We start from the raw sequence: 1,153,433 nt of genomic DNA on the forward strand, positions 1-1,153,433 counted from the left end.
TCCCTTACTGAAACTGGCTTATTATTGGGAGGAAATATATTTTATTCCTAAACCTTAAAAAAAGATAATTATGCAAGGACCATCAACAATCTTGAAAAAGGCGGTGGGCGGGGCTGAAAAGTTTCCGGGTGGCATTGTTGGACTCTGGCCCCGCCTTTCCTGGGCGGGACTTTGTCAGTTTCGTCTTTCGTAACTTTCCTACTTGGAACTCAACTGAGATGCTCAACTTGCGAGGAGCCGCGGAGCACCGAGCGCTCTCGGCTCCCTCCTCAGTCGACGGGATCCTACGGCGGACTGGGGCGCAACCCCTCCTCCTTTGCAACCCCGCAGTGCCCCTGGCCCGGGGAATAGCCAAGCGGGCTCTGGTGGAGTTTTGATTCCATCACCAGGAAGGCTCCAGAACCGGAGCAGCGGGCTCCAAAGGACCGGAGGAAAGAACCGGGAAGGAGCCAGTAAGAAAGAAAAAAAAAACCCGGACGTTTCCATCCCTCGGATTCCACCGTCGGCCGGAGCAGATTTGCAAGTAAGTCCCCGGTCGTGGCGCGCCTCAGGCAGCGCTTTCTTGGTGCAGTCTGGAGCTGGGAGCGAGGAGCGGGGCTGGAGCTTTTCGGCGATTGAGCGCGGCTGCTGACCGGCGCGCCTGCCTTGAACCCGGGCCGGGAAGGAATTCTTCCTCGGAGCGTCGGGATGCTGCCTGACGCGCGGTGCGCTTTGGAGAGCAGCCTCTTTTGGCAAAGATGGGGAGGCACGGGGCTTCGCCGCGGCCGTTCGACGTGTGATGTATGGCGGCGTGCGTTTGTCATTCTCTCCGCCCGGGCCAAGATTGCCCCGAACCTTTACTTTGGGAAAGTGACTCTTGAACTCAGCCCTGGTGAACAGAAATCTAAAAACAGAAGTCCCTCCCTCTCGCTCGTGCTCCCGCTTTTTATTTATTATTTTCCCCACTCTCTTATGCGCTTCGGCCGCTACTAAGGGGGGTCCACCGCGCGCAGGTAAGCAGGGAGGGCAATCGGGCGGGGAGTTCTGACGGGGCGACCACCGGGTCGCTCCTAAAGGCTAATTGGATGGTGTGGCCGCGAATTTAAGAAAAACCTGTTCTGGATCGGACCTCGCGAAAGTTGATCTGCGGCCAAAAACGGCATTTGCAGAACCCGGCAGCTCTCCTGCTAGGCGCGCGCACCCGACATTGCGCGCAGCAATTTGGGGAAGAGGGGAGTGAGCCCCTTCTATAGTCCGCAGCGCCACGGCACCCCCTCTTTGCTCAGTCTGAGACGCGCTGCTGGACGGGAGGGAAGGGGAAAGAGGAGCGGGGTCTGGAGCCCCCTCCTCCTCTTCCTCCGGAGAGCCTCGGATCAAGGCGCCTCTCTCCGCCGTAGGGAGAAAGAGGTTGGGGCAGCTGAACTGCGAGTTGATCTGCTGCTCCCACGGTATCGCGCTGTACCCCTTGCGGGGCGGGGATCTTCTCTCACACCTACACCGTCCCGTCCGCCATCCCTTTTGTGCCTTCTTCTCCAGCGCTCCGCCGCCGATTCCCGCGGAGTCAGAGCGCACGCATCTTCCCGAAGGAGCGGGGCAAAAAGGCCCCAGCGTCAAGGGGGGGGGGGAGGCTGGCTGCTGAGGATGGGACGATCCACTCACTGGCCGACCGGAGTCGGTGCCCCACCACCACCACAAACTGGCATTAGCAAGTATGACTTCTCACCACCATCCGCTCTCAATCGCCTCCCCCTTTCCGTCGAAGCACCTGCTATTTTGATTTCCTTTCAACTCGCACTCTCGCGCTCATTTCCATGACAACAAGGAATGTCACAACTAAAGATTCCGTCTTAATTGGGGGATGGGGAAGAGAAGCCCTGATCCGATTCAAAGTTTGAAGCCTTGGGTGAGGGGTTCTGAGCTCTATCGCAGTTGGATCTTGGATAGTGGGGAGGGGGGAAACCAAACTTTGCCTGGGCTGGACGCTTAGTTGTCTGGATGTGGGTCTCGACCTGCGCTTTCTCCCCCTCCCTAATTCCGATCCCGAGACAGCCGCGAATGGAGCCGAGTGCCATCAACTTGGCTGCAGTGGCTAAAGTGGGCCCGCAGGGTTGCTTTAACATGGGAAGTTAACGGCAGAAGAGGAGGCCACGAGGATGGTTAATAAGTGCGTGCATGTCCGGAAGCTTAAATCATCTGGTGAACTAAGAAGGGACGGTTGCTGAGAACGAGAGATAAAGATCTCAGTTCCATCTGATCCCGATAGATCTGCACAGGGCTGCATCGTTCCTTCGTTGGGTGAAGGAGGTCCTTAACTCCACAGCGCTTTTCTGAAAAAACGTCTTGACACAGGGATAAAAGCAGTGACCTAAAAATAAAAAAAATAAAAATGTTAAATGCCTTTGATTGACATCGTTGGGATCATCTCTACCTGTTTGATCATCATAAAGGTGGTGGCAAATCTACAGCAAGTGTTCACAGTTTTAAAACAAATCTCAAACCACTGCTTGCCTATGCAGATGAATTAAATTACAGATTTGCACTAACCAGTGGGCAAAAAAAGTGTTCATAGAGGCTTGCCTATGGAATTGTAATTTTTTTACTATACGTTGACGCATATTGGAATACTATTCTTCGTTCAATGTATATGCTTCAATGCTTATTTAATGCTATGAGAGTCCATATTGGAAGGAAAGCATATGTATTAATGGTATGTGAAAAAAGGAGCAGAATATGAAATCAAATTATTCCCCTCCCTATGGAAACCAGATGATTTCAAATAGCAAATTCCTGACTCTTCTCAAGTCATGAAATATTAGTGCCTATTGACTTAAATGGGGGGTGGGAATCCGGAGGAGTCAGGATCTTCCAATCTGGCCAGCAACCTTTGGCCTGCTAAATGATGGAGTACAAATTCCATCGTTCCCAGCTCTGGATACAAAATCAACCCATATTGTAAACAGATGTCCAAGAATTCTCTTTAGGCTCAATCCTGTGGTCTCTGTCCCTTCCAAACTGACAGTGACAAATGCTGTTCTAATAAAAAGAGCTGTGAACCATATATTTTAAAAAGGATGGGAATAATTATCTTCAGTGTTAATGTTGGATTAAGCAGTTAAACTTACTGTAAGCATGTATTTATATATTATCAAAACATAAAAATATCAAAAAAAATAAAAAATAAGCCAGACACAATTGAAAAGACCATTTTTTTTCATTCCTGATTTTGTGGTGCTCTAGAATTAAAATATTCTCTTTTTAAAATACAGGCATATCTCGGAGATATTGCACGTTCAGTTCACGGCCATTGCAATGAAGGGAATACTGCAAATCACACACATTTTTTTTAATTTTGTGGCGCATATCAAAGTTATGTTTACCCTGTACTTGTAGTCTATTAAGTGTGTAATAGCATTATCTTTAAAAATCAATGTACATACCTTAATTTAAAAATATTTTATTACTAAAAAGGCCAAATCATCTGAGCCTTCAATGACTTATAAATTTTTGGCGAGTGGAGGGTCTTGTAAAAAAATTGCAGTCATCTGTGAAGCACAATAAAATGAAGGAGAATAATAACAAGGTATGCCTATATAAATAAATGTACCCTTAATTGGGAGTCCATTTATTACAATTTAATCTCACTGTGAAAATATATGTGCCTCTTCAAGTTTTAATTCAAGAGTAGGCAATCACTGACCGTCATACAGCCTTCAACAAACTTTTGACGGCATTACATCCCTGCCAAATTCTTTTTCTAGTTGAAAGTTGTGGTTGTTTTTGCTTATTAAAATAAGGTTGAAAAAAGCAAAGTTGTAAGGAGACCTCACAAAGCTTTAAGCCGCCATTTCACTCCTAACAGTTTACCATAGGTCCCGGGAAAGGACCCAAAATATTCATTCCCACTAATTCTAATGATTTAATTTTCACCTGTGCTCCCTTGTGGTCTCTTGAATGTCACAAAATGTAAATGTAATCAAAACTTTTCCCATTCCAACTGTAGTTGATTGATCTGATCATAATAGCATGTGACCAGTCCTGCCTCAGGTTCCCATGGGTTGACAATTCCACATATCTGGATGCCATGATGATACCTGGGGAGACCGAGTTCCATTTGTAGGGTGGAACAAATATTGATCTGATCAAATTTTGGGGGTTTTCCTCCCTAGAGACTCTAACCCATATGATTACCAGCCCAACATACTAGTGTAGCAGATCATGTACTATATAAAATAAATGTACCCTTAATTGGGAGTCCATTTATTACAATTTAATCTCACTGTGAAAATATATGTGCCTCTTCAAGTTTTAATTCAAGAGTAGGCAATCACTGACCGTCATACAGCCTTCAACAAACTTTTGACGGCATTACATCCCTGCCAAATTCTTTTTCTAGTTGAAAGTTGTGGTTGTTTTTGCTTATTAAAATAAGGTTGAAAAAAGCAAAGTTGTAAGGAGACCTCACAAAGCTTTAAGCCGCCATTTCACTCCTAACAGTTTACCATAGGTCCCGGGAAAGGACCCAAAATATTCATTCCCACTAATTCTAATGATTTAATTTTCACCTGTGCTCCCTTGTGGTCTCTTGAATGTCACAAAATGTAAATGTAATCAAAACTTTTCCCATTCCAACTGTAGTTGATTGATCTGATCATAATAGCATGTGACCAGTCCTGCCTCAGGTTCCCATGGGTTGACAATTCCACATATCTGGATGCCATGATGATACCTGGGGAGACCGAGTTCCATTTGTAGGGTGGAACAAATATTGATCTGATCAAATTTTGGGGGTTTTCCTCCCTAGAGACTCTAACCCATATGATTACCAGCCCAACATACTAGTGTAGCAGATCATGTACTATATAAAATAAAATATTAATGCTCATCTCTTCGATATGAATTAATTCTCTTACGCTCAGCTCCATGACCTTTTCATTGATTTCCTTGATTCATAATCCTGCCGTGTGAAATGGAGTGGATTTCCAATCTATGTCAGTTTCACATGTTTGCAGAGAGAATCCTATCTTCTTTCTGTATGAGAGTGCAGTTTAAGAAATGTAATGAATTGCCTATTAAGTGCTGAGCTTAGAGGTCCCCAGACAGTCAAACAATAATGTAAGCTATGCTTTTCAGAAACATAAAACAACTGCTTAAGAGGTCATATGTTTATATACCTATAATTAAAACCCAGTAGGGTTTTCTTCTAGATAAAGTGATATTAGGCCTACAATCTCCAAATACTAATCTGATACTGTAAACATCTCCTCTCAGAGTATGTGGATATCGTTCCACAATTAGAACTCACCCCAAGGCTTCCCCACCATACACCCACTAAATGCATAGACGCTCCTTCAATAGATTTGCAATGATGGAAAGCTGATACAAGAACCAGCTGTCCCTTTGAACAGTTTCTTCCCTCTTTCATCCTAAAAGAAAAGACCATCTATATTCTGCTGTGGGTTAAATAAAGAATAGATGCAAATTGCCCATGAAAAACAAATGAGGCAAACAAAAATAAAATAAATGAAGACTTGTCATGAATTCAGTACGGTATGTTAGGGGTAGCTCTTTTTAAATAAAGTCACATCATTTAATGCACAAATGCATACACAAAACTTGGTAACGATCGGTGTTTTCCTTTGGACTCTTTCAATGAACAGCTTTGGTTTGGCAGAACTAAAATTCCACGAAGTCCCTTCCAAGAGGCATGGAAAATTATAATTAATTGCATATGGTAAAAGAAATAATGTAATCTCTTGGAATTTCCACCTTGAAGCAGAGTAGAAAGATGTATTTTTTTATAGAACAAAAACTATTATAGCAGAATGGATATTATAGCAGAATATTTTATTATTTCTCCAGCAGTTTCAAGTGGGTCTCTTTCCTCCTTTCACTCTTCCCTGCCATATCCTTATGTGCTAGATTGGGATATGAGCAGTGGTGGGTTGCTCCCGTTTTGGTCTGGTTCTTGCGAACCAGTAGTAATGTTGGCGGGAGGCTCCGCCCACCTGACTGGACATCATCACAGATGATCTGCACATGCGCAGAATCTTCTGTGCATGTGCAGAAGCAAGCGCGTGCTCCCATTGTGAACCGGTAGCGGAGGTAAGTAGAACCCACCCCTGGATTTGAGAGGTCATAAATAGTCCTAACGTCTCCCAGTGGAATTTCTATGGCTGAAAGTGGACTTGAATCTGTCTCTAGTCTTAACCTAACCTTCTTAGTCTAATGCTAAGTTGCTGCTCTACTCAATGAGTGTCAACCTTGGCAACTTTAAAGTGCATGGACTTCAATACTTAGAATTCCCCAGTCAAGACTGCTGGAAAATTCTGGAAACTGAAGTCCATTCATTGAACATTCTGTTAGTGAAATTACATATGGTATCCCTGGACTGAGTCATCTCACCTAATGATGCCAAACAACTTGATGCTGAAGACTTAGCAGTAACTTTGGGGTCCAGACCTGGATTCATCCCTGACCTTTTAAAGCTAGATAAGATACTTTAAAAGCAATTTACAATAATTGCCACATCATTTTCTTGACATAACATTTCATGAGAACAAACAAATTATTTGATCAGATCTGCCGCAATTTTGTTCAACTACCCATTCCGTTATATCCATAACCTGGAGCTTTTCAGTAAATTTCATTCTCTCATCATCTTGTCTATTTCCAATCAATGTCAGATTTTATTTTTTTCCCCAGTTGTCTCACGTTTTCAATGGGGGGTGGGAATCCAGATAAATATTCACATTTAATCTAAACATATTTCCTCTACACTCTCTCCCCCCTCTCCCCCCATCTATCTGTCCATCTGTCTGTCTGTCCGTCTGTGTTCATTTTTTCGTATAATGTACTTTTTAAAAGTGAGAACATTGTAGAAACAATCAGAAAAGTGCACTGTCCAATAGTAACCCTGTTCTAATTTGTATATTCACAGATTACAAATTAAATTAAAAATGCAGAGTGAATTAAATCTTTGTGCATCTATAATTATGGGTTGTTGAACTGTGCACAGGTAGATGGTTGATGTTGTTGCATATTAACTAAAGCAGTCTTAGATTAAAGGAGGGTTTTTTTAACTTTTCAAAACCATGGAACAGCCAACAATTATTAAAATGTGAAAGACCTTTATAGTAGCTGTTTCTTTAAAAAAAAGAATATTTAAATAAAACACATGTTAATGATACTGTTTCTTTTCCTTTGCATACTACATTCATTATATATCTTAAAGTAATGTATCTGGTTGCTTATGACCACATTTTTCATGTCCAAAATGATTTTTTAAAAAACAAAACAAAGCTCATATGCTTAGTTCAAGTCTATACTGATATTTGCATTTGGTTGAGAATGCTGAAAATTTGCTTTCACAAAGATACATTGAAGAAAAAAAATAGAAAAGATTTCATTGCTTTTTCACCTATAAACTCATACTCCCTGGGGATTTTTCCATCAAGAAGTCATAATTTTTCTGACAATATGACATATGAGAAGCGATCGGCCAACATTTCATCATTTATAGCTAGGGGCATTTGTTTGGCTAGAAAAATTAAATGGATCCAAAACCAGCATGGGGAAAAACACCTTCTGATGGATATAGAGACCAATGCATGGAACACCTTCAAGTTTGGGGCAGTGCATGCAACGGTAGTTTAAGATCCATTGACTTTAACACAGACTTTGTAAATCCAGGAATTTCCTACTGCAGAAGTAATAGAACATGCTGCTTTCTCTCCTATTGAGTTAAAAGTCCACATTTTTAATTCTGCTTTACAAAGGTTTATTTATTTTTTTACAGTGCTGGGGTATTTTTCCCCAGAGCCCAAGAAAAATACTGCATATTCTTAATGCATCCAGAGAGATTTTTCTTGCGCTGCAGCTTAGAAATAGATTCATGCTAGAGATTTTAAAAATAATTGCTTTCAGGCTTTTGGAAATGATCTGAAGTAGCAAGCAGTATTAATGTCTCTTCTCCTGGCAGCAAACAGGTTTTGTAAGTTCTTGCTTTGACTAAGTAGTAAAGTGACTAGATAAAGCATACGTAAGCTGTAGTTTCTGCCGTTAAAATCCTCAAACCTCTAAAAAGCACCAGATTGGCAAGAGAGAGTAGAGAACACTGACTAGAATAATGCTTCTCTGGAACTATCCTATTTTGAAACATTTTTTTTCCCTGCCTCTATCAGTGATGGACCAGAAAATTTGGTTGCTTGGGAACAGTGCTGGAATTCTCATTGTTACCAGACTTTTTCTGATTTTTTTCCTGCTGCCATAGATTAGCATAGCTCACATCCTACAATTGTTAGATGGGTGTATTTTGCTCAAATAGATGCCAGCATTTCAGCTTTTTAGGAAAACATGCCTTGTCTGTTCCTCTCATAACAATTTGGGGTGAAGTTTAGGAGATGGGCTGCATTAACTGAGCCAGGCAACAAAGAAAGTCTTGTTTAATAATCACATCTATTGATTATGAAGCTGTATCTCATTATTGTACAGCATTTGCTTTTTCTGCACATTGACTCCATTCATACTTCAGTTGTCACATATCTTGCTTTATTTTCACTTTGTTCTTACGTGTTCGCACATCCATCTTTAGGAAAGTATTGTTTTTACTGTACAATTAAACAAAAACAATTTAATAACTGGACTTACACGGTAGCAAAGTTCCTATTCAGAGCCAATCTTACTCTGAATCGGGGTAAGACAGATTTGGGGTTTACTATTAAATAGTAATCATTTTATTGATCAGATTTATTTTTCTACAATGAGAATGAAATTTCTAATAAACAGCGAAATATATTTTACTTGGAACTATTTATACCAACCAGCTCAGCGGAAGCTTAGTAAAATTCTAGAATCTTAGTATGATGTAATTGCAAATACTGTAATGTTATAAATCTTTGCATTTCATTCAGAAGCTGCTGAAGGATCTTCATGAGTTGTTAATTAGCTACAAAGCAAGGTTCATGAACTTGCCCGTGACATATACGACCTGAAGGATTTCAAAATAGAATAGAATTGAATTCTTTAATGGCCAAGTATGATTGGACACACAAGGAATTTATCCTGGTGCATATGCTGTCAGTGTACATAAAAGAAAAGATACATTCGTCCAGAGTCATAAGGTACAACACTTAATGATAGTCATAGGGAAACAGTCAATATAAATCTTAAGGATATCAGCAACAAGGTTACAGTCATTTCAAAATGGTATTTCAAAATGGTATTCAGTGAATGAAAGACATATTTTGTTTCAAAATTCTAGTGAGGACAACCCTATTAATTTGTTAGCACAAAGTCAAATTTGTCTTTCCTGATATCTTTACCCAACAGAAAAAAAGTTGTTGTTTTTCCCCCAATTATTACTGTACAGCCGTGTTGCCATCATTAAGAATAGAAATCCCGTTGAAAATAAGCAGGTGGAAGGCATTGCAAATTGCTATAGGTATCCCTGCAAAAAAAAAACCTCTGAATGCCTTGAAAGATACTATTGCTTCCAAAAAGCTGGTTCTCTGGGCAACCAGCTTTTTGTGACACCTGAACATGGCTTCCCAGTTTCTTTCCAGTCCAGTTACATTGTAATATATAGATAACTTTGGGGAAATGAGGGTGAGGGGAGGGAGAGGGATGCTGCCCAGGAAACAACCAGACAAGAGAGACAGAATGGTCAGAGAAAGGACCATTAAGCCATTGGGGCTTCTGACTCTCATTTGATTGATTCCTAGGCAGCCTCTCTCCCTCTGTTTTCCCCAAAGTCATCCCCACATTCCATTACACCTTTTCTCTTTATCTCACCTCCGCCCGGTTTTATCCCCTCCTTTCTTTTTCTCTCCCCCCACCCGCCCACCCCCTCACCAATGTTGCTACTTCCTTCTCTTTCTTTCAACTCCATCCTGTTTTTGTTCTTTTCCTTTGCTGCTAAAAGAGGGAGGGGAAAGTGTACATAATTATAAATGTCTGTGTAAGGAAGTGTGGGAGAAATCAGAAGCAGATGGGGCTCAATTAATTTTATAAATAGTAATACCTATATATGTGTAATTGTCTGTGTCTCGCCCCTTTTTGTGTGGTTTCTGATTGCACATGCATGCACACTATGAGTGTGTGCGTATACAGAAGGGCATTCGGTATATATTTTTATTGGGTAAGACAAATCTCCACGACTGGATTTGCTTGAAACGGAAGTTGGAGTTGATAAGCTAGGTAGACAGCTTGGAAAAGATAGATATTATATAGGATTTTTCATTTGCTCTTGTAATTTTTTTCCTTCTTTGTGAGAAGATCCTGTTAAATACCTGGTACGCAGGACAAAAATAATCCACTGTAATTCACAATACTTCATTTTGATTCAGAGCCAATTGGTGTAACGATTAAGACATCAGGCTGAAAACTGAGAGAATGTTAATCCATTAATCAAACTTCAGATGCAACAAATAGAATTTTTTTGGAGACAGCACTTCTGTTGTTTCTGAAGCAGTCCAGACAATTAATATAATTTATGTCATTTGCATAATTATGCAATTGATGTTTTTAAATCCTTTGCGCGAGTGTAGTCTTTTGTACCATATTTGGATTTAATGGAGAACACTTAACTCCCAAATAAACTATTAAATCAAGATTCTACAATAATTATAATTGCCACCATGGATTTCTTAAAGGAAATGCGGAAGACAAATGTTCATTTTGAATAGTTACTAACATTTCGTAAATTCTCACCTATTGAGATAAAATCTTACAGCAAAGTGGAAAATTCGAAACTAGATCTAAACCTCATATTTACTGAACTTTTCCTGACATCTTTGCTCATTTGCAGCAATATGTCCTGATATATTCCTAGGTTTGTATTCAGAGATTGTGTGATGTGATCTATGGTGCTATATCATACCTGAGTGCTATCAACTACATTAAAAATCATATTGAAGAAAGCAATTGAGAACTCTGGTTACTGGCCAAATTAAAATTATTGTAAATCTTAATTACTTCAATGAAGTTCTCATATCCATGTGCAGTTTATGCTATGACTACAGTGGCCAATCTTGCAGAGATTAATAGCCCTTTCTTTTGCTATGATTGTTCATCAGCACACTGACAAGAAGTCTGGCTAAACAAAATAGCTGCAATAAACAAATAAGGATGAAAACAAAACTTCAGTTCCATGTTCTCCAAATGTTTCCAAAAGGATGTAAACACTCAAATGTGTATACACTAGAAACTCCATGTTCCATGAACGAGGGAGAAGAAACGCCATATAGCACACACAAATTATCTAGAACTCAAATGCCAACATAACATTTCATATTCCATGGTAGTTCCAATCCCAATGGTATACTCAGCCCCACCCCAGAATGAGCTGAGTATACCAATAAGGGAATCAGCTAATTCAATAACTCATTATTGCCTGTGCTGTGGGGCAAAATAACGTGAATATGCCTTTCCTACAGTGGAGGTATTGTTCTTTATGAATGTTATTGTATCTACCAATATTGCTCTGATTATTCTTAGCACTCCTATTGCCTTCTTTCAACTTGTTCTCTCATTGCTAAATTCAAGAGAACAGTAACTAAACACCATATTTGAAGCAAGAACAAGTACCAAATGTAAGGACAGCTAGCGAAAGCATATTTTCTGCTATCATTCTCTTACATTCTGCTCAAAATCCAAGTTCATTTTTCTGTTTGTATTGCTGCTAGATAGCAATTTTCTTAATTTGGAGAGGCTGGGATGGGGGGGTGTTCAGCCATATCTTGCTATTTTCCACTGATCTCAAAAGCAAAGCAGCAATATATGGGCAGAAGTCCAGAAAGAAGAATCCGTTCAAAGAACACAGGGAATTCTAAAATAACTTTTTGGTTGATCTAGAGATTGGATCCATACTTCTGCCTTTTTCCTTGTGATCAAAGATGAGCAATCTTCCCACATGAGCAACTTTAGACAATTAATGATTAGTTTCACTCTTCTTGCACATCATCGATTCATTTTCTCTTCAAATTAGCCATTCTCAGAGATATTTAATTTTTCCAGTATTCAAGAGAAAGTATTCTGTTTCAGGAGAAAAATACGATCTTTCCTCAAGTGAGTGCATTCATTAACTATCAATGTTATATCACAGGAATTACTGGACTGAATTAGGGTTTCCCATTCTCATTCCCTCACAGAGCATTTTTTTAATATTAGAAAGCCGTTGTTAAGATTGAAGTTTTATTTCATCATTTAAAAAAGAGAATGCACTATACTATTCATATGCAGACACTGAAATAAATATCAGTAACCCCATTAAACCACTATTAGACCACTTATCTGACCAGCTTTTGTTTGTTTTTATGGTTAAGAAACAGGGGCGGGGGAAGACTCACTAAAACAACTCATATACTGTAGCAAGTCAAATCAATCAGAGGAATTACATGAAGTACCAATGGCAACAATTGGAGGATAGCTGGACAATTCAGCAACAAGTTGCAAGCAGACATAGCCCAACATTCCTGGAGTAATATTGATAAACTGCAGCTTCTCCTATTTCTGATGGAAAAGTCTATGTTAGCAAATTTACAATGGCTATTAAAAGCATATTTCATCCTTGGAAACATAGGCAGAGGCTTTTTTTTTTTTTTTAAAGATACTGTAAGCAAAACCTGGCAGTTATGATCCTGATGCCACCCTGCCAGTGAAAGGGGGACAGTTGGAGGGACAGAATCCAGGATTTCAAAGAAAGTCAGACGTCTGATAGAGGACAAGTGGGTCTATGAAATCAGGGGTGACAGTGTGAATTTCCTGTAAGTTGGTCTTGCATGGTTTACAAGTATCCCTTGTTTAACTACGGTATAGTAACTGAGACAGGCAATTCCATTGCTAAGAGATATGGTCGCAAAGCACAACATCTTTGAGGAGTTCCAGTGAACTCACTCCATTGTTAAGTGAATCCCACATAGTTGTTTCTCATGACGTTACATGATTAGCATTATTTAGTTTAGAAACCTAGAATATATTCACATGAAGTCTTAATAATTAATGTTTTATACTCTATATTAATCCTAAATACACTGTCTTTGTTCAGACCACTAGTGCCTTGCTAGGTCAGACCCATATCCACCTAACTAGTCAGAATTGGTCATACACCAGAATTTGACCATTAATGTACCTTATTTGCAGGCCCTTGGCTTTAGGGCATTAACATGGAAAGTTTAAATACACCTATGAGGATGCTTTTAGAGAACTAGATTCCTCAGCTTGTGAGAATTTTGAGACCTGCAGATTCTTATCAGTATTAACCAAACCTCCCATTTTTTTATAACTGTTCCTACCCTCCCCAGTTTTTGCTAATCCTTATCTCCATCAATGCTAAAAATAATTGCCTACGATCATGGCCAAGTACAAGTGATAACTCATAATGATAGTTACATAAGCATACTTCAGTTTTGCAGTACCTGCCATGACTCAGAAATCAGATGATGCCACTCAATGTGAAGCTGTACCAGCAGGACCATAGAATGGTAACCTCAGGAGACACAAAGATAAGAATCACCTGAGGCTGATTAAAGACAAGTACCATGTGAGCAACTGGAGAAGTCAAATGATAATGAGGTAAGGCCTCTCTTCCCCTGCACCTGGTGAGTAGATAGCAGAGCAAAGACTTCTAGTAGGCTCCTTGCCAAGAAAGGAAGTAGATCAGGGGTGAAATGCTCCCAGTTTGGACTGGATTGCCCGATCCGGTAGCGATGGCAGCGGGTGGTTCGGAGAACCGGTAGCAAAAAATCCCTCCCCCCCCTTCCCCCCACATGCCCAGCTGAGCCACGCGATCATCAGAGGGTTTTTTTACTTTTAAAATCATTTTTTCTTCAGCCGAAAAATGCTTTTAAAAGTAAAAAATAAAGCCTCTGATGATCACACGGCTCAGCTGGGATCATCAGAACCTTTTCAAAGCATTTTTTCTACAACCTCTTTAGCCAAAGAGGCTGTTAAAAATGCTTTTAAAGGGTTCTGGCGATCAGGCAACTCAGCTAGGATCATCAGAACCTTTTCAAAGCATTTTTTCTCTTCAGCTGAAGAGGTTGTAGAAAAAAACACTTTAAAAAAAAAAGGTGGCCACGCCCACCCAATCACATTACCCCACCACCACCAAGCCATGCCCACAGAACCGTTAGTAACAAATTTTACATTTCACCCTGGAGTAGATCTCTTGATTAGAGACAGTTGGCTAAGGTTGATTTAAAAGGCAGCCCTGAGCCATGATCCCTCATTAGTAACAACTGTCTGATCTCTCGCTCTGATTCTATTTTGATCTCTGGACTTGCTAACCATGACCTAGAGCAGGGCTGTCATACTCCCGGCCCTGGGGCCAGATGTGTCACACCTGGCCATGCCCATCCCTGGTTTAGCAAAGGGGGGAGAAAGTTCCAATATGTCATGTGATGCCGCCATGATGATGTTAGTTTGAGACCCCTGATCTAGATCTTGGAACTCTGAATTAGATTTGGACTGTTCTTCTTTTTGTTCCTGTTAAGGAAAATTCATTCAGGCAAGTTTCAGAGACACAGTTTTAGTTTGCACTCTTTGCTGTTATCTTTTGGTTTTCAGTATACTGCTAATTTCTATAGCAGCTATATGAATGAGTATATAATTGGAACCACAAGCAGGACAGTACCATGTAGACCTGTCGGACTCCTATTTTCTTCCCTAAGGACAATGGTTGCCTGCAGTGGTGGGATTCAAATAATTTAACAATTGGTTCTCTGCCCTAATGATTTCTTCCAACAACCCGTTTGCCAAACTGCTCAGAAAGTTAACAACCGGTTCTCCCGAAGTGATGCGAACTGGCTGAATCCCACCATTGGTTGCCTGCCTCCCATCCTCAAATTTTGGAATGCAATTCCAGTCAGCCACATCAAACAACAATATCTAAATGGCAAGGTTGTGAACCATTTGCCCAGATGATTCTTCCAGCACTCCTCTGGGAAGTCTTATTTTGAATCTTGGGATAATTTTATTCCTGCTACTTCCTGTACATTTAGGCTTGTTTTTTGCTACAAAAGTTTTTTCTGTGCCACTCATGGCTACCTCCAGACAATCAATGAAGATGTTATTAACCCTGGAACTTAACCATTAACCTGTTTTTTCTGCATCAATAATCATGTGACTTTGGTTTGCTTTGGAGAAACATCTGAATTAAACACTTGCAAAAAAAAACTTTACCCCAAAACTGATGTTCAGAATATGCTGCATCTGAAGGAGCTAGTCCAAGACAAGCTGATCAAATTCTACAAGCAAAGCCCACTTTAGGTACACTCCAAATACCACAATCAAGTTCTGATTATACATTACATTAATCCAGTTTATGCTGAGCCACTCATTCTATCATTACAGAAAAATAAAGACTGTCAAATTTTCGTTCAAGACTTATTCTCCTTATGCTAGTTTTGGCATAGAGTATTGCTATCCTTTTAATTTTGGTTGGTTTCTCCCTTCTCCATGGTTTTGGTAGGTTTAGTATCTTAGATTGGCAGGACCAGAGGTGGGTTTCAGCAGGTTCTGACCAGTTCTGGAGAACCGGTAGTGGAAATTTTGAGTAGTTCTGAGAACCAGTAGTAAAAATTCTAACCAGTCCGACCCCATCTATTCTTTGCCTCCCAATTCCCAGCTGATCGGGAGGAAATGGGGATTTTGCAGTAACCTTCCCCTGCAGTGGGGTGGGAATGGAGATTTTACAGTGTCCTTTCCCTGCCACACCCACCAAGCCACACCCACAGAACTGGTAGTAAAAAAAATTGAAACCCATCACTGTTACCATGTAATATGTGAAATAAGTATTTCACTATCTGCAAAAAATTTAACATGTTTAATGTATGCTGTGCTTGAAAACCATCAGTAAATTGTAGTTGGTGCACGTGAAAGTGCCAGAATTCCTGTTTGGGCTGTAGTCACTATTCAAAATAATCAAGCTGTTTCAGGCACAATAAAGGTCATTACCAGACCATTTTGACGCATTTTTCCTAAAAGCTTCAAATAATTTTTAGTTGCATTTTGAGCATTTTTTTTTTCATCACATTTTGAGTCAGCATCTGCCGCTTATTTTCGTGGTTCTTGATCTTTGAAAGAAAAGTGTAGACCAGAGCTGAAAGACGTGGACCCGGGGTCATTACTGATCTGGATGACAACAAATAGATCGGGTTTCTGAGCACCGGCTTGTATAAGAAAGGGGCAGAGTGGGTGGGAAAATGATGAAATAGTTATATCGTGATGCACAGTCTTCCCCTTTTGTACATGCATCCCAACGTTTTCATTGTCCACAAAGACATAATGGGTAGAATTTATGTTGGGATATCACAATACGTGTTTTATCATTCTGATGAAATCTCAGGTTGTTGTGCACTCCACTGCTCCACTTGAAAACTTTCCCGCAATTCCACAGTCCTATCATATTCTGCTCTTAGGAATTCTTTGTACCATGGAGGAAGAAGAGAGGAATGCTGTCTCCACCTTTGTAGAGATATATTCGGGCAGGCAATGATGTTTGCTTCCTTCTTTGTATAGAATTGCTCTTGGTGTGGAGGAATAAATAAAGATTGCTTCCTTTTGCATTTAAAGGGATTAGAGTTAGTGGGATTATATGAAGCTTGTTGTTAGTCGTGAAGTCGTGTCCGACCCATTGCAACCCCATGGACAACATTCCTCCAGGCCTTTCTGTCCTTTACCATCTTCTGGAGCCCATTTAATCTCATGCCAATTGCTTCAGTGACTCCATCCAGCCACCTCATTCTCTGCCATCCTGTTCTTCTTTTGCCCTCAGTCTTTCCCAGCATTAGGCTCTTCTCCAGTGAGTCCTTCCTTCTCATTAGGTGGCCAAAATATTTCAGTTTCATCTTCAGGATCTGGTCTTCTAAAGAGAAGTCAGGGTTGATCTCCTCTAGGACTGACCGGTTTGATTGCCTTGGAATCCAAGGGACTCACAGGAGTCTTTTCCAGCACCAGAGTTCAAATGCCTCAATTCTTTGGTGCTCGGCCTTCCTTATGGTCTAACTTTCACAGCCATACATTGCAACTGGGAAAACCATAGCCTTGACTATATGCACTTTTGTTGGCAGATGATGAAGCTAGAGATATATGAAGCTAGAGATGAGCAAATTTCTGCAAGGAGCAAAATTGATTCATGACCTCACAGTAGACCAGTGTTTAGCCACCTAGGTATTTCAGATGTATTGGGACTATTAGGAGTACAGGAATTCCCAGATAGCATGGTTAATAGTCATGTTGGCTAGGAATTCTACAGATTAAAAGTACCAATACATCTAGAGACTATCAAGATGAGGAAGGCTACTCTAGACCTGTGCAATGTAAAATTATTTCTAACAATGATCCATGCTGTCCTTTTTGTAATGTTGTCCTGAATTTGCTCCTCAGAAAAGCCATGTAATAGAAACCAGGCATTCTTCCAACATTAAAGGTAAAGGTAAAGGTTCCCCTCGCACATATATGCTAGTTGTTCCCGATTCTAGGGGACGGTGCTCATCTCCATTTCAAAGCCGAAGAGCCAGCGCTATCCAAAGACATCTCCGTGGTCATGTGGCCGGCATGACTCAACGCCAAAGGCGCATGGAACGCTGTTACCTTCCCACCAAGGTGGTCCCTATTTTTTCTACTTGCATTTTTACATGCTTTCGAAACTGCTAGGTTGGCAGAAGCTGGGACAAGAAACAAGAGCTCACCCCGTTAGACGGCAGCACTAGGGATTCGAACCGCTGAACTGCCGATCTTTCGATCGACAAGCTCAACGTCTTAGCCCCTGAGCCACCGCGTCCCTATCTTCTAACATTAGCTCCTCTCTATTGGAAGTGCGAGTGACTTTAATGACTTTCCCATCTTATATACAGGTAGTCTTTGGCTTACGACCTCAGTTGGGACCAGTATTACAGTCATAAGTCATTCTGGTTGTAAATTGAGGCACCCCGTAAGTGGACCCACTTTGTTTTCCATTTTTATGTAGAAGTTAAGCAAATCATAGAATCCACTCTCCCAAATAAAAGGGCCGTGGTGGCTCAGGCTGTAAGAAGCCTGTTATTAAAACCAGCTGCCTGCAATTACTGCAGGTTCTAGTCCCACCAGGTCCAAGGTTGACTCAGCCTTCCATCCTTTATAACAGGGGTGTCCAAACTTGGTCCCTTTAAGACTTTTGGACTTCAACTCCCAGAGTTCCTCAGCCAGCTTTGCTGGCTGAGGGACTCTGGGAGTTGAAGTCCAAAAGTCTTAAAGGGACCAAGTTTGGACACCCCTGCTTTATAAGGTAGGTAAAATGAGGACCCAGATTGTTGGGGGGGCAATAAGTTGACTTTGTAAATATACAAATAGAATGAGACTATTGCCTTACACACTGTAAGCCGCCCTGAGTCTTCGGAGAAGGGCGGGATATAAATGTAAACAAACAAACAAACAAACAAACAAATGGAACTGATGAAAAACATCGCAAATCCTGTGACTGTAGAACACTGCAATTTTAAATTAAAACATTGCAGTTTTAAATGTGAGCCAATTGCCAAGCACCCAAAATCCAGAGCACGGGGGGGAGGGATATTTTATGTCAGCCAGAAGTGCTTTTCAGGCTGTACAAGTAGTCCTCAACCTATGACCACCATTGAGTCCAAAATTTATGTTGCTAAGTAAGAAATTTGTTAAGTGAATCTTGCCCCATTTTACGACTTTTCTTGCCACATTTGTCAAGTGAATCACTGCAGGTGTTAAATTAGTCACATGGTTAAGTGAATCTGGTTTCCCCATTGACTTTGCACGTGAGAAGGTTGCAAAAGATCTAAAAGAGGATCACATGAGCCCAGGACACTGCAATCATCATAGATGTGAGTTGTCAAGCATCCAAATAAAATCACAACCAGGGGGATGCTGCAATGATCACAAGTGTGAAAAATGCTTGTGATGCAAAGCAGAAAGTTCTTTGGATTCTCAAGGCATGGCAGAAGGTTGTGTCCCTTCCCCACCTCGTTTCATTTTCAGTTCTATGATGCATAGGCCATTATCCAGGTAGCTTTGTCCTCGGTATATGTGAGGGATTTCATTTGTTTTATTCAAGATGAAAATCTGATGAAGTGGACTGATGGTGAAGGCAGACTGTGATGCCATAGAACTTCCTGGAACTAGCTGTTATCCTCAAAGGATATCAAGGAATATGAGGCAACGTCTTCCCAGCTTGCAATTTATAAAAGAGAGAGTTGGGGGTCTCAGTCTTCCTTCACTGCTGCAGATGTATCAGGAGATGATAGGATATATACATTACTTAAAAGTAGCTATATTCACCTGTGCAAGTGGTGTATATCTACACTCCCTTCATATATATATATAAAAGTATGTATACATTTATTTATAAATATATATTTATAAATATACTTATTTATTTATTTAGCATATGGCATATCATACATGTCAATATACTATATCTCGTCTACTCTGGGCAGCTTTTCCTGCCCAAAAGGAAGAACAAATCTGGATTAGAAAGAAAAATAACTACTATGAACTGTAGTGATCATTTATGGAAGAGAAATAAATCTAATAATAGATACTAATTGTGATGGCTATAGGAAAACGCCAGAATCAGTGATCAAATGCTGAGGCAATGGAACAATAATGTAAGGATATAACTTTGTTCATAACTTTGTTCATATTCGTTTTCAAAATACCTTGCAATGCCTGTTTAAACCACTAGCTTGACAGTTACTGGATGCAGGGGGTTTTCTTTAAAAAAAAAAAAACTTAGAACTGGAAGCACTTTTTAAACTGATTTCACCATAAACCTCCCTCCCTCAAATTGTCCCCTAGGACTTTGGTTTCAGCGGGATTTTAAATAAAACTCCAGCCTGCTTTCTCATGAAATCATTTGCAGAAAAATAATATAGAACCGTGTGCTACTTGGAACACTACCAGATTATTTATCCATCTATTTATCCCTCTTTTCATTCATGAATTCATGGCAGCATTACATGTTCATCCTTCCTCTTGTTTTCCCCCACAACTACCCTGTAAGGAAGGTTGCACTGACAGATAGTGATTGCCCCAAAGTCACATCCTGCTCCTAAGTCCTTACCCATCACATCGTTTTGGCTATGTAATCCAATTAGTGTGGAAATGACCAAGCAGGAAAGACTGTTTTAAAATATTTAGACCAATCATTTTTTTTCAGTTCTTAGTACAGCTTGCACCCTAAGACAGCAATAAAACTTGCGATAATATAAAGAAAATTCAAATATAGTTGTGAATCACCCACACCTATTTCAGGGTAGCTATATCTGGGAACATAACCTTTTGCTCTGAGAAAGCTGACATTGCTGGCAATCATTCTATTTTTGTTCGGAGAAATGCAAAATGTGTGTCTGTGTGTGTGAGGGAGAGGGAGAGAAAACATAAGTGATATATATCTTGACAATCAGTTTAAAGTGATCTGTCAATATCCTCTTTTATGATGTATGCATAATGAGTTCACTGAGATTTTTCTTATTGGTAACCAAATACAAGACAATTTTTTTTTTTAAATTGCTATTTTATATATTACCATTGTTATTTATAGCAAGTTTGCTTGCAATGATCAAAGTCAGAAGTGGACTGCGCTGTATGCGATGGGAAATGCACACACTTCTCTTTCTATCTAGTAGGTGAATCTGCTGGCTTCGTTTCCATGCTCTCTGGCTCTCAATATTTGCTGCATGAGTCACCCTTGATGACAAATACATGAGCCGCATCTCTGAACCCTGTTTCCAACGATCCTTTCTTTGTGCAAAATTCAGCATGTTGTTAGTCAGAGCAGCTGTAGTATGCTTTGTGCTATACAAATCAGTTGCAAATTAACTCTTTTAAAACATCATGGCTCCAAGCCAGAACACTTCCGCCAAACAATGTGATTTTATAGCAGCAGGCATCCTGTTGCATGCATGCATTCATCTCTGGCAGCTTGAAGACTTGTGGCAGTGATGAATTAGATTCATAAAAAGCACTTTCTTGCCCTGAACTCCAAAAGAGATCAATGCATTTGTCCCATTGTCTACAGCAGGGCTGTCAAACTCCAGGCCGAATGCATCACGCACTGGCCACGCCCACGCCCGGTTTAGCGAAGGGGTGGAAAGTCCCGATGCATCACGTGACACTGCTGTGACAATGTGAGTTTGACACCCCTGGTCTATAGGGTTCCCCACCCTGTCTTTAACAAGGAGGTGGGGTTTTTTTCCCCTTAGTTGAGGGATAAACCAGAGGTTGCATTTTAGTCCCAGTTACTGTAATTCAGCATGAGCATCTGCTGGATGGTAAGCCAGGAGTGATGTGTTTCTTTTCAAGCACATCAGATTTCACAATCTCCAAAATACCATGTATAAAGCATACTGAAAAATCTGTGTCACAAGGGTAAATTTTAAAAACAGTGTTCCTTCACAAGATAATGAAGGTATATATTTCTTGATTCTAAAAGGACAGATGATTTCTAATGGCATGCATTACTGGTATAAGAACAAAATGAAGGAAGGTAGTGCATAGATTGCAGTATCTATGCTAGCTATTTACATTTATAAAATGATTATAGGGGTCTTGTAAAATTTTATTCATACAACATGCCTACTCCTGTTTCCTTATCAGATGTTTATTTATTTACATAGCTGCACATCTCACTCATGTAACTTTGGGAGACTTACAATAAAACCCATCTAATACAAAAAATAAAAACACATAGCAACCATTAGAAACCACCATTAACACAGCCAGGGGATAGGCTCTGTCTCACACCCAGGGTCCCAGGCTTAAGTACAAAATCAAGTTTTCAAAGTCTTGCGATAAAAAACTGTGTAGGGGAAGGTTGTTCCACGTGATAGGGATCTATCAAACAGCATTTAGCCAAACACTTATTGTTGTAAATTTTAAGCTGTTTTAATTTATTTATTTATTTCTTTTATTCCTTGATACTGGACTCTTTTTTCCAAGTGGTTGCATTCAGAGCTTCCTATTCAATTCCTGGCAGATAGATGGGGAAGAAATGGAGGTAGTGAAAGATTTTATTTTCCTGGGCTCCAAGATCACCGCAGATGGGGACTGCAGTCAAGAAATTAAAAGATGCTTGCTCCTGGGGAGGAAAGCTATGGCAAATCTAGACAGCGTACTAAAAAGCAGTGACATCATCCTGCCAACAAAAGTGCGTATAGTCAAGGCTATGGTTTTCCCAATTGCAATGTATGGCTGTGAAAGTTGGACCATAAGAAAGGCCTTTGAACTCTGATGCTGGAGAAGACTCCTGTGAGTCCCTTGGGCGGCAAGGTGATCAAACCGGTCAGTTCTAGAGGAAATCAACCCTGACTGCTCTTTAGAAGGCCAGATCCTGAAGATGAAACTGAAATACTTTGGGCACCTAACAACAAACAAAATTGTATTTTGTGACGGAAGTTCCCTTAGTCAAAATACAAGTTTTGCAATTCATAAATTCATAATTCAGCCCCTCAAGAACTTTTGCACAAAAATTTTCCTCTTTCTTGGCCTTTTTAAAATGCTTCCTACTTGTCATCGTAGCAGTTAAAAACAAACATAAAAAGATATATATATTTTCTGGAACACCTCAATTGATTGGCTGTATATTGATAGAATTTTAAAGCCTGTGTGTTGAGATTTTCAAGGCTTTTCTTTTTCCCTCAATGGGGAAGGGTTAGAATAAGTACACTCTAGCTTTAGAATGAGGCGGTAGACAGCTTTGTAAAAACTGATATAAAAAATAAACTCATTTCATAGCATATACTAGGAATGTAAGTTATTCCATTTTGCTAACAGTGAATTTTCAGACAATCTCAGTTCTGTTTGCTTTGGCTCTGAATTGTTGATATTCAAACTTATTCTCACTCAAAAACCATCTAGTAATTACTCCAGAATTGACATTCATACACTGTAGACATATTTGAAAAGCTGTTGGCTTTCTTTTTCACTAGAGTTCCTAGCAGAGTATTGAGTTAACTTTCTTTACTGTTCATTCCTAAACTGGTTTAAATAATCACTGTTTCCTACCCAATTGACATGAGCTGGAAGCTTGGCACGGCAATCCTTCTTCTAGTGAATTTGTTTTTTAAAAATGATTTGCAGTGAGAGAGAAATTGTGAAAGGAACAAGAATTGCTTATATCGCTGTTTAACTGTCTGAGCTCTATCTTAAGTACCGTTGCTACAGCAAATGCAGAGGTACTACTTTCTCAAAAGAGGGCAATAATCCGGAGGAAAAACAGAGTCCAAAGACTTTAAAAATACAGCCAGGGGCAATTTTGACTAAAAGGTAACTGCACTTCAATAAGGCAAGCCATCATTTGGCAGCATTCTGGATTCACTGATGTGAGTTGGATGAAAGATGTGCAATTATTTTGCAGCTGAGGCACATTTCTTTCTAGTGGGCAGCCAGACAAGCCAATGGCTGCATGGGGTATGTATGCAATCCAAGAGTAGGCAGAATTACACACACACACACACACACACACATATTTTGAGGGGGGGTTTTCCCTTCCCAAGTAAATCAGAAAATTAAGACGATCAGAAATTGCGCTGGTATTTTTTGTATTGCTGCTAAATTTTGGCACGATGAACTTTGAATACTTTAGAAGCTGTCTGTCTATGGGCTACAGATTGCACATCCCTGAGGAATACTAGGGGGGGAAACAGCATTTCACCAATGAGAGAGCAGCAGAAGGAGAACAGCCTGTGAGTTTTACTAAGCCTGTCCCAGCTGTCCAGAGGATTCCAACGGCTTGCAAGTCCTAGGGCTGATTTTAGATGGCTCTTCTCTTAATAAAGATACCTTGACATAATTGCTGAAGGGACATATTTCCATCCTGTCAGTTAGAGTCAGGTCCTAGCCCTCACTCTTCTTCTTGACAATGTAGTATTACACTGGCACATATTTTGATCTATCTAGACTTTCTTTCCAGAAGCACATCCTTTTCTGTTCCAACTAAGAAATGGTTAATAATACCCAACATTCATTTTATTTCAGAGTCCTCTGGAAATATTAATTCTCCCAGATTTTAATGAAGCATAATGATTTCTACTCACATTCCAAATGCTTCTCTAATTTGATGTCCACCCTGAACTTTCTCTGCAGTTCAGCTTCCCTGTGATTCTGGATGCATTTTCAGCAATATATTTGATGCTAGTCGTCATCTTCTGCCAACATTTCTCTGTTCGATATCCTCCAATCATTTTCTAGAGTTGAAGTTTCCACTTAAGAAATCTCCAAAACAGAAAAATTTGAAGAAAATAAATATTTCCTATCGTTTTTGTGAATGATCTGTGGAATTTAAACTCAAGGTGCTCAGAACTTGACCCTTTTATCTTAAAGCGCATTTCTGTTAGCAGAATTCAGTCGTTCCATTTTTAAAGTAACAATTGGATCTCATTTCACTTACATGGCAGTCCTGGGGTTGACAATTCTTTGTTCAATGAAATGGGTGGATTGACTCAGTGATGCAAAGAAATGCTTCTCAGAGATCCTTTGTCTTTTCTTTTCTTTTCTTTTTTTAATGAACCAGATCTGCTATAACAAATCATCGTGTTCAATTATGATGTGAATTTTATGCAGAGGAAAACTAAATCAATATATTAGCTAAACATTTTCAACACTGCGCCAAAATACTCTGGAATATAAAGCTGAATTTGACTGCATTTTCCCCAGTTTTCAGATGCTTTGAAAAAGTTGATCCCAGCAACTTTTTATTTTTAGCCTCTTTTAGGTTAAGCTTATTTGTAGTAGCTAGGATGGGGCAAGCAGCAACATAAACAATGCATCTATAATGACACTTATTTTTCTCAGATCTCACTCTCCAAAGAATGTTTAAAATTGTAAATGTGATTGTCTTATATTAACTTCATAATAATGAGGCAAAGTAGGTTGCAAAATCAACTTAGTGGTGCAACCTAAATTTCCAGCAACTTTCAAATCAGCATTTCACATGTCATCATGCTGGATTTTATTGAATATACAGTATTTCTTTTAATGCCAGTCCTAGAGCTTCTACAGCTCGCCTGTTTGAAACCCTCACCATATCTCTGACATCAATACAATTGAACGTGTCCAGAAATATTTTACAAGAAGAGTTCTCCGTTCCTCTGAAAACAACAAAATACCTTATCCCACCAGACTTGAAATCCTAGGCTTAGAAAACTTGGAACTCCGTCGCCTTCGACAAGACCTAAGTTTAACTCATAGAATCATCTATTATAATGTCCTTCCTGTTAAAGACTACTTCAGCTTTAATTGCAATAATACTAGAGCAACCAATAGATTTAAACTTAATGTCAACCGCTTTAATCTAGATTGCAGAAAATATGACTTCTGTAACAGAATCATCAGTGCTTGGAATACTTTACCTGACTCTGTGGTCTCTTCCCATAATCCTAAAAGCTTTAACCAAAAACTTTCTATTGACCTCACCCCATTCCTAAGAGGACCATAAGGGGCGTGCATAAGCGCACAAACGTGCCTATTATTCCTGTCCTATTGTTTTTCTTTTCTTCTTCCTATATATATATATAGGCCCCTTCCTTGACCGTGACGCCTTGCGCACAGTCACTCACGCCCTCGTCACTTCCCGCCTGGACTATTGCAATGCTCTCTACATGGGGCTCCCCTTGAAGAGCACCCGGAGGCTCCAGTTAGTCCAGAATGCGGCCGCGCGGGTGATAGAGGGAGCACCGCGTTGCTCCCATATAACACCTATCCTGCGCGGCCTGCACTGGCTACTGGTAGTCTTTCGGGTGCAATTCAAGGTCTTGGTTACCACCTTTAAAGCGCTCCATGGCTTAGGACCGGGATACCTTCGAGACCGCCTTCTGCCGCCGATTGCCTCCCAACGACCTGTGCGCTCCCACAGAGTGGGCCTCCTCAGGGTGCCGTCGACCAAACAATGTAGGTTGGCGGCCCCCAGGGGGAGGGCCTTCTCTGTGGCGGCACCAGCTCTGTGGAATGAGCTTCCTCCAGGATTACGACAACTACCCGACCTCCGGACCTTCAGACGTGAACTGAAGACTCTATTGTTTCAGCGTGCAGGACTAGCCTAAGATAAAAGGTTTTAGCATATTTTAATGGGGTTTTTATAGGTTTTTACTGTTTTAGTGACCAGGCCATGATAATATTTAATTTTAACTGGGTTTTAATGTTTATTTATTATACTGTTTTAATATGCCTGTGAACCGCCCTGAGTCCTACGGGAGATGGTGCGGTATATAAGTTTGATTAATAAATAAATAAATAAATAAAATATATATAGGCTTATACCTCCTTATATTTACTCATATATGTGTTTATATACTATATAATCTTTTTGTATGATACCTACATATATCGTTGTGACAAAATAAAATAAATAAATAAATAAAATTCTAGGAATATTATTTGATTCCCCTGTTATGCCTGCCTTTGAAAATGTAGATAGGCTGCAGGTTTCAAGGGGTGCCCTAACGTAAAAATATTTCAGGAACCCCCGGTATACCATTGCAGTTGATATACATTTTGGCATACTTGAGAAGAGAGCTTTATTAGCGGTGTCAGAACATATTGCAGGCACAGTCCTCAATGTCTGCAGTTTTAGAACATTTTTTTTCTATTTTAAAATATGTTTTAGGGCTTTTCATGAGAGTAAAAACGAAGTAGTACACAAAAGGTTGAGCACCAGTTCTGCCTGTCCCAGTGACACTCTGCTATTTGAGTGGTTTCTTTCTTTACTTCAAGTGAAATTGAATAAACCACAAACAACATGAAGCTCAATCAAATTAATTTAGTTCACTGGAAGCTGGGACACTGAGAAACAGAGTAATTAGGAATGACAATAAAAGCCAGCAGACATTTTGATCAGAGTAAGACTTTCTGTATGATTATCATGGTATCAGTGGTGTATCAGAGCTTGTATCACAATACTATAGGTAGTCCTTGACTTGCAACAGTTCATTTAGTGACCATTCAAAGTTATAACAGCACTGAAGAAAGTGACTTATGTCCATTTTTCACACTTATGACCATTGCAGCATCCCCTAGGTCACGTGGTTTACATTCAGATGCTTGACGATTGGTTCCTATTTATGAGAGTTGCAGTGTCCCAGGGTCATGTGACCATCTTTCTGACAAACAAAGTCAATGGGAAGGCCAGATTAACTTAACAACCATGTTACATTCATTCATAAAATGTAACTCCCGCATTTTCATTTTTTTTCCCCTTTGAATCAATCTTGGTACATTTTACATCAAGTCAGCCCCATCTTGGCATACAACTGCAGTGATTCACGTAACAAATATGGCAAGAAAAGTAGTAAAAATGGGCAAAACTCACTTAACAAACTTTCCACTTAGCAACATAAATTGCAGTTGCGGTCATAAATTGAGGACTACCTGTATTAATAGAGTGACGATTTCCTTTCATCTTTAAAAGACATCACAGCACCTTTATTTATTTATTTATTTTATTTATTTTATTAAATTTTTATACCGCCCTTCTCCCGAAGGACTCAGGGCGGTGTACAGCCAAAATAAAATACAGAATATATACAATTAAAAGAATTTAAAATGAACTATTACTAAACGGCCGATAATATAAAAAATTTAAAAATTTAAAATATTACTAAAAGCCCAATTTAAAATCAACATTAAATATGTCACATTTTCATTTGTGGCTCCGTTGTGCCACAAATGCAAAAGCAAAGCAGATGTGAAAGAATATGTATGATTAAAGGTACGCTCTCTCATGATTCAGGGCTTGTGGCTTTGGCCATTCCAACCATGCCAACCTCTACTCTTTCTTCGTGAATAGTCTGTGCAGGTCAAATTAATATTACATTTGTACAAATGGCCAGTCACATGGAACAAATTTCAAGCTTTTGTTTCATAGAGATACATGGAAAAAAACCACAAGAGAAATTCCAATTATGGAAGAAATTCCAAGTAGACGGAATTCCAACTCCCCAAGAACTCCCATTGAACACTTGGAGAGGGAGTTAAAAGGGGAAAACTTATTTTTTCTTGAATTTTCCCAAGTAATCCGAAGACTTATTTTCTGGGTAACAGAGAAGCCTTTAGAAATCATGGGAAATTTTAATAAGTTGCCCAATAAAGCTATCCATCAGAAACTCTAAATTTTAACTAAATTTCTAATTAAACTCCTTCTTTTTCTTTTTCTTTTTCTTCCTCTGGTTTATAAGTCACAGCTTTTCCTAGAGGATCCTCAGCAGTATAAAAATTAAAAGCAATGATTGGCCTATTGGATTTATCATAAAATTGTTTTTTTCCACTCTCTCTGAACTTCTCAAATTGTGTACACTTTGTCCTACTTTTTGTTCTGCAGGTTGTTTGTCTTTGGCACTGTCAAATGTAGAATCCATTTTCCTTTTTCTTTAACAGACATCAGATGGAGGAGAACTCTGAGAAATGTTGTGAATGGAACTAAGATTATTTCAGAGAAATTTTTCTTATTTCTGCACTTGGTGAGAGAAATAGCATCTGATTATATACCCTTGAGTGCCACCCAGAGTTGTCAGATGAGATGGGCAGCTATATAAATTTGATTAATAAATAAATACTGGATTGGTGCAGATTTGTCTGATTCAGAATGGCTTCTCTTAAATTATATTCCAACATTAGCTCAACAGATTCTGGGCTATGAGAACATCATTGTCATTTGGGTGACTATTCCTTAGAATACTTTCAAGAGATGTTTCTTTCTAATGATTTCACCAGAAAAAAAATACATTGGCAGAGGACTTTAAATATTGTTACATTATTGGATCAATATTTATGTATTCAAGCTTCTGCCAAGTCAAGAGGTAGTGAGAATCTGATGACAATTTCTTTTAGAATTAGAAGCTCTGGTTTGTGCATATCCAAATCACATTTAACTTTGACTAAATCGTTTAAACTGTGTTCCACCTATGGCTTTGGCTTTATTATTATTATTATTATTATTATTATTATTATTGTTGTTGTTGTTTTCCAGTGTTTACTGTATTTTGTTATTTTATATAAATTATTTGGTTTTTGTTTAGAAAAATAGCTTATAAAAATTTAGAAGGCTGAGTGGCCAAATGAATGAAATGGCATGGTAGGTTGGGAAGGTGTAAACTCAAACCAAGGTCTTACCACTCAACTGTCGGTTATTCATTTTAGAGGTTACAGTTAGTTGATTAGTAAACTGCAAAGGTCATAAGTTGTCCACATCTAGTATGCTACTATATGGCTTGCAGGAGGGGCCCTCCTCTATGAGAAAGTCTTCTGCAAGGATCTTGCTATCGAGTCTTCTCAGTGATACCTCTCGTCTGATATCTCAGATATTTGGAGCACTCCCTCTGTATTAAGATTTCAAAGAGCCATGGAAACTGAACTATGGAAAGCAATTGGGAATGAGAAGGAAGTTCTTGGTACTGTGGAGTCAGGGAATATTGGCTGGATGTTATTAGCTGTTGGTGTTTGATTTTTTTTTCCTGTTGCATTACCCCTGCTTTCTATTTAGTTATTGTAAGCCAACTGGAGTCTTTAGATTGGAGTGGCATATAAACTGCAATAAGTAAGTATGTGAATAAATAGTTTTGAACTTTGAAAGCCAAAGCTAACATTTGGATTGGGCCTGGTATTTGAATTAGAACAATATATTCTGACCCATTCAGCCATAATTAATACCTAAGTAAACATTAGAATATTTTCACATTGGTTTTAATAAAGTCCACACGGACTTTATTAGCAGCATGGCAATTCCATCTGTGTTATTATACTGTAGTGCTATTATTACATGCTGACTAAAGTATTTGTATTATAGAATGATATCCAAATGTGGTGAATAAATAACTAATACAGGTAATCCTCAACGTGCAACCCAGAGGTTGGTTCCAGCCGGTTCGGGCGAACCTGTTGTTAAATTTTGTGCAGTTCGGAGAACCGGCTAATCGCACCACTGGTTGTCCCCACCCCTCCCAGCCACTCCTTATCTCACCTCACCGGCCTTGGCTGCGGCATAGCTGCTGTTCTCTGGCTCCCTTACTCACTAGCTCATTTGCCTCAACCATATGTCCCCACAGTCCAGCCCACTTGCCTGCCTTCGCCCCGGCCTCCCACATGGCCCAGCTACCTGCCAAGACTTCCTTCACCATTCTCCATTGCCTTCCACACAGACCAGCTACCTGCCTGTCTGGTGAGCCTTCCTGGCTCTGTTTGCCGGTGTGTTACAAGGCCTTCCTAGGGTTCCCCAGCCTGTTATAGGCTGAAATAGTGGGTCCTAAGGCCTGATCCGCTCATCTGGGCCCTGTCCAGGCTTTCCTAGGGCTCCCCCGGCCTCTTACAGGCCAAAATAGAGGGTCCCTGGGCCCGATCCACCCTCCCCAACCCATTTCCCATGGCTCTACTGTACTTTTTCTTTTCAAAGAGCTGCAGAAGAGGCTGACCCATGTGGCAGAGCAGCCAAAGTCTTTTATTCAGAAACCACCAGTGAAGCTGTAAGAATGTGAGATATAAGGAAAACCGCTTTCCCCATCTGAATAATAGACTTCGGTTTCTCTGCCATGAGGACCTGCAGGCTTAGTTTTTACCCAGTCTGGTCAGGCCTAGTTTGGGCCCAGCCTGCATTCTGCTGACTGGCTAATTCGAATGAGCAGTTTCAGGAATTGGGGTATGGCAGCCAATCAGTTCAGCCTGATGAGACAAAGGAAGCAACCTCCCCGCCTCAATTCCTGAAGCAGGAGGCTGCTGTGGCCAGTCCAGGCCTAGGCCTGCTGGCCACATGGCCCCAGCCGAAGTCTTTTACTCAGAAGCTGGTGAAAATGTTTTTCGTCGATTTCACGTTCTTACAACTTCACTATCATCTGAATAAAGCACTTTGGCTTCTCTGCCAGTGGGTCAGCCTCTTCTAGACCTCTGGAGATCTTCAAAAAAGTAAGATCTTCAAAAAGTAAGTAATAAAATAAATGGCATGATTAACATTTCTATTATTTTCAGTGGAAAGTAAAGGTAATTAAATTAGCATGAATGTAACCGAGTGGTGGGTGTTACTTACCTTTTGCTCGTGTGTGCGCAGAGTGTATTTGATGACTTCCAGGTGGGTGGGTGGAGCCTCCCGCCGCTGCTACTACTGGTTCTCCTAAACTGTTGCGAACCGGGAGCAACCACCACTCCATGTAACCTATTAAGATTATGTTTAAAAATATAAAAGAACTATATGTTAAAAATATCCCTGATTTGCAACTAAATCATTTATGGCCATCCTTTGATTTTTGTAGCGAATTGCACATTTTTGTTTCGATAAAAGCAAAGGGAATATTCATTGAGAATCATTCTATTTCTTCATAGTACTACCTCTCTCACCACCCTCTAAAATTCTAATCCTTAAATGATTTTTCTTAATTTTTCTTAATAACTTGTCTATTTAGAACAACATAAAGGAAGCAGGAAAAAAGGCAACAGAATTTCTAAGGGAGTAAAATCCCTACAGCTATATAGTGGTCTCTAAAGTGGTCTTATTACCACTATAAAGAATTAGTACAATGACTTTAAAATACAGCTATTACTGTTTCCAAAAAATATATACCAGTACTTGCTAAAATTTTAGAAGGTACCTATGTTAACAGTAGCTACTTCCATTAGCAGAAGAACAGCTTCCAATATAAGGGGGGGGAAATCACAAATCCAGCAAGTTTTTATATTTGCTTGAGAGTCTATGAGAAACCTTTTGCTAATGTTAGAATGAGACTTCACTGAACAACTAATGTAGTTTTGTCTTCTTGTAGTTCTTGAAATCCATGTCACAGAATTCAATGTTTCAAAGATATTCATATCATTTTAGCAATTTTTTACATAAGATTGCCAGATTTAAACATTCTGAATGTTTAAACATTTCATGGAAAAGTCTTTTTATAATGCTACTATCAAGCATTGTACATTACACTTGTCAAATTTCTTGTTTCTGATCAGATTGCATTTCACAATGCTTCAAGTTTATAATGGCGTATTTAGTTATATTAATAGAACAGATATCAGTAAAAATTATACCTTTATAGCAAAAAAAAAGTAAGTAATCCATGGGAAATAGGGTTGGGAGGAGTAAGTGAAATCTGAGATGCTAGCAAAGTAGGCTCAATCTGTGGAGTCCCAGCGGATCGGGTGGGGAAGCAATTGTGGGGATCCCAGAGGAGCATGAGGGATCTCAATGGATTGGGGCAGGCCTGCTCCAGCACTAGGCCCCACATGCTGTTCCCCAGCCTGAGATACCTCATATGCATTTAAAGACCTGCACATTCGATTAACAAAGCAGGGAGTGATCACGTTAATTTAAGATTTTCCTTCCAACTGCAACCTGAGAGAGCATAATATTGTGTCTGTTAAGTCCTGCGCATTGCATTCAATCATGTTGAATCAATCATAGCAAAATACCTCAATAGTTTAATTGTTATACTTTCTCTTAAGTAAGGTTGGCAAAGCCATCTACTCAAATTTCCAAGGCTCCTTTTACCCCACATTCTATTCTGAATGCTGATTATCATGAAGCCATATAATTACCATATTTTTTGGACTATAAGACACACTCCCCACCCCCAGAAGTGGGTGGAAATGTCTGTGCATCTTATAGAGCGAATATTGCAGCGGGGGGAGGGGGTTGGTGTGGCGCCAATCAGCTGTTCTAGATGGCAGGGATTGCTGCCTTTCGCTGCCGCCACCCATTTGCCACCAATCGCAGTGATTACTGGTGAATGCACCGCAGTAGCTCAGCTCAGTTGACCGGTGGTGGGCGCAATGGAGCGGAGCCCTGATGAGCCATGTGCTGGGGCTGAGATAACGTGCTGAAACTGACCAGGCTGTTTGCTGTTTGCTGCAAGGACGGTAGCCAGATCAATACTGGATGGATGCTGGGAGACAGAGGCAGATATTTTTTCTTGTTTTCCTCCTCTAAAGCTAATGTGCGTCATAGTCCAGAGCATCTTATAGTCCAAAAACTATGGCAATTTCTTCTGAAAATGATGTAGATTTAAAATCCACCCACCGTTCAACTCACTCCAACACCTTGCTTAGAAATATAGAAACAGAGCAGTAATTTCCCTTGAACATACAAAACAAAATGGGGAGAATGGGATGGATAGGACCACCTCTTTAAGGGAAGCAGAAGCAATCCATTTCCAATGATCCCTGATTAATCTTGATGTCTATTATCCTTTCCCTAGACAATGATCCCCAAAGGACTAATGGTAGATTTTAATATTTAAAGTAGTTTGACGCATAGTGTAGCCTATTTGCAATAATCTCTGGGTCTGTTAAAATTATGGCATTCATTAGTGAAGGCTGAGTAGCTTTATTCATGAAAAGAAAATCAAATTAAAGGGGTCTTTGAAGTTCTAGCTTTTGATCTGTTCCAAAACAGTCTGCTCACCATCAGCTCCAGGACGCAATATTGAATGGATGTGAAGACGCCATTGGAACAGTCATCCCAAATCTCACATGTGGATACCATGTACAGTCACAGACGACATTCTAAGTTATGCATAACTCCAGAGCACCTATTTGAATGTGCTCTTTTATTTTACTCGAGATATACAACCCATGGGACTTCCAATTGCCACCCTTCATGTATAACCCTCAAAATCCCCACCCACCCACACCAATTGGGCTGCTAAAATTCAGCAGCAAACTGCAAGGCAGGGTTGTTTTTTTTACTGATTTTCAGAAACAGGAGGTAAATAAAAATGTTAAGCCTTACACAGGCTTTCACATATCTTGAATTCTTTTTTTTTTTAATGTTCTAACCTCTTTTTCTGAAAAAGTTAAAAAAAGACTCCAATTGCTACATAATTTTTTTCTGGTAATGTAATTATATTACTGCTGGCCGTAGTAAACTCACTTACTCTATAAAGGAATCTTTGTTCCTTCCATGTAACATTTTTATGTCTGAAACAATAAATATGCTTTCTAAATTGAATCGCCAATCTGAGATCCGGTATTTTAAAAATCATTTTGTAACATTTTTAAATAGGATGCTTTTAGGTGCATTTTTAATATGCAATTTAGAAATTAGTTTGTGGAAAGAAAGATAAACCTATCTTGTCCACATAAGAGATGGAAGATGATATGGCATGTTATTGGTAATCTCCCATATCTTTCTTCATCATTTTCTTTATGATCAAAAACCTTCTAAGAAGGGAAAACCAGAATAACTGCAATCTTTTGACTGGGAATACAAAAGTATCTATCTGAAGTGATGGCCCCAGTTCAGGGACCAATTTCCTGTTATCTTGGGAGCACTTTGAATGCTAGTTCCTAATTCAGAACTTGGCAAAGTAGAACACTAGTTGAGTTTTTAATTTTGCATAGCATATGTCACTTTGCATTTACCAACATTTAATTTCATCTGCCATTTCATTGCCCTTTCTTCCGACACTGTGAAATCCTTCTGTAAATCTTTTCAGTCTGCTTTATACTTAACTGTGTTGAATAATTTAGCACCATTTGAAAATTTAGTCATTTTGTTATTCATTCCTTTTTTCAGCTCATTAATGATTTAAAAAACAAGTATCACATTAACGTGGAGACCTCTTTTCTTCTTCCTTCCTGAAATGTGGCTTGGTCATTTGTGTCTGCCATATTTGATAAATTTATATTTATCAAATATAAATATATTTGACCTCCAGAAAACAATCTCATTCCTTTATCTGATGCAGTTTGTTTGTCAAAGGAAGGTATTTCTTTTTTTAAAGTTAAGGCAAGTTTTGGAAAAAGTTTTATGATGCTTTGATTCAATCAAACATGACATGAAAGTTTCATCAGCTGTTCTTGATATCAATTTTTGTCTAAAACTAGTCTGCACTTGGAGGATATCAATTACGACAGAGCTCCCCTAACCCTGGTCCATGGATCAGCACAGGGCCATGGCAACTGGGCTGCGCAAACAAGTGAAGCCCCATCCACGGGATGCAGGTAGCACATAAAACCACGTCCTCTCTGGTTCACAGAAAAACCTTTCACCACAGAACTGCTCCCTGGTGCCCAAAAGGTTAGAGGCTGTTGAATTACAGCATATAGAAGAAGTAAACCTTTAACCTGGTGCAGCTTTCTCAGTGCAATCCCACAATGACTATTTTAGCAAGGCAGCATAAAAACATAATAGATTATTTAGATATGTGATTTGCATTATGGAATTGACAAATTAAATATTTCAAACCTGATCTATTTCCTGCCGATATTTCTTTCTTGTTGGAGGGTAGCAAACCCCTGTCCCCAAGTTCCAATTGATACCACGTTGTCTTCTCTATTTTTATCTTCATTATAATAAATGGGTCAAAAGAGAGAAGCACATGACATCATATAGAAGGCTAGAAAATGTTACTGATTTTGGTTCTCTTCTCTCATACAAAAAGCTGAATCAAATGACAGTCAGTACTACTCGGGTAAAATATATATTATGGAATGGATGCAATTCTGTTTCTCTGAATCACAGCTAGCTAGAAATAATTAGTATAAAGGGGAACTGATCCATTTAGCTTCATGAGCCACTAATCTTACTAAATTAGTTGTTAACATATTTTCTTCAGGACTATTGATTTCAATGGGTCCCCAAAGCTCTCAGCTTTAGCTAGTCGGTACTCAATAGACGCTGACAAGTTAATTTTAACAGTTTATGGGTTTTGTAGGAATTATAGACTTTTACTTTTACCATGTGTGCTTATCATTTGTCTGTAAGTTTTTTAAATAGTGAGGGTTGGATATCAAAACCACAGCAAATACTCAAAGTGGGGATTTTTGTTTGTTTATTTATTTGTCTGCTGTTAGTCAAAGGGTACAGATCTCATCCCTTTTCATTTTTTTCTTAGCACAAAAGAACATGGGAAAGAAACTTAAAAGAGTTTGGGACTCAGACAGACATGGTAGCCAGAGTTCCAAGGCCCCTTATGTAACTTCCCCAAAACTGAACAAAATAATGCCAGCTAAATAGCTTACAAAACAAAGACTGCATCACCAAATGGTCAGGTTTGGCTGGAGGCTGCAGAAAGAAAAAAATTCCCCAGGTATCCTTATAGGAGAAGCAGCTAAACAGCAGGTTGGAATGCCCCCACCCCATATGACAAAAGTTGCGTGCAGCCTGCCCTGTGCTTTTCAGTGCACATATCCAGACCGACCTAAACACAGCATGATAGAAAAACAGAAACATTCACAGATACAATACCTTAAATCTTTAGAAGACAATACAAACACCTCCTATGGCTATTGCTCTTCAAGGGATAAAAAACAATTCCAAGAAGCCATCCTCTGTGCACTTTCTCTCATTTGTTTATTCTTTCTGAATCAAAGGAATGCTGGAAAGAAATTGTGAGATTATGCAAACGAGTTCAGCAGGATAATTCCTGGGAAACTGAACAGAACTAAATTTGGTGTGGAGGAAGATGGGAAAAGCAAGATGGAGTTTGAACATGGGAGAGGCAGCGAGGCACTAACCTGTAATGTTGCAGATTGCTCTTCTCAAAGGCCCCTCCCTCATCTCTCTCTATCACAGCAGAGGTTGAAAATAATTATAGTCATCTTGGTCCATCTACTTTCCCTGCCTTCTTTCCCAAAGTGTCTAATGAGCTACACGGATATTAATGAACCTATTCTATAAAAATGAGCCACTTTATCCACATAACGAGTAAATTTATTAAGTTCAAAATAGGCCTCAAAGACAATTGAAATAACAACAAAGTTGGGGATGGTCAAAGAACTGAGTCAAAGTATGACATTCGCTACAGTGTTTACTTTGATAGCTTTGATACATTTGATATGTTTTTGACTGACCCCCAATTTATTTTGGGAATTCCTCCAATTCCTCTACTGCTGCTCTTTTGCAGATGCACTGTTGTTATTTCTTGTCAAGATTTTTTTTTTAAATCTCAATATATCAAGACCAGTAATGTGTCAGCTCATTTAGGGAATCTTTGAAAACTGACAACTTTCTCAAATATATTCTCTCCTAAAATGTCAACTTACATTATTATAGCCTTTCTGATTTTACTTGACAGGTAATTCAAATGAATAGGGGTACTGTTCGCATGCATAACTCTAAAAGACACAAAATATAAAAAGAGGAATTGATTGTTAATTCATCAGTTTGGAAAGCATCCCTTTTTTACCATCACAAAGCCCAACAAACCTCTTAAGCAACAACTAGAAATCTTCATTGTTGTTTGCAAGAAACCTTCAGTTCCATGCCCATCTCCCCACTTTTTGGAGATTGAATTTGCTATTTACAACCCATTTTTAGTTGATATGTCTCTCTCTCTCTCTCTCTCTCTCTCTCTCTCTTTCTCTTTTTTCTTTCTGTGCAATATTTGTTACTTGGGTTCATTCTGATACATCGTTTCTGATCATTCCACTTCTGATGTCCATTTGAAAAAATCCCAGAGATACAATGACATGCTTGTGAAAAACAGATCTGGGTTGGAATGACAACCATTTCTATTTAGCTCTTTGACTCCATTTTTAAAGAAAGAAATGTCCTATCTTTGGGGTCACTAAGTTACCTGATCTCACAGAGGAAATCAGACATGACAGGAGAGATTAAAGCAAAGGGGCCTTAGATTAACAGAGCAATAGGCACAGCAGAAAGGGGAGGCAGAGTCCCACCAAGGAGCTGCAAGGGGGCTCAGGACCATGGATAGCTCCACACAAGAATGTCCTCCTTACTTCCGTACCTGCTAGGATGCAGAGATTGTTACTGCAAAGCTTCTGAAACTAACTGATGCCTCAAATAAGTTGCCAGCATCCTTGTTGTGATCAACTCCATTCCCTCAGCAGCAGCTTTCTGGATCTTAAAGAAGCCTACTTTATTTTATACTTTGTAATACTGGAGAAACAGAAGTTCTGCTAGGGATTCCTCCTCTAGCATTAAAACCAAATGCAAAGCTGGAGTTGCCTGCCTGGAAGGGACTGAACTGATCTTACCCAGAGGACTGTAAAGGACTGGAAGCCATGACAATAGGGAGTTTAGTGCAATCTTGCATTAACAACACCTCTTGCAGCTCTCACTGACATTGCTCTGTTTCTATTTTAATGCTTTCTATATTGGCAGCTTAGAATGGGCCCATCATGGGAATTCATCATTTTAGTTCTGTCTCTCTTAATATATGTAGAAGTATCTTAAGATTTGGCTGATTGAGTTAAATGGTACTTAGAAAGGTAGATACAAACAAAGTTTACTGTGTAAGCATGCTACCGAATGGCAAATTTTTCAACTTGTTTCTTCTGCTTTCTGATACTGCAATATAATGACAAAAGCAGTTTTCACTCTGAAGAAGAAAGGGTGGAAATGTGGAATCATAACTGCATAGAGAGCGTCAATACGATGGAACCAGTACATTATCCCCATCAAAGTAGAAAACCTGTGATTCTCTAGCTATTCCAGGGGTGAAATGCTCCCGGTTCAGACCGGATCATGCGATCCGGTAGCGATGGGGGCAGGTAGTTCGGAGAACTGGTAGCAAAAATCCCTGCCCCCTCCCACAATGCCCACGCCTCGCTGTTCCTCTTCTCTGTCCCTGAAGCGCTCGGTGGTGATATAGCTGCAAATGGCCTTAAATGACTGCCACGGCACTTCAAAGGGCCACACTACAGCTGATCAGTGCTGTAGGCAGCTAGTAGACCAGTGCTTCTATTTTTAAAGAAGGTAGACTGTCAGTAAAAGGCAATTGGTAATCCGGGGTCTGTTTTTAAAGAAGGTAGACCGGGGCCTCTCAGTAAAAGGCAATTGGTAGACTGGGGTCTGTTTTTAAAGAAGGTAGACCGGGGCCTCTCAGTAAAAGGCAATTGGTAGACCGTGGTCTCTATTTTTAAAGAAGCTAGACCGGTGCCTCCCAAGTTTTGTATACTTTATTATTTTTATTATTTATTATTATTGATCATGCCCATTCACCTGACCATCAAGCCACACCCACCAATTAAGCCACGCCCACAGAACTGGTAGAGAAAATTTTTAGATTTCACCCCTGAGCTATTCCTAAATTTAAATTCCCAACAACTCCAGCACACATAGCCAACAGCAAGTGATATTACGAATAACCACATCTCAAGACCCATTGGTTTCTTCAACACTGATTTTCAGATACAGATATATGCAATATGTAGAGATTGGATATGGAAAGTATCATGGTTACAGAGATTACTAGTTCCATCTGAGGCAGGGTGTGTGTCTCACAATAAAAATTATAATCAAAATTACAATTCCTAACAGTGGAAAATGATCAAAACTGAAAGGGAAATGTATTAAATTTCTCAACAAAATTTTATACAGAAACTATTATTTTGCCTTGTCTTTGGTTTGTTTGTAAGCAAACAAGGTAGCATATAAATAAATATTGAGGAATGGAAAATCTAATCTATTGTCATAATATTAATTTTTTTTAACTGCATTGTACTGGCAACTTTTTTTGTTGTTTTGGTTTTTTTGCAGATGGATGCCTGACTTGTGCCCAGAATTCCCAGTATTGAATATGCATGTTCTGCTTATTGCTCTAAGGGATGTAGATATTACTGTATTTTATTGCTATAATTTTTCTTCCCATTTTATATTTTGTGTAATTTGCATAATGTTTCCATATCCACAGCTATCGAATTTTAAAGCTTCTCAGAATCCATAAATGCTGGTATACTAATATGTTTTCATGTAGAAGGATACCTCTTCAGTCTGAAATAACCTTCCTCTTTAACTCCCCTACTTGCATCTTTGGCAAGCACTGTTCCACTGTAGCATGAACCTTTATTATTTGTATTCTTCCTGTGGATTCTTTCACAGACATTTCTTCCCTGAGGTGATCCCGAATTGCAACCATTCTCCTCTGTTTCCTAGCAAGGGATCACAAATGAGACACATAAATACATTTATTTCCACAAGTCAATAAAGTTCCTGTTGCTTCTTTTTTGGCCAGTAGTTTGTATTACAGCGCCCTCTGGTGCCTTGAGGTTCCCTTTAGTCTTGAGCTGGGCTCTATCTTCTCTATAAGGAATATTTCTTTCAGGTCAAACTCAATTCTTGGATCCACTGAGTCTTCACAGTAGCAAAGCAGAAGGGTTTTGCCATTGCCGCCTTCCAGAATTTATATGGACTCCTATTCTAGCCTTTAGTCCTAGCATTTCATATAAAAGTATTACCAAATACCAATTTACTTTGACTTCCAAGCTCACATGAGGATGAGCAGGAGTTAGTTAGGCAGGCCACACTAATCATTAGATAGAGCTGCATGTAATATTCCATGGATATTATATTTTTTATAAAATACAAATTGTAGCCATACAATGCCACCTCTGATCTTTTTTCTGCTTAAAAACAGTTCCCTTCCCAGCAGTTTCTCTTGTAAGTCAAATGGGATGTGGAATGAATTAAGAATTTTCTCCCCTATATGGTCCTATAGGGCCTCTGTGGCTCAGACTGGTAAGACAGTCTGTTATTAACAGCAGCTGCTTGCAATTACTGCAGGTTCAAGCCCCACCAGGCCCAAGGTTGACTCAGCCTTCCATCCTTTATAAGGTAGGTAAAATGAGGACCCAGATTGTTGGGGGCAATAAGTTGACTTTGTATATAATATACAAATGGATGAAGACTATTGCTTGACATAGTGTAAGCCGCCCTGAGTCTTCGGAGAAGGGTGGGATACAAATGCAAATAAAAAAATATATGGTGATACTCGGTTCAGACTGAAAAGTCCCGTGACTAATTTGTAAGTTGTTTTTGTAATGGATGGTATCTAAAAAGCATCTGAATATAACATGAAATTTAACCTTTTGTCAGAGATTCAGGATGCCAACTCCCAGAGTTCCCACAATGTCATTTGTGTGCATCATAGTGAGGTTTTGTTTGCCTTAACTAATTTGATTTTTATATGTTATTATGTGTCAGATAAAATATGGTAGACTTGTGATTGAGACGTCTTGGTCACATTTTTAGGTCTGGCACTCAAGATATAAAAATAGGTAAAATTTGCAGGATGAATTAGAAAGCAACAAAAGACAGGAACATGTAAAATATGCTAAACATAATCCAGAGTTCGGCATAACAATCAGAGAAATAAAAAATCTGGATCTGGAACAGCGAAGAGTAGGAGAACTAACTGCAGCTCTAAAAATAAAATGTTCCACAATTTAAGACACAGAGGTCATTTCTCCAGCCTCTCAGTGAGGTACTATATTGCTTATTCTGTATCTTTTAAAACAGTTTTCTAATCTCAGATGTAGCAACACTCCTATTACCAAAGCATTAATATATTCAAAATTAATAAAATACAATTGATAAAGTAATATTCTATTCCAGCCCAATTTCTTCCAATTGTCATAAATGTTTTGTATTTTGCCTCCGACAACAAAAACAGACTTTACACATCATAAGCCATAACTGACTAGATTCACGAACGTTAAGGCATAAATTGTGGTTATAAATCACAAAGTATGAATTTATATAATTCAGCAAACAAGGTCATATTGGGCTTAATAAGATGTATGAGATCAGTCAAAACATTTGGGACATCACATCTGTGACAAAAGCCACTATTTTTTTTTTAAGTTTGGGAGAAAGGGTCAGATGACATATTGAATCAAGGTCTCCAAGCAGCAAATTGGAATCTACAACCTCTCTAGTCAAGAAAGTTCAATAAATATCAGTTTCTGGTTTTGGGGTACTGAGTTAACAATAGGGTAGGCTCCCATAATCTGTTAAGCCACAAAAAAGATAAAACATGGTTTAAAGCTGCAGTATTATTTATTGGTTAAGCATATTGTATGATAGAGCCTAGGAGGTACAGTGGGTCAGTGGTTAAAGAGGCTGAGCTTATCAGCTTGGATGCTGACAGTCTGAGACCCAAGCACTGCTCAATGGGGTGGGCTCCCATTACTTGCCCCAGCTCTTACCCACCTAGCAGTTTGAAAGCATGCACATCAGGGATGGGTTCCAAAACCCGTCACTACCGGTTCGCTCGTGGGCGCGCAGGCACTCAGGCACATGCACAACACCTCTGTGTATGCGGATCCGGGTGGATGGGCAGAGCCTCCTGCCTCTGCCACCACTACCAGTTCACCCAATCTGGGGAGAACCGGTAACAACCCACTACTGATGCAAATGCAAGTAGATAAATAGGTACCACTTCGGTGGGAAGGTGAGAGCATTCTGTGTGCCTCAGCTGGCCACATGACCATAGAAATGTCTTCAGACAATGCTGACTCCCTCAGCTAAGAAATAAGAGTTGGGCATGACTGGACTGGACTGGACAGGAGAAACCTTTACCTTTATGACAGAGCTAATTGTGCCTTATCAGTAAAAACCACAATCTTTGGCATCTGTGCTCATTCCTTCCTTTAATGTGCTTCTGATTTGGTGCAAACCAGATAGCTGCCTTATTCAAAAGCATCCGGACAAACCCATTATTTGAACTAACATCAGTAAGTTCAGAATTCACTTCTGAGAGTTGAAGAGAAAGGAATGATTGTTTATCTTAAAGTATTACTTCAAGCCCTAGTCATCTCAGAGCTCCAAGGTTTCAGCAACTCTCCTGAATGGTCAAGGGCAAACTTGCCTTTCGTCTTGGACACATTAGTGATCCTATGCAGAAACAGTAGGCATCACTTATGGGAAAATGTTCTCTCAATGGGAACGGAGAGAAGAATTTGCAACTCCCTTTTTTCAGATTGCTGATCAGCTTTTTTTTTTTCATTAGTTGGCATAATACAACCTTTTCATTTACTGGGTTCTGTACTGTACTAAAATTTCTTGGAACTGCAAATTTTGCATCTGAGTGTACATTTAATCAAATAAAATTCTGGCAAGCAGCATTATCTACTAGAAATTGGTATACTGAGTCAACTCTTTTTCAAAGGGCAAACCTAGGATACAAACTATCCCTTTTTATTTCTGGATAAAATACTAAAGAGTTGAAATTCAAAGCTTGGGCTCAATATCAGGGCTTGGGTTCAAATGGTAAAATGACGTTCTGAATCAGATGAACTGGATGAAGGAAAACTAGCGGTTCTTAATGTAGTGTAGATGGTGAAAATCCTACACAATCAAAGGAGAGATCAAGAAATAGGGTGCCATTCTGGAGGCCTGAGTCAATGAGTTGAAATGAAAAAAAGTTCCAAGACAACACTACTACAATTATGTAACTGTAATACCATGAGTTATGTACTTATATTAGATGTCATGACAGAACTAAAAACTGATATCAGTGTGATGTCATAGTTGGTTGCAGGCACCCACTGCTTGAAGGTAAAAGTAGCATGTATATATTTAACAAATATTTTCCTTGGCTTCCTTCAACTAGCTAATGACATCCGAGATAGCCAGCAGTCTTTTGCCAAACTCTGTTCCCCAGAGAACATAGAAGAGATCAAGTATTTTCTCAATGGATGCTGTCTTGGCAAATACCAATGATCCTTTCCTGAGGCAATGTGTTAAACAAATTGACAACAACAGTGACAACAAGAATTCTTGGAAGATACTGATATTTTAACTTGTGAACTCCAGAGTCATTGAGAGTTATGTGGCGTATAAATTTAACATATTATTATATTTGTTTGCATAGTTAGCCACAGATTTAGACTGGATTTGGTTTGTGTCCATTTATTGAGCATTTTTGAGGTTTTGGTAATGATCTTCAAAGCGCTCCATGGCATAGGGCCGGGCTACTTACAGGACCGTCTGCTGCCACCGAATGCCTCTCACCGACCCGTGCGCTCTCACAGAGAGGGACTCCTCAGGGTGCCGTCGGCCAGGCAGTGCTGACTGGCGACACCCAGGGGAAGGGCCTTTTCTGTGGGGGCTCCCACCCTCTGGAACGATCTTCCCCCAGGACTTCGCCAACTTCCTGACCTTCGAACCTTCCGCCGCGAGCTTAAGACACATCTATTTATCTGCGCAGGACTGGACTAGAATTTTTAAATTTTTAAACATTTAAATTTTAAATCTGGTTTTAAATGGGGTTTTATTTATCTCTATTTTAAATATTCGGCCTATGTAATAAGTTTTTTAAATTAATGTTTTACTTTGTATATATATATATATGTTTTTATATGGCTGTAAACCGCCCTGAGTCCCTAGGGAGATAGGGTGGTATAAAAGTGTGAATAATAAATAAATAAATAATAAATAAATAAATAAATAAATTCCCAACGTTTTGGGATAGGCAGATGTTGTTTGAGGATGTTAAAAGTATTGCTGCAGGATGCCAGTTATTCCAAGTAAAGTTGCCTCTTGCAACCGACTAATAGCGATTTTCTCAATGCTGATGGTGTTGAAAGTGGTGCTCCAGATTTTTGAGATTGCACCAAGTCATCTATTATGTAGATGCTATCGTAGTCATTTTACTTCTATTTCTATTTTGTTATTTTCTCCAGTCCTTTCTCTTCTATTCTGTCTGAAACATCCACTGTTCAGACTTTTTTTGTCTTTGTATTTCTTGCAGGCACACAAATGCACCATTGTTGTTACTTTGTCATGCCATTGTTTGTAGTCGATCTGTGTGATTTTCTTGCAGCAGATAGCTAGATGACCCATTCTTTCTTTAGTTGCTTTGCAGAGGTGGCACTTGCTGTCTGTTGCTGTCTTCTCAATTCTGGCTTTGTAGCATTTTTTTTCTTAAGACTTGGTCTTGTGTGGTCCGAATTAGCCCCTCTGACTTCAGCTTTTCTGTTCTTAGCCATTGCCAGGTCTTGTTATCTGCTTTCCCCACTTGGGATGTGTGTGTGTGTGTACTGGCCATGTAGTAACTACCCTTGCCATGCCTCTTTTCTATTCTTCATTTGGTCTTTCTTATAGGCCATTTTTGTCTCTCTGATACTCATTAAGCCTTCCTAGTATACTAACTTCAGTGCATCTTCTTCACCATCCTTCAAATATTCTTCCAATGCCCTTTTTTCTTCTTCAACTGCCTGGTATAATTGCAACATTCCATATTCACCTATTATTGTTACTCCTTAATAAGTAATCAGCATCACTATGTGGAATGAAGGACATGATTTGTTGTCATTATTTTTCTGATCTTTCTATCCAGGGCTTTTAATTTTCCTCGAGTCCAGTCCACTATTCCGACTGGCTATCTAATGACTAGAACTGCACAGGTGTTAATTGCCTTGATAATATTTCCTCCACTGAGTTTTGGACTTCAGTCTTATGAAGTATTTGCTTCTAACCTTCTTCTTGACTTCAGTTTGCTTGGTGTTGTCAGCTTGAAGGATGCCCAGGTATTTCTAGTGATCTTCTTTAACCAGACTCTTGTTATTTGCATAAGGCATCTCAATTCCTTCAGTTTTCACTATTTTCCTCTGCTGATGGTAAGAGTGGCGCATTTATCCAGTCCAAACTCCATTGCCATATCTTGGTTGTATATATGGACAGTACTGAGCAGCAATTCTATTTCAGATGACCTTTTTCCATGCCAGATCACCCCGTAAAGGAGGTGGGATACCCTGGCTGATGCTTTTGACGTTTGATAGCCATGGCCTGACTTGTTGACGGATGAATTAATGCAATAAGACGCAGTAGTGGTGATAGTGAGTCTCCTTGAAAGATTCCTCTCTTTATATTAACCTCTCCTCCTCTATCACCCACTGACCAGCAACTGTGTCTTCCATTGTACCATTGATTTTTGTACAATAAGTTTCTGTCATTTTTTACTGACTCCTGTTATTTCTAGGCACTTGATTATCCAGACAGGTGGCTGGGAGTCAAATGCCTTCTTGTAACCAACTGAAGCTACGTTCAAGTTGGTCTTCCTTCTCTTGCAGATTTCGAAACTCACATTGTCAGTTAAGAGCTGCTTTTCTGTTCTTTTATTGTTCGGGCAGTTTCTTTCTGGTCAGATGGGGAAAAAATTGTTTACAAGTAGTTACTGTTAGACTGCATCAGCTGCCACACCAGTTAGTAATTAATAAGCAGGTAATTGCCCTGCACCTGCCTGGTGCTGCCCCTTTTATTGGATCTTTCATTATCAAGTAGGTTTTGCCACATGTTAACCAACCTGTAATTTTACCTCCTTGCACCATGTTCTTAAACTGCATGGCAGTGAGTGAGTGTAGTAGACACATCAGGTGTTTCAACCAAAAACCATGCAGTTCATCTTCTCCTGGTGCTGACCAATTCTTGATCTTCCTTGCTTCTTTCTTCATCATTTCTGCTGTTATTATTAGTTCTTTGATTTCAGCTTCTTTTTTATTCTTATCTACCTCCTTTATCCAAGCTGAATTCTTGTGTTTCTTTGGGTTGTCCCATAGCTGCACCCAGAGCTACACTGTTTCTCCTTCGTCAGGTGTTGATTGACAGTCACTCTCCATTATTAGATTGGTAGGATTTTTTCTTATTGAATTAAAATTGGAGCTTCTGCCTATAGTGTGCGATTCTCAAGCTTCATATCCACTGATCTTCTTGGTTACAATGGTTATTTGCTACTTGATATTTCTACTATTTCCTTAATCTCCCTTGTTTCCAGTTGGTATTTCTTGATCGGGTGTTCTTTGATCTCCTTGTTTTTCAGCTTCTTTTCTTTCATCTGTTCTAACTTGCTTGCATATGATCTTATCATGCTTATTTTCCAAAGCCCCCAATGATGTTATAGGTATAAAACCACTGGTGTGATCGATTTTTCTGTAACATCTGAATCAGGAGAGACTTGAGTGCATCTGACTCCCAATGCTGGAGTTCCATGGTGATCTTGATGTAAGGTCAGTAAGCTGAAACCTGATTATAGAAGCACAGTTAAATCTTCCCAAATCTAGAACTACTGTTAGTACAGATTGCAGCAGTTAAGCTACTAATTGGAATAACATCCCTAGACATAAATTATACTTCCTCTAAAAGTTTTGCATTAATTGGCAGTCTGTTGCTTAGATTCAAGATGTTGAAATTAATATACAAAGCCCTAAACAACTTGGCATAAGACAATGGCTCTATTTACACCCACTTCCCAGACACCTACAGTTAGTGACTAGATGGCTAAGTGGCTAAGACACTGAGCTTGTCGATCAGAAAGCTTGGCAGTTTGGCAGTTCGAATCCCTAGTACAGGTCTCCTGCGTGAGCAGGGGGTTGGACTAGATGACCCCCAAGGTCCCTTCCAACTGTTACTGTTAAAAAAAGAACTTAGCAGAAGGCCCAGCCTTCTATGTCACAGCTTGCAGATCTCCTTCTGTGAAAGATCCAGAGGCTGACCTTCTCTGAGCAACAACTTTGAGTTGGGAAAGACCTTTTCTTTATAGTATGCCAAGCCCCAACAATTTACGTAAAGCATCTTTTTAAAAGCCCACCTTCGGCCTTTCTTGGACACAAATTCATCCTGAGGTTTCCATCTGATAAATCAGCTTTTACTTTATTTTATTCTTTTGGTTGTTGGGTATTTTTTTTTAGAATGAACTACAGATTTTGCAAACAAAGGATATAATATTACTAATTTCTGAGATGCCATTCATTGCAAAACAGCTGCATGCCAACTTTTCTCAATACTAAATCCTGTTCTAAGAGAGGAGGAGTACCCCACTCAAAAGGGAAGAAAAAGAAAAACTGGCAACCTTTATAATACACTCTTTGTATATACATCACAAACTTTCCAAGAACTCCCCAAATAGTACTGGTACAATCCAATCTGTACTGCCCACTATATTTCTCTAAAATAAAATATAGATATATAGGTATTCCTCAACTTAGGACCCCAAATTTCCACTGCTAGGCAAGACAGTTGAGTTGTGCTCCATTTTCCAACCCTTTTGCCACAGTTGTTCAGCAAATCTGGCTTCCCCCATTAACGTTGTTTGTCCAAAGCCCCCTGGGAAGTTACAAATGGCGATCACGTGACACTGAGACTGTGCAACTGTCACAAATACATGCCAGTTGTCAAACACCTGAGTTTTGATCAGGTGACCATGAGGATGCTTCAACAATCGTTAAGTGTGAAAACCGGTCATAAATCAATTTTTCAATGCCGTTGTAACTTTGAATGGTCACTGAATGAATGATTCTAAGCCGAGGACTACCTGTATACTAGAACACTGTATCATGTATCATAAACTATCCTGCCCCACAGGCAGGTCTAACAATACTGGATTACAGGGGTGAAATCTATTAACTTCCTTAACGTTTCGGAAGTGCACGCACTTCTGCACATTATTTTCTGGTTAAAACCAGGAAGTAATGACACCCAGGCGGTTGAGCAGAGCTTTGCTCCGCCATCGCTACCGGATCACCAAATTCCCGGCCACGATCACTACTGGATCGTGCGATCCGGTCAAATCCGGAAGCATTTCACCCCTGCTGGATTACCTTATAGCAATATCTCTTTTTTTTTTAAAAAGGAAAAAAAGCTGACCTGGTTTTTATATGGAAACAATTACTCTCCATTAAAGAAGAGTTTTAGAAAATAATATGTACCAGAATCTTCCTGCTCCAGACAGTATGCATGTCAATCGCAGTTAGGACTACTCATTAATTTGCTTAATGTGGCCCCAGGCTGCAGATTCTCTTCCCACCCCACCCCATGTAGATCATCTTACTTTGTAGTTAATAGGACGGAAGAATAACGTGCACTCCAAGATAATGTGGCAGGTAATAGGGCAGAGTTTTGATCACCTCCACTTTATGAGATGTTATTTTTGTGACTGTTCAGGGAATTGCCACTGAGCTAGGATGCCTGCAACACATTCCTGATGGCATTTCAGCCCAATTATGGGAAAAGTCACAAGCCTGAATATAATATTCTCAGTCGTGAGATTTTTCGGCTTGCTTTGCCTTGCCTAGCTGTGTTGATTTTCTTTTTCCCCTGTCAAAAGGCCCAGCTGCAATTTTCTATAAAGGGGCCTTGAGACTCTGATTAGTTTTAAAATCTTTTTAAAGCAGAAAAACTGAATTTGCCAAGCCCCAATTTCAATAGATAAGAATGCACTCCCTTAACGTTTCTGTTCATGACATTGTAGTGTGATGTGCTTGTGACCAATTATGCTTGTCTAAAAAGTGCTAATGATACACCTGTCACTATTGCTGTGTGACACCTGAGAAAGCAGCTGCCTGATGAGTAATCCCAGCCTTGACCTAGGTCCTAGGGTATGTCACCTGAATACAATTTTCCCCTCTCAAATTAGCTTTCCACAATTCCTAGAGCCAGACTAAGAAGTGGCCTTCTGTATAACAAAAAGAGTTTAACAGTTGTGACCTCGTTGCCTGCCCAAGGTGTTATTTTGTGCAAAATGAATAATGCCTACTGCACTTGGTAATAGTTCTATTTATAGAACTATTAAGTAGTAGCTTTAAGTAGGACAAAAAGAAAAAAAGCTGTGTGCATGTTATATGTAAATGATGAGATATTCTGCGTACATATTTTGAGTGCCTACTGTTGGCTACAATCTTAAAATTCTGTTCAACCTCCATGAATTGAATGGAATTTTTGAATTGTTATGTAGGCTGTGCCTACATATTCACTTATTGCCTACTGAAAACCTCAGTCTGTAGTCGTGATTAATTTGCACACTGAATTCAATGATACTAGAGTTTAGACCATAACCCAGGTCTCCTCTTTATGCTTATCAATAGGAGGAAAGATAATTACCAATTCTGTCACCCAAATCCTTGCATCCAAACTCCTATTTTGCAAGGATTATTGGACAATCTTGCGAAGTAGGGCCTATGGAAATTTTCATTCTTTGGATTTAATTTTATTCTTCTCAAAACACTATTTTACTATGAGATGTTGAAGAATACCACTTCAACAATGTGCCTAAATTATTGTTTATAAAGTTTATAGGGGAGCCAATTTGGTGTAGTGGTTAAAGCATTATGTTAGAAACCAGAAGACTAATGTATGAGGTTTAGTCCCGTTTTTATGGCATAAAACCTATTGTGTGATTTTGGGGCAGGTTACTTTCTCTCAGGCCTAAGCAAGAGGCAAGGGGAAAACCTTTCAGAACATTTGGCAATAAAACTGCAAGGACTAGTCTAGGTAGTCACAAGGAGCTTATCAACATATATTGCTGATTTAAAGCCTCTTATGGACTCTGAGTAAAAATGATTTGTGGTTTTGATGATTAGACAGGATAGATCAGTGATGGCGAAACTTTTTGGCACCGAGTGCCCAAACCGGAGCACGCACTACAGCCCTGGAACCTCAAAGACCATCTGGTCTTCTGGTTTCCAGCATGCACATGTGAGTTGTGTTATATACCATATAAGGAGTGTGCTATAGTTTTCACTCAGGTCCTCCAAAACGGCGGGAAAACACTTGAAGCTCATTGGCTAAGCTGTCTGGCAGCCCTCTATATAAAGAGGACACTGCCAGACAAGCACTCTGTTGAGTTGTACTGGTCTACTAATAAAGAACTGTTGTTACATAAAGAGCTGTGTCCGTCCCTTCCATTATTGAATCCAACAATTGGTCAGCTGGTCTTTGAGGGTGCTGGAGCCCTGGAAACCCAAAGACCAGCTGGCCAGTGTGCATGCACACGCGGGCCACCTGGTCTTCTGATTTCTGGTGCACACAGGCGCACCGGCCAGCTGGTCTTCACGTGTGCCGGAGTGCCAGAAACCCAAAGACCAGGTGGCTAGCAGGTGCATGTGTACCAGCCAGCTGGTCTTTGGGTTTTGAGGGCTCCAGTATGCACGAAGATCATCTGGCTGGTGCACATGCGTGCGCCATAAACCACAAGAGCAGCTGGCGATGGTGCATGTGCCCACAGAGGGCTCTTTGTGCCACCTCTGGCACGCATGCCATAAGTTCGCCATCACGGGGATAGATTACAGAAAGAAGAAGAATATGATGTAACTATAGAGAAAGGGGTTAAAATATATTTATACTTAGAACTGCTGTAAAAATATCAGAAGCCACTTCTTTGTACTTCCTTCTCTATTATTTCTTTTATTTCTTTTTTCTTCCTTACTTTCTATTAGTTGGTGTCAGTTTTTACCTTCTTGTTTAAAAATTTTAACAAAAATTATACATGCAAAAAAAAAGTGAAACAATTGTTACCTATAAAAGAGGGTATTGATCAAAGATGCTGTTCTGAATTTTTTTTAATAGAAATCAGATTTAAAATATATTAATATATTTTTAAAAATAAATAACATTCATGCCAGATATTTTGAGTTTAATTCATCTCATCAGTTCTCCCAAGTACAGAAAGACTAGTTAAATCACTGGAAGAATCAATCTATTTTATCTATCTGTCTATCTATCATCTGCCTGCTTGTCTGTCTGTCTAATTTTTATGGCTTCCCAGTGCCTTTGGGCAGCTTACAATAATCAGATATAAAACAATGTATATATCAACAATATATATATCAACAATCTTTAAAAAATGGAATATAAATATAAAAAGTTAAATATTATAAAAAATAAAATATAGAAACCCAACAGAAAGAGAATGAGTATATTCCACTTCCTTGGGACTCTCAGGCCTGGTGACATAGCCAGGACTTGAAAGACTTCCAGAATATCAGGAGGGATGGAAGTAACCTAATGTTGGGGAGATGCAGGGCAGAGGATGTTTCATAAGGCTGTTGCCATGGCAGAGAAGGCTCACTTCCTGGGACCCACTAAATATAAGTTCCTGGCAGAGGGTATCCACAGCATTCCCTCTCTACCTGATCTGACAGAGCAGGCTAATGTAATCAGGGAGAGACTGTCCCTCAGATAATCTGGGCTCAGACTTTAAAGATTAAAACTAGCATCTTGAATTCAGTGGTGGGTTTCAATTTTTTTTACTAAGGGTTCTGTGGGTGTGGTTTGGTGGGCGTGGCAGGGGAAGGTTTCTGCAAAATCCCCATTTCCTCCTGATCAGCTGGGACTTGGGAAGAAGAGAATAGATGGGGGTGGGGCCAATCAGAGGTGGGATTTACTGGTTCTCCAAACTACTCAAAATTTTCACTACCAGTTCTCTAGAACTGGTCAGAACCTGCTGAAACCCACCTCTGCTTGAATTGTATCCAGATGTGAACTGGCAACCAGTGCAGCTCGGGGACCAGAAGTATAACTGTTCTAGAAATGCACATAATTGTCCATACTGTTGCATTTTGCACCAGCTGAAGCTTCCAGATACTCTTCAAGTGCAACCCCATGTTGAGCGCATTACAGTAGTCCAATCTGGAGGTGACTAGGGCATGAGTGATGGTGACTAGAGCCTGCTGATCAAAAAATGGGCACAACTGGCACACCAAACAAAGCTGGGCAAAGACCCTCCTAAGCCATGGCTGCCACCTGCTCTTTGAGCAGGAGTCGAGAGTCTAGGAGGACCTCCAGATTGTGCATCAGGTCTGCTGTGACAGCACAGCTCCATAAAGAGGGTAACATCCTAGAAACATTTGGCTCCAAAACCCAGAATCACTCAGACTTCTCAGACAGCCGAAGCCTGTTGTTCCCTATCAGACCCCCATAGCCTATAAGTAGATAAGATGTTCACAGTATTATTTAATTATTAAACTAAATTAAACTACACTCCACCTCATGTTACTAAACTTCAGTTCCCCAACAATCTCAGCCATGATGGACAATATTGAAGATGGATCCCTGGAGCTATCCCCCCCTCCCACTTGGCACTTTCAGGGCTGCCACAGTGAAGCAAATCAAGCTGTGGCAACAGGAGGGGGGAGGAAGAGATAGCTAGGGGATTGTAGCCATAATAAAATTATTTCTTCTGAGAACTAAGGATTTTCCCACCAGGTGCAAGGAGGTGGGATCTGAGACCAAGTGACCCTTTGGCTGTGGCCTGATTGGACCATGAGCAGGGGAAAGAACATTCTACTTTTAACTAGGGGGAAACCCGAGCGGGGGTGAGAGTTGGGTTTCCCCAGATCTGCCGATATGACATGCCTAATAAATCCATACTTTGAGGAACATGCCTGCCTTGGAGTATTGAGTCTGTTGAGTGTGTTACTTGGAACCCTGACAGATGCACTGCAAGGAGTTGTAGTTCAACAACCACTTTTTTGTGACGGGTTATACTCTCTGGGATAGCTATCTGGCAAATGCTGAAAAAAGCCACCACAACATAGTCTCAAATTTTAGTTTAGCTGGCTATGCATGCCAGCTAAACTAAAAAAAAAATCCCTGTAATATTGTTTTATTGAGGATCTCCTTTTTGATCATTTTGAAAGCATGCACGTTTCCCAGCAACACCATTTATGATCTGAGGTTTTATAATTATCATTCCAAACGGGACTGCCTCCCTAACTTTTATTACAATATGGAAGTTTTATTTTCCATTCTGTTTTGAATCATCATCAACATGGAATCTCTTTCACTGGAGCTTGGACAGTGGGTTAATCATTTCACGGAGCAATGCACCACAAATGCTACCCAGCCTGTCACTGCAAGCTACATCTGAGCATATGTGACTGTCTAACTGCACCTGCTCACATTCCGCTTGCTCAGTGATGCAGTGGTGAGTGGATCTCCCTAGATGCCCAATCAAGATCCTGGGGTGCTTCAAATTATCTGTACTCATGAATGATGACTCAGAGCCTTCCATGCACTTATTTTTCAGTATCAGGCTTGGCAATGCCGTTTGGATGTGTTACCTTGGGAGATAAGAAGGATTATAACCAGCCATCTGAGGTGACTGACAGATATGACCTGGGACAGGTAATCAAAACGTAAGTGTTCTACTATTCTATGCAGTTTTCATAAATTTCCCAGAATGGTGTTCTACTACTCTTTGCAATGTTCTTAAGGAATGATGGAGAGTTGACTGATAATTCAGTATTGGTGACTTTGGATAAAGTTTAGACTAGCAAGAACTACTATTATATTTCAGGGATGAGGAAAATAATATAATGATTATCAGGTTTTATGCTTATATTTAATCACCAGGGATCCACATGACAATTTAGAACAGATGGAAAGACTGACAGAATGACCTCCCAGAGTCATAATCTCTCTTCTGTGCCAAAAAGAGCTGTAGTCACACATTGCAGATAACTCAAACATCCCTTCCTTTGTCTATAGACTCACCTATGCACAAGCAACGAACCACAGAGAATGCCAGGACCTTTGCCATATAATTGCCCTGCTGTACTCCTCTCCCAGCTGAAAGCCAGCAGGAAATCATGTCATCCTAAATTTTATTGGGTTAAAAACCAGAGATCCAGTCCTCATCACAGCCAAAAGAGGAATAAAGGGCAGCAAAGAAGTCAGGCACTAGATTGATGGGGACATTCCCACAGAAAAATGGCAGAACCAACTTGAGTTCCAGAATTGCTGAAATCGGAATGCCTTTTGGGTTGCCTCTCCCATGCGCATCAAAATGCCCTTTATGAACAACATGCAGCACTTTAAAGGAGGATAGTAGGGAAAATACCATTTCTTGATTGTAGCACATTAAGCTTTCCTCAGGCTATCTCAGAAGATACGACAAGCACGTGCAGATGTGTTTGGCTGAGTCTGTCATATACTGGTATGCTTTAATCTTCCCAACCATGCAAAAAGGACCTGGTGGTTTTTTTTCCCCATTCACAGTCTTTTTCTTTTTTTCCCAACCCAATATAATGTTGGTAAGAGGTTCAGCACTTTTGCTTATTCATCTGTCAGTCAGTGGGATACCTCTCCAAAACCCAAGGAGAACAGGAGCAGATGTATTAGGAAAAACTAGCCAAAAATAGTTTTAAAAATGTACTACAATTGGCAGCTGTGGAAAAAGTTTTGTTTTTTTAATCCATCCAATGCATTCTTATGGACAAGATAGTTGGGTAGGAGCTCATAATGTTTCTGGCTATTCTGTTCTAAGCCCTTCTCCCTCCTCTTCCTGTCATGTGACCTACAGCAGAGATTATGCTGCTAGCCCCATTCACACAAGCTATATATAGTACATAGTTTCTAAGGAAAAGACAGGCAGGTACACACAGAGACAGACAGACAGACAGACAGGGAGAGAGAAAGTGTGTTATGGGTTACTTGATTACACAGAAGAGAATGCAAATATTTCCTATAGCCACTGCTGGTAACAATTCTGGGACATAGCATCACTGGCTGGAGAATTCTGGGAGCTGAAGTCCAGAAGTCTTAAAGCTGCCAAGTTTGAAGACCTCTGACCTACTCCTTTCTCCAATTTGTCACATATGTTCTATGTGGCTGGAGAGCAGTATGAAAGCTACACAGGAGGTAGAGGTGCTTTGGGGGGAGAGGGATCTCTGATGAGTCTCATCTCAGGGGTGAAGAGAGTTTACTAACTCCCTGATCACTAGCTTACTTAACAGAGTGTTAGCTGAGTGAGGGGATTTAGTTTAGCCTGAAACAAGACAGGGTCTTCTGAGGACTAAATCTAACCCTTTCTTAAGTTAGTAAATCTATTTAGATTAGAACGTATGAGTGACACTCATCCCCTTCCCCTGAATTTCATTTCCCCCCCCCGCCCGCTTTTGTTTTATATCTTGTTGTCAACAAGTGACACAATTGACAACATGAAAGCACATGTAATTGCAAATACAGAGCTAATTTTAAAGGTCACCCAAAGTTTGTAAATAATAGGTACTTTAACAAAACACATTTAGAATGTTGGACAAGTATAATACATTCAATGGACAAATGTTTTTTCCTCTGCTTTTCATATCCTTTCCCCTTTCAATTTTTTACAATGACAATAAAGGCTATACTATACTTTGTGGTCAATCCTCAGTCAATATGCACTTAATAACATTTTGCTGAGGGAACACACGATGTATCTTCTGTCTCTTTTGGGAAGTGGATGATTCATACAGTTAAGCTGTTTACCGTCTCTGCTGCACAATTGTGTTGCTTCAGCGAATGGATATAGTCTCTTTACACTTAAAGATGTGTGTTCTTTTCCTAGAGAGGAGTTTTGTGAGATATTCCGTGCCAAAGAGAAATCGACAGGCAAGCTTTATACTTGCAAGAAGTTTCTGAAAAGAGATGGGCGCAAAGTGCGAAAGGCGGCCAAGAATGAGATCATCATCCTGAAGATGTGAGTGGAGAAGGTTGATTCCAATAGATCCCAGAATCTGTGCTTCCTCAGCTGCTTTATTGCTATGCATGCTTAGCCCTTGAAGCTACAAATGTTCAATTTAATTATTTTCCTAAATGGAATGCAGCTACAGTTAACTCTAATAGTTATTCAGGAACATCTGACTAACTTACATCTTTCTTCAGACTTCAGTTAAAGTGCCAGCCAAAACTGTATCAGTAGGATATATATACTGTCCTATACAGTGGTGGGTTTAAACATTTTTACTACCGGTTCTGTGGGTGTGGCTTGGTGGGTGTGGCATGGCTTGGTGGGCGTCGCAGGGGAAGGGTACTGTAAAATCTCCATTCCCTCCCCAGTCCAGGGGAAGGTTACTGCAAAATCCCCATTTCCTCCCAATCAGCTGGGACTTGGGAGGAAGAGAATAGATGGGGGCAGGGACAGTCAGAATTTTTACTACCAGTTCTCGGAACTACTCAAAATTTCCGCTACCGGTTCTCCAGAACTGGTCAGAAGCTGCTGAAACCCACCTCTGGTCCTATACTGTCAATTCCTATTCTGCTTCTATAGCCTTTCTCCTGCTTTCCCACCCCCCAGATGGTGGCACCCTGATTTTGGGTGCATAAAACATGTTCACCAGTGGTGGGTTGCTCCTGGTTCGGTCCGGTTCTATAGAACCAGTAGTAAAACCGGTGGGAGGCTCAGCCCACCCGCCACAACATTATTATTGGTGATCTGCACATGTAGAGAGGCTTCTGCGCATGCGCAGAAGTACACGTGCTCCCATTGTGAACCGGTAATAAAGGTGAATAGAACCCACCCCTGATGTTCACCATTGGTCAGAACCCTTGGCATTGCTATTCATCCCCATGAAGAAACACATTAATTTTAGCGGTATAAGAGAAATGCTAGTTCACAATCTGTAATATTTCAGAATAGATGTTGATGAGCTGAAGATTCCAAAAACAAATGCAAAGATAAGAAAAAATACTTGAAAGCTAATACTATAAAGCAGAATTAAAGGAACCGACATGCTCCAGAAACGATTAAATATAAAATATACTTTTCAGAAAGGGGAAGTAGTTTCTGCAAGGATCAGAGGGAGGGGGGAATGTCAGCTTGATGAAAGCAACATTGCAATATTACAATGCAATTCCCTTTCATTTTGCATATGAAGAAAACAACAGAATTCTACAGTATTCATTGTATCCATTAATAATGGAACAAGTTGTATGGCTTCAGCTATGAAAAAACAGATTTGGGCGAGATATAACATTCTAACTAAAACGCAGTAAATGAATGCAAGGTGACTTGACCAATTTCTTGACAAGACTGAACAAATATCTAACTTTGGTCCTTATGTTTCTGCCTGATAGCAGAACCTCAAAATAGCTTTTCTCTTTTCCTACAGGGTAAAGCACCCCAACATTCTACAACTGGTGGATGTATATGTTACCCGGAAAGAGTATTTCCTCTTCCTGGAGCTGTAAGTAGGTGTTGCGTGAATCTACACACCTAAAATGACCCATTGGGTTCTCTTTTCATGCTGCCAGAGCCATAGCATTATGATGCTAAGCCTTGCCCTTCCCTCTCCCCATCCCAAAATACAGCATGGTTTCTCAGGCGCTTATCAGAAATTCTTTAAATGTTCATGACACCATCTAAAAGGGGAGAGGGAACCTTCCTTCTCATTATACTATAATTTCTTTTTTCTGCAGGAAAAGGCCATCACTCAGTCGTACTGTTTTTGGTTTTTCTGGGGGGGGGCACCCCTTTCTGATTCAATCCCTGGCATCTTTAAATAATGCTGGGAAAGATTCTATTGTGATGACAATTAACATATACCAAATCAGATGGATTTAGACAAAGGAGGCTATTTGGTTCTATTCTCTATTGTAAAGCTAATTTGTAGGGATGTGGAATGAGAAAGCCGTTTTTTTCAGCTAGATCCATTGTTGCTTATAATACTAGTTGGCATTCACTAGTATTTTGGTTATCCAATTTCCCTCTTGCTTTTGTCTGTTTCCGTATTTATAGGGCCACTGGTCGAGAGGTATTTGATTGGATCTTGGACCAAGGGTACTACTCCGAGCGTGACACTAGTAATGTCATCAGGCAGGTCTTGGAGGCTGTGGCATACCTGCATTCACTGAAGATCGTACACAGGAATCTCAAGGCAAGTCGGATCATCTCCGTCTAGCCTGTATCTCTTGTTGGTGCTACATTCTTGGCCCATGTACACTTCCTTCTATTTATAAATTGATTTAAGCAATCGCAATGTCTTTTTTTTTTTTATTGAAAAAGTTTTACAAAATTTCCCCCTTTCCCCCTCCCCTCCCTTCACAAACCCCTCCCCCACTTCCTGGAACAAACACAAGGTATAGTAAAAATAAAGCAAACATATACTAAGAATTTTTCCTTCCTAACTAAATTATAATCCTACAATTCTCATCAATTCCTAACTTCCCTCTAAACAATCAAAAATAATACATCCTAATCATTCAAAGGCAGTCTGATAACTCTTAGTCTGATATCTGTTTTGAATATAGTCAATCCATTTTTTCCATTCACTTAAATATCTTTCTTGCATATTGTCTTTCAAAAAGGCTGAGATTTTTGCCATCTCAGCCAAATTGGCAATTTTCAACAATGTCTTCATTTTCTTCTCTCCCACCCCCCCCCCCCAAATTTCAGAAAGACACCCTATGTATGATGCTATATATGCCTACGGTAGTTGAAGGAATGGATAGAAACATCCATTTCAAATATCATGCCTTTTACTCTTCCCAGAAGCTTGAAGTGATTGTGTGGATGTATAAGCATGCATTGTGTGATTGTGTGGATGTATAAGCATGCATTGTGTGATTGTGTGGATGTATAAGCATGCACTAACACATATATCTAGAAGGAAATAATGCTCCCATTCAGCAGTTTTATCCTCTTGCCTTAATTCCGTCATCCATATATGCATTCTCTTTTCAACTGTTTCTGCAGCTAGAAAATTTAGTATATTACAACCGCCTGAAGAATTCTAAGATTGTGATCAGTGACTTTCACCTAGCCAAGTTGGAGAATGGGCTCATCAAAGAACCTTGTGGAACTCCTGAATATCTAGGTAAGAAACAGCATAGGAATCAGGGCAATATTACAATGAATAAACTATAGGAAAAGAAAATAACCTTCCTGTATCTAGTCATAGACCTATTTCCAACCAGATGCCTATAAAAAACTCATAAGCATAAAACTCCTTCCCTGTTTATTGGTCTATAGCAATTTACATATATGTATTACTTTCTGCCGTGCTGTTTGACCACGAGTTCCCCATTTTTAACATAGATATTTTGTGCAGAGAGGAAAAACTGTAATCTTTGATAGTGTCGCATGCCAGTGACAAGCACTGTGGTCCCTACAGATTCTTTCAGTGGGAATGCAGCCTGTGACACAAAAATATTTTCCTAAATATGGTTGATTCTCAGTGCAAATGATATTTTTCAACATAGGGAGCAACTTCCATATATTCCAAACCATTATGCACAGAAATTTACGCATATACTATGGTTCAATTATATACACTCAAAGGAGCAACTTGTAAGCTGTAATAAAGGGAGAGAAGATTTAAGTGCAAATGACTCCTAACATGGATTTTAAATATTTATAAAATAATTAACTGCTTAAGGACACGTAATCACAATTCCACAAAATGTTTATATATGGAAACTTAAAATACCACAAAGGAAGTTTTTAAAGCACCTTCTTCATTATGCTCATTCTATAAATTCTCACAATAACATTTTGAAATAGAATTAAGAGCACAATGCCAAAGCATTCTGTATTTAACTCTGCCAAGATACATTTCCTGAAATGTTATCTACTGAAATTGTGACTGTAATGTGTTCAGAGAAACATGTGCCTGTCCTCTGGATAGTCCTCATCTTCTACAATTGTCCTTTCAGCACCTGAAGTGGTGGGGCGCCAACGATATGGGCGGCCTGTGGACTGCTGGGCTATTGGTGTGATCATGTATATTCTGTAAGTAAAGGGGGATCATACTGTTGATGGGGAGGGAAAGGAGGAAGGTCCAAACATAGAATGGACATCAGGAGAAAAATATGGCTGCAGAAAAAGCAGTAGAAAGTTCTTATGTAATAAGTCTGCACGTGTATGCTACAGCAGCTGAGCCTTTCCCAAATGTACTGGGATTGCAGTTTTTAGAATTACCAATGAGTAGCTACAATTCTACATTGACCATGCTGGCTGGGAATTTGAAGAGGAATATTCATAATCTGAACTCCTGTTTTTACACTGTAGCTTGTCGGGAAACCCACCCTTCTATGAGGAAATGGATGAGGATGATTATGAGAATCATGACAAGAACCTATTTCGCAAGATCTTGGCTGGAGACTATGAATTTGATCCTCCTTATTGGGATGATATCTCACAGGCAGGTAAGGCTGTGAGAGTGATGGAGGCAAGAAAAAGAAGTTGCACACTGTAACCCGAAATGTTACAGGCAAATACAAGTTCACTGAGCTTCTTAACTCAGCCTTCCCAATCATTGCGTCCTCTTGAATATAATTTCCATTACTCCCAAATCACTACCTTTCTGGCAATTTTTAACAGAAAGATTGTGACTTCCCAAGGCTGTTTTTTATATACTAAAAGAAGTCAGTCATACTAAATTACTTCTGTGTAGTATCTGTTTTGGGCTGAAAGACACACATAATTTTTTTTATGAACTGGTAGTCCTTTCAAAATTTCTGTGTTGCAAAACCATTGCAGCATTGCTGTGACCTTCACTCCCACTAATGGCATTTAAAAGTAATCTTCCTTCTTTTTTTCCCCTTTAGCTAAGGACCTAGTAGCCCGTTTGATGGAGGTGGATCAAGACCAGAGAATTACAGCAGAAGAAGCTATCTCTCATGAATGGTGAGAGCCGTATAGTTGCTCCATAAGGAAAAAAGAGTTCTAAAGACAAGTACACAATGCCAAGAAACATGGACAGGGACAATATAAAGTCACTTCTCCATGTTCAAAAGAAACAGCTCAAGATGTTCAGATTTCATAACGTTTACAATTTAAATTGTTTTGTACTAAGAGCTAATTGCTGCCTCTAGCCTTCCTATTCAGGACCTACAATCTAGGCCAGGGGTCTCCAACCTTGGCAACTTTAAGACTTGTGAACTTCAACTTCAGAAGTCTTAAAGTTGCCAAGGTTGGAGACCCCTGATCTAGGCCAGTAAGCAAAGCAAAGCAAGACATTTAGACTAAGGAAGTACAGTGATGAAGTGACATAACTAACTGTTGTTGTTTTTTTCTTTTGTCCCTAGGATTTCTGGCAATGCAGCTTCAGACAAGAATATAAAAGATGGCGTATGTGCTCAGATTGAAAAGAACTTTGCCAGGGCAAAATGGAAGGTAATATATTTCTAGCAAAGGCCCCTCTATTGCAAAGCTTATGTCAGCTTTATTCTGAATGTGAGGAAATGCATCCAGAACTTTTTCTTTCAGTCTCTATGAAAATCTGTGTTGGTTTTCTTTCAGAGGGCTAAATCTAGATAAAAGAATTAGACTTCACCACAGATAAATAAAAAATCAAAATAACTGTCTATTTCTCACAATAATTATAATAGCTGGACAATACAGGTCGTCTTTGACTTACAACAGTTCATTTAGTGACCGTTCAAACTTACAGCATTGCTGAAAAAAAGAGACTTATGACCGTTTTTCATACTTACAACCATTGCAGCATACCTGTAGTGACCTGATCAAAATTCAGATACTTGGCAACTGGTTCATATTTATGACAACCCTTTCGCAATCTTCTGACAAGTCAATGGGGAATCCAGATTCACTTAACAACCAAGTTACTGAATTAAGAACTGCACAATTGTGGCAAGAAAGGTCATAAAATGAAGCAAAGCTCATTTAACAAGTCTTTCACTTAGCAACATAAATTTTGGGCTCAATTGTGATTGTAAGTTGAGGACCAGCTGTAGTGTGATAATGTATAATGGAAAGCTATAGTTTGATTAGCTGGAACCGCCTAGTTGACTTTGGCTGATCTGGAAAAGCTAAGCAGGTTCAAACGTCCTTAGGATCTGATCAGAGATTATTAAGAAATACCAGGTTTGAACCCTGCTGAAAAGGATCTACATATTCTGCCCATCTAGAATATTCTGCAAGTGCAGCTCTACAATATTTTCCACAGCTTTCTGCAAAAAGAGGTTAGAGAATAGTGTCTAGAAAATCCTTGTGTTATGGTACCAATGTTCTAAAGACTATTAGGTTCAAGAATGCTGGAATTTTGGGAACTTTACCCAATAATTATTAGTTAATTATTTATTTATTTATTAATGAACTAATTGATAATTTAGATAAATATATATTTTACCTGTTTTTATAGCTTTTAACATTTTCAATAATAATATTTATTGTTTTAGTTTTGTTGTACACTTGCAGTTGTACCCAGAATCACTTATTTGTGAGATGGACAGCTAAATAAATTAGATAAATAAAATAAAATATATTGCATTTCACAGCTTAACTTCTATATCACAAAGTGCAGTACAAACATGCAGCCTTGAAGTTATGACAGGAAATGCTAAACATTTTTAATAGAATATAGATTATCAAGTTGATGTCAATTCTTAGCAACTACAGATATAGTCATTATAGCAATAACACTTAGACTTTACTGCCCTCTCTAAGTGGTTTAAAGAGTCAGTCTATTGCCCCCAACAATCTGGGTCCTCATTTTACCGACCTCAGAAGGATGGAAGGCTGAGACAACCTTGAGCCTGGTGAGATTCAATCTGCCAAATTGCAGGCAGCCGGCAGTCAGCAGAAGTAGCCTGCATTACTGCATTCTAACCACTGTACCACTGCAGCTCCTAAGTCATTATAGCTATATTTTTCATAATATACCCAAAATATTATTATTTGAGCCAGATCATTTATGCCTAAAATAAGAACACTGAATTGATTTTTCCCCCATGATTCATTTGCTTGTTTTCTTGGCCACCTATGGCATTCTTAGGAGTCTCGTCCAATATCAAAATTCAAAAGCATCAATATTCTTTCTAACACTCAAAGTTCTTTAAAGTGCAACTTTCACACGATTACAATATTACAGGAAAAAGCATTGCCCACATTGTTCCATATAGGCAAGCCATGGCATCTGAATATGATCTGCCTAATGACTGGCTGGGTAGGGGTGGCTAAGTTGTTGGGTGATTGGGTGAGCCTCCCCAGGCTCCTTAGGGCCACAACAGGAAGCAGTTGTTGGAGCTAAGCAGCCACTATGAGAAAGAGTTGGCAAAACAGCTCAGTTCAAATTGGATCTGACCAAGAAGGAGACTCAGCAGAAGCACCTCACTGAGGACTAGGAGCATAGGCTTTCCAAGCAGAGGGAAGACCTGCGGGAGTGCAAGGCCAGATACTGGCACCTGGAGGCTCAGCGAGCTGAGATGGTCAGCCAGTTCCAGGCCATGAGGCAGTCCCACTGAAACAAGGCCCTCTGGCTCTTCGCCACCAGTGGCACTTCCTTCTAGCCCTCCTCCAATTGAAATTTCTGCCCCCCTGCAACCCACACAAAAAGACCCCAAAGGGGGAGACTCTCTCAAAACCATTCATTGCATGGCCCAAGGGCCATAGTTTGAGGACCCCTGATTTAAATGCAAATAATTTTTCTGCAGACCACCAAAACATTCTCGCAGACCACCAGTGGTCCACGGACCACCAGTTGGTGACCGCTGTTGTAGACTGATTTTTTTTCCTAATCATGAAAGCAACGTTGCTCCTTCTTTGTTTTTATGTTCTGAATAGCAAACGGTATGATTTTCTGAGTAAAAATGTAAATCTCACTCCTTTCAATTTGTTGGTGCCAAAGATGTCAATTATAGCTGATCCATTTCATCTTTCATTGTATTGAGGTTTCCCATGTTTGTGCTTATGTTCAGTGGTGGGATTCAGCCAGTTCGCACCACTTCGGGAGAATCGGTTGTTAACTTTCTGAGCAGTTTGGTAAACTGATGGTTGGAAGGAATCATTAGGGCAGAGAACCGGTTGTTAAATTACTTGAATCTTACCACTGTTTATGTTCCATGTTTTCATATGTAATTCTTTCCAGCTTCTGATTTTCTTTTTTTTCCTTCTTCTTCTTTTCCTTTTTTTGAATGGCAACCTCAGCCATTCATACAATCTGAAAATTTTGATCTAAAAGAGTCATAAAATACCAGTTGTATTCTGGAAGATCCTCAGCTCTTCCTCAATAGTATGTTGAGTACCATCCCATTTGAGGGGCCCATCAATCTGCATTACATAAACTGTCCCTTTATCGTGTCTATCAGGGATGAAATGTAAAATTTGTTACTACTGATTCTGTGGGCGTGGCTTGGTGGGTGGGTGTGGCCAACTTTTTTTTTTTTTACTTTTAAAAGTATTTTTTCTACAACCTCTTTGCCAAAGAGGTTGTTTAAAAAATGCTTTTAAAAGCCTCTGATGATCAGGCAACTCAGCTGGGATCGCCAGAGGAGCCTTTTAAAAGCTTCTAAAGGGTTCTGACGATCCCAGCTGAGTTGCCTGATCACCAGAACCCTTTAAAAGCATTTTTTTTACAGTCTCCTCGGCCAAAAAGGTTGTAGAAAAAATGTTTTTAAAGGGTTCTGGCAATCCCAGCTGAGTTGCCTGATTACCAGGACCCTTTAAAAGCATTTTAAGGGTTCTGATAATCCCAGCTGAGCCGTGCGACATCAGAGGCTTTTTTTTTTGTTTTAAAAGCATTTTTTGGGCCAAAGAAAAGATGCTTTTAAAAGTTAAAAAAAACAACCTCTAATGATCGTGCAGCTCAGCTGGGCATTGGGGGTGGGCAAGGATTTTTGCTACCGGTTCTCTGAACCACCTGCCACCATTGCTACCGAATTGTGTGATCCAGTCCAAACCGGGAGCATTTCACCCCGATGTCTACCCATGTGGTTTCCTTGGCAAAATACAGAAATCATTTAGTTTTGCCTTCTCCCATGATTATTATCCACATTTTAATTGTTTTCCTCTGTTATCACATTAAAAATAAAAATAAAAATTGCAACCTGCTGGGGGATACATCCAAGATTTTCAGGAATCATATGTAATTCTGGAGTCTACTCTCTTTTACTTTTTTAAACAAGGCATTCATATTTTACATCAATTCATTAACCACTGGGATAATTTCTGAAGAGAATATTCCTTGGAAATTACTGATGTCATAGACATTGTACAAAACTTTCTAAAATAAATTGTTTCTCACCTGAATGGTATGAAGAATATATTGGTAGATCAAGCATTTTTATTAGCCTACTACTGATAAAATACTAATACTTCTTATATTACAAATATGCATTTAAGTATTTTATAGTAATTGCATGTTCCATATACACTGATTTCTCACTATGCCTCGTCTGATTTTTATTAACCTCAATAAATCAATGTCTTTAATCTCTCTATTAATATTAATTTTCCTGTCTCTTTCGTTTATGGGTTTAAAAATGGCACGATTAAAAAACAGTATCTAAAAAACTTAAATTGAATGACAGCCATAAATTGCCATTTCTAAAGACTGCTACTTGGATTAATCACCATCAGTTAAAGTACAAATCACGATTCATTAGTCGTACCTTTTATTTGCTTTCTGATGCTTTTACCCTTGAGGATCTATTATAAACGCATTCTTTTCTCAAGTGTTTATCTGCAGTCACGGACCCTGACAGTACATTTAAAAATAAAATGTGGAACTTCCAATGTGAATACATCAAGGTTACTTTTTTTAAAAAGCCAAGAGGTCTGTGGGATTGTGTATTCTGAACTGGGTTTATGAAACATTAAGGAGACATTAGATCTCAAAACCATGTTTCTCCTGGCAACCCACAGAAAGCTGTCCGAGTGACCACAATGATGAAGAGACTCCGAGCTCCAGAACACACAGATGCAGCCAAGCCAGCCCCTCCCACTGCTGCCACAACAGATGGTGCTGCTACGACACAGCCCAACAACACCCCACAGGCTAAACCTGAAGCAGATAACACAGCTCCAACAACTGAAGCTGCCCGGGTGGCCACAATGGTATCAGTCCCTGCAGAAGAAAACCCAGAGGGAAAACCATCCACAGCTCCAGCAACTAAAGCAGAAACCTCAACAATGACATCACCAGGTCCAGCGACATGCAACGGGGAAGGAACCACTGCCCCCAGTGCCACCCCCGAGTCCTGGAATGAGGAGACTGGCTGAGTCAGAGAGGAGCCAAGCAGGGGCAGGATTGTACCTCTCTGTGTTGTATCTCTCTTGTAAATAATCACCGGCATGGTCCCGCCAATGTCCTGGCTTCCCAATCATTCCCTCTGTGTGTGGCTGTCAGTTTGTCTCACTCTGTGTTTCTCGAGCAGATTTTCTATTTTTTATGTGACACAATCCAAAGTGATCCTGATGGGCTCCAATAAACAGATGCTGTGGAGGCCCAAACCACTGCATGAAATTCTCTCGTTTCTCTCCCCCCTTTGTCCTTTTCTTCTCTTGCTTTCTTTTTCTTTGTGGATTTTCTTTGTTTTGTAAGTACAACTGTCCTAAAGGTACTTTTATTTATTTTATGCATTCCTGAGACCACTTTCAAGACTGCCATATTCCCAGACATTCAGTCACTCACTCAGTATCCAATTTCTTGGCTCTTTGAGCATCACCAGAAGAAGCTGAGGCAAGCAGATGAAACATAGAAAGCACATTTTTCAGCTGACCCATCTGTTGTACCATAGGGACATAGTAAATCAAAAGTCCTTGCAAAACTGCTAACTTTAATTGGGTATTACATAAGTCCATACAATACCATAGTTACTCAGTAGAAAATATATGTAGAATTTGTATGTTCAGCTGCTATTTAGAACTTCTACTCTGTGTGTGTGTGTGTGTGTGTGTGTGTGTGAGAGAGAGAGAGAGAGAGAGAGAGAGAGAGAGAGTTATTTCATAGATCGATTATGTTAGTCTTTCCTTTGGACAGATGAAATTTTTAATTATCACTTATGAGTAGGCTGATGGAAGGCAGTTATGATATGACTTTAGATTTACTACCTAAGGAAAGAGGATAAGCAATTAAATTGCATGGGTATAGATTATGTAAATCTGGAATACAGAAATCCAGATTATTAGCAATAGTTGTTGGAATAACAGCAACTTTAGGATACATGTAACATGAATTAACGCCAATTAGCATCGCAACAAAGACAGATGGGTCACAACTCGACCAAATTTTACTAATAATTTTCATAGGGGTTCCATCTGAATGAAAATTTATGTAAGCTTTTTTTATGAAAGAATCATAATCACTTGCATACCGGCTGGTCAGTGTTAGGTAGGGAGACCAAATGCAAGTGAGAATGCATTGCTAATATTGCTCTCTACATTTATTGTATGAATGAATAATTTCTGTAATCACAGTTGGGTTTTTTTGCACCTACCTAAATTCCTTCAGTAAACTCCCTTTTTATGACACTGTAATCCCTTAATTCGGGGTAGGGTAGGGGCCACTAGATGGACCTGAATACCTTCAGTGACACAACTTAAATATTTTATTTGGTGGAAATACAGCTTTCTGTGGAACTGAGTTTCAAAAACCAAATTGATGATAGTTTACAGGAGCAGACAACTTTGTAGGGCAGGACATATAAAAGAGAAAAAAAGGGATCAGGAGAAATATGCAGTGTTAGTACAAAAGGTTACACTCGTAAGTGCTGATCACAGAGAAAAACTCCTAAACTGCACCAGACAAAGAACTAATTCGCCACTAGGTAATAGCAAATGAATATGCTCCTTTTCCTTTTTTCTTCATCCTGAAACAGAAACACCATATTCCAAAAATTAATATTCCCAAAAACAGAATAAACATTGCAATTGCGTTTTTGTAATTATTACTATTTCTCATTTAACGCAATATTCAAACCTATTGTGAATTTATATAAAATATTACTAATTTTATACAGAATTCCTGTCCATAAATTAATATTTTTTCAGCTGTAAACAAATGAGTATGGCATGGACATAGCATCTGTCCAAGAGTCTAACAGCTTTGCCCTATGTGTATCATTAAGTCATATTGGCAAACACAGGAACAAGTATACAAAATGTATACATTAGAAAATCTAATAAATTTTGTGATTTTAATGGGGAAAGCATGCTGTTTTTCTCAACAGAGATACTCTGATATTCTTGCAAGCAAAACTGCCCTCTTCAAAACATGTCATTTTTTCTGTTTATCCTAAACCTAATTCATAGGCAAAGAAGAAACTAGAGTTTTGATGATATTTAGCATGTCACACATTTGTGTGACCTCTATCACCAAATCCCATGTCATGGATTTGTTCCTTCTTGGAAGGAGGAATCTAACATTTGGAAGGCGATTTTTAACATTATAAGAAATTGCAAGTGTATGATATAATTTCCCCTTAAAAGTCTTCTCCTAATTTTTAATACATGGGTAGCTTGTGGGCCTTTTTGGCAATACATGGAACGCCTGATTCAGCCCTGAGCATAGAACCAGCATCCTGCACTGTCATTGCTTCTGCTAATTCCAGATGTTTGTTGAGGTCAGTCCCAGAAAACTGGCTTAAGGTTTTTATGCACATTTACCTCTTGAGATGGACCCCGCATGGATTTTAGAATAGAATATATTTTTTTACTGGCCAGGTGTGATTGGACACACAAGGAATTTGTCTTTGGTGCATATGCTCTCATTGTACATAAAAGAAAAGATACGTTTATCAAGAATCATAAGGTACAACACTTATTGATAATCATAGGGAAGAAATAAGCATTCAGGAAACAATATATAAATCGTAAGGATAAAAGCAACAAAGTTACAGTTATACAGTCATAAGTAGAAGGAAAATCCCAAAAAAAATTGGATATCATATTTATTTGTTTGTTTATTTTTCATATTTTTTTACTGCCCACCTCTCTTGGAGAGGGGTTCTAGGTGATGTACACTATAATCAATAAAATTAAACATTCAAATCAGAATAAGTTATGATTAAAAGTTTTAAAATGGAAAATTTTCAGAAGGTGAAGAATTCCATAATAGTGATTAACAGCTGTTCATACAGTGGGGGGGGGAGTTCTTATGGGATTGGCCAGCCCCATGGTTGTTTGGGCCTCTGTATCTCCCTCACAAGGCTACACAGCCAAGTTCTGACCTTTTTGAGGAAGGCCAGTGTTCTCCATCTACAGGCAGAATGGGACAACTCGCCACAGCCAACTTGCTGCAGCCTATTCGCCACGGCCAACTCACCATAGGACAATTTGCCATGTCCAACTTGCCACAGGACAACTCACTATGGGACAATTCAACAATTCAATATAATTATTTAAAATAGTTTTTAAAATATTTAAATTTTTGTCATTCACATTTCATTCTGTCTCTCCTTTGGCATCCTTTTTTAAATGATTCTATTCTACTGTTTCTTCGATATTAATGTAACTCTTGTCCAGTGGTGTGTTGTTCCATGGTAAGTTGGCCATGCCAAATTGTCCCACAGCGAGTTGGCTGTGGCGAGTTGGCCATGATGAGTTGGCTGTGGCGAGTTGTCATAGACCCCAAATGGAGCAGACTAGGCTATAGTTCCTGTTGTAGAATTCAATGAAGTCTCAAAATTTTTCCTACTGTAAAATTTAGACAAAATCTGATTCACTTACATAGTATTTATTTACTGAGTTTAAGCATCAAGTTATACCAACATAGAGTTTTTTAGGTTAGCATGTTGTGTGGACCCCATTACTATGCTTTGTAAAATAAGATTCATGGCTTGGCATAACAGAATTAGCCAACTGGGATTTATTCACAAAAACACAGTTTAGTGCCATGTGCAAACCCAATCCTTATGTTTAAAAAAATACAATTCTATAACATCAACCATCTCAAAGTTGTTATGTTTTCATAACACACAATTTCTGAAACCATATTAAAGCATTAGCAGTAACTACTTGGAATTTGATATGTTCATTTGCGAACAAAAACAGGTTCCTAACACCGTATCTCGATTTAGAACTATCTTGATTTCGAACTGAGACAGTACCTCTGGTAATTATTTGGGGTACAGAGATACAAGCTTTGGGGAGCTTGTAATGCCAGAAATTACGTTTCCCAGAAATGTAAGCACCTATTGTACTGTATATGAAAAGCTTAACTCCAAAATAATATTTTTTGTAATGCTGCAGCCAATGGCTGAGAATGTTATGTAACAACCAAGGATCTGCTGGAAGCCGCATGGGCTGATATACAGTGGAAGGAACAGTCCAAAGAAGTCTCACCAGTTTGTCATCTAGGCTTTCATAATGGCATAACCCACCAATAGTCAAGCACTATAAACATTCGTTCCTGCTTCAAGTTAGTTCCTGAGCCCCCATAGGTGTTTCTTTTCTCCGAAAGGAACTGTGAGTGCCATATGACTGCTGAAGTGAGCAGCCAAAATGGTTTTTCTGACTAAAATAATAGCTTTGGAAAAAGAAATGCCTAGAAATTGATCATTTCATTTATGTATGATTTGTGTATAGACACATCTATTATGGCTTCACATTACAGCACTTGAGAAATAAGAGTCTTATGATTTGTCATAGGTATATATCTTCATTTTTTTGGTGTACATATCCATGTCTCCCATTCTCCCTCTCCCTCTCCCTCTCTTTCTCTCTCTTTCTCTCTCTCTCTCTCTCTTTCTCTCTCTCTCTCTCTCTCTCTTTTACAGATGCAGCATTAAAAGACAGCCTTACATCTATGTTGTTATCACCTCTTAGTAAAATATCTAAGGAAAAAACAGGTTATGGTCTTCATTGTTCACTGTAAGACTTGTTAGATGTAAGATTCTTAGATCTGCTGTGGTGTTCTATTGTACACTAGTTCTACCTTTGAATGTGAAACAGAGCTGTTTAACTTATGACAAGTCTCAACATTGGCCCCCTTGTAATAACTACTACCAATATTGACAATGTAACCTACGGTAGACGTCATAATTTGTCCAGTGTGTGACCATTTTGAAAATGAAAATGGTATAGAGTTCTCAGAAATGTACTTCAGCTACTGAACTATAAAATCCTTATTCAAGGCTAAAGCAGTTTCACTATTTTTTCACACAGCTTGTTTCCCATATCTTGAGTGGTTTTATATATATATAATTTTGTATTGAGTAAATATTTATCTTTATTTAGAAAAGTATACACCTGCTTTCTATTCATTATTTTAAAAATGCATTGTAGTATAAACAAAATTGCTGTAAATTAGAGTATAGATTGAGCAATATCTAGTTTGCTGTACATACAGAAATTCATATAAACCCAATCCTCATTTAGATATTTCAAACTGATCAATAATTCTCATTAATTTCAGGGAAGACTGTAAAGGATTTTTAGTTCTATCATCTCCACTTAGTATTATTTAATTGAGCTTTCTTTTAAATAATAGTTAGTGGACTGCTCTGTTAAATAATGAGATATTAGATTGGATTGAATTTCATTTTAAATGGAAATTATTATCTTACACTTGGCTGACTTTAGCATTAGGCTGTTTTGTAGTTTAGATTAGGGCCTGGGCAAGTCAGATAGGAATATATGTATGAATACTGTCGGATCATTTCAAAACAAGAAATATAAGACTTGTGGCATAATACTTTCAGAAGTATGGGTAACTACAGTACCAATTCTCTAAGTTGTACATCCCTTATATATTGCTTAGCAGTGGTGTACCAAGGCTGATTTCAGGTAATAAGGGAGTGCTTTTGAAGACACCAGGTTAGCAGTGGGTGTAGGTTGGCCCACTGCTGCCCACACATGATCAGCTCTTTGAGATCAGCGGTGGCATAGAAACAATGGAGGAAAAAATATTTCTTCAAGTCAACTTTGATTTCTAATGACTACCCTCTAGTGTTTTCTTGGGGAAGGAGTTTGCCCCTTGCATTCTTCTGAGAGAGGGACTGGCCAAGGTCATCCAGCTGGCTTTGTGCCCAAGACGGGATTAGAACTTGCTAGTTACACAATCCCTGCTTAGCATTAATCAATTGCTGGGAGGCTCACTAACTATATGCAAAGATAAGTGTGAGTCCAGCTGTCATTTCTTAATATAAATCTATGTTTAAGAATAACATGAAGTTGTATGCTTACCTTCATCTGAAAGGTAATGGAAGCTGTTTCTATAAAGTTTGCTTATTGCAGATCTATTAAAAGTTTTCCTGTCTCAGGAAAACAAGGGACATCCCATAGATGACGTAGATGCACCCTCATTCCACACAAGGCACATAAAAGGGAGTTTGGTTTTATTGAACACTCTATGGAGTTGACTTCCCCAAGGTAAGGCCTTCTCAGCCACCTGCCAGCCTCAGTTCCTGCCTTCAGTATTTTTCCTTTTTCCTCCTTTCACAAGTAGCTGCATGTTTGTATGTTTGAGTTCAGTCTATGAAATTGTTTTATTTCAACTACAGCCACCCAGAAATTCCTGTGTAATTGCTGCACTGTACCACTGAAAAAATAAAGTCCCTAAAAAGAATAAACTTGAGAGAACTTCTGCTTTTGCACTGTCTGTTTCTGTTTGCATATTATCCAGAGGTGGTATTCAGCCGGTTTGTACCGATTCGCGCAAACTGTTGGCAGAAATTTGGCCAAGGTCGCCGAACCGGTAGCGATGGTTGGCTGACCACACTTCGAACCGGTCGCCGCTCGCTCACCACACCTGCCATGTTCGTCACTGCCATGTTCTTCGCGCATGCACATCCCATTGCCTTTCAAGTCCAATGGGATGCGCATGGGCGTAGAACATGGCAAAGGCAGCAGGTTTTTCCATGACCTTTGGTACTTTTTGGCAGCCTGCGGGAAGGCTTCTCTGCCAGCCGTTTTAAAGCAGCAGCAGCTGGCTGGGGGCCACCAAAAACTCTGGTCAGCTTGCCTTCCGGACTCTGGACCAGCTGCCGTGGAAGGTAAGCAGCCCAAACAAAGAGGCGGTGATGGGGGAGGAAGTGGGGCTAGGAGGGGAAACTGAGGCGACAGGTGAAGGGAGAGTTGGGGTAGATAGATGGAAATTCCAAAAATTTTCCTACCTTTTCCTGTGGACATGTGACTGAGTAGGCGTGGGCATGAGTGATGTCAAGTTGGCCATGCCCACTCAGTCATATTCCCCCCCACCTAGCCATGCCCACAGAACTGGTAGCGAAAATTTTTGAAACCCACCACTGATATTATCCTATGTGTTTCCACTAGTTGGAACATTTCCAAACAGAATTTTGCCCAAAATCCTCTTGCCAAAATGTAATTTCTTCTGAATTTCCACCTCCTTTACAGTTCCAGACTTACTGTTTCCCAACTCCTAGAACAGATTTTCAGGGATACAGAAAACTCCACTGAAAGGGGAAGATCAACAAAAAAATAAAGATAGAGCCACATGTTCTGCATGCTGTGGCATAACTTGCCCCACTAACTGTAAAGGTCATTTCCTCATGACAGAGCCTTCACTGGGTTGCCAAACCACCTCTGAGTCAGCTACTGGATACATGTCACCTTTTGGCATGTCCAGATTGAAAGGGTATTGATATCACAGGAAAGAACAACACTCCCCATCTTCCCCAACCCATAGGTTTGCTGCCACAACACCAAAACCACAGGAGATATTCTAGACACCTGTTCTGGACTTTCCACTGAATACACATGAAAATCTCATGCATACACTTTCATTATTGCAGCATCTAAGCCATGGAAGTGAAATGGGCAGCTGTACCATAGAAGAACCCAGTTTAAAACACTTCTGCTGCCAGTATCCCTGTAAGGGATGTCAGCTGCAAAATCACCTTCCCCATGGAAAGGAAAGTCAGGAGAGCTCTGCAGCCAATGGTCTCATTCGGTATCTGCGGAGCTACTCTCCCAGCATCCTTTACTACAGAAAGAAAACAGGAAGCAGCTGGGGACAAAGGAGCAACATCATCAACATGTGACTTTCTGTAGTTCGCTTGTTATTTACCTGCCCACACGTTTTACTGCCATTTCTTTAATTCAACCCTGTCAAGTTGTCTGTTTCTTCAGCATGTTGTTTTTAATTCACCTATTATTATGTGCAGCATTGCTAATATACATAAAAGCCATCCTGCAGAGGGGGAAAGAACAAAAAAACCCACATAAAATTGGCATAGCTTCTCTGTTTTCTTTCTACAAGGGTAGAAATAACACAAAAAAATGAAAATTCTAGGGAGCAGATAAAACAGCATTTTCTGACGCTTAGAAAGAGGATTCTTGTCCATAAAATCTTATCCTGTGTTACATTTATAAATGTTACATATACTGTTTGGCAGCAAGAAAGTGAATTCTGATAAATAACTTGAAGCTCCTATTTTACAATGAACAGTGAATATTTTATTGCCGCTGAGAAAGAAGCCATACCTATGAATAAATGCAACTAATACCTGCCTTCTGTATATGTTAGTTCCCAGGTTTAAATCGTGGGCCTCTTCTTCAGCCTTTTGGAATCAAGTCACTGGAGAACTGGTAGTGGAAATTTTGAGTAGTTCGGAGAACTGGTAGTAAAAATTCTGACTGGCCCCAACCCCATCTATTCTCTGCCTCCCAAGTCCCAGCTGGGAGGAAATGGAGATTTTGCAATAACCTTCCCCTGGAGTGGGGAGGGAATGGAGATTTTATAGTATCCTTCCTCTGCCACGCCCCCAAGCCACGCCCACCAAGCCACGCCCACCAAGCCACACCCACAGAACTGGTAGTAAAATTTTTGAAACCCACCACTGCATACAATGATAGAGATGAAACTAAAAGGGAGATTTTTCCTCCGTCCCATAATACTAGATTGGCAGTGGAATTAAAATGTATATTTATATAATGCATTAATTAATGGGCTCAGTTACTACAAAATACAGTGACGACCACTGGTTTACAAGGCAATGCAGACAATTTGACTATCACAGATGATACTAGCCTCTACAGATTTATAATGTAAGTTGCCACTGAACATGACTTGTTTGGAAAACGATCCTGGGGAGGGGGGAGACCTCTTACTTTTATGGTATATTGGTGAACTACCCATATTTTTCTAATCATTATAAAACAAAATATTGATTTTTCAGTGCTCTCTGTAATTAGACCAGAGTCTCTTCAATGCACAGATATTTTTAATAACTACATATTTCTAACTGTGTAGAACTGGTAAGAGAACAACAATTATGTAGAAATTTTTTACAGACAATAAAGTAGATTTTTAGAAAGAGATAATGCAAGGAGATTGAAATACAAAAGTATATTCACCTTTTCAAAATTCTTACACTGAAAATTCTTAAAATTTTACAACGCCAAAATTTGGCCCAAACACTTAACACTACATTTTTCTTTAAAATACCAATAGAAACTAAAAATACCTTATGAGGTATATATAAATGTTGTCCACAGTACTCTACTAATTTTAAAAGTCCAGCTCAATTATTATGCAAGACTGATGCCAGATTTCTCTTGGCAATCAGTTGTGTAGATAGTAAATACTCTGCAAACCCATGTTGGATTATAATCCTATACACCAGGGGTGTCCAAACTACGGCCCGCGGGCCAACTGCGGCCCGCGGGTCAGTTTTTATTGGCCCGCAGCAAATTCTCGGTGGACAGTGGGGTGCGGCCCCCGTCCTGGCCCCCAAGGAAGCCGCCGCTCGCCCGGTTGCAGATGCGGGGAGGCTCCGCTGAGGCTACCCCCGCCCACCCGGGGCTGTGGGCCGGCCATTCCGCCACTGGGCTGTAGGGGGCGCCCGGGACGCCCACGGCTCCAGCCCGGCCCACCAGACAGAGGAGGAGGCGGGCGGGCGGCAGAGCTTCCGGCGCTGCTCCAGGAGCCCTCGGCTCGCGGCGCCGCACAGGTAGGCTCTCCGGGCGGGTCGGCAGAGCAGGGCTGGACGGGCGGGGGAGCGGAGCGGAGGAGGATGGGAGGGTTGAGCTGCTGAGTGGGCCCCGCTGCTGGGGCTGCCGAGGGTCCCGGCGGGAACGGGACGCTTCTGCTCCCGGAGAACCTCTGGGTGGGGGCGGCGGGTTGTCCTCTCCAGCCACCGCCTCCCCTCCCAGCGATGCAGCTCAGTTGGTGGGAATCCTCGGCGCCTGGTGAGGCGCAGCTGAGTTGGGGGCTTGTCCGGGAAGCTGAGTGACCAAGGAGGCTCTGGGAGAGAGCCGAAGAGACCCACCCCACCCCACCCCACCCCCCGCAGTGTTGCCACAGCTGGGGAAGATGGCAACATCCTGGGATGCCGGGATGCCCAAGGGGGATGAAGCCCTTCCTCGCAAAGAGTCTTTTGGGCCCAAGGCAGCTTGGCCGGCTGGTGGCCCCTGTGCCCCATGGGGCATTGCCAGGGTCGTTCCTCCAAGGGGCCAAAGCCTCCTGGCTGACCCACAAGGCCCTCGGAGGGGGAGAACAGCCGGTCTTCCTAGCACAGTGCTGCCTCTTCCCAAAAGGAAAGTTTTTTGTTTGTTTGCCTTTGAAGGTGTCTCTCACCCGCTTGGCTTGTTTCTGTTTCATTTTGTCTGCCTCTGAGAAGGACTGGCTGGCTGCAAAACTCTTGTGGCTTGAGGCTATTGTGTGCACTCTGTACATGGGCCCCAGCTGCCCCTCGGAGCAGCTTCAAAGCCCTTTGGGGGCTCTGCTCCCAAACCTGTGCCCAAACCGAGGGACCCTTGGGGGCTTCTTTGCATGCTGCAGGATCTCCCAGCGTGACAGTTTTGCACCCTGCAGACTGATAGAAAGCAGCTGGGACTCTGGTGGAAAAGAAGAAGACCGCATCGAGAAACAGGTGAGGCGGCGAGGGCGAACAGCTTTGGTGGGGGAAGTGTGCAGAATGTCTCCAGACAAAAACTATATCGCACTTTTGACCAGTCCTCACACTTATGACCGGTCATCATTTATGCCTGTTGCAGCATTTTGTGCATAGGGACTACTCAGAGGGCTGAAAAAGTTATTTTTGACCTGTCCTCACACTTTTGACTGGTCCTCACACCTACAACTATCTTTACATTTTGCACCCTATCTTGTAACCGTGGTGAAGAGAAGCAGTTGTGAAATGAGTGATATGGTTGTTAAAAATGCTGCAATGGGCATAAATGTGAGGATGGTCATAAGTGTGAGGACTGGTCAAAAATTACTTTTTTTAGCCGTCTGAGTAGTTTTTATGCCCATAGCCACATCCACTCAGTCACATGAGGAGTTAGCCACGCCCACCAGTCACATGACCACCAAGCCACACCCCAAAATAAGCCACGCCCACAGAACTGGTACAAAAAATTTAGCCCCCCCCCTCCCCCCCCCATGGCCCGGGCCTTTGCTTATTTTTCTGTATTTGGCCCTCACTCAAAAAACTTTGGACACCCCTGCTATACACTGTTGAGAGTAATTCCCATTAAACATAGTAGGGCTTCTTTCTGATAAGATACAAATTGTATTGTAAAGTTCTTGTTTTTATTCCGCATACATGACACAGCAAGAAAGAAGCCCTCAGCATCCATAATTTTCAAGTATTACCACAATTTTTTTTCTTTTCCAAATTGTATTCTGAAATGTCAAGTTTTATATCACTTCCTGATCATTTCCACTACATCATATACATTTGTAATTTAGGTCTCCTGAAGAATTATTCTCTAGCTAATTTTTAATTGATTATTTAGTTGATTATTTTTATTAATTAGATTTGTATGCTGCTCATCTTATCTAGATAAATTTATCAGATTCATTTATTTTCTTCAAAATGTTAGATTAAGATATACAGCAAAGCTGAAGATTTCCCAAGAGTTTTGTCCTGATGTTATTTTTAGATTGACACTTCAGATGGGTTGTAGATTTATTCCCTCTCAAGTGTTGGGGGGGGGGAAAGCACCTGATCTAACTATCATTGCATTTATTCAAATCATTGCTCCTCTGATAAATTTGCAGAGGCATTAAAATATACTTAGATGTTGTTATAATTAGTCCAGTTAGAGATGGCTCCAATTGGTCTGCAGCAACCCCAAACCAAAGAAAAGAAAAGAAAAACCTAAAAATTGCCATAGTCAAAAACTTTATCTTGGATAGTTGGAGGAAATGGGGAGGAAATAGGGGGTTAAAAAGCATGGAAACAATTCTATTTCTTAGGAAAAATAGTTTTTATCAAATAAGATCTATGGATTATGTCAGCTTCTTCAGATGAGTTGTCTAATGAAAGCATAAACTGAAAAAGGATTTTGTTGTTAAAGCAGCAGTCTGAGGCAAAATATGTACATGATCATTTTTACATTGAAGAACCTAAACCATGTGTGTCAAACTCAATCACATCACATGACATATCACAACATTTTTTGTCTTTGCAGAGCCGGGGTGGGCATGGCCTGTGCGTGACACATTTGGCCCCGTGGGCCACCAGCGTCACAGGCCTGATCTAAACTATGCTGCTATGGAACTGAATAGCTCTTTCTCCACTATTTTTCTCCCCTTGTGGCCTCACATCTGCTATATAGCTATGTAAGATAACACAGTCCCCTAACATGATAGAAATTTGAAATCACATTTATTTTCTGCTAAATTGGATAGGCTGCTAATTGGAAACAATTTTTTTAAAGTAGTTTTTATTACAATTTTTCCTTTACACAACAGTAGTACATAATCAATTTTAACCTCAATTGCTACATGTCAGATGTCAGTATTCATGTTTTAGTTCATTCTTATCTATTATTTATTTATAATTTTGTATTGTTAACATTTTATGAAATACTGAAAGCCTGAAAGGCAGCTGGTATATTTTTGAAATAAATAATAAACTATTTCTGTATAGGCTAAACTTGCTTAGGGCTATTCTGCAGAAATTTCACTCTCCATACCTACCTGCCACTAAAATAATTTGGATTTATTTCCAAATAAATGTAGTTAAGCTGTGATGTAAACTCTACACATACATTTATAGTAAATTCCATTAATTAAACACAGTTGATAAAACACACATAAACTGAAACTAAAGAAACTATAACATTAAAAAAATTAATAAAGTTTATTCTGAGGTACAAAATAGCAGTGCTGTTGGGCATAGGTAGTGAAGCAGCTGGGAATTAATGAATTCTATTACATTATTAAATACGCATGCTGATAAATATTTGTGGTTTGTTATATTCTGATCTATTTCATGATGGGTCTCGACTGTAATAAACTTTCTACCAGTAGTTCCTTACATTTCTTATTGAACAGTTTGGAATTTTGAGGTAAATAAGAATAGACAATTAATAATCAGCTTCAATAACATAAAAATAACAGACCAAATCATTTTCTAGTCATTACTAATTTTGAAGCATTAAACTGTAATAGTAAAAAACTGCATTATGTCAAACACAAATACATGTCTGCTTTAGTAGAAGGTTACACTGAATCAAGTTATTTAAATAGATTGGGCCATCACTAGATTTACATGATTTTGACTGCAAAATTTCAAATGATTACTAAATAGTAGCAGGGTTGCTATTTACTATATTGTTTTTCTATTATCTAACAGTCAATCAATTTTTGCACTACCTCAGCTGGTACTTATTTTTTTTTTTAATTTGAATTTATATCCCGCCCTTCTCCGAAGACTCAGGGCGGCTTACATTGTGTTAAGCAATAGTCTCATCCATTTGTATGGATGATATTATATACAAAGTCAACTTTTATTGCCCCCAACAATCTGGGTCCTCATTTTACCTACCTTATAAAGGATGGAAGGCTGAGTCAACCTTGGGCCTGGTGGGACTTGAACTTGCAGTAATTGCAAGCAGCTGTGTTAATAACAGACTGCATTAGTCTGTAGAGCCACCAGAGGCCCATTTTTGGGTTTGTGGATGTCTGGTCCCATTCTTGGGGAAAAATAGAGCAGACTGTGTCAGGACAAATCTTCTATAAGGTAGTTCAAATGTTTATGTTCAGAAGTAATCCTTGTAAGAATTGTATTTTCCCCATTACCATAGTAGCACCAAATCTATAAACAAATAGGGGCTGAACAGTTTACAGTCCACTTCTGTACATATAACCATGGTAGATTCATGATTTCTTCCAAATTGTCAATTGTCACGAATGATGCAACCTTTGTGTTTAAGGAATATATTGTTGCTGCTTCAGTACTGCACCACCGCACTATAAAGATCAGCTGCAGTCACTTAATATCATTTCCAGCTTCCTACAAGAAAAGTCAACGGGGAAGCAGGCTTGCTCACTTACTTACAATGTTGGCTGGCTGGGGAATTCTGGGAGTCGAGAGAGACCCACATATCTTAAAAACTGGCCAGGTTGAGAAATACTGACCCCACTTCCTCCACCCGTCCCAATTCACACTAGCCCAGAAAAACAAGAGTTCACCTAATACGGAAAGAAGAGAACGAAGTCTTTAAGTTTAACGTGACACCTGGGATGTCTAATTCTCTCTAGGTATCCTCCTATGTGTTAAGAGCAGCCTTTTTCTAGGAGGTGGGCAGGGAGCTAAAAGGGCTTAAACAGACAAAGCAGGTACACTGCTTTAGCACACTCAGCTGCGTAGGGCGCAGAACCGCAGTAACAACATTGACGGGAGGGGCCCCTGGACCTCGGATGCCTCTTAGCCACGCCCCCCTCCGACTTCTGCCAAATACGCCGAGGGGCAGGAACGTCCCTCTCGCGCTCCTGGAACAATCGCGTCTGTTTTGTGTGCGTCATTTCCGTCCCCAGCCGGAAGAAGGTGAAAGGTGCCAAATTTGATTTTGCAACCTAATAAGTACCGTAAGTTTGAGCCGGGATATTATTTTTATTTTTTATTTTTTTTATTATTATTATCGAAGGATTTGAACCCGGCTGTGGAGCAGAAAGCGCCGTTTCCCTCCTTCCCTCCCGCCACGGGAGGGTGGAGAGAAATATATATGGTGGAACCGTGTTGGGGTGTGTAGGGGGGATGACTGGAAAGTCCAGCGGAAGGAACTCCCTGTGGACGTGGGCCAGTCGAGACTTCCCTCATATTCCACTTGGTAACAGAGAAACTTTGCGGAGATGTGTGACGTCTCTTTCAAGCCCTAATTTCAGGAAAGCCTCAGCACTTCGATCTGGTTCTTGCCGAGTCCTTTCAGAGATGTCACCTTTGCTAAGTGCTGTACTTACCTCTTTCTTTACTAGCGTTTTCCAGTTTCCTAGAGTAAGTGCAGACTTAGTGGAACAACTTGCCTCCCGAAGTTGTGAATGGTCCAACACTAGAATAACAGAGTTGGAAGGGACTTTGGAGGTCTTCTAGTCAACCCCCTGCTCAAGGGACAGCCAGCCCTATACCATTCCAGACAAGTGGTTACCCAACGTCTTCTTAAAAATTTCCAGTATTGGAGCATTCACAATTTCTGGAGGCAAGTTGTCCCACTGGTTAATTTTTTTAACTGTCAGGAAATTTCTCTTTAGTTCTAAATTGCTTCTCTCCTTCATTAGTTTCCATCCATTGCTTCTTATCCTTTATTTTATTTTTTATTTATTTATTTTGTCCCAACATCATATAAAAGGATTTTATAATATATAAACATATATATGAGTAAATATTAGGAGGTATAAGCATCTATATATATATATATAGGAAGAAGAAAAGAAAAACAATAGGACAGGAACGGTAGGCACATTTGTGCGCTTATGGTCCTCTTAGGAATGGGGTGAGGTTAATAGTGGAAAGTTTTTGGTTAAAGCTTTTAGGATTATGGGAAGAGACCACAGAGTCAGGTAAAGTATTCCAAGCACTGATGATTCTGTTACATCCTGCCTTCACGTGCTTTGGAGAATAACCTGACTCCCTCTTTGAGGTAACCCCTTAGATAGCGAACACTGCTATCACGTCACCCCTAATCTTTCTGTTCATTAAACTAGACATACCCAATTCCAGCAACATGTTGCTGGAATTTATATGTTTTAGCCTCCAGTCCCTTAAATCATTTTTGTTGCTCTTCTCTGCACTCTTTCAACATATGTTTTACATTGTGGCGACCAAAACTGAATGCAATATTCCAAGTGTGGCCTTACCAAGGCATTATAAAGTGGTATTAACACTTCACGTAATTTTGATTCTATCCCTCTGTTTATGCAGCCTAGAACGGTGTAGACTTTTTTGGCAGCTGCAGCATTCTGCTGCCCCATATTTAAATGGTTGTTCACTAGGTCTCCGAGATCCCTCTCACAGTTCCTACTATTGAGTGAGGTACCACCTAAATTGTACCTGTGCACTTGGTTTTTCTTGCCTAACTATAGAACCTTGCTTTTTTCACCATTTCACTGGAAGTTTTTAAGAAGAGATTGGACAACCATTTGTCTGAAATGGTGTAGGTTTACCTGCCTGAGCAGGGGGTTGGTCTAGAAGATCTCCACGGTCCCTTCCAACTCTGTTATTCCGCTTTGTTTCTCAATGTCTGGGTGACAGAGAGCCTGTACTTCCATTGGAGAAATGCCCCTGACTTGTTTGCAAACTACTCAGTACTCCTGTTACCAAGCATCTGCACAGACTTCTAGTCTGCTTTATAAGTTGCCCAGTTAGGAAATTGGATGCAATGGTGTAATACTGCCAGATGGGAGTATAATAGGATGTTTTGTATATCAGTTGCAGTTTGGAAGAAGAGGAAGACATTTTTGAAAAGTGACTTCCTTATTGACTTTAAATGCATATTACATCTTATGTTCTGATTTTTAAAAAGCCCTTGTGAAGTTGATAAATCAATACAAAATAATGCTGAGCTTTGATATTTGTATATGTTTTCCAGACATCAAACACAATTTAATGTTCTGAATCACTTATACGGGCTGTTCTAATCTGGATATTCAACAAGTATATATGCGTGTTAGAAGTTCTAGATATCTATAGAGATTCTCAGTCATCTGGATCATGGTTGTGAACTGAAGAAGAATTGAAGAAGTTTCTTGGATGAGAAGCGAAATGTTTTCGAGCTACCCTTTGAAAAAGCACCTTTGGAACAAGTTCTGGATAGATTTTCCTGTAGGACTATTTATTTAAAATCCTTAAGTAGTGTTTTCCTTTGAAGAAGATAGTCTTCCATACTTGATCCTTACATTGTTCTTTTGAAATTATAGATCATGCCTATCCGTGCCCATTGTACCATCTGTTCTGATTTCTTTGACAATAAGACTGATGTTGCAGCTATTCACTGTGGACATACTTTCCACCATTTGTGGTGAGTATATGAATAAAAATGGTGTTAGATGTTCTTAAAGAACATAAGTATCTTTCTTGAGTCTTATGTTTTACTACATTGTTTTTCACCATATTTCTGCATATATAATATAGTTGAAATCTTGGTTTTTATTAAGATGGATCGATTACATTGAGGCATATTGAATAGTTTTGTTTAGGAAAGATAAATTGATAGATTGCTAAGTTTTTAAGTGTTGTTATTAAAAATGTGCTTATGGGGGGGTTATGACAAATTGTGGATGTAAATAAAAATATCCACATTTGGGGGTTTATTAATGCAAATCTATAATTGCTTTCTTTTGGCAACTTGTGACTTTTATTCTCTTTATTCTCATGTGTCAAAAATATTAAGTCCTGTTCAAGATTTTAAATTCTATAAGAACTGATATTAACATAGGCTCATTACTGAGTTATTTCAAAGCTAATTTTGACAGTGACACAGTTATATATTTTTGTATGTACATTTTATTCATATTTTCTTAAGATCTGTCAGAAATAACATTTCCATGTAACTTACCGGTACATATATTCCAAAGACATATTTGTATCTATCTTAAAATAATACACATTTTTAAACAATTTCAGAACTACTTTACATTTGCATCCCCCAAAATCTAGCATCCCTGCTACTGTTATTGGCAAACTATCCACTGCTGTGATACTTTAAGCTGTGGTTTCAACTAAACTTGAACAGCTTTGAAAGCTATACTGTATATAATGGTGCTGTTCTTTTAACTATGTGAAAACACTTGTGGTTTAACTTTGAACTCATTAGGAGTCATAACAATAAATATGTGTTCTATTTGCCACACTGTGGATTGTTCAAAGATTTATATCCTGCAATCTAGTTAATTTTTAAAAAGTATGGCTGCCTCTGGAAACAATTTGCACAGTGTCTCCATAGATATATACTTTCTTTTTTTCAGTTTGCACAATGCTCCAAACATAAAATAACGTCATAAGCTAAATATTTACACTGAGCTTGGTTGTTTTCTTGCAGATGGTTCATTACCCAAACTAGTTAACATTGCAAGTGTAGCAAGTCTACCAAGCTCAGAGAGCACCAGGGTCCCCTCATTTCAACCCTGAGCCAAAAATATTCTCATTTATTGAGTATACCAATACCCTAAATTAAAATGTGGCTGACTAGCTTGTGCTATATTGTACTATGCAAACACAACCATGGTATTACTCATTTGGCTTAGATTGTTTTTTCTATTTAATATTTTTAACAAAATCCTGTATTTTTGTTATCCATTCCCTCTGTCATATGCCCTAGTCTCATCCAGTGGTTTGATACTGCACCAAGTCGGACCTGTCCACAGTGCAGAATCCAGGTAGGTCTTGCCGAGTTTGCTAGTAGAAAAAACATTTGGTTTTTAAATTTACAAAGTATTTAGTTGTACAGCTTGCCAGTTGTTTGTGGAAGACATAAAAATAGTCTTGAATATCAGAGAGGATAAGCTATACATTAAGATCTGAAGGAGAGGCCTTGTTAGAGGTGTGCCCTGTTTCAAAAGCTGTTTGAGGTTTCCTAATTGGGATGAATTCTAAAAGTTTCAGATTCATCTTCCTTTAGGAATAAAATAATACATTTGGCCTTTGAATTCTCTTCATTACAATTTTAAATATGAATGTTAATATGTTAATTTAATGTTGGCAATCATGAGTGTTCTTGTTAGGCAGAATGGCAGGATCTAAATCTAAAGTATTTTTTTAATCTTCTGACAGTTATAAGTAGTCCTCAACTTACAACCATTCATTCAAATTACAATGGTGCTGAAAAAATGAATTTACAACTTGTGCCCAGAGTTACAGCCGTTGCAGCACCCTGTGATCAATGGACAAAATTTAGGTGCTTGATGCTCTCTCACTTCAGTTCTCCCGTCACCTATCTTCCCCTTTTAGCTCATTGTTACCCTCCCTTATAGTGCAGCAAGCAGCTCCAGGAATCCTCAGTTACCCCATCCTGACTCAACAAGTACTAGCAAGCATTCATTCATCTAAACCAGCACCACTTGGCTGCTCAGCTGAACAGCACCAGCAAGTATTTACCCAGCTGCCTTCTCTCTCAGTTCTCCACACTGAAATTTCATCTTTTGCATCCAGCCATCATAGCCAAAGCAAAAGTGCCTCACTACATACCTATAGTTTCGCCGCGAATTGAAAACACATTTGTCCATTTGTGCGGGGCTGGCTTAAGTTTTTTTCTTAAATTGCTTAAATTTTTAAATTCTAAATTTTATTCATGTTTTAAACTGGGGTTTTTAGATTTTAAATATTTTAATTTTTCGGCCAATTGTATAATAAGTTTCTTAATTTAGTTTTTAATTGTACATTGTTTATGTTTTATCCTGGCTGTACACTGCCCTGAGTCCTTCGGGAGAAGGGCGGTCTAGAAATCCAATAAATAATAATAATAATAATAATAATAATAATAATAATAATAATAATAATAATAATAATAATAATAATAATAATAATAATAATAATAGTTCATGCCTGGACTGTAGATCTTCAATAAATTAGGTACTTTATAGGGCGGCGGCTGGCATAAATAACACATATCTATAAAGTATTCTGCTCATGAATTGGTAGCTGCAATCACTGAGATTTGTTTGTTTTTCCTGTTAGGTAAAAAGTTCTATTTCTACCATTTGACTTCAATTTTAAGGAAAGAAAAGCTGAAGATGATTTAGAATAGAATACTGTATTCGGTTTTGATCATATTATAAAAGAGATGTTGAGACTCTAGAAAGTGCAGAAAACTTAAGCAACAAAGGTAATTAAGGGACTGGAGGCTAAAACATAAAGAACGGTTGCAGGAATTGGCTATGTCTAGTTTACTGAAAAGAAGGACTAGGAGTGACACGATAGCAGTGTTCAAATATTTGAGGGGCTGCCACAAAGAAGAGGGAGTCAGGCTATTCTCCAAAGCCTCAGAAAGCAATACAAGAAACAATGGATGGAAATTAATTAAGGAGAGAAGAACCTAGAACTAAGGAGAAATTTCCTAACTAATTCACCAGTGAAATGGTTTGCCTTCAGAAGTTGTGGGTGCTCCATCACTAAGGCTTTTAAGAAGAGATGGGCAGCCACTTTCTGGAATAGTATAAAGCGGGTGTCGGCAACCCGTGGTTGGACTAATCTGTTATTCTGTTCTGATTGCTTTTAATAGACATCCCATTAGTCATGTATTTCTCAAGCTTAAACTTTTTATAGGTGTATGACTTTATAGATTATTATACTGTAAGGTTTGTTATGGAGTTGAATGTTTCTTCTCTTGTGCTAAGCACACTGTAGAGAAATTATTTGTTACTATTCATCAAAGGTAGGTAGCCTGAGTATTACAAAACTGACGGCCCACAGATTAGGAGAGAATTTGGAATAGAATAGCTGCATTAAATTGCAGATTTAGTTAAAGATTTACTGGTCTAATTCTGACCCAATTTTAATATTTTGAAATTAAGATTCAGTTGACGGTTATTGCTAGAGTAATCTAATTGAAATTAGGATGCACTTGAATATCAGCTCAGTTGCAACTATTTTTTAATTTTTTCAGTGCAATTTGAATGTGAATTATTTTATTAATTTTAGGACAGTTTTTGAAGTTCTTTTCTAACTGAAACTACTAAATTTAAATTCCAGTTAAATCAGTTATGTAATATGTTTCATTCAGCTTTCCACTTATGTTTTGAAAGCTTCAATCAGGATCTTTGGTGTTTTCCCTCTGCAACACAGAATGAAGTACAAAGTTTCAAACGATAATCAATTGTCAAGTGCTGAGCAGCGTGTTCTTATTTAATTGTGTTTCCACCTTTTTCTGTCCTTGTCAGAGTTTGGCCCTTATTGTTCTTCTGACTTGTTGGTTTCCTCTATTGTTCCCCACCTCTTGCATCTCCGGTTACCATGCAGCAAGAACAAAATAACATCTTGTGAAAGAGTAACTATGCAATTAGCGAGTGTCATGATTGTATATAATACTTAGAACACAAAGCTGTAGCTTGCACGGGGGAGGTAGGGATAGCTATCACATTCAATTTCATTTTTTTTTAATAAAGCAAATAGCACATATTTGGATTTGGCACAGCATGAGCTCAGCCTCAGCTGCTAAGCTGAAACTGCCAGAGAACAAATTGCACTGACTTTCCAAAGGTGTGTGAGCTATTTTGTCAACATTCCAAAACTCTGTGCTGGAAGGATGACTGCAAATTTGGGAAGGAGTGCAGAGTGGCAATAGAAATGGGAAATCATTCTGTCATTTTAGGGTTAGTCCCATGTGTTTGTTAGGTTACATTAATATCCCTGCTGTCCTTGAATCCTTAAATATGTTTCCAATCTTGCAGGATTTAGATGTCCACTGGATATAAAAATGCATATTATGTTAATGTTGAGGAAAGCTTTGTTTTATTTTTTATGTTCTGAGATAACTTTGTTGTGTTGTGTTGCAATAAAATACAAATTATTATTTTAGAAACAATTGTTCACATTTATTAACTGGGTTTTTTTTTTTACATGTTTTCTGTAGGTTGGGAAAAGACACATAATCAACAAATTGTTTTTTGATGTTGCCCTAGAGGAGCAGTCTGAACTGGATGCAGAAAGTCTACAGGTAGGAAAATTGGACTTGCCTTGCAAAAGTTTACACCTATTGCAGGTAGTCCCCTTTAGTGACCACAATTGAGGCAGGTGATTCAGTCGTTAAGTGAAGCAGTCACTAAGTAAAACTGCAAGCGTGCTTATGATCTTACTTTACTTTTCCTTTGCTTTACAGACCTGAAAGGTTGTAAATGCAAAGATTACACAGTTACCTTTTTGACATTGGCCATAACTGCAAATGGTCACTGTACAAGGTATCCCCTAAACAAATGTACTTGGAATAAGATTACTATTTCCAGTAAATAGTTAATTCTTACAAGATCTAGGGTGAATCTGCCTCTGCATTCCTTTGTATTTCAAACTTCATGCAGGCGGTATAGCTTTTTCCTTTTTACCTTGACTTTACTTTATGAGTCTACTGCTAACTCTTTAAACCTTATGTTTAAACTGGAGTTAAGTAAGTTCTGCTATTGGCGTATTTTTAATGATTGAGATGCATTGCTTACCCTGAGGTATCATAAGTCTTTGCTTGTAGCAGTTTTAATTATTGCATGCTGACCAGAGTCAATGGGCAGCTATTTAAATTATTTAACTAAATAAAGCCTAAGAAGAATCTTTGCTTTCCCTTCTCTTAGTTAACATCTACATGAGAATTGTGGGCCAGATCATCCAATGGCATGGAAGTAGGTTTCATAAGTATGCTGATGAGGCACAGTTCTATATTCCAGCTGACCAAATGAAGCTGTTGAGGCACTGTCGTAGTATTTGGAAGTATTTAGGATCTCAGTGGAAAAGAACAGGTTCAACCCTGGCAAGATTTCTGCCAACCTAGCAGTTCGAAAGCACATAAAAATGCAAGTAGAAAAAATAGGGACTACCTTTGGTGGGAAGGTAACAGCATCCCGTGTGCCTTTGGTATTTAGTCATGCCGGCCACATGACCACGGAGATGTCTTCAGACAGCGCTGGCTGTTCGGCTTTGAAACGGAGATGAGTACCGCCCCCTAGAATCGGGAACGACTAGCACATATGTGTAAGGGGAACCTGTACCTTTACCTTTAAAGACATTTAAACAGCTAGTGCAGTGGCCCCCAACCTTTTGGGCCCCAGGGACTGGTTCCATGGAGAGGGGTTTTTCCACAAACCGGAGGGGGCATTGTTTCAAGTGCTGCTTGTATCCTGTGGATGGGGCTTCGCTTGTTTGTGTGGCCTGGTTTTTGGCATGCCCCAGATTGGGGGTTGGGGACCCCTGTGCTAGCTAGTGTATAAAGAAATATATATTTCATTATCCAGTTTCCTAATATGAAGAGTTTCATAACTTCAAATATTGATGTGGTTGATTATTCAACTGTGAGGTTTCATTCAACATTTTCCTGGAGAAAGGAAATTTCAGGAAGCTATCAACCTTGCATCTTCTGGAATCTTACAATCCCCCACTCCCCCACCCCAAATAATTTACAGAAGATAAAGGACCCTTTTAAACGTACTAGATGTAACCCAGTAGGAGGATGGTTTTGAGATCTTGTAATCACACATTATTTTTTATTCCCTAGGAAATAATCTCTTCTCTCTGAATTCTTTCATGTATATAATCATTATATGAAATATTTATATGCTGGTTTTGTCATTTCATTCACAAATACTTAAAAGAATGCTAAAATACAATTATATATATATATATATATATGTATGTATGTATGTATGTATGTATGTATGTATGTATGTATATGTATATGTATATGTATATGTATATATATCAGGGGTGAAATGCTCCCGGTTCGCACCAGCTCCCTCGATTAGGTAGCGATGGCAGCTGCTGGTTCGGAGGACTGGTAGCAAAAATCCCTGGCCCCGCCCCTCTTCCCCTGCTGAGCCGCACTATCAGCAGAGGTTTTTTTTACATGTTTTCTGTAGGTTGGGAAAAGACACATAATCAACAAATTGTTTTTTGATGTTGCCCTAGAGGAGCAGTCTGAACTGGATGCAGAAAGTCTACAGGTAGGAAAATTGGACTTGCCTTGCAAAAGTTTACACCTATTGCAGGTAGTCCCCTTTAGTGACCACAATTGAGGCAGGTGATTCAGTCGTTAAGTGAAGCAGTCACTAAGTAAAACTGCAAGCGTGCTTATGATCTTACTTTACTTTTCCTTTGCTTTACAGACCTGAAAGGTTGTAAATGCAAAGATTACACAGTTACCTTTTTGACATTGGCCATAACTGCAAATGGTCACTGTACAAGGTATCCCCTAAACAAATGTACTTGGAATAAGATTACTATTTCCAGTAAATAGTTAATTCTTACAAGATCTAGGGTGAATCTGCCTCTGCATTCCTTTGTATTTCAAACTTCATGCAGGCGGTATAGCTTTTTCCTTTTTACCTTGACTTTACTTTATGAGTCTACTGCTAACTCTTTAAACCTTATGTTTAAACTGGAGTTAAGTAAGTTCTGCTATTGGCGTATTTTTAATGATTGAGATGCATTGCTTACCCTGAGGTATCATAAGTCTTTGCTTGTAGCAGTTTTAATTATTGCATGCTGACCAGAGTCAATGGGCAGCTATTTAAATTATTTAACTAAATAAAGCCTAAGAAGAATCTTTGCTTTCCCTTCTCTTAGTTAACATCTACATGAGAATTGTGGGCCAGATCATCCAATGGCATGGAAGTAGGTTTCATAAGTATGCTGATGAGGCACAGTTCTATATTCCAGCTGACCAAATGAAGCTGTTGAGGCACTGTCGTAGTATTTGGAAGTATTTAGGATCTCAGTGGAAAAGAACAGGTTCAACCCTGGCAAGATTTCTGCCAACCTAGCAGTTCAAAAGCACATAAAAATGCAAGTAGAAAAAATAGAGACTACCTTTGGTGGGAAGGTAACAGCATCCCGTGTGCCTTTGGTATTTAGTCATGCCGGCCACATGACCACGGAGATGTCTTCAGACAGCGCTGGCTGTTCGGCTTTGAAACGGAGATGAGTACCGCCCCCTAGAATCGGGAACGACTAGCACATATGTGTAAGGGGAACCTGTACCTTTACCTTTAAAGACATTTAAACAGCTAGTGCAGTGGCCCCAACCTTTTGGGCCCCAGGGACTGGTTCCATGGAGAGGGGCTTTTCCACAAACCGGAGGGGGCATTGTTTCAAGTGCTGCTTGTATCCTGTGGATGGGGCTTCGCTTGTTTGTGTGGCCTGGTTTTTGGCATGCCCCAGATTGGGGGTTGGGGACCCCTGTGCTAGCTAGTGTATAAAGAAATATATATTTCATTATCCAGTTTCCTAATATGAAGAGTTTCATAACTTCAAATATTGATGTGGTTGATTATTCAACTGTGAGGTTTCATTCAACATTTTCCTGGAGAAAGGAAATTTCAGGAAGCTATCAACCTTGCATCTTCTGGAATCTTACAATCCCCCACTCCCCCACCCCAAATAATTTACAGAAGATAAAGGACCCTTTTAAACGTACTAGATGTAACCCAGTAGGAGGATGGTTTTGAGATCTTGTAATCACATTATTTTTTATTCCCTAGGAAATAATCTCTTCTCTCTGAATTCTTTCATGTATATAATCATTATATAAAATATTTATATGCTGGTTTTGTCATTTCATTCACAAATACTTAAAAGAATGCTAAAATACAATTTTATATATATTTATATGTATATGTATATGTATATGTATATGTATATGTATATGTATATGTATATGTATATGTATATGTATATATATCAGGGGTGAAATGCTCCCAGTTCGCACCAGCTCCCTCGATTAGGTAGCGATGGCAGCTGCTGGTTCGGAGGACTGGTAGCAAAAATCCCTGGCCCCGCCCCTCTTCCCCTGCTGAGCCGCACTATCAGCAGAGGTTTTTTTTTTACTTTTAAAAGTTTTTCTTCAGCCAAAAACATGCCTTTAAAAGTAAAAAAAAAACCCTCTGATGATCGCGGGGCTGAGCAGAGATCATCAGAACACTTTAAAAGTTTTTTTAAAAAAAACCCACTTCAGCCGAAGGGGAAAAAAAGGAAAAGGGGTGGGGGGCTTTAAAAGGCTCCTCTGGCCATCCCAGCTGAGTTCCTCATCACCAAAACCTTAAAAAACATGTTTTCTACATGTTAAAACAATTATTTTAAGAGGTTCTGGGCTGCTACGAGGAAACTTCAGCTGAGATCGCCACAGGAGCTGACTTTAAAACTTTTTTTCCTCTGGCGATCCCAGAGGAGTTTCCTGATCCTAGCAGGCTTTTAAAATCACTTTTTAACAGCCCCCACTTACAAGAGCCCCCACCCATGTCCACCCAATTCCCACTCTTCACTTACTATAATTACTGCATACTGCTCCTTTCAGGCTGGCAACGCAATGCTTACTTCAGCTACTGATTACAGCCTGCTTTGACTTCCTGCTTTGCTGAATGAGGAACTCTGGGATTTGAAGTCCACAAACCTAAAGCTACTAAAGTTGGAGACCCCCTGATCTAAAAAAATAAATAAAAATAATATAATAAAATATTTGTGTAGCTTTCTGAGATTTGGTGTGTTTCTGTAGTGTTTCACTCTAACTACACAAACACACAAAATCTCACAAAGCTGTATGTGGCATTTTGTGTGTGTGTGAGTCAGTTGTGTTGTGTGTGTGTAAAGTGCGAAAGTGTGAGGTTCCTGCTTGTTGCAGGGGCCATTTTGGGTGAAGCGCAGCTGCTTTTACATTGTGTGTGAGTCAGTTGTGTTGTGTTATGTGTGTGTAAAGTGTGAAAGTTGGTTTTTGGTACCTCTTATTGTTTTGTCCTCATCACCAAAACCTTAAAAAACATGTTTTCTACATGTTAAAACAATTATTTTAAGAGGTTCTGGGCTGCTTTGTTTATTATTTTTATTATTTATTGTTATTGGCCACGCCCACCCAGTCATCTGACCACCAAGCCACGCCCACCAATTAAGCCACGCCCACAGAACCGGTAGGGAAAATTTTTAGATTTCACCCCTGGTATGTATATATATGTGTATATGTATGTATGTATGTATGTATGTAGGTCTTTGGTTATTCGGGTTTTCTCCCATGTAAAATTGGAAGTGTCTTGGCGACGTTTCAACAAAGTCTCATTCGTCATCTTCAGGCTGGTGTTTACAGCTTTGTGCTTCTAGGAGCAATGTGTGATCGCGGCTGTTTCTTTCTTTTGACTGCTAGTGGGGGTTTGAACTGATTGGTTGGGAGCTTGGCTGTGTTCTGATTGAGTGGAGGTGTGTTCTGATTGGTTGGGGGTTTGGCTGTGCTCTGATTGGATGGTGGGGTTGGCTGTGCTCTGATTGGATGGGGGTGTGTTGTGTTGGGGGGGCTTGGTTGTGCTCAGGTTAGTCTGAGTTGCAGGGGGATTTGAGTTGGTGAGCTGCATTGCTGTTGTTTGGCTTCACGTTCGTGGTCGTGCTGCATCTTCATGGTGGGTGTCAGTCTGCTGCATGTATGAATTGGAGGGGTTTGGAATGGCTAATGATGCAGTTGCGGTCTGGCTTCTGGTCCGTGGTTGTGCTTCATCATCGGTGTGGGTTTGAGTCTGCTTTCCGCATGGATGTGTGGTGGTGACATGCTGTGTGGCACTTGTGAGTATGGGTCTTGCGTCATTCTTCATGTTAGGGACTTGTTTATCGATACGGGCGGAAATCCCATGCACCGCCTGCAGCACCACATACATCGAACAAACCAACAGAAGAATAAGTGCACGCATTGAAGAACATAAGAACTCAGTCAGAAAAGAGGAACCAACTTCTTCCCTGGTCCAACACCTTAAAGCCACAGGACATAAAATTGATTTTAAAAAGACCAGAACTATCGCCAAAACTGAACATTTTTAACAACAGAATAATCAGAGAAGCCATCGAGATAGAAAAACGCCCACACAGCATGAATAAATGAGATGATACCTCCCGCCTACCAGCCATTTGGAAACCCACCCTTATCGACAAACGAGTCCCTAACATGAAGAATGACGCAAGACCCACACTCACGAGTGCCACACAGTATGTCATCACATAAGTGTATCCATATGCCATTGCAAATTGTTTTTTTTGGATTTCATTAAAATAATAGATTTTGCAGATTCTGTTATACTTGAGTGTGTATTGAATGGGCCAGTTTTAATGGGTTTTAATATTACTTAAAATAGGTTAATATATTTTGCTGGGCAGAATATTTGCCTGATTGCCTTGTTAAATTAAAATATGAAAAGTTTTCTTCTGTGCGTCTTCTAAAATTGCTTAACAATTGAAAAATGAAACTGAAAAATACTTAATAAGATGACAATTTTTCTGATATTAATTCTTCAAGATCTTTTTTTTTAGAATTCCTGTAGTTCTAAAGTAGTGATTGTCAAACTGTTGTCCATGGAAGCTCTTGCACTTTCTCTGCATCGGTCAGCTGATTTGTGATGATAAATTAGTAGCTGAAAGCAGATTAAATGACAATTATAAATGATCAGACAAGTAACAACATGAATTATATAACATTCAGAAAATGAACAACAGTGAACGTATCACACATGTTTTGCTCAGGAGGGCCTGCTTGGCCTTAGCATACTTTTTTTTTTAAAGTTGTCTTGGACTTTGTTCTTTAATCTGATTTGATTTTCTTTGTGTTTCAGAATGAATTAGATAGGGTGAAAGCTCAGCTATCCATGAAAGGTAAGTTGAAAAATGAATGGCCTGAGACAATAAAATATAAGCTGAGGACCTAATTGTTGTTATGCCTTTGTCCTAGTTTTTTTACATGTGTATAAAATTTCTTCTGCCTCCAAATTTGAGGAATGAAATTTCTTTTGCCTGCACATGATTAAGAGTAAATGAAATATGGACTACTTGGTGCTGGATAGTTTGCTTGCAGACATTGTGTTAGCTATCTGTAAAATCTTCAATGCTGTGGGGCTAAACTTAACAAATTTCTCACTTAGCAACAGAAATTCTAGGCTCAATTGTCGTAAGTCGTGGACTACCTATGGTTTCTTGATTAAGCTGTTGTTTACTGCTTAATTGTTTGTGTAGCACTAATCCTGCTGCTTATCTTGGTATTGATCGCTAGTGAGGAGGTGTTGTGGTCTTTTTGTTTTCTTTTTAGCTTTTTTATTGTCTCTTAAACGGTGTGTAAATGTTGTTTATCTCTATGTGCCTGTTTATTTATCTTGAGTGCCAAGCATCCAGGAATCCCCTGGTTGTTTTGGGTTTTAGCTTGGTGTAGGATGCTTACTGTTTCCAAACTACAAGTTAAATCTATCCCTGTGTTGTGAAATTAATGAGTTTTATGATGTCTAAACTGTTCCTAACTGGTGTTCATGGTGCAATCCAAAAACACTAAGCAGGGATTAAACAGTAAATAACAGTCTAATCAAGAAACTAACAGGGAGAAAAAATACTCCCACTAACACTGACAGGCAAGCTACTGTATATAAACAGAAAGCAAATCTCAGGTCTTCTAGGATTGAACATGTTACCTAGTTGAGTAATGAAATGTCTGCAAGCACTCAACCAAACTCTGAGAGACTCCACAGTTCAATTCTGAGCTACGTATATTCTCTTCTGTTGGCAGTAAACGAAAGGCCAGGAACCACCATCTTTTCCCATAAACAAACAAACAAACAAGAACCACTAGTTGATTATAGGCCAAATCTTGTTTGGCCATAGATTTTACATGATAAAATTGAGCTTGATGACATTCAAACACTCCAACTTTTAATAATTATTTTGGAAAATACTGTATTTATCTGCTAATGTGTCCAGGGTTGTACAATAGAAACATTATATGCTTGATTCATTGAACTGAAAGTAAGAAACTTACGAAGGGAGGAGGATGTTCTGAGAGTCTAATTAATCATTCTCCTCCATTTCCACAATTTTAAGAATATGATCTTTTTTATTATTTTCTATAGATGGTTATGAGTCATAAAGAGTGAAGAAAATGTCATTTAATTTGAAAGACAAAAGTCTTAAAATATCAGAATGCATAAAAAGAAAGTTTTATAAGAGCAGCCAGGAAGAGTCATCGTTTCTAAAACATTCATTCTTACTGGATGATTTTCTTTCCCGTATATGTACTGTGCTGATAAAATGGACATTTCCCCCCCCACATGCTGTGTTCACTAATTGATCCTGAGCAGTGAAAGGAAGAAGAATCAGTAGGAGCCTGTAGCCCACTAAATGAAATTATTTGCATTCATTGACTATATCTCAGACCTAGTATTGCTGGCATGCTGAACTAGTAGGAAGAAATCTATCTATCTATCTATATATATATATATATATATAAAAGCGAAATACTACTCACGCATCATCACAAAATCTCCAGAACTGTAAAGCCTACAAACTTGAAATTTGGCACATATGTTCCTCTTGGCTTGTAGGTGCTCACTAAGAAAGGATTTTTCAAAATGACCATCAGATCATTAGTATTTCTTATATTATTATTAACATGCCCTGATGCTAATGAGTTAGACATTCTATTACCCCTCCCCACCTGAAAAGAACTCTGTTCCAACTGCCACTTGGGCATGGCCAACATGTGACTCATGTGGCCTGCCGGCTGGGAGTTTAGACATTCTACTCCCCATCTGAAAGGGAGAGAAGGAGATATGAGAGGCTTCTGTGGGGCAAGCCTGAGGGAGAGAAGAGGATAGGAGAGGATCAATGGGGCCAGCCTGAGGTAGAGAAGCGGGAGAGGAGAGGCTTCTGTAGGGCAAGCCTGAGGGAGAGAAGGGGATAGGAACGGATCAATGGGGACAACCTGAGGGAAAGAAGGGGAGAGGAAAGGCCGATCGTAACAACTCATTAATTTTCAAGCTATAAGTGTCGATTTATCAGGCCTGATCACATAGTTTCATAGCGGAGCACTAGTACATTATAACGTCATCCAGGGAGTACATTATAAAGTCATCCAACTAGTACATTATAAAGTCATCCAGGGAGATTATCCAAAAACACTCCAAGGTCATGCTTTACAATAATTTCCATTGTGTCCACCTTTTTGGTTGCCTTGCCTTTGCAATTTAATAGGCCAAGAGTATATAAACTCTGGTTTTGCATTTGATCAGGGTTGCCTAGCAAAGTGCTAATGCTTTTGGGATGCCCAGTAGATGCTGCTTTATTGTTTGCTTGCTAGTAAAATTACGTTGTAGATTCAAAGTGATTTGGTTGCTTTAGATGAGTCGGGTTTTGGCCAGCACAGTTTTGTACTGTAATTCAGACTGAAAGAATGAGAAGGAAGGCAGTCAATTACTTGCAGCACCCTCCTGCCATTTTGCAGACTTGTGCTTTCTGCCACCTCCCTTGTCCGATTCTGAACCCATTTGAGGGAATTTTAGTTTGGCCAGCAAATTTTGTTTTGAAAAAAACCATACAAGGTATGGGTACCAGTGGAAAGCACCATGAGATGCAGTATGAATCCAAGTATAAGGAAAACTGCATGGTCGAATTTGAATTTTTGCTGGCTGACTCTGCAAGTGATGGACAGTTTCAGTGTATGTTTTGGATTCTGCTGATTGACTCAGTGAGAGGAGTGAATATGAACAATACTCAAAGTGAGTACTTGTTTTTTGTTTGTAAGCATTTGTATAAAATTATGTATGTGTTTGTCAAGGAAGTAGATGATGTACAGTTATATGGTGCACTAGTCTGTGTGCTTGTGTAAGTTTATATAAGTAAATCCCCTCTGCTGATTACTATTGTCTGTCTGATTTCCTAGCTTCAAGAGAGGAATGGGAGATAGATTATAGATACAAATTACATTGTACCTTCAAAGTAATTTAATGATTGCTCTAAGTGAGCCAGGTTTTGACCATAACGGTACAAATTCAGGACTCAGTAACGTTATTTTATCCAATTTACTTTTTTATATTGAGGCTCCAGCAATTGAAATAATACGTATCAGAATACTTTGCTGACTTGTAGATTTCTAAAATCAGTTATACATTGCATCAGAAGCATTTGGGAGCCATGTTTTTGAAAATTAATGGTTGAGGTTCTCGGTGGTTGAAACTAACAGTCTTTCAGTTGGGAGCTAAGCAGAGTACCATTATGAATACCAGGGACAGATAATAAACATCCCCAAAAAAGACAAGGGCAAACCATTTCCATACTCAAAAAAACTATAGTCCCCAGGAATCAAGTTCATCTACAGGGGTTTCTACCTTTACCTGTGAGAGTGAGGCAGTTTCACAGATCTTCCTTCCTTGAACGTAACATTTGCCTCTTATGAGATCTTAAAGGATAATAATATTTACAACTATATAAACTGGGCCAGGAGTTTTGTTTTCCTGAACTGAAAGCACAAGCTGTAGTGAAAGTGAATAACAAGACAGCAGCGTAATAGTTCAGCAAAGCAGCCCTGCTTTCTTGTTTCACTGTACTTTTTCTCAATATGTATCAATCTATGAGAATCCTCATCGAGAAAACAAAATATAATACTACTACCATTGGCCTTCAAAGCTTTAGCATTACGTCATTCTATAACTGTTAGTTCATGGATTTCAGTGACTCCTTACAAGGCATTTACCCCTGTGCTGGAGTAAATTCTGATCCTGAAGAAAAGGGATGGTAGCGTGTGTGTTACCTCAGCCCACTGAACAAGCTCTTAAGAGATATAAAAGAGGCTTTGAAAGCTGGTTAAGTTTTTAACAAGGATTATTTCTAGCACTTTGTATCCAGTGCTATTGATACAATGGCAAATTTGGCAAATTCCCAAACAATTTTTACAACAGAATGGAGAATCATTAATCTACAAGAAAAGTCCTTTAGGACTGTAGAAGATTGTAATTGCCCTGAATGAGATAGTGGATGATGTAGAAACCAAAAGGAGATAGAGAGTTCAGCTTGAATCTCATCCACTGTATGTCAGCCCATCCTTTTTCCACCTCTTTCTTTACAATTGTCTCTCCTTATATATTTGCACATACATAATACAAAAACAAAGCTGAAAAGGAAGCAATTCCCAGAGGAGTGTTCCAAAAAAATAGATATGCCCACAGCTTTTGGAGAACCAAATAAAGACAGTGACTTTATTGCATTCTTTGGCAAAGTAACTAAATTAGTGGAGCAGTTTTGGTCCACACAATGCAAAAAAGATTCTGAGACTCTAGAAAGAGTGGAGAGATGATGATTGGTGGGCTGGAGGCTAAGCCGTGCAATAAGCACTTGCGGGAACTGAGAATGTCTAGTCTAATGAAGACTGGACTGGAGATGACGTAATAGCAGTTTTCCAATATTTGAGAGACTGTCACAGAGAGTAGGGGATCAACCTATTCTCCAAAGCACCCAAAGGCAAGGCAGGAACTGGGTATGTCTAGTTTAATAAAAAGAAGGACGAGGGAAGACATGATAGCATTGTTCCAATATCTCAGGGGTTGCCACAAAGAAGAGGGAGTCGGGCTGTTCTCCAAAGCACCTGAGGGTAGAACAAGAAGCAATGGGTGGAAACTGATCAAGGAAAGAAGCAACTTAGAACTAAGGAGAAATTTCCTGACAGTTAGAACAATTAATAAGTGGAACAACTTGCCTGCAGAAGTTGTGAGTGCTCCAACACTGGAAAATTTTAAGAAAATGTTGGATAACCATCTATCTGAGATGGTGTAGGGTTTCCTGCCTGGGCAGGGGGTTGGACTAGAAGGCCTCCAAGGTCCCTTCCAACTCTTGTTGTTGTTGTTGCTGTTGCTGTTGTTATTAAAAGGCAAGAAGCAACAGATGGAAGCTTAGCAAAGACAGATCCGATCTAGAATTAAGGAGTCAGTTCCTCAGTGAGAACAATTAATCAGTGGAATGACTTGACTCCAGAAGTTGTGGGTGCTCCATCACTGGAGGTTTTTAAGAGGTGACGGGACAACCATTTATCTGGAATGGTGTAGACTCCTGCTTGAGAAGGGGTTGTTCTAGAAGACCTCCAAGGTCCCTTACAACTTTGTTATACTGTACTTTGTTGTATGTACTGCCTCTGGCTAAATTCCTTCCCTTTCTCACTCAATTCTAGATCTCTGTTATTTGCATTAAGAATTATTTCTTATCTAAATATAAAAATTTATAAAATTCAGGTGGGCCCTTACTTCCATTATAATTTTTTGCTTCAGACAAAGAAAAACGAGATTGTCAATGTATTGTAAATTCATTGAGAGAGACGCTGGATCTACGTAATGCCACTATAGAATCACTCCAGAAAGCTATTTCTGACATGGAAATGCTTTGTTCTACACTCAAGGTATGTTGAAAGTTATCGGGTTTATATTATGATTGTCATCTCTAAAGTTGAAAGTTAAGGTGTGGTCTGCTCATTGTTTATCTTGGACTAATCTTGCAGGGGTAAAAAGATTGGCTATTAAGGTAATCTTAAGTGAATGGGAGAAAGGTGCTTGCTTCAGCAATGTTCCATAGTTTACTAAAATAGTTCAAATATTGCACAACGGTAGAGAGCAGTTGGTCCAACACATATAATTGGATTTCAATCCAATCAGACTTATAAGCATCAATAATTAAAGTGAAAGGGTTATACTGCAATAACATCTATATGGGCACAAAGTTCCCATGTCTAACATTACTCAATCCTGAATGTATCATTAAACTGGTGGGGAGGTGTTTGAGATTATATCTTATGTCATTGCTTGGAAATATATTTCGTAAAGCTAATATCTTGTATTAAAAGTTTTTTTAGACTTGTAAGGATTGGCTTTTTATTCAGTTGAATAAATGTTGATTATGGCCTCCAGTCCCTAAGAAAAGAAAAAACAAAATGCTTAAGTAAACTGCACTCCATCATAAATCCCTGATAAGGAAGTTAGAAGCAATAGTGATCTTCAGCAAGTGAAAAGTCCTCATATCCTCACAAGGGACCTTAGTATAGGCTTCCCACTGGAGAGGTCTTGTTTTTTCTTCCCCTTTTGTCCAGTGAAAAGTTGTTCTGAAGGGTTGTGCAGAAATGAAGAGCAATAGGAAAAAGAAGAAAATGCCTCTTTCCACCTTCTAGCAGAGAACTCTTTGAATAGATTTCCAATGATGGGAAACCAAGTTGGTAGCGAGATAAGCAGTAGAGCTAGAGATCCAACATCACATTTTTAAAAAAGAAGACCCTTAACTAAGAATATCATTTGATTATTCAACAGTTGGAGACATTTAGGTGAGAGATTTTTATTTCATAACTGATGTAGATTAGTTATAAATTCTTATTCCTGCCATTAGATTTTTCTGTGAATGCTCTTTAAAAGATTGGATGGTGTTCAACTGATTCTTGTTTAAAGTTGTATTTGAACAATACATATATTTATAATAAGTATACTGTTTTTAATATTGTAAGTTTCCTGAACAATTGATATTGCAGTGAAGAACCCCCAACCCCCATCTTTAGTTACTTATATATTTGCAGCACTAAGCCTGTTATTTAATTTGAAATATTCTTGCAACATATCCAATGTGTTTAGCTTAAAATTGCTTTTCAGGTTTTCTGTGCATCCTTTTATTTAACTTTTAATCCCATAATTGTAATATAGAACTATAAATGAAGCTGGTTAGAGCTTTTTTTTAGCCTAGTGCATATAATTAATCAGTTATAGCGTTTCTGAGATTTGAGGATATTTTTCTCTGAAATCAAATCAAATAGTCTATTCTTCCTATTTAGTTTCAAAACGCTTTTGAAATCTGTCTCAAACAATCCAAAACTGTTATTCTTTTCCTGTTAAGACAGCAGTGCAAACTTTTAATGCCCACTGCATTGAACCTGTGTAGTGTATTCCTGTTCATGGAAACTGCATTTTAATGGACAATTTTCTTATTTTGGATTTACGAAAGAGATATATTATGAAGAAATTCCTAAGAAAAGAAAAACAAAATGCTTAAGTAAACTGCACTCCATCATAAATCCCTGATAAGGAAGTTAGAAGCAATAGTGATCTTCAGCAAGTGAAAAGTCCTCATATCCTCACAAGGGACCTTAGTATAGGCTTCCCACTGGAGAGGTCTTGTTTTTCTTCCCTTTTGTCCAGTGAAAAGTTGTTCTGAAGGGTTGTGCAGAAATGAAGAGCAATAGGAAAGAAGAAAATGCCTCTTTCCACCTTCTAGCAGAGAACTCTTTGAATAGATTTTTGGTAGCGAGATAAGCAGTAGAGCTAGAGATCCAACATCACATTTTTAAAAAAGAAGACCCTTAACTAAGAATATCATTTGATTATTCAACAGTTGGAGACATTTAGGTGAGAGATTTTTATTTCATAACTGATGTAGATTAGTTATAAATTCTTATTCCTGCCATTAGATTTTTCTGTGAATGCTCTTTAAAAGATTGGATGGTGTTCAACTGATTCTTGTTTAAAGTTGTATTTGAACAATACATATATTTATAATAAGTATACTGTTTTTAATATTGTAAGTTTCCTGAACAATTGATATTGCAGTGAAGAACCCCCAACCCCCATCTTTAGTTACTTATATATTTGCAGCACTAAGCCTGTTATTTAATTTGAAATATTCTTGCAACATATCCAATGTGTTTAGCTTAAAATTGCTTTTCAGGTTTTCTGTGCATCCTTTTATTTAACTTTTAATCCCATAATTGTAATATAGAACTATAAATGAAGCTGGTTAGAGCTTTTTTTTAGCCTAGTGCATATAATTAATCAGTTATAGCGTTTCTGAGATTTGAGGATATTTTTCTCTGAAATCAAATCAAATAGTCTATTCTTCCTATTTAGTTTCAAAAAGCTTTTGAAATCTGTCTCAAACAATCCAAAACTGTTATTCTTTTCCTGTTAAGACAGCAGTGCAAACTTTTAATGCCCACTGCATTGAACCTGTGTAGTGTATTCCTGTTCATGGAAACTGCATTTTAATGGACAATTTTCTTATTTTGGATTTACGAAAGAGATATATTATGAAGAAATTCCTAAGAAAAGATAAAGACAGAAAGAAAAGAAATCAGCTTTGGAGACTTTACTTAAAAGGAAGAAACATCAAAACTCTTAAAAGTAAAAGAAAGATGTACAAAGTTAGCTTATTCGTGCAAGGTTAAAAGATATATGATTCTCTTGACTAGGACAAAATCATGAGGCTTTAAAAAGGTAAGATATGGAGAAAAGAGAGGTTTTTTCCATTTTTAGAGAAAGTGATGAGCTACAGTATTAAAATTGAGAACAGATGAAGAAAAGCTGATAAGAATTCAATTTGTATGACATCATTTGAAGGAATTAAAGAATAAGATGTATAATATATTCTGGTAACAACTAATGGAATTTTTCTTGATTAACTTTGAATTATGAGGTTTTAAAGATGTTAGATAAGATACGAGAAATAGAGAGGGTTTTTTTCCTTTGTATCTAGAGAAAATGACAAGATACTGTATAAAGAAATGTAAAATTGTAAGTGTATAGTTAATGAAAATGTTTGTACTTGTCCTAATGAAAGGAGAAGTCATTTCTTTCTATATTTTTTCCTCTGTAAAATTATTTTAAAATGCATTTTAAATCAAGCTTTCAATAATGGTCAATTTATGTGAAAAAAATGTCAAAAAAATAACATAGTGTCATGGTTTCTCTCTGATGAGAGAGAGAGAGAAAGAGAGAGAGAAAGGAAGGAAAGAAGAAAGGAAGGGATGGAAGGGAGAAAGAAAAGGATGGAAGGGAGAAAGAAAGAAAGAGAAAAGAGAAAGAAAGAGGGAGGGAGGGAAGGGAGAAAGAGGGAAGGGAAGGGAAAGTGAATGAGATATGGATGGATGGATAGAGGGAGGGAGGGAGAGAAAAAGGAGAGGAAGGAAAGACCACAAACCTGGCACTAGATGCAGCTTCAGATGATGCTTTGAAACAGCACAGCAATCCGGGGCTGGAAGGGACCTCATCTAGTCCAACCCCCTGCTCCAGCAGGAGACCTTATATCATCTTGGTTATTTTGATGCCTCTAACACAGAGGAGAAATTCCCAGAAATCCCCAACCTCTCCTCCCAGTAAGAAAAAAACCTAAAGCAAAAACTTCATGCAGAATAGAAAAGGGGGCTGCTGTGTATTGTTTAATGGATTGCTAAATTGGCAAAATGGACAACTAAATTGGCCACACACACCCAGTCACATGACCACATAGCCACGGCCACAGAACTGGTAGTAAAAAAAATTGAATCCAACCACTGCTTTGGTTGTTGGAAGCTGTTAGTAATTTGCAAGAAGGTCCTCACTTAATGAGTTGCAGGGACTGCCGTGTCTAAGCAATGAGGTCATGTGACATTTTTCTTGATGACCACATCACACCATGACAAAAATTCTGATCCCAATTGCCATTGTAACTTGAGGACTATATGTAGATAGATTTTTTCCCATGGCCAACTGTCCCTAACCTTCAGCTATTCTAACAATGCACTCCACTTGCTGCTGGTCTTCTTCTCTTTCCTTCCACATTTCCCAGAATCAAAGCCTTCTTCAGAAAATTAGCTTAAGGGAGAACTTTGGGTTGATGTCAGGCTTGTCCCAACTTGGCCATATAAAAAAGAAGAGCCTTCAACTGCATTTTGTAGTGAAAGGAATGCTTCTGTTAAGGCAAGTTGTTATTTAGCAGGGAAAAGCCAGATCTGAGGTTTGCACACGCAAATGGCCCAATTACTTTCACCTTTCCCAGATTCGTTCTCTCCCCATCCTCACCCCCATTATTTCCCTAGTTTCTAATTAAATTTAAATGTACTGTTTTGGTACCAGGTCTGGTGGTTGGCAGGTTCAGCAATGGTTTGCCAAGCCTGTGACCTTGGAGCTGATCAGTCAATGTCTCTGGCAGGCGCTCAGAGTGGTTTCTGTTTCTTCTCTCCCATCCTTACGTGATGTCTCCCTCCTTCTACCCCCTTGGTGTATGGCAGTTCTGGCATCAGCGAAGTGGTGGAGCAAAGCAGGATGGCAGCTCTGACAATTGATTTGGTTGATAACCTCTTTTTTTGCCTGTTACTGGTATTCTCTTCTCCAATACTAAAGTTCAGAAGTGTCAGTGGACTTCCAGGGAAGTAACTGCAGAGCTAATGGCAAAAAGAGAAGAGAAAATTGGCTCCCTGGAACTCCTCTCTTGATTGCCTGTGGAAATTCTCAGTCATCCAGGTCATAGTTGTCTCAAAGGTGCTTCTTTAAAAGGCAACTGGACTTCTTTTCCCTGTGGAAGACATTTCTCTTCTCATCCAAGAAGTTTCATTGGTTCTTTCCTCTCCTGTTTAAGGGGAAGATTAGGATAATCCACAAGTATGCTTCATATAGAGTCTGCCTGCAAAGAGATAAGAGATCGGAAAATAGTGATCTCCAGCTAAGAGCTCTGGAAGCCAAGAAAAATTGTCCTTTCTAATCTGAGGTCAGCATCTTCAAACAAACACTAGATTTGCCTACTTCCTATTTTAATTACTTTAGGAATTTGCTTGTCAATGCTTATCTAAATATTAAGAATCTTCTGAAAGGCATGTTTTATCATACTGTGAAAATTTCCTTCTTCCCTGGATGAAATAACCTTTATTAAGATCAAGGATTAAAAACGAAAGTAATTTTTGGAAAACAACAAAAGGAGGACTAGTTGATTGTGGAAAGTTAAGGAGTTAGATGGATTTGAAAGTGTTTTTCTTGTGGATGTTTAAAAGTTCTAAAGAAGTTATCAAGATTCTGAAATTATATTATACAGTATATGATAAGAGGAGACTTTGAAGGTTGACAAGAGAATTAAAGAAGTTAGAATTAAAGGAGAAGAGATCTGTTAATACATTGGAGCAATACTGCTTGACTATAGAATAAATTAAGGCTCTGGGAACAATGTGCTCAGAAATTACATGCAAGATTATTCAATAATTCTTATCAGGCTCCAAAAACCAAGTAAAACAGGCTGGATTACTTCAAAGCAGTTTTCTTTATTATTCCTCACCTATAGGCTGAAATCTTGCCAATCTAAAAGAAACTCTTTAAATCACTCCGAGAACTTCTAAGAAAGAGATGCAGTGACCCTCACCCTCCCAACCAAACTATCAAAACTTCACTATCTCTAGCTTTTCTGGAATACGGCCTCTCTTTCCTGGGAATCTGGTCTACGTTTCATTACACTAATCGGTAGCCTTCATAACTTTGAACCATCTTAAATCAAGGACTGCCTGTATCTTTCTGGATAAAACAGAGAATGATTTAAAAGTGGATTTTTTAAAAAGAAAAAAATAAGAGTGATATGAAAAACAAATACAAATAATAAATCGGGAGAATGATTTGGAAAGTTTTCTTACGTTCGGTTTACAAAAGGTCATTTTAAACTACTGAAGCTGTTCCTGAAAAGAAATAAAAAGAAAACAATATGAAATCAGCTTCTCTAAAAAGCAATATTTTATAACCTTCTTTTGTATCCTGCTATACTATAATCATACAGCTTCTTTAAATTGCATTTAATAATCGAAGAAACAGACTTAATCACTTACACATATTGTTAATCATCATCATCATAATTGTACTATCATAATATTAATTAATCTTCATGTTAATTTTATACACATCATCATTCTAGTCATTCATATACGTGTGTGTGTGTGTGTGTGTGTGTGTGTGTGTGTGTGTGTGTATTTGTTTTCTGAGGTTTTCACGGGTGTTTGTATGTAGGTCTTTGGTTATTTGGGTTTTCTCCTGCATAAAATTGGAAGTGTCTTGGCAACGTTTCGACGAAGTCTCATTTGTCATCTTCAGGCTTCAGCTTCTTGCTTCTGGGAGCAATGTGTGATTGCAGCTGTTTCTTCCTTTTTAACTGCTAGTGGGGGTTTGAACTGATTGGGTGGGAGCTTGGCTGTGCTCTGATTGGATGGGGTTTTTTTTTTGCTCTGATTGGCTGGAGGTGTGTCCTGTTTGGGTGGGGGCTTGGTTCTGCTCAGATTAGTCTGAGTTGCAGGGGGATTTGAGCTGGTGAGCTGCATTGCTGTTGTTTGGCTTCATGGTCGTGCTACATCTTCATAGTGGGTGTCAGTCTGCTGCATGTATGGATTGGAGGGGTTTGAAATGGCTAATGCTGCAGCTGCGGTCTGGCTTCTGGTCCTTGGTCGTGCTTCATGATCACAAATGGACTATAAGAAGAAGTAATATGTGAAGTTGGTATTGCTTCTTTTCTTTTTCTCTTTTTATTATTCTTTCCTAGCTCTTTATTTTTATTGTGAGGGGACCTAAAGTTTTAAATATCCATTTCTTACATCCTCACATTTCAATCTTACCACTATTTTCATTCTTTGTGTCTATTTTTCATATTTCTTTTCCTAACTTATTTGGCTTTGTGATACATTGCTTTACACCCTTCCATTCTAAACTTCCACTAATATTTTTCTTTTTTCCCCCCATCTGTATTATTATATTCAAAGACATGATACTCTGTTTTATTATTCATATTCCCATTCTCTAACTCTTCCTTTCTATATATTTTAAAATTTATTTAATACACATAAATATATCTACTTTCACTTTACCTACACAATATTTTAAACACTTTTAATAATACCATCATTCAACCATATTCTAATATTAATATAATTATTATCATATAATCATGACATATCTTTAACTCTTTTTCTCCCCTTAACCATTATCTCTTATCCACATCTCTTCCTTTAATCCTACCTTTTTTAAAAAACTTGTCTCCTGTTTTCCTCTTGAGTCTTTCATTCCATCTACTTTGAGGTTATATTCTGAATCCATAATTTAATTTTTCCTCATTTCTCTGTCTTTCCCCACAGTTCAATTTGACAGCTTTCTGTTCTAAATCCTATCATTTCCCCCTCTTCTTGTTTCTCCCATTTCTTTTTTAAATCTTTTAAAGTGTTTTCCCCCTATTTTAATTCCCCAATTCCTATTAATTTTAATACTGTCTCCTCCTTGTTATCTTACATTTGCTGGTCTCTCAGTTCTAATTCTCCTTCTATTCCAGTTGATAATTCCATTTTTTCCTTCTTGTCCTGATCTTTGCTCTTCATCTCTTGTATACAGTTTTCCAGTCTTCTATCTATATGATCCAATATTTCCAGCAAGTCTTTGTGCAGTTCCAGGATAAGGTCCTTAATGTCTTTCTTATTTTGAGTTATTAACTCCATTTTGTTTAGGTCTCCTCAATCATCCATTCAGAAACCAGACCTACTAATCAAGTTTAAATGTCTCATCAATGTCCAATCAAATCAGTTAGTTACTTCAGGGATCCTTCACTCCTCAAGTTGTTTTTGTATTCTCTTTTTTTTTTTTTTTTTATCCAAAAAGTTTTTATTGGTCAAAAAAGGTTTATACAAATACATATCAGGTATGGTAAATTTTCATTTTTCTTATACAAGATAAGAATTTTACTCAAAATTTTAAACACATACAACAGCCATATGGCAAGCAGGTGATACGAAGTAGCTAAGTTTATCAATCTTACATACGCAATAAAGAAGGGTCAAGAATAATCAGAATATCATACAAAGGAGAATAAGGAAAACCAACACAATACCAAATATCATTGTCACTTCCTAGTTTTGGATCTCAGAACTCTGGGTTCAGCCTGACCCAACTCCAGGGCCGCAACAGCGGCAGCCGCCTCCCCCCCATGGTCTATAACCTCCCCTTCTTCAACTCCCGGGTCATCTAATTCCCGGGGGGGTTTGTGTTCCTCCCCGTAGGCCGCAGCCTCCATAATTGTACTAATTTTTTTCGTAATGCCCTCCCGGAAAATCATCAATCCCTCTGGCATCAGCCATCTGAAGCCTACTCCCTTCTGGTACAATTTGCTTGACAAAAAGTAATATTTCTTTCTCATTTCACGTACCTGTCTGGGAATCTGCCTCAGAATGGCTATCTCCCTGCCCCTATAAGTCAGTGCCCCACTCCTATGTTTTCTAAGAATTTCATCTCTCGTCTCTCTTCTCACAAAATTTGACATGAACCTCTCTAGGAACTGCATGCGTGCGTGCATATTTTGAATTAACTCTATAAGCTCGATCCACATCCCAATTCATAAAGTCAACACCTCTCCCAAGAAATTCTCCCAACAGTTTAGTCACAACATCTCTCAAGTCTTCTTGGTCCACTTCTTCCAGATTTTGAAACCTAAGGAAATAAGACATTTTATCCATCTGTAGTCCAAGCACAGCATTGCCTGTCGTCTCCTCTCTTTTCTGCACTGCCGCATCTCTCCAGACCTTCCACTTTCTGCTTGTTTTCTGCTGAGACTTGTTGAGTGTCCTTTAAATCCTTTTGGATAGTCACAATTTCTGCTCTTATTTCATCCAGTTTCTTGTCCATATTAGATAACTTTTCCAAAATTCTCTCCATTTCTCCAGCAGTTGGTCTCTGACCTTTTGCCATTTAAAAAAATTTTTTAAAATCCTCAGGCAAGCACAGTATCCTTGTAATTTCCTCCGGATCCACCAGGGGGCACTCACAGGAGCAACGAGTCCAGAGTACAGTTAGTCAACCAGGAAGCCGAAGGAAGTGATGTCATCAAGATTCTCATAGTGAAGGCGGAAGCTGGGCGCCACCATTGTTCCCCAGAGGAGGGGCCCCAAACCTTCCCTCCTAAATTTCTCCATCACCTCTTCTCTCCAGAGCTCCACAAAACCGGTAATCTTGTTATTTTAAGTTCTCCTCTCTCCAAAGTGATTCGTGCTCCTTCCAGTCGCAGGGAAGAGAAACCCCCCCGCACTCCGGAGCACTCCACTCACATTGCCGATATCTCCTTCCTTCTCCCTTCCTCAATTCTTCTCCGTTCCTGTTCGCCACCAGGCTGCTGCAATTATAAATCCAAAGCCCGGTGTCACGGGCACAGCGGCCCAGGCGACGACCAAAATAATGGCCGCGGCCTGAGGCCTCCGAACCCCTCCGAGCCTAGGACGCGCCAGCATCGGTCCCCCCAGTCCTGTATGTCGGCTGGGAGACCCCTGGCGAGCCGTCCGTGCGGCAGGTGTCCTTTTCGGAACACCTGGCCCCTAAGGGCCTCGGAGGCGGCCGGATTCGGACACTGGAGGCAGGAGAGGCACCTCCAGATGTCCGTTGCCGCCGGATACCGGAAGTCGTCTCTTGTTTTTGTATTCTCAATAGTATTTAGGGGTCCAGATACCAATTCTTTTTTTTAATATTCCAGTCTCTCGTGGTTAGAAAATAAATATACATCATTCAGCAGTTATTTCCCTCCATTTCAATATTTGCTCACGAGTCACAAAAATTTACTATCATCAGCAGGTGGCACTCTTTACTTCACTCTGCTTCATCTCTGCTTTTATTGTGACTCTGCTGCTGTTTTACTTTTATTTTGACAAGCTCAGTTTATTTCTCTTGCTTAGTCTATCTTATAGCTCCATTATTTGAAGAAAAGTTAGGTTTATAGTTCCAGCATCTTAATATGCCTTCTTAATATTGTGCCTTTTATTTTGGGGATTCAATTTCCCACTTAATTTTCTTTTTAAGCAGATAGTTACTTCTTTAAATTTCCAATATGCTTTTTTTCTACAATAGTTGCATGCCGCTATAGCAAATTGTTCTAAAAGGTATTCCCTTAAATTTTTTGTGGGGTCCAACTTCAGCTGTAAATCTTTTCTTACCCAGACCACACACCATTCAGCATTTCTCTACTCTTGCACATACTTATGGTTCTGGCTGTTCCCCGGCTTCATGGCAGCCATTTTGACTGCCGCTGCTCCTAGTCTTAAGATAAGGGGGGTTTCCAAGTCAGGGAAAGGAGATGCGGCTCCCCTCGACCTGCAAGGCGGTCCCCCTTTGCTTCACCACCCCTCCAAGATGGCTATGGCTTCTAGTGAAGCCCCCAACAAGGAGAGCTCAGAACGGACCTGCAGAGGTCGCAGATCTCGCACCGAAAGCGCTGGAAGTTTTCCAAACATTAATATTTCTTTTTTTTCTTTTTTTTCAGAAACAAATGAGATATTTAGAACAGGAGCAAGAAGAAACAAAGAGTGCAAAAGAAGAAACTCAAAAATTGCGAAGGAAGGTGAAATCTATGGAGAGGTTAGAGAAGCTTTATGTTATAGGCCAGGGGTGTCAAACTGGTGGCCCATGGGCTAGATGTGTCACGCCCAGGCCACGCCCACCCCAGCTCTGTGAAGGGAAAAAACATCGCAATACGTAACGTGATGGCAACTTGATGCAGCGAGTTTGACACTTGTGTTACAGACAATATTCTAGAAAATATGTAATCCCAATTTCATATACAAAAGATGATTCTCTTTTGAATACTGAATTAATATCTGAGCAAACATGGTAAGAATAATAATTTGAATTTTCTGGATTTTAATGAAGGATGTATTTTAACTCTGTTTTCATTGCCAGTGCCACCATTGCCATTCTGAATTATTGCTAAATTTGCTGGACAAACTGTCCTATCTTAGTCCAGCAAGAAAATGTAATTCTAAATTAAACATTTATTTTCAAGGGCCATGTAATTCTCAAGTTACAACAGTTCATTTATTATGTCACTGAAAAAAGTGACTTAGGACCATTTTTCACACTTACAACCATTGCAGGATGTCCATGATCAAAATTCAGATGCATGGCAACTGATTCATATTTTTATGATGTTTGCAGTGTCCCAGAGTCATGTGATCAGCTTTTGTGACCTTCTGACAAGTAAAGTCAATGGGGAAGGCAGGTTTCCTTAACAACCATGTTACTGACTTAACTCTTGCGGTGATTCACTTAAAAAGTATGTCAAGAAAGGTTGTAAAATGGAGCAAAATTCACTTAACAAATGTCTCACTTAGCAGCAGAAATGTTGGTCTCAATTGTGGTCCTAAGTCAAGTACTACCTATATTCCCAGTCCCTCGTCCTATTTTTATTCATGGATGTGTTTGAAAATGGTCCAAATTAATAAAATGGACAGAACTCTAGTACTCCAAGGTTCTGATGGGCCTTCATTTTTCAGGATGTATATAATAAATATGAGAAATGGCATGTGAATGACATGTATGGTTCATATTTCTCAATCCAATAGGCTGATTATAAACAAGGAACAAAAAAATCTTAATTGTCCCTAAACGACTTAGAAAGGACCAGATTACTGAGCTCATTGGATTGTTCATTGTGTATAACTTCTAATCTAGTAGCAGTGCAAATTGCATACTGCTAGGCTAAAATATACTAGTAAATGTTTGAGGAAAGCTTTGGGCTGAGGGGGTTAGAACTTCTACCATTCTGAAATACAGAACGGACTATTCTCAGTTTTTAAATGTTATATTACGACTAGCAGAGGCAGAAAACTCCTAACCTACCTATCTCCTTTCCAGAATTGAGACACTGTTACACAGTCAGCGTTCCGAAGTAGAGGAGATGATCCGTGAAATGGGAGCAGGGCAAGCAGCAGTGGAACAGCTTGCAATCTATTGCATCTCACTAAAAAAGTATGTTAGAAAGTCTCCCGGCTTAGGCATTTTGCATAGCACCCTCTAAAGAAACAGGGAGTAAGAAATAAGAATAATGTTGAGACTCTAGCTGCAAATTAAGATTCAAAGAATATTTTTATTTATTTAGAAAATGCTGTCCGCTCCCTTAAGGGCTCCAGGAGGATTACAGAAATATAAAATTTAGTTTTTCATAATTAAAAAGCAAATAATTTTAAAAGCTATAAAAATTTAATTTTGGAGCTATTAAAAGATCTGGATGAATAAACAAATTCTGAGCCCTTTTCCCGCTGGCAGTTTGTTCTATAACATGAGCCCTGCTGCTACCAAGGTGGCATAAATGGTAGATTTTCAACACAGCAAGCACACTATTGTTGTATTAGTGACACATCATTGCTATGGAAACTGCTTTTAGAGGTTTGCCAGGGTTTTTAGGAGGTGATTGTTTGATGGGAACGGAAGACAAGGATGATTGTAATGATTCTGAGTAATGCAGCACGGCCTCTGAATATCTCCCCTGTGCAGGGCAAAGCACTTTGCGTTGCTGTGGCACAATAAGTACAGTGTACTTGCTGGTCCCTACAGGGTGTGTGAGAGGTCTTTCTATTTATACCATCTTTAATTTGCAGCTTGTGCAGGCAACATTAGCAAATGGATAATCACAACTTTTAATAATGAGCTACATCATGAAGTATCTGCATTGTAACCAATAGCTTCAGCACTGTTTTATAATACTGCTGAAATGATTTCACAACCTAAGCTTTTTTTTAAAAAAACACCAAAATGAGTTACATACCATTCCAGCGAGGTGTAAATTCAGTAGAATATAAAACGTTGCACATAAGTAAAGATTGTTCACTTTGGATTTTGATATATGCTTTTCTGCCATTTTAATACCTATTCCAAACCTAACAGTGCTCCCTTGTGAAAGTGTGTTTTCTCACCTTCTCAGTTGTGTCAATGTGTTAACACTGTGCAAATCAGAGCTGGCCTGTTCAATACTGAAACTGCTTGTTTATATGTAACAGGAACTTTTGCAGCCACTTAAATCATAAATTGCAGATTTGTTTACTGGCTTTATTCTGTGTCTCTAAGTACTATTTTACAAGCAAACTCCATAGATTGACTGACTAGTTGTTGCTCTTTCAGGGAGTATGAAAGTCTGAAGGAATCTCAGAAAGCATCAAATGATACAGTGGAAAAACTGAGAAAGGAGTTGTTTTCTGCTAATCATAAGGTAAAGGTTGCATTAATGTTCCTGCAGATACATGCAGAGCCTCTATTTAAAATTCATTCTCTGTACTGTCACTTAAATACATTTTTGTTTGGCCAATGGCATAGTCAATTTGGTAACTACCTATTAACTGGAAAGTTAAGTTGAACCCTTCTAATTAAAATTGTCACTGTTTCATCCATCAGTTTGTCCATGTAACTTATGCAACATGCCAAATACTGGCAAATTGTTCATCAATTTCTGCACACACACAAAAAGAGAAAAGTCTAATGAAGTGTGATTTCTACCAATCAATTCTTGCTTATTAAAATCTGTGTCACCAGTGAGCACACCATTTTCAGAGGTCAGCCAGAAGGGGCCAGCAACTATTTGTTAGTAGCGATTTCAAGTTATCATGTAGCTGCTGCTTTCCTACCCTCTTTAATTAAGCACTGACTGCCCTGAAATATTCCCAATAACACTATCTCAGCGGAATAAAGAGAGGCACATGTCCTAATTAGGATGTGCCTTAATGCCCTGTTCTGAGGATGCTCAGAATTAATACAAGGAATGTGAACCCAAAAGATTAACTCAGAATGGCAGATAGAACAGAATTATTTAATGATGCTGAGCAATAGTCATCCATTTGCACCCTTCCTTTATATCACGTGCTTGGGTAAAAGTAATTTGTAATTGGAGATTGGGTCACCTTTGGTTTTTTGGTAATTATTCTGTGAAAAGGTATAGGGGAAAAATCACCCTTTAAATTCCTGTTTTTTGTGCCTATTTGTTCCTATTCAGGAATGATTAAAGTAGCAACATCTATTACATAATACATTCCAAGACCAGGTATAGGAAATATTGATAGCCAATCAAGCTTCCAACTCACTGAGATAAAGATATCAACTACCAGAGGGAGCAGAGTACATGCCTTTTAATCTATAGGTTACTGAAATATATTGAAATAATGCCAATTATTGTGGTTCAATATTGATACATATTACAGGCACATCTCAATAGTGTACAGTATATACAATTGCATAAGTACACTGCTCAAAAAAATAAAGGGAACACTTAAACAACACAATGTAACTCCAAGTCAATCACACTTCTGTGAAATCAAACTGTCCACTTAGGTAGCAACACTGATTGACAATCAATTCCATATGCTGTTGCACACATGGAATAGACAACAGGTGGAAAGCATAGGCAGTTAGCAAGACGTCCCCAATAAAGGAGTGGTTCTGCAGGTGGTGACCACAGACCACTTCTCAGTTCCTATGCTTTCTGGTTGATGGTTTGCTCACTTTTGAATGCTGGCGGTGCTGTCACCCTAGTGGTAGCATGAGATGGAGTCTACAACCAACACAAGTGGCTCAGGTAGTGCAGCTCATCCAGGATGGCACATCAATGTGAGCTGTGGCAAGAAGGTTTGCTGTGTCTGTCAGCGTAGTGTCCAGAGCATGGAGTCACTACCAGGAGTCAGGCCAATACATCAGGAGACGTGGAAGAGGCCATAGGAGGGCAACAACCCAGCAGCAGGACTGCTACCTCCGCCTTTGTGCAAGGAGGGACAGGAGAAGCACTGCCATAGCCCTACAAAATGACTTCAGCGGGCCACAAATGTGCATGTGGCTGCTCAAACGGTCAGAAACAGACTCCATGAAGGTGGTATGAGGGCCTGACGTCCACAGGTGGGGGTTGTGCTTACAGCCCAACACCGTGCAGGACGTTTGGCATTTGCCAGAGAACACCAAGATTGGCAACTTCACCACTGGCGCCCTGTGCTCTTCACAGATGAAAGCAGGTTCACACTGAGCACATATGACAGGGTCTGGAGACGCCATGGAGAACGTTCTGCTCCCTGCAACATCCTCCAGCATGACCGGTTTGGCAGTGGGTCAGTAATGGTGTGGGGTGGCATTTCTATAGGGGGCTGCACAGCCCTTCATGTGCTCGTCAGAGTAGCCTGACTGCCATTAGGTACCGGGATGAGATCCTCAGACCCCTTGTGAGACCATATGCTGGTGCAGTTGGCCCTGGGTTCCTCCTAATGCAAGACAATGCTAGACCTCATATGGCTGGAGTGTGTCAGCAGTTTCTGCAAGATGAAGGTCTTGATGCTATGGACTGGCCCGCCCATTCCCCAGATCTGAATCCAATTGAGCCCTCTGGGACATCATGTCTCTTTCCATCCACCAATGCCACATTGCACCACAGACTGTCCAGGAGTTGGGGGATGCTTTAGTCCAGGTGTGGGAAGAGTTCCCTCAGGAGACCATCCGCCACTTCATCAGGAGCATGCCAGGTGTTGTAGGGAGGTCATACAGGCACGTGGAAGCCACACGCACTACTGAGCCTCATTTTGACTTGTTTTAAGAACATTACCTCAAAGTTGGATCAGCCTGTAGTGTTGTTTTCCACTTTAATTTTGAGTGTAACTCCAAATCCAGACCTCGATGGGTTGCTCAATTTGATTTCCATTGATAATTTTTGTGTGACTGTGTTGTCAGCACATTCAACTACTGTACATTGTGTTGTTTAAGTGTTCCCTTTATTTTTTTGAGCAGCTTATATTTGGTTAGTGGTTAAAATGTTCAACTGGAATTGGAGAACAAGTTCAAGCTTACACACAGGAATGAAAATTCATTGAATGGGTCATTCTCTTTCTGCCCATCTTACCACATAAACTACCTGGATGGTATTAGGGCAAGATATAGAACAGAAGGCTGATTTAAAAAAAATTGAGTACATGCTGGGGATCACAAAAACTCATACATTTACAAGTAATAAGTATTGCTTCAGAATGCATTAATAGCTTCTCATGAGGCTCCCTGAAACCTCCTTCTGCAGGTGCTTTGATAGGACAAGAAATTATTCTTTCATAGGTGAGCTGTTCGCATTCAAGATGGTTCTTTCAGGTTTCTGTTATAATATGATAAATTTTAAAACACTGCATTGGGAACGTGCTTTTATTAAGCACAATTATTGTAATTTTGGGATACATAAAACTATGTCACTTTATTCCACATTGAATTCTGTTTTTCTGACATAGTTTTTAATCTATAGCTCCAGAAAACTGTCCTAGAGTTGGAGAAAACAACTGAAGAATTGAAAAATACACAAACAGATCTAAGAAATGCAGATAAAGAGATTACAGTAAGACTTTCCTTTCAACCTTTATGCAATGCATTATTTGTGTTCCGTATTCATAACTTAACATTCTTTTCAAAAAAAAAAAATTCCCATTAAAGTGAAAGCGTGCAGATTTCTCTTCCTAAATATCAACGCAGAATCAATATAAAACAGAAAATATATATCTTGACTTTAATCAATTTTCTTTTTTCCCCCTACTTTTTTTTTCCAGAGTTTGAAAAAAAAGATAGGAGTCCTACAAGATACCATAAAAGTACCATCATTAACCAGTGAAGCACTTAGTCGGCTTGTCTCTGAAAGGTGAGCAATGGGAGAACATTAACATTTGAAACAATGAAGATATTATGCCTAAAATGCAGACACTTGTAAAATGTTGAACCAAATTCTTCAAAACTATGAAGTTTCTTCTTACATTACATCAGTTAACTTGGCCATTTATTCCAGTAATGATCTGAGTGGCAATGGTATTCCAATATTTGGGAGGAGAGTTTTCCTTTTAAGAGAGTTTGATCCTTTTAATAAACATCAGTATCTTGCCTTTTACCATAAGGTAAAAGTAAAGTTTCCCATCCCACATATGTGCTAGTTGTTCCTGACTCTAGGGGGCGGTACTCATCTCCGTTTCAAAGCCGAAGAGCCAGCGCTGTCCAAAGACATCTCCATGGTCATGTGGTTGACATGACTAAATGCCAAAGGCGCACGGAACGCTGTTACCTTCCCACCAAAGGTGGTCCCTATTTTTCTTCTTGCATTTTTACCTGCTTTCGAACTGCTAGATTGGCAGAAGCTGGGACAAGTAACGGGACCTCACCCCATTATGCGGCACTAGGGATTCGAACCGCTGAATTGCCGACCTTTCGATCGACAAGCTCAGCATTTTAGCCACTGAGCCACCGCATCCCTGCTATTTACCATACCAATATCTATATAATCCTAACAAAATTGCAGTGGTAATGTAGAACCTCTTATAGTAGGATGTGTTTGATTATCAGCCATCAAATTGGTATCAACTCTTAGCAACCACTTAAGCAGAGATTCTCTATGGTTTATTTGTACCCAACCTGGTCCTTCAAGATTTGCAGTGGTGCACCCATTGCTACTTTAATCAAGTCTTTGCTGCTGGCTCCCTCTTTCCATCTTTCTCAATATTAGACTTGTCAACAGGTCTTTGCACAATATTCCTAAAATATGATAATTTGAACCAGTCATTTATGCATCAAGTGAGATCTCTGGGTTGTTAGTAATCTACTATATGGAGTATCTTGTCTGGATGTATGGAATCTTTTTTATCATTTTCTACTTTTAGTATAATTTGAATGAATCATTCTATATTTGGGTAGCCTTAAAAGATAGAGAGATGAGAGAGAGAGAGAGAGAACACAAATGGAAAGTAAGTGGCTGACAAATCAGAGAACATATTATTTCTGACAGCCAATGGACTCGCACAAAACTCCATATTATGATTAATATCAGCAAACATCAGGGAAGATATTTAAAAATGATTCACAGTTGGCATTATACTCCTATATAAGAAGCTAAAATCACTGAGAAAGGTCCTATAAATGTTGGATACGTGGTGAAGCAAATAGCACATATATATAATATTTAGAGAGATTAATTGCATAGTTGTAGGAAAATTTTAATATTCTATGTTTATTAACATTATGAGTGAGGCAACTCAACTAAAAATCATAACTTTTGTTTCTTCAGTTTCTTCTGATACTCTTCTGAGTATTCTGTATATTCTTACTGAATACCCCCAGTATTTTTTGCTCATCCTTCCCAGGAACAGTGCTCTACCCTGATGAGGCAGGGTAGCAATATCTGTTGGATATGTTGTGTTGGATAAGTTTTCCACCTTTAGTTATTTGTTACAATAAAAGTGGGAGGGAGGGATGGATGGATATGTTTTCCAGAATATTAAAGATACACATAGCCAGTATCCAAAGTATGAACACATAATACTTGCTCATTGTTTTATTTTTAAATGAGATTTCACTTATTCTTTTTTATGGCCTTTTCCTTTTGATACCAGTACTAATTTTTAGGGTGATAGCATGTGAAATAGGCTAGAAGTAGAGAAGGATGCACTCTTGTTGTTATCCACTTAATCATGTTATATGCAGTTGTGATAGTTGCATAATTGATCCTTACAGCCCTGCTCCTGCACAGTTTCTGAACCCAAAGTTTCATCAACCTGCTCACAATGATGAGATTGACCTTAATGCTACCTTTGATGTAGAGACTCCAAAGCCTCATAAGACAGCTGTTGCTCCTGCCAAAAAAATCAAGCTAGATAAAAACCCGTAAGTACAATTTCTTTACTTTTATTATCCCTATATTTGCTCAATCTGTCTCATATTCCATTTTATGCAAATGCCACGAACAATTTTTTCAATCATCTTAAATTCTATGGCTAAGCTTTAGAAATAAAATGTAATTTAGTAGTTCTTGAGCCCTGTAGAAACATGCCTCAAATATAACTGAATGTATAAACACTATTGCCCTTATTTTTCTGATTTCTATAAATGTCTTTCAAAAGCCATCTCAATTGTTTCATATCAAAGAGTTCTGAAAGAACAATTTATAACTTGCAAGTCTACTATTTAAAGGTAATTGAAGCCCGATAGAAACAATAAGGAGTTATACATGGAAGAAGGATACAAATGTCCTTTAAATTTCATACTAAATAATCTATGACTCATAAATTTGCTATACTAAACTAGCTTACTAATATATTACTAACCAGACTTTTATCTATACAGTATTTCAGCTGAACACTGAAGGCAAAAGCAAGAATGCATTTTCTCCCCTGTGTTAAGAATTAGTTTGATTTAGTAGTTAAGACACCAGGCTAGAAATGAGGAAACTGTCCCACTTTAGGCATGAAAGCTGGCTAGGTGACTTTGAGCCAGTCACTCACTCTTAAACTCATTACGTCAGGCTCTGGCAACAACCCAGTCAATCAATTCCTGTCACAATGAATGAATCAACAGGAAGGAGGGGGGGAGAATTAAGTTAGACTTCAGCCAAAGAATGAAGACTAGCAGTAATGCAGAAACAATAGATGTTCTGAATCCTTTGTTGTTGTTCAGATTGTATGTTGTTCTGTTCTGAGCTTCTTACAGTAGCATTTATTTTCTCTATGAGTCCTAGGTACTCCTGCTGTCTATGATTCTTTTCAAAAAAAATTCCCATTAAAGTGAAAGCGTGCAGATTTCTCTTCCTAAAATATCAACGCAGAATCAATATAAAACAGAAAATATATATCTTGACTTTAATCAATTTTCTTTTTTCCCCCTACTTTTTTTTTCCAGAGTTTGAAAAAAAAGATAGGAGTCCTACAAGATACCATAAAAGTACCATCATTAACCAGTGAAGCACTTAGTCGGCTTGTCTCTGAAAGGTGACCAATGGGAGAACATTAACATTTGAAACAATGAAGATATTATGCCTAAAATCAGCAAACATCAGGGAAGATATTTAAAAATGATTCACAGTTGGCATTATACTCCTATATAAGAAGCTAAAATCACTGAGAAAGGTCCTATAAATGTTGGATACGTGGTGAAGCAAATAGCACATATATATAATATTTAGAGAGATTAATTGCATAGTTGTAGGAAAATTTTAATATTCTATGTTTATTAACATTATGAGTGAGGCAACTCAACTAAAAATCATAACTTTTGTTTCTTCAGTTTCTTCTGATACTCTTCTGAGTATTCTGTATATTCTTACTGAATACCCCCAGTATTTTTTGCTCATCCTTCCCAGGAACAGTGCTCTACCCTGATGAGGCAGGGTAGCAATATCTGTTGGATATGTTGTGTTGGATAAGTTTTCCACCTTTAGTTATTTGTTACAATAAAAGTGGGAGGGAGGGATGGATGGATATGTTTTCCAGAATATTAAAGATACACATAGCCAGTATCCAAAGTATGAACACATAATACTTGCTCATTGTTTTATTTTTAAATGAGATTTCACTTATTCTTTTTTATGGCCTTTTCCTTTTGATACCAGTACTAATTTTTAGGGTGATAGCATGTGAAATAGGCTAGAAGTAGAGAAGGATGCACTCTTGTTGTTATCCACTTAATCATGTTATATGCAGTTGTGATAGTTGCATAATTGATCCTTACAGCCCTGCTCCTGCACAGTTTCTGAACCCAAAGTTTCATCAACCTGCTCACAATGATGAGATTGACCTTAATGCTACCTTTGATGTAGAGACTCCAAAGCCTCATAAGACAGCTGTTGCTCCTGCCAAAAAAATCAAGCTAGATAAAAACCCGTAAGTACAATTTCTTTACTTTTATTATCCCTATATTTGCTCAATCTGTCTCATATTCCATTTTATGCAAATGCCACGAACAATTTTTTCAATCATCTTAAATTCTATGGCTAAGCTTTAGAAATAAAATGTAATTTAGTAGTTCTTGAGCCCTGTAGAAACATGCCTCAAATATAACTGAATGTATAAACACTATTGCCCTTATTTTTCTGATTTCTATAAATGTCTTTCAAAAGCCATCTCAATTGTTTCATATCAAAGAGTTCTGAAAGAACAATTTATAACTTGCAAGTCTACTATTTAAAGGTAATTGAAGCCCGATAGAAACAATAAGGAGTTATACATGGAAGAAGGATACAAATGTCCTTTAAATTTCATACTAAATAATCTATGACTCATAAATTTGCTATACTAAACTAGCTTACTAATATATTACTAACCAGACTTTTATCTATACAGTATTTCAGCTGAACACTGAAGGCAAAAGCAAGAATGCATTTTCTCCCCTGTGTTAAGAATTAGTTTGATTTAGTAGTTAAGACACCAGGCTAGAAATGAGGAAACTGTCCCACTTTAGGCATGAAAGCTGGCTAGGTGACTTTGAGCCAGTCACTCACTCTTAAACTCATTACGTCAGGCTCTGGCAACAACCCAGTCAATCAATTCCTGTCACAATGAATGAATCAACAGGAAGGAGGGGGGGAGAATTAAGTTAGACTTCAGCCAAAGAATGAAGACTAGCAGTAATGCAGAAACAATAGATGTTCTGAATCCTTTGTTGTTGTTCAGATTGTATGTTGTTCTGTTCTGAGCTTCTTACAGTAGCATTTATTTTCTCTATGAGTCCTAGGTACTCCTGCTGTCTATGATTCTTTTCAACCAGCTAATAGTTTTTATTGAAGATCACATTATAGAGATAAAAGTAATACAATCTACATAGCATAGAAATATATACAAAACAAAAGTTTTATAGAAATGCAAAAAAATAAAATAAGAATAAGAAATCCCCCCTTCATTCACAGAAAGTATAATCAACATGAGCAATTCATTACTATCTCTTATAATAAAATCAAACATCTCTTCATCCCATGCCTCACTCTATTCTCTCTAAACCAATCTTTAAATCTTCATCTCTCCATATTAATAAGGAAGTTTGTTAAGGGTTTTCACAAATAACAACATGGTAAACTCAGTTTGAATTCTTCCTTTTATATTTATATCTCCTTTTCTATTTAAACAAATCTCCCTGATTCCTCTCTTCATATAAACAAAATCTTTAAAGCATCATCATCAAATCCCAAACAATAAGCCATTAAACATTCCCAGAAATAGCAACTCGTGTGTTTTAACTTTGATCAAATAAATCAATTTTATATTTTTTTCTTCTTTCTTCAACAGTCTTTAGCTCCCTCGGACAAAGTTCTGACATCTGCTTTTTCGTATTCTCCTTGACTTCTCTCAGAATCCTTGGCATTTTTATCAAACCCCCTTTGTAACTAATAGAAAAAAAATCATCCATGTCACTTCATATTCTCACTGTCACTTCTCAGAAAATCTTTGATAGCTTTGTAAACTTACTTGTAAATCCCAATGCAGAGAAATTATCCATATCACACTTCTGGCTTAATATCTGTATGTCTTTTTTAATTATTAAGTAATCATTCAGTTTCATTTGTAAGTCCATTATTTCCATCTCTTTCTTATAGGCTTACCATTTTTGAGTCCACGTTCAATTTAATTTTATTTTTGTTCAATGGGGCTTGTTCCTCTTCTATGTCTTCTAATTTTTTTGTCATAGTAAATCTATATATATAAAAGCGAAAACCACTCACACTGTAATCACGAACCGTAAAGTCTACAAACTTGAAATTTGCCACATATGTTCCTCTTGGCTTCTAGGTGCTCACTAAGAAAGGATTTTTTGAAATGACTATCAGAGTATTAGTATTTCCTATATTATTATTAACACGCTCTGATGCTAAGGAGTTCTGTTCCTCCTCCCCACCTGAAAAGAAATCTGTTCCAAATGCAAAAGACAAACAGAGGAGAGGAGTTTCAGTTTTACTTTCACAGCAACAAGCAGGGGATAGGATAGGGAAGGATTCTGTGGGGCAAGCCTGAGGGAGAGAAGGGGAGAGGAAAGGCTGATCGTAACTACGCATTAATTTTCAAGCTGTAAGTGTTGATTTATCAAGCCCAATCATATATTTTCGTAGTGGAGCATGGGTATTCAGCTAGTAACTTTATAATTTTCTCAGCCCATTCATCACAGATCTCTCTTAAGGTAGCCATTGATCCATTTTTTGTGCCTTCTAGTCTTCAATGTTCAAGGTTATCTTATCAGTTGTTTTTAAATATAAACGTATTTCCCCAAGGGAAGGATTCTTTCAATTAACTTCAAAAATTTTAAATCAAGTCCATCTGAGCCCTTAAACCATTTAACTTTGTAAAGCCAATGATCCTTTTGCTGCATATTCTCTCACAATTATTTTTTACAAATCTTTGAACTTGTAGTTAAAACTTATTTTTTAAATGATTGAAGAAAATTCACCCTGTGTTTTCAATAAGGCTTGCCAACCTAAAGATTCTCAATCTTTTAAGGGGCAAAATAATAATAATAATAATCCAAATTCTTAAGAGGTGAGCTTTGGCCAAACCTAGCATGTATATAGGCTACATTAGCAGCTTTAAGCTAGGTGAAATCCTGCAACTTCCAGCCAATTGCAAGCTGACCACAAAAACAGTTTCTTCCATCTGCTGAGCAAAAATAAATAAATAAAATAAGCCGGGGTGAAATGCTCCCAGTTTGGACCGGATTGGCCGATCCGGTAGTGATGGCGGTGGGTGGTTTGGAGAACCGATAGCAAACATCCCTGCCCCGCCCATGCCCACCCAATCGCTCAGTTACCTACTTGCCGCTTCTTTTTAAAGTGCTTTTAAAAGGTAAAAAAAGGAGTCTGATGATCACAGCTGAGTTGCGCGATTGTCAGAGCCTTTTTTTTTACTTTTAGAAGCATTTTTTACAACCTATTCGGTCAAATGGGTTGTAAAAAAATGCTTTTAAAAATTAAAAAAAAGATTGCGCGCCACAGCTGATTTCCGCCCCCCCCTCCCGCGCGTGCTGTTCTACTAACCTCATGCTTCCTTTTGGCATGCACTGCGCGCATGCACACCTCACATTTGGCATGCACAGCCAGCGAACCAGTAGTAAACCTGTTCAGATTTCACCGCTGAAATAAGCTGTTTAGAGTAGATTTAGGTAATCTAGAGATCTCTTCTTTCTCCAGAATGATTTCAACAGTCTGAATCCAGCATTCAGATGTTGTTTTTAACTGCTACGTTGTCCCTCTGTTTTGTGGAGGTCAGTTCACCATGGCATTCACTGGAAGTCTTCAGCTGGCTTATTTTTAAAAAAATAAGCTTAGAATGAGATGTCTATGGAGATTCTCAATCATTCCGGTCATGGTTGTCCCAAAGGTGCTTTTTCAAGAAGCAACTGCACTTTCTGGACTTAGAATGAAACTCATTTAGGATATCTAAGTGGCAACTATTAACATTGTGCTCTTTGTCTTAGGGCATCTGTGACAAATTTATCAAGAATTCTGAAAGGAACAATGGAGGTACAGTAATTAATACATTTAGTCATTCAGCTTGTTTATAATTGCTTCAATACATTCTCCTTCAATATTGTATTGAAATATAGTTTCATTCAAACAATTATTGAACTCACTACAACACATGTTTTAGGTGGTATATCTATTAATGCTATGATTGAGGCCTGAGATCTGTGCTGTAAGCCAGTTTTGAATTCATTCATTCATTCATTCATTCATTCATTCATTTCTGTCTTCTGTGATCTATTTGCTGGGACCAGAGCTGCTGACTTTGAAAACTTTAAAACTATTTAAAGAAAAATGGTGTTCTCAAAGAATATTAGAAAAAACTGGTTTCTTTGCCACAACACTGGACTTGCTGCATACTTGTTGCCTATTAAATATTGTACTTGGAAATACATTAAATTTAATTTTACATTAGTTTTAGTTTTAAGTATTAATACATTAATTTTAACTTCTTAAAAATCAGAACTGCTCTACTGACACAGATGATGAGCATCTAGAAGATCTTTTACCTTCTTTTATAAGAAAGTCAGTCCTGACTAAGAAAACTGTTCTAAACAGCATACCCCAGAAAAATACAGGAATTGTAAGTATCATTCAAATGTGATTAACACAAAAGGGCACAATGTTTAAGGGTTTCTGATCAATACTATGATTAAATTATGAGGATCTTGGGTCTTAGAATTTTAATTTTTCTCTTAATATTTTAATACCTACAAATCTTGAAATTCTGTTAACCTCACTGTTATTACCATGTTGATTTAGTAATAATCTTGTCAATGCTCGGTTTCCTATTAGAGCGTACAACAAAAGAATCTAATTGTAGTTGTCATTCCTGGTACTTCTTTCATTATTTGAAAAGAAAGTTTCTTTCTTCCAGTGCTATCAACATTTGTCATTTTAATATGATTGAGCCTGCTTGATACAACTTTATGAGGTTTGAAAATGTGGCCAGTCTGTCATTTTTTGCATTTAGAGTAGACCATATCATCCTAGTGCCATTTTTACAGACTATTAATTTCCTCTGGAACACAATTATTTTATTTTTATTTATTTATTTATTAAATTTCTTTGCCACCCATCTAGATGTTCAAGGTGGTCTGAGCAGCCTGTCTGATGTTGGACTTTGAAGCCCTTACAAGTGATGCTGTGCCCATAAATGATGTCTTCATCCATACATTTTTATTCAGTTTCATAGAGTCTTTTCACAGTCCCAAGTTCGGATGTTCTGGAGAGAAATTTTTACAGTTATTTTCCACATTATAAAATCACCTGTTCAAAATAGTATTTGACCCTTTTTAACATCTTCCTCAAAATAATTACTAAATTCTCTCTTTTCTAGGTAAGAATTGGGTATGATGGCTTAGGAGGCAGAACCAAGTTCATTCAGCCTGTATCCTTTATGCTAACTAATTAGAAGTTAAGTCTGATTTCCAGTTTTACACATATTACCGAGGTATATAGATTGCTTAATGAGAACACATTTTGTCCCAAATGTGCTTTTTTTTTTCAAGAGACAACTGAACTTTCTGGTTTTTCTTTGAAGACAGTTCAGTTCTCATCCAAGAATGAGACTTGATGGTGGGAAATGGAAGGATTTATACTCCTTGCAGACAGCTAGTCATTTGCATTCTTTTAGCAGGTCATTAAGGTCACCTGGAGGTTTATCTTTGTCATCAGGATCACCTGAGTGGTGCAAATTGATGTGGAGTCCTCTTGGAACTGTTGAAACAACTGTGTTGCAGATTGGAGATAGATGATGTTGTATCCTTCCGCCTCTCTTGAGAGATGGCTGTTCAATTATGACACAGATGACTTCTTTAACCCCTCTTTGAAACATCTTCAAAGAAAAACCATAAAATCCAGTTGCCTCTTGGGGACAAAAGCACCCTTAGGACAGTCATGACCTGGATGACTGAGAATCTCCACAGAAATTTAGAGACCACATTTTATTCAAAATAGTTTCTCCTGCAGTTTATTCAGCATCAGGAGCAGCTGAGGGTAAAATTATCTCTATGTAATAATTACTTTGAATTCATTCAAATGGTCTTGCTATAAATATCTATAGTTAGTGGGAGAAGATAAATCTAGAGAAAATGTACTGTAGTTCTTTCTTTGAATTTATTAGGCTCCCAGACTCTGAGAATTCTAGAGATCATAAGAAAACATTGCTTTATTTACATAAACAATGTGTTCTCTGTTTGAGTGGACTATGACCTATATAAATGTGTTGGGCATTCTAGACTGGAAGGTTAAAACATTTGATCTTACTATTGTCTTGCTAAAACAATCTAATTAGTTCCCATTTAAAATATTCTAGATCAGCTTTTCCTAATTTGGTGCTTTCCTAGTCTTCATAAATATTTTAAAGATCTGAAAAACATTAATTGTGGTGTTTTCTAGTGTGTGTGTGTGTGTGTGTAGGTCTTTGGTTATTCGGGTATTCTCCCGCGTAAATTTGGAAGTGTCTTGGCCAAGACACTTCCAATTTTATGCGGGAGAATACCTGAATAACCAAAGACCTACATACAAACACCCGCGAAAACCTCCGAAAACACACACACACACACACACACACACACACACACACACACACACACAAATATATATAGCTCTTTTCCTTAACTTGTTTTAGACTTTTCCAACAGAGATTCGGCCCCTGACTATGAAGAGCAAGAAAAGAACTGTTTCAAAGCAAACTGGAATAATGCCTTCTGCTTCTGGCAACAGTCAGACTAAACTAGACAACTTCCTTAAGTAAATATGGATCTCAGATTAAGCACAGAACCTGTGCTTCTACATCTTCTACGTTAGGTAGATGTTGTCAGCACAAGTGCACAGTGAATTTCCTCAGATTAAGCACATTATGGATCTCCTCAGTTTAAGCACAGAACATGAATCATCTTCTACATTAGTTGGATGATGTTGATAATAACCATCTACATTAGGTAGATGTCAGCACAAGTGCACAGTGAAGACTGCTGGTTTTCCTATTGTTCTTTGGTCATCAGATGATTTATTATGCTGATATATTATTTATTATGTTGCCAATCCTTGGGACAGGACAGAATTGAAGTTTCAGTTCTAAAATCCTTTAGCCAGTTTTTCTAGGTTACTGCTCTAATTCTTATAAATTATGATTTCGGAGTATTAATTTATACTAAAGACACCAATAGCTCTGCTTGCAAATGAATTATCCACATCTTCAAATTTCATATTAGAAGAGAGTTTTCTCTGCAGCTGTCAAGCTGTGTTAGTGTCTTGGATGATAAAGAAAGAAATATTCAAGAAAAGAACTTCATTTATATCTTTTGCCTACAGATATGAAGGATTGGGGGAAAGAGCAATTGGCTTAGAGGGCTTTTTTTCCTGATCCATATTTCTGTTTCACTGCCTATACTCCAACACACAATCCAATGTGCTTCATAGTCCTGATTCCTATTTTCGAAAGGGCTTTGGAGCGTGAATGTAGCATCTGTTTAACTAAGTTACAGCAGCTGTGACTATTTCCTGGGCCTGTTCAGTTGCACAATCCAAGGAAAAGATGGAACTGCTTTAAGGTGTTGCAAATGGAGCTACATTTGCAGTCCAGGCTCTCCGAAGCACATTTGGAGATCAAAGTACTTCACTCTCCTATTAGGAACTATACAAAATATACAGGGATGTGTTTGGAGATATTTGTTTTCACTATTTGGATCTCTTATTTTTTGTTTCTTTATGAAACTGATTGTAAAAGATGGTGTTACTTTTACCACAATGTTTTCTTTTGCCTTCATTCAGTCTAATGAACAGAATAATTCCAGGGTAAATTTGAACAAGAACATTCAGATATATTTTGCTCAGTATAAGAAAGGACCAGATTCTTTGTAATTAATGTTGCTTAATGCTTTAACATTTGGAGCAAATCCCTCGGAATCTACAAACTTTTTCCAGATAAAGAGATATTGCTGGTCTGAGGCAAATGTTCAGTTTTCTTTGATACTGTATTGGTAGGAGGCATCTTTTTACTAAGAATGAATTCAAACTTTTGATTCTAGGAGGAAAAAAAATGTCTACATTAGCCCAAAATTAAATCACATACCAAACTATGGCACTGATGTACCTGACCCTTCAATAAATTTATGAAGAGTATTTTTGTTTGAAACTTCTAACGAAGCATATGACCATATTGAATAAATGTTGGATGTGTTCTGGGCTAAATTGGTGTTGGTTAATTTGTGGTTATCTTCTTGTGTGTGACAGCCAGTTAATAGACCAAAGATTATCTAGTGATCTTTATAGTTTAAATGAATTTTTGACCTAGCTCTTCCTGTTCCAAGTAAAGATCTGTTTTTATTATACAACATATACATCAGGAAAAAACAAAGTCCAGTTGACTTTTGAAAAAGCACCTTTGGGAGAACCATGATTAAGAATTTCCATAGACATTCCGATAAATAAGTATTACACCTAGAACAAAACTCTTCTCCCTATTTAGAACTGGAGTTAAATTCTTAGCTATACCAGTCTGATCATTATAAGAAACCTACTGGGTTAATGAATGAGTACCTTAATTTTATTCATGACTTTCTGAACAAATGATATTTGACTGAAATAAGCCAAGCCGGAGGAAACTGTTGTAAGTCAGCACAAAGTATGCCCACAATCATTGTGACTATTTTGAGGAATGTCCTAAACTCTCTTTCCCCAATTGGTTGAAGAGAGACACTTCTACACTGACCTTGTTATTATTAAATAACTTGCTTTAATATTTTAAATCTCCCAAACATTCCAAGAGTAATCCACTATAAATGATATAATTTAAATATTGGGAATTGTCATTTCTGATACTTTTTCTTAAGCTTTCTATGGTCTGGTTTTCGTTGTTTTGCTACTAATAATACTTAATGTTTCAGAGCAGTTAGTTGAAAAGTTAGTTGTTCCTTATGGTGTATATGACTGAATAACCAGTTTAGGGAGGAGCTATTTGTTTATTGACATCTATAACTTGTTGGATAAGCTTTCAACATATAGTCCCTTTCCTTCAGTTATTGCATAGAACAGAAGGCAAATTGTAATATAAAGGTGATTACAATATATGAGTCATGAGTATAATAAAATAATCAGGATATAGATTAGGTATAATCTATAGGATATAGATTAGGTAAATAACCAGAGAGATGTTTATTGTGACACTACTATTGACATAAGAACAGGCCTAGTTTTATTTTCAGTATAATGCCATCTTCTTCCGTGTCTTGAATCATTTCATTTGTACTGAATCATCCATCTTCGGGAAATATTAAAATACCATTCTTGGACTCAATCACATTGGACCATTTTCTTTCTGTCTCCAACTTTCCCTTTCTAAGGAGGATTGTTGACAAGGTAGTTGCGCTGAAGAGAGAACCTTGAAGAAGTGGATTATCTGGACCCTTTCAGTCAGGTTTCAGATCTGGATATGGGACCAAACAGCATTGCTCATGCTTGTCGATGACTTCTAGAAAAGCAAGTGGTGTGGCCTCCACTCCATAGTACTCCTTAATAACTCAGCAGCTTTCAATAGCAGTATCCTTCTCAACCAGCTCAGGATCCTAGGAGTAATGAGCACATGAAGTTGCTGGATAAGATCATTTGCTGGCCAGAATAAAGTATTTTCAATATTTTGATGATATTGTTATCCACCCCTAGCTAACCAAGTGATATGTCTGAGGTGATTTTTCAATATCCAGAGGCTGGAGAGGGACTGGATAGAGAAGAACTCTGGAAGATTCACTGGCTTGGTGTTTTCCATCTAGGCTCTAATGTCAGTTCTGTATTTTATTTTTAGAAGGAAGAAAAATCTTACATCCAGGAAATGACCGTAATGCTCATTAAAGGTGTAGGGAAGGAAACAGAATTAGTAATAGTACAAACAGAGGGAGGCTGTATGAAGCAATGTTTAATAGCATGTTTAATATGCTATGCTATGTTTAATAGAATGGAGGAAATGGAAGATCCAACAAAGGGGAAACCGGTGAAAAAAATATTTGTTCTGTGATCTTTATATATTGAAAAATACAGGAAATTCAGTATATATTAAAGTAGTATGTAAAGAACATTATAGAAATTTTAGAGACTATCCATAGTTTGGGTTGTCAATTTAGGCAGAACATCCTATTTCTGTGAAATAGAACATCCTGTTTCTATGTTTCACTGACGAAGTGTACAAAGTAGCTTTTTATGGCTTTTCAAACCCAATTCTCTGAATAAATTCTGAATCTTGTTTAAAATCATATTTCTTTTTAAAAAAAATATAGTTGTGCTAATACCCTTTTTAAATGCTGGATCCTATCATGTCCAGCAGAGAATGAGGCAACTTTCCAGTTTGCAGAATCAAATCCAAGTAAAAATCTAAAGTTGCTACCCCCACCTAGCCACCCATGCATTATGATCTTCAAATGAGATCTGAGAATTTTTCCACTTCTGCTATCAAAGGACCGTTTCTGTACGGAAACCCTGTTGAGAATTTCTAGAACTACAGAAGGCTTTTTTCCGCTCATGCATATTAAAAGGTTTTATATTTTAGTTTTCATCTCTCAGTTCTATTATTTAAGTGAAGGTAGTTAATACTTGCCTGAAATTGAATTGACTAAAATGTAACTTATGTCCATGCACGATACTCATTCTGTTTTGATCAAAAGCAATTTAGATATTTTAAAAATAAAATATCTCCAGTGATAGAGATTGTATCATAACTCTATTCCATCTCGTCAGCTTCCTTAAAGTTAGTATCACAGCCAACTATTATTCAACTTGTATCTCCTCAATGTGAGTATTCTGTATATTCGCAAATAATCCTGCCTACTTTTCAAAAACTGATGAGAACAGGACCAACTTTGCCAGCAGAAAGGGGAAGATGCTAATAAAAGAAGGATCAAGTTTAGAAGAAACTTCTTGAAGACATAATGGGTTCGATGTTGCCAACTCTCCCATTCTGAGTGCCCTCTCCTTTTTTCCTGGTCATGTGATTCCAGAAACCACACTACATCCTTTCCCTACCATATGCTTATGGTATATAAGCATATAGCATAAGTATATATGTATATAGCATAAGCAATACCATTAGCCCTTGACTTAAGACTGGTTGCTTAGTGCCCATTCAGTTTTGACAGATTCTCAAAAGGTACTTATGATCCGATTCCAAAAGTTCAATGGCTGCTGTGCCTCTGGTCACAACTATATTTTGGGCACTCAACAACCAGGCTACACTGATGGCCATTTGTGATTCTGTACAGACCCGTGGCCATGATTTAGGATGTTTTTGCCAAAAATGGGCATTTCTGTCTTTTAGCAAAAACACCCCACAATGGGTTTTAACACCGCAAAAGTTGTAAAATTGGGTTGGTCACATGATGACCTGCTTTACAGACATAATTTGCAGACTCCATTGTGGTGGTAAGTCAAGGACTATTAACAGTGGAAACATTTAAGGAAATGTTCCTTTATTCTGTTAACTACCTGTGGTAGGTATATTGTACTTATGCTCCCTGACAAAATACATTATGTTGAGCTCATACAATTAATTTCCATCGTATTTGCCATCTGAAAGATTTTCATCAATTGCCAACTTCAGATTCAAATACAGAAGCAGAGATATGCTGAATTTTTACCTGAAGCTAATATCAAATAACCTACAAAATGTAAATTAGCAGAACTTTGCTCAAAGAAATAATACCCCCATACTTTAAGACAAGAGTGATCATAATGTTTTGAGAAAGAAAAAAAGGACAATTTGTTGGTGGCTTGTAATTTTAGTTCATTTTGAAATGTTCCCAATTTGTGTGGGGGGAGGCAGTTTCTATAACCCCTGCCTATTAAATGGTAGGTCAGGGAAAAGCAGTGTGGAAATTAGGAGAAAAGTGGGATAACTTGATTAGTGGAAAAAGCTGAAAAACAGTAGCTAATTCATTCAGCACTGGGGATCTTCTATGCTAAAAGATGCGCATACAGAGCAGAAAAAAGAATTTAAAAAGCCTTTTTTTGTGTATACATATTTTGGCTTCCATAAAATAGTTTCTGTATATGTGTGTTTTAAACTTAGTACACCCAGCAGGGGAAAAGTTTTTAATAGCATTGCATTTTCTCATGATCTCATGTCTGCTGACTCCTTAAAAGATTGCAAAATCCCATTCTCCACCATTTTACCATAAACATATTGCTGCTTGTCATTTCTTTCAGTTAACTCCAAAATCCCTTAAGCTTTCCTTATAGGAAAGTGCTGTTTTTCCAATCCTGACTCGCCTTCATTTCACATTCTTTAATGATACAAACATAATCATACATAATAATTATACCATGCATTTTTATTAAAACTTTATAGCAGTATTTCTTCTCTCCATCGTCATTTGTACATAAAACATCTGGTGCTTTTCAATTTCCTTTTTTTATGTTTCATTTTTATGTTTTTCATCTCTTTCACTTGTTTTATACATACAGTAAAAGAATGTGAGAATGTGTTTACCATCCTTATTTTGAAATTGTTTCCTCGTACTATATAATCATCCTTTTAAGCATCCATAAAATGAGTTAACATTTTTTTACAATTGTAACAGGATTGAGTCTCAAGTATAAATCTAGCATAGTGTTCGCTAATTAGCCTTAACCAATACTGGAAAATGGACAAACATCCCCAAAGGAAAGGACAAATCTCTTCCCTATTTGTGCCAAAAAACTATGGACACCCGTTCAAAAAGTCATCATCATTTTTATTCTTTATGTCCCATTTTAGATTATCCAGTGTCCTTAGTTTGTGGCTAATCAACCCCATGGAGTGAGCTCCTCTCAATGGCTCCAGCAAAGAACCTTAATCAAAGCGTAACTATCAAGTAGTGAGCATCTTTTATCTCATCTGTTTCGGGAACTGGCATTCTCAAAGGGATACACGGCCTAGAAAAGGGATATCTGACACATAAAATATGGCCTTTTAAATGAAGTGTTAGTGCCCTCCAGTGGCCTATCTTAGAAACAATAATTACATCATATTGTAACAACTGTTTTGATGTGGCAAGTTCTTGCCAAAACAGTATCACGAGAAGTAGGAAGTGCTAAGAAATAACATAGAAACGTAAATAGTTATTTTTTTATTATTTAAAAGTGTTTTTTACCTCAGTTCTTGGAAGCTTCGTGACACATCCATGCAATTTTCCTTGGATTCTAATAGATTAGGATTTATTTCTTTTTAAAAAAAAACCTTTCTGGTCTAACCCACAGCCCTGGCACTCCTCTGAAGTCTCCCCTCTGAGTACTAATCAGGCCCAGTCCTGTTAATGTTCAAACGCAAATGAGGTCAGCCGAGTGCTGCCATTCAAGTTTTTAGTTCCTCCTTGCATCTTGCCTATTGACATTATTCATCAATACCCTTTTCAATCTTTAGAGGGAAAAATTAAAAACCCAAAAAGCTCTTAAACTATTGTTAAGGAATAGAAAAAGCTTATTATGTTTTAACTCGAAGACTGGGATAGCCTGTGAAAATGATTCAGGAATTGCAGATCCGAGAGAGCAAGTAGGTTTCTAATCGATATAGATATATATCATGTATTGGAAAACATACACCTATTACTAAGTTTTTCTGGGACTCAATTCAAAATACTTACTATGGAGTATAAAACTTCATATATTTTAGGCCCAAATTGTTTCCAGGATTTACCAATTATTAGGACCTTCAGTTGATCCTACCATGGATATATTTAATAGTAATTTCTACTTCTTTCTTTCTGGTGGGCTCTGTATTATGGAAGAATTTCAAATGAAACTGAATATAGCCCTCCTACTGTAATAAATTCAAGAGATTTAAAATATCTGTGTAGGCCCTTTAGACTTTTTTATGCTACAAATTTTAATAGATAGGACACTGAATGTTAGTTAAGGATATTTATATACCTACATCAAACAACAACAGCAAGGTTGAAAAGACACAAAAGAGAGTTGCTCTATTATTGTTCATTTTACATTAATAGATCCCTATATGAAAGTAAAATGTACTAGAAAACATCTTAAATAGGTAAATCAATTACTTATGAAAATGGTGGGTTCCCACATAGCTGAATGTAGTAAACAGGCTGAATAGTTTTCTAGTGTATACTTTGTTTCTTGTGGTAAACAATGATAAAATTTAATAAAATAAATGTTCCTCTCCAACTCAGTGATTTGTGAAGCTTATGTGCCCTAAAACAATCCTCAGCTATGTAATTCCTGTGTACTACACTGAAAAACTGTATGATCCAATCTGGCAAAAGAGAAAACTTACAATATAGGTAACAGATAGAGCTTATGTTAGAAGGAAATTAAGAGTTCTTAAAAGAGATACTAAGAACATTAGCATTAACAACCAGTAGATAAACCCTATACCTGTGGGGGGGGATTTGCCCTGTAACAGTAGCATTCATTGGGAAGAGCCAAAAAAGTAAAGAGTGTTGCAGCAATACGATGTACATAGGAACAGAACTGTAACCAGGCTATCATGACTTTTCTCATGAACTTAACACATCCCTCTAAGTGCTGCTGTCTTCTAAAATCTTGAACATGTTAAATTGGATTTTTAGATTATCTTTTAAAACAAGCTCAAAAATCCTTGATAAGCGCTTTCAAGACTTTTGAAACTTTAGATAAAATCTTCAGTGAAAACTGTTCTCTGCATATAGGTGAGATAGATCTTTGTGATTCCATAGAAAGTCCATCTTTCACTCTTCAGGTTTGTATTCTAGTTGGGTTAAATGTCTTTAATAATCTGATGTGCTTAACTTTCTACTATTATTCTTTTAATATCTGCCAGTTCTGAGTTTTAAAAATTGTAAGCCATATGAACATTGTCATGAAAAAATATAAATTAATAATTTAGTACTTATATAACTTTACTGATTCATTTGGTAGAAACCAAATTCCTCTGGCTATAAAGTTAGTTCCATACAATCTATTCTGTTTTGATATTTCAGTCATGCTCATACCACAAAATTAAGAAGCATCTGAGTAAAATACTCAATCTATTAGTTCTTAATGTTTCATCTATTACTACCATACAAAAATCTGATTGCAGTAGAATTACAATGTGCATATATATATACAAAGTTATATACTCATCCATACTATTAACATTCTCATGAAATAATTTATAAAAGCAAGCAATGGAAATTACTTAGATTTGCATCCCTTCTTTCCTCCAGAAGCATAAGGCAATATACACTGCTCAAAAAAATAAAGGGAACACCCACACAACAATGTACTGTATTTAATAAGAATATTTCATTCCTTCAGATCTAGGATGTCTTACAGTATTTGTGTGTTCCCTTTATACTGTAAGACATCCTAGATCTGAAGGAATGAAATATTCTTATTAAATACAGTACATTGTGTTATGTGGGTGTTCCCTTTATTTTTTTGAGCGGTATACATAGCTGTCCAATTTTTCCCAAGCCATGTGAGATAGATCACATTGAAATCTACTGGTTCAAAGCAGTTATTCTGAGGGAAATGGATGGTCCCTAAACATGATAAATACTTCTAAGCAGTTTTCATGGCTGGATCTGGATCTGAATCTTACCAGCTCTAATCCAGTACCTTCATTACTACATCAGTGGCTGTGTAAAAAGAACAGGAATCTCTCTCTGACGGCAGGAGTCCTCTATCATTGTAATGTTTCCATCAGGTTTTGCATACATACTCTATATAATCTTGTCCTCTGTTTTGCATATCTGGTTATTTGAATATTTAAGCCAATATTAAAACAGACCAATATATCATACAGGTAAACATCTTACAATGTATACTGCTTTTGATAGGTTCTCACAGACCCAAAACAGCACAAATTGTGTTTATCAGTTACACTGCAGATTCCCAAATTCAACCCCCTCATGAAGTTTCAGATTGCTCATTAACCCCTGAACATTATTATATAAAAATAATTTTTAAAACACTTTAAAATTTATAGCACTACAAATATTATCAATCCCTTGGATAGTCCCATTGAACTTTGAAGGTTTATATTGAATCATACCTGGGACCCCCATGTAAAAAACCTTGAACTTTGAAATTTACACTTCCTTGTCACGCATCTACGATTACAATTTTAGAGAAAGTCATATAAAGGTATTTAGATACGGAGGTCTTCCTCCCGGCTTGAGCAATTGTCAACAGGTGTCTGACCCCGCCTAGCCCTGCCCAGCTTTATTTTTGTCGAACAACTTCCCGCTTGACTCGCTTTGTCCAAACAAAAAAAAAATTAATTCATTACGGCTCCGCAAGATAACCTGGCCTTGAGTCCTACTTTACACGTAAACACATTTATTCCCGCACCCCACCCGCCACCTCCTCACGCTGCCGAGAAAGTTACAGAGTGTTCACAAATAGATTGCGGGCTTTTATAGCGCCTTTTCCCAGCAGCCTCCGCGCCGCCGCCGCTGATTGGCCGCTTGGCTGCACAGGGGGTGGGAACGCGCACGTCGCGTTTTGTATGAGACCGTGGACGCGCTTTCCTCCTTCACCCGCCCCGCCGGTTTCCGTTCTTAGCTGCCGCCGGAGTTTGGGCCCGTGGACGAATAAGGAGGCGGCGCCGGGGAGACGCAGGAGAAGCCCCCCCCTCAGGTAGTGGGTTGGACGGGGCTGCGGGGCTTCTCTGGCACGGCGAGCGGGCTCCGTCCAAAAGAAACCCAGAAGTGGAAAGGAGCGGAAGCTTGGCCGTCTGCGGCCGCTCCCAGTGCGGCCTGCCCCACCCGCCGACAGCGGCCGCTCCGGGAGCCGCCGCCTCCTCTCTTCTCTTCCGGAGAGGCGGTTGGGATAGGAAACCCCCCTCCTCGCCTCGGCACTGGCGCGCACGCTCCTTTGGGCGGGGGTTGAGAGGGGAGGGGAGGGGGCGCCGAGGCTCCCTCCACTCTGTGGCGGGGGGAGTGGGGAGCGGGAAGGGGACGCTCACGTCTCCGTCGGCTTCAGGGCGCGCCGGGCTGCTCTCCTCTTTGGCGGAGTTAAGCCAAAGGGGTCTCGAAGAGGCGGAAACAAAACGGTCTCTCGGTGGGCCTCGGTCCTATCAGGGCGTCTTCCTCCCTTCCTCCCCCCCCCCACGGCCACTCCTCCTCCTCTGCTTCTTCTGAATATGGATAATTCTGCTCCTTATTCGCCTGGAGAAGGGGCGGCGGATCCCTCCCCACCCTCCCAAGTTCTTCGTCATATGTGTTTAAAAGTCAAATTAAAACGCAAAAAACATAAACGAAAGAAGTTAAGTGGATTAGTTTGGGTTTTTTTGTTTTTTTGAGACTTCACTAAAATCCTCGGGGTGCTTTGGGTGGGCACATCTTCTGCTGAAATCCTTGCAGAGCAGACGTGTCGTTAACATTTGGCCCTAACGTTTGAAAGAAACCTTTGCTTTTAGAAGCCTGCTTTTTTTCTTTTTCTTTTTTTTGGTAGTTTTGGAGTTAGTATTTCTAGGCCTCCCTCTCCCAAGAGCATCCCACTTATTTAAGGAGAATGCTGTTTTGAAGTAGGTGTTTGGTAACAGTTACGAAATAAGTAGCTCAGCTGAATAATGTGAGAAAATTAATATATTCGATGAAAATTGAATTGTCTCTGATTGGCTTATCTTCTTTAAGGTAAGCATAAAAACAAAGCGTTTCCTGAGTACTGCCATTAATTACTTAGTGTAATCACATCCATAAGTGCTAACTATATGTTTTGAGGTAACTTTTCCTAAAATAATTCTTAGTACGTATTTTGAGATTTTTTAGGTTACTTTATAAGCAATAATTCAGTAACGCTACAATATATATGTGCTTTCCCAATTTTAGGTGGTGCTGAAAGTGAAAGAACAGTGTTTTGCCTGAAATATTTAGAGACTTTGTGGCTGAGGTGAGATCTCTATCTTTGTAATTTATGAATTCTAACACACGTGTTAATTTTATGTAGAACAAATAAGATATAGTAGCACAGCATTGTATCCTGGTGAGACCTGGGTACAGTGTTAAATTATTCTATGAAACTCACTTGGATTACTTTGAGGCAGCAGAACAGTAAAAATACGATTTTGTTTTACCACTAAAATAGTAACATAGTGGCCAAGTGGTTTCCTTTGTTGATGTTCTATGATTTGTGCCTTATAAATGAAGAATTCTGGCCTGAATAAGGAGATAATGTAGTGTAAAATCAGTAATAAGACCATCATAATTAATATTTGTGAGAATTATACATAGAAAAATATTTTTCTAGGAGACTTTTAAATATACCATTTGTTAGTCTCATGAATGTTGCAGATTTTTGAATTTTATCTTACTCTTACACAATGTAATATCAGGGAAGGATAAATCTAATTATGATGATGGCTATTACCAATCACAGCATGTTATGACTAATAAAAGTAGCAGCAAAATCTATCATGCTTCATTGCTCTAAAACTAGCAGGCAATTAGTGATAAACATTAATATTTCATACTGCAAATTCAGTAGCCAGAATAGTTAATCTCTATTAAAGTCAGTGGTTTTTCTTCTAACAAATACCTGTCAAATAATGAAGGCCTATCAAGATGCTATTGTGATTACCATAGCAACCACACTAATATTGTGTGTTGAACACTGCAGTAGAAGAAAAGGCTGTGAAATCAGAATAAGGAAGAAGTATTTATGCAATGTTCTGTGTTTCAAAAAATATGAACAATTGTACTTTTTGTTCTGAAATATGTTAGTGTTTCGGTTAATTTAGTCAGTTTACTAAATTATGCAACCTAATTTTGAATTCTTGTCCAGTGGACAGAGGATTTATGACCATATTCTTTTCTATCTTGATTATTTACAAGCTGACAGGAATTGCAATTGAAATTAAAATGAACTCCAAGAAGCATAATCTATTAACATCTATTATCACAGCATATTTTTGAGGATTGATCATGAGAATAATAATGAATCCAGATGCTTTTGGAGAAAACATTCCTTAGGGATAGGTAATCAGGTACCCCTCAGATATTTTGGAATACAACAGCTGGTACAATTGGCTGTGTTTTCCTGAACAATGTCGAAGCTGTACATAAAACATTGGAATCTCAATTGCTAATCAGCATTTCTGAATGGCTTCAGGACTGTGGTTGTCAAGTAGCCCTGATCACCTTGACAAATAATATAGAATATGCCAGAAAAAAAACCAGTTGTAACTATGTTAAGTTTCTCTAGTTTTTTCATGACTTCTGATACCATAAGCTGTGATATAGTTCTTGATCAGGCATGTGATCCAGGCGTTGGAAACAAGATAGATGGTGATTGTTTTTTCTTATAGCATTTGGTTCCTATGCAGTTTTGAAGTATCTATCTTGTGGAGACCCATATGTGCTTTTTAACAGGGGCAGTAAGATCACTGTAGTATTTGTAGTGAGGTCATTGGTAATCACATAACATTTCATTCTCTCTGTCTCTCAATTGATATTGTATCAGTGCAGCATTGATATCTGGATTTGATAATAGGTCTGTATAAATATCACTAACTTCAAATTGAGTTCCCACAAGACTATCCTTTTGATAAGTAGGTGGTCTTCAAATTTGAGAATCAAATGTACAATTATATATGCTGTTATGAACTATAATTCATTTCAAATGATAAATGAAGTATAATTTTGAAGATTGGTAAATATGTAACGATCTTACTGGGAATAGTCTAGAGAAAACAAAACCAATAAGGAAATAAAATGCAAACAAGCCAGACAATGGCAATTACAGTTGTACTCATAAGTTTACATACCCCTTGCAGAATTTGTTATTCAAATTAAAATATTAAGCATCACAGAATAACACAATCATTAAATCATAGCAATAAAAGAAATAATGAAATGGTCCTTTCAAAGGTTTACATGCCCTTGGTTCTTAATATTGCACCTTTGGCATCAATGAGAGCTTGCAGTTTTTTGTGATAATTGTGAATTGAACTCTTTATTTTCTTCTGTGGTAAAGCTGTCCATCCTTCTTGACAAAACTCCAGGTCCTGATATTATTTGGTTATCTAGCATGAATAAATTGCATGTTTGAGATTACCAAAGTTGTTGACATCAAAAGACTGTGATGGCCACTCTAGAACCTTCTCTTTGTTTTGCTGCAGCCACTGAAGGGTAAACTTGACCTTATGTTTCAGGTCATTGTCATGTTGGAAAGCCCAAGTGTGTCCTGTTTGCAAGCTGATGAATGCATATTTTCAGCCAGTATTTTCTAATAATCTGCATTCATCCTGATATCAGTTTTGACTAAATTTTCCATGCCACTGAACCTTACACACAGAGAGACACCACCATCCCCAAAATAAACAACAGAGATCCACCTTCATGCTTCACAGTAGGAATGGTGTGCTCCTCTATAGGCTTCTCTCCAAACAATGTTTATACTTATGACCATAAAGTTTGGTTTGGTTTCATTACTTCAGATGATTTTGTTCTGCTAATTTTGAAGTTTCTCTAGGTGCTGTCTGTCATATTGTGAGTGGGCTCTTTTGTGGTATTGATGAAGCAATCCGCAATGGCTTTTTTTCTGGCAACTTTACCATGTGGCTCATTTTTGTTCAAGTATCTCATTATTGTGCTTGCTGAAATAGCCGTACCACTTTCTTTAAGAGAAGTGTGTATTTCAGTAGAGATTAACTATGGATTTTTTCTTTGCAGTTGTGTCTAACATCTTTCTTGGTATTATCAGAACCCCTAATTTTCCACTTCCTGATGAGCATTTGAACAGTACTGATTGGCATTTTCAAACATTTGGATATCTTTTTATGTTCTTTTCCTTTTTTATAAAGTTCAAACTATTTTCTTTCACAGAGCTTTTGACAGTTCTTTTGTTTTCCCCATGGTTCATTAACCAGTGCTGCTCTGGATGAATTGCACAAAGGTTTTTCAAAAACTAAGAAACTTAATGACTATTTATACATAGATGTTAAGTATAATCAAATAAGGCAATGGTGTGGATACTTATCCTTCATTGCCTTCTCAACCTTTGTGAGTTAATTATACCTATAAAATACTGGTTATTCACAAAACTCCTCACTGTTCAATGTAATAATGTACCATCATCAATCAGAAGTGACTTATTGCAGGGGGTTTCAAATTATTCAGGCTGAAGAATGTGTTCATTTTTAAAAAAATCCCTGATTAGAAGGCAAAGCTCTAGTAATAAAAAATTGGCTATGGTTTTGTTTTGTTTTCCTTTAATCTCATAGAACCTCCCAAAGTTTTCCTGGAACTATAGAGTTTCATGAAATACATTTTGAAAAAAAATCTGCCCTTTTCCACTTTGTTAGGAATAAAGAAATCTCTGCAAGAGAATACTTGCATCCACATTGAATGTCAGAAATATCCAGTAAGGGAGTATTTCAACTCCTAAAATGTTTGTCACTGTCTTCAACATTTGTCCTTGTGAACAAATGAATCATAAAGGTCAATTTAAGTGTAAAAAGACTGAGCTGAAAGTCACATAGAGATTTAATACTACTTTTGAGGAATATACCAATCATCCCATCAAAATATCCATGTCAAAATCAGCAACTATTTTTTGAGTGGTCACTATTTTACTGTTTTTCTATGTTTGTAAAAGGTTTTTGAAAATATGGACAATATGCCATAAACTTTGAAATTAGCAGACCAAAGAGAAAGGAAGAAATTTCTACTAAAACAGAATGAAAATTAATGTGAAATGCATATACAGATAGTCTTTGACTTACAATTATTAGTTTAGTGACTAATATATCAGTGTTATAACAGCACTGAAAAAATGACATGATCATTTTTCACATTTATGATCATCCCGATGTTCTGGTGATCAAATATTTGGATGCTTGGCAACTGATTCATATTTATGGTTGCAGTGATTCACTTAACAATTGTGGCAAGGAAGGTCGTAAAATCGAGCAAAATTCACTTAACAACTCATTTAGCAATAAAAATTTTGGCCTCAATGTGGTCATAAGTCGAGGACTACCTGTATATGGAATGACTGTATCCTTTACATAAATCTCTACTAACCCAAGATCTATTTTATGCACATGACTGGTGGTACAATTCCCTGTAGAAATGGTCTGCTTAAAAGGATTCTGATCTAACACTCATGAGATTTGAATAGTTTCCTGAATGAGTTTTGAGTATTTGTTATCTTGTTTTGTGGCAGTAGTGTTAAAATATTGGCTGCTCTGTAAAATATGAAAATGGCTTAGGCAGACTCAGATTTAAATTGGGAACAATAAATAGGAGATTAACAGAGCAAAACTGGATACAGATCACACTGAAAATGGACTAGAGTGCAGTTAGAGATAATTTGTGGTTGCAAGAGCAGCAAAGAAAACTTCCCTGTCAGCACTATATTCACTCAGTGGATTCTTAAGTTGCATGTTGGTAGGGGAAATTGGGACGACTGGTGGTCCACTTTGATGGCATTCTTTACCTGTATCTGATTCCTTAAATTTACAGTGTTGAGGAAATCCATGTTTCTAGTATGGATGTATCTATTTTATTTTGGATTCTTCTCAGCTTACAAATTCTGGATATAGTTGGGATATCTCAAGCAGCAAAAGCTGCTATCACCCTTGTCTTTCTTGACGGAATAAACCAGCTTTTCTGTGACAAGTTTGATTCTGTGGAGTTATTGGATGCCTATTTGTGAGGATGATTTTCTTTTCCATAAAAAAGCCTCTTCTGAATCTTTCCTTGATTTAGTTTTGGGTAATTATCATAATGGGCCAGTCTTAATTACAGTTTACTATTTTAATCAATGTGATTAAAAAGGTTGTGGCATCACAACTTCAGATGCATCTAAATTATGCTGAATATCTTTAGGGTTACCTGTTTTTGCCACTTTACTTTCTTAACGTCAGTGGAAGCTTTTCTAGTGTATTGCCCATTTTTCCATTTGGTATAGCATACTCTATATGATGCAATATAAGAAATTCAATGTTTATGTTATCCTTTGGATTTAACAAAACATTTTTAAAATCTGAGATAACATTTGCTAAAATATCAAATTGACTAAGAATCTTGAATTACTTAATGATTGTTTTACTTACACTGGTTTTGTTTTTAGTTATTTAGAAAACTAATTTATGATAAATTGTCTCCATCTATATACATGTCTATCTGGACAGAACTGTTGAACACGGGTATCTAAAATTGTGTCACTTGCAATGAAACTATACTCACAAACTTTTTTTATTTTTGTTTTTCTGGTACTGTTCTTTATTTTCATATTTCATATTTAAAAATAAATTTAAAAGTTTGTTTAAGCTAAAATGTGGTAGGAGGGAAAAGTAGAAAAAGGCTCAGTTGTGGCTATATAGAGGCAATTAGAAGCTTTCACATCTATTTCAAATGAATTGCGTTTTGTCATATCAGAAACCCAAATAAACATTTGTGGTTTATTAAAACAAGCAAACTTCATAAATTATGAATTAACGTCAACACTGATGCTTTCTTCAAATAACAAAATACTTTTCATCAAATATTTCCACAATTTCTCTCAAATATGTTAGTCATTCTTAGTCTTAATCCTAAACGATTTTTGTCTAGTAGTTTGTCTTGCTGACAGTTATTTCAATACAGATGTTATCCTAAATTTTTGACATCCTGTGAAATGTTATAATAGTTACAATGTACAACTGATGTATAAGTTTGAAAAAAAAACCTGTAGATTAAATAAATGGGGGGTGGCTGTTGCCCTAATTTTTTACCCTTATCGTAAAGTAGGCTATCAGACATATTTTTCCATTTTTGAGAATATTTTTTCAATTATCCTTCTTCTAAAATAACAGCATTAAATGTACACAGTACAACTCCTTCCAAATTTTCATCTATATATTCACATAATTCTACTCAAATAAGTCTTTGTTACACTGTTCATAGATAATCATACTATGCCAAAAGTAAGCACTAACTTCTATGTGAATCAAACAATAGACTTGAAATATAATCTTAAATATTTTTCAACACTTTTCCTTAAAAGCTCATGGCTCCAGAGCTTGTTCAAAAATGCGGAAGGATTTTGTTTACAAATCCTAAATGTTAACAAAACACATTCCTGTATTCATTTAACATACAGCCAACAAAATATATTATGATTTAATGTGATGACCTGGTTTATACAGCATATTAATACAGTGACTGGATTGTTACAACATGCTAAATCCCATTTTCTCTTAGACTAGCATATTTTATGAATCCTTTCATAGGAAAAGAATTGCATCAATTGATAAGTTTTGAATATACCCTGACATTTAAAATTTAAGTCAACTGATGCATAACTTTTACTTTTAGAAACAGGAGAGTGATTTATGCTTTTTTCCCTTTCATGCTATATACATTTTTTAAATTCTATTACATTTGTGAAAAAAACATTTTATTTATTTGGGATTAAACTAATGTTTGCATTTATTTATTATTATAGATAGGTCATATATCATATTAGATTCATTTTTCCACATGTTCCATTTTTATTTATAAATCATTTATGGGCAAGTGACCTTTAATTAGACTTTCTGCAGGCTCAGCCATTCTTTTATCATTAGTTTATTAACCATCAACTGGGAACAGAGCAACAATTTCTTCCTTCCAATAAAGGAGCAAAAACTAGAATTTTGATAAGCTGCTCACTTCCCTCCACATTCCAGCCTTATCTTTCTACTGAATGATTTTACTAATCCTCTCAGTAGGAACAGGTGAGCTGGGTACTTTTCTGTATAGGGTAACAGTCTGAGCTTAATAGCCAAGAACAAACCAATTCTTACAATGAAAGAGAAATAAGATTTGACAGCACACATGCAAACACACAACAAAACATGCTGAATAAACCAGATTGTTTTTGAAAAAAAGTATTTTTTACAAAGGATATTTTATATATGTAAATTACGTATAGAAAAATCTAATGTTTTATGGTAGAGTACTCTGATTTGCAGTTCTGTATGTACAATCATTAATATTCAAAACTAGATTGTAAAGGGCAGTTCTGTAAAAATCTATTACTAAGATTAGAATTCACAAATATATACAACATGAAGTCCATTTATATGTTGGGCTTTTGCAAATAATTTCAAACTGTTCTGAAAGTAGGAGATTATTCTTTTGTTTAATCTTTTAGAAAGAGATTGACCATTCTCACTCCCACACTCAGTTTGTGGAGAGATTACAATTAAGGGATGATGTGAAAATTAATACAAGGAAATTATATAGGATGTATGAGTAAAAAGCATGTATCTGAAAGAATATTAAGAAATTTGGGCTGATGTCTGTGCAACAAACATGATTTTAATTCTACTAACTACACTCCTTGGAACACACTTCCTCCTCAGATGTGTCAGATCCTTACCCTTTTAGATTTCCCAAAAGCTCTGAAGATCTGGCTTTTCCCACAAGCCTCCAGGTGCTGTGAGGCTGGAACCTAGTGAAGTTCTAAAGTTCTTTTGCGAAGATCTGTTAAGTTTGGAAACACCTGGAGGTTTGTTGGCTTTGCCCAGGTTTATGCTGTAGAAGATGAGAAGCTACACAAATGTTTTCAGTAAATAAAGAATTCAGAGAAACAAGAGGCAATAAGACAAGAGAGAAAAAACCTGCAGCTTTATTGTTATGTTCATGGAGTTTGCTTTTTCAGTGTGTCTTCTTTCTCTCTTCAGTTATTAGCTTTAGCATTCACAAACATCAATTCATGACTTATTTTGCCAACTTTAATTTAACACACAGTAGAAAGTCAAAATGGCAAAAAATATGAAAAAATCAGAAAAGATTGATTGACTTTTGATTGTACAGATTATAAATTGTAGACATTTAAAGTAAACTAGAAAATAATTAAATCCCAATAAGATGGCACAGGTTTACATATAATTACCCATTGATAAATAGATATTACGTTTACCTTTTCTTTGTGAACAGCCTAGTTTCAAAGGCTCAGGTTAGAGCACAATTAAATATATTCGGTTGGGAGAGATAAGTGGAATAAGAAAAATAATTTATGGCTAAATTGAAATGCTAAATACTTACCTTTAGTTTCTCCTCTTGATTTGAATGTCTAAAAAGTTGGGTCCCACTTAGCTTGCTAAATTTCAAAACATGAAGCAAATGACAAAATATGTGACTAAAACCCTTTTTAAAAAAAAATCGAGATACTGTCTCTTTATATTTATTGGTTTAGTTCTCTTATAAAGCGTGATCTTTAAAAATCATTTTTTTAACAAGCCATTATGACAGGGCCCACACATATCCTACGGCATTTCGGGACCTCTTCACAATTGGACAAACGCCTTCCTGTCAAACAGACAAGTGGTCAAAATTGGCAACACTATATCAAATCCTGTTCCTGTCAAAAGTGGCGTTCCCCAAGGTAGTGTTCTTGGTCCAACACTCTTCATACTATACATAAATGATCTCTGTGACCTCATCTCAAGTTATTGTGTTCTCTTTGCTGACGATGTCAAACTATTTAATACCACTAACAATACTTCTACCCTTCAAGAAGACCTCAACTTAGTTTCCGGATGGTCTAAAACTTGGCAACTCCAAATCTCTACCAGCAAATGCTCAGTCTTACATATTGGAAAAAAGAATCCTATCAACAAGTACAAACTCGATGGTCATTACCTTACTGATGACCCTCACCCTGTCAAAGATCTTGGAGTTCTCATATCAAATGACCTAAATGCCAAAGCCCACTGCAACTACATAGCAAAAAAGGCTCTAAAAGTAGTAAACCTAATTTTATGCAACTTCTTTTCCAAAAACTCTACACTACTAACTAGAGCATACAAAACATTTGCCAGACCTATTCTTGAATACAGCTCATCAGTCTGGAATCCATACCACATCTCTGACATAAATACAATAGAACGCGTCCAGAAATATTTTACTAAAAGAGTTCTTCGCTCCTCCGAAAACAACAAAATACCTTATACCACCAGGCTTGAAATCCTGGGATTAGAAAACTTACAACTCCGTCGACTTCGACATGATCTGTGTTTAACACACAAAATCATCTATTGCAATATCCTTCCTGTAAATGACTACTTCAGCTTCAATCACAATATTACAAGAGCAAAAAATAGATTCAAACTTAATGTCAACCACTTCAAACTTGATTGCAGAAAATATGACTTCTGCAACAGAGTTGTTAATGCTTGGAACTCATTACCTGACTCCGTAGTCTCTACTCAAAATCCCAAAATCTTCAACCAAAAACTGTCTATTATTGACCTCACCCCATTCCTAAGAGGACTATAAGAGGCGTGCATAAGAGCACAAAAGTGCCTACCGTTCCTGTCGTATTGTTCCCTTTATTATATCAAATTAATATTGCTAATGCATATTCTTCTTTTTTACTTATAATATGAAGCCATAAGAGCTGAAATGGCATAGCACAGTAAACTAGGATAAATTACATTATGGTTTATTTGTATGTGTAAAACAATCCATAAAAGCAATGGAAGGGGATATATTTTTGTTAGGATATCCACATTGTATACATTGTAGTGGTTCAATTGTTATTTTTTAAAAACAATATTAAAGATCCAGTTCAACTTTTAAATTCAGTTTCATTTTTATTTAATTGTGTTAATTGCAGTAATATAGAAAATGAGATTTGCCTGGGTTAATTATAATGGATGAAAAATAGATTTTTCATGATTTTTGTACCCCTAATTAATAAAGACAGAGTAAATTATGCAGAATAAAATGTTTAAATTATACAGTTCCTAAATACATGTGATACTAGTGGCTGGAAGCATCAGATGGGGTATTTTATTACTCTATTCTTACTGACTCAGGGCTGAAAAGGCATATATTTTTTCTGCCCCAATTTATTTTCTTATTTGATAATTCACCATTCTGTATTTTCTGAAATATAACTGCAAGTCTATGTAGACATAGAAATTTTGTTCTGTAGTGGCCCTTTTGATTCCCCTCTTTCAGCCCCTTGAGATTGGCACCAGAAAGTTTTCCATCCCTCTGAATTAAATTTGGAGAGTATACAAAAGGCTGAGAGAAGGGAAAACCTCTCCTGATTCTGCTTGATAAAAAGAGTTGATTGTGCTCTCCCCAAGAGCAAAATCTGCTTCGCATTTAAAAAAAATATAATTTCTACAATACTGTACATATGGGTAAATGTAGAAATCCCATTTTCAGAATAGAAGTCAATTCTAATTAAAGCAGCTTGTCATGTCTTAATTGAGGCTTATATTCATAATCTAAAACTCTTGGCATCTAATAAAGATTCTGACTTGAACCTTTCAAAGAGTAGCTTCCTATGTTGTATATCATGTTGTTTTTAAACATATTTAAAACTGTAAATCCATTTTGATATGGCATAGACTGAGTTTTCAAATTATTTTAGTCATGTCTTGTGATAAATCAGAGCCTGCTTTTTTTAGTTCTATGAAGTAGGTTAGGCTTGTCTAAGATATCCATTTATAGTTATTAATTTAAGCCTAACATGAGGCAGTAGTGATGTTTGGGCGTGACCTTTGCTCAGACTTACTCTAAAAGATGGGCTTGCTACAAATGCAGTGTTCATTTCCTGGTTGTTCACATTACATCTAAGTGAGGAAAACTGTGTTTCGATTAAGGCTGTTGATATATTTAACTATTACTCTGACCCTTAATGTTCATAGAGACAAAAAATAAAATTGACTGGGTCATTAAACTTTTTTCTATCCCGTTTGGCATGGAATTTAAACAGAGAGATTTATTTATAAACATTTAATCTGTTAATTGTAATTGAAAACTGATGTAAGTTTCCAAATAACACACTGAAAGCAAGTTTTATTCTTCTTGAGTTTTTAATTAAGAAAGCTAATGTAGCATTTGGCAGCTGGCAACAGCTTACTTCATGCACTGAATTTAACTACAGGAAACAGTTTTAACTCTTGCAGATTTTTCTTTTTTCTTACCCACTCATTGAATATTAGAGAAAGTGTGGAAATATATTTTAGACAGTTGAAAATACTTTTCTTTATTATTATTATTAATTATTTGGGATATGTACATGGCAACCAACTGACACTGACAAAACTATTAAACAAAAATATAAAAGAAAAATAACATATACCATTAAAACAAATGAAGCAAACAATGATCATAATTAAATATGCTAAGTCTTACTAATTGGGAATTCTGCTCATTCTGAGCCAAGTATCAAGGGAAAGAGCCAAGTCATAGCTGTCTTTCTCAAGGCCTGTAGTGTCAGAGCCCACTATAACTATGAGTGTTTAATAAGAATTGATTGCAGCTACTAGGATACTGGAAAACCTTGTATTCTAAAACACTCACTTTTCTTGTTGGCCACCCCTCTCTGGCTCTTCTGGAGGTAGTACAACGGTTTTCCATAAATCCTCTGGAATAGACTGTTTCCTAATGCAGAAATGTACTTCTGGAAAATTTCTGACCAGTGCAAATAACCAGATCAGCACAACATTCTAGAGTTTCCCAGAATGTTCTTTCCTTGGAATGGAACACTTTGCACATCCTTACCAATTACTTTGCTGTAGAAAGTACAGGAGAGCCATGTTTAATTCACTTCTGAATTAAAATCTTCTTGTTTTAAAAAAAAACCCAAGCTGTATGAAACATCTATTCATGAGATTTATTTTACTCCCCAATATTAAATATATATTTCTTTTACACAAAATATACTACTTAATTTTTTAAAAAACATATATCACTAGAAAAGTCTAGGAATTAAGATTCAATCCTCACTTAACAATGCTAATTCAGACTGGAAACGCTTTAAGTAATATGTTGTAAGTTGAAAAACCACATCACTCTGCTTAGTAATGGCAATTCCCACAACCCATGTTACCATCATTCGGTGAGAACCTCATGTGACTGCAACTTCTAACTTCCTATCATCTTCCTTGTGAGTTTGCTTGTTGGAAGTCTGCAGGGAATGCTGCAAAGCGTGATTACATGGCTATAGGATGCTATAATGGCCATATGTATAAGGATCTCTCATAAGTAGCATTTGTTCAGTGCCATTGTAAATTTGAATGGCTGCTGAACCAGAGTCCCTTAAACAAAGACCACCTCTAATACTATTCTGATAGCAATGTTATTGTCTCTGACCAAGTTATTAAGCAAGCAGTATTCTTGGAAATTGATGTTACCTAAGTATTTTCAAATTTTGCAAAAGTAAAATTTGATAAAATGCATATCTTTTTTAAGTTTCTCAATAAATTGAGAGTTGTACCTTGGAAGTTCTTACTTTATGTCCCTACTAAGGCTTCTAAGGCAGCAAATAAATACATTGGAGGAACTGGGGAGATAACTTCTATCTTATTTGCCTCTTTAAAAGGCCCCTGAGCTTCATGACAATCTTTTTCCCAAGGTTGTAGGGATGGGAAGGGGAAGGAAATAAAAAGCTGCACAAAGAGAATCTTTAAAGCAGCAGTTCTCAACCTGTGGGTCGCGACCACGTTGGGGGCCGAATGACGATTTGCCAGGGGTCGCCTAAGACCATCAGAAATATGGGAAGTATACTTGCGAGTTGAAGAATCGCGCTCCAATGGTTGACTCCACAAACCAGCTGCAGGCTCTTCAAATCGCTAGCCGAATTCGGCTTCAGGCAAGATGAATTAAAAAAGAGAGAAATCTTTGCTCTGATGTCTCCCTCTCAAGCCAGCTGCAATCACTCCCAATCGCTAGCCTAATCTGGCTTCAGGCGCAATAAACTTAATAGGGGAGGAGTCTCCGCTTTAATGCCTCCATCCTCAAGGCAATCGCAAGCATCACTAGCCAATACGGCATCCAGCGCGATAAATTCAAAAAAACAGTTTGACGCTTTTTTTCCCCTTCTGCGGCTGCTGAGGCGCGCTGAGATCGCTGCCTAAAAAATAATAATTTTACAGTTGGGGTCGCCACATCGTGGGGAATTGTATTAAAGGGGTCGCAGCACTATAAAGGTTGAGAACCACTGCTTTAAAGAATTGAATGTCATTTAAATTGAATTTAAAGAATTGAATCTCATGAATAGATTATGTCAGTTTACAAAATAGCTATGTTGGACTGAGGCAACAAAAATAATATATCCAGTTGCAGAGGGCAGTCTGCAACTGCAAGCCACATGCTGTTGTTGTATTGATGAACTTTAGCAGTGAAATTGCCCAAAATTAGTGTTAGTATTTTTTTGAGTCATAAAATAAGTTGTATACACTTTATAACATCACCTGGGCAATTCTGACAGTCACCCATGCCCTATTCACTTTCCAGCTCCATTACTATATCAGGCTGTCCTTGAAAACCACTTGGAAGTTGGATTATGATTGGATCACTTCTATTGAGGGAGCAGCTTTCCTAGATAGACCACATATAAAGTATCTTTGGATTGATACACTTGATTGGGTTCCGTGTTTTAAAATAAATAGTATCTCTTTAAGAGAATTAAAAAGACTTTGAACTGTAAGTTTTCAAAAGAAAAGGATTTAAGCAAAGAACAAAGTTGGGGAAAAAAACATGAGCACAAGGAAATAGAAAGGGCAAAGGGATTGCGATTCAGTAAATATATCTGTTAAGCAACATGGCTATTCAAATATTTCTAAGACTGAAATCATTTTACTTACTTAAAACATTAAGGATTGAAAATGTACATAGAAATAATACTTGCAATGCCACTTTAGGTTTATATTCATTATATATCATATTTTTATTTATACACATACACACAGATACACGTTCTGTTTTGAGCACAGTCATTGCAACCAAAGGGAAGCTAACTAAACTTTATCTGGCTGCCTTCCAGAGCTTTCTGGACAAGTGGGATGGGTAAATAAGAAGATAGACTGATGTGATCGTGCTGTTTTTATTTATAGCATGACCTCAGATTTAAGACTCAGTTTGGATTAGTTCACTTGAGTTTCCAATCTGTCCTTTGTATAGTGAATGAATTATCTGCTGGAATAGGAAATAATATTTAATATTTTTGATATGGCAAAGAATCAGAAATGGCTATTACATCATCAGACATGCCCATTATTTCCTTTCTATTTCCTTATGCTGTTAAGAATACAATAAAGAAAGACAGTGATACAATGCCGTAGATTGAAGTAGAACAACATCTGCAGTGTTTCAGCTCAGGAGAAGATGGCGAAGATCCAAGAAACCCAGTGTTGTATACACAAAAAGAACAGTTGAGAAGAATTGAGAAGAGAGCCAGTGCCTTGGGGAAAAAAAACTGGGTCAATTGGTAGAACTCTGTATAATGAGAGCATTATGTGATTTCCAGTTGTTTGACAGCAACAGAATCACTCTCAGTTAATCTGAAATTTCGGGTAGACTTTTTTTAGAGGAGATTTGTGAAGTCTGTTCTGTTCTGGACCCTAAACACATGCTCTAGTTCTGTATTCTTTAATTCCATATATATGTGTATTTTGCACCAGACTACAATGCATATTGGGTTCCAAAAAAATCAAACTAGATTCTACTCTACAATCTTAGATTTCACTGTTGTATTTAAGCCCAGAACAAGAAATGAATTGATAGATGCGGTTTAATTTATCTTTAGTGAGGAATGGGACCTCAGAAAGTTTCTGGATGGAGGAAATAGCAGTTAACTAAAGTTAACTTCCAGTAATTTTACTAACATTTTCCTTGTTTCCCTAATTCAATGAAATATCTTAAGTTTTTAAAAAAACTCTTGTATGTTTTAATAATCAATTTGTTTTTTTCTCACAGCTATGGCAGCCATTCGGAAAAAACTGGTTATAGTTGGCGATGGTGCCTGTGGCAAGACATGTCTTCTAATTGTATTTAGTAAAGACCAGTTTCCTGAAGTTTATGTTCCTACAGTATTTGAAAACTATGTAGCAGATATTGAAGTTGATGGAAAGCAGGTATGTTTTTCTGCTACTATCAATTTCTGTTTAAAAAACTTTATAGACTACCATACATGAACTAAAGTTTCGTGCCATATGTTGGATCCAGAATGCTTTTCTCACAATGGTAAGATCTCTTCCATTCGTAAATGGTCCTGCTGAAGGCAGGAAAGTGAAATGTGATTCCGGGAGATGCACTGCTTTAGCATCATTTCTGAAATCTTGAAATGGTGATGTGTAGATCTTTGTAGATCTCTAAATTATAGTTTTGTTTTACAGAAGCATTCGCAATGGCACATAAAAAACAAAGTGGAAATTAACCCATAATTTAATTTAGGATTTATTTCTTATAAATAATGTGCAAATTAGAATGGGCCTGAATATTTGGAATTATTTAAACTTAATAATGCTATGGTATTAATATCCAGAAGACAGTCACATTTAGTAATAATGAACACACTAAATGTTTGAAGATGTAAATGGATTTTAACAGGTTGTTTCAACAAGCCAGCAAAGAACTTGAAGCACCCCTTCAAGTCAGAATCAAAAACAAGGAATTACAGGTAGTCCTCAATTTACAACCACAATTGAGCCCCAAATGTATGTTGCTAAGTGAGAAATCTGTTAAGTAAGTCTTCCCCCATTTTACAATTTTTCTTGTCATATTTGTTAAGTAAATCACTTCAGTTGTTAAATTAGTAACCCAGTTGTTAAGTGAATCCCCATTGACTTTGCTTGTCAGAAGGTTTCCAAAAGTGATTGTTTGACCCAGAGAGACTGCATCTGTCATAAATGTGAGTCAGTGGTCAAGCATCCGAATATAAATCACATGATCATGAGGATTCTGCATCGGTCATAAGTCTAAAAAATTGTCATAAATCACTTTTTTCAATGCCGTTGTAACTTTGAACGGTCACTAAGCAAACTGTTGTAAGTTGAAGACTACCTGTACTCCCATAGCTTTGTCATCACAACTGAAGATCATACATTCCACAGGATGCCTATATGGATGAGGAAAAGTGGCAGCCTATGAAATAAATCTTGAGCAGCTATGTTTTGTCACTTTTTCCTTTACCAGTATGAATGTATTTATTATTCCTGTAGGTGGAGCTGGCCTTATGGGATACAGCTGGACAAGAAGACTATGATCGACTTAGGCCACTTTCATATCCAGACACCGATGTTATACTAATGTGTTTTTCAATTGATAGTCCAGATAGTTTAGGTAAGTAGGTAAAAATTGAAACACATACCATATTCACATACAGAACCTTTCGTCGCGAGCTTAAAACACACTTATTCATCTGCGCGGGACTGGATTAGATTTTAAAGTAACTGGTTTTAAGGGGTTTTTACTATTTATATTGGTTTTAATGATTGGGCTATAGAATAAGTTTTTTAATTGTCGTTTTAATCTGTATTTATATGTATTTTAACTGCCTGTGAACCGCCCTGAGTCCTTAGGGAGATAGGGCGGTATATAAATATGAAAAATAAAAAAATAAAATAAAAAAATATTCTGTAAATTACTATACAAAGTAGCCCTTATTGAATAACTTCAGTGACTATTCAAAGTTACAATGGCACTGAATGAGGGACATTTACAATAAGTCCTTGTAGTTGTGGCCATCACAGTGTCCCCAGGGCCATGTGATGGCAGTTCAAGAGCTTGGCAACCACTCAGGCAATTAGGATAGCCACAGCATCCTGCGGTCATATGATTGCCATTTGCGTTCTTCATTGCCAGCGACTAGCAACCAGAGTCAACAGGGAAGCTGGCAGAAGATCCCAGATGGTGATTACTTAACCACAGGATGCTCTGATCATGCAGGATTTGCCTAACGATGGCAGCTGGGACTGCTGCAACTACCACTGTAAATCAGCTTAGTCAGTGGTATCTTGTTTTACCATCACATTGCTTATTGAGGGAGCCTACCAGTTCTAATTACTATCGTTAAGCAAGGACTACCTGTATTATCAGCATCCTATACAACATATAAATGAGATAAAACTGTGAGGCAATGGTATAATCACAACATAATTTCTCTCTCTTGTCATAGAAATTCATCTTTATAAAATCATGCCCTTGCCTGAAAGAAAAGAGCAAAGTGCTATTTAAAATGCACAATTGACTGCAATTGAGCCAAACATTTCTGTTGCTAAATAAGACAGTTGTTAAATGAATTTTGCTTCATTCTATAACCTTTCTTGCTACAGTTGTTAAGTCAATCACTGCAGTTGTTAAGTAGTAACATGGTTGTTAAATAAACATTGCTTCCCCAGTGACTTTGCTTGCTAGAAGGTCACAAAAGGTGATTACATCACTCCAGGATACTGCAACAGTCATAAACATGAGCAAGTTATTTATTGTCTGAATTTTGATCATGTGACTGGGTATGCTACAATAGTTATAAGTGTGAAAAAGGGACATAAATCTTTTCTTTTTCAGTGCCATTGTAATTTTAGAGTTACTAAATGGTTGTAAATCAAGAACTGCCTGTATTTTTCTTTGCTTAGAAAAGGTGTGACTTTTAACTGTTCATATATGTTTTACCTAAGTTTACTTAGCTAATATTTAATTTAAATATTAAATGTTCTAATAACATATTTTCCAACACAGACCTCCACTACTTGTCAAGGTTGCTATGTTAAATAGACACTGGAGAACTCATCCTGTGAGGCAGCTGCTCTATGGTAGAGAAGGATATGGGGAAACTAATTCCCATGACTATTTTAGGATAAAGAAATCTGTGATATTATTTTTAGTTTAATATTGATTGAAGAGATGATCTCCAATATTTGCTTCATCTCAGAAAACATTCCAGAGAAGTGGACTCCAGAGGTGAAACACTTCTGCCCCAATGTACCCATCATTCTGGTAGGAAATAAGAAGGATTTGAGGAATGATGAACACACAAGACGGGAGTTGGCTAAAATGAAGCAGGCAAGTCATTTTTTTTGTTATTGATGTTAGCCTTGTCAAATAAACTATGCCAGTTTTGATTAGATCGTCCTTGTTTAGTAACTGCCTCAGACAGCAACCATTTTCAATTATAGCAGTAAGCAAAAAGTAAGTTTGTGACCAATTCCTGCATTTGCAACTTTCATAGCAGCTTTCTCTCTGTCACATGTTTGCCGTTACAGTCAGTACACATTGTCTTGGCCTGACCCATTTTTTCCCTTTTCTTGCCCCTTTGCAGGGCAAAGATAATTAAACTGAGTTGCTTTTTTCCACAGTCCAGGAGGTCCCTGAAAAGTTAACAAGCTCCCTCTTCAGCCTTAATTAGCTGATTAGGACCTTGGGCCAGCTCCCAGCTGCTGTCTGAAATTGACAAGACCTTAATCAGGTTCACATTAAAGGCTTTTGTTTGCCTCCTAGACTTCTCCCTAAGGCAGTGATGGCTAACCTTTTCCAAACCGAGTGCCCAAAGCATGTGCGTGTGTGTGCGAATGTGCACATGCGTGCCCGAACCCCCAAAACGCAATACATGCACAGCCCCCACGCATGCACGTGCGGCCCCCTGCATGTGTCCAATAGAACAATGTTCTATTGTTAGAACATTATGATGGAATGAAGATAGTTTTAAGTTGTACTTCTTTACCATTTGGGTTACTAAAGTTTCTAAATTTGTGTTTTCACCAGAAATAAGGTTTCTTGCAGAAAAAGCTAGATCATTATGAATCATGCCAAACTGCATAAAAATTAGTGTGGTAGCTTTCAAGATGCCCAATATTGATTGTAGTAAGCCTTTAAGTAACTTTCCCAACATTCCAAATATTATTTTGCTAATGTGGCTAGACTGATATCTCCTTCCTGATGTTCAGTCCTTTTGATGTCCCTTGCCTAATGTATTCAGTGGGACAAAATAGGAACTGGAGAATACTAGCAAAAATAATTTAGGAAAAATATAAAAATGATACATTATTTTTATACAGTAAAAATAAAAATGAGTCAGTGTGTAAGTCAGTTATGTGCAGAAAATAAATGGGCAAGAGGCTATATGAAAAGCATAACTGAAAAATTAAATTCAAATTTAAAATTGCACAAATTATGGAAGGAAGGAAAAGAAGAATAGAAAACTAGAGAAACAAAGTCACTGAATTAAAAACCATCCCAAATCATCCCATTCCAGGTTCATGCCAAGTCTGAACATAATCCTTCTCTCTATACTCTAAAAATGGCAGGATAAATATATTTCTGAAGTATGGAGAGAAGAAGATTATCCACTGTACATATAGAGGGAATGACTTCCTGATGGTTTACAGTCTAGGAAGCTGCCATTTCTAGACTGCTATACTTCAAGATGGCCATTCCATTCCACCTATAACCATCATAGAATTTTATTTTTGGTCATTTACAGGGTTTAAAAGCATAATGATTTCTTTAAAATAAAATGTGTAAGTATGAAGTATACTTATTTATGTTTTATCTTTTGATATGCCGGCCACATTAAATTCCATTTTATAACACATTTACAGAAATATTACTTCTATCTTTAACTTTTTAAGGGGCTTTTTAAACTTCAGACTAGAGGTTGAATCACAGCAGCATAAGAACTTACTTTTATTAACTATTTGACATGTATTTCATGGAGGGAGGGTCATCTGGGAATTTCAGAGCTGAGGGCTATTCTAGGGAATCAAAAGACATCCTGAAAAAAAGCAGTTGTTTCAGGACTACAATATGTTTCAGTATTCTACAATACTGCTAAAGAAGGTGCATGGATGCAATCACCAGAAGCCAAGGATGTCTTTACCTTTTTTTAAAAAAAATAATAATGTGTCTGATTTTACTCTTTACTATTAGGCCATCAAAAATAATTAAGTTATATAGTATCGTGCAAGTAATTAATTACAGGAAAGTGTCTATAACAGTTTATGATTTAGAACTGGAATCACTCTATTATAATTAATTTAATTTGCATTCCTCCATGGAGCATAGGATTGGATTTGATGATGGTCTAAATCAGTGGTCACCAACCAGTGGTCCGTGGACCACTGCTGGTCCATGAGAAAATTTTGGTGGTCCACAGAAAAATTATTTGCATTTTTATATTGCACTAAATACTTTTTATCTTTTTAAACCAGTGGTCTGTGGGATTTAAAATTATGGATTTAGTGGTCCCTGAGGTCTGAAAGGTTGGTGACCCCTGGTCTAAATGGCCTTCAACTTCTGTGATTCTATGTGGAATCAAGTAGGCATTGCATGTAGTTGTCCTAAACTGGGATTCTATATATAATATCTGGCAGTTTTCTGAATATTCAAGAAAAACAAAATAAGTTTCTAGAACATCTTTTACATCATTAGCTTAGGTAATAATCCTCTAGCAAAATTCAATCAGAACATCTAAAATAGAGCCTAGTTCTTTCTATTCAATACTACAACTTATGGAATAATGCAACAAAAATAAATAATACTGCAATTTATGTCAAGGTGAGCACATCAAGAAAAATACTAGTAAATGTTAGAAGATTTGAACTTTTGCTGGTTTAATTATATTGCTCTGTACTTAAATGTAAGAGGTCTGCAAACTCTTGTGACTTTTCTGGGAAAAAAATAGACCGACTCAAATAGAAGACCTGCCATCACATTACATAGATTATGAAACATAGTTAAAATTTTGAAGTTACTAAATCAGATTAAGAATATCCAACATACATGCTCCACAGAGCTGTGTGCAGGAAAATAAAATGATTGTTGTAATGCGTATTTATCTTGAATTTAAAATTTGTTTTACTATTGATATGTAAAAATGCCATCAAAACTCTGGATAATATTATAATCACATTAATTTTAAAAAGTTTCCATATTCTACAAAAGAATGGTCCCAAATTATTCTAGTCACTAGAATCGGAACTGCATCGGAACTGGAAAATATATATATATATATAATATTAAAGAAATTCCTTGCCTTCAAATTAATTAGCTTTTTTGTTTAATAGGAACCAGTCAAACCTGAAGAAGGTAGAGATATGGCAAATCGCATTGGTGCTTTTGGATACATGGAATGCAGTGCAAAGACCAAAGACGGTGTGAGGGAAGTTTTTGAAATGGCTACTAGAGCTGCTTTACAAGCCCGACGTGGCAAGAAAAAATCTGGGTGCCTTTTGTTGTAAGCACAGCCAAGAGAAGATGGCTGAAGCAGTGCCCTGCACTCAATGAATTTTTGAAGTGCTGTTTATTAATCTTAGTGTATGATTACCAGCCTTTTTCATTTATCTATAATTTACTTAAGAGATTTAAAATTGAGTCTTGCTACCAGTATTTAGAAGCCAACCATGATTTTTTTATAATGGTCTGCATCAAATACATCTGTGCACATAAGGGTTAACTTCAACATTCCTTTAACAAAACTTTTTTCTGCATTTGCAGAGTATGTCATGCAGAATATGCCAGGCACTAATTCAAGACAATTCTCTAACTTCTTGCTTTTTTTTACAAATGGGAAAAAGCTGGCGACACTGAGAATTGGGCTGTAACTACTCCATAACTAACATGTTCTAGCCTATTCAGGTACAGCACACATAGCTGTGGAAAGGTCCTGAATAAGTTCAGTGTTTTCACTTTAAAAGAAGGATTTTTTTTCTTCCTCCTTCTGTTTGAAAGCTCTGAAGCATAAAATAATAGTTGGAAAATTATTTCTCTGAAACACCAAAAGTCCCACCCAGCTATGAAGTGACAGTTCTGTGATTTCATGTTAGTTACCTTATAGTTACTATGTAATTAGTGCCACTTTGTGTGTTACCAAAAATAAATCTATATGCCCCAGTTAGATGTAGTATTTTTTGTATAATTGGATTTCCTAATACTGTTGCTTGTAACTTCTACGTAAAGTGTTCTGGGTTTTTTTAAGAGTGTACTTTCAAATAAAGTCAAATGAAGAATGGTGCCCTTCCCACATTTGTAACTATCCAGGTCATTTTTATGACTTAACACACCCAGAAAAGTCATCTTTAATACCTCCTTCAGGAGTAAGGGAAAGGCCATTATTTTTACATTAAAGGTCACAGAATATTCCAGAAGCTTTAAGTTAACCCCTGCTGAATCTGGTTCCAGTCTGAACATAAACTTTTGCTTATCATCTGCTGGCCAAATTCCCATCCTGTGAATGTCCTGCTGTTCTGCAGCAAACTAAACTCTTCTCTATTTCTTGTTTCCAACAACTAATAGAATAAAGGCAGTTTTCTAAGCTCCCTGTATTGTGGTTGTTTATATTTCTCACTCTTGTTCTGCAAATATAAATTTTGACATATAGTTTGAATTATCTGATCCAAAAGAAAATATAAAGAAAATATTTCCATATTAGTATATTTCCTAGTAATGCTGCATCCACAAAGCCATAGTAACACTTTTGCTTCTGAATAACCGTTAGCTAATCTTGTGCCTAAAGGCAGAGGTGAGTATCAGCAATTAGTAACCCTCAAGTTGCTATCTAAGTGACACAGGAGAGCAGCTTGCTCTTTCTGGGAAGAGTTATACTTCCATTGGCAGATTAAGCAGACATAAACGGAATACTTTTAACTACATAGAATTTCTAGAATATGGTCATTAATACACCAAATAAAGTTACAGTACAGATAGTCCTCGACACTTACAACAGTTCATTTAGTGATCGTTCAAAGTTATAATAGCACTGAAAAAAGTAACTTATGTCCATTTTTTTAATTTATGACTGTTGGGATATCCCCATACTAACTAGATTTATGAGAGCTGCAGTGCCCTGGGGCCATGTGATCACCTTTAGTAACATTCTGACAAACAAAGTTAATAGGGAAACCAGATTTACTTAACTATCACGTTATTAATAACTGCAGTGATTCACTTAACAACTGTGGCAAGAAAGGTTGTAAAATGGGGCACAATACACTTAACAAATGTCTCACTTAGCAACAGAATTTTTTGGCTCAATTGTGGTCATAAGTCAAGGACTACCTGTGAGTCATACAGTTTGCCAATGTGTATTTTTTGTAACATACATGTACATAAAGTAATATTAAATCTTGGTAGTTAAGAATTCTATGTAGCAGGGATGCTCAGCTATTGGGCAGGCTGCATATACTGTGTTTTTAATATATTGTATATCATTAAAATTAACAGTAAACCGATAGACTATTAGATCCATAGCTTCAATTGTTTTTCTTTGTATAAATTTAACACAGCATTCTTGATTGTAGTACATCCTGATACAGAAGAAAGTTGTCTAACCAGTTAGACTACTCATTTCTCCTTCCTTTTTATGGTAGAAGAACTAACCTTTGCAGTAAAATGAGAGAAGTTTGGATTTACAGAAGTTAATATACGTACCCATTTGTGATCAGGTTTTGTTATTCATTGTTTATATATACACACACAGAAGTTAATATCTAAAATCAGAATATTTATTTGCAAAGAAATATTTTGTCTCTTGTGTTTCCATTTCTGACATTATACACACTATATTTTTATATTCCCACACTTTATGAGGCGCTATGGAAGGATAAAGTAAAGGCAAAATTTTAAAAAAACATAAGCACGTAGCAAAAATCAGTAACCAATAAAACTATAGCTTCATCTTCTTAAAGGTGATACTAACAACTACATCTTACTCTTTTTTCATAGATTTTCTGAAACTCAACATAAACCTTCCATTTCTTATTCTGCCCCAATCTCATAAGGAGGGAACCCTCATGGTACCTAGTGCCTAATCATAAAATACTTTATAAGTCAGAAATACTTTGAACTGTGTCCATAGATAGATATTATCCTCTTTCCAGGCAAGACAATCTTTAAATGATACTAGGGTTTTATTATCCTGTAGCCAGGTGTCGATGGCTAGCACTTGTCGGACTTTCTCATACCAAAGATTTCCTGGCTGGGTTTGCTACAAACCGGGTCCCAGTACTAGTCGAGGTTTCTCTGTACAAAGTCAGCACTTTGTCATTCATGAGTATTTGCGTATTGTGATTTGTTTGCTAACACAGCTACTGCATTTTAAAATAATTGCAGTTTCTGAGTATTCTTCAAAGACAATTCCAAGCAGAGCGCATTGCAGTAATTCAATAGAAAATGATAAGCTTATGAATCTCTGGCCAGGATCTCCTTCAAGAAGGGCCACAACTGGAACACCAGTTGAAACTGATTAGTGTCTCTAGCTACAGCTTCTACCTACCTATCAAGTAGTAGCTGTGAACTAGGGGGACCTGAAATTGCTAGTCCATTCCTTCAGGGAAAATGCCGCTTCATCCAGTGTAACCACTGGAACAATTGCAGTGATAGATGGTTTCTGGACAGTTTGAACCATCCTGGGATTCCCTTCAACTTGTTTATCTCCAACCAGATCTTTACAATCTTCTGACACTGCCAAGACTTCCACTACATCACTGTCCTAGCCCCAAATAAAAGTCTTCAACATATTGCTATTTCACCCCAAATTGACAGCTCCCTCCCAGAGATATAAATGCTGAACACTAGGGAAGAAAAACAGTCCTGTGGCACCCCCACACTGAAGTAGCTAACAGACGCATTCTAACCATGGCAGATTCCCAACAATACTAGCAGCCAAGAAGGATATATTGATTAATGGTACTGCATGCCATTGAGATCTAAGACGATAGGAGAGGTACACACCCTCCATTGAATTCTCAAGTTAACCAGAAGTGTAACCAATGCAGTTTTCACTTTATGAAAGTATGAATAATAAATAAATAAATAAATAAATAAATAAATAAATAAATAAATAAATAAATAAATAAATAAAAAAATGCCCAGGTCTAAATTCTGACTAAAAAGGTAATCCAGTGGCAGAGCCAGATTCCTACAGAAGGATACGAGGTGGGGGTAGTCCTTATCTGAGAGAGCAGGATGTCCCAAAGGATGGCACTGTGTCAGAGAAGGCTCTTCTGGATCCCGATTGTTGGAGTTCATTTAAAACTTGTAATTCACATATGTCAAACATGTTTTCTAACCATGGCTTAAATAACCTACAACTGGTCACATAACCCAGCCACTGCAAAAACTTGTCTACAAACATCTTAAAAGAAAGACATTAAGCATGTATGAACCCTTGGATACTATTCACCTAAAGTTGCTCTTTACAGACTAGCAAAAAATCTGCTTTATGCCTTCTAACATTAGTATTTTAAATTTGCCATTTCTTCAAACACAATCCCAAAATAACATTATGCCTCAGCAGTGATGCCAGGGAGACTTACAACATGATTAGTGGGTAAGAAAAGTTTCCATTTCAGTGAGTGACTCATTAATCCTGTTTCTCCTGCACTGATGAGAGGTGGGGGTGCTACTTGGAGAGGGAAACAGGATGATTTACCATAATTACAGTTAGTAACTTATCCAACAAAGTTAGTAAAGTAGTCCTCTAGCATAACATTTGAGCAAGAAAATGATGGGTGTCTGTTCTTATTTGCCAGATTTGCAGTGTTGGGTCATTTTCAGTCTTTCCTTACCTATAGGAGAAGTGGCAGCTAGTAAGTTTCAGTTCTTTCCCCTTACAGCAGGGGTGGGGGGGTAGGGGGTTCCCATGTTTTTCAGTTAAAGAACTCCCAGGAGACTTGATCAAGAAACAAAGCGCTAGGGTAGTGATAGAAAATTGGCTGTGTCTGAGTAGTCTTATTCTGGCAGTGAATCCCCTCAAGTTCTCATGAGCCTCTAGGGATCTGCAAACCCAGTGTGAAAAACTCTGAGCAGCAGCTCAATGCCCAATTATGGCAAGCTCTGCTTCCTCCTTTCTGGGACTATCTCTGTTTTGGCATCTTTTCCTTATGTTTTTTAATTCTCATTATTTGGGGAAATGGATTATTGGAGGAGAAGCAGAGGAAACAAACAGAGTCCTGAAGTCCTGCCCATCCTGCTCTTCCTGCATCACCTCGATTAGTGGATGTTTTCCTCCAGTTGTTGGTGTGTTGAAAGGAGATAACAGCAAAGCTGAAGGAGAAAACAATAATTATGGCATTAATCAGAAACACGGCATCTGAGCATGAATTGGAACAGTGCCTAAGAGGCTGGTTAGACACTGACAATAGGAACAATAGATTTTGTGCCAACTTTATTTTCTGTCAATTCAAGGATGGATGGTTAGCATTTTTACAAAATGCAGAAAGACCCTTAGAAAGTGAAATAAAGTCCATTTCCCATTGCTGGACCTTACTAAAACAAACACAGAAAAAACTCTGTGTTAAAAATCTTTGCATTTCCAATTTCAAAGCTACATTTGAGAATTTAACTACTTTTTCCAGTTTTAATTTCTCATAAAACTGTTCAAAACACATCCTATAATTTGTCAACCAGTGTCACAAACCAGAAAATAGAGCCATTTAGAACCCCTGGCAAATCCTCTTTTCTAAGCATTCCCAGTAAAAGGAAATTCAAGGTCAGGCTCAGTTTTCTGACATGCCCAGACATGGTTAATTGGGGAATTCTTACCTTTTTATCAAGGAATCTCTTTTTTCAACCCAGCTCTAGGAAAATTAGAAAGGAAACTGGCACGTTTAGGATTCATAGTATTTTGGTGCTCACAGGCAGACCCTACTTGGTCATTTAAAGTGATCCCATTCCCCGTTTCCTTTTCTGGAGCACTATTCCATTTCCCCCCAATTCTCCACCCCCTCCCCATATCTCACTTCCCCAACTCCAATTCCCATTTACCTCCCCCTTTCTTTTCTGGAGCACTAGTCTTAGTTTTATAGTGTGGAATATAACTAAAAACCAGTCTCTTTGGGGGGTGGGGCGGGTTGACTATTAGTTTCTCCAAAGAACATGTTCCATTTCCAATGTCTTGAATGTGGCCCAACAAATCAGCAATTAAGAGGTTAAGAAGATAGACTGCGCCAGACTTTGGTGAAATTATAAAATGAATGTATTTTCCACTGCTTTAGTCATTATATTGTGGGAGGGGCTTTAGGGAGAATCAAAAACTCCCTCTGTTTAAACCAGGGGTGTCCAACTTTGGCAACTTAAAGACCTGTGGACTTCAACTCAACAGAATTTTCAAGCCATCCATTCTGGCTAGGAAATTCTGAAACTTGAAGTCCACAAGTCTTAAAGTTGCCAAAGTTGGACACCCCTGGTTTAGACTTTTCTGCACAGGATCAACCTATCAGATCCTTGTGCCATACCAAAAGTTAGGGTTTTGCCACATGGGACCAGGAAGATGGAGCAAGAATTGTGCAGGAAGTGCTCCTTATAGTTTATGAAAACTTAAAACACGGGTGGATAAACTGTTGCCAGGACACTACTTGCTGCTGTTGGCACAGTTTCGAAAATATTTGGCACATAATCAAATAGATATCTTGCAGCTTTATTATTATTTCAGCTCTTAAAGAGAAGGACAAATATTTGCAGTAAAAGGGAAGGACAAAGAGGCATACCAATCCTTTTTAACTGGGAGTTCACAACTGACCTTTGGCAATTATTTCAACAGTGGTTAGATTGCAATAAGAGAAATGTTGTGATGCAAGAACAAAAACCTGAGAAAATTACATTAACAAACATTTTCACTAACGTTCCAGTTGTTCATCAATCCTTTAAAAATATCACCTAAATTAATTACCATCCCTGTGCCTTCCCTATAGCTACCAGATGAGGAAAAAAAAGACTCTGGACCAGTGGTGAAATGTGAACCAGTTTACTACTGGTTCGCTGGCTGGGGATGTGCACTGTGCACGCACATGAGTGTGCATGCACCAAATGCAAAGTGTGTGTGCGTGTGCACAGTGCACACTAAAAAGGAGGCAGGGGGTAAGTGGAACAGTGAGCAGGGGGTGATTAGCTGTGGCGCACAATCTTTTTTTTTTACTTTTAAAAACTTTTTTTTACAACCTGTTCAGCAGAATAGGTTGTAAAAAAATGCTTTTAAAAGTTAAAAAAAGGCTCTGATGATCAGGCAGCTCAGCTGTGATCATCAGAGCCATTTTTTACCTTTTAAAAGCATTTTTAGAAGAATTTTTTAAAATTTTAAAAAAATTTAAAAATTATTTTTAAAAGAAATGGCAAGTGGGCAGGCAGCTGACTGGGTGATTGGGGGGGCATGGGGGGGCACAGGGATTTTTGCTACCAGTTCTCCGAACCAACCACTGCCATCACTACCGGATCGGTCGATCCAGTCCAAACCCTGCTCTGCATTATTACTAGACAGGAAAAAAAAATTAGAAAACATTACCCATTTACACCATCCAGGGGCTATCTAAATTTAGTAGCTAATTTAGTAGCCCTAACCTTCCAACACCCTAATAAAATATAGCTCCATGTCTTGTGGCAGGACTTACCTTATTTCAGTGCCGTTATTTCTGAAACCCACAAATTACCCCTTTTAAAATTAAAGCTACTAGCAGCAAAGCAGTTACCAGGAGGAAGCTAAAAACACCCTTTGTTTTAGAAACATGTATTGGTAGGCAAATGACACTGCAGAAAGTATTCTGTGGTTACAATACAACACTGGAAACAACACAAGTTGAGTCCTACTGCTGCCTGACCAAACTTGCTTTCTTTGATACTTATCAGTGAGAGTATAGCTTCATTCTCCTTCCTCTCTACCCTCCTCTACTGTGCTTGCAAGATTTGTTGTTTGTAACCTAAAGGACAGATGTAACTGATTCTTTTGAATCCCTCTATGCTTGTGCTTGTCTCATTAATATCAAGCATCTTGTTTATTGTTGGTCTGTTGTTCAACTGCCCTTGATTTTTCCAAGCATTACGTTCTTCTCCAACAACACTTGCTTGGTTCAAAAAGTGTAAGTTTTCGCTTCATTATAGTATTATAATTTCCAGTGAGAACTATGGTTTTACTTCATCTGATATGGATTTAGTGTTGTGATGAGCCAAGGTATTCTCAACAATTTTCTTCAGCACCACAATTCAAAGGCAACCATTTGTCTGATCAGTACAATTTGCGATTATCAGTTTTTACAATCACACATTATAATACAAGAACATGTCCTTGATAATACATATCTTTGTTGTCAGTGTGAGATCTCTGTGCTTTAATATTTCGTCCAATCTGTCATAATATTTCTCCAATATGACAAATGTCTTTTTTTAATGGATATAGTCACCACCTCTGCTAGATAAATCATTATCATATCATCTATTTGCATTGGCATTGCCTTTTGAAAGATACTTAGTTTTTGAAATATTGAGTAACAGAAAAAAACTTGCATTCCTTTTTTTAATATCTAACAAGAAATTCTTTTTCTCGCTTCTAGCTTCTCACTTCATCCACATATTGGTGTTCCTCCCAGTAGCTTTAATTCCACTTTCAACTTCTGGTTCATCATTTCTCATGATATATTCAGCATATAAATTAAGTAAATAAATCAGGTGACCATTTGCAATCATAGTGCTCTCCTTTCCAGTGTTGGATCATTTAGTTGCTCAATTGTTCATCCTATCTGCTGTTTGCTGGTTATCATACAATAGGCAGATGAGGAAACTCTAACTCTTGACTTTTCCATTACTGTATCATATTCCATTGTTCACAGTATGAACTCTTCTAAATCCATTTTGCTGGCAATATACTTGTTCATAAATGACATTCCACTGGAAATGAGAAGGTGGTAGGCATTCACATATAACTGTGACAGGCACAAAAGCATATATTTAACCAACAGTGAGCAGACACTTATGAAATAATCAATTCCCCAAACTTACAAAAAAAAATGGCAAGAGGAACTAAATGTTTGTTTTTAGCAAAATACAAGGCAGGCCTTTCTTTCAGATCCTTTCTAAGGTACAGTTACAACAGCACACAGATAAAATGAGTGACACATTGAAACTTCTTCCGTTTTCCACTTCCCCATCTTTAACCAGTGATATATGTATCTCAAGATTATATTTCAGTTTGAATTGAAAAAGCAAGCCAGTTTCGAGGCCAAAAGCAAGGCTCCTGGAGGCCGAAAACGGGACACAGGAAAGCCAAAAATGGGACACGTGGAGCAGAGGTGGTATCCAGCAGGTTCTGACCAGTTCTGGAGAACCGGTAGCAGAAATTTTGAGTAGTTCGGAGAACTGGTAAATACCACCTCTGACTGTCCCCACCCCCATCTATTCTCTGCCTCCCAAGTCCCAGCTGAGCGGGAAGAAATGGGGATTTTGCAGTATCCATCCCCTGGAGTGGGGAGGGAATGGAGATTTTACGGTATCCTTCCCCTGCCACACCCACCAATCCATGCTATGCCACGCCCACCAAGCCACGTCCTGGTAGTAAAAATTTTTGAATCCCACCACTGACATGGAGGCCGAAAACAGGGGCCACAGAGGCCGAAAATGAAGTGCACAGAGGCTGAAAATGGGACATGCAAAGGCCAAAAACGGCTGAAGGATGGGGGCCGGTGGGTGAGAGGGTCTTCAGCAATATTCCCTCCATAAGATACACAGACATTTCCCTCCACTTTTGGGAGACAAAAAAGTGTGTTTTATGGAGCGAAAAATACAGTAATCAAAATTCAGATGCTTAGCAACTGGTTCATATTTATGACAGTTGCAGTGTCCTGGAGTCATGTGATCCGCTTTTATGACCTTCTGACAGGCAAAGTCAATGGGGAATCCAGATTCACTAAACAACCATATTACTAACTTAACAAATGCAATGATTCACTTAACAACTGTAGCAAGAAAAGCAGTAAAATAGAGCAAACTTATTTAACAAATGTTTCACTTAGCAACATAAATTTTGGACCCAGTTTGGTTGTAACTCAAGGTCTACCTGTACCACTACTTCTCACTTACTATCTTTACTACTTCCTCTATGCAAAGCAAAGATGCAAAGATGGCCTAGTATTATCCACGGACTTCAGTGGCAGGTCAGGTAGTAATTATTGCAGGAATCCTGTTTTGAACAGTAAGATCAACCATGTTTATCCATAATCTATAGCCCACTTTGCAAATATTTTTCACAAATAAAACACATTTACGTCAAACATAAAATCCCGTGTAGTACCACATCTCCACCTTGCTCCATATTGGCTGGGGAATTCTGGGAATTGTAATCTACACATCTTAAAGTTGCCAAGTCTGAAAAATGTTGTTCTGCACATTTCAGACAGAACAGATTGCAAAAGCAATGAAGGACATTCCCTTCATGTGAAGCACTTGAAAAAGGTTATTTCTCAAACGCTGGCCTGTGAGAGGAGTGGCTAGTCCATGGATGATCCAAAGCTTTTTTATTTTAGGTCCCAGAAATGCCTTCTAATTGTACCTCCCAAATATTGGTCACAGAATTAACTCCTGTTGTGAAGCAAGCTATTATAGCCGGTCACATCTACCTGACCCACTAGAACGAGGAGCAAGGAATGCTACAGGCCTGGTCCCCTAAGGAGATACATCTGGTGGGACCCAGAAGGAGGGTCTCCTTTTCCATGGTGGCTCCCTCTCTGGAACATCATCCTCTTGGAGATTAGACTGGCCCCCACTCTAACATGTTTTTGGAAGGCCCTGAAGATGCGGTTCTGCCAGTGGGCCTGGGCAACACAGAGCAGTGTGGAGCCCGTTGAATGGTTAGTATGAATGTGTATTGTCGTTGGGGTGGGGTGGGGTTATTATTTTTTTATTATTTTCCTTTTAATTTCTTTTTTATTGTTTTTATATCCTTCTAAGCCACCATGAGTCGCCATGTGCAAGTAGGTGGCAATATAGATTTCCTAAATAAATAAATACAGCAAAAGAGTGCTGGCCTAAAAACCAGTGAGCTCTCATCCTGCCTTAGGCATGAAAGCTGGTTGAATGACCTTCAGCCAGTCACTCTGTCTCAGCCCAACTCACCTCACAGGGTGGTTGTTGTAGGAGAAGGAAGGAGTACTAAGTATGCATGTTGAAGTGATGAAATCCAAAAATTTTTTACTACCGGCTCTGTGGGCATAGCTTGGTGGGCATGGTGTGGCTTGGTGGGCGTGGCAGGGGAAGGATACTGCAAAATCTCCATTCCCACTCCAGTCTGGGGCCAGCCAGAGGTAGTATTTGCCGATTCTCTGAACTACTCAAAATTTCTGCTACCGGTTCTCCAGAACCTGTCAGAACCTGCTGGATTTCACCCCTGGCTTGTTGCCTTGAGTTACAGATAAATAAAGGTGGAATAAAAATCAATATTATATAATATATATCATATCAGCTACAAATCCTGCAGTGGTGTAGGAAAAAGTAATAGATATGAAATGGACCTGCCCACTTTGCATTCTCTCCTATCCCCCCAACTGCAACTTTCAGGGGTTCCCCAAAGTAAGAGGCCTTGCTAGGAAATAAAGTTACCCAACCCTATGCTAACACAATAATGGGAAACTCCCAAAACTTGTTAAGAGAAGTACATTTACAGTATGTTCGCCTTGCTGAGAAACATCTTCCAATCTGCCTCTTTTTCTAACAAATGTTGCTACAAATGTTATAATACAGTGAACTATTACCCAAAAGGTAATCCAGGTTGGATGGGCTTAATATTTGAACAGGAGGTCACCCACTAAAAAGCCCAAGTCTTATATATTAGACTTGGAAGTTGGAAAAACATCCCACTGGAAGGCAATGGCAAGCCACCTCCATCAGATAGCCAACAAAATACCATATAGTTCTATCCATGTAGTTAGAAGGAATTGAGCTCAACCTGCAGGATTCCACATCTGTCAGATGCAAAAAAACACCAGGTCCACATGTGGTCCAATTAAACTGCTTTATTGCTAAAAAGTCAATGTACAAGAATATTAAATTTAACAGTTAGCACCTGCTTGAAGTTATATACGGGTCAACAGAAGTCAAGCATGGGTTGAACTTAATCTGCTTGTGGCTACATAGGGATTCAAGGGTGATCCTTCTTTTATCTCTGCCCCCAGGTTCTGCCACTCCTCCTACAACTTCAGACATATTAGGCTGTTCCATCATGCAGGAGTTGATGGGGGAGCCTATTCATTTATTAATATATCTATTTTGCAATAGTTTTAAAGAGCAGTAATTTTCTGAGATGTAGATCAGCATGCAGTACAATTAAAAACAAGATCTTTACATAAGAAAAACAAGATGGTTGCTTAAGTAACAGTCTTCCTAGTGGTACATGAGTTCCTCTAGGGCAGGAGTCCCCAACCCCCAGGCTGTGGCTCAGTATCGGGCTTTCAGTCCTTCAGAACCAGGCTGCAGAAATGCAGGTGTGCATGTGTGTATGCGCATCCCCACTTGCGTAAGCAGCAGGCATGTATGCCTGCTGCTCCCACAAATTGACACAAATTGAGCTGTGCGTGTGCACTTGCCTGCCATTTGCACACAACCATCCACTCTCCTCTCTTCCTGGCCAATCCATAAAGCTGGAAATGTCAGAGAACCCTGCTCTAGGGTAACAGTTTAGCCCAGGGGTCTCCAACCTTGGTCCCTTTAAGACTTGTGGACTTCAACTCCCAGAGTCCCTCAGCCAGCAAAGCTGGCTGAGGAACTCTGGGAATTGAAGTCCACAAGTCTTAAAGGGACCAAGGTTGGAGACCCCTGGCTTAGCCCTTTATATTCATAAAAATGACTGAGAACCCCCAAGAGATTTATGTGAGTTATATCTATGTTTATGCATTAGAACTTAAAAATGATAAATTTTAAAATGTAACTTTACAGATTCTGTAACAGGGTCTCAGGGACACGCACACCCCCAGGAGTCCCCATATCACAATTTGAAGACCAGTGCCCTTGGGAAAGCATGGCCATTGCAGGGCACAATAGAAAAGGCCTGATTTCTGGTCCACACCCCTTCCACTCATCCTGTTCTTGATTGCTGCACCAGATAGAGATTCCAATTTGAGGAGGCAGCTCCTGATGTAACCCAGCATCACAGCAGACATGTAATGATCAGCATTTTTAATTGGGCTCAGAAGCTACTGGTAATCAATGCAGTAAACATAACATGATAGTAACTCTACTATTAATAGTACTACTAGTAACTATAATAGTATAGGTCTGTCTGCACTCTGACTGGCTGCAGCATCCTAGTCACCTTCAAAAGCAAATCCATATACAACACACTGCATGTAGTGTTCGTGAGTTAACATTGCCCTGATTTTGTTGTCCAAGCAAGGCCATAACTGGTGTGTTAGCTGAAGACAGATGCAGATCTCTCGGCCACACCCTCTGCTTCATCTTCAAGTAGGAGCCACAACTCCAGGAGGATCCAAAGTCATAAATCAGCTTCTTCCAGTAGCACACAACCTGAAAGGCTTGGCCCAACTTGGTGAGTTGGGAAAGAAATACGCTGAACTCCATTTGTATTGAAACAGTTACTTTTACTAATGGCCAAGTGGTTACAGGAGCAAAGCTAGATCTAAGTTTGCTTTTGAATATTCCCCAAGTTAAGTTTCCCTTCTCTGTTCCACCCCCGTTATCTCCCAGTTGTCCAGTCACATTCAAAGATGATGTTTTGCTAACTGTCCCAGCAAACAGTTGGACAGATGGACAGGCATTGGATTCTATTCCCAGGACCTTGGGATGTCTCGGGGCAGCACAAAGATCACTTTCAGTTTCTCCCCATGACATTAGTCTCCCCATGACTCCCTCATCGCATGACTTAAGGCAGACAGGCATCTAGCAAAGCAGAGTGAGTGAAGGATAGCAGTTCTGACACAACCCAGTTGACCGTAACCATCATGGCCAATTAACACATGCTGTGAATCTGTAGGCTTCTTATGCAACTATTGCCAGAAAAAGAATGGTAAGGTTTGGTCTGATATGTCTGCTTGAATCCAAAGTATGATAAGATGGAGCATAATCCACAGTGAACTAAACTGAGAGACTGTGAAAGATGAAGTGGCTGATAGTTGATCCACAAAACCTTTTTTACATATTCTTATTTATGTGATGTATGCATAACGTTATAATGTATCAGAACTCAATATAATCAATGTAACAAATGTATCTTAAAAATAATGGAATGCAATAATAAACAATATTTATTTAAAAGGCAATAAAAGACAACCAGAAGGATGGGTTGTGAAAAAAGAGGGATTCACGAACTGCATTAAGACATAACATGGTGTTTGGCTTAGCACATTATCCTAAGCCACTATAGTTTATGCTTGTTAGAGATATACAATATTCTTCCTTTCTTCTTAAGAGGTCAGGGTGCCATGCCCAGTATTTCCTCCTTCAATTGTATCATCACAACAAACCGCCTCTGACTACAATGAATCCAGTCAAATGTGGTTTCTTCATACATTACGGTTAAGGTATAGTGTAGTGCAACTTACAAACTCAAAAAGCAAAAAGTATGAATTTCTGACCTCCATATTATCAAAACCCATAGTAAGTCCCATTACATAGGCCCGGTATGTGTCACAAAGGCAAAACTGTACAAAAAAGGTAAAATGCGTTTTAGATATTTCGGCAGTTTTTGACCCTGGAAATCTGAATCCTTCCAGCCTCTGCCCCACAAGTATTTACGGCTTTAAGGATAAAAGTGCCAGGAGCTGGATCGTCCCTGGAAACAAATTAGCAACTAGTGAAAGTTCCTTAGCATAATCGATTTTCGGTTTCATTCTTCTCCGCAACGATCTTTCTTTCCCTTCCTTGCGAGAGCGTAGAGAAGTTGGCTCTTGTCCCGAGTTTTCAGGCTACGTGACTATCCTTGGCCCTTTTTTCTTATCTTTTTATGGCAGAAAGGGGCTGGGAAAGTATTGTTTACCGTGTGATCTCACTTCGCAAGCAATAAAATGGCCGTTTCCTTTATAGAAAATTTAAGACTAGGCCTCTTTCAACGTTTTGATTAATTTAAACCAAACCACCGCCGACCGCAAGAACACAAACCAGCTCATTTCCACAATCTCTTTTCAAATAATGGAAATTGCGCATGCCTGGCGTTCTCGTAGCGGGAGGGGTAGTTTAAAGTGGCTGCAGCCGCTTCGAATTAGGACAAAGGAAAGGGTGGAGCCGATGCTGTGCAAATCCCGTAGATCGGTGGGCGGGATTGCTAGCTGGGGCTTTTAAACGAAGCAAAATTGCGCTTTGCCCGCGCTGTTCTTGCAGGTCCTACTGTTCCGTTGCAATGGCTGGTGTCTCGAGGTATAGTCTGGCCGGCATGAAGGCGCTCCCGCTGGGGGCTTCGGAGCCCATTGATCTGGGCTCGCTGCGCGGGAAGGTGTTGCTGGTTTCCAACGTGGCTTCGCTCTGAGGTACAACGAGCCGGGACTTCACTCAATTCCGAGAACTGCAGCGGCGTTTCGGCTCTCAAGGGCTCACCGTCCTCGCTTTCCCCTGTAACCAGTTTGGTCACCAGGTAAGGTATCCGCAGGTGACAAGCCTTGACGGGGGAAGAGCTCGTTCGGCTGCTGGTGAAAAAAGGTAGCCTGCAGCGACCGGAGCTCCTTCACTGTGGGAGTAGTCGCAAAGGTGCCTTTTTTTTCCTCTCTCTCTCTCAAGAGGCAACTGGACCTTCTGGTTTTTCTTTGAAGACCTTTCGCTTCTCATCCAAGCAGCTGCTCTGAGAAGAAGCTTCTTGGACGAGAGCTGAAGAAGAGAGCTTGGATGACTGAGAATCTCCATAGACCTTCACTGTGGAGCAGTTTTTGAAAGTTGAGCGGAGGAAGGTTGTGTGAATGGTCGCAATCCTAGGCTTGTAGAGGCTCACTTTAGGAGCAGGAATGTAGGCTCTTTAAAACATTCCTAGCTGGAAACAAGAATATATGGCCTGTTTGGGGACATTGGAAAAATACTCTATAACAGTTTGAAGCTGGTTTTTTTTTTAATTATTTCCGTGTTTCCAGAAAGTTCTGACCGACTGAGAGTAATCAAAGCCCTCAGATAGAAATAACTCAACCCACTTGTAAATTTAGCGAAATGAACGCAGATATTGACACTGGGGGTTCCTTTGCCTTCGCTTCTCTTGGAAAGGCTCATCCTTAACAAGGTCCTCTCATGGTGTGGGAGTTGTATGGTGTGGGAGGACTATTTTCCTCTGTGATGCATTGAAGTCCCAACAGGAAGTAATGCGCAACAATTCAGAGTGGGTGCCTTGGAGAACCTTTTTACACTAGAAAAAGACCTAGTCCAAGGACTCTTGCACAATTGCCTTGCTTTCTCTAAAACAGTATGTCATATTTGAAAGCAAGACTGACCTGCTTTCCAATACAGTACAGTGTTTTAGGATAATACTCTGAAGTTACACAGTGAAGGGTCTAGTCATCTTTACAACCATTCCCATTTTCCTGTTGTACAAATTCTCTAGGGAAAAATGGTTTTGCAGAATTTAGCCTTCTGCATGTTGGTCTGGGATAATGAGATTTATACAAATTACCAAGTACTTGAATTAGAGAAGAGAAAGGAAAATCTATTTGAAAAATTAATTCTTTCTGTGAGTTATCATTTAATGTAACTAGACTACTAATATCTAGGTTTGATATAGTCAGGTTTTTTGGACTGGAACGAGACAGTTACAATGAAGAGCAGCCTAACCAGCAATTAACATATATGCTTCACCTTCACAATTGTCATTGTTTAGAATATGTAGATTGGGGAATCACAGATATTAGCGGCTTTTTGTCAGAAGCATTGCTATGCCTTCTGTTGAACAAAAAGTTTTTGTTTCTCCTCCTCTAGGAATTTTAAACATGCTGTGTAGTCTGGACCTTGCTCAAGCATTATGAAAAGTCTGTATAAAGTGATGAGATACATTAAACTTGAATAAGTTTTCAGAAGCTAACTGTAGCCCAAAGATTCCAACCTAAATTATTCCAATGCTAAATTGTGCTACTTTCAGCAACTTGCCTGTGGAAATTCTCAATAAAGGCTTTTTGTAGCTGCACTAAGAGGAGCATGTAGGAGGATTTATAGCAAAAAAAATGACGTCACTCTGCAAAAATAGGATCTAAAATGTGAAAGTACATGAATAGAGAGATGCTTGATAGTGCGGACTATAAGGAGTTAGTATTTGATAATTCAATTGCATTAGGCAGAATCACTAACTGAAATATTGTTTCTGCACAGCATTTGATCTCAGAAGCTGCATAACTACCATAACAGGTAAAACTTTGAAAAAAGCACCTGTAGGTGAAATAATTGATATTTTCTGGATAAAAATATTTGCCCTGCAGCATAGCTATTAATAGAAGAAAAAGGTGACTGTATTGCAAAATAATAATTGGCAGCTCTGCTAATGCTATAATGAGCATGTCTGGATGTAAATCATATGCTTTTCTGCCTTGTTACAGGAAAATGCCACCAATGAAGAGATCCTGAATTCCCTGAAATATGTCCGTCCAGGCAATGGATATGAGCCCAACTTCCCCGTGTTTGAGAAGTGTGAAGTCAATGGGGAAAAAGCTCATCCTCTTTTCAAGTTCCTGAAAGAATCATTGCCTGTCCCACATGATGATTCTGTGTCTCTGATGACCGATCCGAAGTTCATAATTTGGTCTCCTGTGTGCCGCAGTGACATCGCATGGAATTTTGAAAAGTTCCTCATTGGTCGTGATGGGGTGCCTTTCAAACGGTACAGCAGAAGATTTGAAACTATCAAGATGCAGGAAGATATTGAAAAGCTGCTTCAGCAAACTTAGATTGGACCAGACAAAGTCTTAATAAAACTTCCCTACATTTCTGCTTTAGTCTAGGTTTTTAAAAGTATATAATGCTACCCATAATGTAAGTTTAACTGTAACTTTCCATATTAAACTAAATTCATAAATCTAGAAAATGCAGAAGATAGATCTGCAAATCATTCAAACGTCAGGGAATAGAACTGAAGTGTACTTAGAAAGATTTCTACAATGTGAGGTAGTCTTCAATGTTACGCCCCTTTCTACATTTCTTGTTTTGCTGTGGTTCTCTAACTGTTCGGCTGGTAAGATTCTACTCTCCATCAAAATTTTATTTATGATGGTGCTTCTTCTAAATACTTGATAAGCACCTGATGAACCTTTAAAATTTTGCATGTGAAGTTGTAAATTATAGCAAGTAGAACAGTTTGAAATCAGTGCTTTCAATGCTACCATGCACCAATAAAATCTTGAAATTGCATTAACTATTCAGTGTCTTTGAGTGCTTTCAAAATCTATTTCAGTCTGATTTATGTTTTATAATTTTGTAGCCCATCCAACCTTGAGATTCCAGGCAGCCATGTAACAGTATAAATATCAGTTAACATTTAGAAAAAATAACAAGCAGCATCTGTCAAGAGGGACTCTAAAACATTCATCTGAAGTTGAAAGCCTGGGGGACAAAGAGATTTTGATAGCTTCTCCCACCTAGCTTTTATAAAGTACTGTGAGACTGGGTAGACGTCTCCAGAGAGGAAAGATCTGCTTCACTCACATCCTGTTAAGCATTTTTTCAGGGTTGGAGGGGAGGGGGTGTGTGCCCCTCAGGAAGCTCTTTAAAGATATTACTGGATGGGCAGAGTTAATCTTGAAAGTGAGGCCTAATACAGCTGTAAAGTGTTTTATAGGTGATAATAAGCACTCTGAATTCTCTCAGCCCTTGGAAAGAGACAAGGGCAACCTTGTGAAAACCTTGTCAAGAAAACTGGGGATTTGTCCAGACACTTGTCAAGAATCAAAATCTGATTTATAGGCACGTGTATATTAAAACACCTATAATCGCCTTATAGGAAGTAGTAGCAATATATACTTGATTTTGGCTGACCAACCTTTAAAATCCAAGAAGAGCTGGACCTGTGTACTGCATTGGAGATTACCAAGAAATTCTAAAGGTATAGCCTAAAGAAGAATTGGAAAAAATATTATAGAAGGTCATAGCAAGCCATTTCCATGTTCCAATAAAAAATCAGAATAGAATAGAATAGAATTTTTTATTGGCCAAGTGTGATTGGACACACAAGGAATTTGTCTTGGTGCATATGCTCTCAGTGTATATAAAAGAAAAGATACCTTCATCAAGGTACATTTACAACACAAATGATGGTCAATATATCAATATAAATCATAAGGATTGCCAGCAACAAAGTTACAGTCATACAGTCATAAGTGGAAAGAGATTGGTGATGGGAACGATGAGAAGATTAATAGTAGTGCAGATTTAGTAAATAGTTTGACAGTGGAGAGAATTGTTTAGCAGAGTGATGGCCTTCGGGGAAAAACTGTTCTTGTGTCTAGTTGTTCTGGTGTGCGGTGCTCTACAGCGTCATTTTGAGGGTAGGAGTTGAAACAGTTTATGTCCTGGATGTGAGGGATCTGTAAATATTTTCACGGCCCTGTTCTTGATTCGTGCAGTATACACGAATCAAGAAGAATCAGTTACTCTTCAGCTCAGAAGTACACAAGCCAAGTATAACATTACATGCAAAACAGAATCAAATAATCAAATAACCAACTAGCAATAGCAACTTCAAAATCTCCATAAATCAAAGATTGATCAAATTTGGATAATTATACTTCTAGGCAGCAAATGAGTTTCAAAACGTTCAAAATATTAAGGCAATTGTTTGTGGTCTACACAACTAGTTTGCAAGAATACTTGCTTTAAAACAATGGGTGGCAAATTTAATAAATCATCTGCTGCTACTACCTAATGCTAAAACTATCATGCATCACATGTATCATGAGGCATCAAAATATCTCTTAAAATAGGAAATGTAAGATCACATTTCTTGACATTAAAAATCCTAAAACAAGGCAAAAATGCTGAAATGTGAAATTTGGGGTTTTGTGATGACTTTTTACATTTTTTTAATTTTGTAAATAATGCCAATGCCATTCTAAAAGATATGTAATGATGACTGCAGGTACTGGTACTGCATTACCAGTTCCTACCCTATATCAGGCATTGCAAAGGACTTTAAGGAAGGAGAATGGTGGAAACAATTGTCTTTAAACTTTTGAGAATTAATGGCCACCTAACAGGGTCTCTCCCTACAATTATTCTGTCACTGACTAAGAATAAACGTTAGTTTAGTCAAGCACCAGATGGAGGGAAAGAACAATAAGTTCTCCATCTTGTATTTGGAAGAGATATTTTAGATTGGAGATTTCATCATTGCTTACAGACTGCCTGTGTGGATGTACTAAAGCAAATATGATGTTTTCATACATTATGACTGATTCAGGTAAACAATTTACTCAACGTTCTTGTAACAAAGGAAATAAAGGCTGCCTTAGTTGTACTTAAGTGATAAATGTTTACAGCATTTTCTTTTTCTGTATATATATACTACTAAAACTGTATGGGTAGTTCTTGACTTACGACCACAACTGAGCCCAACATTTCTGTTGCTGAGCAAGATAATTGTTAAATGACTTTTGTCTAATTTTACAACCTTTCTTGCCATAGTTGTTGTGAATCACTGCAGGTGTTAAATTAGTAACATGGTGGTTAAGTGAATCTGGCTTCCCAATTGATTTTGCTTGTCAGAAGGTTACAAAAAGTGATCACATGACCTTGGGTCACTGTAATAATCATAAATATGAGCCAGTTGCCAAGTGTCCAAATTTTGATCATGTGATCAAAAATGCTATAACAGTAGTAAGTGTGAAAAATGGTTATAAGTCACTTTTTTCAGTGCCATTTTAACTTTGGTCACTAAATAAAAAGTTGTAAGTCGAAGACTACCTGTATTCTATAAGTGGGGAAAATGATGTGTCATAGATCAAAACCTTTTTAACCAGATACCTGAAATGAAGTAGCTTACAGAATGTATCCAAAATCCAGGATCCATGACTTCTGTGGAACTGAAATTTGGCAAATTTTATAAAATATTTTATGACATAATACCAAATATCTTAAGCCTTTAAGATATGTGGACTTCAATTCCTAGAATTCCCCAGCCACTTAAAATCAGGAAGTAATAGCCTGCCTAACCTTTTTTTTATTATGACTGTGTTTGATGAGTTTATTGTTTTTATACCTTTTTGCTGTACACCACCCATAATCACTTGTAAGATGGATGGCCATATAAATTTGATAAATGACAAAGGTAGCTAAGATGTTGTCCAATAAATATTTCTGATATATAGAGCCACCAATACAGGATAGTAGGCTATCTAAACTGAGTAAATAAATGAGACAACCATCAATTTCCTCTATTGATTCCTGCCTTGGGTTATTTTTACAAATATCTTTTATTTATAAAATAAGGCAAAATAAAAAATAGCATTCTCAACATTAATGGATGTTTGCTTACTACACTACCTGGTTGCCACTTATTGATTATATTTGCCTGACATACTACCACAAACATATCCAACACACCTTCCTCCTCAAACCAAAACAACAGCCCTGTGAGACTGATTGGGAAAAAGTGCTACTACATATTAATGGTTCAAGCCAGTCATACCATAAGAACTAGGTCTTTTAATTACCTGGTTTAATGTGCTTTGTGCACATGGCAAGTAGAAAAGAAAAAGGCAAGGTTACAAGTCACAGAGCATAGTGGTTAAAGCACCAGGTTAGAAACCAGGAGACTGTGAGTCGAAGTCCCACCTTAGGTATGAAAACCATCTGGGTGATTTTAAGCCAATCACTCTCCCTCAGCCCAACTCATCTCACAGGGTTATTGTTCAGGAAAAAATAGTAGGAGGAAAGAGTATTAGATATGTTTGGTGCCTTGAGTTATTTATAAAGCTTTTTACCAGGTTCGCCTGGTCCGCCAATTGCGCCCCTTTCTAGACCGGGATGCCTTATGCACGGTCACTCACGCCCTCGTCACTTCTCGCCTGGACTACTGCAATGCTCTCTACATGGTGCTCCCCAAGGGAAGCTTCAGTTGGTCCAGAATGCAGCTGCGCGGGTGATAGAGGGAGCCACTCGTGGCTCCCATATAACACCAATCCTGCACAGGCTGCACTGGCTACCTGTGGTCTTCCGGGTGCACTTCAAGGTGTTGGTTATCACCTTTAAAGCGCTCCATGGCATAGGACCGGGATATCTTCGGGACCGCCTTCTGCTACCACATGCCTCCCACCGACCGGTACGCTCCCATAGAGAGGGTTTCCTCAGGGTGCCGTCAGCCAAACAGTGTCGGCTGGCTACCCCCAAGGGGAGAGCCTTCTTGGTGGGGGCACCTACCCTCTGGAACGAGCTTCCCCCAGGACTTCGACAACTTCCTGACCTCTGGACTTTTCGCCGCGAGCTAAAAACATACCTATTCTGCCGAGCAGGACTGGCTTAATAGGGGTTTTTAATTCGTTTTAAATGGGGTTTATTTTTATTATTATGTATTTTATATTTAAATTTAGGTCATATGGAATAAGTTTTTTAAATAGTTTTTATTGTAATATATTGTATTGTTTTATTTGGCTGTTCACCGCCCTGAGTCCTTCGGGAGAAGGGCGGTATAAAAATTAAATTATTATTATTATTATTATTATTATTATTATTATTATTATTATTATTATTATTATTATTATTATTATTATTATTATTATTATTATTATAAAATAAGGCAAGATTGAAAAATAGCATTCTCAACATTAATGGATGTTTGCTTACTATGCTACCTGGTTGCCACCTACTGATCATATTTGCCTGAAACACTACCACAAACTTGCTAGCCAAGTTTTAGACAAGTATGTTATGTAATCCGTATGCTGTAATTAAAGGCTTGGGATGCTGAAGAAATGTAAATTACTGCATGGATTAATTTTAAAACCTGTAGTTAAGTTAAACACAGAGTCATATTGGGAATAAAACCTATTTATTTATTCAGTCAGTCAATTTCTATAAGCTGCCCATCTCAACCAAGTGACTCTATAGTAAAGCCAAGAAACAGGGCCCTTATCACATTCAAAACCTCAGGCCAGGGTACATAGTCAGATTTTTAGAGCCTTGCAAAAGACAGAATTGGGGCCATTCTAATCTCCAAGGGAGGAATATTCCACAGAGAATGTATTTTTATTCCACCTTTGCATATGTAACTCAAGCAGTGGGGAAATCCAATTTTTTTTACTACTGGTTCTGTGGGCACAGCTTGGTGGGCGTGGTGTGGCTTGGTGGGCGTGGCAGGGTAAGGATACTGCAAAATCCCCATTCAGTCCCCATTCCTGGGGGAAGGATATTGCAAAATCTCCATTCCCACCCCACTCTGGGGCCAAATGGTATTTGCCGGTTTATTTTTATTTTTATTTTATTTTATTTATCAAACTTCTATACCGCCCTTCTCCCGAAGGACTCAGGGCGGTGTACAGCCTTCATTTAAAACAATTAATATACATATTAAAATAACCATTAAAAAGCTTATTCAATAAAAGGCCAAATTAAAACCGTCGATTGACCATAAAAATACCCAATAAAATTACCATTAAAAGTTTAAAATTTAAATTTAGAATTTAAAAAGTCAGGCCAGTCCTGCTTGTATAAATAAATAAGTTTTCAGTTCCCGGCGGAAGGTCCGAAGGTCAGGCAATTGGCGAAACCGGGGAAGTTCGTTCCAGAGTAGGTGCTCCCACAGAGAAGGACCTTCCTGGGGCCGCCAGCCGACACTGCTTGGCGGACGGCACCCTGAGAAGTCCCTCTCTGTGAGAGCGCACGGGTCGGTGGGAGGCATGTGGTAACAGCAGGCGGTCCCGTAAGTACCCGGGCCCTAAGCCATGGAGCGCTTTGAAGGTGGTAACCAAAACCTTGAAGCGCACCCGGAAGACCACAGGTAGCCAGTGCAGACTGCGCAGGAGTGGTGTTACCCGGGAGCAATGCGGTGCTCCCTCAATCACCCGCGCAGCTGCATTCTGGACTAACTGCAGTCTCCGGGTACACTTCAAAGGTAGCCCCATGTAGAGAGCATTGCAATAATCCAGTCGAGAAGTGACGAGAGCATGAGTGACCGTGCATAAGGCATTCCGGTCAAGAAAGGGGCGCAACTGGCGGACCAGGCGGACCTGGTAAAAAGCTCTCCTGGAGACGGCCGTCAAGTGATCTTCAAACGACAGCCGTTCATCCAGGAGAATGCCCAAGTTGCGCACAAGTTCTCCGAACTACTCAAAATTTCCACTGCCGGTTCCCCGAACTGTTCAAAATTTCCGCTATGGATTCTCCAGAACCTGTCAGAACCTGCTAGATTTCACCCCTGAACTCAAGGCCACAAACATACTTACTGCTTCTGCCCCCTATTTTCCCTTCAGCATAAGAAAAGATGGGTTAGGCTGAGGGAAGGACTGGCTCAATGTCCCCTAGCCACCTTTCATGTTTAAGTGAGGCCTTTTCGTCCTCTAGACCAGTACCTTCACCACTAGGTAAAGCTGGATCATAATTATCAATCTGTTAAACTCTCAATCCCGTTTGATTGGGCTGTTTGCGCTTTTCGCCAATCACCAGGACATCGAGTGCCTTACATCACTTGTGCCAAATTAACTCAAAAATGAAAAGTCTATAGAGATGCTCAGTCATCCAAGTCATGGTTGTCCCAAAGGTGCTTATTCTGGAGGCAACTGGACTTTCTTGTTTTTCTTTGAAGACATTTCACTTCTCATCCAAGAAGTTTCTTCAGCTCTGACAGGTCGGTGGGGAATGGAAGGATTTATATTCCTTGCAAAAAGCTGCTTATATGTATCCTTTTAAAGAGTCGTTCAGGTTACTGGGAGGTTTATCTGAGTCCTCAGGGTCACCTGAGTAATGCTGTGGTCTGCAATTTATTTGGAAATGACTGAGAATTTCTATAGACTTTTAGCTATGCAATTTGAAGCAATTTGGAGCATATGCACCAAGACAAATTCGTTGTATGTCCAATCACCCTTGGCCAATAAAAAATTCTATATTCTATTCTGAACACCCTTCGAATGGTGTGGGGAGTATGAACGGATTTCCAAAGTACTTCAACGTCCCTCAAAAAGGATGCAAACGACCAGCTGTCTACAAGGAATATAAATCCTGCCATTGCCCACCATCCAGTCAGAGCTGAAGAAGCTTCTTGGATGAGACGCGATACGTCTTCAAAGAAAAACCAAGGAAGTCCAGTCGCCTCCTGAAAAAAAGCACCTTTGGGTCAAAAATGACGCGAAGGAGACGCGGGGAAGACTTTCCTAAGGGCGGCCAGGCCCCACTGCGTCTCGAAAGAACGAAGCTGCCTCCATTACTTGGAGAGACAGAACGCCGGTCTCGAGCCTCCCGGGTTACGCAACGAGGTGAGAACTCTCCTCTCCGCCCAGGAGGAGGATTACCTCCCGCGTGACGTCACCTGACCGACGTTCTCAACCCCGAGCAACGTCGCGCCTGCGCGGTGGCCCTTCGGTGCGCGCCCCAGCGAAAGGAGGCATTTCCGCGGTTGAGGATGGCCGGCCGGCCGGCAGGGCGCACAGTCATGGCGGCGGCCGAAGTAGGATTAGAGGGCGGAGGAGCCCCTGTTGGCTTAAGGCCGGATGCCGCGATGCAGCGTGCTGAGCTTATGCCGCTTCTGAAAACGGTTCTGCGGCCGGGGGAGTCCTGGTGAGCCTGCACCCGGGTTGGGGGCCGGCGGCGAGACGGACGGGAGAAGGAGGCCTCGGGGGAGGCTTGTTCCCGGCCCGTCCACTGGTGTCAGGTTTAGGGCAAGGCCGCCCCCCCCCTCCGCCTCGTATTTCTGTCCGGCGACACACTGGCCGCTGGTTTCTGAAGGAGGCCGCGTTTGAGGCGGGCGCGGAGGCCGGCTGGGAGCGCTCGGTTTCTGTCCCGAAAAGGTCTCGGAAGCGTCAGCCGATCATTGCTGAGTCATTCTCGAGCCTCCTTGGCTCCCTCGGATTTTTTTCCCCCAATCATCTCTCCATCTTTGCCTTTTTTATTTACATACATACATACATACATATATTTGCTTTTATGGCAGGTATTTGATTGACAGTCGGTGGTTCAAGCAGTGGAAGAAATATGTGGGCTTTGAAAGTTGGGATTTGTACAACGTTGGAGAACCCAACCTCTTCCCAGGACCAATTGACAACTCCGGACTTTTTACCGGTAAGAATTACCCAGAACTGACTTTGGGAAGGACTCAAAAAGGGGAAGGCAGGGGATCCTATGTCAGTTTTGAGTGCTTAAGATCCTCCTGCAGTTAAAACTAGTTAAAATGTTCAAAGTTTTACTAGATCAGATACTAACAGGGTCAGGGACAGATGAAAAACTAATAAAACATATAGTTATCTATTAAGTATTAAAATGGAAGATGAACAAGTAAAGGAGACAATGATAGTATGGGCTAAAAACTTTGGATATACAATAGAATTAGATAAGTAGCAGAAATTATGGAGTAGGAATTACAAATCAGCGATGTCAACTGCATATAAAGAAAACTTAAATAAAATGTTTTATAGATGGCACTTCTCGCCCTCAAGATTGGCAAAGGTGTTTAAGGATATGTCAGTTAAATGCTGGAAATGCCATCAGATACCTGGTTTGTACTATCATTTGTGGTGGACATGCCCAAAAGCAAAAAAATATTGGACAAAAATACATACATGGTTGGAAAAAAAAGGAAAAGGAACAAACTGAATATTTTATGATATGGTATTTATCAGTGGTTAGATAACGAAACAGAAGTTAGAAACTTGGAAATATAAGAAAAAGATTAATGAAATAAGGGAAATTGATTAAAATAGAGTATATATTATTACTAGTTTTATTATTATAGAATTAATATCAATGTAATGAATATTGTTGTAAACATTATGATTACTATCTTTCAACTTATTTATGCCCAGACAACACACTGTTTAATTGAAAATGAAACATGTTTGACATGTTAAAAAAATAAAAAACTTCATACAAAAAGTGTTCTAACGTTTGAGAACAGATTGCTGCCCTTGTGATTTTTTTAATGTTGCTATGGACAAAAAAAACCCCACTCTGAGTATGTGGCAATTATAATTATAATTGACCTTGAAAAAGCTCTGAAAGATTTATCAATCTTAAATGAATATTTTATCTATGGTTTCCCATATAACTTTTTCTTTCTTTCTTACCATTTCATTACTCTTTTAAGTTATGTCTAGAACTCAAAACTGAATTGTTGATACCTTTATATATCTCTGTATTCAGGGGTGTCAAACTTGATTTCATTGAGGGCTGCATTATGGTTGTGTTTGACCTTGGGGGATTGCGGTGGGCATGGCCATCTCAATGTCACTTGTGTCAGAGGTACCTGTGGTGACCCGAGTGCTCTGCCAGTGAAAACGGGCTCCTGAGCTCTGTTTTTGGCTGGGACCGCCTCCTGCAATTCTCTACCAGCGAAAATGGAGCTCAGGAGGGCTGCGCATTTTCGCTGACAGAGGCACCATGAGCTGGTCCTTCACTGTTTCCAGGGCCGTGGCATGGGCTAGATCTAAGCACTCTGTGGGCTGGATCTAGCCCCAGGGCCTTGAGTTTGACACTCCTGCTGTATATCTTTATTAGCTGTCTTAGTTTTTATAATATCTGCTTGAAAAAAGGCAAATCTCTCTTCATATCTGCTTTTCCTTTTTCTGTTTTTGTACTAGTTTTTACCTCAAGGTGGGTTTCTATTGTAGTAGCACATGATGTGTATTTATCAATCTGGGTTCTTCCACTATAAATACAGTTCTGAAATAGAAATATCCAAAGTATATGATGGATCCAGTAGTATGTACAAATTCATTACTGGTAGTCCTCGACTTAGAGCCACAATTGAGCCCAAAATTTCAATTGATAACCAAAGCAGTTGTGAGTTTTATTTTAGGACTTTTTTTGTCCCAGCTGTTAAGTGAATCATGTAGTTGTTAAGTGAATCTGGCTTCCCCCATTGACTTTGCTTTGTTGGAAGCCAGCTGGGAAAGCTACAGACGGCAATCATATGACACCGGGACAGCATAGCTGTCATAAATATATGCCAGTTGCCAAATGCCTGAATTTTGATCATGTGATTATAGGGATGCTGCAGTGAAAACTGGTCGTAAGTCACTTTTTCAGTGCTGCTGTAACTTTGAACAGTCACTAAACAAATGGTTATAAATTGAGGACTACTTGTATAGGTTAAAATAATATAGTAATCCTCACTTAACCCTAATTGGAACCCTAATTGGAACTAACTATATCATTAAGCAAGAAGTCATTAGGCAGCAGCTGTCATTTTTTGCCCAGGAAATCATCACTTGCACCACTGCCCTTCCTTTTCGGCTCCATCATATTATCCTCACCCTGGCTCTTGGGGGGAATTAAATATTCTCCTGTTTGTTTTTTTAAATTTTGCTCTGCAAATGTAGTTTGTGTCGAGATTTGTCTTGATATAGTGAATGAAATAGCCCATAATCCTATGTCTCCTTTTCTTTTTTTAGATTCAGAAACTCAAACTTTGAAAGAGCACCTCATTGATGAATTGGATTATGTACTGGTTCCTACTGAAGCTTGGGATAAACTAGCAAATTGGTATGGTTGTATGGAGGGACAGAAGCCAATTGTGAGAAAAGTAAGTATTTGTGTTCCTTGTATCTCCTAGATATTTAGAAGATTGTAGAGAAGGCCTTTCTTGCATATTTACAGAAATTTTATAAATTTCCTTTAACTTTGTCAGAGGAAACATACTTTTAAATTATAAATAGCATAACTGATGACATTTAATGTGAGTGTAAATTGTAGTGTATTGCATTTGGATGTAAAATTGAAGAACTGAAATAGAGAAAGCTGCCTATTTCCAATAATAACCCAATAGCTAATATAAAAGATATATAAAAAAATAATCTTCAGTGCTTATATTTTGTATATTAGTTATTAATCTAAACTTCAGAATTAACATGGTGAAGTCCATTACATTCTTACTTCCATATATTGTACATGAAGCAGAGTAAACACATTCATGTAAGGTAATAGAATTTTTTTTAATCAAAGATGAAGAAAAATTAAAAGTTAAAAAGAACATTCTACTAGCTTACATGAATGTGTTTTTGTATTGATTCTATTGCGTGTTCAAGGCTTGCTTCATTTTAAAACCTTAATTCTGAAGCCTTTTTTATAGAAGTATTTTAATGGATTGAAGTGTTAGTTGACTAAATTTCCAAATGTGTCATCATTGGATTAAAATTGGTTGTTTTTTTAAATTTTATTAAATCTGTCCCAATATTTGAATGTTCATACATCATAATTATGTTTGACATCTGTGTATTAAAAGGAGAGGAAATTTGAGGAATGTGGGAGCATATTGATTTTAATTTGTAGCTTCTTGACCCTAATGAGGGTTTACTAAAATGGCAAGATGCAACAGTAAACGTTGAAGGAACCAGGGACATTCAAAGGAAACTTTGAAGAACAAGTAAAGAATAATACGAATATATAAAATATTAAATAGAAATCCAGTTGAAATCCCTTTTGTCAATTGCAGCATAAATTGGAAAAGAGTAGATGTTCCTCTAATTAGTCTTCTGCTCATAGGATTTTGCACCATGGATAGCCCAAGAGAACGGGTACACCCTTAAATTTCAGTTTAGGGGGCTAATGTCTTTACCTCTGATGTCATTTTTTCTTTGCATTGTCTGAGTTCATAGCATGGGATGCCATGCTATTCTAGTTTAGTGCGTTGACTAATGCAGAAACCTTGATGAAAATATTTCAATTCTGCTATCATGAGTGTACCAAGAGACAGAGTTAAGACATTTTGTGCAAATGTTAAGACATTTGGCATTCACTGTGATTATTTTTCCCTTCCACTACCTTGTCTGTTGTTTTCCACTATACAATATCTTTATTCTAACTTTGAACATTTTGGGAGGGTGCTTTCTATTTTTTTGTATGTATCTTCTTTTCTTCCTTGTTCTCAGCTTGCATAATTGGACATGACAATTGTCATAGTAGTACTGTCAAATTACGGCCTAAGGCATACAAATATTATTAGTTGCTTTCTTGCTGTTGGTATTCCTCTGTCTGCTTTTTTTAATCCAATATTATAGTTCTGATGTTGAGGAATGCTGCACTGTAGCATCCCCAAAGACATATGGTATATGCTATCGTCCATACAGTATTACATTGTTTCTAAGAGTGTATCTCTATTTTTGTTCAAGTATGTAGAGAATAAGAAGCTAGGTTTTGTTTTGGCTTCTGCTTCAGGCTTGGAGAGTAACTACTAATTCAGGGTCGCTGAAACTTAAACAGATGGGAACTCCTGTTATTTGTTCATCTCATCCCGCTGGCATGTCCTCTACCCTGTTTCCCCAAAAATAAGACCTGCCGAATAATAAGCCCAATCGGGCTTTTGAGTGCATGCGCTAAAATAACCCTCCCTGAAAATATTTAAGCGCGTGTGCAGCCAGTCCCCTCCATTTCCTCAGGTTAGGGTTAGGGAGACAAGTAGATAAGACAGCAAGAGGATCCCCGTCTTGCTCCACGTGCCCCAAAATAATAAGACCTCCCCTGAAAATAAGGCCAAGCGCTTATTTCAGGGTTCAGAAAAATATAAGACAAGGTCTTATTTTCAGAGAAACACAGTAAAAAGCTTAGGATGATTGCTCTTTTGGTCTTCCTAGGTTGTATGTATGTCTATTCACAGAGAACACTTCTCTTGGAGAGCTAAAAATCTCCTTTATGTACACATACTTAAGGAGATACCCTCAAATCAGATGTATCCAGCCATCAGGAGGATGCAGCTTCCTCAGGGTTGCAAGCAGGGGTGAAATCTAAAAATTTTCCCTATCGGTTCTGTGGGCATGGCTTAATTGGTGGGGGTGGCTTGGTGGTCAGATGACTGGGTGGGCGTGACCAATAACTAAATAATAAAAATAATAAACAAAGTATAAAAAACAATAAGAGGTACCAAAAACCAACTTTCACACTTTACACACACACAACACAACACAACTGACTCACACACAGTGTAAAAGCAGCTGCACTTCACAATTCACACAGCCACAAAAAGCTCAAAAACCAACTTTCACACTTTACACACAAACAACACAACTCTAACTCTCTCTCTCTCTCTCTCTCTCACACACACACACACAAAATGCCACATACAGCTTTGTGAGATTTTGTGTGTTTGTGTAGTTAGAGTGAAACACTACAGAAAAACACCAAATCTCAGAAAGTTGCACAAATATTTTATTTTATTATTTTATTTTATTGTGGACTTCAATTCCCAGAGTTCCTCAGCCAGCAAAGCCAGCCAGCATTAGTTGATCACTGAGGAAATAGATTAGCTAAGCAATTGATTCTGTCTGGGCTAAAAGTGAAACTGCTTTCGGGCTGTGGCCATGCGTTCATCAATAATCAGGTAAGTGCCTTAGAATCTCTACTCTTACTTGTAGAAAACATGTTTTCTACAAGAAAGAGTACAAGTAAGGTTCTGCTGATGAGGAACTCAGGTGAGATTGCCAGAGGAGACTTTAATTTTTTTTTTAAAGTTTAAAGGCTTAGCCGATCTCAGCTGAGGGGCAGGATCCTCAAAGGCTTTTTTTTACTTTTAAAGGCATGTTTCGGCTGAAGAAAAACCGGCTTTTAAAAGTAAAAAAAAACCCTCTGCTGATGGTGTGGCTCAGCAGAGGCGGGGTGGGTGGGGCGGGGCCAGGGATTTTTGCTACCGGTCCTCCGAACCAGCAGCTGCCATCGCTACCGGATCGTGCGAGCCGGTCCGAACTGAGAGCATTTCACCCCTGGTTTCAAGGAGGTGATGTGCAAGTTCCCCTTCAAAAGTTTTGTACTGCCTATATAGATTCAGTGGCTATAATCGGGAGTTGTACATATAATTTAACAAAAGGGCCATTAAAAGGGCCATAAGTATGACATGGGCGGCTATATAAATTATATTTAAAAACTTCCCAAAATAAAACTTAGCTCCAAATTGTTGAGGTCTTCATTCTCAACTGGAATATTTTCCAACTTCCCTGAGCAGGTCAGGAAAAGTAAGAAAGTTTCTGTTTAAGGCAGCATGCACAAAACATTTCAAATTGAACAGTTTCAAATATGAGCCATATTATTTCAGATGCAAAAATGCCCTTTTTGTAATCACAGTGGGGCAGTTTGAATTTGAAGTAATTCAGAGTGTAGGTATGGATAAGAACCAATCAATGCATGTGTGGGGTTTAAAATGTTTTGTTACATGTTCTTTTTTCATTGCTTATGTCTTGCCCTTTGTTCTAAATGAATCTGTGTTGCCACTTTCCAAATTTTTGACATAAACATAAAATGATTATATTTATATTGATATTTTGACATAAGATAGTTTTAGACTAGGTTAATTTTATTTATAAGCACAAATACAATTTTGACTGCAGATAAAGCTGTGATCTCATGATCTCATTCTTTTTGAAACATACTTTTATAAGTGATGTTTTTTAAATAGGTTGTGGAGTATGGATTGTTTGTTAAACACTGTAAAGTAGAGGTTTATCTTTTGGAGTTGAAGTTGTGTCAAAACAGTGATCCTACAAATCTTGTGGACTCTTATTTCAGCAAAGCAGATACGATTGGTAAGTACAATGCATGATATTAAATTGTAAAATTTAAGAATTAAATTGGACAACTATATTTTTCTGAAAGTCTTATTTTATTTCATTTTATTTCAATTTTATTATTTTATTCGGCACCTGCAGTGTTCTTGGCAAAGTTTTTTTGAAGTCGTTTGCCCTTGGCCTTCTTCCTAGGGCTGAGAGAGAGTGACTGGAAGGTCACCCAGCTCACTTCATGTCTAAGGCAAGACTAGAACTCATGGTCTTTTAGTTTCTAGCCCAGTGCCTTAATTACTGCACCAAATTAGCTGTCTGATTTTAATTGACTGCATTAAATATACATTATTCTTATGATTATATTTTTTAAAACTCATTTTTGAATTTATAATATTCCATATATTTTCCCATCTTTTACATATCTATACTCAACCTTGTATTTGCCCTTTTTCATACAAAAATCCTATTTCTAGATAATTATAGTATTTGAATATACTAGTTTCTGTTCCAGAAGCCCTAACTTCATTTTTAAACTAAAATCACTCATACGTTTCGCTTAAATTTTTACACACACACCCCCCCCCAAGGGTAAATAGGATGTTATGCAAATATGTGCACATGTACATATCCCAAGTGTAAATAGGACAGTATGAGAATTATCCAAGCCACTTTGTGCATGCTGAATCAGAAATGTATTCATTATATTAAAAAAAATAATTCACATGAAACATGTGCCTTATAGAATAAGCCAGTTTATGTACTATGTAGCCATTACAGCCTTCCATGTAATTATATGTTTGTTTTATCAGCTACTATTGAAAAGGAAATGCGAAAGCAATTTGATATTCCTGATGGTAAAGAAGTCAGACTGTGGAACAGATGTACAAGTAATGCTTATGAACAATTAAGCAAACTCGATAGCACCATACAAGATGCAGGGCTCTATCAGGGACAGGTGAGAAATCAAGATATATTTTTGTTTCTGGGGTTACTTAAACAGGTTGCAATTTCTAGGGTCATAAATTTTTACAAAATATTCTGAAACAAAATGGATTCTGGAATATTGTGCATTCTGCATCTAGTAATATTCATATGGAAGTTACCCCTCTGAAAATCAGCTCCTGTATGACAGCTGTGGTGTGACAGTATGGTTGGAGTGACCTGAAAAAGTTCGTTGAAATACTATATGTAGGTGCTAATTTTTAAAATAGTAGCTGCTTTTTTCAAGATTGAAAATGATTTAATTGGGCTCTGAAGTTTTTTTGTCCATGTAGCATTTGTATTTTTGTATAACACTGTTGACTATTTTTATCATGTTAGGTAGTGTTAATAGAAGTGAAAAATGAAGATGGTTCATGGCCTAGACAATCTTCTCTGACAAAGTAAGCATTTGTCTCTCATCTTTCATGTTCTATGGCTCAATTAAGTATTTGCAGAACTTATTGCCAAAGCAAGGTTGCACATTGCAGTATGTAATCAGAACTAATAAACTCATTATTTAAATATGTGAATTAATAATGTCCTGTAACTACCTTAACAGAATCAATTTTGGTTAGATTTATTTTAAAGTCCGTAAGAAATTTGACCTAAGAAGCCAAGAAATTCCAATAATACACAGCTCATTTAGTGGTTGTCTTGTTTCGTGATTGTTTGCAAATGTGGTAATAAATGGAGTAAAAAGTCATCTTCTGATCACTGTGGCATTTATGAGCTCGACAGTGTGAAACTGATTAAGATCTAGTCACTTTTAGGCAGTAGTGGAGGGCTTGGAGGTTTTTAATTAAGATTTCAAAGCTGAGCTTGGTAACTTGAGGTTAGGGTTTTTTTAGGGAAATGTTGGAAGAAAAACAATTCAGGAAGAGATAGTTTTTTAAAGCAATTTCTCTACATTCAAGACATAAAAAAGATGGAAGGATCAGACCCAGGACACTACAAGAAAACTTTAATTGATTGACATGACAGCAATCCATGACCTTCAGAGTACCTCTCTCTCAGTCACACGTTCACTTACCTACCATTTCACTTGACAACAAAGTTGCTTGAATGGATTGTGGTCACTAAGTGAGGGGAAGATGTATGTAGTAATTACAACCTTATTGGGTAACATACTATGGAGTAATTTTGGCTTGCTTGGAGCAGATACATTTTAACTTTTGGAGAAATATTATGTAACTATTAATTTCTTACATTTCTGTAATCTAAACAAAACTTTATTCATCTCACAATAAGCGATTCATGTGCAGCAACCATCTAAAACCAGTTCTAGAGATTGAGAGAAATTAAAATATTAGCTTTTAAATTTCCATCTTTCAAAAAAATTATAGTTTCAGATGTAAAAGTGTTGTAGCATTTAAAGGTTGAAAATACCATGTTTATTGAAATTTGGTTTCTTTATTAAAAATAAACATTCTGTTTGGTATTAGATGGCTGGAAAATTTTCTTTGTGTAATAGATAGATCTATAAATCTAGAATATCCTTAGCTACCTCTTAAATTTGATACCTTGTCTTCTTTGTTCTATTGTATTAAAAATCCAGAAAAAATAAAATAACACTTATCAAAATCCCAATTCCAAAACCAGTGTTTAAGAAATTATGAGTGTTATCTTAATGCCTTTTCCTAGATCATGTACTGCAACTAGCAGAAATCTAGCTACCTCTTCAAAAGCACTAGGAAGCTCTTGCTCTTCGGTATCTGCCTCTTCAGTCATTACAAATGGAGATAGCAATAACTCCTATGGTTTGAACTGTTCCAGCCTTGGTAAAGGGTAAGTAAGAATATTCTTTCTATAAATATTTTAAATATTAGAGTCACTCCTTTATTAAATAAGGTTGTACCCTTTAGGAAGTCTTAATCTCTGTATTTGTAGTTAACAGTCTTTATACACACAGAAAGAAAGCCGGTATGTTGTAGTTGTTAAGATGTTGGACAAGGAGCAGGTAGACCCAAGCCATAGTCCTGCCTTGATGAGGACTAAATAGGTGATCTTGGCCTAAGCACCTCTTCTTAGTCTATAAATCAGTGTCAGTTTTCGTGACAGGTTGACTGATAAACAAAAGCCCTTGTTGCATCATGCTTTGGTAAGCTTTACTGTAAGAAGTAGAGTTAGGCAGCATTTACATGTAATAAGATGATGATGATGATCAAGAACAACAGCAATTAGGCAAATACAGTGAAAAACAAGTGGAACCTGCCACCATGTATGATACATGCTAAGAGCAACAACTGCATTTTACACAATGTTAAGGTAGAATATTTTGGCTTTGCTCTCAAAGCACTGTATTTCTTTGCCAGGTGCTATTCTGTTAAAAGAGATTCACTCTGTCCCTTTTTCCATAACTATCCTGTTATGTAACAGCTGATGACAAAATGTTATAGTGTAATAGAGCTTTCCAAGATCAGCATGTGATTAGAAGTGGGAAGTATAAAGAAAATCTCTGCTTTGCATTTGACGGCCATGTGAAAGCCCAGAAACAGGAAATGGTTGGGAAAAAGTTTTTGCTTGAACCCTTTCTTAAATAATTCAGAATAACTATTTTTAATATATTATAACTTTGAACAATACAAAAAATAATAAAGATGGAAAAGCACAATTGAAAATATATCAAATTTAAAAAAAATAGACAATCCTATTTCAATACAGGAAAACCTTCAATAAACCCCTTATAAACAATACAAATTATAGAAACAAAAATTAAGATTAATTGAAATTGCTGATAATATTAATGTAGCTAAATATACATTCTGACATTTGCTTGTTATCTGCTTAATCTTTTTTCTCCAGAAAAATTGGAGCCTTTTATATCTTTTATTTTCAGTAGAAGACAAAATCAATTTCTTTCTAATGCATATTATTTTATTTTTAATATTAACTTTAATATTAATTATAAGAAAGGTACTACATTCATTGAGGTTCAAAAAGATTAGCTCCATTTTCAACAGTTAAAATCTAAACTAATTGATGCAATGTATTTGTAGCTATTAAGAATATTTTTCAGTTTTTTGTAACCTGTATAAATATAATCACTGTGTTAGCTTCCATTTTGTTTTTGAATCACTTCAATATGCTGAACTTTATTTTTAAATCCTAGGTGGCTTAGATCTGAGCTTTGTGTACTTGAAAGGTTGCCTCTACAATGGCACCTTAGGCCTTGCTTTAGATTTGCCTTTGTTGAATTTGGAGGACTGCTTCAGATGGGCTCCTCTCATCGGACACTGCCTTCTTGGGTGTTCACACTAGTCACATTAGTTCACATTAGAAGGTGGAAATAGTATAATGATGGGGCTTAAATGGTATTTTGATACTTGTTTAAAAAGTATGGAAATATTTTAATAAAATCTTAAAATTGGCATAGGTTCATTAACGTAAATGTGTCTGCAGAATGAAATGCTTTTGTTAAAAGCTGGACACCCCAATAGTCATTTGTGAGAGCTACATCTAAGGAATTGCTTTGATATTGTATAAATTTATATATTAAATAATAATTAGAATATCAGCTATGTCTTTCTTTGTTTGTTTGTTTTTGCAAAGTCCTATAGTGCATTAGCACGCTGTGATGTGCCTTTTCTTTTTTCAGTGGCTCGAGCTTTTCTTACAGTTACAACAGCAGGGAAAGTCTTCAGTCACAGCCTGGACTCTGTGGGCTCAGTAATCTAGGAAATACATGTTTCATGAACTCAGCTCTACAGGTAAAGTGGTGGTTAAGAACATATAAGGGTAGGCTTTCTGTTCAGGCTTTATATGAAAAATCAGATTAAAATACGGATTGGTAACCTGTTTTCCTAAGGCCTTTTACAAGCTGGTATAAATACTGTTAGGCTCTTCAACAGTTTGAAATTCGACATAATCATTTATTGGCTGGATAGGAACGTGGAAAGTGACACTCCCATTACTTGTCAGAAGGTCACTGCAACATTCATAAATATAAGTCAGTTTATTCATCCACGCTACTGAGCGTTGTCTATGCTGCTTGATACACAACAGTTCCTGGTTTTCAGATACATTTTCCCCAATCTGACTTGGTGATTTCCTATATTGAACCTAGAACTCTGTCTGTGTATAGCATGTGATTCTAATACAGAGCTTCAAAACTTTGCTCAGATTTGTGAGTAGTTAATCTTTATACTTTTAATTTTTAAAAAACAACTCTGAAACTACTTTTACAAGTAGTCCTCAACTTACAACCGTTCACTTAGTGACCCTTCTAAGTTACAATAGCACTGAAAGAAATGACTGTTTTTCACACTTACGACCATTGCCACATCCCAATGGTTACATGATCAAAATACACACTTTGACTCACTATGACTTTTGCAGTGTCCCAGGATTATGTGATCCTTTTTGTGACCTTCTGATCAAGTCAATCAGAAAGCCAGATTTATTTAACAATGTGTTACTAATTTAACAACTGCAGTGATTCACTTCACAACTGTGGCAAGAAAGGTCGTAAAATGGGCAAAATTCATTTAACAAATGTCCCATTTAGCAACAAAACTTTTGAGTTCAATTGTGGTCATAAGTCGAGGTCTACCTGTATTTCAGTTTCTCTATAATTTAAAGTAGTTCCAAAGTAGTTTGAACATTACAGTGTTGCAGTATTTTAAATGGTTAGTTGGCCTTTGGTTAAATTCTAATTTGTGTGCATTTCTCTACATTATTTATTAAGAAATTTCATCCTTTAAAATGTACATTTTTAAAACTGTCTTAAAAGGTAACAAAAACAAGTAAATGGGTAGAAGAGTGTTAAATATAAAAATAAAACAGTCCAGCTAAATGAATTGTTTGCTTTATAGTCTCCAGCAATATCCATACAATTCCTAACTAATTCTTACATAATTTTCTAAACAGCATTCTCCAATTTTAACAAAATTTTAATTATTTGGGGTGGGGTTATAGTGGTTATGGGCCTTATTTTCTCACATAATTGTATGTTTTTTAGTGTTTGAGTAACACACCTCCCTTGACTGACTATTTCTTGGAAGATAAATATGAAGCTGAAATAAACCAAGATAATCCTCTAGGAATGAGGGGAGAAATTGCAGAAGCATATGCAGAACTCATCAAACAAATGTGGTCTGGCCGGAATTCTCATGTAGCCCCTCGTATGTTCAAAGTAAGTGTAATATCCATCACAGCTAAGTGTTGTGTCTTTTCTAATATTTTGTATACTTTATAAAGCTTTACTGTCTATATATTATGTCATATAAAGGTAAATCCTTTCAGTAGGAAGCCTAGATTGAATTTAAGATAATTGCAAGAAAATCCCACATGCAATAGTGTAAATTATGCAGATTGGAAAATTTGTTTTTATGAAGCAAAGGCATTAAGTCACATAGGTTTAGCTGAGCCATTCTGAATTGATTAAACTAAAATCCAGAACATTTTGGTTGTTGTTGGCTTTATCCAAGTAAAACTTAGAAGTATCTTATAAATGAATTGGGCAGTGTTAAACTTCTTGCCTTTGTCACCTTTTATCTTCCTTTTCATAGACTATATGCCAAAATCTCCCACTATATCTTCCCATTACCTCTGCTGTTGAATTACATATCCATCCAGTGATCAGCTCTTCTTCCTAATATTCTAGCATCTTCCTTTCTGATAGGTGCCAATGCTGCCCTACCCAACCTGCCACCTACCTCTCTGCTCACTAGCACGTATCTACCGTAGTTTTCAGACTATAAGACACACTGGAGTATAAGACACATCTTAGTTTTTGGGGAGGAAAATAAGAAAAAAGCTGATTTGTGGGTAGATTGGCCTCACGAAATATCTCCAATCAGCTGTTCCCAGAGGTGAACTTTAGCAACAGGTTCGTTGGTTATGAGCTCTGCGCATTGCTTTTTCAGCCTCTGAAACCTCCATTTGAGAGGCTGGGCGGGGCTACATTTGGTGTATAAGATGCACCAAATTTTCACCCTCTTTTAGGGGGGAAAAGGTGTGTCTTATACTCTGAAAAATACGGTAATTGGTGCATCAGCCCATTCCTCATTTTCAAACACTTAGTTTCCCTTTATCTTCCACTGGCAACTACTGAGGATGTACTTGAGCAGTCCCTTCCCTATCTTAAATACCTATGTGCTGGGCCCATGTGCAAACCCAAATGCCTATTTTCTGGTCTCAAGTAACCCCTCTTTCAAACACAACATGTTCCCTCTACAGTGCCTTTACAGCTAATTCTCACTTAACAGTGATAATCAGGACCGGAATTTCCATCACTAAGCAATGCAGTTGTAAATCATGATGTCACATGACTCTACTGCTTACCAATGACACTCCTGGAAGTCCTGTTATCACTGTTAGAATAGAATAGAATAGAATAGAATAGAATATTTTTATTTATAGACCGCCCTTCTCCCGAAGGACTCAGGGCGGTGTACAGCCAAGAATAAAATACAGAAAGAAAACAACAATACAAAACTAAAAACAACCCTTAAAAAACCTATTTGATATGGCTACTTATAGATAAAATATTATCCTCTAAAATTTACAAAAAATTTAAAACCCATAAAATCAATTTGATAATTTAAAATTTAAGCGAGTCCAGCAAGATGAAATAAGTAGGTTTTAAGTTCGCGGCGGAAGGTCCTAAGGTCAGGTATTTGTCGGAGTCCAGGGGGAAGCTCGTTCCATAGGGTAGGAGCCCCCACAGAGAAGGCCTCCCCCTGGGGGCCGCCAGCCGACATTGCTTGGCTGATGGCACCCTGAGGAGCCCCTCTCTGTGAGAGCGCACCAGTCGTTGAGAGATAGACGTTGGCAGTAGACAGTCCCGTAGGTATCCCGGTCCTAAACCATGAAGCGCTTTAAAGGTAGTAACTAACACCTTGAAGCGCACCCGGAAGACAACAGGCAGCCAGTGCAGTCTGTGCAGGATAGGTGTTACATGGGAGCTCCGAACTGCTCCCTCAATAACCCGCGCAGCCGCATTCTGGACTAACTGGAGTCTCCGGGTGCTCCTCAAGGGGAGCCCCATGTAGAGAGCATTGCAATAGTCCAGACGAGAGGTAACGAGAGCATGAGTGACCGTGCATAGGGCATCCCGGTCCAGGAAGGGACGCAACTGGCGGATCAGGCGAACCTGATAAAAAGCTCTCCTGGAGACGGCTGTCAAATGGTCTTCAAAAGACAACCGCCCATCCAGGAGCACGCCCAAGTTGCGCACCCTCTCCATCGGGGCCAATGACTCGCCCCCAACAGACAGCCGCGGCTGCAGCTGACTGTACCGGGGTGCCGGCATCCACAGCCACTCCGTCTTGGAGGGATTAAGTTTGAGCCTGTTCCTCCCCATCCAGACCCGTACGGCTTCCAGGCCAGAATCACAGGTCATTTTAGCAAATCCTCATGTGATCATGACTTGTGATTTCCTGCCAATTTCTAACAAGCAAAGAGAAAGTGACAGGAAGTGGCAGGCCCTGGAAGACTCTCAAGCAGGCTGGCAGGCAGATGAGTGCTATGGAATGTAGAGGGAATGCTGCAGTACTGTGTGAGTGCAGGCATGTGGGGGAAGAGGTGCTGCACTTCTGCATGAGTACGAGTAGCCATAGAAAGGGGCACTGTGATGAGATCTCTTACTCTGGTGGCCTCTGGTGGCTCAGACTGCTAAGACAGTCTGTTATTAACACAGCTGCTTGCAATTACTGCAAGTTCAAGTCCCACCAGGCCCAAGGTTGACTCAGCCTTCCATCCTTTATAAGGTAGGTAAAATGAGGACCCAGATTGTTGGGGGCAATAAAAGTTGACTTTGTATATAATATACAAATGGATGAAGACTATTGCTTAACACAGTGAAAGCCGCCCTGAGTCTTCGGAGAAGGGCGGGATATAAATTCAAATAAATAAATAAATAAATAAAAACTCTGGAGCAGGCTCCTTGGGAGAAAAAGTGACAGGAGCAATTTATGGGAGCAATTTGCAACCTTCCTTGCTTGCTTCCCACCATTGACTTTGCTTGTAGAAAGCCACCAGGAAAGATCACAAATGGTGATCATATAACTACAAGATACTGTAACCATCATAAGTGTAAGCCAATTACCAAGTGTCTGGATTGTGATCATATTACCATGGTAGATAACCAGAACTTCAAGGACTGATTGTAAGTGCTACTTATTCAGTAAAAACTTTTGCTGAATGAGTATTCATTAACAGAGGACTACCTATAATGCTTAATTGAACTTGAAAATATTACGGAAGGTGCCATGCATTTCAGATCTTTGTAGAATGACTTTTGGTAACTTTTACTATTCAGTTATGTTTAAAATCTGAAGATGGAAGTTATCAGCATTGTATTTCTTAAATTGTTCTGGAAAAAGATAAATGCAAAAATGATAAAATGATAAAAATTTGTTAATGATAGTGATACTAAGGAAAGTACAATAAAATGTATAGCAAAAATTAGCATTAAAATACCAAAGCAAATCAGATATAAACTGCTAAAACTGCAATCACTAAAATATAATTGAGACATATCTTCCCAATGGGTAATAATTGAGACATATTTTCACAATTCCCATTTTTAAAAAAATCAATAAGAAAATTGCATTGAGTCTTGCTACAATTTTTCACTTGTATGTTTTATATGACTAGGAACTTTCCCTCATGGCATTAGGATAATTAGTTCTTTGCATCTATTTAATGGTATATTGGAATAACTTTTGAAGGCGGGTAGAAGAGATGTTGCTAGGGAATGGTCGGATAGGAGAGAGCATAGCCCACAGCTGCATAGTGGTCAAAGAAGGAGGCTTAGAAGGAACTCTTCGTAAGTGTTTAGGCTATAAGGGTGATTGCAGCTAGACGTATCAGATAGACCAGAAAGGGAACATGACCAGGGAAACTAATTCTGTTTTACTGTAAAGCAATATCTTACATGAGTGTTAAGAAAATTATTAGAATCTAGCAAATCTGAAGGTACAATTCTTCTGCCATCGCCTTTACAGACTGAGAACTATGCAGCTGTGAGTTATGCTGTCTCTTATCTGAACATTCTCTGGACAGCTTCTTTCTCCCGGCTCCCAAGGTTATTCCCATATACCATTACAATATATCGATATACGACCATTACTAGTGGAACAAATCAAATTCCTGGGTCTAAAACTTCAAAAGGCAAACTGGGGTCTCTTTAGATCAAATGTTTAAACTATGTTTGAGTTTATGGTGACAGACTGATACAGAAGAATTTTCTGTACACTCATATAAGTTATTGCTACTGCACCCAGATAGACTATGTGTCAGGGTAGGCTACAATGAAAAAACAAACTTTGGCTACAAAATTAATTGCTATGTTGAATGTACGAAAGTGTTTCTGGAAAGTGTCACTTCCCTGGAAAACCATTCCCTATATATTGATACTATCTGACCCTGTGCCAGCAGATGACTTTACCCAATGGTCTCATGTAGATATTGAAAAGGGGGACATGTAGCGCCCTGAGGCACCTCACAAAGCATAAAACAAGATCTAGAACTTGATGGTTCCTCTTCCACCAACACCAACTAGAATTGACCTCAGAGGCAGGAGAACCACAAAATGGTGTCACTTTCTCAGCTTCTTCAGCCAGTCCAGTTGTATACTGTGATTAATGGGATTCACGTTATCAAAAGCCACTGAAATCAAAGAGCACCAAAACAGGTGCAATACTCTCATGCCACCTCTTCCAAAGGTCATCAGTAAATACGCTGTTAAACATTGGTGCTGAATATTGGTCTAAAGCCCAACTAAAATAGATCCAGACAATCAGCTTCCTTCTGGATTCTGTTCAACTAGTGTCCTATCACTTTAACTACCTTCTCTAAAAAGGGAAAGTTGGAGAAAGCAATTGTCCAAAATTATGGTATTGAAGGATGATTTCTTGAGCAGAGTGCACACAAGTGTCTCTTCAAGGCTGGAAGCATATCCCCTCCTTTAGAGAAGCCAGTACCAGTGCATAGACCCAACTACAAGCCATCTCTTAGAAGCATTCATAATCAACGATGTTCCTGGCTCAAATAAATAAGTGGGCAAACTCACAATGCAAAGTCCTAGTCCACATCCTCAGGAGTCACAGACTCAAACCCCTCCCTGATAACCCTTAAGGCTGTCTCAGGCACCTCAATGGACTTGCCCATTTGTATTCCAATTCTGAGTAGATTTGAGTGACTTTATCCATCAGATAATTATAATATTCTTCAGAGCAGCTCTGCAGATACTCCTGTGGATTAATTTACTGTAGTTTATCTGGTGAATAAATTTTCTCAGATTGTCTCAGAGTTCGACTCTGACTGGACAATTAATGGTATAAATTAATCCATATGGATTAGGGCAAGTCTATTATGATGGATTTAAGTTTTCCACTGTAATCTTAAAACATCCAAATAGGGAATGCATTATGTGAACCAATATCTGTGGTGAATGATATCCCCCAGGCAAGTGTGGTTATTCTGCCCATCTTTAATGTTACGTGATAAATGACTTGCGTTTAGTTCTTCTATTGGATGCAGAAATAAGTTCATATGTGGTGTTATATGAATTAGAAGTAGGAAAGTGAATATAGCTATGAGACAGTTAATCTTTAATTAAATGAGAAGAATGGGGAGATTCATGAAAATGTGGGGTTTTGTTGGGTAAGGCAATAAGCATGATATCTGTGAAGAAATTCTCAGAAAATAAATCTGACTTTTAAGATCATATTGATACCCAAGTTTAAGTTTGGAGATTTATATTTACTTCAAAAGTCATTTGAAAGTATTGTATCCTACATGTGATTAATAGATATAATCTTTCTCTGAGCTGATTACAGAATATCTCAAATAATACTACGGAGGACTAATCAGACTTTGAAAATTCTAGGATTTTCTTAATAGACCTGCAGCTGAATATGCTGTCTAACATCTGCATTCATTTCAGAATCATTGAAGACTGAACATCATTCTAGATGGTGGTTTTGAGGTTGATCCTTAACTCAAATGTTTATTTTCTTGGGACTGCATGGTTACTGTGTGAATGGAGGAAAAAATGCAGCTTTCCTGCTTATTTCCTGAATATTGAACAACATCTTTGGGAGCAACAGTAGAGCTTCTACTGGCTTTGTATCGTTATTCCAAGAAGAAGGGAATTATGGAAAGCAACTATATTAATAGTATTAATAAGACACATAGTCTTCTTCCTGTCTGTCTCATCCCCTCTCCCAGTTTAATCCTAGCCTGAAAAAAGATAGCATGCCTTGATTTATATGTTGTTAACAGAACCAAGAAAAATTTCCCTGACAGTTTATGGCAAAAGAATCATTTGTTAAAACTATTTTACAGGATAATGAAAAACTGGTTATTTGTTGACGGTTCTAATATAACTATAAACTACAGCTTAGCTACATTGTATTCTGTAGAACTGAGGGTAACAGGTAACAGTAACAGAGTTGGAAGGGACCTTGGAGGTCATCTCGTCCAACCCCCTGCTCACGCAGGAGCCTATACTATACTAAGCTGGATTTGAACCGCCAAACTGCTGACGGTTCTGATCGACAAGCTCAGTGTCTTAGTCTGTGTCTTAGTCTGTGTCTTAGTCTGTTATTGTATTAGTGTCTTAGTCTGTGTATTAGTCAGTGTCTTAGTCTGTTATTGTTTTCTTTCACTTCATGGAGTTTATAAACAATATTCCTAATGGTTTTCCTTTTTTCCATTTTTAATTCTAGACTCAGGTTGGCCGTTTTGCTCCTCAGTTTTCAGGATACCAGCAACAAGATTCTCAGGAGCTTCTGGCCTTTCTTTTGGATGGCCTACATGAGGATTTAAACAGAGTAAAGAAGAAACCATATTTAGAGTTGAAGGATGCTAATGGGAGACCTGATTCGGTACATTCTAAAACAGTTTCATTTGTAATTCAATTGTGTTGTAGAAGAAGGAGAAAAGGAAGTATAAGCTTACTGAGAAAAAGCATCTGTGTTTATAATACAAGCAATAACCACTTTTTTGATCCCTAATTCCATCCAGTTCTCCATTTACTAAGCCTGAATGATTTCTATATTCATTGATTAGTATTAAGTGCATGAGATAGGCTTTGTCCCAAGTTTAAAAATACTCTCCCTCCTCTTTTCTTCTCTGACAAAAGCAATTTTAAGCACAGTTTTTTTTAAACTGGATTTCTTTATAATGTCCAAAGTTAGGAAAATGGGATAGTTTAAGCCCTGATTAAAATATATTGTACTGAATTGTTATGAGGTCACTGGCTTTACAAATTTGATAAATTAAACTAGACAGTCCTGTGACCTGTTGAGTCATCCTTTGAGAGAAAATAGTGCAGAATGACTAGAATGAAAATTAAATTAAATGACCATACTATTTTACCCCAGTGCTGAAAAGTCCTGTGATCATCTAAAGAAAGTACATATCATAATTAAAAAAAATGTAATGGCAAATAAACTTCATTACCAAGACAATATTTCCATATCTAAATAGATAAATAGAATGACCACAGGCAGGCAAAAAAGTAGTGGGAGCAAAACTTCCAACTTCCTGCTGGCTTCCTCACTCCCTTTGTTTGCTTGATCTCAGGGAGCATTCATTTCAATAAAAATGAAAAAAATTAAAATACAGAGTAACAATAACGTAGAGAACTGATGGGGCCAAAAGGTTACTGAAACAAAAATATGTCTGAAATGAAAAAAGAGTTTAGTTAAATCTTTCCTGTAAAGAATTTTAAAGCCCTAATGAAAGGAGATTTCATAAATTCTCACCAATAGTCTATGGTAGCACAAGTGGCAAAGATGGTAAAGGAGTATGTAATTTTTCAGATAACCTAGTCACACACAACTTTTTGGTGGTTCTAGCATCTATCTTAGGCATATATATTTCACTAATGTTCCTGTAGAAGAAATCTGTTTTAATGAATGTATTGAGCTGACTAGATTCAATATTTGCTGTTTCACTGCAATCTGTATTTCTTATATAGGTGGTTGCAAAAGAAGCATGGGAGAATCATCGATTGCGTAATGACTCTATAATTGTAGATATTTTTCACGGACTCTTCAAATCCACATTGGTCTGCCCCAAATGTTCTAAAATTTCAGTAACTTTTGATCCGTTTTGCTATTTAACACTCCCTTTGCCCTTGAAGAAAGATAGATCCATGGAAGTATTCTTGGTGTTTGCAGATCCACAGTGTAAACCTATGCAAGTAAGTAGAAATGTCAGTGGTACTATAATCTGCCTCAGAAGACTTCTTAGAGCACTAAAATAGTTCTAAAACCAATCAAGGGAACTTGTCAAGCTCAGGAAAATCAGAAATCCAGGCAGTTCAAATGAATTAAAGGTTATAAAGTTATTGTAAGCTTATGCGGTAAGCTTATAATATACAAATATGCAATATACAAGAATCTGAACTACTAACAGTCAAAGTAAATTGGCGGTAGATAAGGGTCAGTGGAACTAAAAATGGGCTGGACTTAGATCTTTTGAGGGTGCAGAGGGACTCGAGACTGATGACACGTTTGACCCTCAGGCTCAGCCTCATCTACAAAACTCGCTATTTAAAAAAAAAAATTGAAAAAAAAATGAAAAAAAATCACTTGGGGGATATTGCTTTGCTATCTCTTTTGAAGTAAAATAACGAAAGTTAAATCTCTTGCTTTTAAATTTTATTTTTTTTTGCATTTATATCCCACCCTTCTCCGAAGACTCAGGGCGGCTTACACTATGTTAAGCAATAGTCTTCATCCATTTGTATATTATATACAAAGTCAGCTTATTGCCCCCAACAATCTGGGTCCTCATTTTACCTACCTTATAAAGGATGGAAGGCCGAGTCAACTTTGGGCCTGGTGGGACTTGAACCTGCAGTAATTGCAAACAGCTGTGTTAATAACAGACTGTCTTAACAGTCTGAGCCACCAGAGGCCCTCTATTTGTGAAATAGAGCAAATCTGAGCAGTTTTATCCACTAAGTGTCAAGAATAATCCTCACAACCATCCTGCAGGTAAATATCTCAGTCCTTTTTAACCAAATAGGGACTGGGTACCCTGAGCAGGATTGCCAGGCAGAGAAATAAGTACATTTTAGTGCTTACATTACCACATATTAGAGCCACTAATAAAGTCTCTAACCTTTGTATGATTGGATTCGCTTCCAGTTGTCCTGCAATGTCTCTTTTGCTGGTTTGTCCTTCATAGATCCTCCGTAAGGATATAGTGGGATTTGTGCATGGGGAGATCTAAGGCACCCTCCGAACAAAGCAGCTGCTGCTGCTACCTTATTCCAAGCAGCAACCAAGGCTTCAGCTGAGTCATCTATCAAACCTTAGGAACCAACCCCCAGCTAATTCTGAAAACAAATTTTTAGGAGCCTGGGGCAGGCCTATTGAATAGGTTCAACTTCCCTACTCAGGGATGCTATAGTAAATTCCAGGGTTAACAGGGAATGATCTCTCCATGGCAAGGGAATGATGATAATATTGCCCCAACACCAGATCATGTTTCCAATGAGACAAAAAAACAGATCTAGCATGTGACAGACACCATTTATTAATCAGACCTGCAGTAAGCTAAAGCAGGTTCATGGCAAATATGAATTCCCCAGACTTCCTCTTGAGTTTGCCCCTGGGGAGATCAGGTTGAAAACCCTTAGGACTGTAAGTCTGAGGACCTCCGCTGTCAACTCAAAAATGGCACTGAGTATCATCAATCAAACACTGTGGACAAATCAATTTGGTCTTCTAAAAGTGTCATTGTTCAGCCTTTAGCACAGAGGACGACTTGTCTTGTATACCTAGTAACTGAACTACTGACACATGGCAAGTCCTTTCCTAGTGATATCAGTAATGTGATTGGTGTAGTTATGGTAATTTATGCCCTGATTATTACTAGTACCCAGAATCTACAAATTGGGATGGGATACAAAAACTAAAAAATATTTAGCGTAACAGTATTCAGATTCAAATAAGAAATCAATGGAGATAAACAAATGGATGTAACAGTGGAATGAAGCAATTTGAGTATTTGGCTTTCATAAAAAGGAAATGAAGCATTTGTTTGAATTCTATGGATGTTCTTCCAAGACAGTCTCACGTATAGTGCATTGTAATTATATTCTATTACATAATTAAAGCCCTTATGACCAAAATGAATAACTTCCATTTTATGCTTAAATAACAAGAGAAAAAAATTAACATTTGAACATACAAGATAGTCTAATTAGACTTTGAAGGGTGAATTTCTTAGGCCTTTTCTTTCTGTAGTGGGGGTTACAACAAAATGATACGTTGTAGGACAGATTTTTAGTCTATTTTCAATTTTAAAAATTAGTGAAATCAATAGTAAGAAGTATTGAATTGAAACTGATTATAGTGAAAATCTTTTTACCAAGGTTTGTGTCCTTACTTTGTTTAGTCTAAATTAAATGGTTTTTTTTACTTCCAGTTCCGAATAGTAGTGCCCATGATGGGTGGTATCTCTGATCTGTGTGATGCACTGTCCAAAATTTCTGGGATCCCTGCAGAAAATGTAAGGATAAAGCATAAAAGTTTACCATTTTTTGTTTAAAAAACTTGCAAGATGGATTTTTGAAGGTTAATGTTGCAGTGTAAATAAATATAAAATATATGCAGATATGTTTTTCTATTGAGACAGACAAGGTAATATGTTTTACTGATTGAAACAAATTGTTCAGAATTTTTAATCTATTTTTCTATTAATAATTGTTAAATTGATAACAAAAAATTAAAAACTTATTATTAAATGTTAATCCAGTAAGAAATCTTAACATTTTATCCTTTGGACCAAAATTATAATTACCATTTTTCTCTTAATTAGTAGTTGGAGGAAATATAGTACTCAGTAGCTTCTGATGGGCAAAAATAATTTTGCAGAACTTGACTGTTATAATTTTTCTGGGAGAAGATCCAGAAATGTTAGAATATAGCCAAGTTAGAACCCTACTGCTGTTAAGTTTACTGCTATCTGCTTCTATGGGTCCATTTCAGTCTGCTTTGTAAACCAAGCTATACTGACAGATTTTTTTTTTTTTAAAAAGGTGTTTGAATCTATAAACTGCAATATTTTGGCAGAATCAGAAGCAGCTTTTCTTCTCTTTTCAGATACTTAGGTGCTATTTATCAAACTAAATTTTTTGATATAATGATACATCATTATGTCATTATTTTTGATATAATATCAATAATTGTTATTATTTTTATTCTGCCTTCTAGCATCTGTTTTTCTTCATACCTTTACACCTTTTGAAACAATTAATTAGTGTTTTTCAATTTTTATATGTATTTTTATGACAAAAAATAATAATGACGACTTCATATAACTGAATTCTGTTTAATTTATCATTCTGTGAACCACTTTCATAGACGTATCTCAATACTGGCAAGTATTGAACACATAATCTGCTTTCTAATTAGTGTTCTTCAACTGTTTGCTATTTTAGATGGTGGTGACTGAGGTCTATAATCACAGATTCCAGAAAATTTTCCAAATGGATGAAGGCTTAACTCATATTATGCCAAAGGACAATATATTTGTGTGAGTAATCAAATATCTAGAAGGAATAGATGCTAGTAAAATTAGCTGTATTGTTCTTGACCAGTACACACTGATAAAAGAAAATGTGGCCTGTATTACTTGCTCTTCCTTACTCTCCTAGGAAAAGGTTCATACTGATTATTACAATGCTAATATTCTTAGGATTTTTAAAGTTATTGAGCTATACTGACTCTTAATAAACTCCAACAAATATTCAAGTGTTTTTTTTTTAATCAGAGCAAAAATCTTCATTCAGAATTGTAGGAAACTGACAACTGAAAAGAGTTTAGTTTATACACGCTGAGCATTAAAAGAGAAATATTTTGAAACAAAACTAAATTTTATATCATAGTTAAAATACTCATGCAAGTTCAGTAATCATTTCACATTATATGCTTTTATATCAATTATCTTTGTGCGGTATGCATATATATATTCATTTAGTTGTTGGTGAATTCAAAGGATTATAAAATACATAAAATACATGATAAAACTATGTATTATATTTTGAAACAAAGCATGTGAATATTGTCTTATATTTACTTGGGAGGAGAATGTAGTAGTGAATTCATTGCTGTGGTACAAATTAGTTTGGCATAATATTTTGTATTCATTTCATACAAATACAAATTCAGTCTGTAGAATAGTGATCAATTTCATTATACAAGGGAGAGTTGGAAAAGTTTCTACGTTTAGGCAAGGAGGTTATTAGATGTCTTGATTAGGATTTTTGTTTGTTTACTATGAAGTTCGAAGAATTGAAATGTGTAAAACAAGCTTGAAATCTCTGAGTATAAACAGGCATTCTAGAATTTTTGATCCTGTTGGTGCAGACTAACATGTCACCCATTTGCTATGAAATAATGTATAGAAACCTGTCCAAAAATGGCCATTGTAACTTTGAATGATCACTAAAGAAATAGTTGTATGTCAGACTACCTGTATATGTTTTATTATTTGTATATAAGTATCCCACAGAGGGTTTATTGGACCCTCCCATTACTATAATAACAATAGTAATGTCTCATAAGCAGCTTAATTATTTCAACAAATGGAAAATGATTAGTCTGAGGCTTCAATTTTCTACATTAAAAATAATCAGTTGAAGTACAAAACTGATTATGTTTCATATTGTGAACTATTTTGGTGCTACCGGTAGCCCTCAAGATATGACATAATGTCGTGACGAACATTAAGTGAAGCGTCTGCTTTCCCCAGTGAATAGTTGTTGTCTAAACTATATTATGACTAAACAAACTAATCCTCTTAAGTCTCAAAAGGCAGGAAATAATAGACTGTTTTCCATAGATTCTTTCAATGATGTTTTCTATTATCATGGATATTTAAATCTTCTGTTAAAGCAGAACTTTGTTGCATCTAGTACATCTAAAATTTGCCAGTTACCTTTTTGAAAATGCTTTTTGAACTGTATCAGTTTAGGGAAACAATTAATACAAATTCATCAGGTTTTTCTTAAGACATTCATTGAAGTCCTACAAGTAGAAATTATCTTTTAAATTTTAAAATCTAGAAGAAAATTCAAAATAGTGTTTTGTTTTCCTTTATTTTGTATGTATAAAGATGTATGCTTTATTCTTATTCATTTGGATAAATACTTGATTTAAAAATTTTGTCCATTCATAGTTTAGAACCCAAAATACCTTTTTGTTTCTAAGCACATGTAAATTTATAGTTTAGAAACTTGTTAATGTTTTTTCTGTATTTCATTAATTTAATAATTCCTATCCTCTTAAGTATTAATCTCTAATGTTTATGCACAAGCAATAAGTAAAAACTCATGTAAAGCCTTAGTCCCAGTTCTAATTTGTGAGTCACAAACCCTATTGCAAAGCTAGTGTAGAAAGTAAGGAAGATAATCTTGACAGATCCCTTACTAAAGTGGTAAGAGAAAAACATGGTTTAAGTCCCAAACAAGCAGGAAGTGTGCATAAGCAGCTCAGTTTGACATCTACCTAATTCAGTCTGACATCTGCCTAACTCAGTCTGATATCTACTAAGAAAGGGAAGAGACATGGCACAATCAGACTTGCAAGATTCTGTTGTTATAGCCACTTTTAAAAAAATATTATTATTAGGCTTCTTATGGAGTAGATTCTTGTACTTATTTATCTAGTGGGGCTAGATCCAAGCATAGGAATGGGGTGCACAGTCAATGCCAGGTGGTGAAGATTAGCAAGGTGTGGCAGAGTGTGTGGAGTGCAGGGCAGCAAGGGCAAGTGGGACTTTGCGCAATGGTGTTGGCATGGCTGGCCACAATCTGGGGATTCAGGTGGCATTTTTCAGTGACAGCAACAGCAAAAATAGAGGCTTGAAACTGCTGCACCCTAGCCGACTCACAAATGGCATATGCCAGGCCTCCCCAATATCCCTCCCATGCTACTTACCTGGAATTCCCTCCATTTAATAACCCACAATTCTCAGTTAACGGCAGCTGAGCATACTGGGATTGTGGTCACTAAACGACGCAGTCATGTGATGTCTCAGTTTTTTATCTCATCATATGGTGATGGAAATCCCAGTTCCAATTGTGTCTATATGTCAAGGATTACCTGTACAAATATTGAATTCTCAACTAGCAAAACCAGGAGGTTTTGTTCCATTGATTAATTGTTCTTACTATGAGAACATTTCTCCTTATTTCTAGGTTGGATCTCTCTTTAACAAGCTTCCACCTATTACTTCTTGTACTGGTGCTTTTAATTCTCTCTTTTCTGTGACAGCCCCTCAAGTACTGGAAGACAGTTATCATGTACCCCCTCTAATTGTTCTTTTCAGTTGGCTAGACATATGTAGCTCCTTCAACTGTTCATCATACGATTTATCCTCCAGACCCTTTATCATCTTTGTTGGTCTTCCCTACACATTTTCTAGGGTCTCAGCATCGTTTCTGTATCGTCTTGACCAGAACTATATGCAGTATTCCAAATGTGTCCTCACTACTTGAGAGTATTAAAGGTGATCTGCAAATCAGTTTGACAAAATTAATCAACTTGGGTTGCTTGTGCTGAATTCCTCCAGGCTAAACTAAGATAGGCATTCAGCACACAGCTGGACACTTATTTTTTTTCCCCTTAGGTTCCGTGATGTCCAGCCCCACTAGGCTCCTGCTCCGATGTAACACCCTAGCATGTGCCATCATGGTGATGACATAAATCACCAAGGATCCTGCTGGAGCATGGAGCTAGGCTACAAGGGGTCAGGTAAGTGTCTGTCAAATTGCATTGCCCAAGCATACAACTTCTTTGTTGTTGTTTTCTTCCTTTCATCTTTTATTTGGCATTGGAACATGAGGCCTAGGAAACTTAATAATATATTTGAGTGCTTTTGGATATTTTAGCCTGGATGATGGTGGTATTCAGCACATATGCTTAGAATGGATTACATTTTGTCAAAATATCTTGCAGGTCATCTTTAATTTACAAAACTTCACCAATGAATGCCATATTTTCTCATGTTATCTATTTTACCTATTTATTAAGTATTTTCAGAAGTATGTGAATAATAGATGATTGAATCGCTATTGACATTTTAATTTAATATCTAAAACATAAAAGTTATCCTTCTGCTCTTGCGTTCTATCTTTCTATAATAGCCTGCATCTATGATTTTATGGGCGATGTACAGCTAGGATAGAATATGTTACTAGGAATGTTGTTTCCTTAACTTATACATCCTGAAACAGAATGATCCTGGGGAAAACTCTACAGTAGTCTTCGCATAACAATCCTAATTGTGGCCAGCAACTCTGCTGCTAAGCAAAGCAATCTGTAAGTGGGAAATCAGTGATCATGACTGTGCTTTCTGATTGGAAATAAGAATAGAATTAGAATAGAATAGCTTTATTGTCATTTTGAATGTACAGTAATCGGCATACATTAAAATGAAATTTCATTGCATACAGCTCTCAAAAGGTCATCACTTCCAATATACACTACATAAACATGACTAAATAAATAAATAAATAAATAAATAAGAAATTATGCATATACCCACATATATTATATGACACAGAGAAATACCACAGTCTAGTTCGGATGTATACATGAAATCCTTTTCTCTCCAATCTCTCTGCTCTGGGGAGGGGGAAAGCTAGTTATTTTTGTAGAAAAATAACTTGTTTGCCTGACCCTTTCCCACTGCCAATGTGATTGCATTGTTTTTGATGTATATAAGATGAAACAGTTTACTCTCTTGAAATATCTTCCTCTTCAGTTTCTCTGCTCCAAGAGGCAATGGATGGAGGTAGCCCCATGAGCTCTATGGGGCAGTGTTTAAGTCTAAATGCTATTGCTATGCTATGAGGGAATGTCAGCAAATGAGAGAATGCCTAAAGAAATTGTTTGTTTGTTTTCTCACCAACCCTCTCTCACAGAGTGGAGAGATCGGAGAGAAAGAGATAGGAAGATACTATTGTTAGAATGATTGGAGAAGAGATTTCAAGGGAGTTCTGTAGGCTATTTGCATAGCACATCACATTGCTTTTAACTCTAAAGGGCATATATACTTTATTTTCTTACAATCCCTTTCTTTCCAATCTCTGCTCTGCAGAGGAAGGGAAAAAGAAAAAAAAACCACAGGTCAGGCATAGGACATTGTGCACTGAATATAATGGTTATCATGTGACTTAGGGACACCACAAAGGTGGTAAATATTTGTAAATGGCTGTAAAGCTATTTTTTTCAGCACTGTTGTAACTTCAAATGGTTGCTGAATGAATGATCAGTAAGGACTTCCTATACTTTCCTTATCCGTAGTTGGAAATGTCATCCTAATCTAATTGAAGTATAATTTCCGATGGGGAAGAATTTGTTTGGCAAATCAAATACACAAGTATCCATGTCAGTGAATGCGACTTTATGTAGTGGATAACCAACAACCATTAAAACAATATAATGACAGTTAAAACAATTAAACAAATGAAAAGCCAAGATTGCAGCAGAATAATAATACAGCCATGTTGCAGGCTCTCCATGGGATCCTCAAGGCTATATGAAAAAACAAGTTGCAAGGGCCTTCAATGACTACATCTTTGAGTCCCATCAGGTGAAATTCTGACTGACAGGACCTGCAATATAACCTTTCTGCTGGATCTGATGGGGCAGTTAGATATAATCCCGAAGAGGTGGTCCCTCAAATAATCTGGTCAAACCTAGCACCTTGAATTGAACCTGGAAGCAATCAGTCAGTCAGTCAGTGTAGATTGCAGAACAGAGGTACAATGTATGCCATACTAGGAACACCCATAACTGTTTGTCCAGCCACACTTGGTGTTACCTAAAGTTTTTGATGCTCTTCAAGGGCAGTTCCATGTAGAACATACTATAGTAATCCACTCTGGAGGTGACCACAACTGTGAGTAGAGCCTTGTGGTCCTGGAAGGGGCAAAACTGGTGCATAACACAAAACTATACAAGGGTCCTCCTAGCCATGATTGTTCCTCTTCCATTGAGCAGGAATCGTGATTTTACAAGGTTATGCACCAATTCTGACTGGGGTAGCACCACTCCTCCAGTACATAAAATGGTAAAGTTGTAGATCTAGAAAACCCAAAAACGCAGAGCCACTCAGTCGTTCTCCATACCAATACTACCTCACCCTATGGCAGTGCTTCTCAATTATTTTCTGTCATGCCCCCCTAGGAAGAAGAAAACATTTTTCGCGCCCCCCGCGCAACTGTAAATAGTAGCATCATATTGTTATGACAGTGTTTGCCGAGGTCAAACGCGCCCCCCTTTACGGAGCCTCGCACCCCCCCTGGGGGCACGCCCCACTATTTGAGAAGCACTGCCCTATGGTTACCTCACCTAGCAATTCAGGTAGATGTCAAATACTGCAGGAATGGAGAGAGTAATATACCCCATGGAACCCCACATACCAGCCCTGTATAAAGCACATTATTGTGCCATTCACTCTCTTCATGGAGTCAGTCCAGAAGGATATATCATGGGTATATCATATTGAAGGCTGCTGAGAAGTCAAGTAGAACAAGAACAGATACACTACCCCTGAACTGCTCCCACCAGGCATCATCCAATAGTACAGCCAATGCCATTTCCATCCTATGCCTGAATCCTGACTGAAAGGAGTCCAGATATTCATTTCATTCAGGATTGTAGTTGAGGATTCAACTATTGGGGTGTTCTTAGTGTTCTTTGAGCTTGGTTGTTTCTTTGCAGACATTTCATTTTTTGTTAACTACTCATGTAATTTGCCCTGCAGGCATTTCATTTCATTTCATTATTTTATTATATTATTATTTTAATTTCTTTACCGCTCATCTCACCAATGCAGTTACTCTGGGTAGCTTGGTTATTCATAATTCCTTGATTAGGATATTATTTCTAGATTGGTTGTTTATCTGTTGCTTTTTCCTGCTTATACGAAGGCTGTGCGCTAAGGTGTTTCCTTCCTTGAGTTTTGATTGTAGTTTTAAAAAAATGGTATGTAGATGGGGCAGGGCATGCTATGTGTCTGTTGATGATTTATTTGTGTAAATGCCAAGGTTTCAGAAATTCCCTAGCATTTTTGGATTTAGCTTGGTGTCAAATGTCAACAGTGTCCTAGTTAAAACTGTGATTGAATTTGTCTTTGTTTTGAAAGATTAATGAATTTTCATCAGCCAGAAACGTAGTATAATGAGCTACAGGTTGATCAGGATTTCTGTAATTGATTGTGTATAATTAATTATTTACTGAATACCCTTTTGGTATTTTGAGAATATTTTGAGAATGAAGAGCAACATCCTCCTCCATAATATTCACCACTCAAAATATGTATTGCTAACTCACATTCTGTGCCAAATCATGCTTTCTAAACTATGATTGTTAAAAAGCCACAATGGATTACAGTATTATAATACTGAGCCATATTATTTCCAATTGTTTCTGCATGCCCAGTACATTCACGCTAAGGGTATGCACTCCAGGTCATTCAGTTAAATGCTTCCATCTTTTGTGTCATGCCCTCGTCTCTGGAGTAACATCCAAAAGATACATGGATAGCACATACTTTACTGGGATTCCAAAATATCCTTAAGACTTGGCTTTGTTCCTCCAGTTAATATGGTTGTTAACTATTGGTGAGGATCCTGTCATATTTTTGTACTGTTTATTAAACTGCCCAGAGTACTCTGTATTGAGTGGCCATACTAAAATTAAATTAAAAATTAAATTTGGCACAGTGCTCAAGGGAAGAGCCAATTTTGGAGGGCTTTTCTAAATGCCAGCATGGTCAGCATTATCCAAATCTTGGGAGCAGGAAATGTGCTGTTCCACCAGGCAGGCTCAGTCACATAGAAGTCACATGTCCTGAGTCCCGGGATATGTCACTATTTAATAGATAGGACTTGAAATATGCTAACCCTGTCTGACTTTTTAGGGTGAGTAAAAATAATTGGAGATAGATCTCTCAAATATTCTGTTCCTGAGCCATGAAGGGTTTTAGAGGTGACAACCAATACCTTGAACCAAATTCAGAAGCCACCAGTAAAAAGTGCAGCTCACATAGTAGCAATGATACTACACACATGTACCAAGGTGCATCCATAATTATGCACACTGCCGCATTCTGGACCAGCTGTAGTTTTTGAATGGTTTCCATGTACAAAATAATTCAGATGAGGCTCGCTAAGGAATGAGTGCCTATATAGAAGTGCTGCCTGATCCAAATGAATTTGTACAAAAGTCCTCTTAGCCATGGTTGCCACCTGCTCTTCAAGCATGACTTCAACTCCAGGAGCCCCCCCCCCAATTACACACCAGTTCTTTCTGGGGTAGTGCATTCCCATCCATAACTTAGAGGTGGAAGAGCTAACCATGATTACACTAGTTAGGTCACCAAGAGTTGAAATAGGTAATATCATCAGAATTCTGATGATGCCTTATCCTGTGTGATTCTCAGGATACCATTCTTCAAGGCTTTATGTAGATATTAAATAGGAGATGTGATCTCTAAGAGTTAAGGGCAGAGAGAAAATACAGTAGTATGACTATATAAATTATTGGAATCAACTAATTAATCCTTGAGGGGAAGCAGAATGTTTTTTTTTAAAGTTTTTTGAAAGTAAAAATAGTAACTATTGAAAATCAAAGAGTATACATTTTATTCCAAATTGTTCTAGAGAAAATAGTCAATAAAGTCTTCATAATATGAACTAAAAGGGAAAATGAAGTATCAAGCAACTTTTAGCTCTTGAAGAAAAAAGAAAGCCTCTAGAACAGGAGAAGACCAGTAGGAGTTTGGCAGCAGGTTCAAATGGTAACTGTAGGTTGTTTGAGCAGTCATATCTGAATAGAACTATGAACTGTTACAACTGTAGAATATCAGGCCAGTTGTTTGGTGATAGTTAACATCATAAGCAAGGTATTAGTCTAAAATAGTACACATGTGTGTTCTCTATTTTTTAATCCAGCTGCAGATAGTATAGAACAGAGTGAGCTTCAATTTAATAGTTGGCATACAATTTTCTCAAAAAGTATTGTGTAATAGAGTGCCTCTGTCAGAAGTGATTGGGCAAACCATGATTTTGGAAAACTTGTTGAATCATTAGACCAGCTGTCTCAGAAGTTGTGAGGGAATGAAATGAACCATTTTAGGCAAATGTTAGGTACCACTAAAATGGCATCTAGATTCTTGGATGGGCTACTCCAAATGCAATTATTTGATCCCACAAAAAAAGGAGGAATATATTTGATTAGCAACAATGCATTCCTCTTTTCTAGAGGGAACAAGTTCTTAGTTCTTTCATTTGAAAAAAAAACAGGATAAAAATCTAATAATAATAATTTGAAAGAGTAGTAAGTCAAGGGGATCAGAAGGAAGATCATCTGTTCATAATAGGTTCTGTCTAGTTTATGCATGAGTATATCTTAATAAAGAGCAACATAGCACTTCTCTGAATGACTCTCTGTTGAATTATTCCTACAGTTAAGAAATATTTTTCTGACCTTTAGTTGGAATCTGCTTCATATGAATTCAATATATGTTCTTCTTCTTGGAATGATAGTAAATAGCTCTTGATCTTCTCTTCTTGCAGATACGAGGTTTGTAAACCAAGTGAAGATAGTGCTGAATGTGTCACACTCTCAGTTTACTTCAGAGAAAAGAAAGCAAGACAATCCAGTGCTACCCCAGGGACAGTTCTTTACGGCCAACCGCTACTCATAGCTGTACCCAAACAGAAGCTCACAGTAGAGTATTTGTACAATGTTATATTGGAGCGAATTGGGTAAGTATAGGTCCCATCTTGGCATACTATTCATATGGTTATAAACATTCATAGAAGTATTCTGCATTATAAATAGTCCTCAATTTATGACAGTGCACTTAATAACCATTCAAAGTTACAATGGATTTGGAAAAAAAAGACCCATCCTTGATGTTATGACTGCTGCATCATCCCCATGGTCACATGATCACATTTCAGCTGCTGGGCAACTGGCTCACATTTATGATCAGTTGCAGCATCCAAACACCCTTTGGTTAAGGTGAATATGAATTTATGACCATGTGATTTGACTGCCATAAAAACAATCGTAGAATCGAGTCCAGCCATCTGCAACAAATTACAGAAGTAGAATTATTTCTATACTGCACACTGCCTATTTGATAGTTAAAAGAAGTGAAAAAGTTCATTCTTTTGAAAAAAAATTAACACAAACCAATAGAATATGTGAGGACTCATTCTTCATATTTCTTGATGCAGCTTACATACTTTCGTATTAATATAGATTCCCAATTTTCAAAATGGATTTAAAAGTGTTTTTATTTCAATTTTAATATGAACCTATTGTGAACTTATAATACACATCTGTTGTTATACTGTGTTTTATTGTGCTATGCTATTGCTTGCAGTTGTAATCCTGTCCATAAGACTTCCATTCCTCCTTTAAAGCAATATTGACCGATGAATATTTAACATTAATATATTTAAATGCCAGTGGTCAGAATGAGTAATAAATAGTCATTACTATCAGTTTTGGAACTAAATATTTTTGCTTATTGGTTTCCTGATTTCCCAATAATGGACCAACTATTATTTTTCAGACGCTATGTAAAAATTAATTTAAAAGAAGAATATTCTGATGTGTGTCTGGACAGTGATACTTGCAATGGCTTCACCAATATATCTGAAGGTAAATTCTCCAAATTTAGACTAAAATCTATATATTTACATATTTTTCTTTTTTGTTAAATCAAAAACTTAAGTTTGGCTGATCTTTAAAATACTTGAAACCACGTCAAATTTAGTCCAAACTCTCTCCAGTATAATCACCTACTTTCTTTGTAACTTTGAATCAATTGCTTCTCAGTTTAGAAGGAAACTTATAAATCTGAAATACTGTAGGAAACACTCTTTGCAATATATTTATTCTAGGTGATGTTGAAGAGATGGAGCATCAGGATAGTGAAGAAAACAAACAGAAAAAACCAGATGCAGATGCTTCTCAGTCCGAAGAGAGGGGTGAGCAGGTGGAAGGGAAGCAGCCCCAGAAAAAGCAGCTGTTCAGTTTCAGTTTTGTGAATTCTTACGGGACATCAGAAGTAAACTGCATTACCACAGAAGGGAAGATCCTCAAACTGAGTTGTACGTATCTTTTTAAAATGTCACTATAGGCACTTTTCATTTGTGGTAACTTTATGAGTGGCAATTGATATTTTTTTTCTTTTTCCAGCCTATGCAACTGTTGCTATTGATTGGGATTCCGACACCCGGAAACTGCTTTTTGATGAACATGAAGCTCAGGTGATTAATGTTTTTGTCTCCCTTTTAAAGGGCGGAACTAGTTGGACTTCTTAATCCCTGTTATAAAAAATCTAGGCAAGATGATGTTCTGATTTGAAATGTTTCATAAAAGGCTCTGTAAATGAATATGACCATAAAATATTGTTTTGCAGAATAAATAGGCTTATTGAGAATGTCTGATTTTCTCCATTTTAATATACATTTGTGTTTTTAGGCATTTGAAAAACACAACAGTATGTTTCAGTCACAAAAAAAGAAAACTTCTGTAGCCCTTAGAGAATGTATAGAACTTTTTACAACTATGGAGACACTTGGGGAACATGATCCCTGGTATGTTTTTGCTACTGACTATTCTTTGGACCGCATTTCATAGCTTGTGCTTGAATATGATCTTTGCATGTTGCTGTTGCATGTTGATATGCCATTCTTCCTTACAAATGGAGCTCCCTAGTTCAGAAAGCAGACAATCAGGATCACGTGTGACCACTCTTCATTGTTTAATAGATATGTGAAAGTATCCATATCTACATACCTGTGAGAATTGCTGTGTTGGCACTGCAAAAATAAGACAATTGATCACGTATGTTAAGATTATCTTTCATTATTGCCGCAGCTACATATTATTTCATCTGATAAAGAGGCTGGTACGTGATCCCTATTCCCCTTCTAATTTGTGGTAGATCTAGCAGACCTATTTTTTTAGATAAATCTGTGCCACTTAGTAGATCAAGGATCCAACCTTTTTATTTGTACTTTCAAGAACATGTCAGAGGCATTCTCAAATGACTTATGTTGATGTATCAGGAAGTGAACTAGTGGAGTTGCTCCCTACTCTTTTTAGCTTCTCAAAATCCTTTTTATCAACTTTTTTTTCTTTTCTTTTTCTTTTTTAATAAATAATTTTTTATTTCCATTTTTCAACATCATATTTATGTACAAACTATTATCCATCATTAATCATTAATTTTTATTTATTACTAATTCAGGCCTGCCCGACTGCCACTTCCTTTCTACACAACTTCCCTCTCTACCCTCTACTACTTTCCCATCCTTCATCCCCTTCACTTTACTACTTCCTCTCCTCCTTCTCCACTCCTCCCTTCTTCCACCCTATCTAACCCTCTTATTCCCCTCCTCCTTCTCTACACTTTCCTATCTACTTTCTTCCCTCCTTCTACTCCTCTCTCCTTTTCTTCCTGAAATGGCAGTCGAGCATCCCCAATATCATTTTAAATTTTTTAATTTCATATCTTCAAAAATTACTGTACATTAATAATCAGTCCATGTATCACTTGTTGATTCATTTTCCCCCCCCCTCCCCCCCCCCCCCCCCCCCCAGACTTCCCGGAGCAAATACCGGGTATTATAACCAACAATCACAAGCTAAAGTATACAAAATATACATAACCTCTCACCTTAAAAAAAAATTTAAAAACTATAGATCCCCTCACAATAAAAATAAAAAAGATAGGAAAGAATAATAAAAAAAGGGGAAAGAAACAATACCAACTTCACATATTGCTTCTTCTTACAGTCCATTTTTTAAAATTAATCCATCTTCTCAGATTCAATTTTTTTCTTTTCCCACTTATATATTCCTTCAAATTTCATAAGTCCATTTCTCAAATTACAGTCCATCTTCTCGAACTCAAATTTTTATCACTTATATATTTCTTCAATTGCCATAACATTTAATGTCCATTCTTCTTATAGTCTTATAGTCCATTTTAAAAATTAGTCCATCTTCTAAAGTTCAATTTTTTCCCCGCCCACTTGTATATTCCTTCAGATTTCATAAATCCATTTCTTAAATTACAATCCAGCTTCTCAAATTCAAGTTTTCATCACTTATATATTTCTTCAATTGTCATAAGATTTAATATTCAATCTTCCAATACTACTCCATCAATCAAATATCAAACAAATAATCATTTAGACTACATCCACAATATAACAGTAAACAATTAAAATCATCACATCCACATTATCTGAATTCATAAATTTCACTTTTCAACCTTCACAATTGAGTAATATCATCCTATAGATTTATACCATACAAATAGCAAATAACACAAATCCTATAATTTATATCCTAAACAGATCAATTCCAAAAATTAACCATAATCATCCTATTCACATCTTAAACATTCCTCCCCTCTCCCATTCTATTTTCCATCATTTCCAAACCAGTTAACTTAGCATCTAACAACAAAGGATTCCCACTCTTTAAAACATTAATATAAAAATGTCTCGCTTTCATAACAGAATTAAGAAAATACTTTCTACCTCTAAAATTCACTGACAAACCCATTGGGACTTCCCATCTAAAATGTATCTGATATCTGGACGTGTTTACTTGGAAACATCTAATTGGAAACATCTGTGGACACCGCTGTTAGGGAGAGTAATACCACCTCCCCCAGGTCATGGACTTTAGGACTGAGCTCTGGGCAGAGCAGTAGTACCTTTGTCATCATGGACTTTGCTCTGCCTATGTTCCAGCCTTCGTCATCTTTAAGCCAGCCACCATTTGATCATCATTAGTCAATGGGTGTCCATTTGATTTTGGCATGACATTTGACCACTCCGGACAGCATCGCCTCTCGTCGGCCTCTATCCTCTATTTATGCACTTTATTTATGCGATATTCAGCACTTGAACTCTTGCGCCTGCGAGGTGCCCCCGCCTCGCAGGAATGGCCCCGCCGACTATCAAGGGCCGGCCTCAATGACGGGTCTTGGGACCCACAGAGGTGGCATGAAAAAAAAGAGCCTTTGGGGTTTTAGATAGGGTTTTAAGGGAGGAGGGTTAGGCGGGCGTCGGGGTAGCCCGTCGGGTGGGGAGCCAGTCCCTGCGCGTGCTCGTGACGGTTTTTAACGGGTTCGGAGGTTGGGGGAGATTACGTTCCTGTTGGTGAGGTGGTTCGATTTGCACGGTAAGTGGGAGGGGCAGATATGGCGGAAGGGGATCATATCGTCCTAGGGGGCGCGCCGATGTTTGCAGGCGATCGCGCGCCCGATCCTCGTCCTTTTCCCGTTCCCCGGATGGTCAAGACCCTCAGAGCCTGGGCCTTCGGCTGATGTTATGCAACGCACGGTCCGTAGTCAATAAGGCCCCCCTAATCTACGATCTTATTCAGGGGGGCGCTGCGGACCTTATAGGCGTTACGGAAACCTGGCTGGGCACGGAAGGGGGAGTGCCCCTTGTCGAGATGTGCCCGCCGGGCTTCCGTGCATTCCATCAGCCGAGGGCTCAGGGTAGGGGTGGGGGGGTGGCGGTTGTGATTAGAGAGAGTCTAGAGCCGAGGGAGACCACTGTACCTCAGATTGCCGGGTGTGAATCCCTCCTTGTGAGATGGGGCCATAGGTGTCAGATGGGTTTGCTGATCACGTACCTGGCTCCTTGCTGCGTGTCAGCTGCCCTGCCCGAGCTCTTGGAGGTGCTGGCTGGAGTGGCAGTTGAGACCCCCAGACTTTTAGTCATGGGGGATTTTAACTTGCCATCTTCCGGCTCGTCATCAACGGCAGCTCGGGAGTTCATGGCCTCCATGACGGCCTTGGACCTGACCCAAGTAGTGGATGGCCCTACTCACATCGGGGGTGGCACTCTGGACTTGGTTTTTGTCTCTGGTCAGTGGTTGAGAGATCTGGACTTAAAGGAAATAGTCATTGAACCTTTGTCATGGTCAGATCACTCTCTTCTTCGCCTGGACTTTCTGACCGCCATTCACCACCGCAGGGAGACGGAGCCGATACGTTGGTTCCGTCCCAGGCGCCTGATGGACCCGGAGGGGTTCCGGACGGAGCTTGGGCCATTTCCTGACGGTCTGGCTCACGGCTCGGCTGAGGAACTTGTTGCGGCCTGGGAACGGGCCGCGGCGGGGGCCTTAGACCGGGTCGTGCCTTTGCGGCCTCTGACCCGGCGCAGGTCCCAACCGGCTCCTTGGTTCTCCGAGGAGTTGAGGGGGATGAAGCGCCGGAGAAGACGCCTAGAGAGTTCCTGGAGGTCTAGCCGTTCGGAGGCTGATCGGACACTAGTGAAGTCCTATACTAGGGCTTACCTAGTGGCAATGAGGGAAGCGAGGCGTAGCTACGCCTCCTCCCTCATTGCATCGGCAGATAACCGCCCAGCCGCCCTGTTTGGGTGACTCGCTCCCTTTACATCAGGGGAGCGGGATGACCCGTTGCAGGACGTGCTGAGGAGTTTAACGGTTATCTATACGATAAAATCGTTCAGCTTGGAGGTCTAGATCAAGATTGCAGTGACGCGGGTGAGACGGCTGAGGGTGGTCTTGGGGATACTTTATGGGATGAGTTTGACCCTGTCGCTCCGAGGACATGGACAGGTTGCTGGGGAGGTTGAATGCCACCACATGTTTACTGGACCCGTGCCCTCCTGGCTGGTACTGGCCACCAGGAGGTGACACGAGGCTGGCTCCAGGCTATTATGAGCGCTTCCTTGGTGGAGGAGTCTTTCCGACCGCCTTGAAAAAGGCGGTGGTGAGACCCTCCTCAAGAAGCCTTCCTGACCCGGCTGTTTTAGGTAATTATCGTCCGTCTCCAACCTTCCCTTCGTGGCGAAGGTTGTAGAGAGTATGGTGGCATATCAGTTTCCTTGCACCTGGATGAAACTGTCTATCTAGACCTGCTCCAGTCCGGCTTCCGGCCCGGTTACAGCACTGAGACGGCTTTGGTCGCGTTGGTGGATGATCTCTGGAGGCCAGGGATAGGGGATGCCTCTGCCCTGGTCCTATTAGACCTCTCAGCGGCTTTTGATACCATCGACCATGGTATCCTGCTGCGTCGGTTGGAGGGATTGGGAGTGGGAGGCACCGTTTATCGGTGGTTCTCCTCCTATCTCTCCGATCGGTCGCAGACGGTGTTGACAGGGGGGCAGAGGTCGGCTCCGGGACACCTCACTTGTGGGGTGCCGCAGGGTCGATCCTCTCGCCTTCTGTTCAACATCTATATGAAGCCGCTGGGTGAGATCATCAGTGGCTTCGTGTGAGGTACCAGCTGTCGCTGATGACACCCAGCTGTACTTTTCACACCGGGCCACCCCAACGGCTATCAAGTGTTGTCCCGGTGCTTGGAAGCCGTCACGGGTCTGGATGGGGAGAAACAGGCTCAGGCTCAATCCCTCCAAGACAGAGTGGCTGTGGATGCGGCATCTCGGTACAGTCAGCTGAGTCCTCAGCTGACTGTCGGGGGCGAGTCATTGGCCCCGATGGAACGGGTGCGCAACTTGGGCGTCCTCCTGGATGAACGGCTGTCATTTGAAGATCACTTGACGGCCGTCTCCAGGAGAGCTTTTTACCAGGTTCGCCTGGTGCGCCAGTTGCGCCTTTCTAGACCGGGATGCCCTGTGCACGGTCACCACGCCTCGTGACGTCTCGCCTGGATTACTGCAATGCTCTCTACATGGGGCTCCCTTGAAGAGCATCCGAGGCTTCAGTTAGTCCAGAATGCAGCTGCGCGGGTGATAGAGGAGCCCTCGTGGCTCCCGTGTGACACCTATCCTGCGCAGACTGCACTGGCTGCCTGTGGCCTTCCGGTGCGCTTCAAGGTTCTGTGAACACCTTCAAAGCGCTCCATGGCATAGGGCCGGGTTACTTACGGGACCGCCTACTGCTACCGGATACCTCTCACCGTCCGTGCGCTCTCACAGAGAGGGACTCCTCAGGGTGCCGTCAGCGAAACAGTGTCGCCTGGCGACACCCAGGGAAGGCCTTCTCTGTGGGGCTCCGCCCTCTGGAACGAACTCCCCAGGACTTCGTCAACTTCCGGACCTCCGAACCTTCCGTCATGAGCTTAAAACTTATTTGTTCATCTCGCAGGACTGGATTAGTTTTAAAATTGTGGTTTTTAAGGGGTTTTAAATGGGTTTTGAATGGGTTTTTAATGGGTTTTATTATTTGCTAAATTTTAATTGCGGCCAATTTGAATAAGTTTTTTAGTGGTATTTTAATAGTATTTATTTTGTAATAGTACTGTCATTTTATCTGGCTGTAAACCGCCCTGAGTCCCTCGGGAGAAGGGCGGTATAAAAATTTAAATAATAAAATAAATAAAATAAATATTTCTTAAGCTCATCCACCAAAAAAGCAAATTCCCTTCTGTTTCTTAACATTTTAGGAGGAATTTCCTTCATCATTTTTATATCTTGTCCCAATATCTGAAATTTATTGTTATAAAAGGCTTGCAAAATTTCATACCTAACCTTTTTAGTTGTAAAATAAATAACCACATCCCTAGGTACTCTATTTTGTCTTGCCCACCAAGAATTAATAAATAAATTCTTTCAATATTAATCTCAAAATCTTCTGGCTCCACACCCTTTATCTGTGCAAAGGCTTGCGTAAAAATCTCCTTTAAATTTTCCTTCCTATTTTGTTTCAACCCCCTCACCCTTATAGCATATTCCATTAATCTATATTGTAATATTACTCTTTCTTCATCTGCCCTATCTACCTTTGCCTTTATATCTTCCATCTTATTATCTAAGTTCCAATTATTTTGATTTTTTTGAATTTCTTCTATTTTCCTTTGCAGCTCTAAATTAGCTTTATTAAATTCTGCAAGATCATCCTGCATCTGAATACAAGAACTTAATATTTGCGCAATTGCATCCTTTACCATTTTCATTTCCCTCTTCTGCTCTTCCACCACTTCCTTGAAATCCAACATCTCTTTCTCTATTTCGTCAAATTTTTGATCTATTTCTAAAAAGTAACTCTCTAAAAACTCCTGTAAAAAATTTCTTACTTCCTTTTTGATTTCTTCTTTTAATTTTTGAATCTGAGCTGAAGAAATTTCAAAGTTTTTAATAACTTTTGGCACTATTTGCTTAAAAGCCATTTTAAAAAAAAAGGATAACTTAATAATAGACCAAGAAAAAGAAAGCAAAAAAAAAAAAATTATAAAAGAAAGTTTCAAAAAACTTATCTTCTAAATCACTATAATCCCAAGGAAGAAGAAAAAATATAAATCATAAGATTCTCATTTCTTCCAATTAGTCAGTATCTTCCTATATATCTTCTTTTTCAACACACTTTTAGCACTATTTGCTTAAAAGCCTTTTTCTTTTTTCTTTTTTTTTAAATATAACTTAATAACAGGTCAATAGAAAAGAAAAAATATTTAGAAAAGAAAAAATTTCAAAAAATCTTTCTTCTAAATCAGTATAATCCCAAAGAAAAAGAAAAAATATAAATCATAAAATTCTCATATCTTCCGTTTAGTCAGTATGTTTCTGTGTATCTTCTTTCTTCTATTTCAACACTAGCCGTTAGTAAGCATTTCTACTTTCGTTTTCAGAACACACATTCCACAAAACCGCCATTTGCTTTCTTCTCTCCTATCTTCGCAGCAAATAAATCCTCAGGGGCACACAGTCTTCTTACAAACAGGTGCTAGAACGCCAGTTTCTGCTCCGTCCACGTTCCAATCCATCATTAAAACAATTCCTGTCGTGGAAATTGGACGCTTCGTTTGTTCGCCATAAAGGCAAATGCCTCTCCTAGCCAGGAGCTTATCAGGTTATAGAAGGAGAACTTCCCACAAGCTTTAAAAGCTTATTAGGGCATCTCTACCTCAAACCTAATTGCTCAACTTTCCTCCTTTACCCGAAGGAAAGAATCCAGCTGTCGGACTCAGATTTACGATGTCCTGACAGCTTACAGACTAGGGAGTTAGCAGCTAAATCATAGCTGCTTCTTCACGAAGCGGAGCGGAAGTCCCTATCAACTTTTTTTTCTGGGCAGGATAGCATATCTTCAAACAAACCATTCAGCTATGGCCACTTCATTTTTTAAAGAATGTCTCTGGGAATCTATATAAAATAAAATAAAAAAAATGCAGCAGAAAAACTGCAGGGCAGTTATCACAAATATTATATTTGAGACATATTACAAACATGTATTAAGAAGCCCTTGTTCTAGACAGCTTCACAATGCAAGACAGTGCAATCTCCACTGATAATTTAACATAACTTTTAATGTAATATAAAAGCATTTTTCATATTTTTTTAAAGGTTTAGTAAAACCTTAATAAAATCAGTAACAGCAAAAGTACAGACAAGATAAGATAATTGAAAACAAGGCCAATATATATTGGTTTCGAGGATAAAGTCCTTACTACATTTTTCTGGTAAATGTAGATTCTGATGGCTATTTCCAGTTTAAATGGGAATTGGGGGATTAGTGAGAAGACAAGCGTTAATCAGAATGAAGATTAATTAGTATTACTTTACCCCTTAAAAATGATTTTTAAAAATGCACTGAATAGTGGTGTATCTTATGCATTTCTTTTCCTTTGCTCAAAGTATTCTGTATTCTCACAGCAATACAGGACCCTTTATCAACAGATTATTCTTTCTGTAGCATTCCTTGAAATGATTAGGCAACCATGCAACATATAAGATCCTGGATTTTTTGTGTATCTTAAAAATAAGTCTACTCCTAAGCAAGTCAATAGGTTTTCTTCCTGTAAGGTATAGAGCAGGGGTGTCAAACTCATGTCATCACGTGATGTATTGAGACTTCCCCCCCTTTGCTAAACTGGGTGTGGGTGTGGCTAGCACATGACACATCTGGCCCGTGGACCGCAAGTTTGACACCCCTGCTCTATACCTATACCTATAGAGAAAAACTGTGGACTAAAATCTGATCCCAAAAGATTTATCTGGTTTACTTGAGATTGCTATATCTTTCCAGAAGTATGGAATTGAAAGTCTCATTAAACAAGTATTAATTCCTTTCCAATAAAGTGAATTAATATCTGCAACAAACGCTTTTGTTTTTGTTTTAATTTCTATTTGATTTGTTTCAGGTATTGTCCTAATTGCAAGAAACATCAGCAAGCCACTAAGAAATTTGATCTTTGGTCATTGCCACGTATTTTGGTAGTGCATTTAAAACGGTTTTCATACAATCGATATTGGTTTCGAGGATAAAGTCCTTACTACATTTTTCTGGTAAATGTAGATTCTGATGGCTATTTCCAGTTTAAATGGGAATTGGGGGATTAGTGAGAAGACAAGCGTTAATCAGAATGAAGATTAATTAGTATTACTTTACCCCTTAAAAATGATTTTTAAAAATGCACTGAATAGTGGTGTACCTTATGCATTTCTTTTCCTTTGCTCAAAGTATTCTGTATTCTCACAGCAATACAGGACCCTTTATCAACAGATTATTCTTTCTGTAGCATTCCTTGAAATGATTAGGCAACCATGCAACATATAAGATCCTGGATTTTTTGTGTATCTTAAAAATAAGTCCACTCCTAAGCAAGCCAATAGGTTTTCTTCCTGTAAGGTATAGAGCAGGGGTGTCAAACTCATGTCATCACGTGATGTATTGAGACTTCCCCCCCCCTTTGCTAAACTGGGTGTGGGTGTGGCTAGCACATGACACATCTGGCCCGTGGATCGCAAGTTTGACACCCCTGCTCTATACCTATACCTATAGAGAAAAACTGTGGACTAAAATCTGATCCCAAAAGATTTATCTGGTTTACTTGAGATTGCTATATCTTTCCAGAAGTATGGAATTGAAAGTCTCATTAAACAAGTATTAATTCCTTTCCAATAAAGTGAATTAATATCTGCAACAAACGCTTTTGTTTTTGTTTTAATTTCTATTTGATTTGTTTCAGGTATTGTCCTAATTGCAAGAAACATCAGCAAGCCACTAAGAAATTTGATCTTTGGTCATTGCCACGTATTTTGGTAGTGCATTTAAAACGGTTTTCATACAATCGATATTGGAGGGATAAACTTGACACAGTAGTTGACTTCCCTATCAGGTAAAATTTTCATAAATGTTAGTATGTTGGTATGGTCAGACCTGATATTCTTATGAATAGATGGTCCAAGTAGTCTTTTCACAACTTAAATAATTACAGTGCCCTGTTGCTGAGTTTGATGCCAGCATCTTCCTGAATGCCTTCGTTTTTCTTGCTTTGTTTCTCTACTCTGGAATTTTGTATAGCTCTACTTCCTCTCCCTTTTAGCTATTTTGATTTGGATTTTGAGTTTTGTGCTAATTTTGTTTTACATTACTCTGAGGTTGGCAACTCACTAGTCCAACTGTTTAGGGTTGACTCTCATGATTAGTGTCCACATATTCTTGTAGTAAAGATCTTTAACCTGAGCACATCTTGGCTGTATTTTGGAACCATATCTCAATGTATATTTTATTCGGCAAAATGTTACTTTCCTCTACTCTGGTAATTCAGTAATTTATACATTTGGAATATAATTTAACAAATTAAATAAAATGTTTTTCCTAATATGCTCACAGTAAGTTAAATGAAAAATTAAATGTTTCTCTTGGTCAATATACTTGGAAACAGAAACTGATTTTTCCTCTGTATCAGGTTAATTATACATATTTAAAAAAAACGTGATAACACACACAGTCATGTCTGGTTACATTATGATTTCATGTAACGTTGAGGACTGTAACTCAAACAGGCCCTTGTCAGTATATGTTCTCTGTATCTATATTTTTGTGGGAAAGTATTTTGGAAAGATTATACTAGGTCTAAGAGCGTTTCTTTGAATCTCAGTGAGAATTTGCTTCCTCTCAACCTTGACCTTACTTGAAAGAATTCTAATTACACGCAGTGTCTATATGTCTTTTATCTGTAACTATTTGTAACAATACAGAATAAATTCTTAGTATAAATATCTCTTTCCCAGCCCTGTTATAAATTTTCCAGAGACTACTCCAGAGAGCCTGCCATTGTTGCTCATGTGGTTGTAGCAAAAAATAAAATAAAATACATTTGCAGAGATTACCATGAAATGATGATTATATTAAAGTATTTTCTTCAGTGAGGCAGTAGTGTCTGTGTAAATGTATCACAGAATTATTCAGGAACATTGTGGGTAATCGGCAATATTGTGACTCTTGGTGGTTTTGGATGAATAATTTTAAAACTGGTTTTGGAAATAGATTGTCTTTAAGGTATTAGCATGTTTTTTTGCCACAACGTTGTTCTTTGTGACTTCTTTGTAGGGATTTGAACATGTCTGAGTTCGTTTGTGATCCAGCAGCAAGCCCATATGTATATGACTTAATTGCTGTTTCCAATCACTATGGAGGCTTGGGTGTAGGGCACTGTGAGTAATTCATGCTTTCTTCCCCGCCCCCGCCCCCCCCCCCTCTGCAAAAGTTCAAAATATGTCTTCTCAGCAATATCCAAGATTAAAGTAAGGATTTTTGAAACTTAATATAACCCATTGCAGGCTTCTGGGTTTGGTTCATTGAGACCTGCCCTTCAAAGCTAATAGAAGCAATGCAACAAGAACACTGAATTGTCAACTTTGTAGACAAGAAACAAATTTCCAACCTCAGTTAAAATGCTCTAGTTAATGTCTGTTAAATAGATTACTGGGATTTGGTGGGGGGAGGGTTGTATCATAAAGTTCCCCTTTTCTGAAGCTGCTGTTTGTTATATATCTTCAATAAAAATATTGTTATGAGTCTTCAGATGATATTTAAATCAGTTTAATAAGTTTTCATGAGTTTAATAACACTGGTAAAAGTCCCATGAAAAAGCGTTCAGTGCATCTAGGCAGTTTGCAGGTTGTTACTGAATGTGTTTAACTTTTAATCTATTAATTAAGCATGTAATGATTGTGTAATAGTTTTAAAAATCGAAGTGTAAAGCTTCCCTTTCCCTCACCAGTGATTCATTAAAGTGCTGAGTGGGTTTTCTTATATAATTATTTATTCATGGTTGCCAACTGTAGTAAAAGGGAAGGAATTCCTTTACACTTCTTTAACAGTGTTAGAGACTATCTGTGTTTGCAAAACTCAGACTGTATTTTTAAAGCATGTCATTATATTTTTCTCTTGCATTTGTTTACCTGTCAGATACTGCATATGCTAAGAATAAAATCAATGGAAAATGGTACTACTTTGATGATAGCAATGTATCTCTAGCTTCTGAAGAACAAATAGTGGTAAGTATTTCAAATAAATAAAACCTTTTCCTGCTAACTTCTGGAATTTAAAAAATGCAGCTGTTAAATCAGAGTAGCAAGTTAAAATGGCATTACAACTTATTTTCAACAGAAAAGAGAATTCACCTAAAACCCAATAGTAACAGGGGGTTAGCTGCAATTCCTCAAACTAACCTCTCAACCTGTGCACTGATTAAGTGATAGGATGCATGACTCCACTATTTTCTTGATTGTGTCATGCTCCTTCTTGCTTCTTCAGGTGATCAAGGGATCTTTAATGGGCTGGGTCTGGGAATGGTCAGCATTTCTTTGGGGATACTGATGCTAACAAGTCTACACAGCTGTTTTAGTCAACTACTATGCAATCTCCAATATCCATCTTCCTTTTTGGGGAGAAGATTGTTAAGAACTGTTGAAGAGTCCGCTAAGGGGAACCCTAGAGGAAATAGATTGCCTAGAGTCCTTTTTCTTTCTGAATTCACTCCAATAATAAGATGGAAATGTCATTTGTTGTTCCATTAAATTACCTTTATTGTGACTTGGATTTGAAGAGTGTACTTTTTCTGGTCTTATCTGACCTCTCAACAGCATTCAGCAGTTTGTACCATCAACAATTACAATTCTAAACTCCCTGCAAAATTTGGGAGATGAAGGCAGAGAGTCGATGATTATTTAGTCAATGAAAGCAGGAGGCTGTTGTGATTTGGCTCAGGTTGAACCTTAAGAAGGAAGGTTATTGTTTGTTCAGAAGGGTCCTCTGTCAGCTCTAGTAACTAGTTGGGATGGCACTCACCTTGAAGGAGGAGGCTTGCAATATGGAATGAATGGAAGCAGCGGAATCAAACTCAACCTTAGCAAGATTATCAATGAGTCCTTGGTCCTTCCGATTCTAAGGACTTTGGTCCTGTGGTAGGTAGTAGCCTCAATTCATTAGATGAGGCTTCCAAAAAAGATGTCAAGACTTCTATCTAGGTATGTGAATATTTCAGAGGTCTGAGTTCTGGGGCTTTATAGGCTAGCTTGATTATAATTTTTCTGTTAGGTATTGATTTTTTAAAAATATTTTTCAATTGCTTTCTTTCAGACAAAGGCAGCATATGTACTGTTTTACCAACGCAGAGATGTCAAGCTCAAGGGGAGCCATTCTTTTTGCCCAAGCATGGAACCAGAATCTGAAGAATGTGATGGCATGGATACTAACTGAATTTGTGTGGTTAATCTCCAATATGAAAATACATCTGAGGACTTATTTTGAACCCCTGTAGGGCTACTTGACAACACAAGAGCCCTCAGCACTGAAAAATAAATAGAGGAAACAATAAGTTGGCAAACTTGGGCATACTCTTTAACCTAAGAGTTTTTAATCAAATTCTATCTTAACTGTTCAATAAGACGTCTAAATCTGACTTTGTATTATGAAGATTGTGTGGATTAAGAGCTACTATATGACTGAAGCTATGCATGTTAAAAAGATGGCTGTGTTGGTTTGCAACCTCAAATTGGTTTTCAGTGAAAGAAATATATTTAGTTTCATGCATTGTGTAAAGTGTACAATCTGAGAGATACCCGAGTACTGCAGAAGTGCAACATATGGACATCAGCTTCAGTCTTGGTTAGCACATATTACCACAACATTATGTCAATCCCTTTTGGACATGTCATGATCAGACTGCTTTTTTGAGAAAGTATTTCTCCTGGCCCAAAGTCTCCCATCCAAAAATTATCTTTTAAGAAGTATTTCAAAAAATAGTTTCCATGTTTTCAGGCTCAATGCCAGTAAAGCAATCCTATATGATTAATATACAGATAATATCCCTTTCCTGTAGCAATATTCAGAAACCCTATTCTTTATATTCATCTGATAGCAATGCTTTATGTTCATTTGACACCTTCTCTCTACATTTATGCAATGTTTTATCAGCACCGTATATAGATCTCAATCCCTTTCTCTTATGAAGGCCACACAAAATATCCAATTACTTTGGATGTGTTTCAACCCATTCATTTTGTTTCCTGACATTTTATTCCTACTTATTTGGGTAATTTCCCTTTTGTTTAGCCATTTCCAGATCAACTAAAAGTTACCAAAGAAAAATAGCCCTGCTGTTCTCTTTTTGATCCATATCCTTTTCACTAAGTCTTAATGTACTTTGGTAGTAGCTTATTTATATAAACTAAGAGAGTTTTCAGTAATCCTCTGGAATGCCACATTGTAATGAAGAGATTTGTTATTAATGGAAATGGCTTTGAAATCATATTAATACCTCATGAAATTATTTCCTTTTGCTGTTGGACGGTATGTTTCAAGAATTCATTTAACACTGAGAATCATTTCTTTCACAAATAAATTTTACATAGACTTTTCTCTGCAGTTCCACAAGCTATAGTCACCAGTGATCCAACATTATTTTAGCAGAATTTATTAGATGTGAATAAGTATTCTCTGTAGATTTTAGCAGAGGAAGAATCATTGCTGTCAGCTTTATTCTGTTCACAGTCAATCTTCCAATGATTATGATATAGATTTGCAGGTGATTCTTCTAAAGCACTGAAATGATTATTTGGTTGAGTTGCCTATGCTTCCAGATTTTTAAACTGGTTTGAGGTTTTATTTCAACTGCGTATTTTTTCTTGCACATAAGGGACAGAGAAAAGGGGCTGGAATTATTTAAATGCTAATGTCAAATTACATTTTATGGTTTTGCATTTTTCTGTTTTTCTAGGTTTTAATTTCTTTTAAATGTAACATTTGGAGAGATAAATATTTAAATGCAAAAAGCAATTTATAATTAAATATAACCTTATATATTTCTGTTGCATATTGAAGCAAAAATCTACACTGTTTTTAAGTATGATCAGAGAGTAAGTACATTGAAGTAAGTTTCTTCTAAATGCTGTACAAATGGTATTAGGAATCTTGATTTGCCTCTGACTAGGCTGAATCCTAGCTGATGTGTACATATTGTATAGTATCAAGATCACTTTTAGACTAGCACTGGATTGTTTTACTGTGTAAAGATAAAAGAATAAAATAAAGAGGAACGGATTGCACAAAGTATGTACTCTTGGTATTTCTGTGTGGAGAATTAATCTTACTAAGAATTTGGCTTGACTTAAATCTACTTATCTCACTTCCTAGGAAGATTCATCAATCCTTTTACAGTTTTAAGACCGTCATCTAACTGAGGCCATTTATGACTAATAAAAAGAATAGTCTGAAATAGGCTTACAAAATTGAGTTATATGCAGTAATTTCTGAAGCACTGGGACAAACAATAAAGACAATATTTCTTTTTAATATTCATCCAGATCAGTCCTGATTAGGTTTATCAGATTCAAATAAGAAAATAATTCCTTTATTAACTAAATAAGTAATATTAATTTATTAATAATAAATTGTCATTGGAAAGCAGTAAGTCCCATCTTGGAGGAAAGTTCTAGTAGAAACAAAGGTTCCGTGACAGTTGAAACCTTCCACAGGGAGAGGAGGGGCACCAAGCTCTTAGCTGGGGAGCTTTCAATTCAGCCTATGACTTTCTTGCTAAACAAAAGGATTTGTGCAATTGCTCTTTTATCTTGTACTTGCCTTGAAATTGGGAAGCCTTCATAAACAGGTCTGGTGGATCCCAAACTTGGATTACAAGGGGCACTGGCTTATAAAAACCTTAATGTAGATTAGGCATCCCTCACATTTTGATAATATCATCACAACCAGGTTGCTTAGATATTTGTATCTTACGAACACATTATGGGATTTCTAGAGAAAGCAAAACTTCAGGAAAGATTGTTGAAGCAACACAATATTAAGATAAGTTGCAGATGAGCACTTCAAAAAAGACCTTGTTAAAATATTCACAAAGCTTAGACGCATCATTAATAAGTCTTACAGCAGTTGTGATCAATTAAAGTTGCTGAGAGGGTTGTTTATGATTCTTTTTTTTCCTTTCTCATTATTTATCTGATAGGTAATGATTGAGTCAGGCTATCTCAACCGGTTTAGTGCCTGGGAGAAGATATGAAGCCTTGATTTCTTGGTCAAAGTTTATAACTTCTGAATTTACTTCCAGAAGTATTTTAGGGAGAACTAGAGAAAACTAAAATTTATCTCTCTGTGTTTATGCTATACTCAGAAGTAGATCTGTTGTAAAGATATGCACTCATGTATCAACTTAGTCATAGTTCAGCAAATCACTATGGGGGAGATGGGTGTCCTCCAAATATTGAGGAAGAGTGGGAGAGATCAAAGTGACCTGGTTCAGACATTGCTAAACAACAGTACCAATATGAATGTGATATGGCTATGATCAGATAAGAATTAAGCCAAAAAACGTGGTTAATAATGTACTGTCTCTGTTTAATGAAGGTTTGTAAGTTACCTGCTCCCCAAACTGCTTTTATCTGGATTTTTATAAATCAATTTTTGCAATTTTCACAGCCTATATGTTATAAAGTGTGGCTTGCACAAATCCTAAATGGTATCTATCTATGCCATGTCCAAATACTGGCATTTAGGCTAAAATAGCTTTTCATTGACAAAATGCTTTAGTTTACTATTACGTTGAAAGCCATGGCTCAGTGTGAGGTATAAATCCTCCCAATTTTATATTTTGAGATGAATGACCAACCAAAGGAGTACCAGTCTACTGGTTTTGGGAGGGGACTGGCACAGGAATATTAAAAGCTTGCTCCAATTACAACTTTCTATAAGTAATCAGACTTCTGGACAATTCACTATTTTTCTCTTTCAGGTGAGATGTCTGAAAAGTTAAGTAGATGCCGTAAGGAGCTAGCAGCAGCTATTGATCGAGCAATGGAAGATCTGTCCATTCCTTTCCTTCCTTCTCAAGATACCAGCAACAACCAGGACTCTGATTTGCCAATAGTGCAACTTTCTACACCCCCTAATGTAGATATCTTTCATTCTAAGGGAGAGGTAATATCGCCTACTGTGTATTGCCCCCAGCCATCTTCAGCAGTCTCTTCTCCTGAAAAAGAGAATCCTCTCCTTAGGTCAAATCTTTTTCCAGTGGCGGTAACCTCGACTATTACATGTACCAAACGGGAACCACTGATGAGCAAGGAAAATACATGGTTGCATGCCCCAATCTTTATGGCTGACAAGCAGTATTTTATCAGCCTACAAGACAGTGAAAGATGGAAGAAAGGACAAGTAAGGTATGCTTTGCCATCACAGGCTTGATTTGTGATATTATGAGCAGCATCTGAATTTGTTTTGATGACTTTGGCTCCTGCTAATCAAAAACAGAGTAGATTCTAGAACTGACTCCAGGCATTTTGGTGCCCAAGATCAAATAGTAAAAAACAACGCAAAGCAAAATTATAGTATATTTATACCATAACCTAATTTGCTGGTCAAAATTTGCTATCTCACTCAGCTCATTAACTCTGGAATATATTACCAAGAGAAAATGAGTAAACTCCATATTGGTCTCCTACCAGCAGGCAAATATATTTTTATTCAATGTAAACTGAAACAGGATGAACTTGTATCAGTTTCCAGATGAAATCTCAATCACTAAGATGCTATTTTAAGAAGGTAGGCTTTGCAAGATATCCTTAAGAGGACAGGTTTGAGCTCAAAACTTCCTAGAGTGTTCTCTTTCTCCGTGGAGGTAAACATGTCCAGTCCTTTGAATCAATATTCCTTATTCTGTGAAATGTGGACATCCATAGCATACAAGATGGAATTGATCATACCCATCACACCACAGTTGCTCGTAGACTGAAGGATAAAGATGTCAAAAGGCTCCTAAATAAATGGCACAATCATTACATAACTTTTTAAAATTATTGCGTATTTCATTGGTATTCTATTTTTATTAGTTCCCGTCATCATGATCATTATTCAAAGAGCAAGCCACATGTTAAAAAAAAACCAATAGAGCAGGTATTTGTTATGGTAAGAGAATAGAGGCAAAAGTTTCCTGGTTTGTATTTTAATAGAGATCACCAGAATTCCCAATAGCCAAATTCAAACTAAGAAGCATTTATTTTTTTCAAAAGCTTTTATTTTCAGGATGATGAAGTTTTAAAAAATTGTATATAAAAATATGTTAGGGTAAAACCAAGAAGATATCAAAAAGGCAGTTTGGGAAAGTGCTCGGGAAGACAGCTTTATACCTTCCTAGGCACAATGGGCTTATGCGTTAATGTACAAAATGAATTTGGATAGCATAACTGAAAATTGAGACATCCCTAGTACTTGAATACTGGGATAAATTTCATTTTAGTTTGTGAAATTGGTTGGCTTATTTTCAAATGTTTCTCTTACAATGGGAAATGCCCTGGTCTAGTGTTCAGTTAAGATGTTTTTATGCTGTTCAGCAAAACTGATGAACGATCCATGAAGTCAGAAACAAACATAATTTCCTGTGATGTTCCTCCAGAGAATCCAAAGGATCATGAAGATATGTCTGCTGGTAAGCAAGATTTCCTCTGTTCCATAGCTCTTTTTAAACTGGTTCTATGAAGGGAATTGGCCCTGCACGCTTAAAGAAGCAAAAAGAATATGCACATCAGGTTTTCTGCAGATTTATTAATTTATATTGTTTTAATATAGATGTCAAGCACAAAATGAATGCAAGATAAGGAATTTTTAAAAAAAGCCATGCTCTGAAAAATAGCAATAGCTAATTTTGCATTGGCTTGAAAAGCACAACCTTAAAAGTGGGAAGATAGAAATATGTGATGGGAAGGCATCCTCCTTTAGAACTTGTTTCCATAAATGTGTGTGTTAGATTCTTGCTCTAGTTCATTAGCTTTTCACAAACCTGCATGCCCCCCAAATATATCTCATCCATATTTGAAATAGCAAACACTATTACAGAAGATGTGAGAAGAGCTATTGTAATCGTTAAGAGAAAAAAATGAATATCAAATACAAATAAATACCAAATTTAAAAAAATGAATACCAAATACTTAATAACTGGAGTGGTGGCTTTATAACTGCTGTCTTGATTACATTCTCACGTTTGGACAATTGGAATTCAATTTGAAACTCTTTAGTTTCTTCAGAATGAGCAAAGAAAACATCATTCTGATATTTTGAAGGATCTGGAGCAAGTTACCAGTCTTTTATGCAATTTTTTTTTTCTGTAGATGAATCCTCAGCTGTCCATCTGGGTGAGAGGAACACTTTCAGAAAGGTCCTAGAACACAGCCCTGAAGATGAAGCTATCATTGAAACCTTGTTGGATATGGAAGAGGAATACAGATTAAACAGCTCCACCTTGCACCAGCTTCACTAGGCAGGTGGTGTAAAGTGTGAGCTATTTTTAAGATTTGTTAGTAACATTTTTAAACCATGCAAGCAATCCTGACCAGATGCACAATTAAAATAAGCAACTTACAATATTGGCATGGAGTTTATTTTTTCTTCTCTGTAGGATAATGAACAGTAGGTCAATCAAATGCTACTGCTTTTGCTTTGCCCTTCAAAGTAAGTTTCCATTGCAAAAAAAGATACTGCCTATAAGCCATCTTGTGACATAATGATGGGACGAGTTTCACAGAAGGAAACACAAAACAGATAAACGCTAATAAAAAAACTGGCGGTGGAATGAAATAATCTATTTCTTTTATCTAAAGATTCATTAATGGTAGGATCTTGTTGATGATTTACTCCATGGTTTTCTCTAGGGAAGCAAGCCACACATCTGCTTTCATGTCAGACAGGAAAGGAGAGAAAAAAATGTGTAATTCATGGTGATCATAAATGTGTAGTTTAAAAGAACACCCTCCACCTTCCAAACTGCCTAAAATTTTTATTTGGAATGAAATTAAAGATTTGGTGGGTTTTTAGCTTTCACATATTATCATAGCCTTTTGGGGGATAAAATACTATTATTGACCATTGAAGAAAAAAAGTAGGCATCAGGATGTTCTTTACCTGTAGCTTGGTTTCTAGCTCAATTGTTGGCAACCATTGCAACTGACTTTTTGTGACATGTCTCTCTTCATACAAAGCAAATACAGGTAAGTCCTCGATTTAGGACTGGTCATTTAATGACTGTTCAAAGTTCCAGCAGGACCCCCTCCCCCAAAGATATTTACAACTCCTTTGTAACAGAAACACACACACACACACACACAGTGTGAGTTACATAACTTCATTTTGAGTGCCCTGCATTTATGGCTGTTTATAGCATCCTGGGTCACGTGACCACAATTTATGGCTGTTTTGCCGAAACTGTTTACTTCCATTTTTTTTTCAAAAGCACCCCATAGTGAACTATCGGTTCACTTAATGACTGTGACATTTGTTTAATAACTGGAGTGGTGGCTTTATGACTACAGCATTTGCTTAATGACCATCACAAAAAAGGCTGTAGAATTGAGTCCATCGTATCAGTGATTTGCTTTATGATTACCAGGAAGATGGATATTTTATATATATTTATCTATACTTCAGATACCTTACATATATTTTTATTATTTTTCAGTAAATATTCAATCTTTAGAATGCCACTTTCTTCAAGTTCTTCTTAAATCATTTGATATAAGGACATATAATTATTTGATATGAGCACACTAGCATAGAATGAATTTGTTTATATATCATATAAAAATCTGTACTACTGAAGTGTAACTTAAGTAGGGCCTTAGCTATGAATCTGGACCAGATGAATAACTGTACCCATCAACCCAGACATGCAATAAAAAAGAGTTCATGGACGTTTTTCAAGTTTTTGAGAGGTGAGGCTTTCTACTTTCTTTATGAGGAAATGGCACTGAGATGCAAATCAAGTTGCACTACTGCTGAAAAAATATTTGGTTGTATAAAATAGACTTTAAATGAGTCTAGACTAGATAAAGTAAAAAAAGTAAGCAATTTTCACACCTTAATTACAGAATAAATTATCTTCGTATGTGAGATATGAGATTGTTCTAACCTAGGCTTCCTGAGAAATCATAAATCACAATCTTAGTCCCCAAAAACCTCTTTTATTAAGATGGCTGTGAATATGGCCATTCACAGCCGTAATGATTCACAAACAGTCTGTGAAGATTCTGACAGATGTCTGCTCGAGTTGACACAGTCTTTCAGGTTGAAACTCTGCCAGAGACCTAATTGTCAGTTAGTTTTGCAAGGCCAAATGGAGCACAGAGTCAAATGGAGTTTTCAGAGCTTGAATTGACTATATGAACTAACTGCTTCCTGCAAAGGCTCACATCCGTTTGCTCCTCTTTTATGTCTTATGGGAGGGGCCAATCATCTCCAAGCCTTACTCCCGAGTCACCCTTTTTTTTCTTAATTGTTCTTGCCTTCTGGCAGCTCTGTGCATGTGCCCACTGGGAACAGGCTCACACTGTTCTTCTGCTTCACTGATGTCAGATTCTGGAGGCAGCACATAACTACCAGATGGCCCTGGCCCCCTCTCTGCCTCCAATGCAGAGCCCTTGTCCGAGCCTTCCCCAGACTCCAGGACTGGCCCACATTCCTCCCCAACCTCCTCACTGTCAGAATCTGCTGCCAGCTCTGCTGGCCACAGCAGAGATAGAATTAAGCTTGTGAATCTAAAACAGAAAAACCTTGCCTACAGCAGAAGAAACAAAGCATGGAGATATATATATATATGTTCAGCTTACTGCAAACACTGCTTTCAAACCCTTCAGGTAATATCTTATTGGTTCTTATTGGTTATTGGTTCTGATGAAGGGGGATGGAGACTTGGACATGGCCTATGGACCAAATATTTCCCATTGCTATCTTGGATGGGGCGGGGGAGGAGAGGGTTTCAAAGCAGTGTTTGCAGTAAGCTGAACAATCTGAGAGGAGAAAAGTCTTAACCCTCACCTTCTTCATAATTCCCCCCCACCCCCCAAGCTGCTCAACCTTGGGTAGAGTTAAGGAACAATGAAAAGAGACCTCTTCTCATTCCTGTTTTTAGTCTGTGACAGAAAAAGGATTGGAAAGGTATTACATATAACATGCATCCCCACAGGTTTCCGTTGGGACCCTGTGATTCATGGGTTTATTCATTTTCCTTGCTATATAGCACTGCCATTTCACAGCTGTAATGAACTCTTGTTATTCTGCTGATGCACAGAACCACGATATAGCATAATTCAACAACTGCATGCGTATCAATTCTCAGAACTCTCAGCTAAGGTCTCACTGGTTGGGAAATTCATGGGGCTGCAGCCTGTAGATCAAGGCCAATGATATTCTGAAAAATTATAACAGGAAATATTGGAAATGCTGTAATTACACCACACTGTTAAAAAAAAATTAACTCGTCTTTTAATGTGCTGCTACTTTAGTGTCACAGTTTGACAACAAGCCACAGCCACGTATAATTTTTGGGTGGTACCTAAGGAAAATGATTCAGTCAACCTGCCTTTAGCCTTGTGAACTCAGAAACATGTATCGTCTTGATTATACACACAACACTCTTTACTCCAAAAGCTATGAACATAATTAATAAAGAATCTTATTTCATATACATGTTAAAGCTTTAAATGCTTGTCCCTTAAGATGGATTAGTTTAAGATCTGAAGCCCATTTTCTATACCGTAGATCTAAAATCCATCAAAAACGTATCTCAATAAAAAGATGAATTTATCTGATTCTAATCCATACTTTACTAGCATTCCATTCTAAAATTAAAACCCAAGTTATTCTAGTGAGTGATATTTACTACAGTGAAATTTATTTATTTTCCATTTTGGTAACAGCATTCAGTTACTGTGTTTACCTAGATGACAGGAGAAAAGTTAGAAAGGAAAAGGTGACTCTTCATCCAGCTCTTGGCCAAGCTCCAAGACTTTCTAGTAACTTGAACATCTAAATAACCAAATTCCACCAAAATTCAAGTCTTTAAGGATAGGTAGTTTCTCAAATGTAGTGGGGTTAAGCCCTAGCTGTCAAGGAACTTCAGGGTTAAACCATCTTTTGGAAAACGGTGACTTTTAACAGATACAGCAGCAATGTATTGAATTCTTAATACATTTCCGCTATCCACAATGTATAAATTCTTTTTCCAATGAGTTTGGCTTGGGCTACAAGTTTAGTAGTTTACATTTGATCAATGAAGAACTATCAGCACAAGTTCTAAGATAACTCAGAAAACATCAGTTAATCTCAGAAGATGCTCTTGAAGCAAGACTTTTTGCCTGCAGCTACATAATTCACAGAAATTCTGATCAAATTTATTCTGGTCATCAATAAGAACACGCTTCCAATATTAAACATAACTGATTTAATGTCAATCAAAGGAAGGTCCTCAGAACATAGATGTCTGCAATTCTTCCTTAAACATGCCTTCAAAGCGGAGATCTTTAGCCATGAGTTCTTCCTCAACATCCTCCAGTGCCCACTGATGGTCAGTCAGTTCTAGAGCCTCCCATTCTGTCTGTAATTGCAAAGAAAGAGCACTGATAAGACCAGTAGAATACACCAAATAGCTACACTGGCTCTTTTGAAATTTATGGAGGTCTTGTTCAATATTGCATCTAAGGAGTCTAAATTTGAGCAGCTGGAAACTGCCTGGACATTTAATCAGCCATCTTCCTGACTAATATGTCAGTCAGTGCCAATGCTTAACATATTATAACCATGGCCACATTTTGCATAACACATCACTTTTATCCAAGTAAGATTCATAATGACTTCGGTGTTGTTTTCTCTCAATAAAAATAAACAGCTCTATAGATTATCAAGTAAATTACTCATATTTCCATTTGTGTCCACAACTTAAAACAAATTCAGTCATGTGAGTTTCTTCCCAAACTCTCCAAAGCACTGATCGACTTTGTTGAACTTGGTTGATGCTCTGAATTAACAGAATATTCTAATACAAGCTAAATTCATAAACAGTTTGTGCTAATGGTCTTTTCGCTGGTTATACACCAATACATTTCCAAAGAACTTCAGTATAGTTAAAAAATACTAGTTATGAATATGGATTTTTAGTGTAATTATGTCTAGAGCAGTTTTTCCAACGTATAGCCTGAAGACCCTTGAATCCTCTTAGGAGTCTGTAAAATCAAAATTATTTGCCAGCCTATGTTGAAAAATAATACTAAAATTAAATCATATAATCATGAGATGCAGTAGCAGCAGTGAAAGTGTGAATTTTAATTTCTAACACAATAAATGATAAATATAACCATGCAAATGAAGGCCAGTTTGCAATCGTCAATAATTTTTAAAAGTGGGAAAGGGTCCTGAAAGAAAATCTTTAAAAAACACTGTTCTAGAGAATTATTTAATAAGCATCCCTACCATGAATTCCAGATCAGCATATTCTATAGCTATTCTTTCTTTAAAAGCATTTCCTCTGAACATTCAAAGAAATGCTACCTATGATTTGAAGAATTAATTTCAGCAGTTTGATAAAAGTCTTGTACCTTAAATGCTTTATTAGTATCTGCAGGCATGGCCATGGCTGCTCCTGTCATCTGCTCCTGCATTACTCTGGACTGATCAGCAGCTAGTAATATGAAAACAAGTGGATCATTATAGGATGCTTTCCAAGCACACTAACAGAAAAGATTTTTCGGAAAGTGATAAACCAGCATTCATCTCTGTAAGTAATGAAATATCCTTTCAGTGTTCAGCCAATTATGTATAAACAACAGGCTTAGTTTTCTTTAGCATTAAACTGAATTAATTAAATTAGCTTTACCCCTAAGTAGGGCTAAGGAAATACATTTTAATTTTCAGAGGATACTAACATGAGCAATTTAATTTGCAATCATAGCACTAAAATTATTTCAATTAGAGTCACCAGTGAGAAACCTTCTCAGGATAGAAAAATAATAGTTATGAATTCCAAATTGTATATGAACTGGGTTTCTCACAATCTTTTTGAATTAAAGCTACAAGTATTTCCTTGAATGGATGTTCTTTATGTCAGTTCATGACTCATTCAAAAGATTAACAGATTAGTAATCTTCTGAAAAAACAGTAGTTACATTTGATTCAAATTTTCTCTTGTCTCGCTGTAAAACTTTAAATTTAAAAAGTTTTAAATTGAGCAAAAGATAACTTACCATTGTCTTGGCCAAGAATGAGGGTATAAATGCTTCGAAGTCCAAAGACATTGAGAAAATACCAAGAAGCTGAGCTTACCCTAGTACATCAAAGAAATTAACTGTTATTTAAATAATAAGGGCCCAGTGTACAAGATTCTAGATCTGCTTCAAATAAGGTCAAACAATGAAAAACTCTTACCAAGATGCATCCAAAGTAAGCAATTCAATACCCTGTTGTAGCATTGGTTTAAAACGCAATGTCAGAGGAAAAGGGACTTTTGCTGCAAAAGTTTTAAAAAAAGTCTGTTAAAAAGAGCACTATCTGGTATGGCATATTGCCTTAGAAAGAAGATATATTATGAGAAGTGGCTTAAAACAGAACTTTCAATAACTGAAAAACAAAAAGGACGGAAAATTGAAAAACAGAAAGGCAAGAAAAGTTCAAAAAATAGAGTAAGCAGAGAAAATGCACGAAGTATAAAGCAAATAACTCCTTTAACAAAGCAAATTAAACTACCAAGTGCTACACATATACTGTCAAGCAAAATGCAAATCAATACCAGAACAAAGCAGAAGCATTTTGGCTAGTCTATAGTATTGGCAAACGAGAATAGCAAGATAAATTGTGTAACGCATACTTAGATCAATTACTTCCAAAAGAAAGATAATATTTCTTCATATTTACCATGTTCTAAGCCATAAAGCAATCTGAGTTGTTAAGTTCTTTGGTTTCAAAGAAGAAAATTAAAGCTAACAAATAATGATTTATGCAAGGACTCCCATAGCCTCAAAAAAGCAATAAATCAATGCAAAATTTTCACTCAAGGCTCCAATTATCTTACTTCAGATAAACTAAGTGAAGGCTCTGATGTTAGGTAGGGTGGAAAGAAAGAGGAAGACAATTAGCAAGGTGGATGGATTCAGTTACATAGAGGGATAATGGGTGCACAGTTGAAAGACCAGGTTAGAGACTGAAAAAATCCATGTGGTCCCTAAGAGTTCACATGATGGTTCTTAATTAATTAAAAAATTGAACCACCCCACCACCATTGCAGAGGATTTCTAGAATGCCACATCTACATGCAAAGTATTTCAAAAGTTTCTGACTGTGTAGGTTTGGAACCTTAGATTGACACTCACTTGTGACAAAGCCTGAGAAGGTCATATTGATCCAACCACCAATTAAAATCATAGGTAACACATTTGTTACATTCCCCTTCATCATATCTGTCAGCATGGTAGGATCTGCAAGGCAAACAAATGTTCAAGTAAATATATGGCAGTTTGCCTCCACTGCTGGATTTCTGAAAAGCTTTGAATACAAAAACAGAATGAAACAAAATATCACCGTCTTAATCTTCATTTTAATATTTAGCCAAGCCAGTGTGGTACAATGATGGAAGTGTTAAGAGTAATCCACCCTCACTCACAGAAGGTCACTGGTTGACTTTGGATCAGTCACTCTCAGGACAATCTACCCCACAGTTTAATTTTTTAGGTGGGGAAAAGTTAATTGAGGGAGAGCTATGTACCCTGTCTTGATGTCTTGAATGAAAGATAGGATAAAAATCAAATAGTATTTAAATTTGCTTTTTGAGAATGACTGGCCTGTAGGCCTATCTATAGGCTATATTGTCAATATCTCTTAAAATTTCTCCGGGTACAACAGCCTAACACTGAAAAGGTTTTGCATCTTTTATAAACAGCCTGTGAATTTATTTCACTAAAATTAATGAATGGTTTTTCTTTTTTTTTTCTTTTAGCCTAAATTCATTTTGAATTGTTTTAAAATTAATGTTTAAAAATAAAGAGTAATGTATGAGCATTCTTAAGATGTACATAAATAAACAGATCTCAGTTGTTAATTTTAACTGTCATTTTAAGGACATGAATGGGACAAAGTAGCTTTTAAAACAGTAAACGGTAGCAAAGTCTTAACTGTTAGGATCAGAATCTGAAATTGTACAAACTGCTCCAAATTTATTCCATTCAAGAACCTGGAACATGTTATTCTTCCAAAACAATTAGAAGGAAGTTCAAACAAACAATAGTAACTACATTTGTTTGAAAGAATGAGCTTAACTTAGCTTTAGCCACAATGACTACACTGTCAATCCTACAGACTACTTCACTATAAAGTAGAGGCAACAGTGACTCTGTTCTGGAGGTTAAATATCCCTGCCACTCACTGTTTAATTCATTTAAATTTTAAATTGATAGGAAAAAAAATAGGATGACTGAGGTCAGAGCCTCATACGTAAAAAAATGTTCAATTAATCCGGACTCAAGTTAATTCCCTATATGTGTGGAATTCTAGAATGGCAGAAATGCTGTTGACAGAACTGTCTGATTTTACTCTGATCTACTCCAGAGAGCAGGCTCTGTTTGGTAGGACAGAGACTGCTTAAGAACCAGCAAACCAGAATGCCAAACTAGACTGTAGCTGAAGTATGCTACTATAAAACAAGCCCATTTCAGACTTGCAGGGGTATCAAACTCAATTTCATTGAGGGTCGCATTAAGGTTGTGTTAGATCTTGGGGGGGTGCAGGGGGGGCATGGCTCAGGGTCACTCGTGTCGGGGGCGCCTGTGATGGCTTGAGCACTCTGCAAGGGAAACTGGGCTCCCAAGCTCTGTTTTTGGCTGTGATGGCTTCCTGTGGCCTTCTGCCAATAAAAACGGAGCTCGGGAGGGCTGCAGGCAGCTCTCGTGAGCTCTGTTTCCCGCTGCGACAGCCTCCTACAACAACCTATTGCCAGCGAAAATGGAGCTGGCAGAGGCACTGCAGACTGGTCCTTTGCTATTTCCAGGGTAGCCCCACGGTCCAGATCTAAGCACCCCGACGGCTGGATCCGGCCCCAGGGCCTTGAGTTTGACACTCCTCGTATACAGAATGCTTTGCTTGAATCATAATCTAAACCATAGTCAGTGTTTGGTTGATATATAGTAGAAAGTATAATCACAATGTAAGTTACTGAATCATTCAACCATATTTGTTACTTTAATGTGTTCTGAGCTCTAGCATTATATGTTATTGGTAGACGGATATATTATGAATGAAGGGAAACCACACTTCTTCAGCTGATCCTGCAGGATTTTCAAGAACTAAAGCAGAAAGACTTATCATGCAAGATATCTAGCATGTTTTATTTTTCTAAATAAATCAGCCATCAAATCAATTGCTATTTCTAAGCCTGAAACGAAACTAAATGTTTCTAAAAACATTAATAAAGCTATTTCAGGAAGGTTTCTTACATACCTGTCATTGGGGAAGGAGGCACTACCTTTCTTTTAGTTTTCTTAAAGAACCCATCATCGGGATTATTGAAATAATATTTCCGTGTCAGAAATGACTGAAGGAAAAAAGACAACATTTATCAAAGACTGGGCTTGATCTCACAACAAAATGACTAGAAAGTGGATGTTAGGGGAAGGCTGTAAAACTATGTTCCAGTATGCTAACAGAAAATGTGAACACTTGCTAAAATGAAGAAGTGAAAGACCTGTGCCTAAGGAAAACTGGATATTAAAAAAAATGATAGATGCAAATATGAAAATGAGAGAAATTGTTATATAGAAAAAACTACAAAAATTAAGGAATGGTTAATATTAAATGCTGAGATAATACACAGTAGTAAAAATTAAAAAATGGAAGTGGATGAAAAGGCTAAACAAGAATCTTCCAGAAAAATAAAATACTAGAAGTGAAAGAAATGCATTAAAAAATAACAAAAAGGTCATAAAAGTGAGAAACTTTAATCACTGGAAAGCTGCAGGTATAGATGGTAAAACAGGCAAAATGTTAAAAGAGTGCTTAAAGAGTGGTTGTGTACCTTGTATATCATGGATATATTACTAGAACCTATATCAAGAAACTATACCTCCAGACGGGATGAGAGCCTATTTCGGGATCTGGCCTTTCTCACAGGCTGTTTCCTACACTTAAAGGTCATTTCCAGAGTTTTCAACATAACCTTATTGCACTATTTCATATATTTTTCTTTTTCTTGATATTGATGATGTTATTTGACACTCAGTTTATACACAGCATAATCGAAAAAGCAGCTGATTACATCTTTCAAAATGTATGGTGTTCCCAGTTCTTCGGTTAGTAATATTTAACTACTTTCTAAACAACCAGAATTCATTTTTAAGAAGATCTTCACTAGATGTTTCATCACCAGGTTCTTCATTCAGAAACAGCACCGAGTACAAAAGGCTGGAGAATCTTCCTCTTCCCTACTTTTGATACTTCAGCATTTTAAATTAGCAGATGTCAGATGTGATTGTCCCATGGGCCTGGATGTGCGTATTAATAATAGAAACACTTTACCTTTTAAAGATATTGAAGCATATTTAACCTTCCTGAGAACTGATGTTCTAAGAATAATCTCAAAGCAATCAATATCTTTTTTCCTTAATTTTAACTCAGAACAGAAACTTCCAATTCATTTTATTGCAGTCCAAAAATAAGTCTAAATGGAAAGATGTCACCCTCATTTTCCTTAAGAGTATCTGTGAATCTAAGTCTGGTGTTAACTTTTGTCCCTGACCTCAAAAGGTGGTAAACCAGTGGTGGGATTCAGCCAGTTCGCACCACTTCGGGAGAACCGGTTGTTAACTTTCTGAACAGTTTGGTGAACTGGTTGTTGGAAGAAATCATTAGGGCAGAGAACCGGTTGTTAAATTATTTGAATCCCACCACTGGGGTAAACCAAAGTTTATTTATATCCCTAGTTTCATTTTCACTAGGAATGGGACTTCCCCATACTGAGGTCCCCAAAAAGTCTAAATGAAAAGCTGTCACCCTCACTTCCATAGAGAACCTCTATAAATGTCAGTTTTCTGACCTGTCTCCAAGGAAGCCTAATCCTAATCCCAACCCTAATCCTAGCACTAGTTTAATTTCCATTGGGAACATAATTTCCCCAAGCGTTTCATTGAGGTTCAAAATAAGTTTGAATGTAAAACTGTCAATCTTCCTTTCCTTAAGGAGTCTCTGCAAATCTAACTCTGATAGCAACAGCATTTAGGCTTATATACCACCCCACAGCACTTTACAGCACTCTCTGGTTTACAATGTAGAAGCATTATTTGCATATTGCCCCACAATGATCTGGGTCCTCATTTTACCAACCTTGAAAGGATGAAAGGACGAGTCAACCTTGAGCCCCATCAGGACTGAACTCCAGGCTGTGGGCAGAGTTTGCCTGTGATACTGCATTTGAACCACTGCGCCACCAGTATAGTCGGCGCAGGTGTTGGTATTGGCTCTGATTGCAAGGAAGCCTAATCCTAATCATAAACTGAATCCATAATCCTAGTTTAATTTTCACTGGGAATGGGATTTTCCCATGTATTTTCTCAAGATCCACAAAAGTTCCCAATGAAAAACTGTCACCCTTACTTTCCTTAGAGAACCTATTACAAATCTAACCCCGATGCCAATATTCAGACCTGACTTCTAGGAGGCCTAACCCTGATTCTAATTTTAAATGCAAATGAAAAGCTTTAATTTTAAGTCCAAATGAAAAGCTGTCATCCTCACTTTTCTTAAAGACACTCTGTACATCTAACATTGATGTTGCTATTGGCTCTGTTTTTAAGGAAGCCTAGCCCTAACTCTATTTTCATTTTCCCTGGAAGTGGCATTTTCCCATACATTTTACTATGCTCACAAATACATCCCAATGAAAAACTAGGACCCTCACTTTCCTTAGAGACCCTCTGTGAATAATAATCCTGACATAAGTTTTTAGCCCCGACTTCAGAAGCCTAACTCCGAATCTAATCCCAGTTTAATTAATGAGATTTTCCCATGCATTTTACTGTAGCAATAGGTCCAAACATAAAAAAGCCACCCACAAATATTTGCCAGAGCCTTTACAAATTTAAGCCTGAGATTGGTTTTTGGTCCTGGCTTCAAGGAAGTTTAACTTTAACACTAATTTAATTTCTGTTTGCAATAGGAGTTTCCTATGTATTTTACTGTGCTCCAAAAATAAGTTCAAATGTAAAGGTGTCACCCTCACTTTCCGTAGAGGCCCTGAGAGTCTAACAATATGTCGGATTTTGGTCCTGATGTCAAAGAAGCCTAACCCTTTTTTTACTGGGAATAGGTTTTTCCCATACCACAGCCTATAGTTCTAATTGGGCCTTGTACGACTCCCAAAGATTAGCCATTTAATAGGAGCTACAGCAAATCTGTTTAAACATAACTTGTACCCATTTTTAAGCTCTACAAGTTCTCCAATCTATACCCATTGATCAGGGCGAAGGATGTGAATCAATTGTTACTTTTTCTCTTTTGGTTTCTAAATAAACAAATAGACACAAGAACAGTTTTTTCCCAAATGCCATCACTCTGCTAAACAATTAATTCCCACAACACTGTCAAACTATTTACTAAGATTGTATTACTATTATTCTTCTATTACCTATCTCCTCATGACCATGTTGCTTGTATCTTTACGATTTATATTGTTTTATTTGTTTCCTAGTATGATTTGATTGCTTATTGATGTCGGTGATGTATCTTATGATTCTTGAATAATGTATTTTTTTCTTTTTATGTACACTGAGAGCATATGCACCAAAGACAAATTCCTTGTGTGTCCAATCACACTTGGCCAATAAATTTTTTATCTATCTATATATCTATCTATCTATCTATCTATCTATCTATCTATCTATCTATCTATCTATCTATTTATCTATCTATCTCCAAGAGACAGTGTCAGAGTGTTTACAGCATGACTATTATTTTGAGACAACCCAGGAGCAAAATACACAACACAGAGGTTTGTCTTACAAACTGTGGTTTATATACAGGACTTCTACATACATAAATACACGTGGTAGGCATATACCAGGCAAGCAAGCAATCTTCTTCAACTCTACAAGGAGAACTACAATGCAGATAGAACACCGTGAGGAGAGTGATACACGAGGAGAGAGATACGCCCTCTCATGGCCTCCCTTATATAGACAGCTTCTTAAACTGGCAGTAACCCTGCTGATTCATTCTCAGTCTGGTCAGCTTTAAATCTTCATTACTCTGACAGACAGAACTGGCAAAATGTGGTTATTTTTGATACAAGATTTCTGATGATCAAGATTTTGTTTTCACTCCCTGCTGTTGTTAAATATGAAAGGATATGAGACAGAAGCTAAGACTTTCATTGGACTACTAAGGAGTATTTTTACTAACAAGTCTACATTAAAAAAATACAAACAGTAATAATTCTGATAATGATATCCAGCTAACTACAACAATGATGGCTGGAACATTGGCTAACATGAAGAGGAACTAGTTAACCGGAGATGGATGGATCTCTCACAGCACAGGAACCACAGAGTAGCACAACTATAGTTACTGGAAAATCTGGTTTAGTCAATCAGGCAAAAATAGACAATAGCCTTTAAATTCAACACACAATAATGATAATTTCACAACTAAGAATCTTTTACATACCTGCTTTGGAATGTACTTTCCATTTTCTCTGAGGACTCTACTCCGAATGAGAACTTGGCTGAAACAAAACAAGGTCATTACGTAAAATAAGAAAGAAAACAGGAAATCAGTAAAAAGATGCACTTCTGTATGTTACATTTGGGGAAACTGAGAAAATATCTTAATGACATTGACAAGATTAGTTTTCATTTACCAAGTAGTATCGTCTTGAAAATATTAAGGAAATACATGGAGCAATATGTCACAGCTGAGAACTATTTCATTCCTTTATGCTGACACCATCGAACAATATTTTATATTTACCTTTAATAATGCCTTCATGAATTGCATCCTCCATACATAGTAATATTTTATGTTTAAGGTAACACAAGTCTTAAACATCCAAAGGTAGAGCTTAACAATTGGCTATTTCATGGAAATCGAATCATATGTAGATTCTTGCTAACATATAAACAGCAATGAAATTTGGTGCCTGTTTCATTTATTTCATGAATAGCCGTTCAACTTGCAATAAGACATTTGGAAATAGGAATTGTTTGCACTTCCTTTAGGTGCAGTAACAACTGAGTGCTTACTATAATTGGTGATTTCTCTCACACCATTAGCCCATAGCATTAGCCCATAGCAATTACTCAATAATATTTACAGATTTCAAACATCAATTCCCCATTTTTAGTTTTGCCACAATAGGATTTACATCTAGAACTTGACCTGACATTGCCAAAATTGGACTTTTTCTTTCATTGTATTATACACTTGGTTATATATTTTGAATCACTGTCTTCCTGCATGACCTGTTCATGTTCCAACTTCAGTTGGTAAGTAGATGACTTGATAGTCTGCAGAATTCACTGATATGAAGCAAAACTCCTATTCTTTCAAGGATAACAAATCATCCAGATCCTGAGGTAGCAATATGTCCCCAATCCAAATCTCCACACTATTACTTCCACATTTGAAAATGGATATAATGCTCCTATTGTAGAATGTAGATTATGTTTTGCACCAGATATAACAAACATATGTAACAAAGTTCAGTTTTCCCTTCCAGGAGTCTGAAGGTTCAATTATTTTACATTAACACCCTTCACTGTATCTCTTCAATCCATACTTTTCTACACTGGCAAATTATACTTGCTTCCATTGTGTCCATACTCTTCTATATTGTTAGTCCTCAAGTTACAACCATTCATTTTAATAATGGTTGAAAATTATGACAGCTTGGAAAAAGTGACTTACAATCTGTACTTGTTTTTACAACTGTCAAATCACTCCCATGACTAAAATTTGAGCACTTGGCAATTGGCTGACATTATGAATAGTTGGAGTGTCCTGTGGTCATGTGATCATTGCAATCTTTTCCGCTGATTTCCAGCAAAATACATCCACTGGGGAATTTGCAGGATTTGCTTAATGTCTGGTGATTTGCTTAACATCCGCTGGCAAAAACTGTTGTAAAATCAAGTCCAACTTGATTTACAACCACAACAACTTAGAACAGAAATTTCTGACCCAATTATGGTCATAAGTCAAGGACTACATGTACTGTATTTTATTCCTTGAATTTTCATTTCTCCCTTTGTTCAGTCTGCATCAACTCCATCCAAACAGAACTTTCTCAGTCTTCTCTTTCAAATCAACCCATTCATTCTTCCTTCAATTATCTGTTTTGCGATTGATCTTCAGCCATTCGGTTTATGTGACTAAACCACCTCAACCATGCTTCTTTTGTACTGTCACTCACTTTATATAGAGACTACATTCATTCAACACCAATACAATCTTGATCTTGTTGTTTATTTTGCTACATAAACTTCTTAAATTCTCCATTTCTAATACGTCCAATTTATTTGCATATTTCTCCTGATATACCAATTATTTTGGCCTACAATATATTGATTTTTATTGTATTTAACATTTGCTATAAATTATTTAGGTTCTCAGCCAACAGTATAGTGTTGCTGCATACAAAGCTACATGCACATTCACATTTCTAAACGGTACATCTCCTAATGGCACCAAATCATCCTCTGTACATTTATCAATATATAAATTAAACAATAAATAGGATATCATACATCTTTATCTTTCACTGTGATCAGTGTTGAACTATTCACTACGATTCTATTTATTCTCATGCAAACTTCAAACATATTTTGATATTACCACATTCACCAACCTTCTTTCAACTCCATGTCTATACAAAACATTTTATAATTCAAGCCTGGTTGTGTAATTTTTTCTTTTAATTTTCCAGCATAAACCATCAACTCAACTGTGCTTTAGATTTATTGATTTCATTTATCTAGCATGAACAGATTTTAAACTACATATTTAAAATAGACCTTTCTAAGTAGATGCCCATCACAAAAATTAACACTATCATTCATTATTGGATCTTTTGCTGTTGCTATATATGGCAAGAAAAATTATATGAGTTAAAAGTATTAAAAGGATAATACATTTGTCTGTCTTAGGCATACATCATTAATACTTGGCATAATCTATTCTGTGATTGGGTATCTTAGGAGCAAAGGAAGATCAAGGGATACACCCAGATTTTCTAATAAAATATACACATCTAGAGCCGATGCAAAGTATAATATGTGCCATCTTTTGCAAACGGCAGCTCTAGATCCTCCAGCATGTGCTATAATCAATCTACATTGTATATTATTATAATTATTATTTAAAGAGACCCTCGTCAACTATTTAGGACACCTCTTACCTGTCAGACACTTGTTCCTGAGTAAGCTTTTTATCACTCTGGAGAAGGATGGATACATAGTGACGAATCATCCCCACAAAGAAGGTGATGAAGACTATGGGAAGCACCACCCATAATCGAATATTGGAATCCAACAACAGTTCTGGCTCACTCATTTTGAAGAAGAGTTCTGGTCATGCACACCAGCTTCAGTCTTTAATCTCTAAAAGATTACAAATTATGGTAAAACAACTCGTGAGTCTAAAAGGTCCCAAATAAGAAATTATTGCAAACTTTTCCAGAAATGTGTACAAAATATACATTTAAACAAAAAAATCTAGAAGAAAAATAAGATTTGGGAGATGCCATGAGAGGTTTGAATATTAGTTTTTCATTTGCCTTCAGAAAAACCTCACGCTGGAGCTGCTAGTCTGACACCACGGAATAGATTTGCACAGGAGGAGAGAGAGAGGAGGACGTGAAGAATAAAGTTATAAAGGAAGGGCAGTCAAAAGAGGCAGGGCTTCATTTAAAAGAAGATATTAGTCTCAAAACCTATTTTTAACTTAAAGGAACTCAGTTCTAAAGCAGAAAAAATAAGATACGTCAAAGAAGTCTTTAAACTTGCATTACTGTATGTGACTTTCCCTTTCCAATCATAGTCCGCTTTCACACGCTTAGAATGAAGTATCTGGTACTTTAAAAAAAAAAGATTTTATCCCCATTTCTTAAATCAGACCCATCCCGCTCTTTGGAGGCCTCATCTTTTCAAATACGGCCAATGGGGAGGCCGAAGCCCCGAATTGTCTGATCATGCTAATTAGGGAAACATTGGGAGACCCGCTTTTCAACACCGACCTGGTCCCCCTTCAGTCTTCCGGGATCAACGACTGACGTCCTCTTAAAGTGCCCGACAAGATGGCTGCTTCCTAACGGATGAGGTCATCGCAAAGCGCCCCCCGGCGGGCGTTTGGCGGGAGAATTCCAAAACGGGAAAGAGAACGCGGGCCGAAGTTGTGCAGCGACTGTGTTGTGTAGTTGCTCCTGGCTGGTAAGCAGTAAAGCAGTCCACGCGGAGACTGCGGTTGTGTGGTTTAGTCGTCGGTGGAATGCCTGCCTTAGGCCCCTCTCTTCTCCTGGCAGTATCGCTATCAGTCGGGGAAGGGAGATGACAGGATGAAGTGATTTGAAAAGGAAGGAAGAGATACAGAAACGCGACAACCATTAAGAAACAAAAACCCTTCTCAGGGAAACGGTGGAATAGCCGAAAGCCTCAACAAGCATTCTGACAGCAACTATTTATTGTACAGGGTACCAGTATTCAATTGTATTGTTCATGAAAATATATTTAGGTTATCCTAATCATATATGCCTGCTATGATATCCACACTCTGCAGATGATTACAATAGCCTTTTTTTGGACACATTATATAATATAGAGATATATAATAAACTTTCAAAAAAAATAACTGTGCTGGAATGCAATTTTGTGGCTATAATTTATTTGTTACACAATTATTTGCAAGATAGTATAAAAGCATGTTTTCTTCAGTCTCTAATTTTCACCTAATATTCTTGATCTAGGGTACGTCAGCATCTGTCATGGCTTCAAAACGGAAATTGTTCAAACCTCATGTCTTCAGTGAAAATCTGATAGAAGAGTTACCAAGTATGTAAAGATGGAACCTTTCTTATATGAAATCCCTTTGTCAAGGACATTAAGCGAAGGAATACTATTGCTTTTATAAGAAGAACAGCAACAAAAACAAGCTTCTTCTTCCCACTTGAAGTATCCCCACATCATAAGCAATGAATATGAAATGCTAATTGTAGGCTTTCAGTAATGTCAAAAATAAATTGTCATAAATTTTCAAATATCTATTTTATTTAGTTAGTATAGAATTTTATACTGCTCAGTTACAAACATTGATCCTCACAGTTGCCACGCCCCCATATTATTTATATCTATATAGCAATAGCGCTTAGACTTATGCACTACTTCATAGTGCTTTACAGCCTCTCTAAGTAATTTAGAGAGTCAGCATATTGCCCCAACAATCTGGATCCTCATTTTACCTATCAGAAGGATGGAAAGCTAAGTCATGGTTGAACCAGTCAGAATCGACAAGACCTAAGTTTAACTCATAGAATCATCTATTGTAATGTCCTTCCTGTCAAAGACTACTTCAGCTTTAATTGCAATAATACAAGAGCAACCAATAGATTGAAACTTAATGTCAACTACTTTAATCTAGATTGCAGAAAATATGACTTCTGTAACAGAATCATCAGTGCTTGGAATACTTTACCTGACTCTGTGGTCTCTTCTCATAATCCTAAAAGCTTTAACCAAAAACTTTCTACTATTGACCTCACCCCATTCCTAAGAGGACCATAAGGGGCGTGCATAAGCGCACAAACGTGCCTACCGTTCCTGTCCTATTGTTTTTCTTTTCTTCTTCCTATATACATATATATATGCTTATACCTTTATATACTATATAACCTTTCTGTATGATACTTACATATATTGTTGTGACAAAAATAAATAAATAAAAATAAAAATAAAATAAATAGAATTGAACTCCAGGCAGTGAGCAATAAGTTAGCCTACAGTACTGCATTCTAACTACTGTGCCACCACAGCTCCTATATGCCTGTTGATGGCTGATTTGTCCAAGCCCCAGGCTTCCAGAAATTTTCTGGTGTTTTTGGACTCGGCTTGGTCTAGGATACTCAAAGTTTCCCATTTTAAATTAAGGTTAGGTCTATTCATTTGTTGTGAAATTAAGGAGTTTTCATCATGTCTTCTGATTGCTGGTTGTTTATAAATATGATCTGCTAATCTTCTGCCTGTTTGTCCTACATTGTGGCTTTTGTAGTCCTTACTCTGTATGCTGTAGATGATTCCTGTTTTTACTTCTGGGGCTGATACTATGGTGATGCCATGTTGTGGTAATAGTCTGTTAGTGATTTCTGAGATGTTTTGATATATGACAATGTTATTCTTTTCTCAGCTTGTGTTGCTTATGCTGTATCGGATTAAGTGGTTAGGAACAATGAAGTTGTATGCATGTCCATTTTGTTGGAAGATATTGTATAGGTGATCTGTTTCCTTTATCTGATGTTCAGGTTGCTGCAGTGTGCTTGTGTTTGTCTAAATAGCCTTCTTGTAGTTTCTCTTGCGGGAGATTGGGATGTTACTTTGGTAGTGATGTGAGTGATTTGGCTGATGTGAGTGATTTTATGATATACTTGTGATTCTATTTTTGTTGTCACTGCCTCTGCTGATGAGGATATCCAGGAATGATGTGTTGTTTTCTTCTTTAGTGACTTTTATTCCTTTGAAGATGTTGTTGATGGTTGTGTGTGTTGTCTGTAGTTGGCCCTTTTTAATTATGGCAAAAATGTCATCTATGTACCAGATCCATATTTTGGGTTCTAACATTTGTTAATCAGAAAATATATTACCTGATTCCTGATTTTTTTCCACTAACATGTCTATCCTTTTATAATGTCTGCCAGCGTTCCAGAAAAACCTCTGCTCCAATTAAAACTCGGAGGCAAGCATTTGCTCAAAGTTCCATTTATTAGAGTAGGTATACTGGCACATCTTGGGAAAACCCGAATCTGAGAGTTCCGAGCTTTCCCTCAGTAAATCAAAAACCCCAAAACCATCCCCTCACACATCAGTCGATCACATGCTGCAATCCCTATCTGTTCCATCTCGAGAGAGCACTCCAACCACTCCTTCAGATGCAGGCTCGTCCTGGCCTTGACCGATGGGAAGAATGCTATTTTGTCTAAATACAAAACCCTCAAATAAATCCCCCTTCCTACTTTCCCACACATAAGAAGGTGGCAGCTTGGAAGCTTCCGGCCTAATATGGCTTCCAAAGTTGACCACATAGTATACCGTTATAATAATTTTAATGTGAATGTATACACTTCTTGATAGAGATGTTTGAGACTCTTGATAAAAACTTTAGTGTAATAGAGAATGCAATTCAGAAAAAAACTTTTAAATACCATTGATTTTGTTTTAATTCATTATGAGCATCATGTCCAGCAGCTATGATCACAATATACAGACCTATTCTTAGATGCTTATAAAGCAGAACCATTTTTTATTCTTTTCCTCTATAGTATCTACAACTGGCTTGTCAGAAAGTGTTTTACAATCCCTTGCATTGCTGTTTCAAGGCAGAAATAACAATAAAAAGGGGATAACTTTTTATTTGAATGTTAATTTATGTATTTAGCTGTTGTGATTCCACATTAATCTCAACATTCATTTTGATTATGTTTCCCTATTAGAAACAAAAAGGCCTCGAACCTCTGGAAAGAAAAAGTCTGTTTTACAAGATGATGATATAGAAAACAATAATGTTTTTGGGCATTTCCTTAAGAATGCAGGGATTACACTGAAAGCAGGAGAAAAACAGAATGAAATAGGTATTGTTGCTGTGCTTCTTTGGTGTTAGATATGCAAATCTGGGGGAAATCCTTTTTCTTTTTCTTGAAGACTTTTGAATCATAAACAGGAAGGATTTCAATTATATTTAAAATGAATATTCATCATAAAATGGATGATAATGGTGGTGGTGATGATTAATTTGTTCTGTGTTTGTACATTATCTCTTTGACATACATGATATTAAATTAAACTATATTATTTTTTTCCTGATTTACTGCCATATTGTGACTGCCCTATTATTTTTGGGAAACCCAGTTTATTAATTCTTCCTAGCATTTCAGGTGTTTGTCGTCCTCCCCCCCCACCCCCATTGATTAATGTTTCTGGAAACCTTGCAGTTCTTTCTATGTTTATACATATTTACTGAGAATATTTTTGCAAAGAGAAGAAAACATGCTGTACAGTTGTCTTTGATGTGTCACCGTCAATGTCAAAACCTGTATGACAAACCAAATTCAATGAATCAGAAGAAAAGCAAAGGCTTCTTCTCTTGATTGGATGCAATTTGGCAGAAGGCAGGTTTCCCAGAAAGATATATATAATTATTGTATTTTCTTATATTTCCAGTTTAGGAAATTTTTTAAAAAGCTGTTGGATTTCTGCTAGCTGTCATGGAGCTGTTTAAAGACAATAAAAGGTGGCATTTTTGAATAATGTAATGTAGTTACATATTTTTATGCATGATTTTCTTGATACTTTTTTTGTAGCTGTAGATGGAGCAATTTTCCAGAAAAAGTTGTACCAAGCCTTAAGAAAACACCCTTCTTATCCACAGGTATGAATCTGATCATATGACATTTCTGAAATTATATTGATATAGATTTATTTCAACCCACATAGCAAAGAGCTGAAAAGCAGTGATGACTTTTATGGTTGTTCAGTCTTCCTTTTTGTGTACTTTTAAAAATTAGATTGTTGCAGAATTCATCAATGGCTTGGATTCCCACATTGAAAACAGAGATCAATTTAGGAATTGTCTTCTACCATGCATACCTGCACAAAATCAAGAAACAAAGTAAGTGAAAAGAGTTGTTTAATGCTTGAAAAATGTTTCATAACTATAGTTAGCTTCAGTGGTATTGAAAAATCTCTGATGGCGTACATGAACCTGCCTTGATGGGGATAGGGATAAAAGCAGTGGTGGTTTGTTACCAGTTCACCCAAGATTAGGTGAACTAGTAGCGGTGGCAACGAGAGGCTCCGCCCATCTGCCTGGACACTTCTGCACATGCACAGAAGCGTTGCGCACGTGCCCACTGGCAAGCCAGTAGCGACAGTATTTGCAACCCACTACTGCGTAAAAGTACTAATATAAATCGATGCACTTTTTAGAGGGCAGACCAAAAGCATATACTGTAAGTAAATGTTATAGTACATTGACTGAAAATGATAAATGTGTTCACTTTTTTTGTTTAAATAATTATTCCAGAGATTATTCCAGTACAAATACATAGTTTTTAATTCACAACCAATCAGCAAATTTTCTAGAATGAATTTGTGATAAGAATAATAGGAAGTTGTCTTTCTCCTCCTTAGTGAAGCAGTGCATTCATATTGCGAAAGCCTCATTAAATTGCTTCTTGGTATTGAGATATTGCAGGTATGTTTATCATTTGATTTTCCCATTTTCTCCTGACAATCAAAATCAGTCTAAAGTGCCACTAAAGCATTAGACTGAACTTGTGGGAAAGATGAAAGTGGGGAAAAATGGAGCTCATATGCAGTCTATTCCCATCTTTCCAATCTTTCTCCAATCATCTGTAATTATTATTCTGCTCTATTTGGTCCAGGATTTGGTATAGTCTATTTGGTACAGTCCAAAGAGAACTGTACTCTCATTCGAGCCAACTCAGTATATAACTCATACCCTTGCCTGAATCTATGGAGGTTGGAGAGAGGCAAGAGTATGACTGTATACAGCCCAGTTTCTTCCTAATTACTCTTCAGAGAATGCCTAGATAGGCCTAGAATGATGAATAGAAAGATTTATTTATTTATTTATTTATTTATTTATTTTGTCGAATACATATTAAATAATATATATAAGTATAAGCATGAATTGAATACATAAAATGAATATAATTAAAGGGAACATTAGGACAGGGACGATAGGCACGCTGGTGTTCTTATGCATGCTGGTGCTCTTATGAATAGAAAGATGTCACAAGATTGTTGGAAAGATCCATTAGTTTTGATAACTTTTGACTGCAAATAACATCGGTTTAATATTAATCCACCCATACCCTGAATTTTTTAAATGCACTGAGAAACTGGGCATTTATGGGTATAGTTATGTTTCACTTTAAACTCGGCTTCAGAGAGGCACAAAGGATGCATAACAAACTGATCACTTTCTTCCAGATTTGAATAGTTGTGATTGCAATCAAGTAATTGGTTGTAGTCTCTTTATATATATATATTGCCCAAATGAAGTAACAGTTTTCATATTCAAAATGTGTGTGTGTGTGTGTGTGTGTTTGTATTACATGAGAAAATGGATTTGTAGTCTCTATTTAAAACTACTGGTAAGTTTATTATAAATATTCACATTAACTTTTTAATGCTATATTAACTAAGATTCCCCAATATTTGTAACGGATTTAGTCAAGGTGAAAAAGTAAAATATTTGAATAGATTCAACTTTTATTTTTTAAATTCAGGAGATAGAGTTTGTCTTCTCTGAAACAGAAAGCTATTGTATCATTTTGCTTGTAGATATCTCCAATGTTTTTATGTCCAGTTAATTGAAATTTTAGGAAATTTTTCTTGTATTATTTTGTACAAGATTTTGTACACAATGTAAAAATGCAATTTTCTCAAAACTCTTTTATCTTTTTGTTTTTTGGAAGCCTGCTGTGATAAAACTGTTATTTGAAAAGCTCCCTGAATTTTTTCAGGAAAGGTAAGTAAATCTGAGGGAGATGGGCAGTTAAAAACTATGAGATAGATAGATAGAGAGAGAGAGAGAGAGAGAGAGAGAGAGAGAGAGAGAGAGAGAGAGAATAGAATAGAATAGAATAGAATAGAATAGAATAGAATAGAATAGAATAGAATAGAATAGAATAGAATTTTATTGGCCAAGTGTGATTGGACACACAAGGAATTTGTCTTGGTGCATATGCTCTCAGTGTACATAAAAGAAAAGATACGTTCATCAAGGTACAACATTTACAACACAATTGATGATCAATATATCAATATAAATCATAAGGATTGCCAGCAACAAGTTATAGTCATACAGTCATAAGTGGAAAGAGATTGGTGATGGGAACTATGAAACGATTAATAGTAGTGCAGATTCAGTAAATAGTCTGACAGTGTTGAGGGAATTATTTGTTTAGCAGAGTGATGGCCTTCGGGAAAAAACTGTTCTTGTGTCTAGTTGTTCTGGTGTGCAGTGCTCTATAGCGTCATTTTGAGGGTAGGAGTTGAAACAGTTTATGTCCAGGATGCGAGGGATCTGCAAATATTTTCAGATAGATAGATAGATAGATAGATAGATAGATAGATAGATAGATAGATAGATAGATAGATAGATAGATAGATAGATAGAATAAAAACCTTTTTGAAAGGTATTTAAGGAAGAACATTGTCTATCAGATAACTTCTGTTTTTTATTGTTGTTGTTTTGGAATACTAAAAATGGGATCTGATTTGCATTGAAGGGGGGGAAATACAGTAGACTGGTATAAATAATTTGTTTGTAGTCCTAAGCAGTACACAATGAAAGATTGATGTTCAGTTTCTTATGGTATAGATACATTCTGCTATAAAAGGCCAGCTTTACATGGCAAAATAAACGAATAGTCTGGTGAACTGTAATTGATTTTATTTTAATGCCTAGCGTAGATTGTTACATGGCTCAAAATTAAAGTGTTAATCAATCTTCCTAAGTGTTGTGCCTCGCTCGCCCCCCTTGTTGCAACTGGGCCCTTCTCATCTCCTGCCAGACACTGATAGTACAGGAGAATGTCCTGGCATGCCTCCAGCCCCCAGTCCTGGCACCATGCCCGGAGAAACTGAGCAAACAAACCTCCCTCTGATAGCATGTGCGCCTGAAGCTAGCCATGAGCTGGGATTACTGGCAGCTGGGGACAAAATGATGCAGTGGACAGATCCTCGCTTCTGGAGAATGGAGAGGCGACGTCAGCAAAAGGAAGGGAGGAGCAGGCCTGGATAAGTGCTGAGTCATGGAGCCACACCCCATGGCCTATATAAAAGATCTGCTTTCTGGCATTCTCTTAGTCAGGCAAAGTCTAATCTGGATTGCTGAAGTCACACCTTGGATTCCTGCCTGCCCTGAGGACTCTGATAGGACTTTGGCAGAGCTGCAGAGGCACGCTTGATACGGACTTCCCCGACCTGGCCGTCAGAGGAGAAGTGGGACACGACACTAATGTTATTTATGTTATGAATGGTGCCTTTATTTCCAGTAAAAAGGCTTAAAGAGATGGTGCTGAAAAAAGAAAATTTGGATCGTATCTAGACAGCTAGACAATTAATAGATTTTAGAATATAATCTGTATTAGTAGTAAGGAAGATAGTGAGCTTGATCTCTTCTTCCCTATTGTGATTCTTTTGTCATTTTTATTTTTCAGTGTTGGCAGTGATGGATTAAATTTGCCTCGGCTGATTGTCAATCAATTAAAATGGCTTGACAAGATAGTGGACAACAAGGCAAGACCAAGTAGTAGACAATTAGAAACTCTTTCAGAGTTCATTTTAAAATTCATCTGGTGCTGGATCTTTATAATTTGTGCAGTGCTACTTGAAATCATGCTGTTGAGAAGTCAAATAGTTTATAACTGAGTTATAATAAAATATGTATTTATTATGTTTGCTTACTTTGCTTCATTATAGTAGATGAAGTTCATTGCATATAGCAGCCTAAGTAATGTAAAACCAGTTTCCTGAAAATTTTTGCAGAATTAAAAATTCATTTTATAGGGTCAAAAATGCAGCAGATATGGTAATGGATAATAATTTGAACCTGCTTATTAGCAAAAATATTTACCAAAATTATCTTCTGACTAAATTGGGAAGGTAAAATTACATGGTTGTACAGAGAAAAAAATCATGGGGTTCCTAGTAGCAAAATCAAGCTTAATGTTATTATAATTTTTAGATTTGTTTGCAACCCTTTTGCTTTGAAGCAATTTTAGTTATGAAATTTATATGCCATTCAGAGTCACTTTGGATAGTGACATGGGCAGCATATAAATGTAATAAAATCAAATATAGCTTGATTTTGATTTATAGCAAAATGTTTGTTTGCTGACATACTCTATAAATAATATATTTCTAATACATAATCAGGTATGCATCTTAGGTATGTATGTAAAGCATATATCTCCTGACTTTCAGTATTTTGTTTAAGCAGTTACATGTAGAGAAACTTTTCTTGAATTTCTATGACATTATGCTTTGTTACTTGTAGGATCTTGTTTCAATGATCATGCAGATGGTTTATGTTTCACCTCAATCAATCCAACATGATATTATTACAAGTCTGCCAGAAATTCTGGAAGATTCTCAGCATAGTGAAATTGCCAAGCAACTTAGGTAAATATGGTGTTACTGTGTTTTAAAAATACTGTTCCTGTATTTTTATGGTTTTCTGGCTTTTTCCAGCAACACTATGTCATTAAGTATAACATAGGAATTAATAGAGACCATCTCCAAAGTACCTAAGTTGGTGAAAGGCCTGGAAATTTTAATATTTGATTATAATCCATTCCTGTTAAGTATTAAGGCAGTGATGGCTAACCTTTTTGCCATCATGTGCCAGAAGCGGGGGGGGGAGGGAGGTCGTGTATGCACCTTGTCCCCACACATGACACCCCCCGCTCCCCCACGCATGACACGCAATGGCACAGTTTTCTCTCTCCCCAGGCTCAAGAGCCTTTCTAGGAGCTTGGGGAGGGCAAAAACGGTCTTCCCCAACCACCCAGAGGCCCTCCGGATGCCGGAAATGGCCCATTTGCCGACTTCTGGTAGGACCAGAAGGCCCGTTCTTTGCTCTTCCCCAGCCTCCAGAGCCTTTCTAGGAGCCTGGGGAGAGTGAAAATGGCGGCCCCAACCGAAGGCAAACAGGCCATTTCCTGCCTTTGAGGGCCTCAGAAGGGGGTGGGAAAGGCTGTTTTGCCCTCCCTAAGCTCCTAGAAAGGCTCTGGAGCCTGGGGAGAAAAACAGGCGTTCCCCACCACTCTTCGAGGCCCTCCAGAGGCAGGAAACAGCTGTTTCCCTAGTTCCAGTGGGTCCAGAAGGCCTGAAGATAAGCTGGCTGATGTGTGTATGCACACCAGAGCTGAGCTCGTGTGCCCTCCGATATGGCTATGCGTGCCACCTGTGGCACGCATGCCATAGGTTCGCCATCACGGTTTTAAGGGATACCATTTAGAGAAATGAGCCAATCTAGACTTTGGAATTGTTAGTAAGAATGGTCCAGGAACCAGACAAATAAGAAAAATCATAACACAAGTATGGTGTGGGGAAGGTTCCAACTGTTTTATCAATAAAGCTTGTTGCAAGCACCTTCTTGGCTTTCACATCTTTTTTGGATAATCTCCAAGAAATAAAGTCCTATGATGAGCAATTGAAAAAAGAACACTATAGAAGTTTGGGTATTTTGTAACTATTAAAAGTATATATATTTTTTTGGCCTTTTCTTTAGTTCTTTGTTAAAGGAGAACATTGGGCTTACAGTTCCAGTCCTAGATGCACTTTCCTGTTTGAATCTTGATATGGAACTTCTGTCTGAGGTATGGAATCTCCTGTCAGGAGTTAAATTTGCCAAGGTTTTGGAATCAGCCAGAAATTCATTAACTGTTCTACTGCTGTATCCAGTACAGGCAACAATCTTGATTGTTCCAAGTTTTCTTTGTTGGAAGGATTATCTGTTATCTGAAAGTTTAAACAATTTCTAGAATGTAAGATGACCTTGAATTTTCTAGTTTTTGTTCTAAGCCCTTGGCATGAGTTTTATTTTTAAAAAATCTTAATGAGTTTTACATTAAAGCTAACTTAGCATTTTGGGATAAGCACAAGCAAGGAATATAATTCTTTTTCTTATTTTTACATTTGAACAATTTTCTGCTCTCCCAATAGATACGCCAGTCTGTCATGATTTCAGTGTCTGCTGTAAAAGTGGAAGATTTACCTGTAATAGTTAAATTTATTCTTCATTCTATGAAGGCCACTGAAGCAACAGAGGTACAGTATCTATCCTAACCATCAAAGATGCTGAATTTGAATATTATATTTTTGGAATGAAGAAGTGTCCACAATATAATAAATATGGAAAAAAATGGCTTTATTTTTATGTATGAACGACAGGCTCCAGTGTTAACTCACATCTGAAACTTTTACCATTGGCATCATTTCAGATTATTTTAATCTCCCTTTTTTCTTACCTAGGTAGATAAGCAGATATTTTGAATTTGATTTGTTTCAGTTTGGTTCTGATTTGTTATAGTTGGCTCTGAGCAGCTTCTTATTCTTATCACCTGTAAACAGTATTAAAATCACTAAGAAAAAATTAGATAAATTACAAAATTTACAGAGTAAAATATTCCTGTGTCAATGATGTCTAATGATGTCTAATGTCTTACAATCATACATGCAAAAAGAATAACTTTTGTTTCCGCTTCCCCTCAAAGGTCTACTGAAGTAACAAGGCCTTCCCCCATCATGCTGGATTAACTGAAATCTGGGGAGGGGGAATTGCTGTTTTGCAGGAAAGGGGCCAACATTTGAAAAGGCCTTTCCTCAGGAACTGTATGGATGATTTTCTTTAAGAGAGGAACCTGTACTTCCTAATCAAGCGGGCAGAATTTCCTGGGAGTTGCTTTAAACTTTAGGAAGGATGTTTTGAACTTGAAATGTTTACAATCTGAAATATTTACAAGACTTGAGTTTAATAAAGCAAGTTTTCTTACACGACAATACTAGACTAGGAGCAGGAAGGCCCGGTCACTGGGTAACTTTGGGCAGTTATTCCATCTCACCCAACCCACATTTTAGGGTTGTTGCAGGAAAAAAAAATAGGAGAAGGGAGCACCATGCATGATGCCTTGTGCTCCTCTTTAAAAGGTGGGATATATACCTAATAATTAATGAATTATTTCTTTCTGCTGTTCATTTATTATTGCAGAAAAAAATTCTGGGCAGTTTTCTTTATAGAGCTGTGAAGAGGACATACTGTACCACTTTCCTGTTTTTTAATTTGGTTGTCATTTGCATAAATATGGAATATATATTAATTGGTGTTATACAAAAATACATTAAAAACTGCATATAAAAATATGACATTGCAGTCTTTGTATGCTGTTTCCCTGATATGTCATGCAGATAATTTCTGACCTTCGTAAGAAGCTGAATCTGGAATCATGTGCCGCCCTTCCAAGTATCCAAGCTTCTCAAAGCAAACTCAGCAGCCAGGCACAGTCAAGGTCTGTACATAGTATCAATATCTCTTTAAGTTAGCCTTATTCTGTCCCAATACCTAGCGCCTAAAATAAGATAAATCCAACAACTATGATAACGCATTGTTTAAAAGAAACTCAAAAGTCTTATCCTTATCAAACTTATTTTAATACTGTTGGTGCTGAATTAATGTTTGCTGTCGTTTGAATCTCCTCTTGTGCTTCTTTTCAGTCTATCTGCAAGCCAAATGAGTATTAACAAGGATTCTTTCAAGCTCCTTTTTGAAGTATTAAAGTCGGCTCTTAAATTTCAGAAGTGTGTATTAGAAGGTTGGATTAAGGTTAAACTTTTTTCCCTATTTATTTGCTTTTGCCATGCTCTTTCTTTTAAACAAGCTTTTATAAAGCTTTCTTATGTTTTACGTGTTTTATTTCGGGGTTCCTCTTTCTTGTAAAATTGGCACTAAATGTGGTTCCATGTCTTTTTAGTGTTGTCTTTATATTTCTTAGTTTTCTGTGATGCACAAATATCAATAATTGAAACGAACCTATTAAAAGCAAAACATGTATTCTGTCTTTTTGACAATTTAGAGTGCATTTCTACAATTTTCACTAAAAGTTATCAATTACCATTTTTCTCAAATATATGCAGAATTTAATCTAATTTTGGCAATTAGCAGATCTTTTCTGCTGAAGAGTTCTGAGATTTTATTTATGAATGTTATATAAGCAATTATTGAACTTCGTAATGTACATAATCCATCCTTCTTGTTTTAGGCTATTGAAAATATTCCTTCCGCCTCTGATCATAAGGTAATCCTATTTAGATTCTACACTATTTTCCTCTTAGAATATTCTTTGTAGGCTTCTCATTGTATGAGTCTCTTAATTTTTAAAGAACCTTGCCATTGTTTACCTACTTTTTTATTTTGAATTTAATATTTGCATAATTAGCTTAGCACTTTTATTTTTTAAAAGGTCCTGGATATGATAATGCTGTTAATCATCTATGCTACAAGTACCAAAAACAAGAAGCAAATTGAGAGATTGTTGAAGAGTAAGATTCAGTCGGGTTGTTTGCGAGAGCAGTTGCTGCAGAATGCCTTCCGATATCACTCACCGGTAGGTTCTTTGCTGTGATGCAATTCAGTACATTGGGTGTATTTTCTTATTTTTCTTTCTAGATTAATCATTGCAAAGTTACTTCTTTGTTGGCCCATGGACCTGTTTCTTTTCTCCACATGTTTGTAAATACTGTACTGCCATAAATTATTAATTAGATAATGTATGGAGAAAGACACCCCATTTTGTGATTATGATAGATTCGGTTGGTGAAATGACCCTCTGCTTTCTCCATAAATATCCTGTTTTCCTGCAGAAAATAATGGGCTTCCTTAACTTAGGATTCAGTATATCGTTAGTTCCCATAAAGGCAGAAATAGAATATTGCTCGTCATCTCCAATAGATGAATTAATAGCAGCAGTCAGATGCTTAACTACAAGATTGAATCTGGGTCGGTCACAGGGACCAGAGGTTGATTCTTCCAAGCTCTTGGACTCATGCTGGAGCCCATCTTCAAGGAACTTGTTTAACTGATTTTATATTATCAGTAAATTTTAGAATACCATAAATATGATCACCTATATGCATTTGAAAGACAAAGATATATTTTTGAAGCCCCTTTGGTCTACCTTTTATGTTTTCAGGTTATGAGAGATCTTTTTCCAGCAATCTTATCAGTTGCTGAGAGCTTTGTGAACTCAGCAGATCCTTGTGTTGTCTCCTTTGGCAGCTGTATGTACAAGCAAGCATTCACGGCTTTTGATTCTTATTGCCAGCAGGTACAAAAGATATATATCTTTGTAACATGTATTTTTATTATGTTTATTTTTATACATAAGAGTTTTGAATAGTTTATTTGGAGAGGAAAAATGTAGCAATGTATTAAATAAGAAATAAATAATAATTCATATATGTGTGTATGTATTTGTAAAGTTCTGTGCACATTTCTTTAAAAATAATATTTCTAGCTCTAATGCAATATTTTTCTGCCATGTTCATACATTATGTGTTATTATTTATTAACTTTGAGATTGATCATTTCTGTCTAAGCTTGACTTTTCCTTTCACTTAGCTCCGTGATGGCGAATTTATGGCACGCGAGCTCAGCTCTGTTTCAGAGGCTTTTTTTTCAGCCTCTCAAACAGAGGTTTCAGAGGCTGAAAAAAAAGGAAGGTGCAGGGCTCACAACCAACAAGCCTGTTGCTAAAGTTCACCTCTGGGAACAGCTGATTGGGGGTATTCTGGGAAGCCGATTCACTTCCAATCAGCTTTTTTCTTATTGTCCTCCCCAAAAACTAAGGTGCGTCTTATAGTCAGAAAAATATGATAATTCAATACTTATTATGGGGCTTGTATTGTCTTCCTGCAGTCATTCTGTTTTCATTCTGATTCTTTTCTGTTTTGTACTATATACATAGTTGGCCTCATATTCAGGATCTCTGTATGTACTTCATTTTATATCTTTCATTTATTGTATCAAATCATTCATGATTTTAGACCTAGTTTATTCCTATTTCATATCTGTATATGTACATGTATATGTATGTATGAGTAGGCTGTAATTTAAGGACATAGTTGAAACAAGTATTATTTTTTATTTGATAGCAATAGGACTTAGACTTACCGTGCTTTCCCCAAAATAAGACATCCCCTGATAATAAGCCCAATCGGGCTTTTGAGTGCATGGCCATAAGGCCAAGCGCTTATTTCAAGGTTCAGAAAAATATAAGACAGGGTCTTATTTTCGGGGAAACATGGTTTATACCGCATCACAGTGCTTTACAGCCCTCTATAAGCAATTTACTAAGTCGGCATATTGCCCCCAACAATCTGGATCCTCATTTTACTGACCTCGGAAGGATGGAAGACTGAGTCAACCTTGAGCCTGATGAGATTCGAACTGCCAAATTGCAGGCAGCCGGCAGTGAGCAGAATTGGCCTGCAGTACAACATTCTAACCATACTCAGTACATATTCACCATTCTCATTATTTTTGGGTTTTAAAATAACTTATTTTTTTCTTATAATAACTTATTTCCACTCATCTGTTCATGTCATCAAGACATACTGTTTTTCCTCTTGGATCACTTTAATTCACAATGCTGCACAGTTATCGCCCAAATTTATTTCTGGTAGTGTGTTATTACCATTTATTGGAAGAGAACATACAAAAGTAGGAGTTCTACTTTCATGCATATTCAGAAGAACCTAGATGACACCAATTCTTTTTTTCTAACATAACAGTTTAACCCTACATTCATAATTAAATCACTACTTCTTTCTTTTGTTAATTTTTTTCCTCTTTTACCCTGTTACATTCCAATTTATAGTCTTTCATATGTTATGATCATCCACAGATGGGCCTGTGTAACGCTGCTGCCCATAGGTATTAATTCTGTTGAGGCTTTCATGTAACATTTTTGAAGAAAATACAGAAGATGTAGGCTACATAGCAGTCTTATTATATTTTTGCCACATGTAGCATTGAACTAATGACTTCTGGCACATTTTATTTTGTATGTAACAAAAGCAGCCAATGCCCAGTTTTATTGTAAGTAGACTCATGGTCTTCGGTGCAAGTAAAATAAAATGAAATATAAAACTTTTCATAAAGTTTTAAAACAAAAAATAAAATAGTTTTTGAAACAAGAAGCATTGTTAAAACAAAGAGTAAAAACGATAGATGTAAATCTGAAATGCCATTTTCCAGGACTATCCATGTTCTTTAAATACAGTGAGAACATTAGAGATACTTTGTATGGTTCTTTAAAAGCTGGTTTATGTAGATGCAATAAGTTTTCCAATTGCTAGACAACCACATAAACCTGGAAGTATTTAAGAAGGACTTTTCAACCATTCCTTTCCAGTTTCAACCCTAGTAGGCAAATGCTATTCTATGTAAAATTAAAGCAAAACATTTATACTTTAAAATGTTCCTTTCCTACTTTGCTTTTGTGCAGGAGATTGTGGGTGCCTTAGTTACTCATGTATGTGGTGGCAACAAGGTTGAAGTGGATGTTTCTCTGGATACATTAACTGATCTCGTGTCTATCCATACCTCAGCAATTGTTCCCTATGTTGTCTTTCTGAAGGTAAGCATGGCTCAACACTGGAAGTTTTGATTCAAGTATATTTAACTAATTTCTCTGCAGAGTTAAAAATTGGATTTTTTGTGAAAAGACAAAATAATCATATTTAAAAATAGCATTTTTTATTCTTTCATATACCAAAATATTTTTAATTCTGTTTAGTTTATGATCGCCCACAACAAATAAGCATACAATACCTTTTAGCTGTCTAATATTGCATATTTCTCACTGAAAGAAAAAAAGAGAGAGGCTGATTAAATAAAATAGGGGAATTAATTTGATAGTGGAAAGTATATGAGATTCTTTGAAGAGTAAGGATCTACTTTTTCTCTTATTGTGACCCATTGACTTATTTTTCAAAGCAAATATTTTTATCAATTTAGGCATATTTGGTCTCTAAAATAATTCTGAGTATGCATTTTTGCCACAAGAATGTTAAGATGGATTTTCTGGATCAGAACACTTAATTGTTGGAAGAATCTCACAACCAGCTGATACTAAATTGACAATGGCAAGAAGGCCATTGGTCCATCTTCTACTAGTCTGTGACACAAAGAAGTCTAATAGAAGTGTTCCAATTATCTTCTACTTACTTGCTTGATGTACTCATGATATTCTAAAGTATTGAGCGTGAACTTTCCTTTCAGAGCATCTTGGACTATATGGATAATCTTGGTCCACAGCAAATCCGGAAGCTATTTCACATCCTCAGCCTTCTGGCATTTAGCCAGGGGCATAGAAACAGCCACATCCAGGTGAGTGGACCACTGATAACTGACTTTAGCTCTATAAAATAGACCAGATTAAAAAATCAATGCCATATAGGACTACTTTTATTGTAAACTATAGAAACAGAATCTTGCAATAATAATAATAATAACAACAACAACAGAGTTGGAAGGGATCTTGGAGGTCTTCTAGTCCAACCCCCTGCCCAGGCAGGAAACCCTACACCATTTCAAACAAATGGCTATCCAACATTTTCTTAAACATTTCCAGTGTTGGAGCATTCACAACTTCTGCAGACAAGTTGTTCCACTGATTAATTTTTCTAACTGTCAGGAAATTTCTCCTTAGTTCTAAGTTGCTTCTTTCCTTGATCAGTTTCCGCCCATTGCTTCTTGTTCTACCCTCAGGTGCTTTGGAGAACAGCCCGACTCCCTCTTCTTTGTGGCAACCCCTGAGATATTGGAACACTGCTATCATGTCTCCCCTAGTCCTTCTTTTCATTAAAGTAGGCATACCCAGTTCTTGCAACCGTTCTTCATATGTTTTAGCCTCCAGTCCCCTAATCATCTTTGTTGCTCTTCTCTGCACTCTTTCTAGAGTCTCAACATCTTTTTTACATCATGGCGACCAAAACTGAATGCAATATTCCAAATGCCAAGTTCCAAGGCATTATAAAGTGGTATTAACACTTCACGTGATCTTGATTCTATCCCACTATTTATGCAGCCCAGAACTGTGTTGGCTTTTTTGGCAGCTGCTGCACACTACTGGATCATATCTAAATGGTTGTCCACTAGGACTCCAAGATCCCTCTCACAGTTACTACTATTGAGCAAGGTACCACATATCTGGTACCTGTACATTTTGTTTTTTTGGCCTAAATGTAGAACCTTACTTTTTTCACTGTTGAATTTCATTTTGTTAGATAGCGCTCAATGTTCTAGTCTGTCAAGATCTTTCTGTATCTTGAGCCTATCTTCTGGAGTGTTGGCTATTCCTGCCAGCTTGATGTCATCTGCAAATTTGATGAGTTCCGCATCAATCCCCTCATCCAAGTCATTGATGAAGATGTTGAAGAGTACTGGGCCTAAAACAGAGCCTTGGAGTACACCACTGCATATTTCCCTCCATGTGGATGTAGTTCCGCTGAGGACTACACATTATGTTTGAACGTGCTTTCCCCCTCCCTCACTTTATCTTCCTGTGAACTAGGAAGGGACGTGTCTGAAACGTTTTCTCAAATTATCTTGTTCATCTGGGCTCAAGTCTGGCTGTCTACAAAGATTGCATTGGTAGTGGCTTTTCCTTCAAGCTCATTCCCTATGTTCTCTACATTTGAAAATGTTGGGGCTGGTTTTCTATTTGGTTTTAAATGTCTAGTTGCCATTGGCATCAAAAGTTTTCATGCATAGTGGTCTAAAACAGTTATTCAAAATTTGGTGAATGTTGTTTAATAATTCTTGATTAATGTTTCTTTTGTCACATGTTAGTATCTTTGTAAATTCATTAAAAATTGGAGCTGTGTATGAGTCTAGATGTTTTCTAAATTCAGTATAACCTATAAAATTGAATACTAAATTGCCTAAATAACAAAAGTGAGATTTAGTTTATTATTTGAGAATCCTTGGGACATCATACATTTCTATATGAATGCATTGCCTTTCAGATATTTTTGCTTGCTTTTTTTTTTTTCTTCATTCTTGGTTCTAAAATTTGCAAATGCATTTTACATTCAAAGAACAATCGCCAACTAGTAAAGCATTGTATACTGTTGCACTGAATCCCAAGGGGGAAATTGTAGTTTTAAAATATCTCTCAATTTATAGAACAGAATAGTATTATTTCTTTTTGTATGCTTTGATAGTTCTGTGCTATTAGCTGTTTAGGCATTACTTACAATTCAGGAGAAGTACGTAGATTTATCTCACGTTCTTCAGTTTTTGTAATTAGTTTCCTTTCCATGCAGGATGATATGCACATGGTGATTAGAAAACAGCTCTCAAGTACTATCTCTAAGTATAAACGTATTGGGATTATTGGAGCAGTTACCATGGTTGGCAGTATGGCAGCCAAGAGGTGAGCAAGCAAGTATCACATGATGATGAGAGGGCAAATATAGACAAACTGCAGATCATTTCATAAGTGTGGGTTAGAATTGTAAAAAATATTAAAGTAAAGGGAGTAATGAACAGTATCAATGAAGTAAGAATATAAGGGCTTTCATGCATTCATTTTGAACTCCTCAGTATATCAGCAGTGTTCCAATAATTCTCTGATTCAGATTAAGAAACTATACCTGAAGGTTTGGCTGCATCAGATATCCTTAATTAATGTCATACCTAATTTCAGGAGCAAAGAAAATGGGAAATTACTGGAAAGGGAACAGCTGAGCAAGGAACAACACAGACAGGCAAGTTGGATTGTTTCTATATAGCAGATTTCTAGTGCTATCAGGGAAATATGAAATTATTCTTCTAGTTTTAATGAGGAAAAGTAGTTGGAGAAGGATTTGTCCCCCATTTTTTTCTTCTATTTTTCTGTACTGCGGATATGGCCATGTCTATGTTTCCAATCCTCCACCCCCACCCACCAGGGTTCCCTTAAACTTCATTACTGGAATTTTGAGGGAAAAACAGTTTTCCTGAATTGTCTTGTTTGTAGTAATAACCGTGATTCAGAGTTACATGGAAACTGGATTATTGCCCAGTGGAAAGGCCATCTGTATAAACCTGAAAGTAGATGAGTGGGCGTTTTCAGAGAAGCCCAGATGAAGAAAGCACATGAGACCTTAAATCTTTTAAGAAATATTCTTAAATTTCTTCACCTGGCTGATTGTATTTTTTAAAATGTACAAAAGAAAACATGCATTGAGTAAAAGAGATGAGGGTGGGGCTGTGTCTTCAACTGCCTGAACCTGCAGTTTTCTTGGCAAGATTTTCATAAGGGCCTTTACCTTCTTGCCTAGGGCTGAAATAGAGTGGCCTGTCCCAAAGGTCACCCAGCTGGCTTCATGCTTAAGACAGGATGTTTGTTTGCTTTCTAGCCTGGTGCCTTAATCCAACTAGCTCTCTTTTAGGTATATTTACAGACATCACTTTTCCCCTTTGATATTATTACATTAGGCATCAGTCAAATCCTGGGACTCCTTGCAATGAATCTTCAATCTTCCGGTCAGTGAAGGCTGTGGATAAGGATAGAGAAACAGATGGATTGATGATGTTACTTAGTTTGGTAATGAAACATCTGCAAGAAAGCCACCAAGCTCACAGAGCATCAAGTGTCCAGCAATATAGATCTATTGGCAGAACAACCTTAGTCTGACATAAAATTTACTTTTGTGGTCAGTTGAAGGGATTGGTTACAATTGAATCCCCACCCTGTCCTTTTGTAAATCCTCACTCCTTTTTTGTAAATCCTCACTCACTATCCCCCTCCTCCCACACCTATACTGGGCAGACTTCTATATAACCCAGCAGTGCTATTAACTTGGAATGTAGACCTATTTAGAGCCTTTTTTTAATGAACTATTAAAATACCACTCCTTATTGAATTAACAGAGATTGGGATAGTAAAAAGAGTCTATTTTTTAAAATAAAACACTTTTTAGAGTCATATTATAATAAAGCCCAGTTCTTTCTGGGTCCAAAGGACTATGATTGCTTGGAAAGGCAACTGCCTAACGATATGCTGATAGAGAGTATTTTCCATGTGCCTAATGCTGTTTGAGGTAATCTGGGATGCTTCTCACAGTATACGGTCTGAATCTATGTCATTGTAGGAGAAGAGCAGAGCAGGCTGAAGTGAAAGATGGAGTTAAATGCACCATCAGTTTGGAGACATTGCCTTGCCTCAAGAAACCCAAATCCAGCCCTCGTGAATTTTGTTGGTCCTTCTCCCACACCTATACTGGGCAGACTTCTATATAACCCAGCAGTGCTATTAACTTGGAATGTAGACCTATTTAGAGCCTTTTTTTAATGAACTATTAAAATACCACTCCTTATTGAATTAACAGAGATTGGGATAGTAAAAAGAGTCTATTTTTTAAAATAAAACACTTTTTAGAGTCATATTATAATAAAGCCCAGTTCTTTCTGGGTCCAAAGGACTATGATTGCTTGGAAGGCAACTGCCTAACGATATGCTGATAGAGTATTTTCCATGTGCCTAATGCTGTTTGAGGTAATCTGGGATGCTTCTCACAGTATACGGTCTGAATCTATGTCATTGTAGGAGAAGAGCAGAGCAGGCTGAAGTGAAAGATGGAGTTAAATGCACCATCAGTTTGGAGACATTGCCTTGCCTCAAGAAACCCAAATCCAGCCCTCGTGAATTTTGTTGGTCCTTCTCCCACACCTATACTGGGCAGACTTCTATATAACCCAGCAGTGCTATTAACTTGGAATGTAGACCTATTTAGAGCCTTTTTTTAATGAACTATTAAAATACCACTCCTTATTGAATTAACAGAGATTGGGATAGTAAAAAGAGTCTATTTTTTAAAATAAAACACTTTTTAGAGTCATATTATAATAAAGCCCAGTTCTTTCTGGGTCCAAAGGACTATGATTGCTTGGAAAGGCAACTGCCTAACGATATGCTGATAGAGAGTATTTTCCATGTGCCTAATGCTGTTTGAGGTAATCTGGGATGCTTCTCACAGTATACGGTCTGAATCTATGTCATTGTAGGAGAAGAGCAGAGCAGGCTGAAGTGAAAGATGGAGTTAAATGCACCATCAGTTTGGAGACATTGCCTTGCCTCAAGAAACCCAAATCCAGCCCTCGTGAATTTTGTTGGTCCTTCTCTAACACCAATTTAGTTTTGACCATTAGTTGACTAGATTCTTGTGTATAGATAGCAATAACAAACTCTTCTGTGCTTTGAACTCAATGAATATTCCTGGTTATTTGCGCCTGACCTTTATGTGCCTAAAATCAAGCACTCTTCTTTTTTTCTCTCTCTCTCTCTCTCTCTGCAGATTACTACTTTGCTGGAGCTTGTATTCTCCTGTTGTGGGCAGGTTCCTCATGCCTTGGCTTTGTACTATGACGAACTTGCCAACCTAATTCAGAAAGGAAATCTGGATTTGCAGATTCTGGTAGGATACAGAGTTCTGGGCTTATACCCTTTTCCCTTATTATATCGCATAACCATGGCCAACTTTTAAAGCAGCTTGTTTCTTTTCTTTCAAACTCATGGAATCTTTTGAAAATGTTCGACGCATGCAGAGCTATTGATTAGATATAATTTAATATTTTTCACCTTTTATCATCTGGAAAATTATTACAGCAATTTTTGCAAGAGTGCTTTGCATCCCCATTTGGAATAATATAAATTTACAATAAAGCACGTTCAGTATTATAAATCCGAAGAAAATAACTAATCTCTCCATTGTTCTTCAACTCCAATTAATTTGCCCATGGAATCGGTGTTTTTTTTTTCTTTTTCCCTTAAGGCCTGGATTAAGGACTACGTGGTCCAAGACTTTGAGAGCGATTTTGTCACAGATCTTCTCCAGATAGAGGATAGGTATTTCCAAAAACTATTATAATCTTTCCTAAAAATAATTAAATTTGGTATTTTTATATTGAGCTTTACTGTTGGCATTTGGTTTCTTTCCAGCACTTTCCCATTCCCGGTGAAAGCTCTCTATGGCTTGGAAGATGGTGAAAGTCAGGAGGGTATAGCTATTAACTTGCTGCCCCTGTTGTCCCAGAGCTTTTCCATGAACCTGGAGATAGCAGCTGTGGAAAGCAAGGACAAAAGGTTAGAGTTGCCTCCTTTTTTTTTTTTACACAGCTGAAGTGCTAGGCCAGTTTTCTAGAAGCAGACGCTGTCCGACTCTAAATTAGATCCTTCTATCCGGCATAGTTTGGAAAATGCAGTCTCAACACATTTGGAGGATACCAGATTGGGCAGGGCAAGCTAGGGTGCGCAAGGGTGTTAGTGGAAAATTCTCTTATGAAAATCAAAATGACCAAATACTAAATGAATGAAGAAAGCAATAGTCATTTTGCTCAATGCTTTGGAAATTGGAAATTTGGCAGAGGAAAGGATTGCAATCACCGTGTATTCCTTCCAAAAGCAGGTTCCAGTCCTTCTGGTTTGGTTGTGTAGACTGATTGGCAGCAGCATTCTAGACTTTCATGTGAAATTCTATTCTAAAGAGGCCATGTTTTTGTCCTCTTGTCATAAGCACGGCATTTCTCAGTTAAATGTTGTTTGATTGCTACTATTTGATAAATATTGTAATTTGTGGGTAGATTTTTCCCTTTTGTCAGATTCTCGCATTTCCTGTTTCTATGCATGTCTTAAAAGTGGAGGTTTGCTGATGTGAGGAAGTAGTTCTCAAATGTTTCATCTCCTGAAACTACAATCTAGTTGATCTCTTGAGCCATTTGTAGCGTCTCCCCAAAATTAGAGTATGATGTCAGTTTTTGAACTGAAACTTTGACAATTATGGCTGTTTCTCCTTCCGGTTTATAGCCCTTATGAAATCCAAATCACTCTGCCATCTCCAGGGCCTTGGATGAAATCAGTTTTTGTAAGCTTACATTTCAGCTTTCCCTTCCAAAAATTGTGGGTAACTTATCCAAGAGACAAAACTTTGCAGAAGTCTGCAGGACTTTGGCCCTTGGTAATTTAATATATATCAATGACTTATTATAGTCTCTCTTCAGCCCCATTTTGGAAATTATATAAAACCTGTCTCACATTACTTGAGGCTGGTTGCTGCTTTAAGCCTAACACAACTATTTCTGGCTTCCCCTGTCCTGTCCCTCCAGTCAGCCAGGTTTTTTCTCTTACCAGCCAAGTTTCCTTACACTTTTTGTAAATAACAATACAAGTTTTATGTGCTGTTGATGATTTTGAGACCTACACAGCTCTGGAAGAAGTACTCTTTTATCAATTGCTTGACTGCTGACTGAAAGCATAGGAACATAGCTGCAGTACTCTGGAGACTAGTCACAAAGCAGATTCAGTCCTTTTGCAGGCCACATGGCATGTGTTCCAAAGGAAGGCTTTTTTTCTGTATTCAGCACCACCATCATTTCACAAGGTTTCTCTCTTTTCACCTCAGGCTAGCGTCTCCAGTATGCTTGTCACCCTTCTTCCGAATGCTGAGGCTCTGCATGTCAGAACTGAATAAAGGGAGCATGGAGGACATTGATGCCTTATTAGGTATAGGATGTTGACAGTTGATCTCTGTCTAATTTAACCCACTTCTGTTTGAAATATTATAGGTGGGATATCAATGCAGAAGAATGAGTGATAAAATTGGGCTTCAGGTTTAAGCAGTAACATCTGCTACACTGAAGTATAGTCTACAACAGGAGTCTCCAACCTTGGTCCCTTTAAGACTTGTGGACTTCAACTCCCAGAGTTCCTCAGCCAGCTTTGCTTAAAGACCACAAGTCTTAAAGGGACCAAGGCTGGAGATCCCTGGTCTACAATGTGTATTTGTTTATTTAATATATTTTTATAATGCCGCTAGAAACATATTTTGAAGTAGTTTATGGTTGTAACAGCCAACAGAAAACAAAACTTACTAATTAGAAAATGGGGAGAAAAAGAAATAGAAACAAAACAGAAGCCATTAATCCAGACTTCATACCAGGAAAATGAATGAAAATGATATATCAATAATTAAGCGAATGAGCTTGATTATGAGTAAATTTATTTTACTATATTCTATTACAGTGTGTCCTTTATATCTGACCAGCTTGGAGGTGGCAGAAAAAATAGAGACCTTGTCAAAGGAAGAACGTGAGTTCCTTTGTTCGCTCTTATTTCATGCGGTGAACTGGTTTCGTGAGGTAAGCAGTGCTTCAGAGGGTGCATTTTTTCATAATGCTTACACTCTCTTGATTAATAGGCCAAATGTCTGTTTGATAATCATAATCTTTCCTAAAGTATAATAAGAATCTTTCACTTTGAGTTTTTTCCAAAAGGAGAAACTTAGCATAGCTAAGTATAACATTTTTTCCTAATTAGTCTTCTTGTTGCATATTCATGAATACAAATATTTGAATCTTAGGTTTGTACATATTAGGTTTGTAAATATTAATTTTCTTAATACACTTCTTTCCATATAAGCGCTATTGTGTCAGAAAAAAGCAGAAAAATATTTTCTTATCTTTCTCTTTCCAGTTTTGTTATTAATGGCTGATGCTATTTTGGAAAATATTTTAAATATCAGATTACAGGTAGTCCTCACTTACAACCACAATACAGCCCTAAATTTCTGTTGTTAAGCAAGGCAGTTTTGCCCCATTTTACAGTCTTTTTGCCACAGTTGTTAAGCGAATCACTGCCGCTAAGTGAATCATGGTTGTTAAACAAATCTGGCTTTCTGCAAATCTGGCTTTTTGACTTTGCTGGTTGGAAGCCAAAGGCTACAAATGGTAATTACATGACCAGAGGACATTGCAACTGTCATAAATACATGCCAGTTGCCAAGTACACAAATTTTGAACACATGACCATGGGCAATGGTTGTAACTGTGAAAAATGGTCCTAAGTCTCTGTCTCTTTTTTTAATGCTCTTGAAACTTTGAACAGTCACTAAACAAATGGTTGTAAATCTACTGTTTAATTCACTATTGTTTGTAATAGTCGGGGGTTGGGTGGGAAATATGGAATTCTTAAGACTGGAAATTGGCCCATTGATGGATGGAATTTACAAATGAATATCAATAATTTATTACTTAAAATATTGACAGGCACATTTTCTTTATTTCTCTGTAGAGATAATTTATATTCTCTCTTTATAAGAATGCCTAAGTTGTAATTTATGAATCTCAGCATTGTCTCTCAATAGAAAACCAATACAAAAACCACATGCATATATAGCTAAGATTAGAAATAACAATCATTCCTTTGTACTAAAGCGATCAACTAATTTTTACCAGCGGTCAATATTTGGAACTGAATTAAGGTTTGAATAATAGTATTTCTTATCGTACATTATATTGAAAAAATCATAACAATTTGGGAACTGTCAAAAAAAATTGGTTGCAGATGGTAAGAAAAGTCTCTAACCTGATCTTACAAATTTGTCCCTCAAGGTTGTAAATGCTTTCTGCCGAGAAGAAGACCCTAATATAAAAGGAAAAGTTTTGACTCGGTTACAGAACATTACTGAGCTACAGTGTACTCTGGAAAAATGCTTAGCAGGTAATCTTGTATGAAATAAAGGTGTAAGAAGGGGGTAGGCAGAAATAACGTCCAATGTGTGTGGGTTGTTTTAAGACAATAGAAAACTTAAACTCAAAAGAATAAATGTAAAGAAGGCAGAGAAAGAGTACTATTCTAATTTTCTTAGGGCTAGTTGATTGAATATAAAATCCTTGTATAGAAAGTATATATTATAGATAATAGAAAGTATATATATTAATGTGTTAAATATGTCTACATCACACAGTTAACATGATCCAGAGATATATGTTTTATATATTGCAAGTAGTTCTCCGGAAAAGGTGTAATTGATTCATATTTTCAATCAGAATATCCTGATTTCCTTACAGAAATGCAATATATGTATAAGAGCTATGTATTATAATCCTTGCTTATGACCACTCATTCAAAATTGTGACATTACTGAATGAGTGGTACTTACAAAGTACCCTCTGCTGCATCACCTCTACGGTCATGTGATTGCAGTTCAGCTCTTTGGCAACTAGTTCTCATGACAGCTTCAGCACCCTGCAGTCACACAATTGCTTTTTTCAGCCTTCCCTGCCGGCTTCCCACAAACAAAGTCAATGAAGAAACCGGCAGGGAAGATCACCAGTTCACTCTGGCAAGTCTCCCCCTGGCCTCTGTTTAGTTGTGTGGCATGGCATACTGCTTCCCCCAGCCTCCCTGCACTTCTGGCTTCCCTGCAGTTCTGCAGCCCTCCACCCTGCTTCCCCTGGCCTTGCTATGCTCCTGCACAGCCTGTGCCTGGCCTCCCCCACTCCCCCACAGCACCCCCATGCTCCCGACGTGGACTCTTGTTGCTTCCCCCTTAACCCATGCATCTTGGGGTTATGATGACAATTAGGATTGTTGTTATGTCATGCATAACAACATAACAATGACAGTTAAGGAAGGCAATCCATTCCAACTGCCACTGTAGCAGTTGGCAGTTACCTGTGCAGGTGTTCCTCGACTTAAAACCATTTGTTTGGCAGTTCTTTGAAGTTAGAAGGGCACTGAAAAAAATGGCTTATGAATTGTCATCACACTTAGAACCATTAGAACATTTCCACAGTAAGGTGATCAAGATTCAGGCACTTGGCAACTGGCATATTTACAATGCTTGCAGCATCCTAGGATCACGTAATTGCCATTTGTGATCTTCCCAGCTGATTTCTAACAAGTAAAGTCAATAGAAGGCAGTTTTGCTTAACAACCGCAGTTATTCACTTAAACAAAGCAAATGTCATAAAATCAGGCACGATTCACTTAACCACCTTGTTTAGCAATGGAAATTCTGGTCTCAATTGTGGTAGTAAGTCAAAGATTATCTGTATAAGAAACTTAATCAAGTTACTTGATTGTTTTCCTCTGGTTTTTCAGCAAGCCCTGGATATGTTCCTCCTCTCGCTAACTTTGATTCTGAGACCTTGGAAGCTGCACCTGTCCTCAACACCATTTCTGTTATTAAAAAAAAGAACAAAGGTACCACATGCAATTCATTAAACTGTTGTTTGGTTAAAATGTAAAAATAAGAAAACCTAATGGCTGAGCAAGAATTATATTTAAATTCTTCTTGTATTAAAGATTTATTATACATTATTACAGTTCATTAATAACGGCAATACCAAATAATCTGCTTTAAGTGGCCAGTCAAGCTAATTTAATTTAATTTACTTTTGTTCTTGCATGACTCAAAACTTCAGAAATATAACATGAATCTCAATACATTTCCCCCCCTCCCCCAAGTTGTGTTTGTACACCTAACAAACTGCTCAACAAAATCATTTTTATGTGTCAGCAATTCATGAGACAGAATACCTAGGGCAGTCATGCAGCAGCCAATTTTAAAATCTTCCCAGTGGCAATGAAGTTTTGTGCCCCTTCTGGCCTTTTAATTTTTTTTTCTTCCAGAGAGATTTAGAATCCAAGATGATACCCATAATAAGCAGTAGCAGGGACATGTCTAAAAAAATCAATATGCTTTTTCTAGCCCATGAGATTATTGTATAAAGTACTAGTTTATTCATGTGGAGAAGGAACATGCCTACATGTGTGCAGAAACAATAAACATTGTCCATTGTCCATTTTATCTATTGTTTCGAATGAAGTCTGTCATTGCCTACGTTCATGAAAAAGTTACATTTAGCAGACTTTATTTAAAACATTGAAATCCACTAAACTGATGTGTGTTGATGCAAGGGGTTAGACTTCAAATATAGTATAATGTACCTTTCTCTTAGAGGTTTTCCATTTATTTTAATCAGGTGTGAAACTGGCTTTCCTTTGTTTTTGGAACGTTTTGCTTTTTTAGGACAAAAAAGATTAAAATCAGATAGCAGCAAAAACAGCTTTGGAGATAATTCACAAGTGGATGAGAACTTGGAAATAATTCAAGCTGAAGCTGAGACAAGTCAACAAGAAAAATCTGTATGTTTCCTACTGAAAATACATTAAGTTTATAAATTGGGATGTTTTAGGTCTCTTTCTAGAAGTCTGAGGTTAATATATCCATTATTTTTTTGTATCTTTTATGAAAATATAATAAGCCAGAAGATCTGCAAAAAAATTGTTCAAGAAACTTTTCTTGGACAAGCAGAGTAATGGGATCTTTTCCGTTAGTATTGAGATTGGCTAGAAATGGGAGTAATATACTTTCAGATTCTTAGTAACCACTATGGTGATCATTTGCCTGAAGTTTTGAAACTGAATCATTACACATAGTTTAATTTTATTTATTAATGTGATAAATCAAAGAATAGATGAAAAGTTCTCAAAGTCTTTGATTTTTTTTATTCAGTTCATTTGATCAAAACATCTTTAGTGATCATTGAAGAAACATTAGGTTCGGCAGAAGGTGCAATTATATCTTTTTACCAGTGCTACAGACTTAACAAAGCAGAATTTGCACACCTACATGCACACAGTATCAAGTGCCATTAAGAAATATGGTGCCACTTTTGCAGCTGATTGCCAGCTCTCAGTTTATAGCATCTTCTTTTGAAGGGGTTTATATTCTTCTCTTTAGAGCTCTCCAGAAAAAGATCCCGGAACTCCTTTGATACAGCTGCAGAATTACAGTGCATACTTCCGTGAATTAGATTTGGAAGTTTTTACTATCCTTCATTGTGGACTGCTGACCAAATCTGTTTTGGACTCAGAGATGCACACAAAGGTAAGCAGGCTAGCATGATGGTGGATCTTTAACTTCAGGATGAAGAATCATGAGTAAAACAGTTTTCCGAGTTAAAATCAATATTTCAGTTATAATCAAGCATTTGTTTGTTTGTTTTAGCACATAGCATAGAGTACATGGATAACGGTAGGAAACATACTTAAAAGGAACATAATACTATGGTACACATATAATGGAAATATGTAGTCAATTTTGTAAGGTATGAGGAATTCAAGTTATATAAGTTATGGGTTACATTTTAAAATATGTTGGTTGATGGGAATGGAATAAGTTTCCATATATTAATATCTAGACCATTTATCCAATTCAGCACAGTATTTATTAGTTGGCAAAAATCTGCTGTGTAAGCCCTCAAATGGCAGCCAGTCACTATATGATCCAGTGTCTGGTAAGGAGAACCACCGTCACATTCAGGAGAGGATACTCTCCCTCTTTTAAACAGAATCTTGACAGATGCCCTGCAAGATGCATATCCCTATCAGCACTGGTAGGTAGCATCAAAACCCACTAATTTTTATGCCGGGTCAGATACATTTTTTTTCTGAATATGGACGTTCAATAATCCAGTTTACTTTCCACTGGGATTTTACATCAGAGTTAACATTATGCGGCTGCTGTGCAAGTATTAGTGTGGGGTTCCTGAATTTAAGCCTTCCAGTTGATAAGTATGGCATATCAGAATACACAATCATAGTCAAGTAAATTTAAGTACTAAGGAAAGTCATCTTGATTATAACACAGGGCATGTAGACACTATTCACAATAAGCATTAGGCATATTCTGCATATCTTGTTAGAATGTTTTTGTACATATTCTTTCTATATACCAAGTTCTGTGCTGTAAACCTAGCTCTAATTCTGGATAGTAATACTCATCTACTGGACAAGTTTTTTCAGTGCCTGAGCTTTACTGGCAATTTCTCTCTGTTTGAGTTTTTAGAAATAAGTTACTGACAAAGCAGCCAATCTGTCTTCACAGGAAGAAGAGTGGATGATACATTAAGATACATTAGTTGCTGCAGTGTTCAATATGCCTACCTATCATTGATATAATTAGTTGATCCTGTTGCCTTTCATAAGAGAATTGGGAACACTTGCCCTTTTTCTCTTCAGCATTTTAAGAACTTTGTTCAGCTACCTGAAAAATCTAAATTCATTATATGTATAGTATACTAAACATATGACTTACTATGATCACTGGAATTATACTGTATTCTTCCTTTAAAATACTAGACTTGTGAAGTAGTTCAGTTAGAGCCAACTGAGCTCCTGTTCCTTTTAGAAGATTTGTGCCGGAAAATGGAATATATGTTAATACCAGCTCCTGCAAGGAGACCCCCTTTCTTAAAGGTATGCATCATGTGAATAAGGCATTGTAGCTTTAAGCAACAGAATCTTAACAAGATTCATTTAAAGAAGAACTTTGTTTAAATGAAACTGAGAGCCAGTTTGGTTTAGTGGTTAAAACATCAAGTTAGAAACCAGGAGACTGAGCTCTACTCTGGCCTTAAGCAAGAAAGCCAGCTGGATGACCTTGGGTCTGTCTTTCTCTCTCTCCCTCCCTCCCTCCCTCTCTCTCTTATATATGTTTGCCAGCTTGAGTTATTTATAAAAAATAATAATAAAGGAAAATAGAAATCTAATAAATACATTTTTATAAAGCAGAAACAAACAATGATGAATTGGGACATCAGAGAAATACTGATTAAAATGAATAAAAAGCAAATCAAAGTAAATGAAATTTTTGTTTCTTACATTGTAATTGTAATTGGGTTTTTGGTTCCACTGTTGAACTAGTGCACTAGGAAGTTTTTCTAATATTCAGTCACAGTCTATTTCCTGTATTCTAGAACTAGAGAGTATAAATCTTGATCTTTCAGATAGATGCCAAGTGCCAGGTTTTTTTTTCAGTTATATACCCCGTTTTGTTTTGTTTTTATTTCTTCACAGAAAGAGTGATCAGGTTTCTAGCCCCCAATAGTCTTTGTTAAAGTATGATTGCTGAGGGGAAAAATGGCGTTTCAAAAGAATAAACCTGTATTTTTTTTTCAGGGAAAAGGAAATAAAAATGCTGGATTTTCACATCTTTGCCAAAGTACATCTCAAGAAGTGATCGAGTATGCTGCTGAACTTTTAAAGCCACTTTGCAATCACATAGAAAATATGCACAACTACTTCCAGGTTGGAACACAAATTATTTATCCATAATGGCATATAGTGTCTTCTTTACATCATGGCATAAGTAAACCCACTACAGCCTTTTATGCAGTAATGTATTCTTTATTTAAGACGCTGACTGCAGAGAACCATGGTGTGATTGATGCACCAGGCGTCAATATTCAGGAACATCAATTAATGTCATCCTGTTATCAGCGTTTATTGCAGATTTTTCACTTCCTGTTTGCTTGGTAAGTATATGGAATTACAAATATAAGGGTGAGAATGAATTAACATTTTATTATTGGCCTTTTATTTTCTTTATAGAATGTCATGAAACAGACCACCCATAGCACAAACTATGATGGGCCTTTTTCATACAGCAATGTCAATGTTTTTATGACTGGCAGTGAGCAAACTGAGCTACCAGACTAATGTTAGCTTCTTTTCTAAGGATCACACGCAAAGTGTCTTCAGACAAAAGACAAATCAAACTTATGAAAATGCTTTTTGTTCTTGCTCTATTAACTATAGCAACAAATAATTGATGCTCTTTTTTTTCCATCCAGGAATGGATTTTCTCAGCATGAGAACCATGGCTTACTAAAAGCAAGTCTGCATATCCTTGCATGCAGACTTAAGCCAGGAGATAGAGAGCTTCCTCTTGAGGACCTACTCAGGTACCAGAAAAGAATCGTGCAACTTCGCACAAAATGCGAAGGACTTGGTAGGACTTAACATTTATCAATACTGTATATCAGAGACCTAGAATTCACAAACATTTTTCTTTCATGCACTCTTCCAAAAGAAGCTAAAATTAAAACAAGATCAGGAATGCACTACGGGACTAATTATGAACAAAACAAAAAAAAACCTCAGTGTAATGTTTAGGTCTACTAGCAAATTATATTTTCATTTCCTTTTTCTCCTGTATCCTACAGTCACAGTTTCCAGTATTTACTGAATTTCCAGCACAGCCTTCCCAATATTTACTGTGCATTGAGTCTTACCCAGCTTCTGCTTGTCATTGCTGAAAAATCTGTGGCCAATCCGAAAAGCAAAGAAATAGGTAACATATGGAATTCCTTTTTATTTCTATTGCACATCAATATTTTGGAAGGATTTATTTTGTATTTCTGAGAATTTGAATTCAGAGAATTCTGAATTCTGAGCATCTATAATTCCAACAGAAGAAATATGATGTATGTGTTATGGACACTGCGGAAAATCATTCTTGATAATAGGGAGATGCAGTATAAATTCAATAAATGAATAAAATAATTTAATTGAAAATAGATAAAGCTCAGTTTCCCTCCTTCATAATTGATGGGCCTAGTTGAAAAATAGATATAGCATGATAGGACTGTAAGTGTTGCTGATTTTCTAATACCTGAGATGCTTTGGGTTTATCATTGTCATAAAGATGTTAACTCAAAATTGTATTAAATTTAGTAAATATAATTTCTCTCAGAACAAATCTTAGTGAGCAGCCATATCTAGCATTCCTTCTTGTTCTTTGACAGGTTCCATCACAAAAGGTTTCCTTTGCCAATCTTGGATGCAGCCGAGTGGAACTCGTCAGAAGGGTCCCCAATTTAATGATGCTCTCCATGCTTTGCTGACGTAAGACTGTTTTTCTTTTGGCTTCTTTTCAAAGGCAACCCAACAAATAAGCAATTTCCTTAACCATGTTTAAAATACCTCATTGCCAATTGCACAGAATAAACACTTTAGCAGTATAAACTGCATGATCTTTCTAGCACCGTTTTCTTAATTTTCATCTGAAAAGAATGGCAATTTGATAGCGTCATACTTCGTTATTATCAGCCAAACTATTTTTCAGCAAAGAAAATGAGCCAAATGGCCTTTCTTTCCTCTATTTGTTAAAAAAAACTCTTGCATTTTCTGGTTGGAAGGCAAAATAAATCTGAATTCCTTATGTCAGTATGGTGCCAGAACTGAAAATTAGAACTGTTCCCTTTTTCTGTGTCATTTTTTCTCATGCCATACCATTGAGCAAAAGAAATGTTAAAGGTTGCTAATACAGGTAATCCTCACTTAGCAACCATTCATTCAGTTACTGTTCAAAGTTCTGACGGCGCTGAATGAGTGGTACCTATGACAGGTCCTTGACGTTTTGGCTCTTACACATTCCTGCAATTGTGTGATCATGATCTGGGTGCTTGGCCACCAGTTTGCACTTATGGCAGTTGCAGCACCCTGAGCTCATGTGATCACAACTTTCAACTTTTCCTGCTGGCTTCCCACAAGCAAAGTCAATGGAGAAGCCAGCAGAGAAGATCACAAGTGACTCCACTAAGTCCCTTAACTGGCATCAGCCACCCCTAACCCCACTACATTCATGCCATGCCTTTTTGGCCCTTGCACATACTCCCACCAGGCAGTTGTTGTCCCCACCATGCCTTGCTAGCCACCGGTACACCCTCTCCCACCCAGCAGCAGCCACCTGTAGGCCTGAACCATCTGAACGTGCTACTTACCTGCCTGCCAGCTGCTTTTGAGCCACCTCGGACTTGCAACTTCCTATTGGCTTCCCTACAGACTTTAGTTGTTGGAAGCTAGCAGGAAATTGCAAGGAGATCTTCACTTAACCACTCATGAACCTTGCTTAATAACTGCAGTGGGGAAGGCTAGGTTCGTCACTAAGTGATGCAGTCATGTGACATCACACTTCACAACTGCATTGCTTAGCAACAAAATTATGGTCCAATTACCATTATTAAGCAAGGATTATCTATAAATTATTCCCATAATCAGAAAAATGTTGAATGGATTGATTTCTAATATATTAAAATTTTAATAGAATGCAAGCTTATAATCATGTCTGCTGCTGAAATGAAACCAGGTTTTTGTTTTTCTGAATGTCAGATAAAACCTACTGTTGAAAAAAAGTTTAATGCAGTCTTTCAAAAGAGACATCTATAATTTTGTGAAAAATTGTTCTGTGCAGTATTTATATGGAATATACACATGATATCTTGAAGGAGATAGAAGACATTTCAAGCACGGGGGTTCCAGAATTGATTCGTTCTTCTAAAGATGGATACTCTTCCACTTACCCTACACTGACCAGGTAATAATTACACATTATTTGGCCAAAACCTCTGTTTGCTGTATGTCGGTTAAATATTCTTTTTATGATAAACCAGGCTCTAGGAAGTTTAAAGATGCCAGGGTCTATTAAATTCCAAATTTTGGAATATAGATTATCTATTTAAGAAGATGTATTGGTTTTACCTTTACTGAAGACAAATTTTCAGAGACCACATTTGGGGAGAAATACTTGGTGTATAGTTCTTTTATCATAATAGTTGGACACTTAGCAAGATTGTTTACTTGTGAGTGACTGTGACTCAGATTTATTCATCTTTCCTAAAGTAAGTTGCTTCAATTTCATCACACATTTTGTGAGATGCTGTATGTGCAGACTGAGACTTTTCAGGCTTTTCACTTATTTTCTTAGGTCCTTGGATATCCTTTCCAAAAGTCACATATTATTTACTATAACTTTTCTCATGTTTTAGATACACTAAACACTGCATATGCCACGTTATTGAGCAATTTCAACAATATGCCACCATCATTCTTAACAATAAAGACAGCTGCCAATATATTTGTTAACTAACCATATATAATAACTTAACTGCCGTATTTTTCGGACTATAAGATGCCCTGGAGTATAAGATGCCCCAAGATTTCAACGAAGAAAACAAGAAAAAAAATAGTTTTTGGCCTCCGCGGATCATGTTTTGCCCTCCCTGGCCCCCCGTAGCACTTTGCAGGACTCCCAAACCCTCTGCGTGTCCCATTTTTGTGAAAAACGGGCCAAAGATGGCCGTATTTGGTGTATAAGACACACCAACATTTCCACCCTCTTTTGGTGGGGGTGGGGGGAAGTGTCTTATACTCCAAAAGTATGGTAAGTGATTCTCCACACAACTGATTACAAGTTGAAATATTCACATCTAATTACAATATGAAAAATCAGAGTACTAGATAATTTTGCCTATCCGTGAAAAAATTCAGCATATTTTCTTAGGTCACTTAGCTTTGTTTTGCTTCCTTGGTTTGGATTCAGTGTTCTTACTTTGAATAATACCCACATGATTTCATTTTTATTTTGGCTGTTTTTGTATTTTTTATAACAACTAGTTTGAGAGGGTTTTTTTTCCTCACTGGACGGTTCTCCAGAAATAAGTCGTGTTTGAAAGATAGATACTACATATTTGTCAGAAAGTAGTAATTTCATAATGGTGAGGAGTATGATGAATATATTTAATATTTCCTCACCCTTTTATTTTAACCAGACAAACTTTTCCCATTTTCTTCCGGGTGATGATGACTAAATTAGAGACTTCAATAAAAAGCATATCTGCTGGAAAATCATCAGATTCAAGTGAGGTAATGTGATAAACTAGAACTTGGGGTTTCTAGCAGAATCTGCATTGCTATGAATATGCCATCATTCAGGGAAAGAATATGCATTCTTTTGACATGTTACCATAGAGATTATTGAGACAGAAAACACCCACCTGAATTTTGAATTACAAGGAACATATGTAGCCTTAGTATTTGTGTATTGGCACACATAAAAACCAGGTTTTGACTTGGAAGTACTTGTTGGGAATTATAACACCCAATAGGTGGCATAGTTTAATTGATGGAACCTGGAGTACCCAACCCTGCCAGATTAAATTGGCCAGACAGATACTATGGAATTCTTATCTGTGGCTAAACCCACAACAGCTTAAACTCAATGTTTCTTCCTCCTACCTTTCCAAATTAATGAATACTTGACATAAAAGCAGGATTTAAAAATGGCGGCTGGGGTATGTTTCTATAACAACCATCTGTACCTGGGAACAGCTGGTTTCTGTCTCCAGCCTCAAACATATACTTGTCTTTCTTCAGCAGTCTTCAATAAATAAAGATCACTGGCTAGGAATCAGGTGATAGTTCTGCCCAGCTATATGTTATTGTGCATGAAAAAGTGGGATGGCAGGAAATATGACTTGAGGTCCTGCCTAGATTATGATTTCTGCATGGCTGTACAATTTGGAATTAACAAATTTTACGGTAAAATCTCAGTAAAACCATTTGCAGGGGAGGGTATGTTGCCCAATGTCTTTTAAAATCAGACTTCCTGACAATTTACATTGCATGCGTGTTGGAAGAGGGGCGGGCTTCCATTAAACCCAGGTTTTACTGTTGAAAATGGAAGCAGACCTGAGCAAATACTTGTATTAACCTCAGAGGGAAGGAAGCGTGAAAGCCCACAAAATTTCTTTTCTGATGCATTTTACAGATGGTTTAATATTTTATATAGAACTTGTTAAAAGCTAAAACTGCGCAAGAAGTCTGTATAGGTTTTAGCATTAAATTTGAATTATCTTATGCTTCAACACCATACACACTTGCTTATTGTAATCCTGTTATTCCAGGCTAGGTATGTCCACATTTGCAGCCTTAAATCTATTAACCCAAGTTTGTGTGTTAGTAGGTTCTGTGGATCACAAAGGAGTTATTAACAAGAATAGAGTTAATAAGAATAGATTATATTTGCAGTCTAAAATTTTGGTTGTGGTGGGAACAAATCTGGATTTGATTAGCAAATTATCAACTTTCTTTAATTAAGAAAAAAATGAGAAACTGAATGTAGCCTTGCAATAGGAACATGAAATTTTAAAAATGCATCCATATGAAACTGAGAGATGAAAGTTAGTATTTCCATAAATGGGTTAAGTTCAATATATTGAAATCCTTTCTGTCGTAACAGTTACAAGATGATGCCCAAATAATGTCATTTATCTGCATTCCATAGATCCAATTAGAGAAGTTGTTACACTGGAACCTGGCTGTACGTGATTTCCACATCCTTGTTAATTTGGTCAAGGTGGGTAACATTCACATTAGTGTTTCTTATGTATATGAACTCATGATGGCATTTTGTCTGTTGATACAGAGTACTCAGATATAAATATTTTTAATTTATTATTAATTTTATATACCACCTATCTCTAGGTGGCTATACAGTGACTTGATTTTGTGGACCTGGTGAACTGTGTTGAAACTTCCTTTTTATCCTGAATACATTACTCTTACAAGAAGTATTCTGATTATCTTGTTTTAGCAAGGCAGGTCATGTGCAGAATGAACATAGGTCTTGCAAGATTTAGATGTTGCAAGATATTATAACTATATGCATTTTTATATTCATTGGAATACGTGTGAGTGAACGCCCTCTGTGATATGTATGTGATTATCCTGGAAGGATCATATTGCTGACTTACAGGTTAGACAACTGGAGTTACTTTGCATATCATATCTTTAAAACTATCCATGTTCTTTGCCTTTTTCAAATTCCCATTATATTTTGAATATTTCTATTGAAGTTATTGTTTTCTTTCTTTACTATTGTCTAACAAACATAACATCCCCAATTTTGACGAAATTTTGGCTTGTTGGTTTGTTTCCCTACCCTTCCCTTCCCTTCCCTTGCCTTGCCTTCCTCCCTCCTGCCACCATAATTAATATATCACATGCACGTATTTGTTTGCATAGGGGGATATTTACAGTTTTGGTATCAGTGTTTGGCAGTCTTTCTCATGTTATAGTGGGGATTGCATTTTCAAATAAGATTTAGGGTAAACAAAAATTCTTCTTATGCTATGCTATAGTTAGTTAGGGTGACTTTTAGTATGATAATAGGATTATATACTATGGGTAAGCCCATTTCTTGTTTGAGTAGTTATGATAGGCTATTCTGTTGTTTTTATTGTTTTGCTCTGTTTTAATTGTTAGGGACGCTCAGAGGCTAAGACGCTGAGCTTGTCGATCAAAAGGTCGGCAGTTCAGCGGTTCGAATCCCTAGTGCTGCCATGTAACGGGGTGAGCTCCCGTTACTTGTCCCAGCTTCTGCCAATCTAGCAGTTTAAAAGCACGTAAAAAATGCAAGTAGAAAAAATAGGGACCACCTTTGGTGGGAAGGTAACAGTGTTCCGTGTGTCTTTGGTGTTGAGTCATGCCGGCCACATAACCATGGAGTTGTCTTTGGACAGCGCTGGCTCTTCGGTTTTGAAACGGAGATGAGCACTGCCCCCTAGAGTCAGGAACGACTAGCACATATGTGCGAGGGGAACCTTTACTGTTACCTTTAATTGTTAGCTGCCCGGAGTCATGTATGTGAGATGGGCAGCTTATTAAATAAACAGACATCTGTCTTTCTCATAAATGCTGTAGTATCAATGTGATATTTAGGAAAGAATGTGGTGATATGTACTATTCATGTTCTGCAATAGTAGTTGTATTTTTACCTAGCACTATATTATTTTATTATAGATAATATATTACATTTTAATATATTTTAAAAGGACCCTTTTTTCCCCTCTCTCCAATCAGGTATTTGACAGTCGCCCTGTACTCAGTGTTTGCTTGAAGGTAAGTGAGAATCGTGATAAGAGACACAAAATTCAGGAAATTTTAAACTATTATATCAGCTTCCTCCCATATATACCTGCTCTATGTAGAGATGTTTGGTATAACCTTTCAGAACAACCTATTTCCCAAGGAGAAAGTGGACCTTTTTTTTTTTAATTTGAATTTATATCCCGCCCTTCTCCGAAGACTCAGGGCAGGTTACACAGTGTTAAGCAATAGTCTTCATCCATTTGTATATTATATACAAAGTCAACTTTATTGCCCCCAACAATCTGGGTCCTCATTTTACCTACCTTATAAAGGATGGAAGGCTGAGTCAACCTTGGGCCTGGTGGGACTTGAACTTGCAGTAATTGCAAGCAGCTGTGTTAATAACAGACAGACTTAGTCTGCTGAGCCATCAGAGGCCCCTTCAAAGGTAGAGGATCATAACTACTTTTGAGAGGAAAGCATTGTGTCTCTGCCTTCTGGTCTGCTTGTTTCTGGTTTGGTTGTCATGCACTAGTTCCATTGGTGGGTAGGTGTACACATGAGTGCATATTTTAAGTGACATATTTCAGATGGCTTCCAACCTAATATGTTTTTTTTGGGGTAAATATTGTCTAATTTTGCCATTCCTCAAAATGACCTCTTCAATGCTGAATAGCTGCAGCCAGTTTAGTACTTCCCAAAGCTTCCATTTGACTCTTTACCTTATTGTTATCAATACAGATAGCCCTTGTTTAGTGACTGCAATTGATTTTGGTGACTCGGTGATTAAGTGAACTATTTGATAATTGAAAATCAGGTGACCGTGACTGTGCTTAGGACTTTACTTAAGTTTTCCTTAGGAGCAAAAACAAATGCCTTTAGTGTGAAATTGATTACAGTTTTTTGCCAGTTTCAGACAGCTGGTATTCTAATCAACAGATTATGGTCACAGAAATGTATTTGTTGCCATTAGCACTTTTTAGCGCTGTGGAGAAAAGAGCTTAGAAAGAGATTGTTTAGGCAATCTCTGCCTTCTTTGAGGGGTGGAAAAAGAAAGAACCAGGGGCAGGCACAGGATGCTGTAATGGCAAACTTGTGACTCAGAGAAAGATGTTCAGAAGGCTATCAATGCGGGCAAAGTTATTTTTTTATCACATAATTACAAACAGTCACTGTCTAAGGCAGTCAATAAATGAGGACTTTTATATTTATTATGAAAAAAGGGGAACACAGAGTATTTAATGATAGACACTGATTATATGATCTTGGTTACATGTACATATTAGATATTTCAGATGGCTTCCAACCTAATATGGTTTTTTTTTGGGTAAATATTGTCTAATTTTGCCATTCCTCAAAATGACCTCTTCAATGCTGAATAGCTGCAGCCAGTTTAGTACTTCCCAAAGCTTCCATTTGACTCTTTACCTTATTGTTATCAATACAGATAGCCCTTGTTTAGTGACTGCAATTGATTTTGGTGACTCGGTGATTAAGTGAACTATTTGATAATTGAAAATCAGGTGACCGTGACTGTGCTTAGGACTTTACTTAAGTTTTCCTTAGGAGCAAAAACAAATGCCTTTAGTATGAAATTGATTACAGTTTTTTGCCAGTTTCAGACAGCTGGTATTCTAATCAACAGATTATGGTCACAGAAATGTATTTGTTGCCATTAGCACTTTTTAGGGACCTTTTTAGCACTATGGAGAAAAGAGCTTAGAAAGAGATTGTTTAGGCAATCTCTGCCTTCTGGTCTGCTTGTTTCTGGTTTGGTTGTCATGCACTAGTTCCATTGGTGGGTAGGTGTACACATGAGTGCATATTTTAAGTGACATATTTCAGATGGCTTCCAACCTAATATGGTTTTTTTTTGGGTAAATATTGTCTAATTTTGCCATTCCTCAAAATGACCTCTTCAATGCTGAATAGCTGCAGCCAGTTTAGTACTTCCCAAAGCTTCCATTTGACTCTTTACCTTATTGTTATCAATACAGATAGCCCTCGTTTAGTGACTGCAATTGATTTTGGTGACTCGGTGATTAAGTGAACTATCTGATAATTGAAAATCAGGTGACCGTGACTGTGCTTAGGACTTTACTTAAGTTTTCCTTAGGAGCAAAAACAAATGCCTTTAGTGTGAAATTGATTACAGTTTTTTGCCAGTTTCAGACAGCTGGTATTCTAATCAACAGATTATGGTCACAGAAATGTATTTGTTGCCATTAGCACTTTTTAGCGCTGTGGAGAAAAGAGCTTAGAAAGAGATTGTTTAGGCAATCTCTGCCTTCTTTGAGGGGTGGAAAAAGAAAGAACCAGGGGCAGGCACAGGATGCTGTAATGGCAAACTTGTGACTCAGAGAAAGATGTTCAGAAGGCTATCAATGCGGGCAAAGTTATTTTTTTATCACATAATTACAAACAGTCACTGTCTAAGGCAGTCAATAAATGAGGACTTTTTATATTTATTATGAAAAAAAGGGGGGAACACAGAGTATTTAATGATAGACACTGATTATATGATCTTCGGGTTACATGTACAAGGAGTTTGCATATCACTGCTTGCAACTACTGCCCAGCACCTGAACCTATTCAAACAACTCTAAACCATCTATACCATCTGATTGCACAAAGATTGAAGAATAGAAAACTGCTGACTAGTGTAAATTTTGGGTGGGCTTTAGTAAACCTCTTCTGTCAGCACAATGAAAGGATAAAATGATGGCCCATTTGCTTTTCCAGAAGGTAGAGGAGGGAGGTAGAGGAGGGAAGAGAGAAGGCAAAATTCTGATTATATAAGTGGAACTTCTATTTGCATTACAATTGTTTTCAACCTAAATATCTAGTTTCTGGGTTAATCTGTGGAGAAATTAACAGATAGTTAAGGGAGTAACTGGTTGGAATGATGAGAAGGTCTGGAAGCGAAGCTAGGAAACTCTAATACAATTCTCTGCATCTCAGAAAAAATGTATTTTCCAACGTTGCTGGCACACATCTTCGATTTGCTGATGAAGAGTTCATTTAAATAAATTTAACAATGATAACCAACTTAATAAAAAATTAGATCATTTAAAATTTAAGCAAGCGTAGTGAATGCTTGAATGTTGTGACTTATGACCCAAGGTTAAAACACTCACCCTTGTTTGGGAGAATTGGTCACATTTGCTGACATTTTGTGTTTTTGTTTACCCAGTATGGTCGTCTGTTTATAGAGACATTTTTGAAGTCTGGTATGCCTCTCTTGGACTACAGTTTTAAAAAACACAGGGTAAGGTGTTAGGGATGGGGCTGTTCCTTGATTGACTCAGTGTTTTAAACTGCTCATATCTGTTCTGTTCAAGTTTGTAGTGCAGTGACCTGCAGAAAAAAATGTGGAAAAATTATTTGAATAACTGTAAAACTAAATGGCAATAACTTTGAAACAACAATTTTTCTTGAAAATCTGGTAATTCTCAAAACAAGCAAAGGTTGTTAGGTAATATTTTATTAAATGAGTGCTGCATCCTGTTTTTTTACATGTACATATTAGATATTTCAGATATTTTCAATGTTGTGTGTGTGTGTGTGTGTGTGTGTGTGTATAGTTGACTTTTGTTAACGACCAGCATTGAGTACAAATGGGCAGCCATAGAAACAGAAACTATAAAATAAATACATTCTTTTAAAAGAACCAGTTTGATGCAGTGGTAAAGGCATGGGGCTAGATGGGAAAACTGGGAGTTCTAGTTCTGCCTTAGAAACAAAGCTCGGTGATCTTGGGTCAGTTACTCTCTCAACCCTAAGGTTTGCAAGGGCAAACCACTTCAAAAAAGCTTGCCAAGAAAGATGCAGGGACTAGTCCAGTCAATTGCCAGGAGTCAAAAATTGACTCAAAGGCGCAGACACATGCATGCACACGGACACACACACACACAGACAGAGACACACACACACACACACAGGCTCAGTTTTTAAAAAGAAAAAAATGACAAGTTGACCTTAACTATTGAATTCACTGCTTGTTTGCCACTGCTGGGTTTTTTTTAACAAGGATGATTGATGACGCTTTATTCTCTTTTATTTTTTGGTATTTTTGCCATGAAACATTTTTCACTATTGTAAATTGCCCAGAGTTGCTGGGACCAGATGCCACATAAATTTAATAAATTATTATGTTCCCAACATAGATTTTTCACACATGTGAAATCATAGCTGCCAGTTCTTTAGCTGGTGCTAGCCGTCTTTCATATCAAGTTCTTCCTAAGAACTTAGGACGTCATAATGTATCAGCATAGTGTCGAATGCAAGAAGTGAGGTCATTTGTAATTGACAGATGGAAATTTTGTCAATGCAGTTGACAAAGTGCCAACCCAAGCTTTTTTTTAATATGGCACCTGTGTGCCAATAACCAGTGGAACCACTATGGCAGGTTTATGCTATAATCTTTCAGCTTCAGTTTTCAGATCTTCATATTTTGACCTTCTCCATTTTTTTTTTTGCCTTCCATTCTACTAACCCCTGGTATTGCCACATGAATTATTATTGGTAGTGTTTTTTCTTTACTTCGTGGTCCAGTTTATTTGCTGGAGGTCTCTTATGAAAGTACTAAGCAAACTCAACCCATATTAATTTAATGATATGCCTGCCTTTAGTGTCATGTATGTTGTGAAGTAGTTCTCAATGCTTCAATATGTTTTATTCAATCGATATGCTAAACCATAAACTATGATTTGCAAATCTCAGTAACTGAGATCTCAAATCATCCTCAGTCTGCCACAAATATATCTCTGTATAAAACAAGATTTCAGATAGGTGGCCATTTTGTACAACTTTGCAAATGGATTTCTTTGGGTTGCAGGAGGATGTGCAGAGTTTGTTGAAAACCTTGCAACTGAGCACCAGACAACTTCATCATATTTGTGGCCACTCCAAGGTAAAGAAAACTACAACTATACTAGTGAATCTTGTCACTTTAGTTTCTCTACTTCAAGCAAATTAGCACACTCTTAGTATTTTATTTATCCTTTGTAACGGAGCAATGAAAAAATATTGTTTGGAAATGCCCAGTTCTTGGTCATGTATAACATTGAGAATAAGGGTAAGATTGCTTAGGCTAATATGCTGTAAAACTCTGCATCTTTATCTGAATCTTAATCTTGCTGGTTCTGTTATTATAAGTACTTTATTATAATATAAATATTGTGATTTTTAAAAAAAAATCTAATTAGCAATAGGGAAAGCATTCCTCTAAAGAAAAATGCAAAGGGCATCTAGTGCATTCATAAAATACAATATTGATTTGTGCAATAAAGAATCGGAAGAATATGAATAGTTCTTTCTTGTTTTGCATTTCTTACACATATAGATTCATCAAGACACAGGTCTTACCAGCCATGTACCTCTCCTAAAGAAGTCGCTCGAGCTATTTGTTTACCGAGTGAAAGCAATGCTGGCTCTCAATCATTGTCAGGAGGCTTTCTGGGTGGGCATCCTCAAAAACAGGGACTTGCAGGTAAGTGTATGTGTCTCATGAATGGCTCGTTAATTCAGTTTCACCCATGTTCACTCACCATTATTATTTGGAAAAACTTGAAAATTAATCATTGGATCTGATGCATATGATTTGGAATTAAGCTTCAGAGGCTCATTCAAATGTGTAAAATGTTGTTGCTTATAGCAGATGACATTAAAATGAATTTACTGAGCAAGCTTTGGTATATAGAAGAAATGCCAAACTTAAAATAGTTTTCAAAAAATGACGAATCACTATACAAAAATATAATTGTTACACTGACCTGGGGTCTTCATAGAAGGGACAGAAGGTATCATTCCATGTTTCTTTCTTCTTTGGCTTGTTTGTTCAGAAAACAGTGGTTCAGTTGCTACAATTTGAATTGATCCTATTTCCATGGGGATGACCCGAAATTGCTTCTGTCTTCCAGTAAAAATATTTTTCAGAAAAGAATCCATTGAAAGAGCAAATTCAAAAGAGAAGGGTTGTTTTTTTTGAGGATGGTGAAATTATACAAATGTAACTATTGATCTTAGTGATAGGCAGGTACCATTAGTAGAATATGGCTCAAATATTTACTAAAAATGTTTTCAACTTTCCAATATAATACCTAGATCAGAATTCAACTTTTGGAGCCAGTAGAAATATTATGTGCACTTTAACAAACTGCCTGTTATGTTGAGCGTGGCCAATCACACATCTCCCACTCTTTTGTCTCTCAGGATTCTCTCTATCTCACCTTACTCTTCTCTCTCTCTCTCTCTCTTTTTTTTTTTCTTGGCAATTTGCCACTATTTCATTTTTTAAAAATGTGCCTGTGGTCTTGAAATAACAACAGTCTCTCCTGCCCAAGAGGTGTATTTGGCCCATTACATAATGCAAATGAGAGAAAGAAGCGTAGATATTGTACAATAAGTTTCCACAGGGTAGCTTTGATTCATATAGGTAGTCTTCGACTTAGAACAGTTTGTTTAGTGACTGTTTAAAGTTAGAACACACTGAAAAAAGTGACATGACCATTTTTCACACTTATGATTTGCAGTTTCCCCATGGTCACATAAAAAAATCCAGACGCTTGGCAACTGATTCATATTTATAATTGTTGTATTATCTCAAGAGTCATATGATCAACTTTTGCAACCTTCTGACAAGTAAAGAGTACATATAAGGGTGGCTATATAAATTTTCTAACTAAATAAAAGTCAATGGGGAATCCAGATTCACTTAAAAACTATGTGACTAACTTAACAACAACAGAGATTTTCCTGCTCTTTCTCTGCCTGCTGTTCCATTCTCCTTTTAGTGATTTTTCAAGATCAGGATTGCCTGACCACAGCCACAGAGGAAATAGGCATGGGAACTAATTTTCCTTTTCCACCATTGAGGCCTTGTCTGATAAGGATGTTGAGCAATTAATTTCTCTGCATTGTAGTTAACATCTTGAAACTTCTCAGATATAAAAGCCATTGGGTGTCCTCCTGGATGGGCGGCTGTCGTTCGATGATCATCTGGCGGCCGTCTCCAGGAGGGCCTTTTACCAAGTACGCTTGGTCCGCCAGTTGCGCCCCTTCCTTGACCGGGATGCCTTATGCACGGTCACTCACGCTCTGGTTACATCTCGTTTGGACTATTGCAATGCTCTCTACATGGGGCACCCGGAGGCTGCAGCTAGTCCAGAATGCAGCTGCGCGAGTAGTAACGAGAGCCACTCGTTGCTCCCATGTAACACCACTACTACGCAGTCTGCACTGGCTTCCTGTGGTCTTTCGGGTGCGCTTTAAGATTTTGGTTACCACCTTTAAAGCGCTCCATGGCTTAGGGCCCGGGTACTTACGGGACCGCCTGCTGTTACCTCATGCCTCCCACCGACCCGTACGCTCACACAGAGAGGGTCTTCTCAGGGTGCCGTCCGCCAAACAATGTCGGCTGGCGGCCCCCAGGGGTAGGGCCTTCTCTGTGGGAGCTCCTACGCTTTGGAACGAACTTCCCCCTGGTTTACGCCAAGTGCCTGATCTTCGGACTTTTCGCCGTGAGCTGAAAACGCATTTATTTATCCAAGCGGGTCTGGATTAAAAGTTTACTTAATTTTAACTGGGGTTAATTATTAATTTTTAGGTAATGGGGTTTTATCATTTTAACTGTAATTTTAAATTCTGGCCTATTTAAATAAGTTTTTTAATTAGTTTTTATTGTGTATGATTTCTGTATTTTTACCTGGCTGTAAACCACCCTGAGTCCTTCGGGAGATAGGGCAGTATAAAAATTTGATTAAAATAAATAAAAATAAAATAAATTGGCATGAAGACAAATTATAAAGTAGCCTCAGCTTTTCAGTGAACTAACGTATTGATAAATTTCTATGAACTAGTTTCCAATTCATTGCTAGCAAAATGTCAGCCCATATTATTATTATTATTATTATTATTAATCACATTTATATACCGCCCTATCTCCCGAGGGACTCAGGGCGGTTCACAGGCAAGTAAAAGATATATAAATACAAAATAAAATAACACTTAAAAAACTTATTCTACATGGCCAAATTTTAAAAACAATATAAAATAACCCATTAAAACCAATATAAATTTAAAATCTAATCCAGTCCTGCGCAAATAAATAGATGTGTTTTAAGCTCACGGCGGAAGGTTCGGAGGTCCGGAAGTTGACGAAGTCCTGGGGGGAGTTCGTTCCAGAGGGTGGGAGCCCCCACAGAGAAGGCCCTTCCCCTGGGTGTCGCCAGACGGCACTGCCTAGCTGACGGCACCCTGAGGAGTCCCTCTCTGTGAGAGCGCACGGGTCGGTGAGAGGTATTCGGTAGCAGTAGGCGGTCCCGTAAATAGCCCGGCCCTATGCCATGGAGCGCTTTAAAGATACTGTATTTTTGATACCATATTCTTTTGGGGACCCCTTTTGCACTTTTATTGTTTTTCGTTCAAATAAATATTCATGTTATTTTACTTGGCTCTATCTTTATTTTTTACATTGACCAGTAGCTGCCTCATTTCCCACCCTAGGCTTATACTCGAGTCAATAGTTTTTCCCAGTTTTTTGTGGTAAAATTAGGTACCTCGGCTTATATTCGGGTCGGCTTATACTCGAGTATATACGGTAATTAGTTTTTATTGTGTATGATTTCTGTATTTTTACCTGGCTGTAAACCACCCTGAGTCCTTCGGGAGATAGGGCAGTATAAAAATTTGATTAAAATAAATTGGCATGAAGACAAATTATAAAGTAGCCTCAGCTTTTCAGTGAACTAACATATTGATAAATTTCTATGAACTAGTTTCCAATTCATTGCTAGCAAAATGTCAGCCCATATTATTATTATTATTATTATTATTAATCACATTTATATACCGCCCTATCTCCCGAGGGACTCAGGGCGGTTCACAGGCAAGTAAAGACATATAAATACAAAATAAAATAACATTTAAAAACTTATTCTACATGGCCAAATTTTAAAAACAATATAAAATAACCCATTAAAACCAATATAAATTTAAAATCTAATCCAGTCCTGCGCAAATAAATAGATGTGTTTTAAGCTCACGGCGGAAGGTTCGGAGGTCCGGAAGTTGACGAAGTCCTGGGGGGAGTTCGTTCCAGAGGGTGGGAGCCCCCACAGAGAAGGCCCTTCCCCTGGGTGTCGCCAGACGGCACTGCCTAGCTGACGGCACCCTGAGGAGTCCCTCTCTGTGAGAGCGCACGGGTCGGTGAGAGGTATTCGGTAGCAGTAGGCGGTCCCGTAAATAGCCCGGCCCTATGCCATGGAGCGCTTTAAAGATGGTCACCAAAACCTTGAAGCGCACCCGGAAGGCCACAGGTAGCCAGTGCAGTCTGCGCAGGATAGGTGTCACATGGGAGCCACGAGGGGCTCCCTCTATCACCCGCGCAGCCGCATTCTGGACTAACTGAAGCCTCCGGATGCCCCTCAAGGGGAGCCCCATGTAGAGAGCATTGCAGTAATCCAGACAATATTAAAATAAATTGGACGAGCCAAGGGCAGTATTATTTGCCTTTTAATAATCAACTCTTATTATTACTTTGAAAATGAATATATTGAGCATTTTTATCCTCCCATGCCTTTTCTGAATCTCCATATCAGTCCCCATAAGCAAAAAATTGCAAGTTTTGCTTGAACTGTCGCAATCAACATAACCTTTTTAGGAAAGCTTATCAATAGCTTTCCTGCATTTAACAATTGTGTCAGGAAATAATTCTAGTCATATTTAATAATTCACGTGTTTGGATATAAAATAGGAGATACATTTGACATTTGTTGGTATCAAATATCTTAGGTGAAAGACTGGTATATATTATATTAATTATCCCAACAATATAAAAAGAATTGGGGATTATAACATTAAAATATTGGTGGGTTTATAAATTTATGATAGAATATCTTTTTTTTATAAAAGCAAAAGCTGATTTCCATTCATATTTTCTAATCACATATGAAGGAAACTTGCACAATCAAGCACAGTGAAATTTAGCTATTCCGACAGCCTCCGATTTTGTTTCTTGATTCAATATACTGCTACAAGGAAACCCCTCCTTTTAGTTCCATCTGAAGACTTTGTCTTGAGAGACGGAACAGGCTTTCTTTAGTAGGAAATAGACTGACCCAGTTGATCTCACTGGGCCATCTTGGAAATAAGATAGGGTAGTGATGCTTTGAACAGGGGTCTCAACCTTGGAACTTTAAGACTTGTGGACTTCAACTCCCAGAATACCTCAGCCAGCAAATCTGGCTGAGGAATTCTGGGAGTTGAAGTCCACAAGTCTTAAAGTTGTCAAGGTTGGAGACCCCTGCTTAGAACTCCCAAGGAAACTCGGAATAACCAACGTGAGGAAAAAATAGTGACCAAAGAATGGAAAGGTCTCGTGGCCTCCCGTCTTTTTGCAACTCAAATCAGGTGCTCTTAAGGTTAGGATTAGAGTTCCATCCCGGAAACGGAAGATTTATTATAGGCTGCTACATCATAAAAATTTCACACAAAAATAAGGGACAACTTCCCCAGCCCGAACGAAGGAACCCGAGAGCCAGAGACTAGCAGTCCCGCTCAGCATGTGTTGTCAGCTTTGCAAGCTACTTCCGGGTTTCAGTTCCCCCAGTAGCCCGCTGCAGCCAATAGCGGTGCGAAGGTAGGAGCCGAGCTGCGCATGCTCAAGAGTGGGAAACGGGGGCTGCTCGGGAGAGCGTCGTGGGTGCGCAGGCGTCCTCGCTTATCGGTGGGGAAGCGGAGCTGCTGCCAGCTGACTCGGCCATGTCGGTGCAGGAAGACCCGGTCCAGCGCGAGATTCACCAGGACTGGGCGAACCGCGAGTACATCGAACTGATCACCAGCTCCATTAAGAAGATCGCGGACTTCCTCAATTCCTTCGGTGGGTGCGGGCGGCGTCCCCTTCTTCCCCCGGCGAGAGGTGGGGGGGGGGCGAAAGAGGAGGAGGCGGACCCTCCTCTGAAAGGGCAACTGCAGACGGGGCTGGTTGGGCGGGTCCGCGGCCGGCATTAACGACGCTCTCCTCGCCCTCGCAGACATGTCCTGCCGCTCCCGCCTGGCCACACTCAATGAGAAGTTGGGGGAAAAGGACTGGTTCACCTTTATATAATCAAATCTTTTCTTTCATTTACAGACATAAGACCAATCCTAATAATATGGCTACAGAATTGCAATTCCACTTCTAAGTTATGGTGCAAACATAATTATTTTATTGCCTGGAGATTTCTCTTAAATCAGTTCCCATTGGTCTAATTTTAAAATATGAACCCAGTTCATTGAAATGTAAAGAATTAAAATTAATAGAAATGTAAAGAATTAAGATTAAGCATGCCATCTAGTCTGTTTGTCTAGGAATGGAGAATTTATGTTTTGTATTCCCCAGTTGTTTACAATTTGGCATTTTCTCCTCCTCAGGAAAAGGAAGATTCAGAGATTGAAGATACAGTGGATACCAATAATAGTGATGAAGACAGCTCTGATTAGAATATGCTTTAATTCTGGGTGAAACTTTTGCCTTAGATTATTGGAATTTATATCTATTACCCAAGAAGTTTATAATTTGTATACAGACAATATTAAAATAAATTGGACGAGCCAAGGGCAGTATTATTTGCCTTTTAATAATCAACTCTTATTATTACTTTGAAAATGAATATATTGAGCATTTTTTTATCCTCCCATGCCTTTTTCTGAATCTCCATATCAGTCCCCATAAGCAAAAAATTGCAAGTTTTGCTTGAACTGTCGCAATCAACATAACCTTTTTAGGAAAGCTTACCAATAGCTTTCCTGCATTTAACAATTGTGTCAGGAAATAATTCTAGTCATATTTAATAATTCACGTGTTTGGATATAAAATAGGAGATACATTTGACATTTGTTGGTATCAAATGTCTTAGGTGAAAGACTGGTATATATTATATTATGATATGATATTAATTATCCCAACAGTATAAAAAGAATTGGGGATTATAACATTAAAATATTGGTGGGTTTATAAATTTATGATAGAATATCTTTTTTTTATAAAAGCAAAAGCTGATTTCCATTCATATTTTCTAATCACATATGAAGGAAACTTGCACAATCAAGCACAGTGAAATTTAGCTATTCCGACAGCCTCCGATTTTGTTTCTTGATTCAATATACTGCTACAAGGAAACCCCTCCTTTTAGTTCCATCTGAAGACTTTGTCTTGAGAGATGGAACAGGCTTTCTTTAGTAGGAAATAGACTGACCCAGTTGATCTCACTGGGCCATCTTGGAAATAAGATAGGGTAGTGATGCTTTGAACCAGGGGTCTCCAACCTTGGAACTTTAAGACTTGTGGACTTCAACTCCCAGAATACCTCAGCCAGCAAATCTGGCTGAGGAATTCTGGGAGTTGAAGTCCACAAGTCTTAAAGTTGTCAAGGTTGGAGACCCCTGCTTAGAACTCCCAAGGAAACTCGGAATAACCAACGTGAGGAAAAAATAGTGACCAAAGAATGGAAAGGTCTCGTGGCCTCCCGTCTTTTTGCAACTCAAATCAGGTGCTCTTAAGGTTAGGATTAGAGTTCCATCCCGGAAACGGAAGATTTATTATAGGCTGCTACATCATAAAAATTTTACACAAAAATAAGGGACAACTTCCCCAGCCCGAACGAAGAAACCCGAGAGCCAGAGACTAGCAGTCGCGCTCAGCAGGTGTTGTCAGCGTTGCAAGCTACTTCCGGGTTTCAGTTCCCCCAGTAGCCCGCTGCAGCCAATAGCGGTGCGGAGGTAGGAGCCGAGCTGCGCATGCTCAAGAGTGGGAAAGGGGGGCTGCTCGGGAGAGCGTCGTGGGTGCGCAGGCGTCCTCGCTTATCGGTGGGGAAGCGGAGCTGCTGCCAGCTGACTCGGCCATGTCGGTGCAGGAAGACCCGGTCCAGCGCGAGATTCACCAGGACTGGGCGAACCGCGAGTACATCGAACTGATCACCAGCTCCATTAAGAAGATCGCGGACTTCCTCAATTCCTTCGGTGGGTGCGGGCGGCGTCCCCTTCTTCCCCCGGCGAGAGGTGGGGGGGGCGAAAGAGGAGGAGGCGGACCCTCCTCTGAAGGGGCAACTGCAGACGGGGCTGGTTGGGCGGGTCCGCGGCCGGCATTAACGACGCTCTCCTCGCCCTCGCAGACATGTCCTGCCGCTCCCGCCTGGCCACACTCAATGAGAAGTTGACGGCGCTGGAGAGACGGATCGAATACATCGAGGCCCGGGTGAGGCATCTCCCTTGCGAGCCGGCAGAAGCCGCCGAGGGAGCTCGGCTGGCCATCGATTCTTCCCGTTGGGCCTCCGCAGCCCCCAGGCCATAGTCCCCGGGCTCCGGCTCACCCATTAGGGAGTGGGGTGGGGGGCTTAAAGTCGCCCGGTCGCTGCACCTGCGGGTTGGGCAGAATCACCCCGGGCAGCTGTCTCTGGGAAGGTCAGCGGGTTTCCCTTTTGGGTGACGGGGAGGGAATCTCGGTTTTCAGCCTAGTGATATGTCTGCTTGTTTCTTTTAAATGAAGTAAAGTGACTTTCCTGTGTTTGATAAATTAATTTCCTGGCTGAATATATAGTCAAAAGCGTTTGATGCATTCCGCCTTTTTGAGCCATTGTTTTGTTTCTTAGTGAGTTTTTATATCTCGCCTTTTCGTAGGAGCTCAAGGAGATGTAAATAATGCTCCGTCCAATTTTCCCCATAACAGGCTGCACTGAGAGACAGTGGCCTAAAGTCCTTTGATGGCTGAGCTTTTGAGGGTAAGCTTGACCCTGAGTCATAAAGGCATCATTCCCAACACACTTTTGATTTTGTAATAGGGAAAAAATCTTGTCTTTAAAGACAAATGCCTTTCTAAGCAGGCTTGAAACCATTGCCTGAATTAGTTCTTATATAGTACCCAAGCAAATAAAGTCACATTCGCTTCCAAGCTTTGTTCATGTTCCTTAAAAGACAAACTTTTCTTGCTTCCCAATGGAGACATAAGGTCTCTGCTGCTTCCCCAGATATATTCCAATGTAAGCAAACTTTTTTTTTCTCCTGACAGGTAACAAAGGGTGAAACATTGACATAGTGTGAAGCTGGCAAGAAGTCAACCTAGGGGAAAAAAAAGTGCAGCTGTTTAGAAAGCTGATGATCAGACTTCAGGTTTCTTCATTACTTAACATGGATGGGAGTTAACTCATTTTTGCCCCTTGGGAAGCTGCCTCCTCCATTTGGAGACTTTTGTGTGGGTGATTCCAGCTGAAACGGCTAAATTGTACAAGAGCATGTTTAATTATGTGGTTTTATACAAGCAGATTCACACAGTTCTTGTCCTATTGTGTCCCATGTACACGCAGAACTCTGGCTTCACAGCAATTAAATATTGATGGAACACAATCTTAATTTCTGGGAACACTGATTATTACTATGAGTTATTTTTGAGAATCAGGATGTTAGGGCTATGCATGGTGTGTGGCTCTTATCGCTCACTATTGCTGCTCCAAGATACCAAGTAATCTATTTGAATAAATGTGCAGTATGTGTAGGGTGGGGTGGGCTGAGGGAGATCATGTGCCAAGGGAGGGATGACTCAGTTTTCTAAGTATTTTGTATTCTTTAATGTAATTTGAGATGTCTTTTCCATTTGTGTTCAACAATAAAATCACTTCTGCTTAACACATCTGAACATTTTTTAGCTAATTTAAGAATATGCATGCACTTGATACTGTCATAGAGTACTACATAACCCTTATATTAAATTTATCACATTCACATTTTATGGCTGTTTTATATTATGGTTCTTGTAGCACCTTGGAAATTTTTTGGTTCCTGTGCTGCCCCGTTCCCCCCCCCCCAGCAAGAATTCTAGAGGTGCTTATTCAACAACACACACACCCCAAAAAAACCAAAAACAAATCCCAGGTCCTCCAACAGCACATCTGTTGCGCAGGTTCCAGATTCCAAGCTCAATATAGCAAGAGTCACTGGGTAATGGAGTCCAATGGGCACACACAAAGTCCAGGAAAGCAGGCCAGGATTCAAATAGGCTAGAATACACAGCACGCTTTGCAGATTGCTGGTTGCTCAATGCTGTTCCTTAAGTTGGGCACCACAAAGTGTCAGCTAGAATTGTTGCTCTTGCTTTCTGCCTGAGTTCCTTGACTCTGGCTTGGTTGGCAGTGGAGTGCCTGAGCTAATGATCCTAGGGGATTTTAATTTGCCTTCACTGGGCATGGGATCAGAGGTAGCTTGGGAGTTCCTAGCTACTATGGCAGCCACGGGCCTGACCCAAATTGTCTAGAGGTCAGCTCATAACAACAGTAATGCACCTGATTGGGTTTTTCTGTTGGGTCAATGGCAGAGTGTTCTGGATTTGAAGTAGATACAGATTTCTCCCTTGCCGTGGTCAGATATTCACAGGTGAGCCTCCAATTCTCTGGTGCCAACCCTTCCACAGGCAAGCTAGGCCTATTGGAGCAGCCAGGCTTGGCAATGGACCTGATTAGGTTCCAGAGGGAGTTTGGGGTTATTCCAGAAAATCTATTTCTTAATCCAATTGAAGCCATTGTGGCTGCATGGAACAGCAAAGTACCGGTGGCTTTAGACTGGATTGTGCACGAGTGGCCTTTCCTTGTCCAGGGTTCCTGATGCTCCCTGTGGTACATGATGGACTTAAGGAAACTTAAAACAGGCTAAGTCACTAGAGTGCCAGTGGCAAAAATAATAATAATAATAATGAAGACCAGACATGAGCTACAGCCACTATTAGGGTCTACCTTGTGGAGGTATTTCTTCATTCTTATTGCCTCTGCCAATAGTCACTCCCTGTTTCAGGTGACTGAGTCCCTCCTTGAAGGGAGTAATACAAAGTTCACATAGCAGGGATGTCAAATTGGTGGCCTGTGGGCTGAATGTGTCATGTGCAGGCCACGCAGGCCCACCTCAGCTCTGCGAAGGGGGAAAACATCGCGATATGTCACATAACGGCAACATGACACCACGAGTTTGACACCCGTGACATAAACGGTCTCTGTGAGGAATATGCTGCACATCTGATGATCAAAGTAGCTTGACACTCGCTCTATGTTGGATTCCAGCTTTAAAACAGACTGTGTAGAGTGGAGGTGGTGGGGTTACATCTTGCAAGGGGAACCTGGGCAGATTTTGGAAACTTGGGAAAGTGGACAAGGCCCTCTCAGCTGCTAGTTTGGCCACTTATTAAAGCTGCATTGGAGGGGAGGCAGGATTTTGTCTGGGTGGTAGTTTATGCCTCCTTGAATGAGGGAGTGGTCCTACCAATTCTTAAAATTGAATTGAATTTTAAAATTGAACTCCCAGGCTGCAGGTAATCAACAACTGGCAGATGACCTGAATGAGTTTTACTGCAGGTTTGAAAGGAAACTACAGCCACCTATCTCCACAACCCCCATCTCAGACACACCATCAACAGCCAAGCCTCCTACAACTGACCCCATTTCATTGGGTTCACAACCCCTAGTGATCACAGAAAAGGAAGTGCAGGACCTATTTCACAGACAAAAGCCAGGAAAAGCTCCAGGCCCAGACAAGATAACTCCTTCTTGCTTAAAAGTCTGTGCTGACCAATTGGCCCCCATCTTCACCCATATTTTCAATAAATCACTAGAGATGTGTTATGTTCCTTCTTGCTTCAAACGCTCTACCATCATCCCAGTGCCGAAGAAGCCCACCATCAAGGAACTGAATGACTACAGACCAGTTGCTTTAACATCTGTAGTCATGAAAACCTTTGAAAGGCTAGTGCTTTCCTACCTGAAAACCATCACGGATCCGCTGTTAGACCCTTGCAATTTGCATACCGAGCAAATAGATCAACAGATGATGCTGTTAATATGGCTCTGCACTACATCCTACAACATCTTGAGTCTCCAAAGACCTATGCAAGGGTCCTTTTTGTAGACTTTAGTTCAGCATTCAATACCATCATTCCAGACATTCTTCTAACTAAGCTAAACCAGCTACAGGTACCGGAACAGACTTGTAAGTGGATCACAAGCTTCCTAACAAACAGGAAGCAGCAGGTGAAGCTAAGCAAGATCACATCAAATACCTGTACAATTAGCACAGGGGCCCCCCAAGACTGTGTGCTCTCCCCACTTCTCTCTGTATACCAATGACTGCATCTCCAATGATCCATCTGTTAAGCTACTGAAGTTCGCAGATGACTGGGTCCCTCCTTGAAGGGAGCAATACAAAGTTCACATAGCACGGTGTCAAACTGGTGGCCTGTGGGCCGAATGTCATGTGCAGGCCACGCAGGCCCACCTCAGCTCTGCGAAGGGGGAAAACATCGCGATATGTCACATGACGGCAATATGACACCACGAGTTTGACACCCGTGACATAAACTGGCTCTGTGAGGAATATGCTACACATCTGATGATCAAAGTAGCTTGACACTCGCTCTATGTTGGATTCCAACTTTAAAACAGACTGTGTAGAGTGGAGGTGGTGGGGTTACATCTTGCAAGGGGAACCTGGGCAGATTTTGGGAACTTGGGAAAGTGGACAAGGCCCTCTCAGCTGCTAGTTTGGCCACTTATTAAAACTGCATTGGAGGGGAGGCAGGATTTTGTCTGGGTGGTAGTTTATGCCTCCTTGAATGAGGGAGTGGTCCTACCAATTCTTAAAAGAGACAGTGGTGCACCCCTTCCTCAAAGGACCATTGTGTGGTCCAACCACGTTTGACAGTTTCACCCACTCAGCTGGATGTCTGAGGCTCCAACAGATCACAGGAACAATATCGCAGCTCTCTGTCCAAAAGAGTGCAGTGTTAGGAATAGCTAAGATATTGCACCCTCAAATTCCCAGGCCATAGAGGGTCCAACATTGAGGAAGCCACAAATATAGGGTGAGAATGGTTATATGTATATATAAGTATAATTAAGTTTCTTAATGTATGAGATAAAATTATTCAAAATGCCTGCAAGCTGAAGAAAATAAACTGAAGCGACAAGATTTTGATTTTTTTAAACATGAGATTACTTTACAAAAAAGAACTGTATTGAAGTTTCTAAACAGAACTGTTGATAAAAATGGGAATTGGTTTAAAATGCAGATTTCCATTCAAAACTTACAATTTTGAAATGGCTAAGATACAAAATTTAGCAATTGGAAAGATAACAGCTGTCATCAAGAAAAACTTAAATAACACTGATTGGAACAGTTGGGAAATCAGAAGTTGAATTAATCGAGGAGGTTTCGTATAATATTTACACTTTAAAAATATGTATTCTAGGGTTTAAATTTCACCATAGGCAAAGAAGACTCCTCCTGGGGTCAATGCAAGGAATGGCCTTGGAAGATTAAAACAAGCAGACACAGCTGTTCAAGAAAGATTACAGTATGGGTGATAAGGATTGAAACAGAAGCAATCATAGAGAAAAAATTGGCAAGGTTGAGAAACTGCTGTATCACACACCAATTCCCACTGGAAAATTTCTGTCTAATTTGTGCCCAGGTTATGTTACTGTATATATCCCCTTTGTTCCCTGCCAGTGCACATATTTTATCACTTTTAAAGTCTAACATCCCTGCCTTCAAAATAAATAAATGTCTCTTTCGGTGGAGCAGTGCTGAGAGATGGAGAAAAAAAAAACACCTTATTTCGGGCCTGTGTAACCCCAAATGTTTTGCTTTCTGCGTCAGCTTCTCCTCCTCCTTTAGACTTTCATTTTCGTTCTTGAATGCCAGGCGGACTCCGTGATCTAAAAGCGACTGTGGATTGTGTGGAAATCCGGCTTGCTTTGCGCTGGTTCTCCCAAAGGTGCTTTTTCAAGAGGCAGCTGGACTTTCTGGGTTTTCCTTGAAGACGTTTCGCTTTTCATCCAAGAAGCTCCTTCAGCTCTGATTTGCCCTGGTTCGCTTCTCTTCGGCTGCCATTCCGGACCGGTGAGGCACTTGGGAGTTGCCCGAGTCCACGTAGAATTAGACTAAGCAAACCGCGGGAGCTCTGCTCTGCAGACGCTGGGTGGGGCCGACCTCGGTCTGTTTTGGCAGGGGGCCGTGTTTATCCGCAACGCAGTTCAGATAAACCCAGGGGTGCCGAGGATTGTGGCTGTTCCCTTTGTAGAAAATGCCTGAATTATGGCCCCTAGCATGGGAGGGAAGGGAGAGGCTCGTTTCTTGCCACCGGGGCAGAGGAGAGGAGAGGGGAGGGTCTGGCGCTGGGTAGCCTCTCCTTTGCCGGATCCACGGAGAGATTTTTCGACCGAGAGGGTCAAGGAGACCAAGCTGCAAAGCCATAAGGTACCTCTGTAGCAGCCATAAAGTTTGCATTTACCGTTATTTATGGCAAAGTTGGCTGGAATGAAGAAAGTAATGGTATTCTAGCTGATTTGCAAGGTCTGGGCTGCGCAATCCGGTTTCTCACAACTTTTTCAGCTGAAAAACTTTTTGAGGCTGTCCTTGCTAACCCATAGAGAAGCCCATGCTAGAACCAGGTAGTCCTCGAGTTACAGCAGTTCACTTAGTGATGGGTCAAAGTTACTGTGACAGTGAACAAAGTGACTTATGGCCATTTTTCACACTTATGACTGTTGCAGCATCCCCATGGTCATGGAATTTACATTTGGTTAGCAATAGCACTTAGACTTATAAAGACTATTTTCTTGGAAAATATAAAGGATAAACCTGGAAAAGGGGGCAAATGTTAAAGACAAGCCAGCGAAGGAGCCATTGCAGTGCTGCTAGATATTTTATAGAGGGAAGGTTTTTTTGCTTTTTATGCTTTTTATGCTTATATACATAGAAGCTTGGCATGACTAAAGTACAGACTGCTGTACAGATAGTCTTCGATTTATGACCACAGTTGAATCCAAAATGTCTGTTGCTAAGTGAGACAGTTGTTAAGTGAGTTTTGCCCCTCTTTAGGACCTTCCTTGCCAAAGCTGTTAAATGAATCATTGCAGTTGTTAAATTAGTAACATGGTTGTTAAGTGAATTTGGCATCTCCATTGACTTTGCTTGTCAGAAGATCGCCAAAGGTGATTGCATGACCTTGGGATAGTACAACGGTCATAAATGTGAGTCAGTTGCTAAGCATTTAAAGTTTGATCGTGTGACTATGGGATGCTGCAATGGTTGTGTGAGAAATGGTCATAAGTCAGTTTTTTCAGTGTCGTTGTAACTTTGAATGGTGACTAAACTGTTGTAAGTTGAGGACTACTTTTACTGCTCCAAACCAAACCAAAGGCCTGGTTAAATATGGCCTCAGCCCAGGTTCCTTTTCTGTTCTTGTTTTAAAAGAAGACAAGACATGATCCCAAGCCTGGCCCTGGTTGGTTTGAGTATGAATTGAAACTCAGACATGGTTGGCGATTAATGAATGCAGGGTGGTTAAATGCCTCTTCACTACAGGCTGTAATTTGGGTATTCCTGTATTCCACCCATCTGTCAAGATTATGCAAAATCCTTTCTGAATCCTAACATTTACTTTGTTTTTTTCTGGCCTCTTAAAACATGTGGCGCTTGTAGCTTGCCTATCACTTTACAATGGACACTGGAGGAGGAAAGATGAAGGACTTGCTTGTAGATGCTTTAGAATGTCTTGAGGAAAGAGACTTTAAGAAGTTTAAGTCTAAGCTGCGAGATGTAACAGTTCCTCAGGGAAAGAATATTCCACGTGGTCGGTTGGAAAATGCAGACTGGTTAGATCTGGTGGAGCTCCTTGTCGAATTCTATGAAGAGAAAGCTGCTACACTAATGATAACTATCTTGGAAGACATGGGTTGCAAGAAAAATGCTTCCAATCTCAGCAAAGGTATGGATGTGCTGAACCATAATTAGAGTTGCAATATTTAAATCCAGATTGGGCAAGAGTAATATAGCATGGAAAATCTGTCTGTAGCTGTTAGCTGTACCTTAAGGGAGGTTTTTTTTTATTTTATTTTTTTTTATTTTGTCACACAGTATATATAAATAAATAACTATACAATATATAAGCATGTATATAAGTATGAGTATGTAATAACTATATTAATTGGATATAACAAAAGGAAACAATAGGACAGGAACGGTAGGCACGCTTGTGCTCTTATGCACGCCCCTTACAGACCTCTTAGAAATGGGGTGAGGTCAATAGTAGATAGTTTTTGGTTGAAACTTTTGGGATTTTGGGAAGGAACCACAGTCAGGTAGTTTATTCCAGGCATTAACAACTCTGTTACTGAAGTTATATTTTCTGCAATCAAGATTGGAGTGGTTAACATTAAGCTTAAATCTGTTGTATGAAGTAGTCTTCGACAGGAAGGACATTGTAATAGATGATTCTATGAGTTAAACTCAGGTCATGTCGAAGGCGGCGTAGTTCTAAATTTTCTAAACCCAGGATTTCAAGTCTGGTGGCATAAGGTATTTTGTTGTATTCAGAGGAGTGGAGTACTCTTCTTGTAAAATATTTCTGGACACGTTCAATTGTATTGATGTCAGAAATGTGGTATGGGTTCCAAACAGTCGAGCTGTATTCAAGAACTGGTCTAGCAAATGTTTTATATGCTCTGGTTAGTAGTGTAGTGTTTTTGGAGAAGAAGCTACGCAAGATTAGGTTTACAACTCTTAGAGCCTTTTTTGCGATGTAGTTGCAGTGGGCTTTGGCACTTAGATCATTTGATCTAAGGTCTTTAACAAGGTCTTTAACAGGGTGGGGGTCATCTGTAAGGTAATGTCCATCAAGCTTGTACTTTGTGTTTATGTTCTTTTTTCCAATATGTAAAACTGAGCATTTGCTGGTTGAGATTTGGAGTTGCCAAGTTTTAGACCATTCGGTTACAAAGTCAAAGTCTTTTTGAAGGGTAGTTGTATTGTTGGTGGTGTTAAATAGTTTGACATCGTCAGCAAAGAGAACACAATTACTTGTGATATGGTCACAGAGATCATTAATATACAATATGAAGAGTGTTGGTCCAAGAACGCTACCTTGGGGAACACCACTTTTGACAGGAACAGGATTTGATAGAGCATTGCCAATTTTGACCACTTGTTGTCTGTTTGATAGGAAAGCTGTTATCCAATTGTGGAGGGGTCCTGAAATGCCTAGGATTTTAGTTTTAGGAGAAGTTTATCATGTACTACTGAGTCAAAAGCTTTATAGAAGTCTATGTAGATTGCATCTATTGCTTTGCCCTGATCAAGATTTGTAGTCCATATGGTTTTGCAGTGAAGAAGTTGTAAGTTACAACTTAAGTTACAACTGAGTCCCTAGGGAGATAGGGCGGTATAAAAATATGAAAAATAAATAAATAAATAAATAAATAAATAAATAAGTAAGTAAGTAAGTAAGTAAGTAAGTAAGTTACATGATAGATTTTTTCTGAAACCAAATTGTTTATTAGAGAGTAGGTTGTTTGTTTCTAGGTGGAGGGCATTCACTAAGAGAATACATATTTGAGTGAAGGAAACAGTGTGACTGCACCTTTCTCTTCCGTAAGACTCTAACTCAAACATGTTACTTTTCTGTGTCCTGACACCTACCATGCAAAGCCAAGAAAACCAAGACACACGGTGAATTCTAGTCCTGCCTTAGGCATGGAAGCTTCCTGAGTGACTTTGGACCAGTCACTCTCAGCCCTAGTCACTCACAGGTTTGTTGTGAAAAAATTAGTAGGCAGGAGTATTAGGTATATTTGCTGCTGATTTAGATATATTTGCCACTGAGAACAAGAAAGAAAGAAAAAGAAAAGAAAAGAAAGAGGAAAGAAAGAGAAGAAAGAAAAAAGAGGAAGAAAGGAAAGAAAGAAAGAGAGGAAAGAAAGAATGCTAATTAACTCTTGTGTTTTCTTTTCAGAGCTCAAGGATCAAATTCAGGGTATGTGAACATCTCATTATAAGGCATTGCAATTATTTATATAAATGTATATAAACCTAAGATAAATGCATAATTTTCGTCTTTATTTTGGGAGAACAGTTACGAGATTTTAGAAGAATGTATAAAAACTTAACACTTGGAACATATTTGAAGTAGAAAACTAAAAACAATCTAAAAATTTCAGAGATATAACTAGTTAATTAGTTCCAAATTGGTATTCGTCTGTGATACTATTGGAGTAACAAACAAATGATAATTTAGAGACCTGTGCTAGGGAGAACAGGTCTAAGCTTAATTTTTGCCACAAAGCTAACAAATATTAGGGTCTAAGTAAGTCTACTTCTATATATGATGAATGACACAAGCTCTGTAAAACAGGGTGGATCTAGAATATGGTAATTTAAAAAAACCTATATTAGAATGTGTATGTACCCAGCCTATTCTGAAATATAATATAATACATATGCAGATAAGCATGATATCTGCTTCAGGATACTTCTATTGCTTTTACAATTTGAACAAAACAAACAAGCACAAAAAGTTGTTGGAGGAATCAGTAGTAAATACCTGTAAAAGCTGCCCTCTAGAAATATTTGACTCTCATAATCCCTAGTGCCTAGTCAATGTAGCCTTTGCTAGAAGGTACTAAACTGTGGAAGAATGATATAGATTGCTATGAAGAAAAAGCCCTGTGAGATGGAGGATCTTTTGCGATAGACCATTTAGTTAGGAACAACAATCATGCTAGATGATGGGGCCTTCTCTTTGTTTTCTGGTACTTTCCTAGGTTACAAAAAAAAGTATGCCAAGTATGTGAAGGAAGAATGCAAAAATATAGAAGAAAGGAACAGTCTGTGTGGTGAGAGCATTCCTTTGAATTCATGCTATGCAGAGCTGCTTATTATCAAGAAGCATCAACCCCAAAAGCAGAAGGAGCATGAACTCCTTGCCACTGGCAGGATGCATCTGGAAATCCGGAGAACCAATAACAATCATTTATCAACGGACATTGAAGATTTATTTGAGCCTGATGAATCAGGAATTCCAAAAACAGTGGTGTTGCAAGGACCTGCAGGGATTGGGAAAAGCATGACTGTGCAGAAGATTATGCTGGACTGGGCTGATGGGCAGCTCTATCCAGATATGTTTGATTATGTATTTTGCATTCGTTGCAGGGAATTGAACTTTGCTGAAAAAGTCAGCAGCTTGGCTGAACTTATTGTTGAGCAGTGTCAGGACAGAGACGCCCCAGTGGAAGAAATCTTAGCCCACCCTGAAAAACTTCTCTTTATCATTGATGGTTTTGATGAGCTTTCTCGCTTTTTAGAATCCGAAGGTAATTTGTGTGAGAAGCCTAATTTCAAGGTGCCTTTGGAAAGTATTTTAATCAGCCTGCTGAGAAAGAGACTCTTGCCAGAGTCCTTTCTCTTAATCACCACAAGGCCGGGTGCTCTAGAGAGACTGCAGCAATACTTGAAGTGTCCCAAGTTCACCGAGATCGTTGGCTTCTCTGAAAAAGGTCGCCGTGAGTTTTTTTCCAAGTTTTTTGAAGAGGAGAAGAAAGCCAATATTGCCCTGAGATTCATTGAAAATACTGTTGCAGTGTCCACCATCTGCTTCATCCCAATGGTGTGCTGGATCATTTGTTCTGTGATTAAAATAGAACTGGAAACTGAAGATGAGATTGCAGGCACCTTAGATACCACAACAAAAGTATTTTTGCAGTTTTCTCACATTCTACTTAAGCACGATAATCCCAGATGGAAAACCTCCCCTCAAAATGAGCTCAGAAAACTTTGTTCTTTGGCCAGAGCTGGCATAATGCAACAAAAAATCGTCTTTGAAGAGCAGGATCTCAAAGAACATTGCTTGGATGTTTCGGCTCTTAAGGACCTCTTTTTAGAGAAAAGAGCTTTCAGGACAGGTTTGGGCAGGCGCAGTCTCTACAGTTTTTTCCATCTCTGTTTTCAAGAGTTTTTTGCTGCCATGTGGTATATACTGCCAGCGGAATCAACAGAAGAGATGGATCACATTATGGCCGACCTGCAGAGAGTATTGGTTGAATGGGAGATGCCAAATAATCAACATTTTGCACTAACTGTATGTTTTATATTTGGCCTGACAAATGAAAAGACACACGTCTTCTTTGAGCAAACCCTGCAATGCAAGACGTCTGACCTTGTAAAGCCTCTCTTATTACAGAAAGCAGAAGTAGTAGCTGTTAAGAAACTCGTTCAAAAACACTATTCCCTGCTAAATTTTTTTCACTGCTTGTTTGAGAGCCAGGAGCCAGAATTTGCAAAGCGTGTGATGCATCACTTCCAAATTATTGACCTTTCCTACAACACGCTGTCCGAATTAGACTGCAAAGTCTTGGCATTTTGTCTGCAACATAGTACAATTGAGGATCATTCCCTTATCTTAAATATCTGCAGGTTGAAATCTCATCACATCAAGGCTTTGGCTCCAGGAATTAAGAACTGTACAACGCTAGAGTAAGTGATACATCCTTTCCAGCTTCCAAATTTAAACTAAAACTAAAGCTGAGATTTTTAAGAGTTTTTCATGTTTTGATCCTGTTCTTCGCTAATTGTGCCTTCTTCTCACATTTTGAAAGAATCATTTATGATTTTGTCCTGCAGAATTATTATATACACAACAGTGTGAAACCACAGCTGACAGTTCTTTAGCTGGTGTTGACCTCCATACTCATTGAGTTCTTCCCAAGATGTTGTAATATAACAGCATAATATATGTGCAGACCAAAGCAGTGTGGCCTTTTGTAACTGACAGATGGAAATTTGGTCAATGTGTAGATTTTGTATTTATTTATTTATTTATTCGAATTTTTATACCGCCCTATCTCCCGAAGGACTCAGGGCGGTGTACAGCCAAATAAAACATAAGAGTAATACAAGTAAAAACAACAATTAAAAAACGTATTAATTAGGCCGAAATTAAAATATCACTAAAATAGTATAAAACCCCATTAAAACTAAATTTAAAACTAAAAACCCTAGGCTAGCCCTGCGCAAATAAATAGATGTGTCTTAAGCTCGCAGCGGAAGGTTCGGAGGTCGGGAAGTTGCCACAGCCCTGGGGGAAGCTCGTTCCAGAGGGTGGGAGCCCCCACAGAGAAAGCGGTGTCGCCAGTCGGCACTGCCTGGCGGACGGCACCCTAAGGAGTCCCTCTCTGTGAGAGCGTACGGGTCGGTGGGAGGCAATCGGTGGCAGTAGGCGGTCCCGTAAATAACCCGGCCCTATGCCATGGAGCGCTTTAAAGATGGTAACCAAAACCTTGAAGCGCACCCGAAAGGCCACAGGTAGCCAGTGCAGTCTGCGCAGGATTGGTGTAACATGGGAGCCACGAGGGGCTCCCTCAATCACCCGCGCAGCTGCATTCTGAACCAACTGCAGCCTCCGGATGCCCTTCAAGGGGAGCCCCATGTAGAGAGCGTTGCAGTAATCCAAGCGAGATGTCACGAGCGCATGAGTGACCGTGCATAAGGCATCCCGGTCTAGGAAGGGGCACAACTGGCGGACCAAGCGAACCTGGTAAAAAGCTCTCCTGGAGACGGCCGTCAAATGATCTTCAAAAGACAGCCGTCCATCCAGGAGAACGCCCAAGTTGCGCACCCGTTCCATCGGGGCCAATAACTCGCCCACAACAGTCAGCTGTGGGTGCAGCTGACTGTACCGGGGTGCCGGCATCCACAGCCACTCCGTCTTGGAGGGATTGAGCTTGAGCCTGTTTCTCCCCATCCAGACCTGTACGGCTTCCAGACACCGGGACAGCACTTTGACAGCTTCGTTGGGGTGGCCCGGGGTGGAAAAGTACAACTGGGTGTCATCCGCGTACAGATGGTACCTCACCCCAAGGCCACTGATGATCTCACCCAGCGGCTTCATATAGATGTTGAACAGGAGGGGCGAGAGAATCGACCCCTGTGGCACTTCACTTGTGGGGCCGACCTCTGCCCCCCTGCCAACACTGTCTGCGACCGATTGGAGAGATAGGAGGAGAACCACCGATAAATGGTGCCTCCCACTCCCAATCCCTCCAATCGGTGCAGCAGGATACCATGGTCGATGGTATCAAAAGCCGCTGAGAGGTCTAATAGGACCAGGGCAGAGGAATAACCCCTATCCCTGGCCCTCCAGAGATCATCAACCAACGCGACCAAAGCCGTCTCCGTGCTATACCCGGGTCGAAAGCCGGACTGGAACGGGTCTAGATAGACAGTTTAATCCAGGTACTGGGGAAGTTGACATGCCACCACACTCTCTACAACCTTCGCCACAAAGCGAAGGTTGGAGACCGGACGATAATTACCTAAAACAGCCAGGTCCAGGGAAGGCTTCTTGAGGAGGGGTCTCACTACCGCCTCTTTCAAGGCTATCCAAGTGTAAAGTGCTATCCAAGATTTTTTTCTCTATGGTGCACAGTGTGCCAATAACCACTGGGGCCATCATAGCTAGTTTATACCATAAGGTTTTAAATTAATACTTTGTGATCTCTTTCAGTTTTTTGTCTTCTATTCTATCCTTTGGTATTGCTACATCAATTATCCACTTTCTTCTTTTTAATCATGTTGCAGGTTTGGAGATAACAAACTTGGAAACTCGGGAGTGAACGTTCTCTGTACCATTCTGAAGCAACTGGGTAATGTGGCTAATTTAACGTGAGTAATAAGGGAGCAAAGGCACATCTAAACAGTTGGGTGCATAATTTTGTCTCGGAAGAATTGGGTATCCATCCTGATAACTAGCAGCCAATTGAGTGAAATTCTAAAGTAAGTAATTAGGCATTAGTTACTCAGAACTGATGTTCAGAAAATCAGTTAATCAATGTGAATAGTAAAGAGCAAGGCAGAGGTGAGGAGAGGAGAGGATGAGCCATTCCTAGAGAACTCCAACACAGCAGCCAACTATTAAAAAACATATAAAAAGCAAGGATCATCTTCAATTCCAGGCTACACCTGAAGGCCTGCCCTCAATAAACGGAGGTAAAGGAATTCTTTGCTTGGATTTTTGCTTTCTGTCGCTTACAAAAAAAATTCCAATGTTCCTCTTAAGCTGGGTGAAGCATAACTTAATGAGGAAGTCTAGGTATTTCTTGTGCTGAATCTTCAAGTCTTTTTTGACCGCATGATGTCCACAGGAGCTTATGGATTTTTCCTCATTTAGTAACGTATGACATGTGATAGTTCTATATATAGTTCTATGTTGGTACAGACCTGTGTTATGACCACATGCAAATGAGATGGACTTTTTTCACAGGTTCCCAGGGAAGTGCTTTGAACACTTTTATGCATAAGGATTTAACAATGACTCTAGTCATCAATATTGCAATACAAAGGTGTGTTTGTGTGTGACTGTATTTTTTGTGAGATCTGTACGTTTTTAGCCTGGGAAGGGATCAATAGCATTAACTGCCTACTTGGCTTCACAGTGAGCATAAATGACAAGGTGATTTTTCCCCGAGTTTAATTGATATACACCAACACCATGCATTTATCACTTAAGGGTACAAGCTAGATAGTGTTGGTGTTGGCTTGTCTCTGTGGTAATATTTGCTGAATCAAGTCTAAGGCATAAGGTAATATTCAGATCAGGAAGGCTCTGTCACATCAGCCAAGGGTTAATTCAAATATAATTGGTTAAAGTGAGGTAGGGCTGGAGAGTGCCATCTGTAATAATTTGTCACACACACATACATGAATTTATGTGTGTGTGTTCTGATTTTGTTATCAAAAAAGATTGAGCAAACTTGTAATGTGGCTTCTAATTTTCTTTTTGCCAGACTTGATCGCAATTACCTCACAGATGCTTGTGCCCAAGAGCTTTGTGCTGTTCTCAGAACTAGTCACAGACTTTACAGTTTAGATCTTCAAGATAACTCCTTCACAGAGAACTCTGTCCCATTCATCCAAGACTTGATGAAAAATTGCACCACCTTGACTATTGTATAGTGAGTATTGATAAAGCTGAAAGACAACATTTGGCTTGCCTTCTGGGAAGTGGATAATGTTATTCTGCAGTTGTAGGTGCTGAGACCTACTGGAATGTTTGTGTTGGCTATCCTGTGGTACACATTGGGTTGAGCATTCCAAAGAGTGGGAGACTTAGTTACAGTGGTAATGGGAACACTAATTGGAAGACTGGATTAGGGACACATCATGATGGAGGGAATTTATCCTGACTATGGCAGGAGATCCTATACCACTCCAGACAAGTGGTTTCCAGTCTTTTATTGAAAACTTCCAGGGATGGAGCACCCATCTGGGAGCAAGCCTTTCCACTGATTATACTGTATTTTTTGGACTATAAGATGCACTGGTGTATAAGACGCAGCAAGATTTCAAAGAGACAAGTAAGAAAAAAAGAGTTTTCTTCCCTCCTCAATCCCCAGGAGCACTCTGCAGGCCACCCAAACCCTCTGTGCTTTTGTTAAAAACGGGGTGCGCAGAGGATTTGGGAGGCCTGCAGAGTGCTCCTGGGGGTTGGGAGAGGGCAAAGATGCCATTTTTGTGAAAAACAGGCAAAAAATGGCCCTGTTTTTTGCAAAAATGGGGGCATTTTTGCCTTCCCCAGCTCCCAGGAACACTCTGCAGGCTCCCAAACCCTCTGCGCACCCTGTTTTTGCAAAAAAGGCCCATTTTTTCCAAAAATGGGACAAGCAGGGCGGGACTTCAGGAGGCCAAAAATGGCTGTATTCGGTGTATAAGATGCACCAACATTTCCACCCTCTTTTGGGGGGTGGGGGAGTGTGTCTTATTCTCCAAAAAATAGGGTAATTGTTCTCACTGTCAGGAAATGTCTCCTTAGTTCTAGGTTGGATCTCTCTTTAATGATCTTTCACCCATTACTTCTTGTCCTGCCCTCAGGTGCTTTGCAGAAGAAATTCCAGTACCTTCAAATACTGGAAGACTGCTACCACAACATCCCTAGTCCTTCTTTTCTTTAGACTAGATAATCCTAGTTCCCTTAATCACAAAGGTTCATACTGATAAAATATGTGAAAAGGGAAGAAATAAAATGGCAAGTTTGGAAAAACCAAAAATTAACAAAAGAATTACATGTTAAGTTGTTAACGATTATACATTAGGGCTGAGTTTCCTTTGAGATATATTTAAACTATGGGAAGCTGAGAAGGTTGCTGATTGCAGGAGGGAGAAACAGAGAATAGTGTAATGGAATATAGGCTCCTTCATCCTTCCTAACTACATATGTGCAGGATGACCATTGCCACCCATGAGCCTATTTCCAAAATTCTCATTTGAAACAATGTATAAAGCAAATTTTCCTTCATGAAATTGAATAAAATCTAGTCTGGTAGGTTATAGTACCATTAAAGCCTATTAGGGATGCATGACAATCCATACAGGTAGTCCTCAACTTACAACCATTCGTTTAGTGATTGTTTGAAATTACAACAAACTGAAAACAATAATTTATGACTGGTTCTCAGACTTATGACCATTGCAACATTCCATGGACACATGATTCAAAGTTGGACCGTTGTCAACTGGCATGTATTTATGACAGTTTTACTCTCCCGGATCACGTGATCACCATTTGTGACCTTCCCAGCTGGCTTCTGACCAGCAGTCAATGGGAAAAATTGGATTCACTTAATGACCGCACAATTCACTTAATTGCAATGGTTCACTTAATAACTGTGGCAAAAAACAGGCATAAGATGGGGTGTGACTCATGTAGCTCCCTTGCTTAACAACAGAAATGTTGGACTTAGTTGTGGTCATAAGTCAAGGGCTACCTGTACAAAACTGTGGCCTCATCTCCAGCAGTTCATTGTACTTTCTGTTTGTGTATCTTTTCAGTTTGTCTTCAAATAGTTTTAATGAAAGAGGACGAAGATGCCTGGATCTGCAAGCCAAGAAGATAAAGGAATCGGGACGTGACTTTTTGTTATGGATGTGACTGTACATTAAATATCCCCTGATATTTAGGGAAATAGCAAAATTATTTGACCAAACTTTTAACCATTGATTGTAACCCAAAGGTGCTTTTTCAAGAGGCAACTGGCCTTTCTGGGTTTTCTTTGAAGACGTTTCGCATCTCATCTGAGAAACTTCTTCAGCTCTGAACAGATACTAAAAGCAAATATTTGGATTATAATATCACTAAAGCTGATTTTATTTAGATGTATTTCCAAGGTCCCTTTTTGTGGCCAATTTACCTAGTATGTAAAGTATAAATATCTAGTGAAGGACTTTATTACAATCAGTACACAATGGTGGATGTTCCTGTGAAATGTTAATACTAAATGAAGCAATCTAAGACAGCGTCTCCAACCTTGGCGACTTTAAGCCTGGAGGGCCTCAACTCCCAGAATTCCCCAGCCAGCAAAGCTGGGGGATTCTGGGAGTTGAAGTCCTCCAGGCTTAAAGTCGCCAAGGTTGGAGACCCCTGATCTAGGAAACCCAGTTTTGTCATTATTGTATTATTTAAATTGTATTTGTTCCAGTTATTTTTTTCTGTTTAATTGAATACATGTATGATTATACTGTCTGAGGTCAGCTGCCAATGAGAAAAATTTGAAATTGAGCTGCTTAGTGTATTAATCCACGAAAACTAAAACTATATAGATAAAAAACAATGAGACAGTTAATATCACAGAAGTGAGTAGAACCTACTAGCACATATCACAGAGATAGATCAGAACATCATAGGACATCTTGGGGTATTTTGTAATAGATTGCCTCCACTGTGTAGGATTTAAATTTCTAATATAAAAATGAGCTATTATATCATAACCTCACATTATCTCTTTGCCAGATTTAGTGATCATCCCCTGCAAAACTGAACAGCAGCTCTTTGCCTTTAATCAATTATTGCCAATTATTTTCTCTGACAGACAATCTGTCTTTAAATAGAATGATATGAAGGAATGTTAAAGTGCTTCTGGTCAGATAACAAAACCTGCCTATTTTCATAGAACCCTGGGTGCTGGCTTGTTGATCGAATTTTGTAATGGAATTATGAAACTTTTCAAATTCCCATATCCACTATTCCCTCCTCCCACTGTCAATTACTACTGACAGCAAGGAATGGAGAGAGGTGCTTGGGCATTTCACTTTGCTTCAGTTACCTAAATAAGATTGGTGATTTAGATCAGCGATCACCAACTGGTGGTCCATGGACCACTGGTGGTCCGCGAGAAAGTTTTGGTGGTCCACAGAAAAATTATTTGCATTTTTTATATTGCACTAAATCAGGAGTCCTCAAACTATGGCACCTGGGATGGATACATGCAATGAACGTTTGTGTTGCTGGAGAGTGTCTCCCCCTTCAGAGTCTTTTTGTGTGGGTTGGAGGGGGGCAGAAATTCTGACTTGGGGTCTGCTTCAGCCTCCTGGTGGGGGACTTTGGACGCTGGTGGTGAAGAGCCAGAGGTCCTTGTTCCAGTGGGACTGCCTCATGGCCTGGAACTGGCTGACCATCTCAGCCCGCTGAGTCTCTAGGCACCAGTACCTGGCCTTCCCACACTCCCACAGGTCTTCTCTTCCCTCTGCTTGGAAAGCCTATGCTCCTGGTCCTCAATGAGTTGCTTCTGCTAAGCCTCTTTCTCTGTCAGATCCAATTTGAACTGAGCTGTTTTGCCAACTTTCTTGTGGTGGCTGCTTAGTTCCAACAACTGCTTCCTATTGGGGCCCTAAGCGAGTAGGGGCTGGGAGGGGAGGGGCAAGTAGAGGCCTGCGAGGTGCCCCTCGATGTGAGTGACATTTAGTTGGCCATGCCCATTCAGTCACATGAACACCTAGCCACACCCACCCAGCCGGTCATTAGACAGATCATATTAGTGGTCCATGGGATTTAAAATTATGAATTTGGTGGTCCCTGAGGTCCGAAAGGTTGGGGATCCCTGATTTAGATACTATGCACCTTGACTTTGCAGCAAAAGGACAGGATCTGGTGGCTTGAAGCAGGAACATGTCTTAGGCTTATTTTAATAAAATTCTCTTTGTAAAAAAAGTTAAGTTGCTTCTCTGTAAAAAAGTCTACCTCATCTTTTAAACACATACAAAAAAACCACACATCTCAAAATTGTTTGAAAAGTTCCTTTCCCATTACAGTCGAGAAGGAACAATATCCATGTAGCTCCTTTTCCATTTGCTGTTCCTGCCATGGAACTCCTATTTATCGTTGTTCTGAGTTCACAGAATTCCACTGTTTTGTATTCCGAAATACATGTCTAATACAGCTTTAGTTTCCACAAGATCAAAAATTAATCAATTCATCAATCAAATCAAGAGCAGTTCACCTTCATTTTACTATGATCCTGCTATCATAGTTTGAACCATAAAGGCATATATTACACCAAAACTAACAACTATATTATGGTCTGGTTTACGTAATATACTAAGACATCAGTGTGATCTATACAATATAGGATGCCATAATGTATTTTGTGGCATAACGTGTGAATTCAGCCACTGTGGTTTAAATGTTTTATCATCATTCAGACCACAGTTATTTAGGTTCACACAACATAGTAAGCCATAAATTGAGGTCAGTTTTCATTTAGCCAGTACAAAAAAAAAAGACAAATGTGGATAGGGCTAATGATTTAGATTAAAATAACCAGTTTTATTTTTCACTTGGTTCACTCATGAAGTATAATTTGTGAACCAGACACTGAGATTTACTTTTTTAAGAAACAAAAATTCATAGGTGATCATTTATGTTTGAACTCTGGAAGGTTAGAATATATTTGTGGGGTGGTGGCGGAGGGGGACTTACTTTTCTTACCCTGATGGCAAAACTCTGGTGGAAAACACTGTGCTGCTGTCCGCCGATCGGACGGATTACTTAGGCGGTATCCTTTTTTACGTGCTCAGGTAATGCGTCTCGAATGATCGGGCTACCTCACGAGAGCTAAAAGCCAAACGTTTTGGGGAAGCGAGAGCATCGTCTGCTAGCGAGCTGCAGGGTTCTCCCCGAGGAGGCAAGGGACAAGGGGTCAGGCACGGCCGCGGTGTGTAGGGCGCCGCTACTTGCTCGCGGGAGATCAAGCTGGCTCTCGAGGGCGGCGCTGCCAGTAGAACGAGGGAATCCACCCGCCCAGCCACTGCGGTTGTGCCGCCGCTTGGTGTGTCCCAGCTGGCGCTCCGTAGAAGGGCGGATGTTGTGAGGAACCGCTGCCGGCGGGGCTTGGCGAGGGAGCCAGGCGTGCGGTGGAGGCGGCGGTGAGTAGCGGCGTTGGTGCTCGGCTCCGGGTGCGGGGGAGCCACTGCCGGAGGGGCGGCTGTCGTCGAGACGCGGCTCGCGGGCTACGACTAGGCCCGGATGGCGGGTCAGCCTGGGAGGCAGAGAGTGCCGCGCCTCCGCCCTGCTCTCCCGCTCGCCTTTAAAGAGGGAGAAGCCAACCCGGCTTGCCAGCCACGCGCGGGGAAGGCGGTGGGACGCTTCGGGTGTTCGGTGGGAAGCCAGCCGCGCGGCAGGGAGGCTCCCGGTGGGCAGTCCGAGGCGAGGCTGCCTGCTGCACCGGTCCTGCCCTTGGCGCGAAGCCGGTCGAGGGAGGCCTTTTTCGGGGGAAGAGTTGCAGGCGAAGGCTGTTCCTCTTCAGCCGCCGCCGCCTCCTCCTCCTCCTCTGCCCCGCAATCTCCAGCCTGGTAATTTGTCTTCCTTTGCGCCTTGGCTTCCTTCAGTTCCTGGCGTGCTAGCGGCACCCGGGAGACCGACTCTCGTGTGAAAAACGCGCCTCGTTTGTGTCACCTTCCCAGAGTAGCGTGGGAAGAACCAAAAGATTTAAGTATCTTGTGGACCGCCCTTCCACGGAAAAGATGCTTTTCAGTGTGGTCTTGAAGCGTGTTAACTTCGTGGGTATTAATGCCAAACGAATTTAGTGGGAAGTCGTCTGCTCAGACGTTGCACCTTAATCCTAAATTGATTTTAAGGCTTGGTCTCAAGTAAGCACTGTCTATTTCAGTGGGGGTTCCTTGCCAATAATAGGCGTGGATGAGATTGATCACCAAGTTGGAAGGACAACAGATCTCCCAGTAGTAAAGAAGGGGCAACTGTGAAATCGGGCAAAAGGTCATGGGCTGTGGCAAGGGTTTCAATGCAAGGCTGATAGCTGAATTTTTTTTCTTGTTTTCCAGTGGAAATCCCAAAATAAACATAATCCTATACTTGCAACCTTCCACATTATTTGGAAACCAAAATTATTGCAATATTATGTAGGTTGATTGCAGTAATATTTCCAAACTATAGTTGTGATTTTGGCTCCCATTTCCAGGTGCCAAAGGCTAAATGTAATTTGAATTGATAAAGGGAGAGAATTCTCCAGTGGATTGTCAGATATTAAGACAAACCGATTTAAGTATGGCTTCTTTCCTCTAGTTTACATTTATTTTGGCAGTTAAACATTTGACACAGTTAAGGCAGAAGTTAGGTTGGGATTAAATTTTGTAAAAATTTATTCACATTATTCAATTTGAGTTGTTATTCATATAACTGCTGATAAGCAGAAATAAGTCTTAACTGAATTTAACAGTGAGAACATCTTGAATAGACACCTAACCTATCTTGTGCAGTGTATTATTTCATGCTTTGGTCAACTAAATGCCAGTGCAAAGCATGATAGAGTAGAATTCTGTTGCAGTTGTCACCCACTAATCAACATTCACAGTATGTTTCTCAACTGTGGTTATTTTCTTCATGAATTTCATTAAGATCTTTCATAGTGATCCTAATTTTATCATTGTTTTATTTTACATTATCTAACAGTAATCCTACTTGAATGGTATTCTGTGAGGAAGTACTACTTTTAATGTGTCCAGAATCCAAATCAAGGCTTTTACTGTAGGAAACTGGATTTTGCTACCCTGTTTCCCCCAAAATAAGACATCCCCTGATAATAAGACCAATCGGGCTTTTAAGTGTATGACAATAAGGCCAAGTGCTTATTTCAGGGTTCAAAAAAATATAAGACAGGATCTTATTTTTGGGGAAACACGGTATGTGTTATACCATGGATTCTATTGTTAGGGAAAAGTGCATAATCTCATGAATGTCTGGCTTGTTTTAATAATTTTAAAAATGCCAAATGCTACAGTGTTTACTAATGCAATTATTCCACTCCCTGGTAATTTCAGCTGTTTTATTTGCATTTTTTCTCAGCTGTCTAGTATCTAACATAAGTGACCAGAATTGGGGCTGCCTTCTCAGTAATTGGCCATCCTTCCTACAATATGCTTACATAAAATAATGTTAGATAAATCCTTATTATTTAGAGCCATATCTGCTTTTGCAGCTGTATTTTGTTTCTTGCTATCTGTTTCTTTCTTGGTATCTCTTTAGCATTCTCTGGTATTAAGGTTGTTTCTAGATATGCATTTATTATCAAAATTCACAATATAGAGATTATTAGAAAGCCTGTGAATAGAATAGAATAGAATAGAATAGAATAGAACAGAACAGAACAGAACAGAACAGAACAGAACAGAACAGAACAGAACATTTTTTATTGGCCAAGTGTGATTGGACACAAGGAATTTGTCTTGGTGCATACACTCTCAGTGTACATAAAAGAAAAGATACATTAGTCAAGAATCATAAGGTACAACACTTAATGATAGTCATAAGGGTACAAATAAGCAATCAAATCATATTAGGAAACAGTCAATATAAATTGTAAAGATACCAGCAACAAGATTACAGTCATGCAGTCATAAGTGGGAGGAGATGGGTGATAGGAACGATGAGAAGATTAATAGTAATGCAGACTTAGTAACTAGTTTGATAGTGTTGAGGGAATTATTTGTTTAGCAGAGTGATGGCGTTTGAGAAAAAACTGTTCTTGTGTCTAGTTGCTCTGGTGTGTAGTGCTCTATAGCATCGTTTTGAGGGTAGGAGTTGAAACAAGACAGATTTACAGAAGCTTTATGTTTAATTTAAGGTCTCATAGTATAATAATTAAGGCATTAGGTAAGAAACTGGTAGGAAACTCTTGAGTTCTAGTCTTAGTCTAGTCTAGTCTAGTCTAGTTAAGTACAAAGTCAACTGCATGACCTGTTCAACTGCATGAGTCACTCACTCTCTCTCATAGCCCTAGGAAGAAGGCAAGGGCAAACCACTTCCAAAAAACTTTGCAAAAACATTTCAAGGGAGTCAAAGCTTAGCCAAAGGCTCACATTTTCACCAGCCAATATATATGGACAAGTTTAGTAGAAATGTTTAGTATTTGTGAATATACTGTGGGGGTAAATATGGTCTATAATAAAAAATCTTCTGCCTTGTTGTGTAGTTCAAAGCAGCACTGCAATCTTAGCCTAGTTTTTTATATTATGCTTCAGTCAGCATGTGAATATATATTAACTGTTTATTAATGTTGCCAAAGTTATTTTTTGTGCTGTGTTGTGAAGGCAATACTGAATTACTGTATATGCTTATGTCTGTTACTAAATGAAGATAAAAGTTAGTTGCTTTTGCTGTTGTGTAAGTTTAAACAAAGATGATGATGGTCTAAATGAGATGTATTTGGAACTTGAAATATCCTTGCTTCATATTGCGAGACAGTGTTGTTAGTCTATGTTGTATGGGGACTTCACATCAATAAACATTTGTGAGACAAATATTCCTGAAACTTATTGTTATATGTCTGTACTGAGAATGGATCTAGGTATATAACAAATACAACTCTGAGGATAATGCTTATGCATTCTTTTAAAAGCATTACTTTGAATAATGAAGGATAATGAATATCTATTAAAGCAAGTTTCCATAAAAAACATGTCACATTTTTCTCTTGGTGGTTCTTTAGTTACCTATCAACTTTTTGTACTTGCATAAATATTATGTATATATACTTTGTACATTCTTCTCATTTTTTTTTCTGGAATATGCTTTTTTCCAATTTTTTATTCTCATCATTTTAATAGGTTTAATTTAAATCACAGTTTTCTTGTATAGTATTTGCTGCTACTATATGTTTAAATTTAAATTTTTGTTGTTTTACTAGGTCTGCTAGCAAATTTTTCATTTTTACTAATCTGTTCTATTTGTATTAAATGAAATAATAGAATAGAATAGAATAGAATTTTATTGGCCAAGTGTGATTGGACACACAAGGAATTTGTCTTGGTGCATATGCTCTCAGTGTACATAAAAGAAAAGATACGTTCATCAAGGTACAACATTTACAACACACTTGATGGTTGTTAACTTGATGGTTGTTAACTTAAGTTAACACATAACTTAAGTTATGTGTTTATTTTTCCATCCTAACTACCAATTCTTATTTAGTATTAATTCTATTTCAGTCTAGATGCTCCAAAACTGTTTTAAAAAATATTACTTTTGGGTTTTGTTTTGTTTTTTTCATTTTTATAGCAAATTCTTAGAAGCGGATTTTCATGTGTTCCTGCAGGCAAGAAATTGTTATTTGAAACAATGACGCTAAAAATAAAATACAGAAATACATTTTTCTTTATGTTATACTCAGTAGTTTTGTTTGGAGCATTAAAATCTTTGATAGCAGTTTTCCTACAAATGTTACAATTTCTAATTTATTTCCTGTTTTATCTTCGAAGTTAGTGACATTAATACTGTCCTGAACTATGACATCAAGAAGTTCTGGCACAGCATTTCCTCGGAAGAATTACAGGTTAAGCACTGAGTCTGAAAAGTCCAAAGTTGCAGGTAGGAGCAATATTGTGGATTCTGGGGAGAAGCTTGTAGGTTTCTCTTGGTTCTAAGTCAATTATATAAAGGTCAAGATATATATTTTATTTGAGATCTGTTTGGAAGGTCAGCTAAAATTATAAATCTTTAGTAGGAAAAAAAAATCCCACCTTGCAGAAAAAGTAATCAGGTACAAAAAAGACATCTATTTTTTAACTACTCATTAAGAAGAGGAAGTTTCAGAAAGCATATTGATTCATATAGTTTACTTTCCAAGTTGAGTAAATGTGGTCTCATTAGTTGGCTATTAAATATAATGGTACATTACTTGGTTGTGACCTATAAAGCCCTATGTGGCATGGGGCCAGGCTACCTACAGAACTGTTTCTGTCCTGTTATATCAACCTATCCTACCCCATCAGGTAAGGAAGGTATGTTGCAGACCCTATCAGTTAAAGAATTCCAGCAGGTGGAGTCTAGGAAGAGAGCCTTCTCTGCCCTTGCCCCTGCCTTCTGGAATCTCCTCCCCCCACTTTAGGGAGACAGGCCCCCCACTCTCCTGTCCTTCTGCAAAGGAGTTAAAATAAACTCTGCAGCCTCTTGTGGGCAGCTCAAAGGAGCATGCAGCCATGGGGCTGGTTGGTCCTGTGAGAGGACCCTTTGCCTTTTTAACTAATTTGTAACAGATTTAATCCTTGTGTCCTTTTAATTGTAAACTTTCTAAATTTTTACTTTTTATATACTGTTTTTACATTTTAACATTTTATTGTAAACCATCTAGGAGTACAATAACCAGAAATAAGACTCGGTCTTATATTATTTTTTACGCCAAAAATGCATTAGGGCTTATTTTCCAGTTAGGTCTTATTTTTGGAGAAATATGGCACTGAATGCATCTATCTGGTTGACAATCTTAACTGGGGCTTATTTTTGGGGTAGGGCTTAAACTATGAACATCCTGAAAAATCATGCCAGGGCTTATTTTCCGATTGGGTCTTCTTTTTGGGGAAACAGGGAAGATGTTACCGAGGGCAATGGGTGATTCAAAAATGTCAAAAATCAATCAATAAATTCCTTGTCAAAGAGCATAGATAGAATTTGTTTTCAGTCTGGAAGAAAATATGCTTCTTAATTCTTCATTCACATAAATATAGAAGAGACTCTAGTTTTAATTAAGTGAGTCTTTACTTAGAAATAGTTTTAGACATTTATGAGCAAGACTTATTGAATGAATGTGAGATTATTTGATGCAGCAGTTAGAGTTAGGCAGATCATTCTGCTGTATCCTGGTTTGTCTGAAATTGGAAGTCATGCAGGAATACTGTATTATACTCTGTTTTAAATTGTAAAGAAGAAATAAATTCAACTAGAATTTATTTATTTGTCACATCTTTGAAAGTAACATTTAGTATCTTTGAGATATTATCTGACTTGGATTTTACTACTTGTCATAGGAATAGTGAACAGCAAGCTCCTGAATGATTATCTTCATCGTATTTTTCCCAGTGCTGATGGAACTCAACCTTCTGCTGCATGCAGGTAGTAGCTTCTTAATTTATTAAATACCAAGCAAATCATACAATTTGGATGTGACTGATGAGTAAACCTTTAGAAAGAGTTCAGTACTGACATTATATAAAGCAGATCTATAATATTTGTATAGGACTTCCTCCCCATTTTGAAAAGGTGTGTGAGAGGCAACAAAATCCTCTTGTTTCTACAGTACCTTAATATTTCTGTAAATTTGGTTGTATGTTATTTACACATTGCCAATAATGCCATAAATTGTGTATCTTTTAATATCTATGCAACATTCAGAAAAGTGTGTATGCTTTATAAATGTTAAATAGTAACTGCTAACATTTATAGTTCTTGAGACTTTTGTAATATGAAAATCAGTATCCACTAAATTTCATAAAAGATCAGTTTCAGGTTTTTCAGTATGAATTCATCACCATTCTAATTGAGTCCATCCACTTGGCTACTGGTTGTCTCTTATCTTTTCTTCTACCTGTTCCTAGCATTTGAGCGGAGTCTTCATAATGTGTCCAAAACAGAATAATTTGAACCTGGTCATTTGTGCCTTGAGTGTAAGAACTCTGGATTTATTTCTTTGATAAGCCATTGGCTTGTTTCCTAGGCTGTCCTCTGTATTCTCAGGAGCCTTCTCCAACACCAAAGTTCAAAAATATCAATTCTTTTCCTATTTTGCTTCATTAGAGTCCATCTTTAATTTATTACAGGGTTACAGGTATTTGTAGGCATAAACAAATCACAGCATCTGAATATATTTTTCAAGGTTTTCATGGCTGCTCTACCAAGTGCTGCTCTGCTGCGTATTTCTTGTTGCTTGTTCTCTACTGTTGATGGTTGACCCTAGAAACATTCTTCCATTTCATTATGAGCATTGTCCATTCTAAGGTTGGTTGGTTGATTGCTGTACTGTTGTCATTAGTTTGGTGGTCTTTATATTTAATCTTGATTACATTTTTTCATTCAGCTCCTTTTATTACTAAAGTTTGCAGATTCTTTGCATTTTCAACTTTCAGATAGTGTCATTAGTGTAATGTATGTTATTGTTTCATCCTCCAATTATAAAGCTATCATCTTCTTCCCCTTAATACATTTTCATCATATGGTCTTGTTTCATTCCTTTACCAAACTGAAGCCAGTCTGTTTGAATATGTTCTGTCTGTACTATGGTTTCTTGACCTATATATAGATTTCTGATGAGGCCAATAAGATGTTCATAAGGTCTTAAGAAAAGCTTTTTCATTTCATACTTTATATGTTACATTCAAATATAATTACATGATAATTCCTCTTTTATTTTGGCCCTAGATAGTACATGCAAGTTCAGCACAGTACTAGTGCTGCTAGAGTTTCATGTGAATATGTCTTGGGACAAATGCATGTTGTACATTTTTATTTAAAGATCTGTTAGGGTCAAATTATACTTAGCAACTGAACTCACAACTGAGTAGCTAGTGTTAAAAATAACTTTCATCCCGTTTTACTTTTGATCAGGGGAGGTTACAGGAGGAGGACTGGAGTGGTTTCTTGTTGCTTTGCTGCAGCTTACCCAGACTGTTTATTCTTTAAGCATTCCATTTCAATATTTTTTATTTTGAATTAGAGAATTTTCGCTGTTAAATTTCTTTGATCAGTTTATTAAGGTCGTAGAGATAATTTGGATAGAAAAAAAGATGCTTTTTGAAAGCATATTTCCCACTATTTTGAAACTGAAGCTGTATAAAACTTTTAATATTATTAAATAGGCTTATAGTAATTTATTTTTAAAAAATGATTCCAACCCGTTGAGACCCTTATTTCCTCAACCCCCTATGATATGAACTTATCAGTTGCTGTCATTCTACAAATATTCTGGCAAACATTTTTTTCCTCCCAAGTGCAAAACTATATTAGAGAGATGTGGCACATTACGTAACTCATGGATTCCATTTAGCTTGCTAGGTTACAATTAAATGGGCTTCACTTATTATGAGTTCAGTGGGAAGTTGGAAATCATCTTGCCATTGGCATATTGAATATGTATAACATTGTACAAAATTCAGGGCAAGACTAAAGTTTGCTTATAAACACCTAGGCAAAAACCAGGATTTTTGGGGCAATGTATTCTGGACAGTCGAGGTAAAGATAAGAGTTATTTGGTCAAAGTACCAGAAGACATGTTTGGCCAAAATCATAGAAAACATTTCACAGAAGACCTGAATAACAGTTGTAAAGCATGGTTGTGGAAATGTTATGGTTTGGGGCTGTTTTGCTGAATCATAGTCTAGGCAGCTTACCATCATCCTAAATTCTTCATTGTGCAAGAAGGTGTTTAGGATAATGTGAGATCATTTGTTAGAAGATTGAAGATGAACTGAAAGTGGACCTTTCAATGTGACAATGACCCGAAGTATTTCAGTTAACATACCAAGGAAATTAAAAGTGCTGGAATTGCCAAGTCAAAGCCTGGATCAAAATCCTATCCAGATGCTGTGGAATGATTTGAAAGGGGCTGTACATGCAAAAATTTCCCCAAACATCCACAGCAAGAAAAAATCTGCATGGAGGAGTGGGAAAAAAGTACTTCCCAGTCAGTGTCAGGTTGTTTCTACCATAGAGAGTGATAGCAGGTATTAGAGCAAAGAATGTCCTTACTTTATGCATTGAAAGAAATGGCATACTCATTTTTGTTGAGTAATTGATTTTCACTGACAATTTTTATATTTTGTTCAATTAAATTTTCTTTATATATTCTTTGAAAATAAAATATTTATATGCCCATATATCTTTAAAAAAAAACAACCTTTACATAGGAAGAATTTACTTTTTTAACATGACTGTAGCTCTATTATATTGCTACTTAGCCAAGGATAATGTTGAAATAATTTAGGAAATCTGATCTGTAATTTATAGAAATCTCTTCACAGAAAGTCACTTTTTCTTCTGTTCAGTCATGTCCCTGCGATTTTGTTGCCAAGGTTTTTCAGAAGTAATTTGCTATTGCCTCCTTTCTCCTACCTCCAGAAAGTGACTGACCCAAGATCATTTACCTGGCTTTCACGCCTGAGGCTGACTAGAACTCACAGTCTCCTGGTTTCTGGCTTAATGCCTTAACCAAAACAGTAAACTGGCTCTCATAGAAAATCATACAGGACCCCTAAAAATAGTTCTTTTTATTCCTAGGAAGCACCTATCATTTCAAAATCTACAAGAACATATAGAGCAATTATTAACAGAAAATGCCAGCTCAGAAGATGGTCAAGGTAGGTATCTGTTTGGTTACTATGTTAAGGTGACATAGAATAGCATCTTAGAAAAAATGAACTTTGTCTTCTTTTGATCCTATATGGCAGCATTTCTCAAAATGTGGGTCACAAGAATTAACGGGATGTCTCACTAGTTAGTACAAAATATGTTTTTTATTTTTTTTTATTTTTTATTTATTAAATTTTTATAGTTTTAAATTTTTATACCGCCCTTCTCCCGAAGGACTCAGGGCGGTGTACAGCCAAGGGTAAAAAACAAAGTATATACAATTAAGATAACAATTAAAACAAAGCAAATTATAAAGGCTGATAGTTAAAAATTAGATTTAAAATTTTAAAATAGTAAGAAAACTTGTTGAATGCAAACAACAGCAAAATTTCAGATAATCTATAGTAAACTGGAGTACTATTATTCTTCCTTTTCAACATGCTATGAGGGAAAAGTCATTGTGTCTGGAAGGTAGAGAAGCTTCTGTGCAAAGTTGACCATCTGACTTGATCTTCACACAGCAGGGAATAAGAGGCTGTCATAAGGAAGACATTGAAAGAGTATGGAAAGGGATTTACATGCAATAAACAACAATAGAATTCTTAATGCTTCCTGAGCTTGGTTGCTTCCTTGAAGACATTTTATAACACAACTAGGTAACTTCATCAAGGCACTGTTTAACTTACCTAGTTGAGCAATAAAATATCTGCAAGCCAACAACCTAGCTTAGAGAGCACTGAGAAGTCCGCAGTTCATCCCTGAGCTACAGATATTCTTATGGATTGCAATAAGGCTGCAGGAGAAAAAGAAGATGGGCTATGACTGTTATCTTGTATGGTGGGCTGGGAAAAAAATTACACCCTCCATAATTTTGCAAGCTACAGCGTTTTCAGAGCACCTTAAGAGAAACCGATTTCAAGGAAGAGAACAGCCTTGGTGAATAAGAGTGGCTGTCTTATAAAACCCAGATTTCAGGAATTATGTGAAATTACGTCTTTCCCCAGAAGAGCATGGTTTAATTTATATCTGGGGGATTGGGTTTTTCCCTTATTCCCATTAAAATGCTTTCATTTTATCATTGCTTTAGTTGATATGTAGGACAAAATACAATGATTAAAAGAGGTACTATTTTTCTTGCCCAGATCCCAATGAAATTGTTAGTTGGCACACATTCATTTATCATTTATTATAAAGCTTGAGAACTCCTGATACATGGAGAACTGATGCACAGTGATCTACAATGTAGCTGTGAATCGTTTTAACACGTGTCCAATGGGAAACGGGTTGGTTTTGAACTGAATAAAAACATTTGAAGCAGCTTATGCTGAAGATTTGCTTTAGTAGATTTGTATTTAATTCAAAGGTATTTGTAGCATTGGAAATGTTAAATTGTTCTGCATATTTTTTCATAGACTGTAAAGTCTTCCTTTTAGACATTTATAAAAATAAACATAACATAGTTTTTATAAAAAATAAGCATTTCTAGTATTTTATAAATATCAACTTTTACAATTTTCCTTGAGTTTGCTAAATGGTTTCAGTAATTAAACATAGTCTGGATATTTACATATTGTCTAAATAACTTTGTAATGAGTGGAAAACAAAGTTCAGCTTTAGGAGAACCACCATCAGGCAGTGGCAATTGTATTTAATGGTAGCAGTAAGCCCCGTACGGCAGCTTTGTGTACTCTTAATAGCATGTCATTGTCCGGGTTCCAAGTATGCACCCATAGAAAACAAACTCTGAGATACTCACATTCCTCAAAGAACAGTTTATTGGATACATCATAATGGCACAAACACAGACTCCCATTGCTTTCACTTAATTAAAAGTAAAAGTTTTCCCTTTCCCCCCCCAAGTCACTGGTTATGCAGTCCAATCCAGAGGCTGGCTGGTTGCTGGGTTACTTGCTTCTCTGGCCATCCACCTGTGCGGATGTCCTTGGTTCCCACAGGAAAACTTCATTGTTTTGGCTACAAAACCCCCTGTTAACTATTTCCCCCCTCCCGCTGCTGTGTGGCAACCCTGAAGCCTCCAAGATGGCTTCAGCCAGGTTCACTTCAGGATTGATTGTCATAAATTCTGATTTTAGCTTATCCGTCTTTTGGAGTTTATGAAACATGGTAGTAAATGTCAACTAAAGATAAAGAAGCACTCTTTAGAAATATTCTCAGATTCAGCAGCAGGTGATAAGAATAATCATAGTTACAATGTTCATCTTTGCAAAACTTATGTTGAACATTGTACATCCTTTTTTGAGTAATGCAAAACTTTCACTGATAGTTTTATTGTTATTTCTATTAAAATATATGTTAAAATACATGTTAAAATATGGTTATTAACTATATCGCTTCCTTTCTAAAATTCATTTCTGCTAGAAAATTGCATATATATCGCCTGTTGGATTTCTTGTTGATTTCCACACTTTTCTCATTATGCTTCCTGCAATTTTGTTTCAGATCAAACTGTAGATGGCAGACTCGGCCCTTCAACTGTAGTGCTAGATCATACTAGTGGGTTTGAAGGGCTCCTGCTCGTTGATGATGATCTACTTGGAGTGAGTGTGATTTAATTTGATAATATTCGTTGTAGATGTAGGAAAAAAAACCTTCTGTTCTTCCTTTCATAGGTAAACTATTTGTCAGCATTGATATGGGTTAACATTAATTTGAGATCCTATGTAGCAAAAAAGCTATAACTGTAGATTTCTATTCTAATTTAAAATAGTCTCTTTTTTTGCTCTCTATTACTGTTATACTCTCACATTCATAAAGTTTTGCTTGCTGCAGATATAATCAAGTTGTATTATATTCTTAATATACTTGTAGCTTAGGTACATAAATTGGCAGAGGTAGCTGCCAAACACTGATCAGAAAGTCTAATCCATTGGGCAGGAAAAAAACACAAGGCAGCTGAAATAAATCTGTATAATCAATTGGTTCCAGTATTATTCTTCCAGAAAATGTTCCATATCTATCGTCTATTTTATGGTATTCCCTGTTATTCCTTTACTGAAATATTTACTTTGCATGTTTCCTTTCCATTTCCTTAGCGTAGTTATAGTAATAAAAATAAGATACTATGTATTAATTCTTTAATTAAAAAAATTACATTCATTTAAATTTAGATAGTCTTAAAGTCATAATTAACAAGTTCAAAGGCATGACAATTAAATAGAGCTCTTTTTTCTGGTGGTGAAATATTTGTATTGTGTATATCCTGTTTAATTGTATATCGACTGCATATTGTTCACAACAATGTGAAGTCATAGTTGCCAGTTCTTTAGCAGTTGTTGGCTTTCATATTCATTGAGTTTTTATTGTTATTTGTTTAGATTTGCTTATTTATTCGAGTCACTTTGGATAGTGGATTGGTAGTATATAAATTTAATAAGTAAATAAATTTATTTAATTTATTATTATTATTATTTATTAGATTTGTTAAGTCCACAAGACTGGGCAGTTTGCAAAATATCCAATACATAATTAAAACACAGTAAAAAACATAAAAACATAATTGCTTGCACAAAATAATAATAACTGTAAAAACCGCAACAGGGGCTCCATTAACACATGGACCTCAAGCAAGCCTGGGAGGAAAGCTTAGTCTTAAGGGAGTTCTGAAACACTTGGAGAGTGGGAGCAATTTGTCTCTTGGTGGGGATGCTATTCCAATGGGCATGGGATGTGACAGAGAATATATGTTTCCCCAGTCCCACAGCATGACAATATTTAATTGAAGGCAGCTGGAATTCACCTACTCTGCCTAAATGCTTGGGTGGTCACAATAACTGGAGACAGGGAGATATTCTTTATTGCTATCCACTTAAACTACACTTTCCCATTAGTTTCTACTGTTTGTGTGCGGTTGATAATCTTTTTTAGGTACTTGGAGGTTTTACTTGAGAGTTTTCTTGTCACTCACGTTGCTCATTCGATTCAGTTTCTTAGTTGGGGAAGAAGAAGCAAATCCACCTCTCTGCTGAGCCTATCAATCAATGTAGTCATGCACCACGTACATTACCAATCAGCTAAGCTGCCCTGAAAACAGAGGACATTATCATTCTTTCTTTATAAAAGTCATTTATTACTTTTGGTTTTGCTGTTGGTTGTTAGAATCACATCTGAACCATCTATATGCACTTGTATGCACTTGTCCTTTCTGATGTGCTTTTAGGCTATTAGTTCACACTGATTCTTAACCTGTTTATATAACTATGTGGTTTGATTGTAGTCTAATACATGCTGTGTCATCTGCAGGAGTAGCTTTCTCACATTATCACTAGGTATTTATTTGGAAAAACATGTGATTAGCAAGGTATTATGTGGTCATAGATAACCTCATTACTCTTACATCTTACTTACACATCTCCTGATTCTGGAGGAGAGAATTCACTAGTAGTTTGAGATTTGGGTCTTTGGAAGTAACACAAGATTTTAATTTTCTTTCTCCTGAAATAAAAGACAATGAAAGCCTTGTGACAATGCCTTTTCTTTGTTTCTTGTATTAGGTGATTGGGCATAGTAACTTTGGTTCTATTAGAGCTACTACCTGTGTATATAAAGGTAAGATTAAAGTAGAGCAACCTTGGAAAGATACTGGTTCAAGTTGGAAAACAGATGTAGCAAACAAATTAAAATGAGGATTTATTCTCCAATTAATCTCTGGCTTGAATTTTTATGTTACAGATAGCTATTTTGCAAGAAATGTTTGACAATGAAGTAATTATTTTTATTGTACCGCTAATAAATAATGCTTATAAAAGCAAGGGATTTTGGGGGGAAAATGGATTTATCCTTTTGAATTCCTTTGGCTGATGAACCTTTAGAATTCTTTTAAGTGTTTGTAATACTTGACAAGTAATTGCAATTTAAACCACGTAAATGGAACTTTGCTGCATTTCACTTACATTCCCTTTTAGGTAAATGGATCTATGAGGTACTGATTTCATCCCAAGGTCTCATGCAGATTGGCTGGTGCACTCTTAATTGTCGGTTCAATCAAGAGGTAATGTTACAGCATTGCATACCCAGTATTACCACTTTTTCTAAATATTATTAAATAATCACTTGTTGTATTTCAGAGTCTGGGGCAGTATTGAGAAATCTATGTGTGGGCATTTACCCAATTTTGAGATCTGTAATTCTTGTATTTCGTACTATTTTTTCATATGACATTGACAATAATTTATGGAAAAAGAAGCATCATTGTGACAAAATATTTAAAAAACATTAAATGACAAGTGATGGAATATTCCAGCCTTAAGCTAACCTTTCTACTCTTGTTTTGTACATTTTATGCTTGTAAACAAAAGGGAAATACTAAGTTAAACCTAAAACATATTTTAAATATCTTACCTCTTGTAGCGAGATACTGACAAGACATTATTGAAAAAGTACTGTACAAAATGGGATAGTAATCCAACTAATTTTAGTTGAAGTTTGTTCTTGGTTCTTACAAAGGAAGGAGTTGGGGACACACCAGATTCATATGCTTACGATGGGAATCGAGTGCGCAAGTGGAATGTTACTACAACTAACTATGGGAAAGTAAGTGTCCCTAATTATTTTATTTGGGAAGTAGTAGTTGAGTCTGAATATGTAGCTGTCTTCATTCCATATTGCAGAACAGAAGGCTATAGTATATTATATTTCTTAGACTGGAGAGGAAAGACGATTGGGTTATGGAATGAGATATGAAGCAGAAAGATAATGTAATCAAGGAGGCATACATGTTTGATAAATTTGAAAATAACCTTGAGAGAATGCTGTTTACATGTTTTCAGAAAAACCCTTTTCTTCTTCCAGTCTTGGGCAGCAGGAGACATTGTCAGCTGTTTAATAAACCTTGATGAGGGAAACATTTCTTTCTGTTTGTAAGTATTGCGTTCGAAATCTCCTGGATATCACTTGATATAGCAGTCTAACAACATTTCAATGTCACATCTTCTATATGTACTTTATCTATAGTATGGTATCATTTAAAATCTACAGAAAACTAGCTATATAGCAAAATGTTCACTGGAATACTATGTGTGAAGAGCAGTGATAAGTAATATTTAGTAATCAGGAATCATACTTTTTTTTAAAAAAATGGCTTTATTTGGCCTCTGGATATATAGGAGACATAACTGGTGATGTCATTTAAGTTAGTGAGCTAAACATTTTGGCCTGAATGTTCGTTTTCAGGGGCAGATTTTAAGATGCAAAACAGGAGCCTTTAGCTTTGCTGAGAGGCACAAACCCATTTAGTTCTTAAACTTTGCCGTAGGAAAAAAAAATGCTTAAACTTTTTATAAAAGTTATATAAGATTGAAAGGCAAGGCTTTTGACCCATGATCTTTTGGATTTAATAGAAAAAAGAAGTAGAAAGCAAGCAAATTTAGTTACTTGGTCTAATCTTAGCAGTATAATCTGATGATAGTTCTGCCTTCCATTACATACATGCACATATGCCACTGTACAGCTCTTAGGAAATCTGATATACTTGATGCAGCAACTAAAAATAACATAGATTCCCTTAATGCAAAACCCCAACTTGCTAATACTGAGAAAACTAAAAATTATCAATCGTCTAAATGGCTGTTTTGCCAACTGTTTTGCCAAGTGACTACTTTTATGACCAGTGTTATAGAATGGCTTGTTCTTCTGACACATAAACTTCTGCAGAGAAAATACATAGGCCTGAATCACTTAGTGGCATTCTGAGACCAAATACAATCTTAGGGCTCTGGCAAGAATTTACCTTTGCAGATAAAATCTAGGTGTGGGTCATAGCAATGGGTGAGTAAATTCTGCCCTTAGGTTTTAGACTCTGTTCTATATTATTTGTTTCCAATGGGGGAGGAGAAGCTACATGGCTTTAAATATTTCTGCATTTTTCTTGTGGCTGCTATATAAATCCTTTATGATAAATTGTATGAACCCTTAAAAAATACTTTAATTTTTCTCCCTTCAGGAATGGTGTGTCTCTGGGGACAGCTTTTGATAATATTTCAAGAGGCTCTGGCATGGCCTATTTCCCTGCCATCAGTCTGTCATTCAAGGAATCTGTTGCCTTTAACTTTGGCAGCCGTCCACTCCGATATCCTTTTAAAAAGTTTTAACCAAACAGTGGAAAACTTCTTCCTGAGAAATGTCAACATTTTTCCTTATTGATGTTACCATTAGCTTTTCAGTGATCCATTGAATCTTACAGTTATAATACTAGAAAAAATACTTTCTTAGTCATCTTGAACGTATTTTACTTTTGTTACTCAGTAAAACTGAAGAATAACCATATAAGGTTTGTTTTTTTAATTGAGGAACAGCTCGTACTTAAACTGAAATTTGGACAGGGGATTTCATCTTGTGCTTTTGATTAAGATGCTGTGCCAGATTTCCCCCCCCCACCCCCATGTGGAGTTTTAAGAAAAGAACAGAGACTAGTAATGATAATGGTAAAATTAATCCTATATGTTTTCACTTCCAACCATTTATTTATTTATTTATTTATTTTATTAAATTTTTATACCGCCCTTCTCCCGAAGGACTCAGGGTGGTGTACAGCCAAGATAAAACACAGGAATATATACAAATTAAAACATTTAAAACCTAGCAAATTACAAAAAGGCTGATAATTAAAATTTAGTTTTAAAATTTTAGAAATATTAATAAAACCCCGAATTAAAATTTAACACTATTATGCCAGTCCCGCTTGAATAAATAGGTGTGTTTTTAGCTCACGACGGAAGGTCCGAAGATCAGGCACTTGACATAAGCCAGGGGGAAGTTCGTTCCAGAGCGTCGGTGCCCCCACAGAGAAGGCCCTACTCCTGGGGGCCGCCAGCCAACACTGTTTGGCGGACGGCACCCTGAGGAGACCCTCTCTGTGAGAGCGTACGGGTCGGTGGGAGGCATAAGGTAACAGCAGACGGTCTCGTAAGTACCCGGGTCCTAAGCCATGGAGCGCTTTAAAGGTGGTAACCAAAATCTTGAAGCGCACCCGGAAAACCACAGGAAGCCAGTGCAGGCTACGGAGTAGTGTTACGTGGGAGCCATGAGCGGCTCCCGTTACCACTCACGCAGCCGCATTCTGGACTAACTGTAGCCTCCGGGTGCACCTCAAGGGCAGCCCCATGTAGAGAGCATTGCAGTAATCCAACCTAGATGTAACCAGAGCGTGAGTGACCGTGCATAAGGCATCCCGGTCAAGGAAGGGACGCAACTGGCGGACCAAGCGAACTTGGTAAAAGGCCCTCCTGGAGACGGCCGCCAGATGTTCATCAAAGGACATTCGTCCATCCAGGAGGACGCCCAAGTTGCGAACCACCTCCTTTGGGGCCACTAACTCGCCCCCAACAGTCAGCTGCGGATGCAGCTGACTGTACCGGGGTGCCGGCATCCACAGCCACTCTGTCTTGGAGGGATTGAGCTTGAGTCTGTTTCTCCCCATCCAGACCCGTACAGCTTCCAGGCACCGGGACAGCACTTCTACCGCTTCGTTGGGGTGGTCCGGGGTGGAAAGGTACAGCTGAGTATCATCAGCGTACAGGTGATAACTCACCCCGAAACCACTGATGACCTCACCCAGTGGCTTCATATAGATGTTGAACAGGGTAGGCGAGAGAATCGACCCCTGAGGCACCCCACAAGTGAGGCACCTCGAGGACGACCTCTGCCCCCCCATCAACACCGTCTGCAACCGGTCAGAGAGATAGGAGGAGAACCACCGATAAACGGTGCCCCCCACCCCCAATCCCTCCAACCGGCGCAGCAGGATACCATGATCGATGGTATCAAAAGCCGCTGAGAGGTCTAATATGACCAAGGCAGAGGAGCAACCCCTGTCCCTGGCCCTCCAGAGGTCATCCACCAATGCGACCAAAGCCGTCTCCGTGCTATAACCGGGTCGGAAGCTGGACTGGAACGGGTCTAGATAGACAGTTTCCTCCAGGTGCTGGGGGAGCTGCCATGCAACCACACTCTCTACAACCTTCGCCACAAAGCGAAGGTTGGAGACTGGACGATAATTTACCAAAGTAGCTGGGTCCAGGGAAGGCTTCTTGAGGAGGGGTCTCACCACCGCCTCTTTCAAGGTGGCGGGGAAAACCCCTTCCACCAAAGAAGCATTTATAATCCCCTGGAGCCAGCCTTGTGTCACTTCCTGAGCAGCCAGCACTAACCAGAAAGGACACGGGTCCAGTAAACATGTAGTTGCATGCAACCTCCCCAGCAACCTGTCCACGTCCTCGAGAGCCACAGAATCAAACTCATCCAAAATAACATCAGCAAGACGTGTCTCTGTCATCCCGGTTGGATCACCGCAGTCTTGGTCCAAACTATCCCGAAGCTGAACGATTTTATCGTATAGATAACCGTTAAACTCCTCAGCTCGTCCCTGTAAGGGGTCATCCCATCCCTCTTGATGAAGGAGGGAACGGGTCACCCGAAACAAGGTGGCCGGGCGGTTATCTGCCGATGCAATGAGGGTGGAAACGTAAGAACGTTTCGCCTCCTTCATTGCCACTAGGTAGGTCTTAGTAAAAGACCTCACTAGTGTCCGATCAGCCTCGGAACGGCTGGACCTCCAGGTGCTCTCTAGGCGTCTTCTCCGGCGTTTCATCTCTCTCAGCTCCTCGGAGAACCAGGGTGCCAATTGAGATCTACGCCGGGTCAGAGGCCGCAAAGGCACGACACGGTCCAAAGCCCCAGCCGCGGCCCGTTCCCAGGCCGCAACCAGTTCTTCAGTCGTGCCGTGGGTAAGATCCTCAGGAAACGGCCCAAGCTCCGTCAGGAACCTCTCCGGGTCCATCAGGCACCTGGGATGGAACCAACGCATTGGTTCCGTCTCCCTGCGGTGGTTGGCGGCGGTCTGAAAGTCTAGGCGAAGAAGAAAATGATCTGACCATGACACCGGTTCCTTCACTATATCTCCTAAAACCAGATCATTAACCCACTGACCAGAGATAAAAATCAAGTCTAGCGCGCCTCCCCCACTGTGTGTAGGGCCATCAGTTACTTGAATCAGGTCCAAGGCCGTCATGGAGGCCTGGAACTCCTGAACCACTGTTGATGACAAGCCGGCCAATGGCAAGTTGAAATCCCCCAAGACCATAAGTCTGGGAATCTCAATCGCCACGCCAGCAAGCACCTCTAGTAGCTCAGGTAGGGCTGTAGTCACGCAGCAAGGAGCCAGCTACGTGATCAACAGTCCCATCTGATTCCGATGGCCCCACTTCACAAGGAGGGATTCACAACCAGCTATCTGAGGAACAGTGGATTCCCTCGGCTCCAGACTTTCTTTAATCACAACCGCCACCCCCCCACCCCTACCTTGGGCCCTCGGCTGATGAAATGCCCAGAAACCCGGAGGGCACAGTTCAACCAGGGGTACACCCCCTTCTGTGCCCAACCAGGTCTCCGTAATGCCCATAAAGTCCGCGGACTCCCTCTGAATAAGATCACAAATCAGGGGAGCCTTATTAACCACGGACCGGGCATTGCAAAGCATCAGCCGAAGACCCAAACTCTGAGGGTCATGACCATCCGGGGAACGAGTAAGGTGGGAAAATACAAACACTATAATGTGCACCTAAAATAGACTTGGCAATTAAAAAAATAAGAATAGCAAGTATCCAAAAAGAATCCAGAAAAAAAACGTCCTGCAGGAAATCTCTCCCTTGCCCACTGCATGATGCAGTCACACTTGTAAGGCATTATTGCTCTCTATGGACTTTGTTCCTCTCCCAGAAAATCAAGGGCTGCTCTTGCCTCTTTTCTGTCCCAGGTATTTAAAAACTTTGGCTCAAAGAAGTAAATTGCTTTCCAGCATATTTCTTAATAATTCCTTACATATCCAGTGGAGGGATATCAGCCCTTACAGGATAAGCCAGCTGTAGATCTGATGAAAGCTCACAAGCTCCTGGGATATCTCAACAATGTTATTAAAATAGATGTTTCGGTAAGATCATGTTTTCAATGTTACATTTATATAGACATGTTCTATTAAAAATGCTTGGACTTAATTAAATTTATTTAATTTAGGTTTGTGTATAATGTATAAATATTTATGCTACTCGGCCAAAGTTCTTTCAATCACTTTCAAAGAATGAAGTAATAGAACACTCCCAAAACACAACAAAACAGCATTAACATTTTAGTGTAGTAAAAAATATATCATTCTAAAGTAGGGGTGTCAAACTCGATTTCATTGAGGGCCGCATCAGGGTTGTGTTTGACCTTGTGGGGGGGCGAGGTGGGCATGGCTAGGGTGGGCATGGCCAGCTCGAGGTCACTTGTGTCGGGGTCTGCCTGTGGTGACCTGAGTGCTCTGCCACTGAAAACAGAGCTTGGGAGCCCATTTTTGCTGGCAACCACAGGTTGGTCCTTCGCTGATTCCAGAGTGACCCCATGGGCCAGATCTAAGCACCCCGTGGGCCGCATGTGGCCCATGGGCCTTGAGTTTGACACCCCTGTTCTAAAGGGTTTGAACAAAAAACACTTCCTCTGTGTCTTATTTTATGAAGATTAAGCTTTGTTATCTTCAGGTGTATATGTGTGTATATCAAAAATTAAAATGAGTATGATAAATGCCCCTTTGCTACACCTATGCAGCCTCTGTGGAACTATATTTGGAGTTTGAAATATTATTAAGATGCAAGGGAAATACCTACGGTTCAAATTAGATGGGTTTTTTAAGTGGTGGAGAATAATAGTGAAGTCTGCTGCCCTCCTGTATCTATTTTGTGAAATCTAATGAAATGAAACAAGTAAAATATTCAACGTATATAGCCATCCATTCCACAATACAGTTCTGGCGGCGTACAGCAGGCTTAAGCAATATAGGAACACAAAGTAAAATAATAGCAGTCAAGAGACCAAACCAGTTTAAACCACAGGCTCCAACTCTTATAAGTTATGCACTCAATCATATAAGAGCCTTCCAAAAGACTGGTTTGGTGTGTACCAATCTATTCTCAGTGGGATTGGTGTTCAACAACTGAAAAGTCCTGATTCCTGGCTCCCTTAGATTTCTTTGACTAACAGGATTCTGCTGGATCTAAGGAGATGGTCATGCAAAAATCCTGGCTCTTAAATTGCACCTGGAAGCACACTGGCAAACAATGCAAGCTTGTGGAGAAAATGCAACATGGATACCCCGAGGCTATTCATTTGTCTCCATTCTGCTCCGTTCTGTATCAGCTGCAGCTTCCAGATGTTCTTCATAGACAGGCCCATGTAAAATGCGCTGCAGTGACCCAGTCAGGAGATTCAAGTGTTACTGACCTTAAGAGACGGGCTCCTAGTCTAAGAAAAGGCTCCTGGCCACAGCTGTCACATGTTCCTTAAACAGGAGCTGTGAATCCAGGAGGACCCCAGATTGCATACTGGTTCTGTTTGGGGTACCACAACCTTACCTGGAACAAAAGATAACAAATCTTAGGATCTAAGTGATTCAAAAGTCAACAGCCATTTAGACTTGTTAGGGTTGAGCTGAAGCCTGTTTTTCCTCATTCAGATCCCCCCACAGCCTCTAGACAGAGTCAGAACCTCCACTGCAGCATTTGGTTCAGTTGAGGGGGGTATCGTGTTATGCTGTAACAGTAATTGAATTTTATCTGTCCTTCCCCTGAAAATAGCAGATAATAATGAACAGCATTAGGTGCAAGGGAATTGCTGAACTTAATGAAATTTAGCACATAGTAATCTTTCAATGTGGCATCATCTGGTATTGGAACTACAGGGCCAAATTTTTTCAAGTAACTACTATATACGGTAATATCTAGATAATGCCAGATTTGTCAGGATAATAATGAACTTGCTGCCTTTCTAAGGAACTATTGTGTATTTCTGGACCTGTTTCAAGGACTTTCTTAAGAAAATTCATGTAAATTTAAGGATCTATATAAAAAATTTGTGCAATCCTGAGTTTTCTCTTTCAGGAAGGGAAGCTGGTAGAAAGGGAATCTTCCACCTGGCGGCTCCAGGGGGAACCAACAATACTCATCACCTTGGCACACATTTTTAATAATTTTGCCCCTCTTATGGTGAGTTTCCTCAATTTATATCTTAAGATTTCTTTCAGTGTAGAATTTTCTACCTAATGTAGTACTGGAAATGTGTTTATTTAGTTGCCAAGATCATGAAGTTTTTCATCACATTCACACTATTTAGCACAAGAATGTTGCATTTTTCCATGATAGCAAAATGGAGAGCTATTTTGGATATCAGTACCCATACATTCTAATCATTTGCAGTTGGTATCAAGGATAGTAATATTTTGATATCTAGTGAACACAAATTTGCTTTCCTCATCTACATTGGTTATTAGTAATTTTCCATGATTTTAGACATGTTTCTTTTCTAGTTGCATGTGGATTTGCTACAGGTTAAACCTCAGAATATGGTCTTTGCAACTGAACTTTTACCGTTTCTAATCAATGTCTGAATTATTGGGATACGGTCCTCTACTTTTAATGGAGGCCTTTATGGTCTGCTTTTCAGAAGGTTATTGGGAATATGTTTCAATTAAAGTTGGGGTCGTTAATAAGGTTCTGAACATAATTTTGGATTTTATTTATTCTTCCTTTCTATATTTTGAGCTCTGTTGCCAGCCAATTTCATTCTCAAAAAAAAAGAAGCTTTGTGAAGTTATAAAATTTACTTTGTGCTGTTCTTGATGTATGAGGTGCCTAATTAAAGAGAAGCATGCTATTATGTTTTTATTAATTAAGAAAATCCCATCACCTTCAAATTGTAACACAAAACTCCTTTCTCCAACTTAACTAATTCCAGAAAGGAATTTCATCTTATCATCAGCAGAAGGGCTGCATTCTGCTATGTACAACAACAGTGTATTTTTTCCTTGTGTGTAGGTCTGTTGCCTAGAGAAAAAACTGTTCTTTATAAAAGTTGCATAAATATCTGGAACATTGTAAGAGAAGTATGTACTATTTTAGAAATATGGTACTAGACTGACTGAGGAAGACAGTCATCTGTGGAACACCTATAGTTCTCATGACATCTCAGGAATAGTTTTTGTAATGAACTCTCACGAAACTGCAGCATGGGTATAGGTTCATTCTTGTATCGCTATTGGTTTGGTCTGTAGAGTGGTCATTCTCAGGACTGCTACTTTAACAACTCTTTTTGTACAGTGCAAAGTATACTTAGTGGAAGATGTGCTTATGAGTTTCCTGCTTGGCATCTTGGAAGGGGGAGGAGCTGTAGAAGCACATCCTCTTATTCAGCAGTTACTAGATCTTATGTGGCTTCTCATGGAGGTGAGTTTCATTATGTCTTTTGACTCCTGGTAATTCTGGGCTGCTTTTGTTCTCCATTAGGGCTACCTAGTGTAAATATCTTCTATTTCTCTTTTTCAGGATTATGAAGTTCATGAATGCCTCAAGCAGCTGTTGATGTCCCTGCTCAGAGCATACCGCTTTTCTCCCATAGTTCCTGATCTTGGCTTACAGGTGAGTGATACTATCTTGTGACATACTAGAAAAAAGTTTTGATACAAAAAACAGTGTTGAGAGACAGATTTTTCTCCCTGATTACAAACTTATGAGTTGTAAATCTCAACTTGGTGCCTACCAAATGTGTTGGATGTCAGCATACGACTAGCCATGTTACCTAGCGATTATAGCAATTGATACAACTTGCATTAGGTATCAGTTTGGAGAAGGATGTTCTAAATCACAAGTGTCAAACTCATGGCATCACATTGCCATCCCGTGACATTTTGCCACGTTTTTTCCATTTGTGGAGCTGGGGTGGGCATGGCCTGCATGTGACACATCCGGCCCATGGGCTGCCAGTTTGACACCACTGTTCTAAATCATTTAAGAATACAAGTAATCCTCAATTTATGACCCTAATTAGGAGTGGAATTTCTAAAATAAGTCATTGTGGTCATAAATCAGGCCTGATTTTATGACAATTTTTATAGTGGTTGTTAAGTGTTAATCACATACAGTTGTTAAGTGAATCCAGCTGCCCAGTGGTGTGTTTTTTGCTGGAAAGAGACAAAAAAGGTAACAGATCACATTCACATGATTTGCACATTGCAGCTGGTCATAAAGGCAGATGGGTTGCCAAGCCCCCAAATTGCAATCATGTGACCATAGGGGTGGCACGATGGTTATAAGTGGAAGTGCAGGTTACAAGTCTCTTTTTTTTTCCCCCAGGCTAACTTTGAACCGTCATTATAGTCATACATCCAGGATTACCTGCATTGGTCTCTATAAATTGATTGTCCTTTTTCCTCTTTTTTCTGCCCAGATCCATTATCTTCGCCTTACTATTGCTATCCTAAAACATGAGAAATCCAGGAAATACTTGCTCAATAATGTCTTGTATCCTTTCTTTATATTTATATATTGTTCATACTTGTTTAGATTTCTTAGTGGTTCTTATTCACTGATAGTATCAGATTATTCCAAATATAGGCAATGTCAAATGTAAAATAGTGTCCTCCTGTTTTGTGAAAGCTATCTTTCAAATAATTATTAACTGTTGATTGAGGCCATGCATTAATTCAGATTGTGTTCAGAAGTGTGTGTTCAGTGTATGAGAGCCAAATACAGAATCTGTCTCCATTTCATTAAATCAGCATATCTGTTTCCAGGATTATGTCACAATCATGGAAAAATATGTGACTACTTTAACTGAGCCATAGACAGGTCCTGCATTTGTGCTTCTGTTGAATCAAGCAAATTTTGAAGCATTTCTGCTGAATCAAGCATTGGTTATCTCTGTCACTGACTACTTATTTGTAAATGTATTTCAGGTAGCATTCTTTGAAGTTTGAGATATAAAAATTGAATCCTTGGAGCAGAAGCAAATGGCAAGATTCTAGTTAAAGAATGCCTAAGGAATTGAAAGTTTGATAATTGCTTCCCCTTTATTACTTTTATTTTGTTTCTCTTCACTTTTGAGGAATATTACTGCAATAGGAAATCCTTGGAGAACATTTATCCCTTTTTTATCTTAAATTTTCCATAAGTATGCATAACATAGATTAGATTGTTTTACTTCAGCTTTATCATAATGCTGTCTCTCTCCCCCCCCCCCCCCCGCATTTCAGTACTAAATCACTAACATAAGTTGAACTGTTTACTGACTGATTGACTGATTATGTACCACCCAGTACTTTTGACTCTTAACCATATAGGTAGATTTTGTCCATAATGATCTCTCCTAACTTGGTCCTTCAGGTCTTCTAACTGTGCTTCCATTTCTTGACCTCAGAGCAATAAACTATTGAAAGCACAGGTTACTGCATGGTACTATGGCGAGCTGTGTCTTGATGGTGCAGTTTTAGTTCAACTTTCCCATGTTTCTTAATGATGGATCTAGTTAGGATCAACAGCCTATAGTACTCTGTTTCCTAACTGGAGAGAAGATATCTCTGGGAAGCCCATAATTAAGAAATTAAGTAGTAACTCTCTCCTACTATTCCTTTCAGCAGTTATACCTAATCCGATTGTGTGGTGCTTTAGGTTTGGTTTTTTTCCTCTTTATTTTTTATTATATTTTTGTAAAATATATTTTGATACAGTGGTATTTTGAAGTATTAAGATTAGCACTCTAATGTTTATATAAGACCATTCATTAAAGATAAAAAAGAGAGGTGCTTTAGCAGTATTCATTATGATTTAAAACATCAATGTTAATAGGATAAGTTTATTTAGCTTTCTCATCCAGAACTGAATATAAGAATAAAAAGTACTGCAGGTTGCATCAAAGTATTTGTTGTGCAAAAAAGCTTTCTTTCTAAAGCTGGTATTAAGATCTCTGTCAGGCATGAAAGATCAGGACCACACATGAACTTTTAATTAAACTTATTTGTTACTAATGTTGCCTATGCACAAAAATCTACTCCATTAACAAGTTAGCAAACCTTGGTGTTAGATAAGGGTCAATGGAATTCAAGAGGGGTTGGACTTGGACTTGGTTTGTGGCGATGTTGAGATTATAGGCTGATTACTCTTTTGATTCCACCCTGAGGTTCTGCCACTCTTCCTCCTATGTTCTCCAGTGTACTGTTACTTAATATTTGTGCATGATAAGAATATGAACATAGCAAATTTGAGAATAATTAAAATGAAAGGGGAAAAAAGGCTATTCAATTTCTAACATTCTCTTTTTTTGTGCTTCTATTTTATATATTTATAAAAATTTGGCTCCACTTAGAAGTAGTCTTAATTTTCTAAATTAAAACATTTTTTTCTGAATTTTTTTCTTTACCTTCCCCAAAACTGTACATAGTATAATTATTTCTGTAGTTAAACTGTATTGTAGATTGTTACATTTCCATTCCTATTCTACACTGGCAATTTCACTGACTTTTATATTATTACTTCAGGGTCTCCTAGGAAATTATCACATTGAGTTCTTCAGCACACATCTAAAGTTTTGTTTATGTGTACACAAATTTGACATAGTATAGCCGTGATGGTGAATCTGTGGCCTGCGTGCCACAAGTGGCACGCGGAGTCATGCCTTATACACTGTAAGCCGCCCTGAGTCTTCGGAGAAGGGCGGGGTATAAATGTAAACAAACAAACAAAAAAAAAATCTCTGCAGGCACATGAGTCGACACACAGGTCAGCTCCACCACTCATGCCCGTGCAGCTCCCGCCGGCCAGCTTATTTTCTGGCCTCTGCCGGGAGACGCGCGTGCATGCGTAGGGGTGGGGGGTCACGAGCGCATGTGCGAGGAGGTGTGGCGCCCCTCCTGTGCCCCATTTTTGGCTCCAGGAGGCTTCAGGAAGGTCTGCTAGCACAAAAATGGGATGTAGGAGAAGTGGCGTCCCCCCCACCCCATTTTTGGTCCCAGGAGGCTTCAGGGAGGCCTGCTAGCACAAAAATGGGGGTCTCATGTCGGGTGCAGGAGGAGTGAGGGGGGGTTGCACGCACATGTGTGGGGAGTAGGGCCTGTGGGAGGCATCGCATTATGGGTGTTAGCATGCACATGTGTGCTGTCACACGCACACATGCTCTTTTGGCACCCAAAGAAAAAAAGGTTCATCATCGTTACTATAGCATATATCACTTACATGTGGTTTTAAGTAAAATCCAATTTGCATTGCCTTTTTATTGTAATAAATAATTTGGAGTTATCTACAGAAGTCACATTTTAACATGACACCTAATTCTTGATCATCAAATAAAACGAGTGTAATTCTTTAAATATTCCATGGTGAAAACTATCATAAACTGATTTTTGTTTTGGTTAGAAGGTTACATCACTGATATTCAATCAGTGACACAGGCAAACTAAACAATCATGGAGGCAAGTTAGTCTCCTTTGACTAGAACAGCTGTCTGAATTTTAGATCTATATGATGGAATTTGGTCTTAGAAAATGTAACGAGTTCCTGTGCTGGAGAGCCTGTGTGTACAGTTTTATTCCATTAACAAGTAGGAAATAATAATTTCTGGTGTTTTTAGCTGGAGAATCCCTCTTTAATTTGCATTTAAGGCTACTTTATGTGCTATATAGGAAACTTCCTTCTATTAGGTCAAGTTATTTGTGCAGCTAGCTTAACTGTTAGATATGCTCTAAGGCACTGATGGAAATCTCAGCTCTCTACACAGACTCCTGCTTCAAGGATTGGCTTTCTGTCAAAAGGCTTGGCTGGATTAGTTACTTTATTTACAATGGGTCCATATACAATCAAATATTTCCATATTTCAGTACATAGCTTAATTTCAAATGCCTTACAGAGCTGACTTCAGAAAAACTTTTGGTGTGCAAATTATTTTGACTAACTTCAGGGTTGTTCTTTTTCAGTTAGATTCACTGATACTCTTCTCTTGAACTACCACTCAGTTTCCTTAACTCCTTCCAGATTTGATGTTCTTCGCTCGGTGGTATTTTTCTATATCAAGTCCCCTTTGCGTGTGGAGGAGGCTGGTTTACAGGAGTTGATACCCACCACCTGGTGGCCAAATCGCTTCAACAAGGAGGTGGAAAATATAATCTTACAGTTAGGAGATTCAGGGAATGACACAGTAGCCTTAAAACCTGTGATTCAGACTTTATCTAGATACATTCTGAACATAATAAAATTATACAGGTGATAGTGTGTAGCACTTTGGGGATGGCTATTGTCTTTTATCAGTTGGTTTAGCTCTTGTTTCCAAGCTTTTCCTATCCATCCTCTTTTTTATTCATCCTTTACTGGTACACATTTTTAAAAAGCCCAATTCCCCATTGGCTCTGAATGCTTTAAGTACTGCTCTAATTCTGTTACTCCCTTCTTTAAATGCAGGGCAAAGAGAGTAAAGAGGTAAAGAATGAGAGTTCTGAAGAGAGACTGAGGAGGCGAGCATATGAGAGAGGGTGCCAACGTCTTAAAAAACGCATTGAAGGTACAATAATGGGTTTATGAAATTTGGACTTTTGTGGCATTGTAGATCAGTTATGCAACTTTTTATGGGCTGAAGACTTCACTTGGCATTTGAATGCCATATGTGCTATACATGAATAGAACAAGTAGAATTTATTACATTATTTACATTTCAGTTAATTACATTAAATCTAGCTACTATTATTTTTTGGTCATGTTTTTAATTTTTCATGTTTTTAATAATTTCCCCTTTTTATCACATTAAGAATGAAAAAGGTCACATGCAAGTCTCTGGGTCTTTAGCTAATACACCTATATTGTTGTATTGGTCTCTATGGCTTGAAATCACTGTGATCAATACCTATAAATCATAGCTTGATCGCAGTTTGCAAGGAAAATGTACAAACCAAAGCTGGGTATTGCAGTGCTGTCAATTTTCTTTGCTTTCATACTCCCAAATGTAGTACTAATCAACTCAACTCCTCTTGAGTTACTTATTTGTAAAGCTTGTACATTCCATTATTCTCCAGATTATCTGGAGTGACCTACTAGATTCTGAACAAGGCTGTCAAACTCCCGGCCCACAGGCAGCATGCGTCACGTGCTGGCCACACCCACTACCAGTTTAGCGAAGGGGGAAAAAGTCCCAATATGTCACGTGATGCTGCTGTGACAACATGAGTTGGACACCCCTGTACTAGAACTTTAATGATGAATCTCTTCTGGGAGAGTAATGAAATAATGTAAATAGGCTGGTTTTCGTTCTTGAGTTTCTATATTGGTTCATTATTCATTATTGTTTTCTCAGTAGAATATAGTGATGGACTCACCCAATCTTTCTAAAAGATATTTTATTATTATTATTTTTGTAGTGGTGGAAGAACTCCAGGTGCAGATACTGAAGCTGTTATTAAACAATAAAGATCATGGTGTGGTAAGGACAGTTTAAATAGCTGAATGACTACAATAATTCTGAATATAAACTTGCTTTATGCCTGTTGTACCATAGTTCTTCCTTAAAGTAGTTTGCTTGTATTTTAAGAACGAAAAGGTATGTGTATTCATGCAGCTCTATACTTCTTGCTGTTAGCTTCATAAAACATTGCTTAATTTGATAAGATACTAAGAGTCCTTATTGCTGGAACTTAGAAGTTACTTTGTAAAACAAATCTAATATATTACTTGATTTCCAGGGATGTATCTTGCTAACTCTTGATTTAACATCCAGATAAAAAAATCGTTTTAAAGTATGTTGTTTGCCCTTTCCATTCAATATGACTATTAATTGCAGGCTGCACAATGTCATATTAAATTCTAATATTTAATAAATATGCTAAGAATTGATGCTGCTCAGAATAAGTGAGTGTTTTTATTTAGGTCTCTAGGTAATTTGAATATAGCCTCTCATATGATACTTTCATTTTCTTGGTAAAGAATTTTGTTTGAAATCATGTTGAATAATACAAAAAAATAGTCTGTGGTATTCCATTCTTGTATCATTTAATATAGTCACTGTTCAGAACTTTTTAAATTACAGGACTGTTATCGAAACCAGCAGCTTTGTTGTAAATGTCACAGTCATAAAGCGAAAAAAATCACCTGACTTTGCTGATTTACAATGGCCGTCCCAATTAACAGTCTTTAAGTGAGCTATGCATGATTGTTAAAGTCACATGACCATGATTTGCAACTTTCTTCTTGCTTTCCAACTGACTTTGCTGGAAGCTAATTTAGTAAAACGTTAACTGGAGCAGAATATCACGAAGGGTATGATTTATTTCAAGTTCAAATTATTCTAAGCAATTGCCATTTTTTTAAAAAAGCCACAGTAGAAAATAGTCTAAGTATAAAACCTATCATATTATAAACATACAATATGAAATTTCTTTTTAAGGGCCAGATTGCACATTAAATGACCAAAATTGAAACCAAACAGTCTGATTTTAAAATATTCCATAATCTACATGAGACTCCACTACACCAATTGTTGTTTTTTTTCCCAGGGAGGAGCTTCCAGATACATTTTTCTAAATAAATTCCGCAAGTTTCTTCAGGAAAATGCCAGCAATCGAGGGGTAAGTGAAGAAGAATTCCATTATGTTTTTCTCAATTGTTGCATATTTGATTATGTTGCCTAGAAGTATACTTTTTAGGAAGGACATTATTGTGCCTTAATTTACATGTTAGCAAACTTTTAAAATGTTGCTGATGAATTTCGTGCTAATAGGTGCTCGCTCCGTGCAGCTACATCAGCTTCCCTAATTCATCATTCATCAAAGATTGAATGATCAGTAGCTTAATCCTAGATTTATCAGTAGAAATGTTATACTATGGATCTACGTCTGGGGAGTTACTTTTCACTATGTTCCCTTGTTTCTACCTAGAATCTGTTCTGAAAGATGGGGAGGGGGAATTAGACTGTGGGGACAAGAAGCCCTGGATAGAAACTAATCAAGGAGAGAACCAGCCTAGAACTAAGGAGAAATTTCCTGACAGTTATAACAATTAATCAGTGGAACAATCAGAAGTTATAGGTGCTCCAATACTGGCGGTTTTTAAGAAGAGATTGTCCGAAATGGTATAGGTTTCTTGCCTGAGCAGGGGTTGGACTAGAAGACCTCCAAGCCAGGGGTGAAATGTAAAATTCGTTACTACCGGTTCTGTGGGCGTGGCTTGGAGGTGGTGGGGTAATGTGACTGAGTGGGCATGGCCAACTTTTTTTTTTCCTTTTAAAAGCATTTTTTCTATAACCTCTTGAGCTTGTTAAAAAATGCTTTTAAAAGCCTGTGATGATCAGGCAACTCAGCTGGGATCACCAGAGGGAAAAAAGCTTTTAAAGGGTTCTGACGATCCCAGTTGAGTTGCCTGATCCCCAAAACCTTTTAAAAGCTTTTTTTAAACAACCTCTTCAGCTGAAGAGCTTGTAGAAAACATGCTTTTAAAGGATGCTGACGATCCCAGCTGAGCCGCACGATCATCAGAGACTCTTTTTTTTTTAACTTTTAAAAGCATTTTTTCGGCTGAAGAAAAAATGCTTTTAAAAGTAAAAAAAAACCCTCTGATGATTGTGTGGCTCAGCTGGGGCGGGGGGGGGGCAGGGATTTTTGCTACCGGTTCTCCGAACCACCCACTGCCATTGCTACCGGATCGGGTGATCCGGTCTGAACCGAGAGCATTTCATCCCTGCTCCAAGCTCTCTTTCAACTCTGTTGTTCTATTATTACAGAAAAAGGGGAGATAGGCTCAGTATCTAGTTTTCTGCCAATAGGAGTTAATTAAATTAATTAAAATAGTTAATATTCTCAACAGTACTTGTCTTGGGAATGCTCCTGCCATTGGGAAAAAATGTTATGGATGGCATTCATTATGTGAAATTCTGAGATATATATAGATTGTTAAAGAATTGTTAGAGAATTAATGTTTCTGGTTAAAATTTTTCTATTTTTTTTCCCATAAAAATGCTCATATAGGTGAGCTTGAACGTTTCTTAGAGATTCAATTTTAATACTATATGGTGCCTGTCCTGAGAATATTATGTCATGATAGTACGAGAAATACTGTATTCTTTTGGACTCATACTGATGGTTTGCTTCCCCTTCCCCCATGTCTTGTTCTGAGTACACAATTCCTCTGCTTCAAATAGAAAGAGATGCTACTTTTTTTGTGGGGAAACAGGCGCAAATCAGTATGGATGTATTTCATCAATAGATGTGTCCTGCTTGTGGAAATGCAAAAAAGGAAGGGTAATACGCATCACGCATATTGAAGTGAATCCAGATATCTAGCATTACTCCTGAAACTGTTAGGTTAACTGCAGAGGACTGTTGCACTTTTTTTGCCTTTAGAATCTGACCGTGTTATGTCCTCCAGAATATATGGTGTGTTTCTTGCATCGACTCATAGCAGCCTTGAGACATTATTGGGATGAACATAAGATGAAGAATGCATCAGCACTGAATAGTGAAGGTAAAAGGCCCTTATCTTTGAAAAATATGACAGCATCTATATTGGCATATGACTGAAAGTTGAAGAATGGGCTTTTCAACTAAAACTAATTTCTTTTAAAGGATTCTGGACTGGTGTGATAAGATATCCTTGATCTTTTTTGTCCCAAAATTACAAATTAGATCATGATATTTGGAGAATCATAGTTAAGGTTCAGAAAGAATCTCATTCAAAAAAGTGCTGACATTCTCTCTTCTCACAATGAAACTGCTTATTCAAAAAGTGAGAACAGTTAAAATCGAGTACGAGGCAAAGTTGAAAGTAAATGCATGTTAGTCGAAATTAGCACAGACTCTGAAACATGAACTGTGCCAAACTGTATTTACTATACTTTAAATCAGAAATTTGCACATAATCTAAAAAAGTTAGCTCTTGAAAGTTGCCTCTTGTGAAAAGAATTAATATATTTCTTAAACATTATTTACTGAATTTACACTGCTCCCTTTTCTAATATTTGCAACCCTCTGATATATGTGATGTTTTATGTTTCTGCTTTAAAACCATAGGAATCTATTGTCTTGATGTATATTTCGTTCTGCAGTTATAATTTTTTTTTTTTTGTTTACATTTATACCCCGCCCTTCTCCGAAGACTCAGGGCGGCTTACAATGTATAGGGCAATAGTCTCATTCTATTTGTATATATTTACAAAGTCAACTTATTGCCCCCCCCAACAATCTGGGTCCTCATTTTACCTACCTTATAAAGGATGGAAGGCTGAGTCAACCTTGGGCCGGGCTCGAACCTGCAGTAATTGCAGGCTTTGTGTTCTTAATAACAGGCCTTACCAGGCAGAGCTAAACCGGCAATTTAGATTGCTTTTTTAAACATGTCCTAAAAATCTATATGTAATTCATAACCATCTCAGTTATTTATTATCAAAGTTTCTTCATCCTAGATAACATGTCTGTCTATTTTATGCAGATGCTTATGTTCCCCCTCAGCTCTTTTATAATGGGAAGGTGGATTACTTCGACCTTCAGCGACTTGGGGGGCTCTTATCCCATCTCAAGAAAACTCTGAAAGGCAAGTGACTCTTTTGACACATTATGTGTGTTTAATTAAAAATAACTAATATTTATAAATTTTATAAATAAAATTATTGTTTATTTTTAATATACAAAAGATGTGGGTTTAATTTGAAATGCTCTTATCTATCCATCAATGGGATAGTTTTTTCCAAACCAGTAGGACCAAGTTTGGTGTGGAAAGAAAAACTAAAAGAAAAAAAAGGGAAGGGAAAGGTAAAAAAAACAAGTTTGAAAATGTGCAGATGTGACTTGGGGCTGAAGAGAAAAAAAAATCCAAAAACATTCTCCCCGTATGTCCCTTTGGGAAAAGCAGTTGAGCAGTATCTTAAAGTATTGGTGACTCTGCCATTTTATGCCTCCTTCCCTCCCTCCTGATCTCATAACCCAGAACTGAACGGCTTATAAAGGGTTGGAAGAATTCCAAAAACTGTGCTCTCCATGCTTTTCCTGCCTTGTTATCGTTTTAATTTTTTGATTGTTAAGAATTTGAGATCAGAACATCAGTAGTAGCTATTTACTGGCAGGTGCTAGTTGAGTGTCTGACGTAATCATCAAAAGCCATGTTCTCTTTGCTCAGAACCTTCCTTGGAAACTGTATTTTAATTTGAAATTTAAATAGAAGCTACTCAGTTTGAAGCATTCTGCAGATGCTCTTCTAAATAAAAGAGAGTCCGCAGGACAACAAGCCACTCTTGGAAAATTTCCTATTTCAGACTCATTAACAAAAGCACTAAATTACAACCCTCAGCACAGATGTGTTTTGGATGAAACTGAAAAAAATAGTTTTAATGTCATACAAACTGATGACTTAGTTGCATTTTAAATAAAACATTCTAATGCAATTATTATCTTATAAGCCATATAAGATGACTCAATATGTAAAATCTAGAAAGATAGGATGTTGCCCTTTGATTCTGTCCTTGCCCTTTTAAGGACAAAACCGTGTGCTATGTCATTTATACCCTGTCACAGGACGCTAAGATGATTCACAATTTTTAAAACATAAACCAGACCAGAAACAATATATAGAATTTAGAATAATTCTTCTAAAATCTAAAAGTACTAGTAAAAGAATTGGCTAAAATGCTGCATGTTAAAAATATAACAAAAATCATATTGTCCCAAAGACTCATTTTAAAAATCTGCAGAATCTTCGGTGTTCTCTGAGCTTGGTTTTCTTGCAAACATTTCATTACCCAACAAGGTTTTAAGTGCACCCTAGTTGGGTAATGAAAAGTCTGCATGAAAATAACTATGCCCAGAGAGCATCAAGGGCTTAAAAGTTCAATCCAGGGCTACAAATATTCTCTTTTATGGATAAAAAAGCAACCATTTAGTCCACAATGTCTGGAAAATGAAACAATGTTCAGTAACTTCCTAACTCAACATGAAGGAGGCCATTTGGATTGCTGGGAATTAGCTATCTCCTTACACAGGAGCAGCCCCTGAGAAGACCTGTCACTAGGCTTCCACCCCTTTCACTCTGGTTTGGGGACGGGTACCTGAATTATCCCTTCCCTAATGGAACACAAAGAGTAGGCAGATAATTGACAGCCAAGCCATTGCAGGTTTTGTTGTTGTTGTTGTTTGGTTAACAGATGCCCTTTGAATTGTATTTAGAATCCTACTGGCAACTGGCACCATGTTTGTGAAACTGGAACCCACCAGAAAGTCTGCAATTGCATTCTGAACCCTATGCAGTTTGGGGGTAATTTTCAAATGCAGACCCAAGCAAAGTACAATATAATGGTTTAGTCTCAAGGTGTCGATGGCAAGAATCTCTGCCATCTGGACTTGCCACTCCAAAAAGAGCCATACCAGCCGAAGTTGGACAGAGGCTTCCCTAGGCATGGTCTTTAATGCTGATTAAAGCAGGAACCATGAGTCCAAGAGAACTCCTACATTGGGCACCTGTTCCTCATGAAAGTTTTACTTTGTCCAGAGGCAAAGAAAAGCTGAAATGGAGCCAATAGTGCCTGTGTTTTGCTAGGTTTCGGTTTTAGCTTGCTTTGTGCCATCTTGAACCTTTCAGATACTAGGTTAGGTTCTCCACTACTTGTCCAGCTAGAGCCATGTTTATAACTAGTTAATATGTTTATAACATATTAATAAGTCCTCACCCTAAACTGATAGTTAACATTCTACTAGAGAGAAATTTCCTTAGGTGGGCTCCAGCACAAGTCCAAAAGCTCGGAAGACTAAACCTCTGGTCCCAGTGATTGATCCACATTGGATCCTGATAGTTAACATGTTCTTGCAGGTCTCTCAGCAAGAGAGCTGAGTCCTGAGGTATTTCACTTCAGAGTGGCTGGCAGTTCAACCATACACCTCCTTACTAGATGTAGAGCAAGAGGAATAGCAGATATTATAACACTGAAGGTTCTGATAGGTTTGCATATGTTGTGAGAAATCTATAATGTTTTGGGGGGTTAAGAAATAAAGCAATGGGTACCAAATAAGCATTTAAACCCCAATTAGGGTCATTCTATCCAAAGCATTAGTGTCTGAAACAGCAAAATAATCAAATTCATAGGATTATGTCAATTCAGAAGTGTCATGGGATGGCTCAATTTTCTTTTGCTCTTCCCCTGTGGTGTTAATCCTGAGAAGTATCCTTGATATACAAATCCTATTTAGAACTTGCTTATTATATTGCTATTTGACCTTCTACTAGTGGGAAATAAAATCGGAAATCAAGTTAGGAAAAGGAAAGTGTTCAAACAACTGTACCTGGTAATATCATTGCATTGCTTATTCACACAGATGATTTGGCCTCAAAGGTGAATATTCTAATTGATCCTGCAGAACTTCAGGCTGTGACAATGGATGATCTTGATGAAGATGAAGAATCGGCAGTGTCAACAGCACAAGTGAGCCTTAGAAATGGTGCCTAAAATGGGTCAAAGTTTCATTAAATTTGGTAGCAGCAGTGTAAGGTTCTTGATAAGCTTGCAAAAATTGTATTGAGATGGGGGGAAAACAAGTGGTGTGAAAAAATATGCCGAAATGGGTAGCCTTATAAGTTATAATGTATAAATAAAACATAGGAAAAATTAGTATTCTCAAATTGTGAGGTAGTATAGCAGTCAGATCAGGGGTGAAATGCTCCCAGTTCGGACCGGATCATGCAATCCGGTAGCAATGAGGACGGGTAGTTCAGAGAACCGGTAGCAAAAATCCCTGCCCCCCTCCCCCGCCTATGCCTATCCAATTTCCCGGTCCCCACTTGCCTACTTGGCAGCTTCCTGCTTCTTTCGGTCTCGCTCGCTATTCTGGCCTTGCTTCGGCTGCTGCATTCAATTGCATCAGCTAGCAACTGAATCTGCCTGCCTGCAATCCATCTCATCGGTGAGCAACTCAATCTGCCTGCCTTTTCCCTTGGATTGAGTAAGTAAGGGGGAGTGGGAGCTATAAAAAAACAGTTAATTGGGGTTTTTTTAGGAGTTTTTTTTTTAAACATAGCAATTTAAAGTTAAGGAAGTTTTAAATTTAGCTGCTTTTATCTAAAAATATAAATAAAATAAAATAATAAAGTAAAATATTTTGCTGCTTTCTGAGATTTGGTGTGTTTCTGTAGTGTTTCATTCTAACTACACAAACACACAAAATCTCACAAAGCTGTATGTGGCATTTTGTGTGTGTGTGTGTGTGTGAGTGAGAGTCGTGTGTGTGTAAAGTGTGAAAGTTGGTTTTTGAACTTTTTGTGGCTGTGTGAGGTTCCTGCTTGTTGCAGGGGCCATTTTGGGTGAGGTGCAGCTGCTTTTACATTATGTGTGAGTCAGTTGTGTTGTGTGTGTGTAAAGTGTGAAAGTTGTTTTTTGGTACCGCTTATTGTTTTGTGTACTTTATTTTTTTTATTATTTATTGTTATTGGCCACACCCACCCAGTCACCTGACCACCAAGCCACATCCACCAATTAAGCCACACCCACAGAACCGGTAGGGAAATTTTTTTAGATTTCACCCCTGAGTCAGATGCAACCATAACAAGGCATTCAGATGTGAAGTATCCAGATTCAAATGTATTGGATTAGGGAACAGATCTGAAGGCAAAGCAAACTATAACATTTGGCTAAGAGTGAGAAGATTTTCTCAGTGCTGGAATAACATTTACAACACCTCTCCTCAAAATCCTACTACTACTACTACTTCCTTTGCACGGGAAGTAGTAATGGTACTGGGGTACCTTTCATTTTTTAAAAACCCTTTTGGATTTAATTTTAATCTTGCTGACTCCAGTCCAGCTTAGAATTTTTTTCAGTGAAGTGGAGTTTGCTGAATAAATCTTTTGGAAAAGGGAGGAGAGGAAAAATAGGAAATCCTTCTATGTTTCCAGTGCTCAGGATGTAGAAAGCAAAGAAATGGATTCCTGTCATGCCATATATATTTCAATTATTTATATAAACATCCATCTCACATAAGTGACTCTGAGGTGCTTACAAGATTTAAAGAAGCCCACCAAACCAAGTATGGTCTACTGACAGAAAAAACATCAAATTACTCTTTGCTATTGGTAATACACTGAAGAGAATACAAATCGTGGTTCCTACTATAGTTTTCCAGTAGCTTTATTCCAGTTATGCTTGACTGTATGAGACCACCAGATATTCTCTAGATTTTGAGATGAAAATATTTTTGCTAACGGTAATATTCTGATTAGCTATTTGAGTATCAAAGATTTGTGCAGGGTTCAAACTGGCTTTTTAAAAATTGAGATGAATTGTTGTAACTGAAAAAATACTAATGCATATCTTTGTCATTGTCATTCTGTCTTTCTCCCTCCCCCCTCTGTCCCCCTTCTCTCTCCTTCTCTCTCTCTCAGCGTCCTGCCGCTGCACTGGCAATTGGGGGAGCCTTGGCCAGGCCAAGCTGGCTCAGTTCTCCCACATTAGGGCGAGCTAACCGTTTTCTCAGTACTGCAGCTGTGAGCCTGATGACCCCAAGACGATCACCAGGTTCCATAGAGAAGGTTAAAGTCCGTACATTGAACATGGAACAACGAACAGAGGAGGACAGTGAGTAATATATAACTGTATTCTGACAATAACAGCACTAAAGAAATTTATAAAAATATAGGTGAGGGAGGGGAAATCCCCCAAATAATTGCTATGCATGACTCTGCAAGTGGAAGCAAGTTTTCAATAGTCATTGGTTATGTGCCATTAAGTTTTGACTCTTTGCCACAACATAGATTTTTACCCCCGTAACAATCTAGCCCTAAGATGTTCTTTCAAATCTGTCAATGGTGCAAATCATTGTCACTTTAACTGAGCCCATCCATCTTCCTCTGATCATCCTTCTCTTTTCCTACATTTTTCCCAGCGCCTTTTCAAGAGAGCTGGGTGTTTGCATAATGTGTCAAAAGTAGGATGTGGAGTGTGTTTCATGGCTGAGACAAGATTTATACCTCTTTTTAGTTGGTATGGGAACGTGTTATAAGGAACCCTATGACTAGTATGCAAGCTTTGTGCCTTCTGCCTGAAAGATTATGAGAACTGTATTGCACTTGCAGATGGTTTTGGAATAGCAAGTAAAGAATAGAAAATTAATGAAATTTAATTATTCTAACATAGCGGAAGAGGAGGAAGAGGAGAAAGAGGCAAAGTTCATTCCTTTGAAATACAGGTTGAAAAGAAAGAGTTAATAGAGGAGAGTGTGTGGAAGAATGAAAAACAACTGTAGACTTTTTTCAGTTTAGATTTAGTTTTAATGTAGCATGAATGGAATTCATGATTAAAATATCAGCATTTCCATTCAGAAAAGTATAGATACTCCTTTCACAATTAACAGATTCTTATGCTTAGCAGGGGCTTGCTTAGAAACTCTTCTTTGTTTTTATGACAGTTGAAGGTAGCCGTGGAAATGAGGGTCTTCTATTGGGGAAACCGACAGAAGAGCCAGATCAACCAATAACCAAGAATTCTCTCCTGGAAATCTTGGATGGAATAGTCATGATGTACAACCTCAGCGTGCATCAGCAGCTTGGTAAGGTGAGCAGGATTCATTTTAGTGGGGTTCCGAATTCTGTCTCACTCTTAGAACTGGGATGAGAATTCGCTTAATAAAGAAACGAGGATCCATTGGGAAAGGGTGGGAAATTTGTAATAATGGTTCACCTACTTTTTGTCTCATAGTGTACCTTATGGTGACAGATCCATGTTATTTGATACCTTTGGTCACCAAGAATCAGTAAAACAATAGGTATCTAATATTTTTCACTTGACAAGCAGAAGCTGCAGAGGTTCTTAAATTCCCAAGACTAGAAACAAACCTGACTGATAGAAAATGACCCAAAGCCAAGCAGGTTTCCAAGTGAGAAAGTAGCAGGTGGAGGAAGTCACTTTGCTAGAGAGCATTCTACAGCATATTGTTTTATTGCTGTTGGCAGCACCCTACCATCAAGAGGAGTCTGTTGCTGATTTGCAGTTCTCTCCTCAAAATATTAGTTTTTCACTGGTAAGAATTGGTTCTGGGCATTCCAAAATATTCTGCCGCTCTGATCACATTCAGCATTTTTGTTCTACCTTTGGTAAAAATACCATCTTTTTCTTGAATGCATTAAGAAATATCTAGCTGGTATTACTGACATTTAATTGTATTTCAGATGGTAGGTGTTTCTGATGATGTGAATGAGTATGCTATGGCATTGAAAGATACTGAAGAAAAGATCAACCGATGCCCAGAAAGGGTAAGAAACTCTTCTCTGTGCTTCATTTCCAGTTTGTTCTCTGGGAAAGTGTATCATTTCTCTGAGAACAATGCTTAAGTTAATTTTCAGAGTTACTTTAGGTTCAAGAAAGAAATCAGAATTATTTTATGGAGCCTTCCTAAAACATGTAGAGACCATTATGCAGTATTTCCACCCAATATAATTACTCCCTGAAATGAAACAGGAATTGCTTCCCTTCTCTATGTCTTCATTTAGAATCATTCAAGTATTGAGTTCTATGTTTTACGTATCAGGGTATAGTAAAAATCGTCTGGTCCTTAGCAGTTCTTAAAAATGATAAATAAGATCTCAGATGAACAACAACAGATTAATATATTACACTACTTTACTATTTTACAAAAAGAAAGCCAAAATAGAGAAATCATGTGTAAAAAACTAATGACACCCTAACCACTTCCAAAGGTGTGAAGGGACTAAGTAGTAGCCAGGTGCTGCTAATCAAATGCCCTTGATCATCATAACATGTGACTACCTCGATAAAAGCTCAAGTTTTAGGGGATTGCTGGTCTCCAGCATTGAAGCATGTGTTAACACAATGCCATAGACATTGTGATCATAGATATAATGATCTTAGAGAGGCAACTGTTGCTACCCATCAATCTGGGAAGGGTTATAAGGCCATTTCCAGACAATTTAAAGCCCATCATTCTACAGTGAGAAAGAGTATTCACAAGTGGAAAACACTGAAGACAGTTGCCAATCTTTCTAGGAGTGGATGTCCCAACAAATTCATCCCAAGATCCAACTGTGCAATGCTCAGAGAAATTGCAAAAAAATCTCAGGGTGTATGGACTTCAGTTAGCATGTGAAATGTTGAAGTTCATGACAGTAGACTTAGAAATAGACTGAACAAGTCTTTGATTTGTTTGGAAGAGTTGCCAGAAGGAAGCCTTTTCTCTAAAAAGGCAGCATGGCTTAGGTTTGCAAAGTTGCATATGAACAAATCATTAGATTTTTGGAACACTGTCCTTTGGATAGAGGAGACCAAAGTGGAGATGTTTGGCCATAACGCACAGTGCCACATTTGATGAAAACCAAACACAGCATATTAGCACAAACATACGAACCCTCGAGCACAGCGATGGAGGGGTGATGATTTGGGCTTGTTTTGTAGCCACAGAAGCTGGGCACCTTGCAGTTATTGAGTCCAAAATGAACTTCTCTATATACCAAAGTATAGTCAAATGTCAGGCCATCTGTCTGACAGCTAAAGCATGGTCAACATTGAGTCATCCCAAGCACACCAGCAAATCTAAAACAGAATATCTGAAAAAGAAAAGAATCAAGGTGTTGCAGTGGTCCAGTCAAAGTCCAGACCTGAGTCCAATTGAAATGATGTGGCGGCACCTCAACAAAGCGTTCATAAACAAAAGCCCACATACCTCAATGAACTAAAGCAATGTTGTAAAGAAGACTGGGACAAAATTCCTCCACAATGATTTGAGAGATTGATAAAGTTATACAGAAAACGATTACTTCACACTATTGCTGCTAAAGGTGGTTCTTACAAGCTATTGAATAATAAGCTGTACTTAGTTTTTAACAAGTGGCTTCTCCATTTTGGCTTTCTATTTGTGAAATAAATGATGATACAGTAGAATATGTCATGTGTGGTGGTGTTATGTAAAATTGTATTTATTTTTAATCACTGCCAAGGACCAGATGATTTTTACTATGTCCTGATATGTAAAGTCATAGATCTTAAAGAACATGTACTTCCTTTTTCACATGATTGTATCTCTAATTTTCTCTGAATTTTATATGAAGTAAGTTACTCTGAGCATTGGCCAAGGCAGCTGACACCTTTGTATTTCACTGAGCATAAGATACAATCTGTCATTGTGGCTGGGCTTTTACATTCTCATATTGCTATTGCTTTTAGGGGAAATATTATGGTAAGCCCAGAAATGGGGCAAAAATTAGCAAGGAAAATAAATTAAAGCAGAAGATAAAGCGGAGGATGAAGTAAATGTAAAAATCATTCTCTATCTCAACATCTATAGTTGGACTCAGTTTGTACTCTTTCATCTTATTCCCAATCATTCATTTGTGTCATCTAGCAGTCCATTTTTCCCGAATCATATTAAGATTGTTGCATAATTTTTCACAAAGCTGAGGTTCTGTCATTATCGCCATTCATTGGACATAACATGTGATTAATACTTACGGATTTCTAATTTAATACAATTGATTTTGTGCCATCAAGTCAGTATTACTGGTACTGATCGCCACAGGTAGATTTCTCCATGACGATTTGTCCCTAACATGGTCCTTCCAGTGATTCACTCATCATCTTTGTAATTGAGTCCATCCATTTTGCAGTTGGCTGTCCTCGTCTTCTTTTTCCTTCTACTTTTTCCAGCATTAGAGGCTTCTCCTTCGCTTATTGTGTCCAAAGTACGATAATTTGAATTTGGCTTGAGTGAAATCTCTGGTTTCACTTGCTCAATTATCCATTATATGTTTTCCTGACTGTCTATGTATTCTCAGGAGTTTTCTCCAGCACAACATTTCAAAAGCATTATTAATTTTTCCATTCTTCTTGTTCAAAATCCAACTTTCACCTCTATAACGTGTCACAGGGAATGCCATTGCCTATACGATTCTGATCTTCATAGGTGTAGTTATGTCATGGCACTTGAACATCTTTTCCAAGGCCACCTTGGCAGCTGTACTAAGTGATAGGCTGCAGCATATTTCTTGACTGCTTGTTTCTTTGCTGTTGATGATTGTCCCAGTCATTCTGAGAATTCTATTATTATTATTTTTTGGCCATTGTGCCACAAATACATCCAAAGCCCAGTTTTAAAAACTACCTTATAAATCAGCATACTGTTGGCCTCTGCATCTTATCAGCCTGAGATATATGCCAGATATATACTCTTAGTAAATAAATAAATAAATATGTCATATATAACTTACTAAGAGCTTTGAGTATCTAATTTATCTAGCCGCCCATCTATTCAAGAAAATGTAGGCGGTGAACAAACAAAAAACAAAGACTTACTTTAAAATAAAAACCAACTAAAACCACATTGAGGCAAATAAAAATACTAATGGCCTGCCCTCAGTACCTGGGGAATTATACTGTATGTATAATCTTGAATATTGGAACAGATATTGCTCTTTCTGTTTTCAATTTAGAGAAGAGATATCTGTGAAGAATTACTGAAGAGTCAAAAGGTTTTTTCTGAGAAGCTGAATCACTTGAGTCGCAGACTTGCTTGGATCAATGTTACTATTTATTCAAAGGTGAGGGGGAATGCACTTTAATTCTAGAATGCCATGGTTAAATCTGGCTGAGATAGTCCAACTCTAGTATAAAAAAATTAAGAGAAATTTTGCTATTGCTTCCTGTGTTTACACACTTTATTCCTGCAAAACTATCTGTAGAGTTTATGTTATGAAAGAATTGTACACATTAATAGCGAACTGATTTTTTTCAATTTAGTTTAACCAGAAAGTTTTAATGTAGGATATTCTTGAACTCTTCAGTTACTTTGAAAGTTACAATTGTATCAATCCAGATTTGTATAAATGCCATAAATGTGACTTGTTAGCAGAAAAAATAGTAACAGGCTGCTCAGAGTTTGAAGTTTTCAAATTGAAGCTGGCTAAGGATTCCCCCTTAACAAAGTAATAAAAAGGTGACTTCAACCAACCAGCTGGTAGAGGAGAGACTGATCATTCCGTTTTCCTCCCTCTTTTACTTCATCTCTGAACTGGCTGTAGAAGTAAAGACTTTTTTTTGCTCAGTGATTAGCATGAAAAGTAAGTGGGCTGGATTAGAGGGATTGGGGTGCTCACTCTCTCCACCAGTCTCTCTCTTGCCTACCTGGCATTCTTGGTCACCTATGACTCCATTAAATGGATACATTTAACTTACAAAGAAGTTCTAATCTTTTTGTGTGTATATGTGTTTTCAAGTTAGTGTTAATTCCTGATGACTGCCCTGCAGTTTCTTGGCAGGGTTTTTTGGAAGTGAGATTTTCCCTTGCGCCTATCCCAGGGCTAGGAGAGAATGTCTGGTCCAAGGGCACCCAGCTGGCTAAGGCAAGACCAGAACTCATGGTCTCCCAGTTTCTAGTCTAATGTCTTAACTATTACACCAAATTAGTTCTCTTCTAATCTTTGGCATGTATACGTTTTCTGCCACTTGAAGTACAAATTAACTCAGAATTCTCCCTTACAGGAGAAGATGCAAGATATATACTGGTTGTTACGGGTGTGCATTCGTACAATTGAACATGGAGACAGAATTGGCTCCCTCTTTGCATTCATGCCTGAGTTTTACCTGAGTGTAGCAATGAATAGCTACAGCGCTCTCAAGAACTACTTCAGTCCTGTTAACAGCATGGAAGAACTTCCAGGTGGGGATATCTTTAAGCTGGAATATTTATATTTTGCATGCAGAATCCAGCATGGGTAAGAAAAACACAGAATCTGGCATCTGGCACCAACTTCATTTTGCCAACAACTTTTTTCCTGCTAAAATAAACGGATCCATGTTAAATGGCCCTTATGGAAATGGAATGAGGGTCCTGAGATTCAAAGAGCCTATCTTATGGTGTTTTGAAGGCTCTGATAACCTGGCTCTTTGTCTGAGCCTGTGGTGAGAGTGATTGAAATCCCCTGTGCTTCTTTTTCCCTATCCAGTTTTACTGTCTCTGCAATCTTTATTATTTTTGGTTTCCTTGTTTTTTTCTTCTTTTTAAATTTATACCACCCAGAGGTGCTGGGAGTCAGCAACATATTCATATATATTATCACTATTATTGTTATCAATATGCAGACAATATGTCAGAGGTTTGTATGATAGGGCAATGATATTTTCTCAGCCAGCTGAGGTGTCCTATGTTTCTTATATAGCACACAAATTATGGAAGTAATGCCATTCCATAATTCTAGGTCTGATAATATTTTCCTTATTTATTTTCACTTAAATAAGTAAATAAAAGTTACTTCCTATCCCTTCCTGAGAAGAAGGAAAGGTGATAAAAAAAGTCTTAAAAAGATATAAACTTCTTTTCCTCATAACTTTTTCTTTGTATTCCCATTATTGAAATGGATAAATGCTTTTTTTTTTTTTTTAAATCTTAAGATATTTCCTTTCTAGAACTGGAAAAACATTATTTTTGTTCACTTTTTACAAATGCCTTCCCTCCTTGATTCTGGATTCGGTCATGTTTTCTGCAGTTACTCTTTTTAGGAATTAATGTAAAATTTACTTCTCTTCTTATAAAATGTTACAGTATGTAGAGATATCTCTCACCACAGACTACTGTAGATTGGAATTTTTTTATGCACTCTGGCCCTTGAGATTAATTTTAGATGATTAATCAAGATAATTCGGACAGGTTGTTCTAGATTCTATTTGATGTTCCCAGTTTGAATGTCTTGTATGCATTCCTCTGCCTTAATGTTCCTCTTTGTATTTCACCCCAATTTTGGAGTAACAAGTATAATCATTTTCACAATCTAACACTGGGGGTAACTGAAATTCATACTTGAATGTTTGTTGTCAAGTATTATTTTTAAATAAGAATATTTGTTGTTGTTTGAAGACTCTAATGTTATAGCGGGTAGCTGGTTCTGCATGGGATTGAAATGTGTAGAAAACATTACATAAAATATGTTATGTCTTTATTGCAATAATCCAGAAATACACATAAAGCTTTTCATAAAGTGCCCATATAAATGTAGAGACACTCGTGTATATCCAGGAAAATCCACACTAAATAAAATTAGCTCAGTACAAACATCAGTCATGTAGTTGCATGGCAAATTTGCCTTGAATGGGGAAAGACGCAGACTTGCTATCCTTTGTTTTTGTTTTAATCATTAAAAGCTGGATTTCTGGTTTGCCTCCCAGGAATTCAAAACAAAGATTACAGTAAATAAAAAAAGGTAATTGTGGACATTTGTTTTATTGTACTGTACTGGTGAAAATGCAGGTGCAGAAATTTTCTATACATTTGCAGTCTTTAGTATTTGGAACTTCTTTTCAGGCTATGAAGATACATTGACTCGCCTCGCTGCCATTTTAGCCAAGCATTTTGCTGACCCAAGAATTGTAGGCACAGGTAGGTCACTCTTCTTTTAAGGCATGTCTTTTCTTGGTTGTAAGCCAGGGCTAGTGGGGAGTGGGGAACTAGATCCCAATTGATCAGTGGCAGTGACAGAAATACTGGGGAGGATTAAAAACAAAACTGGGTGGAACCACTTATTTTCCCCCTCTTTTTGATCTGTTTTTGTGATCCTCTCTCTCTTTCTGGGATGGGAGAATAATTTTTGTCAGACATTCTTACTGAGGCTTTCAAAATGACGCTGAGAGTGATCTGAAGCTCAGTAGGATGTCCATGATGGGCTGTGGAGAATAAAAACAGCAGACTAAATTCATGGTTATTGAATGTTCTTTGATTTCCGGTTGTCGTTTTGGGAATAGCAATGGGGGTGTTGCTTCTTTTATATATAGACTTTCAGTCTAATGCAGAATGAAATCATTTATATCTTGTTTATTCCTTTGTCTTGGCTTCTTGTCTACCTCCCATTATTCCAGTAAAAATGCTTTCTCATAACCGGAGTTACAATTAAATTTTCTGTTTCATTAAAATTCTCTCTTTTTTGTATTCAGACATTAGAGACTCCCTAATGCAAGCATTAGCCAGCTACGTTTGCTATCCCCACTCACTTCGGGCTGTAGAGAGAATTCCAGAAGATCAGTAAGTGCTTGGTTCTTTCTTCCCTGAATAAAAATGTATGTCCTAAAACAGGTTGCCTTTTTTCTTCCTTAGGCTAGGCACAAGTTTTGTAATTCCCTATGGTTCTTGCATGGATGAAAATGGCCTCTTCTACTTTTTTGCATTGTGTTTCTACTCCTCTCCTGCCTTGTATTTCTCTCTCCCTGTTGAGGAGCTGATTGTTTGTCTTATTTTGGCAGACGAATATCCATGATGAGGAATCTGCTGGCCCCATATGAGCAAAGACCTTGGGCACAGACTAACTGGATTCTTGTACGACTGTGGCGTGTAAGGATAGATTCTTTTTTTGTTTCTCAGCTGGATTAGCAGGGTCAGGTTGCTTTAACACCAGCAGGTGCCCTCTGCATGAATTCTCCTATTACTGTTTGCACACTTATTTCTGGTGAGAGAGTCTCAGATTTTCTTGTGAAAAGTAATGGAACCAAGCACCTTTCCCCCCTCCCCCCCTTTCCCTCTAGGGCTGTGGATTTGGATACAGGTACACACGGCTTCCTCATTTGCTGAAAACCAAACCGGAAGATGCCAATCTGCCAAGCTTGCAAAGTGAGTGGGGAATTGGGAATAGGAAAGTGTTGCTTTCCCCCCTGTTCTGGTCAACTGTTAGTTCTAGTAGCAAGAGAAAACAGTTTTCTGGTATGAATGTATATGAATATCAATTATGCCACATTCTGGCACTTTATTTGATACTACAGAGGTTTTACTGCCATTGCCAAGCAGGTTTGACAACTGGAAGCTCATGATGTTTAGTAGTTCAGTAGATATGTTGTCTCTTATTCCGGCTGAAGCCCTTCCTTCCCCATGGCATTTGTGCTGTTCCCAGATCAGCTTGGCATACATGGTCATGTTTATTGGGTGGCAAAGACAATAAGTTCTGCCTTTGCTCTAGCTCAGACAGAATCACCAAGAAAGCAGTTTGGTGATGTGAATCTTAGAACTTTGAGGGAGATGCTTATGCTGTGGCAGGAACATTTGCCTCATCTTAATGCTAGAGTTTTCTTCCGTCTCCATGGAGTTTTAAGCTACTGAGAGGCTAGGCTGCAATTTTGCTTGTGTTTAGATGTGAGTAGATATATGTGTCAGTATTTCTGAACTTTAGAAATACAAAATGTGCAGAACACAAAGTAACAACAAAGAGAAAACTTTGGCTCTGCCCGAGTGCCATTTTCTCTACCCTTCATTTGGTCAACCGGGGAAAACAGATTAGCTTGCTGTTTTTTTGATATGTTTAGATTAGCAAGAGACAAGACAATTATAGTATTTTTTAAAACTGTTTGTCTTCCTGTTCAACTCCCTGGGTTGTTGTTGTTTTTTTGCTTCTAAGACTTTAAGAAGACCTCAATAATTGTCAATCCCTCCATAGTTTTCAGCATGTCACCAGATACAGTCTTAAAATTCCAGTAAAAATTGTACAGAAATTGTAGTGGAATATGATCAGATAGGTGGGCAAAGTGTAAAACGTTTTTTGAGTTTCCCAAGATTATAAATTAAACAGTAACATTAAATGAATGTAAAAGACTAAGATTATTTGGGGGAAGTCTTCATTAGGGATGCTGTAGACCTGGAAGGCTGTGCCTATCCCCCCACCCCTTTAAGGAAATGGCCTTTATTATATGTAATTCTGTCATGCACTCAGCCAATAGATTAATACTATATACAAGTTCATTATTTTCTTCCTTTATCACATGGTATTCTAAACTAAGACTACTCTCCCAGAATTACCACATTTACGATTCTTTTGCAAAAGTTGTTTGGAAGTTTGAGAAATTGTAGTTACAGGCTGTAGGGGGAGCTTTGGTTTCTCTTTTTTAGCAAACCAGAAACATGCTATTCTACATCTGTCTAATTTTCTATTTTAATAGTTGCTATTTTAATTTGGAAGTCCTGTATTATTCTTCGCTTACTTGAATCACACTTGTGAGATTAGGTTGATATAGGTTGTTATTGTGTTAAAAAAGAAATAAATTCCTCCAGGTTTTAGATTGGGCTTGCTAACCTTGTTAATACTGAGAAGCCAAAGTTTTAGGAATTGGGAATGTTTAGCCTTGAGAAAAGAAAAATGAAGGGGTAATTCGATTCTAGTCTGTAAGGCCAAAACCTGCTCTTTATGCCTACAGCATTCAGGACATGAAATTGTGTATTTAACCCATAGTATGGACACATTTTGGTTGAATGTTACTAAAGCAAATATACTAATAGCAATTTGACAGAGAAATGATAGGTTGTGCTTTGTTAGGTATGTTAAAACAAGAGAGCTATCTGACCAGAATGTTTTTTATTGGAATTCCTACACTGTATATAACCCTTCTAGACTTGCAAGGTGATTTGCCATGTAAAGATGACTTTAATATTTAGCCCTTTATGCTCAGTTCAAACAGAAGTCTCAAACTCTGTAAAGTAGCATACAACCTTTGCTTTTTTCTAAACATTGGGATGAGGCGCTGCTTCAGTGTGGTTGCTCCTTTTCTAGTTACTCCTGGGCTCCAGGCAAAGCTCCAAGCTCCAGGCAGGACTTCCCCCAGGATATGCTGCTCACCATAGCTTGTGGTCCTGGCAGTTGAGTAATAGTGCTCTTGACCGCTTGTAAATTGCTGCCAATCTCCAGACGTCACCTCCACTTCCCTGTCTGTATGCTTTTGCTTATCATCTTTCCTGCTACACGCTGCCCCCCTTCCTCACTTAGTGTTTGCTTTTCTAAGCTAAGAACCTGGGTGGGATGAGGCTGCCTCTGGACACCAGCACATTCTTGAAAATGCCAGAGTATGGCTCAATTACCACAAGCATCTGCAACACCAGCTTGGATGCCTGGGAATAAAGATGTGCATGAATGTATAAACTGTATCAGGGAAGTGGGCTAGAGAAAGTTTCTGCCTGTCTGCAGCTGCTTTGCCAAAATGCAGATAGCAACCCTAACTTCACTCCCTCAAACTGCACTGAGAAGAGACTGGCTTAATGGTCTTCAGTGGCTGTTTCCAACTCTGACCATACAAAACACATCTGTGCATTTGATAAGGGTATTTGAGCTAATGAAAAAATTTCTGTCCTTTATGTACAGTCATTCCGAGAAATCATATAAAGCAAGGTTAAAAATTATTTATCTTGCAGCTCAGGAGAAAGTGGCAGCAGTAATACCCAATTACTCTTTCTTTAAATAAATCAGCATTTTTCATCTGTATACCATAATTTCTTTATTTCTTGGACCTAGGAGTTATTTCTTGGTAATATTCAGACTAAATTTCAATGGTAAAAGGGTCCTTTTCTCTTCTCTTCTCTTTGCTTTGCTTTAGACAAGTGGTCAGTTGTAAAAGAGGCTCAGCCTTTGGAAACTAGAGTAGGAGGGTAAGGCAATGTGATTGGATATCCTGAATGATGGCCTTAAAAGTTGTATTTATGTTTATGGTGATGACATCATATATGCATCAAGGTGGATGAATATACATGCTTTTAACTGGAGGGCAGTTTCTGAGTGAGTGCACAGCCGGCATATATGTCTGTTGCCTGTGTGCTATTCATCACACATTCCTCTTATAACCATGCCATTTACTGTCCTTTTCATTTTTATTCTTTCCTGCCCCCTTTTTCTTAAACTTCTCCTCCAGCAAACACATAACTGGAAAGATCAGAAGATATAGTTTCTGCCCATCAAAGTCATGTCCAATTCTGATTCAGATATGTAGTTTAGTGGGCTTTGTTGAGGCTATTGTGGTGCTCCATCCCTGCCATGAGCTTGTGAAACCTCCTGGGCCATGGTACATTTTTTCTTCTTCTTTTGTTGCTGGCAAACTCTGACAGTTCGGTATTTGTTTCTCTGGGAGGCTCCAAAAGATCTAAGGCAGGCCATTAGATCCTCATGCTACTGATACTTCTCTCTGCTATTTTGAGGTGTACAGTCTTGAATAATTAATACCAAATTAATTGAAGGAGATGGCCTAATTTAGCCCCAAAGGGAACGAGCCTTCTCCATCTCCCCAAAGTCTTTCTTATGTGCAAGGAGAAAGAGGATATAGGCAACTGCAGAAGGTCAGGTGTTCTCTGGTTTTTACCTTGGTATGGAATTTCTGAATTTGAAAACCTTCAGGTCTTTCTGCCTGGTAGGATTGCTCATGTATTTTTAAAGTACCCTTACTTCAAAATGATTAACATTTTCTTGGATTTTTCAATCTTTTGATCACAAATTTATTTATTGAGGGACAGTTTATGTACATTTCCTTCAGCATAGGGACAAGATAGGGACTTTTTTGGTAGCTTTTACAACAGATGATCTGATCCTGTGTAAAGAAAAAAATATCACCCAAGAGACATGCTAGTAAAATTCCGTGCTTAATACTTGTGTGCTTACTTTATTCTATCTCTTATAGTTCTTTATTAGGTAGTTCTTCCATCCTGTCTGAGTTTTTGGACCTGAGGATTGCTGGGAAAGTTTTAAACAGTTCCTGTGACAATGATTGTTTGTCAGTTGAACTGCAAATAGGCAGTGTCCTAATATGTGCAGTATTTTGTGAGTAACATTTAGTTAAGAGATTGTACCTGTCTGAATGTGAACTCAGCTAGATTGTGGAGAGATCAAGACTCAAATTTAGCCATAGAAGCTTACTGACATTTTGAGTCACTCATTATCTCTAAAGCAACTTACTTCATAGGCTAGTGTGGGTATAAAATTGAAGACAGGAGTACTGTTTGCCTACCTTGAACCTCTGGAGCAGTGGCAATAATAATAATAATAATAATAATAATAATAATAATAATAATAATAATAATAATAATAATAATAATAATAATAATAATAATAATAGCAGCAAAATATGAATGCTGCATTTTATTTAGAAGAAATATCATTACCAAATTGCCTTTATACTTGGGGAAACATTATACATTGCTATACTTTGTAAAAGAAAATGCTTCCTCAGTGCTGATTTTCTTTCCTTATATTTCTAAAACCTGTAGAAGAATGTTTGGAAAATAGAAAAAAAAGCATAGAGCTGTAAGATCTTCCTTTAGCTGCCCCAGCGGGTGTCTCTTTCATCAAAGTTGACCATTAGAATGTTGTAAAAGTGTATGATTTGATTCAATATCTGCTTGCTCTAAGTTTTCTAACGCTGCAAGGAGAGAAGAGTAATGTAGAAGCAGTCACTTGAAATTCTTTTTCAGTTGCTTTTTCAGCTCTGCCTCATGGACTGTAACAGCCTGTTTCAATGTGCAGTGTTTGTAGGCTTGGTGTCAGGATTCATGAATAGACTGAATTCCCCCCTAGATTTCTGACTTCCTGTCTTTTCTTTTTAAAAAACAGTTAAATATTTACTTGTTTGTTTATAATTATAATTTATATGATTCCATAATGTGACCTTACCACAATGTATAACCCTCCGTGAAGAAGACCTGCAAAAGAAAACTAAAGTTTTAGCCAGTTTAATGAATGACCTAGGGGAGCCATGACAATGGAGAAGAGGGAGAAGTGAAGCCTTTCAACAGAATACTCCTATAGATAAGAAACGTGGCACAGGGCTATTACTTAAAGGCTTTCCCCATTTCCATGCAAGTTTATACTCCCCCTGTACTTATTGCCCAAAACTACTTAAAAACACACAAAAACTGAACTTATTAAAGTTGGGGGAGATTAAGAGCAGCTGAACATATGATTGCCCAAGCTTCATTTAGGTGCCACATTTTGAGAGAACGTGTATGCTTCAAGCTTGAACTTTCCTCTTTAAATCAGAGAGATAAAAAATATCCCTTCAGATTTGCTGCAAGGGCATTATGTAAGTTTTAGCCTTCTCTGCATACTGAAAATCTGCAGTGACAGAGAATGTTTCATCATTAGGAAGTTGAGAATGACATTTATGCTGGGTCAGTTGAGAGAGGTAACAGTCTCTCCATGCAATACTGCAGTGTAACACTCCAGAGAAATATTTCTCAAGTATCAATTCAGAATTACAGATCTGTGATCAACAACAAATCCCATCACCACATCACACACAAACAACATTTTTACACTAGAATTTGTTTCTAGACATCAAAACAATCTGCTCAGATGGGGGCAGGAAGGTGAAGAGGAAGGCATAGAAGTCAGAAAAAAAGGACATCAGCAGATTTTTGCCTCCCTGAATTAAGTTGCTGGTACATACAATTTGCTATTTTTGCTATTTTTCAGCTCTTGTTTCTTTCTTTTCTTCTCCTTTTTCCATTGTCCATTGTAAAACTTAAAAGTTTCAACTATTAAAACTATAAAAAGATTTAATAGAAATGTTTACTGTTAAATAAGAAAAGAGAAAAATGAAGAAAATAAGAAACAAAATGAAATTGCTTATAGTACAAGATGCACACCTGTGAATGCCAAATGTATTCTAGCTTTTCCCCACTTTGATGTGATTGTAGGTTAATGATTTCCAGCACTTTCTCATAGTGAGGACTTTTTTTAATCTGCTGTTTTCTTACAGAGCCATGTCCATCCACCTTGCTGCAGCGACACATGGCGGATCTGTTGCGCAGTGACCAAGAAATGGCACCTAGTTTCCTCAATAGTGTCCTTAACCAATTAAACTGGGCCTTCTCAGAGTTTATTGGCATGATTCAAGAGGTGAGTCTATGGTCCAGCATAAATCTAATTCCAAACAAGTAATAAGATACTGGATTTATCCTTTATTAGGGGATAGCAAAATCGGCAGAGGTTCTTAGGAATGCAGGGATTGAGCCAATTTGCAGTTTAGTTGTGCAGAGAATAGATAGTTTGGGTTTGTGTGAGAAAGGCCCGTGGGATATGCCATGTAAGAGCCGTAGAGAGGTGTGAAAGGAAACAACAAACATCAGCCTTGCTCTACATGTCTAGATTTTGTTTAACTTATACCTGGAGTAACCAAAATGTTCCAGGTGTTATTTTTGCTGATTACTAGCTGAATCAAAATAGTTCAACCTTTCGAGATGTGGTTATTTGTTCTGTGTTTCCCATTTCTTCCATCCCCTATTAAGTTGCATCCTCTTGTCTGGATAGATCCAACAAGCTGCAGAACGCCTAGAAAGAAACTTCGTAGATAGTCGCCAATTGAAGGTGTGTGCAACTTGCTTTGATTTGTCAGTGAGCCTTCTCAGGGTCTTGGAAATGACTGTCACTCTAGCTCCAGAGATCTTTTTGGATTGGAATCGTCCTTCTTCAGAACTATTACTCAGGAGACTTGCACAGGTATTTTTGTGTGTGTGGAATATCAAATACTTCCTGGCACATATACGTAATTCAGAAAAATACTAATAGCTAATGACCAACTCATGTCACAATTCACAATTTCGCTTCTGAATTGCCTTCTAAAAAGTTGTCTAGCTGGTTATCAACAGATTGGAGGATGATATATGTAGAACTACCGGATTTTTTCTCTTCCCCAATAAAATTATTTTTTTTGCAGTCATTACTTGTAATGTGTTGCTGCAAGAGAAATATCTTGATTTTACCGTTCTTATTTGATTCTATTTAGAAGAAAATAGAGAGAGAAAATAAGGAGCCCATGGCGCTTGGTGAGCTTGGTTGCTTTCTTGCAGATACTTCATTATCCAAACTAGGTAACATCATCAGGGTAGCTAGGACTAGCACTGATCATATTATCTAGTTTGGGTAATAATACATCTGCAAGAAAACAACCAAGCTCACAGAGCACCAAGGAGCCCACGTTTCAATCCTGAGCTACACATATTCTCCTTTATCAGAGAAAAGATATACACGCACATTTAAATGCATGCACAAACCACATTGTCATACCGGTATATCTTTAAATCTCTGATAAATCATCCCAATCTCTTTCTCCCTGCTTTCTTCTTTCAGATGCCATAATGCCTTCTTATATTTAGTTAAAGCCTCTAGATTGAAATACATCAGTAAATCATCCTTCTTGCCAAATATAAGAACATATTTAAATGTTGCCAGATCCATATATTCAACATGAAGAAATAGGGTAGATGGCAATGATATTAACAGGAAGCAAAAGGCATATGCATAAACTGGGATACGTTTGTACAGCCTCCTTTTTCAAATATTTCTGGAAAATTGCTTTGTCACATACATGATAATGATACAGATAGCTTTGTCACACACATTTGGGCTTCAGCCCAAACAACTTGTTTTTTACATTCCAAAGTTAACTATTAAAAAAAAGGGCTGTGACCATTTACACTACATATCACTACAAAGTTTTTATATTCTATACATTTTATTTCACCAAATTTTAACTACGTCTAAGTCTGTTTTATGGTCACAGTTCTGCACAAAAAAATTCTTTTTTGTATTTTTGTATTGTTTTATTTATGTTTTTGTCTTTCTGATTGTTTTAAAATTAATAAAATATAAAAAAAGGGAGGGAACCTCTTGGAAGCAATCAATTATTTTGGTTTTTTAAAACAGTATGGTCTTTGAGACTCAAGGTAATGTGTCCTTGACACATAATCTTGTTGGATTCTGTTATTTGCTATCCCCAAAGTCCATAATCCAAAAGAATGAAGAGCTAAAAATATTTATTTCACTGGAAATATCTAGAACCTAGATGTGATTATAATTTCACAGCTGGAGACTCTGATCTGCTGTCACTGTTTCATTGAGAGCTATGGACATATTTTCTGGACTGTTATGAGGGTTGGTATCTGCTACTATTATGTTAATATTCATCAAAGGACCTACGGGCATCTGGCCACTAAATGCTCAGTACCATTCAGTTGCCCCGATGCTAACCCGATAAAAGGGATTACAGGGCCGTAAAAAGAAAAACAAAATGATTTAAGGACCTAAATTCAAACTATACAGAATACTGTGATGCATTCAGGCCTTTCCATTCAGGGCTGACTTTTTAATACTTTTTTGAAGATTGAAAATGCCAGAGAATAAGAATAAGCAACCACACTTAAACTTCTTGCTCATGCCATTAGCCAAATTCAATGTTTCTACCATATGCACAGTGTTAGATTGTCTGAGCTTTGCTGTTCAGTTGATGAAGCAAGTGTGCAAGCAGAACGCACTCAACTCTATTTCTGCATTCACTCTTCTTTCCCTTTTCCTACAGCTATTAAATCAGGTGCTAAATCGTGTAACAGCTGAGCGGAATTTGTTTGACAGAGTGGTGAATCTTCGGCTGCCAGGTAAGCTGCCTTTTTTTCCTTTTTGCAGTCCTCTCCCAAAGAAAAATTGTATCTTTGTGATAAAACACATATTTTGGATATCCCAGGATTAAAATGTTTAGGAATCAGATGATAAAAAGTTCCCTAATTCTAGGGAGCCATATGGAACTCTTCTATTCAGTCTACATAACATTGGGCTAAATAAGCAAATAATGTAACCTGGCATAAAGTATTTTAATATCCCTGTTTATTGAAGATATTCCCCTTGGCTCTCCTGCTGGTTGAAATGTATCTAAGGCTCTTAAGCATTTTTGGGGTCTTCACAACAACTTCTCCCATTTCCAGTCCCTTGGGGAAAGAAATGAGAATTTACATGAGGAGTAATTCTAGGCCAACTTTTTACCACAGATTGTGATCTCAGTGTAGTTTACTCTATACCTGCTTTCTTTCTCAGAGGTCATTAATATAAAGACCCAAGAAGCGCATCTGAAAATGAAAGAGAACATCTAGTCCTTCGGAAAAACTTTATGCTGACTCTCCCTTGGTTGCTCAGAGCTACGGCTATAGGATGTGAGATCTTTTGGCTCTAAACTTTGAGGAGCCATTAGAGGATGGCCATGTGCCTGGCCTACTCAAGGCCAAGAGATCTGTTCTCACAGCAAGGGTTTTAAAATACGAAGTAATCCATAGAGAAGAAATATATCTTGGGTATGCCCCAAAAGCTAATAGAAATACTATTGAATATGCATAAGTGCATTTGAATGCAAAACTGTTTTTATATATTTATAAAGATAACGTGATATACAATAACAAAACAATACAATAAGATATACAACAATCTATCTTGTTGAAAAGAAAATAATGTTATTAGACATTACAATTAAAAACTAAAAGCTAATAGAAACTAATAAAAAGTAGAAAGTGTAGAAAAGAAACAAAAAAAAGAAAACTAACGTGTGTTTGTGTGTGTGTTTGAAAGGGAGAGAGAGAGAGAAGATGTAACTTGCCCCTTCATCACAAGTATAAACAATTTTAGTAACATATCAACAACAAATGATTTGTTCTTCCCATATCTCATTTCTTATCTATGAACAGGTTTGTCATTCAGGCCTGATTGGCAATAGTCCATTAAGGGTTACCAGAGAACAACCTACCTTTTTAAATCTTAATCAGATAAACTAACTTTACATTCCTTCTCTTAACTTTTAACAATCTTGATTTTTAATACCTTCAAATAATGTCCTAAAAATTAATATTTTTCCTTTTTCTTTGTCTTTCCTCGGTAGAACCTTCAAAATTGTAGCAAGCCTCCTTTGTAAAGCCAGTATAGAAAAATTATCCAGGTCACTCTCCTGAATTGTATTTGTATGTTCCTTTTAAAATACCAACCAGTTTCAGTTGTATATCCAATATATCATCCTTCTCTAGATAGTTCTTGTAGTCTGTAATTTTTAAATATGCTGCTGCCCTGAGAAATGGCACCTCAGGCCCCACATCCAATGATACCAGCACCATTGTGCCAAACCCTAATGGCCCTTGCCTCCCTACGCTCCACAGGAGCTGCTGTGCCCCACCTACTTTGCATTTTTCTTCAACTGCTGAAAGGTACGCCCAGACTATGTGACGTGGCTACTGACCATACCAGGCCTTCTTACTGAGGCCACTTTGCAATATTCTCCAAGCCAGGTCTCATTCTCGCCTTAGGCTTCCGAAAGCTTCCAAATATCCACAGTGTTGCAGTTTTTTTTCAGGGTTTTTTTCCAGGTATCTTTGTAACTCTAGACACCAAGTAGTGATGTTCGGAAAAACAAAGTGCTCTCTCTATTACTAGTTGCTTGCCTCTTAAAATTTGTGAGGAGAAGACTGTTTTATCTTTTTATATATGTATGTGTCCAAATGGCTCAAAACAGAGAGGAAATGGAGTTTAGCTAAAGCAAGAGTGTCAAACTCAAGGACAGCGGCTCGCATCTAACCCGCGGGCCGGTCTGGGAATAGCAAAGAACCAGATCACAATGCTTCTGCTAGTGAAAATGGGGCGGGGGGGGGGGGCTGCATGCAGGCCTCCTGCATCCTGTTTTGGCAAACAGGATGCTGTAGGAGGTGTCCGTCCCATCTCCCCAGCTGGCCGTGGAGAACTACAATGCTGATCCGGCCCTCAAAGAAATGCAGTTTTACACCCCTGAGCTAAAGACTTAAAACAAACCCCTAATTGAATTAACCAATAATTACATTCTAGATTCTTAGCCGATGATATTACTTGGTAAGGATCTATACTAGTTGGTCTTCATCTGTGCCTCCATCAGGAGTCATAAAAGAGGCTCTCGGAAAGTCTGCATTGTTATTAATATTTACTTTGAACCTCTGCTCTCTTCTGTAGGACTGGAAAGTGTAGACCACTATCCAATCCTTGTTGCTGTGACAGGAATTTTAGTCAGGCTCCTTGTTGATACTGATTTCCAAGGGTAAGTACTCTGTTATTCCACTCTATGGATTGATACATTCATTTCTTACTTTCGAGTTTGTTTATTTGCTACTGTTTTATTTAACTGAAATCAATCGTTTTTTAATACTGGGTGTGGATCCTGACTTAGTATTTAGTGTATCCTGAACTTCCTATGCAGAGTTTATTATAAGGCAGAACAGTTTTCATTGTATCTTATACTTCTCAACTAAAATATGTATAAAACTACTTAGGACAGGCAGCTGGGTTAGATTATTTTGGGATTCACTTCCATTTTTATGAAATGTAGAAAAAATGCTTTTTTTCACGTTACCTTCTGTTGTTTTTCTAAAGAGAATGACATTTAGCCTAAAGACAAAGAAAGTCTATGTTTCACCCTTTTTGAGGCTGTGGCAATAATGTTTCTCCTATACCTGTTAAATGTTTCTTCCTTTACTTTCCTAAATTGGGCATTTTTGTGTTTGTAGCAGCAAATACATTAGATCAGAGAGTTCCAGCCTTTATTTCCTGAAAGGCATATTTGGAATTTTGGCCAGCACCTTGCTTAAGAGCAGCCCAGCCATCTGCAAGAGAAGGAGAGAAAAAGAAACAGATTTCATGCCGCTGCCTGATAAAAGGGGTTGGGGTGGGGAGAAAGGTCAAAATGAAACCTTGATATAGTGAGGAAATCAGAATGTAAGTGAAAAGAACTGAGAATGATCCAGTAAAGGGGACATAGAAGCGAGGAGACCAAGATTATCTCAGAATTGGCCTCAGTTCATCTGTAGCATGTTTATTAGCTTCTCATGTCATCTAGTTGGGTAATGAAAATATTGAAAAATCCTGTAGCTGGCCAACACCCCTGTCATCCATGTTCTGTTCTGTTTTCATATTTTTAAAAAAATCAGTTGCTGCATGAGTAGTCCCTTAGCACATTTCACATTAATCACGTCTCTGCAGAATTCAAAATGTATTTTCAACTTTTTATCTTTCAAAGACCCAATTTGTCTGAGAATGCATTAGTGGATGAACCCTTTGCCCATGTAGTCCATCTGTAAGCTTTTTCTTTCTGCTTCATTATTTTGCTATACTACGTTAAGCCAATTCAGAATCTTATCTCCTGGTTTCTAGCTGGAGTAAGACCCTAGCTTCTTTTGAATCTACTTTTCAAAATTTAAATGGAATTGTTATGAAATATGAGAATAACATTGAGTGATGAGAGGGAGGGATGCTGCTTAGAAAACAATCAGACAAGAGATGGGGGAGCTCTCAGTGGCTTAACGGTCAGAGGAAAAAAATGAAGAAACCCCCCCTTCCTGTTTAAACAGCAGTTAAAAATGGTTGTGGGAGAGTAGAATCATATTTCCTATCTGGTTTAATTGGGAGGGCTGACAGGAATCTGTAATTCCAGCATAGCATGAAGATGGGTGCAAATAAAAATTGTTCTGATCTTGGCTTGTATGATCATCTTGATTCCAAATATTTGATCAGTGAAATTTTATTAAAGCAACAACAAAGATAAATACGAATACATCCGTTAAATACAAAACTGTTCATGTTTGCTAATAGTTAATTATGAAATTGACTTGACTTAATTATGCTGTTAACATACAGATTTTAAACTGTATAATAATCCTATAAATGTTATCTATGTAATAATTATTGCATTTTTTACTTCAATAGCTCTAGCTAGCATGGAGTTGTGATTTTTTTAAAAAAATATTTTAAAATGATACAAAATGATGTAAGGGAAACTCTTAAAGAACTCAAGATGTGAAATGCACTCCTGGTAAACAGTTATAAAATCAATTCTTCCAAGTTGTTACTTTGGCATATTTGGGGGTCAAGTATCTTTTTAGAATGCCTGAAGCGTAATCCATGAGAAATTTTAATTTCATGTTTGCCTGTTTTATGTAGCTCTGCAGATAGCTATCAACAGCTGAGCCCAATCTGTCTAGGCACTTGGTTCTGTCTCTAAATAATTTCTGATCCTGTTTCCTCACCAGTGCTTTCCAGATAGGCACAAATCAGCCTATTTATATCCCTCTCCTGTGGTCAAAGCAGTGAATATCCCTAAGGCTAATTGTGCCAAGCACCTTGTTATACTTCTTACATAAAAAAAGAGATTTTCATTTCAAGCTTAGTATAGCAGAGACATTTAGACTAGTCTGCAAATAAAGGCAGATGTCACCAGGTGTGCTTTTTAAGTATATTTTGTACTATTCTCTCTCTCTCTCTCTCTCTCTCTCTCTCTCTCCCTCCCTCCCTCCCCACACAAATACACAAACACTTCATATGTGTATGTTTATAAAACTGGTTATAATACATGAGAAACATTCTTAGAAGTATAGTGCTATATCATCTCAAAATACCTCCCCCCTTATCTATGTATTTGGTGAAGGGATCTAGCCAACATAAATGGAAATAATAAGCTTGAAATTTGGCTCCAGTAGCAGTTGTTTTTTTTGCAGTGCTGGGTATTTTGCTGATGAACTTTTCTATTTCTTTGGATGAAAGAGTTCTAATTAGTAATGGCATTGTTTGTTACTCAGCAAAACCAGAAGCTACTATAAATCCTTTATTTCTTAATTCCACTTCTAAGAAATCAATTAAAACTGCTCTAAATAGTAGTTGAGCCATTGTATACATTCTCACTTTAATATGTTTAAGGAATGTATACTACAAACTGAAAATTGTTGAAGGCAGTTAAGTGAAGAAAGTATTGTTTGATATCATATTTCAATAATTACTGTCATTTATCTGTCATATTTGTATATTGCACACTCCTGGCAAAGCGTGCAACTTAGTGCAATTAGAGAGGTGCAGGACCCATGTGATAGAACCTAAGATGGACATCAGATAGCTTCAATTTCAGTTTATGTATGTGACATTGAAAGGGACACGGTGGCTCAGGGGCTAGGACGTTGAGCTTGTCGATCGAAAGGTTGACAGCTCAGCGGTTCAAATCCCTAGTGCTGCCATGTAACGGGGTAAGCTCCCGTTACTTGTCCCAGCTTCTGCCAACCTAGCAGTTTCAAAAGCATGTAAAAATGCAAGTAGAAAAAATAGGGACCACCTTTGGTAGGAAGGTAACAGTGTTCCGTGTGCCTTTGGTGTTGAGTCATGCTACATGACCACGGCCACATGACCACGGAGACGTCTTTGGACAGCGCTGGCTCTTCAGCTTTGAAACGGAGATGAGCACCGCCCCCTAGAGTCGGCAACGACTAGCATGTATGTGCGAGAGGAACCTTTACCTTTTTTATGTGACATTGAGAAAATAATTGTCACAGAACAGATGGCAGAAAAGATTAGGCTTTCTCAATTTAATTATGAACTTCCTGTAATGGATAAAATTACAAATTATACAAAAACAGTGCATTATGACGGATCAGAGGAAATAAAAAAAAATTTGCTTTGGGAGAGCAAAAATAAGTCTAGGCCCATGCTACAAAACTCTTACCATATTTAGTAGAGTACTTGAAGCATTCTTAGTATTTTTGACATTTGTGGTTGGACTCAAAGTTAATATTATGTGAGGTATACTCATAACTACTATTTTAAATTGGAATCTTCTGAAAAATAAAGATATTTACCATGTGTTTAAGCCTATAGAAGAAATTGGATGAAACCTGAATTTTAGTTTTGAATTGCAAAATGACTTTTCAGTCTGCAAAACTTTTTTTTCTTTGCTTCAAAAATGTGTTTTGAAGAGATTGCTTGAATTATTATATTATTTCTCCATTTGACTGTTTATAGCATACAATTCAGCTCAGATCACATCCATTTGTCAATGCATCTGACAGGATCTTGAAATGGATATTTTCAATAGCTTTCTATGGTTTGGAAATCCTAATCTACTCGTTCCTTCCTGGGTTACAGAGGAGCTATTAAGAGCTAGCTTTTCCATTAACCCAGATGGAAGGCATGCTGTAAATGTTGGGATGCAGGGGCGGATACCTGTTTTTCTTTGTTTTTCCATGATTCCTTACAATGAAGTTGGAAATTTTAATTGCTTTTTATTGGGGATACTGTTTTTTATTCAAGGGATTTTTAAAATGATGTCTTGATTGCTACCTGCTCAGAGCATTCAGAAATTAGTATCATACAAATATAGTAAGTAAATAAATAATTTCAGTCAAGGCTTAGACTTCATGTTAAATGTTAACTGAATATTCATAAGTTAATTTCCAATCTTCTGGTCCAGAGGAGAAAAGAAAAATATTGTGAATGATTTGAGATCAGGTGGTATTTGATATCAGGTGGTATTGTCAAAAGAGAACTGGTTTCTGGGCTACTGGTATTAAATGGATTATGCCTCAGGTTTACCAAAAAGTATATTCAACCATATCAGCTTGATCAGGAGTTATTGACTGACTGAATGGTTTGATTTGTCCCCACTGCAATCACAGGCAGATCAAAACAAATTGTGGACAGTCTTAAGAACATGAATGTGCTAGTTTTTAATTAATCCATAATACCTCACACAGGTTAAAAACAATTAAAAACTAGTCAAAAATGCAAGCATGTAAAACTTTCCATAATCTATTTAAAAGACATAAAATCATTATCAGCAGCAGAATCCATTGTACATCAGTTCAATACAGCCATTATAAGAGCTGCCCACTTTTTAAAAATAACTTTTTAAATAAACTGTGGGAATAACATATTTCAGCAAAACATAAGATCATATGACATTTTAATTTGTGAGTTAAGTATGGGCTAAATGCTTAAAAACGAATACATTGCTAGATCAAAAATCATATTCAAAAAGTATTTATGAATGATTCCTTAATCACACTAGAGCTAAGTCTCAAATTTCCCAAAAAAATATTTCTAGCACTCTGCTTTTCAATATTTTTTACTAATGACTTGATAGAATAGATGAAAGAAATGCTTTTTAAATTTTTAAAAGGCACAAATTTGGTGGTTTGGCTAATAAGAGTCTCTTTGAACTGCAAGATGAGCAGCAAATAAATTTGATAATAATACTAACATCCCTAAAAGACAGAAATAAAAAAATAAATATCAGTTTCATTTCATTCTGCTTTAGTTCGATCCAGCCTTGAATATTATATCTTATTTGAGCATTGTTGATGTAAAAAGAATTCAGATTTTATAAATCTCTTTTCATATGACTATTTCTAGTCCCCTAATCACCATCATAGTTCTTGGAGCATTTTTCACTTTTTCCCCGAGTTGTTCTTATAGCAACAGCTATAAGAATAAGATGCAGTATTCAAGGTTGGGTCTTAAATAAAAAACGGGAGAGACTTTCAGGAACTGGTAAATTGTTTGGATGTTTCTTAAGAAACAGTAGGAATATGTTCCTGCTATACAAAAAATCCTGCTAATATTGCCAATTCCATTGTATCAATCTTTTCCTGACTTCTTGATTTGGAACTCTTCTGTTTATTTTAGCAATATAACTTAGTGGAATGTGGGGAGATTTGGATCAACATACGGATTTTAGATTTAAGTAGTTCAATTATTGTTCAATTTAAAGGAATAAACTGAAGTTAGCATTTCTCTGTATTGAAGTAAGTTACAAGCTGGCTATTGATAAAAGTATTTTTAGAATACCTCTACATATCTTTTACCTTATATTAATTCCTCAAACTTGACTGTTTAGCATTTCTTAGTTCATATTTGAATAGAGTTATACACTGAATTACAGGACGTTCTTGCTTAGTGACCAGTTGTTCAGCACTCATTTGAAGTTATAGTGGTGCTGAGTGAATTGTAGTTATGATCAGTCCTCAAAGTTATGACTGATGCAGTGCCCCAGTAATCAGGTGATCAAAATGTGGGTGTTTGACATTCTATCCGCATCTACGGCCAGAGAGTATGTTTCAACTCTCCCTCATTCACCTATTTTCCCCCCTATCTCCACTCTTTTGCTGCCCCGCACTCCACTGCCACTGCCTGTGCCTTCCATCCGTGCCAACATTTGCTGTTTTGTTTCTCTCACTTCTGACAAGGGGTGTGTGGTTGAGGCAGCTGCTGGCCCTTCACAACATCTCATGATGCCTCCATGTGTAGGCCTCTCAGAGGCCTCACAATGGGCCAGCAGCTCCCTTGGCCAAGTGTGCAGGGGGGAGATAAGAGAAGCTGAAGTGGAGGCAAATGCAGTAGGTTGTGACAGTCCTTTCTTATGAAGGGCACTTTCTGGGGCCGTCAGGGAAGGAGACAGTGGGATGGGGCCAGCAGTTTGTGCAATGCAGGAGAAGTGTGAGGTCTTCACCTAACAATGATAGTATGATCCTCACTTTCATATCTAGCTTACGGATTTCTGCTGGCATTTGGATGAGCATAGTGAGGATGCTGGACTAAATAAAATATTGGCCCCAATGTGGAGTGCTATTTTGGAATTTGTTCCTATCATTCACTTTGAGAAGGACATTTTAAGATTGGTGTTGTGCCTTTACTTGGCAGACTGACAACTACAACTTCTCCCCAACATGACAACAACAATTGCTTGGAATTATTGCTTCTGTATGTCTGCAAAAAGATTTCAGGGACCCCGAGTCTTCCATTGAGAGTCTATCCAGTCACAGCTGATGATAGGAAGAGTCACTGTTTACTTTCATGGGAATTGTTAGGAATGTTGGGAGTTTCCAGTTTGGGCTACAGAGCTAGCAGTGACAGATATAATCACAGTTATAGCCAAGATTAGAAATGGCAATTTCCTCACAAGACATAGAGTCTGGTTCCCATAGCCAATAGCAATCTGATTTATATCTTTGTGTGAAGCATAATTATCTCCTCTTTTGAAGCAATTTTGATTCCATCAATATACATTTACAAATCTACTTGTGGGGAAGGGGACAAGGATGGGAATTTCTTTGCTTTTATTTCTCTTACCAAAAATGTATGTGGTGTTATGCTGACCCATTAATATAAATGTGCACGCAATTTAGAAACTCCAGACTTGGCAGTGATTTGAATTTTTGATTGCTGTGTTTTGTTTTCTGAGAGAGGCCATGGTGCATTCCTAAGGGAATGCCATTAAACTTTCAGTTCATATTAAAAAATGGCTTTTTTATTGACGTAGTTCTAGTTAAAAAGTGGAAGTATTTTTTTTCCCCTTGAACTCCAGAAATTTGTCTCAAGTGCAGCTAATGGCACTAAAGCTACTAGGAATATTGTTACAAAACTACTGACATTATTGATAGGACTGGGGCTGAAGCAGATGGAGGAGCGCCAGAGTGAAGGATTTCAAGCAATAATATTCCATTTCATGCCAGTCATTCATTATCTAGATTTTGTTTTGTTCTCACTTACCGAGTCTTTATTGAAGAGTAAGTTTATGCCAAAAGGGAAATATGAAATGAATTATAACATTTCATGAAAGATAATGTTTTTATTTTTCTTGTGTTTAATATTATTTAAAGGTTTTGGAGTACATAATAGTATACTGTATAAAATTAGTCCTACAACAGAGCAAACTTGCATATTCATATTGGGGTTAATATAGGGGAAATGTGCCCTCCTGTGGTGAACGGAAGTATAAATTAGGGGAGAACAGACTGCATTTTTTGCTGAACTCCAAATTCTATCATCCAGACTTTGGTGCAACTTACATGTACAGTTAAAAAATTCTGAGCCAAGGAAATTGTTTTGAGATCAGAGTGGAACTAATGTCATTGTTTGTCCACACAAAGTTCCATTTGCTGTTACAATCCACTTCTCCACAATAGATGTGCTCAGATATGGCGATACAGGTAGTCCTCAACTTGCAGCCACAACTGAGGCCAAAATTTCTGTTGATAAGTGAGATATTTGTTAAGAGAGTGTTGCCTCATTTTATGACCTTTCTTGCCACAGTTGTTAAGTGAATCATTGTGGTTCTTAAATTTACACAGTTGTTAAGTGAATCTGGTTTCCCCCTTGACTTTGCTTGTCAGGAAGTTGCAAAAGGAGATCACATGATCATGGGACACTGTAACTGTAAAAAATATGAACCAGTTGCCAAGCATCTGAATTTTGACCACGTGACCATGGGGATGCTGCAACGGTCATAAGTGTGAAAAACAGTCATAAGTCACTTTTCTTCAGAGATGTTGTAACTTCGAATGGTCCCTAAACGAACTGCTATAAGTCGAGGACTACCTGTATTTTCTTGCTGCTACTATTGAACTTTTTGAAGTAAAAAAATCCTTGTGTAGGTAGGAGTTCTTTAATAAATTATTGAGGGGGATGAACAACAATAAATTGATTTGCATAAATGTTTGCTGCTGAGAGCAAAGCAGACTCTAGTGAAGGCTTTCAACTCAGAACAGAAATAATCTTTCCTAAGATAATACTGAACTTTGAAACTCAGCTTGGAAATTATGTCGGAGCATTTCTTTCCGCCTACTTCACTGAATCAGTTTGGCATATCAGTGCTTGTATCTAGAGTACAAATTGATGAAGAGCAAACTTAGTCCCATTATTAAAAAATGAAGACAAAATACCTGGGAATCTACTGTCTACTTAATTTAATATCTCTGTTGGGCAAGGTACAAAAATAGACTATCAAGCAACATGACACAAACATTTAGGAAAGAATACTGCTATTACCAAAGCAGTGTGAGTTTGACGAGAACAAATTGTATCAAGCTAACCTTATCTCTTTTAATGGCATCGGGACTGGCTTGATAGACCAAGCATTGAAGGGACTGCTATGGATGCTGAGTGCCTTGAATTCAGTAAAGTGTTTGACAAGGTCTGTCATGTGAGGAAGATGAAAAAATGTGGCTTCAAAGTACCGCAATCTGCTGGGCTTGCAGCTAGTAAAACAGTCACACTTGAAAGGCACCTGGATTATCAGAGAGAGAAATTTCTATTTGAGGCTCTGTGCTCAGCCCAATGTTGTTCAGCATCTGTATAAATAAGTTAGGGAATGAAATAAAATGGATGGTTATCTGGATTGCCACTGATATTAAACTGGGGATGGGCAAGTACCTTGGAAGACAATATCTGTATCTAGAATAACTTAGCAAGCTTGAATTTTGGGATGCAGTCAATAGAATAATGGTCACTTATGAGATGTATAAAGGCCTACTTCTGTGTAGGGAGAAAAGTGTGTGTGAAGAATCTAGAAGTACTAATAAACTACCGTATGCAAACATGATGTAGTGACTAAAGATTCATGTACTCTTGAACTGCATTAACAGAGTCATTGCCTTGTGATTACAAGAAGTATGAACAGCTCCACTTTATTCTGTGCTGGCTGCACTGCACTTGGGGTGGTGCTCCATCCAGTTTTGCACTCTGTGCTTTCAAAGGACATAGATAAGCTGAAGTACGTTCAGAGAACATCTATCAGGATAAAAAGTACATTGGTACATCTGTACTCAACTGCTTTGAAACTCGTCGAATTTGGTACTCAATGCATTTTGATGCAAAATTTTTGTCCCAGTACTTGTTTTTGGGACTCGACATGCAAGAGTCGAATTTGTCAGTGTCAGTTGCTTCATGACTGATACTTTATTCCTTATGAGAAAATTTTGTTTGGTACTTGTTGTTTTTGGTATTTATTGTGCCTGCTGGAACCAATTAACAAGTACCGATGTTAATTGTATTTGGAAACCGATGTTACTGTATCTGGAAACCAAGCCCTGTGAGGAACATTTAAAGGAGGTAGCTTGCATAAGAGAAGACCAAGGAGGTATGGTGTTGGTTTATATTTAGAAATCGCCATATGGTGATTAGCCAGTGGTTCTGTTCTCCACTAAAATTAAGAGCAGGACAAGATCATCAGGCTGAAATTTTTAAAAATCAGATTAATCATTGGAAGGAATTTAATGTTTGTAAGGAAATGTCAGCATTGATACAGTGTATAAGTTTCTTTACAGTTCACTATTCAATGATATTTATTAGTCATACCATGTATTTGTATAAACAGGTATGCCACTCTTAGCATTGAGATGGAACAGTACTAGGATTGACATACACTGCAAGTCTGTACTGAGATTCTTTGTGTTTATTCCCTCTTCAGAAAATACACTAGCTCTCACGTAATATTTGGTGGTTTCAGAATAACAGTTGATGGAATACGGTCTTGGATCCCCTTATGCATTTTCTCTCTCTCCCTCTCTCTGTCTCTCTCTCCCTCCCTCCTTCTCTCTCCCTCCCTCTCTCTCCCTCCCTCCCTCCCTCTCTCTCTCTCCTCACTCTCTCTCTCTCTCTGCTTTTGACTACTTCTTTTGCATGAAGAAAAAGAAACATTAGTGTATGTTTTAGGAAAGAGTAAAAGAAAAGTGAACAGGATAAAAATGGTTTTTAAATACTTGTTATGAAAAGAGGTTTTTTAAAAAAATAATTCTGCTGTTCTGAAATATTTTGTTATTTTGAAATGCTGTTATGTTCCCTGCCACATGAGGAACACTTGCTACTTTTCTTAAGAACCAGATCTTACATCACTTTGTTTTAGGAAAAATGAAGCTGGTGTATACTGGAAAACTGGAAAATTTTAGGTCAGGGATAAATATATATTTTAAAAAACTTTCTTTTTCTAAATTAAATTGTTCATTGGAGGCACATTGTAAGTGGGTGAACTAAAATAGAATGGAATGGAATGGAATGGAATGGAATGGAATAGAATAGAATAGAATAGAATAGAATAGAATAGAATAGAATAGAATAGAATAGAATAGAATAGGAATATAATTTTTTATTGGCCAAGTGTGATTGGACATACACAAGGAATTTGTCTTGGTGCATATGGTCTCAGTGCACATAAAAGAAAAGATACATTCATCAAGAATCATAGGGTACAACACTTAATGATAGTCATAGAGTACAAATAAGCAATCAGGAAACAATATCAATATGAAAATGATGAGAAATTATAATAACAGTGGTGGTGGTGGTAAGGAAAAGCATTATATAGTGATATTTACTGTAAAGCTTAGTAGTATAATGAGAATAATGGAGTATCAGAAGATTATTGCAGGGGCTACATGAAACTGGTTGGCTGTCTATCATTGTCCTGATCACAAATATAATTGGCTACTACCTATAATTTTAGATATTTTGTAACTTTTCCAACATATGTTCTGGATTTATTGCTAAAATATTTTTGGCATCAAACAGTCTGAAATTTTGTTTTATTTTTGCCTTGGGATTGCATATTCTGTGCTCTTATTCCTTTCTCCGTGGCCTTAGTTTGGGAATGTCCTCTTCTGAGGGCTTGATGCCAGCAAATACCCAGCATAGCCAAGCAACGGTTTATGAGTTGTATTATAGAGGCAATAGCAAGTCAGGCTAAAGGGCAGAGGTAGCATCAGTGGACCATCCAAAAGTCAATAGCAAGCCAGTGCAGAAGCATACCAACAATACCAAGTTGTGTACAAGAGACATACTTTAGAAGTTTAAGAGTAGGCATTGGGCAACCTGGATATAGTAGCAATTCAGCAAGGCTAGTTCAGATATGGCTTCAGTACTGATTGGTTCTCAATTGAAGGCTTTTTCTCCATAGCCTCCACCAAAAGCAGTTAAGAAATTGGATAAAAATGGTGGAGGGGGGTGTTTGGGGGGAAGATAACGACATATTACTCAGTCATAACAGGACATTTAAATAAGGACTTTCTGATAAGTGGTTTTGGGTAATGAAGGAAAAAGTTAGGAAAGCACTGAGTTATAGCACCCAGCTTAAAAGCCAGGAGATCATGAGTTTGTTCTGCCTGAGGCATAAAACCAGCTAGGTGATTTTTGGGCAGTCACACTCTCTCAGCCCTAGGAAGCAGTCGATGGCAAACAACTTCTGAAATCTGGCCAAGAAAACCACATTTGCCAGGAGTGAACACTTGACTCAAAGGCACATACAACTAAACCCTTTCCCTATTGTCAAGAATCTTCAGTGTAGCTGGGCTGCTGAGAAACCATTGAGCTGTAGTCAGACTTACTCCCTCAACCTCCCAGAAGAGGAGCTCTTGGTCTTTCTTTCTTCTAGAGTATAACATTTGACAAAGTGTGTGAGGACTATAGAACATCACCCACCCATCTAAGTTTAGCTTGGTCCCCACCCTGTTGGTCTTTCATAAGGTCTTGAAAACATGGCTGTATTCCTAGGCATGGGGTGGTGGTGATCAGAATGTCAGTGCCTGTGAGGGCTATGTATTCTTTATTTCAGCTGCCAGCAATACAGTATGTGTGTTGTTATTTTTAGTTATTGTTAGCTATCCAGGGTCACTTTGTTGAGATGGACAGTTATACAAATTAAACTGAATTAAATAAACAAATAAGCGGGCCTCAGGCCAACCAAAGTTGTGCATTTTTTATTTAAAGATCAGAGTTTTAAGGACTGTTACATTAATGCTATAATTTGTAAATAACTAACTCGTATCAAATTCAGATAAATTTCCCTGTTAATCTGTGACTTTGGTCACTTTCCAATCATTTCTATACGTAACTTATTCAGCAACAATCAACCATAATAAGATAACATCATTTTTTTAAAATCTGAATGTTTTTATGAATAAATATGCAGAAGTAGGAAAAAGATGATTACTTTTTAACATATATTTATTACTATTATTTTGACAGAGAACTGAGTTGTGAAACTAACACCATGAATACTGCTCAGCCTGCTGTTCTTCTCAAGTTCCTATTGTCTTTGGCCAAATACTGCATATATCCATTATTTAGTTTTAGAAATCTTATCTCATTGTCTTCATATAGTTCTTTGACCACAGTTGTTAGGCCATAGCATTACAGTAGAGTAAAACAAATGATCTGTGTATCTCTTCAAATGTGATATTGGGATTCTACATATGAATCAGAACCTTTGGACAAATTCCATTGGCAATGGAAAGGTTTGGGCTGAGATATAGAGCTTTTTTTAATAAGATACATCATTGAGATTTCATGGGCTGATTGCAAGTCATTGGTCAAATATCTTGCAAATATCAATGCAAAAATATTGACATTGGTTCTACCCTATAGATGACAGGGGATATATTTGATTATCTATTCTGCACAATCTTTGGAAAAGATTGCCAAGCATCCGATAATATTAAATTACTAAATGACATTCTGGATATACATTCAGAAAAAATGAAATGCACATTGGTGGTTTTTTCAATACAGAAGATGCCTTTTATATGGTGATGTGAGCGCTTTGAGGTAAGTCAGGTGAAAGACTCTGCAGGAAAGACTCTGGAACTTTATTAATATACTAATAAAATATAATATAGGATACAGTAATAGAATCTTGAAAGCTAGTCTATGTTTTCCCTTTCGTCCCTCTTAAATTCAAGACTTAAGGGGTAGTCATCTTAACTTTCTAAATGTCTTCATTTCCTGGGCTTAACACACATTTCTCTAATCGTTGCCCTGTAGCAGTGTCAGTGAAACTTTTCGGCACTGAGTGCCGAAACGGGAGCACTTGTGTGCAGGAGAGCACCAGAAACCGGAAGAGCAGTTCCCCGGCGTACATGCCTTCTCTGGGAAGCTGAGCTTCCAGTTTCCGGTCTTCTGGTTTCTGGCATGCATGCACGCACGAGGACCAGCTGGCCGGTGTGCATGTGCGCCCCGGAAATCAGAAGCTTGGCTTCCCAGCGCACGCTGTTGTGCCAGGGAGCTGCTCTTCCAGTCTTTGGCACTCCTGCGCGCATGAAGACCAGCTGGTCTTCATATGCACATGCACACCAGAAACCAGAAGAGCTGGCATGCCCAGAGAGATTGTTCTGCGTGCCACTTCCAGCATGCGTGCCATAGATTCACCATCTCGGCCCTATAGTTTTCTTCAAAGGTAATTTTCTGTAGGTAAAGTAGAAATCTCTGAAATACGTCTTGCCTTTATATTGATTCCCTTTTTAAAAAAAATTAACTTGGCCAAGCTATAACTCCTTTTGCTAGGATTATTATAAGTAGAACAATATTTTTACCTATCAGCATATCTTGTGGAATCCAGGAGTCCTTTTATGTCTTTTAATTTGATACTGATACCATTGGCCTGCTTTATTAAGATAAATGGAAAACGGTTCGGGCATAACTGTGGGAATAGATGAATGCAGACTGTTATTATATGCTGATGTCGTTGATATTTATTCATTATTTTAATAAAGTTATATCCTGCCCATCTCACTGTCGAGTAACATATTCATTTTATCAAAAGTAATGTTATTTTGCAAAAGTAGTCATCAGGTTATTCAGTTAATCAAAGTCTTACGTACTTAAGATTCTAATGTTTCTGTAGACACTCATAGTAGTTGGAATATTTCTTAATAATAATTTTATTAAAGTTTACAGTTACAAAGATAAAAAACTAATAGAAACTAAGAAAAATATAAGAGTAAAAAGAAAAAAGAATGAAGCAGAAGATATATAGTTGATATATATAATAGTACTAACTGGATATCCATGCTTCGCTACGAAACTATGTTATCAGGCTTGATAAATCAACACTTACAGCTTGAAAATTAATGAGTAGTTATGATTGGCCTCTCCCCTTCTCTCCTTCAGCCTTGCCCACAGAAGCATCCCCTATCCTATCCCCTTCTCTTGTTCAGGCTTGCCCCACAGAAGCCTCCCCTATCCTATCTCCTGGTTGCTATTGTGAAAGTAAAACTGAAAGTAAAACTCGTCTCCTCTGCTTGTGTGTTGCATTTGGAACAGATTTCTCTTCAGGTGGGGAGGGGGAGTAGAATTCCTTATCATCAGAGGGCTGTTTGGAAAATGAAACAGTATTTGCTATGTGAGCAAGAAGGAGACAGGAAGGAGCCTGGCTGTGGCTTAGCTCAAGTATTCTGTATTAAAGCTGCTTCCTGCTGTGAAAGTAAAACTGAAAGTGAAACTCCTCTCTTCTGCTTGTGTTTTGCATTTGGAACAGATTTCTTTTCAGCCTGGTTAGGTGACTCAGTAGCTAAGATGCTGAGCTTGTTGATCAGAAAGCTTTGGCAGTTCGAATCCCTAGTATAGGTCTCCTGTGTGAGCAGAGGGTTGGACTAGATGACCTCCAAGGTCCCTTCCAACTCTGTTACTGTTAATAATTGTTAATAACAGGTGGGGAGGGGAAATAGAACTCCTTAGCATCAAAGCATGTTAATCATAATATAGGAAATACTAATTCCCTGATGGTAATTTCAAAAAATCCTTTTTTAGCACCTAGAAGCCAAGAGGAACATATGTGGCAAATTTCAAGTTTGTAGGCTTTATGGTTCTGGAGATTTTGTGATTACAGCCTGAGTGGTTTTCGCTTTTATATATATAGATATATAGTAGAAAAAGTAAAAAAATATAGTACAAAAAATTGTTGGTACAGTAACTTATCACCTTCTTTGATACTTCAGCAAAAGCTCTTTCCATATATCATCTCTTTATCTATAACCCAATTTTTAAAACTTCATTATTTAATCCTAATCAGCAAAAGTCTATTAAGAGTTACCAGAATAACAACATACATAGTTGAACCTTAATCAAATAACTAGCTATAATTTTACTTTTAATGTAGTAAATATTACTTTGTCTAAAAATAAAACAAAATATCTCTTCTTCCCCTATTTTGTCTATAAACAAATCTTTAAAGCTTTATCATTTGGTCCTGACTGACAAAAATCCATAAGAATTATCTAAACATATGTTTTAACCCTGAACAAATAAACCAACTTTATATTTCTTTGCTTTTATAATCTTGAATCTTGATCTTAAATCGCCTGGTCATCAGAATTTTCCCATGGGAAAAACTAAAAATAAAATTTGAAGCAACAATATTTTCCCACAGGAAAGATTCTTGTAATTAATTTCAAAATCTTATTTTAAATCCATCTTGCCACATCGTTCATTTATAACTTTCAAAAATCGATGTTCTAATCACCCTTTTGCTGTTTATTCCAAAATAGTTTAAGTCCTTAAACTTGCATAAAATTTCTTTAACAAGGATTACCTGACCTTCGGACCTTCCGCTGCGAGCTTAAGACACATCTATTTATTTGCGCAGGACTGGACTAGATTCTTAAATTTTAATTGTTTAAATTTTAGATTTGGTTTTAACTTGGGGTTTTATTATTTATGTCTATTTTAAATATTCGGCCTATTTAATAAGTTTTTTAGATTAATATTTTACTGTGTATATTTATGTTGTTTTTAGATGGCTGTACACCGCCCTGAGTCCCTAGAGAGATAGGGCGGTATAAAAATATGAATAAATAAATAAATTAATTAATTAAAGAGGACTCACCTGGTGTATGAAATTTGTCATTCTGAAGTTGCTTTATAGACAAACAGCAGTTAATAAGCAACTTCCAACAGGGCCACGAAAGGAAATATATGAACCCAGTATCCTTTTGAAGGCACAGCAGCTGGGGCAAAGATGGGGATCCCTCAGCTTCCAGAGCATTAAATCTGTTGTCCATGTCCTTTCCTTGTCCAGAGAGAAATTACGAGAAACCAGTCCATTTACCACCTGGTTGTTGGCTCCATTGCCATTGCTTCCCCAGAAGTATAGTAGTGGTTTTTTTTAATTGTTTGTATTTGAAATATCTCATAGTAGTTATTTAAAGGAGATTTTCAAGTGGATGTAAATGTGTCACCTTTTAAATTTTCAGATAAATAGAAATAGTTAAAATCCTAAATGTATAGGAAAAGATGTTATAAATGTAACTGTTATAAATATATAACAGTAAATAAATATATTTATATAAATATAAATGTTATAAAAATGAATATATTTTTTAATTTTATTTTGCCATAACAGCATACATAAGCATAAGCATGAAGCAACTATATAACATAAGCATGTATAAGCATGTAATAACTATATAAATTGGATATAATGAAAGGAAACAGTAGGACAGGAACAGTAGGCACGTTTGTGCTCTTATGCACGCTCCTTATAGACCTCTTAGGAATGGGGTGAGGTCAATGGTAGACAGTTTTTGGTTGAAGTTTTTATATATATATATATATCTTCTTTAACACACACACACACACATATACACACACACGCTAATATCTTCTTTAAGAAGAATTGATACTAAGATTTTTTTTTAATGAGCAGAACAACCTCTAATTTTCTTTATCCAAATAACAACTGTCATGTGATAATTGAGTTTTTAATTTTCCTGACCTCCAGTTTTATTGTTGGATACAAATTTTTACTTCAATTTGTCTATGAAATAAATGTCATGAATTGAAAAAAAAAATCACTATAAACACAATTAGAAAGTTATTGTATGAGCTCTTTGACATCATGGCAAGGGCAACTTAGCTCCATTTTTAGCTGTAGTTTTATGTATTTCTTACATGAAAAATGGCAAAGCACATTTGGAAGATATTGGGACATTGGTGTAATTTCAGCCCTTAATCTCATGATGAATTGCTAGCCCTATAAATCATATCAGACTAAGAAAGCACTTTTGTTAGAACAGCTGTATTAACAGAATCTTGCAAGTCTGAACTTACTTCGCTTTTTTATCTTCATGAGAATTGGGGAGGGGACTGTCTGAGGCATTTTCAAAAACCACTTTCTTGCAAACCCATCCACCCCCCTCAAATCTCATTTATCTGATTGTTGCCTTGGTAGCAGATCTTCCCTCTGACCTTCAGAGCCATTCTTGTTACTTAACTACAATACATAAGTTATACCCTGAGTAGTGCCTGTTTGAAAAATGTAGGTCAGAATAACAGAACACAGCTGGAAGGGACCTTCTAGGTCTTCTAGCCCAATCCCATGCTCAAGCAAGAAACCCTATACCATTTCAGACAAATGGTTGTCCAATGTCATTTATTTATTTACTTGAATTCATGGACAACATTTAACATCAGCTTATCGGTTCATTTTAAAAGATACGCAAGAGGAATTTGGAAATTAGGAAAATGGCAGTATATTTTATTAAAACACCTCTTGATTTCAGAGTTTGGTTCTGATGTATTAATCATGTCTAAAATTCCTGAGCATCTGTTGGCATTGGGATGTATCTTGTTTTATTCCAAATCTGCAGTATTTTTAATGAACAATTAAATAGCACTACCAAAGTGTATATTAACTAGTTTCAAGAACTGTTAAATAATTGTAATGTCCCATGTTAAGAAATCAACGGCTAAAAATCTTAAAGGCTATTAGGTGTGTATTTGATGAAATAAAAAATAAAATTCATTCAGGGAAAAAAATGATGTTTTCATGTTTTTGCTCTGCTGAGATAATATTTTAAAAGGTTTAGCTGTTGTCCAATTATATTTGAAATGTAGGATGAGTGATGAGACAGTTATTAATATCAAATAGCCTCGTCCCATTTTTGTTGTTACAAATCCAGCATTTCATTACAGCATCAGTACTTTGTACTTTGAATTATATACCCAAACCCTGGAATTTATAACCATAGACTTATGGATTTCTTGAACATGGGAGGTAGCAAAAATATTATTTTTCAATCTGGGAAAGGCAAAATGACTCCAGATTTACAATCTTGGATTGCAAGTATGTGTTTGCTTTCTCCTTACAAACTGTCTATCAGCATAATGAAAGACTTGATCAATGTGTTAAGGGCCTCATTTTGCGGCTGTATTGCTGACTGTCCAAGTATCTCAGCTGCTAAATATATTTATTTTGGATGCTTTTATTGTTTTCTATTGTTTTAAAATGTTTTAATGTTTTAATTGTAATATATATATTTTAATGGTAAGCTACCCAGAGTCATTGATTGAGATGAATGGCTATAGAAATGAATGAATGAGTGAATTAATAAATAAATGAATAACAGTATAGGCAGGGTTTAATAATGCATTTAAAAGTTAGGTACTGTGTGTATGTAACTGTGTGTATGTTTATGTATATGTATGTATGTATGTATGTGTATACACAAACACAGAGAGAGAGAGAGAGAGAGAGAGAGAGAGAGCTAATCCTCGACTTACAACAGTTCATTTAGTGACCATTCAAAGTTACAACCACATTGAAAAAAAGTGACATAAGTTTTTTCACACTTACAACCATTGCAGCATCCCTATGGTCACATGATCAAAATTCAGATGTTTGGCAACTGATTCATATTTATGGCGGTTGCAGTGTCCTGGAGTCATGTGATCAGCTTTTGTGACCTTCTGACAAGTAAAGTCAATGGGGAAGCCAGATTCACCTAACCATGTTACTAGTAACCATGTTACTAACTTAACAAATGCAGTGATTCAGTTAGCTGTGGCAAGAAAAGTCATAAAATGGGGCAAACTCACTTAACAAATGTTTCACTTAGCAACATAAATTTTGGGCTCAATTGTGGTCGTAACTTGAGGACTACTGTACACATACACACGCACGCATGCCCCCCCCCCACACGTATAATTTTCTTCTCTAATCTTGTTTTCTTTTTTCCCCTTTTTACATAAAAGATTTAAAAAATAATAATTGTATGGTAGTCACTGGACTCAAGAAGCAGAAATTAAGATAAAAACACAGTAAGATATAATTCTGGATCCTAGAAGAATATCTTTAGGGCTTGACCCACTGAGTTTGAATGTGTTTCAAAGAAAACAAAATAAATAGCCGGGGAGAAACTGCAGCATTTCCTTTTCTCCTCAGAGGCACAGCCTGTTTGATTTTAAGAAAGTTATTTCTTTTTCACCAAGATCTTTTAAGAAAAATATTTTAAAAGAATGTAAGATCTTTGCAGGTCTTGAGGAGGGTATTATTTTATTTTTTCAGTTTCAACTCAATTGTCTTTTTCAAAAGATAACTAAGTAATAATCCTTTGCAGTTTTTATTTTCCCTGCCAGGAATACAGTAACAATCCCTAGCTAGCCCACTAAAATTTGTGCCGCCAAACTTTCTTTCCCAGGGAATGCATCTTTGACTTGAATATAGTCAGTGAATTCTAAAGATATACTTTAATAATATAATTATTTTCTTGCCATACCACCCCATGGGTATTAAAATTCAATTAACCATCTCATAAATGAATTCCATCAATTAGCAAACACAGTGAAATAACTGACAACAACACTGTGACGTATCAATTGTGAGAAGTAAGTGTAAGCGTGAAAGTAAAGTTGTTTAGAGAGTTAAGAACTGAATAAAATGTATTCTATTGTGATTAGCTGTCTAAGGCCCAATATTTTAATTCTTATTATGTGTCCTAAAAATCACAATGAACTTTCACTATTCTGTGTTCTCAAAGCCAGATAAGCAGGTGACTCAAAGCCGGTTAAAAATCAAACATTGTGGCTTCATAGGTTCAGTAACACATGATTGATAGAAATCGGGCTTGTCTTTTACATAATCCTGCACTTTGCCAAGAGTTTGAATAATTACTGAAGCTAAGCAGAATATCATATATTTCATAAAAGGACATGAAAATCTTACTTTTCTGGCAGGTACTAGATCTAGGATATTAATGGATGGAGGATGTGATGTATATGTATGGGACATTTAGTAAGGTGTTATTGCCATCATGTCGACTTCATTCTTTTAACTGATTTCACAATGCATTTTATTGTTTGATCAGCAAGGAAGTCCCATTGTAGCTGGGTGACTATATATTTGTTAAATAAATAAAGTAAATATAAAGTTGAAAGCCCCTTCTGGGAATATTTAGAATATCTAGACAATTGGAATGGGGAAAAAAGAATCTCTGATCCTCCAAATTTTACAGATTAACCAGACCAGTGACTATCTAGCATCACTAATGGTGAGGGATCCTGAGAATTATTGCTTAGCAAGACCTGAAAGCTGACAGGTTCCCCCTCTCCATTATAGGATTATATACATGGAAGGAAGCTAAACGAATGTTCAATACATCACCTCTTCCCTGATTACATGTTTTTGGAGACTTATTTCTGTTTTATAATCAGAATGGCATGCATTTTTCAGAAGCAGTGTGTACTTTACCCTCAAAATAAATTCTGAAAACCATTGTTTAAGTTTTGGAAATAAATTATTTTATTTTGAATAATTTGGCAATGACTCATGGCCTGTAAAATAATAAATATTTGGAAATGCAATAGAAATTATGTACTTTAGATCACCAATGTTTCCTGGTTTTTGATCCTTCAGCAAACACATTCTGCTTTTTCATAAAGGATCAACATTTTAAGAAATCAATTTCAGCTCCAAATTCCACAATGCACTATAGGCTTAAGTACACCGAATAAAATATAAAGACACTGAATTTTACAACCTGTTGTCTTGTTTCAGGTACCCTTGTAGAAGGTTCCTTTAATACACACAACCACAGACCTTGGCTGTTCTAATTCAGAAAGACCTTGAAAATTCTCTGTAGTACAGCTGGATCAAGAAATGGAGTGTTGTGCTTTCTTTCTTGAAAGGGGCGTAAGTGCACCCCACTTCAAGGAGAAGGCTAAACCAGTAAAGAGTGTGCTTTATCTGGGAACTTTGATGTCAACTGCTCAGCTTCCCCCTCCCCACCCCCCACACATTTTTTTTTGTTCTATTAAGGGCTAAAATATATCTACATATATTAGTAATGCCAGCAATGTACACAGCAAACTGTGATGCCAAAATGATGACACCTGTGTAATGATGTAATCACACAAATGATGCAATTATATATTTGCATCAGGATGCCTGACAACTAACTGTGCCATCAGAAATGATAATACATATATTATCAATAAAGGAGAATATTTGTACTTCAGAGCTAAAATGAGGGTCCTTCTGAGCTTGGTTGTTTTCTTTCAGACATTTCATTACACAAACTAGGTAACATCATCAGAAGACATGTTGAAAAATCTTTAATTTCACAACACATGGACAGACTTAATCATAGTTTCAACTAGAAAACTGACTATCCTAGACCAAGCCAAGTCCAAAAATAGTACAGAATTTCTGGAAGCCAGGCCATGAAGAGTCACATAGATATAAACAACATTTAGATACTGTGCAAAAGAGAGAGTGAACAAGCCAAAAAGGGAAGAAAAAGACCAAAATTCCTTCCCACTAGCAATCAACATCCAGAGGAGTGTAGATTAACATCAAGGTTAACATCAGACTAATAAGTAAACAATGCCCAAATCAAGGAACTGCCAAACAAGCAAACAGCCCAACCAAAGAACCATTAAGATCACTTTCACCAACCCTGACAGGGAGAGCCGCTATAAGTATAATCTGAGAGGAAATCCCATTCCTTATTGGCACTGATGATGTTACCTAGTTTGGGTAATGAAACATCTGCAAAAAAAACCAAACTCAGGTAAGAGAGGACCCCTCACATATGTTACCATTTGCCCCTCTCTTGCTTTCCCTGCAGAAACCCATGCAATAGGGCCTGATGTAAGTTTATTGCTTCCCCTTGCAAAAATTTTGTGTTGACTGAAAGCAGTTTTGATGGTGGTTCTCTGTATATTTCAAGCTTGATTCTTGAAGGCTCAGATATAATGTCCTTAGAAACCACAGCATTGAAAAGGCTTTCTATAGAGGTTCAAGACAGTCCAAGTTCAGGTATTTCCCAGGCATAAATTGTTATTCATGCAGAGTCCTGTAGCCAGGAATATACCTAAGATTTGCTATTGAATTTTTTAAAAAAAAGATAGAAAAAACATAATTAAGGATTTTTATTAATAAATGTTAATAGTTTTAAGGCTTTAAAATACAAAACAAATTATAAAATATACAATATCATAAGGGAGGAATTAGAAAAAAAGTTTGAGCTTTAGCCTTGTTCCCCTGAAAAATAACAGTTGATTCAAATTTGGAAGTAAGTAACCCTACGTCAACAAAAATGGTAGCTGACCACTTTCAGAATAGGGATTTGAGGCATTAGCTCTCCTCTCCTGATTTTTCTATTAACTCTCTAGAAATAAACAAGTTGCTGGCCAGAAGATACCTTCACATTTATACTGACTTTAGAAGAATTCATATATATATTAATTGAGATCAGACAAACTGGCTTATTGTGCAGGGAGTTTTATTTTATCAGATGACCAGATAATATAAAGCCAGCTCTGTCCCACAATATAACGATATAGCGACACTTTCAAATGTAAATGTTTATTTTTAAAAATAAAAATAGAATAAACTTTTATTTAAATGCAATTCAAGAGTCTGCCATACCTTTTCTTATTATGGATTACAATTACTACCAAAATAGTACTTTCTCAACCAAATTTGCCCTTCTGAAGGAGAAAGAAGCTGGAAAGTTTGTTCATCTAAGTCTTGCATTACATGATAATAAACTTGAGTATGACACAGATGGGTCCTAGGTATAATTCTAAGATCAAATGCATCTTTTATGACTGTTCTATGGCAACAGATGAATGAAAAGGACATTCTATCTTTGAGTGGCAGTGCTAGATATCTACTCCTTAATTCATATAAAAATATATGCAATCTGGGGCAGTATTTGTGTCAATCGTAATCTCACTGTACACAAAAGAAAATAGCAGCAGCATTGTTTCTAAAATAGTGTCTTTTTTAACTTTGACTGACTATAATTGTTTTGTATTTCCAATTCCAAGGAGAATGTTTGCCTTTTAAGGGTAAACTAAATATTATTTTCAGGCATGGATTTTTGTTTGTCACTGAAATGATAAAAAACAACAACATATCCAATCTGTTTATCTTAGCTGTGATTCTGCTGGTTGCATTAGGGAATGCAGCTTGGAAACAAATTAGCAATTAAAACAGACATTTAGAACATAGAACTTTTAAATCTTAGCCAGCATATTTAGTTTCAGTAAAATAAAGCTATTTATTAAAATAATCTAGGCATTCAATCAATTTTACTTACTGGACTAACTGCACATATCCAAGTATGGTCATCTGGGGCAGTGCTTGTTTCCTTTCTAAAAGGGAACATTGCTTCAGTTTGTTTTTATGCTAACTTCTTTTAAGCAGTGCAGATGGTAGAAATAGTGGATTCAGGAATTTATTTTCACAAATGTTCGATGTTTGAAGCAGTGGCTAGTTAGAGCAATTTCGGAGCAAGTAAGAAAGGGTCTCAATGTGGTTATATGAGGCACTTGGGTCTTCTGCAAAGATGACAACAGCCTTGTTATATAGTAAAAACTTTGTTCTCTAAAAGTCAAAGCCACAACACAAGTTTATATTCCACAGCAGTTTTCTAAGGGGAGAAGATAACCTTCTAGAACATTCTATTATCTTGAGAACGAAGCATGCGGCAATCATTTGGGATGTGCAGAGAACAATTATTCCTTTCTTTGCTCAAAAAGAGTTGCTTTTCATTTCCATGCCTAAGACAACTGGAGCAATTGGACAGGAATTAGTGGGGGAGATAACATAAGATGTAAGATTCATCCTCCTCCATCCAAAGAACATTTTTAAAAATCCTCTATAGAGTGTGGTGAGGAAATCCTTCATGAATCTATTTTGTCTTCTCTCTTCCTCCCAGGATGGAAACAGGGTTTTTTTCTCCCATCTCAACCATCTACTAAGAAAGGCTTTCTGGAGTTGGTTTGCTATGCATCTCCTGGCGACATGACGGGATTAGAAAAAGCTGTACCGATTGATTCCGAGTCCAGTTTAAGTCTCAGGAGCTTGGGGGGTTTCACATCAAAATCTTCAGTGACAGCCAGCTTGACCTTGCCATTCTGATTCTCCTTGATAGGCTCTAGAAAAACAACGTGCTTGTTTGCACTGATCTTGCGATTTGTTACATCTGTGACCGGTGGAGTAGTACTAAGAATAGAGGATTGGGCACTGCAGTCTTGAGGGGGACTTGTAGGCTTCCTGCAGCACTTAGAACAACAACATGGTGTAAGGTACAGGTACATCAGCACTAATACCAAGCTTACAATACACCCTAGGAGGGTTGTGAGGCTAGTACTGAAAGATTCCACTAATTTGGAGTAGTGGACTGTCACATTAACTTCGTATGTTTCATTGATCTTCTGGAGATCACTGATTGCTATGCACTCATAAACACCCGAGTACGACCGGTTGGCATTTATGATCTTTAAGCTTCCATTTTTTAAAGGTTGATGTGTCTGATCACTGTGCTTGGGATACATGAATAATTCATGGCGTGGGGAGATCCACCTGTAAGTAGTGGTATTGTCTTCTTGGAGGCTTGTGTTACAGTCTATTACCAAGGATTCTCCCACTCTGCACAGCACTTCTGGAATGTCAAATTTCCTTTGGTTCCAAGAACAAATTCGAAAATATTTATTGTAATTGAAGGTCTTAATTAAAGAGAGCATATTGGGGTAGGCTTTACAAGTATGCTCCTCTATGAAATCCCGCACAGAACTGTAACCACGATGTTTCCATTCCTGGAGCATCTCCTGGAGAGAGCAGTCGCAATTCACAGGGTTATTGTGAAAATATAAGCCATTTTTAATGTACGTAGGCAAAGTTGCTATGACTTGAATAGGAATGCTGCTTAGGTTGTTGGCAGAAAGATCAAGTGTCCTTAGATAAGGATGTTCAAGTTTTTGAATAGACTCAAATGGAAATTTTGTTAGCCTATTCCAACTTAGATAGATCTTTTGCAAATTGATTAATGTCATGAAAGCTTTTTCATCTACTTGCACTATCTTGTTATTGTAAAGGAGAAGCTCTTTCAAGTTCACAAGGTCTTCAAAGTAGTATTTTTCCACAGTTTGCAGATGGTTGGAGGACATATCCAGATAGAGAAGGTAGGTAGCATTGCGAAACACACGTTGAGTGATGTTTTTTATTTTGTTGTGGCTAATCCTAAAGGTTTCAAGATGTGGTAAAGTGGTCAGGCAATAATCATGAAGATGAACAATAGCATTGTGGCTGAGATCCAAGGTGATAGTTGTAGGAGGCAGTGTAACTGGAACATACCGAAGGTTTTTCCTGGTACAGCTCAGGAGATCAGCAGTACAGATACAGTCTTCAGGGCATCTTGTGAAAGTGGAAGCACTGCTTAAGTTGCTAACTTGAACACCCAGGCCAAACGGTACCAACAGCTTCCCCAGGATAAATAGAGTTAATGTCAGCAGACTCATTGTGAAATGATGGAATTCACTCTTTCCTGCCACCAAGATCAGTCCAGACTGCCAAAATAAAATTCACACCGAGCATGGTCTTGAACACCTGACAGTTGAAAGGATTACTGAAATCGGATGGGCTTCTTTTCGAGACTTAAAATGTCTTCTAAAATTGTGTACATTGCAGAAAAACAACAACATCCAAGTGACAAAGTCATGCAATTATTGTTCAGCATGCCCTGTTAAGGCTTGGTACCAGTTTAGCAAGCCTCTGTGTTCAGTTTTTGCCTCAAATAATTTCAGTAGCACAGTGCATCTGTAAAGGTAAAAATAAATATGCCCTTGAGCCAAATCTCTTTGAATTCTACTTTAGGATCTTTGAGGAGGTTTAAGGATGTGCCTCCAAGCTGTTTCTTCCACAGATAACTTATCTTTATATCCATTTGAAACTGTAATTTTGATAACTTAATTGCAACTTTATAAAGTCAGAGCTGTTTCTACCTACTGTCCTTGGAGTCAAAGTTTCCATTAGTGAATCGGCATCCTCTGGTTAGGCAACTCCTGTATAGCTCCATTGTTAATGAGATTCAGGTAAAAGCCTTTCCCTTCCCTTCTGCAATCCCAAATGAAAATGCCAAAAAAGCAGCTCTTACCCCGTTTCCATATTCTCTGGTTTATATTGAGCAGCATCACTCCTTCCTGCTACTTGAATCTTTCAGCCAAGCTCTACGTATGCAAACGCTTCCCTCCTCCTGCTATTTACATGCAGCCCGTGAATACTGACAGGGAAAGCCTAGTGTGCTTAGAAGCAATCTTATTGGCTTGTGTTAAAAGGGAGTGGTGTTAGAAAGGGAGGAGAGAGGAACCAGTAATGAAGACATTTTTATTTTATTTTTTGAATGGCATGTAGGGTCTTTGTTATGCCAGTTGCAGGCAGAAAAAAATCCCTGCACAGTTCTTCTAAGTCTGACTAACCAAGAGGCACACAGGAATTGCAGCAACTGGCACCAGTGGTTGCAATTGCAAGAGAAGCAAAGAGGGAGAAGGAAAGCAGCCTTGCAAAAGGAAGGAAAGTTATCTTCTGCTTCTCTTTTCAAGCTGCCTCTATAAACTTTCGGTTTAGTAGTTCTTGAATTAGAACTGCACAAAAAATAATTGCTACCAACTTGCCTTCCATTGAGGACCTGTATACTGCACGAATCAAGAAGAGGACAGTGAAAATATTTACAGACCCCTCGCATCCAGGACATAAACTGTTTCAACTCCTACCCTCAAAACGACGCTATAGAGCACTGCACACCAGAACAACTAGACACAAGAACAGTTTTTTCCCGAAGGCCATCACTCTGCTAAACAAATAATTCCCTCAACACTGTCAGACTATTTACTGAATCTGCACTACTATTAATCGTTTCATAGTTCCCATCACCAATCTCTTTCCACTTATGACTGTATGACTATAACTTGTTGCTGGCAATCCTTATGATTTATATTGATATATTGGTCATCAATTGTGTTGTAAATGTTGTACCTTGATGAACGTATCTTTTCTTTTATGTACGCTGAGAGCATATGCACCAAGACAAATTCCTTGTGTGTCCAATCACACTTGGCCAATAAAAAATTCTATTCTATTCTATTCTAATCTGGTCTTTATTTTTTTAAAAAAAACCAGAGGCATGGTTTTGCCATTTTTAAAAGAGGAGACAACCAAGATTGCAAATTTATTACTTTCTCTATTTCACTGAATGGGATACATTTACAAAACAACAACGAATACAGTTGTTTTTGTCCCTTCTTTATGTTTCAGAGCTGAAGAAGCTTCTTGGATGAGAAGCGAAACGTCTTCAAAGAAAAATCAGAAAGTCCAGTTACCTCTTGAAAAATCACCTTTGGGGCTTTTAGTGCTATCTGGATTTTGATGTATAAAGTACAATGATCACAGTAAAATATGATTTCATAATCCTAGCAATGGCTTCTTTTATTATTTTATTTATTTTATTTATTTCGATTTTTATACCGCCCTTCTCCTGGAGGACTCAGGGCGGTGTACAGCCAAGTAAAAATTCAATATATAAACATTAAAAAGAGGTTAAAAAGAAATATTATAATGTGGCCGAAATTTTAAAACCATTTAAAATCTTAAAACATAAATACCCCAATAAAATTTCAGTCCAGTCCCGCTTGAATAAATAGGTGCATTTTCAGCTAGTTATCACTAGCAAATTTCCAAAAGTAGAACAATAGAAGTAGTTAAGTGTGAGTTAATAGCTGCCATCTGTACTCTGGTAGAGTCATATTGAAGTTTTCCTCTGCTATGCTGGATGAAACCAATTTGTCCCACAATCTAGGAAGTTGTCCTATTGCCTTCTATTCATTTGATTAAAAAACAGTTCTCTAAAGCCTGCATTCTTTTGTTCAAATTGTAGTAAATAATCCTTTTCACTGCTGTGAATATCAAAAATGGCCTAATGCTGAGTCAGAGTCAGGCAACTGGTTCATGTGGCCCAGGGTCACAGTATTGACTGTGAATACTCACAAAGGCTTTATTAAGTTCAGCTTATCTGGAGATGGCAACGATTGAAGGTGGAACTTCTTCCATGTGCGACACATGCTCTCCCGCTGCTACTTTGCCTGAATCTGAGTCATTGTAAAGTAGCTCCCGATATTCCTCCTCTGCTCTTGAGCAAATGGCTAGGAGTAGGTCCCCCAATATTCAAGAAGTTGCTTCTTCCTTTCTTGGATGTTATGAGCCGTGGTGGCTCAGGGATTAGGATGCAGTATTGCAGGCTAACTCTGCCCATAGCCAGGAGTTCAAGCCTGACTGACTCAAGGTTGACTCAGCCTTCCAGCCTTCCAAGGTCAGTAAAATGAGAATCCAGATTGTTGGAGGGAATATGCTGACTCTGTAAACCGCTCAGAGAGGACTGTAAAACATTATGGAGCAATATTTAAGTCTAAGTGCTATTGCTATACTGTATTGCATCTTACCTTTATTGGTGGCTTCTGTTAGTTTAGAAGTCACTGCCTTGCTGTTGCGTAACTGATTTTACCAAGGTTTAGCTGTAAAGTTATTCTCTAGGTAGAAAATATGTATGCACATTTCATGAAGGTGAGAAAGACAAATGGATATTTTCTCTGAGAAAAATCCATTTTCAAAACCAGAAAAAGTCTGTTATAGCCATTATTTTTTGTTAGACTCAACTTCATAGCACATCTGTATGCTTCAACACTTCATTATTTTTCTTCCATCGTTTCGGTTTGCAAACAATATTTCTTGTGGCTTTCTTTTAACATTTATTGTTATCAGTAATTATCTGGACTTTCTTAATTTCACATTTGTCTATGGCTAATCTACTAATGAATTGCAGCTTGTTGTCAGAAAATTGGATGTTCAAGTGCAATAAACAACATCTGGTAACTAAGATAAAAAAAATAGGCAAAACCTCCTGATATTTATGGCATTCTTTTGGCTGTCCAGAAAGCTATTCTTGCTCTGAAGGTTCATCAGAGACCGAAAAAGAGATGGCATGCCATTGAATTACCCTTTGCCCCCTGCACTGTTTAAGCAGGTTGACCAGGCATGTCGGCAGAGTAATTGCAGGGGCAGTAACAGCAGGGCCTGGGATGTAATTTCCAGAGAGACCTAGGCTGGTTTATTTGAAGGAAGTGAAAATCAAAACCGAGTAATTGGTTTCCATTAAGGCAGCAAATGACTAATTTGGCTGCTGCAGCTGCAGGATATCATGGGCACTTAACCCTCTGTTTTCCAGTTGAAGGAGCTCTGCTCTAGAAGAAATACTTGCCAGATGCCTCCCTTTATGCAGCTACTTTTAAAGCTGGACTTGAATACTGTATACAGTAGGTAAAGGAAACAGTTCTATACTTCCTCTTCCCGAGTGTTCTTTCTCATCACTTGTTCACAGGTCTGATTTTTATCCAAAGACTAGATTCATTAATCTTGGCTTTGGTTCATTGAGGAAAGCCTTGAATGAATTTAAATGTTTTTACCCTTTAAATTTTAGAATGATGACTCAACTTGCCATTTATTTATTTTTTTTGCATTTATATCCCGCCCTTCTCCGAAGACTCAGGGCGGCTTACAATGTGTTAAGCAATAGTCTTCATCCATTTGTATATTATATACAAAGTCAACTTATTGCCCCCAACAATCTGGGTCCTCATTTTACCTACCTTATAAAGGATGGAAGGCTGAGTCAACCTTGGGCCTGGTGGGACTTGAACCTGCAGTAATTGCAAGCAGCTGTGTTAATAACAGACTGACTTAGCAGCCTGAGCCACCAGAGGCCCCTGTATTTGGTAAAGCCCTGTATTTCAGACCTGAGATTTGTTATCACAGAAACAACTTAATGTGCTATAGAAAGTATAATGGCTTCATTTTAAGACTAGTATTTAGATGACCCGAAAAAAGGAAAAAAACAGATTATGTAAACATTGTCTTATCACTAAAAGAAAGTGAATGAGAAAGAAGATAGCTCAACTTTGATTTTCTTTGCTATTTGGTGGGGATGGGGTGAGGTGAGAGAGACTCCAGCTTTCAAATTTTTTATTATATTTTAAAACAAAGTAGAATTCCAATGGTTCTTGGTTATCTCAAACACCTGCTAGTCTTTACTTGTTGATTAACATAGCACTTTGTATCATAATTACCATGTGGTATTATTAGTAATCTTTAAAACCTTTCAGTGTTTTCTTAACTTCTTTATTTTTTTAGCATTTTGCCTAATGTGTCACTCAAAAAGAAGACAAAACCTCCTTTGGGTGAAATATACTCCAAAACAAGCAGTATTGTAATTTTATTGCTTGTTTGCAATTATCTTCCCCTCCTTGGTCCAGATGTTATGTAGGATTCATAAGAAAATGAAACTTGTGCTGGACACAAAGAACAAACATAGTTTTCCGTAAAAATATTTTTTAGATTTTCATTCCATTGTTACTACTTTATAAATAACTGAAGATGGCAAATGTACCCAATACTCCTCCTTCATCCTATTTCCCTACAACAGCAACCTCATGCTTGATAGATCATTGATATGCAACATTTTGAATTGTATCAGCAGCATGATTTGACCTTGCTATATCCATAAAGTTGCTTTTTGTAAGAAAACATAGTAAAGTGAGCATGAATGTCAATGCCACATAGCTAAAATTAATTGCTGAAGTGATGAGCATTATCTCTATAGTCTTCAAGGACTATAGGAGAACTCTAACTGGTTCTTACTGAAGCAATAGATGTCTAGGCTTGTTCCAGAATGCATATGCCGATTGACAAAGTTGATTGCTCTATCATGCAATAAATATATACCTCCATGTCAAAAATTTACATGTGAAGAAAAATAGCTCTGCTCCAGTTTTCTTTTTAGCCTACTTGCATTCCATCTGTGGGAAAAATTTCTATGTACAAATATGTCTCTTCCAAATGCACTCTGCAGTGGTATTTTCAAGAGAGAAAATAAACATGTAATCATACCTCTTGAAAGCATAAATGTAAAGCGGATTCCTCTTGTGTGGAGAGATAAGCAGGAAGAGTCTGGGATATATTCAATTATATTGAGCTACCCAGAAGAACTCTGCTGGTTTATAATTTAATTAAACCTAACATTCTGAAAAGGAACATTCTTCCTTTTCAAGTGTTTTCAAATATTTCCAAGCGCTTCAGTCACAACAAAATGGAAAAAATAGCATAACTTTCTAACAGTAATAACATATTACTGAGTGCATCTAACGGTTTTAGAATAACATTTCCTCAACTGAAAAGATCAAATTTGACACAGAACATTTGATGGGCTGCAGTTAGCTCCATCTTCTGATTATTTATGATTGAGTTTGGATCTGTATGTGTGTATTGTTTCAAACGCATCCCTTCCCCAAGAGATGTAGTCTGATAGCTCCCTGGAAACAGTATTGAAACAGGTATTTCTGCCACAACCATCCAAGGCATATAGTCTTGGATGGTTGTGGGAATATAGTGGGAATATAGTCTTCTTCGGAGGCAAGCAATTTCCTCCTGTCATTCCCCCATCCTCAGGACACAGTCCTGGGTTGTGGCCCTCTTAATTTTTGGTGAGCATAACCATTTGTAGCAGATACACTGCATCTGTGGTGCTGAACTCAAAGAATCAGAATATAAAGTTCCTGACAAAGGAAGACCGTCAGTGTTCTTAATGTGACAGGAAGATTTACATTTTCAGGATGATATTGCTTTACTGAGTATAGTAGAGGCATTCTTCATATTGCGAGAAGGGGAGCCTAATATTGATGGAAAGCTCTGAGGCAGCTGAGTCCTCAGCTTCCCTGAACCCATATGCTGCTGCACAGTTTAGCAAATCTATAATTTTGCCCTTAATCCAGGAAGATCTCTTCTATATTTTCTCTTTATTTGAGGAAAGGAGAACCCAACAGCAGTCATCCCAATGACAACTTTAGAAAACAGAAGGAAAACATAGGATACCTCTGCCATTTCCCAATAGGCTGCCACATTGCTTGTTACAGGTACTAAATGTGCTGCTTTTTAAATGCAGTGGACACCATCCTCTTACTGGCTGAAATGTACTGGCACTTGAGCTAGAGGCAAGGACAAGAGCTCTCTCGCGCTTTTTAGGTCAACTCAGTTTAAAAATATTTCATTGACATAGCAACTAATAGATATCAAGAAGGGAGAAAGCTTTGCAGAATGTGGCTGACAAGGTGGTACCTTTATTTACTTTATTGGGCTTGTATTCCAGTCATCAACTCTTAGCAGCTCATAACGCAGAATCTTGAGGCCTGTCACCTGGGTTCAACTTCCAAGAAAGAAGGTATGGGTGGATAAAACTATAGAACTGCAATAGTTCAATTCTATCCTGTTGAACTATAATGCAGAACTAAGCAGTGAATAATGGGCTTACTTTGGAGATCAGTGTAGAGCCGATGGGTTATTGTGGTATTCACAAGATACCAAGGTGCAAAATCAGTATCTTTTAATTCAAAAAGAAGAATTAATACATACTTGCATCTAGACCAAGGCAGGAGGAGAATTCAGCCATTCTTCTCTCTAGAAAGGAAAACCATTGTTTTAAATTCAAAAATTCATTTAAATTCATCCTGGAAAGCTATGGGACCAAGGCAAAGGAACAGAAGCCTCTGGAAAAAAGTTGCAGATAACTATGGAGATCCAGGGTAGCTTCAGGAACTGTTTTCAAGCAATAAATGTTTTACTTGAGAATCTGTCCTGAGATTTTAAGCTTTAATTTGACTGTAAGTGATTGTGTCTGTTTTACTGACTGTGGTATTTGGATTGCACTCTCTTTTTTAAAAAAATCCATGAACTCCTAGTGTTTGAGTGAGCTTAAATCTTTTAGATTTTCTGGATAATAGATTCTTATGTTCTGCTCAGAATAGTTAATGTTTTCTCCTGGAGGACAATATCTTCTGGAGACATTCTCTCTATTTTAGCAACTCCATAGTCCAGCATCTTTTACCACCAAACATTTTGCATGTGATATTCCTTAAAGTTCCAAAGGAAGTTCCATGTCTTTTTTCTGTGTGTTTCAATAAGGCTTATATCTGTGTCCTTTATCTAGCTCAAACTTCCCTAATTGTGCCCTGTAAAATTACAGAGCCAGGAGTTGGTATAAAAATTGCTGTCCTGGTTTCTCCCTTATGTGCTAATGAGACCACACCTTCTCCCAATCATGCCAAGCAATTACTACCCACCTGCACCAGGCAGAAAGGCTGAGCTAAGTGAAATGTGTGTTTGCGATTTCAGAGGTCTTTTGGGACAGGAGATGGAAGATCTTCAACCTTTTGTTATGCTTATAGTGGGAAAGCATACTCTTTTCTGATTTCATGTCTGGTATGTTAAAGCTTTAGTTATTTCCATGTCATTAAATACCAAGGACAGCTATATATGTTTGCTTTTTATTTTATAAATAGTACTCCTTTCCCAAATATTCCCTATGGTAAAAGTACCTACTATCCAGTAAAAGTAGTTGGGAGAGGATGAATTATCCCAATTATTTTGCTCACCTTTCTCTCTAAGATTCTGTTCTTAAAACAGGATGGGTAATAGGAAGGATGATAAAATTATAGCTATATTTATAAGATTTTTTTGTTAAGCTACAATTTTGTATATTTGTGAAATGGAAAATCAGCTTGGATAGAATTCAGTATTCTAGGATTCTTATCCTAGTGCAAGCTGGGGATCTGAAGGGTTCAGATGATTTTTTTTTTGGAAAATATTAATTGTAATCTGCAGAATATTTATCAGTTGTTTCTTCTGTAATAGACTGTTGATGTTTACTGATTTGCTGCTTCATTAGATACATGAAAAGGCTAGGATAGTTTTAGAAAATTGAAATGCTATTGAGAATTAGATTTAGACTCTAGACATTATACATTTTAAAGAAACTACATTCATTGCCAATATATTTTTATTCCAAGTTTAAGACATTAACAATGATATTGAACTGGCTCCATAATTTGTTTCGTTTATCAGCCTGTCTATTATTAAGATATTCTTTAGGGATGCGCCTTTGCATTTTACTGTTGGATAGTGCACATTGTATGGAAAGGGGTTTTTTTGGCTGTGGTGACTCAACTGTGGGAAACTGTTCCTACAGCAAGCAATGTAACACTGCCCTGACTTCATTTCTTAGCAAAGAAAACTTGTAGCTAGTCATCCAACCATTCAGTTTTTTGTAACTGTAGCTCAGTTTATATATATACAATTCTGTTTTAGTGCTTTGTCATTGCTTTGTATTATTTTACTGATTATACTCTACCAATACAAGGGGCAGATAAATATTTAAATAAGTAGACAGCATTTTAAAGTAAGCCAGAAAATGCAACTGTTTCATAGCATATTGGTTTCTAGTTTACATAATGTTATTCACTTATAGGTCAATTATTGATTTTCTGTGTATATATAGATTTTTATTCCTATTTTTTTTTTTTGCTTCTTCTTGTTACTTATTTTGGGAAAGTTAAGTAGTCTATGAGTCAGGACAAGAGGGATTTTAAAAATTCTTTAATACATAAAGTGTCATTTGAAGCCTTATGTGGATTATCTATACTTGTTCCTTAGAATGATTGCCTTTATTCTTCTTAGATATTTGCTTTAAATAAGGCAAATAGGGACATGAGTTTGCCCTATTCCTACTGCACCCAATTCTGGCTTACTTTAAAATGCTGGGGGTTTTGTGTGTGGTTTTTTTTTTACATATTGTGCTTCAAGATTCCCTGGAATTCCTAAAGCAAAAACAGCCTATTAGTTGACCTAGTTGCTAAGCAGCTGTCTTTCATCCTTGAATCAAATATCAATCAAATGAAGAATAAAATATCTGCTATTTAAGAAATGTTTAATTTAAGAATATGTTGTGTCTTGGGAAATGTGGGGAGGGAAACATTGGGGCATATAAATAGTGAGCTTTGTTTACTCCAGATGCAAAAGCCATTGGCTTCTAACATACTAGCTTCCAGAAATAAGCTGTCATCTGTTTTATAGGACAGCTTACATTAGAATAGATAGGCATTTTGCTGGTTCAAAAGGGATTCTAAGGTACTTTCCAAAAATGAATTTGTTTTTCCTAGCAAATAGCCCCTAGTCCAGGAGTATCAAACTCAAGGCTCGGGAACTGGAGTTGGTCCACAGGGTGCTTAGATCTGGCCCATGGGGCCACCCCTGGAAATAGCAAAGGACCGACCTGCGATGCCTCTGCCAGTGAAAACAGAGCTCGGGAGGGCTGAATGTGGCCCTCACAAGCTCCGTTTTCGCTGGCAGAGGGTTTCGGGAGACTGTTGCAGCCAAAAACGGAGCTCAGCAGCTCATTTTCGCTGACAGAGTGCTCGGGCCACCACAGGTGCCTCCAACACGAGTGACATCGAGCTGGCCATGCCCCCCCCCAGGTCAAACACAACCCTGATGCGGCCCTCAATGAAATCAAGTTTGACACCTCTGCTCTAGTCCCTTTGAAGCTTGTTGAGGGTCTTTGGCCTGCCGTCTCTTCCTCCCTTTCCTTCAGCCATTGCAATCTATACTGTCTTAAAGCACCCATGGGAAATGTTCTCAGGGCAACAAGTGGGTGTGTGTATTTATTTAATGAAGTGTTCATACGTTGTGTACATTTTTTGTGACAAAAGAGTGATAGTTGTAAGCAGAGCAGTACCCTGCTATTCCAAGGCAAAGCATTTAAAAAGAGAATCTCCTTATCTGTCTGTCCTTCTAGGGCTGAGCGAGCAACGGCTGTGCTCCTGGCAGATCCTTGTTTCCAGCTCCGTTCTATTCAGTACTTATTGGGTCACACGGAGCCTTTAGTACTGGGAATGACATCATCTTCTGCTGACAAGAAACATTTCTCCCTGCAGAGCTGTAAGTATCTCCGGTATGTTATGCCTCATTTTGCCAAGAACTGCTTGCTTGCATTGCTTTTTGTCTCTAGTCAGATTGATGGTTGCCTAATGTTTAAGAGGTCTTTGTAGAAATGACAATAAAATAGTCCCTGTTGCGAAATTTGTGAGCAGTCTACAAGATCTCTTAATGTTATTTTGGTATTTCCCCCCTGTTAACCTGTTCTTATCCTCAAAATGTATTTGCTTTTTGAAACTCCCACAGAGGTATACAATAATTTCCTGTCCTTGCATGCCCGAGACTAACTGCAACTTCCTAGTCTCTGAGAAACATCTGTCAAGGCTTTGAAGAATCAGAGCTTTATTTAAGATGAAATCTGAGCCTCTTTTCTGATAAACATTTGGAGTTATTTTTATAGTAAAATCCATGTAAAAATAAACCCACAGTTAAAATGCATCCAGAACCAAATAACACAATAAAATATATCACAAAGTTGTTATATTATTTTATTCTAAGATTCTTTATAGTACAAACAGCTTCTAATAGAGAAGATTAGCAGAGCCAAGTAGAGCTGTTGAAATTGGTCATGGCACGTTTGTTGTAGGAAAATCCAAATCCAGTTCCCAGCATCTACAGTTAAAAGGTCAGATAAAAGTTGTTAAAGAACATTTTTTCCAGAAACTTGGAGAATTGTAGTTTTCAGGGCTATGAGGATGGACCAAGCATATATGTTTTTCCTACATTTCTCCTCCATGAGAATAGTAGCCTAAAATATAACTGATCAGATTGAATATTCATTGGAAGCAGAGAAAAAGAAGATGGTAGGTTGTTTTATATTGGCTCCAATGAAAGAAGCTGCATCAGGCAGCATCTCATCCTGAATTTTTGCTGTCCCAGCTTAATTGTTAATTTTAAATAATAGAGCCCAAGTTTGTTTTTCCCTTTTATTTTTTCCCCATTTGAGTTTTGGAGCTGTGTTGTATCTTTTTATTCATTGTATGTTAGCAACCAAGGAACTCTTCAATTGATGAGCAGAGCAAATAAATACATTGTGAAGCTGCATTTGACACTGATTAGGTTATAATACTAATCCCATCACACAAGATAAGACTGTGTAATGTATCCATAGAATGAAATATGGGAACAGGTTTCCTCTTAGCCTGCCTTCTCTAGTGCTGTACTTTTGAAGATCCTAAATTTAGCATTGCAATGTTATTTTTTAAACATTGTCCAGTTTAAATATTTGGAAAAGGATATCAGCAGAGATAAATCCCAAAGGGCAAGACCACACTAACAAAATATAAAACTTTATGTATCCACTTGGCCATAACTGGCTATCTTATCTGACCAATTAAAAGAGTAATGTTTCAGCTCTTTCTTTACACACTGCACCCTTTGCAGTCTTCCCATAAGTGAGTATCCTCTTACTCCTTTTGAATATTATGCATTCTTGGAGTAACTGGCATTGTAAGTAAAAAGAGAAAACACAGAGACTAGAGTTGTCCTGGAACTAAGAGGATCAGAGGCATCATGGTGGCTCTTGGAAATGAGGGATGCTTTGCTTTGGGTGTTTGAAGGTTAAGGGGAATGAGGGACTGGCTTGACTGTATATGTTTGAGCATGATTCTGTCTTGATGAGATTATTTTGCTAAACTAGCCTTCATTTCACTGAAATTGAGCTACTGTGAATACTATCATTATGGATCAAACATTGATGAAAAGAGAGTAATGAAAGCATTGGTTCCCTGTACCATAAAAATAGATGGCTTTTCATAAATCAACCCTGTTAGAAAAACATTTGTCCAGCTCTAAGAAGAGAGAAGCAGATTATTGTCCTTAGCTCCGTAGAAAGGTAGGAAAGTAATTGGAGCAGGAAATGCTGCTCACCAAAGAATAACACACTGTAATTTCTGTGTTTTCCATAGGTTGTTAATCCTTTAGCAATCTTGAGCTGATGGGCAAAACTAGATATGATTGGGGTGGCAATGATGATGATGATGAAGTATTTTTTTCCTCTAACTGAACATGTAGCATCAAATAAGTTTCTGTTCTGTTGAGAGAGAGAGAGAATATTTAGACAATAAAGGAACATTTCGGCTTCAGACAAGATCTCTGTTTTCTCCCTTGTAGTAGCTCTCCTGTGAACTTCAACTAATACCAGGGAAACTGCTCTCCTAACTGTTTGAATGAGGCAATTAGAGTTGCCCTTGGTGTACCATATGCTCGTCACGGGATATATAGTGTACGAGAGGTTTTATTGTGAAATTTGGATCTTTAACCTTTCCAAAAATGAGAAATAATGACTGTGTGTATGTGCCTTCTGGAAGTTATTAATTAGTAACTTCAGGCACCTTGACTGGAACAGGTTGTGTCTATGAAGGTTCAATAGTTTTTGCAGGAATTGCAGTTTTTTTTCTGCTCCTTGGAAGGCAAAATAAATGGGGCTTTCTTGCCTGACAACTGCAGGCTTTTATTTTTTGATAATTGCATGATAATATTGCTATAGGGAAGGGAGCCAGCTGCATAGAATACCACAGGCAGATTCTCTTCTCTTTCCCCTAATGTACTGTAAGGTATCTCTTCATCTGTCCCTGCTAATTGTTTCATAAAATGAATCCTGATAACTCCCATCTATCAAGACTTCAGCAATCAGACTCCGTGGCCTGGCTATGACTTTCCCTGTCCTGCAGCAAAGGGATTGTGTTCTCTTTCTATTTCTGGGCCCTGGAGGAAAAGGTCCTTTCCAGCCTGTTAAAGAGGGCCACTCTTTAATAGCTTGATTCCCAGAATATGAGCTTGTACCTCTGCCAGCACCACCACCCTTCGACAATGCTGCCGAGCTGGCCCAAAAGCTAAATGCTCCAGGCTAGATATTTGTTTGCTGACACAGTGATTATCAGATTTGTTTGTATACTTTGTTTTATAGCTTCTGGCACATGAACGCCTTCAAAGTTGTTCTCAATGCCTCGTCTAATTATTCACTTTTGCAGCTTGATCTGGTTAGAAAAGGCCCATAATTTGCTGCAGCAATCCTAAAGGCTAAAATGTGAAAGAAAGCTACCATAAAACAATAGATATTAGAAAAACGTATAATATCCTAGTTATGGAGACTGGGTCGGGGGAAAAGCTTATATAAATATGCATCCTGGAACATGCCATAGGGGAATTTTCTTGTACCTGTTCATGAAACAGTCTTAATTTGGTTCAGATTATTTTTTTCCATCATAGATTGTGTTGCTACAGCCTTGTGACATTAGACATCATTTTTAGGATGAATTAAGTGTTCTCTCTAAATGTAATTCTTAACATCTGTTTCTTTTTCAATCATGATACAAGCCTCTCACCTGCATAATGTTCTGAGTACAGAAAAATTAAATATGTTTAAAATTAAAACATCATCAAATATTGTAATGTCTCTAATCAGAAGCAATAGGTCCAATACTTTTGTAAAATACTGTTGAATAAAATTCCCATGCATACTGTGTCATACAAATGCTTCACATTTGTTTTTCTGAATGTCAGTGGGGCAGTAGTTTTGAAAGCACGGTTGTAATTTTGAGCTCAGACTAATTTTATGTGCTTACTGGGCTTAACTAATAAGAAGATGTGTTAGACTCTGCCCCCCTGTGGCCATCAACCTTCTCTACAAGTTCAATTTACTTGTTCCCAGCCATTTAGGGCTGGAGAAGTTTTGAAAGTTAAAAATTTTAACTGGTAACTTTTTCTTCTGTCATATTCTCAAAATCTATACCCATTCAGTCTCTTCTTCTTTGTTTTGCTTTGCAGACACTGATTATATCAGCCAAGAAGAGCTAGCCAAGGTGGAGCAAATGCTTGGCCACCTCAGTGAAGAATCCAAGCAAGCTGCAGCTGCTACTTTGGTAAGTATTTTGATTAGCTAAATGTGTGCATGCTCTTCCCCATCACAATCTGCATCCATAGTGACACAGAAACTCTCATGCCAGAGTTGTATAATGCAGGAAACATTTGCTTTCCAGGATGAGCTCATAAAATTCAAGAGCTGTACTGAGAACTATATAAATGGCAAGAAATATTAGTTAATTTGCTTTCCAGGCTAGTATGTTTCTGACTTCAAGCTCTTGTTCAGAAACAAAGAACCATATGAAACTGAGGTGCAGGCTTTATGTCAAAGGTGCTTGCAAAGCTTATGTTTCAGTGTGTTTGAATTATTTCCAAACTATCAGGAAAAACAGTAAGAGCATGGTTCCAGATAAACACAAGATAGTGCCTTGAGATCACCAAACTGAGTTTAATTTTGAGTGGGAAATGAAAGAAGTATCCAGGAGGAAGGGCTTTCAAGTAGAATTTAAAAAAAACTGTCCAAATTAATTCTTACATCTAAGATATCATTTGCATCTATTGCTGTGTTTGGGTGACCTCTAATGAGAAGCAGTGATCCAGCAAAGAACATAATCTCTGGCAGGGACTGGGTATAAATTATTAATTTGTCTGCTTGCTCACCTTCCAGTTGCAGTTTGGAGCTGTATGTAGGCTGCTGCAAGTAGGGGTGGGAGAGGGAGCAGGAGGGAGTATGTGATGTTCCATGTCTGGGCTTCAGTAGGAAGTCATGGTCTTAACCAAGGCCCAACTAGGGATAGGAGCTGAACCTTCATTATGAACCTCACTGAACTGGCCTCAGTGCATTCTCTGTATAACCTTCATGCAGAGATGAGAACCTACTCATAAATATTTTGATTTCAACATTTTTTGAACTCTCCCAAAATTATATTTAAAAAAAGTAATTTTCATATGTTCTTTTGTTTAAATTTTTTTACAAGAGATTGTTTTGCATATTTTGCCATTTTTAAATCTTGCTTTATAGTATTGTTATATTAAACATACAATTAAAAATACTAAAAAAGAAAAAAAAGAAAAACAGAAAGTGAAGAAAATAAAAAGCAGAAAAGCAATAGAAGAAAAAAGAAATATATAAAGAAATAACTTCCTCCTTCATCACAAGTATAAGCAATTTTAGTAATTTATCACTTTCTCTTAAAATACCACAAATTATATGTCCTTCCCACATCTCATCTCTTATCTATAAACAAATCCTTAAAAATCTCACTGTTCACTCCTAGTCAGTAAAAGTCCATTAAGGATTACTAGAGGTAACTATTTATCTACTTTAATCTTGGTCAAATAAACCAATTTTATATTCCTTTTACTTTTAACAATCTTGAACTTTAATCTTTTCAAATGATGTCCTAGAATTTGATTCATTTTCATTTTTTTTGTCCCTTCTCACAAAATTCTTCAAAAGTTTAACAAGCTTCATTTATAAATCCAATATAAAAAAGATATCCAGGTTACTTTTTTGGTTTGTTATTTTTATATCCCTTTTAATGATGAAGTTATCAACTAATTTCATTTCTTTATCCAGTATACATTCATATCATTTCTTCAGCCTGTCATTTTTAAATACACTTTCAGATCTATCTCAATTTTGTCCTGTAAATCCTGTTCCTATTCCATTACATCTGTCTATAGTGACACTCTTAAAATTAAAATCTGGGTCTATTGTTCACAAATATCCCTCAATGTATCCAATAAGTATTTTGCTCCATTCTGTATTAGTAAACCAAATGTAAGAATTCTCTTCAATTGTAATCTTAAATTCCTTCTGGTTCCCTCTAGTGTCAAACCTGCAAAGTCCCATCCTATCATGATTTTTTTTTAAAGAATTCAAAACAGCATTTTCCCATGGGAAGGATTGTTTGCATTAATTTCAAAATCTTATTTCAAATTTATGCGGACCCTTAATCCATTCCAAAATCCACATCCTAATCTCTTTTGCTTTTTATTCCTAAAAAGGAATTTTCTGAAGTCCTTAAGCATATATTTAAATTTTGTTTTGCAAAGGAATGAAGGAGACTCACCCGGTGTTGTAAAACATGTCATTCCAAAGTTGAAAAGCAGTCTTTGGATATCTTGTACTTGGGTTTGATTTAATTTGGTGATAACTGCTATTAAAATTAAGTAGATATTTGTATGTGCTTATTTTTTCCAGCCCACTAGTGAAGAAGACTTGTGTCCAATCTGTTATGCACATCCGATCTCTGCTGTATTTAAGCCATGCTCCCACAAATCATGCAAGTGAGTAAGCCCTGCAGAAGCAGACATTTCTCTCCTAACTGGATAGCAGCCAGGCTGGAATGCATCACAGCTGTACACCAGAACAAATCTAGTGGTGGTCATTTGAATCCCCTTTAAACTGCTGGAAGAGACCCAAGCGCCACAATCCTTTTAAATGGCTGCTTATGCAGCCAGGATCTTGTACTCCCATGAAGTTATACAATAGAACTAGACAACTACTTCAGACTCAGGGAAGTGGGGTTTCTGACTGGAGGATAGATTTGAAAGCATACAGGTGGTTGATTCCTGGGGAAAACTTAGAAGCCAGAAAGGAAGTTTTGCAGTAGTGATTGGAAGTTTTCAGTATCCTTTTATTTTTTATAGTAATTGTGAGCAAAAGAAGCCCACTGTGGTTAATATGTATCAGACATGCTAGATGGCAAATTGTTTATCTTTTAAGAGTGAAGTAGACACACTGTTGCATGCCTGAATATTCCAAGGGTTATTTACCTTTGTTTTCTGCATAGATCTGAGCCAATATATAAACTCTTTGCCTTTTTAGAGCCTGCATCAACCAGCACCTGATGAACAATAAGGACTGCTTCTTCTGCAAAGCCACCATCACAGGAGTGGATGACTACATTAAACCAGCCACCTCCTAGTGCCTGGACCCTGCAGGGCAGGGGCCGCATGCCTGGGCAGCTTCTCCCCAAAAAGGACTCTCCCCCTCCAAGAGCATCTCGTCGAAAGTGGCTGTTTTTTCGCCACAGCTGAGTTCAGTTTTATGACCCCTCTTGCAGGACACACACATCTGTATGCATCACCCAGGCCGAATTGCATTCTTCTATCCTATTGAATTTAGGTACACTTCCTGTTGCTGTCATTGACTCCAAACCAACAGGTATTGGGCTTTTCCTATGGATTACGTGCATAGGGGCTTAACATGGTCAGGTTCTCTACCTCAGCCTGAATCCATAGTTCTTATCCTGCATCTACCCTAGGAAGTGTGTCTTGTACTGTAGCTGGGACACATCCTCTTTGATGAGGTGCTCTCCATGGTAGAGTAAAAATGGATTCTCTGCAGCCAGCATCTCTCCTGTGAGTCCAGCTACTCACTAGCCAAGTGTGTTCTGGCTGCTGCTACAGCAGCAGCACTTTGCTGTTTGACAGTGCATGTGTAGCTAGAGTTGGTTCAAATATTTGTGTGGGCATACCCTGCAGACATCATGCACCTGTAGCACCTGATGCGATAGTTCTGGAATTGCCAAGCAATACTCTACTGTGCAGTCAGTCAAAGGCGGCACATGTGAGTGAAGGATTGTGGCACCTATCTGCCTAAAAATTTGAATCTGCTCTTTGAGAGTCTGGCTCCTTTCATTTGAAGACAAGATCAGCTAAAAAAAAAAAAAGACCCTAGGCCAGGCTTTGGGGGAATGTGGGGGAGGAGAACTTAGTGATACAACAGAGGAATAAATGCAGCCTAGACCACAAGGGGTTTGATCATGGGAAAGGCCAGGTTCAATAGGACCAATATTTGGTCCATGTATTATATAAGTGGTTGGGAGAAATATTGATATTGTAGGCTACAGCAGAGATGAACCTGATTGCACTGCTATCTTCCACCAGCAGAAAGTGCCTGTGGCACACACCCTATACTATGTGACTAGGTTGCCTGTACAATCCAGGAGCAGACAAGGATTTAAAAAAAATTTACTGTGTATAACTTGTATCCAGAACATTGGGGAGGGTAGCAAACAAGGAATTTAATTTAAGTGCATATATGGTTGTCTCTCTTCCCCTTCCCCTTCCAAACTGGAAGGAGATATTACTTCCATAAAATAAAATATTAAATTATTATTCCTTAAAGCTGTCAGATGTATATTCTCCCCATTTCCAAGGTATTATTTCTGATGTAGATTGTAAATAAGAGCAAGTTGATTTTAAGGAGTATTGTTCTCATTGTTAGCATCTCTTGAATCAAGAGTAGACAACACATGACATACCTAGAAATCATTAATTACAATAATTTCATTTGTTTTCATTACAATATGATTTCATTAGAGAACCTTGTCCAAAGTTCTAAAGTTGCCAGTTATTCACCATAGGAAAAGAAGCAATGCAGTTTTATAAGGCAATTAAGTTCCAAGGAAAGTACTGCATTTTGTTTGCCTGTGTGCTTCATAAACAGCAAATACCACCATATTAGTATACAGCATGCTGTTCATTCCCTTTTGCGGAACTATTGGATTCTTTCATCTTCAAACAGGTGAGCTGTTATACTATCCCAGATCTTGGAGCAAAGATGAATTGTCCCTGTCAACAAATATAGGGTACTGGACTCTATTATAGAACAGTGGTGGATCTGGCTCAGACAGCCTATCCTATTTCACCTCATTGCCAGTCCTGAATGATGCAACCGTAGTCTTGTCCACTCCTAGGACTCCATGTAAAGATTAAGTCATCGGCAAGGGAAAAATAGTATTTGGAGGAAAAAACTTGAACTCAATAGAGTCCCTTGCCACCAAGGCACAGAGTGTGGTCATTCCAATAAAATGTTCTGCCAGTTAGTCCAGCACTCAATCCAAGCTTGCTACATGATAATGCGTGGCTCTGGGACTGATTCCGCAATGGATTTGTGAGGCAGCACATTGGCCCCATTGAGGTAGAGTTCATCATTCACAATGACATCTTCCCCCAACACAGTGACATTCTCCATCCGCACCTGAGGAAATAATGATGTGCAATTATACAGAGCTGAGCTTAGAAAAATGTTTTAAAAGAGACTCTTGCTAATACAAGTCATGTGGCTATTCAGGAATTGGTTCTTAACAGTTAACTACTCTCAGCCCCTGGGCTGCTAAGGAAATCAAAATCAGAATGCTTTGGGTGATACCTGAGGCTTAGTCTTACTAGGTTTTCCTCTATGTAAGATTCTCAGGTGCTACACAAGCCCTGCTGTACCTGCAATAGGGATGGAGAAAGCATGTATAAAGCTTTGCAGAGGCTTAATGTGCTCATTTTGACCCATATTTAAGGGGAGGAAATGTTTTGCTCCTGAATTTCTACTACATTGAGAGACTATGTGGGCCTTCAAAAGTTCTAAAAGAGGAAAAAACCTAATTGTATAATACTGTCCTTTTTTTCCAGTATTTATAAATAAAGTGCAATCCAACTTATTCTCTAAACTGTACAGACAGAACCCTTCATTTTTAGGACAACTAGAGCTCACTCACCCATTGACCCACAGAGGAGCTCCACCCAACAATACAGGATTCAAGCCAAGAGTGGGAACGGATGCGCGATCCCTTTAGAACAGTGCAACGCTTGATCCGAACACCATCCTCTACCACAACTCCTGCCCCAATTGTGACATTGGGACCAATACTGCAGTTTGATCCAATCTTGGCACTTGGGTCCTGAAATGAAAGATCTAATGTGAAAGACGGCCTTACGATCCTTCCTCAACAGTTTCCAGTCTCCCGAGTGGAAAAATAATATTCTTCCCTCTTCCACTCCCATATCAGAACTACATACAGGTAGTCCTCCACTTGTGACTACAATGGAGCCCAAAATTTCTGTTAAGTGAGACGGTTGTTAAGTGAATTTTGCCCCATTTTACAACCTTTGTTGCCACAGTTGTTAAGTGAAACACTGCAGGTGTTAAGTTAGTAACATGGTTAAGTGAATCTGGCTTCCCCATTGATTCCGCTTGTCAGAAGATCGCAAAAGGTGATCACATGACCCTGGAACACGGCAATTATCATAAATCTGACCCAGTTGCCAACTGTCCCAATTTTGATCGTGGGATGTTGCAATGGTCGTAAGTGTGAAAAATGGTCATAAGTCACCTTTTTTTCTGTGCTGCTGTAATTTCAAATGGCCTCTGAATGAGTGGTTGTAAGTTGAGGACTACCTGTACTTGGTCATGTTTGCTTATGCTGTTGCCCTGCTTCAGCTAGATAGATCCCTGTAGAAATGCTATTCCATCTGATAGTTTCCCTACCCACAGAAAATAATGTTTAAAATGAGATTACCACTAGTACGTTTCCCATACAGCCTGATCCAGAATGTAACCGCTCAGGCTGCTTCAGCCGCAAATATTGTAGGTATAGGCACATGCCAGTCAGGAAATCTTTTGGCTGTCCAATGTCCATCCAGAACCCTGCAATGATAAAATGAATCTGGTCTTCTGTAACAGAATTTCATTGGGGTCACAGGTACAAGGGGCTCTTCATTTGGAAACAGAAAAAGCATTAATGCTTCTGGGCTGGGATTCCCAATCTTCACAATTTTACGTATTTTGTAATGATATGTAACATTCCTTTGCTTTAAAATAACTACGGCAGGTAATCTTTTAGGACAAAGCCCGTTTGGTGGTGTAGTTAAAGCATCATGCAGGAAATCAGGAGACCGAGTTCTAATTTCTCCTTAGGCATGAGGTCAGCTAGATAACCCTGAGCCAGTCAGTCTCTCTCAGTCCTAAGAAGGAGGCAATGGCAATCCATTTTTTAAATTTTCCAGGCAAATTACAGGGACTCATTCAGGAGTCACTAGGAGTCAACAATGACTCAAAGGCACCATGGACCCCCTTCCCCAAATCTTTTTAGCAGCCAAGAACTGACCTAAATATTTTTTTGGCTGTCTAAGAGCCAAAAGTGAGTGCATATGCATCATACAAAAAAGGCAAAGCTGCATGTGATTGTAGGGCTGCAGGTTGCCCTGTTCTAAAACTAGCATCAGATGAATTTACTTTGCAAATGTTTACATTTATTTTCCATCTTAATGGTATTAAATGATATTTAAAATGTCCTTTTATAAACTTCCAAGACTGATTAGCTGTTTCTTCTTGAAAAAGTTGTGTTTACTTAGGCCAGGGGTGCCCAATCTTGGCAACTTGAAGATGTGTGGATTTCAACTCTCAGAATTTCACAACCAGCCACAGTTGAAGTCCACACGTCTTAAAGGTGCCATAATTGGGAACCCCTGACTTAGGCTAACAAAACAACCTTTTGTTTTGAGAATATGTATTATTATAAAATTTTGAATCCTAATCCAAAAGTACCAAAGCTTTTTCCTTACCATGTAGTTCCATAGCATAGAGTTGTCCTTCCTCTGCCATTACTGGGAATATTTCTTTCTCAATTGAGGTAGGACGCAGCTAAAGAAAAGATAAAGGGACTCAGGGCCATTCCAATAAGAGCTATATAACCCTCATGCATTTATTTAACAAATTTAGCTGGTCATTCATCTCATAAAAAAGTGGCTCTGGGTAGAATACAACATAAAATAAAATATAAAAATTATTAAAAACCATACAGGGCCCAAAAGAGAATGAACTGTTGTAATGGAACCATCTTACAATGTCACCAGTCTCCTGGGACTCCCAGGCCTGATGACACAGCCAGATCTTAAGCGACTTTCAGAACATCAACAGGGATGGAATGAACCTCGTTTTCAGGGTGGAGGGTGGATAAGGCATGCAGAGAAGGCCCACCTCTGGGACCCACCTAGCAGATGATACTAACGCATGCCTTCTGTGCCAGACCTAATGGGATGGGCTGATGTAATTGGGGACAGATAATCCTTTGGATAACCCGGGTCCTGTGCCATGAAAGGGCTTTAAAAATTAAAACCAGCACCTTGAATTAAACCCGGAAGCAAACTCTCAGCCAATACAGCTTGCAGAGCAGAAGTGTTACGTGCTGTTTTAAAAGCACACAAAACTGCCTGGGCCATCTCATTCCGGATATGTTTCAAGGGCAGCCCCATGTAGAGTGCATTACAAGTAATCTGGAGGTGACCAGGGCTTGAGTGACTGTGAACATTCCGAATATTTAACAATAAACTAATATTCTTTAGACTTATTCTTCAGATCATTCCCACCAGAGGCAATAGCTAGTTGAACCAAGATATCCCCACTGATCTATTAGGAGAAGAGCCATTTCAGAATTTGCACATTGTGATAATCAAAGATACCATTCCCACAGTGAGTCTAAGTACTATGGAAGAATCATCTGCTGTCCCGCCATATCTAGAAAATGGATTTAATTTCACTACATCGGAAAGAAATGTCTAATGGAAATTAGCTTGTTGAAATCTCCATTTCTGTTTCATACCTGAATCCGCTTTAATATACTTGGATTTAAGATGTACATGCCAGCATTGATTTTATTGGAAACAAAAACCTGAGGTTTCTCCACAAAGCGATGTATGAGTCCAGTATCTGCCTCACACACTACTACACCATATTTGGAAGGTTCTTCCACTTTTGTCACCTGCGAGGCAAAGTTAACATTAGATGCAGTGGGGTAGTCATGGTAGTGAATCATAAATCAGAAAAAATGCTATGCTATGTTACTATTTTTATTCTGACTGCACTTCAAAGTCTTAAAAAAGAACACTTAATTGCTTGCTGTCCCCATGCAACAATCTAAAATATGGCTTGCTTAGCCAAGATTTATCGAATAAACAATGTGTTGCTGAGTTCATATGACCAGTCAATACATAAACCATGTATTGCCAACCAGAATGGCTGGATTCATGTAACAGCCTAAATCAAAGATAAGCCACACTATCTCTGTTTCCTTGAAAATAAGACCTGTCTTATTTTTTTTGAACCTTGAAATAAGCGCTTGGCCTTATTGTCGTGTACTCAAAAGCTCAATTGGGCTTATTATCAGGGGATGTCTTATCTTGGGGGAAACAGGGTACTTAATCATTTTTAGTTTTATATTCCACCATCATTTAATTTATGTTGTATAGTGTCAGGTTTAGCAGTTTTTTAAAAATATCCTCCAAGATATGTTAACAAAGAGAGGCCTGTATAGCATTGGGTATTCCATTTGGTTTTGATAATAATAACAGTTACAGTATATGGTCACCAAAAGGAGTTTGTTTTCTGTGTTTCCAGCTAACCTGGGAGCTTCAAATGCAGTAAGGTTTAAAAATACAGTCAGAAAACAAAAAACAATGAATTGTAATCCCCAGGTACTTACCACAATGGTGCCTTCTTTTCCATGATGCCTGTGAAAGTGTACCATGTCTGTGAAGGGAAAATCACAGATCACATCGCTATTGAGTACAAAAAAAGGTTCTGAATTTTCAGCCAAAAGCTCCTTTGCTAGTGCCAGTGGGCCAGCTGTGGAGGAAACAGGAGTTATCAGTGTCCATCTGATCATAAGCCCTTTAGCATAACCAACAAACACTGTTAATCTCTGTTACCTGTGCCCAGTGGTTCCTTCTCATGTGACAGAGAAATCTGAATGCCCAACTGAGAACAAAGAAGAATTTGGAAATGCAGTTAGAAGAAAAGTAGAAGCAAGCATCTGTGAGTGCATGGCCATGATGCTATCCATAACTGCTTTTAGAAAATTTCTTAAACCTATTTAATTATATTGCCAGCTGGTTTACGGCAACCTGCAAATTGTTGACTCACTGCTCATTATTTAAATGTGTAAACACATCAAATAAAACTGCTAATAAGGTAATTTAGACGAGAGAACAGAATTCTACTTTAGCCAACTTGGAAAGTTAGGCTATCTATTTCTTAAACCATATTCAAAAACCCTAATGCTAAGCACGCCTGCTCAGAAACAAGTCTCTTGAAGGTAACGGAATCTATTTAAAATTAGGTGCACATAGCCCTTCTGCAGGCATGGCATTCCATAACCATCAAGAAGTTGTAATATGGGGTTCAGGGCAATCCTTGGAGAAAAGAGAAAAGGAGACTTTTGTTTCAAGAACTTTTGTAAGTTAACTTATCTTGGGATCCAGGCCAAAAGGTGCAAGGCAAACTAGGGAGCCAAAGGGAAAAAAATTGTCCAGTCAGTACAGTGGAGAAAGTACTTCTATTATAACATTTTATGTGTGATTTTGTCAAATGCCAAAGATGCACACAATTGCTACTTCAAAAGCAAACCACAAGTACTGCAAAAAAAAAAAAAAAACGGCCAAATTTGTGCTTGAAGTAATTTGCTCGAAACATTTTACAAGAAAGGAATGAGATAAAAGAACATTAAGATCTAATTGTTTACTGCAAAGGTAGCGGTAATTCTGATATTTTTTAGATGTGGAATCCATCAACAGAAGTGAACATAGTCAATAGTAAGCAATCAAGGGAGCAGTGCAGCATCTTCAAGAGACACTCCTTTTACGTTATCTGTGTGAATAATCCTACACTTTAGAATAGAAATAGAATACAATTCTTTATTGGCCAAGTGTGATTGGACACACACGGAATTTGTCTTTGGTACATATGCTCTCAGTGTACATAAAAACACAAGATACATTCGTCAAGAATCATAAGGTACGACACTTAATGATAGTCATAGGGTATTTATTTATTAACACTTTATTAACACTTCTAGAAGATATATCAAGTAATGAAGTTGAATGTACAAAACAATTATGGAAAGTTACAGAAAAGTAGTATCATGACACCTAGATGCATATTCTATTTTAACACTGTACAGCAGGGATCTTATAAGGAATTATGAAAAGAATTGTGCTTATTTCACTTTTCTTCAACATGTTGCTCTATGTTAGTTAACTCTCATATATCGTATCCTTATTTTAAGAAGATTCTAGCCTAGAGAAGAAATTTAGCTAAGCTCAATAACCAGCCATTTTCCTTGCACAAGCCAAGACAAAATATCAAACAGTAGAATCCTTAGTTCATTTTTATTGAAACAAAATATCAAAGCTGAAACATCACATCCCTTAATTCAGGAACATTAACGTTACTAACTACCCAACAATATGCACATGCATATTTGTTAACTGTCCTGTGGAAACGGCTATTGAGTTGAATGTAGAATAACTGGAAATGATAATTCACTGCACTGCAAAATAATAATACTCCAGCAAATGCAAATAAGAGTTGATTTACTCTATCCAATTACTCCATGCAAGCAAACAAATAAACAAATAAAAAAGCTCACCTCAAGTCACTTACCCTTTGCTCTTGTTCTTTCATCTCCTTCTCCAGTAGTTCTGACATATAGCTCACAGCAAGGATCACATGCTTAACCCCCGCCTGCCAGGAAAAGATGAGCATTCAACATGGTTTGAAGGCCTGGGGTTGATTCAAGGGATTGTTTAACATGATTTTCAGAATTATAACATTCTCAAATAATTATTCCTTATTATTAGAAATGGCAAAAAATCTTGGCTCATGATACAGAAATCCAAAACACTTGAATCCTCATTGGAAAGTTATTCTAATGTCCTGGAAGTGACTTTAAACAGAGTCAGTTTCTTGTCCTAAGAAAACTGACTTATCTAAAATGCCACATGTTTAGACAACACCTAACAAGTTTATTGCCCATTGTCATGTTGTGTGTGCAAATGCCCTTGATTTCAAAAGTTATTGGTGCAGAAAGCCACAACTAAAACTCTTGTGGAAGCTAGATGCTTTAGATACAGAATTATTCTGCATCAATTACATTAGCCACATGTAATTGGGCCCAATTTAAAATATTTCAGCAAAAGTCGAAGTGCTATTTAGCTTCTAAAAACAAATTATTTAGGACTATGCTATTTATCTATATCTATGTGATTCTACTGCATCATTACAATCAACCTCACATCCAGGACATAAACTGTTTCAACTCCTACCCTCAAAATATAGAGCTATAGAGCACTGCACAACAGAACAACTAGACACAAGAACAGTTTTTTCCCGAAGGCCATCACTATGCTAAACAAATAAGTCCCTCAACACTGTCAAACTATTTACTAAATCTGCACTACTATTAATCTTCTCATAGTTCCCATCACCAATCTCTTTCCACTTATGACTGTATGACTGTAACTTTGTTGCTGGCAATCCTTATGATTTATATTGATATATTGACCATCAATTGTGTTGTAAATGTTGTACCTTGATGAATGTATCTTTTCTTTTATGTACACTGAGAGCATATGCACCAAGACAAATTCCTTGTGTGTCCAATCACACTTGGCCAATAAAAAATTCTATTCTATTCTATTCTATCAATATCGGGTTTACTGTCTAGCCTTAAAATAATAAAGATTAGATTGATGTGAATTAAGACATTGTGTTTTATATACTGGTTTCAATAATATTTCAAGAATATATTTACCAGGAAGTATAATTTGACCATATTAGTGCATAAGAAAGAAAAAATCAAAAATTCTAAAAGCACACTTATTCCAATCAGCATTTAATAAATATACTGCAAGATGTGAGATAGATTCAAAAGTATTGTATAAACAAATATTAGATGTCATCTAAGAAGAAAGCCAGTTTTGTGTATGGATCAGGCTAGAAACCAGGGGACTGTGAGTTCTAGTCCCATCTTGCCCTAGGTCCATGATGGTGAACCTGTGGCACGTTGCCCAAGCTTAGTTCCGCTGTGCATGCCTCCCACCAGCCAACTGATTTCTGGGTCTCTGCCATGTGTGCATAGGGGCAGGGCACATGCGGGAGATGCATGCGTATGCACGGGGTCACGGAGTCATGGGCATGCGGGGGCGCTCGCCGGGGGCGCGCACACATGCTTGGGATTGCGTGCGGGGGGGCATGCAGGCATTGCATTATGGGTATGTGTGCACGCATGTGTGTGCTTTCAGCACTTGGTGCCAAAAAGGTTAGCCATCACTGGACTAGATGATCTTGGGCCAGTTACTTTCTCTCAGCCATGGTTAGGAAGGAATGGCACAGAGCTTCTAAAAAACTTTGCCAAGAAAACGGTAGGGGCTTTTCCAAGCAAATGGACATGGTTGAAAAGGAGGAAAATCAAACATCTAGGAGGGTCATAAAAGGCCCTGGCTATGAAAATCATTAAAAGCTCTGTGTCAGGCAGCAATACAACAAGTAGAAGTTTCCCACACAAATGCAACAAGGAAAAGCTTTGCTTTTTGATTTTCAGCTGGTCGGGCAGCTCTTAAACATACATCTTTCGCAGGAAGAAGCTGGAAGACATCACTCATCCCACACAGAGGCATCTAGGATGGGCTCTACCACCCCTCCCCACTTACCTTTACTAAGGCCTCCACCTGGTGCAACAGGATGGGCTTATTACAGAATTCGACCAGCGGCTTAGGGATGCTGAGAGTCAGAGGTCGCAGCCGAGTGCCGTAGCCCCCCACCAGGATCAGCGCCTTCATCTTGGCCTATAAAAAGAAAGAAGGTATATTTAGCTTTGCAGAGCCCAGTCCTCCCCAACCGCTCTCGGCTACGCTAAACCTTGCCTGCCTGCGCGCCTCCTTCTTTCCAGTTCGAGGCGCTTTACGTCTCTCGCCCCGTCCCGTCCAGCAGTTTGCCAGCGGGCTACTAGCGCCCAGATCCCGGCCGCCCGAAAATCAAGCGGCTCCAGTCGCCTCCCCGGATCCCACCTCGCGCCCTCACCCGCCGTTCCCGGTTCAGGCCAACTCAGAGACTCCACTCCGCTCGCGGGAGCCAAAACCGACGTCCACGGCATCCCTCCCTTCCCTCCCCCAACTCCGCTTCCCGTTCGAGCCCTTTGACCAATCAACGCGGCTGACGTGGCCGACTACTCCTACCCTCCAATGGCGGCCCAGGGGAATCGCATATATCGGCCAATCGCAGAAGAAGCTACCGTGTTGCCGTAGCAATGCGGGATCGGCCGCGAAGCGGGCATTTGCGTCAGATCGAAAGGGCCGGAGCTGGCATTTGACACGTCGCTGGTTTCGCTATATACGAGTTAAGGTGGCAAGTCCCGCCTTTTCGGGGGGGGGACGGATTTCCTGGGCCTTCGGGCGGCTGCGCTACGTCATCGGCGGTTCGAAATGCGACGCGAACCTTAGCAACGAGGGTTCCGCCTCAGGAAAGCTCTTCGCGGCAGTGGCTGCAACCGCGGTAAGCGCGGGGCGGCCATGCTGAAAGCGGCATTGAGCTTAGAGGTCCTTCGCAGTCCGTCAAGCGGTGAAGGAGGCGGTTGGAAAAGACAGAGCCGGGAGCAGACGAGTCGTCGTGTTCCCAAGTTGTGTGTGATGTAACGGCATTGGGCAGACCCCTCCTCGCTGCCTTTCCCGCATGATGGAGCTTTGCCCGTCATCTGCCTGTCTTGCCCGTCATCTGCGGGCTAATGCCGTTTACCTTGGATAAAAGCTGGCCGAGACCCCACCTGCCCTATTAATAATCAGCAGAGTCGGAGAGTGTCGTCGTTGTTTAGTCTCAAGGGATAGGTAAGGCCGCATAGATTTCCAGCTGTCGAGTTTATTTAAACTTTTCATCACTAGTAGCAGCATCAGATATCTGAAATAGGTGCTTGGGTGCCTTGAGGGAATTGGATTTCCTGGCACAATGTCCTGTATTTTATGAAAAGCACTGGAAGGGTGTATAAATAAAAAATATAATCAATAATAAAATAAATAATAAAAACACTTTGATTAATGAAAAAGTTATAAAGCTTCTGTGGCAGTGTTTGCGTTTTCAAAAACTTCTTCATTCAGTAAGGGTGGAAAATAGTATTTAGCCTTATATTCACAGTCCTCTCTAAACTGTTTATAGAGTCAGAGTATTTCCCCCAACAATCTGGGTCCTGGTTTTACCAACCTTGGAAGGATAGAAGATTGAATCAAAACATTTGAGCCGGTGAGAATCCAACTGCTGGCAGTCGGCAGAATTAGACTGCAATCCTGCATTTTAACCATAGAAAAAATGGAAGAAATCCCTTTAGCATAGGATGCCTGTATGTAATATAGTGAAGTAATGGTTGTGATTGTTGTATGCCACTTTATTGAAGCTGTTATTTTGTTCCAGAGTGAGGAACCATGGCATTGGAGCCAGTCCCCTGCGCCATTAAGAACCCAGTAGCACTGCAAGTGGGAGACATGAAGACCGAGCTGGGCCGGCCTGGTGTTCTGGTGATTGATGTTTCATTTCCACACTCGCAGACCACCGATGTAAGTGTGAAAGAAAAGCAGATGTCAAGGATGCACAACAGATAAATTACACCAGTCTACAAATTTTGGGAAATCAACCTCCGAGATAAAACATGTTAATTTTATATATTTTGATTAGGCGAATTAGAAAACAGGTGATAAATGTGCTGGTTGGCTAAAGTTTTCAAGATACTTCACAATAAAGATTTATACACAGGCGACTATATTTGCCTACAAGGTAGAGAAGTGTCTAATGATCATGATGCCTTGTAACTTATTGACAAAGTACAGTAGAACAATGAAAATGGTACCACATGGAAGTATATAAATTTATCTTCACTTTGAGAACAGCAAGGCAGACGACATGTGGAAACATGTCGAAAATTTGCTTAGGTCCTTGGTATAAACATGCCACTGAAAACTCACACCCGCATTTAGACTATATTCCTTTGAACTGTGGGGCAGTGAGTGATGAGCATGGGGAGAGATTCCACCAGGATATTGCAGGCATGGAGAAAAGATACCAAGAGAACTGGAGTCCATCCATGCTTGCTGATTACTGCTGGAATTTCCACAGGGATGGTCCTACTGCAGTTCACAGGAGAAAAGCCAAAAAGCACAGTTTAAATACTGAATAAAGATGGAACCTTGTTGTTTAATCTGATGTTAGAGCTTGTCAGTTTTTCATGCAAAAAGCATGAAAATGTTACATGAAAAACCAATAAATGAATAGAAAGTTAAGCTGCTGGTATCAATAAACATAAATTTATAATGATTGGTGTGGCACCATTCTCACTGCTATATCACATTTTGCAGAAAAGTTATGGAGCATAATTGCACCTCCCCTTGTAATTTTGAATTATTTTGATGCAACTTTTACCTGAAACTGTATCTTGGAAACTGGAGCCAATTTATACTCAGGACTTAATTAGTAATCCAATTCTAGTAAAGTTAATTAGTAATTAGTAAAATTAAGCTACTTTCATTTCCGAGGCATTCTCTTTGTAGACCAGTATTATTCAGAAGTTGAAATAGATTTAAATCTCATAGCTAAAATTATCTGTGAGCCAGAAGTTCCTATTCCAAAATTTATATCTCTAATTTACTCAATTGATACTTTCAAATCAAAATTGTTTCCCTTTGCTTCTATAAGCAATATAGAACATTTATTTAAAACTTGGCCCCGATGGAGAGGGTGCGCAACTTGGGCGTTCTCCTGGATGAACGGCTGTCTTTTGAAGACCACCTGACGGCCGTCTCCAGGAGAGCTTTCCACCAGGTTCGCCTGGTGCGCCAGTTGCGCCCCTTTCTAGACCGGGATGCCTTGTGCACAGTCACTCACGCCCTCGTGACGTCTCGTCTGGATTACTGCAATGTTCTCTACATGGGGCTCCCCTTGAGGGGCATCCGGAGGCTTCAGTTAGTCCAGAATGCGGCTGCGCGGGTGATAGAGGGAGCCCCTCGTGGCTCCCGCGTGACACCTATCCTGCGCAGACTGCACTGGCTACCTGTGGCCTTCCGGGTGCGCTTCAAGGTTTTGGTGAACGTCTTTAAAGCGCTCCATGGCATAGGGCCGGGCTATTTACAGGACCGCCTACTGCTACCGAATACCTCTCACCGACCCGTGCGCTCTCACAGAGAGGGACTCCTCAGGGTGCCGTCGGCGCGACAGTGTCGTCTGGCGACGCCCAGGGGAAGGGCCTTCTCTGTGGGGGCTCCCGCCCTCTGGAACGAACTCCCCCCAGGACTCCGTCAACTTCCGGACCTCCGAACCTTTCGTCGCGAGCTTAAAACTCACTTATTCATCTGCGCAGGACTGAATTAGTTTTTAAATTTATGGGTTTTTTAATGGGTTTTTTATTATTTATCCTAAATTTTTTAATCTCGGCCAATTGAATAAGTTTTTTAATTGTATTTTAATTGTATTAATATTGTAATATTATTGTGTATTTTTATCTGGCTGTGAACTGCCCTGAGTCCTTCGGGAGAAGGGCGGTATAAAAATTTAAATAATAAATAAATAAATAAATAAATATTGTTGATACGTCCTGGGAAACAAAAAGCACTTATGAAAGTTTTCTCTATATTCTCTTCACTGTGTTACATCTTGCTTGCTGTGGATTCAATCAGTGCTTGTTTTTATTTCAGTTACAGGCAGTTGCATTCAAAAATTACTATACTGCTTTTTTGACCCTTCGAGTACAGCAGCGAAGTTCTGCAGATGGTGGAAACGAAAGCCCTTCCAAATGGGTTACTTGTCTACGTAATTTTTGTTTGATGCCTAACCCACATACAGAGGAGGGTTCCCAAAACTACTTTTCGATTTCCAGACATCAGGTCAGGATTTCAGTTTCTACTGGGGAAATGGGGAATTTCATTTGCTCCAAAGGAATAATGTAGGTCTGGAAACAGGTAGTGAAACAAGAATAATCTAGTAATCAAATGCCCTAACAAGTATTCTGATTGGAAATGTTTCCACATGCAGAAAGGAAATAGTTCTAATGAACTTCTTTGGGGAAAGTTTCTCATCATGAGATGTAATCCCTTATATCTCTTCTGCATAAAAAAAATAATTAAGGAACTAGCTTAGTGGGGTTTGGACTTTGGAGATTTGACAGCCTCAACTTGTCTGCCAAAATCTACTGTAATCAGTCCAGTTATTAATCAGTTTTACTTTTATTTTACTGACTGAAGATGTAAAAAAAATGCTCACATATCAGTGTGAGGGAACTTGTTCTATATTGCATTCCCTAACTGTCCACTTGTGCATTTTTATTTTCTCCCCTAATGCCACCTTTGGCTACTCAATATTACAGGTTTTAAAATTAGGGAAGCCTGTCTGAGAGTATAAAATGAGCATTATTATTATTATTATTATTATTATTATTATTATTATTATTGTTGTTGTTGTTGTTGTTGTTATTGTTATTATTATTATTTATTAAATTTTTATTAGATTGTTTGCATAAAGAAATACTGAGAAATTCTTATTTTTCACCTTTATTGGGAAAGGTGGGATTTTTTTATTTCATATAAATCCCTTTACTGGGATTTTCCCCACTTTGGGTTGTCACAGTATCATTGATAAATAATTGAATAAATATAGTGCTAGTATTCATCCCTGTATCCCTTTAAATGTCAGAATGTTTTCTATTAAATGACTTACTGGGGGAGTCTTAACAATAGCTATGTTTCTGGAAATACCAATGTAGCTTTCAACAATAGAAGTGTTGACACATCCAAATATGATTAATATGAATAATATTGTATGTTATAAAGACATTTTAACCGAGAAGGGAGAGTTAAAACAGAAGCAAGAATTAGAAAAACAAGGGATTGAGACTGATTGGTACACAAGATTGCAAATACAATCAATATATGATAAAGACTTGAAACAATATGGTTTTAATTTGGGGGAATCAGTTGGATCAGATACTGGAAAGGATAAAAAATGATTAAAAAATGTATAATTACTTATTGCAAGTTAGACTAGAAGATGAAGAAGTAAAAGAAACAATGATAACATGGGCGAAAAATTTTGGTTATGCAATAGAATTAGAGAAATGGCAACAACTATGGGAAAGGAATTATAAATTGACAATGGCAACGGCATATGAAGAAAACCTATATAAAATGTTTTATAGATGGCACATGCCACCAGAAAGACTAGCAAAAATGTTTAAAGATAAATCAGCTAAATGTTGGAAATGCTTGAATTTGCCGGGGTCATATTATCATATGTGGTGGACATGTATAGAAGCAAAAAAATATTGGTTTAGAATACAGACATGGTTAAAGGAAATGCTACACAAATCTATAGAATTAAAGCCAGAAATTTTCTTATTGGGTATTTTGCCAGAAAGATATAGCAAAGAAGAAATGTATTTAATTATCCATGTAATAACAGCAGCAAGACTTGTATTTGCGCAAAATTGGAAGTTAGAGAGAATCCCATCAGAAGGTGAATTAATAAAAAAGATCTTAGATTGTGTGGAAATGAATAGATTAACTTTAAGAATAAAAGATAAAGAGGAATCGGTATATTTCAAGACATGGGAAAGATTTTATGTATGGTTAGAAAAGAGACAGAAATAAAAGTCAATAAATAGATAAACAATGTTAATAAATGGAAAAGAAATGAGAAAAATGGTAATTAAGAAATAGAAACCCAGATATCGCCAAAATAGATGGAAAAGGGGGAGGGGGGATGAAGAGTAGAAGATTGTAGATATAAATGTACAACCATGAAATGATGGATTGGGTAAAATAGAAAGAAATCGAAAAGAAAGTATATATTATCAGAAGATTGGAGTTGCTCGGATACCAAACAAGGGAAATATACAACAAGGAAGAAAGAAAGAAGAGAGGAATAGAAGGTAAGATAGAGGAGGTGAAGGAGAGAGAGGGACGGAAGGAAGGAGGAGGAGAGGAAAATAAGTTAGGGGATATGAGTAGGAGAGAAGGTGAGAAAGGAGGGAAAGAGAAGAGGAGTGGGGGAGAGGAAAGGAAGTAGGTATGAGGAAGGAGAGGAGGAGGAAGAAGGGAGGAAAGGAGAAGGAGGGAGGGACAAGAGAAGAAGGTGGTTTGTTGTAAAACGAAGGGGAAAAAAGGGTAGAAGAGCAGCTCCAAAGGTAATTAAAAAGTTTTATTTTTGTACTTTCTTTAGAGGGAATATGTATGATTATCTATGAATAAGAAAATGTACATTTATAATATATGTATAGGAAAAATAAATAAAACTTAAAAAAACCAATATGTTTCAATTACAGTATCTAGCTACCTTCCCTTCTTTTGGCCTGTGTTTCAATTAGCTTTGTTTTTTTCAAACATCATGAAATGATGTAATCATTCTGCAATGATTTTTGTTTGTGTGTGTGTGCGTGCCGTGTTCTTTAGCTTCCTTATTCCTTTCAAGTGAGTGGTCTGGTTTTATTTAAACTTACATCAAAATTATACACTCTGTATAGTCCACTGTATTTTTTAAGAATTTTCTTCAGTACTACAATGTAAAAGCATTGTGGGCTTTTTTCTTCTTTCAGTCTTTCTGGTGGTCCAGTTCTTTCAGCCATGTATTAAAAGTAGAACAGTTATGGCCTTGACAGTGTATTAGTTCTCAGTATGATATCTCCACATTTTAATATTTTGTCTCAGTCTATGATAATATTTTTTCAAGTAGTAGACGCATTTTTATTTCATATCTATAGCTGCTGTTTCTTCTTGTTTCTGTGTTTATAGCAGAATATGATTTCAGATTCTGTGGGATGTGGGTCAAGCTTATTGAGTTTTCTTGTTGCCTAAAATGAATGAAGAGTGCATTCTGGATCATGGTTAACATTCACTTACTCCTGTGCAGAGAAGGTGGTGATGGGGAGTGGGGTAGGTAGGATGTTCCATTGTGGGTATAGGCAGTGACTGAGATAAGAGAAGGCAGTGGGAAAATGGGGAATGGGCCAGTGGGATATGCCATGCTAGCTGCTGCTAAGGAGACAGCGGGACCAGGTTAACTCCACTACTGGTTTAGGGCTTTTTTTTCCTTCTAAACTGTAGCTGATAAAGAACAGTGTAGCAGAAATTCCTGAATGTGATGATATGTTCCTGGATCTAAACAAAATGTTAGTTTCCCTAATGCCAAACAAAATTTATCAATGTTTCCTGATCATGTAATTCCATAATAATAGTATGTAGTAATACTGAAATTTAATTTCATTATCAAGTTTCTGTTAATTATGTAGGTGTATATGCTTCAGTAATGCTTTGTCATCATGTTTTGCTAGATGCTTTGTGATGTGGAACAGGTGGCTGCCATGCGTTTGATCCTGCGCCAACCTTCTCCAGTATGGTTGCATTTTACAATTGAGGAGCTGCAGCTTTTTTCTTTGTGTCAGAAGGTACATATTCAAAATTTTGTCAAAATATGATTCTTTAGCAGTTGTTCTGATCCTCCCAGAATCCTTGCAGTAACTTGCAAATATGTTTAGAAGGTGGGAAACTAAATATGTTGCTAAGTTGCACCTGCAGTATCCTATATCATTGGTCCAAGTTGCTGAGGATGCTCATAGCCTTGATTCACAACATTTGGAGGGGTACCTATTCCCAACCATCCTTATTCAGGTAGTCCTTGCTCAATCTGTTCTTTGCCTGACCCTTTCTCACTCTGCAATGGGGAAGAGGGTCAAGCAAATAAGACATTGACTGTCTCTTACTTTTTTCTCGCTCCCCCAGCAGATTGGAATGCAAGGATTTCAAGAAAGTACTGTAAGCTGTTTGTGTAGCAGGCTTGCATCTTCCAGGCCTAGGCTGCTGGTGTAATTGCATTGCTTTTGATGCGTAAAAGAGCAAAGATATTCTCTTTCAATCCCTTTCTCTGTCTGCTCTTCAAGGGGGAGGGGAACCACACATCAGACAAAGGACAACACATATTGACTCCAATGGTGACGAACAAGGGATGCTGTGAGGGATGTAAATAAAGTTATTTTTTCAGCACCATTGTAACTCTGAATGGTTGCTTGATGAGTGCTTGGTAAGCAAGGACTATTTGTATTGAAGTGAACTTGTTTATTTGCTTGTTTGTTAGCTAGTTACTTGCTTGTGACATTTTGCATTGAAGTTGAACTTCGACTCAAGGGTTTTATGTTTGTCCACATCCATAGAGCAAGTATGGTAATTACGTCTTTCTGCCAGATTCATAATACACTAATGATAACATTATTTATAATTAGTAATGTTGAGGAAAATAACTGCCTGTATTATTTAGTGTGCACAATACCTAGTATTAATTTCAATATACAAACAGGAAATCTGAAGCTGACATATTTTTTTTTTGAAAGAGGTTTTTTCAGATAAGGAAAAGTTGTACTTTGTAGCTCTTACTCCTTATCTGTAAAATAATATAATTCCTAATGGTTTTATATACTTGGAAACAGTTGAAATAAATACCTTTAAAGGTAAAGCTTCCTAATCACCCGTTCTAAGAAAGTGAAGATGGAGTGTGGTGTGTATGTTGGCTGATTTTGTTGTGTGTTTCTCTGGGACTGCCTTCTCCTCTTTACAGAGTCCTCAGAAAGGCTTTCCAGCTTGGCTTTGTCATCCTTCTCCTCAGGAGCAGCCAACAAGCTTACACGATGTAAGTATTATTACTGAAATAGGTTTTTTTCCTGAGAATAGACATGTTTCTCAATAAAGATATATAAGCTTAGTCTGGCTGATGATTGTTAGCAGCTCCTAGAGAGGAAAGACTTTCAGACAAAGTTGGTCTTGCAAGAGCAAAAGCAGCAGAGAACTGCATATATGAATATGGTTATTCTTTGCTTTCAGGGACTTCCTGATGCCGACAGAGTGTCTTCTGAACTGCAGCAAATGTGGATTTTAACAGAGATGCTCCAGGCCAACCAACCAGTAGCACGGATTGGGCGCTTTGATGTTAGTTTCTCTATTCTTCTGCATCTTGTTTTAGAAGTGTAGTTATTACTGAAAAACAGTCAGAACCTAAGTACTGCAAGGGGGTAAAGCTTTCTCTATACAAAGCCTCTTTTAAGGTATTTACCCACAGAGCTTCTATGGTAACCTCCAAAGACACTTACTGAGTTATATCAAAAATCCATACCTATAAAACTAGTGGCTGCTAAAATGCACAGAATGATGATCATCCAGATCATGGGGGGAGGTGTAACCAATCTAGTATGCAATTGCTATTTACATGACATGTTCCTTTAAGGAACTTAGACTGGTTAACACTGTTTTCCAGGTTAACTTGACACAGATTAAGGTAAGAGATAATAACTGGTCAAAGTTCATCATCTTTTAGGCTGTCCATTTGAATTTATTTATAATTTATAATTTAATTTGAATTGATGTAATCTTTGTCCCTATGGTCCTTCATATTTTAACAACTCTGTTCATTAACCATGTTTGTTTAGGCTGATGAGAATCCAAGATCAGTTAAACACTGCTTGCGTCCCAGTTCAGCTTTCTTCCCCTAGATTACATTGTCTAAATAGGGAGAGGGGAGGAAGAACACAGTATTGGATCTATGCAAAAAAAAAAGGGGGGGGGGCATTCTTCAGTGTGCTTAACTTGCTGACTTGTTTCTTATTTGTATTTCAGATAGAGGACTCCTATGACCTTAATCTACTTTCTTATACTTGAATGATTGCAAGGCAAGAAGCAAGGCTTCTAAGCAGGGCCGCACTCTGCATTGTAGTCTGGCCTGAGCAGGAAGAAGGAAGATTAAACAGGAGCATGAAGATTAAGATTTGATTGCTTATATGTTCCAGTTTCATGTTTCAACAACTATCCAGTTAGGTTCTGGTTTCAATTCTGTGGTAATCTGGTTTTCAAACCTATATCTTGCACTGAACTCTGAAAAGTTAGATTACCTAAACTGAAGCTGCCTAATTAGGGCTGTTTCTCTCCTGAACTGCTTTTCCATCTGCCTTGCTGCATGATTTATGTTTCTTTTTAAGGCAAAAGTGGTGTGGTTGCACAGTGGTTAGAGTACAGTACTGTAGGCTACTTCTGCTGATCACTGGCTGCCAGCAGTTTGGCAGTTCAAATCACACCAGGCTCAAGGTTGACTCAGCCTTCCATCCTTCCGAGGTGGGTAAAATGAGGACCCAGATTGTTGGGGGCAATAGGCTGACTCTGTAAACCACTTAGAGAGGGCTGTAAAGCACTGTGAAACAGTATATAAATCTAAGTACTATTGCTATTGCTAAAATGAAATATATTCAAGAATCTGGTACTTGGAGCATGGAGGAAAGGAATCCTTCATTTTTCTAAATAATGACTTGAGATATTGTAAGAAGGATGAAAAGACTCCAGATATTGGGGACTGAGACTGAAAAAGGGCAATTCTAAAAAAATGCCAGATACAGAGATGAATGTGGCTGTCTACCTCACTTATACTTACAAGAGCATACGTCTTTTAATATGTGTGTAGACTTCAAAAAGAAAAAGGTTGCATCATGCTAAAACTATGACACTAATATTCTTGGAGGGATTGAAGTGGTAGAAAGCTAAGTCTTATCATAAATTTTCTATCCCAATATACTATTAATATGTTTCCTCATATGTCCAATGAGTGTTGAACTTGGTTAAATGAAAAGGAAAGTTTGGTTCATTTTGTCTCATGTCAAAGAACTTTAAATAAATTGTATCTGCAAAGCACATCTGAAAATTACCAAGGAGATATTTGAGCATCTTCATTCAAGCCACTGAATGACTTAACTGTTTTCTGGAATAGCATTGTATGATTTCCACAAAAAATCATTTTCCTTGTGAAGAACAATCCTTGTTATAGTTATGGACATAATTTGTAGTTGTCAGAAGCACCAAACTGTTGAACAATATAAATTTCTGCAGTGGAATGTGTGATTTTTTTTAAAAAAAGTATTACATTTTTGGAGTCTCTGTACAGCTGTTTTCTGTATATTATGCCCTTCCTGTTATTTATTATTTATGTTAATTATTTATAGTTGGAAAGGATTGCAATAGACTTCTAATGCATTCTATATATCAGGATTATGTATCTCAATGGATAGTTGAAGTGGAAGGAAACACTACTAGGATATTTTTATCTGAACAGAGTTCCCAAACACCTAAGAGATGAAAAACAAAGTAGCAAAGAATGAAATGAAGTCTCAAATTATCTGCTCAATAAAAAAGTAGTGACAGATCTTTAGCCTACTGTACTTTTTACTTTAAATGATTACTTCTGAGTAATTTCATTTTTGAAATGAACTATGATTCTTGCATTTATGTTGATGTTCTACTGAAAAATAATTTGCACTCTATGATTCTGAAATAATGTGTTTGCTTCTCTTTTAAATGTTATCACAGCAATATAATAATAATTTAAGCAACAACTAGTAAATATTCAGACACCTGTAATTTCAATACTGTGGGCAGACTAATCTCCAGGTAGAACTTTTCAACAAGATGCCAGTACTGTTCTAAACATGACAGCAAATCTATGCTTTTGTTTACATGTATTTGAATGGATATATGTTATCATTTCTGATTATTTTGTATGTGTGTAGTTCTCAGGTGTTACTGCCTGACAGTTGGTAATAACCTAAGATAGTAAATTAAAAGGCCATCAAGACTAGTAGCACCAATAGCCTGACTTAAAGAATTATCTGTCTATCCTTGAATCTCCAGAAAACTATACCAGCATGAAATGTACTATGTTCATTGCAGATGCTGGAAATGAACTCTTAATCTAAAGGTATAAGCTTTCATGATGCGTTTTAATAAAGTTTATTAGTTGGAAAATGCGCTTTTGGACTGCTAATTTTTTGCAATCATTACTCATCTGTTTCAATTCATTGTCTCTTAGCGATCGTTCCTCTAAGGCAGTGGTTCCCAACCTTTTCTTGTTTGAGGCACAACCTTTTCTTGTTTGAGGCACCCTTGGAAAGCCTTTCAAAAGTTCCCGGCACCCTTATAAGGAAATAGATATTTAAAATCTCTGTAGCTCAAAAGTTCCCGGCACCCTCAAAAGATCTCACGGCACCCCTTAGTGCCGCGGCACACTGGTTGGGAACCACTGCTCTAAGGTGATTGTCAAAGATTTAACAGATTTTACATGCTTTGAGGATGTCAGAGGATAGGATCTGAAATTGGCCAGAGACGATCATTTTAAAGAAACAAAATAAAAATTACGAAAGGCCAGATGTTGTGACCACCAGATCGTCAGAGAGGCGCGTGCTCTCTCGCTCTGCTTTGTTACGCCACGCCTTCTAAACGGAGAGGAGAAATGCCGAACAAACTTAGCTCTATGTTGCTGTTCAGCAGCAACTTCTTTTAACAGCTGGCCTGGTCGAGGAGGGCGGGGTGGGATGGGGCGGGCCGTTCCTAGGAGCAATTGCCAGGAATGCGATCGACTACATTTCCCAGCCTCCTTCCGGGCGTCCAGAGGGTGGGAGGGTCCGTAAATAAGATTCAGAGCAGCCGAGGGGGTGTTCGCTGGCGGGGAGAAATGCTGCGGGCTGGGGCTCCTGGAAGACTTTCGCTCCGGCGCTTGGGCTCCTTCGGGGCGATTGCATGCGGGAAGCGGAGCTATTCTTCTGGGCAGGTGAGCTGGTGGCAGGGGTGAGCGGCAGCTGTGCGTGCAGTTGGGCTGCCTGTTTGTGGGCGAGCTGGCAAAATTCGCGCCGAATTAAAACTGCCGGTGCCGAAACGGAGCTCCGTCCCTGAACTCCAGAAAGCTGCGGGGTACTTGTGCCTTCTGCGGGAGGGAGAGAAGGCAGGGGCAGGCGAGAGAAAAGTAGCGCACGTCTGTATGCGTTCCTACGGATAATTGAGCTTAATGGGGGTGCAGGCCTCCAATCTGACTTCAACAGGTCGATTCACGCAAAACGTTTGAATTAACACAGTGCAAGAGCGAGCGCCGGAGCACGCGCAGAATTTATTTCACGCTGATGAATTGTATCCAGCCAGTCAGTTTTGAGGAGAGAGATAAGGATAGGGTACCTGTTTTTCAAGCATCTTTCTTAGTGATAAGTGATTTTGTGGGAGTTTCTTGAGCGAGTCCTCCGATACACTTGAGTTTCCTGGAGGCAATTAATTCAAAGAGTTGTGCTTTTCCGAATAAGGAGAGAAAGTAGCAACTCCACCTAGTTCCCATTTTTGCATGCGTCAAGAGACACACTGCAAGAGTGTCTGACTGTGAGATGCCATCATTGAAATGTTTATTGTTCTAATTAGCAACTGTCAACTGACATGGCAGGTCGCTTTCTAAACACAGGCCTGGAGGTTGGGGGTCAAAAAGCAGTGCTATCAACAGATAATAAGAGTGAAGGAGAACACCTTCCAGGACTGGGGACATAAATTGAGACATGAAGCTTGAATTTGCTGGCCTCTTCTGGCACTAGTACTTCCATATAAATCAAAACAACGCAGAAGACAAGGCTGCCTCCTAAACAACTGCAGTTGTGAAGAGGTGGCTGTAGCTGCTGGCAGTGAAAATCAGCCCACTTAAAATATTTGCTCCTGAATCAGAATCAGAATAGAGCTAGAAGGGGCCTTGGAGGTCTTCTAGTCCAGCCTCCTGTTGCTGCTACTCTCTTATCAGCCACAACTAACTTACCTTCTGGTCTTCTGTAGTGCCATGGGGAGGACTGGATCTCTATGAAAGGGATGCTGAGAAGGAAGCCCCTACCCACCTTCAATCTATTTAAAGAAATTTGCATTTCCCATCTGTCCACTTATGGGCAATTTTACCCCAGCGATTACTTTTCATAAATAATACCAGGCAAAATGTCTTTCCTAAATTACTGTGTGAATTCTAGAATATTAATATGCAGGTTCTTTGGAAGTGTGCTTTATCTCTTGCTCTTTTACTGTTTCTGTACGCACAGACGACTCACTCTCAGTCACAAACCTATGGACAGGACTTCAGTAAGTAGGAAAGAGCAGAGGAGGCTTGCTGGGTACAAAGGGCAAGAAGGGCTGCAGTCCTCTTGACAATGGACTTGAGATAACACGCTGAGTAAACAAGTCTAATTACAAAGGTCAAAGGCAGCTTAGACAGACTACCTCCTCTTTCCTGTTCCCACATCAGAAAATTGAACCAGCAGCTAGTCTTAAGCTAAGGCTGAAACAGAAGCAGATGTTTGGTTTTTCATGGATAGCAAAGGGATTACCAGTGCCTGGATTTCTGGGAAATTCAGAGCTACAAAAGAGGATTTGTTGTTTTTGCAGTGTTGGGCAAAGGGGTATTCTTCCTTCTAATTGGGTTGTGGTCAGGAATAGCTATGGTAGGATTAATAATGGCCTGTTTCAATCTGACTTCGTTCTGAATGATCACTTGGGAGTTTCTGGCAATCATCTACTGTCTTCTTCTACAGGAGAACCTGAAACAGACCCCTCTCTATGACTTCCACCGACATCATGGTGGAAAGATGGTGGACTTTGCAGGCTGGAGCCTTCCTGTGCAATACACACACAGCCACTTGGATTCCCATCTCCACACACGTCAACACTGTTCTCTCTTTGATGTGTCCCACATGCTCCAGGTAACGTTAAAAGTCACCACCTTGCTGTCTTTGAGTTCCTCTCTCATGTCTCCAGTTGTCTGTTTCAGACTCAGCAACTGGATCTTAATTTAGCTAAGATTGAATTCATGGGCTGTGCTAAGCCATAATTTATTGAATAAACAACTGGCTCGATTTTCAAAACCAAATAAACCATATATATCAGGGGTGAAATGCTACCAGTGTGCACCGGTTCCGGTGAACTGGTGGCGGCGGCACTTGGTTCAGTGAACTGGTAGCGGCGGCAGTGTGAAGCTCTGCCCAGCCACCTGGACATCATTACTTCCTGGTTTTAACCAGGAAGTAACCTGTTTTTGACCCTCTGTGCATGCGCAGAGGGTCCAAAATCACACATGACACATGCAGAGCATGCACTTCTGAACCAGTAGGGAAGGTAAGTAGATTTCACACCTGACATATGATTTCATTTCTGAATCCATCATCTTTTGATATTTTGGGAAATGGAAACCTCTTGTTCTTGAGAAACCCTGCAATAGATGGAGCTCTGCACTCTGTCCCTGACAGTGGGCCTTATAGGACTATCAGGAAGGTGTCTGAGAGCTTTCAACAACTACAATATTCAGGGGCAGATTGCAAGATTTGTATGTGCAAACAAACAATATACGCTTTTATATGAGAAGAGGTAGGGAGCTCTACCCAGTGCAGATACTATCTGTATCTGCTTTAATTCTGCCCACTTCTGGCATATAGTCCTCAACCAAAGAGGCAAAGTAGCCTTGAAATTAAACATACACACGACCCATCATGAATAGATCTAAGTTCTATTGTGTCAGGTATTTTTAAAACTCTAACTCTTATGTAAGCAGCATTACTTCCTGACTATACATTGCATGTAACCATAGTACTACTTGAGATGGGTTCACTTTTCTAGAGCTTGTATTATGAGGTATTTTGCTTTTCCAACACTGGAATTAATATAAAAAAAATACTATAATGCAGATCAGTTTAAATTAGCTGTTCCTGTTTTTTTAAATAGGTTGGATTTCGAAAACTGAGGAGAATTGGTGTAAGAAATCTGGAGGGCACCACATTACAGAAAATAATTGTAAACTGATGATTTACTTTTGCCAATATCATTCTACTAGCTTTCCTCCCAATGTCCTTAACTTGAGATCAGCTGGATGTAACTGAGACCGAGCCTTCTTACCGTAGTTGTGGCACCTCACCTTTGTAATGGTCTCTGCAGCGATATTTGTTTGCCCTGGTTATATCAGGCAAAAATAATATACATTTTCCCAGGACCTGTAGAATATTTTAGAAATCCTGGGAATTTCTACTATTTTATTTTGATCTTCTGATTTATAGTTCTGTTTTTTTATAATTTGTGCAGCACAGATTTGTGGAAGATGTAGGATAAGGGGATAATTTAACTGTTTCCTTACAGACATTTCATTCCCTGATTAGATAACATCACCAATGTTAGTGAGTGGGCCTTGCTCTTTGTTTATATACAGTAGCTTGCCTTTGCCCTGCCCTACCCTAGCATTGGTTGTGGGGGTGTGGTTTTCTCCTTGTTAGTGCCTTTATTAGTGTATTGTTTTTTGTTTGTCTGATGTTAATCCCTCCTTAGCTGTCATTGCACCATATTATTGTTGAATGTCTATGGAGATTCTCAGTCATCCAGGTCATGATTGTCCCAAAAGTGCTTTTTCAAGAGGCAACTGGACTTTCTGGTTTTTTTCCTTGAAGGCATTTCGCTTCTCATCCAAGAAGCTTCTTCAGCTCTGACTGGAAGGTGGGGAATGGATTTGCCTTTTGAAAAAGCACCTTTGAGACATATTATTGCTGCTTATTACAATAATTACATAATAATTACTCCATATTGGCTGCTGGAGAGGATGTGTCTGCTCTTTTTCTTTTCTTCTTAGCTTTTTTATTGTGTTGTTCAAATAGTAAGGGGCGTGCATAAGAGCACCAGCGTGCCTATGTCCATGTCCTAATGTTCCCTTTAATTGTATTCATTTTATGTATTCAATTCATGCTTATACTTATATATATATTATTTAATATGTACTCGACAAAATAAAATAAAATAAATAAATAAATAAATAAATAAATAGGTAAATTGGTTTGTCTATTGATGATTGATTTGCCTGAATGCCACTTTCAGGAATTCCCTAGCATTTTTGGATATAACTTTGTTTAGGATGCTCAGTTTCCCAGTTGAAAATATGACTGAGCCTGTCCATGTTTTGTGAGATTAAGCAGTTTTGTCTTCTGACTGCTACTTAAGTGTTCATGGATGCTAGCCTTCTATCTGTCTGTCCTACACAGTAGCTGTTACAATCCTTACACTGTATTTTGTAGAAGACTTTATTTTTTTTATTTTTGGACAGAAAACAATGCCCTAATTAAGGATACCAGAGTTTAACCCTCAGCTACATAAATTCTCTTAATTAAACCCGTCCTAAATACCACTGACCACATACATTCTTAAATAGTAAGTTCAGAAATTGTGACTCGGTATGTTGTCCTTGTTCTTATATGTAATGTAATAATATATCATCATGGGCTCTCTTCCAGATTAAATGAAATAAAATATTTCTGTTCCTCTCTCTTACAGACTAAAGTGTTTGGCAGAGACAGGGTGAAGTTTATAGAAAATCTAGTAGTTGGGGATATTGCAGAGCTGAAGCCTGATCAGGTACAATGGAACCAAATAGATCACTTGGAATATCCAGTCAGTAGGATGGTAGATTTGGCACTGAGATAGCCAGGATCAAACCATGCTTAGTTAGTTGATCTTTGACAAATCTGAATTATTGTAACCACTTCTGATCGCCACATTTTATGAAGAACATAGACAACCTGGTGCATAGTGAGATAATGACCTGAATGGAAGTCCTGTAAGGAATGGTTGAAAGAATTGGATAGAATTAGACAAGTGAAAAGAATATCAGCTTAAGATATAAATTTTCAACTATCTAAAGGACCATCATGATTTCTGCTGCTCTACAGATCAGAAAATATAGAACAATGTGTGGAAACTAGAAATCAGACTGTGGCAAAATTAGAAGCTCTTAATAGCAATAAACTCTTCAAAAGTGGAATAACCTGATACAAATATTTAACCAGAAGATGGATTGATATAATTGAAACCTCCGTTATAGATTCTGCACTGAAGATGATAAATTAACTGACGGCTAGTTCGAACTCTATTTTTAAAGATATTAGATTTTCAACATCTAAAACCAATGTCTTGAAGAATACAAAAAGGCCTTGCATTTGAAGAGTCTTGGTACTCTTAACTTAAAAAATTGAATCCATGCCTTAAACAATGGAGTAGTAAAAATATATTTCTGAAATATTTAAAACAAAGTACAATAAGCATGTCATTACAATGTTAAGAAATTAACGCTATGCATAGCTTATACAGAATTGTAACTCTTAATGGAATCTCATTTCACATTGCAGGATTAAGGGATATATATTTCATGGATTGGGGCAGGGGAGGGTCTTTTGGATGCCAGCTTTGAGACTTATTACATTTGTATCCAGTTCTCAGCTTCAGCGTCTCTTTCTTGAAAACTGATCTCAGAGACCAATAATGGAATTGGCTGAATTTAGCTTTCCTTTCAGGGCACACTTTCTCTGTTCACAAATGAGAAGGGCGGCATTATAGATGATTTGATTGTGACCAACACCTCAGACCAGCACTTATACGTGGTCTCTAATGCCGGTTGCATGGACAAAGACTTTGCCCTCATGGAGGTATGTCTCTCATTACCATTCATTCCCAAGAGGAAGTAGGAGAAACTGAGATAAGAATGACATTCTGTTACAGAAATAGAATAGACTAGGAAAACCATCATCCTCTCTGTGTATCTTACTATTTTCTCCATTACATATTGTAGAGCAAGAGGAAGGAAATGAAAGCAGCTGGCTATGATGTACACTTGGAGGTGTCAGACAATGCTTTGCTTGCTCTGCAAGGTAAATAAAATACCGTATATACTCGAATATAAGCCGATCCGAGTATAAGCCGAGGTCCCCAATTTTACCCCAAAAACTGGGGTAAACTGGGGACTCGAGTATAAGCCGAGGGTGGGAAATGAGGCACCTACCGGTTGGGGAAACCCTCCCTCCCTCAGCTGAGAAGGCTGGCGGCTCCCCCGCCCCGCCCTCTCACTGCACCGGCAGGGCTTCCTCACGCCGTCCGGTAAAATGTGAAAAAAAGAAAAAAAAAAAACCTCGAGTATAAGCCGTATATACTCGAGTATAAGCCAAGGGGCTTAAAAAAAAAAAACTGAGTATAAGTCAGAGACCGAGTATAAGTTTAGGACGTTTTTCAGCACAAAAAACGTGCTGAAAAACTCGGCTTATACTCGAGTATATACGGTACCTTAGAACTGCCATCAGGAATCTGAAAAGCACCTTATGCCAATATTATTTCAACCATTGAAAGGTGAATTCCTAGAGTGTCAGCCAGTTGGACAAGATGAAATTTGATATGCAATATTGTATTTTATGTGGAACTGAATTTCTTCATTAAACTTTGGTGAAGTTCCAGAACTACTTAAACTACATGCTGGTCTATTTCCTGCTTTTTTCTGCTACCAGGCCCTACTATGGCCCGTGTGCTGCAACCTGGGGTGGCAGATGATCTGGCTAAGTTACCCTTCATGAGCAGTGCAATGATGGCTGTATTTGGAGTGCAAGGCTGCAGGGTGACACGTTGTGGCTACACAGGCGAGGATGGCGTAGAGGTATCACACTGACTGCTTCTAGATGTGAGCAGGAATAAGGATCTTTGGGGTAAAGGCTTGCAATAGCAGCAGATGGTAAGATGGTATCCAGTTGAACAAGCCGTTTGGGAAAAGACTACCGGTGAACCCTCCAATTAGAGGAAGGTAATGTGTTGATAGGGAAGAAATAATTAACGTGGATGAAAAATAAGAGTGTCTGTTAAATCCAAATATTGGGATGATTAAAACACAGGGTAAGAAAATGTTCGCCAATAAATCACACCACTGAATAATGTGCATTCTCATACTCAGATCTCTGTCCCTGCGAATCAAGCTGTGGAACTGGCCGAGCTGTTGCTTAGGGACTCTTTGGTGTGGCTGGCTGGACTTGCAGCTAGGGATAGTTTGCGACTGGAAGCAGGTCTATGTCTTTATGGGAATGACATTGATGAGAACACAACCCCTGTGGAGGCCAGTCTGGTGTGGACTCTTGGTAAGTACCCATTGGATTTTCAATTTCTTTTTGTCCCAGGCAAAGCCAAACTGCCCAATGTCCACCCAACCTGATGGGACACGAAACAAAGATTAAATATTGGCAGGAATGTCTATGGAGCTTCTCAGTCATCCAGGTCACGGTTGTCCCAAAGGTGCTTTTTCAAGAGGCAACTGCACTTTCTTGTTTTTCTTTGAAGACGTTTCGCTTCTCATCCAAGAAGCATTCAAGAGCTGAAGAAGCTTTTTGGATGAGAAGCAAACATTTTCAAACTCCCCCCCTCCCCCCGAAAGTCCAGTTGCCTCTTGAAAAAGGCACCTTTGGGACTATTGGCAGGAACTTATAACCAGAGCATAAACTGGGTGAGAACTATACTGGGCAAGTAGTTGCTTCTGAAAGGAGGATCTTCTGATCCACAATAAGGGAGCTAGTGCTATCATGGTACTGTACTTTTTGACTTCCTTCCAGGGAAGCGTCGTCGTGTTGCCATGGATTTCCCTGGTGCTTCAACCATTTTGGGCCAAATTAAAGAGAAACCGAAAAAGAAGCGTGTAGGGCTGACTTCTACAGGACCTCCCATCCGGCAGCATATGCCCATTCTTAGCCCAGAGGGCAAGGCAATTGGTAGGTAGTCTGATGGATCTGAAATCTAGATGATGATGATGATGATACCTGTTGCTGTGGTTGACTTCATACAGTGACTGGATTCACGTATCATGCCAAGCCAGGTTTGTGTAATAATGTTTCATTGAATATATCACAATCAGCTGGATTCATACAGTACAACATACACATCCAAAATTAAATGATACATATTTACACACAGAACGTTGTATAAACTTGAGATGTATAAAACAATTCAAATTTAAAATGTTTTGATCTAAAAACATTGAATTTTGACTTTGAATTGGGCTGTTGTTACCTAGTAACAATCTGAACTTAAAATAACCATGCCCTGTTTGCTTGTTCTTAATTGCTACCTAAAGCACCATTTTTGTTCATTGCTCTTTGTTAATCTTTCTTGATAGAGACCGTAGGCCCTGTAATCAATGACTCTGCTTTTAACTATGCTGGTTGAAATTTGTGGGAATTATTCCAGCACATCTGGAAGGCACTATGCAAGGGAAACAAGAATGTTATGCTATTTAATGGGTACTGAGAGAGGACAGTGTGGTAATCCGAGAACTCTGTTTCCTGTTGTTTCTGTTAGCTGTAGAAATTGTATTGAGCAATACTTTGGCTGTTTCTCTTTGCACTAGGTGAAGTTACTAGTGGCTGCCCATCACCATGCCTGCAGAAGAATATTGCTATGGGCTATGTGGACAGTGAATTCAGCAAACTGAACACAGCCCTCACTGTAGAGGTGAGGAAGAAGAACTACCCAGCTCTTGTGACCAAAATGCCCTTTACACCTACCCATTACTACACCGTAAAATAGGCTGCTGCCAGCAGAGATTTTAAATTTTATATCACATTGTATTAAAAGACAAGAGATATCTGACTCTATGAAGAGTCTGCTACTGAAGACAAATTGAGCCTAGAGAAGACTGTATCAGTCTAGGATTGATGACTGCAGTGCAAGGTGGAGTATTTGAGATCTGATAAGCAGAAAAGTAACCTGGTTTCATTCCTCTCATCTGCTCAGTAGCTTCTTAGTTGCTGTCGTGAGTCACTTGGCTCAGATCATACACATACAGTTGAATCTAGGCTACATTTTGGGGATTGGTTAGGCACGTTGGAATTTGGAAAGCATATTCTGGGCAGACGTACAAAATTGGAGCATGGTCAGCAATAAAATTCTAATTTAGCAGAAGGAAAACTGAAGAAGATACTCTCTACTTTTGAACTTGCGTCTTCAGGACCTTGCCCTTTGACTCACAGCTGATTAGCTGTCTTTTTCCTGGGTAGATGGACACTAGACTGTAATCCCTCTCTATTTTTATACTCGGAGAATGCCAATGAGCCCATTGGAATTTTTTAAAAATAAATGTCAGGTAGTTAGATACCAAAGATAATGTCAGTAGGTACAGGCATACAAAAATCGCATAATTACTTGTAAGCCATTTTCTTTAAGAAGAGGATTGTTAATTCTTCAACACATATTTTGTGAGAATATGCAGGAGCAGTGATTCAAGCTTAGGCAAATCCTCTTTTATTTCTTTGCTTTTTTTTTCTGAGCTGGACGCTTCAGATAATATCTTGAAATACAGCTCAGGGCACATTTATGAAATTTTCTTGGCAACAATAAAATAGTTTGCTATTGTTATCTTTGGTAGATGTCATTTTTGCTTTTTGTTTTCTGGCCAGTTCATAGCGCTAGCATTCCAGGTGGTCTTCCATCTAAGTACTAGGCAGGATCAACTTAGTCTAGTTTTTCCAAGGTCAGCTAGGTGCTACCATCCTCTTCGACAGACAGTTCAGAGCTACCTCATTCCTAATTTAATCCATAAAGGCATAACTTTCTTGAAAGCATATGTGAACCAAAACTTTGCAAACAGAAACAGGCTGCAGTATTTACAGGAGCTGATGGGGCAAAAACATTGTTAGCTTCCATTTAAAATTAATATTAGCTCCATGGAAAGAAATTTAGGAGAAGAACATGAAAAGTTGCACGTCTCCCCTTCAATTTTTTAAAAATAAAAATGTGGATGTTTTTCTGCTCAGTAGGTAGCATGGCCCTTAACAAATAAAATGCAGTTCACATGCAATGGCTACAATAACAACCAAGCTACTTTTTTTTTAATTACATCTTTATAATCTGTATATTACAAACTCTGCAATAAGTGGCAGCACACGGCAGAGAAAAGAAAAGCCCAATATTGCATCAGCACCTCTTTGATCACACAATTATAGAGCAGCTTCATCTCAGTCCTTCAAGTCATAAGCACAATGGCTTATGGATTGCGAGCAGAACTATTCTAGAAAGTGTTGAGCTCCAGGAAGTCATTAGCCCATACTACCTACAAAGCTGACAGAGGTAGGAAGACATTTTTTTTAAAAAAAATGCCCAGGCTAGATTTCTCCAATCCTACCAAATGTAAAGAACAACTCTGAGAATCTCCAATGATTGGCCATATATCTTGGGAGTTCTCAAGCTGTGGGCCAATACAACTGGCTACTGCTGACTCAGACTCCAGTTTATGTTAGGCCTAAACTACTCAGAATAAGATGGCAACTGATGATTCATGCTCAACTGGAAAAATGAGCCTGTGTCCTTTCTAAGCAGAAGCTGGCTCAGGGCCAGAGGACTTCAAGAACCACAACAGAAAGAAATGAGGTCTGTGCCAGCAATTTAATGCTGAGAAAAGATAGGCTGGAGGTCAGTCTGCAGATAGGTTTGTGGCACATAGAAGAACAAAGAAAATAATGTAATTGGGGGGTGGGGGGGAATTGCAGCTTCCCGAACCTGAGTAAAGCAATCCTGAGATTCAGAGCTTGGCAACTGGACGGATAGGAGCAGTCCTCACAGCACCAGTGATGGCCAGCAACTAAACCATAGCATGGGAGAAATGACAATTTTGATTGCACTTTCCCTTTGCACTGAATCAGCAAGGCCTCTGAGTGGGCAGGCAGGCAAGCATCCCCATCCTCTGTGCTCCTGGTGCAGCAGGAGCCTGGCTTGGTCACCTCTCGTTACTCTCGATGTGTTTTTGTATTTGTGTTGCTTGTGCTCTCCCTAAATTTAAAAAAGAAAATCCAACCATATCAAAACATTTAAGAAATGCAAACTGTGTTTTTCCTCCGGGGTTGATAGCCCCAAACCACTGATGCCATTATAACGATGATGACCAGTTTAACAAATAAAGCAACTCACCACATAGAAAAGTGTGAAGAGCCATCTGGAGTTTCTCCATTCTGTCCTCCAGTACCTGGAAAGAAGAATAAGAAGAAGAATGGGCAACTAAAATCCTTCAGCTCCTATTGTCCTGCTCCTTTGGAGGACTCCTGTGTCCCTTTTGTCTTGCAAAATATTTACTGAAATGACTTTAAGGATACTAGTAGCACAATACTCCGACCCCTAATAAAAATAGTAAAAAATATGGCCACACGGAATCATTTGTCAGCAGACACAGTGGAAACTCTCCAATGTTCTCTAGTGAAAGAAGCAACAATACCCAGGGGCAGAAGCTGTCTCTTTTTTTCTAAATTTGCACAGTGCACAACTAGTGTGTTCTCAAGAAAGTGCTAACCCTGAGTTTTTAAACAAAGCTCTAGTGTCCTTTCAGAAAACAACACTAAACCTGTTTTATAAAGACCACAGAGAAGACCTGACAAGCACTTTGAAAAGCACGAGTTGGGCACCTATCCAGTTCCCCTGCAGCCTAGCCCTCCAGGTCACACACGGCCGTTCTCAGTCATTGGAGCCTAAATTAGACATCCATAGCATCTAATATGAATACCCTATTAAATAGAATAAAACTAGAATAAGGCCAAGTTAAACTATAGACACAAACAGCAAAAATTTTGCAATAACTAATAATTCATTACTAAACTTCCATAGCCTACTCTGGGGAAAAATAATAGATTCTGCAAAGTAGGAGAATGTTCACCTTTTACAATACGAGTGTAAGAAATACTTTTGGAATGTTTACTCTCTTCCCCTCCCCGCTCCCCTTGCTATGCTCTGCCAAAATCAATTTCTAGAGTATTACGATATTCATGGGCAATGTCCTCACAATTGTGGAATTGCCTGTTGGAGGAGTTAAGGCAAAACTAGCTTCCTTGGAGTTGCACATCCACAAATGTCAATTTAATAACGCTGCAGAATTCAATGATGCCATGTTTCTCTCTGCAGAGTGCAAATTAATCTTAAAAGATGCCTCAGTATCAGAAGTGCTTGATCACAGATAGAGGACACTGTAACACTTGTTGCCCAACCATTGTGCATACTTTTTACAAATGGCTGGGGGGGTGGGGGGAATTGGTAACAGAACTGGCATTCAGGATGGAGTGAAAAATAAGTATTTTTAGGACAACTTAGCCAGAATAGACTAATGCTTGGTAACAGAACTGGCCAGCAACTAGTTAAAGACCTCTCAGGGATGGGATAGAAGAACCCCATATCCGATATGATTCCCTCACTGCCTTATTGCTTCTCTCCCACCACCAACACCCAGGTCAACTCAGCTGCCAGAGAGGCTGGAAGAACCGACCTGGCCTGGCAGATCATTCTGGCCAGGGCTTCATCACTAACTCCTTGGGGCAATGTAATGATAGGTGGGAATGACCTTGGCAAAGACCTGCAGCCAAGGGAACAGTAGTCAAATAAAAGGCAACTTAGCCCGCAGGAGCCATGTAGACAGGTCAAGTGGCTCAGAAGAGTTAAGTCCTGAGTTACTTGAGCTGTAATGGGGATCGGGGACCCGGGGAAAGATATATATGTGTGTTCAGAGTCGCGCGATTCTGCCAATGTAACCTTACAATAAAGTAATTCTGCAATAAAGTAGAATTACCTGGCTGGGCTTCCTACCTGGTCTCTGGCAAGGCTGGCAGGCAAGGAGTCAAGATCGACCCCTTCCCTGGACCGGGTTCTCCACGCGGGGCAGGGAGGAGACCCGGGCTGATCTCCCACCCGCACCACCCAACAGGAGTCGATGGGAGCCCCAGGAGTGAATCGTGGGTGCGCGCAGGGGGAAAAGCCTACCGGGGTGGACTCAGCGCAGGGCAGGGAAGGGGCTTCTGCGGGGAGCCCTACCTTGCTGGTAGTAGAGGCTGGTGACGGTGTTCCCGTAGACCCGCCAGGCCACCTGGATGCCGAGCAAGCTCACCACCAGCCAGAGCAGCAGCAGCTGGAAGAGGGCGGCCCGCAAGTCCTGGGCCTCCCAGTCCGACAGGAACTCCTGGCCGAGCCAGGTGAGAGCCCGCAACACGCGCGTGGGGGCCTCCCACTCCGCGGAAGCGGGGTCGGCCCCAGCCTCAGCCTCAGCCGCCATCAAACCCACCCGCCGCTCGCACAATGGCGAGACCCACAAGGGCTCAGCGCTGCGCCACAAATCCAAACAAAACTGTCAGCGGCTCTTCACTGCGCATGCGCTGGAGGCAACTTGCAAACCCCTCCCAGCAGAAAGAGTCGGCATGTATCCTTATTACACGAGCGCTCGGCGTTCCTTAGCTTAGGAGCGGCGAACGGAGCCAAATCTTTGCGCAAGGTGCCGCGCGGGATTCAGAGACCGGAGCAACATGTGAGCGTGGGATGCGATCGCACGGAACACAGTTTTCCCGAAGTTTACTGATTTTATCCTTGTTATGCAGCGATTCCCTGTATTTTACTCAAATGTTTTAAGTGCCGAGAAGTCGTGGAAGGAAGGCAGCCTGTGCGATCTTCAACCAAGAAAAAGGACCAAATCGGGTTCGTTTGGAGAAACGATTTAAAAGAGCAAATTCAGTCGTTAAATAGTTGCATTTTTATATAAGCAACGTCAATACCGTTAGGTACTGCAGGTTGTCCAGGAAAAGGGAGGAAGGAAGGCGAGAGAAAGGAAAGGAAAGGAAAGGAAAGGAAAGGAAGAAAGAAAGAAATCATGCATTGAAGTCATTTTAAAGCACCGCCTTAACTCTTAAAAAAACTCCCATCGGAGCTGCAGCGAAAAGGCATCGAGCAATTGTTATCTGTTCCTGCTCAGTTCCCGAGAAGCGATCACTTTCGTTTTCGTTTTCCTACTTCTTGCCAAAAGGAGGCGGATTTTGCCACTTTCCAGGGTTCTTCCGCCCGGAGCTGCTGGATTTCGGGTGGGGAGAAGCACGAAAGTTTCTCCCTTCGTGGGTAAGGTTTTTTAATTTTCTCTGAATGGCAAAACATTGCGCTCTGTTGCTGTGAATGGCTGTGGGATGAGCTAGATCGAAAACCTTCATCAGCCAACCCAGGAGCATCAGAGGCGCTCCTCGGAATCCAAGTCAACGTAGTCGTATTGAAATAACATTTAAGAAATTATGTGAAATTTGGGGTTTTCTTAACATGAAGTTTTAATATTATCGTTAAAAGATGTGTTAAAGAAGGGTAGATCTTTTTCTGTAAAGATGCATGATTCTTTCTTAATGGTTTTATGCTATTTTCATTATTGCTGCTGATATTTACAGTTATTGACCTGCAATGCTTAAAATAGTATAAATATTCATTTGTATAACTTTAATGATAAATAAATTGTTACCTAACCAATTTAATCCTGTTTAATTCTATGATGCTTGTGATTTCCTTGTTTACTCATCTTGTATTATTTTCTTTTGCCTTTTATTTCTTGTTTGACTTAAGATTTTTTCTTAACTTAATACTTTTGGGGACCCAAACATTTATAGTATTTGTTTCAAATTCAGTCTCTGATATTTCTCTTATCATTCCCATACAAACTCCATTGTTGCCTCATTTCATTTTCACCTCTAATCATTTCAGTACTTTTCATTATATTCGCTCTTCTGGAAACTCCTTCTTCTTGCGTTTATTTGTCAAACATGTACAAGATAGCAAGTATAGGTATAAACATAAACGTAAACAAAGGAAGTAAGTTCAGATAAATGGGGATAGTAAGACGGGGACAGTAGGCATACTAGTGCGCTTATGCATGCCCCCTTTACGAATGTCTTAGGAATGGGGTGAGGTCCACGGTAGACAGTTTGAGGTAGGTGGTGTGAGGGTTTGAGGCTGTAACAACGGGGTCGGGTAGAGCATTCCAGGCGTTGACCACTGTTGCTGAAGTCATATTTTCTGCAATTGAGTTTGGGGAGGTTTACCTTGAGTTTGTATCGATTGTTTGCCTGTGTATTATTGTGGTTGAAGCTGAAGAAGTCGCTGAAAGGTAAGACGTTGTAGTAGACAATTTTGTGTACTATGCCTAGATCAGACTGCAGGCAGCGCAGTTCCAGATTGTCCAAGCCCAGAATTTCAAATCTGGTGGCATAAGGGATTCTATTGTGAGTAAAGGAGTGGAGTACTCTTCTCGTGAAATACCTCTGGACCCGCTCAGTCGTGTTAATGTCTGATATACAGTGTGGATTCCAGGCGGATGAGCTGTATTCAAGAATTGGTCTGGCAAAGGTTTTGTATGCCCTAGTTAGCAATACAATGTTACCAGAGAAAAAATTTGGCAAGATTAGGTTAACAATTCTTAATGCCTTTTTGGCAATGCTGTTACAGTGAGCTCTGTGGCTTAGATCGTTTGAGATGAGTACTCCTAGGTCCTTGACAGAGTGAGAGTCGTCTACGAGATCATTTCCGCCCAGCTTGTATTTGTTGTTCTGATTTTTTTGCCAATGTGTAGGACAGAGCATTTATTAGTTGAGATTTGGAGTTGGCCAATTATGTGACTATTCAGACACATAGTCAAAGTCACTTTGTAGGATTACTTAGCAGGATCGTCAGTGGTGTTAAATAATTTTACATCATCAGCGAAGACAACACAGCTGCTTTTAATATGATCACATAGGTCATTGATATAAAGCAGAAAGAGTGTGGGTCCTAAAACGCTGCCTTGGGGGACACCGCTGTTAACAGGTGCCGGATTTGAATGGGCCCTCCCTATTTTGACTATTTGTTGGCTGTTGGACAGGAACGTGGCTATCCACTTGTGCAGGGATCCGGAGATTGCATTATTATTACGGAGATTACATTGCATTATCCCCGTGCAATGATCATACTGATTTATTCCTAGAAGGGCACCCTGAAACACCTGCGTTACCTTCTGTGTATGAACTGAAGCAGGATCTCAATTGCTCTACTTGTTCTGAGCTTTTAAAATTGCTTGCCAGGCTGGCTGAGTAGTTTCCATATGTAGTCATCATCATATATGGGCTGAAAATCCAGATGATCCAGATGTGGCAGTCGGCACAAAGAGACGTAGAAAACACTTTCAAATTTTCATTAGTGTTTGTCCAGATTTTTGTGACCATAATACAGTACAATAGCCCCACCTGTTGAGGTTCAACATGACCCTTTGTTTGTTTTAAAGATTACATGGAGCAGGAAGGAAGTTGGGCCAGGTCCCCTCTGCCAATGAGCCCCAAGGTTGTGCCTCCCTTACTTGATTGTATGGCACTCAGGGGAAGTAGAAGGGAAATCAATGGGAGGTGTTAAAACTGGCTGAGAAACCTGCCCTTGGTGGGCTGCAACACCCATCAGAACCACCACTATTTATCCATGTAAAAGATAGTCACCTGCCAGTCCGATTAATGTGGCTCTACATTCATGCATTTTTCCTGGCAACTGTACAGAAGTGGCTTGTTATTGCCTTTTTCCAGAATGTGTTTCAATTTCCCAGATCAGCCTGCAACCTTTAGAATTCTCTGGTGATTTCCACTCCAGAATTAATTAGGTTAATTCCTAATTCTGTTGAACCTCTGAACCTAGACAAGGTCAGTCCGATCCTGCCCCCTCTTGGGACTTGCTTTCTATTTAAATTTAATTTATTTTAGTAAGCCAGTGTTTTTTTAAGTGTGGTCCATAGAACTCCTGGGAGCCCCCAAGACCTCCCCAGGGGTCCTCAAAATCAAAATTATTTGCCAAATACTGAAAACATTTGCAAAAGAATTAAAACTCTTTCCATTTTTTAAAAATAATTTGTTTTAAAAAATAGATTTTCCCTCTGAAAAGTATTTTATCTAGGTATTTTTACATTATTCAACAAATAAATACTGTGTAAAGGCATCAATTTTCATTCTTAATGCTATAAATGATAAGTGCAAAGAAATGCTATTTTGGGATCTTCCACAATTTTTTTTAGCGTGGGAAGGGGTCTCGAAAGAAGAAAATTTCAAGAAATATTGTACTAAGTTATACCATTCCAATCACGACTGACTTTGAACAACTTGCATCAAAATAGTAATAGGGTTAAAACTAGATACAGCTAAACAATCATAAAAAATAATAAAAATGTGATCAATCACACCTAATGTTTTAAGAAAGAGCCAAAACACCATCCTCATCAGGAAAGGATTAAAGTGACTCCTTCAGCCCTCTGAAGCATCATGGTCTTAATGCCCTTGTGAAAAGTTAACAGGCTTGGGGCTTCTCTGATACCAGAGGAGGAGAGGACAATTCTCTCCATCAGTTTAATAAGCACAGCCATGATTGGTGCCTGGACAATAAGTTCATGAATCAAGACTTCCCAATAGCCTGATTCAATGCCTTGGTCCTCCCTTGTTTTTGCCCCTGACAGTACAGAAGAAGCAGGATCAGAATGGGTGCCACAGAGAACCTTCCGAAGATCGACGAGGAATTGTATTCCCGCCAACTGTGAGTCTGATAACGGGATGCAAAAGTGGGAGGAATAGCAGTGGTGGGTTTCAATTTTTTTTACTACCAGTTCTGTGGGTGTGGCTTGGTGGGCGTGGCTTGGTGGGCATGGCAGAGGAAGGATACTGTAAAATCTCCATTCTAACCCCACTCCAAGGGAAGGATACTGTAAAATCTCCATTCCTACCCCACTCCAGAGAAAGGTTACTGCAAATCCCCATTTCCTCCCAATCAGCTGGGACTCGGGAGGCAGAGAATAGATGGGGGCGGGGCCAGTCAGAATTTTTACTACCAGTTCTCCAAACTATTCAAAATTTCCACTACCAGTTGTCCAGAACTGATCAGAACCTGCTGAAACCCACCTCTGGAGGAATGTGAACTACTGCTCAAGAACTGGTGTAATAGAGACCTCTTGGTGACTGAGAGTAGTTGGATAATGAGTGAGCATCTGGTGGAATTTATTTTGGAGAAGAATCTGGGGATTAAGACAACTGTTAACAGTGCGAGGTAGTCCTGACAAGAAGTGCAAGCAGGAAAACCACCTCTATCTTTATTGTAAGGTTACATTAACAGAATTTTGCAGAATTTTGTTTCTTCCCCCCACCACTTGTCCCTTTATGGAAAATTAGAGAAGGTCCTTTCTGAAACGTTTACCACAGCCGTCCTGTGGGAAACCCTTTGAGCTGAGATACTTTATACATGCCGCTTGTCCAGCTTTTGGCTCTCCTTGTCTCCTGAGGTCATTCCATGCATAAAATGCATAATGACAGATGGAAGAAAAATAAGAGAGTGTTAATTGGCAGAGAAAACCAAGATCAGGGTAAAAGTGCAGTTGAAGAAGAACAAGCGTGCAGTTTGCTGTTCAGGCTTGGCATTTGCATCATTGTGATGTTTTTGTTCCAGCTATGTACTCGGGCATGAGGCCATGCAGAAGATGGCTACAGCAACAGTGCTGGTTTCTGGAATGACGGGGTTGGGAGTCGAGATTGCCAAGAATGTGATTCTTGCAGGCGTGAAATCTGTCACACTCCATGACCAGGATGATGCTCAATGGAGTGACCTGTCCTCACAGGTATGCAGTTTACTGATTTTGCCTAACAAATATGAGAGAGCAATTGCAAGGCACAGCACAGGTCTTCCTTTGGTTCTGCTCACACATTCTGTGCAGATTTTATTCTGCTGTAGCTACTTTTCCACAAGTTTATATGTAGTATATATAGATCCATAGATACCAGTGGTGGGTTTCAATTTTTTTTACTACCGGTTCTGTGGGTGTGGTTTGGTGGGCAAGCCATGGCGTGGCAGAGGAAGGATACTGTAAAATCTCCATTCCCATCCCACTCCAGGGGAAGAATACTGTAAAATCTCCATTCCCTCCCCACTCCAGGGGAAGGTTACTGCAAAATCCCCATTTCTTCCTGATCAGCTGGGACTCAGGAGGCAGAGAATAGATGGGGGTGGGGCCAGTCAGAATTTTTATTACCAGTTCTCCAAACTACTCAAAAGTTCCGCTACCGGTTCTCCAGAATTGGTCAGACCCTGCTGAAACCCACCTCTGATAGACACCATGTGTGCATATACATGCATTTATCCATATGTTATCAATTTCTAAAGTCATTCATAGTCTCCTTTACAGAGAGTATTTCTTTCTGTGGAGAAGGAGGTGGGGAATATTAATTAATTACATTTATATGCCACTCACCTCACTATCCAAAACAACTTTGGAATTCATCTCCTTCTTTCTTAGCACAAAAAAAACGGCACATTTCTTGTGCAGGAGAATTGGAAGTACCTTGTTCTCCAAATCCTTCTGTCTAAAGAAAAGTGGTCCATCTTCTTCAGCCCAGAAGGGACATTGGTCTCCACTCAGATCTCTGGGAGTAGATCAGAACCCCTGCAGATGGCTCAAATAACCTTAAGCCTCTTCCCAACCCCTCCCCCTAGTATTACCATATCATTTCCCCCTTTTTCATGCTACCTTAACTTACAAATGGTGCCAGCAAGACAGTGTGATTCTCCCCCCCCCCCACCTTCACCCTGGTTGATTGTGGCTCTCCCCAGATCTGGTCAGAAGAAACAGATCTTCATACAGGGCAATTGCTTTCACTTCTCTTCTAAGCTGGAAGAAGGAGTGTGTGGCAGATAGAGGTACAAAATTGAAGGAATGCCTATCATTTAAAAACAGTTTTCTAAGTGTGTGATACGACCCAATTTCCCAACATGCCATCTGGATTCTCAATTAGTCCTGATTTTTGCTCATTTAATAACAGATAATTGTTGGTAATTTAATTCTATACAATACATGGCTGAATGAATGATATAGCCATGGGATTCTAAAAGATTGCCTAATTTGGGAAGTTTAATGAATCAGTTGTTACTCCCATTAAAAGTTGTCAGAATGAGAAATGCTAAAGTATTAGACTCTTAACTTTCATAAAAGATTAATTTAGAATCAGTGTTAAGATATTCTAGGATCCTGCTATTTATCATTCTCTTTCGTATCTTACACTCCTGCAGTATTACAGCTACTGTGTTTCATACACAGTGTATAGTGCAGTATTTTTCAACCTTAGCAACTTTAAGATGGATGGACTTCAACTCCCAGAATTCCCCAGTCAGAGGGAATTCTGGGAGATGTAATCCATCTACCTTAAATTTACCAAGATTGAAAAACACTGCTGAATGCACACATTGTATGCTGCTGGAAATGGAGATGTAAAAGTCCGTTCCATAATATGCTATTAGACAGTGTAGTGCATCTGACAGTAAAATAAGGCAAGAAAAGGGTAAAAATGCTGTTTTATTGGTGGCAAAGAATTATGCAAAAGACTTTTCTTTACGTTTTGCATTGCTGTGTCTCTATAGTTCTACCTGTCAGAGAACGATTTGGGGCAAAACCGAGCTATGGTTTCCCAGAAACATCTCTCCAAGTTAAATAGCAATGTTGAGGTGATCCCCCACACCAGTGAACTGACGGAGAACTTCTTGACTACATTCAAGGTAAGGCAGAGTTATGTGTCTCATGTCATGGAGGTGAGAAATAAGGGAGAAGAAGCAATTTTAGCCATGCTAGATAGAAGCAATGAAAGCTAGCCATTAGGTGGGATCTATCTGAACGGATGGAAGAGTTTTTTTTTTCTTTTTTCTTTTTTTTTTTTGGTTTACATTTATATCCCGCCCTTCTCCGAAGACTCAGGGCGGCTTACAGTGTGTAAGGCAATAGTCTCATTCTATTTGTATATTATATACAAAATCAACTTATTGCCCCCAACAATCTGGGTCCTCATTTTACCTACCTTATAAAGGATGGAAGGCTGAGTCAACCTTGGGCCTGGTGGGACTAGAACCTGCAGTAATTGCAGGCAGCTGTGTTTTAATAACAGGCTATCTTACAGCCTGAGCCACAGAGGACCGTCTTTCTGTTCTTCATGCTGCAGTAGTAGCAAGCTTGTCAATCCATCTCAAGTATTTCTGTCAGCTGTAACTTTATGGTAAATTTTCTAAAAGAATTATAAGATTTTTTTTCATTTGAATTTATATCCCGCCCTTCTCCGAAGACTCAGGGCGGCTTACACTGTGTCAAACAATAGTCTTCATCCATTTGTATATTATATACAAAATCAACTTATTGCCCCCAACAATCTGGGTCCTCATTTTACCTACCTTATAAAGGATGGAAGGCTGAGTCAACCTTGGGCCTGGTGGGACTTGAACTTGCAGTAATTGCAAGCAGCTGTGTTAATAACAGACTGCTTAGTCTGCTGCGCCACCAGAGGCCCTTTTGACTAGGAGTCGTATCTGAAAAAGAGTTGGAAATCTTCCTATGCAGTTGCCATGACTAACATGGATAGATGTGCTGTGTACATTAAACATATGAGAGCGTATGTTTGGAGAATGTGCTCCCGGTCATTCTCTGTGATTGGATATTCCTTAATGTGGCTTATTCTCTGAACCTCCACATCCAATCTATTCCAGGTTGTGGTTCTGACCAACTCATCCTTGAAGGAACAGCTGGATATCAGTGATTTCTGCCATGCCAATCAAATTTGCTTTGTCCTAGCTAACACAAAGGGCCTGGCTGGGTATGTATGGATGAACAGGTTGTCCTTTTTCTAGGAAGGGATCAAGGAGATGGAAAATTTACATAAATAATGATGGAACATTGCAGAGATACTTTTTTTTTTTTTAATAGGAAGACCCTGTGGTTGAAAATTACTGCTGGTCTATATGTTTGTTAGGTATTTCTAAGGGTGGCACATAAATCAAATGCATCATTTGAAGCATGACTTATTTTTGTCTTTCTCTTGACTCCAGACAGGTTTTTTGTGATTTTGGAGACAAGCATGTGGTGTATGATCCTTCAGAAGTTGACCCTGCATCTGCTGCCATTGAACACATCACCTTGGTAACTTCCTTCACTGTGATACAATAGCTGTTTTACCCAATATACAATCGCATCCTGTGCAAACCAAGCTAATGTCTTTTTACAACCACTCTATTTTCTGTATTACTTTTCTACTCATAATTCAGACAGCCCCCATGTTTATTTTTTATAAAGGGATTATCAGGAGATAGTGTCTGATTTTGGTCCAGGGAAATCATCTAAACCACTGATGGCTAAACTTTTTGCCAAAAGCATGCCATCACGCATGCCAAAAGCGTGGGGAGCGTGGGGGGGTCATGCACACGTGTGCCCATACCCATAATTCAATGCACCACCACCCCTGTGTTCCCCCCACTTTTGGCACGCGATGGCACAATGGGCCCGGTAGGCCCATTTTTTGCCCTCCCCAGGCTCCAGGGGCTTTCTAGAAGCCTGAGGAGGGCGAAAACGGCCTCCCCTCCCCCCCAGGCCTTCCAGAGGCCAGAAACAGTCTGTTTCCTGACTTCCGGTGGGCCTGGAAGGCCTGAAAATCAGCTAGCCAGCATGCATGTATGCCCTGCAGCTGATGTAGGGCAATGCTTGTGTGCCCACCGATATGGCTCCATATGTCACCTGTGCCAGGCGTGCCATAGGTTCGCCATCACGGATCTAAACAATGAATAATGTCATGACAAGGGGCTTATATTTATGTGAAATCCCAGCTCATTCCCACTGTACCGTCTCCAGGAGAGCTTTTTACCAGGTCCGCCTGGTCCGCCAGTTGCGCCCCTTCCTTGACCGGGATGTCCTATGCACGGTCACTCATGCTCTTGTTACCTCTCGCTTGGATTATTGCAATGCTCTCTACATGGGGCTCTCCTTGAAGAGCATCCGGAGGCTCCAGTTAGTTCAGAATGCAGCTGCGCGGGTGGCTCCCATGTAACACCACTCCGGCGCAGGCTGCACTGGCTACCTGTGGTCTCTCGGGTGCACTTTAAGGTTCTGGTTACTACCTTTAAAGCGCTCCATGGCTTAGGGCCAGGGTACTTACGGGACCGCCTACTGCTACCAAACGCCTCCCACCGACCCGTACGCTCACACAGAGAGGGACTTCTCAGGGTGCCGTCCGCCAAGCAATGTCGGCTGGTGCCCCCAGGGGAAGGTCCTTCTTTGTGGGGGCTCCCACCCTCTGGAACGAACTTCCCCCTGGACTGCGTCAACTGCCTGACTTTCGGACCTTTCGCCGCGAGCTGAAGACGTATTTGTTTATTCGCGCGGGACTGGCTTAAAAATTTTAAATTTTAAAATTTTAAAGAGTTTGAATTTTAATATTTATATCTGATACAAATTTTATGGGGTTTTTAATGGTATAATGTTTTAAATCTTTGCCAACATATAATAAGTTTTTTAATCTCTGTTTTTATCTGTACATTGTTATTTTTTTTATTGTGGCTGTGAACCACCCTGAGTCCTTCGGGAGAAGAGCGGTATAAAAATCTAATAAATACTAAATAGTAAAATACTAATACAAAGCAACTATTCCCTCTCAAGCTGAAAAGCAGGGGCCGGGGTGGAGGTAAGCCAAGCAGCCTGATTTTTTTCCTATAGCTGGACTATTATAAATTAACCCTTGTCAATTTTATTGATATTGCAAGGTATTGGACTTGGAGTGCATTTTATATTGGAGTCCAAATGACTGGAGAGGAAATAGGTTGATCATGCTGAAAGGGAAGATTGATAATTAATCTCAGATTTCTCTCTTTTATTCAGGGTAATCCTGGTCTCTTGTCTGTGGCCCAGGATGATGAGCAGGGACATCACTTTACGGATGGCGACTGGGTGATGTTCTCTGAGATTGAAGGGATGACACAACTGAATGGTTCTAAGCCACGCCAGATTTGTGTGAAAGGTAACAGAACATTTTTTCTTTCCCTTAGTGGCTCCATGTGTCTTTCTTACTTGAATGCGGAACATGTTCATAAAATAAGGTAAAGGTTCCCCTCGCACATATGTGCTAGTCGTTCCTGACTCTAGGGGGTGGTGCTCATCTCCATTTCAAAGCCAAAGAGCCAGCGCTGTCCAAAGACGTCTCCATGGTCATGTAGCCAGCATGACTATATACCAAAGGTGCATGGAACGCTGTTACCTTCCCACCAAAGATGGTCCCTATTTTTTCTACTTGCATTTTTTACGTGCTTTCGAACTGCTAGGTTGGCAGAAGCTGGGACAAGTAACAGGAGCTCACCCCGTTACGCAGCACTAGGGATTCGAACCGCTGAACTGCCAACCTTTTGATCAACAAGCTCAGCATCTTAGCCACTGAGCCACCGCTTCCCAGTGTTCATAAAATACTGGAGGATTAATATGGAAAATCCATCAAGAAGTTGAGCTAGTGAAGAGTATACAGGTAGTACTTGACTTACAACAGTTCATTTAGTGACTGCTTGAAGTTACAATAGCACTTAAAAAGTGACTTATGACCATTTTTCACACTTATGACCATTGCAGCATCCCCATGGTCACATGATCAAAATTCAGATGCTTGGCAACTGGCTCATATTTATAACGGTTGCAGTACCCCAGGGTCATATGATCAGCTTTTGTGCCCTTCTGACAAGGAAAGTCAATGGGGAATCCAGATTCACTTAACAACCATGTTACTAACTTAACAAATGCAACAATTCACTTAACAATTGTGGCAAGAAAAGTCATAAAACGGGGCAAACTCACTTAACATATGTTTTACTTAGCAGCATAAAATTTTGGGATCAATTGTGGTCATAATTCGAGGACTATCTATATAAGAGAAAAATGACAGAATAGTATAGTAGTGGTGTTGATAGGAACATTAAGGAAAGTTGTGAGACTTCAATGTGGAGGTTTAAAATATTTTTCATGAAACCAAAACACTTGCAAACTCAGAAAAAAACTGAACTGCAAAGGTTACATTTTTAGCAATTGAACCTGAATCTTTTTGCTCTGTTTTTAGAGCAAAAATACACCCTGGAAATTGGAGATACATCTTCCTTTTCCCCATACCAACATGGTGGGATTATCACTCAAGTCAAGATGCCTCAAAAACACTCCTTTGTAAGTTCTCATTTCTGAATTATACATTTATTGGGAATTTTGAAAAATGGAGTTCTTCTTTTCAGGATACTTTACAGAAATGACTGATTCTTTGAACAAGTATGTTGCTCTAGCTAAGAATTGTGAGATGTACAGTATTATTTCATAGGGAAGAGAGTAAAATAGGCTTCCCTCAACTTTTTGCTTTCCTGAGATTTTTAGATGATTGATCCTTTCATAATGAATTAACACCGTACATCTTCCAGTTGAAATGAGGCTGGGAAGTAGAGTGCCTGTTTGAGAAAGGTTAGAGTAAGCTGAGCTTGCTTGCTTGGGATATGAAATTCTGTGTAGGAAACTGCTGGCCAGCAACTCAATAGTATAATACATGCTGCATGCAGAAAATCTCAGCTTTGCTCCAGGTTGAGTCAAGCTGGGAAGGACATCTGTCTGAGTTCAACTTAAAAGTCACTGTAGATCAATGGCACATTTATCAGTAGTGACATACAACAGTCTTCTGTTACATGTCACTACTTCCCCTCTTCAGATCTTAAAACACACACACACACACACACACACACACACGAGAGAGAGAGAGAGAGAGAGAGAGAGAGAGAGAGAGAGAGAATGGCAGCACACCCCTTTTCTAGCGGAGAGTATTGAGGCAAAACAAGCTAAGCATCTCATTCTTTCCTGGAGTTCAGGATTGGATCACTGAGGGTAGATAGTACTCTCTGTCTCTCATTGTATATATTTTGTGGTTTGTACTTAGGAAAAAATGGTAAATGCATTTCAATGGTAAATGCAAGCTCAGCCCCATGTCTTGTTCATTATTGTATAACTGTATTAGTAAAAATGAATGTCAACAATATTATTCAATTTCTTCATGTACTTCAAAAGTACCATAGCTCAGCGGTCTCCAACTTTTCTGGTTCTGCGGACCAGCAGCGGGGGTGGCGGGGCAGGGGGATGATGTTTTTGTGTGTGTGCCTTCCACTTGTGCAAATGGAGCTTCACTTGCGTGCTCGACCACCACTTGCACAGCCTGGTTCCCAACAGGTCATGGCATGGTCCCAGGCCACAGAGCGGGTTTGGGGATTTCTGCCATAGCTGATAAAGTGTTTACTAGTATATAATTTCTTGTAAAAGAGGGCTTTTTGTCTCTCTCTGCAGTTCTTTGTCTGCAATCCAACGGTGATGTTGGATTTAAAATTCAAAAATCTGAGGCTTGCTGGGGTAGATGTTCCTGAGCTAGCTGGGCTTCACATATTCTTGGGGCAGGAGAACGCTTTCTTGAGATATGGTATCTGAGAGAAAAGATGGGTTATTAGATTCAGCTTTCCCTTTTTGCTTATTTCTCGATATTCCTAGAAGTCTCTGCGAGCCTCCATGGCTAATCCGAAGATCAATACCCAAGGTAGAAAGAAAATGTTTCGTTATCGCATTCTTCATGCAGCCTTTCAGGCACTTCACACATTCCAGAATAAATTTGGTCGACTTCCTAGCCCTCAGAATCGGGTAAGTCTGGCTTACCTACCTATCCAGCTATTTACTTTTTTCCCTTTCCTCTTCCCTTCTCTTCCCTTTCCTTTCCCTTCCCCAGCCAAATCTTTTCTTCAACTTCAGTAATTATTCCTTGGCAGGCAGATGCAGACATGTTAGTCGAGCTGGTGGAGTTTCCAATTATGGATCAGGAACAAGAGAACCTTATACGGACATTTTCGTATGGATGTATGGGGGATCTGAGCCCTATGAATAGCCTTATTGGAGGCCTTGCTGCCCAGGAAGTCCTAAAGGTGAGTGGGAGAACAGGCAGAGGTTGAATGACTGATTTGATTGCTTTTTTAAAAAAAAAAACATTAAAGAGACAAACAGTAATTAACCATCAAGTAAAATATGGTTTTAAAAAGAAAATGAAAACAAATAGGAAAGGGAAATAACAAAAATGAAAGCAAAATGGGAAAAGAAAAAAGGATTTGTGGTAAGATAGAAAGTGAATACTTTGGAATATATGCACAGTTATATGGAGAAATACCAAGATTTTAAATGTCCATACTCATTGTAGTTAAACTTTCATTTAACCAATTAATTGGAGGGGAGAGGGGGGAGGAAGAATGTCAATTCAAGATGAATACCAAGGATTTATTCTCATTCTAAAGACAAGTAGAACAAGACTTAAGAGTAGGTAAAATCTGGTCTGTGTTACCCCTTTTCCTCTCTTCAGTAACTCTTAGCCGAGCATTGCCCTAATGAACCCTTCAGTCCTATCCTTTCCTTTCCTTTCCTTTCCTTTCCTTTCCTTTCCTTTCCTTTCCTTTCCTTTCCTTTCCTTTCCTTTCCTTTCCTTTTCCTTCTCTGCTCCTCTTAGCTGCTGCTAGTGATATCACAGTATGGCATACAGCTAGTCCTTGGTTAATGACGGGAACCTGGAACAAAATCTCCATTGCTAAGCAACACTGCCATTAAGTGTGGTGTCACATGACTTCAACGCTTAGCAATCCCTTGGCACCTGCCTGAGGGACCCCATGCTTCTTACCTTACTGCACTGACTCTCTGTTTTGCTTCTGCTCCTCCTTGTCTCTGGGGGCTGGCTGAAAGAGCTGCCAACTGAAGGAGTTCAGCTCCCCTCCATACATGGAAGGGAACTCTTTCTAGACCATAATTAAGTGAATGGACATAAGACAGAGGCTACCTGTGGTTCCCAAAAATTCCATCTATTAAAGGAATTGTAGTCCACATGCCATCTGCAATCATTTCCCATAGATATTTCTGATGGATTTCCATGTTATGCTAAACTGAATTTTTATCAGATAATTATTGGAAACTTTATGCCCAAACCTTTAATTATTAAGGACATTTTATTAAGCGTTAGGGAAATTCTGCTAAGACATGGCCTGTGAATAAAAAGCCAGTGGTCCAGTGATTAAAAAAAACTGGATTTGGTAAACCGAGATTCAAGTTCTCATTCAATGATATATTCACTCTCTCTCTCAGCATAGTAAACTTCACAAACTGATTGCAAGGTTAAAACGGGAGGGGGAATATTAGATACCCTGCCTTGAGCTACTGGATAAGTTCAATGTAGGTTATACCCACAATAATTAATAATCATGCTAGAGAATATAAAGTAGCAGCTTAAAAAAGCTATAAATCAGGAAGTAGGTTTCACCTCTTTTGGGAATTCAATATGTGCCCTAGGCAAGCCAGTCTTTTTCAACCTCAATATTCCTCATGTGCAAAAAAAAAAAAAGTAGAGAAGCATACTATTGGCTTAACATACATGATTCTTGAAAGGATTAATTAATAAAATACACAAAGTGTTTTGAATATGTGAGGGCAGCATACAATATTAGGAATAACTATTAATTCTTACAGGAAACTAAAAGAAATAGTTTTGAAGCTGCATGACTTTTCCATCCATTGTAATGGCTCTGCTAATCATTTTGTGCTTGTTCCTAAAGGAGCCGTCTTGGGCTTCCCATTGAGAATTGCAGGTATCCTATGTCACTGTTCTCGAATAAGGCATCCATTGAAAGCAGAACTCAGAGGCAGGTAGATTCCTCAAAGAACATGTTTATTGGATACATCATACTGGCACAGCCAGTGAAAACCAACTCTTAACAGTTCCTATGGTTTTTACCTAATTAAAAGAGTAAAATCCGCCTTCCCAGGTATCACCGGTCACATTGTCCAATGAAGATGGATGGCAGGCTCATCTCCTTCTTCAACAGCCACCTGTTACAATCACCTTGGTTCCCAAAGGAAAACTTTTTGTTTTGACTGTTAGCTGAGCTATATACTTCCCCCCTCCCTTCCCCCTCTGGCTTCATGGCAACTATGAGGCAGCACAGGATGGCTTCAGCCAGGTTTGCTTCAGAGTTGACATCCTACTTGCTTTGGGCCCAGTACTGAAATTTAGCTTTCAGACTGCCATTAACTGGCTTTAGTATTGGGTTTACCAGTGAAGGATGCCCACTATATATTTTTTTAAATAGAGGCATGATTAAGCAAGTTCGGTCATTTTCAGTCTGGACATATCTTTTAATGTTCAAGATGTTTCTTTCATAATATTTAGCTGTAATTTTGGAGCCAGATAACATGATATTCCTGGTATGTCTTTATTTTGTTTTTCCTCCCTGTTCATCTGGAATGGTGGACTCACAGATCCTCTAGTGCAGTGGTCTCCGATCTTTCCGGCTCTGAGAACCAGTAGCGGAAGGGGAGGCAGATGGCGGCAGTGAAGGGAGGGAATGGTTTCATGTGCACAAATGGAGCTTCACATGCCTGCCCGCCACTTTTGTGGCCTGGTTTTCAATGGACCATGGACTAGTGCCAGTCCACACACCGGGGGTTGGGGATCCCTGCTCTACCAAGAGGGCATATAAAAGCTGGATTTTTCTAATCTGAGAATTCAACCAAGGAAGATGTATACTACTCATAGATTGTCCAAGGTATTGTTAAGAAAGATGACAGTTAAAGATTATTGAATGATAATTTTTACTACTCACACTAGCATAGTTTTTGCTTTAACTCCGGTGTTGTCCATCTACCAAGCAGAGAAGGGTTTTCTGTCCTAATTGGAATGGATTACAATATATGGAATGGATTTCAAATTAGTGGAACGACTTGCCTCCAGGAGTTGTGGGTGCTTTTTCACTGGAGGTTTTAAAGAAGGGATTGGACAGCCATTTGTTCAGAATGGTATAGGCCAGTGGTGGCGAACCTATGGCATGTGTTTCTCTCAGTTGGCACTCGGAGCCCTCTCTGTGGGCACGTGTGCCATTGCCCCAGCCCAGCTCCATCCCATGAGGGGGAGAGAGGGAGGGGAATAGAGAGAGAGAGGGAGGGAGGGAGGGAAGGAAAGAGAGAGAGAAAGAGAGAGAGGGAGGGAGGGAAAGAGAGAGGGAGGGAGGGGAAGATAAAGAGGGGAAAAGAGCAAGAGAGAAAGAGGGAGGGGAAGAGAGCAAGAGAGAAGGAGGGAGGGAAAGAGAGAGAGGGAGGGAAGGTGGAAGGGAAAGAGAAAGAGGGAGGGAGGGGAAGAGGAAGGGAAGGGAAGAGGAAGGGAGGGGAAGAGAGTGAGAGGGAGGGAGGGAAAGAGAGAGAGAGAAAGAAAGAGAGAAATGATATTACTGAAGGTTTTTGCTGTTGTTCCTAAATGTAATATTTCAAAAGCAGAAAGAAAATGAAGGGGTATAAAAGTGCATTCATCACCTTTTTCTTAGAACAATGAGCTTAACTCTGCCTTTGCTTATCATTATTTTAGGTAGTAAAACCTCATTATTCAGATTAAATTGCCATGTTGGCACTTTGTGATAAATAAAGTGGGTTTTGGGTTGCAGTTTGGGCACTTGGTTTCTAAAAGGTTCCCCATCACTGGTATAGGCTCTCCTGCTTGGGCAGGAGGGTGGACTAGAAGACCTCCAAGGTCCCGTCCAACTCTGTTATTGTTTACTTTACACAGTGTTATAAAATTTAACTGGATGAAATAACATTTTGCTCATACTTTATAAAACGTCCACCAGATGGCAGTTTATGCTTTTAAACCATTTTTAAGAATAGATTAAGGAGCTGAGCTTCTCTTTCAGCTCCTCTGTGTTTCTCTCAGTTGCATCAGTTAGAAGGAGGTCAGGGAAGAGAGGAGAAACTCCTCCTCCAGGGACCGTTGTTTAGGAGGGTGGCGGTTTAAACATCACCCCAAAAGAGGAAATGCATCTCAAGCTAATCAGTACAATATTTTAAACAAAACCATAATATATTTTACCACAGCGGAAAGATTACAGCCACATGATAGATGAGCAACTTGAAGGCTGTTCCTTCTTTTACAATGGACAATATTCCTAATACAGGGGTGTTTTTTAAAGAGTCATAAGACATAAGACCAGTGGTCAAATTCAGCTGGTTCTATCCGGCTCGGATGAACCGGTAGCGCAGGCTGCAGGAGGCTCCACCCACCCACCCACCCAGACATCATCACATTCATTTTTGACCTTCTGCCTATGCGAAGAACGCTCTGAGTATGTGTGGAGGAGGCACATTTACGAACCAGTAGTGAAGGTAAGTGAATTTCACCCCTGGAGATGACCCTCTTCTGCTTAGGCTCCATTTGTGCCTTGGCATATAGTCACGCTGGCCACATCACCAAAGAAGTGTCTTCAGACAACGCTGGCTCCCTCCGCTAAGAAAGGGAGATGAGCCCCCGTTCCCTGGAGTTGGGCTCGACTGACAGGGAAAACCTTTCACCTTCACCTTTATCCCGGGCCTAAAGGCCTTCACTGTATGCTCTCTCCTATGCATGACTGATGCATTTTCAATTGGCCATAAGGTTGGTTTCATACTTTGTGAGGAAGAGAAAATAGCTATAAATAAAGGCTTTATCATGCACTCATTATTGCACATAGCTAGTCCTCAACTCAAGACTGATTGTTTAATAATGGTTTGCAGTCAACGATGGCTTTCGTAAAACGTTGCACCCCACCCCACCCCCGATCACTGCATTTCTGGCTCTGGCAACCTGTCCACATTTAAAACTGGTTGCCAAATGCCCCGCAATCATGTGACGGCCATTTGCAATCTTTGCTGCCAGCTTCCTCAGAAAGTCATTGAGGAAACCAACAGGGAAAGCCGCAAGTGGAGGGGGCGTTGGATTTGAGGTCCAGTCCTCTGGTGCTCTGAGAGATTTCCCCTCTCCTTCAGGCATGGGCTCTGGATCCCAAATCAGGTGAAAACACTAACCAACACCATCATTCTCACAGTTGTTCTCTCTGGTGATGAAATACAGGACCTGGGCTTCCTGGATGTGATGGCTGCACCATGCCCAGGAGGTTTGGGTTCTCTCCCTGGCGCGTCACTTAACAGCCGCAATTGGGAGAACTGGGATTGTGGTTATTGAGCAAAGCAATCATGTGGCATCTTGCTTAATGAGCGCTTTGCTCAATGACCAAGATTCCAGGCCCAATTGTAGTTGTAAGTCAAGGACTACTTGTAAAGCTAAATGTCCTCCTCAGAATACCTCGTCTTACTGCATGCTTCCTACTTTCTGAGAAGCGAAGTGCGGTCAGTGTAAATGTAATTATAGGACACACTGAGACTTAGGAAGCCTCTGGTTCAGACCTAACTTCTGTAGGGCCTTTTGCAAATGATTGCGAGGCAGCGTCTGACTCTACCAGATAAATGGCACAGAGCAGCTTTTCCGTCCTTATCTTTTTAAATATCTTCTTGTGATAAGCAAAATCGGGAAAGAGCTTTCGGGAAAAAACCAGGAAAGTTAAGAAATAAGGGATGGTGTCTCAACCATTACAACCTGAGTAAAATTCCATAAAGGAGGCAGACCGATTGCACAAAAGACAATTTGTCGAGAAGCAACCCAAGATTTTAGCTTTTATCTTTTATGAGTTGATAAGAGATTTGTTGAAGCCCTTACTCAGAGCTCTGACACATACTGACTACTGAAAGTCAAAATATATTGGTAACTAAATAGCTAAAGTCTGGCCAGCTGTATTACTAATCACAAGATATGTCAGAGCACCTTAAGGGAGAAATTACTTGGGATTTTTCTAGCCGTTTCTCTAGATATGTCAAACAACGGAATGAACTAAAGGATGTAAGACTCTCCTACAATGGACAGATGTTGACTTAAAATAGAAGAAATGTATAAGAGAGTTTAAAGATCAGGATTCAGATGATCCCTAGCTTGCCAGACAAAATATATATATTTTTTATTTTATTTTGTCACAACAGTATACACAAGCATCAACATAAAACAACAACATATCAAATAAGCATATATATGAGCAAAAGTATGCAATAACTATATTAATTTGATATAATGAAAGGAAACAATAAGACAGGAACGGTAGGCACTTTTGTGCTCTTATGCACGCCCCTTACAGACCTCTTAGAAATGGGGTGAGGTTAAAGCTTTTGGGATTTTGAGAAGAGACCACTGAGTCAGGTAGTGTGTTCCAAGCGTTAACAACTCTGTTACAAAAGTCATATTTTCTGCAATCAAGATTGCAGAAAAAGATTGCTATTGTTTGCTCTTGTATTATTGCGATTGAAGCTGAAGTAGTCTTTAACAAGAAGGACATTGCAATAGATGATTCTATGTGTTAAACACAGGTCTTGTCGGAGTCGGCGGAGTTCTAGTTTTCTAATCCATATTGCAATATAATGATTACAATCTTGAGCAAAAATGGGTAAGAAGAGCAATGTCATACTTTCATTTATTGAGATTTAATTTACCAGACTAAAACCGTGGAAACTTAAAAGGTGATTTTGGGCTTTTCATCTTCAAAAAACCTCAGATTTTTTGCAGTCATCACAATGAAGGGAAATCCCCATGTAAGTTGGCTTGTGCTTCTAGAAGAAATACAGACTGGATAGAACTCTAATTATTTACATCTAGTACAGTCAAATTACGTTTCCCTGTAACATGTCCTCTCTGAACTGCAGTCTTCTTACATATAACTGGCTCCCTCCAGCTGTTAAGCCTTTCTTCTTTCTACTATGTCTACTATGTTAGGCTTTCTTCTTTCTACAATCCTGGGTCTTCAGTTTTTCAGCCCTGGAATTTCCCAATTTGATTCATGGTGAGCTATAATATGGTTTGCATAGGTTTTCTTTGGAATATTTGGTTTAGTATGATATGTGAAGACAGCCATTATAGTTTGCAGACAATGACTTACAGTATGATATTATTATGCTTGATTGCACAATCAGACAATTATTTAGACTGGTTTTGCTGTTTTGTGTCCACTTACTGAGTCTTTCCTAAGGCCTGAGGTAGGCAAATGTTATTTGATAGTGTTAAAGATATTGTCAGGATGTAAGCTGTTCCAAGCAAACTGCCTTTTGCAATTGACTGATGGTGATTTTTGTCAATGCCCATGGTCTTCAAATGGTGCTCCAGATTTTTGGGGATTGCACTCCAGGCACATATTGGTATTATCTTTGTTTTCTTTTGCCCTAATAGTTCTACTTTTCTTTGCAGGTCTTTGTATTTTGTGATTTTTCTCCAGTTTTTTTCCCCTTTTATTCCGCTGTTTCCAAGTATTGCAATGTCCACTATCTAGATTTTTTAAAATTTCTTCTATATTCCAATGCACCATTGTTGCTACTTTGTCATGCCATTGTTTGTAGTCAGTCTGTGTGATCTTCTTTCAGGAACTAACTAGGTGATCCACTGTTTCTCCAGCTTCTTTGCAGAGGCAGAATTTGCTGTCTGTTGCTGTCTTCTCAATTCTGGCTTTGTACGTATTTTTCTTAAGGCTTGGTCTTGTGCAACTAGAATTCAGCCCATCTCTTTTCTTCAATTTTCCTGCTCTTAGCCATTATCAAGTCTTTTTGTTTTTGTTATTTTAAAAATATTATTATTATTATTATTATTATTATTATTATTATTATTATTATTATTATTATTATTATTATTATTATTATTATTATTATTATTATTATTATTATTATTATTATTATTATTATTATTATTATTATTATTATTAAAATATATATGTCATCTGTCCTTACACAATTCTAGGTGGCTACAAATAAAAACATTAAAAAGATGGGGAAAAAATACAGTGGTGGACATTGGCATTATACCTGAGCACATGTAGTTTAAAGAAATCTCATTTGGTAAAGTGGGTTATGTTTCAAACTTTCCCTTTTGGCTGTATGACTTTCACTCAGATGTACAGTGCACATTGCCCAAATAGACAACATTCAGGACAAATAACCCCCCAACATGAAACAAGGAATGGGTTGTATACCATGTGTAATATTGATAATACATATGTAAATGAAAGAATAATTACTTTAACTTTAATAGAATTTAATATTGCTCAGTATGATAGGCAGTAGTGTATGAATTATTCAGGGGCAGTGCCAAGGCCTTTGCAGTTTTGCCTTCTGTAACAGGATTTGGACTGATGAGGCTTCATCACAGAAGGTCCTCTGGATTCAGAGACCATTCTCCATAAAGTACCATAACTGACCATTTGTTGCAAGTGACAAATGCAGAAGGCTGGATTAAAGATCTATGATTTGAATCACATAGAAATTAATTTTATGCGGGATGACTCCAGAGCATAGGAGTCTTGGGTTGCTAATGGCTGCAAGGATTTCATTGTCTCTTTTCCTAGAGTAATTTATTTTCTGCCTGTTGCAGTAACAGATAAGCCACTCTGTCAAGTTCTTGGATGAATTAGTGTTCAGCAAGATTAGTGAAGTGACTAGAATGGTGAAGAAGTACCAATCTTCCCATTCCCTGAGGAGCTTTTGTGCCTTTAACAGTTGAGTAGAAGACCAAGAGATGTGGTTTTTCTGAATAATGAGACGGAATAAGCAAAAACATCACCTACTGAAACTGAGCCTGCTTTATAGCTTAAGGTGGAGATGTGTTGGATTCCAGTTTTCACAGTGTTCATTATAATCTTTTGCTTGAGCAAAGCTTCTATGTCATTTTGCTTGCAGGCTGTCTCAGGGAAATTCACCCCTTTGGATCAGTGGCTGTACTTTGATGCCTATGAATGCCTGCCTGAGGGGGAGCAGCTGACAGAGAAAAACTGTGCCCCGGTGAGTAGTTACATTCCTTAGTTTACCTTTCCCCCCCAACTATTCAAATCTGACCTATCACAACTCTGTTTAGAAAGATTTCCACTAGTAGCTGTCGGAAACATTTTCATCTCTTCCATGATTCTGAATTCCATAAAGGCAACCAACTAGGCTTTCTGAGAATGTCCTTGAGAAACTGGGCTGGTTTCATTTTGCCTCCGGTCTGGAATGTCCCTCTTAGTGTTCTAATACTTGCCATCTGCATCTCTGACAGCGTGGTAGTCGCTACGATGGGCAGATTGCTGTCTTTGGGGCTGACTTCCAAAAACGACTTGGGAAGCAGAAGTATTTCCTGGTGAGTAAGGCATGCAATTCCTGTGATCACATGAAACAACATTCTTACCGCACGCTAACTAGATTCATTATAATGTGTGTATTTGGTTTGGGCAAATTATGCTGTGTGCTAAGTTCCTATTTTTGTTGTCTGTTGTCTCTCCAGCTCTCATTTACCTTATCTTATCTGGGATGATAGATCTACAGCTCTTCCAAATGACCTTTGTGGGTCTAATAATTAAAACAAAAGAAAACTTTTTTTTGATGAGCTAATTTCCCATGGCAGGACGGGAAACCACGTATTCACCCAGCAGCTGTTGAAAGAAAATGGCTAAACTTTGCTGCCTTTTCTTCCCATTTTTCACAGCAGAGGGAGCATTTGGTCATTTTTAGCCTGAGAGAGAGAGCACCAAAGGAAGAATTATTATTTTTCTATGATGAGGCTTAGATTCTTCCTGCAACTGTTATTGGTTTTGTTGGTGTAGGAATTTAGCACCCACCCCCCTCCTACAAGAATGAAATATTTTAGAAAATATTTAAAAAGGCAAAATATATTTCCCTGGATGAGAAATGGAGAAACATGTTTTAAAGACAGCAGCTCCCTGACTCCCCCCCACCTTTGTCAATGGGCCATTAAAAGCCTCAGCTAAGCTCACTCATTCTCCCCACCTTTGTCAATGGGCCATTAAGGCTTGAGCCAGTCCATTGACTACATGACAAAGATAGGATTAGCCCCTACCCATCTAGCAACAGAATCTTACCACATGGCAAGGCTCAAGCAAGCTTGAGAGACAACCTACAAGGCTAGCTAAGACTCCCACCCCCTGGGAGTCTGACAACCAATCAGGATACTCTTCCTGTGCCCCAGAAAGTTCAAAGCTCAGAAAAAGCATAAAACCAGGGAGCACACAGGATCTCGCGCCTTTTCTGTTCAGGATCTCAAGCCATGTGATCCTGACCACCATTAAACCATCTTTCCAAGCAGCCTCCATGTTTCCAGTGTCTTTGTCCCCACTTGGAACTGAACCCAGATGGATATTTCTTCCAACATTGGGTTTTGGGGTTTTTTTGGGGGAGGGTGATGGGGGTGGTAACTTATCGTTTGTTGGCAGAACTGTTGCTGTAGATATCAGATTTTATCCTAATTAACAGATTCCTGATTATGAAAGAAAGACTCCAGATGTTGAAACTATTCCCGTTAGATGATGGGACAAAATTATTATAGCAATGGTAATGGCGTCTTAAATTACAGCATATCATTTTTTGCAGATGTGAACACAAAGATTTATGGAAAATTCAACATGGATCCCTAAGCGTTTTAGACCAGGAAGGAAACAAACAAACCTAGAATGATTGACATTGATCAAATCTCCATGAGAATATTTTTGAAAAATAGATAACTAAGATATATTCTTGCCAGATACATTCACATTCTGCAAAATTTCCTTTTGTTCATTTGTATGACTCCATTATTGAAGGGAGTGTGTGAGATCACCACTATATAACAGGCTTTGTGCTGCTGAGTCACATTCTGGTAATCCTGGACTTCACAGCCATTTTAGAAACAGCTGGTAAATAGTTGATTTATAAGATAAAAGAGGGTTGGGTTGATGTTGCATCCCGGTTTTACTCCTTTTTCTTGTTTTAAGGCCCTTGCATAGTTCTTTTGTTTTTCACACAATAGATGAATTGGCATATGGATCCCACAAATTTATGGAGTTTCTTGTCTGTGTTTATTCCATGACAAAATTAAGAGTTAGTCTAGTGTATCAGATATAATGGAAACATACTAAAACCATGTGTTTCTCATTGGTTTTTTAAAAGATTTTGGGCTAATGGATATCTGTAATATAAAATGAAATCAAGAGTTCTATTTTCAAAATGGGAGAACATTCTGTATGTCATTTCTATCCTTTTCCCAGAATTGCATTCAGAAAGTTTCTGGACTTTGATAGCAATTTTCTTGTGTGAATACTTCTGTCCAGGCTTTATAATTGCCTGTTTTATTGAAATTGCATGAAGATTAGGCTAATAGTATGCAGATAGAGAAAAGATATACGGGAAGGTGTGAATAAGAACAACCATATATACAGTAACTTGAGAAGCTATCTCCAGTTTCTGTTATTGTTCCAAAATGTCATGGCATCTCAGTCTTTTTATGAACAACTTCTTTAGGTAGGAGCGGGTGCGATTGGCTGTGAACTCTTGAAGAATTTCGCAATGATTGGCTTGGCTGCTGGCGAGGGTGGGGAGATCATTGTGACAGACATGGACATCATTGAAAAGTCCAACCTAAACAGGCAGTTCCTATTTCGACCAGAAGATCTATCTGTAAGTCATGCAGGCAAGATGGCGGAGGTGGGGGGAATTGAGAGAAGTAAGAGTGGTAACTTTGCAAACTCTGTGATTTGCTGCTGGTCAGAATACTAGCAAACTGACTTTTAACATCAGTGAAGAAAGTCTGTTTCCTGACCTGACTTCTATTTCTGTACTTTGGTCAATGACCCATTTTAATCCTAGATCTAATCATGTTTCCTTTGTTTCTATAGAAGCAGAAGTCAGAAGTGGCTGCAGCTGCCATAAGACGTATGAATCCCAATATCAATGTAATAGCTCAGCAAAATCAGGTTGGGCCTGACACAGAACACTTCTATGGGGATGACTTCTTCCTGGGCTTGGATGGTGTCGCCAGTGCCCTGGACAGCTTTCAAGGCAGTGAGTCCTTCAGTCATAATGAATATGAGTCTCCCAGGGTAAAGTGTTCCAGTCTTCCATAACATAATTGCTCCTGGATAAATTGGGAAGTCAACTCTCTAATGGTGCCCACCATCACCAATGACCATACTGTACTGACTGTAGTACTGAAAGTAGTACTCCCAGTACATCTGGGAGTTTGGAAAATACTTGTATGTATATACAAGTATACATATACTTGTATATATTTCTCGCTGCTAAATAATATTTTTGCGTGAGTTCTCTTAATTTTAAGGGAAAAGAAATTTTTTGACAAGATAATGAAATATAAAGGTTGATCCTGTGATACAAAGGTCAGAATAGTTAAAGCAGCAGTTTTTCCTGTAAGAATGTATAGCTATCAAAGTTACATGTACAGAAAGAGGGAAAGAAAGAAGATAGAATGATATACGAGGTATCTTTCGTGGTCTCTGAGCTTGGTTATTTTCTTGCAGATGTTTCATTACCCAAACTAGGTAACATCATCAGTGCTCTGTACTAGAATGATAGATTTGGAAACTATTACTAAAGGTACCATGAACTACAAGAAAAAAAATAATAAATTAGTCGTGGACCAAATAAAAACTGACTACATCTTTGACACAATGACCCACAAGCAGAAACCCAAATACTTTGGCTTGGGATGGGAGTTGATAGACTGAATCTAACATAAACACGTATCCCTGTTAAACTTAGAAGGAGGAAGGAAAAAAAATGTATCAGGTGGTTTGACAGGATCAATTACTATAAAAAATTATTTGAAGAATTCTAGGATTTTTATTGGAGGCAGATTGGTGAGCATTGTCTATAGAGTCATTAGGAGTCAAGGCTGAATTGAGGGCATATAAATAATCAACTTAAATTTGCATAATATTTATCCATCACTCATACCACAATTTAGAATATTCAAAACATGGCCTTTCTAAGGAATGCTTATTTCTAAATTTATAGCTTTGATATAGTTTGGATTTTGTCTTGCTTTTCTTCTAGTTCTCTTCTTCAGAGAATAAGGGAAGACATGAGGCAATCAGTTCTTTTTTTGCCTTCAACTTTGATTTCCTCAACCTTTCAAAGAAAAGTGATTTCAAAAAGTCACAAATGGTTGCTCTTGTGTTCGTTGACCTCTTTCTCTCCTAAGAGTTAGTTATCTGGAGATTAAAATTTATGAAGAATGGTTGCAGGATTTGGATTTGGCTAGTTTAGAGAAAAGGAGGACTAGGGGTGATAGCATTGCTCCAATATTTGAAGGGCTGCCACAAAGAGGAGGGGGGTCAACTTATTTACCAAAGCACTTGTAGGCAGGACAAGAAACAATGGATGGAACCTACTGTAATCAAGAAGAGAAGCAACCTGGATCTAAGGAGAAACTTCCTAACAGGACAATTAACCAGTGGAACAGCTTGCCTTCTGAAGTTGTAGGTGCTTCATCACCACTAAAGGTTTTTAAGAAGAGCCTGGACAGTCACATTTCTGAAACAGTATAGTGCTTAAGCAGGGGCTGGTCTAGTAGAAGATCTCCAAGGTCCCTTCCAGCTCTGTTCTAATTGACTGATTGGAGCTATGGAAGCAGAATCACCCAAAGAGGTGTGCAACACTTTAGGCTTCCCCTTTTTCTTTCCCCTGCAGGAAACTATGTGGGCGAAAGATGTGTACGCTACCTCAAGCCTCTGCTTGATGCTGGGACCGATGGCACCAAGGGACATGCCCTGGTCTTTGTGCCTTACCTGACAAAGACACATGGACAAATTCTGGATGGGGAAAGTAGAAAGTTCCCTCTCTGCACTCTGCGCTATTTTCCCAGTGCCATCCAGCACACCATTCAGGTACAAGTCCACGCTACTCTTTCTTCTGCTCCTCATCAACTCTGAAGCTTTTATTTATTTATTTATTTATTATTTAAATTTTTATACCGCCCTTCTCCCGAAGGACTCAGGGCGGTTCACAGCCAGATAAAATGAACAATAATATTACAATATAAATACTATTAAAATACAATTAAAAGACTTATTCAATTGGCCAAGATTAAAAATTTAGAATAAATGATAAAAACCCATTAAAAAACCCACAAATTTAAAAACTAATCCAGTCCTGCGCAGATGAATAAGTGTGTTTTAAGCTCGCGACGGAAGGTTCGGAGGTCCGGAAGTTGACGAAGTCCTGGGGGGAGTTCGTTCCAGAGGGCGGGAGCCCCCACAGAGAAGGCCCTTCCTCTGGGTGTCGCCAGACGACACTGTCTCGCTGACGGCACCCTGAGGAGTCCCTCCCTGTGAGAGCGCACGGGTCGGTGAGAGGTATTCGGTAGCAGTAGGCGGTCCCGTAAATAGCCCGGCCCTATGCCATGGAGCGCTTTGAAGATGTTCACCAAAACCTTGAAGCGCACCCGGAAGGCCACAGGTAGCCAGTGCAGTCTGCGCAGGATAGGTGTCACACGGGAGCCATGAGGGGCTCCCTCTATCACCCGCGCAGCCGCATTCTGGACTAACTGAAGCCTCCGGATGCCCCTCAAGGGGAGCCCCATGTAGAGAGCATTGCAGTAATCCAGACGAGACGTCACGAGGGCGTGAGTGACTGTGCACAAGGCATCCCGGTCTAGAAAGGGGCGCAACTGGCGCACCAGGCGAACCTGGTGGAAAGCTCTCCTGGAGACGGCCGTCAGGTGGTCTTCAAAAGACAGCCGTTCATCCAGGAGAACGCCCAGATTGCGCACCCTCTCCATCGGGCCAGTGACTCGCCCCAACAGTCAGCCGAGGACTCAGCTGACTGTACCGGGATGCCGGCATCCACAGCCACTCTGTCTTGGAGGATTGAGCTTGAGCCTGTTTCTCCCCATCCAGACCCGTCGGCTTCCAAACACCGGGACAGCACTTCGATAGCTTCATTGGGGTGGCCCGTGTGGAAAAGTACAGCTGGGTGTCATCAGCGTACAGCTGGTACCTCACACGAAGCCACTGATGATCTCACCCAGTGGCTTCATAGATGTTGAACAGAAGGCGAGAGAATCGACCCCTGCGGCACCCCACAAGTGAGGCGCCTGGGCCGACCTCTGCCCCGTCAACACCGTCTGCGACGGTCGGAGATAGGAGGAGAACCACCGATAAACGGTGCCTCTCACTCCCAATCCCTCCAACCGGCGCAGCAGGATACCATGGTCGATGGTATCAAAAGCCGCTGAGAGGTCTAATAGGACCAGGGCAGAGGAACAACCCCTATCCCTGGCCCTCCAGAGATCATCCACCAACGCGACCAAAGCCGTCTCAGTGCTGTAACCGGGCCGGAAACCGGACTGGAACGGGTCTAGATAGACAGTTTCATCCAGGTGTAAGGGAAACTGATATCCCACCATCCTCTCTACACCCTCCGCCGCGAAGCGAGGGTTGGAGACCGGACGATAATTACCTAAAACAGCCGGGTCCAGGGAAGGCTTCTTGAGGAGGGGCCTCACCACCGCCTCTTTCAAGGCGGCCGGAAAGACTCCCTCCAACAAGGAAGCGCTCGTAATCACCTGGAGCCAGCCTCGTGTCACCTCCTGAGTGGCCAGCACCAACCAGGAGGGGCACGGGTCCAGTAAACACGTGGTGGCATTCAATCTACCCAGCAACCTGTCCATGTCCTCGGGAGCCACAGGGTCAAACTCATCCCAGACAATATCACCAAGACCGCCCTCAGACGCCCCGTCTGAATCGCCGCAATTTTGGTCCAAACCGTCCCGAAGCTGAACGATTTTATCGTATAGATAACCGTTAAACTCCTCAGCACGTCCCTGCAACGGGTCATCCCGCTCCCCCTGGTGAAGGAGGGAGCGGGTCACCCGAAACAGGGCGGCTGGGCGGTTATCTGCCGACGCAATGAGGGAGGAGGCGTAGCAACGCCTCGCTTCCCTCAGTGCCACTAGGTAGGTCCTAGTATAGGATCTAACTAGTGTCCGATCAGCCTCTGAATGGCTGGACCTCCAGGAACTCTCTAGGCGTCTTCTCCGGCGTTTCATCCCCCTCAGCTCCTCGGAGAACCAAGGAGCCGGTTGGGATCTGCGCCGGGTCAGAGGCCGCAGAGGCACGACACGGTCTAAAGCCCCAGCCGCAGCCCGTTCCCAGGCTGCGGCTAGTTCCTCCACCGTGCCGTGAGCCAGACCCTCAGGAAATGGCCCAAGCTCCGTCCGGAACCTCTCCGGGTCCATCAGGCGCCTGGGACGGTACCAACGTAATGGTTCCGTCTCCCTGCGGTGTTGGGTAGTGGTCAGAAAGTCTTTTGCTCCAACGGGATGTTTTCCCTTCCTTTTCTCTCTCCAGTAGAGCTATCCTTGAAAGAGGGGAAACTCCCTTCTGCCTGGCCCTTTTAGCTTCATTTACTGTTTCCAGGCGGCTGGGCAAAAAACTAGGGTGGCTGTTAGTGGTGTGATGACAAGAGATAGGATCCAGCTGTTTCACCCATGTGCTAAGCCAAAATTCTTCCCTTCAAGCAAATCTTCAGCTGTTTCTTCCCAGTTCACAGAACAGAGGCAGCAAGAGCAGGCCTTTCCAGATTTCAGGACCTTGAGTCTTTTCATGCCCCTATTTGATTCCCCTTGGCTTTCAGTGGAGGAAATTTCTGTCTGGCTATTTGATTGGGGAGCCCTTTATATCTAGATCAGAGGAGTAAGTGCCTGGCTTGAGGGATCTGTGGTCTATGTTGGCTCAGTTAGCCTCCAAAATAGTGGCAGGCAAGATACTCTAAGCCTGCTATCCAGTACTTGCTATTTGGGAGTTCCTCTTGCAGATCGTAACTGTTCTTGCTCCTGAGGCTTAATGCATTTATAAAGAGCAAAAAAGATTCCTGAACCCACTTCACCTCCATCTTTTCCAGTGGGCCCGAAATCAATTTGAGGATCTTTTCAAAAGAAGACCAGAGTATACTAATAAGTTTCTGAGGTGAGTAGATCTTGTCAAAGATGGAGTTGTGGATAAATATTGTGTGTGTGTAAGAATCATGAATAGGTAATGATGGGACTCAAGATGATGTTTTATTCTAGTAGCAGGGACAGGGGACGCTTAGTAGATACTTTATACTAAACAATAATTGTTCTTAGAATAATTAAACAGGGAGATCTGATTGTTTTGAGAGGCCTATAAATATTTTAACCACAATTGGTGCAGATTTCCTATACTTAAAGAAATAAGTCAGCTGAATACTTTCTTTAATCCAACCACAGTGTGTACTTTTAATTCCAGGGATCCCACCTTCTTTGAGAAAGAAGGCATGGAAAATTTGGAGATGCTGAATCTAGTGAAGATGAGTCTTCAGGAGCAGCCACACTGCTGGCGAGACTGCGTGGCCTGGGCCCGGAAACTTTGGGAGCGTCTTTTCTCTCATGAAATCCTGCAGTTGCTGTACAACTTTCCACCTAAAAATGTGAGACAGGAGCATATCCAACTACTTCCTAGCTTCTTGCCCAGCAGCGCAGCAAATGAAGTGGGAATGGCTCAAGATCAAGGGTGGATCCTCCCTCTGCCCTTCTTTGGATGGAGTACACATTTCTCTTGCAGAGGCTTCCAATTTAATCAAAACTCATTCCAGAAAGTGCTGGTCTCATCTTGGAGGCATTGCTTCTTACAGACTTAGCTCTGCAAACATTTACTCTTGCTGCTTCTTTGGGTAGAAGCCCATGGTTATAAAATATCTCATACACCCTAGCTGAAGATCTTGAAAATAATTTGCCTATAGTTTTTCAGCCTGGCAACAAACTTCAGAAGAATAAGAACCTAATAGGATCTGAATCAAATGGCAAACCATCATCAAGAGTCCACAGAGAGAGAAGTAGTACTGTATATCCAAAGCAAAGAGTCCAGATGCTCAGGCTAAGGACTCAACCTAGAACAGTTTCCATAGTGGTCCTGCATCTCGCTATCTTCCTCTCATTGTGGTGAAGCAAAATTCAAGGTAGCCATTCCCTTTCTATGTAGGATGTTCCTGTAGTACACAGGGAGCCCTCTTCCCATATTTCCTACTGCAGATTATCTAACACCACCTGAGAAGATTAGGAATAATCTGCCCTGTATGTATTTGACACATAACCATTTATATCCATCTCCATACAATGGTGCTGGTGTAATTTTGAAAGTGGTATTAACTATGAATAGAAAATAAAATGAACCATTTTTCAGCCTTGCAGGAACACACACGCTCTATCAAAAAAACTTGTCCTGTTTCTTTGTTCTTTTAGTTACATTAATACCTAAAACACAGAAAGTGATTTTCTTGGCTTGGCTGAGAGGAAAATCAAAAGAGAGAATCAGAGGGAATTACTGTACATTTTTTGGGCAAACCCAGATGCTTAATGTAAAGGTGGTTTCTTTGATACCTGTGTATTCCACTCAGGATTGAAAATGCCATTGAAGGATTACTGTATCTGTGAATTATAATACACATTTTTTTTCATGGCTTTTCATAAATGGATTCAAGGAAGGGTGTTAAAAAAAAAAGCTAAGGCCCCATTTTGTGCATTCAACTTAGAGCTCTTTGGTAGCTCCACGGCCTCAGCTGCAGATTCCATTGCACTTTCATTCTCCACTTTTCCTCACATGTACATTATGTTACTGAAAGTGATACTACCATGGTTATATGTGTCCATCTTTTTGTTGATAAAAGATTGTTCTTTTATATAACCTTTTTTTGGCCCTTAATGGAATGGAATGGTATTGTCAGAAGGAGACCCTGGATGTTTTGGAGGAATTAAAATATATACAAGTAAAATATACAGATGGTAGAGATAGTTCCTTCCAGCCACATCTACTATTTCTGAGTCCTTCACTTATTCTCTCTTCCATGGCTAAATCTCTTTACTTCAGGCCGCAAAACTTACCTGGCTCGGTTCCAGCCTTTGATCAGTGGCGTTTCCTTCCTTGAACTTCTTTCCTGCACCCCATGTGGCTTCCTGACTGACCCCTCTACCTTTGTCCCCAGGAGACAAGCTCTGGACTTCCTTTCTGGTCCGGATCCAAGCGATGCCCCCAGCAGCTCCAGTTTGACTACAATAATGTGAGTGAGTTGTTCAGCTTGGGAACTTGGGATTCTAGAGGAGAGCAGACTTTGCCTTCTCAGTAAGCATCATCAAGGAAAGGTCAAGACATTTCTTCTGTTGGGTGACTATTCACATTTTAATGTTAAAAGGATAAAAGTAAATGTTAAAATGGATAAAAGTAAAAGTACACATTCACTTTCATGAACACGCACATAGGTATTCAATGAATGAGAATTGTTTGTTTTTATTATTTCCTAGAACCAGTGGCAAACAATTCACAATAAATAGCTTAAAAAGAGTAGTCTGTAGAGATTCTCAGTCATTCAGGTCATGGTTGTCCCAAAGGTGCTTTTTTCAGGAGGCAAATGGACTTTCTTCATTTTTCTTTTGAAGACATTCTCATCCAAGAAGCTTCTTCGGGTCTGACAGGATAGTGGGGAATGGAAGGATTTCATAAAAAAGAACATGAATCCAGAAGTGTTTAATCAACAAGAGAAACTAGACAAAGGCTAGCTCATTTCAAACCTGGCCTTGGATGTTTCAAAGGAGGATTGGAGAATGCCGTCTCTGGTTCTCACAGTCATAGTTGAAAGCTGCATTAGGTGATGTGATGTATTGATCATATAATAGAGGAGTGTTTGTTTAACTGAATGGTAGGGAATTTATTTCTGGAGGGTCACCCAATGCTTCCAGTTGTTGATCTTCTCATCGTTCCCATCACCCATCTCCTTCCACTTATGACTGTAACTTTGTTGCTTGTATCCTGATGATTTATACTGATGTTGATTGTTTCCTGATTGTTTAATTTTAGCCTATGACTATCATTAAGTATTGTATCATTAAGTGTTAAATTTGTACCCTAGGACTATCATTAAGTGTTGTAAGTGTTGTAGCTTGATGAAGGTATCTTTTCTTTTATGTACACTAAGAGCATATGCACCAAGACAAATTCCTTGTGTGTCCAATCATACTTGGCCAATAAAAATTCTATTCTATTCTAGTCTAGTCTAGTCTAGTCTAGTCTAGTCTAGTCTATGATGAGAAATAAGAACTTAAGGTTTCAGTAGGGAAAAGGGATATAGTGGATACTGACTCTGCTAAAGCTATTTTTGGATTTTTATAGACCACCCACAAGACCTTCATTGTGATTGCCAGCCGCCTCTTTGCCGAGACATACAGGCTGCTTGTTCATGAAGATGAAGCTACCACTTCCCAAGTCCTCCTTGAGTTGCATCCCCCACCCTTCCAACCACGTCAAGAGATGCATATCCCTGTTACTGATGAGGAGATTCCAACATTACCAAGTGCCTCTAGTAAGAAATCGATGAGATCAATGATAGTCAGAAAACTAAACTGCTTCCGTTAGCTCCTAAAGATCCTTCTGCTGATCTTAATCAAAATGTGGGTGGAGGTTATCATTGAACTGTAAGGGTGATATAAAGGGCTTTGAACAAGCAGTTGTTTTGTTCATTCCATATTGCTCAAATGATCTCACTTGGATTAAATGTGTCTTTTAGATCAGAGAATGTTGGTAGAACTGAAGCAAGAATTGGGAAAGCTGAGAGAGGAGCTTGAAAAAGACAGTGTCCTCTTATCTGGTTATATGGAGCCACTTCACTTTGAGAAGGTATGGATATGCTTGTTTATTGCATCTTGCTATGCATTTCTTTCTGTGTAGATCTTGAGTGAACCATGTGACTCTACTATTCCAGTTGTAACTCCCTCTCCAGCAGTTCTGACAATGCTTCTTCATCCTGGACCAGGCAATTTCAGTTTAGAGCTAAAACATTTTAATGAGATGACTCATGAACTGATTTTCCCATTGTCCCAGTGTCTGTAAAGGGCAAGTATGAACAAGAGCCACATGGTTTTTTAAATATTCAGAGCTCAAATGCCAAGTTACAAAAAACACTCCCTTTGTATCACGTACACAAAATGTAGGATTATGACTCAAAGTCTGAACTACAAATCAGATGGCTCCTGGTTTTGAATCTCACCTTTACTGAGAACTCATTGGATAGCTTGAAGTGGGCTGAGCAACTTCTTTTAAACTGAAGGAAGTATTTGGACTTCAATGATGTTCTGGAGCCCTTATTCCCATAAGTGGGTGAGGCCAGGGCATGTTAAATGGGCAGAAACCAAGCAAAACCTAGATAAGGCTGAATTTAGGTCAATTTGAGAGCACAACTTCCCATGTACTGAATGACTTCCTTAATTTATTTGTAAATTAAATGTGTAGGTAAGTTTTAGATGGACTCTGAGGAAACATTAAGGCCTTCTTTCCAGAAGAAAATTATCAAGAGAAAAAAAGGAAATAATCAGGCTTTTGGCAGCTAAGTTACATGTTAAATTTGTGGTGAAATCCCACAAAAGAGGAAGATGGGAACTTGTGACCTCAAGACTCAGGCATGCTATATAGAACAATTGTCTTTATATCAGAACCAAACCATATCTGGATAAACTGCTTTTTTGAATTGATAAAGCTACAATCCTGGGCATACCTCTCTAGAACAAAGTTTTCTTGATCACAGACTGAATTCTGAGCCAGGCATAAAATTGAGACAAAATAAAATCAGAAGGATTGTTCGTCTAAATTCATTCTTATCTGAGGCTGGCAAATGAGAATGACTGGAGACTGGAGAACGGGGAAGTGCTTGAATGTGAAATGATAAGGATGTGGAACATTTAAGGAAAATGGTGGGTTCATGCCAAGGGTTCTGCTCACTCTTGCTATCAGAGACTCTTAAAATGAAAGTTAAGCTGGATAATGAAAGCAGAGCAGACTTTCTGTATACAAAGAACAGCCTTCAGCACTGAGTTACGGCCTTCCTCAGCTTGCTCGCATCTTGCAGTAGGAAGTCTGTTTTATTTAGTAGGGGAGAACATTGTGATTGAATGATATTCCTTGTGTGCAGAGCAGTATTGGAACAGGCCCACAGCTGCTATGAGCCAAACGTTTTGCATACAGTGGGCATTTGTCTGCAGAAATGCAGTTGTAATGTAGGAATCTCGTGGGGATTATATCCAAATATGTCATCAGCTGCCAGGATCGGGGTCCAGATTTCAGTTAAGGTGGAATATTTTCCATATATTGCCATTTCAGTTGAAAGTTGCTGTCAAATGCTCCTAATAGAAATCTCATTTACCAGTCAGGTTTAGTTGCTTTGACCTTTCCCATGTTTTGGAGGCTACTGTTTCTGGAGTTTTGAGTTATAATTGAGCTGACATTTAGGATTTAAGTTTCTAGAAGAGAGAAATATCATTATTTAAAAACTCAAAATGACATGTAATTCAGGATAAGTGCCTAAGGGCTAAGGTACATTTTGCCATTCATTCTATTACACAAATAGTTTAAAATTGTAGATCTGTCTTTTACATTATTTAAAAACCACCTCAACCCTGAAGGGCTCTGGATGCATCACAACATAAAAGAAAACGTAAAATGTAACAGAACATATTTTGTAGCCAGAGTTTGGATGCCCTCATTCAGACCAACTGGGACCAAAGACATATTGAATAGCACATATTTGAATTGTTACATAAGAGTGTTAACATAAGAAGGTCTGAATTGAGAGAGGGTGTTCCAAAGAATGAGGGGTGCCATGAAGAAAGCATGCACACCAGGTAGTCCTTGACTTACAACCATTCATTTAGTGACTGTTCAAAGAACCCTCAAAAAACTGACTTATGACCAGTTCTCACACTTTTAACCATTGCAGCATCCCCACAGTCACATGATCAAAATTCCATTGTTTGGCAACCGGCGTATAATTACAATGGTTGCAGATTCCCAGGGTCCTGGGATTGTCATTTGCAAACCTTCCGAGAGAACTTCTGACAAGTAAAATCAATGGGGAAGCCAGGTTCATTTAACAATCGCATGATTTACGTAACAACTGCAATGATTCACTTAACGACCGTGGCAAAAAGATAATAAAATGGCGTGTGGTTCACTTAGCAACTGTCGTCCTTGGCAACAGAAATTTTGCTCTCCATTGCAGTCATAAATTGAGGGCTACCTGTAATCTGGTTCACAGCCATGTATTTCTTGCAAGGGTGTGGGTGGGGGCCCTCAACAGATACGGCCATTGATTGCTCTAGAAAAGCAGATACATTTTGGCAAATGGGTTCCTGCATATCCTGATGCTGTACCATAAAGAGTTTTTAAAAATATCATTCAGACCAACTGACCAAAAGTATCATTATGGGTGTTCTGAATTAAGTCCGGAAGTCTATTGACAATTAGTAACTTTAGCATTGGGTTTACTCTGTGCTAGTGGAATTGTGCCACAGCAGTCTAATTGCATTTTGCATCAACTCCAGCTTTAGAGTTGTCTCCAAAAGCAACCTTACCTACAGCATGTTGTGAGGATCCAAATTAAGATGCAGAAGATTCGATCTAAGTTAGGTCCCAAGAATATATGGGATTGAGATTTTTGTCCCTACTGAGCCCCGTCATTTCCTCAATTGGGTTAGGATTGAAGAGATTTCCAATAGTTAAATTCCGCCCAATATTCCACCCTGGAATCAGGGACCAGGATTGTCTCAGCATCTTAATCACATGCTCGCTCACTCTGTGAATGGCATTAAATCTAGTTTGGCTCTAGCCACCATTCGTTTCAGTAGAAAGGATTCAAGCATGTGCTTAAATTTGTACAATGTTGTATAGATTATAGTCAACGATTTCTTGGTTTTTTCCCCCCATTTGGCCCTCAAGTTATTTGATCACATTACAGTCTGTTGCTGCTTTTTATGAAATCGTTCTTCATAAACCTGTAAAAAAACATTATCGTATCCTTATGTTAGTGTGGAAACTTGGGCCCAAATTAAGGACATCCATTCAAAGACATATGTGCAGTTCCAAAAAACAGGGTCATGGACAATGTTGTAAATTCACACTTTGACTGTATCCAGACTTTGGAAGTGCCAGGGCATTGGGAATGATCCTGTTTCTCATTATTTTTCTGATAACTTTTCTTCTGTTGCTGCATACATGATCAGACCTAGTTACCTGCTTGACAGAGCAACACTGCATACTACTTGATTGAACTACTGCAATGTGCTCTCCATGGAGCTACCCTTGAAGACCACACAGAAGTTACAGCTAGTCCATAATGCAGTGGTGTACTTTGAATTGTTCATAGTTGCACTGGCTCTCATTTTCTTTCGGAGTGCAATTCAGGCTGCTGGTTATCTTTTAAACTCGGCATGGCACAAAACCAGGTTATTTGTAGAACTGCCTCTCCCCGAGGGTATCTGCCTTCTTCACTAGATCAAATATGGAGGCCACATTCCCTTCCCCTAGATGCTACCATCTAATAGAGCCGAAGAGGTTGTAAAAAAATGCTTTTAAAAGGCTCTGATGATCTCAGCTGAGTTGCCTGATCGTCAGAGGCTTTTGTTTTCTTTTAAAAGCATTTTTTTTCTTTAAAAAAAACACCTCTGACAATCAGGCAATTTAGCTGGGATCGTCAGAGCTTTTTAAAAGCATTTTTTACAACCTTCGGCTGAAGCGTTTATAGAAAAAAGGCTTTTAAAGGGTTCTGATGATCCCAGCTGAGCCGCGCTATCATCAGATGCTTTCGTTTTTACTTTTAAAAGCATTTTTTCAGCCAAAGGAAAAATGCTTTTAAAAGTAAAAAAAAAAACACCCTCTGATGATCACGTGGCTCAGCTGGCCATGGGGGAGGCAGGGATTTTTGCTACCGGTCCTTCAAACCACCCGCCGCCATCGCTACCAGATCGGGCAATCCGGTCCAAACCGGGAGCATTTCACCCCTGGATAGATTGGATATTGTTGGTTAAGGAACTAGGCTTTTAGTTTTACTGTTTCTTTGGTTTGTAATATCACTGTAAGCCATCCAGAGTTGTGTTTCATAAAATGGATGGCCTTATAACTCTTATCAATTGATTATTAATGAATCAGACCACCATCCTATTTTTGCAGTACTTATAAGACTGTTGTATTGTATTTTTCTATACAGCTTCATGGCTTACAGTTCCTGTTTTCACTTTTTCACATTCTCCCATCTCCCACTTGAAGCTTCTCCCAGTTCAAAAATATTCCAGAGACATCCAGTCTGAAGTGCCTGTAATGTAACGTTGATATAGGTTGGATAGACAAAAGGAGCAGCCATATTTTAAAAATTGTGAAATTAGGTTTGTCATGTGGGAAGAAAGAGGATAAGGAGGAAGGGGGAAAAAGACCGGAGGGCACAATTCCTTAACCAAGTCAAGGACAACCTTTGTATTACAGCTGCTCTGGGCTGTGGAAACTTATTTAGCTACACACTGTTTTCCAAGATTGCACAATGCGTTGCACGCACGCTGTTTTTGCAGTCATTGGCGTTGTTTTCCTTTACTAAAAATAAACCCTCCAAACATCATACCTACCCCCATTGCCACATTTTTATGCCTTTTCTTTACAGTCTATCCAAGCCCAACTGTTCTTTGTTTTTCCTGATTTTTGTAAGGCTTACAATCACTTTTGTCTCCTTCCCATTGAGATCCTTTTCTGTTACTTCCACCACTTCCTGGTTAGGACTGATTTTGCCATTGTTGGGCCCTCAGGATAAGGATTCCCATTTGGATTTCATCACACATGCAGCCAATCTGCGAGCTGAGAACTATGGCATCTCTCCAGTGGATAAGTTCCAGGTGAGGCCAGTGGGAAGGCTTTGTTTCTCCCCTTCCCTCCCTTATTGCCAATAAACGAAAGACAGAAATTGGGGAGCTGAGAATGGGGATATTGGAGCGTGTTCTGGCTGTTTTAGAAGGAAGTCCATGCAGCAAGGTTGCATTAATTCTTCACAAGGCTACTCAAGAATGGGTGGAAAAAACGTTGGAAGCTTGGGGAGAGAGGGGCTATCAAGGGAATGGAGCGGGTGGAGGCTACCAATTTCTTAGCCAAGGCTCTTGAGAAAATCCTTCCCCAGTGTTTGCCACCTGCAGAAACACCTTCCTGCAAGAAGCAGGTTTCTCTCCCATCATTTTCATGGTGTCTGTCCAACATAATTTCAATAGGCCAAGAAGATTGCAGGCCAGATTGTACCTGCTATTGCCACAACAACAGCTGCTGTAGCTGGCCTGACCTGCCTGGAGCTTTACAAATTGGTGTGGCAGCACAAGGATCTCAGTTCCTATCGCCATGGCTCCCTCCAGCTCTCTGCTCCGTTCCTGGATCGCTCCCAGCCTGTGCCATCTCCACAAGAATACAAGGTGAGAGCTCTGTGATGATCCTGTTTTGGGCTCTGAATTCATCATAGTTTGAAAACAGGAGGAGATTAGATGGGACTCTTTTTTTGTGCAAGTCAAAGATGAGAACAAGCAAGATTCTGCTGGAATACCTGGATGACTAAAAGACTGGATTTGGCTCCTAGCACTGTAATGCTAGGAGCCAAATCATTCCAGAACAGAAGCTTTGCACTAGTAAACAAGTACTTTCTGTAGCGTCATGGGTGTTGGTGGTCATCTTAGTTTATAGTAATCTCGCTACATTGAAGGAGGGAAAGAAGAGCAATGGTTCACTCCTATTTCATGCTCCAAATAGTCCTACAGGTGGCTTTGGTATTAAGTGCCTGTGATCACTTGTGTTAGGTTCGGGAAGTAATGAGGCTGGAGACCAGGGTAGTGACAACAGCTCTTTAATATAGGGTGAACCCAGCAACAGGCTGGGGGAAAAACCTCTCCTTTTATACAGTTCTGTTGAGGTTTGACCAATCAGCAACGTGCTGATTTCCCGCTCAAATATTTAAAGGTACAACACTAATACATAACACTCCTCCCCTCCCAGAAAACACTTGCCTCTATTTACATAAATATTTACATGTTATTTTTCGACGTAGTCACGCAAATAACCTGGGCGTCTCCTAGTCCTTTCTGACCTCGCGGTTCAGTTCTGGTGGTGTTTTGAGCTGGTCGGAGGGGCTGTTTTCTCCTCCCAGCACTTTCTCTGGGCCAACGGGCTCGGATTATTGGCCGACTCTTTTCTTGGCCATCGGGCCTTGGATTACTTTTCCAATTTCCTGCCGCTTCCTCGGGAACCTGATGGCGTCGCTGGAACTCTGGGATCTCAGCTAAGTCTTGCGCCTCCCGGTCATTGTTGGCTGTGGAATCAAATTGGTATTGATCATGATATGTTTCGCTTGGTTCAGTTTGGTCGGTTATTCGCTTCCTTAACTGGTCTATGTGGCGCCCACACTCTGTTGTCGGGTAGCTCTACCACGATGATTTTGGGCCAGTTACTTTAATTATTTGTCCTGTGAGCCAACTAGGGCCGTCCCCATAGTTTCGAGCCCACACCGGTCGCCTATGCTCATTTCCTGGTCTTTTCTAGTTTTCCTTGTAACCCTCTGGTGTGTAATGGGATTCAAACGGTCCAGTGGGCACCGGAGTTTCCGTCCCATTAGCAATTCGGCTGGGCTTTTCCGTGGCCGTGCTTGGGGTTCTGTGCTGGATGGCTAGGAAAAAGTCTATTTTGTTTGCCAGTCACCTGGCTTTAGCCTGGACAATGCCTCCTTAGCGCCCGGACGGAACGCCTGCAAGGCCATTCGACGCAGGGTGGAAAGGCGCAGAGAGGGCATGTCGGATGCCTTCCTCTGCCAGGTATTCTTCAAACTGGGCTGCCGTGAATTGAGGCTCATTGTCGGACACCAGAGTGTCCGCAACCCGTGAGTTGCGAATAGGTGGCGAGGGTTGCGATTACTGCTTCGGCCGTAGTGGATTTCATGAGTATGACCTCCAACCATTTAGAAAATGCATCCACAACTATTAGGAATGTTTGGCGTGAAAGGGCCAGCAAAATCAATGTGGATTCTTGACCAGGGCCCTTGGGGCTTTTCCCATTCTCTGACTGGGGCCGTTGGGGTAGAGGTCTGGACTCTTGGCAAGCCTGGCATTTCCCTACCCTCTCAGCAATCTCTGCGTCCATGAGTGGCCACCATACATAGCTTCTAGCTAACCCTTCATCCTTACGATCCCTGGGTGACCTCGTGGAGGAGGTCCAATACCTTTCCCTTAACTTTTCAGGAATTATTACACGATCACCCCATAACAGGCACCCCCCTTGAGCCGAGAGCTCATCTCGTTTTTTAACAAATTCTTTGAACCGTTCGCCCGGCGCAGCGGGCCACCCTCTCTGTACCCAACCGAGTACAGTCCTTAACACAATGTCCCGGTATGATGCCCGAGCCACTTCCTTAGATGTGACTGGGCCAGAGTCCAACGAGTCAATAAGTAGGATGGGCGTCCCCGGAGTGGGGTCTTCGGTCGCCCCTGGTAGTGGGCATCGGCTTAACGCGTCTGCGTGCCCCACTTCTTTTCCTGGTCGATGCTGCAGCTTGTATGAATAAGCGGCTAAGAATATAGTCCATCGGGTCAAGCGTGGCGAAAGTGCCACAGGCGTTGGGCGGTCGCCAGCCAGTATCCCTAGTAGCGGTCTGTGGTCAGTCACGATTTCAAAATTCCGCCCAAAGACATACTCGTGGAATTTTTTGACCCCTGACACAATGGCTAGTGCTTCTTTGTCTAATTGGCTGTAGTTCCTCTCTGGGGAGGACATCGTTCTCGAGTAGAACGCTATGGGGGCTTCTGTGCCGTTTGGAAGTCTATGGCTGAGTACAGCCCCCACCCCATAAGGGGAGGCATCGCAAACCAGCACTAGGGGTAATGAGTCGTGATATTGGATGAGCAGGCTATCACTTGAGAGCAGGTTCTTTACTGCTTCAAAAGCCCTATTTTCTGACTTTCCCCAAGACCAAACAGTATTTTTTCCTAAGAGCCTATGCAGCGGTTCCGCGACAGTTGCTTTGTTCTTTAAAAAGACCGCGTAAAAATTAACCAATCCCAGGAATGCCTGCAGCTCTGCTTTGTTTTTGGGCGCTGGAGCCTTCCTAATTGCCTTAACCTTGCTCTCAGTAGGGTGAATTCCTTTCTTGTCTATCCGGTAGCCCAAGAAATCGACGGATTCGACCCCTATCTGGCATTTGTTTGTCTTGACTTTTAATCCGGCTGTCCGGAAAATGCTCAAGACCTTTCTTAACCGCTCCCCCAATTCCTCCATGTTTTCCCTGAAATTAGGACATCATCAAGTAGGAACTACCCTGGGAGCCCTTGCAGTAGTCGTTCCATCAGGTTTTGGAACAGCCCTGGTGCCACACTAACCCCAAATTGCAATCGGGTGCACTTGAATGCCCCCTGTGCGTCACAATCGTTTGGGCTTCGGCTGTGCGGGCGTCTACTGGCAGTTGTTGGTAGGCTTGGGCCAAGTCTAACTTTGCAAAGACTTGCCCTTGCCCCAACGAGTGCAATAAGTGTTGCACTACTGGAACCGGGTAAGCGCTTTTCTGTAAGGCTTTGTTAAGCGTCGCCTTGTAGTCAGCGCAAATTCTAATTGACCCGTCCGGTTTTATGGGGGTGACGATTGGCGTCTCCCACTTTGCGTGATCGACTGGCACCAAGATCCCTTGATTAATGAGCTTATCCAGCTCCTTATCAATTTTGGTTTTAGGGCAAAGGACTCTCCTCGCCTTAAGCCTAATGGGGGCTACCTGGGGTCTAAGTTGAAGGAAATAGGGGTCCCTTGTACTTGCCCAGGCAATCCTTGAAGACATCTTCGAACTCGTTAAAGAGAATGTCTTTCAGGTTACAGTCACTTCGGTAGATGCCAGTCACTCCCATGCCCAGGGCACGAAACCAGTCTAGTCCCAACAGACTGGGCAGAGTTCCTTCGACGATCGTGATGGGCAGGGTCTTTTATGTGGACCATACTCGACTCGGACGGAGGTGGTCCCTCGAACAGGGATGCGATTCCCTGGTAGTCGTGGCACTCGTGGCCGTTGTGCTTGCAGGTGGCGCTTGCGACGGACGGCAGCGACTCGCCAGAGTGTCCCAGGACATGATGGTGATCGCTGATCCCGTGTCTACTTCAAGCCTGCACCGTACTCCCTCTATCTTGGGCTTTGTGAAAATCTTCTTTCCACTTTGGTTGAGGCGCGCCTATAATGACAGTCGTTTGGTTGAACTTGCGCCTTTCTTGTTTGAACCAATCGCGGGCCGCCTTTCCGGTTCCACGTTCTGATTGGCCGATTTGAATTTTCGGCGGGAAGGTTGGGCCGCTCTGCAGACCTGAGCTAGTGCCCTTTCTTCCCACACCGCCGCATGTTGCGTCTTTAAACCTGCAGCGTTGGCGCTGGTGCTGCCCTCCGCAGCTTCCGCATTCGCCACGGTCCTCAATGTCGCGTTTCTCGGTCCGGCAGACCCTTCCTCATCCTCGCCTCACCGTCGGATTCGGACTGAATCTCCTCCTGGTGTACTGGCGTTGGCTTTTCGCTTCGCCTTGGATTGAAGAGGCTTTTGCAGGTCTCTGCTGCTTTAGTAGACATTTCGTGTGCTCTGGCTTCGCCCAGAGCGTGGCTAGTGTCAGGTTGCTCTTGGCTAGCAGCCGTCGCCGTGGCGGATGTCCTTGACCCCTCGGATGAGTTGCTCGAGTAGCACCTCGTCTAGGTCTCGGTATCCGCAGTCCTTGGGCGCTCTTCTTAACGCGCCATGTAGTCACCGATGGACTCGCCTCCATCTGTCTCGTTCTCCAATTCAAACCGCTGCACGATTTGGACGGCGTCGGGCGAAATGGTTCTTCAGCAAAGTCTGCAGAGTCGGCCACGATACCGATTGTATCGGCGTTGGCTCTGCCAGGGCTTCCGCAATCTCGATGACCTCCGGCCCACAATGGCTTAAGAAGTAAGCCCGCTTGTTATCAGGGATCCCCTGTAGTTCGTTGGCTTCTAGAAAGCTTTCGAAACGGGTCATATACGTTCCCCATTTCTCCTTGACCGGGTTGTACGGTGCGGGTGGCGTGTTTGCCATTTCCGCGTTTCTGCCCTGAGTTTGCTGGGTTCGGAACTATCGCACTTCAGCTCGGTTCTGGTTCTCCTTAGCCTCGAAATCCCATCCTCGTCGCCAATGTTAGGTTCGGGAAGTAATGAGGCTGGAGACCAGGGTAGTGACAACAGCTCTTTAATATAGGGTGAACCCAGCAACAGGCTGGGGGAAAAACCTCTCCTTTTATACAGTTCTGCTGGAGGTCTCGACCAATCAGCAACGTGCTGATTTCCCGCTCAAATATTTAAAGGTACAACACTAATACATAACAACTTGGATATGTGGGTGACACACCCTCTATTCCTGCACTTTTGCTGGAATGTTTGAAGACACTAAAGGCTATCATGACAGAGTTGCTGATTTTCCTGGCACAAGCCTTTTTTCCAGACATTGCAGCAGAAGAATGAAAACTGGAAGTATGGAGCCCTTGGTCTTCTGGCATGTGTTCCTGTTCTTGGTTACAGCTTCCAGCCACAATTCCCTCCTGGAAGTAGAGCTTATAGCATTAATTAGAGATAGTGCATTGCTGTGGGTGTTACTGGCAGCAAAGATTCAAGGTAGAATGGCTGCCTTGTATCTTTTATTTTTTTTTAAATTTTACTATTTATGTATTACCGAAATTTATATAGCCACCGAAGGTGACTCTTTAGCATGTGGGCGAGAATGATGTCCAGGCTGCAGATGCTGCCAACCCAACTCCATACAGTGCCATCTTGTCCCTCCTGTCTGGGCACCGGAAGTGAGTTGCTTGCTCAGCCCTGACGTGAGGGGGGAGGGGAAGCTGCTCCAGCTCTGCTCATTTCAGCTGCTGCTGATCCTGCCTTTCCTGAGCCCCTTCTGGCAGACAGACGGTGAAGGAGATCTAGTTTCAGAAGCTGATGCCTGGAGTGTGTATCAAGCCAGCAGCAGTGCAGAAGGAGAGGGATGGATAGGTGCCTGAGAGCTGTCAGACACAGGAAATGGTCTTTAACCTGCAGCTGACATTCACAGCTGGTGCTAAGCTACACACCAAGCCGGAGCTCCAGCCACAGTGTTTTCTTTTGGCAGAAATCACTGATGCCAGCCCTGAATCTCTCCACACACATTCATTTTGTCTCCAGGTATGATGAAGGGCTTTCACTGCAAAATCCAACAAAATCAAGGTAAATCCGAGCTGAAATGGTGCTGTGACTGAAAGAAAGCACTTGAATCATAAAATCGTACAACTGGAAGAGACCTTGGCGGGCTTCTAGTCCAATGTCCTGTCCAAGGCAGAAGTCCTTATACCATCCCATCCATCCCATCCATCCCATCCTTATACCATTGTCCAGTCTTTGTCCTGTGACTATGAGAAGTCACAGAAGTCTCACAAGACAACTTCAGAACAGCCTTAGAATTCAGATGTATCCTCTCTCAAAGTGGTTCTTGTGGATAATAGTAGTAGAATAAATGACATTACCTTCTTGCACTGAAAAACTAGTGGGCAAAAGGTATAAGCTATGGTGGGGAACTTGTGTCTTGCCCGCCCTCAGAGCAGCCGGGGCCTTCTTACCTGCTCACGAACACGGAGGAATGTATGCCTCCCGGCCCAAGTCCTGGCTCCATGCCCACACAAACTGCAGAAGAAGGAGAATCTCCCGGCCCCAGCCCTGACTCCATGCCCAGGCAAACGGAGCAGCTAGACCCCTCCCCCTCCTCCACAGCATGTGAGCCTGAGGAGGGTTTATTCCCAACAGCTGATTGGAGTAATCCTCGCATCAGAAGATTGGATAGGCGGAGGCAACAGAAGGAAGGGAGGGGCAGGCCTTAATGAGTGCTGAGTCATGGAGCCACACCCCATGGCCTATATAAAGGATCTACTTTCTGGCAGTCTCTGAGTCAGGCAAAAGTCGAACTTATCTTGCTGAAGTCACTTACTGGTCTCCTGCCTGCTCTGAGGACTTTGCTAGGACTTTGGGCAGAGCTGCAGAGGCAAGCCTGATTCGGATTTCCCTGACCCAGCCGTCAGCGGAGGAGTGGGACACGACAGAACTATTTCATTAAATCAAAACTGTCCGTGATGTATTGAAAGAATGCCACTATCCTGCCACTGTCAATGATGGATCCTTCTAGGACAGGATCCACCACCAGACAGTTTGTATATGATGTTCTTTTATTATATGTTTCTGATTTTCTTATTAAGCTGAATTTATTGGAATTTCTAGATGATTTTTTTCTAAATGCTGACCAGCTTAGATTAAAGATGGAGTTGCACATTCAAACTCCTTCCTTCCTTCCTTCCTTCCTTCCTTCCTTCCTTCCTTCCTTCCTTCCTTCCTTCCTTCCTTCCTTCCTTCCTTCCTTCCTTCCTTCCTTCCTTCCTAGCGGCCAATTATTCTGTAGCATGGCTTCTTCCTGGCAACACTTTTTAAAGCACTTTGCCATTCTTTTTCTCTTTTTTTCTAGCATGAATGCAGGGGAGGTATATTTATGCTCACCCAGAATACACATGCTGGGACTTTGGGGTTGCCTCTACTGTTGTCACCCCCAGGAAATTGCCTTGGCCCTCTATGGCTGGGGCTGCGACTATTCTTGGCTTCTTTGCAATAGCTCCCTTTTCTGGAGAAAGAAACCAGAGCCAGAATAGGGTGGGGGAGAGTGGAAAGAGCAAGAAGCTAAATTAAGAGCGTCTGTTTGAATAGAGGCCTTTTTGTCTTGAGTTTATGGAGTGAGAGGCTGGGGCTTCCTGCTACACAGGAAGCACAGATTGGAACCAGATTGGTAGGAGAAGGGAGGGCCAGCAGGAAGGGGGGGGGGAGAGTCAGCTTTTCAAGGCTTGGGCTGTCAGGCCTCTGTTCCTTCCCTCCTGGTTCAGATCATGCTGCATGGCCCCAGGGCTTGGTTACACCCCCGCCATCTAGCATTGCCAAATGTTGTATATTTTTAAAGGGTATCTCAGATTTCTAAACAGCACAGCTCTGCAAATGGCCCCTGCAATGACCAGAGATTCAATACTTCTGTGGTGAAAGAGGGTGGGGGTGGCCTTGGTAATGAAAGCTGGTGACATTTTGAATTTGAAAAATCTCCTCTGCAGCCACAGTTTATCCAGCTGTGGAGGGATTGTGGCTATACCAAGTGTAGCAGGATAGCTCAAGGTGCTTAGAGGCTGCAGTGCTCAGAAGGCAGATGTGAAGGTGATGCTTTTAACTATGCCATTTTGAAGCCGCCTTCGCATAATTTTATATAGGCTTCAGTGAAGTTTGCCTTCCTTTTTAATTGTCAGTGGTTTCACCCTTGTATCTCTTCACTTTCTCAAAAACAGATTTGATAGGGGAAAAAGATGTAACATCTGTAATTGCCAGAATTGGGAGCTTTCTCCCTTGCTGCCCCTCTGGATCTTTGGTATTTAGGAAGCTACCTTGTAATGAGCGAGACCGTTGTTTTCCATCAGGCTCCCTATCGCTGGGAAGGATGAGCTGCTCTTCCCCTGGGTTTGAGAGTGGAATCTTTCTCTGCAAATCTAGCGGAGACGGACATTGAATCACAGGGAAAAAAAGTTCCCTTTCGAGGCACTGTCTCCAAACACCGTCCAGCTATGTTCAACTGGGATTCTCATCAGCGTAAGATCTGGTAGAGAATCACGGACGTTATAGTCAAAGATGTCTGGAAGACACTATGGTGGAAAGGTGTACTGGGCTATGCTACTTCCATGAGATGATTTGCAGTGAAGCCATAAAGGTTCCCGACTGAACTGTTTACCCTCAAAGTAATTAGGTTGAGTCTGTGATCAGAGGTCTCATTAACCGTTTTCACTACCATCACTCCCACTCAAGCCGTACACTTGACAGCTGTTGATGGATTTCAAAACTCTGTTTACAAAGTGGGTCCTACAGACCTGAAATCTTACCCCCGCTTTTCTCGGCAATGCCAACGTATTAGAGAACAGCAACAGAGAAGGCAGTCTGCATTACACCGGAGGGCCCTTTAGGAACATCCATCTTGCTTCTTTTTCCGGCGTGAATAAACCCCTGGAGTCAAATCCTGATTTTATTCCTGACGTTGCCTATGTGAAATTGGAGTGGAAAGGGAGGAAATGGGGGAGAGGAGGGCTCAGAGAGGAAAAGGAGCATCAGCAGCATCAGTAGATGGGAAGGGGGATAGATTTGCAAAAGGAATGGAGAGCTGTACCGAATCCAAGAACTTGTGGAGTTGATTAAGCCGCATATGGGAATCATTAGTTAGCAAGGGCTGGTGATTGGGGGAAGGCAGCTCTTATCCTGGCGCCAAAGGATTCCCCCCCCCCCATTCATTGGAAATTTGTTTCTCATGCTAGAGCAGATTTTGGGATGGGGATGGGCTGGGAAACAACACTTCAGAGAACTGTGCAGAGCTGACTTGAGTAGAGAAAATCGGAAAGAACAATGCCGTGTCGTGGGAATCAAGAGTTCTGGGAGCAATGGAACCTCAACATTCTCTCTTCCTATCCCCACATGATCCGCTCACTCTCCCATCTCCTTGTAGCCTTGGCTTTGTAGAGTAATCTTTTGACGGGAACAAAAAAATCCTCCAAAGTCCTTCCTTGACTATGGAAGGGACTGTTTGGATTCCACTGTCCCTACTGTCTGCGGTTAGTCCCTTGGCTGTAGAAATATAGAGGCAGAGAAAGGAGAAGAGGGAGAGATGAACAGGAGGTGCAAAGGTTTCCCAGCAAGTTGTGAGTTTGAGGCCAAGTGGCCATATGGCACCTGGGAAAGAGGAGAACCTGTTCTTGTTACTAGCAACCTAAAGGAGCAAATGGAATAGGCCATATGGTCCCAAATGGTCAGGATAAACTTCATTAGCCTCATATGCATTTAAGGATTATTTCCTACAGTTTAGGGACAATGATTTAATCTAAGTTACTTGATGGCTTTTTTCATTTACAACTCCTTGTTTGATGGTGCTGTGCATCTTGAGTTCCCTTTCCTTCTACCCATTCCTTTCTTTATTTGCTGCTGCGTGGGTTTGAAATAAAATAGGTAAATGTTCTTACCCATTCAAATTGTAAATCCCGGCACCATTGCTAACACAGTTCAGTTACTAATGAAACACATAGATGGAATTTTTCTGAATAGAATTCCTGTCTGTAAACTATATATCCATATCCATATTGTTCTGTGTGGACAGAAGTGGTCCAACCACTGGTCCAAATTGGTCTCAGAATTCGTGTGTGTTCAAGCACATGCATAGAGAAAGCGGTTTTAGATTCAGTGGATGGATGGAAGATGGGAAGTATGGCAGTGCTTGATCTAGTCAAGAATCTATGGATGGAGGAAACAGGTGGGTGCCCCGACTGGACAGGACTTTTAAAAAATTCAAGTTCTCATGCACAACAAGGTCAGCGATATGCATTCCATCTCAAGTTCCTGCAAAGCTGGCTCTGTTTTGACTGCTTCCTGCCCAAATCTCCTTTGCAAGCAACCCAGTGGATCGCTTATGGAGACAGTCAGTGGTGGAATTCAATTTTTTTTACTACTGGTTCTGTGGGCATGGCTTGGTGGGCGTGGCAGGGGAAGGATACTGCAAAATCTCCATTCCCACCCCGCTCCTGGGGGAAGGGTATTGCAAAATCTCCATTCCCACCCCACTCTGGGACCAGCCAGAGGTGGATTTGCCAGTTCTCCGAACTACTCAAAATTTCTGCTACCCGGTTCTCCAGACCGGTCAGAACCTGCTGAATTTCACCCCGGAGACAGTTCAGGTTCTTCCACTTTGTAATTTCACCATTGGGGAAAAGAACAGGGACCTGAAAGGAGCCCCCAACTGAGCATCCCCTGAGCAACGGTGATGTCACCAATTGATCCTTTCCCCATGGAAGCGTTTTGGTGCTTCCAAAGTGGTAGTATGGGGGGAGGGGGAAATGGACTATCCAAAGTGATCTGTTTCTAATCTTTACAGAAATGGGCTTGCTTTGGCTGCTGTGTGCTTTCTAGTGGGAAGATGCAGGGTAACTGAGAATGGCTTCAGCCATCCATATTATATGGGTGATCCATTGGGACATGTAACAATGGTCTCAGCTGCTCTCCTTGTTTATAAGAGTAGGAGAAACTACTTCAAAGTGTTTTAGGAAGTCTTATTTATTTTATTTATTTATTTATTTAATTAAACTTTTATACCGCCCTTCTCCCGAAGGACTCAGGGCAGTGTACAGCCTTCATTTAAAACAATTAATACACACACTAAAATAACAATTAAAAAACTTATTCAATAAAAGGCCGAAATTAAAACCGTCCAATTGACCCTATAAAATACCCAATAAAATTACAATTAAAAATTTAAAATTTAGAGTTTAAAAAATCAGGCCAGTCCTGCTTGGATAAATAAATAAGTTTTTAGTTCCCGGCGAAAGGTCCGAAGATCAGGCAATTGGCGCAAACCGGGGGGAAGTTCATTCCAGAGGGTAGGTGCTCCCACAGAGAAGGACCTTCCCCTGGGGGCCGCCAGCTGACACTGTTTGGCGGACGGCACCCTGAGAAGACCCTCTCTGTGAGAGCGTACGGGTCGGTGGGAGGCATATGGAAACAGCAGGCGGTCCCGTAAGTACCCGGGCCCTAAGCCATGGAGCGCTTTGAAGGTGGTAACCAAAACCTTGAAGCGCACCCGGAAGGCCACAGGTAGCCAGTGCAGACTGCGCAGGAGTGGTGTTACCCGGGAGCAACGTGGTGCTCCCTCAATCACCCGCGCAGCTGCATTCTGGACTAGCTGAAGTCTCCGAGTGCACTTCAGGGGTAGCCCCATGTAGAGAGCATTGCAATAATCCAGGCGAGAAGTGACGAGAGCATGAGTGACCGTGCATAAGGCATCCCGGTCAAGAAAGGGGCGCAACTGGCGGACCAGGCGAACCTGGTAAAAAGCTCTCCTGGAGACGGCCGTCAAGTGATCTTCAAACGACAGCCGTCCATCCAGGAGAACGCCCAAGTTGCGCACCCTTTCCATTGGGGCCAGTGACTCGCCCCCAACAGTCAGCCGCGGTTGCAGCTGACTGTACCGGGATGCCGACATCCACAGCCACTCCGTCTTGCAAACATTGCAGGATGAGTCTTGGATTTTAGTCCTGCTCCAACTGAAATCATCCAGCCTGAAAAAGAAGGCTATAGTAAGACCCAGTTCTTGGAAGCAATCCTCATCCTTACCCATGTCTTACATTACTTTGTGACATTATATTCAATACCATCTAAGCCTGCTTTCTTTAACCTGGATGTTATAATCCAAAAATCATCTGGAAGCCATGGCACCTGGTACAGGAAGCTTTTTAAAGCCTTCTCAGACCCTTTGTGCATTGCTAAGAAAAGTTCTGATTAAAATTAAAGAGATCGGTGACCTTAAATTGGGCTAGCGTTAAAGAACAGTAAACCTGCCTTTTTTCATGGAGGGAGGAAGAAAGATGGGTACAGCTCCATCTTCAAAAAAACATTTTAGCAACTATCATACCTTAAAAAAAAGCCTTCATACACACACACAAAAAGAAATCAACCTAAGAAAACAATAAACTAAATGCACAAAAAAGAGGAAAAAATGTCAAAAGATTACAAACTATGCATATTTCCATTGAATCATGTATAAATGTTTAGAAATCTAAGTTAAAGAAATAATAAATAAGAACACTCTTTTGTTATAAAACAATACTGGCTACATTACCCGTACCCTACTGAAAAAGAGTTGATGGGATATATTTTTTAGGTAACCACAATGAAAAAGTGACCTCTTTTTCTATGCAGATCTCTATGCAGGAATCTAGTAGGACATCTATAGGGCTTCGGTAGATGCCAATAAGTCCTTGATTTACAATTGAGCCATATTTGTTTTTGTTAAGTGAGATGTTTAAGTGAATTTTGCCCTATTTTACGAACTTCCTTGTCACAGTTGTTAATTGAACACCCCCCGCCCCCGGCAGTTAATAAATTAAGAACATGGTTGTCTGGCTGCCCCACTGATTTTGCTTGCCAAAAGGTTGCAAAAGGTGATCAGATCACCTTGGGACACAGCAACGGCCATGAGTCAGTTTCCAAGCATCTGAATGTTGATCACATGGTCAGAGGATGCTACCAAGTGTGAAAAATGATCATAAATCACATTTTTTCAGTGCCGTTGTAACTTTGAAAGGTCACTAAATGGTTGTAAGTCTAGGACTACCTGCACTCTTGGATTTAGATAGGGGAGGTGAAATTGTCCATATCTTGCCATTTCTAAGGAGACTTAGAGAAAGGATGCAGTCCAAGCCAGTTCCTCCCTAACTGACCAGTCAGCTTGCCCAGGACAGTATCCCTTTGTGCCGCCTGACCCCCCAAATGTCCCTCCAGTCAGGGCACTTCCTACTATGAACTAATAATCAGCTCCAATGGCTCCCTTGTTACTTGATGGGTTGTTCCTTGCCTCTTTTGCCTTAGGGCCAACAATGCAAAGAGCAAAGGGGTCGGCAAGTTTTGGGGCCTCTTATGAAGAAAAGGATAATTGTATGTTGTCAGGACATCCATTCAATGTGTCTTTGTGTAATAGAAAGCTACAGAACATGAACAAGTGAAAGAGAACCCTGTAAGGTCCTCTCTCTACGCTCTGCATCCAGTTTGTGTATCCAGAGATGAGAAGACGGGCTGGAATGAACCAGATTATCCAGCGTTGGCTTCCCATGGGAAATGCAAGAGGAATGACTTCCTCTGAACTACTTTATGGCATTCCCCACTTCCCCCTCCCCCCAGTTCTGAATACATTAAACTGTCTTTTCAGGAGGAGGACTGGTTTTCATTGGAAGCCTGCCATTTTTGTTTATCAGAATTCGGTTCTGCCTTTCCTCGAAGACTCTCAGATCTGTGTGTTTTAGTCTTATGATAACCTTGCGAGGTAACCGAGGGAGTTGAAAGGAAAATGACCTTCTTGGCCGCTCTAATTCTGGCTTTCCTTATCCTAATCAAATGCTCTCAATTATAGCATCACAGTGGCTTTTGGGGTGGCAATGATTAATTTTCCTTGCGGTTTGAAATGCTGGGTCTGATTAGAGTTAGTCAAGTTACTATCTTTTATTTGTATTGGTTTTTCTTATGTTCCCCTCGGTTAGATTAAAGAGCCGCTGTTTGATACCTAAAACCCCTTCTGCGAAGGTATATTACAACCCGTTCACCTCTTAACATTGTTTTTGATAAGATGAACAGTCTGAATTTCTAAGGTCCTTGGCTATAAGATTTTTTCCCAACAGCTATTTTTGTTATTAACATCTCACTAGAAAATGAGCAATAGATCTTGAACTAGACATAATGTTCATAATTTAGAAAAAAACCTTCTCTGTATCCTCTTGTTTTACTAAAATGATCCAACTGGTCTAGTGATACAGATTACTTGGGGCTAATATTTGGGGTTGGTGGATTGGTAAATTCAGCAACCCCAAATATTAGCCCCAAGTAATCTGTATCACTAGACCAGTTGGATCATTTTAGTAAAACAAGAGGATACAGAGGAGGTTTTTTCAAGCTGCAATGTGAAATATATTTACTTAGCACTAAGTTCCCCCATTTCAATGGATCTTATACCCTAGAAAATATAGTTGAGCTTATAAACTTTGGTTATAATTATACCTACAGGGATATACTTCCAAATGAATCTAAGATTTGACCCATTCTGTTCTTTAAGAAATGGCTTTTCTAAAAACTGCCTGTTGCAATTTTCTTGAAGTGTACCAGCTGGGGTAGGATTGTTCACACAGACCTTTAAAAAAAAAATTGATCTCCATGCTACTGATAAAGTAGACTTCACAAACGCTTATACTGTAATAAATGTCTAGCTTTAAAGTGCCCGGAGACTCTTTGTTGTGGTATGTTGCAAAAAGACTTAACATGCTATTTCTCTGGAAATTTCTTTCTTCACAGTGTCAGCAGAAGACATGGAGCTGCTGGGACAGAATTACTGTGCCTGGTTTTAATTCCAAAGGAGAAGTTGTTACCTTGAGAGAGATATGTGATCATATTCAGGTGAAAGCAATTGTTCCAATTTCAGGAACAAATTCTGGCAAGTGCCCAGGGGCATATCTTGGGGTGCTCAATCCTACCTCTACTACTTCTTGTAGTAAGAGTGTTCTCCTCTTCCTTCATTAGCAGGCAGGATTGCCTTTTCTGCGCAGAGGAAGACATGTCTGTGCGTAGCTCCCTAAATGTATACATTTGGCTTTCCAGTGTTACATCCAATGTCATTTGTGATCAAAAATAAAGATGATTTTCTTCCAGTATTTCACATATAGAGACCTTATGGGATGCCCCCATTCTATCCCAATGCCATTTTCTTGATTAGCCAATATTGTGTTCAATATGCTTCCTGCTCCCAGTACACTCATGTCTTGCAGCCTGGTAGTCCCAACACATTCATATTGCTTGTTTAATCCTTCTTTTTTGTTTTTCATTTTCATTCCCATAATTAGATGTCCTGTATTGAACACAACTGTCCATCATCGTATTCTTCCAGCTCAGCCTTCTCAAACTTAGTTACCCTCCAGATAGATGTTCCGTGGTTCCCCAAGAGATAACTTGGGGGGCCGTGGTGGCTCAGGCTGTAAGATAGCCTGTTATTAAAACACAGCAGCCTGCAATTACTGCAGGCTCGAATCCCACCAGGTCCAAGGTTGACTCAGCCTTCCATCCTTTATAAGGTAGGTAAAATGAGGACCCAGATTGTTGGGGGGGCAATAAGTTGACTTTGTAAATATACAAATAGAATGAGACTATTGCCTTACACACTGTAAGCCGCCCTGAGTCTTCGGAGAAGGGCGGGATATAAATATAAATAAAAAAAATAAAAAAATAGGCCAGTACTTCATTACGTACTAAGTACAAGAACATGTGGCATTTTGAAGAGTATTGTACTCATTAGTCCACTCTTAGATAAGAATTGGAAATTATGAAGTTTTCAAAGACATTTGCAGGCCACCACATTAAGGAAGATTATTCTAGATCTTTTCTCTGTTCTTCTGAGCTATTCCAACTTTATCATGACTTAGTGATCTTCAATTAAAGGATTTTAATGTGATGTTGACTGTGTTGACTGTTTTCTATAGAGGGACCATGACCTTGTGCCTCAGAAATTGCTGTTTGAGACAGCCACTCTCTATGATAAGGAAGATGAAACCAAAAGGCAACAACTTCCTTTCAGGTAGGAATTTAACAGAGATAAAAATTTAATAATAACTTGTAGTCTGTGTGAGCAGGGGCTTGGACTAGATGACCCCCAGGGTCCCTTCCAACTCTGTTACTGTTACTGTTACTGTGTGGGTGCTACACAAGGTCCCCAACCCCCTTTTTTGTAGCCTCCGGTCCTCCCCTTTTCCATACTGCCTAATTTTAGATATCCAACAAACACATACAGTAATAACTTGGTTGAAATGTAATAGGTTTAATATCATTAGTTAAAGCCATTTCTCAGACTTCAGACTTCTCTTATTGGCTATATATCATCAACCAATCCACTGGAGATATTGGCCCTTAAAAACCTGTTATGTGGGCTCTCTGGCTTTAATTTTTTTTTAACAGATCATAATCAAAGATGAGAGTCTTCAGATTGTCTTCCTGCATGGGCAACATTTCAGAAGGCATTCTGTAACAAATTTTACATTTCACCACTGCTTTTGAACAGTCACTAAATGAACTGTTGTAAGATGAGGTCTATCTGTACTTCGCTCTTCAGAACAGTTGCAGTGACAGCAGCTGAAATGGCATCATTTCATTAGCCCGTCTTCCCATTGCAAATTGTCTCCCTGCATGGGCAACATTTCAGAAGGCATCCTGTGAGCCATGGAGAGATATTATAGAACCCTAATCTTTATAGCTTCCATCTCTGGTCCCTAGAGCAGAGCCATTGGTGAGGCTTTATCTAACCAAGGCAGGGAAACATCTTATGAATTGAACCGACAGAAAAGATTTCTATGCAATTTGGAGGCCCATCTGTAAAAGCTATACCCAGCTTTAAATTCTAGATTCCATTCCCTGTCTTCCTGTGTGTGTGTGTGTGTGTGTGTGTGTGTATGCATGTGTGTGTGTGTACACACTTGTGATGCTGCCTTTCAGCCCTAAAAAGGCATCTATGCCAGTTTACAGTTATTAAAAATGCTATTTTTAAAAGCAGAAGAATATAAAAAAAGTCCAAATGAAACAAGTTCGATCTCAGTTTAATATTAAACCATGACAAGGTTCCCAGGCTATTGGTTTCTCTTTCCATTAATCCTACACAAAGGGTGGCTGTTGGTGCCCCAGTAAAAGAAAGGCCTGGTTAGACAATCTCTAGGAATCCTTCCATCTTTCTTCCTTCTGTGATTGCTGAGGTTGAATATTTGCTCTGTCTGGGCCTCTGCTTGCCCGGTTTTGTTGGCTGGAGAACAGCCCTCTGTCCAGCTGTGCTTAGGAAGCCGGTCGGCAGAGGGATCCTCAGGAGTGAAGGATAGGGAGGCCGTGGCTACCCCGTTGCAGGGCCCCTACAAGTACAGCCTGGGTCCTATATCTGCAGCAGCTGCAAAGCCTCTAATGTCCCGTCCCTTCCATGCCGGGTAAACATCCTGCTGTCAGCACCTCCTCCTCAACTTCCTGGGGTAGACAAAGCTCATCCCAGCCTCAAGCAGGCCCTTCTGGGCTTCTGCCAACCAGCGGCAACTGTAGTTTCTTGCTCTATAATCTTTCCAGACTCCCTGGCAGCTTTCCGGCTTTCAGCACACTCACTCTCCTTCTGTCCACACCCCCTTTGCAAAACCAGTCCATAGATTCTCCCAGGCAGAAGCTCCACTCTCACTCTGCTTCCTAAGGAGAGAGCAAAACGCCTGCCTTGCTTTCTGCTTTAGAGGGCTGAGGTTACCAGGTGAAGAGCCTGTGTCTGCTTAGAAAACCTCAGCTGGCCTGGCCAAGGTAGGGGATCCTGGGAGCTGTTGTTCAAAAATATTCCCCATCCATAGAATAGAATAGAATAGAATTTTTATTGGCCAAGTGTGATTGGACACACAAGGAATTTGTCTTGGTGCATATGCTCTCTATGTACATAAAAGAAAAGATACCTTCATCAAGGTACAACATTTACAACACAAATGATGGTCAATATATCAATAAAAATCATAAGGATTGCCAGCAACAAAGTTACAGTCATACAGTCATAAGTGGAAAGAGATTGGTGATGGGAACTATGAGAAGATTGATAGTAGTGCAGATTTGGTAAATAGTTTGACAGTGTTGATGGAATTATTTGTTTAGCAGAGTGATGGCCTTCGGGGAAAAAACTGTTCTTGTGTATAGTTGTTCTGTTGTGCAGTGCTCTATAGCGTCGTTTTGAGGGTAGGAGTTGAAACAGTTTATGTCCTGGATGTGAGGGATCTGTAAATATTTTCACGGCCCTCCTCTTGATTCGTGCAGTATACAGGCTCAGTATAAAAGCTTGGGAAGAGAGGGTAGGGTGTTCCCATCCCTCTCCTGATGGAGGCTAACATAATTTTAATCCCTAATTCTGGAGCACCGTTTGGACCATGCTTTGGGAACAAATGCAACCAGGAAAAGGAAGTACGCTCCACATCTGGCTAATTGGATGCATCATGTACTCCAACAATCACTTGCTAAGTAAAAATAGAGAGAGAAGCTACCATTATTTCCTGCTTGAGGGTTTCTCAAATGCATTCTGTTGACTACTGTAGGTGAAGCAGAATACTAGATGAAGGTATGATTAATTAAGAAACTTTGATGCATTCCAGGCTTATGTCAAAAGCAAACCAATGAAATCAAATCCCTACGTAGTGTCAGGTATTTCCCACCACAGTTCTGACCACTCTTCCCATACTGATTCCACCATGCAATTATTACATGCTCTATATTTTCACTACATCAAGTGACAAAGATCGTCCATGCTTGTTGACTGCTCAGTCTTTCCCCTGGCACCGTATTCACTTTTTGTGTTGTATTTTTATTTTCGCAGCCTAACAGAATCGATTTGTAAAACTGGGAAGTCAGTCCCCAAGGAGTGCCGTCTCTTGGTATTGTCAATGGTCTGTGAAAATGAAGAACCCGATGATGATTTACCACCTGTTCATATCATGCTTCAACCAACCAGTAGTCAAAAATAAATTATTTGTGCAACCGGATCAGAAAGGAAGCAAGCTTGTTAAATCTGACAGAAGCACTGAAAGGGACTTCTGTAAACAGATATTAATGTAAGAATGTGCTTTGGTGAAGGGATGAAGGCGATGTGTCTTCTCCAGTGCATCAGCTTAAATTTGCCTGCAGGAGTTATCCTACCCCTGAGGGCCATGAACAGATAATTTGTTGGAAATGACTATGAAGTGCAATCTACAGAACTTCTTTTGTCGTATCTTGAATCTCTCTTCTCATTATGTTCCTATATCACGTCAGTTGGGTGTGTGGCAACATTACATTAACCTGCTCTGCTTTGTCAGAGAGTTTATTGAACTGGCACCCTCCTTTGAGTGTTGGTCTGTGATTTGTAGGCACACTGCAAATGCGAGTGGGGATTAGTCTCGTTGTAGTCCAACACAGCTGGAAGGCCCCAGGCTAGGAACATCTGCCTTAAAGGATGAGATATTTTCATTATTTCAGCACCGAAAGACCTAACCTTCAGTGTTCAACTAGTATCTCCAATTAGATGAGAAAGTTTGAAGGACACGCTAGGAGAGGTTTTGGAAAGCCAGTCGCAATTAGAGCAAGACAGCGTTGGGCTAGATGTAGCAATAATCAACCAGAGTACCTTCAAGCTTTCAGCTGTCCCTGTATTTTGAATATGTGCAATGGGAAGGGACATTAGAGTACTGTGAGATATTTGAGAGGCACTAATTTGTGCTGTAGTTGAGGGCAAAATCTGAGTTTAAATGCCTTGATTGTTGATTGGGCAGCATGGCGCAAACCGTTATCTTTTTCTTTACAGTAAGATGGGATTATCATGGGGATGAATGAGACTTTGTAAAACATTCATTATGCAATCTGAAAGGAAGAGCAGAAACTGCCTTATATAAGGGCTTCATCTAGCTCACTATCGTCTCCATACTTAACAAATATGGATGCAGTTCTTTCAAGTCCTACGTGCAGATACCAAGGACTGAATGGGCATCTTGCATTTAAAAAATGTGCTCTCCCAATGTAACCTACTCCTTGTTACACATTGTTACCAATGGAATTGATAGTGCCCATGGGTCTTCAGGATAAACCACAGCCTCCCTGATTGTTTGCCACCCAGCTTCATGAAAGAGAGCGCTTTGCTCCCACTATTGTAGATAGATCCAGAAGAAACTTACGTAGTTGTAAGCAAATTGCTTTGCCGTATTGTACACCTATTAGTTTTAGTTCTGTCCACTCAGATCCACCTTTGTTGTGACAGCTGTATAGCTATGGTAGTCCTTGACTTACGGCTATAATGGGGTCTGCCCATTATATAATAAATAAATAATAAGTCATGATGTCCGTAGAGCAGGTTATCATGTGACCAACCTGATTATAGAAACTATATTTTGCAGCGGTTAAGTGCAGACATTATTCATTATGAGGTGTTTTTGCCAAAAACCAGAAGTAAACATTGATTTTCAGCAAAAATGTAAATTGTGATCACATGACTGCAGGATGCTGCAAATGTTCATAAATGCAACCCAGTTGATGAGGACTCAAAATTCAGTCACATGACTATGGGAGGTGGCAGCTGTTATAAGTTTGGAACTGAGTTGCAAGTTTCTTTTAGGGGAGTCTTCTTGTAATGTTAAATGGTCCCTAAGTGAGCAGTCGTAAGTGGAGAACTAGCTTATTTGTAAACTGCTACCTTGTAAATTCTATCATCTTTTGCCCCAGCTCCTGAAACATCCAGCTGTTTGAACTGGGTTTCTCACATTTTATTTCCCTTCTGATAAGAAAGATAAGAGTCTGCCTATAATGTTAAGAATCGTTAAGAACAACTTGGCTGACAATTCCGTATGTGGTTTGATTTTTAAGAAAGACTATGAGGGACGTGCATAAGAGCACAAATGTGCCTACCGTTCCTGTCCTATTGTTCCTTTTCATTATATCAAATTAACATAGTTGTTACATTCTTTTGCTTATATATATATATTTCTTATATGATCTGTTGTTGTTTTATGTCGATGTTTGTATACTGTTGTGACAAAATGGAATAAAATAAATAAATAAATAAATACTTCACTCCAGTGAAACTTCTCAATCAACATTAGTAACAACATCTGATGAAGATAACTGAGTGGCTTTCCTTTCTTCACCTCTAATTTAAATCAAATACTTTAGATTAGGCTCATTCTGCGCTTTATGGCAAATTGCCCTGTGGCAAATTGCATATTCTGTTTACAGTAAACTGCTAGCAACACATTAAAGTAATGAGACAGAGTTGATGATGAAATTATACCTCATTCATTTCTGCAAAAGCCCTGCTCTGAATAAAACTGCCTTTGAATCCCAGGCTGGGCAGAGAATTCTTTTGCTTTTCCAGCTTTTTTTCCTGTTCCCTACACACTGACTAAGCCAGTTTCATTACATTCACAGACTGTGGATGTATTCACACAACATGCTAATACAGTTTTCTAATTACAAACAAGTTATATTTCAAGACGCTGTTTGTAAATCCATTTTGTTTGTAAATTCACCCAGATATTTTTTTTAAAACCTGCACAGTACATTTTCTACCATGTATAAGTGGCACTTACACTTAATTCCAGACATTGTAATTCATAGTTACCATAGAAAATGAAACTAAACAAAAATAAACACTACAAGATCAGCAAACAAACAGGATGGGATAGCATCCAAAATGATGTACCTCAGCTTCCCTATGTGCGACAGTGCTGTGAAGCATACATATGTGACATGCTGTAGACAAACCCTTTCTGCCTTTTCTCACCTTCTGGGATATTCTAGTTGGAGTTGAGAATAGGTTTGTTTCAGGGGTGAAATCCAGCAGGTTCGGACGGGTTCTAGAGAACCGGTAGTGGAAATTTTGAGCAGTTCGGTGAACCAGCAAATACCACCTCTGGCTGGCCCCAGAGTGAGGTGGGAATGGAGATTTTGCAGTATCCTTCCCCTGCCATGCCCACCAAGCCACACCACGCCCACCAAGCCACGCCCACAGAACTGGTAGTAAAAAAAATGGATTTCATCACTGGTTGGTTTGTATCGAAGTTTGTAACTCAAAAACTCATAAGTACAGGTGGTCCTTGACTTATTGAGCCCAAAATTTCTGTTGCTAAGTGGCACAGTTGTTAACTGTACTTGAGTTTTGCCCCATTTTACGACTTTTCTTGCCATAGTTGTTAAGTGAATCACTGCAGTTGTTAAGTTAGTAGTTAGGTCACTGCAACTGTCATAAATATGAGTCAGTTCCCAAGTGGCTGAATTTTGATCGCATTACCGTGGGGATGCTGCAGCAATCATAAGAATAAAAAATGGTCATAGGTCAGTTTTTGTAACTTTGAACAGTCACTAAGTGAACTTTTGTTAAGTCGAGGACTACCTGTACTGTCTTTATTGGTTAGTTTTAACCTTGTTTGTTTTGCTGCTTTATTTACACCAAGTGTTGTTGTTTTTTGTAAACCTAATACTCCTAGTTTAAGACTCACCGTATCATGTGAACCCAGAAAGTGAAGTAGATAACCAAGTCAAGAATACTGAATGCATTTTACTGCAGCTCCCATATTTTCCTAACAAGTAATCCAGGAGCTATGAAAGCCAATGTACAGGGTAGCTGAAGAGTAGAAGTCTTCAGGCTCTGCAATGTAATTCACCATTTAAAATCTTCCCCAGTGATTTCTCTTGTGAATCAATTTACTTTCTATTCCATGAAACATTCCCTTGTCTGCCTGGATAGGAATAACACCATGCACCAAACCCAGTAGCATTGTAGCTTCTGCTTTTTTTAAAAAAAAAAAAAACTTTTGAGGAAAAGACCAAGGATGTACAATTTGGCTGAGCAGGGTTTAAATAGCGTGCCAGACATTTTGCCAGAAAGTAGTAGGTGGGACCAGAACAAAAACCACATTTCATTTAATTTCCTACTAACTGAAATGAAATATAGTTAGCCATCTATTAGACACATTCTCCTCCTGGTGTAGTAACAATTATCATTTTAGAAACAGCAGTTGGTTATCTCTGGGAGCCACACACAAAGTGTTAAGGAACCGCAAGAGACCCAGGGCTATCAAGTTGTTCAATCTTTGATGCAAATGGTTTCAAGCTGTCCAAGATGCTATTTCAAATACCATATAAGCTTGTTTCCCTTTTCTCTCTCACCTTTATTCCGTGAAATTAAAGCACTTCGGTTCAACTAATTATGGTATTTGAGTAACTGCTATAGAAGTGTCCATGCTGAATTTTATCTTCCTTTAAAGCCTCACTACTCAGCCTACTGTGTTTTGGACTTACATTTTTGCATATTTATCAATATGTATATATTGTATTGGCTATGTCTAAATGCTGTATGGCAGATAATGCTACTGAACATCTAGTTGTAGCTGCTCAGGAGTGGCAAAAATGGGTCAGCTTTCAGGATGCAGTCCAGTGGTTCATTGATGTGGCAAATTTAAGTATAGATCTTGATTTTGTTCTCTGCAGAAGCGTTTGCATCATATTAAAAAGTGTATTTATCAACAGACTATTCAAGATTGTTGGCGAGTCTTGAAATTGCACTCGCTGTCTTAGCTTGCAATGAACTACTGTCTATTGCTAAGTGAACAGAAAGCCCTCTGTTCAATGCTGGCTGTAGCTGTCAGTCTTCAAGGACCCTCGTTATGAATCCTCCTCCCCTTCCATTTCACTTTTAATACCAGATCCTAGAACAGGACCTCATCTGCCATTAATTAGTTTCTTACTGAAAATTGTATTGAATTGATGGCGCAAATACTGACGTAGTGCCTGAAGAGAGGTTTTTGGTTTTTTTTTGTAGGGGGGAGAGATTTACCTCTTCAGTTCTGACCAGAAAGAATCTCACAGATGTCCAATTTATTACATAAAACAAACCCTGGAAAAGGCTTTTGCCTCAAGGGCCAAGCTACACATAATGGCGGGAACCAGTGGTGGTATTCAGCCGGTTCTACCCGATTCGGGTAAACCGGTAGCGGCGGCTGTGGGAGGCTCTACCCATCCACCCAGACGTCATCACATCCCGTTTTTGATGCTCCGTGCATGCGCAGAAGGTTCTGCGCATGCGCGGAGATGGTCCGTGTGAGCGAAGCTCGCGCATGCGCTCACATTTGCAAACTGGTAGCTAAGGTAAGTGAATACCAGCCCTGGCAGGAACATGTTCTGATGTTTAAAAACACACTTTTTCCATAATCACATAGACCAGTGTGTTTTTCAAACTCGGCAACTTTTTAACTCATGTGGATGTCTGCTTCCAGAATTCTGGGAGTCGACGTTGACATATCTTAAACCTGCCAAGTTTGAACAACGAAGACTGGGACAGGCTGAATTGGGTAAGCAACATGAGAAGGGAAGAAGGCCATGACTTTGGGAAAGTTCTACATTCCAGATTTAAGCATGCCTTTCATTGTTGTAACTTAAGTCTCCACCCTGTGTCTTTATCTACAGTCTATATTTAAATACAAAGATCTACTTCTGTCATATCTTGTTTAGCCAGCATGGTGTGGTAGACCAGTAACTGATACTGGGTCAAGATACTTGAAATCATGATTTATTCTGCAATAGTTCTACTGATCTGAAAGTGGGGAGAGACCACCACTGAAGAATAGTATACACTGTACAGCAGGGGTCTCCAACTTTGGCAACTTTAAGCCTGGAGGACTTAAGTTGAAGTCCTCCAGGCTTAAAGTTGCCAAGGTTGGAGACCCCTGTTATACAGTGTAGATTGTATAGTCAAGATTCTTGGATGAATGCTTAGCAATTGTCCTCTCTGGGATGCGAGTGGCAGGATGGGAGCAAATAAAATTACAGCTTGCCTGGTTTATCTTAATTTACGACATAGTTGGCTGTCACTTTGCACCAATCCATAGTTTGTTTAGCCATGATTTATTGAATAAACTGTTGCTGAGTTCATAAAAACACCTTCTCAGCAGATTTAACTGGAGCTATCACACTGGAAGATGCTTATGTGTTTCTCCCCCACCCACCCCGAGTATTATGGGATGGGTTAGCAGTGTAGTAGGTCTGGCACTCCCCTTGGTCAAAGAAAGATGATGTAAGGGTTGGAGCCTGAAAAGGCTCTTGATGTGCGAGACAGACGGCACCTCTTCAAATTGTGTAGCTTATGCAAAAGATAAAGGCCAAACAGAACACCTGGGAAATTAAGCTGATCAAGTCTGCTGTTTTTAAAGGTGCTATTTTTAACAGGGTGGTGATTAACCGTTGAGAAAAGCCTCACAAAAGCATGAAGTTGGTTTCCCCTTTGCGCCCAGGTTCATGACTGCTCAGTAACTTTCACGAGCAGTCTGTACTAGTAGAGCAAAACTACCCAACAGCCTATATGCTTCTGTTATTGTAAATAAAAGGAGAAAAATCCCCTTGGCTTTTCTTACATTGAAGGCAGATTTTGTTTTTTGGTAATCCTTTAGATCTAGTGATTAGAGGTAGAGGCGTGTGTTAACTAGAAGAAGGCTTGCCTTTTTTTTTCTTTTTTTCTTTTTTTTTGCTCTTTTGCTGGCTTATGATGCAACTTCCAGAACAAAATTAGCAGGATGATGGCTCATAAACCAATTGTTTTAGGGCTCATTCACGTAACTGTGCTAAGAGGAACAATGCTTGTGATAAAGAAGGGGATTTGTCACTTATCCCTTAGTAGCATGTTGGTGAAAGACCGCAGTTCAAAAGGTATGTGTTTGGAATCAGCCAGACAGGCCACAGGGTTTACCACAGGACGGGCAGCGGCATCGCAATCTCATGTGGCTTCCGTTTCACGAGGGAACTTTTATCCCCTCTTATAGCTCCAGGGCATTATAATATCATTTCTCTCTGTGGGCAGTTCAGGTAATCCTCAAGTTACGCCCACAGCTGAGCCCTACATTTATGTTGCTCAGTGAAATATTAGTTAAGTGAGTTTTACCCCATTTTTACAACTTTTCTTGCCACAGTGGCTACGTGAATCGTTGCCTTTGTTAAGTTAGTAACACGGTTGTTAAGTAAATCTGGATTCCTCGTTGATTTTGCTTGTCAGAAGGTCGCAAAAGCGGATCATAGGACCCCGGGACATTGAAACCATCATAAATATGAATATGCCAAGCATTTGAATTTTGATGAACATGGGGTTGAACATGGGGTTGCTGCAATGGTCGTAAGTGTGGGAAATGGTCATAAGTCACTTTTTTCAGTGCCATTGTAACTTTGAACAGTCACTAAATGAACTGTTGTAAGTTGAGGACTACCTGCATATTTTGTGTGCTGTCATTGGTTCTGTAATACATTTGGCTCCTTCCAAACTAGAAAGAACTCTGAAAATGTCATAATATATAAGTAAACTCCCCTCTTGAAGCACTCTTCCATGTATTTTTAATTTATATTTTTTATAATGATCACCACTGGATTTGTAATGAACATCACTTGCCATGTAATGTTATATTAAGGGTAAGATCAGAATGTAAGGAGAGAGTTGGAGTTGAAATCCAGAGAAGGCTGAGTAGCTTGGAATTTTCCATGATGTACTTGATGAATTCAGGGATTTATTTTGTTTCATGATGCAATATTCACTTAAAACCAAGATGGGCAATACAATATAATCATGTTGGATAATCCCCTCCCAATCAGGCTTCCCATAGTCAATGCTTTTTAAAAATTATTTTTATGGCTCCATTTCAAATCTATTGTGCTTGAGCATTTTACATTCATATGACATGTTATTCAGCCAGCATAACTGGATGAACAAGGAAAGGATGTGGTGCCCTACTTCACACGCTGCTAGGTCATGATTTGTTGAAAAGTCACAATTGAATGAGTTCAGTAAGCACTACCCATACGTTTTTTCTCACAAACCGGTGTCTGAATTGTCTCGGGACACTAAGCCAAACCAACAAGTAGTTAGAGGTGGTGACAGTTTTATCTGGAGGCATCCAATCATCAAGTCCTTGCTTTAAGAAAATGATGATCACTGCATCTGAAGATGCAGCCTTTTCAAAAAATCAAATCCGATCTTAGGGCAGGGATGTTGGATTCCGACGCCCGTCAGCTGGAACATGACATTTCAAACGATCCTGGATCATTGCGTTTGTAATGCAAGAACAGGGTTATATTACTTTTCACAATGGCTATCTTCTGAAAGCTAATCACAAATTAATTTAAAACCCAGCTTCTAAAGGACTGCAGTTTCTGTTCCAGTAGGTTGTTTGTTTGCAAGAGTCATTTGCAAAGGTAGTTAATGAAATTCCCACATGCTGAGGCAAAATATGTTTGTATAAGATCCAGGAAAGAAATAATAACAAAATCCTTTAACTCCCATGCCCTCTTTGTATGTGTCTATGCATAATAAACCAGCTGGAAAGGAAGGAAAAAATGGAAACCGTGGACTGAACGAGCCTCAGCTTGAGCCAGAAAGGCAGTTGCTGTATTTTTGTGTTTTGTAGAAGCCAGCCTGGGATGCTGTAAGCATGCCACAAGATGATGTAGTCATAAAAAACATGAGAAGTTCAGTATAAACATCAAACAGAAAGAACATCTGGGCTACATGGTAACTCTAGAAAGCCATTCCAGCCCCTCCCTTCAGCCTACGTCATTCTGTAGAAAGCTACTGTTACTCCACTCCGGTAGAATATGGCAATTTTATCTGCAAAACTGAAAAGGTCGTTTTTATTTGTATTTTTAATAACATCTGCTTTGGCAGTATATGTGCAGACAGCCTAAAAAGCTGTAGGATTTTGCTGCAGGGTGCCTATTTATCAGGAAATAGGATTGCTTAATGTTACTTTGCTAGAGATCAACTACTTTAAAAAAAAAAAAACAGCTCCTTTCCCAACCCTATCTGCCTTCTGAGTGTGTGGAAAACTCCCACTAAGTACTGATCAAAACAATTGCACTGTAAAGTCATGTAAATTAAAGACACCAATTAAAAGCGTGTAACATATGACTTCTGTAACTTGCTTGCCTGATTAATTTATGGAAGTCATTATCTGCAAGTTCTGGCTTTTCTCTTTTAGAGAGAAAATATTGGCACCTCCCCCTTTTTTCAGCAGTTCATTTTAGAATTTCTGGACTTTCTGTCCAGCCATTTTATTTTGTTTTGTTTATTTTATTTTATTTATTTATTTATTTTATTTTGTCACAACAATATATGTAGGTATCATACAAAAAGATTATATAGTAAATAAACACATATATGGGTAAATATAAGGAGGTATAAGCATATATATAGGAAGAAGAAAAGAAAAACAATAGGACAGGAATGGTAGGCACGTTTGTGCACTTATGCACGCCCCTTATGGTCCTCTTAGAAATGGGGTGAGGTCAATAGTAGAAAGTTTTGCTAGTTTAATAACCCCCCCTTTTTTTGCAAAGGGGTGGGGAGGGGGTTGAAGTTGTCAAGACATTCGGGTACCCAGTAAAAAGCTCATTCCTTCTTCTAGATTCTTTCTGTCTTGACAGCCTGCTTCCCTCCTGCCCCCTTTCATCTTTGGTCTCTTAGCCAGACAGTGAGAAAAGCAACTTTAGCAGATCACATTTTAAGGGGGCAATTTGTAGCTTTTACCTGCCAATTGTCACCTGGCTCTGATCTCCAGGGCTCTGATTTCCATGAGAAAAACCAAGTACTTATTTCTCCCTTTGCCATGGATCTCCAAGAATGGAATGGACTGATTTGATTATGTATTATCAATTCCTATGTACTACATGGAATAAGGTTAATTATTGAAATAAATTAATGGAGGAGAGACCAATCGATAAACTTCCAGCCTTGTGCCCTAAATGGAAATGCAGGTTCTCACTGGTCACTTGAGTAAAGAGGCTAAGTGACCGGATTCAATTTCATTCATAGTAGGGCTCCCGTTTCTGGGCTGCAAAAATCCACATGGCCCCTAGATGGCAATAGAGAAACACAGAAAACTGTGCCTTCAGTATCCAACAACTAGAATGCCCTAGTTAGGATTCCTTTAATTTGCCAAGGAAATTGGAGGTTAATTTTGGTAATGGACTCTGGATTCGGTGCAATTTATCTGGTTCAATAAGTTACTGTTTAAAAGCGTATTTGCCTATATGGTTATCGAAACTGAAATATTTCCTTCCTGATTTTAGCAGGCTGTACATCAGATCATTTTACAGGAGGCTCCATACATATCGAGATGCGTCCTATAATGTCTGTAACTGCATGTCACATACGTTATCAGGCTCATTAATGCTATTACTATAAGGGATATATGTGAGGATAAATAAGATGGGTCTTTCGGCTTCTATCTACGGTATATAGAAACAGTAAAAACCAGTGGTGAAATCCAATTTTTTTTACTACCAGTTCTGTGGGCATGGCTTGGTGGGCGTGGTGTGGCTTGGTGGGCGTGGCAGAGGAAGGATACTGCAAAATCTCCATTCCCACCCAACTCCAAGGGAAGGATACTGCAAAATCCCCATTCCATCCCCATTCCCTCCCCACTCCTGGGGGGAGGATATTGCAAAATCTCCATTCCCATCCCACTCTGGGACCAGCCAGAGGTGGTATTTGCCAGTTCTCCGAACTGCTCAAAATTTCCGCTACCAGTTCTCCAGAACCTGTCAGAACCTGCTGGATTTCACCCCTGGTAAAAACAAAACCTATCTGTGTATTGTTCTTTAGTGGCCCTCGTTTTTCATTCTTCACAGATATTTGAAGCTGCTGATGTGATTGATCATCACTGTTATATTTTTCCATTTGCTTTTTTTTAATCTTAAAGTGTACATGATGATAAAGCTAAAACAAATTCATATACTAGGTCCAGGTGTTGTTACTATTGCACAACACAGGGTCTTAATACCTAACTGAAATTACAAACATATTTATCCAATCTGTTTTATTTCCAGGTAAACAGATAATAAGTTGCACTAATTTGTGACATTTAACATTGAATGCTTGTTTGGATCATTGATGCTACTTAATGGAACACCAGTTGCCACTCTGGCCAAGACTTAGTTTTCCTCCAATTATTATTTTAGCCATGTATATTTGGCCACCAGAGCTGTTGTATTCTGCTCTACAGGTCCCAGCTGGACAGCACCCTTGCGCATTGCATGCCAGAATGCAACTTCTGCCGCCATTTAGAATCCTTTCTGAAATCCTCATGGTTGAGAAACTCATAGTGGTTCTCTTCCTGGCTACTTCCCAAATTTGATACTGAGAATCGAGCACAATCTGTTCTAGGCAATCTAACCCTTTTCCATTAGGAAGTTGGTATTGAGACAGAGTTAGTAAAAACACTAGTTTAGTCTTGCCTGTAAGACAAATAATCTTATTTCCACATTCTTTAGGGACCAATAAAATAAAGCAGCAATTCCCTCTTGGCAAGTCCTCAAGATTTTGGCCATGTCTCTCATTTCAAAGTTTGAACTCTCCAATAATAAAACAGGCACATTAATATTTATCAAACTTACTCAGATCTATAGTTTAATGATTAAGAGCCCTGGTGGCGTAATGGTTTAGAATGCAGTATTGCAGAACTCACTGCTCACTGCCAGGAGTTCGATCCTGACTGGCTCAAGGTTGACTCAGACTTCCATCCATCCAAAGCCAGTAAAAATGAGGACCCAGATAGTTGGGGGCAATATGCTGATTCTGAAAAATTACATAGAGAGGGCTGTAAAGCACTGTGAAGTGGTATATAAGTCTAAGTTCTTTGCTTTTGCTAGTGCTATTAAGGCCAATTCATCTCAAAGGATCAGAAAGGGACATAGCCTTAATTCCTGAGATGAAACTTGGTCAAAATTAGTTGTTCCTTGCTTCTTATTTTAACGCTTCTTACTATGGGGGAAATTGATTTAATTAATTTTGGGATGAATCAATTGGACCACAATTATATTTGGGACTACTTGGGTCAAGCAGTAAGATTTAAGACACCATACAGCTATGATGTAGAAAAAAAGGCATTTATTTATAAGCAAGCAATAAAAAAAAAAGCAAGCTAGATGTAGCCAATCACATCGTTGCAAATGATGGGCTGTCTACTTCGGCAGTTCATTAGGGCAGCAAAGCTGCTACAGTCTGTAGAAAGCTCGCTGATGTTGGCGTGGGACTGGTGGAAGTAGGGTAATGAAGGGCGCCCACCGAGACCAGCAGGGCAAGAGAAACGCTTGGTGCCATCTCGATCCTGTTTGGCGCGCTCCGTGCGGGAGATGCCAGCCAGCCTGCGGCGAACGTTGCCTGAGAGGTTAAGCAAGAAGCCATGGGGCTTTGCCAGCCAACGCTGCAGCCACCCCCGTTCCCCGCTTTCTTCAGGCAAGTCCATCCAGTTCTCCACTAAGTCAGCAAAGCAGTTGTCCCCCAGCACAAGGGGTTGCCGGTTACGACTCTGGGACAAGAGGGACACTGTCCAGTCACCCGCATCAGAGGGCTCACCATCCCGCCACCGCTCTAAGCAGGCATCTGAAGCCGATTTTGGCCGGGGCCTCCTGGCTGGCACCCGACGACGTAGGAAGCCCCCTGAGGAAAGCTTACTGGCTCTCAGGGGAGGGGGGCCTTCCTCATCCCGCCAGCTGTTCCCAGATACTTCTGAGTAGCCCGAATCAAACTCCAGACTTCGCTCGCTGCTGGGTGGGGAGAAAGCAACCTCTTCTTCCACAGCCCCTTCTAAGCAACAGGCAGAATCTGCTTCCGAGATAGCTGATATCCGTGGGCTGATACAGGACTTTGAGGAAGGGAGAGCTGAGGGTAGCCGTATCTCCTGGGGTTCCAGTCGCAGCTCTCGGTCATGAGCCCTCTTGAGATCGTGGAGCGTCCGCATCATGCACTGCATCTGGCCTCGCAGCACCTCGCTCGACTCCTTCATGCACAGCTGTGGAGAGGAAAAGCAATCGTCCTTATTTTCTTGAAATGATCCACCCAAGGAAAGTGCCCTGTTCAAGTCCCAGGTGAGAGCCGTGACAACTGAAGATCGCTAGCACATATACCCCCAAATTACATCTATGCTGAAATCCTCGAGCCAGCTTAGTCTACTGTGTGTATCATGAGCTCAGTGCCACAAACATCCATAAAAAGCCACGTGTGGGTCATGGGTCCAGACAAAAACACAAAGATCAATGTCTCCATAGATCTGAGCTGGTGACCTCACACAACCCAGGCCCCCTTAGGCAAAAGCATTTGCTTGACATAAACCCTTTGATGACGGTCTCTGACACTGCTCCTTCCCTGCCGCTCAGGCTTTAGAAAGCACCACTCGCACTCCTATCGCTCAGCTTACCTGATCCACATATTCTAAGGAGTCCCACACATTAAGGATTTCCAGGGCCGACTACATACCAAGAATCTCCCTCCAGCTCTAGAGCCGAGGCACCTTGTTAGGTGAGGGGCACCAAATCTGCCTTAGCTCAGGGGTGGAGTTGAGAGCCAGAGCCGCACGCGCAAGCCCTTGCCCCGTCTCGTCTTGGCAGGTCCCCCAGCCCCGAGGCAGTAGCTTTTCAGCAACATCTGCACGTTCCAAGCCCATCCCCAGCCGCACAAGCAACAGCTTGTTGCAGTGGGTGAGTTGCCCCACCCGGCAGAAGATGACACAAAGGGTGTGTGAGAGCCTGCAGGAATTACACAAGCAGCCATTCAGGGAGGAAAAGACAGGCGATAAGGCCACCGTCACTGGCGGCAGAGGGGAAGACTGGACCAGCCGCCGTGTAAGCAAAGGTGAAGTTCATCTGGGAGTTAATGAGCTTTAGAAAGCCCAGAGCAAGTGAGAGGTCTGCACCGGAGAAAGGACAAGATGTTCGCACAGGGCAGAATAAGGTCAACTGGCCTTTCTTGTAAGAAATCTATATGACCAGATGAAGTGGCCAGGAGGAGCTCATCCCTTCTAGGTGCTCTAAAGGAAAAAAGGCCCTACACTAATGGACACAAGGGGAGGGAGAGATGTCAAAGCTAGGCTGGCTGGTTTCTTCATAGTAAGTAGGACATGTTTGAGGGTCTTCTCTGGTCTGGCAGGGAAAATGTTTTGTCGCAAGCCCATAAATTTGCTCTGCCTGTTTCTCAATCCTAGAGTGACAAAGGGAGAGTTGAAGGCTCAAATACGAAGACTGCAAGAGTCCTAGTATCTTATTTTATTTTCCTCTCCCTTCTGCAGAACCCCTTCCTGTTGCTTTCTGAAAGTCTTTGCAGTTCAGATCAAAGATATACCACAGGCCACTGCTCCTCCAGGCATAATTTGGACACGGTCACAAGAAATGATTCATTTTAGCTGCTCTGGTGATCCAGCATACAATAATCCTCAGTGCCTAGCTCAAAACCAAGAACAAATGTGTCTTAGTGTGATAGTTCAGTCACAATTCCAGGGCTAAGAATGTAATCTTTTTTTTAAAAAAAAAGTAGTATATACATCGTTTTATTTTGTTGCATACTCCATAGATCGGTTTCACTTCAAGACTAGGAAAAATTCAAGCTCCTTTCCTAGTAACAGCATCAATAAAGGACTTTTACATTACAGAACTGAGTCAGCAATTGGTGGGATTTTAAGAGAAAAACATTCTCTTTTCAAATCTAGCATTGAAGAGATTAAGAAACAAGGCAACTTCCGTACAATTCCAGCTGAGCAGCAGCTGGAAAGAAAAAGAAATTCTCCTGATCTGACTAGCATCTCCTGTGGAATATGACTCCATATCCTGTCCCAAGCCTTGTAATAACACAGGCCCCAGGACGGCAGAAAAGCGTACTAAATATGTAATCATACAGACTCTATTCAATTCAATTGTATTATGCAGTAATTTATTTAAGGTGTTAGTTTTCTCCTGATATGCAGGCCACCCAAAAACCAAGTGCTGTCCTGGGTTCAAAAATCTAGACTGAAACAAACCAAAGCTTAATCAAGATCACATGAAATGTTAATTCCACTTTTATAATGCCTTGGTAAGACCACGCTTGGAATATGGCATCTGGTTTTTGTTGCCACGATGTAAAAAAGATGTGGAAACTCTAGAAAGAGTGCAGAGAAGAGCAACAAAGATGATTAGGGGACTGGAGGCTAAAACATATGAAGAACGGTTGCAGGAACTGGGTATGTCTAGTCTGATGAAAAGAAGGACTAGGGGAGACATGATAGCAGTATTCCAATATCTCAGGGGCTGCCACAAAGAGAGAGTCAGGCTATTCTCCAAAGCACCTGAGGGCAGGACAAGAAGCAATGGATGGAAACTAATCAAGGAGAGAAGCAACTTAGAACTAAGGAGAAATTTCCTGACAGTGAGAACAATTAATCACTGGAACAACTTGCCTCCATAAGTTGTTAATGCTCCAACACTGGAAGTTTTTAAGAAGAGATTGGATAAACATTTGTCTGAAGTGGTATAGGGTTTCCTGCCAGAGCAGGGGGTTGGACTAGAAGACCTTCAAGGTCCCTTCCAACTCTGTTATTCTGTTCTATTGGTTCCCAAGACCATTTCAAAGTTGGGAAAGGTGGTTTCTCAGCTGATGACAGGAGCAAAAGCCCAGAGCTTCTGAGTCCCAGATGCCCTGAAAAGGCTGCCATGCCATACTGCCTTGATAAGCTTGGGAAAGAGAGAATAAAAGATGGAAACAAACAAGATATTTTCCTGAGCAGCTATGACAGAGAAGCCTTGAAGCCACGTGTGCACACTTGGCACAGAGCACTTCCCACACAAAGACCAAAAAAAAATAGAAAAATTACGTGTTGTGCCTTGGGCTTAAAACAACCACATGGGGCACAACGAGCTGCAAAATGATTGGCTGCCCTTGATCTGATAATTTCATAATTAGATTATCACTAAATAAATCACAGATGTAAAAGTGGTCTCAAAACTGAGTTTTTAAATAGTTACCTAAAAACATGTCTTGCCTATGTGCAACAGCTCCCAGAAACATATTCAAACTCAAATTTAGATGTTTCAACGTCTACCCTGATTTATTAATTCACAGTATGTGTATATGGCATTTTTCCAAAACCTCAAGCCAGCTTGTTACAAACAAACAGAACAGCAATAGAATGTTGTCAACTAAAACCAAATTAAGCTCTAAAAAACAGCCACAAAGTACCAACTACCTCAACCTCAGAGATGGGCAGAGGGCCAGTCCAGTTGTTGATAGGACTGTCTTTTTTTATTTTTATTTTTGTCACAACATTATATACAAGCACATATAATGAAAGAAAAACAATAGGACAGGAACAGTAGGCACTTTTGTGCACTTATGGTCTTACAGTCCTCTTAGGAATGGGGTGAGGTCAATGGTAGACAGTTTTTGGTTAAAACTTTTGGGAGTTTGAGAAGAGACCACAGAGCCAGGTAGTGTGTTCCAAGCGTTAAAAACTCTGTCTTCCTCATGGCTCTAGTGATGGAGAGAGGGGCCTGCTATTGTAGGCTTTTCTGGCATCTGGGCTCCTGCAAGGTGAAGCAGCCCTTGTGTACCATGGCTCTTGAGTGGTGAATTCTTAAAGGTACCCTTTAAAACAGGGTAAAAAAGACCCCTTGGGACAGCCTACCATGTACACCTTGATTAGAATAGACTTCTGCATTTAGCCTCCAAGTCTGTTGAGGCTACAACTGTCAGAAATCTCAACCAGCATTGCCTTTTTGTTTCCCCCAACATGACAGCCTATTTGGTGAGATGGTTAAGTTGCTAAGACCAAAAGGTTCTGAGTTCTAGTCCTTCCTTAACCATGTAAAACAAGCTGGATGAGTTTGGGACAGTCACACTCTCCCAGTTCAACCCATCTCAAAAGGTGGTTCTTCCGGGGAAAACAGGAGGTATGAGTGTTAGGTATTTATGCCACGCTGAGTTGACCAAAATAAAAGTGGGACAAACCTCTAATAAATAAATAAATGATTGGAAAGCATAAGATTGGAGAAGTACTCATTCCTCAGAACAAGAAAATGTTAAAGAAACAATTTATAAGACTAAATAACACATGGGGGTGGGGTGGGAAGAAGCTTCATCAAACTCATAGCCTTCCTGAATTATACCACATTGGCTAGGAAATATGGTAGATGTATCCCAACATGCCTGGAACCACCAAGGTAGGAAGACTTGCCTATGAAATGATGCTTGGACTGGTGCATGCTGAGAGATTATAGGGCTGCGCTTGGAGACCAGAGTTATCACACATGCCTGTTTTTGAAAGAAAAATAATGCTGCTGTTTATTTCTCAATATGGTTCTGGCAGCTGCTCAGCCCCTTACAGGGACCCCATTTGTGGTGACAGTAAAGAATGACAAGAATTTTGCATCGCATATAAATACAAAGCAGAGATTGCACTAAACGTTATGGGGTTTTCACCGTCCATTACATCTCTTGCCTATGTGCAACAGCTCCCAGAAACATATTCAAACTCAAATTTAGATGTTTCAACGTCTACCCTGATTTATTAATTCACAGTATGTGTATATGGCATTTTTCCAAAACCTCAAGCCAGCTTGTTACAAACAAACAGAACAGCAATAGAATGTTGTCAACTAAAACCAAATTAAGCTCTAAAAAACAGCCACAAAGTACCAACTACCTCAACCTCAGAGATGGGCAGAGGGCCAGTCCAGTTGTTGATAGGACTGTCTTTTTTTATTTTTATTTTTGTCATAACATTATATACAAGCACATATAATGAAAGAAAAACAATAGGACAGGAACAGTAGGCACTTTTGTGCACTTATGGTCTTACAGTCCTCTTAGGAATGGGGTGAGGTCAATGGTAGACAGTTTTTGGTTAAAACTTTTGGGAGTTTGAGAAGAGACCACAGAGCCAGGTAGTGTGTTCCAAGCGTTAAAAACTCTGTCTTCCTCATGGCTCTAGTGATGGAGAGAGGGGCCTGCTATTGTAGGCTTTTCTGGCATCTGGGCTCCTGCAAGGTGAAGCAGCCCTTGTGTACCATGGCTCTTGAGTGGTGAATTCTTAAAGGTACCCTTTAAAACAGGGTAAAAAAGACCCCTTGGGACAGCCTACCATGTACACCTTGATTAGAATAGACTTCTGCATTTAGCCTCCAAGTCTGTTGAGGCTACAACTGTCAGAAATCTCAACCAGCATTGCCTTTTTGTTTCCCCCAACATGACAGCCTATTTGGTGAGATGGTTAAGTTGCTAAGACCAAAAGGTTCTGAGTTCTAGTCCTTCCTTAACCATGTAAAACAAGCTGGATGAGTTTGGGACAGTCACACTCTCCCAGTTCAACCCATCTCAAAAGGTGGTTCTTCCGGGGAAAACAGGAGGTATGAGTGTTAGGTATTTATGCCACGCTGAGTTGACCAAAATAAAAGTGGGACAAACCTCTAATAAATAAATAAATGATTGGAAAGCATAAGATTGGAGAAGTACTCATTCCTCAGAACAAGAAAATGTTAAAGAAACAATTTATAAGACTAAATAACAGATGGGGGTGGGGTGGGAAGAAGCTTCATCAAACTCATAGCCTTCCTGAATTATACCACATTGGCTAGGAAATATGGTAGATGTATCCCAACATGCCTGGAACCACCAAGGTAGGAAGACTTGCCTATGAAATGATGCTTGGACTGGCGCATGCTGAGAGATTATAGGGCTGCGCTTGGAGACCAGAGTTATCACACATGCCTGTTTTTGAAAGAAAAATAATGCTGCTGTTTATTTCTCAATATGGTTCTGGCAGCTGCTCAGCCCCTTACAGGGACCCCATTTGTGGTGACAGTAAAGAATGACAAGAATTTTGCATCGCATATAAATGCAAAGCAGAGATTGCACTAAACGTTATGGGGTTTTCACCGTCCATTACATCTCTCGGCCTTATTTATCCAAAGAGCTCCTTCCACCATGATATCACTTTTAATAGCCAAACCTACCACTTCAGGACTTCTCAAAACATGTTTTTTTTCCCCTTTATATTTTTATACTCATTACAAAAAAATGCAAGTGACTACTACCTTCAATGGGTGTCACTAACTTTGGACAACCTAGGAGCTTATCAGACCAATAGGATGTGAAGCTGCATCATCTTCATTGTCACCTTAGATGATTCAGAATATCTGCATTAGCCTGTCACAGTCCTCCATGGGGGCACTCAGTTTCTCCACTCCCAAGGACTGTCCATCCAAACTACTAATGATGTGGGCTGGGAATTCTGCAGCTGTACTTGAAGCTATTCAAAGGACACCAGGTCAAGAAGGATGAGGCTAAGAGGATGAACTGAAAGTGGAGCAAGACTCATGTCTTTTAATTTTCTCACTAAATGATGGGTTTCCCAAAGGATGCTCCAGGCAAGTTCAAAACGAATAGCATCGACTCCAGGCCTGGTATCAGCACCTGGCATTTTTAGGCAACTACTGGAGTCCCAAGAAACCAATGTATGCCAGTTCCTAACTTGGGCATACCAAGGTTACCAGTCATCCTCTTAATTTCCCAGTTCTTACATGCCTCAGAAGAGCAGTAGTCAGTGGCACTGTGAGAAATGTATTGTGGTAGCACAGAAATAGTAGCTGTGGTCCACAAAGGGGCAGACAAACAGAGAAAGCAATTGATCAAATAAAATTTAATCCAGGAAGACACTGCTCAACTCAAATCTATAGATTCCTGGGAGTTCTGTGGTACTATTCTAGGAGAGCACAAGACCTATCGAATTCCATTCTGGCAAATTTCTTATACATATACGTAGAAATCAGGGCAGTTTTAGTCATTTCTATGATGCCACTCTTTTTCAGAAAAGACATCTCAAGATCGTAATGAGCCTTGTTGGTGCAGTGGTTAGAATACAGTACTGCAGGCTACTTCTGCTGACTGCTGGCTGCCAGAAGTTTGGCAGTTCAAATCTCACCAGGCTCAAGATTGACTCAGCCTTCCATCCTTTTGAGGTGGGTAAAATGAGAAGCCAGATTGTTGGGGGCTCTGTAAACCTCTTAGAGAGGGCTGTAAAGTCTAAGTCTAAGTGGTATTGCTATAACAACCTTTCATTTATAGCTTGCAGTGTCTCTACAGAGCACTAGAGGGCAAGCTCTATGTGAGGATGGACATTTTTTCTTCATTGTACTCAGCTGGAAATGGGACAGATGAAATTTAAGATGGTCCATAATGACTGCTCTCAGGATGTCCAGTACAGGACATCTGTTTGTCACAGCAGCATAGCTGCTTTGAAGCTGGGCAAGGCTACCAAAATAAGACAGACCCTAAGCAAACTTTCACCACGTTCATTAGGAGTGCAAGCTCCTCAGTTATGTGAAATTGACAACATAACAATTGTTATCTAACCAAAATTTAATTACTGATCGGGATGATTCAACTTCCTGGATGCACTTTATCATGGAAACAAACCATGATTGGATAGGGACAAATTGCCTACTCAGTGGCCCTCAGCCTAGTCGCACGTTTTAAAGCCACCACCGGAGCAGCCCAGGATCAAGAAGAATCTTCGGGACCAGCCAAGTGGGGGAATTTTCTCCCCATTCAATCCCACAATTTTTTCTCCCCAGAATAACAGCGGATCCATCCCGTCTCTGCGTTCCGACTCTCTTTCATCCCGGGCTGGACTAGAAGACCTCCAAGGTCCCTTCCAGCTCATTCGTTCATTCAAATCCTTGCTGGATCGTCACCGCTTCCCAATCCCAGCTTCTCTTTTGAGGGCCAGGGTCCGTCGGAAACGGGAGAAGCAACACCTTTCAAGCATCGTCGGAAGGCATTTTTGCCCCCACCAGGCTGCCCGATTCGGCGCCCAGATCTTTTGAGGTAAGGGGTCCCTTTGCCCCTTGGGGAGTCTGCCTACGGTTGCAAATCGGTGGTTCTGGTCTCTCCGCAAGCCCGGCCAGCTCTCCCCAAAGGCACCCCGCTACAATCAGCGACCCTTGAAACTAGGCAGCATGCGGACGGAGCGGTAGCGCCCTCCTCAAGACAAGCGAGCGAGGCGGCTTGACAGCTCCCGGGCCAGCCTGGGCGGAAAAAAAAGCACCGCTTCACTCACTCGGCGCCCAAGACGCAAGCCCTGTCTTGCTGCCCGGACAGCCCTTCGGCAGACAAGCCGTTCCCAGGGAAGGGAAGTCACAAAACAGGCGCTCTCGCCAGCGCTGCTTCGCCTCAACTTTGCTGTTCCGAGATAGAAGAACGTCTTTTAGGATAGGGATCTCCAACCTTGGCAACTTTAAGCCTAGTGGACTTTAACTCCCAGAATTCTGGAAGCTTTGCTGGCTGGGGAATTCTGGAAGTTTAAGTCATCCAGGCTTAAAGTTGCCAAGGTTGGAGACCGTTGTTTTAGGAAGTCCCCCCACACACTCCCCGCCCTGCCCCACCGGCCCGGGCTCTTCTCTCTTGGTCAGATATTAAAGGTTCGGGGGTGGACGCCCTAACGTGAACCCCGCTACTGCACACATACACACAGACCCGCACCGCACCGCACCCCTGATTTTCCCCTTTCCTCTCCCCCTGCGAATTTACCACTTCTGCGCGGAGGTGGCTGACGAAGGCGTCGAGGCGCGCGCTGTGCATGCCAAAGCTGGGGGCGCTCAGCTGCCAGCAGAAGGGAACCGGCCGCCCAGTCCGGCAGAGGACGAGGAAAGAGGCTCCGAGACCAACGCGGGAGGCGCTGGAAACTTTCTCCCGCAGTTCGGTCCCAAAGCAGCGAAGCGCACCCTTTGGTTCAGACCGCGCCCCTCCCTTTCTCTGGTACCAGAGCCAATGAACGGCCGGGATCTGGTCCCCCTTTGCTCGACCGACAGCCAATGAGCGGGTCCGAACAAGCTGCTGAAATCTGAGCTGCGAGGACCGGGTGTAATTTAATTAGAGCCCATATTAGGAGCCAAAAGGTCTTGCGGGTGGAAAGAGGGGCCGATGGGGCAAACGGTCCGCTTGGAGGTGGGGACCCCCTTGGGCACAGCGGTTATTGGGGGGGTGGGGGCGGGAGAGCGCTTATACTACTCTAGTCTAGCCTATCTCCGGCGAAAAGCGCCTTGATGGCCAAATCCTGCCCTAGAAAGAGACGCGCAGCCCTTGGGCGCTAAGCCTCTAATAATTGAAGTCTTTTTCCCTCATCTATTAATCGCAGCGGGACCGGCCAGGGACTCAACGTTTGATGTTCTGCTTGCTTATTGACCAGCCATTCGCTCGTCTTGCCAGTTGCTACCATTGAAAGAGGCAGGAGAGAAATAAAGGGAAAATTTCTCATTCCGCTAGAAACTCTCTTTGTTAGTATATACTCAATCTTAACCATACCTTTATTCCTCCTGTGGATATAGACTTCTGATTATATGATTAAGTAAAGATAAAGGTTCCCCTCGCACATATGTGCTAGCGTTCCCGACTCTAGGAGGCAGTGCTCATCTCCGTTTCAAAGCCGAAGAGCCAGCCCTGTCTGAAGACGGCTCCATGGTCATGTGCAGAGGTGGGTTTCAGCAAGTTCTGACCAGTTCTGGAGAACCATAGTTCTGAGAACCGGTAGTAAAAATTCTGACTGGCCCCACCCCCATCTATTCTCTGCCTCCCAAGTCCCAGCTGATAGGGAGGAAATGGGGATTTTGCAGTAACCTTCCCCTGGATTGGGGAGGGAATGGGGATGTTATAGTATCCTTCCCCTGCAGTGGGGTGGGAATGGAGATTTTACAGTATCCTTTCCCTGTCACACCCATCAAGCCATACCCACCAAGCCACACCCACAGAACCGGTAGTAAAAATTTTTGAAACCCAGCACTGGTCATGTGGCCAGCATGACTAAATGCCAAAGGCGCACAGAACGCTGTTACCTTCCCACCAAAGGTGGTCCCTCTTTTTCTACTTGCATTTTTTACGTGCTTTTGAACTGCTAGGTTGGCAGAAGCTGGGAGAAGTAACGAGACCTTACCCTGTTACACGACACTAGGGATTCGAACTGCTGTTCGATCAACAAGCTCAGCGTCTTAGCCACTGAGCTACCGTGTCCTACAATAGTTGCTTTCCAGCACCACCCACATTCAAAAGAAGATGCTTCAAGCTTGCAGGGTACATTGAAGCTACATTGCACAGCAGAAACCCTGCTCCAAATACTGGGGTGGAGCGACTGTGACTAAGGGGGGGGGAATATACTCTGCATATTCACAGGGACACAAATAGTTCGTCTTGACTGTATCTTCCAAGATACAAATCCTAGCATTTGAAAGTTGGGCTTATTTTATGATTTTATAATGTATCTTAGAGGCTGAAATGGAACATTTTACAGTTCCAAAATTTCACCATGAATTGTTTCCTGCTCCTGCAGAGCTTCCTTTCTGTCTTGTGAAAAGCTCAGAAACTATACTTTTTCTGTTCCAAGGATGATATAGAACATATCCCTTCACCGTCCAGGAAATGAGTCTTAAAATTAGAAAGGTTGGATTGACAAAATACAGGCGGCTATTTGTTGGTTGGCTACCTTGTGGCTTAATGTGTATAGAACCCCCAGATCTGGATTGCAAGAATTTACATTCTCCTGTATCTTCTCTCTGCTGCCACCTATTGGTCATCCATGTTTTTGCAGACCAGATTTAATCTGTGGGAAACTGGGCCATTGACTTAATCCAATAAACCATTGATCCATGGGTTAACTTGAAATGGAATCATACAGTTACAAAGGACTTTTAAAAAGTCGAGACTTTGTGCAGAGTGAGAATCCATATGTTATTCATTATTATGAATACACTGGACTACAGCAGGGGTGAAATCTACTTACCTTCCTTACCGGTTCAGAAGTGCATGCGCTGCGCAGATGCGTGTTTGGAAGTCACATGCGCGTGCAGACCTGTGCATGCGCAAAACCTTCTGTGCATGCGCAGAAGGTAAAAAACACATTACTTCCTGGTTAAAACCAGGAAGTAATGACGCCCTGGGTGGGTGGGCGGAGCTTTGCTCCGCCATCGCTACTGGATTGCCGAACTACCGGCCACAATCGCTACGGGATCGTGTGATCTGGTCCGATCCGGGAGCATTTTACTCCTGGACTACAGACTGTAGATGATCCTAAGATGACATCAACACATTTAAATTTTGTTACTCTTTGCTTTTCTCTTATGGTCATCCAGATTCTTTGCAGGTCTGATCTAGTAGTTCTATAATTTGTGCAAAGCCCCCCTGTCTTGCTGTGATTATCTTGCACAGAGTATTGTATCATGCAATCCCTGGCAATAGGATTAATTCAATAAACTGTGGCTGGTGTGTTTTACAAATGCAGCCATGATGCTCAAGCCTTCTTTACACACACAAAAAGTAACATCCATTAGGTCTGGATGGAATTAAATCCCTACAGTGAACTTTTAAACAAAAAATGAAAACGATAAACCTCCTATTAATGTCTAAATAACACCATCCATTTTTAAGAACTCAGAAATAACACAGTGGTTAGCCCACAGCTCTAGTTGAACTAAGAGAAAGCATGATTGCATATAACATATCAAGCAGGGGTGAAATCTAGCAGGTTCTGACAGGTTCTGGAGAACCGGTAGTGGAAATTTTGAGTAGTTCGGAGAACCGACAAATACTACCTCTGGATGGACCCAGAGTGGGGTGGGAATGGAGATTTTGCAGTATCCTTCCCCAGCCATGCCCACCAAGCCACACCATACCCGCCAAGCCACGCCGGTAGTAAAAAAAATTGGATTTCACCACTGATATCAAGCAAAAAGCAAAATAGGTCTCAGTGAAGATGAAGGAACAGAATTTCTGCAAAAGTTCCCAAGTATGTTTTGCAGTTATGATGATGAACATGAAGAGGGGGAGGAGGAGGAGGAGAAGCAGGAGGAGGAGGAGGATAATGATGATGACATCCATTCAGTCATGTCTGACTCTTGGCAATTCTATGGGCTAGGTCTTGCCACATCTATTGATTTTGCACCACTTACTTGGCAGCCATGATGTAGATAGGTAAATGGTTAAACTATGAACTATGCCATTTTTCATAACTGAAGGGTGTAAACAGTTAACTTCTCCGAATAATTATTTGGTGCCAATTGGCTTTCAACTTGCAGCAAGCAATGAAGAAGCCACATTTGCTGGCAACTCAAATTATTTGGGGGAAGCTATCGGGGAGAGAAAGGGTATGAAACAAGAAAAAGTGGCAAGTAAGTATCAAGATACACACACACACCCAAAAGCCATGAGATTTATGTACACATTAGTAGGATTGAAGTTCTGACATCTTAGGACCATGATCTATAGGAAAATTAAAATAATTGTCTGTCGGACCTTTATGAGAACGGTGAACAACATGCTAGAAATAAGCTATAAAAAAGACTGCCAATGTTCTAAGGTGTCTATATCAAAATTTCTCAACTTTAGCAACTTTAAAGTATACGGACTTCAACTCTCAGAATTACCCAGCCAGCAATGTAGGACTCCTTACAAGGAAAGGGTTCCTGTTTGGGTCTCTTAATTCAGAAAAGATGAGAAGAGGGATGATAGCGACGTGATAATAATTTATAAAATAAGGCCCCAATCTAAAGTTCACTGGGAAAGGTTATTTGTTTCTTCACATCTGCCACCCCTTTTTCTTAAAAAGAGTTTTTGCTTTAATCTTCAATTCCCACTAGTAACCAATTATAAATATGTACAATGGCATCTGTTCTTTCTTTGCTATTCTTTTCCCCTCTCTCCACTCCCTCCAATATCTTCCTTGGTGTTTACTTTAGATTATGAACTTTTTGCAAGCAGAGTTGTAAAACTCGCTGCTAATCAATTTGTTTTTCTTCAAGGGGTCACAGGACTATAATGTCTGTAGCAAAAATCTGACATAGCTACTCCCTTTGGAAACCATTAGGCATATAAGTGTCCTGTTGTTTAGAAGATATATTGTCATGGTCGTTTGCTACAAATCCCAATGATTATGATGACATTTCTCCCAGCTTTCTGTGGGATGGCCCCACGGGTTTGAATTTTGATATCAATGAACTATATCTTTATTCCCCTTATGGTTTTTTAAAAGAAACCTTTAGATTCATTCCTCAGGCACTTGGATTAGCCTGTCTAGCATAGGCTGCCAACTCATTCACTGGAATGCTTCTCCCTTTATTCTTCTGACACTGGGAAATTACCACTCTTTCTTATCCTCCTCCCTTTTCAATAGATTTAAAGCCTGACCTTAATTATCAGATCTTTTCTAAAACCATGGATTCCCCTCCCTCTTCTTTCATTCAGGTATAGATATGCAAGTTGGGAATATCGATATACAAGCTTGCATACAATCATAAAATTGTTAATTGATATTAACACAGCTGCTTGCAATTACTGCAGGTTCAAGCCCTACCAGGCCCAAGATTGACTCAGCCTTCCATCCTTTATAAGGTAGGTAAAATGAGGACCCAGATTGTTGGGGGCAATAAAAGTTGACTTTGTATATAATATACAATTGGATGAAGACTATTGCTTAACACATTGTAAGCCACCCTGAGTCTTCGGAGAAGGGCGGGATATAAATTCAAAATAAAAAAAAATTGGCTTGATAAGAATACTGAAGTCTCATACTAGCTAAAGCCGGTTTGGGAAATATATTTTTTTATTTGTTCGTTATCCACAAGGTCTATTCTTATAATATCCTGTCCATTGGGAAGAGATTATTAATTTCTCACCAAGTTCAAGAAATTCTGGTCCATCTCTGAGAAATCATATCAAATCTATCACAGGAATCAGTTGGAGTACAATCAGAATATTGCCAACTAAAAGTGTTGGTTTAGAATTCCAATCAGCTAAAAGAGCCGCATATAAAGGTCTCTGAAAAAATCTATGAAGGCCTTTAAGTTGCAGCTGCGCGGGTGATAGAGGGAGCTACGCGTAGCTCTCACGTAACACCGCTCCTGCGCAGACTGCACTGGCTACCTGTGGCCTTTCGAGTGCACTTTAAAGTGTTGGTTATGACCTTTAAAACACTCCATGGCTTAGGGCCTGGGTACTTACGGGACCGCCTGCTGTTACCACATGCCTCCCACCGACCCGTACGCTCTCACAGAGAGGGACTTCTCAGGGTGCCGTCCGCCAAACAATGTCGGCTGGCGGCCCCCAGGGGAAGGGCCTTCTCTGTGGGGGCTCCCACACTCTGGAACGAGCTTCCCCCGGGTTTACGCCAAATACCTGACCTTCGGACTTTCCGTCGCGAACTGAAGACACATCTTTTCATTCGCGCGGGGCTGGCTTGAATTGAATTTTATTAATTTTAAATTTTAAATTTTATTAATTAATTTTAAATGGGGTTTTTTAGTTTAGTATATTTTAAACTATCAGGCTAATTTTAAAATAAGTTTTTTAATCTGCTTTTTAAATTGTATATTGTATTATCTGTTTTATTTTTGCCTGTAGACCGCCCTGAGTCCTTCGGGAGAAGGGTGGTATAAAAATCAAATAAATAATAATAATAATAAAAAAGTTACACCCAACAAAACCTGTCACAGCTAAATTACTTTGGATCTCAAGATTGGCCAACCTTAAACTCATCTACGTGGCAATAAATTCACGTAAATTTTGATAGACTATAGGGCTGCCGTGTAAACTTGCCATACAGTATCATCACAGTCAAAAGCAGGAGACCCATAATATTGTTTATCTTTCCTAGAGAGGCAGTTTATTTTACTACTTCTGGTGGGCCTATTATGGAAATTATCTGAGAGCTCCATTATTACAGAAGGAGGAATGCCCTCAGTGGAAATGAAATTAATTAAAAAGTCTCCATAACCTGCTTTAACTGTGTCAAGGCTGGCTGTGTGTACAATGGTCAATGCTGGCAAAATAATCCCTGGTTCTCGTTCAGCATTGCTCATTTTTTGAAGCTATACATAAACAAATATATGCCTACCCGTCCATCTCAACCACTAATTAAAATAATAATAATAATAAAAAGTTACACCCAACAAAACCTGTCACAGCTAAATTACTTTGGATCTCAAGATTGGCCAACCTTAAACTCATCTACGTGGCAATAAATTCATGTAAATTTTGATAGACTATAGGGCTGCCGTGTAAACTTGCCATACAGTATCATCACAGTCAAAACCAGGAGACCCATAATATTGTTTATCTTTCCTAGAGAGGCAGTTTATTTTACTACTTCTGGTGGGCCTATTATGGAAATTATCTGAGAGCTCCATTATTACAGAAGGAGGAATGCCCTCAGTGGAAATGAAATTAATTAAAAAGTCTCCATAACCTGCTTTAACTGTGTCAGGGCTGGCTGTGTGTACAATGGTCAATGCTGGCAAAATAATCCCTGGTTCTCGTTCAGCATTGCTCATTTTTTGAAGCTATACATAAACAAATATATGCCTACCCGTCCATCTCAACCACTAATTAAAATAATAATAGTAACAATACCTTTAACACCATCAACAACAACAGCTACCTATCCCAACTGCTAGGGAATGACTCAAGAGGTAGACAAAAGTGCTAAATCCAGTGTAAACATTTGGCTGTGTGATCACCCATAATAATAACATCATTATTTTTATAGAGACACCTTGACTTGCTTACTTGAGCCACTGGAACCTCTTCTTTTAAAAAAATCAGACTATATACAGATATACCACATTCTATCTGGCTAGAGAAGGGATGTTTTATTTATGTGCACCTTGTAGATTTCCTGGGGACACAGAGAGCACTGTTGGAAACAGGAGACTGGGCTCATATAGGTAGCCGTTTGCTGAGCTGGACATAGATTGGCAACCAGCTCTATTAACAGAAGCCCTGTGGATTAAGTGCTGATTTACTCAGAGGCCCTGGGCAGTGTGTTCATACGCAGTCCTTCTTTGACTGACCTCATCCTGGGCAATTAAACTAGAGGAAATTCCAGCCACTGCAATATTTTTACTTAAAGATTAGCAAATGATGGTAGGATTCAGCCCAGCAAAATCCTCATAGAAATCTTTTCTTCCTAAAACAGCACTGTAACTGGAACCATCACAACTGACGCAAGTCGAAAAATCCAGCAAGCAGGGACCTAGAGTAGCCTCACAGCAGATAGTAGCCCTGTAATTGGATCTCCTCACCCGCCAGGGTTTGAATCCACAATCCGAAGTAACGCCATCTGTGTGCAGTTGGAATTCAGTGGCAAGCAGTAGGAGGGCTCTTCTCCCAAGCCAGCTGGCACAAGCTGGACTCCCGAACAGGCTGCCTGCTGTGCAGAGGGTACCCCACCCAAGTTGCCAGTTCTTCCTCCTCCTCCTCCTCATTCCTGAGGGCTTGGTTTGACAGGTACAAGCCTCAGCAGCTCCCTCTTACACACCCACTGTTAAGAGACTAAGGACAACACTGGGCTCAGGCTATTTCTATAGCAGGAAATTAGGCTTGTTCCTCCAAAATCAGCAAGGAGAGGCTAAGGGGGGGAGTACATGGGAGAAGGGCATGAGCAATGCTGAGGGCAAGGGCTTGCCCACTTCAGAAGGTTTAAAAAATTGTTTAGCTTTCCCTAATGGGATTTTGGATCAGGTTTGCACTTACAGCCTTTAGTGCGAGGGCTTGCCTGAAAAATGGATAGAAAGCATCCGGCCCTTGAATTCAGTCTTGCTCACAAATCCAGCTATCACACTGCTGCCTGCTTTATTGATAATTTCAACATTTCACAGAAGGGCCATGGGAATCTTTTACTTTGGTAGCCAGCTGCAGATTGGAGAGTCTGCCGTCAATCAATCAGAATAGAGCTGGAAGGGACCTTGGAGGTCTTCTAATCCAACCCCCTGCTCAAGGTCAGGAGACCTTATACCATTTCACATACGGTAGGTGCTGTCCAGTCTTTTCTTAAAAACTTTTTCTTAAAATAATAATAATAATAAAAAGTTACACCCAACAAAACCTGTCACAGCTAAATTACTTTGGATCTCAAGATTGGCCAACCTTAAACTCATCTACGTGGCAATAAATTCACGTAAATTTTGATAGACTATAGGGCTGCCGTGTAAACTTGCCATACAGTATCATCACAGTCAAAAGCAGGAGACCCATAATATTGTTTATCTTTCCTAGAGAGGCAGTTTATTTTACTACTTCTGGTGGGCCTATTATGGAAATTATCTGAGAGCTCCATTATTACAGAAGGAGGAATGCCCTCAGTGGAAATGAAATTAATTAAAAAGTCTCCATAACCTGCTTTAACTGTGTCAAGGCTGGCTGTGTGTACAATGGTCAATGCTGGCAAAATAATCCCTGGTTCTCGTTCAGCATTGCTCATTTTTTGAAGCTATACATAAACAAATATATGCCTACCCGTCCATCTCAACCACTAATTAAAATGATAATAGTAACAATACCTTTAACACCATCAACAACAACAGCTACCTATCCCAACTGCTGGGGAATGACTCAAGAGGTAGACAAAAGTGCTAAATCCAGTGTAAACATTTGGCTGTGTGATCACCCATAATAATAACATCATTATTTTTATAGAGACACCTTGACTTGCTTACTTGAGCCACTGGAACCTCTTCTTTTAAAAAAATCAGACTATATACAGGTATACCACATTCTATCTGGCTAGAGAAGGGATGTTTTATTTATGTGCACCTTGTAGATTTCCTGGGGACACAGAGAGCACTGTTGGAAACAGGAGACTGGGCTCATATAGGTAGCCGTTTGCTGAGCTGGACACAGATTGGCAACCAGCTCTATTAACAGAAGCCCTGTGGATTAAGTGCTGATTTACTCAGAGGCCCTGGGCAGTGTGTTCATACGCAGTCCTTCTTTGACTGACCTCATCCTCGGCAATTAAACTAGAGGAAATTCCAGCCACTGCAATATTTTTACTTAAAGATTAGCAAATGATGGTAGGATTCAGCCCAGCAAAATCCTCATAGAAATCTTTTCTTCCTAAAACAGCACTGTAACTGGAACCATCACAACTGACGCAAGTCGAAAAATCCAGCAAGCAGGGACCTAGAGTAGCCTCACAGCAGATAGTAGCCCTGTAATTGGATCTCCTCACCCGCCAGGGTTTGAATCCACAATCCGAAGTAACGCCATCTGTGTGCAGTTGGAATTCAGTGGCAAGCAGTAGGAGGGCTCTTCTCCCAAGCCAGCTGGCACAAGCTGGACTCTCGAACAGGCTGCCTGCTGTGCAGAGGGTACCCCACCCAAGTTGCCAGTTCTTCCTCCTCCTCCTCCTCATTCCTGAGGGCTTGGTTTGACAGGTACAAGCCTCAGCAGCTCCCTCTTACACACCCACTGTTAAGAGACTAAGGACAACATTGGGCTCAGGCTATTTCTATAGCAGGAAATTAGGCTTGTTCCTCCAAAATCAGCAAGGAGAGGCTAAGGGGGGGAGTACATGGGAGAAGGGCATGAGCAATGCTGAGGGCAAGGGCTTGCCCACTTCAGGTTTAAAAAATTGTTTAGCTTTCCCTAATGGGATTTTGGATCAGGTTTGCACTTACAGCCTTTAGTGCGAGGGCTTGCCTGAAAAATGGATAGAAAGCATCAGGCCCTTGAATTCAGTCTTGCTCACAAATCCAGCTATCACACTGCTGCCTGCTTTATTGATAATTTCAACATTTCACAGAAGGGCCATGGGAATCTTTTACTTGGATAGCCAGCTGCAGATTGGAGAGTCTGCCGTCAATCAATCAGAATAGAGCTGGAAGGGACCTTGGAGGTCTTCTAATCCAACCCCCTGCTCAAGGTCAGGAGACCTTATACCATTTCACATACGGTAGGTGCTGTCCAGTCTTTTCTTAAAAACTTTTTTCTTAAAACTCGAGCAATTACTTTTGCTGGCCTTCAAAGAGTATATAGGTTCATCAGTCCAAGAAAGGAAAATACAATCCAAAATTCAAGGTTGGATAAATCCAAACACACACAGACACACTTTTGCATTTTTTAGGATTATTAATTCAAGATTTGCAGATTAGATTAGCAAGGAGACCCTATAATTTACTCAAGGAAGATTATGAAGAGAGGTCAGTCATTCTTTCTTCGTCCTTGAGTGCTTGGTGCAATTTCTATCTCCAACCAGAGTCTAAAATGCAAGCAAGGTTTCTTATTTTTGGACTTTATGTTTCTTTTCTGACATTCTCTCTGTCTTGCAACAGTCACCCTGATAAAGGCTTCTAGAGAAAATGAATGCCCATTCTGACATTTTGGCCCTACTGAAGGTTTTCTCCAAGAAAATAACTGTGCTGCATTAGTTGAAGTACAACTCCTGGGGAAAGCCTCTGTGCTGTGTACAAGGTCAGTGGAATCCTATTCCGAGCAGGAACCCAACCCTGCTATATTGGCTTCGTTTGATTCAGGAAAATCCCTGCTCTAAAATAACTGCATGCTAAGAGACAGTGCCACGAAACCTACAAGCCTACAAGCCTCCTTAGCCCCAGCTATTTGTCAGAAATGCAAGCTGATTAATTTAAGACTGGCAACTTTTCAACTCTCCAGTGCTTGTAACAGCAGTTTGACAAGCAAGTGATACTGGTTATCTACATGCTGTGAGCCTTATTGTTTTCTGAACCTCAAGCTGTTGTTAAAAAGCACAAGTCAATGCCAGGCCAGCATTTTTTTTTTCTGGTCAGTTGGCAAACCTAAATATAACACGCCTGAAATTTGTATTCTAGGAATTCTCTCTCCTTTCCTCTCCCATCCCCAGCAGCATAGATCACTTTAGAAGATATATTTGTTTATTTCAAAATATGTATAAGCTGCTTTCAGCAACAGAGTCCACAAAGCAACAGAGAAAAAGGATTCAGATGTTGATACAGCCATGGGTATTACTCAAAACACTTGTGCGTTATGAGTAAATAATAATGCTCGGTCCAAATAAAAACAACGACCCCCTACTTCAACTGACAAACAGTATTTCTGTAAAGGTATCAAGTTTCGTTCAAAAAACAAAAAATAAAGAACATATGAGATACACAGCCCCATCAGGGTTTCTTGGTATGCTGAGGCCTCAGTCACATGTGAATGATCCACACTGGATCCTGCACAGAAGCCTAGCGTTTCCTACACACAGAGCCCAGCCTGAAGCAAGACACACATCAAGACTCCTCCCGCCCCAAAACTTCTCAGCCTCTGGTCTCTATTCATTGTTAAAACATCCTTGTTTCTCTAAGGTCTCTGGCTGTTTTTTGGATTCAGTTTTGCTCTCTTGAGTTTCCTGACTCACTCAGCCAAAGCCTTCCTTCCAAGACAGTATAGACTTTGAAATATATATCTTGGGGAGCCGAGTTCTTCCTCTGCTGCAGAAACGGATGTGCAGCCTTCCACCTCCCCATACTTGGCAGTTCTCCTCAAGCACAAAATCCTCTCAAAAGCCCATCCCCCCCGCAACCCAGGGCCTCACGCCAAGGCCATGAGAACTTCCTTTTTTCTGCTCCAACTTCATATATAGGAAGGACAAATAGGTACTAAAGCCCCACAGAAGTTGGGGAGGGGGGGTGATAAGTGTCAATCCAACATATTTAAGCTTCTCTACAACTTCTTTAGCAGTTAGTAGCAGCAGCAGCAGCAGCAACTCTCAACTACACACAATAGTGAGTCTTTTACCCATTTCTATGAAGTGTTAGTTCTTCAATCTATTTTTCTGCATTGGTATCCCTTCAAAAAAATTTTATTTATTTTATTTTATTAAATTTTTATACCGCCCTTCTCCCGAAGGACTCAGGGCGGTGTACAGCCAGAATAAAATACAAAATATATACAATTAAAACGAATTTAAAATATAAAATTTCTAAATGGCTCAGAATTAAAATGAATTTAAAATTTAAAATACTACTAAAACCCAATTTAAAATCAATCCTTTTATGCCAGTCCCGCTTGGATGAATAAATATGTTTTTAGCTCACGACGGAAGGTCCGAAGATCAGGCACTTGACGTAGACCAGGGGGGAGTTCATTCCAGAGCGTCGATGCTCCCACAGAGAAGGCCCTACTCCTGGGGGCCGCCAGCCGACATTGTTTGGCGGACGGCACCCTGAGGAGACCCTCTCTATGAGAGCGTACGGGTCGGTGGGAGGCATAGGGTTGCAGCAGGCGGTCTCGTAAGTACCCGGGTCCTAAGCCATGGAGCGCTTTAAAGGTGGTAACCAGAATCTTGAAGCGCACCCGAAAGACCACAGGAAGCCAGTGCAGACTGAGGAGCAGTGGTGTTACGTGGAAGCCACGAGCGGCTCCCATTACTACTCGCGCAGCTGCATTCTGGACTAACTGCAGCCTCCGGGTGCACCTCAAGGGCAGCCCCATGAGAGAGCATTGCAGTAATCCAGCCGAGACGTAACCAGAGCGTGAGTGACTGTGCATAAGGCAAGGAAGGGATGCAACTGGCGAACCAAGCGAACTTGGTAAAAGGCCCTCCTGGAGACGGCCGCCAGATGTTCATCAAAGGACAGCCGTCCATCCAGGAGGACGCCCAAGTTGCGAACCACCTCCTTTGGGGCCACTAACTGCTTCAACAGTCAGGTGGGGATGCACCTGCCTGTACCGGGGTGCCGGCATCCACAGCCACTCCGTCTTGGCGGGATTGAGCTTGAGTCTGTTTCTCCCCATCCAGACCCGTACAGCTTCCAGGCACCGGGACAACACTTCGACCGCTTCGTTGGGGTGGTCCGGGGTGTAAAAGTACAGCTGGGTATCATCCGCGTACAGATGATAACTCACCCCAAAACCACTGATGACCTCACCCAGCGGCTTCATATAGATGTTGAACAGGGTAGGCGAGAGAATCGACCCCTGAGGTATCCCACAAGTGAGGCACCTCGAGGACGACCTCTGCCCCCTGTCAACACTGCTCATGCATCGTCGGAGAGATAGGAGGAGAACCATCGATAAACGGTGCCTCCCACTCCCAATCCCTCGAACCGGCGCAGCAGGATACCATGGTTGATGGTATCAAAAGCCGCTGAGAGATCTAATAGGACCAGGGCAGAGGAACAACCCCTGTCCCTAGCCCTCCAGAGGTCATCCACCAACGCGACCAAAGCCGTCTCCGTGCTGTAACCGGGTCGGAAGCCGGACTGGAACGGGTCTAGATAGACAGCTTCCTCCAGGTGCCGGGGAAGCTGCCATGCAACCACACTCTCTACAACCTTCGCTAAAAAGCGAAGGTTGGAGACTGGACGGTAATTTCCCAAAATAGCTGGGTCCAGGGAAGGCTTCTTCAGGAGAGGTCTCACCACCGCCTCTTTCAAGGCGGCGGGGAAAACCCCTTCAACCAAAGAAGCATTTATAATCCCCTGGAGCCAGCCTCGTGTCACTTCCTGAGCAGCCAGTACTAACCAGGAAGGACACGGGTCCAGTAAACATGTAGTTGCATGCAACCTCCCCAGCAGCCTGTCCACGTCCTCAAGAGCCACAGAATCAAACTCATCCCAAATAACCTCCACAAGACGTGTCTCTGCCATCTTGGCTGAATCATCGCAATCATGGTCCAAGCCATCCCGAAGCTGAACGATTTTATCGTATAGATAACCGTTAAACTCCTCAGCTCGTCCCTGTAGGGGGTCATCCCGACCCTCCTGTTGAAGGAGGGAACGGGTCACCCGAAACAGGGCGGCCGGGCGGTTATCTGCCGATGCAATGAGGGTGGAAACATAGGAACGTTTCGCCTCCCTCATTGCCACTAGGTAGGTCTTAGTAAAAGTAAAATGCCCCTCCAAACTCCTGTATTCTCAGGGCTGCCAGGACATTGCAATCTAGGTCAAACTGCAGAGTTCTCTCTTCTTTCCTGCACTTTGTTTTATTATTTATTTATTTATTGTGCTTTTGAGTCAGTTCTTGACCTTGGCAACAGCATGGACAAGTCCCTGCATTTTGGGGGGGGCAAGATTTCAGAAGTGGTTTGCCATTTCTTTCTTCTTAGGGCTAGCGAGAGAGACTGAACCCAGGTTGGCTAGCTGGCTTTGTGCCCAAGGCAGGACTAGAACTCACACTTTCTCAGTTTTTAGCCTGGTGCCTCAACCACTAAATCAGGCTGGCTCTGGCTTAATTTTAATAATGCCCATTGATTCGGCAAAGAGCTCTGAGAATATATGTATTGCACTGTTACGTGCCACTGTTTTTTGAAACAGTAAAACTGAATCATAGTGAGCAATCTCCCCAGTTAAAGAAACCAAGACGAAGCCCACATCCAGAATGGAAGGATGGGGCATAATGTCTCAAATAAAAGACAAATTAAAGCATTGCAAAATGTCATAAGCCATTCCCCAAAGCAACGAGGTTACGCATAAAAAGGTCGAATAAATCATCATCCAGCTCACTGAATAATCCCCTCAAGGGCCTGTGCATCAGAGTGCAGCAATACGAAGGTGGAAATTCAGCCATAAATGGAAGCAGAATTCATATTCAAACCCGCAGATGCCCAAACCTCAGCCCTCTGAACCCAGGGCCTGCAGGCCAACAGCTGCACCTTAAGGTTTTCTTCCCTCCAGCCTGACATTCCTTAAATCTCTCTTTTTAGAATCCTCTTACATGCTTGGGCCACACAACACACTAAATCACAAGGGTTCGCTTAATTTAGTGCCTCATGTTTCACACACCAGTTTGTAAATGATGGCTAAGCATACATTATTGAAGAAAACATGGTGAAACCAATGGCAGTTTAGTCTATTGTATAAACTAGGTCCGTGATGGCGAACTTAGGGCACACGTGCACGCAGAATGTGGGCACGTGAGCATTGCCCTAGCTCAGCTCCAGCGTGCATGCTTGCGCCAGCCAGCTGATTTTCGGGGCTTTCGGTCCCGGCTGGGAAATAGGCCATTTCTGGCCTCTGTAGGGTCTGGGGGGGGGAGGCTGTTTTTGCCCTCCCCAGGCTCCAAGAAAGCAGGCCTACCAGGCCCACCTTTTTGCTGTTGCGAGCCAAAAGCGGGAGAGCACGGGTGTGTGTGTTGCATGCACATGTGCGGGGAAGGCATTAAATTATGGCTGTGGGCACGCATGTGCGTGACCCCCCCACACACTCCCCCTGCTTTTGGCACGCAATGGCGAAAAGGTTAGCCATCACTGAACTAGGTTATAGTTGTAGTTCCTTGCAGGACAACCGTTACATCCATTTGCATCTCCAGGAAAAAAAGTCTCTGCAAGGGCTGACTTTCTTCTGGTGCATTCATGGCCTGGGGGTGGATACAACCATGGCATTTCCAGTTTCACAGAAAGAACACGCCATCTTGCAGCCAAACGAACCCCCACTGCGGGTATCGGTAGCATTGGACACCGAGTGGACCCTAATCGATCTAGAAAAATTAAGGCGGGTCAGAACTGATCAGGGCTTGGACAGAGCTACCAGAGGCATCTGGCAAAAAGCCCAGAAGCCTAGGGAGACAGAAAAATAAATTCTTTGCCGCCCTCTATCGGTCAGCCCTACTTGGATGGGAGACCACGAGGAAATATCAGCGCGGTAGGCTAGACTGGAAAGCTGAAAATAACGCTAAGATTACTGTGTGGACGCGCTCACGATCACGACTGCGAGCCCGAGCCCGAGCCCGAAGAGTCAGAGACTGCAGCGATACCTTCCGCGCAGAGCCTTCTACGGACCCTTATGCATGAGGAGAGCCCGGGAAAGCGAGCTCAGGGGCAGCAGAAGCAGCTGCCTGGCGCCCTTCAGCCAAAGCGGCCGATCACGGCGCAACAGCGCACTCTTCTGGCCACTCTGAGCGGGACAAAAAACCCGGCCGAGCATGCCAGGTCCGACCAGTGGCACTTCGGAGAATTACTTCCTCCTTCTCCATCATCAGCGTCATCATCATCACCACCACCATTAGTATCGGATATGACAATTCCTTCCCTGCCCCCTCCAGGAGAAACGATTGTGGGATTTTATGATTCAGCTTCTGGATATTAATGTACTATTGTTTCTCTCTCCCTTCCCCTTTTTTCCACAGCGCTTATAGAAGGTGGAGTAGAGGAAGGAAGCCCCCGAGGAAGTACACTGTTGAATGAAGATTTGATCCAGACTTCCTTGTTCACATTGGCCAACCATCCCCCCCCCGCCCCCGCCCCGCGAAGACGTTGGCAATCTCTGCCTGCATGATTAGGTCTCTGCCCCGGAAAGGTCTCCTTCTCCTTGTAGGCACGTGCATGGTGCGGGGGTCGATCAGAAAAGGGAAAGGGGGACAACTTCCTCCTCCCAACCTGATTTGCTAAATTGCAGCCTCCTTGAAAAAAAGAAAAACGCACAAATATTATTTGCTTCATGGCTGTCGTGGAACTTTATTTATGGATTTAATTTCCCAACCCTATACTAGAAATTTTGCCCCAGGGTTTTCCAAAATCAGGAGCCTAGTTTCCATTTTATAATCCCTCTGTAGGCTTTGTGTTATTTGTCATGGTTTGGTCAAAACAATAAATACATCGATTGATCAGGTAAAGAAAGCAGTTTTCATGGATGACCTTTCCTCTCACAGTAAATATAAACAGAATTACTTATGCATCTTGCTCTATTTTTGGAAATTGCCTTGGAAAAGACTCTTGGAGCTGAAGCTTAGGTTGAAATAGCCCATAATATCATCTTGGGGAGTGCATTAGATGTGCTTTTGGACAAAGGAATGGAGGCAAAAGAGCAGTCAATGCTTGGATGAGCCCTGAAACAATGAGATGGCTTGGAACTTCTGGATTTCTCTCAACTTTTCTTGGGCAGGGTTTTATTTCTTTGTTTCATTTGCTGCCCAGCTTGTAGCAAATGACTTTCATAGCAAAGGGTTACAGCTTTCACAGGTGAGATTTGCCGTGCCTAATCCTGCCCAGCCCAGTGTTGTTAGCAACACAATCTGGCAACCTTGGGAGAGTCTGCAACTTTGACAAAATGCAGCGACTTGGCCTAGTGGAGTGGGACAGGCCTTCGTTCCTTTTTCTGCTCTTCATTGCCTGGGCAATAGGTAAGCATTTGCTTGTGCTTTTGAATTTTGGGGGTTCTTTGTGCTCTCTGAGTTTGGTTGTTTTGTTACAGGTGTTTCCTTTCTCAAACTAGTTAATATCAGTGCTAGACATCACTAGCACTGATGAAGTTACCTATTTTGGTAATGAAACATCTGCAACAAAACAAGGTTAGAGAGCATTGTGGATCCCACAGTGCTACCCAGAACTACAAATATTATCTTCGATCATCTTTTGAACTATGGCTGAGGGTCAATTTGGTGAGGGGGGAGGAGGCTTTTCTGAACTGGATTACCCTTCCCAAAGTGCTGTTCGGCTTCTGAGAGGTGCATTCAATCTACATGGGACCCCTTGTAGGAAAGAATAAAATGGACCATGAATCATAGGTAGATAAGCACCTCAGCAGAATACTTCCACCAGATCTCTTGAAGCATGTGATTTGCACAAATACTATGTGCAACTGTAGGGCGCACGAGCTGCAGTGTTTCTTGAATGAATTTGGGGGGGGGGCTGTAGGAACCCCCAACCCCGCTCATGGGAATCCATGGGCCTCCTGGCAAAGTGCAGCACTTGCTTCCTATCAGGACTTGTCCCTCCGATTTGGGTGCTGGTGTTAATTACACCTGCAGTGACCTGTCAAAGCTCACTTGCCAAACAGCAAGTGTCCCAGTCCGGCTAGCTCCAGTGCAGCCTCCCTTCATCTGCACCGAGGCTCAGAGATTGAAGCCGGGTCTGCAGGGCTGATCAGGACCAAATGGCTTCCCGTCCCTTTGCCTTGCCAGTTCTTAAGGGAGGAAAACAAAAACAAAGCAGCTCTTGACCTAGGCACAGCTTGTTTGGTTTGTTTGTTTGTGTTTGTTTTCCAAGGTGTTGCCTGGAGCGTGTGTGTGTGTGTGGGGGGGGAAACAGGTTTCCTTGCTCTGCTCTTCCTATGGTAGCTCTGCCCTTTAACAGGCAGGTCCTCTATTTGGCTCTTCCCTCAAGCCCAGTCTAATATTAGGGGGCTCCACTCCTTTGGCCCCCTACCCCAGGCTTAATTCTTTGATCTGGAGGTCTCTACCTCCCCTCCCCCTCTTTTTTTCCTTTGGAAGTGTTTGCAGTCCTGGGTCTTAACAAAAGCAGTCTCCCTGTTCCTCAAAGGCAGTTTCCTGGATTCTTTGTGACAATGGGACGGAACATCTGATTTTTTTCCTGCCCTGATTTGCAGAGGAAATTAGTGCAATGTTGGTGCTCTTGATTAGATTCTTGGAGGAGGAGAGAACTAGATACAAAGATGATCCAAAAGGAGCCGGAGCAGCCTTTCCCACCCTTCCTTAAGAAGGGGTGAGTCCAAATGGAGCATTATCAAGCCAAACAATGGATTCATAGCACCTGGTGGTGTTTTGGGGTGAAAAAATCTTGGCATAGCATAAATAGTAGCAGAACAGCATCAAATTATGTGGAAGAGGCAAGGCAATCACACCATAAAAATGGGTTGAAAGCAGTCAGGGAACATCTCCCTTTATTTCTCATTTAGCAGTGAATTTTCTGAGTGATATTTGCTAGTTAACTCGACTCACAGTAGGTAGAGCAAAATAAACTTCTCTTTTGTTTCCTTCCCACCTGTAGATCCAGATATCGGAGCTGAAGGTAAGGAAACCTGCTTCCCCATATTTAATGGCCAGACACCAATGGCTTGAAAATAAGGTTGCTAGTGGCGCTACAAGAACAGCCTTTGATGTGTGACAGCTGTGAAAACAAAGCTGACTGTTCTTAATGTAGACAAACATGGATTATAGCCAAGCATATGTATGTGAATACATGTGCCACCAGATGGGCATATAGGCACCAGGGTGCCTCAAGGCTGCCTAGGGCTATAGCTTTACAAAATATCCAATCTTTGATTAAAACAATACGGTTGCACCCTAGGAAATTTTAGAATTCAATGATGGATAAGAGGAGGCCAAGAACATTCTGGAGTCTTAATGAGCATGGAAATCTTTGTTCCAGAGGGGATTGTTATGTAAGTCTGCTGAAGAAAAAGCAACTGAGAATCCAGTGGCACCTTGGAACCGGCATATTAATTATCACATACGAGCTCATGTGATACTCAGTGCATCCATTTTTAAAGTGTTACAAGATACTTTATTGTAACAACTGGGTACCTCTAGTTTAATGAAAAGAAGGACTAGGGGAGACTAGCAGTGTTCCAATATCTCAGGGACTGTCACCAAGAAGAGGGAGTCGGGCTGTTCTTCAAAGCACCTGAGGGTAGAACAAGAAGCAATGGGTGGAAACTAATCAAGGAGAGAAGCAACCTAAAACTAAGGAGAAATATCCTGACAGAACAATTAATAAGTGGAACAACTTGCCTGCAGAAGCTGTGAATGCTCCAACACTGTAAATTTTTAAGAAGATGTTGGATAACCATTTATCTGAAGTGGTGTAGGGTTTCCTGCCTGGGCAGGGGGTTGGACTAGAAGGCCTCCAAGGTCCCTTCCAACTCTGTTATTCTAATTAACAAAAAACCGCAATAAAATAACAAACTAGAAATGATCCACCAATTAACAATGACAATAAAATACCAGCCAATTGTTCTGGTAAACTCTTCTCCCTATTCTTTGTAGCTAAGTTTTATCTGCTTTCTAATGTTTTTTAAATTTACTTATTTCTCAATAAATCTTTTTCAACTGGCTCTCAGATCTCTTCTATTACGGTTTCTGGCTTTACTACCAATCAGCATAGATATTAGCAGAGAATTATGGGTTCTGTATTCTAACATATCTGGAATGTACAGAATGGAAATTTGATGTATTTGCTTAATTGTTAAAAAAAACCATAACATACCTTTCAAGGCAATTTAGTGCCAAATTAAATATTCTAAAAACAAAACAAAAAAGCTGCAATATATTTAATTCATTCAGTTAAAAATGCTGTCGTTTCATGAGGATTATCTATTGTTGGCAATTGAGAACTGGGAATTCAGAGTACTTCGGGGGGAAAACTGTTTTTTTCCCCCTTGACTTGAGAAGAAGCAGAAAGCATCTAATTAATAATAGGTGTTTCCTCCTCTTTCCCCAGGTATGAAATTATTTTAGAGACATATAAAATAGTGAATTGGCTCTTGAACTTGTCTTTCTTTTTCCAGTTTTCTAGTTGTCCTCAATTGACCTTCGCCTCCCTGCTATTTCGCTAGATGTAATGCTTTTTTCCTTCAGTAGTGGGACAGTTTTGAGGTGTGAAGGCTCATGGGAGGAATCTTTATTCCAAGTCTTTGCTCCAGCAAACAAACATCGGGAACAAGTAAAGGGGGCAATTCCAATTCAGATAGCATAATTGGAGCATTGCTTTATAATATGGCAGACATGGGCTACGTTTACACTCCTGCAAACTCCAAAGCAGCGGTGCTATTCAGCAGGTTCTGAAGAACTCATAGTGGAAATTTTGAGTAGTTCAGAGAACCAGCAAATACCACCTCTGGATGGGGTGGGAATGGAGATTTTGCAATATCCCCCCCCAGGAGGGGGGAGGGGGGAGGGAATGGAGATTTTGCAGTATCCTTCTCCTGGAGTGGGGTGGGAATGGAGATTTTGCAGTATCCTTCCCCTGCCATGCCCACCCAGCCACACCACGCCCACCAAACCATGCCCACAGAACTGGTAGTAAAAAAAATTGAATTCCACCACTGCTCCAAAGCATTATTTGGAGGCTGAATATAAAATGCTGCAGAACGTCAGAAAAATGCCATCAAACCCTGGACTCATTCTGCCCATCGCAGTGGGCTGCTGGAAGAAAGAAGGGGTAAAGAATGAACTTCCTGACTGAGGCAGTTGAGCCTTGCCTGATGAGCAAGCTCTTGAGGGCCTGGGTGCTTTGACCAGTCCTTTGCTCCCAGCTCACCTAAAACTGCAATTCCTGACTTTTCTGACATATTTATACAAACGCTTTATAGAAATTTATAGCACTATTTATAGCACTACAAAAAACAGATTAGAAACACAAGTTAAAATAGGGAAGAAAATGGTAAGTGAACACCTGTCTACCCTAGACGAGTTCAAATCACCAGGACCGGATGGATTACACCCCAAGGTTCTGAAGGAACTGGCAGACGTGATCTCAGAACCACTGAACTATATCTTTCAAAGATCCTGGAGCACAGGGGAGCTGCCAGAGGACTGGAAAAGAGCTGATGTAGTTCCCATCTTCAAAAAAGGAAAAAAAACAGATCCAGGAAACTACAGACCTATCAGTCTGACCTCAATACCGGGGAAGATTCTGGAAAAGATAATCAAGCAACGAATCACCGAACACCTAGAAGCAAACAAAGTAATAACCAAAAGCCAACATGGGTTTGTCAAAAACAGATCATGCCAGACTAATCTTATCGCATTCTTTGACAAAATGACAAAATTAGTAGACCAGAGGAATGCTGTCGATATAATTTACTTGGACTTCAGTAAAGCATTTGATAAAGTAGACCATAACCTACTACTAGATAAAGTAGAAAAATGTGGGTTAGACAGCACCACCACCAGATGGATTCGTAATTGGCTGACCAACCGCACTCAACGTGTAGTCCTCAACGGAACTACATCCACATGGAGGGAAGTATGCAGTGGAGTACCCCAAGGCTCTGTTTTAGGCCCAGTACTCTTCAACATCTTCATCAATGACTTGGACGAGGGATAGATGGGGAACTCATCAAATTTGCAGATGACACCAAGCTGGCAGGAATAGCCAACACTCCAGAAGATAGGCTCAAGATACAGAAAGATCTTGACAGACTTGAACATTGGGCGCTATCTAACAAAATGAAATTCAACAGTGAAAAAGTAAGGTTCTACATTTAGGCCAAAAACAAAATGCACCAGTACCGTATATGTGGTACCTTGCTCAATAGTAGTACCTGTGAGAGGGATCTTGGAGTCCTAGTGGATAACCATTTAGATATGAGCCAGCAGTGTGCAGCAGCTGTTAAAAAGCCAACACAGTTCTGGGCTGCATAAACAGAGGATAGAATCAAGATCACGTGAAGTGTTAGTACCACTTTATAATGCCTTGGTAAGGCCACACTTGGAATATTGCATCCAGTTTTGGTCGCCACGATGTAAAAAAGATGTTGAGAGTCTAGAAAGAGTGCAGAGTAGAGCAACAAAGATGATTAGGCGACTGGAGGATAAAACATATGAAGAACGGTTGCAGGAACTGGGTATGTCTAGTTTAACAAAAAGAAGGACTAGGGGAGACATGATAGCTGTGTTCCAATATCTTAGGGGCTGCCACAAAGAAGAGGGAGTCAGGCTGTTCACCAAAGCACCTGAGGGTAGAACAAGAAGCAATGGGTGGAAACTGGTCAAAGAAAGAAGCAACTTAGAACTAAGGAGAAATTTCCTGACAGTTAGAACAATTAATAAGTGGAACGACTTGCCTTCAGAAGTTGTGAATGCTCCAACACTGGAAATTTTTAAGAAAATGTTGGATAACCATCTGACTGAGATGGTATAGGGTTTCCTGCCTGGGCAGGGGGTTGGACTAGAAGGCCTCCAAGGTCCCTTCCAACTCTGATGTTATGTTATGTTATGTTAAATTTGATTCAGAGGAGAAGACTGTCCCTATCTTTAGGGAATTTTCCTCATGATGAACAAGTTGATATCTGAGAGGGCCATGAGAGTAAAAGCCAATTGTTCACAATGTACACGAAGAAAAAGATAGTAAAATGACATGTAAAGGCCAATTCGGTACCAGGAAAGAAATATCAGCAGATCCTCCCTTAGTTTCAGGATCCTGATGTTCGGCTGCGGGTTTAGGCTCAACAATCTATTTCAAATTGCTGGTGTCTTGCCAAACAAGCCTTTGTGCAGCTCGAGGGCAAGCTCAGGTTTGTCATGCAGAAGATCCCCAGTTCAGCCCATACTTTCCTTCCAAATGGGAAGGAAAACGTTTCCTGTCCAAAACTTGAAAAGCTTTTCCTGATCTTCAGTGTTATAGACCAGGGGTCTCCAACCTTGGTTTCTTTAAGACTTGTGGACTTCAATTCCCAGAGTTCCTCAGCCAGCTCTGCTGGCTGAGGGACTCTGGGAGTTGAAGTCCACAAGTCTTAAAGGGACCAAGGTTGGAGACCCCTGTTATAGACCAGTGTCCGAATCGAGGCATTTCAAGAGAAAAAGCTGCTATCAGCTGCAGTTGAAATTGCAATTGACAGTCCGCAGCCAGAGATTCTATTGTTTTTCTCACTTGGCTCTTATTCTTTCCCTAGCCTCATTAACAGTTTACAGGTAGTCCTTGACTTACAACAGTTCCTTTAGTGACCATTCAACGTTACAACGGCACTGAAAAAAGTGACATATGACTGCTATTCTCACTTAGGACCAGTGGTGGGATTCAAGTAATTTAACAACCGGTTCTCTGCCGTAATGATTTCTTCCAGCAACCAGTTTGCCAAACTGCTCAGAAAGTTAACAACCGGTTCTCCCGAAGTGGTGCGAACTGGCTGAATCCCACCACTGCTTAGGACCTTTGTCGCAGCCCCATGATCATGTGATCAAAATTTAGGTGCTTGGCAACTGGTTCACATTTATGACCGTTGCTGTGTCCCAAGATCATGTGATCCACGTTTTGCAAGTTTTTGATAAGCAAAGTCAATGGGGAAACAAAATGCATTTGTATATAATGTATATAATCGGCCAAAAGATAGTGGATATTACTAAAAATGCCGGTATTGGAAAGCTTTAAAAATTTAATGTTTTAAAGATGTAAATGTTGAATACATACAATTTTTAAAAAAGTCAATGAACTCAGATTCACTTAACAACAGTGGTACTAACTTATAACTGCAGTGATTCACTTAATTCTGGCAAGGAATGTTGTAAAACTCACCTAACAAATGTTTCACTTAACAACAGAAATTTGGGCTCAATTGTGGTCATGGGCTACCTGTATGCTTTTCATTAAAATCTCTTCTTTCCTTGTGGAAAGATTTTCGGTAATCAGAATTCTCGTTTTTGCTTTCTGAATCGCCTCTGGTCTGCTATGTGGAAGCTGCGTCATTTTGGTCCCTAAAAGCTTGGACAGAAGATGTTTTCTAATAAAAGCCCAAATGCTTTTATTAGAAAATGACAATCTAGTTGAGCTAGATTGTCATAGCACAATTTTACTTAACAATTTGTTCAAAAGAAGTTTAGAAAACGTTAATTAAGCTTGCCACTGGATAGCAAATTGGCTAAACAATCTACTGATTCCTTCGGGGAATAACAATTTTTTAAAATAAATTATAATTATAATTTATATAATTTATATAACTTATAATTTATATATAAATTATAAATAATTTATAATTTATTATAAATTAATTATAAATAATTAGAATTATAAATAAGTCTTATCAAAAGCCTGATTGTTAGTAACCATTTTTATTATGTCAGCTGAATTTTCCCAGTTTATTTTTTTTTAGCCTTTGGAGAAACCTGCAGAATCCTAAAAATCAAGCCATCCTATATGAATTGAGGAAGGTTGCTCCCTTTCCTCCCCAGCTATGTTGGTTTATAAATGTTTTGCTGAGGTAACCAAACGATAGTTGTTTCACTTTTGTGCAAATTCCTTTTTCAACAGGAAATGTAGAGATTCCCAAAATACAATACATAAAACATACCTTTCTTATTTTCCCCTGGTACTATTAATTAATTAATTGGTTTAGAATTGCAGAAGTAGTTTTGAAAAGGAGAAGGGATGTGTAAAATCTTTTCATTGAGGAAAAAAAAATTCCTGGGTAATAATTTTATTGGAACCAAGTAAAATTAATACAACTGGGTCTGCACATTTTAGCTTCTTAGAATAGTCTAACAGACCTTCAGACTTTCTATATAATTTTATATCCTATCCTCAAGAACAGGTTTTAGATTTTTTTCCCCATGGATCATGTATTTGTGTTAATTAAGTATAATTAAGTATAATTCATTTAAAAACATTGTTTCAGGAGAGAAGGGTTTCAAAAAAAGGCTTGCTGAGATTAGTGCAGGGCTGTGCATACCCATTACTCTGCAAATATCTTGACTATACCTCTCATCATTCTCAGCCAGCATGGTTAATGTCAGCTGTTATCCAACACATTCAGAAAGTTTGGAGAAGAATGATCTGTTATAAAGACAAAGCTATATATGTCTCTGGAGCCTCTTAAACCATTTCTGCTTACTGTATGCATTCCAACAAATATTTGTTCAAACTTTCTCCTGCAGCGTGCAAATGTGTTCCCACACTGTTAACAAAACAACTCTTCTAAATTTGGGGGTCTCACTATGACTTAGGAATTTAGGAGCATTTTTCTTTATATGGTCTGTGAAGGACTTGTTCAGAAGGATAAAAGCAACAGGAGAAAAAAATACAGGAAAACAGGCAGTCCCTGGAGTGCTGCCTCAGAAGGTATTAAATGTTTTATAATTGAGGAGGCAATTATAAACAAATATAACAGTAACAGTTGGAAGGGACCTTGGAGGTCTTCTAGTCCAACCCCCTGCTCAAGCAGGAAAACCTACTACACTATTTCAGACAAATGGTTATCCAATCTCTTCTTAAAAACTTCCAGTGTTGGAGCATTCACAACTTCTAGAGCCAAGTTATTCCACTCTATTAATTGTTCTGTCAGGAAATTTCTCCTTAGCTCTAGGTTGCTTCTCTGCTTGATTACTAGCAGGAGAAAAGGGGGATATTAAAACATCCTTCAGAAACCAGTCTTCCCATTGTGTCCAAGGGGAACTCCTATGTTTCAGGGGTATTAACTGGATGTGGAGAAAAAATGAAGACTGTGACTGAAAAATGTGGTTGAAGTTCCATTTTTTATATATATGAATTCTTTCAATCACATATTTACACCCTCCATCTTGTGTTTTTTTCAATCATATCCCATTGCCATTCCTGCTATCTTTCTTGTTTGTGGTAGAAAACATACCTTACATCTTGAAAGAGAGTATGCTGTGCAGGGGCTTGCCAAGTTACACCATGAAATAAATCATAGGTTCATAACAGAGGAACTGAATAACCTTCCAGATGTGGCTGAACTATGTGGCCTCTCTGTTGGTCACTGTAATCCAGCTGTATTAAGAGGGTCAGAGGTTCCCCATTTCTGCTTAGTCATCTTATTGTTCTTAAATATTATATATGAATTTTTTGAATTGAAAGACAAAAAGAAGAATGTGAAAGTAATGTATAGGATAAAGTAGCTCCTCTTTATTAAATTAAAAGTAACTCATTTTTATTTAAAAAAACAAAATTTATTTAGAAATAAATAATTGAAGGCAAAATTATCTTTTATTAGCAAGGATTTCTTTATTTTCTTTCTTTTTTGCTCCATTATTTATTTTTATGTATTTTTCATTATTATAAAGCTCAAGAAGCTTACAATCCACAGTTAAAATGCAAGAGAGTATGAGCGCATTAAACAGTAAAACATAGCATCTTCACTTAAAAAAGAGAGTGCTGATGAAGGAGACTCAACCAAAAAAACCCTCCATCGAACATTAATGCTATATACACGGAAGGCTGGATGAAGAAATAGGTGCTTCATGAATTTCAACGGGAAGAGCATTCCAGACCAAAGTTGCTGTTAGGGAGAAGCAGTTCTTAGCAGATGGTCCTTGTTATCATTAGTGGTGTCATAGGACCAACATTCTTCCGCTGTTCCTTCTCTTAGCTATCGAATTCAGAGACCTTCCTAAAACAGTGGAACTGGAAGAGACTGCAGAACCAAATTCAGTTGTGACTACCTTCTCTGTCAGTTGCACAAATACAAGCGATGTGCCTGAGATATCCCTCAAGACTGTCACCCCGGTTTCCTCTTTTTTCGAACATCTTATCTTATCTGCTGGCAACTATCAGGTAAACAAGATAATATAGGTCAGCCCAATATATCTTAGAATGATTTTTGAGGAATAGTATTTGTATTGATGGCCAAGGAAATGCTAAGTGATATCTGGCATTTTTCTAATAATTTACAAACAGTTTGGACTCTTACTACTAAGTGTTCCAGCTTCCTTCAACCCTATGCGCTCTGAAGTTTTCAGATTACAATTTGGAGAATCCCAAAAAGGGCTTATGGTCCAACAAATCTGAGGGCTCAGGTTTGGTGGCAACTAGAAGACAAGATTGGGAAAAGGATTGTGGCTCTGTTGCTCCAATGCAGAACAGAAGTGAGTGGTGGATTTAGTAAAGAATGCCTCTTCCAATGCTGAGAAAGTCTTAGGAGAGGCTCTCTTTATGATGTTATCCGTGGATAATGGTAATCTAAATAAGAATTCCTTCATTTGTATTCATCCTCACTTTGGAACTCTCTTATGTTCAAAGTGCATGATGTAGTTCTCAATAGTACATTTTATGAATTAAGATATTTATCTATTTATTCATGTGAGTGGCTTTTTTTTATAGGTTCACTGCTGACTATGGCATTTGACTGTACGGGTTGTTGTTTTTTTACAATTCTTGGTTTTATATATTTTATATTCGTTCTGTAAATCACTTTGCAGTACTTGATGAAGAACGATGTGCATATTAACAGTAATCTCGAAGAACTGAAAGAATGAATTATAAGGTTAATACAATCTTCATCATCCCAACACCACGTTACTGAGTTAGCAATAAATAAATAAACACAGCTGATGTTAAGAAATTATTGAGATCCAGGGTTGCTTTTGAAGTGGCTTACAGTCCAGGGGTGAAATCTACTTACCTTCCCTACCGGTTCAGAAATGCACACGTCGTGCGCACGCATCACATGTGCACTTGGACCCTTTCGGCATGCACAAACCCTTCTGTGCATACGCAGAGGATAAAAAAAAGGTTACTTCCTGGTTAAAACCAGGAAGTAACAACGACTGGACAGGTGGGAGGAGCTTCACGCTGCTGTCACCACCGTTTCTCCAAACCACCCGCCGCCATCACTACCAGTTCGGCCGAACCGGTCTGAACCGGTAGCATTTCACCCCTGTGACAGTCCTTTGGTGGAGATACCCTCAGAGATGTATAGGGGAGGGAAGAGGCTGGTGAACTCTACTATGTTCTAATGCTTATTTAAGAATCACACCAAGATTCTTTCTTTTGATTCCCAGGTGAGACTTAGTCCCAGTGCTGCTCTAGATGCTAGAGTGGTGAATCTGTATGCCTTAACGTTCACCGCAAATTGTACAGGAGAGACAAAAGATGCTCAACTCTTCGTTCAAGTTAATGAAACAAAGAGATTAGTGTGCAATGAAGGATATACTGACATAGGTAAGAATGCTGCAGCTTCCTTGATTAAGTTAGTTTTGCCACCTTCGGCAAAAGATAGAAGTGCTTTAATGAAGAACATTTTAACATAAGATTATAGTGGAATTGGATGAGGTGGGGATTAGTCAGTTGTCAGTGGGATGCATTGAATTTTCCATCAACATGGAGCAGATCCTGATCAGCACAGGGTAGCAAAATATTATTTTGACCCAGAATAGAAGAGAGAGTAGAGTAGCGGTAGTAGAATAGCCCAAAAGGTCTCATAATCCTGAAACAAGGGATTGTTCAACCTCAGTTTGCCCATGTTGCCATGTTCAGTTCACTACTGTGTTTGTTTCCCCTCCCCCCTCCCAATCTCTCTTATATCATAGGACGGTTGCCTATACAAGTTTCAGAGGATGCTCGACCTGGAGAAACAATCTACACAACTGTCTTGAAGAGGCGGGGCACAGGCAAACTGACCGTAAGTGCAATGTTTGGGAGGAAGAAAGCAGACGTGTGCTTGAGAAAAGCTCTGTGATCACAAGGAGGGACAAATTGTTATCCGCAAATGAGAGGAAAAACTTCCCGTGGATCATCTAAGACTAAGAAGTCCTCCAGACTTAAAGTTGCCAAGGTTGGAGACCCCTGATGTAAGATGAGGTGATCATCTGAGGGGAGCTGGCATTTTGAAGGGTGACTCAGACAGGGTGAGACTCAGTGGCTGGCGTAACAAGCGGAGGGTATTGCCTACTCTATAATCACCACATTGTCTTCCCTTCCCACAGTTCACCGTTGAGAATTCTTCTTTACCTTTTGTCGTAACTTCAGAAGGAGTCCTACAGGTACCTGCCACAGGTTTCACTCGTGAACAAGCTGGCAAGGTATGTGCTATTGTTTGCCTTGCACATATATCTGCTTAGAATCCCAGTGAAATAATCGGAGTCCATTCAAGCCATGTTACTCTATGGCTTTCTTGTCATATCCCAAACAATCCCAAGGAGAATCGCATGCCTGCAGGGAGCTTCTCTTGTCTTCATCAGCATTTTGCCACTGGACTTTGATTTCCACATGTCTTGTTTCAGGCCTTTGGACCTTTCTAATTGCACAGTTCCCAATGATTTCAGAGAATTATCTGTTTCTAAGGCTTCTGTGGATCCGTAGGCTTATTCATTGGGCCTCTTGGATTCAAGTAACCTTTCCTGTATTGCAGACATTCTCACTAAAAATTGTGATCAAGGATGCTACTTCAATAAGTTGTGAAGTGCCTCTGTCTATCCAGGTGAACCCTGTTTACCATAACAAAGTCAGTTTCAGGTAAGTTGGTGGAGGTAGGGATAAAGACATGGTGATATTTAGATGTGCATGTTGGGTTGCCAGCAAATAGACATCCTCCTCTCCTATTATATTTTTTAAAGACATACATTACTACAGAATCCCTTGCTGTGAATGGCACAGAACTGGAATTACGTTATAGAATAATTAACTCTTCAGATCTGGTCACATGACATCCCACCTGATCCTACAGTACAATCTCAGAATCCTCTGTGATACTTACAGGTAGTCCTCAACTTACAAACACAATTGAACTCCAAATTGCCACTGCTAAGCAAGACAGTTGTTAAGTGAATTTTGCCCCATTTTATGACCTTTTTTGCCACTTGTTGAGTGAATCACTGCGGTTGTTAAGTTAGTAACATGGTTGTTAAGTGAATCTGGCTTTCCTATTGACTTGGCTTGTCAGAAGGTTGCAAAAGGTGATCACATGACCCCGCGACACTGCAGCTATCATAAATACATGCCAGTTGCCAAGCAACCAAAACTTGATCACGTGACCACAGGGATGTTGCAATGGCCGTAAGAGTGAAAACTGGTCATAAATCATGTTTTTCAATGCCGTTGTAAATTTTTAAGGTTACTAAATACATGGTTGTAAGTTGAAGATTACATGTATTGGAATTTGAAGATGCACTGCTCAAAATGATGCTTTGCTGGCATCTTTAAAATTTCTGTCTGCTCAGTCATGCATGGCCTGAGGCAGGGCCACTTAATACTAATGGAAACCCCAGCACATGAGGAATCATCTAGTCTCCATCCATCGTACATGACTTATACCCTTCTCTGGGGAAAGAACTGGAAGAGCCAAGGCTTGAATCAAGTTACACACTTCTGGAACTCCTGAGATGTTATGTTTTCTACTGAGATTTTCTGAAATCCCTGCCGTGTAGATCAAATTGTAGATCTAGAATGCACTGCAGAAAGGGGATGAGGAGATTTGATCCTCTTTCTATTGTCTAGTATAAGAACAAGTTCCCTGTCTCTTCTACCTCATAGGTCTAGGTCACATAGATTGAACAGACTGGAGTATGATTCATACTTGTAGTTCAACCAAACACCTGTTGTGTCTTGCCCACCCTCAGAGCAGCCGGGGCCTTCTTACCTGCTCCCGAACACTGAGGAATGTATGCCTCCCGGCTCAAGTCCTGGCTCCATGCCCACACAAACTGCAGAAGAAGGAGCATCTCCCTGCCCCAGCCCTGACTCCATGCCCAGGCAAAAGGAGCAGCTAGACCCCTCCCCCTCCTCCACAGCATGTGAGCCTGAGGAGGGTTTATTACCAACAGCTAATTGGTGTGACCCTCGCATCAGAAGATTGGATAGGCGGAGGCAACAGAAGGAAGGGAGGGGCAGGCCTTAATGAGTGCTGAGTCATGGAGCCACACCCCATGGCCTATATAAAGGATCTGCTTTCTGGCAGTCTCTGAGTCAGGCAAAAGTCGAACTTATCTTGCTGAAGCCACTTACTGGTCTCCTGCCTGCTCTGAGGACTTTGCTAGGACTTTGGGCAGAGCTGCAGAGGCAAGCCTGATTCGGATTTCCCTGACCCGGCCGTCAGCGGAGGAGTGGGACACGACAACACCATTACATTAACCACATATATTTGGAACTCTGAGGAAGACATGTATGGGGACAGATTTACTTCAGGATATATCCTCGTCAATATTTATATTTTTGTGCCCATGTAACCATATAACTAATTTTTTTTTACTTCAAGTAGAGGGCGTAAACAGTACCGCACTTGATAGACTCCTGATTCAGAAAGAGTTATTTACCCTTTTGCCTTCATGATCCAGGGAATCATCAGTTGCATGTTCAATACCAGAAAATGTATCACCTTTGTTCGACGTCATACAGGTTCGAGCGAGTGGGGAATCTGTGCTCTACCAGATCATCTCCCCAATCACAAACTATTTCACCATTGAACCAGGTAATGAAAGCCCCAGGTAAGCCATAGCATCCACACCATCTCAGGAAGTCTCCAGTAGCTGATTTTCAATTCTCAGCCCTCTTGCCTTCAAGAGGCTGAGAATCAATCTTCCTTCATTATAGGGCGGGGTGTCAAACTCGATTTCATTGAGAGTTGCATCAGGGTTGTGTTTGACCTCGGAGGCCAGGTTGGGCATGGCCAGGGTGGGTGTGGCCAACGACGTCACTCACATTGGGGGCATCTGTGGTGGCCCGAGCGATCTGTCAGCGAAAATAGGCTCCTGAGCTCCATTTTCAGCTGACACAGCCTCCTGACGCCCTCTGCCAGTGAAAATGAAGCTCAGATGGGTCGCATGCAGCCCCCAAGCTCTGTTTCCACTGGCAGAGGGCTGCAGGAGGCCGTCATAGCTGAAAACAGCTGCAGGAGGCCGTCATAGCTGAAAATAGCTGAAAACAGAGTCTGGGAAGGCCGCTTCATTTTTGCTGGCAGAAGCATCGTGGGCCGGTCCTTTGTTGTTTCTAGGATGGCCCCGTGGGCCAGATCTAAGTACCCCGTGGGCTGGATGCAGCCCCCAGGCCTTGAGTTTGACACCCCATTGTAGGGCTTCCAGGGGAGGTATGGTGAACTGAAAACAGCTCTGTAAAAGCAACAAAAGTAAAAGCAAGTGGTAAGGACCAAGGAGCCAGTGAGTTTGGTTCCTTGGACCCATTCCAGATAAGGAGACGACAGGCTTGCCCATATGGCTGCTTCTCGCAAGGAGACCAGCAGTCTTCTGTGTTTGAGTACCAGGAATTGAAAAGATCAACCATCTTGCTTACAACCATGTAAGAGCTTTTAAAGGACACTAAGTTTCCAATTACTTTTGGAATTTGCCTGCAAGTCTCTTACCACCACAAAATTGAGCCTAAAATTTCCTTTGCTAAGCAAGATAGTTGTTGAGTTTTGCTGTATTTTGTGACCTTTCTTGTCACTGTTGTTAATCACTGCAATTGTTCAGTTAATAACATGGTTGTTAAGTGAATCTGGCTTCCCCATTGGCTTGTCAGAAGGTCACAAAATGTGATTACATGAGCCCATGATACTGCAACAGTCATAAATACATGCCAGTTGCCGAGTGTCTGAATTTTTTTTTTGTTTAAAAAAGTTTTATTTTAACATTCTTATCCAATAACATATCCAATAACATATTTAATGTACCATCATATACAATTAATCGGATCTGCCCGGTCACCACCCCCTTCCTTTTCCTTTTACTCTCCTTCTCTACCTTCTTCTACTTTCCACAACCATCCTCCCCCTCTCTTATCTACATCCTCTCCTCCTTCCTCCCTACTCCTTTCTTCTCCCTCTTCTATCCCTCTTCCTTCCTTTCCTCTTCCTCCTCTTCTCTTTCCTACCTCCTTCTCTCTTCTACTTCCTTCTTTCCCATCATTCTGAAGTGGTAGCCTGGCAGCTCCGATCTTACATTAATTATACATCTTCAATCATCTTTGTACATTAACTATCAATCCCTTTTCTATCCCCTCCCCCTTTCTTCCCCTTCCTCCCCCCACCCCCCGGGACTTCCGAGAACCGAATACAGGGTATGAAACTAACAACAAAAATTAAAATATAGCACAAATCATAATCCATAATCATTCCTTAAAACCTCCACTCCCCTTCCAGAGACAAAGAAGATACTTTTCTTCCAATCCATTATATATCAGACCATTCCACTCCTAGAGTTCTCAGAAATTTCCGATTGAGTTAGTGTTTGTTCTTGAATAAAGTACATAGTTTTTAATATCCAACCTTCATCAATCAATATCAAAACAACGTTCCATCTTCCAATATTCACCAAGGGTTCTTCTAAAATGTCTTTCTTCCTTAAGCAGTCTCTCAAGAATAGTTCATATTTCCAACTTAATTTCTTTAATTTTTCTGTCCAACCTTCAAGGGTAAACAATAGTCCATCTTTTCACATCTTTAACATTTATATACAACAAATAATATTACAAATATCCAATATATCAATTGTAATAATTAAAATCTTCACTTTACCTTACTTATATCAAATAACATTATTAAAATTACACCTATAACTTATCCAAAATATATCTATTATAACAATTACATTCTAATTAGCCATATAACAACATTACATCCATCTCTTAAATATAATATTTAATCCAAATTCCTAAATTTTACTATCTATCCTCCAAAGTTAAACAATATTCCATCTTCCTATTCCTTTATACCTTAAATATATCAAATAGTACCCCTAAAATTACACATTTATATCCACAATAAATCATTTACAAAAATTAACCATAATCATATATAATAAAGTTAAACATTCTCCCTCCCCTTCTTCTGTCTTACATTTTCCACCATCTATTCACCATTCAACTTAACATCTATTAATAAAGAATTCCCAATCTTTAATACATTAGTATAAAAATCTCGTGCTTTACAAATTGTATTGAGAAAATACTTTCTTCCTTTATAATTCACTGTTAAACCAGCTGGAACCTCCCATCTAAAATATATCTGATGTTTCTTAAACTCATCCACCAAAAGGCAAATTCTTTTCTCTTTCTTAACATTTTAGGAGGAATTTCCTTCATCATTATTATATCTTGTCCTAATATTTGAAATTTATTTTTATAAAATGCTTGCAAAATTCCATACCTAATCTTCTTATTTGTAAAATAAATAACCACATCTCTCGGTAAACACTTCTGCCTTGCCCACCAAGAATTAACACGATAAATTTTTTCAATATTAACTTCAAAATCTTCTGGTTCCACTCCCTCTATCTGAGCAAAGGCCTGAATAAAAATCTCTTTCAAATTTTCTTCCTTACACTCTTTTAATCCTCTCACCCTTATAGCATATTCCATTAATTTATATTGTAATATAACCCTTTCTTCATCTGCCTTATCAACCTTAACCTGAATATCGTCTATTTTATTTTCTAAATTCAGATTAATTTGAACTTCATCTATTTTCCTTTGCAAATCTAAATTAATTTGGTTAAATTCATCCAGTCTTTCTTCTGTCTGTGTGCTAGATAACAATAATGGGGTAACTGATTCCTTTAATTTTTTCATCTCCCTCCTCTGCTCTTCCACCAAATCTTTAAAATCCAGTATTTCTTTCTCCATTTCATTAAATTTTTGATCTATTTCTGAAAGATGAGCCTCCATAAGCCCGAGTGTCTGAATTTTGATCACATGGAGATGTTGCAATGGTCATAATTGTGAAAAATCATAATCAATTAATTTTTTAAGTGCCATTGTAATTTTGAATGGTCATTAAATGAATGTCAGTCAAAGGACTACCTGCATTAACTATTCTAATGCTACAGTATTAGAGATCTTTGGAATAACAGGTTTGAAGTCTTCATCAGGAAAACATATTTTTAACTCTGAACAAAACAAAAATTAACTACAAGATGAAGAGATTAAAGAATTTGAAATAAACAGCAAAAAGCTAAATAAGATTTTGATCTACTGTAAGAAAGTTACTGTACAGATGGATTAGGGGTCCAGATAAATTTGAAGTATTGACTTTTACTATTAGATTTTGGAATCAAGTATAAAAAATAACAACTTCTTGTAGAAACAGTTGTTTTGATTATTGCAGTTGGAAGTGAGATAAAAGATAAGTTATGATTTTAGAAACTAGACACTAGAGCAGGGGTGTCAAATTCGCGGCATCACGTTGTCATCGTGACATATCACAACTTTTTTCTCCTTTGCTAAACCAGGGTTGGGCGTGATGTGTCCAGCCCATGGGCCACGAGTTCGACACCCCTGCACTAGAGGCAACTAAAGATTTTAAGCAGGAGGCAAACAACACAGATGTCAATTAATACTGGGACTTACAATATGATACAAAACATTATCTTCAGAAATATTAAAGGAGATCTTTGAAGAATAAATCCATAAATTAGTAACTAGAATATCAACAGTGTCAGTAACAATGTCTGCTTCTATAGGTAATCTGTGTCTAAAAGATGTTAATGAAGGAACAACAGATGTGATCAGAAATTTGATCTAAGACAAAGTACAGAATGTGGAACTACAAATGGCAGACCAAGAGAACAATTTAGAAAAGGACAGATGATGAACCAAGAGAATGACTTGAAAAATGCTTTCTTATTGGATCTACAAAAGGCTTGTTAAAGAAATCTGTGTGACAGGATAAAAAAGAATTGAAGAGAAATAAAATCCTATGGCAATATTTAATTGAATTAAGACTGCTAGTAGTAAAAGGAACGAATATAAAGTTGTTTATATAATCAAGGTTAAAATTATTTTTTTGTTTAGGAACCCTTTATGAGCTTATTAATGACACCAGGATTGAAAACTCATTTTTTAAAATGAATTTGCATATAGCTAAGGCAGTGGTGGACTGCTGCCGGTTATAACAACCAGTTTGTCCGGAACTGAAAATGTGAGTGTGGGCCTTCCACGCATGCACGAGACATCGAAAAACCGGCAATTATATAGGACGTGATAGCGCCAGGCCAGGTGGGTGGGGCCAGCTGCTGGTTTGCCCAAGCCAGTCCGAACTGGCAGTAGCCCACCACTGAGCTAAATGATGGGATATGAAAAAAAGAGGTATCTGTGTATAAACATTGAAGAGTTATTAACTTTGTTCATTGGTGTTTATTTTTTTTTCTTTTTCCTTATTATACAGGTAATCCTCGACTTAAAACAGTTCATTTAGTGACCGTTCAAAGTTACAACATCACTGAAAAAAGTGACTTATTTCACATATTGACCGTTGTAGCATCCTTATGATCACATGATTTACATTCAGATTCTTGAAAACTGACTCACATGTAATATGGTTGCAGTGTCCCAGAGTCATGTGATCACCATTTGTGACCTTCTGAGAAGCAAAGTCAATGAGGAAACCGGTTCAATTAAGAACCGTATTACTAATTTAATAGCTGCAATGATTCACTTAACAAACGTGGCAAGAAAAGTCATAAAATGGGGCAGAACTCACTTAACAAATTTCTTACTCAACAACATAAATTTTGGGCTCAGTTGTGGTCATAAGTTGAGGACTACCTGTATTTTCTTTGCTTTGCTTCTTTCTTTTTATTTTTTAACTCCACTTTTATTCTTACTTTCCATTCTCTTCTCTTTCTCAAGTTTAGTTTGTGTACGGTTTTCCAAATGTAATTAAAATTCTTAATAAAACAATATTTTTGTAATTATGCAGAAACAGGCATCATCAGGACCACATACTACTTAGATCTGAAAAAGAATCCAAGCTTAGCCGACACCCAGTTGGAGGTGAAAGCTTACAATATGTTCCACCATGTTGATCATGCCAGCATCACTGTCAACATTACTGTGAAACAGGAGAACTTGGAAGGACCCTTGTGTTCTCCTGCTGTGATTGTGTACGTCTCGGCAAAGGAAATTGTGGTTGCTTGAGCCAAGATAACATAGAGCACGGGTGTCCAAACTTGGTCCCTTTAAGACTTGTGGACTTCAACTCCCAGAGTTCCTCAGCCAGCTTTGCTGGCTGAGGGACTCTGGGAGTTGAAGTCCACAAGTCTTAAAGGGACCAAGTTTGGACACCCCTGACATAGAGTAATAGAATCAATTTGAGGGTGTCTAACTTTCATGCATGTGTGGTAGATCAGGTGATTAGGAGAGCTATTATTTCTGTTAGATTGTTAGATCTGTTAGAGTTAGATTGCTGAGTGGGAAGAGAGTTTAGGATTACTTAAAGGTAAATAGATCCAAGTAAATTCCTTAATCAATTAAAGCTCATCTTCTCCAGGAACTGTGGTGGTTTTGATTGTGTAATCCAACAAAACTGGAGGTCACACAAGTTTCATTAACTGTGACAGTGGTGGGTTGCTACCCGTTTGCCCCAGATTGGGCGAACCGGTAGCAGTGGTGGTGGCAGGCTCCGCCCACCCACCCGGTCGTCTCTGCGCATGCACAGAAGCGTTGTGTGCACGCACGTGCCCACGAGTGAACTGGTAGCGAATGAAATTGAGACCCACTACTGAACTGTGGGCTAATGGTTTGGAGAAATCAGAACCCAAGGTACATATCTTTTGACCTCATAAACCAAAACTAAATTAGTGGCCCAGTTGGAAATCTTGAAGTTCTACCTTTTCTTTTAAAAACTGTCTTTTAAGAGCAACTTCTGAAAATCAATGGGAGAGGAGAAAGTGGATATATTTACTCCCTTCAAATCTCTTTTTCTACTTTCTTGTTGTTTTCTTCTTCTTGTGATTAGTTTTGCTTAATTCCAGGACTGAGGTTCCAGAGGACTTTTTAATTGGGAGCACCATACTGCCTCTGTCTTGCTATGATCCAGAGAATATCAATAGCAGCTTGACATACAATATAGTCAACCAGGACCCACCTTATAGCTTCAAAATGGATGGCCCAAATTTTCAGGTGTGAGTCTTTGGAATGGAACATCAGTTGCTGATGTATATATATCAGGGAAGGCTTGAATAAATTCCTCCATAACAATTCATATGAGCAGTACTGGAAATGTACATTTAAATGAACAGTACATTTAGTACAAAGCTCAAGAGGACCCTGATTGGAGCTTTGGATCTTAGCTGACTAAGGATCTCTCTTTTATAGAAGATACCAGTGGTGAAATCCAGCAGGTTCTGACAGGTTCTGGAGAACCGGTAGCGGAAATTTTGAGCAGTTCAGAGAACTGGCAAATACCACCTCTCGTTGGCCCCAGAGTGGGGTGGGAATTGAGATTTTGCAATATCCTTCCCTCAGGAGTGGGGAGGGAATAAGGATTTTGCAGTATCCTTCCCCTGCCATGCCCATCAAGCCACACCATGCCCATCTAGCCACGCCCACAGAACCATTAGTAAAAAAAATGGATTTCACCACTGGAAGATACCATAAGCTTTTCTGCCATGGGTTAATAACTAAAGGCAACTTCTGTCCTCTTTCTCCTGATCTTTCTATCCTGTGGTCTGATAGGTAAATAGCAGTTTGGACTGTGATTCAGAAAGTATGGCCACTCGTAACTTTCAATACAATGCTGCCATTCTAGTGATAGATGAAGGAAGTCCTGCACAAACCAGTAAGTACCACATTGCTAAAAAGCACTATTTGAAGTTTGTCATTCCTGCATATTGATGAAGTCAAAGAAACCTGGAAGAATTCTAGAAGATATCTCCCCCAATGCATAGCTGCATAAATAGCTTGCTTATTTATTTATTTATTTATTTATTTATTTATTTATTTATTTATTTATTTATTTATTTATTTTCATCAAGCATGTATTTTATGACAGATACAAGTGTAAACATAATTATACAAGTGTAAACATAATACAAGTGTAAACATAATTATAAATACATGTAAAGGGTATGAATAAAAGAAAACATTAGGACAGGGACAGACCTCTTAGGAACAGGGTGAGGTCTAGAGTAGACAGTCTAAGGTTAAAGTTTTGGGGATTTGGGGAAGAAACCACATAGTCAGATAGTGCATTCCAGGTGTTGACCACTCTGTTACTGAAGTCGTATTTTCTGCAGTCTAGTTTGGATCGGTTTACCATGAGTTTGTATCTATTGTGTACTCTTGTATTGTTTTGGTTGAAGCTGAAGTATTCATTGGCTGGTAGGACACTGTAGCAGATGATTTTATGTACTATGCTTAGGTCAGACCGAAGACGGCAAAGTTCTAAGTTGTCTAAGCCCAAAATTTCAAGTCTGGTGGCATAAGGTATTTTGTTGCAAGCAGAGGAGTGGCGGACTATTCTTTTGAAATATCTCTGGACTTGTTCAATTGTATTAATGTCCAATATGCAGTGTGGGTTCCAGACAGATGAGCTGTATTCAAGAATTGGTTTGGCAAAAGTTTTGTATACCCTAGTTTACAGCTCAATATTACCGGAGAAGAAACTACACAAGATTAGGTTAACGTAATTTTATGCAGAAAAGCAAAGCTAACCAATATACTATTGTGAAATTTCCTGCCATTTATATAAAACAAAAACAAAATAAAACTTTGTATCAGGGTAGTTGAAATTACAGACTAAATTACTAAAGAATATATTTTCCCCCAAATAAGGAGATTTATTTAAGCATGAGAAGTAAAAATTTGTTTGAATCAAGCTTCACATTGAGTGACTAATAGATCATATACTTTTCTTGACAAACACCTTCCTGTTTTCCTGGTCATTGTTCAGAGTCATACTTTTTTTCAGTACTATTGAAAGTAAAATAGGGCAGTTATTAGTTTGCCCAGAAGCAGTTACCAGCATATTAATGTAAAGGCATCTTAGAGACCAAAAGAAGCAATTGAAAAGCAGCAGTGTGTTGAGACTGATGGGAATCATGCATTGGTGCCTGACTGGAGACAATTGCTAAGTAAATTTGTGATAGGCAAACAACAGCTACATGTGATCAGTGTCCTCCCCCATAGAAAGTAGATCAATCAGAAAGCCCAGGATAGACTACCAAGATGTATGTTTGACAAATCCATTAAAAAATTAATACAATTGAAATAATAAAATTATATCAAACAGGAAGTGTTCGGAGCAGTGGTGAAATCCAAATTTTTTTACTACTGGTTCTGTGGGCGTGGCTTGGTAGGCGTAGTGTGGCTTGGTGGGTATGGCTTGGTGAGTGTGGCAGGGGAAGGATACTGCAAAATCTCCATTCCTACCCCACTCCAGGGGAAGGATACTGCAAAATCCCCATTCCCTCCCCACTCCTGGGGGAAGGATATTGCAAAATCTCTATTCCCACCCCACTATGGGGCCAGCCAGAGGTGGTATTTGCCAGTTCTCTGAACTGCTCAAAATTTCTGCTACCGGTTCTCCAGAACTTGTCAGAACCTGCTGGATTTCACCCCTGGTTCAGAGGCTATTTAATACAACTGTGTTCTTCCTATATATATTAGAATAATCCTTTCCCCAATGGAACATTACTATTAATTTTAGGGTGCAACACTTAAAATACATATACAAGTTGAGCAAATTTAGCAGAATGGCGGTATGTAAGAGAACCAAGTTCTTATATTAAGTTCTAACCATATTAAGCCAACATAGGAATCATTCCTAAAGATATGCAAACTCATCCTCTATGTGATGATGCTTAGCCGTATGTGTCAATATAGACCCACCTCATGGGTCTCTAGTGTGGATGCCAGAGTGGGAATGTGGCCACAGACATCTTAGTTAATGGCTGCCAGGCTCCATATCTTCCCTGATCTTATTTTTATTTTTAGATTCCTTAAAAAACCAAGGTGGTGTGGTTAAGAACAAAACACCAGCCTCAAGCATTATCTTTGTTTCCAGCAGTGTTTCTGAACTTCACTATACCCCAGAGGCATTAGAAATGACAAATGATTTGGTAGCTAGAGCCAGTGTTTTGTTTGGCAATATGCCCTGCTGCCCAGAAAAATAAGGACAGATGTAAGGTGAAATGGCAGAGATGGGGTCACAGGAATTAACCACTTTAGCCTGCCTTCCAGTAAATTGGCTTTTTCTCACTAGTTGCCCCATAGTAGTAGCTATTTTATGAGCATGCTCATGGCAGATTTTAAAAATTCCTAATATCTTACGGGATGGGATCACAGGTCTATCCCCATTCAAACTTTCCAGTGAAATGGACAGAAGAGTTTTGAATTCTTCTCCATGTGACTTACACCCCAATATGCAGTGGTGGGATTCAGCCAGTTCGCACCTATTCGGGAGAACCAGTTGTTAATTTTCTAAGCAGTTCAGAGAACCAGTTATTGGAAGAAATCTTATTTTGTTTTTTTTCCCCCACTTTACGGGGCTAATCCTGTAAGGAAGGCAGGAAGGAAACATTCTGGTGTTATTTCTACCCTAATCTTTATTGCCCTGCTTACAGAAACTGCTTCTCTGGTTAACCCTTATTACATTGTAGCAGCTAAGGGGAAGCGCCCATTGATGTGACTGATGTTGAGTTGGTCACACCCACATGGTCACATGACCACCGTGCCACGCCTACCCAGCTGGTCATTAAGGCAGAGAACCGGTTGTTAAATTATTTGAATCCCACCACTGCCAATATATATATAGGGAACTACAGAGATGGCCTTGAAGAAAACATGCAGTGACCATTAGCAAAACTTGAACTTAGTTCAGGAAGGCAGAAAAGTATGCCAAGGAAACCCAAGAGTAACTGTCTTTGATATAAGAGAGACAGAAGGAGAAATTTTGTCAATCAGTTACGTTATTATAGCTTACAGTATATAGAGTTCTAGTATTTCTTGTGGTTGATTCCTGACTGTTCCTTTAAGAACTGTCAATAGCACTGTGAAAAGAACCTAGAAGGAGTTATCACTGGGAGATAAGCAGATAATAGCTTCTCACTGATTCTCATCCCTGCTTTCTTCTAAAAATCAAATCACCCACTTGATTGGCAAACCTAAGGGTAAACCTTCAGGTCTGCAGCCTTCATGTATTACTGTATTTGAGCTTCGCTTGCTGTCAGTAATGATGTAGGTTAGGCACTTAGTTACTTGCCAATTATAAAGTGCTTGCTGGAACTTTGTCATCATATAAGCTTTCTGAGTTGTTTTTTTCCTATCTTGCAGCCACTGTTTCTGTGCTGGTGACAGTAAGACAAGTGAACGAATTCTTACCAAAGTGCTCGAAATGGGTATTCTACGTACCAGAGAATACTGAGTATGGATACAGTATTGGCAATGTCAATGGCTCTGATCAAGACTATCCATTCAACAACATTGAATATAGCATAATGGATGGGGATGCTAGAGTTTTCTACATTAATAGCCATACAGGTAGCTAGCTAATGGTGGTCCTACTTGGCAGGGCCTCCCAAGGCTTTATTTACCCAACAGTTTAAGGGTCCTTCTTTTACTAATTGTTTCACCTGTCTGAAACTGACTGCATCAGGACTTCCTCTGGGGGATTACAGCAATGCACTAATCTCCCATATTTAGAATCGAATTATGTTTAGCAACTGCATGAGGAAAGTAGGTTCCAAACTCTGTAAAGTATAACATAGGCACTACCATATATTTTAGGTCAAACGATGCCTAAAGAAGAAAATGAAACTTACAAAAATAATTAGTGAAAAGACAGAAAGCTTGTAGAATTTTCTCGTTTATTGCTCAGCGTGTCAAATAGCTTGATTACAAAAGAAAGAGAGGGAGGGAGGGAGGGAGGGAGGGAGGGAGGGAGGAAGGAAGGAAGGAAGATTCTTGACCATTGTTCATGTCCCCCCCCCTCTCTCTGTCCCTCTCTCTCTCTCTCTGCTTTTGCCTGCCTTCTATCCCAGCTTTCCAGTTAAAATGTTCTGCTATTTTCTATGTATAATAAATAAGCACCAGCTATATTTTTGCTAGCTGATCTGAGTGACATGTGGATAGAGATACTGAAGAGAAGCAGGCTGGGTCTGGATGCAGACTAAACTGGAAATCACCCAGAATAGTTTTATAACATATCACAGGTCAGCTGCATGTACTTTTGCCCCTGGATTTTGAAGACCAGAAAGTGTATCATCTGGCTGTCATTCTAAAAGACCTGGAAAATGAAGCTGCTCCTGGTACTCAAAAGACAACAAGGTGTAACGTCACGATTTTCGTGCAGGTAACTTGAAAACAGAAGAGAGGCTACAGTATGTTGATACAGAACATTGACTACCCTCCCCCCCGCCCCCCGTCCCAGCTGCACCATAAATTACTGTATGTCCCCCAGATCAAGCAATTGATTTTAAATGAGATGGCTGGAGAACTGTGACTGGCATGCTGGATTCCCACCACACTTGGTAGCTCCTGAAACTCTGCCGAACAATTCAGCAGCAGCAGATGCCAAACACCAGGTTTTGGGTACATAATTATTGGGGGTGGGAGAGGAAGAATGCACATATGTCTATGGATATGTGTGTTTGAATAAAGGCAATATTAACTCTATTAAATGCTTTACCCGGCCTAGCCCTAAAAAAGAAAAACCCAAACAAGGCAACCTGTGCAACTCTAGCCTGTGTAGCAGCATGACTAAATGCCCCCCTCTAATTTTTAAAAGTGGGAGTGCAGCCACTCTGTTCACAGAAAGGTTGGCCCACCTTGTGCTAGGAAAAGCTAAGTTTTGAACAGCTTCCTTTTCCTATGTTTTACAATTACTCATCTGCTATGTGAGTAGTGGGGGCAATATGCAAATTTATCCTGTGTTATATATTTGTATCTTCCCATCTGCTCTTTAATAGGCTGTGCAGCAGGGGTATCAAACTCAAGGGTGCTTAGATTTGGCCCATGGGGCCCCCTGAAAACTGTGAAGGACTGGACCACGGTGCCTCTGCCAGCAAAAACGGAGCTCTGTTTTCATTGGCAAAGGGTTGCAGGAGGCTATCGCAGCTGAAAACAGAACTCTGGAGCCCATTTTTGCTGGCAGAGCGCTCGGGCCACCACAGGCGCCCCCAACACGAGTGACGTCAAGCTGGCCACACCCACCCCGACTCCCTGAGGTCAAACACAATCCTGATGCGGCCCTCAATGAAATTGAGTTTGACACCCCTGTTATACAGGAATGTATTTTATTGGTTTTAAGTTATCACTCTTCTATAATGTCCATTTGTTAAGGACATTTATAAGGAGAAACATGGTCTGTTGTCCTCCCTGTTGCTATAACAATTCCTATCTGTGGGTCCTTTCTGTCAGAAACCTTGAAAACAAAAATTGCACAGGCATAATTTTTTTTTATTCAAGTGGGAGTAGAGAGAGACCAGCTGTATAGAGCAGCCAAATTGGTGCCTTCTAAATGCATTGGACTCACTGCCCATTCTCCCACAATCCCTAGATCAATAGCTGTGCTGGTTGGGAAGTGTTGCCAGAATGTCTGAAATGTACAAAGTAGGATCCTCTCTAAAAGCTTTTGTAGTCTGGTATTTGCAAGCAACTTTTAAAACTACATACAGTAGTAAATAGCAGCCATGACACCTGCTTCAGCTCCAGAGCACTGTAATACAAGAGAATAGCAGGGTGTTGTGTCTGCGCCCCCCCCCCCCGAGCCAGGCCCCCTGCCAGAAAGTGACTCAGAAAGTGAGGGGGAAGGGCCATCAGGACTTACCTCTGGAGGACCGGCTTCCCTAGCTCAGCTCCAGGAGCCAGAGGTAAGCCAGGTGGAGGAGATAATGAGGCCTCCGTCCCCTGACTCTTCCCCCCCAGGCCACACCTCCAGACCCAGCTGATGGCAATCAGGCCTGGCTGGACCCTAGGTTTCGTAGGCAGGAGAGACGGGAACAACAGAAGCAGGGGTGGGACAGGCCTAGGAAGTGCTGAGTCACAGAGCCACACCCCACAGAGTATAAAAGCAGTCCTGGTTGCTCTTCTGCTCCGTGACGAGCAAAAATTGAGCTGAACTCTTTGACTCGGAGAAGTGAGCTGAACATTCGGCCTTGTTGTGCCTCGCTCGCCCCCCCCCACCGCAGCCGGGCCCCTCTCATCTCCTGCCAGACACTGATAGTACAGAAGAATGTCCTGGCATGCCTCCAGCCCCCAGTCCTGGCACCATGCCCTGACAGTCCAAGCAAGACGAATGGCCTGACATGCCTCCAGCCCCCAGTCCTGGCACCATACCCAGACAAACGGAGCAGCTGGGCCCCTCCCCCACAGCATGTGAGCCTGAGGAATATGAAGCCAGTCACGAGCTGGAATTACCAACAGCTGGGCTGGAATTACCAACGGCTGGAGGCTGGAGAGATCCACGCTTCCGGAGAATGGAGAGGCAACGTCAGCAAAAGGAAGGGAGGGGCAGGCCTGGATAAGTGCTGAGTCATGGAGCCACACCCCATGGCCTATATAAAGGATCTGCTTTCTGACATTCTCTGAGTCAGGCAAAGTCTAGTCTGGATTGCTGAAGTCACACCTTGGATTCCTGCCTGCCCTGAGGACTAATAGGACTTTGGCAGAGCTGCAGAAGCACGCTTGATACAGACTTCCCTGACCCGGCTGTCAGAGGAGGAGTGGGACACGACAGGCCTGGACTGCTGACTTCCTGGTTGCCTGGCAACCCCATGATAAAAGGGAGACTTTGGCAGGCAGCAGCAGATTCCCTGCCAGGACTGATAGCAGCCATGAACTCAATTACTGGCTTGTTTAGCCAGCTCGCGTGGCTGAGGCCGGGAGGGGACAGAACACAGGGTACCCATTTTCCCTTTTATTGTTCGGCTAACAAAAATAAGTTCTAAAACTTTTGCAAGGCCTGGGATGGAGCAGGTTTTCACTGAGGGCAGTGGATTGTTTTATAGGGTGTGATCTTAATACCATATCTATCTTTGAGGAATGCCTGCTATCCTGTTGAATACAGGTAGTCCTCAACCTACAATCACAGTTGAGTCCGAAATGTCTTTTGCTAAGCAAGACGGTTAAGTGAATTTTGCTCCATTTTATGACCTTTCTTGCACAGTTGTTAAGTGAATCACTGCAGTTATTAAGTTAATAACATGGTTGTTAAGTGACTTCACTGATTTTACTTGTCAGAAAGTCGCAAAAGGTGATCACATGACCCTGGGACACTGCAACCATCATAAATAGGAACCAGTTGCCAACCGATCTGAATTTTGATCATGTAACCACAGGGACGCTACAAACTGTCCTAAATGTGAAAAACAATCATAAGTCAATTTTCTCAGTGCCATTGTAACTTCAAATGTTCACTAAACGGATGGTAGTAAATCAAGGACTTACTAATCTATATTAGTAAGTCCTTGACTTACTTATTTAGTAAAACTAAAGTTTTATTTAGTAAAACTGCAGAAAGTCATACTTTTCCAGCCCAAAATCATTTCTGTTAGTATCTGCTTTATGCTATTTTTTTAGTCTTATTTGGTTCGTGTAGAATTCTGGGAGTTGAAGTTCACAAGTCTTAAAGCTACCAAGCTTGAAGACCTCTGGTTTAGAATTACAATTATACACATGTTGCAATAGCTTAATTCCCTTTGTGGCAACAGGGGAAGCCTGAGGCCTGGAAATCTTTCTTGCTTGGAGGCTTGTGTTTTGGAAAATCTCTGATCATTGCAACAAGGAAGAGAATGTTTGGAAACCTGTGAGCTGTCTACCATGAAACTTGGTATCTTTTTTATCTCCAGGATGTGAACGATCGTCCTCCTAAGTGTAAAAAACCATTTTTTGTGTATTCCATATATTCCACCCAAGCCACAGATATAGAAATCACCGATATTAATTGTGAAGATGAAGACAGGGGAAACGAATTGACCTACAACATTGCTCGTGGTATGGAATGGGTTATAAATTGCTGGGACCTGTTTAAATAAATTAAAAGAGATTCATACCAAGGTCTTCTTTTGGACCTGGAAAAAGAAGGAATAAGCTGAACAGGGAAAAAGTTGGAGAATAGAAGCTCACCAGGGAGGGCTGTTACTTGTAAAATGATTAAATAATTAAATTGCAGAAAAAGTGGATTTAGCAAGATGGACCCAGTTTGTGCTAGACAGCAATGACAGAGGGAATGTGTGGAAATAAAGCATATTTTTTTTCATGGGGATGCTCTCCAGGTAGGGATGTCATCCAGCTGGTTCAATCCAGTTTCTGCAAAATGATTTTTAACCATTTTTGTCTCCTGAGATCTGGAAGGCTGTGCCTTTCCTCATTTTGCCTTAATTGCCCTAGACTTTTTGATTATGATCTGAAATGAGGCTCCTGACCTCTGGGAATTTTAGTTCAAAGTAAGCTAAATGGAGAGTGATGGGGCTTCTGTGGGAATTGCTTGTGGACGACTGGTCCAGCAAGTGGGAGAGCACTCAGAATGGAGGAACATAAACAAGCAGGCTAGCAGAGATGGGGCCATTTTTCAATGTGTGGCAAAATCTTTTGCCTAGTGAACGGAAAAGGACCAACTTTTTATAGGATCATTCTTGCTACAGGGGATAGTCCATTTTGGGTCTAGGAGTTTTCACCTCAAACTCTTGGCGCTGCCTGTTTCTCCACCAGCGTTGGGCTTTTGGGCACACAGGGCAGTTCAAAGCTCCAAACTGACAGAGCCTCCCTCCGAACTGCAGCCCCCGCTCTACTCCCAAAACCCCTGAGCCCCTGCATGATTGGCTGGCTTCGAACTGTCCTGTGCGCCCAAAAGCCCAACGCGAACTGTACTGCGATGAATGGGCCACAGTGAAGGGACTGGGATGGAGGGCCCATGGCCCAAAGTGCCAAGGTGTAATAATGCAGAGGCAAAAGCGTGGTGGAGAAACAGACAGCGCCAAGAGTTCGAGGGGAAAAGTCACATTCCATCTATTTCCTAGCTGGAGGAAAACTGGTCTCTTCCCACATTCAAATTCTTTGGCTCAAATCAGGAATAACAACTTTTCCCACTGGAACCTTCCCTCCTCTCCCTTCCAAGTTCTGTACTAAGGTGTCTTCTTTTTGGAGCTTGTCTTTTCATGTATCCCTGAAGCCTTCCATCCTTCTGAGGTTGGTAAATTGAGGACCCAAATTGTTGGGGGCAATATGCTGATTCTGTAAAGAGCATAGAGAGGGCTGTAAAGCACTGTGAAGTGGTATATAAGTTAAAGTGCTATTGCTATTGCTTCACAACTCTCCGAAGGTTTTTAATGCAACAGTGGAGTGGAAGTCCTGTCAATGGGAAGTTTTGAAAACATTTGGATGGATTTGTTTATATATTTTTTACAATGTATGCTTCTACAAGTTTAGAAAAAAGAAGATTAATGAGGCAGGTCACTAGCCATTTATCATCTTTATGTGGAGTGTGGTTGTTACTCATTAAATGCCACTAGTAGTTCAGAAGGCAACTGACTGGGTTTTTGCTTCCAGTACTGGCCAGCTGTAGAGGAAGGAAGGAGAGCACTAATCTGTTCAGGAGGGTCTGTGACAATTCGCCATGGCCAAGTTGCTATGACCAACTTGCCATGGCCATCTCACCACAGGACAACTCGCTGGGGACAAGAGTTACACTAATATCAAAGAAATGGTGTAATAGAAAAATTAAAGAAAGGATGCAAAAGGAGGGACATAATAAAATGCGAATGGTAAAAATTAAAATATTTTTTATTTATTTTAAATAATTAAATAGGATTGTTACATTGTCCCACAGTGAGTTGGCCATGATGAGTTGGCTGCAACTAGCTGGCCGTGGTGAGCTGGCCGCAGCAAATTGGATGTGGCAAGTTGTCCCATTCCCGGCTCAGGATGCTCCTAGTGACTATCAGAGTCACAGGTGTGAATATGACAATGCCTACTGTATTTTGGTGTTGACAGAGGTCTAAAAATAGTGAGGATGATTGTGGATCAGTTTCAAATAGCTTTCCGAAAGATTTCTGGCAGAAAGTGACAAGCAATTAATTTAAGGAATAAATTTAACACTCACTTAAAACAGCAATGCTCTTTTCTTTTCTAGGCAATGTAAATGGTCGTTTTCACATGGTAGGAAACAAACTTTTCCATAACACCTTTTCCTATAGACCTGATGGCATATATGATCCTCTAGTTTTTGTGCTGCTGGTGGAAGTGTCAGACGGGCACTTCAGCACCACAGTCACAGTTGTTGTTAATGTGATCCCTTGGGCCACAACTGTATCTACTACCACCATAACTACTACGGTGAGCAGTCATATGTGTTGCGGGCATAGACTTTTTCTTCCATTTGCATCACTGGAGTTATCACACATTTTTGGTATTTGTCCCACAGACCAGGGGTCTCCAACCTTGACAACTTTAAGACTTGTGGACTTCAACTCCCAGAATTCCTCAGCCAGCTTTGCTGGCTGAGGTATTCTGGGAGTTGAAGTCCACAAGTCTTAAAGTTGCCAAGGTTGGAGACCCCTGCCACAGATATTTCCCCAGTCTGTGAAGTAAGTCATGAGAATGGATATTTCTCCATTTACATTGCTTCCATAATGATTCCACCAAAGGAGTGGCATTTAAAGATTGCTTTATAGTTTCTGGCAATGTGAAAGCCCAGTGGATTTTCTGAGGCACTGGGGAATTAACTATTTATTTTTATCCCACCACAGTGAATATATATAATACTCCTTCTTCCTCTTATTTTCCCCATAACAACAACCCTGTGGTTGGATCTGAAAGAGAGGGACTGGCCCAAATTCACTCAGCTAGCTTTCATGCCCAAATTGGGATTTAAATCACAGTCTTGTTACTTTATGTTACTTTTTTCCTTCTCCATATGATTTGAAATATGTGTGTGAGAGTGGATGACTCTGAAGCTGCATGGTTTTATCTTGCTATTGTAAAGTATTCTGACTTAGCTATTGAGAGAATGTCAACAAAAACTCCCAGAGCTGGTAGCATTAATCATACTAGTTTGGCTGATGTAAATCGTAATTTACAATAGGCGTAGGGCTAAACATTCCCTGGCATTGCTGAAGCACTGTTGCAGGCTGAATAGGAATAATAGATTGAATCTGAGTTATGATGAAGAATGAATTGAAAAGAAATGTCCATAAAATTCAAGAAGAATCAGCACCCAATAATTTAACTCTTTCATGGGCTACATGGGTAGAGTTTGGCTGGGCTGAGCTTAGCATCTGAAAAAGTTGTGTGTCTCTGCATACTAAATTTACACTATGATTATGATTTCAGACAACCCCCAAGAAGCCAATTGTTTTGCACAGAACTGTGACGTACTGGGCACCAGATCCATGGTTTGTCGTGGTTCTTACACTCACTGGAATCCTCTTCTTTTCTGCCTTGGGTTTGCTGTTTTGGCAATTCTGCCGGAGGTGAATATTCAGGAAAATCACATCTGTGTTACTAGCTTGAAATCTAACATAAACTACAGATTGATTTATTAATTTTGTGTCATCAAGTCAATGCTGGCTATTAGCAACTACTTAGATCAGTGGTGGGTTTCAAATTTTTTTACTATTGGTTCTGTGGGTGGGACTTGGTGGGTGTGGCATGGCTAGGTGGACGTAGCTTGGTGGGCGTGGCAGAGGAAAGATATTGTAAAATCTCCATTCCCACCCCACTCCAGGGGAAGATTACTGCAAAATCCCCATTTCCTCCTGATCAGCTGGGACTTGGGAGGCAGATAATAGATGTGGGCGGGGCCAGTCAGAATTTTTACTACCGGTTCCCCGAACTACTTAAAATTTCCACTACCGGTTCTCCAGAACTGGTCAGAACCTGCTGAAACCCATCTCTGACTTAGATGGACCTTCTCCAGGATGACTACAGTTATTAGCATCAGCTATTTCAGGATGCATTATGAAAAGGTATTAGACTGAAACCAAAGATGAGTAACCCTCAACCAAGGAGCATGATACGATTTGGTAAAATATATTATAGCCCTTCCCTTGTCTGGAAAACTTGATCTTTTCCAATTTACTCTATGCTCCAAGAAACCATTCCCTGATCTTCCAGGCTGAAAAAAACATTATAATTTATTTCATACCATCTCAAAGTGCCAACCAAATTCAAATAGGAGATGATGTCTTCTGAAAATTGACTCTGTTCTTGTTTGGCTTTCAGAAAGTCACCAGGAGAGATATCTCAGTCTCTATTGCAGAACTCGTAAGTACTTCTTGTCGTGAATAACTTGCAATCACCATGTGAGAATACTGGTTCTATATTTTATGTCTAATTTTGGGGACCAAGCATTGGAATAAGCTACAGATAAAAACTATTAATTAGAAGCTTTTATTTTTAAAGTCCAAAAAAAAAAAGATAGCATACCATCAATATCAAAGCTGTACGTGTGGAATTAGAAACATAATTTGTAAACATTGGCATTTGCTAAAGATTATACCTAGAAATAGGAATACATTTACAGGCCAGTACTGACTGGTAAATACAATATTTGAACTGCTATCAATAATATTTACAAGTTCTGCTAATAATAGAACTCACAATTTAAGGGAATTTTCATCTGTCCATCTAAAGAAGTTGTCTATGCTCTCTAATGGCCATGTTACGTTACTTTGCACGGGGATGATGTCGCAGCTGTATCTACAAAAGCAGCTTTCAGATTCCATTAGAAAAGCATGATTTAGAAAAGGACCACATGACACAGATTGTAAAATTTTGAGAAGGTTAAATGTGAAAGTGACAACTTTCCAAAAACTTTCTTAAAGAATAGAATAGAATAGAATAGAATAGAGCAGAATTTTTATTGGCCAAGTGTGATTGGACACACAAGGAATTTGTCTGTAGGAATTCTAAAAATTTAAAATATGTCTTTCGTTTGAACTCAGTAGGGAAATGGAATGCCGTAATATGGAATGATTGTTGTCATTTCCCTTTATTTCTGCCTTGAAATATAGTTTGTGAAAGGAATTTACTACTGCATTTCTCTGTGTGGCAATTATATGCACCTTTAACCATCACAACGTTACCAATAACAGTCTCAAAGTCCTTACAGCTTTATAATTTCTACAGTAGTTTTGGCATTTTGTTTTATTTGATTGATGGGTTTTTAAACTTAAATTCATGTTCCTGTATATGTATAAATATATGTATATGCATCTGTATTTGTATATTTACACACACACAAACACACACACACCCATATAGTGATGATATTATCCTCTGTCGTGTTCGACTCTTGGTGATTCTATGGGCCAGGTTTCTCCATGTCTTCCAATCTTGTACTGCTTCTTTGAGTTTTTCTTTGCTCTGTCTGGAGTCAGCTTTGATGGTGTCCAGCCATTGTGTTCTTGACTGGCCTAGTTTCCATTTACTGCTAGTCTTCCAAACATAGTTGTTTTCTCCAATGAATTCTCCTGCATGACATGGCCAAACTAAGTAAGATGCAGTTTTGTGATTTTTGCCTTCTAAGGGCATGGCTGATGTTATGTACTCCAGTACTTGCTTGTTAGTCATCTTTGCTGTCCAAGGAAGACACAGGAGCCTTCTCCAGAACCACAGCTGAAACGGGTCAATTTTCTTCCTGTCTTGCTTTTTTAAGGTCCAACTTTCACAACCATAGGTAGCTATGGAGAACATGATAGAATGGACTAACCTACAGTTGGTCGCCAGGATGATGTCCTTGCTTTTTCATATTCATTATTGCTGAATATGAACATGGATCAAGTTCATCATTGCTGTGCGAATGGGATGTTTTATTTCTAGGCTGTATCCACCAGTTTGATGGATCTGGGATCCTAGGAAAGTGAATTTTTTCCACACATTCTATCTCTTCACCGTCAATTTCTATTTTGATGTTTCCATTCCTTGCAGTGGTTATGAGCTTGGTCTTTTTGATGTTCAGAAAGAGACCAAAATTTCCACCCCACTCCAGGGGGGTGGAAGGACACTGTAAAATAAAGTGACCAGATTTCAGTGATGGCAAAGCGGGACACCATTGACGGGGGGAGGGGGGGCTGCGCATGCGTGCTGAGTCTTGCCATCTGCCTGAAGGAGGAGGAGCGGCTGCTGCTTCTCCACTCTTCCAGGCAGGCTTGGCTCTCCTCTTCCTCTCGGGTGGTCAAGCGGGCGTCTCTCCTCCCTCTCGCACCCCTTTCTCTGCCACTCCCCCTTCTCCGCCTCCTCCTCTTGCGTTGCCGCCTCCCATTTTCAGAATGGGAGTGAAACCAAAAAAAAAATCGGGACTTTTGGGAATTGTCGCGGGACGCGGGACAAATTATTAAAAAGCGGCACTGTCCCTCCAAAAGCGGGACGTCTGGTCACTATACTGTAAAATCTCCATTCCCTCCCCACCCCACTAACCTGCTTTTCAGCTCCCTTCTCCTGTGCAGGGCAACAAAAGAAGACCCAGCCAATCAGCTGGGACTCAATCAGCTAGGATTTGGGAGGCAGTGAATAGATGGGGACGGGGCCAGTCAGAGGTGATATTTGCTAATTGTTCGAACTACTCAAAATTTCCACTACCGGTTTGCCAGAACCAGCCAGAACCAGCTGAATATCACCTCTCAGTCACATAGTTGTTAAGTGAATCTGGCTTCCCTATCCATTTTGCTTGTCAGAAGGTCGCAAAAGGTGATCACATGATGCTGGGACACTGCAACTGTCCTAAGTATGGACCAGTTGCCAAGCATCTGAATTTTGATCACGTGACCATGGGGCTGCTGTAACGCTCGTAAGTGTAAAAATTGTTATAAGTTACTTTTTTCAGTGTTGTAACTTTGAATCATCACTAAATGAACTATTGTAAGTCGAGGACTACCTACACATGTGCATGCACGCACGCACACACACGTATATTTATATAGACTTAAATGGCTACTTTTGAGAAAGGTACAATTGAAAACCATTTGCTCTGCTGCTATGAGTTCCTTTTCGTTATTAGGAATTCCATTCTTCTGGTCTTTGTACAGTTGTATACAGTGGTGGCTCCCTTGCTGGTCATACTAATATTTTCATTTTTATAAATTTGTGTGTCTATAAATCTGTGTCAAGAAATTAAAAGATGCTTGCTCCTGGGGAGGAAAGCTATGGCAAATCTAGACAGCGTACTAAAAAGCAGAGACATCACCCTGCCAACAAAAGTGTGCATAGTCAAGGCTATGGTTTTCCCAGTTGCAATGTATGGCTGTGAAGGTTGGACCATAAGAAAGGCTGATCGCCAAAGAATTGAGGCCTTTGAACTCTGGTGCTGGAGAAGACTCCTGCGAGTCCCTTGGACTGCAAGGCAAACAAACAAGTCAGTCCTAGAGGAGATCAACTTTGACTGCTCTTTAGAAGGGCAGATCCTAAAAATGAAACTGAAATACTTTGGCCACCTAATAAGAAGGAAGGACTCGCTGGAGAAGAGCCTAATGCTGGGAAAGATTGAGGGCAAAAGAAGAAGGGGACGACAGAGAATGAGGTGGCTGGATGGAGTCACTGAAGCAGTAGGCGTGAGCTTAAATGGACTCCAGAGGATGGCAGAGGACAGGAAGGCCTGGAGAATGTTGTCCATGGGGTTGCGAACTTGCGATGGGTCGGACATGACTTTGCAACTAACAAAAAAAAAAAATATGTGTCTGTATTACATGCTGGTCCTTTCATTTGTTAATGAGCTATTGGATATACACCATACTAACAGACTCCATTTTTACATTAACTGGTGGAGGAATGAAATCTTTTGCAAAGCGTGATGTGGATGGGGCTCTGTTGAATACACCCCAACAGTTGAAATTCTGTGCCAGCTTGGAAACTCTACATCAAAGGCTCTAAGAAAAATAACATTCTACCATAAGAATGTTTTATGCAAATTCAGTATATTGGCTTTTTAATTATTCTGCTTCTGGCAGTCTAGAGGGAGGAACCATGTAATATGCTAAGCACCAGTGCTTTATTCTTTAGTTCTTTGGTTCTCACACTTTCAGGTATTTTGAACCCTTAAAATAAAATAAATGTATATGATCCCTAGGAATTAATGGTTTCATTAATGTTAGGATTGGGCAAGAAGTAAATATATTACTTCTAATAATTCAGTTTTAATATATATGCCATATGGCCTCTCAAACATTATATTGTATGACTTCTCAAACTTTATGGAATTGCTGCACACTGTAATCATTTGGGTAACAGAGAACAAAGCCCAGAGACAGTTTTAATAGTGTCCCATGTCACTTGCATAAGCCTGATTAGGTTTTTAAAAGTACTGTGATCCCCTTCTAAATTGCTTATGACTATTCAGGGTATCCTGACTCTAAATGAAACCCCTTCAATCTACCCCACTAATTTCTCTTTCCTCACCTAGCTGTAAAAAAATTCATCAGACGTCCTCATTTCTGTGCCATTTTTATTTCTTTGCAATCTTTCCTTTTAAAAAATGATAAGAGAACAGTTTTCATACTGATGATATTCATTTACTGGAAAATATGGACAGCTATAGCAATGAGATTGTGCAGTTTCTGAGAAATCAGTGCTGCCATTTTTTTGATAATCTGTCTGCAGCAAAGGCCTGTGGATGACTGTTGATGTCCAAATCCTACATTTCAGATTTAACAGATTAACAGAGTTGGAACGGAGCTTGTAGGTCATCTAGTCCAACCCCCTGCCCAAGCTCTAACATGCTTCTAGAAAAAATGGGGTGGATTTGTGCGCCCTCAATGTATTGGGACTGTAATTCTTACTACACCTAGCAATACTAGCATGGTCATGGTGTAGTCTCCATATATTTGTGGACACAAGTTTGGAGAAAACTGGAGTGGAGCATCAATTAATTTGCGATAGAGCAAATTAGGCTGTATCTTTTATATCGGAGTTTCTCAACCTTGGCCACTTGAAGAGATGTGGACTTCAACTCCCAGAATTCCCCAGCCAGCAAAGCAAAGTCCACACCTCTTCAATTGGTCAAGGTTGAGAAACACTATTTTATGTCATTAGTTCTGCTAGACTTCTCTCAGGACATTCATGGAAGAGCTCTTTTTTTTCATGCAATGTCTTGCACTCTGTAGGAGCAAAGAAGTGGGGAAAAATTACAAGGTGACAGAAGAAGCAAGGAAGCAGAAAAGGAAGGATGCCATTGACTTGCAGAGTCTGGTATGTTCTCACGGCCTAGCTTGATTGTTGTTGTTGTTGTTTTTACATTCAAGACTGTGCTTAAACTGCTGTTGTCTCTTGCAAGTTGATCAGTTGCAATCATCCTTGTGGCTATAAGTAGCAAGGGAAGTATCTCATGGAATACGTAAAATAGCATTAGAGTAGGCAAAATGGCACTGTCCGCTCAATGCATTTATGTAGGACTTTCCTCTGGAGCATGTCAGGAAGTTACAAGCAGATAAAAAAATGGCTATAATGTTATTTACTCACATCAGCTGAAAATCTTGAGTATTCAGTGGTACATTGGTGCTTCACCTGAACAGGAAACACTGTAGCAGGGTTTCGAAACACTGGGATTTTCAGGTGCATAAGGAATCCATATAATGCCTCAGACAGTTCAGTCTTTTATGAGAGGAGTCTCTTTCAAGTAGGACAGGTATCCCAGCAGCTCAAGCTGAAAAGACCTTGGAGGGAAGCTACCAGAGATCGTAGGGAGGGGGCACACCCACAGATATGTATATGAAGCAGTTGGAGGGGAGGCATTGCCCATAATAAAATGAGGTCATGAATGAGGCTACATTATGCTACTTGAGCCAGCAACATGGAAAACACCACATTTGATATATAGCAAGAAAATATTGACAAAGGCTGCTCACACAGTGGGCTAGGGATAAGTTGAATGTGACATTATCCTCTTGATAAACAGTGAGGTGCCTGATGCCACGGCAAGCAGGACATATGGATGAGGCGTTTGTATTGCTCTGGGAGAGGCACTAAATGACAGAAGGTTAAGTTCAAGGAAGCTTTCTTTCTTCTTCTTGGGCTCCTTGCCCTTGAGAAGAGGTGGATCATCTCTCTCTCTCTCTCTCTCTCTCTCTCTCTCCCTCCCTCCCTCCCTCTCTCTCTCATTATAGGAACACCAATTTGATGGCCGGGCTCAAGACCCTGGTAAGTTTAATCTGCAGTTGGTTTTAAATCATCTTGACCTCTAGAGCATAGTCCAATCAGTCAATAGAAAAGACATAAATTTTCAATTTCCCATAAATGGGCTCTTGTATAATAATTGCAAGAAAGGAAATACTAGATTTCATCTTTTAGCTAAAACTGGATTTATTTGCAAGAGGCTGAGAGCTGCAGTTGCTGTCACATATCACGTGCTTCTACAGAGACTGCAGAGCTTAGGCAGTTAAAAACCTTTGCTACTGTATGTTGCTGGTTTCCTTACACATAATAAGGAATGATTGCCAGAGACCATACTGGATTTATGCCATTGTTATGTTCTGCAGAGGACTTGGTAATACACTACCCTAATTCCTTGCTGGGAAGTCTGACTTTAGATGAAGGACGTCCTGTCTGTGCCCTTTCTCATAATTGTTAACACTGGATTGTGCTTTTAAAAAAAATTCTAGAGAAAAATTATATGAGAATAGGTCACTGTATTACATGGGAATAGATGATTACACAGGGGTGAAATCCCTGACAGGTTCTGACAGGTTCTGGAGAAACGGTAGCGGAAAGCAGTTTTGTATTCAAGTATTAAGCAGCCCAACCTTTGATTCAAACTCAAATTCAAATTCAGACCCAATACTTTGAAACACAGACGTTTTGCCAGATGATGTCACCCACTGTAGAGCATGCAAAAAGGATGAATAATTACATTCTCTCTAGGAGTGGGTCTCTAGGAGTTTTCTGGGTCTGTGCAACATTCCAAAGTCAAACCATTTCATATTTAGAAACGAAATTGATAGCAACTCTGGATAAATCACTATTTTCCCCAGTTCTGTAGCGGAACAGCTTTTAGGTATTTTATCACATTGTATAACATTATGAAATTCAGCCTACCTCTGTCTTAGAGCTTTGTTCAAAGATGGGCAGCTCTACAAAAATAAATAGAGCAAAAGATAGGAAGGTAACGATAAAGTAGGCAAAAAAAATCCTAACATTATCTCTTGTTTTTTGTCTCAAGTCTCTGGCCAGTATTATCTGTTTGACAGCAGCAGCGGAGCACGGCGTTGGGTGTGAGCATGGAGGAAAATGAAGAGCCAGCTCTCTGGACACCAGCAACTCTCTGTCTGGTATCTGCTGTATCTACTGATATGGTGGCACAAGAGTAGCTTTCCATTAGTTACATGCATTTTAATAATCAGAGGTTGTCACTTTCCTTTCTTCTTTTGCTCTTCTGGTTTCCATGGTTGTTTCATCGGTGAAAAGTTCTTTCCACTATTTCTGGTACCCCCATCTGGAAATTCTCCATATTATGTAAGGTGGTAACAATGGTAATATGGTACTAGATGAAACATCAGCCATTTGTCCCTCCTTCTTACAAAGCCATATGTCTATGAGAAAGTGCTATAATAAAGGCTAATTTTCTAATACTTAATTCAGTGCAAATTAGGTGTATTCATGGTGAGGCATATTTTTTCCAGGTGCTCCCTAGGCAAAGTTACACTCATACTAGTGCTATTATAATATAAAAGTATTATAAAGTAATAAAAAAGAAATAAAAAAAGCTTCCCCTGAAAGACAAAATTACAAGAAGTCAGACATTTTTAGGGCATGAAATAGCAACTTCCAGACCAGCTGTGGTCCAAATGCCTACCAGATTGATTCCTTTCTACTTCAAGGGGATCAGAGGTGGGTTCTGGCCAGTTCTGGAGAACCGGGAGCAGAAATTTTGAGTAGTTTGGAGAACTACTAGTAAAAATTCTGACCGGCCCCGCCCCCATCTATTCTCTGCCTCCCGAGTCCCCGCTGATTGGAGGAAATGGGGATTTTGCAGTAACCTTCCCCTGGAGTGGGGAGGGAATGGAAATTTTACAGTATCTATCCCCTGCCACGCCTATCAAGCCATACCCACAGAACCAGTATAAATTTTTGAAACCCACCACTGAAGAGGAAGTGTTATATTTGGAACAGGAAAGAGAGTGGGAAGTCTGCCTGAAAGTAGCTTTCTGCTCAAAACCTGGGAATTAGTACTGCAGCCTGCCACTAACTTGTAACCAAACCTATTCTCCTTTATATCCTAAAAAAATCCTTTAAAAATTCTGCATACAATGGCCAATGATTGTATTTACAGCATTGTATTATTTTAAATATTTGAATATCATCTAAATGTTGATTATGTATGTCGTCCTAACACTATAGTCTACACAGTAACATTGTGTGTGTGTGTGTGTGTGTGTGTGTGTGTTTGTGTGTGTGTGTGTGTGTGTGTGTGTGTGTGTGCAGTAGTGGTCAGGACAAACTTGTGATGTGAAAGTGCCCTCTGCTGGAGCAGCCAATTGAAACAACTTGATTTGTTACTGGAAGTAATATAAGATTATACATTAGGGATATGTAAATTCTCGGTGTTGCACAATAAAGTAGTTAATTGCTTAATTAAGTACATGTAATTAATGACAAGTACATATGTTTATAGTTCTATAGGATTCTATAATTCCTTTTTAATAGACTATCAATATGTTTAATTGTTAAATACATTGAAATATATAGTGGGAAAAAGAAATTATTGAAATAGAAAGTAGAAAAAAACAAAAAAAGATTGCTCTATTTGAAATAAAAGAAAGCATGGTGAAATTAAGCCGATTATATATTTTTCTTATCAACTTGAGCAGCTGCTAGCCGAAGCTGAAGCAAGTGAGAGAAGCTGAAGAAATAACAAATGAACTCAAGAATAACAAATAAATAAGAGCTGAAATAGGGAGTGCCTATTGGGAGTATGGGTATCCAGGAAAAGTCAAAATGTCAAAATCAGGTGGGTTGCTACCGGATTGCACTGGATCAGGCGAGCACTGGATCGTGCAAGTGTGCAAGCACGCACACACACGAGCGAACTGATAGCGACGGGATTGGGAACCCACCCCTGGTCAAAATTATATTGAACTACATAATGAGGACAAGATTGAATTACCAATAATTTACTATGTACATTGGCTGATACGACTGTAATTTAAATCCTTTCTGGAGAAAGGATATAAAGGAATAGGTACAAAAGGCACCATAACTATTTTGAAAAATTAATAACTATCCTTTTCAACTTAAAGGAACAATCTCAACAAATTATAGGTTATTATTGAAATTGGAATTAGATAATCTCTATTAATAGTTAGTCTTCTTGATAGCTAGCTTATGTACTTGCAGATTCAAGGACTTTTATCTTAAAATACCAACTTCTAAGAAGCAAATTGAAAAAGCAATTTACATTTAACTTCTACACTTCTGCTTTTAAATTTGCTTCTAATTGGTTGACAACTATTACATATGATGCTGGATGCTGTATAAGCCTCCAGTTAAATCTGTTAAGTTCTGTGTATTTAAGATTTTCAGAAAGGAATATTCTGTGAAATTTTATTACACAGTCAACGTTTCATATATGCAATTGTGTGTAGGCTGGAAGGCCAATATAAAGTTTTCACATACTATTGGCTTTCAGATGAGTGAAAAGCACTTTCTGGATACATGCAGATGTGACTGCAATGTGAATTTCACTAAAAAGAGCTACAATTTAAAAATAATACTTTACTTGGATTGGTATTTTGTATGTGAGCTTACTTTCTAATACTGGTGAAATGGCCAGGTTCAGAAACTGTCGTCATTGCTTTGGTCAAAAACAAGGTTCCTTTAAGCTCATTTGATGGGCAAATAGTGTATTTCTCCCTGCTTTCTCCTTGTTTAGAAAACTAGCAGAAAGCCTACACCAATTATATTTCATTGTGATACCTTGCATTATTGTCATAACTGACAGTTCATTTTCCTGCTGTGACCTATTTTTAAAAAATCTGGTTAGATGTAATGGACAATATTAAACATGTTGCCCTCAATAATTAAAACAGTTCCAAATGTCGATAGCCTCTTCCTTTAATACCGGCCAAGAAAACTTAATGACTTGAGTACTTGGGATTTTTCAAACATAAAAAAAAACACCCAGGAGTGAAATGTATAACTATGAGCAACTGTCATTTCCCTGCACTTCTCACTGCTGCAGATTTGAACTGAAATTTGATTGAATTTGATTTAAATAAAAAAAAATTTAAAAAGGGAGACAAATGTTCTGTTTTGTAAAGATATAAATCATCTGGTGGGTTGGGCGGGTGTCCGATGGGTTCTATTTGACCTGGATAATTTGCCATAGGACAACCACAAGTTGGCAACAGAGAAATTTAGAAAATACTTTGTTTTTGCAAAGACGAGACAAATTTTTGCTAATAAGTCTGGTATTACTAGCACCTATATTCAGTTATTTATTGTAAACGCTTTAAAGCTATGAATTCTTTTTAAAAAGTAAAATTTAAGACAATCTTAGTCAGAGGGCAGTTTTTGACAGCGTGGATAAGACTGGAGTTTGTAAAGCATTTAGATTAGAAGGTCTCCTAAGAGATAAGATAGTACGAAAAATATGTCACGCCAGAGTTCAGAAGCTAAGCGGCGGAAAGTTAGCTTAAGAATCACTTTCCTAGGAAGGCTCAGAGGTCAATTGTTAAAAGAGCAGCCTCAAGAGGGACACACGGAATAGCAGCGAAAGGCTTTTGTGATTGGTTGGTGAGTCACTCGTCCTTGGCCAATAGGAAATAGCCCCCGCAAAAGGTTGCTTTCGTCACATTTGCGCAGCGTGCGTTGGAAAACCGGAGACGGGGAAGAAGGCGCAGAGAATTTGGAGAAGTGACGGATACGTCATCCAATAAAAATGAGAACCAATAGAAAGCTTGGAATGCATCAACATGCGATTGGTTTAGCTTCCTTGGAGGTGGACCTTGGGCGCCACGGTTGCTATGACGGCAGAATGCCCACCTTCCCGGCGCCGCCATCTTGTTGTTGATTCGAACTGTAAGGGAGCAGGTGAGGGAAGTCTTGAAGCCGGCCTGGGGGGACCCAGCAGCAGCGCCCCCCGGCCAGGCAGGGGGAAATTTTACGTTGGTGAGTTTCGGGCCCTTGTTCTTCGTAGGAAGCGATCCGGACCCCAAAAAGGAGGGCGCCTTTTTCCGAATTGGATGTGGGAAGGGATCGGGGGAGTGAATGAGTGCTGGTAGGGAAAAAGGTAAGGCCGGTTCCGGGGGGGAAGAGCGGGGTGGGTGAGAGATCCCGACGGATAGCAGCGCAAAGCCACCTGGCTGAGGGCTGCTGCCGAAGCCCGTGAGAGAGAATGGGTGTCGTCACGACGACGATTCTTCTGGAGCTGCTCAAGAGAAGCCTATGGCACAGGTGTCTGTTGAGCAGCTTCCCCCGTTTGGCGCCCTCTAGACGAGTTTACTGAGCTTCACCTGAGGTCCCATCATCCCCGAGGGTCGGGTGGTCGAATATAAGAATCCAAGTCGGGAGGGCGCCAGGTGGTGGTGGGTGAGCTGTGGTAGAAGCTAAAGAAGTTGTGGCTTTCCGCTCAGCCGATTTCTGAGCGCTCTTTACCTCCCCTTGATGAATGAAGCCTGGCTGTGAGATTCACCGGCTCGTTTTGGAAGGGGACTTGCAAGGAATGATAGGGGCAGATGTTGGTGACATCTGCAGGATGATAGTGTTTGTGGGTGGGGGGAGAGTTTGCTGAGGCTACAGAAACTTTTGCTCAGGGGGTACTTGGGATGCCATAAACTTTCTCCCATCCACCAGGAGGACTAGCAAGAACAGTATCAAGTTTTAAAGTTGTTTTAAAATTTGTTGGGAAATAGCAAAAAGGTTTTCCTCCATGAGTGAACGTTTTATAGTTGTGAAATAATAGAAAATGGAAAAAAAAATTGTAGTTGAATTAGGGTGACTCTTGTTTATATAACAGCTCTCTCTGGGGAACTAGTACTGAACTGTGATGAATTTGACTTTTTGGATTGCCTCTCAGTATTGCAAACTTCCCCACCTCCCCGTTTATTTGTTAATCATTTTAACATTATACATATGCTTATCCCCTACTGACTTGAAACAAGTTTCAAATATTTAGAAAGTGTAGATAATTCTTCATTAAAATAGTTTTGCATAATGTTAACTTTATTTGCTGCCCATCTCACATTTTAGAGGAACTTTGAGCAGCTTACAACAAGATAAAACACTTAAAACATTCAGTTGTAAATATAAAAACTGATTTAAAATTACAAAAAATAAAACTAAAAACAAGAGTTTGTAGAGGAGATGTGGGGATGCTTTGTCTATTACCAGTAGTGCATAAGCAACTCCACCCAACAGCTTCTCCTTCAGGACCCCATGTCAGCTGGCATGGCCAGGTTTTTCTTGATGGCTGAAAGAGAGGGGGTGGATCTTGTCTCTGTGGCAAGATGTTCCAAAGAGCAGGAGCTGTGGCAGAAAAGGATTTCCTCCTGTATCTCACCAGCTGAAATTGCTTGGTTAATGGGATTTGCAATAGGACCCCTTCTGCCAGCATGAGTGGGGCAGGCCAATTCCATTAGGAAAAGACAGTTCTGCAGATACCGTAGACCAGGGGTGTCAAACTGGCAACATGTGGGCTGGATGCATCACGAATAGGCCACGCCTACCCCAGCTCTGGGGAAATGATGCAATACATCATGTGATAGCAACGTGATATCGTGAGTTTCACACCTGTGTCATATACCCATGGCATAAAAGTCTGTAAAGGTAGTAAAAAGCACCTTGAATTGCTCCAGAAGCAGATTAGCAGCCAGTGCACTTGCATAACAGTGATGTTGGACCAGTTGAGGCTTCCAAATACTCTTTAAGAGGAGCCCCATGTAGAACATGTTGCAATAATCCAAGCACAAGATTACCTGGGCATGAATGACTGAGAGAACAGAATGATCCAGGAAAGGATACAATTGGCATACCACATGAAGTTATGCAAAGGGTTTCCTAGCCATGACTACCACCTGCTCTTAGAGCAGGAGTTGCAAGTCTAGGAAAAGTTAGTATCTTTGTTACGAAGAATTACCAATGAGATAATATTGATAATTATGATTATTAGATTATTTGCTGGAAATAAGTTCTCATTGCTTAGAATGCTGTTCCTATTAGCATATCGAGATAAACAGGAATTGCCCCTCCGTTTCTATTTAAAATTCACTTATTACTGCCCTCTAGAATATGTTAGGTTCATAATTTGTTCAAGAATCTAGGCTTAATGATATGAATGCCTTTCACTTACTTGTGATCTGATAAATGCTATGCTTCTCTTGAGATTGAAGAAATGTTTGAAATTTCAGGCAATACTGCTCTACATGCTGTTAGTATTTGTGATTTAATACAATAATCTTGAGAGTATTTTTTATATTTATGCATCTGTGGTACTATTTTCATGGTATATCTGAAGGAGTTTCTAATCTCTTTCCTCCTAAATAGTAGGTGCCATTAAGTCGAGTTCAGTTCCTGGTCATCTTGACCTGTCTTCCCTTTAATGCAGTCCATCTACCTTATCTGTTTTCCTTTTCTGTTTTCCTTGGCCTTGGCTAACTGCAATAATGGAACTGCAGTGAACTATCTTATCACAGTAGGGTTTTTTAAAAAACCATGCAGTTTCAGAAATATTTTTTTGTCATATCCCTTGCAGGAATATAAAAAGTTAGCTTATATTTTCTTCACTGTCTTTAGATTGCCAAATTTCCCTGTAACTGGTGTTTATGAGATAAAAATGCAATTAATAATATGACTTTTTTGACCTCAATTTTATTTTTAAAAGTATTCTCTTAAATTACATCTGCTTTTAGCAGCAATCATTGCTTACCAATGGAAATACTAGATAACCTTTTGCTTGAATGCAATTGGATAAGATTTGGTTGTTTGTACTGTTTGGGAAGGTCTCATTAATATATAAAATCTATATATTTTAAAAAAACAAAGTAAAAAGTCATTTTTCTCAAGATTGGGGGATTTTGTGTTTTATGAATGATGCATGGACCTGATTTAATTGACCTGATGTAGGATTGTTTAAAACAGAAACTATTGTGTGTAATAAATTGTAATATAAAGGAAATGTATTTATTATATATTTGTTATAGTCAAAAGGTAAAACACATTAAGATTGGCCTTTTTGATCCATCTCAGATTTTAAACTCTTGGAAGCTTCGTCTGAGCGGAGAACATTTCTTAGAAGCAGATCAGTTTGGCTGGCTTTGGAAAACAATGGATGGTTAAGACATTGATTAAGACCTTTCAGTGCTAGATAAATCATATCTTAATTGCCATTTGCTTGCATCACTGTCAATGTAAATTCTTAACATTTTGATAAATTCTTCAAGATGAAAAATCAGATGAGATTTCCTAAAAATCTTCCTAAAAATTGAAACTTGAGATGAAATAATTAAAATTTATTCACACTTTCATTTTCTGTGCTTGACTTTAAATTTTGGTTCCTATGCCTGCTTTCATTCCTATACCTTGTCTAATACATTTTCAGTTTTCCCCTGTTCACTGTATAGAATTTTGATTTAAATATGCCTGAAAGAGTCTGAAGCAGTGACAAACTGGCAGTGCTTACATAATTGATGTCAGTAGAAATCTAGTCACAAACTCTGTTCAGATGGAATAATATTCCTATATTTCCTGTGTTACATGTTATGGAAACTCAAGTTAGTGAAGAATGCAGTGGTTGATACAGAATTTTGACTAGTGGGTCTTATATTGCTTGTCAGATTAGTTTTAAAAGAAATGTACCAGTAAACTTCTTTATTTCTGACCTGGTCCTAAACGGTAGTAAATTCCTAAACTGTTGGGTTCCAATGCCTAAGAATACAAATTTGTACATTAATCTGCCTGTACTTTAGGATTATCTGCCCAAATGGGTGTTTTGGAGTGTTTTTCTTGTTAACCAAAGTGGATTAAAAAAAAGTTTTAATATAATTTGAATACCGCACTAAGTGGTTTGTGTGTGTGCATACTTTATAGGCTAAATGATGCCTTCTAATAGGAGATTTTTGGCATTGGCATGCCAGTTCTGAAATGATTTTTCGAAGAATATTTGCTAATGTAAATGTTAAAGTGCATTTTATGAACCAAGGTAGGTAAAATTAATCTGTTAGTCTGTGTTGAGATTGCACCTACAGTATTGCTTTTTATCTTCAATCACTGTCACTGAAAATTCTTTATATAAGAATTTTATTTATTTAAGAACATAATATTTGGCTATATTCAGCTTTCTTCTGGAGAGAGGTCTAGTTTTTCTGTCTGTGACCGCTAACAGAAATTCTGTTAGAAACAGAATTTATATAGTACCATGTTTGAGATGCAAGGATTTTCATCATTTCTGAGATTAAAGTTTTCACATAAAAAATGGTAGAGCTTGTTATTCTTCTGCTGCTTCACATTACTTCAGCAGTATATAATTCAGCATACCATCTAAATAAGATGTTTATAAAAGGCTTATAATACAACATTTTCCTCTGCAAAGACATAACAGAAAAAATAAGTTTCATTCCTATTAGGTATTATGTCAAAACACTAGGATGGCGCTTAGGCAAATGTTTGCTCTCATTTGTTTATGCAATGTCTCCAAAGGATTTCTTTGTAACCTTTCATTTATAGAGTAAGAATACCATGAGGACTTCTGCACATACTTGCAGCATTTGGATTAGATTGGAGGAAGTCTATAAAATATTTACTCTTGACTGATTCAGGAAGAGTTGATGTAGTGACGTATGGTATGAGGAGACTGGGCAGAAGGAGGAGCTGAGGAACAAGGAAGTCTCAGAAATTAGTTCAAAATTTAGAATTTGACTTCCATAAGCCTTACGTTGATAAGTGCTGGGATAGGTTTCCTGTGGTCTGTCTGATTTTCAGTGTTATTTTAGGTACAGCTTTTGTCTCCTAAGATATATTGTTATTAGTAGTAACAGCAGAAAGCAAGAATGACTTACTAAAATGCAACAGTTTTATATTCTATGGAACATCTAGTCTTTTCAGGACAAAGAGGATAGAAAACATTGGCACTGTTTCTCCAGCTTCTAAGCTGCAACGGGATCTTGCTTTCAATAACTGATAAGTTCTGGAATAGTATACAACCCAGCCAGTCTGCAGTTGCATTTTTTTCCTGTTCTGCTTTGCTTTGGTAAGCAAAGGAGTCCCAAGTTACACAGCTATGCTGTGCCATGAATGATATTAACTGTCTGAATGAAGACTGTTTCTGCACTGTGGTTTTGATTATCATATTATTACCATATCACTGACAGTAATTTTAATGAAGATGTCTTACTAACGGAAATAGCTTCCTGTAGCCATTTAACTGTGCATTCATCTCACAATGGTGGTGATATAAGTATAGGCCAAGTTCCGCACTTTATGCAATAAAAGAACACCATCATGATAACTGTGTTTATACCTCTGTATGCTTTCAATTCCTGAAAGAAAGAATGCTACCATGCTACATATGCTCTCTGTTTCCTCAGGATTATTGGAAATGATGCTATACTACCATTCCATTTGCCCAATATAGTTTATGTGAAAATTCTGGCACATTTCTTTTTTGGAAATTATGATCAATTGTCCCCTTGAATTGCTATTTGCAAGATTAAATTGTGTTTGCATATCATCTATTATATGCAAAAGAATTCCAATAGCTTGTGTTAAATGTATGCAGGTAATTTTCCTGTTTAACTATAATAAATTGTTTCCAATATTGATGTGCTGATTTGGTGACTTAGAATATGAGTTGTGCAGGAACGGAATAACTTTCAGACCATTTTCTTTGAGTAAGATAGCTACAGATAAACAAGGTAGTTTATCAGCATACTCTAAAGGGTTGCCCTTTCTTAGTCTAAACTCTCAGAAGGGAATTTTAGATAGACCCAGTTACAGTAGTGATATAAGTGCATTGTTGGGAGACTTGCAAGAAATCAATAATCAAATGTTATAAAATTATAACATGGAACCTTATGTGAGAAATGAATTCTGTACTAGGAAATGGTAAATTTGGTGAAATAAAGACATGATTTCACAGTGATTTGCTCAAAAAATGGTTGTTCTTAATAGGTTGTCATTAAAAAACTATGTTGTTAATTCAAATTCCTAATATTGAATTACATTTGTAACAAGGTTAACACAAACCTGTTTTCACATTGCAGAGAAATGCTTGTGTAAACCAGTATAAAATATTTGGAAGCCTGTTTTGTGTACATCTTCTTTATATTGCTTTGTATTGCATCCTTAATAATTTGTTTCTGCAATACCAGCATTTGTAAAATCCAGGTGACAAGTTGGAGTAATAGACATGCACATTATTTTAATCATTTGAATATAGAAGGTTGTTCATCACTATATTTTTGCCCTTCTTTATAGCTGTGTATAACTTATTCTCTAAAGATACAGCAGTGATTGCAGAAAGATTTTTAACAAAAAACATCAGCTTAACTGAGAAAATTGACTGAGAAAATTGAGGCTAATGAAAAAATGAACAGATGATATGTACAAATAGTCGTTTCTCTAGCAGGGGAAAATTGTGCTCTGACACAAATACAGCAATTTTTCTAGCTTCAAGCAAAATCAAATAAGAAATACTGGAATTAGGTTGGTCATATGATGCATTATCTGTTTGATGCTCCTTTCTATAGACATGTATTATTCTGATGCTCCATTTCAATTTAAGATTCAGCTTGCCACCACTTTGAAAAAATAACTGTTTCTATGTTTTCTGTGGTGGAACATACAGGAGATCCTTCTCTGCTACTTGCCAGAGTTATAGTACTATACTGCTATCACATGCTTCCATGTTCCATGTTTCTGTCCCCCCAACTACAATTGCACTGAGTTCAGGAAGATTGTTTTTAATATCATTAAGATAGTATTACAAATTCTTTATACTTCTAGTATACCTTTTGCTTAAATCTCAAAACAGCTTTTCTCAAGTAGGTTTAGTAAAAGATTAGGGCCACCTGAGTTTTATAGCATGGATCACATTGGGTAATCTGACAAATAATTTTGATGCAGAGTTGTTGAGCATGATATATGTATATTAAATTTCAAAAATAGTTGTGTTGAATATTTTATATCACCTTATTAATTTTAAATATATTATTTGTTTTCATTCATTAAGGGTAGAGTAACAGGGCAGAATATTTGAACTGTGGTCTTAATATTTGCACATGAGTACCAGTGGTTCCTCCAATTTGATCTTTGCAGTCATGTCATTTATAGCTCTTAGTTATCTTATGATTGATCAGTTCCCTCTAAACCTTTCCTAATTATTTAATTAAAGCATTTTGTGCTTTTGAATTTCTGTTTGATTTCTCACGTTCATAATGCTGTTCCTTCATTTTTTTTCACTGTTCTTTCCGTGAATAGTAACTGCTATATTGGTGTAGTTTATAAAGCCAACTAGACACATTTTGCTACTTCCATTGCCAAGACGATATGGTTTTAAGATTTAGGTGGCAGTGTTGACAGATCTGAGAACACCCACTTCCTGGAGACTTACAGGGTTAAGGTTCTTCCAGATAATATTTTTAAAAGGGCTGCTGGTTGGCAATCTGACACAATGGTGGTGGAAAAACAGCTGTATTTTGCCATTCTTATTGCTAGAATGTGGCATAAGTGGGCTCATTTACATATATTCATTTGAATTTATTCTATGTCTTTCTCCAGAGTGTTCTAGATGTCATTTCCTGGTATTCTTCAGAGAAACAAGGAATCCCTGAGGATCAGGGTTCTGAAAGGGGCCATTCATGTGCATTTTTATCCAAGATTTTTGTTACAGGAGATAGCAATAGCAGGAGCACTAAAGCTGCACCATAGCGCTTTACAGCACTCTGAGTAATTTACAGAATCAGCATATTGCCTCCAACAATCTGTGTCCTCATTTTACCGACCTTAGAAGGATGGAAGGTTGAATCAACCTTGAGTCGGTCAGGATTAAACTCCTGGCTTTGGGTAGAGTTAGCTTGCAATGGAGGTAATGACAACCTCTGTTACACTGATCACCGGAGCCGCAAGACAAACACACACCTTGAGCTCCCTCTGAAAAATTTTAGATCTCCCAGGTGCCCGAAATGGATTGATAAAATTCCTGGAGAACTAAAAAGCTCTAAAACATTCAGAGAGTGATCTGACCCTGGCAAGGAACAGGTATTAATGTCTTCTAATTTCATACCATATTGCAACTATTCTGAGACAAAAAGCAGATGTAATGTGTTACTATCTATGTGTTTTGGCTCTTGAGTATCAGCTCCACTAGGTAGACCAGGGAGAAAAGAAAAAAAAAACTGCACAGGAAGTTTAGAATTGTACTTTTATCGAGTTAGGTTAGAGAACGGAATCTTGCAAGTCTGACTGTGCTTTCCTCTCCTTTTACTCCTGTGAATTCCACAGTTTGCTTGAGCCACTTCTGAATATTATCTTGCTTCCTAAGAGTCAGGGTGGATTTGGTAAAAAGGCTTGATTTAAATCAGCTCGATTTAAATCATAATTTTTAAAGAGCAACTGTCATCTCTGACCCGCTGTTGACTCATGGACAGTCCCATTCACTTTAATGGGACGGCTGGAGATGCGGCAGTGACACAACAAGATGAGGGACGTGGCAGGCAGCAGGTGAGTGAATGCCTGCTAACAGCACTTCCATGATGGATCTGAAATGACAGGTGCTCTTTAATATTATATTTATAACTTACTTAGAAGGTTTTACTTTCATTTTTACTGCTTGCCCTTCCTCCTCACACTTAGAGCCTGGTGGTACAGATGCATTTCTCCTCAAATAATCATACAGTTTGTAGTGTACAAAGATTTGCAAAACAACGGGATAAAGGAATATTTCTGAACTGTGTTTTATGATTTATCTCATAGTTACTGTGAAATTGTGTGAATGCATCAATGCAGTGCGTCTTAACTCAGCTTGCAGAGCTTGGATTCGTTGAATGAGTTTACCAAAAATTTACCAAATATTGCGGAATATACAGCCTCGTGCTACATAATTAAGCTCCATTTCATGCTGAATAAACTAAATTATTAATGTATCTTAAATAGAAAACTAAGTTTAGATATATTTTACTCCAAAAGCATTTTATTAAAATAAATTTGATAAAAAAAATTTAAAAATCCAATTTAAATTAAAAAAAAATGATTACAATTTTTAAAAATCTGAATTTTTTTTTATTTTTATCCACCCTGCTAAGAGTTAAAAAATGTTTCAACCCTTGTTACCCAGATAAACATTCTTGCATATTTCTGTCAAGGTTTATATGGCTGTGAAGGCCAACAATTCCCAAGCCCCTTCCAATCCCTCAAAGAGAAGGCAGGTCATATTGTCTCAAAACACCCAGAGTCGCTAAATGGTGAGATGGGCAGCATATGAATTTAATAGATAAAACAAATAAAACTATCAGTCCGAGAAGCTTGATCACCAACCTAACGATAATGTCAAAAAATGCATGCAGGAAAGCCACTGTGCGGGAGGGAGATCAGAGAAATGCCATGATAACCATATTTGTGAATCAAAGGGTTTGGGGAAGGGGGGGAATTTCTGCAACTTGAATATATTTGAGAACTCCTGGGGAGAACATGAATTACAAATACAGAGCTTATCTTTAACTTTAGAAACTTGTAAAGGAAGATCATTCGTATCCTGTTATAATTTCTGTAGCAATATCCATTGCTGGCTTGCTGGGCCTGTCACAACTTCACCAGAGTTTAGATAACAATGGTTGAGGTTTCCAGAAAAGCAAGAACCAGAACTTTGTATCTCCTTTGACATCCAAAGCACAGTAGTGGTGGAGCAGAAGAGGAAAATGAAACTTGTTTATCAAAGCAAGGTTCTTGTTAATGATCAAAAGTATTAAAGCTTAAATTTGTTACTTAAATGGATAATGAAGCCCAATGAAATGGTATATAAAAAGAAAAATAAACGGAAGAATTCAGTGCTATAAAGAAATCTTTGGTCTGTGCTAATTCTGTAGGAAATTATATTTGACCAAATTCCCTCTTTTATGGCATTCAAAATGATTTTATTTTATTTTTTTTGCACGCTGCAGGAACTTGAAAGGCAAATCTTTCAAAACATGTATGAATGGTGACAACTGGCTCTCTTAAGTAAGGGTCCTCAGCATGCAAATGTAGATATGATTTGTTTGGAACTCATATCAGTGTGCAATTAATGTTCAGACTATAGTTAAAGAAAAGAAATGTCTATTGATGCTGTTTTGTTGATTTTGTAAATCTGGAGTCATTTAGACTGCGTCTGTTTTATGTTTAGTTAGACTGATGATTAAGCTTTTCCCCTTTAGGATTACGGGTTTGTGTGTGTGTGTGTGTTTGTGTGTGTGTGTGTGTGTGTGCTGTTTCATCAGAATGTTCAGGCAATGTTGTATAATTCTCCTTGAGCTATTCCTTCTTGTTTGAAGCTGAAACATTTGGATTATTTTAGCATGGCAAGGTCAATTAAATAAGAACTAGAGCTCCGTTCTCCCACTCCAAGTTCTCTTGAATTTTTATTCCTATCTCCACTGTTGCACTTTTAACCCACTTTGGTTAATGCTTCAGTATGAAATATCTCCATGTAGGCAATCATTACATGTGGATGTCACTTACATGAAATTGTGGAGAGTATGAGTAATTGCAGATGGTTACCTAATGGTTTTTAGATGGCAATGTCATTCAAAAATCAGCTAGCTTTTTAGTTACAAATAGGCTGTGTAAGGCTCTGTATATGATAAGCTATACACAACTCCAAATCAGTGAAGCCAATCCGATTTAGGGATCATTACAGTTTGATTCCCTCCTTAATATAATGAGTGCAGAATTTCATTTTTAATAGGAATTGAGATTGGTGAAAGCTAGAGTGCTAGTGAGACTTTTTGTTAAAAAGAAATGCATCTTTTTCTGATGTTAGAGATCTATTACTATAAATTGGGAAGCTACATGTTGGTAGGATCATGTCTTCAGTGCCCATAAACTATAATGGTAAAAGAATTGCCTAGTTTATATTGGATAAGTCATTGTAAATAAGAGCTTAACTGTATAATTGGATGTGCTGTACAATTTAGAACAAATCTTGCCTATTCAGATTCCTTGACATGGGATCAATTCATCAGATGCAATAAGGACAATTGTTACAGCAAAATATAGGATTTATTACATTGCTTTTGACCGAAATCTGTGGCATCTCTTCTCTGTTTTGCAGGCTGTTGGTGCTTAATCACTTATTGGTCTAACTGAGGGGTGATCTTTTTCTCTTTGGGAAACTGCTCCTTCCACCACATGCAGCTCTCCCCATGCCCCAGGTGTGTGACTTGCGCCCTACGCAATGTGTGTTTGTCAAACCATGGAGGTGGGGAAGCATGGCAAGAACGCAACCCACACAGGAAGCCGAGGGGTCCTGTTGGAGCCTTTCATCCATCAGGTGGGCGGCCACAGCAGCATGATGCGCTACGATGACCACACTGTGTGCAAACCTCTCATAACCAGGGAACAACGCTTTTATGAATCTTTGCCTCCAGAAATGAAGGAATTCACACCTGAGTATAAAGGTAAGCATCCAAAAACCATGAAAAAATACCTGAAGATAAAAACAACAGAATTTGTATTTGATTCATTTAAAAGAATTACCAGTTTTACAAGGCATATATTTATTTCATTGAATTTTTTTTCTTTGGTATAAAAAATAAGCATAAAAATTAGTATAAATAAGCTATTTGCTGATAGTTATTCTAGCATACTATAGCAAAAACATGCATAATTAATTGAAAAAGTTTGCTTTGCTTGTTTCTGCTCTGCTACAAGATAATTATTCAATTTTTTGTTGAAAATTAACTTAATGAAAATCCTTATAATGGGTAGAGCATACCAACTTATTCAAAATGAAACATATAAGTTCTGATGAAGATGAATAATAGCTATATCAAACAATATATCTGCATTTGTGATGATTAATTGGATCTTTTTAACTAGTGTTATAAATAACTCAATTGTATCATTCTAGTTAAAATCATAATTTTAACAGGCCTGAGTACAGTAAAACATCTGTCCTGCTTTAAAATTGTTAAAAGTGGGCTGGGTAGACATAAAGTCTTCCTTAAATTTTCAGATCACACATTACTGTATCACAGATAATTGCTACATTTCGTTTCTTGAACCAACTGGGGACCAGAAAAGCTGCTAATCCTATTTATTTAAGTCTTTCAAGAAAAATCAGGACTAATAAATTTAAAGCAGAACAAAAAATGGAGCTCTATCTCTGGGTATCACTTACGGGTGTAGATGAGACTTTACAACTACAAGTCTGAAAGCCTAAAATAGAATGAATGAAAAAACACAGAGACATAAAGGTGCTTTTTCAAGAAGTATCTGGACTTTCTGGTTTTTCTTTGAAGATGTTTTGCTTCCCATCCTCTAAGAGCCGAAGAAGCTTCTTGGATGGGAAGGGAAATGTCTTTAAAGGAAAAACCAGAAAGTCCAGTTGCCTCTTGAAAAAAGCACCTTTGGGACAACTATGACCTGGATGACTGAGACTCTCCATAGACACAGAGACATAGATACATCTTCAGACCTTTCTATAGTGCTTCAGATTTTTTAAAATATTCAACATATTAGAGCAAATGAGAAAAATAAATGTATCAGAATTCCACATAGCTTTTCCTATTAAAACTGTTGGGAAAATATTTAAGGGAAAGGCTTTAATATTACATTTGGTGTGCAAGTTGTGAGTGTGACTTATAGAAGGCATTATCTGGGCACAAACTCTGTAATTAATAACAGAAGCTGAATCTATGCTAGATATACTGAAATATTTATTGTACCTTTCATAGAATGGACTCCAAAGTACATTTAGTTGCTCTTACAGTGTATCATTAAATTGATTAATGTATTAATCATTATGTAAATTGCTGCCCTATATTTTCCTGTACTCCCGAAAAAGGCACTTACGCCACTTTGGAATTTGAAAACTGGTCCTTTAAATATATACTCTCAGCCTCATTTTGTTTACCTCTGTAACAAACATTTAGTTATACAAATTTATTGTTGCATTAGGTGGATCAGTGGTGGCCAATATTTATTGTAGGCAATGTTTATCTGGATAGAAAAGCTGGATATAAGTTGGATGAGGATGTTACCCCGTAAATCGATCCCTTCACAAAAAATCAAATTTGATAATAGTTTCTGCCATTTGGCAGAAAAGATTTCATTGTTGTGGAATATACACACAGTCCTTGATTTAAAACTGGTCACTGAGTGTCCATTCAAAGCTACAACCTACCAGAAAAGGGGGAGTTACAAGCTTCAGGTGCTTGGCAATATGGCTGCATTTGTGAATGTACTACAGTCAGATGATGGTTTTGCTAAAACCCAGCACTTCTAGATTTGGGTAAAACCATGCAATAGGGAACAGTGGGTTCACTTAACAAATGCTGCATTCATTTTATGACTGTTATTTTCACTTAGCAACTGCTGAACAACCCCCGCCCCCTAAAATTGGATCAGTCAGGTTCCATTATGGTCATCACTCAGGAACTGCTATGTGATTGTCAGGTACAGAAAACCAGGTCCACATGTGAAGATTCAATTTAACTGATTTACAGTATTCCTAAAAGTTTACGCACAGCAATCTTCTCAGCTAATGGTCAGCACATGGTTACAGTTAGGTAAGGATAAATTGCAATCAAGGGGGAGGGCTTAGTTTGCTTATGGCTAGGTAATGATTCTAGGCCAGTGATGGCTAACCTTTTTGGCACCGAGTGCCGAAACTGGAGCGTGCATGTGCGCATGCATGCGCACAGGAGCGCCAGAACCCGTAAGAGAGCAGCTGGCCGGTGCGCATGTGCATGTCGGCCAACTGGTCGTCTGGGTTCCATTGCACACATGCGTGCCGGCCAGCTGCTCTCTTCCTGGTTCTGTTGTGAGCATGCGTGCCGGCCAGCTGGTCTTTGCATGAAGACTAACTGGCAATAGCGTGCGTGCCCGCAGAGAGGGCTCTGCTTGCCACTTCTGGCACGTGTGTCATAGGTTCGCCATCACAGTTCTAGGCTGATCCTTCTTTTTACTCCTCCCCCTGGCTCTGCCAGTCCTTCTCTTACATCTGTAGACTTCTACCTATTTCATATCTCTTGCCTGTCAAATCAAAAGAAATTTTTAAAGTGTGGAATTTCCCTTCCTCTCTGTTTTGTATATAAATTCCTTTTTCCATTGGTCCGTTTTTCCAACAGTTGATATTTCTTCAAGCTAAATTGCCCCATTTATGCTACAGCAAATGCTTTCTGCAAGGATAGACAGAATTTTAGGGTTTGGTTGACTAATTTGATTTGATCCAATTTGACAAATTGGAGTCCGTATCAAAAGATACATGTTTAATAATAAATAATTCTGCAATTTAATTGACAGACCTCAATGGAAATAACATTTCCAAATCAATTGCCTGTTATCCCAGACTTTCATATCAATAGAATAATCTAGGGTAGGGATCCCCCAAACGCTTCATTCACCAGTCCCTTCAAGACGTTCCAGATTGTTCATTGACGCCCCCCACCCAACATTTATTTTTGGTAAATAGTTCACTATTTTAACTAATACCAGTAGTATTATGAAAATAATAATCTTTAACTCCATCGAACAACCACACCTGCCTATCCCAAGCTCTTGGGAAGGTTTGGATAGGTGGATAAAAATGCTAAATCCAGTGTAAATATATGGCTGACTGTGAACAATTGTTATCAGAACAATATACCAACCATAATAGAAGACAGCTCCAGGCTGCTTTCTTTGGTAGCTGACCATCCAACCCTGGGTAACACTGTCTTGTCTCTAACCACCTCACCTTTAGGACTAAGGACTGATGTGGAACTCTGTAAGGACGAATTCTGCAGTCTCTCCAACTTTGGGGAACTCTGGTCTGGGGGAACAAGTCAGACATTTTACTGTGATCATTAAACTACAGTCATACCTCAGTACTCGACTGCTTCAAAACTCGTTGAATTCGGTACTTGACATGTTTTGAAGCAAAAATCTTTTCTCAGTACTCGTCTTTCGCCCGGTACTTGACGTGTAATGTGAACTTGCTGGCACTGGCTGCTTGTGACTTGCTATTTCTTCCAGCCAAAATAAAGGGTCATATGGTAAGTCACGTGGTTTGCTCAGTATTCATTGTTTTTAGTACTCATCGCTCCTCCCAGAACAAATTAGCAATGAGTACCAAGGTATCATTGTGTGGGGATTAGAAACAGTTAGTGATCTATTGCAACTCATTCAGAGATCTACCGTTATTTTTTTCAACCCATAACAGCTTTACATAACCCACTGAAAAGAGGAAATAATTAAATATTTATAGAGAATTTTAAATATATATATATATATAAATACATTATGGTACTAGATATTCAAATTGGAGAAATTCCTTCTTGTCCCTCTCTTTCTTCTTTCTACAAATGGATTTATGAGCCTTATTTTCATTCTCAAATCTGCTCCTTGGGAAAATCATTAGTAGTTTTATGATTTCTAATCTACCAATTTAAAAATCTGATGTGAGGCATGCTTCATATGGCTGATTTCTGGCAGGTGTAGTGTCTGTCTGTTTTGAGGGAGACAGTGATGGCTACATTAACCTGGTAGCATATCCGTATGTGGAGAGCGAATCCTTGGAGCAAGATGATACACCAGAGAGGGACCAGCCACGTCGTAAACACTCCCGCAGGAGCCTCAACAAATCAGGCAGTGGTAGTGAGCATAAGGAGGAGAAAGCAGGGCTCACTTCTGAGACCTCGGAAAGGTACTGGATTGTGTTTTGGGGGGAGGTTGTTTGCGGTTGGTTTCTTTTGCTTTCCTTCTAATGAGTAATTCAGAAATTCCTTTTCTTAAGCATCCTGTTGGATTTCTTTTAAAAATCAAAGATCCATGATAAGAGATTGGCACTGGCTTTCCTGCAGGTACCTCCAAATACCTTAATACCCATGTTTCCCTGAAAATAAGATCTGGTGTTATACTTTTTTGCCGCCAAAAAAGGCACCAGGTCTTATTTTCAGGGATCTCTAATTACTGACTCACTGTGCCACCGTGGCACCGGCCGCCTCACCCAGCAGGAGCATGCTGCCAGCCCATTTCTATGGCTACTTGCCGCTGCTCGTGTGTGTCACCCCTGGCCTCTGTTTCACAGTCAGAGGTCTTCCAGGAAGGCCTCTGCAGCTGTCGTGTCCCACTCCTCCGCTGACGGCCGGGTCAGGGAAATCCGAATCAGGCTTGCCTCTGCAGCTCTGCCCAAAGTCCTAGCAAAGTCCTCAGAGCAGGCAGGAGACCAGAAAGTGACTTCAGCAAGATAAGTTTGACTTTGCCTGACTCAGAGACTGCCAGAAAGCAGATCCTTTATATAGGCCATGGGGTGTGGCTCCATGACTCAGCACTCATTAAGGCCTGCCCCTCCCTTCCTTCTGTTGCCTCCGCCTATCCAGTCTTCTGATGCGAGGGTCACTCCAATCAGCAGCTGTTGGAAATAAACTTTCCTCAGGCTCACATGCTGTGGAGGAGGGGGAGGGGTCTAGCTGCTCCGTTTGCCTGGGCATGGAGCCAGGGCTGGGGCCAGGGGGTGCTCCCTCCTCTGCAGCCTGCTTGGGCATGGAGCCAGGACTGGGGCCAGGAGGCATACATTCCTCCGTGTTTGGGAGCAGATAAGAAGGCCCCGGCTGCTGTGAGAGCGGGCAAGACACAACAGCAGCTGAGAAACGGACTCCGGATTGACGCGCAAGGCACCCTCTAGCTTTTCCTGTGTATTGTACGGATGATCCACTAATGGGTTAATCCACTGTCCAGTCATCAGAGACTGAGTGAATATATTTATTTGAACTGCTTAGCCACACCTCCTGCTCGTTAAGCTCCAGACTTTTCACTCAGTCAGAAGAAAGAGACCTAATTTTGGTTGCTCTGACAAATCCTTAGTCAGAGTATTTATTTTAAATTTTTGGGTTTTTCTTTTGAACTGCGCTAACTTGGTTTGGATTTAAGGATTTCATTCTGGTATCAGGCAAGTGATTTGTGGGCTGCTGGTGAGGGGGGGCAGTACTGTACCCCAGGCTGTTTCCTCTCCACCCAGGGAAACAGACCTTTCTAGAAGGGCCTCTGATGGTGAAACGGAGGCTGAGGGCGATGCACACGTCAATCTGGACCTTGTTTCTTGGCTGCAGAGGCCTTTCCGGAAGGCCTCTGACAGTGAAACAGAAGCTAGGGGTAATGCATGCAAGTGGCGGCAAGCAGCTGCAAAAGAAGTGGGCCTGCAAGGCGAGGCAGGTGTCGGGGTGTGCTAGGCCTGGTAAGTAGGGCAGCTCCACCCCCCCATCCCAACCCTAGCTTAACTTTTACCTGTGCGCCTCACCTTACCCTATATACCCTGGAATGGGCGGGGTCTTAAATAGGGCTTATTTTGGAGGATAGGTCTTATAAAAATCAAGCTAGGACTTACTTTTGGGGTAGGTTGTATTTTCGGGGAAACACGGTACTTACACAAAAAGAATATAATGTTTGGCCAATATGTTGATGGTATGACAGAGAATTATGTAGAAAAAAAAAGAATTAAACTTAGCAACCCAAATGTTATTCTGTGCTGTAACAATTCTTATAAATGATTGCAGAGCTTTTTAATGTCATGTCATATTATGTTGTTCCAACAGCATCCAGGACACAAAGAGCCTCAAGAGTTTCCATTCAGATGTTCCATTTCAGATGCTAGATGGAAATAGTAGTGTTAGTTCTGAGAAGATCAGCTTTAATCCCTGGAGTTTGCGTTGCCACAAGCAACAACTGAGTCGCATGCGCTCGGAGTCTAAGGAACGAAAGCTCTACAGTATCCTCCAAACGGCAAAATCTGCCATATTTGTAGTGTTTTACAACATGATCACTTTTATACAATATCGGTGTAGATTCTAAAAGCAGGGTGTCTGCTTTTGTTCTTCATGCCATGGGTATTGACTATAATGGTGCAAATATGTTCCCTGTGACATTGTTTTCTTTTCTTTTTCAGTACTCAGTCATGAATACTCAAATGTTAGTTCTGACAGGGAAAATTGACATTCTTCCTATCTCTTGGTGGCAAGTTGTACCTACAGTACCCTGTTCCTCCTTTGAATTCTTTGGTCTGTCTGAACATATGCTCAGTGATAAGATGTTCTCTAGAAAGCAAGAGAGAAGCCCTAGCGTTTCAATAGAAACCAACAGAGAGATAAATTATCCTTGACCAGCACCTCAGAATTTCTTTTGCTGGAGAATGTAGTACATCATTTCAAATTTCCCTGTGTGCTTGACTTGAAAATGGGGACCAGACAACATGGGGATGATGCCTCCGAGGAGAAGGCTGCTCGGCAGATGAAGAAGTGTGCACAGAGCACCTCAGCTACACTTGGAGTCCGAGTTTGTGGAATGCAGGTACTGTATTAACCACAAGCAAAAATGTGGCTGCTGGCCTCTTCCTATGTATGGAGCATGGGATATTTTGCCAACTTCTGCAGAAACCTGGAATCTCTTCCTTCCCCACTTTTGAAAGCTGGTCCAGCCAGAACAGATTTGGGAAACAGGGCATGCATGGGAAGGAGAGGATTAAAAAAAAAACCCTGATTGTATTAACAGAATACATACCACATTATTTCTCCCTAAACCAATCACATATTTTTAGACTTGTTTGAAAGCATATGAGCAAATATTGCAAAACAAACAAACAAACTTCAAGCTCTTTTCATCCAAGTTCAGCTTTTCAACTCTCTGTGAGGTAAAGGGAAGACCTAAAGAAGGAACGCTTGAAACCACTGAATAATGTTCAGTTCCCAGTGGAGGAAAAGAATGACAAATCCTAGGCAAACTAGGATCCGTGGTAGCACAGTGGTTAAAATCCAATATTGCAGGCTAATTCTGCCAACTGCCAGGAGTTCAATCCTGACCAGCTGAAGTTTGACTCAGCCTTCCATTCTTCCGAGGTTGGTAAAATGAAGACCCAGATTGTTGGAGGGCCATATGTTGACTAAGTAAATTGCTTGGGGAGTGCTGTAAAGTACTATAAAGTAATATATAAGTCTTAGTGGTATTGCTATTGCTATGTGCATTGTCATGGAATATATCCATAAGGCATGATATGATTTATTTCCAAGTGGGGTAGAACAAGGTTCCTCAACCCCCAGTCCACAGACTGATACCAGTCTGCAGGTTGCTGGCAATCGGGCTGCGCAAGAAGCAGACACGCGTAGGAAGTTTCATTTGCACATGTGTGAGACTAGCTTAAGAGTATGAATGCATCCCTTCCCCCCATTGCTGCCATGCACTGCCACCGTCACAGCCAATCCTTGCAGACAAAGGATTGGGGATTGCTGGGATAGAGGAATTGCAGAATAATGCAGTGTTTGTGAACTTCCTTTGCTAAATGAGCTCAGTCCTCCTGAATTCTGAGCAGCAGAAGCACTCCAACTGATAGAGTTCATTTCCCATAAAAGTAATTGGGTTTTCTGGAATAACAGGCCTGGCCTGAGATAATAAGACAGTCCTTACTATACTGGGCTAGTAGAGTTGGACATGAGAAGATTGCATTCCGTTTTGCATCTCGGAATGAAAAGATGTAACATGGATCTAACCTCCTTTTCTTAGCCTGTTCATTCAAAGCACAGGGAATGTAGGTTGGTCAGAGCACTATCTCATATTGATCTCTGGTTTAGAGGATTTGAGACATTTTTTTAAGCCAGGTATTTTTTTAGGCCTTACATGCTGGTGCCCTCTGCTGGATGGTGACAAGGTGGGATAATATCTTTGTTGTAAAACTTTTTATTATTTTACAGCCGTACTCTGAATTTCCAAGCGGATGTGACTGGCTGGACTTTAAAATAAATTGTTCCTTCTGTAACTTTTGTTTGATTAATAGCCTTTGTGGGATGTTTTACTTAGGAACGAGAACACTCAGGGCAATTAGTTTGAAAAGCATTTATCTACCCTGTCAGCAGTTTTCTCCTTAGGCTTTAAAAAAAAATTCTAGCAGGGTTTTTACTAATTTCAAGAAAGAGATTGAAGAGGTTTTGTTCCTCTGTGGAAACACTAAAGCTTCGACCCTTATCCAGTAACTGCTAGCATTATGTAGAGGAGACAAAGCAATCTGCCTGGAAATACTGTTGAGGTATATTGTGTTTGATTTAGTGCTCTGGGCTTTTTGGGCTACTTAGTCTAATGGAGAAGAACGCCCTTAGTAATAATTTAAATTGGCAGAATAGGGCACTTCTTTTTTTTCTTATTGGTATAAACTATATTTTGAAGGATTGATCCAATGCTTGTTTCCTCTTGCCAGTCCTTATGAATGCTGCCATCTCAAAATACAAACATTTCCGTGACAGGGGCTAGAATATAATAATGGACTAACCGTCCTAAAATGTGACTATTTCTAAACTAATGCATGCTTTCTCCTTGTGTTGTAGGTCTATCAGTTGAATACAGGGCACTACTTGTGCAGGAACAAATACTATGGCAGAGGTCTTTCCATTGAGGGTTTTCGCAGTGCCCTTTGCCAGTACCTGCACAATGGCATTGAGCTACGAAAGGACCTTTTTGATCCCATCCTCAGCAAATTGCAGAGTCTAAAGGCTGTATTGGAGAGGCAGGCCTCTTATCGGTTCTATTCCAGCTCCTTGCTCATTATTTATGATGGGAAGGATACCCGATGTGAGACATACCTGGAACGCAAAGCAGAGATGCGCCTAAAACAAATGGACCTCTCCCTTGCTGACAAATTACAAGATGTTGGCAGCACAGAATCCGTCTCCTTCCAGCCCAAGGTGGATGTACGTATGATTGACTTCGCACACAGCACATTCAAAGGCTTTCGGGATGACCCCACTGTACATGATGGCCCTGATATGGGATATGTGTTTGGACTAGAGAGCCTTATCAACATAATAGAACAGATGAGGGATGAGAATCAGTAGCCTTGGGCTGGACTCTTCAATTTTCTCTCCCAAGGATAGGAAGAGACAGGAGGACCACTATTGGTACAGAGAAAGTGGACTCTTCTGCTTTGAAAATACAATTTGTTTCAATGTATTTGACAAAGGACTTGATATCCTGGATGATCCTGGCAAAATGGTTTTCGGTTTTCACTATCCAGCCTGAACTCCTTGTGGGAGAAATCAATTCATGGCCCCAACTTTGGGCATTTTGTCTGGGGCTTACTGTTTGTTGTGTATAGCCCTTGTCTTTCGGAAATGTGGAAACTGCCTCCCCTCCCCCTCCCCAGAAAAAGATGAGTGGGTGTAAATGTCGGGATTTCAATATTCCACTTCCTTTCAACTTTCCAGAGAGGCACAATGGTTTGAACTTCTCTTTTTTTGTTCAAAATGGGCATTCACATTCAAGCTTTGGGGACTGATCAATGCACATGATTTACACAGGCCCTACTCTGTTGTTTTTGCCCCTGAGCAGATATGAAATACTCTTCTAGAGGGAACATAAAATATTTCATTTATCTTCTCCAACCTGGTCATTACCAGATCATCCTAACTGGGGAAATAAATGACCAAAGGGAAACTAGTGCAATGCTTTAATGATTTTGCTTTGCATCATTTTGATGAAGCTTCCATACCTCCCCAATTTTCTGCAGTTGACTGAAATGATTAATTCCAGGAGTACCTAATCAGATGTCCACAACAGTGGTCTTGATGTCTGTCTTCACAGGACACCAAGGTTGCTAAAAATACTTAAGATATTTTCTGGGATGAATGATGTTTTATCAGGTATGAATTCTTTCCTCTGATAGACCCAGTAGCCTCTTCCCCAGCCTCAATCATCATACCTAAAACCTGTGATGCTAATGGTCCTTCCTTTTCCCTTTCTTTCCCTTCCCTTTCAACAGCCTTCCCTGCCAAAATGATACTTTCCACACAGCTTCCATCCACAGTAGTGAAGCACTCAAGAGGCAGTTGATGAGAAGTTGACCTTTTTGTTTTGGAAAGTTGTTCCCACTGTGGATGGAAGAACCTGTTTGGCTTTGAATGATGGCCTTCTGGTAAAGAGTACTACCACCTGTGCTTGTCTTCACCTCAGGGAGCTGGTGTTTGCTGGCCTTATTCCTACAGTTAGTAAATAGTTGAATGCAACTAAACCACATTTTGGGGTTCTGTCACATGGGGTGACATGCCAATAATTAGTAAAGTTAAACTTGACAGCATTCTGAATGGAAAGTCACAATAGAAAATTTGCAGCTCTTGCAAGCAAAAACAGCACCAAGAAGTGTTTTATGGACCATAGAGAATGGTTGCTGTGGTTAAGGCTAGGCCTAGAAGAGATAAATGCACTATTAGACCTCTTGGAAAATGCACTTTGTGGGAAGGGATTTGCTACCATGGGGAACGGATGTCATGTCATTAATATTGAGGACAGTTATCTTACGACGCTATTGTGGATGTTCTTAAGAAGAACTAGTATTGGACTAAAACTTGTGTAGAATCTGTGCCTCCCTTTGGATGTTTATGGCCTTTATAGATATACCTGCAAGCATTTTTGGGATTTTTTTTCATCAAAGAACTTCTGGGTTGAACTTTTTATAGTGCCAGTATGGACCTGCAGAAGCAAATCTTGCTGAGGCCATTTGAAAGACAGGTGAGAGAGTCATCTTGCTGCATTGACCAATTCAGTACTAACCTTAGGTCTTGCTTTTTTCACAAGGCAAATATATTTATGCTAGGAAGAAAGTAATGAAATTCTTCCAGCGTTACTCTGGATTCCTGGATCTTTTTTAAAAAAGTATTCTGTGAGTTAACTTCTTGACGTTTTGAGATTGTGGCATCATATCTGTGTTCTATTTTAGCTAAACAGTACCTTTAAAATATCTTTAAAAGTTTGAACAGTAGAAGGGAATTTTTATCCCTTCAGCTATTATCAACAAAAATCGATCTAGAGAGCCACTCTGCAGAGTTTACTTCCTGTCTAATGATTGCCTCGTTTTAAAACAAATATGTAAAAAATACTTTTGAACCATTCAGATTTTTACACTGCAAGTTCTAGAGCTTGTAAATAGCTTTTTTCCCTTTTCTGTTCCAGGTTTTCATAAGACTAATAATTCTTTTTGCTTAATACAGTAGTAAAAAATAGTAAGAATATGTTTTTGTCAGTATTTTAGCATTGTGGTTTGCTTTCAAACAGTGTAACTGCAAAGCACAGTTTTGTTCTACAGCAATAAGCTTTCCAGATTCAAATCTTTAATTTCAAGATAAGCAAAAGGACAGTTATTGTTTTTGGTGAGTACCTTGTATATGTGAAGATTTTTTTTTTTTACTGTTAAAGCAACCAATCTCAGAAATTACAGATGGGGTTAGTTTATCAGCTTGGGTGCGCTTATTAAACACATGCCCTTAATTTGCAAAGCTTATGTATGAGTGTGTACATATGCTTCTGGGCAGTTTATCAGCACTAAAATAGCTGAGAGAGCACTGGCAAAACTGTAAGGAAACATTTGTAGGAATAATTAGGAAAAGATCCAGATTGTCAGTACAGGTGAATTCAAATAGACTTCATCATACAAATTAGATTTAAGACATTTGACAAACCCATGTTCTGCAGCCTGGCATTTGCTTTGAATTGAAATAATGTCTGTTGAGTAATAGGCCTTCTAAAAGGCACCAAAAGATAGACAAACAAATCCAAAGGTAGAAAATTAAATATTTGCCTTCATCAACTTTCCTCCATATGCCTTGAGGAATGTAGTAGTTAGTTCAAACGTGCATATTTCAAATGAAAGGAATATACTGGGTCTCTTGCAAACCCTTCTGGGGCTATACTGTTATATGGTTTTGGATCTCTTACATGTAACTGCCAAGTAGATGTTCTGTTGGTTCTGTTTTACATAACAGCTGTGGAACTTCGTTCAAGAAAGAATATGTCCCATGCTGAGTAGACCAAAGATGCTTGAATGGACATCCATGGTCCCTTCCTTAAAACAAATGGGATTCAATCTACATAAAAACAAAGTCCTATGTTTTTTCTACAACATGAGTGCATCTTTTGTTTTGTTCTGTAGTGTTAATAGGCTAATATAATCAGCAAAGCAAAATGCAACATGCAAAGTTGCAGTCTAGCTTTTTTTTTTTTAAACCAGAGGCCATTGTCCCTATTGATGGTAATCTGCCACTTCTCTGTAGGTTCTACCTCATGACGGAAGATAGAATAACACAAAATAGTAATCAGGATTCTTATGCTATTTAGGGGTGTTGTCACTGAACTGGAAAGCTCTATTGCAGGTATTGTGTAGATATCTCTCATAATTTGCAGAAATAAAAACAAAACTCAGTGTGACATTTAGTTGGCTTTAAAGTTGATGTAAAGCAACTTGTCTTTTTCTTCCTGCGGTTAAGCCTGGGATATTGATATTTCCCTTGTATTTTCTAACTCTTCAGAAAACAGGAGTCTACTCAATCCAATATTAAAATGCACAGAAGGTCCGGACCATGTGAGAGTTTGAACCTGCTTGGTAAAGGGGATGCTGATCAGGAGAGCTGTATTCAATAAAGCCATTTTGCATGCATTATATACATTCAAGTCCTCTTTTGAGGACTCTTGTAAATAAATTTTTCAGTCTGTTCCTTCTGGAACAGCAGAGCCTGTTTATTGCCCTTTACGGTTTGCTGATACTTATGTCCAATAGTGATGGCTTTTATAGCAGGATTTTGCACGTACTGTGTAGTTGCCTTCATATAGATGATGAATCAGCTTTTCAGCCTTCCGGAATACATAGCCAGCTCTCTTTCTAGCAATACATAGGCACTGTTAGCATACATAGGTACAGTTCTCTTATCTTACTAATAAAGGCCAAATGAGAGTTCACCATTCGATTTATTTTATACAGATGGCAGTTATTGCCATGGAAGTATCTCTTTCTTTCCTCAGCTAAGGTTACTTAACTCACTGTGCTTTTTATCCATTTTTGATCTTGTTCAGTTAAGTTAGATTCTGCTCTTTCAGTTAGAACAGGTGCTCTTTACTGACACCTTTTGTAGCCTGGAACTGCTGCATGATCTTTTTGAAAGATTTGTTCAGCTATTTCCATTTGAGTAACAAGAGAGTTGATTTTGGAGAATCTTCAGTCTGTGATTCCAAAGAAGATCTCTGGGTCAAGAACATGTTGCATTAGAATTTGACACTCTTAACCATATCTGTTTTTGCACCTTAAGAGAGTTGAAACAAGAAAAGGTTTCCAAGTTTCCTGCTAAAAGCTGGTAGAATCTGAATGCTAGTTTCGATTTCTGTAGCTTTATCCTTTCTGCAGCTACGTTTCCCTGGGCATCCTATCCTTCAACAGAGGACCAAATCATAAACTGAATCCAAGTCCAGTTGCCTACCTGTTGCTCATGGATTGAATTTGTTGGTGTGCTTTAAGAGGCCAAAAAGAAGCTCCCACTGGGGGATGGCACTTTAGCTAGCTAGCTAAGATCTAGTTCGGGAGCTACACCAGCAGCTTGCTATAAGACCGTGAAGCGCACCTGACAACGCATCACATTCTGCAGCTTTGGGGATAATAATACCGAGGTACAATCTGTGGGCGTGAGTTGCCAGTGCAAAGGACCCTGCTTTATTGCTTGCTGGAAAAGGGCCTCAGCGGACAATTTATCTTTTAAGCTTAAAAAGAGAGGCAAGCTTTGTTGCTTTCAGGCTTTTTTCATTTTAACTTTTTGATTGAGGGGAGGGGGAGAAAGGCTCTAGGCTTATGTATTTTCCTTGTTTTCAGTAAGTCTGGAAAGAGTCATTCATCAGGTTCCGGCTTTGGTTGTATTTGTACTATTACTGCATGCTTATCTCAGGAGCAAACTTGTTTTTTATACTTCGAAAAGTGTAGGTGCAGAATGGTCTCTATGAGAACTGCTTTGAAAGGGAGAAAATGTTACCTACTGTGAGAGCAAGGAGCAGAACTGCACCCTAGGGAGCGGCTCCCACCAAGCACTCTTTCGACTTGCTTGGGAGGGAGGCTGCATCATATTACAGATTTCTAGTATATTTTCCATAGTCTATTTCAGTGCTTTTGGGCATGAGAAATAACAGTATCTTACTCCATTCACTGCACCTTTAGCTCTCCTGTTGTGTATAAAGTTCTACGTGTATATAAATAAAATGTGGACATTTATTGAGTGGCTTTTGTCTTTGTATGTCTATTTCCATGTTATCAGGCATAATAAATATAACCGTGTCAGGGATACACACTACCATGAACGTATTGCTCAGCAGAAAGTGGATTGAAAAAGGTTTGGAATTGCTGCCTGGGAGCTGAGCTGCCTGAACACCCTAAGAAATCTTGAGGCAGCTCTTACTGTGGTTCCGAATGTACTTTTCTTTCGTACTTTCTGACAGAGTGACTTCTACACCCCAGCAATAGCTCTTGGTAACAAAAATTGCTGAAAGGGGGCTACATATGGTCCTTTAGAGCAGGGGTCTCCAACCTTGGTCCCTTTAAGACTTGTGGACTTCAACTCCCAGAGTCCCTCAGCCAGCAAAGCAAAGCAAAGCTGGCTGAGGGACTCTGGGAGTTGAAGTCCACAAGTCTTAAAGGGACCAAGGTTGGAGACCCCTGCTTTAGAGAACATAATTAGAAATGGTTCTTCAAAGCTGTTTTAATAAAAATGTGCAGCTGAAAATCTAGTTACCAGACTAAAGTTTTTTAAATGGATTCCGGAACAACTTCAAAAACAAACATTGAATTCAATTTTAAACGTATAAGCTTTAATTGCCATTTATTTATTGAACAGTTCTGTCTATAATTGTATAACGTTTTGAATTCAGAAAGGAAAAGGCACAGGTGCTGCCTTTGTCTTCACCTCCTTAACAAAAGCTGCCTCTTTCTCTAGGCTCCCAGGTTGCTGCCTGATCCCCAGGAAAGTATATATTTGAATTAAGAAAGCACCACTAGGTTGCACCAAGTACTTTGAAGCGGGTGCACACATGTTGTCTTTGTCTCCCTGCATGGCTCCTGAGTGAACCCAGAAAAAGGCCCAGTTCTTTAAGGGAATGCGGACAGATGCAGGATGTGCATCCATGCCCACCGCAGAGTACCGCTTTGGATCTCAGGTTGCACATTCTCGTTTCTGACCTGACCTTGAATTAATTTTTATTTTAAAAAATTCACAGAATAAAAACACTTAAAAAGAAAAGTGCAGAGAAAGAATAAAGAAATGAGAGAAATAGAAAAGAAGACAAAATATAAAGAAACATGACTTCAGATCTTTATAGCAGTTATAAATGCATTTAAATTTTATCCTCTCTAAGGATATATCATAACTTTTCATAATTTATGCTATTTAATCCTCAAAGCCATACATCGTGAAAAAATAGATACACTCTGAGTTTTATTGTTTTTACATATCAGGACATAGTAAAAATCATTTTAGCAATTCTTAAAAGTAGGTAAATACAACCTCCGATGAACAATACCATGTGGCAGATCACACCACATTGTCATTTATCTTGCAAAAAGAAATCTAAAATTGAGAAGCCATGTGTGAAAAAGTACACCCTTAATGCTTCCATATGTAGAATGAAGCTACATAGCAGCCAGTGCTGCCAATCAAGTGCCCTTGAACAACTGATCATCAGCAAGTGTGACTACATCTATAAAAGCCAAAGTTTTAGGGATTTGCTGGTCTCCAGCATTGTGTGTGTTAATGCCAAAGAAGAAAAACATCAGCAATTATCTTAGAAAAGCCACTGTTGCTGCCCATCAGTCTGGGAAGGGTTATAAGGCCATTTCCAAACAATTTAAAATCCATCATTCTACAGTGAGGAAGATTATTCACAAGTGGAAAACATTAAGACAGTTGTCAATTTTCCCAGATGGAAACATCCCAACAAATTCACTCCAAGCTCTATTTGTACAGTGCTCAAGAGAAATTGCAAAAAATCCAAGTTATATTCCAGCCTCTACAGGCCTTGCTGTTAAATGTTGCGTTTACAATTAGAAAAAGACTGAACAAGTATGGTTTGTTTGGAAGTGTTGCCAGAAGAAAGCATCTTCTATCTAAAAAGAACATGGCAGCATGGCTTCGATTTGCAAAGTTGTACAAGACTTCGGAAATACTGTGCTTTGGACAGACAAAACCAAAGTGGAGGTGTTTGGCCATAATGCACAGTGCAATGTTTGGCAAAAACCAAACGCAACATATCAACATAAACATGCCAACTGTCAAGAATGGTGGTGGAGGGATAAAGATCTGGGCTTGTTTTACAGCCACAGGACCTGGGAACTTGCAAACATTGAGTCTACCATGATCTCTATATACCAAAGTATTCTAGAGTCAAATATAAGGCCATCTATCCAACAGCTAAAGCTTGGTTGACCTTGAGGCTTGCAACAAGGACAATGAACCAGTGGTGGGTTGTTACCGGTTTGTCCCGGATTGGGTGAACTGGTAGCGGTGGTGACAGGAGGCTCCACCCACCTGCACGGATGCTTCTGTGCATGGCCAGAAGTGGCGTGCGCCTGCAAGCACCCACACACAAACTGGTAGTGACAGATTTTGAAGCCCAACCCTGCAATGAACCCAAGCGTACCAACCAGTGGTGAAATCTGAACCGGTTTACTACCAGTTCGCTGGCTGTGCATGTGCGCTGCCTGTGTGCATGGGCAGTGCACCCATGCACCAAATGTGAGGTGCATGTGCGTGCGCAGTGCATGCCAAAAGGAAGCATGTGGTAAGTAGAACAGTGCGGGGGGAGGGGATCAGCTGTAGCATCATCTTTTTTTTTTTACTTTTAAAAGCATTTTTTACAACCTATTTGGCCGAATAGGTTGTAAAAAAATGCTTTTAAAAGTAAAAAAAAAAAGCTCTGATGATCGCGTGGCTCAGCGGTGAGTGTCAGAGCCTTTGTTTTACCTTTTAAAAGCATTTTTTAAAAGAAGCAGCAACTGGGCGATGGGGGGGGCATGGGTGAAGGGGGGGCAGGGATTTTTGCTATCAGTTCTCTGAACCACCCACCGCCATCGCCATCAGCTGAGCCGGTCCGAGCCGGGAGCATTTCACCCCTGGTACATGCAAGTCTATAACAGAATAACTGAAAAAGAAAAGAATCAAGGGGTTGCAATGGCCCAGTCAAAGTCCAGGCCTCAACCCAATTGAAATGCTGTGGCGGGACCGGTGATGAAATCTGAACTGGTTTACTACTGGTTCGCTGGCTGCGCATGCGCACTATGTGTGCTCATGCGCAGTGCGCACCATGCACCAAATGCAAGGTGCACGTACACGCAGTGCACACCAAAAGGAGCCGTGGGGTAAGTAGAACAGTGCATGGGGGTGTGATCAGCTGTGGCGCGCAATCTTTTTTTTTACTTTACTTCTTTAAGACAGAGAGAGAGAAATGAGAAAATGATGGAGGGAGAGAATGAGAGGAAAAAGAAAGGGAAACGAGAGAGAAGGGGGAGAGGGAGAGAGAAATGAGAGAGAACTGGAGGGAGAGTGAGAAAGGAAAAAGGGGAGAAGGAGAGAAAGAAAGAAAAAGAAAGAAGAGGGAGAGGAAGAAGAAAAAGACAGAAAAGCAGAAATGGGAGGGTGGGTGGGAGGGAAGGAGAGAGAGAGAGAGAGACCCATTTCCCATGGAAAACAGCCACAGAACCTGGGTGTGCAAGACTGGTGGGGTCATGCGACTGGGTGGGAGTGATGAGTTGGCGATGCCCACCCAGGTTTTGTGGCTCCCAGTGTTTTGTTTTCTGTGGGAAATGGGTCCAAATGGCTCTTTGAGTGTTTAAGGTTGCAGACCCCTGTGACTAGGCATTTGTGTCAAGGGGTGGATGAACTCAGCTGTTGATGGTGAACTGAATCAACAATTGCCTGTTTGAATCTTGTAAGCTGTCCGCAAACACTTGTGTGACATGGGCAGCTATTTAAATTATATAAATAATAAATCAATCACCAATCTACATAAGGATGCATGAACTATAACTTATAAAAACTGATACACAATTCGAAATATTTACAGCCTCCTCCCCCCCCCCATTTAAGGAATGCTAGGGGAGAGACTCTCTATGAAGATGGAACAGTTGGGAAAGCCTACAGTATTGTTATTTTCATTGAAGCAGTTATTGACAAAGAATTCTGATGGAATAACATCCACTGGCCATAAAGGGTTCAAAGCTGCTGAGCTTTTCCTCAGTGATAGCTTTACGCAACAAAAATGGGCCTGCTCTGGGATGGAGACCCTGGGAAAGGGAACCAGAGGTTTACCTGCTCAGTGCTGTGTATGTCAGAAAGGGGAGCCCTTGAGCTTAGTGGGGGCTTAATGGGGCCACTGAAGAATTTCAGTCTAAAAGCTTTTCAATTACTGATCCTTCCAAAATGTCTGTGTGGTTCCAGGTGAGCAAATTGTCATTTGAAACAGAGGTATCTGGGCTAAAAAGCCCAGTAATAACTTTCATTAAGGCATTTAGTTTGTCTAATTAATATTCCACAGTAACACGTGTAACTTTTATGTTCAGATCAATCAAGAGACTAGGGCACTTTTCAGAATGATTCTAATCAATTATTGGGTACTATTAGCTAACTATGGACTACATTTTATGACATGAACTGATCAGCCAACAACATTTTAGCTAAATATGCTGTTTGAATCCCACCCAAGGGGATTAGTTTATGATTTTGTACAAATCATAACATGGGTCAAGTAAGCTGTGGTTACGATTTATAATTCTATGTGCCATGTGGACAGAGTCACCATCACTGTTCCCTCTAAGCTGCGCGCGTGCGCAAATGCGCACTGCTGACACGGTCTCCGCGCACAGAAAATCTGTGCTGCGCAGCTAATCAACGCCTGTCAAATGATGTTGATTAGCTGCCCAGCACAGATTCGCTAGCTAAAACTTTTAGCTGGCGAATCTGTGCGCGCAGCTAATCAACGTAATTTGACAGGCGTTGATTAGCTGCCAGCACAGATTCGCTAGCTAAAACTTTAGCTAGCCGATTCTAACTAAAAGTTTTAGCTAGCGAATCTGTGCTGCGCAGCTAATCAGCGCCTGTCAAATGACGTTGATTAGCTGCGCAGCACAGATTCGCTAGCTAAAACTTTTAGCTAGCCGATTCTAGCTAAAAGTTTTAGCTAGCCGAATCTGTTTGATTCTTTTAATAAATCATGTGACTTGAATGGATGGATTTAATAAATGAATAATAATAATAATAATAATAAATAAATAAATAAATAAAATAATAATAATAATAAATAAATAAAATAAATGAATGGATTTAATAAATCATGTGACTTGAATGGATGCGATGCTGGCATGACCCGCACGTCTGATGTTGCTCACAGTGGTCCAAGGGACCGCTCAGGGAGTTAGTGGGCTTGCTCAGACTCGTGAAAAATTAGAGGGAACATTGGTCACCATATGCATGTTTAAGATGAATGACAGTAAAAAGCCCCTGCCTGAAAATGCAGTTATCAGGAGATTGCTGCTACTTAAATGATTCTTTTGATTACAAAGTCCTCATACTTTCTTTGGTTAGGCATGCACCATGGTTTATTAAAATAACCCAGTGGCCCAGTAGTGGGATTCAGCCAGTTCGCACCACTTCGGGAGAACCGGTTGTTAACTTTCTGAGCGGTTTGGTGAACTGGTTGTTGGAAGAAATCATTAGGACAGAGAACTGGTTGTTAAATTATTTGAATCCCACCACTGCAGTGGCCTGAGATTATAGCCACACACTACACCATAAATTAGCATCATTATTTGGGTAACTCAGCATACTGAATCACAAACTACCCAACCACGTTTCTTTAATGTAGTAAGTAAACTCAGTCATTTTCTGTGGGTGACTGTGACAGGGCAATGACTTCTTCCAGTGCTGGCCTCCACTCTGGGCTTGGCTGCCAAACCCAGTGGTGTCATCAGGTTCCAGTAAGTGATGCCAAGAAAGGAAATCACTTCCTGAAGCTCAGAGTCCTGGAGTCACTGCAACTCCTACCCCTTTCCAGTTCTCAACTCAAGCTGTAGGTTGAAACAGCCACCAGCAGATTGCACCAAAGAGAGGAAGTGTGATCTTCTTGAGGAAGACTCAAACAGTAGAGAAATCCAAATTATTTTACTACCGGTTCTGTGGGCATGGCTTGGTGGGCGTGGCAGGGGAAGGATACCGCAAAATCTCCATTCCTCTCCACTCCTGGGGGAAGGATATTGCAAAATCTCCATTCCCACCCCACTCTGGGACCAGCCAGAGGTGGTATTTGCCAGTTCTCCAAACTACTCAAAATTTCTGCTACCGGTTCTCCAGAACCTGTCAGAACCTGTAGGATTTCACCTCTGGACTTAAACCAGAAGCAGCTCTTGCTCTTCTTCTCAGGCAATACATATGTTTTGATGATGTGTCTGTTGAAGGTGGTGGGAGGTTTGGGCTTTATGAAATTTGTGGATTTTTAAGAAATTGTTGGCAGAACTGCAAAATCTCTGCCTCCCGTTTTGAAAAGTGTGCTCTTTTATGCTAATCTTCTGAACTGGTGCTGTGGCCAGTGCTATGATGGAGCATAAGATGAATGTCTGAAGAGAATTATCTTGCTCCGTAAGGTGGACTTCAAAAACTAATTCTGTACAGTTTGTGACTTCGAACTACCTGCTTCACACTGCAGTTGAGGCTGCTTCTGTTGTCTTGTTAGACTCCCTAAATACAGCTATGCCAAACATTGAGTATTATAAGCAGAACTTATTTTCGTTTCTGCTGAAAGAATACAAAGCAGCTACAGAACAATTCTGAGTCATTCTGGGCAGAGACCACATTACTACAAAATAATGACAGTTAGACAGCCCAAGTCTTCCTAGCAGCAGGAACATTCTTTGATATTCCTCAAGATGAGGAATAGTTTGTCATAGAAAAGGATGATAGTTTATACATTGCTGTTTTACAGAACTGATCTGGGATGCTTCTCACATGCAGTTTCATTATAGCATGCTAATGGCCATTGCCAAAAAGAAGAATGGAAACCATTTGGGTCTTCAGGATATAGTTGACTTTTCAGTGGAGAAGAAGGAAACATCCAAGACACTTGTGCCAGAATTAGCAAACCTGAAAAAAGTATATCAGAAATGTCATTTTCATCCCTTTGTAGAATGAACTTTTGTGTGGTTAAGCACAGAGTACAGCAGGCTTAGACATAGCCTGTCACAGCTCTTGTGCATGTGCATGCAATGAAGTCTTGTGGGAGAGAGAGATGTCCAACATATTCATGTACAGATCAGCAATTCAACAAAGCCATTCAGCATTCATGAAACACCCTGGCTTTCATACAGATACTGTGTCCTTCAGCTCACTATGCAGCACTAAAAAGTACTAACACTTTTATTTTGTATTTTTTTTACCTGTTAGGGTTTGAGGGACTTCTATTACCTGACTCTACTCAGCCCTGCCAAAGTTGACACCTATGACTCAATCAAATCCCCTCTTACTACCGAACAGTTTAACCTTTACTACTTAACAGTTTAACAGTTAAATCTTCCCTTTTACTGCCGAACCAGCTTAACAGTTTAATCTTTAAAACAATTTCCATTATTTTAAAAAAGGGTTGGATTAGAATCATGCCAGAGGATAGCAACTGTACTTGAAGAAATGCCTGCTTTATTGGTGCAAAGCTTTTAGGTGCCATTAGCTTCTAACCGTTAAACCTTTCCTTCATAAAGATTATTTACGGGTGAGCCTGAACAGCTGTGTTGACCTGGGATTCTTGCATGCAATACCAGACTTTCTCAAACGAGGTCAGCATTCGCTCAAAGATGCTGTTTCGGGGATCCAACAGGGAGAGAGAACTTTCTGACAGCTTTGAAAATGCCATAACACTCCAGCTGTGTTTATATGACCAAGTGAGCCACCTTTTAGTCTACATGTCGTGCAAAATTTTTTTGATTCATGGCCCTGTGTAAAGCCAGAAAATTGTATTCAATTTCAGAATCCTTGCACAAGCAGATAATGGCAAAACAAGTGCCATTATCATGCAACATGCGTGCCCAAGTTCTTTAAAAATGGAATGTCTGCATGTTTGCAAAATGCTTCCGTTTCTTTTTCCAGCCTAGAACAAACTTGGTCTATCTGGTTGGATTAAAGTTCAGTGTTCTGAACAAACTCAGAAGATAGTTTTATCTAGTAACATTATTATTAGATTTAATAATCATATCAATACTCATCATTAATCTAGTCATATTCTCTGTCAACACAGCCAGTTTCTGCTTTTGCTGCAATGGACTAACTTAATAGTTGGTTTCCATGCACAAAACTCTTTCTGTAGATTATGCAGTTAAGCATTATATTCATATTTTACTTTGAGGGTTGGTAGTTTCATAACATCAGTGACCACGGGCGCTTTTTAATTTGTATTAAGGCTCTCACTTAATGCGTATTGTTGGAACAGTTTCCTCCCTCCTGTAGATGAGTAATGAGCCTCTTTATAAATGTATATGTATAATTTAATATTTGTTAATGCCATCTGACTGCAAGTAAAAGCACGGAACTGGAGGTGGAACAGTATCCACAGTAGTTGATCTCAATGGTACAGCCATGACCAAGTCACCATGTGAATGATGATGAGGCATCAAGCACTCAAAATGTTCAAATTTAGATGTTGGCGAATCCTTGTCCCTTTGCAAACATCTTCCCCTGCCGCTATTCTGCTCATCAGTAGTCTGGGATATCAAATGTACAGAATGAAGCACAATTCTAATTCTACTGCAGTGCAGTGCAGCTAAGCAGTACCTTAGATTAAAAACAACCATCCATTCATTAACCTTATGAATATGAATGCAAGTATAGATTGACTTATGTCAAGCGATGCATTACTATAAAAGCTATGAAATTGTTTATACAGTGTTGTCAGGCAATAGGTACATCTAGTTCTATATTGCCTAATCCTCATAGTCAAACAATCTTTTATTAATCTTTTATTAATCCCTAACTCCAGTTAGAGGCTGATCGTTGGTGCTCCTTCATACAAAGGACTTGCTATTCAGCTGTAGCAGGATAATTGGCAATAAATATACATTGTCCAAAAACTAAAAACCAGGTGCTTCTGCAATCATGTCCTATCCATCTTTAATTATTAACTGTCATTGATTTTCATTTGAAGGGATCTCAGATAGCTTTGCTGCTATTTCTAGTCAGATCAATGTTCATATGCAAAGGTAGATTCTCTTTTGGATTAAGTTTGATGGCTGGAAGTGTTTCAATCAGATCTCCATTCAGCATATGGCTTGAGTTAGGAAAGCTTCTTCCATGGAAAAATGCAAAATCTCACATTTTAACCTCTTATTGCTTCTCCTTACACAGAGGCTTTCTTTCTTTCTTCTCTTAACAGATGACCAACATTGTCCAAAGTGATATCTAGAGCACATCAATTTGTCATGGAGATGTTTACTCAGCAGCAGCTGTGGAATCACTATTATGTGCAAACATTTATAAATCAGGGAGAGTCACTGTTTTCTTTTTCAATGGTAGATAGTATTAATTCTGTAATTGATTGGATTCAGATTGGCCATTGTTTGAACAGAAGGACACATCCAGCAGAACAAGGATGGGCAATTTACAAGGTAGAAGGTACAAGGTACAAAATAGACTCCTCACCTCAAATAAATGAAATCAAATTTTTGTTTCCTTTCAGTGGATTTTAAGGGATAAAGAATTCCAGAAGCTTTTTAAAACAATTACATTCTTTCAAACCCAGACTGTCACAAAATGAGAATGATGTGGTCTATTTCAGGGGTCTCCAACCTTGGCAACTTTAAGCCTGGCGGACTTCAACTCCCAGAATTCCCCAGCCAGCAAAGCTGCTGGGGAATTCTGGGAGTTGAAGTCCGCCAGGCTTAAAGTTGCCAAGGTTGGAGACCCCTCGTCTATTTGGGATTTAAGGTACAAAAAAAAAATGCCTAGCATGAACAAAAACGTGAAGGAACCCAATTCACTTCTTAACGGTCACCTTTAGACAAGATGGGTGGCATATAAATCTAATTAATAAATAAAATACATAAATAATACTAACAAAACTGGCCCCAATGTTTCATCCCAATCACTTTAGTGACATTGTTAACCACTCCCCTTGAAGGCTCCGAAGGCTGCATCCAAAGTTGTTTGTCCCAGCAGGGTATAAAGGCAGAGAGGTCCTCCCTCATTGGTCCTCTCTGGAGCCTTCCCTGTGTCACCCATCATGCCGCCTTGTAGGGTCTCCAAGGCAACCATTTTCAAGAAAAATAAGACAGCTCAGGGATAGGCAGAAGAAAAAATTGAGATACTGTGTGTTTGATGTTTTTTAATGGACACCAAGGGAAAAATAAGGTTGAGTTTTGGATAATTACTTGAAAAATCATTTATGTGGAAATCAAGGAAGATCATGTTGCTTAAATTAGATTGGATCATGCCCCTCGATGTTGGTGAAGAGACTGAATGTGAGACTTTGGCATTGTTGGTAAGAATTGGCAGTGGAGTGGAACAGCTGTCTCATACAGTATGGTCTTGGCCTAGTTTTGCTGAAAGAATCTAAGCGAAGACATACTGGTTAGAAAGCAGTTGCTTTTTTTCATGCCCATTCCCTGGAACAGTGCTTGCAACAAATGTTAGAAGTCCTAATGCCAGACGGTAATCCTTTCCCACCAAGACTGGGACTTCCCAGAGACAGGTACCAGACAAAGCTCTATTGTCACTTTTCAGCTGGAAAGCAGCTGCTGGCAGAGGACTTTTACTTTGGATTGCGTACAGTGGGTCCAGTGAAATAGAATAGAATAGAATAGAATTTTATTGGCCAAGTGTGATTGGACACACAAGGAATTTGTCTTGGTGCATACGCTCTCGTTGTACATAAAAGAAAAGATACGTTCATCAAGGTACAACATTTACAACACAATTGATGATCAATATATCAATATAAATCATAAGGATTGCCAGCAACAAGTTACAGTCATACAGTCATAAGTGGAAAGAGATTGGCGATGGGAACTATGAAACGATTAATAGTAGTGCAGATTCAGTAAATAGTCTAACAGTGTTGAGGGAATTATTTGTTTAGCAGAGTGATGGCCTTCGGGAAAAAACTGTTCTTGTGTCTAGTTGTTCATAAATCCAGCATAAGAATCAAAACAAAAAACCTGTTTAGATCTATTCAGCACAAAACACTCTCCATATCTAATACTGCTTCTCTAACAAACTGTATTTACTCCTAACCATCTTCTAGACCCAGATCTTTTAACATTACCGTCTCCAACATGGTACCTCCTGCAAAGAGGCTGGGCTACAAGCCTAATAATTTTCAGACAAATAACCAATTATTAAATAACCAATTCCCAGGAGGGTTTTTTTTAAAATTTGCATTTATATCCCGTCCTTCTCCAAAGACTCAGGGCGGCTTACACTATGTTAGCAGTAGTCTTCATCCTATTTGTATATTTATATACAAAGTCAACTTATTGCCCCCAACAATCTGGGTCCTCATTTTACCTACCTTATAAAGGATGGAAGGCTGAGTCAACCTTGGGCCTAGTGGGACTAGAACCTGCAGTAATTGCAAGCAGCTGTTAATAACAGACTGTCTTAGCAGTCTGAGCCACAGAGGGTTAGTGAGCAGTGGGTGGAAAGATTTAAATCCTCCCCATTATTAAGCTGTTTGACTTTATGGTCATCTCACACCAAGCTCTCTTTCTGGGCATTTGGTATTACAATATCCATAAGTTAATTATTGCTTGCTGGCTTCAGTTCTTGTGGAACAAAATGAAGGTGAGCTAATCCTACAGACAGATTTAAATGTGGATAATTGTTTTCCAGGCAAATATATTTCTAGTAAACAAAACACACACAAAAAAGAGCTTTAATTATAATTTCTCTTTTAAAAAAAGGTTGGGAGGAAGTATGACTTACTAGTTGATTGCTATTTACAGCGATAGAAAAAAAGTTCAATGAAGGGATACTATGGCAATTTAGATGAACAAAAATGAATTTGTGCTTTGTAAATAGCGAGGCTTCTAGCTAGTAAATAATGCAAACTGAGTTACTGTTCATTCATAACATGAAGATTGAAGAACCTGTAGACATCTCAAACATGATCGCATTTAACTTTTTCCAATGACTGAATTGCAATAGGATAAATTGTAAGGCTCTACCACTGAAGTAGAGATAGAGACAGGCTGGAGAAAAAGACCCCAAAGGCCAATCCAGGGAAGACAGATCCTAAAAACCAATCTGAGAGAGGGGAGGGGGAAGGGAGGGAAAGAGAGAGAGGGAGGGAGGGAGAGGGAGGAGGGAGGGAGAGAGAGAGAGAGAGACAGACAGACAGAGACAGAGACAGAAAGAGAGAGAGAGATGTGTAGACAGCAAATTGATTACTGTTCCAACATTTTAAGGAATTACATCAAGAAGCTAAGTAGAAACCATTATCAACTGTAGAGAAACTGTTTGGGAGTGACAAATAGACAATGGCAGATGCTGCAGGGGAGCAAACGAAAACATCAACAGAATACAGGAAAGGCTCAAGGCTGTCTCTGAAATCGCAGAGCAATTCATAAGACAAATCTCTCACAGTAACCTTCTTAGGCCACTGCTCAAACTTCCTACAAGTGTAGCCTCCAAAATCCGAGGGGGAGCTCTCAGCTCTAGTGTGACTGCAGATAAGCAGAAGCATTCAAAATGTCCTGCCTTGCCCTTGAATTATAGCGAACACTCCAAGGTTGGAGTTCGTTTACAAAATATAACATTTGCTCCACCCACAGATGCTAAAAATTGCTTGTTTATTCCCAACCATTTGTGCTGTTGAGACTCTGGGATGAAATAAGTCTTAAATTAGGTTTTCTAAATAAGTTTCTCTTTACATGTAGCTGGCTGGGAAAGGGAGGGGCTGTGCAACGATGGTAACATTTTGCTGCAAGAGGGGGAGCCATAAATAGGGAAGGCCTTTTACAGAACTTTTCCTTCTCCCCTCCTGGCAAGGCTGAAAATAGATGGGATGGGCTTTACAAATGTTTGTACGCTTGCCAAGCTGAGATGGGGAGTGAAAGCAACAACAAGGGCTTTCCAAGGCAGAGTCTTGCTTTTCCAAGCCTCTTTCGCCCTTCGGCAGGGGGGGAAAAACCCCCACTGAAAATGGGGCTTGGAATTCTTATCAGCAGAGTCATGTGCTAACATTCACAAGACAGCAAACAGCCCAGCCGCCCGGTGCAGAAAATGGGAAGTTACACTGATAGCAGCTAGTCAAGCAGATGCAAACCTGCCATTCAGCCTCTGTCAGAGATGCCAGAAGGCTCTTAAGTGCCCATTTTCTCATTCTTTCCACCCTCTCTTTGAATGCAGTCTGATTAAGGCTTGGCTGAACGATCCAATTCATACCCTTAGGGTACAGCCAAGCAGCAACATGCCAAAAATAGTAGTGGGTGGCTCAAACTCGAAACTGCTGAAGGCAGGAGGCAGTGCACTTCTCTTCTCCCACTTACTTGGTTTTATGGGGCCACATTTGCTACAAAGCACCACAGATACAATTCTCTACTTTCTCCAGTCCAACTGCCCCAAGGAGGCAAGCCGGCAATCTTGTGAATCTGCCACATACCTGGCCCAATAGGACCTAGGAGACAAGCCCCGGCTACGGCCAAAAGTAATAAAGTTTAAGAGATTGATGGTGCTGTTTACCGGTCTGAGTTTCAACCCAATTCATCTCACGGTTTTCCGCAGTCGGCAGATGCACTTGTGTTCTAGAATGAAGAAAAAAATAAATAACGTGGAGCCAAATGCTATTGAGAGCAAAATGTAATCTGTGACCATTCACACTGCAATCCATAAAAAAACAATTGCTACCAACTTGCCTTCCATTGAGGACCTGTATATTGCACAAGTCAAAAAGAGGGCTGTGAAAATATTTACAGATCCCTCACATCCTGGACATAAACTACCCTCAAAACTACGCTACAGAGCACTGCACACCAGAACAACTAGACACAAGAACAGTTTCTTCCCAAAGGCCATCACTCTGCTAAACAAATAATTCCCTCACACTGTCAAACTATTTATTAAATCTGCACTGCTATTAATCTTCTCATTATTCCCATCACCTATCTCCTTCCACTTATGACTGTATGACTGTAACTTGTTGCTTGTATCTTTATGATTTATACTGATTGTTTCCAAATATGATTTAATTGCTTATTAGTTCCCTATGACTATCATTAAGCGTTGTATCTTATGATTCTTGACGAATGTATCTTTTCTTTTATGTACACTGACAGCATATGCACCAAGACAAATTCCTTGTGTGTCCAATCACACTTGGCCAATAAAGAATTCTATTCTATTCTATTCTATTCTATTCTATTCTATTCTATTCTATTCTATTCTATTCTATTCTATTCTATTCTATTCTATTCTATTCTTACATCAAGCAATATCCCAAGGACTACCAATTGTAATTTTTTTTTAATTCACTATAGCAGTTTAAAAACCTATTGTTGAAAATCTGTCACCCTGGCTGAGGTCTAAAGAAGGAAATCCAAATTACCTATAGTATGAAGTTCTGAAATTTCCATATAAAGGATAGTAACTTTAAGGCCAATTAGGAATCCCTGGGATACCAAATTGCTCCAATACTGTATATTGGAATTAGCCACCCACTTGTTTTTGTCATTTCATTTTCAGTAATGAGTAAATATACCTATTTTTTGAACATTGTGCTTAACTAAAATGCACAATATTCCTTGAAGGCTTAAACCACAACAAATCTATTTAAAGTACTGCAAGACTCTACGCATTTGCCAGCACAGACAAATATAATTACTCCAGCAAATACCTCAAGACGTTACTGTTTTGAATAATGTTCTCTTGGAGAAAAGAAACAAGGAAATGTTCCTTGAATTGACACAAATATTTCCCAGTTGGGTGGACAACTGCAAACATTTTGATGCACTTTTTGCACGCAAGCAAAGTTACTGAAGACAGTTCTGGAATTCTTAGGAAAACTAAGGGATAGGTTCCTGCACTCCAAAACAAAAAGCAGATATTCTTATTCAAGGCCCCATTGTACATCTGGGCTTGCTACAACGTTGTGCTTGGAAATTACATAGGAACATTAAAAATATTCCGTTTTCCAGGCCCCATGCTGAAAATCTTCATGGGTTCTAAATACTTAGCCACCACTGAAGTGTGTTTTTTAATTATGGTACAGAAGACACTGAACAATTGGGATTCCTACAAGTGGCACTGCAAAAGGGGTCAGCAGCAAATACATTGTGGTCACAAACAATTGCTGGGGAGTGGGGCGCACGATCTATCCTCCTATCACTAATTAGCCACTCCCAAGTGCGCCAATTCCTCAAAGGAATGAGTCTTCTCTTATCCGTACCTATCCACCATAACATTGTCCTTGGTTCTGAAGGTGGAACAACTGCTCCTTTTGACAAATTCCCATTAACATTAATATTCTTATCTGGAATGCAGCCCTTTAGTAATTATAACATCATCTAGGAGGCTTGGAGAGGTAGTGCTCTCTATGATTGTGAATCTATATGTACTCCATTAAAACATTTATTTATTAAAATAGTGCTATGCACTTGAATCCCTGCTGTCCAAGGACACCAAGCAAAAGAGATGGTTGATTTTTGTTCAGGTCTTTCCTATCCTAGGGAGATAGCTACCTTGCTTATCTGCAGGGCTGCCATATACGTCCAGGAAAAGGCTTCGTTAATGAGGTGCAGCAGGTGCAGCAGTGATTGTGCCAACACCATCACCATTGTAAAGTGAACCTGGTTTCCCCATTGACTTTGCTTGTCAGAAGGTTGCAAAAAATGATCACATGACTCCAGACTCAATTGCCATACACCTGAATTTTGATCATGTGGCCATGGGGATGCTGCAATGGTCATAAGTGTGAAAAATGGTCATGTCCTTTTTATAAGTGCCAGTGTAACTTTGAATGGTCACTAAACAAACTATTGTAAGTCAAGATCTTCTTGTAGAGCCCTTACCTGTTAGCTCATATTCAATGACCAAGAACACAGAATTTATGGGGAGTACTTTTTTGGGCATCCAAATACAATTCTGAAAGTCTTTTCCTACTAGAATGGAACACAGAATGAATGTTTCAAGGAACCAAAGGTCAAAATTTTAACTACCGGTACTCGCTGTACTGCTGAAAGTTTTGTGTGGTCCAATGTTTTCATATTAAAAACCAGCAATGTTGACAGTTGTGAATTCTAAAATGTATAGGTTACAATATATTGTATTTTTGAACTGTAGTGAAGAAGAGGCCAGCTTAATCCCAATGTCCCACATATGGTCTAAAGCCCCACACAGAAACAGAATTTGTGGTTACTATTAAATTTACTAGTGGCAGGACTTGAAAAAGATGATCAAAGAGGATGGGGCAGACTGCACTGGAGTAAATAGGCCCGAAACTAATTTGAGACTAAGGCATGCATTGTTTTATATGCCACAGTGATTGTTTTGAATTGGACTCAGCAGTCAATACCCAAAACAACTGTTTCAACATGACCCCGTTGCCTTGGTAATTTCCAATTGCCGGACTTACTTCAAGGGCTGCCCCATGAAGAGCATAATGTAGTCATTCAGCTTTGAGAACTGGAAAAGAAAAGATGCTAAACAACTTTTAAAAAGTGAAATAAAATACCCTAACTGTTCAGTTATTCTCATAAGGATCTGTGTAATATTAATGAAAAAGCCAAAGTTTAAATACACAGGGAGCTGAATAGATTTTAGTCATTCATGATTGAAACCGGCAGGATTTCAATCAGTGGATCTACTTTTTTTTGCAATTTAGTCTGGATTCAATTTGTTCTAACAATTTTCTGACATTCTGATGCGAAGTTAATTCCATTTTTACATGGGGCCTTGAGTATACAGTATCTGGGCCAATGGAATCAAGCTGGCTTCCTTTTTCATAAACACTTCAAAATAACAACAACAACAATAATAGCAAAAAACTGTGCTATTCGGAACATCATATATTATAAGAAGATACTTGGTTGATACCTGGCAGCAACCCGTATCAACCATTAGTACCAGTCAATGGTATTTGTGACACATTTTTAAATGTTCACATGACTGAGTTTCATGTTTAATGAATAAAGTAAATAATAATAATAATAATAATAATAATAATAATAATAATAATAATAATAATAATAATAATAATAATAATATATTTATTTATTTAAATAATATTTATGCTTGGGAAGTATTCGACTAGTGATTAGTGATATGAAATCCAGCATAGTTATCTCGTTTGCTGTGTATACTGTCATTTTGTGTATAATATAATATTTAATATGTGAATGCAGCAAAATCGCACAAACTGATTACAAAGCTAGACACGACGGTGTTGCTAAATTAATTCACTGGTCATTATGTAAAAAATATGACTTACCTGTATCCAAAAAGTCATGGGAACATCAAGTGGAAAAAGTTATTCAAAATGAGGTGAAGATCTTGTGGGACTTTTGAATACAGACAGATTGCCACTTGGAACACAACATGCCAGATATCACAGTTGTTGAAAACTGAAACGTACAATTTCTTGACATTGCGGTACCAGGAGATGCCAGAGCTGAAGAAAAAGAACTGGAAAAAATCATGAAATATCGCGACCTGACCATCGAAACTACACGGCTACGGATGAAACCTCTAACAATGATACCCATTGTCATTGGGGGCACTTGGTATCATGTCCAAGAATTTTATAAGATACATCAACAAATTGCAGCTTCCTGCAATAACACCAGCAGAACTGCAAAAAACTGCGCTACTTGGAACATCGTACATCTTAAGAAGGTACTTGGTTGATACCTAGGATGCTAGCAGCAACCCATATCAACCATTAGCACCAGTCAATGGTATTTGTGATGCATTTTTTAATTTTCAGTTGACTGTTTCATGCTTCATGAATTAATAATAATAATAATAATAACAACAACAACAACAACAACAACAACAACAATAATAATAATAATAATGGCATTGCTAGTGGTTTCTGAAAAGTTTGTACTGCAGTGTTTTTCAACCCTGGCAACTTTAAGATGTGTGGCAAATTTAAGCATGTTGGCATCAGAATTCTGGGAGCTGAAGTGCACACATCTTAAAAGTTGCCAAGGTTGAAAAACACTGCAGTATTGACTATACTGATTCATTAAAGATTCTAGAAATGAGAAAGGCCTCTAAGAACAGTGAATTGATTTCTAGGCTAGTATTTATTAATTCATGAGGAAGTAAAATTCATATTTTAGTCAAAGCAGCAACAAAAGAAGCATAATAGTTGTAAAATCAAAAAGTAATTTTAACTTTGAAGAATGTAAATTTTAAATCCTACCTAAAATTACAATTTTTAATTCTATGTGCAGCTGAGCATTTGAGCTCTGAACTTCAAACTGAGTTCTAATCATATAGTATTTTTTCAGATTTCTGTAAGAATGAGCAAGATTAACACCAGTGTGAATTTTGTGAGCAAGTGAACTTCATTTGCTGCCGCCAAATGAACTGTTACAGATATTTGTAAAAACTGATTTAACGTGAATTACATACAAACAAATGATTTGAATTATTTCTTGCCAGAAGACCCTTAACCTTTTGCTGGTGTTCTTAAGCTCACGATTATGATATGTGAAATATTTGCTAGCACTTGGTATGTGTCCACCTTTTACTTTTCAGCAGTACTTCAAAACCAATTCAAATTATGATTAGGTTCATGACCTAAAGTAAGTGAAAGGACAGGATGCCTGAGCCTGAACTATATGCATTTTATTATTACTTTTTAAAGCTAAAAAACTAACACAAATGCTTCTGCCATGATTCATGCCACATCCATCACCTTCTTGTCATGTGCCATACACATTCCACCAAAGATACTTATGGCCCATCCATGTGATTTCTGTAACACAAGTTATTTAAGAAATTGTTTCAAGCTGCTGAGAGCTGCGTCTCTCCCTAGATATGTAAGATTAGAAGATTAGATTAGAAAATTAAAATATTAGAATACTTCTATTTGGCCAAGTTTAGACACACAAGGAATTTGTTTTTGGTGCAGAAGCTCTCAATGTACATGCAGACAGAACAGTAATAATCCTAATAATAATACTAATGAGGGGGTAGTAAAGAAGATAAGAAGGGTAGTACTATTACTAGAGCCATACAACATAGGTAAATGTACTTAGAAGTAAGATAGTATTGTGAGAACTAGATGTTCAGCAGAGTAATGGAACAAGGGAAAAAACTGTCCCCGTGTCTAGTTGTTTTGGCATGTAATACCCTATACTGGCGCCCCAAGGTGAGGAGAGTAGTAAAGAGTGCATACCAAATTTATTATGGGGCTTTAGCCCCTGCCCCCTTTGTGACATCATTTCCGGTTCCCCCTTGGAGGACTCATTACTACCTACCCCTTTTGTGATGTCATTTCCACCCCCCTCCCTTGGACGACTGTGACATCATAATCCCTCACCCTCCTGTCTGGCTTTCAGCCCCTTTTACAGGAAGTAGCACAATATCACTTCCGGGGTTCCTCCCTCCCTCCCTTGGAGGACTGTGATGTCATAAACAGCAGACTCTTTTACAGGGAGTAATGGGGGGTTAGGGTTATGGCTAGAACTGCAGGGGGAGCAAAATTAATTTAAAAAGTCTGTTTACACACACAGCATGGTGGGTTGATTGAATCAAGCCAGGAATGGTTTTTGATGTAAACAAAGTCTGGATCTATTCCTATGATTGTATCAGAGCTATATGTAAATATATGTATATTTTTGAAGATACCTCTGCAGACCTGGATGAACTCACAGATACTGTAACATCATATGTCAGCTTCTGTGAAGACCTATGTGTACCCACAAGGAATTTGCGAATATATAGTAACAATAAACCTTGGTTCACACCTAAACTTAAGCAGCTACGCCATTCCAAAGAGGAAGCCTACAGAAAAGGTGATAAAATGCTGTACAATCAGGCCAGAAATGCACTAACAAGGGAGATCAGAGCAGCAAAAAGAAGCTATTCTGAAAAGCTAAAGAATCAGTTTACAGCAAATGAACCAGCAAACATGTGGAAAACTCTTAAAAATATCACCAGCTATGGCAAACCTCCTTCCCAGGCTGAAGGTAATCAACAACTGGCAGATGACCTGAATGAGTTTTACTGCAGGTTTGAAAGGAAACTACAGCCACCTATCTCCACAACCCCCATCTCAGACACACCAACAACAGCCAAGCCTCCTACAACTGACCCCATTTCATTGGGTTCACAACCCCTAGTGATCACAGAAAAGGAAGTGCAGGACCTATTTCACAGACAAAAGCCAGGAAAAGCTCCAGGCCCAGACAAGATAACTCCTTCTTGCTTAAAAGTCTGTGCTGACCAATTGGCCCCCATCTTCACCCATATTTTCAATAAATCACTAGAGATGTGCTATGTTCCTTCTTGCTTCAAACGCTCTACCATCATCCCAGTGCCGAAGAAGCCCACCATCAAGGAACTGAATGACTACAGACCAGTTGCTTTAACATCTGTAGTCATGAAAACCTTTGAAAGGCTAGTGCTTTCCTACTTGAAAACCATCATGGATCCGCTGTTAGACCCCTTGCAATTTGCATACCGAGCAAATAGATCAACAGATGATGCTGTTAATATGGCTCTGCACTACATCCTACAACATCTTGAGTCTCCAAAGACCTATGCAAGGGTCCTTTTTGTAGACTTTAGTTCAGCATTCAATACCATCATTCCAGACATTCTTCTAACTAAGCTAAACCAGCTACAGGTACCGGAACAGACTTGTAAGTGGATCACAAGGTTCCTAACAAACAGGAAGCAGCAGGTAAAGCTAAGCAAGATAACATCAAATACCTGTACAATTAGCACAGGGGTCCCCCAAGGCCATGTGCTCTCCCCACTTCTCTTCTCTCTGTATACCAATGACTGCATCTCCAGCGATCCATCTGTTAAGCTACTGAAGTTCGCAGATGACACAACAGTGATTGGTCTCATTTGAGACAATGACGAATCCGCATATAGACAAGAGGTCGAACGACTAGCCTTGTGGTGCAACCAAAACAATCTGGAACTGAACACACTCAAAACCGTAGAAATGGTGGTAGACTTTAGGAGAAACCCTTCCATACTTCCACCTCTCACAATACTAGACAACACAGTATCAACAGTAGAAACCTTCAAATTTCTAGGTTCTATCATATCGCAAGATCTAAAATGGACAGCTAACATCAAAAACATCATCAAAAAAGGACAACAAAGAATGTTCTTTCTGCGCCAACTCAGTAAGCTCAAACTGCCCAAGGAGCTGCTGATCCAATTCTACAGAGGAATTATTGAGTCTGTCATTTGCACCTCTATAACTGTCTGGTTCGGTTCTGCAACCCAACAAGAAAACACAGACTTCAGAGGATAATTAGAACTGCAGAAAAAATAATTGCTACCAACCTGCCTTCCATTGAGGACCTGTATACTGCACGAATCAAGAAGAGGGCCGTGAAAATATTTACAGATCCCTCACATCCTGGACATAAACTGTTTCAACTCCTACCCTCAAAACGACGCTATAGAGCATTGCACACCAGAACATCTAGACACAAGAACAGTTTTTTCCCGAAGGCCATCACTCTGCTAAACAAATAATTCCATCAACACTGTCAGACTGTTTACTGAATCTGCACTACTATTAATCGTCTCATAGTTCCCATCACCAATCTCTTTCCACTTATGACTGTATGACTATAACTTGTTGCTGGCAATCCTTATGATTTATATTGATATATTGACCATCAATTGTGTTGTAAATGTTGTACCTTGATGAACGTATCTTTTCTTTTATGCACACTGAGAGCATATGCACCAAGACAAATTCCTTGTGTGTCCACTTGGCCAATAAAAAATTCTATTCTATTCTATTCTAAATATACAGACATTGTACGAATTCCTTTTTTAATTTATATTTTCCAGCTTTTTTGCCATCATCCCTGACCCCTTTCAGAAAAGCAAAGCATTCATACAAAATGTTTTTTTGCAAAAATATCATTTCAAATCCATTCTGTATATTTACATATAGCTCTGATACAATCATAAGAATAGATCCAGACTTTGTTTACATCAAAAACCATTCCTGACTTGATTCAATCAACCCACCATGCTGTGTGTGTAAACAGACTTTTTAAATTAATTTTGCTCCCACTGCAGTTCTAGCCATAACCCTAACCCCCCATTACTCCCTGTAAAAGGGTCTGCTGTTTATGACCTCACAGTCCTCCAAAGGAGGGAGGGAGGGAGGAACCCCGGAAGGGGCTGGAAGCCAGACAGGAGGGCGAGGGATTATGTCACAGTCCTCCAAGGGAGCGGGGGCGGAAATGATGTCACAAAATGGGTAGGGCTAAACAAGTCCTCCAAGGGCAGGGGACCGGAAATGATGTCACAAAGGGGGGCGAGGTTAGAAATGACATCACTAAAGGGGCGGGGCTAAAGTCCTATAATAAATTCGGTATGCACTCCTTACTACTGAGGAGTTAGAACAGTTTATGTCCAGGATATGAGGGGTCTGTAAATATTTTCTCAGCCCTCCTTCTGACCTGTGCAATATGCAGGTCTTCTGTAATCATATTATAATTATATAATTATTATTTCAAAATAATTTTACTATTTCTGTAGTTAGAACTGATTTCTTGAGTACAATTACCATTTGTCCCAATACTATTCAGCATTTTCCAGCGAAGTGTTTTCTGAAATATCAAAGCATATCTTAGAGTAAACCAACCTTCGCATATTTAGTATATTTTAGTTTGACTGCAATCCACATAATTTTAGAGCCAACATTTTAATTAGAATTATGTTCATCTACATATTTTATATGGAGATTTTGAGCTTATCTTTAGCTGGGCAGTTGATCAGATAATTATGTGTGAAGATCTAAAGCAAATTTTGGATCACAACACTGCTTAGCTAAATTTAATCCTAATACATGGAAAATATTTGTTAGAACTTAATTTGGTAAATGTAGGGTGATTTCTCAGTAAGAAAATACATTTTAAAAATATTTTTTGCAAAATATCATTTCAAATCCATTCTGTATATTTACATATAGCTCTGATACAATCATAGGAATAGATCCAGACTTTGTTTACATCAAAAACCATTCCTGACTTGATTCAATCAACCCACCATGCTGTGTGTGTAAACAGACTTTTTTCATTAATTTTGCTCCCACTGCAGTTCTAGCCATAACCCTAACCCCCCATTACTCCCTGTAAAAGGGTCTGCTGTTTATGACCTCACAGTCCTCCAAAGGAGGGAGGGAGGGAGGAACCCCGGAAGGGGCTGGAAGCCAGACAGGAGGGCGAGGGATTATGTCACAGTCCTCCAAGGGAGCGGGGGCGGAAATGATGTCACAAAATGGGTAGGGCTAAAATAGTCCTCCAAGGGCGGGGGACCGGAAATGACATCACAAAGAGGGCGGGGTTAGAAATGACATCATTAAAGGGGCAGGGCTAAAGTCCTATAATAAATTTGGTATGCACTCCTTACTACTGAGGAGTTAAAACAGTTTATGTCCAGGATATGAGGGGTCTGTAAATATTTTCTCAGCCCTCCTTCTGACCTGCGCAATATGCAGGTCTTCTGTAATCATATTATAATTATATAATTATTATTTCAAAATAATTTTACTATTTCCGTAGTTAGAACTGATTTCTTGAGTACAATTACCATTTGTCCCAATACTATTCAGCATTTTCCAGCGAAGTGTTTTCTGAAATATCAAAGCATATCTTAGAGTAAACCAACCTTCGCATATTTAGTATATTTTAGTTTGACTGCAATCCACATAATTTTAGAGCCAACATTTTAATTAGAATTATGTTCATCTACATATTTTATATGGAGATTTTGAGCTTATCTTTAGCTGGGCAGTTGATCAGATAATTATGTGTGAAGATCTAAAGCAAATTTTGGATCACAACTGCTTAGCTAAATTTAATCCTAATACATGGAAAATATTTGTTAGAACTTAATTTGGTAAATGTAGGGTGATTTCTCAGTAAGAAAATACATTTTAAAAATATTTTTTTTAAAAAAGCAGAACTTGTTTTGTTATTGTCCTTATCTTTGATGAAATAGATAATTGTAGTCTTATTGCAACACCCAATCAAGCTCCAGAAAGTGTAAGATGGTAGCTAATTATAACATTAATGGAAGATTGACATTAGACAGGTAAAATAAGATTTTAAATATTAGTTTGCATAAAAATATACAAGAATATACTCTCCAGGATTAATGAATGATGTTTGGGATACTTTTAAGGCATATTATGATTGGATTATTGTTTATACTTCATGGATAAATTTTGAAAATCTAGTTAAGGAACTTTTGAATGTGCATGCATAGATATGTGTGTGTATGTATATAATATGCACGCATATGCAAGGCATTATGCATATACAAAGTCAAATTATATAAATTTCTTATGTTGCTAAATTATTAGTTAATACTCTATTAGAGGCAATTGAAATAGAATATTAACAGAATCTTATAAAGCAACTGTCTTGTGAGCAAGAGAAAGAGGAAAAAGGATAATTGCTGCTTGATGGAAACCACTGCAACAAAGCAAAATTTTAAAAGATGTATATACTATACAGTATAAAAGTTACTGAGAAATTAATCCTTTTGAAAATTCAATATCCCCCAAAGATAACACACTATCATATTCTTTATTCATCTGTTCTTTTATTCTATCTGGAAATAATAATCATTAAGTACATGAACAATGGAAAGGCTTGCAGTGCTGATTATTATCCTTTTGAATGGTATATGGTGTATATTGGTTGTTGGAGATTTATAATTATGCTTTTCTGTTTTCCTTTCTTGTATCACCAAGATTTTTAAGACGGGTAAAACTGCTGCTGATTGTACCGACTATCATCTTTTATGTTAGATGTTAATGCTAAGTTTTGTTAGTAAAATTGTTGTCTATTGTTCATTCTGCACAATTTGGTTTCATGAAAGGGCAACCATAAACTATATTATTAGATTGTTAGTTTGCATTATATTGAATGCAAAAATTCAGTTGAAAAATTGAATTTTGCAGAGGTGGTCAGTTGGATGTAAAAAAGCCTCCAATATAATATAATTCTACTTTTTGGAGGAAGTTTTAGATAAATATGGATTTCCTTTTTTCTATTAATTGGATTACAGTGTACTATTCCCATTCTTTGGCCAGGGTTTTCACAAATAGAATTATTTAATCAAGAATACTCATTCTCTGTTTAATTTGATATTTGATACTGGTTTGTCTTGCCCAGCAGAATAAATCAGGGTATAGAAATGATAAACACTTTTTACTATATTTACCGAGTTAAACACAGTACTATTTACTGATAAGATTACTAAATTAACCAGAATAAATCTCAGATAATTCCCATTGGCTTTAATTTAAGGAAATTGGTAAAAGGATAGTTTAAATAAATATTTATTTATTTAATAAATCTTGAAATAATTAGTGCAAATAAAGATTGTTTGTAAATGTAAATACCTAAAATTCTTTATCTCAGTTTTAACATAAACAGGTTTTTCAAGATCCAAATGGGTTTATGGAAAAGAAACATTAAAAATGGATATTGATTATATATATATATATATATTTGTTTGTTTGTTTTCTGAGGTTTTCGCAGGTGTTTGTATGTAGGTCTTTGGTTATTCGGGTTTTCTCCCATGTAAAATTGGGTTTTCTCCCCCGTAAAAACTCGAATAACCAAAGACCTACATATAGACCTACATATACATACATACATACATACATACATACATACATACATACATGAATTTCTTTATTAACCCCTTTAAGGTATTTTAAACAGATTGATAATTAAACACGCTCTTCCCCAATTTACTATATCCAAAGTATAACTTTCATATGATGGAAGAGAAGGGATACATTCATCACTGGGCATACCTTTAAATTAAATGATTTAATTTACAAAACTTTTGCAGTTCAGGACCGATAATAAAGGTGTTATAATATCTTTCCAATATCTTGGCAGTGGCCTTGGTTCCTTTTTATGCTAAATTCCTTTATATTTTCAGTATTAGGATTCATTTCAGACATATAGGGAAGATGCTGGGATGCCCCAATGATAGACCCTAGGATACTCCTAGTTTGAGAATTTCAAGTCAATTCGTTTCTTACCTACCTTTCCTTCTGCCTCTTAAAATTTATTTTGAGTTCATGGTTAATGGGGTATTAATACTTAATTTTATTGCTACCCAAGTTTTTGAAATGAAATATTTCAGGAAGAATTTGGATTATTGTGCAAAGGCAAAATTCCATTAAAAGATAATCTGATTACATGGTTTGGACCATATATGTCTACCCATATTTGGATATATCTGCAGGAACTTTTGAATTAAAGAGCTGGAGGCCCTGTCAAGCTTTTTCACAATATAGGTAGTCCTCTACTTAATGACCACAATTGAGCCTAAAATTCCCATTGCTAAGCAAGACAGTTAAGTGAATTTTGCCACATTTTACCATTTTTTCTTGCCACAGTTGTATCATTGCAGATGTTAATGAATGAATTTGGCTTCCTCATTGACTTTTGTTTGTCAGACAGTTGCAAAAGTTGATTACGTGACCCTGGGATTTTTCAACTGCCATAAATATATGCCAGTTGCCAAGCATTTGAATTTTGATCAGCTGACCATGAGAATGCTGCAATGGTCATAAGTGTGAAAAACAATCATCAGTCACTTTTTTCAGTGCCTTTGTAACTTTGTTTACTAAATGATTGGTTGTAATTTGAGGACTTCCTGTCTTATATGGGGGAAACCAATAGTTAAAAAAGAATACGAAATATATTCTTACTCCTTTAAAAGTGAGATAAACATAACGTGTAATCATGTTCCTATTTACTTAGAAATTAGTTTGCCTGCATTAAATGGGGCTTCCAGTGTGCTAAGTAAGCAAAGAATTGTGCCTTAGGGATACAGAAAAAATGTTAATATGAACTTTAGTCTTCCTGACTAAGGCAAATACAAATACATGAATTATGAATGCATATAGGATTATCCCCCAATTAGATATTTATCAATTTCGAAGCTTATGTAAAAGTATTACAGCATGTAATTAATCTGAATGCATAACTAGTTTAAGAAAATATTAAATATGGAATCAGTGAAGACATATCATAAAGTACGGTCAAGAAGTTCAATTTTATCATCTTTCTGTCATCCCTCTGACCTACAATCTCCAAACGAACAACAAAACTTGCTTCTAGTCACAAAGGAAAAGCATGCTCCTCTCCTAATGAAAGTGAAATTACAGCGATCTATTAAAAACAGCCTACTCTGCGTTAAAGAGATACAGCTTTTGAAAGGACCAGCAACTTTCACTGAATAGTTAATGTAGCAAAGGGAATATAATTTTCATTGATAAATTGTTCTTACTGAATCTGAATTATCTCCAGTGCCTGCTAAAGAGAGGAAGAGATCACCTAAACCAGTATAGCTGGCTGTAGAATTCTGGGAGTTTAAGTCCACAAGTCTTAAAGCTGCCAAGTTTGAAGACCTCTGACCTGAACTGATTCCACGAGCTCCTATTCCCCCTCTCCAATCTGTTCTTGCTGGTTGAGGAATCTCACACCATAACTATGGTAGAACTGGTGTTTAAGGAAACCTCGAGAACTGTAAGAGTCATAGTTCTTGGTTGTTGGGTTATTGGTCCAGAGATAACCAATAGAGAAAGAAAATGACCAAGGGTGATGGGTGGGTGGGGGAAGCAGTAGGAGCAGAAGCAATTTCCTACTGGTGTCCCTGTTGAGTTTCTTGTGAGAATGTGGCAGAGAACATCAGAAATCTACCTTCCTTTTTTGTCTCCCTTCCTTCCTCTCCTTCCCTTCCTAGTAGGCATCAAGTGGCTGCTATTGGATGGAGGGAGCAAGCGACTGCGAGACTGGCTGGGAAACTGCAACAAAATGTTAAAAATGAAGATTTAATTATGCTATAATGCTTTTCATCTTTAAAATAGGTCCTTGAGGAGCGTTAGGAGGATGAATCATGCTTGTGGAGCATTTTCATGGACAGTGTACAATGATAATGATAATAATAATAATAATAATAATAATAGTAATAGTAATAGTATACTATAGTAGTAGTAGTAGTAGTAGTAGTAGTAGTAGTAGTAGTAGTAGTAAAATCTGGTATTTGTAATTAACATGGAGAATCCCAGCCTAGGAATCCCAACCATTCAGAAAATATTCCAGAAATCTCTGCTGTGGCAGCTCCTTTACTGAGAATTTGAATTTAAAGAATAACATGGAAACTCTAGGACTACTAAATTTCTCATTGGGCAAAAGGTGGAAGGAGCAAGCAGAACTAAAACATGTTCATGGCCTCTAATTGTTTATTCCTTTACGTTGTTTCTTCCAAGGTCCTGTCCAACCCTATGATTCTATGATACGATTTACAATCTTGTCTGAAGTCCTTACTTTCCTTAATATAATTTGAAGTTTTGTTATTGGGTTCTCCTTATCACTTTTGATCCTTAAATTTCCTGCACTCACTGGTGGAAGACTTAAGGAAGCTGCAGTGTTTTTTAAGCTAATCCCCATCTCATGGCAACTAGGTGTGTTGGCAACTCCCAGTCTCTACCAGCATCACCTTTGGGAAGGCTTTTGAAATCAACACTAAAAATACCTGGAATTCCTTAAAAAATACCACATTTTCTCACAGCCATCACTGTGCAACAGTGTTCACACAATCTGGGATCATTCTGCTGAATTTTATGCAATGCCTCTATCGGATTTTTTCAACTATTGTGTGCTGAGAATCGTGTGGACTCAATGGAAGAGCTCTATAACTTCTGAGTTTATAGTAAAGTACACTGGTTTATTTAGTTGATATGTTTCTTTACATAATGCAGAAAACACATTTTAAAATAATTATATAAGGACATAAAAACACATCAGTGGTTGGTGAACACTTTTTAATACAAGATTTTCTCCCACCATTACAGTGTCTAGTGGCATAAACATACAGCACTGGTGCTTAGGGGAAACCAGCTGATGAGAATGCCATTGTTATTATTCTGTTCACTGCCCCTTTGCCTCCAGTTTCTATGGTGACAGGTAGGCCCAGGCCTGAAATTGTTTGCGCTTGCGCATGATCAGTAATAAAGTGGTATCAGTTGCTAGGGACAACGGCACTGTTTGGAAGGCCCTTCAAGCTTGCAGCATTTAGGCTTAGGAGGCTGTGTGTGTTGATAAAGTGGGGGACATCTTGAAATGTGGGCCAGCCAGTAAAGATGTTGGCATCAAACTAGTAACTCGGGGAGTGGGGAGGAGTAGCTTACTAACTTACTTCCAGAGTACATCTATCCAAATGCACTGTGCCTTACCTTCCTTGACCTCTTTTGGGTGGGGAAAAGTGTCCCAGAGCCTGTCTTGTCTTTACACCAAGCACAGGACAATATTCAAGCATCAGGATTGGGGGGGCATAAAGAAACTTTCTAGGGCAAATCTATGCTGTCATCCTCACTTCAACACATATCCTTCTAGCCCTCTCGGAGTGGGGGCACAGGTCTATGGGGGAGAGCAAAATTAATATTTGTTTTCAGGTTTTAAATTCTGTTCGCATATTTCAAAAGAGGTCTGATGAAAAATACCACCGTAACAAGTTCAGAGGTGAAGGTCATTTTAGCCATTCATCCACTAGCATGTTAACAGGCCATGTCAGCACACAAAAATACTTTGCAAAACAGTCAATATGGCTTAGAAGTGTCTGCTTTGTGTGCAAAGTCAGCCAGAGGCTGCCCAGCCCCCAGCCAGGGGATGGACTCATTATTGCAAAAGGTTTCTCCTCCCTCTAGTGTACCCAAAATAGTCTCAAAGGACAAGAAAAAAAAAAATCCATGCGTAAAATAATTTTGTCTAAAGAAAAAAAAGCTGGGAGCAACTCTGGGAGTAGCTCCAACTTCCCAGAAGGAAGTTCAGGTTTTTTTTAAAAAAAGGCAAGAAACCAAGACATGGCTCCAATATTTAAAACAATGACTATGAAAGACCAAAAAAAAAAAGGGGGGGGGGAAAGCAACATGAGCATAGCATCAGACCCAGTGAATTGATACTATGAAGCTAAGCTCATACAAACTGCTGGCAGCATTACCACTATTATTTTTTATAATTAATAAAATTTGACACTGTATCAAAAATTTAGTAAAAAAATTAGAGCTGAGAGTTCATTGATGTTTATTAAGAACTGCTTCTGGCATCTGTTATTACTTTTGCCATACGTCAGGCCAGTTCTACTGCATCAGTATGCAATAGAAAACAGTGAGGGAATGAGCTGGGACAACCAGAACGGGGGAAGGGGGGGAGGGAAAACGACAAGGGGCTGTTCCAATACTGTGGGGCCAGGAGGAGTTCATGTAAGGAAACCGCATTACACTCCGTAAAAATATTGCATCTTCACCAAAATACCTCAAGAGTGTTTCAAAAGCCAAAGTATACCTTCCAGATGGAAAAATCTCAGTGCAGCACCATGACCCTTTGCAGTCTACAGATACCACTGTTGGGCCTCCACTTTCCAAAAGGCAGCAACATTATTCCATAATTCTGCTTTTTGATAATGGCAGAGGTACTTCAAACTCTATTGTTAAAGATATTTGTGCCATCTGTCAAGCAACAGCAGGCTAGAGAAACAAGAGCGCTACAGTTTGCAGAAAGGACCCCAGGTGATGATTGAACTGTATAATATGTGAAAAAATAGGATTCCTTTGATAAAAAAAGATGGTTCCTCAGCCTGATTGGCATTGGAAACACCCTTTGAGCTTATTTGTAGTAAAGCACTTCCCTCCTTTCCCAAATCTATACAGATACGTTTCGGTAACAGTAATTAAGTGTAAAAACTTAATATTGATTTCATAAAGTCCTTTGAATTTAATTCTTAGGCTATGTTTCATGTTATGCCCTGTAGCTAGACACACGTGAATAGAAAAGACAGTACAGTTAGTTTTAAAGGCAAACAGCAGAGACCGACCCAGTGTGCCACCCCTAGTGTTGCCTGCATGTCCAGTCTCCCTTTGCACAAAATGCTTTGAGACGCCTGCTGTCAGAAATATTTTGAGCCAAGAAGGTTTTTTTTTTCTATGAATAAACAAAACATAAGCTGTTAGGCAAAAATAAAATCAGTGTCCCAAAAGTTCCACAAGCACTCTGGTTTTGCAAATGCACTCGGAGAGGGGCCTGCTGGGATCAGGCAATGTTTGAGATTCTGAATATTGGTTTTCTAGTTGGCAACAGATCTGCAGCCCACTGATCCCAATAGATAACACTGGTGTGGAACTAAAGGCTCCATCTCCGTGGGTGTCTCTGGTTCATTAAGGAGGGACATAGGGAGGTGGGGACCTGTATGGGGTCATGTTCTTCGGGCGGGAACCTTTACCCTCCATGGGTGTTGTGAAAGGAGGGGGAGGCTGATAAGGAGGGGCATTAGGGTCTTCATCCCGCAAAGGTGTATACTCTCCTATGACATCCTGGTTCAGTGGAGTTGTTTCTGGCATATTTTGATTTGGATACTCAGGGGGAGGGAGAGGAGCCTTTTCTTCCTGCAGAATCAATGGCATGCTAGAGGAAGGGGGAGGTTTGGAGTCATCCAGTTCATCTGCAAAGATTATTGGTACTCCTTTCTTGATAAAGGTGGCCTGGTCTTCTATAGTGAGTTTGCCTTTTCTCTTTTTGCGATAACAAATCATAGCAATAATGCCAGCTATAAGCAAAATAGCTGCCACCACTACTGCAGGAATTACGGTGTGCAGATACACATCGTCTTCACTTGTCTTTTCTGGATCTCGTTGAACAATCTCAGTGGGACGTACAGTTGTAGGGAACCCATCTTTAGTCACAGGAATAAACTGAATGTGTTTGCAGCTACCAGCACCAACTACAGAAATATCGATGGGCTTAAATTCTGGTTCTAGGGTATTTGAAAAGACTGTGCTTGGAACGCCAGATTCATCAGAAATTTTTCTACTCAAAATGAGAATCTTGTCTTTGGGGCATGGATCCAAAGGCAGAGTATTATTTGTCCATTCAACTAAAATAGAACCTTTGCCAATATTTTCTAAGGTAATAGTACTACTGTTTCTATCACCAAGAGCAAATGCCAACTTCTTTACCAACATAATTTTTTTATTAATGTCATTGGCTACTATATTATGGTCTCCTTGGAATCTGGCCTTAAATTTAACTGGAGGTATCTCATCATCTTCAAGAGTGTGGACAAATATTTCAAAAGCATCCACAGCTGAAAGGCCACCTTTGTCTGTAGCATGCATAAAAAACTCATGTCTGCCTTCATGGGTGTGATTAGGTAGTCCGTACATTAGTTGACTAGTGCTATTGAACTGCACCCAGGAGCTTTCCTCCAATGCTTTCTCATTTTCTAATTTCATAGTTAGTTGTAGTTTATCAGTGGTAGTATCTTCTTTGTCATAGAAAGTGTCAGAAGGTATTTTGAGCTCAAAGTATGTGCCTACCCATGCATCTACCCTGTCAATATGGTTTTTCAACACTGGTGGATCATTGGGCACACGGGGAATTCCAACTGTAGTAGTGCGAATACGAGTTGGTGGTGAAACTGTTTTTTCAACAATGCTTGGTTTAGTAGTCCGAGGAGGCTTTGGAGGTCGAGGAGTTTTTGAAGGTCTTGGTCTTCGTGTTGTTCCTGTATCAGTTGTTGAGGGTGTTGATACTTTTGGAGTTGTTCCTTTGGGTTTCTTTGTTGTGGGAGGTGTAACAGCAGCAGTAGGATCTACCTGCCCAGGCATTGTTGGTCGAATCTGGCCAGAAGTAATAGTACCTACTTCTACTGTTCTGGTTGGGACTGGAACAAGAGTGGGTGTCTGAATAATAGCACCTCTTGTTCTAATAGTAACTGTGGGTTTCTTAGGCAATGGAACAGGCTCTCTTACTGGAGGTGCTGTCGTTTCAGTAGGAGGTGCAATGGCTGGAGAAGTTGGTGTTGGAACAATTCTAGTTGGTGGTTCTTGGGGGGCAGATGTTGGAGGTCCAACAGCAGTCACAGGCGTTGGCGTAGCATTAATCTGCCGTCTTATTCTCTTTGGAAGATTAGGTTTCTTGTTTGCAATGTGCCAGCCAACCACAGGGTAACCAAGATGAGCAGACATTGTTCCTTCCTTAGCTGGAGATTCAACATTACTTATGTTGGGAACACTGTTTTGGCTCAGAGAACAACCCAGTTTCCATGATAGCAAGGCTCCATTTTCCACCACCTTCTTAGCATTCCCTGGCCCAGCCATGAAGGCTGACATGTCAAAGAGTCTATTATTTACAACAGGAACTAATTTCATGTTATAAAGTTCCACTTCTGAGAAGGTTTTCATTCTGTTCAAAAGTTCAATCCTCTGCTTTGGTGTCATTTTTGTTAAGTCAGCATCCAAAATTACAGTCAAGATGGTGACCGGTTCCTCAGCGCTACACACAAATGGTGATGCTTCATTCACATCTTGTAAAGCCACCCGTACCGACTGAGGTTCATTATGATCTTCAGGATGAACTTCAATTGAAAAGACATTGGTGGTTTGGGGCACATAGCTTCCATTAGATACCAGATGCACTGCAGTCACTGAGATATAATGAATGCCTTTATCTGTTTCAAGTGGGAGACCTTCCAAGGTTCTGCTCTCCGGTTCCCAGTGCAACCAAGAAGGCAAGGATTCTTTTCCAGCTTCAGCAATCTATTAAAATGAAAAAAAAAAGTGACAGCTACATTATTTTTTAGAAAGCAATAATGCACAAAATGCAACACACATTTTAGAAATTCTCCTAACAGAAGCTACTGAAGGAAAATATGGAAACTGTTGAAAAGCTACAGGAAAGTGAAATTTTGTATCTCCCCATATGCCAAAACTATGAAATTTTCTGGCTTACTATGAATTAATTCTTCTTCCCAAAAAAAGGCTAAACAAACATAGAAGCTTCTTCTTTAGTTTGCTAATCTGTGAGTTGGGATTTCTGGTTTCTTTTTACCAAACTGTGAAGCCTTCTGAGTCTGGTTTTTCAGCAGGGACCTCCTGCTTCATACATTTTAGTATACAGACCATTGCATGTTTTTGTAGTTTGTTTAGCATGTTTTACAGTTTTTAAATATTTTTAGTATTTTTACTTTTAATATTTTTTGAATTGCAAGCAGCCTAGCGTCATTGACTGAGATGGGTAGCTATAGAAATTGAATGAATGATTTTTTTACCATTTGAGTGGGAATGGCTGAGTTACAAGAGTGCAACATTTATAGTAAATCAAGAATACATAAAATATCTGAAAACCATTAGAAACTGTTCCTTATGTCTGCTCAGTTGCCTGTGCTGAGTAAAAGTCCTCTACCAAAGATTAATCTTTGTTTAGTTGAAAATAAATGAATTGAGAGAAAAAGGAATATTATCTTTCATAAAGAATTAGGAAAAATCATACAAATGCTGAGTTTTAAACTTTCACAGGCTTATTTGGGAGACTGGGTAATTAAGCTAATTCTTGAAGGATAAGGTTCTTTTTGATTTGGCAATTTCTTAAAACAAAGTTTTAACCCTGACTCTGCAGCAAGAGTCCTCTTGTAAAAGTAATAAATAATGAAGGAATCTGGGCTGGCAATGCAATGTCTCAGCAGCTAAGATGCTGGGCTTGTCGGTACAGACTTGGGTGTTGCACAATGGGGTAAGCGTATGTCTTCACCCAGCTCCTGCCCACCTAGCAGTTCGAAAGTATGTAAATGTGGGTAGATAAATAGGTACCACTTTGGTGGGGAGGAAACAGCCTTCCATGACATCATGCTGGCCACATGACCATAGAAACATCTTCAGACAGCGCTGGCTCACATCAGTTGGAGATGAGCGCTGCCCCCTATAGTTGACAACGATTATAGGGTAAAATTCACAGGGTAAAATTCACAGGGACTCTTTTCCTTCCTTTCATACTGTGCTGACTGAAAATATATGGACACACCACTAATAATAGACCAGGACCTAAGCAATGACTGCGTGCGTAGAAGTTTGAGAACTTGTACAGAACTGAAGGATAGTTTATTTATTGTTCATTTCCTAACCCCATCTACACATGTATTCAAAAGCATCAAAACATTCATATTTCAAGTGAATTATTTATTCAATTTCTACCCCACCACAATCCAAGTGATTTTCAGCTTTTTAAAATCATCCAGTTTTGCAGCAATAATATACAAAAGACTCTGCTGTCTTTGTCAAGTAGACAAAAACAATTTTAAAAATGGCAATACAATTAAAGCATTGAAATTGCTCAACTACTAAAGGGACCAAATGGTCCTTTTCAAAGAATGTTTTAACTTTTCTTGTAGATATCCAAGTTCTCTCAGACTTTAGACTTGAGAAGTTAATTGTTGGGTTTATTTAGTTCTAATCCTATGATTAGAAGTGGAATATTTTTAGACCATAGGATTTTTGTGTTTTGTTTTGTTTCGGCTTTATGTCTTGTTTGTTGCCTGTAGTTATATACATTGTAACGTATGTATAAAACTATAAACATACATTTTTGGCACTGCCACCTTCTAGCATATTCAGCCATTTTTACCAGGGCAACCTAAATAGGAAACAAAGTTCCAGCGCAAAAGAATCATATTATGTGTGTGCTATGTATTATATAGGAGTGCCTGAATTAGGCATTTTGTTGATCCAAATTAGTTGCAGACAAATTCTATCATTCCAGGAGAAATAATTCAGATTTTTGTTGTTGTTGTTGCTTTTAAAATAACAGCTGAAAAAAACAAAAGGAATAAAACATAAAGATAGATATAAAGAGCTTTCTTTGTTCTTTTATGTGATCAGGCATAAGTCGAGGACTACCTGTAATAAATTTTTATAGATATTTGCTCTCTATCAATCAATTTGATGTGCAAATGTTAAGGACTCAGTGGTATAAAGAGTTAGAGGTTCCTATATTGCCTAGAAAATGAGTGTCTTAACTTCTATAGCAAGAGTATCATTGGATCGTCAATTATTTATTTATTTATTTATTTATTTATTCGATTTTTATACCGCCCTTCTCCCGAAGGACTCAGGGCGGTGTACAGCCAAATAAAAAGCGCAATATATAAATTAAAACAAGACTAAAACAAACATATTACAAAATGGCCAAAAATTTAAAAAATTTAAAACATTTAAAATAGTTTAAAAAACCCTAAAAATATAAATAACCCCAGATTAAAATTTAATTAGGCCAGTCCCACTTGAATAAATAGATGTGTTTTCAGCTCACGGCGAAAAGTCCGAAGATCAGGCACTTGACGTAATCCAGGGGGAAGTTCGTTCCAAAGTGTAGGAGCTCCCACAGAGAAGGCCCTGCCCCTGGGGGCCGCCAGCCGACATTGTCTGGCGGACGGCACCCTGAGAAGGCCCTCTCTGTGAGAGCGTACGGGTCGGTGGGAGGCATAGGGTAACAGCAGGCGGTCCCGTAAGTACCCGGGCCCTAAGCCATGGAGCACTTTAAAGGTGGTAACCAAAATCTTAAAGCGCACCCGAAAGACCACAGGAAGCCAGTGCAAACTGCGCAGGATTGGTGTTACATGGGAGCAACGGGTTGCTCCCACTATTACCCGCACAGCTGCATTCTGGACTAATTATGAAATATACCACAAAAGATAATATTTAGAATTTATTGGACTCCATTACTTCTGTACAGAAAAGGATTGTCCAGGAAACCATTCTGTTGGAAATGTAATAAAGACAATTGCTTCTTTAAAACATTTTACAATGTCCTATACTTACTAAAAGAAAGTAGTGGACTAGTAAGGGGATTCTCCATCCCCTTACTATAGCTAAAAGACTGAAATTAGAAAGATAAATGTATGGCTTATTTACTCAATGGATTGAAGACACTTGCTACTTATGAGCAGATTGCCTGTAATGTAGGCTTTGTATGGATAAGTATAATGAAATATGGGACTCATTTCTACAAAATATAGCAACCTTTAAAAAAAAGAATATATTGTGATTAAATAGTCTATGTCAGGGGTCTCTAACCTCGGTCCCTTTAAGACTTGTGGACTTCAAGTCCCAGAGTCCCTCATCCAGCAAAGCTGGCTGAGGGACTCTGGGAGTTGAAGTCCACAAGTCTTAAAGGGACCAAGGTTGGAGACCCCTGGTCTTTATTTTATTTTTTTTCTATTGTATTTTTTCACGTGTGGGGTGCCGCAGGGGTCGATTCTCTCGCCTCTCCTGTTCAACATCTATATGACGCCGCTGGGTGAGATCATCAGTGGTTTTGGGGTGAGTTATCAACTGTACGCTGATGATATACAGCTGTACTTTTCCACCCCAGGCCACCCCAACGAAGCTGTCGAAGTATTGTCCCAGTGTCTGGAAGCTGTACGGGTCTGGATGGGGAGAAACAGGCTCAAGCTCAATCCCTCCAAGATGGAGTGGCTGTGGATGCTGGCACCCTGGTACAGTCGGCTGCAGCCGCGGCTGACTGTTGGGGGCGAGTCATTGGCCCCGATGGAAAGGGTGAGCAACTTAGGCGTTCTCCTGGATGAGTGGTTGTCTTTTGAAGATCACTTGACGACCGTCTCCAGGAGAGCTTTTTATCAGGTCCGCCTGATTCGCCAGTTGCGCCCTTTCCTCGACCGGGATGCCCTATGCACGGTCACTCATGCTCTTGTTACCTCTCGCTTGGATTACTGCAATGCTGTCTACATGGGGCTCCCCTTGAAGAGCACCCAGAGGCTCCAGTTGGTTCAGAATGCAGCTGCGCAGGTGATAGAGGGAGCCACTCGTGGCTCCCATGTAACACCACTCCTGCGCAGGCTGCACTGGCTACCTGTGGTCTTTCGGGTGCACTTCAAGGTGTTGGTTACTACCTTTAAAGCGCTCCATGGCTTAGGGCTGGGTTACTTACGGGACCGCCTACTGCTACCGTTTGCCTCCCACCGACCCGTGCGCTCTCACAGAGAGGGACTCCTCAGGGTGCCATCCGCCAAGCAATGTCGGCTGGCGGCCCCCAGGGGGAGGGCCTTCTCCGTGGGGGCTCCCACCCTCTGGAATGAACTTCCCCCAGGACTCTGTCAACTGCCTGACCTTCGGACCTTCCGCCGCGAGTTGAAGACATATCTATTTATTCGCGCAGGACTGGCATAGAAATTTTTAGTAGTTTTTAATATTTGGATTTAAATTTTATGGGGTTTTATGGTTTTAAATGGATTTTAATTTGGCCTTATATTTAATAAGTTTTTTAATTATTGTTTTATTGCGCACTTTTTACTGTTTTATTTGGCTGTGAACCGCCCTGAGTCCTTCGGGAGAAGGGTGTTATAAAAATCTAATAAATAAATAAATAAATAAATAAATAAATAAATAAATAAATAAATAAATAAATAAATAAATAAATAAATAAATAAATAAATAAATAAATAAATAAAAATTTATATTCTAAGCACTTGATATTTATTCTTTTTTTAAATAATTCAGACACTTTATTTTCTTTTTTTGGAGAATTTAAATGCAATAGCTACAAATTTCAAAGTACTGCAGTCACCATCATTTGCATTTAAGGTCTGCATATTTTTTTCCTAGCCTTTCCTACGGTAGAAGTAACTTTATCACATATGAAATGAATATGAAAATGATTCATTCTAAGAGTACTAGGACTAAAATGAGTGCATAGTCAATATCCTCCAGTCTAATTTAGGAATGAAAGAGAATAACACAAGCAAAAATAGCACTTCAATATTCAGAAGGCTCTAATGAGAGTTCACTTCTAGTTTTTTCTTTCTTTCTTCAATTTCACTCTTCCATTTTCTCCAAAAAGTAGTAGCTTAAATAGCTCTCTCCAACTCATACTATTTAGAATTATAATCCCTGAAATATTGGGCTGCGTAAGATTATTTTAAAAACTTTCAAATGCACAATTCAACTAGGAAAATAAAATTATGTTTATATACATTATTTCTTTGTAAAAATGAAAATGTCTGGCAACCTCATTTATCCTGCAGCTGGTTCGACTAACTTTTATTTAATTGTTCAGAGCATTAAAAACAAGATGGCTGTTTTTACAAAATTTATATTCTAAGCACTTGATATTTATTCTTTTTTTAAATAATTCAGACACTTTATTTTCTTTTTTTGGAGAATTTAAATGCAATAGCTACAAATTTCAAAGTACTGCAGTCACCATCATTTGCATTTAAGGTCTGCATATTTTTTTCCTAGCCTTTCCTACGGTAGAAGTAACTTTATCACATATGAAATGAATATGAAAATGATTCATTCTAAGAGTACTAGGACTAAAATGAGTGCATAGTCAATATCCTCCAGTCTAATTTAGGAATGAAAGAGAATAACACAAGCAAAAATAGCACTTCAATATTCAGAAGGCTCTAATGAGAGTTCACTTCTAGTTTTTTCTTTCTTTCTTCAATTTCACTCTTCCATTTTCTCCAAAAAGTAGTAGCTTAAATAGCTCTCTCCAACTCATACTATTTAGAATTATAATCCCTGAAATATTGGGCTGCGTAAGATTATTTTAAAAACTTTCAAATGCACAATTCAACTAGGAAAATAAAATTATGTTTATATACATTATTTCTTTGTAAAAATGAAAATGTCTGGCAACCTCATTTATCCTGCAGCTGGTTCGACTAACTTTTATTTAATTGTTCAGAGCATTAAAAACAAGATGGCTGTTTTTACAAAAATTTATAAGCTGCAGTAAAATAAAATGTGTGTAAATGTATGATTAGCATCATGGATTCAGCTTATTGTTCCACTGATTTCACTTCACGTATCTCTGGGTTGCCCTTCAAAAATTTAAGATTCTTTAGCAACACTCCACAATGAAATGAATTACTGTAAAATGAAAAGACGAGAGGAATAGCTTTCCTCTGAAATCCTGTCATAATTCTACAATCAATTCTTCAGTAATACATAGTTACATCCAATACATACAGTGCATTGTAACTGGCTACTGTTTATATTCTTGCTAAATACACTGTCAGTGTTACTAACAGACAAACAAGAGCTGCCAAGTTTCCCATAAAGTCATCTTCAGTGATCTTGTACTCTATAGCAGACACCCACCTGCTGCAACCACCTGCCCACACGCCGTAGCACACATGCGCGCACCAGACTGCAGCACCTCCATCATGATGGCCACAGTCGCTTATACCTTTGAAGCACCTCTCTGCACTCCCTGCCCTGCCAACCTGCTTGTGAATCGCCTAGACTTGTGACTTCTTGCTGGATTCCCACCGACTTTGCTTGTTGGATGTCTACAGCAAGTTCCAAATCAGAATCCTATGATGGCAATGGGGACTGCCAGGATTGCAGTCACTAAGTGAGGTGGTCACATGGTACGCTTCACACCCACTTAGCAACAGAAATTCCGGTCCCAACTCCCATTGTTAAGTGAGGACTATCTCCACTACCCAGATTTTCATATTGGTGAATCTAAAGATTAATTCTTAAATAGAAGTCTTTAGGCAATTCTAGGATTGCTTAAAGCTCAGTGATATTATTGCAGGTTCAATTTCTAAATAGTTTTTATCCCAGAACTATAATTGCACTCAACAATGAACTAAAGGGCCACCATCAGTCAGCTGTTGGACAGCATTACTTGGTCTGTTGTGTGGATACTTGGGTGGTTTTAGGGGTGGGGAATTTTTGGTGTGTGGGAGTGCATCTGGGGATTGTCATGTAAGTTGGGTCTGGTCTCTAGGTGTTATGTGAATTTTGTTGTATGGATATACAATGACAATAAACTTTATTATTATTACTTCATGAAGAACAACACTATCTTTTCTCACAGGAACTTCCTATGAATTGAAGGAAGAGATGCTAAAGAATATCACTACATTCCTCCCTTGGGGGAGGAATTTGCTCTCAGGCTTCCCACCCGTCAAAATGTTGCTTGATCTCGTGGCCGCTTCTTGCGGCCCTTGTTGGTGCTGGCCATGCCTTGGGTGCTTGGGGATACGCTCCATGTATTCTCTGGGTCAGCAGCTGCTTCTCTCTGCCACTGCTCTTGCTGGGAGAGCATTTTGCGCAGCACAGCAAAATTTAGCAGCTGTGAGCCACCGCTTTCCTTTAAGTCCCATCTGGAAAGTGCTGCAGCAGAGAGAAGCAGCCAAGTTGAATGTTGTTTCTCTCTGCCGCAGCCCTTTCCAGATGGGACTTACAGGATCCAAAGAGGCAACTCATGGTTGCTAATTTTTGCTCTGCTGCACAAGACTCTTTCCCAGCAAGAGCAGCGGTGGAGAGAAACAGCTGCCAACCCAGAGAACACGTGGAGCAGCTCCACGTGTTCTCCGGGTCAGCAGCTGCTTCTAACCAGCCAACTCAAGCCCAAGCTGGGCTGGCTGCTCCGTCCCCACTGGTGGCTGGGCGATGCTGTGCAGGGCATTGAGTGGCTATTGGCCATGCGGCTCTTTGGTGGTGGTCAGCCAGGTGAAGAAGCGCATTGCCTTGGCTCTGCGGTTGGGGAAGTAGCATGAGAGCGGTTTCCCTGCTCAGCTCTGACAAGCAATGCATGGTGCCCGGACCAGTATATCGAGAGAGGTAGAGGAGATCGCTGCTTGCAAGCAGATAAGCAGAAGTAGCAAGCATACACCGTGCCATGGGAAAAATGAGAGAACCTGTTGTCCTGCAGAGCCTGCCACTGTTTGATGGGGAGGGACGAGAATGGGGAGACTCAGGTCAGGTGGAGCTGGCTGACTGGGGAAGGGGGATCATGCAGCTCAGAAGCCACCTTTGCCCCTGTCAGATGTTTGGGTGCCTTGGCTGAAGCACGGCTTGCTCCCTCCTTCTCTCACACACAAAGACAGAAGTTGGAAAGCTCTCTTGCTCTCTCTCTCTCCAAGTGCCCCATTTGAGGAAAGGCCACACACAGCTGGGCACGCTTCCCAGCAGGAGGAGGCATGGCGCAAAGGAGCCACTACAGCTGCTGCTTGTTTAGCAGAGGTGGTCCTGGCTACCTGATTTCCAAGTCCATCATGTTTTTTGCTATCATGTGCAGGAAAACAGAAGTTTGTAGGACTAAAAAAAAAAAATCAATCGATTCCAACTTCACGAGATTTTTTTCTTTTGTGAGAAGTTGAAATTGATTGATCGCACTTTATTTTTAGTCCCACAAAGTTTTGTTTCCCTGCCCACAATGGCGAGAAACACAACAGAGGAACGCGATGGAGCTGGAAATCAGGTAGGCAAAAAAATGCTTGGGGAATCTTGCTGGCGCCGGCAAACTCTTCTGCCCACAAAAACCTAATCTTTGATTGCTGACACTAAACGGCAGAGCAAGAGCTGCCAGGAAGAAGCCAGAGGCCCAGGAGTCTGGAATACCCTATCTCCCCCGCCCCACCTTTACCCAACTGCCACACTCCCAAATTACAGTGAAAGTGAGGGGTAGGAAGCCCTGCCATGCCTGGCGAGTGGGGGGAGAGAAGAGGTGGTAAGAGGAGCTCTGTCTCGCTCCACATGCCCCAAAGGAAGGAAGCAGCAGCCCGGCCGCTTTCCTTCCCTGCCCTCTCTGGCGCTGGAAGCCAAGTGTCAGCCACACACCCAGGGGCCCATGCAGAGATCAGGTAGGCCACAGCAAAGACAGGCAAGAGGGCTGGGCTGTGTGGGAGGCAGCTAAGGGAAGAAGACTCATCAGGCAGAGATCAGCTGGCTGTGGGGGCCATGGTCAAGGCAAATGAGGGAACGAGAGAGCAGCAGCAGCTATGCCACAGGCATGACTGTAGACATTGGTTAAGGTGGGTGGGGTGAGATAAGGAGTGAGGGTGGGGCAGGGCCAGCCAGCAATTTAACAATCGGTTTGACCGAAGTGGTGCGAACTGGTTGAATCTCATCACTGGTTGTAAGTCACTTTTTTCAATGCCATTGTAACTTTAGGCAGTCACTAAATGAACTGTTGTAAGTTGAGGACTATCTGTATTACCATCTGTTGGGGATGTACAACACTGGAGGAATTATTTTTCAATCAGGTAATCAAGAGTTGAGTTCAATTTTAAAAAAACAAACCTCATATCTACGAATGGGAAAAATGTGATATTTAACAATTAGACTATTTGACATCTCATTACCCCACTGTTAATATACAAAATATCTGCAATATATCATATATCGTGTAAATAAAATGGACCCCAAATTCTTAATTCAAGAAGTTAGTTACTATAAAACTCATTCTGTACCATATGGGTTGTATAATGAATGTCATAAATTAGTTTACTAAATAAAATTCTCCTCTATCTTCCCAATGATCATTTGTAATCTAAAAATTTATAGAATGCTGCTTTGAGAGAAAAAAATCAAATTCCTGATAATATGTAATCTTATATCTAATTAGAATTCAGCTCATATGAAAGGTTCATCTTTTATTTAGAAATAGTAAGATTACAGTTAAAAAGTAGTTAAGAAATGAATAGCCTTTAAGACACAGCAAATGTTGGAAATATGGATATTAAAGTTTGTGTATAAAACATTCTGACAGATTTGGCTGAAATCATGTGTTTTATGATAGTACTAAACATGCTACTAATTTATTAGCATTCTATGTAATAATAAATACATTTTAATTATAGCAGAAAATGCAGCAAAAAACAACAACAACCCAAATATGCTCACAGATTCAGTGTTGTTTCCACACTGAATTGATAACATAGTTTTCCCCAAATATATCAGCGTGGAAGTTCCACCATACTATGAAATGTTGAGTAAGAAAAATATGATGGGCTCCCCAAACATATCGGGTACTGTTTCACAATATGATGTTATGCAATGCACGGTCCGTGGCCAATAAGGCCCCCCTAATTCACGATCTTATTCAGGGGGGTGCCGCGGACCTTATGGGCGTTACGGAGACCTGGTTGGGCCCAGAAGGGGGCGTGCCCCTTGTTCAGATGTGCCCACCGGGTTTCCGAGCATTTCATCAGCCGAGGGGCCAGGGTAGGGGTGGTGGGGTGGCGGGTGTGATTAGAGAGTCTAGAGCCGAGGAGACCACTGTACCTCAGATTGCCGGGTGCGAATCCCTCTTTGTGAGATGGGGTCATAGATGTCAGATGGGCTTGCTGGTCGCGTACCTGGCTCCTTGCTACGTGACAGCTGCCCTGCCCGAGCTCCTGGAGGTGCTTGCTGGGGTGGCAGTTGAGACCCCCAGACTTTTAGTCGTGGGGGACTTTAACTTGCCATCGTCCGGCTCGTCATCGACGGTAGCTCGGGAGTTCATGGCTTCCATGACGGCCTTGGACCTGACCCAAGTAGTTGATGGCCCTACTCACGTTGGGGTGGCACTCTGGACTTGATTTTTGTCTCTGGTCAGTGGTTGAGAGATCTGGACTTAAAGGAAATAGTCATTGAACCTTTGTCATGGTCAGATCACTCTCTTCTTCGTCTGGACTTTCTGACCGCCATTCATCACCGCAGGGAGACGGAGCCGACACGTTGGTTCCGTCCCAGGCGCCTGATGGACCGGAGGGGTTCGGACGGAGCTTGGGCCATTTCCTGAGGGTCTGGCTCACGGCTCGGCTGAGGAACTTGTTGCGGCCTGGGAGCGGGCGCGGCGGGGCCTTAGACCGGGTCGTGCCTTTGCGGCCTCTGACCCAGCGCAGGTCCCAACCAGCTCCTTGGTTCTCCGAGGAGCTGAGAGGATGAAGCGCGGAGAAGGCGCCTAGAGAGTTCCTGGAGGTCTAGCCGTTCAGAAGCTGATCGGACACTAGTGAAGTCCTATACTAGGGCTTACCTAGTGGCAATGAGGGAAGCGGCGTACCTCGCCTCCTCCCTCATTGCATCGGCAGATAACCGCCCAGCCGCCCTGTTTGGGTGACCCGCTCCCTCCTACATCAGGGGAGCGGATGACCCGCTGCAGGGACGTGCTGAGGAGTTTAACGGTTATCTATACGATAAAATCGTTCAACCGGGATGGTTTGGTCCAAGATTGCGGTGATACGGGTGAGACGGCTGAGGGTGGTCTTGGTGACATTGTATGGGATGAGTTTGACCCTGTCGCTCCCGAGGACATGGACAGGTTGTTGGGGAGGCTAAATGCCACCACATGTTTACTGGACCCGTGCCCCTCCTGGTTGGTGCTGGCCACGCAGGAGGTGACACGAGGCTGGCTCCAGGCGATTACGAGCGCTTCTTTGGTGGAGGATGTCTTTCCGGCCGCCTTGAAAGAGGCGGTGGTGAGGTCCCTCCTCAAGAAGCCTTCCCTGGACCCGGCTGTTTTAGGTAATTATCGTCCGGTCTCCAACCCGCTCGCGAAGGTTGTAGAGAGTATGGTGGCATATCAGTTTCCCTTGCACCTGGATGAAACTGTCTATCTAGACCCGTTCCAGTCCGGTTTCCGACCCGGTTACAGCACGGAGACGGCTTTGGTCGCGTTGGTGGATGATCTCTGGAGGGCCAGGGATAGGGGTTGTTCCTCTGCCCTGGTCCTATTAGACCTCTCAGCGGCTTTCGATACCATCGACCATGGTATCCTGCTGCGCCGATTGGAGGGATTGGGAGTGGGAGGCACCGTTTATCGGTGGTTCTCCTCCTATCTCTCCGACCGGTCGCAGTCGGTGTTGACAGGGGCAGAGGTCGGCCCGGGCGCCTCACTTGTGGGGTGCCGCGGGGTCGATTCTCTCGCCTTCTGTTTAACATCTACATGAAGCCGCTGGGTGAGATCATCAGTGGTTTCGTGTGAAGTACCAGCTGTATGCGGATGACACCCAGCTGTACTTTTCACACCGGACCACCCCAACGGTTATCAAGTGCTGTCCCGGTGTCTGGAGGCCGACGGGTCTGGATGGGGAGAAACAGGCTCAAGCTCAATCCTCCAAGACAGAGTGGCTGTGGATGCGGCATCCCGGTACAGTCAGCTAAATCGCGGCTGACCATCGGTGGCGAGTCACTGGCCCCGATGGAGAGGGTGCGCAACTTAGGCGCCCTCCTGGATGAACGGCTGTCTCTAGAAGATCATTTGACGGCCGCCTCCAGGAGAGCGTTCTACCAGGTTCGCCTGGTGCGCCAGTTGCGCCCCTTTCTGGACCGGGAGGCCCTATGCACGGTCACTCACGCCTCGTGACGCCTCGCCTGGATTACTGCAACGCTCTCTACATGGGGCTCCCTTGAAGGGCATCCGGAGGCTACAGTTAGTCCAGAATGCGGCTGCGGGTGATAGATGGAGCCCTCGTGGCTCCCGTGATAACACCCATCCTGCGCAGGCTGCACTGGCTACCTGTGGCCTTCCGGGTGCGCTTCAAGGTTTTGGTGACCACCTTTAAAGCGCTCCATGGCATAGGGCCGGGTTATCTACGGGACCGCCTACTGCGACCAGATACCTCTCACCGACCCGTGCGCTCTCACAGGGAGGGACTCCTCAGGGTGCCGTCAGCTAGGCAGTGTCGTCTGGCGACGCCCAGGGGAAGGGCCTTCTCTGTGGGGGCTCCCGCCCTCTGGAACGAGCTCCCCCCAGGACTCCGTCAACTTCCGGACCTTCGAACCTTCCGTCGCGAGCTCAAGACACATTTATTCATCTGTGCAGGACTGGCTTAGATTTTAAATTTTATAGGGGTTTTAAATTGATTTTAATATTTATATTTCTATTTTTAATGATAGGGCATTGGAATAAGTTTTTTAAAGATTATTTTAATTTTGTGTATCGATGTTTTATATGCCTGTGAACCGCCCTGAGTCCTTTGGGAGATAGGGCGGTATATAAATTTAAATAATAAATAAATAAAATAAATAAAATAAAATCACATGAAATAAATATCTGCAGGTTATTAGAGGAAATGTATTTTTTTTCCAGCAAAACAGACATCTGTATAATCTCCATATTCCTATATCTGGGAAAAGTATACTTTTAAGATGAATGCTTTCATAAAAGATAAGAACATTCCTCAATTTTGTATAAAAACGCCATTCTCCTAAAAACAGTTTAGCACTTTTAGATCTTGAGTGTTCTGTAGTGAAGGTTCATATTTAACAATATAAAATCTATCTTTATTTTGCTATTAAAGAACATGGCAAAAACATACAGAGGAACAACCTAATGCTTACTATTCTAGAACAAGATAATTCTTGCTATATTTTCTAAGCATGAAGACTATATGTAAGAATAGCAGAAGAATTTAGCTTTGGGTGTGCTGAAAAGGAATGTACTGAATACACATATCAGCTAAGTGTTTGATTATGTTCAAGTTGATCTGTAACCAAACTGACTTTTGCAAAACCCTTAAATATAAGACAGAGCATAATTCAAACACTTTGGCTACAGATTTTCCACTTGCTACAAGAGCCAAATTTTTATTTACTGGTAGTTCTTTCTTTATGCATGCAGATTATTTGAAAGGTAAGATTACAATATGATGTGCGCTTATTTGCAAACAAACTTTAATGCGGGATTCATTTACAAGTCTATGTTCAAAGGCTGAATCTGAAATAACAATCTGGAATTTTCCAGAAGCAAGGCATACTAGCTACCAGGTAGTACATTTTTTTTCTCCAACAAAATAATTGCCCATGCAGCTTAGCAAGCAAAATAAAAGATGTCTAATTAGAGAATTAAAAACATTGCTGAGTGGTCAGAGGTAGCTCATGAGATAGAAATAAAAGATGAGCCATCTGGGTTCAATGGACAATGGACAATGGAGTACATGCCAGCACATCCTGCAGTTTAGATTCTTTCAATAAGAAATACTATGAAGATTGGCTTTTATAATTCTTCACATCTGAAGTCAGATATCTCATAATCCTCAGTTCTCAGTTCCATCATTATCTGGCCCTTAAATAACAGTACTGCATACTTTTTAAATATTCATTTTAATAGATTTGTGTTCTCTAAAATATTCTTCTATTAGAGAGATAAATTTTTCAGGAAAGTATTTAATAACTTTTTAAAAAATGTCTGAATTCCAATAGAGGTCTGTTTGTACACTGCTATTTTTCTGACTTCTCATCACATTCCACTGTTACAATCTGCCTTTCCTAATATTCCTGAAAAATTATTGTAAGCTCATGGGCCAGGTAGATATTACCTTCCAGAGTTCAGTTCATGGAAGCTGTTCCAATTTAAAAAAAAATAATCTTAAATTCTATATAAAATCTTGATTTGAAAACAATACTTATCCAAAATAGTTTATCACAAATACTGATTGTGTGTGCGTGTGTGTGTAAAATCACTTCAACCATGTCCTTTTCTTTCTTGCTCAGTACAGTAGTTAAAACTACAGCAGTTTGGGAAAGGGAAAGATGAAGTGTGAAGATGTATTCCGCCAACTTAAAAATACTTCAGCAATGCTACAGTATTTGAGAAGACATTCCTTACATGAAAAGTTGTATAATATTATGTTTCCTAAGACACTAAGCATTTGCTGCTGAGGCACAGACAGACATAGATATAGCACTTTTACAGCACCTTCATAATATTATTCCAAAAATCTTCACAATAGCCCTAATAATGAAGGTTAGGGATACTATTTGTATATTGTATAAAGCTTTCATTAAAAAGATAGCAGCTTGTTTAAGATCATACTGTAGACTTATAATTAAAGCAAACGTGATGCTAGTTTCCAAAAATAGCTTCTGCCCCAGAAAAAATGCAACACTAACCCTCTCTTCAAGAATTGTAAAAAGAATGTAGAAAGTTGGGGATCAGTTTGTATTATGTATTATAGATCTCAACAGGATCAAGAAAAGTCAGTCATACACAACTATTCATTTAGTGACCATTTGAAGTTATAAGAACACTGAAAAAAAGTGACTTATGACTGTTTTTACACATATATACTGTTGCAGCATTCCCATGGTCATACGATCAAAATTCAGATGCTTGGCAACTGGCTCATATTTATGAAAGTTGCAATGTTCCAAAGTCATGTGATCATCTTTTTCAGGCAGTCAACGGGGAAGCCAGATTCACTTAAAAACCATGTTACTAACTTAACAACTGCAGTGGTTTTGTGGCAAGAAAGGTCGTAAAATGGGCCAAAATTCACTTAACCACTGTCCTGATTAACCACAGAAATTTTGGGCTCAAAATTGACGAGTATCTGTATTGTGCTACAAATTTACTGTTCCAATTAGTGTAGAAAGGATGATGTATCCCTATCTTCCCTTTTGTTTTGTTTCAGCAGTCTATGAAGAAGGCATACAGGTACTGGCTCTCTGTAAACCATCATTCACTAGTCAAAGATTGTCTTGAGAATGCATTATTCCTCATCTATGATTTTTCTTTCTGTGCCAGTACTGATGATTGAAACTAAAAAATGTTTAAACCTTTTTTTATTTAAGAGGCAAATTGATTGGTACTACCTACAATTTAGGAAAAATTAGAAGACACAGAGCCAAATCATTTTAACTACAATAAAAGTGACAAGGTTTCAGGGAGACAAATTCTTCGTTTCTTTTTACCACTCTACATTCCTTACATACTACTGTACCATGGCACTGGAGGCTCTATGTGGAATGTAGGCATTCCATTCCATTCGGCCTTAGTACAGTAACCTTCTTTGCCTGCTACTTACTCTGCTTTCCTCAGAGAAAAGTTCATTTGATTGCTAAATGCCTATTTTCAACACAGCCCCCACTGCCATGAGAGGGTAATATGTAAGAAATATATTCTTAGCAAACCTAGATTTCAAGTACTGGAACTAAACAGTTGCCATATAAGAAGCTCCCTTCTGTTATGCTAAGCAAATTAACTTAGATATGCACATTTCTCTAAGGATTTAAGGCAGAAATTAATTGTTACTCCTGCATCTGGTACCAGTGACAGAGCTCCACGAGACATACCAAAAGTCAAGCGTATTGTGCATCATGATGTTCTTTTCAAGATGATTTGCATAGTACAGCCTTATCCTAAGAATGTGAGCTATCAAGTATGCATATACGCAACAATCTGTGCCAATAGCAATGAGGCTTTCCAGTCCTTTCTCTTAGTAGAAGATTAATTATGAACAAAGTAAAATCTCAGATGTAAAATTTTACAAAATGCTTTATATTCCTTTAAAATTTTGCAAAATTTTTAAATGTGGTAAAATTTTGCGAAGAGGCCGAAGACACTTTTGACTCAGAAGTCAGTCTGCATTATGATGCCTCATACACAGTTAATAACTATTGCTGATACAGTATAAGCTCTAAATCAATAGGTTTTTGTTCTTAACACAGATGATGCTAAATGACAAACATGCTTCATAATGGCATGATGTAGGGAAGGGAAGGGAAATAACGTATCTCTTATCATTTGCCTCTTGTCCACAGATACCTATGTATTAAATCTAATGCATCTTTAGAAGAAAAAAAACACAGATGATATTCAGTATGTATATGCCAATCACATGTACCAGGATCTAGAAGTAGTTCCAAGATTAAAGCTTCACTTTCACTTCCACTTCCATAGCAAACTGACCATCTAATTCTGTGTCGGTGCCTATGGCACGGGTGGCACACCCGTGGCACGCAGAGCCATCACTCGGGGCACTTGAGCTGTTGCTCGTTGCTTTTCCGGGTTTCAGTGCGCCGGCTAGCTGGTCTTCACGTACGTGGGAGTGCCAGAAACTGGAAAAACAGTTGCCCGGTGCACATGGGCGTGCTGGCCGGCTGCTCTTCTGGTTTCCAGCACGCGCAGGCGCACCAGCCACCTGGTCTTCCGGTTCTGCATGCACGCGCAAAGACCAGCTGGCCAGTGCGCATGTGCACGTCATTAACCAGAAGATTATCTTCCCAGCATGCACATGTGTGCCAGAAACCGATTCTTAAATATTACTGTAATACATTACTGTAGAACCTTTCTAAACTATATGCATACTGTTAGACTAAAACTTCTCTCTTATTAGCTGACTCAATATGTTGGGTGGAAAGGATATAAGTCATACTCATCCATGTCTGGAAGATGTCAATGTGGTGAAAGCTACTATACAGACTGCTGTTAAGAGTTCATTTTTAAACCTCATTATAAAACCCCAAAAAATAAACTCTAAACACGAGCAAGTTGTTTGTTCTTGTGAATCAAGAAACTTCAGCATTCGAAATTCTGAACTCTCCTAAGTCTTTAGATATTTTGAAGCTTTAAAAAAAATTTTTTGAAAGAAAAAAAATTGACAGTGTTCATCCTGGAAGAGAACCAGGATAAATATTTTGGCTTACTTAATCACTAGTCATCAGGGCTGCATCTTCCTTCCCATAAAAGGTTGTTTCATCTATGAACTGCCACAGCTGAAGTGTTTACCTTTTTGACTTTACAAGGATTCTGATCCCATTTCTGAGCACAATTCAAAGAAGTTATCTGAAGCACTGCTATCTCTTGCTTGAAAGTTGTTATTGGCATCAATCACAGATCACACTTCCTGCCAATTGCAGAAAGACATGTGGTAACCATATCAGGAAATTTTAGGTCGTTACATTGCATTTGTAAGACTCCTTTTCTTCCAAAATCTACCCAGTTCTGTCCTGGGTTTGGCATCAGGAGCAAACTTTAAAAAGCTTGAGCAAACAGAACATGCATCTTCTTTTAGAGTTGCTTTGCCAATTTGATTGTTTAGCCTTGTTTATGTTTAATGTTTAATGAGTGCTATTGATTGATATAGATTGGCATTGATTATATAGAAACACCAAGTCCTACCAGCTGAAGAGCCGAGGTTGAACTTACTGAAAGTGCAATATCACAAACCATTACTGAGTACTTTATTTAGTGTATCCAGACCGAACATTATTGAGGTTTTGTTTCCATGAAAAAGTGAGACTCATCCATATGTTCCCTACCAGTTCCATCATTGTTGGTACACTAGGAAAAGCCTCTGTGTGATTAACAGGTTTCTCTTTATAGGCAGGTGCCCAATACTTCATGAGTCTAGCAGAAAATGTAAAGGGGAGGAGATAATTGTAAGGATGACATTTTGCCTGTAAGCTATTTTAAATCACAAGCATATCTTCTGAAAAGGAATATAGCTACTTGCTTTTTTAAAAGCTAAGACTCTCAAATTTTATATTGAAGCACAAAGCATGGGGATTAATATTGAACAGTCCCTTTTCATGACAGTTCATCAGTTTATGATGGTCCTTAAGTTTTTAGACAAAAGCTAGAACAGTTAAGCCTATTATTGTAAATTTTGCAAGTTAGCTTTGCTGTTGATGCAGTTTATGAATTTGATCTGGAAGACCAGAGGAGCCTTACCATTATCAATTTCCAACTAGTTTCAAACATGCTAGTTCAATGGAAAAAGCCTGCTTTAATTTTGAATTATCTGCGTATAATTAAAAATAAGTATATTTTAAGATGTTTTACAAAAGTTCCATAAATCATGCCAAGAAAAGTTATCAGAATTTAAAACATAATCATAATAACTAGGATAACTTGAATTTATTTCAAATCATGTGGATTTATATATCTGACCCCTGAATTTTTTAAGGAGCCTGCCTTCCATTCATTTACACATCTTTCCCGCTATTTTCAGTGGAAAATACAATAATTTGTAATGTAAACCTTAAAACAGGTTTAATATAGTTACTATATACATGTTTATAGTGCTTTCAAAGGCGCATTTTCAAAAGGCAACTGTTTTTTGAGGAAGAAGTTTCACTTCTCAGCCAAGAAGCTTCATCTTGGATGAGAAAGAATATACAAATAGTTGACTCCTATATAATTCACTATACCTCTCTTCTCTTGTTCTAAATTTCACTATACACTATTTATACATTGATTTTTGTTGTTTAAACTTTTCACTCCTCTCTTTTTGAAGATCTCATCAATTCCATCAATTCATTCACATCTTTCTTGGTTTTCCCTTCCTCTGGAGCATTCACTCTTCCGTCATATTTGTTGCTCAATTGTATTCTCATTTATTCTCTCCATATGACCAAGCCAAGAGTCAACTCACTTTTATTGTCAGTTCCTATTCAATGAGCACCCATTCATTCTCAACAGCTTTCTTCTACCATCTTCTTACCATACACATTTCCCTAACAACTACAAATCATTCTGATTTCTACCATGTCTATACCACTTTCAATAAGATTCTGCCAAACACATTTTAGGCATACATAAAAACTAATCCTCCTGTAGTAATTGCATTCACTCTTGCTACCTTTTCCCTTTGCATAGGGAACAATAACAGCATTTTCCAATTGTTGGATACAAGTGCAGCCTTCACACACCCCACAAACACACATTAAACAAGACATACATACAAACACACCTATATTTTACACCAGATACATCATCTACATTTGCAATTTTACATTCTCATATAGCATTCAAGATTTCCGTTATCATAATTTTTACTGGTATGTTAATATTTATAGTATTTTTGCTTCAAATTTACTCTTCAATATACATTCCATACAAATCTCCAAAACCCTCAAGTCTAGCAGTTCCTCGTTTCATTTTCGTCTCAAAGAATTTCATCATTTTCATTTTAATTCTTTATTCTGCTGGGGTCCTAATTTAGCCCTTTTCTCTAATTTTCAAAACTACTATCAAAATTGCTCTGTGATTTTCTACCTTTATTTATTCTACCTATTCACATTCATTCCTTTAATTACATTTTTGTAACTCTTTTTCTTTTACATTATGCAAACTTTCCTTCATGCTTATTTTTATAGCAATCTTTTTCTTATACACATTTTTGTTCATCCAGAAGCTCTCTATAATACTATCAGGGATCCTTTCTCATACTTCCTCTATCAGCACACATTTTTGTAGCATAATGTTTTTACACTGTCCAAGTAGCTTCAATTTGTACTTCCTTACTTCTATTTTCCACCGTTGGGTGATTAATCTATCTTCTAAACTATACAAGATTTATACTTTCTTATCCTGCAGTCTTTCTATAGTTTCTTTGACAACATCCTATAGTTCTTCTATGTCCATTTCCCCCAAGATCTATCCTATAAAAAATTACCCTCTTATACTTCACTAATTCTTCCAGCCTTTCATCATATTCAAATTAGTTATGCTTCTAGATTTATTATAGATATCTTTTCCATGCGTATGTATGAGCAGCCTAATGATTAAAACAGGTTTTAATGATTGATCTAATGAACTCACCAGACCACCACCATTCTCTTTCATTCTTGGATCTACAAATGGCTTAAACTCTTGTTCTCTACTTTCTTGTCTCATTCCCACCCATCAATTCATTTTATCCAGAATAATTTTCTTGTCCTGGAATTCACTTCCCTTAAGAATGTTGTGTAATTTTTCACAAAGCTCAATTCCAATTCTTCCATTAATACCATTCAATGAAAAGTAATATGCAATTATACTATAATCAACTAATAGATTCTTACACTCATATAGACCAATAATAAACAAGATGTTACCAATCCATACTCTGACACAGTTTTCTGTACATTTCCTGTAGTATGCTAAGAACCCTTGTATTCTTGTATTCCAAGAGCCCTTGTATACTTGGATTCCCCTCAATTTTTCTTAGAAATATTCTTAGGTCTCCTTGATAAAAATAAAATCAATTTTGGCTTATGAATTATGATTACTAATTACTTAGTAATCAATTACTACAATTACTTTTCTTTGCTCATCAAAACATCTTGCCTGCCAATGAGTCTTGGGCACCAATTAATTATGTCCACTTATTTTGGCTGTCTAACATTTTCTCCCACCAAATGGGTTAGTTATTGATCTATGGTTGGCAGTTACCTCTGCAAATATATGTAACCACAGCATAATTACAAGGATACTGCATCAATTAATTACTTTCATAGCGGCAAAAATCTTCCAGACAAAAGAGTTTAACATCAGGGTTGAACAAAAAAAGGAACAAGAGCCCAAAACATTTCACTAAGTAATATTAGAACTGTCCCAATACACATTGAATAAAATGCTGGAAAACACAGGCACTTTTTTGAAGTTCTTAATATAATCTCTATTCTGTTCAAAGGTAACCCTTTTCACTTTTTCTTTTAAACTCTATATTGAGTTCTAAGCAAATAGTTATATTTTAAGAATATAAAGAAAAACTGCACAGAATTAAGGACTAAGGTAGAAAGTAATTATGACCAAAGTTAATGCCAAAATGCATTTTTTAAAATTTCTATCTAAAATATTTTCTACTACTTTTGTCTCATAACATTAAGAAATTCCTGAGAAACTGCTGCCAAGAATTTAACTTTGAACAGGGCAAGAATGAAAACTTAGTATTCCTAGTTGAGCCAGAAGAAAAGAGTTTGAATGTATTATACCTTCTGTGCCATAATCATATATGTGTAGTAAACCCAGCTTTATTAAAAGTACCAATAGCAATAGCACTCAGACTTATATACCGCTTCATAGTGCTTTACAGCCTTCTCTAAGCAGTTTACAGAGTCAGCATATTGGTCCCAAAAATCTGGGATTTTACCAACCTCAGAAGGATGGAAGGCTGAGTCAATCCTGAGCCGGAAGGAAAAAACTTGGGTCAACCTTAAATCAGCCTTGATTGTCGGTTATCAATGTAATCTTGTTTCAAACAATTCAAAATGAAGATTAATCAGTTTAGAGATCAAAAAGAACAAGGAAACAAAACAAAATTTCCCAATAGTCTTTCTTGTGCTCTAGTATTTTTAAGAATTACAAGACAAGTTCTCTGCTATTTAGGCCTGTGTTAGGGTGTGCCAAATTTTTCAACTTTCAATTTCCAAACATTAGGGGTGACATGCCTTGGGGGTTGTAAAGACATTTTGGTTACTTTTAATATAATTTAGATGTACTTCATAAGTAACTACATAAATATCATAACTTTTTAACATTTTGTTTGTTTCATTTATTAATAAGCTACAGTTCACATTCATGGTTGAATGTGGTGAGCACGAATTGCAATTTGTGCTGCTTCACTGACTTCTTAGATTTTAATATATCACCAATGTAATTGAGACAGCAGGAATCTGGTATTTCTGAACATTTCTTATGGTGCCCTTAACCTCAGGTTTCTATGATCCCATTGTCTTTATTTGTTTTTTGTTTTTTTTAAAAAGCTCTTTTAATTTTAGAATTTTTTAAAAAAAATATTAAGTGAAAAACTACCATCCTGCAAAGCACCTGCCCCTATCATCATTTGGTTTAAAAGAATATCTTTAGTTCTGGTCAGCTTCCTTAAAATCTATGGAGTACATTTACACAAAGATTATTTTGGGAGTTGAGCAACATATAAATGATAATAAATAAATGTGTATAAATACAGATAGTCCTCAACTTATGACTAAAATGCAGCCCAAAATTTATATTGCTAAGTGAGAAACTTGTGGAGTTTTGCTGCATTTTACGACTTTTCTTGCCACATTTGTTAAGTCAATCCGGGGCCGGAATAGCTCAGGCTGTTAAGAAGCCTGTTATTAGAACACAGTAGCCTGCAATTATTGCAGGTTCAAGGTTGACTCAGCCTTCCATCCTTTATAAGGTAGGTAAAATGAGGACCCAGATTGTTGGGGGGGCAATAAGTTGACTTTGTAAAAAAATATACAAATAGAATGAGACTATTGCCTTATACACTGTAAGCCGCCCTGAGTCTTCGGAGAAGGGCGGGATATAAATGTAAACAAAAAAAAAATCAAAAAAAATCACTGCAGTTGTTAAATTAGTAACACGGCTGTAAAGTGAATCTGGCTTCCCTATTGACTTTGCTCATCAGAAGGTTGCAAAAAGGGATCACATGAGTCTGTGACACTGCAACTGTCATAACTGTGAGTCAGTCGTCAAGCATCTGAATGTAAATCACGTGACCATGGGGATGCCAGAATGGTCATAAGAGTGAAAAATGGTCATAAATCACTTTTTTATTACCATTGTAACTTTGAACAGTCACTAAATGAACTGTTGTAAGTTGAAGACTGCCTGTAATGAAAATGTCAGATGTGTTTTATATGGAAATGTGCCCACATACTAAGAAAAAAGACAAAGGTAGCAGTGGTGAAATATAAATTTTGTTACTGCTGGTTCTGTGGGGGTGGCTTGGTGGGGGGATGTAATGTGACTGGGTGGGCATGACCAACTTTTTTTTTTACTTTTAAAAGCATTTTTTCTACAACCTCTTCAGTTGCTTTTAAAAGACTCTGACAATCCCAGCTGAGTTGCCTGATTGTCAAGAGGATTTTGTTTTCTTTTAAAAGCATTTTTTTTGCCTTTAAAAGAAAAAAAAAGCCTCTAACAATCAGGCAACTCAGCTGGGATTATCAGAGCCTTTTAAAAGCATTTTTACAACCTCTTTGGCCAAAGAAGTTGTAGAAAAAATGCTTTTAAAAGGCTCTGATGATCCCAGCTGAGCCGCGTGTTCATCAGAGGCTTTATTTTTTACTTTTAAAAGCATTTTTTCCGCTGAAGAAAAAATGCTTTTAAAATTAAAAAACCCCTCTGATGATCGTGCAGCTCAGTTGGGCGGGGGGGCACGGATTTTTGCTACCGGTTCTCCGAACCACCCGCCACCATCGCTACTGGATTGGGCGATCTGGTCCGAACCAGGAGCATTTTACCCCTGAAAGGTAGGTAAGGTGGTAGATAGCTTCCTGGGGATAAAGCTTGCCAGTTTGTCATATAAAATGGGTGTTTTTCAACTGCTGACAGCTGCCATTGCAATTATTTTATAAAACTACCCACAATCCTCTGAAAATAATTCATTAACCTAAAAGGTTACCTTTAACTTAAACACATATAAAGCTCTAGAATATAATAAAAATATTGAGATTTGTGGAGCCTTAAATACTAATATTTATTATGGCAAAGTTTTGTGCATTGCAATCTACAAAAGTTTATGCAGTAATAAAATTTCTAGTTCTTAAAGTGTCACAAGTTCTTTATTTTTACTGGAATAAACTAAGACATAATCATTGCAGAATATGACAGCATTTACTACCAAAAACTGAAGTGGGATTCCTGGATCTGTAAGGATTTGGGTGTTCATGGACCCTAATCAGTGACTGATATTTTCCAATGTTATAGAACAAGCTTTCTGGCTGAGCCCTCTGAGCACAAAATATGTTTAGCCCCTGTTTTCCAACAGCAAAGTAGCACAGGCAACGGAATCCAACCATATTGGCTGTAATATTGATAGAATTCCTGAAAGCTGAAGCCATTTTGATTTGGTAAAATCAAGGATGAGAAATGTAAAACTCCTGTAAGACCATAATAGCAATAGCACTTAGACTTATATACCGCTTTGCAGTGGTTTACAGCCCTCTCTAAGTGGTTTACAGAGTCAGCATATGGTCCCCAACAATCTGGACCCTCATTTTATCGATTGCAGAAGGATGGAAGGCTGATCAACCTTGAGCTGGTGAACTTCGAACTGCCAAATTGTCTATAATACTGCATTCTAACCACTGCGCAATTACGGACATAATAATTATGTCCTATGAAGTATTATACCTATTTGGCTGGGTGAGATCAAAAGTCCCTAAAGTCTTCAACAGATAAATACACCACACACAAAAAGTGAAAGATGTATGGTAATTCAGCATAATTTAGAGTATAAAATTACTATTAACTAGTACAGAATATGGAACATTTATTATTAATTGAGAAAGTTTTTTCCCACCACCATCATTATTTTATTATTTTAAGTAAACCTACATTAATAACAATTACTGCCACTACCATATTTACTAACAATGAATTACATTAATTGTATTTGAAGGAGAAAATTCCTGACCATATCCAGACAAAAGCCAATGCATTTCAAAGTTATTTCAAACCATTTATCACAGAGGGATTGATTATGGACTTTAATGGAACCAAATTAAAAAGGCCAGAAATTTGAGATTTAATAGAAAATAACAGATATATGCAGAGATACTAAAAAGTTTGTATAGATGCTGAAAATGTTAAGCAGATAAATGTCAGGTATGATTTCTAGGAATAGAAACATCTATTTAGCCACTAGAGGGAGTTAAGATATTCACAATTTAATTGGTATTTATGTAGCATATATTATTAAGTGTATTATAATTATACTTAAAAAAGATTGAACAAGCTTGCCTCAATGTTGACACAATATAGTATTACACCAATTCCAAGAATTATCTTTATGGCAGTATGATTTTGTTTCAAATAAACACATTCAATGTTTTCAGTATAACGAAGCTAGAATTTTCTGAGAATGGAATCATGGAGCAAAATTTCTACGACACATATTAAATTTTTGGTCAAACTTAGGTAACAAAGAAATAAATAGAAATTATTTATACTGAGAAAACATTCATTGTTCCTGTCCATAAAGTCTCTGTGAGACAGCATTGTTTAGCTCACAAAGATATAAACAGATGTTCCAGCTAATTCCATTCTATCACTCCCACTATAACGCCTTCACTTCCAGATGTGCCCATGTTTATTATAAAGCAACTATTCAAAGATTTCCCCTCTTCTATTGCAGAGCATGCCAGTAATTTCACTTGGTACTCACAGCAAAACACTGACTGTTGAATGAAGTGCTTCTTTCATAAGGAAATGCTGCAAATTTAAAAACAATTCAATTGTCTATTCCTTGTGAGTGATATAAGCACTTGGACTGTGACTCTGTTGCCTGTTCCTATTTTATTGACAAAAACTCAGGGCAAGATCTCATATTTTGAAAGAGCACACTTCAATATCCATGACCTTTCTACAGCAAAAAGACAAAAGGAAAAAACAATCTCTTAGACAATATTTGCACCAGATGCTTATTGATGCTTTAGGCTTTGTACTTGCTACTATTTCCTATAGTCAGCAGATACTCTAATGTCTGAACTGGGAGCAGATTAATGACCTTTATCCAGACCATACATAAATGCATACTATTTCTTAATGGCTACCAAAGCTATTTGAGTAGAATGTTGAGACAAGGAATTATTTAGCCTGGGAAATCAGTTTATAATTAGAAAGAGCCTGGGAACAACAAGTAAAAAGAATCAAATCCCTTACACTAAAAGACACAGAAGAGATCACAAGTGAGACACCACTTAGAGGTCCTTAATATGGCAGATATGATAAGATGTCCTTCTCCCAGAAATCCAGATTCAGATGTGCAGAATACCAATTCCATTAATTAGCAGACACTAGCACAAATATTTAAGAGAAATGCTTCTTGTATCACTTATTCCTTACTTCTGAGTTCATGCTCAGTTAAAAGTCTATATAGTATGTCAATTTTCATCACAAAAGGCCAGAAGAAGAAAAAAAGTAATTATTGGGCACATGCCAATGCTCCAGAAGAATCCCCCTCTTGGCATAGATATTGTATTTATCTGCGAGAGGCTGAACTGATAACAACCTTGTCTGGCTTATTTTAAGGAAAGTCCTCAGATTTTATTTACAAGATGAAATCTTTTTAAGAGTGAACCTGTTAAAAATGTTCGCAGTGAATTATGACTGTTATCAGTCTCTGGAAAAAAAAGGTTCTGTTTGAGTTCACTAAGAAGCAACGTTCAGATTTATTGTGAAATGGTTCATTAGTCCAAAAGCCATCATTTATATAGTCATTTGGTGAATAAGCTTATTCAATGGATAGAATCTGGTTTCACTTTGGACAAATCAAAATGATATCTGTGCACTTATTATATGTATGGTAAATACCTTTAAACCATGGGAAGGCTGAAACAGACAGAATAAGAAGCAAAAAATAAAGGAAATAAAATATTTACCCTTCCAGTTCATTATAGCACATAGAATCACACAATTAATCTATATCCAGCACATATCCAGATTCATCTAGCCCAGTGGTTCTCAACCTTTAAAGTGCTGTGACCCTTTTAATACAATTCCCTACGATGTGGCGACCCCTTTAATACAATTCCCCACGATGTGGCGACCCCCAACCGTAAAATTATTTTCGTTTTGATTTTATCGCACCTGAAGCCGTATTGGCTAGCGATCTGAACTGCTTGCGATTGCCTTGAGGACGGAGGCATTAAAGCGGAGACTCCTCCCCTATTAAGTTTATCGCGCCTGAAGCCAGATTAGGCTAGCGATTGGGAATGATTGCAGCTGGCTTGAGAGGGAGACATCAGAGCAAAGATTTCTCTCTTTTTTAATTGATCGCGCCTGAAGCCGAATTTGGCTAGCGATTTGAAGAGCCTGCAGCTGGCTTGTGGAGTCAACCATTGGGGCGGAATTCTTCGACTCGCAAGTATACTTCCCATATTTCCAATGGTCTTAGGCAACTCCTGGCAAATCGTCATTCGACCCCCAAAGGGGTCCCGAATCACAGGTTGAGAACTGCTGATCTAGCCTACTATCCTCTCTTATAGGACCACAGTAATCACACCAAAGGTTGTTTTATTCTTTAGTACAATACACCCAGAAAACTTGAAAAGCCTCTTACACATATTTTTTTTTAAATACTGTTCTAGTATATAGTCACTACTACTAACCTTAATGGCTTTTTTGTTTATTAGAAACTAATTCCATTGTTTGATGCTTCAAGACTTAATCTGGAAGTTTATAATGGTATTTCTGTTACATTTTCTTTTGCAGAATGACTGAGTTATGATAAAAAGGCTAGGAAGAAAGTTTATTTGTTAAAACTGTTTTCCTTTTCAGCACTTTTGGCTGAAAAGTAATGTAGCTCTTTACTTGAAAGGAAAAAGGAACCATTTTACAATGGTCTTATGAGCCTGGGGCCAAAACAATGCAGAATTGAAAGTACTATTTATCCAGCTACCAGCAGTAAAAAGATCAGAGGGGCAATTTTGCTAAAGCAGATAGATAAGTTGCATTTTTCTTCTTTCTTTCCACTGATGTAATGCAAATTAATAAGGGCATACCCTGACTATAGAATCTGAGACTGAAAGAGATCGCTTCCTCTTGAACTCAAGCTCAAAGGTTATACCTCAGGGTTTGCTCAGAGAGAAGGCTTGTATATCTCCATTTGACTAAAATAAGAATTTGTTTTTACAGAGTGAGATATGTATACTGTGGGAGATAAGCATTTCTCAATGTCAGGGAAACAGATGTAGGAGATGGAGTTCTTCGTATTCTGTAAGAAGGGCATATGTAACATTGTTTCTTGGAAATGCAACTGCATGATAATATCTATGCAGGAATTATTGGTCTTCAAATCCAACTCAGACAGAAAAAAGTGCACAATTGAAAAATTGGATATATAGTGTTGATGAAATTACAGATATTGTAAAGATAATTTTTGATAAGAAATGTAGACTGTTACCGTATCACTGGTATGGGTGATTGTTGATTTTAGGCAGAATTAAGTTCCATTTGCTGGGATAATTATTGCCTAAGAAAATGTTTTTATTTTTGAATGATTCCAGTAAGTATTTTCAATTGGAGATACTGTAACTCCCAAATATTCCAACGATTTTCTATGGTCTCTTAAACAAAAACACCCTGATGAATTGTAATGGATATTTATACTTTTGTATTGTTCAGTATATACAAGTAAAAGAATCCTTTTAAAAAATCAACATTCACTGTTATTACTAGTTGACTCCAATTCTCTTGTCACTTCACTTCTATCTCACCATATCCTGCAACTTTATGGATAAATGAAACAATTTTACAGAAAAATGGAACACAGCACCTCATGGTTCTGACTTAAACAGAATAACAATAGCAATAGCACTTAGACTTATATACCGCTTTACAGTGCTTTACAACCCTCTCTAAGTGGTTTACAGTTAGCATATTGTCCCCAACAACATGGGTCCTCATTTTACCAACTTTGGAAGGATAGAAGGCTGAGTCAACCTTGAGCCTGGCAAGATTTGAACTGCCAAATTGCAGGCAGCCAGCAACCAGCAGAAGTAGCCTGCAGTACTGCACTCTAACCACTGCGCCACCATGGCTCATCTCAGAAAGTAGATGTGCCAGTCAAAGTTGATTCCACTTGAACTTTCTCCAGTTCAATTATATACACATATATAGCATCTGCATTTTGGAAGTGATCAAAATGTCAAATAATTCATAAAGGTTTGCAAGTTTTCAAGGGAATGCTACCTCATAATTAAATAACTAATTATCCTCAAAATACGGTATTTAATACAGGTTAACCAACAAACTAACCAACAAACTAATGTGCAGAAATTACTGAGCTACTATTTTTTATTTTCTTGCTTGCAAAGGGGAATTAATAAATCCAAGAATTTTTAAAATATTAAGATATCACAAGATTAAAAAACATTAAGCATATTCAGAAGTTCAAAGCAGCTGATAAAAGCTAATCCAACAAAGGTTCATATGGATGCCAAAAATTAGACTAATCAATTAACTAAAGAAAATGGAAAGGTTAGTCCTTGGAACTTGGAAGTAAAGTCTGCTTCAAAAGACAATTTTGTTCCTTTTAGCATTAAAAAGGAATTCAATTTTATGCAATATTTAACTGTAATAAATGTATTCTTTCACCTTGCCTCTATTATGATGTACTGTTGTGCAAAGCTTTGAACAAGAACTTTATTTTGTTTGAAACTTTGGAATAATGAAGCAAAGCTACAAAATTAATGCTACAGAAGATGACTGAGCTTTTTCCTGCCAAGCCTCTTAAGGCTGGGCAGATGCTTTTCAGGGAACACCAAGGGAGAAGGCTGGGAAGAGTTGTTGCTCCTCACACTAGCTACTTCAAGGAGAATCACTTTGTTTTTAAATTAAATGATGTATGCTCCCCAGAGTAATTTCTTGTGAAATGGGCAGCCATACAAATATGCTAAATGAGTATCTAAAATCACAAGGTCACATTATTTCACTGAAGTGAATCAGGATGCCTTCATGGCCTGAATTATTTCATCAAAGCAGTTCTGTCACTTCGTAAGTATCTATTATGCAGTTTATGGATCCTAAATGTTTGATCTCAGGGGCCTTCCTGTTTTAAAATTCCATGACTGCTGCATAAGGCAAGCTGAATAAAATGTAAGACAGCAAATTTGAATAGGAGATTTGATTCCTTTTGAGAAGTGGGTTATCTAGAACAGTCGTCACCAACTGGTGGTCCGCGGACCACTGGTGGTCCGCGAGAAAATTTTGGTAGTCCGTGGCTGGGTCGGGCTCCTCGAGAGACGAGTGCTTGCAGTAGGGCGATCTGGCTTCCACCTCCCTGCAAGCTCTCGTCTCTCGAATTCTCCCTGAAGCGGCACGGGAAGCTTAAATCAGGCTCCTGGAGAGGAGAGCTTGCAGGGAGGCGGAGCCAGATCACCTCCCTGCAAGCTCTCCTCTCGAGGAGTCCGACCTAAGCTTCCCGTGCCGCTTCAGGGAGAACTCGAGAGGCGAGAACTTGCAGGGAGGTGGACATTAGATCACCTCCTTGCAAGCTCTCATCTCTTGAGTTCTCCCTGAAGCGGCATGGGATGTCTGCAAGTGACAACTATAATGAATATGTCCACCTGCCCTCCCGAAGCACCACCGCAGCGAATAAAACAACCCCAACAACAACAGCTCTGCACCTCTTCCTGCAGCCAAACGCACCCAGCCATGCGTGCCCTTTCGTGAAATGGGCTGTGCATGGGGCGCTTGGAGAGCAAGCGAGCAAGAGAGCTCTCCAACCTCTGTTTTTGTGCGTGCATGTGTATGAGGGAGGGAGGGAGCGATTTGAAGGCAAGTCATCCAAACTTCTGGCAGAGATGAGGGCGGCTTCTGAGCAGCCCTGAATCAGCCAGCTCCACCTGACCTATTCCCTGAGTCTCGCCGTTCTCCTCGCCCCCCCACCCCCACCCCACTCAAGCAGCGGCATTTCTTCTCTGCTTCTCTGCAGATGCTGGTGCGGGCACCATGGGCATAGCTTGTTGGGGCTGAGCAGGGAAGCCACTGCTTGAGTGGGGGCGGGGGGCAGGAGAACGGCGAGACTCAGGGAATAGGTCAGCTGGAGCTGGTTGATTCAGGGCCACTCAGAAGCCACCCCCATCTCTGCCAGAAGTTTGGGTGGCTTGGCTTCAGATCACTCGCTCGCTCCCTCCATCCCTCACACACACACACACAAATGATTTTGTGATTTCACCCCAGGGCTGAACCCACTAGTGGCTGTCCCCGCCCCTCGCCCTCCCTTCCCAGTCACTCCTCGCCTGGCAAGGGAAGTGGAGGGGGGAATAGAGATTCGCTCCATATTCCAGAGTGGGAGCTAGATCTCACAGCTGTTTCTTCCGGCCCTTGTTGGTGCTCCCACACTTCGGTTTCCCCGGCTTGAGTTCCTCTCAGCCCCAAGACACTGGCTGGCTCATGAGAAAGAGGGGGAGAGAGAGAGAAAGAGAGGGGGGAGAGGAGGAGAGAAAGAGAGAAAGAGAGAGAAAGAGAAAAAAAGAAAGAGAAAGAGGGGGGAGAGAAAGAGAGATGAATGAATGAGTGGGAGAAAGGGAAAGAGAGAGGGGGTGAGAGAGAGAAAGAGAGGGTGAGAGAGAGAAAAAGGGGGGAGAAAGAGAAAGAGAGGGGGAGAAAGAGAGAGAGAAAGAGGGGGAGAAAGAGAAAGAGGGGAAAGAGAAAGAGGGGGAGAAAGAGAGAGAAAAGGAAAGGGGAGAAAGAGAGAAAGAGGGGAGAGAGAAGGAGAGAGGGAGAGAAAAGAGGGGAGAGAGAGAGAAAGAAAGAGGGGGAGAAAGAGAGAGAGAGAAGAAAGGAGGGAGAGAAAGAGAGATGACAATGATTGGGAGAGAGAGAAAGAGAGGGGGGAGAGGGGAGGGGGGAGAAAGAGAGAGGAGGGACAGTGCCTGAAGGACCCCATCCCATCACGAGGAATCCAGGTGCTTCAGCAAGTGGCAAGCTGGATTCATATTAGTGGTTCCCGGGATTTAAAATTATGGACTTGGTGGTCCCTGAGGTCCAAAAGGTTGGGGACCCCTGATCTAGAAATCAGGATGATATGTGAAGTTTCTTATCTTTTCTTATGAGGTGCTCTCATCTTACACTGAAATTCAGTCAATTCTACAATGAAGCCTCTGAAGTTATTCAAAATTAATACCTCTCCCACTTGACTGTAATTCATTCCATCCAAAAACTGAGGTTCTTAAAGAGCATAAATGTAAACAGCTTAAAAGGAAAGGGGAGAAAGAGAGAGAACGAGGGGGGAGAGAGAAGGAGAGAGTGGGAGAGAAAAAGAGGGAGAGAGAGAAAGAGAAAGAGGGGGAGAAAGAGAGAGAGAGAAAGGAGAGGAGAGAAAGAGAGATGACAGAATGAGTGGGAGAGAGAGAAAGAGAGGGGGGAGAGGGGAGGGGGGAGAAAGAGAGAGGAGGGACAGTGCCTGAAGGACCCCATCCCATCACGAGGAATCCAGGTGCTTCAGCAAGTGGCAAGCTGGATTCATATTAGTGGTTCCCGGGATTTAAAATTATGGACTTGGTGGTCCCTGAGGTCCAAAAGGTTGGGGACCCCTGATCTAGAAATCAGGATGATATGTGAAGTTTCTTATCTTTTCTTATGAGGTGCTCTCATCTTACACTGAAATTCAGTCAATTCTACAATGAAGCCTCTGAAGTTATTCAAAATTAATACCTCTCCCACTTGACTGTAATTCATTCCATCCAAAAACTGAGGTTCTTAAAGAGCATAAATGTAAACAGCTTAAAAAGGAAAGAGGAAAACCATTTCTTTACATCTTGGAAATCACTTAACAAGTGGCAAGCATATTCTTGCCTGCTAATGGCAATTTTCAGTAGTACCTGCAACTAAAAGCTTTAAGCTGTAAAATAACACCCACTGGCTTTTCTATGAACAGCATGGACATTGCTGGCCAAATAAAAAGGTTCAAATATTTTTATTAATTGATCAAAATGTAAAGTACAGAAATACAAAGAAAAATGAAAATAATGGAGGAAAGGGGAAAGAGAGAAAAGTGCAGGAAAAAGGGGAAAAAGAAAAAGCATTGACTTCCGACTCCTTTTGGTGTAATAGAATAAGGTAAAACCTAAATCTTTTACTTTTATATGATAATATATACTAGCCATTTCAAAAACAAATTATCTAATAAGCAAAACCCAAAATCAAAATTTCATTTTTAAAACAAGCACAAAGCACAAAGTCCAAAAGAGGTTTCCAAGGAAAACAAAATTGTGTTTTTTTCTTTAATCAAAGTCAATTTAGTCATCTCTGCTAACTCCATCAACTTTTGCAACCATTGTGGGGATCGAAGTGTCCTTCCATTGTTGTGCATAAAGTATTTTTGCTGCCACCAACATATATAACATATAACTGCTGGCCAAATAAAAGGACAATGAAACAATTTCCACACACAAATTGAAAATGAAGTTCCACTAGCTGTATTTCAGACTGCATTTTGAGATACAAAATAATGAAAACTGAGTGAATGAAATCTCTTGCTAACAGTTTTTGTTAAGGCATAATAAGATAGTTGAGTAGGATGGCAAGAAGCATTTGTTCAATAGAATAAAATAACCATCACTTCTGAATTTTTAGAAGCATTTAAACAATACAATAAAATAACCATCACTTCTGAATTTTCTCAGTGCAGTAATTGTGTAGCCAGATATGTTTTATATTTTTAGTAAACTTTCAAGTTGACAAATTTATGTTTTGTGTATAAGCCTCACAATCATAATGCAAGAATTCACTCTAAAAAGGACTCTTACTTTTTACTGTCAGAATAATGAGTAGCTCTTTGTTTGGGGGGGGGAGACACAAGAAAAGAGGAGAAAGGGCAAGAAAGAGATGAAATGTCAGAGTGGGAATTACTTTAGTTATTTATGGTCTGGGAAGCCATTTGTATCTCATAAATGATTCCAAGTTTATCTTTCTATAAAGGTGACCTTTCAGTTATGGTACAAATTAACTTTTTGTCTGACAGTCCAGAAAGAAAATAAAAGAAACCTAGGTAGGTCAGTTATGCCAGTATTTTTTCCCACTAGAAGAAAAGTCAATCATCATCAGAGCAACTTCTCTCACTGGAGAATTATACAATAAAGTTGGGCCTGACAAACTTCCTCACTTCTGCCATGCACAAATATGTAACTTTAGATCCTTAATGAATGTATAATGTTTTTGACTCATTTGTTTAATTGGCTTCTCCTAATCTAGTTTTAGGACTAGATCCTAATGAGAATAGACAACATTTTAGATCATGTTTCTGCAGAAATATTTAAAATTAGAAAGGGTTCACAAACTTTTAAGTACTACTTATATGAAGTACATGAAACTGCTGAGTGTGGGTCATTTGTAGGTATGGGTTGCGGAATCATCAGTATTCTGATGATATCCAGTTGCACATCTCCTCCTTGGACTGACCAAGTGATGATGTCAAGGACCTTTCCCAGTGTCTGGAGGCTGTGATGGGGGAGAAAAAGCTTCTGCTCAACCCTGGTAAGATGGAGTTTTAAAGCCCCTAGTTCAAGGGTTTTTTCTCTCTTTAACTCTGATGGGAGTACATTTTCCTAGTCAGAAATTGGTGTGCAATTTGGGGATCCCCTCAGTCCCTGCTCAATGAGCAAGTGGTAGCCGTGACAAAGGGGGGGGGTTGCAATTGCACAGGTTTGTCTTGTACACTAACTCTGTCCATGCCTGAACCAGGCCTTGCTCTAGTGACTCATGCCTTACTCATCCCCTAATTAGATTATTGTAATGTGTTCTGCATGGGACTGCACTTGGAAGCTGCAGATGGTCCAGAATCAGCAGTGGGTTTCAGCAGGTTCTGACCAGTTCTGGAGAACCGGTAGCGGAAATTTTGAGTAGTTTGGAGAACCGGTAGTAAAAATGCTGACTGCCCCTGCCCCCATCTATTCTCTGCCTCCCAAGTCCCAGTTGATCAGGAGGAAATAGAGATTTTACAGTATCCTTCCCCTGCCATGCCCACCAAGCCACACCCACAGAACCAGTAGTAAAAAAATTTGAAACCCACCACTGTCCAGAATATAGCAGTGCAGGCAGTTTTTGGTATTTCTCATTACATCCATGTAACACTGCTGCTTCATGAGCTACACTGGCTCCTTGTATGCTTTGAGTACAGTTCAATAGGTGCTAATTATTACCTATAAAGCTTCTATGGCCTGGGGCCAGACTACTTGCAGGACCATCTTTCTCTTATTGCTTCTGCCCATCTCACCAGATCTATGCACCAGGTCTCTTCTCTTAAACAATGTCAACATGTGGGATCCCAGAGTTATGTCTTCTCAGTGGCAGCATCTGCCATGAGGCAAAGCACCTCTCCGAAACGGAAGGAGTAATCTTTAGGAAGAGGAAGCTAAAGGGAGCGAGAGGGGAGGCACATTCTGACTTGCAAGATTCTGTTATAGCACTAACAGCACTTAGACTTATATACCGCTTCACAGTGCTTTACAGCCCTCTCTAAGCAGTTTACAGAGTCAGCATATTGCCTGCAACAACCTGGGTCCTCATTTTACCGACCTTGAAAGGATGGAAGGCTGAATCAAACTTGAGCCTGATGAGATTTGAACTGCCAAATTGTAGGCAGCCAGCAGTCAGCAGAAGTAGCCTGCAGTACAATATTCTAACCACTGTGCCACCATGGCTCACCATAATTATTATATCCTTATAGAAATGGAAGTATTAACATGCATGACATTGGTTGCCTAAGTTCATCTACCTTGAAGGGCTGACTTCAGTCTTGCACGTCTCAGTGCACTTTCCCCCTTTCTCCTTTTATTTTTGTGAGAACTAGGAAGGGTCTGTCTGAGATCCTTTTTCAGGTGACATTTCTGGCCCAGACTTAGATATCTTTTATCTGATTGCTGCCTTCGTTGTGACTGTTCCTTCTGCTCCTCAAAGTTATTCCTTCTGCCCATTACACGGATACACAGACATAGATGATGGTTAAGATGACCCCAACCCTATTGCCTTTTATAAAGCATTGAAGACCTGAGTGTTTCCATAGATATTTGGATCAGAGGTGAAGTGAGTTCTGCTTCTGTTAATAATTATTACTTTTTTATTGGGAGTGGGGCGAGGCATATCTTTTGGTCAGTTTGCATGTTTTTATCCAGAGTCACTTGTGTGAGATAGGAGACTACATAAGGATTATAAATACATAAAATAAAATATCAATTTAAATTCTCACCTGGATAATCTCTCCATTTGAAGCTATAAGTTCTGTAGGGATGGTGACTCTGAAGGTGCGACCTACCACAGCAGAGCTGTCTGGAATCCCCACCACTGCTGGTGCACTCTCACGAAGGTCCGAAAGCACCAAATGCATGGAGGCTTCTAACTGATGTTCCCAGTCCCGTACAACTTCTGAGGTTTCACTGGGCCAATGGCACTTAGCTGAAGTAATCACTGTCAGAACCAGCAAAGTCCTCCCCAATACTGGGGGTAGTTGTACAAATCCAGGATTCATTTTAATTATATGCACCAATTATACTAGCCACAAAATAAGGCTCAGAGCCAACAATCTGTATAAAATTGCTTAATCAAAAGGTCTTCACACCAGATTCATTGTTGTCAGTCTTGATGCCTGAAAGAAGAACATAAACAGTGATCAGAAACTGAAGAAAATTCATTAAATTTAATGAACATTAAATGTTCTTTTATTCATTTTATTAGCTAATTGGTACATGAAATCTTTCAAGAATTGAAGCTAAGCCGCCTGCTTTAGGTCCTTGCTTTTCAAATTTTACAAGTGTGCTTCAGCACAGATGGATGCCACCCAGGGGTCAAATCAAAATTTTTTCCCTACCGGTTCTGTGGGCATGGCTTAATGGGTGGGTGTGGCTTGGTGGTCAGATGGCTTGGTGGGCGTGGCCAATAAAAATAAAAATAAATAATAATAAAATAAATAATAATAAAAATAAAAATAATAAAGTATAAAAGAACAATAAGAGGTACCAAAAACCAACTTTCACACTTTACACACACACAACTGACTCACACACAATGTAAAAGCAGCTGCACCACACTTCGCATAGCCACAAAAAGCTCAAAAACCAACTTTCACACTTTACACATACACAACTAACACACACACACACACACACACACACACACACAATATGCCACATACAGCTTTCTGAGATTTTGTGTGTTTGTGTAGTTAGAGTGAAACACTACAGAAACACACCAAATCTCAGAAAGCTGCACAAATATTTTATTTTATTATTTTATTTTATTTTATTTTATTGTGGACTTCAAATCCCAGAGTTCCTCAGCCAGCAAAGCCAGCCAGTTGATCACCAAGGAAATAAGATTAGCTAAGCGATTGATTCTGTCTGGCTGAAACTGAAACTGCTTTCGGACTGTGGCCATGCGTTCATCAGTAATCAGGTAAGTGCCTTAGAATCTCTACTCTTACTTGTGGAAAACATGTTTTCTACAAGTAAGAGTACAAGTAAGATTCTGCTGATGAGGAACTCAGGTGAGATCGCCAGACGAGACTTTACGTTTTTTTTTAACGTTTAAAGTCTCTGCCGATCTCAGCTGAAGGGCGGGATCCTCAAAGGATTTTTTTTACTTTTAAAGGCCTGTTTCAGCTGAAGGAAAACCGGCTTTTAAAAGTAAAAAAAAAAAAAAAACCTCTGCAGATGGTGCGGCTCAGCAGAGGCAGGGGGGCGGGACCAGGGATTTTTGCTACCGGTCCTCCGAACCAGCAGCCGCCATCGCTACCTCCGATCCAGGAGCATTTCACTCCTGGATGCCACCAGGGTTGAAATGTAAAATTTGTTACTACTGGTTCTGTAGGCGTGGCTTGGTGGAGGGGGTAATGTGACTGGGTGGGCGTGCCCAACTTTTTTTTTTTTTACTTTTAAAAGCATTTTTTCTACAACCTCTTTGGCCGAAGAGGTTATTAAAAAAAATGCTTTTAAAGGGTTCCAACGATCCCAGCTGACCCACACAATCATCAGAGGCTTTTTTTTAACTTTTAAAAGCATTTTTTCGGCCGAAGAAAAAATGCTTTTAAAAGTGATAAAAAAACAAAAAACCTCTGATGATTGCACAGCTCAGCTGGGCATGGGCGGGGGGGGGAGAGGGATTTTTGCTACCAGTTCTCTGAACCACCCCCCATTGCTACCGGATCAGGTGATCCGGTCCGAACTGGGAGCATTTCACCCCTGGATGCCACCCACATAGGACCCAACAGATTTTTCCCACCTGTACTCTCTTATTCAACTAGTATTCTGCTCTTAAAGGAGCTATCAGAGATTTTTATTTACATTTTTAATCAGGCTCATGCCACCTTAGTTTTAGCAATTTCAGTATTAGAAGTTCCCAAGATATTTACTGTTTCTTCCCTCTATGAGTAATTTTAATGAATCATAATAATCTAAATTAAAAAAATATGAATTGAGGAATTATCATGGAACCAGATGACCTTTCAAGAAAACAAAAGTGCACTTGTGCAAGAATTTTACATTTTAGCTATCAGACTAAAAGATCATTTGTAATGAATGATAGAATTATTCCCACTATTTTGAACTCTTTCCACACTATACTCTCAAACCATCAAATAATAACTTGGACAGCCTTTCTATATGACCTTTTTTCCTTTGGGGACAAAGTTCTATGTAAGACACTCTGTAATCCTTAACCCTCTATGTCATATTGCAAAAATGCCTATGTTTATTTTGACAAATATGTATACAGCAAGATCCCTCTGAAAATCTACAGACTATTTCAATCATGACAAAAGTTTGCCCACATCCACACATAACGAACTTTCCACACAGGGAGTGAAAGCAACACTCCTTCTGAAACACAGCCCTCAAATTCTCACTCTGCGCTACCACAGTCATAAACTTCAACAAAACCAAAGATCACTATTAAGTAACCTCTGGCAGGGAAGTATTCTAAAACTGGCTATCCTCCCACTTTCCTTTTGGTACTGCAATAACTCCAAATAAGTATCTATTTTTAAAATATACAGGTTAAATAAGAGTTTGTAGATAGCTACATTTCATTATATACAAAAAGGTAGAGTGTAACAGTGATAATACATAGCTATGCAGTATTTGGTATATGATTTGTGGCTATTTTTAATCTATTTAAAAAAAACTCATGAAAAATTTAGTGTTAAGAACAATTCACATATGTAAATTATAAATTAGATTAATATTTGCATTGACGAGTCATTAAAAACCCAAATTTTCAACACCAATAAACAATTTATTTCTTGAAAATTTTGGTTCATATTCAGTTTTCAGTTACTTTATTCCAAAATCTTTTTCATAACCATTATCAGGAGAGGTATCTCCATCTTGTGCATTTGACTCCTCTTTCCTCATTCTGTTTTGTCTTTACACTTGCCTCTGCTAAAATTTCATTCTGTTTTCTCAGTCCAATTAAATGTTATTCTTATCTTTTAGACCATTAGCTATCTTACCCAATGTTGTATTATCTGCACACTTGGCAACTATTCTTTCTGCCACCTCATTGAAGTCATTCAGGTCCTAAACCTTGTGGCACCTCAATCAATAAACTTGGAAAGGAACAACTGATGTGTACTTTGGGCCCTACTCCTATAATATGTTGAACAGAGTTACCATTATTCAAATCTCACCAACATCCACATCCACAAGCAACTGATCATCTACAGATATGATTTCCCCCTCCTTCTTCATTCAAGTCATTACTGAAAATATTGAATAAAAATGGATCCGAGTGTTAGCCCTTCAAGGTAATACAGACAAGAGGCACAATAAGGAATACCAGTTCTATCTTTATTATAAGATTACATTAACTGGTCTTGCAAGACTGAAAATGTTTCTCCCTTCCTTACCTTTTGTTCTCCAGAAAACTAGGGAGGGTCCCTTCCTGTGCCTCCTCCTTCTGTGGGCCGAGGTATCTTTTACACTCCAGTTTTTCAGTCTAGAACTCTCCCTCATGTCTTTCAAGGTTAGTCTCACATACCATTATACCACAACTGATACCCAATTTGATACTTCCCTCTTTCAGAAACCACCAATAAGCAACCTTGGAGTATGATTTCTGAGCTAGCTATAATATTCATTTAATTACATGCCATCTAGTTCACACTTAACTATTAGTTAACCAACTTGTCATAGAGCATTTATAGGGATTAGCTGCACTCGGAAGTACTCTGATTACCTATACACATTTTACTGTGTAGACTGTCTACATTAAGAGCCACTGATTTGAGCTAAGCAATGGATTCCTTTCAGTATAATGTATTACTGAACAGTAATAAAAATACACGTGTTTCATTTAAAAATATTTGCAATCTTTCTGCAAAGTTTAGCTAATTTTTTTTAATATTTGGTGTTTCTGCTAGAGTCACTGTAAACTTAGATACAATTGGTGGAAGACACTGCAATTAGGGCCCAGAAAAAGCAGTCAGATCACTTCTGCTGACTGCTGGCTGCCAGCAGTTCGATTCTCACCGGCTCAAGGTTGACTCAGCCTTCCATTCTTCCAAGGTGGGTAAAATGAGGACCCAGACTGTTGGGGGCTCAGGACTTTCCTTTAGAATTATTTATCAGCCTATTTTTCTAATGTATTATTCTTTCATTTGCTATTTCCTTAAGATTCATATCCTGTCAAACAAGGACTTTCAGGTGACAGGCTCCAGAAGAAGAGCCTTCTCTGCCATGGCTCCTGCCCTCTGGAACATCTTACCCCTGGGATGAGATTGGCTCCCTCTCTCTGGATGTTTCAAGAGCCTGAAGACCTGGCTCTGCCAGATGGTTTGGGGACCCGATGGGGAAGCTTCATACTGAAGGTGGTTGATTAATTAAAACCTAATCCCACCTCCCCACCCTTTGTGTGTCTGGCCCCCACCTTTCCCATATGCTTTTAATGGTTTGTAATTATCTATGATTTTATCTACTGTATGCCATGACTGTTGATCTTAATGTCCTTTCTGTTTTAATATTTTAGGCTGTAAGCCACCCAGAGTCATTGGATACAAGATAGGTGACAAATAAATTTTTTAAATAAAATAAAAATAATAAATAAAATAAAAACCTAGTCTTCCAGTAGGAATTCATAGCAGAGTACAATGTGCTCAGTCCTCCAATTTCTCCCCACAAGAACTCAAAGTGCAAAGTCAATTTTTCACAGCTGACTAAATTTGGTTCACCTCAATTTTAATTAACAATTCTAATAATTTTACCACTGGTTCTATATATTCTTAATAATTTAGTGTTGGGGAAATTAAAATTACTTTTTACCATTTGCCACCACTCCAGCCTTTATTGCATGAATCTTATTGCATTTCAGTACAGGAGAATATATTTTCTAATCAATTCAAACCATGTTTTGCACAGTGTTTTGGAAGAAATAACATTTCCTTAACTATCATTAGGATGCAATTTTCATAGCAGACAGATTTAAACACAATGGTTGTGCTGAATGAATTTTAACTTTATTGTGCAATTTCTACTATTCCATGATTTTTCTCTATTAACCATAGTATTTGACTGTTCTTTGCACTTTTATTGTTAGGTTTTTTTGGTATGTTTATTATTTTTAATATTATTATCCACTCAAACTTATGTAGTTGAGATGGACAGTGCTATAAATCTACCAAACAAATATTGCACAAAAACCAAACAAACCCTGAAGGACCTGATTTTGTTTAACAACACTGCTTATATTAAATTAAGATTTCTGCTCATATCTAGCTTCAACTAGTTCAGCTCTATAGTTGTTACCTCAGTCCCAGGCTCCTGTGAAAATTGGAAGTGCTCCTTACCTAGCTTGGACTCAGCCATGAAGAGATACTTTTGTCGTCCTGTGAGAGAAAAGCAAAATGGATCTGGTCCATTTTGTTTTTAAAAGTCCATTTGATTGAAAAAAACCTGAAAATCTCCTTCTGCTTTGTTGATTAGATTTCCATTTTTCTGGGCTTTGATAACTTCTGCTCTATTTAGACTGATAGGATGGATTTGATTGACATATTGTATGAACTTTAAGGGGTTTTTTTATAACTCTTTTCTGCCTGAATCCCTTAAGATAGGATTTCTCCTCATTCACTAATGGTGTACTATAGCTATATATGTATAGACACAGTATAAAAATGAGGAGAAAGCAAATTTGGAAAAAAAAAGGCTATTCCTCTAATGTCCATAGAGTGAATGAATGTCCAGGTGAAAAAAGAGAGGTCTGCAGCCAGCACCTAAAGGATATAATGGTAGATTCCTTTTAGTTTTTAGAGGAAAATGCTTAGAAAATGTATAGAAAAGGCACAAAAGATTGCACTGCAGTGATAGACTTCCCCTGATGATCCTGATCTCAGCAACTATCTTTAACAGCAAAGGAAATCCATCAAATATCCTAGTCACAAATTGTTCAGGGCTTTATATATGTCAAACCTTGAACCCTGTTCAGAAAGAAACTGACACTAGGGTAGATGTTTCAATAGAGATGTAGTAAATGTATTAGAAAAATGGATGCAGCATTTTACACTAGTTGAAGGTTTGGAACTAAGGGTGGCCTCATAGAGCACAAAGCAGTACATGTAATCCTCAACTTAGGACCACAGTTGGGACTGGAATCTTGAGCAAAGTGGTTGTTAAGTGAGATGCCCACATGACTGCTTTGCTCAATGACCATAATTCTGGCATTCCTAGGTGCAGCTGTCAAGTGATCTTCCAAGTTATTAAGCAGATAGAGCAAAAGAGCTGCCTGCAAAATTCTGCTCTCCTCTGTACATGGAAGGAAACTATTATAGTGGGCTTCAGGAATAGATTTTCGGAATATGAACTCAGTTTCTCCACCCTGTCAAAAGTTTGCCTCTCGACTCTGTCCAGAAGAGAACAGCTCCGGTGGGCTGCAGGAACAGAACTTAGAGAGAGAGAGAGTGAGGGAAAGAGAGATTGACTTTCTGGAAAGCCGGCAGGGAAGATTGCAAATGGAGATTACATGGATTGTGGGGTGCTTGACAACTAGTCATGTGATTATGTGACTGGGGTGCAGCATGATGGCTGGAAGTGCTTTATCCTTTCTGAAACCCATCGTAACTTCAAATGGTCATTAAATGATCAGTCATAAGTGCTATATGTAAGGTGACCAGTATATGAACAATCAAACTCAGGCTGGTTATAAGGAGCTCTCCTGGTCACAAAACAATCTAAACATCCAGTATGTGGGATGAGCTGAGCTCCATCAAATTCCATACTTGTTCCTTCTGAGAATGCATCATTGCTGAGAACAAGCAGACCCCCAATTCTCATATTTGCTGATCACTCAACAATGAAATCTTGTCGGAATTCAATCTCAGTTTATTGGCCCTCATCTATCCCATCACTTCATCTAGACATTAATTCAGAACACGAACAACTTATTTTGATCATGGTATAATGGAGAAATTGAACTATGCATTGTGATACCTGCCCTCAAAAATTTTGTTGATCCCCAATTTGCAGTTATGTAGGCACTTCATCAAAGGCTTTGTTCAAATGTGAAGAGGTTAAAGAAAAAAGCTGGAGAGAGAGAAAAAATCTTTTAAAATGCAGATGCATACAATTTCCTAGAATCAATAAAGTGGGGGGGAAGTGTTGCGGGGGGGGGGGGGGTTGGGTTGCTAGCTGGGTAAGTGTGATGCAAATTTCTACAACAAAATTACTTTAGCTACTTTGTTTGATGTTTCTGTAGAATAGATGAAAAGCCTAAGCCTATAGTAGGGAATCTAGTTACTATCCACTTCCTAGGCATGCAGAGAAGGATAAATACTTAAATTTCTATGCCACAACTGAAAAGGGAAAATGTAATACAATGATGCCCGATAGATCAAAGCTTGAGAATAAAAACTGAACCATACTGCATAAGAGCAAAAGAAATTGCTGTCTTGTCTCACCCATCCCTCAACTTTATTTCTTTTATAAGGGATATGCCTAGATCTGGCAACACCCAGTATACTGTTCAAGTTACTGTATTTTTCAGACTATAAGACACACTTCCCCCCACCCAAAATGGGTGGAAATGTCTGTGCGTCTTATTGATCAAATACGGGCCTGTTTTTGGCTTCCCAAACCCTCCGCGCGTCCCGTTTTCACCTTCCCCGGCGAAAGTACAAAATAAATTGACATTTGGAAGCTGTTCTTCCTTCTACATGTATTAATCCTCCACCATCTCAACTAACCTCTTGAGGAAAGATCCACATTCTCAAATATTCTATCCTTATAGGCTTCATTCTTGCACATTTTTTTTTAATTAACTGCTAGTAGATATCCCAACATCCTTAAATATTACATTTAAGAAATTAACACAGAAATGAAGACATAAGTAGACAGACAAAACTGATTAATGGTATTGTCTTAACCTTTCTAAGATTTTAGATAAAGCTTGTCTACATTTATTTCATATTTCATCTGCTCTAGATCTCTCCCCTCCCCCATGCCTTGAGATAGTTTAGTTATCCTTCCCTAGTCTGTAATGAGCTTAAATACCGTACCCACACACTATTTTAGGCAACTCTGCTGCCTTTGGCATGACCTGAGTATAACTCATAAAATCATCTGCTACAATGTGCTTCCTGTCGAAGACTACTTCAGCTTCAATCACAATAATACACAACTTAAAGTCAACTGCTCCAATCTTGATTGTAGAAAATATGACTTCAGTAACAGAGTTGTTAATGCCTGGAATACACTACCTGACTGTGGTCTCTTCCCAAAATCCCCAAAGCTTTAACCAAAGACCTCACTCCTGTTGACCTCACCCCATTCCTAAGAGGTCTGTAAGGGGCATGCATAAGAGCACCAGCATGCCTACCATTCCTGTCCTAATGTTCCCTTTGATTGTATCCAATTCATATGGTTATTTCGTGCTTATACTTATACTGTTGTGTTTGACAAACAAACAAACAAATAAATAAATAAAACAAGTTTTATTTCCAGATTATTGCATTTTCCTTTGTAACTGATATATACAGTATTGCATTAGGCAACGTCTTCTAAATGTGGTTTATTCAGACATAAGATTATAATTTTTTCCCTATTCCACTATCTCAGAATCTGTTATCCCACATTCCGTTCTACTTAGGAGAATCCCTGTGGCAAAGCAAAGGAAATGGATACTGGCATGGAAACAATTCGGACAGCAGAGTGATAATAATTGCAGAAGACTTTTATGATAGATTCTTAAATGCACTGGGCTACTCTGAGGTGATGGAATGAGAGCTATTACATTATTTATCTCAGTATGGAGTCAACACAGGACACAGTGATGAGAGTATCAAAATGCTTTTTCACTTACAGGAAACTATCAATTGATAACCTTGAGCAATTATATAACCTACCTTAAAGAATTGCCAGAACTGTAATACCCCAGAAGAATAACTTCTAAGACATTTTATATTCAAATGTTTTAAAATGCTTGGATTCTGCTGAGTGCCACATATGTGGCTGCTAATTACTTTGCTGAATCAAAACTATTTTCATCAGATAATCATTCAGAGTTTGATAACACGTATCCTAAATCTTCTTGAAGCTGACAAAGAAATGTAACGATTACACTGTTTGCCCTAGTATCTGTTGTACAAAGTCCACTAATTAGCAATAGAAAAGAATTTGTCTTTCGATTTAGTACCAAAATTGTAATTATTTATTTTATTAATATTTTTCAGACTTCTGTTTTACTTATTCAAAATTGAGTATGATCAATTTTGTCCTAATTTTGTACATGCTTCTCCCTGAAAAATCTATTCCAAAATTTTTGATCTATAAACATCTAATATTTTGCAGAAGAAACTAAGCTTAACATAGTGATAACTTGGCAAAACATATTTAAAGCACAGAATGAATGTTGTATTTTCAATGTACTGAAAATTTGCTTCACTGCTGAATTCCATTACTCCTCCACTCCCTAAAAGCACCTTTCCCATAACCTACTTCCCCTATCAGTTCCTTTTTGCTTTTCAGTAAACATACCAATGAGACCATCTAGATGCAAATTAAGATGTCTACTGGGTATAGAACATGAAAGATTCCGTAATGTTCTTCTATCTCCTTATTTTCCTCGGGTATTCTTTAATCAGTAGTAATCACTTCAAGACCACATTTAGGTTATAATAAGGTAGTGAACAACTGGACCTTGAAAGCTGAATTCAGAACAAAATCTACCTGCAATGAATTGCATAATAAAGTTACCATATCAGAGAAAACAGATACATAAAGCTGCTGCTCAAATTATACGAGAGATTTAAAGAAATAAAACCAAATTATACGAGAGATTTAAAGAAATAAACCACTCTCTATTAAATGTGTTGTGACTGATAAGCACATCTGCCTGTCCCCACCTGGTGCTTACATTCCATGCATTCCCCAGAAACCTCTCCTGTGATTTTTGATAAAGGAGTCTTTTTTTCCCATCAGAGGAAAGACTACTAACAAAAATGAAAAACTGTTTTATATAAAAACATATTTTTACAAGGTTGGAACTAATATAGCACAGTGGCTAGACTAGGGATAGTCAACCTTTTTATACCTACCGCCCACTTTTGTATCTCTGTTAGTAGTAAAATTTTCTAACTGCCCACCGGTTCCACCATGTATCGTCATCTGCGCATGCCTCTTACGCATCATGGATTGGGTTGGGGGGGTGCCGGCTACCAGCTCTGTTTCTCTGTTACAGCTGGGTGGTGTGGGGGGAGATGTGCGAGCTATTCTGGGATGAGGCTCTTTTGTTTGCAGTCGCACTATAGCACCATTTAGTTTCACTTACATAACGTGAACTAAACTTATGCGCGGGCGATACAAATTGTATATTTTCAGAAATTTAAATTGTCATGGGGAATTTTATGAAAACCTAATGAAAATGTTTTTAAATAATGCTATGAAATTTTTTTAAAAAGTCAATTAATTAGAACAAAAGGAAAGTGCTTCATTATTGGACAAAACCCCTACTGCCCACCATGAAAGCTGGAATGCCCACTAGTGGGCAGTAGGGACCAGGTTGACTACCAGTGAGCTAGACCATGCTATGAATTGGGAAGTCCCTGGCTCAAATCTAATTTCTGCCATGAGCTTATTAAGCAAACTGCTGGCTTATTGCATGTGTAATATGAAGGATCATACTGATTTCTCACATCAAAGGCGTGATCTTCTATTTACCCCAGACAACATTGGAAATTGGTACAAAATCCAGAAGTGGTAGTTTGTAATCTTGGAGAGTCACAGGTTTTTTCATCACTACTTTACAGGATTCCTGTAAAAATTAATGCATATTAAATTATTTGAAGTTTGCTCCTTGAAGTTTAAATGTGCCGTATAAAATGTGGTTTAATTTTTTTTTATCATGTTAGAGACACTATATGTTTATGGGACGAGAAAGGTTTTAAAATGTTGATTACTTAAACTAGAAACAAATGGATTTAACAATAGAAAGCATTCAACAATATTGAATTTTCACTTTATTCAGCAATATCCCTTGTTAATTTATATTTGTGTGTTTTATGGTTTTTAAAATATTGTTATACTTGTACACTATCTAGCCACATTCTGTGAGGTGGGCAGTTATATAAATAAACAAACAAAATGAAAGTGCAAGCTTTTCACTATATGCTGCAGAAGCATAACAAATCTTCATGAATAGTCTTGTTTTATTTCTATAAGACCACAAGCTCTATAAATTTTAAAGATTGATAGATGTGCTATATCAAGTCCCATCAATTTTAGTGAAACATTTAGAGCCGTAACATCTGATGTAGGAGTATGCATAAAATGAACAATGTACTTTATTCTGAGCAGGCAGTGAGTGGCTCAACTGAAGCTTCATGTTTTGGCCAAAGAAAATGAAGAGAAGAAAAAGTGGGCAAAGCTGGTGCACCTCATCCCTTCACAACCTCCACAGCTGCGTACTAGTCCAGCAGTCATCAACTGGTGGTCCTTGAGAAAATTTTGGTGGTCTGCAGAAAGAATATTTGCATTTTTTATATTGCACTAAATCAGGGGTCCTCAAACTATGGCCCCTGGGCTACATACGTGCAATGAATGTTTGTGTTGCTGCAGAGTCTCCCCTTCAGGTTCTTTTTGTATGGGTCAGAGGGGAGGAGAAATTCCAATTTGGGGTCTGCTTCAATCTCCTATTGCAGGGCTTTGGGTGAAGGCTAAAGGGAAGTGCTGCTGGTGCCGAAGAGCCGGAGGGTCTTGTTCTAGTGGGACTGCATCATGGCCTGGAACTGGCTAACCATCTCAGCCTGCTGAGCCTCCAGGCACTGGTACCTGGCCTTGCACTCCCGCAGGTCTTCCCTCTGCTTGGAAAGCCTATGCTCGGAATCCTCAGTAAGGTGTTTCTGCTGAGCCTACTTCTCTGTCAGATCCAATTTGAACCGAGCCAGCTGTTTTGCCAACTCTTTCTCATGGTGGCTGATTAGCTCCAACAACTGCTTCCTGTTGGGGCCCTAAGGAACCCAGACGGGCAGGCGATGAGTGAGTGGGAGGGGAGGGGCGAGCAGAAGCTGGCAAGGCACCCCTTGATGTGAGTGACATCGAGTTGGCCACGCCCACTCAGCCACATAACAACCTAGCCATGCCCACACAGCTGGTCATTAGGCAGATCATATTAGTGGTCTGAGGAATTTAAAATTATGGATTTAGTTGTCCCTGAGGTCCGAAAGGTTGGTGATCCCTGTATTAGTCTACTGGCTGATCTTTACAGCACATTCCACTCCCTTGTCTCCACTTATCTGTTGCCAAGAATACCATCTGGCTCAACCACCTTTTTTCCCCACTGTCTGTGTATTTCTTTCCCCATTGCTGCCACTTAGCATCCAATCAACCACTCTAATGTTGTGTATCCTACTTCTCCATCTTAGAATCACAGAATTAGGGCTGAAAGAGACCTTGGAGGTCTTCTAGTCCTATCCCCTGCCAAGGCAGGAGATTGGTTGTCCAATCTTTTCTTGAAAACCTCCAGCGATAGAGCATCCACAACCTTGTGAAGAAGCTGATCCCTTAATTAATTGTTTTCATTGTCAGGAAATTTTTCCTTATAGTTTCAGGTTGGATCTCATTCTGATGAGTTTTTACTCATTGCTTCTTATCCTGCTCTCTGGAGCTTTGGAGAACAAATCAACTCTATTCTCTGTGACAACCCTTTATGTATTTGATGGGAAGGCAGCTATCATGTCACCCTTAAGCCTTCTCTTTGTTAGGCTAAACATACCTAAATTCCTTAGCCATTCATCATATAGTTTAGTCTCTTGATCCTTTATCACATTTGTTAGTCTTGCCTTTGGAAATTGTGGGTGTCCCAACACTGGAGGCTTTTAAGAAGAGACTGGACAGCCATCTATCATAAATAGAGAGAGTCTCATGAGAGAGCAAGGGGTTGGATTAGATGATTTCCAAGGTTGCTTCCAACTCTATTAGTTACTGTTACTGTCTTCTCTGTACTCTTTCTTGCTCTTTCTCTACATTTCTTTCCTAGACATTCAAATGTACACAGATCACCTGCCTGATTTATGCATGAGACTAGCTACAGTTTTCATATGGCCCTTGGAAGAAATATACTTTGGAAGTCTGGACAGGCAGCAAGCTCATATATGCTCTGATTTACAAGCAACCATTTTATTCACATCAAGTCTCCACTTTAATAATAAACACGAGACAGTATCCCTCTAGTAAACTCTTAATTACTCCAGTATTTAAATAATACCATACAAACATATATCCATATGCTAAATTCTTTACTAAGTAGATTAGCTAGCCAATTATATGACTATATTTTGATAAGCTCTAAATAAATTCTCACATTATAGTGCACTCCTAACAACAAGGAGTTTTCCTTTTTTGGAAGAATATGCTCACCATTAGGAAGAATAACTAATTCAGATACTATGAATAGACCTACAATATTTATGTGAAGACAAGCAATCATGTCTCCAGGAAGTACAAAGTGGAAAAAAAATCCAATTTACTGTATTTTCAGTGAATCAAAGATGACTCTTACGGTACATTATTTGGAGAAGCAATTTAGGATTCTTTTCAAGTAAAATTGTACTTCCTGGCTTTAGAGTAAGAACATTCTTAATTACAAGCAGAAATGGACCACACCACATGTAAAAATGCAAAATTATATTACACATATAGGAGTTAGGTGGAAAAGACACGCATGGCTCACTACCAATGATATCCTTCTTAGCATACTGATCCTGTATGTAATTAAAACACAATGTGAAAAAATGCATCTCATTAATTTAGCAGATATGGCTTTCTGAACATAATAGCAATAGCAATAGCACTTAGACTTCTATAATGCTGTACAGTGCTTTATAGCCCTCTCTAAGTGGTTTACAGAATCAGCATATTGCCCCCAACAATTTGGGTCCTCATTTTAACCACCTTGGAAGAATGAAGGCTGAGTCAACCTTGATTATGTTAAAAACTAATGTTTCCAAAATTTGGAAAGATGCCTATAGCTTTCTTTGCATGTATATTTGAGTAAACAGATTATCAATTTCAAGTCGCGTATTATGGAATACAAATTTATTTACCATGTAGAATGATCTACAATGATAAGAGATAAGGTTTTAAAGAATGTGAAACTTGCTAGATACTTAAAAATGAAATGAAAAGGTTAGCTATGAAAGTTATTCAAAAGCAGAGTAACATAATCTGTAATAAACTATATGTTTTAATTTTATTCAGCCACATGAGCTTATGTACTCTAATATGCTATCTAGATAATAGATGCTACCCTAGAGTTTTCTAGCTTTTTATAATCCTCTAAACTGGTTGTACAATCTAATGCATGCTTATTCCAGTTACAACCTTTGTGTCTATAAAAGAAACTACTATATATCAATAATATATTCAAAACAAATATTAAATTAACATATTGTAATAAAATACTACAGTGGATGACTTCCATTGATTCTGGTATTATGCTAATCTTTCTAGAATTGAAAGGCTTTCAAGACTCTTCATTCCAAAAGTAAGAGAATAGAAAACCCAAAAATAATACAGAAAAATAACTCAAGAAAAATAACTATACTAAACTGTTTCATGTTCCCAAAATTCCTCTTCTCCTTCCATTCAATCTTAACATTGCAAGAAACAATTACATATGAAATATATTTTAGGTCTATTTTATTTCCCCTGAAAGAAAGACTAGCAAATTGAAACCCCTAAAAATTATTTCCTCTAGGAAACCTTGTAGGCAATATCAGTTGTGCTGATAATTTAAAATATATTTTAATAAAAGATACACCTGTGTGCTTTTATTATTTTCCTTGTTGCACATTAACCAAATCTTGTGATTTGAAAGATAAACAAAAGTTTGCTTATATGTGACAGAAGAAAGCTGAATTTCCCATTAAAAACTACCAAATAATTTATGCCCCAAACAGAATTCTAAGAATTTAGCTGTAAATTAACCCATGAAATAAAAATAGTATTCTTTTCAGATATTTACCATACAGGTTAAGTCACATATTTGAAGACTTCAAAAACAATCAGCTAGACCAGTGATGGCTAACCTTTTTGTCATCGCGTGCCAGGATGGGGGGGTGGGGGTGGAGGGAAGATTGGTGCACACATGTGCCCACACCCATAAATCTATGCGCCCCGCCCTGCGCATGTGCACCCAACCCCCTTCCCCCTAACAGACTAGATGAATTTGTTGAAAAAAGGGTGGGAAAAATACAAGAAAGGCCTTAGCTGTAACAGCTCAAAAATACAAAGCCCAAGCTGACAAACACCAACCCCCTCCCCCCCCCCCGCTCTGGGTAGGGTGAAAACAGCCTTCCCCAAAGCCTTCCTCTGAGGGGACGTTTTTTGCAATCCCCAGCCTCCAGAGCTGCTCTAGGAGTCTCTGGAGGCTGGGGAACAGCATAAAAGTCACTTCCTATCCAACTGGAAGTTGAGAAATGGGCCGTTTTGGCCTCCAGAGGGCCTGGGGAAGGCTGTTTTTGCCCTCCCTAGATGCAGAGAGGATCTGGAGCCAGGTGAGAAAGAAAAACGGGCCTTCCCAACCCCCCGCAGGCCCTCGGAAAGCAGGAAACAGCCTGTTTCCCTACTTCTAGTGGGCCCAGAATGTCCGAAAATCAGCTGGCTGGAGTGCGCATGTGCGCTGGAGCTGAGCCAGTGTGCCACCTGTGGCACAAGTTTGCCATCACGGAGCTAGACCATCATAGTTGCATTTTTTTCACTGTTTCATACAATAACAACATGAATAGTTATTTGATATTTCTTATACCTGACTCTAGCATTTCTGATATTCCTAAACTGAAAATTTTATTTCAGTTAATAAAGACACAAATGAAAATTGCAGTATCTTACAGTCCATAAGGATGACACGTATCAGGAATATGATGAAATTTATACTCTAAGGAGATCCCTGGGTGTGAAAGCATCAAATTCCATTCATGCCTATTTTTACAAGTGATGGAGGTATTAGAGAAGGAACATTTTATTTCAAATTATGGGAGCCTTCATAATGAACACTGCTTCTGAAAGGCTGGTTGTCCATAATTTGAGCAGTAGCAGCAGAATGATGGACAGATGCAAGAAGGAAAATAGGGCTGATGCATACTCAACTTGCAGTGAGGTTGACAGACTATTTATTAAGGAGCATTAATGGGCATGAAATATTGCAAGTACACCAGCCAATTGAAGAAGAAAAAAAGGGCATTGAAAGGTTACCTGAAGGACAGTGAAGAATATGCCCTTAAGCTAGTACACCAGGAAGGCTTACTGAATACCAAAGAGATCAAACTGGTCTTATAAGAGCAAGAATAAAAGAGACATAGCAATACAAAGTATTACATGACCAGTACATAAAACAAAACTAGCAGGCAAAGTAGATGACAACGTCTGACAAAGGCTAACAGCAGCAAAGTTGACGAAAGAGACAGAGACTAATCATGCTTGCACAACACCAAGCCTTAAGAAAAAAATGCATACAAAGCCAGAATTGAAAAGACACAAGAGACAGCAAATGCAATCTCTATGAAGAAGCTGAAGAAGTAGTGGACCACCTAGTTAGTTGCTGCAAGAAAATAACACAAACTGACTACAAACAATGGCATGACAAACTAGCAACAATAATGTGCATTGGGATGCCTGCAAATGCTATTTGCCTGCAAGCAAGAGCTGGTGGAACCATAACATAGACAAAATAATAGAAATGATGAAGCTAAAGTATTCTGAGATTAAAAGCTCTTGCCACATAACACTCCAGACTTAACAACTGTTGGTAATAAAGAAAAAATATGGATAGTGGACATTGTAATATTTGGAGACAGCAGAAGAGAAGGGAGACAATCACAAAATATAAAGATCTGCAAAAACAAGTAGACAAAGATAGCATCAATAACAACAGGCGTATTGGGTGCAATCCCAAAACATCTGGAGGACCATTTGAACACTATCAGCATTAACAAAATTACCATCAGTCAATTGCAAAAGGCAGCTCTACTTTACATCCTGCGATGATACATTTAACACAATCATACAACATTTGAATCCAGGTCCTTAGATGGATAAAAATTACAAATCCAGCCTAAATAGCTGACTGACTGTGTGACTAACCATATGATAGATTACAGCTGCCCAATCAAAAAAATCATTTACAAACTAACAGCCCAGACAAAGATAGTCATAGTACAGCAGTAAAAAAAAATCAATCCCACAACAGGTGTTAGTACTAACATACTAACTCCCAGGAACAAAGCAACATCTGAAACACTTTGGAGAATGGAAGCCATACATATTTTGGGGGGAACATGGTTCTATAAAATTAAACATTAAAAAAATTAAACACTCATACTTTACAGTTCAAGATGGTTTATGAACATACACGTCCGTTCTGGCATTTTGAAATTAACTGCATTAACTATATAAAACATGGATAAAAATTGTTAGACTGAAGGCTACATCAATATTTAATCTTTAACAATACACTGTGAGATGCAATTTATATAGGAACAGATAGGATTTTAAAAATAAATTGGTAATAAACAACATTAATTCAAAAAAGTACTACTATTCCACTTAAATTCAGATTATCCCTTTTCAACATTTAATTCTTGGATTTATTTATTATTTATTTATTTAATCATATTTGTATACCGCCCTATCTCCCGAGGGACTCAGGGCGGTTAACAGGCACTTAAAAACACATAAATACAGCATAAAAAACAATTAAAAAACTTATTCTAAAAGCCCAATAACTAAAAAAAATATAAAAATAAAACCCAATTTAAAACCCGTAAATTTAAAATCTAACTCAGTCCTGCGCAGATAAATAAGTATGTTTTAAGCTCACAAGGAAGGTCCAAGGTCCGAAGCTGACGAAGTCCTGGGGTAGTTTGTTCCAGAGGGTGGAGCCCCACAGAGAAGACCCTTCCCCTGGGTGTCGCCAGACGATATTGCCTCGCTGACGGCACCCTGAGGAGTCCCTCTCTATGAGAGCGCACGGGTCGGTGAGAGGTATTCGGTAGCAGTAGGCGGTCCCGTAAGTAACCCGGCCCTATACCATGGAGCGCTTTGAAGATGGTCACCAAAACCTTGAAGCGCACCCGGAAGGCCACAGGTAGCCAGTGCAGTCTGCGCAGGATAGGTGTCATGCGGGAGCCACGAGGGCTCCTCTATCACCCGCAGCCGCATTCTGGACTAACTGCAGCCTCCGGATGCCCTTCAAGGGGAGCCCCATGTAGAGAGCATTGCAGTAATCGAGGCGGGACGTCACGAGTGCGTGAGTGACCGTGCATAGGGCATCCCGGTCCAGAAAGGGGCGCAACTGGCGCACCAGGCGAACCTGGTAGAACGCTCTCCTGGAGACGGCCGTCAAATGATCTTCTAAAGACAGCCGTTCATCCAGGAGGACGCCTAAGTTGCGCACCCTCTCCATCGGGGCCAATGACTCGCCACCGACGGTCAGCCGCGGATTTAGCTGACTGTACCGGGATGCCGGCATCCACATCTCATTTAAAACTGAATATATAAAAAAGAAAAAACCCAACTTATCTCATATATATTGTAAACTCTCCAATACTAACACATGTCTCATGGGTTTAGGAAATACTGTCACTGGGCAGAATTTCAGCTCACATAAGGATTTTTCTTAGAACACTGGTATCATTTGGAATCCTAGAGAAGAACCAAATCCAGTCCTTAAATCAAATTCTGATCCAATGGAGATTTCCAGATCACTTTATTATAACCTGAGGACTTCATTATCCTCTGGTGATCACTGCCAAGAATTCTGGGAGTTGATCAACATATTTGGAGGGCATCCAACATGGGGAACATTGAGCTATGCATTGTGAAGGGGTTTTCTAGAATCATCACCTGATGAGCTGAATACATACAAGGAATCCACAGGTTAAAAATAAAAATAAGGGTGCCCTTGAGTTGCACTTAACCCCTAGAGACTACATAAATAAGCCAAACAGGTATCCTGGCAGTGTTAAAAAGAAGTTTGTCACTGCCTTATTACATTTTTTAAAAATCAGTAAAAAGAATTATTATTTTTTATTATTAAAAAGAATGCTGATTACCTAGGCCCATTTTAACTGGGCTTCCAAAGAAAAATAAACCAATAATATTTTAAAAACTATAACATGAGCTATATTGAGAACTGGATGTCAGGAACACAGCCTATTTCTCTCCTGGATATTTATTATTTTATTTATTACTGCAATTACATAACATCTTTTCTTTTAAGAGTTCAGTATGGGAGAACATCCTTTTATTTCCACAGCAACTCAGAAAGTGACTGGCACAAAAAAATCCAGCAAGCTTCATAGCTCAAAACAAATGAAAATGGGTCTCTTGTTTCATCTTTGGTCTCCCTGACCTCTCAGCAGCTTTTGATACCATCCAACATGATATCCTTCTGGGCTAACTTCAGATAAATGCAGGGCATAGGATTATGATAACTTCCTCCTTTCTTCCAAGATCCTTTCTAGTTGGTGTTGGGGAAGGAAAAATTCTAGCCCACAACTCCTTCTTGTTCTGGATGGGACTGCACTACCACTAACAAGATACAACTTGGAGGTCCTCCTAGACCCAGAGCTCCTGTTCAAGGATCAGTTGGCAGCAGTGGAAATTTTTTCACATTTTCATTTTCTGCACCAGTTGCACCCCTTCTAAAGGCTTTGCTCACGGTCACTCATGGCTTAGTCACTTCTTGAGTGGATTGTTGCAATGCCCTCAACATTGGGCTAACCTTGAAAAGCATCTGGAAGTTGCAGCTGGTGCTATTTTCTAGCATCACTACTAACTGGGTATTGGCAGCCTGCCCCAAACAGATGTCCTCCAGATATACTGGCGGAGCAATTCTCAGAATTCCTAGACAGTGCTTTAGGAAGATCTGAGGTCTTAATACTAGAGCACAACTTGAAGACAATTGATTTATGGTGGCATACACAGATTTGATCCATTTCCTTTGTTAATATACCTAATACCACTAAGTGAGGTCACCATGATTTGGAGTGAGTAACATCAACCAGTTTGTGTAGTGGTTAAGGCGAATATTTGTAGCTCAGGGTTGAAATGAGGGTCCTTGGTACTCTCCGAGCTTGTGTTTTTTTTTGCAAGACATTTCATTAACCAAAACTAGGTAACATCATCAGTAGTATTAGGGAATTGGATTTGCTCTTGTTTTATATTCTAGTGACTTGCCCTGTCAGTGTTGGTGGGAGTTGTTTTGATGGTTCTTTGGTTGGGTTGCAAAGGGTTATAATTTATACAGAGACGACATCTGAGGAAGAAACAGCAAACCAGAAGCAGCTCTGCCTGAATCAGAGCCGAAAACCACAAAAGAATGAAGAGCTGGCAAATAGACAAGGTCTTTGTAATAGACAAAGTCTCTAGACAAAGTCTTGGAAATGTACCCAAATGGTCCAGACAACTGCTTCTTGCAAGGAGACCACAAGACAGCAAAAAACATTGAGTGTACTAAAGGATATTTGTGAACAATGGATTCAGAAGTTAATTTTAAAAGTTTCTGCCATTATAGACATAGTGTGTTTGAAATATGTTATGGGAGAGGAACATGTTTTACTGGACAATAAAATGGATTTAAAAATGACTACAAAAATGATATGGAAAAAGATGATACACTGGATATACAAATGAAAGAGCTAGTTCGGTGTAGTGGTTAAGGTGTTGGCCTAGAAACAAAGAGACTATTCTAATCTTGCCTTAAGCACAAGAGCCAGCCGGATGACCATGGACCAGTTACTCCCTCTTAGCCCAATCCTCTCTTCACAAGATTGTTATTGTGGGGAAAATAGAAGGAAAAGGCAGTATTAGGTATGTTCGCTACCTTGAGCTACTTATACAAAATAATAAATCCATATAAAAATCTAATAAGTAGATAATAAATTGGTTGATATCTTAATCATTAAAAGGGACATATAAATAACAAGTCAAAAGAGTGACTCAGATAACTTTCCTATACTGGATTTACAAAAGAGTCATCTTAAAGCTTTGAAGAATTTTGTGAGACAATACAAAGAAAAAATTAAAAGAAATCAACTTCTAGCACATCGTTTGAAGGGTTTAAAGATAGAGATTGTTAAAAGTAAAAGGAAGGAATATAAAAGAAGGTTTACTTGATTAAGGTTAAAATAGATATGGTAACTCTCTGGTAACTTTTAATGGACTTTTGCTATCAGGACTTAATAACAAAGCTTTTTAAGTATTTGTCTACAGATAAGAGATGAGATATAGGCAAAAAAGATCATTCGTTGTATTTTAAAAGATTATAAATTATTAAAACAGTTTATACTTCTTGTGATGAAGGAATAAAATAAAATAAAATAAAAGACTACTTCAGCTTCAATTGCAATATTACAAGAGCAAAAAATAGATTCAAGCTAAATGTCAACCGCTTCAAACTTGATTGCAGAAAATATGACTTCTGTAAGAGTTGTTAATGCTTGGAACTCATTACCTGACTCCATAGTCTCTACTCAAAATCCCAAAATCTTCAACCAAAAGCTGTCTACTATTGACCTCACCCCATTCCTGAGATGACTAAAGGGGCGTGCATAAGAGCACAAAAGTGCCTACCGTTCCTGTCCTATTGTTCCCTTCATTATATCAAATTAATATAGTTGATGCATATTTTTAATTATATATATATTCTTCAAGATATGCTGTTTTATCTATGATATTTGTTTGTGTATACTGTTGTGACAAAAAGAAATTAAAAAAAAATAAGTCATTTATGATTTTTCTACACTATGCTATTTTTCTTTCTTTTCTATTTTTTTATTTTATTTTTCTTTTTTGCACTATTTTTCTTTTTATTCTTTTATTTACTAGTATCAATTTTCATCTTTTTAATTATTGTTTTGTTTTGATATATCTGCAGGATTTTTATAGGAAAAACTGGACATATTTTACTAGAAAGAATTCTCATAAAGCCACACTAGTCAGCATTTTTGGAATTGAAGAACAAGACAGACAACACAGAATGCAAATAGCTAAAATAAAAAGTAACTTAATTAGGGAATGGAAAATGTTAAAAGATTCTTAGTACCAGTAGCATAACTTTCAGAGTGATGTGCTATAGCAATTACATGTTTGAAAAAAACCAACCACTTACTTAGGTCAGCAGTAAGAGAAATGATGCCACAAAAGCTAAAGAGTTTTTTTATCATCTTAGCTTCTGGTGATAAGCTAAAGAGCAGTGGTGAAATCCAATTTTTTTTACTACCGGTTCCGTGGGCATAGCTTGGTGGGCATGGTGTGGCTTGGTGGGCATGGCAGGGGAAGGATACTGCAAAATCTCCATTCACACCCCACTCTGGGGCCAGCCATAGATGGTATTTGCTGGTTCTCTGAATTACTCAAAATTTCCACTACCGGTTCTCCAGAACCTGTCAGAACCTGCTGGATTTCACCCCTGCTAAAGAGGTATTGGCAGACCAAAAGATTTGTCGGTAAACAAAAAAGCCTGTGATGTCTTAATAACTATGGAGACTTTCTGACAAATCAGGAACTCAATAAGAAAAGTCAAACTAATTCCTCTGTATAAAAGAAAACAGTTAAAGTATTTACTTGCTCTGTTTTCTAGATTTGGCAAAACGCTGCATTTTCTAAGGAAACATTCATATTAAAGATACATATTTTGGGGTCAATGCTCAAGAAATATGCATGTTTCTCCTCCTCTTCCATAAATTAACTTGGTCAAGCAAAATGTGATGATCAAGCAAGATATGACAGTTAAGTGACTGGGGACACATGGATCAGGAGGTATCAAGAAAACTTGAATACATTATTACAGGGATGGGTAATTAATTTTTCCAAGGGACTATCTGAGAAACTGAGACTGTTGTGGAGAGCTAACCCCTACCACTTTGCCTGACATTATTGCCGCCCCACCTGATGCTGCATAGGCACCCTGCCCTTGGCTGATGCCACTCTCTCCACCAATGCCCTGCCCCATGCCGATACCACAGGCCAGACTGGGACCACCCACAAGGTGGATGTGGCCTGTGGGCCATTAAATGCCAGATCTGCTCTAGAGATTATAAAATGAAATGCCTGGAAGGCATGCTGAAGATTATCTGAAATAAATCCTGTCCATGCAGAAATCCACTACTACAAATCCAAGCAAACTTCTACTAAGTGTTATTTAAACATTTTTAGTAAAGTAGAGTTCTAATACTGAACAGTTCTTACATTTAGAAATATTTTCCTGGCAGCCAACTGAAATGTACTTCTTTACCAAACAGTTTCTTGTCCTGGAATAACTCTGAACAATATTGATACCTCTTCTGATGCTTGAAGCAAGTTATTTATTTAAAGTTATATGCCTCCTATCTCACTTTGCAAAGTGACTCTAGGAAGCTAACAATTAAAATAATATAAATATATTAAAAACATTAAGTAGAGAGAGAAGTAAAAGGCAAGATCAGTACAGTGGTATTATCTTCTCTGTTAATCCATCAGCCACATCTAACATAGAGTGCCTGGTTCTTAGTCTGGTCTACCACTCTTCTAGAACCTACCAGCCAAAACTCAGTTATCTACTGTATTGAGTGGAGCAAGCCAATACAATTGGGTGAAACGGTTCCTTGGATAACCTGGTCCCATGCCATAAAGAGCTTTAAAGCAACACCTTGAAATAAGCATTGAATCTGGAAGGAAGTGAATCTGGAAGGAAGTAAGAAACCAACACAGCATGTGTAACAGCAGTGTTATGTGCAGCATCTTAGGGGTACTAAGACTATGTGCCACTACATTGTGTACCAGCTGCAACTTCTGAATACTCTTCAAGAGTAGTCCCATGTAAACACATTGCAGTAATTCAAACAGGAGATGACCAGGGCATGAGTGACTGAGCATAAGGCCTCACAATCCAGGAAAAGGCACAAGTGACGCACAACAAAATGTCATGCAAAGGTCCTCCTATTACAATGCCACTTGCTCTTTTAGTAGGAATCATGAGTCCAGGAGGACTCTCTCCAAGATGCGTGTTGTGTCTGTCGGGCCTAGTGCATCCAGAACAAAAAATGATAAACTCCCAAATGCTGAGACTCTATACACCCACAGCCAATTCCATCATACCAGGATTCAGCTGAAACTTGTTGCCCCCCACTCCAGATACTCACAGCCTCCAGGCACCACAAGAAGGCAACCACAGCATTTCTTGGGCCACTCAGAACAGAGATACATCATTGAGAATCATCAGCATATTGAAAATACCTCATCACGTAGTGTCAGATGATCTCAGCCAGCAATTTCCTGATTATTTATTTATTTATTTATTTTATTTGATTTTTTATACCGCCCTTCTCCCGAAGGACTCAGGGCGGTGTACAGGCATAATAAAACCAACAATACAATATACAAGTTTAAAATACGATTTAAAAAACTTATTTAAATTAGCCCAGTGATTAAAATTTACCATACTAAAACCCCGTTTAAAATTAATAAATTTAACATTAAAATCCCAATTTAAGCCAGCCCCGCGCGGATAAAAAGATGAGTCTTGAGTTCGCGACGAAATGTCCGAATGTCAGGTATTTGGCGTAAACCCGGGGGAAGCTCGTTCCAGAATGTGGGAGCCCCCACAGAGAAGGCCCTTCCCCTGGGGGCCGCCAGCCGACATTGTTTGGCGGACGGCACCCTGAGAAGTCCCTCTCTGTGGGAGCGTACGGGTCGGTGGGAGGCGTGTGGTAACAGCTTCTTCTTAAAAAGAAGCAGAGAGAAGGGGCGTTGGTCTTACCTGATACGCCTCTTCTCAGTGCGCTGCAGGTAAATCCAAGCATGGGTTGACTTCTGTCTTCCTGCCCAGAGACTGAATTGTTGAAGATTGTTAGCCACGCCTCCTCTGCTCAGCTGAGCCCCAGTTTTTTGACGAAGGCATAGCTCTCCAGTAGAAGTGGTACGGTGATGATGATGACCATCCCCGGACCAAGACAGTCGGCAGGGTAGGTTTGGATTCTCCCGCAGCACACTGAGAAGAGGCATATCAGGTAAGACCAACGCCCCTTCTCCAGTGTGCTGCTTGGAGAATCCAAACGTGGGACATACCCAAGTTTAAAGTCCTAGGGGCGGGAAACCGACTGGTCCCGGGTCTCTGAGGTGGAATGAACTCTCTGGAGCACACTTGCCCAAAGAACACCTCAGCTGAGGCAAAAATGTCCAGCTTGTAATGGCGGATAAACGTGATGGGGAGGTCTAAGTCCCCTCCCTGCAAATATCCTCGTATGCCTATGTTGCCCATGCAGCCATCGTGGATGCACTCCTGGTCAATGGGCCGTTATCCGCCACGTAAAGGTCTGGCCTTAAGCTCCTAGGCCTTGACAATGCATGCCCTCAACCAATGGCCTACAGTGGAGGAAGTCACCTTCCTGCCCATGGATGAAGGCTGGAATAAGACGAACAGGGATTCTGTTTTCCGAAAGGATGCTGTTCTTTTGATGTATCTGTGGAGAGCCCTTCTGATGTCCAAGGTGTGCAATCTTTCCTCTGGGTGTGATTAGGTCCCGGGCAGAAATCAGGCAGAATGATCTCCTAGGCCTTATGGAACCAGGAGTTCACCTTGGGCAGAAAGGAGGGGTCCAGCCTCAGAACAACCCTGTCCAAATGGAAGATGCAAAGATCCTCTCGCACTGATAGGAATGCTAATTCAGAAATCCATGTGATGCCCATGAGGAAGGCGGCCTTAAGGGTCAAGAACCAGAGACTGGTGGTCCTCAATGGCTTGAATGGCGTGGACATGAGGGCCTTTAGTACTAAGGCAAGGTCCCAGGTGGGATATCTTTGTACCACAGGGGGCCCTTTGAGAAAGCTGCACACCATCGGATGTTGAGTGAGGGATTGAAGATTTTCACATGTCAGTACTGTGGACAATGCCGCCATCTGCCGATGGAGGGTATTGGGAGACAACATTTTGTCCAGCCCCTCTTGTAGAAAGTGCAGGATATCTGGACCGATGGCGAGGTGGGGTTGATGTGTCCTTTGGAGCACCATTGACAGAACACCGTCCAGGTTGCATTATAAATTCGATTTGTTGAAGGCCATCTGGAAGCCTGAATCGTCAGCATCACCTTCCCAGAGAAATTGTCCCTCCTCAGGAGGTTCCTCTCAAGTGCAAGACAGTCAAATGGAGCCACTAAGGCCCTGGATTGAGCACAACTCCCTTGCTGAGAGAACTTCTATCCTGGGGAATCCTCCAGGGTAGGGACACTGAAAGGCTAACCAGATCTTCATACCAGGGGCATCTAGGCCAATGAGGGGTGAGAAGAAGGACCTCCGCCCTCTCCACTAACACCTTCCTGATTACCCTCCGGATGAGGGGAAAGAGGACGGAAGGTGTAGAGCAGCCCCTGAGGCCAAGGACTGCAGAGTGCATTGACCCCTTCTGCCCCCGGGGTTGCAAACCTGGAAAAGAACCTCGGCAACTGGGCAAACAAATCCACGATCGGATGGCCGAACCTCTCGGATAGTTCTTTGAAAAGGTCCAGATGAAGGCACTACTCGGAATGGTCTATTGTTATCTTACTTAGCCAGGTCTGCCTGCACATTTGTCGACCCTGATATGCGCTCTGCTCTGATGGACAGTGTGTGCCTCTCTGCCCAGAGCCCCAATTTCTCTGCCTCGCACATGAGGGAGCTGGAGTGGGTGCCCCACTCACGATTGATGTGAACCTTGGTGGCCACATTGTCTGTTAAAATCAGGACACGATAGTCTGCAACGGCTTCCTGGAAGTGATGGAGAGCCACTTCATATTGAGCTCCAGCCAGTTTATATTTTTAGATCCGCCGGAGACCACCGCCACTGAATTACCTGGGACTGGAGGTGGCCGCCCCAGCCAAATAGGTTGGCATCTGATGTTATAGTTATGCGTTGGGGCTCCTTGAATACGCATCCCTTCTTTCTGGCTTTCTGGCTCAAGTCCACCAGTGAAGGGAGCAAAGTACTTCAATGGGACCCGTACCCTGGCATTGGAACTACTGCTGCCAGCTCTCTGGTGTGGCAGAAGGAACCATTGGAGAGTTCTGGCATGCAGATGTGTCCAAGGCACAATTGCAATGCAAGAAATCATCTTTCCTAGGAGCTGCGACAGGAGAGCCAGGGGCACTGTCTGTAGTGACCAGATGCAGTCCACTAAGGATCTTATACTGTCCTGGTAGTCCTGGGAAACGTACACCTCACATGACCTGGAGTCTATCACCGCACCGAGATGAAGAAGGCAAGTGGTGGGGACCAGGTGACTCTTTTCCATATTCACTGAAAACCCATGTCTCTGAAGAGTTCCGGATGATGGTTTGGAGATCCTTTTTCACTTGAGACGGGGAGGACGACTGTATTAAAATGTCATCTAGGTAGCACTGTACCCATACGGGGAGTGCTCTGATGTTCGCCGCCACCGCTGCCAACAGCAGGTTCTGGGGGCCAATGACAGGCCGAATGGCAGGGCCTGGTACTGAAAATGGCACCCTGCATAATAAAACCACAGGACCCTTCGGTGGTGTTGTGTCATCACTCGGACTGAGGCAAGGGGGACAGAACAAGTGGGAAGGGCGGATGGGCACATGGAAGTAAGCCTCCGTCAGGTCCACAGATGTTAGCAGATCGCCCTCCCAGATGCAGCCCAAGATGGATTGTAGGGACTGCATCTTGAAACATTTGTGCACTATGTGAGCATTGAGCGTTGAGTTTCTTGAAGTCTAGAATTCCTCTCCAGCCTCCCGAACTCTTCGGTAATTGGAAAAGGATCAAATAAAACCCCAGTCTCTCCTGACCCCTGGGAACTGGCTCGATGGCTTCCATAAGAGCTCTCTTTATGATGTTTTTGGGGACTGGGCAATGTATGAAGTTAGTCGGAGGAGTGGAGAGGAATACCAGTGTGAGGCCTAGCCTCTCTGTTTGTAGGACCCAAACATCCGTTGTGGTCCTCTCCCATTGGCTTGCAAAAAGATGCAGTCAACAGCCAATGGGGGAGATTGGCCTGGTAATCACTTTCCCTGGTGAAAGGCCAGAGGTTGTTGCCTGCCTCTCACAGAAGCTAGACCTGCCGTGAAGATAATCGGAGACCTGGGAATAGGTCCGCTGAAACTGCGGGGTGTTGAAGCTGGTGTCCGTGGACTGAAATGGCTGCCTTTGGAAATAAGGTGAGGGCCTACAGTCCGCTCCCCTGTGCATGTAGGGCATCACCTCCCTCCTGTCCTTATGCTCTGTGAGGATGGGATCCAGTGCCTCCCCAAAGAGATTAGAACCCTTATAGGGAGCTGAAGCTAACCTCCACTTTGACTGCATATCGGCCTGACAGTGGCAGAGCCACAAGAGGCGACGTGATGTAACGGTGGAAACCAGAGCTCTGGATGCAAATTTAGCCATGTTGAGTGTTGCGTCGGCTGAAAATTCGGTGACCAACACCAACTTATTTACATCTTCGTTTGCATCTGGTGGGGCCAGAGCAAGGAGGCTCGGTTGAAGAAAGACGCAGCTGTTGCTGCTCTGATTGCCCAGGCGGCCGCCTGGTGAGTATTGTGGAAGGACATTTCTGCCTTCCTATCCTCTGTCTTTAAGCATTCTACGATGTCAGTAAGAAGGATGGCCGAGGATGGCCAATCCCGAGGTCTCCGCAGTGCCAGCTCCCTGTCTGGGTGCCTCCCCCATCTCCTTACTGCCATCTTTGTGAAAAGCGGCTTCTCTGCTGCTGCCAGGAGCCATGCCCGCCATGTTGGAATAGCTGCAAAGCAGCTGAGATCAAAAGCGGCTTCTCTGCGGTTGCAATGGCTTCCAAGCATGCTCACGTTGGTGTAGGTGTATCCTCTCAGCATTGACAGTCTCAGTTCTATTGGCTAGCAGATGAGGACAACCCATTCCTGGATACTGCCTCCACGATAATGGAGAAGCTGTTTAAATGCGTGTCTGTAATGAAAAACTGATCTAATGGTTAAGACACAAGGCTAAAAACAAGGAGGCTGTGAGTTGTAGTTCTGGCCTAGGCCTGAAACATTGAATCACTTTGGTTTGATCACTCTCAGCCCAACATTCCCAACATAACAACAGAATTGTTGTTATGGGGACAATAAGAGAAGATATGTTTGCCATCTTCAGTTATTTATAAAAATAATAAAGGCATGATTAAAAAGTCTAAAACAATCTTGTCCAACTCAATAAAAATTTGGCAAAACAGCCCTAGAACCAAAAGCCTGATTAATCATATGATGTTTTTACAGGAATAAATCTAAATAAAATTTCATCTTGGAACATAAGGAAATGGCCACTAATTGCCAAAGAGCTGAATAATGATGCATAACATCCAACTTCTGGAGAATTGGTTTCTTTTTTCCCCCTTTTTTTTCATAAAAAAGTTTTATTTTTACAATCATATCAAACAGCTCATCCAATGTACAGTTATATACAATTAGTCGGGCTTGCCCAGTCACCCCCCCCCTTTTTAACACTCTTCCCTCTTCTACCTTCTTCTACTTTCCAGACCTTCCTCTCCTTCTCTTATCTACATCCTCTCCTTCCTCCACCCTACACCTTCCTTCTCCCTCTTCTACCCCTCTTCCTTCCTCTTCTCCTCTTTCCTACCTCCTACTCTCTCCTCTTTTCTCCCTCCCCACCGTTCTAAAATGGTAACTGGGCAGACCCGACCCTACATTAATTATATTTATACATCTTCAATAATCCCTGTACATTAACCATCACTCCATCCTCTACCCTCATCCCCCCAATTCCCCCCCCCCTTACCCCCCACCCCCCACCCCGACTTCCCAGAACAAAATGCAGGGTATCAAAACTAACAATCATAATCCAAAATAAATCCTAAATTATAATCTCTAGTCACTCCACACATAATCACACTCTCACTTCTCCTCTCCTTCAGAAATATATCTAATACAAAATATTTCCTAAATTTACTCATATGCTATTCGATATTTTTTTATCTGATACTTATTTTGAATATAATCAATCCACATTTTCCATTCTAAAATATATTTTTCTTGTGTATAGTCTTTCAAGTAAGCAGAAATTTTTGCCATTTCTGCCAGATTTGATACTTTGAGTGTCCATTCAATTGTAGGTAATTCTTCTTTCTTCCAATGGGAGAATTGGTTTCTTAATTCCTATTTATATGTTAGATACAGGGCTATGCTATGATCCCTGCTTTAAAATAAAATACATTCAAAAAAATATAAATTCTATAGATTACGATTTGCAAAGTGAACACTATATTATCAAGAAGATATCAAAGTGCCAGGAAACACTGACCAAGCCCACCACACAAAAGGTTTACAGTACTACTAGCCTTTCACAAGAGAACAGAATTAACTTTTTTTTTTATTTTTTCCCTCAACAAATAGAAGACCTTCCATATAAACATTATTCAAAAATGTGAATCAAACATCCAGTGGATTTAGTAATTCCTGAGCAAGAGAAGTACCTGACAAGAATAAACTTTGCCAAAATGTCTAGAATCTCATAGTGAGACTCCAAAAAGTTTCAATCTAACAAGTACAATAACTTTCCAGAGTCATGGTAATAAAGCTAATTTCTTTTCAGAGAGTGGGTAATGGGGGAGGGAGTTTGTAAATGGAACAAGTGTTTCACTATGAATGTACTTTGCAAATGTATTTTACATCACTTCAAAGCTGTAAAACAGAAGTCTAATTGTATAAACTTTGGTTCTTAGCCTCATCATCACTTTTTATCACCCAGGTTAGGACTTATTTCTCCATATAAAGACTTTCTAATGATCCCTAACAAGTATTGCGAACTTTCTGTATGGTCTAATAAGATATGAAACACTGAAAAGTTTCTAATATGCATTCATATGCCTTAAAATGTTGGGCTCAGACCAGCGGTGAAATCTAGGGATGAAATGCTCCCGATTCGGACCAGATCACGCGATCCGGTAGCTATGTCGGCGGGTGGTTCGGAGAACCAGTAGCAAAAATCCCTGCCCCCCTTCCCCCGCATGCCCAGCTGAGCCGCGTGATCATCAGAGGTTTTTTTTACTTTTAAAAGCATTTTTTCTTCGGCTGAAAAAATGCTTTTAAAAGTAAAAAAAACCCAAAGCCTCTGATGATAGCATAGCTCAGCTGGGATCATCAGAACCTTTTCAAAGCATTTTTTTTACAACCTCTTTGGCTGAAGGGGTTATAGAAAACAATGTTTTTAAAAGGTTCTGGGAATCAGGCAACTCAGCTGGGATTGTCAGAACCCTTTAAAAGCCTTTTTTCCTCTGGCAATCCCAGCTGAGTTGCCTGATCATCACAGACTTTTAAAAGCATTTTACCGAAGAGGTTGTAAAAAAATGTTTTTAAAAGTAAAAAAAAAAAGTTGGCCACGCCCACCCAATCACATTAATCCCCCCCACCAAGCCACGCCCATAGAATCGGCAGTAACAAATTTTACATATTACCCCTGGTGAAATCCACTTACCTTTGTTACCGGTTCGGGAATGGGAGTGCGCTATGCGTGCGCGTGCCTCTTCTGCGTGTGTGCAGAGGGTCAAAAATGGGACGTAATGACATCCCAGTGGGTGAGCGGAGCCTCCCGTTGCTGGCGCTACCGATTCACTGGAGCTGGATAGATCCGCCCAGATTTCACTGCTGGCTCAGACTCTAGTTCAAAAGGCAGGTGGTCTTCAATTTACAACAGTTCATTTAGTGACAGTTCAAAACTATGACGACACTGAAAAAAATGACTTATGATCATCTTTCCCACTTACGACTGTGGCTGTATCCCCATGGTCATGCAATCAAAATTCAGATACTTGGCAACTGACTCATGTTTATGACCATTACAGTGTCCCAGGGTCATGTGATCACCTTTTGCTACCTTCTGACAAGTAAAGGCAATGGGGACACCAGATTCTCTTAACAACTTTACAATGGCAGTGATTCACTTAACAACTACAGCAAGAAAGGTCATAAAATAGGGCAAAATTCACTTAACTGTCCCTCTTAGCTAGCAACATAAATTTTGGGCTCAATTGTGGTCATAGGTTGAAGACCACCTGTACATTAAAAGTTTCATGATTACCATGATTATGCCAAATTACTTATTTTTCAAGGAAAGATCAAGGTGAAAATCACTGTTGACTAAGAAAAGCTTTGATGTTCATCTCAACTTTGACAAATTAGATTAAACTAGATTATTTTAACTGCTGTTTTAAATGGATTTTAGCTTGTTTTCTCTTCTCTTTTTGCCTGCTGATTGCTTGAATACTATACTAGTATAAAGACAGGGTATAAACCAAGAAAAAAATAGCCTAAGAGCTTGTACCTCATTTCCAGTGATGTTTGTAATTTGAACTTACATCTGAACCTAGATATTCCAAGTACAAAACAAAAACAACACCTAACTATAATGAAGGCTGTACTTCAACTGTGAAGAAATCTAAAGGATAAAAAATGTTGAAAAGCCAGTTTTAGGTTTTGTTTAAAATTCCATTAATTTCTTTTAATCAAGTAACATCCATATTCCACACAGAATGCAAATGATTATTCTTTATCAAGGTCAAGTGCTTCAATAGCAATAGCACTTAGACTTACATATCACTTCATAATGCTTTACAGCCCTTTGTAAGCAGTTTACAGCATATTTCCCCCAACAATCTAGGTCCTCATTTTACTTACCTTGGAAGTACAGAAGGCTGAGTCAGCCTTGAGCTGGTGAGTATCAAACTCCTGGCAGTGGGCAGTTAGCCTGTAATACTGCATTTTAACCATAATAGCTCTTTCAAACATCCAAAAGATATTTATTTGATCTACTAGCGCAGGGGTGTCAAACTCGCAGCCTGTAGGCCAGATGTGTCACACACTGGCCACGCCCATGCCCGATTTAGCAAAGGGGGGAAAGTCACAATGTCACATGACAATGCCATGACAACACAAGTTTAACACCCCAGTACTAGTGAAACCACTGTTACAAATTAGTAGAGTCATATGCTTTGTAAACGATAAACAATTTTCTTGTGATATGGTCATGTATCTTGGCTATTAAGTTTGCATGCGTTAGAAATGGAAAAAATATAGGAAGTTTTGCTACTGAAGAGTCATCTAGAATCTATATAATTCAGCAACAGGGATTGTAAATGAAGTATTTGGACATTGTTCCTAAAACAAATAAGAGCAAGCAATCTAATAAGACATTTTGTTACTCATGTTCTGAAGGAAGTATTTCAACGAACACCAAAAGAGTCAGTGGCAAGAATGTTAATTGTCTTGGGTAACAGTGTGATATTTTAGTGAAATATTTAGATTAAAATCAAATCTACATTCAATCTCTAATAAATTAAGGGTATGTGTCAAAATGTAATCTTATATAAGAAGTGGTGTTTTAACTCTCAGAAAAGTGCAGTTCTGTTATTTATATATCTTGAATAAAAAGCATTACTAATCATTGGGTCTGATAAAGCTATTCAAAAAAGAGAAATATATAAAGAAAAATTAGTATTGTATAGAAAAGTGTTTAAATTCTGCACTTAAAGGTTTTTATTTTTTTGCACAAATCGTCTCGTTGTGCCACTCTATAAAATCAGAGTATATGTGGTTTAAGTAACAGAGTTTACCTCTATTTAGCATTTCTGAAGATGTTTTAGTTCAGAATGCAAGTGGAGAATTTCAATACTCCTACCCATATAAATTGGGTGAAAAAAACTTTTCTGATCCAAATAATTTTATGAAGTTAAATATTAGTATCAAAGACAATTTCTCCATTGACTTTTCTTTTTCAGTACTGCATTTTTGTTGATGCAGAAAGATTGAAGTGTTACCAGCTTAATAAATCTATAAAAGCTCTATTAAATTACATGAAAAAATAACTTTCCTAGTTCAACCATACTTTTGCTTGAAGCAAAGATATAGAAATGTGAGGCCTCCAACATGAGTCTAAGCCAAGCATCCCTGGGTGCTAAAGAAACTTATGAACCAAGGGTAAGTTGGAAAGTTATTTATTTCTTTTGCAGTCATGGCAAATACACAGAACAACCCACAGCCTTTATTTCCAGGAGTACAAGCAGTGAAATATCTTTGGGCTATATAGGAATGTAAACTGTGTTCTAATAATGAAACTCATAAATATCTACGGTAATACTTTGAAAAAAATCTACTATTAGAAAGCACAGGCAGAAGTTGGAATCATGCCTTTAAATCAACTACTATGTAATAAATATTTTAAAAGTGGACCTTTTTGGGATATTTCAAACATGGTCTAAACAATTAAATTAATTAAACAATTAAAAAAATTCTTTAAGAGAATAGTAATTGTAGATATACAAACTAATTTTTTAAAAGTTGTAAAAGACTTTTACCTCAGAACCTTCAACTGTAATATTTATCACTTCTGCAGTAGTCAAATTCTGTATTGCTGTGATGAAACTAAGGCATAATTGGTTACAGAAATAACCAGTTTTTATTCATCACTGTTTACTATGTTATATCTTTATACATTACACAAATTACATTATGTCTTAGCTATCTTGTGATATGTATTTGTATCTCATAGATTGCAATGTTTTAGATTTATACTTACACGGGTAAGTAACACACCAGTATAGTAGTTATATGCTATGTTTTTATTATAGAGAATCTTTGTTATGCTAGTACTTTATCTCACCCATTTGATTTTACTTCTCTGTTGTATATTTCCAAATTTTGCTGGTCACTGATCAAATGCACAGTATTTTAGTTCAACATGAATTTGTTAAAAAGAGATTGTCCCATACAAATCTTACTGCTTTAAAAAAAAAAAACTGACTTATTAGTAGACCAATGGAAACCTGTATTTGGGGTGTACATAGAGTTAGTAAAGCAATTAATAAAGCTGACCAGAGTTTCCTTCTTGATAAAGCAGAACAATGCAGGATAGAGGTCCCACTTTCAGATGGATTCACAACTGGCTGAACCAACATACTCAATACATATAGTTCTTAATAAATCTAGGTCTACATGGAGAGATGGTATAGGGTACCTGAATAGGCTCAGTCCTGTCCTCTTCAATATTTTTATAAATGAATAGCGTGTCCTGTTCTGGACACTGCAATACAAGAAGGATGCTTCAGAACTGGAAAGAATGTAGAAAAGACTCACAAAGATACTGAGATGCTTGGAGACTAAATCATATGAAGAACTGTTGAAGTAATATGTTTAGCCTAAAGCTACATGATAGCAGTCTTCCAAAACTTGAAGGGTTGTCACAAGGAAGAGGTTGTGGATTATTCTCCACAACAGCCAAGGGTAGATGAAAACTAATGGATGAAAAATTTTACACAGAGAGATCCAAACTTAATATAAGGAGAAATTTCTTAACTGTGAGAACTACTGAGCAATGCAATATCCTACCTTCTGGTGTTCTGGGTGCTGTATTAGTAGATTTTTTCAAGTAAATATTGGACAGATGTTTGTATGAGATGATATGAGGATTCTTGCCCTAGATTTTGGGGTGGGGGGGCCTGAAGACTTCAAAGGTTCCTTTCTAAACCTATATTTCTACAAATATAACCTGCAATGTGTTAAATAGCATCCAATCCAGAGATAACTACTAGGAAGCATATATTTCACTATTGTCATTTTAAAAAAGGAAGAAAGCTTTTAAACTCTCTAAAGAGAATACTAGATATATAAAGCATTGACTTTAATTACTAAAAAAATGTTAAATGGGGAGGAGGGAAATCAGTTGTCCATATTAGAATTCTAGAAATTAATTGAATTAATTCTAATCAATTTCAGGATGTCTTTTTTCTACCCAAAATTCTAAAAAAATCTTTTAATTTGACTGCATACTGAAATAAGAATAAAAATACTCAGGAGGAAGAATAACCTTGCTTGACACTATACAATCTAAACTATATTTTACTCATATTTTAGTAGTCAGATGTTTCATGCCAGGAACCAATATGTTCATCTACTGTACTGTTCCAATTTACCACTTTCATCCTTTCTTAGCATAAGGATTTAATACTTGGTAGAGGAAACTGTTCTTAACATTCAAATTAATATTCCATGTTTCTGATAAAAAATATATAACAACTTGAATAATGTTTATCCACAAGATTCTTTGTTTTCACTGCAACACATACTCCCCTGCAATTAGTTTCAACTGTATATTATAAATGAAAATTATATGCTCATAAAATATGAAAGTGGCCCAAGAGACATTCCTACAGTCAGACAGGAACAGTAACTTATGCATATTTACTTTTGAACTCAATACAAGTATGTGTTTAAAAAACAAACTTAAAACTTTAGCATAGCTAAATGGATACTTATTACTGGCGACAGTACAGATGCCCCCCCTTCAATTCTAATATGTTGTTATATGTTGTTATACTTACATACTAAAATGCATCAACTGAAATCTGAAGGGATTGTAGCTCTCCAAAAACCTATTAGCATTCCAGATATTTCAACTTCTTAACAGGATGTTCCAAACTGGCATGCTAACCTATATTTAGGATACTACTGTGATGCAACCAATATTAAAAGCAAGCAAATCAGCATGCCTGGACTAGTATAAATATGTCTGCAGTACACTCTAAATTAAGCAGTAGCACACAGACTGGAAATGCAAAGAAATCTTATTGAACAAATTAACAACACTGTAAAATTAAAGATGCAAAAGAATACCAAAATTGATTCCACTAAATAACACAGGACATGTAGTATGTTTGCACAACATACTTAACTTGGTTACTCAATTAACCTGTTTTCTGGGTTCTCAAAAAACTAAATGAGAAATAACAAACCAAATGGCTTACATTCACTTAGCATACTAAACCAACTCCCCCCACTCTAAAGTGAGAAGTTAACCAAGTTTGTACTAATGCAGCTTGTGCTAATGCAGCTATTAGTTCTTCAACTGTCTCAAATAAGTGTTGTGAAAACAAATTAAGATTACAAGGAATCCATGTAGCATGGATTTTTATTTATTTATTTCTCCAAAATTACCAAACTACAGGAACAGGACAGGGAGCTCTTTAATTGTAATTGTTTTCTATTTATAGAGTAGGATGTTTAGAGATACTTAGCCAAGGTGACATAAGCAAGGGAAGGCATGGCATAAATCATATTTCATAAGAAAAGAGATAGCACTTGGCTAACAAAATTGTCAGGGACTACAGCTTTCCTTTAAACACCACAATCTACATTCACATCCTCTCATTTTCTCATTCTCTGCTGATTAACAGGCTGGAAAATCTGGACTGAATTCAATGGCTGTCAAGCAGGGAAAAAATCTCAGATACATGATGTTAATCAGACTGAATTTCTCTCTAATCCTTTTCCCCCATTCCCCAGAATCAACCATTATCCATGTTCTCAGCCCTATGAAAATCATTGCTCATTTCAATTTCCCTAATGCTAGCCAATTTTTTATGGATTTTTAACTTAGGACAATTCTCAAGTCAAACACCAAAGAGTACTGTTGAGTTGCTTAATTACATTTCCTGACTTTTTAAACTGTATAATATCACTGTAGTCAATTAAAAAAACCTAAAACTTACTCAAGGTTTTTCTTGATTTAAATGACCCAAAATGATGAAATTTCAGAATTTATATATTTTTATTTATTTTAAATTTTTATGTCATCATCTTCCCTACATGGTGACTCTGGGCAGCTTAAAAGAATGCCTGTTCCATGACACTAGACCAACTTAAAACACTCAAAGGCCTGCAATAAGAATCAGTTAAATGTTTTATTACATGACATAATAAAAACTGCACATTCAAATTTGTATGCATGCATAATATTAATCTGAGAACAAAAGATCATAATTGTATTAACCAGCTATTAATTGGCTAACATCCATGTTAAAAACATTTTTCAGGTTTTTATTAGGTACCATAGTACATTAAGTTCTTCATGACCTAATAGTTCCAACTCACCTTACTACAAACTAAACAACAAATTTTGCTAGGAAAATGTAACAGCTTTGAAAGTGAGTCTGTTGACAGCAGATTGGGGCTTTTATACAGTTTTCTTTAATCTCTTGATGTACAAAATTTGAACAAACCAGAAGTTAATGTATTGTGAACAAGGTTTATTGTGAACAATTCAAATCTACAAGTTAGTCAACCTTACTTCTGAGTTAACACATCTTATCAGCTCCACCTATAATTAACATTACTGGTTTCACATACTTTTGTTATGACATTCCATTACCGAACAGTAATGAAAAGTTACAAGTAATCTCTGTAATTGCTTACACAAAATTCTGACTGATTAATTACATCTTTTCACTCCACTGCACAATGCACAGTGGCTAGAGACTTTCCTCTTTTCCAATCCCTAACCTAATAAAATGTAAAGCCAGCCATCTATTCCTTCTAGAAGAAATTATTTATTCTTTGTCGAACTGATAATATCTGTATGGGAGCTATCAAAGATAGTAGTAACCTACTTTTAGAGAGGAAGATTTACATTTTCCCTATAAACTATATTCATTCCTGAAAAGTTTATATAATTGACACTGGTTTTTGTATGTACTTTTGAAAACATTTTAAAGAATTTTGGAAAGAACGCTACCACTACTGATCCAGAATTTATTAATTCATTATTAAAACAAAAGGCAAAATTTATTCAATCTGCAAATGAAATTTTTGTAGAAATGGCTTAATTCCATTAAGCAATATAAAACATAAATGAGGGACACTGTAATCCCATAACTCTGCACTGACAAGTATTGAACTAAGTAAAACTGAGATCTTCTCAAAAGTGACGTGAAATTTTCATACAGTTCAGTGTTATCATCGCTAAAATTGCTCATTGTATTAGCCATTGTTCTGGAGTTGAAAATGTTAGTTTACTACTAGTATAATAACCAGTTCTATACATTAGACTAATATAAATATTTCTAATTCCCACTATAGATCCTGGGAGATTTTTCTGCCTATTTTTTTTTAAAACTGATAATATATTCAATACTCAGTTCTATTCTTTCACTGTTCTTATCTACACAAGGCATTGTCTCCTTATTCCATAAATGCTTTAAATTTAAATTGCTTTTCTTTACAATAACCACCAAGATTATATGACAACAGTAGGGGGAAAAAACAGATGGCAATTTACTCAAGAATCTTGGAGAAATTAACAGAAAATCCAAAAGTGATCTATTCATCCTTCGCTAGTAGTGCCTGATGTCTTTAAAGGCTACATAGTTTATTTCTTGGTGCAAGACTTTCCAGCAATGCCATCCATGTAAGACAATGAATATGTGTTGACACATATTCACTTGCTATGGCTAGTGAAATATCAAGATATATTCAATGTCTCTCATGATTTGCATTCAAAAGTCAATTAACAAAGAAATAGTAGATATGAAAACCTATACTTTGCACCTTTTTTTTCTTCTTTTAGTAATTAAGAACACTGATAACATATCCCAAGATAGCTATATAAATATTTTGCAACAATTAAATAGTTTTATCAATGCAATATCAGGAATATAAAAGCTCTATATGCTTTAAGACTCTAAGATACCAGATACCAGCTCTGCAATAATCGTATCATATTTGTTGTGGTGGTGATTTCTAAAGCTACTTACAATCAATGATTATTGCCTTCACATATTATTTTGGATGGGCTTCCATTATGAATTAAGCTTTATGGTAGCAATTTGCCAGTTACATCTTGTACAGAACCAAGTAGTTATGTATGGGAAGTTTAAAAAAATAGGAATGAGATATGAAATATACCCGTGTCTTTTCAAGAGAAACAAATAAAGCACTTCACATGTGTTGATGTTTAACAATGGAGCTTTCTCAAATTCACAATTAAAAACTAAGGCTTCTCTGCCATTTGAAGTATTTACTGAAACAGGGCAGAATATTTACACTACAAATGCATTTTTGATTTTATATGCTGAAGTTCCCATCATACTTTAGTCAAGGAAGAGTTATAATCAAATACAAGGTAGCTAAAATAGATGCAAAATGTGTATGGAACTCTTTTGTCTTTACCCAAATTATGAAATCAAAAAAGAAATTTACCAGTATACTGTTACTCTTCAATGCTCTGGACTGATTCTCTTAGAATTATTTCTGTACAATGGTGGTTTACAAGCTAACCAAGAAGCCAGATTCATACACAAACAAGCATTACCTTAATCACTATCAACCTAGTTAAATTGGTGCAATGCTTCCCAAATGTCTGAAAAAAATGTACATTTACTTGAGAAATTCTAAACATTAGACTTAAAAGGATTAGTGTTCAAGTGCATAGAAATATGCTCATTCAAAGGAATACCTCCTTCATTTTTGCATACATCAATGTTCATGGCAAGCCATCTGGCTGAATACAATGGGCAGCTTCCTTTGAAGGCAAGAATCCTGCTGCATGTCAAGAATTAGAAGTGACTGCATGCTCAAATTATAATGAATGCAGAGACTACATAGAACTGCAAACCTCTAGTAAAGTCTTATTGGAGAGAGATAAGAACATATGCAGCAGCACCCTATAGTTTGTGTGCATACTAAGTATGCACAGTACTCTTTATTTAACTAATTTAGCATAGCAAATATGCAGCACAACTGATACACCATTTGGGAATTAATGAACAAACATAATTGGTATGCAGGTTACAGCCAACATACTACCATACATCTTTATTAAAAGGAACTTTTCCTCATTCTCTATGCATTTGAGAAAAGAATGTGACTTGGTAATACATTTAAAATAGCTATGTCTTAGTAAAAATGGGCATCCATAAAACATCTTGCATTGGGTACTCAGAAAATTATTTTTTTGTACATTGAGGAACTTTCCTTGTCCCTAAACTAAGGATTGGTTTTTGCCCTAAATTATTAGGACTCTTAGCACAAGCAAGGGAAGCCCTTATGCTAAACCAAGAGTTGACCATAAAACATTTTTATTCACTTGGAATGTTACCACAAAATGTTAGCATATTCTATAATAAACCTGCTAATATTTTAGGCAGTAAAAGTTATAGAACTGTTTATCAAAGCAGGTCAATATAAAATATTACATAATTTTACCGCCTTTGACTTGCCATTTAACCAATAGCTTCACTGAAGTCCCAAGTAACTTATAATTAATATTAATCACATATTTATTCAGTGCCTTAAGCTAGACAGCTGACTACCACCATATTCTGATTTCATATATTAGCCAGGAGTCCAAGACAGATCTCAAAATTATAACCCTTCATCACAAGAACACCTTCACGAGGGGAAAGCAATACAACCAAATATCACAGAGAAAGAACATCTGTAATAAAGTTACTACACTGTTCTCTGTTAGAGACAGAACACTTACCTTCTATGAACAATTCTACTACAAATGGAAAGTTAAAACAACATTTTGGTTTCATCTATCCTTCAAATATTTAAGCAAAAATAACAGCAAAGAGAGACTACAGTGAAAATAAATAACTGCTTTAGTTTACTATTAACTCTGAATGCAACATTTGCCTCCTGAAACTTTTTCACTTGCCTTCTTGGAATATTTTAATTTTCAAATTGCTACCACAGCCAGCCTCTCAAATTGACAAATATAATTATTTGAAAAGTAACAAAAATTAGCACATAATTTATAAAGGAGTCAAATAATTTCAAGATAGAATACAAACATCTTAGGAATTCATGTACTGTAATGTTTCAATCTAAAAATCAGCAAATGAGGTATGAACTGATGTGGAAGCTGTTTACATAGTAACTTTTCTCTGTGAAATATTAATGGAGAAAAAGAACACAACAGAGAAAATCACTCTGCTTACTATCTCAAAGGGTCAAGGTCTAGTTTTAGAACTCCAGCACAAAACATAAAAAAAGTAAACCTTGAGGTCATTCCAGATTTTCAAAAAAAGCAGCTGCCTTTCTATGGAAAAAAGCAAACTTTAGTTACCTTTTTTCTTACTTACTCTGCATTCATGTTAGAAATTAAAAACTTTGTATCAGATTTTTAAACTTGTGCTGCAATCATGCTTTGAAGTTCCCCTTTATTAAGATATTAAGATACTTTATTAAAGTAGTTAAAAATGTACTGTAAAGTTTTCTCTAATGGGTCTGTTGCCGGGGCCTTCATTGGAATTGTTTTAGAGCAGTTAATCAGGTTTAAACTATCAAGAAATATTTAAAAGATTTTATTTCTGTTGCTGTATTTTTGCTACATGCATGATACACAAGGCTTTTCAGTATTATTTCCTGGAAACATAACTTAGCACACTGAATGCAACATTTCAAATAGCATTTATATTAGGAGTTATTTCCCAAGAAGCCAAGTCCACAGTACATACTTAAGCATCAACTACCGGAGTTTTGGAAATCTTTAAAAAGATCAACTATGCAAAAGCAGCAGGGTCTAATTCCTACAATCAGTATAAGTTCTGTACATGTTCATATGTCCAGAACAAATAATTGTGGAAATAGTGCAATATGGGGGGGGAGGGAAATGTCCACTACAACATCAGCTAAGAAGGTCACTATTTGAACATGCCCTTACGTATCACTTCTAAATATACAGAGGATTTATAAATTTAGCTGAATGCTTGAACTAAATTCAGCTTTTGAAATGCAATGTTCATTCTCCATATGGTGGATACCAGCACTTACTGGTATCATGACAGCATTAACTACAAGAATAACGATTCCAAGACATTACTTTACAGATCAATAGAACCTCTGGTGAATACATCGATCTTTTTAAACAAACTTACATTTAATTTGTCAATGATTCCTGCAGGCCTAACTCTCCCCTCCACAAACATGAAGGTAACTTTAATATATAAACATGCACCAACAGGAAAACACTATCTCCTGCCTAGCACTTAAAAAGCCCCTAGTGCTTCCAACTGTAAAAATTAGCTACACAGCTGCAAGCCAACCAGTACATACTTTACTGACAGCAAAGGATTATATTTCTTGGTTTCCTATCTTACAAGATCGTTGGAAGGTCCACAGAGACATAATGCTGAATACTTTTTATCTAAATCAAATTACAGTGGCTGTGAATTCTGGACATTGCAAATGAATGTTATACTATTCTCTTCGGCATATGTTATACAATGTAACATTTTAACGATTTCCCAACCCCTTTTTGAATCTCTTAACATGGATATCTCCAGAACTTTTGGCCAAAACCTAAAGAACCTTGCCTGTTCAGTAGTACCATATTATCAAAAACATCTATTCCTCACCAAGAGAAACAACTGCAGCGTTTCTGAGAAAGGCCTGCAATGATCACTAAAAATGGCAAAGAAACAAGAGCATCTACCCTCCTCGGCTGTAAGGACAGACCGCTCAGTTTCCTAGCCTAGGTTGTTATTTCCCACCGTCTCCCCGTCAATGACAACCAAGCCTCACCAACCTAGCTCTGAGGCACCTCAGCGCGCACCAGCCCCCTCCATGCCCAAAGGCCACCTGCACCTGCTGAGCTTGTCTCGGTTGCATTCAAGGATCCCCCGCTCACCGGCTACCTCACCGCCACACGCCCCTTCGGCCGGGAGGGCAGCGGCCCAGGCCCAAGGTGATAGACCCACGGCGAAGATCACCAGGGGAAGCCTATCCACCAGGACGCGGCTGTGAGAGAAAGGAGGCGCCAGAGCCTTGGGGGGGGGGGAAGAACGCCCAAAGCGCCAACCGCTGCAACTTAATCCGGGGCGCCGGGAGGCCTCAGGACTTCGGGAATCTCGCAACCCCAGCTTTACACCGATGCCTCCGTCCCCCTTTACGAAGCTTCTCCAGCGCCCGGCCTCACTTACCACGGGGCTCGCGCGCTCCTTGCCCACCCCGCCCCGCCAGCCCTTCCGAAGTGCGGCCCGCGAGGAGGCCGCTCCCTCCCGGGACCCGCCACCGGCACAGTGACCGACAGACCAGGCGACAGAGCAAGCGCGACGGCGCGCGACACGTACCTGGGGGAGGGGCGGCGCACAGGAGCCTAGCAACCGCCGGCACGAGCGCGCCACAACCAATCACGGAGCCTGCCCGAGCTCGAGCTCCAACACACACATCGCCGCTCGGCAGCGTCGGCTTGTTTGGCCAGCAGCAGCCCAGCCCAGCCTAACCCAACTCGTCGGACTCCGCCTCACGCGCAAGAACTCCCCCTACCCAACCGCAGGACACGCCTCCTCTCCGAGCCAAGCCACGCCTCTTCTTCGCCGTGCCCGTTCCTCGAGCTACACCTTCTGGGATCTGCTTACTCCGCTCCCACCCCAACTCCCAGAATCTAGACCACGCCCCTCCTTATATTTCTTATTGGGCAACATTGAGTAGGATTTCAGTTTGTCGGTTTCCGATTGGTGGGTCCCGACATTCTTGCGGGAGGTGAGAGAAATCCCGCACATGCATCGCCCCACCTGCGAAGCCCGCTTGGGTTTCTCCTTTCCTCCAAGGGACAAAACCCAGGAGGGGGATGGAAGTGCTTTCCTGAGGCCCGGGCTCACAGGCTCTTTGTAGATGCGAAGCCAAGGTTGAAATCTTTTTGGAAACCCTAAAATATCCTTGATTTGTAGGGAACTGCTGCGGTTACTCGGGGAGCAAGGTAGTCTATATTTCCACATCGGTAAGGTGCAAGGAAACAGCAGTAGAAAAGGGGTCAACAAAAGCTACGACGCTATTTCCCGAAAATATTGGAATTTTAGTTGAAAGTGAAGTTCGCTCGACCATTTGAGTGCACGTGTTGTATTTGGAGGGTAGCTGCTGGCTGGATTTTTGAAGTGGCTCAATCTAGCTGTAGAATGCCAAGTCGGTGAGCATGTGGACGCACAACCACTCTGAAATCTCAGGATGAAAAAAAGCAATCTGACCGTTCAGTTTGATTCCTTCAGTAAAACCAGAGTTAAGCCTTCTGCAGGTCCGCAGATTATGCAACTGAATCCCTTAGTACACGTGTTCTGCAGATCACTACACCTTGTTGTTGTTAGTTGCAAAGTCATGTCGTACCCATCGCGACCCCATGGCCAAGGTTCCTCCAGGGCTTCCTTTCCTCTACCATCCCCCAGAGTCCATTTAAGCTCATGCCTACTGCTTCAGTGACTCCATCCAGCCACCTCATTCTCTGTCATCCCATTCTTCTTTTGCCCTCAATCGTTCCCAGCATTAAGCTCTTCTCCAGGGAGTCCTTCCTTCTCATGTTTTCTCAAAACATACCTTGCTCCTGTTTTTGTGTTGAGATTGAGAAAAGTTTTTCTGGATTACAGAATGGTATCCAGCAGAGCAGAAGCAGATGTCAAAACACTGGCATTAATTGCTTAAAGTGACACATTTCTTATATGACAGGCCTGCACATTTTGCAACAGCTGATTCTTCCCAACAGTGTTCACAAGCCATTCCGTATGAAGCTATCGTATTAGTCTAGCTTTAAATATGGCCATTTTTGTTTATTGATTGGTTTACAATCTTAGCAACAGGGATGAGACTGGGGATTGTTTATGTAAGGAAGAGATGCCTTTAATATTTCTGTGTTCACTTCCTAAAAGGAAAATAAATTTGGAATAGAGTAAAGCATGTCTAGTGTGTTCATTCTACCAGCGACAGGGACCACATTGACTATTTACAAGTGTTAAGACCTTAAGCAAAAAGCAGTTGACACAATTATATTTGGGACATCTTTAAGACCCAAATGTCTTACAGGCACTGCAAAACATATCCTTCCTTGTGTACAAAGGTGGCTGATTGTTTACAGGGCATTATGTTTTTGGGCAACATAATACCAGTTCAAGATGGATTTGTGGACCTTATTACTAAATAAATATAATGATTTTTTAAAAGGATATAGATGGAGAGAAATGAATTGTGGCCATAATTCTTCTAGATTCTGCAATGCAATGTCATAAATATATTATCCTGCAATAATCAAGTAATAGATACAAAATACACAATGTTCCCTAGGAAGATGCTATTAATGTAGAATCTGAGAAATAATTTTGAGAATCACTTTAGATGAAAACCTTTGTAGCATACTATACATGTTTACCTGGGAAGGAGTGCTATTCAATTTAATGGCACTTATTTTCAAAGAGTTTGGAGTTGTCTGAAGGCTGGGAGGATCTGAAAAACATCAGGCTTCTGTTGAACCTTGACAAGGCTGAGTGGCTGTGGATTTTGGGTCCTGCCAGTTTTGGGACTATGGTGTTTTTCTTGCTGGATGGGTTTTGTAGCCCGAGAAACCCAGTGGGCAGCCTGGAGCTCCTCCTGGATTCATGACTCCTATTCATAGAATTGTGGTTAACAGCCTTTTCATGGCTTCATTTTGTGCATCAGTTACCTTCTTCTTGGACTAGGGGGTTGTGCTCACAATCACTCCCACCCTAGTCACCTCCTAATTGGATTACTCTAATGTGCTTTTCATGGGGCTGCCCTTGAGGGGTATCTGGCAGCTTCAGCTGGTGCAAAATGCAGTGGCACAGGCAGTTATGTGGCAGAACAGCCTTGAGCTGTATTGGTTGCCAGTTTGTTTCCAGATCCACTTCAAGATGCTGGTTTTGACCTTTGAAATAGCAGATACAGATTAACAAAGTTGGAAGGGACCTTGTAGGTCATCTAATCCAACCTCCCACCCAAGCAGGAGACCCTAAAGTCTATATCAACTCACAATAATAAAAACAAACAAAAACAAGATATGAAAAACTGGACCAAGCCTTCATGAAGCCTATCTTTAAAAAAATAACAAAACTGGGATATATGGAAGGTTTCTACTTCTCTTTCATCCATATCTGTTTATTTCATGTGAATGTACAAGTGTACATGAAGGTGAGTTACAATATTTGGGTCTGTACCTCTCTTTTTTATACCGGAATTATAAAAGTATAAAATTATTCATTGATCAGTGAGCCTTATATATAACTTAAGTTATAAATATTTCTAAATTTTAGAAACATGAAAAAAGCCTTCTTGTTCGTAATAATCATTCTTCTGTTTCCTAAAAATGTGGTAATTTCGTTTACTACAAAGTCTCTAATAACTGGTTGGTTGTGACATGTTAATGAATAAAAGAATTGTTTCTTAAAAGTAGGCTTTGTAATTCCTTTGCCCAGGTGTTTCACATCTTTAGAATTCAAGTTGTATTCATAGGAATACAAGAGAACAAGTTCGTCATTTTTTTACTTCAGAACATTCATTTGCTGGAAAACTGCCCAGCGCTTTACATATAAAGGGAAAGGCTAACAGGCTAACAAAAGGTAAAGTACAGAATTTTTAAGGTGATAATTTGGTGCTTTGAAAGTGGGATTTTAGCTATTTCTAAAAGTATAAAAAGGTATGTGGGAATATTTCTGGACATACTCATAAAATCCTAGATATCCAAGCAGGGGAAAGTAGGCAGGAGGAATTATAAGTGTCGCTACTGATGGTGAAGGAGCCCTTTCAGAAACCTAAAAAAACGTTTAAGTTCTATAAAACACATATAGGCATTTGTACAACTGTTCCACGATTTTCTACCTAAATAGATTATTCCTAGTAAAAATAAAAAGACAAATCAGATATTTAAAAAATAAACAATTGGTATCCATTAAATAATATAGTTTGTATATCTTGTGAAATTATCAAAAAACTGAACACAGTACACATTAACATTCCATCTTCCAACTCTTGTTAGACTCCACATCGCATCATGACTGATCATTTGTCATGTTGCCTGGAGCTGATAAGAAATAGGCTCCAAGTTCCTCATTCATGCACAGTGCTATCAGTTCCAGGCTGCAATTCTGACGTTAGTAAATAGATGTAAAAAGCTATTCAATACTTTGATGCCATTTAATGATCATCCATATTTCTGCAGTTCTGATCTGGCAGTCCTACCGTTCAGTGGCCAGTATTACAGTGAATGAGATCCATGCACTAATCAATTAATTTTGACAGTGAGTGATATCCGTCCTTAAATCAAGGGATCTCTGTGCTGCAAGTCTATTATTTTATTATTATTCTTTAAGGGGTTTCTGCAACAGCTCATTGTCTTCTTGTATAACCTCATTAACAGTCCTCAGAAGAGACAAAGTCTCTTCTGGGTGTCTTTACCTGCCCTTGCCTGGCTGTGTTTTCCACCCAGCAGATCTCCTTGTGTGTTGCTCTTCTGTGATATTTTTAGCCTCTCTCTCCCTTCCACCCAGTTCCCGCACGCCTCTCCTCTGACTCAGTGGCACCAAACTCCCAATCTATGGAATTGAACTGAGCTCATCTTACAGCTCTCTTTCAGTGTGTGTGAGACGTGCCAAACCCAAGCACAGCAATGTGCAGGGCTGCCAGCAGTGGCAGGAGAGCAGAAGAGAGTGTGGATAGGGAAGCTGCCGATGCGGGTGCTTAGCTCCAAATGTGCCCTGTCCTCTGCAGCTGCCCTTTGCAAGGAGAGACCCTGGGTTTTTTTTGCCCTGAGTCATACAGGAGTGGTGACTGTAAAATCTCTTTAAAGAGAGATGCTCTAGGCCAGGGGTGTCAAACTCAAGGCCTGCTGCCCCGGATCTGGGCCCGCGGGGTGCTTAGATCTGGCCCATGGAGCCACACTGGAAACAGTGAGGGACCAGCTGCGTGCTGCCCTCCTAAGCTCCATTTTCATTGGCAGAGGGTTGTAGGAGGCCATCGCAGCCTGAAACGGAACTCGGCCACCATCACATGAGTGATGTCAAGCTGGCCACACACATCCTGCCCCCCCCCCCAGATCAAACACAACCCTGATGCGGCCCTCAATGAAATTGAATTTGATACCCAGTGGTGGGTTCCACTTACCTTTGTTATAGGTTTGCAACTGTAACCGTGCAGCGCTTTGCATGGGCAGAACCTTCCGCACATGCGCAGACTGTCCATGATGACATCTGGGCGGGTGGGTGGAGCCTCCCGCCACCCTCGCTACCAGTTCACGGGAACTGGGGCAAACCACCACTGTTGACACCCAATAACCTGTTGGCCTGATTTCATGAGTTTAATTCTTTTCCAGGTTAGTGGTGCTAGTAGGAAATATTTGGTTCTGGTTTTAATCAATCTATGAAGGCCTCCCTTTTTGGAGAGCAGAATTCAACCATTTGAAAAGTGAGGGAAACCAGATTTGCTTTAGCTTGACTATTTATTGGGAGGTCTCTAGATTCCTGTCCAGGGACTCCTGGTTCAGTATTTCTCAACCTGATGCTGTCCATATATGTTGAATGATAATGTCCATCATTCGGTGCAGATAAAGTCCGATAAATTTGAAAGAGCCCCAGGAAAAGCAGCTTTCCTTAAGGAGGGGAAAAAAATCTTGAATGGCAAAACCTATTCAGCTTTCATTATTCTTCAATGTAAGGGCCCAAAATCTTGATTTTCCTATAACCTATGTCAGCTTTCTTATAACTGGAGAGAGGGGCTGAAAAATAAAAAGCACCATCAATCAACATTTTTTTTTAAAAAATAATTCTATTTCATGGATGACTTAAATAATTTGCCCAGAGTACTGTATTACCACTATGTAAATGAAATTCAGTGAAGTCAAATTTTATGTAATTTTTCTTCTAAGTATAAGCTTTTAAAAAAAGTACTTGAAATTGGTTGAATACCTGGAAATCCTGAAACATTAAGGATGCCCCTCAGTTTCTCTTGCTCAGGGCTAAGAAATGTTGATGAACTACAATTCCCAATATCCCTCAGAATTGTTTGTGCTGACTGAATGTGCTGGAGATGTAGTCTAGCAACAGTTAGAGGCCCTAAGCCATCCAACTGTACCCAAGCTGCTGTTTATTTGCAGCTATTGATCTGTTTGTGAATGTGTGTGTGTGTTTGTGTTAGTTTGTACATGCATCTGCATCTGCTTGCACATTTCCTGCCTTTATTGTTGTCTCTCCCTCACCTGTCAAGCCCCATAATGCTGTCTAGGTAAAAATGTGTAGTTTAGATAGAGAGAAGACAGAATTTCTGAATTTTCTGTTACCAAGACTGATGCTCATCAATGGTCACTTGCAATTCTGTTGAAGCAAAGTAGGCCTGAAAAGACAAGAAGTCACAGGCCTTACTGTGATGAGAGACCAAAGGGACATCGATAGGCTGACTTTCCTCAGTCACTTCTCTCCAAGAATGTGGAAGAGAAGCAACACTTATCCCGCCGTGAAAACTCAGTGGCAGATGAAGAGGTAGCTTCTCTTGCTGTAAAGGGAGTTGCATTTCGCTTAGTCCTCAGTGAGAACAGACAAGCTACAGTTCAAGGCATAGCATACCTTATAGCAGAGTTCTGTTACATAATTTTGAACAGTTGTTAAGCACAATCACTGAGATATTGGATTCAAACACATCCACAAATATCTATAGGATGGAACAAGCTCTTCCTCAACTCCAAGTGAAAAAAAATCGGCAGAGATCCCATTTTGACCACAGATCTTCACTTAAATTGTTTATCTTATTGTTATTATTTTTTGAATGTCATAGAGAGGTTCACGATACTTTTATGTTTTAATAATGCCTACATAGATATAAATTAGAATATTTTCCCAATTACATTCATAGTAACAAAATTAGAAGACTTTATTTGTTTCTTTTTCTAATTTAGGTATAAAAGCAGATGCAAGGAAGGAAAGTTTTATTGGGCTATTATAAGCTTTTGATCCAATGCTGTCTAGACACTGGGGGACATGGGGCGATCCAGCTTGAGAGCACTGGGCTGAGATTTCCTTTCTTTTTCCTCCCTTTTATGTAGAATAGAATAGAATAGAATAGAATAGAATAGAATAGAATAGAATTGAATTGAATTGAATTGAATTGAATTGAATTGAATTGAATTTTTTATTGGCCAAGTGTGATTGGGCACACAAGGAATTTGTCTTTGGTACCTATGCTCTCAGTGTACATAAAAAGACAAGATACATTCGTCAGAATTGTAAGGTACAGCACTTAATGATAGTCATAGGGTACAAATAAGGAATCAGGAAACAATATCAATATAAATCGTAAGAATACAAGCAACAAAGTTACAGTCATACAGTCATAAGTGGGAAGAGATAGGTGATAGGAGCATTGAGAAGATTAATAGTAGTGCAGACTTAGTAAATAGTTTGACAGTGTTGAGGGAATTATTTGTTTAGCAGAGTGATGGCGTTCGGGGAAAAACTGTTCTTGTGCCTAGTTGTTCTGGTGTGCAGTGCTCTGTAGCATCTTTTTTTTTTAATTGAAAAAGTTTTACAAAAAAAAAAAATAGAATTTTGAGGGTAGGAGTTGAAACAGTTTATGTCCAGGATGTGAGGGGTCTATAAATATTTTCACAGCCCTCTTTTTGACTCGTGCAGTGTACAGGTCCTCAATGGAAGGCAGGTTGGTAGCAATTGTTTTTTCTGCAGTTCTAATTATCCTCTGAAGTCTGTGTCTGTCTTGTTGGGTTGCAGAACCAAATGCTTTTTGGATGTGATTTTTTTAAAAAAATATTTATTTATATCCCACATTTATTATTTATATACCGTAAATAACTCAAGATGGTCAACACCTTCCAACCCATTTTCCTCTTATTTTCCCCACAACATCAACCCTGTGATGTGGGTTGCACTCAGGGAGAGTGACTGGCCCAATCACATTCATGGCTGAGGCAGGAATAGAGTTCACGGTCTCCTCCTCCTTGGCCTGGAGCCTTTGCCACTAGGCCAAACTGATTCTCCTATTGAAAATCCTATTGGAAGTAGAGCTTCCTCCTCCTATTTTTCCTCATAGCAAAAATCTTGTTAGGTAGGTTGGAGTGAGAGGGAGTGATTGGCCCCAAATTATGCCATGAGCTTCTAAGGTAAGGTTGAAGGTGGACTAGAACCCAAGTCTTTTTAGAATAGAATAGAATAGAATAGAATAGAATAGAATAGAATAGAATAGAATAGAATTTTTTATTGGCCAAGTGTGATTGGACACACAAGGAATTTGTCTTGGTGCATATGCTCTCAGTGTACATAAAAGAAAAGATACGTTCATCAAGGTACAACATTTACAATACAATTGATGATCAATATATCAATGTAAATCATAAGGATTGCCAGCAACAAGTTATAGAACACTAATGTTCATATAATGATCTTCCTGGGCATTCACATGTACTATCCCTCTGATTTATCTCTTCTAATTTATACCTGAACCTTCCATGGTATGTCCTAATACTATAGATAAGCGGCTGAGAGAGTGATGCTGTTTCATGTAAACTTTGATTTTATGATTGAGCAAGGATTGAAGCAAAAGTTTCCCATCTAAACACAGAGATCAGAGGCTAAATGAAAGATAGTGACTTCATATGACAGATTCAGCAGGCTTCTGTTCTAAGCATAGCCTGAGAGAAGCTCCGGAAAGACTGACTGTATAATAATTGAGAGCTGGCAGTGACAAGCTAGTGCAAAGTAAACATATAATTTCATTGATACATAATTAGGTGGCCTTAGTGCACATTGGCAGATGTGTCAAACTGCTTTACAAGAGAGGAGACGTTTTCCTACATGAAAACAGAGTTAAGCTGGCTACAGAGTACTTGATGCTGAACAAAACCTGCTGCTGCCCTCATCAACTTTCTTTTGCTGTGGGGATAGGACTCTTGATTTGTTAAATGTAGTTTTAAATGAATAAAACAGATCAGAGTTTTTTCAGGAGACCTTGGCAGACTAATTATGATGCAAATTGTTGAACTGGCCCTATCTCTTTTTCCCAGCAAGTCATTGGTAGCAATGTGTGCATGATGAATAATATATCTTGCCAGAAGCCTAGGTGACTTTGATGTGTGTTGAAGAGAATGCAATAGAACTCGCTGTAGTTGTGTTTGTCTGAGCAATTTTGATATGGGATACATGCTGACTTTGGGGGTTGGGTTTGCTGGTGAGCCTCAGAAGCACAACATCTGAAGTGCAGCACCTGCAGTTTCATCAAAGGTTATGAGGAACTCAAAACACAGAGGGGGAAAAAAGAGTACAGATCAAAGGTGAGTTTTAACAGGTTCTGACCAGTTCTGGAGAACCGGTAGCGGAAACTTTGAGTAGTTCGGAGAACCGATAGTAAAAATTCTGACTGGCCCCGCCCCCATCTATTCTCTGCCTCCCAAATCCCAGCTGATCCGGAGGAAATGGGGATTTTACAGTATCTTCCCCCTGCCACGCTCACCAAGCCACACCCACCAAACAACGCCACGCCCACCAAGCCACACTCACAGAACCGGTAGTAAAAAAATTTGAAACCCACCACTGGTACAGATGATTGCATCAAAAATGGGAGGGGGGACTGATTACCTCATTTGCATATACCATTTAATTTAATGGATATTGGGGTGGATATCGGGGTGAAGAGATTAAAAAGAATCAAGATAGTACCAATAAAGGAGAACATTTGTAGTAAATGAGGGCTGTTTGGTGCTTTCTGAGCTTGCTTGCTTTCTTGAGGATGTTTCATTACCCAAACTAAGTAATATCATTGGTGCTAGTAAGGGCTGGGGTTTGTTGCCAGTTTATATTCTATAATCAAGATAGTGGATGCGGTCATGAGAGTCCTGCCCATTTTTACCTAGATTGCACATGCAATGCAATAAAAAGAGTGCAGGGCTTCAACTTCATGGTGCCATCTTGATTTTTTTGACTCTCCCTCTCCCTACACACAGGTGCCTGAGGATAAAATAGACATTTCAACTGTCAGGGAGTTCTAATGAAATGAAATATACTAATATATTGGATGCTGGTATCTGCTGTTTCCTACAGTACATTATTACATCATTGTAGCCATTGCAATTTAGAATCTTTAAAAAAAGAAATATGTGACATAAAACAAAATTGTTTCTCCCTTGTGTCTAAGGCAACTCCTATTCCTGTTCTCGGCCCAGACGAAAAGGTTCGCCATCACTGCAATAGAATATACTTTAAAAGAATATTTAATATTTAAGAAAACTTCTGTAATTACTGTGTCTGTAACAGCTGCAAGTCTGAAAATATCCTTAAAATCTGAATCTTTGCATAAATCCTCACTATAGAGAGATATAGGAGAGAGAGCCTTCACCTTTTGCCCAACCCATCAACCAAAGGGGGAATTTAAATATATTGACAGAATAGAACTCAAGAGCTACGGAAATATAGATTTCAGTGGCTAAAAGCCGTAAAGCTACCCATTTCAGGCTTGGATATTTCCAGTGTTTCCCTATATCCCTTTGGGCAGAAGGCTGTTATCAGTAGGTTGCAGTCTTTAGTCATAGTTTGTGGCACTCTACTGCATTTAACTTTTTAAGAGGCAGAAGAAAGAGAGGAATGCATGAAAAAATAAATTAGGTTGAATGATTGGCAGATGTGAAATGCCTGACAGGTGGAGAGTGGAGGTTGAAAATTGTTGGAAGAGTCAGGTGTTGGTGTGTGTGTGTGTGTGTGTGTGTGTCTAAACTAGCTTGCAAAAGCTGGAGGTCAAGATTGAGGGCAGAGAAAAGAATTTGGATATGCTGGGCCAGTTGTTTAAGATAAGCATTATTTCTGCATCTCACTGCAAGATTGTTCAATGTTCCAGCTGTATATTTAAGGAAAGTCCTGCTGCTGCATATTCTGCATTTAGTTCAGTAGGCATCATATTAGCAACAGCTTCTTCTTCTTCTTTTTGTATATATTCAGGATGAATTTAGACTCCGTAGATAGTCCAGACTGTTAAACAATTGTTTAATCTGGTTTTATCGGAGATCCCTTGGGATCCCAATTTGCTTCAAGGGTTTGCACTTTACATATGCCCAGGTAGTATGAAACACTTCTCAATGTCTCAGGATGTTCTGGACAGACAGAACTGAGTGCTGTTCCAATATGTAAGGGACTACCACAAAGAGGAGAGCTCAATTTATTCTCCAAAGCACCTGACGGCAGACAAGAAACAGTGGATGGAAACTGATCGAGGAGAGAAGCAACCTGGAACTAAGGAGAAATTTCCTAACAGTTACAACAATTAATCAGTGAAATGGTTTGCCTGCAGACATTGTGGGTGCTCCATCGCTGGAGGTATAGGGTTTTCTGCTTGTGCAGGGGTTTGGGCTAGAAGACCTCAAAGGGCCTTTCCAACTCTATTACTCTGTTTCTGAAATCCAGGATGTCTATTACTTAATTTTTCTCTGTCTCTACAAGTATTGCCATTTCGGTATGACTGAATGATGTCTGCTCCCTAAGGCCTCCCAAGAGTGGTATTTCTCAATATTCAAGAAGGGCCCATTATCATTTCAGAATGTAGAGAATTTGTCCATTTGAAAGCAAGAGCTTTCTCCCTAAACCCCTGATTAAGGAGGCTGAAGTCTGGGGACTCCAAGAGTTAAACTACCTTGAGTTTCAAAAGTCTTCGTTATTGCTGGAAGGCATTGAGCTGCAGTTTTGTAGCTAGGCTGCATTTCCTTTTAACATGTAATTGGGTCTTTGAACTCTCCTGCAGCAGCTCTGCCACGGACTGGCCCAACCAGTTTATACTCAGTAGGTCATTGTTCTGAGTCATTAAGAGACATCTCAGGGCCTGGCTTGCTACCCACCCACATCCTGCCTTACAAAAAAGGACAGAAGGTTAATAAAAACTCTCTAGTAATGGAACAATTGTGTGACACTCAAGAGCCTAATGATTCAAACAGTGTTTCAAACCAAATACCTGCTGTATCCGGTCACCGAGGTGAAGCTCACTGGCTGGCCTCTGTTTTGCAACAGATGCATATTTACAGAATGAGTTTCCAGGATCTGGTGGAGATTGAAGGTATAAGAATTTACCCTGCAATTTTTGCTCAACTTGTTGACAAGATCTGCTAGGTAGCCCTTCCTTTAGCAGAGAAATGTGCGACAAGGCAGGCTTGAAGGGATGAAAAAACAAAGTCATCACATTTCTGTTACGAGTTCCTGTTAATTTGTGTTCTCTCTCTTTCTCTTGGTGACCATTAACAGATTAACAAAGTTGGAAGGGACCTTGCAGGTCATCTAGTCCAATGCCCCGCTCAAGCAGGAGACCCTACACCATTTCTGATAAACCGCAGTCCAATCTCTTCTTGAAAGTCTCAAGTGATGAAACTCCCACAACTTCCGAAGGCAAGCTGTTCTGCTGGTTGATTGTTCTCACTGTCAGAAAGTTCCTCCTCATTTCTAGGTTGAATCTCTCCTTGGTCAGTTTCCATCCATTATTCCTTGTTTGGTCTTCAGGTGCTTTGAAAAATAGCTTGACCCCTTCCTCTCTGTGGCAGCCCCTCAAATATTGGAACACTGCTATCATGTCTCCCCTGGACCTTCTCTTCAGTAGACTAGCTATGCCTAGTTAACATAACATAACATAACATCAGAGTTGGAAGGGACCTTGGAGGCCTTCTAGTCCAACCCCCTGCCCAGGCAGGAAACCCTACACCATCTCAGTCAGATGGTTATCCAACATTTTCTTAAAAATTTCCAGTGTTGGAGCATTCACAACTTCTGCAGGCAAGTCATTCCACTGATTAATTGTTCTAACTGTCAGGAAATTTCTCCTTAGTTCTAAGTTGCTTCTTTCTTTGATCAGTTTCCACCCATTGCTTCTTGTTCTACCCTCAGGTGCTTTGGAGAACAGCCCGACTCCCTCTTCTTTGTGGCAGCCCCTGAGATATTGGAACACAGCTATCATGTCTCCCCTAGTCCTTCTTTTTGTTAAACTAGACATACCCAGTTCCTGCAACCGTATTTCATATGTTTTATCCTCCAGTCCCCTAATCATCTTTGTTGCTCTTCTCTGCACTCTTTCTAGAGTCTCAACATCTTTTTTACATCGTGGCGACCAAAACTGGATGCAATATTCCAAGTGTGGCCTTACCAAGGCATTATAAAGTGGCACTAACACTTCACGTGATCTTGATTCTATCCCTCTGTTTATGCAGCCCAGAACTGTGTTGGCTTTTTTAACAGCTGCTGCACACTGCTGGCTCATATCTAAATGGTTATCCACTAGGACTCCAAGATCCCTCTCACAGGTACTGTTGAATTTCATTTTGTTAGATAGTGCCCAATGTTCAAGTCTGTCAAGATCCTTCTGTAACTTTCTGTAAAATCTGTAAATTTCACTGAGGATTGAACTGACAAGCTTTTCTCCCATTTGTGATCATTTCTTCAGAGAGAAATGAAAGGGGAGAGACCAATGGACTGGATGGAGAAGAGAAGAGAAAGCTTCACCCCAGCATCACCCACATCACAATCAGATTCACTGATTCTGGTCACAGGACATGATTGTGATGGGCTTCTTACCAGGGTGAGGAAGAGTCAGTTCTTCTGAGGAGAAATAAACTTTAATCTACGAGAGAGCAAATTTATTTATTCTTTTATGTTTTATTTTATAATTTATTTGTTCAATTTCTATGGCCACCCATTTCAGTCAATGGCTAATACTTAAGAACTGAAGCAAGGCCAAATTTGAAGTAATGTATCTTTGATTTCATCTTTCAGCAACATACGATATTTAAACTAGCTCAAGCTGTGAAGCAAACTGCAGGCTTTGCTAAATCACAATCTCCACTTAATGCACATCAAAAGGTGAAGCTGAGGCTTCAGTTATATGGGAAGTGGGAGATCTGTGATAGGAACATTGGTTTGTTTATAATTCAGTTACAGCTGCCAGATGGGGATGATGCAAATAGCACAGCAGCATGTTGTCATGGTTCTCCTGTGTAATTTTCTTGGTCAATATTGCAGAGAAAGCTGCTACAGATAGTCCTTGACTTACGACCACAATTGTGCCCAAAAATTTCTGTTGCTAAGTGAGACAGTTGTTAAGTGAGTTTTGCCCCATTTTATGGCCTTCCTTGCCACAGTTGTTAAGTGAATCATTGCAGTTGTTAAGTTATTAACAAGGTTGTTAAGTGAATCTGGCTTCTCTATTGACTTTGCTTGTCAGAATGTCACAAAAAGTGATCGCATGACTCTGGGACACTGCAACTTATTTAAATACGAGTCAGTTGCCAAGGATCTGAAGTTTGATCAGGTGACCAAGGGAATGCTGCTATGGTCGTAAGTGTGAAAAATAGTCATAAGTTCCCTTTTTCAGTGCTTTTGTAACTTTGAACAGTCACTAAATTAACTGTTGTAAGTGGCGGACTATCTGTATTGGATCCAATAGCTTGAAGAAGAAGGGAAAGAGAAAGCCGTAAGAACACAGAAGATACGTTCTGTGAGCATATTCAGAAATTCAGATATAAGTTGATGTCTTACTCAGAGTTGCATAGATACAATCACACACACACACACACACACACGTGCGCACACACACACACTTCTCTCTTTCTAAAGGCTGGATTATGAAATGTAATGAGCCCAAATTTCTTGCTGAGAAATCAGATGCCTATCAATAGATGTGGTCTCTATTGAGGTTAGAGGGTTGAAATATATTCTAAAGTTTCAATCCTGCTTCTTTAGACCTAGCCGAGACCTTGTACCAGAAACTGCATGACAAATAAGACCTGCTCAGAAGGGGATGTGGTGATGTCTTTCTTTCTAGATACATTTTTTTCGGCACATGGCACCATCAAAGATGCAGTTATGCAGGTAAGAGCAAAATAATTTCTTTTTCATCAACTACTGTAAACCAACCAAATCAAAGCCCATCACATTTTTTTTCATCTGAAGCTGTTTGTGAGGACAGCAAATTGTAATGCTGGGTCTTACACAACAAAAGTAAAATGTATAAAAACATTCACAAGTGTGCATTCAAGTTAGTGTCATATCTGTTTATATATATTTGAAAATCTGTATTATGTTTTGCAGACTTCTAGGCTCCAGATTTAGCTTCAAATTTCCAGTCCATTGGTCTCAAGTGTACTTTAATGGAACATGAAGACATAGCTTTTGTTCTATAATACAGACGCACACCGCTCAGCTAAAAAAGATGTGTATGAGAGAGAAAGAGAGAGAGAGAAAGAAAGAAAGAGAGAGAGAGAGATTTAAAAACTGATGTACTTTCAGCTTTCATTATTAAATAAACCACTATAAACTTCCACAGAAACTAGCAGGGAGGTCTGCAATAAAAGAAAAAAAGACAATATAAGTTAATACTTAAATCCACTGCCAATCTGGAAATTAGCTAGATGTGAGGGGACACACACATTTCTTTTAGAGCAGGGCAGATAATCATGTCTAGTCTAGACACTAGATCCATCCCCTCCCTGCCTGGGCAAGTTGGATGATCCAGAGGTAGAACTTAAGAGGGTCAGGTGGGCAAGTCTCTGCCCCTTCATTAAAGACCCATCCCTAATACCCTATATTTCTCCACACAGGATGAAGCAGGGAGCCAGCTGTGTCAATGGGAGCCTTAGCTCCCTGTCTTTCCCTGCATGAACAGCAGTAGTCCATACAAGCTGAAGAGGAAAGGCCAGGCTGTTTGGTGTCCCATTGGATATTAGAGCAGGTTCACCTGCCTAATTTTTTTTCCAACTGAAGAATGGGTGGACAGCCGAAACACGTAGTCTCCCCTATTTGCAAAGGTGGTTCTTGTCATATATTGGCCATCCATTTGTTGGAAAAGCACACAGTGGCTGAACCATACTTACTGGCAATTTATCTGAGCTGCTTGCAAAGGAATAGTTTCAGAATTACAAATTCAGGAACAGTTTCAAGCAGAAAACCAGACCGAAAGACAGATGAAGACTACCGGAGGGTGTGTGTTTTTTCCCAGCCCTTATTTAGGGACTATATAGGTCCCATTTAGAGCAGGATGAACATCCAACTACTTTGAGCGGATGAATGTCCTGCATTTATCCTCCCAATTGATCAAGAGAGAGCTTTAACTTCTTGGCCCTCGTCCCATCCATTACTTTCCCCGGATACAATGTCTATCTCTCCTCTGAAAGTTTTGCTAAATGGTCTCTTGTTTTCTTGGGAAGTAGCCAGGGTTCAATATAGAGATATAGGCTTCACAGTTACTTACAAATGTCCTTCTTCGCAGTAAAAGGTTTATACTTGTTACAGTGAGTATGTCGTATACCTAAAATCTCTCTCTCCATGAAAACATGTGCTTGTTACACAGTCAACAACATGAACTTGTGGTTACAAGTATCTGTGCTTCAGAATGATATCTACAAGACTCTTCCACACTATCTGTATCCTCAGGCAGAACAGAGATAAGGTCAGTGTTGGCTCCAGCCATCGGTTTATCTCCTTATCTCACCTGCTGAAGATGGAACTATGACCAAGGCAGGATTTCACAAGGCTGCCTCTCTCTCTCTCTCTCCTAAACAAAATAAAATTGAGGGCAGGGTTGTTGTTTTTAAGTGAAATTCCTAAGAAGCTTTTTTCCACTTGGAAAACTATGATCCTTTTCAAATGCTTCTATTGCTACATTATTGAAGATTTTGTCAAGACAGAACATGCAGGTGTATCTTAAGTATAAACTGGGCAATGCCTGTGCAACAGCACTGACAAACAATACAGCCCCCCCCCCATTATTGTCATCATTTGTGATTTCTATTTTTTCTCACTCAGTTTTTGTGATATACAAAGGCTTTATATATAAGTAATGTTCCATATAATATTGTCCTTCCATTTCACTAATCTTGTCCTTGGCCTTTAGAAAAACTTGGTAATAGAATTAGTTTTATGCAATAAGACAATTCATAAAACTTAATACAAAACGGACTATTCTTGCAATACAAGAAAATACCCCTTGCAGATTTTAAATCCAAACACAGTCTTCCCGTCAGCCTTCCTAAAATATTTTTTTAAAAAAACACAGAAGTAACTTCCTCTTCAAGTTTATTTATAGACTTCATTTGCATAACCTGGTTATTGAATTTAACCCATTTTTTTAGTATTCACAATACACCACACTATAAAGCAAGCAAGCAAATGGACTGGCTTTACATATCTTTCTTCCTCTTCCTCTCTCCCTTGCTGTTATGCACGCACTCAAAGAGAGGGAGGGAGGGAGGGAGAGAGAAAGTTTAAAATTAAGCAGGTTTTCAACGTTGTGCAAAAATGGCTGCTTGTAATTGCTTGTGTCATGCAAATGCAAATGCAAAAGTTACCTTGTGCCTCCCACCGACCCGTACGCTCACACAGAGAGGGCCTTCTCAGGGTGCCGTCTGCCAAGCAATGTCGGCTGGCGGCCCCCAGGGGAAGGGCCTTCTCTGTTGGAGCTCCTACGCTCTGGAACGAACTTCCCCCCCGGTTTACGTCAATTGCCTGATCTTCGGACCTTTCGGCGTGAGCTGAAAGCGCACCTATTTATTCAAGCGGGACTGGATTGAAATTTTATTGGGGTATTTATGTTTTAAGATTTTAAATGGTTTTAAAATTTTGGCCACATTATAATATTTCTTTTTAACTTCTTTTTAATGTTTATATATTGAATTTTTACTTGGCTGTACACCGCCCTGAGTCCTCCGGGAGAAGGGCGGTATAAAAATCGAAATAAATAAATAAATAAATAAATAAATAAAATATAAACTGTTTTTTAACTCGGAGCAAGAGGCAGTGTAAATAGAATAGTCTTCCATAACAGCAAAAAAGCACAAATACGTTTAGTGCAAAAGCATATTTCTTCTCTGTCTTTATGTGAAGAAAAAATAGTGGCATGGTTTATTATTCCCTTGCAAAAAGCCACCCAGTCTGTAAGGACCAGACTGCATAGTATTGTTCTATCCTTATTGTTCAGTATAAATACTAAAAATAGATTTGGGATATAGTCTAGAAAAGTTTGCTATCCAAAATGCCACAGTTCAAAGTCTGTTTTGTTGCTAATTATCAACCAGGTCATCAAACCAAAATCATATACCACATTGCCAACGTGGTCTGGCAACCTTAATTTTTCCTTCTGCCCCTCTAAGACAGGCCTTGCTTGTCCCAGGTCATGGCGTAGATGCTTGACTGTTACTTTCCCAGACTGCAACACACCGAGCAGCTGTAGGAGAGAAGAGTGAAGAGTCAGGAAAAGTGTTCAAGCCGATGAGCCTCACACATAGTCTGGACCAGAGGTGGGATTCACTTACCTTCCTTAACGGTTCGCAAATGTGAGCATGTGCGCTCATATCAGATTGATCGTGTTATATCATGATCTTTGGCTTAATAAAATAACCCGAGCACTAAAATGGTGTTTGCCAGGATAGAAAAGGAGGGGATTAAAATGCATTTTAAAACAAAAGTAATGGCATTTCATATATAACTGGAAGAGGGGAAGGGAGAGAGAGAGAAAGAGAGGGAGTTTTGCTAGTTAAATAGATTCAGTTGCACCAAAAAATTAATTTGTTTGAAATATGAAGGGGGAAGTTTGAAGTTTGAAAATACTGTATAAATACAGTATTTTCCTATTCAGAAACATTGATTTGACCCCTGTACCCTCCTCAAGCAAACAGGAATTCTAAGCTGGTGCTTTGCGACATCCTGTGGTCATCTGGGGTAATGCATAAATCTTATTGTGCAATATTATTGCTTCCTAGTAGACTTCCAGAGCAAAGGATATTGCAGACGAACCCACCGCCTCTATCAAGATATCCCTAAGAAATTCTCATGTGAGGAACATCCTTGTGAGGAACACATAACCCCAGATTTAGGAACTGTAGCCAATGAACGGTTTGTTCTATTTATACCGTTAGCATTTTAAGCTAGCCTTAAAGAAAGAAAATTAACATAGCTTGCAGGATTAAGTAGTAAAACAATCTATGATCTCAGGGACAAGAAAAGGCACAAAAGAGTAAAAGCGACAGGAGAAAGAAAAAAGAAAGCAACTACATCTAAATAAAATAGCATATTGATCAGTTCGATATACATTGACCTGAAAACTGCTCAGACATAGTTGGGGAATTAGGGATTGTTATTCTAGATCAGTGGTTCTCAACCTTTATAGTGCTGCAACCCCTTTAATACAATTCCCCACGATGAGGCGACCCCAACCATAAAATTATTTTCGTTTTGAATTTATCGCGCCTGAAGCCGTATTGGCTAGCGATCTGAACTGCTTGCGATTGCCTTGAGGACGGAGGCATTAAAGCGGAGACTCCTCCCCTGTTAAATTTATCGCACCTGAAGCCAGATTAGGCTAGCGATTGGGAGTGATTGCAGCTGGCTTGAGAGGGAGACATCAGAGCAAAGATTTCTCTCTTTTTTAATTCATCACGCCTGAAGCCGAATTCGGCTAGCGATTTGAAGAGCCTGCAGTTGGCTTGTGGAGTCAACTGTTGGAGCGCGATTCTTTGACTTGCAAGTATACTTCCCATATTTCCAATGGTCTTAGGCGACCCCTGGCAAATCGTCATTTGACCCCCAACGGAGTCCCGACCCACAGGTTGAGAACCGCTGTTCTAGATGTAGAAGTAGATACTTGGGGTATACAGTACTAGAAACAGATTGAAAAGGGCAGCTTAGAGCAGGTCTGTGGATGACTGAGGCAAAGGATGAAAGACAATTACAGAATTATGAAACCAGAAAGGGCCCTTGAGACCCACCTTCTGTTCACAGACCACATCCAAATTTCAGTGTCCTTGTCAGGCAGCTGTTCTTTTATCTGAATATTTCCACTCGAATATTTCCAACTGCAAACATGGAGTTGGCCTCTAGATAATTGAACGGATGAAGAAGTTAGCTCCTTTTCAGTACAGCTGAATCGCCCTACATTTCTGGAGGCAGGACAATATCTTTATCTTCCACAAGACCAAACTGGGGGTGGAGGGTGGCAGGTGGGGGATCGCATCTCTCAAATAGCCAATTTTTCAAAATGGCAAAATTTTCCATTGCAGCTGTGGAAAAAAAGAAACAAGTATTAAAATGTGCATGCCCAACTTCCAGTATGCTTAATGCACATATTTTGCTTAAAAGAAAACCCTAAAAAGAAGAGATGCCACAAGGTTAATGCCAAGCCCTGGATATAAAAGATTACACTCAAAGCAAGCGCTGTGCACCTTTTGCTATTCAATCCCAAAGACCTCAGACCTGGAAACATTTAGAAAGGGTAAGACTGAGTATGAGTCTTACCCTTTCATAAGTTGATTCATAAGAGAACAGCTTCCTATACATTCATGGTATAGGGATATTAGGGCAATAGCATACAGATAGTCCTTGATTTACAACCATTTATTTAGGGTCCGATCAAAGCAACAACAGCACAGACAAAAGTGATGACCAGTCCTCACACTTATAACTGTCACAGCAGCCCCACAGTCAAAATTCAGGTGCTTGGCAATCAACATGTATTTATGATGGTTACAGGATCCTGGGGTTCCCATTTGAGACCTTTGCAGCCAGCTTCCGACAAGCAAAGTCAATGGGGGAATCCGGATTCGCTTAACAAAAGCATGATTCACTTAACAACTGCAGTGATTCACTTAACAACAATAGGAAAATAGGTCATAAAATTGGGCATGACTCACTTAAAAACCACCTTGCTTAGCAATGGAAATTCTGGTTCCAGATTGTGGTTCCAGATTGTGGTTGTAAGATTGTGGTTGTAAGTCGAGGACACCTGTAAGTGAAGTTCTTTGGGTGTATGTATTTTTGCACTTCGATTGTTCGATTGCCTCTAATCCTTTGTGACCCCAAAAACATAGTTTTGCCAGGGATGACAGTAACTGCTTCTTTCAGTTTTTATAAGCTCATGTTCCTGGCATTAGGGATTGGAAGTATCTGGTTCTTTTTTCCCTTTTGTGTGTGTGAGGGAGGTGCTTTCAAATTAATCTTGACTCAGGGTGACTGGACAAATTCATGCAATTTTATAAGCAAAATTTTTGGAAACGGTTTGCCATTGTCGTCTTCCTATGGCTCAGATAGCGCCACCTAGCTGACTTAGTGTCTAATGTGTGATTAGAATTTATGGCTTTTGGGCCTGAATTTGCACATACAAATATGTGGTAGTGTCAAAAAAAAAACCCAGACCTTGAAAAAAAATTGACATACTGCAGAAGAAAATGAAACAAAATTAACAAAAACTCCACTGTATCAAACAGTGTAAATGAAAGCATGCCATAGATTTTAGTTTCTAAGGGAGAAATTGAAAATGAGGGTTGTCAGATGTTACATCTTTTCTATCCTGTTCTACAGAGTAGAGTTGGTCTCTAACAGAAAGCCACTTGAAGAGACTAGAAGCATTTGAAATGTGGATTTACAGACGGCTGTTATGTATAAACTGGGTTGACAAAATCAGAAATAAGTAGGTGATAAGCCGCCTGGGAAAGCCAAGGGAAATCATCAAAACCATAAAAAATTGAAAGAATATTTCGGACATGTGATGCGACACCCGGAAAAATACGGCATCCTTCACTTAATCCTCCAAGGAAAGATTGAAGGCAAATGAGGTCCAGGCAGAAGAAGAACATCATGGCTTCAAAATCTAAGGGTCTGGTTTGGACAAAACTCAGCAGCACTTTTTTGTACAGCTGATGATAAAAATAGGATCGCCAGCATGATCACTAACGTCCGATGATGAATATGGCACAAGAAGAAGAAGGGGGAAATTATGAAAAGAAATTCATACGTGCAGTGAAAACATTGAAAAAGAACAAAGGTGCAGGTGTAGATGACATTAATAGAGTACAGGTACCTCCTGGACCTATGATTACAATTGGGACCAGAATTTCTGTTGCTAAACCAGGCACTTAAATTAATCACAATAAAATTTTACAACCTTTTTTTGCCTCAGTTAAGTAAATCATTGCAGCTGTTAAGCGAAGCATGCAGTTGGTAAGTGATTCCCCTTCCTCATTGACTTTCCTTCTTGGAAGCTGGCTGGGAAGGTTCCTAAGATTTTATTTTATTTATTTTATTTCAGAATAAATCAATGGGAAATTTTATTTTATACTGTTATAAATAAACAGTTATAATTTTGGATGGCAATTTTTATTATCTGAATAGTTTCCATTCCATGCATCCAAGACAGATGTACAAAAAGAACTTCATAATATCACATATAACCTCTCCAGAACTCATTCCACAGTAGCTTCTGATTTGTGATTACAATGCAAATGAGAATACACTGGGAAGGTTCCTAATGGTGATCACATGACCCTAAGATGCCGCGACATTGCCGCGCTGACGGCACCCTGAGGAGACCCTCTCTGTGAGAGCGCACGGGTCGGTGAGAGATATTCGGTAGCAGTAGGCGGTCCCGTAAGTAACCCGGCCCAATGCCATGGAGCGCTTTAAAGGTGGTCACCAGCACCTTGAAGCGCACCCGGAAAGCCACAGGTAGCCAGTGCAGCCTGCGCAGGATGGGTGTTATACGGGAGCCATGGGGGGCTCCATCTATCACCCGCGCAGCCGCATTCTGGACTAACTGCAGCCTCCGGATGCCCTTCAAGGGGAGCCCCATGTAGAGAGCATTGCAGTAATCCAGGCAAGACGTCACGAGTGCGTGAGTGACCGTGCATAGGGCATCCCGGTCCAGAAAGGGGCGCAACTGGCGTACCAGGCGAACCTGGTAGAACGCTCTCCTGGAGACGGCCGTCAGATGATCTTCTAGAGACAGCCGTTCATCCAGGAGGACGCCTAAGTTGCGGACCCTTTCCATCGGGGCCAATGACTCGCCACCGATGGTCAGCCGCGGATTTAGCTGACTGTACCGGGATGCCGGCATCCACAGCCACTCTGTCTTGGAGGGATTGAGCTTGAGCCTATTTCTCCCCATCCAGACCCGTACGGCCTCCAGGCACCGGGACAGCACTTCGATAGCTTCGTTGGGGTGGTCCGGTGTAGAAAAGTACAGCTGGGTGTCATCCGCATACAGCTGGTACTTCACACCGAAACCACTGATGATCTCAGTGATGATCTGAGGTAGTGACAGATTTTATTTTCCTGGGCTCCAAGATCACCGCAGATGGGGACTGCAGCCAAGAAATTAAAAGACGCTTGCTCCTGGGGAGGAAAACTATGGCAAATCTAGACAGTGTACTAAAAAGCAGAGATATCACCCTGCCAACAAAAGTGCGTATAGTCAAGACTATGATTTTCCCAGTTGCAATGTATGGCTGTGAAAGTTGGACCATAAGAAAGGCTGAGCGCCAAAGAATTGAGGCCTTTGAACTCTGGTGCTGGAGAAGACTCCTGCGAGTCCCTTGGACTGCAAGGCGAACAAACAAGTCAGTCCTAGAGGAGATCAACCCTGGCTGCTCTTGAGAAGGCCAGATCCTGAAGATGAAACTGAAATACTTTGGCCACCTAATGAGAAAGAAGGACTCACTGGAGAAGAGCCTAATGCTGGGAAAGATCGAGGGCAAAAGAAGAATGGGACGACAGAGAACGAGGTGGCTGGATGGAGTCACTGAAGCAGTAGGCATGAGTTTGGACTCCAATGGACTCCAGAGGATGGTAGAGGACAGGAAGGTCTGGAGGAACGTTGTCCATGGGGTCCCAATGGGTCGGACACGACTTCGCAACTAACAACAACAACAGTATAACATAGATTAGCCCCAAGAAGAAATGTGTGGTGGGCAAATATGTATGTACAGCATAGACTTGGAGTAATCTACAGCTTCCACTTCCAGCTTTTGTAAGTTTTGACTTTGACAAATCCTGGATTTGTGTCACCAGGATGGAGCTGCTGGATATGGGTTGTTGCAAAGCTGGAGAAAATCCCTCATGTCAAAACAAAACATACATACAGCTCTGGTCATCAAAATGGGTGGGAGAGAGGGAAGAAATGTGGCTATATGTTAAATCCTTATCTAACCCACATTACATTTGGTAATGGGCTGAACCTTTGAAAAGAACACTTTGGGTGGAGAGGAGCCAAGGGGCCCAGTTTCCCAAGAAACAGGGGCCCCTCTGAAGGGAATTTCCATCCAGACAGCCTATGCCAGCCTTTCAATTCCAGTTTCAACAATGTGCATGAAACTAGGGGTGAAGCAGCCAGCTGTAGGACCTGGCACTCTCTGGGTCAGCAACCTGTTTAAAAATAAAAACAAAATGGCTGGGGAGGCAGCGTTCCCGCACAGCCAAACTGTTACTGAGCCCAGTGGGACAGTGTCTCAGCAGGCTCCCAGAACAACCACAGCCAGCAGGTAGCTGCTTGTGAAACTCTCTCTTCCTCCACCACCCAGTATGGACCGTCTGGAGTAGAGGCCTATTTTATTTCCTCAGGAAAAACACTACAGGTAATCCCTGACTTGCAGTGACTGTTCAAAGTTACAATGGTACTGAAAAAAAGTGACTTATAATCGTTTTTCACACTTACGACCATTGCACCATCCCCTTGGTCACATGATCAAATGCCTGATGCTTGGCAACTGGCTCGTACTTATGATGGTTGCGGCGTCCTGGGGTCATGTGATCCCCTTTTGCAACCTTCTGACAAGCAAAATCAATGAGGAAGTCAGATTCACTTAACAACCGTGAATCTGCCGTCCCTGTGTTATTAGCTTTACCAAGATCGTAAATTGGGGCAAAACTCACTTAACAACTATCTTGCTTAGCAACGTAAACGTTGGTCTCAGTTGCGGTCGTAAGACGAGGACTACCTGTACTTTCATGCTGGAACACCATGGACCGGTTTCAGACTGCCTTAGCAATGTATTACCTATGAGATGGAGCCTCCATTGTGAGGATAGGGCCATCTTCACATTGCAGTAAGCAGGCTGTGTGGGTAAAGGTTTATCCACAGGAGTCCTTTATCTCTCACAGGATCTTTTTTTCCAATGTAGCTATTTCAATTAAATCCATAAGAGGGCGCTGCAAACAACAAAATATCAAAATGCACCCATAAGAAACATTAGAAAAATGACTCCTCGGTTTATTTGCTGTTGCAAAATACAAACTTTTACATAGAGATGTACAACTGTCTGCCAGTTACGCAACTGTTTGCTAAATTCTGTATCCTTCCTTCTAACATAGCCTACAAATTTGCATTTGCCAAAATATTGCTTGCCTTTTTTTTTTAATTTCTTTTTGTCACAACAGTATACACAAACATTGTCATAAATAAAACAACATATCTTGAAGAATATATATATATATATATGAGTAAAAAAATATGCATCAACTATATTAATTTGATATAATGAAGGGAACAATAGGACAGGAACGGTAGGCACTTTTGTGCTCTTATGCACTGATTTAAAAAGATGTGATTATCTTTTAAAGAACTCTGTAGAGAACCATTGTTTAAGATTGTAGATTCTTAAGAAACATTTATGCACAATGTAGTTGTTTATCAGCTGGGTGCCACGACTTAGTTTTGGCTGATCTAGAAAGAGGAGGCTATCTGGAATCTCGAAACTTATAGGCCAGACTGGAAACTTTAAAAAAAAAAAATCTGAAGAGATGCCAGTGGAAAACCCTATCATGCCAACAGAACTGCATGGATGTGTCCATGTGTAGGAAGTTAGCACCCACCCCTCTCCTAGAAGAATGAAATATTTTAAGAAATATTAAAAAGGCAGAATATATTTCCCTGGCTGAGAAATGGAGAAACATGTTTTAAGGACAAAGCAGCTCCCTGCAGCTTCCTGCCTCCTCCCACCTTTGTCAATGGCCCAGAGGCAGAAACTCATTCTCCCCACTTTTGTCAATGGACCATCATCTGCAACACAATAGGACAACAGAAACTCGTCACATTGCACCTGGGAAGATTACATCAGCCAGCAAAGCTAGCTAAGACCCCCGCCCCCGAGGGTCTGACAACCAATCAGGATACTCTTCCTGTGCCCCAGGAAGTTCAAAGCTCAGAGAAGGTATAAAACCAAGGCACGCTCAGTATCTTGCCCCATTTCTGTTCAGGAACTCAAACCAGTGGTGGGATTCAGCCAGTTTGCACCACTTCGGGAGAACCGGTTGTTAACTTTCTGAGCAGTTTGGTTAACTGGTTGTTGGAAGAAATCATTAGGGCAGAGAACCAGTTGTTAAATTATTTGAATACCACCACTGACTCAAACCATCTGATCCCGTCCACCATTAAACCATCTTTCCAAGCAGTCTCCATGTTTCCAGTGTCTTTTTCCCCACTTGGAACTGAACCCAGATGGACATTTCTTCCAACACATGTATGTCATCAGAAAATGAGTTTCATTTGAATACGACTTTACTTGCTGTTACTACATGCTGACAGCCCAATCACCTCTTCTGTAGCACTATTAATTATATCCAGAAATATCTTCTTCATATAATCAGAATGTATATGATGGAGAGTACCATTACCAGCGTTTTTCTCTTTGAAATTCGACTGCCTCCCTGATGACTCTGTTTCGTAAGAGCAGCATCAAAGCAGTCCACCCGAGGCCTGGGAGTTTGGGGGCTCTGCACAATATCTTAGCTGTTCCTAGCACTGCACCGTTCTAGACAGAGAGAGATCTTATGTTGTTCCTGGGATCTGCTGGAACCACTCTCCCAACTTAGGAGTCATAGCCCCAAGTGCTCCTGCCAGGACTGGGATCACTTTGGCCTTTACTTTCCACATCCTCTCCAGTTTGTCCTTCAGGACCTGGGACTTCTCCAGCTTCTCATATTCCTTCTTCCTGAGGTTGCTGTCCGTTGGCACTGCTGCATCTATCATCATTGTTGTCTTCTGGTCTTTGTCTCCTACCACAATAGCAATAATAATAGCACTTAGACTTATATACCGCTTCACAGTGCTTTACAGCCCTCTCTAAGCGGTTTAAAGAGTCAGCCTATTGCCTCCAACAATCTGGGTCCTCATTTTACCCACCTCGGAAGGATGAAAGGCTGAGTCAACCTTGAACCTGGTGAGATTTGAGCTGCCGAACTGCAGCTAGCAGTCAGCTGAAGTAGCCTGCAGTGCTGCACTCTAACCACTGGGCCACCTCCGCTCACAACGTCTCACTGATTGGCTAGTACCTGCCTGTCTGCCTGAACCTGGAAGTCTCACAGGTCTTAGCTGTCTTCACAATCCTCTTTTGAACTTAGGAGGGTCTAGCCCATATTAAAACAACAACAATAACAACAAACCAAAACTAAACGGTTGACAATTTCTGCCCCCTCTTTTGTATTTATTTATTAATTTAAGAAAATTTACCAGTACATGGCTGCCCAACTCACTCTCAGTGACTCTGGATGGCTTACAAAAATAAAAACAAATTATGTTGTTAGGTCCCTGATATATACAAAAATAATATTAAAAAGATATAACCTCACAGAAAAAAAATAAGTTGACTATCCCATCAATATTTTCACCACACTTTATCCTTTTCATTGATTATAAGTTTCAATAAACTATAAGTCAGAAAAGGCTTTTGATATTGCCATCATATGTTTCTTCCAAAATCACTTGCCCCAATACTGATATTTCAAACATTAGCATATAAACCTCAATTTCTCCCCATTTTTAAAAATACAATTTGTGCCATGATTCATTTGGTACTTTTCCTTTTGTAGCTTCAGTGAATACCAGAACTTGCTGACAAATCCAGTTATCCCCCTTGATCACTTGATGCTGGCTTACCTAATTGGTAGCCCAGAATTTAAATTGTCACATGTTGCTATCTCATGTTCCACAATAAAGCAATTTTTTCTGCTTCTTTCTATGCTGTCAAGTTGGTTTCCCAGAGTAGAATCTAGAGAGCTTCCCCATATATTTGGGCTGTAATAAGGGGCTTGATGGCACCGTCCTCTAAGTCCACTGAACACTTTTAAGGAATATGGCTTTATGATATCTCATCCTCAGCCCTACTGCAGAACCAAACTGAAATTATTTTTATGGTATATAATTGTTTCCCTATTAAAACGGTGTTTTCTGTTTTCTCTTGACATAAATCAAGGCTTGATCTTCAACCTTCCTATCTTTTTGTAAGGGCCTAAAGATGGGCTTGGGGCCCCAGTGGGGGATCAGCTCGATGGAGATGGCTGATTGACTAATAACAAATCCCACTTCCCCCCCCTCACTCCCCCCATGCCCTCCCCATGTGCCTTTGGTCTTAATGGTCGATTTTAACATTTTTTTATGTTTTAGCTTTTATGTAACTGTAAGCTTCCCAAAGTTACCCTATGGTCAAATGGGCAGCCAATAAATTTTAGAAATAAATAAATGAAAATCACATCATACAAACAATCTATGTGCTACAGTGTTTTCCAAAGTTGGTAATTTCAAGACAAGTAGACCAACTCCCAGAATTCCCAAACTGTATACTGGTTAAGGAACTCTGGGAATTGGCCATCCACTTTAAATTTGCTAAGTTTGGAACACGCTGGTCTGCAAACTATTGATGCTTGATGAATGGTGCAGAAAAAGTATCTGCTCTGTTCCTATTGACCACTTATCTCTGCAACCACCCTACCCCCTGCTCAGTCCTGTCACTGGGCATTGCTGTTGTGACCATTTTAGCTGGGATTATTTCCATGCTGGGTGATTTACAGTATCACCATATCATCACACAGCCATCGTCAAGATTCTATAAAGCTATCCATCTCCTGTTCAGCTGGGAATTTAGACTTTTTTCGGCCACAGGATTATCAGTCTTCCAGGGAATCCATAATCCTACAGTCCTATAGATGTGAAGTGCAGCTGGCTAGTCAGTGAAGCATATGAGGGGAACCTGATAAAGTGCTGGCAAGCACTGATAGGTTATAGAATCCTGTAACCCATTCTAATACATGTTTTGAAGAATAACAAATGCTCTGCTTAATTTATGGCCAAGGAAGCAAGGAAATCTACCAATCAATGCCCTGAAACTATCTACATGAAATATGTAAGGCCAACACCACTCGTTGTTGTAGAGGGACAGTAAAGCTTAGTTGTGGGATTAGCACAAAATATGTTTGCTTGTTTTCTGCCAATCACAGGAATGCCTATTTACATAGGAGATTCCCTCATCAAAACGAAATTGGGGATGGAGGGTAGGATAAAGATGTCTGCTCTGTGATTAAAAGGGAGATGGGACAAAGGCAGGTGAGCGCAAGTACAAAATGGCACAAAGGCTTCTTGGTCCCTTGTATTTGCATTCTGATTTTTTGGAGGAGGAATATTTTGCCTACCAAGAGGTCATGCTAACAAAATGGGGCAGTGCTGTAATAATACTTTAGGCTCCATAAATAGAATAGAATAGAATAGAATAGAATAGAATAGAATAGAATAGAATAGAATAGAATAGAATAGAATAGAATAGAATAGTTTATTGGCCAAGTGTGACTGGACACACAAGGAATATGTCTTTGGTGCATATGATCTCAGTATACCTAAAAGGAAAAAAAGGAAATAACACAATAGACCCCAATATACAGTATACACCAGCAATGAGAATTGGCAGTAAGAGGCTTCCGGGTGGCTCCGCTTCGTTAAATGACGGGCGATCTCAGTCCGCCAGTTCTGTGTGATTCTGTAGAGCTGTTTAGACAGCGTTAATCTGCTGTCAACAGCTCGTAAATCTCTGCCCTCGGGCAAAAAGGGAGAGATGAGCATTTGAGCTGAAGTAGAGCCCCCAAGAAAGGCCCCAGAATGATTTCTGGTGGTTTGCTGGGAACGCTCCTTCTATAGCTCGAAAAAAAGCTCCAGAATCCAGAACGCTTCTGCAAAAGCAGAACAAAACGCAGCGTCCATCTCCGTGACTGAAAAGGATTATTGATAGATTGCCAACACGGAAAGAGCCGAAAATAGGAGGGCTGGCATTTGATTGTAAGATGATTTTAACTCCCTGACAGAGAAGGTATTTGTATTTAAGAGTGGAGATGATGAAAGATGGCGTTCTTGAAAGTGAAAGCTAAGATAAGCGAAAGCTAAGGAAATGCTGATTACAATTGCTGGCGTGGAACCTTTAAGAAGAATATAACAAGATTTTTTTTATTTTTTTAAAATGGAATTCTTTCTTTTTTAAAATCTCTTTTTTTTAATCATTTTTTTTCTTATAGTGTTTAAGAAGAAAAGTTTATTGATTTTTTCTTCTTTTTATTCCTTTTTTTCTTCTTCTTCTTGATATTACTTAGTTTAAAAATGGCCTTTAAGCAAAGAGATTTAACCACTTCTAAAATATTGGAAATTTCTTCACTTCAGGTACGGAAATTGAGAGAGGATATTAAAGAAAGTTTAAGGAATTTTTTACAGGAGCTCATGGAGGCTCATCTTTCAGAAATAGATCAAAAATTTAATGAAATGGAGAAAGAAATACTGGATTTTAAAGATCTGGTGGAAGAGCAGAGGAGGGAGATGAAAAAATTAAAGGAATCAATTACCCCATTATTGTTATCTAGCACACAGACAGAAGAAAGACTGGATGAATTTAACCAAATTAATTTAGATTTGCAAAGGAAAATAGATGAAGTTCAAATTAATCTGAATTTAGAAAATAAAATAGACGATATTCAGGTTAAGGTTGATAAGGCAGATGAAGAAAGGGTTATATTACAATATAAATTAATGGAATATGCTATAAGGGTGAGAGGATTAAAAGAGTGTAAGGAAGAAAATTTGAAAGAGATTTTTATTCAGGCCTTTGCTCAGATAGAGGGAGTGGAACCAGAAGATTTTGAAGTTAATATTGAAAAAATTTATCGTGTTAATTCTTGGTGGGCAAGGCAGAAGTGTTTACCGAGAGATGTGGTTATTTATTTTACAAATAAGAAGATTAGGTATGGAATTTTGCAAGCATTTTATAAAATAAATTTCAAATATTAGGACAAGATATAATAATGATGAAGGAAATTCCTCCTAAAATGTTAAGAAAGAGAAAGAATTTGCTTTTTGGTGGATGAGTTTAAGAAACATCAGATATATTTTAGATGGGAGGTTCCAGCTGGTTTAACAGTGAATTATAAAGGAAGAAAGTATTTTCTCAATACAATTTGTAAAGCACGAGATTTTTATACTAATGTATTAAAGATTGGGAATTCTTTATTAATAGATGTTAAGTTGAATGGTGAAAAGATGGTGGAAAATGTAAGACAGAAGAAGGAAGAATGTTTAACTTTATTATATATGATTATGGTTAATTTTTGTAAATGATTTATTGTGGATATAAATGTGTAATTTTAGGGGTACTATTTGATATATTTAAGGTATAAAGGAATAGGAAGATGGAATATTGTTTAACTTTGGAGGATAGATAGTAAAATTTAGGAATTTGGATTAAATATTATATTTAAGAGATGGATGTAATGTTGTTATATGGCTAATTAGAATGTAATTGTTATAATAGATATATTTTGGATAAGTTATAGGTGTAATTTTAATAATGTTATTTGATATAAGTAAGGTAAAGTGAAGATTTTAATTATTACAATTGATATATTGGATATTTGTAATATTATTTGTTGTATATAAATGTTAAAGATGTGAAAAGATGGACTATTGTTTACCCTTGAGGTTGGACAGGAAAATTAAAGAAATTAAGTTGGAAATATGAACTATTCTTGAGAGACTGCTTAAGGAAGAAAGACATTTTAGAAGAACCCTTGGTGAATATTGGAAGATGGAACGTTGTTTTGATATTGAATGATGAAGGTTGGGTATTAAAAACTATGTACTTTATTCAAGAACAAACACTAATTCAAACGGAAATTTCTGAGAACTCTAGGAGTGGAATGGTCTGATATATAATGGATTGGAAGAAAAGTATCTTCTTTGTCTCTAGAAGGGGAGTGGAGGTTTTAAGGAATGATTATGGATTATGATTTGTATTATATTTTAATTTTTGTTGTTAGTTTTATACCCTGTATTCAGTTTTCGGAAGTCCCGGGGTGGGGAGGAAGGGGAAAGAAAGGGGGAGGGGGTAGAAAAGGGATTGATAGTTAATGTACAAAGATGATTGAAGATGTATAATTAATGTAAGATCGGAGCTGCCCGGCTACCACTTCAGAATGATGGGAAAGAAGGAAGTAGAAGAGAGAAGGAGGTAGGAAAGAGAAGAGGAGGAAGAGGAAAGGAAGGAAGAGGGATAGAAGAGGGAGAAGAAAGGAGTAGGGAGGAAGGAGGAGAGGACGTAGATAAGAGAGGGGGAGGATGGTTGTGGAAAGTAGAAGAAGGTAGAGAAGGAGAGTAAAAGGAAGGGGGTGGTGACCGGGCAGATCTGATTAATTGTATATGATGGTACATTAAATATGTTATTGGATATGTTATTGGATAAGAATATTAAAATAAAACTTTTTTAAACAAAAAAAAAAAGAGAATTGGCAGTAAGCCACTACAGATCTAGAATGCTTTTGACTCAGTAGTACACGATAAACTTCTCCTTAAACTAACATCCTATGGCATCTCAGGACCCCTCCACAAATGGATATCTGCTTTTCTGTCTAACAGACAACAAGTGGTCAAAATTGGCAATGCTTTATCAAATCCTGTTCCTGTCAAGAGTGGCGTTCCTCAAGGCAGCGTCCTTGGACCAACACTCTTTATTCTATACATTAATGATCTTTGTGACCATATCTCAAGTAATTGTGTTCTCTTTGCTGACGATGTCAAACTATTTAACACCACAGACAACACTTCTATCATTCAAAACGACCTTGACCATCTAACCGCTTGGTCTAAAAATTGGCAGCTCCAAATTTCAACCAGCAAATGCTCAGTCTTACATATAGGAAAAAAGAACTCTAAAACTAAGTACATACTAGATGGACATTACCTTACAGACGACCCCCATCCCGTTAAAGACCTTGGAGTTTTCATGTCAAATGATCTAAGTGCCAAAGCCCACTGCAACTACATAGCAAAAAAAGCTCTAAGAGTTGTAAACCTAATTTTGTAGCTTCTTTTCCAAAACACCACACTACTAACCAGAGCATATAAAACATTTGCTAGACCAATTCTAGAATACAGCTCACCTGTTTGGAACCCTCACCACATCTCTGACATCAATACAATTGAACGTGTCCAGAAATATTTTACAAGAAGAGTTCTCCATTCCTCTGAAAACAACAAAATACCTTATCCCACCAGACTTGAAATCCTAGGCTTAGAAAACTTGGAACTCCGTCGCCTTCGACAAGACCTAAGTTTAACTCACAGAATCATCTATTGTAATGTCCTTCCTGTCAAAGACTACTTCAGCTTTAACTGCAATAATACAAGGGCAACCAATAGATTTAAACTTAATGTAAACCGCTTTAATCTAGATTGCAGAAAATACGACTTCTGCAACAGAATCATCAGTGCTTGGAATACTTTACCTGACTCTGTGGTCTCTTCCCATAATCCTAACAGCTTTAACCAAAAACTTTCTACTATTGACCTCACCCCATTCCTAAGAGGACCATAAGGGGCGTGCATAAGCGCACAAACGTGCCTACCGTTCCTGTCCTATTGTTTTTCTTTTCTTCTTCCTATATATGTTTATATGTGTATATACTATATAATCTTTTTGTATGATGTTGTGACAAAATAAATAAATAAAATAAATAAATAAGAATGGAACTGGTAATTGGACAATCCTAATTTAGAAAGACAATGTTGTTTGGCCAAAACATTAAGCAGCTGTTGGTGCTCTAAGACAATAGTGTGGGAATGGCCTTTGACTATTTGGCTTTCTAAAAGTTTTTAATTAATTTCTATGGGACATTCAGTCCATCCTTCCTTGGCCACCTACCAAGATTAATTATCCAGAAGCAGATCTTTTTCAATTCCATTGTTTTTCCTTATACACCTCAGTTTCAGATTTGTTCTATACTTGTGGCCTTTCTATTCTGAAAGCTAATTGTCTCCTTGCATTTGGTTCAAGGAGAGCTCGACTTGTTTTGGCCAAAGTCAGTTTATCTCCAAATGTCCCCCACTTTGGAACCAGGCATACATACTGGTATATAGGTTTGTTTGTTTTCAGGACCTGCCTCTCTAGGTGCTCCACTGTGTGAAATAGGTAACATTCCTGGAAATCTTTTTTGAAACAGCTGTGGAAAGCCAACAAAAGAAAGTGGTGGAAGCAGTGAACATGACAAGGCAGAAACCAATGATTTCCAGGCTAGAAAGAACTGCTATGTCAGCCTAGATCAAATACCTCTCTCAAAGCCAGCAGGAGAATGATCAAATATGTAATCATTTGGGAAGATAGGAGAAATGTAAACATTGGAATGGAGACCTACATACAGGTTTTAACTCCTATCCATTGCAATAGGCAGATATGGAATATGTTCCATTCTTCAACGCGCTAACTACGATAAACTAATAGCATTGTGTGTTGTGGCTGTAAGTCTGTGTCAAGTAGTCTCAGCCCTTTGAGGTAGAGCAGCTTGAACACCAAAGTAATGAATACTAAAACTACTTTTATTACAGTGTTACAGTAGAAAAATTGTGCAACTCTGAATGTACTTCCCTTCCCTCCTTTCCTTTTTTTTTCAAGATAACTAAGAAAGGTCAAGTCTGAAATCCTTTCCACTTCTGCTTTGGTCTCAGATTTCTCCTATCTGATCATTGGCTTCCCTTCCTGCTCTTCCACAAAGTTATTCTCACAGTAAGTCAATTCCTGAATAAAGGGAAAAGTATCTGGAGAGACAAGATTTACTGCTGTGCCTAAACTGAGATTAACCGTCATGCTTCACTGGAAGCTGAAAGGTACTGGAGTAACCTTCTTAGAACTAGAAGAAATCCATAGCTCTAGTCAAAGAGACTTGAGGTAACAATCACAAACAGAAAACCCACTCACACTCTTAAAATCAAGAATTCTAGATATAAAGACACTATCAAGATACATACACACATACTCATAACCATAATCCCTTTAGAGTATAGAAAAGGGAATACTAAATAATAAGCAGAAAAATTGTTGAGGTAGGAAAGGGGAAAGAAAACACAACTAAAACAAATTAATGTAAACACTCTGTTCACTCTACTGCTCTTTTATCTTGCAAACCATCATTGCTTCTACCACATCTGCACACTGCTTCATGCACTGTGTTTTTCCCCCCTTTAAACTTCTCTTTCAATCAGATGACCCGCCTTCACTCATCTTTAATATATTTGCTATTAATATATTTGCAATAGGATCCTCATAAATTCTCTCTGTGACCAAACCACATTAACATATTTCTTCTGGTTGTTGTTGTTAGTTGTGAAGTCGTGTCCGACCCATCGGGACCCCATGGACAACATTCCTCCAGGCCTTCCTGTCCTCTACCATCCTCTGGAGTCCATTTAAACTCATGCCTACTGAGTGACTCCATCCAGCCACCTCGTTCTCTGTCGTCCCCTTCTTCTTTCGCCCTCAATCTTTCCCAGCATTAGGCTCTTCTCCAGTGAGTCCTTCTTTCTCATTAGGTGGCCAAAGAATTTCAGTTTCATCTTCAGGATCTGGCCTTCTAAAGAGCAGTCAGGGTTGATCTCCTCTAGAACTGACTTGTTTGTTCGCCTTGCAGTCCAAGGGACTCGCAGGAGTCTTCTCCAGCACCAGAGTTCAAAGGCCTCAATTCTTTGGCGATCAGCCTTTCTTATGGTCCAACCTTCACAGCCATACATTGCAACTGGGAAAACCATAGTCTTGACTATACGCACTTTTGTTGGCAGGGTGATGTCTCTGCTTTTTAGTACGCTGTCTAGATTTGCCATAGCTTTCCTCCCCAGGAGCAAGCGTCTTTTAATTTCTTGGCTGCAGTCCCCATCTGCAGTGACCTTGGAGCCCAGGAAAATAAAATCTGTCACTACCTCCATTTCTTCACCATCTATCTGCCAGGAATTGAGAAGACCGGATGCCATGATTTTAGTTTTCTTAATGTTGAGTTTCAAGCCAACTTTTGCACTCTCCTCCTTCACCCGCATCAAGAGACTCTTTAGTTCCTCTTTGCTTTCTGCCATTAGAGTGGTATCATCTGCATATCTGAGGTTGTTGATATTTCTTCCGGCAATCTTAATTCCAATTTTTGATTCATCTAGCCCCGCCTTTCTCATGATGTGTTCTGCATATAAGTTAAATAGGCAAGGAGATAGTATACAGCCTTGCCGGACTCCTTTCCCAATTTTGAACCAATCAGTGGTTCTGTGTCCAGTTCTCACTGTGTCTTCTTGACCCACATACAGGTTTCTCAAGAGACAAATAAGATGGTCTGGTACTCCCATCTCTTTAAGAACTTGCCATAATTTGTTGTGATCCACACAATCAAAGGCTTTAGCATAGTCAATGAAGCAGAAGTAGATGTTCTTCTGGAACTCCCTAGCTTTCTCCATGATCCAGCGTATGTTGGCAATTTGATCTCTAGTTCCTCTGCCTCTACGAAATCCTGCCTGTACTTCTGGTAGTTCTCGATCCACATACTGCTGGAGCCTAGCTTGTAGAATTTTAAGCATAATCTTACTAGCATGTGAAATGAGTGCAATGGTGCAATAGTTTGAACATTCTTTGGCATTGCCTTTCTTTGGAATTGGAATGTAAACTGACCTTTTCCAATCCTGTGGCCATTGTTGAGTTTTCCAAATTTGCTGGCAAATTGGGTGTAGCACTTTTACTGCATCGCCTTTTAAGATTTTGAATAGCTCAGCTGGAATACTGTCTCCTCCACTAGCTTTGTTGTTGCTCAGATTTCCTAAGGCCCATTTGACTTCACATTCTAGGATGTCTGGCTCAAGGTCAGTGACCACCCCATCGTGGTTATCAGCGATGTTAAGCTCATTCTTGTATAGTTCTTCTGTGTAATTTTGCCACCTCTTCTTAATCTGTTCTGCCTCTGTTAGGTCCCTGCCATTTTGGTCCTTTATCATGCCCATCTTTGCATGAAATGTTCCTTTCATATCTCCAATTTTCTTGAATAGATCTCTGGTCCTCCCTATTCTATTGTTTTCTTCTATTTCTTTGCACTGTTCATTTAAGAATGCATTCTTATCTCTTCTAGCTGTTCTCTGGAATTCTGCATTCAACTGGGTGTATCTTTCTCTTTCTCCCTTGCCTTTCGCTTCCCTTCTTTCCTCAGCTATTTGCAGAGCTTCCTCAGACAGCCATTTTGCTTTCTTTTATTTCTTTTTCTTTGGAATGGTTTTAGTTGCTACCTCTTGTGCAATGTTGCAAACCTCTGTCCATAGTTCATCAGGCACTCTGTCTATCAGATCTAATTCTTTAAATCTATTTGTCACCTCTACTGTATATTCATCAGGGATATGATTTAATTCATACCTGAGTGGCCTGGTATTTTTCCCTACTTTCTTTAGTTTAAGCCTAAATTTTGCAAGAAGAAGCTCATGATCTGAGCCACAGTCAGCTCCTGGTCTTGTTTTTACTGACTGTATAGAGCTTCTCCATCTTTGGCTGCAGAGCACATAGTCAATCTGATTTCTGTGTTGACCATCTGGTGATGTCCATGTGTAGAGTCGTCTCTTAGGTTGTTGGAAAAGAGTGTTTGCTATGACCATCGTATTGTCTTGACAGAATTCTATCAGCCTGTGCCCTGCTTTATTTTCTACTCCAAGGCCATAATTGCCTGTTATTCCGGTTATCTTTTGGCTTTCTACTTTCGCATTCCAATCTCCCATGATGATAAGGACATCATTTTTTGGTGTTAATTCTATCAGGTGCTGTAGGGCTTCATAGAACTGGTCAATTTCATCTTCTTCAGCACCAGTGGTTGGGGCATAGACTTGAACTACTGTGATATTGAATGGTTTGCCTTGGATTCGGACTGAGATCATTCTGTCATTTTGGGGATTGTATCCCAGTATTGCTTTTTCTACTTTTTTATTGATTATGAAGGCCACTCCATTTCTTCTGAGGGATTCTTGCCCACAGTAGTATACCTGATAGTCATCTGAATTAAATTCGCCCATTCCTGTCCACTTTAGTTTGCTGATTTCTAAGATGTCGATGTTCAGTCTTGTCATCTCTTGTTTGACCAGATCCAGCTTGCCTTGATTCATGGATCTTACATTCCAGGTTCCTATGGAGAAAAAATCTTTACAGCATCGGACTTTCCTTTCACCACCAGATACATCCACAGTTGAGCGTCCTTTCGGCTTTGGCCCAGTCACTTCATTCTTTCTGGCACTACTAGTACTAGCCCTCCGCTCTTCCCCAGTAGCATATTGGACACCTTCCAACCTGAGGGGCTCATCTTCCAGCGTCATATCTTTTTTCCTTTTTGTACTATCCATGGGGTTTTCATGGCAAAGATACTGGAGTGGGTTGCCATTTCCTTCTCCAGTGGATTACGTTTTGTCAGAACTCTCCACTATGACCTGTCCATCTTGGGTGTCCCTGCACGGCATAGCTCATAGCTTCATTGAGCTACGCAAGCCCCTTCGCCATGACGGCAGTAATCCATGAAAGGATTTCTTCTGGTAGACACGTTTATATTAAATCCATTTTTGTTCAACACTTGTCCATTCCTAGTCTTATCTATTTTTGTTTTGTCATATGCATTTCCTATGTAACCCTCTCATACAGCATTCATCTTACTCTTATGTTTTCCTTGGCACACACATATTTTATTTTCATGTAATAAAATAAGCAGGAGCCTATTCTCATATGCAGCCATTTTAGCTTGGTTCAACAAATATTAATTCCTTATAACAGGCCACATTTGTACAACTAAGATTTATTTGTGCATTTCTCCATTTTTTTCATAAATATTCTACCAAAGTAGACATATTCACTTCTCTGCTCTAGTGCTTTGCTATTTATATTTTACATAGAATAGAATAGAATAGAATAGAATAGAATAGAATAGAATAGAATAGAATAGAATAGAATAGAATAGAATAGAATTTTTTATTGGCCAAGTGTGATTGGACACACAAGGAATTTGTCTTGGTGCATATGCTCTCAGTGTACATAAAAGAAAAGATACGTTCATCAAGGTACAACATTTACAACACAATTGATGGTCAGTATATCAATATAAATCATAAGGATTGCCAGCAACAAAGTTACAATCATACAGTCATAAGTAGAAAGAGATTGGTGATGGGAACGATGAGAAGATTATTAGTAGTGCAGATTTAGTAAATAGTTTGACAGTGTTGAGGGAATTATTTGTTTAGCAGAGTGATGGCCTTCAGGAAAAAACTGTTCTTGTGTCTTGTTGTTCTGGTGTGCAGTGCTCTATAGTGTCGTTTTGAGGGTAAGAGTTGAAACAGATTATGTCCTGGATGTGAGGGATCTGTAAATATTTTCATGGCCCTCTTCTTGATTCGTGCAGTATACAGGTCCTCAATGGAAGGCAGGTTGGTAGCAATTATTTTTTCTGCAGTTCTAATTATCCTCTGAAGTCTGTGTCTTTCTTGTTGGGTTGCAGAACCGAACCAGACAGTTATAGAGGTGCAAATGACAGATTCAATAATTCCTCTGTAGAACTGAATCAGCAGCTCCTTGGGCAGTTTGAGCTTACTGAGTTGGAGCAGAAAGAACATTCTTTATTGTCCTTTTTTGATGATGTTTTTGATGTTAGCTGTCCATTTTAGATCTTGCGATATGATAGAACCTAGAAATTTAAAGGTTTCTACTGTTGATACTGTGTTGTCTAGTATTGTGAGAGGTGGAAGTATGGAAGGGTTTCTCCTAAAGTCTACCACCATTTCTATGGTTTTGAGCGTGTTCAGTTCCAGATTGTTTTGGTTGCACCACAAGGCTAGTCGTTCGACCTCTCGTCTATATGCGGATTCGTCATTGTCTTGAATGAGACCAATCACTGTTGTGTCATCTGCGAACTTCAGTAGCTTGACAGATAGATCGTTGGAGATACAGTCATTGGTATACAGAGAGAAGAGAAGTGGGGAGAGCACACAGCCCTGGGGGGCCCCTGTGCTAATTGTACAGGTATTTGATGTGATCTTGCTTAGCTTCACCTGCTGCTTCCTGTTTGTTAGGAACCTTGTGATCCACTTACAAGTCTGTTCCGGTATCTGTAGCTGGTTTAGCTTAGTTAGAAGAGTGTCTGGAATTATGGTATTGAATGCTGAACTAAAATCTACAAAGAGGACCCTTGCAATCATTAATTCCATTTCTCCCATCAAAGGGAACGATTTTGGTTTCTGATACATTAATTTTCAGATCCAAGCTCCTTGTTGCATTGTAACTTAACACCCACTGCAAAGCATTAGGTTCTTAGTCAACAATATAGCATCAGGTAAGTACAAAAATACATGTACATTGATATCCCAGAACAATCTCAATTAATATCACCATATGCATTCTGTATACATTTATCCATAAATATATTAAATAATCAAAAGTATATCATTAATGCTTATCATACAATCTACTCAGTACTGAATCATTTGCTAAGTATTCTGTTTCTCATTCATGCTTTACTCCATCACATTCAGCAATCAACCTTCAATTGTTTGCACAAAAACTTCAGTACAATTCAAGTCTTTTAATTTTATCATACACTTTCTCAAAATCAACTAACATGTAATAATTTTTATACCAACAAGGATTGGTTCGTAGGAAGAATAATTGGAGGTCCGAAACTTTCCAGAAGTACTCTTGATTGAAATACCCTGGCCTGCATCTTGCCATGCTGTAGTTGCTTTGTATGTACCGTAGTTCCTGCCGCTATTGTTGATGTCCTAGGAAGATGTTCTTGTCTGGTACTTACCTCCAAACCTCAGCATGTGAGACAGATAGGACCCTCACTGCATCTATGCTAAAGATATGGAGGGGGGGGGGAACATAAAAATAAAGTAAGTTCTATAGCTCTATTTTTGACCTTTGTACCAACTACTTCCCTTTGAGGAGTTTATCAATATCATAGGGTATGATTGAAAATCAACTAGATTGAGAATGAAAAATAAAGAAAATGTTTAAAAAATGTATTTAACTTCAGGTAGCCCACATGTAAAAACAATCAGTGGTGGATGAAAGGATCAGCAGCAGCTGAAAGGATTCTCCCATTAAAAGCGACTAGGGATAAAGTTATATTCATAGCTAAGGAATATGACACAATATAATGCATTGTTGTTTTTTTACCAGATCTCAAAAGGCATCAGGCCTACAGTAATTGAGCTTGCATAGATAGGATAAACTTCAGAAACAATAAAATGTCTAAGCAAGCCCAGAAAATAAAACACAACCTTAGTGCAACGCTAACTAGACATTTCCCCATGTCTATACAAACAAGCATTCTTTTTACCTGGAATTGCTTCTTATTTTTCTGAAAAGCCCAAGCTTTTGGTCTGAAGAGAATGGTTTCACCTTTCCCCTTTTTCATCCCAGCATATATACATCTCACTTAAATCTGTATTTCTCTTTTTTTTTTTTTTTTATTCAAAAAGTTTTACAAAATTTTTTTCCCCCTTTCCCCCCCTCCTCCCCCCTCCCTTCGACCCCCTCCCCCGACTTCCCGGAGCGAGCACAAGGTATAGTTAAAAGTAAAACAAACATATGCTAAAAAGTTTTCGTCCCAACAATTATACCCTACAATCATCAATTCCTAACTTCCCCAAAAGCAATCAAAATAATACATCATAATCATTCAAAAACAGTCTGATAACTCTTAGTCTGATATCTCGTTGAATATAGTCAATCCATTTTTCCATTCCTTTAAGTATCTTTCTTGCGTATTGTCTTTCAAAAGGCTGATATCTTAGCCATCTCAGCCAAATTGGCAACTTTCAATATCCATTCTTGTATTGTTGGTACTTCTTTTTCTTCCAATATTGTCCTATTAGTAATCTTGCTGCAGTTATTAGATTTAAAATCAATTTAGTCTCAATTACTGTACAATCCGTAATAATTCCCAACAAGAAAAATTGCGGCAGGAACTTTATCTTCTTTTTCAGAACATTTTGTAAAATCCACCAAATTTTTATCCAAAAGGCCTTTATGTCCTTACAAGTCCACCAAATGTGAAAATATGTAGCGTCATCACAATTACATCTCCAACATTTTGCTTGCATTTCTGGATACATACGATAATTTTTAGGATCTAGATGCCATCTATAAAACATTTTATAAAATTTTCCCTCAGATTCTGTGCCTGCGTGAATTTAACATTTCTAACCCAAATTCTTTCCACGTTTCCAATAATATTGGCTCCTGAAAATTTTGTGCCCACTTTATCATACAGTCCTTTACCAAGTCCCTTTCAGAATCTATTTCAAGTAACACATTATACAATCTCTTTATATGCTCCTGAGACTGATTTCTAATTTGCTTTACCAAATTTCCCTCGTTCTGCTCTATACCAATTTTTGATCTCCTTCCATCTAGCATGTAATTGCTCATATTGAAACCTGTATCTCCTCGGGTGAGCAAGCCCGAGCTAGCCGAGACAAACTCTTTATTGTGTATAGGTAAAAATGGGTGGTTACAAAAGGTAAGCAGGGGAGGTTACATATTAGCATATATTCAACACGTGAACACGTGACTGCAAGCACATCCACAAGCCTATGATTTTGGGAGAAAGATCATGATTCTTGGGAGGAGTTTTACCATGAAGTGGTTCTTTGTTCTCTGCTTTTGCCTACGTGGTACAGCAAACAGAAATACATCTTGAGACATCCTGACTACATACTAATAAATCTCATATAATTGTGTGTAGGAGCAAACTTCTTTTGAAGCTCTGTGAAGTTGACCTTATCAGAGAAGGAATGTTCTGTGGCTATCTCATAGGTGTTGTTACATTTACTGGCAAACATCTTTGTAACCTTGGCATCAAACAGATTTCTGCTTACATGATAACAATTAGCCAGACTTACCTATGCTGATATTTTTGCACATAAGCAATTTCTCAAAACTTGCTCATGCTTATATTTGCACATAAGTAATTTCATAAACAGTTTCATAAAGGGGTTCATATGGCATAATATCGCAACATCTCCTCTGTTTTTATTTTTTTTAGGACCAGACAATCAGTCGGTTTCATGGTGGTGTAAACACAGATATTAGCCATACTATCCTTGTCTATTTCTTTTTTCAACCAGGCAGGAATAGTTAGGTGCAGTTTGGGTGTAATCATCTTCGAGTTCTTCAATAGCCAGTAAAGATAAACTTTTAGAAATTGTTCTAACAAAAATAGGTAGAATACAAGGTAAAATTATACATCCTAATGCAATTATACCAACTACAACTATAATAGCTTGTAAACCATATCAAAGTTAAGTCCCTTAGTTTTTTCTTTGAGTCCTGTACAATGTCAGATGGTCAGCATAGAAGCAGCATTCGTCCTTTAAAGCCACACACAATCCACCTTCTTGGAGAAAGAAAAGGCTAAAGGAGCGATAAATGTCTCTTGTAGGAAGAAAAGAGTCAGTTGCCATCAATCTTTTGATGGTAGGGACGGATATGTCGACCAGGGCCTCAAGGTCTCACCGTTGATGTGGATGTTCGCTGCTGACAGAAATCTCAAAATACAAATCTTTACATGAATACATAAAACAAGAAAAAACCAAACTGTCTTAAAAAGTCTTTTGATCGTTACATGTTTAAAAGACATGAGAAAGGGTCCCCTCCTCCTCCCTTTCTGGGTGAAAAAAGGCATTGTTGGAGGATTAGGGAGGGGGCCAAGGGGGAATAGATAGCTTGCATGTAGAACTGAAATAGAAACAACAAACATACAAATCTCAGTTTTGTTTTTTAACAAAGGTACTATGTGGAAGACAGAGAAAAAGACAATCAATCAATAAAAACCCAACTCCCACCCTTTTTATTTATGTGTGGAAGGTGGTCACTAACAAACCATGCTATCAAAAACTTTCAAAAACAAACCACATTATATCTTAGCAAAATCACCATCTGTCTTACTTTACTCATACTTTTCTAACTTCCTAAAACTTTCTCAGCACTAGTATCAAAACATCCTCTTAACTCTCTCTTCACATACTGTAACCTTCTAACTTATCACATCCTATAACTTTCTAACGTATCTCTGAAATAGTTCCTAAAACAGGGCACATATTGTGCTGCTAAAAAAGAAAAAGAAACAATACAAACAGCAAATAAGGGTTTAAGCTGTTGGGTGAGTCAGTTTATGTGGAAAACCTGAGTGCATTTTTCAAAAAACAGATAAGAAGATAGCCATTTGTCTGAAATGCTATAGGGTTTCCTGCCTGGGCAGGGGGTTGGACTAGAAGACCTCCAAGGGTCCCCTCCAACTCTTATTATGTATGTTAACAGCTGCAAAAATACAAAGCTAAATGAAACATTTTGAGTCAACTCAGTGCTTTGAAAACATTTATAAATGTATAGGTTTAATCAGGCAGTTTAAACCTCAAAAAGTTCCAGAAAAAGGAAAATTAAAAATTAAAAGCAAAAGCAAAATTGTATGTAGGGTTAAAAATTAAAATCAAAAGTGTTTTCAGGATTGAAAATTAGAATCAAAATTGTTTCGTGGTTAAAAAGAAAATATATCTGCATAGTTTTTTACATAGCTTTTTACAAAAGCAATGCTTCCAAAAAGCCTAATAGTCCCTCCCTTCTCAGACAAGAAAGAAGAGAGAAAAAAAAATGGAGTGGGGGTGAATGGTTCTCCCCCGTAGCCCACCCTTTTCCCTGGCACTGCAAGGAACGAAGGGGGGGTAGTTAAGATAAGCCAGCGAGGAGAGAGAGAGAGAAAAAAAAAACTTTTAAAAATAGTCTGAGCTATCGCACCCATGGGGGAAAAGGAGGGGTGCTCTGGGGGAAGGGAGGCAGTGTCCAGTAGCTGAAAGGCAACAGGGAACTACAGCATTCTTTCTAGTTGAGGGATGGCTGAAGGAGACCGTCTTTAACCAAATACGGTCTGGTGTGTCTGGCTGGAACCCAAAGCACTCGGTCCGGCAGCTGGATGGCTGTGTAACCTCGACCCCAGGTGATGAGATCAGCAGGCCCTTTCCATGTCAGGTCAGGTAATTCGCGGTAGTATACCTGTGGTTTGGGTAGACCTGCAGATGGGGAGGGAAAAATGTCGCTCTGCAGCGTCGCGAGCGGTTGTCCAGTTAAGTTTAAAAATTCAACACATATAAACAACGATTCAAGGTATCTTGCACTGCTGGGAGGCCAGGGCATTTTCCCCTGTTGTTTGGTGTATCGGTCAAGGGCTGTTTTAATGTCTGGTTGGCGCGTTCTACCAGAGCTTGACCTTGGCTGTTGTATGGAATTCAATTTGTGAGTAATGTTCCACCGTCCATGAAGTCTGCAAATGCAGCACTGGTGTAGGCAGGACCATTATCTGTTTTTAGTTCTTTGGGGCATCCCAGCGATGCAAAGGTCCGAATACAATGATTGATTACATGTTTAGTGGCTTCTCCCCTTTGTGGGGTGGCCATGATGAAGCCTGAGAAGGTATCCACTGATACATGTAAGAATTTCCATGGAGCAAAGGATGGATATTGAGTAACATCCATTTGCCAAAGTTGACAGGCCACTGTTCCTCTGGGGTTGACCCCCATCGGAAGAGAGTTACCTTGGCGGCTGCAGGTAGGGCATTGATGTATTATAGCAGATGCCTCAGCAACCGTTAAACCAAATTGTTTCATGAGCGCCTTTTTATTTTGATGAAAATAAGCGTGACTCTCCCCCGGAGATTGGGGAGAGAGAGACAGAACAGATAGTGAAGTACTAACAGAGGCAGCGGCAGCTGCAGCATCGGCCACATTATTGCCTTTTTGAAGTATTCCAGGCAGAGGCTGGTGGCTTCGAATGTGTGAAACATGAAAAGGAAGATGTCGAGCAGAAATGAGTGTTTGTAGTTTGAGAAACAAAGATAGCAGTTCTGCATCGAGGGAGGGAGCCAGATATGACTCATAGAGAGAGCTAATAATTTGAGTGACATATAGACTGTCTAAGATGAGATTGAAAGGTTCATCAGAAAAGTTTTGAAAAGCCAATATAGAAGCAAAGAGTTCTGCTCTCTGGGCAGATTTTTGAGGAGGAGTAATTTTAGTGTACCACTGACCACCTTTCTGCCAAGCACAGGCACCATAAGACTTGCTGCCATCAGCAAAGACAGTGAGGGCATTAGGTAGTGGTTGGGGAGAGAAGGGGGAATCGCAGGAGAAAGGAATGGTTCTTAGAAGTAGCAGTCGGGGGTCTGGGGGCGGATGGCAGGAGACTTCTCCTGGCCATTCGGCAAGTGCAAATTGCAATTCATCAGAAACAGACAACAAAGATTCCCAAATAGACAAAGAAAAAGGAACATATAAAATAGATGGTTCTATTCCAGCGAGGAGTTTACTCCTAGATCTAATCTTTGTAATGAGCTGCGCTAATTGTGTAGGCTTTGAAGTTAAAGAAGTGCGTGAAGTGTGAGGAAGATGAAACCATTCTAGGATTAGAAGTTTCTCCTCCTTTTGAACTAATGCCCCAGTAGGGAGCATTACAGTGTTGACAATGAGCATGCCAAATGGGATGTTAGGAGCAAGTCTGTCTACCCATATGTGTTTTAGGGTTAGATTGACTTGATGCATGGCATCGTTTGTTGATCGGTCAGTTGTATACGGTCTGATGGTTGAGAGCCTTGTGTGAGGGCTGTGAACAGTGGAGATAATTGAGCAGTGGTTAGAGCTGTGTAAGAGCGAATCCAATTCAGTGTCCCCAAGTATTGCTGTAGCTGAACTAAAGTGGGCTTGTTTGAAAGGTAGAGGGTTGGCACATTCGGGGCCGCTGACCTGAGAACCGTATATCCTAAATAAGAGAAAGGGGGGTGGGATTGAATTTTTTCTGGGGCAACAGTAAGGCCACCCTTCTGAAGGGTGTGTAAGAGTTTTGGCAATTGCTGTTTGACTGTGCCTGGGGGCCCAGGCGCAGCGACAAGAATGTCATCCATATAATGATACACAAGAAAAGAAGGGAACAAAGAACGAAAAGGTTGGAGAATTTTCAATGAAATCAGAATACAACTCATTGGGTTTCTGGCGGATAGAAGCAAAGGAGGAGACGGATGACTTAGGGTCATCCACTTTGAGAAAGGCAGATAAGATTATGGCATTAAGTGGAGGGAACAGGGTACGGGGGGAAGCAGCTTGCAATGCAATGGTATTAACAGCACCTTCCCCTAGAAGATGGTCAGCGGTGATGCCGGCCGTGAGGTTCCCGCGGGCCACCGCCACTCTTACCCCTTGCCGCCAAACAGATTCAAAAATCAGAAATTGCGAAGAGGAAAGAAGCATAGAGGCAATATTTTTCCAATCTTCCGGAATCAATTCATGACCATTGGCCATGGAATTAAGCAAACCCCTGGTATAAGGACTCTGAATCCCATATTCTGCCACTGCCCTTTTAAGATCTTTAACCATTTTGAAATCAAGGGGTTGATGACCTCGAATTTTTTGATTAGGATTTTGCGGGTCATCTATAAGGCCAATAGGAAACATTTGCAAATCCTCTAAGGAAAGGTCCCCCGTTGCCATCGCTCTCTTCAGTCCAGCTGCGAGAGCAGAATGAGACGAGGTCTCCCCGTCCGCAGTTAGCGGAGGCGGAGGGGGGGCAGATGGTGGAGATGTTTCAGTTAAAGAGGCAATGTTGGAACATTTTACCTCAAGAGATTTTTGCTGCGTGGAGGCATCCTCGTATGGAGGTGGAGATGCAGCGTTGAGCGCCATGGCATCGCTCGAATCTCTGATAGCCTTTTCATAAATCTCCAGGCTAATAACAATTACTTGACAAGTTACAATCAAATCATAATTGGCTTTAGGGGGTTCATTTAAATGTTTCAATATACGCCTCCATTTTTTAGATGTAATATCCCCTGAAGGGGGATAAGTGGGACACTTTTGCCAAATGAATTTCAATAATTTGACTAGATCATTCGTTGAAATTGAGGGTAAAGGTTTGCCATGGTTCATGCAAATAATTTTTGAAGCCAAGATAAGGTCTCCAAGTTTTTGGAGGTGCGCGACCTGGGGCTCGGACAACCCTTTCTCCATACTCACTAAGTCTGACGACTGGAATGCCTCACTGGCGAAAGTATGGGGGCATCAAGGCGAACAACCAGGACCAGGGATCAAATCACGTCGGGGTCACCAGTTGTGGCTTTTCTCGCGGCCAGCGGGCTCGCCACGAGATCGTCCGGCCAATCCGCACCGGACGGAGTGAGAACGAAGACGCGAGTTCAATTCTCCTCGGGTGAGCAAGCCCCGAGCTAGCCCGAGACAAACTCTTTTATTGTGTATAGGTAAAAATGGGTGGTTACAAAAGGTAAGCAGGGGAGGTTACATATTAGCATATATTCAACACGTGAACACGTGACTGCAAGCACATCCACAAGCCTATGATTTTGGGAGAAAGATCATGATTCTTGGGAGGAGTTTTACCATGAAGTGGTTCTTTGTTCTCTGCTTTTTGCCTACGTGGTACAGCAAACAGAAATACATCTTGAGACATCCTGACTACATACTAATAAATCTCATATAATTGTGTGTAGGAGCAAACTTCTTTTGAAGCTCTGTGAAGTTGACCTTATCAGAGAAGGAATGTTCTGTGGCTATCTCATAGGTGTTGTTACATTTACTGGCAAACATCTTTGTAACCTTGGCATCAAACAGATTTCTGCTTACATGATAACAATTAGCCAGACTTACCTATGCTGATATTTTTGCACATAAGCAATTTCTCAAAACTTGCTCATGCTTATATTTGCACATAAGTAATTTCATAAACAGTTTCATAAAGGGGTTCATATGGCATAATATCGCAACATCTCCTCTGTTTTTATTTTTTAGGACCAGACAATCAGTCGGTTTCATGGTGGTGTAAACACAGATATTAGCCATACTATCCTTGTCTATTTCTTTTTCGTCAACCAGGCAGGAATTGTTAGGTGCAGTTTGGGTGTAATCATCTTCGAGTTCTTCAATAGCCAGTAAAGATAAACTTTTAGAAATTGTTCTAACAAAAATAGGTAGAATACAAGGTAAAATTATACATCCTAATGCAATTATACCAACTACAACTATAATAGCTTGTAAACCATATCAAAGTTAAGTCCCTTAGTTTTTTCTTTGAGTCCTGTACAATGTCAGATGGTCAGCATAGAAGCAGCATTCGTCCTTTAAAGCCACACACAATCCACCTTCTTGGAGAAAGAAAAGGCCAAAGGAGCGATAAATGTCTCTTGTAGGAAGAAAAGAGTCAGTTGCCATCAATCTTTTGATGGTAGGGACTGATATGTCGACCAGGGCCTCAAGGTCTCACCGTTGATGTGGATGTTCGCTGCTGACAGAAATCTCAAAATACAAATCCTTACATGAATACATAAAACAAGAAAAAACCAAACTGTCTTAAAAAGTCTTTTGATCGTTACATGTTTAAAAGACATGAGAAAGGGTCCCCTCCTCCTCCCTTTCTGGGTGAAAAAAGGCATTGTTGGAGGATTAGGGAGGGGGCCAAGGGGGAATAGATAGCTTGCATGTAGAACTGAAATAGAAACAACAAACATACAAATCTCAGTTTTGTTTTTTAACAAAGGTACTATGTGGAAGACAGAGAAAAAGACAATCAATCAATAAAAACCCAACTCCCACCCTTTTTATTTATGTGTGGAAGTTGGTCACTAACAAAACCATGCTATCAAAAACTTTCAAAAACAAACCACATTATATCTTAGCAAAATCACCATCTGTCTTACTTTACTCATACTTTTCTAACTTCCTAAAACTTTCTCAGCACTAGTATCAAAACATCCTCTTAACTCTCTCTTCACATACTGTAACCTTCTAACTTATCACATCCTATAACTTTCTAACGTATCTCTGAAATAGTTCCTAAAACAGGGCACATATTGTGCTGCTAAAAAAGAAAAAGAAACAATACAAACAGCAAATAAGGGTTTAAGCTGTTGGGTGAGTCAGTTTATGTGGAAAACCTGAGTGCATTTTTCAAAAAACAGATAAGAAGATAGCCATTTGTCTGAAATGCTATAGGGTTTCCTGCCTGGGCAGGGGGTTGGACTAGAAGACCTCCAAGGGTCCCCTCCAACTCTTATTATGTATGTTAACAGCTGCAAAAATACAAAGCTAAATGAAACATTTTGAGTCAACTCAGTGCTTTGAAAACATTTATAAATGTATAGGTTTAATCAGGCAGTTTAAACCTCAAAAAGTTCCAGAAAAAGGAAAATTAAAAATTAAAAGCAAAAGCAAAATTGTATGTAGGGTTAAAAATTAAAATCAAAAGTGTTTTCAGGATTGAAAATTAGAATCAAAATTGTTTCGTGGTTAAAAAGAAAATATATCTGCATAGTTTTTTACATAGCTTTTACAAAAGCAATGCTTCCAAAAAGCCTAATAGTCCCTCCCTTCTCAGACAAGAAAGAAGAGAGAAAAAAAAAATGGAGTGGGGGTGAATGGTTCTCCCCCGTAGCCCACCCTTTTCCCTGGCACTGCAAGGAACGAAGGGGGGGTAGTTAAGATAAGCCAGCGAGGAGAGAGAGAAAAACTTTTAAAATAGTCTGAGCTATCGCACCCATGGGGAAAAGGAGGGTGCTCTGGGGAAGGAGGCAGTGTCCAGTAGCTGAAAGGCAACAGGGAACTACAGCATTCTTTCTAGTTGAGGATGGCTGAAGGGACCGTCTTTAACCAAATACGGTCTGGTGTGTCTGGCTGGAACCCAAAGCACTCGGTCCGGCAGCTGGATGGCTGTGTAACCTCGACCCCAGGTGATGAGATCAGCAGGCCCTTTCCATGTCAGGTCAGGTAATTCGCGGTAGTATACCTGTGGTTTGGGTAGACCTGCAGATGGGGGAGGGGAAAAATGTCGCTCTGCAGCGGTCGCGAGCGGTTGTCCAGTTAAGTTTAAAAAATTCAACACATATAAACAACGATTCAAGGTATCTTGCACTGCTGGGAGGCCAGGGGCATTTTCCCCTGTTGTTTGGTGTATCGGTCAAGGGCTGTTTTAATGTCTGGTTGGCGCGTTCTACCAGAGCTTGACCTTGGCTGTTGTATGGAATTCGAATTTGTGAGTAATGTTCCACCGTCCAGAAGTCTGCAAATGCAGCACTGGTGTAGGCAGGACCATTATCTGTTTTTAGTTCTTTGGGGCATCCCAGCGATGCAAAGGTCCGAATACAATGATTGATTACATGTTTAGTGGCTTCTCCCCTTTGTGGGGTGGCCATGATGAAGCCTGAGAAGGTATCCACTGATACATGTAAGAATTTCCATGGAGCAAAGGATGGATATTGAGTAACATCCATTTGCCAAAGTTGACAGGCCACTGTTCCTCTGGGGTTGACCCCCATCGGAAGAGAGTTACCTTGGCGGCTGCAGGTAGGGCATTGATGTATTATAGCAGATGCCTCAGCAACCGTTAAACCAAATTGTTTCATGAGCGCCTTTTATTTTGATGAAAATAAGCGTGACTCTCCCAGGAGATTGGGGAGAGAGAGACAGAACAGATAGTGAAGTACTAACAGAGGCAGCGGCAGCTGCAGCATCGCCACATTATTGCCTTTTGAAGTATACCAGGCAGAGGCTGGTGGCTTCAATGTGAAACATGAAAAGGAAGATGTCGAGCAGAAATGAGTGTTTGTAGTTTGAGAAACAAAGATAGCAGTTCTGCATCGAGGGAAGGAGCCAGATATGACTCATAGAGAGAGCTAATAATTTGAGTGACATATAGACTGTCTAAGATGAGATTGAAAGGTTCATCAGAAAAGTTTTGAAAAGCCAATATAGAAGCAAAGAGTTCTGTTCTCTGGGCAGATTTTTGAGGAGGAGTAATTTTAGTGTACCACTGACCACCTTTCTGCCAAGCACAGGCACCATAAGACTTGCTGCCATCAGCAAAGACAGTGAGGGCATTAGGTAGTGGTTGGGGAGAGAAGAATTCAGGAGAAAGGAATGGTTCTTAGTAGTAGCAGCCATGGGTCTGGTGGCGGATGGCAGGAGACTTCTCCTGGCCATTCGGCAAGTGCAAATTGCAATTCATCAGAAACAGACAACAAAGATTCCCAAATAGACAAAGAAAAAGGAACATATAAAATAGATGGTTCTATTCCAGCGAGGAGTTTACTCCTAGATCTAATCTTTGTAATGAGCTGCGCTAATTGTGTAGGCTTTGAAGTTAAAGAAGTGCGTGAAGTGTGAGGAAGATGAAACCATTCTAGGATTAGAAGTTTCTCCTCCTTTTGAACTAATGCCCCAGTAGGGAGCATTACAGTGTTGACAATGAGCATGCCAAATGGGATGTTAGGAGCAAGTCTGTCTACCCATATGTGTTTTAGGGTTAGATTGACTTGATGCATGGCATGCGTTGTTGATCGGTCAGTTGTATACGGTCTGATGGTTGAGAGCCTTGTGTGAGGGCTGTGAACAGTGGAGATAATTGAGCAGTGGTTAGAGCTGTGTAAGAGCGAATCCAATTCAGTGTCCCCAAGTATTGCTGTAGCTGAACTAAAGTGGGCTTGTTTGAAAGGTAGAGGGTTGGCACATTTGGGGCCGCTGACCTGAGAACCGTATATCCTAAATAAGAGAAAGGGGGGTGGGATTGAATTTTTTCTGGGGCAACAGTAAGGCCACCCTTCTGAAGGGTGTGTAAGAGTTTTGGCAATTGCTGTTTGACTGTGCCTGGGGGCCCAGGCGCAGCGACAAGAATGTCATCCATATAATGATACACAAGAAAAGAAGGGAACAAAGAACGAAAAGGTTGGAGAATTTTCAATGAAATCAGAATACAACTCATTGGGTTTCTGGCGGATAGAAGCAAAAGAGGAGATGGATGACTTAGGGTCATCCACTTTGAGAAAGGCAGATAAGATTATGGCATTAAGTGGAGGGAACAGGCTAGGGGGGGAAGCAGCTTGCAATGCAATGGTGTTAACAGCACCTTCCCCTAGAAGATGGTCAGCGGTGATGCCGGCCGGGAGGTTCCCGCGGGCCACCGCCACTCTTACCCTTGCCGCCAAACAGATTCAAAAATCAGAAATTGCGAAGAGGAAAGAAGCATAGAGGCAATATTTTTCCAATCTTCCGAATCAATTCATGACCATTGGCCATGGAATTAAGCAAACCCTGGTATAAGGACTCTGAATCCCATATTCTGCCACTGCCCTTTTAAGATCTTTAACCATTTTGAAATCAAGGGGTTGATGACCTCGAATTTTTGATTAGGATTTTTGCGGGTCATCTATAAGGCCAATAGGAAACATTTGCAAATCCTCTAAGGAAAGGTCCCCGTTGCCATCGCTCTCTTCAGTCCAGCTGCGAGAGCAGAATGAGACGAGTCTCCCGTCCGCAGTTAGCGGAGGCGGAGGGGCAGATGGTGGAGATGTTTCAGTTAAAGAGGCAATGTTGGAACATTTTACCTCAAGAGATTTTTGCTGCGTGGAGGCATCCTCGTATGGAGGTGGAGATGCAGCGTTGAGCGCCATGGCATCGCTCGAATCTCTGATAGCCTTTTCATAAATTTCCAGGCTAATAACAATTACTTGACAAGTTACAATCAAATCATGATTGGCTTTAGGGGGGTCATTTAAATATTTCAATATGCGCCTCCATTTTTTAGATGTAATATCCCCTGAAGGGGGATAGCTGGGATATTTTGCCAAATGAATTTCAATAATTTGACTAGATCATTCTGAAATTGAGGTAAAGGTTTGCCATGGTTCATGCAAATAATTTTGAAGCCAAGATAAGGTCTCCAAGTTTTTGGAGGTGCGCGACCTGGCTCGGACAACCCTTTCTCCATACTCACTAAGTCTGACGACTGGAATGCCTCACTGGCGAAAGTATGGGGGCATCAAGGCGAACAACCAGGACCAGGGATCAAATCACGTCGGGGTCACCAGTTGTGGCTTTTCTCGCGCCAGCGGGCTCGCCACGAGATCGTCCGCCAATCCGCACCGGACGGAGTGAGAACGAAGACGCGAGTTCAATTCTCCTCGGGTGAGCAAGCCCGAGCTAGCCGAGACAAACTCTTTTATTGTGTATAGGTAAAATGGGTGGTTACAAAGGTAAGCAGGGAGGTTACATATTAGCATATATTCAACACGTGAACACGTGACTGCAAGCACATCCACAAGCCTATGATTTTGGGAGAAAGATCATGATTCTTGGGAGGAGTTTTACCATGAAGTGGTTCTTTGTTCTCTGCTTTTTGCCTACGTGGTACAGCAAACAGAAATACATCTTGAAACATCCTGACTACATACTAATAAATCTCATATAATTGTGTGTAGGAGCAAACTTCTTTTGAAGCTCTGTGAAGTTGACCTTATCAGAGAAGGAATGTTCTGTGGCTATCTCATAGGTGTTGCTACATTTACTGGCAAACATCTTTGTAACCTTGGCATCAAACAGATTTCTGCTTACATGATAACAATTAGCCAGACTTACCTATGCTGATATTTTTGCACATAAGCAATTTCTCAAAACTTGCTCATGCTTATATTTGCACATAAGTAATTTCATGAACAGTTTCATAAAGGGGTTCATATGGCATAATATCGCAACAGAAACCAAGTATAATTTTTCCCTTCCTCTCTTAATACTTGCAGAGATTTTAACTGCAAATTACCTCTTTCAGTATACAAAAGATCTTTATATGTAATCATTTCCTGCTTCTGTTCTATGTTTATATTTTCTACTGTATGTCTAGGACATGCCCATATAGGAACCTTATAATTTAGTTTATAAGAGTATTTTTTCCAAACACATGAAGGGCATTTCTTAGCACATGATTTTTAAAGGCCTTATCCACTTTTTTGTCATAAATTAAATATGCATGCCATCCATATAACAAATCATAACCTTCTATATTCAAAATTCTGTCCTCTGTTAAATTAAACCAATCACTTATTGCAGAGAGAGCAGCTGCTTCATAATATAATTTAAAATTAGGCATTTTTAAACCTCCCCTTTCCCGAGAATCTTGAATTATTTTCATTTTAACCCTAGCTTTTTTACCTTCCCATATAAATTTGTTAATTCCCTTCTGCCATTCCTCAAGATTCTTATCTTTCTTAATTATTGGTATCATCTGAAAGAGGAATAAAAATCTAGGTAAAACATTCAATCTGTATTTCTCAATTCTATCTGCATTTAGCAAATGTTATCATTGTCCACTCTTGTACCCTTCTAATCAGAAAGGTTTCCCAGGCAAGCTAAATAAATTAATCCACCCATATGTTTTGCATTCATTTTTGCTAATGCGTTTATCTTTCCCTTTGAAGAATGCCAAGCTTGGTAAATAAGTTACAGAGCCACTAAAGAAAACCATATCTCTATATTAACATTTGTCCAGTTGCACGGTCTACACTTCCATTCTATCATTTTTCAAAATTCTCAGGATATTTATGACTTTCATCATTTTTTCTTTGACATCATGTTGATAGCATTTAATGAATCATGTTGATTCATTTAAATTCTATACCCATGGGACTGATAGCCTGGCACTGTCAGTCCTATGCAACTCTTTAAAATGCTCTGTTCAGCATTTCCTTGCTTCACTTTCATCACAAATCATTTCATCACCGTTCATTCTGTTGGAAGCCTCTTGTGTAGCCCTCATTCAATTTCAGAACAATTTTTTTATTTCCATAAGATACACTTTCTGTTCTTACGATCATTCCACTTCCATTCTGCTTATTTTAACTTCTTTCCATTTTACCATACCCATTTTTGGCATCAAACAAGTTTTGAGATTTATATTCATTCCTTTGCCATCTGTATGAAGGAACAGAGCTGCAAATGCTTAAATCATAAATCTTGGAAACAAACAATATATTTTTGCTAAACAAATTTGCAATCATTCTCTTGTCTCCAAAAATCTCAATCACTTTTTGTGCAATTACTTCTCGATTCCTTCCCTATGTTCATGTCACCAAACAAAATATTTTTGTTTGAATCACATTCACTCAGAATTAGTTTCCCCCCCCCCCAATCCTTCCTACTTTCTTCCTTATCTTCATTCATTGCAGAATAAACACATAGCTATCATCCACCTATGAACCCCAATTTTCATATGCATCCTATGTGACACCTGTTCAGACTTTCTGATATACCTGTTTGCCCCTTAATTCACAATTAAACATATACCTTCACTTTCCAGCATGTATTCATCAATTCCCCTGCACAAAATCAGACCTTAATTTAAATTTATCAAGCCCTCCCCGTTTCTCTGAAGTTTCATAGATGCATAAAAATATCTATTTTTTGTTCTTGTTTCTTAATTTGTGCTTTTTACCAATTACATCTCTTAACTTTCAAGTTGCAGTCTTCCATATGCCATGGTTGTCAGCAGATGGGCCCAGTGCTAATCATGGCTCAGTTGAGGTTTTCATATAATATTTTTTGTAAGATACACTAGGTTACCATACTTATCTGCAGTATTCCTTGTATCCGCTGTCAGTTTTGACATTTTGCGAGTATAACCCTAGTGCAGTGTTATTCTAAGGATACCAACAGTATTCTATACAAGCTAGGACAGCGGTTCTCAACCTGTGGGTCGGGACCCCATTGGGGGTCGAATGACGATTTGCCAGGGGTCGCCTAAGACCATCGGAAATATGGGAAGTATACTTGCGAGTCAAAGAATCCCGCCCCAATGGTTGACTCCACAAGCCAGCTGCAGGCTCTTCAAATCGCTAGCCGAATTCGGCTTCAGGTGCGATGAATTAAAAAAGAGAGAAATCTTTGCTCTGATGTCTCCCTCTCAAGCCAGCTGCAATCACTCCCAATCGCTAGCCTAATCTGTCTTCAGGCGCGATAAACTTAATAGGGGAGGAGTCTCCGCTTTAATGCCTCCGTCCTCAAGGCAATCGCAAGCAGTTCAGATCGCTAGGCAATACGGCTTCAGGCGCGATAAATTCAAAATGAAAATAATTTTATGGTTGGGGTGGCCACATCGTGGGGAATTATATTAAAGGGGTCGCCACATCGTGGGGAATTGTATTAAAGGGGTCGCAGCGCTATAAAGGTTGAGAACCACTGAGCTAGGATATCTAATCTAAACATGTTACGATCCCACATATTGTGTTGTTCTGTGGATCGAGTAATGCATGTAATATAAATATCCAGCTCAGTTCTGGTAATAATTAAAATGCATAGCTTTCTTCTGTCCTCACTTCACTTCAATTTTATTTATTGTAAGATGCTGAAGTTTGCATTTCATTTGTTTTCCTTGTTCCAGGACTCAATGTTCTCAGTGCATGTTCTTTCCAGATTCACAGTGGTGTCTCCATAGGGTACACTTTCAGTCAGTTCCCAACATGATGTGGATAAGACATTGTAGCTCAGAAACCCCATTTCTATTTAGATCTCTTTTTGTATATGCACGGCTACATGTGTTGTTCAGGCTGTCAAATATCCTGCATTGACTTGGCCTAGCCCTAGATGAAACCGTGTTTCCTGCTAGGCCTCTGAAATGTGTCTTTTCTCAGTGTTGAGGCCTGCCCTACAGAACAGCCTCTCTTCAGAGATAATAACAGTTCTAACCCAGTTAGCCTTCAGGGAGGTGGTGGAGACTTGGCTTTCCCCCCCAAGCATTGAGTCCAAGATGCTGACAGAATGGCTGGTGGACAGATATAAGTTTTATTGGGGTCTCAGTGCAGTTGTTCTAAATAGGTGTTTCAATGTATTATGCTTTTATTTTGTTCCTTTTGGTAGACAGTTGGCTATATAAATTTGTTTAATTAAATAAATATATGTCAAGAGTCCAGGCAGTTGAAATGAATATATAAGTTTATTACAAATTTAAGATGTCTACACGAATCTGAACTACTAATTTATTTATTTATTTATTTATTTATTTAATTTATATACTGCCCTTCTCCCGAAGGACTCAGGGCGGTTTACAGCCATAGTAAAAAGTACAAATCAAAAAGTTAAAAAAGCATTTAAAAACTAATTAAATTAAAGGCTGAAAGAATTATAATAAAACTATATTAAAACCCCAATAAAAAACTTCATTAAGCCAGCCCTGCACGATGGAACAGAAAGGTCTTTAGTTCACGGCGAAAGGTCCGGAGATCAGGAAGTTGACGTATCCTCGGAGGCAGTTCATTCCAGAGGACAGGAGCCCCCACAGAGAAGGCTCTCCCCCTGGAGGTTGCCAGTCTACATTGTTTGACCGATGGCAAGGAGTGGAGACCCCCTCTATGGGAGCGCACAGGTCGATGGGACGCTATTGGTAGCAGCAAGTAGTCTCGTAGATAACCCGGTCCTATGCCATGGAACGCTTTAAAGGTGATAACCAACACCTTGAATTGCACCCGGAAGACCACCGGAAACCAGTGCAGCTCGTGCAGGATAGATGTTACATGGGAGCCTCAAGCTGCTCCCACTATTACCCGCGCGGCCGCATTCTGAACCAGTTGGAGCCTCCGGGTTCTCTTGAAGCGGAGCCCCATGTAGAGACTGTTACAGTAGTCCAGGCAGGAAGTGATGAGAGCATGAGTGACCATACATAGGGAATCCCGGTCCAGAAAGGGACGCAACTGGCGTATCAGGCGAACCTGATAAAAAGCCCCCCTGGCAACGGCCGTCATATGCTCTTCTAAAGATAGCCATGCATCCAGGAGGACGCCTAGATTGCGAGCCCTCTCCGTGGGTGCCAATGACTCGCCCCCAACAGCCAGCGATGTCATCAGCTGGCTATACCAGGATGCCGGCATCCATAGCCACTCAGTCTTGGAAGGGTTGAGTCGAAGCCTGTTTCTCCCCATCCAGACCCGCATGGCCTCCAGACACCGGGACATCACTTCAACGGCATCGTTGGGATGGTTTGGGATAGAAATGTATAGCTGAGTATCATCAGCGTACAGATGACATCGCACCCCAAAACCATGGATGATCTCACTAGCGGCTTCACATAGATGTTGAACAGAAGAGGGGAGAGAACCGACCCCTGTGGCACCCCACATATGAGATGCCTCGCGGCCGATCTCTGCCCTCCTGCCAACACCGTCTGCGACCAGTCAGAAAGATAGGAGAACCACTGCAGAACGGTGCCCCCCACTCCTAATGGTCAAAACAAATTGGCAGCAGATAAGAGTCAATGAAATTCAAGGTGGGCTGGACTTAGATCTCTTGTGGGCATGAAGAGACTGATGATGCGTTTAACCCAGGGGTGAAATCCAAATTTTTTTACTACCGGTTCTGTGGGCGTGGCTTGGTGAGCGTGGTGTGGCTTGGTGGGTGTGGCAGGGGAAGGATACTGCAAAATCCCCATTCCCACCCCACTTCTGGGAGAAGGATACTGCAAAATTTCCATTCCCACCCCACTCTGGGGCCAGCCAGAGGTGGCATTTGCTGATTCTCCAAACTACTCAAAATTTCCGCTACCGGTTCTCCAGAACCTGTCAGAACCTGCTGGATTTCACCCCTGGTTTAACCCCTCCTTCATGCTTAGCTTGGTCATCTCCGACCTACAATATCTCCCCTACTCCAGATTATAATTTTCTCATGCTAGATTCCATACATGGTTATCTAGCTGAAGTGTTCAATATTGCTGAAGTCCATGATGTTTTAATTTTAAAGCCTTTTCCTGATAAATCTACCATATATAATTATCATAAGATTTCTTACCTAATACCCCTTATATTATAGGTTTTAACCAGGGGTGAAATCCACTTACCTTCATTACCGGTTCGCAAATGGGAGCACACTCACTCGCTCATTCATTCACTTGCTTTGCTCGCGCATGACACCTCTATGCATGCGCAGAGCATCCAAAATGAGATTTGATGACATCCAGGCGGGTGGGCGGAGCCTCCCACCACCAGCGCTACTGGTTCGCCCGAGCCAGATAGCACCGGCTGCATTTCACCACTAGTTTTAACTTGTTTCCTAACCATATGAATGAATAGCTACTATCTGAAAGTACATAGTATAAAAACTTGAATACTGTAGCGCAAAGATACTTATGTCATGATCAGAACACTACATGGTGTGCAGGCAGAGCTTGTGAAAGAAGTACAGCCATCTGTCTATATTTGTTGCTAGAACCATGGGTTGAACTTGATAATTGTTGACATCTGTTGTTGCAAGTATCTTTACATTTTTTCAGAACTAGATGTGTTTGCATTGTCCCCTTCTATGTATTCACATTTCACTGAACTGCAAAAAGAACTGGAAGCACAAATTCTTGAAGAAACTTGATGCTGGTGGCAAATCACATCATGGTTAGCTATTAAAAAACTCTTTTGGTACTGTTATTGCTTCTTAAATATGTTCAGCATTGAATTCTACAATAGAGGACTGTGGAATTCTAGCTTTGCTTTATGTTTTGTCTTAATCTTTTTAATGAAGTACTTCTTGAACTTTATTATTTGTGGAAGAGAGATTGTGGTATATCCTTATATTAATGTTTTCACTAATAATTGAAAATAGCAGCCTGAACATTCCAGGATTTCAAATTGAACGGTCAGACAGGATTCCAGAAACATCTGGTAAAAAGAAAGGAGGAGGCTTATGCCTATATATTAATTCAACCTGGTGTCAAGATTTTAACATAATTTACAAATTCTGTGACAACAATTTAGAGACTCTAATTATCAACTGCAAACCTTACTATTCGCCTCGTGAATTTTCCTCATTTCTTCTAATTGCTGTTTATGTCCCACCACAAGCCTGTGTAAACGAGGCATTACGAACTCTAGCTGACCAAATCATGGAGGCTGAAGCCAAACACCCTGATTCACTGGCCATTGTTTTGGGAGATCTAAACAAGGCAAACTTAAGGAAAGAACTACCAAAATACTTTCAGCATGTCAATTGTCCCACCAGAGGCAAGAATACTCTAGACCACTGCTACACAACACTAAAAGATGCCTATCGGTCTTTACCACGTGCAGCTGTAGGACACTCTGATCATTGCATGATTCACCTTGTACCTGCTTACAGGCAAAGACTTAAAGCCATAAAACCAATAATTAAATCAGTGAAAACCTGGACGGAGGAATCAGAATTAAAGCTACAGGCATGTTTTGACTGCACTGATTGGAATATTTTCAAAGATACCTCTGCAGACCTGAATGAACTCACAGATACTGTAACATCATATGTCAGCTTCTGTGAAGACCTATGTGTACCTACAAGGAACTTGCGAATACACAGTAATAACAAACCTTGGTTTACACCTAAACTTAAGCAGCTCGACATTCCAAAGAGAAGCCTACAGAAAAGGTGATAAAATGCTGTACAATCAGGCCAGAAATGCACTAACAAGGAGATAAGAGCAGCAAAAGAAGCTACTCTGAAAAGCTAAAGAATCAATTTTCAGCAAATGAACCAGCAAACATGTGGAAAACTCTTAAAAATATCACCGGCTATGGCAAACCTCCTTCCCAGGCTGAAGGTAATCAACAACTGGCAGATGACCTGAATGAGTTTTACTGAAGGTTTGAAAGGAAACTACAGCCACCTATCTCCACAACCCCCATCTCAGACACACCAACAACAGCCAAGCCTCCTACAACTGACCCCATTTCATTGGGTTCACAACCCCTAGTGATCACAGAACAGGAAGTGCAGGACCTATTTCACAGACAAAAGCCAGGAAAAGCTCCAGGCCAAGACAAGATAACTCCTTCTTGCTTAAAAGTCTGTGCTGACTAATTGGCCCCCATCTTCAGCCATATTTTCAATAAATCACTAGAGATGTGCTATGTTCCTTCTTGCTTCAAACGCTCTACCATCATCCCAGTGCCGAAGAAACCCATCATCAAGGAACTGAATTACTACAGACCAGTTGCTTTAACATCTGTAGTCATGAAAACCTTTGAAAGGCTAGTGCTTTCCTACCTGAAAACCATCACGGATCCGCTGTTAGACCCCTTGCAATTTGCATACCGAGCAAATAGATCAACAGATGATGCTGTTAATATGGCTCTGCACTACATCCTACAACATCTTGAGTCTCCAAAGACCTATGCAAGGGTCCTTTTTGTAGACTTTAGTTCAGCATTCAATACCATCATTCCAGACATTCTTCTAACTAAGCTAAACCAGCTACAGGTACCGGAACAGACTTGTAAGTGGATCACAAGCTTCCTAACAAACAGGAAGCAGCAGGTGAAGCTAAGCAAGATCACATCAAATAGCTGTACAATTAGCACAGGGGCCCCCCAAGGCTGTGTGCTCTCCCCACTTCTCTTCTCTCTGTATACCAATGACTGCATCTCCAATGATCCATTTGTTAAGCTACTGAAGTTCGCAGATGACACAACAGTGGTTGGTCTCATTCGTGACAATGACGAATCCGCATATAGTCGAGAGGTCGAACGACTAGCCTTGTGGTGCAACCAAAACAATCTGGAACTGAACACACTCAAAACCGTAGAAATGGTGGTAGACTTTAGGAAAAACCCTTCCATACTTCCACCTCTCACAATACTTGACAACACAGTATCAACAGTAGAAACCTTCAAATTTCTGGGTTCTATCATATCAAGATCTCAAATGGACAGCTAACATCAAAACATCATTAAAAAGGACAACAAAGAATGTTCTTTCTGCGCCAACTCAGTAAGCTCAAACTGCCCAAGGAGCTGCTGATCCAATTCTACAGAGGAATTATTGAGTCTGTCATTTGCACCTCTATAACTGTCTGGTTCGGTTCTGCAACCCAACAAGAAAAACACAGACTCCAGAGGATAATTAGAACTGCAGAAAAAATAATTGCTACCAACTTGCCTTCCATTGAGGACCTGTATACTGCACGAATCAAGAAGAGGGCCGTGAAAATATTTGCAGATCCCTCGCATCCTGGACATAAACTGTTTCAACTCCTACCCTCAAAAGCAGCTATAGAGCACTGCACACCAGAACAACTAGACACAAGAACAGTTTTTCCCGAAGGCCATCACTCTGCTAAACAAATAATTCCCTCAACACTGTCAGACTATTTACTGAATCTGCACTACTATTAATCGTTTCATAGTTCCCATCACCAATCTCTTTCCACTTATGACTGTATGACTATAACTTGTTGCTGGCAATCCTTATGATTTATATTGATATATTGATCATCAATTGTGTTGTAAATGTTGTACCTTGATGAACGTATCTTTTCTTTTATGTACACTGAGAGCATATGCACCAAGACAAATTCCTTGTGTGTCCAATCACACTTGGCCAATAAAATTCTATTCTATTCTATTCTAAACCACAAGATCTGTAGAATCAGTATTTCAAGAAAATTATGATTGATTGCACCTGAAAATTCCAAAGAAAGTTGAGTGTATATCCACAAAATTGCAATACTATCTTTCCCCGAAAATAAGACCCTGTCTTATATTTTTTGAATCCCGAAATAAGCGCTTGGCCTTATTTTTGGGGAGGTCTTATTATTTTGGGGCGCATGGAACAAGATGGGGCTCCTCTTGTCATCTTACCTGATTTCCAGCTTTGAATTTAAATATTTTCGGGAGGGCTTCTTTTCAGGGGGATGCTTATTTTAGTGCATGTGCTCATAAGCCCGATTGGGCTTATTATCAAGGGATGTCTTATTTTTGGGGAAACAGGGTATCTGAAGTCAACACAATAGAAATTGACCAAACTTTAAAGTAAATTGTGTTTCTTCCTATGTATGATTCCACATTAGTGCACAAGTGACCATTTCCAGATAATTTCCATATTTTAAGTAGGGTCAATGTATTAATTTCAACATGCCATTATGTTCTTTAGAGAAACTCAGAACATTATAATAGCAATATGGATGGATTTGAAGCAGCACCGAAACTATTTCCAGTATCGTGATGGGCATGAATTTTGAACCAAATATTTAATCTATCAGAAGAAATTCTATACTGTTGCCATCGCTAAATGGCCATCAAATGCAGACTGCAAATAGACATTTTTGTGCCTGCATCAAATTAAAACTTGAGGAACAATATGAGTGATAAACTTTTTAGTAACATTAAAGGTAGAGATTTCCCATGTCCAGTCCTGTCTGATTCTAGGGGACAGTGCTCATCTCCAATTTTTAGACAAGGAAGCAATGTTGTCTAAAGAAACAGAAACTGTCCAAAATGTCCTTGATCTTGAAACAATTGTTAATTGCTTTGCAAAACTCGGTAAGAATTGGTAATTCAACTTCCATAGATATTTATAGACAGCGTATGTATTTTGTTTCCATTGTTCTCCCTCTCACTAGTCTTTCACTTCAGTTGGTCAGCCAACTTGGATAAAAGAAATAAACAATATAAAAAAGCTTATCAGTTTGCTTCCTCTCACTGTTGCAAATATTTTCCCTGAAGTGTCTGTATCAGTAGTAACTCAGAAATAAGCAATTGTATTTTTAAAGGCACCCTTTTCCACTGTATTTTATTCTGTCTATTCTGTTCATTTTGATTTAGAAAAAAATGTGTTGGGAGTTGTTTTCCTTTGGAAATTAAGGAATTAATTTGGAATTTAGTTACTAAATGCTTGCTTGCAACATAAAGCATTCCAACTACTGTGCACTTGACTTCATCTAAACCAGTAGGTTTTTCCCCCCCAAAGAACCTACATTTGGCATGAAGATTTGCTCATCCTATCTATCTATGTCCCATAAACAAAGAGAATCATCAGTGATCCCTACAAAGCCATATAAGAGTAAGACAGTCCCGTATCAAGGTCAATTGTTCTGCTGCATTTGCAGAATTTGGAAGCAACTATAGAAGGGGTAAGGAAACCCAACATTTTTCTTCCATTTTAAGCATATGTTGGCAAAAGAAAAACAAATGAGCCAATCCTCTTGCGTAAAAACCAGAATCTCTCCCAGCCCCCAAGGACTCCCATTTTCTCTTTGGATGTTGACTACAGAAAGGAGGAAAATTACTACTCTCCCTTTCTCATTCCTCTTTTATAGCCTCATGGGAGATTGCCACATCACATCAAGATTGCAAGAACCAGCACACAACTATTAATTTCTACCGTCTACATATACACACACATCCTTATTTAAAAGCAAGTTTTAACAAGATGCTCAGAAGTCATTCTGATTTGCATGCCAAACCCAAGATTTTAATAACAAGATTGTTTGAAGCAAGTACTTTCTTCCTGGCACCACCTAACATGAAACCTACAACATTCACCGTTGTTTATTCCACTTTGGACTTGTAAATTTCCTTTGCATTTTCTAGATCTGCCCAGAGTTCTTCACGTATGAATATTCCCTAAGAAAATAAAGGAGGGAAACTTTAAACTTTTAACCTTGCTTGAACCTTAATAAACTCCCTGCCTCTCTCTTCTTTGTGCCTCTTAGGCAATATCATTCTTGGCCCAACCAAAACAGGGATGTTTTGGCAGCTGCTCTTTAGAGCTGTACAACAGTAATGGTGGGGGGGAACCTTTTGTTTACAGTGCTCCAACTCTTCATTCACAGAATTCAAACTGGTGCTTAATATTTGGGAATAATTCCACTGACATGTCCTGACACTTCGTGACTGTATGACTGTAACTTTGTTACTTGTATCTTTACGATTTATATTGAGATTGTTTCCTGATTGCTTATTTGTAGCCTATGACTATCATTAAGTGTTGTATCATTAAGTGTTAAATTTGTACCCTATGACTATCATTAAGTGTTGTAAGTGTTGTACCTTGATGAAGGTATCTTATCTTTTATGTACACTGAGAGCATATACACCAAGAAAAATTCCTTGTGTGCCCAATCACACCTTGGCCAATAAAAATTCTATTCTATTCTATTTATAACTCAATATCCTTGATTGTATATTAATCTTCTCCTAAATCAATAGGGAAGCTAGGGCACTAACACTTAAGGAATGGTAGACATGAACCTCTTGTTCCAACACTTGTTCACTGATGACTGCCAAGATGCCTTAAATATTTGTGGTAGAGCTATTTTAAAGGGTGTAAAACCTGGGTGACTTTTAACAGTTTCATTCTCTAGGTTGAATTATAATCCAAGTGCCTTTCTTTCTTCAGTTTGAAACCAAGAGTTATTATTAGTTTTTCGCCTGGAAGAAACAATCACAGAGCCGCCCTTCAGTAGTATAAAGGTCCTGGCGCGGCCCTCTCCCGCTACTCCTTACTGGCCTCCAGGGCCGGCCCTGAAAGAGCTCCCGCTGGCAAGCCAAGCCGTTCCCACCGCTTCCCCGGCCGCTCCGCGCTCTCCAGCCGCTGGGCTAGGCCAGGCCGCCAGCCAGAAGCCAAGGGAAGGAAGCGCCTTTTATGGCACAAGGAAGGGCCATATATGGCGCGAAGGAAGCTCCATGTATGGGCAAGGCAGTGCTTGCGTGGAACTAAGCGAGAGCCGCTTCCGCTCGGCCTTGGCTCGGCGGTTGGGATCAGATGACCGGAGCGGCTCGTTTAACTGCGAGGAGGAAGGCAGCCGGGCTGCCGGGGCCAGGCCAGAGGCACGCTCCTGCTAGGCCAGGCTTGCTCGAGCCAGGCCTCGGGAGCGGTAGGACCGCTCGGTCCCTCGGCCCGGCTGGGAGGGAGGGAGGGAGTTCGGGCTTCCCGCCTTTAGTGGGCTTCCCATCCCTTCCCTTCCCACACCTGGGCCGCCTCCAGGAGTGACGCAAGGCGTTTCCTGTCGCTTCACGGTCAACTCCGAAGCCGCGCTTTCAATTACAAACAGCTGTTGGCTCGCTGCGCCAAAACAGATCCTCTCCCACCGTCTGGCCCGTCGGGAGAGCTGCGGCTTCCAAGGCGCGCAAGAATCCGGCGTCCCTGCGGCGAAAGGCGTGTGAATCCAGCAGGGCGAAGTGCCGCCTCCTTCCTGCTGCAGCCAGACCGAGTCAGCCCCAATCCCCTCATCTGCCCCTGCTGGGGCGGCCATCTCAGAGCGCTTTTCCGTTTGGCAGGCTGGAGCTTCGCGCTTGCCAAGCAAGCGAAGCGGGGATTCCCAGCCTCCGCTTCCCTGGGAAGGCGGGTGAAGCCAGGCGCATTTTAAAGGGCTCGCGCCTGTCTGAAACGCTGGGCTGATAGTGTGTGTGGAGAGGGGCAGGAACGGGACGACGCTCAAAGGCGCTGGGTCCGGGGCGTTGGAGGGGCATCACCCGAGCTTAATGCCGGGAGAGTTACTTCAAGGATTCTCTAGTCCGAGAGCTAGATTCATGTAAAGAGGGTTCAAATTCAAACCCCATTTCCAATTAGGGTACACACGTTGAGGACCCCGTCGATAAGGACGTCCTTCATTACCACGCGCGTTTTGGCGATGGTTTTAGCGTATGTCGACTTTCCTGATTTAACAGATTTAACCTGTCACAGGAGGGAGCGACCGCCTGGAAGCATTGATTCACTACCTCGTCCATGGTTCCGCAGAGTGTTTGCAAATTCAGACAACCCCCGGCCCCGTCAGTAGGAAGACGATTTCCCCTGCACTCCTCCTTCGAGTCCCGGACCTCAACAAGCCCTTACCTAGAAGTGTTGTGGGAATCGGGGATCAATCCGAGTGTGCGTTTTCTTTCTGCTTTCACTCGTGTAGTGTAAGCATCCGTCCTTGGTGACTACTCCTGCCTAACTTCTTACCGTAGTTCCTGAAGGTGTTCGCTACTCGGGTTTATTTTCTTAACACTTATGTTCTCTTGCCCCAGGCATTCTTCTTCTCATCCCCAGTTGTGTGCCAAGTAGGTGTGGTTAATCCACAGCCTCCGCTTCCTTGGGAAGGCGGGTGAAGCAAGGAGAACATTCTCCACAAGCTTAGAGGCACGATTGCTTTACTGTCCCCTCAAAACTGATCGTATTGGGAGAAACCCATCTGCCTCAGCCCTAACTCGCCTGCCTGGCCTGATTTATAAGGGGCTAAATGTTTCATCAACTCAGCGGAATGGAGGGGAAACCCGTGAATCTCAGCCAAAGCTTTCCTTCCTAGGTAGGAGTAGATCCACATTCTGAAGAGAATTTTGTAGCGACCAAAATCTATCTTTGGGAAGAAATAGGGACTAAGAAGCAGTTTATGAAAAACTCAACTCTGTTGTAAAAATGGCTTTCCTATAGGTCCAGATCTTTCTCCCCCCCATCCCCCATCCCCCATCCCCATCCTAAAAGCTGCCCAATAGTCAGTCCAGAGGGCAAGCTGGAAAGGCAGAGTTGTCTGGACCAGGGATCTCCAAGCCTTGGCGGACTTCAACTCCCAGAATTCCCCAGCCAGCGAAGCTGAGTTGAAGTCCGCCAGGCTTAAAGTTGGCAAGGTTGGAGATCCTTGGTCTGGAGCACAGTTTTGAATTTTTCTGGCCTGGATCATCCCTCGATACGCCTCCGTGCCTCTCATGTTAGGCTTTGCTCGACGCCACCAGTCAGCCCGTTCCACTCCCCCACCTCTTTTTTTTAGTGAAGGGTCGCGAGACTGAAGCTTCCAAAGCAGGAATCTTCTACCCCCATATTTTTCCTTGCAGAAGTTTTCCAGCATAAGTAATTATCTTCGCCTTTGATACGTCACAGGACTGAGTCCACACTTCCTTACGCTGCAAAAGCAGTAAAGCGCCCTCCTTAGTTGCCGTTGCTCCTGTCCTTTGCTGCTTACTTGGGAGCAAGTCCCCGGAGCTGCTCTCTTGAGCTGAATAGGGAAAGTTGACAGGAGGGATGGAGAGAGGGGTCTGCTCTTTAGTGCTGCGATAGAGACTATTGAAGGCCTCTTCCTGGTCTGGCCCGCCTGCCCCCTCGCTTCCCTTGGTGCTTCCAAGGATGCACCTAAAGCTGCGCACTCCGATGAAGCGTGGCTGGCCGAAACAACCCTTTTCTGCGATTAGAGGACTCGCAGCCGCGTGGCAGGTCAATGCTCAACTTTTTTGCCCCAGAGAGGAGCCCCCCTGCCCGTCGGCACTCAGTGTCAGGTTCTGGTAGCCAAGTGGGAGCACGGGGTGGGGGCTCTCCCCGGACGTGTCAGTTTAGAAATCCTGAACCTATTTGGAGGGAAAAGTTCCCCGCCTCTCCCGTGACCCATCCAAATATATACTAGAGGTAATCACCTCGACCTCCCTTGCAAGGTGGTTTTAAGGATCAGAAAAAGACGAAGGGGAGGAGAGGGGACAGTTCCTGCCAAATCCTACAGCTCACCTGCTGCTCGGTGAGTTGGTCATTCTCCTTTCGGCTGAGCTTGGGGCTCGAATCCCGCTCGGGTGTTTCCTTCCTAGTTCTGAGGGTCAGGAAACTGGGTCCCTATTAACAGAGGGGGTTAGCTTAGCTCGTCATGTGCCGTTTTATTAGTAAGCATATGGAAGCTTTATGCAAGAAGAGCAATGCAACTTGCTTTCTTCAATTTAGCGCCTTCCAGACTATTTGAAAGTACAAGACTTGGGACCAAGCAGAGGATTCTGGAAGTTGTCTTTCCTCCAAGACTATCTGGCGGTCCAGATTGCTCCAGGCGTAGCTAGAAGAACTCCTAAACCTGGGCTTGCTTAAGCCTTAAGCCCACCACCCCATAACCAGCTCTCTTATCGTTCCCTGGGGAGCCGAGAAACTTTTCCGGCACTGCGTTACGGGACTACAGGAGCTTCCGGAAGTTTTGGAGCCTTCCCTCCCCCCCCCCGCACCCGCCGACCATCGTGTGTAAGGAGCGTTAAACACACCCCGCTGGCGGACACAAAGAGCCCCCAAGGGACCATCCTGACAGTGGGAGCCTTTTTCAGCCGAGTTTCCAGGGCACCTTGACCCTCCCCGATCAACTTCTGAATTAGCCTCCTGCCATTTGAAACGTCCAGCCCACCCTCAAAGGCGGCTTGCTCTGCCCTTCGAGGTCTGGTGCTGCGGGGCTTCAGGACCCCCAAACGAATCCCCAAGCATCCGCTCGGCGTTCCAGCTCTCTTCCTGCTGGAGAGAAAGGAGGCACCTTCTCCTGATGACATGGCCGGGTCTGATTCTGCCCATTTCCGACCTGACACCCCGTTTTGTTTTAGACCACAACTCCTGTAAGTTCCAGAGCAAGTCAAAGAATGGCAGGGGACCCCACCCTAAACACCAGGAGGCAGTCCCTTTGCCAGCTCCTGCCCAGCTTATCCTTCGGCTGCCGCAGCGGGGGAGAACTCTTCCTCTGGAGGCAGGACAGCTGTCCCAAGGTATCCAAGGACTCTTAGAGTGGCAACAGGCACCTGTTTGCTGGGGATTCCGGACCGGACCGGATGGCTAATATCTGTCCGGTTTTCCAAAGGATCGGCTAGCACGTGGATGGAGGAGCTGCCCAAGAGACGCCTTTTGTTCGACGGCGCGGACAACCTCCGCCTTCTTCAGTAGCTACTCCGCAGAGACACCGCTTCTTTCTCTCCCCGTCTTAAGTGCAGGGACCGAAAACCAGGCTGTTTGGAAGCTTCAGGCGAGAAGCCAGTTTGTCCACCTGTGGTGCTTTTATTAGGACAGGCAGAAATGCATCCATTGTAGCTTTTTAAAATTATTTGCCTATTTTGGTGAAGATTCTGCATGCTCTGCTCAGGAATCAGACCCGAAAGACAAGAATGGCTACCTTCCGTTTTGGAAAGCCCAAATGGGGTTGTTCACGAAGCCTCTTTCTAACCTGTCAAACTAATGCCAGAAATATCACGGTCTGGAAGGAAGGTCTGTCAGAGAATTCTCTACTATGGTCCGAAGCCCCTTTAGGCTTGGGGATCGAGAACTTCTTTCATTTCCATCCTCTGTGGTAGTTCCCAACCCACAAAGCTGTTGAGCTGGACAAGGGGGTCTCCTACATTCTAATCATGGAACTTGAAGCCTCCGGAGAAGACCGACTCGGACGGACAGGTTAGGTTTAAGGCTGCGGCGCAGTTCCTCCTTACTACAGAACTCGATCTAGCGGAGGCTGCGCATGTTTCGCGCAAACCTGAAAGGAAGAGGAGCGCCAGCCTTTTGCAGAATAAAAGAGCAACCCCAAAAAGTGTTTTTCCCACAGAAATCAGGGTTTGGCATCCTCGCCTTTAGCGCCATCGCAGCCTCGGAACCCCTCGGCTCTCGGAAAGGCTCAATAGCAAAAAAATACTGCAAGCAAACTAGCGGTGAGAGTGAATGCAGGGCAACTTCGAGGGCTTCCTGCTGCCACGGCTTGTCGTAACTTTTCTCGCGGATCCCCCCGCGCTGTTCTTGTATTTCACCGACAGCTTACTATGGCGAAGGGACTCGGACAGGGCTGCGATCTAGATAGATTCTGCCCGGGGCAGGCGTCCTTTCTTTAAGGAAACCGCCGTGGCTATTGAGTTCTTAACCTGCCTGGTTCTGCTTGAGTTCTTGGGATTCGGAAAGAATAACAACCGATTCCGCCCCCCCTCCCACCGCTGGGATCCGCCTGGATCTCAATTCCATTCCCCAAACCTATGTGTCATATTCCTCCTCCACGGTCTAGAGTCTAGACCGTGGAGGAGGAATATGACACATAGATTTGGGGAATGGAATTGAGATCCAGGCTCTTCTTAGTGTTTAGGATCTAGGGTTCTGTGGACTCTCCCCCCGCTTCTCCAACTGCCTCTAGAATCGCTTGGCTTCTGCATTTAGGGTGCACCAGTCGATCTCTTTGGGTGCCCCTTTGATTGTTTCCCCCTCCCCTATGAACAATGGTCCTTCTTTCTTATCACCAGAATAAAATTATGGGGGGGGGGAGGGAAAGGAAAGAACAGCCCAGAGGTCACTGTCCCGGGGCAGATCCCAGGGAAAGCAGATCCATACTCTTCCCCCCACCTCCTAGGCATATGTGTGTTAGCCATTGATGGAAGTGTAGGCTTTTGGGGTCAGGTACCTTGAAGTAGGGTTGTAAGGTAGGAAGTTGCAGAACCCTAAGTAGTGACTCCAACTTCCATCTGCCCCAGCTAGGATGAACAATAATCAGGAGTGACAAGATCTGTGGCTCCAGAGAAAGCCATGGGTTTTTAATTTTTTCAAAGCCCAGCTCTTTCCTTGACAAAAGAGGGAATCCATCAGGACCCACCCAGCAAAATCAAAGTATCAGGAAGAGCTTGCATTCCCCCTCGTCCCCCTTCCATGTCTAGACATCCCACCCCAGCCCTGCTTCCCAGTATGTCATGGGATTGAGAGTAAATGGTGATACTGACTGGGTTACAAAGAAGTGGCCAGTCAACCCATCCTGTGTCACAAAGATGAAATGTCCTTCCCTCCCCACACCCCTGGCAGCACCTTCCCAGTGGAAAGGAGCAAGGCAGCCACCAAGCTGGGCCTGGAATAAGGAAAAACAACAACAATAACAGGACTGCTGGTCTCTCGATAGTTTTATTAACTTTTCTGGAGATTATTGTACACCAAATATCCCATTGGCAGTAAAGCGCATTCGATGTGTTGGCTTATAAACAAACACAAGTACAAAGTCAAAAATAAAACCACAAAAATAATGAACCGCATGTTCATAACATACAAAATTGCCGCCTACTCAGTAGGTAACTACAACATTTCAACTGCTGAATATATTTATAAATTTTTACACTTCTGTAACAAAAATAGACTTTTAAAGAAGTACGGTTTTTTGTGTTTTGTTTTTGCTTACATTCCACCTTACGCTCCTTTCGCATTTTTGTTTCTGAGCCTCAGTCCCTCCTTTGCACACTTTCCCTTTTCCCTTAAGGCTAGATGCAAAGCATCCAATCACACAAATGCATGATGTCAGCAGGGCTTCACAACAAGGCACCAAGACTTGGGACTGGGGGGAAAAAAACCAAAAAACCCGGAGGAAAACTAAGTAACTTTTTGCCACGTGAGAGTGCTTTCATCCCTAAGGTGATATTTACAAAGAACATCACACTCTTGACATGCTCAAATACAGTTTTAAGTGCTGCTTTTTTTTACTCCCAAGCCCCCTGCCCCAGACATGTTGTAAAACTCAGTACAGCTTTTTGTCGTCACTAAAAGAGCAAAACTCACAACTTACAAAATAATAATAATGGTCCTTCGTACTCCAAAGAATAAGCAAGATGAATCTGCAAAGAGGTTGGCACGTCGAGGGTTCTCAGGGGAAGCAAAGCCGTGGCAGGGCAGGCACATGATCACAACTGAGACTGCCTGGAGCCCAACGTCCTTTGTTTTCTGATGGGCCACGGGACTTGGAGAGAAGGGAAAGGAGCCGGGCCAGGGCTCTTGGGAAAGAAGGTTGCGCTTGCTTATCCATGCAAGGTTAAGTTCTTGGACAGAAGTGGAGCAACTCCACGGTCTCGAGTTGTCGAGCTGCTTTTCAGGCAGTTGAAAGGTCTGGAGGCCCTGCAGGGGCTTGCCGTGGCCTGGACCAGGCTGGCTAGGCCTGGGTGAGCAGGCCTTTTTGGGACCTCACTTCCTTTTCTCCTCTCAACAGATCTCAATGGTCCGAGGTGAGAAAGTGGAGGCCAAGTCGGGAAGGGCTGAAGTCACTGAGGAGCTGAAGGGGCTGGAGAGGCCACCAGGAGAGGGATAGGGGCTGCCCCCTACCCCCGCCTGGCTATGAAAGGTGGAAGAGGCGATCGACGCATAGCTGGTGGCCACCGAGGGCGAGGGGAACGAGGGGAAGGCTGAAGTCACAGGGGAGGAGTAGGAGGTCACCGGGGAGGAGTAGGAGGTCACTGGGGAGGAGTAGGAGGTCACTGGGGAGGAGTAGGTGGTCACTGGGGAGGAGTAGGAGGACGGCACAGGTGAGGGGAAAGAGGTGGCTGCAGGTGAGGGATACGAGGTAGAGCCGGTCGAGGTCGAGTAAGGAGCCAGGGGGGAGGAAGTCGAGGGCACCTGGGGCCCGCTGGGGCCCTTGTCAGCCTTCTTGTCCTTCTGCCGGAGGTGGATCTTGGTATGGCGCTTCCTCTCATCGCTGCGGGCAAACTTACGGCCACAGATGTCGCAGGCGAAGGGCTTCTCGCCCGTGTGCGTGCGAATGTGTGTGGTGAGGTGGTCGCTCCGGCTGAAGTTGCGCATGCAGATACGGCACTGGAAAGGCTTCTGGCCGGTGTGGATACGGATGTGGCGGGTGAGCTCGTCGGAGCGCGAGAAGCGGCGGTCGCAGGACTCGACGGGGCAGGCATAGGGCCTCTCGTGTGGCGGGGTCTTGCTGGGCCGGTTGGGGTACTTCCTCATGCGGCTGGGCTTGACCAGTGTCGCCTGGTAGGAGCCGCCGCTTGGGAGACTCTTGGCCTCCTGCGGAGTGCCGCCGCCGCAACTGCCGCCGCCGCTTTGGGTAGCGAAGGCTTTGATGGTGGAGAGCGGAGTGAGCGAGGGCTGCGGGCCCGGGAAAGGCTTTTGCTCCACAGAGCCGAGACCCAGGTCGCCCGGCTGCGGTGGCGGCTGAGGCGGGAATAAGTAGTCCGGAATGATGGGCAGCTGGAAGCCGTTCTTGGCCGTCGGGTATGCAGGAGGCGGAAACTGTAGTGAGGCTCCCGAAGAACTGGCAAAGGGCTGGCTGGACGGCTCTGGGAAGATGTCAGCTCCGCCGGGGTTCGGGAAGGTGGGCGCCGCTGAGTAGATGGGGCTGGGGTCGCTGGCCTGCACCGAGCAGCTCAAAACCGGGCTGGAAGAAGCGGAGCTAGCGATCGGCGAAGAGGCGGAGGAGGACTGGGAGGACGTAGTCGGAGGGTTAGCCATACCCACCAGGCCGCTCACCAGGCTGAAGAGAGGCTCCGGCCATAACGGGGTGCTGCCTCCACCGCTCGACGCCGGCTCCAAAGAAAAGCGGCCAGTGTAGGTGATGGGCGGGAGGCGGGTAGTCTGGGTCGGATAGCTGGTCTCCGCTAAAGGTTTCTCGCCGTTCAGGGAGATCTCGGGGAAAGTGTCTGCCGAGAGAAGCGGAGGCAGAGATCAGTCCCAGCAGGGTGCCTTCCCCGATCCCCACGAGCCTCGAAGAGGCGAGACTTTCCCTTCCGCCCCACTGGCGGGGCACTGTCCAGCGCCCGCGTCTCCCAAGGACCTTCCCCTTCATCCAGAGGGGCCGAATGTCTATGCACAACATCTGGCAGCGCTTGGCGCCCTTCCAGCCGCAGAAGGCCGGGGCCGGAGTGAGTGACGCACACTAGAGCATCCCCCCCCCTCCCCGCTCCCTTTGGATAGCGGAATTCCCTGCCGGAGAACAGATGGACGGGAACTCCCGGCCGAATCTGCCCCGTCCCCCCACCGCGCGGGACGTGCTTCTGCCTACCTGCAGCGAGGTGCTCGAAGGACTGCTCCCCACCTTCGCCGGAGGGATTGAAGCCGCCGCCGCTCTCGGGGCCACCGGCGGGATTGAGGAACTGTGGCCCTCCACCGGCGAGCAACATGATCTCCTCTAGCTTGGGGTAGTTGGTGTCCATAGTAGGGGGAGAGTGAGGGAAGGATCCGAAAGGGTCGGCCATCTGCAGCGAAGGCAGGAGCTGCATCTCGGCCTTGGCTGCAGCCATGGGGGTGTTCTTGGGCTTTGCCCGGGGCTATATGGAGGCTGGGCTACCGCCCGCCGAGGGGTCCACTGGGGGCCTGCTAACTCCGCGGCCGGCCCGGGGTTCCCCCTGGCTCTGCCCGCGGGAAGCGCTCGGCTCCCCACCCACCCTGCCCGGGGCTCCCCTTGAATCTATTCGCTGAAAGCGCTCGGCTCGCCGCCCGCCCCACAACAGCCTGTATATATCTCGTCTCATCTCTCCGGACCGCCTCTTTCCTGACGTACATGTCCAAATATGGAAGGCAGGAAGCCCTTATATGGTGGCAAGCTAGAGGACCCGGCCTGGCGTCAGAGCTCGACATTGGGGGAAGCCGAATGGTGCGGTTGAGGAGGGGGAACGCGCGAGCTTCCCGCTATTGCTCCGGGGCCTTTTTTTTTGGCTCCCGCCATGCCCGTCCCTTGGCGCGAGCCTCTGCGGTGCGGTCTCCGCTGTTTTCCTGGCGAGGTTCCCCCCCCTCTTTGCAGCCCCAGCCACGGCAAGTTGCCGGAAGCCCCCCGGACACTGAGGCCATATATGGCGAAACCCTTATAAGTCCTTGTTCCGGCCGGAGCCTTCCTGCTCCTTATAAGGCAATTCCGGCAGAGGCGGGCGGGAGAGGGACTAGGAGAGTCCGGCTGGGAAAGGAAAAGGGGGAGGAGGAGCAGCGCTTGGTCTCCCTGTAGAGCCAAGAGCTGCAGAAACGCCTCTCCCGGTCTCCGCGGCCGACAGCTACTATTTAAACCTGCCAGGCCCCGGGCGAGGAGGATCTCCTCCGTATCTGAGGCGACAGGGGGCGCGCGGCAGGGTAAACACCAAGCAGGGCGGCGCTAGGGCTGCGGGGCAAGTGTCCCAAACAAACAAGAGCCAAGACAAAACAGCCTTGGGAGGCCCAAGCGCCCGGGGGGGGGGGCTCCAGGGAACCCTCCCCCAAATTCGGACCGTCAGCTGAAGCCCCACCAGATATACTTTAGACGCAGCAGAACGCAGGGCGAATTTTCCGGTTTCTTTTTCAAGCGCAGCTTCTAGGGCAGGGGTCTCCAACCTTGGCAACTTTAAGCCTGGCGGACTTCAACTCCCAGAATTCCCCCAGCCAGCTTTGCTGGCTGGGGGGTTCTGGGAGTTGAAGTCCGCCAGGCTTAAAGTTGCCAAGGTTGGAGACCCCTGTTCTAGGGGACTTTTCTAATTTTCCCGAGGCCTCTTTGAATTTGCCGTTAGGAAACGGTTTTGCTTTACCCGGAGTTCCCTGTTCTTGCATTTGTACATGGAATCAAGGTGACATGGCGCTCCCCACCCCGCGCCGCGCCTTCTTTCTTCACAAGCGGTTTCTTGTTTTGGGGGAACCCTTCCTCTCAACTGTTTGACGCGGTGATATATACGTGCCGTCTATTCTTTTACACCCGCAGTGTTGTTCCCGAGGTGCATCGTATGGGCACCGGGTGACCGAAGACCACTTACTCCCTTCTAACATGATCGGGAGGCCAAAGTCAGAAATCTCGGCGGAAAAATCTTTTTTCCTCTCACTCGCTAATTCTTCGGTTGGCCGACCCCTCCCCCCCCTCTTTGAACGTCCCTTAATTTTTCTTTGCTCTTCTCCCATCCCGCCATTTTATTTTATTTTTATGTTGCATGTAAACACCTCGTGTCCCGAACCGAAGCCGCAAGATCCTGTGATCTTTTATTTCTCTGGAAGGTAAACAAGCGGATCCCGCAACCTGCTTGGGAGCGGGAGGTTGGAGGGTGGGAAAGGAGACCAGGCAGCGTGCCAGCGCCGAACACTCGGAGCGCGCGCACTGCAGAAAGCTGCAGAGGCATCGCGTCAAAGGGAATTTCCCGATGATGCGAAATGCAGGGAATCTCGGGGAGTTGCAAAGCCGGCGCCTCAACGTTGCCCCCTGGTGCCCAAAGTTTGTCGCGACCAAGCGTCGGCCCTGCAGCTGGCTGGCCTTGCAGCTAGATTGGCAGGTGGGCTGCAGCAGCAGGAAGAGGGATTCGCTCTATTTCCTAGGCCAGCCGGGAATTCGTCGGTTCCAAGGAGAAGTGCTTGCTGCTGAGGATTTTACTGGGGCGGGGCGGGGGATTTCTTTCCTCCACGCACGGGGCACCCCCATCTGCCCTCTCTGCCTTGGCTTCGGCCCAAACCAGAACCCGAGACGCAGTGAAATCTCACTGAGCCTGCGCGCAGCCGCCTCTGCAAGTGCTTCCCCCGCAGTCCTGGGAGACTCGGCTCGCGCTCCGAGCGAAAAAGGTTCCTTTGCTGGAAAGGGGTGGGGGGGGAGGGGAGCGCTGCAGAGAGCCGGCGAACCAGCGGAACACACCTCCCCCCTTTGCGTGGGGCTGAGGAAACCCTGTCACGGAAGGGAAATCCTCAGATTCAGCCGCCAGAGCGCGGGGTGGAGTGGGGTGGGGTGGGGTGGGGTGGGATGGGAGAGTGGTGTGGCGGCGGCGGCGGCTAATCAAGCACCTGTCAGCCGCTGGTTTTGCTTCCCTGCTTCTTGAGAGCAGGGGTGGGAAGAAGAAACACCCCGGAGCTGGATTTTTACCCCTCCCCCTAAGATATCGCCTGCCTGGGGAATTCTGGGAGTTGAAGTCCACGCATGCCATAAGGATAGTGCATCCCACCGCTCCCTTTTCTAAAATAAAAAAAAAAAAGACAGCTTAGAACTGGGAAGCAACCTTCCAATCATCTCCAAAACCCTTTTAGCAACTACAAGATTTCTCCGGGGACAGATGGTCTTGAGAGTGGGAACACGAGCGACAACTGGCTCTCTGACTCTGCAAGCCGAGCTTCCCTCCCTCCCCCCACCTTTGGGCCGCGGGATTCAGGAACCCCCTGCTTGTCGTAGGCCTTGCTCTGCTCTGCTCTAGCGGTCACGTCTGTCTGCGGGCTGTAGAGGTTCCCTCGTCCTCTCTTGGCTTGCGGCTGCTTCTCGCCGGCGTTCACAAGATGCCGTGATCCATTATTTATGAGGCACAGGTAGCAGCTTCTCCGCCTGCAAACGGCTGGTTCTGCGTGCTTAGGCAAGCAAAAGCAGGCCCGTGTGTGTGTGAATAAAAAGACCCCAGATGACTCCTTTCTCCTCTGGACTTTCTTTAGTTCTACATGCAGCTGGACATATCCAGAATGCTATATATTCAATCATGACTGATTTTCAGCAATTCTGTGGACGGGCTTCTCTCCTCGTATGGCTTCTTTTATTTATTTTATGCTCTGGCTGTTGCCAGCTTTGATGGTGTCCAACCACCATATTTCCCCCCCCCCCACCTTAAATAAATAGGGATAGTAGAGAGAAACATTGATAATACTATCCATTTGAAGCCTATATGTAAACTCTGCACTCTCTGAGCTAAATGGAATAATTCTAAACAATCATATAGGAGACTAAATTCTACATCATTGATAAGAACAAAATTTCACAGCTTTTGTTATTGTACAATTTGCAGCACATTCTATCTTTAATCATAATTAATGATATAGTAACTCTTATCTTAGATACTAGTTCAATTTTTACCAATCTGATGTCTTCCAGCTCCAATAATCCCCAGTCAGTAATCATAGAAAATGGAACAAGCTGCACTAATTATTTGCATGAAGAATTATCATGCTTACATCAGATTTCCTTAACAGGGAGCCTCATATGAAAGTACTAGATGTCTTTTGAATATTTCCTGTTGCTGCTGCTGTTTAGGGAATGTGGATTTAGCATGATGTATATTTTTGTTTCGGTGATTTTTAGAAATCACGAGGGTTGAGTTAACATGACTAAATATAGGATACTAGAGACAGCATGCATATAGTTTAGCTTCCTTGAGAGGAGGTGATTGCATGGTTGAACATATAGGGAGTCTATATGTTAAAACAAGAAAAGGTCAGTCAAAGAATGAGTGTGTAATTAATGAGGATGGAATCTTAACAGCGAGGGAAAGAAGTTGAGATGGTTTAGTCTATAAATAGCATTAGCACTTAGACTTGTATACTTAGACATATACCACTTCACAGTGCTTTACTGCCCTCTCTAAGTGGTTTACAGAGTGAGCATATTTCCCCCAACAATCTGGCTTCTCATTTTACCAACCTCGGAAGGATGGAAGCCTCAGTCAACCTTGAGTCTGGTGATTCCAACTAGCAAACTGCTGGTAATCAGCAGTCAGCAGAAGTAGCCTGAAGTACTGCATTCTAACCACTGTGCCATCACAGCTCACGAAGAGGAACGAGGATTGGATTGCAAAAGAAATACATGAAGGAAGAGTAAAAGTGCTGACAGGAAGAGGAAGTCAGAGTTATGACTAGATAGAGTTGATGAGAGTCTGAAAAGTCAGGCTTTTTTAAAAAAATAACTATGAATCAAAGAAATGGTGGAAGCAAGGTTTGACAGGATAGCAAGAAAGAGGTATTGTGAATGGTGTTATTCAGTTATTCAGTTGTATTTTCTTTTTCATATCCTATGCTTTTATTTACTATTTATTTATTATTCCTTTTCTAGGCTTTACATATCATTGTTTACCTAGGAAAGCAATAGAGGGATGGATATATAGGTATTGTAATACTATACGCAAACCAAGAAAAAGAATAGCCATGCAAATACGGTAATGCCAAATGTTATGATACCATCCAACCACCAGAGGGCAACCTTCTCTGTAATGTTAGGTGGGGGGAAACAGTGTGCTGCCTGATAGTCAGACATTGCATTTGTGTGAAACACAAGCAAGTTCAAGTTTTCAGTCAAAAATCAATTATCATATACTGCAAGCACATAGCTGAATCCCTTTGATAGGGCTCACTTTATTGACAACCTACAACATGAAAGATGGACTCTTACCGTGTAGGTAAAGAGGAAGGTTTGAAATAAATCAGGGGTCTCCAACCTTGGCAACTTTAAGACTTGTGGACTTCAACTCCCAGAATTCCTCAGCCAGCAAAGCTGGCTGAGGAATTCTGGGAATTGAAGTCCACAAGTCTTAAAGTTGCCAAGGTTGGAGATCCCTGAAATAAATGATTTAGTTCTGTTGAAACATCCCTGTAAGGCTCCTTGAGGAGAGAGAATACTTAGCAGCAGGGGTGAAATCCAGCAGGTTCTCACAGGTTCTGGAGAACCAGTAGTAGAAATTTTGATTAGTTCGGAGAATCGGCAAATACTACCTCTGGATGGCCCCAGAGTGGGGTGGGAATGGAGATTTTGCAGTATCCTTCCCCCCAGGAGTGGGGTGGGAATTGAAGGTAAAAACAGTCATAAGTCTCTTTTTTCAGGGCTGTTGTAACTTTGAACAGTCATTAAATGAATTGTTGTAAGCGGAAGACTACCTGTATTGGGCTAAGGATGAAGAGTTTGTACCTTTCTAGGTAATTGATCTGATTATCTGATCTGATCAAACTGATGTCAACTGTTAGCAATACACAAATAGATTTTTTTTTCATGACAATCGTCCCTAACAATTAGAATGACGTTCTTGGTCATTCAGGTCTTCCAACACTGAACCATCCCTTTTGTAATTGAGACCATCCATCTTGGTACAGGTCATCCTCTTTTTGTCTTTTCTTTCCATCTTTCCCAACATTAGAGCTTTTCCCAGAGATCTGAGGCTTTGCGTCATGTCTCCAAAATAGGATAATTTGAGCCTGATCATTTGTGCCTTGAGTGAGAACCCTGGATTGATTTGTCCGATGATAAGTTTATTTGTTTTATTGACTATCCATGGGGTCTTCTCCAATGCTGAAGTTCAGAAAGAGTGGTACTCTTTCTATCCTGCTTCTTCAGAGTCTAACTCTCATTTTCCTACAACGGGTCTCCAACCTTGTCAACTTTAAGCCTGGCGGACTTCAACTCCCAGAACCCCCCAGCCAGCAAGGTTGGAGACCCCTGCCCTACAATGTCACAAGGCGATAACATTGCATGTGCTATTCTGATCTTTGTAGGTATAGATACCGAATGACATCTGGGTATCATTTCTAAGGCCTTTATGGCTGCTCTACTGAGTAGAGTATATTTTGCTTGTTCTTTACTAATGGTGGTTGAAGGCAAAAGGTATACATCAGTTTAATATCTTCATTGTCAGTTTTAAGGGTGATTGTTGTGCCTTTTATCTTTGGTTTGATCTTTATACTCTGTGCTTCTTGCCCATTATTACTAGCATGTGCAGATCCTTTGTATTTTTGGCTATGAGTGTATTCTACATATTACTGAACTCTAAATCTGAGTGTTCCCCACTATAGGATATGCTACCTATGCTATGGTGGGAGTTAAGAACATTTTGAAATCCACAGTGTTCCACTCCTAACCTAGCACTTTGTACTTGTTCTGTAATGTTTTGGATCTATATTCATCCTCATTAGTCTTTGCTGAAAGGTAATGCAGTACCCTGACATACTCCTTGGTCCTACTCATGAGCAGTCTGTCTCTATTCCTATTCAGTGGACAACACGGAAGATACGTTCTTTTGTAATAGAACAGTTCTATGGTCTGCAGCTTGTTTTGAACTGCATTGCAGGACATTGCAACTATCTAAAGGCTAAGACATTTTCCCCAGTTTAGGAGCTGTATCATACTAGTTGCAAGATGTTTTGGATTCCAACAAATTCAGGGTTCTGAATGAGGTTATTTTCTTTTGAGTGACATATAGCATCTTCTAGAGTTATTCAGCCATCCTTGTGCAGAAATCTAAGATGACAAAACTTTGGAACTGGAGAAGTCCAGCTAGCCACTAAGAGATACAAAAATCCCTAACTTTGGCATCTAGTGGTTGTCCAAATGTTTGCAGACCGAATATAGTAGCCTTATATATAATGGTAATTAGATCAAGCTTTGTATTGTGCCAGTGAGGTAACACAACCAGTCACAGCAAGTATCTGGTAGAGAAACTGCCGGGCTCTTACAGTCAGTCCTACCATACTAATACCATATCCTACTGGTTGTTTATAGATTATTTCTGGGATAAATGAACATGTTGACCTTCAAAGTTGTATACCCTTTAGGATCAGAATATTTAAATATTGTTTCTCCATGTATGAACTTAGCCCAGTTTAGGCAGCTTTTCCTCACTTTCACCTAACTTTGGTACCAGCACATTGCAGTGATCTGTTTATTCTGCCAAATCCTTATGATATTAGCGTTACTCTTTCTAGCCGCTGAATGAGACAAGGTTAAATCGTCTTTAGCTGTGCTAATGCCAAAAGGTTTCATGCCTTAAGCTGGCAGTATCCAGCGAGCACCATGGAGTGTGCGAAATCTGTTCTGCTCTGCCACCCATGGAGTTGGAGGTGAGGTCAGCATGGATGGGATTAGAGAAGTGCTCAGTGGCTGTTCCAGGCATGCTGCATCCAGACCCTCATTAGCCTCGTCTGCCCTCATTCTGCTGCTTTTTTCCCTAGAGGGCAGGACACGGGGATGCCGGTGGCTTCTCAGAATTTCACAGTGATACTGTCCTGTTCAGCCTGCAATCCTTTAGTGTTGTAGCTCTATGGATCTTAAAATTTGAGCATAAGGTAGAAATGATGAGACACCCCCCCCACACACACACCTCTCAACCTGAGAGGACGTGTTTCTGGCCTGTGTAAAAAAAGGAAAGAAGGAGGGGAATCAGCAGTAAAAGTGTGGTGACTCAGCTCCCTCTGGGATTCCAGTTTGTTTTTCTTTTACTTATTGAGCTCGGATTACAAGAGCTTTAGGAGAGGGGCCTGGGAGGAAGCCTAGGGCTGACGGAATCTGGCAGCCAGACCTACCTCATTCGTGCTATAGTGCCAGAATTGGTAGACATTTTTCATGCCTGCTAGTGATATACAGGAATGAGAGAATAATAGCGTTGAGAATCTCTTTGCTTATCTCCATTGCACACGCGGGCATACACATACACAACACACACACACAAAGAGAGGCCTGCACATTTGGTATTTAAAGAAGTTATTCAAGGCAGTGAGCATACCTCAATTCAATTCAAATCTTTATTGTCAGTGCGCAACATACAGTATGTGCAATGAGATTGGTTGAGCTCCCTCAGTGCACCCCCCAACACAATACAACTCACAGTGAAGACAGAAAATCCCTAACCCAATAAATCATATTAACAATGCCCAGTCCTATTGCACCAGTGTGAACATGTTACATGTTGCACCAGCCCTGCAAGTCCATCATACTACGTAGTTATGGTGTTATTTGTCATTCAGAAGTCTGACAGCCCTCGGATAAAAACTGTTCTTCAGCCTGTTTGTGCGACTGGCTATGCTTCTATATCTCCTTCCCAATAGAATAGAATAGAATAGAATAGAATAGAATAGAATAGAATAGAATAGAATAGAATAGAATTTTTATTGGCCAAGTGTGATTGGACACACAAGGAATTTGTCTTGGTGCATATGCTCTCAGTGTACATAAAAGAAAAGATACTTTCATCAAGAATCATGAGGTACAACACTTAATGATAGTCATAGGGAACAAATAAGCAATCAGGAAACAATATCAGTATAAATCGTAAGGATACAAGCCACAAAGTTACAGTCGTACAGTCATAAGTGGAAGGAGATGGGTGATGGGAATGATGAGAAGATTAATATTAGTGCAGACTTAGTCAATAGTTTGACAGTGTTGAGGGAATTATTTGTTTGGTAGAGTGATGGTGTTTGGGAAGAAACTGTTCTTGTGTCTAGTTGTTCAGTGCTCTATAGCATCGTTTTGAGGGTAGGAGTTGAAACAGTTCATGTCCAGGATGTGAGGGATCTGTAAAAAGGGTAAAGAAGTGTTGACCAAGGTGTGTTGTGTCTCGCTCGCTCCCCCTGCCGCAGCCGGGCTCCTCTTATCTCCTGCCGGACGCTGATAGTTCGGAAGAATGTCCTGACATGCCTCCAGCCCCCAGCCCTGGCACCATGCCCAGACAGGCCGAGCAAGACGAAGGGCCTGACATGCCTTCAGCCCCCAGTCCTGGCACCATGCCCAGGCAAACGGAGCAACTAAACCCCTCCCCCACAGCATGTGAGCCTGAAGAATGTGAAGCCAGTCATGAGCTCAGATTACCAACAGCTGGAGGCTGGAGAGATCCTCGCTTCCGGAGAATTGAGAGGCGTCAGCAAAATGAAGGGAGGGGCAGGCCTGGATAAGTGCTGAGTCATGGAGCCACACCCCATGGCCTATATAAAGGATCTGCTTTCTGGCATTCTCTGAGTCAGGCAAAGTCTAACTTGGATTGCTGAAGTCACTTCCTGGTCTCCTGCCTGCCTTGAGAACTCTGATAGGACTTTGTCAGAGCTGCAGAGGCACGCTTGATACGGACTTCCCCGACCCGGCCTTCAGCGGAGGAGTGGGACACGACAGGGTGAGAGTCATCCCTAATATTCCTTCCTCCTCATATTTTTCCCACAGCAGCAATCCTTCGAGGTGGGTTTGGGCTGAGAGAGAGAGAGACTGGTTCAAAGTCACGCAACTGGCTTTCCTCCCTAAGACAAGACTAGAACTCACAATCTTCTGGTTTCTAGGCCAGCACCTTAACTACTAACCAAACTGGTTCTCAGTGCAATTATTTGCTAAGAGTTTGAGTTACTTATCCTCCTAGCCTTCCAAATTGGCTTTTCCCACAAGCGCTGGAAGTGGGTGAGATGGACAAGAAGATTTAATGAAGCACTGAATGTGGAAGCTTAACTTTGGAAGCGTAAACATTAAATATTTATGGCTTTAATACATATATGTATTGTTTTATTTTATTACTGCTGTTGTTTAATTGTTGATTGTTTAATTGCCCGATTCAAGATGAATGGCTATGTAAAATGGCTTAAATTAAATTAAATAAAATAAATAATGCTGTCTTATCAGACTCTTCCTCCCCACCCCACCCATGATTACTCACTTAAAAGAGCATGGACTGACTGTAGACATAATTTATAGAAGGTTTTGTAAAGTTCTCATTATATTTTAATCATTAAACCTGAAATGGTTAATCAGAATTTCTTTTCAAGATTGGAAAAATATTGTGAAAAATAATTGATCAAAACCTTTCCCCCAAAAGAGAGGCATTTCATCTGAGATGCCTCATCCTCTTTTCTAGAGCAAATGGTCTTCCACATTTTTGTGAAGAAGTTATGAGGTAGCAGTAGGCTGCAGCATCCAAAAATAGCTAATACAATCCTTCGTTGTATAAACAGAGGCATAGAATCAAAAACACGTGAAATATTAGTACCACTTTATAAATCCTTTATAAAAACCACACCTGGAATACAACATCCAATTCTGGTCACCATCTGGGGTGCCATTCATCAGGTTCTGACAGGTTCTGGAGAACCGGTAGTGGAAATTTCAAGTAGTTTGGAGAACCGGCAAATACTACCTCTGGCTGGCCCCAGAGTGGAGATTTTGCAATAGCCTTCCCCCAGGAGTGGGGAGGGAATGGGGATTTTGCAGTATCCTTCCCCTGCCATGCCCACCAAGCCATGCCCACCAAGCCACACCATGCCCACAGAACCAGTAGTAAAAAAAAAATGAATTCCACCACTGGCCACCACTTTACAAATAAGATGTTGAGACTTTGGGGAAAGTGCAGAGAAAAGCAACTAAATGTTTATAGGCCTGGAGACTTATGAAGAACATATGAATGGTTGCAGGATTTGGGTTTGGCTAGTCTAGAGAACAGAAGGATAGAGGGGACATGATAGCAGTATTCCAGTATTTGAGGGGCTGCTACAAAGGGAGAGTCAACTTATTTTTCAAAGCACCAGAAGGCAAGGCAAGAAACAATGGATGGAAACTAATCAAGGAGAGAAGCAACCTGGTGTTAAGGAGAAACTTGCTAACAGTGAGAACAATTAACCAGTGGAACAGCTTGCCTTTAGAAGTTGTGGGTGCTTCATCATTGGAGGTTTTTAAGAAGAGCCTGGACAGCACTTCTCTGAAATGTATAAGGTCTTCTGCTTGAGCAGGGGATTGGACTAGAAGACTTCCAAGGTTCCTTCCAGCTCTATTCTGAATGGAATTGAAATAAATTAGGGTAAAGAAGGAGAAATAAGTTAGGTTAAAGAAGGAGAAAAAGCCAGCCCCTCATTTTCTTTTCAAGTGATTCAGTCTTCTCTGCTCTTCACAAGTTTACTGCAGTACACCCACTTCTTTCTTTCTTTAATGAAGCATTCCTAGACTTCTTAGACTATGCTGTCAACTTCCCCATTCAGCCCTTTCTTAGCCACTCCTGTTGTTTTTCTTCACTTTTGTCCTAGTGGCAGGACTACTTCCGGTTCCTTTTAAGGGCACTTGTGTCTAAGGAGGCGGTGCATATATTTATAAATCTTTTGCAACAGCTGGGGCAACATTGTCCTTGTGTTTGTTTGTTTTGGCAGAGAAAGAAACCATCCTTTCAGAGCTACACCTCACTCTACAAGGCCCAGGATGGAGTTAATGGAAGTTATCTGCTGGTCTCACTCAAAGACTTTTTTTATTCATTTTTTAAAAATTAAGTAGAGAGAAAGGAAATGTGTGTCCATATCTGCACGCGCGCGCGCGCGCGCACACACACACACACACACACACACACACACACACACACACACACACATATATTTAGGTCAGTCTTGACTCCTTGTGACTGGACAAGCTCCTGATGTTTTCTTCACATTTTTGAAAGTGGTTGCCATTGCCTCCTTCCCAAAGCTGAGAATGACTGAGCCAAGGTCACCCAACTGGCTAAAGCAGGACTAGAACTCACAGTCTCCTGGTTTCTGGCTCGGTTCCTACTCCAAGCTGGCTTTCATTCTTTTGATGCTACTCTGAAAAAGCAGAGAAATCGGGCTGAGTAAATAATCACATTGAGATTGTCCAGCCTTCCTCTGACCTTGTTGGAGAAATTAGGTCCAACTGGTCATCAGAGTTTCTCAACATTCTAAGTTAGGGGTCTGCAACCTTGGCAACTTTAAGCCTGGCGGACTTCAACTTCCAAAATTCCCCAGCCAGCTTTGCTTTGTTGAAGTCCACCAGGCTTAAAGTTGCTAAGGTTGGAGACCCCTGTATCTAAGTCACAATAGCTATCTCCTTATGCTCCACTGTAGGAGCACCTCCTAACCCCCACCAGCCTCTGGAAACTGTCCCGTTTGCTTTTCTCCCTCCCCTCCCCTCCCCTCTCCTTATGAATATGGCACCTGTTCCTTTATATCAAATATGACATCGGAACGTACTATTTATATGGCAAAGGAAAGAAATGAGGCTGACCCATATTGAAAGACTTGTCTGTACAGGGGAACAACATGCCCCGTTCCACCAGGCTGTAAATGTTTCCACTCAATATTATCCTAAATAGTTTTGGTCTTTAAAAAGAAGAGGAAGAAGGATGCTTCTGTAGTACATTTGTTTCCAGACTGCAGCATCACCACCCGAAATAAGCATTGTGGTTTTTCATTGCATCTCAGTCACCCTGACACAGGAAATGCCGCTCTCTGCTTCTGTCACATTTTCCACTGCTCTAAGAAAATCAAGATTTAATGCGATCAGCTTCAGGAGACAGAAAACAAAGAACCCCACAGCACATGACTGACATACAATTTTTTTCCCTGACACCCCTTTTAAGTCACTGTTGGACAAACTCTTGTGTGGACATCACGTGTTCACATGTTACCCGGGGGGCTACACTCCTAAGGTCATAGCAGTTATGTTACCATCAGAAACCATAATAAAGTTAATAGTTGCTTTTCAGTAGCCTCATTGGAGGCCAATCACATATTGAACTGCCCAGGAGCAGATGGTATGAACCACTTCCAGGCCGTTAGGAAGAGCCTCCAAGTTTTCTGCAAATTATAATATGTGCCAATTATAATCAAGAGAGCTAGTTTGGTGTAGTAGTTAAGTTATCAGGCTAGAAATCAGAAAATGGTGAGTTCTAGTCTTGCCTTAGGAACAAAGCCATCTGGGTGCCCTTGACCCAATAATTCCCTCTCAGCCCTAGGAAAGTGGCTTGCAAGGGCAAGCCACTTCCGAAACACCTTGCAGGGACTTGTCCAGGCAATCTCCAGGAATCAGAATCTGACTCAAAGGCACACAGACACATTCTAATCAAACCAGAATAAGACGTAAGAGTACTATATGCTGCCAACTCTGATCTGAGACCTTGGAGCACCTCATCTTTCAACAGTTGTACCTTGAGGTTGTTGTTATCTCTGTTTTATCTACCATTTGTTTGGTTTGTAGACCATCCCATTGTGAGGGTTCAGAAGTGAACCCCCCACCCCAAAGGCTAATTTCTGTCTCTGCAATCAAAGGTCATGCCTGTAAAAATACTAAACCAACTTTGAGCCACCCTTCAACCTCCTTATTTGAAAATTTAGTGCTTTATTCTCAAATACTGTACATCTCCTGATTAAATGTACCATTCTGGAGCCTGGCCATTGGCCTGGACCCATACCTAGACAAGAGTGATGGAAAATATGTGATCAGGGTGCCTTTTCTGGAGATAGTTTGCAGTTGTACAATATCTCTGTCCCTAAAAAGACCTTTCAGTGTTGTGTTGTCCTACCACATTCCAGGGGCAGTGATTAACACCCCCCCACTCCATTTTTGCTTGGGAAGAGCCTAGAGCCTGAGGGACTAATTTTACAGAGCATGTAGGAATATGCTTTGCTGGCTAAGTTCCCATATTTTCACTAAGCTGTGGTTCACTAAATCATGGTTGGCTGAAAGAGCCACAATTGTCTAAAATCATCCATCCTATTAAATCACAGACCACAAATCACTACAACTATCTTTACACAACACCTATTTGGCTTATCACAGCATGTGCAATTCATCTCTCCCCACCCTTTTTCTCCCCCATACAAATACTGTCGCCAACATGTTGAAAGACTTGGGCAAACGTGCCTTTTCCCCTGTCAGGTGGAAAACATGAAAGTAGCATGCTCTGCTATTATGTAACATCCATGTTTTCAGTGTTGCTTCTTTTCTTTTCTTTTAAATTAAAGTGTGACTAGGGTAAAATTCCCTTAAGAACAGGGAAAGTAAATTTCAGTTTGTTGCTATAGCAACACCTTCATAGTACTTCTGGCCTTCCTCTAGTGTAAAATGGCATCGTCTTTATTAGTGGAAGGAAACATTTCTCAATTATTCTGATTTTTTTTTATTGCTTATGATTTTGTTTTGGAAATACTGCTTCTAGATGGGTAAGAAGAAGGCATATCCATTCCAGGCTAGGTCTTAGCATTTCACTTTTCTCCTCCATTTGTATGCACAATCAAATTGCACACAGGTTTGGGCTTACTTTTTTTTTTTTTTAAAAAGAATCTTACAGGGCTTTTTCTATTGTAATTGCAGAATTTGCTCAACATAGACATAAATGAACAAGGCAGCTAGTTTAGGGAAGTGTCAAGGGTGAAGGATTTATGAACCATTATGTTCAGTTTATGAAAGGCTCATTAGCTGAAAGAAGCCACAAATGACCAAGCTGAACAATAAATAAACCACTGGGTGGCTGGTAGAGAGAAACTCAAAACTAAAACATTCTTCAATTATTCCTTGATGGGGCATTGCTCAGGAAAATGGTCAGAAAGCTTTAAGAAAGGTAATCGTCCACTCTTTATTAAAGATCCAAAATTCTTCATATCTTAAGGTGTGGTCTAAACTTTTCAAAAACCTATCAGCTGCTTTTTCCGGTGTTAACAATTGCTACTCTTACGGCCTGGCTTGATACACTCAGCCACTGCCTTAAAAAAAAAGTCCTTTTTAATGTGAGTTTTTCTTTCTGACATTCTTCTGCTGAGATTGTGATATAAACAAAATTCATTGAGCCATACACAACACCCTGACATAGTGGTCGGCATAACTGTAATCATGGGTGTTTTGTAGGGCATGGTAAAAAGAAGCCAGGATGGGGGTCAGGTTGATGTAATAGAAACATTGTCCATTTATGGACATCTTGACTTTTTTTGAGCACAGCCTGCAAACATACCTGGTAATGACTTGGCACTCTTTTCATCAAAATGTGTTTTTTTTTTTGTCGGAGGAATACAACCCCTTTAATTCAATATTTTAAAATTTCTGGCTTGCATCTTTAATAGATTTTTTTTTTAAATGGTCTTTTTATTCTGGGAAACTACAAAGTATTTCAGAGATAAACAAGTAAGTCTGATTTTTCTAAATGTTTTTATTCTATGTAGATCCAAAGAGAAACACCAAACATTAAACCAACAAATAAAATGATCCCGATAAAAAAAATAACAACCTATATGTAGAAGGAGCAAATTTGAAACAGTGTTTTGCTTGTTCAAAATATATCTGAAAGGTTATTGGCTTCTGCAATGGTATCTATCTTATTCCTTCATGATTTACAGAATCATGAAGGAGATGGATTGGAGGCGGTAGCCAGTCTTCATAAGAACGCATTACAACAACAAAAATAGCAATAACAATACATTGTTCTCCTTTCATTTTGTCCAGGTTTGCATCTGATCATTCTGAGAAAAGAGAACTGGATATGGTTCCATTATCCAGGCCCTGCGCACTGTCATGTCTTCAGAAATTCCCTCTAGCTTTCCCAGAAAGACTGAGGAACACGGATGGGGACATAACTGATATGGACAGAGTCTCCTTCTCTCAGTGGCTGGCATCTTACATGTGCAGCTGCTGTGTCTAGTGCCAAACAGAAGCCCCACCTAGAACAGGAGGCTCTCCCCATGCGTGGGTACTGTGACTCGCTGGGATAGGACTTTGCTGGATATGTATACTGACTATGCTTATTAGTATGCATAGTGATTTGCCTTGTTCTTGCTCTATGCCTCTTCTGATTTGCGCACTGAATTTTAAATATAGGAACACGATGACCTGAACTTTCCAAAAATCTATCTGGCAGTACAAAAATGAAAGTGCAAGAAGTTTACCTTCCTTTTTTTTTTTAAATGGCACATCGCAAAGTGACTATTTGCAAGCGACATCCTCTTAAAACTGAAAGTTCATGCCATAACTTTGCTTTCCGAGTTCTTTTTTTAGCCTCGGCAATGGAAAAAGAAATTGAGAAAGGCTGTAATGTGGCCCTGTTTTAGCAGCAATGCACTTTTCTGCACTCAGTGACTCAGGCTAATTTTGTAAAAAGGAAGCTGACCAGTCAAAAATAGGTAAGAGTGCAAATCTTCTAGACAAAAGTCTCACTGAAATAACTGTACAGTATTCACCACAAGAGATGAAATGTATTTACATGGAGTGTTTCAACCCTCCCCTCTCCTCACAAAGTCCAGATTTGTACTAATTGGTGGCGCAGTGGTTAGAATGTAGTACTGCAGACAAACTCTTCCCACAGCCAGGAGTTTGATCCTGAACTCAAGATTGGCTCAGCCTTCCATTTTTCCAAGGTTGGTAAAATGAGAACCCAGATTGTTGGGGGCAATATGCTGATGTTATAAACCTCTCAGAGAGTGCTGTAAAGTGCAATGGGGTGGTATATAAGTTTAAATGGTATTGCTATAGCTATTATAAATCTAAGTGATGGGCTTCTGTAGGATGCTGGGAAATAGCCCTACCAATTTATTAATGATCTCATTGTTTTCAGTTTGGGAGGAACCAAACATTGCCCTATTACCTTGCCCGTTTTTTTACTTGAAGAAAACAGGATTTGCTGAATTCTACATGAATCCAGAAGGGCAATTTTCCTTATCATTTGCTGTTGTATTGAACGAGACCTGTTCTCACTGCATCCAGTAATATGTCACCCTTTTTATTTCCCTTGGAGCTTCCCTCAAATGTTCTTACATTCCGTTATCAGTACCAGGGGTGAAATCTAAAAATTTTCCCTACCGGTTCTGTGGGCAAGGCTTAATTGGTGGGTGTGGCTTGGTAGTCAGGTCACTGAATGGGCATGGTCAATAATAATAAATAATAAAAATAATAAAGTATACAAAACTTGGGAGGCACTGGTCTACCTTCTTTAAAAATAGAGGCCCCAGTCTACCAATTGCCTTTTACTGAGAGGCACCGGTCTACCAAGTACCTTTTTTTGGCAGGCACTGGTCTACCTTCTTTAAACATAGAGGCACTGGTCTACTAGCTGCCTACAGCGCTGATCAGCTGTAGTGCGGTCCTTTGAAGTGCCACAGCAGTCATTTAAGGCCATTTGCTTCAGGGATAGAGAGCTTCAGGGACAGAGAAGAGGAACAGCGAGGCGTGGGCAGTGGGGGGGCGGGCAGGGATTTTTGCTACCAGTTCTCCAAACTATCTGCCCCCATCGCTACCGGATTGCGGGATCCGGTCCAAACTGGGAGCATTTCACCCCGATCAGTACTCAGGATGATGATGAAGATGCAGCCTCTAACAGCATTGAGAAAGTTGTCCTGATATCAGTAAAATACTGAATTTGCAGATGGAGAGCAACAGATTTGAAGGCAAGTTACAGTTGGTAAGAAAAGCAGAGCTCTTGGAATGTAGTGCAGGAGTGGAACAAGGCCAGAAGAGACCAAGCCAAATGACAGTGGTTGCAACATTGATTAAAAGAGATATGACCATATAGCAACTCTTAAGTAAATTATTCCGTGCAGGAGAGACTGAAAAAGACAAAAGAAATATAAGGCGAGAGATATTTGTTTCTCAAGTATTGTTGTCATTATTTATCATTGTGTGTTTTGTATGTCTCCTTTCTACAATGGTTGACATGCAAGGACTTTAGAGAGCAAAGTCTCCTACGCAGATCTTTTTTAGTGCTGTTTAGTCAGAGGGGATTATTCTAGAGATAATGACATATTCACCTAAGAGCTGGATGACTGCAATGGTCCAGGATCAGACTAATCTTTGATACTGGGAGCTTCTGTCTGGATGCAACTGTCTGGCGCATCTGTAGAATGAGTGGCACTAAAGACAAGCTTTGTCTGTCTGCAGAGAAAATTAATTTACATCAACTACCTGCTCACAGATTCTGACCAAACAATATAACCAATGGAAATTAATGAGCTAATGCAGCTGTCTTTTAACCACTAAAGGGATTATATGAATAACCTGCAAGGTGAGTAATAATTGTTATACTTATGACTAATAATTGTTAAAAGGAATTACAAACAAGGTTTATCATTTTCTCTCAATATTTTACACAGTCTTTATCAATCTAATGCTCTTCAGATGTGTTAAGACTACATAATTCCTCATCAGTATAAATACTGGGAGTTGTACCAAAAACACATCTGGACATAGCCCAATAGGGAAGACTGGTCTATGGGAGGATGCAAGATGCTCCCGCTGGTTGCTGTGCCTGATGGAGAATGCAGAAATGATCATTAGAATCAGGATTTAAATTGTGTTATGCATTTTATGACCCTTTCTAAGTGTCTCTTAGCCTGAATACATGTCTAAACACTCTTTACCACAAGAATACAATTTCCTTTCTATCACAGGTGAATATTATTTTTTCTCAGCAACACTTACTGAATCTTTGGAGCAACTGATTTCAGAAGTCAAGAAACAGAAATATTTTTGCTCCATTGGTAGTCAATGTATACAAGTATACTTTTATACAAGTATAAAAGAGAAAGAGGAGGATGGGGGAAGGTGGGAGAAAGGATTGCTGAGACTGATAGATAGATGAAGTTTAACTTTATAGAGATGCATGGATTGAAAATTTTACCTGTTTGCTCTCACTTAATGGTTAAAAGCAAAAGTGCCACAGCCAGAATCAAAAATGGAGACTGGCTGCCTATCAGATTCTCTCCTATTTAATGCATGCTACATAGATTTGTATCTTTAAAATGTAAACATAATCAGCCTGTACTACTATATGGGTTACTTAGGAGTTTCACAGGTGACCTGGAGTGCCTGGGTATCTCATGATAAAAAGCCTAACTTCCTTACAGTTATTTTCATCCAAACATCGCTCCATGTTTCAAGAAAATATTCTAAGTCCCTAGTAGGAATCCCACACAGATTGACATTTTTATTATTATTTATTTATCAAACTTATATACCGCACCATCTCCCGTAGGACTCAGGGCGGTTCACAGGCATATTAAAAACAATATAAAACAATATAATAAATAAACATTAAAACCCAGTTAAAACTAAATATTATCATAGCCTGATCACTAAAAGTAAAAACCAGTAAAACCCCCATTAAAATTTAACTAAAACATTTTGTTCTTAGGCTAGTCCCGCACGCTGAAATAATAGAGTCTTCAGTTCACGTCTGAAGGTCCGGAGGTCGGGGAGTTGTCGTAATCCCGGAGGAAGCTCGTTCCACAGGGCTGGTGCCGCCACAGAGAAGGCCCTCCCCCTGGGGGTCGCCAACCTACATTGTTTGGTCGACGGCACCCTGAGGAGGCCCACTCTGTGGGAGCGCACAGGTCGTTGGGAGGCAATCGGCGGCAGAAGGCGGTCTTGAAGGTATCCCGGTCCTAAGCCATGGAGCGCTTTAAAGATGGTAACCAAAACCTTGAATTGCACCCGGACATGAAGCAGTGTTCAAGAGACACAATGGGACTTCACACCCACAGCTCCCTGGCATTCCAAATCTCAACCAGCAAATGCTCCGTCTTACATATGAGAAAAAAGAACCCAAACACTAAGTACAAGCTTGATGGACATTACCTTACAGATGACCCCCACCCTGTTAAAGACCTTGGGGTTTTCATATCAAATGATCTAAGTGCCAAAGCCCACTGCAACTACATCGCAAAAAAGGCTTTAAGAGTTGTAAACCTAATCTTGCGTAGCTTCTTCTCCAAAACACTACACTACTAACCAGAGCATATAAAACATTTGCTAGACCAATTCTTGAATACAGCTCATCTGTCTGGAACCCATACTACATCCCTGACATTAATACAATTGAACGAGTCCAGAAATATTTTACAAGAAGAGTTCTCCACTCCTCTGAATACAACAAAATACCTTATGCCACCAGACTTGAAATCCTGGGTTTAGAAAATTTAGAACTACGCCGCCTTCAACATGACCTGAGTTTAACTCATGGAATCATCTATTACAATGTCCTTCCTGTCAAAGACTACTTCAGCTTCAATTGCAACAATACACAAGCAAACAATAGATTTAAGCTTAATGTGAACCGCTCCAATCTTGATTGCAGAAAATATGACTTCAGTAACAGAGTTGTTAATACTTGGAATATACTACCTGACTCTGTGGTCTCTTCCCAAAATCCCAAAAGCTTCAACCAAAAACTGTCTACTATTGACGTCACCCCATTCCTAAGAGGTCTGTAAGGGGCGTGCATAAGAGCACAAACGTGCCTACCGTTCCTGTCCTATTGTTTCCTTTCATTATATCCAATTAATATAGTTATTACATACTTATGCTTATATATATGCTTATATATTGTATAGTTATTTCATGCTTATGCTTATATATCTGTATGACAAATAAAAAAAATAAAAAAAATAATTTTCCTGTGCAGGTTAAGTTATCTCTACCTATGTTACTGTTCAAGTAATCTTTAACCAGGGCAGGTTTGAGTAAAATCTATTTATACCATGCCTCTTTTTGTTTGTCAACCATTGTATCAAAGTCAAGGGGTCAGTGGTAGGTGGGATCGCGGCATTTCATGGGCCATTTCAGATGAATGTGGGCACACACATCCTCCTCTCCAGGCCACAACCAGGCCTCGCCTGTTGTCATTCTACTCTGTCTTAATCTAGCACCAGACACAGCAGCAGTGTGCTTGGGTCCCTTTGGATTTGAACAAAAACAATATGGCTATACTGTTTTTAACAAGGGGATTCATATTGTGTTCCTTGGCAGCATAAGAACTCCCTCCTTCAAAGAGACATCTACTTGTGTCTTTGGGGCAGGGAACTACATAGTTGTCACCTTTCTGTGCACTCCAGGCAATGATGGAAACTATTGGTAGCCAATCTCTTGGAATGGTGCTATGATTAAACAGTTCAATTGACAAGACTTCTTAATTTGCCTCTTAACTCTCTGGCCTTTACCATTTTTGTACAAGGCTGAAATAATGTAATTCGTAAAGGACCAATTCCCCTCCGCCCCGCCCATTTCTTGAACAAAACATGGCTGAATTTGTTGCCAATATAAAGGCAAGAAATGAAGGGCAGGAAAGTCCTAAACAAGAGGACAGATTGTGACTTAGTCAGTTCCCTTTGTGACCCTTGTTGCTTTACTTGATTCATCTTACATGATGACAAAAATGGGTAGAAGGAGAGGCCCAGGGAGGAAATGAAAGACAAAGTCCTAAAGTCAGATCTGTTCTGTTCTTACTACAGTGTTGTGATTGGCTTTTTTTCTTTTTTTACCGCCAGCTGATGGCACACTGAAGTGGTGCAGGGAGCCATGGACATGACCTGGTAGAAACTACACAGAAACTGTTACAAAAACAAAATGTGCAAGTGCATGACTTGAAAATGAGAGAAAGTAGAAAATAGTTGGGAGAAACCCAGACTGGCTCTTCTGTGACTCATTTGGGTACAAGAGGGAGGGAAGTGAAAACACAACCAGAACCAATATTCTGTTACTTGCAAGCACATCTCTGTAGTATATTATAGTATAATAGTAGAATGGAATGGAATGGAATATGCATATTTATATAATATTACAAACATGTGACTCTGAGCAGCATACAACACAACAGTTAAAAACTCCATAATGATCTAAAAATATTAGAATAGAATAGAATAGAATTTTATTGCCCAAGTGTGATTGGACACACAAGGAATTTGTCTTGGTGCATATGCTCTCAGTGTACATAAAAGAAAAGATACATTCATCATTACAAAATAAAATAAAATATAAAAAAGCAATCATATTGTCAGGTACAAAAGACCAGGTCCACATGTGAAAGTCCAATTAAACTGATTTATTGCTAATCATGCCTATGCACAGGAATCTTCTCAACTAAGGTTTAGCCCCTGCTTGGAGTTAAAGATCAATAGAATTCAAGGGACTTGGTTTGCTTGTCGCTATGTAGGGATTCAAGGCCAATCCCTCTTTTAACTCAGCCCCCTGGGTTCAGCTATTCATTCTCCTATACATATAAATTAAACAGATATCCCTTTAAACTTCTATGTTATATAATTTTAATTTTAATTTTTATCTTTTTATTGTTTAGATAAGGAGTAGCAAATTTTAAAAAGGAGATACATGGAACACAAATAATCATCTTTGCCTCGTATTCTAGCACATATCTTCTCTATTTCTCAGCCAGAATCATATTAATGAATGAGTCACTTTTTACATTGTGATTGAGCACTTTCCTTGAGTTGTAGTCTTAATAAAACTGGAGTTAGGGCATTTATCTTACTAGACAAACTACTGCTGGAGTTGAACCAGCCCCTCTTCTTATGATGTTTTAGAAGGAAGCACAAAGCTTTTCTTTTCACCTAAGTAGTTTCGAGCATTATTACCATTTTCTGAATTGACTTGAGTCATTGGGGTTGAATGGCTATATCTTTTTGTTAAAATGAATGAATAAAATTCTTCAAAACTGAAATCTCATATTGAACTGAGTTTTAGTGAAAACAGTGCTGAATACTTTGGTATAGGTTGTGCAGATATGTGCTGTACAAATTCACCATCACGCCCTATTTCTTAGACATGGTCTAATTTAGGTGCTGCTGTCAGTTGTGGCGAACATCTCTCTTTGCTTCCTGATTAATCTCCCAGGAGGAGGCCTATTCCCAGGAAAACTGATTTTTACAGTATCTATGCAGCTATAAGGACTCAATCCCAAAACCCTCTTTACCTTTTTTTATAGTAAGGCTGGCCTGTGTTGAATTAGGCTAAGAGTTCATCCACCCCTGTTTGGTCTGGGAACTATTTTGGAAGCTTCAAAGGCAGGAGTTTTGCTTAGCTCCATTGCTGGAATTCTTTTCAATAAAACAATTTGGTGGGATTGAATGCGCAAACAGTATATTTAGGATACTGTCTACAACTCGATGGTTTTCCCCCTATCTCATGAACATCACAATTTTGGAAAGTTCTGCTCCAGGTTTATTAAGGCTGCTGCCATTGAAAGAACAAAGAAGAACATTGTGGGTATTCCCAAGGTTGTTCCTCATGGTCTACTAACTGCAGCACAAGGATGCCTCACTAACTGTTGTTAAAGAACATATCCCCACAACCAGGGGTGAAATCCAGCAGGTTCTGACAGGTTCTGGAGAACTGGTAGCAGAAATTTTGAGCAGTTCGGAGAACCGGCAAATACCACCTCTGGCTGGCCCCAGAGTCTGGTGGGAATGGAGATTTTGCAATATCTTTCCCCTGCCACGTCCACCAAGCCACACCACACTCACCAAGCCACACCCACAGAACCAGTAGTAAAAAAATTGGATTTCACCACTGCCCCCAATGTTGTCCATCTCATTCCCAGCCCCCACTGCACAAGCAGCTTAATGTTGTATTTAGATGATCCAGTGTTGAAGGAGTGTTTTTCTTCCACTCCTGACCAAACCATAAAGTTTTTTCAACGATGCTGGAGACAGAGCGTCCTGTACAGTCCCTCTGGACTTCTGGCTCTGCATTACCTCCCTACCATGCCCATTTTAGCTTCAGGCTTGAGGAAAGACTTGATCAGTAACTTTCAAATTGCTCCTTTTCCAGTATATCAACCTATGCCTGCTTTCGTAGGGAGAGCAGTGGGTGGTAGTGAGGGGGATGCCATGGGAATCCACCAAATCACATTCTTTAAGTTGTCCTGCATCAAATCTCTACAGACATCCAATGGTGGCAGCACAAAGCATGCCAACATGTGGGGTGTTGCCTCCTGGACTGGGGAAGAAAGCACATGAAGAGGGCTGTGGGGAAAAACCCTCAGGTGTAGCAGCTTTTTAAAAAAGGAACTGTGATTGTATTGCAGAGGCCTGTCACTGCTTCAACTCGGTGGTTACCATGGAAACCCAAACTCCAGGATTTGCTGCTAGGAGTAATTGGCAATTATATCCTTCTGCCTCAAAAAAAGTAGCTCCTGAAATCAATTCAGCCTTCTCTTGTGGCTGTTCCTCCTGCCGTCCTCAAGCCTGGCTCCTGTGCAGTGTTGCCAAATATCGAGAATTCCTAAGGAGAGAAACGTAATTTGTGGAGCGCCTGCCACTAGTCTCCTTCCTCAAAATAGTAGGGCAGGAAAATTGGAATCCTAATGAACCATTAGGACTCTATTTTGAGGAGGGAGACATGGGACAAGGCCTCACAACTAAGGTCTGCATAATTGTTGTAACATTGAAAAAAAAAAGTTACAGCAGAAGAAAGCAATATATTTCATCATTCACTTACATATAAATGAATTAATAACACAACAGATATATTAATATGCATGGTCTTTGAAGAGAACTTAATTGGGTGTTATATTACATAAAGAGTCTGGTACTGCAAAAATATTTAGATAATTAGAACTATATTGATTTTTTTTTTCATATAAAGCCTGGATAAATAAAAATTACCTATTTCTAAAATATTTTAAGCTGATGTTATTTCCCCATGACTATATGATAGTAATTAGTAGAATTAGAAAAACAAATCAGATTTCTACAAATATACTATGGGTCTCCACTATTAAGCTATGAGGAGAAATAGATTGATTTTCAATTAACGCAAGTGGACATGTGATGTTATTGAAATCCAATTAAGATATGAACATGATACAATTGATAAACAAGGCATGATGTTTTTTAAATAGAATCAGTTATCAAAGAAGCATTACCAAGGATCTGTTCCAAGGGTATTTTTCACTCCTTATTTACTTTATTGCCAAAGAAACAATCAAACAAGATTAACGGATAAGCTGTATGAAGGCCAAGCTGTAAATGATACCAAAACTCTGTTAATTATAAGGTACCGGTAGTCTAAATTATGTTTATGACTATTTAAAAAAAAGAACTATAGCCCTGGATAATAATATATATCAGTATAGGAAATATGGTAAATGTCTAAAACAAGTCTTTGGCTGAAACCAAATGACTATTTTATAGCACATTAATTGGGAATACATTTCTGGTATAGTTAACGCTCATTGTATCATGATGTACAAATTTGCTATCATAATTTGCAAATCTGTGTTCCATTCACATCTACTTTCAATGTTAGCCAGTGCTGTCTTGCAAAAGAATTCTGAAGCACATCATATAAATAAAATAACAAGGTCATACATTCATCAAACCATCAAGAGGTTTGAGGAGGTATACTGTGTGAGTCCAGCTATTATGATTTGCAATGTTACTTCATTTTGTTTGATCACAATCTGTGAACTCAATGGCACCAAACTAATTGTTTTCTTCTTTCTATGCATGTACATCAGAAATAACTTTCCCTTATTCTTTTATTAGCAATCAACATGCAAACAGGGAAATGTAAATTTATTTCAACCTTCCTATCAAATCAATGACTCTGTAATTGGGCAAACAGTCTCACAGGTCTGCAGAACAGGGGGAGGCCGAATAGCTGCATCTTCTCTCAATCTTTCAAAGTATGGAAATGCACATGTACTACCTCCTTTTTCTTGTTACAGATAGTCCTCAATTTACAACCATTCATTTAGTGATCAACCAAAGTTACAACGGCACTGAAAAAGGTGTACAAACAATCCTTGCACATATGAAGGTTGCAAGATCCCACAGTGACATGTTCAGAATTCTGGCGCTCAGCAACCAGCCTGTTTTTACAACAGTTATAGTGTTTCAGTGTCATGTGATTATAGTTTATGACCTTCCCAACCAGCTTCCAACAAGTAAAGTTAATGGGGGATGTTGGATTCACTTAACAATTGCATAATTCACCCAACAACTGTAACTGATTTGCTTAACAATCCCTAGCAAAAAAAGTCAAAAAAAAAATCAAGCACACATTCACTAAATAACCTATCTTGGCAACAGAAATTCTGATCCCAGTTGTGATTATAAGTTGAGGGCTACCTGAACTTGCAATTTGGGCCATTTAATAAACCCTCAGGATTGTTCTGCAATGAAATGGCCTTAAAAGCAGAGATTTGTTTTCAAGGCAGGGCCATTTCTTTCCTTTACTCTTCTTCTCTCTTTAGCTACTGTTTCTCTCTCTTCCTCTGCCTCGGTACCAGGAGCTGTATTCTGAACAGTTGGTCCTTGGTAACCATGACTACGCTGTGATGACATCTACAGAAAGTCCTACATCACTCTACGGAATTGGATCTTATTATTCTAATGCCTGTGATCCTGTTTAAATTGCTGTTTAATATTTTTGAGTCTTCTTCTTGCTCTAACATAGCATCTGCTTGATTTATAAACTTGCTCTCAATAGCTCTGAATAGTTTTATGCATATAATACATATAGTGGTTATTAATAGTTATGAGCACCTCCTGGTCTATTTTAGAAAACATGAACATCATGGCTTCAAAGTGTAGTTCACCTGGGCATTTTACATGTACATTAGAAAGCCCATAAGGGGGACACATAACAGGCATGGGAAGAGAAACGTAACAACAGTTTCATGTAGATGTTAAACAGGAGTGGGGGAGGGGGTAGCACCTGCAAAGCAGGGGCTATGAACCGGACATCTTGTGTTGTGGCTCCAGCCCCCCCCCTCCCGGGCCTGGCCCCCTGCCAGAGAGTGACTCAGAGAGTGAGGGGGAAGGGCCATCAAGGCTCTCTTCTGCAGGGCCGGCTTCCCTGGCTCAGCTCCAGGAGCCAGAGGCAGGCCAGGTGGAAGAGGTGACGAGGCCTCTGTCTCCTGTATCTCCCCTCGCCCAGGAAACACTTCCAGACCCAGCTGAGGACAATCAGTCCTGGTTAGATCCCAGGTTTTGTAGACAAGAGAGGTGGGAACAATAGAAGCAGGGGTGGGGCAGGCCTAGAAAGTGCTGAATTACGGAGCCACACCCCACAGGGTATAAAAGCAGGAGGGGCTGCTATACTGCTTCGTGACAAACAAATCAAACTGCCTAGAGAGAACTTGAGCTGAAGTGCTGTTTATTCCTGACTTCCTGGTTGACATATTGGCATCAAGAAAGATAACAGAAAAACCTTGGCAGACGCTCGCTGGGTTGCTGCCAAAGCTGATAGCTGCCGTGGACTCAATTGCCGGCTAATTGAGTCATTTCTCGTGCCTCCCAGAGTGAGGTGGGGGGACAGAACATCTTGCTCCCCATTAACACCAATTGTGACCAGCCTAAGAAGAAGGAGGTGAACCAGCACAAGATTGTGCCCCTACCCCCCAACCCCCTAAGTCAACCCAAAAGGATACCATGGTTTATGACATCAAAAACTGCTGAGAGTTTAAGAAGAGCAAGGATGGATACATCACCTCCATCCCGCTCCTGTCAGAGATTGTCCATGAGTGAGACCAGTGCAGTTTCGGTCCCATATTATAGTTTTATTGTTTATTGTTATAGTTTCATTGTTTTAAATGCTATAATATTTTACAAAAGGCAAAGATGGCCCCCTCAGGTAACCTGGCCCCCAATCCATGAAGGTCTTTTAAGATGAAAACAAGCACCTTGAATTGTACCTGGAAGCACACCGACAACCAATGGAGCTCATAGATTAGTGGTGCTACATGTGCCAGGGGCAGGTTTCAAAACCCGTCATTACCAGTTTGCTCACACATGCATAACACTTCTGTGCATGTGCAGAAGCATCCAGGTGGGTGGGCGGAGCCCCCCACTGCTGCTGCTACCAGTTAGCCCGATCTGGGGTGAACCGGTAGTAACCCACCATTGATATGTGCTAAATAACCAACACCACTTATTATCTGTACAGTTGCATTTTGCACTAGATGAAGCTTCTGAATGCTCTTCAAAGGCAGTCCCATGTAGAGCATGCTACAGTAGTCCAGATGGGAAGTCATGTGGACATGAGTATTAGTGAGCAGGACCTCTTGGTCCAGGAATGGGTGCAAAGAGTGTGTGTGTGTGTGTATGGGGTAGGTGGCCTATACACATACAGGCACATTTATGAGAGAGTACAAGTTCTCCAGCTGGCCAGCCAGTCAAACATTTCTATCTATCTATTTTGGCATAGTTTTATTGTTGACATATTTTGTTAGCACTTTTTAAAAAAGTACCTTGTTGGTAAATCACTGTAAAAAAAAAAGAGGAATATTCATTAATCAGTATTTTCATGGAAAAGTATAGAAGACAAGTTTAAACTTTGATTTAAAATATCTTTCCACTGCACTACTGTTAATAGAAGGCTGCACAGGGGCTCAGTGGTTAAGATGCTGGGCTTGTCAGCTGGAAAGCTGGCAGCTCAGATTTGAGACCCGAATGCCATGTGATGGGGTGAGCTCCTGTCCTCACCCCAGCTCCTGTCAACCTAGCAGTTCAAAAGCATGCAAACGCAAGTAGATAAATAGGTACCACTTTGGTGGGAAGGTAACAGTGCTCCATGATGTCAAATTGGCCACATGACCGTGGAAATGTCTTCAGACAGCACTGGCTCAATGGCCTTGAAATGGAGATGAGCACCAACCCCCTATAGTCAGCAAGGACTAATGGAGTAAAACTCCCAGGGATTCCTTTACCTTTTTACCTTTACTGTTAATAGAACTAGTTGGTCTCAATTCAGTGTTAATCTTTTTTTTTTAATCCCATGTTAAAATATTGAGTTCTGAAAGTGATTTTCAATTCATTCCTTAATGAAATTGCTTTTGCCCCTGTTAAATTATTTTCTAAATGATTAAGTTGTACACTCGAAGTTAAATGTACGATGCCCACTGAATTATACTGCTATACATATGGAAAAAGCACTAAATCCCTGAAGCATGGCAAGTCTACTCCAATTTGTTCTGTAACTGACTCTCAATATTGTCATTTCAAAATGTGTTAAACTTCCCCACTGGACTTCAGGGACCGTCTGTGCATTTCTGCTTGGTTGAACCCTGAATTTCTGCTAGAAAGGTCTGCTTTGATAGTTATTTAGGCAATGGTATTTTCCTAAGTCACATCTTCTGTTCTAGCCAGTTGGGGACTAGAACTAGGCTCAGCTTGGGAAAACAGATGAAAATGGGAAAGCAAGACACAGGCTCCCTTCTTACTCAACTAGACCAACAACCCACTTTAAAAAGTAGATTAAATATTAAGGGGGAGAGCTTTCCTTGAAATACGTATGATAGCATCGTATCTTGAGGATCTTACTACTGTAATTTATTTGTTTGTTTGTTGATATCCCACTATCTGCACTACTATTAATCTTCTCGTCATTCCCATTACCCATCTCCTTCCACTTATGACTGTATGACTATAACTTTGTTGCTTGTATCCTTATGATTTATACTGATATTGATTGTTTCCTGATTGCTTAATTGTAGCCTATGACTGTCATTAAGTGTTGTATCATTAAGTGTTAAATTTGTACCCTATGACTATCTTAAGTGTTGTAAGTGTTGTACCTTGATGAAGGTATCTTTCTTTTATGTACACTGAGAGCATATGCACCAAGACAAATTCCTTGTGTGTCCAATCACACTTGGCCAATAAAAAAAAATCTACTATTATTTTTTTACAAATAACTCAAGGTGACAAACATGCCCAACACACCTTCCTCCTCCTATTTTCCCAACAACAATCCTGTGAGGTGAGTTGGGTTGAGAGAGCGTGACTGGCCCAAGATCACCCAACTGGTTTTCATGGCTGATGCAGGATTTGATCTCCCAGTCTCTTGCTTTCTAACCTGGTACCTTAGCCAGTAGACCAAACTGGCTCTAATGACTGTGATGTCTTGTAACTTATATCTCCTTTTATGGAGATTGTAACATGAATGTAGCAATTTTTTTTTCTGCATTAGCAATCTTCTTGGGCATAAAATACAACTGTTCTTTATTGTAGATCTGTAACATCCAGCAAAACCCTGCCTGACAGCTAGCCCTTATATAGGGAGCTCTCAGGCGTCTCAACCAATCAGGTTTACGTATTTTTCCCGCGCATCCAGCGGACCTGAGTAAAGCCTATTGCTTCACTGTTTGTATCTAACAGAGACATTCTTAAGAGTAATTTCAGCATGCATTGTTCCCAAATAACCTTGAATTCTTCCAGAGTTAGAGTATTTTGCTCCATTCTCTATTAGTGGCCTCTTCTCTTTAATTCTCTTTCTGTTCTTTTTGTTTCTGTCTATTATCCAACTATCCAAAACTATACAAAAAGGCTCTGCGCATGCGCGAGAATGGCAGCTGTTTAGAGGAGCCCGAATCGGCGGTGGCGGCTTTTCCCTAAATGGTGACTTCGGGCTGACTCACCAGGCTCCTCTGGTCCCTCGGCGTGCTGTACGATCTTCTTGGCTGCCGCTGGAGAGGTTTCTGTATCCTCTTGGATATGCGACAGCCGAGAACGGGCCGAGGGACGGAGCGGCGGTCCGGAAGAGGGCGGCCATCTTTGGGGGTGTGAGGACGCGAGGGAGGCGAGGGAGGCCTGCTGTTTGCTGCGGGCTCCGGCCTCGACTTCGGCCCTGCCCCAGCGGCGATCCCGGCCAGGCTCCAGCAGCGTGAGATCATCGGCGGTCCTGGCCTGGCTCCAGCGGCTTTGCGGCGTGGATTCGGCCTGGCTTCAGCTGGCGCGAATTCCGGCCCGCTTTTTCGCCTGTTGGTAGGCCCGCCAGCTCCATCGGCGCTTGGTTGCGCCCGGCGAGGCCTTGTGGGCTGCGAGGCTCCTGTCCAGCGGGGTCCTGTATTTGGCAGCCCCATCGGTGATGGGCGTGGTGAGGCCGCGGTGGGAGAGGAGGCCGGAGCCGAGGCTGAGGTCTGTCCCCTCTTTTGGCATGTTACATCGCATTTTACATCGTGTGTCATCTATTGGCCCTTTGTGGCATGGCTTGTTTCCATCGTACCTTCCACCTCCCCCCCCCATACTCCGGACTTTTGGTCACCTAAACTGGGTGGTCATGCACGCTCATCCGCGGGTTTTGGATTGGACTGGACTGGATTGGACTAGATTGGACTGGTCTATGGACTTTGACAGACCGATAGTCATTTCTACTTGATTAAGAGCTATTGTAGAATCGTTTGCCATAGGTTCACTATGGAGACTGCCGGCCTGTCTGTTCCTGCTTTGTCATCGTTATCTGGTTCCAGCTCCATCTGTCCTCCTTGCCAACTGGACATCCGTTGGAAGATCCACCGTTTTTACCATCTGGGATTTTACCATCTTAGCATCCTTCGCCGATTCGCACTTTTCTATGCGCTACACTGTACATGAACTCTTGCGCCTGAGGTGCCCCGCCTCAGGAATGGCCTGTCGCTACCAAGGGCCGGCCTCAATGACGGGTCTTGGGACCCACAGAGGTGGCATGCGAAAGAAAGAGCCTTTGGGGTTTTAGACAGGGTATTTTTAAGGGGTGGGAGGGTTAGGGCGGGTGATGGGGTAGCCCGTCGGGAGGAAACCAGTTCAGCGCATGCTCGTGGCGACTATCTAATGGGTTCGAAGGTTATGGGGGGGGAGTGTGTTCCTTTGTGTGAGGGTGAGTCCATCTGCACGGTAAGTGGGAGGGGCAGATATGGCGGAAGGGGGGGATCGCATCGGTTTATGGGGTCACGCGTTCGATGCATGCAGGCGATCGCGTGCCCCGATCCCTCTGACTTCTCCCGTTCCCCGGATGGTCAAGACCCTCAGAGCCTGGGCCTTCGTCTGATGTTATGCAACGCACGGTCCGTGGCCAATAAGGCCCCCCTAATACATGATCTGATTCAGGGGGGTGCCGCGGATATTATAGGCGTTACGGGAACCTGGTTGGGCACTGAAGGGGGCGTGCCCCTGGTTGAGATGGGCCCACTGGGTTTCCCTGCATTCCATCAGCCGAGGGCCCAGGGTAGGGGTGGGGGGTGGCGGTTGTTATTAAAGAGAGTCTAGAGCCGAGGGAGACCACTGTACCTCAGATTGCCGGGTGTGAATCCCTCTTTGTGAGGTGGGGTCATAGGTGTCAGATGGGCTTGCTGGTCACGTACCTGGCTCCTTGCTGCGTGACAGCCGCCCTGCCCGAGCTCCTGGAGGTGCTTGCCGGGGTGGCAGTGGAGACCCCCAGACTTTTAGTCATGGGGGACTTTAACTTGCCATCTGCCGGCTCGTCATCGACAGTAGCTCGGGAGTTCATGGCTTCCATGACGGCCCTGGACCTGACTCAAGTAGTGGATGGCCCCACTCACATCGGGGGAGGCACACTGGACCTGATTTTCATCTCTGGTCAGTGGTTGAAGGATCTGGACTTGAGAGATATAGTCACAGAACCTTTGTCATGGTCAGATCACTCGCTCCTTCACCTAGACTTTCTGACCGCTACCCAACACCGCAGGGAGACGGAACCATTACGTTGGTACCGTCCCAGGCGCCTGATGGACCCGGAGAGGTTCCGGACGGAGCTTGGGCCATTTCCTGAGGGTCTGGCTCACGGCACGGCAGAGGAACTAGCCGCAGCCTGGGAACGGGCTGCGGCTGGGGCTTTAGACCGTGTCGTGCCTCTGACCTCTGCCCCGGCGCAGATCCCAACCGGCTCCTTGGTTCTCCGAGGAGCTGAGGGGGATGAAACGCCGGAGAAGACGCCTAGAGAGTTCTTGGAGGTCCAGCCGTTCAGAGGCTGATCGGACACTAGTTAGATCCTATACTAGGACCTACCTAGTGGCACTGAGGGAAGCGGCGTTGCTCGCCTCCTCCCTCATTGCGTCGGCAGATAACCGCCCAGCTGCCCTGTTTCGGGTGACCCGCTCCCTCCTTCACCAGGGGGAGCGGGATGACCCGTTGCAGGGGCGTGCTGAGGAGTTTAACGGTTATCTATACGATAAAATCGTTCAGCTTCGGGATGGTCTGGACCAAAATTGTGGCGATTCGGACGGGGCGTCTGAGGGCGGTCTTGGTGATATTGTCTGGGATGAGTTTGACCCTGTGGCTCCCGAGGACATGGACAGGTTGCTGGGTAGATTGAATGCCACCACGTGTTTACTGGACCCGTGCCCCTCCTGGCTGGTGCTGGCCACTCAGGAGGTGACACGAGGCTGGCTCCAGGCGATTCTGGCGCTTCCTTGTTGGAGGAGTCTTTCCGGCCGCCTTGAAAGAGGCGGTGGTGAGGCCCTCCTCAAGAAGCCTTCCTGGACCCGGCTGTTTTAGGTAATTATCGTCTGGTCTCCACCTTCGCGGCGAAGGTTGTAGAGAGTATGGTGGCATATCAGTTTCCCCTGCACCTGGAGGAAACTGTCTATCTAGACCCGTTCCAGTCCGGCTTCCGGCCCGGTTACAGCACTGAGACGGCTTTGGTCGCGTTGGTGGATGATCTCTGGAGGGCCAGGGATAGGGGTTGTTCCTCTGCCCTGGTCCTATTAGACCTCTCAGCGGCTTTTGATACCATCGACCATGGTATCCTGCTGCGCCGGTTGGAGGGATTGGGAGTGAGAGGCACCGTTTATCGGTGGTTCTCCTCCTATCTCTCCGACCGGTCGCAGACGGTGTTGACGGGGGGGCAGAGGTGGGGCCCCCGGCGCCTCACTTGTGGGGTGCTGCAGGGGTCGATTCTCTCGCCCCTTCTGTTCAACATCTATATGAAGCCGCTGGGTGAGATCATCAGTGGCTTCGGTGTGAGGTACCAGCTGTACGCTGATGACACCCAGCTGTACTTTTCCACACCGGGCCACCCCAATGAAGCTATCGAAGTGCTGTCCCGGTGTTTGGAAGCCGTACGGGTCTGGATGGGGAGAAACAGGCTCAAGCTCAATCCCTCCAAGACGGAGTGGCTGTGGATGCCGGCATCCCGGTACAGTCAGCTGAGTCCACGGCTGACTGTTGGGAGCGAGTCATTGGCCCCGATGGAGAGGGTGCGCAACTTGGGCGTTCTCCTGGATGAACGGCTGTCTTTTGAAGACCACCTGACGGCCGTCTCCAGGAGAGCTTTCCACCAGGTTCGCCTGGTGCGCCAGTTGCGCCCCTTTCTAGACCGGGATGCCTTGTGCACAGTCACTCACGCCCTCGTGACGTCTCGTCTGGATTACTGCAATGCTCTCTACATGGGGCTCCCCTTGAGGGGCATCCGGAGGCTTCAGTTAGTCCAGAATGCGGCTGCGCGGGTGATAGAGGGAGCCCCTCGTGGCTCCCGCGTGACACCTATCCTGCGCAGACTGCACTGGCTACCTGTGGCCTTCCAGGTGCGCTTCAAGGTTTTGGTGAACGTCTTCAAAGCGCTCCATGGCATAGGGCCGGGCTATTTACGGGACCGCCTACTGCTACCGAATACCTCTCACCGACCCGTGCGCTCTCACAGAGAGGGACTCCTCAGGGTGCCATCGGCGCGACAGTGTCGTCTGGCGACACCCAGGGGAAGGGCCTTCTCTGTGGGGGTTCCCGCCTCTGGAACGAACTCCCCCCAGGACTCCGTCAACTTCCGGACCTCCGAACCTTTCGTCGCGAGCTTAAAACTCACTTATTCATCTGCGCAGGACTGGGTTAGTTTTTAAATTTATGGGTTTTTAATGGGTTTTTTATTATTTATCCTAAATTTTTAATCTCGGCCAATTGAATAAGTTTTTTAATTGTATTTTAATTGTATTTATATTGTAATATTATTGTGTATTTTTATCTGGCTGTGAACCGCCCTGAGTCCTTCGGGAGAAGGGCGGTATAGAAATTTAAATAATAAATAAATAAATAAATAAATATCCCATCTTATCATCTTTTTTAAATCCACACATTTTCCCATCTGAGGATTCCTTGCATACAGTTTCAAAATTTTCATTAAAAAAAAAGAATTGAAACAACCCACATGAAGGATTCTCATAATTAATTTCAAAATCTTATTTGATGTATTGCAATATGTGTAATTATCTTGAGGAATAAGGGGAAGTAATGCTGCCTAGGGAACATCCAGACAGGAAAGCATGAGGCCCCAGTGGCTTTAACACTCAATGGAAGAAATTTAGAAAGGATCCATCTTGGATCAAGCAGTTAAAAGTGGTTGCAGGAAGTTTGTATTTACAAACTTGCAAGATTCTGTTAATATAGCCTGACAATATAACAGAATTAGTTCCAGACAGGAAGGGCTGACATTTCCAATCAATCAAGCACCTCAAGACTATTTTTAACTCTCCAAAATCTATGTCCTCATCATCCTTTTGTCATTTATTCCAAAATAAGAATATTTTAAATTCTTAAATTTGCATAAAAATTCTTTTGTCAAAGATTGAGGGAAACCTATAATGAAACTTGCCTTTCTTAAAGTTCTTAATATCCAAAAGTCAGTAACAAGCAATTTCAGAAGTGATTAAGAAAAGAAGCATGCATACCCAATGTCCTTTTTAAAATGCTGAACTGTGGCTTGGGCAAAAATGACAACCCCTCTGCTCCCAGAGCTCTAATCCCACCAGAGGTAGCTGTCCTACCACTATAGTGGAAGCCACTGTATGGAGCATTTGGGGCAATCCCAGATATTCTCCTTTATCCAGAGAAAAATTCTGAAGAACCAATCTGTTCACCAGTTCCTTGTTTCACCACAATTATCGACTTTGCTCTCAGCGGAGCATTTTTCAGTCCAGTATAACTTTCCTGGAATTATATCTGAATATGTTTTCTAAGGATTTCATTGCTACCTTACCAGGTGCTAGTTTGCAATATATTTGTTGACTGTTAATTCATTTAATGTTGATATCAATCCTAAAAAAATGAGAGATTCTAGGGTGCGGCTCCCTGAACCTTTTCCTCCCTTTGCCATCCAACTCAGGACTGTACAGTCTCTTAATTTGGGCTTCTCTCTGGTATGTACTGCCTCCCCTCTGGGAAACTATGGTGGTGCTGCTGGAGTCCCATCCACCCCCCCAACTCCTTCTCCAGGTTCACATTCAGTGCCTTTATTGATAAATATCAGGCTAGTCATTGAAGATCAAATACTTTAATCATCCTTGTTTTTCATCTTGGTGAATTCACTGTTATCCTTCACTTTAATGATTAACGTTTGCAGATCATTTGCATTTTCAGCTATCAGAATAGTATCATTAGCAAAAAGCAAGTTATTGATGTTTCTTCCTCCAGTGTTAAAATTATGCTCATCTTTTTCCAATCAGCTTCTTTCTCTGTATTCAGCCTTATCTCATTTTTTGCCCATCTGGAGCCAGTGTATTTTACCATATTGCATCCAGACAAAGGTTCCCTGCCCTGTTTTGTTTTTTTTAAAGAACACTGAGATGTTCTGCCTTTCTTATTTTCCTAAGAACATTCCACAGTTTGACATAGTCAACATAATCAAAGGCCTTTCTAAAATCAGTGAGGCACAAATTAACTTATTTTTGGTACTCTTTGACATTATTTCGCCAGCATGTGAAATAAATAATACTGTGCAATACTTTGCACTTTATGTTCAGCCTCCTTTTCTTAGTGTTGACATATTGACTGATCTGTGGGATGTTGGAAGCCCCAAATCTGTGGGCTTCCAACATCCTCCTATATCACTACTGCCCAATAGAGGAATCTAGGTTTTTGGGGTTTTTTTTGTATTTATATCCCGCCCTTCTCCAAAGACTCAGGGTGACTTACACTATGTCAAGCAATAGTCTTCATCCATTTGTATATTATATACAAAGTCAACTTATTGCCCCCAACAATCTGGGTCCTCATTTTACCTACCGTATATTTTCTCAGGAATAAGTTCCATTAAACTCAGAAGAATGTATACCTTAGTAATCAGACTTTGCATAAGTCTCAGGCAGCATAATAAAGCAGCTTTTTCTTTTGATTTGTCAGTCTACTTGCCAGGAAGTTTCTCTCCTCACAAAAGCAAACACATCAGAACTGCAGCTTCATGCTTTTTCTCTCCCCCACCACCACATTGTCAGCATTATATATGCAGATATTAATGCTCACGGCTAAGGAGCTACATCCTTTAATAATGCAAATGCTCATCTACAAGTTCATGATTTACAAAGGCTAGCTAGTTAACTACAGCAAGAAAAAGGATAACAGAATGACCTTATTTCAAGAGCACAATCTTCCTTCTCCTTCAGCACATACTTGCATGTACACACTGTGGTGTAATTTATTCCTGTCCTCTACGTATTTATATCTTCTTCCAGGCAGCTTCTTATTGCTGTGTTCAATAAAGCTGTTCAGAGGCGGTTATTAAAAACAGCCAGAGCATTAGGGACTCTGGAGGCATAAATACGTCGACTTCCCTCTGACGTCAGAGTCTGGAAATCCCATTTTAATCAGGTTTGTTGATTTTTATGTGTCCCTTCTGATGAGGAGAATGAGAGTGAAAACTTGTTTAATTGGTGGGAGGCAGCTTCATTTTAACTATATACTCATTTCCTTGCTGCTTATATTTGCAGAGTGGGACGTGAGCTGGGATAAGAAGGTTGCATTCATTGGTGAAAATCTACAAACCTATTTCTAACGAAGATGGACAAAATATTTCTGCAAGTGAAAAAGGCTCTTGCCAGTTTTGGTTCTTAAAAAGCCACCCCCTCCCCCAAATAATATAGGAACTGCTGAATATGGCTGTAGCAATATATATACAGAGATAGAATCTTAGAAGCGGTATCCCAAAATTAAGAACATGTAATCAGATAAGAATAGCAATAGCACTTTGACTTATATGCCACTTCACAGTGCTTTACAGCCCTCTCTAAGCTGTTTACAGAGCCAGCATATTGCCCCCAACAAACTGGGTCCTCATTTTACGGACCTCGGAAAGATGGAAGGTTTAGTCAACCTTGAGCAGGTCGGGATCGAACTCCTGGCAGTGAGCTGAATTAGCCTGCAAAACTGCATTCTAACCACTGTGCCACCTTTCATATTTCCCTTGGGAATGTATATTTTCCTAACTTTGGGAAAAATAGGACACAAAGGTATGTACAACTATTATGTGTGTTGCTGAGACGTACTTGCCAAAAGAAGCAATGTGCCAATATTTTTGCAGGTACCCTTCAGAATAACAACAAACTAGGTGAATCACACTATAGATTGCCCCTCGCCATTTGATTTATGACAATCTTTGGAATAATTTACTGAGGAATCAGAGTGCATATTTGAGCAGTTTTACCACAAAGTAAATCTTATCAAATGTGCTGATAATTCAATTTATTTCATTTATGATCTCAGTGTAATGAGGTCTGAAATCTAGAGCGCACTAGGCTGTGGGATGACTGGGGGTGGAAGTACTCAGGCATTGGAAATTACTGCTTTGGATCAAAATACCCAGGAAGAAAATCTACAATGATCAGCCTTCAAAGCATGACTAAGGTGCTCTGTTTTCCAACTGCAGTATGAAACAAGGGATGTTAATAGTCAAGAGGTATCAGCTTTCTGTTTAGCAATTCTTTTCATCCAGTCACCTCAAAGGATATCACTTGCTTTTGATGCCTTTTAGGAAGCACATGTATGTGCTGCTTAGGAATTTGATGGACCAGATTATTGATATAAATGCCATGAATGAACCCTACAAAAGGCAGAAAAATTCCTGATTCTGCATCAGCTTTTAAATGAAAGCTGTTGCTTATAACAACCCCACTGGCCTCAGTTAAACTTCTACATTTCATATACACTTTGCTTACTATGCTTATTCAAACTTGCTACAAAATTTTCTCTGCCTCTTCTAAAATTTCAAATCAGTATTATATAATGAATGCAGGAGATAATGATTTCCGGGTCACTATAGAAAACAAAACCCATCATTAAGGAACAACAATGGATGGACACCGCCAATGTTCTCCAACCCATTGATTTATCAGCTCAAATTATAAAAAGAATCCATGCCTCCTAGTCAAGAGAGAAGACTGATAATCATGTTATAGTACCTTGATGGACCAGCATCCTGTAAAACATTCCCTGTAATTATAATTCAACAAAATTTTACATATTATTATTTAATATTAATAGTTTTAGGTACTTTTACTTTGCTGTAATTTTTAGATGTTGTTATATTTAATATAATTTTGGTGTTCATATTATGATGTAATATAGACTGTATCCCAGATCTCACTTATTGGATGTTAGTTAGGTCATTCTATAAATGTATTTGAACCCTGTCCTAAATCTTATTTGTTCCTGTGCTGGTCTCTGACTATAATAAACCAAAACAAACAACAAACAGCAGGAGGGATATTTGATTGGGGTTTTACAACAGGGAATGCAGGAACGTGGAATGAAACTAGCTGGATTGATTGTCTTGATAAGATTTTTTTATTTCTTGAATTGACAACAAGTCATTCATTCATTCATTCATTTAGTCATTTAATCATTCAAAAGTTAGATATTGCTTTTTACTAAATGGCTCATTGCTGATGATGAAAATATATCTGAAAAGCCAAGAGATTTTTTTTTCTTAGACAAGTGTTCTGCATACCTCATCTGGGGGTCTTTTTGGCACAGGTATATTGTTTGGGGAGAATGCTTAGTGAACTATTTCCCCAAGATTTTTTATAGAAAACTGGGCTCCTAAACTTCAGACGTGCTGCCTGTCCTTGGCCCAAAGGCTCTGCTTTTTTCCTGGTCTCTTTAGCAGTGCTTTGCTATCAAGAAGTAATGAAGTAGATTATATGATGCAGAGCCTAACATTTTTATTTAAAATTTTGTTTGCCCAGCTCTGCTAAATAGGTAGTTTCATCAACAGATCAACAGATGATGCTGTTAATATGGCTCTGCACTACATCCTACAACATCTTGAGTCTCCAAAGACCTATGCAAGGGTCCTTTTTGTAGACTTTAGTTCAGCATTCAATACCATCATTCCAGACATTCTCCTAACTAAGCTAAACCAGCTACAGGTACCGGAACAGGCTTGTAAGTGGATCACAAGCTTCCTAACAAACAGGAAGCAGCAGGTGAAGCTAAGCAAGATCACATCAAATACCTGTACAATTAGCACAGGGCCCCCCCAAGGCTGTGTGCTCTCCCCACTTCTCTTCTCTCTGTATACCAATGACTGCATCTCCAATGATCCATCTGTTAAGCTACTGAAGTTCGCAGATGACACAACAGTGATTGGTCTCATTCGAGACAATGACGAATCTGCATATAGACGAGAGGTCGACGATTAGCCTTGTGGTGCAACCAAAACAATCTGGAACTGAACACACTCAAAACCGTAGAAATGGTGGTAGACTTTAGGAAAAACCCTTCCATACTTCCACCTCTCACAATACTTGACAACACAGTATCAACAGTAGAAACCTTCAAATTTCTGGGGTCTATCATATCGCAAGATGTCAACTGGACTGCTAACATCAAAACATCATTAAAAAGGACAACAAAGAATGTTCTTTCTGCGCCAACTCAGTAAGCTCAAACTGCCCAAGGAGCTGCTGATCCAATTCTACAGAGGAATTATTGAGTCTGTCATTTGCACCTCTATAACTGTCTGGTTCGGTTCTGCAACCCAACAAGAAAAACACAGACTTCAGAGGATAATTAGAACTGCAGAAAAATAATTGCTACCAACTTGCCTTCCATTGAGGACCTGTATACTGCACGAATCAAGAAGAGGGCCGTGAAAATATTTGCAGATCCCTCGCATCCTGGACATAAACTGTTTCAACTCCTACCCTCAAAACGACGCTATAGAGCACTGCACACCAGAACAACTAGACACAAGAACAGTTTTTTCCCGAAGGCCATCACTCTGCTAAACAAATAATTCCCTCAACACTGTCAGACTATTTACTGAATCTGCACTACTATTAATCGTTTCATAGTTCCCATCACCAATCTCTTTCCACTTATGACTGTATGACTATAACTTGTTGCTGGCAATCCTTATGATTTACATTGATATATTGATCATCAATTGTGTTGTAAATGTTGTACCTTGATGAACGTATCTTTTCTTTTATGTACACTGAGAGCATATGCACCAAGACAAATTCCTTGTGTGTCCAATCACACTTGGCCAATAAAATTCTATTCTATTCTATTCTATTCTATTCTATTCTATTCATTAAAGACTGAGCAATTCTATGGAAGAGGAGGTGAGCACTGTGTGGCATGCACGGAAAGAATGGCCAATTAAATCTTTTATTTAGTTCAGGTGCAACATCTCTATGCTGAGACAGTGGCACGTAGCGATAACTCTATCAACATGTGGGAGTTCAGTGGAAATACTTGCTGAACATTTTGTCAGACACAAATTTAGCTCCCCCGGGAGTCTCCCCCCCCCAAAAAAAAACAACAACAGTTGTAGCTGATTATTAATTTATCTATGAGCATCATGTTCTAGAGTATTTCATAGCACAATTTTTGTTATCTCAATTATCCTGAAATAAGACAAGGTAGTAAATTTATTTATTTATTTATTTTTATTTATTTGTCAAGCATGTATGAGTAAATAAGTATAAGTATAAACATAACGTATAAACTTACAAGTATAAACAGGTATAAGTATAAACATAAGAAATGAGTATGAATAAATGGAAACAGTAGGACAGGAACAGTAGGCACTCTGGTCCACTTATGCACGCCCCTCTTAGGAATGGGGTGAGGTCAACAGTAGACAGTTTAAAGTTTGAGGATGTAACAACATAGTCAGGTAGTGCATTCCAGGCATTGACTACTCTGTTGCTGAAGTTCTATTTTCTGCAATCAAGTTTGGAGCAGTTTACTATGTGTTTGTATCTATTGTTTGCCCGTGTATTATTGCAGTTGAAGCTGAAGCAGTCATTGACAGGTAGGACATTGTAGCAGACAATTTTGTGTACTAAGCTTAGGTCAGATCGTAGGTGGCGTAGTTCTAGGTTGTCTAGGCCCGCGGTGTGGCTCAGGCTGTAAGAAGCCTGTTATTAAACACAGCTGCTTGCAATTACTGCAGGTTCTAGTCCCACCAGGCCCAAGGTTGACTCAGCCTTCCATACTTCATAAGGTAGGTAAAATGAGGACCCAGATTGTTGGGGGGGGGGGAATAAGTTGACTTTGTATATAAATATACAAATAGAATGAGACTATTGCCTTACACACTGTAAGCCGCCCTGAGTCTTCGGAGAAGGGCGAGATATAAATGTAAATAAAATAAAATAAAATAAAAAAATTTCAAGTCAGGTGGCATAGGGTATTCTATTGCAAGAAGAGGAGTACTCTTCTCTTGAAATACCACTGGACTCATTTGTTTGTATTAATGTCCGTTATACAGTGTGGATTCCAGGCAGATGAGCTGTAGTCAAGAATTGGTCTGGCAAAGGTCTTGTATGCCCTGGTTTGCAGTACAATGTTCCTGGAGAAGAAGCTTTGCAAAATTAGGTTAACAACTCTTAAATGCCTTTTTGGGAATGTTGTTACAGTGAGCTCTAGGGCTTAGATCTTTTAAAATTTCATTAATTTCTAGTAATTAATTAAATTCTAGGGCTTAGATTTTTTGAAATTTCATTAAGGGGATGAAATTTTGAAATTCCATCCCCTTAAGGCACATGTTTGGCTAACAGGGAATCAAAGTCTTGATAAAAGAATTTTAAGGCTTGTCAATGATTAGGGAATTCCTGGAAAAGGTGAAAAAAAAGGGCTGTCAACCCTGAAGCTGACCTGATCGGAGCCATATTGGAGTTTCAGTTGCCACACTGGAGCTGAGGGAAAGGGAGGGGGGATTAGAGATAGTGGTGAGCTGTTTAGCCAAAATAAAATACTTTCTCTTGAGAACCAAGGACATTCTCACACCTGGACCATGGAAGTAGGAGTGAGGTCATCAGACAACCAGACTGCGTTGATTGGGCCATGTGAGTGATAGTTTGCGGTTGTGGGAAAACGTTTTCTTTTAATTAGTGAAAACCACAGGAACCTTCAGAGTCGGTTTTCACCAGATTTGTGCCAATATGATATTTCCAATAAAGCTATTCTTTGAGGAATTCATTGGCCTTGGAGTTTTGCTTGCTATGGGACTATTACTTGGAATCCTGACAAGGGCTTCCAGACAGGTAGCTCCAGTAATGGGTTCCACTTACCTTCGCTACAGGTTCGGAATCGGGAGTGCTCACATGCGGCGTTTCTGCGCATGCGCAGACAATCCATGATGACATCAGGGTGGGTGGGCTGAGCCTCCCACTGCCACCACTACCAGTTCACCTAAACCAGGGTGAGCCAGTACAAACCCACCATTGGGTAGCTCCTAATAATAATGTATCATTCTTCTGCTGTAAGCCACAAGTGGGAATACGATTAAAAAGATGGAAGAGTGTGGGGGTTCTCTTGAAAACTAACATTTAAGAAAGATCCAGATTGGTGTAAACCGCAGAGGAGGTGGAGTGGCTATCTTTTACAAAAAGTCACTGAATCTAAAAAATATTCAAGTTGCACATAAACTCGCTTTTCCTGAAACTATTGTATGCAAACTGTCCCTTAACATCACACTTCGCTTCTTGCTATGCTACAGAGCCCCTGACTACGACATCGCACATGCAAACATGTTTACCACACTACTAACATGGGCAACCTCTTGCCAATATCCTCTCATCTTCCTGGGTGACCTCAATCTACCTTTTATTAACTGGATAACAAACGAATGTACAACTGAACCCATCCACACTACCCTGTACAATGCTGTTACAAATCTAGGTCTTGATCAACTAGTAACTAACAATACAAGACACAACAACTGCCTTGACCTCATCTTCTGCAATAATGCAAACTCAATTTATGGACTACAAATAAAAGAACCTTTTTCCAACAGTGACCACAGCATGATAGACTTTTGTCTCAATATACGCCCTTACAGAAATCTTCATAATAATGGTATTCCAAACTATAATTTCAAAAAAGCCAACTATGAACTTATAAACACCGACCTCTCATATCTTGACTGGCAAAATCTATTCTCAATCTGTATCACTGCTGAAGACCACTATAGAGTTTTCCTACTTGAAGTCAATAGAGTCATTAAACTATACATACCACAAACCACCACCAAAATCAGGAAAAACAAATTACCCACATCAATAAAAAAGTTCCAATTAAAAAAAAAATCCCTCTGGCGAAGAAACAAAACTGGCTATGTAACCAACTTCAGAAACCGCTACAAAAATATATGCAACCAAATAAAAATTGAATGCACCAATTACCACACCAAACAAGAAGAAGACCTTCTGCGCACAAAATCCAATCGTGCTTTTTATAATTTTGTGAACAACAAACTTAAAGACTCGAGATCCATCCCACCACTAAAAGGTTCTAACGGTAAAGAATATAATGATGAAACAGTTAAAGCAAACCTCTTTAACACATTCTTTGGCTCAGTCTTTGTTAACAGTAATGGCTCATACCCAACATTCCCCAGTCGTACCAACAATGAGTACAATGACCTAACACAAATAGATTTCACAGAAGATAATGTTGAAAAGGCCCTTCGCAAACTGAAACCATCTCTATCTATTGGACCTGATGGACTATGTGCATACTTCTTAAAAATGCTTTCCACTAATATAGCAGAATCCCTAAGCATAATCTTTGAAAAAGCTTTCATGACCAGCTCTTTTCCCAAACTTTGGTCACTAGCCACGGTCATCCCTGTCTTCAAAAAAGGAGAACCCAGCCTAGTTGAAAATTAAAGACCAATCTCTTTAAGCTGCATCATCTGCAAAGTAATGGAATCAATCATCAAACAATCCATTATCCTCCACCTAGAAACAAACAACCTATTAATAAACAATTTGGTTTCAGAAAAAAATTATCATGTAATTTACAACTTCTTCACTGCAAAAACATATGGACTACAAATCTTGATCAGGGCAAAGCAATAGATGCAATTTACATAGACTTCTGTAAAGCTTTTGACTCAGTGGTACATGACAAACTTCTCCTAAAACTAAAATCCTACGGCATCTCCGGACCCCTCCACAATTGGATAACAGCGTTCCTGTCAAACAGACAACAAGTGGTCAAAATAGGCAGTGCCCTATCAAATCCTGTTCCTGTCAATAGCGGCGTTCCCCAAGGCAGCGTTCTTGGACCAACACTCTTCATATTATACATTAATGATCTCTGTGACCATATTATAAGTAATTGTGTTCTCTTCGCTGACGATGTTAAACTATTTAACACTACCAACAATACAGCTACACTTCAAAAAGACCTTGACTTTGTGTCGGAATGGTCAAAAACCTGGCAACTCCAAATCTCAGTCAACAAATGCTGTCTTACACATTGGAAAAAAGAACCTGAACACTAAATACAAGCTCGATGGACACTATCTTATAGATGACCCCCACCCCACCCCGTTAAAGACCTTGGAGTTTTCATATCAAATGATCTAAGTGCCAAAGCCCACTGCAGCTACATCGCAAAAAAAGGCTTTAAGAGTTGTAAACTCAATCTTGCGTAGCTTCTTCTCCAGTATCACTACATTACTAACCAGAGCATATAAAACATTTGCTAGACCAATTCTTGAATACAGCTCGCCTGTCTGGAACCCATACCTCATTTCGGACATTAATACAATTAAGCGTGTCCAGAAATATTTTACAAAAAGCGTTATCCACTCCTCTGATCACAACAAAATACCTTATGCCACCAAACTTGAAATCCTGGGTTTTAGAAAATTTAGAACTCCGCTGCCTTCAACATGATCTGAGCTTAACTCATAGAATCATCTGTTACAACGTCCTTCCTGTTGAAGACTATTTTAGCTTCAATCACAACAATACACGAGCACACAATAGATTTAAGCTTAATGTGAATCGCTCCAATCTTGATTGCAGAAAATATGACTTCAGAAACAGAGTTGTTAATGCCTGGAATGCACTACCAGACTCTGTGATCTCTTCCCCAAATCCCCAAAGCTTTAACCAAAAACTATCTACTATTGACCTCACCCCATTCCTAAGAGGTCTGTAAGGGGCTTGCATAAGAGCATCAACGTGCCTACCGTTCCTGTCCTAATGTTCCCTTTGATTGTGTCCAATTTCATATAGTTATTACATACTTATGGTTATATATATGCTTATATATCGTATAGTTATTTCATGCTTATGCTTATATATAATGTTGTGACAAATAAAATAAATGAAATAAATGTTTAAGGTGCTAAATTAGAAATAGGAAAACCATGTCCTCTCTTAAAGATGAAAGTCAACTGGATTACTTGGGCCAGTAACTCTCTTTCAACTCAATCCACCTCACAAGGTTGGAAGGAAGGGAACATTAGGCCAGTGCTTCTCAATTATTTTCTGTCATGCCCCCCTAGGAAGAAGAAAACATTTTTCGCGCCCCCCCGCGCGACTGTAAACACGGGGCTTAGCTTGTTATGACAGTGTTTGCCGAGGTCAAATCGCTCCCTTTCGAGCCTCGCTTCTGTTGAGAAGCACTGCATTAGGCCAACTTGAAATGTACAAAAAATATGGGATATAAATTTATAAATAGAGTATGTGGAAATTGCAATTGTTGAAAAAAGTAGCAGTTAGGATGCTATCCAGTGCAAGGTACATGAATCATGAGGTCTCCATACTGAAACATTTGCATTATGTTTGGTCTGTATAGTGATTCTATTAGTCTTTAGCTCTAAACCAAGATTTCCAATCTGTGGTCTGAGGGTGTGGCATACTGGTGATCCAAGAAGCTATTGCTAAGGCTCCTGATGTAGGTGTCAAAATCACTGATCAGAGAAACAAATCTTATTAGATTTGGTCACTAAAGATATTTTTGTTTAATTTTGGAGCTCTGGCATCTGGGGGAGGCATGACTGCCTTGGTATCTGCAGAGCCCATATTGGTAAACTGACTAACATGGTGGTTGTCAAATGTTTTGATAATTAAGTAGTGGTGATCCACACAAAGGAAAAGAATAACTTAGGACCCGACTATTTGAAATGTAAGTCTTAAGATGCACAGGAGAAGCCCCCTTAAAAACGCCTTCACTGCCAGAAGCTAATCTATCTGAAAAGTTGTCTTCTTCTGTCATTACTGGGATATGGAATAAACTCCTCCAGGTGTTTTCCTTGGTACACTTCGGCATTATCAAGAGTACAGCCTGTTAATCCCTGTGATTTGCTATAGCAATTCATAGAAGGCAAATTGGTAAATAGCAATAGCAAAAGTACTTGCCGCCACCCCCCCCAAAATAATATAGGAACTGCTGAGTATGGCTGTAGCAATATATATACAGTGATAGAATCTTAGAAGTGGTATCCCAAAATTAAGAACATGTAATCAGATAAGAATAGCAATAGCACTTCGACTTATATGCAGCTTCATAGTGCTTTCCAGCCCTCTCTAAGTGGTTTACAGTCAGCATATTGCCCCCAACAATCTGGGTCCTCATTTTACTGACCTCAGAAGGAAGGTTGTGTCAACCTTGACCCGTTCAGAATTGAACTCCTGGGGTGAGCACTGAGTTAGCCTGCAGTACTGCATTCTAACCACTGTGCCACCATGGCTCTCAATCCAATTGATTCTGCTAAATGTAGACTCATTAAAGTGTTAAATGTACACTCCTAACAAAAATATTCCAGAAAACTAAACTTAATGATACCGAGTTTGAACAAGCTGATGTGTGCATCTCTCTTTTCTTACCAAACTTGTATTAATCTTCACCTAAAAGTATCTTTATAGTTTTCTAACCTGTTTTACTGCTGTTATTGTAATTAGAATAGAATAGAATAGAATAGAATAGAATTTTATTGGCCAAGTGTGATTGGACACACAAGGAATTTGTCTTGGTGCATATGCTCTCAGTGTACATAAAAGAAAAGATACCTTCATCAAGGTACTACATTTACAACACAATTGATGATCAATATATCAATATAAATCATAAGGATTGCCAGCAACAAGTTATAGTCATACAGTCATAAGTGGAAAGAGATTGGTGATGGGAACTATGAAACGATTAATAGTAGTGCAGATTCAGTAAATAGTCTGACAGTGTTGAGGGAATTATTTGTTTAGCAGAGTGATGGCCTTCGGGAAAAAACTGTTCTTGTGTCTAGTTGTTCTGGTGTGCAGTGCTCTATAGCGTCGTTTTGAGGGTAGGAGTTGAAACAGTTTATGTCCAGGATGCGAGGGATCTGCAAATATTTTCACGGCCCTCTTCTTGATTCATGCAGTATACAGACATCTAAATAATGTATTAGAAAGACTGAACATAAATCTTTATATGTGAATAACAGAATAAAATATAATATGAAGAAAAAAGGAATTGGAATAGCAATACTTTGTCAAATTGCATAATTAAATTCATCTGAATTTTTTCTTTCTAAAAAAAAAGATAAAGAAACAACAAAAGAACTAAAACAGCGATCATGTACAATCTCAGTCATAAGCGTCTATGGAGATTCTCAGTCATCCAGGTCATAGTTGTTCAAAGGTCCTTTTTCAAGAGGCAACCATCCAAGCTTCTTGGATGAGAAGCGAAACATCTTCAAAAAAAAACCCCGAAAGTTCAGTTGCCTCTTGAAAAAGCACCTTTGGGACCCAATCATGAGCCTTATGCAAAAAAAAGTCTACCAGATCAGCACAGGATTAATTATCAATGACAAGGAGATTATGTGGCCCTATGGACATTCTTGGAGGACCAGCCCAGGCTGTAATGAATGGTGTTCTCTCTTCTTTTTCTAAGTTGATAGGAGCTGAGGCACAAGGTTTCACAATTCAAGAAAGGTTCAGGTAATTGTCCCTGTCTCTTGAGCTGGAATCCAAGCCCTGTAACAGTCAAGCCTTCTGGGTAAATGAGGTGAAACATTTCTAGATTATGGTGTGTTTTTTAATCTTCTCTTAAAATGAGAGCTTGGGCTGAATTACCTCCCCCTCTTTGACAGGAAGAATTGAAGTCCTAGGAAAGCAAAGGAGAACAATCTTCCCTCTCAATTTCTTTTAGTACAGAATGGATTAAATTTCATTACATAGCAAATAAATAAAAATGAAGTTGGTGTGTGAAACACAGGTAGTCCTCGACTTAACAACAGTTCCTTTAGTGACCATTTGAAGTTACAATAGCATTGAAAAAAGTGACATGTTCATTTTTCACACTTATGAAAGTTGCAGCAACTCCATGGTCACATGATCAAAATTCAGATGCTTGGCGGCTTACTCATATTTATGACGGTTGCAGTGTTCTGGAGTCATGTGTTCCCCTTTTATGACCTTCTGACAAGCAAAGTCAATGGGGAAGCCAAATTCACTTAACAACCAGGTTACTAACTTAATAACTGCAGTGATTCACTTAACAGCGATGGCAAGAAATATAAAATAAGGCAAAACTCACTAACACATGTCTCAGAAATTTTGGGCTTAATTGTGGTTGTAAATTGAGGACTACCTGTACATCAAATATAGTACAGTACATTACAGTAATCACATGTCCTTTATTATAAAGATAGTCCTTTATTTCAGAAAGCTGTCCTTTAGATTTATTTGTTTTTGAAAAGCTTACTTTTGTCCTTTATTTCGGTCGTATAGTTTTTACTATCCAGATGGTACCACTTAATGAATGTCACATTCATCATGTGAAAAATAGAAATTAAAGTTTTTTTAAAAAATAAATTTATATATATTGTTAGATTTTAAATACTTTTATTAGAATATGCGTTTGCATATTTTTCTTGGTTTTGGTTTTGAATTTTCTTTTGTAAAACAAAGTTAAAAACATTTTTTTTTACCATTATCAACCTCTTTCAGATTTACCTCTTGATCAGGTTTTTCCTTTATTCATTACAAGAAAATATGAAAATACGAAAATATTTATGATTGGCATTTTTCTTTACTTCATAAGAAATAAGATTGTAAGGATAAAATACAGGAATTCTGAAAAATTGCAAAGCGAAATAATTTCTGTTACGATTATGAATTGAGAAAAATTTGTTGTCCCAAACAAATGCTAATTATGGAAGGACAAAGAAGAAATAAAAATCTTAGATGCATGAAGGGTTTTTTTCTAAGAAAGCCTCTTCTTGCTGTTAATACAATTGGAAAAAAATAAGAAATATAAGTTGATTACAGACATGGTAACTAATAAAATGATCTTTAATGTGCATTATTTCCTTTTTGTGTATGATAAATGTTTAACTATGTGAGGGAAAAAAGCCATTGAAATAATGAATGCACTGCAGGACATCTCAGTTTATCAAACCATGATATAAAGGATTTTTTATACAGCACACGAAATTGCTCTTGTGATGATATATTCTGGTATTTAAGAGACATTAATAAATAATGGACATTCCCTCCCTTTCAAATTAATGAGTTAGAATGAGGTTTCTTTGCACATTGCTTTAAAAGAGTAGTAGATAACATGATAAAAATATTCATATTTATATCTTATAAGTTAGCTCCTTAACAGTTTTAGAAGAAACAAGCTCTTGCACACTTTTTAATGTAAGTAAAGAGTCATGCCTCTTGGGTCAAGGGCACAGTTATAACTGAAGCTAAAAAGCAGAATAAAAGAAAATGCAAAAGGGTGAAATTTTGCAGGAAAATATTAATATGCAATTCTTCAAAGATCACATTCCCGTGATCTGGGTTTTTTCTGTCCAGGATTCCTTAGGATATGGATGAGGAACATATTTTGGTTCAATGTTTATGGAGATTCTCAGTTATCCAGGTCATAGCTGTGTAAAAAGTGGTTTTTTTTTTTGTTTTGAAAAGGCAACTGGACTTATTTTTTTGAGGAAAAACAAGGTGTTTTACTTCCTATCCTGGAAGCTTCATCAATATTTTGGCTCAAGGATTAAGGTGGACTTCATGCTTAGTGGGAAGGTGGGCGAGTTTCAAAACCCATCGCTACAGGTTTGCTTCTGGGCGCGCACATGGGACACTTCTGCGCATGCGCAGAAGCTTCCGGGTGGGTGGGTGGGCGGGCAGAGCCTCCCGCTGCCACCGCTACAAGTTTGCCCGATCCAGGGTGAACCGGTAGCAACCCACCACTGGAAGGATCCCATTACTGTATCTTTCTATTTATAGCACAGTGGATTAAAACCTTTCCTCCACTTTCCATCCCTTAGATACCCCCCTCCCAGTGGTGGGTTGGTACCAGTTCGGACCGGTTCTTGAGAACTGTTATAAAAATCTGGCCAAGTTCACAGAACCGGTAATGATGCCCAACTGGCCATGCCCCCGAACCGGTTCCCTTGGCTGAAGAGCTTGTTAAAAAAAAGGTTTTAAAAGGCTCCTCTAGCTATCCCAGCTGAGTTGCCTGATTACCAGAACCTTTAAAAAACATGTTTTGTACAAGCTCTTCGGCCAAAGTGCTTGTAGAAAAAATCCTTTTAAGAGGTTCTGGGCTGTGCAGGCAACTTCAGCTGGGATCGTCAGAGGAGCTTTTAAAATCTTTTTTTCCTCTGGCAATCCCAAATGAGTTTCCTGATCATCACAGCCTTTTAAAATCATTTTTTAAACAACCTGTTACAACAGCCCCCACCCATGCCCACCCAATCGCCCCTCCCCCCACTTACCTAATTACTGCTCCTTTCGGGCTCGCAAAGCCTTGCAATCAGTTGCATCAGCTAGCAACTGAATCTGCCTGCCTGCAATCCATTTCCTCGGTGAGCAACTCAATCTGCCTGCCTCCAATTGGTAAGTAAATAGGGGGAGCTTTAAAAAATAGTTAACAGAGTTTTTTTTAAGGAGTTGGTTTTTTTAGACAGCGATTTAAAGTTAAGGAAGTTTTAAATTTAGCTGCTTTTATCTAAAACGGGTCTCCAACCTTAGTAACCTTAGTAAGGCTTGTGGACTTCAACTCCCAGCTTTCCTGGCCTAGGAACTCTGGGAGTTGAAGTCCAAAACCTTAAAGTTACTAAGGTTGGAGACCCCTGATCTAAAAAATATAAATAAAATAAAATAATAAAATAAAATAAAATATTTGTGCAGCTTCCTGAGATTTGGTGCGTTTCTGTAGTGTTTCACTCTAACTACACAAACACACAAAATCTCACAAAGCTGTATGTGGCATTTTGTGTGTGTGAGTCAGTTGTGTTGTGTGTGTGTAAAGTGTGAAAGTTGGTTTTTGAGCTTTTTTTGGCTGTGTGAGGTTCCTGCTTGTTGCAGGGGCCATTTTGGGTGAAGTGCAGCTGCTTTTACATTGTGTGGGAGTCAGTTGTGTTGTGTTGTGTGTGTATGAAGTGTGAAAGTGTGAAAGTTGGTTTTTGGTACCTCTTTTGTATACTTCATTTATTATTTTTATTATTTATTGTCATTGGCCACGCCCACCCAGTCACATGACTACCAAGCCACTCTCACCCAGTCACACAACCGCCAAGCCACACCCAGTGTCACATGACCATCAAGCCATGCCCACAAAATAAGCCACACCCACAGAACCAGTAGTAAAAAATTTAGAACCCACCCCTGCCCCCTCTCCACATGCACACCCAAAAATCCCTTGCCAGTAATTGTCTATTGAAACTGTTCCCATTTATACCAGTAGAATACATTTTGAAACCTGATTTTTGGGGGGTGGGGTGGGAGGAGCAGAACTGTCCCTGGCTAGGTAAAAGCATGATGGACGCGGGAGATTCCTTGCTTGTCCTGTGATGTGTCCCTTCAACTGGCCCTGATTCGGACTTCACTGATAACAACGGACTGTAATGAAAGTCTATTTGCAACACAGAAAATCATTTTTCAGGAGTAGGTTCTAATATTGCCCTTCTGCCAGAATGCAAAATTAGGCTTTAACTATCCTCCATTGATCTTGTGTGATATTGGGGGGGGAAATAATTTTTCTCCACCTAGCTGCTGATTGAAGAGGATTTTTTCTTGTTCAAGCCTAGGGAGAGAAAATGGAGCTGAGGGGAAAGGGTGCTTGGAAAAATTGAATGAGTCAAATAGATAACCTACCGATGGGCCAGAGATTCATCATACCTGAGTAATAATCAAAGAGCAATTATGAAATCATTAGTAGGAAAAAGAGGGTCAGCACATTAGATCATGAGAAATCTTAAAGTAACCGACTTATGGAGTTTTACTGTATTTTTTAAGCATACAGGATAATTAGAATACAGAAAAACAGAGTTGGAAGGGACCTTGGAGGTCTTCTAGTGTTGGAAGAAATATCCATCTGGGTTCAGTTCCAAGTGGGGACAAAGACACTGGAAACATGGAGACTGCTTGGAAAGATGGTTTAATGGTGGTCAGGATCACATGGCTTGAGTTCCTGAACAGAAAAGGGGCTGAGATCCTGTGTGCTCCCTGGCTTTATGCTTTTTCTGAGCTTTGAACTTTCTGGGGCACAGGAAGAGTATCCTGATTGGTTGTCAAACTCCCAGGTGGTCTAGGGATCTTAGCTAACATTGTAGGTTGTCCCTCAAGCTTGCCTGAGCCTTGCCATGTGGTGAGTTTCTGTTCTATTGTGTTGCAAATGATGGGGGGATTGAGTGAGCTTGGTTGAGGCTTTAATGGCCCATTGACAAAGGTGGGGGGGAGTCAGGAAGCTGCTTTGTCTTTAAAACATGTTTCTCCATTTCTCATCCAGGGAAATATATTCTGCCTTTTTAAATGTTTTCTAAAATATTTCATTCTTCTAGGAGGGGGGTGGGTGCTAAATTCCTACAATCCCTACTCTTTTTTTTTTTCAAAACGTGAGTTTTGAAACATGCTCTTGGCAAAAAATTAAAATTGATCAAATCAGGGAGGCTTCATTGGTGCTTTTATTTCTCTGATGCAAAGGAAGCCATTGATAGAGACAACAGAAAAAAGATTCCTTCAGTGGCTCCCAAAAGCTTTCAACCATGAAGGTCTAGCAGCCAGGGGAAAAGTTCTGGTAAGAATTTTACAGTATCCAATTTTCTATGCCAATTAATTTCAGCTATTAGATATCACTTTCTGTGAGCTTCCAGTCAGGTTTCAAGCAAGCACACATCCCAAAATTTTCACAGCCATGGTTTTCCTTTAAATTACAGGCTGCCCATTTCCAAGGGTTGGTTACTGAACCTGCCCTAGCTCTTATTTTAGTGCATCCAGATATATTTTTTTTTGTCCAAATTGAGGTTAATCAGTGTGCAATCCAGGCTTTTTCCTTTTTTTTTTTTTTAAATGAGCCCTGGGACTTCTACTCATGAGACCACCAGTGCAACATATCTTGCTTTACTGGGCAACTGGGCAGCATAATTTGTGAGTCATTCAGGGCTTGGGTTTTGGATATCACTTTTTCTGCTATCTCTTCAAGAGAGGAATTGCCTGAGGGGGATACCCCTCCCCCATGGAATTAGCAGGGAGATCTGACTTCTTGGGCTTTTAGTGCCACAGAGCAAAAATCAACCTAGGAGAAGCCTTGTGTGGAGGTAAGTGAAGGGAATAGTTTCAGTCTAATTCTGAATGGTGTGTCTCTCTGTGTGTGCCTGTGTATGCAGCTACTTTTACAATACAGGCAATACAAACATTTTGGACAGATTTCCCTCCCACCAGACAGAAATCTAAGGTGTTCAGAACTTGCTGTGCTAGCCACTTTCAAATACAATCCTTACATGAATACTTTAGACTGATTACAATATAAAGGAGACAAGACAGAAAACTTTACAATGAATTTCCACCCTCCCGCCAAGTCTTTCCAGCTGTCTTCTGGGGATTGAAAAGAGTCTTTTAGTCTTTACTTGTACAACTCAGGTTCTTTTCTTTCATGTCTTTTGGGTGGCATGCTTGGTGGTCAGTCAGGTTTGGAAAGGTCTGCTCCAATCTGGTTGCTGTGATGACTTTCAGTGGGGGCTGGATTCAAACTCAATTCCTGGCTCCAACAAATGGAAGGTCTCCTCTGGGGGCAGCATCTGGAACCATGTGCTCTGCTTCCACAGTTGCAGAGTCATCTTTTCAGGGCTGAAAGACATTAGAACAGGATCTCCTCCCCACTTTTGGTGGGTAATCTTCTCAGGAAAGGCATTGTAACAGGATTAAAAAAAGGGGGGGTAGATATCTTGCAGGCAGAGTTTGAAAAGAAACAACACATCAGTATTGCAGTTACTAAAAGATAATGCAGTTTCAACAAATGGAGACACAACTGATGAGAAAGAAAAAAAACTTCACATACTTCAGGAAGAGGATGAACAGGTAAAATCATTTAAACACATAGTAAATGCAAGACTGAATTTTTTTTCTCTTGTAAGTGAACTTAAAACGTTTCCTCATAAACTTATCTTGTAAGTGAACTTAAAATGTTTCCTTATAAACTTGAATTGTTACTTTAAGATAAAGAGGAGGAGAAAAAAAACAGAAATGGGATGAAAAGTCCTCTTTACTGTTTTGTTGGCCGGACAAAGACAGGAAAAAGGCTCTTTCTTTTTTTCTCTCTCTTCCCCATTTTCATTGCTTCAACCTTTTGTTTTTCTTTTTCCCTAACAATTTAAAATTCTTGTCTCAAGAGATCAGATACATTTTACAGTTACAATTACCTCAAGGGCCCACAAAGACATACACACATAAAAAACAAGGAGGACAAAGAGAGGAAAACAAAACTGAGATTTACACACACACTGATCATTCCCGCCATAAATCTCAGTTAAATTAGGGAAGGCACAAATCTTAACAGACAGACCACGTGGTTCAATAGAAGACAGAGAAAGAGACAAACAAGCAAACAAAACAAACAAAAACCCAAACATTCCTATTTATATATTTCCCTTTTCTTTTAAGTACCTTTATTTAGCCAAATTTGTCTTCCTGGTGTTATCTCTTAGCAAAGCCCATTTTTTACACAATTTCTTCAATTTCTTTTCTCGCATGCCAGTCAACACTGGCACCTGCCTGGCGTCCCAGGCCCCAAGCATGTCTCTCAGGGGATTTTCCTCTACCCTTGAGCTTACGCTTCCCATGATCCTCGGAATGTGAGGCTCACTTTGTCATAGCCGGGTACTCCTGCAGTTTCGGGAAAAAAAGTATCCGCGAAGGACTCCGACTCCCTTCTGTCGAAGTATGGGCCCCTTCCTTAAGGGAACTCTTATTTGAAGATCACCAATAAAAAAAATAATGATCCCGGAGGACCTTGCTGCCCCTACAGCAGGTACGAGCACCTCCTCTCACTCTACATGCACCACTTTAGGCTTTGCTTTCTCTAAAATACACTAGTAAACTCTACTCTTTTTAATTGTCCCCTTCACGCTCATTTTCCTTTTACTCGGCTCCTGTTCCTGATAAACACAAAGTTCCACGTTTGGCTTCCCCCCTTTGCTTTCTCTATCCTACTGGTCACGGCTCGGTGGAGCTAGCAGTAGGCAGAGATGCGGCTAGAGGTTGCTCAAAGAGGTGGAATCAGATTGTTTCCTCAGGTGGAATCCCACACACACACTTCCTCCTTCCCTAACAGAAGGTCCTGTGCTCTGGCAAAACCCCCATGCTCTCCAGACTTTTGGTCTTTCTGCGGTTAGGAAATGCACAGAGGAAGCAAGATCCAGCTGTGATTGGGAGAAGGGCTCTCTCATTCACACACATGCAGGCATACACATATTTCCCATACTTTCCCATGCTTTAAAATTAAAATTTAGAGGTACTCACCTTCTTTCCAAGCAGCCTTTGAGCTCAACACTCAAAACCCCTTTAAAACCTAGTTCCAAATGGCCAAGGTCCAGGAAAACTTACCCACAGACTCAATGGGTCTGCTGCTAGCAAGGGAGGCTTACCTGGGCCAGGTCCATTGGTTAGGTTAGCTTGGAGTCCCATCTGTGGGGGCCAATTGTTGGAAGAAATATCCATCTGGGTTCAGTTCCAAGTGGGGACAAAGACACTGGAAACATGGAGACTGCTTGGAAAGATGGTTTAATGGTGGTCAGGATCACATGGCTTGAGTTCCTGAACAGAAAAGGGGCTGAGATCCTGTGTGCTCCCTGGCTTTATGCTTTTTCTGAGCTTTGAACTTTCTGGGGCACAGGAAGAGTATCCTGATTGGTTGTCAAACTCCCAGGTGGTCTAGGGATCTTAGCTAACATTGTAAGTTGTCCCTCAAGCTTGCCTGAGCCTTGCCATGTGGTGAGTTTCTGTTCTATTGTGTTGCAAATGATGGGGGGATTGAGTGAGCTTGGTTGAGGCTTTAATGGCCCATTGACAAAGGTGGGGGGGAGTCAGGAAGCTGCTTTGTCTTTAAAACATGTTTCTCCATTTCTCATCCAGGGAAATATATTCTGCCTTTTTAAATATTTTCTAAAATATTTCATTCTTCTAGGAGAGGGGTGGGTGCTAAATTCCTACACTAGTTTAACCCCCTGCTCAAGCAAGAGACCCTATACCATTTCTGACAAATGGCTGTCCAGTCTCTTCTTAAAAGCCTCCAGTACTGGAGTAGCTGTGGTGTGTGTTGTTTATAACAGAACATTTTTGTAATTGTTATTTAAAAGAAGTATGCTAATCTCAAGTCTCAAATGAATATGGAATGCCTTATTAAGAAAGATCCTATATGACCTGGTGCTCCAGATGGGACAGGACAGCTGCAGCTGGCCTCATCCTGGCTGCTTCTTAAAGACCAGATGGAAGTCAGGGGGGAAAAAAGGTTGTAATACTAGATTTAGAGACATAAAACAGGATATATTAATAGTCAGCATTTAAAGCTATGGCACATCCATATATTTTCTGCACTTATCGGCTGGGCTAATTACACCTCTGCACAAGTGGTGTGACAATTTAATTCCTTCCTATGTTAAAACTTTTATTTTTACATTGCAGAATTTTATTTAGGACAATCATTAAGTGGGAAACGATATTTGAAGCAATTTCAGCACACACCCAAAAGACACTGGGTCACCATGAAAATATATGACTAAGAACTCTGAAATAATCTATTTTTCAAAGAATACAATGAGAAGATGCCTTTAGTCACGCTTGTTTGGGATTGGTGCTTGGTGACTTCTTTTTTTCTTTTCTTTTCTCCATTATGTGCTTTTTCTTTGTCCCTTTGTTAAATTATTTAAGCCTTTCCAAAATAAACTAATTGGTTCCCCCTATATACAAATGCATACCCAAACATACTTTAGTGCAATTAGATTAATGATGAGGATCCTACAGTAACACTGCTAAAGGTTAATCTAAACCAGAGTTTCTCAACCTTGGGAACTTTAAACAAGCTGGCTGGGGAATTCTGGAAGTTGAACATCTTGAAAGTTTTCATGGCTGAGAAATACTGATCTAAATACTAAATGATCCCCATGTTCATCTGTGAGCAGCTGGGAGACATTCTGGAAAGACAAGATGTACTTTCCCGTTTTATGATGAATAGCAAAATAAGCTTTTGTTGAACTAAATCTGTATGATATATAAAGAGGTCAACATGTAGAGTAGAGCTTCTTCTTATGCTACCAGACTCTTCAGTAAACAAAGTAATATTCACACATCTTTTTAAGATTTCAGGATGAGCAGGTTTACAAACATTAAAGAGATCCTTGGAATGAGAGAGGTCCTTGTGTCAACATGCAGCACTTCTTTTCTGATACGTCACAGCAAAATCTGTGTCTTACCAAATTCTTCCAGAATCCATAATTAGGACAGATTCCAGGATGGCTGGGAAAGGAAGGAAGAAGGTAACTGTGGGAAAGTCAACCGACACTTTATCTCATGGATGGCTACAGAGCTGTGGTGGGGGGAGATCTGGGGAAAAGCATTTGAAAATATTCAGAGAATCCACCTTAATTAATTCACAAGAAAGGAAGATGGGAAATTCCAGTTATAGTTTCCAAGATTCTGTTTTTATACGAGACTAGCATTCTTGTTGAAATCTGAAATTGCTTCACTTGGTCTTGCCAGCCATGTGGGGTTTGGCATCAATGCTCAGAATTGTGAATTTAAGAATGGGGGTGGGATTGAGACTCTTTCTAAGAACTTAACTTTCTAAGGTATTAGGGCCGCGGTGTGGCTCAGGCTGTAAGAAGCCTGTTATTAAAACACAGCTGCCTGCAATTACTGCAGGTTCTAGTCCCACCAGGTCCAAGGTTGACTCAGCCTTCCATCCTTTATAAGGTAGGTAAAATGAGGACCCAAATTGTTGGGGGGGGGGGGCAATAAGTTGACTTTGTAAATATACAAATAGAATGAGACTATTGCCTTACACACTGTAAGCCGCCCTGAGTCTTCGGAGAAGGGCGGGATATAAATGTAAAAAAAAACCAAAAACAAACAAACAGAGGAATTCCATTATCCTTCCGAAATTTAAAATATACTTTGATACCATTGTGTAATCAAAACATTCTCTCAAGTATTGAGAGTAAGCAGTCTTTCCCATATACACACCAAAACTGTGGAAATCTTTGCCACAAGACAGATGATTAAACTCCTCTTTCATAATAGGTTTGTTTTATGCACAATCTTTCTCTTTAGTGAGGTTTAGGTTTTACCAGAAGATGAGGATTAATCAAGCCCCTGGCTGTATGTGCTATAGGTCTTCTTCTATCTCAGGTCTTCTTCTATCTTCAAACTTTTCAGCTTTGTGGACTGGCAGGGGGGGGGAGAGGGGATGGTTCCATGTGCTTGCACGTGGCAACCATGCATGAGTGTATGCACAACTCCATTTGTGTGAGGGACGGGCAAATGCGCACGCCACTGATGCAAATGGAGAGTATGTGCACCCACTCACCTGCTGCTTGTGCATGTGCTCGCTTGCCACTTCCATGGCCTGGTTCCAAAAGGCTCAAAGCCCAGTAATGGGCTGTGGCCTGGGGGTTGGGGATCCCTGTTCTATCTTCATGCTATGGTTGGTGTTAATTATTTAGAAAACTTTCAGAATTCATGGTGTACGCTGGTTTCTTCACTTGAAAAATTTAAATTTGTATATCAATCTTCAAGCCATTCTTTGAAAATATAATTTTGAGGTACTTGACATTATCATGTTTTGCCCTCCTGTAGCCATTTGTCTCAAGGCCAGAAGCAAGTCATTGGTAATCGCCTAGCAACCAATTACCTGACACACTTTGTGATGTGCTTCTTGCATTTATTTTGAATTATGGCTCTCTGATACACACATACATATACATAGCGAGAAGGCCAAATGAGGCGAGAAATAAGAGTTTACAAGGACCTCTTCCAGTTGCTGTGGAAAATCTGAGGAAAATCTGTTCTAATAAACATAATTAATGAAAAATTTCTATTCCACCCAATCTCACTTCATGAGGCAACCAAGGTTGCCTCTCCTGGTTTCTTAACCCAACACTCACTTGTGGGGTAAGGCAGGGCTTGGTCTTCTCTTATTTAACATCTATAAGAGGTCACTGGGTGAAGTGATCCAGCAGTTTGAGATGAGCTATAATTCACATACTAAAAACATCCAGCTTTTTATATTCACACGCTGGGCTGTCTGAATGATGCCATGGATATCCCTTCCCAGTTTCTAGAAGTTTTAAGGGCCTGGGGATCAATGGCCTTGGTTTAACCCAAGCAAGACTGAATGGCTTTGGGTGCTTGGACTTTCTGGTGTCAAAGTCCTAGACGGGGTGGCACTGCCTCAGAGAGACACGGTGTGCAATCTGGGGGTCCTCTTGGAGTTATGAATCCTGCTGGAAAAGCAAATGGTAGTTGTGGCTAAGAGGGCTTTTGCACACCTTCAGGTTGCACCTATTCCTGAACTGGGAGGTTCTGCTCACTATCACTCATCCTCTTATCCCAAAGGTGGTTTTTCAGGAGCCAACTGGACTTTCTCATGGATGAGAAGCGAAATGTCTTCAAAGAAAAAACAAGAAAGTGCAGTTGCCTCCTGAAAAAGCACCTTTGGGGCAGTCATGACCTGGATGACTGTGAATCTCTACAGATATTTATCTGTACAATTTGGGATGAACACCCTTTGAATGGTGTGGGAGTATGAACAGATTTCCAGAAAAATTGCAGACTACAGGAACCATTAGCACTACTCAGGTGACCCTGAGGATACAGATAAACCTCCAAGTGTTTCAACAACCTTCAAAAAGAATGCAAATGACCAGCTGTCTGCAAGGAGTATAAATCCTTCCATTCCCCATCATCCAGACAGAACTGAAGAAGCTTCTTGGATGAGAAGTGAAACATCTTCAAAGAATAAAACAGAAAGTCCAGTTACCTCCTGAAAAAGCACCTTTGGGACAACCATGACCTGGATGATGCAGAATCTCTACAGACTACTCATCTTCTTGTGACTCCTATCTGGATTACTGCAATGTGCTCTACCTGGAATTGCCCTTAAAGAGCATTTGGAAGTTCGAGCTGGTGCAAAACACAGCTGTGGTTACAACTGGTGTTGGTTACAGCCACTCAGATCTGAGTTGCTCAGAATGGAATAAAGCAGGGGTCTCCAACTGTGGCAACTTTAAGCCTGGACGACTTCAACTCCCAGAATATGGTGAATTTTGGGAGTTGGAGTCCTCTAGGCTTAAAGTTGCCAAGGTTGGAGACCCCTGGAATAAAGCACCTGAAAACACTTGCTCTGAGGGGCTTAAGGCAATTTCAGTCAGAACACAGCAATTGTGAACTGAAGCTGGACAACATGGATGCAGGCTCACACCTTTAGATTGTACGTGAAATCTCTGTCACAAGTTTCCCAAACAGTAAGTTTAAATAAAGACAAGCATACCATTCCATCAATGCCCAGATGATTCATGGTGGTACCAGAGACAACAGAAGCAGGCAGGAACTTTCACATGGACAGGGAAAGACAAAGGCAGCCAACGTGGCTTCTGCTGAAATTCTGAAGTTGGGGTGGAGCCCATCACCTGCTATGAGTCAATTCCTTATTTAGGGTCATAGAGTTATGGTTGTTTAAAGTTCATAAGTCTCTGCTTATGGGTGAGCTCCCATTATTTGTCCCAGTTTCTGAGCAACCTAGCAGCTCGAAAGCACATAAAAAATGCAAGTAGGAAAATAGGGACCACCTTTGGTGGGAAGGTAACAGGATTCCATGTGCCTGTGGCATTTAGTCATGCCGGCCACATGATCACGGAGACGTTTTGGACAGTGCTGGCTTTCAAATGGAGCTGAGCATCGCCCTCTAGAGTCGGGAACGTCTAGCCTTTACCTTAAGTCTCTGCTGAGTGTTTTTCTATTCAGTTTGATCACCTGCTTTTCTCATGGTAGTATTTCAGATTTAAAAACTTAGCATTATATAAACTATGCATTTCTAATCATGCAGAGAAGGCAGAAAAGCAACTTGTTATGTTTTCAGATTGAATAATGGCCAGCAAAGAAAAAAACCGAAGAAAAAAGTGAGCACACTCAGCTGCCATTTTTCCTTTATATTTGCGGTGAGGCTTTTATAAGAAAGAAAGAAAGAAAGAAAGAAAGAAAGAAAGAAAGAAAGAAAGAAAGAAAGAAAGAAAGAAAGAAAGAAAGAAAGAAAGAAAGGAGAAAATAATATACTGAAATAAAGAAAATGAGTATAACATAATTTTTAAATCTTGAAACCCACATATGTTTTTCTTACATTTGCTAGTTAATGATGATGTATCAATGCTACTAAACTAACAAAGTCATTTTGACCTGTGCTCGCACAACTCATACAATCACAGAATACAAATCAGGCAAATCAAATTGCATGTACACACACACACACACACACACACACACACAAAGTGTTGGGAAGAAGCCTCTTTGGAAAAGTTCCAGAAAATAATCTGTTTTGTATTTATGACAGATGCTTTATATAATGATCGTGCTAGCTTGAGCAGTAAAAGATAGATCCTTCTTGGAATAAATCAAATTGAAGTACAATACTGTGTTCTTATCCACAAGGCCTAAGACCAGATGGCTAGTATCTGATTTTTAGGGAACAAGATTGTTGGTGATCTACGGTTCTGTTGCATTTCTATTTTAGTTACTGGCACAGGGCAGTCTCCAGTACAAACCATTAACGGCAGAATGAATCATAAATACTTCAGCACTAAAAATGAGATCAGAAGACATTACTGGAGAGAACTCTAAATTGCTTCAAATAAATCTATTCATTGTGTTTCCTATAGATAGGATATATGTTTTAACACTTCTTTTAAATGTTTAGGGGTAGGAGAAGTCAATCTAGTATACTTAAATTTTAACAAAGCTTTCTATCTTTCAGTTACATTGCATTAATTTAAACTATATTAAGAGAAGAAGTAGTTAGCAGAAATTACTTCAAGAAATATGGCCTTCAGCTATGAGTTGTGTTTCAGCTAATGCAGTAAAACGTAAAGTGATTGGATCTCGCTGATGTCCAGTCCTGGGCCAAACATTACAATTCTGGCTATAGAATAAATACCACTCTTAATTTGGTTTATCACTTGACTTCTTCCGCGGTTACTTATTCAGATCATGGCCTCATATTATGTCTCAACCTGAAAAGGAGACTAGCCTTTACAGGCAGTCCTCAACTTACAACATTCATTTAGTGACCGTTCAGAGTTACAACGGTACTGAAAAAAGTGACTTATGACCATTTTTTACACTTACGAACATTGCCCCATCCCTGTGGTCACATGATTTACATTTGGATGCTTAACAACTGGTACCTATATTTATGACCGTTGCAGTGTCCCGGGGGTCATGTGATTCCCCTTTTGCAACCTGCTGACAAGAGAAGTCAATGGGGAAGCCAGATTCACTTAACAACCGCATTACTAATTTAACAACTCCAGTGATGCAGTGATTAACAAATGTGGCAAGAAAAGTCATAAAATGGGGCAAAACTACTTAGCACATTTTCCACTTAGCAACATAAATTCTGAGCTCAGTTGTAGTCGTAAGTACTGGTACTTTCCTTCCTTTTCCCAGCCTGGCAGAGAAATGGGTTTTGATGTGACAACGGCTACACTGATCCTATTTTATTTTTAATTCCTATAACTGACATCATGAGAATGGCCATTATGTTTCTGGCCCCAACTGAACAATTGAGAGTTTTTGTTTTTTACAAAACTATTTTTTAAAAAAAGAGTTTCAGTCCTGTCAAGATAGCTGGGATACTGAGATACATATATGATTTTGACACATTGGAAATAGCCATTGTTTACTATCTGGAACTTAGGATAGGTAAACGGCTTATTCATGACTAGAGCCAAATTTGTCTTGGCAAATTAGATAAATGTGTTCTCATTGAATGTCAATATTTACAATTCTTAAGCATAATGAGATACCCAGTTTTTGGAATCCTCTGGCTTCAGGACCTCCTCAGGTTCAGCCAGTTCTATGTTCTGGAATAAGCTCGTAGATCATCATCAATCATCATCTTTGTCAACCTCATTGTCATTGTTGTCATTGTCATAATCATTATCATTATCCTAGCCCAGTGATGGCTAACCTTTTTGCCATCGTGTGCCAAAAGCAGAGGGAGCATGGGGGGGGGAGGTTGCACACGCAAGTGCCCACACACATAATTTAATGCCCCCCATGCCCCGCCCCCTGCACATGCACATACAACCCCCATGCATGTGTGCACAAACCACCACCACCCCCGCACCCCATTTTGGGCCTAGCAGACCTCACTGGAGCCTTCGGAGGCTGGAAACGGCCTGTTTCCGAACTTCTAGTGGGACCGGAAGGCCCATTTTTCACCCTCCCCAGGCTCCAGAGGCTTTCTTGGAGCCTGGGGAGGGCAAAACAGCCTCCTCCACACATCTGGATGCCCTCTGGAGGCCGAAAACACCCTCCCAGAGCCTCCACGTGAGCCATGTACCTACCTGGCATCCAAAACGGGTCACGTGGAGACTCCTGGGAGGGGAGGGGCGACATGGGAGGGGCCAGCTGAAAATCAATTGGCCGGTGAGTGCTGGAGCTGAGCTAAGGCAAAAGCTCGTGTGCCCACCGATATGGCTCCATGTGCCACCTGTGGTACACATGCCATAGGTTTGCCATCATGGTCCTAGCCCTTCCACAATTAGCTACTCAGAACCACAAAGCAAAGCTTCAGAGTTCCTGCCCTGGCTTTTCTCAGTGAACTTTGACTAAGTATTACTCTCTTCAGATCACTTTTTCACATTCTGATCCTGTCAATTAAACTCTACAACTATTGTGTCTGCGCCCCCCAGAACAACAACTTTATGCTCATGTAAATTCACAGCTCATGATGCTTTTGGTGAGGGAAAAATCAGAAATCATTTCAAAAGGGAAAATCATGGACCAATTCAATGAATACGTGAGGATTTTTAAAATACTGCCAATTGCAGGACATAAAAATGCGGAGGAAAGGGGAACGTGACTCTGCATCTTAATCCAGGTGGTTCTTGCTTAATGAGTGCTTTGTTTAGCGACCATCTGAAGTTATGACAGTCCTAAGAATTACAATCGGTGCAGCATCCCTGAAGTCACGAGAGAGATTTGAGCACTCCATAGTCAGCAGTAATTTATGACTGGTGCAGCATCCCGCCTTCTTGTGGACATCATTTGCACTTTTCACACAGCCGGCTTCAAACAAACAGAGTCAATGGCGGATCCATCAGAGAAATGGCAAATCACGTCACTTTAATGATGAGTTGCAGATCCCAACAGTACAGTAGTCATTAAGACTAATTGTAGTGGCTCAATGTTGTTGATATTTATTTTCAAAATCTGTGAGTGCTTGAGGGATTAAGAAGTTGTATTGCTCTCTGGTAACATAGGTATTCTCATTATGAAAAACTCAGGAAGGGAAAAACTAAGAACTACTAATGCCAAGAGACTAAAATAGAAATTGCTCACTCACTCAATGCACTATCAGAGCTATATATCCAGCATGAGACAGATAGTTCATGTGATAGAATAAGCTATGAATCACTATAGGTTATCTCTGGGTCAGGTTGTCATGCAGACAACAAAATTAAGATGTTTTTTAAAAAAGGAAAGATAAGGCTTAATATTTTCTTCAAAATTAAGAAATGATATTTATGACCTTTGCTCTCTTTTCACTTATATACTTCCACTATTTGTTGGAAGATATTGGAATAACTGCATTAATTTTTCCAGCTCATATATTAATGGATTAGTAATTATAAGTTAGTTTAGTCTACTACTCCATTCTCTTTTCTACAACTAGCCAGTTAGCAAAACCAATTACAGCTATGACTAGGAATTATAGGTAAAGGTAAAGGTTCCCCTTGCACATATGTGCTAGTAGTTCCTGACTCATGGGGTGGTACTCATCTCTGTTTCAAAGGCAAAGAGCCAGCGCTGTCCGAAGACGTCTCCGTGGTCATGTGGCCGGCATGACTAAATGCCAAAGGTGCACGGAATGCTGTTACCTTCCCACCAAAGGTGGTCCTTATTTTTCTACTTGCATTTTTTACGTGCTTTCAAACTGCTAGGTTGGCAGAAGCTGGGACAAGTAACTGGAGCTCACCCCGTTACACAGCACTAGGGATTCAAATTATAGTAACCCATATATACTTGAAGAACACCCGGCTGAGGAAGGGTAACATGAATGCTTCACAAAATGAAGTGTATTACGCCGAATATCCCCAATTTATTGCCTGCCCAGATATGTATTCTCATTTAATATTTGTCAGATTCTTTTTCCACATGGAGTGGATGGATAGTTCAGAAGAATGATGGTGGAATGAAAGTTCAGCTTCATGAAATCTGGACAGAACTTTGCCATCATGTCTTCTTTGTAGCTGCAGATAACTTCCTCTCCTTTTTCTGTATGACTTAGACTGAACCATTCAGCCTAGATACTATTGTGAAATTGAACAATATATTTTTTTAAAAAATTCTGTAAGAAACTAACTGTTCATTACAAATGCTTACATGATTCTAGCTTTTCTTCAACACAAAATCAAACATTTACAAAAAGGATCCAGTAGACTGATCTGAGAGAGTCACACCTGAAGAATTTAAATGAGGAACTTTCTCATGCTACAATAGCCACTCAGTGAACTGTTAGTAAAAGATTTATAAAAAGAGCCACGCTGGTCCCCAGGAATCATTCACAAGATGTAGAATAGCATTCATGTGAATCATCAATTATCTATGAAGCAGCCTAGACAGTTAGTTGCACCACATGCATTGAACATGCCAGTATGTTGCCTGACTTGCCTCTGGCCATTATGTGTTATTGACTACAGACCATTGATAATCTTTATAAACTTTGTAAATTCTCCTTATTGTCACCCTTGCAGAACTCAGCACTTTTTTTGCTCTCCATTGCCTTAGCAATGCATACAAGTCGCATGCGATCAGGCCTATTTCAGGGCAGGGAAGATGTATTTTCTTATTGGTCAAAGTACCTGGCAGGCACCCTACCTTCTTGCCCTGTTTTGATTGCCTAGTTTGTGGAAAAGCTAAGGAATGCCACATTCCCCTCACAGAAAGTGTGCTTTCAGCTATGAGTAAACAGATTCCATCAGCAAAATCAAATTGGCCCTAGGTAGAGAAAAGTACACTTTTATCTATTTGCCATAAATATCAGGGGTCACCAACCTTTCAGACTTCAGGGACCACTAAATTCATAATTTAAAATTCCGTGGACCACTAATAGGATCTGCCTAATGACCGGCTGGGTGGGTGTGGCTAGGTGGTCATGTGACTTGGCATGACCAACTCAATGCCACTCGCATTGAAGGGTGCCTCGTTGGCCTCTACTCACCCATCCCCTCCCAGCCACTGTTCGCCTGCCTGCCCGGGCTCCTTAGGGTCCCAACAGGAAGCAGTTGTTGGAGCTAAGCAGCCACCATGAGAAAGAGTTGGCAAAACAGCTCAGTTCAAATTGGATCTGACCGAGAAGGAGGCTCAGCCGAAGCACCTTACTGAGGACTACAAGCATAGGCTTTCCAAGCAGAGGAAAGACCTGCAAGCCAGGTACTGGTGCCTGGAGGCTCAGCGGGCTGAGATGGTCAGCCAGTTCCAGGCCATGATACAGTCCCACTGGAACAAGGCTCTCCAGCTCTTCACCACCTGCAGCGCTTCCCTCCAGCCTTCGCCCAAAGCCCTGCACTAGGAGGTTGAAGCAGACCCCAAGTTGGAATTTCTACCCCCCTCTGACCCGCACAAAAAGACCACAAAGGGGGAGACTCGCTGCAGCAACACAAACATTCATTGCACGTATCTGGCCCAGGGGCTATAGTTTGAGGACTCCTGATTTAGTGCAATATAAAAAATGCAAATAATTTTTCTGCGGACCACCAGTGGTCCATGGACCACCAGTTGGTGACTGCTGATATATATTGTTTCACCATATATATTTCCCTTGAAGTTCCGCACGATTCATAAAGTCAAGTGAAAAGACTCTTGTTATTTTACACTGGAAATTTTGGGGTGTTAACAGCAACTAGCTGGCTTGCATCTTTTGCATTTAGTCTTGATTTTCTTGGGTTGAACAAAGATTGGATAAAGGTGCAGTCTGTGTGCTGTAGAACCAGAAGCGTACAAGTGACATTAAGGTGAAGACACCTGTGATCTGCAGTCAGTGAGACTGATGGGACAAAGCATAGATTGGGTACATAGTGCTTTGGGAATTAGATGCAGGCTGAACAGCTAGTAGTGTAACAATTCTTTGTGTTACGGTGATTGGGGAACTTATTGGATATGTTTGAGGATATGGGTATTGTTAACCAGACTTTCCATCTGTTCTAGTTTCTTTTTGCTTTTATTATTTCTTTGTTTTTAATAGTTTTATTATTATTGTGTTTTTCCACTTTGTTTGATTTTACTGTACAATGCCCAGAGTCAGTTTGAAGTTGGCCAGTACTAAAATTTAATTAAATTGTATCAGTTTCCCTCGCAAAGTGATTTAAGGTATGAAGATTATGAGAATATTCATATAGAACTTTAATTTCGGATCTTAACAGGGTATTGAGGCATGCTAGACATTATATTTTCCAATGTAGCAGTTTCCAGGTGTGGAGCTGAAGAGCATCAGATTAGAGAAAAATATGCTAATAAAGCTTTCTATCAAACATTATTATGAGTCTTTTTTCTTCTCCGGTGTACTATATTCCCTAGAAAACTACAAGAGAAGTGTCAAATGAATATATGTGGTATGGTACTAGAATTCTGATAAAATTTTGAGCAATTACACAGGCCTTTGCCCTGTTGTACTACATCAGTTTATCAACTTTATCTTAAAAATACTTACCGCATGAGGATATTTACTGACTGCCACCTCATCTAGTTGTCTATATAAGACTCTTTTACAAGCTAATCAGAAAGTTTTTGTGCTCACAAAAGAGCACAAAGTGCTGGAAAGTGAGTAACTTTATATTGTATTATAAGGCTCCCATACTTCCAATAACTTTGAAAAGGAACATAAATGTATCACAAATGGACCTGAACGGTTTATTAATGGCTACCCATCATAATCATGTTTAAGATTTAAGCCAGAATTTGCCCAGTATCCACTCTTAATATAAGCTCTGAAGCAGAAAAAGAGGGTTGAGGGCTACACAATTACCCAGGTTACTGCTCAATGTAGTAAACTACAATAGACTCCCTTTTTAGGGTCCCACAATCCCTTAATTTGGGATAGAGTTCAGGTGACTGGATGGAGCTGAGCATTTACTGGCCAGATGCCCTTCCTGATGCCACACGGAGTTCGCAATACACATTTTTTCTTTGTGCCCTAGAAGAGAAACATTTGCTGCTATTTAGGATTGAACGTTCTGAGTGGGAGGCAAGTGTCTTCACCGTTAGACCACCACACTGCTCAATGTGGTAAATTCAGTAAAGTAATATATTCTCACCCTTGTGTATAGAGTATCATGTCTTGAAAGGACTTGTTTTTTGTAGTTTATCATTTTCTAGAAAAACTGGCTCTCTGGGCAAGACATCTAGCAGAAGATAAATCCAGTTAATGAGCTATCTTTCCCTCCTTACATCATCATTGTTTAATTAAATTATTTTCTGTTCAAATTCACTTAGGCCAGCACCTTACCTGACAGCTTCCTGCCAAGCTGGGCTCACAGGCTGCCCTGCTATGATGACAAAATCTCCATAGCAACGGGGTATTTGCTGGAGTGACGTGGTGCTGCACTTGCCTATCAGGGAAATTGATTTGAAAGTGAATCTATAAATATTGCAGTTACTTAGCTGGCCTGCTAAACATCTTTCTTTGGTTGACAGAATAAAGATTAATTAAAGAATTGAGCTTGCCTGTCTTGACTTTACAATTGTTTCCAAAGAAATCAGAAGGAAGAGCTTTTCTGTGGAATTTTTTCTTCAGCAGAAAGATTTACTGTCAAGTTATCTGAGGGTGAAAAATAGTTGCTGCTTATCTCCCTCTGGATTGTTCTTCCATTCTTTAAGTTGTGCCTTGCTTTGCATTGAAGCAGTGTCCCTGCCTAATGCTTCATAATGGTGTGTTCAGCAGTTAGGGTGACAAATATGAGAAAAGTACAACTTTAACTAACAGGCTATTTCTGGCATCTTCTCAAAATTTAAATCATCCAATTCAAACCAGCTCATGTCCACGAACTTTAGATCATACAGTTGAGAAATAGTTAATAATTATTTCTCCCTGTGATTTTTTTCATGTAAATCACAGGAGTTACGATAAAGGCTTGCTGAGTGTTTGTGTATTAGACCAAAACCAACCAATGTTTCTCAACCCTCACAACTCTTTAAGATGTGTGGACTTCAGTTTGCCGAATTAAGCAGAATTCTGGGAGTTGAAGTCCATACATCTTAAAGTTACCATTGAGAAACCTTGGTCTGGAAAGATTCTTGAAAATAGTGATCCAGGCCTTAAGGTATGTACAGTTCTGAGAAACATAAATTTCAGTCCTTGTTACCTCAAGAAAATGGTTGGATTCATAGGAGATACTTGGGCATATTCTACTACACCAGCTTTGCTGGCTGAGGAACTCTGGGAGTTGAAGTCCACAAGTCTTAAAAGAGCCAAGTTTGCAGACCCCTGTACTACACTGTAGCCTTAAACTGCATATCTCCCTATGAAAAGTGGCTAGAAGTAAAGTGGCTCAGCAAATACCTTTCTAGATTGCAGTCCCACCCTCCAGAGCAATGGCTAGATGTTCTGCCAATTTGCATGGACTTCATCTTCTGATTGGCAAATTCCCCAGCTTTTTTTTTTTTTAATCTTTCCCACCTATGCTGGGAAAGCATGCATCCATGGCTTTCTTATCAATGGGCAAGTCTTTCAGGACACATGATTTTCATTGGAGAGGGAGAAGGAGAAGGGGGGGAAAAAGAGGCAGAACTATAAAAGGTCCCTCCCGAAGAAAGCAGGCACCCTGGGACAAGATGGCCATGGAGGCAACAACTATAACTAGAGGGGACAAGGCCAGTTTGAGTGGAGGTGTTTGTGTACCATGAAAGGAAGCAAATCAGATAGTGCTTCTTATGCTGCCACAAGCTGGGGGGAAAAAGGGTGATTTCTGATGTGGTTTGGAATAGATAAAAAAATAGCTCCATGTGTTCCTGCCCTCATGGAACAGTAGTCTGTTCTCATAGTGAGGCAACATGTTGCATACATTAGCCCTTAACCAGTGGTCGGTTGCTCCTGGTTTGCCCCAGTTCAGGCGAACCGGTAGTGGCGGCGGCGGGAGGCTCCGCCCACCCACCCAGATGTCATCAAAAACTATATGTGCATGTGCAAAAGCGCTGTGCACTTGGAAAGTGAGCATGTACGCCCACGCACTACCAATAGCAAAATGGTGGCCCCGTGTTTTGAAACTCACCACTGTCCTAAACCACATGTCAGCAGTCATATTTTAATTACTGTGTTTCCCCAAAAAAAGACCCTGTCTTATATTTTTTTGAATCCTGAAATAAGCGCTTGACCTTATTACCATGCACTCAAAAGTCCAATTGGGCTTATTATCAGGGGATGTCATATTTTTGGGGGAAACAGGGTAGTATAGTGTGTGTACGGTCCATGATACTAATGTATGGTTCAGTGTATCATGCAAATAGAAAATTCAACTAAATAAAATTAAATGAATAAATCATAGTCCACTTTGTCCAATTGAAGGTCTCTTTGCAACAATTAAAAAAAAAACATTAAACAGCAACAAATGTTAGGAGCATATTTGTAGCAGAGGAGGAGAGATGGAAAGAGCAGCCTGAATCTTTTCCCCCACCGAGCTCCAATTTTCCTTCTTCCCAGATAGACTTCACAAGGAAAGAAACCTTGTCATCTTATCCTTGGTAGAATTTCCAGAAAAAGAAAGAGTGCAAATGCAAATCCAAATAGTGTTTGGACGGTTATATATGTTAATGCTGTTTCTCAGAGTGTTGCTGCATTTATTCCTGTACCCGAGTTTTCAGTTGCAGAAAGCCTGCAAGTAAATATACATGTATAAAATGAAATAGGGGCATGTGTGTTGTGCATGGAAATACCTCTGCGTATATGCAATTTATGCATATACTTATTTATGCATATACTTATGATTTATATTGATATATTGATCATCAATTGTGTTGTAAATGTTGTACCTTGATGAACGTATCTTTTCTTTTATGTACACTGAGAGCATATGCACCAAGACAAATTCCTTGTGTGTCCAATCACACTTGGCCAATAAAATTCTATTCTATTCTATTCTATTCTATTTACATCATCTCATTCCTTTATAACAAACACCAGGGGAAGCATGAAAAATCCATTTGACAATCATTTTATCTCTCTTGGGCCTCTGAGTATTTATTTATTATGTTTATATGCCACATCTCTTGCAACTCTTTTGTTTTTTATTCAATCAATTAATTAATCAATCAGCTGGTATGCCACTCTTCAAAATTAGGCTTTCCCAAGGTATTTTATTACCACTTAGAACTGATGAAGATAAGACGCTGGCACATCCAACATCAACCCTGGCAGAAGCCAATGACAAAGGGGAAAAAAAGGAAGAGAAAGAGATTCCACTTCCTCTGGCGGAAACCTTTAGAACTCTAAAGAAGAATGAGAGTTCAAGCAAGAATCCCATCACTGAGGCATACTACCTTAAGTCTCTTAGCTTTATAGCATTTCTGAAACAGATGGTCTGGGTCCCAATCTAACATTTCATATACAGTATGGTGTTTTTATTGTATTAAGCATTTGCCTAAGTACGGACGGTCTTTGTGCTACAAGGAGCATTCATAAGATTGGAGAATAGGTTCAGAAGTTTGGGCCATATCTTCTGCAGAAAGTCCAGAAAAATGGAAAAACAGGTTTTAAAAAAGTTGCAATTAAAAAGGCGAAGGTAATCCGGTTCTCGCAGTTACATAAATTGCATACTACTTGCTTCTTCATGCTTTTTATCTAGATGTAAGTTCTAAATAATAAAAAAAACCCACACATTTTAGTTAAGTTCAGTCATGGAGTGATTCTCTCATGGCAGTGTTCCCCTCTGCAATGTTTGAATGCAGTACTGCAGGCTAACTCACTGCTCACTCCAGGAGTTCGATTCTGAGCAGCTCAAGGTTGACTCAGCCTTCCATCCTTCCAGTAAAATGAAGACCCAGAGTGTTGGGGGCAATATGCTGACTCTGTAAACCGCTTAGAGAGAGGGCTGTAAAGAACTATGAAGTGGTATATAAGTCTAAGTGCTATTGCTATTTCTGACATGGTGCTTTTCTGAAAAGCAAATGCCACAGGCCACTTAAAGCACCTGTTGGAAGAAATATCCATCTGGGTTCAGTTCCAAGTGGGGACAAAGACACTGGAAACATGGAGGCTGCTTGGAAAGATGGTTTAATGGTGGTCAGGATCACATGGCTTGAGATCCTGAACAGAAAAGGGATGAGATCCTGTGCGCTCCCTGGCTTTATGCTTTTTCTGAGCTTTGAACTTTCTGGGGCACAGGAAGTGTATCCTGATTGGTTGTCAAACTCCCAGGTGGTCTAAGGGTCTTAGTTAACAATGTAGGTTGTCCCTCAAGCTTGCCTGAGCCTTGCTATGTGGTGAGTTTCTGTTCTATTGTGTTGCAAATGATGGGGGGATTGAGTGAGCTTGGTTGAGGCTTTAATGGCCCATTGACAAAGGTGGGGGGGAGTCAGGAAGCTGCTTTGTCTTTTAAAACATGTTTCTCCATTTCTCATCCAGGGAAATATATTCTGCCTTTTAAGTATTTTCTAAAATATTTCATTCTTCTAGGAGGGGGGTGGGTGCTAAATTCCTACACACCTCACATCAAAGCTAATGAACTATTGCATGAATGTGAAATCATCATTAAAAACACTCCTCAGATAATTCAAGACCAAGCTTATCTCTCCTAGAAACTGACTACCATCTGTCTTCTACGGTACAGGGACACAGAAACCAAATTAACTACATTTCCTGATTAAAAGAACAATATTCTCAATAAATATCTAAGTTATCAATTAGGGGATTAAAAATGTAAAGTTTTGGTGCCTACTTCATTCCCAACTTCAAATTAGATTAGAGCAGTGCCTTATGTGTGTGTGTGTGTGTGTGTGTACGTGTGTGTGTGCGTGTGCGCGCATGTGCTGGTCTGTCTGTTAAGATCCACAAAAAGGTTCAGAGGGAGCCATGTCAAGGAAAGAAAGCTCTCCTCAGCCAACGTCAGAGCAAACAGCCTGTTTTCGCCCACCAAGACACCAATTTAAAGTAATCAGATCACAATTGTTCAGTGTTGAATACACTGAAAATTATGTAACTCTAGCACCTGCAGGGTTAAAGCATGGTATTTTATTCAGGAACATTTCTACACAGTTAATTGGCTGTATTTCACCCATGCCACCCCCCCTCAATTGTCTCCCATCAGATCTCAAAGCTAGCACTTAGTTACCATGGTCCCCTATTACCCTGGAAACTGTTAGATACTTCTGTATTTTTAGATTTCACAATTGATTCCTTTTTTTTCCTTTTTCTTTTTTTTTGACAGGGGATGAATCCAGTTAAAAGCACCACCCTCCCACCTTATCTCAAGAGTCACATTGGGTAGCTGAATGGTATTTGAGGCTGGGCAAAGGGAAATAAGTAGGAACAATGTTCTATGAGCTTACAAGAGAAATAAGTCTATGCGTGGAGCCCCTCCCTGGAGAGTTTGCATTCAAAAGGCTGACTGGATATTGCAGGGATAAAAAATGTAGGACAATGGGAACAAAAATCTCTTTAAGTAGGCTTAACTGGAGGGTTTTTCATTAACCCAGCAATAAACTAAAAGGATCAAAGTGAAACTAACTTCATTCTAGTTCCTCATTGACTTTCAAACCACTAATTTTACAAACAAAGGCACAGTTTTCACAAAAAATTCAACTGCTTCTCCTGTAGGGTTATCCAAATTCTTCTCATCTACTTCCTACTTCTACCTGTTTGTGGACTTCAGTACTGTGTGTAGACTTTCAGCAGTGTGTTTTACACTCCCTCTAGTGGACAAAAAAAATTCACAATTGTATTTTATTTTTAGGTGAGCCAACAGCTGCAAAGTGCTGAACATGTGATCTGGTATCAACATTTTAAAATTGTATTGTTGAGTTCTCCCATATTCAAGAAGTGGAATTTTTTAAAACTAAAATGGGGTGTTATTTTACCTTAGTTGTATTAGTTTTAAGTGAGATACAAGGTTGCTTTGTAAGTGGAATACTGTAAGCTTTTAAAGATTAAAAACATTTTGCTAAATTATTAAGGTAGTCTAATGCAGGGCTCTCCAACCTTGGCAACTTTAAGATTTGTGGACTTCAACTCCCAAAATTCCTCAGCCAGCTTTGCTGGTAATTCTGGGAGTTGAAGTCCACTAGTCTTAAAGTTGCCAAGGTTGGAGAGCTCTGGTCTAATGCATTAGAAAATTAAATAATTATTGTTAAGAAAGGCAGAGTTTTGCATGATATTCCAAGAGTATTGATTGAGATAGGATACAAATGATATATTTTGATCAGTAGATTAGAATAACTTGAATTATATTTAATAACTCTCCTTTTTAACAATTCCCCTACTCTTAGACACTGCTGACTATATATTCATTTTAATGACATAATTATTGATTTATTTGCTATTTTAAAAAGGTTGTTACACTTATAGCAGAACTGTGTTGGCTAAATGTTGTAAATAAGTAGTTAGGTGGCATATACTATCTTATACAATGCATCCTTTATTAATGAAAATGTGGGGGTGGGGTGTAGAATCTACATTTTGCTTGATAAGGGGCCTCTGGTGGCTCAACAGACTAATGCAGTCTGTTATTAACAGCAGTTGCTTGCAATTATTGCAGGTTCAAGTCCCACCAGGCCCAAGGTTGACTCAGCCTTCCATCCTTTATAAGGTAGGTAAAATGAGGACCCAGATTGTTGGGGGCAATAGAAGTTGACTTTGTATATAATATACAAATGGATGAAGACTATTGCTTGACATAGTGTAAGCCGCCCTGAGTCTTCGGAGAAGGGCGGGATATAAATGCAAATTAAAAAAAAATAAGAAGTTCTGCAGAAAAGAAAAAGTCCATGAAGTATGAAAGAGTTGAAGTAGCCTAAAGACAGTGTCCTCTTTGGGGTCCAGGTAGATCAGGAATTTATTTCTGATAATTAATCCTGCCAACGTCATTTCATCAAGCTCTTTTAAAGATTAACATTAAATAAATATCCAGATTGTCAATATGGTAACAGTGAATCCCCTCTGGAGGGTTCCCCTCGATACTGTTAGTAACAGTCTACCATTTAACAGAGTTGTAGGGCACCTTGGATTTGAAGGCAAAAAAGTCTTTTGGAGGATGTGGAATTGTAACCCTCACATTGTCTGCACCTCATTTAAAGTTGCTGCTTTTTTTACCATTGAACCACAAAGCTTGTATGCAAAAGACACGCTTGGTTTAAGAACTGTTGGAAGAAATGTCCATCTGGGTTCTGTTCCAAGTGGGGATAAACACACTGGAAACATGGAGGCTGCTTGGAAAGATGGTTTAATGGTGGTCAGGATCACATGGCTTGAGTTCCTGAATAGAAAAAAAAGGGATGAGATCCTGTGCGCTCCCTGGCTTTTTGCTTTTTCTGAGCTTTGAACTTTCTGGGGCACAGGAAGAGTATCCTGATTGGTTGTCAGACTCCCAGGGGGTGGGGGGGTCTTAGCTAGCTTTGCTGGCTGATGTAATCTTCCCAGGTGCCATGTGCCATGAGTTTCTGTTGCTAGATGGGTCCTATTGTGTTGCAGATGATGGTCCATTGACAAAGGTGGGGAGAATGAGTTTCTGCCTCTGGCCTATTGACAAAGGTGGGAAGAATGAGTGAGCTTGGCTGAGGCCTTAATGGCCCATTGACAAAGGTGGGGGGTGGCAGGAAGTTGCAGGGAACTGCTTTGTCCTTAAAACATGTTTCTCCATTTCTCATCCAGGGAAATATAATATTCTGCCCTTTTTAATATTTCCTAAGATATTTCATTCTTCTAGGAGGTGGGTGGTGCTAACTTCCTACAGAACACAGAATAATAGAGTTGGAAGGGACCTTGGAGGTCTTCCAGTCCAACCCCGTGCTTGAGCAAGAGACCCTATCCATTTCAGACAAATCCAGGCTCTTCTCAAAAGCCTATGGTGATGGAGCACCCACAACTTCTGAAGGCAAGCCAAGAAGTTGAACAAGTGCTATATTCACATGTGAATATATATGTATTTTTGTATACAACTGCTGCCATGCTGTTGGCTGAGAAATTTGAATGAACAATAAATCTGAGTGTATGATGCAATGGGGAGCAGGGTCCTGAAGATTTATTAAACTTGAGATAGCATCTCAGACAAGGAAAACTGAGCAAGTCAATTGCAAGTTAATGCTGAAACACGAGAGCAAGTAGGGGCATCTGTGGATTTCAAAGTCTGCTTGAAAATGAAGAAATAGAGACATGCAAATACTGGTGCAAGTTGCAAGATATCTGCTTGTTGAAAGAAGTGAAATTAGCTGAGGGGGAGAGCATGGTAAGACAGGAGACGGAATCCAAATGAATGGGTACTGAATTAATATCAACTGAATACAAAACAGTATGAAGGAAATTGAATGGCGTTTTTGAGAATGATGGGTATTGAACTGGAAAACAAATATATGAAGGAGAATAAATGGATCAAGAGGAAAAACACCAAGAAATTCATGGATGAATGGAGTTAATAAGGTCCAGAAAAAGAAAGAAGGAAGAAATATAAAGAACAAGAGACAATTTGGAGTATTGACATAATGAAAGCAAAGATGGTTTACTACCAGAGAAGTATGGAGTGGCATGCTGAGTGATATTGATGTAAACTAGATTTACAATGTTTCCTTTTCTTGTTCTTATCTCTCATACTTTTATTTCTTTGGCTTACCAGTCTTATAATTTTTTGCACTCTGCATACAATCAAGATTTGAAATGGATGGCAGACAATACGGTTTTAATCTGGGGAAATCAGAATTGGATGATGTATTGACAGGAACAGATGAAAAATGTTTAAGAAATTATATAATTATTTGTTGTGAGTTAGATTAGAAGATGAAGAAGTAAAAGAAACAATGATACCACGGGCAAAAAATTTTGCTTATACAATTGAATTGGAGAAATGGCAACAATTATGGGAGAGAAATTATAAATTAACAATGGCAACAGCATATAAAGAAAATTTGTATAAGATGTTTTATAGATGGAATATGCCACCTGAAAGACTAGCTAAAATGTTTAAAGATAAATCAACTAAATGTTGGAAATGTCATCAATTGCCAGGATCATAATATCATATGTGGTGGAGGTGTAAAGAGGCAAGAATTATTGGGTTAAAATACAGATATGGCTAGAGGGAATGTTACAGCAACGTATAGAGCTAAGACCAGAGACATTTTTATTGGGAACATTACCAGAGAAGAATAGTAAAGAAGATATACATTTGATTATTCATATAATAACTGAGGTTAGAATAGTATTTGCAAAAAATTGGAGAGCTGATAAAATCCCGTCAGAAGGTGAGATAATGAAGAAAATTTTAGAATGTGTAGAAATGAACAGATTAACATTGAGAATAAAAGATAAAGAGGAATCGATGTATTTCAAAACATGGGGAAAATTTTATGATTGGTTAGAAAAGAAATATGAATAAAGGTATAGAGATAAAGTGGATAGGGAAAAGACAAATAAGAGAAAAGATAATAAAAACAATAGAAACCCAGATGATGCCTAGGTAAATGAAAAAGGGAGAATGGGGGGAATGGAAAAAGTGTTGCTATAAAAAGTGTACAGGAATGATGAAATAGTTGTAATTATTAAACAAAAAAGAAACTGAAATGAAGATGTATATAAATAGAAAATCGGGGCTGCTTGGATACCATTCTAGATTGAATTGAAAATGGAAACAAGGGAGTGGGAAAAGAGAGAGGAGCAGAGAAAGTGTAGGAGGGCAGAAGAGAGGGAAGGAGAGAGAGGGATAGAAAAGGGGGAAAAGGAGAGGAGGGGAGGGGAAAGAAGAGCAGGAGAGAAAAGGAAGAAGAGAGGAGTGGGGGAAGGGAAGGGGAAGAAGGAAAGGGAAGGAGAAGAGGAATGAAGAAAGTAGAAAGGGTCAGAAGAAGGAAGAGAAGGGAAGAAGAGGAAAAGTTGTGGTAAAATAAAAGAGAGGAAATAGTAAAAGAGCAATTAATAATTAATAATAGTTAAAAGACAAGATGTATGATTAATGATGAGGAAGAGACTGTACATTTAAATATGTTTATGAGAAATAAAAATAAAAACTTTACCAAAAAACCCTCTTTGCATTCCTGAAAAGGGATAACAGAACGAGTGTGCATTCACACAAATGAATCTAAATTTAAAAATTAAAGTGATTGAGATGATCTTGTTTTACAAACTGCAAAATACAATTTGGGGTTGTTGTTTTTTGAACCACTGAAGTGGAAAACTAAATTCAGATTGTAGTTGATGCTGAACACGACAAATGTTAATTATTTGTTCAAGGCTTGTTTTGTTGATTTTGCTATTAGGTTATTTAAGTCTGTCAGCTAGATTTGGCTGTTTGTATGTTTTCTCTAGTTTTGTACACCACCCAGGATACACTACAATTGGGTGGCCAGTAAATTTGACACAAAGAGAGGGAGGCAGGAAGGGAGAAAACAGCAGATTAATAGAAATCTGACCAAAATTAAATTAACTGAACTGTTATATGACCCTTCTCACACTGATAGGAACAAATTTACAAAGTGGATTTGATCATCTTACCAACTTGAGAAAAGGTCTAGATCAGTGGTGAACTCTTCCGTGGATTGCCACCAGTTCGCTACCTGTGCATGCACAGTGCGCGCCAAACATGTGCTTCATGCAGAAAAAGAAGGCTTGACAAGGTAAATAAAACAGCGGGGGGGGGGAACAACAGCTATGCCACACAATTTAGATTTGCTAGCAAGATTTCCTGCTTTCTAGCAAATATAAACCGTGCGGCACAGCTGATTGTCGGAAATACTGGTTCAGACAAACCGGTACCTTTGTTTTACTACCGGTTCGCTTGAACCAGTAGCTTTTATCACTACTGGTTCACCTGAACCAGTGTGAACCCGTAGCATTTCACCCCTGGTCTAGATCAGTTGTTATTGTAGTAATGGCAAATGTAAAAACAAATCCAGAAAAATATTTAAAACTGCAGTGTGTTGTGATGATGCTTACATCAAGATGTAGGATAAGACGTGTGCATGATTTTGCACCTCACTTTATAAATTTGTCCAACTGTACAATGTCAACTATGTAAAATTTCCATCTCTGTGGAAGAACCTCCAGTGATTTGATTAGAGAATAAAGTAGAATGTGGCAGGAATTAAATGAGATACAGACATGATTGCATGCTTAGCATGCAATGCTTAAAACATAGAAAACTGTTCAAGGAAGATTGAAAAGCATTGCCATAGAATAGTTAATAAGAGTGCATCAGCTATTATTAAAAGGCAAACTTTATAAACAGATTAAAAAGGAGACAATAAAACAATAATAAAATAAGAACATCAAAAAAAATTGTCAGAAACCCTGTATGATTGTGAATCTAGAAAGTGCCATTAAATATAAAACAAAAAGGCAATAATAGTTTTTGCGTTGCTGAAAGTAATACCTGTTAAAAGGGGTGGGGGCTTTGATTGTTTAGGCGCTATTTTAACATTGTTGATGACTCCGGTAGCCATCTTGTAAAGGTCAAGTATTCCCTGTATTTCTATGATCCTGGGATTTCTTCAAAGACGCTTTTCTGATTCCTCCTGGTACATGAGACCAGGTCGAGAAGAGAGCATCCACACTTACCTTTTAAGCTATTCTTGTCCTGTTCTCATGTTAGCTTGACAATAAGCTGGTTTAAGAAACTCCTATCTGGGCTAAAATATTTTGATAACATCTTTAAAAGGATTTAGGCTGCATGCTATCAGGTCCTCCTATCGGATAATTCTTCTGCTGCTGTACCTTCCCATCTTTTTCCTCCAAGAACGTGATGACCAATGGCTTTCCTCCCCTCCTGGACATTTATACTTGTGCCCATCTGTCTGTCTGTTCATCCCGCCATCCACACACATTTACTACATACTGTGCACACAAACTCTGTACCCACATCCAGTTAAATTGAATTTATATTTAAAATGCCAAATAATCAAAACGCACATGGACAGAGAAGACAACAACTTTTAAAAGAAAATATTTCATCCAAAATGCTCAAGGTGACACAACATGGAAAAGTGCACTTCAAAGCATAGCAGGGAAATGCATCCTGAGATCATTTTGAAGGTAAGTGGGATTCATAGAAGGCAATGTCATTCATTTCTGTCCTCCAAGACAATTGCCTGCCCATTTTGACAATGGGGTAAACTAGGCAGGGCAGGTAAACTCAGTGTCTTTTTGCAACAGTACTTTGTCAAATGCATTCACCAGAAAGTTACTTTTGATATAATTTTACTCTTATATAAAGGCTGTTTTATCTAGCTTGAACTTTTAGTTTGACCAGAATCAGACTGCTTTCTCTGAAATGTGTAGCTTTATATTGTTTCTGTCATTTGCTTCACACTACGGATGTATGAACATGAACAGTATCGCTGATGAGAAGTACACTAAATCCAAGGTTTTTTGACCAGGCAAAATATATTTGTAAAAAACAATATTGTGACGTATTAAATCTCTTTCAGAATATAGACAAAGAAAGCTGGACATATTATCTTATTAGATTTTGCTAAATTAACAACTACACATGGACAATCAAAGGTAGCAGATGTTGGACACTTAAACCTCCATGCTACAGCTTTATTATCCTGTTTGAATTGGTGTGAAGAAATATTGGAACTTGGAAAAAGAAATCCTTGAAGAAATAGGGATTGCATTGTAAGAAAATATGATTAAAATCATATGAATATGTTATTTTACTATGATTTTTTTTTATAATCCACCCAAACAGTAAGTGCTATTGGCCAAGTTAAAAATGCAACGAACAGTTAGCTTATTGGTTCTGCCTCTTGCTTGTCCCTATATCCTACCATATCTTAGGTTCAATCTTTGCAACCAGAAACTTATTGGTGCAGTAGTATCTCTACCTGAGTTGTGCAGTAATTTGCATGGCAAGAGGAAGAAGTAATGTAGAGTGCTTGGAGGCAGGAATCTTGTACTTGATGCCTCTCTTTAAACTAAACAGTATCGCTCTGGATAATGAGATAGTCAGCATACAAATAAATAAATAAAAATGCCTTTTCCTGGGATTGTGTGTGAGTCCAAGAAATGCTGCAACCTCTCCATATTTTTTTGTGATTTAAATCCAGATTTTTCAGAGTTCCAAATTGTTTGGGAAACCTTCACTATCCACTGCAGCAAAACATTGTGGGAATGAAGAAGGAAGATGAGGAAGGTCTTGGGAAGGTAAGTTCCCAAAAATGGTTTGGAAAACAGTATGGGGGAAAATAGTTTGAAATGGTGACAAACCTTTTATTTCAGTGTACTGTAGACAAAAACAGCATCTTGAATTCTGATATATTACTCGAAAAAGGACCTTTAAATGGGGGGGGGGGAAACCATTCTGAAATTATATATAGGAACTGGTAGAAGGAAATTGGTGATGTTTTTAGTACTTACAACACAACTTAAAAGTATTGAAGACACAGAGACTGATATATTTTTTTGTACATTCCGTGTTATTTCCGATTCCACTTCCTCATTGCAAATAGTACGGTAGCAGCTTTGATACTGGAATTGCAAACACTTGTTCAAATATTGTTCAAATATCTATCGGCTTCAGAGACCCAAGGTCTAACATCAAAATTCATCATTTTGGCTCAGAGAAGTTCAGAAAAAATTGATTTCATAGCATGGGTGACTATTGTAAAGTGCACCATCTGTTCTGGAATTCCACAACACATTAGATTTCATTGGCCCCAATATTTTAATTTCAAATTACAATCGCTCGATAGCTGCCTTACTCTGTTGAGGACAAAGGAAATTTAGCACAAAAGGGTTTAAGGGGTTTGGAACAGAAGAGAAACAGAATCTAATAAAGTTCTATCAAGTGAGTTATTACCAAGCCATAATAAGAACAAATGGATTAAATAATTCAAACAAAACGCTTACCAATGTGGTGCTTCCACCACCAAATGTGGTAGAATGTAGTGTGTGTGTGTGTGTATCTTATGGGTGTGCAATTTCAATTAAAATAATTAAAATAACCATGCAAATCAACATTTCCCAAATACTTTTCTTACTGGGTCACAACTAACTATGAACATTAATCAAATGATAGAAAGTGATAGAAATAAATCTCACAAACCACTGAGAGCCTGAAAAAAATCAGTTAAATCATTACTAAAGATTGACAAATAATATACAGTAGATGGGTGAGTTGCACAGAGGTTCTGATGTACATATAGTATACAGGCATTAGGTAGGAATATCCATATTCTGGAATTCCAATTCACATTTTTAATGTGCAAACGCAAATGCCAGAATATTTGCTCTTACTATAATTTTTCCTTGCTATCCACATATTTTTTTTAAAGAAGTCAGTTATGGCAAAATATATAGATTGGCATGTGTGAAAATAGGCATAAGGGTGTCTGCCAAAGAAAAAAAGGGTGTTCTTTTCAGGAATGCAGCAATTTCACATACAGCAAGAATGGTTACCTCCCCAAAAAGAGGAGGCAACAGTCTCCTCCTATAAGGCAGCAGGTACATCTTTTTAGAGGTGAGATACAATTATTTTTACAGGTGTTCCATGAGTCAGAATAACGATACCTGGAGGAGGGAAAGATCCCAAAACAAGCTTTCCTGGATTAGTAAACTAATTTGCATCGAACAGAGCAATATTTTAAGGAGCTCACTGCAAGATGGAAGAGACAAGCAACATCTCCTCTCTAAATCAGCAGCTGTGAGGACAGTGAATAGAGAAGAGGTAGCATTCTTCTTTTTAAGAAGAGGTAAGTTGTCAGACATGATGGGTATGGCAAATATCTATGCAGATGACACCTTGAAAATAGCTTACTGTATGGTTGAGAAATGGCAGAGGAAATGTTTCTCATTGCTTATTCAACTATGAGACTTGATATAATGGTGTGCAGCAGTTGAGCTGTGTTCTGTTGAGCATTTGCTCAAGAAGAGGAAGACACAGCTTCACCAAAGTTGGCTGCTGATACGTTGAGCTATTTGTATCAGCTCATGTAAGCTGACTCATCCTCCAAGTCTAAACAGAACTTGGGAACAAATAGTTATTATCTCATCTTCTTGGAAATCCCCTTTTATTCCTTAGCTTAGTCATATCTGTCCGGTGGGAGAATCTCCTCCAATCATTTATTCTGCAAGTTAGATTTCCTTGTTCTACCCTGTCCTGTTCAGAAGTAAAGATATTCTTCCTCCTTCCAAAAATGCAGACAGTTGTTTTCAGTTAGTTATTCTAGGGAACAGCACATGCAAGACTGCTGAGGAGAAGCAAGACCTTTTCATTTTCTTCTTGGTATAACTGTTAATACCAGATGCTTTGAATCATCCCATACAAGTCAAGGAATGGGGGCTAAATTGATTACCTATACCACAAGTCCCTCTGTCTCCTGGTTCATTTCATGCGTCTAGATCTTTTATTTTAAAACATTAAATATAATAATAAATGACGGAACACTGCCGAGAGGTAGTACTTCATTCACATTCTCTCTGTCTAAAGGTTATACATACTGGTGTAAAACCTCCAAGTGGATACTTCTTCCAATTATTTGAAAAGCTGTTCTGTAAACTCAACAAGTATCTATGCTGAGGACTTTTCATAGCAGTCAAGGAGGTACTAAAAACAAGCAAATACAATTTTAAGTGAACAATCAAGATTAGGGCTTCACAAATCCAAGTGAGGATTAGTTAGCAGTAAATAGACAGATCTTTGCTGCCATCAAGTGCTCTTATAGATTTCTGCAGAACTGATATAATATCCGTAATCAAGATAACATGTTAAAATCCTTGACACACTGTACCTCTTTTTAGCTATTTTCTCTGTCAGGAAAATGTACACTATCATATTGTCATGATTGCCACAAAGAAAGCAAATTGCTGACATTTCAGTATTATAAGCCACTATTTTTGGCTCTCCTCCTGAGTTCCCATGAAGATTCAAACAAGTCATTTTATGACTGCGAAAGGAGGACTGTAGTACTAACCCTTTGACATAACCTAAGTGAAAATGTAAACACATAACAGGCTAAACCTTGCAATAATTCTGGCTAAAGGAGCTAGATGAACTTGGGAGCACAGATTTTGTTGCCAAAAACTGGATTTATATATCAACACTGAAAATGGAGTTTATCAGCTAATGAGCTGCTCCAAAATGAAAGATTATGCAAAACTCAAAAGTCTTGTTTGCTTACAATAACAGCTTGCCCTTTTTGTACTTCACTGAACACTCACAAACATAAAACTAACTGTTACTAATGTTATGATCAGTTTGACTGAAAGAAAATAAAAAAGAAATAATGTAAAAACCTGAATACCACAGCCATGGTATTAAAAAATGTTTCATTCTAAGCACTGTAAGAAAGTACATTTGTTCCTGAAATTGAGATAAAAGCTTTTGTCTATATTTATTCTACCCTATACAAGTAACACTGGTTGAAAATATAAAAGGCATTGAATTCCTGAATAAATATTTGACACTCTCTGGCTTATATATAAAATAACACAATCCGACCTTTTGATAGTCAAGACATGTTATTTTTGCTCTAAATAACATTATAATTTGTAATTGTAATGATAAAAATCACAACAGGAAGACTATGATATGAACACAGGATAAGAATTATATTATTACCACCCTCTTCAATAATGGCTATACCACCTTTGATGGACTGAGGGTCAGTCACACTTGGTCTTTGAGTGATTTGTTGTACAGTGAACCTAACTAGGATAAAGGAAGGGGTAGGGGCAGGACAAAAACTCTAATTAAAATGAGTATAATTAATCTGATTAAGTTCCATAATTCTCACTATTAAAATTTGGGGGGAATTTTTAAATGAATTTTGGGAGCATATCTGTGGCATTGTGAACAACAAGGTATGCACTGTGATCCTGCAGAACCTGAGCTCTCTACATTGCTATTAAGCTACCAAAGATAATCTGTAAGCTTTTTCTTCCATTCTGAAGGGCAAATCAAGAATTGCAGGTTAGAAGGGCAAATCAAGAACTGTTTTATAAAACTAATGTAAACTGAAGTTACAAATTTCAAATAATGATTAGTTCCTCCGTAACAGTCTCATTGTCGGAATCTTTCAGCATAAAGCACTAATGATATAATCTTTCAGTCCAGCTTTATTGGATCAATCAGACCACAGCCCATCAGTTATTCATCCACTGGTCAAGCAAATGCCTATGGGAAGTTCGCAGACAGAACATGAAGGCAACAGCATAATTTCCTTTGTGCTCCTTAGCAAGAATTAGTCAGAAACATCTGATAATTGTCATAATTAATAACTATTCTCCACTTAGGTGGCCAAAATGATTAAATTTGTGACATCACAATGCAAACTTTGTCTTTTTGTACTTTCTTTACTGTTGCATACTAGTACGTAAAATGTAGAGTTTGCACCACAATCCTGCAACAGCCCAGCCTCCTTCACATGCTTATGATTCTCCATGCATTTATCCAATCCCTCAAAGTTATGCACTATGAGTTGTGTGCAAAATGCTGAAAGTTATTTGTCCTGAATTTCCTAAATTTAACTTCACTGCATGGTGCTGAGTTTTAATATTATGAAAGAGGGAAGAAACTACGCATATTCCATAAATCTCTATTATATAATTTTCCTCTTACTTGCCATTTTCATAAACAAAAAAAAACAGTATTGTAATCTTTCCACCGAGGGGAGCTGTTGTCATTTTCTACATCTTTTATAGTTTTGCAATATCTTTTCATTTGCACATATGCTGCACACAGTGTTTCTATTTTCAAACCACTGATTTGTCCAAATAACTGTGCATATAGTTGTGGCATTTAACAAAAATGTATTTAATAGGGCTATTAGGACTTGACTGAAAATATCTCTGATGGATCATTAAAGGTAAAGGTTCCCCTCACACATATGTGCTAGTCATTGCCGACTCTAGGGGGCGGTGCTCATCTCCATTTCAAAGCTGAAGAGCCAGCACTGTCTGAAGACGTCTCCGTGGTCATGTGGCCAGCATGACTCAATGTCAAAGGCGCACGGAACACTGTTACCTTCCCACCAAGGTGGTCCCTATTTTTTCTACTTGCATTTTTACGTGCTTTTGAAACTGCTAGGTTGGCAGAAGCTGGGACAAGTAACAGGAGCTCACCCCGTTACATGGCAGCACTAGGGATTCGAACCGCCAAGCTGCCGACCTTTCGATCGACAAGCTCAATGGCTGTTCAGATTGTTATATTTTAGATCTGGTAGTCCTATATGTAAGGAAATTATTCACTCCCAGAATGGATTACTAACAGGTAATCGGTATAACTTTTTCTCGCTATAAATAACAACTGCTGGAAAGGGAGACTGATCTGCATTAGGAATCCAATAAAAATTATTCCTTTCTTTCCTATGCAAATAGTCCTGCCAAACATTAATCTGAAAGTTTTCACTGATGCTAACTGGAATTTTCCTTTTATATCGAATAGCAGCTGGAGAAAGAAAGTTTTTGCTGAGTTTCCAGTGTACAAGGAAAAACTTAAATATTACCCCCTATATGCCTATATCTGATTAGTTCCTTTTTTTTGTTTCAAATGACACTTACAGTTTTCAAAAATCAGTAAAATATTTTTTTTTGTTTTGATTGCATTCATTCAGAAAAAAAATGAATTTCAAATAAAGAATTTGAATACCAATCTACTCCTCTGAATCATCCTAGGAATCTTGAAAACCCAGAAATGAATAAGAGCCATGTGAAATGGCTCTTATAACATTCCTCTCATTTGCAACAGAAGTTCAAATAACATTGATGAAAATCATGGGCATTGTTTTTAATTAGTACAAAAATAAGTTAGAAGAAGCCATATCTTCAGCACTGAAGTGAACAAGAAAAACACTAAGCCAAATATCCAGGAACCACATAACAGAACTGTCAGATCCTTTAAACTCAGACTGACAACCAAAATGAAAGGTCTATTAAGGCTGTAATATATATCTACGAAACTGAATGCAGGCCAGTGATATAATGTTCTTGAAAGGTGTCAAAAAAGTGAACGGTCATGAGTATATACAGTCATACAGTGTGAGAGAGAGAGAAAGAGAGGAAGGGGCAGAGAAAGAGAGAAGGGGAGGAGAGGGGAAGGGAAGGGAGTGGAGGAAGGAAGGAATGGAGGGAGGGAGGGAGGGAGAGGGAGAGAGAGAGAGAGACAGAGAGAGAAAGAAAGAAAGAAAGAAAGAAAGAAAGAAAGAAAGAAAGAAAGAAAGAAAGAAAGAAAGAAAGAAAGAAAGAGGACCAGAAGACAGTGGTGGTGATAGATGTGTCAAGTGACAGAAACATCAGGAAGGAGGAGCATGAGATGCTGAAAAAGAACCTGGGCTTGAAGAAGGAACTAGAGAGGATGAGAAAAATAAAGGCCAAAATGGTCCCAAGGGCTGTGACTCTTAGGCTAAGAGAAGGGCTCCAACATCAGAGTTCTCCGCCAAGAAGAGTACAGTGCTAGGAAGATACTGCACAGAACCCTTAAACATCCAGGCCTCTGGTAAAAGACATAAGATTGAGGAAGATACAGAAAATTCATGGGGTGAGAAAGGAATTTCACACACTTACACACACACACACACACACACACACACACACACGGCTGCAATGGGAACATGAACAAATAATGTAAATGACAAGCGTATCCAGGGCAGGCTAATTTGAACATTTACAATAGAAGTTTTCTCAAGACTAGACTTGATGGGATGGGGAGAAGGTGAATTTAAAGAGGGATAAGCCTCTTGCAGGAGCTTTAATTATCCAGGAAAGGACTGGTAACAGCCACTGCGGAAACAGAAAATAATGTACAAGAATGATTGCTGTGAACCTAATCCATTAACTTCTGTGCAAATCACTGTCAAACAAAGAAGCACGACTCCCAGGAGCAATCTAATATACATGTTGTGAGAAATAAAAGGTACCGGTATGTATAAACAAAAAAATCAGAATGTACTTTAAAACACAAAGAGCAGTTGGATAAAGCCGTGCAACTTTCACTCTGGAAGGGAGCACTCCTCCCCCCCTAATACTGCAGAAATACAAAAGTTTTCAGTACAGTCAAACCAGACTCCAACTGCACTTCCTTTCCCTAGTCAGATTTTCTATATATAAACGGAGTTGTTTCATACCTAAACCCCTTGTAAACAGGATCACTCAAGAATAATTGCAGAGTGTTGGGAAAGAGCAATCAACTAACTATGAAGTATAGCAGGCTTCTACATTTTTATTCTCAGCAAAGTCAATCTTCCAACTACTAAAAGGCTAATTTCATATTTAGGGCATCCTTGACAAAAATTTTTAAAAATGCATTTAATTGTTTGCCAAGTCTTTGGCATTAAACACTGCCAGAGAGGAAAGAGAACAGCAAATATACTGTGAATATTCTCTTTGTCCTTGCAGAAAAAGAACTGACAGATGTCCAAACCAGAAGTTCAACACAAGTGGAGAGATGTGTAATTGACTGGAAGAAAAATAAAAACAATTTCTTTAAAGGAAATTCCTTTGTAATCTTAATGATCTCTCCATCTCATAACAACAATACAAAAACAAGAGAGTTGAAAGAGGCAACTTTGGAAAGTATGCTTACTGGGACGCAAGTCCCACTGAACTCAGTATAGATTAATTTGAACAAACGTCTTTAAAAATTAGTAAATTCAGTAGCCTATGCTAGGAAAAAAGTTTTCAAACAACACATTGAAGTGTTATGTTGCATATCTAAAAGTTGGTACTGCCACCTAAGATGTTGTGAATAAACCCAATAGGCAAAGATTTGCTTCATCTTTAAAGACTGGTGGCCTTGATGTCCATGGTATTCATAAAATGGAGCTAACCTAGTAAAAACCAGAGTCACTAGTATTTATCTAAGCTTCCTAACTTCATAATTTTAGATTATTGTATTTATTTTAAAGTTTGTGAAATGGTACATTTTAAGGATTACTTTCATTGATTTTATTGTAATTCTGTTGTCTCTCTCTGAGCTTGGTTGCTTTCTTGCAGATGTTTCATTACCAATTAGATAATATCATCATTCTATATAAAATCTGAATTCTTGTGGTCATCTAACACCAAACAGTACTGTCTCTACCAAGTAAATAGCACAAGTAGAGAACAATGGAAGATCTGGATGGTAGAAAGTAGTAATTCCTGAGAGCTGAGTAGTCGCATCAATTGTTTACATTTAGAATAAGTGGAAATGTCCCTACCACTTATTACAAAATGCCACTCAGAAAAACTCCAAAAAGGGTTATTATTTTTGGCCAGCTTCCCTGGATGTGCTGATTAACTTCAATTTATAATCTGACTGCAAACAAAAGCCAGCAGAAACTTATGTACCATTCAGCTTACTATCGACCAACTTCTTTCACGCAACCACTTCTTTGAAATAATTCTTACAGAAAACAGACCAATCTATAAAACTTAAAATATCAAGGCAACTCTGAAGAAGGGGTCCAAAGGTTTGATACTTATGATTGTAATTATTCAGGATTCTAACTCTTTGGAGAGAGTGATCTAGGCTCAGGCATTCCCATATGTCCTCCTCCAACCACGATTCACTTAGTTTTGTCATCTTTCCTCTACTTTTAAAAAACATTTCCCCTTTCCAATACTTAACATAAGCAAAGTCACAATAATTTTTACCCAAGCAAAAGAGGCTTCTGCATAGAAAGACCAGATACTGGTAGCAAAGCCAGCCACTTTCATTCTCATCACTATTAGTCTTTTCCTCAAGTCACTGAAGCCCGCCCATCCCCCCCACCCCGCCAAGAAATTCTTTGCTAAAACCCACTTCACGGACAGCGAAGATGTTGTGTTTACAGCAAACTATCACTTCTCCTTCTTTCTTTTGCTGAGACAATTTTGAAACGATAGTTTTCAGTACCAGTCACCTTGCTTCAGGCACTTCCCAACAATTCCCCATAGCAGCTAAATCATGACAGCAAGTGAAGAGCTACCAGGAGCTCTCCATGCAAATTAGAATTTCAAATTGCACCAATTTTTTTTTACCAGCCTCTCTGCCAAAAGTGGTTCTAACCCTAATTAAAGAGGTATTCCAGCAAAGAGTTTCTCTACTAGGGTTACACATGGAGAGGGAATCCCAAAACAACAGGCTATATACAGACAGATTAGCATTTTCCATCACAAAGATGAAGAGTATATAATTCCTGAGGATGGCCATCCTCTGATCTGTGTGCCGAATTTCAATCACCATCTCGCCTGGGAATGAGCTCTACAAAGCAGTAGCTGTTATGTACATGATCTCAGCTCCCATTCCTTGGAGAGTGTCCCTCACAGTGGCAGAAGATTTTCAGTTGGATTGTCCTTAGGCTGATTCGCCAACAGCAGTGGAGCCTGTAGCTTTCTTCTTGGGACGGGCTTTCACTGCCTTCTGTGGAGGCTGTAGAGCAAGCAAGAGAGGTACAACATTACATTAGTTGCAAAAAAGATATTTTGAAAAACGGTTTTGTTTAATTTGCCACTGAGCTAACAGCTTCAAAAACTGAGCAACATTGCTAAAAATGCAGATTCTTAAATCCTCTGTTTTACTAGTAGTAGTACTCTAACAACTGAACTAGTGATTGGGATCTCTGGAAGTTATATAACAGCAGTAATATATTTCAATAAAACAGAGGTAAAATGGTATACTTATTTTATTATTGTCAATATTACAGTAATACAGTTTTTATTAGAAAGGTTTTTATTGGGAAGGTGAGACAGAAATTTAATAAGCAATCAGTTTAAGCAATTTTAGGATGAAAAGGCAAGGATTTAAGAAAAAGGAATAGGAACCTTTCCTTCCAATCACCCCTTCAGTTCAGGTAACAGAACTGCTTTCAAAGGTTAAGAGTTTAAACAATTAAATATGGAGACAGAAGGCATGGATGAAGAACAAGATGCTTATCGGTTCTGATTTTGATTTTAAAATTAGAAGAAGACACAATAATCACTAACTGGAGCTATTGCCATCACTCCCTTATTTCTATGGAGGTAACCTTTCAACACTAAATGCTGTAATTGTCTCATTTAAGCAAAGGGAGGAGAATTGTTTCCATTTTAATTCTTTAAACTGTCCCTTCAAGTGGCATGGAGATTTGAGTAATTCTGTTCTATTCCTTCTCTTCCTTCTCTGGTAAATTTTAATAATCAGACTGAATACTGGGTAAGCAATTTTAGCTGTTCAGTTCCTTAAACACACTAATTGAATTTAATTTCTGTTTCTTTCCTGAAAACAAATTAATTATGTCTAAAAAGACAGAAGATGAATAAAGTTTTATCCCTGATTGGTTAAGTTAGCCCATCCCCTATAGAAGAACTAGTATTGTTAGTTAGATACCCTAAAGAGAATGGTGCTTCTGCACCCAAGATATTGACCCCCAATTGAAAAATGTATATTTTCAGTTCTGATTGTATTCAGATGAGAATTTTCAAGGAAGAGGTTGCTCTCCAGACAGTGATGAAATTACAATATACGTAATGGTATCAAGTCAAATCATGCCACATGTTACTATTTATAAGGAAATGGTTAACACCCATATCTAGACAGGAATGTTTTTTTATCAGGGCGCTTTCATTTATTTAAATTTTGCCTGAGTGGAAAAATAATGTAAAACAAAAATGAAGGCTGATTTATTGGGAAAGGCAGACACTGTGTTAAAACCTTAGTGGTGAAGAAAAAAAGGAAAGTGTATCATGCTGAAGCATGTATGTTTGTGCCATTATATGATTCAAGTACTTCCGCCCTTTATTATTTAAGAAGCTGCAATGTACACATAGGGAATCCATACAACTGCAGGCCATCTCACCTCAGTCTTTATTGTTTTCTTAGGAGCTTTAAGGCTCTGGGTTCGTTTGGGAACTTTGTCTCCTGTATCATCATCAGATGGTTCAGTTCTAGAATCAGATTGTGTTCCATTATGTCTCTGAGTCATAGCCATGTCCTCAGATGAAGAGTAAAAAGATGCACCTAAAGAGAAAAACAATAGTGGGACTGCTTCATAAAGGTAAAAAAGATACTCAAGATATAGAGACAAGGGGAAAAAAAGAGTATATTTATATACCAGCAATTGAACTCAAGGTCATGGGAAATATGAAATTAAATGTATTTCTGAATCCCATAACTGAAATTCCACTCCTTTATAACAAAAGAGCTGCAGTAGCTTCACAGCCCATCTATTCCCTCCACTCTAGGCAGCCTTTCTTTTTCTCTACTTTTTTATAGCAGTGGTGGTGGGTTTCAAAATTTTTTACTACTGGTTCTGTGGGTATGGCTTGGTGAGCATGGCAGGGGAAGGATACTGTAAAATCCCTCCTCACTCCAGGGGGAGGTTACTGCAAAATCCCCATTTCCTCCCAATCAGCTGGGACTTGGGAGGCAGAGAATAGATGGGGGGCGGGGCCAGTTAGAACTTTTATTACCGGTTCTCCGAACTACTCAAAATTTCCGCTACCGATTCTCCAGAACTGGTCAGAACCTGCTGAAAACCCACCTCTGTTTTATAGTATACTTAAATGAATAGTTACATTTAGGATATGAAAAGCCCGTTCATACAGCTATGTAATCAAATTCTCCTGTTTCTACCAAATCCCCTTTCCAAATAAGGTTCAATGGTTAGATAAAGATCTGGATGGACAGACTGCAAGAATACATGCTATGGTCACTGTGTGCAAGGAGAAAAAAGCTCCTGTTTCATATCCTGCTGTCTTTTACAAGCAGCTGAGGAGGATGAAGTTTAAAAATACAGGTGAACAGGTGCCCTTGATGCAGAAGATAATATTTTCTTTTTTCCAAGAAAATGCAAGAGGTAGATTATCTTCTCCTTTAAGACAGACTCTTAAAACCTTTATACAAAGGCTCTTATATTTGCATTCATAGAACAATATAAAGTCATTTATAAAGCATTAACATGTAAAAATAAATCTCTTGCCAATTCATTTCTATAACAGGTACAGATTTTTATTTATCTATTATCATTTGTTGTACGTTGAGTTATCTTTTGTGTGTCCATTTGTTGCTTTAAATTATAAACCGCCTTTAGTGCTTAGTTTGATCAGACATGTAAATCAATGAATTTAATAGAGACTGACTTCACTAACCTGAATCATCAATAGTTTCAAGATGGCCCTTAGAAGACGTATGCATGTGTGACTCAGGGCTTTGCAAATGCATTGTGTCATCATCTCGAATCAAAGTCAAGTCTTGCATGCTGAAACTCCGAAGTTTTTCAGACAAAACCCCCTGGCCCTTTAAAACACAACTTCTAGTTACAATTATCCACATGTACTACATCAAAATGCATATTAAGGGGAACATTGAAAGAACATTTGATGAAAAACTAAATACAAAGGCAAGAAAATGGAACATCAATGACACAATTTGGATAGAAAATGAAATGACTGTCTTTTCTCTAACATGAAGAAACAAACCAAATGGCATGTAGCTAATCGACAGTAAGAAAATTAATGCAGTGAAGGGAAACACCAAAATTACCAAGCAAAAGGGAACAAGGCAGATATTAAATAAAGATATAAGGAGTTACCTTTGCAGCTGCAGTAACTGCTGCATTTGCTGCCAGATTTAATCCTCGCTTGCCAACACGCATCATAGTTTCATAACTCTTGTCACGGGCCTGGCTAATATATTCATCTATTTCCTAGGATTTAAGTGAAGTAAGGCTACATTTAGTAATTAACATTATTTATCTATACAATTCTAGCATAAGCTGCATACATACAGGATTCTAAGCCTTGTAGAGTGCACTAGAGCTTTATGCTTCAGCACTGAAATAGAAGGCAAATCTTCCGATTTGTCCTAATGAATCACCTTCTATCAATAATAAAATTAATTCTCAACCATATTAGTAAATATTTCCTGATCAGAATGGGCTACAAATTATCTCTAGATAATATATATCACAGGATAAGAAAAGGTATTTGGAGAATATAAGAAAAATGTTATATATTCCATACCAATTAACGACGTCGTTTCCTGTATAACGATATATAATTTTATATAGTTTCCTATATAATAATATAGTTTGTCAATGCATACCAAAATTCAGCAGGACCACAAAATATCTCATATCGCTCACTGATATTCTGAACAGGGATCATCATATCTGATTACAAGCAAATCTATTAGCACAAGATAAAAAGATATCAACTGATATACCAAAGAAGCTTGGCTTATTTTTATTTTAGATTATCAATTTGATAAAGTCCCTGATAAGTACCCAGTATGTATTCTAATAGTTTATTATCTACTGTTTTAGGTGGTTGGTGTTTCATGGCTGTTTTTCAGATATTTGATCATTCTTAGTAAAGATTTAATAAACTGTGTGGGCACTGGAATTCACTATTGACACTTCAATGATTTTAATGATGAATTTACATGAGCGCTTCAAATTAATTTAACTCTATAAAACTAAAAGCCAAGTTAGACATATCTTGGATGTCATTTTTTATATGAAAGCCAATTCTCTTACAAAGCATATAAATTTTAAAAGCCCATTTTTAATTTCAAAAAGAGTATTCGGATAAGGAGAACAACTACTTGTGCTCTACTACTCAGATTAATTTACTTAATCTCTCTCTCTCTCATTAGTAGTGAAGCAGGCTGGGAGAAAAGTGCCTGAAGTCAGTGACCAAATATGGTGAGGTACGGCTATATACTTCATACGGTACCTACAGAGTTGTGCCATTGTGAATAACCTGAACTCCTAGACATGTACTAACTGACAACAGACTCAAGATATTTTCTGATTCTCTTCAAATTGCAAGGTATTATAAATACATGTAACACTATGCACAATGTCTTTTCATCATCTCATATAAATATATGACATTGTATTATAAATCCACAGGATATTGTGCTGCATTCATCATTTACTCCCTAAACAGAAATTAAAAATACAACTATCTCATCAGATCTTCAGAAACAGAACACTTTCCTGTAGAGTCTGGTTTTTTTCCCTTTTCCCTAGTTCTGATATAGGATCGAAATGGGAAACCTAGAAGGAAGGATATGTGAGGTATGACTGAGAGTAAATTTCACTGAGTTTAATTATAAAATGCTTTTCTGCAGCTTTATATTAAACACATCCTTATTTCTGTATTATTTCTGCTTTATTTCCTTTCCTCTTCTGAACTGCCGAAACATTTCATTTACATTATTTTATATGACCTGATTGGTCTGAAATAAAAAGAAAGGTTGATTTCTATTTATTCACAACCCCAAAATCTGTTCTGCCTCCTGCTCCAATTTGCTCTAGATGGCTGGGATATTGTATAGATGATAGAACATGGTATGTGATTCTACCAGCGACCAGGGGATGGGAGTGTTGGAACCACTGGTGAAATCTGAACCGGTTTGCTGGCCGGGCATGTGCGCTGCGTGCCAAGCATGCACACATGCACAGATCACACCAAAAAGAGGGTTCGGAACGTAAAGCATTTTTTACTACCAGTTCGGGAGAATAGGTAGTAAAAATGCTTTTAAAAAGAAAAAAAACAGGCTCGGATAATCACAGCTGTGCTGCGCGATTGTCAGAACCTTTTCTAAAAAACTTTTTTAAAGCATTTTTTTATTACCTCTTCGCCCAAACCAGTTGTAAAAATTGCTTCAAAAAAGTAAAAAAAAAGGCTTGGATAATACAGCTATGCCACATGATCGTCCAAGCCTTTTTTTACTTTTTTAAAGCATTTTTTTACTACCTATTCACCCAAACCGGTAGCAAAAAAATGCTTTAAAAGTTTTAAAAAAAGTTCCGACGATCACATGTCACTCAGCTGATTGTCAGAACTTTTTTTTTTACATTTTTTTACTACTGGTTTGATGAACCAGTAGCATTTTTTACTACCAGTTCGGGGAATTCGCATTGCACCCCTAGTTGGAACCCATGAAAATCACTGCCATACTATTTTCTTGCAGTGAGAGACATATGCTGGATCCCAGTTCCTTCACTTTGGTTTGCAGACACTCAGTTCTGGACTTCAACTCATTATTATTAATTTACATTAATTTTTAATTATCTCTTTGTGATTTTGATATGCATTAAACCACATTAGGCATAGTCTACAGAAAAGGATGGATGGATAAATAATAGGTAGGTAGGCAGGCAGGCAAAGAGATAGAGATAACAATAGATCACGTTGAGATAAAATTGAAATATCTTCAATATACAAATCTGATATTAACACCAAGCCAATTTAACTCATACAAATACTATAAATGTTACATATATTGTAGTAGAGTTAATAATCAATATTTATAACTTTAAAAAGATCACACTTGCCAATATTTTACCAGTGAAAATAAAATTTTATCCTGGAAATGTTCTTTCAGATCTCCATTTTTTAATTAAAGCTCACATTCTAGAAATATTTGGGAAAAGATGTGGTTTTATTGTAAGCTGCATACAGTCACTTAGCAGAGATGGGTGGTGTAGAAATGTGAGATAGAAAGGTAGACAGACAATTAATTTGGTATTTCAAATGGAGCCACTGAATGTTTTGTATAGCACCATTGTGGTGATCTAAAAGGTTTTGTCAAATACATTCTTGATGCCAGTCTGTAGAGAGTAATTTATTTATTTATTTAATCACATTTGCATAGTTACCTATTTCACATTCTCTGGCCAAAGGGACCTGCAACACACCCCTGGGCCTGATGGAATTGGAAAAGGTAGGTGTAACCTGGGAGAGGCAGTCCCTCAAATATCCTGATTCCATGCCATGTAAGGGTTTTTAAAAGTTATAATCAACACCTTGAATTTAGCCTGAAAGCAAACTGCCAATCAAAGCAGGCTAGGTGGCAGAGGTGCCATGTGAGCAGATCTCACATGTATAACTGCCTGTGCTGCTGCATTTTGCTCCAGCTGAAGCCTTTGGATGCTCTTCAAGGACAGCCCCATGTAGAGCATATTATAGTAGTCCATTTGAGAGGTGGGTAGGGCATGAGTAGAGCCTCCAAAATCCAGAAATGAGTATAACTGGCATGCCACTTGTGCAAAGACCCTTTTAGCCATGACTCCCACCTATACTTTGAGTAGGAGCTGTAAGTCCGGAAGAACCCTCAAGCTGCATACTGGGTCTATTAGGCTTGGAGCATGAATGTTGCTAAATCCCCAAATAAAAGAAGGCTCTAAAATCCAAAGCCACTCAGTCTTGCCAGGGTTCCGCTGAAACCTGTTGTGCCCAAAGCCTTTAGGCACTGAGTGTAGATAAACAGTAGCTCACCAGGGGCAGAAATGTATAACTGGGTGTACCTCACCCCATGGTGATGGATGATCTCACCCAGAAGTTTCATGTACCTGTAGATGTTTCATAGGAGTTGAGAAAGTACCAAACATTTTAGCATCCCGCACAGACGAGCATTTTTTTTTACTCCTGATCAACACCAACTGAAATGGTATTATTGATGCTAATCTCACCAGAACATGAACTTTTAATATTTGCTATCTACCTAGTGACTTCTAGTGGTCATTAGGGCCAATGAGGTCTGGTGTTGGAGACCCAGACTTCTTGAATTTCCAAAGGAAAGCAAGTATGTAAAATTCACAAATCAAACAATCAATAAAAGTTCATACAGTTAAAAAAATTAAAAAAACCATTACAAAACCAGGATTCTCTACTGACTTCACACCCTGAACAGCAAAAACTATAAGGGCCAACAATGAATATTATGCAGTACAGAAAGGTAATAGTTTGAGATATTAATTTACACTGGAGATGTTTCATTGAACTAAATATAAATACACATGATTAAAAAGTACAGATTTGTGTACTCTAACCAAAATTAACTTGCTTCGTAAACTCGTTACGCTCTGAGAGAAACCAGCTAGTGCTGGTGTCTGTTATAATACTTTCACCTTATGTAGAACAGAATCTTAAATAGAATCTTAAATGGAATAATTAGTCTCTTCCTTCTCAATGCATTTGATATGATCTACATCAAATATATTCAGAAGGAAGGGCTTAATTATTTCCTAATTGGCAATTCTGGGTATTTCACAATGAAGCATGACAATTTAAATATATATAGATCTTTTACAGCTGATATAAAACAGCATAATGTTCATTTATATTCAAGTACAAAAAAATACAAATTGTAGCTTTCAGGCAGTATGACCAACCTTTAGCTTGGAAAAGGGGTCTTTTTTGCATCCCTACCAACAACAAAAAATTAACAAAATAATCAAGAAAATATAAATGTATTTCATAAAATTTAAAGTTGCTAGGCAGCTAGAGGATATAGTCTGTAGTTTAGTGCATTACTATTCCCCCTACGATGATAATAATTTATTTAACTAAGTTGTAAACATTATTCTTTTATGCAATCATTTTCTCCATAAAAACCTAATTTCTTTTATTATGATACTGTAGAAAGTAACTCATTTGCTACCCAAAGCCCAAAATTCTAAGAAGTTATGATAAAATAGATGACACAACATATTGGAGCTTTAAAAATTAGGATCAGCTTAAAGTTAGCAGCAACTTTAATCTGATGCTGATTAAAGAAAAGAAGTTTAATATTCCAGTGAATGTTATTGCTCTGGAGGATGAAAAACTGCATAGCTCTTCTTACTTTTTAGCAAGAGGTAGCATGAGTTACTTTAAAAAGGAGACACAGGAACTTTCACAAGAATTTTCTGTCATCTATTGACTACCATCCCTCTTTTATTTTTCACAGACATACACCGAATTGATAATTCTGTACTTCTATCATGTGCTAGAATTACATTCTCCATTAATTGCCACATATTTTGCATGAAATTGATATCCAAGAAAAAAAATCAATTAATGAAGCAAATGTGGAACATTTTGGCAAGATCCTGGTTATCCTATGAAAGAATGGGAACTATATTTGCACACATATTGATAAAGTTGTTGGTTTGTGGATTTCCTTTTGGTTGGAGGTTTCTAAATCACATGAAATATTTCTCCTAACAAATAGTCTTCAAATATGACTTGTCAGAGGGATATGCGAAGCTATACTAGGAAAGGGATAGAAGGTCCTGGCATGTACACACAGTAAAGCAACTTGTACAGCCACTTGTATCATTAAAAGTGGCTGTGAAATCCCAATCATGATTACTCAAATAAGAGTCAGCATATTCTAATCAGATTGCAAATTTACTCTTGCTCAGTGGGACAACTGGTATTTCTTTCTTTCATTCACTCATTCACTCATTCATTCAATTTTTATAACCTCCCCTCTCAAAGAAGGGACTCATGGTGGTGAACAATCATCAAACAAATGTTACAATATAGTACAAAATTAAATATACATGGTAGCAAAGGAAAATTGTTGTCATAGATGTTAATATAGCCAGGGAAAAGGGAACTTTACACACTCAGGGCCTCAGACCCAAGCACAAAGGCCTTATAAAAGGCCAATGGGCTTGGGGTCATCCTCAAGGGTGAAAGGAAAATGTTCCAGAGAGTAGGGATTATGGCAGAGAAGGCATGTCTCCTAATCTTCACCAGTTCGATATTCCTTGGCTAATGGGACCCATAGTATGTCCAACCTGCCAGACTTAATTGGACAGGTAGAACCACTGGGAGAAGATGGTCCCTCAGGTACTCTAATCCCAGGCTAACTCTACCTGCCATTTATATTGGCAGAGAAATTATCTTACTATTTTTCTATCAAGTCTCATTCAACTGTGATTAAAAAATTGTTTTAGAAATTCTTTTAACAGGAATGGCATTTGGCATTCTTGCACTTATTTAGTGACAAGGAGGAGGAGGAATGTATATGAAGTACATTTCATTGTACAATAATTTTTCCAATAGCCTACAATCTCCCTCATGCCCATTACTTTGACTAATAAATCAGGAGGGAATTCTTCCCATCAAGTCTTTTCTTTTCTGGGTTGATGCTATTTTCATCATTAAATAGGAATCCTGTCCTTGAAATATTTTTGAATAGGCTCTGTCCAAATATTTGCTAGGCAATTTTGAAAGGTTATTTAAGCTCAGCTCTAGCTGCCATGCATTCAGCATGAATAAACAAGGGCATGACTAATTTCAAGTGTTTTTTTTTTCTGCAACCCAACCACATTTGAAATGACTCAATTTTCATGTCTGATAATTGGGCAAGTTGCAGTACCTTCTCCTTATTGGAGAGCGTTGGGTGAACAAACTTCCTGTACAGGACGCTGGATCCCTTGGTATAAGGAGAGAGCAGCCAGATCACAAATGCGATTTTCAACTCGAAATAAAAGGGAAACCTGAGAGAAATGGAAAAGCTAGAATCAAGCTCAGGTTAGAGTCAGACAAAGGTTGACAGTCCAGAATAGTACAGATGAATAAGCAAAGGGAGAAAAAATGAACTATAGATAGAATAGAATCAATACCACAAAGGCAGCTGCCTTCTATTTTCCCTATAACAACAACCCTGTGAGGTGGGTAGGACAGAGAGAGGGTGACCAGCCCCAAGTCACTCAGTGAGCTTTCAGAGCTAAGGGAGGCCTAGAACTCAGTCTCCTGGTTTATAGATCAGCTTCTTAACCACTATATTAAACTGGTTCTCATTCTTTTCAAGAATGCTTTTTTGAAATCTCATTTTAGATTAATTTTTAATTTTAATAAATACTCCAACAGAGCAAGCATAGAATTAAACACCAACGATTATACCACTTAGTATTTTTTCAGATAGCAATAAATTATCATCACTGTGTGGATTTACATGACCAATTCTTGCCTCAAAATCACCCAGCATTCTCATCCCAATACATATCCCAGTGATTCATATTTTTTTAACAAGTTGCCAGTAAGATGTATTAAACAGAACTATTACTGTAGGATTGGAGTAACAACTCTTTTGTCAATGTGTTTTCAGAGAACAAATCCCTTGATAAATCACAAAGCAGAAGATACTGATGATTTGAAATAGTACCAGAAAAACCATTTTATTCAGAACCAGAATCCAAATGTTTAAAAATTACTATTGGAAGAAAGAATAATATATTATTACCAACTTCAAACTTTCAATTTATGAGATATATCATAGATGATACAGCAAATGAATATTTCTGGCAAAAATTTTAAATAAAATAAACTTTAGAAAAAACATTCAAAGCAGTCAAGAATGAGAAAATAGAATACTTTATTACAGCATCAAGTAGTTCCTACCAATGGTAAAGAACTTACCAAGACAGAATGATGTCTGTGAGTGTTTCTGCTGTGGTGAAGAAGGCAAACACAATCCAATACATCATCCATTTAACCTGCAAGGCAACCATTGCATTAAAAGTATGCTAAACATTAGGCCTTACCTTAAAACACGTACTTGATTTATGAGTACCAAACATTCTGAACAATTTTTTCTCAAATATAAAAACAAATATTTACACAAACATCACTTTATAAAAGTGATGCTTGGGTAAGCAAAGTTTGTCATGCCTATCTGTAAGCAATTTGTCATACCTATTCTTGCTTTTTCTTTCTCCCTTTAATTCCCTCATATTTTATTTGCTTCAAACATTGATGCCTGGCAATGCAGTATATAACTGATATATTTGCTGTCTAATAGCTTGTTTAATGAGAGGTAACATTGGAAGCAGAATAAATTTCATCAAAAGAAATCCATGGAATTTTTCTGCCAATGGAATATTTCCATTACCCCAAGCTTTTTACAATCCTGGGCAGATGCTAGCTCCCCCTGCTGTTTATTAAATAAGAATGAATGTTAGAGCATAAGCAGAGCCCAGCAGTATCAGGCTATGGTAGGGGTCTCCAACCTTGGCAACTTTTAAAACTTGTGGACTTCAACTCCCAGAATTCCTAAGCCAGCTTTGCTAGCTGAGATACTCTGGGAGTTGAAGTCCACAAGTCTTAAAAGCTGTCAAGGTTGGAGACCCCTGAGCTATGTGACTGTCTGGTTCAGCATAATGACACAGAAGTCCTTCATATCCTGAAAATTAGACTACAGCCTGCTTTCCTTGGGCTGGCTAAAAATTCCTTTCTCAATGTACAGAATAAAGCAGGTTATTCTTTTTTTAAATTCTGGAGGAATATACTGTATCAAGGCTAGTAATTATTGATAGCAGTACTAAACAAATACCAATAATCTGTCTAGATCTCTTCACAACCATCTAAATGTGTGACTGTCGCAAAGGTGCTTTCTCAAAAGGCAACTGGACTTTCTTTGTTTTTGATTGAAGATGTTTTGCTTTTCATCCAAGAAGGTTCTTCAGTTCTAAATAAATGGTAGCGAATTGAAGGATTTATATTCCTTGCAGTCATCTGGCTGTTAGTACTCTTTCTGAGACTCATTGAGGCACTTTGGGGTTTATCTGTGACCTCAAGGTCATCTGATTAGTGCAAATGGGTGTGGGACCTTCTTGGAAGGTTGCCTTTTGAAAAAGCACCTTTGGGACAACCATGACCTGGATGACTGAAACTCTCCATAGACATTTAAATGTGTGACTGTTATATCTTTGGACCATCACTGAATCTTTCTATATTTAACTTAATAAAATTGCAGTTATTGAACTCTTAAGGAAAACAAAATCCAAAAGTGATTCTGAAGGTTTCCAGCAGGATCTCTATAACCTGGGTATGTGGTCAAGCAAATTATTAAGGTGACTCAGTTTAAATATATGTAAACAGATACATGCTTGAGCAAAAAAATCCTATCTTCACATCTACACTGACAGAATCTGGCCTGTCTGTAACCAGCTAGGAGAAAAAAAATACTGGGATCATACTGGATAACTCAGTGAAGATACTGTGCTGAGTCAGTGTACGTGATATGCAAATTCTGAAGAACTAAAAATAAAAATGCCAGTATTGTAATGCTCTTATATAATTCCATGTCTGATTTAGAATATTGTATACAGTTTATTCAATACAGGCTATAACAGAGCTGGAAAAAGTGCAAGAGAGGAATATTTGCCTGTCTCCTAGTTGCAAACATTCCAGTAGAATCTAGTTGGCAGCTGTGAGAAACACAGTGCAGACCTAAGATGGGCCTGGTCTGATCCAGGAGAATGTTTTTTCTTTCTTATGAAAATGTGTTCTAATATTACAAAGAAAAAGAAGAATTCTCAACACTGCCATGTCCAAACATTAATCTATATCCCCCTTTATCCATCTCCATTCTAAGCTACAACATAATTTTCTTTCCTAATTAATTAGAGAGCTTTTTTGTCTCCAATCAAATAAACCACAAGGAATCTATTGAAAATATTTTTTGAACAGCTGATTCAGACTTGCAAATGCCTGTTCTTACTATAAAAAGATAAAGCCTCCTTCCAATTGATGTAGTCACTCCTTGTGACTACATCACAGCATTTTCATGGCAACTGTGAAAAGCTTACCATTGCTTTTATTCCAGGATGTTTTTCAACTTTCCAGTCTAGCCTATAGTCTTTTAATTCCCTGGTAGGCTCTCATCCAAGTAGTATTCAGGCTAGGCCTGGCTACTTCTGAATTCAGACAAAGTTACTGGTGTTAAGTTTGGGTATTGACGAGGCAGGAGACCAGGTTAGTGACAACAGCTCTTTAATATAGTGTGACCCAGCAAAACTCTGGAGAAAAACCTCTCCTTATATACACTTCAGCCAGAGGCTGCATCCAATCAGAAGCGAGATACTTCCCGCCTAAAACTCCCGCCAAAACTTACAGTAATACATTACACTCCTTCCCTCCCAGAAGGCACTTTGCCAATATTTACATATTACTTCTCTACGTAGTCCCGCAGGTACGTGGGGCGTCTCCTGACTCTCCCGGACCTGCGCAATTCACTTTCTGGAGTTGAGTCGAGCTTGCCGGAGGGGCTTTTCGTTCCTCTGAGCTCCTCCTCCCGGCCATCCGGCCCTGGATTATTTGCTGAATCGGACCTGCTGTCCTCTAGAGGGACCGGAGGTGTCGCTGGACCTCGCCTGACTCAGATAAGTCTCTGTTTGGTTCTCGCTTTCTGTTTGTTCTCGGCTCCAGTCAGCTGTGGGGTTAATTAAATCATAGTCAGGGCTGGTCTCGCCTAATTCTGCCTTATCGCTCAATCTGTTTCTTAATTGATCTATGTGGCGCCTCAGATTCTGCCATCGTCTATTTCCACTAGATAAGATTTGGGGCCCGTTTGTCTATGACTATCCCCTCTTCCAGCTTGGGCCGTCGCTGTAATTATGTGCCCACACTGAGTCTCCTATGTTTAATTCCCGGATTCTATCTGGTTTTGTTTTGAACCCGTCCTGTCGTAGTTCGGTGTAGCCGGTCTAGTGGGCACCGTAGCTTCCGCCCATTAATAGCTCGGCTGGGCTGCGGCCGGTGGCCACACAGGGGTCCTGTGTTGGACGGTTAGAATGCGTCGATGTGTGCCTGCCAATCGCCGGGCGCTTCGTGATAGTGCTACTTTCGCACTCCGAACAAATCGTTCAGCAAGGCCGTTCGACGCAGGGTGGAACGGCGCCGGGAGGGCATGTCGGGTGCCCTCTTCAGCCAGGTACCCTTCAAATAATGCTGCGGTGAACTGTGGGCGTTATCGGACACGAGGTGTCCGGTAGCGCGTGTGTGGCGAAAAGGTGCTTTAGTGCTGAAATGACAGCTCCCGCGGTTGTGGATTTCATAAGGATGATCTCCAGCCATTTGGAGAATGCATCCACCACAATTAGAAATGTTTGGCCGTGGAAGGGGCCGGCAAAATCAATGTGTATGCGGGACCAAGGGCCTTGGGGTTTCTCCCACCCCAAGACTGGGGCCGTAGGTGGTAGTGATCTGGATTCCTGACATACCTGGCATCGGCCAACCCTGTCACCGATTTCCCTGTCCATTAGGGGCCACCAGACATAGCTCCTGGCTAGCCCCTTCATCCTTACAATTCCTGGGTGACCCTCATGCAGTAGTTCCAGGACTTTTTTTCTCAGCTTCTCTGGAACTACCACCCTATCCCCCCAGAGCAGGCACCCCCCTTGCACAGACAATTCCCCTCTTTTCTTTACAAACTCTCTAAAACGCTCGCCCGGCGCAGCGGGCCATCCCCTTTGAACCCAACCGATTACAGTTCTTAAAACAACGTCCCGGTAGGAGGCCCGAGCCACTTCCTGCGATGTGACTGGGCCAGAGTCCCAAGAGTCAATTAGTAGAACGGGGGTGCCCGGAGTAGGGTCCTCGATTTCCCCGGGCAATGGGCATCTGCTCAATGCGTCCGCATGCCCCAGCTCTTTTCCAGGTCGATGCTGCAGTTTGTAAGAGTAGGCGGCCAGAAAAATAGTCCATCTGGTCAGCCGGGTGATAGTGCCACTGGCGTTGGGCGGTCGCCAGCCAGTAATCCCAATAGCGGTCTGTGGTCAGTGATAATTTCAAAGTCTCTCCCAAAACGTATTCGTGAAATTTTTCACCCTGACACTATTGCCAGAGCCTCCCTATCTAGCTGGCTGTAATTCCTCTCAGCCGGGGACATCGTTCGTGAATAGAACGCTATAGGGGCTTCAGTGCCGTTTGGGAGTCTGTGGCTAAGTACAGCTCCTACTCCATAGGGGGACGCATCACAAACCAATACTAACGGCAGTCTGTTGTTGTATTGTATTAACAGGCTATCGCTTGATAGCAAACTTTTTACTGCCTCAAATGCCCTATTCTCTGACTTCCCCCACGACCAAGCAGTGTTTTTTCCAAGCAACTTATGCAGCGGTTCAGCAACGGTTGCCTTGTCTTTTAAAAACACGGCGTAAAAGTTTACCAGACCCAGGAAAGCCTGGAGTTCTGTCTTGTTTTTGGGTGCTGGGGCTCTCTTTATCGCCTTGACTTTGCTCTCAGTGGGGTGAATCCCTTTTTTGTCTATTCTATAGCCCAAAAATTCAACAGATTCGACCCCTATCTGACACTTGCTTGCTTTGACTTTTAATCCTGCCGCCCTAAAAATTGCCAAAACTTTCCTTAACCGCTTCCCCAGTTCTCTTAAATCTTCCCCTGATACCAACACATCATCGAAATAGGGTACGACTCCCGGTAACCCTTGTAGGAGCCGCTCCATCAAATTTTGGAATAGCCCCGGGGCCACACTCACCCCGAACTGTAAGCGGGTGCACTTAAAGGCACCCCGGTGCGTTACAATGGTCTGGGCTTCAGCTGTGCTAGCATCTACGGGTAGCTGTTGGTACGCTTGTGCCAAGTCTAATTTGGCGAAAACTTGTCCGTGCCCTAGTGAGTGCAATAAGTGTTGCACTACTGGAACTGGGTAGGCGCTCTTTTGCAATGCTTTGTTCAAGGTAGCCTTGTAATCAGCGCAAATTCTTATGGACCCGTCTGGTTTTATAGGGGTGACGATTGGCGTCTCCCATTTGGCATGGTCAACTGGCACTAGTATCCCCTGGCTGACTAATTTATCTAACTCTTTGTCGATTTTAGGTTTGAGTGCAAAAGGAACCCTCCTTGCCTTTAACCTAATGGGAGCTATTTGGGGGTCTAAATTGAAGGAGATAGGGGTCCCCTTGTACTTGCCTAAACGGTCCTCGAATCGTCTGCGAATTCCTCCATTAGGGCGTTTGCAGGTTGCATCCGCTCGGTGGACGCCAGTCACCCCATTCCCAACGCCGGAACCAGTCTAGCCCCAGCAAGCTTGGCAAGGTTCCCTCGACTAACGTGATGGGCAGGGTCTTTTCGTATGTCCCGTACTTGACCTCGGACGGTCGTTGTCCCTCGAACAGGGATGCGGTTGCCCTGGTAATCCTGCACCCGGGCCGTTGTTTCTGTAGCTTGCGCTTTGCGATGTCGGCAAGGCTTTCACAAAAGTGTCCCAGGACATGATTGTGATAGCTGATCCTGTGTCTACTTCCAGTCGGCACGGTACGCCTTCAATTGTCGGGTTTGTGAAGATCTTTTCTTGATGCGGGTAGCTGCGTGGTCTATGGTAACAGTCATTCGGTTTGACTTAGCTCTTTCTTTCCTGGCCAATCGCGGGTCGCCTCGCGATCTCGCTCTGATTGGCTGGTTTGAAATTCGGCGGGAATGTGGGGTTTGCATCTCTGACTCAGAGCCGCTCTGATTGGCGATTTGAATTTTCGGCGGGAAGGTTGGGGTGCTCGGCAGACTTGAGCCAGGTGCCCTTCCTTTCACACCGCCGGCAAATGGCGTCCCTGAACTTACATCTTTGGCGCTGATGTCGCCCCGCAACTTCCGCATTCCTCCGGGTCTTCCTTGTCGATTTTCGGTGTAGTGGACTTCTTCCTCCTCTTCGCTGGTTGACTCACGATAGGTTTCTTCGTGGTGGACTGTGCTCGGCTTTGCGCCCGCCATCGGCGTGAGTCGCTTTGTAAGGTGTCTGCTGCATGGTTGGACATCTCATGGGCTCTGGCTTCGTCCAGGCGTTTGCCAATGTCAGGTTGCTCTTGGCTAGCAACCGTCTCCTCAAACGGATGTCTCTGACCCCCGTATAAGTTGTTCCAGCAGCTCTTCGTCCAGATCGCGGTACTCGCAATGCTTGGAGGCTTGTCTCAGGGCTGCCATGTAGTCGCTGATAGACTCGCCTTCTTGTTGCCTCGCTCCCCAAACTCGTGCCGTCGAGCGTATTTGGGCGGGGCTGGTGCGTAGTGATTCTTCAGGAGGGTCTGAAGGGTCTGCCACGATCGGAGTGTGGCGGTGTTGGCTCCGCTAGGGCTTCTGACGGCGATGACTGCGGACCCACAGTGGCTTATGAAGTAAGCCCGTTTGCGGTTGTCGGAGACTCCTGTAGCTCGTTTGCCTCCAGGAAACTTTCGAAGCGGGTCATATATATTCCCCATGTCTCCTGGGCAGGGTCAAACGGAGTGGGTGGCGTGTAGCCGGTCATCGCTGCATTCGCTATCACCTTGCTGGGTTTGATTCTCGTAGTGAGTTCAGCTCTGTTCTGGTGCTCTGCCTCAAGATCCCACCTTCGTCGCCAATGTTAAGTTTGGGTATTGACGAGGCAGGAGACCAGGTTAGTGACAACAGCTCTTTAATATAGTGTGACCCAGCAAAACTCTGGAGAAAAACCTCTCCTTATATACACTTCAGCCAGAGGCTGCATCCAATCAGAAGCGAGATACTTCCCGCCTAAAACTCCCGCCAAAACTTACAGTAATACATTACAACTGGCATTTTGTAAAGCTGTGAAAACAATTTTATTCAGGCAGGCTTTCAAAGCTCAGTAGTGACTGAGTTTTGATCTTACATGTGGCTTCAAATGTAAACTGACTTTGAATTGCTTACTTTCATCTCTAAAGTATTACAGAGTAAATGTAAAACAATAACCAAGTTATAATAAGATGAAAGTAAATAAGCACTATCATAATTTTCAATAATACCATAACTGTCAATGCACTGTCTAGTACCACACTTTCAGGAGCAATTTCCACACCATTCCCAAAGGCCCTCTGAAAGAGCAAGCTCATTTTTTCATCTCTGGAGCTGCACTATTACCAAGAAAGGAGGTCACCAAGGGCCACGCTTGTCCTTGGAGTCCCTCCGGCCATCTTCCCTAGGAAAACACATCAGACAGGCAGAATCCATTCACAGAAGGCTATTTTGGGGACCCTCTGTTATTAATATATAAAAGTAATGTCCACCAGAATGAACTGTATCTGGCAACCGGTAGAATCCCATATTAGGGGTATACAACAAACTGAAATGAGCCAGTCTCTATTTGAGTTGCTACACTCTGGATGGTGTAGCTTCTATGAATTACAAGAGAAGCAATATGTATAATAAACAACAGTAATCCAAAAGAGAAGTGATAAAAGCATGAGTATTGCACCAAAGCCTCCCAATTAAGGAACGTCCACCATCTCCTTCCACTTCTCAATCAACAATTCCTACTCTTCCATCATCTCCACATAAATTTCTGTTCTTTCAGCTTGGTTTCTAACTGTCAGCTACAAACTTTCCCAAATCGATCAGATTATTTCATGTAGGTTACAGTGCTTTTTGCTCTTTTTACCTGCCAGTACTTAATTCATAAGGAGTGGCTTTAACAGCAGCCATGGTTTGGGGAAGGTTATTTAATGCTGTGTTTGGCATGGGTTCATATTTTATCATATGGATTGTGGACAGTGGTAATTTGTTTCTACTGCAAGTGATCAGAAGCAAACTGCAATTAAATGAACTTTTTAGTTTCTGATACACAATTTCCTAAGATTTGGGGTATAAAATATCTAAATATTATATATTTTTATATTTATAAAATATACATATTTTATAAGAAATACACAATTTTTGGTAGAAAATATTTTTCATTAATAAATAAGAGGTTAGTCAGATGATGCTGAAAAGTTGTTGGTATTCCTAATCTATAGCAATTTAGGTATAGCTTTGTGTTATCATTCTGGATAATCCACAGATTTTCATGCCTAATTTAGATTCTAGTGGCAGGAGTGCATTTCAAACTCTGATCCTTTTAAGTCAGGATCAGAGACATAAATCTGATAATCTAGCCTGAAAACTGGACAACTGATATTGAAGGCCATTTATAGATAATGGTCACTGACATAGCTATCCGTATTTAGTTTTTGTATTTTTAAGAGCAACCAAAAGCATTTACAACGGTCACATTCTTGGCAGGGAATAATGATTTTATTATAGAAAAACACAGATAATTGTTTTATTTTCAATCTTATTCCAATCATTTCTTAGTATGGAATTTGCCTTTTTCCACTGCCAGTTCATACTTAGTAAGTTTTGTAAGTTTTCTATTGTACAATTTTCATAAGTTTTTTATTGTCCACTTAAGACTTCTCCAAGATGGTAAAGATAATTTTTGACTCAGAGCTGTCCAGAGCTTGTTATAAGGTGGACGGCTGTATACATGTTTTAAATAAATAAATATAATCATTACAGATAGCTTTTCAGGACAGGCAACACAGGCAACAGTTGTAAATGCTCCAACACTGGAAATTTTAAAGAAAATGTTGGATAGCCATTTGTCTGAAATAGTGTAGGGTTTCCTGTCTGGGCAGGGGGTTGAACTAGAAGACCTCCAAGGTCCCTTCCAACTCTGATATTATTATCATTATTATTATAACATACACTAAGTAGCAGAAGCCTAGGTGCCATACTTTACATAAGTTCCATTATTATTTTACCTTAGTTTGGGTAAATTACTGGGCTGCCCTAAAGGAAAATATGCTGTCAGATTCCTTAAGGTTCTTTCTGTTACATCTTCTATTACAACACCTATCCTACCCCCACATCCTACTGAGACAGGTTTTAAAGAAATGCTTAACAAACTGCGATCAATAAGCTGGTGATACACCCAACCTCTCACCTGAGTTTCCTGACTAATTAATTAATACATTTTACTATAGTATTTTAATACACAATCAAGATTTTAAATTATTGTAATTTCTCTGACCAGCTCTTTAAATGGTTGAGATGGGACAAAAATGTTTATAGAAGTATAGAAGTGTATAGAAGTTTAAAAATGTCTATACACATGTAAAGAAGTTTTAAAAGGGGATTGGACAAATTCATGGAAGATGGGCTATATTAATAGCTACTAGCTTTGATGGCTGTTGCCACTTCTAGAATTATAGGTCGCATGCCTTGAATATCAACTGCATCATACTCCTGAAGAAGTCTCTCCTTCTCCTTCTTCTCCTTCTCCTTCTCCTCTTTAATATATTGCAAACAAAGCACCAGTCTACAGGATCTTATTTATCTCCAAAAATGCCCTTAGATACTGCAAAGACCTAAAGTATATGTGTTTTTAGAAAATAAAAATAGTGGATGATTGCAGTAACAATTTCTTTGCAAACCTAGAAAAAATGCAATAACCTAGGGATGAAAGCAGAGCTTTGTAGCCCAGAAAGAATGGCAGAAAACCTCTCCACCAGTTTGCTTCTGGTAAATCGGTGTTTTGTGCCAGCTTATATTAATAGTGGTTTTAGAAATGGGTAAGTTTTCCATGACAGCCATTGTCACTCCTGACAGGGTTTCATAATGTCAAATGGGTCCCTGGCCTAAAAAGATTGGAAGCCTTGATTTGGTCCAGAATATTTAGAACTATCTTTCTTTCTCCATATATTGCCCCCATAGGATGTTTCAATTTTTTTTTACGGAACATATGAGCAATCCATAACTTACTATTATATGCAGCTTTGAAATACTCATCTGTGTTGGCTTCAGAACAACTCTGGTTTGGTACCAGTAATATTAAACAGGGAATTCATAGCTTTAAAAGGTTTTGGGGACGAGTTTGGCCAAAATAAAGAGGCTTCAGCAATTTACAGTTCTAGACAATGGGCACACATTTTAGCCCTCCATGATGATAATATTGCCACAATCCCATTTTGTGACTCTTGGGACAAAAAAAAAGAGAGACATTAATCATTAAAAAGTTTGAATAGTAGGCCTATTCTAAGTAAGTAACTAAGGCTTTAGAATACCATGACAAAGGCTTTTTCAGCATTTCCTTGGTGGAACAATCTTTGGAAGAAAGAAAATCTTGAGAGTCATATTAATTGTTTGAATAAAAAGGTCAAAATACATTGAATGACATATCTTGCTAGTGTATTTGACAGATGTCTTTAGTGTTCATTTATTTTAAAAGGGCAAAAGCTTTTTTGAGTTATCTTGATGAAAAACAAATTTAGGACAGCTAAATAATGTAAATATCACATAATCAAAACTGGCATAAACATTCACTTTATAAGAATAATATTCTAGTTTCTAGTTTCCTCTCAGAACAAGCATGACCTTAAAAATTGGAAGCATGGGTATCACAAAGAACAAATGTGCAAAGACATACGCTCTGATAAGTCCCATTTTGTTACCTCCACCATTTAGTTCTCAGAAAAAGCATGATATATTGAAAGTAACTAACATTTGTGGATCACATAAATAGTATAATCCATGCTAGGCCAACAATAATTTCATATGTGCTGTTTATGAAAGCTAATAATATGAAGGTGGAAATATTTTGCAATTTGCTGTCAAAAGCTGCTCTAGGAAGACTTTTAGCCCAGATTTTCAAATGCAACCAATTGGTTACTTTTTTCTACAATGAACTTTTGTGAAAGTTCCAATGTATTAAGTAGAGATTTATACGCTACCCAGTCATTAAGAGTTTGAGGACATGCAAGTTCAATAAATAAATAAATAATAATGCTCCTATAAAGTAAGTATATACCTCATTTTGTATAGCAAAGCATGGAACAACAAAATAAGAAGCATATATGTAAAAAAGCAGCACTAGCTTTGAGACTAATTTCAATCTTTCCTACTTCTTCCTTTTCCAATTCTTTACCTATTTCTCATTATTCCTGACACATATTCTTTTGCTTTAACTTTCATATAGCAAAAAACCCAGTCTATTAACATTTTCATGAATGGCTAAAAGCAGTCTAGGGATGTTCAATACTATACTTTACAGTCCAATTAAGAAACCTTCATTTAAAATCAATTTCTGTTTCTTAATTTCATAATAATTGTCAGGTGACACACCCAATGCCAAGTACTTGTGACAACCCTCCAGTACTCCAGTGCTACAATAAAAAGAGCCACTAAAATTGGCAACAAAACTGAGCATTGTGTTTTCACCAGGGGCATAACAAAGCACTTTTAGCCTCCCATGCTTTGTGCAAATAAGTTAGTGACATAGTCATTGTTTTAATGTGCAAAATAGAATATTTAAATTGGCTGAAGACTGCAAGATGGTAGCTATTCCAAAGAAAATGTACCATGATGCTTTGGAATAGCTAGTAGTTTATACTAGCTTTAACTTTTACAACTTTAAAAGCAAGAAGTGATTAGCTGAAGAAGCATATGATGACATCATCAACTTATCCTGTGTGTGTGTGTGTGTGTGTGTGTGTGTGTGTGTGTGTGTGCGTGTGTAGTCATTATATGGGGAAAATGCTTAAGAGCAGAACAAGCATGTTAGTTCTATCCCACAGTATGTTCACATCCAATAAATAAAATCCTTTTTTTAAAAAAACGTATTGACAAGAATGCAAAAAGTGACATCTCAGTTTCTTGCCCATTCACAAAACCTGGTCATTTTCCGAACAGGAGGTAAACCATGAATGATCCCAGAGAAAGATTAGCCCTTAAAATAAATATGATGGCTGCCTTGCACTTACATATTCTTTCACATTTTTCGTCTTCACAGCTTTGTAAGAAGAATAGGCCGGGTACAGGGTGCCAAAAACCAGGCTGCAACCAGAGTTTTGAAAATAAAAACGAATAAAAACGGGGGGCGGGGAAAAGAAGGAAGAGAGAGTGAGGTTCCAGTTAGTCGGGGTGGGTGTCAGACTGCCGCAAACCTGAGCGACGTCCAGTTTCCCTCACCCCACCTCCACCGAGCAGGCCGAGCAACGAGGCGCTGAGCGACGTCCAGTTTTCCTCTCCCACCTGCTGCATCCACAGTTCCCTTCCCCGTCGCCCAGGCCCGTCAGGCTGGCTCACCCGACCGTCTATTTCGCGGCAGTTTTTCCTCCCCAAGGGGACGAGGGAGCCCCGGACATCAGGCAACGCCCCGTCTGGTTTCTCCGCCGCCAGGTTCAGGGCGAGAAGCGCTGGCCTCCCCCCTCCCCCCACCTGCAAGCTGCCCCGGGGGGAGAGCGAAAGGGGAGGGGGGGCCGCGGCGCGCGCGCTTAAAGCCCTAAGGAGGGCAGCCCTGCCCGACCGCGCGCGAGCCCCCGGTCCCCATCTTCATCCCGTTGCCTGGCAACAGCACAGAGAGGGCCTCCCGCCCAGCCGCCCTCGCGCTCTTACACCACCAGCCGGGAGATGATCCAGGACACCATGGCAAAGCGAGGCCCGGACTCCTCCGGCGGCAGTAGCGGCGGCGATTGGGAGCTGGCTTTCAGCACCAGCTGCAGGAGCAGCAGCGAAAGGAAACGGGGCGCTCTTAAAGGGCAGGTTTCTGCAGCAAGCGTAGCCCCGCCCCGTTCCCTTAAAGGGGAGGGGCTACCGGTGCGTCGGAGGGAAAAGAGCCGCGGACCGCATCCCGGAGAACGCGACTGGGTGCGCGCGCGTCCCTCTCTTCCCGGTAGCAGACCCTGAATTGGGTGGGCCGGCCGGCATTGCGTCAAACGAGACTCCTTGCTGGCTTATAGACCGGGGTCCGCCCTAGAAGAGCAAAGCGGTGCGAGGGGAGCACGTTAAGCCCTCCTTCGGCCCCGGCATGGGAAAGCTTACGAGACCTGGGTGGCTACGGGACTTGGGAAAGGTTCACCCCAAGCACGGCAACATTCGCCGTAGGATAAAAGCCCCTTTAATCCCCAGAGGGATTAACACACCTTTTCACGAGGGTTTCCCCTTTTCTAAAGAGAAAGAAACGCCGCGGCGTGCGCACACACTAGCACAAAGAGTACTGTATAGTGAGCTGGGGCTGTCAATCTTGCAGTATTTGAAACTATTTTTGTTGACAGGCCAGTAATCGGAAAAACAATAACATCTGGCCTAGCTATTGCCCTCCCCCCCCACTCCGAATTACTGGAGCATGGGTTTCTACTCTTCTTATGGTTGGAGTACAACATATTCATAGAGGGGATGGGGACTATCTCATAGCATATTTTACTGTTCACACTCTTGCCACATCTGAATTGTGCCAGCAAAAATGGAAGAGTAGAAAGATGATCAACTGTAGTACATACAGTGAGATTAAGAGAATCATAGGAAGGGAATAATAGGAGGGACTAGGAGTGTCAACTAATGCAACATTCTGCAATGTGTTTTATATATGTGTGTGTGTGTATATATATATGTATGTGTGTGTATAAAACAAGAATAAAAAAAGCATTGGAACAGGTATGAACAGATTTTCCTTGCAGCTATCTTAATATATTTTTTTCAGTGTTGGTTTCACACACTTTCTGCTTTAAGTGGTAGAACCAGAACCATAATCAAACTTCTTGCAGGAGAGAAGATGCCAGCAACCCTGAAAGGAACTTTGAGGTTTTGGACCCAGAAGTTAATTTTAAGAATGCACGCCTTGATGGAAGAACTGTAACATAATTGTAACATAACTAACATAATAATGTATTTAAAGGATGTTATGGAAATGGGACGAGTATTATCTGACAAGATTGAGACTGATCTGAACACAGATTTCAAAATGACAGGCTACAATATTTTTGCAAATTATACTACACTGGACCTACAAAAAGAAATGACTGATGTCTTAATTAAAAAGGAGATACAAATAACAAATCAAGAGAGTAATCTGGATAATTTTTGGGTATTTCAGATAACCGAAGAGGCTTGTTAAAGCTTTTAAATTTGTGAGTAGGAACAAAAGAAAAGTAATCAAGTTATAGGACATTATTTGAAGGGACTAAAGATTAAGGTTGTTAAAAAGAAATATAATAGGTTTATTTAAATAGTTTATCTCGTGGTGAAGGGGGAATTATTTTTTTAACTTTTTTCTTTTTTTTCTTTTTCTGTACTCTTTGGTTTACATTAAATTTTATTTTTTGAAAAAGGAGATAGCTATTCTATTCTGTATTATTCAGATTACCATCTAAAAACTGTGTACAATTCTGGAAATCACAATTTAAAGAAAATTAAGACAAATTAGAATAGTTTTGTATAAGGGAAACAAGAAAAAAATAATTGTAAATTAAACCCTAGAGGGTGGGAGTGAAAGAATGGATGTCTTTCATTTTGAGGAAGGAATATTGGAGAAGGATGGAAACACACCCGGCTTTTCAGATCTTTTAAAGGAGTTTTAGCTGAAGGTGATATTGACATCTCCAGAGAATTCTCAAACAATAGGATCTATTCGAATACATCTAATCTATAGGAAACACTGCAATGTGAACTTTCATAAACTTCACCAGACTGCCTAGGACACACCCCTTCAAGGTGCAGAATATACAGTCAGGTACAGAAATATTGGGACATCGACACAATTCTAACATCTTTGGCTCTATACACCACCACAATGGAGTTGGAATAAAACAAACACAATGTGGTTTCACTGCAGACTGTTAGCTTTAATTTGAGGGTATGTACATCCAACTCAGGTGAACGGTGTAGGACTGATAGCAATTTGCATATGTGCCTCCCACTTGTTAAGGGACCAAAGGTAACGGGACAGTTGGCTTCTCAGCTGCTCCATGGCCAGGTGTGTGATATTCCCTCATTACCTCAATTACAATGTGCAGATAAAAGGCCCAGAGTTCATGTTAAGTGTGCTATTTGCATTTGGAATCTGTTGCTGTCAACTCTCAAGATGAGATCCAAAGAGCTGTCACTATCAGTGAAGCAAGACATCATTAGGCTGAAGAAACAAAACAAACCCATCAGAGAGAGATAGCAAGAACATTAGGCGTGGCCAAAACAACTGTCTGGAACATTCTCAAAAAGAAAGAATGCACTGGTGAGCTCAGCAACACCAAAAGACCCGGGAGACCACGGAAAATAACTGTGGTGGATGACCGAAGAATTCTTTCTCTGGTGAAGAAAATATCCTTCACAACAGTTGGCCAGATCAAGAATACTCTCCAGAAGGTAGGTGTATGTGTGTCAAAGTCAACAATCAAGAGAAGACTTCACCACAGTGAATACAGAGGGTTCACCACAAGATGTAAACCATTGGTGAGCCTCAAAAACAGGAAAGCCAGATTGGAGTTTGCCAAACAACATCTAACAAAGCCTTCACAGTTCTGGAACAAGATCCTATGGACAGATGAGACCAAGATCAACTTGTACCAGAGTGATGGGAAGAGAAGAGTATGGAGAAGGAAAGGAACTGCTCATGATCCTAAGCATAGCACCTCATCAGTGAAGCATGGTGGTGGTAGTGTCATGGCGTAGGCATGTATGGCTACTAATGGAACTGGTTCTCTTGTATTTATTGATGATGTGATTGCTGACAAAAACAGAAGGATGAATTCTGAAGTGTTTCGAGCAATATTATCTGTTCACATTCAGCCAAATGCCGCAAAACTCATTGGACGGCGCTTCACAGTGCAGATGGACAATGACCCAAAGCATACTGCAAAAGCAACCAAAGAGTTTCTGAAGGGACAGAAGTGGAATGTTATGCAATGGCCAAGTCAATCACCTCACCTGAATCCCATTGAACATGCATTTCACTTGCTGAAGACAAAACTGAAGGGAAAATGCCCCAAGAACAAGCAGGAACTGGACAGTTGCAGTAGAGCCCTGGCAGAGCATCACCAGGGATGAAACCCAGCATCTGGTGATGTCTTGTCGTGTCCCACTCCTCCACTGATGGCTGGGTCAGGGAAATCCGAATCAGGCGTGCCTCTGCAGCTCTGCCAAAGTCCTAGCAAAGTCCTCAAGGCAGGCAGGAGACCAGAAAGTGACTTCAGCAAGATAAGGTAGACTTTGCCTGACTCAGAGAATGCCAGAAAGCAGATCCTTTATATAGGCCATGGGGTGTGGCTCCATGACTCAGCATTTATCCAGGCCTGCCCCTCCCTTCCTTCTGTTGACGCTGCCTATCAATTCTCCTGAAGCGAGAGTCACTCCAGTCTGCAGCTGTTGGTAATTGACCTTCCTCAGGCTCACATGCTGTGGGGAAGGGGGAGGGGTCTAGTTGCTCCGTTTGCCTGGGCATGGAGCCAGGGCTGGGGGCTGGAGGCATACTAGGACATTCCTCAGCATTCGGAAGCAGATAAGACGGGCCCGGCTGCGGGGAAAGCAGACGAGGCACAACAAGTCTATGCGTTCTAGACTTCAGGCTGTGATTGACTGCAAAGGATTTGCAACCAAGTATTAAGAAGGGAAAGTTTGATTTGATTATTATTCTGTCCCATTACGTCCCTTAAGAAGTGGGAGGCACATATGCAAACTGCTGTCAGTCCTACACCATTCACCTGAGTTGGATGTACATACCCTCAAATTAAAGCTGACAGTCTGCAGTTAAAGCACATTGTGTTTGTTTCATTCCAACTTCATTGTGGTGGTGTATAGAGCCAAAGATGTTAGAATTGTGTCGATGTCCCAATATTTCTGGATCTGACTGTACATAATTTGCCTGTCTATATTATTAAAGTAGCACTAGCCACTATAGCAAACAGCAGCAATGTGTCATTTGGTATAATCCAGGATCTCACTTCTTTCAGGTTTCCACATTGGCCTTTTGAGTTTAATGCTTAAAAATCCTTCTCCAGTAGTACACATAGTAATATATCTTTGTCACATTAAACATTTGGAAGAACTTCTGAAGATCTCTTAATCATACCAAAGGTTTTCAGCAGTGCGTGTCATTAAAGACTCAGATTGTGAAACTCTAGTAATAGTCAGTCCCATCCTGAAGACATAATAACTATTATTCAAACCAGGATATTTCAAAATTGGATTTGAAACAAGCTTATTCTGAGGGTAGTGATGAGTAGGGAATCCTTTCACAGAAACTGTACAATTATTTTGTCCAAATAATTTTGAGGCAGAAAATCATGTTATTTGAAAAGGTGGTGTCCCTTAATAAAATTTAATAATGAAGTATTCTTATCAAAGTTTACTGATGAAAATAGTGCTTTATAATTAGTATGGCACTATAATGATTCATAGTAGTGTTAATTATGGACCTGAAATAAGGTCATGCATGTTTACAACCTTTCTTCTTCCATAAGATTAGAGATCTGAAAATTAGTTTTAACACAAAGGCTTTGTACCCTTGATAGATTTAGGCTTCTGGAAAAAAATGTTTAACAAAAAAGGAAATAATTTAAAAAAAGAAAAGCACTGAAACCTAGATATGGCTGTATCAGCCTTCAAGCCTGAGACATTAGGAACAGATATCATGTAAGTTACCAATTTCACAAATTTAAAGAATTCTAGCTACAATTAGATGCAGAATACTTTCGGGAAACTTTAAACCAAATTTGCACTTCAAATAAATTATGCAAAGAAAGTACACATATGAATTGAGATACAGTGCTATAAAGATGCAAACATGCAACTTTTTTGCATCCTTGTTTTTTCCTGAGCTCTGTGAACAGCTTTTACCGTTTATTGAGATTTTGAAAGTGTTTTGAGTCAAGTGTAATGCGGTGCAGTGGAAGATGTCCACAGAAATACAAACAAGGCTTGAGTACCTGACTATTTCAATCAAGTTGCAGGTTTGCCTGCTCCCTAAAAAGTCAGTCCCTGATTACGAAGGACTTGGAAGGAAAACAATGTACCAGACTTCAGAGTTGCCTTTCTCAAAAGCATGTATGTATGTAGCTCACAGAGATTTGAGGGTAGGAAAGAGAATAGAAAAGAAAAAATATCTATTCAAAAGCTTGGAGGTGAGGGGAGACAGACATGCTTGCTTTTCCTACTTCTGTATCTCCCCATGAATTTCCAGTATAGGTACAATATAGGTCAAAGACAAGTCTACAGTAAATGACTTTTATTTTTTAAAAAATGAAATAACCGTGAACATATTAACAGGCCTGCAGGTGGCACTACAGTACAGCTGGATAGAAGGTAGATACAGTCCCAATGAACAGTAAAACAATGGAATCCATCAGTTCAATGGTGACAATTCTGAATACAACTCTATCAAGCAGGAACATTTTACTGAAAATATTTCTGGACAAAGCTGATATTGAAAATTATTTCTGGGAAGCAGTAGTCCCAATCTAAAACTGACAACTGGTATTTACCAGTTTAGGGAGAGGTGTACAACACCTCCAAAACATAAAAGTTCTTTTCCCCCCTTTATATCTTTGTATTGGAAGTAAAATTATTTTTAGCTCTCCTCAGGCCAATTGTGCTATTGGGAATTATTTCTAAGAATAATTTCTGGAAAAGTTTTATTGAAAGGAAGACTAAACACAATGTGCCTTTCCTTGTAGTCCAGGAACTGTTGTGGTATTTCAAATTCTAAAAATATCTACTTTCATGAAATACTGTTTCACTACAAACCTAGTTTTTCACTAAATACACATTTTTTTAAAAAATCCTGGAGCCCTCTGGGAAAATCAGTGGTTTCTCTCTGTGTTTCTGCATTTCTACAGTGTATAAAGAACTCTTAAAGGGAGCATGAAGAACAATTTCTTTTTTCCTTAGCTATGTCACAGACAGGAGATCTCATGTTCATGTTCTTGCAGCCAGGATGCTGGCGTGTATAATCATTCAGAGCTAGCTATTTAGGTCTTCAATAAAATGTCCAACCTTGCATCATTCTTCCTAACTTACTGGAAAGACTAATTAGGTATGAAAAAAGAGTCACACATTTTTCTATTCATCATATGCAGGAACACCACCTGGTTTCCATACAATTTCAATTTGCAAAAGGCCACCAGAAAGGGACTCGGCACCCTTCATTCTTCAGGAATTCTGTAGATTATTGTGACCATCTATTAGATATTCAAGACTGAGGCAGCATATAGGCAGTGGCTGGAGAGTGTAATGAATGCCATGGCATCTCTTAGTGAGAGGTTTCAGAGTCCTTCAGAGGCAGCCACGTGCATCCCCTTTCTATACTGTGAGCAAAAACAAAACAAAACAAAACAATTCCGGGGGAGGGAGGGGGTTGGAATCATCCATTCCTAAGATCTAGCCAGTTTGGATTCATGAGCTTTCAGTGTGCCAACAGCATCTTTGACTGCATGGTAGATAATGTTCTTCACCTGCAAAGAGAATGTAATGAATGAATGTAATGAAGAATAAGACCATAAAGAAGTGTTTCCATCTCTTTTGTTACTAATTATCAGAGTTCTTTATCAATTGCCTATAAAGTTTGAACATGTATAAGGACAGAACATCAACTAAAGTGATGGAGCTATCTAGTAGAAAGCTTATGTGCAAATGGTTAGCTGATTTCCTCTTTAATATTCATATGCAATTTGTTGATAATATTCTGCATAAGAATATAAGATCTTTATAAAAGGCATGCTAAACAAGTTGAATTGCTTTAATTTCCACATACATATACATGGAATTGTGATGTTCAACAACAATACATCAATAGTAATGTACTTTTTTTAAAAAGTAACTCAAAAATTGTTGTATTCATTTTTTATTAGGAAATTTAAAGAACTGCAACCTAAACCTTTAACCCCTGGCATTTCTGAATAAGATTTTGCAACTCCATTCATCTTGCAAACACCAAACCTCTAAATAGTTTACCACTGTTTCTATCTTAAGGGAACTAAGGATGGATAGGAGTTTCTTCCCTATAACTAATATAAATAAATATAGGATATGTGAAGATCCAAGAATATTGTGTTTTTAAGTCTCCAGTACTCTGTGCAATACTCTCAATACTACTCTCTCCAATACTCTCAATAATCTCTATGTAGAACCTTTAATCAGAAAGACTATTATGAGAAGCCAACAAATTGTATAAATTCATCTGAAATAAACCTGAAACTGATATAACTATGTCTTAGAATTTCATTCAGTTAATATGGCCATAAAATACCTCCTTTTTCAATAAAAAAATTTAGTAGTACAATTTATTTTTTGCAAATGGTATTCCTTCCTTCTTAGAAACATGTTATTCATCAGAGGTTTTACCAGAAGATTTGCAAACATTTACCTGCAGCTTATCCTCATGGTTTGTGTGAGTATTAGATAGGTGCCTGAATTCTTGAGTCAGACGGAAGCAGTGTTTCACATGTTCTGGAGATACAAAATCTTCTGCCACTTTAATGCAGCTATACAAATTATGAACCTGAATAAACAAGAAAAACAATTATTTATTTATTTTATTTATTTATTTTTCATATTTTTATACCGCCCTATCTCCCTAGGGACTCAGGGCGGTTCACAACCAGATAAAAACATACATATAAATACAAATAAAACATCCATTAAAAAACTTATTATAATTGGTAGTGTACAACCCCATAATGCTAAGAATCCAACATATTCACCACTGGATTTGGTATAAGAAATCTAAATAGATGAATTTAGCAGTTCTCATGGACAATTTATGATACTCATGAAAAAAATCCATTAAAACAACGTATTACAATCTTAGACTTACAATCACAATTGGGACCAGAATCTCAGTTGTTGAACGAAACAATCGTTAAGTGAGATGACACATAGCCACTTACTGCAATCGATTATTGCAATCCTGTAACTCCTGGTTGTGCTTGTTAAGCAATCTTGTGAGTTGATACCTGCCACTCCACCCTGGAGCTAAAAATCCTCCATTGCTGAAAATCCTGTTTGGATTTCAGCACAGACCTTTTTCCACCAGCCCAACTTGCAGCCTTCCCTGCCAGCTTCCACACTGACTTTCTGGGGAAGCCATCAGGGAAGATTGCAAATGGTGATCACATGACTGTTAAGTGCGAACAGGTCGCCAAGCACTCAAATTTCAATTACATACATGGGTACTACAATCTCCATAACTTCAGTCACAGGTCATAAATACCCTTCGTTCATCATCCTAACTCTGAACAGTCGCTGAATGAATAAGCCAGAACTATGTATTAATTACTGGATACAAATAGTTCTCTCTTAATACTAATTGGGACCAGAATTTCCATAGTTAAGCAAAGCAGTCCTTAGGCAAAACATTGTGACTGTGTGGATTAGTGATGGCAGTTCTAGTAGTCCTGATTGTGAATATTAGATGAGAAATATGCTGTCATTAGATAAGCACTTCACGCTTCTCCTGCCATCCTGGTGCCTCCTCCCCAGCCAGGCCTGATGTGCTCCCTTCAGTAGATGAGGTTCACTGCCCTCACCTCTGCTTCAATTTCCCCATCTGTCTCACCCCTATCTATTTCTGTCCTCTTGACTGCCTGTACTCTGATACCACCTTCCACCCTCTTGCTGCTGGCCTGTGATCCAGGTGCCAGACATGAGGGTAGTCCGAGGAGCGCGTGGTGAATTTGTCTGCCAAACAGAGCTCCCTGGGCCAAACTGGCAGAGGAAGTAAGGTGGCAGCTCCCTGCGTGAAGGGGTGACTGTCAGGCAAGGTGGCAAGGTTTTGCAAGGTCTTGCACAATGTCAATAGCTGCCATCTTTGCCCAGGGAGCTGCTCACCGGTACCTCTGCCATGCGTGCTCTGTTGGCCCATCCCACTGCCTCCTCTCCGGGCTGGCCTTACAACTCCCTTCTGCAGATGAGTTTCCATTGCGCTTGGAGTGGGCTGCACCCTTGTCTCTGGTATATGGATCTCAGGCCAGCAGCAGCAGAAGACAAACAAAGGTCAGCTGACAGAAGAGCCACTGGTGAAATTCAATTTTTTTTACTATCGATTCTATGGCTGTGGCTTGGTGAGCATGGCAGGGGAAGGATACTGCAAAATCTCCACTCCCACCCCACTCTGGGGCCAGCCAGAGGTGGTCTATTTGCTGGTTCTCTGAACTGCTCAAAATTTCCACTACCAGTTCTCCAGAACCTGTCAGAACCTGCTGGATTTCACCCGAGTGGAGGTGAATAAAGGGCAGTCAAAACAGTAGAGGAGAGGAGATAAACGTGGATGGGTTGCCAAGTGCCAAATTTTGTTCATATGTTCATAAAATAATAATAATAATAATAATAATAATAATAATAATAATAATAATAATAATAATAATAATAATAATAATAATAATTTAATTTGTATACCGCCCTTCTCCCGAAGGACTCAGGGCGGTTTACAGCCACAATAAAACACAAAAACAACACATACAATATTAAAAACAAACATTAAAAAACTTATTCAATTTGGCCCCATTTTAAAATACAATATCGACCCTGTAAAATTAATAAAAATTTAAACCCATAAAATCAGTTAAAAATTTAAAAAATTCAAGCCAGTCCAGCGAGACGGAATAAATAAGTTTTAAGTTCGCGGCGAAAGGTCCGGAGGTCGGGTAGTTGTCGAAGTCCAGGGGGAAGTTCGTTCCACAGGGTAGGAGCCCCCACAGAGAAGGCCCTTCCCCTGGGAGCCGCCAGTCGACATTGCTTGGCTGACGGCACCCTAAGGAGTCCCTCTCTGTGAGAACGCACCGGTCGCTGGGAGATAGAAGATGGCAGTAGACGGTCCCGTAAATATCCCAGTCCTAAGCCATGGAGCGCTTTAAAGGTGGTCACCAATACCTTGAAATTGCTACAGGTGTAACTTTTTAAAAACCCAGTGTTCTGCAGGGTGGCCCAAAATTCCACTCACCTGATGTGGAGCCCCTGCAGGAATAAATACAGCATCTCCCAGGAACTGCACAATTGCCCAACCTTGTACTCCATATTCCTCATACAGACGCTTACGAAGGATCTGGTCCAGATACCAGCTTTGGTCATGGATTGGATCATGATCAGGAGGATTTTCTTGCCCCTGTTCTTCACCAACCTAGTGCAAATGTATTGAGATTCAATTGTTATAGATCTACTGGATAGCTGAAGGATCACCTCCTACTTGCAAATTATCTCATTAGTGGAATATTAGCCTTGTTTAAACAGTTCTACAGCAATGGTGGGGGGAGGGGAGGGAATCCAATTTTCACAACTAAAATTGCTGAATGTATGACCAGATGCCAATATTAGTTTCATAAAGGTAAATTTAAGAGTTAGGTAAATCTCAGAAATTTAAAATAAATTATTTGGAAAAGCAAAACCTGTGGTAAATTCTCTACGTGAAATTCCTTACCTTCCGAAGAAGCTCCCTGATTTTTTCAGCATCCTTAGCAGCATAAATGTGCCACAGTGCCCCTGGCTTCTCCTTTGCTTCATGGATTCGCTGTTTTGTAACATCATCGGCATCCCCTTCATCTATGGTTTTTAACACCTCTGAAATCCAATTCAATAACATATATAGCTTTTTTACTAAGATTTGCAAGAAATAAGCAATTTTGGTATACATCATCATACTATAGGCGAGTGCCAGGAAAAATCTGTAACTGTATTTCCTTCTGATAAAAAAACACCAATTACCTCATGTATAACTTAATTGTCTTAAGAGAATGTATTTTTTATAAGCTCAAGAGCATGCCTGGCTATCTACCCCAGGAAAAACTCACAAAGCCATTCTTGTTCATGTATGGTTAGGCATTCTGTTCATGCATTGCCTTGCTCAGTTAGTACTGCAAAAACACATTTTACTTTTCATAATGTTCCTCATAGGTTATCAACGGGGGCATTGCTTAAAGAAGTTGATATATCTATACAAAATTAAAAACTCACTCATGACTCGATAGTTGTTTGTTTCTCCCATTGTTCCTCTGATGATTTTTGTTCACAAGTATTATAAGCAGAAAGAGCAACAAAGAAACAAACAAAAATAAAACAAACAGAAATTCAAGTTAATCCCTGAAAAAAAAAATCAGCTTGGAAAAAAGCTTACCATCATCATGGGCACCATCCCCAATAGGAATTCCAACATACACCATAACATTAACTGCATCTGATACATCTAAATGTAAATTAGTTGTACCAACTCTTCGGTCTTCTGCCGTTATTAGTCCTATGAACAAAGCAACAGACAAATAATCTTTATCCTACTGGTATTAGTATTTTTATCTGTGTATAGCAGCCCTGCTTAACTAACTTCCCTATTATGGAATAACAACTCCTTGTTGCTTCATAGATAATTCCCTTTATGCTGAAGGGGCTTTTGCATCCCAAACAATGCTATGAATTAAACTGTGGGGAATCTGCACTCATGCAAGAGTCACCCAACAGCCAAGAGATAAACTACATGAAATGACATGTAGCTGCTGATGTGCCTGGAGGGGGGGGGGAAGTTTGAAGCTGAAAACATGCATATCACTGCAATGTGGAATGTCAGAGCCATGAACCTTGATGCAATCAGAGCTGAAATACCACAATAGAACACTGATATTCTGGAAATGTGCAAAATGAAATGGATCTGGAATGGATCACTTCCCATTAGAGTGCATACAATCTTCTACTGCTAACAAAGACATCATAGAAGAAATAAAATAGCTATCATTATTAACCAAAGAATGTCACTGCTTGAATATAATCCAAAAACGGCAGACTTCAACTAATATTAAATTAGCAAGCTAACTAGCACTACACTGATCCAAATCTACACTCCGATCCTTGACGCAGAGAAAAGTGAACAATTATTTGGCCAACTTGCATTGTCTTGTCAACACCACCAAAAAAAAAGATCTCATGTTAATTACAGAAGACTGGAATAATAATACTGAAAGTTAAAAAAAAAAGCTTTTGGAATAAAGGAAAAAATGATCCTACAATATGAAATGAAGCAGGAAGGAGTGCTGTCAAATGTCTCTCACTCTCTCCCAACAATCTTCAAACCACTGTAAATGGACATCACCAGATGGCAACACAAAAAACAAATTGATTATATACACAGTAAGCAAAGATTGATGAAAACTCTATATTTAGTCAGCAAAAACAAGATTTGCTGCTGACTGCAGGGTACATCACAATTATTTGCAAAATTAAACTTTAAGAAAAACAAATAAAGCCATCAGATTAACAAGAACTCAGCAATTCTTCACATGATGATATGACAAAGGTAAAGAATATATTTAGTGAATTAACTGATAGAGTGTCTAGAGAATTCTAGACTGAAATCGATGACATCATTAAAGATGAAGCAAACAACAATATCCCAAAAGCAAAAGAAAGCAAACTATCTGACATACTAAAAAATAACTGAAAAAAGGCAGAGCTCAGAAGTTAATATAGACAGAGGAAAATTTGCCATTCTAAACATTTCCAAATAACAGCCGATTGAGACAAGGAGTTGTATTTAAATAAGCAAGACAAAGAAGTTGAGGTTAACAATCAAACTGAAAGGGCCAAGGAATTAAGAAAATTACAGAAATCAAGAGATCTTCCTGTGTGAAGATGATATAAAAATGTCCAAAAAGGCAAAAGGATATCAAAAAGATATTGTATAAATGTACAATAGAAGTACACAAAACAGGTCCCCAAAAATGACATGTATATGATCATTGAATCAGTCAGATGTTCTGGAAGTAGATGAGTCCAAGAAAATATTGCTAAAAATAAAGTTGCAGGAGTTGGTGAAATATCAGCAGAACTGTTTAAAATCTTACCAGATGATTCAGTTGAAGAGGTACAGTACATATTTTGTAAGCCTGTACAAAAAACATAACAGTAGTCAAAGGACTAGAAAAAGTAGATTCAAATTCCAAATATCAAAAAAAGCAATCCTAGATAATGATCAAGCTACAGAATAATTGAACATATTCCATATCTTTGGAAGATAATGCTCAAGACTCTGCAATTTAGACTTCAACGTATTTGAAACAAGAACTACCTGATGTACAAACTGGGTTCAGAAAAGCCAGGGGCATCTAAGATCATATTGCTAACATCCAATAAATAATGCAAAAGGTAAGTAAGTTCCCAAAATATATCTATTTTTGCTTTATTGATTATACAAAGGCTTTTCATGATGTATATCTTAAATGTTTATAGACCTTAAAACATGGATGTACTGGGCCATCTCACCTGTCTAATGAAAAATTTCTATGGTGAAAGGAAGCAACAGTTGAAAAGGAAAATGAAGGAAATAAATATCAAAATTGGGAAAGGAATACACCATTTTTTATACTATCACCTTATATTTAACTTGGAGAAGAAGTTGGGATTAAAATTGCTGAAAAGAAATTAGAAGTAAAATTGCTGGAAGAAACATTCATAATCTCAAGTATGTCATGGAGGAAAGGAATACATAAGAAATCTCTTACTAAAGATGAAAGAAGAAGTGCAGAAGTTAGTTGGGCTCTCATTATTAAAACAACTAAGGATATGGCAGCAACTAGTGTTAATTCAATGCAAAGAAGAGAAGAAGCCAAAGTAGTAATAGGCTTTGCTTTCCTAGGCTTAAAAGTTCCAAGAATAGCCACAATATAAAGAGATGTTTAGGACAAAAACAGATGAAGCCAAAAATTCAATTGCAGAGATGATATACTAAGTGTACATATTGGTTTGGTTTTCCCTGTTGCACTATATGGCTGCAAAAGGCTAAATGAAGAAAAACTGTTATCACTGAAATGTGATGTTGGGAAAAAATTGTTGAGTATCTCAACAATTCTCAAAAAGAATGAAGAAATTGGTGTGGAACAATTGTATTATTTATACCGTATCAGTTATGCTAATTATATAAATGTATGTAAATGACATAATTTAATGATGTCATTGTCAAAACACCTAAATCACAGTGAAAATTTGGCTCTTTGGATATTAGAAGAGATACTGCAATCTAATATAGAAAATAATTGGTACACAAGCCCATCATACTTCAATTTGAAAGTTATGTATTCTTAACAAATTTCTTTAACTAGTATGCATGTTTTCATTTTTGCATTAATTTTTAATCTTAAAAAATAAATTCTAAACAAATGTTTCTATCAAATTTTGTTGCTTATTTATTCATAGTCATATCTCGCTCCAAATATTTTCACTTTTAGGACCATTAATAGGCATCAAAACACAACTTTTAAATCACGCACCATATGCATTGTACATTTTGGGGCCTAGATCAGGCCGCACAAAGTAACTTGGCAACCTAGATGCCAGATTCAGTCTTCCATCTCTTTTAGTATATTCTGGAAGCGGAAGATTCTCCATTAAATCTGCGAACCTGAAATAGGCAAATATAATATTAGACACAAGCATATAAAAAAATTAACAATACAATACCCAAATAAGCAACCTTTGTCTTCAATCATCCAACAGAAGTAACTTACCTTGTAGGCATCATATCCCTAAAATCCTCTCCTGGAGGCCAATCTTTTAACTTCAGTACCATAGGCTGCCCATCGTCTGCCCTTAGTCGTTCTGCAAAGAAGTAATTACATGCAGCTTATTCCTCAACATTTTATTGAATTATAGAATAATATGCAATCCCCTCCTTCCTCACTTTTCTTTCCCCTTCTCCTCTCCACAGTATCTTCCTAGTTGCTTTTGTATTTTTGCATTTTATTACATAATTTAATAAAATGTTGAGGAATATAGCTTATGAGTTCTGTTCTCCCTTTTTTTTTTACGAAGTACAAGAGTGACAATTTAGATTTGCAATTATACAGCCGAAGTAACAAATCAGAAAAATGTTAGATTCAAAACAATTTAGCATTTATTGATTAGTTTATATTGGACAAGCCAAATCTTTTATAGCGCTCTCGGGCACTTGATAGAATATTTTGTATGATGCATAACGTATGATGCCAGATTATATGTTCATCAAAATGCCTGATGTTGATGAAAACATTGTCTGATTGTTCTGTTTGAATAATCATATATTAGTGTGATTATCTTTATGTGGGAACTGTGAGCAATATAATGTATATAAGATTTGGTATTGGACCCAATGACAAAATACTACAAAAACTGAGTACATAATAATACAAAAAAATCTAATCATTACCACAAATTAAATCAACTTTTTCAACATCTAAAATGTAAAGAAGGACATTAACATAAAAGAGCAGGTAAGGTGGAAGAACACATCTTCATATTATAATTAAAAAGTGTGTATTATTAACAAAAAGCCCTTAGGAAAACTGCATTGGTACAATAATTTGTTCTGTGCAAATATACTTTAAAAAAAAAAGCTAAACTGAGAAAGTCAGCACATTTTTCACAACGTGTAGGAATTCACAAAAGAGAATGGAAGTCAGAACATGATCTCATCTATCAGACTCCACTTACTAGAAATGATTTCAAAGCCATCCCAGAAGTCACGCACTTTAACATCTGAGATTATGGCACAATTTCTACAATTGACCAGATCTACATCCTGATCTCCAAATTCTTGGCTAAATGCATCTGGTTTCCAAAGTTCAGGCTTCAGTTTCTTATGAACACCAGAAACTAGAACAGGCTGCAGAAGGATAAATAAAATAGATAAGGAATTATTCTAATATATAAGATTTCTTAAAAAGATAGCTGGAAATGAATAAATGTACATAATAGAAATAATCCAGTAAAAGTCATTGAAACAAAGCTGGTTAAAACACACCTCACTGCAACAGAGTGAAAAACAATTATCATGAAGGACAGCTTTAAGTAATGATTAAATAAAACCCAGTTAACATAACTGCTCAGTTTATGTTTATATCTCTTTTTTTGACTCAAACGAAGAGTTATGCATATTTACAAAACTAAGCCAGTTAAGTTTCTATGTTAAGAACCACTGCTGCTTAGTGTACAATTAATGAAAGTACATATTTATCTGTATAGTTTAATTAAAAAGTAAAATTACTAATTGTACATGTTTTTCAACTATTTTGAAAACTATGAATAGTCTAATTTCTGACAGTTGCATTGTGTATTTGGCATTTTCTAATTATGGTTTGACTCTAAGCAAAGACTTGACTTCTTAAGATATTATATTCTGTTCAGATTCAAATTTCTACGCCTTTACTGTGTATTTCCTAGTTAACAGTATTTTCACAGCAGTTACGTTTGTCTTAAGAATAATACATACATTTTTACAATATAAAAGATGATCTGACTTTTTAAAAATTTACCTGTCCTTGTTTCCAACATTCTCTGAAGATCTTCCAGTTGTTCTTGTTGCTGGGGTCATGAAGACATAAAAGTCTTCCATCACAAAGCCAAGAATGAGAAGTATGTGGGTCTAGCACATTTAAACCCATTACCATTTCTTTTACTTCTTTAGGGGTATCAGCTACACTGCTTGCTCGCTTGGCAGCATCAGACATTTTCTTATTTTCCACTACTGATGCAATTATATGATCAAGGAAGTTTGGCAAACTGGCTTTACTCTTGGCCCCCTAGAAAACAGAATTCACATAACCACCTAAGTACTCTGCTAAATTAAGGAATAAACCAAATAAACACTTAGAGAAAGTGTTTGGTTGAATCACTTTCAACCAAATAAACACTTAGAGAAAAATGAACAGCTGGCAGAAAGGAAAAACTCTAACCCCTTGGATATGTTAATTACATTCTCTAATGGCACAAATGAATATTGTACTAATAGTATCCTTTAAGTTAAACGTATTTATCATATACTGCAGACCCGTCAAATTGCCATGCCCACCCCGGCTCCGCAAAGGCAAAAATATTGTGATACATCACGATCCAGTCGAGTATGATACCCCTGATCTATGGACTTAAAATATAATATACCCATATTCGAAGACTGCCAGTCATGAATCTGTGTAATGTCTTTAAAGGAATACCCAATACATTATGTTTCTGTGAGTTGACTGGGCCAAAGCCTTACTGCATTCAAGCTATGCTCTTCAAATGGGCCTGCCTGGTCCAATGGGACTGCTTTGGAGGTTGGACAGAGGTAAGATGAAGGAATGGTAACCCTTCTAGCAGTCATCTATTTCATAGAGTCCCACCCATTGTGGTCCAATGCCTATTTCAATTAATTTTATTCTCTCATATTGTTTTAGTTCATGGTATTCTCACTTGCATCTATTTTTCCATGATCAAGTATTCTACTTCTAACACCTCATTCCTTTAAGTTAGACAACCACTTTTTAATCTACCTAACTAGGCAGTTTAAAAAAAAAGTGTTCCTTACTGTGGAAGCTCCAGAAAAAACAGGAGGGAAAGGAATCCCTGAATCAAGTGAGGTCTGAGGCAGCTTTCCAGGTCCAGAGTTAAGCAAATCACGAAGACTGGAACCTTCTGTCTTGTTGCTTGAGGCAACTGGACCCAGCAAGAGACTATTAAAAAGCTTTGGAGTTAAAGGTGAGGCTTTTGTGTTGGAGTTAAAGGAATCCAAACCAAAAGGCGATGGAGATTCTTTATTGAGTACTGATCTCAAAGAACCTGCTTCTGAAAAACCATAAAGGACAGCATATAAAAAAAAGAACAATTTTAAAAACAGAAGTACTTCAATAGCAGTATAATAGAGGTTGAGTACAATTACTCATTAAAAATGCAAGAATAGCATTAATAACTGTATCTGCGATCTATATTGGGATGATGGTGGAGAGGGAGGAAGGAGAGGAAAATAGGTTTATGTAGCAGGTTACATGTAAAACAGACTATACTGTATCGTTCAGCAAGGAAATCACTTAACATCTCATGTTTTCAGGCAATCTCAGGCCTCACCAAACACAATGCAGTTATAATTGTTGATTAATAAGCCATTCTATGTATCTGATGAAATCAGGCATATAACATAATATCAGAATTGGAAGGGACCTTGGAGGTCTTCTAGTCCAACCCCCTGCTCAAGCAGGAAACCCTACACCATTTTAGATAAATGGTTGTCCAATCTCTTCTTAAAAACTTCCAGTGTTGGAGCACTCACAACTTCTGCAGGCAACTCATTTCAGTGTTTAATTGTTCTAACTGTCAGGAAATTTCTCCTTAGTTCTAGGTTGGTTCTCTTCTTGATTAGTTTCCACCCATTGCTTCTTGTCCTGCCCTCAGGTGCTTTGGAGAATAGTTTGACTCTCTCTTCTTTCTGGCAGCCCCTGAGATATTGGAACACTGCTATCATGTCTCCCATAGTCCTTCTTTTCATTAAACTAGACATACCCAGTTCCTGCAACCATTCTTTATATATTTTAGCCTCCAGTCCCCTAATCATCTTTGTTGCTCTTCTCTGCACTCTTTCTAGATTCTCAATGTCTTTTTATATCATGGTGACCAAAACTGGATGCCAGTTCCAGTGTGGTCTTACCAAGGCATTATAAAGTGGTATTAACACTTCACGTGATCTTGATTCTATCCCTCTGTTAATGGAGCCATCAAAGCTTTGGTTTGTTTCAATCTAGATTTTTGAACTCAGAACAGCACTTGGTTTTTGGGTGGCCTGCACATCAGGAGAAAACTAATACCTTAACTGGATTACTGCGTAATTCAATTGAATTGAATCGAGTCTGTATGATTACATATTTAATAAACTTTATTAAATATGTAAATTAATGCAGCTGAGGACTGTGTTGGCTTTTTTGGCAGCTGCAGCATATTGCTGGATCATATTTAAGTGATTGTCCACTAGGACTCCCAAGATCCTTCTCACAGTTACTACTGTTGAGCCAGGTACTACCTATTCTATACTTGTGCATTTGGTTTTTCTTGCCTAAATGTAAAACTTTTTCTCTACACTGGATTTCATTTTGTTAGATAGGGTCCAGTGTTAAAGTCTGTCAAGATCCTTTCCATATCTTGAGCCTATCTTTTGGAGTATTGTAGCAAAGTATACTCCTGTTAGTAGCAAAATAAACTCCTATCTCCTATATTTTGCTATTAAGACTGAGAAGACTGATAGATCAGTAGTTAGCCTGAAGATTCCAGTTACCTTTTCCTTGAAATTAATTATTGACAAACATGTCATAGAAAAGTAATAATTTCTCATTATCTGCAAATTATACAGAATAAAGATACCAAACATGTTCAAACAGTGAACACACAGTGCCTGAATACCTAAATTATGCTAAACACACACAACACATACGAAGAAATCCAAATAAATTATAATAAGGGAAAAACTCTGCTTTAAACAGCAAAGTCAGCCCTAAGTGAACAAAAACTTCAACCACAGTTGCTCTTTTAGACTATGCCAATTTGATTTTTTTTTACCATCTGGTAAAAAAAATGGTAAAGACTACTTGAGACTCGAAAAGCAGTTTACTTGGAAACGTCCCCGACTCTCTTTGTTTTTCAGATCATTGTCTTCCTTGCCACACTAGACACTGGGCCACCAACTAAAATTTTTCAGTTAATCAACAGCTTACCTTTTGTTTCTTCTTTTGCCTTCTGAGTTGCTAAATCTGCAAGCCAATGCAATGCTGACGAAGGACTTGCTTCTGGACACAGTGATTTGTTAGGCTTCATTTCCCCACTGTTGCCGGGAGCTGTGGGCTCTGCTTTAATGGGCTCCTCTACTTTGGCTTCTACAGTTTCAGATTTTGGAGTATTTGTGTCCAATGGCTCATTCTCAGTTGTCCCTGCGGCACGGGAAAATGTGCTTTCACTTGCAGGACCTGGTACACCAGGATTCATACTGGGCAGCTGCTGACATAGGATCACACGCAAAGAGTCAAAAATACCTTAACCAATCAATAAAAACCAACACCAATACTAGTTAAAGTAAGAATAAAATTATTTCAAAACGCAATAGCTATTACCATATTGTGAAAACCATGATTACAAGTTCACTGATATCATTTGATAATTAACCATTAAATGATATTAAGTAACCAGATCTATATTTTAATATGTTTACAGAATATTCAACGAACAGTCACTTCTGGCTAAAGTTGTGAATGCTGAAAGTCTGTAGAGATTCTCAATTCATCCGAGTCATGGTTGTCCCAAAGGTGTTTTTTTCAGGAGGCAACTGAACTTTCTGGGGTTTTTGTTTTTTTTGAAGTTATTTCGTTTCTTATCCAAGAAGCTTCTTCACCTCTGATAGGATAGTGGGGAATGGAAGGATTTATATTCCTTGCAGACAGCTGGTAATCTGTATCCTTTTAGAGGGTCTTTGAAGCACTTGGAGGTTTATCTGTGTCCTCAGAATCATCTGGGTAGTGATACTCTAAAAGAATTCAGAAGCTTCTTGGATGAGAAGCAAAACGTCTTCAAAAGAAAAAAAAACAAGAAAGTCCAGTTGCCTCCTGAAAGAAGCATCTTTGGGACTGTGACTGGTAACCGACAGAAACAAATACAGGATGGAAAGGAAGTTTAACAAACTACTAAGACCCCATCCTTAAAATATTCAGTAGCCAGAACCATTTTCTTCGGAATGCAAGATTCTTTATTTGATCATTTCCCTAGCCAACGTTATACCCATTGCATTATATTCATAATTTTCCTTAAAAGGTAAAGGTTCCCCTCGCACATGTGCTAGTTGTTCCCGACTCTAGGGGGCGGTGCTCATCTCCATTTCAAAGCCGAAGTGCCAGCGCTGTCCGAAGATGTCTCCGTGGTTATGTGGCCGGCATAACTCAACGCCAAAGGTGCACGGAATGCTGTTATCTTCCCATCAAAGGTGGTCCCTATTTTTTCTACTTGCATTTTTTACATGCTTTCAAACTGTTAGGTTGGCAGAAGCTGGGACAAGTAACGGGAGCTCACCCCGTTACACAGCAGCACTAGGGATTCGAACCGCTGAACTGCTGACCTTTCGATCGACAAGGTCAGCATCTTAGCCCCTGAGCCACCACGTCGATTAATTTTCCTTACTATATCCCTATTGTCCAATAAACAGGTAAAGTATGTTTTCCAGGATGAAATTTTCCAGAAATTAAAGAATTCTACATTTTCAAGTCATATGATATGAGCTAAAATCTAATTACACTTTGCAGTTCAGCTGAAAATGATAGCTGCAAAGAGAAACAAAAATCTGTCATCTAGTTGGGGCAGTAGAGGTTGACAGACACAATCTAAAACAGCAGAAGCATTTCTTTCACCATAGCTTTGGTCTAGTCTAAGTTGCCTCTCTACCTCTATTCACTCAACCCAGAAAATGTTCCGGTTGAAAGTATCTAAAATGAGATTTTACCATTGAATGTGGGAAATTAGTACTTATCAGAATAGAAGCCTAATGTATAGGTGTTGCAACTTCTAAAACGCTTCCATTTTGAAAAACAGACATTAACTGAAAAAAGCCACGGGCTTGGTTTGGAAGTGATGTTTGACAGAGAGCAGAATCTCTCTTAATCACTGATGTGGAAAGCAGCAGGAAACCTGCTATTTGACTGCTGCAAAACTATATACTTTCTAAACAAGATCTTTTTAAATGCATGGGTCCAATTGGATTTTTAGTGCAATATATACATTTTTATTATTTTATCGTATGATTTGGGATTGAGTACCTCTTTAATAGATACAATGTAATAATGGTGAAAAGAAAGTTGCTTATCATTAGGTCAGCCATATTATATACAAATTTTGTTGTAGCTTTAATGGGCTTGGTAATAAATCTTTTTAAAGAGGTAAAGATAGAATTATTGTAACTAAACATTGGATAAGATCACCAGAGCAGGAGATTATCATTTTAAAATTTAAAGAGTTTTGTACTTCTTTTGCCATGTCATTCAGAATAATTAAGTATGTAAAATGAGTATCTTCCCAGCAACTACATTATAAGAGATCTAAAAAATTACAAAAGATATGATCGAATTAATATAGGGTATTTATTTACTGTATATCTTGCTATGGATATGCTAACTTTATTCCACTATGCATAATGCACATTGGGATGCTTTTAAGGAAAGTCCTAATTATTGTCAAACTGAAAATTCACATACCTGTGAAATCCCATTTGTGACAGCAGGTCGCAACACAGATTTGTTCTGCCGATTAATACATGGACAGTTAGCTTTAATTCCCCATTTGCCACGTGCTGCATGAACCATGTCTCCAATATTATATAACGCTAGAAAGTTAAAATATGATATATTATACTCCGTAAGAAAATATGGAAGCCTTGAAAAGCAAGCATATTTATGTTTAAAGTAGGGCTGAAAGTAGTGAAGTTTTTAAAAAAAAAAAAAAAACAAGAAGCCTACCTTCAGGTAGTTCAAAAATTAATACATAACTCATTCTGAGGCTGAATAGTAAAGTTCTCTCTGGTGAAATAATATATTTCTTTATTGTAGTATATCTCTATAAAACTCCTCCTCTAAGCTGCTTTAGAGGTGAATTTTTTTAAAAAAATCTAGAATATATTCTGAGCAGAATAAAAGAAATAGAATAGGTATGGAAAAACATTAATGTTTACAGTTTTACCTGTGCCAGGAATGATTTGTGTTGGCATGAGATTTTCTGGTTCATGTGACTGCCCTTTTGCACACTTCAGCCATGAGAAAACCTCTTCATCACCCATCTCCTCTGTTTCTGGAATAGGGGAAAAAACAACACAGTTTTTCCAAACGTTATGCTTTGGTAGCTTCAAAATACTGTATGTTAATAATTTTTTAAGAGAGCCATCCTTTGATTTTAATGGGCAATAGTTTCATAGTAAAGAAAATTTGTACTAATCTGCATTGGTGCTAACTACACATATAGCATATATTATTTATAATGTTTAATATTCTCCTGGTCAATACCAACATAACAGGTTTATAAGACTAAAACCTAAACAAGCTTAGAATCAACTTTCCAACCTATTTCCTCATCACAAAATAAAATAAAATAAAATAAATATCCCTAAGGTAACCTATTTAATCTCAGTGATGAAAATCTGTATATCTATATTCTAATTTTTCACTTGCACGTAAACAGAAATAATATCACTTTGAATATAATATACAGATAGTCCTTGACTGTTCATTTATTTTCGTTCAAAGTTACAATACATTGAAAAAAGTGACTTATGATTTTTGCAGTAGTCACATCCTCAAAATTTGGACGCTTGGCAACTGGCATGCATTTATGACAGTTGCAATGTCCTGGGGTCATGTGATGACTTTTGCGACCTTCTGACAAGAAAAGTCAATGGGGAAACTAGATTCATTTAACAACTGTGTTTCTAATGTAACAATTGCAAGGATTTACTTAACAACTGTTGTAAAAGAAGATCATAAAATGGGGCAAAACTCACTGAACAGCTGTCTTGTTTAGCAACAGAAATTTTGGGATCAATTGTGGTTGTATTGTAAGTCAAGCACTACCCGTATTTTTTGAATTAAAGAATGCGTGTTCATTACTACAGCCTAAGATATTGTTTTCTAGACTAGACTTGAATTCACATATACTTCTAATCTGAATCTCCTTCCAAGTATCCTTCCATCTTCACAGCTTAACATCAAAATGACAAAAGAATTATCTTGTTCCTTCTGCTGCTAAATGGGAGTTAGAAACTCTTCATGATCTGTACAAAATCATTCCTCATATCATGAACTGATCTCCTCAAAAGACAACCTGCTAGATACAGACTATTTGTTTAGGTTTTACAATATTCCTGGACAGTTTCTAAATACTCACCACTACGTGGACGGCTTTTTCTCAGACGGTAACAGTCCAAACAAACCCCGAAGCCACATTTGCGACATACCCAATGAATATTGAACAAGGTTGTTTCACATACATCACACATCTCTCTCACACCGCGTACAGCTCTCTTCCAGGCCACTTTCTCTACAAGGAAAAAAACCAACAATTAAAGGATGGCTGGTTATTCACAGCAGCCATTTTAAAAATGTAGAGTACTTTAGAAAATACCTCCAAAACAGTGTATTATGATTTATTTAATTCAATTTTGAGGCTGCTCAACTCCTCTGCAAGTTTGGAAATGAAAAACAATCATATATAGGAAAAATAGCAATTGACTAGAAAACCGCCAAATCATAGGGACTTAGGGGGCAACAAACCAATCCCATCATTAAAGTGAGAACTATATGAATCCTTGGGGAGAATATCATTCTGGAGAGTACGCATGGCAACAAAGAAGGCATATTTCTTAGGTCCTGCAAGGTGACACCGTTTCTCTGACAGGACCTAGGACATACCCATTCTGCCCGACTTCATGGAAGGGAAGACATAATTGGAAACAAGCAGTCACTCAACTATCCAGGCTGTACATTATAAAGTGCTTAGCGCCTTGAATTACATCTGGAAGCCAACTGGTAACCAGTGCAGCTCACAAAGCAGTGTGAGATGAGTATAATATGACACTGCTTTCTTGATCACCTGTAGTTTCCATATGGTCTTCAAGAACAGCTTCATGTACAGCATGGGTGTCAAACTCACGACGTCACATTGTCATCACGTGATGTATTGCGACTTCCCCCCCTTTGCTAAACTGGGGGTGGGGGTGGCCAGCACGTGATGCATCCGGCCTATGGGCCGCAAGTTTGACACCTCTGATGTACAGTGTAGCAGATTACAGCAATCCAATTTTGAGGTGACCAAGCCATGAGTGACTATCTGAAGAACCTCCCAATTCAGGAATAGGTTCAACTAATACACCAGAGGAACCTGTAAAAAGGGCCCTCTTGGCCATAGATTTCTTCTGCTTGCATAAATATCCTTGTGCATTTCTATATACTGGATTCAGGATAACCTGTTTCACATTTTGAAATGGTGTGTCACATTTTTGAAGATTTACACTGGGAACAAACTCTTGAAGTTCAACACATTTGGAAGGCACCATGCTGAGAAAAACTGTATCAGCACAAGGCAAATTAAGGAAATTATGCCTATCTAGTTCCATAGAACCATATAATGTTAACCTAGCTTCAATAGAAAGCATATGAAAAGCAATGCATAAAATCCTGTTTTCACACATCAAATAAAATCATTTGGGAAAAAGAGGCAGTCCCTCTTCAAACTCCACGAGGATAAAATTTGCAGAAAAAAAAGGGCAAATCATTAATAATGATTTGAATATTTTTTTCTTTTCCTTATTCCCATTTCTATACATTTCAGACAGGTTAAAAAAGAAAAGAGGAACTTACGGTGTGGTTCTACCATCATCATTGCTTCTTTCTCAGACATTACTAGCTGACAAAACTGATCACCAACATTGGCCAGGATATATTTAGAGGTCTCCAAATCAATCCCTTCTGCAGGTGATGCTGATGGGATCCACAAGCTCATAGCATCAGAATCACTTTGCTGGGGATTTAAGAATCCTTCCACTCGCAATATCCCCTTCCTAGTAAATATCAGCCTGAAACAGAATTGCAGGTATCAGTTGCTCTTCAACAGAAAAATGAAATCCAAGTTTTCTTTATGGTATAATTCAAAATTAGCAAAATTAAAAAGAATTATAAATTCTTTTTAAAAAATCATAGTTTTCAAAGGAACTTTTGGAGATGATGCAGCAGAAGAGAAGCCTAGAAAGCTATGGAAGGAAACTAAAGAACAAATCCAATTGAACATGGATAAGCGCCTAAATCCTATAAGCAAAACAGTGATATTTTCCCATGTTTGTTGCATTTTGTAAAATTACCATGCCATGGCACTGTTTAAGGTAACCCCTTAGGAGGGAATCAGTCAAGATTATTTGAAGGGCTGCTGTGAGGAATTGTTTAGGTACCTGTCAACCAAAATTGCTCAGATAAGCTGCACATGTGTACTGCTGAGTTGACTAAGACAATGAGTTATATTGTTATCTAGGAAGAGTCAGAGCCTGCTGGTTTTCAGGAAATGGACAGACGCTTCAGAACTAATGCAAAACTCTCTACAAGTTACAACCACGACCACAATTGAGACCAGAATTTCATTTGCTAAGCAAAATGGTTATAAAGTGAATCACAATAAATTTTACCACCTTTTTTTGGGAGGCCGTGGTTGTTAAGTGTTATCATCGGAGTGAATCATGTGATTTTTAAGCCAATTCTGACTTCACACATTGACTTTGCTTGTCAGAAGCCAGCTGGGAAGGTATCAAATGACGATTGCATGACTCAGGGGATGCTACAACTGTTGCAAATACATGCTGGTAGCCAACCGCCCAAATTTTGCTCACTTAATTGTGGGGATGCTGTGATGGTCACAAGTGGAAATTTGAGTGCCCTTGTAACTTCAAATGGTCAATAAATGAATGGTTGTAAATCGAGGATTACCTCCTGGGTGGTGAAAGGTAGTTGGATCCAGACACTGGATCCAACTACCTGTAAATTCATCCTTGAGTGGTTCTCAATGTGGTTCTGCCTACATTTAAGGATGCAGTGATCCATCCCCTCCCTCTAGAAGCCATCCCCAGGAATTTTTGAAAATCATCTTCCCAAAATGATAGCGTGCATACTAATAGTTTACTTTTGATATACTGCAGATCTGCAGTTTAAAGTATCAGCCTATAGAACGTATTCCAGGTTTATTGTAGAATGGCCCGTGTAGCTTTTGGACTAAAAAACATTTAAACAACTGAAATAAGGAAAATATTACTGTTGATTAATGCTCAAATCTGTCCCAAAGTGTCCCTGGAAATTTTGAAAATGCATTGGAAAACTGTTACATGAATGGAATTCTGCACATGTGATGCTGCCCTTCATTTTAAGAATTTTTTTTCTAGTTTGACTGCTTACATCCAAGAGAGTTAAGTAAGATTTCTCATGGAGTCTCGGAGTCTTCTAGTCTCAGAGTCTTCTTTTGTTGGGGCTGCTACTTAGAACCCTGACAGCACAGTGTTAAGAAACTCCAGCCAGATTCCACACCGGTCAGATATTTCCACACATTTAGTATTCATTATTATTCTGTTGCACTGGTCTGAGCCACGCATGTAGCATTTCTCTGGCACTACAGAGAACTGTGGAAGCTAAGTGAGATCAAAAGAGATCTTACTTACTGTACTTACTTGCAGAATGATAATGCTAACAAAGAAAGGCGAGAGTACAAATAAGAGAGCTTTATCACCTGCGGAAGTGAAAGAACCGACAGGCTACAGTAGAGTCATCCTGTTCCTGTTCCTTGAACTTTCGGTAGCGTTCCAACCGGCATTCTCGGCACTTGTGCAGATGAGGAGCCACATTGATGCAGGAGCCATCCTGGAGGAAGGGCTCCCCTGATTGCTTCAGCTTCCTCACCTTACTCATGTCTTTCAGTACAGACTGACCAACTACAAAGCAAAGCAGCTATTACGAGCAGGTTACAAGACAGCGTTTTTGCCAATATCAAAAAGTATTTACTTAATCTAGAAAATGTATGTTTACTTTCACAGAACTGTTACTAGATAGGAACAGGATTCTACTTGCGGCGAGCTGATAAGGCAATAGGCCTTATCCAATTTTTGTACAATACAATTAGTGCACAGGTTTAATATTTCAGAAGAAATGGTAGTATAACCCTACTCTCCCTATTCTCCCACTGTACTTTGTTCGAACTAAATGATATTTAAATGATAGCTGTAGTGTTAAATATATTTCACACTACAGCTATCACAGAGATAAGTACTTAGATATATCAGATATGAGCCATAGTATACACAGATTCATTTTTTTAGCAAGCCACCTCTAATTTCCTATTCAGCTTGTACCTGTATTTTTCCCAGTAATTAGATTTCTTCAATTTTTGGGGGTTGGAAATGTGAATAATTTAAATGAATGCGTTCAACACTCAAATCTGATATAAGGATCTCAGGAAGATGGTATATCCCAAAGGTGTTTTTTCAGGAGGCAACTGGACTTTCTGGTTTTTCTTTGAAGAGGTTCCGCTTCTCATCCAAGAAGCTTCTTCAGCTCTGAGAAGAAGCTTCTTGGATGAGAAGCAAAACATCTTCAAAGAAAAACCAGAAAGTTCAGTTGCCTCTTGAAAAAACACCTTTGGGATATACCATGACCTGAATGACTGAGAATCTCAATGGATATGGTATATGTTTGCTTGTTAAATAAGCAATTTCAGTAAGGATAAATGCTATAAGATATATTGCCTTAGTTGGAGAAATGCTGGTGTCAATATAATTTCTAGACTGCTACAAAGAGTTACAGAGATTTTTGTGATTATACAAAATACCTCTCTAGTTTATTAATATTTCTTTTTATGTTAATTCTCCAACCATCTTTCTAGTACCTACGTAATGCTGCCCTCCAATTTCCCAGTATTTTGTTTTGCTATTCAAACTCCTTTTAAATGAAACCCAGTATAAAATCTGTAATAACAAAAGTAGTTTTATTCTGAATTTCTAAAAAGGATTAACTATGGTAAAAGAATCATGAATTTGAAATGAAGGCCAAGTGACACTTCTTCTCTAGAATACCATCTATTTTAGGTGGTATTCTAAAATCTAGGGCTGAGTTTCTACCACTGCACAACTTATTTTTCCTGACGTTTAGCATCTTACAACAACGCTTTTAGAATTTTCAGTTTTACTATCTTGTGAGTTTAGACGCATGCACACACAGCACACCACACATACATATGCACTCTGCACTTCACTGAAAAAGCTTGCAAAATGACCTAAAACAATTATGATTCACATAAATCCTGTTACGCATCCTGTAACTGACAGTATAGCAGGTATATAAATACTGAACTAAGTAGCCCATCATCTGTCCTCCCCAAATTACCAGACTCTGCCTTTTTTTTAAACAAACAAACAAACCAACATCACCTTTCAGGGGGGCTGTGCGAGGCCTGCCCTTAGGGGTTTGTTTCCCCTTTCCCTTGCCCATGAGTAGTTCAGCATTCCGCTCGTCATTGGGACCCAGTTTGCCAATCAAATGCTCTGGAATTCCCTTCAGACAAGCTTTGGTATGCAATTGCTCCTCAGAATCACTCATATCCGAGAGGTCACTATTGGTGCTAGAATCAGAATCCTGTTTAGATGGCATGCTCCGCTCATCTAGAGAAAACCTTTTTACAGATTCAAAGGGGGGTTTGTTCTCTAGTCCTAGCTCTGCCTGTGGAGAAAAAAAGCCACACGGATGTCTGCCAAACACATTAGAAAAAGTTTTCATTAGAGGATTGTCCTGCTGCCCAGGCCCAACAGATGGCTTTTCTTCCGTTGGACTAGAGGAGAGTGTGGGCATTTCAATAGGCTGTGTCAGACTGCCAACTGGCGAACTAGAACGACCATTCCCCAGAGTAGATGAACTCTGAACACCAGCAAAGAGAGTTGCACTAGGCACACTGGGCAGCGTCTTGGAGGAATCTGTCATTATAAACAAGCTTTTCTTTTTAGCTGAAGATTCAGCTGAGGTGTGCAAATCTGGCCAGCCAGAAGCAATCTTGGAACCAAGGCCTGAAGAGGGAGAAGCGGAAGCTCCTGACTGCTGAGCTGAAGATGCAAAGCTACTGAAAGGGCTAAGTTCTGATTTTTCTGCAAATGCCAGAAAAGGGTTGGAGGGCTCTTCTCGGGACAATTTGGGAGGTTGTAAAAAGAGATTTTCATGATTATCAGGAGTTCGTGTGCTCATGAGGTTTCGTGGAAAAGCCGGAGTAAGGGTAGGCATGGATTCCAGCGGTAGCTTCCGTTCTGGAGGAGTGCCCAACTGAGTTCCAGGATTAATTTCTCCAGTGAGGCCTTTACTTTTGCAGATCCCCAAACTCAGGTTCTCTGGACTTTTTTTTAACGAGTCCTGATTTGGGGATTCTTCCGTCAGATTTTCTGACATAGTTGTGAAGTAGTTACTGGAGGGAAGATTCTGGGACATACACTGAAAAAACAAGTTCTTTGATGGATCTGAATCTTGCTGGACTTCATGACCAGTGTTACTACCAAAGGAAAATCCAACAGGTGCCTTCTCTGAAGCTAATACGCCATTGGATTGGCTTTGCCCATCATCAAACACTAAAGGCTGAGATGCAGACGATTGTGTCATTCCAAATCCTGCAGAAGCCGATGCTGAATTTTGGGTATTCTGAAATGAAAGTTAGGCAGCTAATTATGTTCACCCCACAAAATCCAAATTTCACCATACCCAAGACAATTTTCCCAATATACTGGCCTAGCAGGTCTTAGCAATATATTCCATATCAAAATGTATATGGTGTGGGGGAAAAAAGATATATGGCAGGCTGCCAAAATTAATTCAGACTGACAAATCACTAAATCGATATACACAGCTGAGTTGTTTTCACAAAGCTGATTTTGTAATTCTTTTCTAAAAAAAGAATGTAAAGGTAAAGGTTCCCCTCGCACATATATGCTAAGTCGTTCCCGACTCTAGTGGGCAGTGTTCATCTCCGTTCCATAGCCGACGAGCCAGCGCTGTCTGAAGACGTCTCTATGGTCATGTGGCCAGCATGACTAAACGCCAAAGGCACACGGAACGTGTTACCTTCTCATCAAAGGTGGTCCCTATTTTTTCTACTTGCATTTTTTACATGCTTTCAGACTGCTAGGTTGGCAGAAGCTGGGACAAGTAACAGGAGGTCACCATTAATTATCACAGTGTCTTAGCCACTGAGCCACCACCTCCCTTAAAAAAAAGGAATGTATGATTCTGGATTTTTATTTCTATTTCTGAAACACCTAAATTATCAATTTGTGTATTATAGCAGTTATTCTGAAATAGTAACTTGTTTCCTTAAACATGGATAGTAAACATCTGGTCTACCAGTTCTGTCCACATGGTCTCTTCTCTCCTTCCCCAAGTCCCTCCCTCTTTTGCAACTCTGTTACTTTTTTTTCCTTTCAAAGTGGGGGGAGGGGAAGGTCCAGATGGAACTGGCAGAGATGGATCTTGCTGACATTCTTTCAAAAATACCATCAAGATTTGTTCTGCTTTGCCCGAACTTCGTATTTCCTCCATGAAGTGAATAGAAAATGTGAGTGAAATCATTAAGTTTACTGAGAGTGGCCTCTGCCTTCTCCTTCTCTGATGGAGGAAGACAAATACTGGATAAATTACTTCAGGATCTGCCCTATATTCTTTGATCAGGGAAAGAATAAAGGACATTCTATTGTGGACTGCCTTCATGTAAGGCAGGGAAAAGCAAGACCAGGAGCAATAACTCAGTATGTTCTCCTGCACATAGAATTTTTCTCTGTGCAAAAGGAAAACAGAACACCATGATTTTGAATCCCATTTCCAGACCAGATCCAGTTCCCCGCTTGTTCCATATTGTAAAAAAAAAAAAAACCACCTTAAATAAACCATCTTCAATTAATTATAATTATATAACTTGCTTTTAAAAAAACTTTTTGCTAAGATAATTAACGTATACTAAACTGAACATTTTTGCATTCCAGTTTCATTTAATGCAGCGGTTCTCAACCTGTGGGTCAGAACCCCGTTGGGGGTCGAATGACGATTTGCCAGGGGTCGCCTAAGACCATTGGAAATATGGGAAGTATACTTGCAAGTCGAAGAATCGCGCTCCAATGGTTGACTCCACAAGCCAGCTGCAGGCTCTTCAAATCGCTAGCCGAATTCAGCTTCAGGCGCAATGAATTAAAAAAGAGAGAAATCTTTGCTCTGATGTCTCCCTCTCAAGCCAGCTGCAATCACTCCCAATCGCTAGCCTAATCTGGCTTCAGGCATGATAAACTTAATAGGGGAGGAGTCTCCGCTTTAATGCCTCCGTCCTCAAGGCAATCGCAAGCAGTTCAGATCGCTAGCCAAAACGGCTTCAGGCATGATAAATTCAAAACGAAAATAATTTTATGGTTGGGGGTCGCCACATCGTGGGGAATTGTATTAAAGGGGTCGCAGCGCTATAAAGGTTGAGAACCACTGATTTAATGTGCAAATTAGTATCTTTTGTCTAATGAGGCAAGAGAAAGATACACTTGTATAGTTTCTCTTACTTTCAATTCATATACTGCATATAGCCTTCTTTACAGAATACTTACTGTTCCAATTCTACAAAAAAACACCTGTTCCAAAATCCTATTATACTTTCCCCATCTGTGACCCCATCAAAACTAAACAAATTTATACAAAACATTTGTGTGTGTGTGTGTCTATGTGTGTAAAAACAAATTCAAAGTTGTAATGTATCAGTTTATAACATATCCTTGGATGCTGTCTGATATAAAATCCTAGCAATTCCCAAAAAGTCTTAGCATTCTGCATACTGGCATCAGCTTTACAATGTTAGATATTCTTCAAACTAGCAATAAACAACTTACCTCTCCCTGGATCTGTGAATGGCCTGTTTTCTGATTTTCTTGACCAGAAATTGCCGACAGGCCAGTATCCGAGACCTGTACAGTAGTTGGCGTTGTCCCAGTTGTAGCAATAACTGTGGGAGCTGCCACTAGACCTTGACTGCTCTGTTCTAAGGATTTTGTCATCTCTTCACTTCCAGCTCCACTCAACAGGGCTTGTGCAGAAGCTGAAGGAAAGGAAGTGAAGGTTGAGTGAGTCTCACCACCTACTGGTTCATCTTGGACCACAAGAGTTCGTCCATTCTCCTTTGTGTATGTGGCAAAGCGAATACTTCGATTAACTGGAGAGACAAATGGGGGAAGTTCCTTGGTCTTTGGATCCAGAGTCATGTCACCACTTCCCTTCCATGCTCCTTTATTTGCCTCACCACCATCATTTCCATTAGTATCAACTTCGCCCCTCTCCTTTAGCTTCTTTGTAGCATGGTCACAACCAGTATCAGAAGCATTTTTTCTTCTTCGTCCATCTTTCCCATCCACACACTCTCTCTTTTTTTTCCCTTTGGAGGATTTACCTGCCTTTAGGGGTCCCCCCTGTAATAGATAAAAACATTACACACCTCTCAACAAAGTCAATATTGTTGTCTACCCAAAGATGTTAAGAAATGTTGCTTAATATTAAGGAACTTTAAACAAGTAAGATGCTTTAAATAATATTTAGAAGGTATGTTAAATAATAGGTCAATAAGTAACTTGACATTCATTAACTTGCACATAATTCCATGCCTGCCAATTTAGGCTATGTTTGACTGAATTCCATATGGCTTAAGTGTGAATAGGATCTGGTTATAATTAGCAAATCAAATTTACATAAGCAAAACAAATAATTATGAAAGCTCTATCAAACTGTTACAATAAGATAACTACTTTGATTAATTCATCTATCAGAACCAGTCAAGCTTTATTTTAAATAGTTTATTAAATGAACCAAAACTGATTGGAATCATGCACTGCCCTTTTGAATAAACCTTGGCTTACATATCATAATGATTGGGTTCATATAACATGCAAAACTAAGCTCAAATAAATTATAACATGAGCAAGATCTTCTGACAGTTAGCTATATGCAGCTCACAAATCACATGCAGTCCTTAAAAGTCCTCAAGTGGTCTGTTGTAGATGCGTATCAGTCCCCTTCAACATAGTCTGTTTCATCATCTTCACTAGAATTGACAACAATCTTAATATAATCACTGAGTAACAGAGACTAACTAGTCTCATCTCTCTACAGCAGGGGTGTCAAACTCACGTCATCACAGCGGCGTTACATGATGTATCGGGACTTTCCCCCTTCACTAAACCGAGTGGGGGACGGAGCCAGCATTTGACGCATCCAGCTCACGGCCCGCAAGTTTGACATCCCTGCTCTACAGTAATCTTCCCTGAATTTGGGAGAGGTGGAAGATTAGAACCTCCTAACAGGTGCAGAACAGTATGCACACCTGGGTGTAGCACGGCTAGTCCCACATAGAGGTATTGGAGAGACAATGGAGGTCGAGCTACAAACCTTTATTTAGCCCATAACTGTTTATATCATGATCTACTAAAACATGATACCTCATTCTGAATAGATGCGTCCATCACTACATGGATCAGTCGAGGATCTACTGACTTGATTTCACCAGTCTGTTTTTTATGCAATGAATCCAGAAACAAAAAAAGGAAAAGAAAATCCAGTATTAGAGAAAAAAATACATTGTCCACAAAGCAGCAAAGTATCTGCAAAGTATGTCCCCAAGCTATGTCAACTTGTTTTGACATCTCGTATCTTTATCATACTCATTGTTTTAAATGTAGTCTATTATATGATGCGCTATAGCTGATTTCTCTTATTTGAAAATTATTCTAATTATGTATTAATTATATAACTCTAATATTAGGTATTATAACTTGTGTTAATGCTTTTGTTTATATAAACAGAAGGTGTTCAAGGTGGCTGTAATTTTCAATTATACCAGATAATACAAAGATAAGACCAAAGGTATCACTTTTTCTAAATAAAAGAATGAGATATTTCTTACATTCCCTCCAGTATTATCTGCAGTTCTACAGAGAGTGAGATCAAAATTCAATTTGGATACAATACTAAATCATTTACTGTATTAGATGTATGAGTTTCATCAAACTTTGGGTTCACTAAAATAGGAAACTAGAAATATTTATTCCTTTTTTAAAAATAAACTATGATTTCCTTAAAGTACAGAGCGCTCTGGTTCATTTTAACTTCTGGTTGGGAAATAAATCAGGACCATAACCTACAATTTAACTGGTCTTATTACTTCTAGTTACAGTTTAAATTAAACAAAAATTTATGCTCACATCACATTTAAATTCATCATGGTTTAAAACTAGAAGCAGATACATTCTATCTCCCTCTTTTATACACAGAAGGCTATTATTTCTGAACAAGCTGCTGTTAGTCCAATTGCATGAATCCAACGATCTGCATAAAAACGTATCAGCAAATAAACCAAATATTTGACAGAATAGGGATACTAATGCTGTGAGGTGAGACTTTGGGTAGGCACATTCTTCTTCCATAACTACTTTTTATTACACATTCTTGGCAGCAGAGAAAGCTGCTAAAGATTTTAAAAATAGTTGATATAAAAATCCATGGGCAGAAGAGAATACATTTTAATAATATTCTGAATTTTTATACAAGTATTGAAAGAGCTGGCAACATGTGGAGTACAATGTCCCAAAACACTACCTATGAAATCCCAAAATAATATCTATGACGTATTCTTGCATAAAATGAGATCTCATGGATGAAATAACTAATTTTATGAGATTTAACAATCTTACAATATTGTGGCACTGTTTTTGTACCCCATCTTCAAAAGATACTAGCATTTATTTTGTGGTAGCACATTCTAAAAAGTTTTTTTGATTGCATAAATAGACCTGACTTTTCAAAAAATTTGCCTCAAACCACAAGATGGGCAACATATAAATTTAATTAAGAAATGTAATAAATAAAAGATGCAATATGTTTAGCAGCATATAAAAAACAAAATGCATGTTTTTAAATATATTCTACTTGCAATATGTGGATTTTAGAAAATTAAGAATCTAGAAGCTCTCTAACAGTTATAAATTCAAATAAACAAATTTCCATTAATCTTATTTTTTTGTAACGAGCATTACAAACCTTGAAATGGATGGTTAACTCTGACAAACAGAGCCATAAAGTGTGGAATGAGGATGCACAGAATGAATTCATTATAGACCACAACCTATATTAGATCATCCAGAAACTGGAAAATTGGTCATGACTGATCTCAAGCATCTACAATATCTCTCTCTCACAATATTTGACAACACAGTATCAACAGTAGAAACCTTCAAATTTCTGGGTTCTATCATATCGCAAGATCTCAAATGGACAGCTAACATCAAAAACATCATTAAAAAAGGACAACAAAGAATGTTCTTTCTGCGCCAACTCAGTAAGCTCAAACTGCCCAAGGAGCTGCTGATCCAATTCTACAGAGGAATTATTGAGTCTGTCATTTGCACCTCTATAACTATCTGGTTCGGTTCTGCAACCCAACAAGAAAAACACAGACTTCAGAGGATAATTAGAACTGCAGAAAAAATAATTGCTACCAACCTGCCTTCCATTGAGGACCTGTATACTGCACGAATCAAGAAGAGGGCCGTGAAAATATTTGCAGATCCCTCGCATCCTGGACATAAACTGTTTCAACTCCTACCCTCAAAACGACGCTATAGAGCACTGCACACCAGAACAACTAGACACAAGAACAGTTTTTTCCCGAAGGCCATCACTCTGCTAAACAAATAATTCCCTCAACACTGTCAGACTATTTACTGAATCTGCACTACTATTAATCGTTTCATAGTTCCCATCACCAATCTCTTTCCACTTATGACTGTATGACTATAACTTGTTGCTGGCAATCCTTATGATTTATATTGATATATTGATCATCAATTGTGTTGTAAATGTTGTACCTTGATGAACGTATCTTTTCTTTTATGTACACTGAGAGCATATGCACCAAGACAAATTCCTTGTGTGTCCAATCACACTTGGCCAATAAAATTCTATTCTATTCTATTCTATTCTACATGCATGTGGAAGTCCACTTGCAGATAAACATGACCTTCAAATTTTTATAAAAATACCAGAAAAAAACATGCCAGCCATGGATGATCCATGTTTTGGTTTCAAATCTGAGGGTTGCTATACCCATGAGTATATACGGGAAATATGGGTACTTATAAGAAGTATTACTATACTTGCAGGTAAGTCAAAGCCAACTTTTGGAATGCATTTGGCACTTAAAATTCTTGGCTTATCTGCAAGTACATACCTTAGTTTTCATGTCTGTGGCCTTGTGAGAACTTGGGCCATCATACAAACACTGAAAAAGCAGAAGCACCAGAGGTTGTGGAATGATCTGCTTTCCATGTTTTCCCCAGGAAGCCACTTGCACTGTCATGCTGGCTTCTTAATCCATGACAACACACAACTCAAGTGTATGTTCTTTGCCCAGGCATAAGGATAATTTATGTGCATCCAAGAGGAAGTTTCTCCAGCAATGTTGGCGCTAACAGAACAGGACCTTCAATGTCATAACGGAAGAAGGTACTAACTAAATCTTAAATAAAATAACCGAGAAATAATTATGATAAAATGAACACTTTAGAGAGACCAAAGAAGAATAGAGAACCTAAGGGGAAGCCATGACTAGGAGCATTTGTTGTATGCAAACACGCAGGGCATCCATTAAAAAATTAAGTTTTCTTATGATCCAAATAAAGAGTACTCACAACTGCAAAGCTTGGAGATTTCAATGCAGAACAGTACAAAATTATGATCATTTAAAGGACTAAAAAACAAGTTACGGTTACTAATAAATGTGAATTAAATATATGCATACAAAGATAACAGAATTATAGTAAGCATAATTTACAAATTTACCATGGTCTTAGCACAAATGTTTTCGTAAAAAAGTAGAACAACTAGTCATCAAAAGACTTTTAGGGAAAGTATCAACTTTGTCATACAAACAAAGCAGGGAGATCATCAGAGATTATCAACAGGGAGATTCTGTTCAGTAAACTGAAATGATGAAATTGGACCTCAAAACCCCATAAGAAAAGCTTCACACCTCAGTCAAAACCACCTCCATCAGACGTGTGAGAGGGTCTTGACAATTCACAACCGCAGAGATCCAGCTGATTTCCTCTTCAGGCTGATACACCTTAACTTTTTGACCTTGTATACTGTAAAGTCCTGGAAAAGAGTTCCACATGATCATATAAGACAGAAATACTTTCCCCCCCCCAAAAAAGATTTAACAAAAAAAACCCCACCCTAAACAAAATTGCTTATTTCTTAATATACAAAACATACACAATTTTTTAAGTATTTGTAGAATATAAAGTAAAAATGTTTTAAGATGTATTATTGTGAGAAATAGTTACCATAAATGTATAGGATAATTAATCAATTTCTAAAATATATTTTAAAATATTTTAACTTGCTGACAAGTAATTTCTAATTTTTTTTTACTTTTTTCAATCACCGTTTATATGGCAATAACTAGTGAAAACATGAAATGGAACAACCTTGGACAAACTGCCTTTATTCAATGCAAGATCATGCACCTTGTTGTTCGCCAGAATTTTCAACTGCAACTCACATTATTTTTTCACATAATTACTCACTCTTGGCTCAAGTATTTATAGTATACCAAACTCATCTTTGATTTATTATATATCCCAATTTTCGGCCATGGAGACAGCAACAAAACCAACCATCTACCTCTATTCAAAGCATAAAATGAGTGGAAAAAATACAAACATATCAGTAAAAATCTAAAACCATGTGCTCTGGCATCCGGTCTACCATGCCAATAAAAGTCTAGAAAGGAGATCAGACTTTGAGGAAGAGAGTATGATTGCCTTCTTCTCTATACATTTTAAATATTCTTTTAATACTGCCTGGCCAAAAGCAGACTGTGAGTTAAGAACAGATTTATAATGGAAATTGTGATTCTTTAGATAACTTAATCCCAAAATATTTAGGACTTTTAAAGATCATGATCAGTATTTTGAACTATGTCCTAATCAACAATCTCAATTCTAATATTTTGAACAAGCTGAAACTTTCCAATATTTTTCAAAGGAAGCTCTGAATAAAGATAATTATAGTACTCTAAAAAGCACATATTCCTGAAGCTTCAAAGAATGGATGCAAGTGCTCACTAATAATAGCTTCTGGACACATTTAATACTTCAACACAGAGATTTGAAACTAAAATCTAGGAATATACGTATGTAACATAAAAGGGAAGTAAAAGCCCAAGACCAAAAGAAGCTAAGCCCTACATTTTGATATATTGCCTATATTGTACAGGAGCACCCTTATTTAATGCTCTGCAGATATCAGCCTTATTTCTAAGGCTGTGAATACTGAAACCCATTTCTCGAACAGCAGAAAGCTGCTTCAGGTGATGCAGAACAATACTTCACTAATTTTGAAGTTTGGCTTGAGAAGCCTGAAACGTAAGAAACATTTCAAACAAAATGAGGCTTTAAGTAGCACTTGTCAATATAATCTAATTACCATCAAAATCAAACACATTTAAAAAACCTTTTTGTTGATCTTACCTCTGCTAAAGATCTCTTGAAGCTTCTGATCACCAATCAATGCATTGACAGCTTCTCTTAATAAAGGCTGCTGTTGGAGAAGTTGGCTCTGACTTTCTGTTGGCATCTGTCAACATGTTTTTAATATGAAAAAATAGATGAGAAATAAGATAAAAGCATGAGTAATACTGCCAAAGTTGTTCACAGAAAATGACAGGATCCCAAGTTTTAGATCTGCTTCTAAGTTTTAAAAGTTATTTTGGTATTATACGGTTCTCTCCTTCTCTCAAGCACATTGTAAAGTTTGATAGATATTTTTGCCAAACACAACCTTAGAGAAACAGAGCAGGTACTCTGATGAATTTATGTACGACCTTTATACTGCTTTAATTAGGGATAACAATATGGGTTAAAGCCTTTCCACAGCACACACCCTAAACTGAAAGTCTTGCACCCACATTTTACTTGCTTATATGCCACCCATTCCCCCCAAAAAGGTCAGGATGGGTAATAGTAGTAACAAAAAACAATAATTCAAAATCTCAAGTACCCCACATAAAAAAGCGACAAATTAAAACATAACATTTAAAGATTAAAAACTGACAAATACAAATGCCACACACTTGCAAGCCCGACTAGAACATACCATTTTCCTGCATCACAGGAACATTCTCCTGAAGCTCAAGAGGGATTAAGCTTATCAGATCTCTACTGGGCAGGGGGACTAAAAATGCCTATTTCTGGAGATTTTATCAATTGATGATCTGATAGGAATTGTATTTAGAGTGACTTTATTTGATCTTTTTGAATGGGCACATGAATATAGGAGAAAGTGCTTCCACAGCTAGTCAAGTCCAGAGCTATGTATAGTTTTAAAGGTGACCACCAGCACCCTGAACTACACCCATATTGGCAACCTACAAATGGCACCCTACAAATGGCAACCAGTGCAACTCCCAAAGCAGTGGAGACAAGAAGAATATCGGACCATACCCATTACTGCCATGCCACCAAATTCTGTAATAGTTACAGCTTCCAAATCCTTTTCAAGAATAGCCTTATACAGAATGAGTTACAAGAGTCAAAACAGGTAGACCATAAGTAATTGTAAGCAGGGACTCCTTGTCTGATATATAAGATTTAGAACAAAACTCCCCCTGGCCACAACTGCCACCTGTTTAAACATGCACTTTAAATCTAGGAGAATCCTCAAATTGTATTCATCTGAGTAGAGGTTACAACTCTGTTCAGAGTCAACAATGGTGCTTTCTTGAAATTAGTAGGTCTAAAGCCATTCCATCTTGCAGGGATTCAGTTGCAATTTCTTCTTCCCCATCCAGACTATGACGGCTCAGTCACTGTTTCCACTACATAAGCTGTTTGATTCAGAAATGAGATGTATAGTTGGGCATCATCACCATACTGATGATACTGTGGGGTCTAGGACAACTCACTGTGACCAGCTCGCCACAGCCAGTTTGTTATGGCCAACTCACTGCAGCCAATTTGCCAAGGGACAACTCGCTATGGCCAACTCACTGCAGGACGAGATATTACACTAATACCGAAGAACTGGTGGAACAGAATCATTAAAGAAAGGATGCAAAAGAAGGGACAAAGTGAAATACGAATGATAAAATTTTACTTTTAAAATTATTTTAAATAATTGAATTGTCCTGTGGTGATTTGGTTGAGGTGAATTGTCCCATTCTGTGGTGGATGACCTGTCAATTCATATAGAAGTTAAAAACGAGTGGATAGAGAACAAAAGCCTGAGGAACTCCATAAAGTAGAACTGTCCTCTTTCATCACCACTCAATGGAAGTGTCCTTTGAAAAAGAGTTGAACGATGGCAATAGGGTATAGTGCCCTATACTCTAATCTTTCTAGAAATGGTCCAGAAGGATATCTTGGTCAATGGAATCACAAGTCACTAAGAGATCAAGGAGGCTTCGCCTGATACAGGTATCTCCAAAGGCCATCAAGCATGACAAATACATTTTCTGTGCTGTATACCAGCACGAAACCTGACTGCAAAGAATCTAAATAAACTGCCTCCTCTAGGACTCTCTGCAATTGTAGGGCCACCACTTTCTCCACAGTATTTCCCACAAAAAGAAAGGTTGGAGGCAGGTAAAAAGTTGACCAAGTGAGAAATATACCACAGCCACCTTCAAGGATGATGGAACTATTCCCTCATTCAAATGAAGCATTGATATTTGCTCAAATCCAACCCCTGCCATCTCACGAGAGATCTTGGGCAAAGATCCAACTAGAAGTAGTCAAGCCGATACTGCAGAGGACCCTATCTCAGGCCTCACACTCAAAATGATCACAAATCATTTCACAAGGCCCCAGTCATCTCTATTGGCATAGTCCAGCAGGACTCCAGTCCTCTTGGATTTCAGTGGTTTTGTCTGCCAATATGTGAAAATTCTTCCCAAAATTCTTCAGATGCTCTTGACAAACTTCCTTCCCTAAAAAGAGAATGTGTTGTTTTAAAAAGGGCCACTGGACAGCATTCAGCATAGGCAATAGGGGTAGCAAAAAAACAACCACCCTCTATTTGGCCACTCACCATTGTGTAGGCTCCAATATAAGCTTATATTAGTATGTCAAATTCAAGACGGATCTTCAAGTAACACTCTAGATGTCCATTCTATTGCTTATTCTCCATGCACTCTTTTAATAGCTCCTTCCCCACATTTAAGGTGGAGGAGTTTCACCTTAAATTCTACTGAAATCAGAGTGTGATCAGTTCTTGGCAAGGGGTGGAGTTCAATGCCCCCCTTTATATGTTGCCTCTACTTCAAAACAAAAATTAGATGTTCTCATACATGTTGGTAATTTGGTTCATAATTGTAATGGCAACTATGAACCTGTGGGCTGCTCCATACCATCCAGAAGGTAAGGCCAAAATTTCTAGCCAGGGGAACTCCATCACCACCTTAGCAACCAGGCTGAGTATTCCTGGAACAGATGCTACTGTGTAACAAGTGCAACAATACACAATCTGCAAACTCATCTGGCCCCTTGGGCCCAACTGCACAAACAAGGTCTCGCATCTAGTTATCTACACAATAGTGACTCTTGATGTCAGCAGAGCCTCATGGACGAGAACAGCTACCTTCTTCTACTACTACAGGTAGCCACTGCCTTAAGATCAGACACTTAATGACTTTACAACTGCAATGACTTTCAACCAAAATTCTGGATTCAATTTTGGTCGTAATTTGAGGCCTATCTATACCCAGAGTCCAGGTCAAATACTGTGTTTCCCCGAAAATAAGACCCTGTCTTATATTTTTTGAACTCCAAAATAAGGGCTTGGCCTTATTATCAGGGGGGCCTTATTATTTTGGGGGTGCAGGAGATGGCAAGCATGGCGACCTCATGGCAGCTGCTCGGGCAACCAAAGGTGGGAATCTTCCTGGGGTTCTTGGCAGTCGCCCGCCTCCCATCCATCCATCCCCCTCGCCTGCAAACTCCCACTCCGCTCCACCGGGCGACCCCCGGCAGCCCAACACCCAAAACCTGCGTCCGCCTGGCTCCCTTTTCCACAGCACCCGGCTCTTTATTGAGGGGGGTGGCATGTGGGGCGGGTGAGAAGCAAGACATGCATCTTACCTGTCTTGTAGCTCCGTCGCATGTCTCCCCATTGTCTGTAGGCAAACACATTGTAGAGTTTAAAAAAAACTTCTCGCAAGTTCAATCAAACTTCTCAAAGTTTTTTTTACCCTACAACTTGTTTGCCTGCAGACAACGGCAAGACACATGACAAAGCTGCAAGGCAGGTAAGATGGCTCCACATGCCCCCACTGGTACCGTAACAGCAGCCTGGCTGCTTCCCTTCCCTGCTGTCTCTTTGTCGAGGGGAGTGGCAGGTGGGGTGGGGGAGAAGCGAGACACATGGCGCGTGCTTCTCTTGCTGTCTCTTCTTCCCTCCCTCGCTGGGCATGGCAGGCCTTCCTGCCCCTGCCCAAATTGGATGCAATTTGGAGGGTAGCAGGTGGAGACAGGTGGGGGCAGCGAGACATGTCTTACCTGCCTTGCAGCTCCATCATGTCTCTTGCTGTTGTCTGCAGGCAAACACATTGTAGGGTAAAAAAAAACTTCTTGCAAGTTCAATCAAACTTCTCGAACTCGCAAATTTTCCCCCCCCTACATGTTTGCATAGACAACAGCGAGACATGCAACGGAGCTGCAAGGCAGGTAAGACACATCTCATGTTTCCCCAGCCCCACCCCTCCCCACCTGCCACCCAAAATTGTATCCAATTTGACCAGCGGCAGGAAGCCTTGCCATGCCGGGTGAGAGGAGGAGAAGAGACGGCAAGAGGAGTGAGCCCTGTCTCGCTCCATGCGTCTCGCTTCTCCCCCACCCACATCCCCCTCAATAAAGAGCCGGGCACTGTGGAAAAGGGAGCCAGGCGGGCACGGGCTTTTGGAGTCTGGGGCTGCCAGGGGTCGCGCGGCAGAGAGGCGGGAGCAGGGTGGGAGTTTGCAAGCAATCGCTTCCCCTTTGCCTTCTCTCCCAAAAGCACTCCTCGGGCACAGGCACTTCTCCAACAGGAGACTCACGTGTCGCGCCAGCCTTCTGAAGGGTAATGTAGCAGCAACTATCCACAATTTTTTAATCCTTATTTCGTCCTGATCCATGTGGCCCAGTATGGTCGGGGCAAAATAAGGGTAAAAAAATTGTGGAAAGCTGCTGCTACAGTACCCTTCGGAAGGCCGGTGCAAGGCACATTGGCCCCATCATTTGGCCTCCTGCTGCAGAAGTGGCTGCAATCAATGGCAAAAGCGGCCACACTTGCTGGAGGCGCTGGCTGGAGTGGCACCCATGAGGCAGCTATTCCATGGACAGTATTGCTTGCTGTGACTGTCACCATTAGGTAAGGAGGGAGCTAGGCATGTGGGATGCTGTTCTGTCTCCTTCCCCACTTCAGACCCACGAGCTGGCCTTCAGCCAGTGGATTCATGGCTCTTATCAGTTCTGGCAGAGAAATCGCAGCTGCCTGCCAAAGTTCAAACAAATGACTCACGTAGCAAGACTTTCAGCTCTTTTTGAAACGGATCAGGTAAGCTTTGCTTCCCATGGAGTGAGAGCAGTCCCAAAGCTCCTTATATATCCTGTGGAGCCCCACCCTTCCTTTTGATGACAACGCCTCTCTAATCTTCTGAAGCGCGGGTCAAGCCAAGCTTGATTATTATCAGCTGGATCTGAAGGCGTAGCCTGGGGAAGGGAGGAATCAGGGGATGATGGCCTCATTACATCCTCCGACTGGTCTGGTTCTGGCTCCTGGAGCCGAGCCAAAGGAATCGATGCTCCCGAGATAAGACTTACCGGCCCTTCCCCCTCATTCTGAGTCACTTTCGGGCATGGGGCCAGGTTCGGGGGCTGGAGTCACAACAGGTGGGTTGCTTGGCCTCGGGCTTCTTTTGCAGCCGCGCTTGCTGGAGGCAGTGGCCTGAGCGACACCCGCGAATCATCTGTTTTGTGAATGGCAGCCAGAGCGGCTCAGCTGATCCGATTAAGGGGCTGAGAAGCCCTGAGGTGATCAGGGAAGGTAAGGGCTGTCTCCTGTGCTGGCCATGCCCACCCCTTCACTAGGGCTTATTTTCGGGGGAGGGCGTATGTTTACGCCCATCCCAAAAATCAGGTTTGCCCTTATTTTCGGGACATATATTTTCGGGGAAACACGGTATTAAAACTGAAACCCAGGAGATTTCCAAGGCAGGAACACCCCTCACTTCTCCACCCAGGTTTCAGTGATATAAGTCTGCCAACTCATCCTTAAGATTGTAGTTGACGGTGTTTTTATAGACAGACCTATAATTTAATTGCAATAACCAAAACTAATAGACTTCAAGAATTTAGAGTCCTGGTTCCTGGTTTTAAAAGTGAATGCTGGAAGGAGTGATCGATCTAATGTATTGAATCTACTGAATCCACCCTCCCAGAGTGGGGCCAGCTGACATTCTCCTTCCAGCCAATACTTAAAAGAGTAGGTAGCCAGAAAATATTCCTCCAAAATATTCTCATAAGTGGTCCAAATGACAAAAACTTTCTGCAGCAAAATCTGGCTGAAGAACTCATAATTTAAATCCAACCCTAGGCCAGGTGCCATACATACAGATCCCCTACAACCTTCACCTTCTTTGAAATTCCCATTTGCTCCCACTGTTGGTAGGCTCAAGTTTCTGAAAGAATGATTGAGAAACAGCCAAAATAGTGACTATAAGACTGAGGCTATCCAAGCTGTGATACTATGGGCTTGGCAACATTCCAGGAAATGTCCTCTAGACAAGAACTATCGCTCAAGTTATGGTGCCATGCTTTTTCCCAGTAAGCAGGCTGGCACAGGCCTTAACAGGTCTTTCTAATACATTCCATGTATCATGTTGTAAGAACACTGCCAATATTAGCTGGGAAGTTATCTGGCGTTCCAACTCACTAAATATCTTCAAAACCCAAACTGGTTTTGCCATACTCTGTATCCTTTGACACATTCTTAGAGTCACTTTAACTCTTGCACTTCTTCAAAGCATTCTGATCGAGGTTCCATAATTTATTTATATTTATGCTTTTAAATTAAAAAAGTTTGATTTCAGTGAAGACCAACCTGCCTAAATGCAACATTAGATGAGCTTTTCCAGCACAAACAAATGTTAAAACAGCCTAAAATATCAATTATTTAACATGTACTAAGAAGCATCATAAAATAAAACTTAGCCTTTCACAGTAGACCAGGTCAGGAAGTGGATAACCTAGGAATTGAACTTTACTGATATAGATTATAATAATAGAATCCTGACCATCTTTCTCCTTCCCTCCCTCCTATACCAAAGAATCAAGGCAGGATTATCTAGAGCACTTTCTCATGTTTTTCTGAGCTATGCTAGTATTTTACTAACAGTTGCCACATATTTTCATTAAGGCCATCTCCAAACACCTCTACAAGTTGCACTATTTCTTAGCCAACTGCAAAAGCACTGATGTGCTTTGTACTTTTTTAAAAAAAGACTCAATAGTAAAATTCTACAGTTATTTCTGGAGGTATCTAAAATAGGATTTTAAATAACTTTTCCTTCACAGATCTCCATTTCACTGCAAAGGTTGCTTATCATGCAGCATGATAGATCCTAGTAGTACTTTGCCTACTGTATTTTTCGGAGTATAAAACACACCTTCCCCCCCCCCCAAGGAACTGAAAATTTGGGTACATCTTATACACCGAATGTAGCCCCGCCCACCCACTGCCCCCCCCCGCCCACCCACTGGCACCCTAAATTGCCTCCCAGCAATTTACCTCCTTGCAGCAAGCAGCAAGAAGAAACAGCCCATTTCATCATCATCATCATTATTATTATTATTATCCCATTTCAGCTTCAGCACAGCCTAATTAGCACAAGTTAATTGTCCCTTGATTGGCCTCCCGACTCTCAGCTGTTTCAGGCTGCAGGGATTGCCATTGCCTAGTGGGCCTCTGCTGCTTGCTGCAAGGAGGTAAATTGTTAGGAGCAGATTTTTTTTTCTTGTGCTAATCAAGCTACGCTGAAAACAAAAATGAAAGTAAAGCAGTCTGTTTGCTGTAATGAGGCAAAATTGCTGGGAGGCAGAGACAGATTTCTTGTTTTCCTCACCAAAAAAGGTTGGTGCATCTTATAATCTGGAGCATCTTATACTCCGAAAAATACTGTAATTACTGCATTCCCCATGATGGAAGAAAATTGAAGACAAAGCACAATTAAAAATCAAACTCATATTGCCTTCATATTAAAATCATGACAAATGAAAGACGTACAATTCTGGACTAACTTACCTGAAAAAGATGTAATCCATTAGCATCAGACAGGAATCTCAAGTCTCGGTCTACAAGAGATTCTACTGGAACTACAGACCCTAAACCTAGCTTATCTACCAAAGGAGTGAATGTCTGAGAATAAAAACAGAACAAAAGTAAAAATACACATTAGGAAGATGGCACAGACATACACAAATACACAATGCTCTCTACTTTCAAATTATTTTTAACATGATCAGAATAATCAAAATTTTGTCTGATACATATTTTCATCTGCTAAAAGGAATTATACAATTTTCTTTAAAAATGAAGGTGGCCACGTTTTCATCCCCAAAAACTAATATGCTTATTTTTTTTACATAGGGTCAATATAGAACGATAGCAATATTTTTAAAGAAACTCCATAATACAGATTGTCCTAACTTATGACCAAACTTGGGATGGAATTTCCATCATTAAGTTGGTACGCTTGTAAAGTGAGGTATCACTGGACCTCACAGACTGAGTTATTTTGGGAATCTTGGTTCTCCTTGTAGTCGTTGAGTGAGAATTGCAGGTCTGGGGTGAAGGGTGGAGAAAAGGGCAGAGATTGGAGGTAGAAAAAGACAGGTGGAAGAGTTGAAGGGTCCCTGCAGTTTTAAGCAGAGGACTGCCAAGTGCTCGAAGTTTGATCACTTGACCATAGGGAAACTCTGGTGGCTCAGACTGGTAAGACAGTCTGTTATTAACAGCAGCTGCTTGCAATTACTGCAGGTTCTAGTCCCACCAGGCCCAAGGCCTTCCATCCTTTATAAGGTAGGTAAAATGAGGACCCAGATTGTTGGGGGCAATAAAAGTTGACTTTGTATACAAATATACAAATAGGATGAAGACTATTGCTAACATAGTGTAAGCCGCCCTGAGTCTTCGGAGAAGGGCGGGATATAAATGCAAATTAAAAAAAAAACTACAATGGCTGTAATTTCAGGCTCAGATCATAAGACTTTTTTCCCCAGCAACATTGTAATTTTGAGGAATTGCTGAATGAATGCTTGTAAATCAAGCTACCTGTAGGGTAAAAAAATGTTCATTATCGTTTTCTTTCTCATTTCAATAAGGTTCCCCCCCTCCTTCACTACAGACTAAATCCATATTTTTAGCCAAAAAGTAATCTAAAAGACAAGTAGTTTTTAGGTCTCATATAGTAAAATCTGATATTACACAAGTTGCTTTAAATTAAGTATAACAAATGGTAAAGTACTCACCAATGCAGGCCAATGTTCAACTGACACCCTGGTTCCTTGCAGCAAAACTGGTTCATTTCTAGGAACCCAAACAAGGGAACCTTCCAGCATCAAAACTATAACTTCTTCTGCATGAACTTTTACCCAAGCATGTTGCTTCCAACTGCACCGATCAAATTCCACAAATATCTGCAAAAGATTCCAGAATGTGTTCATTCAGATATAAATGCAAATAGTTATTATAGGAAGGTCTGGAGAGGGTATAAAAAAAAGTTGGTGAAATTGCTACTGTTCTTTGCCAAATCGTCTTGCAATCAGAAGAGAGTGCTGCAGGTAGGAATTTGGATTCCTGAAGTTTGAACTCAATGGTTTAAATGGATTGTTCTAATTCTATGATATACAACTTTCCAACAAAAAGTTCCAGTCATAACGTAAAGACTTCAAAACTTCCTGCAAGAGAAGATCCTACCTGTCCCTTTAACCTTCACAGTCTTCAGAGGAGTCAAAGAACAAGGAAACCATTTTAATAGTAACTGTTGCCTTTCATGAAAAGACCAGGTAAATTGAGTTCTTCGGAGTAACAAAAGTATTTACAGTATTGTTTCCAGACATTCCACAGCACAGATCAAAATGCTACAATATGTCAAATCCTGGGCCCTCCGATTTAATATGAGACATTAAAGGGAAAAGAGAATAAACTATATTTGTCGTTTGTATTTTAAGACAATTAAAGGAAAAGATAGAACAAAGCGTTCGGTCTTGATCTAGGAATAGACAAGCAGCCAGGGTAGGCATTTAAATATACAGAGATTGAAGTTACCCAACAGTTAACCAGGAAGGCAATTACCATCATCTTGGGGAGAGCGCAGAACAGGGCACATTGTTTTTCTTGAAAAGTGTGTCACTATCTTTGCAGTGCTGTTCAGAGAGAAGTGTGTCAACCTGACAGGAGACCATCTACAACAGGGGTGTCAAACTCAAGGCCCGCAGGGCCGCCCTGGACACAGTGAAGGACTGGCTCGCTGTGACTCTGCCAGGAAAAACGGAACTCGGGAGGGCTGCGTTTTCACTGGCAGAGTGCTCAGGCCGCCAGAGGCACCCCTGACATGAATGATGTTGAGCTGGCCATGCCCACCCTGGCCACGCCATGCCAAGGTGAAACACAATGCTGAAGCAGCCCTCGAGTTCAATATACCTAATCTACAACGTACAGTGTAAGGACTGCAGCAGCCAATATGCAGGACAACAGGCAGAAGACTAACAGAGCGTATCCATGAAAAATTAATTATCAGTCAGAAGACATGATTGAAAACTTAATTTCACAATGCATGGACACACTTAAACCATGGTTAATGCACAGTATACATAGAATCATACATTCTATGTACAATGTGCATTAATTATGGTTAAGACTTTCCAGGCATTATGAAATTAAAAAAGTTTTCATCAAATCTTTTGACTTTTAGTTGGTGTTCATGGCAATAGACTGAATACACTGGGAAAAAATGTAAAAAGTTACTGCTTTTTCTTCCACCTAAAAGGTAGTTGATTAACTCCATTAACAGATTAGAACTAAAAACAGAGGCTATGAGACAAAGAAATCTAATCTTCAACATACTGAATTTAAGACACTGATAAATAACAGAAAAATACCACAGAAATAGCTGGAGACCTCAGACTGGCATGAATTATCTATACCAATTGTACCTTACATCTAATGTTAAGACTGGTCTTAACCTAATTTTCAACTTTGAATTATTTGTTTATATGTTTTCATTAAAAATATCTCTCTATTCTTAAACATCACATAAATTTGTGAGCTGAACTGAGATTTATTCTTGAGTTACAGAACTGTAATTCTGTACCTAAACAGTTCAATATTCTTTGCATTATACTGCCTATCTGAAAATTGTATCAAGACTGAATTATATTCATCCCAAAAATGTAAAATAATGACCTAAAATGTATATTCTCTAGACAAACACCCTTGGATTCAATTATGAGCTGATCCCCTGCTGACTTTTTAAAATTAGGTGCCTCATAATTTCTTGTAGTCATTGGGCAAATGTCTCATAAAATAACTTTTCTACATACAATACTGTGTAGGGATAAAATATTAGAAAACATAATTGTAAGAATAGAGCCAGTTTCTTCCAAGAGTTAAAGCATGAACTGGGAGTTTGAAAGCATGCAAATGCGAGTAGATAAACAGTGGGAAGGTAACAGCATTCCCTGCATCCGTGGCTTATGCTGGCCACATGATCATGAAAATATCTTCAGACAATGCGTAGCTCCCTCAGTTAAGAAACGGAGATGAGTTGGCCATGACTAGACAGGGAAACCTTTATCTTTAGGAATAAGGCAACCTGATTTTTAGTCTCGCATTCAGCAGGGAATTTAGTTGGGAGACTTTGCTAGTCACTATTGATTAGCCATAGGAGAAGCACAGGCAAATCACTACTGAAAATGTTGCCAGAAAAACAAGTAAACTGCATATGAAGTCACTAGAAATCATGATTGATTCAAAAACACACATCCACAACCCCTTCCCCTGCAAGAATATAATAGAACTTAACAATATGAAATGAATCAATCAAATATAAATATTTCAAAGGCCTTGAAAAAACAGAAAAGTCTTAATCTGAGGTAAAAAAAGACAACACTAGACTGAAACAGTCCCAAAGGTACTTTTTTCAAGAGGCAACTGGACTTTCTGAAGAAGCTTCTTGGATGAGAAGCAAAAGGTCTTCAGAAAAGTCTTCAAAGAAAACCAGAAAGTCCAGTTGCCCCTTGAAAAAAAGCACCTTTGTGACAACCATGACCTGGATGACTGAGAATCTCCATAGAGGTTTAGGCTGAAGCAGCATTCCAGAGGTACAACTGAAAATATCTTTTTTACCAGAAAAATGAAGTACTTGAAACAAGGTCTATGGATGGTCTTAAAGTTCTTGTTTTATTGATAAAAACTGGAGCTAACTGGATAAATCCCTTCACTTAAAAAGTTAGAATAAAATTATAAATGGAATTAAGTATAAAAATATAATTAGATGGGGAAATCCAAAAGAATCTATAGAATAGTTAGAACTGATGTTCATATCTTACTGAAGAACAGCTTTAGGAGACCTGCTGGAGAACCTGCAGCTTCTTTAGGCCAAAGTGTAAAAGCAGTTTTTGTATATATATATACTATTTAATAATGAAACATACAATATACAAATTTGCATTTAGCTAAGAAGTTAGGGTTAGATATTATTTATTTATTTAAACAGAGTTAGGATAGATTATGTTTAAATATTCTATATGGTAATATAAATTTTAAATAATCAAGATAATTGAGATAAACTCTAATGAATAGTAATGAATTTCAATAATAACTAAATTAGGATCATTTATTACTATACTTCTATCCATGTATTCTGGGCAAGCCAACATAACTATCTACTTGTTTAATAACAAAGCTCCAACATATTATTGTACAAAGTATCTATGACTTTCCAAAGTAGTGTATTAAGCTTTTTTCTACAAACTGATACTATTTCAGTACAAGATTACGTTAGATAATTCATGAACTCACTCTAAAACACTGTATGTCAATACCTTAAAGAAAATAAATAAATCACCAAAATCAATGAATCATTTTAAACTATTCATATTTTATATAATCAGCTGGAAGTAAAGGTGATCAGGCATAGTATTTTAAAAACATGAATCTCTCGAAAGAAAATTCTTCAGTTCATAACATGACATAGAGTCAAAATGGGAAGGAATTAACCAATAAGCATAACTGTTATTGTCATACTAGCTTTGTATACTAGCTTTGTGAAGTACAAAGTGATAATAAAAAGAACAGCTGAACTTATATTAATAGCAGTTTCTAATTTAACAGTCTTCTGATAGTCAATTCATCCCCAAAACAAATCCTCTGCCTCAACATCTTTGAATTTTTGCTCCCCAACACAAGGTGTAATAGAAACTTTTACATTAAATGCTTTTGCTTTTTTCACTTCGCATATGATTTTTAATAACCATGTATTCCTGTCATTTTCAGTAATCATTTGTTTAAATTAAAAAGTCCCATTTACTGCATTTTCCTTCAATAATTACTCAACTGGATTTTAATGCCATTTAATCCATAGCTTAGATTTTTGTTATACCTTCCTCACGTATAACAATCCTAACACAATTTAAACATTCTACATACATATTGTGGAAGTTTGCTGCTTTCTAAATGTGCTTTTATTTTCTACAATCATTACATATTGAGAAAATGTTTAAATTGCTGTGTCTCTCATGAGACAAACTAACTTTCCAGTCTTTGGATCATAAAGAATAATCACAGATATGTCATAATCCTTTTAAGATTTGTCCATTTCAGACTTGGTCAATCTTCATACAAGCCAGTCAAACTATTTTAGCCTCCCAAAATACTCCTTGTGCACTTATTTGCAATTCAATTTGTACAGCATACTTCAGTCCAGAATATTTTATTATAAAATTTATTCTAGTCATTTATACGGTGTAATTCTAGTCTTCTTGTCATTTACATTGTAAACATTTTCTACAGATCTTCAATATTCATTTTAAAAATCTGACTTGATTTGGATAATTAAGTCAATTTAATTTTTAAAAATTCCCAGATTACATGTCCATAATAGATAGCTAAATCAAATGGCATTGTTCCATCTACTATTTCTTCATTATCCATCATGAAAAATGTCAACTACAGTATAATTCCACAGTTATTGAGAGACATCTGTGATCATATATGATAAGCTAAAATATGTATTTGCTTATAGCTTAGACTTATGAGCAAAACCAATTAAATTATCTAATATATAGCCTAACACTGTTAAAACAAACAATGGTTGATACAATGTACAAACTCTGTCACCAATTACCAATTCTGTAATAAATACTCCCCAATAACTACAGTATTAGTAATAGTAAATATAAATATAAAGGTGCAGAGAAGAATTGCTACACAGTTCTTTGTGATAAGTTTTTTTCTGACTATTTTTTAAAAACATCAACCTAATGCCTCAGTATCACAAAAACCTCTAAAGTTCTCCAACAACGCTGTTATTTTCTTATTTTCTTTTACTTACCTACACCTTTTTATGAATCTTTTGAAACAAGTTCTAATTTTCAACCACTCAATCATAATTCTTTCTTGAAAGGTAAAATAAGTGGGGTAGGTCTACTGAAGCTTGCACTTCTTTTTAATGTATCTAAAAATGTCCTTTGAAAAATAGTCAACCAGGAAACTTCTAAGGTCAAGCAAGGACATATTGTGATGTACCCAATTCTGTTGAAAAATTTCGGAAGCAAGTTAAATCATGAAGGGGTGTGTGTGTCTCAAAGTATCAAGCAGATGATAAAACAAAGCAAAGCCTCTGGGTTCATATAACTTTGCTCCAAAAATCCATAAATTTTGCTTTAGATGATGGACTGTTTTACATACTACTACACTAAGAAAACAGCATGCTGACTCAGAAACAACTCCATGCATCTTTGCTTAAATGAGTGTGTTGTGCAACTATGCCAATGGTTATAAAGCAGAGTAGAGAGCTCAGCTGCTGTAATAAATGGCTGAGACTACTTTATGGAAAAATGTTGATGTCAAATATGAAAACTGGAATTTAGGCTCATACCCATCTTCTACTCGTGTTTACCTATGTGAGATTAAATACAAAAAAAGAATATATGTAGCTCAGGGTTCACTGACTATCATCAGTGCTACAGACGAGTTTGTTTCCTGGTTATATATAGCAATTCCCCTGCCAGTGTTGATGGGGATATGATTTTCTCTTTAGTGATTCATTATTATTTTATTTTCTGCTTGATTGTCAGCTATCAATCCCACCTTCTCTGGGTATTGGTTGCTGGAGGAGGCATTCTGATCTTTTCTTCAATAGACACACAGAGATAAACCACATTTGCACACCTTTCAAAAGAGACAATAAAAAAGTAAGGGAACAAAAAGACCAGAGCACTTCCTCTCCAGCAGCCAATACCCAGACAAGGAGGGATTACCATCAGACAAAAAGAAAACAATACCCTAATCAAGGAGGTACTACCAAGGAGAAAACCACACCCCCACCAACACTGGCAGGGAACTCACTAGCACTGATGTTACCTACTTGGGTAGCGAAATGTCTGCAAGCAAATAACCAAATTCAGAGAGCACCAAGATCTCCAGAAATTAAATATGTCATTTGAGGCTGAAATCGAAACTGTGTCTTGCATTTAACAATCAAAGTCACTTTATGTATGTATCCCATAACTAGGAAAACAGATACACCAAGTCCTACATGCCCCCATCCCCCATAGTCTCACATGTGAGGTTTACAGATGAAGAATTCCATCAAACCCCCCCCACACACACACACAAACACACAATATCCCAGATGCAATTTCCCATAATTCTGGAGACTTCTGCGCTCAATGCAAAGTATCCTTAAGTGACCAAAAAACAAAAAAACGAAACTTAAAAATGACCGAACTCTAAAAGATCCAACTAAATTAGGAAAGTGTGGTTTAAAAAAACAACATCGTACTCCAAACACACTGCAGCTAAACGGTGCAACCGTTTTCGAAAGGAATTTGCAAAACCTACCAGCCGAACAAACTATTACGAATTATTCCTTAAGCCACACACAGACACACCGCGATGTTGGCTTAATAAACGGATCCTCGCATTTTCAGCTCAGGATTTGGGGATCCGAACGCGATTTTTTTGCGTTTTGAGAGAGGAAAAACAAGAACTGCCGTAAACGCAGCACCTGAAATTCGAGATCGGTGGCCCAAGAGCGGCCTTACGCCAGAACTCACCGCTTCCACATAAGGAAGGGATTCCGGGTTATTTCGCGCAAAGGCTAAAAAACCGAAGAGAGACATTTCCTCCTGATCTTCCCCCCCCCCCACCAAAAAAAGGGGGGCAGCTGCTCCGCCATCCCTTCCTCCCCGGGGACACGGCGGACCGCAGAGGAATCACGAGCGCGCCAAGGGGACGAGTCCGGACGCCCTGCCCGCTCGAGGGCTCTTACCGCCAGATCCTGAGGGACGGCCCCACTCATAGCCCGCACGGTCCCGCTCCTCCAGGCCCGGGAGGGCAGAGCAGGCCCAGGCTCCGAACCCGCCGCTTCTCCCTCGCCCGGACCTGCTACCAGCAACAGCAGGAGACGCTTCCCCACCGGGGAGGCCGTGGCGTCTGCCATCCCTACTGGGCAGAAGCCGCCTCCGCCGCGGTTCTCGACCTCAACAGCCTCCAGAGACAGCGAGCGAGTCAGCGACAGCTCTCCCTCTGGGCCCCCCGAAACACTGCCCGCCCTGTTCCCGGCGTGCCCCGCGGCAGGCTCCGATTCATCCCGGCGTGCCCCGCGCCCGCCGAACCCTCCCCCGACTCTGGCCTCCCAGAATGCAACGCGCGGGACTCCTTTATTTATTTACTTTTTTGCTCCCGGCATGCAACGCTGACCTTTTCGTTCTTGGGAGCTTCGTTTGTTCCGCCGTTCCCCGCAGGAGGGCAGAGGGGACACGGCGTTGTACGCGGTTATATTTTATATATTTATATACACACCCACACCCGCCACTGGACAAGTTAAGCGTCTGGGCCGGGACTGTGGGTGTGTGCGTGTGTACACGCACGCACACACCCACACCCATATATATATATGGATGTGTGTGGATGTGGGTGTTTGTGGGTGTGTGCGTGCGTGTACACACAAACAAACAAAATCGATATAGAGTGCTTGTACTCCTGCTCTTCCATTAACATGTGGCCTGTTATTGTAAAACACACTGCTGGACAAATTAAGCGTCTGGTTATATTTTATATATTTATATATATATATGGGTGTTTGTGGATGTGTGTGTTTGTGGGTGTGTATAAATATATAAAATATAACCAGACGCTTAATTTGTCCAGCAGTGTGTTTTACAATAACAGGCCACATGTTAATGGAAGAGCAGGAGTACAAGCACTCTATATCGATTTTGTTTCATTGGAACTGGCGTTGTAAGGGCTATTACTTTGGCACTATGTAAGAGAGCATCATAACAAATATCCGTTGATAAGCTTTTTCTGTATTCTGATGTAGTGAATATTCAGGTGACTCAACTACATGTTATGGCCAAATGATGTAGAAAACGTTTAAAAGGTTGTGTGTGTGTGTTGCATGCCTTTGAGTCAGTTGAATCCTGGCAACTGTCTGAACTAAGTCCCTGCAATTTTCTTGGCAGGATTTCAGAAATGATTTGCCCTTGCCTCCTTGCTAGGGCTGAGACAATTGATTCAAGGTCAACCACCTGCTTCATCCACAAGGCAGGACTGGAACTCATTGTCTCCTGGTTTCTAGCTTCATGTCTTAACCAATAGACCCAAGTAGGTCAGATAATTACAGTGGGAAATGAGGGATAGGAAGACTACCGTAGTGTTTTACCTGTTTTACTAAGCCAAAGATTGAGATTATGGCTGTAGCTGTTCAAAACTTCATTTCTATGTTTGTTTATTTATTTATTTATTTATTAGATTTCTAGACCGCCCTTCTCCCGAAGGACTCAGGGCAGCCTTATTAAAACACATAGGTACGCAATAAATTTAAAATACATTTAAAATGAAATATTTAACTGGCCAATTTAAAACTAAAACGGTCAAAAGACCGATATACAACCCTAAAATATAAAATTATAAATAGATTAATACAATTTAAAATTCAATTAAAATTAAGTTAAACTAAAATATTAAATTAAAATAATATTTAGGCTAGTCCCGCCTGATTGAATAGCAGAGTCTTCAGTTCCCGCTTGAAGGTACGGAGGTCGGGAAGTTGGCGTAACCCTGAAGGTAACTGCCACAGAGAAGGCTCTCCCTCTGGGGGTCACCAGCCGGCACTGTTTGGCTGATGGCAAACACAGAGCAGGCCCGCCCTGTGGGAGCGCACAGGTCATTGGGAGGCTATCGGTGGCAGAAGGCGGTCTTGTAAATAGCCCAGTCCTAAGCCATGGAGCGCTTTAAAGGTGAGCACTAACACCTTGAATTGCACCTGGAAGGCTACCGGCAGTCCCGCCTGATTGAATAGCAGAGTCTTCAGTTCCCGCTTGAAGGTACGGAGGTCGGGAAGTTGGCGTAACCCTGAAGGTAACTCATTCCATAGGGTCGGTGCTGCCACAGAGAAGGCTCTCCCCTGGGGGTCACCAGCCGGCACTGTTTGGCTGATGGCACCTGAGCAGGCCCGCCCTGTGGGAGCGCACAGGTCATTGGGAGGCTATCGGTGGCAGAAGGCGGTCTTGTAAATAGCCCAGTCCTAAGCCATGGAGCGCTTTAAAGGTGAGCACTAACACCTTGAATTGCACCTGGAAGGCTACCGGCAGCCAGTGCAGGCTGCGCAGAATAGGTGTTATATGGGAGCAACGTGATGCTCCCACAATTACCCGCGCAGCCGTATTCTGGACTAGCTGGAGCCTCCTGGTGCTCTTCAAGGGGAGCCCCATGTAGAGAGCATGGCAATAGTCCAGGCGAGAGGTAACGAGGGCGTGAGTGACCGTGCGTAAGGAGTCCCGGTCAAGAAAGGGGCGCAACTGGCGCATCAGGCAAACCTGATAAAATGCTACCCTGGCGACGGCCGTCAAATGTTCTTCTAAAGACAGCCGATTGTCCAGGAGAACACCCAAGTTGCGCACCCTTCCCCTGGGGGTCAGAACTTCACCTCCCCAGTCAGCGAAGGCGTAAGCTGACTGTGCCGGGACGCCGGAACCCACAGCCACTCTGTCTTGGTAGGGTTGAGTTGGAGCCTATTCCTCCCCATCCAGACCCGCACGGCCTCAAGACAGCTTCGTTGGGGTGGTTCGGGGTGGAAATGTACAGCTGAGTATCATCAGCGTACAGATGATAATCCACCCCGAAACCACGGATAACCTCACCCAGTGGCTTCATATAGATGTTGAACAGGAGGCGAGAGAACCGACCCCTGAGGCACCCCACAAGTGAGGGACTTAGAGGTCGATCTCTGCCCCCCTGCCAACACCGTCTGCGAACGGTCAGAGATAGGACGAGAACCACCGATAAATGGTGCCTCCCACTCCCAATCCCTCCAACCGCCGCAGCAGGATACCATGGTCGATGGTATCAAAAGCCGCTGAGAGATCTAACAGGACCAGGACAGAGGAACATCCCCTGTCCCGAGCCCTCCAGAGGTCATCCACCAACACGACCAAAGCCATCTCGGTGCTGTAACCAGGTCTGAAGCCGGACTGGAACGGGTCTAGAAAGACAGTTTCCTCCAGGTATTGGGGAAGCTAATATGCCACCACACTCTCAACAACCTTCACCAAAAAGCGAAGGTTGGAGACTGGACGATTGTTCGCCATTTCTATGTTCTCAAAAATGTGTAAAAATCTCCTTTTTTTCAGATTATATAAATAACCTTTTAGGATAGTAAAGTATTTTCTTTGTGAAAAACTGTTATTCCTTTTATTTACATTATTGCAGCTATTATCTTTACCATTCCTTCTGGAACAGAAGCTCAGTTTTCTGTAATAAATTATGGAAGATGCTGCATTTAAAGGGAGAGGTTTGTATACTTAAATGTTTGCAGTCATCTACAGCTTACTATTAACTATTCTGGAACCTTCATCAACAGCACTTTCATCGTAGCAGGTTTATTTTACATCCTCACCCATCTTTTAAGTTTACTAGCTTTTTAATTTTAAGGAAAATGAAGTTTACACCTGCACAATTAGATAATAAGGCAACACTTAAAGGTACTACATTCCATCAGTATTAGTCAAGGCAGCCACACACTTAAATGAGAAGACCCACATAACCGTAAACGAAATATTTATTAAAATATATTCAAGAAACTGTCAAACTTCTAACAAAAGCCAAGAGGGAATTGAAGGGAGAAAAATCTGTACAGGAAACATTGGAAATGCTTTTACATGCCTTATTAAGTTTCACAGTTTAGTTATTGTCTACAAAAATATATTTCTGAAACTTTTGAGTCCTCTATAAAAAGAAGCTGGCCAGCAACAGCAAATCTGACAAGCAGAATATTCCATGGGACAGAGTGAACTCCTCTTGCAGATTAACCTTAGCATGACCCAGAGCACTCCTGTCTTAATAACGTTATGAAAAGACATTCTTTGGGATTAAGCTCCACATTAATTTTGAAGGAAGATTTAAAATGAATTTTCATTCTAATTTACTTCCTTAGCATGCATAAAATTTGGAGCTTGGAGCTGTATGTCTAAACACATTAAGGAGTTGCTGAATGTTTGGTACCAGGAGGAAAATTTAGCATATATGTCCACTTTTACCCATTTTTGTGGTAAATGTTCTAAGAAACAAAAACATCACAATGTGCAACTGGAGCACTTTATAATCAGACCTAGCTTGTCCTTCCTTCTATAACAGAAGTTTGATTAGCTAAAGTCTAAAACCTGATATGAATTCATATTTAATGCTACTCTGGTAAGCTCAAAATTTCTAAATTCCCAAATATAGGTTTGGGTAATACTGGCTATTTTTGAGGATTTAAGATTTAAATCATTTTCCACCAGCAATAGGAGACAGTTGCAACTCTTCTACTGTTAATATTTTTCTAGTATGCCAAATATCATATTTTCTAATCAAAACAAATATCTCGCTGTAAACCAGCTGAGATCCTCCCATTTTCTCTGTTTGGAGGTTTTATCTTATAAATCTTTAGAGGTATCCATGTGTAAAAATATTTTGCTTACTAATGTAGGCTGCCACCATGAAGTGAGTGTATCTTACACTATTCCCTGAAACAGGCAAGATAGGAGACTCTGAGCAATTCCACAGCTTGGAACCTTGATCAGAAACCTTGAAAACAAAAGACAGCAACAGTCAGCAACAAAGCAGTTGCTGATAAACTGTACTAGAAACACAATATGATTCTGGGATATCACTTCCAAAATCTCTATAGCTGAAACCATAGGCATCCATGGGTGAACAAATAGAGGCAAGTGACAAAATGTGCATTGCAATGGAAATGGAAGTATAAAAGCATGGGTCTTGGGTCACCATGTCATAACGCAAAATTCCTTCCTTGTGGCATAATGGTAGCAGACTACAGACATCTGTAGCTGTCAGATTGAACCTATAGGTTCTCAGAATTTAAAACTGTAGCTATAAAGCTATAGTGATATATGGGTTGCAAGAGGCCAGTAAAATATGCATCATTATCAGACTAAGAATATACATAGGCTTATTTCCTCATCTCCAGGGCAGTATGTATTTGACATCATACAAGTATAGAATCTTTAGTATTAGAAATTAATATCCTGAGCATCCCAGCTTTCATTTTTAAAGCATACAGTATTTATGCTTTTATGGTTGTAGCCAATAAACTTCATGTATTAACAACTAGTGAAGCTGAACTAAAAAAATAGCATTCTAGGGCTTCAATTATCTTTCACAGTTCTCTTTTTCCATGGCTACTATTTCCTAAAATCTAATTTTCATTTCCCTCATCCTGTTTTTATGCCTTCTCATTCACAAGAAAACATCTTAAACTATTGGAAACAACTATGTCTTTTATGCTTTATGAATAATTTTTCCACTTCAATGCATGGAATGTGAACATCGTACACACCATTAAATCTGAGCTAGGCTGTTACTAAACTGGAGAATACAGCTTTTCAAGGGATGTTGCAAAAATATCTGCAAAGCTGCAGCATCACATGCTGTGATTCCTTTTGCCATCTTTACCTGGTTCAAAGTTGTTCAAACAAAATTAATCCTGGTTTACATGTAGAATTGATGTTATCATGCTTCTAGTTTTTTAGAATGGGAAAGAAAAGTATAGAAAATTTATGAAGAGATGGGCAAGGGAGTGAGCCACCTCATCACCACTCCTGATTCTTCTACCTTAAGGGCTAGCATTAAATTATACTTGCACCTCAATTCCAGTTTTTAATTGGTTAGATATTTAGTACAAATATTCAATAAAAGGCTGCATTTGTTGCTTTTGCCCTAAACAAAAATTCTCTGAAAGTTCACTGAAGAGTCACTGAAAGGCCCCCTATACTTAACTGTCACATATGTAGTACTAACTTTTTAATTTATCTCACCCCAGATACTGCTACAAAAACCTGAGCATCCCAAGAGGTATCTGAATTTTAAACACGTAATCATAATCATCCGTGCCAATATAAAGCAACTATGTCTCCCAATTATCAGAGCTTAAACTATATCAAACACTTCCAACTTACATTCTAACATAACACATATCAAGGAATATGCCATCTCAAGCAAAAACAAAATCAGAATATGATCAATTTAAAAATTAATTTGCTTTTCTCCATTAGTATCTCACTCATATTAAAGAGGATATGGACCTGCCAGTTAGCCACTGACATTTAAGTCTGAAGAACAATCTGAAGTTTGGGAATGTGCTAACCAATTATTAACTTTTAGCTATAAGCACAGATTGAAGTGGGTGGGTATCTTACTTTATCTTTTTCCAGATTGCCTGATTGATAATTCTGTTTAAAAGACCCACCACAAAGCAAATCAAAACAACTCCCAGGAAAGAAGAATTGCCATTTTCCACTCCCCAAATTTATCTCTTAGCTGTATACTTAAGCAGATTGGTTAAAAAAACATAATTTTTCATGCTCAAAATTCCAAACAATGTAAAAATAATATATATGAACATTAATAAATATTTTGTTTCATGATGAAATATATGCTGTGTAGACAATATGCTAAGGAAAAAGCAATTTTCCCCCACCCCACCCCCACAAATTATACTCTAGTACTGCCTCTATATAGAGTTTAAATGCCTCATTTAAAACACACTCAAGTTAGAAAACTGTCATAGAATAGAACAACTGCATCTTTCAGGAAGAATGTGCATAGCTAGCTGCAGGCTTGAGAATAAGATCTGTTGGTTTGTTTGTTGCAAAACAAGGAATTCAGAGAAGAGTAGGAGTAAAAAAAAAATATGAAGACTGGACACACACATCCCTAATACATTTCACACTAGACAAAATCAAAAGGGAAAAAATCCTAGCTTGGCCTTTGAAGCTATAAAGAGACGGGTCAAAGAAACTTCAATCCTAAATTAAGTTCTAGGATTTTACCTTTTTTGTTGCTGCAAAGTTTGCACTATTTGTACGCAGACATCCTGTAAGTCTTGAGCTCTAAAATTCCTCCTACTTTCCTGCGTGGAGCTGAGTCCTCATTCCCTGAGCTAGGCTCAAAATCTCAATTCAATCATCTTCCTTCCCGCCAAGCATCTAAACTATTAAAACAATTCAACTGATTTTCTGTAAATGTTTTACATACAAATTCCAGACAGAATTCCACATCCACGCTGTGTTTTTGTAATTATTTATCCATAGCCCTGGGAACAAATCATTCAACAACCACATCGGGTTAATGCAAGCAGGAAGGATTGAAGTAGTAAGTGCTCACAACTGAGCAAGAATTCTGCTTCTTTCTATCAAGCAATCCAGATGCACAGCTTCCCCCACCCTATCCCAATACAGTGTTTTTATTACTTGTACCTGAGACGTAACTGATACTCAACCTAAGAAATCACGTTAAAAACCACGCCAGTCATAGAAATCACTGGAATTCATGTGTTCATCCAGGTACTGTTCAGTTTGGTACTGTTTTTCTCTCTATCATATACTGGAGGCAGGGGCATATGAATTTGCATGTTAAAACTAAGCATTATCAAAATAATGAAAAATCACTACTTCATTGCCCCAGGTAAAGGGATTCACCAGAGATTTAAACTAAATTCATTATAAAAATACCTGTTTAAAGGCAAAAGCTAGAATTTGCCAATAATGAAATGCATTCTCCTGTCCGTTGAGGAAGCAGTCCAGGAGAGGAGGGGGTGTCACAATATGTCCTAAAAACAGGAGACTTTTCCTGTTTTATTTTAAGGGTTGAATAAGACAAGAGAGGTGCTACTGGTCAGTGGAGATTTCTCTGTCTGGCTCCAATTTGCTTGACTCTCCTGGAGAAGGAGTGTGTGGTGCAGAGTGAGACACAGAGGGAATGCTGTGAGCTACAATTCCCTCAACTGGTGGCTCCGGCAGCCCAGAGGTTCCTACTCCTACTACTCCTGGAGTAAACCTGTCATAAGAAGAAAACATATGATAATCAAAAGTCACTTTGATAAGCATTCGTATTACAATTTCACTGCTAAAAATTCAGAGGTATGTATCTCACCTGTAAGCTGTAGCTCCATTAAGCTCTGGATGTACAGCTGCAGGATCAATGCTAGACCACTGAGCCGCTAAAAGCAAGTATTCCTTGTTAACACAGTTCCTCAAACCATCAGGTATGTGACCTATATCAAAGTCCACAAATGAAAAGAAAGATTATGCCAACAACCAGGCTTGTAAATATATATTCCAAAACATATCAAAAGTTCTTCCTCTGACTACCTTGCTAATTTGCAGCAGGTGAACAAAGCAAAGAAAAAAATACACAAGAAATCTGCACATATGAATAATCTGAGTTTTCTCTGGAAAATTAGAGCCATAAAAAGATCCCTTGTTATGTGCCCTATAAGACCAATAATTTAAAACAACTGTCCAAATGATCATTCCCTATAAAGGCAGCAGCAAATTCAAAACTGGATACATACCTGACTCATGAGTCTCCTTTTTCCCCTCTCTCCAGTAATTACACTTCTAATGTCCGATAGAACAAGTAGAAGATTTTAATTTAAAAAAAAAAAAGATATTATTGTGCCCAGGATGGGGGCTTACAACTTAAAAAGGCAAGAATTCATTTTTCTCTCCAGATACCCTGTGAACTCTGCAAATTGTTTTCTGCATATATTTAATCTTCTTAATTCTCCACAATTGTTTCAAAAGGATGGGATGGAGGGAGAGAGATATAGAAGAATATAGAAGAATGGACATGTATCTCTCTATGAATAAAGTGTGTGAAATTAAAAATGGTGCAGGCCTGCTCACTCTTGCTTTAATCCTACAGGTATGCAGCTCCTATTGTTACCCATGATTTAAAAGAAAAACCTTATAAATAAGCAATCTGAAACTCAATAATTACATTGGACTTTGGAGGTGTAGCTGATCAGCACAAGAAAATGCCATTGGGAAAATGCTGAGTAGCCTAGAAGCTAAGCAGCATTAAGCCTGATTAGGATTTGGATGGGAGATTTTCACGGAATATCCAGAGCTGTACGTGAGTCTTGGGAATAAAGATACCCCAGATAGTAGATACTTTGGGTCTCTTGTCAAAAAACTATGTGTCCAAAAAATTACCAAGAATGAATCTTGACTCAAAGGAGTGCACTTTTATTCCTTCTGCCATTAATGATATGGAACAAAGCAATCTTCTGGTCATTTACTTCAGATTAATATTTCCTACTGCCAATTATAACAAGAAACAGTGATTTAGAACAGTCACTGAAAGGAAGACAAGGAAGACTATATATGCACATAAACAGATCTGAAAAAAACCTTGTGACTCGAAAAAATGAAATATCCACAGTCAAAACAAGGGATCAAAAAAGTGAAGTCCATATATACAATGACACTTAAAACACAATAGAATAGAGGAAGGTCAAATTATTTTTTTAAAGTACTTATTATTTGGTCACACACAAAATGGTGTGTAACCTGTTGCTATTACACAGACCTAGTCCAGTGAAGTCATTTGGGAAGCAACTACAGAGCTGGTTTTTCAATTACCTGTGATGGCTCTTCGGATCTCCTTAGCCGCATCCTCTCTCGACTCAATAGAAGCCTGTTCACTGTACCAGGCTGTGTGAGGAGTACAAATCACATTGGGAGCATCTTTTAGGGGCCCATTAGCAAAACTGTGATGTAGAGAAACAGGCATGTTTTGGATTATGATCGCTGGTGGCTCTAAGATGCAGAGAGATATGTATCCTATTGAAAACTGACAAAGGCCTGATAATGTAATTGTTACCTGAAAGGTTCTGACTCATGCACATCAAGAGCAGCCCCTCTGATCCTCCCTTCCTTTAGGGCTTGAGCTAGGGCCTTCTCTTCAATCAGACCTCCACGAGCTGTATTCACTAGAAAGCAACCCTGACGCATCTATATAGCAAAATACAGAAAGGGCCACCGAGATTAAATTATTGCACATATGAAAATGCAATATGAAAATGATCATTGTAAAATTCAAATGTATTTACTCATTTAATTCATTTGTGTCTTGCCTCTATACAAATGTCCCAGGTGATGTTGTATAAAAATTAATTTGTTTTATCGAAACCTTGCTCCTATTTGAACAGGCTTCTAAAGGTGACTTTTATGAAGACAACTACATCAAATAGTAACAAACATGAATGAAACCTCCATAAATCCTAACACATTTGTTCCAGTGGACTTAACTGTTTACAAATTTATTTTAAATAAAATATATACTACAGACAGAGGGACGCAGTGGCTCAGGGGCTAGGACGTTGAGCTTGTCGATCGAAAGGTCAGCAGCTCGGTGGTTCAAATCCCTAGTGTTGCTGTGTAATGGGGTGAGCTCCCGTTACTTGTCCCAGCTTCTGCCAACCTAGCAGTTTCGAAAGCACGTAAAAATGCAAGTAGAAAAAATAGGGACCACTTCTGGTGGGAAGGTAACAGCGTTCCGTGCGCCTTTGGCGTTGAGTCATGCCGGCCACATGACCATGGAGACATCTTCGGACAGCGCTGGCTCTTCAGCTTTGAAACGGAGATGAGCACCGCCCCCTAGAGTCGGCAACGACTAGCACGTATGTGCGAGGGGAACCTTTACCTTTATATACTACAGGCAGTCCCTGGGTTCAGAACAAGTTAGGTTTCTAATTGTCTTTAACCCAAATTTTTATGTTAGGTCAGAACTCGTATTTACAAACTGTCTATTACTAAAAAATGATGGACAGCATTGTCCTTCCTTGGGCAGAGAAACTGCTGAAATTACTCAGTTTTTAAAGAAATCACTAAAAACTTCAATAAACAGGTTGTATATTAACAATGTGCAGTTTCAGCGGTTACTCAAAGTATTGCACAACTTCAATGGTTTGTCAGCTCAAGGAAGGAGAATGCTGTCTGCCATTTTTAATAATAGACAGCCTACTGGTATCTAGGGGTTGTCCTTAAATCTATCGTTCTTAAGCAAGGGACTGCCTCTGCCTCAAAAATACAAAGATTTGCATAAAATAAGTTTTCCCACTGTTCCCAAAATTAAGATGGACAGGTACAAAGTGAATCATTTTTCACATAATAGATCCCAAAATATTTCAAGCTTTGTAACTCAGAATCAACATCTTGAATTGGGCCCATTTAAGATACTCTTTTCAGGTTCAGTATCATAGGATCTCTAATAGCTATACTTATCAGTGTCCTGATTGCTCCAGTTTAGAACAACTATACTTTCAGGATCATTTTCATGAATACCCAAAAATAAATGGGCTTATAGTAATTCATGTCAGAGGACTGGCAACTTCACCCTAGCCAATATGGAAAAGGGTATTTATTTATTTATTTTGTCACAACATCATACAAAAAGATTATATAGTATATACACATATAAACATATATAGGAAGAAGAAAAGAAAAACAATAGGACAGGAACGGTAGGCACGTTTGTGCGCTTATGCACGCCCCTTATGGTCCTCTTAGGAATGGGGTGAGGTCAATAGTAGAAAGTTTTTGGTTAAAGCTGTTAGGATTATGGGAAGAGACCACAGAGTCAGGTAAAGTATTCCAAGCACTGATGATTCTGTTGCAGAAGTCGTATTTTCTGCAATCTAGATTAAAGCGGTTTACATTAAGTTTAAATCTATTGGTTGCCCTTGTATTATTGCAATTAAAGCTGAAGTAGTCTTTGACAGGAAGGACATTACAATAGATGATTCTGTGAGTTAAACTTAGGTCTTGTCAAGGCGACGGAGTTCCAAGTTTTCTAAGCCTAGGATTTCAAGTCTGGTGGGATAAGGTATTTTGTTGTTTTCAGAGGAATGGAGAACTCTTCTTGTAAAATATTTCTGGACACGTTCAATTGTATTGATGTCAGAGATGTGGTGAGGGTTCCAAACAGGTGAGCTGTATTCTAGAATTGGTCTAGCAAATGTTTTATATGCTCTGGTTAGTAGTGTGGTGTTTTTGGAAAAGAAGCTACGCAAAATTAGGTTTACAACTCTTAGAGCTTTTTGCTATGTAGTTGCAGTGGGCTTTGGCACTTAGATCATTTGACATGAAAACTCCAAGGTCTTTAACGGGATGGGGTCGTCTGTAAGGTAATGTCCATCTAGTATGTACTTAGTTTTAGAGTTCTTTTTCCTATATGTAAGACTGAGCATTTGCTGGTTGAAATTTGAGCTGCCAATTTTAGACCAAGCGGTTAGATGGTCAAGGTCGTTTTGAATGATAGAAGTGTTGTCTGTGGTGTTAAATAGTTTGACATCGTCAGCAAAGAGAACACAATTACTTGAGATATGGTCACAAAGATCATTAATGTATAGAATAAAGAGTGTTGGTCCAAGGACGCTGCCTTGAGGAACGCCACTCTTGACAGGAACAGGATTTGATAAAGCATTGCCAATTTTGACCACTTGTTGTCTGTTAGACAGAAAAGCAGATATCCATTTGTGGAGGGGTCCTGAGATGCCATAGGATGTTAGTTTAAGGAGAAGTTTATCGTGTACTACTGAGTCAAAAGCTTTGCAGAAGTCTATGTAGATTGCATCTATTGATTTGCCTTGATCTAGATTTGAAGTCCATATGTTTTTGCAGTGGAGAAGTTGTAAGTTACATGATAACTTTTCCTGAAACCAAATTGTTTGTTGGAGAGTAGGTTGTTAGTTTCTAAGTGTGAGGTAATGGATTGATTGATGATAGATTCCATGACTTTGCAGGTGACGAGCAAAGGGAGATCGGTCTGTAGTTTTCGACTAAGCTGGGGTCTCCTTTTTGAAGATGGGGATGACTGTGGCTAGTGACCAAAGTTTGGGAAGAGAACTGGTAGTGAAAGCTTTATCAAAGATAATACTTAGGGGTTCAGCTATATTAATGGAAAGTTTTTTTAAGAAATATGCACATAGACCATCAGGTCCAATAGAAAGCGATGGTTTTAAGTTGTGAAGAGCTTTACCAACGTTGTCTTCTGTGAAATCTATATGAGTTAGATCATCATAGTCATTGCTGGTTCGTTTGTGGAATGTTGGATATGTGTTATCGGAGTTAACAAAAACTGAGCCAAAGAAAATGTTGAAGAGGTTTGCTTTGACTGTTTCGTCATTGCATTCTTTGTTGTTAGAATCTTTTAGTGGTGGGATGGATCTTGAATCTTTAAGTTTACTGTTGACAAAATTATAAAAGGCACGATTGGAATTTGTGCGTAGAAGGTTTTCTTCTTGCTTGGTGTGGTAATTTGTGCATTCAGTTTTAATTTGGTTGCATATGTTTCTGTAACGGTTTCTGAAGTTTGTAACATAGCCTTTTTTGTTTCTTTTCCAGAGGATTTTTTTTTGATTGAAGCTTTTTTATTGATATGGGTAGTTTGTTTTTCTTGGACATGGTAGTCATTCGTGGTACATATAATTTAATGACTCTATTGATTTCAAGTAGGAAGATTCTATAGAGGTCATCAGCGGTTATGCAGGTTGCAAACAGATTTTGCCAGTTCAGAAGTGAAAGATCGTTGTTTATAAGGTCGTAATTGGCTTTCTTGAAGTTGTAGTTGGGAGTTCTGGTGTTATGACGAATTAAGTATGGACGATATTGAGACGAAAATCAATCATGCAGTGGTCACTGTTTGAAAAAGGTTCTTTAATTTGTATACCGTAAATTGAGTTTGGATTGTTGCAGAAGATGAGGTCAAGGCAGTTGTTGAGTCTTGTATTGTTAGTTACAAGTTGTTCAAGACCTAGGTTTGTAACAGCGTTGTATAGTGTAGTATGGATTGGGTCAGTTGAACATTCATTGGTTGTCCAGTTAATGAGAGGTAGATTTAAGTCACCAAGGAAGATAAGAGGGTATGGGCAAGAGGTAGTCCATGTTAGCATTGAGGTTAGCATATTTGCGTGGGTAATGTCATAGTCGGGGGCTCTGTAGCATAGTAAGAATCGAAGAGTAGTGTCAAGGGATAGGTCGATACTATGGTTTCAGGAAGAGAGAGTTTATGTGCTACTTGGATATTTTTAGATTCAGTGTCTTTTGTAAAAGATAGCCACTCCACCACCTCTTGGTTTTCCCGATCTGATCGATAGACTTGATATTCTTTGTTTGAGATAATGGAGTCAGGAAGGGATGAATTCAGCCATGTTTCGCAAACAAAAATGATATCAAATGTGCCACTGTTTAATAAGAGGATAAATTCAGGTAATTTGTTGACTATGCTTCTTGCATTTATCAATTTGCATTTGAGATCTGATATGATTGGTGTTGAAGAGGTAAGGGGCGTGCATACCTAGTTTTGGGTGTTAGTAGGTTGGGGGTTGTGGACAATAGATGGTTGTATAGATGGTTGGATGGTAGTTTGGGTGTTTGGATGGATGGTTGTTTGGATGGCTGGTTGGGTGGATTGTTGGGTGGCTGTTTGGATGGCTGGTTGGATGGCTGTTTGGATGGCTGCTTGGATGGCTGCTTGGATGGCTGTTTGGATGGTTGGTTGGATGGCTGGTTGGATTGTTGATTGGATGGCTGTTGGTTGGATAGTTGGTAAGATGGTTGGTTGAATGGGAGGTAGGGGGATGGGTACTTGGTTGAATACTGGGATGGCTGGTTGATTGTTATGGGTGATGGGGGTTTGAGGTGATTTTTGATTGCAGGTTTTATTTTTATGCAATCAGCATGGTAGTCGATGTATGGGTTGGATTCACCATTGTCTTGTCTTCTTTTAAGTTCTGTGCGAAGTTCACGAGAGCGTATCCTTTGTAGAAAGGATAGGTCAGGACGTGATCTAAGTTTACTGTAGGTAGGGTTGGATTTAGCAATTGAGTTTATAGTCTTTATGAATTTGCTTGCTGTCCTCATTAGTGCATATAACTCTACAAAATCTTGGTGCTGTTGTCCCATCGCTGTTTTTATATTCTGGTCCATCTCTGGAGACAGCAATTATTTCATTTGGGGAGATGGTTGATGAATTATAATTTCCAATGATGTTGTGAATCTTATTGATATCTGGTTCATTTGTGTTTTCAAGTCCAAATAATATTGCATTATTATTTTTGTCCTCTCCATTGCATCTCTGATTAGTTGATTAGTAGTTGTTTGTTGATTGGGTTGTGTTGTATTAATTTGATGTCTAGGTTGAGTTGTAAGTTGTATATTTTGTGGTGATAGATGAGTTTGGAAGAGATTTAGATCATTAGAGTTTTCATTTTTAGTGTTGAAATTTGTTTTATCAAATCTGTGAAACTTTGTTCAATAACTGATAGAATTTTTTTCTAAGTTTTGTTCAATATTTTGAATTCTTTTTCTAGGTTTTGTTCAATATTTTGAATTCTTTTTCTAGGTTTTGTTCAATAGCTTGTAATCTTTTATCTATGTTTTGTTCAATAGTTGTTAATCTTGATTCTAAGATTTTATCAGCGCTTGATTTTCTGGCTGGCATAATGATGATCTTTCTTATTCCTTTGTTTTATTTATTTATTTATTTATTTATTTTATTTTATTTTATTATTATTTATTTTAGTAATGATTAAGTGTCTGTCACTTAATCAATTATCTTTGATTTTATATCTGTCTCTTTAACTTTAAATGGTAGTCAATTTGGCAGTTGCTATGGTAATAGGGAGTTACTATGGTAACAGTGAGATTTGGCGGGAAATTTAAAATGGTGAGATAGGGTGGTTGGAGAAGCTTCTTTACAGGTGGCTGTAATGGCGGAGATTCAAAAGTCAGTAGAGGCCGGAGACTGGAGTCTCCTAGGAACTCACCAGTAGTCCTGCAGCAGTCCTGCCGATTGGGGATAGGTTGATTAGGGTTGTTGTAAATGTTGCTGGGCTTTTATCTCCTTGGTGGGAAATTTAAAGTTTGTAGCAATGTGGGAGGCGATGATGGAGGGCGGTGATGGCAGCGGTGCGACTCACGGTATCGGCAGCGGCAGCGGCAGTCCCGGTCTGGTGGGGTGGCTTTAGTGGTTTGGTGTCTCCAGCCGCCTTTAATGCGGTAGCGGTGGTCTCGGGTCTGGCGGCGGCTCTGGCGGCACAAGCGGTAGCGGCAATCCCGGGGCTGGCGGCAGCTCTGGCGGCGGCTCTGGCGGCGGCCCGTGGCGCCACGGGCTGGCGGCGGCTCTGGCGGCGGCTCTGGCGGCACAAGCGGCAGCGGCAGCGGCAGTCTCAGGGCTGGCAGCTCCGGTGGCGGCACAAGCGGCAGCGGCAGTCCCAGGGCTGGCAGGGGCCCAGGGCTGGCGGCGGTAGCGGGCGGCGTGGCTGCGGCGTGGCTGCGGCAGTCCAGGCTCCGGCGGTCTCCGACTCTTCGCCCACCGCCTGAGTCCTCAGCAGCCTGGAAGAACCTCGGCAGCCTCAATCCACGGCAGCCTGGAAAAACCTTCGGCTCTGGAGTATCGCCAGCAAGGAATCTTCGGGGAAACTGCTCTCCTAAGAGCTCAAAAGAGCCCTTTTACAGAGAGCATTTCTCCGGTGCAACCTTCCTGGTCGCCATCTTCCGGAAGGTTTCTCTATTATTATTCTCTATTATTATTATTATTATTAATAATATTATTATTCTCTATTATTGAGGCTACTTGTGTCTGTGATAAAACTGAATCAAAAAAGTCCCAAATGTGCACACCTTCTCTTTTAAGAGTACTGCACTCCCATTCATAATAGATTATCTACCAGCTTCTTAGATCTGAAAATTATCTGCCAAAGATTTCTAATGAATTTGTTGTTAAGATTAAGTTGAAATGTGTGCCTCTTATACAACCCACTATTGTCTTCAAAAATTTACCTAGCACCTATATGAAAATTACATGTAGTACTCAGACAATGAGCATAGGTGCCCCACAGGGTGTGTGTTCTCTCTCATTGCTCTTTTCTCTATGTACCAATGACTGCACCTCAAGGGTACCTTCTGTTAAAGTTATGAAGTTTGTAGATGATAGACCTGTTATTGGCCTCATTCGAGACAGTGATGTGTCTGCATATAGACAGCAGGCTGAACAACTGGCCCTATGGTGCAGTTGCAACAGTCTGGAGTTGAATATGTTTAAAACCTCAGGCCATCAATCCGCTGAAGACCTAATTCTCCCAGTGCTGCCTATGTATATTTTTCCACATAGTATGGCTGTATTATTATTATTTGTCATTATTATCTTTCTTACTCTCCCCTCATTGATATTATTATGATTATTATTATTCTGTTGCTTTGCATGTACACTGAGAGCTTCTGCACTGGAGACAAATTCCTTACATGTTTAACCACACTTGGCCAAATAAAGTATTCAATTCAAAACAATTGTTACATATAAACCTATGCGTGGCATTACTTTCCTGAAATTTGCACAATGCCCCGCTCAGGGCAAAGCTGTACCTGTTTAATGGTGAAGTCATTGATGAGATGATGGTTATGTTCATTTAGACTGCAGTGTAATGTGATGCAATCACTGTGCATTAGGAGATCTTGCAAGGTGGCCATCCGTTGTAATCCCAAGGAACGCTCCACTCCATCAGGCAAATAAGGATCATAAAAAATAATGTTGAAACCAAAGGGTTTTGCACGTAAGGCAACTGCTTGCCCAATTCGGCCTTTAAAAAAGAAAAAAGAAAATATGGGACTCTTAAACACAGCATAAGGCAGGATTTGTTTTAGACAAAACAAACATACAGTACCTAAATGTTTGTGGTGGAGGAGGGCATATATTTAGGGATCTTTCTCTCTTGGGATTGTATTTGATTTTTCTGAGATAAAACTGTTGCCTTTTTAAAATATGTGCTTGAAAGTTTTTGTATTTCTATGGAACACAGTTAAATTTTGCCTGTCTTTGAGGATTTCTGTTTATTGTGGATATGCATTAATGAATCGGGAAATGTTCTGGGTTTTAATACAGAAGTAAGCTACAATTCTATCACCTAGGAGAAGCCATGGTGTGAGATGCTAAGAACAACAGAGTTTCTGTTACTGAGAAAAATAAAAGTACAGTAAATAGAAATAATAATTGCAGTCCAGTTCGGATGTGCAGCTATCCAGTTCTGAGAAACTGTTCTCAAAGTTGTCTAATGGTCCCAAGCATATATGCAAAATAATCACATATTTATTTAACAACAATACAGTTATTAGGAGATAATAGCTAGTGTTCTCCTTTTCCACTTTAATGACAAAAGAACAACTTCAATTTAGAAAAAACACATACATCAAGCACAATACCTACTCACCAGAGATGTGCAAAATACATTTGATTTGGAAAGAGAATATTCCATTCTTTAATCAGTTATGAGTTGTGCACATATCTATTTACTCTCTAACTCTTTCAATTCAGTGCTCTCCTTCTGAAACTGAAGAATTCCAGTACTTGAGTATACCTGACAATCTTAGATATTAGTTATTAGTTTGTCTGATTATCTAAGCATTAGCCCATTAAGAATTATGTTAAAATGGTTCCATAATCTTGGAAGAGCACATTCAATAAAATCATTCAGGTGTGACAAATTTCTAATATAATATATAATATAAAATATAAATATAAAAAACTACATTTATTGGCCGCCCATCTTACCATAGAGTAACTTTGGGCTGCTTACAGTTTCATAAAAACTAAAAGTTAAAAACAAATATTTGTTAAAATTAAATATTCAATCTTTCTCTCATCTGCAACAAACAGCTTTTCTAATTGTGGTTTTCAGAGTAAGCACAGATCCTAACTTTGCTACCAGGTTAAATGGAAAGCAACGGATTCCTTCGAATCACGAAAGTAGAAAAGTAACAGGCACGAGAGAAATACAAAAAACTGAAACGTTTGAATGTTTGGTCACACTAGAACATTATCCAAGCTACAAAAAGCACTAACTGCTTACCAAGGCCAATGATGCCCAAGGTCTCACCACGGATACGTACAGCACCACCAGCCACTTCTCTGATTTGCTCCATACTCGAGGCTCTGTTTCCTTCTCGCATGGCTTGGTGAAGCCATGTAACCCGACGATAAAGGTTCAGGATGTGGCAGAGGGTAGAATCAGCTGTTTCTTCTACAGAAGATGAAGGGATGTTGCATACTGCAATGCCTAAGGAAATAGGAATATATAATACATTTTACTGACCTCCTGATATAATCTCAGCATTTTGTTATCAATCTGATCCCATACTCGAATTTTATGTAGGCCAAGATAGGAAGCTTTTCTTTCCCTGCTATATTCCCTTCGAAGTAATCGATTGAGAATCACACACCATTAGTGAATGAGACTACTCCCTGCCTACTTTTTCTTTCTCTTTTTAAAAATTTATTGTATTATTTATTAAGTATTTTCATAGAATAAAAGAGAATTCAAAGAAAAATGGAAAGAAATTAAAAAGGAGAAAAAAATAAGTTTAAGAAATTTGATTTCCAATTTTCTTTTCAACTGATAGTTAAATCTTATAGTCCCTCGTCCTTTTAGATGTTATACAAGTTCCTCCAACCCCTCGTTCTTCTTTCCCTTTCTCCTTCTACAGTATCTACTCTCTCCTGCTCTCTGTCTAACAGTTACTAAGAAAAAAGCAGATAACTTTTATAAGATTGCAGGACTGATTGTCTGCATTGGGCTGTTGGCTGTATTACACTATTAAAATGGTAGGTTCGTTTAATTTCTTTTATCCTGGCAGATCTTCCTTGCCCTGCTTGTTGAAATTATTTTAATTGACTGAGCTTGAAAGGACTTTTTACATTATCTGTCGTAAAGGTACTTCTCACACAGAAGAACTGCTTCACATCAAGCATACCATAACTTGGGAATATTATTATTTTGGCAAAATTCTCATTTCAAGAAAGTGTAAACTTGAAGCTCAAACAAACATTTGATAGGATCTCAATAATTCAGTACCATGCAAGGTGCATTGACTAGAAATCTGGACCTAAAGAAATCAGAAACTTCTTCAGATCAGCCTCTCAAATATTTAGACAACCTCACTAATGAAATGTTAAATTATACTTTTCTTTCTTCAGTTATATCAGGTTGATTCAATTATCTGAATTTAATAATCCCAGTTTATCTGAATAATTTAGATCTCATTTCAATATATATTTGTTTAAAATGATAATATAAATCAGCACAAAATATCTGGAAATAAAAAGATTGTAAGACTGAAGAGTTACTTTGTTTTCAAAACAAAGAAAGCAACCAATCACTTGCCTGAAGAAATCGTGTATAGTATAGACAATACATGGGCTCCATTTATATTTATGCAAAAGCATATCATACTTATGGGTTTCAAGCCATGCTGTATGTTTTTAGCCAAGAAACTATTTTTCTATTTCCAATATAAGGATAATATCTTAAAACAATTAATATTCTTATGAAAACAATGTAAATTTATTTTTGCAAATTTATCTTAATCATAGGAAATATTCTACTTGCCTCTCGGAAATTTAATTTTTTTTAGTTAATTCAGCCCAAACCCCAGAACTGAATACGGAGGAAGGATGTATTCCCTACCCACCAACTCTCCAATATTCCTTTTTTTTTAATTGCACTGGGATCACCATACCTAATTCTGCAGCTGACTTGATATCCACATTGTCATAGCCACTGCCAATTCGCACAATGACCCGGAGAGCTTTGAATTTCTCCAGGTCCTGGCGCGACAAGGTAATGGTGTGGTACATCAGAGCCCCAACAGCTTCATTTAGAACCTAGAGGAAGACAGAACAACAGAATAATGCTTACTTCATAGCATTAGAACTAGTGAGCTCAGGATTCCACAACCTCACTTATTATTCAGCATTCCACTTCTGATCGACGCTTTATTTGCTGTTCAATGAACTGCAAAGTACTCCAAGGAAGGAATGGAATGTGAAAGACAGAAAGAGAATATAATTGCTTCTACAAAAGGACAAACACCATCCCTCTTTTCTTCACATCCTTTTAAATTCACAGAAAAGAGAAAAAGAATTGTTCAACTCCCTTCCCACTGGCCTTTCGTACTTAAGCAGAATAGCAAAGTGCAGTATGCATTTTCGGCAAAATTTGCTAACAAAGGACCACCCCTTCTGAGTTCTTTTAAGTTCCCATTGGTTTCCATAGAATTTGGTTCAAAATGAGGATGGAAAGCAACTACAAATAATGGCTAGCTCTCAAAACAGAATTTATGAATTCTAGAACCAACTCAATTTTCATTGGAAACTGAAATTTCCCCCTCTACTTTTTAAAAAAACACTTACCTTTTCATGGATTTCCTGAGTTGATTGTGCATCACAGAAAGCCACTGTGGCAACATCTTTCAGGATAGGCATTTCTACAGTGCAATCCCTGCCATCAAGGAGGGCAACCAATGGACGGGCTGGCATTGGACCATTACCAATAGGAGGCCTTATGCCTACAAAAGAAAATAGCATTATTCACCCACAAATAAAAATGAAAAATATACTTCTACTAGTCCCGTTGCAAATCAATTATGGCATCCCAATATGTTAAGTGTTGGAAAAAATAGAGAACTTTTTACAAGTGCAAAAGACCCCAAATTCAAATTCTACCATTTTTCCAATAAGATTGGGAAAGATACCTCTTTTTTAATATAATAATAACACTCAGTTATATATTACATGGTCAAGTATTGTCAATCATTTTACAGAACTGATTTACAATATATTGTACACACACACACACACATTTATTTTTGTAAAATTTCATTCCTCACATCTTATAACATATCTCATAACACCCCTTCAGAATATTCAAAATATTTGATGGTCTAAGTTATACATTTTTGAAATTTACAAAAGTAATAAAATGGTATCATACATTATCTGACTGAGTTATGGGTCTGAGTTATCATTTCTTAAACTGAGTTTTCAAAGAGGAACTTGATTTTTTTAGCATTATTATTTCCAGTCATATTATTGCCTTCATAAATAAGTATTTTATGCAGTAAAGATTATTATATAGAGAATATTTATCTTTATATTTTAAACACAAGATTCCTGTCTGGAACACTTGAGGGTTGCTTCAATCAGAACAGAAATTACTGAACAAATAAGCCAATAGCCTGATCAGTATAAGGGAGCACCCAGCAATGCTTTAAAAATTGAATGTTTCAGAAAAAAAAACAGTAATATGGAAGATACTTACCCATATCAATTTGCAAATATTGACTAAGTTAATAATTCTAACGTATTTTTAACAATTGTGAGGAATGGAATAGTTGTGATCATGTGCACAAATATCTTTTATCAACCTTTCAGTATCTTATGTGCTTTCAAACCTGAATAGCAAAAATCAACTAAGAACCACTTAAGAAATGGTTATTACATCTAAAAAGGAACTCAATTTGTTCTCTCCTAGCTAAGGAAATGATGAAAAACACAACAGAAATGCACAACTGTTTCAAGATACTATACTAGTCTTCTCAACAATGATATAACTCAAAGATGGAAATTGAGTCCATAGTTCTCATTAAGTTACAACATACTGGTTTTGCTTTATCAAGATGTGTGAGTGTAAAGTAAAATGATTATGAATTAGTAAGTCTATACGCCTAACCAACTGTAACACTAACAGTGATGTTACCTAGTTTGGTACTAAAACGTCTGCAAGAAAGCACCCAAGCTCAATGGACACCAAGGACCCCGCAATTCAATTCTTAGCTAAAAATATTCTTTTATTGCTAACCAATTGTATTTATGCAGTGAACCATGATTTAGCAAACCTTAGGTAAGTGTAATATGCTAACCCAACTAAATATATCTTAATAAGTTTATACACAATTAATATAATTTGAGCCCCAAATAAAGTAAAAAAAAACCTTTCTAATCCCTAGCTATTAATGGAATAATTCTCAGAGCAAGAATCAAAAAGTTCTGGCTGGCCTTGTTAGCCAGACAGAAAACTATTGGGAAGCTAAGACACTTTGGCATGTTGCTTTTCTGTTCCAAACAAGTGCCTAAAGAAGAAGGCATTCATCAGGCATTAAAGTCTGAAGCTAGAATCAGAAGAGATTGCTCTTCTGGATGGCGGAATCTTGTGTTCACTAATGGCTTTCTCTCAATATCATAAGGGGATAGTGTAATTCTCATCTTTTGTATTGAGCAAAACTTAATGTCATATATCTCTAACACCAAACTGAGCAAAACTTAATGTCATATATCTCTATGTAGCTATCATTGCCAGGCTCAAGATTGACTCAACCTTCCATCCTTCCAAGGTGTGTAAAATAAGGACCCAGATTGTTGGGGGCAATATGCTGACTCTAAACAGCTTAGAGAAGGCTGTAAAGCACTGTAAAGCGGTATATAAGTCTAAGTGCTATTGCTATTGCATAGTATCATTTAGGTTTCAGTTCAAAACAAGACTAACTTATATGCAACAATTTGCTTCCTTTAAATCATTTATTTTTCATTTACTTCTTCAGGGACAATGTTATTAGCTTTTATTGTATTATTATTATGGGATGGGGGCTGATGTTAAAGAGCTTCGTAATCTGCCCAGAAAATTTCAGTTAGGTGCCATAAAATATAAATATATTATATATAATATACGATATATAAATATAATATCCCACAGAAATAAAAAAAACCTGGTCCTCAATTGCTACTACTTAATACAAGAAGGTGAAGGATAAAAGGTACATACAATTCAAATGTGCTTTTTAGACAGCAGAAAACTGGTTTAGATTAAAAGGCCAAACTTTTTTTTTTTGACACATTTGCAAGAAACCCAGAAAGTACACATTAATAGAGAAAACATACTTTTTTTTTTGGGGGGGGGCAAATAATTACTATCTATGATATCTTTTGAAAGAGACACTTCACATACTTGGACATCTTTTTTTTAAAAAACCACTATTAGACGTTTTCTCCCCTTCTGTCAAGTGGGGACCTTAAGGCTAACCGGGTTCACCGGGTGTCTGTCACATGAGCTGAGATAATGGTCTCCACCAAGGAAAGAGGATACAGACCGCGGTTTTTAAGTAAGGAGTCGGGACCGGCTGTGGTAATCTGGGCATCTCGGTCTACGGGCAGGTCGGACGGGGCCATAACTCGAGGATCCCCGTTTTTCAAAGAAAGGATTAGCTCACAACGCCTCACAGCAGAGCCAGGCGGGCGGCCGCAAATACTTCCACGAGCAGCCTTCTGTCACAACACCACGTGGAGAGAAAGAGAGATTCGGGGCACGAGGTCCGAATCGTCCGGCAGCTTCGTCGTTCGACATTTGGAGAGTTCTTGCCGCCCGGTGCCCGCCATCCCTCCTTCCGAAGCTCAGGAAGTTTGGGGGGGGTTTTTTTGTTTGTTTTTTGTTTTTTTACCTTCACAAATGCGGTCCAGCCTCTGGCGCTTCACTTTGTGCCTGTCCATGGGACACACCGAGAACGGGCCTGGGGGCGACTCTGAGCAGGAGCGAGCGGGCGAGGCGGGAAGAAGAAAGCGAGAGCTACGGAAAGCCCAAACCTGACTGGGTGAGCGGAACACGCGAACTCGTCCCCCGCCGAGAACTGGCGGCGGCGGCGGCCTGGGCCTCCTAAGTCTGAGGTTTGTGGGGGGGGGGGGAAGGAGGGGGGGCGGGAAAGAGCCAGGCCGGGTGGCCCGATGAGCCGCAAGGATCCCGCTGTCGCTGCCGCCTCCTCCTCCGGCTGTCTCTTCCCCGCCGCTGCCCTTCCCCCCCCTCCCCTCACCGGCCTCCGAAACGGAAACGGAAGGGCTGGGCTGAGGCCTCGGAAAACAAGATTTCCCGGCACTGGCCCGACGGGAGCGTATCGGGCTCTGCAACCATAGAGTCGCTTCTGAAAGTTTCCCACGCTTCCGGTCCGCTCTCGAGTCGTAATAAATGCGGATTCCGTGGGAAACGATCGGCAATTATCTGGTGATGTCAACAACAATATCGGCAATACCTTCTGCTTTTCTTTTCTAATTTTACCTTGGCTTATCCGGGGTTTTATTTTTGTGGGTGATAAGCTATATAAGGCTGGAAAATATTAACAGGGCTCCAGGGCTTAGAGAGCTGTGCCAAGTAAGAGGGAAATTTGAACTTAACTGGATTTATGCATAATAATCTTGTAAGAGTGTAAGTGGCCTTCTCCCCACTCCCATTAAATAAAATGTATAATATACATTTCATGCAAAAGTGTATTAAAGTACATTTTTGTCTTCATTCCTTTTCTTTCAATAATGAAACCACAAAGTTTTGAGAGATAACATACAGCATCATTCAAAAACTGTTCTCATGTACATTTTTGTATGTCTGGCAAACAGAAAAATGTTAATTCTTTTCAATGGAATAAAATAAAGCTTTATAGTCAGACAACAGGATGGTATTTCTTAAATTCAAAAACAAAGGGCAAAATGCTTATTTTTGGAACAATTCTTCAGAGAAAAACAAATGTCTATGCAATGTGGAGTTTAATTTTGCTGCTTTTCTGTATCTTCCTATATTACGCTGTAGATTAGAACTCAAAGCTGACAAGTAATGTGGATGAAGATTCATCCAGTAAAAACACTTGACAGGATTGTAACATGATTTCAAATTACCGTATCACTGTATTTTTTAATTTTAAAAAATCAATCGATTGTATTGTTATGCTTATATGTAGGACTTTATTAAGTATATATCATATTTTCTTTCTTTTAAGTAAAGGTCTCCGAGTGTTGTGATCTGGGACAAACCAAAAAGATTGCCAAGAAAAGCAAATTTGTCAAATTGCTGACAAGGTTTTCTTCCTGTCTCCTTATGTTTGACAGGCTTGATCATCCCATCTTAGAGACATACAACTCCCTTTAGTAATTTCTTTTTATTTTCTCTTTTAATACAAAAGAAACAAGCAGACAAAACCCCGTTATCCTACCGCCACTTTCCCTTCTACCCCCACCCCGCTCCCCCACCCTCATCCAGGAGTGCAGCCTCCCTTTGCGGCTGACTCCAAAGTCAGTTTTTCAAGGAGACATCCAAAATGCTAGTTCTCTTCAATCAACGTTAGATCCAGATCACTAAAGTCTGGTTGAAAGAGTGTCCTTTTGCTTGCTAAATTCCAATTTATTTGTCTTGCTGCTTGTACTGCTGCTGCTTCTTCTTCATCATCATCCTCTTCACTTTCACTGAGCACCTGGATACAATTATTAATGGGACTGCAAGGAGCTGAGGGTGATTGTGGGCTGCAAGTCAAGAGCCATGATGGATAGCCACCTTCCTCAGATTTGTCTAACTGACAGACTTCCCCTGCAAATGGTTTCTGTCAAAAAAATAAAGAAATGTATATTTCAACTCATTTATCTTGTGTTCTAATGTCAACTTGTAGGCATACACATGTTCAGGTAAATTAGAATACTACTATGACTTACTATAGCAATTGTTCAGTTCCATAAATTAAATATCATTATCAAAATTGCATTATTATATAAGGAGCTGCTATTGTGACTAAATACCAGAGACATTTTAAGTGTTCAGCTTGCTGGGATAGACATAAATGTTCAAAAAATGCTTTTATTAACAAACAAAATCTGTCAAGTCTATGGCAAATAGAGCTCCTATACTTTCTGAAACATTCTAGATACACATAATTGTTCTATTGACATCTCTACTACTCCTAGGCTATCTTTATTATTTTATAGTAATTTTATCTATGGTCTCGCCAACCTCTGGCTATAGATTGCATAACAGATAATCCTTGGTTAACAACCACTTGTTCAAAGTTATGATGGCAATGAATGTGTGCTACTTACGATCAGTCCCTGAAGTTCCATTTGTCCCAGTACCCATTCAGTCATGTGATCACCACTTGTGACCTTCCCTGTTGGCTTCCCATAACCAAACTCAATGGGGAAGCCGGCAGGAATGACTTCGGCAACTTTCTCCCAATTCTGCAACACCCACTCACGCCTAGCCACACTTGTGCTGAACTGCAGCAGCCGCCACCTGTGCATTCTGCCCTCCAGAGCACCGATCCCATTCCATGCCCAGCCATGCCTACATTGAGCTGCAGCAGCCACCTATGTTCTATCCAGAGCACTCACCCAGCCACCCATGCGCCGTTTACAAGCCACTTGCGATTTGCGACTTTTTGTCAACTTCCCCACTTCTTTTGCTTGTTGGAAGCTGGCAGAAAGTACTGAGGAAGTCCTGACTTACAGTGGGGTAAAAAAGTATTTAGTCAGCCACCAGTTGTGCAAGTTCTCCCACTGAAAAAGATGAGAGGGGCCTGTAATTGTCATCATAGGTATACCTCAACTAGGAGAGACAACATGAGAAAACACATCCAGAAAATCACATTGTCTGATTTGTAATGAATTTATTTGCAAATTATGATGGAAAATAAGTATTTGGTCACCAACAAACAAGCAAGATTTCTGGCTCTCACAGACCTGTAAGTTCTACTTTAAGAGGCTCCTCTGTTCTCCACTCATTACCTGTATTAATGGTACATGTTTGAACTTGTTATCAGTATAAAAGACACCTGTCCACAACCTCAAACAGTCACACTCCAAACTCTACTATGGTGAAGACCAAAGAGCTGTCGAAGGACACCAGAAACAAAATTGTAGACCTGCACCAGGCTCGGAAGACTGAATCTGCAACAGGCAAACAGCTTGGTGTGAAGAAATCAACTGTGGGAGGAATAATTAGAAAATGGAAGACATACAAGACCACTCATAATCTCCCTCGATCTGGGGCTCAATGCAAGATCTCACCCAAAATGATCACAAGAACGGTGAGCAAATATCCCAGAACCACACATGGGGACCTAGTGAATGACCTGCAGAGAGCTGGGACCAATGTAACAAAGGCTACCATCAGTAACACATTACACCGCCAGGGACTCAGATCCTGCAGTGCCAGACATGTCCCCCTGCTTAAGCCAGTACATGACCGGGCCCGTCTGAAGTTTGCTAGAGAGCATTTGGATGATGCAGAAGAGGATTGGGAGAATGTCATATGGTCAGATGAAACCAAAATAGAACTGTTTGGTAGAAACTCAACTCGTCTTGTTTGGAGGAGAGAGAATGTTTAGTTGCATCCAAAGAACACCATACCTACTGTGAAGCATGGGGGTGGCAACATCTTGCTGTGGGGCTGTTTCTCTGCAAAGGGACCAGGACGACTGATCCGTGTAAAGGAAAGAATGAATGGGGCCATGTATCGTGAGATTTTGAGTGCAAACCTCCTTCCATCAGCAAGGGCATTGAAGATGAAACCTGGCTGGGTCCTTCAGCATGACAATGATCCTAAACACACCGCCTGGGCAACGAAGGAGTGGCTCCGTAAGAAGCATTTCAAGGTCCTGGAGTGGCCTAGCCAGTCACCAGATCTCAACCCCATAGAAAACCTTTGGAGGGAGTTGAAAGTCCGTGTTGCCCAGCGACAGCCCCAAAACATCACTGCTCTAGAGGAGATCTGCATGGAGGAATGGGCCAACATACCAGCAACAGTGTGTGAAAACCTTGTGAAGACGTACAGAAAACGTTTAACCTCTGTAATTGCCAACAAAGGATATATAACAAAGTATTGAGATGAACTTTTGATATTGACCAAATACTTATTTTCCACCATAATTTGCAAATAAATTCGTTACAAATCAGACAATGTGATTTTCTGGATGTGTTTTCTCATGTTGTCTCTCCTAGGTGAGGTATACCTATGATGACAATTACAGGCCCCTCTCATCTTTTTCAGTGGGAGAACTTGCACAACTGGTGGCTGACTAAATACTTTTTTACCCCACTGTAAAAGCAATAGGGATTACCAGGATCGCCGTTGCTAAGCAACATGATCCTACAACATTCCACTTTACAACCACATCACTTTGTGACAAATTCCAGTTCAATTACCATTGTTTAAAAGAGGACCCACTTGTGGACTAATCCGGAAACAAATTCAACATTTTTCCATTAAAGATCATTGAGTAATTTTTTGCTTGTGAATTAAAAAAACACAGGACCTACAGTGGATTGCTTTGTTCTAAGTATGAAGAACACTGTGAGCTGTCTTCAGCTACTTTGGTTCTAATTCTCCCTGCTCATGAATGGTTTCAAATAACCTTTGGCTCTTCTAACAAAAAATTAATATCCTGCTAATACAGGTTATTATAAATTCCAGCATGCATCAAGACAAAATTATTTCACTGATATTACCTATTTTGTCTGCATGAAAAGAACCAAGCTCAAAAGAGCACAGACGACTGTTCAAAATTATTTCAATATAATTGCCAATGCAAGTCTCCTCTTTGGAAGGATCTGTGTTATATATGATCTGGTCTGCCATTTCTAATAAATATACATGGAGCAAAGTCCTCAATTTACAACACAATAGAGACCAAAAATTAGTTAAGTGGTGCAATCATTCAGGCATTACGTGACGGAACACAGTTTTACCATTTTTGCCCTGACATCACATGACTGCAACTTAGGACCTTGCCTGTCGGCCTCCTGATTGATTGGTTTGGAAGGTCGCAAATGGCAAGTGACTGCAGGATGTTGCAACAGTTGTACATGTGTGATGGTTGCCAAATGACCGACTCATGATCACATAACTAGAGGGATGCTGCAGCAGTTGTAACTGCAAGGACCAGTCATAAGTCACTCTTTTCAGTGCTGTAATAACTTCAAATGGTCATTAAACAAATTGTTGTAAGCTGATGAATTTTGTTGGTGTCGTATACAGGTAAATCCTCAACTTGCAACTGGTTGCTTAGTGACTCTTTGAAGTTACAATGGGCTCCCAAAAGTTATTTATGGTTTAGATTTGAAGACAACCTGGCTCCTTTCTCATTCTGGGCTTGGCAACTGGCCCACATGTATGACCGTTTGTAGCATCCCATGGTCATGTGACTGCAATTTAGTGGGGTTTTTTGCTGGAAATCAGCATTTAATTCCTGGGTTTCAGCAAAGAACACCCACTGCAGACAAATGAGTTTGCTTAACCACCGTGGATTCACTTAACATTCATGGCGATTGACTTAACCACTACTGCAAAAAATACTGTAAAATTGGGTAGGTCATGTGATGACCCACTTAATGACTAGCACAACTTTGCAGGCACAATTACAGTTAAAAATCGAAGACTATCTGTAGATAATCCCCCATGTTTTCCACACTGTCCTGTACTCATTTATTGCTTAGCACCATATAGTTGTTGAATATAATGTGTTTTGCTGCATGGAAAAATCCAATTTTATTTCAGTGGTTTTTCACTTTTTTACTTCCCTTTCACTTCACCTTTTCATTGATTTTACAGGGAGGTTTCAACCAACTTGGCTCCAAAGCCAGGTAAATGATGCTTCCTTTCTTACCTGATTCATCTTGTAGAAATCAAGTGAGGGCCTATGCCACCTCACATCCTCTTCATGGCGCCGCTTGAGACCACATTTCCTGGTGTCCAAGTCACAAGGCTGCGAGCGGCTGCGAGGGAGGCTGTGCTGGTGCCGAAGGAGCTCTGGTGTGGAAGTGGTAGAGCTCTGGGGGGATGGCAAGAATCTGACCGGTGACAGAGAGAAACGGCGTTGCAGGGGGTAGGGCTGCAAAGTCTCTCCTGTCTCCCATGGTACACTTGCTGGCGATTCTCGAGACAGAGCCAGACTGAAAAATGGTGGGCTCCTGCCACCAACAGCACCATCTTGAACACACTGATAAGAGGCACTGGGGACTGGATTGAAGCAAAGTCTGTTGGCTTCCTGAACCAGGTTCTGGGATTGTACTGCTAAAGTGTCCACTCCACTGGTCTCCCGACGTTTGATATGTGTCCACACTTTGGAGCCCAGGGGCCTCCAAACAGCTTGCCAGCGGGATAGGTCTTCGGGCACTGAGAGTGAACGACAGTGTCTTTTGGTAGGGGGCACAGAAACTTTTTCTGAAACTAAAGAGTTGGTGGCCAGTGCTTGGGATGCAAGATTGTTCAGAGGGCTGTTTTCTGGGCTGCAAGTTGGCAAGGGAAGGCTTAGGCTGGACTGTTGGTAAGGAACCGTATTGTCTTGGAGATGGATCTTTGGACAGGGAGCTAGGTCCCTCCATGAAGTCCCCTCTGTAAAGAATAACACAAGACAGGAAATTTAAGTTGAGAGGCAAAGCTGTCATCCAGATCAACTTAGTTAAATATTCTATGACATGTGATTTAACAAAAAGATACTGGATTTCTCACATGAAATTGAAACACCTTCCAGCCTCCTCCTTTAAACATTTTAAAAATAAATATATATATATATATATATATAAACAACAACTGTCGAATAAAGATCTGCCTAGTTAATATAATGACTCATAAAAGATCTGAATTTAATAACTCTTCTCTACTTCCATTAAAATGTTTAATTCTCCAGCCAAATATTCACAATTTGTTCTTTCTAGTCCCTTAATTATGATAATGGTAGATACATAAGAGGTTTCTGAATTAAAGATGTGATTATTTCTTATACTGAAAAGGAGATATTTATGAATCAAAAAAAGAATAATGCGTCTTGGAGAAAATCATGTTCATAGCATACAGAAAGAGGTTTACATCATCTATATCTAGACACCACCTTCTCTATGGCCTACAATCCGCTCATTGGAGATTAAAATCTAGAAAAAGTTTCCTTAGGTCAACAGAAGACTTCAAAGAATTTAAAAGCAGAGAGAAGCTATGAAAAGTTACAAAGAACCAACACTGATGGATCCATCGGGAGAGCTGGAACCTGGGTCTGGCAAGTATGGAAAACACTGAATAGACCATGCACGGGTATAACAAAATCCAGAGATACTCTGAACACATGGCACTATCCAGTAGCTTTTCCCCTTTGTGATTGTAGTGACATGCAGACAACAACACATATGTTAACCTGTCCTTTGTGTCTTGATCAATTGAGGACCTCATGACAGCACCACAGAATGCAATTAATGTTGCTACTTTCTAGGCAGGATCTGTTTAACTTGTTTAATCTTGTATTTTATACTTTATGTCATATAGTATACCTTATTTTAATTGTGATGTTTCTGACATGAATAAACAAACATTGTTGCATTCCATTTATAGTTGGATGTAGTTAAAAGGGGAAAAATATACACTATCACTTTTATTTCTTTCTACTGGAGAAACTAAAAGAGAGAGAGAGAAAACTGATTGAACAATGGAGAACACACTTTTGGTTTATTTAAAAACTTCCTGTTTTCAAATGTTCAGCATCCCTGAGGATATAGGGCTGTTGTTCTCTTCCAACTATATGGAGAACTACATCTAATGCACCTACTGGATTATATTATAGCTACTTCCTTCCTAGTCATATGTTTAGAAAAGAAAGGCAAAAAAACATACTATTTTAATTCTGTTAAGATTCCTTTGCCCAACACCCTGTGTAACTGCAAAAACAGCCAGAATTACTCGTGAAAATCATCAAATGGGTGAAGTACTAAGTTAAAAATACATGCAGCTATGAAGTAAACACACAGAAGAAACTCTTAAGAGTTACCTGTTTTTATATGTATGACATTGGCTTTTTCAAAATAGCTAAAAATCAATACTGATTATTTGAGCCAAAAAGGTCCACCCGCAAATAAAAATATTTGTTAGGTTTGGACATGCAATTAAGGGAACTAATCTATAGTGTAAGGAACAGACACCAGACAGTGAACACCAGATAGATTACGAAACATAAAATTATTTTAGACAAGACAGAAGGGAGGAGAGTCATTATTGTAAGACCAACAGAATGATAGCCATATTAAATAACTGATTCAGCTTTGACATCATAGTTAATATATAGCAGCATAAGCAATAGATATTATAGAACTCTAAAGACATATTCTTTTAGTTTTGCTTAATTTGAAAAGTAACATTTTGTAGAAGAAACAAGATCCCTGAATTAGATTCAAATTCTGACAGGCCAGCAATAATCTATACAGTAAGTAAGTGAATAGGTTTAAAGCCAAATTTTGTGTTTTACAAGCTATCTAGAAACTTGCTAAGGAGAAAAGTAAAAATTATGGCATTTATTACCTTAAACAATACTTACAGCCAATGCATTAAAACATTTATATAGAAACTATTCCGATTCCAAATGTTTACAATATAATGGTGTTTTAAGGCAAATTGCTGTACAATATATGATAATAATTATATAATATAGTCACAAGATGATCAGAACAATTACAGGAATGATCCATTTTGGGAAAGTGCATTTCTCTCTTGTATAAAATGTGCCTAAAAGGAATTGGGTACGAGTTAGTGACTAAACAATAAAAAAAGAAATCATACAGCAAATAAAAGTCTTAGTTTTAAAAATAAAAGCTATTTTATTCAGGAGTCAATTTCAGGAACAAGTTGCTTTATTTTAAGGGCCATTTAGGAATCCTGAAATATATATAGCTTAAAATATGACTTTATAACTAATATTATTCCAATATTCTATTTGTAATAAGTGGTAGCATATTAATTTTAAAATTTAGAATATATGCTTTGATTTGTTCATCTTGAATTTCTTATACTGCATACTACAATTGCTCTATTTATGTATTAAGGTTGTTATACTATTGACTATTAAAGTCCCTTTAAAATTATTCATCAGTAAGTTTTTACTTTTTTGCTAGGGCCAGTTTGTAGAAAAAGTTAACTTTTATGTATATTATACATCCTAAAATGCTTATGTAAGAATACCATTGGAACTATTTATTCAAGTCTATACATTTACCATAGGAAGCAGCTAATATGGATACTGCAACATGAAACTATTGAGAACTTCCAGTATAAACATACAGAAATAAGAAACCTAGAGTTTAAAACCTATTAAACTTTTAAACTTTTCCTTCCTCTATAGATTGCCTGAAAATAGTAGTTCCTGTTACTATTTAAATATTCTTCCAGCTTTTATCATAGTGATCACTGATTAAAAATGAACATTTGCTATTTCGACCAAATATTAATTTAAGAAGAGTAACAGTATCTCAAATATATAGCCCAGACAAGGAGACCAGAAAATAAGTTTATCTTGTTAACTATGAGCTTCATGTAGAAAACATAAGAAGAAAAAGAAGACAAGAGATGTAGGCACAAAGGATGGAAGTCCAGCCAGATGTTCTTACCAGGCGCTATCTGGAAGGGGCTGCCACAGCTGGCCACATTTGCATGATCGGGCAAAGGCTAGGAAGGGAAACACAGAGTCACCATATCACAGCAAGGACCAGCACTTTATAAACACGTTTAGTTCTGCAATTCCCACCATTAAGCTTCTCGTAACAACCCAATTTCATTTATGAGATTCTAACAGCATTCAAATATGATGCCCATTTCCCAATTCCTACAGCATTCTCTCTAAGTACACAATATTTAAGTTTTACCTCAAGGGAATCTTTCTAACATTTCAATTAAACTGAAAGCTGAGACAGTTGGGACAAAATAATCAATCAGAAACTATGATTTACTCAAGCTTGATCACTAGACTTCCATACCATGCTGTCAACCATAAACTATTAACTATGATGTTTGACAGAGTTTTAAAATTTCCCATTTATGCTTTGCCCATATGTGAAAATGTGAAATGTGAAAATGCCCGTGGAAAACTTTTTTTACATTTTATCCATGAAAATAATTTACTTGTTTAGTTGGGTTCCATTTTTCTGTGCTGTAATTTTTTCAATTTTTCAAAAGCTCTCTGAATCAATGACAATATATTGTTAATTATTTATCTGTACAAAAGCTCTATTATTAAGAAAATGAGCAGGTGTAAGATAGTTTTCTGAAATATGATTCACCTGATTATCTACATTCTACTATCTTCAAAAATCATTAACAATGACAAAATATGCCTGATTGAATTTCATGTCCTGCAGAAAATTAGTGGAAAGGCCCATTTATGGCACCTTTATCCCTCTCCATCCTGCAATGTTTTGCTTTCAAATGCTGACAGACTAACACGTAGCCATGTTACAGGGGCTTATTTTCTATTCCAGATCACTAGTTTTCTGTTGCATAGCTTCATCTACTCAAAGAACATCACAAGAACAAACTTGACTGTACCTTTCCTGCAAAAGCTTCATTAGGCCACATCCCATTCTTAGAAGTCTACACCTCAGTGTTCAAACTTCTGGATGGAAAAGATAAGTTCTGTTCCTGGCTGCACCTGCAGGGACTTTGTGCTGCTATAATGTATTAATTTCCAGGCACGTTCACCGTGGACTCCAGACCTAAAAAGAATCAGGAAGCACATGCTTCATATTCCACTGAATCACTCCCTTTTAATTTATATTTTGATACAGGAGCATATTGTCCTTGGTTTTTCAAGTCAGGTCAGCTCTCCTTAGGTTACAAGGATAGTCTGTGGAGGGAATTTCTTTGTACAGCTGTTTCTGCCCCTATTAAGAAAAAAAAAACATGGAAAAAGTACAGACACAGAAATGCTTTACGTTAAATGATTAGGGTGACTGGAAATTAAGATTGAAGTCATGCACACAAGCTTAAAATTGGTGGGAGAATAGGACAGCCTTTACCCTGGTTCATCTTATCCTCCAGTTGCATTGTTGCTAGATCGGGAGACTCTGCTCATGCTTTAGTATCCTCTATCTCATTGCAACATAGTGCATGTTGGGCTATCTTTGGAAAGCATTCAGAAGCTTCAGCTGATCCATAATATACCAGCATGTCTAGTATTGCATGTACCAAAGTATGCCCATGTAATACTTCAGATGTGTGAGCTATATTAGTGTTCCCAGTATTCTTCCAGGTGCGATTCAAAGTGCTGGCTATCACCTTTAAAGCTCTACATGGCACAAGGCCAGATCACACATGAGCCTGCCTGTTTCCATTCATTTGTGCACATCTCACCAGATCTGGCAGGGTGAGCATGTGCTGGATCTCTTTAGTGATCAAACTCATGTCATCACGGTGGCGTCATGTGACGTATCGTGACTTTTCCCCCCTTCACTAAACTGGGCGTGGGCATGGCCAGAGTGTGACACATCTGGCCCACGGGCCACGAGTTTGACAGCCCTGCTTTAGTGAAATAGGGTCATTATACGGACATGAGGGACATTTCTTTTCTGTTGCCATGTCTGCCAGTGGAACAACTTCCCCTTGTAAGTCACGATAGCACTGACCCCAATGGCCCTAAGGAAAGTTGTAATAAAACTAGTTTTTCTCATATAAGCATTAAGGCTAAGTTGTTAATGGGGTTTGATGTTAGTGAATTTTATATTAAGGATTAGGTGTGAGATACCTTGACTTTCATATTCTGCATATTACCGGTATATTTCACTGCTTTTTTGCATCTGCATTTATACTGTTTTTATTGTTTAGCACTGTGACGTGTCCAGAGTTATTTGTTTAAGATCAGTGACCATATAAAGTTTATGAATAGCAATCCTTCGAAAACAAGCAATTTCATATAAACTGAGTTTCTATACTTCTGCCGTAAAGGCTGCATTTAGAAGCCTCTGACATTTAGCATGGAATTGTTCTGACACCAATTCTTGTCAATGTACATGTGCAAAATATTTGCTTAATATTAATAGCAAAATATTTGCTTAACCATCATCTATGGAAGCAATAGCAAAATATTTGCTTAACCATCATCTATGGAAGCAATACACTTCGTATTTATTCCCTCAAGTAGCAGAATATTGTAAGATAGGAACAGGCAAATAGCACCATCAGAAGGTGATGGCAATAGTGGTAACATCAAACAAAACCAGGAGGTGAGAAAGGCCTGAAATAAACATAAGTTTTCCTAATTTTTCTAATTTATTCTATCATGTCATCTTAATTTTATGAGAAGAGAATATGATATTACAAGCTACTGCAACAAACTGAACTCCTAATACTTACCACAGGCTTATTATGTGATCCAAGTAAACAAATTTGTACTTATCTGAAATTTTTCTTCTGCAAACGCCACAATTTCAAGAACTCTGTTACCAGTTTTTATTATTTTGATTTTTTTTTAGTTCACAGAATATCTCTTATCCTCACTATTCTTTAATAAAATTCAGTCTGCTTTCCCCATAAATGCAATACAACTGTTATGCTAAATCAAAGCAGAGAAGCATGTGGTTCAGAATTTATTTTAGGAGTGGCCAGCCAGAAGGTGAAAAAATATTGTAAGTGGAATATATTAGCAAAATTCTTCCATCTATTGTGACTACAGCTACCTGTAGCCCATAATTTATGCAGTAGGTATCATCATGCAGCACTGAAAATAGCCTTTCTGTTCTTAAACAGGCCACCAATGACATTTTTCTAAAGGAAGAGAATCTATTACCCACCACAATGAAATTTAATCCCAAATGACACTAGTAGTTTGATAAACATACAAATATATGGGGTGGGTGGATCAGAGAAGAGCCTAATGATGCTTCTATTGATTTTTTTAATATTAAAAACTAGTTGTTCCATAATCTCAAAAGCAAACTAGCTAAGCAAGTGTCTAGGAGATCAAAAACTGCTTCAGGTCTACTCAGTTTTATTCTTTCAGCAAGAAAATACCCTGTTGTTGAATGACAGGTTGCTAATTGCTCTTTTTTTGAGCTACCTGTTGCCCATCTCAGCTTTATGTGTATTTTTTAAAAAACACTTAGGCATACAGGTTACAGATTCTTACCCATCTTTTCACATATTTGCTTTTAAAAACGTTCTGCATCTCCTGATTATTGAGATGAGGTGTTGGATAAAGTAAGCATGAAAAATTTCACAGACACTGATACCTGTTCTCTCTAAATAATGGCCTCTTTAAAAATATCACAAATCTACTGCAAAGATACTGGCAGTTTCTGAAGTTATTTTAGCTTTTTCAAGGTGCAGAAGTGAAGCACAGATTATCTGACAAACAAAACTAAAGTAACACTTCCAGAGAAGATGTAAATTGCATAATAAACACCATCCTGTGTCTCTACAGAATCTAGCATACTATCGGTATTGGTTCTTACAGGCAATAATCATTTAGCAACCACAGCTGAGACGGCAACTTGGTTGTTAAACAAAGCGATTGCTAAGTGGATGGTATATTAATTGATTAGTCTTATGACCATATCAAAAATATAAAACAAAAATAAAATATAGGATAAAATAGGCAAAAGGAAAACACAGTAATAAAATATACGTTTGTTGAATATTGCTAAATGAAATCATGACTTTGCTTATGATATTACTTTAGCTTTTCTGTTTTCCAGACCTGTGAAGGTCAGAAATAGGAAAATTGGTCATAAAGTTACTATTTCATTACCACTATTACTGCAAACAGAATCTAAATGAGGCAGTCACCAAAGGATTATCTGTTATTTAACATAAATAAACTGCCCAGAGCCGCTTCAACAGTGAGATAGTGCTGCGTATAATTTAATAAACATAAAACAACTGAACCTTTTTTAGCTCATACAATAGGCTTGCACTAGACTGATAAATAAAAATATCTATTTGAACTGCAAACTTATACCCTAAAGCTGTCTGTTAACTTTTCCTCAGTTTTAAAAAGAGTTTACCACATAACATGGGCAGAAAGCTGTTCAAGATAAAGAGTTCAAAATCTCCTGATCCTGGCATCTGTAGTACATTGATGTTAGTACAATATTGTTAATCTATTAGCAATATATAATAATATATTATAAAAAGAAGAAATCATACCAGGTTGATGCTGAATGATATGCATTTCAATTTCTCCAAGCTCTGCTTTTTGTAGCTGCTCAGTTATCAGTGTGATCATGGCTTCTTAGGAAGGCCTGGCATTTTCTTGAGACTCCAGCACTTGCCAGCCTTCTGCCTTCCTCAGCAAGTCCAGCTGTGTTTAATCATCATCAGTTACCATATCTGCTCATTCACAATCTAGCCAAATTCCATGTCATTCTCCTGACCCCTGCAGGAAACAGACATATTAATGCATCCTACTTGTTCAAGTCTGATCTGTTCCTTAAAACCTGAATGTGCATATTAGTTTCTTCCTTGTATAATCCCTATCTGCAATACGCAGGGAGAAAGCAAAGTCTGACAAGCAAATCAGATTGCAAAACAGTATTTCTTTCTTTTATTAAAAAAATCAAGTTTTGTGTTGGTGGGTGGGTGGGGGTGCTCTGTGTATGTGTATTCTGTCCCAAAGAAGTCCCAGGGCATAAACTACCAGTCAACCAAAAGCATTCCATGATTCTCTTATCTTAAGCAGGACTCAACATCTTGTAGCTTCAGTGATGAACGAGGCTACTTAAATGCCTTTTTGCAGAAACACAAAAACTTTTGACTGTGATTCCTGAAAATTTTATTTTTTATTTATTTATTTCGATTTTTATACCGCCCTTCTCCCGAAGGACTCAGGGCGGTGTACAGCCAAGTAAAAATACACTGTATACACATTAAAAGAAATTTAAAAGGAAACATATTATGATGTGGCCGAAAAATTTAAAACAATTTAAAATCTTAAAATATAAATAACCCCAATAAAATTTTAATCCAGTCCCGCTTGAATAAATAGGTGCATTTTTACAATACCATAATTTATCAAAGGAAAATTCTTAAATAGTTTCCAAAACAATTTAAAAACCCACGTAAGTTAAGCCTCACTTACACATACCACATAGTCCCACTAAATATTCAAATGCTGTAGATAGAAGTGATTGGCACAGTCATCAATGAGTTTCTTGCTATCTGGGAATTTGAATGGCCTGCCTGTCTAAAATCATCTATCATTTCCCTTTTAATTTTTTAAAATTTAATTTTAAAATTTAATTATTATTTTTTAAAATGTTTCAACGGACTCTCCTCCAAAGTTCCAATGCCTTATTTTGTGGCATTGTATCAATTTGTACACAAAATGTACAAATCTAAGGAATTAGATTATCTTTTCTTATTTCAGTATTTATATCTCACCCCAATGAATCAGGTACGGTTAATAAAAATAATTAAAACAACTGCTAATGCCATAAAATTCAAAATATTTTAAGAGTTCTGGTTAAAAGTAGTGAATATTGAATGGAAATTAAAAATAATAAAAACCAACTATCAGAAATAAGGCAGTCAAATGATCATTAGCTACTCCTCAAACGTTCACTGAAATAAAATTCTCTTTACCATCTTCCTCAAAATAGATCTTGCGGGGGTGGTCAGGGCTTCTGAGGACAAACTAATTGTAATGGGGCAGACAATAAGAAGACCTGTCTCCAGGCTCCCACCCCCTCACTCCTAATGAAGAAAGGATCTAAAGCATCCTCTCTCAGCTTAAATATACTGTAAAAGCAGATTCTGTTTGGAGGAGACATTCCTTAAGATATAGGGGCCAAAATCCTCGGGACTTTGTAGTTTAATATCAAAATATTGAACTGTACCCAGAAACCTAGTGGCAATCAAAGCAAGCCTGCAAAATAAATATTCCATGCTATAATAGCTCTGATCTGTTAGCAAGTGAGCAGTTCAGAAAGTGTGCAGCTTCCAAGTAGTTTTCAAAAGCAATAAACTATAACCTCGAGGTGCTAAGGGCGGGAGTTACTGTAACCAACTTTTGTGCTCCAAAAAAGGCTGCAACTGGAATACCAGCTGTGGGTGACCAAAAGACAATTTCTACTTGCTGATCAATCAGGAACCACGCGTCCAGGAGAACCCCAAGATTTGCTCCTTCATGGATAGACTCTCACAGTCTCCAACCACAGGAATCTGACCAAGGTAAAGTACTGATCACAATATCTTCTAGTTCAGAGGTGTCAAACTCACATCGGGGGCATCACATGACATAGTGGGACTTTTCCCTTCGCTAAAATGGGTGTGGGTGTGGCCACCATGTGACACATCCAGCCTGTGGGCTGGGAATTTGACAGCCCTGTTCTAGCTCATATTTCATCTATCCTGAGGTAAAGGCTTCTTCTACATGAGTCAGGCCAAAAAAAGTCTGAGACAAGCCTATGGTTGCAACAGAAGCTATGAATTCTTGATCCCATCCAAATCATATGTTCAGGGCATGGAAACGGGAATTCACCAGCTACCTCCAGTGGGGAAGAATCTAATACCAGTCTTTTAACTTTAGGAGGACAATATGCCAGCAGTATACCTAATTTATCCCCACAACTCAACTTCAAAGGGCATCATTTGTGGGGTAGGACATTTGGTGACAACCAAGATCTCCTGTAAGATCACCACCATCAAACCGCCTGAGCCTTGGAGCCATGGTTACAGAAGCGTTCAAAGTGAGGGCAAATCTTAGACAGAACTACATACCCTTCTTTGTCCAATTAGAATCATTATCATGCCAAATCTAAACATTCATCTACCTCTTAATGTGGAATGTGGTTTTATTATATAGGCTTCTGGTATTTGCAAACAGCAGCCTTAGACTAAGTTGTTAAGTAATCTGGTCTCCTAAACCCATAGAAGAGGTAATTGAGTTGAAACATGGATTGGCATCTAAAGGCCAATCCCATCTCCTCCTAAAAGGAGCTGTGGTGCTGCAGTGGTTAGAATGCAGTACTGCAGGCTACTTCTGCTGGCTGCCAGCAGTTCAGCAATTTGATTCTCACCAGGGTCTAGGCTGACTCATTCTTCCATCATTCCAAGGTTGGTAAAATGGAGACCCAGATTGTTGGGGGCAATATGCTGACTCTGTAAACTGCTTAGAGAGGGCTGTACAGAACTGTGAAGTGGTATATGAGTCTTATTGCTATTGCTAAAACATCTTGCTCAAGGCACACCTTCCTCTGCCATCACAGTGGTAATTTGCCCTTGCTCTTAACACTCCTCCCTTAAGGTCTCAGACCTCTTCCCCCCACCATATTTCCTATAAATATAGTTAGCTGTCCAGAGTTATTTTATATGGGTAGCCACATAATCCAATAATAAATACCTTCTTAAATATATTATGACGAAACATACAATGCTTCATGATAAGGAAACCAAACTAATTACTGTATGCAAAAACATGAACAATCCCATAGTCCATGTAACTGTTTCTTATCAGCATTGCTCAGCATTCAATAAATTGGATTATAAATTACAGTAAACTATTTAATATTGCCATCTTTACCCCAGTTTGCGATTCCTCTCTTCATTTGTATAATTAATCTCTCATGTTGTATTTTACTAAATTTACTTCAATTTTCAATATACTTTATTTTCTTTTCGAACACCTTGTTTATTTACCATTTTGTTTTGTACAAGTTAATGAAAATTAACAGTACTATTTGTTTATCAGCAGAGACAAACTTTGTTATGTATTTTTTTAAAGTGAGCAAAACAATTTTTAAACTGTAGCAGAGACAAATTATTTGTTTCATTCATTCTTAGGAAAAGCAGATTAATATTTAAACGATATTTTGAATATTGCAAAGTTCAAATCCTCTGCACATTTTACCTATAAATAACACTGGATAAATGTGTCTTATGTCTAAGTACATAGCAACAGGTTTTCATTGCAACTAATCTAGTCTTTGTAGTACAATCCAATACATATCAGCATACTTGCTGATTTCAATAAAGCTTATTTTTGAGGAAGAATACTATTTTGTCAATATATAGAGTAATCTAGTTCACAAATCATGCTGTCCTAACATCTTTAAGAATAATATGTTGATTAAACCACAATCAGCTATTTGTACCAAGCTATAAATTATAATTCACAAATCATAATGGCTAGGATTACACTGCATTTGAAGTCAAAACAAAATAAGTTTATGGGTTAATTTTATAAACTCAGTCAATTATAACTATTCAAGGATTAGTATAACTCACTCATCATTTAATCACAAGTGACTGTATTTCAGATTAAAATAGTTGGCAGCCTAACATCTATCTTAAAGAAATTAGAAAAAAACAGGAAAGATCTTAATGATTTGTTTCTGAAACCATACTTTAATTATTTTTTTATGTTTCATTTCTTAATTATTTTTTAGTATCTTTAACTTTCACAATATCCTTTCTGCTCAAATATTAATAATAAAAGTGTTACAAAAAAAAACTTTTTGCTATCATGGGGGGAAGGGGCTCCATAGATTTAGTAGCCTTATCATTTAAAGTAAATAATGATTGCATATAATGATAGAGAAAAATAGAATTCTAAAGACAAAAAAATACTATACAAAGGAGAAAGGGCTTTTATTAGAAATCTAGTACTAATTTAAGTAGATTTGCTCACATTCAGTCTCTCCATCTTCCTCTTCTTACCGCCCGGTTTTATTCTCTTCTTCATTGCTTGCTTTAAATGTTAAGGTCTTTTAGGTTGGACACCTACCCCCTTGTTTATATTTGCTTTTGAAATTCAGGGAGGTAGAATATACTAGTGGTGCTAAATAAGTAGAAACAATAAAAATGGATATTCAAAAATGTTAGAGTCATTAAGAATTAAGAGGGCTATCTAAAAAAACCTTTTTATCCTACATTTTAAAGAGATACCTACAACAGTTCAGTTACTATTACAAATTAACTGCAATTGTAAATTGAGGCTTTGTTCACACAACATGCAAGCCCATAATTAACCCAGCTGTCAGGGTACATAGTGCATACTAACCAATAAATTAAATATACAGTACTGGCTGGGTTTGCACAATGCAGAGAGTGTCACACACTTTATTTTATCCTAGCAAGTTATGCAAAACCAGGCTTACTTTGGAGCAAATTAAGTTAATGGAACTTGTTCCTCTACAGTTCTACGTTTTCTATTTCACTTAAAAGAAATAATCATTAAAATCAACATTATACTTATCATACATAGGTGTTTATAAAATTTCCTCAACTTTTTCTGGGTTAAATGTGCCTTAGGTGCCAATCTAGACAATTTATATTAGCTCTATTTTAAATTTAATCAAGAATTGTCATCCTGATTCATTTAGCAGTTAACAGAATATACTAGATTTGCATCTGAAAGAAGTTCAGACCTCTGCTCAGTCAGGGAGCCTACTGGGTGGCCTTGAATAAGTCAGTATCTTTCCACTTTAACTATTAGGACTATTGTGAGAATCAGCTAAAGCATGTACCATAATCTTCCACAGAACTCAAGTAAATAATGTAAAAGAAGTGTGGAAGAATAGATAGAATTTAAATCTTGTATTATCTGGAAAACACGTCCTGATTATTCTTCACCACCGTTAGCCAAAATTATTATTTTGCTTCATTTCCTGTTCTGCAATTATATACTGCATCTTCCTGTACTCCTCCTTATTTTAATAGCTTCAGGTCATGGGCCTTTAAAGGCTCCAGATAAATGAAGCCATTTTACTTGATGCCTTTTAACATTAAAGCCGAGCATGCCATTGCCAACCCCTTAAAAGAAAGTATTTTCTTCTGCAGTTGCTTTCTCATCCTGGTCTCTAATTTGATTTCATTCAGTTCCTTCAATTACATAATTACCTACTTAGTAAGCACAAATCAGGAGGTAGGCCTTAAGCAACCTCAGGGTTCCCTGCTACAAGACACATACTAGTACGACTCCACGCCAAGACTGTGTATCACAAGCAGTGTGATTCGACTGCTTTTAAGAATGGGTCCCATCAACCTAGTTTTAGAAATGCATCCACAGGGGACGCAGTCTCTTAACAAAGCAGGCCCTGTTCCACCCTCTTCCGAAGGAGCCAATCACCTCCTCCCCACTTCTCCACCGAGGCCCTCCATTCCACCCCAAATTCCCATACAGATTCACCCACTTAGCGACAACAGCCACCTCCTTGCCCGAAATCCCCACCTTGCTTCTCTCTCTCTCTCTCGCCATCAAATCCCCCCCCACCTCCCGCATAAAAACAAAACCACCCCGACTTCCTTTTTTATGACAACATGTCCACAAGCCCCCATCTCTCACAAAGACCATCCCACCTTAGCCTGCTGCTTTACCCCCTCACGCCCAGTGTCCCCCCTCCCCTCCCCACATTACCCACTCAAGCTCTGCAGCCCCTTCGGCACGTACCCAACACCTGATCCTCTTCCCACACGCCTGCTGGAGGGGGCGGCAGCTCCAACACCTCGCGGCGGCTCAGCCAGAGAAGTAGTGCGCCCCAATAGTCTCAAGCGCCCCCCACTCCCTATTCTAAACACCGCTGGAACCAACCATCTAAACTGAAGGGAGATTGCCTCCTGGACTCTCAAGCACTGGCACCCGCTGCCGGCCGGCCCTCTCCGTCTTCCAGCTGCCGCCCCCACCCGGCGGCCCGGGCTCCCAGCCCCCCGCCAGGAGCCTCCGCTCCCCTTTCCGTCGGGAGTGGATCGACCTGCTTGGGCCGAACCAAGCACACAACAGGGGGGGGGGAAGGGGGGTCAAATATCTCAGGGGCAATCGAGAAGGCAGTTTCAGAAACAAGACTCACGCATCCGTCCGGAGCTAACACACGCCTCCCTCCGGCTACGAAAAGATTTCATCTTTTACGAGGCACACTCTCGGCCCCACAAATACAACCCCCCCCCGGACCGTACCACGTAGCAAAGTATGACGGGATACGTAGTACAATGTGGTGGGGTTTTTTTTGTGTGTGACTAGGATGGACAACCTTTGGATAACGGGGGTGCAATTCGTTCTTTGGATTTCTTCCCAGCCACAGGCATGGTTGAAATTCTGAGATTGCTCAACTTTATTAAATGCATATTATTTCCGAATTCATATTGTATGGTAAAATTATATCTAAAATATAGCTTGACAGGCATGTCAAGAGTAATTTGCTTTCTACTAGACATCTACATAATTCCTATCTGAAATTGCACAACAGCCAACTGAGACTATTACTCTTGAATGTTGACCCTTCCGTTAAGGGGAAAAAAGTATCTCCAAGTCTACTTATAAAAAGCATAAACCAACAGCTATTGCCCTGATTGGAACAAAGTATGACAGATTGTAGAAGTGTAATGAATAATTACAGCATACTCCAACATTTGTTAAGTTTCAGTAAAGCAAATATTTACTTTCAGAAGAGTACATAACTTGTATTAAAACATGCTTACTTATAGTTAACATAACCCAATCAATGTGTTGTACTATCCACCTACCAAACATTTGGGCTGAGTTTGCAGATCTACAAAGCTAAAATGCAGTGAGCTAATTTCTAGTTCTATGTATCATATGAATATAGTTCTAGAATTATAACTTAATACTATCCTCATGTCTAAAGATCGACAAAGTGGCTGTATTCACTGCTATTGTAATGATGTGATTTTGGTTAGTGTTATATGAACCCACTTATGCTTTAACTTGCATACACCAGGTCACTGTAGTGCATTCAAAAATAAGAGATTCTGCTCAGTACATTGTGTAAACCAGTCATGGTGTAAGACCAGGTTCCTAGTTTTTTTTCTCTTAAAGCCATTTTAAATAACCAAATGAAATTCAGTACTATAAGCTCAGGCAAAGATATTCCAATGATGCTGTTGCTTGTTGTTGTCCACTACAGTTTCTAGAAGACAGCTGTCTGAATATTCCTACAAAGGGCCCACTTTTTCAGATTTAACAGAAATGGAATAAAACATTTTTACCCAGAAGGAAAGATGCAAATTGTACCCCTTAATTCTTATAATGAACCTAACACTTTTTGCCATGCCTCACCATACCAGAGTAGCATTCATATTCAAGCAAATAAAAGATGTCAATTAGGAATCAAATACAAAACATGTTATTTTATCCAACCACAGGGCATGTGTGAAGCAGATAGGAATTAACCAATAACAAACCAAGTGACAGAACATGAGCTCAGAGCAATTTAATTACCTGTACATAGTTCAGAATTTTGATTCACAATTTTCTTACTGCAACCAACAAGCCATAATGCTTTAGTTTAGTAGCAATCATAAATTGCTTTATACACTTATAATAGGAATATGAATAATGGCAAGTCAATAGGAAGGGCTTTGTGTTCTAGCTAAATAACAATTACTCTATATAGAAAACTATCAAATATAGAAATGGAAGATCATCTTGTTATAAAATAATGGATTTTGTAGCAAATTGAGTGACAATACAGGTGGATCATGTTGGGGAAAAAAATCCTTGAGAAGCTCTAAGTCTTCTCTTTTAGATCACTGACTGCATTGGGATCCCGTGAGAAGAAAACAAGAGCCAAGAGTCAAATGGACAGTCTTCAGCATCTTCCTTGAAATGTTCCATATTGGAGAGTGTATCCTGAAGCATATAAATGGCCAGAAGAGGACAATCCAGAAATCTATGGGAGCAGAACAATAACATGAAATAAGTAATCTAAGTTAGTGACTGGTCTGAAGATGTCATTTTAAAAATGGAAGGTTTTGTGTATGTCCATAATACTAAGCCCATACTTAGAATCTTATGTCACATAAAGATATAGAATTTTCAACTCTTCTTAGCATTAAATATAGGTTATGATTTTGTTCACACATTGTCAAATCCTTTTGTTATTTAACCATTCCAAAATAAGGCCATATAGAATATAATTAAACAAAATCCCAATACCTGTTCTCCTAGGACTTCTTCACAAATATTTTCCTGAATACACTGAGCATCAAACCAGTCATTTGGGAGATTAGACAAAAGATCCATTTTGGTCACCAGCTCCTGCCTTGCAAAACAGAACAGGCTGTTCATACTAAGCCAGGCAGCAAATGTATTAAAAAGCTTTAGAGACTAAACTGGGAAAAAGCAATCTGCAGTTGTCTATCTTAACAGTCAGTTTAGATCTCCAGAAAGAGCTGTCTAGGTTTTTGCTGACCAGAGCCCAGAAAGAAAAGAGGGTGACCCAATCACATTGGACTGTGGCCTTGCCAATTGCCATGTGACCCTTCAAAACATTTCTAGGAAGTTCAATCTTCAACCCACAAAATATTCCATACTCCTATCTTAGAATGTAAATAAAAACCCATTTGAAAAATGGAATAGGAGTAGTTGAATGTGTCAGCCTAAACACTTCTACCTTCTGCCACAGAATGATAGCCAATATATAGGCAACCCATGGAACTTAATGGAATGAAAATATAAAATGGTGTTTTACTCACTTCTTCTTTTCTCATATATGTGATCCTTTTCATTTTCCACCTTAATATAGTGTAAAATACTCCCAGCCTCTGATGGGCACCAGAACCATTTGCTCTCACTGAAGAGCATGACAACTCTGTTGACAATTAACTCTGTCTCCATGGTGATAAGGAATACCAAGGAGAGTGCATATGGACTGGAGACTAGACCTGCAATTCCTGAATAGTGTGGGAGCATTACTTTATAAGTGGGTCACCAGGCTGCTGGCAGTAAATATTGCACAATAAAGGTGGCTATTTACAATACAGAATTGTGATTAAAAGTAAACCTGCCAAATGATGGATTTTATTAATAAGTTTCTGATAGCAAAATATCTGACCAGAGAAGTATATGGTTGGGTGTGTCTTAATTTACTTTTGAATTTTTTTTCTGTTCAAACCAAATAAGCAAAATTAGAAATCTAAGTGTTAGTTGTGGCCAGGAAGATTTTTGCACAATTCCATCTAGTGTGCCACTTACACCGTTTCCTAGATTGGGGGTCCCTTCAGACATTTATACTTATGTCACCTTGTGATTGGACTTCCACAACAGGCTGTACATGAGGCTGCCCTTGAAAACCACTCAAAAGCTCCCATTAGTCCAGAATGAAGCATGCCTCTATCTACCTATATAACATCTCTACTTTGCAAGCTGTACTAGTTGCCAGTTTGCAACTGGGTTTGATACAAGGTGCTGGTTGTTATGTATGCTTAAAGGCATAGAGCTGGTTACTTGAAGGACTGACTGCCTCCCATAGCATCTGCTTCACCAATTCAATTAAGATGCCCCCTGGAACAAGGTTCCCAAGATCTGGATGGCCAGCTCTGGTGTTGTTTAGAAGAGCCTGAAAAACTTTTCATCCAGGCCTTTGGTGAAGGAGAGTAACACCGCTTGCTTCATTGCATTTGCCATCTTTTAGCTTTAATTGCTTTTATTATAATTTTTGGTTTTGTTGTTTATTTGTTTATTTGATTAATGTGAGTCATTCATATTTGTTGAGAGTTGGGCAACATTTTTATTATTAGAAATACTTCCCTCTCATGTCCAGGTGGATCCCTCTCATGTCCAGGTGGATCCCAACCATGAAGTGCCCTTCGCCAAAGCTTAATTTGCATGTCCCAGGAGCGACGACTGTACTTTTTATATTTATTTGGAGTACAGGGGTGAATACCTGACCGGCGAGCCATCCTGGAATGAAGCATCAGAAATTAAAAAGCACCTCAAGGCCTCCCAAAGAAGGAGCACAGAGAGAACTGTTAAAGCAAGTATTTCAAGGTCTTTACCTCAAGACCAGATTCTAAAATGAACAGCCCAAATACCAGAACTTTGAGAAGATCTGCTACTGACCACAGTAGGAGCCCACCCAAGCTTTTGTTATGTAGAAGTCTAATAAAAACTGAGAAATAACAGTTACTGCTTACCTGGGAACCTGTTGGACAAAGTGCTGGTAACCAATGGTATTTTTCCCATAATCTATCTGCTTTTGTCTTCTTCGCAAGACAGCCTCATCTGTCTCTATATAAGTTCTACAAATGAAAGGAAAATGCTAGACAGAGAAACATATCAATAACTTAATAAACTATAGAAATATCTCTTACAAAACTTACCCAGAGCCTGGACAGGATTTTCTCACCCAATCGGACCTTGTACCTACCCCCACACTCACCATCTTTACTTCAGGTGAGAAAACATGAACCGACGACCTATTTGAAGAAAATAAATATGTTTGATTACTGATTATGGAGACACAATGCATTTGAATCTTCAAATATTCAGAGAGTAAAAGAAATCAAGTGAGACTTTCACAGAATTTGGAAAAATGTAACTGATTTCTACACATTAGAGATAAAGAAGAAGTTCATGGTAAGAGCTCTCTCAGTATGTAATCTTTTCCTCTGGAAAAAGAGCTGAAGCATCAAGCCTTTAAAAAAACTATCAACAGTAAGAACTGATTGTTGGAATTAAATGTTTTTTTAATTTCAGATCATTTAAAATCAGGGCTCATTTCCTTCTAAGACACTGGTAGGAATTCTGAGCATACAGTATTGATAACCATTAAATGGCATCCATGAGATTTATTGCCAGTAAAAACAATATATCTACTAAAGGGCAAACTTGTGAGGTTGTTCTCCACCTGCTCTTTAGCTCCGTCCCCAATTTATCTTTACCTTCTTCTGGGAGACATGGATGCACTCCTAAATAATGCACTGGGCTGCATTTTTTTACCCGTATCTTTTTAGCTTCCATGACTACATATCAAGCCTAGAGGCATTCTAATGTTAGATTCAGGGACTTCTTTGCTGTATATCAGTCTCTAGATCCTTTTCATTAAAGAATTTTTTTGAAAAGTAGTTCTTAGAAAAGAAAGCTTAGAGGATTCAGGCAAGATGACTGCAGCCACACACCTGCTTGAGGAAGGAAAGAAGAAAGCAGGTTCTACACAAAGTCATGGCTTTCTCAAGAACAGATTCTAATACATAGTTCTCAACTCACAACAGTTCATTTAGTGACCCTTCAAAGTCACAACAGCACTGAAAAAGTGAATTGTGACCTTTTTCATATAACTGTTTGCAGCATCCCTGTGGTCATGTGGTCAAAATTCAGATGCTTGGCAACAGTCATATATTTATGACGGTTGCAGTGTCCCAGGGTCATGTGAATCCCTTTTGTGAACTTCTGACAAGCAAAGTCCATAGGGAATCCAGATTCACATGGGACAAAACTCATGTAATAACTGTCTTGCTTAGCAATGAAATTTTGAGTTCAGTTGTGGTCCTAAATCAAGGACTACCTGTATTATATCTTTTATTATCCCATGCTTTTTTTTGGTCTATTTATCATACACCTGGAATACTCAAGTGGACTTAGGCATTTTATTTAACACACTAAATCTAGTTTACTGGGCTACTGACTTCAAAACGTAATGGAGAAACATTATATTCAATACAGTGAATGAACAGTGGGGGGGAGACTTAAATGAATATTCTACCTACAGACTTCTCATAGCCTTAAAAAAAGCACAGTTGAAGTGGCATAAAAGCACTCAACACAAATAATTTTATGTAGAAATGGCTAACTATTAAAGTACCATGATCTACGACGTAGTTTGTCACTCAAAAATATTACTGCTGCATGTGGCAACTCTGACTAGAGAATTAAAAATATTATTAACATAGAGGCTCATTTACTGGATGAAAATCAACAATTCATTTTGAACCACACCTTCTCTTTAGGCAAGAATATATTAGATTGTAATTTAAATGAAAAGCCTTCCACACTATTTCCATTTCTATTCTCTTAATACATCCAAAACAATTATCATCACTACTGCCACCACAAAAACAAAATGTACAAAGATTATTATGAATCAATCTGTGCTTCCTCCAATTGATCCATAGAAGAATGCAATGTCCGTCATGCAAGCAGATCTTTGTCCTCAAAGTAATTACATGTTCTGAAATACAGTAACAATTGCCTTCATATCCCTGTTCCAGCCCTGTCCATCCATGTTGCTAAGATGGGGAGCTATAAGGGAAAAAGCCATTTGTAAACATCCAAACTATCCCTCCACAGGTATTCTGCTGAATTTAAAAACTGGGAATACTAGGGGAGAGAACCTGAGAATTGGAATAGCTCTTATCAGTTGGAAAAAGACCTCTTAAAGGCCTCACAGATAACTTCTGAGGAGAAGCTCCTATCACTTATTCCAGAGATACTCAAATATTGCAGAAACTGTGCAGCAAAATACCTGTGCCAGCCACCTGAGAGAAAACATTGAATAAGATCTGCTTGTCAAAAAAAAGTTGAACAGTAGAAGCAGAGTACATCCACCATATTTTTCTCTCAAAGGCATTATCTTTCTCTAACGTATATTTTAAAATTTGAAAATTAAACATCCATTTTCAAGTGAATCTCCTAATTTCTTTAAGCATTAATGCACTGTTTTCATAAGATTCCTTCTTTACAAAAATAATGGGCCATATTAACTTTTATTACCACATTTGAATGAAGTTATATTTTTTAAGACAGTTGAAATTTAAAAAATGTAAGGGCACTGACGGAATCACTGGTTGTTATTGATATGATCTTTTGGGTGAATCTTGACTCTAGGCATCTAAATAATATGAAGATTGTCCCCACTTCATATCTAACTGTGTTCCTTTCATAGTAGTATTATTCATAGAATGGGGAATATTTTATCTTTGTCCAGCCCTTCTTTGAGAAAATCATAAGTGATTGGCACATTTCCTCTGTCTGGTAAAATGTATTCTCAAAGGTAAAATGCATTATTAAACTTAGGAAAGACTTGACCAACTATTTTCATGACTTGGAACTGTTCACTTTGTTATTCTTATTATCTGATGTAGCCTCATTCCAGAACATGGTCACCAACTTTCCCACATATGTCTCACCTGGTTGCAGCATCTTTTAGGCCTCAAACAGAAACCAGTTTAATACCCAGTTATTTTAGCTAATAACATTTCAGCAAATCTTTTAACTTTTTTATTGACTTTACATTGTAAACAGTATGAAAGTTCAAAAACATGACTAATTCATAGATCCTTTAGCATCTGTGTAATTTCCCTTAATTTGACAAAGCACAGCCTTTGAGATTTATGTAGATAGTAACTGACTTTGAAACATTGTGCTCAACACAATATCCAACTTCAGAAATTTCCAAACACTTCTGAGACATCAAAGACTGAAATCATAACATTCAGCAGAAACATTAGTTGTTCACTTACACCTAGAATAATAAGTCATTCCTAATTATTTGTCTACATAAACTATATTTTACACAGAGCCAAATGATTTGGGCTTTTCTTGAGACTTCAAAGAAATATCCTAACCTTATATTATGTTAATAATGCAACTTCTCTTCCTAGTTTTTGTTACTTATAAGTTCCTTTCAAACAGATGTGACTGCAGTAAGTTGTTCTTCGCTTAAATGCAGCGATTCTTCCAGCAGACAGCCCAGGCAAATTTCAACAAATAAGGAAAAACATCATTGCAATATAAGACTAAACTTAATCTTCAAAAATGTTTACCCACTATAGCCATTCAGACTGACAAGTTCACAAATTGGCACACAGGCCTTGATCCAACTAGATTGCAAGTTATAGGAGAAAAAAAAAAGAAAGATAGGCAAAATAAGTGTTCCCAATCACCTAACGCAACTCAAACACTTAATCTACTGAAACAGTATACAGTTAGTCCTCGACTTACCACAATTCATTTAGTGACCGTCCAAAGCTACAATGGCACTAAAAAAAGTGACTTATGACCATTTTTCACAGTTACGACTATTGCAGCAACCCCATGGTCACATGATTTACATTTGGATGCTTGACAATTGACTCACATTTATGACAGTTGTGAAGTCCCAGAGTTATACGATACCCTTTGGCAACCTTCTGACAAGCAAAGTCAATGGGGAAACCAGATTCACTTAACAACCACATGGCTAATTTAAGAACTGCTGTGATTCCCTTAACAAATGTGGCAAGAAAAGTTATAAAATGGGGCAAAACTCACTACGCAACAAAAAATTTGGGCTCCACTGTGGTCGCAAGTGCAGGACTACCTGTAACGTCCCCAAGTTAGGAAGCCAGACATTGCACCCTGTCTCAGGAGCCTCCACCCTGCTCACTTTACCCACTCAGAGAGGTAAGAAAACGGGAGAAAGTCGCCAAATTTAAAACGAAGCTCCACCCAACATCTGAAATCTAAAGGCAACTGTGGCTCAGACTGGTAAGACAGTCTGTTATTAACTGGTAAGACAATCTGTTATTAACACAGCTGCCTGCAATTACTGCAGGTTCTAGTCCCACCAGGCCCAAGGTTGACTCAGCCTTCCATCCTTTTTAAAGTAGGTAAAATGAGGACCCAGATTGTTGGGGGGGCAATACAAGTTGATTTTGTATATAAATATACAAATAGGATGAAGACTATTGCTAACATAGTGTAAGCCGCCCTGAGTCTTCGGAGAAGGGCGGGATATAAATGCAAATAAATAAATAAATAAATAAATAAAACTACCGGCCAGTTACGGCAGTCGAGAAGTCCGACAAAGAATTCGGAAATTGCATGATTGGCCCCCGAACCGGAGAACCCCCTTCCAAAAATCCTTATGGCCAGCATTAAACGCGGCTTTAAATCTCCCTCCAGTAAGCAGGGAGGGCGTGGCTTTTTGCAGCCCTCCGGCCTATCACAGAGTAGGAAGAAAAAAGGAGGCGGATCTTTGGTCCGGTGATTGGCTAGGCGAAGAGTAAGAAACATGGGCTTTATCTGCCGAACGCAGCGCGGACAATAACACACGTGCATTAAAAACCCCGCCTACCAATACCCGTCATCCAATCAGCCCCGCGCGCCACCGTCGACGTAAGACCGTCGGTTTGCCAATGAAAAAGCTGTTGACTCCGAGACGGAGGCTCTTCTCGCTCGAGCGTTCGAGGGTTGGTCGGTCAAGAGAAAGAGGTGATCGGGATTGGCTGGCGCAGCGGCGATAAATTTTAATTTCTGAAGTGCCGTGGAATTTTCAGCTCGCCTTATTTTTTTTTTGGGTGGGGGAGGCTGAGAGGGAGGAAGGGATTTCAAAGAAGGGAGGGGGGGCAGAAGGGGTGCTGTACCTCCCGAGGTCCTTTGCCGTTGTTTGCAATGGCTCTGCTGGAAGTCCAAGTCCAAACCACCGGGGAAGGTTTCTCGGGTTGTCCCTGAGAACGAAGGAACAAACCTTAGTTTGTTTTGGAGGCGGAGTATTCTAGCTTGTGAGCCAGCCGTCGATGCTGATTATCCAAAATTCCGTCTGAAAAATTCAAAGCCCTCGTTTCCCTTTAAGAAAGGCAGCCAATCATTCTTTCTCAGCCCAACTTAATCTTGCAGAGTTGATGTTGTGGGGGGGAAAATAGGCGGAAGCGGTATTGGGTATGTTTGCTGCCATCAGTTATAAAAAAGTAATGTAGGCGAGGTTTAAACAAAAAAAAAAGTTAAACTGGATATATCTTTTTAGCCTGATTGTTACTAGTTTCTTTGTTTGCTGTTTTCCTAGTTAATCTCTCAGAGCTTGCTGCCGCATATTTCAGTTTTTAGGTACCTGATTTGTGAGCTCTTAAATTGTGATTATTACAATAAAGAGACAGGCTTATAAAAAAAGGAAGCTGCTGTTTTAAGTGGTGTCTTAGTGGCGATCAGTAATGCTGCCTGAAAATTATCCCCTTGTAGAAATTATTATTTGTTCCTTTTAGGTTTCAGTTTAGCTACAGGATGGCACTGAATATGATCCAGGATGTCAAGATATCTCTGCCGTTTACTCCAGAACCTCCTCTTACTCCTGTGTTCAATCTCACTTGGGATTTCCAAAACCTCAGCACTTTAGCAGGGTAATTTTTCCCCCCCTGTTTGATACAATAATGCAGGGTGGAATATTTTCTTTTTTTCCAAAGGCATGGCACAGAATTAGCTGAGAAGCTAATCTGAAATTTTAATTCTAGAATACTGTATGCCCAAGAACTATTGGCAGTCCATTTATAAAAGTTCCTAAATCCATGGTTAGGCAATATATTTAGTTTTAGGAAAAATTAAACATAGCTAAAACATGAATAAGTGGTCTCCGGGTCTTCACCAGACATAAGTAGGTATAAAGACTGCATATTGGATCACTATATTTACTTTATAGTTTAGATAACATGCCAACTTTGAAAATGAGTACACTGAGTTACACTGAGACACAGTGGCTCAGTTGGCTACGACACTGAGCTTGTTGATCGAAAGGTTGGCAGTTCAGCGGTTTGAATCCCTAGTGCCACGTAATGGGGTGAGCTCCCATTACTTGTCCCAGCTTCTGCCAACCTAGCAGTTCAAAAGCACATAAAAAACGCAAGTAGAAAAATAGGGACCACCTTTGGTGGGAAGGTAACAGCGTTCCGTGCACCTTTTTTTTTTTTTTGCATTTATATCCCGCCCTTCTCTGAAGACTCAGGGCGGCTTACATTGTGTTAAGCAATAGTCTTCATCCATTTTTATACTATATACAAAGTCAACTTATTGCTCCCCAACAATCTGGGTCCTCATTTTACCTACCTTTAAAGGATGGAAGGCTGAGTCAACCTTGGGCCTGGTGGGACTTGAACCTGCAATATTGCAAGCAGTTGCTGTTAATAATAGGCTGCATTAGCCTGTTGTGCCACCAGAGGCAACCCTTTGCCATTTAGTCACGCTGGCCACATGACCACGGAGACGTCTTTGGCCAGCGCTGGCTCTTTGGCTTTGAAATAGAGATGAGCACCACCCCCTAGAGTTGGGAACGACTAGCACATATGTGCGAGGGGAACCTTTACCTTTACACTGAGTTTGGTAGTTGGATAAGAAGGAGGTTTATGAATTACCCATAACTCATCCTGTATATAATCTTGGTTGTTAAGCAAACCCAAGAGCATTTAGATGGTCAGTGAGGGTGACTTGTCATGCATGGCTCCTCTGTTTAACCAGCAGTAAATAGTCAGAGTAATAAATTGCAGCTTTGAATTATAGGGGAAGAGAGAGATTTTTAAAAATTCCATTTTGGGGTTCTGACTCTTTACATCTGATATGGGAGCCATAAGCTTTAATCTACTGTATACTGTGTACAGACAAGCGTAGCCATTTTCTGACTTCTTTATATTGGTTTCAATGACACTTGACTAAGCTGGCTTTGATCCAGTCTTAAGTAGCATCTTAGGCTAGATGTTATCGTCCGGGGATATATTAAAATGGAAAGTTTTCAAATATAATCTGTCAGGATGCATGAGACTGTCTAGGGGTATTCATCCTAATAAAACATATGTTTCTATTTCAATGGCATAATGCTAATTTCTGTGGATTTCAGTGGTGTATTGCTAATGTGTGCGGATATGTGTTTCTACCTTCCTGTTCACAATTTGTAGGGATACACCAAGACGTTGCTTAGACCTGTCCAATCTCAACAGTGGAGAAGAGGAAATTGCTTTCACCTTCAACCAGTCCCCAGGAGCACTGGAGATTGGTAATAATTGCTGCCTGCTCTAGAGATTTAGTTCTGCTATTAGTAAGCAGTTTGATCAGCATGCAGGTAGTCCTCAACTTACAACAGTTCATTCTGTGACTGTTCAAAGTCACAGTGGGACTGAAAAAAGTAACTTATGGCTGTTTTTCACACTTACAACTCTTGCAAGTATTCCCATGGTCATGAGATAAAAATGTGATTCATATTTATGACAGTTGCAGTATTCCAGAGTCATGTGATCCCCTTTTGCGACCTTCTGACAAACAAAGTCAATGAGGAAGCCAGATTCACTTTACAACCACGTTGCTAACAATTGCAATGATTCACTTAAGAATTGTGATAAGAAAAGTCATACAATGGAGCAAAATTCACTGAACAAATGTCTCGCATAAATATAAACATAAATTTTGGGCTCAGTTTGGTTGTAACTTGAGGACTTACAAAAGCAAGTTTTGTTGTCATAGATAAATCATTTCATCTGTTATATCACAGGTGTCAAACTCATAGCATCCCATTGTGACGTATCATGACGTTCTTCCCCTTTCGCAGAGCTGGAGTTGGTGTGGCCAGCGCGTGACGCATCTGGCCTGCAGGCCACCAGTTTGACACCCCTGTATTAGATAAACTGTAGTATTCTAACCAGTTTAGGCAATTATTAGAACTAAAGCTATGAGAAATTCTGAATTAAATTGATTTTAGTAACCTTAAATCCAATTAATTGTATTATCTATTTTGTTTAATATATTTGTTTCCCAAGGTAGTATATTGATATGTTTATAGATCATAACAAATGTAGCAATAAACCCAAGCCAGATAATCATGTAAATTTTACGCTATATTCCAGGTAACGAAAAGTGTAGAGCTGCTTGCCTGCATACATAGCTGCCTCTTATCTACTGAAGTATAGTACTCCATTTACAGTTTACTCTCAAGAAATAAAGTTTATAAAATTTCATTTTTAAAAAAATTACAAACCGCTCCTTGATTTCACCACGTAGTATATTATCTATGTAATTTCTTATAAGCTTGGTTTTTTAGAGCTATGTAGTTTTCCTATGTAATAGGCTTGTATTTATGGTTTGGGGGACTCTAGCAATATCTTAAACAATTGAATATATTTTGCAAGCCTATGTTCCATATTGATTGGACTTCTTTAGCTGAACCAAGATAACTAATTTTCAGATATGAAAGAAGATGACTTAATCAGTTCACTCTGATTTAGATTCCTTAAGCTCAAGCGTATGTACTATTTAATAGTATAACTATTCCTAGGTTTTTCAGGCTTCTATTTTCTCACTTTGTGACTTGCAGATAAAAATAACTTAACAGAATTCCAGGATCAGCTGTAAGTTCTACCTACTGATTTTATAGCTTACCATATTAGCTTTATTTTCATTTGGGTTTAATTGATCTGCTCTCAACACTGAAAATTCCTTTGTAGCACTTCTATTAACTCAGCAGTGGCTAATTTGCTCAGCACTGATGGATGTATTAAATAAGTTTGTGCATCATGCTTAGTGATTGACTCATGAGTAAGAGCCTATTTGCTCCTTTCTCAGGTGGTGTGGCTAAACAACTGCCTGCATGGCTGGGCTGAAGAACATGATTTTTTTTTTCAGTTGGGGAAGGCTGCTTTCTAGTAACTGTAGACAGCTGTAAGAACTAATGGGATATGATTGATAGATGGGAAGAGCAAAATTGTGGGACATTTAAAAAAAATGAAGTAGGCCAAGTAGTTGTGTTTGGCCTACAGAAGAGTCTTTACATCTATTTTTCTTTTAACTTTGTGTATAACCCCCAGTACCGAAATGGCAAAATTTTCACTTGGCATTTTTTGTTTGTATACTGTAAAGAAATATAGATGGCAATGGGAGCAGGAAGTCTCTGGAAGGGAAACTCTGCATTTCCACAGTTAACCCTGTAACCCTGGCCAAAACTGTCCATTCAAAATTTCTAATTTTACCCTCGAAATTCCACTAAGATTTAGCCAATTGGCAAAGCCATGTCTCTAGGCCCTTACGAGAAGATAGAAGAGTTGAAGCCAACCTCACATTGGGGGCGTCAGGGGGGAAGATGTTCCAGAGGGCAGGAGCAACAGCAGAGGAGACCATCCTCCTGGACCCTGCCAGCTAGAATAATGGGCTGAAGAATGGATCCGCAGCATGCCTCCTCTGCTGGCACAAGTAGTGCAGGCCAATCCCAGTGGGGGTGAGACAGTCCCTCAAGTATCCTGGACCAATGCCATGAAGAGCTTTAAAGGTGATCGCCAACACCTTGAATTGCACCTGGAAGCAGACTGGTAACTGATGAAGCTCACAAAGTATTATAGGGACCATTCTTGGGGGTCCAAAATTATCCATGCTACTGCACTCTGCACCAGCTGTAGCTTCCAAAGGCTCTTCAAGGGTAGTACTATGTAGAGCACATTACAATAGTCCGGCCATGAGATGAGTGGGGATTGAGCACAGGTTATCCTGGTCCAGGAAAGCCCGCAACTGGCACACAATACAAAATTACTTTTACTTAGCATATAGTGCAAACCAAGCCAACTGTTGATTTATTCAATAAACTATTGAATGGTTAAACGAAACATAACATATCCCAATATGTGAATAAGGTATCCAATGTTAATGGATGCACGGGATTAGATTGGGGAATATGCTAAATTTTTACTCTGTTCATACTACGGATCTCTGACTATCTCTCTTTTTCTCTCAGCAGAGACTCAAGGAAACAGTCTGTGCAGTTGCTCCAGGTATTTCTTTTCTGCTATGATGGAGTTTAGTTACCTTATTAAAAGCTTTGAGGTGAAACTGAGAAACAGGAGCACCAATTTTTGATTCTCTTAAGTCTCATAACAATATATAAATCAACATACATACATACCTAACCAGAACTTGACAGTGCCATTCATTCCCCTTGATATTTTAGCCTGAAGTATTGTGCAGCACACCAAGTTACCTCCAGCAAATTAGCGAGAAAATTCTGTGTCCTTCGATGAACAAGAGAAATGTGAGTATCTATTGTAGCAGATGGGCTTTTCTGTAAGTACCCATAATCTTGTGCCAAGCTTCTGGTTGATCTTTCTGTTTTATAGCAGTTATGTCCACTCTAGGTTTCCTGATATGGATGATGCTTTCCAGAAGCAATTTGCATGTATATCTAAGGGTCATGAGGGGATGAGGGATTTTAACTAACTCAGTATCTATTGTAACCACATTTTGCAACCAAAGAAAATGGAAGATTTGAGTACAATGTGATTGTGGTATTTTGGATCTCATTAAGTGTAAATCAAAACACATCTCCCTTACATACAGGTGCTTCTTGACTTACAACCACAATCAGGACCAGAACTTCCATCACTTAAGTGGTACAGTTGCTAAGTGAGTCATCATGGGACCACGCCCAGTTTTATTACCTTTTTGCCATGGTTGTTAAGCAAGCCGCGGTGTGGCTCAGGCTGTAAGAAGCCTGTTATTAAAACACAGCTGCCTGCAATTACTGCAGGTTCTAGTCCCACCAGGTCCAAGGTTGACTCAGCCTTCCATCCTTTATAAGGTAGGCAAAATGAGGACCCAGATTGTTGGGGGCAATAAGTTGACTTTGTAAATATACAAATAGAATGAGACTATTGCCTTACACACTGTAAGCCGCCCTGAGTCTTCGGAGAAGGGCGGGATATAAATGTAAACAAAACAAAAACAAAAAAAATTAATCAGATGGCTTGTTTGGAAGCTGGCTGAGAAAGTCATGAATGACGACCATGTGTCCTTGGGACGCTGCGACCATTGTAAATATGAGCCAGTTCCAAGCACCCAGATCACAATCATTCAACTGCAGGTCGTAAGCGCAAAGTCAGTCATTTTTTTCAGTGCCATCATAACATCGATGGTCATTAAATGAATGGTCATAAGTCAAGGACCACCTGTACAGTAAATATTTGCATGTTTGAAAACTGGTGAATTTCATCTGTAATTGGTTTTCTTTCCAGAAAGCAGAGGATTTCATGGACCGTGAGATGAAATGCCTTGGTGGCCCAATAGATGCTTCAGGAATCCCAGAAACCTTGGATAGCTTTTCTGATGAGCTCTGTTCCAGTGAAAAGGAAGAAACAGAGGTGAGAAGGATGAGTTAAAAGGAACTAGGAACAGGCTCCTCCTGTTCCTCTGCCTCTCTGTTGTCAGCCTCTGGAGGCTCCAGAGTCCGCACATCAGTCCCTGATGTCCCTGGCCCCATCTCTGCCTCTGATGCAGAGCCCTCATCCGGGCCTTCCCCAGCCTCCAGGACTGGCCCATGTTCTTCCTCAGCCTCCGACTCTGCTGTCAGCTCTGCAGGCTGCTGGCGGACCACAACAAGCAGTAATGCCAAGTAATATCAGTGTTGGGTCTTCTCTGCTGCAAGGCTGGAGGGAGAGCCTTTGATAAGAGCTACCTGAGTGATCTTTGGGGAAATTGGAGGTAGGAGCTTGTATTCCATTACACTGAAACATTTTCAAACATTAGGAAAAAAATGGCTAGGTATCTTGTTCAAAGGGTAAGTTTAAATACAGTATTCCAAAACACTGCAGGTAGTCCTGTATACTTAACAGTTATATATACAGTTCCTTTAGTGATCATTTGAAGGCACTTATGACCTTTTTCACACGACAGTTGCAGCATCCTCATGGACATACGATCAAAATTCAGATGCTTGGCAACTGACTCCTATTTAGGACGGTTGCAGTGTCCCAAAGTCATGTGATCACCTTTTGTGACTTCCTGACAAGCAAAGTCAATGACAACGCCAAATTCACATAACAACCATGTTATTAACTTAACTGCAGTGATTCACTTAACTGTGGCAAGAAAAGTCACAAATTGGGGCAAAATTCACTTAACAAATGTCTCACTTAGCAACAGAAATTTTGGGCTCAGTTGTAGTCGTAAGTCAAAGACTGCCTGGATATATATCTAGTGCTCAAGACTGGTCGTTGCATTTTTGGTGATAATTGTCATAGTGGCGGTGAGACGTTTATATATTAGTTTTATCCCGAGGATCTCTTAAAACCTAGATATATTTTTTGCAACTGGCTAAATTTCTACGAATTCATTCGCATCCCTAAGGTAGCATACTAGAATAAGAAAAAGTTCATTCCTTCTGGGATTTCAATATTGAGTTCTTTTAGATTTTCTACTCTAGTAATTTCAATCGTGGGCTGCAACGTATCTCAAAATGTTGAACACTGTTAGCAGAGATTCTTTGAATCACTTCTGTTTCTCTTCTGCCAGATAATAGTGGACACCCCTAATTAGAGCTTGCTCCAAAGTCCAACAGAATTTCTTATACTGGCTGCTACTCATTTGTTATGAGTTCTAGAACTGAATCACCTCAGAAATACCTCCCTTTCTGTACTGTATCTGTAGATTTCTAAATGAACTTTTGTAAGTACAAGTAGTCCTCAACCTATGGCCACAACTGAGCTCCAAATTTCTGTTGCTAAGCAAAACATTTGTTAAGTAAATTTTTCCTCATTTTATGACCTTTGTTGCCACTATTGTTAAGTGAATCTCTGCAGTTGTTAAGTTAGTAACATGGTTGTTAAGTGAATCTGGCTTCCCCATTGACTTTGCTTGTCAGAAGGTCACGAAAAGAGATCATGTGGCCCTGGGACACTGGAGCCATCATAAATATGAGTTAGTTGCCAAGGACTTGAATTTTTATCATGTACCCATGGGAATTCTGCAGTGATTGTAAGTGTGAAAAACGATCATAAATCACTTTTTTCACTGCCACTGTAACTTCGAATGGTCACTTTATGAACTGTTATAATTCGAGGACTACCTGTACTAAAATATAGTCATTCTTTCATCCCAAATTTTTTGTTTTTGTTTCACCTTCACCTTCAGCCATCCTTTCTTTCCTTGTGCATTTCCTCATACCTTTGACCTCTGTGGGATGTGAAAATGATCCAGATTGGGAAGCCAGGAGGGGAGAGGGGAACGACAGTCCTGTAGAGTATGAAATTGACACTCAAATGCTGGCAGAATTTTTTTTTAAATTTGAATTTATATCCTGCCTTTCTCCGAAGACTCAGGGCGGCTTACAATGTGTTAAGCAATAGTCTTCATCCATTTGTATATTATATACAAAGTCATCTTTACTGCCCCCAACAATCTGGGTCCTCATTTTACCTACCTTATAAAGGATGGAAGGCTGAGTCAACCTTGGGCCTGGTGGGACTTGAACTTGGAGTAATTGCAAGCAGCTGTGTTAATAACAGACAGACTTAGTCCGTTGAGCCACCAGAGGCTTAAAGGAATTAAAGGAAGAGTTGTATTTTTGTTAACAGAAGTGGTTCTGCATTTGCCACTCTTCTGGTTCTGTATAACGAAATAGTTGTCAGGTTCAGCATACATTAGCCAGATGAAAAAGAGGACTGAGAACATTTTGTAAGGTGAGCTTCCCTGGTTGAAATCCTTCTTTTGTACAACTATTAAAGCTGTAAGTGCCTAATGTTCTCTTTTCATCTGGCAATTCTATTTTTAATGCTCTGTTTTTTCCTGTGATTCCTCCATAGAAATCCCTTTCTGGGCACCACTCAAGCATGGCTGCCTTGTTGTCTGGACCACTCTGTGCTCAGGACGTCAATATCAGTGAGGTAAACGGGGATTTTTTAATCAGCAATTTAGTTAACTCGGGCTCTTGCCTTGTAGCCAGTAGCAAGTAACATCTTGTCTTCTAAATGATCCAGTCTGGAAACAGCAGCATTTAAAGCAGGGGTGAAATCTAAAAATTCTCCCTACCGGTTCTATGGGCGTGGCTTAATTGGTGGGCATGGCTTGGTGGCCAATAACAATAAATAATAAAAAATAACAAACAAAGTACACAAAACAATATGAGGTGCCAAAAACCAACTTTCACACTTTACACACACACACAACACAACTGACTCACACACAATGTAAAAGCAGCTGCACTTCACCCAAAATGGCCCCTGCAACAAGCAGGAACCTCATACAGCCACAAAAAGCTCAAAAACCAACTTTCACACTGTACACACACACACAACAACACAACACAACTGACTCACACACACACACACGAAATGCCACATACAGCTTTGTGAGATTTTGTGTGTTTGTATAGAGTGAAACACTACAGAAACACACCAAATCTCAGAAAGCTGCACAAATATTTTATTTTATTTATATTTTTAGATAAAAGCAGCTAAATTTAAAGCGTCCTTAACTTTAAATTGCTATGTCTAAAAATAAAAAAAACTCCTAAAAAAACCCCAATTAACTATTTTTTTAAAGCCCCCACCCCCCAAAAAAACCCAGTTACTTACCCAATTCAAGGGACAAGGCTGAGATGGATTGCAGGCAGACAGATTGAGTTGCTAGCTGATGCAATTAATTGCAGCAGCTGAAGCAAGGCGAGCCGGAAAGAAGCAGCAAGCTGCCAAGTAGGCAACTGGGGACCAGGCGATTGGGTAGGCATGGGCGGGGGTGGGCCAGGGATTTTTGCTACCGGTTCTCTGAACTACTTGCCTCCATTGCTACCAGACTGCCTGATCCAGTCTGAACTGGGAGCATTTCACCTCTGATTTAAAGGCTCAAATGTTTAATATGTTTATGGCTGTGCCATTAAAACAGTTTGTGGATTGATTTGCAATGCTGTTGTAAAACTGAGGCTGTCGGACATACCTGAGAGAGCTAGCAATAGTTACATGGAAGTACAGTTGATTGAAAAATCTATCAGTTTTAATGAGACAGATGAAGTGACATGTAGGGTCCTTCCTTCCTGATGTCTTGATCTCTGTGTTTGTTTGGCACATTTAGCAGGTCTCCATGAACAAGAGCTGCCTCTTCCGATCTCCATCTCTGCCAACAAAACTAAATAGACCTGCATCAAAGAAGACAGTGAAAAGCTATGATGATGAAACATCAGCTAAAGTGACATGGAAGTGCAGCCCAATCCAAGAAGGGCCAGATAGGGTAAGAAACAACAATTGGTCCTCGTATCCAAGACCTTTTCCTTAAATTCCTGGGTTCTGGTATCAAGGCTAGAATGATCAACTGTGTTAAGAAGAATAGCGAAGGAAGCACAGGTATTTTTCCTCTTGTTCAAACAGAAGGTAACAAATAGCTAAGATGTTTAGAGGAACCTTGCTGGCCAGAAATCTGTTTATCACAGCATTCTGTTTCACGCATTGGTGAGCAGATACACCCAGTTTACACGTCTGATAGGGCTAACTCTTTTACTGTTGTATCCAAACAACTGGCATTTAAGGCAAGATGCATTGGATTTGATCAGACTGACAGTTGAATCAGTCAATGAACGGCATGTCAAGGGTCTCATTAAGCTTTCTTCTAGTATTAAATATTTCAATTTTCCCTCTTTAATGCAGATTTTTGTATTTTTTAAAGAAATATTTAACTATGGTTTCAGTTCATACAATGTTATTTCAAGCTTTCTCATGCACAGAAGATCGATCCTCGCAGTTATTTGTCTGCATACTTATTAATGGATTGCCTGCTTGTTTATAGGTTATGCTTTTGAAGAAAACAGCCTCTCTTTCTGACATCGAGATCGTCAGAGCCCTTGATCAAGACCACGGCTTCAGGCAGTTAATTGGTGATTTCTCTAGCGTAGGTACCTTTTTGCTTCTCCGATTCTTTTTTTGGGTGGGTAGGAAGGATAATACTGATTTTGTCCATGTCATACTATCCCAAACCTCCCCTCCTAATAATTGAACAATGCTGGAACAGCATTTTCTGTATTGCTCAGTCTAAGCACTGATGAAAAGTTTGAGTATATGTTGGCAGACAAAACCTACCGTGATCTGGTAGGTAACAGATCAGAAGAGTTGTTTGTCATGTCCTATAGCTGGGTGATTAAGACTTCCAGTTAAGAATTGTATGAGTAGCAGCTCACACTTGCATAAAGATACCTACTTCACTTTTAGAAATTCAGATAGGCATGATTCTAATGCACTAAGCTCAAATGAATGGTCCCTTCTTTAATGGTGTGATGCGAGACTCATCGGTGTTTGGCCATTTTCAGATCAAAACTTTTCAGGCAATAATTTTCAACAGTGCAATTTTCAACAGTGCCTGAAATAGCTCAGAAAAAAACAACCTTAGTATATCGCCCAAGCAATTATACTGTCTTCAAAACTTGTAGGAAGTTTAAATAGGGAATCATAATGTATATTTATTATCTCAATACACATGTAGGTGAAATGTTTGCAAATTTACTTTGGGTCATTTTCTCCTGAATCCAGTGCATCTTATTTCCCAGCAGTTGCATTCAGGATTATTTTGCTGGTGTCTATCTAGCTGAGGCTTGAAAAAGCTAGAGGATCTGTTGAATTGTAGAAATTTTAAACATGAAATGTGATTGTGTTTCTCTCTAGGTCTATGCATTGCCAACTGTCACAGGAAGGCATTCAGATCTGAGATATATCACTGCAGATACTGTGAGCAATCATGCCTGCTTTAAAGTGTACATATGTCTGACTTTCTCTTTCCTTTTGACTTTGCAAATATGCTTTCACAGGTCAGCTGAATTGTAGCTGTACCTCTTTTTCATTTAGGGTCACTTGGTTCTGTAAAAGTTTCAGAAGATAGCTGAGGGGGTCTTGCTGTAGCACCTAATCAAGCAAGCTTCCCTGTTCTTAACATTCTTCTGTAGAGTATCTTCAGACTTCAGCTACACCATAGTCTCCACGTTTATTCAACTCTCCAGCCAAATTGCTTGAGATAGCATTTATTGTTTGCCTTCATAATCATTCTGTTATCTAAGTAAAACTAAGAGATTAACATTGCCTTATACACTGTAAGCCGCCCTGAGTCTTCGGAGAAGGGCGGGATATAAATGTAAACAAAAAAAAAAAATTACATCAGTCTGGGTGCCATTCTTCTCTTTTTATAGATCGTAGCACTGCTCCACAATCAATTTCAAAGCCTTATAGAGAAGTTCTACATTATTGACTGCCGCTATCCCTATGAATATCATGGGGGCCACATCAAGGTGAGGGATTCATATTCTGGATGAATCGTGTTCTGCAAAGGAACTCATATGTGTAAAATGCTTGAGGAATGTTGTCTTAATAGCAGCCTTCCTAATCTGGTGGCCTTCAGTTATGTTGAAGTAGAACACCCAGTCATCACTACATAGCACAGTCTGTGGCCTACTTATAGCAGAGCCCAATATTTTGTTTCTTTTTACAGGGGGCCTTGAATATTCACAGACAAGATGACTTATTTGAACTTTTCCTGAGGAAGCCTCTGCTTCCATCATCACCTCAGAAGCGCCTCATCCTTGTATTCCATTGTGAATTTTCTTCTGAAAGGGGTCCCAAGATGTGAGTGTGGACCACAGAGGGCTGCAGAGGTGGAGGGGACTTTTTGGAAAAGGGAAACAGGTGTTTTTGGAAGTTCCTGGACAGGCAGGATAACCAATTGCCTTGCTGTGAAGGTGTCGTTACCTGAGGGAGGAAGACCGAGCCATGAATGAATATCCTGCCTTGCACTACCCTGAACTTTATGTCCTCCAAGGTGGCTACAAGGAGTTCTTTCTAGAAAACAAGGTAACAATCAGACAAAAACAATTGTTATATATTATAGAAACACACTTCATCTGTCAGATGCTGATGATTCCAACAATAGCAAAAATCATACCTTCTTTCAGTATTCCATATCTTTTTACCTAGATTGATTTTAAACTAAGAAACATTAATAAAGAACCCTTCAACAATATAGTAACAAAAATGAAAATCTGGCTAGTAAAGAAGCAGTTAAGAATTAGATATTATATGTATAAAAATTCAGCCAATTTAATCTAACACTTTTAACTACCGTATATACTCGAGTATAAGCCGAGTTTTTCAGCACGTTTTTTGTGCTGAAAAACTTCCCCTCGGCTTATACTCGGGTCTATACGGCTTATACTCGAGTTTTGTTTTTTTTTAAAGCCCCTCGGCTTATACTCGAGTATATACGGCTTATACTCGAGTGTTTTTTTTTTCTTTTTTTCACATTTTACCGGACGGAAGCCCTGCCGGTGCAGTGAGAGTGCGGGGCGGGGGAGCCGCCAGCCTTCTCAGCTGAGGGAGGGAGGGTTTCCCCAACCGGTAGGTGCCTCATTTCCCACCCTCGGCTTATACTCGAGTCCCCAGTTTACCCCAGTTTTTGGGGTAAAATTGGGGACCTCGGCTTATACTCGGATCGGCTTATATTCGAGTATATACGGTAATTAGCACCAGGCAAATTTCTGGATATTCCGTTTTAGGTAAGATCTTAATCTCTATTCACTTCTCTTCTGGAAAAGATACATCATAGAAAGATTTCTATCACCTATTTTAAAATTTAGATTTTTATATAGCCCTTTCTACACATTTCTTGTCTTTGATTTGGAACATCTAGATCCAGATTTGGGAAGGAATGGCATTGAGGAATTACACTGGAATTTTATTTTTGCACTCTGTAAGCCATTCAGAATTACAATACAGTGGGACAGCTTATAAATTCCATAGATGACTAAATAAAAGAAAAAGCAATGTGCCTAGTAAGATAGGGGCTTTTCCCCTTATCCCATTCGTATCTTTGCTGTTTTTTAAAGACTTAATGGAAACAAATTACGAGATTTCACTTGTTTTCCCCTATAAGTCAAAGAGCCATAATATACCGATTCTCTTATTTAGAAGTTGTATGTTGTTATTTTTGTGACTAATAATTGTTGTGATTAACTGAATTGTGGGCTTTAAATTATGGGAAAATATATAATCATTGATTTCCTTTTCTGATAGGAGCTATGTGAACCACAGAGTTACTGTCCCATGGATCACCAGGATTTCAAGGCAGAGATGGTCAAGTTCCATGTTAAAAGCAAGACCTGGGCAGGGGAACGGAGGCGCAGAGATCACATTGTTCGTCTCATGAAGCTATGAGTTCAGAGCCAGTAGCCAGGAGGGGACCCCCTCCAAGACAGTTCCTTAGCCAAAGGAAAAGCTGCAGCATCTGTAAAATGTGCTGAAAGGCTAAGAAAGTGAGCTTGCCAGGACCAAGCAGCCCTGGCAATGATTATAATGAGGAAAGCTCTGAAATGCGAGAGATCCCTAATTTGAAAGTGCTGTGGCCAAGTGCGGACATTCCTCATGGAGCACCCTCAATAGAAGTGGCAATGGCCCCTGTGAGAAACAATGCCTAGAATCTCTCCTTAAGGCAGCAGGCTGAGCTGCTCTGTAATCCAGACTTTAAGCTAGTTTTCAGAGGGAGGCTTAATTCCTTTTAAACGTTACCTTAAGTTTTTGGCCAGTGAGTGCCTTATTTTAATGGAAGAATGAACTGTTCTGGAAGATTATCGAATGTTGTTTAGCTATGTATCCAGTTTTGTATGCATTTGTAAGTAATAGTCTGTAGTAGCTGAAAAACACTCATTTGGAACGGTACCATTCAGGTGAGAAGAAAAAGCATGAGGGAGTCATTTCATCCTTATTTTCTTTTAAGGGGGTATCTTCTTCTGAATATCTTAACGAAGGTGTAGATGAGCGATTTGGTATAGAAAAGTATAATAAGCTGCTATGGCCTTTAGATTTTGTAAATTTGCCATTCCAGATGAATCACTTCTTTTTGGCAATTCTGGAAAAAAAAATTTTAATGATAGCATACATGAGCAATTGTAATTCTGGACAAAAATAAAATTGCATATTCAAACTTGTTCTAAGTTAATATTTCTTCAGACAATAAAGGTGACTAGTAATCTCTCAAATAAGTACTTTCAATATTGTATTGTATTGTATATACAATATTTTACAATATTGTAAAATTTTAGAGGTTTGTTGTAATTACCAAGGTGGCTTTCCTCAAATGCTTCTCCCCTCATCCCTTCAAGACAAAGTAATGAAGTAGATTAGATCAAGTCTCTCTTGCCCACAAATGCTACTATCTCTATTAAATCCCACTAACATGTTCTTGGACTTACATGAAAAGAAGAGTTATACAGGTAGTCCTCTACTTATGACCACAATTGAGCCCAAAATTTATGTTGTTAAGTGAGAAATTTGTTAAATGAGTTTTGCCCCATTTTACAACCTTTCTTGCCACATTTGTTAAGTGAATCTGCTATGTTGTTGCACAGCAACAATCTGCACAGTTGTTAAATGAACCTTTATTCCTCATTGACTTTGCTTGCCAGAAGGCCGCAAAAGGTGATCACATGACCCTGGAACACTGCAACCATTACAGAATAGAATAGAATAGAATAGAATTTTTTATTGGCCAAGTGTGATTGGACACACAAGGAATTTGTCTTGGTGCATATGCTCTCAGTGTACATAAAAGAAAAGCTATCTTCATCAAGGTACAACATTTACAACACATAAATATATAATATATATATATATATATAATATTTTATATATAGGTCTTTGGTTGTTCGGGTTTTCTCCCGTGTAAAATTGGAAATGTCTTGGCAACGTTTCGACGAAGTCTCATTCGTCATCTTCAGGCTTCAGCTTCGTGCTTCTGGGAGCAATGTGTGATCGCAGCTGTTTCTTCCTTTTAACTGCTAGTGGGGGTTTGAACTGATTGGGTGGGAGCTTGGCTGTGCTCTGATTGGATGGGGTTTTTGTGCTCTGATTGGCTGGGGTGTGTCCTGTTTGGGTGGGGGCTTGGTTGTGCTCAGTCTAGTCTGTGTTGCAGGGGGATTTGAGCTGGTGAGCTGCATAGCTGTTGTTTGGCTTTGTGGTGGTGCTACATCTTCATAGTGGGTGTCAGTCTGCTGCATGTATGGATTGGAGGGGTTTGAAATGGCTAATGTTGCAGCTGCGGTCTGGCTTCTGGTCCTTGGTCGTGCTTCATGATCAGTGTGGGTTTGGGTCTGCTTTCTGGGTGGATGTGCGGTGGTGACATCCTGTGTGGACCTCGTGAGTGTGGGTCTGGTGTCATTCCTCGTGTTAGGGACTCGTTTGTCAATAAGGGCGGGTTTCCAAATGGCTGGTAGGCGGGAGGTATCATCTCGTTTGTTCATGCTGTGTGGGCGTTTTTCTATCTCAATGGCTTCTCTGATTATTCTGTTGTTAAAGTGTTCAGTTTTGGCGATAGTTCTGGTCTTTTTAAAGTCAATATCATGTCCTGTGACTTTAAAGTGTTGGACCAGGGAAGAAGTTGGTTCCTCTTTTTTGACTGAGTTCTTGTGTTCGTTGTGCACTTATTCTTCTGTTGGTTTGTCCGATGTATGTAGTGGGGCAGGCGGTGCATGGGATTTCATATACTCCTTGATTTTCTAACTCAATTTTGTCTTTGGGGTTTCTTAGGATGGTGGATATTTTTTGGTTTGTGCAGAATGCTGTCTTGATGTTGTGTTTGTGGAGGATCTTGCTGATTCTGTCTGTGGTGCCTTTTATATATGGGAGGAGGGCTGTGCCGTTTTCTTGTTCTCTGTCTTGGATTTTAGTGGGGGGTTCTTTTTGGATTAGCTTGGTAATCTTATTTCTTTGGAATCCATTGGATGTTAGTACGTTAGTGAGAGTGTCTAGTTCGGTTTTTAGGTGTTGTTCGTCAGCTAAGCATTTTGTTCTGGAGATGAGTGTCTTGGCTACGGAGTTGATCTGTGCTGGGTGGTGGTGTGAGAATGCGTGCAAATAGTGGTTTGTGTGTGTTTGTGTGTGTATTTTATATATATATATATATATATATATATATATGTTTTCTGAGGTTTTCGCGGGTGTTTGTATGTAGGTCTTTGGTTATTCGGGTTTTCTCCTGCGTAAAATTGGAAGTGTCTTGCTCCCAGAAGCACGAAGCTGTAAACACCTAGCCTGAAGATGACGAATGAGACTTCGTCGAAACGTCGCCAAGACACTTCCAATTTTATGGAGGAGAAAACCCGAATAACCAAAGACCTACATATATATATATATATATATATGTATGTATGTATGTATGTATGTATATATGTATGTTTTCTGAGGTTTTTGCGGGTGTTTGTATGTAGGTCTTTGGTTATTCGGGTTTTCTCCCGTGTAAAATTGGAAGTGTCTTGACGACATTTCGACGAATGAAAAGACATACATACATACATACATACATACATACATACATACATACATACATATATACATATATACATACATACATACATACATACATACATACATACATACATACATACATACATACATACATATATACATATATACATATACCAGTTGCCCAGCCTCCAGATGTAATTTACATGACCATGGGGATGCTGCAGTGGTTATAAATAGAAAAATGGTCATGTCACTTTTTTCAGTGCCGTCGTAATTTTGAACGGTCACTAAACAAACTGTCGAGGACTACCTGTGTCACTGGGTTAACATAACTCTGGTACAATGCTCTACTTGCATTCAGTTTTAGAAAGAAAGTTGAAGGCATGGGGGGAGGAAAGAATTCCTAAATTAGGAAATTTCAGGCTTAAGATTTTTTTTTAAATCATGATTTCTTACATTGGAAGGTTGAGGTGATATTTCCCATAACTAATTCTTCACTAAAGGAAAGCGTTTCCAGCAGATGGCGCAACTGCCACACTCAGGAGAGGAAAGAAAGTGGCTTCTGGCAGTGCTAAGGAGCGGCCTGCCCTGGAGGATGGTGAAGCTTACAGAAGCACCAGGATCTGATGAAGAAGCCCCCTGCATTTCAAACATGAATCTCGGAACTCACCAAAATTAAATGCTCTTCTCTTTTACCAGAAGGAGTTCTCCCAGCATTCCTCACCATAATGCAATGGTGGTGATGGGATCCTTATACTTGGTCAGCAAAGGGCCCCATCATCACCATTGTATTATGGTTTTTATACTGAGCAAAGGGGCAATTTTGCAGCCTTCTGCTTTATCTTACAGTTTCCTGCAGAGGGAGAGGAGGTATTGGTTGAATGGCAATGTGTCATTCTCCCAGGTAAAACCAGACAGGGAACATGACCAGATGAGCTAAATCTACATTACTGTATGGTTACATTAATAGCATCTCGCAAGTTTGAAAGAACTTCCAGCCTTGCATTTTAACTGTTTGCTCCATTAGGGCAGGTCCTTTCTTAGTTTTCTTTCTCTGATTGTTAAGCAACTGTGGGCTTGTGCCCCTCTTGACTGATTATCTCCTGGGCAGCATCTCTTCCTCTTTCCTCAAAATTGTTACCCATGCATTCTGTTACACAATGTTATTTGCTCCAGTTTGATAGGCTGCCCAATTCATGGGGAGAATCAGCATTGGAAGGCTGGCAATTAGGCCAAGGCAGCAAATGAGGGTTTAGGGAATGAGGCCAGTGGCAGAGCGGAAGGGCCCATTTATTCCTTTTGCTGCACTGCACCAATTTAAATCAGAACCAGGAGGCTTCCGAGTGGAGTAAATGATGAAATCACATATCTCTGAGGAGCAGGGACAATGCTGAGATGGAGATTGGGGCCAGCTAGTGATCCCAGACCTTCAGACCTTCTCTGGATAAGGAGAAGTCAGAGATTGCCCAACTGTGCTCCTCACAAGGAAAACTGCAGGATCTGGAAAGCAGAGCACCAAGAGTTGTGGAAAAAAATCCCAAATACGGACTCGTGCAGAATCTGTGTCAAGGACAGAGGGTTTGCTCAAAACTCAGCAAAGCTGAGCTTAGAATGCATAAACTGTAGCATGGAGAATGTCTTTTGCTTCATTAGTGTAATAATCTTCAGAGCAATGCATCAAAATGTCTTCTTAATAGCTAAAAAAGTGTTGCACAGTCAGGCTGGCAAAGAAGCAATTGAATCCTCAGAAAAAAGATCTCAGCACAAAGATTGGGAAAGCTGGACCTCTGTGGCTTAATTCCTCTTGGAACTTGGTGGAGGGTGATGCTAGTTGAACCAGAGGTGAAATCCAGTGGGTTCTGACAGGTTCTGGAGAACCAGTAGTGGAAATTTTGAGTAGTTCAGAGAACCGGCAAATACCACCTCTGGCTGGCCCCAGAGTGGGGTGGGAATGGAGATTTTGCAGTATCCTTCCCCTGCCATGCCAACCAAGCCACACCACACCCACCAAATCGCACCCATAGAACCGGTAGTAAAAAAATTTGGATTTCACCACTGAGTTGAAAGTTGGAAGGTGTCATTTAGGCTCCTGAGTCCAACCACTCCCACTCCCATATGCAGGGAGTTTTCCATTTGCTATAGATAAAATTCTTGTTCAATGTTGGTACGTTTTGTGGTTCTAGAAATGAACTGAGGAGTTATTTTCATCCTCTGACATTTTGGCAGACTTTTGAAGAAGCTGCCATCTGGGTTCCTATCTTCCATAGGCACATAGAGAGCCAATAGATAACAATCAGACACTACAAGTGGAATGGGATTGCCAAGTGATTTTCCTATGTCCTGGCTTGATCTCTTGCAACAATACTGCATATAGAGTAAAAAATAAAAAAGGTATTCAGGTCTAAACTGAAGGGAGAGAATGCTAGAAAATAGAGATAGTAGATCAAGCGGTAGAATTGAAACAAATGCACAAATATTGCAGTAAACATGTTGTAAATTAGGTTCTCGGTCTCCTATGCTAGAAGCCTCATAAATTTAGAGTTGAATTTGAAGTTATAAAGACTAGATGGACAAGAGAGGGGTTTTGTAGATGACTCATAAGCTGCCCTTTGACACCCACAGTCCAAATAAATATACTGAACAATCTAAAGAGTTTCTCCTCTTCTCCTCTACAGTATGAATGTTACTTGGAAGCTTCTTTTATCTGCTGGATTCTCATGACATTGGCTTGCCCACAAAGTTAAAGGAGTGTTTTTCCCATTCAGGAGCCAACAAGCTGCTTTCAGTTTTACTGTGGGAACAATCAATCTGACATGCGTGTGTGTGTGTGTGTGTGTGTGTGTGTGTGTGTGTGTGTGTGTGTGCGCATGTCTTCGAGCCATTCCTGGAAACAGTCTGGACTCTGGACGAACCTCTGCAGTTTTCTTGGCAAGATTTCAGAAGTAGTTTGCCATTGCCTTCTTCCTAGGGCTGGAGTAGAGTGATTGGCCTAAAGTCTTCCAAGCGGCTTCATGCCTAAGACATGACTAGAACTCATGGTTTCCTGGGTTCTAGCCTGGTCCCTTCACCTCTACACCACACTGGGTCTCTGGTATGCTTTATAAGCCTTACATCAGTGGCCCTTTCAGGGGACCCCAGAGAGTAGGATATGTGAGGCACTTCCCAGCCAGCTTAGGCTGGTGTGCACCTGCCCCTCTAGTCTCCAGAACCAGTCTGATTCAGACAACAAGAAGTCTAGCCTTTTAAACAGGGCTCTCACCTTGACCACGCCCGAGGTTTCCGAACCATTCCATTGCACAGCATCAACTGATCAGTGAGGTAGAAAAGTTGTGCAGGAAAGCAGGGCAGCCACAGCCAACATCTTTTTCAGAGAGTTTGCTAAGAACGTGGTAAAAAAAGAACAAAGAAATTTAAATATTTAAAGAGCCAAGAAAGATGCAAAGTGTCTTTGATGAAAACAATAGCATTTGGGAAGTATATAAAGAAGGCTGTACAAGGAGTTTCTGACAGAGAATATATATTTAGAAGAAAAAGTGATAACATTTGAAATTGAAGTGAAGAGAAGCTGAGTATTTTAGAGATGAGTTTGGGATTAATAATAATATGTCAAAAGAGTAGAATTGTATACATGTTAGAGTACAAGGAAAAAATTATGAAAAGGCAGAACTGCAGAACAAATGTATGAATGAAAGAGAGAGAGGGGGAGCGGGAAAGGAAGGCAGGAAGGGAAAGAAAGAAAAAGGAAGGAAGGAAGGAAGGAAGGAAGGAAGGAAGGAAGGAAGGAAGGAAGGAAGGAAGGAAGGAAGGAAGGAGTAATGGGTTGTGGGGGAGGAGGAAGACCAAGAATGATGCTTGAAATGAATGATGCATGAATTTCAAAAACAAAAAACAAAATAGGAATTTTCTTTTTCTTACTTTATGGCTTTATTTTTATTTATGTTTTTGCTTGCTATTTCATTCTCCTTTTCTTCATACAGCGTTATGTTGCTTATCCTGAAAGGGAATAGCATTAAAAATATATGTATGTATTTCTCCTTACCCTCATTCATTCCTCACTAATGTTTCATAGCATTTCCTGTGGAATAAAAGGCTAACTTTATACTTAATTGGTTCACTTTCAAATTTCCAAGCCCTCTGTGTACAGTACTGCGGGGACACAGGGACAGGGAACTGAACTTGGCTTAGCACTGAGTTCGCACATGGGAAGGACCTTAATGTTAATGGTCCGAGATAATGAGAAAATGTTGAAACTGATTAAAGTGCACCATCATCCAGCTGTTGTATTCATGCAACACACTGCAAATAAACTGCTCTTATTCAGTCAGATTGTCAGGAAACAAAACTGCTGGCCATTCTTCGAATGCTATGTGCTATGCCAGTGTTGGCAACTTCCTGATGTGCATGTGAGCACCAGGAAGATGATCTTCCTGTTTCCGGTGTGCGCTTGCACACCAGCCAGCTGGTCTTCGCACGCACATGCGTGCCAGAAACCAGAAGACCAGGTGGCAAATGCGCATTTGTGTGCCGGAAACTGGAAGATCATCTTCCCGGCTCATGCATGTGCCCCGGGCGGCTGCTCTTCCGTTTTCCGGCACTCCCACACACATGAAGACCAGCTGGCCAGCATGCCGGAACCTGGAAAAGCAACGGGCAATGGCTCGCGTGCCAGGAGAGATGGTTCTGCATGCCACTTCCAGCACATGTGCCAAGGGTTCGCCTTCTTAGTGCCATGCTGTATGATGAATACTGGTTCCATATTCTTTAGTGATCTCTCAATGGGCTTTTTGTTTTTTTTAAAGTTCAGCTAAATTGACAGCCTCTAAGTTTGGATATTTTTTACGTTCCAGTGCCATTAAGGGTAAACATATGTTAACCACAAATGGATTTCTTGAGCAATGTTACAAACAATATCCTTTAAACAGACAAATAATTGTTTTATAGCTATGTATGTATACTCCACTATTACAAACTTGATTTATTGGACTGTTAGAGGTTCAAAGGATTTGATCTTTTGGTTTAAGACTATGGTATCTGAACCAAACTGTACTTTTCCCCTAATACATCTTATTCTAAATTATTTTTAGAGGTGGTATATACATAATATAAACAATGAAAACAGGTTTTATGAAGCCAGATGGCATAGGGAAGACTTATAGTTACAGCTTTCCTTCTTAGTGCATGTTGGATTACAGCTACTTTAAAAGCTATAGAGGTCTTCTGAGCAGAAGACAGCTAACCACCTGGTGAGTTATTGTTCAGCCCAGGGAAAGATTAAAGTAAAAACTAAATAATTATAAAGATTTCATAGCAACTATGAGCAAAAAACTAACCCAAAGTTTGAAATATAACATTGGGTATATATTTTTATTTTAAAGTAGTTTTGAGTTATTGGAATAACACGTCTCTGTGTTAATGAAAATTGTTTAAATTTCCTAAGAGGAGAGACTGGATTATTTTGTTTTGGAAATGAGGGAAAATTATGAAAGATCAATTATGATCATAGAACTATGGAATGCCACATGGGACTAAAGAATTAAGAACAAAGAAAGATCTTCTCTTTTATTATTCCCCTTTTCTGAATTGTAAATTTTAAAAAAGAGAAATGGCCACTACCAGGAAAGCAGCAAAAATCACAGAAGGGAATTATTAACAAATAACAGCTCAAATAACAGAACATCAGAGATTTTACAAATAATGTTCGAAAAAGTGAAGAAAAATGTTACAACATGAGTGACAGCATGTGGCAGAATCTGTTAAAATAGATCTGCTAACCAGGGAAAATGGAAGAAAAGTTTGCAAATACAGTAGAAAGTATTAATTAAACATTTGAAGAAATTGAAGAAGTTAAACAAGTTAAGGAAAAAAATGGAAAATAACAATAAACTGACAGATGGAAAAATATTTAGATAATGTGGCACTACTGAAATTTAAAAGAATTCTGCCTAAGATTGAAAGCAGAGGAACGTGTTGAATTCTTAACAAAATTTTTGAAATGGAATGAAGAAGACATTCATGCTGAAGTGGACAAAGTGTACATAATTAATAGAAGATATGCAAAGCTAAGAAACGTACCAAGAGATATACTTGTCCACTTTGTCAGGAAGAAGACAAGAGACCAGGTTCCACAGCAACATTTTAATACTAAGTTAAGGATTAATAATTCAGTTGTAATTCTGTTTAAAGAAATACTTATTAGAATAAGACATAAACAAAAGAACAAAATAAAACAGAATTTGAAACTGAATTTTGTATAAATGATGAATATGTGATTGCAAAATAAAATTGTCAAAATTTTAAATGGAAAATAATAAATGAAATATGATAAAAAGGGACTAAAGATTTTCATTATAATACTAGACAACCAGTGACCTATTGGTCATGATTTACAGATATTTCCTTATCTAAACAGAGAAGCAGAATGACCGTGGCAAAAAAACAATGGGAGTGGGATCAAGTTCTGACTTCCTGCTAGCTTCCCTGTTGATTTTCCTTGAAGGAATCTGGCAGGGAGTGTTGGAAATAACGGAATAACAGGGTCAGAAGGAACCTTGGAGTTCTTCTAGTCCAACCCCCTGATCAAGCAGGAGACCGTACACCAGGGCTGTCAAACTCCCTGTCAAGGTTCCAGAAAAACCTCTTCTGCATAAAAAAAACTCAGAAACCATTGTCTTTCAGAGTTCTTTACTAGCATGAGGAAACTGGCACACGATGAGTGAAATTCCAAAACTGAACTTCCGGATTCTTTTCCCAGTTATACAAACCCCAAGAGTCCCACCCCCCTAACCCCTTTGCTGGTCACATGGTCCCACGTTCTCCCAGTTCATTCGAATATCTTCTCGCCACTCCTCCTGCAGATGTGAACACCATCCAACCTTGACCGCTTGAAGAATGTTACCATACCCCTCAACCCCCCTTCTTCCCCTCAGGGGAAAAATGTGGCAGTGTCTGGAACCCTAAAGTCTAGTATGGTTTCCAGGCCTGACACTCCCAGCCTGTGGACTGGATGTGTCATGCTCTGGCCACGCCCACACCTGGTTTAGCGAAGGGGCAGGGGGAAAGTCCCGATATGTCACGTGAGGCCACCATGACATGAGTTTGACAACCCTGCTCTGTACCATTCCAGACAAGTGTCTGTCCAGGCTCTTTTTAAAAGCCTCCAGGGATGGAGCGCCCACAGCTTCTGAAGGCAAGCTGTTCCACTGGTTAATCGTTCTCACTGTTAGGACATTTCTCTCTAGTTCTAGGTTGCTTTTCTCCTTGATTAATTTCCATCCATTGTTCTTGTCTTGCTTTCTAGTGCTTTGGAGAATAAGTCGACCCCCTCTTTATGGCAGCCCCTCAAGTATTGGAACACTGTTATTGTGTTGCCCCTAGTCCTTCTTTTCATTAGACTAGAAATGCCCAATTCTTGCAACTGTTCTTCATGTTCTAGCCTCCTAATCATCTTTGTTGCTCTTGTTCTGCATTCTTTCCAGAGTCTCAACATTTTTTTTTATAATATGACCATAATTGAATGCAGTATTCTTTTTAAAAAAATATTTTTATTATACATTTTCCTTTATTATACATCACATTTCCAGTTTTGCCACAACAGTGTACTGGCTTTTAAATATAGATAGGATTATACACCATGAGTATAACTATTATTCTCATAGTCATACAATATAGTCCAGGGGTGAAATCCAGCAGGTTCTGACAGGTTCTGGAAAACCGGTAGTGGAAATTTTGAGTAGTTCAGAGAACCAGTAAATACCACCTCTGGCTGGCCCCAGAGTGGGGTGGAAATGAAGATTTTGCAATATCGTTTCCCCAGGAGTGGGGAGGGAATGGGGATTATGCAGTATCCTTCCCCTGGAGTGGGGTGGGAATGGATATTTTGCAGTACCCTTCCCCTGCCATGCCCACCAAGCCACACCCACAGAACCAGTAGTAAAAAAAGTTGGATTTTACCACTGATATAGTCTCTTTTAAATACAAAATGTTGTATGTCATAGTTATAACCATCATTTTCATAGTTGTACCATAATAATCTATACATTTATCACTCTTTATGTTTTAGTCTATAGTCACGTACAGTCAGATATTATTATTGCGTATGGTATATATTCTTATATATGTCTATATAACTGTATCTATTTCTATTTTGTTGAACTTTTGTTATTAAGTTACTAATCTCTGCACCTTTTATCTAACCATTTGTACAATAAGTCCCATGTTAAGTAATACTCTGATTCCTCTTTATCTTTCAGTTCTGCATTCAAAACTGGATGCCGTATTCTGAGTCTGCTCTTACTAAGGCTTTATAAAGCAGTACTAATACTTCACGTGACCTTGATTCTATTCCTCTGTTAAGGCAACCTAGGATTGGACTGGCTTTTTTTTTTTGTATGATAATCACATGACTGCATCAGTGCACCAGCACTGAATTAATCACACCTTTGCCAAATTTCAATCCCATGGGAGTCCTGGGTTCTGGATTTTGGATGCATTTCCTCTCATAGTTCAAATTCTTGCTGCCAAGAAAGGCCCCTCATGTCTGCCTTCTTTAAAGGTAAAGGCACCACAATAATTCGTCTTATTATTCATCTGTTAAAGCAAATGGGAAGTACCTGCCCTTCTGCTCCAGCTGTCCATGTTGACTGTAGCTGCAAGAAATGTGGGGAGGAGGCTCCTATGACTCTGTTGTCAGCCAGGGGTGGGGCACGAACACACACAAGTGTACCAGACAGATTGATCTGCTGAATGTCACTCATTGTTTTCCTCCGTCTCTTTTTCTAGTTTGCACAGAACAGTAATTCTGTTTGCTAAGAGATGCCAGATTACTACTAAGTGGTGGTCAGCAAGCAATTTATGATACTCTGTCTTGCTATACCTGTAAAATGTCACTGGGGCTGAAGGCGTAGCTTTCCATTTTAGGTTTTCTGCCTATTAACACAAGCAGCGCAGAAAGATGCTTCTTTTTCTGAACAGCTGCTGCCCTGAGGCGCTGGCCCAGTTCTTGCTCTCTTTATGTGCCAGTGCACATTCAATTCAGAGTCGCTTTGGGGGAAAGCAGTTCACTGCCACAAAAAACCGCAGCACATCTGCAAACTGGAAGGAAAACGAAAGAGACTATCTTGAAATATGAACAGCTGCTACTTTGTTTGATACCAAAGATAGATGTGTTTTTTATTTATTTATTTATTTATTTATTTTGTCACAACAATATATGTAGGTATCATACAAAAAGATTATATAGTATATAAACACTTATATGAGTAAATATAAGGAGGTATAAGCATATATATATATAGGAAGAAGAAAAGAAAAACAATAGGACAGGAACGGTAGGCACGTTTGTGCGCTTATGCACGCCCCTTATGGTCCTCTTAGGAATGGGGTGAGGTCAATAGTAGAAAGTTTTTGGTTAAAGCTTTTAGGATTATGAGAAGAGACCACAGAGTCAGGTAAAGTATTCCAAGCACTGATGATTCTGTTACAGAAGTCATATTTTCTGCAATCTAGATTAAAGCGGTTGACATTAAGTTTAAATCTATTAGTTGCTCTAGTATTATTGCAATTAAAGCTGAAGTAGTCTTTGACAGGAAGGACATTACAATAGATGATTCTGTGAGTTAAACTTAGGTCTTGTCGAAGGCGACAGAGTTCCAAGTTTTCTAAGCCTAGGATTTCAAGTCTGGTGGGATAAGGTATTTTATTGTTTTCAGAGGAATGGAGAACTCTTCTTGTAAAATATTTCTGGACACGTTCAATTGTATTGATGTCAGAGATGTGGTGAGGGTTCCAAACAGGCGAGCTGTATTCTAGAATTGGTCTAGCAAATGTTTTATATGCTCTGGTTAGTAGTGTGGTGTTTTTGGAAAAGAAGCTACACAAGATTAGGTTTACAACTCTTAGAGCTTTTTTTGCTATGTAGTTGCAGTGGGCTTTGGCACTTAGATCATTTGACATGAAAACTCCAAGGTCTTTAACGGGATAGGGGTCGTCTGTAAGGTAATGTCCATCTAGTATGTACTTAGTGTTTGGGTTCTTTTTTCCTATATGTAAGACTGAGCATTTGCTGGTTGAAATTTGGAGCTGCCAATTTTTAGACCAAGCGGTTAGATGATCAAGGTCGTTTTGAATGATAGAAGTATTGTCTGTGGTGTTAAATAGTTTGACATCATCAGCAAAGAGAACACAATTACTTGAGATATGGTCACAAAGATCATTAATGTATAGTATAAAGAGTGTTGGTCCAAGGACGCTGCCTTGAGGAACGCCACTCTTGACAGGAACAGGATTTGATAAAGCATTGCCAATTTTGACCACTTGTTGTCTGTTAGACAGAAAAGCAGATATCCATTTGTGAAGGGGTCCTGAGATGCCATAGGATATTAGTTTTAGGAGAAGTTTATCATGTACTACTGAGTCAAAAGCTTTGCAGAAGTCTATGTAGATTGCATCTATTGATTTGCCTTGATCCAGATTTGTAGTCCATATGTTTTTACAGTGGAGAAGTTGTAAGTTACATGATATTTTTTTCCTGAAACCAAATTGTTTATTGGAGAGTAGGTTGTTAGTTTCTAAGTGTGAGGTAATGGATTGGTTGATGATTGATTCCATGACTTTGCAGGTAATGCAGCAAAGAGAGATCGGTCTGTAATTTTCGACTAAGCTGGGGTCTCCTTTTTTGAAGATAGGGATGACTGTGGCTACTGACCAAAGTTTGGGAAGGGAACTGGTAGTGAAAGCTTTATCAAAGATAATACTTAGGGGTTCTGCTATATTGATGGAAAGTTTTTTTAAGAAGTATGCACATAGTCCATCGGGTCCAATAGATAGCGATGATTTTTAAACACCTCTGCTCCATATTTTCATTTCAGTTTGTTTCTATAGCTTGGGGATAGGACAGAAATTTTCAGTTCCATTACAGTTGTTCCATCAAATACAGCAACCTCAGATGTGCGTAAAAATGTATGCAATAGTGACTATTACTTGCAAAAATGCACACGTTAGAAGAGTCCATATGAAAGTATACAGAATATTTGTGCAGCTTATTGATACATGTGTGGACCCTACTATAAGCATTAGAATAATTATGTAACCTAAAGTATTAATGTGTAAGGTCCCAGAAGTTTCCCAGAGCCACTGAGATGCCAAAGAGAGTGAGATGAGGCTTGCAAAAAGTAACAGCTTTTTATTTATGGCCAAAGCGAAAAACTATTTCCAAAACACAGGCAAAAAAAAAAACCATGTAAGAAATAGCCACACCTCTGCCAGAGTGGCTCAGAGTATTATATATATTTTACCCCATTAGAGACAAAGTTTATCCAATCAGAGACAAAGGTTTGTTACCAACGTGAGTCTTTATCTTCAGAGGTTTCTTTGTTCAGGACCTCTCTGCCTACTTTATTTATGGCGCAACCCTATAGCCCCGTATCCCTCTCTGGCCATTTTATTCAATAAAATGCTTTCAGGTAACTCCCTGCTGTGACACTACCTATGAGGCAGGAAAGCTCCCTACTCTGGTTCCTTTATCTACGGGGCCTGATAATCCTGGGTAACAATTTCTTTTATATTTTCAAGGATGTACCTAGCAAAGAAGAGAAGCAGACACAGAAGCAAGACAACAAGCTTTGCACTAATGCCACTAATTAACTAATGCCACTAATGCCAACCAGTATCAAGATTACAATTTACTAAGCTAGAATTAGTTCCTAACAACTAATTTCTGACAGTATACAATAATATACAATACAATATATAATATAAGCAGGAGCCAATAACAAAGCTCAATTCATAACAAATGATTTCTAGCAGTATATCATATCAGAAGCAAACAGCAAATTTTGGTTTGATCACTATGCTCCTTCAAATGGAAGGTACTACCTTATTCCCTTCCTTTAGCCCTGATCTTTGAATTCCATAAAAACAGTCTTTCTGAATCAAGCCACATATAAAGCTGGCATATTCTTTCTTTCATTGATCAGACACTTTTGGAAAGTCTGTAGGAGAATGCATACCCATCTGGCTGTGTTGTTCTCTTATAATTAGCATTGGGAAGGACGGTATGCTGCCCCCAACTCAGAAATAACACGGGAGTAGGTAATATTGAGTCATCAAGACCAATCACCTTAAATAGACCTGTCCTGCTTGAATTTATTAGATCCCCTTTTAAAACCATGGAATTAGCAGCCATTGCATCATATAACAATATGTTCTTCAGCTTATTTTATAGAAGTCTTTGTGCTTGTTTTAAATTTTATACAGTCGCCTTCATTGGGTGATCCCTGGTCCCAGTCTATAGCAGAAAAGCAGCACTTTTCCCTATCCATTTTCCTCAAACCATGCATGGTTTTATAAATCTCAATCTTGTCCCTACTCAGATAGCTTTTTTTTTTTTACAAGTCAGAAGGTCTTAAATATTCTAGCCTTTCCTTGCAGGACAGTGTCCAGTCCCCTGCTCATTTTGTTTGCCCTCTTCTACACTTTTTCTACCTCTTCTTATGAAGTTTCTTTACTCTCCAAAGGACTGAATACACCACAGCATATTATAGCACAGGAGTCGGCAACCTTAAACACTCAAAGAGCCATTTGAACCCGTTTCCCACAGAAAAGAAAACACCGGGAGCCACAAAACCCTTTTGACATTTAAAATGAAGATAATGCTGGATATATCATTTTTTTACCTTTATGCTATGTATAAAAAAACTATAGTGTTGCATTTATGAAATCAATGACCTGCTACAGAGAAAACACATTTTTATTTCTGCATGCAACAAAAACATTTTGAACTCCGAAAAAACAGATGGGTCGAAAAGCTCAATAAATCATGTGCCGGCAGGTGTCGCACATTGGCGGTTGTGACACATATTTTGAGCGACAGGGAGCTGCAGCAGAGGGATGAAAGAGCCACTCCAGAGCCGTGGTTACTGTTATAGCAGTTCTGTACAGAATACTTTATTGCAACACATACTTTCCTCAACAATAGGCTATTGTTCTGGGTCAATTTCATCCTTCTAGGCTTGGCAAGTGATGTTGCCACATAAATATGTCTTTAATACTCAGGTCTTTGATGCTTATTCTTTTAATACTCAGATCGCACTAAAGTCTAAAAGTGAAGTAACATACAACTTTTGCCTTTTTCCAAAACACTCCTGCATTAATTGGGATGAGGTGCTGCTTCGGTGTGCTTGCTCCTTTTTTAGTTCCAGGTAAAGTTTTCAAGCTCCAGACAGGACTCTCACCAAGATCTGCTGCTCAGTGTAGCCTGTGGTCCTGGAAGTTGAATGGTTGGGTCTGGCAAGGGTGAAATCCAAATTTTTAAATTACTGGTTCTGTGGGTGTGGCTTGGTGGGAGTGGTGTGACTTGGTGGGTGTGGCTTGGGCATGGCAGGGGAAGGATACTGCAAAATCTCCATTCCCATCCCCACTCCTGGGGGAAGGATATTGCAAAATCTCCATTCTCACCCTATTCTGGGGCCAGCCTGGGGTTGTATTTGCTGGTTCTCCAAACTGCTCAAAATTTCTGCTACCGGTTCTCCAGAACCTGTCAGAACCTGGTAGATTTCACCCCTGAGGTCTGGGTGGGAGCCCAGATGTCTCCTCTCCATTATCAACTTGAAAGAACCCTCCCATGACTCAACAACCTAAGCTGTTGTTGGGGAAAATGTATGCAGCAATAAAGTATTTTCTACATATTTGTTACATTGTGGTACATCCAATCTTTGATGAGCAAAGAAACCACACAAGAGGTGGTACTGGTGGAATCCAGGCCTGTGGTAGGATCCAGGAATCATATTTGGGGAAAGGATGTATAGTATGGGACCTAGGACTGTGATGGAATCCATCACTGTAGAGCAAGTAAATGTACGAATGCATTTCTGAATGTATGAGGGAAGGGCTGGGGGGTGGGGTTGTTACTGCATTTTCCAAAACACAGGCAGCAACCCCAACTTCATTCTTTCACACTCTTATATTCTTTTTTCAATTGTATCAAGTTTTATAGATGCAGATACACCACAGATTTCTATAAGAGCATTAAAGTGTTTGCCCTTTTATTTTCAGCCTCTTTCCTAATGTTCCTAGCGTGAAATTTGCCTTGTTCACAACAACCTCATATGAGGTATTAACGACTGGTGGACTACTGAGAGTTTAAATCCTTTCCATTCCCTTTTGAAAAAGCTTCTTGGATGAGAAGTGAAAGATCTTCAAGAAAAATCAAGAAAGTCCAGTTGCAGTTTGAAAAAAGCACCTTTGGGACATACCTCATATGAACCAATATTTTCGTTGAACCCTTTATTGTTGTCCTAATATCCGGTTAGTTAAGCAGTCAGTTGCATCTGCAGTTTGTGAGGCACTCAGGCTGCATTGAAATGTATGTTGTTCCAGTATACTTCCTTTACACTTAAATTGCATTTGTCATTTGACTGGCCATTCACACAAAGAAATCTTTCTCTTCCTAGTCTTTTTATTTTTTACCACCTGAAATAATTTAGTACAGATGTTCTCAAAAATTTTGGTTCATAGTGGCCACAGCAGTCCTAAAATTATGTACCACAGTGTTTTGTGCAGAGTTAGAACAGTTAAGTAGTTAAAATATCCTATGGCACCTCTGTGAGTTCACACAGCTTAGGAACCACAAGTTTATTATCATCCATAATTTTGAATAGCTGGCTCATTGCCCACCCAAAAGTCAAGATCATTGATAAAAAATAATAATAAAAGCACTAATTTCAACCCAAACCCTTGAGGAATTCAGCTTCTTTTGTCTTTGCATTGCCTCTTTACTCCTAGTTTTTCTTTTCTGTTCTTTAACCAGTTACCAATAACAGGACAACTCTTCTCATCCCATCAGCATTAAATTTACTCAAAAGTTTTTAATGAGGAATCTATTAAAAACATTTTGAAAACCCAGATATGCAGGCTGACAGGATCACCTTAATATACATGCTCATCTATCAAGGGTTGGTAAGGCAAGATTTATTTTTGCAGAATCCATGTTGGTTTTTGTTAAGCAAGCTTTATACAATTTGCCCTGTATACTGTACGTAGTAAGCCAGCATAGCTTCCCTAGAACTGCTCTAGGTTCATTTTAAAAATTGATAGGGCACTGGCTACCTTCTAGTCCTCCGCCAATTATAACTTATATAATTACCTGAGCCTGATTTGAGTGATCGGTTATGTATTTTGGCTAGGAAGTTTCATATTCTTCACATTAAGAATTCTTGGGTGCATACCATCAGGACCTGGTAGTCACAGTACGGTTTTTCAAGATGTCCTGGAATATTTTCTATCAATATATGCAACTCTATGCATTATTGACAGGTTAATTAAATGAAGGTTTGGCATGTGCATAGTACATTGCCCTCAGTGATTTACGTTGTATAGATTTTACATATGGGATGATGAGGGAATAATTTTCTCCTTAATTTAAATTGTTTTGATTTCATGCAAATAACTCAGTTTGATCTTTTGTCCTTGTTATCTCTAGGTTACATGGGGTGAATTGACTGCAGTGTTGCTGCATGGAAATAAAATTAGTAACTAATCAAACTTCAGTTTAATTTATTCAATAGGGCCACCCACTCCAAATGATTCAGGGCAGTTCACAAGATCCACAAAAAGCTGTAAAATACAGGTAGCCCTCAAGTTACGACCACAAATGAGTCCAACATTTATGTTGCTAAGTGTTTGTTTGTTTGTTTGTTTGTTTACATTTATACCCCGCCCTTCTCCGAAGACTCAGGGCGGCTTACAATGTATAGGGCAATAGTCTCATTCTATTTGTATATATTTACAAAGTCAACATTTGTGAAACATTTGTTAACTGAGTTTTGCCCCATTTTACAGCCTTTCTTGCCACAGTGGTTAAATGAATCACTCCAATTGTTCAATAACACAGTTGTTAAGTGAACCTGGATTCCCCATTGACTTTGCTCTTCACAAGGTTGCAAAAGGGGATCCCATGACCCCGGGATACTGCAGCCATCATAAACATGAACTAGTTACCAAGCATCCAAATTTTGATCACGTGATCATGGGGATGCTGCAACAGTTGTAAGTGTGAAAAATGGCCATAAGTCACTTTTTTTCAGTGCCATTGTAACTTTGAACGGTCATTAAATGAACTGTTGTAAGTCAAGGATTACCTGTAACTGAAACCATTAAAACCCACATAAACAAGCAAACAAGCAGCTGGATTAAAACAACTAGAATGGCAAATGGTACCAATAGTAGAAAAATATGAACAGAAGCCATACCAATACATTATAACCCCATGAACTCCCGTCCTGGGAGCAATGCTAGATCTTAAGGACTTTCCAGAAGCCCAATGCTCAGTTGATTTTAAAAAAAGGATTCTAAGTCTGAATTCTGTTTAATTTTGCATAATTTTTCAGAATTGAACAAAGTAGCAGTTATTTGTGTCCATATTGTTGCTAAGAAAAAAACATGGATGTGTCCATGAAGACATCAGGAATCAACGTCAATTTATGAGGCACTTTATTAATAAAACAAACACTATAAAGTCTGATGTATCGGAACCGCTGCTATGTCATCTTATTAAATGTGTATCTCCCTACAAGTTACCATCTTAGAAAAATGAAATAATTGTTTTTTCAACATCACAGTTGTTCTTTGGATTAGTTACAGGGAAACAAATTTCACATGACATGCTAAATTTTATGTGGTTTGTTTGGTTTAGGATTAGCATGTTGGGCAATTCAGTCACTGTGTTCTTTAAACCAGGGGTCACCAACCTTTCAGACCTCAGGGACGACTAAATTCATAATTTTAAATCCCGTGGACCACTAATATGATCTGCCTAATGACCGGCTAGGTGGGCCTGGCTAGGTGGTCATGTGACTGAGTGGCCGTGGCCAACTCAGTGTCACTCACGTCAAGGGGCGCCTCACCCGCCTCTACTCACCTCTCCCGCCCAGCCACTCCTCGCCTCCCCACCGGAGCTCCTTAAGGCACCAATAGGAAGCAGTTGTTGGAGCTAAGCAGCCTCCATGAGAAAGAGTTAGCAAAAGAGCTCAGTTCAAATTGGATCTGACCGAGAAGGAGGCTCAGCAAAAGCACCTCATTGAGGACTACGAGCATAGGCTTTCCAAGCAGAGGGAAGACCTGCGGGAGTGCAAGGAAAGGTACTGGTGCCTGGAGGCTCAGCAGCTGAGATGGTCAGCCAGTTCCAGGCCATGATGCTGTCCCACTGGAACAAGGCCCTCCGCCTTTTTGCCACCAGCAGTACTTCCCTCCAGCCTTTGCCCAAAGCCTTGCACTAGGAGGCCGAAGCATACCCCAAGTTGGAATTTCTGCCCCCCTCCGACCCACACAAAAAGACCCCAAAGGGGGAGACTCTCTGCAACAACACAACCATTCATTGCATGTATCCAGCCCAGGGGGTGTAGTTTGAGGACCCCTGATTTAGTGCAATATAAAAAATGCAAGTAATTTTTCTGCAGACCACCAAAATTTTCTCACGGACCACCAGTGGTTCACAGACCACTGGTTGGTGACCGCTGCTTTAAACCATGTTTATGACTTAATATATTTTGTAAATGCACCAATGGTTAAAGAAAGCTTGGCTTGCAAAAATCTAACTTGCTACTATTTAGGATATCATACTTGCAGTTATTTACCAAGGCACAAGCAGAGATTTTGAGCCATGAGTGCATATTCTCTTCTGTACTAAACTCTGGACTGTACTTTATGAAGCCTGTAATGAACAGATGTCAAGAAACAATAGCACTTATGTTTGTGTCCTTTGAATGTCGACATTTGTTTCCTTGGCTGTTTGCTGTAGGTTAATAATTCTATGTGGCACAGGTACTAAATCATGTTTTGGCTATGTTGTGAATGGCTTTGCCCATATCCTAAGAAGGCTCCATTGTTCTCCTATTGAATTGGCAAGTATAAATTTGAAAAGCATCTTATTTCCTCTCCTTCCATATGCCCTCAAGAACTTCTGTCAGAGAGCAATTTCACATGATACCAATAAAGCATGTCACTACATTGTGGGAGCCAGCAAAAAACATTGCCATCCTAAAGAATTGCTAACCATGCTTCTAAACTCTATTCTGCCTGACAACTACACTAGGTAGAGGTTCTGTCCACACAAAAACCAGCTGGCATTGAGAGGCACAGAATAATAACCTTCTGTTTTGGTGCCAGCTAGCCATCAGTTCTTCATCCCCCAGAGTGATCACTCCATGGGAAATGGAGAATGGCTCTTTCTTCTCTCACCTGCTCTCTCCTTTTCTCCTGCCACCCATTGCATGAAAGGCAAGGAGAGAGGAGATCCATCTGGGGATCTCCTCCCCATCTTTTTTCAACCACCCGTGGCAAGGTTCCCCAGCTTTGTTTCCTTCCCACCCAGTGCCAGCTGCCAGAGAGAAAAAAATGCCATCAATCACTCTCCCTTCGAGTATAGTGGAACAGGCTTGGGTAAGTGTGAATTCCTAGAAGAGAGGATTTAGGAGACATTGCCTGAGTGATAAGTCACTGGTATGGAAATGGCTATAATGGCTATGACGAATCCGCATATAGACGAGAGGTCGAACGACTAGCCTTGTGGTGCAACCAAAACAATCTGGAACTGAACACACTCAAAACCGTAGAAATGGTGGTAGACTTTAGGAAAAACCCTTCCATACTTCCACCTCTCACAATACTTGACAACACAGTATCAACAGTAGAAACCTTCAAATTTCTGGGTTCTATCATATCGCAAGATCTCAAATGGACAGCTAACATCAAAAACATCATCAAAAAAGGACAACAAAGAATGTTCTTTCTGCGCCAACTCAGTAAGCTCAAACTGCCCAAGGAGCTGCTGATCCAATTCTACAGAGGAATTATTGAGTCTGTCATTTGCACCTCTATAACTGTCTGGTTCGGTTCTGCAACCCAACAAGAAAAACACAGACTTCAGAGGATAATTAGAACTGCAGAAAAAATAATTGCTACCAACCTGCCTTCCATTGAGGACCTGTATACTGCACGAATCAAGAAGAGGGCCGTGAAAATATTTGCAGATCCCTCGCATCCTGGACATAAACTGTTTCAACTCCTACCCTCAAAATGACGCTATAGAGCACTGCACACCAGAACAACTAGACACAAGAACAGTTTTTTCCCGAAGGCCATCACTCTGCTAAACAAATAATTCCCTCAACACTGTCAGACTATTTACTGAATCTGCACTACTATTAATCGTTTCATAGTTCCCATCACCAATCTCTTTCCACTTATGACTGTATGACTATAACTTGTTGCTGGCAATCCTTATGATTTATATTGATATATTGATCATCAATTGTGTTGTAAATGTTGTACCTTGATGAACGTATCTTTTCTTTTATGTACACTGAGAGCATATGCACCAAGACAAATTCCTTGTGTGTCCAATCACACTTGGCCAATAAAATTCTATTCTATTCTATTCTATAAAGGGCAACTACCATTGACAAGAGAGAGAAAGGCAATGCCAGCTTGAATTAAGCTATTATTTATGGTGAAATGAAGATCTACAGACAGCACTGTTTATGCCACATTGGAAACATCACATCTGATGCAGAGAAATGGGGGGGGGGGACGGAACTCACCCTTGCAATGGGCCAGGAGTATTTTCAGAATGCTATTGTACACTCCATGTCCAGAATATGGGGATAATTGTAATTAAAGAAGCCATAAAAGAGATTATGCCTAAGTTAGAATCGCTAGCTTAATTCTGATGGACAATCCAGGTTTGACTCTAGCAGCAGCTGCATCTTTCTCTTAGTAACTAATTTCACATATTGTTTTAAGTTAAAATGTGATAGTTTTGCATTTTGGCATAATGCGATGTGTGAATCTAGCCACTGTTTTTAGATCAGTCTTCTCTAAGCATGGGCTCACCCAATTGTCCTAAAACTGTAGCTCCCAGAATTTCCATCTATTTGGGAAAGAAGTTTTCGGGTTGCTGTTGCTGTAACATAGTACCCTTTTAAAATGTCATATTCCCTTGAATTATTAATTATTAATTGAGTAGCTAAACATTTATTGACTCAATTTACACATTGGCTTGGTTTTTATTGGGGCAACATGCTGGCTTAGAAATTATGATGCTGGGCTTGTTGCCTGGAAATACCTGAGCACCATGCGATGGGGTGACCTCCCATCCTCACCCCAGCTCCTGCCAACCTAGCAGGTTGAAAGCATGCAAATGTGAGTAGATAGATAGGTACCATTTTGATGGGATGGTAACAGTGCAACATGACATCATGCTGGCCACATGACCACGAAAATATCTTCGAACAGCACTGAGTCAGTGGGCTTGAAATGAAGATGAACACAGCCCCCTATAGTCAGCAATGACTACCATCAAAATATATTTCTGAACTGCTTTTTATTACAGGGAAACTTAATCACAACACATTTTTGACAGCCTGCATTTTCACCTCAACTTAATTTGTGTGAAACCAACCAATTGTAGTGTATTCAAAAAAATAAGCACAGTTTAGTGTAGCATATAAACACAGGCAGCTTGGTTATATTCTCTAAGGCATAAATAGCAAGATTCACAGATCTCAATAACTGGGTTCACATATTGTCCTATGCTAAAACCATCTTCTAGGTTAGCACAATGTGCATGGATCTTATCAATAGGCTTGTTAAAACCAGTTCACTATATTTTGGTGCTTGCTCTATACTCCCAAATTTCCACCGATTAACAAAAGAATCCAGAGAGTCTACAAATGTCTTACTTTCCATGTTACGTCTTCCCAGATATTATTGGCAAATGTTAACTGTAAACACTTTAGCAAGTTGTTAAGGAAACAAACAAACACCTTGGTTTGTATGCAATATGAGTAGAGTTTCACAGCACAAGCACGTCCCCATACCCTATAAATTCTAATTCAAAGAAATGGACACGTTTATACAAAAGAAACTGCTGTATTAGCCAACCAGCATTCTGCTTCCAGCCTACCTTCGCTTCAAAGATTTGCATTGTTATTATGATTCATCACACAGTCAGCTGATGTTTAAAGTGGATTTAGCATTACTGAGTCCTTCCCAAGGACCTGGGATATGCAGATATTGTAATTTGATTATATTATTATTATTATTATTATTATTATTATTATTATTATTATTATTATTATTATTATTATTATTATTATTATTATTATTATTATTATATTTTTATCCTGCCATTTTTACATATAATTCAGAACTGCAAACCTATCTAATAGCCCTTCCTCCTCCTATTTTCATCTCCACACTTCAAAGAAAGAAAAAAGCATTTTAATGGTGTTTCCTCAGGCTTCCCTGCTACATTCCATTATCTTCTGTATAAGTGCTGCTGCTCACATACCCATAACATTGCATTTCAGCACCTTTGCAAGCCAGTTTAACAGAACACAGGAAGTGACAGGCACACATACTGGATTCCCTCCCAATTAAAAAAAAAAGTAGACCATTCATATACCAAGTGCACATAAGCTGCTTACAAGAATAACTTCTACCATAATAATGGTTATGGCTGTTTCCCAAATGACCAAAACATTGGGAACACGGCATCGTGTAACATTTTACAAAGCATCAACTAAAGCAGTAACTGAAAAGTGGAGAGCTTATTGTTTACCTTGGTCAGATAAAAACTCCTATCCAAAAGTATCCCCAAAATGTGTTCTCACAAATCTTATCACCCTCACAAGCTAGCTCTAGGCAGTAAACAAGGATTACTAGTGTGGTTTTTAGGTAGGTGGTTAAAGCTGCAAATTACCCAGATTCATTTCCAAGAGGTACTTTAATGATGCTTTCAGCTGATTCAAGAAGTGGGAAAAAGTGGTTCAACTTTTCCATAAGCTGCTGACCCAAACCAGGATGGAAAGGATGGGAATGTTCTGTTTCTTACAGTCCTGATAAAAAGGAGAACACAAACTCATTTTTCTCAACTCCAATTATTTCTTTTTCTAAAACTGGATCCAACTCAACCTTTTATCAGGGCTGCCAAGTAATGTTCTGGTTTTTTGTTAGGAAAAACCCAACAAGTCTGGGAATGAGGAAATAGTTGAACAAGGAATGAGGAAATGCTCTGAGCTTCTTTCAGCAGTTGTTAGGCTATATCATCAGACTAGCAAAAGTTAGATGCTATTTGTATAATTGCTAAATAGAATTTAGAATATTATGGCTACAATATGAGCTAAGCTAACATGCTTTTCTCCAGGGCTTAATTTGAGCTAAAGCTCACCCCAGAATCTGTTTTCAAAAGCAGGCCTGAATTCAGAATTCATAAACTGTAGGCATGGAGTTTCTTTTGCTTCATCTGTGTAATAGTCCTCAGAGCAACCCATCAGAAAGTCTTATTACTTCTTAATAGCTAAAAAGTGTTGCAGGAAGAGGCATAGCTAGGCTGGCAAAGAAGCAATTGAATCCTCAGAGAAAAGGTCTCAGCACAAAGACTGGGGAAGCAGGACCTCTGTGGAGGCTGATGTTAGTTGAATCCAATGTTTTTGTCACCCAAATATTCCCTCTGTTACCTCCCTAGCAACATAAAGTTGGAAGGGGTCATTTAGCCTCCTGAGTCCAATCAGTCCTATTCCCGTATGCAGGCTTTTGGTTTTCTACTTATTATAGATAAAATTCTTGTTCAATGCTGGTACATTGTGGTTGTAGAGATGAACTGGGGAGTTTTTTCATCCTCTGGCATTTTGGCAGACTTTTGGGAAAGCTGCCATCTGGGTTCCTATCTTTCATAGGCACATAGAGATCTAATAGATAACAATCAGACGCTACAAGTGGAATGGGATTGCCAAGTGATTTTCCTATGTCCTGACTTGATCTCTTGCAACAGTACTGCATATAGAGTGAAAAATAAAAAAGTTATTCAGGTCTAAACTGAAGGGAGAGAATGCTAGAAAATGGAGATAGTAGATCAAGTGGTAGAACTGAAACAAATGCACAAATATTGCAGTAAACGTGTTGTGGTAAATTAGTTTCTCAGTCTCCTTCACTAGAAGCCTCATAAATTTAGAGTTGAATTTGAAATTATAAAGACTAGATGGACAAGAGAGGGGTTTTGTAGATGACTCATAAGCTGCCCTTTGACACCCAAAGTCCAAAGCAATATAAAAAACAATCTAAGGATTGTTTTCTCCTCTTCCATTCAACTACACTATGAATGTTACTTGGAAGCTACTTTTATCTGCTGGATTCTCATGACATTGGCTTGCCCACAAAGTTAAAGGAGTGTTTTTCCCATTCAGGAGCCAACAAGCTGCTTTCAGTTTTACTGTGGGGGCAATCAGTCTGGCATGCTTTTGTGCTTGTGTGTGTGTGTGTGTGTGTGCATTTTTTCAAGCCATTGTTGATTCCTGGAAACAGTCTGGACTCTGGACGAACCTCTGCAGTTTTCTTGGCAAGATTTCAGAAGTAGTTTGCCATTGCCTTCTTCCTAGGGCTGGGGTAGAGTGATTGGCCTAAAGTCTTCCAAGCAGCTTCATGCCTAAGACAGGACTAGAACTCATGGTTTCCTGGGTTCTAGCCTGGTCCCTTCACCTCTACACCAAACTGGGTCTCTGGTATACTTTTTGAACCTTATGTCAGTGGACCCCCGAGAGTAGGATTGGACACCTTTCAGTGGACCCCCGAGAGTAGGATTTGTGTGGCACTTCCCAGCCAGCTTAGCTAGTGTGCGCATGCCCCTGTCCCTCTAGTCCCCAGGGCCAGTCTGCTTCAGACAGCAAGAAGTCTAGCCTTTTAAACAGGGCTCTCATCTTGACCACACCTGAGGTTTCTGAACCATTCCATTGCACAGCATCAGCTGATCAATGAGGTAGGAAACTTGTTGTAAAGAACGTGGTAAAAAAAAAAAAGAACAAAGAAATTTAAAGATTTAAAGAGCCAAGAAAGATGCAAAGTGTCTTTGATGAAAATAATAGCATTTGGGAAGTATGTAAAGAAGGCTGTACAAGGAGTTTCTGACAGAGAATATATATTTAAAAGAAAAAGTGATAACATTTGGAATTAAATTGAAGTGAAGAGAAGCTGAGTATTTTAGAGATGAGTTTGGGGTTAATATTTATATGTCAAAGAATAGAATTGTATACATGTTAGAGTGCAAGGAAAAACTGTGAAAAAGGCAGAACTAAACAGAGCACAACAAATGTATGAAAAAAGAGTAATGAGTTGTGGGGAAGGGGAAAAACTGAGAAAGTGGGGCTTAAAAATGAGTGATGCATCAATTTCAAGAACAAAAGCAATATAGGAATTTCCTTTTTCTTACTTTGTGCCTGTAGCGGTTGTGATTAACGAAAGTTTGGAGCCGAGGGAGTCCACTGTTCCTCAAATAGCTGGTTGTGAATCCCTCCTTGTGAAGTGGGGCCACAGGAATCAGATGGGGTTGTTGATCACGTACCTGGCTCCTTGCTGCGTGACTACAGCCCTACCTGAGCTACTAGAGGTGCTTGCTGGCGTGGCGGTTGAGATTTCCAGACTTTTGGTCTTGGGGGATTTCAACTTGCCATCGGCCGGCTTGTCATCAACGGTGGTTCAGGAGTTCCAGGCCCCATGATGGCCTTGGACCTGATTCAAGTAACTGATGGCCCTACACACATTGGGGGAGGCGCGCTAGACCTGATTTTTATCTCTGGTCAGTGGGTTAATGATCTGGTTTTAGGAGATATAGTGAAGGTACCGGTGTCATGGTCAGATCATTTTCTTCTTCGCCTAGACTTTCGGACCGCCGCTCACCACCGCAGGGAGACGGAACCAATGCGTTGGTTCCGTCCCAGGCGCCTGATGGACCCGGAGAGGTTCCTGACGGAGCTTGGGCCATTTCCTGAGGATCTTACCCACGGCACGACTGAAGAACTGGTTGCGGCCTGGGAACGGGCCGCGGCTGGGGCTTTGGACCGTGTCGTGCCTTTGCGGCCTCTGACCCGGTGTAGATCTCAATTGGCTCCCTGGTTTTCCGAGGAGCTGAGAGAGATGAAACGCCGGAGAAGACGCCTAGAGAGTACTTGGAGGTCTAGCCGTTCCGAGGCTGATCGGACACTAGTGAGGTCTTTTACTAAGACCTACCTAGTGGCAATGAGGGAGGCGAAACGTTCCTACGTTTCCACCCTCATTGCATCGGCAGATAACCGCCCGGCCGCCTTGTTTCGAGTGACCCGTTCCCTTCTTCATCAAGGGGGACGGGATGACCCCTTACAGGGACGAGCTGAGGAGTTTAACGGTTATCTATATGATAAAATCGTTCAACTTCGGGATAGTTTGGACCAAGATTGTGATGATCCAACCAAGATGACAGAGTCGCGTCTTGTTGAGGTTATTTGGGATGAGTTTGATTCTGTGGCTCTCGAGGACGTGGACAGGTTGCTGGGGAGGTTACATGCAACTACATGTTTACTGGACCCGTGTCCTTCCTGGTTAGTGCTGGCTGCTCAGGAAGTGACAAAAGGCTGGCTCCAGGGGATTATAAATGCTTCTTTGGTGGAAGGGGTTTTCCCCGCCGCCTTGAAAGAGGCGGTGGTGAGACCTCTCCTCAAGAAGCCTTCCCTGGACCCAGCTATTTTGGGAAACTATCGTCCAGTCTCCAACCTTCGCTTTGTGGCGAAGGTTGTAGAGAGTGTGGTTGCATGGCAGCTCCCCCGGCACCTGGAGGAAGCTGTCTATCTAGACCCGTTCCAGTCCGGCTTCTGACCCGGTTATAGCACGGAGACGGCTTTGGTCGCGTTGGTGGATGACCTCTGGAGGGCCAGGGACAGGGGTTGTTCCTCTGCCTTGGTCCTATTGGATCTCTCAGCGGCTTTTGATACCATCGACCATGGTATCCTGCTGCGCCGGTTGGAGGGATTGGGAGTGGGGGGCACCGTTTATCGGTGGTTCTCCTCCTATCTCTCTGACCGGTCACAGTCGGTGTTGACAGGGGGGCAGAGGTCGTCCTCGAGGCACCTCACTTGTGGGGTGCCCCAGGGGTCGATTCTCTCGCCTACCCTGTTCAACATCTATATGAAGCCGCTGGGCGAGGTCATCAGTGGTTTCGGGGTGAGTTATCATCTGTACGCTGATGATACTCAGCTGTACTTTTCCACCCCGGACCACCCCAACGAAGCGGTCGAAGTGCTGTCCCGGTGTTTGGAGGCTGTACGGGTCTGGATGGGGAGAAACAGACTCAAGCTCAATCCCTCCAAGACGGAGTGGCTGTGGATGCCGGCACCCCGGTACAGTCGGCTGCATCCGCAGCTGACTGTTGGGGGCGAGTTAGTGGCCCCAAAGGAGGTGGTTCGCAACTTGGGCGTCCTCCTGGATGGACGGCTGTCCTTTGATGAACATCTGGCGGCCGTCTCCAGGAGGGCCTTTTACCAAGTTCGCTTGGTTCGCCAGCTGCGTCCCTTCCTTGACCGGGATGCCTTATGCACGGTCACTCACGCTCTGGTTACGTCTAGGTTGGATTACTGCAATGCTCTCTACATGGGGCTGCCCTTGAGGTGCACCCGGAGGCTACAGTTAGTCCAGAATGCGGCTGCGCGAGTAGTAATGGGAGCCACTCGTGGCTCCCACGTAACATCACTACTCCGTAGTCTGCACTGGCTTCCTGTGGTTTTTCGGGTGCGCTTCAAGATTTTGGTTACCATCTTTAAAGCGCTCCATGGCTCAGGACCCGGGTACTTACGGGACCGCCTGCTGTTACCCTATGCCTCCCACCGACCCGTACGCTTTCACAGAGAGGGTCTCCTCAGGGTGCCGTCTGCCAAACAGTGTCGGCTGGCGGCCCCCAGGAGTAGGGCCTTCTCTGTGGGAGCAGTGACGCTCTGGAATGAACTTCCCCCTGGCCTACGTCAAGTGCCTGATCTTCGAACCTTTCGTCGTGAGCTTAAAACACACCTATTTATTCAAGCGGGACTGGCATAATAGTGTTGAATTTTAAATTTGGGGTTTTTAATATTTTAAAATCTAAATTTTAATTTATCAGCCTTTATAATCTGCTACGTTTTAAATGTTGTTTTAATTGTATATATTTTGTTTTATCATTGGCTGTACACCACCCTGAGTCCTTCGGGAGAAGGGCGGTATAAAAATTTAATAAATAATAAATAATAAAAATAATAATATCTTTTTTGGCTTGCTTTTTCATTCTTCTTTTCTTCATATAGCATTATGTTGCTTATCCTGAAAGGGAATAGCATTAAAATGTATAAATGTGTATTTGTCCTCCAAAGGATTTCTTGAATCCTGGAGAATATCCTGTATTTTTATGCTGATGCTACTAGCCTTGGCTCTCAATCGCCCAGAACAATTTCAGAGTTCCAGGCAAGTGACCCCACCAGTTCACTCCCCTATCAGGCTTTTCTCCAGCCAGCCAATGGAAGAGCTTAAAAATGACAGCCAATTAGTACCTTGCCCTCATTCATTCCTCACTAACATTTCATAGCATTTCCTGTGAAATAAAAGGCTAAGTTTATAGTCAGTTGGTTCACTTTCAAATTCCCAAGCCCTCTGGGTACAATACTGCAGGGACACAGGGGCAGGGAACTGAATTTGGCTTAGCACTGAGTTCACACAGGGGAAGGACCTTAATGTTAATATTCTTGGGTAATAAACTGTTGAAGCTGATTAAAATGCATCACCCAGCTGTTGTATACATGCAACACATGGCAAATATTCTCTTATTCAGTCGGGTTATGGGGGGGGGGGAAACTGCTGGTAATTTTTCAAATGCTATATGATGAGAGCTGTGGTTCCATATTCTTTAGTGATCTCCCAATGCCCCCCCCCACTTTTTTTAACTTCAGGTAAATGGGCAGCCTCTAAATTTGGATATATTTTATTTTTCAGTGACATTCAGGGTAAACAGGGATCTCTTGAGCAATGTTATAAACAATATCCTTTAAATATTCCATTATTGCGTATATTCCACTATTATGAACTTGGTCACTGGAATGTCAGAGGTTGTTGTATCCCAAAAGGGTTACATTGTTTTTTTTCTTCTAAGCATAAAACAGAGATTATAGCCCTTGACTTGAACTTGTCTCTTGGTGATTACATGGGTTTGTCCACATCATTTTCTTAGCAACAGTGAGAAAATGAGTGACTTCCCTTAATTTCCATACAATAGATACAACCTATGATCCAAAGATGTTTTTTAGAAATGAACCCAAGACACTGCACATCCAAATACTGCATAGTGAAAATAACCAATGTATTTTACACAATTATTTTCAAGGATTGGATCCTCTGGTCTAAGGCTATGGTATTTGAACAAAACTGTACTTTTCCCCTGATATAGCTTATTCTAAATTATTTTCAGAGGTGGCATATGCATAATATAAACAATGAAAATGGGTTTTAGAAACCAGATGGCATAGTGAAGACTTATGGTCACAGCTTTTCCTTGGGCTAAACTTCATGCAATATTATTTGGTGATTTTTTAAAAAAATCTAACTTTTTATGGCTTTTATCCAATGAAACTATAGGATCTATTTTTAAAAAATGATTACGTGATTATTCAAATTATATAGCCAAAGCTTTAATTTCTCTGATTTACGTGAAGCAGTGACTAGTTAGTTAATGATTTATATGGAGCAGTCCTGAGTTCAAAGGTTGGGTGAGAAACACATGTAACTATAAGGTTCTGATTCTCAATAAATTTACTTCTGGAATTGTTGTTACAGTTTGTCACATAGTCAGCCAGATATTTTAGCCTGGATTTAGCATTTTTATCACTTATCAAGTTTTTCCCAAAGACCTGGGATAGGCAGATGCTGTTGTCTGATGGTGTTAAAAGATATTGTTGCAGGATGTAAGGTGTTCTAAGTAAAGCTGCCTTTTCCAACTGACTGATGCTGATCTTGTCAATGCCAATGGTGTTCAAATGGTGCTCCAGTTACTTGGGGATTTTATCCAAGGCTCCTATTATTATAGAGGTACTACCTTTGCTTTCTTTTGCCACAGTAGTTCTGTTTTTATTTACAGTCTTTGTATTTTTTTAAATTTTCTTCAGTTCTTTCTCTTCTGTTCTTCTGACTCCAGGTATTGCAGTGCCTGCTATCCAGATATTTGTTTTTTTTTATCGATAATTGTTAATTCTGGAGTGTTATGTGGCAGGTATTTGTCTGTTTGAATTCTAAAGTCCCAGAGCACTTTTACTTTACCTATTTTGTGATCCCACTAGTTCTTGGTTATAGGCAAATAGTGATTTGTGCAGATATTCCAATGCATCATTGTCACTATTTTGCTGTGACATTGTTTGTAATCAGTCTATGCAGTATTCTCCTAGCAGCTAACTAGATGGTCCATTGTTTCTTCAGCTTCTTTGAATAGGCAGCAGTTGCAGTCTGTTCTTCTCACTTCTGGCTTTATATGTGTTTCTTCTTAAGACTTGGTTACATGCAGCCAAATTAGCCTCTCTGTCATCTTCTTCAACTTGAAGAAAAGCTCTGCTCTGAGCCATCTTGTTATTATCTGCTTGGCCTGTTATTTTTTTCTAATACACTGGCCATTTAATACTTTGCCTTGACATGTCTATTTTCATTTGGTGTTTCTTGTGGGACAATTTGGTCTCTCCAGTACTCAGTAAGCCTTCCTGTGCATCTTCCTTCAGTGCATCTTCTTCACTGTCCTTTAGCTATTCATCCAGTGCATTAATGACACTCTGAAGGAAGATTATAGCTACCTAGAAACGTGCATGTAGACTGTGGTTATCTGAATGGTTAGATTCAATACTAAATGTAGCATTGCAGTTTCAAAAACACAGACACACAATATTAGAAAATTCAAGGGAACTGAGTATGTTTCTGAAACTTGGTTCACCTTTGTAATTGATGCTTTAAATAGGATTCATTAATTTGGCCCTTCCTCTGTTGGAAAAATGTATCAGAATTAGTGGTGAGTGATCCAAGCACAACAAATAGGAAAAACAAATAAAGCGGGAGATGACACGAAACTTAAAGCTTAATAATGTAAATATAAAATAATTCCTCTTAAAACAAAGAAATTGTTTTGCCTCTAAAATAATCTTAATGCAGTCCAAATTCTAGGACACAGCTTGTAACTGTGAAAAGTGTACATTGCTACAAGCAATGATACAGTCAAGATTAACATAAGGATCTATGTTGTGTGTTTGTGGTCTTTTCAGTGACCTAAATACATTAGTTTGGTAAGCACTGGGGTACTTAAAGTATTTTTCACACAGTGCAGTTTGAAGCATATTTACTTAGATGTGAGTGCCATCAGAGCCAGTTCTAAGCCCAAGCAAACCTAGGCAAATCTGGGCACCAAAATTGAAAAGATTTCTGAAATATACTATATAAGTAAAAAATCTGGTAATCTTTCCATGTTCCTTTAGAATTTTTTCTTTATGTGCTTTTCAGAAACATTTATCCCAAAGTCATTTGAGTGGTAGTGAACAGCACATTGATGAGACATTACAGCCTTCTCTGCTGCAGCACCCGCCTTTGGCACATCCTACCCTCTAGGGTAAGATCTGCCCCCATCCTCCTATCCTTCCGCAAGAGTGTGAAGACCTGGCTCTGCCAATTGGCCTGGGGACTAAACAGGGGGTGGGGAGTTCCACATTGGAGGTGGCTGCTAGATTGATGGCAGACTCCCTCTCCCCCTCCCTTGCTCTATGCTCTCCACCCATCCATCTTTTTATTATCATAATAAAAAAGGTAAGTTGCTCCTGTTCAATCATGTCCAAGATTAGGGGGCGGTGCTTATCTCATTTCCTAGCCAGGATGCCAGCATTGTTCAAATACATAGTCATGTGGTCGGTATGATTATACACCGAGGCGTACAGAATGCTATCATTTTGATGTATTTATTCTCATTGAGTTCCTTTGTTGTTTATTTTATTGTTCTATTATTTTACTTCTGTTTACATGCCTTTCATTTTTCTCCCTTTTTATTATTCCCTATTTATTATTATTTATTATATAAGCCATCTAGCCCTGTGGTGAGACAGACAGCAAATAAATTTAATAAATAAATAATAAAATAAATAAGTCACAAGTCACAAAAAAGAAATTATTATTACAGCAAAGGAACTCAGGAAGTTAATAATTCAGTGAAGAAAGACAAAGGTCTGTTATGAAGGTATTGAACGAGTCACATGACTATTAGCTTATCAAACTGCACTGTTCAAGGGTTAAATATAATTTTACAGAATTGTTGCCATATGACAATGGCTGCTCATATAATTAAAATTGTTTATAGTGATTCACAGTAAATAGAGTGAAAATATCTGAGACAAGAAAAAGTTTTCAAAAACTTTGGGGGGAAAAAGAAACAAGATTTTTTCTTAACAAAAATCAGAAAAGGAGTCATATCATAGGGGGCGCCAGAATGCAACTATGTCTAGAGCACCAAAATGTCTATTGTTGGCCTTGGTTCCATTCAGTTCATTGTGACTTCTCCTTAGGTATGCAGAATTATAGGTTTACTGTATCAATAGCTCTGTTGTTCAAAATAAATTCTGTGCTTAATCTGTGCTTAATTAAGCCAAACTGTTTCTTGAAACTGCAAGAAGATACTGTAATCCAAAAATCATACAAGATGTGGGAAGAATCTTCTCTGTTGGAATTGTTGCAAAGGTTGCATTAGCAAAATTCAAATAAAAGAAGACCATTGATGTATATGTGTGTTTGTGTATATGTACATGTATGTGCATGTGTACCTATATGTAAAAAGAAAAATAGAAACCACCATAGCCCTTAATGAAACTAAAGTCATAATTAAGCATTCAATGAGACTTCAATATTTGTACCTCCTGATATGACCTATTCATATATTTTATTATTGAAGTTTTGTTTATAATCAAGCCAAATGGAGTAAATGAAACATGAATACAGTATCTTCCTTCCTGACAAGAGAGAGAGAGAGAGAGAGAGAGAGGGAGAGGGAGGGAGAGGGAGGGAGGGAGGGAGGGAGAGGGAGAGAAAGGAGCCTCTGAATCAGTGGCTGCCTGAACTAGTCCCTGCAGTTTAATTGGCAAGATTTTGGAAGAGGTTTGCCATTGCCTCCTTCCTACGGCTGAGAGTGAGGTTACTCAGATAGCTTTGTACCTAAGGTGGGACTAGAACTCTTGGGTCTCTTGGTTTCTGAACTGATGCTTTAATCACTATACCAAAATAGCTTCTCTTCCAATCAGAGATATTACGTTACCAAGAACGGACTAAGAAAGGTATTTTTGGTAGATGGTAGCTATATAATATTTAAAAAATGAATAAATAAGGAAATAAATTCAGACAAAATAGTGATATAAATGCATTAGAAAAATATATATGCTTGAATAATATTTGCATTAGACAAGTATATATAGAATGGTAATAATTTATTGTTATAATGATATATCATATAACCTGTAAGCCACCCGGAGTCAGCTTGTAGGGGAGAAGGGTGGCATAAACATTTAATAGATAAATAAAATATTGTTTTGAGAATCAGATTTTTTCACTTTTGGGTTAAAGCAATTTCTATGTGTTCTTTTTATTCTTCTCTTTGACTGTGTATCACCGTCACAGTTATTTTGGGGTTTTTTTCCTCTTTTTTGTTATTAATTTACAATCAAAAATAACATCTTCACCAGTTACATTCATATATGACTAATCAACTTCTTGAATTAAGTACCATCTATTTGGTATTTAATCGGGCTATTTACGGGACCGCCTACTGCCACAAACAGCCTCCCACAGACCTGTGCGCTCCCACAGGGAGGGCCTCCTTGGGGTGCCATCGGTGAAACAATGTCGACTGGCGACCCCCAGGGGTAGGGCCTTCTCTGTGGGGGCTCCTGCCCTCTGGAACGAGCTGCCTCCGGGGCTTCGCCAACTCCCCGACCTTCGGACTTTCCGCCGTGAGTTGAAGATTCTTTTATTCCATCGAGCTGGGCTAGCCTGATTAAGTAATTTTAAATGAGGTTTTAGTTTTTGTATTAGTTAGTTTTTTAATATTTTGGCCATTATTTATATAAATTCTTAGTCTGTTTTTTAATGTGTATTTATTGTATCTTTTAAATTGGCTGTTAACCGCCCTGAGTCCTTCGGTATACAGATGCAATAAATAAATAAATAAATAAATAAATTTGCATGCATTCACAGAATACATGATTAGAGTATGTTGACCCAAATTTTATTTTAGTTTGTTATAGAAATTCAGCCCTTATGGATTTTCAAGTTAAAATTGATAATGGAATTTGGAAAAGAAGCTTTTTTAAAATTAAGCGCAGCTGGTTTCGGCTTATTGGAGATGTTCCCTTTATTCTGCATTTCATTGCTATTATAAAGAGAAACACCCAGATACTCTATGGTTCTCTGTTCTTCATTCTGAAATATATTTTATTCCTAATCAGAGAAACCTTTGGAAAGACTGCTAAGATATTCTAAATGTAAGGTGAAGTTCACCAGATATCTTAAAATTGTAATGACAAGAATACTTCAAGAACAGAAAACTCCGTTAATTTGCGATTAGTTCTTTGACACTGCTGGTAAATTTCATTAGGTTTCATATTTTATCAATGCAAAGGCAGCAGCTGACATGATCGTAAACCAATTCAAGGTGGCCAATGTTCGCCTCTCCTCCTTCCAACTCCACAAGCCGATCGCGTATTCTCAACCTGGGTTGCAGGTTGAGCGTTAGACTACAATTCCCAGGCTCGGTAATGAGCAAAAAACAAACAAACATGGGAACTGCATCCCAATATTTGGCGATCTTGGGCTCCGAAAAATGGAGGTAAACAGAGCTAGATTTCTCTCTACTCCATCCACCTGCTCTGTCGAATTTACGTGCCAGACGGCGAAGCGAAGAACAACCGGCTGCGACGAATGTTTGGTTTGCTATTTGCAAAGTTCCAACAACGTTGGTTGTTTTTTTTTAATTCCACGTACTGATTGCAGCCTTTGGAGCGCAGAAAGGTGCGGCGACGGGCGGAGGTGGGGCGCCTCGAGCTTGGCGGGAGGCATTTTCATCCCGCCCGTTTTCTTCGCCTCAGGCGAGGTTCTGGCACAGCCCCAGCCGGTTCCTTCGAGGTTTTGACAGCGCCGCTTAAACGCGATAGGCGCGCTCCTATTGGGGGCTCCGTCCTGGCTTACCAAAGCCCCCGCCCCCGCCCCCACCTCAGCCCCGACTGGAAAGATATACAAGGGAACTGGCAGTTGCCCTCGCAGAATCTGCGCGCGAGGTTGTCGCCTTCCCCTCCTCCCCTCGCACCCCAGTCCTCTCTCCCGCCGTTTGTCCGTTGCTCGCGCGCTCCCTCAGAGCGGTGGCTGTTCCCTCGAGCGTCCCTCGTGCGCGCTGGCGGCGACGCCTAGCTCCGAAGAGGAAAGTCGTCGCGAAAGCGGGACGAAAAGAAGCGGTTGGGCTGCCCGGGCTTCGCCGAACCCAAGAGGGCACGTCAGCTCTCCTTCGCAGACTGTTTGGGAGCGGAACGACAACTACCCTCACGACGTCTCTTTCGCGTCCCTTCGCCATGGGGTTCCCCCTGCTGCTGGGTCTGCTGCTTTCCCGCGCCGGTAAATTTGGGGCTGCGGGAGTGTCGTCTCTCGTCCCCTTCACCGCAGGGTTAATCTCTATTGAACGGAAGGGAGGTTTTTTTTTTTTTTTTAAAAATAATTCCTGAGGGCTGAAGGCTGCGCTGCGCGGGACCGGGGAATTCTGCCTGTTACTCCGCAAAGCTCTCTTTAACCTTCCTCTCTTTTTTTAGGGCAATGGTTTAATTGTGTGTCCCGCCGCGGCTTTTTCTTCCTGTATATCAGATACGATTATGGATCGCTCAGTCTTTTGCTTTTTTTAAAAAAATATATTTTTTTAAAAAAATGCTTTTTTGGCTTTCTCGCTCTCCTTGCTCTCCTTGCCATAAGGAGGCTTTTGTTGCAATTCCGAGTACAACTTGTTGGTTGTTAAAGTAACTCTCTCTTCTCGGAGGCTTCTTTCCGCCCAGCGCTCTTAGGATCGGGGCCCTGAGGCGCCTCTTTTTCGAGGCTCGTCCAGATTCCTGGTCTGCGTGCGGGCTTCGTAGTTCAGATTTGCGGGTGAGATCTTCTCTGGTGATTTGCTGGTCGCTTTGGGTGTGTTCGGGTCAGGCGGGTTTCTGGTTCACTTTATGGATGATGGGTGCTGTGCGATGAAAGGAGAAGGTGTTGGACATTGGGACATGGACGGTAGGTAGGAATGGAGTGAGGTCAACAGTAGACAGTCTTAAGGTTAAAAAATTGGGGGTTTGGGGTTGTCGAAGTGGAAATAGAAAATAGGCTACTCACAGTTTTTTGTTCTCAGTGGCAGGCTGAGCTGCTCCGGTACATAAACTTTCTTCAGGTGCCTGCCAAGATTTTTGCGGGCTAGGAAAAAGCAACGATTCCCCCACCCACCCCCCAGAGTTGTTTACCAGCATGTTTTAGAAGCACTTTACAACTGGCAGTTCATTCACTTAAATAATATGAAGAGGATTTTTGTCCTAAGTAATGTTAAATTATATCTCATTATTTCCAGAAGAGGCAATTTGAATCAAAGGGTTTTCATTCATGAGGCTTATAATTTTGGTTGTTTACATTTTGCCTGTAACCTTCAACAACAACCTTACAGTTTTAAAAGATTTCTGGTGATTTCATGCTGGGCAAGGCAGTTTTACTGAACTGCCCTGAAGAAAAAAATCTCCCTAGCGCATCAGTTGAGAATCTTTGGCTACCAGATCTTGAACTGACTATACCATATGCTGATGTTGACTTTGGGGACTTGCAATTCAGCAGTGCCTGGAACCCAGGGATTTCTAATCCTAGGTTACCATTTGTAGAGTAGAGTAGAGTAGAGTAGAGTAGAATAGAATAGAATAGAATAGAATAGAATAGAATAGAATAGAATAGAATAGAATTTTTAATTGGCCAAGTGTGATTGGACACACAAAGAATTTGTCTTGGTGCATATGTTCATAAAAGAAAAGGTACCTTCATCAAGGTACAACACTTACAACACTTAATGATAGTCATAGCTACAATTAAGCAATCAGGAAACAATCAATATCAATATAAATGCAAGGAACAAAGTTACAGTCATCTGAGAAGGTCCTTTCATCTAATCTAATATAGACAGTTCTTAGATAACTTAATTCATACTAGGAAGGAGAGACAGGTCAATTTAAAAATAACCCATCTATTTAATTTGCTAATAACCCAAGGAAATAAATCACACAATGAATTCAGATATCCCGAACAAGATCTGTAGGGTTCCTATATTTGACAAGATGCAAAAGACAAGTTGATTATATCCAGATTTGGGCAGTTGCAAGTGGGTTCCAAGAAGCAAACTTTTTCCATTCTTCTCCTCCAGTCTTTTCCTCTCAAATGCTAAATTTAGAAATGGAGATATAGCTTTATAGCAAAGGTTGTTGTTAACTGCATTTATATTCCATCATTCCTGCTGAAGCAAAAGATGCTAAACAAAATTTTCTCAACTCCCTTTTACCTTCACAACAATTTTGTGTGGCAGCCTATTGTAGTCACTCCTTATTTATTTAAACATAATTCATGAATTATGAATTCAAGAAGGATGTTAAGCCTTCTTAAGCCCATAATGACTGAATTTACGTAATGTATTCTGTCTGAAACAGAGCAATTAGATAATGACTGAGCAAAAGGTGTGAACCAATGAATGATCAATCCCAAGTCAACTTCTTGACTGAATGGGAAGCTGAATTTCATTCTCCCAATATTGGTAGGATGCTCTAACTAGATGTTTTAAATTACTCAAACTGAAGAATATCAGCTCTTGATGAAGAACTACATATTTGGAATACTTTCCTGCTTCTATGGTGGCTAACCGGTTGGGAACAAATAAGATCAGAGGCAATCTTATTCCTCCAGCAACTGTTGTTTAGAAGGGTGTTGTCTCTGTTTATGCAGGTACTACCTATATATTGTGTAACCATCAAGACGAGAATATACCACATTGTAATAGTAATTAAAAAAAAAATTAATGGCAACATGCATTGTAGCCTCTTCCCGGAGTAAACCCCCAAAACAATATGATGGTATACCATACAGTTTGAACCTAATATTTATCTACAAAACAGCTTGATTTAACATTAAGTCTGCTAACATTTTTCTGTGCTAAACTCATGGAGGAAATCACAGTTATGGCTTTTCTGGCTGTTTCTGGCAGAGCATTAAAATGGTATATAATCATGTGTGTGTGTGTGTGTGTGTGTTATATATATATATATATATATATATATATATATATATATATATATATATATATATATATATATATATATATGTTTTTGTAGGTTTTCACGGGTATAGACATGTAGGTCTTGGCATATTCAGGTCTTTTCCCATGTAAGGTTGATACTCTCAACCTTACACGGGAAAAGACCCGAATACGCCAAGACCGACCTACCTTCCTACCTACATACTTACTTACATACATACATACATATACACACACACACACACACACACACAGGTACTTGTGTGTGTGTGTGTGTGTGTGTATACATCTTCTATACATTGAACATATGGTGAGAAACAATTAAAAAGGTAAAGATTTCCCCTTTACCTTTTTCAGGGTCTAGGGGGCGGTGCTCATCTCCGTTTCTTAGCTGAGGGAACCAGCCTTGTCTGAAGACCCATGGTCATATGGTTGGCAGTGGCATGACTATATGTTGAGGCACATGGAATGCTATTATATTCCCACTGAAGTGGTATCTATCTACTTGCATTTGCAAAAAATTATTTTCTCCTTATAAACATTGGCATTTCTCTGAAGTGCTTATGTTACTTTTTACTTGTTGTTAGTCATCCCAGGCCAGACTCATGACATATAGTGAATTAGAGGTATAAAGGCTGGTGAAATAGGTTGTAGGTATCATTGCTCAATGAAGAAAGTCTATGCCAAAAACTACACTGTTCGATGTTATCAGATATATTCCATTGACTGACAAATCCAAGATCATTTCTAAAATATCTTAATGTATCTTTAAATAACTGCAGAAATATCTTTTAATACATTAATTCAGTTTCTACAGATGTTCCAATCTCTTAAAATGATCATTATTTTTCCTTTATATGTATATTATGTACAGGATATAGAATCAAAATATTCAAGTGACCTCTTTTGGGAATTCCAAAATACTGTATTCTAATTATTAAATCTGAGTTCAGTTGTGTAGATTAGCAATCAAAATCCAAAAGTACAAAATAAAATATAGCATGTAGGTTAAATGAAATAAAAATAGAAGGTAAGAATAGGAAATGCAAACAGAAGTAAGAGGCTTTTTTATTGAATCAGTCTTATAGAAAGGTTTGAATGGTGTTTAAAATCTCTTATTACTTTAATCTGCCTGAGACTACGAATTCCAGTGTGTGGGAATTATTGAGAAACAATGCTATAGAATAGAATATAGAATAGAATTTTTTATTGGCCAAGTGTGATTGGACACACAAGGAATTTGTCTTTGCATATGCTCTCAATGTACATAAAAGAAAAAATACGTTCATCAAGGTACAACATTTACAACACAAATGATGGTCAATATATCAATATAAATCATAAGGATTGCCAGCAACAAAGTTACAGTCATACAGTCATAAGTGGAAAGAGATTGGTGATGGGAACTATGAGAAGATTAATAGTAGTGCAGATTCAGTAAATAGTCTGACAGTATTGATGGAATTATTTGTTTAGCAGAGTGATGGCCTTCGGGATAAAACTGTTCTTGTGTCTAGTTATTCTGGTGTGCAGTGCTCTATAGCATCGTTTTGAGGGTAGGAGTTGAAACAGTTTATGTCCAGGATGCGAGGGGTCTGTAAATATTTTCACGGCCCTCTTCTTGATTCGTGCAGTATACAGGTCCTCAATGGAAGGCAGGTTGGTAGCAATTATTTTTTCTGCAGTTCTAATTATCCTCTGAAGTCTGTGTCTTGTTGGGTTGAACCCAACAAGAACCGAACCAGACAGTTATAGAGGTGCAAATGACAGACTCAATAATTCCTCAATAATAATAATAATAATTCCTCAATAATAATAATGCTATAGACATATTTGAGGAACTGAAATAGATCATGAATTACTTACATGTGAGTTCCAAGTTAAGATAGAGCAGAAGAATAAAGCCAATTTTTATGTGGTGGTCATTTCCATACGATTCCATACAAAATTCCATACGATTGAGCAAATGCCCACCATTTTCAAGGATGTTTAAATGTGAAAGTCATATATAGGGCACTAGAAGAACTGGGAGTGAAATCAAAGAAGTTGTTAAAGTTGAACATGAAAAAAGATGACCAAAGACCAAAAAACAGAAGAAGCAAACTGGATATTAGATCAAACAGTGGAAATTGCCAATAAGAGAAAAGCCAATCCAAGAAAGACAAAAGTCTCAGGAAGAAACTTGTTTAAGAAATTTGAGAGAGCTGTTTGAAGAGACAAAGAGCAGTATTGCTAAATATTGATATAGAGAGGAAGAAACAAGGAAAGTCTTCCAAAAGATTTCTAAGCTTAGAAGGAGATTCCAGCTTTCAAAAGGATGAAATGTTAAAGGATGCCAGTAGGCAGATGGAAACTGATTCCGAGATCAAACAAAAATAGAGGGAATATAATAAACTTCAATACAGTAGAGAGGCTTGTATCCAAGATATCTTAGAAGATATTCCACATTCACAAGAAATTCAGTAAAGGTTCTGACCAAACAATGTCAGTAAATCTGAAGAATGCTATAGTAACCAACAGTGGAAGAGGTCAGTCTGTATACCAATGCCAAAAAGATGAAGAGAGAGAATTAACAGACTGTGGAAACTATTACACAAATCCTTATTTTTTCACATGCCAGAAAGCTAATGCTTAGGATCATCCAATGCAAATTACAACTCTTCCATGCAAACAGAGGTGCCAGATGTTCAAACTGGTTTTATAAAAGGCGAACTAATAAGAAAAAATATAGCTGAATAACTGAGAAAAGAAAGGAAAACCAAAAATAAATCAGTATACGCTATATGAAAACAAAACATAATTTGAAGAAACAAAGTATGAAAAGAATATTGATATTTTTGTATTTTATTACTGGAGACAAATTCTTGAAACAACCACAGCTGGCAGAAGACAAACAAAGATGAATCCAATAAAAGAGAATATTTGTAGCTCATTGTTGAAATTAAGGGTTCTTGGTGCTCTCTGATCTTGGTTATATTTTTGCAGACATTTTATTACCCACTTCTTTACCCTCCTACCATCGGGAAGGAGATATAGAAGTATAGCAAGCCACACAAACAGGCTGAAGAACAGTTTATATCCGTGGGCTGTCAGACTCCTGAATGAGAAATAACATCATAACTATGTAGTATGATGGACTGCAGGGTTGGCGCAATATGTAACATGTTCACACTGGTGCAATAGGACTGGGTGTTTTGTTAATATGATTTATTGGGTTAGGGATTTTCTGTCTTCACTGTGAGTTGTGTTGGGGGGGGTGCACTGAGGGAGCTCAACCAATCTCATTGTATATATGTTGTGCACTGACAATAAAGTATAATAATAATAATAAACTAGGTAACATCGTCAGTGCTGGTCTAAATAGATGAATAATACAATAAATCAATTTAGAGTTCTTGTGGCATGGATGACCAGACTAAAGGTATCATATTTTGGACACACTACACAAACAACTAACACTCTGAAGAAATCTGTAAATCTGGGAAAAGTGGAAAGAGAAGAAAACAACAAACAAGATGGATGTATTTAATTACAGTAGCAACTAGACAATTTGTGACCTATGGGATTATCACGTCAAAGATATTTCTTTACCAGATTCCTCAGTGCCTTCAACAATGGCAGAGTTTCTAAATATTCAGAGAGGAATTCAGAGATTAACAGATTAACAGAGTTGGAAGGGAACTTGTAGGTCTAGTCCAACCCCCTGCCCAAGCATGTATCTGCCTTGAAAATAACCCACACTGAAGTGTCAAACATCAGGAACTGACCACAGGAAATGTTTTATAATAATTTTTATTTAATCATAAAGTGATTTTTGATAATTTTTGTGTCATAAAATATATTATAAAATTATATTTTTATATTATATTTTTATATTATATAATATAAAATATATTATAAAATTTATCAAATTTTATAAGTCAGTCATGGGTCCTGAATTGTGGATGCGTTCTATAATTAAGGTCATTTGAAGTATCTTGTTTGAAAAGGTTTTGCTCTATGATGCACCAGTTGAGAATTGAGAATTTCAGTACTATTTAGATGGGTATACTGTTGGAAAACTTGAAAGGCCAAGATCATTCTAGAGAAGCAATTTTCATATGATCCTTAAAAGTTGATGCCAACTTAATGGCACCTAATGAATTTTTTTTTTTTGAAATTGAAATAAGTTTGGGGAAAAGGGGCTTAAGAGTTGTTGGGATAGAAGGTAATTTTAGAGATTATGGGTTCCTTTCCAAAACTCAAATACAGCACTGTAGCCAGAAAAAAAGTAAACCAGCATAGATTTTGCTATCTCCTTTTTTTAACCCCAACAAATGCTGGCCTCCCAATATTTCAGTGTCATCAGATGGTATGAAATCTCTCTGCCAATCAAAACATTCCTGTAATACCAATGTTTTTAATACATGGATAGACTTGAAGACCTGTTAGACCTGTTCCCACTTCTCAAAAGAAATCTCATAGAACTTGAGGGAGATCAATAAAGCATCTTCACAAGCCTAAATTCTGATCTTAATCATGTTTAATCTTTACAAAATCAAAGAGAAAAGAGGAACAAAATTGATAGTTTTGCACATATGGAAAAAAATTAAAAAGTGGTGCTCTCTTTATGTAAATGAAATGTATCTTATTTTGGACAAGATCTTAGTGATAGCTTAAACTTTGTATGATAACCTATATTCAGGATTACTTCTAAAGTTTGTAGCTACAAACTGAGCAATCTTCCTGTATTGAATTATACCGCTCAATCTTCCTGTATTGAATTATTAAATGCTCTGCATGCGCAGAGTGTTTTTGATGACATCTGGGCGGGTGGGCAGAGCCTCCTGCCGCCGCTGCTACTGGTTCACCCAAACTGGGGCAAACCAGTAGCAACCCACCACTGATTATTACCACTGTTGGTGGATTGTGAAGACATCAACGGTCTTTTAATTCTAAATTAGAATAAAATAACTTGAGACTTGAAAGCTTCTTTGGAAATCAGAGATGAGAAGTTGATTGCAAGATGAATATGTGAACCATTAGTATCTCTGTTGTGTTTGTTATTCGCTTGCTTTTTACTGAGAAATAAAAACTACTCCCTGGAACCTTGTTTCTTATATGGTAGCTGTAGTGAGATTGTTATATGTCCAAAAATGGAAAAGTTTGACCCTACCAGTAATGGAGGAATGGTTGGTGAAGATGACGGAATTTGCAAAGATGACTAAATTGTCTTTCTTGACTAGAGAAAAGGCAACATCTAAATTTATGACTGACTTAATTCTTTTTGCATTAAACAGAAAAAAACATGAATTGTGGTTTTGATAATTAGAAAAAATTAGATAATAGAAGTAAATGAGCTTTTTTATAATCATAGAGCAAGAGATAATTTTGTAATTCTTATATTTACTTCAGAGGAAATAAAAATCTTCTTTCTATCTTTTCTTTCTGTACTTTTCCTTTTTTCTTTTTCTCTCTGTTTTCTTCATTCTGTATTTGTTTGTGTTGGTTTTTATATTTTCTTTAAAATTTTTAATAAGATTTATATATAAAAAGGAATCAAAATGTCAAGGTACCGGTAATTTAAAAAAAATTAAACAAGAAATAAAAGCAAATAAAAAAGAATTAAAATGGAATAAATCTATCACATATCATGTTCCTATGTGTATTTCTTAATACAGACATTTTAACTATCCATATTTAAAATTTCAAAGCAAAATGACATTTGTGCAGATCAAGCTAATCTATTGATAAGAACATTGTTAACATAGCTAATAAATGATGATCACAGTTACTATTTTTGTAGATTTCCCCCCCAAAACTCTCTGCTGTTGTGTTTAATTTTAACCAGAACAAATCAGGGGTGAAATTCAGCAGGTTCTAACAGATTCTGGAGAACCGATAGCAGAAATTTTGAGCAGTTCAAAGAACCGGTAGAAGAAATTTTGAATAAATTCAGAGAACTGGCAAATACCACTTCTGGCTGGCCCCAGAGTAGGGTGGGAATGGAGATTTTGCAATATCCTTCCTCCAGGAGTGGGGAGGGAATGGGGATTTTGCAGTATCCTTCCCCTCGAATGGGGTGGGAATGGAGATTTTACAATATCCTTCCCCTGCCACGCCCACCAACCCATGTCCGCCAAGCCACACCCCGTCCGAGAAGCCACGCCCACAGAACCAGTAGTAAAAAATTTGGATTTTCCCACTGGAACAAATGCTCATACTTTTAATATAGTTAATTGAGTGAAAGTTGTATTTCATGGCGTCATGGAATGTAAAAGTTGATTGCTCTGATGTTGTCCTGTTTTCCAGTGTTTTACAGTAACAAATCTAGCCACACATTAAACAAATGAATTCATTTATATTTCTCAGGAAATATGAAATAAATGCTCAAGAAGATTTATTGTAAAAGATGATTGGGTAATTTTTCCAATTACTTCAAAAACTTGTTACTAATTGGACTTGTTCATCTAAATGTAGCAGTATGCTTACAACCCTGCCAGCATAATCTAGAAAGTTTATAATTTATTTAGTGTCATTTATTATCATTTTAACATTAGTACTATTACCTAATAGTAATACCAAATGCCTTTGGCATTTAGTCATGCCGGCCACATGACCACGGAGATGTCTTCGGACAGCGCTGGCTCTTCAGCTTTGAAACGGAGATGAGCATCGCCCCCCAGAGTTGGGAACAACTAGCGCATATGTGCGAGGGGAACCTTTACCTTTACCTTACTATTTCCTATATGATATCTTCATGGTCAGTTCTTCTTGTCCTGTTGAAGTAAATTTAAAAGAAATTCTGTGCCACAAAAAACTCTAATAATATTAATTAAGTTCAGATACCAGATCATCCTTGCAGAGTTTTTAAAGACTTGGGTAAGAGTTTTATGATATATTAATATTACCAAGAATCCCTTGCTTTTAAGTGAAGCAGGTCTACATCTTTTTTCAGCTGTTCTTAATGCTCTTAATTGATGCAATCTAGATAATTTATGAAGGAATTATTGAACTTGACTCACTTGAAACCAAATTGAACATGAAATTAGGAAGGCTCCTTTGGTAACCAACACTATGGGATGAGAACTTGGCTGCAGTATGTACAGCATGTATATATAAAATGATAACGTTCCTTCTTTTCCCAAACAGGAGGATTCCAAGTTATGTCCTTTGAGCAGCCAAACAACTGTCTAACAGCTGAGACCCTTTGTCTAGCTGAGCCTTCCTGCAGTGCCACCTATCAAATCCTGCAAAACTGTTCCCAGCATCTTTCTAAGAACAGTTACATCTCTCTCTACCATGAAGCCAAGAACAGATGCACAGAGGCCCAAATAAAGATGAGACATAGTCATTTTCAGCACTGCAGATGTCATCAACGTGCACAGAAGAAGGAAGAGCGTTGCTTGCAAATCTACCGGGCTGTTTATTCAACTTTAACACAAGGTGTGATAGAAACATGATGATGATTGATTTTCTTGTATCACTAGAGGTAACAGAAAAAAATACCCAACATTCTGGTAGAAACAAATGCTTAGACCTAAGAGGAAAATAACTAGCATCAGTGTCTGAAATAAGCATTCATAACTGTGAATGGCTAGTCCAGTTTAGCTCACAAGGATGACATGCTTGTGGTCCGCCTTGCAGAGCTGATAAGACAGCCTGTTCAGAAGGTATCAAAAGCATCTTAGAGGTCCAAGAGGATCAACCAAACCATATTTCCCCATCTTTTTCCTGGCAAAGGTTATCTCACAGGCAGTTTTCATTACAAAGCAGGTGTTCAACTGGATTGGATCTAGAAAACCAATTTAACCCAAGAGAACATGGAGTTAATCAGCCACCAGCCGCTCAAGCACCTTGCCTTAGGAAGAAAGATTGGCTATTGGCCTATAGCTGTTTCCATCCCCGGGGTCCAGGTTGGGTTTCTTCAGAAGCATCCTAATGACTGTGTCTTTCAAATAAATTGAAACTCACTTTTGTTGCTGAGACATCTATGACCTTAGATCAGTGATGGCTAACTTTTTTGCCCTCATGTGCCAAAAGCAGGGGCAGCACGGGGGGATTGTGCTTGTGTGTGCTCACACCCATAATTCAATGCATCTGCCCCCCCCCCGCGCATGCACATGTGACACCCCCGCACTCCCCCCACTTTTGGCACATGATGGCATGGTGGGCCCAGTTGGCCTGTTTTTTGGCTTCCCCAGGCTCTGAAGCCTGGGGATGGCAGAAATGGCCTCCCCTCCCATAGACCCTCTGGAGGCCGGAAATGGCCTGTTTCCTGACTTCCGGTGTGACCGGAAGGCCCATTTTTCACCCACCCCAGGCTCCAGAGCCTTTCTTGGAGCCTGGGAAGGGCGAAAACGGCCTTCACCACCACCCCGGAAGCCCTCCGGAGACTGGAAATAGCCCATTTCCCGACTTCCAATAGGACCAGAAGGTCCAAAAATCAGCTGGCCAGCGCGCACATGCGCGCTGGAGCTGAGTTAGGGCAACACTCGCGTGCCCACAGATATGGCTCCGCGTGCCACCTGTGCAAAGGTGTTGGTTACGACCTTTAAAGCGCTCCATGGCTTAGGGCCTGGGTACTTACGGGACCGCCTGCTGTTACCTCATGCCTCCCACCGACCCGTACGCTCTCACAGAGAGGGACTTCTCAGGGTGCCGTCCGCCAAGCAATGCCGGCTGGCGGCCCCCAGGGGAAGGTCCTTCTCTGTGGGGGCTCCCACACTCTGGAACGAGCTTCCCCCGGGTTTACGCCAAATACCTGACCTTCGGACCTTCCGCCGCGAACTGAAGACACATCTTTTCATTCGCGCGGGGCTGGCTTGAATTTTATTGAATTTTATTGGTTTTTTAAATTTTTAAAATTTTTAATATTAATCTTAAATGGGATTTTAGTTTTTTATATATTTTAAAGTTTCGGGCTAATTATAATAAGTTTTTTAATTCACATTTTAAACTGTACATTGTATTGTCTTTTTTACTTCTGCCTGTACACCGCCCTGAGTCCTTCGGGAGAAGGGCGGTATAAAAATCAAATAAAATAAATAAATAAATAATAATAAATAGGTTTGCCATCATGGTCCTAGACCCAACAGGGAGGGAAAATAAACTTTCCTGTACAGGAAATAGGAATAGTAACTGAGATTAGTGATGGAATCAGCAAAATCTGCACCAATTTATTTTTCTATTGGCTGATAGATGGGAGGGTACAGCAGAAGGGACTAACATCCTTGAAAATAGCAAAGCAAAATACCCATTGAGATGTGAGAAAGGGATGTGTGTGTGGTGGGATAGTGCTGAATTTAAACCATAATAGGTATAAAAAGGGACAACAGTTATTGACAGAATGTGATCTCTTGCTTAAAGGGGATTCATTCAGTATGCAATAAAGATTTTTAGCTAGCCATGCTGTGTCAAGCACCTAGGTAGTTTCTGCTGAGTTTGAACCAAGGAGTCTGCCAATGGAGATAAGTACAACAAAAGTAGTATTTGCTCTCTCCTGCAAATAGCTAATTTAAGGGCTAATCTTAAGAAAAGAAGACACTTCCAAATGGGGTCTTTGATCCCAGTCCTTCACCCTTTTTTCTGGTTCCTGGACAACAACAACCTTTTTGTCCTTGCCAAAATGTGGCATTGTAATTCTTATTCTTATTTAAGAATTCTTAAATAATTCTTATTTAAGACATAAAACACGTGCCTGTATTGCAAGCCTTTCTAACAGATAATAACTTATTACGATATAGTACTCCTTATGGCCCTGAGCATAAGGGGGTTGGACTTCAGTCTCCAGCTTCTTTATTTAAAAGTCTCAAATGGCAAAGATCGTAATGAGATTCTATTTTTTTTGTAAGGCTTCAATAACAGACTTTTGCAAGTCAGAATGCATTTTCCCCCTCCCTCCCTTTATCTTCATAATAACAAGGAAGGGTCAAGTCTGAGATGCTTTCTCAAATTACATTTCTTTTCCAATACAAATTTCTTTTATCTGACCATTGCTTTGGTTGCAGCTCTTTCTCGTGTTCCTCAGTGTTATTCCTACTTCCCATTGTAGGATAAAACAAAGGCCATGTAGGTACACAGAATAGCTTCTTTTTCAGCCACTTCATTCCATTTGTTACTTGAGTTGTTTTTAAACATAATTGTAGCATTAAACTGTAGTATCAAAAGCAACTGAGACAACAGATACTGCTTTACTCAACAGCTCCACTTCCCTCGGTCAACCATGGCTTGGTTAAGAGTACTGAACCCATGTTCATAGGTATACCAGACAAGAGCTGATAGCTGTGGGTTGGGGATTATATTGGGGACCAGCGGAAGGGAAAGCTGATGCTACTTCTTACTGCCACCACTGGTCACCTGAACATTTGGGCTGAACCAAGTTTCCAAATTGAAATTGGTTCAGAGCAGGGGTAAAATGCACTTACCTTCGCTACCAGCTCAGAGATGTGAATGTGCACGTGCACTATGTGAGCGTGCACCTCTGCGGATGCACAGAGGGTCAGCGCATGACACGTGATGACATCTGGGCGGAGAGATGAATGGGACAGCGGCAGTGCTGGGGAAGCGTCGGCATATCCTCCCTCTTCAAGTGGGTCAAGTGGCTTTTGCTGTGGCGCGGTTGCTTCAGTGGTTTTGGCTCTTTCTCTGGGGATCGAGAGGGCGAGCGCAGACAGTTTCTCGCTTCACTGCCAAAGCTCCTCAAGCCAATGTGCTGGTGAAACCCAGCCGGCAATGTACAAAGGTTGCAGCTTGCAGGGAGGGAGATTTGAATCGGTTTGGTTCAGCAAACTTATTCAAATAGTCTCTACCACCTTGGCTGAGCCGTGCATGTGCGGGGGGAGGGGTGCATGCGCGGGGGCCACGCTCACATTGCATTTTGGAGATTCAGGCACGCAGGCAGGCGCGCTTTGGGCACTCAGTCCAAAAAGGGTTAGCCATCACTGGCATAGGAGGCACAGTATATTTCTCTCTGGAGATAAAAGCAGGGCACCTACCTTTTAGATAGTAATCTCATAGGATGTGCTAAATGGCTTGCCACTTAATCAAAGAAAATCTAGTAAATCCTGGATGATGATGATGATGATGATGATGATGATGATGATGATGATGATGATGATGATGATGATAATGATAGCAATAGCAATAGCACTTAGACTTATATACCTCTTCACAGTGCTTTACAGCCCTCTCTAAGCAGTTTACAGAGTCAGCATATTGCTCCCAACAATCCGGGTCCTCAGTTTACCCACCTCGGAAGGATAGTGGAAGGCTGAGTCAATCTTGAGCCTGGTGAGATTTGATCTGCCAAACTGCTGGCAGCCGGTGATCAGCAGAAGTAGCCTGCAGTACTGCATTCTAACCACTGCATCACTGCGGCTCATATAAAATCAATGATGTTACCATTCAGTTGTGTCTTTCCATTTCTTCCGATCTTGCACTATTCCTTTGAGTTTTTCTATTCTCTGGGTGTGTCAGCTTTGATAGTGTCCAGCCACCATGTGTCAGGGTTCCAAATAACCCTCCCAACAAAATTAAAACTCCGAGACCGGCATGTCTTGTTTCTTTTTACTACAAACTCTTCCAAACATAATTACTTTCGCCAGTGAATTTCTGTTCATGACATGGCCAAAATAAGTGAGACATATTTTTGTGATTTTCCCCCCCTTCTAGTAACATGTCTGGTGTTATGCACTCCAGTACTTTCTTGTTGGTCACTTTTGCTGTCCAAGGAATACACAGGTGCCTTCTTCAGCACTACAGCTTATTATTAGCACATGACATTGTTTTATTAGCCAGGAGACTACAATGCTATTGCAGAGTAGTAGTTTGGCTGTCAGTTTACCAGCTCTGTTGTAGGACACGCTCCTACACTTCCCAAAGTGCACCACAGAAGAGAGAGCTGGCTTCGCACCAGAAAGAAAGTCTGCAGTGTCATCCTAGTCAGTGGTGGGATTCAAATTTTTTAACAACCCGTTCTGTGGGTGTGGCTTATTTTGGGGTGTGGCTTGGTGGTCATGTGACTGGGTGGGCGTGGCTAGCTGCTCATGTGACTGGGTGGGCGAGCCTAGCTGCTCATGTGACCGGGTGGCCATGGCTATGGGCATAGAAACTACTCAGAGGGCTAAAAAAAGTCATTTCTGACCGGTCCTCGCACTTATGACCATCCTCACATTTATGCCCATTGCAGCATTTTTAACAACCATGTCACTCATTTCACAACTGCTTCTCTTCACCACAGTTACAAAATAGGGCGCAAAATGTAAAATGTGAGGACAGTTGTAGGTGTGAAGACAAAAGTGTGAGGACAAGTCAAAAATAACTTTTTCAGCCCTCTGAGTAGTCCCTATTTATTTATTTATTTATTTATTTATTATTTAAATTTGTATACCGCCCTTCTCCCGAAGGACTCAGGGCGGTTCACAGCCAGATAAAATAGACAATAATATTACAATATAAATACTATTAAAATACAATTAAAAAACTTATTCAATTGGCCGAAATTAAAATTTAGAATAAATGATAAAAAACCCATTAAAAACCCACAAATTTAAAAACTAATCCAGTCCTGCACAAAATGCTGCAACAGGCATAAATGATGGCCGGTCATAAGTGTGAGGACTGGTCAAAAGTGTTAGAACCTGTTAGAAATCACTTTTTTCAGCCATCTGGGTAGTCCCTATGCACATAGGGACTACCCAGAGGACTGAAAAAAGTGATTTCTGACAGGTTCTTGCACTTTTGAACAGTCCTCACACTTATGACCAGTCATCATTTATGCCTGTTGCAGCATTTTTAATAACCATGTCACTCATGTCACAACTGCGGTGCTTCATGTGACCGGATAGGCATGTCCAGGTGGTCATGTGACATAGCTTTTTGCCCTAATGACTGTTTGCTGCAATGTTCTTAAGTGTGAAAAACGGTCATAAGTCACTTTTTCATGCTTGTTAAACCAATTACCAGAACAAATCCATTCTCCCTCCCTCTTTCTCTCCATCTCTTTCTCCCCCTTTCTCTTTTTCTCTCCTTAATCTCTTTCTCCCTCCCTCTCTTTCTCTCCATCATTCTCCCCCCTCTTTCTCTCAATCTTTCTCTCCTTAATCTCTCTTTCTCCCTCCTTCTCTTTCTCCCCTTTTCTTCTTCATCTTTCTCCCCCTTCTATCCTTCATCTCTCTTTTTCTCCTTCATCTTTCTCTCCATCTTTCTCTCCTTAATCTCTCTTTCTCCCTCCCTCTCTTTCTCTCCATCTTTCTCCCCCCTTTTTCTTCTTCATCTTTCTCCCCCTTCTCTCCTTCATCTCTCTTTCTCTCCTTCATCATTTTCTGCCCCCCCTCTTTCTCTCCATCACTCTTTCTCCAGATGGGGTAGGGTAGGCTGGCGCTGCGTGGGTGGGAGGCGGCTGCAGGACAGTCCTGCTGGGTGGGCGGCAGGCCGAGGCGATTGACACATGCTTTGCGGCCCACCCCCTCCAAGCTCCTCGCTGGCCATGCTTGAATTGGACGGAGGCAGGCTTTCGGCGGCGGCTGCATGGTGCTTGGATCGGGTGGGCAGCGAGGTGCATGGATCGGGTAGGCAGCGAGGTGCATGGATCCGGTGGGCAGCGGCCACAAGCTGCTGCCCACCTGATCCATGCACCTAACTGCCCACCAATCAAGCGCCATCGACCGCCGACGAAGCCTGCCTGCATCCAAGCGTCTCTCTAGCCAGCAATTAAAGTGCCTCGCTGGCCACATGGCCAGCGAGGAGCTTGAATCGGCTGGCTAGCAAGAGTCTTAGATGCAGGTAGGCTTCGGTCGGCGGCCGCGTGGCGCTTGGATCGGGTGGGCAGCAAGGTGCATGGATCGGGTGGACAGCAAGACACTTGGATGGAGGCAGACTTTGGTTGGCAGCCACGTGGCCAGCGAGGTGCTTGGAGGGGGTAGGTCATGGCCGGCAGCTGGGCGGGCGTAGGTCAGCCACCTTTCACAGTCCCGCTTCCCCAGGGGCAGCACTCAGCTGTATTTGCCTTCTGCTGCTGGAGCGGTCGGGGCAGTCAGAGGTGGGCAGTCTGAGATGGGGAACAGAGTGGTAGGCCACGGCAAAAGTAGGAAAGGCTGGGCCATGAGTGAAAGGATAGCGATAACTACAGCTATGCCTCAGTGTGTCACTAAGGCAAACTGTGCGAGCGAGGCCAATAAATAGTGGGGGGGCAGGGCAATGGGTGGGCGAGCCAGCAATTTAAAAAATGCTTCGGTGTGCTCCGAGGCCAATAAATAATGGTGGGGCGGGGCCGGGTGAGGGGCGGTTGAGCCAGACATTTAACAAGCGGTTCGGGTGTACTCCCAGGGGGAGGAGAGTGCGAGCCAGCAATTTAACAAGTGGTGCTGCGACACTAGTAAGTAATGGTGGGAAGGGGAGGGGCAAGGGGTGGGGCAAACCGGCAATTTAAAAAATGGTTCGGCCAAACCACCTAGAACCGGCAGAATCCCACAACTGATCCTAGTCCCCCCTCCCTTCCCTGGAGCTGCCTCATAAATGGGTGCTGCCAGGAAGGTTAAAAATGGCAGGAATCTGACTGCCTGCACAGAGCACCAACTCATCCCCCCCTCCCATCAAAGTGGTACCTACTCATATAGAACATGCTTTCAAACTGTTAGGCGGATAGAAGCTGAGGCGAGTGACAGGAGCTCACCCCATCATACAGTGCTAGGACTCGAACCGCTGGAACAGAGACCATCTTCAGGCACTGCTTTTTTGATGGTACATACTTTAGCTTTAACCTTTGCCACCAACACTTCATGATCTAAGCCACAATTATTATTACATATATAATGTGAAGACAAATAAATAATTGAAACAATTTTATTCTGGAACCTATGTTAAGAACCTAAAACATTACACTGCTTCATATTGTTTTAGATAAATAGTAACAGCATAATTCTACTCACTATATATTATAGTCTGTTATTAGCAATTATTAAGCTCAATAATGTTAACATATAGACCAGTTGTCCTTTTATAATGTTTGCCTCCCAAACTAACTGTTGTTTACTGTGTAAACTGTGTAATGTACACTTTGCTGTGATTAGACAAGCCCATTTTTTAATACTCTTGTTTTTAGATAATGGTTTTTCATAATCTCTTGGGAACTTTTCAGTACTCTAGCAGATAAAATTATATCTTTTTATGTTGTACAGATGACTTTCATTTGGAGGTGCTTCCCCATAGGGATATAGCAAACAAAGAAGCTATGAAGATAAAATACAACAAGCTGGCAACTCGTGTCTCAGGTAGAATTTATATCGACCATTCACAATCTTTAGCATACTTCCTGGAATCCCTTAGGACTAAGATAGTAAAAAAAAAATCTTACAAAGAAATTAAATAAATTTAGGTCTCTTTTTTCCCATCTATAAATTGCATGTAGGGTAAATCTGAGATAGAGGCAAATATTTGATAGGTAATTTTAAAGATAGCTTCAAGAACATTAATGCATAGAAGCAGTCAAAGACATTTCTTTGAACCCCCAGTTTTCTACTCTAACCAAAACCATTACTTTCACAGAAAGAGAAGCCAAACACTCTAATTAATCTATAATTCTTAAAAATCAGACTCTCTTCCATAAAGTGATGTCTTCACAATTATATCTCATACTCTCAATCAATGCAAAACAAGCCGCCACCTAAAACCAAAAGTAAAATACCTTCCAAATCTGTCACCTTATTTATCTCTACACATAAGCTTATTACATCTAAAGGTTACTTTTTATCCAAATAGCTACCCATTCCAATATAGCTATGTGCGCCATTCACCCAACTCTTGCATGAAATTCCAGTTCTGCCTTCTACAAAACCAGCTGACTTTCTAAATACTTAATTGCATTCTCAGGGTTTTTTTTTCCTGCTATTCTGTCCAGTTTCCAAAAGAATATTCCCCAGACACCTTTTCTTTTCACCTGGCTAATTGAAGAACAACGGTTTCCCAGCCCAATTCTTTTATTCTGAAGAAACATCTGAGTTCAGAGGATATGTTGCCCATGGGTGGCACATTGCCAACTCCAGCAGTTTATCCACCTGACCATAACTCCAACTAACTACCGTTCAGACTACTGACAAAAATGCTGAACGCTGAAAAACCTATGAAGAACCTACTTTCTTCACACAGTTCTCAATTCATGCAAAAATTTTTATAGATTGCACAGTGGTGAAATCCAATTTTTTTTACTACCTGCAGGCATGCGGTTCTGTGGGCATGGCTTGTTGGGCAAGGTGTGGCTTGGCGGGCATGGCAGGGGAAGGATACTGCAAAATCCCCATTCCCTCCCCACTCCTGTGGCCAACCAGAGGTGGCATTTGCCAGTTCTCTGAACTGCTCAAAATTTCCACTACCGGTTCTCCGGAACCTGTCAGAACCTGCTGGATTTCACCCCTGGATTTGCAGAAGGAAGAGGCATTATTTCAAACATTCTCACTTATTTTTTTCTTATGAAATAACTCTGTAAAAGTGTCATACACACCACTGGCTTAATTAAATAAATTATGAAATATTTAATTAAGCCAGTGGTGTGTATGACACTTTTACAGAGTTGTCCCAAGGAGCTTTCTGTTCTAAATTTGACATAGGATAAATAACAAAGAAAAAGAGATGGGTTAAACAGAAAAAGAATTCATCTTTGAATTGTAGAGAGATTCTGGCAATTGTCTTTTTTGTTTAATCTCCTTTGGCAAATCATTTCTGGAGTTTACTGTTTACTGTGTTTCTATGGATTTATAGGTTCCCATAGAACCAAAGATAACCTAAATTCCTGCGTGCTTGCTGCTAATACTTGCCAATTGGACCGCAAATGCATGCGTCAGCGCTCACAGTATGCTGAGGCCTGCACTAGAGGATACCCCTGTGACCAACGCACATGCCACCGAAATCTGAGACACTTCTTTGAGAAAATTGGTGTGGATTTCACCAAGAGGCTCCTGTTTTGTCCTTGCCAAGATGAAGCTTGTGGGGAACGACGCCGGCAAACCATTGTCCCACATTGTTCTTTCCTCAGCAGCAGTAAGCCCAATTGCCTTTTCTTGCTGGATGCCTGCTTCAAGGATAATATCTGCAGGTGGGTCTAATGGAATGATTATCTGAGTAAGTTTCATGACATATGGGCATCTGAATATTAATGTCTATAGGAGCAGTAAAATGGATGTGTTGCAATTCTGATAGTGTGATGTGCCTATTTAAAAAATACTAACGCTGACACAATCCATCCAGAAGTGGCCACAAGGGGTTTAGTATCATGTCCACTCATGTGACATCAGTATTTCACTACAATCCCTAAGGTCCTTCATTATTTTTATGAAAATGGGGGAAATATAGCGCAATCTCCCACTTTAAAAAAAATCCCCGATTTTGATTTACCTTATCAAATACTTGGAAAACTAATAAAGCATTTTGGGCTAATAAAGGGGTTTGTCATTCTGATAGTTGTGTCTCCTGTCAGATCTCGGCTGGCTGGTTTCCAAGAAAAATGCAAATCGTTACAGACATTCACAGATGGCTGTTCTCCACTGAATTATGCAGCATGCCTGCAGGCTTACATGAAGATGATTGGTACGTGTTGCAACTGGTGGAGTTTATTGGGAAGTTTAATAGAAAATCTTTTCTGACTTTGGTCAGTGCTGTCCAAATGGGTCTATAATCCTTTGCCTGGGTAGCTCTAGCCACAGGGTGCTAAAATCAATACATCTTTTGATTTATTTTTGTAAGACTTATGCTTTAATATTTGATAGTAATCCATTGAATTGAATTGAATTGAATTGAATTCTTTATTGGCCAAGTGTGATTGGACACACAAGGAATTTGTCTTTGAGAGTATAATATACTCTCAGTGTACATAAAAGAAAAGATCTATTCATCAAGAATCATAAGGTACAACACTTAATGATAGTCATAGGGTACAAATAAGCAATCAAATCATATTAAGAAACAGTCAATATAAATTGTAAGGATAAAAGCAACAAAGTTACAGTCATACAGTCATACGTGGGATGAGATGGATGATAGGAACAATCAGAAAATTACTAGTAGTGCAAACTTAGTAAATAGTTTGACAGTGTTGAGGGAATTATATGTTTAGCAGAATGATGGTATTCGGGGGAAAACTGTTCTGGTATCTGTTCTGTTGTCTTGGTGTACAGTGCTCTATAGCGTTTTGAGGGTAGGAGTTGTGAGGGGTCTGTAAATATTTTCACAGCCTTCTTTTTGATTTGTGCAGTATACAGGTCCTCAAAGGAAGGCAGGTTGGTAGTAATTGTTTTTTCCTTAGTGTTTTTCCTTAGTGTCTCACTGTAGAATATCTCCAACATAAGTTGTTGGCAGTTAAACGACTATCAATACATTATATGGACTGAAACTTCTCTGACAAAAAGGTGGTGCAGGTAGTTTATTGAAACCAGCTTATTTCCAGATCAGAAATATATAGTCTTAGGGTGCTGACTGAAAAGAATGAATCACCAGCTTTATTGCACATTTAAAGAAAATAGTTCTATGGTTTTGATTTAGCCTTTTTGGTTTAGGAATTAAAAGGTAAATCTCTGTTAAAACTATCTTGGTTCCTTAAAACTATGTTTTAAAACTATCTTGATTAAAATTATCTTGTAATTTTATGAACACATCTATGTAGTTTTCTTGGCAATAGCATGCACACAATCTACTTTCTTCGTGGTTGTCTTGATTTTATTTTATTGCTTTATTTGAAATAGGTACATCTTTGACCCCCAATTATGTGAGCAATTCCAGTACTGAAATCACACTTTGGTGTTCCTGTACAAACAGTGGCAATCATAAAGAGGACTGTGATCAAATCCTTAACTTATTTTCCAGCAATAAGTGTCTCAGTAAGTCAATATTGAATATGAATATTGGGGCAGATCTTGATTTTTCTAACCTCAAAAGTTTTCCAATGAAATAGATTGGCAGAAGATTCCATGGAGAAATGAAAGTAGATTTCTATGCAGTGTAAAATTAAACTTGAAAGTTTAATTTTGCTAGAAGACTTTAATAAATACTCCTTGTATATCCCACCAGTCTTTCAATGGTGGTCAGGTCCATTACAGATTTTCATAAAGATTCATGGAGGACAGATCTTTCAGGTACCGTTAGGATACTGAAATAGGATTCCACATTCAGAGAATGCAGATGAGATTTATTCATTTTTTACACTTATACCCTGCTGCAATTGCAAAGGATTTATAAAAAAATATGCTGCTCTTGCCTTCATTCCCTAGTTTCAACTTATCCAATGCCTTTAATTTCTTTCATATTTTGGAAAGAAAATTTGAAGCTAGACTTTTATTCTGATGCTATATATTGCAATAAGCAATATACACTATATTGCATATTGTATTTTTATCTCACTAATTATATAATTATTACTTTATTAATACCTTACTTCATTAATTACATCTGCATTCAGTAAGAGAAGTTGATGCTTCATTAAGCATCAACTTCTTTCTGCTGATACTGGAAAGATGAAAGTCACCTGAGCAGTAAAAGTAGATTTGTTTTCTGTCCCCATCATTGCCTGCAGAGTTTATAAGGTTAAGCTTTGTAAGATAAATATTTTTCACTATTGTAAAAGTGAGGTTAAACATTGGTTTCAATTCTTAGTGTTTCACCTTTTTAAATTGGAAAAAAATGCTTATGAAAAAAGTTATTTGTGCTTCTTGATTAATTTTTAAAGTTATGATTCATTATCAGATTCTCTTATCCCCTTTGGAAGGGAAGAAAGACATATGCCTGAACTTGATTGATAAATTCCAATCCCTGCCAAGCCTGGTGATATATTACACAGGAATAGTTTTCTTGATCAAGAGCAATTTACAGTGAGTTAATTGCCAAAATGCTCTTGCATTAAAGCCAAAAATTGTTGAATAAAGAAACTGCAGGTTTCTGTGTAGCCAAAGAAGAATGGAAAATGCCTGCTAATTTTTGATAAAGACTTGTGAAATATATAAATACAGCAATTTACCAGCATATTTACTCTGCTAAAACTAGAGCTTTCAACCAATGGGTCCGAATTTGTATAATGGACGTATGAGCAGTTAGAGATCCTGAACACTCCTCCATATTCTCTGTGTCACAGATAATGCAATCCAAGCTGAAATGAATCTTGGCCAAAAGAATAAGGAGGTACAGGACCAGTCGCAATTCACCCCTTCCTTAGACATTCAAGGAGATGGCACCAGCACAATGTTCACTGAAAAACTGTATCAGGTAAATTAATTATGTTAATTAAACAATACTATAACTGAAATCGGAGATATTATATGACTGTAAAATTACCAGCTTTCGGTTAAATATATTCTGAGAGGTTTTCACCTTTGACCCAAAGAGGCCTCCAGAACATCCAGCAGGAAAAAAGGGGGAGGAAGAGAGAATTTAAATGAGATATTCAATCAGAACTTAATGTTTTCCCTCTTTCTCTGTTTCCCTTCCTTTATAGGAACCTGAAGTGAAAGAGGTGAAGGAAGATTCAGAAATTCTTACCCTCAACCAAAAATCAGCCGAAAATTCTGAATATCCCAGAGCTCAGTTTTCCTCACTCATCTTGATCTTAACCTTAGTCTTCTTATTTCTTGGCCCACCTTAACCTAATCTGAATTTCATTGCTACTATTGTATATTTCCTTGAGAAGGGGAAACTGACTTGTTTCATGCAGAGAGGAAGCATTAGTCCCTGCATATTTGTTTAACCTTCTATCAGCACAGTGGCCCTTTGACTCATTTTTGTACACAGTTGCAATAGAAAGCAGTGGGAGATGACGGGGAGTTCAGATTACCTCCCCGTCTTGAGAGAAAAGCAAGCAGATAGGAGATTCTAGGGAACTAGTTTTTAAAATCTACATCAGGGTAAAATTTTTATATTCCAAGATATCCTCTTTAAGAAGACAAAGAAAAACTGGTTCACCCTTAGTCTGTTAAATGATGTACAATTTCTGGCCAAAGAAAAACCCCAACATCTGGATTGTTTTCAGGACTATGTTGTAGAATAGTCTTTTTTTTTTAATTAGCCAAGGCAAAAATATTATGTTAAGGGCATGATACTGAACTGTAGCCTCTGTACATGGTTTCTTGTTTGCCTAACTAATCTTAATGTGTTAATTATTCAGGGGAAATTTAAATCACCGAGCCAAGATGGATTTATGTATTTTTTTCAATAAAATGGATCTTTCTTAGCAATAGCTACAAAGTCCAGATTTTCACAAGAGTTGGCACGCAAGCTAAGATTTTCTGCACAACAGATTCCTAGATGCATCAAATGTTGCTTGCCATAAGTTAGCATCCCCTTACATATCTTCCTGTACATTGTGTAGAATTAAAAGTTATCCATGATCTGACAATTGTGGGTGTAGAAACTGTGATATTATATGTTGTTCTTTTAAACTGCGATGGTATGTTGTTAATGCTGTTACTTATTTACATTACTTATATGGACACTGCCATGAGAAACCTTCAAGTTTTGAAAGAACTATCAAGTAAATACAGTAGTTCTTCACTGCATCTCTTTCCTTCTTATTCTAAAGAACTGGAATGTTGTGGCTATGAAGTTGCCTGCCATATGTTCAAGGATTAAGACTGTGCTGCATTCCATAGTGGTGGTTATTCTAAAACAAAGTTGTAACACAACATATAATTGTAATAATTGTAATAAGTGCATGTTGTGCACTTTTTTATTGTGGCATAGGTTTTGTCTTTGGAACAGTGAAGTATGTGAAGCTTCATTTTCATTTACTGTATACTTAGTATAAAAAAATGGAGGCCTTATTTGCACGGATTCCTACACCATTCTGCAATAACAATGGCATCTATTATGGAAATTATAAAAGGAATTGTCCCCCGTTTTTAAATTTGCAATTATATTTGTAAAAAAAAATTGGAAGCATGGCTTATTTTTTAAAAAAAGGCAAGAAATAATAAGATCAGAAGGAATATAACAATATTAAATCTTAACAATTTTTTAAAACAAATTTGACTGTTTGTAAAATAAAACATTATAGACTGGAATTAAGCATTTGGACTTTTGTATAAATTCTGAAGATGGGGAGCTACAGAATTCATTTAGATAAAGTTAATAATTTTGCAATACTAGGAATAGTCTACAATTTCCATCAAGAAGACATGACAAAAATGCAAAGTATTGGCAAGCCCTAAAATTAAACTTTGTAATAAGTAAAAAGGTAAAGATAATTTTAAAAAAATCATAGCATTGTTTTCCATGATTGACTTTCTGCAGTTATTACATTGATAATAGATTTACAAGAGCTAGAGTTACAACAGCGCAATTAGAAAACTGAACATCCATAATATAATGAATTAAAAAGTAAACTATAGGTTTTCAAGGGTGTGGTCCGGGTATAGCATCCATATATATCAACAGAACTTTGATGAACTTTCTTTTGTTCACTTGGGCTGCACATTTAGGCTTCTCTCTCCTTTCTCTAGATCAGCGGTCACCAACTGGTGGTCGGTGGACCACTTGTGGTCTGCGAGAAAATTTTGGTGGTCTGCAAAAATTTTTTGGCATCTTTTATATTGCACTAAATCAGGGGTCCTCAACTATGGCCCCTGGGACAGATATGTGCAATGAACATTTGTGTTGCTGCAAAGAGTCTCCTCCTTTGAGGTCTTTTTGTGTGGGTCGGAGGGGGCCAGAAATTCCGACTCGGGGTCTGCTTTGGCCTCCTGGTGTGGGGCTTTGAGTGAAGGCTGGAGAGAAGCGCCGCTGGTGGTGAAGAGCCGGAGGGCCTTGTTCCAATGGGACTGCCTCATGGCCTGGAACTGACTGACCATTTCAGCCCGCCGAGCCTCCAGGTGCTGGTACCTGGCCTTGCACTCCTGCAGGTCTTCCCTCTGCTTGGAAAGCCTCAGTGAGGTGTTTCTGCTGAGCCTCCTCGATCAGAGTCAATTTGAACTGAGCTGTTTTGCCAACTCTTTCTCATGGTGGCTATTTAGCTCCAACAACTGCTTCCTGTTGGGGCCTTAAGGAGCCTGGGCAGGCAGGCAAGGAGTGGCTGGGAGGGGATGGGTGAGTAGAGGCTAGCTAGGCACCCCATGACATGAGTGACATCGAGTTGGCCATGACCACCCAGTCACATGACCAACTAGCCACTCCCACCCAGCTGGTCATTAGGCAGATCGTATTAGTGGTCTGTGGGATTTAAAATTATGAATTTAGTGGTCCCTGAGGTCTGAAAGGTTGGGGACTCCTGCTCTAGATAGGAAGAGAATGTCCCAATCATTCCACAGGCCTCATACACTTCCTATCTATTTGGTAAGTGGGAGAACAAGATATTGAAAGGTGTAGTATTATGACTACCAAGGTCAAGGTCTATTAACCATGGCAACTTTTAAGTTACATGGATTTCAACTTCCAGAAATTCTAATGACTGGAGAATTCTGGGAATTGAAGTTCATAGATCTTAAAGATGCCATGGTTCAGGAACATTGGCCTGGGACATACCAGTGAACATTTTTAGCTAAAGTATTGTTCCTCCTCTGTTTACTTATATAGTTATAATACTTACTTCATACTTATTATATGGTTATATTGATTTTATTTCATATAATATTGAATACATCAGCAACTCCCATGCCTCTCCTAAAAGGAGAAACTGGAGAACACTAGACATTCCTAAAACGTTATCAAATGTCTATAGTATATTGTCTAGGTCTCTTGGCAAACATAAAAGAAGTGAGAGTATTCTGAATTTCTGTAATAAAAATTCCAATATCTTGTACATGTGATTCAGCTTATAATGTCAAAAATAAAGTTTACTTTACAACTCTGGGCATCTTCTTTCCCCCCCTTGAATTCAGCAAGAGATGTATTGAATGTCAGTACCTCTGTGATGATTCTACAATACAGATGGCTCTTAATCTCTGTTATGAAACTAAGCCTTTCTATAGTCTCATCACTGTTTGCACTATTCAGTTGTGTGCATATAACTAGGCCCAGGAAACATTATTCCTCATCTATTTTGAAAGTAGGTTGTTATTTCATGAGAGAAGTATTTCCCCAAAGACATGAAGTAAAAAGACCCTTTCTCACATTGCAAGAATTAAGTTTCCTTTAGAGATTTTCCATATTTTAAAGCTAATTAAGATTTAGAAAATGCTAAGAGGTAACTTCATATGACTACAGAGTTGGAAAAACATCCAATTTAACATTATTTCTTGAATCCTCAGAGGAGCTTCCAGTTGATACAGTATATTCTATTGTTGGTAGAAAATGTGAATCCTAGGTGTCTCTTCTTATTTGAGCTTCATAAAACTAGGAAAGTTTGAGTAATAAAACAAGTGAGATAATTTGAAATGCAGAATGTAAGTGGAGAAAGACATACCAATTAATCAAGCCTAGATCTCACTTTAGATCCTATGCTGAGTGACAATGGATAAATAAATAAATTTCACAATAAGCACCCTAGTGCAATCTAAACAAATTGGATTGGGTCTTATAAGTGATTTTAGCTAGTTGCAAGTATCGGAGCATGTTACTTTCTAATATCAAGCATTTTGAATGAAAAAATCTTCAGCAATAGATCTAAATTACATGTCAAATGTAACATTGCATCTACTGTGTTGTTTTAAAAATGAAAATTGAATTGGCATGGAAGCCAATAAGAGATCAGAATTGGTATACAGAGAAATACATTCTTAAATCTGAGTACAATGCCTCTTCCAAAGCAAGACCTCTTATTGGGAGATGGGAATTTTTCATAGTTATCAATGTTACCAGCTCTGGTAACCCCCATATGACTTTTGCTAGAAACTCTGGACCTAGGAAAATACTAGGAACTATCATTGTTTACTTTTCTCCCTTCGAATAAGTCACACAAATTGTTCTTGATTAAGAAAGTGGGATTGGACTTCGCATCACTAAGCAATGCAGTTGTAAAAAAGGTCATGTGACTGCATCACTTAGCAACAGCAGTTCTGCCACTTGCAGTTGCTGCTGTTAAATGAATCCCACAACATTGTTAAGTGCAAGGTCACACAGTCGCCATTTGCAATCTCTTGCCGGCTTCCCCATTGACTTTGTGAGAAGCCAGCAGAGAAGGTCGCAAATGGTGATTGGACGAGTATGGGGCATTATGTCTTAATTTTGAGCAGGTTGCCAAGTGTTCAGATCATGATCACATAACCGTGGGAATGCTGCAATGGCTTGAAATTTGAGGACCAGTTAGAACTTCCACTTGTTCAGTGCCATTGTACATTTTGTCAGTGAACAAGTGTTCATTAAACAAGTATTTGAATAAGTGGCATTACATCTCCCAATATTTCCAAATTGAAGCAGGAAAAAAGATGGGCTATATGCCTGGTCTTACATTGGACAATTATGTTGACTTTTGATGCTGTCAGTTTGGATATTCTCTTAGAGCACTTGAATTGAGGTAGGTGACAATTATATTGATCTACTTATATTTAGCAAATAGACCTGTTACGCTGTGGCTTTATCCATTGAAACATTGAGCTCTATTTTCTATTCCATGCTGTTCCACATTTACATTACACTAAAGCTGTCTGAAGAAACGATGTTATATGCTTGCTTTTGATAGCTGGCAATATTTTTCATCTAACCTAGATTGATCCCAGACTAGGTGAAAGGATGGAAATATTATGAGCAGCAATATTACTCAGAGAGCAATATTAATCTCTGATCATTACTCATGATCAGAGAGGAAAAAGCAGTGATTTCTGCATCAGTTGCCGTGTCCCTTAATGATCAGCTTCACAATCTGGAAAGTAGTATTGAATGAGGCCTTAATTTTGAATGAAGTAAAAAGCTTGTTTAATCAAGCATTTATCTGCCAGATACACTTTTACCATATTTTAGTAATAGTGATCATTGTGATATGTTGTAGAAAGGTCTTTGCCAGAGTTTTTTGTTGCTGGCTAAACTGGTGGGTAAGAGCTGAGGAGATACAGATCCAAGCCTGCTCAGAATAGTAGAAGCCACAGCTGACTCTGGATAGTTGCTCTATCTCAGCCCAGCTTACCTCATAAAAGAGAATTTGGAGAAGGGAACATAATAGATGCTACTGATATCCTAGGGGAAAATTATAATATAAATAAAATAAAAGGAAGGGGGATTAACTTGGCCTCATGGATACACATACATCTTAATCCTAAAACACTTTGCAAAGCAGATATAACTGTAGTGAGCTACAAGATAAAGCCTTCTTTTGAAGAGAGGATAAAAACTTACTGTACTTGGTGTTTCCTTAATGTCTCAATTCTTACTTTAGTCATGCAAAAGCTAATGGAACTCTGGTATAACTTTTGTTGTTCAGTTGCTAAGTTGTGTCTGATATTTCACATCCCCCATGGACCATAGCTTGCGAGCCCCAACCTCCCCCATTCCGTCCTCCTCTGTCTCCTGGAATTTGCCCAAATTCATTGTGTCAATGACACTATCTAACTATCTTCTCCTCTGCCATCCCCTTTTGCCTTCAATCTTTCCCACCATCAAGGTCTTTTCCAAGGAGTCCTCTCTTCTCGTTAGAGGGTATTTGAGCTTCAGCTTCAGTATCTGTCCTTCCAAAGAACAGTCGGGGTTCCTTTACAAACTTATTATTTTGGCTATGTTTTAATTGCTAAAAGCAACTGTTTTAGCAAAACGGTGACAGAAGTGAATATATCGTTGCATTCACATTTCAAGTATTATTATCAAATAATAATAGATTATTATATAATTATTATATAATCTTGACCAATTCTAGAATACAGCTCGCCTGTTTGGAACCCTCACCATATCTCTGACATCAATACAATTGAACGTGTCCAGAAATATTTTACAAGAAGAGTTCTCCATTCTTCTGGAAACAACAAAATACCTTATCCCACCAGACTTGAAATCCTAGGCTTAGAAAACTTGGAACTCCATCGCCTTCGACAAGACCTATGTTTAACTCATAGAATCATCTATTGTAATGTCCTTCCTATTTACTTCATCTTTAATTGCAATAATACAAGAGCAACCAATAGATTTAAACTTAATGTCAACCGCTTTAATCTAGATTGCAGAAAATATGACTTCTGTAACAGAATCATCAGTGCTTGGAATACTTTACCTAACTCTGTGGTCTCTTCCCATAATCCTAAAAGCTTTAATCAAAAACTTTCTACTATTGACCTCACCCCATTCCTAAGAGGACCATAAGGGGCGTGCATAAGTGCACAAACGTGCCGACCGTTCCTGTCCTATTGTTTTTCTTTTCTTCTTCCTATATATATATATATGCTTATACCTCCTAATATTTACTCATATATATGTTTATATACTATATGATCTTTTTGTATGATACTTACATATATTGTTGTGACAAAATAAATAAATAAATAAATAAATAAATAAATAAAGTCAAATGAAAGTGGCGGGGGAAGGACTAAGGAGGTTCGCAGCTGATGTTTTAAAAATAAAAATGTTTAAATTGCAAAAAAAAAAATGCATCACAGTTACATGTCATGGGTGTTACCTATGTAGTTTATATCAACATGGTATTTTTTATCCTGTTTCAGAGAGCTAATTTTAGCTTTCCTAGAGAGCAGCTTGAGCACCATTAAAGCCTATAATTTGTTCAGAAATCATGTTGGTGTTCACAAGCTGAACATCAGTAATGAGCCAATGAATCAAAGTTGTTTTGCTCCTGAAAAGCTATTTTCCATATGCAGCTAGATGCAAGTGACACATTACTTTTGAACTATACATTTTAAAAGTAAATATTTTCTATTTCTAAAATACTCCCAAATAAATTGTTTGCTTTGTTATGATTTAATATTATAGAAAAGTACAGAAATGGCTATATATAAGGCTATTGCATAAATACCAGCTTACCCCTGGAAGGGAAGAGTGAGAAAGGAACTCAAGATTGCCCCATCTTGGAGGAACCAGAAGCATCGTGGTGAGACTGACTGGAAAATAGCGGGCTCCAATAGCCCTGCGAAAATCCAGGCAGACAAACCGCTGTCAGGGGGTCTTCGGACCAGATCCATCCTGTAGGGATGGTGAAGAAGGAGAGGCATCTCGGATGACCAAGAGGAACAGGCAAGTTCCTCGGAAGGTTGGAGGAAACTCTTCAATCTGGTGGCTGGGGCAGTGGCCTTTGCAACCGTCATGAAGCTGGGGCAACCGGAATAAGTTTTGTGCAGGAACGGTGATTTGGATGGAGTATTTGTACCGGGTGAGCGATCAGTCAATTCACAGGTAAAAAAGTATTTAAAATTTTTTAAAAGAAGTCCCAGCAAGGAAATAGTGGCTAATTGGTGTTGGAGAATGTTAATGGGGGGAGAAGAACAAAATGGAAGTTAAAGCATCAAAGCCTGGAACGGAGTTTGATATTTGGACTGGAAATTGGATTTGGAGATAAAATTATTATAAGAAAAAGAAACCTGAAAGAAAATAGTTATTGAATAAGATTGGACATAATTCTAAAAGTTTTAAACTTTGAAGAACAAAGAAAAATTCAAAATAGAAAAGTCCTGTAAAGCAAAATTTTTAATTGGATTTGAAATTGGATTTTAAACTGGAATTTGGGATATATAAAATTAAGACAAGAAAGAAGAAGCTTGTAAAGCATTTGATAAGCGGATTTAATACACAAATTGGATATTTTGTGACTTTCTTGATTTGAAACTTGTGGATTGGACAGAGACATCTGCTGGCAGAAAAAAAGCACTACAACAAACAATTTGAAATCTGGAAAAAATTACAGTGACCTTGAGCTACAAGAGCCATGAGAAGTTTGAAGGAGGATTTGTTTTCTTTTAAGCTGTTTGATCTCAACAACTAAAAGAGGTAGAAAATAACTAAACTGTAAATTGAAGTTAAAAATAAACCAGAACATCAAGCTGTGGCAGGAACTAATTGAGATGGTCAAAATGATGCATGTATCATTTAATCTTGATAGAAAACAAAAAACCGTGTCAGAACATATTCAATTGGCTAAAGGGGTTAAGAACAAGAAGCAAGAAAACAGCACAGAAGATAAAGACATTGATATTGAAAAACTAAATGATTACATTGGGAGTAACAATGAAAAAAAGAGAAGGGATAGGAGGAAACAACTTATTAAAAAGAAGCAAACTAAGGGAAGAAAAGGAAAGGGAGAAAAGAGAAAAATATTTTTAATGATTACACTGGGATTAACAGTGGCAAAAATAGAGAGGATAGGAAAAGCAAGAAAGGAAAAAAAGGGGAAAGGAATAGGCACAAAAAAGCTAAATGATTACATTGAGATCAACAGTGGGGAAATGAGAAAAGTGGGAGGAGAAAAGGGGAATAGATCAGATGGGAACTTAGGGCAAACTAAACGAGTAAAGGACTTAAAAGTCAAAGGAAGGATACAGAAGAAAAGACATGATAATTATAAAAAGGAAAAAAAGGGGGGAAATGAGAGAATGGGATAAAGGGAGGAAAATTTTAAGAGGTGGATGGACCAAGAGAAAATGGTTAAAAGGAGTACCGTATATACTCGAGTATAAGCCGAGTTTTTCGGCACGTTTTTTGTGCTGAAAAACGCCCCCTCGGCTTATACTCGAGTCTACCCTTGCAGAGCCGACCCAGGGAGAGGGTTTTTTGCCCTCGGGAACAGCTGGGCCGGCAGGACGAGCCCAAATGCTGCCGGCATGCTTTGCCAGCTCGGCCGGCTCGTGTTGAGGCGGCGGGTGGCGTCCGGCGTTTTCTTCCGCCGCTTTTGATGGCGGCGGCGGTGGTCGGCGGAGGCGGGGCGGAGGGGCGTTCGACATTTCCGCCCCCCTCCCCCTCGTCCTCCTCTTGCCTGCGGTGGGGGCGGAAGGGGCGTTTGTCACCCACGCCCTCCTCTCCGAAAAGCCGAAATTGAGTGCGAAGCGGCAGTGGGGGTGGGTGGGTGGGGAGGCCGCGTGAAGTGCCGGCTGGGGAGCCGGGAGCCAATCCCGGGCTCCCCAGCCGGCACTCACGGCGCCTCCTGCCGCCGCACTCAATTTCGGCTTTTCGGAGAGGAGGGCGAGGGTGACAAACGCCCCCTTCGCGGGCGAGAGTGACAAACAAATAGAGTTCTTCTCGCCCCTTGGCGTTTGTCACTCGCCCTCCTCTCCAGCCGAAATTGAGTGCGGCGGCAGTGGGGGTGGGTGGGGAGGCCGCGTGAAGTGCCGGCTGGGGGCCAGGGCCAATCCCGGGCTCCCCAGCCGCACTCACGGCGGCCTCTGCCGCCGCACTCAATTTCGGCTTTTCGGAGAGGAGGCGGTGACAACGCCCCTCAGCAGTGACAAACAAATAGAGTTCTTCTCGCCTTGGCGTTTGTCACCTCGCCCTCCTCTCAGCGAAATTGAGTGCGGCGGCAGTGGGGGTGGGGAAGGCCGCGTGAAGTGCCGGCTGGGGAGCCCGGGATTGGCTCCTGGGCCCCCAGCCGGCACTCACGGCGGCCTCCCCTGCCGCCGCACTCAATTTCGCCGGAGAGGAGGCGAGGTGACAACGCCTCCGCCCACCGCGGGCAAGAGGAGGACGAGTGAGAGGCGAAATGTCGAACGCCTCCGCCCCTCCGCCGACCACCGCCGCCGCCGCCATCAAAAGCGGCGGAAGAAAACGCTGAGGCCAGCCGCCGCCCAAAACGAGCCGGCCGAGCTGGCAAAGCATGCCGGCACTTCAATCCCGGGCTCCCCAGCCGGCACTTCACGGCGGCCTCCCCACCCACCCACCCACCCCACTGCCGCCGCACTCAATTTCGGCTTTTCGGAGAGGAGGGCGAGGGTGACAAACGCCAAGGGGCGAGAAGAACTCTTTATTTGTTTGTCACTCTCGCCCTCCTCTTACTCGTCCTCCTCTCGCCCTCGGAGGGGGCGGAGGGGGCGTTTGTCACGAATACATCCCAATAAAATGCAAAGGTTTCAAAGCATGTTTTGGAAAAGCAGCGAGGATGGGGGAGAATGCTGCCTTGAATGTGAAAAGCGTGGAAAACTCCAACTACAGTATAAAAAAAACATTTGCACTCAGTACTTTTTATTTTATTTTATTTTTGCCAAGTTTTCCCCAGGGTTTTTCCCCTATGGAAATTGGGGAGGTGGGGAGAAAGAGGTGAAAAGAAAAGCCTCTTGGAAAGCGGAGAAATACGGCAAGAACAAACAATTTCTCCCCGAGAGGGGGCAGGAGGAGGAGGAGGAGGAGATGGGGGCATTGCAAGCTAGGGTGGGAAGAAGGAGGAGGAAGAAGAAGGAGGCAAAAGAAACCGACCCTCGCGCAGATCAGCAAATTAGCTTTCCTTCTCCAAACCAATTTTTAAAAAAAACCGTTCTACCCAGAGCAAATGGCAAATAAGCAGCCCGTTTTGAGTCTGATTATTGTTTGTGGTGGTTGCCCTCTCTGATCTCCTTGTACATGACAAGGCACCTCTAACCCAGCGCTTTGTGTTTGTTATTGGTAATTCTCCTCTCCTTCTTCCATTGGAGTCCTCTCCCTTCCTTTCCGAACGGGCGGGCGATTTACCTTCTCTGCCTCTTTTATTTTCCTGGAGGTGGAGGTGTATTCCTAAGGATGCCTTCAGTGCTGGGGAAGGAGCCGATCCATGGAGGGAGGGGCGGCGCTGCCGAGCCGCTGCTTACAGAGGCGAAAGAGCCAGGAGACCTTGGCATGGGTGGGCGGCTGGTGTAAGGCAGGGCAGAACCTTGACCCGCAAGGATCCCGGGAGGTGGGGGACGAAGAGAGGCAGAGAAGGAGGAGGAGGAAGGAAAAGAAAAGAAAGGAGTGAAAATAAGAGCAGTCCGAGCAATAAATAAATATTGCTGGGCTGCTTTCCAAAATCCTCAGCACGGAACTAAAAGTTGCAAGTGTTTTGTGAGTTCAAACAGTCCCTTCAGACTAACACGTTTCATTAAAAGATACAAAGTTTGGTAAACTGAAGCTCGCTCTGTCCAATGCAAAAAAATCATCATCATCATATAATAATAATAATAATGATAATAATAATAATAATAATAATGATGATGATAATGATAATAATGATAATAATAATAATAATAATAATAATAATAATAATGATGATAATGATAATGATAATAATAATAATAATAATGATGATGATGATAATGATAATAATAATAATAATAATAATAATAATAATAATGATAATAATGATAATGATAATAATAATAATAATAATAATGATGATGATGATGATGATGATGATAATGATAATGATAATGATAATAATAATAATAATAATAATAATAATAATAATAATAATAATAATATTCAGCCGTGCTTTGATGGCAGCCTGACGTAAAATGGGGGCAGGGGATACATACAGTTAGGGAAAAATAACAAAACAATGTTTTGGGCTCAATTGCAGTCTTAAATTGAGGACTACCGGTACTTGCAATTTGAACCTTATTGGACACTTCATTCCTGGAGGGTTTTTAAAGAACAGACTGGACAATCCTTTGTCTGAAACAGTATAGGATCTCTTGCTTGAGGAGTGGGGACTGGACTAGAAGATCACTGTTAGTTTGGGATATGTTCAGAGCCCACACATCTGATGACATAAAAATTGGCAAAGTCATCTCAAGTCACTTTGGCCGTTATTCCAGGTGGGCTTACATCTGTATTGCAGCCCCTAGATGTCAGTTTAAATAAACCTTTCAAGGACCATGTGCGAAGGATGTGGCATGAATGGATGACATCTGGTCAAGCTCGTCTGACAAAAGTTGGAAATCTGAGAAAGCCAGACATAGAACTAATAGCACAGTGGGTTCGTGATGCATGGGAAGATATTCCAGAGGACATGGTGCAACGTGCCTTCAAGAAATGTGGCATTAGTAATGCTATGGATGGCAGTGAAGACAGCGCATTGTATGAGAGTGACAGCAGTGATGATGACGACTGTGAACTCAGTGATGACGACAACGTATATGCGGATAACATCACAGAAGCTGAAGTAGCTGAAGCTCTGTTTGGACAAACAGATGATGAGGAGGAGAACTCCAGTTTTGAGGGATTTTAGCTCTCGTTAGCTTGGTTGCTGTTACTTTTAAAGATACTGTATTTTTGATACCATATTCTTTTTGGGGACCCCCTTTTGCACTTTTATTGTTTTTCGTTCAAATAAATATTCATGTTATTTTACTTGGCTCTATCTTTATTTTTTACATTGACCAGTAGCTGCCTCATTTCCCACCCTTGGCTTATACTCGAGTCAATAGTTTTTCCCAGTTTTTGTGGTAAAATTAGGTACCTCGGCTTATATTCGGATCGGCTTATACTCGAGTATATACGGTAATTAATGGAAAGGAGGAAGGGTAATATTATATATACCTATAGCAATAAGTGAATTGTATTAATATTTGTGTAACATGAAATATATTGAAATATATTGTGTAATATGAATGGTAGAATGGAGAAAAACAAGGGAAAGGAGGAAAGGAAATATACTATATACCTATAGAATTAAATGAATTGTATTAGTATTATAAAAATGGAATTATGATATGAATTGTATGATGTATTTAGAAGGGAAATTCAAATGAAATTGAAATTGAATAAGGTATCAATAGAAATTAAGAAATTATATTTGGGAAATATTTATGTTATACTATAAGCTGTATACATTTTGACTGGGTCAATACTCTATTCAGAAAAAATGTACTGTTTGTTTGTGTTTGTTTTTAAAAAATAAAACTTTTTATAAAAAAAAAAAGATTGTCCCATCTTGTCTTTGCCATGGGGGGAAAAAAGTTTGTCAGACCCTGCAGCAATAAATTAAAGTTCCAGTAGTATTTGTGGAGTCTGTATTGTGGCCTGGCTTATCTAGAACAGCTAACAAATACATTATTTAATTATTTATTTGCTTTAAGAAGTTTTACCCTAAAAGATTAAATATGTATGCATTAATGCATAGTTGAATCAGCTCTGATGCAAGGTGATGGTAAAACAAAAGATTGGTTTTTGTTTTCTTTTTTGTAAAAATCTACATTTTGATCACAAATACACTTACCAACAAGCCAAAACTGACTATATTCTAGGCTACTGTATTTGGAGTTGCTCATGAAATGCTCATTTCTGACACATAATGTGCAAAATAGCCACCAATGCACGAAAATATTTGAAATAAAGTTTAAAGGTCCAACTTTATAGTCATATAAGTCGATTACTAAAGCCAAGTTTGTCATCTGCTTTGCTAATGATTACTGTCTCCAGATCTTTTCCGGAAGCTTTAAACAAGCATACAGTACTATGTCATAATTGCTTTGTTTTTAAAAGCTCTTTTAAAAGTATTCCTTATTGATAAGTATTGGGGATAGTACTTTGAGCTCATATAGGTGAATTGTTGATCCATAAACAATTACAGAGTAATTTGCTGATTCAGTAATTCTATTATGGAGCGCATGGGACTTCTCAATCATTGAAGATAGACTCTAATTCTCCAAGTCTTGCATCAGTTTTATAGGAAAGTAAACCAGCTATTGGATTCACAGATTACTCCCCAGTTCCTGCTTTTTTCCGAGCCTAAAGCAAACTACCACAGACAGATGCCAGCCCAACGTAAGTTCTCCACTCACATTTTCATTTTCCAGGCATGTTTCACAGGTGGATTCTGCAGCAAAGGTTATAGTAATCATGACAATTACCCCAAAATGTAGATTTTCTAGTAGTAGACATATGCCTCATATGCCAGTCCATGAATTAGGCCTTTTCCACACTGCTCAATTGCCCCATTGCCAGACTCAGCTTGCAACACATTCCATTAATTTACTCCTCACCTTCAAACAACCTCAGGGTATCAATTTCTCTTCAATTTCCAAAGTACATATGTCACCATGAGTGCTCCTCTCTGCCTCAGCTAGAACATTTTATTTTTCTGCAAGCTAATCCAAGCAATTCAGTAGTTATGTCACAAAGGAGGACCACTGCTTCAACTATCAGTGATTACCATAGTCTCTGACACTTTTTAGAGCAGGGCTGTCATGGATGTGTCACGCGCTGGCCATACCCACACGCAGTTTAGCAAAGAGGAAAAAAGTTGTGATACATCGCGTGAAGTCGCTGTGACGATGTGAGTTTGTCACCCCTGTTTTAGAGTTTCTTTTTCTATCAATGCTGTAATATAACAATTGCCTAGTAAATAGGCTGCAGGTTTGAGATACAGCAGAATTATTTAAGCAAAGTATTTTTCTTGTGTTTATCCAGACCTCCAAAACAGCGGTGGGTTTCAAAAATTTTTACTACCTGTTCTGTGGGTGTGGCTTGGTGGGCGTGGCAGGGGAAGGTTACTGCAAAATCCCCATTTCCTCCAATCAGCTGCGACTTGGGAGGCAGAGACTAGATGGGGGCGGGGCCAGTCAGAATTTTTATTAGCGGTTCTCCAAACTATTCAGAATTTCTGCTATCGGTTCTTCAGAACTGGTCAGAACCTGCTGAAACCCACTTTTGCTCCAAAAACTCCAGACACTGAGGAAGAACCTCAGCAGAAAAACACAGCTGAGTACCATCAGCACACTGATGATGTAGTCAATAAAAAATGATGACCTTATCCAGTAGTTCATCAGAAAGAGGGTAGAGTCCTGAGGCACCTGAAAAGCAAAGGCAAGACCACTTGCCCCAACATTGACTAAAACCAGAAGGCGTTATCAGTATTACCTCTGCAATACTGAACCTCCTACTGCCAACCCCCATGAGCTAGTGCAGAAAGATAACCGAACACATTGGAACATGCTATGATGTTTGCCATTGCCAGTTGTAGCTATCTCCAGTGAAAGAGTCTCATTGTAAAGATCAGCAAGAACTTCTGCATGTTCTGGTTGGATGTTTGCTAACCTAAAAGGCTGAGTGGTATGGACTCTAAAGGAGACATTTCTTTCATATTTGCAAAGTTTCAGGCCAAGAGAGGTTGCTTTAGGCTGAGCTTTTTCCACAATGCCACAAGCAAGCAAACCAATGCCCTTTACACTTGCAGCTGATCACGTCCATTATCCAAAGATGAGATGATCAGTAATTGTTAAGTGCTTGAATCAGACTAATAGCTGCCTGCTCATTTGCTCTGTAACATGAGTCTGTATTCCTGGTAAACAAACTGGCTTCTTTTCATACACAGGAATGATTGCCAAGAACCTAATATTAGAACTCTGGAGTGAAGGCTTTTAGAGCAATTCCATCCACTCAAAGATGGTTAATGACATTAAATTGTGTACTAAATAATTAGAAGATGAAGGCTCACTTGGAGCCAATGATTATTGTCTACTTAAAGTAGGGGGGGGGGGAAAGCTCCATTTTACTTTTAAACAACTTTCCTAAAACAGTACACCTGACACATTATAAAGATAACCAGGCCTTTACCTGTGGTCAGGAAAATTGGCACCAGAAGAAGCTATCCATCAAGTTCATGGAGGATAGTTCCTGGCTTCAGCTTTCTTCCAGTTGGCCTTTAAAAGCATACTGCTGTAATGGTGCCATAGTAAAGCCAAATATAGATCTAAATTTAAAATTTAAAATCTAAATTGCTGTTGGCAAGAATGTATGGCTTAGCGAATAGGTTCTGTGCTTTGGAGAATGTCTTGGAGGCTAAAAAAAGCAGCTGTAGAAAAAAAAACAATGCCAAGTTTAAAGAACATCCACTACCTGGTGACTCTCACTGAAGGCATATACACAGTGATAAGCCAAGGAGCATCTGACTGCATGACTAAATTAAAGCTAACTGGCAAACTTGTGCATCAACTTTATCTCACCAAACATAAGCATAGACCAAAAAACTGCAGGCTATGCTCAGGTGTTCAGTGCAAAAGGAACTAAATTCCCCATGCTCTTTAATCTACATTGACTATGTCTAACCCTTTATCATATTCATAGACATTTTTGGAGTTACCCTCTCCCATACTTTCCCAACAGCTAATATTTAGTTGATGCACACTAAGTGTTATGTATTAACAGTTGTGCCTTTAAATATTTGAGCGGGAAATCAGCACGTTGCTGATTGGACGAAGCCTCCAGCAGAACTGTATAAAAGGAGAGGTTTTTGCCCCAGCCTGTTGCTGGGTTCACCCTATATTAAAGAGCTGTTGTCACTACCCTGGTCTCCAGCCTCGTTACTTCCCGAACTTAACATTGGCGACGAAGGTGGGATTTCGAGGCTAAGGAGAACCAGAACCGAGCTGAAGCACGCTAGTCCCGAACCCAGCAAACTCAGGGCAGAAACGCGGAAATGGCAAACACGCCACCCGCACCGTACAACCCGGCAAGGAGAAATGGGACCATATATGACCCGTTTCGAAAGCTTTCTAGAAGCCAACGAACTACAGGGGATCCCTGATAACCGCAAGCGGGCTTACTTCCTAAGCCATTGCGGGCCGGAGGTAATCGAGATTGCGGAAGCCCTGGCAGAGCCAACGCCGATACAATCGGTATCGTGGCCGACTCTGCAGACTTTGCTGAAGAACCATTTCGCACCGACGCCGTCCAAATCGTGCAGCGGTTTGAATTCGGAGAACGTAGACAGATGGAGGCGAGTCCATCGGTGACTACATGGCCGCTTTAAGAAGGCGTCCAAGGACTGCGGATACCGAGACTTAGGCGAAGTGCTACTCGAGCAACTCATCCGAGGGGTCAGGACATCCGCCTCTGGCGGCGACTGTTAGCCAGGAGCAACCTGACTAGCCACCGCTCTGGGCGAGGCCAGAGCACACGAAATGTCTACTAAAGCAGCAGAGACTCTGCAAAAGCCTCTTCAATCCAAGGCGAAGCGCAAAGCCAACGCCAGTACACCAGGAGGAGATTCAGTCCGAATCCAAGGTGAGGCGAGGATGAGGAAGGGTCTGCCGGACCGAGAAACGCGACACTGAGGACCGTGGCGAGTGCGGAAGCTGCGGAGGGCAGCATCAGCGCCAACGCTGCAGGTTTAAAGACGCAACATGCCGGCGGTGTGGGAAGAAAGGACACTTAGCTCAGGTTTGCAGAGCGGCCCAACCTTCCCGCCGAAAATTCAAATCGGCCAATCAAAGCGGAACCGGAAAGGCGGCCCGCGATTGGTTCAAACAAGAAAGGCGCAGTCTAACCAAATGACTGTCATTATAGGCGCGCCTCAACCAAAGTGGAAAAGAAGATTTTCACAAAGCCCAAGATCGAGAGTACGGTGCAGGCTTGAAGTGGACACGGGATCAGCGATCACCATCATGTCCTGGGACACCCTGGCGAAGTCGCTGCCGTCCGTCGCAAGCGCCATCTGCAAGCACAGCGGCTACGAGTGCCACGACTACCAGGGAATCGCATCCCTGTTCGAGGACCACCTCCGTCCGAGTCGAGTCGGCCCTCACAAAAGACCCTGCCCATCACGATCGTCGAAGGAACTCTGCCCAGTCTGTTGGGACTAGACTGGTTTCGTGCCCTGGGCATGGGAGTGACTGGCATCTACAGAAGTGACTGCAATTTGAAAGACATTCTCTTTAACGAGTTCGAAGATGTCTTCAAGGACTGCCTGGGCAAGTACAAGGGACCCCTATTTCCTTCAACTTAGACCCCAGGTAGCCCCCATTAGGCTTAAGGCGAGGAGAGTCCTTTGCCCTAAAACCAAAATTGATAGGGAGCTGGACAAGCCCATAAACCAGGGGATTTTGGTGCCAGTCGATCACGCAAAGTGGGAGACGCCAATCGTCACCCCCATCAAATCGGACGGGTCAATTAGAATTTGCGCTGACTACAAGGCGACGCTTAACAAAGCCTTACAGAAAAGCGTACCGGTTCCGTGGTGCAACATTTATTGCACTCCTTGGGGCAAGGCAAGTCTTTGCAAAGTTAGACTTGGCCCAAGCCTACCAACAACTGCCAGTAGACGCCCGCACAGCCGAAGCCCAAACGATTGTGACGCACAGGGGGCATTCAAGTGCACCGATTGCAATTTGGGGTTAGTGTGGCACCAGGGCTGTTCCAAAACCTGATGGAACGACTACTGCAAGGGCTCCCAGGGTAGTTCCCTACTGATGATGTCCTAATTTCAGGGAAAACATGGAGGAATTGGGGAGGCGGTTAAGAAAGGTCTTGAGCATTTTCCGGACAGCGGATTAAAAGTCAAGACAAATAAATGTCAGATAGGGGTCGAATCGGTCGATTTCTTGGGCTACGGATAGACAAGAAGAATTCACCCTACTGAGAGCAAGGTTAAGGCAATTAGGAAGGCTCCAGCGCCCAAAAACAAAGCAGAGCTGCAGGCATTCCTGGGATTGGTTAATTTTACGCGGTCTTTTGAAGAACAAAGCAACCGTTCTTGGAACCGCTGCATAGGCTCTTAGGAAAAATACTGTTTGGTCTTGGGAAAGTCAGAAAATAGGGCTTTTGAAGCAGTAAAGAACCTGCTCTCAAGTGATAGCCTGCTCATCCAATATCACGACTCACTACCCCTAGTGCTGGTTTGCGATCGTCCCTTATGGGGTGGGGCTGTACTCAGCCATAGACTTCCAAACGGCACAGAAGCCCCTATAGCTTCTACTCTAGAACGATGTCCTCCCCAGAGAGGAACTACAGCCAATTAGACAAAGAAGCATTAGCCATTGTATCAGGGTCAAAAATTCCATGAGTATGTCTTTGGGCGGAATTTTGAAATCGTGACTGACCACAGACCGTTACTGGGATTACTGGCTGGCGACCGGCCAACGCCTGTGGCACTTTCGCCACGCTTGACTCGATGGACTATATTTTTAGCCGCTTACTCATACAAGCTGCAGCATCGACCAGGAAAGAAGTGGGGCATGCAGGCGCATTGAGCCGATGCCCACTGCCAGGGGCGACCGAAGACCCCACTCCGGGACACCCATCCTCCTTATTGACTCGTTGGACTCTGGCCCAGTCACATAAAGGAAGTGGCTCGGGCATCATACCGGGACATTGTGTTAAGGACTGTACTCGGTTGGGTACAGAGGGTGGCCGCTGCGCCGGGCGAGCAGTTCAAAGAATTTGTTAAGAAACGTGATGAGCTCTCGGCTCAAGGGGTGCCTGTTATGGGGTGATCGTGTAATAATTCCTGTTAAGTTAAGGGGCAAGGTATTGGACCTCCTCCACGAGGTCACCCAGGCATCGTAAGGATGAAGGGTTAGCTAGAAGCTATGTATGGTGGCCACTCATGGACGCAGAGATTGCTGAGAGGGTAGGGAAATGCCAAGCTTGCCAAGAGTCCAGACCGCTACCCCAACAGCCCCAGTCAGAGAATGGGAAAAGCCCCAAGGGCCTTGGTCAAGAATCCACATTGACTTTGCTGGCCCTTTCACGCCAAACGTTCCTAGTGGTGGTGGACGCATTTTCCAAATGGTTAGAGATCATACTTATGAAGTCCACCACAGCCGAAGCAGTAATCGCAACCCTCGCCACCTATTCGCAACTCACGGGTTGCGGACACTCTGGTGTCCGACAATGAGCCCAATTCACGGCAGCCCAGTTTGAAGAGTACCTGGCAGAGGAAGGCATCCGACATGCCCTCTCTGCACCTTTCCACCCTGCGTCGAATGGCCTTGCAGAGCGTTCCGTCCGGAGCGCTAAGGAGGCATTGTCCAGGCTCAAGCCAGGTGACTGGCAAACAAAAATAGACTTTTCCTAGCCGTCCAGCACAGAACCCCAAGCACAGCCACGGGAAAAGCCCAGCGAATTGCTAATGGGACGAAAACTCCGGTGCCCACTTGACCGCTTGAACCCCATTACACACCCGAGGGTTACAAGGGGAGCTAGAAAAACAAGGAAATGAGCATAGGCGACGGTGTGGGCCCGAAACTATGGGGACGGCCCGAGTTGGGTCGCCGGACAAGTAACAAAAGTAACAGGGCCAAAATCGTACGTGGTAGAGCTACCAGACAACCGAATGTGGCGGCGCCACATAGATCAGTTAAGGAAACGAATAACTGGCCAAACCAAACCAACAGAGACAGGTAATGACCAATACCACTTTGAATCCACAGCTGACAATGACCGGGAGGCGCAAGACTTAGCTGAGGTCCCAGAGTTCCAGCGACGCCATCAGGTCCCGAGGGAAACAGCAAGGAAAATTCCAAAATTAATCCAAGGCGGATGGCCAAGAAAAGAGTCGGCCAATAATCCAGAGCCCGATGGCCCAGAGAAAGAGCTGGGAGGAAAACAGCCCCTCCGACCAGCTCAAACACCACCAGAACTGAACCGCAGGTCAGAAAGAACTAGGAGGCGCCCAGGTTATTTGCGTGACTACGTGAAAAATAACATGTGAATAAATATGTAAATAAGACCAAGTGTTTTCTGGGAGGGAGGTGTTATGTATTAACAGTTGTGCCTTTAAATATTTGAGCGGAAATCAGCACGTTGCTGATTGAATGAAACCTCAACAGAACTGTATAAAAGGAGAGGTTTTTGCCCCAGCCTGTTGCTGGGTTCACCCTATATTAAAGAGCTGTTGTCACTACCCTGGTCTCCAGCCTCGTTACTTCCCGAACTTAACACTAAGCATTCCCATGGACAAAGTTCTTGTAGATTTCTACCTAAGCCTGCAGTTCCTTCTTTCGTTTCCCATTGACAGCAGGGACAGAATGGGGCTGGTCACAGAATGGTGAGTATTTTACAGCCTTGGACAATACTTTACCTGTTGTGGGAAGCCACCCCCACTCCTAGAAGAATGAAATATTTTGAGGAATATTAAAAAGGCAGAATACTATATTTCCCTAATTGAGAAATAGAGAAACATGGTTTTTTTAAGAGGCAGGAAGCAGACACAATCTTTCTTAATAGCCCACAGCAGATATTTTGTGCCCATTAAGAAAGTTTGGGCTAGCCTATTCAGAAACCAGCCCCAGTCTCCTGCCCCCAAGCAGAAACTGAGGAGGCCACCTTTTAGAAATGCATATTTGACAATCCATCCAAGACAGGATATTTTGAAACAAAGGTAGGATTAGAAGCAGCCCAGAGCACTCCAAAACCCCTTCATTGCACCATCCCCAAAGCAGTCCAAACTTCAACCAAATTAGCTCAGACAAACACCTAGGATTTACATTTCCTCTTTTGCCTATAGAGCCAACTATGACCCCTATATAACCTCTACATGACCCCATAGGAATCTGACAACAGCCAATAGAATATTAGAGGAAATATTCTTGCACAGGAACAGGAAGCTCAAATACAAAGCCCAAAGAAGGTATAACCTCCACCCCCTCTCAACTCCATTTTGTCAGCTGCCCAGAGCCACAAACATCTGGTTCTGCTTCACCAATAACCATCTTTCCAATCAGCCTCCATGTTGTTTCCAGCTTCTTTCTCCCAGCTTGGAATTGAACCAGATGGATATTTCTTCCAACACTGTCTGTATCATCCATATCCATTTATATCACATTTGCAAAAATCATGCATACATAACTGTGCACAACTACTCAGTGGTGAAATCTTCCCTGGTTTGACATCGGTTTGCTGCCTGCGGATGAATAGAATAGAATAGAATAGAATTTTTTATTGGCCAAGTGTGATTGGACGCACAAGGAATTTGTCTTGGGTGCATATGCTCTCAGTGTACATAAAAGAAAAGATACGTTCATCAAGGTACAACATTTACAACATAAATGATGGTCAATATATCAATATAAATCATAAGGATTGCCAGCAACAAAGTTACAGTCATACAGTCATAAATGGAAAGAGATTGGTGATGGGAACAATGAGAAGTTTAATAGTAGTGCAGATTTAGTAAATAGTCTGACAGTGTTGAGGGAATTATTTGTTTAGCAGAGTGATGGCCTTCGGGAAAAAAACTGTTCTTGTGTCTAGTTGTTCTGGTGTGCAGTGCTCTATAGCGTCGTTTTGAGGGTAGGAGTTGAAACAGTTTATATCCTGGATGTGAGAGATCTGTAAATATTTTCACGGCCCTCTTCTTGATTCGTGCAGTATACAGGTCCTCAATGGAAGGCAGGTTGGTAGCAATTATTTTTTCTGCAGTTCTAATTATCCTCTGAAGTCTGTGTCTTTCCTGTTGGGTTGCAGAACCGAACCAGACAGTTATAGAGGTGCAAATGACAGACTCAATAATTCCTCTGTAGAATTGGATCAGCAGCTCCTTGGGCAGTTTGAGCTTACTGAGTTGGTGCAGAAAGAACATTCTTTGTTGTCCTTTTTTGATGATGTTTTTGATGTTAGCTGTCCATTTTAGATCTTGCAATATGATAGAACCTAGAAATTTAAAGGTTTCTACTGCTGATATTGTGTTGTGTATGCTGCACACGCATGTGCAATGTATGCCAAATGCACACTGTGTGTGCATGCATGCACCTTATGCATCAAACGTGAACTGCGTGTGGGAAAGGAAGGCTTGGGAAGGTAAGTAGAACAGCGAGGGGGTGGGGAAACAGCTGTGCCGTGCGATTTAGATTCACTAGAAAGCAGGATTTCCTAGTGATTTTAAATCGTGCGGCTCAGCTGATCATCAGAAATACCAACGGGACCAGCCGGTAGCTTTTTTTTTACTACCGGTTCAGCTTTTATCTCTACTGGTTTACCCAAACCGGTGCAAACCAGTAGGATTTCACCACTGCAACTACTGTATATTCCAATCTAAACTATATCCAATCTATGTTCTGGATGAAATTACTAGTTCCAGTTCTTTTACCATTCTGTCAAGGAGGCTAACAGCTATTTTGGATTATATGCAATCTCAAATTCATTTTTTCCCCTAAAATGTCTTTCCAGGATACAGATAATCTGAGATTTATAGTCTCTGAAGCTTCTTCTATCACAATTGCAAAAATTACTTAGTATAATTTTGAAAAACAATCTTTTCCCAAACTTTTTTTCCTAAACCCAGGAAAAAAAAATCCAAGCAAGTCTGCTTCTATCCAACTATGTCTGACAGAGCTCTGCCCTTTAAATCATGTTAATCTCATTCCAGGCAACCAAATGTTTCTCCGGCCTGCAATATAACAAAGCAACTAGACATTGCTGAAATTTCAACTATTTCAAATGGTTGATAACTCCAACAGGGATCAAAATCCAAAGAGCATTTTAATTAAATATTATCACCAAACTTATAGTTCATAGTAATTCTCCCTCATAGCTTTCTGCTAGATTTCTCACTTGCAGTCTTCCAATGCCCAGTGTTATCTTGGATTAAATCTTGGAGGGAAGTATGCAGTGGAGTACCCCAAGGCTCTGTTTTAGGCCCAGTACTCTTCAACATCTTCATCAATGACTTGGACGAGGGGATAGATGGGGAACTCATCAAATTTGCAGATGACACCAAGCTGGCAGGAATAGCCAACACTCCAGAAGATAGGCTCAAGCTACAGAAAGATCTTGACAGACTTGAACATTGGGCGCTATCTAACAAAATGAATTTCAACAGTGAAAAAAGTAAGGTTCTACATTTAGGCCAAAAAAACAAAATGCACCAGTACCGTATATGTGGTACCTTGCTCAATAGTAGTACCTGTGAGAGGGATCTTGGAGTCCTAGTGGATAACCATTTAGATATGAGCCAGCAGTGTGCAGCAGCTGTTAAAAAAGCCAACACAGTTCTGGGCTGCATAAACAGAGGGATAGAATCAAGATCACGTGAAGTGCTAGTACCACTTTATAATGCCTTGGTAAGGCCACACTTGGAATATTGCATCCAGTTTTGGTCGCCACGATGTAAAAAAGATGTTGAGACTCTAGAAAGAGTGCAGAGAAGAGCAACAAAGATGATTAGGGGACTGGAGGATAAAACATATGAAGAACGGTTGCAGGAACTGGGTATGTCTAGTTTAACAAAAAGAAGGACCAGGGGAGACATGATAGCAGTGTTCCAATATCTCAGGGGCTGCCACAGAGAAGTGGGAGTTGGGCTGTTCTCCAGAGCACCTGAGGGTAGAACAAGAAGCAATGGGTGGAAACTGATCAAGGAAAGAAGCAACTTAGAACTAAGGAGAAATTTCCTGACAGTTAGAACAATTAATAAGTGGAACGACTTGCCTTCAGAAGTTGTGAATGCTCCCACACTGGAAATTTTTAAGAAAATGTTGGATAACCATCTGACTGAGATGGTGTAGGGTTTCCTGCCTGGGCAGGGGGTTGGACTAGAAGGCCTCCAAGGTCCCTTCCAACTCTGATGTTATGTTATGTTATGTTATGTAAATCTCTGCAGGTGAGCTTTAACCAGTTGCCATCTGGTCTACAGCGGCTCAGTTGTTGTCAAAATAAAAGTAATCATATTATATCTGTTAAAGCGTAGTGCTTTTTTTCATTGATAATTCTGTTACACTACCCTTCTGTATGAAGTGATGATTGGCTCCCATTGATGCATAAAAGAAGGCTAACTTCTTTGTGAGCTTTCTTGCTATGTCCATGTTAAAAGTACCCTCTTTTGATACTGGAATGAGCCCAGAAGAAACTCAAGTTATAGCTTTTTCAACTGAGGAAAATCTAGCTTTCAGCATTAATTGGCCAAAGCCTCTGTCACCAAAATATTTATTTATTTATCACTGATGCCTCATCTTTTGACTACAAAAGCTTTTATGGCTTTTAAAAATATAGATCAAAGCATGTGCAATGAAATCATTATATAACATTTTAAAGAACATTTGCATGTTATAATAACAGGCTTATTAATGTTATTGAAATATTACACATGCAGTGTTTTTTACAAGCATCTTATTTAGAAAACATTTAAGATTCTGATCAAGTTTCACATATTTAGGGAGTAATCCTCTTGTTCACTGGAAGATATCTTAAGGCAGCGGTCACCAACAGGTGGTCCGTGGACCCCTGGTGCTCTGTGAGAAAATTATGGTGGTCCGCAAAAAAATTATTTGCATTTTTTATATTGCATTAAATCAGGGGTCCTCAAACTATGGCCCCTGGGACAGAAATGTGCAATGAACATTTGTGTTGCTGCAGAGAGTCTCACCTTTCAAGGTCTTTTTGTGTGGGTCGGAGGGGGTCAGAAATTCCGACTTGGGGTCTGCTTTGGCCTCCTGGAACAGGGCTTTGGGCGAAGGCTGGAGGGAAATGCTGCTGGTGTTGAAAAGCCAGAGGGCCTCGTTCCAATGGGACTGTCTCATGGCCTGGAACTGACTGACCATTTCAGCCCACTGAGCCTCCAGGTGCCGGTACTTGGCCTTGCACTCCCACAGGTCTTCCCTCTGCTTGGAAAGCCTATGCTCGTAGTCCTCAGTGAGTTGCTTCTGCTGAGCCTCCTTCTCGGTCAGAGTCAAGTTGAACTGAGCCAGCTGTTTTGCGAACTCTTTCTCATGGTGGCTGCTTAGCTCCAACAACTGCTTCCTGTTGGGGCCCTAAGGAGCCTGGGCAGGCAGGCGAGGAGTGGCTGGGAGGAGACGGGCGAGTAGAGGCCAGCTAGGCGCCCCACAACACGAGTGACATCGAATTGGCCATGCCCATCCAGTCACATGCCCACCTAGCCACTCCCACCCAGCTGGTAATTATGCAAATCATATTAGTGATCCGTGGGATTTAAAATTATGAATTTAGTGGTCCCTGAAGTCCGAAAGGTTGGGGACCCCTGTCTTAGGGAATTATAGGATATTGTGGATTCGCAATAAGTCTCGATATGGTATGTATGTCTTTTTTCTTCCAAATGCTTCCCATTCTGCACTTGCTTCCCCACCACCACCCCATGCACACACACCCCAGGATGAGTTATGCAAGATTTAGAAATCAGCAGTTTTCTTGCCATGAGTCTTGTCTTCTCTGTCCCCATAGATTCGTTCTGTTTTTCATTTGTTAAATGATACATCAAGAATGGGCAACATGTGACCTTCCACACATTGCAGAAGTCATTCATTAATCTTAGGTAATCTAACCAAGCATGTTGGTTAGATCTTCGTAACATACTGTGGACGAGGCTGGGTGATTGTAGAACAAAAGTATCCTTACATCATCTGAAATACACGCACATGATAGAGTGTTGCCAGAGAACATACTTCCAATTAAGCAGAGTTATTTTTCAGGATGCTGCCTCTGGTTACTTATACATGCTTCCCTCATTCAACATTCTTGTGGGGCAGGGGATGTCTAATTATGAAAGAATACAAAACTTTTTTGCAATATAGCTTTAAAATAATTGATGATTATGTGCCATCAATTCTTGATGACCACAAAGGTAGATTTTCTCCAGGATGATTTGCCCCCAACCTGCCTTCAGGTCTTCCCATTGCCGCTGTAATCAAGTCCATCCATCTGGCTGCTGGTCGCTCTCTTTTCCTTTCCCCCTGCGTTATAGACTTCCTGAGAGAATTGTACCAAATGATAGATACTATGTCTCTTCGTTTGCCAAACTGATGTCAACTAAAATATTGATGTTCCCCTAATTATAAAAGTCTGAGGTAAATTTATTTTGCTGTTTCCCAGACTAGTGCCGAGGAAAAAAACCTAAGAACAAAGAATTTTGAAAACGTATTTTAAGTAACTGAAGTCAGCTTTGCTAAGTACTACTACGGTAGTTCTAAGAAGCTGGTTCTGTCAGAGATCCCCAAGGAAACGTTATGTATTCAAAATAATATAAAATAATTTCTCTCCTCCTTTTCAGAAAGGGACAGTCATCAAAGCTATTTTCCCCAAACTCTTTGTATCTGTGTGCATTTCCTCAGCAATGACTTACTGACTTAGAATAACTGGATCTATATATCTATAAGTAGCAAGGATAGGTTTCATATCCCTTTAATGATGGCTGACTGATGTTATAAGTCACCTGGGGGAAGTAGCCACAGCAAAAAAATATTTTGTTTCAAGAGAGAGCAATAGCGATCTTCTCCTAGGACAGAGATTACAAGATGGAAATGCAGGCAGTACCTCAAAGCTTGACATCTTACTTCTGAATTCCTAATATTGTATGTGATTATCTCAGACTTTTCATGTCTGGGTATTATAGTGTCACCATCTTCACAACTCTTTTCAAGGTGGAGTTCATTTTGCTCTATGGATTTACTAAACGTTGCTTGATGTTCCTGCTAAGTCTATTCCATTATGCCACTGATCATCATCTTCAGCCATGTTGTCTCTGAATGATTTTGTCTTGGAATTTTTACTGAAGAAAGGAGCACAACACCGAGGAGAAATCCCAAACTTTATTTAACCATCATCGGGTGTCTGCTTTTCCCAAGAAGGATGCTGAAGAATAGAAAGATGAGGTTTTTTATACACTTCAAAGGTAGGAAATCTAAAAGTGGGGTGGCAGATCACATTTTGAGCAAGTGAGTTAAATACTATAGATAGATAGATAGATAGATAGATAGATAGATAGATAGATAGATAGATAGATAGATAGATAGACATAGACATAGAGATAGACATAGACATAGACATAGACATAGACATAGACATAGACATAGACATAGACATAGACATAGATATGTTTTCGTAGGTTTTCATGGGTATAGGTGTGTAGGTCTTGGCGGTATTCGGGTCTTTTCCTGTGCAAGGTTGAGAGTATCGTGGTGACGTTTTGACGAGGTCTCACTCGTCATCTTCAGGCTGGTGCTTACCAGTATATATACTGCATCTTTGTGCGGTTTCCCATCTTCGGATTCCTGGATGAGGACTTTTAAGTGAGGGCTTTTTTATTGTTTCCCTTATGCCGATAATAGCACCAAAAGGCTATCTCGGAAGTGGAAACAGATTCATCTTTGGGTTATACAGTGCTCTGGGGCTGGTCCAGTTTATGGATGCAAGTGGGAGGGAGGAGGAATGGCAGAGGGAAATGGGGAAAAGAGTCTCTATGGGGGGTGGGGGCAGAAAGAGGCAGGGGGAAGTGTTTGCAGCTTTATTTTATAATTTTTCTCTCTCATAATTTGCCTTTTCACTTTCTCTTTATTTGAAGCAATGTCTCCAAATAAGGTACAGATTTCTTTCCACTAACCTTGTCTACTTGCTTTAGTTTCATGCATAGTTCTTGAAGCATAGCTTTGGGAAGTCAGAAGGCTCTCTCTAGACACTACACAGTAACTAAAACAGATTCTCCTTGCCATTTGGTTTGGTTTGGAGACCAGGCCAACACAGAAGAACAATCTGGTTTGAAAGACTCTAATTTTCCTGCTGTGCAAACCAGAACGTTCCTGATCAGAAACAGAGGAGAGGCCTGAGTTCAGCAAACCTGCGGCTCTGGAGCTGCATGTGGCTCTTTTGTTGTAGAAATGACAAGACACAAGCCAGCTCCTCTGGGAAGGAAGGGTTTATTATATATGCGCAGGTTCAAATACAGAACAAAGCTGTTGGTCTGAACGAGTTAGGGGATTTCCAGCCAGGCTTTATATACCTTATAGCTACGTGCAAGCAGCAAATATGTTATCTCAGCATGTTACATTCCATATATGGGTATAGTTCCAAGAATAACAGAAATGGGGAACCGATATTATATCAGGGGGTCACACAGACAAGTTTACAGTTATGGCAAAGCATAATATCTGCAACAGCAGCAGGATGTGGTTATCTGAGCTCAGCATATTTCTGGGTGGTAGGGGGTATATGGTCCAACGGAGGCAGCTGCTTATCTGTTTCAGCTGACAAGGCTTTTTATTTGCTTGACCAAAGATGTCTCTAAGGCCTACTGCTTGATACCTGTCTGTTTGATTTTCATATTCCTTTACCAACCCACCTTACTTTCACCTCTCTGCTGCAGCTCCCTGTTACTCAAAATATGCGTCACAACTGCCAATTTGCAACACCCACCAGCACATGATTTATTGAGTTTTTCAACCCCCCAGTAGGCCAACCATGGATAAATCCAAGAAAAGAAAAGTTTCAGAAGAAAACAGAATGTTTAATTCAACACATATGCTAGTTTCATGGCTGCTCAAGAAATAGTCAGGCACAGGAAGGTTTTTGTGGCTCTCTGTGTTTTCTTTTCTGTGGGAAACTGGTCCAAATGGTTTTTTGAGTGTTTAAGGTTGCAGACCCCTGCACCAGCCTGAAGTGCCAATAGAAGCTGAGTCCTTGGGAATGACCTGGCCATATTAGAAACAGGATGTTCAATGAGTCATGCCAGCTTAAATCCACAACAAACAAAGATAAGAACAAAAACATTACATTAAAACTAGAACAGCTAAAGATGATGAATGGCTGCTTGTGATGTGGTTAACTTGGACGGTATAATAAAAGCAACATTCCTGATGAAGGCAAGATCTTCAAAACATCATCAACATAAAAAACCAGCTTGCTTGCTTGCTTATGCCATAGTTAGGCCACAGGAGGAAAGCCTATAGTCCCTCCTCATCCATTACTCAAGTGCTTCTCTAGCTCTATTTCCAGTTGCAGTTTACTGTGACCATAAATTGTACATTGTGGTTCCATGACACTGTCTCCATCAGCCCATAAAAGAAACAGTGTAAAGTCTTCTCTTCCGCGTCTGCTTTCTCTTCTTTTTTTTCTCTTCTTCCTCTTCAGGAATATTCCATTTTTGGTCTTGAATGTGTTAGCACTTCCCCCTTCAAGCTTGGTGTGAAATCTGGAGGTCTTCCTGGACATCAGCTCCTGTTAATGAAATTTGCTAGGGCAGATTAGAAACTATTCAGAATTGGAAGAAATTCATTCTTGATGAATTCGTCTTCTTTCCTGGTTTATAATTTTCTGTGGTGCCTAAGTATACATCCCCCAAATAGGTCTAGTGTGAATAACTTTTTTCTTTTGACTTTGGTTTCTCTGTTCTTCTTTATGAAGCCTCATACAAACATACGTTTCTCTTCTTGCTAAAAGTTCCCACCCCGCCCACAGTTAGGTACAGTAGTAAAACTATATCATTAATCTTTTCCTTTGCAATAGTTCCATTCTTCGTACTCTTTTGGTTGTCTCTCACTGATAATTTCAACAAATGTGCACATGATAAGGTAGAAACGAAGACCTCGGAAAAGATGTTCAGACGCCATGATATATCAAAACCTACAACAAATTGTGTAGATGGTGATTTTCCTGTAACCCTCTAGGGACTCCGAAAAAGCAAGTTAAGAAAGCATAGTGAAATAGTAAAATTTTAGTGCAGGAGAATGCCATGGATAGGCAAGAAAACAGTATAGAACAAATCAGTCCAGATTTTATACTTTGAGGCACCAATGAACAAATTACCATATTTTGGATACTTTATTTGAAAGTGCAACTCCCTTAAGAAATCCATAATGGTAGGAAAGGTGGAAGGAAAGAGGATAACTAGGAGCAAGGTGAATGGACTTATTTATAGGGGCAGTGAGTGCACCACAGGGAGCCTTAAAAAGCCAAATTATCCTAGGCATAAATAATCCTGAAGAAGGCCTGCTAGGTGTACAGTAGTCACTAAGAGATTGCTTTGATGGTGTATAATCAATTCATCGATCTCCGATAATTAGGTTTTTCTGAAATTCTTTAATTTCCATATTTTTTCTTCCTAGC

General features: G+C 39.6%; 29 protein-coding genes and 2 long non-coding RNA genes across 71 annotated transcripts; 18 read left to right on the forward strand and 13 right to left on the reverse strand.

The window, feature by feature from the left end:
• The first annotated feature begins 232 nt into the window (after nucleotides 1-232).
• CAMKV (CaM kinase like vesicle associated) lies at nucleotides 233-66,375 on the forward strand. The gene is made up of 11 exons (XM_058169288.1): nucleotides 233-523; nucleotides 53,439-53,547; nucleotides 55,740-55,871; nucleotides 57,283-57,357; nucleotides 57,909-58,047; nucleotides 58,866-58,986; nucleotides 59,825-59,900; nucleotides 60,180-60,316; nucleotides 60,719-60,797; nucleotides 61,199-61,286; nucleotides 65,775-66,375. Exons 2-11 carry the CDS (start codon nucleotides 53,453-53,455, stop codon nucleotides 66,129-66,131), a joined length of 1,299 nt encoding a protein of 432 aa, XP_058025271.1. The 5' UTR covers nucleotides 233-523; nucleotides 53,439-53,452; the 3' UTR covers nucleotides 66,132-66,375.
• A 14,207-nt stretch (nucleotides 66,376-80,582) lies between these two features.
• On the forward strand, nucleotides 80,583-128,260 carry TRAIP (TRAF interacting protein). The gene is made up of 16 exons (XM_058166707.1): nucleotides 80,583-80,634; nucleotides 82,960-83,060; nucleotides 84,360-84,417; nucleotides 87,609-87,692; nucleotides 94,309-94,348; nucleotides 99,769-99,896; nucleotides 110,534-110,628; nucleotides 111,904-112,017; nucleotides 113,167-113,254; nucleotides 116,300-116,389; nucleotides 116,598-116,686; nucleotides 118,543-118,692; nucleotides 124,258-124,303; nucleotides 124,767-124,886; nucleotides 125,643-125,693; nucleotides 126,936-128,260. The coding sequence occupies exons 2-16, from the start codon at nucleotides 82,963-82,965 to the stop codon at nucleotides 127,059-127,061; spliced, it is 1,377 nt and encodes a 458-aa protein (XP_058022690.1). The 5' UTR covers nucleotides 80,583-80,634; nucleotides 82,960-82,962; the 3' UTR covers nucleotides 127,062-128,260.
• Nucleotides 128,261-136,748: 8,488 nt separating this feature from the next.
• RHOA (ras homolog family member A) lies at nucleotides 136,749-160,283 on the forward strand. Its single transcript, XM_058166706.1, has 6 exons — nucleotides 136,749-136,897; nucleotides 138,091-138,151; nucleotides 152,950-153,107; nucleotides 154,194-154,314; nucleotides 155,903-156,033; nucleotides 159,033-160,283. The coding sequence occupies exons 3-6, from the start codon at nucleotides 152,952-152,954 to the stop codon at nucleotides 159,204-159,206; spliced, it is 582 nt and encodes a 193-aa protein (XP_058022689.1). The 5' UTR covers nucleotides 136,749-136,897; nucleotides 138,091-138,151; nucleotides 152,950-152,951; the 3' UTR covers nucleotides 159,207-160,283.
• Nucleotides 160,284-173,966: 13,683 nt separating this feature from the next.
• On the forward strand, nucleotides 173,967-177,044 carry GPX1 (glutathione peroxidase 1). Its single transcript, XM_058172667.1, has 2 exons — nucleotides 173,967-174,301; nucleotides 176,232-177,044. Exons 1-2 carry the CDS (start codon nucleotides 174,071-174,073, stop codon nucleotides 176,577-176,579), a joined length of 579 nt encoding a protein of 192 aa, XP_058028650.1. The 5' UTR covers nucleotides 173,967-174,070; the 3' UTR covers nucleotides 176,580-177,044.
• A 7,128-nt stretch (nucleotides 177,045-184,172) lies between these two features.
• On the forward strand, nucleotides 184,173-234,571 carry USP4 (ubiquitin specific peptidase 4). 3 transcript variants are annotated; one of them, XM_058166138.1, is made up of 22 exons: nucleotides 184,176-184,389; nucleotides 184,763-184,890; nucleotides 187,218-187,348; nucleotides 191,207-191,333; nucleotides 192,119-192,264; nucleotides 192,630-192,691; nucleotides 193,932-194,075; nucleotides 195,886-195,997; nucleotides 197,248-197,421; nucleotides 203,966-204,124; nucleotides 205,222-205,446; nucleotides 207,684-207,767; nucleotides 208,699-208,793; nucleotides 217,849-218,040; nucleotides 218,859-218,947; nucleotides 219,190-219,399; nucleotides 219,488-219,558; nucleotides 219,773-219,888; nucleotides 229,215-229,364; nucleotides 230,582-230,685; nucleotides 231,443-231,531; nucleotides 232,616-234,571. In XM_058166138.1, the coding sequence occupies exons 1-22, from the start codon at nucleotides 184,235-184,237 to the stop codon at nucleotides 232,733-232,735; spliced, it is 2,883 nt and encodes a 960-aa protein (XP_058022121.1). In that variant the 5' UTR covers nucleotides 184,176-184,234; the 3' UTR covers nucleotides 232,736-234,571. The 3 variants fall into 3 exon arrangements, 1 of the variants encoding a protein (XP_058022121.1); XR_009153120.1 differs by lacking the exons at nucleotides 218,859-218,947; nucleotides 219,190-219,399; nucleotides 219,488-219,558; ... (3 more) ...; nucleotides 231,443-231,531; nucleotides 232,616-234,571 and adding an exon at nucleotides 211,890-212,014 and having other exon boundaries at nucleotides 217,849-217,986; XR_009153121.1 differs by lacking the exons at nucleotides 192,630-192,691; nucleotides 193,932-194,075; nucleotides 195,886-195,997; ... (12 more) ...; nucleotides 231,443-231,531; nucleotides 232,616-234,571 and adding an exon at nucleotides 191,457-191,556 and having other exon boundaries at nucleotides 184,173-184,389; nucleotides 192,119-192,255.
• A 202-nt stretch (nucleotides 234,572-234,773) lies between these two features.
• Nucleotides 234,774-242,302, forward strand: C2H3orf62 (chromosome 2 C3orf62 homolog). The gene is made up of 3 exons (XM_058166143.1): nucleotides 234,774-236,706; nucleotides 237,877-237,971; nucleotides 238,652-242,302. Exons 1-3 carry the CDS (start codon nucleotides 236,285-236,287, stop codon nucleotides 238,798-238,800), a joined length of 666 nt encoding a protein of 221 aa, XP_058022126.1. The 5' UTR covers nucleotides 234,774-236,284; the 3' UTR covers nucleotides 238,801-242,302.
• A 435-nt stretch (nucleotides 242,303-242,737) lies between these two features.
• Nucleotides 242,738-255,635, reverse strand: EMC3 (ER membrane protein complex subunit 3). Of its 3 annotated transcripts, none has more exons than XM_058166140.1 (9): nucleotides 255,571-255,635; nucleotides 254,734-254,935; nucleotides 252,006-252,063; nucleotides 247,791-247,884; nucleotides 245,672-245,776; nucleotides 244,731-244,812; nucleotides 244,550-244,629; nucleotides 243,905-243,987; nucleotides 242,738-242,907 (listed from the first exon to the last, which is right to left on the reverse strand). In XM_058166140.1, the coding sequence occupies exons 2-9, from the start codon at nucleotides 254,886-254,888 to the stop codon at nucleotides 242,779-242,781; spliced, it is 786 nt and encodes a 261-aa protein (XP_058022123.1). In that variant the 5' UTR covers nucleotides 254,889-254,935; nucleotides 255,571-255,635; the 3' UTR covers nucleotides 242,738-242,778. The 3 variants fall into 3 exon arrangements, with proteins under 3 accessions (XP_058022123.1, XP_058022124.1, XP_058022122.1); XM_058166141.1 differs by lacking the exon at nucleotides 255,571-255,635 and adding an exon at nucleotides 255,346-255,564; XM_058166139.1 differs by lacking the exon at nucleotides 255,571-255,635 and adding an exon at nucleotides 255,341-255,564.
• A 57-nt stretch (nucleotides 255,636-255,692) lies between these two features.
• Nucleotides 255,693-299,983, forward strand: FANCD2 (FA complementation group D2). 5 transcript variants are annotated; one of them, XM_058172693.1, is made up of 43 exons: nucleotides 255,739-255,763; nucleotides 255,856-256,023; nucleotides 256,297-256,381; nucleotides 259,030-259,167; nucleotides 259,897-259,964; nucleotides 260,101-260,204; nucleotides 260,726-260,789; nucleotides 262,039-262,091; nucleotides 263,788-263,866; nucleotides 264,627-264,751; nucleotides 265,863-265,950; nucleotides 266,297-266,401; nucleotides 267,539-267,639; nucleotides 267,845-267,953; nucleotides 268,390-268,425; nucleotides 268,591-268,734; nucleotides 269,320-269,454; nucleotides 271,636-271,767; nucleotides 272,412-272,519; nucleotides 274,460-274,569; nucleotides 274,843-274,903; nucleotides 277,475-277,594; nucleotides 277,952-278,025; nucleotides 278,119-278,262; nucleotides 279,578-279,678; nucleotides 280,198-280,313; nucleotides 281,565-281,673; nucleotides 283,060-283,161; nucleotides 283,991-284,106; nucleotides 284,705-284,851; nucleotides 286,105-286,221; nucleotides 286,924-287,052; nucleotides 287,161-287,279; nucleotides 287,598-287,708; nucleotides 287,970-288,097; nucleotides 288,552-288,651; nucleotides 290,000-290,122; nucleotides 291,357-291,450; nucleotides 292,871-292,942; nucleotides 294,448-294,486; nucleotides 297,650-297,724; nucleotides 299,294-299,368; nucleotides 299,801-299,983. In XM_058172693.1, exons 3-43 carry the CDS (start codon nucleotides 256,315-256,317, stop codon nucleotides 299,966-299,968), a joined length of 4,206 nt encoding a protein of 1,401 aa, XP_058028676.1. In that variant the 5' UTR covers nucleotides 255,739-255,763; nucleotides 255,856-256,023; nucleotides 256,297-256,314; the 3' UTR covers nucleotides 299,969-299,983. The 5 variants fall into 5 exon arrangements, with proteins under 5 accessions (XP_058028677.1, XP_058028675.1, XP_058028679.1 ...); XM_058172694.1 differs by lacking the exon at nucleotides 255,856-256,023 and having other exon boundaries at nucleotides 255,693-255,763; XM_058172692.1 differs by having other exon boundaries at nucleotides 255,704-256,023.
• Nucleotides 299,984-307,248: 7,265 nt separating this feature from the next.
• Nucleotides 307,249-308,749, forward strand: BRK1 (BRICK1 subunit of SCAR/WAVE actin nucleating complex). The gene is made up of 3 exons (XM_058168860.1): nucleotides 307,249-307,455; nucleotides 307,608-307,690; nucleotides 308,501-308,749. The coding sequence occupies exons 1-3, from the start codon at nucleotides 307,338-307,340 to the stop codon at nucleotides 308,525-308,527; spliced, it is 228 nt and encodes a 75-aa protein (XP_058024843.1). The 5' UTR covers nucleotides 307,249-307,337; the 3' UTR covers nucleotides 308,528-308,749.
• A 2,929-nt stretch (nucleotides 308,750-311,678) lies between these two features.
• LOC131193007 (NACHT, LRR and PYD domains-containing protein 3-like) lies at nucleotides 311,679-327,771 on the forward strand. The gene is made up of 7 exons (XM_058172721.1): nucleotides 311,679-313,725; nucleotides 314,953-315,238; nucleotides 317,261-317,281; nucleotides 318,069-319,776; nucleotides 321,880-321,963; nucleotides 323,085-323,252; nucleotides 325,126-327,771. Exons 1-7 carry the CDS (start codon nucleotides 313,564-313,566, stop codon nucleotides 325,223-325,225), a joined length of 2,529 nt encoding a protein of 842 aa, XP_058028704.1. The 5' UTR covers nucleotides 311,679-313,563; the 3' UTR covers nucleotides 325,226-327,771.
• Nucleotides 327,772-328,487: 716 nt separating this feature from the next.
• On the forward strand, nucleotides 328,488-431,236 carry RNF123 (ring finger protein 123). Its single transcript, XM_058172706.1, has 39 exons — nucleotides 328,488-328,920; nucleotides 332,842-332,950; nucleotides 334,387-334,471; nucleotides 337,628-337,707; nucleotides 340,160-340,257; nucleotides 342,211-342,265; nucleotides 342,622-342,707; nucleotides 343,163-343,249; nucleotides 343,508-343,575; nucleotides 344,658-344,783; nucleotides 348,533-348,641; nucleotides 350,623-350,727; nucleotides 351,838-351,963; nucleotides 352,063-352,155; nucleotides 352,964-353,037; nucleotides 356,539-356,656; nucleotides 356,962-357,061; nucleotides 357,912-357,973; nucleotides 359,043-359,114; nucleotides 360,885-361,005; nucleotides 361,969-362,070; nucleotides 364,839-364,945; nucleotides 366,898-367,090; nucleotides 367,920-368,065; nucleotides 368,680-368,763; nucleotides 371,950-372,057; nucleotides 372,998-373,175; nucleotides 374,814-374,888; nucleotides 375,440-375,527; nucleotides 375,746-375,833; nucleotides 376,025-376,109; nucleotides 381,998-382,137; nucleotides 382,549-382,737; nucleotides 384,596-384,671; nucleotides 387,028-387,112; nucleotides 423,165-423,307; nucleotides 427,073-427,167; nucleotides 429,315-429,400; nucleotides 429,942-431,236. The coding sequence occupies exons 2-39, from the start codon at nucleotides 332,869-332,871 to the stop codon at nucleotides 430,039-430,041; spliced, it is 3,915 nt and encodes a 1,304-aa protein (XP_058028689.1). The 5' UTR covers nucleotides 328,488-328,920; nucleotides 332,842-332,868; the 3' UTR covers nucleotides 430,042-431,236.
• Nucleotides 407,545-653,499, reverse strand: AMIGO3 (adhesion molecule with Ig like domain 3). Of its 2 annotated transcripts, none has more exons than XM_058172725.1 (4): nucleotides 651,470-653,499; nucleotides 644,917-647,789; nucleotides 410,754-414,469; nucleotides 407,545-409,530 (listed from the first exon to the last, which is right to left on the reverse strand). In XM_058172725.1, exon 3 carries the CDS (start codon nucleotides 412,954-412,956, stop codon nucleotides 411,442-411,444), a length of 1,515 nt encoding a protein of 504 aa, XP_058028708.1. In that variant the 5' UTR covers nucleotides 412,957-414,469; nucleotides 644,917-647,789; nucleotides 651,470-653,499; the 3' UTR covers nucleotides 407,545-409,530; nucleotides 410,754-411,441. The 2 variants fall into 2 exon arrangements, with proteins under 2 accessions (XP_058028708.1, XP_058028709.1); XM_058172726.1 differs by having other exon boundaries at nucleotides 410,754-413,254; nucleotides 413,592-414,469; nucleotides 644,917-653,499.
• On the reverse strand, nucleotides 431,380-440,854 carry GMPPB (GDP-mannose pyrophosphorylase B). Of its 6 annotated transcripts, none has more exons than XM_058172732.1 (10): nucleotides 440,751-440,854; nucleotides 440,381-440,515; nucleotides 438,333-438,413; nucleotides 436,601-436,649; nucleotides 436,375-436,517; nucleotides 435,496-435,654; nucleotides 434,459-434,537; nucleotides 433,414-433,541; nucleotides 432,613-432,795; nucleotides 431,380-432,101 (listed from the first exon to the last, which is right to left on the reverse strand). In XM_058172732.1, exons 2-10 carry the CDS (start codon nucleotides 440,507-440,509, stop codon nucleotides 431,970-431,972), a joined length of 1,083 nt encoding a protein of 360 aa, XP_058028715.1. In that variant the 5' UTR covers nucleotides 440,510-440,515; nucleotides 440,751-440,854; the 3' UTR covers nucleotides 431,380-431,969. The 6 variants fall into 6 exon arrangements, with proteins under 6 accessions (XP_058028715.1, XP_058028714.1, XP_058028716.1 ...); XM_058172731.1 differs by lacking the exon at nucleotides 440,751-440,854 and adding an exon at nucleotides 440,594-440,744; XM_058172733.1 differs by lacking the exon at nucleotides 440,751-440,854 and adding an exon at nucleotides 440,589-440,744.
• NICN1 (nicolin 1, tubulin polyglutamylase complex subunit) lies at nucleotides 441,000-452,515 on the forward strand. 3 transcript variants are annotated; one of them, XM_058172742.1, is made up of 7 exons: nucleotides 441,000-441,221; nucleotides 442,128-442,270; nucleotides 444,398-444,586; nucleotides 448,024-448,137; nucleotides 449,301-449,372; nucleotides 449,564-449,668; nucleotides 450,353-452,515. In XM_058172742.1, exons 2-7 carry the CDS (start codon nucleotides 442,139-442,141, stop codon nucleotides 450,392-450,394), a joined length of 654 nt encoding a protein of 217 aa, XP_058028725.1. In that variant the 5' UTR covers nucleotides 441,000-441,221; nucleotides 442,128-442,138; the 3' UTR covers nucleotides 450,395-452,515. The 3 variants fall into 3 exon arrangements, with proteins under 3 accessions (XP_058028725.1, XP_058028726.1, XP_058028724.1); XM_058172741.1 differs by having other exon boundaries at nucleotides 441,001-441,550; XM_058172743.1 differs by lacking the exon at nucleotides 449,301-449,372 and having other exon boundaries at nucleotides 441,000-441,550.
• AMT (aminomethyltransferase) lies at nucleotides 453,166-462,748 on the forward strand. Its single transcript, XM_058172730.1, has 9 exons — nucleotides 453,166-453,323; nucleotides 455,098-455,265; nucleotides 457,868-457,948; nucleotides 458,884-459,015; nucleotides 459,159-459,237; nucleotides 459,865-460,010; nucleotides 460,302-460,482; nucleotides 460,951-461,106; nucleotides 461,742-462,748. Exons 1-9 carry the CDS (start codon nucleotides 453,228-453,230, stop codon nucleotides 461,918-461,920), a joined length of 1,218 nt encoding a protein of 405 aa, XP_058028713.1. The 5' UTR covers nucleotides 453,166-453,227; the 3' UTR covers nucleotides 461,921-462,748.
• On the reverse strand, nucleotides 462,762-466,501 carry TCTA (T cell leukemia translocation altered). Its single transcript, XM_058172744.1, has 3 exons — nucleotides 466,178-466,501; nucleotides 464,297-464,351; nucleotides 462,762-464,158 (listed from the first exon to the last, which is right to left on the reverse strand). Exons 1-3 carry the CDS (start codon nucleotides 466,413-466,415, stop codon nucleotides 464,116-464,118), a joined length of 336 nt encoding a protein of 111 aa, XP_058028727.1. The 5' UTR covers nucleotides 466,416-466,501; the 3' UTR covers nucleotides 462,762-464,115.
• Nucleotides 466,588-526,760, forward strand: UBA7 (ubiquitin like modifier activating enzyme 7). 9 transcript variants are annotated; one of them, XR_009153824.1, is made up of 25 exons: nucleotides 466,588-467,245; nucleotides 470,628-470,704; nucleotides 471,608-471,776; nucleotides 473,570-473,704; nucleotides 474,680-474,786; nucleotides 475,019-475,109; nucleotides 476,838-476,976; nucleotides 478,057-478,157; nucleotides 479,508-479,654; nucleotides 479,780-479,932; nucleotides 488,604-488,705; nucleotides 488,959-489,039; nucleotides 491,193-491,348; nucleotides 491,567-491,732; nucleotides 493,377-493,573; nucleotides 496,590-496,654; nucleotides 496,955-497,135; nucleotides 498,687-498,761; nucleotides 499,868-500,057; nucleotides 500,262-500,371; nucleotides 505,315-505,401; nucleotides 505,768-505,962; nucleotides 511,251-512,733; nucleotides 520,476-520,577; nucleotides 521,654-521,689. XR_009153824.1 is itself a non-coding variant. In XM_058172707.1 (25 exons), exons 2-25 carry the CDS (start codon nucleotides 470,649-470,651, stop codon nucleotides 524,684-524,686), a joined length of 3,048 nt encoding a protein of 1,015 aa, XP_058028690.1. In that variant the 5' UTR covers nucleotides 466,594-467,245; nucleotides 470,628-470,648; the 3' UTR covers nucleotides 524,687-526,760. The 9 variants fall into 9 exon arrangements, 6 of the variants coding, with proteins under 6 accessions (XP_058028694.1, XP_058028696.1, XP_058028690.1 ...); XR_009153825.1 differs by having other exon boundaries at nucleotides 511,251-512,737; nucleotides 521,654-521,672; XM_058172707.1 differs by lacking the exon at nucleotides 511,251-512,733 and adding an exon at nucleotides 524,539-526,760 and having other exon boundaries at nucleotides 466,594-467,245; nucleotides 521,654-521,748.
• On the reverse strand, nucleotides 536,591-546,238 carry INKA1 (inka box actin regulator 1). Of its 3 annotated transcripts, none has more exons than XM_058172737.1 (2): nucleotides 546,052-546,238; nucleotides 536,591-537,511 (listed from the first exon to the last, which is right to left on the reverse strand). In XM_058172737.1, the coding sequence occupies exons 1-2, from the start codon at nucleotides 546,100-546,102 to the stop codon at nucleotides 536,642-536,644; spliced, it is 921 nt and encodes a 306-aa protein (XP_058028720.1). In that variant the 5' UTR covers nucleotides 546,103-546,238; the 3' UTR covers nucleotides 536,591-536,641. The 3 variants fall into 3 exon arrangements, with proteins under 3 accessions (XP_058028720.1, XP_058028723.1, XP_058028721.1); XM_058172740.1 differs by lacking the exon at nucleotides 546,052-546,238 and adding an exon at nucleotides 537,976-540,799; XM_058172738.1 differs by lacking the exon at nucleotides 546,052-546,238 and adding an exon at nucleotides 537,917-540,797.
• On the forward strand, nucleotides 562,618-607,203 carry CDHR4 (cadherin related family member 4). Of its 3 annotated transcripts, XM_058172722.1 has the most exons (20): nucleotides 562,618-563,382; nucleotides 564,989-565,009; nucleotides 573,042-573,226; nucleotides 574,453-574,612; nucleotides 574,981-575,072; nucleotides 575,377-575,472; nucleotides 575,802-575,905; nucleotides 577,723-577,856; nucleotides 583,077-583,260; nucleotides 584,131-584,278; nucleotides 584,834-584,936; nucleotides 588,431-588,637; nucleotides 589,309-589,448; nucleotides 592,945-593,089; nucleotides 595,227-595,429; nucleotides 596,426-596,565; nucleotides 597,317-597,358; nucleotides 602,191-602,275; nucleotides 603,190-603,223; nucleotides 604,242-607,202. In XM_058172722.1, exons 1-20 carry the CDS (start codon nucleotides 563,310-563,312, stop codon nucleotides 604,295-604,297), a joined length of 2,352 nt encoding a protein of 783 aa, XP_058028705.1. In that variant the 5' UTR covers nucleotides 562,618-563,309; the 3' UTR covers nucleotides 604,298-607,202. The 3 variants fall into 3 exon arrangements, with proteins under 3 accessions (XP_058028705.1, XP_058028706.1, XP_058028707.1); XM_058172723.1 differs by lacking the exon at nucleotides 588,431-588,637 and having other exon boundaries at nucleotides 604,242-607,203; XM_058172724.1 differs by lacking the exons at nucleotides 577,723-577,856; nucleotides 583,077-583,260 and having other exon boundaries at nucleotides 604,242-607,203.
• IP6K1 (inositol hexakisphosphate kinase 1) lies at nucleotides 608,043-634,246 on the forward strand. 3 transcript variants are annotated; one of them, XR_009153827.1, is made up of 7 exons: nucleotides 608,043-608,188; nucleotides 619,317-619,662; nucleotides 623,681-623,891; nucleotides 625,780-625,952; nucleotides 626,355-626,530; nucleotides 628,552-630,727; nucleotides 632,521-634,246. XR_009153827.1 is itself a non-coding variant. In XM_058172727.1 (6 exons), the coding sequence occupies exons 2-6, from the start codon at nucleotides 619,440-619,442 to the stop codon at nucleotides 629,056-629,058; spliced, it is 1,290 nt and encodes a 429-aa protein (XP_058028710.1). In that variant the 5' UTR covers nucleotides 608,043-608,188; nucleotides 619,317-619,439; the 3' UTR covers nucleotides 629,059-634,246. The 3 variants fall into 3 exon arrangements, 2 of the variants coding, with proteins under 2 accessions (XP_058028710.1, XP_058028711.1); XM_058172727.1 differs by having other exon boundaries at nucleotides 628,552-634,246; XM_058172728.1 differs by lacking the exons at nucleotides 608,043-608,188; nucleotides 623,681-623,891 and having other exon boundaries at nucleotides 619,523-619,662; nucleotides 628,552-634,246.
• Nucleotides 653,500-662,940: 9,441 nt separating the features above from the next.
• DAG1 (dystroglycan 1) lies at nucleotides 662,941-748,298 on the reverse strand. Of its 6 annotated transcripts, XM_058172716.1 has the most exons (4): nucleotides 736,551-736,787; nucleotides 735,705-735,886; nucleotides 703,999-704,394; nucleotides 662,941-667,825 (listed from the first exon to the last, which is right to left on the reverse strand). In XM_058172716.1, exons 3-4 carry the CDS (start codon nucleotides 704,275-704,277, stop codon nucleotides 665,447-665,449), a joined length of 2,658 nt encoding a protein of 885 aa, XP_058028699.1. In that variant the 5' UTR covers nucleotides 704,278-704,394; nucleotides 735,705-735,886; nucleotides 736,551-736,787; the 3' UTR covers nucleotides 662,941-665,446. The 6 variants fall into 6 exon arrangements, with proteins under 6 accessions (XP_058028699.1, XP_058028697.1, XP_058028698.1 ...); XM_058172714.1 differs by lacking the exons at nucleotides 735,705-735,886; nucleotides 736,551-736,787 and adding an exon at nucleotides 748,132-748,298; XM_058172715.1 differs by lacking the exons at nucleotides 735,705-735,886; nucleotides 736,551-736,787 and adding an exon at nucleotides 747,982-748,121.
• Nucleotides 748,299-819,867: 71,569 nt separating this feature from the next.
• Nucleotides 819,868-823,185, reverse strand: EGR1 (early growth response 1). Its single transcript, XM_058172665.1, has 2 exons — nucleotides 822,759-823,185; nucleotides 819,868-822,396 (listed from the first exon to the last, which is right to left on the reverse strand). Exons 1-2 carry the CDS (start codon nucleotides 822,994-822,996, stop codon nucleotides 820,952-820,954), a joined length of 1,683 nt encoding a protein of 560 aa, XP_058028648.1. The 5' UTR covers nucleotides 822,997-823,185; the 3' UTR covers nucleotides 819,868-820,951.
• An 83,490-nt stretch (nucleotides 823,186-906,675) lies between these two features.
• LOC131191533 (uncharacterized) lies at nucleotides 906,676-912,551 on the forward strand. Its single transcript, XR_009153529.1, has 2 exons — nucleotides 906,676-906,813; nucleotides 912,455-912,551. It is a non-coding gene; the product is annotated as an uncharacterized LOC131191533 (long non-coding RNA).
• A 140-nt stretch (nucleotides 912,552-912,691) lies between these two features.
• Nucleotides 912,692-937,847, reverse strand: REEP2 (receptor accessory protein 2). Its single transcript, XM_058169762.1, has 8 exons — nucleotides 937,724-937,847; nucleotides 937,090-937,162; nucleotides 925,205-925,281; nucleotides 924,162-924,282; nucleotides 917,590-917,703; nucleotides 917,147-917,294; nucleotides 915,856-916,016; nucleotides 912,692-914,450 (listed from the first exon to the last, which is right to left on the reverse strand). Exons 1-8 carry the CDS (start codon nucleotides 937,753-937,755, stop codon nucleotides 914,376-914,378), a joined length of 801 nt encoding a protein of 266 aa, XP_058025745.1. The 5' UTR covers nucleotides 937,756-937,847; the 3' UTR covers nucleotides 912,692-914,375.
• A 5,458-nt stretch (nucleotides 937,848-943,305) lies between these two features.
• On the reverse strand, nucleotides 943,306-993,319 carry KDM3B (lysine demethylase 3B). Of its 5 annotated transcripts, none has more exons than XM_058167382.1 (25): nucleotides 993,026-993,319; nucleotides 986,001-986,168; nucleotides 984,775-984,888; nucleotides 976,971-977,076; nucleotides 975,467-975,591; nucleotides 971,880-971,948; nucleotides 970,284-970,856; nucleotides 966,819-968,067; nucleotides 965,126-965,327; nucleotides 963,223-963,437; nucleotides 961,751-961,903; nucleotides 960,554-960,661; nucleotides 960,073-960,200; nucleotides 957,556-957,832; nucleotides 955,386-955,642; nucleotides 954,355-954,621; nucleotides 953,534-953,705; nucleotides 952,573-952,663; nucleotides 952,336-952,466; nucleotides 950,914-950,955; nucleotides 949,200-949,319; nucleotides 948,507-948,646; nucleotides 948,033-948,209; nucleotides 945,459-945,593; nucleotides 943,306-944,547 (listed from the first exon to the last, which is right to left on the reverse strand). In XM_058167382.1, exons 1-25 carry the CDS (start codon nucleotides 993,194-993,196, stop codon nucleotides 944,467-944,469), a joined length of 5,271 nt encoding a protein of 1,756 aa, XP_058023365.1. In that variant the 5' UTR covers nucleotides 993,197-993,319; the 3' UTR covers nucleotides 943,306-944,466. The 5 variants fall into 5 exon arrangements, with proteins under 5 accessions (XP_058023365.1, XP_058023364.1, XP_058023367.1 ...); XM_058167381.1 differs by having other exon boundaries at nucleotides 957,556-957,835; XM_058167384.1 differs by lacking the exon at nucleotides 950,914-950,955.
• Nucleotides 993,320-996,799: 3,480 nt separating this feature from the next.
• LOC131190880 (C-terminal-binding protein 2) lies at nucleotides 996,800-1,017,616 on the reverse strand. The gene is made up of 9 exons (XM_058168365.1): nucleotides 1,017,369-1,017,616; nucleotides 1,014,289-1,014,443; nucleotides 1,013,616-1,013,760; nucleotides 1,011,950-1,012,156; nucleotides 1,010,469-1,010,683; nucleotides 1,002,925-1,003,055; nucleotides 1,002,684-1,002,811; nucleotides 1,001,191-1,001,311; nucleotides 996,800-1,001,094 (listed from the first exon to the last, which is right to left on the reverse strand). The coding sequence occupies exons 1-9, from the start codon at nucleotides 1,017,415-1,017,417 to the stop codon at nucleotides 1,000,926-1,000,928; spliced, it is 1,320 nt and encodes a 439-aa protein (XP_058024348.1). The 5' UTR covers nucleotides 1,017,418-1,017,616; the 3' UTR covers nucleotides 996,800-1,000,925.
• Nucleotides 1,017,617-1,018,864: 1,248 nt separating this feature from the next.
• Nucleotides 1,018,865-1,038,202, reverse strand: FAM53C (family with sequence similarity 53 member C). Its single transcript, XM_058168366.1, is given in 7 exon segments — nucleotides 1,018,865-1,019,285; nucleotides 1,023,339-1,024,066; nucleotides 1,027,096-1,027,153; nucleotides 1,031,624-1,031,671; nucleotides 1,031,673-1,031,852; nucleotides 1,036,104-1,036,253; nucleotides 1,038,006-1,038,202. Coding segments are annotated over 5 exon segments (1,140 nt in total). The 5' UTR covers nucleotides 1,031,703-1,031,852; nucleotides 1,036,104-1,036,253; nucleotides 1,038,006-1,038,202; the 3' UTR covers nucleotides 1,018,865-1,019,009.
• Nucleotides 1,038,203-1,040,513: 2,311 nt separating this feature from the next.
• LOC131190508 (oocyte-specific histone RNA stem-loop-binding protein 2-like) lies at nucleotides 1,040,514-1,044,432 on the reverse strand. Its single transcript, XM_058167843.1, has 4 exons — nucleotides 1,044,374-1,044,432; nucleotides 1,042,532-1,042,627; nucleotides 1,042,346-1,042,450; nucleotides 1,040,514-1,042,112 (listed from the first exon to the last, which is right to left on the reverse strand). The coding sequence occupies exons 1-4, from the start codon at nucleotides 1,044,430-1,044,432 to the stop codon at nucleotides 1,041,911-1,041,913; spliced, it is 462 nt and encodes a 153-aa protein (XP_058023826.1). The 3' UTR covers nucleotides 1,040,514-1,041,910.
• Nucleotides 1,044,433-1,047,326: 2,894 nt separating this feature from the next.
• On the forward strand, nucleotides 1,047,327-1,061,889 carry CDC25C (cell division cycle 25C). Its single transcript, XM_058167355.1, has 15 exons — nucleotides 1,047,327-1,047,401; nucleotides 1,048,169-1,048,303; nucleotides 1,049,846-1,049,943; nucleotides 1,051,255-1,051,288; nucleotides 1,052,665-1,052,698; nucleotides 1,052,875-1,052,955; nucleotides 1,053,935-1,054,060; nucleotides 1,056,500-1,056,580; nucleotides 1,057,764-1,057,919; nucleotides 1,058,472-1,058,573; nucleotides 1,059,341-1,059,403; nucleotides 1,059,859-1,059,957; nucleotides 1,060,158-1,060,291; nucleotides 1,060,405-1,060,516; nucleotides 1,061,735-1,061,889. Exons 2-15 carry the CDS (start codon nucleotides 1,048,188-1,048,190, stop codon nucleotides 1,061,873-1,061,875), a joined length of 1,377 nt encoding a protein of 458 aa, XP_058023338.1. The 5' UTR covers nucleotides 1,047,327-1,047,401; nucleotides 1,048,169-1,048,187; the 3' UTR covers nucleotides 1,061,876-1,061,889.
• On the reverse strand, nucleotides 1,060,523-1,071,078 carry LOC131190213 (uncharacterized). Its single transcript, XR_009153261.1, has 4 exons — nucleotides 1,071,032-1,071,078; nucleotides 1,068,875-1,068,952; nucleotides 1,068,219-1,068,337; nucleotides 1,060,523-1,062,566 (listed from the first exon to the last, which is right to left on the reverse strand). It is a non-coding gene; the product is annotated as an uncharacterized LOC131190213 (long non-coding RNA).
• A 26,017-nt stretch (nucleotides 1,071,079-1,097,095) lies between these two features.
• On the forward strand, nucleotides 1,097,096-1,125,924 carry LOC131190212 (GDNF family receptor alpha-4-like). Of its 2 annotated transcripts, none has more exons than XM_058167357.1 (8): nucleotides 1,097,096-1,097,115; nucleotides 1,109,265-1,109,558; nucleotides 1,117,292-1,117,384; nucleotides 1,118,868-1,119,201; nucleotides 1,119,583-1,119,692; nucleotides 1,120,844-1,120,978; nucleotides 1,122,226-1,122,356; nucleotides 1,122,586-1,125,924. In XM_058167357.1, exons 2-8 carry the CDS (start codon nucleotides 1,109,279-1,109,281, stop codon nucleotides 1,122,730-1,122,732), a joined length of 1,230 nt encoding a protein of 409 aa, XP_058023340.1. In that variant the 5' UTR covers nucleotides 1,097,096-1,097,115; nucleotides 1,109,265-1,109,278; the 3' UTR covers nucleotides 1,122,733-1,125,924. The 2 variants fall into 2 exon arrangements, with proteins under 2 accessions (XP_058023340.1, XP_058023339.1); XM_058167356.1 differs by lacking the exon at nucleotides 1,097,096-1,097,115 and adding an exon at nucleotides 1,099,046-1,099,441.
• The last annotated feature ends 27,509 nt before the right edge of the window (nucleotides 1,125,925-1,153,433 follow it).

The sequence above is a fragment of the Ahaetulla prasina genome, chromosome 2 (assembly GCF_028640845.1).
Source record: "Ahaetulla prasina isolate Xishuangbanna chromosome 2, ASM2864084v1, whole genome shotgun sequence".
Classification (NCBI taxonomy): Eukaryota; Metazoa; Chordata; class Lepidosauria; order Squamata; family Colubridae; genus Ahaetulla; species Ahaetulla prasina.

Bases quoted from the DNA above. Each gene is read 5' to 3' on its own strand.
- CAMKV (XM_058169288.1), top strand. From the start codon at position 53,453: ATGCCGTTTGGATGTGTTACCTTGGGAGATAAGAAGGATTATAACCAG. The intron at 59,901-60,179 runs GTAAGTAAAGGG...TTTACACTGTAG, and splicing joins GGTGTGATCATGTATATTCT to CTTGTCGGGAAACCCACCCT. The intron at 60,798-61,198 runs GTGAGAGCCGTA...TTTTGTCCCTAG, and splicing joins GAAGCTATCTCTCATGAATG to GATTTCTGGCAATGCAGCTT.
- TRAIP (XM_058166707.1), top strand. From the start codon at position 82,963: ATGCCTATCCGTGCCCATTGTACCATCTGTTCTGATTTCTTTGACAAT. The intron at 83,061-84,359 runs GTGAGTATATGA...CATATGCCCTAG, and splicing joins CATACTTTCCACCATTTGTG to TCTCATCCAGTGGTTTGATA. The intron at 84,418-87,608 runs GTAGGTCTTGCC...TGTTTTCTGTAG, and splicing joins GTCCACAGTGCAGAATCCAG to GTTGGGAAAAGACACATAAT.
- RHOA (XM_058166706.1), top strand. From the start codon at position 152,952: ATGGCAGCCATTCGGAAAAAACTGGTTATAGTTGGCGATGGTGCCTGT. The intron at 153,108-154,193 runs GTATGTTTTTCT...TTATTCCTGTAG, and splicing joins TTGAAGTTGATGGAAAGCAG to GTGGAGCTGGCCTTATGGGA. The intron at 154,315-155,902 runs GTAAGTAGGTAA...GCTTCATCTCAG, and splicing joins TGATAGTCCAGATAGTTTAG to AAAACATTCCAGAGAAGTGG.
- USP4 (XM_058166138.1), top strand. From the start codon at position 184,235: ATGGCCGGCCGGCCGGCAGGGCGCACAGTCATGGCGGCGGCCGAAGTA. The intron at 184,891-187,217 runs GTAAGAATTACC...TTCTTTTTTTAG, and splicing joins CAACTCCGGACTTTTTACCG to ATTCAGAAACTCAAACTTTG. The intron at 219,559-219,772 runs GTGATTAATGTT...TTGTGTTTTTAG, and splicing joins TTGATGAACATGAAGCTCAG to GCATTTGAAAAACACAACAG.
- C2H3orf62 (XM_058166143.1), top strand. From the start codon at position 236,285: ATGTCTGAAAAGTTAAGTAGATGCCGTAAGGAGCTAGCAGCAGCTATT. The intron at 236,707-237,876 runs GTATGCTTTGCC...TATGCTGTTCAG, and splicing joins TGGAAGAAAGGACAAGTAAG to CAAAACTGATGAACGATCCA. The intron at 237,972-238,651 runs GTAAGCAAGATT...TTTTTTCTGTAG, and splicing joins TCATGAAGATATGTCTGCTG to ATGAATCCTCAGCTGTCCAT.
- EMC3 (XM_058166140.1), bottom strand. From the start codon at position 254,888: ATGAGTGAGCCAGAACTGTTGTTGGATTCCAATATTCGATTATGGGTG. The intron at 252,064-254,733 runs GTAAGAGGTGTC...GTTTTGTTTCAG, and splicing joins CAGGAACAAGTGTCTGACAG to CCAAGTTCTCATTCGGAGTA. The intron at 242,908-243,904 runs GTACAAGACTTT...TTGCAATTACAG, and splicing joins ATACTAATAAAGCATTTAAG to ACAGAATGGGAGGCTCTAGA.
- FANCD2 (XM_058172694.1), top strand. From the start codon at position 256,315: ATGGCTTCAAAACGGAAATTGTTCAAACCTCATGTCTTCAGTGAAAAT. The intron at 268,735-269,319 runs GTAGGTTCTTTG...TTATGTTTTCAG, and splicing joins CCTTCCGATATCACTCACCG to GTTATGAGAGATCTTTTTCC. The intron at 288,098-288,551 runs GTAACATATGGA...GTTCTTTGACAG, and splicing joins TCCGAAAAGCAAAGAAATAG to GTTCCATCACAAAAGGTTTC.
- BRK1 (XM_058168860.1), top strand. From the start codon at position 307,338: ATGTCGGTGCAGGAAGACCCGGTCCAGCGCGAGATTCACCAGGACTGG. The intron at 307,456-307,607 runs GTGGGTGCGGGC...TCGCCCTCGCAG, and splicing joins GGACTTCCTCAATTCCTTCG to ACATGTCCTGCCGCTCCCGC. The intron at 307,691-308,500 runs GTGAGGCATCTC...TTCTCCTGACAG, and splicing joins TCGAATACATCGAGGCCCGG to GTAACAAAGGGTGAAACATT.
- LOC131193007 (XM_058172721.1), top strand. From the start codon at position 313,564: ATGGCCCCTAGCATGGGAGGGAAGGGAGAGGCTCGTTTCTTGCCACCG. The intron at 313,726-314,952 runs GTACCTCTGTAG...TGGCGCTTGTAG, and splicing joins CCAAGCTGCAAAGCCATAAG to CTTGCCTATCACTTTACAAT. The intron at 319,777-321,879 runs GTAAGTGATACA...ATCATGTTGCAG, and splicing joins AAGAACTGTACAACGCTAGA to GTTTGGAGATAACAAACTTG.
- RNF123 (XM_058172706.1), top strand. From the start codon at position 332,869: ATGACATCAAGAAGTTCTGGCACAGCATTTCCTCGGAAGAATTACAGG. The intron at 357,974-359,042 runs GTAAGGACAGTT...TTTTTTTCCCAG, and splicing joins ACAATAAAGATCATGGTGTG to GGAGGAGCTTCCAGATACAT. The intron at 382,738-384,595 runs GTATTTTTGTGT...CTTTTCCTACAG, and splicing joins TACTCAGGAGACTTGCACAG to CTATTAAATCAGGTGCTAAA.
- AMIGO3 (XM_058172725.1), bottom strand. From the start codon at position 412,956: ATGAGTCTGCTGACATTAACTCTATTTATCCTGGGGAAGCTGTTGGTA.
- GMPPB (XM_058172732.1), bottom strand. From the start codon at position 440,509: ATGAAGGCGCTGATCCTGGTGGGGGGCTACGGCACTCGGCTGCGACCT. The intron at 438,414-440,380 runs GTAAGTGGGGAG...TTTTCCTGGCAG, and splicing joins AGGTGGAGGCCTTAGTAAAG to GCGGGGGTTAAGCATGTGAT. The intron at 434,538-435,495 runs GTATGAAACAGA...TCTTTTCTTTAG, and splicing joins GTATATTAAAGCGGATTCAG to CTGCGTCCTACCTCAATTGA.
- NICN1 (XM_058172742.1), top strand. From the start codon at position 442,139: ATGGCATTGGAGCCAGTCCCCTGCGCCATTAAGAACCCAGTAGCACTG. The intron at 444,587-448,023 runs GTCAGGATTTCA...ATGTTTTGCTAG, and splicing joins TTTCGATTTCCAGACATCAG to ATGCTTTGTGATGTGGAACA. The intron at 448,138-449,300 runs GTACATATTCAA...TCCTCTTTACAG, and splicing joins TTTTTTCTTTGTGTCAGAAG to AGTCCTCAGAAAGGCTTTCC.
- AMT (XM_058172730.1), top strand. From the start codon at position 453,228: ATGCTGCGGGCTGGGGCTCCTGGAAGACTTTCGCTCCGGCGCTTGGGC. The intron at 460,011-460,301 runs GTATCACACTGA...TCTCATACTCAG, and splicing joins CAGGCGAGGATGGCGTAGAG to ATCTCTGTCCCTGCGAATCA. The intron at 461,107-461,741 runs GTAGGTAGTCTG...TCTTTGCACTAG, and splicing joins CCCAGAGGGCAAGGCAATTG to GTGAAGTTACTAGTGGCTGC.
- TCTA (XM_058172744.1), bottom strand. From the start codon at position 466,415: ATGGCGGCTGAGGCTGAGGCTGGGGCCGACCCCGCTTCCGCGGAGTGG. The intron at 464,352-466,177 runs GTAGGGCTCCCC...TCTTCTTTCCAG, and splicing joins CAGCCTCTACTACCAGCAAG to GTACTGGAGGACAGAATGGA. The intron at 464,159-464,296 runs GTGAGTTGCTTT...TTTTAAATTTAG, and splicing joins TCTTCACACTTTTCTATGTG to GGAGAGCACAAGCAACACAA.
- UBA7 (XM_058172707.1), top strand. From the start codon at position 470,649: ATGGGTGCCACAGAGAACCTTCCGAAGATCGACGAGGAATTGTATTCC. The intron at 500,372-505,314 runs GTATGGATATGC...TTGGGCCCTCAG, and splicing joins AGCCACTTCACTTTGAGAAG to GATAAGGATTCCCATTTGGA. The intron at 505,963-520,475 runs GTGAGAGCTCTG...CTTTCTTCACAG, and splicing joins CATCTCCACAAGAATACAAG to TGTCAGCAGAAGACATGGAG.
- INKA1 (XM_058172737.1), bottom strand. From the start codon at position 546,102: ATGCACAGCGCGCGCCTCGACGCCTTCGTCAGCCACCTCCGCGCAGAA. The intron at 537,512-546,051 runs GTAAATTCGCAG...TCCTCTCCACAG, and splicing joins GCCACCTCCGCGCAGAAGTG to CTGTGCATGAAGGAGTCGAG.
- CDHR4 (XM_058172722.1), top strand. From the start codon at position 563,310: ATGCAGCGACTTGGCCTAGTGGAGTGGGACAGGCCTTCGTTCCTTTTT. The intron at 589,449-592,944 runs GTAACTTGAAAA...TTTTATCTCCAG, and splicing joins ACGTCACGATTTTCGTGCAG to GATGTGAACGATCGTCCTCC. The intron at 593,090-595,226 runs GTATGGAATGGG...TTTCTTTTCTAG, and splicing joins GACCTACAACATTGCTCGTG to GCAATGTAAATGGTCGTTTT.
- IP6K1 (XM_058172727.1), top strand. From the start codon at position 619,440: ATGTGTGTTTGTCAAACCATGGAGGTGGGGAAGCATGGCAAGAACGCA. The intron at 623,892-625,779 runs GTACTGGATTGT...TTGTTCCAACAG, and splicing joins ACTTCTGAGACCTCGGAAAG to CATCCAGGACACAAAGAGCC. The intron at 625,953-626,354 runs GTATCCTCCAAA...CCAGCACCTCAG, and splicing joins TAAGGAACGAAAGCTCTACA to AATTTCTTTTGCTGGAGAAT.
- DAG1 (XM_058172714.1), bottom strand. From the start codon at position 704,277: ATGAATCCTGGATTTGTACAACTACCCCCAGTATTGGGGAGGACTTTG. The intron at 667,826-703,998 runs GTGAGAATTTAA...TCATTTTAATAG, and splicing joins CAAATGGAGAGATTATCCAG to ATTGCTGAAGCTGGAAAAGA.
- EGR1 (XM_058172665.1), bottom strand. From the start codon at position 822,996: ATGGCTGCAGCCAAGGCCGAGATGCAGCTCCTGCCTTCGCTGCAGATG. The intron at 822,397-822,758 runs GTAGGCAGAAGC...TTCTCTCGGCAG, and splicing joins CTTCGAGCACCTCGCTGCAG to ACACTTTCCCCGAGATCTCC.
- REEP2 (XM_058169762.1), bottom strand. From the start codon at position 937,755: ATGGTGTCCTGGATCATCTCCCGGCTGGTGGT. The intron at 925,282-937,089 runs GTAAGTGCAAGG...GTTGCCTTGCAG, and splicing joins CGAAAAATGTGAAAGAATAT to GTTAAATGGATGATGTATTG. The intron at 917,704-924,161 runs GTACTGCAACTT...CTTAAATCCTAG, and splicing joins CGCTCTCCAATAAGGAGAAG to GAAATAGATGAATATATTAG.
- KDM3B (XM_058167381.1), bottom strand. From the start codon at position 993,196: ATGGCAGACGCCACGGCCTCCCCGGTGGGGAAGCGTCTCCTGCTGTTG. The intron at 954,622-955,385 runs GTAAGGAACACT...TCTGTTTTCTAG, and splicing joins TTTTTTCTGGAGCTTCCACA to GGGGCCAAGAGTAAAGCCAG. The intron at 950,956-952,335 runs GTGCGTGATTTA...TTTTTTGTACAG, and splicing joins CAAAATGTACAATGCATATG to GCTTACAAAATATGTACTGT.
- LOC131190880 (XM_058168365.1), bottom strand. From the start codon at position 1,017,417: ATGGACAGGCACAAAGTGAAGCGCCAGAGGCTGGACCGCATTTGTGAA. The intron at 1,010,684-1,011,949 runs GTAAGCAGTTAG...TCTTTTTTAAAG, and splicing joins CTTGGGCATCATTGGCCTTG to GCCGAATTGGGCAAGCAGTT. The intron at 1,003,056-1,010,468 runs GTACAGCTTTGC...TTTGCTATATAG, and splicing joins ATGACTTCACCATTAAACAG to ATGCGTCAGGGTTGCTTTCT.
- LOC131190508 (XM_058167843.1), bottom strand. From the start codon at position 1,044,432: ATGGATGGACAGGGCTGGAACAGGGATATGAAGGCAATTGTTACTGTA. The intron at 1,042,628-1,044,373 runs GTAATTACTTTG...TTCTTCAAATAG, and splicing joins GTTACTGTATTTCAGAACAT to GTCGTCGGTTCATGTTTTCT. The intron at 1,042,451-1,042,531 runs GTAAGTTTTGTA...TTTCATTTGTAG, and splicing joins AAATCCTGTCCAGGCTCTGG to AACTTATATAGAGACAGATG.
- CDC25C (XM_058167355.1), top strand. From the start codon at position 1,048,188: ATGGCACTGAATATGATCCAGGATGTCAAGATATCTCTGCCGTTTACT. The intron at 1,051,289-1,052,664 runs GTAAGTTCTACC...TTCTCTCAGCAG, and splicing joins ACAGAATTCCAGGATCAGCT to AGACTCAAGGAAACAGTCTG. The intron at 1,060,517-1,061,734 runs GTAACAATCAGA...CTTTTCTGATAG, and splicing joins AGTTCTTTCTAGAAAACAAG to GAGCTATGTGAACCACAGAG.
- LOC131190212 (XM_058167356.1), top strand. From the start codon at position 1,099,399: ATGGGGTTCCCCCTGCTGCTGGGTCTGCTGCTTTCCCGCGCCG. The intron at 1,109,559-1,117,291 runs GTGTGATAGAAA...TATGTTGTACAG, and splicing joins TTATTCAACTTTAACACAAG to ATGACTTTCATTTGGAGGTG. The intron at 1,119,693-1,120,843 runs GTACGTGTTGCA...TATTTGAAATAG, and splicing joins GGCTTACATGAAGATGATTG to GTACATCTTTGACCCCCAAT.